The sequence below is a fragment of the Cetorhinus maximus genome, chromosome 22, assembly GCF_964194155.1.
Source record: "Cetorhinus maximus chromosome 22, sCetMax3.hap1.1, whole genome shotgun sequence".
In the NCBI taxonomy this organism is placed as follows: Eukaryota; Metazoa; Chordata; class Chondrichthyes; order Lamniformes; family Cetorhinidae; genus Cetorhinus; species Cetorhinus maximus.
The window spans coordinates 35,150,968-36,039,044 of NC_135900.1; the positions used below are offsets into that span (position 1 = coordinate 35,150,968).

The window sequence follows — 888,077 nt, forward strand, 5'->3', positions numbered from 1 at the left end:
TTTCCCATTTCAAAGCTGCTCCCAAGCTGACTATTTGTGTGAGCTCACATAAATAAAGCCAAAACAAAAGAGTACTTCCCACCATAACCTATTTCCATAGCAATGTTACATTCCTAGGATGTTCCAGATAGAGATCCAAACCAATTAATTTTACCTTAGAACACTCCTTTGATGCTGGGATCCACATAAATAATTGAAACCCCTTATAGTATATATAGAAACAGCTATAGATATTTCGTTTCACCAAGACTCTGAGTTACCCCATTATTTAGTATTTTCACATTTCTGCCTCTGACCTCTTTAAGTAAACGTGGACGATCCTTTGGAAATTATCTTAGGTCCGTTCACCAGCTTCTCAAACCAGGAGTTTTCCTTAGTATTACATTTAAAAATTTCAATCCCTAAACTAAAAATTATCCTTGTAAACATATGAATCATGAAATTAGACATTTTCGCAACAGAATCCTCACAGTAATTAAAATCTGAATGAATGGGACTATGTAAAATTTTATTTTGGAGAGAATGTATTAACAACAACAACTTGCATTTAAATGGCACCTTTAACATAGTGAAACACCCCAAGACATTTCACAAGGGAGTTGTAAAACACAATGTGACTCATGGTTTGGTATGTGTGCTCTGCCCAAAGGTAGGTCCTTCATCCTGAGCTACTTTCTTAGCAGTTTTTGTCACTGGCGGTTTTCTCATTGCCTTCCATTCTCAGGGCAGGGCAAGAAGGCAGGCCTCAAGTTTACCTCGGCCGGAACAGGAACTGAACCCACACCTTTGGCGTTATTCTGAATCACATGCTAGCCAACTGAGCTAACCGGCCCCCTTCCTGCCCACATAAGGACTCGTAATTAAGACTTTCAATGTAGCTGAAAGAGTGCCCACACTGGAATGGAAAAACCCTAACTTTGGTGAATTTAATCCATATATATCAGGTAAGTTCAGCAACTTCACATCATTCAATGAATATGATTGGTGGGTCAGATGGCAAGATCTCTCAGTTTTTGGAGAAACAGGGTATCACAGGCAGCAACTTCCAGATTTCCATATTTCATTGTGCATGTGTGGATTCTGGATATTGCTGTCCAATTTCCACATAATTAACTATGAGTGCTGTTAGCGTCACTGTTATTTCTATTTAAGAAGTAGGCTCCATTGTGATTCTTGTCCTTTCCATTATTTGTAACTGACAGAGCTCTATCTGTTCATTGACAATCGTTTCTAATGATGGATTTTTTTTTATGATCAAGAGCTGATACTGTCATGTTTGTCAGATGCCCTGTATCAAATTGGTTCTATCTGAAGGGTTTCTCATTGGGATGCCAGTCACTTGCTCTTTAACTTCTGTCATTGAGTGATTGATTGTGTTTTCTTCTCTAGAGCTGCCAGATTCTAATGCTGTGAGTTTATATATTCTGCCTTGGGGTGTAGGTTTCTGTTCCAAACTCTCCTAGCTTCTGCTTAATATGATTTATATCCCTTCTTGCCAAATCAATTACCAGGTCACCATCAAAGTGAATAGAAATGAAATAACTCTACCAGGCTTAACTCTTATACACAGATTAAACAATTTTTAAAAAGTCTTCAGTTTTGCCTGTATGCAGTGGTATTATCTGCACCAAACACTAATTCTGAATTTTATAAAGCAAGATTTAACATAAATTTACTTTTTCCTAAGTAGATAAAAAGAGTTCTGTATCCTGTGCTAATCATGCAAAACTGTCACCCTGAAGAAATTTACCTGTTCAGACATGGAGAGAGAAATCCAGGATTGCAGTATTTTCATGTCAAAAAGAGAGAGCCTTGATTCCAATAAGATGATGATTTAAAGACCCTTTGGCTAGACCCAGTTCTCGATCTCTTCTCACTGACTCAAAAATATTTTAACTTAGATGAAGACATTGATAAGGACCAAATAACATGTGTTTAACTTCCAAACTAAGCTCCAAACATGATTTTATACATAGTGTTTATTATTAACTGATTGATAATGCTGCAGTTCAGCAATTGCAACAGCAGTTTCTTTTGCACCCTCTCTTGAGCTTTGTCTTATATACACTACATCTTCAGGAATGAGAGGTACCAGAACTCCACTTTCCTACAACACAGTCTCTTAAGACTGTTAGAGAAACAAAAATTAATTTTATTTCTGTTTTCTTCACACTCATAGTACAGCACAACTGCAAATCAAGATGCTCTCTCTTTAGATGGAACCGGTCCGGCAATTTGACTGCTATGTTAAGAGTAACATCTGTCACAGTTTGCACAAGAAGCCTCAAATAGGCATAGGCCCTCTTATTTGCATACACAAAGGACATAATGCCTGTTTGAGGAAGTGGCTTAGGATGCTTCTTTTTACGTCTTTATGAAATATGGTGGGAAGCATATGTCCAGCATGTAATGTTTTCCATGTGCCGTCTGTCATATTGGTGCTTAGATATTCATATTACGAATGAAAAACTGAGCCTAATGTCATTAAATCTCTAGGCCACTGCATTTTTAACCCTTTTGAACCATTGTCAAACTGGCAAATTAAGGCATTTTTATAGCACCTTGTAAGTAAGTGCACAATGAAAGTGTCACTTCACAATTGAACACCTGTAACCTGAGTATTGAGTTTTTAAAAATCTTTTACTGCACTAACCACCTGTGAAGAAAATGGTGGGAAAGAAGCAGCAGGAAGGTTCAGAGGTTATGAGCTATTCTGCATATGAAATAGCAAGAGCTTTATCATGAGGATGGTCAATTTCTGTTCACAGTAGCTTGACGGGATTATGATGAATGCTTCAATTCATTGTCCATTAAGAGAGTTTAGCTGTTTGCAGGTGGGCTTGTTATGTAAATGAGTACTGTAATGAAAAGTCTGCCATGACCTACTGCCAGAATGTCTCCTACCAGCCAAACTAGCGGAAATACTAACAGCAGTTTGGGATAAATCTGCAACCTGGACCACCCAGTTCCCTAGAGTGAAAGTAGCTATTCAGTAGCAAATAATTTACCCCCCAAAAAGCAGAATCAAGTGAAGAAAAATGCGACTAATGATTCTTGAGAATTTCTCAGTTGTTGGACAGCAATTACATGCATTCTGTTCCATTCAGTATTCAGTATCTGCCTCTGAGATATAAAATTGAGTTGCCTTGCCAGGGGATAACTGTTTTCCCAAGATGATAATAACAGTTAATGAAAAGGATTAGCAGAGTTGGAATTTAAGATAGTACATGACCAGGTATCAAATTCTGTATGCTGCTCAGCAAGTATTGAAATGTTAATTTAAATAGTCTTCAGAGTGAAATAAATGCTGAAGATGCTTTTCTTCCTGTGAATGCAATCTTTTTTCCTTTTTAATGAAATCCTGACCTATTGTAAGCTCAGTTCATTCAATTCAAAACAATTCACTGCACTGTGGATATGAAGTATTGTATGGTACAGCAGTTGCAGTAGGCATGATGCTTAAATAATATGACTTCAAAGCCATTGTAATTTGATTCCTACTTCAATTAAAGATCCACCATTGAATATGTTTTAAAAACTTGTTCTTGGGATATGGATGACACTGGCAACTCAGCATTCATTGCACATCTTTAGTTGCTTTGAAAACATCAGTAGGCAGCAAGAGGCGGTGGCATAGTGGTATTGTCACTGGTCTAGTATTCCAGAGACCCAGGGTAATGCTCTGGGGACCGGGGTTCGAAATTTGAATTCAATAAAAAAAAAACCTGGAATTATAAGTCTGAAATGATTATCGTAAAAACTAATTCACAAATGCCCTTTAAGAAAAGAAATCTGACATCCTTGCCTGGTCTGGTCTACATGTGGCTGCAGACCCACAGCAATGTGGTTGATCTTTGAACAAGGGCAATAAGGGGTGGGCAATAAATGCTGGTGTTGCCAGTGATGCCCACATCCCATGAACAAATAAAAAAAAATTGTGGAACTGGAGACATATGTAAGTTAGACCTGGAGAACATTAGTGAACCAGTTGGGTTTTTAACAACAATTCAACAGCTTTCATGGTAGCTTTTTTTCCTGGTAGTAACCTACATATTACCTATTTTATTGAATTCATTTTCATCTTTCCCTTCTGGTTATGTTTGGTCTTCATAGTGAAAAAGATAGTTTTTTCTGGTGGGTTTGTCAAAGGGTGATTCAGCATCCTTCTGCTCTTGAAAGTAAATGCCAATGTTTGAACAGGTGGAAAAAAAATTGAATACTGGCCATGACTCTAATCCCAACAGATCTTGGTAAGCATAATGATTTGAAAGCTGCCTGACCTGGCACATACATCAGCAGAAGAGCAGAGTCCCGACTGAGAGACCTAGCAGAACTACTTATCTCTCAAACCTGTTAATATCTCCTTGTATGAGAAATCTGCTCTCCTGAGCTAGACACACGAGGAAAATTCAGCAATCTTGAGCTCCAATCTGTTCTGACCTGGCAGTTTCCTATTGTGAACACTCAATTTATCTTTTTAAACTTAGTGCTAGTCGGGATACAATTGATTGGAATACATGATGTTAGTGCCACTGTACAATTGGACTATATAAATTAATTTTTACTAGATCTGTTCCCTTTACAATTGATATTCTTGCAAATCTGTCCTGATGAGTGCAAGACGAAAAGCTTCACCAGCATGTCTATTTTCTCAGCAGTGCTCAAGTTCTGCACTAATAAAAGGCTATTTGTATATCTTGCAGTCTATGACTCATTCAATCTGCAAAAAAAAATTGCCCAAAACACAGGCAAAGTGATTGGTTCCTGAGAGGCCCCTGTTGGTATCTGTTAGTTCCCAGAGGCATTCATTACAATTGTTGCCTGATTATCCCTAAAAGCCTTTAACACAGCGTACATGGTGAATTCCTTCGACAGCAACTCCCACACCTGCAACCTGCACCACCTAGAAGCACAAACAGTAGGCACATGGGAACACCACCATCTGCAAGTTCCCCTCCAAGTCTCACACCATCCTAACTTGGAAATATATCGTAGTTGCTTCATTGTCACTGGGTCAAAATCCTGGAATTCTCTTCCTAACCACACCATACAGATTGCAGCGGTTCAAGGCAGCAGCTCAGCACTACTTTCTCAAGGGCAATTAGGGATGGGCAATAAAAGCTGGCCTTGCCACCAATGCCCATATCCTATGAATGAATAAACAATAAACTGCTGAAAAGAGAGAAATGTGGCCAAAGCTTTTTGTCTAGCAGGCATCAGGACAAACACAAGAATGCCAAATTTCAAATGATCTCAACCATTTATACTACAGGAGAAAAGAGGTGCTGATTGGTTAGCAAGTCAACTCTGGCCAAGGTGTTGTCATGAAGAAAGCAATGGAGAATGATAGGCTCCCATGCTTCTGGATAATTCAAAAAAGCTGCAAGGCTTCAACATATTCCTTCCATTTACAGAGAACAGATCACTGCGTGTGACTGCCATGTTTCAAGCTCGACTGGTTACCTTAAATTGGTTGTAGTGTAGCTATTAGCACACTCAGGATTGTTCAGCAAGTGTTGCCCAATTGTAAAATCACATCTAACAGTTGGTGTTTTGGGTTTTGCAAGCATGGGCTAGTTGAATACGGTCTGTATTCTGCCTATTACAAACAGCCGGAAGAACATGTTGATGATTTAATCAGCCAATCATTGTGTTGTACACTCTATGTACCTGGCATCACACCAGCACTGAAATTCATACATGACATTGCTCAATTGTATGGAAGGCAAAGCTTTTTGGACTGACGGCATCCTATTCGTGGGAAATACTATTTGTATCACTACTGCATAGTAGCAACATGAAATGGCTTGTTTAACCTGTTGTTCACATTTTTGAGATACTTTGCCTTTCTAGAGTAATAGTGAGGTAGACTGGGCACTTCTCAGGTCTGAAAGTGGCAATCTTTGCCCCCTTTGTGAGTTGGCGCGTTACACAAATGATCTGATCTGGATAGCCATTGTCCTGCAAGATAACTTTGATGTACTGTATTTATGTACTGCGCATGAAGATGAGCAAATGGCTAGGCTCTATTTACAAGATTGCTGATAAGGCCAATCTAATAGCCCGTGGAACTATACAAATCCCAACAAGTGTATTGCCCAGTGAAGGGAGGTTTGCGGTAGACAGAAGTGGAGAAACCATTAGCGGATATCTCAACTAGTTGAAGAAAGGGAGCACATTAGACTGCTAGTTTTAATGACACCATGTATGCCGAAATAGATGGTGTGGCCATGGGATCCCCTCTAGGTCCAGCGCTCATTAACATTTTTATCAGTTGCCACGAGAAACGGGTTTTTGATGGAATGAGCCCTAACCATCTACACCATGCATATTTCTGATACGTAAATGATATGTTCACAATCTTTGAATTTGCAGCCAGCTGCAAGGATTTCCTTATACACCTTAATGCACTCCACCCTGCACTCAAATGCACTTCTGTGATGAAGCAGTCAAACGCTCCTCTTCCATAACAATATACTCACTAATAACTTTTATGGTAATACTCTCTGACCAAAAAAAAACCCTCCAGTGCACTAAGGTTTGATGTTTACACCTTTTAAATTCATAATAGCAAGCCTGACTTTAAATAGAGTATTCATTTTTGATTTGACTGTGCAGCTGCAAATGTTGTACAGTATCAGCAGTAAAGACCTTGGCAAGTGAACGTTGCTTTTCTATTATTTTTTCCTACCGTGTTTGGAGAGATTTTAATTTTCAGTTCAGGGCTAAACATAGATGAATTGTCTAATTCAACCAACATGGAAAACGAGGCCTAAATTTTCATCAAAATTGTGGAGAAGAAAATAAATCTCTTAATATTCAGCTGAAATGGCGCAACCTTTCTGTAAAGTGTTCAACATTAAAGACCAAATGGCAAATTTTAAGCTCTCAACCAGCATTATCAGAGTCTTCGGTGTATTTCAGATTCATTCACTGTTTGCTGTAGCACACAAAGGAATACACTATAAATATGACCAAGTGCTCATAGAACACTCAGTAAACTAGCTTAATAAAATATGGAGGAATAACCTTGTCTTTTATATAATGTGTATGACTTATTAGTAATGATGTGTTGATTGAATCAGCTCACTAGTATTAATAGCCCCCTAAAGCATTGCCTTGTCACTAGCCACTGCCTCTGTGGCCTTGAATCAAAATCATATATCTAGGAATGAAGGATGATATCATTAGTAATTTCACGTTATATTGCCCGGGCAAATTCATAAGTGGTGATAATGCTACAGTTCAGAAATCTTTGAATCCCTGTGAAATTATATATTTTTTTCTTTTATCACCTGTTGGTTATTTATCAACAAAGGTTCACCAGACTTGTTCCGGGAATGGCGGGACTGTCTTATGAAGAGAGATTGGGGAAACTGGGCCTGTATTCGCTAAAGTTTTGAAGAATGAGAGGTGATCTCATTGAAACCTACAAAATACTTAAAGGAATAGACAGGGTTGATGCAGGTAAGATGTTTCCCCTGGTTGAGGAGTCTAGAACCAGGGGACACAATTTCAAAATAAGGGGAAAGCCACTTAGGACTGAGATGAGGAGAAATTTCTTTACTCGGGGTTGTGAATCTTTGGAATTCTCTACCCCAGAAGGCTGTGGAAGCTCAGTCATTGAGTATGTTTAAGGTAGAGATTGATAGATTTCTGATTAACAGTAGCGTAAAGGGTTATGGGAATAGTGTGGGTAAAAGGCATTGAAGTGTTCAATCAGCCATGACCGTATTGAATTGCGGAGCAGGCTCGATGGGCTGAATGGCCTTCTATTCCTATGTTGCACTATTGACACTAAAGAGCTATTGCAGTGGAACTACTTGCTCGGGTATTGCAAACAATTTATTTTGATGCAGCTTTCATAGCTTTTTTTTAAGAAAAAAACTACTGTGTAAGCTGTTCTACAACCAGCATTCATTAAAAATGGCATTGGCATTTGATATTGGACCAAGAATGCAAGTGTCAAGTGCCAAGCTTTGCCCAATATTTAAATACTTAAATAAGCTTCATTGTTGCTCATAAAACCTATTGATAGTTGTCTCTGGATATCTGGTCAAGGTAGTAAATTGATGGTCTTATAATTTAGCGCCTAAAGTAAATATTAGAAATTTCTTGTTTCTTCTATATGTGAAAACAAAACAGCAGCATTTTACATCATAATCACACACATCCTGTACACTTTATGACATTGACCCACTTTGTGGAATCATTTTTTAGAATCATTGTTCTATAAATGTTCTTTTACTAAGTTGTTTAATCAGGAAGGTGTACAGTGGAGATATAAAAACTATCGATATAGTGCAGTCTCCAATCTAAAATCGATTACTATTCGTGCAAGGACAGCCAGCAGTAGCCAACTCATTTTATTAGAGAGTTCCAAAGTTAGTCAGTTCAATGCAGCTCTGAAGGACAAGCCTTGTACTATTGATACAAAGTCAGCTGATGCACTGTGTCGACAGCTGTGTGCAAGTATAGGTTCATTGCTTTTGATCTGAATTGCCAAAATAAATTATGACCAATATGCATTTTTAAATTAAATGTACTGTGAGGTAAGGAGAGGGGGGTAAAAAAAAACCTGTGGTTAGGTGAGAAAACATAGCATAAATTATCGAGTAGGTATGATGTTTTGAGCTCAGTGAATACGACTCAGCCTATTCAGGATGTTCAAATTATGTTGATATTTTCCCGTGACTTGTATTAGGAAATGTATTATTTAAACTTGTTGACAATGCCAAGCAATCATTACTGTTGTAATACATCAGCTTTCCAATAATGTGAAGGTTACTGAAAAATCTTTTTTGTACAGGCACCTGGCAATGCTTCAGTTATATGTAGTGCAGGTGAAACTTAATTGTGATGGATGCAATTAATTATTATTATTTTTGTTTTTTAAACAAACTGTCATTTCCAAGTTTAATTCTACTAAAATAATAATGCCAGAATTCAAAAGTTTACATTCTGCTGAAATGATTATATTTGCAATAATTAAACACTCTCAATGCAACTCAGCAAACTGTGAGCAAAACTTAAAATCTTCAAGAGGAAAACTGGGTTATAATCCAATTAAACTGGCCTAGTCACTTCAAAGCTTTATTTCACTTCACTTGGTGCTGGTAACCATTCTCATTTTCATTTACTTTCCAGTGAGGTTCATAATGTTTTGGTAAATTACCCAAGGACAACACTCAAATTCACAGGTAAACTTTCATTTTCCTAAATAGTGTCCTTTCAATCTTGGATTTCTTTATAAGCACACCTGGAGTACCGTGTACAGTATTGGTCTCCTAATTTAAAGATGGATGTAAATGCATTGGAAACAGTTCTGAGAAGGTTTACTAGACTAATAGCTCAAATGGGAAGGTTGTCTTATGAGGAAAGGTTAGACAGGCCAGGCTTGTTTCTGCTGGAGCTCAGAGGAGGAAGAGGCAACTCGATTGAAACATATAAGATCCTAAGGGGTTTTGACAGGGTGCATGTGGAAAGGATGTTTCCTCTTGTGGGAGAATCTAGAACTAGGGGTCACTGTTTAAAAATAAGGGGTTGCCCATTTAAGACAAAGATAAGGAGAATTTTTTTCTGAGGGTCTTGAGTCTTTGGAGCTCTCTTCCTCAAAAGGCAATGGAAGCAGATTCTTTGAATATTTTATAAGCAGGTGTGCTTATAAAGAAATCCAAGATTGAAAGGACACTATTTAGGAAAATGAAAGTTTACCTGTGAATTTGAGTGTTGTCCTTGGGTAATTTACCAAAACATTATGAACCTCACTGGAAAGTAAATGAAAATGAGAATGGATGCGAATAGATGATGTACTCCAATTGGTTTATGAAGTGGAGGGGACTCTGGTAGATAGCTGCAGAATTTCCCAGGTTGTGGGTAGGGTTTAAATTCTTGATGAGCAAGGAGGTGAAAGGTTATTGGGCGTAGGTGGGAATGTGGAGTTGAGGTTAGAATCGGATCAGCCGTGATCTTATTGAATGGTGGCACAGGCTCAAGGGACTGAGTGGCCTACTCCTGCTCCTAATTTGTATGTTTGAATGTTCATTCAACAAGTTGCATTATTAAATTAATCATAACAAAAGGACTAAATGTAATCCTGGGTTTATACATTGCACTTGTATCTGAAGAACATGGAATTGAATTTAGGATGAAAGTTCCCCTCTGTTGGCTCTAACGTTTGTATGTAAATTGAGTTTGGACAGTCTGAATTGATTTTGTTCAGGAATCTGCTTTTGCAGCCCAAGGCTGTCTGTAATTTAGTACTCTGGCAATCATGCTCAATGAGGCCATAAACATGACATGCTCCAGATGTCAACGTAGCATATATGGGTTACCCTTCTGAAGTTGAGGTTGGAGTTAAGGTACATTGTTGAAACAGTTCAGAGTTCTGATCTAGGGGTGTTAAATAATAACTCTGGAACAGTTTCATCTTTTGCATCTACTGTCCTGTGCTGTCCACTGTTATGGACAGGAGGGGGGTTTAATTTAAATAACCCTGAATTCCCGTCTCACCACCCGTCTGTCAATAGAAAGGTGCTTTGATTTTGATTTCCCCTTTATAAGCAGTGGTGTATTTCCCTCAGTTTTGGCATGATCCAATTTTTAATTAATAATCCCCGGTAAAGTCAGAGGGTTAGCTTATTTGCACACACTCAAACAGGAGAAGAGGATGGCAAAGTAGCCTCATTTTCACTCATACAATAAAAAAGGGGGATAGAGAAAGATTTACAGGGCAAAGAGCACAGAATAAAGAATTATTGTTTCGCGTGAGTCCATAGTCCAGAATCAAAGTTCCAGAGTGTATGCCTTCACAGAGATCGGCAGGTTGAAAACTGATGCTGGATAGCTCACTCCTCCAGTAGAGATGACTTCCACGATGAGAGAGGCACGCAGAGATAAATTAGTTTTGTAAGCAATGGCATAGAAGTTCAGAAGACCCGGTAGAAACAGTGTAGATGGGGCAAGACATTCAAACCTAGACCAAGCCCTTGTTCTAAGCTGCTGCTTGCTAGATGGAAGATGGCAGACAGAGCTTTGCAGCTTTACAAGGCAATATTACAGGTTCCACCAGCTAGGGAGTCATGTCTCATGATTCCCAGCACTCTACTTTGGCTGTGACAAAAGGTGTATATTAATTTGTCTGGATTCCTGATATTGTCCATGTTCCCACCATTAAGAATTACAAAGGAAGTTTGCAGGGCTCTTTGTCCTAGCAGACTAGTAGACTCCAGTGGCCTGGTTTGGCTTATGAGATGTATAATTCCTGCCCTTGGAATTTGGTCTCTGCAGTCCACGGGGCGTTAGTGTCTCTTAGAGATGGAGGCGCAAATTTCTTTGATACTGCTAGATTCGCTCCTATTGTTCGAAGGCTACAGCCAGACATGGCTTCAGTCATTTTTAAAAGGTCTTTGTCAAGTTTTAGAATTTTAGGAAGTAGCCATGGTGATATATGTATATATATCATAAAAGTATAGTGAGGTCTTAGCTCCCTTACATCTCCCTCATCTTGGTGAGAACAAAAATGCCACAGTGAGTTTTCTCAGTCTCAGGGACTTTTATCAGAGTCTGGTAGTCTATTCCAAATACCAGAGCCCCCTTTCACAACTGGCAATGCCCTGCTCCAGTTCTTCTGCACACTGGCAACCCCCTGCCAATTCTCCTATTTTCCATGATCTCTGTTTCCAAACCCTAAGAATACCCTCCTTAAGCTACATTCCTCATCATTACACCAACTCCCCACTGTTGCTACATGGATTTCCTGCAACCTACCTCGCAGCCATTTGGAACATTTCCCCTGCTATCTTCTTCCGTATCCTGCACTTCTCAAAATAAAAGTAAGAGACAAAATGACACACACAGTTCAGCAATGTCCATCAATAGTGCTAATTTACAGATTCTGTGCAAATAATGCACAAAGTTCTGGAACTTGAGCCTGAAAGAATCACCAGCATTCCTATAATTTCCTGTAATAAAAACACAATTTGACCTAGTCAACCTTAATAAGTTATTTTTGATATATTGTATATTAGATGCATTCCAATTCATAACCAAATATCTGCTAAATCTTGCATCTGGTATGCATCTGTTAAACACTAAAGGTCGCACCTCAAAATTTCACATTTTGTTACAGATACAAATTTTTTATTTAAAAAAGGAAAGCTGGTGATTGACCTGCTGCTTTGAATTTACAAGCAATTTACTGACGCCTAAATGACCCAAGCATGACAATTACATGGATTCTCACAGGGAATTATTTAAGTATTTGTCTTAGGAACAAGTTGAAAAATTGTTATATGGAGTCCTGAGCCTGATGGGCTTATTGGTCTCAATTCCAGTTTTCTTATGTTTGTATTTTCCAGTGAGCCTGTTGCTTCTGTATTTGTACACTGAACTCAAGAAGCAGATAGTTGGAAACATATACCTACAGCTTTCTCAGCAAACATAGTTCTGTGGCAAGCCTGGCAAAGAGAAATTGAGGTATTTTTGTGCCTTCAAGGAAATGCCATTACACTCTTGGTAACTATTTCACTCTGGATGTTGCCTAGGCAGGATAGTTGTTTTACGTAACCCATTTCCCTAAAGTAAGTATACACAGGAAAGAAGTAAGACATGATTGCATTCAAGTTGCATGTTTTTAGAAATAGTTCCTCCATGGACTCCTACCTCCTTATCAATATAAACTCCTGAGTTCTATGTGATTTTAATGCTCCTCCAATTTTGGCATCTTGCACATCCCTATTTTAGTTGCTGCACCATTAACTGCCATGTTTTCAGCTGCCTAGTCCCTAAGCTTTGGAATTCCCTCTCTAAACCTCTCTGCCTCTCTACCTCTCTTCCTCTCTTTTGTCCTTTGAGATGCACCTTAAAAGCTATCACTTCAACCAGGTCATCTGTCCTAATATAATCTTATGTGGCTAGTGGCCTAGTTTTGTTTGATTTATTTACTTAGTGAATTTAACCCTCAAGCCAAGCATTGGCCTCCTCATTTGCTAAGTTTAAGGTAATGAGACTGTCACTTAGTCTGTAGAGGGGACACTCCTTGGTATTGTGCAGCATTCTTCGTATCTCTCCCTAAATGCATGAGGGATTTGTACTGAGCTCCCAGCAGTGGAGGTTGGCTACATGGGCCTTGGTCTGTCCTGAACCTGTTTCGCAAGGACCACTCTCACTGTGGTAGTTCAAAGCCTGCCATTCCACAGATGAGGCTTGTCACAAGGCACTTGTTAGTGACTTTCCATGTTTCCCATTCTTTGATTCAAAGGATGTCTGCTGGTATATCTCATTCAGGATGGTTGCTCCATGTGGGACACTGGAAGTCGGGCAGTAGGTAGGCTGAAAATGTCATCATGGAGTGGTAAATGAGGTGCAGCACTATATTTTGTTTAATAATGCTCTATTAAAGGCTCCATATAAATGTAAATTGCTTTTGTTGTACCAAACTACATTGCTGTTTGTGGTATTTTGTTTAGCACAAGTTCACTGTCAAGCTTGCCATTGTAACAACTGCAACTGCACTTCAAAAATGCAATTGAATTTGCTGTGAAATGCTTTGGGATGACAAATTCATATACATGCAAGATTTCTCATTTGTTCGTGTATATAAAAGCTATAACTATGATAAGAGCCATGTTGGCCTAAGTACCACTGAGAGGCCATTTACTGATCCAGGTTTTGTGGTTAGCTGCGAAGTGACAGTGCTCACTGCTGACCTTGAAGAAAGTGCCCACAAAGATATTTGTGGCATGGATTTCACCTTCCTGGTAATTTCATTCATGTGTCAGCTTTCAGGGATAGCCAACATTCAGCAACGTGATATCACCAGTCACATTAAAGAAATCGCACAGATAGCCGACCAGGTGATTATCCTTCACATCATTTTACAGATTACAAGTAAGGGAACATACGAATGGCATTGAGGTAGAGGCTGAAATATCACAAACAAACTTAAATATATATGTATATTTTATAAGTCTGGATTTCTTTTATCATAATGGAAGAAATTTGACATTCCACAAATACAGGTAGAATACTCTCCGTTTTTCTGGGTGAGTGCAGCTCCAACAACATTCAAGAAGCTCGACATCATCCAGGACAAAACAGCCCACTTGATTGACATCCCATCCATCACCTTCAACATTCACTCCCTCCACCACTGACAGTGGCAGCAGTGTGTACCATCTATAAGATGCACTGGAGGAGCTCACCAAGGCTCCTTCGATAGCACCTTCCAAACCCGTGATCTCTACCACCTAGAAGTACAAGGGAAGCAGATGGATGGGAACACCACCTCCTCCAAGTTCCCCTCTAGCCATACACCATCCTGACTTGAAATTTATATCGTTGTTCCTTCATTGTCGCTGGGTCAAAATTCTGGAACTCCCTTCCTAACAGCACTATGGGCTCACCACCACCTCCTTGAGGGCAATTAGGGATGGGTACTAAATGCTGAACTAGCCAGCAATGCCCACATCCCATGCAAGAATAAAATAAAATTAGGTTTTCATGATCAGAGGGGTTGTTGCACACTAATTATGACTTTGTGAACCATTAACCTTTTACATTACATTCAACAAAACAACTTGTTCAAGAGTTTGAAGCAAGCCTGACATAGGGCTGAATTCTCGCCCTGTCGGAGGGGTTGTGCGGGGGCGGACGGGAGTGAGCGCGAACCCAATTGGCGCCCCCATTTGGGTTGGTGCCACCATTTTTCGTGGGTAGGCCAATTAAGGCCCGCCCAGCGTGACACTCGCCCAGAAGTGATAAGCGCTCCCTGTGCGGGCAGGGGGGAGATTCCCTGAGTTTGGGCCATGAGCACAGAAATCTCCCTGAGGCACCTCTGTGCCTCGGGGCGATTTGTTTAACTTTTAAACATCTGAATAAAGTAATTAAAAACTTTTAAAATATGGCCCCTCATGTGACAGTGTCACATGAGCTGGTACATGTCAATGGATTTTTAAAATAATTTTTATTGAATTTTTTAACGCTTCATGAAACCTCATCCCGCCCGTGGATGAGGTTCCATGAAAATTGTGAAGGCCGCCTGGGCTCTTCGCCTGACCGCCAACCTTAAGGTTGGACGGGCAGCTCATTTAATTATATCAGTTAGTTTTTAACAGGTCTTAATAGGCCTTTGACAGTTCGGCACTCGGCTGTGCGCTCGCCGAACTGAAACGCGCAGTGACGTCGGGACGCCTGCCCGACATCACCACGCGTCAGTTTAACTGTAAATGTGTGAATACCAGAAGTTTGTGTCTGTTTCATTGAGTAAAGACAATGAATGTTGACAGTTTCACTGTCATTACAACCACAAAAACCAGACCATTGTTTCCCCAGAAATAAGTTAACTGCCTTGGGCAGAGAGGCAATTGTTTTTTTTAAAGGTCTTTTTTTAAAAAAAATTACAAATAATTGTGAAAATACCAATATCCTCCATTTGCAGTTTCTTGTTCTATTTAACCTGAATACTGGCAATATTATCAGATATGATTCAAAAAAGCCACTGAACGCAATGATAAGAGGGAACTGAAGGGATAATTTAGCTGGATGCAGTGATTCAGCATATGCCATGTGTGTAAATTCAATTCCATTGCCATATAGGGCTGAGTAAACTCCAAGCACAGTAACACCTCCAAGGCCGTGCACACTAAGGTATCCAGCAGTCATTGTTTAAATATTCATAGGAACAAGAAAGATTGAGATTGACTGAATTAAAGTCTTGATCACAATTCTTTGCAATCAGTTAATTTTTGAGAGGTTTTAATGCTGACTCTCCATTTTCTCAGACTAGTGCAAAATTCTACCTCTCTTTTAACTTTGAAATATTGAACCAGTACTTTGCAGAAAGGATTGCATTTGTACAGCATTTATAATTAGGTATCTCATTTATAATTAGATATAATTCATAATTAAATATCAGCATTTTGGTGGTGGTGATCATAATTCAGTTAGTTTTAAAATAATTATTGAAAAGGACAAAGAACAGGAGTTCTAAATTGGGGCAAGGCCGGTTTTACTAAGCTGAGGAGTGATTTAGCAAAAGTGGACTGGAAAGAGCTACTTTAAGGTAAATCAGCGTCAGAGCAGAGGGAGGCATTCAAAGAGCAGTTTCAAGGTGTAAAAGGATAAACATGTTCCTGCAAAGAAAAGGGGTTGGACGGCCAAATCTAGAGCCTCTTGGATGTCAAGGAGCTTACAGAGTAGGACGAAGCAGAAAAGGAAAGCTTATGTCAAACACTGAGAACTCAATACTGCAGAAAGCTGACAGGACTATAGAATTGGAGAGGTGAAAATCAAAAAGGAAATTAAGGAAGCAAAGAGAGAGCGTGAAAGAATATTGGCAAGCAAAATCAAGGAGAACCCAAAGATGTCTTATCAATACATTAAGCGTAAGAGGATAACTAAGGAAAAAGGAGGACCTGTAAAAGACCAAAACGGTTACCTATATGTAGAGGCAGAGGATGTGGGTATGGTTCTTAATGAATACTTTGCGTCTGTCTTCACAAAAGAAGGGGACATTGCAGTTATGGAGGAGGAGTGTGAGGTATTGGATGTGATAAACATAGAGGAAGTATTAAGGGGATTAGCATCCTTGAAAGTGGATAAATCACCAAGGTTGGCTGAAATGTACCCCAGGCTGTTAAAAGAAGCTAAGGAGGAAATTACAATGGGTCTGACCACTATTTTCCAATCCTCTTTAGATGCAGGGTGGTGCTGGAGGATTGGAGGTCTGCTACCGTTGTACCTTTGTTCAAAAAGGGAGTGAGGGACAGACCGAATAATCACAGGCCAGTCAATCTGACCTCAGTAGGGGGCAATTATTGGAATCAATTCTGAGGGACAGGGTGAAAGGTACAGATTAATAGACAGTCAACATGGATTTGTTACGGGAAGATTGTGTCTGATTAATTTGATTGAACTTTTTGAGGAAGTAACCAGGAGGGTTGATGTGGTCTACATGGATTATAGAAAGTCTATTGACAAGGCTGTACAAGGCAGACTGATTATTAAAAAAAAATAAAAGCCCATGGGAAATATAGCAAGCTGGATACAAAATTGGCTCGTGGCAGGAAACAGGTAATTGTTGATGGGTGCTTTTGCGACTGGAAGGCTGATTCCAGTGGGGTTCCACAGGGCTCAACACTAGGCCCCCTGATTTTTGTGGTATATATTAATGATTTGAATGTAAATGTAGGGGAATGATCAAGAAGTTTGCAGACAACACAAAAATTGGCTGTGCGATTGATAGCAAGGAGGATTGCTGTGGACTGCAGGAAAATATCAATGGACTGGTCAGGTGGGAAGAAAAGTGGCAAATGGAATTCAACCCAGAGAAGTGTGAGGTGATGCATTTGGGGAGGTCAAACAAGGCAAAGAATTACACAATAAATAGGAGGATGCTGAGAGGTGTAGAGGGACCTTGGAGTGAATGTCCACAGATCCCTGAAGGTAGCAGGACAAGTTGATAAGATGGTTAAGGTATATGGAATCCTTTCATTTATTAGCCGAGGCATAGAGTATAAGAGAAGGGAGGTTGTGCTGGAACTATATAAAATATTAGTTAGGCCACAACTTAAGTACTGTGTGCAGTTCTGGTCACATTACAGAAAGGATATAATTAAATTAGAGAGAGCACAGAGGAGATTTATGAGGATGTTGCCAGGATTGGAAAATTGCAGCAATGAGGAAAGATTGGATAGGCTGGGGTTGTTCTCCTTGGAACAGTGGAGGCTCAGGGGGAGCTTTGATTGCAATGTACAAAATTGTGAGGCCCTTGGGTAGAGTGGATGAGAACAGCTTGTGTACTTTAGCAGAGAGGTCAGTGATTAGGGGCATAGATTTAAAATGATTGGTAGAAAGATTAAGAGGGGAGATGAAAAAATTTTTCACCTAGTGTTGTAAGGGTCTGGAACTCAGTGCCTGAAAGGGTAGCAGAGGCAGAAACCCTCAACTCATTTGAAAGGCGTCTGGATATGCAACTCAACCTGCAGGGCTATGGACCCAATGCTGGAAGGTGGGATTAGACTGGTTGGCTCACTTTTCGGCCAGCACTGACACGATGAACCAATTGGTCTCTTTCTGTGATATAAACTTCCTATGATTAGTAGCTATTCAGTGATCCCAATAAAAGATAGCTACATAATTTTTCAGTTTTACCTTCAGCAGGCCCATTCTTTCAATATATATTTACAACTCCTCGTTTTCATCTTTGCAGTTCAATTTTTGTTCATTATATTATAGTAATACATCAAATCCTTTAAGTTCCAGTGCAGCCTTCTGCCTTCTAAGACTGTGGTTTGCACCATTGTGGCCAGCTCTATGTTAAGCATTGCCTGGTGTGGCTCTGGAGCCCCACCCTGGCATGGCAGCCTGCAGAGGAAGACAGTGGGCTGAGAAGGTGTACAACTCGCTGGTCTCTGTTTTCTCTGGCACTCCTGTCAGCCAGCTGAGTTTTTCATTTCAGCATCCCTCTTCCAATGTCCTCTAGAGCTCACAACCATCAACTACTGTCTCCCAGTTGTCAGTGTCAATGTCCACCATCTTCATATCTCACTTGCAGGCATCCTTGTACCTGAAGAATGGATGTACAGGAAGTTGTGACCAAGTAGCCAGTTCACCATACAGAAGATCTTTGGGTATAAAGCTATCATCCATCCGATGAATGTAGCCAAGCCAGCGTAGATGTCATTGGCTTAGCAAATGAGTGGATGCTGATGGAATTAACATGCTTGAGGACCTCTGAGTTGGATACCTTGTCCTGCCAAGAGATGCAGAGGATATGTCTGAGACAACAAAGGTGGAAACTGTTCAGCCTTTTTTCCTGCTGAGCATATGTTGTCCAGGTTTCATCACTGCAGGAGAGTGTGATGAGGGCACAGGCTTGGTGGACTGGTATTTTGGTGTTCTCAGTCAGTTCCTGTTGTTCCACACTGTCTCACTCAGTTTTGAATTAACAGTTGCAGCTTTTGTGATACGTGTGTCGATTTCAGCATCAAATAGCAGATTGCTGTAGATTCAGTTTTAAGTATATAACATTCGCAAAGCATTGACGCTTTGCTGGTTTTAAGATGCTAAGTAAGTTGCAAAAGAGGAACTTGAATGTGTTTAATGCTGTCCACGATCTCAGGATGTCCAAACATGCTTCAGAACTTTCGAAGAACAGTCAGTGTTGTTTTGTAGGCAAATACAGCAGACAATTTGTGCACAGTTACTCTCCCAAACAGCAATGAAATGAAGGACCAACAAATCTATTTTGGTGATGTTGCTGGAGGAAATGAGGAGTTGCTGTTCTTTGAGAGAGTGCAACATGATATTTTGCTTCAGTAGGACCTTGGTTTAACATCTCATCATCTCCTTTGCACTGCACTGCAGTATCAACCTAAACTATGTGCTAATGCCCTGGTGTGGGACTCAACCCACAATTTTCTCTGACCCAGAGCAGTGAATGCTAACGCTGAACTGCACTGACTATGAACTGATGAGAGGTTAATGGAAGTACATTATAGTTACTTAATACAGCCTTAAAAGGAGCACAGTTGGCGAGCACGATATAAAAGATTTTAAATTACGCTGTGGTGGTGCATTTCTGTTCAGAACCTGCATTGCATGATTAATGAAAGTGCTGTAGTTTCTAAAGAAGATAGAACAAGAAAATTATATGCTCATTTCAATTGAGAACATTCTGAAGTATCCATCTTACCAATAGCATTGTCAAAAATTCAGGCACTTTTAAAATGTTGATGATTCCGTCATTATCTTCAGAAAGTACTGAGTATAGTGTTTTACTAGCTTGTCCTGGACTAACAAAAGGATACTTACTTTGTTAAATGCAGATTGTCACTGGAAGACATAATTAATATGGTGAGAGCAATAGGTTAATTTTGCTCCCCAAGGCTCATCTTTCTACCCTTTATTCTGTTAATTAGTCTTAAACACAATTTTCTGGAATATTGCACTGTATTGTACATATTTGTTATATTAAAATTTACATGCACCTGTTTGCTATAATTATTGCTGAAATATGAGAAATTGAAATGTATTATTCAATTAATCAAGCATGTCAAATAAAGACTTCTAAGTAGTGTTGCTCTTCAGTGACAGCTGTTTCCACAACTTTGTCACGTACTGTAGTTTGTAGCTGGCTGTAATTATCCAATTTTTTTGTATCGGTTTGGTACCCTCGCTAACATATTTCACAGGTAATTATCTTGTTTTTCTGGCTCATTGATATTACAAGTAGCTTAAAATTCACACCGATTTTCCATCCGTTTACTGCACAGTACATTATAGTTATCAACCTGTTCTACAAAGTTGGAAATGTACTAATTTGTTCAGAATTTACAAAATTGGCTTTAACTTCAATGTGCATTTTTAATTTGTCTCCATAATGTAATTTCTTGGTTTAGAAGCAGATTATTATCACTTTAGAAATGCAAAATACAGAACTTTGTAACTTGATGCATAAATTATCTACTTTAAACATTGTGCAGCAGAAATGTATGCTTCAGTTATAGAAGGAATGAAATCATTGTAGGGGCAGAGGAGTACTCGCCTCCAAAATGGCATGTAGCTATGACAAACTGAAGATTATCACAATTGCTTTTGATAAGAATTGTAGCTACAGGATACTATTGTAAACAAAGAATATTTGCTGTCAGAAAATTCATGCCTGTATAAAGGAAAGGCTTAGGAACATAGGACTTAGGAGCAGGCCATTCAGCCTTTCGAGCCTGTCCGGCCATTTGATAAGATCATGTCTGATCTAGTTGTGGTTTCAACTCCACTTTCCTGTCTGCCCCTCATAACCCTTGGCTCTCTTGCCTATTAAAAATCCACCTAACTTAGCCTTGAATAAACTCAATGACCCACCCTCTACTGCTTTGTGGGGAAGAAAATTCCACAGACTAATGACTTCTGAGAAAAAAATTTCTCCTCATCTCCATCTTATTCTTAAACTGTGTGCCCTAGTTCTAGTCTCTCCCACAAAAGGAACTATTGTCCCAGTATCCACCCTATCAAGTCCCCTTGGGATCTTATATGTTTCAATGAGATTTAATAAGCTTCATTGTATTGTAATACAAATTTTAAGGTAGTTGCTTGGTAGTGCAGAGCTTGAATATTGTTTTTTTAAAAAATGACACGTCAAAGTTTTTCATCTTTCACTCATCAGGGCAGACGCAAGAATGCCTAATTTCAAAGGGAGTAACGGCTTAACTGCAGGTAATATTTGAACAGCAATTGAAGGTACTTAACAGACCCACCAAATCTCACTCATTAAGATTAGTGGTGTCTCAATAGAATTAGTGGTCATTCATTTTGATTTACAAAATGACCCCAGTTTAATTTTTAAAAATTACCATAGGTCCATATGTCTCATTGAGTTTGCAATCTGAGCCTTTCATGCTGATTGTGAATACTATTCCCAATGGCGCTCTACTAATGACTCTAAAGCTCCTCTGCCCTTAATTAATAAATTGCATCTTGTATTCACCAAAATATTATACCACCTACATATTGCCAGTTTGTTTTTTTTAAAAACTTGCCAATTTCTTACAATTAGGAACATAGGAACAAGAGTAGGGCATTCAGCCTCTTGAGTTAGTACTGCTATTCAGCCAGATTATGACTGATATATTTCCTAACTCCATCCACCCCCTGGCTCCATATCCTTACCTTTGCTAGCAAAAATCTATTAATCTCTGATTCGAATACATGTACATTACTGCCTAACCAAGCCAATAATTTGCCTTTAATTCCATGAATTTTAATTTTAGCTACCAGTCTCTTATCTAGGCTCTCATCAAATGCCCACTAGAAGTCCATATAAATATTCAGCTCTACACCACTCTAGTTACTACCTCAAAAAGTTCACTTAGGTTCATTAGACATGATCTGTCCTTTACAAATCCATGTTGGTGCTCTAATCAGCACAAATTTCTCTTAAGTGCTCGGTCACTCTGTCCTTAATTAGAGACTCCAACAGTTTTCCTATTACAGATGTTAGACTAACAAGTCTATAATTTTCTAGCTTCTTTCTCTTGCCTTTCTTAAATAATGGGGTTACATATTTCAGTTACACTTTATAATATCGATTTCGGAAGCACATAATTAAGCTTTTGGTGTACAGAATTTCCCATGGGAACTGAAAATTAGATATATGCACACATTTTAGACTGAAAAGTTAGCGAATATTTAATGATGGGAGGAAAGCAACATTCTACCAGCAAAATTGGAATTGTATAAATTAATTCAGTATGTCTCCAAATATTTTCAAGAAATCACTTTGTATATTGTAAACATGCATTACTCCATAATTGGTTATAAAAGTATTGTGCCATTTAAAGATTTTGGATAACAATCAAACAATCTTTTAAGGCATTGCACAAAAAGAACTGAGATCAAGTGTAAATACATGTTTGACTAATTTTTTTGAGCAAGTAACAAGCAATGTGGATACAGGGGAACCTGTACTTAGATTTCTGGAAGGCATTTGACTAAGTGCCACATCAAAGGTTGCTACGCAAAATAAGAGCTTGTGGTATAGGGGGTAACATATTAGCATGGATTGAGGATTAGCTAGCTAACAGGAAGCAGAGAGTAGGGATAAATGGGTCTTTCTTGGGTGGCAAGATGTGACGAGTGGAGTGCCACAGGAATCAGTGCTGGGGCCTCAGTTATTTACAATTTATATCAGTGACATGGATGAAGGGACCAAATGTATTGTTGCTAAATTTGCTGATGACACAAAGATAGGTAGGAAAGTAATTTGTGAAGAGGCCTTAAGAAATCTGCAAAGAGACATAGATAGGATAAGTGAGAGGGCAAAAATTTGGCAGATGGAGTATAATGTGGGAAAATGTGAAATTGTCCACTTTGGCAGGAAGAACAGAAAAGCAGTATATTACTTAAATGGAGAGAGATTGCAGAACTCTGAGGTACGGTGGGATCTGGGTGTCCTAGTACATGAATCAGGAAAAGTTAGTTACAGCAAGTGATTAGGAAGGCAAATGGAATGTTGTTTATTGCAAAGGGAATGGAATATAAAAGTAGGTAAGTTTTGCTACTGTTGTACAGGGTTTTGGTGAGACCACATCTGGAGTACTGTGTACAGTTTTAATCTCTTTATGCAAGAAAGAAGCAGTTCAGAGAAAATTCACTCGATTGATAACCCCCCCCATCCCAGTTATCTTACCAAAAAAGATTGGATAGACTGGGCTTGTTTCCATTGGAGTTTTGAAGAATGAGAGGTGATCTTATTGAAACATATAAGATCCTGAGGGGACTTGACAGGGCGGATGCTGAAAGGATGTGAGAGACACTAGAACTAGGGGACACAGTTTAAAGATAAGGGCTCTTCCATTTAAGATGGAGATGAGAAGAAATTTTTTCTCTGAGGATTATGAATCTTTGTAACTCTCTTGCCCAGAGAGTGGTGGAGGCATGATCAATGAATATTTTTAAAGCAGAGGTAAATAAATTCTTGACTAACAAGGGAGTCAAAGGTTATCGGGGGTAAGCAAAATGTGGAGTTGAGGCCACAGTCAGATCACCAATATTCTTATTGAATGGCAGAGCAGGCTTGAGGGGCCGAATGGCCTTCTCATGCTCCTAATTCATATGTTCGTATGTATTGTAGAACAAGTCCTGCATATGAATGTATGTCGCGTCTAGCAAGCGTAAATGAGTCACATTACAAGCTTGACTGATTATCATACATTGGTTATTTGTATAGCTATTTGAAGAAGGATGTGACGACTTTAGCCAGGGTGCAGGAAAAATTCATAAGAACGGTTCCAGGGATGAGGAACTTCAGTTATGCAGATAGATTACAGAAGCTAGGTCTGTTCTCCTTCAAGAGAAGGTTGAGAGGAGATTTAATAGAGGTATTCAAAATCATGAGCAGTCTGGATGGGGTAGATAGGTAGAAACTGTTCCCATTGGTGGAGGGATCAAGAACCAGAGGACACCGATTTAAGGTGAGGACACCGATTTAAGGTGAGGACACCGATTTAAGGTGAGGACACCGATTTAAGGTGATTGGCAAAAGAAGCAATGGCGACATGAGGAAAAACTCTTCTTTGCAGCAAGTGGTTAGGATCTGAAATGCACTGCCTAGGATTTTGGTGGAGGCAGATTCAATTGTAGCTTTCAAAAGAGAATTGGATCGTTATCTGCGAAGTAGATTTTTGCATGGCTAAAGGGAAAAGGTAGGGAGTTTAACTCTTACACAAATACAATGGGCTGAATGGCCTCCTTCTGTGCTGTAACCATTCTATGAATCCATAGTTTTCAGTTGAATCAGGATTTGAAGGCTTGGGATAATTGGATCAAAGTGTGCAGATACAATTTGCTCCCAATTTTAACATCATATACTCCACCCTTTTCGTATTTCTATAATAAATTCCCATCTTTATATTCATAATTGAAACTGTCGATGTAAATTTCCCGTAATGCACTTACACCCTCCTGAAAGTGGCGACATTGCACAGAATCAAGTTATAACATGAGAAGCTTATATAGGCCATTTCTGTTATTTATATGGATGTAAGAATTTATCATGGAACGAATGATGAGCAGTATGCAGATGTAAGATTTATATATTCTATGTGCACAGTACATAAAGTTATGGAGTCAACTGATATCATAAGATCTGTAGCATTCTTTCAGAATGGCTTGCCATTTTGACAAAATAAGTACTTAAAGAAAAGCATTTGTTTTTCATTGTAGAAAACATAAATGTACCAAAACTTCTCCTGCATTAATAAAACAACACAAAACCAAAACACAAACAGATTGTGCATTAACATTTGATTTACTGGATTAGCAATAAGAATTTGAACAGTTATCCAAAATCATTAAACAGTACAATTCTATCATCAATTATTTTTGCCATGAAACTTGCCAAAACAGCTCTTATCATTTCCATAATAGATTGACATCATTACTTCCTTATTTTACATTTTGCTCGGAAAATGTTTTTAATTTTCTCCATTCGCAGACTTGAGTGCTGACATTCATTAATTCAACTCATCATTTATTTCTTTGCTTTTTGTCAAATTAGACAGAGCTAACCTAGTTAAATATTGTATTTATGATGGTAATTCTAACTGTATTGGCATTTATTTACACATCTTGGGATCAGATTGGAATGATTTTTACATTCACCAAAATAATTAGTCATGTATAGAGCTCTATAAGGGAGTTTGCGTTTCTTAAAGCTGCTAAAACCTGTGGTTTTAATATTTTTTCATACTGGTGACAGTGGCACCAATTTTGACTTTGGGGACAGGGAAAAAAATTCCCTACTTTTTGCTGTGCAATAGTTTTAGATGTTTTCTAACATGTTTCAAAGGTTTGATGGTTTAAACTTTTCCACACAATTTTGGTTTTGTTATTTCCTTTGTCTGCTTAGTCAGTATATATTTTAGACAGATTTGTTCCAGTTGAAACAAAAACAGAAAATGGTGGAAAAACTCAGCGGGTCTAACAGCATCTATGGAGAGAAAAACAGAGTTAACGTTTCAAGTCCTTATGACTCTTCAGATGCTTCTCCAGCTCTGAAGAAGAGTCACACTGACTCGAAACGTTAACTCTGTTTTTCTCTCCACAGATACTGTTAGACCTGCTGAGTTTTTCCACCATTTTCTTTTTTTATTTGATTTCCAGCATCCACAATATTTTACTTTCTGCCAGACCTGCTGAGTTTTTCTAGGTATTTTTGTTTTGGATTTCCAGCATCCGCAGTTTTTTGCTTTTATTTTACTTTCATCTCGGTTCCAGTTGACTTGTCTCCTCTCAGTGTCAGTTCTCATTTTAAAGATTTATTTTAAATGTCATCAATAGATACAAAAACGATTGTGAAGCTTCTATATGTACATAAAAAGGAAGAGATTAACGATAGTAAACTTATATCCCTTAGAGGCAGAGATGAGAAAAATTATAAGGGGAAACGAGGAAATGGCAAGACATTAAACTAATATTTTGTATGTCTTTGTGGTTACGGGGAGAAGGCGGGAGAATGGGGCTGAGAAACTTATCAGCCATGATTGAATGACGGAGCAGACTCGATGGGCCGAATGGCCTAATTTCTGCTCCTATGTCTTATGGTCTTATGGTGGAAGCCACAAAAAACACTCCTAATATAATGGCAAATCAAGGGTTTCATAAAAATGAGGAACTTGGAGATATTATTGTTCATGAGGAAATAGATCTGGAGGACAAATTCCCTGGATCTAATGGCCTGCATCCTAGTCCTGTGGAGGTAGCTACGGTGATAGTGGATGCATTAGATTTTCATCTTCCAGACTTTAGATTCTAGGACAGTCCCCATGAATTGGAAGGTAGCAAATGTGACTCCACTATTCAAGAAAGGAGGGAGAAAAAACATGGCATTTTAGGCCAATTAGACTGAAATCAATAGTAGGGAAAATTCTGGAATCTATTATTAGGGATGTGGTAACAGAGCACTTAGAGAATCGGAATATAATTGGACAGTGTCAACGTGGATTTATGAGAGGAAAGGCATGTTTGACAAATCTGTCGGAGTACTGCAATTGTACAGGACTTAGAGTACTGTGTGCGGTCCGCTTTACCAAAGAAGGATCCACTGCCCTAGAGGGAGCGCAATAAGGGTTCATTAGACTGATTCCTGGGATGAGGGGATTGTTTAATGAGGAGTGATTGAGTAGAAAAGGCCTGTATCCTGAGAATCTAGAAGAATGAGCGGTGATGCCTCTATGGCATCATCTCATATAAAATTCTTAAGGGACTTGATATGGTAGATGCCTATTCAATTTTCCACTCCGTACTGCATCCAAGGGATCAAGTATACTTAAGTTCAGTAACAGGAAGATGTGTTTTCTGCAGGTCTGAGTTTTAAGCTGATTTGGTCTGTCTCAGTGAATGCAAACAGTTGGTTAAATTTTAATGTTTTCTCAGCAAAGCATTTGTTATTTGTACCTTTGCCTACCCCAGTTGCTCTGTAAACTTTTATATTGAGCCACGTAGGCCAAGATGTCAGTTCCCACCTTATGCTGCGTTAGCTGAGGTGACGATGGAAGGGCTGTATTTGGTTACAATTCCTATTAGCTTGAAAAAGCAAAGATCAAACTAGGGTTTTCATGTCTCATTGGTAGCCTGTGTTCCCTGCTTGAGATTGTCCTCACTAGACATCCATTTTTGTGTGACTTGATGTATGCTACAAAATCATGACATGGAGACTTAATATCTTTAATCATTTGACTTTGTCCACTTTCTTTTCCAGGTTAATATCTTTTTCAGGAAAGATCAGACTACTGGATGTTGGAAGCTGCTTTAACCCATTTTTGAAGTTTGATGAATTTCTAGCAGTTGGCATTGACATTGTGCCTGCAGTGGAGGTACGTTATATAATTATACATTTACATAGTATTTTAGAAATGAGCTTGGATTAGACACCATTCGGAACAACCATTCGGAAGACCAGGACCCAATTGGAGAGAGCCAGCATGTGTTCAGTAGGTAGGGAGTGCGTTTAACCAACTGGCTGGATTTTTCTGAAGAGCAAGATCTGATTGATGGGGATAAGGCAGTGGATGTTAATTAGCTAGATTTCAGAAAGAAATTTGACCCTGACCCAAATAACCGGCTAATTCACGACAAGAGTGCACAGGGGATAATGGTAAAGCATTAAGTTAGATTGATGGCCGTAAAGTATACACCAAAGAGTGATGGTGTGTGGATAATTTTCAAAATGAAAACCTGCTGACAGTAGAATTCCACAGAGATTAGAGTTGGGGTTATTGTTATTTATACATTTTAGGAATTTCTTTAAGGATAGGATATTATGCAAAATATTTAAATTAGTGGATGAGACCAAATTGGGTGCAGTGGCAAATTATGATACTTAATCAAATACAATAATCTAAATGACAGGTTAAATCAGTGAGCAATGGATTTGAATGGAATTCAACAGATGTAAAGGTAAAGTATGTACTCTTGGTTGAGTTTCTAGGCACAAATTGCACAAAATTGTGATAGTTTTCTGAACTGTTTCCACTCGAGCTCATTTGCATGTTGCTGAACACCAGATCTTCCATAAACCAGCATAATTGGGTGGCATTTTATGACACAATTTTTTGTATGAAAAATATAAATTGATATGTTTAAGAGCGGTAACCTGGTACAATTTTATTGATGCAATCGAAAATAGGTTTACCACAATATATAAGTGTGAGTAAGCTGATTTTAAAAAACTGAAAATAACTTTAATAAACTATATAAACCATTTTAGTATTTTCATTGGCGTACGGTAGTCAGTTTCTTAGTAAATTAACTTTTAAAAAATATTTTAAAACTTAAAAGTGCCGATTAACATCCTTGTGCTGAGAAAGCTTATTTTTTAAGATCCTCCTCAAAGACCCATGAACAGGCGCAATTCGCGGAAAATCGGCATGGTGATTCATTCAGTCTGGGGATGTGCCAGCTTTGTGGGCAGTACCATCTACAAGCGCAATGTTTTTTAAACTAGTGAAAAAGATTGCAGAAATTCAGTTTGTGTTAGATGTAATTTGCACTTGAAGTTCCTCGATCCTTTGCACTGATTTAAAGATATCAAATGCACACTCTAGCATAAATTCTTTCTTTTTTTTTGCATTTCCTTGTTTCTTGAATCCTGATGCTTTGGTATTAGAGGTCAGAGAATAGTTAACCTCTCAAAGGTCCCTATGGCTGCCCATTGACCATTTTCAGGTGTTTCCTTCCAGGTCAAATCCTCTCCTCAGATAAAGATGCAGGTTTGCCACCCTAGCTTTGAAACCTTCTGTTTGGTGTGACTTGTATAAGTATGATGGATCCCTAATGCTGCCCTCTGTAGTGAAACAAAAACCAAAGCCAAACAGGGTCTTCCATTTTGAAGGCTTTCAGTGAAAAGTTGAACAACTTAGCTCTACATTTTCCTTCAGTTTTTTCCCCTCAGTCCTGTGGTTACTGACCATAGATGCATAGATGTCAACGGCCATATATGCAAAGAATTGGCAGACGGTTAGTAGGATGGTGAGGAGAAATATTTTCATGGTGAACTTCTGAAACTCACTGTCTGAAAAGATGCTCGAGGCAGAATCAAATTTTTAAAAATACTGGATATGCACTTAAAGTGCTGTAACCTTTTTATCAAGAGCTAGAAAGTTAGGTTAGGTTTTTTTTTTAACTGGTAGAAACATGAAGGGCTGAATGGCCTTCCTCTGTGCCTTAAATATTCAATGGGCAGAATTTTCTGCCTGGCGGGCGGGTGGGCCTGACCCAATCTCCGGCGGGCGGGGAGCTGATCGCTGCCGGGGAAGCGGGCCCCACCGCCATTTTACGTGGGCAGGCCAATTAAGGCCCGACTAGCGTGACGTCTGCCAAGAAGCGCTATGCACTTGCTGTGCGGGCAGGGGGGATTCCCCAAAAGCGAGAGTGCGCTCTTTCGCGCATGGGCATGAAAGAGCGCACATCCCCCTGAGGCAAAGTGCTGCCTCAGGGAGACCACTGACAGTTTTAAAAACATTAAAAATAGAAAAAAAAAATCCTTAACATGTCCCCCTCATGACAATGTCACATGAGATGGGACATGTTCATAAATTACATTAAAACTTTATTAAACTTTTTAAATCCCTACATGAAACCTCAACCTGCCGGTGGATGAGGTTTCATGTTTTTTCTAATTCCCGCTGGGGTTCCTGGCCTGCCCGCCAACCTTAAGGTTGGATGGGCACGTCCTTTAATTGTTTCAATGATCCTGTCAATGGCCTCAATTGGCTATTGACAGGTCGGCAGGTGCACAGCTGATTTTGCTGTGCCCCAGCCTTCCTGAAAATTTAAATGACACAGGATGATGTCGGGGGTTCCGCCCAACGTCATCCCATGTCATTTTACACGTCAGCAAGCGGGCCCTGCCCCCTGCTCACCAATGGCAAAATTAAACAACTCACTGGAGGAGGAGGCTCAACAAATATCCTCATCCTCAATGATGGGGGAGCTCATCACATCAGTGCAAAAGATAAGGCTGAAACATTCGCAACAATCTTCAGCCAGAAGTGCCGAGTGGTTGGAACCACTGCTATCCTCAGTCTCTTTCAATGATTCTGTTACCATGGTTATATAGTCCACTTAAGGTCTTAGGTAACTTTATTATTATAAACAGTGACCAAATAACATGTCCTAGACCCTCAAGACATAGATGTGTGACCTTCCCATTCCTTCAGCCCCTCAGCCTTGCCTTAGGCTTACTTCCCTATTCCTATCCCTATTCAGCAGAACAAAACTTTTTCACCTCACTGTGTGCTGATCCCACAAATGGCTTAAGGCTTTGAGTTCCGCAAGTAGATGAACCTGCATTCCCAAATGTCCACAGGCAATACATTCCAGAAGGGATTTTAGGATAGCAACTAGAAGTTAAAAAGTAGTTGTTGGTCCTCTCCCTATCTCAGGGACACTGATACTGAATGTAGTATCTGCCTGCCACCTTGGCTGAGATTAACTAACTTGAGGCAGATTCTGAGTTAAATCTAGGACATTCTGATATGCAAGTTTTGCTTACATAGTTTTATAAACTGAACCTTTGAATCAATTTATTGCTTTAAGCCTTAGAATCTCTACAACCATACTGTATTTACAATTCCTACAGAAATTCTGCCGATCACTTTGGGGTTGACATTAAAATTTGGGGAAATGTGTCCCTAACTCAGTGTATGCACCTCCCATCATTCTTAGACCAGAAGGCAGCATGGCGATGTCTTCCATTGTGGCATTTAAATCAGACTGCCACAGTGCAGCAGGGAGCCTGCTTTAAATTTAACAGCTGCTGGCTGGGTTTGCCAGGGCTCAGGAAACTCGACAACTAAATGTAGAAGTGAGCAGCTATTTCCAGCAGATAAGGCCTTGTGGGTCAGAAGGAGCAGGAGTGCTCCTGTCAGCCCCTTGAGCAAACCTTTGTCTTCCCTTCTGCAGATTACGGCCTCCCCTCATTCGCACAATCAGCCAACACATTCAATCCAGGATCTATCACACCCCATTGCCAGGTTCTGACTCCCCCACCAAGCTGCAATCTTTCCCTCCCTCCCATTCCATTGCAAGGCTCTGATGCCCTCCCACCAACCCCAGTAACACCACCACACCACCATTGCCAGGCTCTAACCTCAACCATCAAGCCTCAGTCCTTCCCTCTTGCACCCCTGTTACTGGGCTGTGACGTATGCACCCCATTACTATGCCTTGCTACCCGTGCTGCCTACCCGCTACTTATCCCATCCTGCCCCAGCTCTAGGAAATGCTGTTTCTTGCACTGATAAAATCTTGGTTAAAAATTTATCTCAAAGCAACATATTTCTAAATTAATGGCAGAAAGACACTTGTTATGTTGTCATTTGGGCTGAGAGGTTGTGAAAGTCAGGCCCCTATCTATCCAGGTCATAACAGCCAATTTCAAAAGAGTTACCTTATTATTGATCTGTATATGAGCCACAGGGAGGAATTTCCAAAATTTACCAAGAAAAGTTTGAGAAAACTTATCCAAAAAAGAACTATGCCTTCAGGTGAACCATGAATTGAGTTATCCAGCTTGTATTTTTGCACTAGGTTGATAAGTGTGTGGAAGATAGATAAGTGAAGAATTTCCGTTGCTTTCAAGCTCTTTCCATTTAATAAAGTTATCATCCTCACATCTTGAATTTGGTGCATCAAGTAACAGGAACAGGAATTTTATCCATGACAGCCTTATGAGGGTCACATGGCCTCTTTTATTTCCTGTTGCATATTGATGATTCCGGATGTAGTTGTCCTCCTCTCCCCCTCTTTTCATCCTTGCATTATTGATCTTTGCTTCAGTTTCTCAATTTAAAAAAATGTTTTAAGTGCTGTAGCAACTAACGCTCAGTTCTTTTCTATTGACAATGTGAAGAGTTAACAATGCAGATACATTGAGAAATGTTTTTTCACAACATGTAATAAATTCCCTGCACTGCACCCAAAACCAGAAAGACATTGATAGAGAAAATAGGGGCATGTGATTTCAAATTGCAAGTTAATAGCATACATTTTACAGTAGCATGCCTTTAATTTGGTGGAACCAAGATCATTAGAATCCAATGCACATATCAGCTTAGTGGTGTTTAATACTGCACACTTGGGAAAATAGCCAGCTGCAGGTGGGTGGGAACTTGCAATCCAGAATCCCTGTGCTGATGCAAAGCCAAAACTGTGAATTTAAAACACTGCTGGTGGTTGGAATGGAATTTCCACGACAGACATTTCCAACATAAGCTGCTCATCCAAACAGCAATGATTTTTTAAACAAAGTGCCCACCGTTGGAGTGTTATAAGTGTCGGAGTGTTATAAGAATGGGTCATCATCATATCCTGGATAAATTTAGTATATATGAATGATATAAAATTGCACAATAGTCCTATACATTCAGACAATTCATAAATCTAGCATTGTGTTTCTTCTGCATATTTGGGTTTAAACATAATATTTATGGTAAAAGTCATTGAATGTTTAATTATTAATTCTATTTTAGCCAATACTGAGTATATTCCACTACTGTTCCTCACCAGTCTCCGCTGTATATTTATTTGTTACAGAACAAATTCTTTCAGAACACTCTAATCTTATTAATGGGTATGAAGACTTGGCTATAAATTCCATGAGCAAAACATTTTTTTAAACACAAAGACTCCTGTTATTCCAAAACACAAGATTTTTATTTATCTGGGAATTATCAGTAATTTTTCCAGTGCATAATATCGTTTCACCCATGCAGAAATAAAAACTTTAAGTATTGGCTGCAGTGTTATCAAAATTAATTTATACATATCAATGTATGTTTACAAATACTCTAGTTTAGGATCTTAATATGACTTTTTACTTTGAAAATTTTTGGCTGGAATTCTGCCCGCACCACCCCTCCCCCCACTCCTCCCAGTGTGTTTTATATTTTTAGGTGAATTGATTTTCTGTTTTACCTCATAATGTGGAGGTTTCTCTGCCATTTGCACTGTTTATCCAAACCATATGATTTTTTGTTTCTTAGCCTTGGCTCCTAACCTGCTATTTACTGTATTTGGGGTATGGTGGTGGGGGAAGGCGGCCTGTGGAGGTGGGAACTGCTGAGGTCCAATACTGAATGAAAAACTATAGAGGCATGGAAACGTGGCCACACTTCAGAACCTGGCTTCATGTGATTATTTTTAGGGGGGAAAATTCCACTTAAAAGGTGAAGTCAATGGCTTCATCATGAGGGATTGTTACATCTTTAAAGGCTGAAGATCTTGCTTGACCTGTTGAATTCAAGGCATACAATAGACTATTTTGACTCATCCTACTGAGTCATAACTCTTTCATAGCAATGAACAGAATTCTATTACATCACTGGTGTAACAATTTTTGGGGTTTGATACAAATAGTAATTTAATTGCACATAACAAAATTTTAAAAAATATTGGGAGACACATTTATATCCTGTATAAATACTTCATCTCTGAACCACATTTCTGCTGTCTTTTTTAACTGGAATTGGATAGACTTAGACAGAGAACACACCCTAAAAACAGAACAAAAGATATTTTTGTACAATATTCCTCCTAACCCTAGTTAGTTTAGAATTAGGTTAGATTAGTGCCAGTATTTTCCCATTAAACTGAAATCTAGTTTAAAATATGTAGCTGCCAGTCGTAAACAGGGTTTTTTTCCCCCAAGGGTTCCAATGAAAGAGCAGCTTAACTAAGAACCAGCTGGAACTGGATCCTCATTAAGTGACTCAGATAGGCCTTTTGTGTTAGGAGCATATATAAGTAGGCAATTTAGGGCGACTTACAATAGAGTGCCAGAGTTTAGCGCTTCAGGGAGTTAAGCGGAGGAAAGGAAAGAGGTGTTTGGTTGCTTTAGTCATTGCGGAGACATGGTTACAAGGAGATCAAAGCTGGGAACTAAATATTCAGGAGTGTGTGACTTTTCGAAAGGATATGCAGGAAGGAAAGGGTGGTGGGATAGCTTTGTTAGTATGAGATGGAATAGTACGGTAGCAAGAAATGATCTTGGTTCGGAAGATGTAGAATCCAAATAGGTGGAGGTAAGAAATAACATGGGGAAGAAGACACTGGTGGAAGTAGTCTATATGCCCCCTAACAGTAGCTATACTGTAGGACAGAGAATAAATCAGGAGATAATGAGGGCATGTAAAAAAGGCAGTACATTAATCATGGGTGACTTTAATCTTCATGTAGATTGGGAAAATCAAATTGGCAGAGGTAACCACAAGCTAGAATTCATGAAGTGTATTTGGGACAGTTTCCTAGAACAATATGTTGTGGATCCAACCGGGATCAGGCTATTTTGGATCTGGTAATGTGTAATGAGGCAGGTTTAATAAATGATCTATGAGTAAAAGATCCCCTAGGAAACATTGACCATAGCATGGTAGAATTTAGTATTCAGTTTGAGAGTGAGAAACTTGGGTCGGAAACAACTATGCTAAACTTAAATAAGGGTAATTACAAAGGAAGGAGGGCAGAGTTGGCTGGAGTAAACTGGGAAAGGAGTTTAGCAGAAAAGACAGTTGATGGCAGATGTTTAAGAAAATAGTTCATGAGTCACAACAAAGATACATCCCAGTGAGAAAGAAGGATCTTAGGAAGGGAATAAACCAACCATGGTTAACCAAGGAAGTTAAGGATAGTATCAAATTGAAAGAAAAAAACATACAATGTGGCAAAGATTAGTGGTAAGCCAGAGGATTGGGAAAGTTTTAAAAACCAACAAAAGATGACCAAAAAAATAATAAAAAGGGAGAAAATAAACTTTGAGGGTAAACTGGCAAGTATTATAAAAACAGACAGTAAAAGCTTCTTTAAATATATTAAAAGGAAGAGAGAGGTCAAAGTGAACATTGACCCCTTAGAGAATGAGGCTGGGGAAATAATGGGGAACCAGGAAATGGCAGAGCTGTTGAATAAATACTTTGTATCAGTCTTCACGGTAGAAGACATTAATAGCATTCCAAAAATACTAAATAATCAAAGGGAAAAAATGGGGGAGGAAATAAATACAATAACTATCACTAGAGAAAAAGTACTAGAGAAACTAATGGCGCTAAAGGCCGAGAAGTCCCCTGGATGTGATGGGTTGCATCCTAGGATATTAAAGGAAGTAGCTACAGAGATAGTGGATGCACTGGTCGTAATCTTCCAAGAATCCTTAGATTCTGCAAAAGTCCCAAAGGTTTGGAAAACTGGCAATGTGACACACTTATTCAAAAAGGGGAGACAAAAAACAGGTATAGCTCAACATCTGTCATTGGGAAAGTGTTAGTCTATTATAAAGGATGTAATAGCGGAGCATTTAGAAATACATAATATAATCAAGCAGAGTCAGCATGACTTAATGAAAGGGAAATCATGCCTGACAAATTTATTAGAGTTCTTTGAGGAGGTAACAAGCAGGATAGATAAAGGGGAACCAGTACATAACATAAGAAATAGAAACGGGAGTAGACCTTTCGGCCACTCGGGCCTGTTCCACTATTCAATAAGATCATGGCTGATCATCTTGTTGCTATTTCCACATTCCCATCTAACCTTGAAAATCTTAGATTTTTGTTAGGCAAGGGAATCAAACTACCTCTGCCTTAAAAAATATTCAATGACCCTGCCTCCTCCATCGTCTGAGGCACAGAATTCCAAAGCTGCACAACCCTGAGAGAAAATAATTCTCCTCATCTCTGCCCCAAAAGGGTGACCCCTAATTTTAAAACAGTGCCCCCTAGTTCTGGACTCACCCACGAGAAGAAACATCCTTTCAACATCTACCTTGTCAAAACCGTTCAGGATCTTGTATACTTCAATCAAATCACCCCTCACTGTTCTAAACTCCAGTGGAAAAAGCCCAGTCTGTCCAACCTTTCCTCATAAGACAACCCACTCATTCCAGGTATCAATCTAGTAAACCTCCTTTGAACTGTTTCCAATGCAGTAGATGTAATATATTTGGATTTCCAAAAGGCGTTCGATAAGGTACCACACCATAAGGTTACTTAATAAGATAAGTCCATGGTATTGGCGGTAGTATATTAGGATGGATAGAGTATTGGCTAGCTAATAGAAGACAGAGTTGGGATAAGTGGGGGCATTTTCAGGATGGCAACCTGTAACTAGTGGAGTGCCACAGAGATCAGTGCTGGGGCCACAATTATTTACAAGATATATTAATGACTTGGATGAGGGAAGTGAATGTACTATCACCAAGTTTGTGGATGACACAAAAATAGGTGGGAAGGCAAGTGATGAGGATGACAGTCTACATAGGGATATAGACAGGTTAAGTGAGTGGGCAAAAACTTAGCAGATGGAATATAAAGTGGGAAAATGTGAGGTTATGCACTTTGGCAGGAAGAATAGAGGAGCTGAATATTATTTAAATGGAGAAAGACTGAAGAAAGCTGCAGCACAGAGGGATTTGGGGGTCCTCATGCATGAATCACAAAAAGCTAGCATACAAGTTCAGCAGGTAATAGGGAAGGCAAATGGAATGTTGGCCTTCATTTCAAAGGGAATGGAGTATAAAAATAGGGAAGTCTTGCTAAAACTATACAAAGCACTAGTTAGACCACAGCTAGAATACTGTGAACAATTTTGGCCGCCTTATCTAAGAAAAGATGTACTGGCATTGGAGGCAGTCCAGAGAAGGTTCATTAGGTTGATCCCTAATTAGGATGGAGAGGTTGAGTAGGCTGGGCCTGTACTCACTGGAGTTTAGAAGAATGAAAGGTGATCTTATTGAAATATATAAGATTTTTAGGGGGCTTGACATGGTAGATGCTGAGAGGTTGTTTCCCCTTGTGGGAGAGTCTAGGATCAGAGGGCGTGATCTCAGAGTAAGCGATCGCCCATTTAAGACCGAGATGAGGAGGAATTTCTTCTCAGAGGATAGTGAATCTGTGGAATTCGTTACCGCAGGGTGCTACAGAGGCTGGGTTGTTAAGTATATTCAAGGCTGAGATAGACAGTAAGGGAATCCAGGGTTATGGGGAAAAGGCAGGAAAGTGGGGTCGAGGATTATCAGATCAGCCATGACCTCATTGAATGGTGGAGCAGACTCGATGGGCTGAATGGCCTACTTCTGCTCCTACGTCTTATAATCCATGACAAATTTTATTGTGTAGCTATCATTGACATTCAGTGGTATTACCATTGCCTTATCCATACCATCAACATTCTATAGGTCACCATTCACCAAAGACTCAAGTGGACTAGTCACATAAATTCTATGGCTACGAGGGCAGGTCAGAAGTTGGGTATTCTGTGGTGAATGACTATCTAGAAGGCACAAGGCAGAAATCTAATGAATACTCTCAACTCGCTTGGCTGGGTGCAGTTGCCACAATACTCAAGCTAAACAACATCCAGGACAAAGCAGTTCAACTTGATCAGCACCCAAGCTCCAGCTTAAACATCCACTCCCTCCACCACTGGCATTCCATGACTGCAGTATGTAGTATCTGCAGGATTCACAGCATTGCAAGAGTACCTTCACCACATGAATTGCAACAGTTCAACAAAGCACACCACCGCCTTCTTGAGGGCAACTACAGATGTGTAATAAAACCCAAGAATTAATTTTTTTAAAACTCATCCCCATTTTTACCTGATTTTTTCCAATTAACAAAAGTTAATATATTTAATTATAGAACACTTTTAATGGTGTCAAAAACCTCAGGTGTGTAATAAGGCAAAAAATGACACTGAGCCAAAGGAGGGAATATTAGGATAGGTGTTCTACCCACCAACCTAGATTGTAACAACAAAGTCCAATTTTCCTGTGGCCATTTTATCTGTTTAGCTGTCTTCTCAGATGAAATAAAGAATGCTTCAACATTTCTTTCTTCAAACTCTGGGAGAGTTTATACAAGTCTAAACATCTCCCCACTGGGTTCTGATGTGGAAATAAGTCCTTCCTCACCTTCTGGTGTCTCTTTTTTAAATAACCTGGAATTCTTTGTCTCTTTTTTTTCTTTCCTCCTTTTCTAACCTCACCATTTCTAATTCCCTCTCCTGTTTTCTTTCTCCTGCCTTTCTGCCTGTTCCCTTTGGAATGCTCTTTCTCTTTCCTTTTCTTTTCCTGCTGCCTCTAGTTCTGATTTTTTTCAATTGCAGTTGAATTTGAGCCCATTCCGACAACCCATCTCTTGGAGAACTTGGTCTGTTGTGCTTACCTTCGATTATGTCTGGTTTCCTTACCCCTGCAAGTAATCTTAATTGTAACTTATCTGCCAATTCCATTAACTTTGCTTTATTTGCCTTTTGTAAACCAACCGAAGTTATAATTTCAACTCCCAGACAAGTCTTAGCAACTGCCAAAGCCATATTGCAGTCTCACCACTTTATTAAAAAAAAAACCTCACACCAATTCCTAAATTCAGAGTGTCTCTCATACTTGTAACTTTAAGATTCAGATACTCCAAATCAGTCAAGGAATTTCAAATATATCCCGCAAAGAGCCCCCAATTTTGTTATGGCACAGTGGATGCCAAATGCTGAGCTGCTCAAATCCAAGGGAAAGTTGAAACATCTGCCACAACTGTTTTGCAATTTATATTTTATTTCAAGATGCGTGCCTTGAATACGGTAGTAATAAGTCCACCGAGTCTTAGAGGTTTTTTTACAAAATTAAATTAAACATTTATTAATAGAAGAAAAGATTTTAAGCACGTAGAGGTCTACAAATTACTATTATAATAACTCCTAAATCCCCTAATTAATCTCACTCCCAGTTACACCTCTGTTAAGGCAACAGTAAAAACAAATAAATTTCAACAGACCCAGGCAACACACACACTACCCTGGACAGTGATATTCACAGAGAATTTTCTTAGCTTCAGTTCCTGCCGACGGCAACTTGAAGCATAGAGGCTGGACGCTTTTCACACTTCTTAGATCTTAGAATACATTCCTCCTTACACATAACCTCATCTCCTTTATACATGTTTCTCCCTTTTTAATGTAAATTCTATTGTTCCAATATGTCTTTGCAACTTTACTCTTCTCATAATATAAATATTTCATGGCACTCATATTATCAGTAACCTTTGGGAAAAATAAACACACACTTTGGTTTAGCTTCTTATGGCTAGGTGTAACATCTTACTATCTCTTTGAAATTCAAACTAACCTAATTTATCTAACAATGCAAATGTTCCTCACACCTCACATTCTAAAACTTCAGCCATGTTTACGTATTTAGCATTTCAAACCTAGCTGCCCTTTTGATAACTCAAAAGCTCCAGACCAGCTCCAATTTAATTAAACCCCCCACACACATCCACACAGAGAGACTAATCCAAACCCCGCTCTTAACCTACCCTTACGATAAATCACAAAATTATGAAAATTATTATATTTTCCTGACGGAGCTGTTACAGGCTCCATGGGCCAAATGACGACCTGTGCTATACATTTTTTGGGAAAACCATAGAAAACAATGATAGGCATAGGGGGAGTTTGAAAGCAAATCAGCAATGAACATAGAACAATTTCAATAAGAGGGCTTTTTATAGCAGACTAATAGTAAGATAGGCAAGGCAGGGGTAGCCTGCTACGAGATGGAGCCAACTTTTAGTGGTTAATGAGAAAATGGTGTTTCAAAAATGTTGAAACTTGTAAGCTAATGTTCAAATAGGGATGTTTAAAAATTAAGTTTGTGCATTTACCTAACAAGACAACTAATGGAAAGTATTCAAAAAGATATTTGGTGTGATACAAAATGAGTATTTACTGCTTAAAGGCAAAGGCACCACTTGTGTATTTAGGCAACTGAGGTCAACAAATGAGCTAAGTGATAGTACCAAGCTAAATGAAAAGGCTACACAAATGCAAGGAAAGGGGAAACTCTGGTGGACTTACTGTGCTATAAAAAGCAACTGCGGGATATATAGAAAGTAATGGCATGCCAAAAATGAATAAGAAAATTTGAAAGGGGGAGGCGGTGTAGTGGTATTGTCCCAGGACTGGGTGAGTGGCTGGACAGCTGATTTGTGATGCAAAGACACGCCAACAGTGCGGGTTCAGTTCCTGTACTGGCTGAGATCATCTATGAAGGCCCTGCCTTCTCAACCTCACCCCCTCGTCTGAGGTGTGGTGACCCTCAGGTTAAACTCAGCACCAGTCTATGGTCCTCTGGGACTTTGGTGATTTTCATTTCAGTATTCCAGAGACCCAGGGTTATGCTCTGGGGTCGTGGGTTCAAATCCCACCACGGCAGATGGTGGAATTTGAATTTGATTTTAAAAATCTGGAATTAAAAGTCTAATGAAGACCATGAAACCATTGTAGATTGTTATAAAAAGCCATCTGGTTCACTAATGTCCTTTAGGGAAGGAAATCTGCCATCCTCACCTAGCCTGGCCTACATGTGACTCCAGATCCGACCCACAGTAATGTGGTTGACTCTGAAATGCTCTCCAAAATGGCCTAGCAAGCCACTCAGTTGCATCAAACCGCTAAAAAGTCAATAAAAAGAAATGAAACCGGACGGACCACCCGGCATTGACCTAGGCACCGGAAACGACAACGGTAATCCCAGCCCTGTCAACCCTGCAAAGTCGTCCTTACTAACACCTGGAGGCTTGTGCCAAAATTGGGGGAGCTGTCTCACAGGCTAGTCCAGCAACAGCCTGACACAGTCATACTCAGGTCAAGTCCCAGACACCAATGTCACCATTCTGTCCCACTGGCAGGAAAGACCCAGCAGAGGTGGCAGCACAGTGGTATACAGTCGGGAGGAAGTTGCCCTCGGAGTGCTCAACATTGACTCTGGACCCCATGAAGTTTCGTGGCATTGGGTCAAACATGGGCAAGGAAACCTCCTGCAGATTACCACGTACGGCCCTCCCTCAGCTGATGAATCAGTACTCTTCCATGTTGAACACCACTTGGAAGAAGCATTGAGGATGGCAAGGGCACAGAATGTACTCTGGGTGGGGGACTTCAATGTCCATCACCAAGAGTGTCTCAGTAGCACCACCACAAACCAAGCTGGTTGAGTCCTAAAGGACATAGCTTTTAGACTGGGTCTGCGGCAGGTGGTGAGTGACCCAACAAGAGGGAAAAACATACTTGACCTCCTCCTCACCAACCTGCCTGCCGCAGAAGCATCTGTCCATGATAGTATTGGTAGGAGTGACCATCACACAGTCATTGTGGAGACGTAGTTCCGTCTTCACATTTAGGATGCCCTCCATTGCGTTGTGTGGCACTACCTCTATGCTAAATGGGATAGATTTCGAACAGATTGAGAAACTCAAGACTGGGCATCCATGAGGTGCTCTGGGCCATCAGCAGCAGCAGAATTGTACTCAAGCACAATCTGTAACCTCTTGGCTAGGCATATCCCCCACTCTACCATTACCACCAAGCCAGGGGATCAACCCTGATACAATGAAGAGTGCAGAAGGGCATGCCAGGAGCAGCACTAGGCATACCTAAAAATGAGGTATCAACCTGGTGAAACTACAACACAGGGCTACTTGTGTGCCAAACAGCATTAGCAGCAAGTGATAGACAGAGCTAAGCGATTCCACAACCGACGGATCAGATCTATGCTCTGCAGTCTTGCCACATTCAGTTGTGAATGTGGTGGACAATTAAACAACTCACTGGAGGATGAGGCTCCACAGATATCCCTCAATGATGGAGGAGCCCAACGTATCAGTGCAAACAGTAAGGCTGAAACATTCGCAACAATCTTCAGCCAGAGGTGCCAAGTGGATGATCCATCTCACCCTCCTCCAGAGGTCCCCACCATCACAGATGCCAATCTTCAGCCAATTCGATTCACTCTGCGTGATATCAAGAAATGTTTGAAGGTACTGGATACTGAAAAGGCTATAGGCCCTGACAGTAATCTGGCAATAGAACTGAAGACTTGTGCTCCAGAACTTGCCACGCCCCTAGCCAAGCTGTTCCAGTGCAGCTACAATACTGGCATCTACCCAGCAAGGTGGAAAATTGCCCAGGTATGTCCTCTACGCAAAAAGGAGGACAAATCCAACCTGGCCAGTTGCTGCCTCCATCAGACTCTGTCCACCATCAGTAAAGTGGTGGAAGGGGTCATCAACAATGCTATCAAGCAGCACTTGCTTAGCAATAACCTGCTCACTGACGTTCATTTTGGGTTCTGCCAGTGTAATTCCACTTCTGACCCCGTTACAGCCTTGGTTCAAACATGGACATAAGAGCAGAGCTTCAGAGGAGAGGTGAGAGTGACTGCCCTTGACATCAAGGCAGCATTCAACCAAATGTGGTATCAAGAAACCCTAGCAAAACTGGAGTCAATGGGAATCGGGTGGAAAGTTCTCTGCTGGTTGGAGTCATACCTAGCACAAAGGAAGATAGTTGTGGTTGTTGGAGGTCAATCATCTCAGTTCCAGGACACCACTGCAGGAGTTCCTCAGGGTAGTGTCCTAGGCCCAACCATCTTGAGCTGCTTCATCAATGACCTTCCTTCCATCATAAGGCCAGGAGTGGGGATGTTTGATGATGATTGCACAATGTTCACCATTCACGACTCCTCAGGTACTGAAGCAGTCCATGTCCAAATGCAGCAAGACCTCGACAATATCCAGGCTTGGGCTGACGTGACAAGTACTATTTGCACCACACAAGTGTCAGGCAATGACCATCTCCAGCAAGAACAAATCTAACCATTGCCCCTTGATATCCCATTCCAGGGCCCTGGAACCCGCTCCCGAACAGCACCGTGTGCACCTACACCACAGGGACTGCAGCAGTTCAAGAAGCCAGCTCTCTGCCACCTTCTCAAGGACATCTAGGTTTGGGCAATAAATGCTGGCCCAGCCAGCAAAGCCCACATCCCGTGAATGATTTTTAAAAATTCAATGGCATGACCATCGCTGAATCCCCCACTATCAACATCCTGGGAGTTACCATTGACCAGAAACTGAACTGGACTAGCCATATAAATACTGTGGCTACAAGAGCAGGTCAGAGGCTAGGAATCCTATGGCGAGTAACACACCACCTGATTCCCCAAAGCCTGTCCACCATCTACAAGGCACAAGTCAGGAGTATGATGGAATACTCTACACTTGCCTAAATGAGTGCAGCTCCAACAACACTCAAGAAGTTTGACACCATCCAAAGCAGCCCGCTTGATTGGCACCCCTTTCACAAACATTCACTCCCTCCACCAGCGACGCACGGTAGCAGCAGTGTGTACCATCTACAAGATGCCCTGCAGGAACTCACCAAGGCACCTTAGACAGCCCCTTCCAAACCCACGACCACTACCATCTAAAAGGACAAGGGCAGCAGATACATGGGAACACCAGCACCTGGACGTTCCCCTCCAAGCTACATACCATCCTGACTTGGAAATATATCGCCATTCCTTTACTGTCGCTGGGGCAAAATCCTGGAACTCCCTCCCTAATGCACAGTGGGTGTACCTACACCATGTGGACTGGAGTGGTTCAAGAAGGCAGCTCACCACCACCTTCTCAAGGGCAATTAGGGATGAGCAATAAATGCTGACCTAGCCAGCGATGCTCTCACCTCGTAAGTGAATTTTTAAAAAGCTAATACGGAAGCTTTTTATAAATATATAAAGAACAAGAAAGGAAGAGGAATTTGGACCTGTTGAAGACAGACGCATGCAAGACTATTATAGACAAAGAAGCAAAAGGCAGACCTTTTAAATGAGTACTTTATGTCTGTGTAGAAGGCAAAATGCCAGCAGTACAAGGAAACTTAAAAATATGATAAGGCAAGGAACTTAATAGATTTAATCTAAGTAATGATGCTTTAGCAATGATGGTTCCAGAGTATTAAAAGAAATAAGTGAGGAAATTGTAGATGCATCAATCAGAATTTTCCAGTGCTCCATAGATTCAGGAATTGTATCCTTGCATTGGAAATTTGCAAATGGCACTCCAGTGGGTAACTAGAGACCCATCAGTTTAACATCAGTTGTGAGGAAATTGCTGCAATTTATCAATGTTACTGAGCACTTGGATAAATATGAGCTGATCTAAGAGAATCAGCATGGATTTGTGTTGAGTTGGTCAAGGCTGACTTAACTAGTTCAATTTTATAAGGTGATACTCGCATGACAGTCTATGGATGTTGTCTATATGGATTTCAAGGAGGCATTTGTTAAGGTTTCACACAAGATATTAACAAAGCTAGATCACACACAATTGGATGTAATCTTGTGGCATGGGTTGGTAATTGGTTGGGAGCTAGGAGACAAGGCTTAGGGATGAAGGGAATGTCCTATGGTTGGAGGGAGGTAACAAGTTCCCCAGGAGCATCAGCTTTTCACCATATATGTTAAGGGTTTGGACGAAGAGATAGAGAGAATTATCAAGTTTACAATTCACAGCAAGTTAGAAGGCACAGTAAGTTGAGTAGACGGGATAGGAAGGTACAAAGGAGCATGGGCGAAGTGACTGGGCAAAACTACGTAAGATGGAGTTCTGTGTGAGGTCATCCATTTTGGATGTGAGAAAGGCAAATCAAAATATTTTCTTAATGGTGAGAGACTAGAAATTGTAGAAGGGCAAAAGGATTTGGGTGTTTATGCTCATAGGCCAATAAAAGCTACTTCATAGGTTAAAAAAAACCAAAACAAAAGGACTAATGGACTAATCATCTGTTCTGATGATGCCACTTTCAAAAACAGTTCCTCTGACATGTCTTCCTTCTTCCTTAACCAAGGTTTTCCACCCACGGTGGTTGACAGGGCCCTCAACCGTGTCCGGCCCATCTCCCGCGCATCCGCCCTCACACCTTCCTCTACCTCCCAGAACCATGATAGGGTCCCCCTTGTCCTCACTTATCACCCCACCAGCCTCCGCATTCAAAGGATCATCCTCCGCCATTTCCGCCAACTCCAGCATGATGCCACCACCAAACACATCTTCCCTTCACCCCCCCCCCCCCCCCCCCCCCCACCCCGGGTGGCATTCTGCAGGGATCAATCCCTCCAGGACACCGTGGTCCACTCCTCCATCACCCCCTACACCTCAACCCCCTCCCACGTCACCTTCCCATGCAACCGCAGAAGGTGCAACACCTGCCCCTTTACTTCCCCTCTCCTCACCGTCCAAGGGCCCAAACACTCCTTTCAAGTGAAGCAGCATTTCACTTGCACTTCCCTCAATTTAGTCTACTGCATTCGCTGCTCCCAATGCAGTTTCCTCTACATTGGAAAGACCAAACGCAGACTGGGTGACCGCTTTGCAGAACACCTTGGGTCTGTCTGCAAGCATGACCCAGACCTCCCTGTCGCTTGCCATTTCAACACTCCACCCTGCACTCATGCCCACATGTCCGTCCTTGGCCTGCTGCATTGTTCCAGTGAAGCTCAACGCAAACTGGAGGAACAGCATTTCATCTTCTGACTAGGCACTTTACAGCCTTCCGGACTGAATATTGAGTTCAACAATTTTAGATCATGAACTCTCTCCTCCATCCCCACCCCCTTTCCGATCCCCCTTTTTTTCAATAATTGATGTAGATTTTTCTTTTCCCACCTATTTCCATTATTTTTAAGTGTATTTGCATCTATCGTTTTATCTTTGCCTTTTAGCCTATTTCGATCCCTTCCCCCAACCCCACCCCCCACTAGGGCTATCTGTACCTTTATTATCACATTCCTTAGATAATATCACCAGCTTCAACACCTCTTTGTCCTTTTGTCTGTGACATCTTTTGGTTATCTCCACCTATCACTGGCCCTCTATCCAGCTCTACTTGTCCCACCCCCCTTAAACCAGCTTATATTTCACCTCTTTTCTATTTTTCCTTAGTTCTGTTGAAGAGTCACACGGACTCGAAACGTTAACTGTGTTCCTCTCCGCAGATACTGTCAGACCTGCTGAGTTTTTCCAGGTATTTTTGTTTTTGTTTTGGATTTCCAGCATCCACAGTTTTTTGCTTTTATCTTTGGACTAATGGAATGTTAGCCTTGATCTGAAGTGGGTTGGCATATAAAAACAAGGAATTGTTTCAGTTGAATGCCTAGTTAAACCCCATCTGGAATACCATGTTCAGTTGAAGGCACTGAACATTGGAAAGGATACATTGGTTTTGGTAGGGGGTACAGTAACATGACAGTTTTACCTTTGGTCCATTGTGAAAAAATTAGCACAGGCCTCATTTCAAATGAAGCTTCTGGGTGCATTTAAGACCCAGATTGATAAAATATATTTGCTTTGGTTGGAGCTTGCAATTTAGGCCCTGGTGTCTCTAAATTGAAAGCTTAATCATAGTAGTTGCATAGTGAATTTTTAATAAATACATTAATTCTAAGCAATTTTATGTGCAGCAGAACATATGCATTGAACAGTTAGGACCATTATTAAGTAATCACTTGGTGAGAAAGTTGTTTTGCGAATTAAAGTATAATACTGCTTGACACTTTTTTTCAATTGAAGACCATACTATTACCACAAACACATAATTGATCCAAATGGAAATTATTCAATGGCAAAATGTTAATGAGATTTGCTTTTGTTTACTGTGATAAGTTTGTTTTCCTTGTAATGCAAGAGAGCTACTAGGGAATTTATTAAATGGTGGCACATATGTGATTGCAAATAACTTTCACCCAGAAAATAGGCAAATGCAAAATCTCCATCACAGCAGACTTGATGCTTGGTAGTCTAGAATTTTAAACAGCTGAATCATTTTAATTCTGATCTTACGGAGAATTAATGTCTGGAACTGAGGAGCTATAAAGGCCAAATGTTTGCACTGTTATAACAGAAGTGAATCTGGCATGATTAAGTTCTTAGGATAGAGTAAGGGCTGACTGTAAAAATGGCAAATTAATCTATTTTCATTTTCTGATTCAGCAAACAGAGTAATTTATATTTTTCTACAGTCTTTATTTTAAAAAGGGGCAGAGAAAGGTGGCACAGAAGTATAAATTAGTGCTTTGAACCTTCACGTGCAGAAAGCACCAGATACACATACGATGCCATATGGGTTTGGATGATTTAGAACAGTGGTTCTCAAAGTGGGGTATACATACGCCTGAGATTGCAGCAGATGTCTCTAGGGGATATGTTTCTCTTAATAGTGTAATGGCGGATTTTCAGGGATGAGAATTTTTTTTCTGAGCTCCGACTCCCCTTTTCCGTAGTCCAGGGGTTTCCAAGAGTAAGTGGGGGATGCTCAGGCTCATGCACCACCACTCACCTTCTCACTGCTCCTCAAATCACAGGTTGTTTCTCTCATGTGTTTGTTGCTAATAGGCACACTAGTGAGATGCAGTTGTGTCTATTAGCAGCAAGCATGGGAAAGAAACAATTTGTGGTCAGAGGAGTGACGAGAAGGTGAGCGACAGTGCATGAGCCTGAACACTGCAGTGGTACAAGAGCAACAGATGCTGGCCGAAACACTGTTCAAGTGGGAGAGGCGGCTGCTTGACCTACAAGCCAGTGGACAGCCTGCCTGGCCGAGGCCATCGCCTTGGAGCCATCACAAAGATACAAAGGAGTGAGTAGGTCTAGAGGGTTTGGGAAAAGGGGCTGCTGAGTGAATGAGTAGGGTGGGAGGGGAAGGCTAGGAAGAGAGGCTTCAAGTGCTTGTGTTCCAACAAACAAGCCCACCCATCACTTTAAAGGTAAGTAAAACAAAATTATTATAGGCATAGGTTTACCTGTAATTTGTAAATATAATGATGTACAAAACGCGTGGCTGTTAGATGGGTAGTTTAAAAAAAGAAACTGCCTGTAGGGTTACGCTATTAGTTGGTAAATCTGAATGGTGTAGACAACCAAAAATGTTTTGGAACCGCTGCTGTAGAATGTGCGAATAAGAGACCTAATGTCTGTTTATGGTTCCACCTTGCAAACTTTGTTTGCCCTGAACAGAGCAGAGCATGCTCCGTTCACATTTACCTGACCTATATATAACCTAACTTGCAATATTTAAAGGGACCACTGGAAGCCACCATCAAAAAGGTACATTTTTGAAAATGTTGATCTTAACGTTTAACCCAGAAGAGCTGGAGTCCTAACATTTCCAAAAATTGGTCATTTTAATACTGTGGATTCAGTCCTCTTAAGACTCGATCTTACAATTTTTCTGAAATAGTAAAAAAGAAAGCTATATAATTTTCTGCTGCCAGCAAATACATAGTTGATACCATCAACATCACAGTTGAGTGCAATTGGCTGAGACATATTAGCACTACATAGACCTGAACAAATAGCGTACCATTCGGAAAACATTGGCTCAGATCTTCCCGTCGCCAGATTGTTGAAGACTTTATGTATTCCATAAGATGTGCTACGGGACCCCTCGGAAGTCCCAACTCCCTGACTCCATGGGAATTGCACAGGAAGTTTGAACTGCCGATGGGCAATTCTCCTGCTCCCCGGGACCCTCCAAAAAAGTCTCCGGCTCTAAGTTAGAGTCAGACACTGCGGACAGTTCCAACTTACCTGGATAGTTACTGAGAAAATGTTCGATGGAAAATCCTAGTCTAATTCCTGGGTAACCATAACTGACACCCCCACCCCCCCCCCACCCCCAACTAGTCCACACCGCCTGACTCCCCTTGTGACCCCCCCCAACCTGACCTCATCACCCTTACTCCCTTACCCACCATACGCCCCCTACCACTTACCTCACCCAACCTACCCATTGACACACCTCCACATTCACTCACCCATGCACTCGTACACTCATTCACTAGCACATTGAGCAGCTTTGGGACGGTTTAACGTACCAGAATATGGCAGATAGTGCCGTAAATAGGAGCGTAGCTTCTGCGCAGAAAATCACCACTGCTCCCTCCAAGCTTTCCTGCGCTGAGTGAGTTCTGCAGGATCCTCCATCGGAAGATTAGCCAGAAAAATCAAAGGAAGGTAAGTCGATTGTTTTTCTGTCTGACCTGGGCCGGAAGCAGGGGTTCCGACCCTGATTGTAAGATTTGGGCCAATGTTTTTAAGAGATTATTTCTCATCAGAATTGCCTTCAAGGAAAAGGATGGATCTGAATGCATTAATGTAAACATTAGAAGACAAAAGGGATTAGCTTTTATTAGATTCATTTGTATGCTTGATTTTTCTTGTGCTAGTTGGTTCATAATTTTTAAATGCTATGAAGAGAATTTTCTGTGCAGTAGTTCTCCCTCATCATTGTGTTTCATGCTCTAGAACAGCTACTTCGTGGCAGCAGGGGAGCAGACATTTTGTATGGGATTCTCCATAAAATGACAGCATAAAGCTGCACTGCAATGATGCCTTCAACAGGAACATTGGCAGAAATCCTATACATAATGCTACAATAGGAGAGTTCTGCACAGGATCCACTCCCTGACCTCCTCCAGCCCTAATGCTTGAGGCATCAGGAGATTTGAGACTACTGCCAGTTGTAAGTTTTAATCAACAATAGAGTTGCTGTTTTTTCTTGAAATAGCACAAACAAGAAAACTGAAAACCCCTGGTTGGGTAATGCGCAACCACACTGACAATCAAAATAATAAATAGGGTGATTTTGCAGCCAGTTGAATGTGCTCTGGTGTTTCTGAAATTGGCTCTGCACTGAATATTAGACATAACTGGGATCTGGTAAATTCTGTTCATGCTGTTTTGTACAGAGAAACTATTTTGTAAGTGGGAATTTAGTAATAAAACCATATAATGTGAACTGGATTACTGCCACCACATGCTGCCAGATGAAAGATTCGGCCTTTTTATCACTGATTGCAGAGAAGCACAAGATCTTTATGCCTGTCAAGTTCAAACATATTACATCTCTGAAACAATTATAAATAACAGAATATCACCACTAATTGAAGGTAGATCCGAGCAGCTGAAGTGCACCATTCTGTTCAAAGCACAGTTTCTTTAATAAACAATGTTAACTCTTAAGTTATAACAGAAGTTGAAGTCTTTTGCTACTGTATCCATACGGATAGCCAAGTAACCTAAGTGGTTCGACACTTGACTCCCAGTGGTTATATATTTACCTTTAAAGCCCAGCCATTACCTTATCAAGGAAGGTTATGATGCTGTTACTGAATTTGGTGTTTTTGAACTTAAGTAACTTTAAACTATGACAGAAATGGATTAAGAATCCGATTTTGTTTATGGAACAGCATGTAGACAATAAAGTAGATGATTTGGGCAGTATGTAAACTACAAGAATAAAGCTTTGCCAGGTTATCAACATAATTTGAAACATGAGATGCATAGGCCTCAAATCAAATATGTTTCACAACGTGGTGCTGAAGAAAGTAAGCATCAAATAAATGTCTCCCCTCTTTGCTGCCATGGCCATACTGTGTTAATAAAGGGAATGAGATTATAGAGGATAGCAGAGAGTAATGCTTAAGCAGACCATTTCTTTGAAATCGTGCCCCCAAACAAAAGTTTCAGTGCCCTAGAGTCATCAGTTAATTGAACTAAGTAGTAGTAAACATACCCCACTTGAATTGTTATTTCATTTCCATTTTATTAAATTTCTATCAAGCTTGCTATGGGATTTTATTTGCTTGGTCTAACCTTTACATTTTTGATTACCAATTTATTGGTATATGTCAGGCTGAAGGGCAAAAGCTACATCTAAACATAGTGTGCTACAAAACACTGAAACATACTTTTATCACAATTGCAGAATATTTGAATATGAGTTATTTTAATAAAATAATCTGTGACGTTGAATCCTCTTTTTGTGATATTTTGACTTGTCCAAGAAAAGCACTAGTGTGTTGATGTAATTTCAGCCCTGAAAGATGGTGTCTTGTTGATTTCATTGTGTGTTCATTGGGTAATATGAAGAAACTCTTGAGATTTCTCAACATTTGTTGGGGGTGATTGGCAATACAATATAAGTGTAACCCAGTTGAAGAATATGATTTGACAATTATTGCTATTTGTACTGTTTGATTGCATAAATAGTGATTGTTGTACCATGTAACTTGGCAAGAGGTGTCATGAAGATAAATGTTATTGAGAGTAGAATATCATAGCTTTGGTTTGGTGTTGTTTTTCATCGTAAATTTTAGTTGCTACTGGTAAACGAGTCCACGGTCATCGGCAGAATGGGAGCTGGGAAGAGTTGAGGCAATAAGAGACTCAAAATGGGGATAAAGAGGCATCAGTGGGAACCATACAAACAGGAAAAGAGGAGAGGTAGAGTTGTTGAAAATTGCAGGAGTGGGGAACTTGAGGCATAGTGATGCTTTCAAGCCCAGGAACAGCTGAACACGGGACATAAGGAAGTTGGGAAGCATGTAACGAGAGAGCCGCACAAGGTTGAAGGGCAGTAAGTGGTGGTAGATGAACTTCTGTGGGCAAAACAACCTGAACCTGCGCCAGGTGAGTGGTAGGTAATCATGTGGAGCTAGATAGCTGATAATCTGTAATGGGAAAAATGAAGGAAAACTGAAACTTTAAAAGAAGTACAGTAAAGTCCTGCCGTTTGTGACTTCCCCTTTCTCAAATTCCCTTATCCGCGCAAAGGTCTTTGCGCACCAGTTCACCCATTGCGGGCCCAAATCCACTTATCCACAGTTTTAAAAATAAAAAATAGAAGCCATCTTTAGAAAACGCTGAGAAAAGAAAAACTGCCTGAATAAAGTTTTTTAAAAAAGGGCAGATATCCATGACGTATTTCCTGCAGCCAGCCTGGTTCCCCCATCCCCGACCCATATGGCTCCGGCAACAAGAAATCCCCATGGCCCTGATCGCAGTCCACCTTCACTTTCAAGTAAAGTGCCGCAAGTGTGACAAATTTTACATTTTTCTTGTTTTATTAAACAATTTCTCCAGTAAAATTCTCTTTAAATTTATTAAAAACGTAGTTTTTTTTCTTGCCTCTGACCCTTTCTACATGTAAAATTTTAGGATGGCTGGAACCTATCTAATTGACTCCCATTGTAAAGTATGCTCTTCGTTCATGATTTCACTGGTTACAAGGTTTTGCGGGAGCATAACCCCTGCAAACGGCAGGGCTTTATTAGTACTTTTTTATTTAAAAGCACTTAGCTGGGAGTAGGGAGCCAAAGTGGCTGAATCCATTTTCACGATTAGGAAGGTAAGCATGGGAATTGCTCTGTAGCGCCATCCAGTAACTAAAGTTTGGAACTGCAGTAGTCAGAGCAACTATAGCAGTGAGAGCATCACAAACTACCACATACATTTGAAAATTTAAATTAGGCCAGCGTTATCTATTATCAGAAAAGGATTAGATGGACCTTTTCAACACATTACAAATTTAATAAAAGTTCAATGTTTGTATATGATAAATTCATTCACTTTAAAATTCAAAATATTCAAAACAATACATCTGTTTTGTAGATATTTTAGAACACCCTCAAACTGGTTGGTTGATGCGTGATCTAAGAGTTGCACGCATGTGGCAAGTGTAATATTTATAACGTGTTAAAATTTGTATATACTGCAGATAATATAAAACTTTGTTCTAAGTCATCTGCCATCAAGTCTTAATGCTGGCTGTCCCCCAATTCAAGGATGACATCTACTCAAGGTTCATGAGTTTCTGCCATGGGTCTTCATGTGACTGAATAAGCCAATTGCCAACTCAAATATCTTTGGGCAGATGGGGCAGGTCATCTCACGAAGTAGTGGAATCCAGAATGCAGGATTTGCTTCCTTTTCTGCCCTCCTCTGCCTCATCATTAAGCTGCATCAAAGCATGATACAGCTTAATGGATAAATTGTCTCTATTCTGAACAATCGATAGCGAGCTCCGCCCAGTCATTAATGTCAATGCTGCCACACTTCAAGGAGAACTTCACTGTGTCTTTGAAATGTTTCCTTTGTCTTCATCTGCCACGTTGGCCATTTGAGAGTTGACACAACCTGGCAGGCGAGACCGTTTTCAGCCACTGGACGCAGTGTCCAGCCTATCACATTTGATTTTGCAGAAGTTTTGCCTGAATGCCTATGGAGCTGGCATCAAGAAGCATTTGTTCAATGGTTCTCCCATTGAATTCAGAGAATGCAACAGAGGCATCACTGATGGAGTTTTGATAATGTTCAAAAATTGATGAAATTTCAACAGATATAGTTTTAGAGTCCTGAATGAGGATTTTAGAGAATGAAGTCTTCCTGGTCACTATCCGTTCACAGTCCACACCTTGTGTAGAGCTCTGAGGTCTTTGCTTGTAATGAGTGCAATCATGTTTCTAGATGGTAAAACATTTCAGAGGTCAGATTCTAGGCTGATAACTGGCAATTGATTTCTATTCTGTTAAAATGTTCTGAAGTAGGATATTTCCCCTCACCTTAATAACCAAAGTAAAATCAAATTATTCAGTAATTTAAATAGTGATATGATAAGTAGTTAATTTCAAAGGTTTATTTTATCGCTACATTTACACATGCAAATCCACCAATAAGCCCTACACATGGTACTACTATTATGTTAAAATCTATAGCCAACATGTACAATTCTGTTTTTAAGTTAAATTAACTTTAGCACTCAAGATGTTACATAATCCAGGGGTGAGAAATTCAGACTTTTGGATCATGGAAGTCTGCCCTTTTAATTTTTTGTCCAACCTCCACCTGACCCATGGAATCCGTCGCTCGGCCCTGCTCTTTATTCTGCCACCAATTTGACACACTTTCAATCATTGGGAGATGGAGGCTGTGCCCCCAATAGCCGCTGCTCCCATCTGCAGCCTGCAGAGTGCCTTCCTCAGCTGGACTCTCTTCCTTCTTGTCACCTCCACTGCAGGAGTCTCTGTTGCTAGCTCAGGACGGCTGAATCTTCTCGTTCAGTCATGTTACCAATGGGGCGACTCGGCCCTGATCCAACCCCAGTCCGCTGCTCAGCTTCAGGCTCCAGCCCCAGGAGGGAGGGAAATTCTAGAGGCTCATGATCTCAACCACATCCTGCCCTTGGCAGCAGATGCCACTTTGCACCGCCTCTGGCTCGGCCTACTCGGGGACCCCAGCGCTACTCAAGCACCCAATGATGGAATAGGCTGCACTTCTTGGCCTGCTGAGTTCTGAGGCCCCCAGGGCCTGAGCTCCTATCCCAGGGAAGGTGGCTCCCCCTACCCTGGCAGTGCGGATCCAAGTGGCGCCAGCCGAGGAGGAGCCGCAGCCAACACTGACGAGCAGGGAGGAGGAGGCAGAGCAGTGGCTGGAGGAGCTGCTGGTTGGGGGTGAGGAGGTGCTGTTGGAGCAGCTGCAGGTCCAGGAAGCAGGACAAAGGGGGGAGCAAGGGCGCGGGAACAGGGCGGTCCGTGGCCTAGGGTTTGGTCCCTGACAATTGCTTCTGTCCCACATCAGTCAATGTCTTAAAGGTTTAGGATTTGAGTCCAGTTTACAAAATGTTTCCTTTTTATCCATCATCCATTACCACTGCTTTTCCACCCCAGCTCCCCCACATCCGAGCAAGATGGAGAATCCAGGTGAAGGGGGGAGGGATGAGTGAGTGGGGGGCTGAGTGGGATGGGAGGGAGGGCATAAGTGAGTGCCCCACGGTGGAGGTGGGCTGGGAAGAGAGTTGTGTGTCATGGCGGGGAGAGGAGCTGATTGTGTGTGTGTGTGTGAGTGTGTGTGTGTAGAGAGAGGAACCTCACTAAGTCTTCTGTCATTTGTGGAATGCGGAGAATTTGGCTGAAAGCTCCATGCAGACATAAAATCATAACATTTTTACAAATTACTTTAAAACTCATTTTCGTATTTATATGATGTATTATGTGTTGATCTATGTGAGCTTTAATAATAATATACCAAATGTGCCTAGGGTTACATTAATTTTCAAGTTATTTATATAACATATATAAATAATATATTTTCATGGGATGTGGGCATCGCTAACAAGACCTGCCTTTGTTGCCCATCCCTAATTGGCCTTGAGAAGATGGTGGTGAGTTAAAATAGGGTCACATTAGAAAATAGTTTGTAAAGCACTGCCTTTGTCCTTTGCTTCGCTTCGCATGTATATAATCCAGCAAGATCAAGTTCTGTTGTTGGTATGGACTTCATCTTGTATTACATGTGCTAACTGCACTGAATGCTGAAATGCAGGTACTTTTATATAAATGCATTGCCCGACAGTCTTGACAGCAATAGAAGGTAAACAAAGAGAAAACTAATGTTTCTACCCACTTGAAATCTAATGATTCCACCCATTTAAAATGGCCTAGAAGCATTTGCATTTCACTGCAGATCATAGAAAGTGCTATCATCACATGATCCTTGTCACAAAAATATTTTAGACCTTTTTGGTTTCAGCCACTTACACCCCTGACAGTGTAAATGAAAGCTTGAGTGGTACAAGTATTAAATGGGCTATAATGGAACTCCAAAGCAATAAACAACTTCAGTATGACAGATTCTTTAATGTTCCCTATTCATTAAAACACATGAAATAGAAGCTTAATTTTACAAATGGCATTTATTCAAGTTAATATTTCTTGGCATTTTTTAATACATTATTAGAAACCATGTTTCTCCATTCAGCAATTCTGTGTCAAAATGTTAGTAAAATTTGTGTTATCCGGCACTGTACCAACCAGAACTCTCTTTAGTAACCAGAATTTCTGACAACTTGATCTTTTTTTAAAAAAAATCAACTGCTAAGCTCACAGGTAAACTCATGGTCAAAGAGACCAGGATAAACCAGGAAGTTAAATGCCAGCGTGCAGGAATTTGAAAATTGGCCAAAGGTTTAAGTCAGTTCTCCAGAGCTTCTGTAACACCTGAGCTAAGAGAAAAAGACAGTGCTGGCATTCCAATTCCAGCAACCTGATCAGGAAAATCAAGATTCCACAGCCCTCTCACGAGTGAGCCTGGATTTGATTGAGAAATTGTGTCTCTCGTGATCCAATTCACGGGAGTTGGCATGTCTGGGGACGACAGCCGGCCGAGTCACAAGTTAATATATCTACGGATACAGAGAGAGGCATAGTCACAGGCTAATGTATCCACGGAAATGTTGAAAGCCCTGTTCCTATCTTGTATGTGTCCTGGAGTTTCAGACGCTCCAATTTCAACAACCGAAGAGCTGTCTCCCTGCTCTCCCTATAAGATGGATTTTATGTGGTGTTGCATACCACAAGATCACCCAGGATTTGTTGAAAATGAAACTCCTTAGGTAACTGGCACCACCCATTTCCTGTGCATGCCAAATAATAAAGATTTTACTGTATATTTTGCAAGGTTCATAGCACACTGTGCTTCATTACATGATTGTTACATAGCATTATGCACCACCTTACCATGATTTGACAAACAATTTTTAAACCACAATGAAATAACCTTGGAAATTTCATTTTTGTTTTGCAGAGTGTGTACAAATGTGATTTCCTCAACCTTCAGTTGCAGCAGCCCCTCCAGCTTGCTCAAGATGCAATAGATGCCTTTCTCAAGCAGCTAAAAAATCCTATTGACTCCCTCCCAGGAGAGCTGTTTCATGTTGTTGTTTTTTCTCTTCTACTGTCTTACTTTCCTGCCCCTTACCAACGCTGGATCTGCTGTAAGAAAGCCCATGAACTTCTTGCACTCCATGGTTTGCTCCTTATAATCACACCTGATTCTTCTCACCAAAACCGTCATGCCTATATGGTTAAGAGCTGGAAAATTGCCATTGAATCTTTGGGATTCAAACGGTATAAATATGTGAAGTTCTCCCATATGCATCTCTTAGCTTTTCGGAAAATTTCTCTGCAGACAACAAGTGACCTGGTCAGCAGAAATTACCCAGAGATGCTATTTATTCCACAGGATTTCAATAACGTGGATGAAGAGGAATACTTGAACACCAGCTGTCAAGATAGATCAGAAATGGAAGATGACCAAATAGCTTACAGTTTTTTAGAGCTACCTGACGCCCCATATGATTCGGACTCTGGAGAGAGCCAAGCAAGCTCTATTCCATTCCATGAAATGGATGATCCCGTTTTACTTTTAAGCTAACCTAGGACTTGTAGTTATTTGCTACCAGAGCTGCTATGTTGCCAAAATAGTTCTGCTGCATTATATAACTCTCTTATACAGAACATGCAGTACAGTTTGCACTTAGAAAATTTGAAAAGTTTATAAAGTGGAATATCCTTTTTCTATATTTGTTAGAAAAATGAAAGCATTCAAGGGATATATAAACAAAACAAACACCTAGTAATGTTCTTGAGGAAGCAACAACGTCAGTGTGAGTTGACAAAAGAAACTGACTTCTTAAATGATATGGCAAAGTAAATGTCTGATACCGCAGTATATTTTTGTCAGCCTTGTCAATTGAAAGTCACCCTATTAACCTTGAATAATTCAGAGGTTTTACGAGTGGCAATGTCATTGTATTCACAACTGCAGGAGAAGCAACAAAATTATGACTATAACAGTGTAGGTGATAGAATCTAAAGCCAGGAAAAAAAAACTCAAAGTAAAAATGTATTTATGGTACTTACAATTTCAGTTAATGGGCGCCTTTCGTGCTTTATCATTCTATGATTCCAAATTTTACTTGAATGATTACATTGTTGCACTCCCATATATTACCAACTTATTTGCTGACAGGGGCATCACTATATGGGATACCAATTCTGGAATAAGTGTTGTTTACCCCTAATTTTGTTGCTTTGGCAAATTTGGAAGGAAAAAGAAAGAAAAACTTATTTTAAGAAGTTAAACTTCTGCTGGCTGCCTATAGTTAGGCTATAATTCACACTACTTCTGTGTGTAACTGTGCAGTTAGTCACGCAAAATTCAATGTTAAATTTTCTTGACAAGCAATTTGCTCTGTTCAGTTTTTGAACAAACTGGCATTGGTCTTGTTGAAAAGTGTATGCCATCTTGTCCTTGCGATCTTTGGCTGATGACCTTGCAAGAAAAGGAAATCACTGTATCAAGATGTGTGGTCAGCATCTGTTGTAAAACTGTGGGAAGGTAAATTGAGGAACAAAACAAGAGCCTCTTTGCAAAATTATGTGCCACAAAAGAGGACAGTTGCCTAAAATTTGTGTCTGTTGTATTGTATACATCTGTGAGTAGTTAGTAGATTTTCTTGTTAGTATTCTTTTCTAGCACGTTGAACAGACTGGTAAATGCATGTATATTACTCGGTTATTAGCAGATGGCACTTGTCTGGAAAAAAATCTGCATCTATGCAGCCAAAGGAATGAAGCAAAAAGTGTGATTTTTTTTTTCCCCTGATTGGATTATTGAACATATAAGTTAACAGTTGCCAGTAAACATATAGAATGTAATGGCTTCTTTTTAATCGTCATTACAATTGTGCTAAAATAGATTACATTCAAATTAACAAACTCATTGATATGATACTCAATTTTTTCACTAAACAAACTTTGTTTAATAAGGCCAGCAGTGTCACTTCTGGAAAATTGGTCTTAGAATATTATGACACATTCTCACTGAAGTTTTTAGCTGCAGACGAAAGGGTAAACATCTTTCCCTCTCAATATACAAAGAATCTTCTGTTTATTGTACATGCCACCTATCTTGCCCTAGTGGATACACCTTCCCAAATGATGATTACCTGCTTCAGAATAGTATTTGTCTTTTTTATGTACATGGCTGCATAAAAGTAAGCCATTTGACACATGGAGCCTGTCTGGATGCTACCTTTATAATAGAGTAATCTATTGAACTTCATTCTCCAGTCCTTCCCCTGTGTCCTCTATATTCTTAATTTTCATGTCCTTAACCAGTTTGTTTTAAAAGGTGATATAGTTTGTAAAAACTGCCATTTATGGTAAAACATTTCATGCTCTAATGACCCTCTGCATGCAAAAAAGTAATACATTTCTCTCTTCATTCTTTTGGTGGTTATTCAGGTTGTGTTGCCTTGGTAATAATTTTTGACAAGTCTCCCCTTAGCAATACTCTAGTACATATCCAATTACATTTCAGTCCTACCAATAACCAGAGCTCAGTACTGATGCTCATGCTTGTCCTTCAGTAGATATTCCAAGGTCGCACAATTGAATGGATGCAATAAACTGCTGGTACTTTTTAAATAGATTAGAATGAGATGATGATTGTCCAAAAGGCTTTAAAGGAATATGGATCCCTGGAATTTTTAGTTTGGTAATCTATCTGTGACGTGCAAAATCAAATAGCATTCAAAAGCACAGTGCTGGTGGGATTAAGGAAACAGCTTCCCACATTTTGTATGGCTTAATCAAACAGCTACTTTTGGATTTCTAGCTAACTTTTTGGCCCTTAATTCTTGACTGGCTCTTGCATTTAGAAAATGCACCCTGTAGTGCATTTAAGCATCAGTTGTAGCATTGGTTAACCACTGCTGCAGCTATAACATAAATTCATGCTCAGCCTGAAGTTATGGTTTAAACTGACACCAAAACAAAGCAAAGTGATGCAATCTCAAGGATGGAATCTCACTTTGCTGCACTTTGGAGTAGGTTTGGGGATTAATCCCAATTTACACCACATAAATTTAGCATTGATGAGCAGTCAAAACCACCTTCTCTCAGTGCTTCACTTGTAGTGTAAATCCACCCTAACATTTATTTAGCATCAGCAGCAATTTTCCGAAAATATCGGTCCTGAGTATTTTGTAACAGTGTCATAATACTGAATCACTAAATACAGTAGCTCAAATATTCTCTCTGCAAATTAATTTGAGTTGTATAGTACATCTTATACTTTGCACATTCCTCAGTGTCAGGCTACTGATCTCTACAATTGTGAATAATAACACTAATCTTAATAGATGTTTGCATTTTCATTTGCTGGTTTTTTTCATAATAGTAACATATTACTGCCTGTACAGCTAGCTAAACAAGTCCCAAACTCGCTCCTTTCAGCTTTTACAAATGCACTGGTATATAAAGAAATTAAAATATTGTAGTTCACAAATAATGTATGGATAATTCAATAACTAATTGACACTGAAATATGTTTTGGTACATCATGCTCAGTTTCGACTCCTATTTTCATTCATTAATCATTTGTGATTTTTATAAATCATCAAAGCCGGCAGTTGGGAACAAGTTGAACAGGATTGTGTTTACTTTTTCACACAGTTGTTTCAGTTGCAAAGCTATAGACACAGAAGGGTGCAATGACTCGGCAAAGCCCAGAAAAAAGTGGGATGATGCACTTATATGGAGCTTTGGTAATTGCAAGTACATGGGTAAAATCTGGTGGCAAATCAAAGCTTTATTTTTGATCCTACTGAAATACAAGGATTGGTCTTATTTTTAAAAGTACACATTTCTTGTGAACATATAATTTTAAGTTTAAAAAACACTAAAATAATTAATAAAGAAAAATGTGGGCTAAATGTAGGTTTGATGTTTTTAGATGGTAAACTAAAACAGCCTTTTTTATTCGAATTTTTCACAGCACAATTCTGCATAACAAATTTTGTAGTATAGATGTGCAACAGAGATGAATATGTTATTGAAATGTAAAAGGATGTTACTTGCTCGGTATTTGAAAAAAATATGGCAAGTTATCCTGTTCACCAGCCAAAGGTTAGCAGGTAAAATGGCATTTTGAAAATGCCACTGAGTGGAATTGTGTTTCAATGTTGCATTTTATGAAAAGTTTACCTCATAATGAGGTTTTGCACTTGAACCTTGTGACCTTGGTTATAACTATTTTGCTTTTAAGTGAATTTCAGCTGATACTCCATCTGCTCTGATTTAGGCTTTAATTGTTTAAATTTGTTTCTGTTCTGGTTACTTTGTAATATGCTAGAATTAAAATGTTGCATTCATGTGAAGAGTTCAACAGCCTTTTTTGCAATTTTGATTTATATTGTTGTTCTATTTTATTGTTAAATTGTTCATGCTGTGAATATTCACCACTGTAGGTGCCAAAGACTGAAATGGCATTTTGCTTGGGTTTCCATTATAGTATGGTTAGCTCGGAACTCACCAATTTGAAAAGTATCAACATCCATTAACACCTTTCTGGCTTGGACAGATCAAATCCACCTTTGTTTATTTTGAAAACAATAATCTGAAAGTTTTTGTTTCAAAGAAATCTACATTTTTAGAAAGTAATTGCAAGTAACCATAAACCTTGTAAATTTTCATTGTTCTTGGATGTTGCATAGCAGCAACAGTTAACTTATTGTAATTGGAATTGGTTGAATTTTCATTTTCTATTGACTCAGAACTACTAGGCTGGTTGATAGGATGTTGTAATAATCTTCAACTGAATTGTTTACCAGCTATAACATTTTCAGTTATCCTTCTTATGATGAGAAGTGTTTAAAATATGACCACAATTTTGAAACTGTGATTTCCGAAAAGTTGGCAAGTTAAAATTGCACAAATGATCAAACTGTGAATTTGCTATTTAATGATCAAATATAAGTTCAACTCAAGCTGCCTAATATTGGCTAATGTATATCATAAATAATAATTACATAGACTATAACTTGCAATTTAACACTAACCATGGAAACCCTCCAGTCTTAGCATTAATTAATGCTTAAGTATTAATTAGCTGAATGGTGCACTTGATACTAAAATGTTACAAAAATTTAAGCTTGTTTACTGAGTTTTTCATTAAGCATTTACATATCTTTTTCCTACAGGATCTGTACAGGTTGGTCAACATAATGGAAAATTGAACTGATGCTTAACGGTAGCTTTTTTAGTTATTGCATCAGTATCTGCTCTTACTAAAATGAATGATTTTTTCTACTGTATGTAAACTTCATTTTTCATACTGGAAGTGCTTAAAACTATACTTGTTGGCATTGATCACTTAAAACGGTAAAACTGCATTGTGACATATCCACAATTTTCTGAGTGTCAGCTGTGTAGTTGCTAAGGCAATAAACTGAAATTTTCAAGGTACATTATTGTGATGATTGCATTCTTCTGACTAAAATGCAGAACTCCTATTTAATATTGCAAACTAGATATACAAACTATTCTGAGGAGCTGAGATAGTCTTATGAATTGACGGTTTTGTCTTTGAAAACGTGTCAAAATACGCAGTCTTTTGTGACGGCTGTTGTAACTCAGAACAGAAGTGAAATATGAAAATTCAGTCATCACTTGAGTGGATGTGCTGAATATGTGTCAAAAAATCATTTTTAATGTGCCAATCATAGTTTGGGAGGATTGGTTCAAATTTGAGGAAAATGGATATCGCTATTCAATTAGAAAGTTCTCCCTTAGATTATGATTGAAGTTGCAGACCCGAAAACATTTCTTTACCGCTCGCCTCAAAACATTTTCCCATGGTATCATTTAGTATAGAATTCATTTATCTCAAATGTTTCTACACTCTTGAACTTAAGACTTGCATCTATATAGTGCCTTTCACAAAATCAGGATGTCCCAGAGCACTTTACAATTAGGCGATTTTGTCTCATAGGGCTGGATTTTAACTTGCCTGGCTTGCGGGGAGCAGCAGGGTTGTTAGAGCAATAGGAACTTAGAAGTTGTACGCCCAACATGCTGTGAAGTTTTAGCTCCGCAGTGTGCCAGTGACATCACAGACAGGCTCTCCGCCCAGAAGCCAGCCTGATTGACAGGCTTGGCTTCCAGTCGAGCAGGAGCAGTTCAAAGGAGGCCGCAGGATGAGGTAAAGCCGTGCCCCAGTGTTTGGGAGTGTCGAGGAAGTGGGTGTTATGCTATTTGGAGGTTTCAATGGTGGGGGGAGGTCAGGTGGAGATATCTGACGCCTTGGTGGGGTAGGGAGAGGAGGGAAAGGAGATCAGAAGCCTTTTGGAAGATAGGAATGATTGAGGAGGGTATCTGATTGAATCCAGCAGGAGATAGAAAGGCACTTACCTCCTGGACCTAACTTTTTTTAACTCATTTGTTCATGGGATGTGGGCGTGACTAGCTAGACCAACATTTATTGCCCATCCCTAATTGCCCTTGAGAAGCTGATGGTGAGCCGCCATCTTGAATCGCTGCAGTCCATTCGTTGTAGGAATGCCCATGGTGCTGTTAGTTCCAGGATTTTGATCCAGTGACAATGAAGGAACGGCAATATAGTTCCATGCCAGAATTGTGTGTGGTTTTGAAGGGAATTTGAAGGCGGTGGCGTTCCCATACATCTGCCTTTGTCCTTCTAGGTGGTAGAGGTCACGGGTTTGGAATGCGCTGTCAAGGGAGCTTTGGTGAGTTGCTGTAGATGGTACACAGTGCTACCACTGTGCATTGGTGGTGAAGGGAGTGAATGTTGAAGGTGGTGGATGAGGCACTAATCAAGCAGGCTGCTTTGCCCTGGATGGCGTCAAGTTTCTTGAGTGTTGTTGGAGCTGCACTCATTCAGGCAAATGGAGAGTATTCCATCACACTCCTGACTTGTGCCTTGTAGATGGTGGACAGGCTTTGGGGAGTCAGGGGGTGAGTTACTCCTTGCAGTGTGCCCAGCCTCTGACCTGCTCTTGTTAGCCACAGCATTTATATAGCTGGTCTAGTTCAGTTTCTGGTCAATAGTAACCCACAGGGTGTTGATAGTGGAGGATTCAGCAATGGTAATACCATTGAATATCATGGGGAGATGGTTAGATTTTCTCTTTTTGGAGGTGGTCATTGCCCAGCATTTGTGTGGCATGAATGCTACTTGCCACTTGTTAGCCCAAGCCTGAATATTGTCCAGGTCTTGCTGCAAATGGACACAGACTGTTTCTGTATCTGAGGAGTCACAAATGGTGCTGAACATTATGCAATCATCCATGACCATCCCCCTTCTGACCTTATGATGGAGGGAAGGTCATTGATGAAGTAGCTGAAGATGGTTAGGCCTAGGACACAATCCTGAGGAACTCCAGCCACAATGTCCCGGGACTGAGCTCTTGCCACTGTGTGGCTGCCAGTCTTGGAAAACATGACCATGCTCAGTTATATTCAAAAAGTTGAATAAAATGGGACTCTCAGCCTCTAAATATTAAGTGCCAACTTGCTTTCTTGCAGCAGATTGATCACCCAAACCCTTTCCACCGCCCCCCCCGACCCCCAAACCATTAAAACTGGAAGTGGCCATGTTAGAGGCGGGTTGGTTGTGTGATTCTGATTTTGAACTCTTCAATCCTCCACCAGACCCAAACCAGCCTTTTCTTGTGCTTAAAATCCCCTCCCCTCACTCATATAGGGTGGAATTTTATGGTCCCATCGTGGCAGGGGTAGGGCCGTTAAATACAGCAAGCCATTCAAAAGCACATTGACTTCGGCGGGACTGTAAAATCCCGCCAGTGTAAAATTCCACTCTCAGTCACTGTTAGAATGGATGAAACACTTGTGTCTAATTTGCACATAGCAAAGTTCCTCAAAAGCATGTGATAATGACAAGATAATCTGTTTTAGTGTTATTCAGTGAGGGATAAATATTGGCCAGGATATTGGGAAGAAAATCCGTTCTACTTTGAAATATTTGTAGGTGGGTAAAATGAAGGATTGAGATTGCTTGAATGGCCAGGTAAAATAAAATTAGTAATTTTATCAATCAATTGTCTCTTTTTTGATCTAAATTAATTGAATTTCATTCAATTTTTAAGTTTATAAAAGCTGCTCTTTAGAAATAGTAACAGCAATAACACTTATGGTTTATGATGAGCTTCTGAACAAGCCACTGAATAATGAGCAAAGCAAAGAACTGAGATCAATTATGATATAGCAATTGGGTGGCTGTAGCAGTTTAATTCTAATATTTTTATCTTGGATTCTGCCAAAAATATCTGAATTGCTACCAGACTTTTTGACATGTTTTCAAATGAATTTTGAAGATAGCACCTCCCCACTGTTTTCCAGCTGGGTGGGACTGCTCTTGTCTGGTTCCATTCTTATCTATCAAATCATATCCAGAGTATCACTTGCAATGGCTCCTACTCCTGGTCCCACACCATTGCCTCCAGTGTCCATCAAGGATCTATCCTTGCCCTCTCTTATTTCTCATCTACGTACTGCCCCTCAGCAACATCATCTGCAAACACAGCACTAGTTTTCTCATGTACACTGATAACACCCAGCTCTACCTCACTATCACCTCTCTTGATTCCGCGATTACCAAATTATCAGACTGCTTGTCCAACATCCAGTACCGGATGAGCAGAAATTTCCTCCAATTAAACATTAGAAAGACTGAGCCATTGTTTTCGCCCCTGCTGCAAACTCTAATTCCCTAGCCACCTCCTCCATCCCTCTCCCTGGCAATTTTCTGATACTAAAGCACACAGTTTGCAACCTTGGTCTCACGTTTGATCCCAAGATCATCCGACCACATATTCACGCCATCACTTAGACCAGCTATTTCCACCTCTGTAACATTGCCTGACTTTGCCCTTACGTTAGCTCATCTGCTGTTGAAACCCTCTTTCATGCCTTTGTTACCTCTAGACTTGATTATTTCAACACACTTTTGGCTGGTATTATACATTCTACCATCTGTAAACTTGAGGGCATCCAAAACTCAGCCGCCCATGTCCCAACTCATACCAAATCTTTTTTACCTATCACCCTGTGTTCACTGATCTACATTGGCTCCAAGTCAAGCAATGTCTTATTTTAAAATTCTCATTCTTTTTTTCTAATCCCTCCATGACCTTGGCCCTCCCTATCTCTGTAACCTCCTCCAAACCCACAACCCTCTAAAATATCTGTACTACTCTAATTCTGGCCTCTTGACCATCCCTGATTTTAATTGTTCCTCTTGGTGGACATGCCTTCAGATGCCCAGGCCCAAAGCTCTATACCCTCCCTACCCCTCTCCACTTCTGTACTTTACTTTCCTCCTTTAAGACACTCCTTAAAACCTAACTCTTTGACCAAATTTTTGTTTTCTGATTTTAAAATGCTACAATCCCCCTCGAGACCAATAACTTTAACAAAAAGAGATGAATTTCCCAACAGAGCAAATCACACAAGATTTCACATTTTAAGACTTTTACTGTAACAAAGAAACTAAAATCAGCATAGACTGAACATTACTTAAAAGGCACAAGCCACAGAAAGAGTACTTCCTCATTAACACAACCAGAATATTTTAAGCCATACTCCCAGTAGCTATGAAGATTCAGTTTCAAGCTCCTCCCAGCTTTTCACCACTCCTTTCTCCCTGCTGCAAGGGCAAGTCTTCCAGTGTCCTTTGAACATCATTCCATTCAGTCTTCTGAGTCCCCTCTAAAACTGAAAAATTAATTTTATATGTTGAATGACAAATTCCTACATTATAATAAACGCATTTTTAAAGTAAAATATATTTATTAAAAATAGTTTGATATTTCAGCTACCATTGTCCTATGTGTATATCCCAAACATTATCTTGCTCTCAAGTTTAAAATGATGGATGTGGTGTCCCGATGGCCTGCATCCTCAAGTTAGGTTGAAACAATTGATTTGATTGGAGACAAACCAATTACATTTCAACTTAAAAGCTGGCCAATAATGTCAACAAAGGAGATATCAGTCCGGCAAAAGTAATAGCTCAAAAATGCCGATGAATAAATGCCTCACGGCACATGTAGATAAGAGGTTGTGATGAAAGATGGGGCATGGGATTGTCATAACTTGGACTGTTGGATGTGTGTATATATGTATAAGCAGGAAAATTCCAAAGCACACACAGGCACCATCAGCAACTGTAACAGATTTAAAAGAGGGATATGAGTTTGAAAAGTAGAAATACTAGAGGAAGACTGTAAATATGAAATAGTAGAGGAAGATGATAATGGCAATGTCACTGAACTAGTAATCCAGAGGCCCAGGGAATTTTTGGGGAGAATGGGTTCAAATCCAACCATGGCAGTTAGTGGAATTTAAATTGAATTTAAATTCACTCAATAAAATCTGGAATTAAAAGCTCATCTCAGTAATGGTGACCATGAAACTATCATCAATTTGCATAAAAACCCACCTGGTTCGCTAATATCCTTTAGGGAAGGAAATCTGCCATTCCTACCTTGTCTGACCTACATGTAACTCCAGACCCACAGCTATGGAGGCGGTGGCATAATGTCACTGGGCCAGTAATGCAGAGACCCAGGGTAATGCCCTGGGAACCCGAGTTCAAATCCCACCATGGCAGATGGATGCACAGTAAATTGGTTGACTCTTAAATGCCTTCTGAAATGGCCTAGCAAGCCACTCAGTTGTATCAAACAGCTAAAAAGCCTAAAAGGAAAGAAACCGGATGGACTACTTGGCTTCGCCCTAGGCACCAGAAATGGCAACAGCAAACTCAGCTCTGTCGACCCTGCAAAGTCCTCCTTACTAACATCTGGGGGATAGTGCCTAAATTGGGAGAGCTGTTTCACAGACTGACATAGTCATACCTTACAGATAATGTCCCAGACACCACCATCACTATCCCTGGGTATGTCCTGTCCAACCAGCAACCACACCCAGTAGAGATGGAGGCACAGTGGTATACAGTTGGAAGGGAGTTGCTCTGGCAGTCCTCAACATCGACTCTGGACCTCATGAAGTCTCGTGGCATCAGGTCAAATATGGGCAACGAAACCTTGTGCTGATTACCACGTACCACCCCCTACAGCTGATGAATCAGTACTCCTCCATGTTGAACACCACCTGGAGAAGGTACTGAGAGTAGCAAGGGTGCAGCTTGTAATTTGGGTGGGGACTTCAAGGTCCATCACCAAAAGTGGCATGATTGACTGAGCTGGCCAAGTCCTAAGTGACATGGCTGCTAGACTGGGCCTGCTGCAGGTGGTGAGGAAACCAACAAGAGGGAAAAACATACTTGACCTCATCCTCACCAACCTGCCTGCTGCAGATGCATCTGTCCATGACAGTATCAATAGGTGTGATCGCCACATGGTCCTTATGGAGACCAAGTCTCGTCTTCACATTATGGATACCCTCCATGTTGTGTGGCACTACCACCATGCTAAGAGGGATAGATTTCAAACAGATCGAGCAACTCAAGACTTGAGGTTCTGAGGGCCATCCGCAGCAGCAGAATTGTACTCAACCACAATCTGTAACCTCATGGCCTGGTATATCCCCTCTCTATCATTACCACCAAGCCAGGGGATCAACCCTGGTTCAATGAAGAGTGCAGGAGGGCATGCCAGGAGCAGCACCAGGCATACCTAAAAATGAGGCATCGACCTGGTAAAGCTACAACACAGGACTACTTGCATGCCAAACAGCATAAGCAGCAAGTGATAGACAGAACTAAGCAATTCCACCACCAACGGATCAGATTTAAGCTCTGCAGTCCTGCTGCATCCAGTCATGAATGGCGGTGGACAATTAAACGACTCACTGGAGGAGGAGGCTCCAGAAATATCCCATCCCCAATGATGGGGGAGCCTAGCACATCAGTGCAAAAGATAAGGCTGAAGCATTTGCAACGATCTTCAGCGATAAGTGCCGAGTGGATGATCCATCTCAGCCTCTTCCAAAAGTCCCCAGCATCACAGATACTGGTCTTCAGCCAATTAGATTCATTCCATGCGATATCAAGAAATGACTGAAGGCACTGGAGACTGCAAAGGCTATGGCCCCTGACAATATTCGGCAATAGTACTGAAGGCTTGTTCTCCAGAACTTGACCCCTAGCCAAGCTGTTCCAATACAGCTACAACACGAGCATCTACCCAGCAATGTGGAAAATTGCCCAGCTATGTCCCGTACACAAAAAGCAGGATGAATCCAACCCAACCAATTACCACCCCATCAGTCTACTCTCAATCATCAGCGATGTGAGGGAAGGGATTATCAACTGCCATCAAGCAGCACTGGCTTAGCAATAACCTGCTCACTGACGCTCAGCTTGGGTTCCACCAGGGCCACTTGGCTCCTGACCTCATTACAGCCTTGGTTCAAACATGGCCCAAAGAGCTGAACTCCAGAGGTCAGGTGAGAGTGACTGTCCTTGACATCAAGACAGCATTTGACCAAGTTTGGCCAACTTCTGCCTTTCAATAACTTCTCTTAAGGACTACAGAAATTATAAATAAGAAAATAAAAGAACCTAACCCAGATATATTACCTCAGAATTGTTACTATGTAGAAGGAGGCCATTTGGCTCATCATGTCTGGACCCGCTCTCTGAGCATTTTAACTTAGTGCCAATCTCCTGCCTTTTCCCCGTAACCCTGCACATTTCTTCTATTTAAATAATCATCCAATGCCCTCTTGAATGCTTCAATTGAACCTGCCTCCACCACACTTCAGGCAATGCATTCCAAACCCCAACTACTCGCTGTGTGAAAATGTTTTTGCTCACCTCGCATTTGCTTTCTTTTGCAAAACATTTTAAATCCGTACCCTCTAGTTCTTGATCCCTTTGAGTGGGAGCAGTTTCTCCCTATCTACTCTGTCCAGACCCCTCATGATTTTGAAAGTCTCCTCTTAGCCTTCTCCGCTCCAAGGAAAACAGTCCCAACTTCTCCAATCTTTCCTCATAACTGAAGTGTCTCATCCCGGAACCATTCTCGTTAACCTCTCCTGCACACTCTCCAATGCGTCCACATCCTTCCTATAGTGTGACTCCCAAAACTGTACATAATACGCCAGCTGAGGTCTAACCAATGTCTTATATAAGTTCATCATAGCTTCCCTGTTCTTGTACTCTTATGTCCCTATTAATGAAGCCTATGAGGGTAAACTAGCCAGTAATATAAAAAAAGATTGCAAGAGTTTTTTTAGATATATAAAGGGTAAGAGAGAGGCAAAAGTGGACATTGGGCCGCTGGAAAATGACACTGGAGAAGTAGTAGTGGGGAACAAAGAAATGGCGGTGAAACTGAATAGGTACTTTGCGTCAGTCTTCATAGTGGAAGACACGAGTGACATCTCCAAAGTTCAAGAGAGTCGAGGGGCAGAGGTGAGTATGGTGGCCATTACCAAGGAGAAGGTGCTAGGAAAACTGAAAGGTCTGAAGGTGGATAAATCAGCTGGACCAGATGGATTACACCCCAGAGTTCTGAAGGAGATAGCTGAAGAGATAGTGGAGGCGTTAGTGGTGATTTTTCAGGAATCACTGGAGTCAGGGAGGGTCCCAGAGGACTGGAAAATCGCTGATGTAACTCCCCTGTTTAAGAAGGGAGTGAGGCAAAAGACGGGAAATTACAGGCCGATTAGCCTGACCTCGGTCGTTGGTAAGATTTTAGAGTCCATTATTAAGGATGAGATTTCAGAATACTTGGAAGTGCATGGTAAAATCGGGCAAAGTCAGCATGGTTTCATCAAGGGGAGGTCATGCCTGACAAATCTGTTAGAATTCTTTGAGGAGGTGATGAGCAGGTTAGACAAAGGACAGCCAATGGATGTTATCTACTTGGACTTCCAGAAGGCCTTTGACAAGGTGCCACACAGGAGGCTGCTCGGTAAGATAAGAGCCCATGGTGTTAGAGGCAAGGTACTAGCATGGATAGAAGATTGGCTGTCTGGCAGGAGGCAGAGAGTGGGGATAAGGGGGTTCTTCTCAGGATGGCGGCCGGTGACTAGTGGAGTTCCGCAGGGGTCAGTGTTGGGAGCACAACTTTTCACTTTATACTTTAATGATCTAGATGAAGGAACTGAGGGCATCCTGGCTAAGTTTGCAGATGATACAAAGATAGGTGGAGGGACAGGTAGTATTGAGGAGGCGGGGAGGCTGCAGAAGGATTTGGACAGGTTAGGAGAATGGACAAAGAAGTGGCAGATGGAATACAACGTGGGGAAGTGTGAGGTCATGCACTTTGGTAGGAAGAATAGAGGCATAGACTATTTTCTAAATGGGGAGAGAATTCAGAAATCTGGAGAGCCAAGGGACTTGGGAGTCCTAGTCCAGGATTCTCTTAAGGTTAACTTACAGGTTGAGTCGGTAGTTAGGAAGGCAAATGCAATGTTGGCATTTATTTCGAAAGGACTAGAATATAAAAGCAGGAATGTGCTGCTGAGGCTTTATAAGGCTCTGGTCAGACCACATTTAGAATATTGTGAGCAATTTTTGGCTCCGTATCTCAGGAAGGATGTGCTGGCCCTCGAGAGGGTCCAGAGGAGGTTCACGAGAATGATCCCAGAAATGAAAGGCTTAACATATGAGGAACGTTTGAGGACTCTGGGTCTATACTCGATGGAATTTAGGAGGATAAGGGGGGATCTGATTGAAACTTACAGAATACTGAAAGGCCTGGATAGAGTGGACGTGGGGAAGATGTTTCCATTAATAGGAGAGACTAGGACCCGAGGGCACAGCCCCAGAGTAAAGGAAGACCTTTTAGAACAGAGATGAGGAGAAACTTCTTTAGCCAGAGAGTGGTGAATCTATGGAATTCATTGCCACAGAAGGCTGTGGAGGCCAGGTCATTGAGTGTATTTAAGACCGAGATAGATAGGTTCTTGATTGGTAAGGGGATCAAAGGTTATGGGGAGAAGGCGGGAGAATTGGGTTGAGAAACTTATCAGCCATGATTGAATAGCGGAGCAGATTCGATGGGCCGAATGGCCTAATTTCTGCTCCTATGTCTTACGGTCTTATGGTCTAATACTGTATGCTTTAGAAACAGCTCTGTCCTACCACCTGTAATGACTTGTGTACATATACACCCAGGTCTCTCTGCTCCTGCACACCCTTTAGAATAGCATTCTTTTTTATACTGTCTCTCCATGTTCTTTATGCCAAAGTGTATCACCTCACACTTCTCTGCATTGAACTTCATCTGCCACCTGTCTGCCCACTCCACCAAAGTGTCAATGTCCTTTTGAAGTTCTACACTGTCCTTCTCACAGTTTACAATTCTCCCAGGTTCTGTGTTGTCGGCAAATTTTGAGATTGTCCCCTGCACACCAAGATCTAGATCACTTATATATATCAGGAAAAGCAAGGGTCCCAATACCTACCCCTGGGGAACTCCGCTACAAACCACCTTCCAGCCCAAAAATTACCCATTAAACATTACTCTGATCCCCACCCCTCAGCCAATTTTGTATCCATGTTGCTACTGTCCCTTTTATTCCATGACCTATAACCTTCTTCACAAATCATGTTAATTTCTAAACTGAATCCTTTTACAACACAGTTATATTTACTTCAACCAACATTTAATACTGCTTTCACAAGGGAAAACCAGCTATTGGTTCTGTCACTTTTCTGTCCCCAAGGTAACCCAGAGGTTGGGGAAGGTCTACCTGTGTTGAGTGTTATGGCACAGCTGATGGTAAATGCCAAGCTGCCCAAATCCCAGAGAGAAACTTGAAACAGCTGCCAAAACAGTTCTTGCAATTTATAATCAGGAAATGATATCTATGACTACTTATGATTTTATAGTACTAGTAAACATTTATTAAAAGAATAAAGCAAAAAAAAACACAATTACACAGCACAAGAATGGCTGCACACAGTAAACAGTACTTTAAAACAGTTTCGCAAGATCTTAATTTAACTACCCTCAGAGCTAACCAACCCCTATTCTGTTCAGTGGCTATCCTTATAGATTTCAAAATCTATAGAATTCCAGTAATTTTTACCCCACAGTGCCTTTTTCCCTTGGGGTGTCCTCTGAGACTGATGACGCCAGGTCTCCTGATCTAGCCTTGTTCACACTGTCTTCTGGGAGTCCTGACCAGCTTACCTGCTGTCTTCTGGGAGATCTATGCAGCTACCCCCTCACAAGGGCTTCAGTATTTCCTTAAATGCGCTCTCTCCCTTTGATCCCTCTATTGTCTCAATCAGTCTCTTCAGAAATGCTTTCTTCCCAGAATTGATTAAACTTGTTTCTTTACCCTAGCTCTTAGCCTTTTAAAAACAAACTTACCCTACCTTTACCTTACGCCTTTTTACAACCTGCATATATACCCCTTCAAACTAAAACAACTCAATTAAAAATCGCTCCTATTATTGCTTTATGTAAAACTCTGATTGAAGTTCCTCTTGTTTCATTAACATATCAAAACTACTTCTTACTGTTGGTTTTAGACTCTTGCAGTAACTCTGGTTCTTACTCCAATTACCATATTTACAAACCCCCAACAACCTGTCTTCCAGTACATAAGAAATATGACAGGGTTATTAACAGAAGGAACAATTATAATTTCTTTTCTTGATACCTCCCCCTTTTTTAGAAAATGAACCATCATACTTCAAAAAGGTGGATTCATTTTCTCAACCTCTTTCCTATTAATTATTACTTATCTCTATGCACTATACTATTACGTTATAAGATGCATGCATTAACATGATAATATACCCAAGGTTTCAGTCAAAATAGAGCCCATTTCAGTCCTTTTTTCCAGGTTTCACATGCCTGATCTTCCTTACACCTTAAACCCTTGATAATGCATCTGCAATTAGATTTTCTTGTCCAGCTACATGTATAATTTGCAAGTTAAATGGTTATAACAATAGACTCCATCTAAATAGTCTTGCATTCCGGTTTTGAAACTTTTCCAAAAATCTTAATTTGTTATGGTCAGTGTAAACAATTGTTCCTGATTAATTGTTGGCAACATATACTTCAAAATGTTGCAATACCAGTACCAAACGCAGTGTTTCCTTCTCAAAGGTGGAGTATTTCTGTTGATGAGTATTTAACTTCTTTAGAAAATATCCCACAGGCTTTTCAATACCTGTTCCATCTTCCTGCAACAGTACAGCACCAATACCCACATCACTTGCATCAGTAGCCAATTTAAACTGCTTAGCATAATTCAGTGTCACGAAAACTGGCGCTGTCAGCATAGTTTTCAGATTTTTGAATGCATTTTGGCACTCTGATGCCTAATTGAATTTCTGGTTCTTTTTTAAGTGTTCAGTCAATGGAGCTGTTAAAATTCCTGTAAAAACTACTCATGCTCAGAAATCGTAAAACTTCCCTTTTCATTGAAGGCACTGGGAACTTGTTACTCACCTATATTTTTACATCTCGTGGGGCTATCTTACCATGTCCAACAGTATAGCCTAAATATGTGATCTGTGCTTTCACAAATTCACTCTAAGCCAAGTTCACCACCAATCCTTCTTGTAGAGGATTGAATAGTTCTCCCAATTGTTGTAAGTGCTCCTCCCATATTTGAATGAATACCACCAAATCATCAATGTGCACAGCACAGTGACTCAGCCCAGCAATAACCTTATTCGTTAGTCTCTGGAAGGTTGCTGGTGCATTTTTCATACCAAATGGAACAGCTTTGAACCGAAAGAGCCCATCTGGTGTTACAAAAGCTAAACTTTTTCCCCTTTTCAATAGAGATACTTACATATCCTTTCAGCAAGTCAATCTTTGCAATGAACTTTAATTGTCCCATTTTCTCAATGTCGTCTTCCAAACATGGAATAGGATATGAATCCCCTTTCATCACCGCATTCACCTTTCAATAATTCACACACCATCTTTGCGTTCTATTTGGCTTTGGTACCATCACAATAGGTGAACTCCAATTGCTGCAACTCAACTCAGTAATGTCATTCTTGAGCATTATTTCAATTTCTTTTTTCACTTGTGATAATTTTACTGGACTAAACCCAAAAGGATGTTGCTTGATTAGAACAGAATTCCCCACATCTATATCATGTACAGCTGCCTTTGCTTTTCCCAATTTATCTCCACAGTTTTGTGTGCCCGCAAAAGCTCTCTCAAGTCACTTTGATTCTGAACTGAAGGTGACTCAGTATTTCATTCAAATTTTTAAGCATTTCCTCATTGTCCAACTGAATTCGAGGAAAGTCAATTTCAGAATCTTCCATCCCTACTTCCATTTCATGAGTCATCACTACTAATAGTTTTTCTTTTTGGTTATCCTCCCTTATTGTGTATTAGATATTGTGATGGTATCAAAGTACTTTTTGAGCATATTTATATGACACATTCTCTGGGTTTTTCTTCTATCTGGAGTTCTTACTAAATAATTCACTTCACTGAATTTCTTTTCAATTTGGTAAGGCCCGCTAAACCTGACTTTTAATGGTTTGGTTGATACTGGCAACAAAACTAACACTTTTTCCCCAGCTACAAAGCTACGAGTCTTTGCCTTCTTATCTGTTTCTGTCTTCATCACCTTCTGTGATATTTTTAAATGCTCTTTAGGAATTCATATGCTCTGTTCAATCTTCCCCTGAACTTTGATACATAGTGCAAGAGTGTGGTTCCTGGATTCTTACTCACTAACTTCTCCTTCATTCTCTCTTCCTGAACAATCTTATCAAAGATAGCATAAGCTAATTGCACTTCAGTCTCTTTGCCCCCTCTTCTAGACTCCTCCTCATGTCTTAACTTCTGAGTTTATGATCGTGTTACCACACAGTCTGGGAACAAACCAGGATGTTCTTCCTGCAACACTTCTGTGGATTGTTTTTCCACAGGCTGTTCAACTACAGTAGGCATCACCAACCTCTGTGACCCAGCTATATAATTCCCTAAGATGAATTGAACTCCTGAAATAGGCAATTTCTCCACCACTGGTACAATCACTTCACCTGTTTTCAAGCTACTTTTCAAGTTCACCTTACATAATAGAATACTTTTTGTTTCTCCATGAATTCCCCTTATTAATACATTTTCCTGCAAAATTCCTTCTGGACAACAAATATCACTATCCCATTACATTAAAGATTGACTAGCTCCCGTATCCCTTAAAATTTGTATAGCTTTGCCAACTCCACCTTGTACACATGAAAAGACTTCTCCCTCACAGATGAAATCTGCAACCTGCCTTTCAGCATTCCTTTGAATAGGCTGTGAACTCATTTTCACACTTTCGGCTAATACTTGTGCTTGATTTTCCACTTGAACAAATTTTCCACTTGAACAAGTTTCTCTTGTTCTAAACCTCTGACTTTACAGCACCTTTCATAATCTGTACTAATCCAAAAGGTTTCCCATGTAACCCCAGCACATTGACTTTGTATGGCAAATCTTAATACAATGAAAACATTTAAGCTTTCTTACATCTCTTCCACTCTCAACAGCTTCCTTCCTAGTCTAAGGTGAAATCTCCAACTGTTCCATCTCTTCCTTGATTACATACCTTCCACTCACCTTCCCAATTTCTATCCTTCTCAGGTTTAAAAGGGTGTTGAAAATATGGTTTAGATCTATGGTCCAGCCCATAATCATCTGCTATCTCTGCTGCCTGCCTAGTAGTTTTAACCCTTTGTTCCTTCGCATTGGTTCTTACTACTGAAGAAAGTGAATCTTTAAATTCTTCCAAAAGGATTACTTATCTAAGGTCTTCATAGGTGTTCTCTCTTTTTAATGCCCTTACCCACCTGTCAAAATTACTTTGTTTGACTCTTTGAAACTCAATATAAGTCTGTCCAGGTTGTTTTCTCACCACATTTCAAAATTTCTGTCTGTACAATTCTGGAACCAACTCATAGGCACTCAAAATAGCTGCCTTCACTGCATCATATTCCCCAGATATTTCTTCTGACAGCGACGCATATACCTTTAGTTCCTTTGCTGGTTCAAGTTCACGCTTCTTCATTTATAACTGAAGTCTCACTACCTCCAGCTGTGTCTCACTAGTTTCAGGTATTCCTTCCAATTTCAAATGCTGTGCTATTACTTCAATTATGTCTGATTTCCTTATCCCTGCAGGTAATCCTAATTGTAACTTATCTGCCAATTCTATTAACTTAGCTTTAGTTACCTTTTGTAAACCATCCAAAGTTATAACTTCAACTCTCAGATAAATCTTAGCAACTACCAAAGCCATTTTGTAATCTCCCACTTTAAAATCTCACAATACCACTCCTCGTTCAGTGGAGACGAAGTCCCGACTTCACATTGAGGATACTCTGTTTCGTGTTGTGTGGCACTACCACCGTGCTAAGTGGGATCGATTTCGAACAGATCGACCAACTCCAGACTGGGCATCCATGAGGCGCTGTGGGCCATCAGCAGCAGCACAATTGTACTCGAACACAATCTGTAACCTCATGACCCAGCATATCCCCCACTCTACCATTACCATCAAGTCAGGGGATTAGCCCTGGTTCAATGAAGAGTGCAGGAGGGCATGCCAGGAGCAGCACCAGGCATACCTAAAAATGAGGTGTCAACCTGGTGAAGCTATAACATAGGACTACTTGCCAAACAGCGTAAGCAGCAAGTGATAGATAGGGCTAAGCGATCCCACAACCAGCAAACCAGATCTAAGCTCTGCAGTGCTGCCACATTCAGTCATGAATGGAATGATTGACAACTCACTGGAGGAGGAGGCTCCACAAATATCCCCAACATCAATGATGAAGGAGCTCAGCGCATCAGCGCAAAAGATAAGGCTGAAGCATTTGCTACAATCTTCAGCCAGAAGTGCCGAGAGGATGATGCATCTCGGCCTCCTCCGGAGGTCCCCAGCATTACAGATGCCCGTCTTCAGCCAATTCGATACACTCCACATGATTTCAAGAAGCGGCTGAAGGCAAAGGCTATGGGCCCTGGCAATATTCCGGCAATAGCACAGAAGAGTTGTTCTCCAGAACTTGCCGTGCCCCTAGCCAAGCTGTTGCAGTACAGCTACAACACTGGCATCTACCTGGCGATGTGGAACATTGCCCAGGTACGTCCTGTACACAAAAAGCAGGACAAATCCAACCCGGCCAATTACCCCCCCATCAGTTTACCCTCCATCATCAGTAAAGTAATTGAAAGGTCATCAACAGTGCTATTGAGCGGCACTTGCAAACTGACGCCCAATTTGGGTTCCGTCAAGGCCACTCAGCTCTTGACCTCGTTACAGCCTTGGTTCAAACATGGACAAAAGAGCTGAACTCCCGAGGTGAAGTGAGAGTGACTGGCCTTGACATCAAGGCAGCATTTGACAGTGTGGCATCAAGAAGCCCTAGCAAAACTGGAGTCAATGGGAATCAGGGGGAAAACTCTCTGCTGTTTGGAGTCATGCCTAGCACAAAGGAAGGTTGTGGTTGTTGGAGGTCAGTCATCTCAGCTCCAGGACATCACTGCAGGAGTTCCTCAAGGTAGTGTCCACTGCCCAACCATCTTCAGGTGCTTCATCAATGACCTTCCTTCCATCATAAGGTCAGAAGCGGGGATGTTCGCTGATGTTTGCACAATGTTCAGCACCATTCACGATGACTCAGATACTGATGCAGTCTATGTCCAAATGCAGCAAGACCTGGACAATATCCAGGCTTGGGCTGACAAGTGGCAAGTAACATTCGCACCACACAAGTGTCAGGCAATGACCATCTCCAACAAGAAAGAATCCGACCATCGCCCCTTGATGTTCAATGGCATTATTATCACTGAATACCCCACTATCAACATCCTGAGGGTTACCATTGACCAGAAACTGAACAGGACTAGCCATATAAATACTGTGGCTACAAGGGCAGGTCAGAGGCTAGGAATAGTGCGACAAGCAACTCGCTTCCTGACTACCCAAAGCCTGTCCACCATCTACAAGGCACAAGTCAGGAGTGTGATGGAATATCTCCCACTTGCCTGGATGAGTCTCACAACACTCAGGAAGTTTGACACCATCCAGGACAAAGCAGCCCACTTGATTGGCACCACATCCACAACCATTCACTCCCTCCATCACCGATGCACAGTAGCAGCAGTATGATGCACTGCAGGAATTCACCAAGGCTCCTTCGACAGCACCTTCCAAACTCATGACCGCTACCATCTAGAAGGACAAGGGCAGCAGATAGAGGGGAACACCACCACCTGGAAGTTCCTCCAAGTCACTCACCATCCTGACTTGGAAATATATCACTGTTCCTTCACTGTCGCTGGGTCAAAATCCTGGAACTCCCTTCCTAACAGCACTGTGGGTGTACACACATAACATGGACTGCAGCAGTTCAAGAAGGCAGCTCACCACCACCTTTTCAAGGGCAATTATGGATGGGCATAAATGCTGGCCCAGACAGTGAAGCCCACATCCCATGAATGAATAATAAAAAAATACTCCTTACCCTCATTGCCTTTAAATTCATCAATTCCAAGCCAATCAGGGAATTATTCTTTTAATATTCCACAAAGAGCCCCCAGCTTTGTCATGGCATGGCTGATGGTAAATGCTGAGCTGTCCAAACCCCAGAGGGAAACGTGAAACAACTGCCAAAATGGCTTTTGCAATTTGTATAGTGAGGAGAGGTTCTGCAATCAGGAAATGATATGTCCAACTATTTGCGATGATTTTATTGTACAGTAAACATTTATTAAAAGATTAAAACAAAAAACACAATTACACTTCAACATAAGAATGGCTGCACACAGTAAACAGTAATTTAAAACAGTTCTACAAAATCTTAAACAAAAACAGAATTACCTGGAAAAACTCAGCAGGTCTGGCAGCATCGGTGGAGAAGAAAAGAGTCAACGTTTCGAGTCCTTACGACCCTTCAACAGAACCAGCATCCGCAGTAGTTTTTTGTTTTTATCTACAAAATCTTAATTTAACTACCCTCAGAGTTCAGCGACTATCCTTATAGATTTCAAAATCTATAGAATTCCAATAATTTTTACCCCACAGTGCCTTTTTTCCTTGGGGTATCCTCTGAGGCTGACGGCGCCAGATGTTCTCAATCTGGCCTTATTCACACTGTCTTCTGGGAGTTCTGACCAGCTATCCTGCTGTCTTCTGGGAGATCTAAGCAGCTACCCCCTCACAAAGGCTTCAGTATTTCCTTAAATGCGCTCTCTCCCTTTGATCCCTCTATTGTCTCAATCAGTCTCTTCAGAAATGCTTTCTTCCCAGAACTGATTAAACTTGTTTATTTACCCTAGCTCTTAGACTTTTAAAAACAAACTTACCCTATCTTTACCTTACTTATGCCTTTTTACAACCTGCATATATCCCCCTTCAAACTAAAACAACTCAATTAAAAATCACTCCTATTATTGCTTTATATAAAACTCTGATTGAAGTTCCTCGTGGTTCATTAACATACCAAAACCACTTCTTACTGTTGGTTTTAGACTCTTGCAGTCACTCTGGCTCTTACTCCAATTATCATATTTACAAACCCCCAACAGCCTGTCTTCCAGTACATAAGAAATATGACAGGGTTATTAACAGAAGGAAAATATTACAATTTTTTTGTTTTCTTGACGAGGCTTTTCAATATTATAAATAAACTTTATTGCTAAATGGGTTCAAGGGTGAATCTAAATAATCAAAATAAAACTTCAGAACTTAGTTTTAATGAAGGATTATGCCATAAAATGTTTAGATTCTGTTCAACACGCTTTGTAGCACCAATATTTTCTGTTTTTAAAAACCTGTCAGCAAGATTATAAATTACTATTATTTATGATAGTGGATAAAGACTGAATGCACTTATAAGATGGCTTCCTCAAAAATGAACACTGACATCCAACCAACATTACTTTATTAGCACTATCAAAACTCTTGTTTTCTTGTGCTGGAATCATTTTGAAAGAACTAAGTAAACAAAGACACAGAACCATACTTCATACTTTCAAACAAGCGATTTGAAATCTTCTATTATCTTTCACTTCTCACTTTGTCTCTGGATATTATCATGTCAGTACAGAACGCATGGGCTCTCTTTGATTAGTTAACAGTAACAAGGGACATCCTGTGTGCATTTGTAAACAGACGGAAAATCGTTTTTAAAGTTTCGGAACATAGCTAGATACTCAACTCATCCAAAAACAAGCCAATGATATCAAGAACAAAAACAGAATTACCTGGAAAAACTCAGCAGGTCTGGCAGCATCGGTGGAGAAGAAAACAGTTGACGTTTCGAGTCCTCATGACCCTTCGGCAGAACTGAAGTATAGTTAGGAGAGAGGTGAAATATAAGCTGGTCTAAGGTGGGGGGGGTGGGGGAGAGAAGTTGAGGGTGGGGTGGTTGTAGGGATGAGCAAGCAGTGATAGGAGCAGATAATCAAAAGATGTCACAGACAAAAGGATCAAAGAGGTGTTGAAGGTGGTGATATTATTTAAGAAAAGTGCTAATTAAGAATGGATGGCAGGATACTCAAGGTACAGCTCTAGTGGGGGTGGGGTGGAAAGACTAACAAAGTATTAGTTGTAGATTTAAAAATAATGGAAATAGGTGGGAAAAGAAGAATCTATATAAATTATTGAAAAAAAGGGGAGGGGGGGGAAACGGGATGGGGATGGGGGGGAAACGGGATGGGGATGGGGGGGAAACGGGATGGGGATGGGGGGGGAGGGGGAGTTTAAGATCTAAAGTTGTTGAATTCAATATTCAGCCCGGAAGGCTGTAAAGTGCCTAGTCGGAAGATGTGGTGCTGTTCCTCCAGTTTGCGTTGGGCTTCACTGGAACAATGCGGCAAGCCAAGGACAGACATGTGGGCAATATCAAGCCTCATGTATGAAATTCTAAACAAGGTGAGCTCGGTGTCATTTTTAAATTTACTCATCACCGTTCCTATCTTATCTGATTATTTATTTTATTTCTGGTAGCAGGATCATGATGTTTAAGTATTAGTTGCCCTGTCCACTCTAGGCATTTTCTCCGTTGTTGGTCCCTCCCATGAGATTACAGGGACAGGGCTGTGGAGGTGGGGCTGAGGGGGAAGAAGTGTTTTTGATGTGAGGCTGGTTTGATGAACCAACTGGTCTTGTGCTGTGCGGTAACTTTATACAACGCTGTATGAGGTTACAGTTGCACTTTGCTGCAGAGGGAGGGAGGGAGAGATCCTGTCACTGCGGGATAAACGGGCCAGGCCACATTGATGTCTTTGTTAAATGGTGCCTCCGAAATGGAAATACAAACATTCTTCAGCTGTGAGTGATTTGTATCGCGGGGGGTGTGGGAATGTGTCTCGCCAGCGGAGCTGGTCCCGCTGAGAGCCGCGCCGTTTCCGCCTTTCCCTGGTGCGTTGTGTCCTGCGGCGGGAGCCGTCGAGGGGGCGGGGTCGGAGTGAAGCCCCGCCCCCTGTCTCTCGGGGTTACCGTCGGGGAGATTCCAGGGGGAAGAGAGAGAGAGAAAGGAAAGGTGGGCCTTGGCGGCGGGGGCTGTGACAGGTAAACCCGGCGGGGGCTGCAGGGGGGGTGGGGAAGCTCCGGGGGATTGACCGGGGTAGATAATGGTGGAGCCGGGGGCCGGTTCTCCAAGGCCCAGGGAACCTTTAGCCGAGTGTCCCCGGAGCTGGTGTTTGTGTTGCTGAGTGAGCTCAGCCGCCTCTGCCTTGTCCTGGACTCCAGGCCCAGAGCAATTACCCCCACCCCTCCTCACCCTCTTTAAAAACCTGTATGTGTCCCAGCTTCCCCGCCTGGGGATTAGACCTGGTTCGCCTTCCTTCAGTCTGATGTCAATGCAGCGCCGCTTGAAAGACCGGAAATGAGATTTGAACGACTGATCCCGAGATTGCACAGGAGAAAGAAAAAAAACTTACATTTAGTTAACGCTTCTCATACCCCAAAAAGCTTTACAAGTACTTCTGAATTACAGCCGTTGTTGTAATGTAGAAATCAAGATAGCCAGTAAGGTCCCAAAATGACCACATAACCTGTTTTTGTGATGCTGGTTCAGGGATAAATATTGGCCAGGACATCAGGGAGAACTCTCTCTTCAGAATAGTGCTGTGGAAACTTTTGGGTGGACGTGAAGGGGGCAAATGGGAACTCTGATTAACATCTTGCCTGCAAAAACGACACTTCCGACGGTGCAGCTCTCCTGCACTGAGTATTCATTTAGATTGCATGCTCAGGTCTGTGCAATGGGGCCCAGAGTACTGCTCTGAGCCGCAGCTGTGTAAACTGAAGTAATATTACCTGTATATCAGCTAATTAAAACTTGGCTTTCAATGTTTCAAATAAATAAAAAGGTTGATAACGTTTTGATAGTTAATTGCATAGGATTGTAATCCACAAGAGTCATCCCAAGCTTCTGGTTACCTTTATTCTGTATGCCACTCTGACCTCTCTGGTCATGGCCACAGACTCCTACAGTACTCTACTGAAGCTCAATGTAAGTTTAAGGAACCACATTTCATCTTTCAGTTAGGCACTTACAGCCTTCTGGACCTGACACTGAGTTCAACAATTTCAGATCATAACCTAAGTTTGTGCTTTCTTTTTGGAAGGCAGCTGTTGGTGCTGATTCTGCCCTTTTCATTTACACTAATCTAGACCCATCTTTTATTTCTTTACTTGCATCTTTACTATCTCCTTTTGTCTTGTACCATCGTCCCTTTTATCATTTAATAGCTCCTGTCATTCACCCTATAATGGACCTTCCCTTTTGTTCTCCCCCTTCATCCACTGTCTCTGTACTTGCTTAAAACATGTTAGTTGTCTAAATTTTTTCAAGTTCTGTTTCTCTCACCATGAATGCTGCCTGACCACTGAGTATTTCCAACATTTTCTGTTTTTATTGTCTGACATGAAGGGTACCTTTTGCTTGTATCTGGCCCTTCTAAATTATGGTGGTGGGTGTGATTTGGCATTGGGCAATTAATTGTAGAATTCTTCTTTCTCTGTGGGTGTTCATCTGCCGTAACTTGTACATGTAGCTTTGTGATTCAGGATGCCATTTAAATTTATGAAAGTTTCTATAGTGTATAGTTTTACTATACACATGGCAATCTAACTCTGTTTTCTTAAGTAAACTCTTAACTCTCTGGTTTGGTGGTAACTCTTTAATCAGACATCAGAAAATTTTACGTTGAAGGTTCAGTGTATTTGAGCATGATCTAAGCTGTTGCTTTAGTACATTACTGAGGGAGTGCTGTACTCTTGATGTTAAACTGTGGCTCTGTCCACCCACTCAGGTAGATGGAAAAGATTCCATTGCACGGTTCAGAGGCGAGCAGGGGAATTCTACCAGTGTCCAGGCCAGCATTCCCTGAAGCAACATCACTAAAACAGATTAACTGGATAGTTATCTCATTGCCCTTTGCTGGACCTTGCTGTAAACAAATTGGCTGCCACTTTTGCCAATGCGACCACAGTTGCCTGCACCTTAGAAGTAAGTCATTAGCGGTAAAGTTCTTAGGATGTGAATTGTGCGAATATAAATGTATGTTCTATCTTTCTGTTTTTTTTACAGGTTTTGAAGTCCAGTTTGTTTTCAAGTAAAATGACCTGATTGTCTTAGCATAGCAAATACATTGACATCAGAAAAATTATAAATAGAAGCAATGCACCTGTAATTGAAGTTCCTGAACCAGTTCTCAATGTGCTATCTGCAGAGACGTTCAGTGTTATGTGCTGTTTCTTTAAAGCCTGAGTAGCAGGGTTAAAATTTTGGTGTGATTCCTTTCTCTATAGAGAAAAACAAATGCAGGAATTTCTTTCTTTCTCTACCCCTGAGTCAAAAAAACCTGTTCTGATTTTTCAGTTCTTTGATTCTTAATTAACCTATCTTTGTGAAAATGTTATTTTAATGCGTCCTGTTATTGTTATGTTCTGTGATTCAGCGCACTAATAGATTATTGGCCTGAAGAACAACGGAGTTGAGTTGTCACATTTTAATTTCCATGTGGAACTTTAGAGTTACTGCACTGAACACAATAAGGCTACCCTTTTACTTGTATCTGGTCCCTCTAAAATAGGGGGAGGGTAAAGGAAACTCAACTGTCCAATCACACTCTAGGAGTACACCTACCATGACATTTAGAATTGAGAGCTAGGTATTATACATGCACAGTTGTCAGCTGAGAATTAGAGATGTATTATCAGTGACATTGATTTCAGCTGAATGTGAAGAGCTCTTCTGAAGGCAAGTTATCCAATCTGAGAGCAGAAAATAAGGTTACTCCATACAATAGGCAGTTATTATCGCTCACCATTATTAAAATGTAAATCAAATAGGAAATTCTCACCACTGCACATGCACAGTTAAATACAGAAATCAGGAATTGGTGTCTGAGTTGCATTGCTTCTCCAGTAGCTACTAAGGGCTTGTTCATTCCAGTGTAAATTGTTTAATGGTATAACAAGTCTTAATTACTGCCAAACAACTCTCCAGCACTGAAAATAAATGTTAGCAAGTGTGACATCACATTTGTTTAAATTTTAATTATTGTTGGAAATCTAAAAAGATTTTAACATTTTTTTCCCTTTTCCTTTCTATTCCTCTCTTTCTCCATCCCATCTTTATTTTTTTCTCTTTATTTTGTTTGGCTCTAAATGAACTAACTTCCAGGTTCAGGTTCTGTGCTGTTCACGAATGACTCTTCAACCTGATCGGTTATGAAGATACGCATTTGCTTGCCCCAGTCAGGCATGTTCCGGATACCTTGTAGAGGCCGCCGTGAAAAAGTACGAGTGTAATGAATGGCTGGTGCCAGTCGTCAGTCACTTGCTACTGAGAATTTTGCTATTGTCTTTGGCCCACACCACAAACTCCTAGTTTCCTAGTCACCAACTTCATCCCCCTCCCTGGCCATAGTCTCGGGCTCAAACAGACCGGTTGCAGCCTTGATATCCTATTTGACATGGAGTGGAGCTTCCAAAACCCTTTCACCTACATCACAAATACTGCTTACTTCCACCACTGTTATATCCTGCCTCAGCCCATCTGCTGCTGAAAACCTCATCCGTGCTTTTGTTACCACTAGACTCAACCATTCTTATACTCTTCATGCTGGTCTCCCATCTTCATCCCTGAATATACTTGAGTTCAACCAAACCCCTGCTATCCATTATCCATTTGCACCATGTCTTATTGAGCAACCACTCCTTGCTGACCTTCATTGACTTCCAGTACAATGATGTGTCAATTTTAAAATTTTTATCCTCATGTTCAAATCCCTCTATGACCTCACCCACTCCTAACCTTTGTAACCTTGAGCATAGCAAGTCCACGAGAAATCTACCTTCTTCCAATTCTGGCTTAATTCTCTGGAACTTAGTTACTGACGCCAGTTATAGTGTCACCATTGTTGTTGTGGTTGAAAATGACTCGCACCACAAACCAGGGATTGAGCCTGGGAATTTCTTGGTTTGTAAGACTTGAATGTCATAAACTGTAGGCTTCTAACTTCCGCGCTCCCCACCGTCGGATTTGGGGGTACCCCAAAGATGCGCTGGAGAATTCCTCTGGCAAGTTCCCAGGTAAGGGTTTGCACGGCAATTGCCCAGAAGTGCCCCTCTGTACTCCTCCCACCTTCTTCTCCTTACCATTGTTGATTATGCCTTCAGTTGGCTAGGTCCTAAGCTCTGGAATTCCCTTCCTAATCTGTTTGCCATTTCACTTGCCTTTGCTTTTTTAAGACACTGCTTAAAACCTACATATTTGACTAAGTTTTTGATCCTTTGTCCTATGTCTCCTTTGGCGCGGTCTGTATTGTCTAATTACACTCCTGTGTAATGTCTTGGCATGTTTTACTACATTATATGAATGCAAGTTCATGTTGTAAATTGCTAAGTCTGCAAATCAACTTGTAATACTAACTATATATCCTTCTCTGCCTGTGATAATATAAACGTGGTTTATTGATATATCCTGATAATGGGAAGGGAGGTGCGGAGATCCTGCAGACATCAGATGTAGGTGTTTATAAGCAGAGAACATTTCTTTAAAAGTGTATAAAATGAGAAATGAAATTTAAATAGCAGAGGTTTAAATGCTACCCTAATGTGACAGAATGCAGAGTAATGCCATAAAGCGTCGGATTTGGTGGGTACGCCAAAGATACGCTGGGGAATTCCTCTGGCAAGTTCCGAAGTAAGGATTTGCATGGCAATTGCCCAGAGTGCAGACTTCCTCTGGACAATTGTGCTGCGCTGGGAACCATCCGTAAATGCGATTTAAATCGCAAACTTCAATGGTTCCACCAGGGTTATGCCAATAGTTACCCCGAAAAAGTTAGAAGAATTAAAATTTCTTCTAACTTCTGAGTAACTATTGTAAAGACCCAGATCAACCCTATGGGAATCCCCCCGCCCCGACACTGGCTCCATTCTGCCCCCCCCCCCCCAAAACCTCCATCAACTCCACCTTCCCCCGCCCCAATATCGGATTCCCCCACGACCTCAGACCCTGATCCCCCCCCCCCCCCACCTTGGACACCCCCGCTCAGACCTCAAAGCCCCCCCTGACTTCCCAATGTACCCCCACCCTGACCTTGGACCCCCCCAATCTCCAGACGTCCCCATATCCTATCTGCTTATGTTAGACACTTACCTTCCCCTGGCCTGTCAATTTCCCTGACCCTTTAAACTTACCTGCTTTACGGCAGTAAGTGCTGTAAAAAAAAAGGGTGTGGTTTGCCTTCCTTGAATATGCTGGATCTAGACCTCGCTGGGGCCTGCAAGGATTCTTTCGATGCAGGCCCCAAGCAGCTCCGACAAACATAATAGGCAGCGCAATTTTCAAGACCAAGTAAGTGTCCATTTATTTCTTCTAATTTCTGCAGGCCAGCACTTTCCAACGCTAGTCGGAAGTTACAGCCCGTAATGTATTTTCCCATTGATTTACCAGAGTATTGTAGATATATTTTTTCCAAATTTAATGCGTTAATTATGTTAATGCTGAACCCATTTGAGTTTAAAACAGATTTTATTAACTCAGGATATCTTTTGCAAAAAGAATAACAATGCCCATGTTTGTCTGATTAAAATTTTGCATCCATTTACTTAAAAAAAAGTTAAAATATAGTTCTCACAGTCCCATTGGAGATACCAACATTGGAATTTCTGCCACAATCAACATGATGGGATCTAATCTGGTTTATTACTTGCTCATTTAAATAACTCGTAGCTCACAGTGATGTAATTTTCAGATTCAGGAAGCACAACTTGAAAGTTTTGGACCAAAAAAATACTGCTTTCATTAATATGAACAGCAGTGTTTTCTGTGAAGTGCTTGATTCAATTTTTGAACTGAAAAAAATTCTAAAGACTTGAGCTTCAAAAAAAAGTAAGTTGAAGTGAAAGGAAAGATTAATAAAAGCCGATAATTACGTGCAATGTTTCTCCTCTCTTGGAGCACTTCACATTTTTACAATCAAGGTTTCAACAAGATTTTGAGCTGGTTCATTAATGCATATAATTTGCACTGCATTTTTAGCATAGAAGAATTCCCAATGGATTTGTAAATAGTCTGCCTTAAAGTCTAAAATATGCAGTTTTTTTGTCCAGTCCTCTAGTGCTAATAATAAATGAATTCTCAGTAATTTTGGTTGAACCACAGAATTGATCACCAGCGCCTTATAAACTAAATTGTCAGTGTTCACCATCATTACTCTGAACCTGACAGCAAAGTCTGACATTACACACGCACAGTTAATTGTGAAAATCCAGAAATTACTGTCAGGGATATCCCGCTGCTTCATAGGATCCACGCTGGCCATCTTTGCAGGTGCAATCAGCACATAACTCGGTGGTTTGATGTGAGTTTCAACTGTTTCCACACTATTCTCACTAGAATAGCCATTGAAAAGTTGCACCTTTTCAAATGACTATAACTGAGTTTTTAATGGCAAACTAGGTCATAATTATAACTGAACAACTTCTCTTCCCTGAAAAACCAATTTTTGAAAGTCAGGACTGTCAATCCCCCCCAGTCCATGATTTTTAAAATTAATTTTTTTTTGTAAGTTTGTTTATATTTCAAGTTCTACTTTAACCCGTCTGACTGCAAAATCTGGGCTAACGGATCAAATCACCAATTTGTGTGCTGATTGCACCTACGAAGATGGCCAGCGTGGATCCTATGAAGCAGCGGGATATCCCTGACAGTAATTTCTGGATTTTCACATTTAACTGTGCGTGTGCAATGCCAGAGTTTGCTGTCAGTTTCAGAGTAATGATGGTGAACATTGACAATTTAGTTTATAAGGCACTGGCGATCAATTCTGTAGTTCACCAAGATTATTGAGGATTTATTTAACAAATGTATTATTAGAACTAGAGGACTGGACAAAAAAACTGAATTTAAGGCAGACTATCCGGGCCAACGGATACTTGGGTTTTATTCAGTCTGTTACATTTTTCAATTTTTTAGTGAGCTCTTTAATTCTCACCAATACTAAATGGTATTTTTAAATTTCTACGATACATGTTAATGACACCATTTAGTTACTATAATGTAAATATTTTGAGTTGTGTTTGTGGCAGTTTGTAAAAAGGTTGGGAAAGCTCTCTGCAGTTGCATTAAAACTATGGTTTATATTTTTACCACATCATGTTCATGATTCTATTTGGGAAATTTATTTAAATATGCTGTTTGCTTACTATGAATGAACATTAAGGAAAAGGCTTGTATTTTGCATAGAGTCCTCAGGATATTCCAAAGTGCTTTGCAGCCAATTAATTACTTTTGTTATATAAACAAATAAATCGAGCAGTAGATTGACAGTGAGTTACAAAGGTTTCCTTCCTGAAGTACTTTCTTCAACGATTTCCTTTACAGTATTCTGTATAAGGTATATGTGTGGCTCAGCATGCTCAGAGAATGGTGCAGAGGTTTCCTTTGCTAAACGGTGTTAATGTGAATATTAGACATCTACTTTTTCAGTTATTTATGGGAAGGGAACTGGAATAGCAAGATTTGCTGTGATGACAGCTGGTGTTTGCTCTTGCTGAGAGAAAATGTAAACATTTATTCAACTTATTTAAGTCTGTTTAGATTTTTATTTCATACACAAGATAAATTCCATATTATATTGATGACTATCATAACATTTTGGTCATGTATGCCAAAGAATTATCAATATTTTAACCAATTAGGTGCCGTCTTTTGGATAAGACGTTAATCTCCCCACTTGATCCTTTATCAATGATTTTAAATTTATGAACTTCTCTTATTCAATCACTTACCAAAGGGATTGCTCAAATTGAAAACCACTGGTTATTTTTTTGTTTTATTTTAGGTGGACCTTCTGAAGTCAGTTTTGTTATTGGAAAAGTTCTCTGTAAATTGGAAATGATTGCTACACTTAAACATTCTTTTAAAAAGTAATACAGGGTGTACAGCTGTCCAAAACATGGACATTTTTAGAATGTGCCATGCATCAATTTTAATTGAGCAAAATAAAAAAAAAAACATACTTGGACAATCTGTCTAGGCACTGCTTTGGCATGGTGTGACCCCGAACTGTTATCCGCTTCACCGGACTATTCTATGTACCCTTGACTTGGCCCGACCCAAAATCCGGCACGGCCTCAGTCCCAAGGTTGCCAGTTTTGAGACACTGTACAGAAATTTGAAATACAGTATGACACCTGAAGTATGATGGGTGCATTTCAAAAGGTATACACTGAATAATCTCCTGCAAAAACATCATATTTGTTCAGGTTAATGGGCACCCTTTTCGAATCTGTCAGTCAAACTGCAATTTGCTATTAGTATCAGATAATTGTCCTTTGTGCTCCTATTATAAGTTAATTGAAATTGATATAGTTATTGAAATTGAAGCCAAATTAACAGGCAGTCGTTAATTATAATTGTAAATGTTCTTTTCATTAGATATTCATACCATCAATTTGTAATCAACAATATTCTGTTGTCATTGTTTATTAAATCTGCAAATCTCTTTTTCCCACCTATATTATTTTGACAGTTGATTTTTAGATAAGGGTATTAACCATAAACTCTTCCCCAGTAGTTCACTTGGGTCCAGTATGACTGTCATTTGTTAATTGTTCTTGTCAAGAAAATTCAAATATTTATTAATCTTGCTGGGTTTTTTGAAAAGCTTAATATTGCAGTATCAGTGACTCTAATTTAGCGAGTTTATAACATTGACACTCGTATCTCCAAAGTAATTCAGTATTACAATTTCCTACCAGCAAGTTTAAATATGCATTGGGAGTAAGTAGGAAGGGTGCTGCTATCCAAAATATCCTATCGTATGATAAAGCTGTATCTCTCAATATTACGTTACGTGAATCATATGATCCCACAAAATGTGCGGCAGAATACCCAACAACCATTTCATCACACCAAAGTGAGAGTATTCACTCCAGGATATCATCAGTATTTTAATGACGCATACCTGAGAGTGAGCACACAAGATAGAAAAATTGTGGCGTTCAGTTGTCATTTAACAGCTTCATGTTTATGATGCAATTTTGTTACAGCATTGCAATTTACTTTACTTTTCCATTATACTGTATGTATTGTCTTTCAATGTTATTTTTTGCAGAACTTCCCACTTGTGCAAGTCTGGTTCTTCAGTGATAAATGGCACCTTAGGAGATCATCGGCATCTGCACTGTGCAGAATCATCCGGAGTTCTATCAGAGCCTTTTCAATCATATTACATGTGTAAATCACTGCGTTATTGTGTGAGCCACTGTCTTTATGCAGTAATGACTAAACTGGAGGAACTCAACAGAGAAGCAAATATGCATTCCTCAATTCGATATCTTGGCTACCTGGCAAATATAAGCTTAATGGTGGCAATTTGTATGGGCCTATACGTCCGATGGGAGAAAACAGAAAATATATTATTACTTGTGATATTCATCCTGGGACTTTTTGTGCTTGGTATTGCTAGCATATTGTACTATTACTTCTCCATGGAAACAGCAAGTTTGAGCCTGTCGCATCTCTGGTTTGGATTTTTGCTTGGCCTTCTCTGTTTTATAGATAATTCTAAATTGAAAACTGATGTGAAAGAAGAAGCCACCAAATATTTACTATTGACCAGCATTTTGGTTAGAACTTTGTGGTCAGTTGTGGAGCGAATGTGCGGATGTATCCGACATCAACCTGTTCTGTTAACATCTGCAGAATTTCTGGAGCTGGTTGGATTTGCCATAGCTAGCACTGCTATGTTGATGCCCAACTGCTTGAGTGTTGTCTTAATTGTTTTTGCCTTGTCAATGTTGATTGTTGATCTGCGGATGAAGTCTTTCCTGGCAGTTCCAAACTTGATAGTCTTTGCAGTGATTACACCTTTATTGTTTTTTCCTTCTTTGAAAATTAGCACTAACCCCTTTGCCTTGGCTTGTTATTTCAGCCGTCTGATTTGTGACCCACTACTAGATCTTTACTTCAGTGGCCTATCTGTTACTGAACGGTGGAAGCCTTACCTGTATGGCCGGACACTATGTAGACGAATTTCCATACTTCCTGTAGCATCTATTGAGCTAATATTCTTCATTCTTGCTGCATTAAAACTAAATAACTTAGAGCATTGGTATTTTCTGATACCAGGATTTTCTATCTTTGGGATTTTCTGGTTGATCTGCCATATAATTTTTCTCATAACTTTCTGGGGTTTCCATACTAAGCTCAGTGACTGTCAAAAAATCTACTATACTCATAGGACAGATAATAAGAGTCTGGACTGTGTTATGGCATCCAAAGGAATGCGTCACTTTTGCTTGATTTCCGAGCGATTGGTCTTTTTCAGCCTAATATCCACAGCAATTCTGGGTGCAGTCTCCTGGCAGGTATGTGTTATAATGATGTTTGAAATTGCCATTAGTGTGTCCATGAACAATGATTTATCACCCAAGTTTACTGGGTACCTTTCACAAATGTTTTGCGTTGTGAGACATTGATGTATTTTTATGTGAGCTTGTACATGTATCTATAAAGGCAGGCAACAGCCCAGTTACTTATACTTTAAAAGAAAATTTATGGTTAAAATTAAGGGTCTGATACAGTTATCCTAAAAGGGGGCAGAGGAGAGTGCGCTTTGATAAGTATTTAGTGCTTTATTTTGTTCGTGGGATTTGAGCACCGCTGGCCAAACTAGCATTTATTGCCCTTGTTCAGAGAGCATTTAAAGGTTCAACCACATTGCTGAAGGCCTGGAATCTCATGTTGGCCAGACCATGTAAGGATGGCAGATTTCCTTCCCTAAAGGACATTCGTGAACCAGATGGGTTTTTACGACAATCGGCAATGATTTCATGGTCATCATTAGATTTTAAATTCCAGATTTTTATTGAATTCAAATTTCACCATCTGCCATAGTGGGATTCAAACCTGGGTCCCCAGAGCATTACCCTTGGTCACTGGAATACTACTCCAGTGACAATACCATTATGCCACCGCTTCCCATTTGAGGGTCCTTATTCTATCAATAAGCATGCTTGAATATTCATTATCCCCATTGAACTTTTATTTTAAATGCATTATGAAAATACATAATGCATAAACTTCTGTTTTTTAATAAGAGGTTTTAAAAATGTTAATAGTTACTCTGGTACCTAATGAAATCATTTTGTATACAGATAGTCGCTTGGTTGTGTAGAACTTGAATATTGCTGAAAAAAGAGACATGCTGTTAAAGCTTTTTGGCTTACACTCATCAGGACAGACGCAAGAATGCCAAGTTTCAAAGGAAACAACTATTCATAATGCATGAGAAAAGGGTGCTGATTGCTAATGCTTCAACAGCATGTCTCTTTTATTCAGCAATATCAACTTTTTTTTAAATTATCAATTAATTTTCAACAAGTATTCACTGAGGTGGAGAAGCAAATGGTGTGTTGACTCGCATTATTCTTCTTCAAATTTTAGAAGCCAGATAAAGTGATATTGGGAGAGACCTAGGGATAGTTCACTTCTGCCTCTTTGTTCAAAAAATGATACCTGACAACAGGGAATCAGAGGAGTAAAATAAATGGGAAAACTATTAAAAGAATCAATGCAGGGTGATAAACATGACAACTACCAGAATAAAAACTCAGTTGCCATTAAAGCTACAAGTGCCAAGCTAATGCTCACATCCCTGGTCTGCGGTGCAATATCTGTATCAACTTTCCTTGGTCTCAGCATGTTACCTGGTCCACCGTTCACCAATCCAGCTGCTTTTCTCTCATCCTTCTGGTTATTTCAGTGTCCTCTGCTCACATGTGTAATGACCTTTTCATTTTACAAATATTGTATAATTGATTACTGACTTTGAGAGGACAATGGATTGGCTTGCACTCAGAGCTTGCAAGCCATATGGCTGGCAATTCGGATATAGTTCTATCCCCTGGTCTTGAAAAAAGACACTTCAGGAAAATGGGTATAAATAACAGTAAGATGAGCAACATTCCACTGGGAACTATTTGAACAAGAAAAGTAGTCAGTGAGGTTTTGTCAACTCCGAGCTGCTGCACTTTGGTTGTTCTATATTAAAAAATATATAATACACTTCTGTGAATTGTTTTAATACAAACTCATTTTCGTTAATTAAATTTGAACAGATGTGCTTTAATGTGTAATTTTTATTCACTGACCTTGGTCGATACAATTAATTCAAAAATACCCATTTGGCCCTGACCAATTATTTAAGGTTGTTACTTTATTCAAATGAGACTGAAACATATTTTGACATTTTACAACTGAATTAAGTAGCAGCAAAGGTGCTTTCATGAATTGTTTTAGAATTAAAAAGATTGCTTACCAAGATTTTAATTAAACGCTGATAATTTGGAAAAACCAACCTGAATTTATTTATGACTAAAGGAACTAAATTTAAGGACATCAAAGTACTTGGGATGAGCATTTTAGTTGAATTATTTACTTTTTAAATAAGGCTTGAATCTTTTTGAAAATATTGCATGGCCATACATAAGCCATAAATATGAAAGTACTGTTTTTGAACATATTAATTGCAGTTGCTGAGTTTCAAATGCCACATTTAAATAAAATGAAGAGTTCATGCAAATTGCTTTAAAAGTATGATAATGCTTTGATATCACAGCAGTGCACTTTGATAATTTTTCTATTTCATCTTTTTAAATTTAATTATACATATCACAAAGAAAATAATTTATGCCATGGAGATAAATGGATTTTAAAATTTGCAATATCTATTGCAAAGTCTATAGCAAGCATCACTGTTAAACACAAATGTGTTCCTTCTACATTTATTTATAGAAAAACCCTTCAAACAAATCATATGGGCTTAATAAAATGTGACTTTAATGTAATTATTGTGCATTAGTTACACCACCACAGCTTCATTGCTCCAGCAGCCTCCTCCCTGCAATTGTGTGAGTGTGAATATAATGGGCCAGGTGCCACCCTGCCATGATGGACAGATAGATTCTAACATGGCGTACCAGAGTCAGATGTTGTTTCTTAGTGGGGGGCTGAGGATTGTGGTGACGCAGTTATTTCTGGAGGGTGATGTACATATTTTAAGGTTGCTAATAATATCTGGATTTATACTGCAAAGGTTATAGAACAAGTGTTGCTTTATAGTAAAAAGTAACTTGTTTGTGTTTAGTATCTAGTGATTTATGATGTTGATGGTTAACCGTCTTTTAGCCTTGTATGTTTCAACTTGTATGTTACAAATATTCTGATGTCTAAAATGAAATATTTTTCTTTCTATTTTCTACAGCCAACAAATGGGTCCTTTATGAGTGTGTTCCTTATTGTTTTACCTTTGGAATCCTTAGCTCATGGTCTTTTCCATGAATTGGGTAACTGTTTAGGAGGAACATGTGTAGGATATGCAATTGTAATTCCTACAAATTACTGCAGGTATTGTTCTATATTAAGAACTACAATAGAAACAAACAATTATTCTAACCTGATCAATGCATTTGCTGTTTGTAATCTTGTAATCATAATTATTGCCATTTTGCACTACTACTTCAGCCTGTTGACTGTTACTCTGTTATATTATGTAGCATTTAACCATTGCTATCTTTTCCATAAACATTGATCAAAAATGGAATACAAAATTCTGTATAACTAGTGTTTAGACAATTTAGATAACTAGCAAACGTAGTGGCTGCTTTAGAAAGTAGACTTGCTAAATAAGGTAATACTTTTGTTAGAAATGTGTTCCTTTGTTAGAAGTGTGTTACAATGCAATCGCACTTTTGAGTTCATATTGTACTCTATAAACTTACAGTAAAGCCTAAGTAACTTAATATCCCTTGAACCCAGAAGTTTGTTCCCGCCTTTGAAACACTGAGAGGTCATCAGCCTGAAACATCAACTCTCTTTCTGTCCACAGATGCTACCTGACCTCCTACGTATTTCCGACATTTTATGTTTTTATTTCAGAGGCACCCCCTCCTGTTACTAACATAGCTGTCAGACTTGCATATGTTGCACGTACAGCCAGCCTCACCTCTGACTCCCTATTCCCCCCAGAAACCTTCAATTCCCTTTTCTCCTGACCTTAAGAGTGTTGGGCTAACAGTTAGGAAAATCAGACTTTATACCTTCTGGTCCAGTGACTTTAAATTGAAATTTATTACTAAAGTTTGGTGCATGAACTCTGACATATGGCCTGACCTGTAAGCATACAGCTCCTGCATTGGAAGATGGAATAACCTCTATGAATCTGGTATGGCAGCCACCTACTGTAGTCTGCCATTCCAAACCAAATGTCTATATTTAAGTAACAGCAGAAAGAAAATAGTTGCAACTAATGAGACTTTAAGTGTTCATTCAACTGAAACGAGTGGTTGTTGGGATCCTTAAACCCATGCAAGATGATGGACATTCAGCAAATCAAATCCATTGTGGATGGGATAGCTTCATATGGTGCACTTTTGCTGATGGCTGAAGAGACCAATCCGTGAGAGACAAGCTCTGCCACAGGTGACACAATGAAGTGGTTTTCAGGTGTCATTGTGAGTTGTTTGCAGTGTTCATGCCTGTTGCCATGCCACTTTTGCCACTGACTGACATAATGGCGCACGCCATCCCACAGGCGATGTCACCATTTTCCTCGAATAGCATCTCCCAAATGTGAAAATTGATATTTAGAACGTTCATGTCATGCTTGCAAGCATCCTTGAGGTGGAGCTTTGGACGCCCTGTTGGTCTTCTGGCTACATCTACCTCGCCATACAGAAATTCATCAGTTTATGCGACCTTCTTCCATCATGCGAATTTGCCCAAGCCAGTGAAGTTGCTCTGAATGAATATGCCACACATGTGGCAGAGCTTTCAAATTGTACTATTATTTAAAGTGTCAGCTATGAAATGACTTAAATGAATTGAGAACAAACAATGACTTTTTAATCAAATTTTGAAGTGCAACATAGACAAACTCACTATTATTTTCTATATTTTTAGTTAATTTTTAAATATCCTTTATATTTGCTTTCTTGTAGTCCTGATGGTCAGCCAACACTCCTCCCTCCTGAACATGTGCAAGAATTGAATCTAAGGTCGACAGCCATGTTAAGTTCTGTCCAACGATTTTTTGCATATCACATGATAGAGACTTATGGCTGTGACTACTCCACCAGTGGTTTTTCTTTTGACACTCTTCAATCAAAAGTAAAGGCATTTCTTGATTTGCGTACTTCCGATGGACCCAGACATGACACCTACATCCTGTATTATAGTGGGCATTCTCACAGCTCTGGCGAGTGGGCATTAGCAGGTACTGTATGTAGCTTATTATAGTGCCTTTGCAATTGCAGGTCTTAAGAGTATTTTAAAATATTAATAGGAAGGTAATCTTTATTTTCAAAATGGTTTGTTTAACCTCTGAATTCTAGTAGTGTATTAGACTTTTATATATGTGTACATGTATATATTTAAGCATACATATGTTGCAAATTCTTGTAATACCCAATTTGAAAACTGCAAGGCTCCTCGCAAAATTTCTTACATGATGAATGTTTTAATCTATAATCTTAGTTTACTTTATTTGGTGTAATTTTCAAAGTGTTGAGGTGAATGACAGCTATGTTGAAAAGGTGCTAAAATACTGTTCAGTACAGGTGGTATTTCAATAACCAGGAATCTTTTAGCCTTTATTCACTTTTATTCATCAGTGAGTTTTTTTTATTCATTCATGGGATGTGGGCGTCACTGGCTAGGCCAGCCCATCCCTAATTGCCCTTGAGAAGGTGGTGGTGGTGAGCTGCCTTCTTGAACCGCTGCAGTCCATGTGGTGTAGGAACACCTACAGTGCTATTAGGGAGAGAGTTCCTGGATTTTGACCCAGTGACAGTGAAGGAATGCTGATATATTTCTAAGTCAGGATGGTGAGTAGCTTGAAGGGGAACTTCCAGATGGTGGTGTTCCCATGCATTTGCTGCCCTTGTCCTTTTAGATGGTAGTGGTTGTGGGTTTGGAAGGTGCTGTCTAAGGCTTGGTGAGTTCCTGCAGTATATCTTACAGATGGTACACTCTGCTGTCAGTGGCAGAGGGAGTGAATGTTTGTGGAGGGTGCCAATCAAGTGGGCTGCTTTATCCTAGATGGTGCCGAGCCTCTTGTGTTGTTGGAGCTGCATTCGTCCAGGCAAGTGGAGAGTGTTCCATCACACTCTTGACTTGTCCCTTGTAGATGGTGGACAGGCTTTGGAGAGTCAGGAGGTGAGTTACTCGCTGCAAGATTGCTAGCCTCTAATAAGCCAACAGTCAGAAGAGGCTGATTGAGACAGATTTTCCGTGAGACAGATTTGAATATAGTGATGAATTAATCTAACAGGCTTTGTCTTTGTTATGAATTCTAACCTTTATTTTTTTCCATTCCTGTCCAAAGTAAGAGTGCTCAAGAAATGGAGACAGATTTATTTAAACCACAATTTTCAATGTATATTCTTTACATAAAAACAAAAGTAGGAACTAATTTTTGTTGGACTGTAGGCCTTTAATGCAAGGCAGACGGAGTATAAAATTAGGGAAGTCTTTCTACAACTGTACAGGGCTTTGTTGAGGCCGCACATAGAGTACTGTGGGCAGTTTTAGCCACCTTAATTAAGGAGGGACATACTTGCATTGGAGGCAGTTCAGAAGAGATTCACTAGGCTGATTCCTGGGATGAAGGGGTTATATTATGAGGAACGATTGAGCAGGTTGGGCCTATACTCATTGGAGTTTAGAAGAATGAGAGGTGATCTTATTAAAACATTTCAGATTCTAAGCCGCCATGACAGGGTAGATGCAGAGAGAATGTTTCCCCTATTAGGGGAAATCTAGAACTTGGGAACACAGTTCTAAAGAAGGCACCTCCCAATTAAGATGGTGATGAGGAGGAATTTCTTCTCTCAGAGGGTTGTTAGTTTTTGGAATTCTCTTTCATAGAGAGCAGTAGAAGCTGGGTAATTGAATATATTCAAGGTTGAGTTAAATAATTTTTGATTGACAGGGGAGTCAGGGATTATGGGAGACAGGCATGAAAGTGGAGTTAAGGCCACATCAGATCAGCCATGATTTTATTGACTGGCAGAGTGGGCTAGGAGGGGCCTAATGTCCTACTCCTCATACAAACATACAAAACAGGAGCCTGCTCTGCCATTCATTAAGATAATGGCTGATCTGTTTGTGTTTCAAATTTCACATTCCCATCTACTCTGATAACCTTTGACTCCCTTGCCTAACAAGAATCTATCTACCTCCGCCTTAAAAATATTCAATGACCCCCACCCCAGGCACCTCCTGAGGCAGAGAGGTCCAAAGCCGCACAGCTCTGAGAGAAAAAATTTCTCCTCGTGTCCGTCCTGAAAGGGCAACCCCTAATTTTAAAACAGTGACCCCTGGTTCTGGACTCATCCACAAGAGGAAACATCCTTTCCATGTCCACTTTGTCAATACCATTCAGGTTCTTTTTTACTTCAATCAAGTCACCCCTCACTCTTCTAAACTCCAGTGGAAACAAGCCCAGCCTGTCCAACCTGTCCTCTTAAGACAACCCGCTCATTCTAGGTATCAATCCAGTAAACCTCGTCTAAACCGTCTCCAATGCATTTACATCTTTCCTTAAATAAGGAGACCAAAACTGCGCACACTATTTGATGTGATCTCACCAATGCTACGCATAACTGAAGCATAACATCCTTTTATGTTCAATTCCTCTCGTAATAGAGGATAGCATTCCATTAGCCCTCTTAGTTACTTGCTGTACCTGCATACTAACTTTTTGGGACTCATGCACTAAAACACCTAGATCTCTCTGCAGCTCGGAATTCTGCAGCCATTCTCCGCTTAGGTAATACTCTGCATTTTTATTCTTCCTGACAAAGTAAACAACTTCACATTATACTCCATCTGCCACATTTTTACCCACTCACTCAACCTATCTCTAACTGTCTGCAACCTCCTTTTGTCCCCTTCACAACATACTTTCCTACCTATCTTTGTGTTATCTGCAAATTTAGTTATCATGCCTTTACTCCCCTCATCTAAGTCATTGATATAAATTGTAAAAAGCTGAGGCCCCAACACAGACTCCTGTGAGAATCCACTTGTCACATCCTGCCAATCAGAAAAAGAGCCATTTATGCACACTCTGTTTTCTGCCAGCCAGCCAATCTTCTATCCATGCTAATACGTTACCCCTAACACCATGAGCTTTTATTTTCTGCAATATCCTTTGATGTGGCACCTTATCAAATGCCTTCTGGAAATCCAAGTACAGCGCATCTACAGGCTCCCCTTTATCCACAGCTCATGTCACTCCTTCAAAGAACTCCAATAAATTGGTTAAACATGATTTTCCTTTCACAAAACCATGCTGACTCTTCTCGATTACCTTGAGTTTCTCTAAATGCCCAGCTATAACCTCCTCAATGATTGATTCCCCACAACAGATGTCAAGCTAACTGGCCTATAGTTTCCTATTTTCTGCCCCTCTCCCTTCTTGAACAGAGCAGTTATATTTTGCTATTTCCAGTCTAATGGAACCTTTTCAGAATCTGGGGAATTTTGGAGAATTAACACCAACGCACTTCTACCTCATTGGCCACCTCTTTTAAGACCCTAATGTGAAGTCCATCAGAACACAGAGACTTGTCAGCCTACATCTCCATTAGTTTGCTCAGTACCACTTCCCTAGTAATTGTAATTTCACCAAGTTCCCCTCTCCCTCCCACCTCCTGATTTACAGCTGTTACTGGAATATTTTTGTACCCTTGATAGTGAAGACAGAAGCAAAATATTTGTTCATTTCATCCACCATTTGCTTATTATCTACTGATATTTCTTATGTTATGTTTATAAAGATTTACTTTAGATGTGGAGGAATCTTGGTGAACTGAAGAGAGAATTAAAATATATGCTTTTTTAATTGTCATTGGAATATAAAGAAATGCATAACTTGTATTTACATCAATTTCATTATTTTAATTTTAATAAGTTCAAGCATAGAAACACTCTCAATACACCAGCTATCCACAGTGAATAAGGCATTTTACACTATGATCTGGTAGTAATTTTAAAGTTTAAAAGAAACTTGGTATTGAATATGCACTCACAAATGAAGAAGCTATTGACTGTAGTTGTTTTGGCCTGTGTGGTACTGTAAATGTATTTGTGGTTTTAATGCCTGGCAATATAATTTTCAGTTTAACAAATTAAAATATTTAATCTCCAATGGATAAGAAACTTGGTCACACATTTTCAGGAAACAATCAAATTCCTATTTTTAGAACTCCAGATGTTGGCATCTTTCAGCTAGTTGTCATGACCCACTGGGGATAGTGCGCTGTAATATCAACCCCACTGTTCCCTGAGCTGTGATAAATGTGAAAAGCTTGAGCAAGCCATCAGATTGCCCCAATTCTACCTAACTGTTTAATTTAGGTTAACTATACAAGCATCAGGTTTGTAAAATTAATAAGTAAATAACCGTTTATTGAACAAACTGGCATTAACCAGTGGCAAAAGAAAGAAATATGAACTACTAATTTCTAACACTATACTTAAATTCTACCCCCTTCTTAAACCCCTATACACACACATACAACACACAAAACATGGATTTTAAGGGTGGGATATAACAGTTGAATAGCACCAATTCCGGAGTACAGGGCTCGATAGGTTGATTTTGATTGATGTCTTCAAAATTCCTTTTCTTGTTGATGACACGAGGTGGTGTTCCAGCACTTTCAGTATTTAGTTCACTGGTTGAGCACTTGCCTTTCAATGTCTCTAACAGTGATTTTCCCCTTTGCCTCTTGACATGGGTTTTCACAGAGAGAGCAGGTTATATAGATACGAGAAGAAAAGCCAGCTAGCTATTATTGAAATTACTGGAATCTTCCACACACAGGAGAAAGAAGTTTTAGGCCTTGTTCCTATCAGGCAAGGAGCTAATCGGCTGTACTGTTTCTCACACAAAACCTGGTCACCTGGTCACGAGCCAATTAAACTGCTGTTGTCAGGCAGCTCCCTTGATCCAGGACTCTTTTCCAGCACCATCCTGTCTTTCATGGTACACTCTGTTCCAGGTCTGCAACATTGTATATATCTCTCATCCTGTCCCAGTAGACATGTCTTTCAAACTGCAGCCATTGTAGATTTAACTCCACAGTTCAACAGGAATAAAAAATACGTTCTTTACAATAGCCCAACAGAAATAAAGATATGTTCCTTACATAGTCTCCCGATACATCTTTGCTTCAAAGCTGCTGGAAATATTTGCTTTGTATTGTGAACAATGCAGTGAAGATGCTTGTAGGTGTAAACTTGAAAACTTGATCAGCTATGTTTGAGGAAAGTGTCCACATAAAATGAAAATACATTATCTATTAGAAAATATAATTCTGTTTAGCTGCAAATCTCTACCACAGCCAGTCAGTATCTCCTTAAATTGCCATTAGATATATTTTCCTGAATTTAATCATTTTTATTTCTCCCATGAAGTTTGGTGTTCCCTGGTCTATCTTAGTATAAAAAAGATCAGTAATGAGATAATTACCATCACTAGGAGCTCCATGTGAACTCCAGTGGCCTTTACCAGTCCTGCACAACATTCCTATGTTCTGAGTTCCAAGCATCCTTTTTGAAATGGCAGATGCTACAACAATTGAATGTATAATTGAACCCGTAAATCAGATTAATGGGCCTTATGCTCAGACGGGCCCAGTTATATAAAAGATGCAAAACTTTTGTGAATGCATATTGCATGCTGTATTAGGTGATCAAATTTAATGCACTCCACACTTCTATCGATGACTTTAGCCTGCAGCAAAGGTGTTCAAGCTTTTTTCCTTCATGGGCCTGATCGGTGCATACCTCAAAGCCACATGGGACCACGTTTAGAAAGATTTTCATCCTGAGTGGCCTTCCGGCAACTAGCCAGGAGATTGGACGATTGAATCTATTTTAAAGGTCTTATTTAGACAGACGAAGTGAGTGAACAAGAACATGGCAGATGGAATATAATGTGGAAAAATGTGAAGTTATCCACTTTGGTAGGAAAAATAGAAATGCAGAGTATTTCTTAAATGGGGAGAGATTGGGAAATATTGTTGTCATCCAGAGGCACCTGGGTGTTCTTGTTCATAGCTGAAAGCTAACATGCAGGTGCAACAAGCAATTAGGAAGACAAATAGTATGTTAGCCTTTGTTGCAAGAGTATTTGAGTATACGAGTAAAGAAGTCTTGCTGCAGTTACATAGAACCTTGGTGAGACTGCACCTGGAGCGTTGGGTGCAGTTTTGGCCTCGTTACCTAAAGAAGGATATTTGTGCCATAGAGTGAGTGCAATGAAGGTTCACTAGAACTAATCCCTGGAATGGTGGGATTATCCTATGAGGAAAGATTGAGGAGACTGGCCCTGTATTCTCTCTAGAGTTTAGAAGAATGAGAGTTGATCTCATTGAAGTGTACAAAATTCTTACAGGGCTCTATAGGGTGGATACAGGAAGGATGTTTCCCCTGGCTGGGGTGGTCTAGAACCAGGGGACGCAGTCTCTGGATAAGAGGTAGGGCATTTGGGACCGAGATGAGGAAGAATTTCTTTAGTCAGAGAGTGGTGAATCTTTTAAATTCCTTACCCCAGGGGCATGTGGAGGCTTAGTCTTTGAGTATGTTCAAAGCAGAGGTTGATAGATTTCTAAATATCAATGAAATCAAGGGATGCAAGGATAGTGCAGGAAGATAGCGTTGAGATAGAAAATCAGTCATGATCTAGTTGAATGGCAGAGCAGGCTCAAGGGGCCAAATGGCCTAATCCTGCTCCTATGTTCCTACTAGCATTTAGCTGGTGCGCTGTGAGCAAGTAACCAGTACCCAGGAGCTACCTGGTGATTCCAAGCCTCCATAATATCACGCAGCCTAGTGAGTTTCTGGACCAGAATAAGATAGGTCTGTTGGTAGTTGTGGGGGGGGAATGAGATGGTGACCTGAAGCAGCTGTCATCAAAACTGCTTTTGTGAATCGGGAGGAACAGACCTCCAAATCACAAAATTCAAACAGGGCAAATCAGTAAATATGACTGAATAACCTGGACTTTGAGTGCTGGCTTACCAGGATTTAGGAGCTGTACTTTGCCTGAGGGCTGCAGGTTGGACGCATCTGCCCATGCTGTGTCCTATCAGGAACTAATGGGCTGTCCTGTTACATAGCATCTGCTTGCACTGGTACTGTATATTGTTCAAAATACTGAACATAATTGATATAAATGTAAGATTAAATGACTCACAGATGGCATGGCATATGAATTAAATTTAAATCCACATAGTTGCAAAGGACTACACTTGTTTAACAGGTCATTTTAGCTTTGATGTTGCCTGTTCCTTTTACACTTAGAATAAAATGTCTCAGAGCATAGATTATACCATTTTGGTTTCACCATAAATTTCCCACCATTGTACCTGCCAACACCTCATCATAGTTCATTAGTTTCTGACTATGGTAAAGAAAAGTGTACAAATTTAAACCTTGATAACCTCATGGGGAAGCCTAATCCTAGGTGATATAGTAGAGGGAAGATTGTATATGTGCAGCAACAAAGAAATGGCATGTACCTTTCTATCTCTAATAACCTAAGTACTATTTAGCCCCTTTATGAATTTTTCATGAAGGTAGCTAGTAAGTTGCATAGTTTCATTCCTATTTTTAGGCACCCAGTATCAGCACTAAGTACTCCTACTATGTACCCTCATTCCCACCTCAGAAAAGCACCACAAATTGATGACACTTTCAATTTTTCATGGCCACCACCCTGAATTAGAATAACTTTCTTTGTGAAGTGCCAGCTAGCTAGTGCCCAAACTAATTTGACACAGTAATCTTAATAGCCAACAGTCTGTCTAGTGAGATTTGAATCTAGCGATGAAAAGCATCATCTAATCTATTGCATCACAGGCTGACTAACCCAGGATTTTTGTAAGAGGTTTAATTTCCTCAATGAAAATCCCAATTTAGCACTGTCATTTATATTGTACAGTAACATTTAAATAATTCAAGATATGAATACTAACAAAATTTAGGAACATAGTTACGGCAGATTGTCGTAAAAACCCATCTGGTTCACTAATGCCCTTTAGGGAAGGAAATCTGCCATTCTTACCTGGTCTGGCCTACATGTTGCTCCAAATCCACACGTGGTTGACTCTTAACTACCCTCAGAAATGGCCTAGCAAGCCACTCAGTTGTACCAAATTGCTACAGAAAAGTCAATAGGGCATAAAACTGGACAGAACACTCAATATCAACCTGTGAAACTGGAAACGGCAAAGGTACTCTGCACCCTGTTGACCCTACAAAGTCCTCCTTACTGGCACCTGGGGCTTGTGTCAAAACTGGAAGAGCTGCCCCACAGACTAGTCAAGCAACAGCTTGACATAGTCATACTCACTGAACTGTCCCTTACAGCCAATGTTCCAGACACCTGTTTCTCACCCATGTTAGTAAACATTAGACCAGTTCATTCTTTCCTATTGAAATTCAATATCTAACTACTTGACATATGAACAACTGTTTTAAACTTCAGTGATGGATGAATACATCTTGCATAAAATTAAATTACAACTATTTCAACTTCCCAATAAAAACTTCATATTATCCTGCAAAAAAAATGTGTGAAGTGAATTGGGGCTGTGAAATTTCTTGAGTTGTAATCCAGGCGTTTACAATGGAATCAGACTCAGTAGTCCTCCAGCACAGCCCCTGCCAGAAGTCACATGGTTGATTGGAAAGCAGCTCATTTTCATTGGTTAGACGTTTGCATCTCCAGTGCCAGCCTACCTGTGGGGTTGGGTTCCCAGGACTTTCCTTGTTTTTATCCTTTCAGATGAAATGTGAGCATCACTGGCAAGACCAGCATTTATTGATCATCCCTAACCATACCAGTGATTGCTTCTGAACAAGAGAGCCAATTTACAGTATTTTATTAAAACAGTTGAAGATTCTTCAGGAGTCCAGGTTGCTTAACCCGGCAATCTGCCAGTGGGGCCCACATATGTGTTTGTGCAGCTCCACTAATGGGGCACACCCTGTTGCTATTATGTGAGGTCCCCTTCCAGTATGAGGAGGGAGAACTCCCAGCTGAGGACATATCTGCCCTGGCTTGCTTTTCTGCATCATTTGCCTTGTAAGGATGGACAGATATTCTGTTACAGGAAAGATAAGTCTTCCAAGAACAGCAGCGATCTGGCATAGTATGGTGACTAACTTTTTCCTGAGTGTTCTGCTGGAATTAAAACGAGAACCTCTGGTATTTCGATCTCGTGGTGTTTATTGCTGAAAAGAGAGACTTGTGCCAAAAAGCCTCAGCAACAGTCTCTCTTGCAACAAATCTCTCTTTTCAGCAATATCCTAGTGTTTAGGATTGTTTAGTACAGAAAACAGCACCTTTTACAATGAAATCAAAATACTGCAGATGCTGGAGATCTGAAATAAAAACAGAAAATGTTGGAAAAACTCAGCGGTCTGGCAGCATCTGTGGAGAGAGAAACTAAATTAACGCTTCGAGTCCAATATCACTCTTCTTCGGAAATCAGTTCTGACACAAGCAGCAATGAAATAAATGACCCATTGATTTTGTTTTTTAGTGTTGATTGAACAATAAATTGTTGGACAGGGTAACTTCCCCGTTCTGCTTCAAATAGCTCCATCAGCTTGAATATCCATTTGAACATAATGGACCAGACCTTGGGTTAGCCTCTTGTCCAAAAGAAGATACCACTTCAGTGCAGCATTCACTCAGTACTGGACTGAAATCTCAACTCAGATGATAGTCATAGTAGAGAAAGAGAACAAAATACCAGTGTATAAGGGAACCTAAAACTAAATCATTGGTATTAGCTTGGTAGATTTTATAAGTGCAAAAATGGTAATGGGGAAAACAATAGGACTTAAAACTGGTTTGCACTCCACAGTACTGTAGCATAGTGGTTATTTTACTGAACTAGTAATCCAGAGGCCTGGCCTAATTATCCAGAGACATGAGTTCAAATCCTACCCTGCCAGCTGGGGAATTTAAGTTCAATGACTTTAATAAAATCTAGAATAAAAAGTACCTGCATTGTGACCATGAAAACTACTGGATTGCCCTTTTTTTAAAAAAAAACCTGCTTCACTAATGTCCATCAGGGAAGGAGACCTGCTATCCTTACCTGGTCAGCCCTGTATGTGACTCCAGAACCACAGTAGTGTGATTGATTCTTAGCTGCCTTCTGAAATGGCCTAACAAGCCACCCTGACTCACCACAATCTTCTCAAGGGCAGTTAGGGATTAACGATAAATGCTGGCCTTGTCCTCATCCCCCAAATGAAGAAGAAAAGATGGGTAAAGAAATTGCATAATTTTCCAAAGCACTCTACTTCAAGCACAATTTCTAAATCTAGTCCGAGCCAGCCTGGTAACTGGAATTATACTTGCAGAAGATGTAACAAAACTCATTTAAAGAGGTCATGCAGAGAGATTAATGTGAATAATGCTATTATGAAAAGCTAATCCAAGCTTATCTGAGGAAAAGCTTAGTTTTAAACTACAAATCACTTTCCAAACTACCTCACAAAGAAATTTAGCTATAGGTTGCACAACACATTAGCAATAGAGAATGCTAAATCTGCTTACTAAATGAAAACTGAGTACAAATAATATATGGTAAGAAAAAACAATTATGCAACATTGTGCATCTGACACAATGGTGACAGCATGACTTAACACTAAAACTAACTTGCCTTTCCCCCTTTTCAGCAGATGACTTAACTAAACATTTGATGGTTTTGTTGTGAAAGTTAGAATACCCAAACTAAGTAAAATAACAATTGTAAAGCCTTTTATTTTCACTTTTTTTTTACTTTTACTACTTGTATGTCCACTATGCCTTTCTGAGCAATTGAATCCAGGTGTTCATTGGCATCTCTCTGCTATCACTCTGTTACAATTAGAAATGCTCGCCTTCATCTTGGATTTTTCTCTTGCTCCCTTTGTAGAAATAACACCATGCAGTTCAGCACTTTCTATTGATGGCCCAGCTGAAATCAGAAGCTCAGTATCTGTAGAATGCTAGATCAGATTTTGAGTCATACCACTCCATGGTAGAATTGTTTTGTGATACCAGTGCACCAAATGAATGCCGCAGCTTTAAACAGTAAAATTCATTATATATCAAGACAAATAGGTCAATCTATTTAATGTGCAGTGGAACATTTTAGGAGTACAGAGATTTGTAGTTTTTAAAGATGTTGCACAGCAAATGGGCACACAAGTAGCTTCTGCAATCCTTTCTATATTATGATGTTAGGGCCTTTTTTTTTTCAATTTTAGTAAAGGTGACCATGAGTTGTTCACCAGCTGTTTGCTGAAAACAGTAAGTATGAAGGGAATTGTGCCTCACTGTAACATAACAGTGATACCCTTGACATTTTTAAAATAATATCCCTGGGGGGTGGGAAATATTAATGAGCTACTCCCTGTTCATAGTATTAGCATCCCAGATGTACTTAGAATATAAAAATCCTAGAGCACACAAAGGATGAGATAAGCAAACTCATGCATAAATAATAATTTAACAACATTATGGTTGATTCTAAATTGTAACTATATTTTTCTTAAAGTCTAACAGGTTTGTTTACCTGCTGAATCTTTTTGAAAAATGAATTTAAGCATAGCCACTTATTACTGTAATTCATTTCATTTATTGTCAGAAACTGAAAGACTGGGTAGTCTATTGTTTGTAGTATGTGGGAAATATGTGTTTAAAATTACATTTATCATTTCTCGGCTTCAGCAGTAACCTTAATATATGTGAGCAGTTATCATTCATCACTAGGATTTTAATATAAATGTATTCCTCATCATCGGTTTCAGAAAGTTTATAGATATATAATGAAAGATTACAATTGTCAATTCAATATTATTCAGTAGCAAAAAAACATAAACTTGAATCTGGAGTGAATAAAAATGACAGGGTATTGACAGACTGTCATTACAATGAAAAGATAATTGCTACACCGACAGATTTCTTTATTTAAAATGTTATATCTTTTGCCCCTGGGTTGCAGGGGTATGGGGCAGCGGGCAGGAACACCAGTTCATGCTGTAGCTTAAGCTTTAGCCAGTCAGTTAATTTCCAGAACCATTGCTTGAAGTAACTTGCCTCAATTAAAGTTGTAAGACACTTTGTATCTGACAAAACCAGAAATGGTTGCTGTGTAATCCTTTTATTGTATTCAACCAAACCCAGCCACAAGCAGTGTCTTTAATCAGTGGGTTGTACTTAGGAATAAATGCTATTTGCCATTTATCTCTGGTTAGAAACATAACCTTTGTCGATCCTTTTGATCCTGGCTGTACAAATTGTTAAGGAAGGCTCAAGATCTTCATGGACCACAAGTCTCACCCACAGTCCTAGATGATTCATTATAACATGACAAATGTTATTATGAATAAGAGCCCAAGAAATGAGAGTTCATACAAAACTCCAGATACCAACTTGTTTATTGTACCGCTTCCTATTTTAAGGCTGTATTGGCTATCTCATTTCACAATGTGGTGACAGAAGTAAGTCAACAGGCACAAATCAAACATCTTGTAACCTATATCCAGCCCTTCAGCGGAAGCTAAACAGCACAATCAGTTAAATCATATCCTGACATATTAAACCCTAAAGCATTATAGGAAAGTACAACTTTAACAATTTCATTATTTCTAGCCACAGCACAAATCCACAAGACATTCATAAGTAAAAAGAAAGCAAAAACCTTAAACCCAAATCCTATTCCTATGTATATATGACTAGAGTATCTTACAATGGTATAACATCCCATTGTGTCACAAAATGCTTTCCCAAGATATCATACGCTTAGGCCTGGGTGTTCCATTGTGATGCTTGCACCATCTGTCAAGCTGACATGTTGAAACTTTGACAGTAGTGATCAGTTCCTGTAAGATGCATCTTCTGTACTTGTACCACTGTCGTTGGTTCTTTACCCAAAGGTGAAGTTGAAAGTCAACAGCATTAGTACAGAAACAAAATTCTTGATTCACATAGCAGTGAATCTTTCTGTCTCAAATATAAAAACATTGGTTCTACGATTGACCTGTGTGAAATCTGTGTTCCTGTGAGTTGCTCATGGCCAAGGATTAACAGTTGTTGAGAGATTCTGGCTCTGATCAGCTTCCCCACCTTACTGAAAGAGAATGCACATTAGTGACACACTCAAAGGAAGAAAAATAAAGCAGTGGCAGTATATTTTATCCATCTGTCTTAGGTTTACTAATAAAATGTGAACATTCTGATTTTCAATAAAGCTCTTTAAGAGCTGCAGGTAAATTGAATTTGGCTGTCCGCATAGGAATCATTAATCTTGCCAATCTTCACTGAGCTCTGTATTCACAGTATAGAATGCAGCAGCAGTATAAATTACAACTGCTATAGAATTGGAGCTTGAGGCATCATTGTCTATGATAGTGGTCATTGCTCCTGGCTCAGCAACATACAGTCCTAGTAACTGAAATAATGTTTTGAGCAGGAGAAGATTATTGATACAATTAATCTAAGTTTCCAAACCACCTACTGTTTTCCTACTGTGGTTCTGGAATGAGTGACATAATGCCTAATTCATTCAGTCCTTCCTTAAAATTTACCATGAAGAAACATTGTTTATCTAAGGACTTCATCGTCTGGAGAAGAGGAGGAAGTTGATTTGATGGACCTCTGTAAAATGTGTGAAAAGTTTAGACCCAAGTTCTTGAACATGGGAAAGGGGATATAGAACTATTAGTTCCACAGTCATGAAAAGGAAATTAATAAGCGGTTTGGAAGAATAAACTACTTGAACCAATAACCTTTCCTTTGTTTCACCACCCCTGCTGGTAATCCATTCCAAAATTCTATCACTTTCTTTCTAAACAATTGTTGCCTAAATTTCACACATTCTATTTTACACCCCTAACTTTAACCCATATCCTCAAAATGGTATGCAATACCATTGAATGATAACATTCATAGCTTCTTTGGATTTGGTAACAAGTGCCATCCACTGCATTTCAAGGATTGATACTAGAGGTTTTAATCATACATAACGTAAGGAACATGTTATACATAGCTAAGGAGATAACGTTAAAGAAATACAGTTGAAACTGTATTTGGCCTGTACCCAGCAAAAGACGTGGACTGGATCCAAATTCTGCATGCGTGTTAAATCTTAACCTCTGCCAAATCTTCCGAAGGAGCTCCAAGGTGGAAATCATTCCTCCTGATGCAGCCCACTAACTTCAGTAATCAGCCTCAAAGCATTACCCCACATTCCATCCATAATTACACATATTTCCTATAATACGGAGGCTAAAACTGCACATGGCCAAATCGCTTTAGACTTATCTTCCTAGCTATGTATTTTGTTTGCTTTTTGCATTACCTATGGGCACTGAACTCACAGGTTTAACTAATTACTCACTAAAGCTCCCAGATCTCTTTCCTGGCCTCTTACCTCCACACATTGACATTTAATGTGTACTCCAAATTTTTGCTTCCTCTACCTAATCCCATGACTGCATTTATTTCCGGTTTAAGCTCCGACCTTCTCTCTGCCCATTGAATGAGTCTGTCAGATTCTTTTGGATTATCATGGTTTTCTTGATTGAGCACTACCTGATTTGATGTCACGTACAAAGTGAGATACCTTGGGCAATATTCAAACTACCAAGTCATTTATAAAATTTTATAAACCAAAGTGATCCCAAAACCAATCACTACTACAATTCACTGGCTATCAATTTAAACTTTAAAACTTCCATACATTATATTTTGCTTTTGGCTTTAAACTTATGCTTTTCATCTATCCTATGGACATAACACCTTGTGAGTCGTCTGTTGTGTGAGACGTCAGAGATGCCTTCCTGAAATCCAGCTAAGTAACATCAGCTACCTCCGTGTTATCCACTGGATTTGTAACCACCTTAAACAGCTCTGTGCCTTACGGGGAGGGGTGGGGTACGGTTAGCTCAGTTGGCTAGATGGATAGTGTGTGGTTCAGAATAACACCTACAGCTCAGATTCGATTCCTGTTCTGGCTGAGGTAGTCTTGGGACCTGACTCCCCACCCTGCCCCTGAGATTGGAAGACAATGGCAGGCTACCACTGACCAAAAAACTGTCAAGAAAATGGCTCAAGATGAAGTATCAGCAGACAATGAGCCAAAGGCTTGTATTCGGGAAGAACACACATACACGCTATACCATGAAACCCCTCATGTCACCGCAGTACTTGGCTCTTGTTGCCAGGTTCCAAAGAAGCTTTGGAATGTTATCATTCAATGGGATCGCATACATTTTGAGTGCATTAATTGTGTATCTTAAGTATAATAGTAAATGTTAATTTCTCAATTAAACGGGTGCATGCAAGGATTCCAGAGAAGTCTAGGATTTTTCTTTTTGTGGGAGGGAATGTGTTTTATTGAAAGTATCAATTTGATTTTTCTTTTTAAAATGCCCAAGTATTTCACTGAGCTTTGGTCCTGAAATATCAGAGAAATCTCAATTTTAGGGCTGAGGTTTTCATAAGAAATAGGCCATGAACTACTGGTGACATGAAACGTGCTGTTGCAAAGGTTGAGAAATTTAAAAACTTTTTCTCAATAAATGTGAGTGAAATGTTGGTGCATAATTGCAAATCAATAGTCAACTTACTACATATCCATCTGTTCACTGACAAATTCTACTTATTTTTGTAGTATTGGTAAAAGTTGTATGAGTCAGTAGAGCTGTTCTGTGTATTGCAAGCAAAATACCGAACTAAAATTAACCAAACTATTAGCATGTAATTGTGTTAGTTCGTCCCTCCCTTTCACCTCTTGATTTTCAAGTATCTTTGGGAAGTTTCCCTAAGGCTTCTACAGTGAAGACAGACAAAAAAAACCTGTTTAACCCCTCTGCCATTTCCTTGTTTCCCATTATCAATTCCCCAGACACACACTCTAGAGGACCAACGCTAGCTTTAGTTACTCTTTTCCTTTTTAATTACTGGCAGGAACTCTTGTATTTCTAGCTAGCTTTCTGTCATATTCTAATTTCTCCCTCTTTTTAATATTTGTTTAGCCTTTCAATGCCGGTTCTTAAACTCTGTCCAATCTCCTGACCTACCACTAATCTTTGCAGATTTGTACAATGTTTCTTTTAGTTTGATACTATCCTTAACTTCCATATTCAGCCACGGATGATGAATCCTTTTCAAAGAGTCTTTCTTTCCCACTGGGATAAATCTTTGCTGAGAGTTGTTAAATATCTCCTTTAAAGTCTGCCACTGTGCCTCTATTGCCCTACCTTTTAACCTAATTTCCCAGTTCACTTTAGCTAGCTCTGCCTTCATACCCTTATTTTACCCTTAAACCTTTAGGTTTAAAACACTAGTCTTAGACTCATACATCTCCCCTTCAGCCTGAATATGAAATTCTATCATGTTATGTTTGCTTTCACCTAGAGGCTTCTTTACCATGAGGTATTGATTAATTCTGTCGCATTGTACATTACCAAGTCTAGAATATCCTGCTCCCTGGTTGGCTCTAGAACATACTGGTCTAAGAAATTGTCCGGAATATATTCAACAAATGCATTTTCCAGGCAACCTTTGCCAATCTGATTCGTCCAATCTACATGTAGATTAAAGTCATCCATGATTATTGCGGTACCTTTCCTACCCATTTATTTCTTCCTATATACTCTGTCCTACAGTGTAACTACTGTTAGGGGACTATAAATTACTCCCACAAGTGACCAATTGCCTTTCCTATTTCTTATCTCTACCCAACTGATTCTACATCTTGCTCTTTTGAGCTAAGGTTATCTCTCATGACCACGTTAATAAATCCTTAATCAACCGAGTTACCCCAGCACATTTTCCTTCCTATCCTTTTGAAATGTCAAATGCCCTCAATATCTAAGTCCCAGCCTTAGTTAGCTCACAACCATGTTTCTGTAATGGCTGCCAGGTCATACATATTTTTATCTGTGCTGTGTTACAGACATGTGAGCAGGAGTAGAAATGTGAATCCTTTATGATACAACCACCCCGAGTCTGACTGTAACAGGGTTCTTGAAGGACTTAGAGAATGAAAATATTTTACTTGGGATGAGCAATGTATAATTTTTAAGTTGAATATATATATGTATGAAAGGTAAAATGGTTTGTTTCATTTTTGGTTATTTATGAGCCTTAGTGCCTAGAAGTCTGCATGGACTTGTCTAAAAGGTTACTCTTTTGGGTTTGTTTTTATATATACATTTTTAATGAGGTTTTACAACCCCTGTGTTAAAGGTAAAATGATTTGTTTCATTTTTGGTTATTTATGAGCCTTGGTGCCTAGAAGTCTGCATGGACTTGACTAAAAGGTTAGTCTTTTGGGTTTGTTTTTATATATACATTTTTAATGAGGTTTTACAACCCCTGATGTTAAAGAGATGGTTTAAAAAGAGGTGACAAGTTTAGTAATTTTGCGGAAAAAAAGTAGAAAAACTAGGCTGTTGCCTAGTGACAGTGGTCAAGTGACACAGGGAAACACAGGGTACAGTTCAGCCAGTGTGTATCAGAGAGTGACACCAAAGATTTTCAGCTGTTTGAGTTAAGAAATACTACAAGGCTACTAGGAGACTGTGTTTAGGAACTCATGTTTGCTCTGCAGTTGAAGCAATAGTGAGTTTAGAGGGTAGTTTTGGGTGGCTGGCGGAGAGATAAGAGTTGGATTAGAAGCATCAAGCGAATGCTCAAGAATTCACTAGAAGAAAACTGTTTGCGCCTATGCCAGTACCAAGCAAGGAGCCTTTGTGTCTAGCTAGTGGTAACTCTTCACTGGTTTGTGTGTCTGTAAACATATTACTGGGTAAAAAAATATTGGGAAATTGAATCATCCTCTTGAGTTATTGAGATCATTCCAACTATTTTGTCTGGTGTCATATAGTTCATTATTTTTGTTTGAATAAGTATTTGTGTGTTAAAAGTTTATCAGTGGACTTCTGTGAATTTGTTCAGTAACTTTCCTCCATGGTTTCTGGAAAAAAAGTTAGGATCTATCAGGCCAGGTTTCACTATGGGATCAGTCCAATATTAGCATCAGCTGGGATCATAACATACTCAGTGTCTGTGTTTAACCAGTATATATACTGATTGCAAAGGAACAAGTCTGACAGGCTTTCTTGAGATCTAGAACAAGAAGGGGATAGTTTTTATGGAGTTAAAAATGCACCCAGGTAAAGATAGCAAAATATTTAAAAAGGTAAACCTGCGCTTCTCGAACTCTCATGACCTGTATTCACACACACACACAAAAACATACAAATTTTACAAGTTATACTGTAGGTAGTTATGTTCTTAGTCAAATTGAGGTTCAACGCTGAAGGATGAAGAAAATTGAGAGTTCACTGTTTGAGCCCTTGGCTATATCACTGTGGCTGCAGCAAAGGTTTTTCCAAGCTCCTATAGATTCCAAGAGTTGAGTTGAAGTTCATGTCACTGCAATTGCCAGATACAATTTCTTTTTAATCCATAATTTTTCTGTTCCAGAAGTCGATGAGTTTTGCACCTAAGGTTCCTTTCGATAGAAAATTAACTTATCTCTGTGCTGGATTTTTAAAATGTAAGAGATAGAGTCTTAACTTGGGAGAGGAGAGAAGGAAGCTCCTGCTGCTCCATTGACAGCTTTTCCAGACTGCTCTGCTGCTGTTTGCAGCTTGTGTGCTGTATTAAAGTGATTTCAAAATGGTTACTTCACTCACATGACCTTTCTCTCCTCATAATGATTTCAGGAGGTTTATCCAATGTTTGAATTGATGGTTATTTTTGTTTCATGGCTGGGGTGGGGGGAGTGGATTCTGTAACGTCCCAGCCATTAACACCCTGAAGGAGCTATTATCCATCTTGGTGAGATTAGAAGACACATCTCCATATAACCATTGATCTAGTAATCTCTCTGTCTCCATTGGAGAAGATAGTCTTATAGAAATATAAATGCTATGCCCTGGATTTCAGTAGATCTCTTTTGAAGTGGTTCTTGACATCCTCAGGTGTGAAATTCTAGAGAAAGATACATGTTTGAATTGTATTCCACATTGGAACTTTCCAGAAACTGGTCCCTGGAAATACCAGACATCAGGTCACTCGTGGCAGTCATCTTTAGTCAGTATCTTTTCTTGTCTTTAAAAAGTCCTTTTTAAATAGTTCAGTATATGTTTGGTCAGCCAGTAAAATTACAGATTCTTATCACTCATGCACAAGGCACATCATCGTGACAGCTAACAATTCATCTGTTTTGTTACAAATGCTGCCGCATTCAGATAAAGAGCCTTCAACTGTCTTTTTATCATTTTTGCAACCTCTGACTTTCTGCTGGTGCACTCTTAAGTTTGTTTGCTCTGTCCCTTGTTGCCACACTGTGGTTATCATTACCCAAATCCCTATCCTTCTCTTGTTTCTCTTGATTTACCACATCTCACATCATCCCTTCCCCCCCCACTATTTAGTTTAAAGCCCTGGGATACCAAATAAGTTGTAGCAGGAATAGTTGAGCCTGCTGTTTCTGAACACTAAACTTATTCTTTGGATTTTTTTTATCAGGAGGAGAAACCTTGAGGCTGGAGACAATTATAGAGTGGTGGAAAGAAAAGAATGCTGATTTCTGCTCTCGCCTGATAATTGTTTTGGACTGTGACAATGCTGTTCCGTGGGTTAAAGATGTAAGAAGAGTCAGTGAAAGTTTTGTTGCTGTACAAGGTGCAGTACTGGCCGAAGAAGTTAATGTTGAAGAAGCGGACCTTCCACAATTAGGTGACTTTACTAAAGACTGGGTAGAATATAACTGCAACCTTGACAACAACATTAGCTGGTCAGATAAAGGAAGAACGGTTATGGCTGTTTATGGTATATCTAAATGCTGGAGTGATTACACTCTTCATTTACCAACAGGAAATGATGTTGCCAAGCATTGGATGATTTACTTTCCTCGTATCACTTATCCTCTGATTTACTTGGCGGACTGGTGTGGTGGGCTGAACCTTTTTTGGATGTGTAATGTTTGCTTTAAATGTTTCAAAAGGTTGAAAATGAGATGGTTCCCACCCACAGTCCTGGACACAGGGCAAGGATTTAAACTTGTGAAATCATGACATTGTCATCACATGTCAAATACTTAGGACTTTGTATTGCACTTATAGGCATCCTTCCAAAGAATTTGGAGTGAAGGTTTATATAAAAGTTAATGGGCTGCAGCTGCTGAAAAGTTACTGATTTATCCCAGGCTTGTATTTCTTAAACTCAACAGATTTCAGGGTTCAGCAGGGCTTATACCATTTTTATTTGTGTGTGTGTGTATATATATATATATATATATATATATTACATACTGCAATGTTACTAATACTACACAAAGAATTACTGCATTAAGATGGCAACCATTCTAGCTATTTATAGTGCACTGAGTTCAAATTAGCTAGCACAACTAATGTTTTGACAGCAATTAAAATGGAAAATAATGAACATTGGTTTAAGATGTCATTATTACCCACCAAAGCAGGAAAGAGGAAGTGTGACAACCAAATGTTGAACATGCCAAATGATGAAGTAAATTCTTCAGAAAGCATACTTCATGATTTTCTTTTGAACATACAATGTTCAAAAGTTTAGTCTGCAAAATATTCCTTAAATTTGATGGTCCAATTTAATATTGTTACATGCTCTCAATTGACTTGCTTCTTTGCATAGTATCAAATATAAAATAACCTGAGGATTGCAGTAGTGGTACAAGACCAAGAGAAACTATAACATGTCACTAATCTTAATTGCAGTGAAAACTACTTCACCCTGTAGTTCATCTGTTGGAAAGTTTGCTGATATTTTATAAATTTTGCTACTTTAATACTAATATACAATGTTCAGAATTGGCATTGGCCCTTTCCCCAAGATTGATTTTTTTTTTTGCTGAATGATACCATCCAACAAAGCAGTTCATTCAATAGTTGAGAGCTGAGTAAAATTGTGACTTTTCAGTTTAAAGCCTACTGTGTTATACTTAGGTTTTTAAACTAAGGAATTTAAACAAATCCCACGAGCTGCCAGAATTTAATTTTCTGCTACAACCACAACTGTGGAGATTTCTTAATTCATATGCAATAACACATGGTTGTTACTGAGTTCAATATCAAAATATTGTGCATGACTGTGGATTGCATATGAAAATGAAGAGGCATTCTTTTAAAGCCACATGCTGTCCGTTTCGTTTGTATTAACTATATGTCAAATAAATTTTATTTCTAATAATTTTCTAAAACCTTTCTAATTGAGCTTACTTGCATGTAATAAATCAAAACAGGATGCACCTTTGATTAAATGTATAATTCTTTTGTGATGGATTACTTTGATTTTATCTTATGCTATATTTTGACATTTATTTTATATACATTTTGATCTCTTGCATGTACATTATTTTACTGTTTGAGAATTTATTTTTGTTATTTAGGTATGGTCCTGTTACAAAGCTATCACACTTTTAAGTTCATGTTCTATAGATCCCTGTAAAATTAACCAATAAACACCATATTTGCTTCAATTGTTGCTGGAAACATCAAATCACTAGTTAGACATTTTATTTACAGATCTGCCTAAATCTCGCTGAGCATTAGTCTCACTATAATGTGCTATTTCAGAGCTGACTTTGCAGTGTCATAGGATTAGACCTAGAGAAAGGGAGTGAAAAACAAGATTTTGGCAGTAAAGCTGTATTTTATTACATCTCATTTTAAATGACTAGAATAGTTATTTATATTCTCATTCTTAATGTTTATTCTCATCTGTGTGAATAAGTGAATTTGTCAATTTTTGTCTGATTATGTGCATGAGAAGCACCTTGGGACATAGTAAAGATGCTCTATAAATGCATGCTGTTAATTATTTTCTCCCCTATCCTTGAAATTAGTGCTGTGATTGCCAGTGTACATTTAAATTGCCGGACTCACAAGAAAATAATTATATTCACTCTCAATCTACAGTGGGTGCCCAACTGATTCTCACCCCATTCCCTCCAAAGCTCTCTGCTACAAAGGGAAATTGTACCAGCTGCTCACTCTTGCATGCATCTTTATTTTGTATGTTGGTAAAAGTCACTTTTAAGGTCTCCACACTCGATGTGTGAGGTCAAAGGAAGCAATCTATAGGTATTTTGGCCATGTGTTAGTAGCTTGGTTTAATATTTCAATAATTACTCCAAATGCCTTTTACTTCATGAATTGTTGCAACATAGCTGAGATTGGCAATTCAGCTATTGGAACATCTTGAGCATAAACCCACTATCCTCCACCCTTGGGCATAAAAAGGAGGGGCAACCTGAATGCAGTGTAGGAGGAAGAATTGTTAGGGAACCAAAGTGATGGTTGAAAAGTGGGATTTTGAAAGCACAGAGGGAGGTGAAAGATCAGAATGGCAAAGACTTCCAGAGAACTGGAGTATTGTGACTGAACAAGTAACCACACAACAATAAAAACAAAATGCTGGAAACACTTAGTAGGTCAGGCAGCATCTGTAAAGGGAGAAAGAATTAATCTTTAATGTCTCTTATGGACAGGAAGGGGGTTAATTTAAGGCCGTTTCTACCTCCTACCCAAAATCCACAAACAGGACTGTCCCGGCAGACCAATCGTGTCAGCCTGTTCCTGCCCCACGGAACTCGTTTCTTGCTATCTTGACTCCATTCTCTCTCCCCTTGTCCAGTCCCTTCCCACCTACATCCGTGATTCCTCTGACACCCTACATCATATCAACAATTTCTAGTTCCCTGGCCCCAACCGCCTCCTCTCCACCATGGACGTCCAATCCCTCTACACCTCCATCCCCCACCGGGATGGTCTGATGGCTCTCCGCTTCTTCCTCGAACAGAGGCCTGAACAATCCCCATCCACCACTACTCTCCTCCGTCTGGCTGAACTTGTTCTCACACTGAACAATTTCTCCTTAAACTCCTCTCACTTCCTCCAAATAAAAGGTGTGGCTATGGGTACCCGCATGGGCCCCAGCTATGCCTGTCTCTTTATGGGGTATGTGGAACATTCCTTGTTCCAGTCCTACTCCGGCCCCCTCCCACAACTCTTTCTCCAGTGCATCGATGATTACTTCGGTGCTGCTTCATGCTCTCGTCTGGACCTGGAAAAATTTATTAATTTTGCTTCCAATTTCCACCCCTCCATCATTTTCACATGGTCCATCTCTGACACTTCCCTTCCTTGACCTCTCTGTCTCAATTTCTGGTGATAGACTGTCCACCAATATCCATTACAAGCCTACCGACTCCCACAGCTACCTCGACTACAGCTCCTCACACCCCGCTTCCTGTAAGGACTCCATCCCATTCTCTCAGTTCCTTCGCCTCCGTCGCATCTGTTCTGATGATGCCACTTTCAAAAACAGTTCCTCTACATGTCTTCCCTTCTTCCTTAACCGAGGTTTTCCACCCACGGTGGTTGACAGGGCCCTCAACCGTGTCCGGCCCATCTCCCGCGCATCCGCCCTCACACCACCTTCTCCCTCCCAGAAACATGATAGGGTCCCCCTTGTCCTCACTTATCACCCCACCAGCCTCCGCATTCAAAGGATCATCCTCCGCCATTTCAGCCAACTCCATCATGATGCCACCACCACCAAACACATCTTCCCTTCACCCCCTCGGTGGCATTCCGCAGGTATCGTTCCCTCTGGGACACCCTGGTCCACTCCTCCATCACCCCCTACACCTCAACCCCCTCCCACGGCACCTTCCCATGCAACCGCAGAAGGTGCAGCACCTGCCCCTTCCCCTCTCCTCACCGTCCAAGGGCCCAAACGCTCCTTTCAAGTGAAGCAGCATTTCACTTGCACTTCCCTCAACTTAGTCTACTGCATTCGTTGCTCCCAATGCAGTTTCCTCTACATTGGAGAGACAAAACGCAGACTGGGTGACCGCTTTGCAGAACACCTTTGGTCTGTCCGCAAGCATTACCCAGACCTCCCTGTCACTTGCCATTTCAACACTCCACCCTGCTCTCATGCCCACATGGCTTGCTGCATTGTTCCAGTGAAGTTCAACGCAAACCGGAGGAACAGCACTTCATCTTCCGACTAGGCACTTTACAGCCTTCCGGACTGAATATTGAGTTCAACAATTTTAGATCATGAACTCTCTCCTCCATCCCCACCCCCTTTCCGATTTTCCCCCTCCTTTTTGTTTTTTTCCAATAATTTATATAGATTTTTCTTTTCCCACCTACTTTCATTATTTTTAAGTGTATTTCCATCCATTGTTTTATCTCTACCTTTTAGCCTATTTCGATCCCTTCCCCCACCCCCACCCCACTCCCACTAGGGCTATCTGTACCTTCCTCGTCCTGCTGTCTACCCTTAATTAGCACATTCCTTTAGATAATATCACCACCTTCAACACCTCTTTGTCCTTTTGTCTGTGACATCTTTTGGTTATCTCCACCTATCACTGGCCCTCTATCCAGCTCCTCTTGTCCCACCCCACCCCCCAAACCAACTTATATTTCACCTCTTTTCTACTTTTACTTAGTTCTGTTGAAGGGTCATTCGGACTCGAAACGTTAACTGTGCTCCTCTCCACAGATGCTGCCAGACCTGCTGAGATTTTCCAGGTATTTTTGTTTTTGTTTTGGATTTTCAGCATCCGCAGTTTTTTACTTTTATCTTAATTTAAGGAGTACTATTTTCTCCTCTTCCACCCATGCATAAACATAAAGGTGTTTGATTTGTTTCCCTCTTTATAAATGGTAGCATATTTTCCAACCCCTCAGTTTTAGTGTGATCTAATTTTCTATTCATAACCTCACAGCAAATTCTAGATAGGATGAACTCAAAGGGTTAGTTTATTTGCACACACTCAACATGCAAATAATACGTCCCCTTCACCTTCAGATAGTAAAGAGAGGGATAGAGAAATGATAGATTTACAGTATGAGACCACAGAGGAAAGAAGTATTGTTTCACATGGGTTCCAGAGTCTAGAATCAAAGCCCAATGAGGTATTCCTTCATGGAGGTTGGTGGACTGAAAACCGATGTTGTAGATTTCACTTTTCCAGTGGTGTAGACTTCACATGATGAGATAAGCACACAGGGAAGAATCAATCTGTAGGCGAAGGTACAGAAGTTCTAGCAGAAGCAGTGCAGGTGGGGCCAGGTGTTCAACCTGGGCAGAGTTCCTTTTCTGCGAGGCTGCCAGTCAGATGATAAACAACAGACTGAGCTTTGCAGTTCAGCAAGGCAATATTACTGGTACCACAAGCCAGAGGCCTACGTCTCATGACTCCCACCTCTCCACACTCTTTGACAAAGGATGTGTACCCCTTGTCTGGGTCCCCAAGATTGTTAAATGTCTCAACCATTAAGAATTGAAAGGTTGCGGTGCCCTTTGTCTTAACAGACAAGCACATTCCTGTTGACCAGCCTGGGTTATGAAATTCAGATGACCTTTGTATAGCTCTTTGAGTTTGGCCTGTGCAGTCCACGGGGGTCATTAGTAGCTCCCCAGAGATAATGAAGTATGAGTTTCCCCAATACTGCCAGGTAGCTTCTTTTGTTTAGGGATCACAGACAGACATAGCTTCAGCCATTTTTAAAGGTCTTTGTCCCGTTTTTAAAATTTCAGTAATAGCCATGAGGATATCTATGTATATTTTTATAAAAACAAAAAAATATTGGAAATACTCGAGTCCTGATGAAAGGTCATCGACCTGTGGGGACTAAGACCTCACACTGTATATTTCTTTAAAATATACAAGGACAAGCAGGTGCATGGAAATGCCACCACCTGCAAGTTCCCCTCTAAATCTCTCACCATTCTGAATTGGAACAATATTGGCATTCCTTCACTGTGACTGGGTCAAGGCCCAGGAACACACTCCCTAACAGCATTGTGGTTGTACCTATAACACATGGACTGTAGCAGTTCAATAATGTGACTCACCACCATCTTCTCTCGAGCACTTCGAGATGGGCAACAAATGCTGGTCTTACCAGCGAAGCTCACTTCTTATGAACAAATATATGAAAAGATATAGTGATGGTGGTTTGTTACAAATCACTTGGGCAATCCGAGTTGCTGTGGCAATGTGCATTTTCACATGCATGTTGTAGACTGGAGCCATGGATAGTGACGTTAGAGGCTCCAACTTTCTTTTCATCACATGGCTGACCACGAATCTCTCTCACACTTAACATCTGCCATTGACATGTGTTGGAAGGACTTTCAGGTTGGCCATCAACCTGTTTGGCCCCATTAAGATTGCATCTTCTTTGGCCATCAAGTCCTGGGGTGGGGCTTGAATGCAGAACTTCTGACTCAGGTAGGAATGCTACCCACTGCACCAAAGGATCGGCCAAAAATATAGTGCCCATGTGTAAATTGACCTATTTCAAGATGCATGTGTAGAAATCAGGATGTATCCTTTGGGGTAAACTAAAGGTGGGCGTATGGGCAGAAGGGAAGCAAGTGGAATCAAAGTAGTGCCTACATTGTGATTGATATCATTGGAAACAAGAGCAAGTATTGCTAGGAAGAAACATTAGAGGAAAATGGAGTGATCAACATTGTTGAAGATGGCAGACAAGTCAAGGAGGGTAAGGAAGGATGGTTAAGCAAGACCACAACCCCACACACTGTTTGATTTTGACTAGTATATACTTAGTATGGCTGGTAGAACCGTTTTGAAGAATTGAGCGAGGCAAAATCAAAATTGCAAAATAATGACAAGTTGCAAAAAAAAAGTTGAAGATAATGGATTGGTTAAGAATTGGTTTCTTAAGAAGGTTATAATTGTCTTGAACGGGGTAGGGATTTAAGAAGGGGTGGGGAGAGAGAAAACCAGAGGAGAGACCGAAGTGAATGAGGAGAGAGACCAACACAAAAAGCGTGGTTCAGGGATTCTAAGGAATGCAGAATAGTTTGGAATTGGGTATACCATTCCTAGATGTCGCTTTGCAGTAATAAACATTTTTAAACGTGTCAGCTTCATTGTTACACTAAACTGAGACACATGTTACAATCAAGAGCATCTAAACATTTGATTGGAAAGATAGCCAAAATGTAAGAAAGAGGATTGAGCCTCCTTTTCAATTCCTTTGTATTGCCCATCTCCTAATGCTCTTTTTCCATAGACTACTTTGCCATCAAACTCATCCAGTGGTATTTTCAGGTCAGGTTCAACTTGAGCGATGATGATGTTCAAGTGATCTTTAAAGTCAGCTAATAACTGCATTTCATTGTACTTTCTGGTTATTCAACCCTGGTGTTGATGTTAGCTCTTCCATATATGGTACCAAACCTTTCTCAGTTGCCACCAAGGAAATGGCTAAACTCATCCTGTCAGCTCTACCAATCCGATGGACGTAGTTTTGTTTTTTGTCAGGAAGAGTCATATTAAGTGCAAAAGGAACTCCTCGGATGTCAATTCCTCTGGCAGTAACGACAGTACAGATCAGGACCATTATTTTATCTGTCTCAAAAAGTGATTATCACATATGTGACACTCATTTATTACAAATATCCAGCCTAATGTTCAAAACAGTGGGGAACCTGATCAACTGTGCTCCAATACGGCCAATGCTCAGCTTTAAGATTAAGTGAGTCATTCAAAACCTGTCAGACTTTCAATTGCAGATTAGCATCTCTGTTCATAAGTGCAGTTAGGATCCCAAAGCAGACACCATCCAGGATGACAAAAGCAAAATATGCAGCTGCTGGAAATCTGAAATAAAAATCGAAAAAGCTCAAAATATTCAACAGATCAGGCAGCATCTGTTGGGAGAGAAATAGGGATAAAGTTTCAAGTTGATGAACTTTGATCAAAACTGAGGATTAACCAAGATTAACAGTTTAGCAAGGCCATTTAATTGATGTGTACATTTTTTAAACACCAACTAAAGCTGTTAATCGTGCCTTGAATAATACTAATTCTTAGAATATCAACGCTGGTGAAAATATTAAAATGTTCATTTTTTAACAATGCAGAGGTTAATTTTATACATAGTGCAATGAAAACTATAGTTTATGCTACATTCAGACTTGTATACTGCAGTCATGCAACCCAGTTCTCTCCTCTTCTATAATAATACTCAGTTTTTGTCTGCTGGGAAAATTCATTTCAATGGATAATATATTTTAATAGAGAATATACTTTCATATAAAAACAAGTTAAAAGTGCTTGGAAAGAAAACTTATGATATGTTTTAAAAAAGAGCTGCCTTTAGTGTAATTTTTACCTTTACAACTCAGGAGAAAACAGTCTCTAATTAAACTTTCATACTCTGACTACAAACAGGTCACAAGGCCAAACTTTTATCAAAATTTGTATTTATATTCCTCGGCCTGTTTTTTCCCATGTACAACTCAATGTAATTTTTCCAATGAGAAGTTTTGACTCTTAAATCTGTTTGATTTTGTCTTTGCTGAATGAATAACCAGAAACCTGTATTTCCAGAAGTACTGTTGCAATAAGGATACTAATTTGACTGCAAAATACAGAAATTCCCTTCTTAGTTGCTTGGATGCAGGTGACTCTTAACTATAGGAAAATAAGCAGTGTTTAATTTAACCCTGTGAAGCATTCTTTTTATAGCATGCAAAAATGTAAAATTATAAAATGGTTACTTTTTGAACATGTGGAAAATGTAATACATAAAGGAAATTCAACAGTGTGATGCTGGAAGGAGGCTCCTTTGGTGTCATGTTCAAAAAAGATATTTGGTAAAAAGCAATGATTCCACAAGTTTCTCTTCACTCCAGTAACACTAATAAATCAGATGTGATGCTCTTCAATTTAATATTAGTATCTGTGTATTAGAAGGAACTGAAAGTGTTTATTTTTTTTGAAAAGTTATTAAATTAGATAAAACTTAACTTTGATTAAGTGCAAACATTGGTGGTCTATTCTGTTTCCAATTACTAAAGTTGAAATTGTAAGGGCCATTTCCTTATGTGGAGGCAATGTAATTAACAGTTGCTTCGTCAGCACTGACAGAACAATAAGGCTTCAACACAAAGACTCTTCCATGTCTATGAAAATATGAAGTATCTGGAAATCTTGAAGAATTCTTTGAATATTTATTATTCACCAAGGCTCCTTAGACAGCACTTTCCAAACCCATGACCACTACCATCTAGTAGAAGTAGGACAGCAGATAGATGGGAACACCACCACCTCCAAGTTACTCATTGGCTAACTGGTTCAGTGGCATTCATTACACAACCATCAAGTGTTTGGTCATAATCCTCAACACCTGCTCTATTTCCATTAGCACCTCCCTGTGTCAGACCAGGGATAAAACACCTCCAAGTTACTCATCATCCTGACTTGGGAATATATCACCGTTCCTTCTCTGTCGCTGGGTCAAAATCCTGGAACTCCCTAACAGAACTGTGGGTGTACCTACACCACATGGACTGCAGCAGTTCAAGAAGGCAGTTCACCACCACCAAGGGCAACAGATGCTGGGCCAGCCAGCGAAGCCCACATCCCATGAACAAATTTTTTTTTTTAAATTGCCTATTAAGTTGAGGATTCCCAATTCCACTTTCATTGTTTGTGGTTTTCATGCTCCAGGTTGCTGGTTAAGATTGGACAAATTTTTGGACAATAGAAGTTTTGAAACCTGAGACATGCACTGATGTTTCTAGCCCCAATTATGTTTTTAAACTAGTCCCTCTTTAATTTAAAAAAATCTTGAAATATTTTTGTGTTAAAATGTATCAAGGGAGCACAGCATACCATTAATGTAGTTGATGCTTAAACAGACATGCTAATCATTTAACCAGCTTGCATCAATTTGAATTGCAGCAGTAAGCCCCTTGTTTTAAATTGCCTTATAACTATACAAAAAGCTGATTATGGAATATCATCAATAGTTTGATGATGGTGAAAATGGATATAGGACTTTAACTGCTGAGTATTACACAGTGATGGGGGAGATAGAATCAGTTTTTGACCATTGTTTCAGGGTACTTTCTGGATACTTCAGTGAATCGGGATTTGTCTCCATTCCAGGGTTTGTGGTGGGAAATAAAAAAAGATTTAAGAACAGGTTTCTAAAGAATGGCTTAACTATTACAGCACCTCACACCTTTGGAAAGAGTCCAGATATGCAGACAGAGAGGAAGTGGAAGGTGTAGTTGAACACCAGTATGCCAGCATTTTACCCAGAATATGGAGAATGATTCACTCACTGGCATTCAGGCTGGAGATAGATAGTGTTGCTTTCAAGCTCTGTGAGACAACACTATACCTGTATATAGTGGCACTTCAAGCATAATCTCGAGTTCAGAAAATGTACAGCATACGAACTCCCCACAGCTCAGACAACATTCCCAACTGTTCAGATACTGCAAAATTCTAACACTCCCCTCAGCTCAAACAAGGCACAGGGCTAACTAATAATCCCCACAGTTCAGACAACACACAGCATTAATCCCATAATTCAGACAATGTACAGTGCTATCGCTCCCCACAATGCAGACAACACAACAGCGTTAACATTTTCCACAACTCCGACAATACAGAGCGCTGACACAAATTTGGTCTGATTAACTTATTTGCCTTAGCACCAGTTGCCCAACAGTAAAAGGGTCTCCTTCCTCCTGCTCACTTGCTCAATGAGCATCTTCACCATTGCATCAGAGTACTGGAGTGCTCTGGCTTACTATGTTGACTGCTGCTACACTATCTCACTATCCACTGCTGTAAGAAGTGCCTCTGCTTCAAGTAACAGCTACTCGGTCAGATTTTCCGCTTTCTCAATAAGCAAACTACGTAGGAAGTGGAAATTCAAGAGATTTAGTTCAAATTAAGCCAGGCACAAAAATGGCATGGACCCCACTTAATTTCTTCAGGCAGATTCAACATGTTCTGCTTAATTTTTGCTTTAGATGAAAGCTATCTCTTATTGCTTCTAGAGAAATGTGCATTGCTGATATGATATCGATTCTGCTCCCATGTGTAGTCCTATTATTGATTCTACTGCACTTGGTATTGCTGATACAGCCCTTTGAACAAAATAATAAATGAAAAGTCTTTGAAAGAACTTGATTTACAAACGGTCCATTCACCAAAAGTCAAAGTAATTCAAAGTTCTTCAATAATCATTGATTGCAATCAGTGAACTTCAGGTATACTAATAAATCTACTTTAATTCAAATAGAAAACTATTCCACTTACTGTTGTTATCATCCTTTAGTTGACGTTTTCAATTACCATTGCAGAACAATGATCCATTAAAAGTTAATCCTAATTTTCACAAATTGGAGAGAAGATATTGGCCAGAAATATTCTGTGTCTCAACCGCTGCTTTCTTCCAAAATTAGAAATAACATACCAACAAGTTTACAAAGGGAGAGTCCATATTGTCCAATAAGCTAGATCCTACATTCCTAATGTTTATTGATTTATTTATTATTTAGCATCTTTTTATTTTAAAAAATAATTCACATGATGTGAGTATTGCTGGCAAGGTCAGCATCTAATATCCATGAATAATTTACCTTGAGAAGGTGATAGTGAGCTAGCCTTGAACTGCTCTGGTCCATGTGTTGTAGGCACTCCCACAGTGCTGTTAGGGAAAGGCCTCCAGGAGTTCGACCTAGCGATAATGAAAGATCAGTGATATTTCCAAATCAGGATAGTATGTAACTTGGAAGTGAACTTTCAGGTGGTGATGTCCCATGCGCCAGCTTCCCTTGTCCTTCTCAGTGGTAGAGGTTGCGGGTTTGAAAGGGGCTGTCAAAGAAGTCTTGATGAGTTGCTGCAATGCATCTTGTAGATAGCACACACTGCTGCCACTGTGTGCCGGTGGTGGATGAAGTGAATGTTTAAGATGGTGGACAGTCAAGTGATGACAAGTCAAGCCTTGTCCTGGATTGTGTCGTCGAACTTCTTGAGTGTTGTTGGAACTGCATTCATCTGGACAAGTGGAGATTATTCCATCACACTCCTGACTTGTGTATTGTAGATGGTGGACAGTCAGGTGATGAGTCACTTGCCATAGACTACCAAGCCTCTGACCTGTTCTTGTAGCCACATTAACTATGTAGCTACTCCAGTTAAGTTTCTGATCAATGGTTAGGCCAAGAAGTTGCAATAAAAATATTCATTTCACTGCAAATGTTCTGAGAGTCACTCGATTCATCAGGACCTCAATATCATCAGCCTTTCAATGTGGAAGGAGAAATGTTTGTTCTGTCTGTGGGAAAAGATTTCAAACATCAGCGTGAGTGGAAAATCACCAGGACACACACACACCCATGTGATAATGTTCCAGTGCACTGATTGCAGAAAGAATGTCAACGGGAGATGGTAATTGCCTGGCACTTAAGTGGCAAGTAACAGCTGTGCCACATATCAGCCCAAGCCTGAATGTCCAGGTCTTAATGTATGCAAGCTTATCATCTGAGGAGTCGCATGTGGAACTGAACACTGCAACCATCAGCAAACATCCCCAATTCTGACTTTGTGATAAGGGGGAAGTTATTGATGAAGAAGCTGAAGATCACTGGGTCTAAGGCACTGTCGTAAGGAACTCCTGAAGGGATGTCCTGGAGATGAGATGATTCACCTTCAACAACCACACAATTTTCCTTTGTACTTGGTGTGACTCCACTCCATCAGGTAGATGCCAGTTTTACAGCTATACCAGAACTGCTTGCCAGAGCACAACTAATTCTGTTGTGCAAGCCTTCAAGCACTGAAGACAGGATGTTGTTGCAGCCCATAGCCTTTCCATTATCCAATGACCTCGGCCATTTCTGGCTGAAGACTGGCACCTGTGATAATGGAGACCTTAGAAAGATGTCACGATGAATCATCCACTCGACATTTCTGCCCATTATGGTTGCAAACACTTATGTTTTTCATTTACTCACATGCTGGGCTCGCCCATCATTGAGGATTGGGATGTTTATGGAGCCTCCTGATCCAGTTGGTTATTTAATTGTCCACCACCATTCATAACTGTACGTGGCAGAACTGTGGAGGTTTGATCTGATCTGTTGCTTGCAGGATTGCTTAGCTCTGTCGATAGCATTCTGTTTCTGCTGCTTAGGATGTATGTCATCCTCTGTTGTAGCTTCAACAGGTTGGCACATCATTTTTAGATATGCCTGGTGCCGTTCCTGGCATGCTCTTCTACACTCCTCACTGAACCAATGTTGGTCCCCTAGTTTGATGGTAATGGTAAGATTGTGGTTGAGTACAATTCTGCTGCTGCTGATGGTCAACAGTGCCTCATGGATTCTTAGTTTTGAGCTGCTAGACCTGTTCCATATCCATCTAACTAAACACACTGGTAGTGACTTACAACATGATGGAGGGTGTACTCAGTGTCACAACAGACCTGCATTTCCACAGGATTGTGCAGTGATTGTGCACTACCAATACTGTGATGAACAGATCCATCAGCAACAGATAGATCGGTGAGGATGAGATCAAGTAGTTATTTCCCTCATGAATAGTTTCCTTACATCCTGCTGCAAGCCCATGCTAGCAGTTATGTCCTTCAGGACTTGACCAGCTCAATTACTAATGGTTCTTACAAGTCATTCTTGGTGACGGACATTGAAGTCCCCCACCCAGAGTACACTCTGCATCCTCGTCATCTGAAGTGCTTTCTCAAATGGTGTTCAACATGGTGGAGCAATGATTCATCAGCTAAGGGAGGGCAGTAGCTGGTTATCAGCAGGAGAATTCCTTGCCCATATTTGACCTGATGCCATGAAACTTCATGGGGTCCAGAGTCAATGTTGAGGCCTCCCAGGGACACTCCCTCCCAACCATTTCCACTGTGCTGGTGGGACAAGACATACCCAGGAATTGTGATGGAAGAGTCTGAGACATTGGCTAAAAGCATGAATTTTGTGACTGTTAGGCTGATGCTCGACTAGTCTGTGGGACAGCTCTCCCAATTTTGACACAACTCCCCAGATGTTAGTGAGGAGGGCTTTGCAGGATTATGTGGGCTGGGTGTGCCTCTGTCATCTGATATCACTTAAGTGATTAGTCCACTTTTATTCTTTTTATACTTTGTCATAGTGGTTTGGTATAGCTAAGTGGCTTGTTTGGCTATTTCAGAGGATAGTTAAGAGTCAACCACAAATGTGGATCTGGAATCACATAAAAACCAGACTGGGTAAGAAGGGCAAATTTTCCTAAAGGACATAAGTGAACCAGGGGTGGCATAGTGGTATTATCACTGACTAGTATTCTAGAGACCCAGGGTAATGCTCTGGGTTCAAATCCCACAATGGCAGATAGAAAAATTTGAGTATGAATTTGAGAGTTTGATAATGAAATCACTGTTGTAAAAACCCACCTATCATTTAGAGAAGGAAATCTACCAGCAGAGATGCTTCAGTGTGATTTGGACAAGCTGAGTGAGTGGGCAAATGCAGTATAATATGGATAAATGTGAGGTTATCCACTTTGGTAGCAAAAGCAGGAAGGCAGATTATTATCTGAATAGCTATAAATTGAGAGAGGGGAATGTACAATGAGACCTGGGTGTCCTTGTACACCAGTCGCTGAAGGTAAGCAGGCAGTAAAGAAGGCAAATGGTATGTTGGCCTTCATAGCCAGAGGATTCGAGTACAGAAGCAGTGATGCCTTACTGCAATTATACAGGGCCTTGGTGAGACCACACCTGGAATATTGTGTGCAGTTTTGGTCTCCTTATCTGAGGAAGGATGTACTTGCTATAGAGGGAGTGCAGAGAAAGTTTACTAGACTGATTCCTGGGATGGCGAGACTGACATATGAGGAGAGATTGAGTCAGTTAGGATTATATTTGCTGGAGATCAGAAGAATGAGGGGGGATCTCATAGAAACCTATAAAATTCTAACAGGACTAGACAGGGTAGATGCAGGAAGGATGTTCCCGATGATGGGAGAGTTCAGAATCAGGGGTCACAGTCTGAGGATACGGGGTAGACTGTTTAGGACTGAGATGAGGAGAAATTTCTTAACCCAGAGAATGGTGAACCTGTGGAATTCGCTACCACAGAAAGTAGTTGAGGCCAAAACATTGTATGTTTTCAAGAAGGAGTTAGATTTGGCTCTTGGGGCAAAAGGGATCAAAGGATATGGGGAGAAAGCGGGAGCAGGCTATTGAGTTGGATGATCAGCCATGATCATAATGAATGGTGGAGCAGCTCGAAGGGCCGAATGGCCTACTCCTGCTGCTATTTTCTATGTTTCTATGTTACATGTGATTCCACACCCACAGCAATGTGGTTGACTCTTAAAATGCCCCAAAACAAGGACAATTAGGGATGGGCAATAAATGCTGGCCTAGCCAACATGAACAAATAAAAACAACCACCTCATAGTTACACAGCTTCTAGCTTTATTAAATTAACTGAATTTAAATTCCACAGCCACTGGGGAACAAGACACAAAGTTTGCTTCTAACAAGATTATTTTTCTTCATTTACAATTTCAACATGGTTGAGCACGTTAAAAAAAGGTAAAAAGAACAGGTAAAATATGTTTAAACTTAAAGATAGCATAAAATAATTACATTTGATTGCATTTAAATAATTACAATGAAATGGATTGCATTTTGTGATCCTTGCCAGATCTTTGGACAAGTAAATAATGTGAAAGCAAATCCACGAGGGCCTCCTCTCAAGCATCTTCTACTATCATGTTACAATATTTGGTCTGGGCTGGAATAGTGTAACCCAAGAAGGAGAATAAGTTTATCAAGATTGTGATTCATTTTCATGTTCCTTTTAACCTTTACATCCACTTGGCCTCCTTCTGTGCTGTATCATTCTATGATTCTATTCTATTTGTGTTGTTCTTTTCAACATTGTCTCAGTTTATCACTGCATCAAAAATAACATAAGCTCAGAAAGACTTCTGCGTCAACATTTATAAATACAAACACATTTGTCAACACTTACCATCTCAAGAGCTGAATTAGCAAAACTTTACAAAATTGCTTCATTATGCAAAATCAGCTGATTACCTGGCAGTTTGGAGTCACCTTAATGGAAGTACTCTCACAATGAAGGCAATCTAGAGTTTCCTCTGATCACCAGAAAAGACGCAAACACCCTTGCTACTCATCATTTTAATGTATTGCTGGTAATCAACTAATCTAAATAACAACAGTTGGTAATTTGGAACAATTTATCGAGTTAACTGATGCAGAAAGAGAAAAATCTCATTTGCAAGGTACGACTGTGATTTGCTCAGAGTTAAATGATGAATAAGCAGATTTAGCTCCATCAATGACTAAGTTAATGAGTAGATGAGCAGATCAGAAGGTGTCATGTCTAATTCATGACCTGTGTTGAGTGAACAGGTATTAGCTGGATAGTAATAGTTTCAATTGGCCTTAATTTCTCTGAAGTGGGAAGAGGGAAATCTGCCTGGGCTCCTATTAGATGTTACTATAAGAGAAAAGCCCCTTTATGGTAATTATGAAAATTTATTTTTAATTTAATTAAAAATCCTCATGTTGACAATTTTGGTTTCCCATGTATTTTTGCTGGTAGCAAATTATCATCATTTGGAGATTAAAAAGCTCATAATGATTCATCCAAAGCAGTTAAAGAAATATTTAAACTCCACATGGATTTTGTGCTCAGCGGCAAAACAACACTGGTCACCACCGATCTTAAAGAAAATTGCCCAGAAATGTCTAGTGATCTCTATGGCTTGGCTTTCCATTTTTTCCTAAATCTGGTGATAAGTCCAGGGAATCTCCATGTATCCGGCAGAAGTGAGGTCAGCAAGCAAGGTAAACAGCCAATTACATTGAAATACTCATATGCTGTCTAAGAATTATACATAATTGCCAGGAACAAATGTGTCACTCTGCAAAAAAAAGCAAATTGAAGGATATTAGGTTTTACTTTGCTCGTGAACTGTTTGCACGCTTATCTGTCAGCAGGCAAGTCGATTACAATGTACGGCAGATGCAGAGACCAATATGAGATGAAGCAAATACTATTTATTTACACAAACAACAGAGCACTAACATGTTGGGTGCTTCTCCAACCAGACCCTACTCTAGACTAATGTTAACATGGTAGCCCGCGCTATACAGCTATTGGGTCTTACAATCAAGTTGTCAATCTGCTCACATTCTCTTAAAGGTGTATTGCATCTCAAATTACCACATCCCTCCCCCTTTACTTGAAAGTACATTTTACAATATATTAACTATTTAAAGAAATTAACTATTTACAAATTCAGTCTCTCAGGAGGTTTTTTCAAACATGTCAACCATCTTAGTTTCACAACTTCTGATGGTTTATCTGAGTCCTCCCTCTCAGGAGTTATCTGTCCACTAGGCTCCCCGTAGGAACCTGTAAGTTTACCTCTTCGACTCTCTCAGGCCCAGTGGGTTCTACAGGTTCTTCCAAAGCAAGAGGAGTTTCTTCTACCTGTGGTGTAGACTCCAATGGGAATGTTTGGCGCACCTTTTCTTGTGAATCTATTTCCCTTTTCCTGAGGTGATCTACATGTCTCCTGATTAGGGTGCGAGAGGAGGACCCTGGGGCAGGCAGTCAGCAGCACCTAGAGGATATAGTCTAGAGGATCTAGCATCCAATCTACACTCAAGTAGGAGTAAGGATAAAATAAAAGCAAGGGCCCATATTCTATTTAGTTAAGATATGTCTGGGGAGCTCAGTCCCGTGATTTGCACATCCTGTGCTATGTGGGAAATCCTAGACGCTCCTGGCAGTCTGGATGACCGCGTGTACAGGAGGTGCCTCCGACTGGAACAACTCAAGCTCCGGGTTTTGGAGCTTGAGCTGCAGCTGGGACACTATGGTGCATTCACGAGGTAGAGAGGTTCGTGGATAGCACATTTCAGGATGTGGTCACCCCGCAGTCTAAGGAAGTGCAAGCAGAGAGGGAATAGGTGACCGACAGACAGGAGAAGGGGACCAAGCAGGTAGTGAGGGAATCCCCTGAGTGCATCTCACTCGCAAATTGTTTTTCGGCCTTGGAAAACAGTGAGACTGACGGTTCGTCTGTGGAGGCCAACCAGGGCCAAGGCCTTGGCACTGTGGGTGGTTCAGCTGCTCAGGGGGGGAAGAAGAAGTGTGGAAGGGCAATAGTGGTAGGGGATTCGTTAGTGAGAGGAGCAGACAGGCACTTCTGTGGCCGTAGATGTGACCCCAGGTATGTTGCCTCTCGGGTGCCAGGGTCGAGGATGTCACGGAATGGCTGCAGGGCATTCTGAAGGGGGAGGATGAACAGCCAGAGGTTGTGGTCCATGTTGGGACCAATGACACAGGAAGAAAGAGAAATTAGGTCTTCAAGCAGGCTTTAGGGAGTTAGGTAGGAAATTGAAAAGCAGGACTTCAACAGTAGTAACCTTCCGATTATTCCCGGTGCCACACCGTAGTGAGTATAGGAACAGGAACGGGACCAATATCCTCGCGGGGAGGTTTGCTAATGCTGTTGGGGTGGATTTAAACTAAATTGACAGGGGGATGGGATCCTGAAAAGTAGTTCAGAGGGGAGAGAAGCTGAGATGGCATTAGAAGTTAAAACGCTAGTAAGTGAGTCTGGAAGGCAGAGGAAACATAGGCTAGGTAAGAAAGAAGTGAGTTTAGCAAGGCTGAATGGAATATATTTTAATGCAAGGAGCCTGAGGAATAAGACAAATGAGCTGAGGTTCACAGACAGGCACAAGGGAATATGATATCATAGCTATGACTGAGACTTGGCTAAAAGGGTAGGATTGGCAGCTCAACATTCCTGATTATAGGGTATTCAGACAAAATAGAGAGGGGGATAGAAGAGGGGGGGGTCGCAATATTGATCAAGGAATCAATTATAGCAGTGAGGAGGGATGATATCTTGGAAGGATTATCAAATGAGGTCATATGGGTAGAAGTGAAAAGCACAAAAGGGGCCAACATGCTGTTGCATGTGTGCTATTGGCCCCCAAACAGTCAGGGAGAGATAGAGGATCAAATATGTAATCAACTTTCAGAGAAGTGTAAGAATAATAAGGCAGTGATAGTAGGGGATTTTAACTACCCAAATATTAACTGGGATAGTTTTAATGTGTAAGGTAGGGAGGGAGCAAAATTCTTAACTTGCATCCAGGAGAACTTTTTTAGCTAGTACGTGGAAAGCCCAACAAGGGAGGGAGCAGTTCTGGACCTAATATTCAGAAATGAACCAGGGCAGGTGGAAGGCGTGAAAAGGGAGCATTTTGGAGATAGTGACCATAACTCAGTTAGATTTAGGATAATTATGGATAAGGACAATGTTGGGCTGGGAATAAAAGTTTTAAAGTGGGGAAAGACTAATTTTACTAAGATGAGATACGATTTGGTCCAAGTGGACTGACAGCAGCTACTTGCAGATAAAACTGTGACAGAGTAGCAGGAGTCATTCAAGGAGGAAATAGTGAGAGTACAGGGCAAATATGTTCCCTTAAAGACAAAGGGGAGGAATAAGTCCGGAGAACCCTGTATGTCAAGTGAATTAAAGGTTAGGATTAAGAAAAAAAGAGAAGCTTATGGCAGATACTGAGGCCTCAATAAGGCAGAGTCAGTAGAGCAGTATAAAAAGTGCAGGGAATAAATGATAAAGGAAATTAGGAAAGCTAAAAGAGTGCATGAGAAAGCATTGGTGGGTAGAATAAAGGAAAACCCAAAGGGGTTTTTAAAATATATAAAGAGCAAGAGAATAACTAGGGAAAGAGTAGGGCCAATTAGGGACCATAGAGGTAATCTGTCTGTGGACCCAGAAGACGTGGGTACAGTCCTCAATGAATATATTGCACCAATCTTCACAATGGGAAAGGGCGATGCTGGTATGGACATCAGTTGTTCAGCCGCCGAACTCATAGAGAGTGCGGCCCTGCCATTTCAGAGCGTACACCACATCCATGGCAGTGGCTGTCTTGCGCTTGGCGTGTTTGGTGTAGGCGACCGCATCCCTGATCACATTCTCCAGGAAAACATGCAGCAACCCGCAGGTCTCCTCATAGATCAAACCAGAGATCCGCTTGACACCGCCATGGCGAGCCAGGCAGCAGATGGCTGGTTTGGTGAAGCCCTGGATATTATCACGAAGCACTTTGTGGTGAGGCTTTGCTCCACCTTTGCCTCCTTCCCCTCTGCCAGACATGACAATTCTTCACTCAGGTAATATTAGTGGAAATTAACAGAGAGAGAGAGAGGAGGTACTCATGGGTTTAGCATCCTTAAAAGTGGATAAATCCACAGGACCAAATGAGATGCATCTCAGGCTGTTGAGGGAGGTAAGGGAAGAGATATCAGGGGCCCTGGCAATAATTTTCAAATACTCTCTGGCCACAGGTGAGATGCCAGAGGACTGCTAACATTGTCCCATTATTAAAAAGGGAGAAATGGATAGACCAGGAAATTTCAGGCCAGTCAGTCTAACCTCGGTGGTGGGGAAGTTCCTAGAGAGAACTCTGAGGGACAGAATATACCTGCACTCAGAGAGACATGGGTTAATCAGGGATAGTCAGCATGGATTTGTTAAGGGAAGGTCATGTTTGACAAACTTGACTGAATTTTTTGAGCAGGTAACCAGGGATGTTGTTGAGGGTAATGCATTTGATGTGGTCGACATGGTCTTTAGCAAGGCTTTTGATGAGGTCCCTCATGGTAGAAATTAAGAGGCCATGAGATCCAAGGCAAAGTGGCACGTTGGATCCAAAATTGACTGAGTGGCAGGAAGCAGAGGATGATGGTAGAGGGATGTTTCTGTGACTGGAAGTCTGTTTCCAGTGGGGTTCCACAGGGCTCAGTGCTGGGGCCCTTGCTGTTTGTGGTGTACATAAATGATTTGGACTTAAATGTAGGGGGTATGATCAAGAAGCTTGCAGATGACACGAAAATTGGTAGGGCAGTAAATAGTGAGGAGGATAGCTGTACACTGCAGGAGGTTATCAATGGACTGGTCAGGTGGGCAGAGCAGTAGCAAATGGAATTCAACCCAGAAAAGTGTGAGGTAATGCACTTGGGGAGGGCTAACAAGACAAGGGATTACACCATGAATGGTAGGGCCCTGGAAAGTACTGAAGATCAAAGGGACCTTGGTGTGCATATCCACAGTACACTAAAGGTAGCAGGGCAGGTAGATAAGGTGGTTAAGAAGGCATATGGGATACTTGCCTTTATTAGCCAAACGCATAAAATACAAGAGCAGGGAGGTTACGCTGGAACTGTATAAGATGCTGGTTAGGTCACAACTGGAGTAACTGCATGCAGTTCTGGTCACCACATTATAGGAAGGATGTGATTGCACTGGAGAAGGTGCAGAGGAGATTTACCAAGATGCTGCCTGGGCTGGAAGGTCTGAGCTATGAGGAAAGATTGGATAGGCTGGAATTGTTTTCCTTGGAGCAGCGAAGGTTAAGAGGGGACCTGATAGAGGTGTATAAGATTATGAATAGCATAGACAGGGTGGATAGGAAGGCATTTTTTCCATTAGTAGAGGGGTCAATAGCCAGGGGGCATAGATTTAAAGTAAGAGGTAGACGGCTAAGAGGGGAGTTGAGGAGAAATTTTTTCACCCAAAGGGTGGTGGCAGTCTGGAACTCACTGCTTGAAAGGGTGGTTGAGTCAGGAACCTTCGTAACATTTAAGAAGTATTTAGATATTCACTTGCGTTGCCATAGCTTCCAGGGCTATGGGCCAAGTGCTGGAAAATGGGATTAGTGTAGTCAGATCTTTGTTGATCAGCATGGATATGATAGGCCAAATGGCCTCCTTCTGTCCTGTAAAAGTCTGAGTCTATTATCCGACCTTCAACCAGTTATGGTAAGACAGGGGTCCTGTCACTGCACTGATTTCACCTGGTAGCCATTTGGGCCCATCTCCAAAGTTCTTTGCAAAAACTGCTTCTCCTACAGTGAAGTTTCTTTCACGATTGTGGTAAGTGTGTTCATTTTTCTGGGTGTCCTAACTTCTCTCTAACCTCCCCCACTAAATTTGGCCTTATCAGGCTTAACCATGTCCTGAGACGTCTCTTCATTAATAACTCTGCGGAGCAATACTGGTGCTCGTATGTGGCATAGTCCTATAGCTGAGCAGGTAACATGATAACTTAGTTGCTATAGAGTCCCCCCTCTGGTTTTTTCATTCCAGCCTTGAAGGTCTGGACTGCCTGCTTGGCCAACCCATTGGAGGCAGGTTGGTATGGTGAGGTCTTAACATGTGTTATGCCATTGAAACTTGTAAATCTTTGGAATTCCCCCGTTCCATTATCAGACACTATTACCTCTTGGTAAACCGTATATCGCAAAACTCTGACGCAATCTGTCTATGGGTGGCAGCAGATGTTGGTGACCTCACCTCGTATACATCCATACATTTGGAGTAAGCGCAATAAGTAAAAGGAACATGGTGCCCAAAAAAAGCCCCACATATTCAACGTGGAGGTGGACCCATGGCCTTCCTGGCCATACCCAAGGATGCAGTGGAGCAGAAGGAGGCAATTTCTGCACCTGTTGGCACTGCATGCCACTCTTGACCATGTTTTCAATTTTAGTGTCCATCCCTGGCCACCGTAAGTAGCTACGCGCCAACATTTTCATTCTGGAAATGCCGGGGTGAGTGCTATACAATTCTATCAATAATGGTTGTCTCCCTCTGGAAGGCACAATGATTCTTGCTCCCCACAGCAAGATGCCATCCTGGCAGGTGCGCTGGTATCTCCTGTTAAAACAGGGCTTTATTTCGTCCGGCTTTGACTCGTTAGACCATCCCTGCAAGATTTGTTCCCTGATGTGAGGCAAAACTGGATCATGGTCTGTCCACTCTCTGATCTATTTGGCATTCACTAGTAATGAATCCACAAAGTTTAATAACAAGACAAGTTCTTGAGGGATGGGGGAGTTCACATTGCTGTCCCTTAGAGGTAATTGGCTCAACGCGTCGGCATTGGCAATCTGGCTTCCCAGCTGGTGGACAAAGTATATTTGTAAGCAGCTAGAATCAGTGCCCACCTTTGGATGCGTGCTGAGGCGATTGGGGGTATTGCCTTAAGTTCCCCAAACAAGCCTAATGGTGGCTTGTAGTCAGATATGATGGTGAAGTGGCGACCATGGATGTATTGGTGGAATTTCTTAATGCCAGATACAATGGATAAGCTTGCTTTCTCTATTTGTGAGTATCTTCATTCTGCCACACTGAGTGTTCTTGAGACGTAGCCAACGGGCCGATTGGAGCCATCTGCCATCCAGTGGGAGAGTACTGCCCCTATTCCATAAGGGGCTGCATCGCATGTTAAAATCAGTTCTTTCTTTGGGTCAAAATGTACCAACAGGGCCGATGAATGTAGTAACTGCTTTACTGCCGTAAAAGCCTGTTGTTGTGGGGCTTGCCAAGTCCACCTGTGGTTTTTCTTGAGTAACCCGTATAATGGAGCCAGTCCTGTCGACAAATTTGGGAGAAAACGACCGTAGTAGTTAACCATTCCCAAGAAGGACTTGGGTTCTGTGGCATTTTTTGGGGCTGGTGCCTCACGAATGGCTCTCATCTTGTCTTGTACTGGGTGAAGGCCCTGCAAGTCAACCCTATGACACAGGTAAACCACTTCTTTTGCTTGGAAGACACATTTTTTTATTTTCAAGTGTACTCCTGCTTGTGAGAAACTCTGCCAAGCTAGCCAGGTGTTCTTCATCAGTTAGTCCTGTTACTAGGACATCATTGAGATAAACCCCACATGGGGTAAACCTTGGAGCAAATTCTCCATAATCTGTTGGAAAATGGCACAAGCCGATGAGACTCCGAAGGGTAACCTGGTATACTGGCATAACCCCCTATGTGTGTTGATAGTCACAAAATCCCGAGAGGCTTTTTCTAGCTCCACTTGTTGGTAAATGTGGCTCATGTCAACTTTTGTATGTGCGGTTCCCCCTGCCAGCTTGGAGTACAATTCATTAATTGTTGGTATAGGGTGCCTACCAAGTCTGGCCACTTTGTTAATGGTCAACGTGTAGCCCCCGTATATTCGCACACTCTGGTCAGGCTTTAGTACCAGAACTAAGGATGCTGCCCATTTGGAAAATTGTACAGGTTGTAAGACTCCCAACCTTTCCAGCCTGTCTAGTTCAATATCCAACTTCTTCTCATAATGCATAGGGGACTGGCCTCACCTTCAAATATCTGGGGGTTGCCCAGAATCCACGTGGATTTTAGCTTGCAGCCCATGAATCTTCCTAAGCTCTTCCCTGAACACAGGGGCATATTTCTGTAATAATTCTTGCAGATCTTTCATTCTGAGTTGAAAAATCTCAGTCCACTCCAACTTTATTTCCTTAAGCCAGTTCCGACCAAGCAGAGTTGGACTCTCCCCTGCTACCACTCTTAGGGATAGGTTAGCAGACTGGCTTCCGTATTGTACTGGAACTTTGAATCTATCTTTTACTCATATGTTTTTGCCAGTAAATGTCTTTAGTCTGGCATCTGAGTTTTCCAGCTTTAGTGAGCGGCCTCCTCCATTCAGATACTTAAACGTGTGTTCCCCATGACTGTTGTGGATACGCCTGTATCCACCTCCATTCGAATGGGTTTTCTGTTGACTTCTGCTGTCATGTAGATTGGCTCTGCTTTACCCATTTTTAAATTGTGTAGCGAGTAAATATCTGACTCTGTTTCTTCTGGATCCTCCGTTATATAAATTTCACGGCTTCTGCCCTTTTGTTTGAAATTTGGCCTCAATCTTTCTTTACAATATTGCATAATGTGCCCATTGCGATGGCAGTAGAAATATTCGGTTCTTTTACATTGTTATTCGTTTGTTGGCTGTCCGGTTCCAATTCTGCTATCATGAATGTGGTTTTTATCTGTTAAGCCTTTGCTTTTTGCAGGTCTGTTAATGGTGGCTGTTTCCCATCTTTCCGCGGAGCCCTGCGCTTCTGCACCATTTCAAGCCAGTGCCTCTCTCCCGACGTGAAGGACGGTGCCATTTTGTGCTCCCTTGATTTCTCCTGAGTCCCTGACTGTGCTTTCCATTGCAAGTGGCAACTCCAGCGCCTTGCTGAAGTTTAAATTTATTTCTGACAACAACCAAGTGACTGTCTCTCCAGGGGCGCAACACCTCAAATTGAATTTAAAATGCTGCGTTGTTACCGAGGGTTTCGTTTGAAAGTGGCCTTTACTGGATTCAGCAACTCATCAAAGCTCTTGGATTCTGGGGTATTGGGTGCCATTAGACTATGAATTAGGCCGTATGTTTTATTGCCACATGTTGATAAGAGGATCGCCCGCCTCTTCTCCTCCCCCGATATGTCGTTGGTGCTGTGGGCCATCAGCAGCAACAGAATTGTACTCGAGCACAATCTGTAACCTCATGGCCCGGCATATCCCCAACTCTACCATTACCATCAAGCCAGGGGATCAAACCTGGCTCAATGAAGAATGCAGGAGGGCATGCTAGGAGTAGCACCAGGCATACATAAAAATGAGGTGTCAACCTGGTGAAACTATAATACAAGACTACTTGCATGCCCAACAGCATAAGCAGCAAGTGATAGACAGAGCTAAGCGATCCCACAACCAATGGATCAGGTCTAAGCTCTGCACTCCTGCCATATCCAGTCGTGAATGGTGGTGGACAATTAAACTACTCACTGGAGGAGGAGGTTCCACAAATATCCCCAACCTTAATGATGGAGGAGCCCAGCACATCAGTGCAAAAGTTAAAGCTGAAGCATTTGCTACAATCTTCAGCCAGAGTGCCGAGTGGATGATCCATCTCGGCCTCCTCCGGAGGTCCCCAGCATCACAGATGCCAGTCTTCAGCCAATTCGATTCACACCACGCGATATAAAGAAATGGCTGAAGGCACTGGATACTGCAAAGGCTATGGCCCCTGACAATATTCCGGCAATAGCACTGAAGAGTTGTGCTCCAGAACTTGCCGCGCCACTAGCCAAGCTGTTCCAGTACAGCTGCAATACTGGCATCTACCCGGCTATGTGGAAAATTGCCCAGTTATGTCCTGTACACAAAAAGCAGGACAAATCCAACCTGGCCAATTACCACCTCATCAGCCTACTCTCAATCATCAGTAAAGTAATGGAAGATGTCATCAACTGTGCTATCAAGCGGCATTTGCTTAGCAATAACCTGCTCACTGACGCCCAGTTTGGGTTCCGCCAGGGCCGCTCAGCTCCTGGCCTCATTACAGCCTTGGTTCAAACATGGACAAAAGAGCTGAACTCCCAAGGTGAGGTGAGAGTGACTGCCCTTGACATCGAGGCAGCATTTGACAGGGTGTGGCATCAAGGAGCCCTAGCAAAACTGGAGTTAATGGAAATCAAGGGAAAAACCCTCCGCTGGTTGGAGTCATACCTAGCACAAAGGAAGATGGTTCTGGTCATTGGTCAGCAATCTCAGCTCCAGGACATCACTGCAGGAGTTCCTCAGGGTAGCGTCCTCAGCCCAACCATCTTCAGCTGCTTCATCAGTGACCTTCCTTCCATCATAAGCTCAGAAGAGGGGATGTTCGCTGATGTTTGCACAATGTTGCCCACCATTCGTGACTCCTCAGATACTGAAGCAGTCCATGTCCAAATGTGGCAAGACCTGGACAATATCCAGGCTTGGGCTGACAAGTGGCAAGTATCATTCATGCCACATAAATGCCAGGCAATGACCATCTCCGACAAGAGAGAATCCAACCATCGCCCCTTGATGGTCAATGGCATTACCATCACTGAATCTCCCAGCATCAATATCCTGGGGGGGGTTACCATTGACCAGAAACTGAACTGGACTAGCCATATAAATACTGTGGCTACAAGAGCAGGTCAGAGGCTAGGAATCCTGCAGCAAATAACTCACCTCCTGGCTCCACAAAGCTTGTCCACAATCTACAAGGCACAAGTCAGCAGTGTGATGGAATACTCCCCACTTGCCTGGATGAGTACAGCTCCCGCAACACTCAAGAAGCTTGACACCGTCCAGGACAAAGCAGCCCACTTGGTTGGCACCACATCCAGAAACATTCACTCACTCCACCACCGATGCACAGTAGCAGCAGTGTGTACCAGCTATAAGATGCACTGCAGGAATTCAGCAAGGTTCCTTCGACAGCACCTTCCAAACCCACGACCACTACTGCCTAGAAGGACAAGGGCAGCAGATAGATGGGAACACCACCACCTGGAATTTCCCCTCCAAGTCACTCACCATCCTGACTTGGAAATATATCGCCGTTCCTTCACTGTTGCTGGGTCAAAATCCTGGAACTCCCTTCCTGACAGCACTGTGGGTGTACCTACACCACATGGACTGCAGCGGTTCAGGAAGGTACCTCACCACCACCTTCTCAAGGGCAAACTAGGGATGGGCAATAAATGCTGGCCCAGCCAGCGAAGCCCACATCCCGTTAATGAATAAATAATAAAAAAAGAAAAATGCAAGCTGTTCAATATAATGTGACCAGTCATCAAACTGGTGGTCTGATCAAACAGTTCGATGCAGCCAAATTATGGCATACTAGAGGGAGATAACTTCGACGACTGTGGTGAGGGCTTACAATTGTCATGTACTTACAATTGGCCTGCAGGGCGCGGCTAATTCACTACATTTGAGTTTTTGCGACTTCCCTTGGTTTCGTCAACTGGTTGTGTTTTGCCTCGTTGCCAGTTGTGTTTTACTATGGGGCCGCTTTACTTGCGAACCAGTTGCACGCTTATCTGTCAGCAGGCAAGTTGAATACAATGTACTGCAGACGCAGAGACCAATATGAAATGAAGCACGTACTATTTATTTACACAAACAACAGAGCATTAACATGATGGGTGCTTCTCCAACCAGACCCTACTCTAGACCAACATTAACAAGGTAGCCTGTGCTATACAGCTATTGGGTCTTACAGTCATGTGGTCAATCTGCTCACATTCTCTTAAAAGTGTATTACACCTCAGATTATCACAAAAGATTTATAAGTACATGTAATATGCAGGCACATGCAGAAACAGAAGCAGTGATTGTCAGATTATGTGAATTATAAAAGATTCAATGTATATGGTTCATACACAAACATCATCAGGAGTTTTGGCTCTAGAAAGCAAAGGTTTTGTTAAACAAAGGGGTCAAACACCAGCATCAAAGCTAGATTATGCTGACTTCATATAAAATTTGCACTTCAAAACAATTTCAAACAGTACTGTAAGATCATACTGACTCCTGTTTGTGTTGCTATGTATGATGTTACTAATCTATTATGTTGACAGCTTACAATGTTACAGTGAAAGCACTCATTCCTCCCCCATTGACATGGCATAATCTGCACTTTGCTGTATATTTTAATATTGTTGCTAAGTAATAGGTTAAAAGTTGAAACCCTAGCAGAGAATCTTTCATGCCAGCTGTCAATTAAAATGTCTTTGAACCCTAGCTCCCCTGGTACCTCGACAAATGTTATCAGGAAGAGCTTTCATGATGTCCACGCCTGCCTGCAGCTGACTCATGCATTAGTTTAATGTCAAAGCTTGGCTGTGATCCGTAGTTTTTGGACCATGGTGGAGGATGTTTCGAAAAGGAGGTGAACCAACAAACATGACACTGCCTTTTTAAAGGGAAGCTGCTCTATTGTACAATTGTTTGAAGCAAAGCTCCAAGCATTATTTATTTAGTCAATAAATACACATCACTTGATGTATTGAGTAAAAAATTGTTACTTTGCATTGTTTTTAAAACTGTCTTCCAGGCACAAGTCAATGAAGAAATGGAAGGACAATTTACAGAAGCATCAGCAGAAAGATCAAGGCCAGAGTACTGGATGTAAATACCGTGAGGGACACCACAAGAGAGAAAAAGAAGCATGTCCAGCTTGGGGAAAGTAGTGCTCTAAGATGCAAGAAGCTGAATCACTTTGCACTCAATTGTTTTGCTGGAAAGAAGAAAAGCAAGCTTATGAAGATGGTTGCTGGAGAAATATCGACTATGATTCTGAAGAATCACCCTACACCCTAGAACAGGTCGACACCATCAGCCCGCAAAGTAAAAAATGGTTTGTGATGACTGCAGAAGGAGAGCATCAAGTTAATGGAGAGTATCAGATAGACACTGGTGCTACGTGCAACATCATGAGCTCCGCAGACCTGTGTGAAGTTGTTCAAGATGATGACCTGAAAATTAAGTCATCAGAGGTAAAGTTGAGGCTCTATGGTGACAAGATGCTCACCCCAAAAGGACAAACTAAGCTGAGAGTCCAATTCAACAGGAAGAAAGAAGATCTGTAGTTCCATATAGCGGACACCAAGCAAAGCCTCTCATCTCAGTTGAAATACATCAAAAGCTTGGACTGGTAGCCCTCCACATAGCAAAAGAGATTTGCAGTGACACCAAGCCATTGACAGCTGAACAGATCCTGGCTGACTAGCATCCTTCTCAGATCAAAGAAAATACACAAGATGCAGCTCTTCAATGCTACAGGAGGAAGTTGTAACGAAAGGAAACCATCAAGGACACAACTGTTGCTATAAGTAGGATGTATATATTGCACAAGTAGGATGTATTCATGAACACAGTTCCTAAAATGTCATGAAATGAAACAGCTGAATTTGTAATCAATCACCAGGTACTGCAGCTAGGTTAATCTCTGAATCATGTTTTCAGAAAGTGAAACATTTGCACATCTTGTGTATTTCTTTTTAATAAATGGTCTATTAGCTGTCTGACCTTATTTAAGAATTTTCAAATCAAACTGATGAGCATTTCATACAGGTAGAATTTATGTGTAGTGCACAATTTCTCCACATATGGGCACTCCTTTCCCTTTATCCAAGTTTAGAGATCTTGGGCTTAGAGTGTCAAAATTTAAGAACTATGTCCTAATAGGTAAGTTGAAAACATTTAAGTTACTGGGCTTCATTTTTGTAGAGTATTTTCAAAGAGCAGCTTCATAGGTGAACCTTGTTATACTGCATCTGCTATCAGTGGAATGTGCTAGTGTGCCACAGTGAAGTGGCTCCCTCTGCTGACTCTAATTATGTATCCTCATTTCAGTGCTGGAACTTTGGAAAAGGCAGCCCACAAATGAAAGTAACTGCGGAAATTAACTCACCTCCTTAGTCCCCAAAGCTTGTCCACCAACTCCACTTGCCTGGATAAGTGCAGCTCCAACAGCACTGAAGAAGCTCAACACCATCCAGGACAAAGCAGCCCGCTTGATTAGCACCCCATCCACCACAATAAACATTCAGTCCCTCCACCATCGATGCACAGTGGCAGCAGTGTGTACCATCTACAAGTGCACAGCAGCAAGTCATCAAGGCTCCTTCGGCAGCACCTTCCAAACCTGCGACCTCTACCACTTAGAAGGACATGGGCAGCAGAAGCATGGGAACACCACCGCCTGCAAGTTCCCCTCCAAGTCATACATCATCCTGACTTGGAAATATATCACTGTTCCTTTATTGCCACTGGGTCAAAATCCTGTAACTCCCTCCCTAACAGCACTGTGGATGTACCCACAACACATAGAATGCAGCGGCTCAAGAAGGCAGCTCACCACTGCCTTCTCAAGGCCAATTAGGGATGGGTAATAAATGCTGGTCTAGCTAGCGACGCCCACATAAAAAAAAATAATTTTTGCTCCCAAAACTAAATCTTCTGCTCAATAGCAGCACACCTATGTAGAGCTCAAACAAATTTACTGATGTAATTAAAGCCTGTGCAAATCTTTCATTAGCTTAGCTACTTGATATAGCAAACAAAAATAATTATTTCAGTGAGTGTATTAATCACATTAAAGAAAATTGTGTTAAAACTGTTCATTCTGTTTTACCATCTGTCTGTTTCATTTAAAATATTCTACTACAGAAAAAATAGTAAATTATAAACATAGGTGTTTGATTCCCAACTGTTCAGTTTATTATAGATCTAAAAAACTGGTGAATTAAAAATTCTAATGTGTTTGTGGGACATACAATGTTGTTAGCCACTAAGCAGCCACTAACCCTGCCACAGCCTTAACAACACATTGAAAGTCCACAGCAAGGACAAAGATGGGATCTCTGGAAAAGACAGTTCAAAAAGTACTGAACAGCTTCGTGGTTGCAGGGGAAATCTCAGAAACACCAGGCCTATACACTTTTATATGTTGTAGGGGCCACAGCTGATGTTCTCATGTGGCAAGGCACAGAGTAAAACTCGGCATCACATGAAAGGGAGTTGGAGGCCTTTGAGAAATACTTCAGTCCAAAATGAATTTGGTAATAGAAAGAGCAAAATTTAATCAGAGAACTCAAAGTTCAGGGATGTCTACCATTTCCTTCAATAATGATTTATATCGGTTAGCAGGTATTTGTAGTTATAGGGTTTTAAAACATAAATTGATTGGAGACCACATTGTAGTCAGCACCATTGATGATGCGTTGTCTGCCTTGTTGCAATCAAGAGAAGATTTAAACTCTAGAGAAGGCCGAGCATATCACCAGGCAGGCCAAATTGAGATGCCAAAATTAGTGTGCAATTAGAGACAACACCGAGCCTTGGGAGGAGTCGGTCCAGTACGTAAGCCCAAGGCCAGGAGCTCTGCCCACCAAAAAACCAGCAAAAAGCCCACCAAAACCAGCAAGGGGATGGGAAGAACTCTTCCAACTACAGTCCGGTGCTTCAGATGTGACCTGACCAGGCAACAACGCAGCGAAGACTGTTCTGCAGGGGGAGCTGAATGCTTTCTCTGTGGCAGGACTGGTCATTTTAAATAGTTTTATAAATTAAGAACAGCATTCAGGGGCAGAAAATTAGAACATGTTCCCAGCCAGTTTGAAGTCCAAGAAATAGGAGATATACCTTTCCAACCAGATGATTTCCTAGGAGAGATCTAAGAAACCGATAAACAGTTCTGGTCTGTAAAATTGGAATTTCAGGGCTACAGAACTGAATTAAAACTAAGCACCATTGCAGGAGTCACTGTCCTTATCACACAAATTGGACTGGCTTCCAAATGGGCTTAAAGAAGTCAGAATTCAACTAACTGATTTAAAGCTACAGGGGCCTGGGGGCGCAAACCTCCAAGTGAAGGGTCAGTTCAACACCATCCTTTGTCACGAAGAAAAATAAATTAATGAAACGCTCTATATTTTACAGAATAGCCGATTTCTCTGCTCAGCAAGTCAGCATGTCTAAGACTTAGGCTTAAATTTTACGGTACCATCCACCACAGGAATCATCGAGGGCAAGATGGAAAATTTAACAGACCAGCAAAAGGTCCATTGATTTTGGGCCGGAAATTCCCACCCTTAGTCTTATTCAGAAGCTCGATGAAGTCTCAGTGCAGGACAGCGAGGTGCCATTTAAGGAGAAATTTCCAATGTTGGTTGGAGAACCGACAAATTTAGATTTGGCAACAGCTTGTGAAGTCCATTCATTACTCAGTGAGTCAGTCTTTTTGTGGAACCACCATCCACTGGACCATAGGAGAAGATTGCAGATATCTCAATTTTTTGCAGATGGGCTAGAAGGCATTAAAATAGAAAGTACTGAAGAAGATAGCCATCTGCTAGAAGGTGTTCTAGACCAGGTTGGCTCTTTCCTGATAAAGATCAGGAGAAGGACGTCGTTGCAGAAATAGGTGATCCTAGAGATTGTTACATTCTTTGAATCCACCATCAGAGTGTATGAAGTTTCTATTGCCCTTTTTGAGGACTCAGCTGTTTACTGCGGAAGAGCTAAATTTGTATATTTGTCCCACTGTACCCGCCAATGAAATGCATTGTATATACCTGGCTGACCACAGTGAGTTGTCCAGGGAGAAAGAGATGCTTGATTCCAAGTTGGATCAAACTGCTAGAGAAAATGTAGAGCCTACAAGTTTGGGTGAAGGTAAGTTGAAGCCCACACTTCAATCTCACCAGCTAGGCATGCTTACAATTGAATCGTTCTTCAGTGCAGAAGCAGAGAGCAAAACTACAGCGCTTCTACAGCTGAAGAGTCCTATACAGGAATTTAATCTAGATCCAGCTCATGAGATCCATTCCGATGTTGAAGATGGTGTAATCTATCTTTTTATGTTGACACCATAATCCCATTGCCTACAGCAGAGCAGCCTCACGCTGAAATAAGCATGACAATGTTACCACTACCTACAGAAAGTGCACTTAGTACACAAAGTGTAGTAGGGAAATTGTATTTTCTTCATATTCTGCCAGTCTTCAGGATTTTGCCATTCTTCTTCTCATCTTCCAGGTTTATTCAAGTCTCAGAGATTGAATAAATTTTTCATCATCAATGTGGCAGTGAATTATACAGCTGTGAAATTCTTCATCACAGCTGAGGATGTTTCATCTTCTCAGGCCTCCCCCCAGTGCGCAAAGAGGGGGTAGAGGTTTCCCAAGCGAAAGTTAGTTTGTCTTCTTCCTGCTCAGGAGAGTACGATTGACCATGCCCTGAAGTCTTTCCTCTTGCATTTGTCTTTCATTGAAAAGGTTTCACAACCCTTACAGTTCATTTGTCATAGGGATCACAGCCCATTTACCAGCAGTAATGAAAGGCTGCTATCCCCCTCCGCCAATGTGTTTGTCTTCCAGGAAAAAGCAAGCAACCCCATAGGTCCAGAACATCCTCCTAGAGAGCCGGGAACACTGTTGGAGATTGAAGCCCTTTGTTACAGTGACTTGGCGGCTGGGGGACTATGGGCAACATGTATGATTTGGATAGAATCTGTAATAGTACAGGAGGTTTACAGATGTTGGAAAATGAAATGTAAAGAGTTTAAAATAAGAATGTAACAGTTTGACATGCTTGGGGGGGAGATGTAGAGTAATGGGTTAATGAATATGCTATGAGACCATGATGGTATTAATGATGTAACTGTGACGTCAGATTATCGAGAGGCTCCAAGGGAGGGAAGAGCAGAACAGTCTGCCCCCTGTACACCATGTACTTATTCTGAGGTATTTGTAAATAGTTCTTATTAAAAGGTTTGAAGTTAAACTATACCAACTATCTCAAGCCTGGCAAAGGGGAGCAAAGCCTCATCAAGGTTAGGTAAGCCAAGAAAGCATGGTATTATTCAAACTTCACTAATGCTTAGCAACAACATCAGAAGACACTGAAACGATTTTAATTCATTTGTTTTGCTGAGCATTGAAGTATTTATTTTTAATCATAATTTTTAAACACTCAAATGTATTCTCCTTTTAATTGATTGGGAGAGAGAGGGAGAGAAAATAGAATATGAAAGTAAACTAGCGAGAAACATAAAAATAGACTGTAAAAGCTTCTATAGGTATGTAAAAAGGAAAAGAGTAACAAATACAAGGTCCACGACAGGCAGAGACAGGAGAATTTATAATAGAAAATAAGGAAATGGCAGAGAAACTGAACAAATACTTTCTGTCTGTCTTCATGGAAGAAAATTAAAAAAAGCCTCCCAGGATTACTAGAGAAGCAAGGGACTAGCAAGAATAAAGAACTAAAAGAAATTAACATTAGTGAAAAAGTAGTACTGGAGAACAATTGGGACAGATAATTGATAAATCACCTGGGCCTGATGATCTATATCCCAGAGTATTGAAAGAAGTGGCTGCAGGGATAGTGGGTGTGTTGGTGATCGTTTTCCAAAATTCTACAGATTCTCGAATGGTTCCTGCAGATTGGAAGGTGGCAAATGTAACCCCACTATTTAAGAAGGGACGGAGAGAGAAAATGGGGATCCACAGACCTGACATCAGTAGGAGGGAAAATGCTAACATTTATTATAAAGAATGTGACAACTGGACACTTAAAAAATAATAGTATGATTGAGCAGAGCCAACATGTATTTATGAAAAGAAGATGATGTTTGACAAACCAGTTGGAGTTTTTTGAGGATGTAACTAGCAGAATAGATAAGGGGAACCAGTGGATGTGGTGTATTTGGATTTTCAGGAGGCTTTTGATAAGGTCCCACACAAGAAGTTAGTAAGCAAAATTAGAGCACTTGGGATTGGGGGTAATATACTGACATGGATTGAGAATTGGTTAATGGATAGAAAACTCAGAGTAGGGATAAATGGGTCATTCTCTTATCTAAAGAAGGATATATTTGCCATAGAGGGAGCACCGTGAAGGTTCACCAGACTGATGCCTGGGATGGCGGGATTGTCCTATGAGGAGAGATTAAGGAGACTGGGCCTATATTCTCTAGAGTTTTGAAGAATAAGAGGTGATCTAATTGAAGCAGACAAAAATCTTACAGGGTTCAACTGCACAGATGCAGGAAGGATGTTTGCCCTGGGGGGATCTAGAACCAGGGGACATAGTCTCAAGATAAGAGGTAGGCCATTTCTTCACTCAGAAGATGGTGAATCTTTGGAATTCTCCGCAAAGGGCTATGGAGGCTCAATGAGCATATTCAAGCCAGGGATCGATAGATTTCTAGATATTAAATATACCAAGGGATATGCGGATAGTGCAGGAAAAGGTCAGCCATGATCATGTTGAATGACGGTACAGGCTCAAGGGCTGAATGGCCTTCTCCTATTCCTATTGTCTATGTTCCTGCATTTTCTTAGTTTAAATTTTTAATTTATGATTAGTATATGTAATTAACCTTTTTATCCATCTTCATTACATAAAATATCACCCATATTAGAAAGTTTACAATGTATTTCATTTCTTTTTCTCTTCTTATCCTTAATTAATAATTGCATATCCACAGTGAGCAGATCTTGTTTTTCCCAGGACTACATCCATTGTGTGCATGTCACAGTTGGAGATAAGACGTTGTGAGCCTTTTACTTGTAGCCTTATCAATTGGTTCAGGTTCCAACATCCATTCACTTGACAATACAGACAAGGTAATTGCCTACTGCAATTATCTAAACCATGACATCTAATGTATCTACAGACATTGGATTCTTGATCTTTAGTGACAGTCATAGCAAAGTATACGCATTTTGATTGTCTGTAGGGAATGAAACCAAACAGACCACCTGACATCAATCTAGGCATCGGAAACGACAATGGCAAACTCTGCCCTGTCGACGCTGCAAAGTCCTCCTTACTAACATCTGGGGGATTGTGCCAAAATTGGGTGAGCTGTCTCATAGACTAGTCAAGCAACAACATGACATAGTTATACTTGCGGAATCATACCTTACAGATAATGTCGCAGGAACCACCGTCACCATCCCTAGGTATGTCCTGTCCCACTGGCAGGACAGGCCTAGCAGAAGTGGCGGCACAGTGGTATACAGTTGGGAAGGAGTTGCCCTGGGAGTCCTCAACATTGACTCTGGGCCCCATGAAGTCTCATGGCATCAGGCCAAACATGGGCAAGGAAACCTCCTTCTGATTATTATGTACCATCCCCCCCTCAGCTAATGAATCAGTACTCCTCCATGTTGAATATCACTTGGAGGAAGCAATGAGCATGGGAAGGCCGCAGAATATACTCTGGATAGAGGAACTTTAATGTCCATCACCAAGAGTGGCTCGGTAGCACCAGTACAGACCAAGTTGTTGAGTCCTAAAGGACATAGTTGCTGGACTGGGACTGCTGCAGGTAGTGAGGGAACCAAAAAGAGGGGAAAACAAACTTGACCTCAACCTCACCAATCTACCTGTCGCAGATGCATCTGTCCATGACAGAATCGGCAGGAGTGACCACCGCACAGTCCTTGAGGAGACAAAGTCCCATTTTCACATTGGGGATACCCTCCATCATGTTGTGTGGCACTACCACCATGCTAAATGGGATAGATTTTGAACAGATCGAGCAACTCAAGACTGGGCATCCATGAGGCGCTGTGGGTCATCAGCAGCAGAATTGTACTCGACCACAATCTGTAGCCTCATGGTCCGGCATATCCCCATTCTACCATTACCACCAAGCTAGGAGATCAACCCTGGTTCAATGAAGAATGCAGGAGGGCATGCCAGGAGCAGCACCAGGCATACCTAAAAATAAGCTGTCCACCTGGTGAAGCTACAACATAGGACTACTTGTATGCAAAACAGCATAAGCAGCAAGTGATACACAGAACTAAACATTTCTACAACGAATGGATCAGATCTAAGCTCTGCAGTTCTGCCACATCCAGTCGTGATTGGTGGTGGACAAATAAACAACTCACTGAAGGGGGAGGCTCCACAAATATTCCCATCCTCAATGAAGGAGGAGCCCAGCACATCAGTGCAAATGATAAGGCTGAAGCATTTGCAACAATCTTCAGCCAGAATTGCCGAGTGGATAATCCATTTCAGCCTCCTCCGGAGGTCCCCAGAAACACATATGCCAGCCTTAAACCAATTCAATTCACTCCATGTGATACCAAGAAACATTGAAAGCACTGGATACTGCAAAGGCTATGTGCCCTGACAATATTCCGACAATAGTACTGAAGAATTGTCCTCCAGAAATTGCCGCACCACTAGCCAAGCTGTTCCAGTACAACTACAACACTGGCATCTACCCGGCAATGTGAAAAATTGCCCAGGTATGTCCTGTACACAAAAAGCAGGACAAATCCAACCTGGCCAATTACCACCCCATCAGCCTACTCTCGTTCATCAGTAAAGTAATAGAAGGGGTCATCAACAGTTCTATCAAGTGGCTCTTGCTTAGCAAATACCTGCTCACTGATGCCCAGTTTTGATTCCGTCAAGGCCACTCGGCTCCTGATCTCATTATAGCCTTGGTTCAAACATGGACTAAAGAACTGAACTCCAGAGCTGAGATGAGACTGACTGCCCTTGACATCAAGGTAGCATGTGACCGAATGTGGCATCAAGGAGCCCCAGCAAAACTAGATTCAATGGGAATCAAGGGAAAAACTCTCTGCTGGTTGGAGTCATGCCTAGCACAAAGGAAGATGGTTTTGGTTGTTGGAGGTTAATAAGTTCTCAGTTCCAGGACTAGAGTTCCTGGAAGGAGTTCCTCAGGGTAGTGTCCTCGGCCCAACTATCCTCAGCTGCTTCATCGATGACCTTCCTTCCATCATAAGGTCAGAAGTGGGGATGTTCGCTGATTATTGCACAATGTTCCACACCATTCACAGCTCCTCAGATACTGAAGCAGGCCATGTCCAAATGCAGCAAGACCTGGATAATATTCAGGCTTGGGCTTACAAGTGGCAAGTAACATTCGCACCACACAAGTGTCAGGCAATGACCATCTCCAACAAGATCGAACCTAAACATCGTCTCTTGATGTTCAATGGCATTACCATTGCTGAATCCCCCTCTATCAACACCCTGAGGTTACCATTGACCAGAAACTGAACTGGATTAGCCATATAAATACTGTGGCTGCAAAAGCAGGAATCCTGCAGGAAATAACTCACATCCTGACTCCTCAAAGCCTGTCCACCATCTACAAGATGCAAATCAGGAGTGTGATGGAATACTGTCCATTTGACTGGGTGAATGCAACTCCAACAGCACTCAAGAAGCCTAATGCCATTCAGGACAAAGCAGCTCGCTTGATTGGCACCTCATCCATAAACATTCACTTCCTCCACCACCGACACATGGCGGCAGCAGTGTGTGCCATCTACAAGATGCACTGCAGGAACTCCCCAAGGTCCTTAGACAGCACCTTCCAAACCCACGACCACTATCCACCAGAAGAGCAAAGACAACAGATAGATGGGAACACCACCACCTGGAGATTCCCCTCCAAGCCACTCACCATCCTGACTTGGAAACATATCGCTGTTCCTTCACTGCTGCTGGGTCAAGATCCTGGAACGGCCACCCTAACAGCACTGTGAGTGTACCTAGACCACATAGACTGCAGCGGTTCAGGAAGGCAGCTCACCGCCACCTTCTCAAGGGCAATTAGGGATGGGCAATAAATGCTGGGCTAGCCAGTGAGGTCCACATCCCATGAATGAATAAAAAAAAATCAATGTTTAGTTGGGAACAGTTCAACCTCTGCTTATTCATCTACCTTTTTAAAAACAGTGCTTGAGAAAGAGCCCTTTTTCTGGCACAGTAACTGCAGTTAAATCTTACTCTGGGAAACACCATTCCTCACTGGACTATTAATGTTACCAGAATGCAATATTTATTGGACTCCAGTTCATTGGCAGCAAGAATGGAATGAGCAGAGTGCAAATGTGTTTCTGGCAGTGAATTTATGCAAAATTTGCTGGGAAAACGGATTAGAATATATTAGTGAGCAAAGGAGTGAATCAGAAGAGCCAATGACATGTACCCGCAAAGAGATGGAGACAAGTGTTGCCGGCAATATGCACTTTGATTTTTGTTTACTACTCGTATAGAGTACAAGAGCAAGGAAGTTTTGTTGAATTTGCATGAGTCATTAGTTCGGACTCAGTTAGAATATTGTGTCCAATTCTGGGTGCTGTGCTTTAGGAAGGATGTGAAGGCATTAGAAAAGGTGCAGAAAAGATTCATGAGAATGGTTCCAGGGATGAGGAGTTTCAGTTATGAAGATAGACTGGAGAAATTAGTACAGTTTTCCTTGAAGAAAAGAAGGCTGAGAGGAGATTTGATAGAGGTATTCAAAATCATAATGGGTATGGACAGAGTAGATAGGGAGAAACTGTTCCAACTAATGAAAGGATTGAGAATGAGAGGGCACAGATTTAAAGTAATTAGTGAAGGAAGCAAAAGTGATACGAAGAGAAACTTTCTTACACAGCAAGAGCTTAAGGTCTGGAATACACTGCCTTAGAGTGTGCTGGAGGCAGATTCAATTAAAGCATTCCAAAGAGAATTAGAGTGTTAGCTGAAAAGAAAAGGGTTATGGGGAGAAAGCGGGGGAATGGCAGTAGAAGAGTTGCCCGTACCGAGAGCTGGTGTGGACACGATGGGCCAAATGGCCTCTGTGGTAGCTGAAGGTATAGCCCCTCCTGCTGTCTATCAGGGGTCACATGATGTTCTGTTAAGGCTCCGACCAGTGAGCCCTAAGTGCGGGCAATCTGGGGGGGGGAGGGGCTTCCTGATGAGAGTCCTGATTGAGCATGTAGCACCTGAAAAGCTCTCTGTAATGGAGTTTAGCTGTTTCTTGTTGAAGCCTGCCTGCTACAACAAGTCGTTACAGCCTCCTTCTGCATTGTAACAATTCTGTAATTCTGTGATGCTGATTTCAGAAAAGTTCCCAGCACTGTTAATAAATGAATGTGGCATCACAGGACATAAAAAAAAATGCAATTGTTTTATTGACAGACAGAACAGGTTGAATGGTCTCCTTCTGTGCTGTAACCATTCTATGATACAGATTTGGCATGTCCCAATTCAAAAACAGCAAGCAAGATCGATAGTACACATACAGGGTAGCACACATTAGTGCACTGTCCAAGCTAAATACCATGTTACACATTCGGTTTTCGGACAGTATAATACAAATTTAAGTGGCATTTTGTTAAACTTTATCATTTCAATAATAGGTCACTTCCTTGTATTGCTTTCCACCCTCTCCCTACCCTGCTTCCTTCACTGTTTGCCCCTGGAAAAAGCATCCTTCTTTACAACTGCGTTTTCAAACCTTTGGCCAGCCATTCACCGCAACATTTCTGGAGCCGCTGAGAAGCTCACTCACATTCTCACCTCTACCTTTGATGTCATAGCCCTCATCAAAATCGTTACACTCTCTCTCATTATGGTCTTCCTCTGGCACAATCTCAGCTCTACCTCCTTAAGACCAAGAAGCACAGACTTGAATGTTTATGGCAGACAACTGGTTTAGCCATTCACTGCCAGGACTGGCTGGACTACATGAAGCAGAATCAGGTCCTGCTCTCTTATGCCAAAACCTCTCACAATGCCAGGAACATCCTGGAATGCAGGGATAACCTTGTCTTTATTAGAAATTATCCTATTAAACGCCTCTCCTCTGCCTCCTCCATCCTCATCTCCAACACCAAGTGTGAGGAACTCATGGAATTCTTTTACACAGGATCTTGGGGAACCTATAATTCCCCATTGCTTTCTCCATGGCAACAGCTTGGCCAATTAAAGTTGACTTACTAACTACTCAGCACCCTTTTCCCCTGTAGTATAAATTGCCGTGATTGTTTGAAATTTGGCATTCTTGTGTTTGTCCTAATGAGTGCAAGGTGAAAAGCTTCGACAACATGTCTCCTTTCTCAGCAATATTTTGCCTTCATAGATCTCAAAGGCATTTGATCACATGAGCAGAGGCTGTCGATCTAAGCTGGTGGAGAAAATAGAAAATCCAGGGTGACCAACTCGCGCAACAGTTTGGCACAGGGGCAAACCTGTAATAGCCAAGGGGAGTGGGGCGTGGTGGACCTGTATGAGCCAGGGGGGTTGGGTCTGTCAGTGTGGGTGGCACGGTTCTGCTACATACCTGCCAGGCACAACACATGTGCAGGAACTAAGGAAGAATGTGCCAGGCCCAATGCATGAAGCGAAGCCACCTACAAAAGAAGAAATCCAGTACAAAAGGCGCCTAAGGAAGACTTGACCCTGAATGCAGGATGAAAGGCCAAATTACAGGACGGTCCTGGAAAATCCGGGAGGGTTGGTCACCTTGGTGATCTCCTCTTTCCATGACAACATACTGGATAAAGTCAGCTTTGATGGGACAATATTGAAAAGCTTTGAGATGTGCAGTGGGATCAAACAGGGTTGTGTTCCGGCACCAACACTCTTTGGCATATTCTTCTCTTTGCTGTTATTGTACGCCTTCAGTTCATCAACAGAGGGTGTCTACTTACATACCAGAACTGGTAGAAAGCTGTTCAGACTTGACTGCCTGAGACCCAAGATAAAAGTGTGCTGAGCCCTGATCAGACAGCAGCTCTACGCTGACAATGTCACATTAGCATTCCAAATCAAGAGCACCTTCAGTAGCAAGTGGACAGACTCTCTCATGCTTCAGATTTTGATTTGACCATCAGCATCAGGAAGACAAATGTCCAGGTCCAGGATGTTGCCATACCACCATCTATCAGCATTGACAATGTGGCACTGGAGGTTGTTGATAGCCTCACATATCTAGTTTCCACAATCACCTACAATTTGTAATTCGATGCTGAAGTCAACACACACGTCACAAAAACTGCAGCTGTTATATCCAAGCTGAGTAAGAGAGTGTGGAACAGCAGCAACCTGACTGAGAACACCAAACTGTAAGTCTACCAAACCTGAGCCCTCAGAGCACTCTTCAACAGCATAGTGAGACCTGGACAAGATATGCTAGACAGGGAAAGGTTGAAAAGTTTCCACCTTTGCTGTGTCAGATGTATCTTTGGCATCTCTTGGCAGGGTGTGATCACTAATTCAGAGATCCTGGAGGGTGCTAATTCCATCGGCATACACCAACAATGTCTGCCCTGGCTCGGCCACATTCATCAGATGGATGACAGCTGTATACTCAAAGGCCTTCTGTGCAGTGAACTGGCCACTTGGTCATGACCTGCTGGGCGTCCAAACCTTTGCCACAAGGACACCTGCAAGAGAGATATAAAGATGGCAGATATTGATACTGACAATTGAGCAGTTTAGAATTCAGCGAAGGAGAACCCAGAGATTGATTAAGAGGGGGAAAATAGAGTATGAGAGTAAACTTGCAAGGAACATAAAAGTGGACTGTAAAAGCTTCTATAAGTATGCAAAAAGAAAAAGATTAGTGAAGACAAATGTAGGTCCTATACAGTCTGAAACATGAGAATTTACAATAGAGAACAAGGAAATGGCAGAGCAATTAAACAATTACTTTAGTTCTGTCTTCATGGAGGAAGACACAAATAACTTCCTAGAAATGCTAGGGAACCAAGGGTCTAGTGAGAAGGAGGAATTAGTATTGCTAAAAAAATACTGCTGGAGAAATTAATGGGACTGAAAGCTATCAAATTCCCAGGGCCTGATAATCTACATCCCAGGACCTAGCCATGGAAATGGTGGATGTGTTGGTTGTCATCTGTCAAAATTCTGTAAATTCTGGAACAATCCCGGCAGATTCGAGAGTGGCAAATGTAGCCCACTATTTAAAAAAGGAGGGAGGGAGAAAACAGGGAATTACAGACCAGCCAGCCTAAATTAGTAGCGGGAAAAATCCTAGACTCTACTAGAAAGGATGTGATAACAGGACACTTAGAAAATATCAACGGGATTACAAAAAGTCAGCATGGATTTATGAAAGGGAACTCATGTTTGACAAACCTACTGGAGTTTTTTGGGGACATAACTAGCAGAATAGAAAAGGGAGAACCAGTGGATGTGGTGTATTTGGACTTTCAGAAAGCTTTTGATAATGTCCCACATAAGATGTTAGTGTGCAAATTAAAGCACATGTGATTGGAGGTAATATATTGGCATGGATTGAGAATTGGTTGGCAGACAGGAAATAGAGAGTAGGAATAAATGGATCTTTTTCAGAGTGGCAGGCGATGACTAGTGGGGTATCACAGGGATCAATGCTTGGGCCCCAGCTATTCACAATATATATCAATGATTTGGATGAGGGAACCAAATGTAATATTTCCAAGTTTGTTGACGACATGAAACTTGGAGGGAACGTGAGTAGTGAGGAGGATGTAAGGCTTCAAGGCAATTTAGACAAGTTGAATGAGTGGGCAAATACATGGCAGATGCAGTTTAACGTGGATAAGTGTGAAGTTATCCACTTCAGTAGGAATAACAGAATGGCAGAGTATTATTTAAATGGTGATAGATTGGGAAATGTTGATGTACAAAGGGACCTGGGTGTCCTTGTACACCAATCACTGAAAGCAACCTGTAGGTGCAGCAAGCAGTTAAGAAGGCAAATGGTATGTTGGCTTTCATTGCAAGAGGACTTGAGTACAGGAGGAAGGATGTCTTACTGCAGCTGTACAGGGCTTTGGTGAGGCCACACCTGGAGTATTGTGTGCAGTTTTTGTCTCCTTACCTAAGAAAGGATTATTGAGGGAGTACAATGAAGGTTCACCAGACTGATTCCTGGGATGGCAGGATTGTTGTATGAAGAGAGATTGGGCCGACTAGGCCTGTATTCGCTGGAATTTAGAAGAATGAAAGGGGATTTCATTGAAATATATAAAATTCTGGCAGGACTGTACAGACTGGGAGCAAAGATGATGTTTCCTCTGGCTGGGTGCGATCTAGAACAAGGGTTCACAGCTTCAGGGTGTGGGGTAGGTCATTTAGGACTGAGATAAGGAGAAACTTGTTCACTTAGAGGGCAGGGAACTTGTGGAATTCTCTACCACAGAAACCTGTGGAGGCCAAGTCACTGAATATATTTAAGAAGGAAACAGATAGATTTCTAGTCTCTAAAGGCATAAAGGGGTACATGGAGAGAGCAGCAGTATGGCATTGAGATAGAGGATCAGCCATGATCATATTGAATGGTGGCGCAGGCTCGAAGGGCCGAATGACCTACTTTTTTTATTCATTCACTGGATGTGGGCTTCGCTGGCTGGGCCATAATCTATTGCCCATCCCTAGTTGCCCTTGAGAAGGTGGTGGTGCGCTGCCTTCTTGAACCGCTGTAATCCATGTGGTGTAGGTGCACCTGCAGTGCTGTTAAGAAGGGAGTTCCAGGATTTTGACCCACCAACAGTAAAGGAACAGCGATATATTTCCAAGTCAGGATGGTGAGTGACTTGGAGGGAACTTCCAGGTGGTGGTGTTCCCGTCTATCTGCTGCCCTTGTCCTTCTAGGTGGTAGTGGTCATGGGTTTAGAAGGTGCTGCCTAAGGAGCCTTGGTGAGTTCCTGAAGTACATCTTGTAGATGGTACACACTGCCGCTACTATGCGCCGCTGGTGGAAGGAGTGAATGTTTGTGGATGTGGTGCCAATCAAGTGGGCTGTTTTGTCCTGGACAGTGTCAAGCTTCTTGAGTGTTGTGGGAGCTGCACTCATCCAGGCAAGTGGGGAGTATTCCATCACACTCCGGCTTGTGCCTTGTAGATGGTGGACAGGCTTTGGGGAGTCAGGAGGTGAGTTACTCGCCGCCGGATTTCTAGCGTCTGACCCGGTCTTGTAGCCATAGTATTTATATATCTAGCCCAGTTCCGTTTCTGGTCAATGGTAACCCCCAGAATATTGATAATGGGTGATTCAGTGATAGTAATGCTATTGAATGTCAAGGGGTGATGGTTAGATTCTCTCTTGTTGAAGATGGTCACTGCCTGGCACTTGTCTGCTGCGAATGTTACTTGCCATTTGTCAGCCCAAGCCTGGATATTGTCCAGGTCTTGCTGCATTTGGACATAGACTGCTTCAGTATCCGAGGAGTCGTGAATGATGCTGAACATTGTGCAATCATCAACGAACATCCCCACTTCTGACCTTATGATGGAAGGAAGATCACTGATGAAGCAGATGAAAATGGTTGGGCTGAGGACATTCTGCGCCCTTGCCACCCTTAGCGCTTTCTCCATGTGGTGTTCAACATGTGGGAGTACTGATTCATCAGCTGAGGGAGGGCGGTACATGATAATCAGCAGGAGGTTTTCTTGCCCATGTTTGACTTGATGTTATGGGACTTCATGGAGTCTAGAGTCGATGGTGAGAACTCCCAGGGCAACTCCCTCCTGACCGTATCCAACTGTGCTGCCATCTCTGCTGGGTCTGCCCTGCCGGTGGGACAGGACATACCCAGGGGGGACAGGACATATCCAGGGATGATGATGGTGGTATCTGGGGCATTATCTGTAAGATATGATTCTGTGAGGATGACTATGCTGGCTGTTGCTTGACTAGCCTGTGAGACAGCTCTCCCAATTTTGGCACAAGCAGCAAGATGTTTGTAAGGAGAACTTTGCAAGATTGACAGGGCTGAGTTTGCCGTTATCGTTTCCGGTGTGTAGGTCTATGCCAGGTGGTCTGTCCAGTTTCATACATCCTGCTCCTACTTTCTATGTAACTGGGAGACAGTCGTCGATGGCCGTGACCTCTGGAGGCTGACTGTTTGAAGGAGCATTGGAACAGGCAAGAAGAAATGGGAAGCCCAGCTGGCCGAGAGGAGGGCCCAGGGAAAACAGAGGCCAGCAAATTGTGCATCTTCTCAGCCCAGCAAATGCAGCAAAAATTGCCATGCCAAAGTGGTTCTTCTAAGTCACACCAGGCATTGTTTAACCCAGATAAAAGCAAAAAACTGCGGATGCTGGAAATCCAAAACAAAAACAAAAATACCTGGAAAAACTCAGCAGGTCTGTCCCTCTCTGCAGATGCTGCCAGACCTGCTGAGTTTTTCCAGGTATTTTTGTTTTTGTATTGTTTAACCCAGAGTTGGCCACCACGGCACAAATCATCATCTCATGGGAAGGAAGGCTGCTAAGCAGAAGGAGGGGAGATCTTTATTTCACTTAGTCAAACTGGTCCTGGATAATTAGAATAATTAAAGAAAACATTACAAAAGCCAAGTCAGTAAGTGTGTTATTACTAACAATAGTGTCTTTCCCACAATTAGAAATATTATTAGCATTGAAACAACAATGTTGGCACACGTTGTTTAAAAATAAATATACTCTAGTTATAGCATTTATAGAGTGGTAACCACCAAAATACCTTATACAAATACCCACATACGAATTAGGAGCAGGAGTAGGCCATTCGGCCCCTCGGGCCTGCTCTGCCATTCAATAAGATCATGGCTGATCTGACTGCGGCCTCAACGCCACTTTCTTGTCCATTCCCATACCCTTTGACTCCCTTGGTGATCTATGCAGTTGCTAAGACTGTGTAAACGTGCTGAAATCAGACAAACTTTACTTGTTAATGCTAATTACCTAATTCCATTTTAACATTATCACTGGGGGAAATTTATTTGAATGATAATCCCAGCTTTTTTTTAATAACTGCACATCTTCCACAAACTAAAATTGCTGTGATTATACCGGCCACTAGCAAGTCCACTCTGCTATGGACCAAGTGGCAGAACCAAATTTAATTCAGCAAATTTGTAATTGCTGTTGATTTTAACTGTTTAACTATTTTGACAAGGGAAATGGAGGAGAGGCAGAAATCTCAAGAAATTATGGCATGATGCAAGGCATGGCATAAGTCAGTTATGTTATAATTTCTTTGGACTTTTGAGCCAGAGAACAGACCCTGCAACGTAAATGTGCCTTTACAATGGTGCACTTCTTCAGGAAATTCAGGGTTCGACATAATGCCACTGCCACTTTCTGAACTGCATCAGATATTCATTACTCCTAACAACTAACTGAATGCTCATCTCTGTGATGTTAAACTCCACTTAGTGAAGCACTTGTGCATCTGAAACTATCCTTTTTGTGCAGCAAATATATTAACATCAGCACGTCATGCATACTCTGGCATCATTGCATGGAAAATGACGATTCCTCTTTAGAGCAGCACTGCACTGCCTCTAATTCAGTTCCCATGGAAACACCTGAGTTGAGTTTACTTCAGGCTGGAACTGGTTTTGAGACTTGGAAAGAGCTTTATACTATCTGCGCAAAGTGCGAGTTCAGTGGATGTCAGGTTCAGTCAGCCCTTTGACTAGCAGTGTGACACAGAGTAGCTGAGGAAACATCAACACAGCTGTTCACATACTGGCTGTGAGTTTTTTTTTTAAACAGCTGCACAGATAAACCTGATGAGATGAGTTGCATGATAGAGAGTGAGTGAATTATTCACGCCAGTCTCACAAGTGAAGCTAAGTCGTATCTCACTGATGGCTGTGATTTATTCTTCATATTTATGGGGACAGAATTTGCTGGAGTAGGGTATGTTGTAGCATCTTCCATTAGTTTGAATTATAATTGCACGTTTAGGCTAGAATGATGTATTGCCCAGGGAATAGAAAACTCCAACCTCTGGATGTGATGGAAAATTTAATCCTCACAGGCCAAAGCTGCTTTTAGCTTTGATGCAAAATTGCACAAAAATAGATGCACTTTGTTGCCTGTTGAAATATTGCTTTTATTAAATAGCATTTTTATTTAAAAGAATAAGTTTTCGACCAGATGCCTTGCACCTTTGGGTCAAATGGAGTGATTTCAATAACTCTCAAAGTCATCATGTTTCTTGATATTTTGATCAAGTTTTTGTATTTTTCTATATATGTTGATTTATCAGGACCTTTTTTCTGTCACTATACATTGATTACATTTTCTCAAAAAGTATTGTTTTCTTTGGGTAATGCACACTGTTTTTTGAAACCTGACCATGTCCTAAATTCTACAGCTTCTATCTTGTTTCACACTAAGTCCCATCACTTTCAGCCTTACTGCATACATTGGCTCCCAGTCCCCCAGGGAAGCAAACATTAAAATCTTGGCCCCGAGATATGACTCCATAGACCACAGAAGCCTGAAACTCTAAAATTGTCAACCAATGCTTCCAGACACGTCTGCCATAGCCACTTAAGGGCCTCAAGCCACTACTGCTGGTATTTTACCCACGGCGAAGTGGGGGGTGGGGGGGTGCCCATGCCATGCAGGAAACCTGGCAGCTTTACCTGCCCTGGCTGGTGTCAGGCAAGGGGGAGTGGGGCCCTTCTTCCTGTGCCAATCGGAGGCACCCCTTCACCCAGGTTGCACCCTCCCCTAGCCTCTTGAACACAGCCCTCCAAACTCTTCACCCCCACCCCTCGCTACGGCCCCTGACTGCAGACTTTTTTGGGCTCCTTGGTGTGCTGGGACTCCCCAGAGACCGGGAGAGGTGGTTGCACAAGTTGCAGAATTCCGGGCCCCATGCCCTGGGGGGGGGCGCCCTCAAACAAATATTTTCCACACCCACAATATCAACAAATCCTCCTTTTCTATATAAAAAAAAATGCAGTATTAACCTGCTGTATGCTAAACCCTCCCCTAGGACTATTTTCGGCAGTTGCATAAAGCCTCATTGGCTCATACATTCTAGTTTTCCAAATTTGACATCTCCCTCTCTTTGGATAGATGGAGAGGGGACCAGGGAGGAATATACCAACTCCTGAGGTATCCAAGGCTGTGATTGGCTACGCATGACATCATTGAAAACGCTCTTTTTGAATATTGGAAGCCGATTGGTGGAAAGCAGAGGTTGCCACAAGAAACATTCTGAACAATGAAAGCGGTGAGTGAGTGATATTTTGTGGACTATATCAAGAAAACCCTTTATGTTTTTTTTTTGCAGTATAAGGATTTTACTGTAAACATAATGGTACAGCACTGGTACCTGAAATGCTTTCCACTCTAGCTGATGATATAGATTTAGATAGTAGCCTAAGGGTTTCCTCTTTATTTTTTCTGCAATATTAATGACAACTGACAAGCAAATGCAACATCTATATATTGAGTATTAACTAATCAGTTAAAAATGGAACATAATCGTCTTAATGATAGTAAAAGGAAGTTATCATTACAAAAAATCTTAAGTCAAAGTCAATGCTGTAATTATGATGATGTGTCTGAACACACCAGACAGCTGCTCACATGGCCAGTTTACTCAGTTACTCTCTGGCCCTGGAGAATTAAACACTTAGAGCCTAAAGAAGAGATTAAACTAAAGAAAATTGATTGGTGAATCTTGAAAGGGGAGAAAAATAACATGCATGGTTGAGTGGGGTGGCTAAGGGGCCCAGAAACAGGAGAAGCATCAGGGCCTATGATTTCTCTTCCGGGCTCTGGGACTACCTGCAATCCCAGAAATAGTCATCACTCCAGACTGGCTCTGCTGGCACTGCAGAGCTGCCAGCCATCCGACTGGCTGGCAGCTCTCTTAGGCGGGACAGAGAAACAAGTGGAAGTCTCAATTTAAGGCAATTAACACTGCTCCAGCAAATTACTAGGATTAATGAGGTCCAGTCCAGGGGTAGGGACAGTGGCTCTGTGGTGCACAAACATGCTTTCCTCTCTCAGGGTAACAGCATTTGTCCTCCCCTCCTATCACTCATCCAGTGCCTTTTCTGTTGCCTCTCGACCAGCTTGTCCAGACAACTGCCACCCATGCCAAGGTGATGCAGTATGAAGCCAAGTCCTCAAAGCCCAGAGTTGCTTGAGGTCATCCTGCAAGGCCCTGTGTGAATTGCAGCATTCCGCTAACTGTGCTGCAGCCATTGGGGTAGCATTGCATAGGAGCGCTATGCCAGTCAAAAGCACCCACAAGGCAGGCACGAAGGGAATGCACAAGGATGAATAGTTGAGTACTGTGTGTATTATTGGAAATGCTGTTGGATAAAGTTGCTATGGAAAGGTTTTTCTATTCTGTCTTTTACTTCAGGGATTTAGCTAAGATGACACTGTGATGGCCCATAACAGGGGGATGGAAATATGGGGAATTGTGGACCAGTCATGATATGGGGATGAGATTTTAGGAGAAATGGACTCTGTGCAGCTGGCTATGGGTGGCAGTCTGAGCTTGCATGGCAACATGCATTGGTCTCATGACCTTAGTCTGAGCTTCCACTGCAGGACTGAGACATTGGGTGATTTCTCCCTGTGTTGCAATGGAACATCAGCCATCAGCCATCAGATGCTGCATCATGGCTGGGTCTGCTAGTGCTGACACAACCAGGGGAGACTCTAGCTGGCCTTGCAGATTTGGCCATCACTTCCGAGCTGAAAAAGGTGGGATCCAAGCTCTGTGCAAAGCCATGTACCAAGTTGGAGCCAGACTCCTCCAAGCACATAGGCTATCCTTTCTCTCTGGCCTGGCTGCAGTCCACTCATGCCCGGTGACTCACCATGTGCTGATCCTCCATGATATCTGCCCTGGTATCTGAACTGTTCACTGTGAATGTCAGATCAAGTGACAGTGCTTCCTCATTAGATGTCTTCTGTTGCCCATGCCCTTCATGCTAAGGTTGCAGTGACTGGCTAGGTGGCAGGTCTTAGTGTCTGAAAGCAAAAATGCAGAAGGGAGAGTTGGTGTGAGGGAAGTGAGGGAAAGCAAAAGGTCTATGGCTACACCATCTGCAGCTTATACTTCATGTCAGATAGCAGGATGAGGGTGAAGTGGGATTTGAGAATGTGCAAAAGGCAGGAACATGCTGTCATTCTCAATGTTCTGGGCAACACAGAATGCAACAGCTTCAGTGGCTGCTGGGCCATGATGCAGAGCACCATCACCTCCAAAGGGCTCAGGAGATGCAGGTGTACCTATCCCCCAATGGTTTTCTGCTGGGTCCTTTGGTTATGCCCTGCAAGAGAGAGTTATGTGCCTGCCCAGAGCTGGAGGCATGTGGAAGCTGCAAGAGATGGGTGTGAGGATGGGAGCATTGGTAAGCATGAGAGGGTGAGGTGGTGCATCTGAATGTTAGACTTGAGTCCTGATTGCTGTTGGCTGAGTGATGGGGATGTGGTACATTGAGCAATGTGGGAGATTGGTACTGTGATGGGTAGAATATATCAATTGAAGAATTAGTCACTGATTTTGACCACTCATGTGAGGTTACTGAACTTTTTGCAGCACTCAAGCAAGGTCCTCAAGGCCAGACTCTGGGAATTGACATCCATGGCTATTTGCACCCATTCCCTTTGGAGGGCATGTGCTGAGGACCTCCTGGCCCACTGTGGAAGCAGCACGTCTTTCCTCTTTCTGGTAGCCCTCTCTCTGGCCTGATGCTCCACTTACAATCTCCTTCCTTCCCTCAAAGGCCTTCTGACACAGTTCCAGCAGCTGCTGTAGCCTTACATGCACCTTCACTTTAAGAGAAGTAGGCTACCTTTAAGAAGTGCAGGCTAGCCGTAAATTATGCTAGCCACGCACATTCCCGGGCCCATTGCTGAGCATGCAGTCAGCCAGTCAGCAGTGCCTTTCTCATTGGTTTGTACGCTATACTCACTGAAATGAGTAGGCAGCACAAAGTTTACATGCTGTCTGCCTCATCTTGACCGGCCACAGAGTAATCGCTGATTTTCATCCCTGTGGTAACGGGCCTTGTCTTTAAATCCCTCATTGTGTTGTTCACATTGTATTTTGATAATTTCCTCTCAAACACTTCATTCTTCTGATTCCAACAGTGTGTATCCCTCACTCTCTTCACTCCACCAATGTTTGCAGACCCTTTCAAATGCTTCAGCCCTACTCCTAAACTCCATACAAAATCTCATCACTTCTCCTGTTGCCTTTAAAAATGTTCATTGAATAGATTTCTCTGACCGTTATGCCCTCTTAATCTCTATTTTCTGGGCTTGCTGTCAGCTTCCTTGGACTTACTGATGAAGCTCCTTGGGGCATTTTCTTGTGTTGGAACTTAATTGTTAAATTGTTCGCGATGAAAGTTAGAAAGAAGATTCCTGTTCATCATCTTCATTAACAATCTGGATGAGGATATTAACCGAGCTATTCACAAATTTATAGATGCTACAAGGGGTTAGAGATTTTGGCTAAATCGCTATGTTGCATTCTGCTATTCCTAATCCTCCATTAATCCTTACTCTTACTCTGCTACTCTCTCCTACTCCTCATCTCTAATTCATTCTGTAAATCTTCTTCCTCCCTTTCATATTGGCTTTCTTTATTCCATTAAATCCCAAATTCCTGTTGACATCCTCTTTCCCTCACTGGGGGTAGCTGGCACTGTTTGTCTCCTCCCTGATCTCCCCGCTTCACTCTGACAATCTTTTTCAGCCTCCCTCACAACAGTTCACGCTGACATTGCTTTACTCTGTTCATCTCCCCGGTTCCTTTCTGTCCTACCGCCTGGTTCATCCTAGTATGCTCCTCGTTTGCCTCCCTTTCACCAGGTTTACTGTGGAATCATCTGCACTAGTACACAATGGCACTCTACATTCCATCTGCCAATTCATGCTGGTACTCTTCTCCTTCCCCCTACATCCCTTGTTCCTGCTCGTGTCCAGTTTGGTTCAGTGGCAGCATTCTTGCCTCTAAATCAGAGTAGTAGGTTCAAGACCCAACAGCAGGAGATGAGCACATAACCTAGGTGGGCACTTCAGTGGGTACTGAGGGAGTGCTGCACTGTCGCAGGTGCCTTCCTTTGGATGAGTTGTTAAACTAAGGTCTGGTCCACCTGTTCAAGTGCATGTGAAGGATCCCTTGGCACTACTTAAAGGAGAACTCAGAAATTCTCAGTGTGCTGGCCATTATTTACCCCTCAACCAACACTATTCAATTGGATTAACTGGCAATTTATCTCAATGTAGTTTGTAGAACATTGCTTTGTGCAAGTTGGTTACAATGCTTGATTACATTATCTCAGTGACTTTACTTCAGGAGTAATTCATGTACAATGAATTACTTTGTATCAAGACATCCCATCCTGAGGAGTGAAAGATATGCTACAAATGCAAGTTCATTCTTTTTTATGGCACTCTTTTTCTTGTTGTTTTCTTTCCCCAATTCTCCCTTCACCCTTATCTAAAGCCGCTGCTTTGTGGAGGGGGCGAAGGTGTAAATCAAGGGCAGAATTTTCACCTCAGTGGGTGGTCTCGCGCTCGACCTGCTCAAGTGTGAAATGACGCGCGTTGACGTTGGGCGAGCGTCCCGATGTCCATGCGCAGTCGCACGATACTTCGGTCGGCAGGCGCACGTGGGAATTGGCAGCGTGCCCGCCGACAATTAAAAATCCTGTTAAGGCCATTAAAGTAACAATTAAGTTAAATTTTTCACTGCCCATCCAATCTTACAGTTTCCAACATCAAATAAAAATAAAATTTTTCAAATTTCACTTATAACATGTCCCTACTCATGTGACAGAGTCACATGAGGGGACATGTTTTGTAACATTTTTCTAATCTTTTCTTTTGAAAACTCTTCATCTCCCTGGGAGATTAATTGGCCCGTCAGCGTGAAATCACCTCCTGGCCTCGATCGGTAGGCTACCCAACACTCCTGCCCGCCCCCGCGAGCCTGCCCGACAAGGGCTAAATTCTGCCCCAAGTTTCTTTGAAGTTGAATAGTTGAACATAGATTAAACATAATACTCAGTAATGCTTTGGCCTTTTACCTTGTTGGTCATTCCTGTAGTTCAGAAGTTATACTATATTACAGTTTTACTGTATCATAGAATCACAGGATGTGGTACAGAATTCTATGCACCAACATAACTATACCATAAAAGGGGTGACATTTGAGGAATTAGAAACAGGCAACACATACCCTGACTTGTTTTTTCTGGATAGGTCACTGAAAGTCAGGTTGGAGCTGAGCTCAGGCAGTCAACACAATTCCAACTGGTGTGAGAATCATTGAGACACTAAAGGAATTTAAATGTGCATGGGAAGTATGAGTACCAGTGTAAGCATTGTTATTCACTAAGTTTGCCAATCAGCCTTAAATGCATTTTTTACACAGCTGCTTAGCAATCTATTTTTACCAAATTAAACAATTTATTGATTTTTGTATGTCATCTTGTTGCTAGACACTGTCCGCATTTAAAATATCCACTAAGCCTGGGAAAAGTAGGGCATCGGTTGTGTTCCCTGTGTAATTCTAATGCACAAAGACAGCATTGAGTAAATCAAATACACCCAGAAAAGCAAGTAAACTGAAAATGCAAAGCAGAAACTCAGACTGACATTGTTCCTTGAGATGGAAAACCTATTTACTAGAAACAGAAGAACTGCTTCGAAATTATAGACAAAGAAAACACTGGCGTGCTTAAATAATATTTTATATCTATGCATTAGCTAGCAGCTTCATGACTGATGGTTCACCAGAGCACTAATAGGCCCTATTAAAAAAACACACTGGGCCTAATTGCATGTTTCGCATTGCATGTGCAGAGTTTATAGCAGGATTGCCAAATCAGAAAAATGTAGTTTTGCTGTTGGGCTGCAAGGGTTTTGTTTGCACTACTTGCTCATTGGTCTTCATTTTAACGGGGCTGGGTACAGTGCTTGTGAGCCCTGAAACCAGCGGAGGGCCTGCCCATCTTAACCACTGGGCCTCATTTCCATCAATTTTCTTTGTGACCCACCCAACGCCTGGTCAGATCCATCACAGGTTGGACAGGCAGGTGGCAGGAGGCCACTTAGCCAGGGAATGGCCATGCCCTGGACATGGTCTCGGCAATCAGTTACATGTTTGAGGGGCAGGGGAGGGGGAGTTGGGGGGTGGGGGATGGTAGCAAGGCATGATTGTGAGGGAGCCTGAAGCAAGGAAAGCCCATGTCTTCGTTGTGAGGCCCAAAAGAGAACTCCTGTTCCTCCTGTCCCACAAGGAAAACTTAAATAAAATTTTAAAACTCAGCTTGCTGGACCTCCTCTGGAACAGGATTCACCTCCTGGCTGGTCTGGCCTGACAGGGCAGCCATTGTTGTTCCTCCACTCAGGCCTCCACTAAAATTGCAGATCAGGTTCCAGTAATATTGGCTCTGATTTGCTTATTTAAACAGGTCCCCACTACGTTTCTGCAGGTGTCCCACTGACCTGCTCAAAAGAGTAGGTCTAGTTAAGACCACGATGGGAAGGCAGTGACTTCAAAGGAGGTAAGTCGCTACCTTCATTTTGTTATGATCCTGTTTGGGACCCTTAACATTTAAAGAGAAACCCAAACACCCCATAATTAACGGATGGAACTACACCACAAGATTTCGCATTTCACATTTTCAAACAAAAGCAAACTTTATTGTATATAAAATTAAACAAAACAAGCACTATTAACTTAACACGCTTATTTATGCCATGTACTCCATTCTACTTTTTATTTCCCTCCCAAGAATTCTCTTAAACTGCAATAATCTTGAAGGTTCATTCACTTCTATAGGGACAAATCCACAATCTATACCACAGCCCATTGGAATTGAGTTCAATTCTCCTCAATGTTCCAGCTATTCTCCGAGGTAAGATTTTTATGGGAATCCTTCCATTAGTTTTTTGGCTAAGCAGCCCTCCAGCCTCAGCTGATTATCCTGGATGCCAGCAGACTGCCTTCTCAGAGCTTCCAAACTAACTCTGCTGACTGCTTTCTGCCACAAGGCTCTGTGAGGACCACTGTAGATTTCTTTGTGTATCTGTAAACTAGGCAAATCTTCCAACAGTTTTTCCCTCACAAAATCCAAAGTGAGCTTGAGTCCTACCTGAATTCTGTGCAATGAGTGATAAAGTTAGTATTTTCTCTGCTTAAATTGCTGGCCCGACTAACAATCATCTCCTGTTAGCTCTCACAATCCAATGAGATGCAGTCAACACCAAAGCAAAACTGCTACTGACTGCTTTTTGAGTAAATATCCAGATAACTTAAACAAAAGAACCTTCTACCTCCACAGCCCATCTCTATGACAATGGGGCATGCTTTGGGATGGTCTCAAACAGAAAGATAGGCTAAATATTTTACCTTCAACATAACTCTGATTCTGTAACCCATATAAAAAATTTATATTGCCTGTGGAATTAATGACCCCCTCTCCAGAATTTCTGTCCCTATCAAGGAACTCCCTTGTTGACCAGCTGCCTCCTACCTCTTTTCATCTAGGAACTACATACATACTTTAAATCTTTTATTGAAGTAACTGAAGACCCTCTGGCTCTGCCACAAACCTAACAATGGGTTCAAGTGTTCCTACTGTCAACCCGACCTTATTGAATAAACAGCTTTAAGCATAATAAACCCAGGCTTGTTTAAGTTGCATTTACATCAGAGTTGTGTTTACCAGTTTCTGAACCAGATGTCCTCATTTATCTATAGTTAAAACTTTAATTCCTAAAACTAAAGGTTATATGCTAAAACATATGAATTATAAACTAGATATTCATAATAATATTAATTTCCCCCTGCCCACCCAGTTTCCATCAGGTGGGAAGGGGAGTTAAATTAGAGGCCAATATGCACAAGTAAACCAGGCAGTGAGCAATGGATGGATTAGCATACGTAAGTGAATTTCTTTGCTTAAAGCAAAGTGATCACGAAACAGCTCAGGATGCACTGTTAATTCATGTCACCTTTCCCCTTTTCAGCATTTCGAAAGGAAAAATTTTTCACATTTATTTTTAATCAAATCACAATCTCTTTCACATAAAGCTATCATCATTCAACTCTCACTCCCTTACTCCATATCTACCTCCAGGATATCTGTTCAATTGTGAAGAAGATCCTTGCTATCCATTAATTTATTGTGGATGATTGTATCGATGACATGGCCTTTATGGAAATTTGGCTGCAGTGTGATAGCACATTATCCCTAAATAAAACCTCCAGCACTGGCTATAGATCCCACCATTTGCCCCACCCAGACTGTTGCTGTATCTACTTATCACCAGTTCACACCTTAATCTTACCCCATATTCTTATGGTACTTTATACTTACTTAAGCATTTCACCTTCTTCCACCTCTCACTTCTCATTTAAAATCCTTGTTCTCTGCTACCCACCCAAGTACCATAAAAATTTTCTCACCGAGATATTTTCACTACTTTCCTCCCTCAGCCTCTACACTGAGAAACTTCTCATCCTTGGTGTTTTCAACCTCCACCTCAACTCATCCTATTCTCCCTAACCTGACTTTTCTGCACTCGTATTCTTCCTTCACATCTACCCCCATGTAAGCACCCCAATTCATATCCACAGTCATTCCCTGAGTTTGTCATTTCATGTGGCCTTGCTACTCTGATTGTATCAATCACAGGTAAGGTCTCTGATCACTTCCTTGGATCACTCTCCACCCACAACTCCCTTCCTCATCCTAATCCTACCTCATTCTGAATCTGCCACGAAAAAACATATTCCCCAATTCACTTACAATTGCATTTTCAAAATCCCAAATATCTATCCTTTGGCCCACCATTCAACGTAAAATTTCTGCAGCTACTGCTCCCTCACTATCTTTGATGCTCTCCTTTCTATTCCCCTAAGACCAATGGATGCAGACTTGAATGGATATGACAGGCAACTGATTTAGTCTTTCACAATCAGGTCTGGCCTACCCACATAAAGCATTATCAAACCTTGTTCTTATCTGTCAAAATTACATTGTATTCCAGGATCATCCTGGGATGCAAAGATAATCCCTGGCTTCGTTTCCTTACTACAAACCATCCTTTTAAACTCCTCCCCACTGTCTCATCCACCCTCACTTCCAACAGTGAGTGTGAAGAGTTCATGCACTTCTTTGTCATGAGATCAAACCATTCGATCAGCTGTCTCTGCCACTACCCTCCCTTTCCCTAGCTCACCAGGTCAAACTTCCCCTAAAGCTCCACCCCTGCCCTAGTCCTAAATTCACATTGATCTCTAGTTTCCAGTTTCTCTTATTTCCCCTTTTCCCTCTCTGATCTCATCCTGGCCATAAGACCCACCACCTGCCCCCTCAACCCCACTAACACTAAATCGCTGACTTCTCTTCCTGATTCCCATATTATCCAACATTGTTAATGATTCTCTTTCTGTCAGGTATTGTCCTTCTCTCCTTCAAATCTGTAGTCATCACCCCTTCCTCAAAAAAAGCCTCTTGACATCACTATCTTTGCAAATCACTGTCCCATTTGAAATTTCCCAGGGCAGACAGGAAAGTGGAGCTGAGACTACAACCAGATCAACCATGATCTTATTGAATGGTGGAGCTCAAAGGGCCAAATGATCTACTCCTGTTTCTGAGTCCTATGTTGCTATGTTCCCTTTCCTATCCAAAATCCTTGAACCTGTTATCTAAAGTCTATGCCCATCTTTCCCAGAACTCCATGTTTAAATCCCTCCAATAAGGTTTCCATCCCTGCCACTGTACTGAAACAACTCTTATCAAAATCCAAATGTCATCCTAGGTGAGAGTGACAAAGGTAAACTATCACTCCTTATTTTTCCCAATCTGTCCACAGTCTTTGACAAGGAAGTCCTAGAAAATGAAAAGCCATGAGGTGACTATATGGGCCTCTGACAGAAATGGGAGGGATCTACCTTGAATATCTGTCCCTTGCTAAATGAACAACTGAACATGTGATTTGTGTGAGACATTCATCAGTGCCCTCTAATTTAGGGCTATAAATGGACTCTAAGGAGGGCAAAAGCACCTGGGACAGAGGAGAGCTTTTCAAAGTGGATCTATGCTGGCTTCAGCCTAACACTTTGGTTAGCTCAAGAAGGCTGAGAGCAAAACAGACCACCACCAGCTATGGACATCAGCATCATTCTGCTTCATTTGTCTGCTTGCCTGATCTGGGATCAGTAAACCATTCTGAGGAGACTTCAGCTGTCAGCCATGAAAATCAGCATCCTCCTGCTTCCCCCATCCATTCATCTGACCCGGGACAAGTAAACTGTTTCCATCTGTTACGGGCCGTATGTCTTTTCTGCCTATTTAGTTCGTGTATCATATCTAAACTGTTGCTTCTTAATAAACTGCTTTAAAACCACCAATGACTACTACCCACCTTTTGGGTAATCTGGGACTTCCAAACCAAATCTTACAATTTGCAGTCCAATTATTCAAGGAACATAAATGTTTTACATTTTGATTACATTATACCTCTCTGTTTCAGTGATTGGACATGAAACTTCAGAAGCTCACCACAGACATTTATGCATACCAGAAGTTTCATTCAAAATATGAAATGATGAATTTGCCTAAACTGTTGTTGATAGAAATTCAAAGTTAATTCCAGGTTTCCATACATTCTTCTTTGTGCAAACACACCCGTGACAAGGAACCTAAATGAATCAATACAGCTCTGCTACAAGCACCATATTGCCAAAATATACAAAATGCATTTCATGAATGTAAACTGAAGAAAGAACTGCCTAGGCTTTGTCTGCCTCATAGTTCTCCATATTATTTATCAATCTAATCAGCATTCTGCTCTCTGAGGGAATGTGGTTCACTTGCTGTGCTGCTTTTACACCTAATTGAATTGTAGTATACAACACTAATGGTTCCATTAACAGCGCGGTGCTTAGTCAAGTACAATTATGCAGAATGCTTTTTTTTTGCTTATGGAGTTAAAATGTTGATTTTAGCAAATCGGTAGCCTTCTGCCAAATTAAGAAAACATGCAGTTTATCAAAATGAAATATTACTGGTTTAAAAAGAAAACAATTTAGCATAACATGCATTATATTTATACCCAATGGAGTCTTTATTTTTTTACCTTCTGCGTATTGGACTACTGCAGGCAAATGAATAATAATCACTTCATCTGCTTTATGGATTTGCCTTGCTGGTGTCTTTATATTAGGAGTTTATTCAAATCAATCTTTTTAAGCTGTAGCTCCACATGTTTAAAGTTTAAACCACAATTTGAATGTGTGGTTTTCTTTTCTTATACAGTGAATAAAAGTTAACTCATAATGGATGGAAAGATATTGTGCACTGAAAAATCAATTTGCTTTCTCCAAAATATTGTGATCTCCAAACATTTGAACTGGGATGTTAGGATGAAAATAATCACCATGACTGTCTTTCAGGGTCTGGTTCCATGAGATGAGGAAGCGTTTTGTAATGTACCGCAGGTATTGTAATAGGAGTAATTATAATTTCAATAATGTCTTTATCTGTGGGAGAGTTAAATAACATTTAGCAGGCTGACTAATGATCTGTGTTATTAAAGAACTGTCTGAAGCTATTCAATGAGTAGTAATGACTTCTTTATACCTTTGGCATAGAAATGACTTGAATGGCCTGTGAGTACTGAAGTACAGTCTTCCTTTGTTGATTCAGCCTCACGGCCTCTTCATAGCACCAACCCAAAGCAATAATAATAAAAATCTAGAAAAGAAAAAAACTACAAAAATGGCAGTTTCTTTTTAAATGAAGTCAAATCTAAAATGTCAGTTTTTGTCCAACTCCTCTCTCCATTCTATTCTCTCAACAGCCAAATCGTTACCATTAACCCTGTGTAGTGTCAGCTAACACAAAGTATCATGTGTAACGTTCTGGTTAAGATTAGGTTTGATGATTCTTACTCCACTCATCATGAAGAATTCCATTTTCATGAGATCCTCTTGAGCCAAAATAAGCAGGACTTCTGCTTATCAAAGGAAGAAAAATACTTGCACAGATAGAGCACCTTTTTATGACATCAGGATTTCCTAATACGCTTCACCCAGTAAGATACTTTTGAATTATAGTTGATGTTATAATGTAGGGAAATACAACAGTTAATCTGTGCACAATGAGATCCTGCTAACGGCAATGAGGTATATGGCTAGATAATCTGCTTTTAGTGATAATTGCTGAGGGATAAATGTTGGTGAGGACACTGGGGAGAACACCACAGTTCTTTTGCAGATTGTACCTTGAGCTATTTTTCCTCCACCCAAGAAGGCAATTGTGGGGCCAATTTAATATCTCATCCAAAAAACCTCCAATACTTCCTTAGTAAAATGCCAGCCTAGATTATTTCTTTAAATTTCTGAAGTGAAACATGAACTCACATCCCTCTGATTTGGAGGTAGGAGTGCTACTGCTGTGCCAAGGTTGACAATAGGTGTGGCCTCCAGAGTGGGAGGATGAAGAGAGTGAAAGATGAAAATTAGCAACAACTTGCATTTATATAATGCCTTTAATGTAGAAAAAGGTCCCAAGGCACATTTAGAGGTGTAATCAGACATAAATGGATGTCAAGCCAAAGAAGGAGCTATTAGGAAGGAGATCAAAAGCTTCGCCAAAGAGAAGGATTTATATCTGCTAAGGGTCAAACTATCAGAAATGCAAGATATCCCAGCAAAAGCAAATAATGGTGAGTCAATTAATCCCTTCAAAATAGTAAAGTATCTGTTTCAGGAAAATTAAAAAGCTATTGGGATAAAGACAGAGGGTATATATTTTAATTTTGCGTGATAATGTAAAACGGGTGATAGCAAAGTCCGTTTCATATCTCTCTCAATTTATATTTCCATTGAATTCAATGAATATAAAAATTGAAATTTTACACCCCTTTTACATCATTGAAATATAAATCAAGAGAGATGTAAGATTGGCTACTAATTCAGTATCACACAATCAAAATTACCCACAGATGCTCTTCAGGGTACAATAGTTAATGCTTTTGCTATTACTTACATCCAAGACCCTTGTGTATTGTAACTGGTCTAAATTGTAAATGTGAGCTCTCAGACTGAATTATATAAGGATTTTTATTGGATCTTTTATTACACTGTAGTACTATGGAGAAATTTCATGGAGCTTTGTTTCCTTGGATTTTTGCTTCCCTCAGGAGATTGAGGGGACTGGGTGGGGGCTCATGGTCAGGTAAGTTGTTACTGAAGAGTGTTGGAAGGGCCAATGATTCTTCTTCCATGATTTCCTGACTTTATAATTCCATTAAAGACTAGGCTTGTTGTACTTGATCAGCACCTTCCAGAATTAAGATTGAAATAATGCAACAATCTTTTGCCTTGTGCCTATGTTGTAGGGTGACCAAGTTGTACTGTTAGTAACAGAGTTGATCTGCAGACAACTTTCTAAGTGGAACATTAAGTTTATTTACAATATATTCAGCAGCAACTACATGGGCTGAATCTTCTGGCTGGCGTGTGGGTGATGGAGTCCGCATGTCAGCGCTTAAAATGTCGCGCAAGCGTCCCGACGTCAGTGCGCAGTATCGCCATGTTTCAGTCGGCGGGCGCGCAATGCAGTGGGACGCGTGCCCGCCATTAATTAAAGGCCTTGTTAAGGCCATTAACTCTTCAATCGACCAGGATTTTGAGGGGCCCGTGCGAACTTCGGGTCGGCACACGGGCCCAACAGGCAGGCGGGTAAGTGATTTTTTTTACAAACCTCATCCAGTGGCGGAATGCGGTTTGATTTCGGAATTATAAAATTGTAATTAAGTTTTTGTGTATTTCATTAACATGTCCCATCTCGTGTGACATTTTCACATGAGGGGGACATGTTAATGATTTTTAAAATTTTCTATTTTTAATGTTTCACAGCCTTTCAGCGATCTCCCTGGGGCAACACTTTTCCTCAGGGAGCTGTGCACTCTTTTGTGCGCATGCGTGAAAAAGCACACTCTGGCAGTTGGGGAATCCTCCCCCCTGCATAGGAAGCACACAGCGCTTCCCATCGGGCGGCCCGCTGAGCGGGCCTTAATTGGCCCATCCACTTAAAATGGCAGCGGGGCCCATTTCGGCAGCGGCGATTAGCTGCCCACCCGCCGCTGAGTCGGTCGGGCCCGCCCGCCCATCAGGGGCAAAATTCTGCCCCATGTGTGCTTTCAACTTGAACTCCATCTCTACACTGACTGCTGAGGTAGCCCGTGTTACTCTCCTATTGGTTACTACAGATCATGTGATCTTTCCTAACACGCATTATTCTTAAAGGTACATTACACACTAAATAATATCATAATTACGACAGCCTAGTATTCATAGTTTTCCCAATTTGTCATTATTTGTTTCTTAATTTTTGTATAATTTCTTTAAGCTTCATCATGATTACTGAGAAAGGTAATGATTCATCAGCAGAAAGTAGGTGCATAACAATCCTGCAGCCCCTTATGCAACAGATAAAGTAAAACTTCATCTATATTATTAATCAAAATAGACTATTTTAGAGTTCACACAAAGAGCAGGATCAAAATTATGCAGTGTCAAACTGCACATCGTGAATAAATACAAAATATTTTCTAATTAAAGACAACTCTGACACTCCAGCTTGCTGCATTATTTTGAATAACAGTTTCTGGGGTCCTCCTACAGTAAAGCAAATAGATACAGTTGTACATAGGCTCAGGTTGCGGGTAACATTCAAATATTTTGTTATATAAACATTAATATTATGCACTAACAGCCATCCTGTCTCAATTCTGATTCTGACACAAGGGTATTATGACATATATACTGGTTCCTATTATCCAAATAACTGGGGTTTTTTTTTGATTCAGCTGGATAATCATCTTGAATCTTGCAACATGAAGGCCTCTTTTATTCCACAATACAGCAGAACTCAGCAGTCCATTTTTAGTTCATAATTAATCCGGTCTAGTCTAATTTTGCTTACATCAATGATAAGGATATGCTCAGTGGTTGGTTCAGAAACTAGACTGCAGTAGGCTTAGAAAATCTTCTTTGTTGTAACATTGTGAATTTAGAAACAGAGAAAGCAAAGGACTAAAGGATAATGACACAATTGACAAATGTGGTTCTTGTCTTTGGTACTGCAAATTGCAGATTCAAATCCCCTTTCATGCTTGTTAATAAACTAAGGCAGTAAACTGTAAAATTAAATGCAGATCTTAGAAATGGTGTTGTTAACCCACAAGAGCCTAAATGGAGTAGAAATTGTATTAATGAAATTGAGTCTGCCCTCTTAGTTGGAAAGTAAAAGATTCCATGGTACTATTTGAAGAAGAGCAGGGAGCTTTCCCCTGAGTCCAATATTTAACCCTCCAATGACATCACTAAAACAGATCACCTGCAAAGTCTGAATTTAAAGCACAGTTAATGGATTTGCTATATTATCATGCCAAGAGAGTTTAATGTAAAGACTGTAGAATGACTGAATGGATAGATAACTACCTTAGTGTATAGGAATTTGACCCAAATCTAATCAAGGGATTTTACAGAATAAATGCATTCTATTGCACTTCTGTGGCTCAAAGAAATAGACTGTATATATTGAAGAGACTGGAGATGTGAAGGATCAACTCAAAATAGCTTTCAGGAAGGTAGACTTTTTGAAAGGACAGACCGTCTTCAAGATTCTTCAGTGGCCCTTGCAACTGCCAACCAAAGGGTAAGGTTTTGGAAAAAAAAACTTCCTGTGGAGCCAGTAGGATAAAACACTAATTTGGCCCCAACTGGAGTATTGTGTCCTATTCTGGCCACCACACTTTAGGAAAGTATGAAAGTTTTGGGGAGGGTACAGAAGAGATTTACTAGAATGGCTCCAGGGATGAGGGACTGCAGTTGCATGGATAGAGTGGAGAAGCCAAGGTTGTTCTCTTTAGACCAGGTAAGGCTAAGAGGAGATTCAATAGAGGCATTGAAAATCATAACAGTTTAGGTAGAGTAAATAAAGAGAAACTGTTTACAATGATGTAATGATTGTAAATTAAACCATTTCTTACCGTTATGGGGATCATGTGACTGTATAGACCAATCAGCCCTAAGCATGAGGAATCTTAGGGGCGGAGCTTTTTAGCCTTGGTCTTGGAACAAGCATATCTCCTCCGAAGTCTGTTAATAAAATTTACTGTTTCTTAAAAGAAACCCGTCCTGCACTCTCCAAGTTTGTTACAATTAAGTTGTGTTGTTAATAAAAGGGCATAGATTTAAGGTGATTGGCAAAAGAAACAGAGGCGAAATGAAGAAAAACTTTGTTTATGGAGCAAGTGGTTAGGATTTGGAATGTACTGCCTGTGAGGGTGATAGATATGGATTCAATAGTAGTTTTTAAAGTGCAATTGTACAAATACTTGAAGGAGAAAAAGTTGCAGAGATATAAGGAAAGAGCAGGGGAGTGGGGCTAACTGGATTTCTCTTCAAAAGAGACTCGCTTGGCCAAATGGCCCCTTTCTGTGTTGTACATGATTATGGAATGTGCTCCCTCAGGTCCACAGGCATCACAATTGCTCCTCCCCATCCTGTAGCCCATTTCAACACACTCCCCATGACATATCTAAGGTCCAACTGAAATTGATGTGTCCCTTTGGGCGAGCTGCTTGTGGAGATGTGACCAGCACAGGCAGCACCCCACAATTATTCAAATTAAGTCAAAAGGTCCAATTTATATCAATCCTCAATCCTCTTGCTTTGAGCATGTGCTACCTTCACAGTGCTGCATCTGGGCTCGAAAACAGGCCCAGACTAATATCTACTCCTAGCTATCAAACCAAAACTCCATGAAGGAAGAGTGAGTGACTGAAATAACATCTGTTTCTAATCTTCAGGGTGTACAATAGTCAGGATTAAATCCAGGTAGTGAGTTTGATAAATGTTTAGAATGTGCCATGTTTTTAGTGTCTAAAGAGGCAAAGTTTAAAATTTGAGCAGGAGCGAAGGGCTTGAAGATAATAAATATGAAGCAAAGCAGGCCAAATGGTTAACACATAGCAAACATTCCTTCAGCTGTAAAGATGTCCTTCAGCTATAAAGATGTGTGGGAAATGCATTCAAATTAAACCTGGAGCTTAAAGAGAATTGGCCTTAGGCCTTGTGGCTTAAAACTAAAGTGCCCATATTTAAATACAACCTAGAGAATTGTGTTTTACTTTTTTTAAAGAAAGTTGTGGATTTTGAGGACAACTGACAACCAAGGTAAAATTGGTCAGAAATTTGAACCCTCTTTTTGAGGTGTGGCCCAGAATTTCCTTGGAGCTGCTCCCACTCTGCTGCTGTATCTTTACTAGATATATGGCAGAATCCACATTTTCATTCATAGATGGTGGCAAAGCAGGAACAGCTTGAAAATGATGCCTCTATATTTCATGATCAAAGAGTATAAAATCTGTAATTTAATAAGTGGGGAAGCAGTGGAGATGTTCAGAACGGAGGAGAGAAGTTCAATACAAAAAAAGAGAAAAGCAGACAAGTGCACTGGCAGAATAGTAGGATTCAGGTGTGAATTTGAGCATGTAGTTATAATGAGGTAAAGGACATTTTGATCAGGGCTGTTCATTTAGTCTTTCTATTGGATTATTAACTTGACAAAATTGGTCTTTGTTCTAAAATAAAACAGTGCCTGATCTTAAGATCTGTTTTGTAAGGAGGGAGCTTTGGTGCTGCAAAGAAGTAGCTGTCAAACGAATATGAATTTTAGCTCATCCTTCCCTTCCCTTCTTCAGTAATTAAGCACATAAGAAATAGAATCAGTAGTAGGCCATACAGCCTCTTGAGCTGCTCCATCTATCAACATCATCAAGGCTGAACTTCTATACATCAACTCCACTTTCCTGCAGTATTCCCATATTTCTTGGTTCCCTTAGTGACCAAAAATCTATCATTCTCTGTCTTATACTCTCTATATATGCTCAACAACTGAGCACCACAGCAAACTGGAATAGAGAATTCCAAAGATTCACAATCATCTGAGTGAATAAATCTTTCCTAATTTTAGCCCTAATTGGTGGACCTCTTATCATGAGGCTATGACCCATGGACAATCCTGCTGGAGGAAACAGTCTCTCAGTGTCGACCCTAGCCAGTCCTCTAAGAATTGCCTTCTCCACCATTCAACAAGATCATGGCTGATTTGACTGTGACCTCAACCCCACATTTCACCTGACCCCAATAACCCTTGACTCCATTGTTAGTCAAGAATCTATCTACTTCTGCCTTAAAAATATTCATTGACCCTGCCCCACCGCTCTCTGGGGAAGGGAGTTCCACAGACTCATGACCCTCAGAGAAAAAATTTCTTCTCATCTCCATCTAAAATGAGAGATCCCTTATTTTTAAACTGTGTCCCCTAGTTCTTGTCTCTCCCACAGAATCCGCCCTGTGAAGTCCCCTCAGGATCTTATATATTTCAATAAGGTCACTTCTCAATGTTCTAAGCTCTAATGGATACAGACCCAACCTGTCCAACTTTTCCTTATAAGATAAATCCCCATCCCAGATATCATTTGAGTGAACCTTCTCTGAATTGTCAATGGAAAGGGCTAAATTCAAAATATTCTTGAAAAAAAAAGAGTTGTTCAAATCCATACTTTCTTTGAGTGATCTCACAAGAACTATTTTATAAATGTTTAAGTAATACAAATTGTATTTTGCAGCATTTATGGTGTTTTCCTAACACTGCCTAAAAAAAACTAATTTTGTATTAGTGATTTATCATGTGCTGGTTACTCATGTGTCAACACTGATTTCGTTATGTTTTATATTCAGAAATAAGTCACTATTTGTCTGCTGTCAAAAGCCAAACCCCAAAGGATCTGGTGGCACTGCTACAATTACTTACAACTATTTTTGTAAAAACAAAATGATATATTCTTCAAGAAAAATAAGTGACAAACATCACCATTTTAATGGAGAGTACCACTGGGGCCTGGCGAGTCTCACATTCCTTTCAAGGGCCTTTTCAGGTTTATCGCTGGCACAACAGGTCGGAGCATACATGGTGCATGCTTCCACTAGCTCCGTCCTAAAATGGCAACTTGGGTCCTATGCATAACAAAAAAATCCACTTTGTATATTGGAAAGGGCTCATTGCCTGAAACAGGCATGCATTTTGTCTATCCTGCCAGGAAGCCCCAGTTAAAGTGCCAGCAAGCAAAGCAGTTGTGTTAATGGGTCAGTAAGTCTACTGATCCCATTTGGCAACTGATAAATTCAACTCCAATGAGTCAAAGGGCTGTGAATAAGTACTTCTCATGCTAAATGAACAATGGTCACATGTCTGCATACCAGAAGGAGAATGATGCTCCAAAGGAATGTATCCTTTTCATGACATGGAATAAATTCAGATTATACATGAAGAAATGCAGCTCCTATGCAAAAAAAAAGGCTTTCACAAACAATAATTATGACTGCTTCAAAATGGTGAAATATTGACAGTGTCAATAAGTTTTGGGGAAACTTTTGGCTAAATATTCTAAGCAAAGTTATTTCTTCCAAGCATTACCCTTAGAAATTTTCAGCTCATCCTTCCCTTCCCTTCTTCAGTAATTAAGCACATAAGAAATAGGAGCAGGAATAGGCCATACAGCCTCTTGAGCTGCTCCGTCTATCAATATCATCAAGGCTGAACTTCTATAAATCAACTCCACTTTCCTGCAGTATTCCCATATTTCTTGGTTCCCTTAGTGACCAAAAATCTATCATTCTCTGTCTTATACTCTCTGTATATGCTCAACAACTGAGCATCCACAGCAAACTGGAGTAGAGAATTCCAAAGATTCGCAATCATCTGAGTGAATAAATCTTTCCTCATTTTAGCCCTAATTGGTGGACCCCTTATCATGAGGCTATGACCCGTGGACAATCCTGCTGGAGGAAACAGTCTCTCAGTGTCGACTCTACCCAGTCCTCTAAGAATTTCATGTGTTTTATTTTTTGTTCATTTACAGGATGTGGGCATTGCTGGCTAGGCCCATCCCTAATTGCCCTTAAGAATAACTTCTTATTCTTCTAAAACCCAGAGAAGATGGGCACATTTTACATAATTTCTCCTCAAAGACCAGCTTTCTCATCCCAAGAATCAATTTAGCGAGCCTTGGTTGTGCCCCATACCCCCACTGTGACCCCCCCATCCCTGCCACCACCCTAAAAAGGGACATATATCTTTCCTTAGGTAAGAAACCAAAACTGCATACTGTTATGACCTCCACTGAGACCAATAACTTTAAAGAGGAATTTGAACTTCTAATTATTAGCTGAAAGAAGCACACACAATAAAATTTCACACTTTAAAACTTTTATATTGCTGAAAAGAGAGACATGTTGCCAAAACTTTTTATCTTGCACTCATCAGGACAGATGCAAGAATGCCAAATTTTAAACAATCACAACAATTTATCCTCCATGAGAAAAGGGTGCTGATTGGTTGGCAGTCAACTCTGATTGGCTGAGAACATAAAGTGGCTCATCTATGCTTGCTAGAAGCGACATATAATCGTACACAGGGACCTGTTCTCTGCAAACAAAAGGAACATGTTCAAGCCTTGCACCTTTTTTAAATTACCCGGGAGCCTAGGGAGCCTATAGTTCCCTCTTTGTTTTCTCCATGGCAATGCCTTAGCCAATCAGAGTCTGGAAAGGTGAGTCCAAAGATAGCATGAATCCCGGTCAGCAGTCATCAGAATGCAAAAGAGAGGGGTGTCCTGAGGGCGCATAGAATTCTCATGATCATTATAGAGATGGCAGAGGTCAGAACCCCAGTGATGTTGGACAGGAGGCTGAAGTGCAGAGTGTGGCGGCATATGCGATTGAACAGCTACGCATGGTGAGGGAGAGAGGTATTGTCCTAACTGCATCTTTATTCACCATGTAGGCCAAACAGGAGCTGAATGCCAGGGAAAATGAGAGAGTGCCCCTGAATGGTGGGTTGACCCAGCTCAGGTCACTGATGCACTTTGAGGAGCTGGCCCTTGATGTAGTCAGAGTGTAAAACCACAGAGCCACTGGGGACGGAGAAATTGGGGCCCACCATAGTTAGGGTGAAAACATCTCAGCATCTCTAGGTTCAGGAGATATATGGCAATATTCCCTGTGAAACAAGCCAAAGCATGAGGTAACAGGTCATTGTTTTTAGCAGTGTGAGCATCTGTTGACTGTCCTGATCTCCCATCACCATCTTCCCTTATACCATAGGGCCAGTCACAGAGGGGGAGGATTCCACATGAAGACAATGTTCCTGAGAAGTCAGAGGAGGAAGATACCTCAGAGCCTGCCCCATCATATTTTTCCCCCACACTCTCCAGCAGCCGCAGATACTCACAACTTTGGTGGGCCCTTGGGCATTATGCGAGAGAGTGGCACAGAGTGAAATGCACATCACTTCAGAGCTGGAGGATTCAGGGGAGCTAGAGTCGACTGTGGCCAGATCCCTTGGAAAATGGAAGACAGGAACAGCTTTGTTCAGCAGGGGTGGAGGTGCGGAGTCCAGGGAGTGACGAAACAGGTGGATCCATCTGGAGAGCTAGCATGAGATATCTGCCCACATATTGAGTTACCAGGGGCACTGCAGGGTCATGGGATGAGAATGGAGGATGAGAATGAATGAGAACCTTGTGCTTAAAAATGTCTCCGTTTTATGTTGTCGATTTGCAGCAGAATAAGAATTGAGGGTTGGCAGAGCAATGCAGTTTGCTGATGAAGATTGTGTAAGGTTGAGAGTCTGCAACCTTCCTGTCCCTCTGTCCTCACTGTGTCACAATGCCCCCAACCACTGCCCAAGGATCTGCCTCTGCTCCAACAGATGCTGTTCCTCATCATTGGTCAAAGCAAGCTCAGAAAAGCTTGATCCCATTTCCTTTAATGCCCTTCATTCATTGACAATGGAATGCGGAGTCTTCCTGGAATGGCCAACCCCCTTCCCAACCCTGTTATGAACCCATGAGGCCAATTAGCAGAAGGATCCATTCATACGACTCCCCCAAATCCCCAACTTCCCCACACCAGCCCTAGCAAAATGCCTTTGACAGAAGCGCAGAGTAATGAAAGATAATTTTTCTCCCTGAACACAACTGGTTGCCTTTGAATGAGAGTCTTCTCTGAGCCACTCCTCTTCAGTGTTGTCTCTTGCTTCTGTTCCGCTGTTTCAGTTTAGTCCTTGCTGTGCCTCCTTCTCCACCTCCTCTCTCTTCCACCTGCTCCTCCTCCTTCTTCTTCCTCCTCTTCTTCTTCTCCTTCTTCTTCTTCTGTGGTTCTGATGGAAGAAAATCCGAAATTGGCCCTTTAACAAGCTGACAACAAGCTTGTTAATGGACCTAAGTGGCTATTTGCATAGAGCACACAGGCTGTTTCTTCCAGCTCCTGCCACTGCCTTTTAAATTCAGAGTGTGCCAGTTCCCTGCCCTGACGGACAAGTAAAAATCTCACTCAAAGGATGGAATCTTTTTCAATCAGTCCCTGCCAGGAAAGTGGGATGATTTTTGGGTCAGGAACTCAGTTTTCTAATTGGCAGGCTTTGCCGAAGTTTTTCCCCAGAGCAACGACATTAGCATCCTACCTACTAGAGATTGACACTCTGGGTGGAATCTTCCGTGCCCGCTGGCATCAGGTGTGTTTGGCGGTGTTAGCGGACAATATGGCGAGAAGGCCAAAAATTGATTTCATGACATCGTGAAACCAGTTTGTAATCGTCCGCTCTGCCCGTCAATGGCGGACCACGTTTCCCACCATTGAGCATCAGGAACCTCATTGTAATACATTTGCATATCAATATAATCACCGAAATCATCTCCCCATGCTGAATCGTCCGAGCACATCAGTGTGCATTCACAACAGCTTATATAAGGTGTGTACTTGGCGGGCTGAAATTCAAGGAGAACTTGGAGGTAAGTGCACAAGTAACATTGCAGTGCTCACCAGGGTTGCCTGTTGGACTTCAAGGTTGAGGCATCATGCATTCAGGCGGGGGCACAGACAAGTTGCTTTTTCCCAGCTGGCTAACAGTTTGGCGCCGGGGCAAGGACTGCACTATGGTTGATGGTAGTGCAGAAGCACATGTGGGGTTAGGGGGAGGGAAGCAACCACGCATCAGGGAAACCTTGTATAGAGTGACCATTCCTCTGCAGCTGAGACAGTTCAGACGCAACCACATTGATATAAATGGAGTTGGGCCTCTAGCTTATCTGCCCACTCAAGCAACGCAGAGGCATGGAACTGTCACCAAATGCTCCGGAGCTTTTCACGCCTTGGGCACAGACTGTAAACTAATGAGTGTATTAGTGGACTGCAGAACAGTTGGATGACTGGACAGGTTCTACAAACTCCTTGCTAAAGTTGGCCATGGAGCAATCACTGTTGGAGGCACTCACAGCCCTTTGTAATGTCATCATTCAGTCTGCCCCATGGTTCAACCTAACAGTGCAGCCTTGCAGTGTGGGTTCAGAGAATGCCTGCTCCTGAACTGACAGCACTGCATGCAGTCCAATGGGCAAAGCTGCCACCAATCGGTCAGGTAGAATGGGGCAGAGGTGGGTGGGGTCTCAGGCAGCCATGCAGTGCAATAAATTCTGGCCATCCAAGTGGTGGCCAGCACTCTCCAGGATGCGTTAAGGGGCCTTCAGACTTAACCAAGAAAGGTTCTCAGAACACCCAAGCTAACCCACATGTCTCCCTCTTTCACCCTGCAGGAAGAGTACATCAGGAGCATGCAAATGGGTGAACTAGTTGTATGTCTCTTGGCGTACAGAGAGTGGAGACGAAGGAGAAGAGAGCGACGGAGGCACCTGGCTACACAAAGGGAGGGGAGCACCCTCAGGAAGAAGGGGTGGCTGAGGCTCCCGCACATGCCACTGAAGAACCACAGCAAGCAGTCACTGTGTGGCTAGACCCAGGGTCTATAGACACTGCCTTTCATTCCTGCAGATGACTGAGAACCAGTGTTGCCGAAAACTGCGCATGTCTAGGTGTTGGTATATCTGCCAGCTGCTGCAGGATTTAGCACCGGGAACATGGAGGGCATCCACTGCCAGTGGCTATGAAAGTGGCCATGGCACTTAATTTTTACACCTCATTTCAGGGCTCCACAGGTGACCTCTGTAGGATATCAGAAGCCACCACCCAAAAATGCATCCTTGAGCTCACAGATGCCATCTTCGCAAAGGCACACAATTTTGCGCATTTTGCCCGGAACCTGGAATGCCAGGATGCAAGAGCACTGGGATTTGCCCAGATCTCAGGTTTCCCACAGGTGCAGGGTGCCATTGGCTGTACTCACATGGCGCTCAGGTCTCCGTCACAACAAGCGATCAACTATGTCAACTGCAAGGGCTTCCATTCACTGAATGTGCAGCTGGTGTATGACCACCACAAATGCATCCTGCAGGTCAGCACATGGTTTCTAGGGAGTGTCCATGACTCCTACATTCTCAGTTGGTCTCAGATCTCTGACATCTTCCAGGGTCCACAGAGGCTGCAGGGTTTGCTCCTCGGGGACAAGGGCCACCCACAGAGGACATAGCTGATGACACCCATGCGGCGGCCTCAGACTGCAGCAGAGAGACGGTATAACGAGGCTCATGCTGCAACTCACAATTTGGTGGAGCAAACCATCGGGATGCTGAAAATGAGGTTCCGGTGCCTGGACCGGTCTGGTGGAGCCCTGCAATATAGTCCACAGAGGGTGTCATGCATCGCCATTGCCTGCTGGGGCCCTTTACAACCTGGCGCTGCAATGGGAGACAAGCTGGCTGAGGAGGTGATAGAGGAGCTGGAGGTCACCACCATTGAGGAGAACGTTGACAGGTATGAGGGTGAAGAGGTCCTTGATGGTGATGATGATGATGGGGATGAGGCCATTACACAGGCCAGACAAGGCAGGCGCAGTTGGGAAGCCCTCCTAGTTGCTAGATTTGTGGAGGATGATGACGACATACAGTGAGGAGACACCATAGCTCCTTGCATTGCATCTGTGAACGTTTGACTCCAATCTGGCTGATGGCAGCGCGCATACCCTCTGTGATAATGCTTCTGTCATGGAGACAGAGTGGAGGCCCTAATAGTCACTCGATCACAGGAGGATGATGATGACATGTAATGGAGGACACTCCATAGAACTTCACATAGCCTCTGAGAATGTCTGACCCCTGTCTGGCCGAGTGCAACTCACTTGTGCTCTGTGATCAGGATCATATCATACAGATGCAGCTGTGAAACTTTAAATTCACCTGATCCTTTGTCAGCCTTCAGCACCTGACCCCCTTCAGGAGCACAGTATCAGTGGTCACAGATGCTGCTGAGATGGGGGTCAGCCCCACCCTAAAAGTGCTGATAGCACACAGAGGGAGAATGACGGAACTCAGGGAAGCCTGCCCTCGACATTCTGGAAGCAATGACCAGCACCATCAAGGTGCAACCATCACTAGTGTGTACAGGGAGTTGAAGCCAGACCATCACTTTGGTCTGAAGGCTGAACAAAGCACAGGGAAGAGGCTCTGGACTGAGACACCTGCCTTTATCTTGTGCAGGAACCAAGGTTTCACATCTGAATGACATGAACGCTATTCATCAGAACAAGGAGCCATAGGCCGGGAGACATTCTTGGGAATCTATTTATAATAGTGAACATTATGTACAAGTGATCAACACCCATCCCCAGGCTGTGCAACTACATCCTTCTTAACATTCCGTGCCCGGTGGGCGCCGCGGGGACTGGGGTGGTTTGTTGACCCCTTTAATCACATTTTGGTTTAATGTTTATAAGTTTCCTTTACAGTTTTTTTCCTTGATTTTACAGCTAACCTGACTTAGGGGCTGTGCTTGATTTATCCCTTATTTTGTTAATTTAGTTAATTGTTTTAATTCTATAAGAGTTACATCCTTCTTAACTTTCCTAATCCTGCTGCTATGTCTTGGCGCTCCCCCAACATCCACAGCAGAGGTGGAGACAGCCTGCTGACTGCTACACCTTGTCTGTGATGACATTGATGGGCGTTCTCTGGAGGGCTGAGACCTGGAGGTCCCCAGCCTACTTTCAGGGTCCTGCTGTGTGGCAGGAGCACCTTCCTTGGTCTGTGGAGCTGGAGCTGCTGGAATCACAGGAAGGGGGGATCGGATAGGCCGGACACTACCGGAGTCACTTGTGTGGTTGGCCCCAGTGTGTGCACTTTCTGATCCTCCTCCCTATGGGTGCCCCAGGGCCCCTGGCTGACTACTTGAGGAGAAGGGGTAGATCGAGCTTCCTTGCACCCCTCTCGCGTACACACTGTTGGAGGCCAACTGTGGCGTCAGCGATGGAGTTCAGCCCACGAAGCAGTGCCGGACTGATGTCCTGGACCAAGGTCTCCATGGCAACTGCCATCCTACCAGTGTTGAGCTCAGTGCATTGGCATGACGGCGCTATCACCTCAGACTGAAGGCAGACGGACTACTCCATCATGCCTTGCAATCTGAGGAGTGCAGTGGACATCCCTTCCTGATGTTCCCGAGCTTGCCTTTGCAGCTCCAGCAACTGTGACATGACCGAATCCAGAGGCTCATCATCTGACTCAGACTCAGCAACATTCTGGCCTCCAGCAGTCCCCCGAGTGCTGGAAACCTGGGAAGTCCCTGCCGCCATCTGCTGCAGATCAGACAGTGCAACGTGATCACCAGATTGTGATCCCGAGGCTATTCTAAAGCTAGGTCCCACTGAGGTATGTGTCTTCACACTGGTGGAGGGTGTGGGTGAGTGCTGTGACAGGGCTTCAAGGAGGGTGCCTCCAGATTCCTCTTCAGAGGTATCTTCGGGCCTTGATTGGAGGCCCTGGGTCGTGGACTCCATTGGCTGTTTCCCAGATGTGCCTGCAGAAGCAAGGAGAGTTAATTAGTGCATGACAGGGGACTGCGGAACAGGACACAACACATGGTTATCTGATGGATGTTGCACTGCTGGATCCTCACCTGGTAGAGCATTGACAACCTCACCGTCAGCACAGGACCGGTCCAAATCCTCACTGGCCAGCTGGAGGGCTCTATTTTCAATGTCTGTGAGGACCTTGATTTCAAGTATTCCTCCACTGTTGTTGTGTGCCAGCTTGTCCTGCATGAATAGAGATGGAGAGAGTGTAAGCAGGATGCCTGCCAGGCCAGATGGTAAGTATGCCTGTGATGTGTCAGTGGTGAGGGGTCCCATAGATGGGATGAGGACAATGAAGGTGTGTGTGAGAGAGTGTGAATGGTGATGTCCCTTGAACTGGCAGTGAGTGAGGGCCCTGAGGATGTGTGATGGGTTTGTGCATGTGTGAGTGAGTTGAGAGTGTTGAGAAGAGTGACTTACCCCAGTGGAATGGAGGAGATCATTTATCCTCTTTCGGCACTGGGTGGCTGTCCTCTTTTGTAGGATGTTGGCGCTGACCACCGCTGCCACCATGCTGAATTGGCGATGTTGCTGCCCCTCCTGCAGCCAGAGCCAGGGTAAAGGACATCATGGCGGACCTCCACTGTGTCCAAAAGGCACTCGGGGGACACATCATTAAACTGGGGATGCTGCAATCTTCTTGCCTTCTTCTTGCCATGTCTTCTTTGCAGCAGTCCTTGTCTGGAAGCACTAAGAGGTGTTCATGCAGCTGCACTTGAAATATGGCACCCAACGTGATGAAACGGTGAGGTGATGGTGTGGGGGCCAAATGTGAGCCCAACCGCTATCAAAATGACATTTTTCCCAGGAATGCATTATTAATGAGGCGTTATTGGGGTGGTATGGCATGAAAAGCCGCCATTGCAGCCGGTGGGTAAAAAAATGTCCTTTTCCAACCCGCCACTGCACATAGTGCGAATCTGAGATGATTCCGCCCACTGGACCTGGAAGGGTTTTTCTAAGGACCTCAGGAGGAAAAGTCAGGCGAGTGGCATAACACTTTCAGGTGCCAAGCCCCACACTCTGACCTTCCCAGCATTCTCCTGCACGGCATTCCTCAGGACAACACACCTTGCAGCTCCACTCATTCCTCTCTCTCTCTCTCTCTCTAGGCACCCCACCCCCGGTCCCCACCTGAGCAACCAACACTCACACACATCCTTGGCCAGTTGCCTTTTGTCCCCATCCCTCATAGTAACGCCACAGAACTGTTGTCCTTCCCCCCTCTTCATACAAATCTTAATGAACACTCACTCCTCTCTGCTTACTCTCTTTGCAGGAGAAGAGAGCACACAACTTGGCAAGAGGCAGGGACTCAGGGAGGGGTGGTTGGTGGAGGTGGAGGGGGGTTGGTGTGTGGGTGAGCCTCCAGTGACAGGCACCTTATCAGCCATTGGTAACACATGCCCACCTGCTCCATGGAGAAGGTGGTCTTGTTCCAGGAGGCTGTAGATGACACCAGTGACCTGCTCTGAGAGGCTAAGCCCCTTGAGACACTCGTGCTCAGATATGTTGAGGGAGTTGATCCTCTGCCTGTAGACTCTGTGTTGGGGGTTTCAGTGTTCATCCTACCTGCCTGGCGGAGAGGCTTGCTGTTGAGGAGAAGGCAGCTGGCGACGCTGTAAAAGCTCTTGGATTTTGGTTTTATACTCCTTGCTTGTTTACTCTCATATTCAGTTTTCTTCCTCTTTATTACTTTCTAGGGCATCCTTTAATAAGCTTCTTTAATCATTTAAAATGCAAGGGAGCAATATTAGTCTGATGAACATCCTAACTCAATGATGATTACAAAATCTTTCACTGATTATAGAATTCAAATTCAACAGTTTGATGTAATGGCTCATATTTTAAAGAAATACCCATAGTTTAATTTCTCTGAAATCTAATACATCTTGTGTTGCCTGGGCAGGAACTGTGAACTAAGAAAAGCCAAGAATGATAAATTGTGGTCAAGTCTGGTACAGCACAAAGCTAACGACTTTCATCATAACATTAGTGAAATATATTTCCCTTCAAATATATACATATTAAAGGCCATATAGCGTTCTACAGGAGAGAGGGGGGACGGCATGAGTAAAGTAGATTAAGATGTTACTTTAGCTGTAATACTGACTTGCTATTACCCAAAATAACAACGGGCCACAAATTTATGGCGTTCTTTTGAGCTTTATCAAGCCAAGAGGAAGTCTGTGTTCAGGAATGAAACATTTTTCTAAACACCCCACCACTTACTTGTCTCTTAGATTCCCAGAGGCTCCCTCACGCTCCCAACATTGCCTTCCTGTCTAGGTCCAGCTGCCACTTCCCAGCCGGAGACTGAGCAAGGCAGAGATTTTAACTTGGCCTCGCCATACCGAGATCAGGACGATTTGGCTTACTCTCCACCCGCCCAACTGTAACCTCAAGTTAAAATGAAATGTGTCTGAAGTGAACATTGTGCTAAATCACTTTGTGATAGCATTGGATTGGGTTTTGTTGCAGCATGAAAGGTAAGTTGAGACCACTGCTGCCAAATTCACATATTCACTGCTCCAGCTGTTAGGCCTTTTAAAAAAACTGGAAAATTTCCATTGATGTTGCTGAAGGACAGTTAGATAAACCTCTTAATAATAATAGGAGTATTACCAGCAGAGGGACAATCAAAGGCTTATAAGAAGTAACTGCAATATTTACAGGAAGTGTGCACAGAATACGAGCCTTTTAACAAATTTTATTCATGAGAAGTCAAAGAATACGTAACCCATGTCCCATCTTCCTGTTTCTGGCTCTCTCTCCCTCATTCTCTATTTTCCTGTTTTTTTTCTATTTTTTTTCCCTGATTTCTTTTGTGTCTTTACATTTTTGCTTTTTTTTTAGTTTATTCATGTGCTCTGTCCCTGTTTTGTTGTTCTGGGCATGACCCAGTGGTCACCTGCTGAAAGCGGGTAACTGGAATCAGCTGGTGGACCATCTTCATGGGTGCCCCATGACCCAGAGATGATGGGCGGAAGAATGCAGGTTCATGATGAAGGAAGGATTAAGCCTTATTCATGGGACCTTTTCTGGCCCATTGCCCTTTACTGCTAGATTGGGCTGGTAGGAAATTCACTGCTGCTTTGTGCCCCGGTGGCCCAGTAGGGTCCCAATGTTGTAATCAATATCTGGCATGCACAGGTTAAAAATTTAGCAGCTGATGGTTTTGCCAAGGAAGGCCTTCAAGGTGGAGCTAGTTCAAGTACAAACCAATTCCCATAAGGACAATAGATGGGGAAATCCAAAACTCGAGCTCCCGGGATGACAAAGAAAATGGTGGTTAAAATAAAACAGGGGAAAGGAAGACTGTGCCAAATGACAGATGCAGAATACAATGGAAACTAGGCAGAATTGACAGAGAGTGCAGGGAGAAATTGGAAAGGAAAAAGAGAGAGTGTGAGAAAAGATTAATGGGTAACATAAAATGGAACCTAAAAATCTTTAATCTGTATGTCAAAAGTAAAAGGAATAGTGCGGCTGCATTAGGACAAAAACAATAAATCTTCTTGGGGAGCATAACTGAGAGAATGAATGAACTCTTTGCATCTGTTTTGACAAAAGAAGAGTCTAGGTTAGCGTTGCTGTAGAGGAGGAAGGAGTAGAGATATTGGATAGGATTAAAACAATTAGAAAGGAGGTTTTAGCTTGATGTTCAACACTCAAAGTTAGCAATTCCCTCAAACAGATGGAAAGCTAGGGTGCAGGTTGCAAAAGCTCTGGTCACAATCTTTCAATCCTCCTTGCATATGGGAGTGGGTGATAGAGGACTGGAAAATTGCAAATGCTACTCTCCTGTTCGAAAAAGGGGAGATTAATATATCTGGTTACTACCGTCTAACGTCACTGAGGGGAAATCTACTAGAGTCCATTGTCAACAACAAAATTAATTTTCGCTTAATAAGGGACAGGCAGCACAGATTTATTGAAGGAAAATCATGCCTGACCAACCTAACTGATTTTTTTAAATGAAGTAATAGAGAGGGTTGATGAAGATAGTGCAGTAGATGCTGTACATATTGACTTTGGAAAGGCATTTGTTAAAGTATTGTTCAGAAAATAGAAGCACATGGTATTAAAGGGACAGTGGTAACATGGGTAACTAATTGGTTGAGGGATAACAGGCAGGGAATAATGGTGAATGGATGTTTTTCTGATGGAGGGAAGTATGTAGTGGGTTCCAGGGTCGGTATTAGCACCATTGCTATTTTTGTTATATTAAAATGACCTGGATTTGGGCATAGGGAGGGCAATTTTGAAATTTGTGAATTATCTAAAATTTGGTAACATATTAAATAGAGAACAAGATAGCAGATTTCAGGAGGACTGGTGGAATGCGCAGACACATGGCTGTAGTAATTATACTTTGAATAAATGTAGAACTGTCGCTTTAATAATCTTCCTGTGTTGTAAGATTGCATGATCTGTGTAAGCCAATGGGTTAGCAGTGCAGGGAACCTCTAGGAAACAGACTTCTTCTTTAGTTATAGAGTTTGATGCACACGTGTAGCTGCTGCTGCTGTCTTATAAATAAAGTTAAATTTGTCCACCAAGAAAAGTTGCCTGGAAGATCAATTCTATAACAATCTAGCGATGAGGATAAATCAGATCCAGTAGTGTCCCTTACCCAGTGATTGTGAGTATCTAAGTTCATTAAAAAAAAGGATGATATACTCATCCAAGATGCCACAGTTTGGCAGAATTGATCCCTTTGAACCAGCCACAGATGACTGGTCTTAATATGTAGAACGTCTTGCATTTTACTTTCTAGCCAACAAAATCACAGGGGCGGGGGAAGAGGAGAGCGATTCTCCTGAGTAATTGTGGGAGCAAGACCTACAATTTAATTCAGAGTTTGATGACCCCTAGTGCCCCAGATTCAAAGATTTTCAGTGAATTCGTAGACCTCATTAAGGGACATTTTCAATCCAAGGCCTCAGTCACAATGCAGAGGTTAGGTTCAATTCACATACCTACGTGGCAAAATTAAAACAACAAATGGAATATTGTGATTTCGGTGAAACCTTGAATCACATGCTCAGGGATTGTTTGGTATGTGGCGTGCAGGAGGATGCTATTCAGCAAAGATTGCTGGCTGAAGTGGATCTTGATTTTAAAAAAGCTTTATAAATGGTGCTTGTGATGGAAAGTGCTGTAAGGGATTCAAAAGCGATTCAAGGGGCGCACACTGGCACCGTTCTCCTAGTTGGGTGGGAACAGTCAGCCGAAAGTGATGCGAAAAGCTGGGACTCCGCCATGATATGGGAAACAGCCCCGCTAGCCGAAAATTGAGAGGAAGCAGCTTAGCAGCAAAGTCGAAAATTAATTTTTATCGACATGGAAACAATCATATTCCTAATGTTTGGCAATTTAAAAAAGCAGAGTGTTATTTTTGTTACAGAAGTGGACACATATTGAAATATTGCAAAGCGAGATTTAAACAGACTTCCAGGCAACAATCAAAGTCTAATGAAGTATATAGTGTGGAAGAGCCAGAAACAACCAATTCTGACATTTATTCATTATTCAACATGAAAGTTGGGAAGACAGAGCCCAATTATTGTCACAGTGCAAGTGAATGGTAAACCATTAAAAATGGGAGTAGACACTTCTATCACTATAACAGGAGAACACACTTTCAGATATTTAAATAAAGGTGATCAACAATTACATTTGGAACAAACATCCGCCAAGTTCAAAACATACACAGGCAACAAATCAAGTTAAAGGTATCACCAGAGTAGCTGTTCACTATAGACACCAATCGGTACAGCTACCAGTGATGGTGGTAGAAGGTGAAGGATCAAGCCTCCTAGATCATGATTGGTTGAAAGAAATTAAATTAAACTGGTCCGAAATCTTCCAGTTACGAGCAGTGGGACTGCCAGAGCTGCTAAAAAAATATGACACCGTCTTCAAGGATGAACCGGGAAAAATCCAAGACCTACAGGCCAGGATTTATGTGGACCCTCACTTCTTGAAAGCAAGACCAGTGACATACACCCTGAGTGAGAATGTTGACGCTGAGTTGAACCAGTTAGAGAGGCTGGGTGCCATAAAAGCGGTTCAGTTCTCAGAGTGGGCAGCACCCATAGTCCCTGTCCTTAAACCAGACCAGACCATCTGGATCTGTGGGGACTATATATTAATGGTCAACAAAGCAACCAAACTGGACAGGTACCCTATTCCCAAGACTGAAGACCTCTATGCCAAACTAGCAGGAGGGACAACATATACAAGTGCCTCCTGAGAACTTGTGACCATAAATACCCACAAAGGGTTATATCAATATACACATCTACCCTTCGGGGTTTCCTTGGCCTGTGCCATTTTTCAGAGGACGATGGAGAGCTTGCTACAAGGACTACCTCAAGTTGTGGTCTACCTGGACGATGTACTGATAACTGGATTCACAGAAAATGAGCACTTGGCTAATATAGAGGAAGTCCTGAAACAACTTTTAGAAGCAGAAGTGTGCCTAAAGAAGGAAAACTGCACTTTTCAGGCAAATGAAGTCATTTATTTGGGCCACCGGGTAGATGCCCAAGGGTTACACCCTGTTGAAGAGAAGGTTAAAGCAATCAGAGAGGCACATGCACTTAAGAACGTCTCTGAACTTAAAACATTTTTAGAGATAGTGAATTATTATGGCTGATTTCTACCAAATTTATCAACAGTTCTACCCCTTTTACATTCACTGCTAAAGAAAAACCAGCATTGGGCGTGGGAGCCACCCCAAGATGAAGCTTTTGTGAAAGTAAAACAGCATTCTTCAAATTTGTTGGTGCATTATGACCCGAAAAAGAATTGGTGCTAACCTGCGATGTGTCCCCCTATGGAGTGGAGGCGGTACTATCTCACAGGATGGACGACAGTACAGAGAAGCCGACAGGCTATGTATCCAGGGCAATGAATCACAGCTGAAAAAGGATATTGTCAGATCGAAAAGGAAGGTCTGTCGATTTATTTTTGGTGTAAAAAAAAAATTCCACCAATGCATGCATGGGTGACATTTCATGATAGTATCAGACCATAAACCACTTTTGGGTCTATTTAGCGAGGAAAAGGCCATACCTCCCATAACTTCTGCACGAATACAAAGATGGGCCCTAATTTTGGTGGCATATGAATACACCTTTGTACATAGACTGGGGATTCATGTAACAAAAGCCGATGCCCTAAGTCGTCTTCCTTTGCAAGAGAACAACAACCATGTCCCAATTCCCCAAGTGTTCATATTAGTGATAATTTCCTGGATTCCTCACCTGTCTGTGTCAGGCAGATAAGAAACTGGGATGAATCGTGATCCTGTCCTGTCTCGAGTGAGAGATCAAGTATTACATGGTTGGTCCCAGGAACAAGTCTCTGATGAATTGAAGCCTTTTTCAACCGAAGACACGAGATGAGCTGTCAAGATGGTATTCCATTATGGGGTACACGAGTAGTAGTTCCTTCATCAGGAAAAGAACTGCTCTTAGTAGAGCTACAGTGCCCACCCATGAACCTCACGAATGGAATCGATAGCGCAAAGTTATCTTTGGTGGCCGGGGATGGACAGCGATATTGAAAAGGTGGTAATGTCAACAGCTACAAAAGTTGCCGGTGGCAGCCCCATCACACCCATGGAGGTGGCCTGGTAGACACTGGGTGGGATTGCACATAGATTACATTGGTCCTTTCTTTGGAACCATGTTTCTACTGATTATAGATGCTCATTCCAAGTGGTTAGACATTTATGAGGTAAAGTCGTCAACGTCAGGCACTACTATTGAAAAACTATGTTAAAGCTTCACCATCCATGGATTGCCAGAGGTAATCATCTCAGATAATGGTACTGTGTTTACGAATGCTGAGTTTCAATGATTTGTCAGCATCAATGGTATCAACCACATGAAGACTGCACTGTACCATCTGTCATCTAATGGTTTGGCGGAAAGAGCAATATAAACTTTTAAGGCGGGGATAAAAAAGTTAACAGGTGAATCATTGGAAATTAGATTTGCTCGTTTCCTATTTCACTACAGAACAACACCCCACACTACGACAGGAGCAACACCTGCAGAATTACTGATGAGGCACTGTCTTTGAACAAGACTAAGCCAATTTGGAGGGGAAGGCGGAGAAAAGTCAAGGGAACCAGCAAGTGACTCATGATTTGCATAGTCGTGAGTGACAATTTACTGTTGGAGAAGCAGTATGGTGGAGGACCAAAGTGGTTACCTGGTAAAGTAAGCTCTGTGACCGGGCTATTGTCGTACCACGTGGAAGTGGAGGGCTGGATCGCCTGTAAGCGCATAGATCATTTAAGAAAAAGAGAGATACCCCAATAAAATTATGTTCCACCTGTAACCATTACTGAACCTGTGGTTCTGTTGAAGTTGCTCAATCAAAGACAGACATGCTCAATGTCTCTGTCGAAATGGAAGACACTCAAATGCATGTGCCTAATGAGGTACCTGATGTTAATGCAGTTCCAGAGAATGTGGTACCCGCAAAAGAACCTGAAATCGTGGAGCTACGACACTCCGCATGGATCAGGAAACCACCTGAAAGACTGATCTTGTAATTTCTTGACCTGTGTAAATATTGTAATGTCATGCGATAAATATCCTTGTAAATACAAAATGTACAGAAGAGTTTAAGGGGGAGGAATGTAGTAACTATAATTTTGATAAGTGTAGGACTGTAGCTTTAAGAATAATCCTGTGTTGTAAGATCATATGAGCTGTGTAAACCAATGGGTTAGCAGCATGGGGAACCTTTAGGAAAGAGAAAACAAAAACAGAATTACCTGGAAAAACTCAGCAGGTCTGGCAGCATCGGCGAAGAAGAAATGACTCTTTTCTTCTCCGCCGATGCTGCCAGACCTGCTGAGTTTTTCCAGGTAATTCTGCTTTTGTATTTGCTGCTGCTGTCTTGCAAATAAAGTTAAATGCATCCACCAAGAAAAGCTGCCTGGAAAATCAACTCCATAACAATGGCAGGTACAGTTTATTACAGATAAGTGATGTACTTTAATAAATATGTACTTTGGGACAAACAACATGGAAAGGCAGTATAATCTAACTTGTACTGTTTTGAGGTGGGTGCAAGGGCAGAGGAACATAGGAGTCACATATTCACAAATCCTGAAGGTGGCAGGGCAATATCACCAGGCAGTTAAGAAAGAACTTATAACACCTGGTTTATTTGTGAGTAAGGAGATAAATTCATGCTAAACCTTTACAAATCAGTGGTTAGGCCTCAACTGGTTTATTGTGTACAATTCTGGGCAACACACTTTAGGAAGGATGTCTTGGAGTAGATACAGAGCATGTTTACTACGATGATACAAGATGAAAGGTCTTAGTTATGTGGAAAGATTGGAGAGCCAGAAACTGTTCTAATTAGACCAGAGAAAGTTAAGAGGGGACCAAATAGAGGTATTCAAAATTATGAGGAGCTTTGATAGTCCAAGTAGGAAGAAAATATTTCCTCTGGCAAGTAGGTCAGTACTCAGAGATCATAGATTTAAAATAATCGACGAAAGAACAAGAGGAGAAATGAGGAGAAATTATTTCACACAGTGAGTTGTTGACATCTGGCGTGCACTGCCTGAAAGTGTGGTGAAATCAAATTCCACAGGAACTTTCAAAAGGCATTTGGACATGTACTTGAAGTGAAGTAATTTGGAAGCTTATGGGGGAAAAGCTGGAGTGTTTGGATTGGGCATCTGTTTCAAAATGCCAACCTGAATGACCCCCTTCTGTGCTATAAGATTTTACGATTCCATCTGCTGATGGAGAGCAGTTAAAAAAGCAGTACCTGTCTGCTCCCATCGTTTCCAGTGTGGGTTAACTATCTTGGATGAATTTTAATTATCCACTTGCTTGGTTTTCACTAGGCTGGTAGGGTGAACATGACCATCCTGATGTGTGACCTGAACCCACAACTGACTGAGAGGGAAGAATGTTATCAATTGATACCAAGCCATAAAATTTCAATATTTGCCACAGAAGTGCACAACCTTGGCAATGCCCTACCAGTTGAGGAGTGCACTATTTTGAAGAGCTGTTCTATCTTCAGTAAAGCTAGGCTTAAATCCCCTAATTTCTATTAGGCATTTGTTTAAATTATCTTTTTTCACCAGTAATAGATCATTTGATGCTACTGGACATAAGATTTTGAAATGCAGAACATATAATTAATTTCTAAAAATAGCAAAGGTCCCTTACTGTTCAGATGAAAGAAGTGTAATACAATATGCACCGCAGATTACAAAATACTGGAAAATCACCCAAACCCCCCTTAAAAATTAAACCCTGTGACTCCAACATTTAGACCCTTTTTCATATTTTAATTTACTTAAAACAAAGGAATGTTAGGTACATTCATTGCTTAAGTTACAAGCCCATGTCCCAATCTAATCATTGTTGGGGAGGTTGTTGTGTCAGCTCATTTGAAATTATTGGTCAGTTTTAACTAGTTTTCTAGGTTACTACGTGCATGTCAAAGTCAGCAAACAGAAAACTAGGGTTGCATGAAATAATTTCCAGCTTTTTGAGAAGGCCAAACAGGTTTTGTCATTTGTTTCTGAAATGTGTATAGCCCAAAAACCATTCAAGCCAGTGGACTTGGTAAGAATGGTGTGCTTTAGTGCAGAGTCCAAGCCTTATAGTGACCAAATTGTCAGGCCTCTATAGGTTCGTGACAGCAACAACACCACAATCGTTGCTGGGCCGAGGACACTACCCTGAGGAATTCCAGCAGCGATGTCCTGGGACTGAGCTGATTGACCTCCAACACCCACAACCATCTTCCTTTGTGCTAGGTATGACTCCAACCAGTGGAAAGTTTCCCCCAATATTTTTTATCTGTGTTAATAGCAGTAAGAGTCCATTAGGATGCTAAAAAACTAGTGTGCAATCTGAATGTGAGATACCATCCCAATGGATTTATACCCTTTTGTCTCTATTGCCTGTGACTATCTAGGACCCACTTTAAGCCCACTACCGTAAATTGCAAAGTATAAGTCAACCCAGTGTATAAGTCAACTCCATTTTTACAGCGCCAAAGATCATGTTTTTGCATATACTTGGCATATCAGCCACAACATGCTACTGACATCCATGGTAGATTAGCCAGCTTCTTCAAAGGTTTCACTGCTTTAAAAAATGGCCATTAAATAATAATATCACAATGTTTAGTTAGGTCATACTGAAATATTATATAATTTGTTTTCAATACTTAGGGCAGGATCGTCCCAGATTTGCACTAAGTGAGGTAGGGGGTGTGAAAAACGATGATTTACCCACCGGCCGCAATGGCGGATTTTTGCGTTGTATCATCCCATTCCCGGCAGGTCCCACCTCATTAATAATGCATCCGTGGAAATAGGCCAGATCGTTGGCGGACGGGCTCTGATTTCCCGCCACACTGTGACCTCAGCGCTTCTTCGTCTGGGCGCCATATTTAAAGCGCACCAGAGTGCAGCCTACTTCATTTCTACAGATCACGACTGCTCCAGGTGACAGATGACCCCAAAGTGAAGAAGACAACAGCCCCAAAATTTAGTGATGCCCCTCTGTGACGCCTGCTGGACACAGTGGAAGGCCGCCACGAAGTCCTCTACGCCAACTCTGGCCGCAGGAGGTCCACCAGAGTCACCAATCCAACCTGGGAGGCGATGGCAGCAGAGGTCAGCACCACTGGAGCACAGAGGAGATCAGCCATCCAGTGCAGGAAGGGGTTGAATGCTGTCATCCATTCTGCCAGGGTAAGTCAACCACCTCATCACTCTCAACTTACACATACACATATCGCACATCCACAGGGATGTCACATTTCAAGGGACAACATCACTAACTCTCACACACACCCTCATATCTCCATCATACTCATATCCTCTCGAGCTCACGTCCTCATCCCATCTATGGCTCTGCTTACCACACAAACATTCTACGCATCCTGTGATGTTCCAAATCAGACTCAAAGCATCAATGGACACCTTCCACCTTCGAAGAGCTGCTTCGTGGCAGAGCCATATCCATGAGGATCAAGCCAACATGTGATGCACATGTTCCTCCAGGGTCTGGTAGCTGTCAGGCTCCAGCATATTCTTCTCCTTGGATGTCCACGATCTGAGCAAGGACCTAAAGGTGAGTGTGAAGGTGGATGTTATTTTTTAAAATATATTTGGGAATATGACAGTATTCTCTAAAGAAGGCTATGAGTGTGTGTGTGTGTGTGTGTGTAATTAAACTGGGGGAAGGTTAGTAAAGACAGCTTGTCTGTGAGAGCAAAGAGATGAAAGATGAAGGTGCTAGATGCATGCATTACGTAATGAGAGGCTATGGTGAAGTTGAATGTATGAGTGAATAGGTTGAGTTTTAAACTTTGCATTAGGTGAGGGGTAAGGATTTGACTTTTCAGCTGTTAAATTTCAAAGGGAGTTTAGAAGTGACAAGGGACTTTTGCAACTTATAAATGTTTCATAGCGAAACAAGGGAAGGTTATTAAATTTTATTTAACCCAAAAGTAAAGGCAATAGGAAAACATGAAAGATTTTTATATTTTGGATAATTTGAAGTAGCCATCGAGTTTCAATCTTTGTTTTCAGAGAGCACTCTGTTTCTGAACTTTCAGTTTCCCACAGCAGAGTGGGAGAGAGTGAGAAGTCATGTGGTATACTTATTAAAGTAGCAGCAGGCTTTGCCTTGGGTAATATTATTGGATTTTTATGGTTAAAAATCTATAAGGGAGATGTTGCCAAGTAGGTTTCTTGTGTGTTCTGACCAAGTAGGTTTTTTGGGCAATGTTTTTTAACTGTATAATTTTAATCTTGTGTGCTTAATTTTTTTTTCTTCTTGTTAATAATTCTTTCAATTTTGAAATCCTAAAAGTATTACTGGGATTCTATGCTCTTGGGTTGCTTTCAAAATACAAAAAAAAGCTGTGATCAGTAAGACAAGTTTCCCTCTGGGACTTGGCTTGCTCAGCGAATAACATCGGCTGCCTTCATAACATGAGTCCTGACTTGTGCAAGTCTCATTTATCCAGACGTGTTCTGAGCCAGCATGTTTTCCCACTGGCATAACAGTAAATTGGGCGTGGGGGGGATGATTCCAGTTGGGCCTTACTTTGCATCCCATTATCAGGATGCAAATTAGGTTCATACCGGCTTCCAGCCGGATTCACGTTCACCATCGCCCACTGTGATTTCACACTGGCATGCAACTGATTTCTGCCCCTCACGCTGAATTGTATCCCCTACCCGCCATGACGCCTGCTGTCAACGGGACCCGGACAATTCCACCTGAAACAACAAAACAACACTCAAAATGAATTAAACCAGTATGGTATTTTTATTTTCTCTGAGGGAAATTTCAAAATTACTATTTAATATAATTAAACACCAAGCAGGATTAATATATTTAATGTTATGAGCATTCTGCTTCTTATATAGAGACCTTTAAAAGTGCTGTCTTTGCATAAAGAATGATTTATTGAAACACTACATATATATCCCGATTTTATCTCTGTGTAAATGAATGGGTGTTGAGCGAGTTAAATCGGGCCCAAAGGTATGACTTCATTTATACTGTGCGTTTGGAAAGGCATCTCATGGGCTGGACTCACTTGCCCTCTGCTGGCAATATCCTGTCACTCCTACGTTTACTGCACTGCTGATAATGAATTACTATAAAAGAATATCTGTTTAGAGGGAATAGTGGTAATATATCTAGGGAGAAACTAATATTTCTGCACAGGAATCGAACATGGAACCTTCCTACCCTGTCTGGTTCAGAGGCAGTGGGAATGATTTTTTGCCTAGTAAACTCGCAGAGTGGAATCTCTGCCCATTGTTGAACCCGCCTGTTTTTCATTCCATTGATTTCTAGAAAATGAAAATTGGACCAGTTCCATAATGGCCAGCAAACCACTCTACCATATTATCACTCAAACTGTGAAGACAACCATTGTTAAGTAGCAACCAAGTCAGGGAATATAGTTGAGTTGTAATCTAGTGAGAAGGTAGCTGGTACAATATGATATTTGTCTATTGTCGCGCTTCTAACATTTTGATTGTCTGACGCAAACCAATTGACATGAAGTCACAAGACACTCAGTCACCCTTATAAATAGGGAAAACAAAGCAGACGGTGTAAATGTTAAAAGCTATCACAACTACTGCAGTGAGTGATTCAGTTAATGTACTGGTGAAAATAATCATAATTATCAACCATTCTGTTCTTCATGCTTCAAAAATAATCTCTTTAAGCTTCAAAATAATTTTCACGTTTATTTGCCTCCTCCGGCAGTATTTCATAAATTTGTGTCATGTACATTCCTAGATTGACATAATCATTATTTAGTTAGCATATAAGTGTAGAAAAATGAAAACATTACTGACGGTTTCTAACATTATAAGTATGTTTCTCATCTTTCACTGTTAAATGTCGGAGTTCAGACTGCTGCATCTCCAGGAATAAAATTTTACTTGTATTCATCCTTCCACTTGTTAATCCTCTAAATTGCCATTATAAAACATTCCTCATAATCTGGTCTCTAGATTAATATCTTCAAAACTTGATTTTAAATTCCCTTCAACTGAGGAGATGACTGATATGTTAGAAAGGAATGCAAAATATATCAAGAATATTCTACAGAAGCCCTGGTGCATTATTTGTAAAAGGAGATATTTTGTGCTGGACTACAATTGTTCATCATATGCATAAATTATTTGAACTCAAGAACTGAGATGTGGTTGAGGGAGGGGCAGGATTGGCAGCTCAACATTCCAGGATATAGAATCTTCAGGCGAGACAGGGGAGGGGGTAAAAGAGAAGGTGGTGTTGCATTATTAGTTAAGGAGTCAGATACGGCAGTAAGGAGAGATGATATCTCGGAGGGGGCATCGAATGAAGCTTTGTGGGTAGAGCTTAGGAATAAAAAAGGGGCAGCCACATTGTTAGGTGTTATTATAGACCCCCAGATAGTCAGCAGGAAATTGAGGAGCAAATATGTGCACAATTTGTGGAGGTGTGTAAAAACAATAACAATAGGGTAATTATATTAGGTGATATCAACTTTCCCAACATTAATTGGGATAGACATAGTGTTAAGGGCTTGGATGAAGTGGATTTCTTGAAATGTGTACAGGAGAACTTTTTAGGTCAATATGTAGAGGGTCCAACAAGGGACGGTGCGGTGCTGGACATAATTCTGGGGAATAAAGCCAGACAGGTGTCTGAGGTGGTGGTGGGGGAGTATTTTAGTGATAGCGACCACAACATGGTACAGTTTAAGCTTGTTATTGACAAAGAAATAGACAAGTTGCATAAAAATGTTTTGGATTGGGGGAGAGTGGATTTTAGTAAAATAAGGCAGGATCTGGCCAAGGTAGACTGGGAACAGCTACTTGTGGGGAAATCTACAGAGGAACAGTGGGGGGCGTTCAAAAAGGAAATGGGGAGGGTACAGGCTCAACATGTAACAAGCCCAGAGAACCATGGATGACCAGGGATATTCAGGATAAGATGAGAAAAAAAAAGAGAGGCTTTTCGCAGAAACAAGGGAAGCAAATCAGCAGAGGCATTAGTGGAGTACAGACAGTGCATGGTGGAGCTTAAGAAAGCAATTAAGAGACCAAAGAGGGGATATGAGAAAGCTCTAGCTGGTAAAGGTAGGGAAAACCCCAAGATATTCTATAAGTATATTAATGGGAGGAGGATAACCAGGGAAAGAGTAGGGCCCATAAGGGACCAAGGGGGCAATCTATGGGTGGAGCCAGAGGACATCGGTAGAGTGTTGAACGAATACTTCACATCCGTCTTCACCCAAGAGAATGACGATAAAGGTATCGAACTCGGGGAGAGAGACTGCGAGGTTCTTGAGCAAATTGATATAGAGAGTGACAAGGTATTGGAGGTGTTGGCAGGCTTAAAAGTGGACAAATCTCCAGGTCCAGATGATTTGTGTCCCAGGCTGCTGAGGGAGGCAAGGGAGGAGATCGCAGGGGCTCTGACCCGAATTTTTAATTCCTCTCTGGCCACGGGGGAGGTGCCAGAGGACTGGAGAACAGCTAATGTGGTTCTGCTATTTAAGAAGGTTTGTAGAGATAAGCCAGGGAACTACAGGCAGCGAATCTCATGTCAGTGGTAGGGAAACTATTGGAGAAAATTCTGAAGGAGAGAATATATCTCCACTTGGAGAGGCAAGGTTTGATCAGGGGTAGTCAGCATGGCTTTGTCAGAGGGAGGTCATGCCTAACAAATTTGATTGAATTTTTTGAGGAGTTGACCAGGTGTGTAGATGAGGGTAGCGCAGTTGATGTAGGTTACATGAATTTCAGCAAAGCCTTTGACAAGTTCCCACATGGGAGACTTATAAAGAAGGCAAATGCACATGGGATACAGGGTAATTTGATAAGGTGGATTCAAAATTGGCTTACTTGTAGGAGACAGAGGGTCATGACAGAAGGATGCTTTAGTGACTGGAAGCCAGTGTCCAGTGGTATAGCACAGGGATCTGTGCTGGGTCCGCTATTATTTGTCATTTATATAAACGACATAGATGACTATGTGGGGGGTAGGATTAGTAAGTTTGCGGATGACACAAAGATTGGCTGGGTGGTTAACAGTGAGGTTGAGTGTCTTGGGCTACAGGAAGATATAGACGGGATGGTCAAATGGGCAGATAAGTGGCAGATGGAATTTAACCCTGAAAAGTGAGGTGATACACTTTGGAAGGAGTAATTTGACAAGGAAATATTGAATGAATGGCATGGCACTAGGAAGTTCTGAGGAACAAAGGGACCTTGGCGTGTGTGTCCATAGATCTCTGAAGGCGGAGAGGCATGTTAGTGGGGTGGTGAAAAAGGCATATGGGGCACTTGCCTTTATCAATCGAGGCATAGATTACAGAAGTAGGGAGGTCATGTTGTAGTTGTATAGAACCTTGGTGAGGCCACAGCTGGAGTACTGTGTGCAGTTCTGGTCGCCACATTATAGGAAGGATGTGATTGCACTGAAGGGGGTGCAGAGGAGATTCACCAGGATGTTGCCTGGGAAGAAACATTTAAGTTATGAAGAGAAGTTGGATAGACTTGGGTTGTTTTCTTTGGAGCAGAGAAGACTGAGGGGCGACCTGATCGAGGTGTACAAGATTATGAGGGGCATGGACAGGGTGAATAGGGAACAGCTGTTCCCCTTAGTTTTTGTTGAAGGGACAGTTGCGAGGGGACATAAGTTCAAGGTGAGGGGAAGGAGGTATAGGAGCGATGTGAGGATAAACATTTTTACCCAGAGGATGGTGACGGTCTGGAATGCGCTGCCTGGGAGGGTGGTGGAGGCGGGTTGCCTCACATCCTTTAAAAAGTACCTGGATGAGCACTTGGCATGTCATAACATTCAAGGCTATGGGCCAAGTGCTGGTAAATGGAATTAGGTAGGTAGGTCAGGTGTTTCTCACGTGTCGGTGCAGACTCGATGGGCTGAAGGGCCTCTTCGGCACTGTGTGATTCTGTGAACTGGAGGTAAGGGATTAGGGGCTTAAATTGGGCACATTGAGAGAATTTCAGAAACTAATGGCTTGTGCCTCAAACACACTTGCAAGACGTTTGACCCAACTGGACTATTTTTCAGACATGCGGGACATCTACCAACTCAGCCTCTTGCACATGCTAATTTATGGCTAAACACCTGTTTAGGAGCCCTCTGGGAAACCCTCTGAAAAGGGTTGTCCATGAGCAGAGCAGGAACTGGGCCTGCTGCCCTCATGTTTCCCAATATGTTTGCGACCTCGCAAGTGGCCATCAACAAAAAGATATGCAATTTTTTAAAAAGTTTGATGTGGACCAAAGCAAAACAGGAGTGCCCCTTTTGGAGTTCTTCCCACAGCACTCCTGAGTGCTATTGCATCCCTGCCTTCATTCTTTGAAATTGATCCATTGGCAATGTAAAAGCTGCATCTGGAGGTATGACATGTTAACAAGCCAGTTGGTGAAGTCAAAACCAAAGCACAAAGATTTTCTTTACTAAGAGAGTTTATTGACTTTGTTCAGTCTCATACCTCTCCTTCCACCACCCAGTTCACCAGCTGTCCCCTATTTGTATGTGATCAAAGTGCTTAATTAAATGATGCCTTTCACCTGTGTATCCTGATAATATGAACAATATAATTAATATACTATTAACATGACAGGATCTGGCAGCTCATCCAAGTTATGGAAATGAGGCCCAAAGTCCAATTGCTGGGTGAGCTTTGGGTCTCCCAGTTTGGGTATGCACTGGTCTGCATGCCACTGGTTATGCACCCCAAAATAGCCGTAACCAGTTCCTGTCCCAAAGGGTGCAGCAGGGGTGTGGGGTACAGCTAATAATGTGAAAAACTTTCACTACAGGAAGACGTAAACATGTTTGCAGAGTGGAGGAAAAATGGCAAATGGAATTCAACATACTGAAGTGTGAGTTGGTTCATTCTGGTAGGTGGAATACGAAGGCCAATTATTGCTTGTAGGGTAAGTGACTAAATATGATGCAGGAACAGACATGTGGCTTCAGAGTGATGCACTTACCCATTGTCTGATGAATCATAAGGAAGAGATTATACCAAAAAAAAATCTAAGGAATCCAAATGATTAAATATAAATGATTACATAATATAAAAGTTATGCCAGGGATCCTACAAAAAACATTGGGAGGAATCGTCCGTGTCCACTGGCGTCGGGAGTGCTCGGTGGCATGCGCGGACAATATAGCAAGAAGGCCAAAAATTCATTTTACGACATTAAGAAACCAGTTTACGATCATCCACTCAGCCCGTTGATGGTGGGCCACGTTTCCCACCATCGGACATCGGGAACCTCATTGCAATACATGGGCATATCGTTATAAGGCCAGCCCACTGGAATCAACCCCCATGCTGATTCATCCACCCTCATTGGCGTGTTTTACAACTGCTCATAAGTGACATTCACCTGGCGAGCTGCACTTCGCTCGCGACTTGGAAGGGTTTTTTTGCCTATGTTACTTTGGGCGGCACTCGCAGTCATCAGCGCCAGGCTTCGCAGACAGCACCACAGCACTTTTAGGGGGCCTCATGGACAGGTCTCGACTTACCAGACCAGCTATAAAGCGGGGGTATGTACGACTGCAAAGCTAGCGCTTGCTTGGGGAAGGGGAAGAAGTGGCCTCAAGCAAGGGGAGATTATTTGCAGCAGGATGAGTGTTGTACTGTGGAAGGAGGGGTGTCCCAGGGTTTGTGTGAGGGCACAATTTGATCTGTGCAAATAGCCTCAAGGTGGTGAGGGCTGAGGTGGCCAAATGGAGATGTGAGGGTGTGTGAGAGAGTGAGTGGTGATGTCCTTTGAGCTGGCAGTGAGTGAGATGCCAGTGAATGTGTGATGCGATTGAGTGTGAGAGTTTAGAGTGATGACAAGGTTGCCATACCCTGGCTGCACAGATGGGATCATTCATCCTCTATCTGCATTGGATGGCCAACCTCTTCTGTACAGCATTGGCACTGACCACCACTGCCACCGCCTACCAAGCCGGAGTGATAATGTTGCTACCCCTCTTGCGGCTAGAGGGCGGATAGAGAACACCATGACGGGCCTCCACAGCATTCAAAAGGCGCTCGAGGGACGCGTCACTAAGCCTGGGAGCTGTAGTCTTCTTGCCTTTCGGGGTCATGTCTTATTTGCAGCAGACCTGGGCTGGAAGCACTGAGAGGTGTGCGCACGGCTGTACTTTAAATGTGGCGCCCAGCGTGACGAAGCAGAGAGGTTACTTCATGGCGGGTGAATCAGAGCCCGCCCGCTATACAAACGGCGTGTTTCCTGGGATTTCATAATTAATGTGGCGGGTTTGTGCCAATACAGTCTGAGAAGCCGCCATTGCGGCCGGTGGGTAAAACGTCGTTTTGCCTGCCCGCTACCGCACTTAGTGCAAATCTGGGACGATTCCACCCATTATCTTTGAAATTGTAGACTATACAACAATGCAGTCATTTAAATTGATTTATATAAACATGGTGATTATTATAGATATTCTGCTAATGAACCGTAACTATTATACTCTCATTCTTAGACTGACTCATTCTACAAACATGGCTCATTGCAATGCATTATCACCTCCGGATGGGCTGAGGAATACCTCTTATGAATCCCCACTTGGGGAAGGAAATTGAGAAGGTGATTTCTTGTAGCCACTTCCTGGTCATGATAACATCCAGCGGTGGAAGCCGGGTGGTTCAACAATAGCCTTTTTTGATCAGTGAAAGGTATTTCCTATTCAGCTGAATCCTCAGAATTGCCCTTAACGGTTTCATTGAATGTCAGGCTAATTTACTGTCTGTCAGATGTGACTTTATATTTACTTACTATTTACTCAGCAGTACCTAAACGTCAATCTTAATTTCTTCAAAGATGCTGTATTTATATGGTCCAGGACAATAAAAAGGAAAAAAAATCCCAACAATGGGGCCTCTAATTTTATTGAAGCTACTGCACAGAGGAAATGTTCATCCAATATTCGTTGAGAATATTAACATTGATAAGAATTGTCCCCTTCAGTTGTACTCACATCAGAACTCAGCAGCGGGTTCCAACTGTAAGTGGCCAACAATGAGCAAAATTATTACTTTATTCAACTGTCGGCATAAATAAAATATCACAGAATATTTGGGAAATAATTTGATGCCTTACTAAATGTCCTTTTCAAGTGAATGTTCCTAAAAATAGGCAATACACAGTTATGCCCCAGAACCAGTGAAATTTACTTATAGTTAAATGATTTTTTTACCCTTAAATGATCCTAATTCACTACCAAAACATTTTAACTGACAACATTTTGGGTCTCCTCGCTTCCTTCAAGTGGACAAACCACTAAGATTTGGCTCATAGACTGATTCAACATTGGGCACTGTCACATTATCAGGGCCAGGATTTTCCAGTCATTGGGCGGGCTCAGCGGGAGTGGTCGCAGAGCTGACTGTCACCCGCGATTGGCTCTGCACCACGATTTCATGCAGGCGGGCCAATTAAGGCCCGCCCTACGTGGATTGCAAGCAGTAGCACTGAACGCTACCTGTGCGGACGAGGGGGAGGAGGGAGAGTCATGTCCAGCGCTCTTTCACTGGAGCTGCCTCAGGGAGATTGAAGCACTTTTTAAAAAAATATATAAGGACATTAAAAATTTGATGAAACATGTCCCCTCATGTGACTGTGTCACCTGAGATAGGACATGTTTTTATTTTCAAAATAAAGTTTTTATTTCATTAGTATTAGCTTTGGGAAACCTCATCCCGCTCGTGGATGAGGTTTCCTAAAAAACGTATAGGCCGCTTGGCCTTTTCGCCTGTCCACCAACTGTAAGGTTAGACGGGCAGTGTAAAATTCAACTTAATTACCTAGTTAATGGCCTTAATAGGCCTGTCAATTATCGGCGGGCATGCAGCCGACTCCGGCGCACACCCACCAAACGAAATATCGCTCAAGGTCACGATGACGTCAGGACGCACGTCCAAAGTCATCGCACGTCATTTTATGTTCCAGCGTGTCGGGCCCGCCCCCGCATGCCGAATGTAAAATTCTGCCCCAGATATTGTCTCTGTAGAATCACACTTTGGTTCATAGGGAATGAGAGCTCACTTACACAAAGAATCCCTGGCATTGAACACAAATTAGAAATATGGTAAGCATCCAAAAGAGCACAGCAATGGTGTCTAGTAACTGCGGCTCAGAGCAATAGAATTTTTTATATGTGAATCTGCTTGTATCAGTTTGGGGCAAAACAGATCCATTGGCTCAGTGAGTTTATTAAGTGAATACCTGAGTCATATAAACCAGGGACATAGACACATTGAAAAATTATGGTTCTGAAGAGGCCATTCCTTTGTTTGATGCCGGTCTAAACTCATCAAGTGTAGTGGCCAGAAATATTATAATGGCAATAGTCATGCCTGAATTCAAGAGGAAAAAAATCCCTCTTATCACAATTTCAAAATTATATGGAGCTTTGGTAGAGTAGATAGAGAGAAACTTTTCACAGGCAGGACGGTCAATAACCAGAGAGTGCAAATGTAAGAGAATAGATAAATGAACTAGAGGGGAGATGTGGAGATCTTTTACACAGTGAGATGTTATGATTGGAACATGCTGCCTGAAAGGGTAACTTCTAAACAAGAATTAGGCATATACTCAAAAGGAAAAGTTTGCAAGGCTATGGGGAAAGAGCTAAGGTGAGACTATTTGGATAGATTTTTCAAAGAGCAGCTGCAGGTACAATAGGCTCGGCCAAGTGGAATGTGCATCCTGTGGAATTTGGGAAGTTGTGGACACACCGTGTGGCCAAGACAAACAGGTGCAGCAAGAATCACCAGCTGCAGAAGCTTGAGCTTTGGGTTTCAGGACTCGAGTCACTGTGGTGCATTTACGAAGCTGAGAACTAGCTGGATAGGACATTTAAGGAGGTGGTCACAACGCAGCTTAGGAGTGCGCAGGCTGAAGGGCAATGAGTGACCAGGCAGGTAGTGCAGGAGTCCCCTCTGTTGGTTTTGCTTGCAAACCAGTTTTCTGCTTTGGATACTGGTGAGGGCAATGATTCCTCAGTGGAGTGTTGGAGGAGCCAAGTCTGTGGCACCATGGGTGGCTCACCTGCACAGGAGGGGAGTAAGAAGAGTGTAAAAGCAATGGTGATAGGGACTCATTAGTTAGGAGAACAGACAGGTGCTTCTACGGCCATAAACTGACTCCAGGATGGTATGTTGTCTCCCTGGTGCCAGGGTCAAGGATGTCACAGAGCAGCTGAAGAACATTCTCTTGGGAGAGGGTGAACAGCCAGAGGTCGTGGTCCACATTGGTACCAGTGACATAGATAGGAAGAGGGATGAGGTCCTGAAAGCAGGTTTTAGGAAGTTAGGAAATAAATTAAAAAGCTAGACCTCAAATGAGCAATCTCAGGATTACTCCAAGTGCCACATGTTAGTGAACATGGGATAGGAGGAGGACTGAGTGAATGAACGCATGGCTGGAGAAATGTATAGGAGAGAGGGCATTAGATTTCTGAGGCATTGAGACCGGTTCTGGGGCATGTAGGACCTGTACAAATTAGATGGGTTGCACCTTAGCAGGAGTGGGGCTAACATCCTTGCAGGGAGATTTGCTGGTGCTGTTGGGGAGGATTTAAACTAGCATGGCAGGGGGATGGGAACCTCAGAGGGAGCTCATATTGGAAAGAAGCACAACTAGTAACAGGAAGTAGAAAAGTGGTAAGTGAAATTAGAAGGTGGACAAAGTAAATGCAAGCATCAAATAGGATTAAAATATGGAATAATATTAACAAGACAAAGCTAACGGCACTCTATCTGAATGCACACAGCATTTGAAACAAGGTTGAAGATATGAAGGCACAAGTAAAAGTAAATAAATTTTTTTTTTTAATGATTTAATTGCCATTACGGAGACATGGTTACAAGGTGACCAAGGCTGGGAACTGAATATTCAAGGACTTTCGTCATTCAGGAAAGATAGGCAAAAAGGGAAAGGAGGTTGGGTAGCAATGCTAATAAGGGACAAAATAGGTACATTAGTTGGAGAGGGTTTTGGATCAAAACACCAAGACACTGAATCAGTTTGGCTGGAGCTAGGAAATTGCAATGGACAGCAAACATTTGTGGGAGTTGTTTAAAGGTCCAAAAAGTAATGGTAATGTTGGGCAGGGTATAAATCAGGAAATTAGAGGTGCAAGTAAAATGGGTAATACAGTAATCATGGATGACCTCAATCAACATATAGACTTGGTAAACCTAATCAGCATTATTGCTGTGGATTGAGAATGAATTCCTGGAGTGTGTACGAGATGAGTTTCTGGAGCAGCACATTGAAGACCCAACTAGGCATCAGGTTATTTTAAAATTTAGTATTGTGTAATGAGAAAGGGTTAATTAATAACCTTGTTGTAAAGGAGCTTTTAGGGAATAGTGACCATAATATGATAGAATTTTACATTATATTTGAAAGTGATTTAGTTAATTCTGAAACAAGGATCTTAAATTTGAACAAAGGAAACCATGAAGGTGTGAGCGGCAAGTTGGCAATGGTGGATTGGGAAAATACATTAAAAGATTTGATGATAGACGGACAATGGCTAATATTTAAAGAGACATTACATGGTCTATAACAAATATCCATTCCTCTAAGGCACAAAAACACTACAGGAAAGGTGAATCAACCATGGCTAACAAAATAAATTAAAGATTACATCGGATGAAAGGAAAACGCTTATGAGGTTGTCAGAAAAAGTGGTAAGCCCGAGGATCAGGAGCACTTTAGAATCCAGCAAGGGTAAACCAAGAAATTGATAAGGAAAAGGAAAAGAGAATCTGAATGCAAGATAGTGAGAAACATAAAAATGAACTGTAAAAGCTTCTTAAGGTATGTGAAAAGGAAAAGATTAGCAAAGATAAATGTGGTCCATTACAACGGATAAAAATGGAGAACAGGGAAATAGCAGAGAAACAAAACAATTACTTTGTCTCTGTCTTCACGGCGGTAGATACAAAAATCTCCAAGAAATATTAGGAAACCAAGGGACTTGTGAAAATGAACTGAAAGAAATTAAAGTTAAAAAGGTGGTACTCAAAAAAAATAATGGGATTGAAAGTTGATAAATCCCCTGGACCAGATGAGCTACATCCCAGAGTGTTGAAGGAGGTGGCTATAGAGATAGTGATGCATTGGTGGTTATCTTTCAAAATTCTATAGATTCTGGAAAGCTTCCTACAGACTGAACAGTAGCAAATGTAACCCCACTATTTAAGAAAGGAGGGAGAGAGAAAACAGAATATTACAGACCTGTTAGTTTGATGTCAGTAGTAGGGAAAATGTTAGAATCTATTATAAAGGATATGATAACTGGACACTTAGAAAATAATGATATATTTGGGCAGAGTCAACATGGATTTATGAAAGGGAAATCATGTTTGACAAAGTTGTTGGAGCTTTTTGAGCATTTTACTTGTAGCATAGATACAAGAGAACCAGTGAATGTGGTGTATTTGGATTTTCAGAAGGCTTTTGATAAGGTCCCACATAGGAGTTTAGTAAACAAAATTAGAGCACATGGGATTGGAGGTAATATATTGGCATGGATTGAGAATTAGTTAACAGACAGAAAACAGAGAGTAGGCATAAATGGCTCATTCTCAGAATGACAGGCTATAATTAGTGGGGTACCGCAAGGATCAGTGCTTAGGTCACAGCTGTTCATAGAAACATGGAAACATTGAAAACAGGAGCATGAGTAGGTCATTCGACCCTTTGAGCCTGCTCCACCATTCAATATGATCATGGCTGATCCTCTATCTCAATGCCATACTCCGGCTCTCTCCATGTACCCCTTGATGCCTTTAGAGTCTAGAAATCTAATTCCTTTTAAAATATGTTCAGTGACTTGGCCTCCACAGCTTTCCCCGATAGAGAATTCCACAGGTTCACCACCCTCTGAGTGAAGCAGCTTCTCCTCATCTCAGCTCTAAATGGCCTATCCCACATCCTGAGACTCTGACCCTTTGTTCTAGAACCCCCAGCCAGAAGAAATATCATCCCTGCATCCAGTCTGTACAGTCCTGTCAGAATTTTACACATTTCAGTGAGATCCCCTCTCATTCTTCTAAACTCCAATGAATACAGGCCTAGTCGGACAAATCTCTCCTCATACAATAATCCTGCCATCCCAGGAATCAGTCTGGTGAACATTCGCTGCACTCCCTCTATGGCAAGTACATCCTTTCTTAGGTAAGGAGACCAAAACTGCACACAATAATCTAGGGGCAACATTTTCCCCCCAGCAGGGGGGATGTGCGGCAGCGGGCACAGGCGGGCAGGTTCCTGATCGGCGCCCCTGGTTGGGGGCACGCTGATATTTTACGTGGGCAAGCCAATTAAGGCCTGCCCAGCGTGACATCCGCCAGGAAGCGCTATGAGCTCCCTGTGTGGGTGGGGGGGGTGGGATTCCCTCAGCCGGGAGTGCGCTCTTTCACGCATGCGCCTGAAAGAGCGCACAGATCTCCCTGAGGCAAAGTGCTGCCTCCGGGAGATCGTCTCAGATGTTAAATTTTAAATAAAGCTGAGAGAAAAATGTTGCTGCCATGTCCCCTCATGTGACACTGTCACATGAGTTGGGACATGTCCATATCTTTTATTTTGAAATGTTCTTACATTTTTAAATCCCTCATGAAATCTCATCCCGCCTGTGGATGAGGTTTCATGTTTTTTCTAAAGGCTGCCTGGCCTCCTCGCCTGCCCGCCAACCTTAAGGTAATTACCTTAAGTACTTTTTTGAAGGCCTTAAGTGACAATTGACTGTCCGGCGGGCACGCAAAAGAGCCGGCTGCGCACCTGCCGAATTGACAATCTACATGACGCACGGTGACGTCGGGACGCCAGCCCAACATCACCCCGCGTCATTTGACGCATCAACGAGCGGGGCCCACCCCACTCGCCGTCCGGAAGATCCTGCCCCAGGTGTGGTCTCACCAAGGCCCTGTACAGCTGTGGTGAGACATCCTTGCTCCTGTACTCAAGTCCCCTCACAATGAAAGCCAATGTGCCATTTGCCGTCTTAACTGCTTGCTGCACCTACAGGTTGCTTTCAGTGATTGGTGTACAAGGACACCCAGGCCCCTTTGTACATCAACATTTCCCAATCTATCACCATTTAAATAATACTCTGCCATTCTGTTTTTCCTACTGAAGTGGATAACTTCACACTTATCCATGTTAAACTGCTTCTGTCATGCATTTACCCACTCACTCAACCTGTCTAAACCACTTTGAACTTCTTAACATCCTCCCATCACTCACATTCCCACCAAGTTTCATGTCGTCAGAAAACTTGGAAATATTACATTTGGTTCCCTCATCCAAATCATTGATATATATTGTGAATAGCTGGGGCCCAAGCATTGATCCCTGCGGTACCCCACTCATCACTGCCTGCCACTCTCAAAAAGACCATTTATTCCTACTGTCTGTTTCCTGTCTGCTAGCAATTCTCGATCCATGCTAATATATTACCCCCAATTCCATGTGGTTTAATTTTGCACTCTAAACTTTTTTGTGGGACTTTATCAAAAGCTTTCTGCAGATCAAAATACACCACATCCACTGGTTCTCCCTTATCTATTCTGCTAGTTACATCCTCAAAAAACTCCAGTAGGTTTGTCAAACATAATTTCCCTCTCATAAATCCATGTTGACTTTTCACAATCAAACAGGCAGATGCAGCAAGCAATTAGGAAGGCAAATGGTATGTTGGCCTTCATTGCAAGGTGATTTGAGTGCAGGAGTAAAGATGTCTAGCTGCAATTGTATAGAAGCTTGGTGAGACCTCACCTGGAGTACTGTTGATCTCCTTACATAAGGAATGATTAACTTACCATAGAGGGAGTGCAATGGAGGTTCACCAGGCTAGCCCCTGGGACGGCAGGATTATTTTATGAGGAAAGATTGAGGAGACTGGGCCTATTTTCTCGAGACTTTTGAAGAATGAGAGGTGCTGTCAGTGAAACTTACAAAATTCTTACAGGGTTCAATGGGGTAGATACAGGAAGGATGCTTTCCTTGGCTGGTGAGTCTACAACCAGGGGACACAGTTTCAGAATAAGGGCCAGGCCATTTAAGACTGAGATGAGGAGGGATTGCTTCACTCAGAGGGTGGTGAATCTTTGGAATTCTCTACCCCCAGAATGCTGTTGAAGCTCAATCATTGAGCACGTTCAAGACAGAGATCCATAGATTTCTGGATATCAATGACATCAAGGGATATGGGGATAGTAAGGAAAAATGGTGCAGAGGTCGCTGATCAGCCATGATCTGTTTGATTGGTGGAGTAGGCTTGATGGGCCGAATGACCTAGTCCTGCTCCTATTTCCTATATTACTGTGTTCCAATGAACAATGGGCTGAACATTTCAGGTTCAGTTTATGCTACAATATTGCCATTAATCATGACTAATTAGCCTTTCAACAGTGTTCAAAACACATTTGGACAGGACAGTTACTGATGGGCACTGACACCCCCTGAGACTGTACCCCAACAAGAAGTCTTTATTTTCAGCAGAGGAATACCGGGGAAGGGGAAAAGGGTCTATGTTTCCTTATTCTTGATTCGCTCGATTCCACATCCAAGGAATGGAACATTTTTTTTGTCAGGAGTAAAAGCAATTGGTCATGTGAAACTTTAAATGCTCAAAAAAATAGGTGCTTATTCCAGTATAGTTACATTACTATTCTTCCCTGTTCACTCTTTAGTTGACAGAATTCTAAAATAAATTTATTTAACTTGGAATCACTAGAAAAGTTGAAGTATGAAAGTAAGAAATCATTAGAAAATATTTTATTATTTGGTTTCTATTTTTTACATCACTAAACTAATTAAAACTAACAGAGCTGCTGTGACCAACCATGGGTATAATTAACCTAATGAAATTGGAAAAAGACACCAGAAGGATACAACTGAGTATTGTATATTTTGTTCCTACAGTACAAACATTGATGGGGGGAAGTTTAAGAATCAATAGCAGTATTAAAACCAGTTACAAATAGTTATGAGAAGATATATTATTTTGAGTTGAGTCGTTGCCTTGAAGCAAAGACTATTCATCAGTGCAATGGTAGATTGAATTTTTATCCGTTTGCAAACTACATTTGCACTGTATTTTCACTCTCACTGTCATTAAAGGGATTTTCTGTGTGTAATTTATCATCCCATTAAGGGCAGGGAGGTTATGCTGGAACTGTATAAAGCACCAATCAAGCCATATCTAGAGCAATGCATACATAGAAAATTAGGAGCAGGACCATTCTGCTCTTTGACCCTCCTCCACCATTCAATAAGATCATGGCTGATCTGATTGTGGTCTCAACCCCACTTTCCTGTCTGTCCCCCTATACTCCTTGACTCCTTTGTCTATCAAAGATCTAACTCAGACTTCAATAAATTCTATGACCCAGCCGCCATTGCTTTCTGGGAAAGAGAATTCCACACTGAGAGAAAAGCTTTCTCCTCATCTCCGTCTTAAAAGAGAGACCTCTTATTTTTAAACTGTGTCCCCTAGTTCTAGTCTCCCCCACAAGAGAAAACATCTTGCTTTTTAGGTATCTACCCTACCAAGTCCCCTCAGGATTTTATGTGTTTCAATAAGATCACCTCTCATTCTTCTAAACTCAATGGGTATAGCCCCAACCTGTTCAACCTTTCCTCATAAGATAGGCCTTTCACCCCAGGAATGAGTCGAATGAATATTCTCTGTACTACTTCTGAGGCATTTATAATCCTTTTTCAAATAAGGAGACCAAAACTGTACATAGTACTCCAGATGTGATCTCACCAAGGCTCCATACACAGCAGTAAACTTCCCTACTTTTATATTCCATTCCCCTTGCAATAAACACCAACATTCCATAATCACTTGCTGTACCTTTTGTGATTCATGTACTAGGACATACTGTACCGCCAAGTTCTGCAATCTCTCTCCATTTAAATATTATACTGCTTTTCTAATTTTCCTGCCAAAATGGACAAGTTCCCATTTTCCCACGTTACACTCCATCTGACAAATTTTTGCTCACTCACTTAACCTAGATTCTTTACCTCCTTTTGAGCAACTTATTTTCCAACCTAGCTTGGTGTCATTGGCAAATTTAGCTACCATACATTTGGTTTCTACATCCAAATCATTGACATAGATTGTGAATAGTTGAGGCCCCAGCACTGATCCCTGTGGCACTCCACTGATTATAGCTTGTCAACCTGAAAAAGACCCATTTATCTCTACTCTCTGCTTCGTGCTAGCCAACTAATCCTCTATCCTGCTAATATGTTACCCCCTACACTATGAGCTCTTATTTTGTGTACCTTTCAACCTTTGGAAATCCAAGTACATTGCATCTACAGGTTCTTCTTGCTTATTACTTCCTCAAAGAACTCTAATAAATTAGTTAAACATCGCTTCCCTTTCTCAAAACTACGTTAACTCTGCCTGATCCCAATATGATTTTCTATGTATTCTGCTATAACCACTTTATATTTGGCAAATTAGTTAGTTAGGCTAACTGCCTATAGTTTCCTGCTTTCTGCCTCCCTCCTTTCTTGAATAAAGGTGTTATATTTGCTTTTTTCCAATCTGCTGGGACCTTTCCAGAATCTAAGGAATTTTGGAAAATTATAACCAATGCCTCTACTATATCTGCAATGATTTCTTTTAAGATCCAATGATACAGATCCTGGGGACTTTTCAACCTTTAGGTCCAATTGTTTTCCCAGCACTTTTGTCGTGGTGATGGTTTTAAGTTCCTTCCTCCCTTTCACCTCTTGATTTTCAAGTATCTTTGGGAAGTTTTTTAAGTCTTCTATAGTGAAGACTGACACAAAATCCCTATTCAACGCTTCCGCCATTTCCTCATTTCTCATTATTAGTTCCCTAGACTCACTCTCTAGGGGACCAACACTCATTTACTCATTTCCTTTTTAATACTCATAGAAACTCTATCAGTTTTTATATTTCTAGCTAGCTTTCTCTCATACTCTAATTTCTCCCTCTTCATTATTTGTTTAGTCTTTCTTTACTGGTTCTTAAAATCTGTCCAATCTTCTGAGCTATCACTAAACATTTTCAATTTGATACTATCCATAACTTCCTTATTCAGCCACTGATGATGCATCCTTCTCAAAGACTCTTCCTTCCTCACTTCTTCACTGTTGCTTGGTCAAAATCCTGGAACTCCCTCCTGAAAAGGACTGTCTTTGTACGTATATCACATGGACTGCAGCAGTTCAAGAAGGCGGCTTACCACCACCATCTCAAGGGGAATTAAGGATGGGACATAAATCTTGATCTTGCCAGTAATGCTCACATCCCAAGAGCGAATATAAAAAAATAATTCCCAGCTGCTGATGTACTCTTGTAGCCATGGGTATATGAAGCTCATCCAGTTACATTTCTGATCAATGATAAACCCCAGGATGCTGATGGTGGGGGAGTCACCGATGGTAATAGTATCTCACCAGCATTCACATAAATTAATCCAGCATGAGTGGGGTGGAGTTTAAAGGCATCACTGTGGGAGAATAATGGGCAGAAGTGAACAGGTACAAATGGAGGGAGTCAGTAAGGAGCAGCGAGCATCTGGATGGAGGTGAGGCAAAAGGGATCCTGATCTACAGCACCAAATCTTTAAAGAACACAAGAAATTCTTGGCCAACTTACTCAGGCTCTTTTACATGAAGCGAGTGTAGAATAGGTTACATGACTGCAATTATGCCACTGAAAGGCTACAATCGCCCTTGGTGTACATGACAACTCAAGCTACATTTTCAGTGCAGCCCCTCTTCTTAGAGACCCCAATACCAGTTTTTACCTCTTGCCTGAATGCTCGTATTACTGCCATATGCACCTTGGACTACAATGACAGGACATAGCTGTCAATCGAGGTTTCAATGTATTATATAAGAATATTAGGAACAGGGGTAGACCATCTAGCCTCTTGAGCCTGTCCTACTATTTAGTTAGATCATGATTGATCTGCACTTAAACTCTATTTACCCACCTTTGCTCCATATCATTTGATATTTATACCAACCAAAAATCTATAAATCTCATCTTGTAAGCTTCAGTTGTCCCATGTATCCACAGCCTCTTTGAGGGAGTGAGTTCTAAAATTCTACTACCCTTATGTCAGGAGCTAAGACCTCACTCTATATTTTTATAAAATACATATATCGTCCTGGCTAATCTATAATTTTTTTTTAAACTGGACAAAGATTTTAAACTGACTGCAGCCATGACTGGCTATGACTCACACAAAAGGAATTTTTGGCCTTCAGAACAGCAGCAACCTTGTTATCTCTAAAGAGGCACTAATGCCCCTGTGACTGCGGAGATCAAACCCCCAGGATTTGTACAAATGTAAGATTTCAGTGTACGGGGCCACAGATACCTAAATAGACAGCTGACTAGTCATAAGTAATTTTAAGATGGTTTATTAAGTTTATCAAGAAACAAGAGTTTAGGTACGATACATTAACTAATTAGACAGAAAAACTATACGACCCGTAATAGTGGAGAGTAGTTGATTGTTCCCAAAGGGCAGACAAATGATTGCCACAGAGTGTGTTGATCTCATCTTCCTCCTCCTCCTCGTCCATTCTGAAGAAGGCAGCTATCGATAACAACTGCAACCTCACCAGGACCTCAAAAGACCTCCCCAGCCCCCCACCAGTATACGACCAATATATACCCTTTTTGGGGAGCTGGTAGCTTACCCAATGTCAATCACCTATTCAAACTATTCTGACAGGTCCTCAAAACGTGAGGGTGCTTACAACTCCCATTGTGCATCACCCTGCTTGAGGTCAGCTTTTCAGTTTCCATCACACTGACGGTCATTTCTTGTAAACAATTGTATAGATAAGAGGGTACACAAGACGCCATCCTACCAGCTTAGGAATGTCAACATGGCAACCTGAACTAAGACTGGGGTCAAAGTGTTGAGAAATCTTTTTTCCAGAGAGAGAAGTAATGTTGTTAAGAAAATTCAATAAAGGTTTTATATTATGCAGAAAATATCTATTTATTCAAGAGCCCAATTTCTTACACAAAGGCCCTTTCTGAGGCCAGGCCCCTGCCTAATGGAGATGACCTGTCTGCGAGGACAAAAGGACCCGAAACCTCTGTTGAACTTATTAGTGAATGAAACATTAACCATCTCTAGAATCCAGACCAGGAATATACATTCGCAGAAGTGGGAGTCATGTCAAATGACATACCCGCTCCCCACCCCCAGCCCCACCCCCCACACCCCCCAAGCTGTTAGAACCTGTAATATTGCCTTGTGGAACTACAAAAAGGCAGATTACCATTTTCCATCTAGCAGGCAGCAGCAGGAAAGGGCTCTTTCCAGGTTTTTGAATACCTGGCTCCCCACCTGCACTGTTTTCTACTGGAGCTTCTGAACTTCTGTACCAGCACCTACAAGACTAAATCATCTCTACATGTCTCTCCCATCGTGAAAGTCATCACTACTGGAAAAGTGGATTATCCAGCATCAGCTTCAACCTGCTAACCTCTGTGAAGGAATATACCATTGGACCTTTGATTCTGGACTCATGTGAAACAATAATTCTTATCTTCTCTGTGGTCTTTGCCCTGTACCTCTTTTTTTACCTTATGCCTCTTTTATTGTATGAATATATTGGGGGAGAAATGAGCCTTTGAGAGAAAAAAATTCTCCTTATCTTTATCTTAAAGATCCTGAGTGGACTTGACAAGGTGAATGCTGGCAGGACCTTTCCCCTTATGGGAGTGACTAGAACTAGAGGACACAATTTAAAAATAAGGGGTCTCACCATTCGATTAGATCATGTCTGATCTGGCTGTCGTCTCAACTCCACTTTCTTGTCTGCCCCTCATAACTCTTGGCTCCCTTGTCTATCAAAAATACACCTAACTCAGCATTGAATAAATTCAATGACCCTGCCTTCACTGTTTGAGAATTTCACATACCAACATCCTTCTGAGAGAGAAAAAATGTCTTCTTATCTGTGTCTTAAATGTGAGACCCCTTATTTTTAAACTGTGTCCCCTAGTTCTAGACACTCCCGTAGGGAGAAACATCCTCTCGGTATCCACCCTGTCAAGTCCCCTTAGGATTTTATATGTTTCAATAATATCACCTTTCATTCTTCTAAACTCCAATGGATACAGGCCCACCCTGTCCAACCTTTCCTCATAAGACAGCCCCTTCATTCCTGAAATCAGCCAAATGAACCTTCTCTGTACTGTATCTAGTATATTTATACCCTTTCTTAAGTAAGGAGACCAAAACTGTACACAGTACTCCAGATTGTGCCATGTAGATTGTGGGAAGTCTTTGGGGAGTCAGGAGTTGAGTTGCTTGTTGCAAAATACCCAGCTTCTGAGTTTCTCTTGTAGCCACAGTATTTATGTGGCTGGTCCTGTTAAGTTTCTGGCCAATAATGACTCTCTGGATATTGATGATGGAGGATTCAACAACAGTAATACATTTGAACGCATGGGGAAGTGGTTAGATGCTTTCTTGTTCTTAATGCCTGCCACCTGGGTTATGAATGCTACTTACCATTTATCAACCCAAACTTGAATTCTATCCAGCTCTTGCAACATTCAAGCACAGACTGCTTCATTATCTGAGGAGTTGTAAATGGAACTAAACACTATGCAATCATTAACAAACAACCATACTTGTGACCTTATGATGGAGGGAATTTCATTGATGAAGCAGCTGAAGAAAGCGGGGCCTAGGAAACTGCCCTGTGGGCATTTAAATGTTGGTACAACATGTTTATCTGATATCAGCGATTCCCAAATGGAGCTGCAGAAACAGCGAATAGGGCTGCAAACTTCCCTTCTTGCAAGACTGTATCCCGCAACTACACTGGGTTCTGGGCAGCGCCGGCTCTGCCCTTGCCCTTGCCTCTTGCTGTCTCTCTCCGAGACATGGTCTCCTGCCCATGGCCATTTCATTGAGTCTTCTGTCACCAGAGAATATGGAGAGCTTGGCCTCTTGCATGTTATGTTCTATGCCTGTTCAGAAGCGATCCTCTTTCCTCATAAAGCTCGGCCCCAACCATAAGCCCAGCAGTGATGCCTTCGCTGCTGAGCTGTTGTCTATCTGAGCCCAACCCCACCACCCTAGCACTGCGGAACAGCCCGGCCTTCAACATCAGCCACATCAAGAGATTCAGCCAGTGCTTCCACTGCTTCCTAGCCAAGGTGCATGAGCTGGAGTGGCTCAGGTGAAGTAAAAGACTGATGAGTGCATAAAATAATAATATTTTTACAAAGTACTTTAAAAACACAGATTTTCATATCTATATGATGTATACATTGATCTATAATATACAAACTTTAATAAAGCGGAAGCCTACTATGCTGCTTTATTGTTGTTTTGTGTTTGTTGGTGTCTGGATTTGTGTTCACTTTCAAGTGTTAAAATGGGGTTGTATTGGAAAATAGTTTGGGAAGCATTGGAGTATCATTACTTGTAGAAGGCATAATGAGCAAAATGAACATGTTAAACCCAGTAATATTGATGCACAATTATGTGGAATTAAGTAAATTTGATTTCATGAGTATAATGGTGTATTCATAAGTAGTTGGGCCACGAGCTTGTTACTAATGGCTACTGAAATCATTAAAAACTAGTGGACAGATCCAAGATTAATTAAAAGTCTTCATCTCAATGGTGCTAGAACAGAGATGAGAGGAGGTTATGCTGCAGTTGTTTAAAGCTCTATTTATACAATATCTAGAGTATTGTGTTCAGTTCTGGGCACTGCACCTCAGCAAGCATGTATTGGTCTTGGTGAGGGTACAGCATGGTTTCGCCAGATATGTACCGGGATTTAATAAGTTAAATGATAAGGACAGGTTTCATAGCCCAAGTTTGTAATTCCTCAAGTATAGAAAATTAAATATAATCTAATTGAGTTGTTTAAGATGATTAAAGAATATGATAGAGTGGACAGGGAGAAACTATTTCTTCTGGTGGAGGAGTCCAAAACAAGGAGCTGTATTTTACAGAACATTGTGGTCCCCACCCACTTGGCTAAAAAGTTGGAGGGGAGCCCACCCACGATCCCAATGGCTGTGCCACGGCAATTTAATACTGGGAGCAATGTTAATTGCTTTAAGACGGTAGGAAGTCCTGCCGCAGAGAGCTGTGGCCAATTGGATGGCTGGCAGCACTATAGACCCAGCAGCGCCAATTGTGAGTGGTGGCCACTGCTAGAACTACAGAGAGTCTCACCATGCCAAGAAGACCAGGTAAGTCAGGATTTGGGGCCTCAGTAAGGGCGTTTAGTGGGGTTGGTGGGGGCAGGTTCAAGAGGCTGGAGGAAGTTAAAGGTCAGGTGACCTTGAAGGAGACTCTCCGATACGCCCAGGGAGCCCCAAAATGAGGATTCCCCCACCCCCTTGCCCAACACCATTAATTGAATGTCAGAACAGGGATGAATGGCCTACTTGTTTCTATATTCCAAAGTTTATTAAGGGATACGGATCAAAGGCAGATAAATGGATTTGAGGAACAGATCATCCATCATCTAATTGAATGTCAGAACAGGCTTAAAGGGCTAAATGGCCTCCCCTTGTTGTTGTAAATGTATAAAACTACTTAACATCAGTAGAAGGCAAACAATCCCATTACTGCCCTTCACTCATGCTTCCTGTTCTCTCAGCTGTAACAACGTGGAAACATATTTTATTCTAATGCACCATGTCACTGTAACCTAAATGAAGTCCAATCATTTGCCAAACATTTTCATCAAGGTGAGGCCCCTTGAACTGGACAGGTCAAACCATGACATCACAGAGCAAGCCTCACCCTCACACTGCGCATCACAGCGACTTAACAATAAGTTTGTAAACTGGGAAAATTTGAGGCAGGAGGCTGCACAACCAATTTAAGTGAATGTGATTGGGTGGAAGATCTGAACAAGTTTACTTTGTAATGGAAGCTCAAACAATGGAAACAGCAACCAGCAGATTACACAGGTGGTTGTCAATATTGAAAGGTTTGTCTGAACAAGCTTATATAGTATTATTTGTGAAAGTCATAACAAGCAATATGAATGGTTTAGATCCAATAATATTGATGCGCACTCAGGTGGAATAGTTGAATTTGTTGTCATTACTAGATCTTTGATTGCATTGTTCCAGCCTGGAGCCTGATTACAGATGGTTACTGAGCTCCAATCTCAGGTCCCCTCACTGTTGCCCCTCACTGATCAACTGTTGTCATTCCTTGATTTTGGTGCTCACTCCCTGTTCTGTAAATGTTTACAACTACTTAAAATTGTTATTAGATTTCCCATGGCATTGCTCAGAGACAGTCAAAGAATGTCAACAAGGCTTCGCGAGGGGTTGTTTACGTCCGATTAATCTAGTAAAATAATTTGAAGTGATCACTAATATGGTGGACGGGGAGTGTATTGAGTGTTGTCTGTGTATGGATTTCCAGAAGTATTTTATAAGCTTCAGCACTGTTTCATGTATAAGGACTGCAGCCTTCTTCAGTGCCTGTCTCTGTGAAAGGCTTTATTGAATTAGTTAGAAATGGCAGCTTACAGTCGTGGCAGAGTCACATGATTATGGCAAGCTAGGTTGTACACTTAGTAAAATTGCATTTTAAAAACCCCAAACAAGCACGGGATCAAACGTAAGTAAAAGTTAAAGTATAAGTGCACAGGTCTGTTTCAATGTGTTACAGACAGGAGGAGAAATTTGTTTGCATAGCACTGCCAGGAGCAGAGTTACCTTAATTCCCTGGGGTCAGGCAGTAGTGTAGGCTACAGCCCACATGGTGATCTCTATTGATATCATTAAAAAAAAGTGAGCCAAGCACATATTGGCTGTGGTGCTGCCTGCCCCCAGGGAATCAAAGTACTTTTGCGTATCATTGTTCAAATGAATTTCTCCCCTATGGTATCAGTAATGGGATTTCAGAAAGGCCAGGACCCACCATTGTAGAGAAATGCTGAGAGCACTCAAGCAGACCCAGGAATCGGAGGTCAATTAGACAGACTAGAGCTTTAAATAAGAGAGGTTTATTCATCAACTCTTTTAAGTGCAGAGCTGATCAAAAGAGTAGCAGTGCTGAGCACCAGTGATTTAAAAGGAACGGTGGCGACAACAGAGAGCAGCAGCTGATTCCAGACAGAGAGAAGGAAAAGAAACCAAGGAGCGATGTATAATCAGTAGCAAGTGAGGAGCAGCGGAAAAGACTGCAGAGCTAAGTGTTCAATCCATTATTTATTTTAGGCATTAAGTGAATGCCTTTAGGTGAACAAATAGGAATAAGAAGCTAAACAGCACCTTAATGGGCAGAATTTTACACTGATCGGCCGTGTGCACGCCTGACCCCATCAGATCTGAAATCGCGTGAGATGACATTGGGCAAGGTCATACTGCGCTCGCGCGATATTTCGGTCGGCGGGCACTCGGTGTGGGAGCCGCTCCCGCCATCAATTAAGAGGCCAGTTAAAGCCATTAAAAAGGCAATTGACCGAGATTTCACATTACCCGTGCGATTTTGCGCTCATCGCACAGGCAAATGGGCAACCGACATTTTGCAAAACCTCATACAAGGACAGGATATAAAGGGTCAGCAACAATGCCAGCGTGAGGAGTGAGGAGTTTGGAGATAGTTCCCTGCTGGTTGCTTATTGGTACTTGACAGCTTCATCTCTGTTCAGGGCTTTATTGTTAGCATTTCCAGGCTTCATTTCAGGATTAATTGGTGCCTCCAAGGCCCCCGGAGAATTCAGACCATGTGGACCTTTCCAGGTATCAGACAGCCTTCTGTTACCCTGGTAATGGGGATTGTGGTCTCCATTGGAGGCACCTCCTCTGAGGAGAAAGAGAGGGCCAGAAGGGAGAGGAGGCCAGGTGTCCCAATGTAACTTCCAGAGGAGCGACCTGTGGGTGGAAAGGCACAGGCACAAGGGGCGCAGGACCAGCAGGTAGTCCAAGGCGGAAGGGGCCACAGAAGACACCACTATCCTGCTGCCAGGGTTTACAGGCAGCAATGCAACTACCTATGTCCAAGGTGCAATGCCAAAGGAGGCTCCGCCTCTCCAGGGTGACTGTGACCTCCATCTGTCAGATAGTTGGAGGTGATCTCAGGCCCAATCGTGTGGGTGGAAACCCCATGCCACTGGCTCTGAATGTCACAATGGCCCTCAACTTCTATGCATCTGGCTCTTTCCAGGGGTCAGTGGGGGATCTTTGTGGAGTCTCCCAATCAGCTGTCCGCAGTTGTGTCAAGCTGGTGACAGAAGCTCTGTTCAGGTGGGTAATGACATTAATTTCCATACGGACAAGGCCAACCAGGCTGAGCAAGCTAGAGGGTTTGCTGGGTTCCCACGCATCCAGGGCGCAATCGACTGCACACATGTGGCCATCAAGGCGCCAGCGGGTGAGCCGGGTGCCTTCATCAACAGGAAGGGATTCCACTCCATGAATGTGCAGATAGTGTGTCACCACAGAATGCATATGCTGCAAGTCTGTGCAAAGTACCCTGGCAACTCCCATGACACTCATATTCTGAGACACTCCCAGGTGCCGAGGCTCTTCAGTGCTCCAACCCGACTGGATGGATGGCTGCTGGGAGACAAGAGCTACCCATTGAAAAGGTGACTCATGATGCCTCTCCGCCACCCAAGAACAGAGACAGAGCAGCGTTATAATATGAGTCATGGTTCCACAAGGGCAGTGATAGGACCATAGGTCTTCTGAAGATGCGCTTCCGATGCCTGGACCATTCAGGGGGAGCACTACAATACCCTCCAGAGCAGGTGTCACTGATAGTGGTTGCATGCTGCGCTCTCCACAATCTGGCTCTGGCAAGCGGGGTCCCACTGGAGGAAGAGAATCTTGAGGCAGCTCCACAGGCCACAGAAGATGAATCGAGTGGTGAGTCAGAAGAGGAGCACAGTGAGGAGAACGCTGAGGGCGTGGAGGCAGAGCTCTGTAACCTCCAGGGAGGCAGGGACACCAAGGGCGCCTTGATCCAATGCTCCTTCAGCTGGGCTGCCAAAACAACCGCTCCCACCTCATGCCAGGGCTGCTGACACCATCCTGGATGTACGAAATGACCCTTTCCTTTGAACCCAAAGTCCACTCAGTGCCTGTGCAATAAAGTTTAGAAACACTCACATACAGCCTTGCATACTGATGTACCCTGCACAAAAAATAAAAAGTGAAGCATACTCAGGCCATCACAACAAAAGCAAATTTAATGTTATTGTCAGATTGAAATCGCATTGACATGACCATTACTGGTGTTCATGTCCACACCAATAGACATAGAAACCAAACATAACTGAACAGAAGATCACCTGTGACTAGTCCCTCTTGTGCTCATGGTGCCTTAAACTTACGTTTACAAGTGCTGTGTCTTGGTGCCCCACCACCCCACACTGCTGGCAGCAGCATTGGAGGCAGCCTGCTGATTTTGCTGTCCTGTTGGCCTTCATGACCTTGGCAGTTGTCCTCTGGCCAGTGGAGCCTGTGCTGGGCCCCCCTGGGATGGAGTGGCCAATGCCACGGTTGGCGTCTCCCCAGTCGTCGCAGCCTCATCAGATGCCACAATCATTGGTGGAAGGGCGGAGGAGCTGCTGCCATCATCCAGAGCTATCTGAGAAGAGCCCACAGAGACAGCAGGCAGCTCGTGCGCCAACGTGAGGTCGCTGTGGACCTTCCTGCTTGCCATTGATGGATGGGCACCTAGCTGGGATACTGGGTGCCTCAAACATCTCCCACACTGGCACTGACCACCTGTGTGATGACTTGCAGGTCTGAGCGCAACCCCAGGAACCCCTGATTCTGGAGCTGCCTCTTCATGAGAGTCACCACTCTCTCAATGGAGGAAGCAGTGAGCTTGGCCATAAATGTCAACGCAGTGCTTATGCTTCGCATGGACTCCCACAACAGAGACCATGGCATGCATACCCTCATGGATCTCCGCCAGATCCTCCCACACATCCCACTGGACGTCCAGCTAATGGATGACTCTAGAGGCTCATCATCTGCCTTTGACCCAGCATCGTCCTGGTCTCCAGCAGTCCCCCGACTGCCTGTACCTCAAGCGAGTGTGAATTGCCCTCACTAATGTGCACTGACAATGTATCCAACGATCTAACGCCCACCGAGTTGCTGGTATCTGCGCTGGTGCCTGCTTCACAGAGTGGGTGTGACGCAGGTGCAGATGAAGATGGCAGACCTCTGGCGTCAGGGGTAGCCCTTCAAGGTCCTGCAAATGAGTGCATGCTCATGAATCTAAGGGAGAACAAGGACATATCATTATTTAAAGTCATCACACTGTCACTGTGCATGCCAGGCACCCAGGTGAGACAATAGAGATCTGCATCATGGTGTAGATCGTCTTTCAATGATCAATAAATTCAATAAATATCTGGAATTAAAAGCCCAATGATGACCATGAAACCATTGTCGATTGTCATAAAAGGCTACCTGGTGTGTCCTTTCGGGAAGGAAATCTCCTGTCCTCCCCTGGTCTGGCCTACATGTGACTCCAGCAATGTCGTTGACTCTCAAAAATGCCCTCTGAACAATGGCAATTAGGGATGGGCAATAAATGCTGGCCTAGCACATCTCATGAATGAATAAATGAATGGGGACTCAAGGTTTGAGGCTTCCATCAATGAAGAGACTACACAAGAATGGTTTCACAATCCAAAACTCTCACCTCTGTGCACTGCGCTCTTACCTTCACCTGACACCCCAGCCTTCCCATGAGCGGATGCATGGATCGCATGCTCTCCAGCTCAAGGGCGTCCTGCTCGAACCAGATGAGCAGCAGCAGGTTGGGTGGGTCTCCGCCTGTACATGACCCCTCCAATTGGTTATGGCTCGTCTTCTCCTGAAAGGACAGAGGAACACTGATTAGTCCACACTATACCTGCAGCCTGGCCAACCTCACCTGAGGAACACCTTGCAGCGCACATCCATGTCGTGGCCCTCAAGCCTCAAGGCACTCAGTCCAAGCAGCCAGTGCTCACCCCCTTGGCCAGCTCCGGCGCCATTGACAGTTGGCACTCAGACTCTAACACCCCTGAGCTCCACGGGGGGACGGTCAAACCTTAACACTTGTGCACACTGATCCATGCCAATATGGTGCTCACCCTTCCTGAGCGCAGCAGGCCATTGAGCCTCTTGCGGCACTGCACCCATGTGCGCTGCACAACGTCATGGCTGCTGACCCACGCTGCCACCTCCTCCCAGGCTTTCTTTGTCAAGTGTGGTGGCCTCCTCCTTCTGTTCCTTGGAACATGGGTATCCCACTGGGGGTCTGAGTGCCCACCCAACCTGCCCTCCCACCTAGCGTCTCCAGCTACTGCCAAGGCCATAGGTACCGTTCCCGCAAGCAAACCATATGCTTCTTCACCGGCAGCCTTCAAGGGGCTGCCTGTGCCATTTTTAAACTGCCCACCGGGTCGCCATTGGATCAGGCACACGACACGCTCCTGCCCGTGCCCGGCCATTCCCGACCATTGGGAAGCCGTGTTTCAAGCTGGGTGAGCCTTAATTGGCCAGCCAGTGTGAAATCGCAGTCGTGGGCCAATTGTGGGTGGCAGCCCGTTTCCTGGCTGATCCCAAGCCCGCCAGTTGTGCCCGCCCGCCAACCTGAAAATTCAACACAATATTTCTTTAATATTCCTAGTTTTGTAGTTTTTCTTTGCCTTCCTAATTGCTTTTATTTAACTTCTTTCCTAAACTTTTCATCTTCCTTTTTATCATCCTCTTCATTGTTATCTCTACACTTACAGTATGTCCTTTTCAATACCTCACAATACCCGGAGTATTGTGTGGAGTTTTGGTCTCCTTACCTAAGAAAGGATATACTTGCCAAAAAGGGAGCGCAGTAAAGGTTCACCAGACTGATTCCTGGGATGGCAGGATTGTCATTCACTGGAGTTAAGAAGAATGTGAGGGGATCTCATTGAAACATTCTGACAGGGATGGACAGACTGGATGCAGGGATGATGTTTCCTCTGGCTGAGGGGTCTAGAACAAGGGGTCACAGTCTCAGATTTACAGGGTAGGCCATTTAGGACTGAGATGAGGAGAACTTTCTTCACTCAGAGGGCGGTGAACCTGTGGAATTCACTACCACAGAAACCTGTGGAGGCCGAGTCACTGAATATATTTAAGAAGGAAATAGATAGATTTCTAGACTCTAAAGGCATCAGGGGGTATGGGAAGAGAGTGGAAGTACGGCATTGAAATAGAGGATCAGCCTTGATCATACTGAATGGCGGAGCAGGCTTGAAGGGCCGAATGACCTACTCCTGCTCCTGTTTTTCTATGTTTCTGTGTTTCTTTAATTTCAATGTTGTCCTTTACTGTTTTATTCATCCATGGTGTGTAATTACTGATTAGATTTTTTCCTTGCTTTTTAGTGAGATATATTTTTTGGAGTCCAGATTGGTCATGCTAATAGGGGTATATTACAAACCCCCAAACAGTGGAAAGGCGGTAGAGAAAGAACTATGTCAGCAAGTGTGTGAAATGCTTAAAGACAGAATGATAATCATGGGAGATTTTAATTACCCCAAAGAAAACACTAAAAACAGAAGGAGCTGGTGGCAAGAATCTAATGCGAGGGAGGAATTTAATGTAATTAATGTTAGTAAAGAAAAAGTACTGAAGAAATTAATGGAACTAAAAGGGGGAGGTGGTAATGGTATTGTCACTGGACTGGTAATCCAGAGACCCAGGGTAATGCTCTGGGGACCCGGGTTCAAATCCCACCACGGCAGATGGTGAAATTTGAATTCAATAAAAAGATCTGGGATTAAAAGTCTGATGGTGACCATGAAACCATTGCTGATTGTTGTAGAAACCCATCTGGTTCCCTTTGGGGAAGGAAGTCTGGTCTACATGTGACTCCAGACCTACAGCAATGTGGTTGACTCTTAAAATACCCTCTGAACAAGGGCAATTAGGGATGGGTGATAAATGCTGGCCTAGCCAGCGCCACCCACATACCATGAATGAATAAAAAAAAGCTGACAAATTCCCTGGACCTGATGGCTTACATCCTAGAGGTTTGAAAGGGATGTCTGCAATGATAATGAATGCATTGGTTTCGATCCTCCAAGATTCCCTCGATTCTAGAATGGTCTCTATAGATTCAAAGGTAGCAAATGTAACTCCGCTGTTCAAGAAAGGAAGATAAAACAGGAACTATATGCCAGTTAGCCTGACATCAGTCAGAGGGAAAGTGTTGGAATGTATTATTAAAGATGTGGCAGCAGGATGCTTGGAAAATCACAATATCTAGTAGAATTTTTTTTTGAGAGTGTAACTTGCAGGGTAGACAAGGGTGAACTAATAGATATAATCTATTTGAATTTTCAGAAAGCATTTGATAACGTGCCAAACAAGTTTAAAGATCATGGGATTATGGGCAAATATATTAGCATGAACTGAGGGTTGGTTAATGGACAGAAAACAGAGCAGGAATAAACAGGTCTTTTTGAGGATGGCAGGATGCAACCAATAGCGTGCTACAAGGATCAGTGATTGAGCCTCAGCTACTACGACATCAGTGAATTAGCTATACCCAGATTATTTGACAATACAAAGCTAAATGGGAGAGTAAACTGTGGGGAGGATGTAAAGAGGCTGCAAAGGAATATAGACCGGTTAAGTAAAGTGATGATGGCAGATAGAGTATAATGCAGGACATTGAAATGATTCACTTTGGTAGGAAAAATAGAAAAGAAGAATATATTTTTTAAAGGTATGTGGACAATGTTGCCTACGGGCACCATTCAAGTATGAAATCAAAGGGGGCTAAGGATAGATCCTTGAGAGACTCCAGAGGTAATGTTTCGGGTGCAAGAAGGGAAATCATTGCTGGTGATTCTCTTGCTACAATTGGATAGATAAGAATGGAATCAGGTGAGTACAGTCCCACCCAGCTGGACAACAGCTAGAGGCAGTGGAGGAAGATGGTGTGATGTGTCATAGATTGCAGACAAGTCAAGAAAGATAAGGAGAAATAGTTTATTGTAGTCATGTAGGATGTCACTTGTGACTTTGATTAGGCTAGTTCAGTAATATGGCAGGGTGGAAACCTTATAGGAGGGAATCAAACATTACAGGCACAGTGGAAGGGCAGAGGGGCCAAGGGTAAGTTGTTTTTGAGATGAGGAATGACCCTACCAGAAAACATTGACATTATTTTTGTGTTCAAATGCACTCAAAAATGATCAGCAGTCATTTGACATCCGAAGGATTTGGAAAAGTTTTTTCGTGCAGTAGTGCTCATTGCCATCTTTGAATATAAAGTGCAATCAAAAGTGCTCAAAGGCTTCAACAGCAAACATTAGCCCCCCCACCCCCCCACCCCACACACTCACCCATGACCTCCTTCCCATCCCCACTCAGCACCAGTCACTCATCCCCTCTTTCTTCTTCGCCCTCCCCCCTACCTGAATTTTGCCATCTTGCCTGGATGTGGGAGAGCTCCCAACCATCCCCTAACTCCACACCCTCCCCACCAACATGGGCTTTCCACCAGCCACTGGACCTGGGACCCTGGCTGAACTTCCCATGCCCTACAATGTGGATCACACCCCCAACCCAACCCCACATCCCTACCTGCATTGTTCTCTCGTCCTGGCTGTTTCTCATGTTCAGACCCGTACTGTGGTATGTGGGACCCGTACCCCCAGTGAGAGTCAGTGTCACACACGCACACACTCTCTCTCACATACACAACCTGTCTCTCTCTCTCTCTCTCTCTCATACACACACACACACACACACACACAGCCCTTGTCTCTCACACACACACATTCCCTGAGTCTCATACACAAAAGCAAACACACACACTCTCAGCCCGCCTTTTACACGCACAGCCACTGTCTCTCTCTCTTGCTCTCTCACACACATACACACCGTCTCTCTCTCACACACATACACACCGTCTCTCACACACACACACGTGCACGCACACAGTCCCTCTCTCTCTCACATACACACAGAGCCCCTGTCACACTCACTTTCACACACGCACACACAGTCCCTGTCTCTCTCACACACCCTGTCTCTCTCTCACACACACACATACACATTTACCCTGTTTCTCTTTCTCTCTCTCGCATACACATGCTCACCATCTCTCTCTCTCACACACACACAAACACACACACGCACACGCAAACACATGCACTCTCAGCCCATCTCACACACAGAACCCCTGTCTTTCTCTTCCCCCTCCCCCACACACACACACACACACTCTTGTCTATCACACACACACAAATACACATGCACACAGCCCTTGTCTCTCACACACACAAACGCAAACACTCTCAGCCCATCCCTTACACACACAGCCTCTGTGTCTCTCTCTCTGTCTCTCATGCACACACACCCTTTCCCTCTCTCTCACACACCCTCTCTCTCTCACACACACACACACACGCCCATCTCTCTCTCTCACACACTCACTCTGTCTCTCTCACACACACACACACCTTGTTTCTCTCTCTCTCACACACACACAGCCCCTGTCTCTCTCTCTCACAGACACACACATACACACACACAACCTGTCTCTCTTGCTCACTCTCTCTCACACACACACCCCTTGTCTCACTCCCTCTCTCTGACACACACACCCTGTCTCTCTTGCTCGCTCGCTCTTTCTCTCACACACACACACACACACACAATCACAGAATCACAGTGCAGAAGAGGCCCTTCAGCCCATCGAGTCAGCACCGACACGTGAGAAACACCTGACCTACCTAATCCCATTTACCAGCACTTGGCCCATAGCCTTGAATGTTATGATGTGCCAAGTGCTCATCCAGGTACTTTTTAAAGGATGTGAGGCAACCCGCCTCCACCACCCTCCCAGGCAGCGCATTCCAGACCGTCACCACACTCTGGGTAAAAAAGTTTTTCCTCACATCCCCCCTAAACATCCTGCCCCTCACCTTGAACTTATGCCCCCTTGTGACTGACCCTTTAACTAAGGGGAACAGCTGTTCCCTATCCACCCTGTCCATGCCCCTCATAATCTTGTATACCTCAATCAGGTCGCCCCTCAGTCTTCTCTGTTCCAACAAAAACAACCCAAGTCTATCCAACCTCTCTTCATAACTTAAATGCCTCATCCCAGGCAACATCCTGGTGAATCTCCTCTGCACCCACTCCAGTGCAATCACATCCTTCCTATAATGTGGCGACCAGAACTGCACACAGTACTCCAGCTGTGGCCTCACCAAGGTTCTATACAACTCCAACATGACTTCCCTACTTTTGTAATCTATGCCTCGATTGATAAAGGCAAGTGTCCCATATGCCTTTTTCACCACCCCACTAACATGCCTTCAGAGATCTATGGACACACATGCCAAGGTCCCTTTGTTCCTCAGAACTTCCTAGCGTCATGCCGTTCATTGAATACTTCCTTGTCAAATTACTTCTTCCAAAGTGTATCACCTCACACTTTTCAGGGTTAAATTTCATCTGCCACTTATCTGCCCATTTGAACATCCCGTCTATATCTTCCTGTAGCCCAAGACACTCAACCTCAATGTTAACCACCCGGCCAATCTTTGTGTCATCCGCAAACTTACTAATCCTACACCCCACACAGTCATCTATGTCATTTATATAAATGATGAATAATAGGGGACCTAGCACAGATCCCTGTGGTACGCCACTGGACACTGGCTTCCAGTCACCAAAGCATCCTTCTGTCATGACCCTCTGTCTCCTACAGCTAAGCCAATTTTGAATCCACCTTATCAAATTACCCTGTATCCCATGTGCCTTTGGCTTCTTTATAAGTCTCCCATGTGGGACCTTGTCAAAGGCTTTGCTGAAATCCATATAAACTACATCAGCTGCACTACCCTCATCTACACACCTGGTCACCTCCTCAAAAATTTCAATCAAATTTGTTAGGCATGATCTCCCTCTGACAAAGCCATGCTGACTATCCCTGACCAAACCTTGCCTCTCCAAGTGGAGATAGATACTCTCTTTCAGAACTTTCTCCAATAGTTTCCCTACCACTGACGTGAGACTCACTGGCCTGTTGTTCCCTGGCTTATCTCTACAACCCTTCTTAAATAGCGGAACCACATTAGCTGTTCTCCAGTCCTCTGGCACCTCCCCTGTGGTCAGAGAGGAATTAAAAATTTGGGTCAGAGCCCCTGCGATCTCCTCCCTTGCCTCCCTCAGCAGCCTGGGACACAAATCATCCGGACCTGGAGATTTGTCCATTTTTAAGCCTGCCAACACCTCCAATACCTTGTCACTCCCTATATCAATTTGCTCAAGAACCTCGCAGTCTCTCTCCCCGAGTTCGATACCTTTATCCTCATTCTTTTGGGTGAAGACGGACGTGAAGTATTCATTCAACACTCTACCGATGTCCTCTGGCTCCACCCATAGATTGCCCACTTGGTCCCTTATGGGCCCTATTCTTTCCCTGGTTATCCTCTTCCCATTGATATACTTATAGAATATCTTGGGATTTTCCCTACTTTTACCAGCCAGAGCTTTCTCATATCCCCTCTTTGCTCTCTGAATTGCTTTCTTAAGCTCCACCCTGCACTGTCTGTACTCCACTAATGCGTCTGCTGATTTGCTTCCTTTGTACCTGCTAAAAGCCTCTCTTTTCCTTCTCATTGTAACCTGAATATCTCTGGCCATCCATGGTTCTCTGGGCTTGTTACTCCTTCCTATCACCCTAGATGGAACATGTTAAGCCTGTACCCTCCCCATTTCCTTTTTGAACACCCCCCACTGCTCCTCTGTAGATTTCCCCATAAGTAACTGTTCCCAGTCTACCTTGGCCAGATCCTGCCTTATTTTACTAAAATCCACTCTCCACCAATCAAAAATATTTTTTGCAACTTGTCGATTTCTTTGTCCATAACAAACTTAAACTGTACCATGTTGTGGTCGCTATCACTAAAATGCTTGCCCATCACCACCTCAGCCACCTGTCCAGCTTCATTCCCCAGAATTAGATCCAGCAATGCACCATCCCTTGTTGGACCCTCTACCTATTGACCTAAAAAGCTCTCCTGTACACATTTCAAGAAATCCACTCCATCCAAGCCCTTAACACTATGTCCATTCCAATTAATGTTGGGAAAGTTGAAATCACCTAATATAATTACCCTATTGTTATTGTTTTTACACACCTCCTCAAATTGTGCACATATTTGCTCCTCAATTTCCCACTGACTGTCTGGGGGTCTATAATAAACACCTAATAATGTGGTTGCCCCTTTTTTATTCCTAAGTTCTACCCACAAAGCTTCATTCGATGCCCCCTCCAAGATATCATCTGTCCTTACTGCAGTAACCGACTCCTTAACTAATAATGCAATGCCTCCTCCTCTTTTACCCCCTCCCTTGTCTCGCCTGAAGATTCTATATTTTGGAATGTTGAGCTGCCAATCCTGCCCTTCCCTGAACCACGTCTCAGTGATGGCTACAATATCACAATTCCACATGTCAATCCTCACCCTTAGCTCATCCATTTTACCTGTAATACTCCTGGCATTAAAGTAGAAGCCATCCAGCCTTGCCTTACTCCCTTGAAGCTTATTGCAGCTGTACTCCCTCTGACTTGATTGTTTTACTGTATTATGATGTGTCCCTATTCTGTTAACATTCTGTGTCCCCTCCCCCTGCCAAATTAGTTTAAACTCCTCCCAACAGCACTAGCAAACCCGCCCGCAAGGATGTTAGTCCTGCTCTGGTTCAGATGTAGACCGTCCCGCTTGTACAGGTCCCACCTCCCCCAGAAACGGTCCCAGTGATCCAGGAATCTAAAACCTGCACTGACTCTTAAGCCACATATTCATCTGTGCTATTCTCCTATTTCTGAGCTCGCTAGCACGTGGCACTGGGAGTAATCCAGAGATTACAACCCGAGAGGTCTTGCTTTTTAGTCTACTGCCTAACTCCCTGAATTCTTGATGCGAGACCTCATCCCTCTTTCTACCTATGTCATTGATACCAACATGTACCATGACCTCTGTCTTATCACCCTCCCCCTTCAGGATGCCTTGCAGCCGTTCAGTGACATCCCAGAACCTGGCACCAGGGAGGCAACATACCATCCTGATGTCACGTTGACGGCGACAGTAGCACCTATCTGTTCCCCTGACTATAGAATCCCCTGTTATTATTGTTCTTCCTCCCTTCCTCCCCTCCTGTACAGACAGGCTGCTTGTGGTGCCAGAAACTTGGTTCCGTCTGCACTCCCTGGAGGAACCAGCGCCCTCATCAGCCTCCAAAATGGAATACCGATTTGTGAGCGGGACCCCAGGAGACTCCTGAACTACCTGCCTGTTTCTCTTGGACTGCCTGGTGGTCACCCATTCCCTTCCTTCCTCAAGTCCCTTCATCTGCGGTGTGACCACCTCTCTAAACGTGCTATCCACGATGCTCTCAGACTCACGGATACTCCACAGTGTCCCCAGCCGCCGTTCCAGCTCTGAAACCCGAGCTTCCAGGAGCTGCATCTGGACACACTTCCTGCACACATGCTGGTCCCGGGCACTGAAAATGTCCCCGGCTTCCCACGTGGAGCACGAGGAGCACACCATGGCTTTGAGCGCTCCTGCCATGACTTATCCCTTTAAATTAAACCTTTTAAATCAATTACTCTAGGGCCCTTCTTTCCTGATCCTCGTTACTGCAGAGTATACAAACTGTAAACCACAAAAAGACCTTAAACAAGAAGCGATTAAAGTAGTAAATACCTTACCCACTACTTACCAGTGATTCCTTTCCCTTGTGGCCTCTACTGCTGCAGCACGCTCTGAAGATTTAAGAAGTTGGATAGCAAGGAAAAAATGCAAAGAGCACCTCGTCCTCTATGCACCGAATTCCTGCTTTGCTCCAAATTCCAAATACCCACTCTGGCTGTGCTCTCTCTCCTGTTTGTGTGCAAGCACACTGTAGCATGCTTCTAGATAGTCCCTTTCTTAAATAGAGCTGAGTTGACTCACCACTAGTTAAGCTTCAAATAGTAATTAACACCTATTCAGGCCCTAATCAGGCTTCAGGTGATTGACAGTTAACTGTCGCACAGTCAGCTGAGTCAGCTACCTTACCAACCTTTTAACTAGACTACTGAACATACAAAAATTAAAGAGAAAGACTTACCAGTTCAATTCCTACTTTGCACCAAATTCCAAATACCCACTCTAGCTGTGCCCCACTCAGGATGTGCTCACTCTCCTGTTCGTGTGCAAGCACACAGCCCCTGTCTCTCTCTCTCTCTCTCTTTCCCCCACACACAGCCCCTGTCTCTCTCTCTCTCTTTCCCTCACACACAGCCCCTGCAACATCAGCAACATGGGGCCAGGAAATAGAACAGAAGTGAGAAACATTTAAAACTGTGATCAATAGAGTCCAGGAGAAATACATCACCCTAAAATGCAAGAACAAACTAGCCACTAATGACATACCGTGGATTTGAGTGAGAAAATGCACAGTTCATGTTCTAAGTATTTTATTCAGCCTGATGCACAAAATATTAAAATTATATATATAAATATAAGTTGTTGTACAATTTGTAAAGAATCATAAATCATCTAAAAAGTGTATGCAAATGAACTGGAGAGGGATTGGTTAAAATTACAATATTGTGGGATAGAACTTGCATCAGCATTCTCTCGTGTCACAAAATTAGCTGTTTTAAAGTGTTAATTAAGTTGTAAAAAGATCTACAACATTCAATTGAATACAGTGACTGAACTTGAAAGCTCGACTATCACACAAAGAGTTTCAAAATTGATTACAAATTGCTAATGATTAATGATAAAAATCAGCTTTTGTTCAATTATGAAATTATGCTTTCAAATTATCAGTCTAGTAATACCATGAGTATCACTTTGAAACAGTAAAGAACATATTCATATAATGCCAACAGATTCTGTCTAGATCACTGGCATCCTGTTTTAAGTAAAACAGGTAGAGATCAAGAACTTGAGACATTGAATTTAGTGCTGCGGTCAGGAGGCACGCTTGTGAAGTATATGGGTCTGCCAGTGTCTGGGAGAAGGGAAAGTAGGTTTGACAATTGTATTAGAGAACACAGCGCTGGCAGAGGATCCTGCATCTACAATGCTGGCTTGCTTTTCTTCTCTTTTCAGCATTGATATAGTCACCAATCTATATTGCCATCATTCCCTGTTTTATTTTCAGACTTAATTTTCAGGTTTTCAAACTATCATCCTGTCTCTTCCTAGCTTATCCCCGTTGCCATAGGTATTGACACATTATTTGTTTCTCTAATGTCTTTAATGCTTCTTTCCATTATCTGAGATATAAATTTTCTATTTCCATTTCTTTTAAGCTTGTTACAGATCACTTTGGTGACATGGCCACCTCAATATTGTTCTTACTCTATTGAGAGGCTTGTTCATTTTTTGAGTTCGAGTGAAGGATTGAATGCAGGAGCAGATACTGACTGGTCTGGTGTGTGTTTGCAGCAGTTTAGAGTCATAGAGTTATACAGCACAGAAACAGGCCCTTCAGCCCATCGTGTCCATATTTTCCACTTGGATTTCAGATTCCCAGCAGTTTCTTTTTGCTTTTTATTTGTATTGCTGCAACAACAGGAGTCTCATAATCATATCACAATTTTATCAATTTAGACGCTGTATTAAAGTGCTTGAGAATCCCCCATTGTCTTTCCCTGCTAACAACAATAACTTGCATTTATATAGTGCCGCTAGTGTAAAAAAACTTCACAAGGTGCTCCATGGAAGCACTATCAAACAAGATTTGACACCGAGTCACGTAGGAGATATTACAACAAAAGCTTGGTCTAAGATGTAGGTTTTAAGGAGCATGGGGAAGGAAGGGAAGCGGCAAGCACGGTTGAACATATGGAGCAGAATTTTAACTGCCAAGGTGCTGGGCATGTTAGAGTGCGGATAGGGTGTTAAAGCCTTGTAAAGCCAGTGGGTAAGGAGCCTAACAATTACTACTGGGTTTAACTGGGGCCTATTTGAATGCAAAAAGGAAACCTTGCAGGGTAAAAAATTTCAATATTTAAATAGTGAATTAATTATAAATTTAACTCAGGATTCTTGCTTTAGCAACCAGTGAATGGGTTTCCCAAACTGTGCAGAACTCACCAGGGTCAGCAAGGTGAGTAAATAGCAGGGAACCATTATTCACTGAGACAGAGAAACAGTGAAGGTGAATAGCTGCCAGGCTGCCTATGTGAAAGGCTTGTATTCACAGCATTTGTTCAGGGAGCCAGACCTCACAGCTTCATTGGTGATTTTCAACTTTTTGGAAGCCATTTCACCTGTTTGCCTTGATCTTATCTTCCTTACAGTCAACCTTCACCACAGCATGGGAGCAACTTCTGCAGCTCTACCTTGCACTTCTGATGATGAACGGGATGAACAGCAAGCACCAACAATACCAGTAACAGCAACAGCACCAGCTGCCTTCTCAACTACATACCACTCCACAGGACAGAGCTGATGGACACTGAGGTCCAGGTGGGAGGAGGTGAGACCCCTCACCCCCCCAACACAGGGTCTGCAGGGAGTGTGCATGGCTTTCTTGACATGTCTAAGCACCAGTGCCTCATGAAGATCAAACTTCTGTAGCAAATCTTTGCTGATATATACAGTATCTTGGAACAAGACTTCATCCATTGTGGATCTGGTGGACATGCTTTGCCAGTGACCGTCAGAGTGACCATCATTGGAGGGTCACCCCCGCCCACTGGTTCTCTGCCTCTCCCCGGAGTTGTGCACTCTGTTCTGAAATGAGCGAAAGCAGAGTTACGAGTGTGAGGAATGGGTTGTGTGGAGAGGTTGCATTTGCGGAGGGTGTGTGGAATGGGTGTGAGATGCCAATAACATTAGGGTGATTGCTGATTATCCAAATGGACCTATGATGAAAGGAATGAATGGGGCTGAGAGATGTGTGGTCTGAGAAGTGTGTGCAGGAGAATGCTGGGCAAGTCAGAGTGCTAGGGAAGTTGTCAACTGAAAGTGGAATGTCACTCACCTTTCCTGCCCTTATTAGGTCCTTGAGCCACTTGGAATCCTGTCTCCAGTCACTTCCTTAACCACTTCCATCCACACTTGTTTGGTTTGAGAAGCTGGGCTATTTCTTCCTTCTGCAGCAAACAGCACTTCACTTCAGTCCCTCAAGATCCCACAGCAGGATCTCCAGGTAAGAGTTAGAGACCCAGGAGGCAGCCTTCCCACATCTTCTTTCCATTTCTATGGTTGCTGAAGCCTTCTAGCCTTCCCTTCACCACCTACTCAGCAACTGAAGCCTTCCAACCAGCCCCCCCCACCTCAGACAACTAAAGCCTTCCCCTCCCCCATCAGCAACTGAAGCCTCCCCCACCCCCAACCATACTCAACAGCTCTCATGCTCCACCAAAGTTTCACTCTGGAGTCACACAAAGTCTGAGGCATTGAAAAAGGGTCACACTGGGAAAAAGTTTGGGAAGCACTGCACTAGAGAAAGAAGCCCAGTTGCACAAACACAGATTCCTTAATACAGCTGTATATACGGGATCACGCATGTGTAACAGGTGGCTCACTATCTACAATGACAGAAGAACACTAACAATCAAACAATTTAAAACCTAAAGATCATCAAACATGTAAAATGGTGTATTAGCAATCTCATCTTTCAGAACAAGTTCTAATTTTATGAAGAGGTGGGTGGGGGGTGCAGTCATCCATTTTCACCAGAATGCAGAGGTAGGAGAAAGGTTTAAAGCTCCATCTATATTTTAAATTTATATTTGATGTACAGTACACTTTGACAGGGGAACCAAAAGAGTACTCTTGTTGAAAGGACAAGTGAGGGTGCTCCCTTAATGACATTCAAGTGTGTTATTCACGCTGTAAAGTGCAGAGGAAAATATTGTAAATTCTGCCATCTACTGGAAGCCGTACAATCTATTTGAAACCTAAACCCTTTGCTGCCTCATACTTGGTTCAAATATTGGATATACAGGTACCGAAATAATACTTTATCAATAAAATTCTCTTGATTTAAACTGTACAGCAATCAATATTGTCAATCAATTATTTTTAGAATACGAGATAAAAAATATTTCATGATGATCATCTAACATAATACTAGCTTCTAAATATACCCTTTTTGCTGACCACCAGAAATTCCACTGAGATGAACTGCAGGCCATAATTTTCAGATCTGGTTTTCATTACATGCAGTAACTAAGTAAATGGTTTAGCTATCTACTTTCCTGACATGACTTAAAGTTAGAACAAAAAAGTAATTGAAAAATGTTATTGTACTGGTTAGGAAATATATCAATGCCTACTGATTCTGCTTCAGTAATAGCAAAACATGGGTGCATGTTTTCATAGACCATATCTTAACGGCTGATGTGACTTTAAATGCCTCCACAGACAGACAGACACACACGCTTTAGATGAAAGGACCAAGTGAAATGTATCCAAATTGGCTGACAATATAAAGCTGCGAGAAGGACACAGCATCTGCAAAGGGATATAGGTAGGTTAAGCGAGTGGGCAAGAATGTGGCGGATTGAGTATACATGGGGAAATTTGAAGTTATTTACTTTGATGGGAAGAATAAAAACAGGGTTTTTTTTTAAATGGTAAGAAACTGTGACATGTTCAGAGAAATTTAGGTTTCCTTGTACAAGAATCACAGAAAGTTTACATGCCTGTACAGCAAGCGATTCAAAACAAATGGGGTGCCAGCCTTTATTGCAAGGGGGTTGAAGTACAATAATTTTGTCTGAAATTGTTCAGACCACACATGGGGCTCAACTTTACACTCCCCCACCAGCAGGGTTTGAAGGTAGGGGGCACGTAAAATCCAGTGGCTGGCCTTCCCACTGCCTACCTGCCGGGACCAACCTGTTTGAAATTTTTCGGGGGGTGGAGAAGGTGTTGGGATGCCTTCCCACCTTTGGGCCCATTGACGCCCTTAAGTGACCAATTAAACTCATCCCACCATCTGGGGTATTTTACCCACAGCTATGCGGGAGTTGGCCTGTGCTATGTGGGGAATCCTGGCAGCTGGTGTCGGTCAAGGGGGAACCTCCTTTTACAGTCTCCTGGGGCCCATCGGAGGCACCCCCAAAAGGTCATTGCACCCCCTTTAACTCTCCCTTGGCCTCTTGAACCCAGCCCCCCATCCCCCTTACTGAGACCCTTGACCCCGGTCTTACCTGCGTTCCTCAGTGTGTGGTGGCATTGCTGGAACTACAGACCCGCTGGCCATTCAATCAGCTGCAGAATCTAAAACTTGAGGGGCATAGTCTTAGGAAAATGGAATGGTGATTTTAGTCATTTCCATGGAAATTTCTTCATTTTCATTCAAAGGATTCTGCACCCTCCCAAGTGGATGCTCAGTTGTTGAGCATATTGAGGAATGAGGTCAATAGATTTTTGGGTGGTAAGGGAATTGAGGGATATGGGGATAGTGTGGGAAGATGGAGTTGAGATAGAAGACCAGCCATGATCTTGTGGAATAGTGGTGCAGGCTCAAAGGGCAGAATGACTTACTACAGCTCCTAATTTTGATGTTCATTATTTTACAACGGAACAGCTTACTAGACCACTCCAGGGAACGTTAAGGGTCGATCACATGTTATGGACTGGATCACAAGCATTACGAATTAATTTTGCATGACTTTGTTTTCCTAGCTATAGTACTACCTAGGCCTGACTTTTGGGGTAAGCGGGCGTGCGCAATCGGCGGGCCCGGGAGCGGTCGGGAAATGGACTGCCGACCGCGTTCGGCCCCCAACCGCAATTTGATGCTGGCTGGCCAATGAACGGCCAGCAAGTGTGAAGCGCGTGCTGAGACGATCGGCGCTGCCTGGGTTGGAGGCGGGAGAAGGGCGAGTTCTGAAGTCAGCACGGGTGCGGGGGAGCACAGAATGAAAGCTCCCTGAAGGCAGAGAGCTGCCTCAGGGAGCTGAAGAATTTAAATACAAAAAATAAAGATTTTAAAATCCGGGGAAAAAAGCCCACACATCAGAAAGAGAAACGTTCACCTGAACATATACAAATGTCCAAACATTTTTATTTTTCTTTACTTAATGACAGAAACCTTGGATGAGGTTTCCTGAAAAATGCAAAGGCTGCCTGGCCGATTCATCTGCCCACCAACCATAACGTTGGACGGGCAGCGAAAAATCCCAGTTAATTGCGCTGTTAAATGGCTTAATAGCCCTCTTAATTGTTGGCGGGCGCACTTTCGAGCTTAGCGCACCCGCTGGCTGAAATATCAAACGAGTGCATGGTGACGTCAGGATACTCACCCAACGTCATCGCGCGCTATTTTACGCTCGAGCATGTTGGGTATGCGCCTGCACGCTGAGCGAAAAATTCTTCCCCTAGTGTTTCACTTATTAAAATCAAAACAATTGTTGAAAAGGTATGCAGCTGAACAATTAGCGCACATGGAAAAAATAGTGTGACAAATTTGCATAAATGGATTAAAATTGACGTGTTAATTTTTAAAGCAATGAATATAATTGGAGAATTTTAATTAGCTGAGATGAGCACCAAAGGCATAGAAATTAAAAATTAATAATCTGAAAACTGCATTATTAAGAGGTACAAGAACTAATTGGTCAGTGAATTTAAATTAAATAAACGTAAAAGCTGAACGCAGTTCCTACAGCATTATAAACACAATCAATAATGCATGCACTGAATTAAGGGTGATTAGCCTCTGGTAGCCTCTTTCTAGATTGAAGCTTTAATAATAAATGATTAATCAGTAAACATCAGCTAACCAAAAATATTCGCACTTTGTGACTTGGATTGAGCCAATGGAGAGAAGACTTAAGTTTGTGTCATGCCTTTCATGACCTCAGGATGTCCTAAACCACTTCACAGCTCCTTTGAGACTGTCACTGTTGTAATGGAATCATGACAGCCAATTTGTGCACAGCAAGGTCACACAAACAACAATTAAATAAATTACAAGATCATCCATTTTAGGTTGCTAAATCTTGCTAAGACTTCAGTAGAACTTTTTGTTCTTCAAATAGTGCTGGAGGATCTTTTATGTTCACTTGAGAGGGCATATGGGGCCTCAGTTTAATCCAATGCTCTCAATGCTTTATTGAAGTGCTACCCAAATTATGTGCTCAATTCTCTAGAGTGGGGCATGAACCCACAACTTTCTAACTTCTTAAGAGTAACTTACCTGTAGATATCTCCCAAATCCATAGAGAAATAGTATTTCACTGTCTGGAAAAACAATTTGCCAAAATAAAGTCATAACAATTTGGATTTATATTACCCCTTCAATGAAGTAAATTTCCATAGTGCTCTACAGACACACAAAGGAAATGATTTTGAAATTAGTGAAGCAGGTAAAAGGCATAAAGGAATGTATATTGAGCTGCAATTGGACAGTTAGGAGAATGAACAAAATAGATTTGAGTAAGATTTTAAAGATGTAGAGAGATTTGGGGAGGCAAAGGAAGTGATGGTGTTGGGCTGGGTATCATTAGAATACATATGATAAAAGCCTCCATGCTTACATCTGATGTTACTGAGGGACAACGTGTACTTAAAGAAGAGGAATAGGCTCGGAATAGATCACTGGAGGACACGAGAGAAATACAGTGCACGGGCAGGAAGAGAGGCCATTGATGGTGATGCACTGGCTGCATTTAGACAGGTAGCAGTCGAACCAGTCCCATGAAACTCGACAATGTAGGAGAGTTAATGGAAGCATGGTCTGTCATGTTGAACATTGTGAGTATTTGTGATCACCGGGAATGTAATTTGGGATTTTGGCCAGGCCAAGCTTGGTGCTGAAGAGATTCAAACAAGAAACTATGAGGCAACAACATTCTGAAGCTCTCTAGTGAGGCAGCCTGTACGCTAAGCATAGACAATGGAGATGGTGGGGATTATAATATTTCTACCAAATAAACAAAATTATCTGGAAAGCAAGAAAGTCAGAGAAAACCGTACAGACTCTATATAAGGAGTGAATGGCTGAGTTAGTGCATGTTGAATTTTGTTTTATATGTTGTATATATCTTTTTCTGTACACTTTGTAATAAAATGCATTTGAAAATAGAGTTTCATTTCTTAAGGGTGGAGGTATGTTCAAACCATATTTTCCTTTTAAAATATGGAAAGACATTGCATTATCTGGATATTTGGATGTTGACCTGGAGGTCATATGTTCACTTGGGAACTGTCAAGCATGCCTTTTCCAATAAATCACCTGACCAGCATGGTACTTGAGGGGGAAGAGCTGTTTCTTTGTTTTGAACTACAATCACTTTAACTGACGGGGAAAAAAACTGGTAAAAGCAAAGGCTAGTGATTTACTGGAAATCAAGTGACAGAGACAAGCTTTACGTTTTGAACTTGTTGGTTTTGAACTCAGTCTTTTGAGGAATAAGCCAAGAAGGAAGGCTGCTGTATCTGGATCTCTCCCTGCCTTGCCTGAAATTCCATGTGTGGTTGTCAACCTGCAGCCAGAGAGTCATCATCTGAGTATAATTTGTCTGTATTTGGAAACTTGCAAAGCTGAGGCAGGAAGAATTGATCCAGTTCTATATTCCCCTTCATGCCAAAGCTCTGTTGGTGAGAACCTCCAGACATCTACTGGGACCAACCCAGTCTTCACATGAGGGAGCTCCACATCAACAGTGTTGAAACCCTGAGAACATTATCCTTTATTTTGTAAAGCCTATCCTCGAAAGCCCATCTCAGTAGAAATCCTATCTGTCCTTTGTTTCTTTGAGGGCAAGGGCCTGTGCGCATGCTGGGGTATTTTTAGAAGGGATAGATAGTTATACTTTCAGAGTACAATTGCATGTAACCAGCTCTTGCAACTTGTTTAAAGAAAAAGAAGATTTCTTTTATAATAAATCAATCATCCCGAGATTCTCAAAAGAAGCTTGGTTAAAGTTTCTTTCATTCTGCATAACAGTAGTGAATGTAAACAAATGGCCATTTTGGTAAGTGAATTGAGCAATTAAACTAATGTTGAGACCTGTGGAGTAGTGGGCCTAGAGAAACTGTGCGCTCCTCCCATCCTGGTCGTAAGATCAGGCTTTGCGGAATATTTTATTTTGTGATGATTAGTTAAGAAGAAAAATTCTAGAAGATACTGTCATTACAGGGCATAAAATTTAATCAGCAGATTCATCCTTACTTCTTAACAGAAACATAAAAATATCTGCTTTTGAAACAAGTTAAACAATTAAGTATTGTTTGAAGTGTTTTCATATTGAACATTTTAATGCCAAATTTAATAATTTGATTACTCACATATTGACAAATTTATCATAAATACAAAAATGCCACTGCAGAACCATGCAACATAATACAGTAATGGAGACTTTTTCTGTAATGCTCCATAGTCAATAATCAATTGCATAGTTCCAATTTGAAAAAGAAAGGCAAACATACTTCAACTTAAGTAATGTCAATGACTGTACAAGTTCATATCAATGAAGAGTATGTCATCACTGTCTCAACAATTGGAAAATGAATGATTGTTTTGAATTTGATAGACTCCCATAAAACAGAGTTGACTGCCATGCAGCATTGCGACTTAAAGCTTTTTGCAGATTTGTGCTCTGTAATTCAAATCAGAGTTTCTCTGAATCTGGTTCATTAGATGGAACATTTGTAAGTGAATACAATGCATCACAAATGTAGTTGCATTCATTGTGTTATTTGTTATTCACAAGTGTTTCTTGTAGGGATCTATATTCTGAATAAAATTCAAGAATGCCATAGTGACTGTATTGCTGGGCTCAGACATTCTTCCAGCACCACAGCTGACAATGAAAACAGACATTGTGTTTGAAGCACATTATGTAAACTCTGAGGCACCTTGCTTGTGATGTTTTAGTTTTCATTGGCATCTTTAAAAGATTAACTGTAAACTTATACATCAACAATGCCTTTCCATCACTTTCTTCTTCTCATCAGGGGCTCTGGGTATTATAGTGGGGAGATACTCCAACTACATCACTGCCGTTTAACTCTTTTGAGAAATTGAAATGGTTCATCATGAGAATCTTGATTTCTTTGATATTTTTCTCTTCTGAAGCTACTCTAGTTGAAATGTAATCAAGCTGGTTCTCCATTCTCACTGGATGAACAAGGATATTTTTGTTATTAAGTATTTTTTCTAAGTATATATCAGTTTCAAATCACTTTGACTTACATTACATGAAACACAGTAAGTTCCTCAAAACACATGTATTACTGCTTATAATACTTAAAGTGAGATTATGTTTTGGGAAAAAACACATTAACATGTCTGTACTTTGGGGATTTCACATCGTAAACTTGAACAAGGGTGAATAAATTTTGGTGCCCAGCTCTGAAATGAGTACAGGGGCCTCGTTCCAAAATTGAAATGAGGCACACACTCAATTCAGAGCAGTCGGCAGAGACAACTTAAAAAAAACATCCTGACCAATTTAGCAGTGGCATTCAACTGCTGTCCAGACCAGGCGTAAGCCTCTGCACTCCTAAATTGATCATTATTGTGCCCATAAAACAGGCAGAACAAGGTTAAATATAGACTCCATTATCTTTCAGTTCACAAGCACCTAAGACATTGTGAAATGATGTCAACCATCAGGCAACCTATGCAGCACTTTCTACTGATTGTACCCTATTGCAGATTCTGCACCAACTACATTATACTGACAAATAGGTCTTGTGTCACAATGGGTAGCATCCTTGCCACAGAGCCAGAAGCTGTGGATTTTGAGTCCCGCCTCAGGATTTGAAGGCTAAGGATGGTACATTTAAAACAGTAAAACAGGTTGTTTATCAATCTGCAACCCTTCCAACACACGCTGATGTCGGGCGGTAACAGCAGGAGAGATTGCTGGTCAGCCATGTGATGGAAAGGGAGCTGGAGCCTCTACCATCCATAGTTCCAGACTGCAACATGTAAAGGTGCATGTTGCTACAGCAACTCGGACTCCCTGAATGATCTGAAACACACCACCACCACCACATAATACCAATCGCTCCCACGCAATTGATCATCTCCAGCATACGTCTGAAACTTTGTCTGGATAATTCCTTTAAATAAGTTTAAACAATAATGTCTTAGATATGATGTGTGATAAACAAGGCAATTACATTAGGGATTGGTTAAATAGCATGCAAATCATTTTAACAGAATGATAGTTGTTACTAGCAGACACCCTGTGGCTTAGCTTGTGGTAAATCATAGGGTTTATAAGCAGAGCAGTGTTATTTTAAATCATTTTGCCAAGAGCATTGGATAATCAGCATTGGGAACATCCCAGAAACATGCAAAAATTAGGAAGAGTGTCAGTGGCCTGATATCATTCAGATAAGGTATCAACATTTAGCAGAATTTTGAAGCAGTGTCCTATAAGCTAGAAGCACCAAGAAGGGTCAACAACAGTTTTAGGAATGTTAGAAAAGGGGTGTCCTAGGAACACCAGGATAGATATTGAGATTTGGCATCAGGAAGAATCTAGACCTATGAGAGTAATGGGAAGGTAGGTTTCAGAATTTGGAAGCATATCATGGTGCAAGAGGGAGGGCTTCAGGTTCCTGGGAAATTGGGTCAGCTCTATGGTAGGGGGAACCTGTTCAAGGCTGGTGAATTGTACCTGAACAGAACTGGGATAAACTGTCTCACAGGCAAGTTAACTAATGCTGTGGGGCAGGGTGTAAACTAAATTGGCAAGGGGTGGGAGAAAATAGAAAATAGGGAAATGAAGGGCTAGGAGAGACAGGGTAGAAATAATACAAAATTAGGTGGGATCATAAGTACAAAGATGTCAAAGTTAGATTTGCATGTATGTAAATGCACAAAATGTGATTAGTGAGCAGTCAGCGAGGTTAGTGAGCTGCATGCCCTGATAGTCATATGGGCATGTGACCTAGTGATAATAACAGACATGGCTCAAAAAAAGGGAGGATTCGATGCTCAATATTCCTGAGAAGATGGGGAAGGAAAATGGAATAAAGTAGCACTTCTAATTAAGGACAATGTTACAGTGCTAGGAAAAGGGAATGCTCCTCAGGATTGAGTGGAAGAATCTAATGGGTTGGAGAGAAGAAACAATAGAGAAGGTATTACACTGCCTGGTATACTTTAGGGAAAGAGAAATTGCAAGGGAATTACTGAGAGGTGTATGAAGCAGAATAGTGATGATGGGGGAACTAACTACCATAGTATTGAATGGGACAGTGATTGTGTTAAGGACAGAAAAGGGGGGGGGATTTTCTAAAGTATGTTCAGGAGAATTTCCTTGATCTGTATGTTTCTTGTCCAATGAGGATTGAGGCATTGTTAGACCTACACCTGGGGAACGAAATGGTCAAGTGTAGAATGTCACAGAGGGAGCATCTCAGCAAGAGTGATCACAGAATCATAAGGTTTAATTTAGTTATGAAAAAGAAAAAGGAGTAATCTAGAATAAAGTACTTCAGTGGAGGAAGGCTAATTTCAGTGCATCGAGGAGAAATCTGACCCAGTACATTGGAGTTATAAAACAGAAGAATTATAATGGAGCAATGGGCAGTTTTTAAAGAGGATATGGTTTGGTTACAGTCTTAGGTACATTCCCATAAGGGAGAAAGGGAGGGCAACTAAGACTAGAGCTGCTTGGATGACAAAGGAGTCAAGGAATAGGATGAAGCAGAAAAAATGACAAATGCCATCTTGATAATACAAGCAGGAATCAAGCCAAATATAAAATGTACAGAGAAGTGAAAAAGGAAGTAAGAAGGGCAAAAATACATTACAACAATAGGTTTGCAGCTAACATAATAGGAAATCCATAGGTGGAGCTGATAAGGGATCAAAATGGCAATCTATTGGTGGAGACAGAGGGTATGGCTGAGGTAGTAAATGCATACTTTGCTATTTTGCATTGGTGTTTACTAAGGAAGACGGCTTTTCCATAGTTACAGTAAATGAAAAAGGCTGTTGGGATACAGGGTGAGATGCCATGGTGGGATTTGAATTCATGTCTTGGAGTATTAATCTGGGCCTCTGAATTATTAGTCCAGTGACATTACCATTATGCTATCACCCGAAATATAACAACAATTTACATAGCACATTTAACGTAATAAAATGTCCCAAGGTTGTGGACAGTTTGGATCAGACAGTTGCCTGATAGAGGAATGAAGTTGGTAGCTAGAGAACAATGTTTGGAGTGGGGACAGAAGACAATGGCTTGGAGGAAAACTTCTGCTCATCCAGCACTGGATGATGGACAAGTAGTCTGACAATTTAGGGCGGAGGAGTCGAGAGAGGTGGAGGTGAGGTAGAGCTGGGTATTCACAGCATATATGTGGGAATTGACACTGTGGCTGGGATTTTCCGTACCTGCTGGCACCGGGCGTGCTCAGCAGCGTGAACGGACAATATGGCACAATCGGTTTCACAACAGTGTGAAACCAGTTTGTGATCGTCCGCTCAGCCTGCCGATAGTGGGCTGCATTTCTCATCTCAATGTAATGCATCTACGTATCATTATTAGGCCTGCCCACCAGAATCGCCCCCCCTCTCGCCCGCCGGATCACCCGCCCACGTCAGCGGGAAAGCACCGACGTGTGTCACAACAGCATATAAAGGGTGTGCACTTGATGGGCTGCATTTTGAGGTGAACACGGAGGTGAGTACACAGCAACATTGCACAGCGCTCACCAGGGTCGCCTTTCGGAGTTCAAGGTTGAGGCGCATTGGGGGGGATGTGGATAAGGGCAGCCTGCAGTTGAATGTAGCGCACAAGCATTCGGGATGGGTGAGGGAAGCAGCCACGCATTAGGGACACCTGATATAAAGTGACCAACCCTCTGCAACTGAGACAGTTCAGGCGCAGCCATTGATATAATTGGATTCAGGCTTCTAGCTTATCTGCAACGCAGAGGAATCAAAACGCCACCAAGTGCTCCAGTGCTTTTCACCCCACCAGTACAGACTGCAAAGTGGTGAGCATTTTAGTGGACTGCAGAACAATTGGATGACTGCCACATTGTACAATCTCCTCACTAAAGCTCACCATGGAGCACTCACAGTCCCTTGCAATGTCATTATTCAGGTCTAGGCCAGTCTCCCCCATGGTTCAAGCTAACAGTGTAGCCTTGCAGTGCAGGTTAGGAGAATGCCCACAGCGGAGCTGAGAGCACAGCATGCAGTCCAGTGGGCAAAACTGTCGCCAATTGGTTGGGTGGAGTGGGGTTTCACGCAGCCAGCCAAGTGGTGGCCAGCACTCTCCGCGATGTGTTAAGGGGCTTTCACACTTCACCAGGACAGGTTCGTAGTACACCCATGCTAACCCACGTATCTCTCTCTTTCATCCTGCAGGCGGAGTACGTCAAGGTCACGGAGCCTGGTGAACTAGCTGTATGCCTTGTGGTGTACAGAGAGCAAAGGCGACGGAGAAGAGAGTGACTGAGATGCCTGGCTGTGCAAAGGGAGGAGCAGCACCCTCTGGAAGAAGGGGGCGCCTGGGCTCCTGCGCACGCCACCAAAGAGCCAAAGTGAGCCATCGCTGGTCTGCGTCTAGCTAGACCCAGGGTCTATAGACACCACTTTTCGTTCCTGCAGATGACCAAGAACCAGTATCGCCAAAGACTGCGCATGTTGAGGGAACTGGTTGATCACATCTGCCAGCTACTGCAGGATTTGGTGCCATGGGGATATGGCGGCCACCCACTGCCAGTGGCCATGAAAGTGACAGCAGGGACTCAATTTCTATGCCAATGGCTCCTTACAGGACTCCACAGGTGACCTCTGTGGGATCTCACAAGCCTCCACCCACAAATGCATTCATGAGATCACAGATGCCATCTTTGCGAGGGCACACAACTTTGTGCATTTCGCCTGGGACCAGGACAGCCAGGATGCAAGAGCAATTGGATTTGCCCAGATCCCAGGTGCAGGTTGCCATCAACTGCACCCATGTGGCACTCAGATCTCCGTCTCAACAAGCAGTCAACTACATCAACCACAAGGTTGCAGCTGGTGTGCAACCACCATAAACGCATCCTGCAGGTCTGAGCACGGTTTCCAGGGAGTGTGCACGGCTCCTACATTCTCAGTCAGTCACAGGTCCCTGACAAATTCCAGGGTCCACAGAAGCTGCAGGGTTGGCTCCTCGGGGACAAGGGCTACCCGCAGAGGACATGGCTGATGCCACCCGGGCGGCAGCCTCAGACTGCAGCAGAGTGAAGGTATAATGAGGCTCATGCTGCAACTCGCAACTTGGTGGAGTAAACCATCAGGATGCTGAAAATGAGGTTCTGGTGCCTGAACTGGTCTGGCGGAGCCCTGCAATACAGTCCACAGAGGGTGTCACGCGTCATCATCGCCTGCTGCGCCCTTTACAACCTGGCGCTGCAACAGGGAGAGGGGCTGGCTGAGGAGGAGAAGGAGGAGCTGGAAGTCTCCTCAGATGAGGACACCAATGGGGATGAGGATGAGGAGGCCCTTAAAGGCGGCGATGACGAGGATGAGGCCCTCGCACTGGCCAGATGAGGCAGGCACGCTCGGGAGGCCGTCATAGCTGTTAGATTTGTGAAGGATAATGATGGCATGCAGTGACATGACCCCATACATCCTCACTTTGCATCTGTGAACGTTTGACTCCAGTCCGGCTTATGGCAGCGTGCATACCCTCTGTGATAATGCTCTTGTCATGGAGGTGCAGTGGGGACTCATTTGCAGGAGGATGATGACAACATGCAGTGAGAACACTCCATAGGCCTTCACATAGCCTCTAAGAATGTCTGACTCCTGTCTGGCTGAGGGCAGCTCGCTTGTGCTCTGTGATCAGGGTCATATCACGGAGACGCAGCCATGAAACTTTAGAAGCACCTGATCCTTTGTCCGCCTTCAGCACCTGAGTCCTTCAGGAGCACAGTGTCACTGGCAGCCCATTTGATTAGCAACATATCCACAAACATTCACTCCTTCCACTGACGCACAGTAGCAGCAGTGTGTAACATCTACAAGATGTACTGCAGGAATTCACCAAGGCTCCTTAGATAGCACCTTCCAAACCCACAACCACTACTATCTAGAAGCACAAGCACAGCAGAGACATGGGAACACCAACGCCTGGAAATTCCCCTCCAAGTCACTCACCATCCTGACTTGGAAATATATCACCGTTCCTTCACTGTTGCTGGGTCAAAATCCTGGAACTCCCTTCCTAACAGCACTGTGGATGTACCTACACCAATTGGACTGCAGTGGTTCAAGAAGGCAGCTCACCACCACCTTCTCAAGGGCAACTAGGGATGGGCAATAAATGCTGGCTTAGCCAGCGAAGCCTACTTCCCGTGAACGAATAAAAAAAATGCTGAAGAGATGGGTGGCCAGTCCCACCTTAAAGATGCTGAGAGCTCACAGAGAGAATGGTGGAACTCTGTGACACCAGCCCACGACATTTTGACAGCAATGACGAGCACCGTCAAGGCGCAGGTATCAGTAATGTGTCCCGGGAGTGTGAGGCCAGACCATCACTTTGGTCTGAAGGCTGCACAAAGCACAGGGAAGAGGCCCTGGACTGAGACACCTGCCTTTATCTTGTGCAAAAAGATTTCACATCTGAGTGACAGGAACACTGTTCATCAGAACAGGGAGCCATTGGCAGAGAGACATTCTTGGGAGTTTATTAACGATAGTGAACAGTGTGTACAAGTGATCAACACCTGTGCCCAGGCTGTGCAACTACATCTTAACTTTCCTAACCCTGCCGCTACGTCTCGGCGCTTCCCGGACATCCACAACAGAGGTAGAGACAGCCTGCTGACAGCGACGATGACCTTGACAGATCCTTTGGAGGGCCAAGACCTGCTGTGTGTCAGAGGCACCCTCCTCAGTCTGTGGAGCTGGAGCTGCTGAGGTCACAGGAAGAGGGGGTTCGATGGGCCCGACACTCCCAGAGTCACCTGGATAGATGGCCCTGGGGGTGGGGGACACCTGCTAACCCTCCTCCCTATGAGTGGCCATGGGCTCCAGGCTTACTCCTTGAGGAGAAAGCGCAGCTGGAGTGAGATTGAGCTGCCCAGTACCCCTCTCGCGTACACACTGTCGGAGGCCAACTATGGCATCAGCGATGGAGTTGAGCCTGCACAGCAGTACAGGAACGACATCCTGGACCAAGGTCTCCGTGGCAGCCGCCATCCTACCAGTGTTGACCTTGGTGTGTTGGCATGCTGGCGCTATCACCTCAGTCTGAAGGCGGACTCCTCCATCATGCCTTGCAATCTGAGGAGTGTAGCCGACATCCCTTCCTGATGTTCCTGAGCTTGCCTTTGCAACTCCAGCAACTGTGACTTGACCGAGTCTAGAGGCTCATTATCTGGCTCGGACTCGGCAACGTTCTGGCCTCCAGCAGTCCTCCAAGTGCAGGACATCTGGGAAGCCCCTGCTGCCGCTTGCTATGAATCAGACAGTGCAATGTGCTCACCAGATTGTGATGCCAAGGCTAATCAAAAGCTAGGTCCCACCAAAGTATGTGTCTCTGCGCTGGTGGAGGGTGTGGGTGAGCGCTGTGATCGGACCTCAAGTGGGGTGCCTTCAGAATCCTCTTCAGTGGTTTCTTCGGGGCTTGATTGGAGACCCTGGGTCGTGGACTCCATCGGCTGTTTCCCAGATGTGCCTGCGGAAGCCTGTGAAAGAGGACACATCACTCACAGCATGGTTGTCTGATGGATGTTGCGCTGCTGGATCCTCACTTGGAAGAGCAGCGCCGACCTCGCCGTCAGCACAGGACCAGTCCAGATCGTCGCCGGCCAACTGGATGGCTCTATTTTCAAAGTCCGTGAGGGCCTTGATTTCAGGCATTCTGCCACTGGTCTGCGACCTCTCCCTCTTGTTGTGTGCCAGCTTGTCCTGCATGAATAGACATAGAGAGAGTGTAAGCAGGACGCTCGCCAGGCCAGATGATAAGTATTCCTGGCGCATATGGGTGGTGAGTGGTCCCATAGATGGGGTGAGGACAATGATGGCGAGTGTGAGAGAGTGAATGGTGATGTCCCTTGAACTGGCAGTGAGTGAGGGCCCTATGGATGTGTGATGGGTTTTGTGAGTGTGAGTTGAGTGATGAGAAGAGTGACTTACCCTGACGGAACAGAGGAGATCATTCATCATCTTGCAGCACTGGGTGGCTGTCCTCTTTTGAAAGGCGTTGGCGCTGACCACAGCTGCCACTGCCTCCCAAGTCTGGTTGGTCAAGCCACTGCCCATCCTGCGGCCAGAGTGGTAGGCTTCCATGGTATCTAAAAGGCGTTCTTGTGTTTTGGGATGATGTTGCCAAAGGGCACATTTAGATGAGAAACAAGAAGGGGGTCAATGATAGATCATTGAGGGACAACCAGAGATAATGGTGCAGGAACAGGAAGAGAAACAATTGCAGGTGATTCCCTGTCTGCGACTGAAATGATAACAATGAAACCAGTTGCATGCAGCCTGACGCAGCTGAACAACAGTGGAGCAGGATTAGAGAAGAATTACATGTTCAACCATGCCAAGGCTGCAGAAACGTCACGAAGGATGAGGAGGAATAGTTCACATTGAACGTCATTTGTGACTTTGGTAAGTGCCGTTTTGGTACCATGAATTGGAGGGATTCAGATATGAAATTCCAAGGAAGGTCGAGATTGATTTGGGAGCGACAACGAGTTTGAGAACGTTGGAGAGGAATGGAATGTTAGAGATGTGGGGCAGAATTTTCCATCCCCCAAGGTTTGTAGGCAGTGGTGGTCGTAAAATTCCACAGATGGCCTTCCCTCTGGGCTCTTGTCCATCCCGACCCCTCTGCAATTTTACAGTGGGACGGGTGAGGCCTAGGCTGCACACCACCCCCTGCCCCCACCATGTCCCAGTTGAGGCCCTTCTGTGGCCAATTAATGACAACTTAAGGCCTGTTTTCCACCCAGCCTCAATTTTCGCACTGATGGATGGATTTCAGGGGATAGGGGGAGACCCAGAAGGTGACCCTGTTCAGGCCTCATGTGGGAAAGGTGGAGGTGATGGAGGAGGCGCCTCCATCAACAGCCTCCTTTAACATCGGGTGCGCCCCCCCAGCAAAAGGTCTGGCCCCTTTGGGTGCTTCCTCCCCACACTGGCATCTCTACCCCCACACCCCTCTGCCCACCCTGCCCCACCTGAGCCTCACCTCGCCTCCCCACCCTGAGACCCCCAAAACTTACCTGGGACTTAGACTCTGGGGGCTGTTTGTCGTCAGCATTGCAGCTTCTGGCATTGCTGGGACTAGACAGCTGCCAGCTAATCAGATCAACCAGTGGATCTCTGAGGTGGCTGTTCCTCCCGAATGAAGGGTGGAAGTCCTTCCTCCAGCCAGTTAATGCTCGTTGGAGCATTAAATGGCCGTGGGGCAGCCCGCATCAGGTGGCAGTGTATTTATCACTGACTCCTCGGATGGTGGGGAGGGAAACTTGATTTGAAAGTGAAGGAACAGTACCTGAGGGAAGACGACTGTTAACAATATCGGTTGGTATAGAAGACAGGAAGGGAAGTTTGGTGGTCAGCGGTTTTGTAGGAATAGGATCAACAAGATGAGCTCAGAGAGGGCATGAGGAAAGTTTGGAGAGAAACTGGTGAAAGTTGTGAATTCAAGGTCAGGATTGGGGGAATCTCAGAGGAAGTCTGTCTCAGTGAGCTAGGGAAAAGGAGGGAAGCAGTCAAGGCATCTGGTCAGGAGTTTGCGACCTTTGTAACAAAAACGTTCACAAGCTCTCCACACTTATTGGAGGTGAGGGTGGAGGATGCAGTGGAAGGATGATATAAGATGGTTTGTATAGACAAGAGACACTGAATGTTAGCTGTTTTCCCAGAAAATTTTTGAATATTGGGCACTTTTAGTGATGGAGGGCAGGACTTGATAATGCTTTTTGTGATCCAGCCAGATCTGGCAATGGATGATTAAACTAAGTGTCCGCTAGTTGAAATCTACGTCTCTTTGACCTAAGGGAGTGGTGATGGAGGTATACAGGGGAAAGACTAGAGTGAGAGGGAATAATGGTTTTAATGGAGACAAGGGAATTGAAGCTGATGGAGAATGGGTGATTTATGAAATGAGTAGCTGCAGAAATGTCAAGGTGAATCATGGGCCAAAGGCTCATTGGGCATTTGAATATGCAGTGGTAAGAGACCTGAGGTAGAGGTTTTTTCCAGGGATGGACACAGAAAGAAGAGAAGCAGGGAGGAGGAAGAAGAATATGGGTAGAGAGTAATCTAAGGAAATGATTGGAGATTGCCTTATCAATGATAGTTACAATGGCAGTAGCGAAGCCATGTGAGATAATGAGATGAGGTGGGTGACCATGTATATGGGTCGGAGAATTTATATAGGATAAATTTAGGGAGAAAAGGAGGGCAGTAAACTGAGGTGAGAGCAAGTAAAGTTGAAATGGAGGTTGAAATCATTGAGAAGAAGAAGTCACTTATTGCAGAGGCAGAAGAAGGAAAGCAGAGAAGTATACCTCAGTGAAGAGCTTGGTGTGATACTTGGGTGGGCAGTACAGAGCAAGGATTTTAAAAGAGACATGAGGGGTACTCTGATCCAACAGAGGGTGGTAGTGAGAAGTGACTGACAAGCATTCTGGGAGAAGTCAGCACAGTCACTGCAACTCAGAAGGGGATCGAGGAGAAGGACCCTTGCACTCAACAGGAGGAAGAGCATCCAACAGAGGGTGGTAGTTAGAAGTGATTGAGAACCATTCTGTGAGAAGTCAGCGCAGTCAGTGCAACTCAGAAGGGGATCGAGGAGGACCCACTGTCAAAGAACGGAATAGCCCCAAACATTACGTTGCTGTAGTGTTTCCATCCCTCCCTCCTCCTCAAACCAAAAAAAAGAGAGGGAGAGGCAGTACTTTCAGGAGTGCACCAGACCGGCGAGGGACATTCTTCTGAAAGTGGATTTTTTTTTAAAAAGCTGCTGATTGGTGAGTAAATTCTGTTGAGTTTTTTTTCCAATCTATTAAAGTAATTCATTGCTTAATACTGAGGTAGGAGCTAAAAAAAAAAGTATATAGTACTGTACAAGTATAATTAGTCGAGAAACAAGGTTCCTAGCTAACATAAATAAGGCCCCGAGCTAGCATATTTTTTAAGTGAGTATCTAGCTTAATCGAGTGGGACGTCATGACAGGAGAACTCAGACCTGTGATATGCTCCTCCTGCAGGATGTGGGAAATGAGGGACGTTTCCAGCGTCCCTGGTGACCATGTGTGCGGAAGGTGTGTCCAAATGCAGCTTCTAGCTAACCGGATTTCGGAGCTGGAACTGCGGGTGGACTCACTGTGGAGCATCCGCGATGCTGAGCAAGTCATGGATAGCACGTTTAGCGAGGTGGTCACACCGCAGGTGAAGATTACACAGGTAGAAAGGGAATGGGTGACCATCAGGAACAGTAAAAGACTCAGGAAGGTAGTGCAGGAGTCCCCTGTGGTCATCCCCCTCTCTAACCGATATACCGCTTTGGATACTGTTGGGGGGATGGTCTCTCAGGGGAAAGCAGCAACAGCCAAGTTCACAGCAGCATGGGTGGCTCTGCTGCTCAGAGGGGTGGGAGGAAAACAAGAGGCAGGGCTGTAGTGACAGGGGATTCAATAGTTAGGGGCACAGACAGATGCTTCTGTGGCCGCAAACGTGAATCAAGGATGGTATGTTGCCTCCCTGGTGCCAGAGTCCAGGATGTCACGGAGCGGCTGCAGGACATTTTGGGGAGGGAAGGTAAACAGCCGGTGTTTGTGGTACATATTGGTACCAACGACATAGGTAAACTAAGGGATGAGGACCTGCAAGCTCATTACAGGAAGTTAGGAGATAAATTAAAATGCAGGACCTCAAATGTAGTAATCTCAGGATTTCTCCCAGTTCCACGTGCTAGCGAGAGCAGGAATAAGAGGATAGACCAAATGAACACGTGGCTGGAGAGATGGTGTAGCCAGGAGGGATTCAGATTCTTGAGGCACTGGGACCGGTTCTGGGGAAGGTGGGACCTGTACAAACCGGATGGCCTGCACCCAGGCAGAGCTGGGACCAGTGTCCTTGCGGGGGCTTTTGCTAATTCTGTTGGGAAGTATTTAAACTAGTGTGGCAGGGGGATGGGATCCCAGGAGTAGGATCAGATAGGTCAGATTCAGATCAGAAAAATGGAGGTAGAACATTAGCTAGGGACGTTGTGATAGACATGGAGTTACAGGAGAAGCAACGTTTACAAGGTGTCCAGCAAGGGAAATTGACGGGGTTAAACTGTTTATACTTCAATGCAAGGAGTATTATAAACAAGATAAATGAGTTAAGGGCGCAGGTAGACACATAGCAGCAGGATGTCATTACTATAATGGAGACCTGGCCAAAGGAGGAACAAAACTGGCAGCTTAATATCCCTGGTCATAGAGTCTTCAGACATGATAGAGTAGGAGATAAAAAAAGGAGGCGGGGTGGGGGGGCGGGGGAGGTAGCACTAATGGTTAAAGAATCAATTCCAGTTGTGAGAAGGGATGATATACTAAATGGGTCAACAAACGAGGCTTTATGGATTGAGCTTAGGAATTTAAAAAGGGGCAGTCACACTACTGGGAGTATACTACAGACCCCCAAATAGTGAAAGGGAGATAGAAGAACAAATATGTAGGCAAATTTCTGCTTGTAAGAACAAGAGGGCAATAATAGTAGGAGACTTCAACTATCCTAATATCAACTGGGATTCAAACAATATAAGGGGCACTGAGGGAGAAAACTTCATACAGTGTGTCCAAGAAAATCTTTTCAACCAATTAGTGACAAACCCAACGAGAGGAGATGCAATTCTAGACCTAGTCTTGGGGAACGAAGAAGGGCAATTGAGAGAAGTGACAGTTGGCGACCATATTGGGGACAGTGATCACAATTCAGTTAGATTTAGCATTACCATGGAAAAGGAGAGAGATAAGGGAGAAGTAGAAGTCTTGAACTGGGGGAAGACAAATTTTGTAGAAATGAGGTGGACTGGACAGCAATGCTGGAGGATAAAACAGTGGAAAACCAGTGGGAAGCACTAAAAAGCGAGATCCTAATTGTACGAAGTAGACATGTCCCCGACAAAAATAAGAGTGGTACTGCCAAATCTAGACCCCCTTGGTTGTCTAGAGGAATATAGGGGAAGATCAAACAGAAAAAGAAAGCGTACGATAGGCACAAAGAACTAAGTACTACAGATAGCCTAGACGAATATAGGAAGTGCAGGGGCGAAGTAAAAAAGGAAATAAGGAAATCAAAGCGAGGGCATGAAAAAAGATTAGTAAGTAAAGTTAAAGATAACCCAAAGATGTTTTACCAATACATTAATGCTAAAAGGTTAGTTAAGGAAAAAGTGGGACCTATCAGAGATGAAGATGGAAACTTGTGTGTAGATGCAGAGACTATGGGAAGGATTTTGAATGAATACTTTGTCTCCGTGTTTACAAAGGAAAGGGAGGGTGTAGATATAGTAGACCAGGGGGAACATTGTGAGATATTGGATGGGATAGTCATAAAGAGAGAGGAAGTACTCAAAGGGTTGAAATCCTTGAAAGTTGATAAGTCACCAGGGCCAGATGGATTATTTCCAAGGCTGCTGAAGGAAGTCAGGGAGGAGATAGCAGATGCTCTGAGGATGATTTTCCAATCTTCACTAGATACAGGGGAGGTACCGAAGGACTAGAGAAATGCAAACGTAGTTCTATTGTTTAAAAAAGGATCAAAGGAAATGCCAAACAATTATAGACCAGTTAGTCTTACATCGGTGGTGAGCAAATTAGTAGAATCAATCCTGAGAGATAGGATTAACTGTCATGTGAAAAGGCATGGACTAGTCAGGGATGGTCAGATGGATTTGTTAAAGAAAGGTTTTGCCTCACAAGTTTGATTGAATTCTTTGAGGAAGTGACAAGAAAGGTTGATGAAGGTAGTGCAGTGGATGTTGTGTACATGGATTTTAGCAAGGCATTTGACAAGGTCCCACACGGCAGATTGGTCAGGAAAGTAAAAGCCCATGGGATTCAGGGTAATGTGGCAAACTGGATAAAAGGTTGGCTTTGTAACAGGAAACAAAGGGTAATGGTCGATGGGTGCCCTTGCGGATGGAAAGTTGCCTCAAGTGGTGTTCCACAGGGCTCGGTATTGGGACCGTTGCTGTTTGTGTTATATATTAATGATTTGGACGTGAATGTGGGGGGCACAATTGGGAAATTTGCAGATGACACAAAGATTGGCTGAGTAGTGGATAGTGTAGAGGATAGCCATAATCTCCAAAACGATATAGATGGGTTGGTGGAGTGGGCGGTAAAATGGCAGATGGATTTTAACATAGAGAAGTTTGAGGTCATACATTTAGGGAGGTCAAACAGTTACAGGGATTACACAATAAATGGGAATATACTAAGAGGGGTAGATGAAGTGAGAGATCTTGGCGTACAAGTACACAGGTCCCTGAAGGCAGCAGTTCAAGTAGACAAGGTTGTAAAGAAGGCATATGGAATGTTCTCCTTCATTGGCAGAGGTATAGAATATAAAAGTAAGGATATAATGTTGGAATTGTATAAAACACTGGTGAGGCCACAACTGGAGTATTGTGTGCAGTTCTGGTCACCACATTACAGGAAGGACGTAATGGCTCTGGAGAGAATGCAGAGGAGGTTTACAAGAATGTTGCCAGGTTTAGAAAAGTGTAGCTACGAGGAGAGATTGGATAGGTTGGGGTTATTTTCCTTAGTGCAAAGAAAGCTGAGAAGTGACTTGATTGAGATGTACAAAATTATGAGTGGAATAGATAGAGTAGACAGGATAAAATTGTTTCCCTTGGTGGAGAATTCTAGAACTAGGGGACATAGATTCAAGATAAGTGGCAGAAGGTGTAGGGGGACATGAGGAAGAACTTTTTTACACAGAGGGTAGTGGGTGTCTAGAATTCACTGCCCGAGTTGGTGGTAGAGGCAGAAACTCTAAACTCTTTTAAAAAGTACCTGGATCTGCACCTTAAGTGCTGTAAGCTGCAGGGCTATGGGCTGGGTGCAGGAAGGTGGGATTAGAAAGCGCATCTGGGTGTCCTCGGGCTGGCATGGACAAGATGGGCTGAATGGCCTCCTTCTGTGCTGTAACTTTTCTATGGTTCTATGGGTGGAACAAGGTGAAATGCTCAAAGGGCAAGAAGTTAAGGAGGAGTAGGGAAGCAGACCAAGCTGTGATGTAAAGACAAGGCAATCCACCACCATGGAAGTTTGAGAGGGGCAATTGATAGCAAGTATAGCCAGGCAGGGAAACTTCATTGAGGAGAAAGGTGTCTTCAACCCTCAAGCACTTCTCAGTCAAATAAGGGCAGAAATTGCACAGGCGCTGGCCACAATCTTCCAATCCTCCATTGATACAGGGGCAGTGCCAGAAGACTGGAGGATTGCAAATGTTGCACCCTTGATCAAAAACGGTGAGAGGGATAAACCTGGAAAATACAGTGTAACGTCAGTGTTGGGGAAGCTTTTAGAAACAATGATTCAAGAGAAAATTTACAACCACTTGGACAAGCATGAATAATAAAGGAGAGTCAATGCTGATTTACTAGGGCAATTAACTTGATTGGGTTTTTGATGAGGTAACAGATGGTGAATGAGTACAGTGCCGTTTATGTTGTGTAATCGGGACTTTCAAAAGACTTTTGATAAAATGGGAAAATTGAAATCCATTGAATAAAAGGGGACGTCACAACATGGATTTAATTTAGGCTAAAGCATAGAAAACAGTGGCGTTGAAAGGTGGGTTTTCGAACTGGAATGAGATATACAGTGATTCAGGATTCAGTGCTAGGACTACTGTTATTTTTAATGAGTTTCACTTGCACAATTTTGAAATTTGCAGATGATATGAAATTTGAAAGTGTAGTAAACAGCAAGCAGGAGAGCAGTGGGGAGGAATTCAATGTGCTCGGTGGGGTGCCCAAATCCGCAGTGAAATCTGATCTCCAGGAGCCCCAATGGAATCAAGTTCCTAATTGGCAGTGGGACCCCTTCCTACTGTGGGACTGAAACCCCATCACTGAGAGCTGCAGGCCAACCAGAGTCTGGCAGCTCTGTAGTACCAGCAGCTCCATGGGGAATGGTGGCTACTGCCAGTATTGCACTGGGACCTACACAGAGGATCATTGATGGATCCCTCAGGTAAGTGGGGTGGGATGGAGTTCCCCAGGGAGGGGGGTGTCACTGGCCAGGGACGGGGGTGGTGGGGGCAGGGGGTCGACAGAAATGGGAGGGAGTGGCTTCCTGCAGGCCTTCCTTCCTAATGCTGGGTCCATCAACCAGGCACAGAGGATCCCCGCCACCCCAGAAGGCAAGCCCAATGGTATTTGCTGGGTGGCCTCCCTGGATGGCGAATTGAATGCCAGCGCCAGGTGGGAAGGCTACCCATAACCCTTCTCGCCCTGGGCTTAATCGGAGGGAGGGTTACAGAGCACAGAGCTGCCTCAGGGAGATGAAACGGTTTTAAAAAGAAAATAAAGAAAATAAAAATGTACTACAATATGTCCCCACATGTGACTCTCTCACATGAGCAGGGACAGGTTATTATTTAAATTTTAAAACTTATTTTATGTTTATTTGTTTTTGGAAACCTCATCCCGCCTGTGGATGAGGTTGCCAAAAAAATGCAAAGGCTCCTGCCTGCCAACTGTTAAATTTTTTGCTGCCCGAGAAACCTAAGTTAATTGATTATTTAGTTATTTTAATTGTCGGCGGGCGTGCTGCCGACTCCAGCGCGTGCCTGCCGACCGAACTATCGCACAACTGTGAATTGGTGTTGGCACATTTGGTTGATGTCAACGCGTGTCATTTCACGCTTGAGCGGTTCGGGCACGCACCTGCCCGCCAAGCGAAAAATTCTGCGCATTATGTCCAACCCCGGACATAACACTTTAGGAAGGCTTAGGAGAAGGTATAAGAATGCTTCAGGAATGAGGGATTACATTTATGTGGAGAAACTGGGGTTGTTCTCCTTAGAGCAGTGAAGGTTATGAGGAGACTTGATAGAGGTATTTAAAGTAACAATGGGCTTAGGCAAAGTAAAGAAACTGTTTCCAATAGCTGAAAGGTCAATAAAGAGAGGGTACAAATTTAAGGTGATTGGCAAAAGAAACAAAGGGCACATGAGAAAAACATTTTTTTCCTGAAACAAGTGGTCAGAATTGGGAATGCACCACCTGATAAAGTAGCGGATACAGATTCAACAGTGACCCTCAAAAGGAAATTAGATAAATACCTGAAGAAAAAAAATGCAGAGATGTGGGGAAGAGCAGTGCGTGGGACTAACTAGATTTCTCTTCAAAAGAGCCAGTACACACTTGATGGGCTGAATAGTCTCCTCATGCACAATACTATTCTCTAATTCTGTGATTGCAACTGAGCATGTCTCTCATGACCTGAAAGAGGAGAGAAGCCTAGGGAGTTTTGGGGTGTTGAGAGGCCAGGGTCTGGCAGTATTAGGAATCGCTATGACCTGGTAGTTTTGGAAGGAACACAACTGGTAAAGTAAACTCAAATTCAACCCAAACTGCATTACAATACATTGACTACATATGACCTGCGCCAGAACATGGGTTAAAAAAATTTAACATGTAAGAATGACATATATGAGCACATGTTAAACAGCAGAGAGTAAGAGGTGTTAGTGTTGGAGTGAGAGGCATGATTCTAATGTAAACATCAAGAAAACTGGCAGAAAGTAATATTTAATAATCAATAATTAATCTTAGCAAATTATTATTCAATTTAAGATCAGCTTGTCTGTTAGGAAATTCATTCAAATAAACATCAAAGATGATAGCCGATCTGGTACAGATAGATCAGAAATCTGTTCCACAGTCAGTGGGATAGGTTTACAGAATCAGTTTTCATTAGAGCATTATTTAATAAATCAATTCTATTCTAAAATTACAAACAGGGAGATGACAAGTTGCTTACTGAGCCAGCTGCTCAGTTTGCCTTGGGCAAAAGGAGCCAGAGGCAGCCAAGCACAAGTTAGAGCTCTAGTGCCAGTGAGATCGGGGTGGAAATTTTAAGGCTTGCCACCCAGCAGAAATGGAGAAATAGCACTCTGACACGAATGAGGAAAAACTAACAGCATGTTTTCAACATTGGCATTTTCCCAGGGTCCTTGGAATAGGCAGTTCAGCTAAATTAGGTACCTAAACCAGGGTCTCATGAAGTCATTAGGACCTCAATGTCACTTCAGAACTCAACTGGACACAGCTTGCAACATGAATGCTTCATCTTAGCATCAGCTGGTGGTCCAGCCCAGAGGCACCTTTATTTCGTGTGTTGGGCCAGAAGGTCCTTAACTGAGTAACTGAGACCATTGAACCTGAGAAGGTATCTACAGTGGACCCAAAATTTGTAACACTCACCAATAAAAAACATAGCAAGCGCAGCAAGTACAAAGCTGATCAGCAGAAGTACTACTACTGCAGCAATTAATAATATTTTCTTCAAATGCCAAAAGCAAGATGGGGGATCAGTTTCTGTAGATTTAATTGTTTCTGGATCTGAAAAAATAAAATCACATTTTATTGAAATTAAAATATGAATTTAGAATTGATATTATTGCAAAATTGTGGTTTCAGACCCCTCCCCTTCCCACCCACCACCACCCCACCACGGCCCTTTCTTAAAAATTGTATTTTGCTCCTTTGTTAAGACTCCACTGTCCCATGCTGTTGGTTGACAAAAACCTATAAATATACAACTGTTCATCCGGCTCAACCAGTAGGACAGTAGCCTGGAATTATTTTAACTTTTATTATCCCTTCCAACATGGAAGAGGACCTGGTTCACCCTCCCTTTATAAGCCATGCAGTATAAAGAATTAACACGTGTAGACTTACTGACATAAGCATGTGTTTTGACAATCTATGTATGCAAATGGCTGTTATTGTACCGTGGCACCACCAGACTAGCCATTTATTATAAAGGTTTTTAATCATGCAATGTTGAATGTCTGTCAGGAAAGTCATCCAATTACTAGTATTTTATTAGCATCCAAATTAATTTTGGTAATTAAGTAAAATGTTAAGGAATTTGCTTTCTCCATAGTGGAAGTTATGGGTGTGTAAAATGGCAGTCTTACTGCTTGGTTTTTGTCCCCTTGTCTTCAATGATCCTCCACTGCCCATTTTCTGCCATGATAATTTTAAAATTACATTTAAAACTGTTGTTTAAGCATTCATAGTCTTTAAGAACATAAGGCAACAGAGAAAGAAGACCATTTAACCCACTGATTATTATCCTTGCAACAAACAAAATACAATTCACAGCACCATGGATTTTCCCCTCAAAGATTTGAGCAATCTGTAAAATCTACAGGAAGATACAATTGTGTCAGTTAGGTTTAGCATAGTTACGCAAAAGAACGAAGATAAAATAGGAGTGAAGGTTTTAAATTGGGGGAAGGCCAATTTTACCAGGCTGTGAAGTGATTTAGCAAAACTGGGACCGAAAACAAGTACTTGATGGTAAATTGGTGTAATGGAAGGCATTCAAGGGACTCAAGGTAAAGGTGTTCCCACAAAGACAAAGGGTGGGATAGGCCAAATCAAGATGCCCCTGACAATTTGCATAGAGGATAAATAAGATAAGGCAAAAAAGGAAAACTTATGTCAGACACCAGGAGCTTAATACCATAGAAAGCCTAGAAGAGTACAGAAAGTGTAGGGGCGAAATTAAAAGAGAAACTTGGAAAGCAAAGAGAGGGCATGAAAAAAAATACTGGCAAGTAAAATTAAGGAAACCCAAATATGTTTTATAAGTACACAAAGAGCAAGAGGGTAACTAAGGAAAATATAGGGCCTATTACTGAACAAAAAGGTAACTGTGTGTGGAGGTTGAGGATGTTGGTAAGGTTCTTAATGAGTACTTTGCAGCTGTGTTCAGAGACAAGGGGGCCAATGATGATGTTGTTAAATAGGAAGTGTGTGAAATATTGGATGGGATAAACATTATAAGAGAGGAAGTATTACAGGGTTTGACACCTTTGAAAGTAGATAAATTGCCATGCCTGGATGAAATGTGTCCCAGGTTGTTAAAAGAAAGCAAGAGGAAATTGTGGATACTCTCTCTGATCATCATATTTCAATTCCCCCTAGCTGCAGGAGTGGTGACAGAGGATTGGAGAACTGCCAATGCTTAAAAAAGAAGGAAGGGATAATCCAAGTATTTATAGGACAGTTAGCTTAACTTTGGTTTTGGGCAAATTATTGGAATTAATTCTGAGGGACAGTATAAATCTTTATTTATAAGGGCATAGATTAATCAAGGACAATCAGCATGGATTTGTTAAGGGAAGGTCATGTCTGACTAGCTTGACTGAATTTTTTGAGGAGGTGACAAGTACAGTTGAGGGCAATGCAGTGATGTAGCAAGTTATGTGATTTTAGCAAGCATATTGACGAAGTCCCACATGGCAGGCTGGTCAAAAAAGTAAAAGCCCTTGGGGTCCAAGGAAGAGTGGAAAATTGGATCTAAAATTGACTTATCGGCATGAAGCAAAGAGTAATGGTTGACTAGAGGTTGTTTCCAGTGATGCACTGCAGGGCTCAGTACTTAGTCCCTTGATTTTTGTAGTTTAGATTAATGATTTAGACTCAAATGTAGGGAGCATGAAAAATAAGTTTGCAGATACAAAAATTAGCCGTGTGATTGACAGTGAGGAGGAAAGCTTTAGACTGCAGGAAGATATAGATGAACATGTGAATCAGGAACTGGGGTAGGCCACTAGGCCCATCGAGCCTACTCCACCATTCAATATGATCATAGTGATCTAATTTTAACCTCAACTTCACATTCCTGCCTATCCCCGAAAACCCTTCATCCCTTTGCTTATCAAGAATCTATAAATACTCTGCCTCAACCACCTTTTGAGGAAGAGAATTCCAAAGTCTCATAACCCTCTAAATGAAAATGGGTGACTTTTTATTTTTAAAACAGTGACCCCCTAGTTCTAGATCCTCCCACAAGAAGAAACATCCTTTCCACATCCAACCTGTCAAAACCCCTCAGGATCTTGTATGTTTCATTCTTGCTCTTCTAAACTCCAGCGGATACAAGCCTAGCCTGTCCAGCTTTCCCCATAAGACAAGCTGCCCATCCCAGGTATTAACCTAGTAAACTTTCGCTGAACTGCTTCCAATGCATTTACATCTTTGTTTAAATAAGGAGACCAGTACTGTATACAGTACTCCAGAAGTGGTCTCACTAATACCCTGTTTAACTGAAGCATAACCTCCCTACTTTTATATTCAATTCCCCTCGCAACAAACGATAACGTTCTATTATCTTTGCTAATTACTTGCTGCACCTGAATACTAACCTTTTGTGATTCATGCACTAGGACGCCCGAATCCCTCTGCATCTCAGAGCTCTACAGCCTCTTACCATTTAGATAATATGCTTTTTTATTCAACCTGCCAAAATGGACAACCTCACATTTTCCCTCATTGTACTCCATTTGCCAGATCTTAGCCCAGTCACCTAACCTATCTATATCACTTTGTAGACTCTTCACCTCCTCTTGACAACTTACTTTTCTAGCTATCTTGTGTCATTTTCCCCCAGTATTTAATTTAACACCCTTACTTCCCTAGTTATGCTGGTCCCAGCACTGTTCAGGTGTAGACCGTCCCAAAAGTACAGCCCTCACTTTCCCCAATACTGGTGCCAATGCCTCACAAACCGGAACCTACTTCTCCCACACCAGTCTTTGAACCACGTCTTCATCTCTCTAATTTTATGACCCTATGCTAATTTGCACATGGCTCAAGTAATAATCCAGAGATTATAACTTTTGAGATTCTGCTTTTTAATTTGGTGCCTAGCTCCTCATACTCTCTATGCAGAACCTCTTTCCTAGTTCTACCTATGTTGTTGGTACCTACATGAACCTAGACAAATGGATCCTCCCCATCCCACTGCAAGTTCCTCTCCAGCCCTGAGTAGATGTCCCGACCCTGGCATTGGGCAAGCAACACAACCATCTCGCTCTTTGCTACGAAAACCTTTATCATTCAACTCTTGTCTGGTTGCTTTAGAACAGTTGACATTCCCACGGTTTACATAAAACTAGAACCTTTTATGTTGCATTGAATATTTAATCATCTGTGCACATACGTATCCTTTCAATCTTCAGTCCTTTTCTTAAACAAATATTTGTCCAGTTCCTTTGAAAACAGATAATCATACAGCATTAACTATTTTAGATAGCAATCCGTGAGGATAAGCTTTTTCTATCTTGGGTTCTGCCATTATTGCATTTATAAGATGTAATATAGTAATACTTTTTAAATAAGACAACCTGTTTACATCTACATCCAGCACATGTTTTAACATTTTAAAAATCTGAATTGTGATCCCTTCAACCTCTAATGAAGCCAGTGCAGAAAAGGAGGACAGTGGGGAGGGTGCTTGAGGAGGGGGGAAGGATAGCATTTGAGGGGATATTTCACAGGGTGAAGGAAAGCAGGTGGATGAAATATTTCATGAGGTAAGAACTCTAAGCAGATGAGACAATTAGAGATTAGAATTGGAATTAAAGCATAGGGATTAATTTTACAATGCTAGCAGGGAATATTGCCTGCGTGAAGCCAATATCAATATCGGTCTGTGATTTTGCAGCCATTTGATGGTTGGAAAGTTGTGGTAATGTGTACCTGTGCTTAAACTAGTAAGTCTCCCCTTCTGTAAAGTCACTTCAACAGATTGCATTTACTATCAAATAGCTGACCCATTGGTGAATACACTGTGGATGATAAAGTAGTTTAGTTGTGGTGCTTTAGCAATAAATGATCATCTATTTTTCATATGTACGATATCCTTGACTTTACCTGAAATTCATATTTTATGTATGCTTGTTATTTTATTATTCTGCAGTTATTTATCATTTGCAGCTAGATTTAAGTGGCTCATATGCCCTACAATAAATATTTAAAAGACACAGCAGTTTGAAAAATAGAAGTTTCACTATTAGTGCCAGAGAATGCTGCTCTGAGTTTAAGGATTTGGCATGCTGTCAGGGGCTGTAAAAACAGGTCTCCATTACTCCAGCCTGTCCAATACTTGTCTGTGGAGCGCTTGAGATTAGGTGCATGATAGAAAATGCACGATTTCATCTCTATAATCTTTCACCTTGTCCAGCAGTAAGTATAAATAAACACACAGGATAAGGGCTGCCAATAAAATATTCAGAAAATACCCTTGATTCTCATAATGAATGGACACGGCAGGTTCCATACATCACCAGTGATCCAAAAATACAACCCACAAATGTAGTTTTTAAAATAACAGATTTTGAAATATTTGTACATTAAAGTGAACACGCTAACTCCATCTCATGACCACTCTGAGTGGTTTTAGCTTCTCGCATGACATCATTAAGATAATTTTGTTTGAGGAGTTACACTATTAATGACACGCCACTGAGGGCAACTCATATTGATAACAATAATTGATAACAATTCATATTGATAACAATACGTGCATTCATGTTAGAGCTGTGTATTTAATTATCTGTTTAGGAAACTATTTCAATGACATGTCCAGAACCAATATGCACAGGTTGTAGCTCTTTTTTTTTAAATTTAAACTTGATCTGCCCATTCTGAATTGCTGTGCCTCATACCAGCTTTAGGTTCCTTCTTTCCATTATCCTTCAACAACTCCTTTGTGGACACTTCAGTTTCTTCAGCAACACTGTCACATTCTGCTGACTCTATGAGAGATTTATAGAGCAATAACTTGACACGAATCAACATGTTTAAATTACTGATAAAAACAAAAAGCTAAAAGCTACTGCGGATGCTGGAAATCCAAAACAAAGACAGAATTACCTGGAAAAACTCAGCAGGTCTGGCAGCATCGGCGGAGAAGAAATCAGTTAACGTTTCGAGCCTTCATGGCCCTTCGGCAGAACTGGAGCATAGTTAGAAGAAGGGAGAAATATAAATTGGTTTAAGGTGGGTGGGGGGGGGGGGGGTGGTGGGGGTGGGGAGAGACACATTGAGGGTGTGGTGATTGTGGAGATGAGCAGATAATCAAAAGATGTCACAGACAAAAGGGTCAAAGAGGTGTTGAAGGTGGTGGTATTTGTCTGAGAAAAGTGCTAATTAAGAATGGAAGACAGGATATTCAAAGTACAGCTCTAGTGGGGGTGGGGTGGAAAGACTAAAGGTTTTAGTTTTAGATTTAAAAATAATGGAAATAGGTGGGGAAAGAAGAATCTATATAAATTATTGAAAAAAAAAGCCAGGGTGGGGGGGGAAGAAACGGGGTGGGGATGGGGGGAGGGGGAGTTTAAGATCTAAAGTTGTTGAATTCAATATTCAGCCCGGAGGGCTGTAAAGTGCCTAGTCGGAAGATGAGGTGCTGTTCCTCCAGTTTGCGTTGGGCTTCACTGGAACAATGCAGCAAGCCAAGGACAGACATGTGGGCAAGAGAACAGGGTGGAATGTTAAAATGGCAAGCGACAGGGAGGTTTGGGTCTTTCTTGCGGACAGACCGCAGGTGTTCCGCAAAACGGTCGCCCAGTTTGCGTTTGGTCTCTCCAATGTAGAGGAGACCGCATTGGGAGCAACGAATGCAGTAGACTAAGTTAGGGGAAATGCAAGTGAAATGCTGCTTCACTTGAAAGGAGTGTTTGGGCCCTTGGACGGTGAGGAGAAAGGAAGTGAAGGGGCAGGTGTTGCATCTTCTGCGTGGGCATGGGAAGGTGCCATAAGTGGGGGTTGAGGAGTAGGGGGTGATGGAGGAGTGGACCAGGGTGTCCCGGAGGGAACGATCCCTACGGAATGCCATCAGGGGGGGTGAAGGGAAGATGTGTTTGGTGGTGGCATCATGCTGGAGTTGGCGGAAATGGCGGAGGATGATCCTTTGAATGCGGAGGCTGGTGGGGTGATAAGTGAGGACAAGGGGGACCCTATCATGTTTCTGGGAAGGAGGAGAAGGCATGAGGGAGGATGCGCGGGATATGGGCCGGACACGGTTGAGGGCCCTGTCAACGACCGTGGATGGAAAACCTCGGTTAAGGAAGAAGGGGGACATGTCAGAGGAGCTGTTTTTGAAGGTAGCGTCATCAGAACAGATGCGACGGAGGCGAAGGAACTGAGAGAATGGGATGGAGTCTTTACAGGAAGCGGGGTGTGAGGAGCTGTAGTCGAGGTAGCTGTGGGAGTCGGTAGGCTTGTAATGGATATTGGTGGACAGTCTATCATCAGAAATTGAGACAGAGAGGTCAAGGAAGGGAAGAGAAATGTCAGAGATGGACCATGTGAAGATGATGGAGGGGTGGAGATTGGAAGCAAAATTAATAAATTTTTCCAGGTCCCGACGAGAGCATGAAGCAGCACCGAAGTAATCATCGATGTACCGGAGAAAGAGTTGTGGGAGGGGGCCGGAGTAGGACTGGAACAAGGAATGTTCCACATACCCCATAAAGAGACTTATTCAACCCTCCGGGCTGAATATTGAATTCAACAACTTAAGATCTTAAACTCCCCCTCCCCCCATCCCCACCCCGTTTCTTTCCCCGCGCCCCCCCCCCGCTTTTTTTTTCAATAATTTATATATATTCTTCTTTCCCCACCTATTTCCATTATTTTTAAATCTAAAACTAAAACCTTTAGTCTTTCCACCCCACCCCCACAAGAGCTGTACTTTGAATATCCTGTCTTCCATTCTTAATTAGCACTTTTCTCAGACAAATACCACCACCTTCAACACCTCTTTGACCCTTTTGTCTGTGACATCTTTTGATTATCTGCTCATCTCCACAATCACCACACCACACCCTCAATGTCTCTCTCTCCACCCCCCCCCCACCCACCTTAAACCAATTTATATTTCTCCCTTCTTCTAACTATGCTCCAGTTCTGCCGAAGGGCCATGAAGGCTCGAAACGTTAACTGATTTCTTCTCCGCCGATGCTGCCAGACCTGCTGAGTTTTTCCAGGTAATTCTGTTTTTGTTTTTGTTTAAATTACTGTGCCACTGGACCACTTCAATAATTTCCAGCAAACCATTGTGTGAAAACTTACAAAAAGGAACGTGTTAACTAATTCATTGTTTATGTTGCCACCCCGCACCCCCTCCTCCCCCTCCGACTGGAGATAGGAATGACATTTCCTTCATGGATTTTCAGGTTAAAACATTTAAAAGGAATTCAAGTATTTTATGCATCGTGCTTGCCGGATAGATCAGTGTGTCAGACCTGGTCAATTGCTTTGCAGCCATGTTTTTTTTAATATACATGATACAAGGACAATTGAAAAAGAGACATGTGTTACATGGTGATTGGTGGGACTGAATACAGATGCGTAGTAATGTATAGAATCTTATTGGCTGAGACTTTTGATTTGGTTTTGCTTATTTGCCAGATGATGATACTATGGGAAACCTCGAAGGAGTGAAAGTGTTGACAGCCCCTGGATGATAATGGTACCAATGAAAGTATCTTTGGAGAGGAAAATTGAAGCATTTGTAAGCAAGTTGCAGCTTCTTTAGGGAAATGGTTTCAGGACCACTGATCCTGTACTGAGGATATCGAGTAGAAAGCACTTAGGGGGAAGTGGCAGTAGCACCTTCAGTTCAGTCATTGCTAAGTTAGCGCAGGAAGTGGCAGTGGCTTTGTGAAGGTTAACATTAGGTTTGAGGGAAGCATGAGGGATGGAATATAAGGCTTGATGGTAAGATTGTCTCTAACTATATCCACAGGGGGATACCACATACCAAACAAATCAGTTGCAGCTCCTTTATCATTTGTAGGAGGGAACAATTATTTTATTATCTCAGTCAAGGATGCTTCTTTATTTAGCAGCTCATGCTTATTTTATTTCTCTACTTTTTTCTGCCTCTTTTCCTTAAGTTGCCAACTATTATTGTTACATGCTTGCACAAGCATCAGTTGTCCTCAATTCCTTAGATAAAAGCAAAATACCTGCAGATGCTGGAAATCTGAAATAAAACAGAACATGCTTGAAAAACTCAGCAGGCCTGACAGCATCTGTGGAGAGAGAAACAGAGATAATGTTTCAAGTCCGTATGACCCTTCTTCAGAACTAAAGAGAAGTAGAACTGAGATGAAATTTATACTGTTTAAGGTGGGGGGGTGGGTGGAGCAGGTGAAGCTGGATAGAAGGTCAGGGATAGGTGGAGTCTCAGAAGAGATTGACAAAGATGTCATGGACCAAAATACAAAGGGAGTGTTAATGGTGGTGATAAGGGCTAAAGAAGGTGCGGGTAGTGGCATAAAGGTAAGCAAGCAAAATGTGTTAATAGCAGAACAAGGGTCAGCACTCTGTGAAAGAACAACATGGAACAAGTAACAGATGGCCCTTTGGGGTGGGGTGGGGGGGAAGAGGGTGGTGGTTGGGGAAAAAGCGATAGAAGAAGGAATAAAAAAGGGGATAAAAATGAATAAAAATATAAATAAATAAAAATAAAAATAAATAGATAAAAAATAAAAATATATTTTTACAAAAGAGATTAAAAAAAGGGTGAGGATGTTGGAGAGAGTTCACAATCTGAAGTTGTTGAACTCGATGTTAAGTCCAAAAGGCTGTAAAGTGCCTAATCGGAAGATGAGGTGTTGTTCTTCCAGTTTGCATTGGGCTTCACTGGAACATTGCAGCAGGCCAAGGACAGACATGTGGACATGAGAGCAGGATGGGGTGTTGAAATCGCAAACGACAGGAAGGTCTGGGTCATGCTTGCGGACAGACCGAAGGTGTTCCTCAAAGTGGTCACCCAGTTTGCGTTTGGTCTCCCCAATGTAGAGGAGACCACATTGGGAGCAGTAAATGCAGTAGACTAAATTGAAGGAGGTGCAAGTGAAGTGCTGCTTCACCTGAAACCTGAGTGTTTGGGCCTTTGGACGATGAGGAGGGAGGAGGTAAAGGGGCAGGTGTTGCACCTTCTGTGATTGCATGGGAAGGTGCCCTGGGAAGGGGATGAGGAGTTGGGGATGATGGAGGAGTGGACCAGGGTGTCCTGGAGGGAATAGTCCGTATCGAATGCTAAAGGAGAGGTGAGGAGAAGATGTGCTTGGTGATGGCATCATGCTGTAGTTGGCGGAAATGGCAGAGGATGATCCTTTGAATGCGGAGGCTGGTGGGGTGAAAAGTGAGGACAAGGAGCACCCTATCAAGGTTCTGGGAGGGAGAGGAAGGTGTGAGGGCAGAGGCACGGGAGATGGGTCGGACACGGCTGAGGGTCCTGTCAATCACTGTGGATGGGAAACCTCGGTTAAGGATGAAGGAAGACATGTCAGAAGCGTCATTTTGGAAAGTAGCATCATCAGAACAGATGCGACAGAGGTGAAGGAACTGAGAGAATGGGATGGAATCCTTACAGGAAGCAGGGTGTGAGCAGCTGTAGTCAAGGTAGCAGTGGGAGTCGATGGGCTTGTAATGAATATTGATGGACAGCCTATCACCAGAAATGGAGAGAGAGAAGTCAAGGAAGGGAAGAGTAGTGTCGGAGATGGACTATGTGAAGATGGTAGAAGGGTGGAAATTGGAAGCAAAATTGATCAATTTTTCCAGGTCCAGACAAGAGCAGGAAGTGGCACCAAAACATTCATCGATGTACCGAGAAAAGGGTTGTAGGAGGGGGCCTGAGTAGAACTGGAACAAGGAATGTTCCACATACCCCATAAAGAGACAGGCATAACTGGGGCCCATAGCCATGCCTTTTATTTGGAGGAAGTGAGAAAAGTTAAAGGAGAAATTGTTCAGTGAGAGACCAAGTTCAGCCAGATGGAGGAGAGTGGTGGTGGATGGGGATTGTTCAGGCCTCTGTTCAAGGAAGAAGCGGAGACCCCTCAGACCGTCCTTTTGGGGGATGGAGGTGTAGAGGGATTGGATGTCCATGGTGAAGAGGAGGCAGTTAGGGCCAGGAAACTGGAAATCGTTGATATGATGTAGAGCATCAGAGGAATCGCAGATGTAGGTGGGGAGAGACTGGGCAAGGGGAGAAAGGATGGAGTCAAGATAGGAAGAAATGAATTCCATGGGGCAGGAACAGGTTGACACAATCAGTCTACCGGGACAGTCCTGATTATGGATTTTGGGGAGGAGGTAGAAGCGGGCTGTCCAGGGTTGGGAGACTATGAGGTTGGAAGTTGTGGAGGGAAGATCTCCAGAGGAGATGAGGTCAGTGACCTTCAGTTGGAATCCATGTGGGGTAAGTCGGAGACGGAGACAGTCACTGAGGAAGGAAATATGGCTGTGAAAGCAGGTTTTGGTAAACACCTTGTTTACCAAAACAACCTGTTTACCAAAACACATTGTGCTTTCTTACCTTTATGCCACTATCAGCACCTTCTTTAGCCCTTACCACTACCATTAACACTCCCTTTGTCTTTTTGTCCATGACATCTTTGTCAACCTCTCCTTAGCCCCCACCTATTGCTGGCCTCCTATCCAGCTTCACCTTCATCCAGCTTCATCCCCCACTATCAACATCTTAGGGGTTACCATTGACCAGAAATTGAACTGGACTAGCCATATAAGTACAGTGGATGCAAGAGAAGGTCAGAGGCTAGGAATCCTGCAACAAGGAACTCAACTCCTGACTCTCCAAAGCCTATCCACCATCTACAAGGCACAACTCAGAAGTGAGATGGAATACTCTCCATTTGCCTGGATGAGTCCAGCTCCAACAACACTCAAGGAGCTTGACACCATCCAGGACAAAGCAGTCTGCTTGATTGGCACCACATTCACAAATATTCACTCCCTCCACCACTGATGCACAGTAGCAGCAGTGTGTACCACCTACAAGATGCACTGCAGGAATTCACCAAGGCTCCTTAGACAGCACCTTCCAAACCCACGAACACTACCAACTAAAAGGACAAGGGCAGCAGATACATGGGAACACCACCACCTAGCAGTTGCCCTCCAAGCCACTCACCACTCTGAATTGGAAATATATTGCCATTCCTCCACTGTCGCTGGGCCAAAATCCTGGCCCAGCCAGCGAAGCCCACATCCCCTGAATGAATGAAAAAAACCCTGCTCCACCCACCCCCTTAAACAGCGTGAATTTCATCTCATTTCTACTTCTCTTTAGCTCTGAAGAAAAGTCATACGGACTTGAAACATTAATTCTGTTTCTCTCTCGACAGTTGCTGCCAGACCTGCTGAGTTTTTTCAGCATTTTCTGTCTTCAATTCCTTGCCTGTGTAGCCATCCTTTATAGGAGCCAAAACAATGAGTGTTGACTAAGTTGAACCTTGCAAATCAGTCTAATCCTGTTCTCACTTAGCATCCACATAAGCAAAATTCCCAGGTGGATAAATGAATTGGAAACTCTGGCTGATTTCTTTTCCTCTCTAGACAAGGGACATTGAGACCTGTTACCCTTACCACTGCCCTGATTGCGATAAGCTAACTCAGTATAGACGAGTCAACCATTTTTAATTTCAATTATTTATCATTGTTATTTGATATAATTGCTCTACAGCTTCAATAGTGCAAGGAAAGGGTCTGAGAATAGATTATATTTATGACTCAAGAATTTCTAACTATGGAAAACTAAGAAAAAGACTTGCATTAATATAGCACTTGCCATGAACTCAAAATCCCAAAGCACCTTAAAGTCAATTAAAGTATTTTTGAAGTCCAGTCAATGTGGAGAGCCAATTTATGCACAGCAAAGTTCCACAAAAAGCAATGTGATATATAACCATATAATCAGTTTAATGATTTTGGTTGAGGGTCACTGTTGGCCAGGCAACCAGGGAGAACTTCCCTGCTCTCCTTGAAATAGTGCAATGGGATCTTTTACATCCACCTGAAAGGGCAGATGGAGCCTCTGTTTAATGTCTTATCTGAAAGGCAACCCCTCCAACTGTGCAGCACTCCTTCAGTACTGCAGAGGAGTGTCGGCCTAGATTTTGTACTCAAGTCTCTGAAGTGTGACTTGAACCCGCAACCTTCTGACTCAGAGGTGAGAGTGTTACCCACTGAGCATACATCAGGCAAATAAAAAATATTGTTAAAATGTTATTTTGCAGTAATACCTACTTGAAGATGGGTCATACGGGTCTTCACAAGTATTCGCCCTGTGCAAATTGTTTATCGAATCAACAACATAAAGTTTGCTTTCACCATCCAAGTCAAAAAGGGCTAAATCCTTGAAGCTGTTCTGCATTTTCATCTGACATAAAAAGAAAATTATACAGCAATCTAAATTATAAATTTGTGGTAGTTTACCCTTGATACACAGGATTCTAATTCACACGGGGTTTTTTTTTACACTATTTCTGTATGCATATTATAATATTCTTTCAAATATAAAAAATAAGGCTTAGAGAGGCATCCAAGTCTCTTAAAAATCAAAGCCATGATAATATGTACATAAGCAAATTCTTCATCTTGAACTGAAATGTAAAAGTGACAAATTTCAAGCACGAATGGAGATTAGAACAGTTTTCTTCCCAACAAAGAGATATATGCAATAGATTTTCCATCAAAAGTAGAGAAAAGAGAAGGAAATCATGGGAGGGAGTATTTTTATTAAAAAGTAGCCCAACTCCTATTCAAATAAAGTCGTCATTTTTTACAAAATCTCTTATTTTCATTCGTATTTTTCAGTCCAGATAGACCCACCTATCGGGGAGACTGTAAGATTATCAGTGGGCATTCAGGATCCCAAAGATTGGCATCAAGAAAGATCCTCAATGCCAATCATAAGATGGTAAAGCCAGGAAAAGTTAGGCCTAACATTCCACAGGTTTGCACATAAATGAAAGTTTTAGTTTAACTTCACTCCAGCCAAAAAGGAGAATTCAGAGTATATATATGCAAAGGTCTAAACAGAAAGATGCTTCTGAATATTACCGTTCTTGCAGATTTTGTAAGTCTTATTTTTATAATTTTTCTCTTATTCCAAGCTCTCCCACCACCACCTCCCTACTTCTATCTTATCTATAGCTGTGGCACTTAAATAAGGGCTGATTCTCCAACGAGGTGATTCTGACAAAATATCTCAAAACTGCAAGCTCACAGCTTTGATGTCCTTGCCATTTCCTGAACCTTTATATTTCTACCTTAGTCCCTCACTGCTATGTACAGAGGTCCTCTTGCTGATATCGACAATGCACCTTTCTATAGTTATGACACAAGACGGCTTCAATTAATTCTAACTTCCTTATAATGCTTAAATCAGTAAGTTTTCTATCCTGGTTTTTTTTTAAATTCATTCCTGGGATGAGAACTTCTTTGACATTTATTGCCCATCCCTAATTGCCCTGACCACCACTGCCTTCTTGAACTGCTGCAGTTCGATGTAGTATAATTGATGCAACTACGTGGCTTGCTAAGCCAGGGCAGTTAAGAGTGAACCACATTGCTGTTGGTCTGGAGCCATGTATAAGCCAGACCAGATAAAGATGGTAGATTTCCTCCCCTGACGGGCATTAGTGAACCCCAAGTGGAGTTTTGTGAACATTATTAAAGAGACTAGCATTTTTTTATATTCCAGACTTATTAATTGAATTTTAAATTCCCAGCTGCTGTGGGCTGGATTTGAGCTCCTGTGTCTAGACCATTAGTCCAGGTTTCTGGATTAGAGGAGTAGCCAGTAACTTTACCACTATGCTACTATTCCCTTACAAGAGCCCTGTTAATATCATCAAAGCTCACTACTTAGACCATTGTATTTTTGAAAAACAGAAATAGTGATACAAATTTGTAAGGATCTTGACTTTCTGAAGTGGATCTTGAATTTAATCTCTTCCTGTAAGGGTGATAATTTCATGAAAAACCGACGGCACTGCTCCCTCCTGAAGGTTAATAATTTTAATAATAATCATTTAAAAAATAAATCAAGCTTACTTTTCTTTTAAAAAAGAGGGCTGAACGATCGACCTTACTGCTATTAAATTAGCCATTCAAAACCATCAAATTCCCTAATGGCTAAAAGTATTACATATTTTGCTCTATTCCCCCTCCCCGAGCACAATCCAACTATCCCTCCACCCTTGAACCCTGCTTAGCCTGAAATCTGTACTTGGACTCAACACCTTGAGCTGGATTTTACATTGGGGGTGGTGGTCCCATCCCCACGCATAAAATCTGGGGGCAGCCATTAATGACCGACTGGCTGTTGATTTCCTTGAGGGAGTTCCACCTGGGAGAGCTGCCAACCAATTAGAGGCCAGCACTCTCCAGTACCAACAACGCCACTGGGAGCAGTGTCCTCTGCTGGTATTTCAGGCTGGCAGGCCTTAGCAAGGTGGAGGCGGGGGGCGGGGGGCTGGGGGCGGGGGGCGGTTGCAGGGAGGTGGGGTAGCCAGGGTAGGTAGGCTAAAGAGGAGGGGAACTGGGCCCTGAGTGAAAACTTTTGGGTGGGCCCAAGGGACCTGTTAAGTGGACACCACCCCTACATTGCCCGTCACAGCATGCGCAGTGAAAGCTTACCATCAGTGGCAGGATTAGACCCTTAGGTAACCATTAATCACTTAGTGGCCTCAATTAGTCCACGTGCGGGCAATGACCCAACTGATACCCACCGCTGGTAACATTGCAGTGTGGCTGGGCGGGCGGATAGAATTGTGCCAGAGCATTTATTGCAACCCTCTGCCAACCTACTGCCAAGGTGCCATCAAATCCAGCCGCACATTTGCAATGCCGCACGAGATCAACCAATTATACAAAATAGTTTGTTAAATTATCCACACTTTACATGTCTTAAGAAAATGACTGCTGTTCCAGCAGCTCCAGTTGGGCCATAAAAGTTTCAGCATTTGTATTCTGCTGAAATTAGAGCTTACTTGACAGCTAAGTTTAACCCTCCCATTTGATTATTGCTCTTCTATTATGGGTCTAGATAATTCGTGAATTGAGTGGAAACCCCACAGCAGTGAGAGTTTTAATTAACCAAGAACAAAATTTGATCTTTTCCATGACATAAAGCTGAAAGCGTTACCTGATTGGAGATGTTTTTTAAAAATATATAAATAAACCCATGTGGAGGCTTTGGGGAATCACGAGTTGGGTAATTTTTTAAAAATACATACTGTACTTCTTAAAATCAAATTTAACAACAATTTCCAGAGTCACTGTCCTAATCTGTATGCTTCAGGACTTTTGCTCATTTTAAACTTTTGTTTTACTAATTAACTTTGAGTAATCTGATATTAAATTGAAAATTAATGAACCAAAGTCTCGGTTGCTGTTTAGTCTCCATTTGTTACTTGAAGGGTAGTTAAGATCCAGCGTCTTAATTATAGCAGTCACTACTCACGCCACTGTCACCAAAAATAAAATTTACTTACCAGGCTTTATTATGAATCTAATGAAATTCTGTGAAGCACAAATCAAACCAATGGGTTATTAGAGCTACCCAGGAAACTTACAAAATTAAGGCAATATTTTAATTTAAAAAGCATACTACTTGAAATTCCCTTCACTGAAACAGAACTGCATCGGACCTGCGGTGCAATTCAGGCAAGCAACTCTCAACAATCTAAATATAGATCTGACCACATTAAGTACTCAGGTTTCCAAATTTTAAAATATCAAATTAACATGGGAATATCCACAGGGTCATTATCGCAGCATATAATTCTATATAATTTATCATTAAAAAGTTTTTAAGTGCAACTTCTGATTTTATATAAAATAAAAATTAATGACATAACAGCCCAACAGCATCTTTGTGTATAGCTACATCTCAAGGGAAACTGTGACCTGTATTTTTACCAGAAGGAAATATTCATCTTTTAATGTTGTTTGCTGGTTCCAAAAGTCCCCGAGTCTGATGTGATTGCGCTGACTGGCAAGCTAATGATTAAAAATGTTTTAAGCAGAATCAATCAAACTAGTCACAGAGATCAATGGACTAGACTTACTGGTGAAATTTTGTTTTATCACATTGAACTGAAAATTTTGTTTTATCACATTGAAAGATAGTCCCATACAGTGTGTAAGCAAACTGAAATTAGCCATCGTTCCCACACCAAAACTGGTAAAATTGGGGCTGAAACACACTTGCAAAAATTAGAGTTCTTTAGAACAACTACTGAATTTGGTTTACTCATGTTGGAAAAAAATGTGCAATATCAAGAAATCCAAGTACTTAAAAAATGTCCCTTATAATGGTCGGCTGGGAGTCACACTGAGCTAACAGTAAAACATAGTTCAGAAACTTCTCAGTGCAACATTGCTTTTTTTTGATGATTAAACCCTACAAACAAATTATCAGCAGTCACAAGTAGTTTGTGTGAAATGCAAGTGCAAGTAGCAGAGACTTGCATCTAAATCAAGTCAGCCAAGCACATTTTAGTCCCAATTTTCAGTCTGAGCACAGCAGGAACAAAGTGATGGTGCACAAGACCACTGATCCCTTCCTGCTCCACTTGTCACATTTCATTTAGAGCCTTCACAAAGTGGGAGAGTAGAGGCAGCTGTGTGGAATGAAAAGTTAGGAAACTCTTTCGAGTTATCAACAGTCACAGATTGCAACTCTTTCGAGTACAATCACAGTTCTTGGTTTCCGGGAGTGGGACATGAACCCACAACCCTCTGATTCAAAGGCGAGGGTGCTATGACTGAGCCACAGCTGACACCTCATGAAAAGTTAGGAAGGTGCACTTGGAGAAGGTGGTTGTTATGCAAGTGTTAGGATGTGACATGAAATTGTTTTTAGTATTGGTGTGAAGGTGCTATGTTTGGGGTGAGAAAGGTTGGTGTTGCAGTGTGCCATTTTGGTTGGGTGCTGAAGTATATGATGGAGGGGAGGAAATTATTGGAAGAGAAATGGTGGTGAAAGGACTGTTGGCAGGTGTCGTTGAAAGACATGGAGAGATGAGCTGTAGTCACTCTTGAGATCATTGAAGCTCTTCCTACACTAAACCCAGTCCCCTGGGGGCAATGAAGCACCTCAGGCCAGCCTGCTAGTTAGTTGCACTGGTGATGATCCTGCAGTGAAGAGTGTCCCACTCCTTTCCCTGACGTCCTCCACCGTGACCTCCAAGGAGGTATCTGAAAAATTTGGAGCAGCCCTCCAACTCTTTACAACTGACAGAATTCTAGCAGTGTTGCCATAAAATTTGACAACCAGGAACACAATCTCATTTTAAGAAATGCATTCAGGCTTTAACTCATCCTCAGGTGACCCACTTTGAAATTGCACTGCAAAAACAGGTAGGCTGCCTGTTTTCTGATATGATCAGATGGGGATCCCACCAATCAGATTAAAATGAGGTCCACTTGTTAATTCACTTGGCCTTCACACTGGCATTACATGAGCTTGTCGCTTTCCTTACCTGCCCTGTGTTTAAAACAGAGATTTAGGATTCAGTGACAAGACAATTTTCCACTTTGCATTCATTGGACAGATGGTGGGCAGAAAACTCACTACATCCACCCAATGGCAGCAGGAGGCCCAAACTAATTGCTTTGTCAGGCTTCATTTGAAATTTGGGGAGCGCTGCCAGAACTAAACGTATCCCCATTTAGGCACCTTGCCCATTGGACAGGGGTATTCTTCATCGGGCTGCTGCTATTGAAAGGTAGCCTGCTCCTCTAAAATGGGTTGGAGCTTGAATTCAAATTCTGAGGAGATAAGCAGCCAGGGACCTCCAGCTTTTCAAATGGTGCTATGAAAGGCATTTGGTGAAACAGGTGAACAGCAGGACAGAGGCCCTGTTCCTCAGGGCCAGATCTCTAGCCAAATAGACAGAAAATCTCAGGTAGAAAAAAAAAATAAATTCTGATTTTTAACATCCAATGTTTCATGGGTCAGAGCTAGGTATTTACACCAATTCTAAGAGCTTTAATGGATAATACAGCACATAGGGATAGTGCAGTGTGTACCAATTCATGTGCACCATGGTATTTGTTGAGTTCACAATTCATTGAGTGGGCAGAGACCAGCAATACATGGCTGGAATCAAGGTTGCAGCAGCTTAGATAGATTATGACCAATGGCGAGGCATCATTGCAGTTTAGAGAGAAATTAGTGGTGAAGCAGCTATGAAGAAAAACAGCCATGGGTCAACAACATGGAACCATTCAAATAAAAAGCACAAGCCTTAAAACCTAAAATTTATTACAGTCCCTGAAAACTTGATATTTTAAACCTATGAGTCATGAAAATCACACACTGTTTTGTTGGTAAAGTTGCTTGGCATACTTGCTCATAGAATCGATTAAGCAGCATATGACTGCATGTATAAGTTAACAACAAAGTGGAGATCCAGCAGAAGTTTAAACTGAATTTTTAACTTTATAGCTCAGACTGCAGCTGATTTACTGTTGGACTGGCAAAGGACATTTGTTTAGAGTGTTCGACAGGCAGTGTTGTCTCCATGACAAAGGCAATCAAGTTTTTTTCATAAACAGAACTGGAAAACTGAAGCCATCAGCTATTTTTATTCAACTGACCCAACATGCAATTGTTCATTTGGTCTATTTTACACATTGACTCCTGGCCAATCAGCAATCCATGCACAATTTGCACCTAAAATTGCACCAGCTGAAGGTTTTCTCATGCTTCTAAATTACATGATGCAAGATGGCTTTCTGAGAAATCAGTATGCTCCCCTCCAGAATTGCATGTAGTTGCATTGCTACAGAAGTGGAAACTGCTTTGAAGTGTTATAAAGTTGATACCTACATCCTAAGTTAGCTAATTCAACAACAATAATTTACATTTATATAGCACCTTTAACATATCATACATACCAAGTGTTTCACAAGTTCTCAACCAAAATTTTCATCAAGTCAGAAGGTGATATCATAACAGATGACTAAAAGCTTGGTCAATTTTAAAGAATATCTTAAAAGAAAAAAAGTGATAGAGAAGCAGAGGTTTTGGGAAAGAATCCTGGAGTTTTGCGGAAAGGGAGCTGAAAGCACAGCCACCAACAGTGATGTGGTTAAAATCAGGGATGCACAAGATGCCAGAATTGGAGAAGCACAGAAATTCAGAAGGCATGCAGGGTTGGAGGAGGTTACAGAGATAAGAATAGGTGAGGCTATGAATGGATTCAAAAACAAGGATGAGAATTTTAAAACTATGGTGTTGCCAGACTGGAAGCCAATGTAGGTCAGCAAGCACAGGCATGATGGGTGAACAGGATTTGATGCATGTTAAGTTACGGACAGCAGAGTTTTCAATGAGCTCAAGTTTATGTAGGATGGAAAATAGGAGGCCTGCTAGGAGAGTATTTGAATAGTCAAGCCAAGGAGGTAACAAAGGCATGGTTGAGTGTTTCAGTAGCAAGAAAGTTAAGGCAGAAACAAACAAGACCATCTGGCTCAGCTTTGCACAGAAAGAGGGTAGAAATCTGGGACCAGGAAACGGTTTGTGGAGGGGTCAAAGACAATGGATTCAGTTTTAATATTTGAGAAAATTTCTGTTTAACCAATACAGAATGCCAGACAAGCAGTTTGGCAAATCAGACAATGTTCAAGAGGTGGAGATATAGAGCCAAGTGTCACCAGCACGTGTCGATCCTGATGTGTTTTCGGATCACATTGCTGAGGGGTTGCATGTAGATGAAAAGAAAGCGGCCAAGGATAGATCCTCAAGAGACCGAGGTAACTCTGCAATTCTCTGGCTGATTCAATGGAAAGAATGAAATTAGGTAAGGGGGGTCCTACCTCACTGGACAATGGAGAAGTATTGGAGGAGGATGGTGTGGTCAACCAAGTCGAAGGCTGCAGATACGCCCAGAACAAGGAGAATGAAGTTTACCATGATCACAGTTACAGATCAAAACGGCTGTTTAAATACTGTGGCAGGATAAGAACATGACTGAGGTACCAAACAGAATCACAGGAAAAATAGGCATGGACCCAAAAGGCAACAACATTCAAGGACTTGAGAGTCCAGCTCACCCAGCATTGGATAGTGGCACTAAGGCCCATTGGTTTTGCGAAGATTCTCAAGAGATTCCATCCAAAATATCCAGAGATATACAGCAGAGTAGTTGCACTTTGAGTACTAATGTAGATTGTCTATTACTTAAAATTACATTGGAGCAATAGGCCAAAATTGATATCATCTCCTTGTGACAGTGTCAAAAAAATCCAGTTCTGATAAAATGCTAGACCAGAAAAGGTTAAAAGCTTCTCTCTCCATTAATGTTGTTTGAGCTGAGTGTTTCCAGTACTTTGCAGTAAAAAAACACCAGACATCTGCATTCATCATTGGAAGTGTTCCAGCAGTTACAAGAAAATGTGGATTTATGTTCCAATGGAGCAACTAAAAACTTGTTGAAACTGCATTTTGTACTTCAACTGACAAGAATTGAAGTGCTGCAGGACCAGCTATAGCTACATTTGGATGCAGAGAACAAAACATTGTGAGTATGTTTGAAGGTTGCCTTTTAACAGAATACCTGATACTTTTAATATATAAAAACCTTTGAAAACCTGAACATGGTCAATTTTAATTCTACTTGAATTGCTACATAAATAAAAACGTAGTTTGGGTCAGTTAGGATTTACAATTAAATATTCAGGAAAGAGGGGGAAAAAGGGAGTGTGGTATGGCTTAAACAACAAAAGCCAGCTAGACTAGTGATTTACCAACAGTTTAAAAGTAACAGCACAGAATTAGTGGACACTTGGAGGAAACAAGTGAAACAAAATGGTAAGATTTCTAGAAGGTAAGCCATTTTTGACCCACTTCATAGAAATGGCTGAAGAAATAAGGATAAAAGAGATGCAGGTTTTTTGTTTTAAAAAAGGATTAAAAAAGACACCAATAAGTCAGCATGCAAAAGGAATGTTGGGCGGAGGAAGAAAGTAGGGGTAAAGGGAAGTTTTTTTTTAAATCACTGGGACGTGTGATAGTCCACATGCTGTGTTCAGCTGTTAATAATCGGAATCATAAAAAATGCTGGAAATACGCAGGCAGCATTTGTGAAGAGAGAAACGGAGTTAGTGTTGCAGGTCGATGACCTTTCATCAGAACTGGGGGAAGTTAGAAATGTAATAGGTTCAGTCTGCAAGCATGACCGAGTTTCCAGTGGTCTTATTTTAATTCAGCACCCTGCTCCCATCTGTCCTTGGTCAACTGCACTGTTCCAGTGAAGCTCAACACAAGCTTGAGGAATGCCACCTCATCTTTCAATAAGGTACTTTTTCAGCCTTCTGAACGAGAGTTCAACAATTTCAGGCCATAAATCGCTGCCCCAATTTATTTCCTTTTGCTAGTTTGTCTCTTATTTTTAACTTGGTCAGCAGCACACCTGCTCTAGTCACACTTTCTTATCCCATTCCCTCTGGCCCTGGAAGAGGGTCTTTCAATCTGTCTTTCATCCTATTACAGACCTTTTTATCCTGGTCCCACCCACCTTGCTCAAAACCTATTATATCTGTAACTTTTCCCAGTTCTGATGAAAGGATGTAAGCCTGAAACATTAACTTTCTCTCCAAGGATGCTGCCTGACCAGAGTATTTCTAGCATTTTCTGTTTTTGATTTCCAATAAATGTAGCATTCTACTTTTAGAATCACAATCACATTTGGAAATGAGGGAATATTAATTTTGATAAATTGGTAGTTTAACAAATGTTAAAAAAACTGACAAAGTAGAAATGTAAAAAAAGTGACACAAAATATTAATTTTGGCATAATGAAATGGCACCTTAAAAGGCACTATAGTAAAACAAAGCAGAGGAATTTGTGTTCTGTCTAGGTTTCAGTTTACAATAGCAAGGAGATAAACGTCAAAAACTTGTACAAGATCTTATAGTGGAAGGTAGCTTGCAATTCTAGACAATGTAAAGCCAGTGAAAAAGAAGTGCAATTTAGTTTAACTAGGATATTTTCCATTATTCTTTCATGGGATGCTGTTGCCACTGGCAAGGCCAGCATTTGTTGCCTATCCCGAACTGCCCTTGAATTGACTTGCTAGGCTATTTCAGAGGACAGTTGAGTCCTTGGAGTCAAGTGGGCTAGATCAGGCAAGAATTGCAGATTTCCTTCCCTAAGACAGCATTCGTAAAGGAATGGGTTTTTTAAATGACAGATCAACAATAGTCTCAGTAATGGTGGGCATGACAGTTATCTTTATTCTCCCATTTAATGGAATTTAAAGTGCATGTGCTGCCATGTTAGGATTTGAATCAGTGCCACTAAAGCATTAGCCTGGTTCTCTGGCTTACAAATCCAGTGATTTAACCACCATCTCCCCAACCAACCAGGATTAAGGATATAGTTATTGATAGGGATTGGAGAAGTCTCAGCTTTTTTCATTAAACTGCAAAGTTTGGTATTACCTTCCCACAATCCTTCATAACAATATGAACTTGACATCAAAAAAGAGGTGTTAGGCGTCTTGAAGAATATTAAGGTGGATAAGTCCCCAGGGCCAGATGGGATCTACCCCAGAGTACTGAGGGAGGCAAGGGAGGAGATTGCTGGGGCCTTGACAGAAATCTTTGTATCCTCACTGGCTACGGGTGAGGTCCCAGAGGACTGGAGATTGGCCAATGTTGTTCCATTGTTTAAGAAGGGTAGCAGGGATAATCTAGGAAATTACAGGCTGGTGAGCCTTACGTCAGTGGTAGAGAAATTATTGGAGAAAATTCTTTGTGACAGGATTTACTACCATTTGGAAGCAAATGGGCGTATTAGTGAGAGGCAGCATGGTTTTGTGAAGGGGAGGTCGTGACTCACTAACTTGATCGAGTTTTTTGAGGAAGTGACAAAGGTGATCGACGATGGAAGGGCAGTGGGTGTTATCGACATGGATTTCAGTAAGGCCTTTGACAAGGTCCCTCATGGCAGACTGGTATAGAAGGTAAAAGTCACACGGGATCAGAGGTGAGCTGGCAAGATGGATACAGAATTGGCTTGGTCATAGAAGACAGGGTAGCAGTGGAAGGGTGCTTTTCTGAATGGAGAGCTGTGACTAGTGGTGTTCCGCAGGGATCAGTGCTGGGACCTTTGCTGTTTGTAGTATATGTAAATGATTGAGGAAAATGTAACTGGACGACACGAAGATTGGAGGATTTGCAGATAGTGAAGAAGATTGTCAAAGGATACAACAGGATATAGATCGGTTAGAGACTCGGGCGGAGAAATGGCAGATGGAGTTTAATCCGGACAAATGCGAGGTAATGCATTTTGGAAGGTCTAATACAGGTAGGAATTAGACAGTAAATGGTAGAACCCTTAAGTGCATCGATGGGCAGAGGGATCTGGGTGTACAGGTCCACAGGTCACAAAGTGGCAATGCAGGTGGATAAGGTAGTCAGGAAGGCATATGGCATGCTTGCCTTCATCAGCAGGGGTATTGAGTATAAAAGCTGGGAAGTCATGCTGCAGCTGTATAGAACCTTGGTTAGGCCACACTTGGAATATTGCGTGCAATTCTGGTCACCCCCAATACCAGAAGGAGAGGGTGCAGAGGAGGTTTACCAGGATGCTGCCTGGCCTGGAGGTTATTAGCTATGGGGAGAGGTTGGAGAATTGAGGGGCGACTTGATAGAAGTTTACAAAATTATGAGTGGCGTGGACAGAGTAGATAGTCAGAAGCTTTTTCCCCAGGGTGGAAGAGCCAATTACTAGGGGACACAAGTTTTCTCCTCTCACCTTAAATCTTAGAGATGTGCAGGGCAAGTTTTTTTTACGCACAGGGTAGTGAGTGTCTGGAATTTGCTGCCAGAGGAGGTGGTGGAAGCAGGTACGATAGTGGTGTTTAAGAGGCAGCTTGACAAATACATGAATAGGATGGGAATAGAGGGATACAGACCCCGTAAGTGCAAAATGTTTTAGTTTGACAGGCAATATGATCGGCGCAAGCTAGGAGGGCCGAAGGGCCTGTTCATGTGCTGTACTTTTCTTTGTTAGTCCATTTTGAACATGAGCATAATGCAGTGCAATTTCCATAATTGAAGTTGAAACCAGAAAGTGACATTTAAATAAGTGAGTTTTATATAAACTGCTTGTGAAATGTTATACACATTTAAACAAGCTGAAATCATAGAATTCAAGTTAATTTTGCTTCCATTTGCCACTGTATAGAAGCTCCAATTCTTGTCCATTCATATCAAATTACACCTCAAAGCACGTTCCAGAAAAGTACAGGTGTGCGTGCCAGTGCTTGCAACTAGGTTAATGACCATGGACAAGGGTATTCAACTCCTATGGAGTCCAATTAGGTGCAAAATCTCCTGCAACTCATGACTAATTCTCCACACTTAAATTAATGAGATTGGATGACAAAAAGCCTGTTGTTCTTGGTTACCTTTTCATTCATTTCCCTATTGCAAGTGCAATGATTAAAATTGAGCACAAACGCATGGCAATTTTGGTCAGCCCATACTATGGCCCTTCATAATCATTAGAACTATGCTCATGTCAGTTTAACTTAATACATCAAATCCTCATTTGAAACAGAATTAATATACTTTTAAGGCTCTAAACCTTTACCTACCTCATCTTCCCCTCCACCTCCCAGCAAAAGACTGTTGGTAGATGGTCACTTAATGTTAATGTCAGTTAAGGTGGCTTTTCAATTTCACCTAATTTACTGAACTGGATTTGTAACATGCCTACTGTTTTATCCAAATAAAAGGTAAACACCAGACACTCAATTGCCACTCACGACAATCAACAATACATTTTTGTTCTCTGCTGCTGGAGATGCTGAAAAAGCTACATTTACTGCCCATTCCTCAGCCCTTCGATGTAATGGGTCTTCCTAAAATATTGCAATCCCCAGTAAATGGTGCTCAATAGACAAGTCAAAGACATCAGCCCAGTAACAATGAAGGAACAGCAATATGTTCAAGTGTGCCTTGGAGGAAATGTCCCCATGACATTACAGCTATTGTCCTTCTCTATAGTAGGAAAGTGCATATAACATTTGATGTGAGGACAAGACTTTTCAGAGATACCAACTAGTTTTCCACTAAAGAATGAATGAATGCATTTAATGGGTTTTCCAAAATCTTTCAATTTATGAAAAAAAAAACTTAAGTCAGTTGATCAGCACAATTGCCAGTTTGTTTCAAATGCATTTATTGATCAAATAGACATCACAACATCAGCATGAAGTAGATGCTTTACTTTATAAATTTAAAAGTCTGGTCACATTAAACATGAACATTATAGCATTTTATGGTACTGACTAAATCAAGTTAGAGTTACAAAAGTTTGCTTATACCAATTAAAGTCATGTACAAATTAAGTAGCATCATTCCCATCTGTGCAAAATTCAGTTACAAAATAAATAGAGGAATCATTATACCTAGGTTCAGGTGGTTAGTTGATATTTAGAAATGATGATTGGAAACTTAAGCATGACCAAATAAACACTTGCAACCCAGTTGCAAGTAGGGCTGGATACAATGAGAAAAAAGAAAAAAAAAGAGAAAGAGGGGGGGAAAAAAGAGGGGGAAAAAAAAGGAGCTTTCCTCAATTTGCTACATCTAACAAAAGATCAAATACAATAGTTACACATAGTCCAGAGGAAACCTCCCATAAAATTCTGTCAAGAATTTAAACGTATTCTCCAATGTCCAATCTCTTGTCACGGAATTTGTTCCTGGCCTTTGTTCTGGCTTTGCAAACAGCAGCATTGTAAAAGTGCTGAAAGAGAGCAAAAGATGAAAAATTAAGGCTGAAAGATACTCATTAGTTAAAATATAATAGATTTAGTTTTAAAAAGTACCATTTCATGTATGGCAAACAATAGGGTTACTTCTTTTAATCAGATATAATTAGTTGGAAATATACAGGTTGATAATCATGATCAGAAAATCTAACATTTCATTGCCATCCAGTCAACTCCTCTTTCAAACGCTGACTTAGTCTGCATTCCATTTTCTCCGATCACACCCTCAATACAGGAATGTTTATGGTCTATTTTCTAGTGTGGCTGCATTTTTTTGCCTTACCCGTTCAATGCGAGAAGTTTTGGCTGCTTTGAGTGTAGCAGCATCAAGCAACAGTGGCGGTCCGAGCTCAAAGACACTGCGCACGAATTCATTAGCCTGTTTAACAAAGACATTAATCAAAAGCTTTAGCATCCACAAAAATAGTTGTCATGTTGACCAAACAAGTCACTAGGTTACCAAAATTAAGGAAATTTACAATCGCCTCATTCTCTCAAAAGCAACTTACCAATTCCATTTGTGCATAGTGAATATAGTGCAAAACTTGACTTTACAAAACAAAAAGTAACAATTAATGTTCATCAATCTCATTCCCAAAAGATATTCAGGGGTATTTGCAGAGCAAAATAAATTCAGGTTTTCTGGTTCTCTTTTCTTGGATTTCTTTACACCAACTGAGTGAGTAACTAGGCAACCGACTGTGAAGCCTCTGCCAATTATACAGTTGCAAGGAGCAGCTGAGTCACATTTTTCTGAAGAATGTCAGAACTCCACTTGGAGCCTTTTATAGCTTCAAAACCAAAAATTCAGTATTAAGTGATTAGGACAAGATGGTCATTACACCCACAAACCTAGCTTCTACCACTCAGTCCATCCTGGTCACAATTTTCTTCCTCCCAATAGCTCTAAAAAGAATTCTGTAATTAATTTAATCTTCCCTTCCTTAGCTTCTGATTGTTGGTCACTGATTCCAAGTGGAACATCTAAGCTTGTCTTCCATTTTAAAACAACTCACAGCTGGTCAATTCCTATAGGATCACGCCAATACTACTTGGTCAAGAGCATCTGGCACCTAAAAGCTGTACACTGAGTATTAGCACCATTGGGAAGCCAGCAGATTAAAAAAGGGGGAAAGTGTAGAAACAACATAATGCAAAGCTGAGAATGTGCAAGAGGAAAGTGAAACATTTAAGTGTAGGCATTAAAGGAAACGTTGATAAACAGATGAAGATAATAACATGATCAGTTGGTCTGAATAATGCCTTGTAGTGCTCCTCAAGGGGTCAAAAATGTAAAAGGAAACTGCATGTTATTTAGCAAGGGTGTGACATCATTGATAGCAAGTTGGTTAACAGGACAGCAAATAATTGAATTGTCGTCTGGACAGAAGGTTATAAACAGTTTCCACAGGGTAAGTAACTAGAGCATTAATTTAGGATCACCAAACACACTAATGGTAGCAGAGTAGCATTAAAGCTTTTAAAGAGTGTTATGGCACAGTCAGTCAATGGTAAATGCTGAGTTGGTCAAATCCCAAAGGGAAACTTGAAACAACTGCCACAACTTGTTTTGCAATTTGTATAAATTTCAAGATGCGTATCTTGAATTCAGTAGTAATAAAGATCCAAGTCTATGTTTAATCTAGCTCTGTAAAAACCTATAATAAATGGTTTTTAAGCACATACCTAGATCTACAAATTACTATAACTTCTAAATCCCCTACTTAATCTGACTCCCAGTTACACTTAAGGCAACAGTAAGATACAGATTTTTAAAATGTCCAGGCAAGGTGACAATACCCTGAACCAGTCAAATTCAGAGTTTTCTTAATTTCAGTTCTTTGAAGACAGCAGCTTGAGGTATAGATACTGAAGGCTTTTCACACTTTAGATCTTAAAATGCCTGCCTTTAGACAGCCTTCACTCCTTTATACATATTTTCCCCTTTGAATGCAAATTCCCATTGTTTCACTGTCTTTGGACTTTACCTTTTGGATAAAAATCTCTTAGTACTAAGTTTTACCAGTAACCTTTGGGGAAAATAAAATTCCTAAACCTCACCTGGCTCAGTGACACATTTCACTCACTTTTGAAAATAATTTTGTCTGGTTTATTTAAAATGCAAATGTTCCCTTGACACTTATGTTTATCTACTTAACATTTCAAACCTAGCTCATCTTTTACCACAACAAAGTCTTCAGACCAGCTACCTTTAATCCAATTAAGTCTCACACACAGATACCACTATTTTACAATAATTCTCAATGTTATTGGAATTTACTACATCTTCCTGTCAAGAGAATTGGGTAAATACATATAAAGTGAAATTTGAAAAGGGTATGGGAAAGGGGCTGTGGGCAGCTCAGGACTGGAGTAATCAGTCATTTCTGCAAGCTTTGGTAAGCAACAAAACAAAAACATTCAGGCTACCCAAGGAACTAGCTTGAAGGAGGCATCAAAACCCAATGCGGTTAGTGATCTCAGTAAGGTGATCAGAGCAGAGCAACCAACACACCCAGCCTACAAAAGAGTGCTCACTGTTGTCTTCTGGGGCAGATTAATTTTGTCCTTTTGACTGAATCATACAAGTGGAAATACTGTTCTATTGTAAAAGGTGGATTTGGATTTTCTCCATGCCCCAATTTATCCCGTCTTAGCTTATTTGGTGAGGCACTCAACCAAAATACATTTGCTTCATTATAGTAAAATAGCGATTAATGGGCCAGATTGTGATCAGCAATGAAGCATCAGTGCTTGCTACTGACTGAGGAAAAAGATCGAGCAATCTGTGACATGGATTTCCCCCCAGTCCTAAGTGAAGTTTAAATCTGGCACTAAGTCAAGGGATCTCCAGGGGTTCAGCAGTAATGTCAGCAAGCAGGGTAAGAAACCAAATCACTGAAGTATATTCACACAGGAAACAAGGATGTTAAAATTTATCCTTCACTTACTTAACAGTTCAATTCATGAAATGATTTGATAATAGAAGCTAAAATAAAGAAACTAAATAAAAAACTAAACTAAACTAAAAACTAAATAAAAAATTAAAAATGTGGCATTTATTAATGGATAAATTTGACATTTCAATATAAAAATGTTAGTGCCAGTACAGGTGATTAGCAGTAATTATGAGGCACAATCTGAAAAAATCCCAGTTATACCTCATTCAACAAGGTACATTTTCATCAGTTTTTAAACAAAGGGGCCAACAGTGTAAAATTGGAAATTTTCAATTTGTTAATTGCTTAGGGTTTGCATTTTGTTGGTCCTCACGAGTGCACCTTCTGAAATGGCAGAGAATCGCTGACTGCAACTTCAGAAGTCTACACATGTAAAATGAAAATCCAGAAGTTGCTGTCAGTTTTGATGGAGTAATGACAGCAAATGTTGAGTTTTGCCATCAGTACAAATTCTGGACCATTAAAAAAAACATAGTTTATGATGTAGGCTAGGCATACTTATGGCAACCTACCATGCTCAAATTGAGTTTCATTGGACAAAATATTGCAATTTAAGGAAGCCACATTCAAGGTGCTGGACAAAGTAAAATGGTATTTTATCCAGCTAAAATCAGCAATAGTGGGTTCAAGACCCACTCCATGGTTTGAGGATACAATTTAGGCTGAAATTTGTGCTGTAGAGGAAAACTTTGCTGCCCATGTCTTCATTTGTACTAAGTCCCATTCACCCATCACCCATGTTCACTGACCTACCTTGGCTCCCATTCAAGCAATTCAGATTTTAATATTCTCATCCTCGTTTTCAAATCCCTCCAAGATCTTGCCCTTCCCCAACTCTAACCTCCATCAGCCCACAACCCTCCAAGATGTCGGTGTTCATTTAATTCTGGTCTCTTGAGCATCCCCGATTTTAATTGCTCCACTACTGGGACTATGCCTTCAGCTGTCTAGGCCCCAAGTTCTGGAATTTCCTCCTTACACCTTTCTTTCCTTCTTTAACAGTCCTTAAAACCTCTGACAAAGCTTTGGCCATCTGCCCTAATATCACATGTGGCTCAGTGTCATACTTTGCATTATAAATGCACCTTGGGACAATTTAACATTAATGACACTAACCTGTAGATGGAACCTTACACCAGATGCAAGCAATTCCTTGAAGGTTTCATAGGTGCGCTTTTTAACCCAGCTATCAATATACATGCATTCAGGGCCAAATGTAATAGTTTCAGGGTCAAAGTCTCCCTCCTGTGAAAAGCAAAAAAGTCTAGTCAGACACTTATTACAACATTTTGCATACTTTGTTCTGCAGTTCAGTCTTTCCCGAGCAAAAACTCAGGGCCTCTGGAAGGTTAAGAACTCCAGCAATTCAGAACATGCTAAAATTTCCTTCTGCTCCTGCAAGTCAAGTTTAAACAGACAATGAATGCTTTTGACCCAATTATACTAGAATATTTGCTTTTATTTCCCCCGTCCCTCAAGTGACTAGTGAGAAATTTCTTGGCTAAACAGTCACACTGGTTTCCTCAGAACAGCTCAGTGGGATTTGAGTGCCTTCAGAAACAAAACAGTCTGATAACTGGAAGTGCCATGTTGGTGAGGGGACAAAGGAAATGGTTAAAAAAAACTACAACTTATGTTTTCCCCAAAGTGATGACATTCAATGTGACCTTTTTCCACCATATAGGAAGCTAAGCAACAGCTTGCCATTATATATACTCATATCCACAAAACTGACAGTAAATATTAACAGTATTAGGAGCACCAAAATAAGTTTGAACAAATGCTGCTTAAAAAGGGAGCATATGCATTGTACAAAGTAACTCATTCTGAACTTTGAAACAGCCAATAAATAAGTCCTAATTCACTCAAGTACAGATCAAATACAAAAATAAGCACTTGCAAACAAAGTATCCAACATTTCATTTGCTCGCAATTTTCAATGGACATTTGGTGCATCCAAGTAAAAAGTAAAATTTCCTGCAACCACAATTATTATTCTTAGAAATATCATGCAATTAACTAACAGTGAACTACTTAGTACTTTAAACATTTCAAAAAAGCTTTGGACAGGCAGATTCCTTGACAAGGATAAACTATACAATTGTAACATTGGATGCAACCTATTTCCACTAAGCAGTATACAAGTGTTGTAATTTACAAAATGTTCTTGGATAGATTAGATTGTCAAACTGTTAAAACTCAAACACTCAGAATAAAAAATTATAATGACCTGTAATCATTGTGCACAGAAGTGAATGCTTGAAAAAAATATTGCTGATATGTTGCAGTAATGCCCTATTTAACTACATCTGCCGTTATGGAGACATGTTCTTGCACCACACATGCAAGTTGCTAAAAGTGTGAGCTTTTAAATGTTACACTTCATGCTGGAACTGTATAAAACGCTGGTTAGGCCACAGCTAGAGTACTGCGTGCAGTTCTAGAATCCACATTATAGAAAGGATGTGATTGCACGAGAGTGCAAAGGAGATTTACTAGGATGTCGCCTGGGCTGGAGAGTTTTAGTTATGAAGAGAGATTGCATAGACTGGGGTTATTTTCCCTGGAGCAGAGATTGAGGGGGGAAGTGATTGAGGTGCATAAAATTATGAGGGGCATAGATAGGGTAGACAGGAAGGAGCTTTTCCCCCTTGGTGGAGGGATCAATAACCAGGGGCATAGGTTTAAGGTAAGGGGATGCGAGGAAGAATTTTTCACCTAGAGGGTGGTGAGAATCTGGAACTCACTGCCTGAAAGGGTGGTAGAGGCAGAAATCCTCAACATTTAAGTAGTATTTGGATGTGCACTTGCGATGCCATGACATACAAGGCTATGGGCCTACTGCTGGAAAATGGGATTAGGATAGTTAGGTACTTGTTTGACTGGTGCAGGCTCAATGGGCTGAATGGCCTTTTTCTGTGCTGTAGGCCTCAATGACTGACTATGGGCATCAGGACCCAAGTGAACAGGGTAAATAGGTGCATCTCAGTCACATGCAAGATTTCTGACATGGCTTAACTGCACAAGGACTTAGAGGCATAATTTAGAGTCGGTTGAGCTCAATGTCAAATTAAATACAGAAAAGAGCAAGGAGGGAAAAGAATTTGCAAAAATTAAAACCTGAAGAAATGAGACTCCACACCTCTATTCAATTTTCAGTGGAGAGGTTGTTTGGCAGTAATTAAAACTCATGTCATTGAAAAGGTACTTCATCTGAAATGGACAAAAAAAAACTTCCTTTCTGGGGAATTTACTTCTATTTATTGCACAAAAGAGAAACTTCACACTGTTCAATGCATATTAATGATGAGGCAGCGAGATGCCTCAAAACTAATGTCAGAGCAGCACAACTTTCGGCTATCTGCTTCTGAACATCATATCTGCAAAACCGCAGAGCAACTTTGGACAAAGGGCAGATCAAACAGCCAGCAAAATTAGTCTTTTACTTTAACAGCCAATTCAGGTCCAATATTATCTAACAATAATATATTCCAGCTTGTGACAGAAAAATGATTGCATTATGACTATGTAATCCCAAAATAAGAGTTCAAAAGCCAAGTGATTTAGACATGCTTCCATTTTCTTCTCTGCCCAGGTTCCCCTCTTAAGAATAGGAATCCTTACAGATAGCATAAGGACAGAATAGGCCATCATGGGTTAATCCCATAAGTGATTCTTTTATTCTACTTTGTTGGATAAAGATAGAGATATACAATTTCAATAGAAATCAATAAAGACTGTAGCCATAGTAGATTTACAAAATATCAAGAAAGAAAGCAGACCAATTGATATAATTTCATAGGCCATTAAGCACAGTACAAACCAAGGCATCAGATATATCTGGGCCTAACTCCAAAAACTGGCATCAGCAGAAAAGCTCATTTGAAAATTCTGAATGTCAAAAGATGAACTACATTTTGGTTATTAGTGACAACATTAGCTTCCAGACACTGTGCTCCTCATTTTTTTAAAATTATATACAGAAAAGCTTGCCAAGTCTAGAGACAGCATTCATGTTGAACAGAGCATATGAAGTATTGCTGCTAGCAGTGTCATAACTGGCTCAAATGAAATCTAATGAATCTTCAGCAGAGCTAAAAAGCTTCAAAACACTAACAACTGAAATAAAAGTGAAGGCCTCCAAGTTATTTAAATAGAAATATACCTCTACAGTCTTCAGGACATCTCTAAATACAGAGCGTTGTTTCTTCCGGTCTGTTTTAGCTCGATATTTGTTACCATCTGTAGCCAGACTCTTCAGCTTTCCACAGAGAAGTTCCATATCTTCATATTCAAAATCCTGTTGAAAGATGTGTAACCTTTAAAATGGAATATCCTACAATGCCTGAATTTGAAAAATTGAAATTATGAAATTCAAATGAAAAATATATGTACTTCAGTAAGATCAATCACAATGGTTACAGCACAGAAAGCCATTTGGCCCATTATGTCCATGTCAGCTCTCTGCAAGAACATAGCTAGTCCCACTCTACCTTTACCCCATAACCCTGCAAATTTTCTCCACACATAATTGAAATAAATATTGAATCCTTTAGCCACTATGCCACAACCTACATTGAGCTAGGAGGAAAGTGTGCATACAGAACATGAGTCCCATTAACAGCTATGCATCCCATCTTTAAAGTTTGTAATAAATGTCTGTTGTAACTAAGATCATTACAGACAAGGGGGCCAGTTTCTGATGAATATTGAATGCTTCAATCTTGAAAAGTTCTATAACAGTCAGGTAAGATGGTTCACTTGTTTACACACACACACACAAACACACACTTACGCAAACGCCAAACTAAGTTTGTGGCTTGTACAAGTTACACAATTTAAGCCCTCCAATATAGTGTTCTGGAAATCAGTTGTAATTTCCAGGAGTTTCAGCATTTCTCAAATTTCTCCCTCCCCTAAGGCACAGGTTCCATAGTGCAGTACCTTTGGTACTTTGTCCAAGTTGTCATTATTCCTTTGTGAACTTTGACAGCAAATATCAGTATGCAATTTGAAGGCATGGCTATCATAACTAAGATCAATCAATCCACCCACTACATCTACACACAAAGCAAACAAGATCACTAGTCACTCTGCACCTCCCCTCCCCACCCTGCATCACTAAACCAGAACACCAAAGTCAACTACGTATAGTGCTGCTGTTGTCAAGATTAACTACCCCAGCAAGAACCAGGAGCCTTCTCACTCCACTATACAAACAAATTTTACAGCTATTAACTTTCTTTAAATAAAAAAAAAAGTTATTCTGGTAGACTTCAACCTGGCCACACATCCCAGTTTTGCAGTACTGTCATTACAGAAAGGTTGAAATTATGGCAAAGGAGGAAGGAGGTCCATTTGGCCAGTTGTAGCCACAACAGCTGAGAAAGAGCTATCCAGCCTAATTCCACCTTCCTGTTCTTGGTCCATAGCCCATGTTATTTATTTCAAGTGTATACCCAAGTTGCTTTTTTTAAAAAAAACGTGATGACCGTTTCTGCCTCTACCACCCTCTCAGCTGCGATACCACACTTCCAAGTGTCCACCTGTGCTTCAGTTCATCTGCCTTAGGTCACTAGTTGTATATATTTCACTGCAAAGTCTAATCACTGAATCACAAATTGTTGTCCATTTTCTAGCCTGTTTCTTCAGCCTTCCATGCTCACTAATTCTGCCTTCAATTTCCAGCTTTGCTTCTTTTCCTTCTGAAAAGATGTTCAGGTTTGCACCCCCTACTGAGCTAGTTAAAAATTCTTCCAACAGCACTGGGAAACCTACCTGCAAAGATTTAGGCCCAGCCCCTGTTGAGGTGCAACCCATCTGGCTTGTACATATCTCAACCCCAAAACTAGATTTCTGGGCATTCAGACCAAAGTTCTGTCCAAACCATCTCTCCAGTCACACATTAAGTTGCACTATTCTACTATGTTTGTACATATGTGTGCAAAGTACACTGGAAGGGCTAATTTTCTATATCAACTGAGGTCCAACACACTTTTAGGATAAAATAAACATACAAATTCTCAAAGGTGGCACAGAAGCAAATAAGATATACAAAGTTGATTGCAGAACTGAGGGACTATAACTATCAAGACAGACAAAACAGGTTGGGGTTTTATTTCTAAAGGGGAAAAAAAAGACCAAGTGATGTCGAAACAAAAGTCTACCATTTAAGGACTTGATATAGAAAATGTTTTACTTCTTGGGAAGTCTAATCTATGGGATATAAATACAGGATTAATCTAATAAGTGATCCAGAACAAAAATTTAATTAAAGTTGTTAGAATAGAGAACTTACTACAACATGGGGCAGTTGAAGCAATTGGCATAGATGCATTGAAGAGGAAGCTAGAAAAGTATGAGTGGGGAAAAGAATTAAGAAATACGTTGACAGGGTTAGATGAAATAGGATGGGGAGAAGCGTGTGTGGAACATATACACTGGCACATGTCATTTGACTGAAATGGCCTATTTCCTTGTAAATTCTATGTAATTTTAAGTTGCAGAAGGCGGGATGTTTTTTCTAAAGCTTACATTTTGCATGAGTGGAGCTGCTCAGCAAGAATTAATTTGCTGATTCCTAATAAGGAAACATTTGAAACCTACTGCACTAAAAGAGCCTCATGGCTTTGCTTTACAGATTATCCAGTACTTTATGGCTAAAGTGAAGAGAGAAATGGTCAAGATACTATATTGTTCAGGTTACCTATCAAAAGGGCATCATGCTCAACTTATAAATTATCACAAATGCTGGTCATTCAGGAACCTGTTAAAATCTCTTTAGTCCAATATCCAAACTTAAAATACTTCTATTATCTTGACTAGGCCAAATATATTTGCCAATATAGTTACAAAACAATTTTAAAAATCACAAATAGTGACCATTCAGGTTCTACTTCAGTGGGACACAATATTCTCAATTCCCATGATCTTTCCATTCTCCACTTCTACCAAATCAAAAAAAAACTTACATCACACATATCTCTGGCCAACTCAAACAGAAGTGCCATTGTCTCTCCAGCTGCAATTCTCATGTTCACATCACCACAAGAAAGGAGGCTGGGAAGTTTGGTCAAATGGCTGAAACACAATTCAATTGGGAAGCATTATGATGCATATAAATAATTTTCTCAACAGTACAAATCCTTTAACTTTTATGTACATAAATTCAGTAATTTTTATTTACAAAACATTTTTAGCCAAGGTAGGTCTTGCCATCAGTAAATTAATTAAAATTTTAAATGGCAGTTATGATATAATTTTAAAAGTTCTGATTGGGCACTGGCTTGCAATATTTACTAAACCAAAATCAACCAATAATATTCAGAAGAATGTTAACTCTACACATGATTGTCCTACATCAGGAATGAGTAATTGAGATAATTCCAAATGTTATTACCAGCATGCAAAACAATCAAGTCTAGGAACAAAATAATTGATATTCTTGGCTGGCTGATTTTAAACCATCAGCTGGAAGGCAAGATTCCCTACACAGAATTAATTCATCTAGGGTACACAGAACAATTTTTTTGCTTACTTCATCCAGGTAAATGTATCATTAAACTACTGCATTTGAGTGAACATACGTTTGAAATATTTTCTTCATTAATGAGGGTGGACAAATGGTTAGCAGCAATGTCCATGCTACCAATGTGCTGATGCCCAGAGTTGTAGTTTGGGTGCTGTGAAAACAATCTGTCTGATCCTCCTTTTGATAAGATGTAGTGAAGACAGTCTCAAGGTAGGTCATTGTCAAATGCAGATCCTGTTGGTAATCAATTTGGTACTGTAAGTTTCTTGCATCATTCTTTAAAGATCTACTTTGCACCATTTATTTAGTAAAACTATAGATATGCTCACCTCAATATCATCAGCTGCAACATAGCAGCAAACAGCCAAACTGGTAGCACACTTGAAGTAAAGCAAAAAAGTGCAGGTTAGTAACAGAGAAGACAATTACTTAACAGACATTCAAGAACAAAGTCTACTTACAGCTCTCCGTGTCTGTACACTGACTGATTCATCAAAAAGGATGGTCTTGAAAATGGGCCTCAAACTTTTGAAAACTTCTTCACTTTCAATGCTAGATCCCAGCTGAATGCAAAGAAGAGAAGCAACGTGGGCAGCAATACATTGTTCTTCACTTTTTCCTTTACATGGTTAAAAAAAAAGGGTCAGTTATTGTTTCACATCTACCTCATTAGTAGCAGCAGCTGAGCTGTGCATTTACCAAGTTAACTGTAGTTTGGGCACCATTTTTATAATTATACCAATAAGTGATATTTCCCCAATGGTTACAGGAGCAAAACAATTACACAATCATCAGTAACTAAACTGAAAAAGGCTTATGGTTTTATGCCAAGTGCCAAACTCAAAAGCTCAGTTAACAATATTGTACTAGTTATGTTATAATCAGTGTTAAGATCACCACTGATCTTAAAGGAGAAGACAGCCAACTTTGATTTCTTCAAACATTACCTTGCTTAACAGAAAAATTAAGAATTCCTGTATCAATTACCTTTTTTCAGACAGCGTTCAATGCTGTCTGTTAAGGTCACCCTTCTTTCCAGGATAAAGTCATAAAGGATTTTAGAAGAGAAGGCAGACTTTAGTCCCTCTAGAGCAGACAATCTGACCTTTGCACTGTTGAAGCAATTATATGCAGTTTAGTGAAAAACATTTGAGTTCTACAATATTCTTATGAAAGTTGTAGCAATGCCTGTTGGAACATTAATACACAGTACTGTTGGGTATAATCATAGCATTAAACTCAAATGGTACTACAAAAGTCATGTACCTCCCCATAAGGAAGTCAACCTTGGGTGTCACCTGAGACATCCTGGAAGGAAAAATAAGTAACACACTCCACATGTAGGTTACCAGCTGATAAATTCTCAAGAATTCAAAACTTCAAGCTATTTCAGCAATGCAGCCAGATTGGAATACTGTATGACCCAAGCAAACTTAAGTCTTCACAATGACAAGTTCACTAAGGGGGTTTAAGAAATAACAACTGGTCTGGTGCAGATATAGAAATCAGCACACCCAATATCTGCATTTTAATGTTGAAACTAAGGGAGCTAGTACATGTCACTAATTCTGTCCCCTTTAATCTTTTGCCATAAATTCAGCAGTAAGCATCAGTACCACTGATCTGAGTGATCAATACAAATTAGTTGAATGCTCACCTACTTACTTTTAGGGAGTGGGGTGGGGCAACATGGAGCAATAGATCACTTCTCTTTAGTTCCTCCCCAGACAGTTCCAGCTGATATTTAATTCACCATAAAGAGTGTGAGGCTCGAGTTTGAGTCCTACCACAGAGTAGGCTAAACTACTGAAGCTATAATCTAAATGTCAAATTAATTACTGCTTAGGAAACAATTAGCTTCTACCTGTGACAAAAATTAAGCATGGAGACTTAAGTCACAATGATGCAAGGATTTGAGTTCACCTTTTATCAAGAGTGCTGTCAATAAATCCTTTCAGTTTATATTCATAATCCTCTTGGCTTGCTTCTTCATCAACATCGTCAACCACTGGAAGACAGATTGCTTTTAGGTTAGAGGGCAAGTTGCCATTTTGGTCATTAAGTAACGCTCATGGATAGTTTGTAGTCAAATGTCGACACTGCTGATTGTGTAAAATAAAATACTCTTACTGACGTCATCTTAATTTCACCAAGGAGATGTTATAGTCAATGATCAGTGAGCTGCTCCACCAGGATCTTGATAGGCAAAAATCCGACAAATTAGTAATTTCCTGACTTTGCTTTCCATTAAATAGAGAATTGACAAATTTTCAACATCTGCTCCCAGTGTGGCTCCACTAGTTTAAAAAAGTTACTGTGAACTGGAGAATCTCAGGATCCAAAAATTAGTGCAGCCTAGCCATGATTGCAGTTCAAGTTGAATAAATTGGATGGCTGCAATTTCCACGTGGAATTTCTGTGTAACTGAATAAGGAATAAAGATGCAGGAACTGGAGGAGTAGAAATCAATAGTAATATTAAGATGTGGAACCTATGTTTGGAGTTGAAGTTGTTGGGATACTTAGGAATTCAACTGCACTTGCAGAGTTACCTCAATAATTTTTGAGATGATCAAAAACCACAAAGGAATAATGGGCGATCTTTAAGGAAGAGATGTTACAGGCACAGGCTAAGTACATTCCAAAGAAAGGGAAACCCAGGGAACCCAAAAAACTAGGGGGAACCAAAACTAGGGCTCCTTGGATGAAGAGAGAGTGTGCAAGATGCACATTAGGTGAAAGAACCAGGCCAAATGCAAGTGTGATACAATTACAAGGGGAAGTATAAAGGAAAATAAGGCAGAGTAGAATTGCAGTTAACATAAAAGGTAACCCAAAAATTGCCTACCAGCATGTAATTAGTAAACTGGTGAAAAGAAGCAGGGTGTGCACTATTAGGGACAAAGAAGGTGACACATGCATAAAGGTACCAGGCAAGGCAGGAATACCAAAACATTGGCAGAAGTGGACATGTAGAGGTAATGGTTGGGTGAAAAATTGAGAGGAAGGGTGTACTGAAAAGGCTGGCTATCTGGATGGCTTGCATCACAGGTTGCCAAGGCTAGTGGGGGCTGGAAATAGCAGAAGGGCTTGCCATAAATCCTCAAATTTCCTACAGGGCAGGGGAAGTCTCAGACTTGGAAAGTTGCAAATATGACTTGTTTAAGAAAGGTTGGAAGAACATTCTGGTCACTAAAAGGCTGGTCAATTTAATCAGTAGTGGGTAAACTTTGAAAAAATAACAGGGACAAAATTTATTGGCACTTGGAAAGTTGAGTTAATCACGAAGAACCAGCACATTTGAAAAAAAGGCAGGTTCTATTTGAGTTTATTGATAAATAACAGAAGGCTGATGAAGGGAATGCAGTAGATATTGTCTATAAGGATTTTAAGAAAGTGTTGACAAAATACTACACAGGTGATTGGTTAACAAAGAGGCTCATGGAATAGGAGGGCCAGTATCAACTTGCATTAAAAAAATTGTCTGAAAACAGCAAGCCATGGATTGTTTCATATACTGGGGGATGACAGACAGTGGTTTTCCACAAGATTCAGCACTGGAACCAATGCTTTTTTTGATATACACAAATGACTCAGATATTGGGATAGAGAAAAATTTCAAACTTTACCAAATGGAGGTGCAATTAAGTGAGAACACCCCAACCAGCTGTAACAGGTCATAGATATGCTAGCAGAACAGTCAGTCAAGTTGCAGGTGGAATTTAATAGAGAAGTGAGAGATGATACATTTCAGCAGTAGCAAGTGAGGCAATATATACTTAATGTCATGGTCCTAAAGAGTGTGCAGGGAAAGAGGGACCTGGTGGCTCATGTGCATAGATCTTTGAAGATGGCAGAACATATTGAGGCAGTGAATAACAAGGTATTTGGGATACGGCTACATAGGAGGTATTGAGCACAAAAGCGAGGAAGTTATGCTGAACTTTTATAAAGATCCCCACAACTAGAATATTGCATCCTGTTCTGGTCACCACACTTTTGGAAGTATGTGAAGGCCCTTGGGAGGTTGCAGAGGAGGTGTACAGGGTAAGGGAATTTAACTACAAGATTAGGTTGGAGAAACTGGGTTTGTTCTCCTTGGACTAAAAGTTGACCAGAGATCTTAGTGATGTACAAGATTATAACAGGTTTAGGTAAGTTAGACAAAGAAAAATTTCCCATTACCTGATGATACAAGGACTAGGGGACAGATTTAAGGTTTTGGACAAGAAATAAAGGAAGTTTGGTTGGGGGCGGGGGGGGGGGGGGGGGGGGGGGGGTGTGTGCAGTGGATGTGTGGGAGAAATTAATGATTTCCAAAGAAAAGAAAATTGATTAGGCACTTAAGGGAAATAAACTTCCAACACAACAAGGATACAGTGGAGAATGGGACTGACTGGGATTTCTCAGAACTGGCATGGACTTAGCCAAATGACAGTATGACTTGGTTGAAAACATTGATCAATCAGTTAACCAATTCAAGATACAATATCCAATTTCTTTTACAACAGTAGCCTGGATATCACCAGGGACAAGTTCTTACATTAGAGGGTGCTGGGATAGGGAGTTACAGACAAAGTTTCTCCACAGCATGCATCTTTCGAACCAGACAGGTTCCCTGCCTGAAAGTTAGCCTGAATGACAGGCTTTGTTCCAGTTGGATGGGGAGCACTTTGAAGCAAGCCCACAGGACCAAAGATTTGATCCCTGGAGTGGGGAGGGATAGGGAAGTTTGGGAGGCAGCCCACCTAGCCCAGAAGCAGAACTGTATCCCCAAAGCTGCCCTTGCCTCACTTCAGCTGAGAGATTTCTTGAGACTTAAAGCTCAGCTGCCCACTTTAACAACTGCAAAGCAGGTTAAAACAGAAGCTGCCAGCCTCAAACATTTAACTTGCCAACCTGCCTCCTGGGAATGGATTGTCACGCCCCTGCAATACCTGGAAATAGGCAGTTTGGGGTCATAGTTCGATTTTTAAAAAATGTTAATATTGCACTTCAACTCAATCCACCCAACTGCATGTGCCAAAATTTACCCAATGTTACAAAAACAGAAAAAACCCCTCACGAACATACCAACTATCTGCATCGAGCTACTTCAGAAACTGCAGTCATGGTACAATATTTAACTGCTTATTTCAGGATTGAATTACAATACTAATCACAATCATGTAGAGCACAGGAATTGGTAAGCAAAACAAGGTCATAGGAACATAGTACTAGTAGGCCATTCTGCCCTTCAAGCCTGCTCTGCCATTTAATAAGATCATGGCTGGTCTGATTGTGGTCTCAACTCCTTTCTTGTCTGCCACCATAACCCTCGACTCCTTCGTCGGTCAAAAATCTAGCTCAACCTTAAATAAATTCAATGACCCAGCTTCCACTGCTCTGAGGAAGAGAAATCCACAGACTAATGAGCCTCAGAATCCTCCTCATCTATGTCTTAAATAGAGACCTCTTACTTTTAAGCTATGTCAGAGTTTTAGTTTCTCCCACAAGATGAAGCAACTTCCCAGTATCCACCCCTATCAAGTCCCCTCAGGATCTTATATCGTTCCATAAGAACACCCCTCATTCTCCTCAACTCCAAAAGATACAGGCCCAGCCTTTCACAAGATAACTCCTCCATCCCAGGAATCAGTCTAGGGAGCCATCTCTGAACTGCTTCTAACAAGAACCATTTTCAAAAAAGGAGGCCAAAACTTTACACTACCACTGATGTAATGTCATCAAGATCCTGTATAGCTGCAGTAAAACTTCCCCCACATTGATATTCCATTCCCTTCCATTAAACAGATTCCATTTGCCTTCCGAATCACTTGCTGTACCTCCATACAGGACACTCAGGCCCTTCTGCAATCTGTACATTTAAAATAGTATACTGCTTCCCTAATCTTCCTACCAAATTGGACAAGATCACTTTTTCCCCACATTATGCTCCATCTGCCAATTTTTTTTACCCACTCACTTAACGTGTCTATATCCCTTTGCAGACTCTAAACCTCCTGACAACTTACTTTCCTACTTATCTTGGTGTCATCAGTAGATTTAGCTCCATACACTCAGTCCCTTCATCTAAGTCATTGATGTAGATTGTAAACAGTTGAGGCCCTAACATTGATCCCTGTGGCACTCCACTAGTTACAGCTTGCCAACCTGAAAAGGACGCATTTATCCAGACTCTATGCTTCCTGCCCATTACACCATGAGCTCTTATTGTGTAGAAACCATTGATGTGACACCTTATCAAAAGCCTTCTGGGAATCCAAATTCTACTTCTACAGGTTCCCCTTCATCCATGTTGCTTGTTACTTCCTCAAAGAACATTAAAATTATTTAAACACGATTCCCCTTTGACTAAACCAGTTATCTAGTTTCCCCAGTTCGCTTTAGTGAACTCTGCTTTCACATCCTTATAACCTTTATTTAGTTTTAAAACAATGGTCTTTGACCCACACTTCTCACTTTCAAACAAAGTGGAACTCATTAAGTTATGGTCGCTGTCACCTAGAGGCTCCTTTACTACAAGGTTATTGATTAATCCTGTCTCATTGCAGGTTACCAGGTCTAAAATTGCCTGTTCCCTGGCTGGCACTAAAATGTACTGCTTTAAGAAATACACTAATTAACTCATTTTCCAGGCTATCTTTGCCAATCCATGTGTACATTAAAATCACCCATGATTATTGCAGTTCCTTTACTCACCCCATTTATTTCTTCCCGTTTACTGTCCTACAGTGTAACTACAGCTAGGGGCCTATAAACTACTCCAAGTGACCTCTTACCTTTATTTCTTATCTGTACCCAAACAGATTCTAAATCTTGGTCTTTCAAGCCAAGGTCATCTCACTAATGTACTGTCACCCTTAATTAACAAGAGCTATCCCACCACCTTTTCCTAGCTGCTGTCATTCCAAAATGTCAAATGCTCTTCAATATTCAGGTCCCAGCCTTGTTTACCATTTTGCTGTAATAGCTCATGTCATACATATTTGTGCTAACAATTTATCCATTTTGTTACAAATGCTGCTGCATTCAGACAGAGCCTAACTATCATTTTTTGCAAATCTCTGGCCTTCTGTGCATGCAGTCTTAAGTTTCTATGCTCTGTCCCTTCCTGCCACACTGGTTATCACTACCCAAATTGCTACCCTAGGTCCATCTAGTCTGCATTTTACCATCCTGATAGTTGCATAATAGAAAGATAAAATCAACTGCTATGATTAGCAACTTCATGTTGATTACAGTAGTAGACAAAAGGCCCAGATATAAGAGCAGAAAAACACTTAGTGGAGAGCTTTGCAAACCACAGTTCCAAAGTCACTTTCTTCTCAAAAGCATTCTGCCTCCCATGTGCCAAGTCTTAAATTGCTCATAACAGTAATGCCAAAATGTTATCTGAAAGAGATCCATCTAATTTGCATTTAAATAAATGCATACTAACTGCTTCCATAGTCTCCTAAGGCAGCCTGTCAATCACTTGCACAATGAATATTGTTTCCAAACATTAGTTCAGAATATTTATCTACTTGACGCAAATGCCATGTTGCCTGCCCTGGAAAACATGAAATAATTGCAGCAGTTGCAGCTACTTATGATGGATATTGGATCTTTACAGCAAGCCTGAACAGAAGGACCACCAATAGCTCCATTCTTTGATCAATTACTCTACCTTCATCAGCCAAGCTGGTTGAATCACTAAAGCTGCTGCAGCGGCTCATTGTTTCAATGGATGCATCCTCATCACTGAAAGGCTGCACTGCTCGGTGCTGTCTACCTGCAAGTGGGGGGAAAAATAATTGGTTAGTGTCCAAAAATTGAAAATAACTTCTCCAATAGGCACTACAGAATACACATCTGATAGTTAAAATCCTTATATATTTAAAAAGGAAATCAACTAAAAAAAAAAACTGGTTAGCAAACTTTGTAATTTGACAAATGTTGAATGAAAGGAAATTCTATTGTGCACCTCTAATCAGATTACTAGGATTCACCATATTCCATGTTTTTTAATTAGTTTTTCGGTTGAGTGTGTGGCTGGCAAGACCAGCAGCTATTGCTCTTCAGGGGTGGTGACAAGCCATGTTCTTGAACTGCTGCAATCCATCTGGTGTAGATGCAGCCAGTGGCATTAGAAAGGGAACTTTTTGACCCAGTGACAGTGAAGGAACAACAATATTTCCAAGTCAGGATTGTCTCACTTGGAGGGAGAACATGCTGGTGGCGTTCCCACATGCCTCCTGCCCTTCTAGGTGGTAGAGGGTGTAGGTTTGGAAGGTGCTGTTAAAAGGAGCCTTGTTATACAAATCTGTCAGTCAGACACCTCCCCAGTCAACAAATTACAGTGTGTTGTAGTAATATACCACATTTATGAAACATTAATTTGTGCAGATTAGCATCTCTTGACCATACACAAAAACCTTTCTACCCAATTTCATCAGTACCTGACTACCCAGACTTGGGGGGAAAAATTTAGCTAAAAGCTAATCAAGACTAGTTATGGGTCAAGATTAAGTATTGGAAAAGAATCTCTCCTCTGGAATCTATCAAAATTGCCCCATCAGCAAGGTTGGGCAATTGAGCTCCAATGTTATTCCTATATCCAATTCAATTAAAATTTAGAACCTGAATTCTGATGGAACTCTTGCCTCGATTCAAATGCAGAATTCAAAACTCAATCCAGAATGAGCACATAATCTAAGCTGACATGTCACTGTAATACCAAGGAAGTGCTGCATTGTCGGAAGAACTCATTAAACTGAACGCCCACCCCCAGCCCCCATTTCACTGTTCAAGTGGATATAAAAATATTGTGGCAACACTCGAAGAGCAGGGGAGTGTTTTCAATCCACTAGCCAACATTTGTCTGTCAAGAGATTAACTGGTGATTTATCTGGTTTGCCGTTTATGGAATCTTGCTGTGCATAAAGGCTGCATTTGCCTACAATCAGTGATTAAACTTAAAATTAATTCACTTAAGCCTTATGGCTTGGAATAGGCTATACAAACAAGAATCCTCCGAGAGCAGTATTTCATTGTTTTCAGACAGAGGAGATTTAAAATAATTTAGCTGCTTTGGGAATTGGCTTCTTTAAGAGTTTACAATGTGATTTCTTAATCAGTCATGAAACAAAATTAATTTTCAAAATTCAAGCATTATTGCATCTGCAATATACATGAATTCAGCATACAATTAAATATTACAAAGCCAATATAAATTCAGATTTCAACTAGCCTTCAAATTTGTCATCTCCTTCAACCTATAACCTACAGGTCTTACAACACAATCTTGTCACTTAAACCACTATTTCCACCCAGCCTTTTCACCTACATGATCATGACCCAAACATTAGGTCTTTGCCTTTCACCCACGTTTTGAATTTGACTGAACCACTGCTTTACAAAGACTCATCATAAATTACTTGCTCTTGTATTCTGCCTCTAATTGTCAAGCCCAGAATCCCATGTAGATTTTTAAACCGCTTGCTCTATTACTTTCAAATGATTTATGCACCTATGACCCCAGGTCGTTTCCACATACCCTTAGTTTTTATTGTTTCCCCAACAAAAATAAATCATTTCACACTTCTCTGCATTAAATTTCATCTGCCATATATCTTACCCCCAACCATTCCACAAGTCTTTGTCCTCCTGAAATTGATTATCTTCAAAGTTCAAAATACTCCCAAATTGGTAAAATTTCAAAACTTGCAGGTGACCTGTGCACCCAAGTACAAGTCATTAACATACGAGGGAAGTAGTGGTCCTAGAATCCACATTAAGAAACCCCGCTATATAGCTTTTGTTAAACCAACCAACTATTCACCACTACTGTTTCTTGCTCCTCAGGCAACAGCATGTCTATGCTGCCATAGCTTTTTCATCCTTTCATGGGTAATGGGCATCTTGTTGCCCATCCCTAATTGGGCTTGAGCTGCCATTTCAGAGATCATTTAATAGTTAACCACAATGCTATGGACCTGGAGGCCAGCAGATTTCCTTCTTTAGATTTCAGATTTATTAATTGAAGTAGTTAAATTACACCAGCTGTCACAGTGGGATTTGAAACCATGTTCCCAGAGTATTAGTCTGGGCTATTGTATTACTAGTCCAGCGACATTACCACTAGGAGCATAGGACTTAGGAAGAGTATGCCATTCAGCCCTTTGAGCCTGCTCTGTTATTTGCTATCATTGATGATCTGGTTGTGGTCTCAACTCCATTTTCTTGTTTGCTCACCCACCTCACCCGTAACCCTCAACTCCCTTGTCTATCAGGAATCTAACTCGGCCTTGAATAAATTCAATGACCCAGTCGCTATTGCTTTCTGGGGAAGACAATTCCATGGACTAACAGCCCTCAAGAAAAAATTCTCATGTCTTAAAAAGGAGACCACTAGGCCATCATCTCCCTTTATTCCACTCCACATGAATATAGCACAGATTAGTGAAAAACAAAGGAGCAGCACACTGCAATATGAATGAGATGTTTCCTCATCAGAAGTAGAACAAGAAGCTCAACAGCTGTTGGATCTTGTGGAGCTGAACTGTTGTTGCTTCAAGAAACCCGGCCACTCTTAGTTCAAAGCGATACTGATAACCTAAGAATAGAAATGATCGAGTGCAGTGTAACTTTTAACTACCCAAATTAAGCCAGAAGCCATGCAAAGGTGGCACAACCAGTACTGAAACAGCACACCTTTGCCCAAATTTCAAGTTTGCCTAATCCATTATTTTTGATGACAGTGAACCTCTCTAATAACACCAACATTAGCTGAGAAGAGTCACATTTCCAACAATGCTATCCTCAAACTTACAGCGCCACAACAGTAATCCTGGGAGATCATGAGGTTTTGTCTTTACTCAAATAGCCCATGGCCAAGTGCTTATTACCAATCATAGCATCAGTATCCAGAACTTAGCGAACAGCATTTATTTATACACCCACTCAATGGCACAATGCACATGCTCCTACTCTGCACAACCTTCCTTATGGCAAAATTCTGACCATTATGACCTACAATACATTTCTAGCATCACGTTGTAAAGAGGTCAAGTCCTTGCAAAATATAATCCGAGAGTAGCAAAAGTAAAATATTTGCATCATCTTTCACAAGGTCCGGGGAGAGCCAACATTGCAGAAAAACTCCAGCATAATTACTTTGGAGTTACAACTTTAATAAAGCTAGCTGCACACAAAATTTGCAGTGCTGGCATTATTGTACAATATGTTCTGTTCACACCAAAAACAAATTATTTAAATTAACCATTCACAGGTGGTTATTTACATTTCAAATCAAAGGTAGTTATTTTCCATATACAACCACATTCTGCAGGTTAGTGTTTCTGCCAAACCAAAATGCCTCCTGAAAATATAAAACATTTTACTCCCTTACCACAAACAGCAAGTCAGCTGCCAGGCATTCACGAATTCTTGCCAAAGTAATTTACTTAGTGCAGCAAGTGTTTTTATCACTTGCATTTTTGAGATAAGGCATTGAGTGAGGGTGATCAACACTATCACCTTTCCACACATTTTGCTGCATAATCTGCAGGGTTATGATAGACCATTACAGCCCAAAAAATATGCTGACTGGCGATTACTTTTTAAAGAATCTTGATAGGATGCGTCACTGACAAGGCCAGCACTTATTGCCCATTCGAGCAGAAAATAAGCAACTATTAATGGCAAACCAAGCTTAAACTATGATACCCATTGGCCAAAAGCAGCAAGATCATCTTAGGAACCAATATTTTACCTCAGCTGCCAGGAGGAGTTGGGACCCAAGTGGGATCTCAGCATTTATGCTAACAGCAGACCCATTGACCCACAAATATTACACGTCCCCTCAGTATGAGTCATGATTGGTCCAGTTTGCAGCAGCAACTCAAGGATGTGTCCAAACCAAGACTTGAGATCTAATGTTCATTCTAGTGAGCATTTCAGGGATACTGAAACTGATCACAGCATTCTTGATCACAGAACTCCCAGCATGAAACCCACTGATGTCATCAAGCTGTCCAAGCAGCCAATCACATTGAAGGATTTTCCACGGAGCCACTGAATAGATGAGGAAATAGATTTCTAGACTCTATAAAGGCAAAGGGTTTGGGGAGAGAGCAGGAGTATGGCAGAGCAGGCTTGAAGGACCAAATGACCTACTCCTGCTTTTTTCTACGTTTCAACCATGAAATCAAAACAGGGTGAAGACAGAAGCTAAAATATTCTGAAAGATTTCTTCAACTAAATGTTTTCAATTTATCATTTAGTAGTCTACTTTTTCAGGACCAGTTCAGCCATTTGTCAAATGTCATTAATCACAGATGTAACTGAGTTTTTAATAATTAAGTGAACCAGATGCAACCTTCTGGGGTTTCGAACAGCAACATGGGAGCAGACAAGTTGAAGTTCTTGCTGATTTCAATAATTGCTGGCTCTGGGGGTGGTGGGTCACAGCACAGCCAGTGACGGAGAATTAAGTGGCAGATCACAAGTTCAGGATTTTCATGCTAATCTGTACAGACCTGACATTGTGTAGTCAGTTTCAGATGGGTATTGACACTGACCATTACCTGTCAACATTACTCTCTACACAACCCAGCCATTGAGACTTTTGGCACCATTAGTTCAGGACAAACACAAGTTGTCACTGCAATCTCTCCCTTTTATGGGAAACACTTCCTTAAACCTACATTATCACTACACATCAGAATAAAGAAACTGGAGCTGATCAGAGTTTTAGATCTTGCATGCCATTTCTTTTATGGCAACTTAGTAAACAGGAAAAAAAATTGCTGAAATGTCACCAAGTACCCTTACAATAATTGTAAAGAGATTTTTCCTCATCCAAAATCAGCCCAATAGCAAATATAATCTACAAAGTCAAACAGGGAAATACCTCTGCAACATACAGTATAGCTGTACTAATATAATCAAAGTGTCACATACAGGCCTCCCACACAATGGGTCATATTGAGACAAGATGCAAGTTCATGGCATTAGCTGTATCAGAACATGGTGTGGCACAAGGTAGTGAATTTCTCAAATCCACTAAAGATATTTCGGTAATGAATAATGAGGCAGGCTTGGATAAAAGTTTAATAATCTGTCAGGGAACAATGATCACAATACAAATCAAATTCAACATTGGATTTGAAAAGGAAACTTTGTAACATTTTTGCTTGCCAAGGATATTAATGGATATAGAACCAAGACAAATGGGAGATAGAATACAGATCAGCCATCATCTCATTTATCCTCTCAAACAGCAACTTACCTCACCCCCAAAACCCTACTCCACTCCAGCATTTTTCATGTTCTATTTTTGATAATCAAAAACAGAATCAGACTTCGAACAATTCAGGACTATTTGGATCTCAGCTGACTGAATGCCAGTGGATTTAATCAAACACCACCTGGACAAAATACGACAAACATCCTTCAAGGACAGAACAAAATATAACCCTAATAGACTAGCCAAACTAAATGTTCATGTGTCATTGAATCAGATTTTCATCGTCAATAATTGACAATATCCAGTGTTGCCCAATCATAATCTCACACAAAGCTTTTACATTTGCTTGTATTTTCAAGTTAAGCAAGCATGTGTTTGATTATCTTAATGACATGTACAATAATTTTCCATTGCTAGACCCTATTTAAATGGAAATGGTGGGTGAAGTTTGAAGTAAGTGCAGGAAAAACTGGTGTTTTACTAGTCCATAACCCCCCAAAAAAAGGGATAACTTACAATTTACAAAAATTATCTCCAACAGGAGAAGCTAGTAATTCAAAAGTAGGGCACCAATTAATGTAGTATTTCCCCCACAGTGGCTAACTGAAAAAAGGCATTGCCCAGTGGGGCAGAATTATAAAGAGCAGAAGATCCTGGACATTAATACAAGTTAGAAGGAAGCTAACATTTTGCATACACCAGAATGCACTCAAAAGTAATGGGAGCACAACATCTGTGAAACTGCTCAAGGCAGTAAGTTACAAAACCAGGAAGGCTAATTAATGTTAAACTTCATGGGACAATTTTCAACCTACTGCCAAGAGCACAAAACTGGCAGTGCCAATCAGGCACCCATTACAAAAACCATCCAAGTTATACAATGAACACCCCACTGCATTGGTTTTAGGCTGCCAAGTTGAAAATTACATCTGTATTTTCATACTTCCTCCTTCACTGCACATATCTAATTTTTCTGTCTCTTAACATAAGTACAAGTGAAGAAAACTATTTGGTTCATCTTTGCTCATCCACCCAGAAAAATCTTGGAAGTCAATTTTGAAACAAATGTTAAAATGGAGTAATTGAGCAAAACACCTCCAGTACTATTCCATGCATTGATCAGAAAGTTTTAATGATGAACTTAACATATGCTGGAACAAATCTGTCATCTTGTACTAATCTTAATTCAGTTAGCTTTTTCCATTTTTAAAAAATTCTTTCACAGGATGTGGGCATCACTGGCTAGGCCAGCATTTATTCCAACCCCAATTGCCTTTGAGCAGGTGGTGGTGAGCTGTTAGGCAGGGAGTTCCGGTATTCTGACCCAGCAACAGTGAAGGAACAGCAATACAGTTCCAAGTCAGGATGGTGTGTGGCTTGTAGGGGGAAACTTGCAGGTGGCGGTATTCTCATGCATCTGCTGCCCATGTCCTTCAAGGTGGTAGAGTTCAAGAGTTTAGAACATGCGATCGTAGGAGCTTTGGTGAGTTGCTGCAGTGCATCTTGTAGATGGTACACTGCTGCCACTTTGCATTGGTGGTGGAGGGAGTGAGTGTTGAAGGTGGTAGGTTGGGTGCCAATCAAACAGGTTGCTTTGTCCTGGATGGTGTCAAGCTTAAAGTGTTGCTGGAGCTGCACTCATCCAGGCAAGCATAGAGTATTCCATCACCCTCCTGACTTGTGCCCCAGATGGTGGACAGGCTTTGGGAGTCAGGTGAGCAAGTTACTCTCCAGAATTCTCAGCCTCTGACCTGCTTTTGTAGCCAGTTTTTTTTTTAAAACATGGCTGGCCCATGGTAACCCCACCCAGGATGTTGATAGTGGGATAATTCAGAGATGGTAATGCCAATGAATGGGAAATTGCTGGATTGGAGATGGTCATTGCCTGGCAGTTGTGATTTGCCATCTATCAGCCAAAGCCTGAATGTTGTTCAGGTCTTTCTGCACATGGATAGGAACTGCTTCAGTATCTGCGGAGTCACAAGTGGTGCTGAACACTGCAATCATCAGCAAGCATCCCCACGCCTGACCTTATGATACAGAAGATCATTGATAAAGCAGCTGAAGATGATTGGGCCTAAAACACTACTCTGAGGAACTCCTGCAGTGATACCCTGGGACTAAGGTGATTGACCTCCTTTGTGCTGGGTATGACACCAGCAAATGGAGTACCACTGTAACCCCCACCCCAATTCTTACTGACTCAAATTTTGCTAGGGCTCTTGATGTCACTCAGTCAAATGCTGCCTTGATGTCAAGGGTAGTCACACTCACCTTTTCAGCTCTTTTGTCCAAGGCTATAATAAGAACAGGATTTGAGTGGCCCTGGTGGATCCCAAACAGAGCATCAGCAAACAGCAAGTGCCACGTGATAGCACTGATAACTATTCCTTCAATCACTTTGCTGATGGAGAATACACTGATGGGCCAGGTTGGATTTGTCCTGCTTTTTTGGGGACAGTACATACATTTTCCACATTACCAGGTAGATGCCAGGGTTGTAGCTGTACTGGAACAGCTTAGCTGGGGCATGGCTATGGCTAGTTCTGGAGAACAAGTGTTCACTACGATTGTCAGGGCCCATAGCCTTTGCAGTATCCAATGCCTTCAGTTATTTCTTGATATGTGGAGGGAACCAATTGCTGAAAACTGCCATCTGTAGTGCTGAGGGCCTCAGGGGTATACTGCCTCACCTATATTACATAGGATTGAACAACCACTGATCAGATGCCTCCTTTCCAGACTAAAAACACAAGTTTCTCCTACCTTTCCTCATTAGTGTGCCAGTAGTGATCAGCCTCATTGACTTGGCAACAAGAACATGACAATGTAAGATGTAGTCTGACTGGAGCCCTACAGAGTTTTGGTTATGATTCTCTAACTTGCATTCTATACTACTTGGCTATGCTGTTCAACACTATGGACTAGTTATCTTTTAGGCTTCATCCTTTGTTCATAGAAAGAAAATAAGGTGACATGTATCTGTTACAAAATGCACATGTACTGCTTAGTGCAGTTGAGTCTTCTGATCTAACGTGACAATGCGCATGTTTGAGCCTGGCACATGATAGCCACTTCAACAAGGTGCAAACAACTCAAAATCCCAGAAAGGATTCAAAATAGTCATTGAGGCAAAGTAAGGTGAAAAAAAGATGTGAAAAATAAATTTTGAATTACAATGCAGTAAATTTATAGTTTATTTGATTTCATAAAGCAGTAATTCTGTTGAATGTTCTTTCAAATATCCTATCTCACAACATAACAGATGATATAGGCCAGGAAAGCTAGTCATCTTATGTTAGATCATTCACCCAGAAAGGACCTGCAACTCCCCCTCACCCACTGCCACCCACAAAAGAAAAACACATTCACCTTTTTCCTCAAATTATTCCAGGGCTGGTGTCTCATTCATTTTGAATGAGATTTTCATTTTGCACATTGATCACGAGAATGATGTTGGGAAGTTATCCCAAAGTTTTTCATTAACCAATTTGAACCCTTAGTCTCTCACCCTGTTGTCAGTGTAGACGGAAGCATTGTTCTAAACTTACTTTCCCTTCACATGTAGTGAATCACCACCTGTCAAAGTTAAAAGTGCTACATTCCACTGGTCCTTTTACAGAGCTGAGTCTTCAGGCATAAGGACCAGTCTTGTGATTGTTCTTTGCACCAGCTAAGAAGTCTTAAATGCCTCCCTGGGCATGATGCCACCAAGAACTGAACACATTATGTAATTAATATAGCTGGAACAAATTTAAGCCTGACTTTGACCTGCATTCTGATGTTGTCTATATAAAAATCAGCAATTGATTTGGTTTGCCGATTACTTACCTATATTGATGAGGCAGAAAAGTGCTTTTACCTTATTACTCATTTAAAAGGAAAAGGAGATCATCCATTCTGAAGCCCTGCATTTACAAGGCATTGGCTGAGGACACAAGTAAAACGCTCCTATTGTTACAAGATCTTCCACATAGTAGTTGCTAGCTGTGCCTCAGTAGACCAAAGTTTGAGAGTTTAGTCCTATATTTTGTGCAGAAAATCAAGACAAACAATCCAGTACAGTGCTGCAACAGAGGTCTCAGTTCAGATGAGATGCCAAACAGTGTCATCCTCCTGAATGTCTGTAAAAGGTGCTTTGGCACTACTTGGTACATCAGGGAATTTCCCATCTCCTGGCCAGTATTTATTATTTAACTACCAACGCTTTAAAAAAAGGTTTAATAATTATCTCCAGTTCTCTGCTGTTTGTGGGACCGCACTGTACATAAATTACTGGCACATTACCCGCTTTGCAATAGAGGCCACACTTTGGAGAAGTAATTAAATTGGCGGTTAAGCGCTTCAGGACGTCCTTGGTGGTGAAAGGTGCTAAATAAGTGCAAGCTTTTGTCACATCAGAAGTTTAACATTTTCAACCAAAATATGGTATTCTAACAATGGCACTCAATCTGTACTGTGTCTCTGTGTACTAGATTAGCTGCAAAAGCCTAAGAATGGCCACCGCCTGGCTCTGAAGCAAGTGTACCACCACCCAGCCAGAGAAGACACGTTTCAAATCTGTCAATCTAATCATCTCTTGCAATCTGAGGGGGTGTAGGAGAATTCAGATTTGTGGCATTCCCGCGGTGGAGAATGGTCATCACAAATGACAGCAATCCACGCTTTAAGCCACCTGTTGCAGAATAATAGTGTAAGGCACCGATGCCGGTGAGTGAGGGAAACCAGGGCCGTTGCTAGGAAGAGCAACCAGCGCCCGAGTTACTGGAAATGTCCGCCAAGCCTAAAGGGGGCCGGGCTGCCTCTCCACCACCGACTGCGCTGTGTAGTTCAGCGTTTCCATTTCCAAAGATGGCCAATTTCAGATCACTGGCCGGCCCCGGCGGTGAACGTGGGCTGAGCGCCGGGACCTAGCACCAGCACACGTGGCCGCTCTATAGTACAATGAGCGCCCGGCGGCCGCCGCCAGCTGGAGCCAGCCCGCCGCCGGTGAGCCAAGCTCGTCGCCCGCATTGTAGGCTGGGAGATGTAGTCCCACCACGCCCTCCCTCCCAGCGATGGCCGTGGACCATACACGAGACACAAACTACAACTCCCAGAGAAGAGTGCGGCGCTGCGCATGCTCAGTCCCCCTCGCATCTCCCCCCCCCCCCCCCCCCGCCCCGCCCCATCTCCTCACCTCCGCCTCCCTTGTTGTTCCGCTTCTTGGATTTCGGCATTTCCCTGTCTCCCTCTCTCGGGATTGACACGTCGCAGATTATTAAATATCACTCGATTAATATCACCGATCAGCCGATTGAAGAACACTTTTTACTGTAGCGTCTTTCAGGAACCAGATGTGAATCACCAAACGGCAATAAAAAGTAATAAATAATCCCGGTAAATAACGACGAACCAAAACGACTCATTTTATCTCTGCATTAACCAGAGTCAGCGTCAGATTGCCCGCCTTGCCCTTTATATGAGTCGTGACGCACGGCGACGTAACGGCTGCGCGTCATTTGGAACGCGAAGGGCGGTGTCCGCACTCAGCCAATCAGCGGAGAGCAATCAATCAATGCGGACCAGCTGCTAAGTGACACGCTGGCGGAAAGTCACCATCCCGGGGAGAAAGAGAGACGTGTCATTGTATTGACCTTTCCATGGGGTGACCATAGGTGACTTTCCAAAAAAGGGGATGAAAAGTGAATGAAATTACCAAGTACAATTCCCAAATCAACACTTGAAAATCCTATGTTATAAAACCGTATTTGGCATAATCATAATAAACCTGTTCATAATAAGTGTCAATATAGACATTAAGGTAATGAATGTGTATTGATAACTTAAAAATATTATGTATACTCTAGCACTGTTATTTCAACCTTTGGCAAATGTTATATTTGAAAATTTCTTTCTTCACATTTCCCACTCAATTTTCCTTCAGTTATGCCTTGACATGATTATAGGCTCTAGCCACTACGTAGCTCACACAATCAAATTTCTGAACTCTTTCTCCCAGTTCACCTGCCATCTTCTTTTCGTCAGGCTAGTAAACTTATTCAGTTTTCGTCTGACCTCTTTTTTGTAATTTTTTCGCATCTTACATTTTTATATTTTTATTGTTATGACCACAGCCAGTGTTAATTGCTGCGCAAACCAAATCCCAGAGGGAAACTTGGCTTACAGGCCATACCTTTTTTTTTGTATTCTGAAAATGAGGGGAAGGTGTTCCAATCTCAGCAGTAAGAGGTCCAGTAACATGTTTGGGATTTTAAAAATTAAAAGTAAAAGTTTTATTAACAAGAATACAAGAAAACAAGCACACAAGATTATAGTTACACAATTAACGTTAGTCTTACAAAACATTCCCAAAAAATTCTCTACTTTGGGTCAAACCCACAAGTTAACACCTTCTAGGCAACACTCCCTTATAGATGTCTGCTATGAAATCCAGTAATATTACACAAGACAAACCGCTGTAGTTTCAGTAAAGGCATACCACATGACATTTACCCTTATACACACTGCGGTGGAATCCACTTCAGAATAAAACTGCTTGTTGCGGCCCAAGACTTTTCTGGCTTGATGAGGTGGCAGATTCAAACGGCATCCTCTCCCAGTCCAGAGCTCCAGCAATCTCAACAGCTCAAACAGCTCCAGCTATCTCCAGCCATCTCTATCCTAAGCTCTCCGCAGTAACTCTAAAATACCTTTTTCCTCCTTTCATCTCAGGTTCCATTGTTCTCACACCTCTTGAAACTCAATATCCTTCCAAATATAAAATCTTTTATGTCTCTACCTTGTTTTTGCTTTCGGGTCAATAATATATAAAATCCCCTCTACTGTTTCCCTATGGAATCCTGCAAGGTGCACACATGTTTATTTACACCTCTGACTTCCTTTTGATATTCAAACTCTCAACTTATCGAAAAATGCAAATGTTAGATCTAACCTATTTACTTGTACCTCAAACTTAACACCTCTATTCTTTTCATGTTTCAAACCCCTCAGACAACTTGAATCCTATCAATCTCTTGCCCAGCTTAAATAAATCATGTATACACACAGCCTTCTTTTCAGAAGAACACTATTTCCCAAAAATATTTTTTTTAAAAAAACACCCATTCTCACGTTATATACTTGTTGATCTCTCATGGTATTTCAAATCCAATTGCAATCTTCATGGAAATTTAGGTTAGAAGACAGGGACAATTGGACTAGAGTAATCAACGTACAGTACTCTCTGTTTGTAGCCAGCTTTCAATCAGACATCAGTTACTGTGCTGAAACCCATTTGGATACCAGATTGATAATGCTGAAGGATGAAGAGTTAACTATTTTAAGAAGGCCACAAGTTTCTATAACAATAACTGGTGTTTACATAGCACCTCTAATGTAGCAAAATATCCCAAGGGACTTCATAGGAGCATTAGAAAATAAAATTTGACACTGTGATACATAAGAAGATGTTAGGGCAGGGCTTAATCAAAGAAGGAGGTTTTAAGGAAAATCTTGAAAAGGGGAACAAAAAGGAAGACAGGGAGGGAATTCCAGTGCTTACGACTCTGGCAGATAAAGGTACAGCCACCAATGATGGAGTGATTAAAATAGGGGATGCTCAAGAAATCAGAATTGAAGGAGTGCAGAAATCACGGAGTGCTGCAGGACTGGAGGAGATTACAGAACTAGAGAAGGATAGGAAGGATTTGAAAACAAGGATGAGAAGTTTAAAATTGAAATGTTGCTTAACCGGGAGTCAAGTAGGTCAGTGAGCACAGGGGTGATGGGACTTGGTGCAAGTCAGGACACAGGCAGCAGAGTTTCGGATGACCTCAAGTTTATGGAGGATAGTACGATGGGAGATCAGGCTGGAATGCACTGGAATAGTCAAGTCTAGAGCTAACAAAGGCATGGATGAGAGTTTCAGCAGATGATGATCTGAGGCAGGGGCAAAGTCAGGCCATGTTACGGAGGTGAAAGTAGGCAGCCTTAGCAATGTTATGATACTATGGTCAGATGCTCAACTCAGCATCAAATATGATGCCAAAGTTGCGAACAGACTAGCATGGAGGCTTCATTTAGGTGAATAAGTCATTATCTCTTATCCAGGTTTCTCTTAAGATTATGATGTCGATGTCATCACCCACAAAAAGCTCAAGAATGGCAAGGACCTTGTTTACAAGTGCAAGTACACTATGGAAGGAGATTCTGAGAGGGACAATAATCCTCTGCCAATGTCCTAAGGGTGAGCACTGGGAGGGATGAGATGGACAGGTAGGAGATTGGCAAGATTAGCCCCCAGCTGGAGGCTGAATGGTAAGGTTGGCAAGAGAGTAGAATGAGTCAGTTGCTGTTGCTACTTGTAAGGAGTTGGTGATAAGCACCTCAATGGTCCCTTTAGAGGATGATGCCAAGCAAGGCATAGAGGAAGCTGTAGGCTTACATAAAAGGGAGTCAAGCCTGTGACAGCAGCAGGAGAGTAGAAAGGTTGATATGTGCTATACAGTTGGGGAAGGGACTTGGGATGGCAGAGTAGTCAAGAGGCAACAAATGAAAGAAGACATGATGACAGTGGCGAGGGGTTTAAGAGTGGTAAAGAGAAAAGAAGTGAAAAAGGATTAGGAGGAAAAAGTGGAAATAGAAGTGATGGGCTCACATCCGGAGTGGCGGGCAAAATGTGCATGCGAATGGACTCAGTTAAAGTTACAAAGGCCTGGTTACATAGCAATCATTAGAATACATATATGCTGGTAGTAAATGGAGAAGAGAGAGGAAACAAGAGGAGGGAGTCCAGAGTTAAAGTCAGAGGTCCACTGGTGAGATATGATGGGGAAAGACAGTGGCATAGCGGTATTGTCACTAGACTGGTAATCCAGAGACCCAGGATAATGCTTTGGGGACACAGGTTCAAAGAATATGAATTGAATAAAAATCTGGGGGAGAATTTTCTCTCTGTCAGGTGGGCTGGTCGAGAACGGGCACGGGTAGGTGCAGAGCTGATCACTGCCCACGATCGACTGCGCACCGCCGTTTTATGTGGGCGGGTCAATTAAGACCTGCCCAGCGTGACATGAACCTGGTAGCGCTCAACCTGCCCGCCAACTTAAGGTTGGACAGGCAGCCCTGTTAATTGCTTTAATTGTTATTTACATGGCCTTAATATGCCTTTGACAGTTCGGAAGGCAGCAGCCAACCTTAAGGTTGGACGGGCAGCTTTCTCAATTGGGTTAATTGTTTTATTAATGGTCTTAACAGGCCTTTGACAGTTTGGCGGGGCACGCAGCCAACACAGTTATGCGCCCGCCGAACGGAAGATCACAACGATGCATGGTATCGTCGGGGCACACGGCCGATGTCACCGTGCACCATTTTACGCATCGGCGTGCGGGGGCGAGCCCCTGCACGCCAAACAGAAGATTCTGCCCCTGGAATTAAAAGTCTAATGAAGACCAGGAAGCCATTGGTGATTGTTGTGAAAACTCATCTGGTTCACTAATTTCCTTTAGGGAAAGAAATCTACCGCCCTTACCTGGTCTGGCTTACAGTGGGTCCAGACCCACAGCAATGTGGCTGAGTCTTAACTGCCCTCTGAAATGACTGAGCAAGCCACTCAGTTGTCTCAAACCTCAAAAAGCAAGTTATGGACCACCCGACATCAACCAAGGCACCAGAAATGACAACGGCGAACTCAGCCCTGTTTACCCTGCAAAGTCTTCCTTACTAACATATGGGGGCTTGTGTCAAATTTGGGAGAGCTGTCTCATAGGCGAGTCAAGCAACAACCTGACATCGTCATACTCACGGATTCACACGTGACAGATAATATCCCAGACACCACCATCATCATCCATGGGTATGTCCTGTCCCACCGGCAGGACAGACCCAGTAGATCTGGTGGAGATGTGGAATACAGTTGGGAGGGAGTTGCCCTGAGAGTCCTCAACACCAACTCCTGATCCCATGAAGTCTCATGACACCAGGTCAAACATGGGCAAGTAAACCTCCTGCTGATTACCACGTACTGTCCCCCCTCAGCTGATGAATCAATACTTTTCCATGTTAACGCCACTTGGAGGAAGCACCGAGGGTGACAAGGGTGCAGAATATACTTTGGGTGGGGACTTCAATGTCCATCACCAAGAGTGGCTCGGTAGCGCCACTACAGACCGAGGCGGTCGAGTCCTAAAGGACATAGCTGAAAGACAGGGTCTGCAGCAGGTGATGAGGGAACCAACATGAAGGAAAAATATACTTGACCTCATCCTCACCAACCTGCCTGTCACAGATGCATCTAACCATGACAGTATTGGTAGGAGTGACAACTGCACAGTCCTTGTGGAGACAAAGTCCCATCTTCACATTGAGGATAACCTCCGTTGTGTTGTGTCGCTGCCACCAGAATAAATTAGATAGATTTTGAACAGATCTAGCAATTCAAGACTGGGAAACAAAAGGTGCTGTGGGCCAGCAGCAGCAGCATAATTGTAATTAACCACAATCTGTAACCTCTTGGCCCAGCATATCCCCCACTCCACCATTAGCACCAAGCCAGGAGATCAACCCTGGTTCAATAAAGAGTGCAAGAGGGAATGCCAGGAGCAGCACCAGGCATACCTAAACATGAGGTGCCAACTTGGTGAAGCTACAACATAGGGCTACTTGTGTGCCAAACCACAGAAGCAGCAAGCATTTGGCAGAGCTAAGCGATTCTGCAACTAACGGATCAAATCTAAGCAGTACTGCCACTCCCAAACGTAAATGGCGATGGACAATTAAACAATGCACTGGAGGAGAAAGCTCCACAAATATTCCCATCGCCAATGTTGGGGGAGCCCAGGACATCAGTGCAAAAGATGCATTTGGAACAATATTCAGCCAGGAGTGTCAAGTGGACGATCCATCTTGGCCTCTTCCTGAGGTCCCCAGCATCACAGATGCCAGTCGTCAGCCAATTCGATTCACTCAACATATCAAGAAGGCACTGAATACTGCAAAGGCTATGGGGCCTGACAATATTCCGGCAATAGTACTGAGGACTTGTGTTCTAGAACTTGCCGCGCCCCAATCCAAGCTGTTCTGGCACAGCTACAACACTGGCATCTACCAGCAATGTGGAAAATGCCCAGGCATGCCCTGTACACAAAAACAGGACAAATCCAACCGAGACCATTACCGCCCCATCAGTCTACTCTCAATCATCAGTAAAGTGATGCAACAGTGCTATCAAGCAGCACTTGCTTAGCAACAACCTGCTCACTGACATTCAGTTTGGGTTCCAGCAGGGCCACTCAACTCCTGACCTCATGACAGCCTTGGTTCAAACATGGACAAAAGAGCTGAATTCCAGAGTTGAGGTGAGTGTGACTGACCTTGACATCAAGGCAGCATTTGATCAAGTGTGGCAACAGGGAGCCCTAGCAAAACTGGAATCAATGGGAAACAAAAACAAAAATACCTGGAAAAACTCAGCAGGTCTGACAGCATCTGCGGAGAGGAACACAGTTAACGTTTCGAGTCCGTATGACTCTTCACCAGAACTAAGGAAAAATAGAAAAGATAAAATATAAGCTGATTTAAGGGGTGGTGGGACAGGTAGAGCTGGATAGAGGGCCTGTAATAGGTGGAGATTGCCAAAAGATGTCATAGACAAAAGGACAAAGAGGTGTTAATGGTGGTGATATTAGCTAAGAAATGTGCTAATGGTGACATTAAGGGTAGAAAGCAGAATGAGCAATGGACAGATAGCCCTAGTGGGGGTGGGGTGGGGGTAAGGGATCGAAATAGGCTAAAAGGTAGAGATAAAACAATATCAATGGGAATCAGTGAGAAAACTCTCTGCTGGTTGGAGCCATACTTAGCACAAAGGAAGATGGCTGTGGTTGTTGGAGGTCATCATCACAGCTCCAGGACATCACTGCAGGAGTTCTTCAGAGTCTTAGGCCCAACCATCTTCAGCTGCTTCATCAATTACCTTCCTTCCATCATAAGGTCAGAAGTGGGGATCTTCGCTGATGATTGCACAATGTTCAGTACCATTCGCGACTCCTCCGATATTGAAGCAGTCTATGTCCAAGTGCAGCAAGACCTGGACAATATCCGGGCTTGGGCTGACAAGTGGCAAGTAACATTCGTGCCACACAAGTGCTAGGCAATGACCATCTCCAACAAGAGAGAATCTAAACATTACCCCTTGACACTCGATGGCATTACCTTTTCTGAATCCCCCACTATCAACATCCTGGGGGTTACCATTGACCAGAAACTGAACTGGACTAGTCATATAAATACAGTGGCTTCTAGAGCAGGTCAGAGGCTAGGAATCCTGCAGTAACTCATCTCCTGACTCCCCAAAGCCGGTCCACCATCTACAAGGTGCAAGTCAGGAGTGTGATGGAATATTCTCCACTTGCCTGGATGAGTGCAGCTTCAACAACACTCAATAAGCTTGACACCATCCAGGAAAAAGCAACCCGCTTGATTGGCACCCCATTCACTCCCTCCACCACAGAAGCACAGTGGCAGCAGTAGTGTACCATTAACAAGATGCACTGCGGGAACTCACCAAGGCCACTTAGATAGCATCTTCCAAACCCACGACCGCTACTATCTAGAAGGACAAGAGAAGCAGACATATGGGAACATGGCCACCTGGAGGTTCCCCTCCAAGACACTTATCATCCTGACTTGGAAATATATTGCCATTCCTTTAATGTCACTGGGTCAAAATCCTGGAACTTCATCTCTAACAGCACTGTGAGTGTACCTACACTACATGGACCGAAGCAGTTCAAGAAGGCAGCTCACCACCACCTTCTCAAGGGCAATTAGGAATGGGCAATAAATGCTGGCCTAGCCATCGGCACCCACATGCCATGAATAAATTTTTAAAATGATGTTGGTAAGGTAGATTTGACATGAGGCATCGAAGAACTGTCCTCCAATTTTAGAGACAGACATGACAGGTGAGTGAAGTCCAGAAGCTATTTGAAGGGTAGAGTATATGAAACATAAGAAATAGGAGAAGGGGTAGACCATTCGACCCCTCAGGCCTGCTCCAACATTCAATATGATCATGGTTCATCTCCACTTTCTAGCCCATTCCCCTTTGATTCCTGATTGACCAAAAATCTGTCTATCTCAAGTTTAAATAAACTCAACAATGGAACATCCAAAACCCTCTGGGGTAGAGAATTCAAAGGATGCACTGCTGGAGGTATTCTATAAGAATTAATATCTCGGAAGTGTGCAGCGCAGAAAGATTGTGATCAAGTCAAAAGTCACCATAAAATCCAGAAGCAGCAGTGGAATGTACTTCAGTCTAGAACACTGAATTTCTGGCCAAGAACCAGACTCTTTCCAGAGTTAAAAAAACAGCAGAACCAATGGCCAGGCATAGGCTCAGCAGTAAGGGCTATAACCTGATTAGTGTTACTTCAATATTTATTACTACATAATTCTGCACTTCTCTCCAATGTGATTTCTATTTGTCTTTGAAAGTCCTTCGATCTGAAAAGTTAATTCTGTTTCTCTCGCCATCGAGGCAGCCAGACCTGCAAAGTACTTCAGCATTTTCTGTTTTCATTTCAATACTTAAACAGCTAGGCAACAGGCCTGAGACACAGATGCTGTTTCTTAAGATGTAGCCCAGTGTCATCCAATGCAGAAGTGAAGTCTTGATGTCAAGGTAATTCCAGGAATTTGGAAGCCAAGTTTGAGAAAAGATCCATTGCTCACAAATAAAGAGCTGGTCAAGAGCGGTGGCAGTTTAAACTAGCAGTTAACTGTAGTTGAGGCTGAAATGCATGCTCTTTTGGAGCCAGGTGAATTTGAACAGTGGAAGAAAATGCAAAGGATGTCAGTACATGACCAAGGATAGAATTGCAAAGGATAGGATAAGAAGCTCGCTTAGGGAGCTGACCACCAGGAGCCATCTTGAACCATTTCTTATCATTTTTTATGACCAGCCTGACATTGGATTAATGATGGCTAAAATTATACTTAGTTGTGCTATGGATATATTTATTATCGTACTAAATTTGTTGAGTAGTCTCAACATGCCAATGTTATTGCAACTCTAGGTGGTGCTGTGAGCATTACATTCTCCCAGTTAATATTATATGACCATTAATCATCATAACCCAAGCTGCTTTAGTGTGTTTTCATGTTCCCCTCACTCCTATTTTTCCAAGTAGCAGGGGTTTTATTCTTCAGGCTGCCCCACTAGCCCCTTCTATTTAGTGAGAGTGTTGCTGCTGTTGCTGTGTCTCTTTTTCCTACTGTTAAATGGCCACCCCTAGCTGCTGAGTCATTCTGCCTGTCAACCTGCCTCCCATTTCAATGGTTCACCTGTCCACCTCATTGTTTTGCTTGCCTCACTGATACATCTTAATGTCTTCATTGGCTTTTAACATTGTGGCCCACTCAATCACTGTCAGTGTCACCAACATCCCTGTGGTGACCAGAGGAAAATCTTGTTGTTGGTCTGCATCTTCCCATCCCTGCCAACCAACCTCTTGATGATCCCAATCTTCATTTAACCAGTAATCTCCAGAGTTGTGAGTTCAGAAAAAGGAAGATAATGCAGGTGAATATGTAGTTGGAGAAGTGGTGCAGGAGGGATGGCTTCAGATTCCTGGAGCATTGGGACCAGTGTTCCTTTTAACCTATGAAGGTACACAGTCACACAGCAACATGGTAGGTACCACAGAGGCCTTGCTCTGTGATAAATAAATACTGTGCATTATTGTGCAAAAAAATTTAAAGGTTCTGAACGTACAAATATGGAGCAGGAATAGGCCACTCAGCCCCTTGAGCCTGTTCCGCTATTCAATAAGATCATGGCTGATCTGATTGTAACCTTCCGCCTACCCCTGATAACCTTTCAGCCCCTTGTTAATCAAGAATCTATCTAGCTCTGCCTTAAAAATATTCAAAGACCTGCTTCTGCCACCTTTTGAGGAAGAGAGTTCCAAAGACTCACAACTCTCTGAAAGAAAAAAATTATCCTCATCTCTGTCAAACAGACCATGCACAATATTTAAATTTTAAAGAGAACATTGATTGAGACAAGTTCAACAGAGACCGGCACAAGCCTAACAGGTTGCATCTGAACAGGACTGGGACCAGTGCTCACACTGAGAGGTTCGGTGTGAGGAAGGGTTTAAACTAAATTGGTAAGGGGCAGGGCACTAGGATATAGCAGCAGAGAGGAGAGACAAAATGCAAAAAAACTAGGAGAGACAAACAGCAACAATGCTGGCTCTCACATCCCATGAAAGAATTTTAAAAATGAATATAGTAGAAAGATAAAGGAAGAAAGAACAAAAACAAAAATACCTGGAAAAACTCAGCAGGTCTGACAGCATCTGCGGAGAGGAACACAGTTAACGTTTCGAGTCTGAATGACTCTTCATCAGAACTAAGGAAAAATAGAAAAGAGGTGAAATATAAGCTGGTTTAAGTGGGGGGTGGGACAGGTAGAGCTGGATAGAGGGCCAGTGATAGGTGGAGATTGCCAAAAGATGTCATAGACAAAAGAACAAAGAGGTGTTGATGGTGGTGATATTATCTAAGGAATGTGCTAAAGGGGACATTAAGGATAGAAAGCAGGACGAGCAAGGTACAGATAGCCCTAGTGGGGGTGGGGGAATCGAAATAGGCTAAAAGGTAGAGATAAAACAATGGATGGAAATACATTTAAAAATAATGGAAATAGGTGGGAAAAGAAAAATATATATAAATTATTGGAAAAGGGAGTGGGGATGGAGGAGAGAGTTCATGATTTAAAGTTGTTAAACTCAATATTCAGTCCGGAAGGCTGTAAAGTACCTAGTCGGAAGATGTGGTGCTGTTTCTCCAGTTTGCGTTGAGCTTCACTGGAACATTGCAGCAGGCCAAGGACGGACATGTGGGCATGAGAGCAGGGTGGTGTGTTGAAATGGCAGGGAGGTCTAGGTCATGCTTGCGGACAGACCGAAGGTGTTCCACAAAGCGGTCACCCAGTCTGCATTTGGTCTCTCCAATGTAGAGGAAACCGCATTGGGAGCAGCGGATGCAGTAGACTAAATTGAGGGAAGTGCAAGTGAAATGCTGCTTCACTTGAAAGGAGTGTTTGGGCCCTTGGACGGTGAGGAGAGGGGAAGTAAAGGGGCAGGTGTTGCACCTTCTGCGGTTGCATGGGAAGGTGCCGTGGGAGGGGGTTGAGGTGTAGGGGGTGATGGAGGAGTGGACCAGGGTGTCCCGAAGGGAACGATCTCTGCAAAATGCCGCCGGGGGGTGTGAAGGGAAGATGTGTTTGGTGGTGGCATCATGCTGGAGTTGGCAGAAATGGCGGAGGATGATCCTTTGAATGCAGAGGCTGGAGGGGTGTTAAGTGAGGACAAGGGGGATCCTATCATGGTTCTGGGCGGGAGAGGAAGGTGTGAGGGCAGATGCGCGGGAAATGGGCCGGACACGGTTAAGGGCCCTGTCAACCACCATGGGTGGAAAACCTCGGTTAAGGAAGAAGGAAGACATGTCAGAGGAACTGATTTTGAAAGTGGCATCATCAGAACAGATGCGATGGAGGCAAAGGAGCTGAGAGAATGGGATGGAGTCCTTACAGGAAGTGGGGTGTGAGGAGCTGTAGTCAAGGTAGCTGTGGGAGTCAGTAGGCATGTAATGAATATTGGTGGACAGTCTATCACCAGAAATTGAGACTGAGAGGTCAAGGAAGGGAAGGGAAGTGTCAGTGATGGACCATGTAAAAATGATGGAGGGGTGGAAATTAGAAGCAAAATTAATAAATTTTTCCAGATCCAGATGAGAGCATGGAGCAGCACCGAAACAGTCATCGATGTACCAGAGAAAGAGTTGTGGGAGGGGGCCTGAGTAGGACTGGAACAAGGAATGTTTGACATACCCCATAAAGAGACTGGCATAACTAGGGCCCATGCATCCTGTTTGTGGATTTTGGGTAGGAGGTAGAAGTGGGTCGTCCGAGGTTAGGAGACTGTCAGGTTGGAAGCAGTGGAGGGAAGATCTCCAGAGGAGATGAGGTCAGTGACAGTCCTAGAAACAATGGCTTGATGTTCAGTGGTAGGGTCATGGTCCAGGGGGAGGAAGTGTCTGCGAGTTGACACTCAGCCTCTGCGAGGTAGAGGTCAGTGCGCCAGACAACAACAGCACCACCCTTGTCAGCGGGTTTGATGACAACATCAGGGTTGGACCTGAGAGAACAGAGAGTGGCAAGTTTAGAAAGAGACTGGTTAGAGTGGGTGAGAGGAGCAGAGAAATTGAGACGACTGATGTCACGCCAACAGTTCTCAATGAAAAGATCAAGAGCAGGTAAAAATCCAGAGGGAGGGGTCCAGGTGGAGAGAGAATATTGGAGGCGGGTAAAAGGATCCATTGAACGGGGAGAGGACTCCTGCCCAAAGAAGTGAACATGGAGGCGAAGGCGGCGGAAGAAGAGATCAGCGTCGTGCCGAGCCCGAAATTCTTTGAGGTGGGGGCGTAAGGGTATGAAACTGAGTCCTTTGCTGAGCACTGAACGTTCAGCATCAGAGGGGGGAAGGTCAGAGGGTATGGTGAAGAAAGACTTGCACTTTTCATGACTACTGGAAGTCTCAAAGCTCTTTACAGCCAACAAAGTGCTTCTGAAGTGTAGTCACTGTTGTAATGTAGGAAATCCAGCAGCCAATTTGCACACAACTCCCACAAACAATGTTGTGATAATGGCCAGATAATCTGTTTTTTTTTGTGACGTTAACAAGGGGATAAATATTGGCCAGGACATCAGGGACAACTCCAGTGCTCTTCTTGGAAACAGTGGCATGCAATCTTTTACATCCACCTAAGCAGGCAGATAGGGCTTCGGATGTTACATCCAAAGGACAACAGTTCCAACAATGCAGCACTCCCTCAGTAATGCACTGGAATGTCAAGTATGATTTTTGTGGTCAAGCCTTGGAGCGGGCCTTGAACCTGGAGCCTTGAGACTCAGAGATGAGAGTGCGACCTACTGACTTTATCATGAATTAGGTGGAGGAATGAAGCAAAACCGGCTACCATGGTATTCAAATGCATGAGTGTTGATGCAAGGAGTGTTACAAATAAGTTGATGAGTTACAGGTGCAAGTTGTCACATGGAGTTATGATATAGTGGCTAAAATAGAAACCTGGGTTTAACATGGGCAGGAATGGGGACCAAACATTCCAGGCTACAACGTATTCAGCTGGGAAAGGGAAGGGAAAAAAAAGACAGGAGAATGGCGGTTGTATTGATCAAGGATAATGTTACAGTTCTATAGAGGGATGATATATTAGCAGGTTCAAAGACTGAAACTATTTGCTTAGGCATAAGTAACAGAAGCTGTTTCATTGCCAGGTGTTTATGGGCAGAATTATCTGTTTGACGTGCAGGGGGCGGGCCCTGCACGTCTGCATGTAAAATGACACGCAGTGGCGTCAGGCAAGCGTCCCGACATCACCACACGCCATTGTGATATTTCGCTGGGCGGGCACGCGATGAAGTCTGACACGTGCCCGCCATTAATTAATGGGCCACTTAAGGTCCTTTAGTGTTCAATTGATGCCAATTTTTTGGCGCCCGTGTGATCTTCGAGTTGGCGCACGGATGCAATGGGCAGGCGGGTAGGAGACATTTGTATTTACGTCAACCACAGATGGGATAAGAGGGCTCAGTGGGGTCGTGACTCTGCTCTGTGAAGTATTTACTGGTGAAAGTTTTTCAAACTTGCCTGTGTGATCTGCAGCACCTCAGAACACATCCCAGCTGCTTTTTCTGGACTCTTAACCTTCAGGACAGCACTCTGCAGTGAGGAATCTTTTCGGGACCTGCAGGTTTCAGGAAGCCTTCCCTTAGCTTGGGTATGGGAGCTGATCTGTCCACTGGAGGCAGCTCCTCTGAGGAGGAAGGGAGGGCTAGAAGGGGAAGTGACCAGGAGTGCACAATCAGCCTCCAGGGGAGCCACCTTTGGGAGGAGAGGTGCAGGCACAAGGGGTTCAGGGCCAAGGGGTAGTCCAAGACAGAAGGGGCCACAGAAGACGCCACTATCCTGCTGCCAGGGTATACAGGCGGCGAAGCAGCTACCTCAATATGACTGAGGTGCAGTGCCGAAGGAGGCTCCGTCTCTCAAGGGAGACGGTCAACTATATCTGTCAGATGATTGGGCCTGAGATATCCCCTGTGTGGGTGGACACCCCATGCCAGTGGCCCTGACGGTCACAGCTGCCCTCAACTTCTATGCCTCTGGCTCCTTTCAGGGCTCAGTGGGTGATCTTTGCGGTGTCTCCCAATCAGTTGTCCACATTTGTGTCAAGCAGGTCACAGACGCTCTGTTCAGGTGTGCATTGACTTTCATCCACTTCCGCTGGGACCAGGCAAGCTAGACACAGTGAACCAGAGGCTTCGCGGCCATTGCTGGCTTCCCCCGCGTCCAGGGTGCAATAGGCTGCACACATATGGGCATCAAGGTACCAGCAGGTGAGCCCGGTGCCTTCGTCAACAGGAAGGGCTTCCACTCCATGAATGTGCAGATAGTGTGTTATCACAGGATGTTCATTCTACAAGTCTGTGTAAGGTACCCAGGCAGCTCCCACGATGCCTACATCCTCAGACACTCCCAAGTGCCGGGGCTCTTCAGTGCTCTGGCCCGACTGGATGGATGGCTGCTGGGTGACAAAGGTTATCCCCTCAGAAGGTGGCTCATGACGCCTCTCCACTATCCAAGAACAGAAGCTGAGCAGTGGTATAATAGGAGCCACGGCTCCACAAGGGCTGTGGTGGAGAGAGCCATTGGTCTTCTCAAGATGCACTTCCAATGCCTGGACCGTCAGGGGGTGCACTCCAGTATCCCCCAGATCGTGTGTCGCTGATAGTGGTTGCATGCTGCACTCTCCACAAGCTTGCGCTGGAAAGGGGGGACGCAGTGGATGATGAAGATGTCGACGCAGTGGCTGCGGTGGCACACGATGAGTCCAGCAGTGATTCTGAGGATGAGCAGGCACAGGGAAATGCTGAGGGGGTAGACGCTGACCTGGGCATACTCCAGGGAGGCAGGGACACCTGGGATGCTTTAATCCAACGAACCTTCAACACTGATGGATCACCAGGACAAGCCTGGGCTCCCGCCTCGATACTCAACACCTAAGTGTAAAATCCACCAGGTCAGCAGCACTAACTAAGGGCCTCGTAAATAAAGTTGAATGTCCAACAAATCACTCATTACACTTTTGTCAACCATACACATGCAGAAGAAACGAGGCACCCACAGCCATGGTCACAAATCTGCATTTAATGTGTGAAGCAAAAGAACTTATCACAAAGAGAAAACAATAGTGCTAATACTCAAAAAGAAATCATAAGGACCTCATCTCGGGCCAACACAAAATCACCAGTGAAAAACCTGTGGCTTGCCTAAGGTGCCTTATGCTTTCATTTACAGGCGCTACGTCTTGGTGCTGCCCCATCGCTCGGAGTGGCACCTGAGCCAGCCTGATGACTTTGCTGTTCTGTTGGCCTTGATGACCTTGACGGCCGTCCTCTGGCCCATGGAGCCTGTGCTGGCCTCACCTGGGAGGGAGCTGTCTGTTCTGCAGCTGGCATCTCCTCAGTTATCACAGCCTCATTGGATGATATGGTCACTGGGAAAGAGGCGGAGGAGCTCGTGCCCTCATCCGGAGCACCCTGAGAGGAGCCCACAGAGACGACAGGCAGCTGCTGTGCCGACGTGAGGTCACCTCCGACCTCTCTGCTCATGTGAATGGATGGGCAACAAGCTGGGAAGCTTGATTCCCACACCATCTCCCACACTGGCAGTGAGCTGCTGAGCCCATTGCCAATGTGAGGGCTTCCTCTTCAGAGTGCATCCCCAGGAAGCCCTGGCGGGTCTCCTGGAGTAGGCTCTCCAGGAGAGTCGCCACTCTCTCCATGGAGGATGCTTGGTGCTCGGACATATGGCTCATTGCTTCGGCGAGCGTCAGCGTAGATTCCTCCAACACGGAGACCAAGCCAAGCATAGCCTCATGTATCTCACCCAGATGCTCCCGCACACCCGGCCGCATTTCCTGCATCGCAGACAACTCCAGAGGCACATCATCAGGCACTGACTGAGCATGTGCCTGGTCCCCTGCAGTCCTCCGACTGCTAGCGCCATGGGCACTCTCTGTCTCTGCCAGCTTCACCGGCGTCTGTGAAGTGCCGTCACCACTGTGCCTCGGGACACTAGCCAATGTTTTAATTCCCACCGAGGTGCTAGCAGCTGCGCTCGTGCCTGCCTTGCAGAAATGATGTGACGCTGGTGAGACTTCAGGCCCCTCAGGTGTGAGAGGGGGCATCTGCTGCTCTTCCTCCCGTCTATGCTCTGATGATGGTGAAAGGAAGAACAAGGACAGTGCTGTTAATCACAATAAGAGGTTATGGTGAAAGAATTAATCCAGACCGGTCTCTTGGTTAAAGCTGGTTTATACTCTTTCGAGTTATCAACAGTCACAGATTGCAACTCTTTGAGTACAATCACAGTTCTTGGTTGTCCGGGAGGGGGACATGAACCCACAATCCTCTGATTCAAAGGCGAGGGTGCTATGAACTGAGCCATAGCTGACACCTCTAAAGCTGGTTTATTTCCAAGACAACTCTTCAGTGCTACTAACTTCCTAATAACTTCCACACAAAGTGTCCCGGCTGTACCTTTTTATTCTATTTAGATGGGATAATTAATGCCCATCACCTGTTTAATTAGCAATTGGTTTTAACAAGATGATTGCCATATTAACAAGTGCATCAGTTAGCGTGCAGCCAATGACAAAGTTCATCCATGTCCTCCGGCTCTTTATGCGCTCAACCTTCTATAGCCAATGGTCCAGCAATGTTGCAACAATAACTAATTTAACAATCATCAGTGCTATGGCTATTGGGAGGACAATGCTGACCTCACTGTTGGGCATAAATACTTGGCCGTGGCACCCCAGCCTCACCGACATCAGTAGACCTGGGTGCATGGTGCCCCTCCAATTCAAGGGCCTCCTGCTCGAAGCGGCTTAGTATGGATAGCTGTGCCTGGCCGCCTCCATTCTTCACACGCTCGGCCGCGTTCTGCGCATTCTTCTCCTGAAAAAGAGAGAAGAGCATTGATTAGGGCAAATTGCACATGGACTCTGTTCGCGCACAGCACACCCCAACCAGGGTGGGACATATCAGGGCTCCAGTGCCTCCTCACCCCGCTGCAGCCACACACTCAGACAAAGATGCTAGGCCTGCTCCCCACCCTCCTACCGCCCCCTTGGACACATGCTACCTCCATCTCATTAGGAACCACACAGTGTTTCTTCCCATAGCAAGGAGGCGCAAGCACGTGCAATGTAGAGAGCAGCAGATGGTTCGTTGCCTCGCCACCTTGAGGCTCCCCTTCCACCATCTCATCACCCTAACTAAGACATGTCCTGGAGTTCTGAATCTGCGCCTAGGTGCAGCTCCTCCAGGTTGCCCCCAAACCAATCATGTGGGACTGAGATCAACACATGCTGCGGGGGAAAACTCATCTCCTCATGACCCACTCAGGCTGACCTCAGCATGGGCACTGTCTGCTTGCCCACCCAGCAAAGGAAAAATGCCGTCAATGATTCAATGCAGTCACGACACTGAGAGTTGGGGGGAGTGGTTGGCCACAGAGGGTAAGGCTACCTACTTGGCTAAATGCCCAATGCCAACATGGTGCTCACCCTGCCAGAGCACAACAAATCGTTGAAGCGCTTGTGGCACTGGATCCAGGTGCATCACACCACGTCGCGGGAGCTCACCACCTCCGCCACCTCCTCCCAGGCAGGTTTTGTCATGTGGGGGGGGGGGGGGGCCTCCTCCTCCCATCCTGGGGGACAGTCACCTCCCGCCATGCTGCCACTTCCTCAAGGAGGGCAGCAAGGCACTCATCAGAAAAATGAGGGCACACTGGCGCCCTGCTGGCCCCCCTCCAGCCTGGCCTGTTCTGCAAACCTATCCTCCAGCCTGGCCTGCTCACCCGAATCCCTCTGCTGCGGCCTACCGCTGGCCATTGTGAGCAGCCTATCAAAGGCTGCTAGGCCTTCTTTTAAACAGACTGCTGGGTCGCCATTGGACCCAGAGGTCTGTGCATGCCCACCGCCGCCTGCACACTCCCAGTATCCTCGGGAGCTGGGAAATATGTTGGGCGGGCCTTAATTGGCCTGCCCGCGTAAAATGGCGGCACGGACCTGATCGCGGGCGGCGATTGGGTCCGCGTCCGCCTGCACCTGCTCCCGCTCCACCCCCCGCCAGATGGAAAATTCTGCCCTATGATACAAACCCGGATAGTGATAGAGACAGAGGAGTAAATTTATGTAAAAATATTAGAGCTGTAATAGTAGGGGAATTTCAATTACCCTAAAAAAAGGGTACAAATGAAGTAAAGTACAACGAGGGTAAAAAATTCCTGAAATGTGTGCAGAAGAACATTATTAATCAGTAGGTTTCTAGACCAACAAGGAATGAGCAGTTCTGGATTTAGTTCTGGGGTATGAAGTAGGGCAAATAGAGTGTGTTCCAATGGGAGAACATCTGGATAATAGCGATCATAATATAATGAGATTTAAAGCAGTTATGGAAAGGGACAAAGGAAAATCAACAGTGAAAACACCCAAATGGAAAGCAGCCAATTTCAGTCATTTGCCACAGATGGACTAGAAACAAAGGCGGGCCAGGAAAACAATAAATGGACAAATGGCAGGACTTCAAAATGGAGATACTTTGGAAACGAACCAAGCATTTCCCATTAGGAGCTAAGCTGGAGTATCCAAAGCTGGATTACCCTGGATGACAAATGAAATACATGTTAAAATAAAACTGAAAAAGGATGTTTATGACAAAGTCAGGCACAAAATACATTCGATCATCAGGCAGACTGCAGAGAAGGCAGGGGAAAATTGAGAAAAAGGATATAAGATAGGTAAGGGGAGGCTATGAGAAAAATTAGCTGGTAAAACAAAAGGGAATGGAAAAACCTTTTCTCATCATACAAAATGTGAAAGGATAATTAGAGCAATGGTGAAGCCAATTAGGAAGAAAAAGCATAAAGCTTTTTGGAGACGGAGAGGCCATGATGAAGGTACCTAATGAGAACTTTGCCTCAGCCTTCACAAAAGGAAAGGAAGACTTACGTTTATAAAGCACCTTTCATGACCACTGGATGTCTCAAAGCGCTTTATGGACAATGAATACTTCTGAGGTGTAACCATTGTTGTAATATAGGAAATGTGACAACCAATGCTCAGCAAACGTTTACAAACAGCAACATGGTAATGATCAGATAATCTGTTTTTGTGATGTTGATTGGGGGATAAATATTGGCCAGGACTTTGAAATTGTGTCAATGGATCTTTTACGTCCAGTCATGAATGGTGGTGGACAATTAAACAATTCACTGGAGGTGGAAGCTCCTCAAATATCCCCATCCTCAATGATGGCGGAGCCCAGTACATCAGTGCAAAAGATAAGGCTGAAGCATTTGCAACAATTTCAGCCAGAAGTGCAGAGTGGATGATCATCTCGGCCTCCTCTGGAGGTCCCCAGTTTTACAGATGCCAGTCTTCAGCCAATTTGATTCATTGCACATGATATCAAGAAACGGCTGAAGGCACTGGATACTGCATTACTGCATGGGCTATGGGCCCTGACAATAGTTCAGCAATAGGACTGAAGACTTGTGCTCTGGAACTTTCCGCACCCCTAGCCAAGCTGTTCCAATACAGCTACAACATTAGCACCTATTCGACAATGTAGAAAATTGCCCAGATATGTCCTGTACACAAAAAGTAGGACAAATCCAGCCTGGCAATTACCCCCATATTATTCTATTCTCAATCATAAGTAAAGTGCTATCAAGTGGCACTTGCTTAGCAATGACCTGCTCACTGGCACTCATTTTGGGTTCCACCAGGGCCACTCAGCTCCTGACCTCATTACAGCCTTGGTTCAAGCATGGATAAAAGAGCTGAATTCCAGAGGTGAGGTGAGAGTGACTGCCCTTGACATTAAGGCAACATTTGACTGAGTGTGGCATCAAGGAGCCCTAGCAAAACTGGAGTCAATGGGAATCAGGGGGAAAACTCTCTGCTGGCTGGAGTCACATCTAGCACAAAGGAAGATGGTTATGGTTGTTGGTGGTCAATTATCTCAGTTCCAGGACATCACTGAAGGAGTTCGTCAGGGTAGTGTCCTCGGCCCAACCATCTTCAGCTGCTTCGTCAATGACCAATCAGCCTAATGTCAGTGGTGAAAAAACTACAAGAAACCATTGTCAAGGACAAAATTAATTCTCACATAGTGAAGCATGGCTTAGTAAGGGGCAGTCCGCACAGATTTGTTTTTAAAGGAAAATCATACCTGACTAACCTGATTGAATTATTTGATGAAATAACAGAAAGATTTAATGAAGGTAGAGCCAATGGATGCTGTATTTCCTGACTTTCAAAAGGCATTTGATATAAGTTTCACATTACAGACTTAGTAGGGAAAATAAAATTGCCTGTTATTAAAGAGGTGGTGGTAACTTGGGTATGAAATTGGTTAAGAGGTGACAAAGAGTGGTGGTGAATTAAATGGCTCGAAATACTCAACAGGTTTTGCAGCATCTTTGGAGGGAGCATTGATTCACAACCGTAACTGCTTTGCAGTCACACAAAACTGTATCCTTACGGTCAGTTGACCCGTTTGCTATCAATCGTTTATTCCTGTATCATAACGTATTTCACCTCTCTCCTAACTATACTCAGTTCTGCCGAAGGGTCATGAAGACTCGAAACGTTAACTGATTTCTTCTCCACCGATGCTGCCAGACCTGCTGAGTTTTTCCAGGTAATTCTGTTTTTGTTTCATAACGATGGCTGTTTATTGTACAGCGGGAAGATTATTGGCTCTCCCTGTTGTGCCTATTTTGTTTTGCATTGTCCTTCTCTCCCTGTAGCTGGTTCTTTGTTTAGCTCGCTGACTGCCCATTTGCTCTCTGTTGGCACTGTCTCCTTAGCTAACTTATGCTCTCTCCGAGTCTCAGTAGAGTTCCTTTACCCCAAGCACCAAGGCGACCGACCTCTCCGATCCCAACGCTCAGAATGACAGGCCGAAGAAGGTGAAAAACAATCGGCATCAACGAAATAAACCACGTCACTGTCTCTCAGAACAACGGATGCTGTAAAAATCTTGTTCTCTGTGTGGCTTTGCCTCTCTAGCAGCCTGAAAAACGGTGAACGAAAAACAAAAAGGGATTTTTGCATGAAATCTCCAAGGAAACGCCGGAATCCGACGTTCTGGAAAGATAAGGTTAATATTCTAAGGAAGGGCGATAGTTATACCCAATTTGGAGTTTGAGTGATGTGGGTCAAAAACATTATTTTATGTGCCGTCAATTTGGGGTCGTCGAATGTCATGGATTTTAATATTTGAGCGTATTTTAGGCGCCTGTTAAGTGATGGACCACATTTCGAACGATATATTTGTATAAATAACAGTTTTAAGCTGATCAACTTTTATACCAGTCCCATGTCAATGACAGAGAGATATACAACTGAAGTCACACCGCGTTTGTGTTTGCAATTTGACGTGGGATTTCCTGGTAGTGAATTTGCATTTCTCACATTGTAAACATGGGTCTGTATGGCTGACACTTTACAAATATCAGCATGGGTGCTCGTATATAGACGGGTAACAGATACGATTTTTTGGAAGCTATTTCAGGGTTTTTCAAATGGTTAAAATGACAAAGAAGATAAACATCAAATAAATTCCTTGGCAGGTACAGAATTTGAATAACACAACATTTGGAAACTAATATTCAGCTATTTAGGGAAGGTAATGACCCGCGTTTTAAAACGCTACTTGTGCTCCAAGGAAAATATCCCTCGCTGGCCATAGAAATTAAATTAATTAATCCTTTATTTAATGATTTTGTATACCAGATAATGCTCCCGCGACGTACCTTTTTTGGAATATGCGCACCCAGAATCACTGAATCACAGGATGGGTACAACACAGGAGGTTATTCGGCCCGTCGTGTCAATACAGGTTCCCTGTAAGAGCAATCTGGGAAATCCTGTTCTCTTGCCCACATGTCTGTCCTTGGCTTGCTGCATTGTTCCAGTGAAGCCCAACGCAAACTGGAGGAACAGCACCTCATCTTCCGACTAGGCACTTTACAGCCTTCCGGGCTGAATATTGAATTCAACAACTTTAGATCTTAAACTCCCCCTCCCCCCTTCCCCACCCCGTTTCTTCCCCCTCCCTTTTTTTTCAATAATTTATATAGATTCTTCTTTTCCCACCTATTTCCATTATTTTTAAATCTACAACTAATACTTTTTTAGTCTTTCCACCCCACCCCCACTAGAGCTGTACCTTGAGTATCCTGCCTTCCATTCTTAATTAGCACTTTTCTTAGATAATATCACCACCTTCAACACCTCTTTGATCCTTTTGTCTGTGACATCTTTTGATTATCTGCTCCTATCACTGCTTGCTTATCCCTACAACCACCCCACCCTCAACTTTTCTCTCCCCCCGCCCCCCACCTTAGACCAGCTTATATTTCACCTCTCTCCTAACTATACTTCAGTTCTGCTGAAGGGTCATGAGGACTCGAAACGTCAACTGTTTTCTTCTCCACCGATGCTGTCAGACCTGCTGAGTTTTTCCAGGTAATTCTGTTTTTGTTTTGGATTTCCAGCATCCGCAGTAGCTTTTAGCTTTTTGTTTCAATCTGGGAAATATCATTTGGATTGTTTTCCAGGGTTATGTCGGAAAAGATGCTTGGTTTGAAAAGTAAAACGATCTTTAGTTGCTCAAAGGGTCATGGTTTTCGAAATTTCTTAAAATTAAACCGTAAGTGATTTTGTGTCAATATTTCCTGTAGAGTGACGAAAGCATTGCTCAAGTAGATGATATTTATGGAAGCTACATCTCACTTTGAAAAGTGAATGATCATGGGGAGTGGAGCAACAAAACCTCGGGTAATTAAGCCACAGGATAGGCTTGTTCCCATTGAGGATAAGTTGGCGTCATCACACTGCTCCAGTGGGAATCGGCACAGTGAAGCGATGGCAGTGAAAAACACTGATAGGACTGATATGAACTGCAGGATGCAAACACATGAGCAGCTCAGAGAAGATCAGCATAGCCCCAAAGTAAGTGAAGGGCACTACAATGTGGAAGAAGATGGGGAGCAAGAAGAAATCAAGCAGTTGTACCAATGTGCTCACAGCACAGCAGAGACATCTGCAAATGTAAGTAAAATGAAAAAAAAAAATAGAATTATACAGAATCTGCAGGACAGACCCAGGCCATTTGGCCCAACAGGTCCACATTAGTGTTTATGCCCCAAATTAACCTCTTCCCACCCCTCTATCAGTGTAACCTTCTATTCCTTTTTTCCTCATGAGTTTATATACATTCCTCTTAAATGAATCTATGCTATTTGTATGAACTACTCCATTTGAGAAAAAAAAACTGCCCACAATTTCTCTCTACAATTCACTGTGGTGTAGCAACAAAAGGAATAGTTGCATACTAGAACTATTAAAGGAACCTAAAGAGCCACTCGTGAGTTGTAATGGGCCAGGCACAAGTGGAGTTCTGTTGAAGGGTCATGTTGGACTCGAAACGTCAACTCTTTTCTTCTCCACCGATGCTGCCAGACCTGCTGAGTTTTTCCAGGTAATTCTGTTTTTGTTTTGACAAGTGATATATTGTTGAATTCAACAATTATCCACAACATATTTGACAGTTACTATGGATCAGCTGCAAATTAAATAGTTTGCCATCCCATAGTTCCTTATACAAATAAATGTCCACATAGAATAGAACATCAGCAAGTAGTGGTACTTTCACATCTCAAAACATTCACTGTTTAGAGAGCACTTTGTATGCAGACTGCAGTTAGAGAGTATCAGATGATGAAGTTAAAGTCAGACTGCTGCAACATAAGTTACCTGGTTTCAAAGAGCCTGTGGTCCAATTTTAAAGGGCTTCTTTGTTGGGTTTTATGAGTATTTTCATGATATTAGAGATTACAAATTAGTAGCATGCTCAAACCTCAACGCAATCAATCAAAGCAAGATGAATGAAAAGTGATTGAAAGTGTAAACCACTCTAATAACCTTACATTATTTAATAAGTTGCTAAATGTTATATTAATATCAATGATATTTTATTTGACAAGCAAATATATGTGCAATAAGAAAATTAAAAAGAATCCTTAATTCTTCTTTGCTTACTGATTTTTGGGATTTTAATATTGGTTTGTCGACTTGTTCCTGGCCACTGTTTGAGTTGCACTGCTTTGTGTCTCCTCAATAGATTCAGTCCACGTAGCCATTCCTAGATCAGTTTTATTGAGATCCTGAGAGAGCAAACATTAGGAAGTTCTGTTGCAAAACCGAGGATTCATGAGTACATTATGACTAATGATAGAGATCAACATGATTGCACTTTACTATATTGATATACAGGGAGCAAGAGACTGGATATCGGAGGACAATATAACATTGACGAATTTTGCTTTAACATCTGCACTCCAGGCTTCTGTGCCATAGAAAAAGAAAACTTCTCTTTCTGTTGATACTTAAGACTCATGTAATGAATTAATCAGACTCAATCCGAGTTCAAATACACAAGTTCATAAAACAAAGCAGCCCTGAATTTAATACTAATTGACATAAATGTTGCGGAGGACTGACAGTGTGTGAGTTCCATTGCTATAGCAGAAATTAGAGCCCTATTTCAAGGTTTAGAATAACCCTAATTAGATTGAAAGGCCCTCTTTCCCACATAGATTTTACTGAGCAAACCCTCATGTAGGTGCAGTTTATGCAGATAATTAATCAATTTTGCCTGTTTCATTGTCTTGCAATCTAATACAACACTTTTGAACATTTAGACGAGCTCACCTATATTGACTGTATAATTTGTCTTTCTTTGTTGCTTTTGACAGCTGCTAAGCTGCACTAAACTGCCAGTGTGAGGGCTTCTCTGGCCACCAGCACATTTTTAACCCCCAGATGTAATAAGGGATACCACACAGCAAAATAGGCTTCTTCTTGAAAATTCCCCTATCTACTTTCTTGATGGAGAGGAGATAAACAAATACAATGAAAGGAATGAGGTCAAGCTACTATTAGACCTACACTGCTACACCACCACCCTCATTAAATGTGTACAAGCCCACAGATTTTATAAGGGAGCAAGAGGATTTGGTAATTTTGTTTCACTGTGGAAGTCTTGGATAACCTAACACTTTGCACATGATGATTTACTGTTCTGAACATTAACAGAATAATACTATCTGTTAAATTCAGTACAACTCTTAGTTTGAATGCTGTACTTTCCAAGCTGCAGTTGAGGATTTAAGAAATTAGGGTGATTTTTGGAGGGATTCCACATTGCCGAAGTGAAAAGGGGAAGTTCTCTTACCTTGAATGTTGTCAAGCCATTAAAATTCTTGTAGCATTGTTCTTTTGTCCTGCTGAGTAAGATTGCTCTCAAAGGCACTGCCACAATCCTCTGCAAGCCCTAATGACTATCAGTCACTCTCATTGTTCTGATCTAAGAGGAGCTGTTAGGTTGGCATCTGAAAAATTCTGGGCTTGTCTTCTTCTGCCACCATTTGCCTAAGGCCTTCCTTGCGTGGCATTAGTGTGTGAAGTTGAAGACATATTTTAAGTTGAGGGCAGGGGTTTTCAACCTTTTCATGCTTCTGATGCCTCTTTCCCCCAATTCCAGGATATAAAAATTCCATGTCCTCCTGTAAGACAAGTTTTTTAAAAATTCATTCACGGGCTTCGCTGTCTGAGCCAGCATTTATTGCCCCTCCCTAGTTGCTCTTGAGGAGGTAGTGATGAGCTGCCTTCTTGAACCGCTGCAGTCCAGGTGGTGCAGGTACATCCACAGTGCCGTTAGGGAGGGAGTTCCAGGATTTTGCCCATCGACAGTGAAGGAATGATGGTATATTTTCAACTCAGGATGGAGAGTGACTTGGAGGGGAACTTCCAGGTGGTGGTGTTCCATTATGTCTGCTGCCCTTGTCCTTCTAGATGGTAGTGGTCATGGGTTTGGAAGGTGCTATCGAAGGAGCCTTGGTGAGTTGCTGCAGTGCAACTTGTATATGGTGCACACTGCTGCCATTGTGTGCCGGTGGTGGAGGGAGTGAATGTTTGTGGATGAGGTGCCAATCCAGTGGGTTGCTTTGTGCTGAACGGTGTCAAGCTTCTTGAGTGTTGTGGGACCAGCACCCATCCAGGCAAATGGGGAGTATTCCATCACACTCCTGACTTGTGCCTTGTAGATGGTGGACAGGCTTTGGGGAGTCAGGAGATGAGTTACTTGCTGCAGGATTCCTAGCCTCTGACCTGCTCTTGTAGCCACACTATTTATATGGCTAGTCCAGTTCAGCTTCTGGTCAATGGTGACCCCCAGGATGTTGATAATGGGGGATTCAGTGATGGTAATGCCATTGAATGTCAAGGGGTGATGGTTGGATTCGCTGTTGCTCGAGATGGTCATTGCCTGGCACTTGTGTGGTGCGAATGTTACTTGCCACTTGTCAGCCCAAACCTGGAAGTTGTCCAGGTCTTGCTGCACTTGGACCTGGATTGCTTCAGTATCTGAGAAGTCACGAATGGTGCAGAACATTGTGCAATCATCAGCGAACATCCCCACTTCTGACCTTATGATGGAAGGAAGATCATCGATGAAGCAGCTGAAGATGGTTGGGCCGAGGAAACTACCCTGTAGTATTTTTTTGTATAAAAATTCGGTATACAATTAAACATATATATTTATCATTATTTTTGTTTTGCTGAATGTGAAATTTATTGCTGGTGATGGGCACCAACTCAAAGCTTAGGTGAGGGGTATGGGTGCCAAATTGAGGTTTGGGTGAGGAGCATGGATACCATATTGAGGCTTGGATAAGGGGCATGGGTACAAGATTTAGGCTCAGGTGAGGGATTTGGTGACGTTGCCATCGTGAGCTTCTTGCACTTGCATAAGCATCAAAGTTCAGTTATACAGCCTGTTGGCAGGATCAAATGGGTGTGGTCCTCAAGCATGAAATAAAAATTTATTAGAGATAGATAAGGGTAGACAGATTGTGCAAGCCCCCACCCTACACTTTCTCTGATTATTTTGGCAGACCCATTGAAAGAGAGAGGTGACTGTGCTGCATGTGGGAGTTTGTGCAGAGCATTGTGAACCCCAGGCGACCACACCTGCAGGAAGTGTTTGAATCTTAAGGAAGTTCATCTCAGAGTTGTTTTGTTGGAGTTTGAGGTGCAGGCCTTATGGGGCATCAGTGAGGGGAGAGTTACCTAGACACTTTGATCCAGGAGGTAACCACACCCTAGGTTTGGGAGTGATGTAAGTCTAGTTAGTGATCAGGGACAGGAGGGTGTGAATGTGAGCCACACAGGTAAAGAGACTCTATGGGCAGAGTTTTCCCCCCGTCGGGGGGGAAGTTGATGGGCGGGCGCGTGCAGGTGCGCTTCTGATCGACGCCCCTGTTCGGAGGTGTGGCACCATTTTATGTGGGTGGGCCAATTAAGGCCCACCCAGCGTGATGTCCGCAGGGAAGTGCTATGTGCTCCCTGTGCGAGCGGGGGGATTCCCAAAATCGAGAGTGTGCTCTTTCGCGCATGCACACAGAAGAGCGCACTCATCTCCCTGAGGGAGATCGGCTCTACTTTTAAAAATATTAAAAATAGAAAAAAAAATTCCCTTACATGTCACATGAGGGGACATGTTTATCATTTTCAATAAAACTTTATTAAAATTTTTAAAACCCTACATGAAACCTCATCCCGCCTGTGGATGTGGTTTCATGTTTTTTCTACTTCCCGCTGGGGCTCCTGGTCTGCCCACCAACCTTAAGGTTGGACGGGCAGGTCCATTAATGACTTTAATTGATCTGTCAATAGCCTCAATTGGCCATTGACAAGTCGGCGGGCGCGCAGCTGATTTTGCTGCGTCCCCGCCTTCCTGAAAATTTAAATGGAGCAGGGTGACGTCGGAAGTTCCGCCCGACGTCATCTCATATCATTTTATGCGTCGGCAAGTGGGCCCCGCCGCCGCTCGCCGACGGTAAAATCCTGCTCTATGTGTAATGCTGACGAAGCCTCGGCCTTTTCCCTTATCCAATGATTTGGATGTGGGGAAAAAATGTAATATTTCCAAGTTTGCTAATGACACAAAACTAGGTGGAAATGTGAGTTGTGAGGAGAATGCAAAGAGACATAAAGGGGATTTAGACAATGACTGGGCAAGAACAGGGGCAGATGGAATATAATGTGGAAAATGTAAAGTTATCCACTTTGGTAGGAAAAACATAAATGCAGAGTATTTCAAATGTGGTGAGAGATTGAGAAATATTGGTGTCTAAAGGAACTTGAGTGTTGTTGCTCATGAATCACTGAAAGCTAACATGCAGGTGCAGTAAGCAATTAAGAAGGGAAATGGCATGTTGGCCTTTATGCAAGAGAATTTGAGTACAGGAATAAAGATAACTTTCTGCAATTATATAGAGCCTTGGTGAGACTGCATCTGGAGTATCATGCACAGTTTCGATCCTCTTATGTAAGGATATTTGCCACAGAGGAGTGCAACAAAGGTTCACCAGACTGATCCCTGGGATGGCAGATTGTCCTATGAAGAAAGATTGAGGAGTCTGGGCCTATATTCTCTAGAGTTTAGAAGAATGAGAGGTAATCACATTGAAATTTTTAAAGTTCTTATCAGGCTCAACAGGAAGGATGTTTCACCTGGATCGTGGGTCTAGAACCAGGGGATTTTCCTTTTATTCGTTCATGGGATGTGAGCATCATTGGCTAGGCCTGCATTTATTGCCATCTCTATTTGCCCTAGAGAAGGTCGTGGTGAGCTACCTCCTTGAACCGCTGCAGTTCATGTGGTGTAGGTACACCCACAGTGCAGTTAGGAAGGAAGTTTCAGGATTTTGACCCAGTGACAGTGAAGGAGTGGCGATATATTTCCAAATCAGGACGGTGAGTGGTTTGGAGGGGAACTTCCAGATGTTAGTGGTGGAGGGAGTGAATGTTTGTGGATGGTGTCAAGCTTATTGAGTGTTGTTGAAGCTGCACTCATCCAGGCAAGTGGAGAGTATTCCATCACACTCCTGACTTGTGCTTTGTAGATGGTGGACCGGCTTTGGGAAGTCAGCAAGTGAGTTGCTCGCTGCAGGATTCCTAGCCTCTGACCTGGTCTTGTAGCCACTGTATTTATATGGCTCGTCCGGTTGAGTTTCTGGTCAATGGTAACCCCCAGGATGTTGATAGTGGGGGATTCAGTGATGGTAATGCCATTGAATGTCAAGAGGTGATAATTAGATTCTCTCTTGTGTGGCTTGTCACTTGTCAGCCCAAGTCTGATATATTGTGCAGGTCTTGCTGCACTTGGACATGGACTGCTTCAGTATCTGAGGAGTCGTGAATGGTGTGGAACATTGTGCAATCGTCAGTGAACATCCCCACTTCTGACTGTATGATGGAAGGAAGGCCATTGATGAAGCAGCTGAAGGTGGTTGGGCCTAGGACACTACCCTGAGGAACTCTTGCAGTGATGTACTGGGACTGAGATAATTGACCTCCAGCAACCACAAGCATCTTCCTTGGTGCTAGGTATGACTCCAGCCAACAGAGAGTTTACTCCTGATTCCCATTGACTCCAGTTTTCCTAGGGCTCCCTGATGCCTCACTGAATCAAATGCGGCCTTGATGTCAAAGGCAGTCACTCTCACCTCACCTCTGGAATTCAGCTCTTTTGTCCATGTTTAAACCAAGGTTGTAATGAGGTCAGAATCTGAGTGACCCTGGCAGCACCCAAACTGGGCGTCAGTGAGCAGGTTATTGCTAAGCAAGTGCAGCTTGATAGCACTGTTGATGACGCCTTCCACCACTTTATTGATGATCGAGAGTAAACTAATGGGATGGTAATTGGCTGGGTTGGATTAGTCCTGATTTTTATGTACAGGGCAAACCTGGGCAATTTTATACATTGCCAGGTAGATACTAGTGTTGTAGCTGTACCGGAACTACTTGGCCAGGGGCGTGACAAGTCCTGGGGTCTCAGAATAGGCCATTTAGGACTGAAATAAGGAGGAATTTCTTCATTCAGAGGTTGGTGAATCTTTGGAATTCTGTACCCCAGAGGGCTGGGGAGGCCCAGTCATTGAGGATATTCAAGACAGGAATCGACAAATCTCTAGATATCAAAGGCATCGAGGGATATGAGATAGTGTGGGAAAATGGTATTGAGGTAGATCAGCCATGATCTAGATGAGTGGCGGAGCGGGCTTGAGGGACTACTTCTGCTCCTATTCCCTATGTTACAACAGGTATGAAGTTACTGTTGTCTGTGTGGATGAGAGCAAAGTCTGTAGGGTGGATGAGTAAACGCACCATGGCACCATGTTACAGAAGGCCTTTCAAAGGAGAGGGGTGGATTGAATAAGAATGTGGTAAGGAATCATATAGTCAAGGGGAATAGATACTGTTTTTTGCAGCTGTGACCAGGAATTTCAAAGGTAGCATTGCCTGTCTGATGCCAGGTTTAAGAACATCTCCTTGCAGTTGGAGAAGAACTTAGAGGAGGAGTGAGAGGGTCATGTTGTTGTAATCCAAACAGAAACATACAGAGAACATACAGAGAACGAGGAATGAAGTTACTCAGAGGGAAATCCAGGTCATTGTAATTGGGTATTTTTCCCATCATGCAAATGCCATGTATTTTGCATAAAGTTCTTATTGCTTTTAATATTTAACTTATATATATAATATTTGCTTGCCTCTTTAATAATTGTTGATTTGTCTTGTGTTGCTGTTTTAAGGGATCTGAGTGCTCTGAATAATTGAGACTACCGTGTGTTTTGCAAAATGGGGGCTTACCTTACATTTCTCTGTACCAAATACTATATGTTTATGGAGCGCTTTATTGGCTAACCAGAATTTCTGCATGAATCATTCAGCTATAAACATTGCGCACTCCCCACCAGAATTAATGAACTTTTCATCATCTATATTATTAAAGTAGGTCCAATGGCTGTTTCAGAAGCAGGAAAGATTAATATTGGAGATGTGTTTGGATTATTATCCTTTCCATTATTGCTTACGAAGAAGCATTTGCAAGAAAAGCTCTGTTGAAAATCTTTCGTTGTCATTTCCTTCGCCGTTTTGTTAATTAAACTGAAATGCATCAACATTAAAAAAAAACTTCTTTACGGACCCCAAGAACCTTACTTGGAACATTCTATGAATTTTGTAATCTGTTCCCTTAGCTTGTTTCAAGGTAGAAATAAAACATTTTATTTTGTTAGGCCCTGGCTATGATTCTAAAAGATTATTTGAACATAGTTAGAACATGACTATGAATTATGGCTGGTTCAAAATGCAAGTGATTGTTTTTGATTCTGTTGAAGGTCCATTCTTCTGAAAGCAACAACCCAGAAGCAGATGGATTGACCTTGACATTTGAGAATTTTCTTCACAATGATGGTACTCTTTACACTTGCCTCATGAAAAATAACATCAAGCTTTACCTGGATGAAGCTAAGGTGGGAAATAGGTTGAAATCTACTCTAAGGCACAGATCTGAGTTTTTGTCACTGTGCGTGCAGGCACATAAGTCATTGCAAATGCATGGAAATATTCCTCTTGTTATTTTTGAAACACATCCACATAATGAGCTGGATTTTACTCTCCTTTGGTGGCGGATTTGAAGATGGGGGGATGCTTGTTAAATCCAGCAGGCGGACTGTCTGCTGCCTACCCACATGCCCCTGCCCACACTGTAACTATACCAACTCGGGGTGGGGGGGGAGGTGGCATTGCGCGGCCTGCCTGACAGCAGGCAAATTGAGGCCCTGAAGTAGGCTATTAATGCCCTGTGAGGGCCTCATCCCACCACCGCCAGCATTTAACCGGCAGGGGGAGAGGCCCACACCGAGTAGCCAGCCCAGCAGGTTTCCCTGTGCAGGCTGATGGCGGGCAGAGAGGGAAAGTCCTTCCTTAACAGGTCCCTTGGACCCAGCAGTGAGTCCCCCTCAGCTTTTAGTGCCCACCTCTCCCAAAGGCAGACCTCCCCCCATTGGACATTCATATTCCAGCTCCCCACTCTCACCTCACCCCACTTGCTGGGACCAGCTTGGCACCCGACGAGACCCCCAAACAAGTACCCAAATCTTGATTCAATGGTGCATGCTTCTGTCCCAAAATGCTGGAGAGCTGCCAGCCTCTGATTTGCCAGCATCTCTCTGAGGCAGGACATCCTAATCCAGAAGGACCACAATCCCGCCTCCAGCCTATTAACAGTCCCTGGATTTCCCCCCGACCCCCCCACATGGGTCTTTTTAGTTAAGGGAGGGGTGGGGTCAGAGAATCTGGTACCTCATATAATTCAGGCCAAAATATTGCCCTGAATGGGTACTGTATTTGGAAATCTGAATACTTAGACACTGTAGCAATAAGCACATACCATACTTTCACCAGCTCACCACGATGCTCATGGAAGGATTGGTTGCAAAGAATGACCAGATAGCAAGATGCCTATTTCCTATTTACTTTTTAAATCTATTTTACAAATAATGCAATCATTCCTGATCTCTGGAAGGTTTTTAATTCCATGTTGCCATAACTATTGGTAAAAGAATTTCTGTGTGTTCTGGATGGGTGAAGATGAATCTTCCATAATCATGCAGGTTGCCAACAGTGCTTCACCACACTCACACTTTGATAAAATATATTATCCTGCTAACAGTAGCAATGCAAACTGGAAACAGAACATTTACAAACTGCTTGTCCACAGGTAAATTCATAATCATCACACACAGATTACGACATGCACACATTGGTAATGTACCCATTCACATGGGTTAAAATATGGTACTATAGTACTATTTATTTATTCTTTTACAGACCTAAACTGCACATCTTTTTATATTCATAAAATCACTACTGTGTATATTCCTGGACCTAAAATATTGCTTGTGTCTTTATTAATAGGGATTTGTGCCTTTTCCAGAAAAGTGGCATAAACAAGGAAAATTTATCAACATATCGCATGAGGTATGGAACAGGAATTAAAGTCAATACAGTAATTAAACATGTGATATTTATAATAATAAAAGTTCACAGATTAAGTAAATGTTAAATGTGAACATGTAGAGTAACAAATGATAATGGCAGTACTTGACATTTCTGCAATTGGTAATTGTAATTGAATTGCTTTGTCCTCATAATTGCCCTTTAAATCTATATAATGTTTCCTGCAATGATAATAAGTTTGAATATTGAAGTAACAAAATTAATGAAACTTGCATTACTAATGTTGCAGCAAGCAACTTGATTTTTCAGTGAAATGAAATTGAAATAATAATTCAATGTGGTGATTTCTAATTTAATACACACTCCACATCATATTCCGTAACACACTAAATGAACTCATGGGAGTAAAAGCAAATATTTCAAATTTGCTTTGTGAAAATATTAAGGCTAGTTTTCTTGTTGTGTTGTACCAGTAAACCTAAATAACCTGGGCGAGCATGCTTCTAACACCCAATGACACTGGGAATTTTCTGACCAAAGTGTCATTGGGAGTATAAGTTTGATCAAATATGGACTGGCAAAATATAAGGGGCAGAATCTTCAGCTCGGCGAGTGGGGACGGGGCCTGGTCGCTGAGGCGTAAAATGATGCAGGGTGACGTCGGGCGTGCGTCCTGAATTCACCGCGCATCATTTAGATTTTCAGTTCGGCGGTTGCGCAGCCAAGTCGGCTGTGCGCCCACCGAACTGTCAAAGCCTATTAAAGCCATTTAAATAGCAATTAAGGCAATCAGCTGAGCTGCCCGTCCAACCTTAAGGTTGGCGGGCAGGCAAAGAACCCAGGTGGCCTTCGCATTTTTCATGGAACCTCATCCACAGCCAGGATGAGGTTTCATGAATGATTTAAAATTTTCAGAAAAATTTTTATTAAAATTAATGAACATGTCCCAGCTCATGTGATTGGCTCCATGCCCGCCTCTACCCCCGCACAACCACAAAACCACCCCCCCCCCCCCCCCCCCCCCCACCACAGACAAGGAGAAAGTTCTCCCCAAGAGATATAAGATGGGATCATATGGAACTACATACTTCCAGTCATTTGTGACTCAATAACACTGGCTGGAAGAAATTCATTGCTTTCCTGTTGTCCCTTGTTGCTACAGTTCACAGCAGTGTTTTTAAATGTGAAAGGGCCACTTCAGTTAAGGCAAACAATCACAGAGTATTTAGTTGCATTACTCAAAGTAGCAATTTCAAAAATGCAAATGTGTCGAATTTTTTTTATTCTTCAGCCTGCACTGTTAGCCGCATTACAGCAATTTCCCTCCCTTCTCCCTCAAAACAGGCACACTAGTGGTACAGAAATTGGCCTCAGCTACAACCCTACATATTTTAATTATTCTGATCCTGGGAAATGAGTCAGTGTTAAGGAAAAGATTAATAAGATAAAGCACCTTTCCCTACCTCAGAACATCCCAAAGCAATGTGGCAGCTAAATTGCACACAGCAAGGTCCCACATTCAGAAATATGATAATCTATTTTATGAATGTGGGTCAGGGGCAGATGATCCGCAGTAAAGAGGGAGATTTAGGTCGATTTAGCATGGCAATGTGAAAGATAAACAGGAGTGAGTTTCATAAGATTTACTTGGAAAAAAAGTAAATACTTCTGATTTTCTCTGGAGAGTGACCTTGTTTGAGCATGGAATATCTTCAAAACTATGGCGAATGAAGTATTCACCCACTGAAATAAGATTGGATTATGTATGGATGAAAGTAAAAACTGTGACAAATTGGTGAAATTTATCAGAATGCTTTGGTTGATGTGAAGAATTAGATGTTTAATGCAATTTGGTTGAAGGGGCAGTGGCATCAAAGGCATCAATCCTGAAATTACAGAATGGGTCAAACAATGACTGATGAAATTCATGTGCAAAGTATCACACCTAGGAGGCAACAATAGGCAACATATATGCTTCATTAGTAGCGCTGCCTGGCCTGGATAGCACTACTGGCTCACAAACCCTTTTGTGGAACCTGGTCATCTCTGCTCACTGCTGCTGCACTGCATGGGTCCCTTTCCAGGTACATAAATGGAACTTCCTGCTTCAGAGAGCCCAACTCCTTTCTCCACCACATCTCAACTATTGTTTACTTTGTAGATGGTAGATTAATATGCTAACCCTTACAAGGAAACCAGGAAATTCCCAGAAATAATCTGATGCAACAGGGTGTCTGCCAAAACTCCAGATGGGGCCCCGACCAATGTCCTGCCACACCTCCAGTGAGAGAATCCCCACAGAATCTCAGCCCACAAAATTAGGGCACTGATTGTAAGTTCATAGTTATATTTTAACACACCCGCTTTTGTTCTGAAGCCCCCAAGGTAGACTGAATATTATTTTCCATTAATATACTTTTGTTATTTTGGAGATACATATAATTATAACATTGGACTCACTGATCATTAAAAAATTAAAGGCTTTATTAAATTTCATACTCTATTAGTATCAACTTCACTCTATTGTCTACCACACAACCATGCAATGTTACTGGTGATATAGAATACCATATTGTTATAATTGGCATCAGCAATTCAAAGGATTACCTAAACTACCTGCGGGTTGATATTGAGTCTTTAACCATTTCTCTTTCAACAGTTTTTGCTGCTTTAGATTCTTGTTTTACTTTCATAAATTACATTTAAGCTAATTGCAGTGCGATCAAAGCTATTCTGACCAGAGAACAATTTTCTTTTACACCATACTCGTGGGCCTTAGGTCCCTTTATAATAATCTAGAAAAGAATTTGGCTGAATCTAGTTCCAAATAATAATGTTGTGGATGAATGAGCAGTTGCCAAAAGCAGAGTGGTTCAAGTGAGGGTGAGAAGAAATAGAACATATGAATAGATATGAAAGAAGATCATGAAGGTAGGGTGAGATGACCTTGGAGAAAGCTAAAAGCAAGGATGCAAATGTCACTCAAGTGAGAGGGAGTGAGTGAGAAGTGAGCCAGCAGCGAAGGAAATGGCAAGGGGCTAGAGGGGAAGTGGGGGGATGAGTGGGAACAGTAATGGGTCATGGGGGAAGTGGTGAGGGGAGTGGTGAGGGGCCGCAGGAGGGAGCTGGGTGGGAGGCGATGAGGGGAGTGGGAGGGGGAAAATGAACCAGTAGCAAAGGGATCAGCAAAGGGTTGCGTGGGATAGGATAGGGAGCTGGGGATAAGCGGTGAAGGGAGTGGAAGGGAACTGGGAGGGATCTGGGGGGGAAGCAGGCCAGCGGTGTAAGGAGTGGCAAGGAGCCATGGGGGGAGTGGGTTGGAGCAGGGGGATGCAAGGAGAAGCGGTGAGGAACAGTGGGGAAGTGGAAAGGAGCAAGGGGAATGCGAGGAGCAGCAACATAGGGAGCGGCGGTGGACTGTGGGCAGGAGCCGGGGCAGGTTGTGTGGGGGGGGGTTGTTGGTGAAGGGAATAGAGGGGAACCAGAACAATGTTGGGTTTTTTTTTCTGTCTTTGCTCATTTTAATGCAGGTTATTTTATTCATTTTAGTGCTATCAATGGCATCACAGGCACTGACACTGCATCTGCACATGTGCAGGAAGTGCTCCCCTAGTCTTGCAGCACAAATAAACAAAACCAAAAAATGAATGGCTGGAAATCCTTTGGGGCACATGTCCGAATCTCTGATGTATTCTCATATACAAGCTATGTGCCTGGAGTGTTAACAATGAAAAAATATCCGTAGTGTAAACCTGTTTTCTTTATCAGCTACTTTTATGAACATTCTGAGCTCCAGGCATTTAAAGATAGCAATGTTTGAATTTCTAAATTTCCAATAGTTTAAATAATTTACAGTCACATCTTATTGCAGATAGCGACAAATTCAGTCAACAGCAAGAACAAATCAAACCTGGATGCATCGTATTGCATTGATAACGAGCGGGCTGGAGATCTATGGGTTCCTGGGAAAGGAATGGTCATGACATATATTTTTGAAGTAAAATTACGTTTATTTCATTAATTCTAATATTACTGAAATTTTAAGGGCCAGAAGCTGAATAAATACTTGAAACTAAACTGTTTATCCAATTGAAAACCTCAGGTATACTAATCTTCTATATTTCTCACAGGAGAAAGCAAATGTTTGTAAATACTTTGATACAGATTGTGGAGCCTGGCTTATCTTGCCATTGCAATGGGAAATGAATTTGGATTTCATCAGAAGACTTGTGGAACAAGTGGCGGTGAGCAACAAATATAATTTATTGAAAGTATGATTATAGGAATCAGACCTAGTGTTATTCCTATAATCCTGCTCTGCTTTTAGGAATAAACATTTCAACTAAAAGTTATTTTTTAAAGGCATCATACATAAACAGAGGGCCAAAATATCAAAGTACATATATGTCATCAATTCTTTACTACACAGTTTTTGCACTGTCAGTGAGGAATTGTTGTCTGTTTCTGGAGTTACACTGCAAAGACAAGTGATACTTATATAGCTTATATCTTTAAAACTCATTCCTTGTAGAAGATGTGTCCATCAGATTGTATGTACTCATGAAACACTTAAATGTTCAGTATGGTGAGAGAGCGAGTCAGCTTGGATGTATAGGAGGGAGGACTTGCTTAAAGACCTTCTTTGATGACATGATGGAATTTGCTGAAACTAAGGGCAGAACTTTCCACCCATCGGGGGAAAGTTTAGGAGCGGGCGTGTGGAGGTGTGCCTCCGAGCGGCGCCCCCGATCGGGGGTATGCTGCCATTTTATGTGGGTGGGCCAATTAAGGCCCACCCAGCGTGACATCCGCAAGGAAGCGCTATGCGCTCCCTGAGCGGGCTGGGGGGGCGGGGGGGAGTTCCCTGAGCCGAGAGTGCGCTCTTTTGAGCATGTGCGCAAAAGAGCGCACTCATCTCCCTGAGGTTAAGTGCTACTTCAGGGAGATCGGCTCCTGTCTGAAAAAATTTTAAAAACAGAATACATTTGCCTGACATGTCCCCTCATGTGACACTGTCACGTGAGTTGGGACATGTCCATTACTTTCATTGACAATTTTATTAAAAATTTTAAAACCTACATGAAACCTCATCCCGCCCGTGGTTTCATGCTTTTTCTTAAGCCCGCCAGGGGTCCTGGCTTGCCAGCCAACCTTAAGGTTGGACAAGCAGGTCCATTAATTACTTTAACTACTTTGTCAATGGCTTCAATTGGCCATTGACAGGTCGGCGGGCGCACAGCTGATTCTGCTGAGCCCCCGTTGACCTGAAAATTGAAATGAGGTGGGATGACGTCAGGAGTTCTGCCCAACGTCATCCCGTGTCATTTTACGCATCAGTGAGCGGGTCCCACACACTGCTCGCCAACCGGGAAATCCTGGCATAAATTTCAATGAGTGTAAACTATTTAGATTTTAGCAAGACTTATAAAACTGTACCAACCAAGTAATTAGTCCGCAAGACAATGTTATGAAGTATATAAAGACACTCGACACTGAGTCCACTGTAAGCAAATCAAGCAGCAGTTTAGCAGTTTATTCAATATAAGTATGTACACAGGGGAATGCTCTCTCAGGATGCTCTAAGAGGCAATTCAAAGATACAGAGTTTATGTCAATTATTTATACCATCTTTGTAATATCTTACCATTGACTCACAATGCACTTATCTTGTACATTTAGTTCGGTATGTCCACAATTATAGATGAGTTTACAAAATAATCAAGGAATGATTTGACCTTTAGCACAAACAATGCCCATGGTTTATTTCTTCACAAACTTTTCTTATTTACCCTAACGATTTACTGCTTTACACAGTCATCCGCATATCTTAGCCTGGCCCTGAGGTCAGGCAATCAGTATATTACAGTATAATTCATAGGTCATTCATCAACTAATTCTATCCTGACCCAAAGGTCATTTTCCTTAGATTATCATGGACTGGTCCATAGACCAGCAATCAACTTCCTGGCCTGACCAAAAGGTCACATTCCCTGGTACATCCAACTCTAGTGTTTTTTTTAACATTTAAAACTTATATCCACAATTTGGTCAAGCCTGAGTAATTCCAGGTTACACCACTTCAACAAGAAGGCACTGAGTTGTATTTGTCCACGTTAAATTCTATTTGCCATTCATCAATCCCCGTTTCCATTCTATCCAGTTTTATTTATATTGGTCTGCCTGTTCCCAATTATTTGACCAGCGCCCACCACCACCAAACCCCACCCTCCCCACTACCCCTCACCCCCTGCCGTGCATACACACACACACACACATACACACACTCTGTGATCTCTACAAAGTTAGATAGCTTTGTCACTGTTCTCAGGTCCAAATCATTTATATTCAATACAAACAGCAATGGCTGCAATACTGATCCCTGCCCCAATACTATGTGATGTAACTTCATTCACAACTATCTTTGCATCCCCTGGCTTAGCCAATTTTCATTTTGCCTGAGAAACTTGTCTCTTAATGGGCCAGAGTTTACAGTAGTGAAACTTTTTACAGATGGTGAAAGTGTTAGCATTCACTGCCATTACTCCTTTGAAACTGACAGTAATTTCTGGATTCCACACATGTGCAATTTCATGTGAAACTCCAGATTGGCTGTCAGTAACTGTGTTTTAAACAGTGTACTATGTACATAACTACTGCTGAAAAACCCCATTGGCCCTGAAAACTAATTTTATATTTGTAGAATAGCAATTTTCTACATGATAAAGAAAATGCATATTTTTAAAAATTAATATTTTTCAAGAAACATTATTATATTTCAGTTTCTACATAAATCCCATGCATATGTCCCAAGCATTTATTTCACTCTGCAAAATTTAATTAAAAGCGAAGGATAATCAGTGCATTTTATTTCCTGGTTTGCTGTCTGTGAGAATACTTCAATGTGATTGGATACTTACCCTGTTTGATGAAATCACTGTTACAGGACGCCTGGAGATCCCTTTGACTTGGTGCCGGATTCAAACCAGCTCCAGGAAAGGTGAAATCCATGCCATAGCAATCTTTATAGGCAGTTTTCTTAAAGGTCAATGGTGAGTGCTGTTGCTTCGCTGGTGACCACAAAATCTGGGCCAACTGTGTTCAGACTAAGGAAGGAAAAAACAAAGGGAAAATAAGGAAAATGGCTATTAGCTTGCGGGTGGCGGAGCCCGCACGTCAATGCGCACCATCACAATATTTAGCTGGGCGGGCGCACTATGAAGTGCAACGCACGCCTGCCATTAATTAAAGGCCTTGTTAAGGCCCTTAAACTCTGCAATCGATGCCGATTTTGAGGCGCCCGTGCGATCTTTGGCTCATATATTGGCTTATAATTATATAAGGGGAAACCCTCATCTTTATTTTTATCTTTTGCATTCCATTCCACAAATAGCTTTTTAACATGTCATTATATTAGAGTAATACTGATTCATAGCCAAAATGTAAGGGTCAGCTTTTTCAGAAAGCTATTTTGCAAAATCTGTGGGTAAAATAAATTCTACAGCATACTACTTTCACAACATCAGTTTGTGTCACTGCAGTAAACCAGATTGTAAGAACTTATATGGTTCTGAAATATTATAAAAACATTGGGGTTGATTTCCTCTTTTCGTTATCTACAGAAATATAAACATTTGCATGAAGAACTTCTTTGTAATTTCATTAGATAGACAGAATTAGAAATCCTATGTCATAATTAATGTGTTGGCACAGCAACGCCTTATTAACATATTAGGCACCAATAGTGCTATAAAATGTGACAGTTGAGGTTCACCAAAGTATCCCCTAAACTAAAATGATTAATTAAAATGAATAATACTGGTCACTTCTTTTAACTTTTCCACAATGGTTTTTTCTGTGGAACATTTTCCAATGTTAAAAATGCTTTATGAATGCAGGATTTTCTGTTCGTTAACTTTAATGGAGATAAAATCCTCCAGGACTATTGATTTTCATGCCCAAACTCCCAAGGTGTGCTCTCACGATGCAAGACTTCATTTTACTAGTACTAAAAATTAAATTATCTTTTTAGACTACACTCTGGCTAACTTGTTACAGCTGAATGTATCTCGTCATCAAGCAGCTTTTAGCATTGTGATTTTTGCCATATCTAATATTCCAACAATGTGTTTGAAATTTAGTAGCAATCATATTAGCTGTCATACTTAGTCAATAAGTTACTTACAATACAGTAATAATTATGTATGCATTATGCACTTTTAAATTATTGAAAGATAGGTTTTATGTGAACCCCTTGGAATTAAAAATGACAATTGTATCTTCATTCTTAATTTAGCAAAGAATTCCAAGCCTAACTGATCATCGAGAAGTGACTGCAGCCCTTAGGCAGTGCAACTATGATGCAGAGGAAGTCATTTCCATTTTTTTAGCAATCTTTGGTGACAGCTTGTTGATACCATTCAAAAGCCAAAGGGACTACAAAGAAGCAAATGGTTACCGGTAAAAAAAATTACAGTTGTACTACAACAATTATCCACTTAGCAAAATGTAAGTCTACAGGAAACAGGTACTATCCAAATATTTTATCTTTTGCATTCACAATTATTATTGCCTTGTTCTTTTCCAAAATTTCACTAAAAGGCTGTGTGTATCCAATTAATATAGGGGGAGGCGGTGGCATAGGTGGTTTTGTCACTGGACTAGTACTCCAGATACCCATGGTAATGCTCTGGGGACCCAGGTTCAAATCCCACCATGGCAGATGGTGAAATTTAAATTCAATAAAAAGTATGGAATTAAAAGTCTAACGATGACCATGAAACTATTATCGATTGTTGTAAAAACCCATCTGGTTCACTAATGTCCTTTAGAGAAGAAAATCTGCTGTCCTTACCTGGTCTGGCCTGCATGTGACTTCAGACCCATCTGAACTGGCCTAGCAAATCACTCAGTTCTTCAGGATGGGGAATAAATGCTTGCCCAGCCAATGATGCTCACATCCCATGAACAAACAAAAAAATACATAATGAAATTGTGAAATTTGGTAATTAAATTCTCAAATCAAAAATAAATCAATTTTACCTACATAAGAAGTGATTGTTTACTTGCCATAAATTTTATGAATTTCCATTTCTAATAGGTCTAAACAACGTTCATGTATTACTGTGAGTTAATCATTAGTTTCATAGCCAGCTGAACTATTTAAATTAACAATAATGATAATAATCATCATCATTTGTGCATGCTTAAGAATTCTTTTAAATAAATAATTATCGGATAAGCATCCCTTTCCTGCTCATTGTAGGTATAGATTGAAAGCATGATGTATTATTTGCTAGACTGTAATTATGGTGTCCCCAATGCTTTTCTATACATATTAATTATAACTAATTATTTGCCTTCAACCACATTCTTAATCGACCAAAATACAAAGAATTAGCTCTTTGCCTGTGCTATAAAAACAGGTTGATCTAAAATTGTTGTTACTGGAAAAGAGATACCCGATTCCAATGGGCCACTTGCCAATTTATAAGTTTAACTTCTGGCACAACATTTTAAAGTCAGATTTCATAATCTGTGGCATGCTCTGTTATCACTTCTGATGCCTGGAATGCTCAGGACGAGTTCTGCAGTACAACCTGATCTGTGTGTATATCCTGATTTGTGGTTATGTGCTGCAGAACTGAGAGCTCAGCCCTTGCCAGCAAGAAGTGGAGGAAAAGCAGAAGGTAGGGGAGTTGGACATGGAGGAAGAGCAGCATGAAGAGGAGGCAGAGCATGAGCAGATTCAATCACAAGTGTTCCTAGCTAAAAGAGCTCATCAAAGATTGCTTCATGTGAACCATCCTGCCCATCCCCAATACCAAGTTCAGCAATCCTTATCAACACCTCCTTTTTGTTTTTTCCAATAATTTATATAGATTTTTCTTTTCCCACCTATTTCCATTATTTTTAAATGTATTTCCATCCATTGTTTTATCTCTACCTTTTAGCCTTTTTCGACTCCTTCGCCCCACCCCACCCCCACTAGGGCTATCTGTACCTTGCTCATCCTGCTTTCTACCCTTAATTAGCACATTCCTTTAGATAATATCACCACCTTCAACAGCTCTTTGTCCTTTTGTCTGTGACATCTTTTGGTTATCTCCACCTATCATTGGCCCTTTATCCAGCTCTACTTGTCCCACCGCCCCCCCCTTAAACCTGCTTATGTTTCACCCCTTCTCTATTTTTAATTAGTTCTGTTGAAGAGTCATGCGGACTCAAAACGTCAACTTTGCCCCTCTCCACCGATGCTGCCAGACCTGCTGAGTTTTTCCAGGTATTTTTATTTTTCTTATCAACACCATCCTCACTACTGCTGTTGCTGCTTGTAGCTATTCCTACCAGGACATCTGACGTTATGGTATGTGACACTCATCTGTTTTGCACCATTCTCACACACCCACTGCAATCTGCAATCTCTCTATGACATCCATCATCCAACTACTCTTAGATTGACCCCTCTTTGTGCTGCCCTCCACTTTGTCCTTCAGAAGAGATCTCTGTAGCTTTTCAGCTCTGATCAAATTGCGGAAATACCGAAATGTTCTTTTCTAGATGTCACTTTTTAGTTTTTTTGCTCTTGAGATTTCAAGTGGGGCATATGGCAGCCTGTAAAATCCAGCCTCAAATCTAGAGAAAAGAGTTTACTCCTACATTTCTATTCCATGTGCATATAATATTTAAATGGAATTACTTGGAAGCCCTATGAGCAATCCACTATTGCTTGTCTTGGTGTTCGGTTACTTACCCTAAGTGCTCCAATGCGGTGTATCCCCAGTAGCTAGATTTTGGGAGTTGAAAGTAGCTGAGGACTTTAGATGGCTGTCACTGGTAATCTCAAGCCTTAAGGGCTTGGCTGCAGACCCCAGCAACTCAATGTGAGCCAGGTCAATTTGATCTACCTGACTGTCAAGAGCATTGCAGAGTGGTGGTGGGGGCGCAGGCATATTGTCATCCTGAAAGAGGACATCAAGTGACAGCAAGTGGAGTCAAAACTACTCTTCTGGGACTGTGCCTCATCACACATATAGTGCTGTGCTAGAATGAAGTGCAGGAGTGAATTGACAGCCTGGAAACCTCTGTCGACGCTGGTCACCACAGCTAAGATGGCTGTCATCTAACCTTTCATGGCACCAATGTGAGCCCTCCTGGAAGCTATCAACAGAGGCTGCATCATGGTGGACATCACCATTGTATTCATAAAGCTTATCTATCGCTGCTTTTTGGACAGAATCATCTTCATGCTGTCCCCAAAGCCCTGATAGAGGCTGTGGGACCTCAAAGTTAGCACCCAAGTCCTCTGTGGAGTGCTAGTATGTGATTTCACCCTCTAGCAAGTGGTTTTTTATCCTCTGCCATAGTTCCTGCAAACTTGTGGCCAGTGATTGACCACATGATGATCCCTCCTCTAACCCGCCTTCTAAATGATATGTAGTGCCATTCTCTGAGCTGCTGTTTGCTAGGGTCAGATCAAATAACGCGGCATCTTCAAGAAGGCTGATTCTGTGTTATTGAATTGGTACAAGGACTTCAATGTTTCAGTACCTGCAGTGAAAGAAAGGAAAAAGTGTTAGCTTTTAGTGTGAAGGGAGAGCAGAGAGCGGTGAGTGGCTGCAGAAAGCAGTTGTAATTTGTTATGCAGTGTGTAGAATAAAGTATGAGTGAGAAGAGAAAGGGGATAAGGTGTGCAGAAACCCTGTACATCTAGTTTTGCCATTTGACATTCCGTGACTCTTCCCCTGCCCATAATGACCAGTATGTCCTGTTCCAAAGGGGAAAGGGCATGCAAGCAAACTCAGCCTCTTATGGTTCCTGCCATTTGCTGCACAATCTTCATCTGCAAGATAGAAGGGGGCGTGTCAGTGACATCCCCGTGATCCATCTGAGAATGTGCCTGCCAGGGTTCAACATTTCATACATTGTGCGCAAGATGTGAAGGGTGTGTAAGCAAGTGTTACAATTGCAGTGAGAGAAAAAAGTGCAGAGTGTGAATATGATGAGAAGGAGTTGAAGTGAAGTATAGTGCAATGAGTGTATAAGAGTGAAGGGAACCGGAGGAGGCTGCAGGTTTGAGGAGAGAATAGTTGAGTTAGAAGGTAAGTTTCTTACCTGACAACTCCGCTCAGGTCGTTAAACATTTTCCATCATTGCAGCCATGTTTTAGGACGTACACTCCGGGCATTTATCTCCTCAGTGACCTCTTTCCATTGGTGGCAGTGATTTTGCCAGGGGAACTTTCTGTGACCTTCTCTCCTCCCACTGGAGGAGGAACAGGATCTCCCACTTGCTGCCTATTGCCTGGATTTGGGCCTCTACTGCTACATCAAAGAACCAGGGTGCCATCGCTGTACCTTTTGCAGCTTTTTCTCTGAAGTTACAAATTTTCCTTGCTGCTTGCAGCCAGAATTCAGCACTCCCTTATGAGGTGCTGTCTGATTTTAAGTGTTGAGGACTGATTTCCCACCTACCCTAAACAGGAACATAGCCAATAAGCAGCTCAGGTAGAGTTGGTGTTCACCTTACTCATTGGGCTGAATTTTCCCCCATCGGGGGGGAAGTTGCTGGGCGGGCGCGTACGGGCGTGCTTCCGATCAATGCCCCCAATCAGAGGCGTGGCGCCATTTTACGTGGGCGGGCTAATTAAGGCCCGCCCAGCGTGACGTCAGCACAGAAGCGCTATGCACTTCCTGTGCGGGCGGGAGGGAATCCCAACATTGAGAGTGCACTCTTTCGCGCATGTGCACGAAAGAGTGCACTCATCTCCCTGAGGCTAAGTGCAGCCTCAGGGAGATCAGCTGTAAATGTAAAAAAGGCAAAAATAGAAAAATAAAATTTCCCTTACATGTCCCCTCATGTGACAATGTCACATGAGTTGGGACATGTCCATAATTTTTACAAAATCTTTATTAAAATTTTTTAAAGCCTACATGAAACCTCATCCCGCCCGTGGATGAGGTTTCATGTTTTTTCTAGTTCCCGCCGGGGCTCCTGGCCTGCCCGCCAACCTTGAGGGTGGATGGGCAGGTCCTTTAATTACTTAATTGACCCTGTCAATGGCCTCAATTGGCCATTCACAGGTCGGTGGGCGCGCAGCTGATTTTGCTGCGCTCCTGCCTTCCTGAAAATTTAAATCAGGCGCGGTGACGTTGGGAGTTCCCCCCGCATGTCATTTTACGTATCGGCGAACGGACCCCGCCCCCGCTCGCTGACTCGTAAAATTCTGCCCATTGAAATGAGTTGGCTGTTCAAATTCACATTGTCATTGTGTGCATATAACAAGCGCATATAGCTGCCCACCCAATTGCTGTTTTTAGGTGCGATCAAGGCCATTGATGTCAATGTACATCCATTTTGCTATTAAAGATAGCCATTTCATAAAATGGCCGAAAAATAGAATAAAGCAATGGCGAATTTGTTTAGGTAGGTACCATGGATGGCCATGAAACCAGAGCTCAGTAAACACAGAGCAGTTATAATGAGTGAGTAGTGCTCTACTTTGTGAGAGTAACTTCTTAATTTAGATGGTAAACATTAGGAAAAAAATCACATAGGCCTAAAGGTTGCTGATAAAGTAACTACAAAGCTTATAACATTTGCCATCATTTGTGCAAAAATGCCAAAGGAATTTCAGGAAAGGGCAGACGTGCGATTCAACACGGAAATGGAAAAGTTGCTGTTGGAGATGAGCTGCTCTGCCTTTTTTAAAAATAAATTCATGGGCTGTGAGCATTGCTGGCTGGGCCAGTATCTGTTGCTCATCCCTAATTGTGCTTGAGAAGGTGGTAATGAGCTGCCTTCTTGAACCACTGCAGTCTGTGGTGTAGGTACACCCACAGTGCTGTGAGGGAAGGAGTTCCAGGATTTTGGCCCAGTGACAGTGAAGGAATGGCAATATATTTCCAAGTCAGGATAGTGTGTGGCTTGGAGTGGAACTTGCAGGTGTGGTGTTCCCGTGTGTCTGCTGCCCTTGTCCTTTGAGGTGGTAGAGCTCACAGGTTCGGAAGTTTCTGTTGAAGGAGGCTTGGTGAGTTGCTGTAGTGCATCCTGTATATGGTACACATTACTGCCATTCTGCACAGGTGGTGTATGGTGTGAATACTTAAGGTGGTGGATGAGATGCTGATCAAGTGGGCTACTTTGTCTTGGATGATGTCAAGTATCTTGAGTGTTGTTGGAGCTGCACTCATCCAAGCAAGGGAGAGTATTTCATTACATTCCTGACTTGTGCCTTGTAACATTTAAGAAGTATTTAAATATTCATTTGTGTTGCCGTAGCCTCCAGGGCTATGGGCCAAGTGCTGGAAAATGGGATTAGTGTAGTCAGATCTTTGTTGACTGGCGTGAACAGGATGGGCCGAATGGCTTCCTTCTGTGCTGTAAACATCTATGAGTCTAGATGGAGGGGGGCAGGCTTTGGGGACTCAGGAAGTGAGTTGCTCACCTGAATTCCCAGATTCTGACCTGCACTGATGAAGAGTCATACGGACTCGAAACGTTAACTCTGTCTTCCTCTCCACAGATGCTGTCAGACCTGCTGAGTTTTTCCAGCTATTTTTGTTTTTGTCTCTGACCTGCACTAGTAGTTACAATATTTATATGGCTGGTCAGCTAAGTTTTTGGTCAATGAGAACCTCCAGGATGTTGGGGAAATTTCGTGATGATAATTCTGTTAAGTGTCAAGGAGAGATAGATTATCCCTTGTTGCAGATGGTCACTGCATGACACTTCTGTGATGCGATAGTTACTTATCACTTATCAGCTAAAGCCTGAATGTTGTCTAAGTCTTGTCGCATTTGGGCATGGACTGCTTTAGCATCTGAGAAATGGTACTGAACAATGTGCACTGAGCATCTGAATTTCTGACCTTATGATGGAAGGAAGGTTATTGATGAAGCAGCTGAAACTGGTTGGGCCCATGACACTACCCTGAGGAACTCCTGCAATGTTGTCCTGGGACTGAGATGATTGACCTCCAACAACCACAACCATCTTCCTTTATACTATATATAACTTCAACCAATGGAGAGTTTTCCCCTTATTCCCATTGACTTCAATTTTGCTGGAGCTCCTTAATGCTTTGCGAAAGTAGCATCTCACTTCAAATGTATTGAGTGACATGATGTTTCTGTACTTGTACGGTAGATAAGAAAAACTTGCCACAGGAAGGTAAGCTGTCCTTTCAAGGCTAAGTACCTTTTAAAAACGTGATAAGAGAAAGATGTAGAGGGCACCATGTCATTTTCATCTCGCACTTTCAATAACTTGCAAAATATAAAATGAACAAGGGCAAGTTGAACCAATGGACTGTTCGTTGCCCTGTCATAGGAAATTTTGGGCCATAATTGTAGTATGAATAAAAAATGTGTTATCAGATGCCAATGTAAATTTTGTGTGGTCAGTAACAATTTTCATGTATTTATTCCAAGTCATTTGATAGAAAGAGACACAATCATTGATGATCTACAACAAAAACTGAAATGCAGTGACAGAGCTGTAGAGAACCTCCATGAGAAAATAAAAGAGTTATTGGAGGAGAACCAACACAAATCTGAAATGATTCAGAGCCTTAACAAAAAAATAGCTGAGCTGGAAGTTGATCACAAGGAAGCGCTTGATAGAATCATGGCTTTGCAGAAAACAAGAAGCAGGACCTCCAATTCTACCCAAATGTCACCTGCTTCTTTTTTGGAGCGAAACAAGCTACAGGAAATTTATAAAATCACTCGTGAGATAAATATTTCCAACAGACAGCTTAGATCTGTGTTTAATTTTAAAATGTCTGAGATCAGTCAGCTGATAAACCAACTTGTGAATCCTGTGCTGAAGCTAAAAAATATCGAAATACAATCAACATGTGAAATTGAAGACCTGCGTTCTTTTTATAAGAAGGAAGCTTTGGAAAAAAATTTGCTGTCTAACAAACTGCAAGAGCTTTGTGGAAACATCAGAGTATTTTGCCGCTGTAGGCAGGATCCAGGGACACAGACCATACTGGAGTTTCTTTCAGGTGAGGAGATATCAGTGAATCAGAATGGAAACAGGAAGAGGTTCTCCTTTGATAAAGTTTATCCTCCTACCGCCACCCAGGTAAGCATTCTAGCATAGTCACTGAAATTGACTCCCATTGGCTTTTCCATTCTTATCTAATGTGGTTGTTTTCACTATTTCCAATAATATGGCATTTCCAATCTACAGCTGGGTGCTCTATCATTGTGATTATGGTTCTGAACATAGCAATCCAAAGGTTGCTAATTTCTTTTCTGTTACAAAACATTGTACCAAATTTCACAAACATCAACCTTGGGGCTGTTGCACCAGTAGCTGTACAATAACGGAAAATATTAATCATTTATGAATATTGAAATAAGTATTAATCCAAAGTGTTTCTTTGAAGTGAAAGAATGCATAAACAGTTGCTACTGATGTGATTTTCTGTTTCTTATATAACATGTCACTGTTGAAATGTGGGAAATAAATGGAAAACTATAGCTCTAGCTTTAACCCAATATAGATATAATAGTTAAATAATTATAATGATGTGAATAGTTATTTCCTTCTTTAAGCTTGTCCTCTAGACTACTGACAAATGTCAAAATATGCTTATGAAGTAAGGTGAATAACATATAATTAGATTTGTGTTGCCATACCTATATCATGATCATATACCACAAACCTGTTTCCTGTATTTTCTGTGACTAGTGAGTAACCTGACCAGAAGAAATAACTGCTGTCATCAAGAAAAGAAGGAATAATATACTTTGTTTGTTTCTTGTACTGCTTGGAAATGATGCTGCACTTTCCTTGACACCACTATGTTTGCATCATCCAAATCCAAAGAAAACCAAACTCTATTTTGGTACTAATAGGCAAATTCCTAACTTTAAAATGTTGTACTCATGTTTATCCACAATGAAAAGAGGAAAAAGTCAAGATCCATTAGATGACATCATAATATATGCATTATCATTATTTATATCACAGAATTACAGAATTGTTAGAGCACAAAAGGAGGTCATTCGGCCCATTAGGTCTACACCAGCTCTCTGAATGAGCATTTCACATAGTGCCATTCGCCTGCCTTCTCCCCGTAACCCTACATATTGTTTTTTTTTCAAATAATCATCTAATTCCCGCTTGAAAGCCTTGATTGATCCTGCCTCAACCACACTCTCAGGCAGTGCATTCTAGATCCCAACCACTCGCTGCGCGAAAACATTTTTTCTCATGTCCCTTTTGCTTCTTTTATCAATTACATTAAATCTGTGTCCACTCATTCCCGATCCTTCCGCCAATGGGAACAGTTTACTCCTTATTTACCCTGTACAGGCCCCTCATGATTTTGAATGCTTCTATCTCCTCTCAACTTTCTTTTCTCCAAGGAAAAGAGTCCTAGCTTCTCCAATCTATCTTCATAACTGAAGTTTCTCATCCCTGAAATCATTCTTGTAAAGCATTTCTGCACTCTATCCAATGCCTTCGCATCCTTCCTAAAATGAGGTGCCCAGAAGTGGATGCAGTACTTCAGCTGAAGCTGAACTAATGTGTTATACAAGCTCAACGTAACCTCCTTGCTCTTGTATTCTGTGCCCCTACTAATAAACCCCAGGATACTGTATGCTTTATTAACTACTTTCACAACCTGTCCTACCACCTTCAATGACTTATGCACATATACACCCAGGTCCCTCTGTTCCTGCAACCCCTTTAGAGTTCTACCTTTTATTTTATACTGTCCCTCCATGTTCTTCCTGACAAAATGTATCATCTCACATTTCTCCACATTGAACTTCATCTGCCACATGTATGCCCATTCCACCAACTTGTCTTTGTCCTTTTGAAGTTCTACACTGTCTTCCTCACAATTTACAATACTTCCAAGTTTTGTATCATCTGTAAATTTTGAAATTGTTCCCTGTACGCCAAGGCCTAGATCAGTAATATATATCAGGAAAAGCAAGGGTCCCAATACTGACCCCTGGGGAACTCCGCCAGCCCGAAAAACATCCATTACCTACTACTGTTTGTCTTCCTGCCACTCAGCCAGTTTTGTATCCATGTTGTTGCTGTCCCTTTTATTTCATGACCTACAACTTTTATATGTTATACAGTTGAGTTGATTGTTTAATTTAATATCATATCTGGTCTGGTCCTGACATGCAGAAATCTGGGGCTGAATTTGCCAGCATTGAAGAGTTTCTGCCACTGGGACTGAAAGCAGGAGCTGACCATGTGCTGGAGGGCATTGGGACCATTGGAAGCATTTTGCTGGTGATGCCCAATTAGCAGGCCACCGCTGGGGCTGGATGGTGGCTCACCTCCCAAAGCTGCCAGCCTAAACAGATGGCCATCAGCTCAGCAGCACCACTGCTAGCAATGGCCACTGCCTCAATGCTAAGGCATCCGGGGTCTGGCAGATAGGTCCCAGTGATCATGGTGGGGGTAGGGCATATTTCAGCTGCAGCGTCTTAGCCGCAGGGGTGACCGTTGCCTCCAGGGGGCCCTCCATGGCCATGAAGTGGCGGTAAAGGAGGGCTGCCCCAGGAACCCACTGGGAGGCTGGCAATACTTACCTGTGGCCTCCCCACATAGCGGTGGGCCCTCCAAATGTGGAAAAAATGCCAGCAGGAGCAGAAAGTTGTCCTTAATTTGGCACTTAAGTAGCTGGACTGGCCACCCAGTGAGTGGCTTTACTGCTGAGGTTCCTACCGCGAATGATATACCATGGCAGCAGGAAGACGTCAGGCTTCCCTCCCAGTGTCCTCCCCCAACATATTACCATCCCTCCTGCCTCGGAGGCCATTTCTACAGAGCCGGCAAAATTCAGCCCCTGGAGTCACAAAAGCACCGATTGGTGTCTACAATAGCTGTCTTACTTCCATCTCTGTGGACCTCTGCCACAAAGAAGGATCTTTTTTATTAAAGATCTAAGATGTATCCGAGATTATTCAGAAGGATTAATAAAATGATTATTTATCTAATGTTTTAATTTGTCGTTGAAATGCCTTAGGAGCAAGTGTTTGAAGGAACACGTCCCATCATCGCATCTTGTATAGATGGCTATAATATCTGCATTATAGCCTATGGTCAGACAGGCTCAGGAAAGACTTACACACTGATGGGTAATGAAGATAATCCTGGCATGACCATAAGGTCAGCACCAAAATGTTATTCTGATGTTACAACTAATGATTGAAATTAATGTTATTTTACATGGAGAACCTATCACTTGTAAAGGTAAAATGAGCTGGTTTTCAGACTTTAGTTTAAAAGGTGATACATTCTTTAACTGGGCATCATTAAATATGATTGTTTATTTACTTAGGTCAATCAGGGAACTTCTACGAATATGTCAGGAAAGAAAGAACATCAAGTATACTACAAAGGTAATCATTATTCTAATGTTTCCAAAATTGGGAAAACATAGGACTTTTTTTTTACAATTCCAGTGATTTTAGTATTTTTGGAGATAATGGTGCTTGCCCTGTTTGAATTGTTAAAGTCTTACTGAATGAAAGAATTTGGGAGAGGGAAAATTTATTTGTCTCATACAACCACAAACAATGATTTGCATTAAAAAGGACTTTTAAAACTTCACAACCCGCTTCACAGGATCAGATAAAAATTGACACCAAGCCAAAGAAGGGCATTAGGACAGGTGACCAAAAGCTTGGTCAACAGCAGTAATTTTAAGAATGTTCTTAAGGCGAGAGGTGGAGAGGTTTAGGAAGGGAATTCCAGAGCTTAGGGCCTATTTGGCTGAAGGCACAGCCACCAATGGCATGGCCAAGGAAGTGGGAGACAAGCAAAAGGCCAGAGTTGGAGGAATGTAGATTTCTCAGAGATCACAGCTGGAACAGTCTACAGAGATGGGGGACACGACCATGGAGAAATTTGAGCATGTGGATGAAAAATAGATCGAGTAACTGGCACATCAAGTCCTAAGGTAGGTCAGCGAGCAGAGGGGTGATGGATGACCCACACTTTTTCCATTTTTGCTACAATAAACTGTTGGAGTGTACTCTAACATTTCTAAAATGCTCATCAGCACAAGCTTGTAAAAATTAGCTCATTGATGATCTTCTGTCAGATGTTATGATGAAAGGTCATCAATCTGAAAGGTTAACTCTGTTTCTCTTCATTGAATGCTGCCTGACCTGCTGAGTGTTTGCAGTATTTTTGGTTTTAAGCTAAGGTTGCCTCTATTTTGCAGCTATAGATGTGTTTCTTTAATTCCAAGTCATTTGAGTTATAAGTTTGTGAGGTGTTACAGTCTTCACTCTTCTTGAATCTGTTTGTCCAAGATTATTTTGGGTTTCATAAAAACATAGAAACATAAAACATACAAACATAGGAGCAGGAGTAGGCCATTTGGCCCTTCGAGCCTCCTCCGCCTTTCATTATGATCACGGCTGATCATTCAACTCAATAGCCTGCTCCCGCTTTCTCCCCATATCCTTTGATCCCTCTCGCCCCAAGAACTATATCTAACTCCTTCTTGAAAACATAAAATGTTTTGGCCTCAGTTACTTTCTGTGGTAATGAATTCCACCGGCTCACCACTCTCTGGGTGAAGAAATTTCTCCGCATCTCAGTCCTAAATGGTCTATCCCATATCCTCAGACTGTGACCCCTGGTTCTGGACTCCCCCACCATCGGGAACATCCTTCCTGCATCTACCCTGTCTAGTCCTGTTAGAATTTTATAGGTTTCTATGAGATCCCCCCATATTCTTCTGAACTCCAGCGAATATAATCCTAACTGACTCAATCTCTCCTCATAGGTCAGTCCCGCCATCCCAGGAATCAGTCTGATAAACCTTCGCTGCACTCCCTCTATAGCAAGAACATCCTTCCTCAGACAAGGAGACGAAAACTGCACACAATATTCCAGGTGTGGTCTCACCAAGGCCCTGTATAATTGCAGCAAGACCTGCTCCTGTGCTCGAATCCTCTTGCTATGAAGGCCAACATACCATTTGCCTTCTTTACCGTCTGCTGCACCTGTATGCTCACCTTCAGCGACTGGTGTAAGAGGACACCCAGGTCTCGTTGCACATTCCTCTCTCTCAATTTATAGCCATTCAGATAATAATCTGCCTTCCTGTTTTTGCTGCCAAAATGGATAACCTCACATTTATCCACATTATACTGCATCTGCCATACATTTGCCCACTCACTCAGCTTGTCCAAATCACACTGAAGCATCTCTGCATCCTCCTCACAGCTCACCCTCCTACCCAGCTTTGTGTCATCTGCAAATTTGGAGATATTACATTTAGTTCCCTCATCTAAATAATTAATGTATATTGTGATTGCACATTTTTATTCCTCCAGGACCAGCACCGATCCCTGCGGTACCCCACTAGTCACTGCCTGCCATTCGGAAAAAGACCTGTTTATTCCTACTCTTTGTTTCCTGTCTGCCAACCGGTTTTCTATCCATCTCAGTACACTACCCCCAATCCCATGCGTTTTAATTTTACACACTAATCTCTTATGTGGGACTTTGTCGAAAGCCTTCTGAAAGTCCAAATAAACCACATCCACTGGCTCCCCCTCATCGACTCGACTAGTTACGTCCTCGAAAAATTCCAGTAGATTCGTCAATCATGATTTCCCTTTCGTAAATCCATATCTTAAATCACTCTCATGTGTGAGTCCTTTGACTTCCTATCCTTGTCTTGAGACCTAGATCAGCTTTCTAAAACATAGCCAGAGAAATGAATAAACAATCCAGTTTATTGCTTTTAGGACTGCTTAATGCCTCCTCAAGATCTCACTTTGATCTTCAAAAGTGGTAAAGCATTACATCAGACTTGTGTTTAAAACATTGGACAAATTTATAAAACAAACACAAAAATAATCTAACAACAGCTTTACAGTTACAGGAGAAATTCATTTATTTAACATCTCAAGTAGACCAAACAATAGGTTATAATCTAGCAGTGAGCTATTCTTTTATAAGATAACTTATCTTTTTTCTAATATTTTCTTTCTCTGGGTGCTAGCTGGTCTACCTTATTTTTTTTTTGTAAGTTTACAATTGGTTCAACTGTCTTCTGAAAAATCAACTCAATGAACAGATCCAAACACTTACACCAGTTTCTCTGGCTTGTTTGTCACAAAAGACAGTCAGATTCAAAATTGGTTGTCATGCATTTAACAGAATAAATCACACACTCTTGCCTGAACTGGCTTAAAAAAATATAAATATCACAATAAGTTTGGAATAGACTTGCTGACTGAATTTTAAAGAACAGCTGCTAACGAAGACTAAACAAAAACGTGAGTGTTAATGTTCCAATATGTTTGGCTGTGGCAAAGATGTTGTGGCCAGAATTCTGTGGAGGCAACAGAAGCCTCGCCGTTGGGGCTGAAAGCAGGGGATGACGCAGCTGACCGGGGCTGCCAACCCACTAAGGACGATGGTCCGTCACCAAGAGCTGCCAACCCAATCAGATGGCTTACAGCTTAGCAGTTTGGGCTGTGACACCACTACCGTTGGCCATTGCTGGGCCTGAACTGGGAGATGAGGGTGCATCAATGTGCCCTTGGAGTCAGGTAATGGGGTGTGGAAGCGCCAGGGCCATGTAAGCAGGCCCCAGTGAGGGACAGACAGTGAGGTGGTGGTGGGGGGTGGGGTGGGTTGTTCAGGGAATGTGGCACCATTCTGTGGGGGTGATCATTTCTGCAGCTGGACCCCTCTGTTGGTCAAACAGTGCTCAAAAAGGAGGCCCCCCCACACCCCCTTCCAGAGTCCACCAGAGTTTATCTGGCAGTCTCCTCATGCAATGGTGGACCTCCAGCCTCTGGCAAAATGCCAACTGAGGCGGCATGAGGCTCTTGATTGGTTCCTTAAGTGACTCAATTGGGCTCCAGGCGGGTGAGTCTTCTGCTACCTTTCCTGCTGCTGGTAAAATAGCACGACGGCAGGAAGACATTGGGCACACTGACCAATGCCTTCCCATGCCGTTTTACCAGCCTTCCCACTCCCCAATCTGTTCCCAAAGGGCTAGTCAAATTCAGCCCTGTAGATAAGACCTCCGCATCAGCTCTTTGCTGAAACGATTTGCACTGTAAACAGAACTTTACTCCAACTTGCATCTGATTAAATATGAACAAATTGCAGACATTTCAAAAATATTAAATTGTAACCAATCCTGACCTGACTTAGATCTGGAAGGTAGGTTGAATGTTGCACATTTTTATTCCACCAGGACCAAGTTATATGGGACCCCCACAGTTTCTGCAGTCAGAAGCCAAAATAATTCTCATGTAGTTTACGTTTCAGTATAAAAGGCTCTAAAAAGATGACAAACCACATACAGAACATCTTTTGGCTTCACTCTTTACATGGCAGTCTTTTTCACTTCCAGATATCCATGCTAGAAATTTACAATGAAGCAATTCAAGATCTTCTGTCAAAACAGTCAAATGCTCAGTTGGAGATAAGGACCCAGGCAAAGATTGTTGTCATCCCTGGATTAACGGAGATTGAAGTGAAAACTGAAAATGACATTAGGAGAGTGATGCAGCTTGGAAACAAAAACAGAACAATTGCAATGACAAAGATGAACTCTGAGAGGTACAATGTAAAAGAAAAAAAACAATCTGACTAGTTAATGTGATCAACGCTGTAATTTTATAAACTGAACCGTATCAGCAGAACGCTGTTTTATAAGGGGAGGCGGTAAGTGTTGACAAATGATTCTTCTTGTGCTTATTACATTCTTAGATTATAGAATCAATTTATGTACATAAGGAATACGGTGAAATTGCCTACTCTAATCTCATTTTTTTTTATTTTCTCTTTTCACATACTAATCTAATCCAAATTTAAATTATTTTATGGTCTTTGTCTCAGTGGTCAACTATTTAAAGCTTACTAAACCTCTGTGTAAATACAATTAATGTACCTTCCCGTGTTTTAGTAATAAGCCTCGATTTCCCCCCTGCTCTTGTTACCGATTTGCCAATTTGCAGAAGTAATGATTTTACCTTGAAAACTCCTTTGAAATCCCTTTATACCATCTCTGTTCTAATGGGAAAAAAAATCCTAATTTGAATCCTTTCTTCAGAACTAAATTTCATCCTGATATCTTATTAAATATTTGCTGTGCGGAGAATGGCAATTTTAGGTTTGCGATAGAACTCTCACCTCAAACTTTCAACTTTAAGTCATTCATTTGTGAAATTGATGGTTGAATTTGACTTGCCCTGTTCTCTTTAAAACTGTCTTGTTTAGCAACAGTAGAACAGACAAAGCAGTTTTAGATTAGTCAGGCCAGCTATGCCACTCAAATACACTTTGATGGCTTAAAAACCATATGTTCTCTCGTATTCGATGAGAGCCTTCATTTTCTATAGACTCACAGCAAAGAAAGTTGAATTGCATTCTGAATTTAATGCCTGAGTTTTACGCGCTCTCCACCGGCAGGTTTTTAGGTCGGGGGGGGGGAGCGTGAAATTGCAGGGACGGGATTCCCTCCGGGTTCCAGCCCGACCCAATCATGCAGCGATTTTATGCTGGGGCGGACAAGGCCTCGGATGGGAAACCCGCCCTTGCCCCAATTGAGCCTAATTAATGGTTTCTTAGAGGGCCGTTTCCCACCCAGCCTCGATCTTTAGGCTGGCGGGACCATTGCACGTCAGTGGAGGAACCCGAAATTAAAGTAAATTAGATCTTGGGTGGGAAGGCAATGGAGTTGGGGTGCACCTCCATCAGAAGCCCCCTTATGACTGGGGGCACCCTCCCCTTAAGGCCCAGTGATCCCTGGACCTACCTAACCCCCGGGCCCCTCCCCGTGATCCAGATCACCCCCTGGTGACCACCCTTAGGCCTTCCGTACCCTCCCCGCCCTGGGGTCCTTTACACTTAGCTTGTCCTCCGGTTCCCAGGACTTGGTCTCAGGCTGGTTGGTGCAGTTCCTCTCCTATCCACTGCAGCGCTGTCGCTGCATGGACTGCAGAGCTGCTGGCCAATCCAATTTGCTGTCAGAGTTGGTGAGGTGAGTTGCCCGCCGACACTTCAGCTGACAGGAAACAAGCCCCGCCATCCAAAAAATTCAGGCGTAAAAGAGATTTTGTGTTGTAGGGTATTGTATATTTTATAGAGAGTGCCATAGCATGCTTCTGCTTCTTAAACACAGAGGGCAGAAGTTTCCTGGCATTGTAGTGGCAGGAATGGAGTCTTGGGGTGGTGCAAGAAAATAGCAGCGAGCCGCATAAGGACGGCTCCTTGATACATTCCTAGCACCGGGGAGGTTTCCAAGGGCCATCTGGAAAACAAATCGTCTGCCCATACCACAGAGGCAGGCAGTCAGTTGAGATCAATAAGACCCCAATTAAAATGATATTACCAGCTTGCCAGCGTTTTGTCATTAGTGGAGCGGCCTGTTGCCACATGCTTAATGGGGACAGCCTCTGAGGGGCCATCTGAGGTAGAGGCTCCAACCCACAAAGAAGGGGCTGGAGAACGAAAGACCGGCCTGCAGCCCCAACAAGCCACCTGGAGGAGTTTCCCTCCGATCAAAGGGGCCTGATGGCTCCTCCCCTCATTATTATATTTAATTTCACACCCACCTGCCTCCTACCTGGCTCAGCAGTGGCCCATAGGGCTGTCGAGGCTCTGCCGAGCTGGTCTCAACTGCCGGCAAATGCGGGCTTGGAACCTCATTTGGTCCCAATGTGGGGTTCTGAAGCCTGTAGTTAAAATCCTGCCCATTAATGGGAATAATCTGCCACCTTTTGGTACACTTTGCACCTTGAGGCGAGGGATTTTGGTTATTGGAAATGGAGTACATTCCTAATATGATCATCTGGGCTCAGTATGAAACTTTAATGCCAAGCTTAGCAGTTACATACTCTCCTGCAATTCCATCACAATCCAACCTCCGAAGCGCACCAGAGTCATATTTATAAATTTCATGAATTTGCTTTCATGTGGTCTTCTTGAATTAAATTCGTGCTAAGTTAGCAACTACTGACATTAAAAAGCACATTTAACATAGTAAAATGTCCCAAGGCTCTTAACAAGAGTGATAACAAGATGGCATTACCATCGCTGAATCCCCCTCTATGAACATCCTTGGGGTTGCCATTGAACAGAAACTGAACTGGACAAGCCATATAAATGCACTGGCTACAAGAGCAGGTCAGAGGCTGGGAATTCTGTGGTGAGTGACTGTTATGGCACAATAGATGGTAAATGTTGAGCTGCTCAAATCTCAGAGGGAAACTTAAAACAGCTGCCACAATTGTTTTGCAATTTGTATTTTATTTTGAGATGCGTACCTTGAATTCAGTAGTAATAAGTCCACCATGGTTTTTTACAAAAGTATATTAAACATTTATTAATAGAAGAAAAGATGTTAAGCACATACATAGATCTACAAATTACTACTGTAATAACTCCTAAATTCCCTAATTAATCTGGCTCCCAGTTACACCTCCATTAAGGTAACAGTAAAACAGATACATTTCAACAGATCCAGGAAAAGCACACAAACCCTGGACAGTGATATTCACAGTGAGTTTTCTTAGCTTTGATTCCTGTAGACAGCAACTTGATGCATAGAGGCTGGAGGCTTTTCACATTTGTTAAGTCTTAGAATGCCTTCTCCTTACACATAACCTCATCTCCTTTATACATGTTTCTTCCTTCTTAATGTAAATTCCATTGTTCCAATATATCTTTGCAACTTTACTTTTCTCATAATTTAAATCTTTCATAGTATTCATATTATCAGTAACTTTTGGGAAAAAATAAACGTACTGTTTGGCTTAGCTTATTGTGGCTAGGTGTAACAGCTTACCACCTCTTTAAAATTCAAGCTAACCTAATTTATCTAAAAATGCAAATGTTCCTCACACCTCACATTCTAAAACTTCAGCCATGTTTTCATATTTAGCATTTCAAACCTAGCTTCTTGTTGATAACTTCCGTTTTGATAACTCAAAAGCTCCAGACCAGTTGCCTCCAATTCAACTAAATCCGCCCCACACACATCCACACAGAGAAACTAATCCAAATGCCACTATTAACCTGCTGTTACAATATATTTACAATATATATTTTCATGACAGTAACTCACTTCCTGACTCCCCAAACCCTGTCCACCATCTACAAGGCATGCGTCAGGAGTGTGATGGAATATTCTCCACTTGCCTGGATGAGTGCAGCTCCAACAAGGCTCAAGAAGCTCGACACCATCCAGGACGAAGCAACCTGCTTGATGGCACCCCATCCACCACCCTAAACTTTCACTCCCTCCACCACTGATGCACAGTGGCAGCAGTGTATACCGTCTACAAGATGCACTGCAGCAATTCACCAAGGCTCCTTTTACAACACCATCTAAATCCACGACCTCTAGAAAAACCAGGGCAGCAGACGTTTGGGAAAATGATCACATACAAGTTCCCTTCCAAGACACATACCATTCTGACTTGGAAATATATCATCGTTCCTTCACTGTCGCTGGGTCAAAATCCTGGAATTCCCTCCCTAACAGCACTAAGGGTGTACCCATGCCACATGGATTGCAGCGGTTCAAGAAGGCGACTCATCACCACCTTCTCAAGGGCAATTAAGAATGGGTAATAAATACTGGCCTAGTCAGCAATGCCCCCACCCTGTGAAAGAATGAATAAAAAGAATCAATAAGAAATAAAATTAGGGCTGTTGTTGTGCTTTTGCCCACTAGAAACTAAGTTGGGATGTTACAAAGTCATTTCATATAAGAGTTTGACAGCCAATTGACAAAGGAGGTTTTCATCTTATTATCTGGAATGGATTAAAATCAGGGCCAAAGTTCTAACCCTGAGTACTAGGCCCTCTACTTTGCTCATTGTAGGGCAGATGATTTAAAGGGATTGAAAACGTTCTTAACAAGAAAAAAACAGAGTACTATTATTAAAGGGAATTATTTCAGCTGAGGGGTTAAGAACATAAGAGAGCACAGAATGAGAAAATTACTTCTGGTCTATCAAATCCGTATACAGGCCATTTACATACAACCCACCATATCATGAAATTTATTGAATTGCTTCCTTAACTACAAAGGTAATCATGTGAAGCTTTAACATATATCTCCATCCTTATGTTCAACATCTCCACTACTAAACCATAACTTTAAGCAGATGGCGTGTGCAAGATCTGTGAATGAACTGAATTACTTCATGTCATGACTCAAGTTCTCATGCATCATTTTGAAGAACTAATTCAAGTTTGATCCTCCTCTATCTCTTAAATTCTTAATTTCTTTGATTAACTTGCATAAATGTTCTTTATTGTTGTCACATGAGAATTAGTTACTTGGTTATGCACAACCTCAGAAAAGGGTATTCAACCATGATGCATTTCTACAAACCAGGTTTTAGAAATCTCTAATATCTATGACTTTTTCCTTTGCTATCCAGTTCACGTTCTCATCTGATGTTAATACTATATGTGACAGGAGTGGATAATGTCTCTGGGGCTACATACCATGGCACACTCAAACTATGTGATTTGGCAGGATCAGAGTGTATCTCCAAAACAGAAGCTACTGGGCAAAGACTTATAGAAGCAGCAGCCATTAACAAGTCCCTGACTGCACTTGGACAAGTAAATACATTTTCTACTTGCTACAATACTGTTGTAAACCACCAGCAACTTTTTAAAATGCTGCTTGCCTGATTTCATGGCTTGGATTTGCTGTTCTAATCAAATATTCATAAACAAATTCAACTACTTAAAATTTTGGAATTTAAATTGGAAATTCGTTCTTATAAGGCTAAGTAGTAGCAATATAAGGTACCATATTTTTCAGAAGAAGAGAAACACAGGGCTGAATCTTTAACCAGGGGTTGGGAACCAGACACTGGGGGCTTGTTCTCAATTCCAAACACACCACAGCGTACTTTAAATATGCCCACCACTATTTTCAAAGCTCCAGCCAATGAAAGGCCAAAGAGTGAGCTCGCCATCCTCCAGCACTCAGAGATTGGCAGCTCCATCGGCTGAGGTAGGAGATGCTGATGTGAGGCTGCAGACAGCAAGGGACAAGTGCAAGCAAAGTTAATTTTAATTTTTAAAATGCCACAGTTGCCTGGCAATGATCCTGGAAGGACATTACTGGTCCATTGTGCCTCCACTCTCTTTCTGCCCTGAACCCACCATGTTGGTCTGAACTTGGAGGCTGTCTGCATTGCACAAGGATGGGGCCTTAAAAGGCCATGAAATCTAATTAGCCTAAATTGGATACCTGCTGTTTGCTGGTGGGCAGCCGATCTGCCCTGAGCGCCCTCTTTCAAAATGGCTCAGTGTCAGGATTGTGGTGGGGAACTGGCACAAAGGCCAGAGGCACAAAATTGTGCACCCACCCACCTCTGATCCGGACCCTGCTCTTTCTAAAAATTCAGCTCATAATTACTGATAAGTATATAATGCATGTTGCCATCTTTAAAGATTTAATCATTTTCCCTCTCTGATGGAGATGGTGTGTTCACCTTCTTTTCTCTAGTCTAAATTAAAACATGACAAACCAGAAAAAAATAAAACAATTGCCTTCTGCAACACATCACTTCCTGTCTATGTTGGTTGTGTTTAATAATGGCTGCTCGATTAAATTTGCTTCAGTTATTATTCCTGATGGCTCAAAGATGGACTAACTAGTATTGTAACTCCATTATACAACATTAATTATTATATTTTCCTTTCTCCATTTCATGTGAGATACTTCTATTTGATGTTGCTGAGATATTCAAGATAACAAAATAAACCAAAAATGACATACATGTTCTCCTATAGACAAAACTGGATTTAGGGCGTAGGACTGAACAGTGAATTAATTTATACCCATTTTATCTATCTATTTATGAGCTTTCCTTTCCCTGTATCTTTCTGGAAAATAACATCAGAGCTATTTGACAATAAAATCTGGCCATAATTTTACTTTGTCACAAAAAGAGAAATGTAGTGTGAAAACGTTTTGCAACAAATTTGATTCTGTTCCTCCTAACTTCGTAGGTTTTTATAGCTTTGAAGAATAAAGCACTTCATGTGCCATATAGAAACTCCAAGCTCACACATCTACTCCAGCCAGCTTTTAGCAGAGATGCCAAGGTAATACTTTATTTGGGGTTATTATTAGTTTATCGAGTAATGACTAATTAATATTCCTTTGTTCTTTTGAGCAATGTTTAAAAAAACACTTTGGAATAAATAAGCAATAGATTATTTAATCCAGCTGCTATCATATCCCTCCACTTTGCTTCCAGGCCAGCTTTAGTAATAAATAATGAATTTACTACACTTGTGACTGATTATATATTAGACCTCAGAGACACTGAGGTGGCAAGTCAGGTAGCAGATGAAGCTGCAAACTGGGAGATGAAGCTGCAATCTGGCTTAGTCTGACCACAAATTAAATGGGGCCTTCATCATTTTGTAGATAATTGATGATGAAATCTCAACATTAGCAATTTTAACATCAATTAATGGAGTTCCTGGAATGGCAAATAGGAAGTTTTTAAAAATTCATTCGCGGGATGTGGGCTTCGCTGGCTGGGCCAGCATTTATTGCCCATCCCTAGTTGTCCTTGAGAAGGTGGTGGTGAGCTACCTTCTTGAACCACTGCCGTCCATGTGGTGTAGGTACACCCACAGTGCTGTTAGGAAGGGAGTTCCAGGATTTTGACCCAGCGACAGTGAAGGAACAGTGATATATTTCCAAGTCAGAATGGTGAGTGACTTGGAGAGGAACCTCCAGGTGGTGGTGTTCCCATCTATCTGCTGCCCTTGTCCTTCTAGATGGTAGTGGTCATGGGTTTGGAAGGTGACGTCTAAGGAGCCTTGGTGAATTCCTGCAGTACATCTTGTAGATGATACACACTGCTGCTACTGCACCGACTACATCGGTGGTGGAGGGAGTGAATGTTTGTGGATGTGGTGCCAATCAAGTGGACTGCTTTGTCCTGGATGATGTTCAGCTTCTTCAGTGTTGTGGGAGCTGCACTCATCCAGGAAAGTGGGGAATATTATCACACTCCTGACTCATGACTTGTAGATGGTGAACAGGCTTTGGGGAGTCAGGAGGTGAGTTACTCATCACACGATTCCTAGCCTCTGACCTGCTCTTGAAGCCACAGTATTTATATGGCTAGGTCAGTTCAGTTTCTGGTCAATGGTAACCCCCAGGATGTTGATAGTGGGGGATTCAGTGATGGTAATGCCATTGAACATCAAGATGCGATAGTTGGATTCTCTCTTGTTGGAGATGGTCATTTGACACTTGTGTGGTGCAAATGTTACTTGCCACTTGTCAGCCCAAGCCTGGAAATTGTCTGGGTCTTGGTGCATTTGGACATGGACTGCTTCAGTATTTGAGGAGTCGCGAGTGGTACTGAATATTGTGCAATCATCAGCGAACATCCCCACTTCTGACCTTATGATGGAAGGAAGGTCATTGATGAAGCAGCTGAAGATGGTTGGGCCTAGGACGCTCACCTGAGGAACTCCTGCAGTGATGTACTAAAGCGGAGATGACTGACCTCCAACAACCACAGCCATCTTCCTTTGTGCTAGGTATGAATCCAACCAGCGGAGAGTTTTCCCCCTGATTTCCATTGACTCTAGTTTTGCTAGGGCTCCTTGATGCCACAGTTGGTCAAATGCTGCCTTGATGTCAAGGGCAGTCACTCTCACCTCACCTTGGGAGCTCAGCTCTTTTGTCCATGTTTGAACCAAGGCTGTAATGAAGTCAGGAGCTGAGTGGTCCTGGCGGAACCCAAACTGGGCATCAGTAAGCAGGTTATTGCTAAGCAAGTGCCGCTCAGTAGCACTGTTGATGACCCCTTTCATTACTTTACTGATGATCAAGAGTAGACTGATGGGGCAGTAATTGGCTGGGTTGGATTTGTCCTGCTTTTTGTGTACAGGACATACCTGGGCAATTTTCCACATAGCCGGGTAGATGCCAGTGTTGTAGCTGTACTGGAACAGCTTGGCTAGGGGCACGGCAAGTTCTGGAGCACAAGTCTCCAGTACTATTGCCAGAATATTGTCAGGGCCCATAGCCTTTGCAGTATCCAGTGCCTTCAGCTGGTTCTTGATATCATGCGGAGTGAATCGAATTGGCTAAATACTGGCATCTGTGATGCTGGGTAACTCTGCAGGAGGCCGAATGGATCATCCACTTGACAATTTTCGCTGAAGATTTTTGCGAATGCTTCAGCCTTATCTTTTGCACTGCTGTGCTGGACTCCTCCATTGTTGAGGATGGGAATATTTGTGGAGCCTCCTCCTCCTCCAGTGAGTTGTTTAATTGTCCACCACCATTCACAACTGGATGTGGCAGGATTGCAGAGCTTAGATCTGATCCGTTGGTTGTGGGATCGCGTAGCTCTGTCTATCACTTGCTGCTTATGCTGTTTGGCACACAAGTAGTCCTGTGTTATAGCTTCACCAGGTTGACACCTCATTTTTAGGTATGCTTGGTGCTGCTCCTGGCATGCCCTCCTGCACTCTTCATTGAACCAGGGTTGATCCCCTGGCTTGATGGTAACGGTAGAGTGGGGGATATGCCAGGCCATGAGGTTACAGATTGGTTTCGTGTGCAATTCTGCTGCTGCTGATGGCCCACAGTGCCTCATGGATGCCCAGTCTTGAGTTGCTAGATCTGTTCAAAATCTATCCAATTTAGCACGTTGATAGTGCCACACAACACGATGGAGGGTATCGTCAATGTGAAGGCAGGACTTGGTCTCCACAATGACTGTGCGGTGGTCACTCCTACCGATACTGTCATGGACAGATGCATCTGCGGCAGGAAAGTTGGTTTTTCCCTCTTTTGGTTCCCTCACCACCTGCCGCAGGCCCAGTCTAGCAGCTATGCCATTTAGGACTCAGCCAGCTCGGTCAGTAGTAATGCTACTGAGCCACTCTTGGTAATGAACTTTGAAGTCCCTCACCCAGAGTACATTCTGCGCCCTTGCCACCCTCAGTGCTTCCTCCAAATGATGTTCAACATGGAGCAGCACTGATTCATCACCTGAGGGAGGGCAGTATGTGATAATCAGCAGGAGGTTTCCTTGCCCATGTTTGACCTGATGCCATGAGACTTCATGGGGTCCAGAGTCGATGTTGAGGACTCCCAGGGCAACTCCCTCCCTGCCGGTGGGACAGGACATACCCAGGGATGGTGATAGTGGTGTCTGGGACATTTTCTGTAAGGTATGGTTCCATGAGGATGACTATGTCAGGCTGTTGCTTGACCAGTCTGTGAGACAGCTCTCCCAATTTTGGCGCTGGCCCCCAGATGTGAGTAAGGAGGACTTTGCAGGGTCGACAGGGCTGAGATTGCCATTGTTGTTTCCAATGCCTAGATCGATGCCGGGTGGTCCACCCAGTTTCATTCCTTTTTTATTGTTTTGTAGTGATTTGTTACAGCTGAGTGGCTTGCTAGGCCATTTCAGAGGGCATTTAAGAGTTAACCACATTGCTGTGGGTCAGGAGTCACATGTAGGCTAGACCAGGTAAGGACGACAGATTTCCTTCCCTAAAGGGCATCAGTGAACCAGATGGGTTTTACAACAATCAACAATGGTTAGACTTTTAATTCCAGATTTTTATTGAATTCAAATTCCACCATCTGGTGTGGCGGGATTCGAACCCAGGTCCTCAGAGCATTGCCCTGGGTCTCTGGGTTCTCATTACAATGCATCCTCATTACATGTAATTACTTTTCAAACTCACATTCTATGGGAAATTGCAGATTGTTGATACAAAATAAAGCTGCTGTAAAATGTCTCTTATAAATGGGCATAAGCAAAAATTTTATCTTTGCAAAGCTCAAGTAACATTTAGCAAGAATGCAGGGGTACGATATATGGCCAATACTCTGTATTGTAACAGTGAATGTGCCGAATACATGATATATACCGGCCTTAGTCTATCTGAATCCTTTTAACCTGAGTTTCACTATGTCACAACAATAAGACTGCCCAAAACAAAGTCCCTGTGTATTGTGAATATAGCGCTTGAGCATTCTGTGGTATTTGACATGACCAATTACAACATCCTCTTTTCTTTTGTGTCCCAATGCAGCCAACAACAATTTTTCCAGTTTTTCTCCCACTTCTGGTGCACATGATTTCAACCTTCTTTTACCCCACTTGTGCTCCCTACCTCCTCTCACCTTCACTCATTCGCACTTTACCCCTTCCCCCTCAGTGATCTCAATAGGTAAAGGGTTGGTATCCAGATATTTGTTGACAATATCCAGCTCTATCCCTCCACTTATACCCTCGATTTACAAAAATAATTTTTGTGTATGTTACCAGATTGCCTGTCTGCTATCAGCCAGAATTTTCTTCAGTTGAACATTGGAAACACCAAACCATTTTATTTGCTACTGCTGAAAGCTTCACCCCATCCCCAGCTGCTCCCTGAGGTTTAAGCATACAGGCTGAAATTTCCTGCTGTTGAATATTGGGAAGAGCAGTGATTTTATTCAAAAGCTGACCCAGAGCCGAGCTGAACTTCGAATCCCATATCTTAGCCTTCCTCTTACTTTGTTACACCTCTGCAATTTTGCATGTTTGCACCCCTACCTTGTTACCACCACCGCTGAACCTGTTAACTGTTATTTTTACCTCTAGATCTGACTTCTTCAATGCTTTCCTTTTTGGCCTTCCAAAATGCACAAATTCCAGCTTGTCCAAAACCCGACTGCTAATGTCCTGCAGACACTAAGTCTTGTTCATCCATCACCTCTGCATTCACTAGCTCTGACTCTCAATACATCAAATTCAGAATTCTCAACCTGTTTTACAAATTCCTTCACCACCAGTGGTGGCTGAGCATTCAGCAATCCCTTTCATGGCCTCTAAAATTAATTTCCTAAATCCTCCTCCTTTCTATTGTTCTTCCCAATTTTAAAAGCCTTTCCTTTTCATGTGTTCCTGGATGTGCTAAGGACAGCATTTATTGCCCCTCCCAAATTGCCCTTGAGAAGGTGGTGGTGAGCCACCACCTTGAAACCATGTTGTGAAGTCATTTCCATAGTGCAGTTAGGGATGGCATTCTAGGATTTTGACCCAGTAACAATGAAGGAACAGGTATATATTTCCATGAAAGGATGGTATGTGACTTGGAGAGAGTTTGGAGTTGGTGGTGTTCACATGCGCCCACTACTCTTGTTCTTCTGGGTGGTTGAAATCGAGGGCTTGGAAGGTGCTGTCAGAGGAGCTTTGACGAGTTGCTGCAGTGCAGTGAATATTATACAGTGCTGCCACAGTGCACCGATGGTGGAGGGAATGAATGTGTAAGGTGGTGGTTTGTGTCCCAATCAAGTATGTACTTTGTGCTGGATGGTGTTGAGCTTTTTAAGTGTTATTGGAGCTGCAGTCATCTTGGCAAATAGAGAATATTCCATCACACTCCAGACTTGTGCCTTGGAGATGGTAGGCAAACTTTGAAGGGAGCTCGGAGCTGGGATACTTGCCACAGAGTTCCCAACCTCTGCCCTGCTGTGGTAGCCACAGATTCATGTGGCTGGTCCAGTTAAGTTTCTGGCCAACATTAATTCCCAGGATGTTGATGGTGGAGGTTTCAGTGATTGTAATGTTGTTAAACCAAATAGAGGTGATTAAATTCTCTCTTGCTGGGTATGGCCTGGCACTTGTACAGCGTGAATTTTACATGTCACTTATGAGCCCAAGCCTGAATGTTGTCCAATTCTTACTGTGAGAGGGCATTGGCAGCTCCACTATTTGAAGATTGCAAGTGGAACTGAACACTGCAATCATCATTGAACATTCCCACTCCTAACCTTATGTTGGAGGGAAGGTCCTTGATGAAGCAGTTGAAAATGGTTTGGCCTTGTACACTACCCTGAGGAACACCTGTAGCAATGCCCTGGGGCTGAAATGACCAGTCACAACAATCTTTGTGCTAGGTTTCATGCCAGCCATTCTTCTTAAAATCTATCTCTCTAACACATTTTTGGTCACCTCTCCCACTATTGCTTCATAAGCATTTTCCCCTCCATGATTATCCTTGTGATGTTGGCTATGTTAAAGAAATCTGCCAGCTACCGCATCCACAACTGTAACTCAGAGAGGGGCAAGGACAACATTACCAGTGGCTGTGAAGGTAACTGTGGCTATGAGCTTTTATGCTTCTATCTCTTTCCAGGCTGGAATTGAAGATATTTACAGCATCTCACTTTGCCATCTACTGCTGCATACAGGACACCTCAATGAAAACTGGCTATATTTTCTTCTCCCTTGCCAAAGAGCAGCAAACGAAAAGAGCACACAGTTTCACAAAGGTTGCAGGCTTCTCTGAGATACTGAGTACCATTGATTGCATGCACATTATTTTTGTGGGTGCCGTGTTTCAACTCTTGAGTTGTACCACACTGAAAGTGATTCCACTCCCTCAAATTCCAGCTTGTGTGCAATCATAGGCAACACATGTCCAATATCCTGGCAGCAGTCAGGATGCCTTCATTCTGCAGCTGTGCACTGTGCCAGCTGCATTTAAGCCACCATGACAAACCAAGGGTGTTTTTTGGACACTGGCTATTCATTGACAACATGACTCATGACTTCAGTGTGCTATCCATGCCCATGTGGACAGCATCCACTAATAGATGACACTGGGTGGGTCCTGATGTGAACTTTAGCGGAAGAGGGAGGTGATAACGTGGTGCCAACTGCATGCTGCCGACTCATTATCATGTTTGTAGCCTGCAGCTGGTGTTAACTGCACTAATGAGTGGTTGCATGCTCAGCAGGGAGCCCAAAATTGCAATAGAATGTTAAAGCTAGCTTGCATTGCTTAAAGGGAAAGGTACATTGTGGCTGGAGCAGCAGGTGGAAGTCCTTGTACAAGCCACTTTGACTTGGAAAAAGACAGGATGTGGCACAACATAGGAGAGAGCATGCTCCAGGGATCTTCATGGAGGAAGTGCAAAGGAAGAGAGAAGTACTGTATCCATTGAGGGCCAAGGGGCCCAGCAAGTCAAACATTCAGAAGTCAGTGGGATCAGATTACTGTGGCAGTCAAAGGCAGGAATCAAGCCCCAAGGACCTGAATGCATTGCCGGAAAATTTCAATGACCTTACACAAGCGGTCAAGGTCAGAGAATGCATCTTCAAACGTCATAGCCCACCAACTGCACCGCTAGCCTCACGCACTGCTCAATATACCACACCGCCTCACTAATTGACCAACTATTTCCATCAAGAATCTTACCTAATGTTCATAGCTGCACCTCACCCTCACACACACAGCACTACTGCAAGCACATGCATTTCACAGGTTGCGCACACTGTCAGCTATTCAACCACATTACCGAAACAGATTGTGTAACACTCACTGATACACTTCCTCTCTCTTGCAGGTCATGGCAACATATAGTTTTAAGGCGGTAGGAGCCAATCAGAGGGAGATAGGTGTGTCTGATTTGGAGCATCGGCAGCAATTTGTCAATCATTTCTTGGAATTAATTGTTTATAAAAGATACTTCACTTAAAATCTGTTGTTGCGTTGAATCCATCTGGGTAGAAATGTAGTAAAATTTTAATTTGTAGACACCTGGCACCTGCTTTTAACTCTGCACAGGTGAATGGGTTTTGAGCGAGTTAAAATCTCGTAACGGAATCAAAACAAAACATTCCTTGTTTAAAGTTAAATACTGATCCATTTTCTTTCACTATCTGTCGGTTTAAGATGCAGTGTTGAATGAATTTTCTATTTTCATATTTCAGGCTTGTATTTTTATGAATATTAGTCCAAATATCAGGAATTTGGGTGAAACATTAAGCACACTTCAGCTTGGTGCATCAGTTGGGCAAGTGAGTCTCAGAAAAACTGCAGCACTTAACTTCTAAAACGGACAACTGAAATGAATTACTAAGCTTTGCATGGAACCCTAGATGAACGAAATACTTCAAAATGATTTATAAAATGTATTTTTATTGATATAAAGCTTTCTGTAAAGGAATAAAACAAGTTATATGACAAAACATTGCCATTTAATATCAAAAATTATTACTTCAAATGCCAAAGGTTAGCAAAGTGAAGTCAGTCCTCTGGTCATAACCAAGAGAAATGTGTATTTGCAAAATGAGTGCTGGCATTTTAATTAGAATTCAGTAAACAAGCAGCACACACACTCATTAAGGAAAACAAATATATCGCATAATGGAATTGTCTAGTTTCATTGGAAAATATTAGTCCAAATTTTGCAGTCAGTGGTGAATGAACAACACTTGCTGCTGACTTCGAAGAAAGCTGCCCTCAAAGATCTGGCAAGGTCTCCATGTTGATTTCCCCTATTATGAAACCTATTTCATTTTGGCAGCAACTACAGGGAATTCTGGTGTCTGGAAACGGTGAAGTCATCAAGCAAGCTGAGCAGCCAATCAGGAAATGAAGGGCACTGATTATCCTTCACATTTTAATCATTTTACAAAGAGCAAAATAAAAATTGGGACCTACACAAGGGATAAAGGTTGTACATTTAAATATCTTAAACTTTAATAAAATAAAAAAAAGTTATTTTACCATTTCAAAAATCTATGGACTTTTAATTACGGAATGGAAGGAATGACACACTAGACTTCCAAAATTAGTTTTTCAGGGCCAGAGAAGTTGTTCAGCATTAATTATGACTTAGTACACCATTAAAAACTCAGTTACACCTCATTCAACAAGGCACATTTTCATTGGTTTTTACAACGGGAATAATGTGTAAAATGTTGACGTATATGTCAAATTACTTTCTGCGCTGATTGTATGTTTGAAGACTACACAGTGCATCCTGTGGAGGAGCAGGTTATCCCTGACAGCAACTGCTGGATTTCTGCATTTAACTGCATGTGGATGCCATAAGCTGCTGCCAGTTTCACAGAGTAATGACGGTGAACATGGTCAGTTTCACCGTCATTACAACTGCAAATATCTGGACCATTACTTTGCTTCTTTGAGCCACTGGAAAATGGTGCATTTAATGTATTTGTGTACTTAGAGTCAGTTACGTGTAAACGCAGGTTACTTTGTGAATATTTTAGCATAACTACATGTTCACCTATTGTTGGTGACTCCGTTGCCAGTTTATGACGACTTGTGAATCACACTTGCACGCTTGTTGCGGGGTGACTGAGGTATTTTAGATAGAGTAGTCCTGCAGACACTTCTTAGGTGGAACACATTCTGTTTATTTACAAGGTACTCAGCAGCTACACATGTGTTTCTACACCAAACTCTATCTATGTACTTCTGCTGTTCACTTGCAGACTACTGACTTCCAACTGACTGCAAAGTTAGCCTGTGCTACTCCACTATTGGTTACACAAGATAATGTGACCTTCCATTATCACATCCTTCTTAAAGGTATACTACACATTAGATAAAACCATAGTTACCACACCTATAATGCTCAGGAGCATTTTAATGTTTTGACTTGCACCAGATCCATGAGACTTACAGTCTTTACAATCTAAACATATTTTCATCTCCAACAAAATGAACACTAACAAACTATTTTCTTCCAGTAGGAAGTAATGAGTCCCAAATATAAGCATTCATAATATTAATTCTATTTTGGAAGCTGGAACCACAATGCAAAAAATGGCCCTTTCAGTCAATTTTTATACAAGCATATGAAAATGAGGGATAAGAACAGCAGGTCCCTTTAGGCAGCCTCATGTATCCAAGTATCGTGACCCCCTTTGGTTCTCCCCACTAGGCCCTCCACCTCCCTCATTGCCCACCACTGCCATCTACCCACCTGCAGCCACATAATCTCCTGGGTCTGTCAAAAGGAAGAGAGAAGGAACAGGTAAATTCAGGGGGATAAAAATATGGGAAATTCCTCTGATTCCTGACTACAATCAAATGAAGTATTAGGAGATTGCTGTGTCAAGTAGTCAGAGATCAATATTCCACCTACCTTTTATACACTGTGATATCAGCCACAGCTAAGAATTCACTGACCTCCCTTTAGAACATCTGCAGTGAATCAATTCTCAGTGCATGAGCCAGCAACTAGCTCTTAAGGTCAATGGCAGTCTGTGAAAACAAAAACCTCCTGATATCTAACCAAGTTCCATGCTTATGTAATTTACACCAATGTCCCTTGATTGTCCCCAACCTATATGATTCAAATAGTCTCTCCAGCTCAGAGATCAGTCCTTTCAATATTAGATTTCAATCAAATGCTTTTCTAGTTTTCCAACATATGAGATAATTAAGAGTCTTTAAGTTATGTACCAATCTAGAGACACATTTTTACAGGGCAATTTTTACAATTGCCAAATAATTGAGAATTGGAATGATTTACCAGATCACAGATTTGATAAGACAGTTCCTCAATTTTGTCAACTTCATGAATGAGTTCCTTTCACTGTAGCACCAGCAGTCACATTGTTCCCTGTATGAGATATTTGTCTGACTCAGAGGTACTAAAATTAATCTGTGGTATTTTCAAAGGACCTCCCATTTGAAAAGTTCCTGATTTTCAATTTTAAAAATGGGAAGAAAATACATGAAAGTAGGGTTGAGAAGATTCAACCCATTTAGCTCACTCAAATCTGTCATGTTTTTCCCTCCTCAAACTCAAGCCCTCAACTAGAGTTAGTATTTACTGCACTAGGTGGCAGTCTATTCCATAAATTAATGACTGATCGTATAGATTTGTCCTCAAGTTTAGTTCATACTGCATTCACTGCCATAGTTTTGTCAGAATACACGACTCCTCCTTTTCAATTTAAAATTTAAGTCCTATCCCCCTTCCTTAATTTTCTAAATAATAGCTCTGCACAGTTCTGGTTCTGTATTCCCATGTTTTATTTTGGTACATTGTAATAATGAAGCACCATTTTTGCTGTGCACTTCTTTTCCCCTCTGTTACACGTACTAAATAATTTCTAAGTTTTGGAGTAATGTCAAAGCTATCATGATAAATGAGCAATAAAGGAAATTGAACAATTGATGAGGTCATGCACTGTTGCTTAATTGAATAAAAATTGATTTTTTCAACACTACTGCTTGTATTTCATATAGCTAGCACCTTTAACACAGTAAAATGTCCCAAGGCGTTTCTCAGGAGTGTCATCAAACAAAATTTGATACCGAACCACATAAGGAGATATTGAAACAGTTGAGGTAGGTTTTAAGAAGGAGAGAGAGATCCAGAAAAGTGGAGGAGTTTAGGAAGGACATTCCAGAGCCAAGGGCCTAGCCAGCTGAAGGCATGGCTGCCAATGAAAAACAAATTAAAATTGGGGATGTGCAAGAAGCCAGAACTAGAGGAGATCTCAAAAGGTTGCAGGACTGGAGAAGGTTGCAGAGGTAGAGAGGCACAAGGCAATGAAAGAATTTGAAAACAAAGGTGAGAATTTTGAAATTGAGTTGCTTAAACGGGAGCCAAAATAGGTCAGAAAGCACAGGAGTGATGCGCAAATAGGGCTTGGTGCGAGTTAGTATATGAGCAATAAAATTTTAGGTGAATTTATGTTTACAAAGGATCAAAAGTGAGAGTCCAGCAAGCTGAGAACTGGAATAGTCAAGTTTAAAAGGTAATGCATTGATGAAAGTTAAAACAGCAGGGAGCAGAGGCAGTGTCGAACAATGTCATGAAAGTGGAAGCAGTTTTGATGATGGAGCTGCCATGTGATTGGAAGCCCATCTCAAAGTCAAATAGAATGCCAAGACTGCAAATGGTCTGGTTCAGGCTCAGGCAGGGAGTGTGTGATGTGGGGTTTATGGAGGAAATATCTGCTCAACCGATACTGGATGTCGGGCAAGCTACATGACAAATCAGATACAGCCAAGAGACAATTTAATGATCAAACCAGAATGAATAGATGCAAATAATTCTATGAAGATTAGCTTTAAGTTAAACTAATTTAAAACAAAAGTTAAACTGACTTGAAAATATTATTCCTCTTCCCACACAAAACACTGAATGGTTTATGAGAGATTACAAAAGCTATAGCCATCCAGCTATACAGGATGACTGAGAATACTGTGGTAAGGAACAGTAAAGTGACAAATGCACATGCTCAATTTTATAGTGTCAATGCTTAATTTCAGTAACATATGTAATGTAATTGTTCATCATGTAATGCAAAAAAAACACATCTTGGTGGGAAAAAAGAGGTTTTATTTAAGGGAAACTGAAGATAATGTATGGAGTGCAGAACTGTCACTTTACGCCTTTTACAAATAAAGCAGTTGAAAACAATGAATACTGTATTTATTTTTTCTTTGAATATGAAAAGCATTGTGCAAAGATCTGGCTTCTACACATCATTGCACTCAGAAATTTAGAGAACATCTAGAATTACAGAACACAGGTGGCCATTCAAGTCCATGCTGGCTCTCTGCAAGAGGAATTTAGCCAGTCATATTTCCTGCCCTTGCCACAGAGCCCTGCAAATTTTGTGTCTTCAGGTGCTTATCCAATTCCCTTCTGAAAGTCACGACTGAATTGACTCCATCACCTTTTCAGACAGTGCATTTTAGATCGTAACTACTCATTGTGCTAAAATGATTTTTCGCCTGTCACCTTTGTTTTTTTTGCCAGTTTAAATGTGTCTTCTTGACTCATCTGTCATTGGCAATAGTTTTGCTCTATCTACTTTGCCTAGACCTCTCATAATTTTGAGCACCTCCATCAAATCTCCTCTCAACCTTTTCTTAGGCAAACAACCCTGCTTTTTCAAGCAATCCATGTAATGAAGTCCCTCAGCTCTGGAAGCATTTTCGTAAATTTTTTCTGCATCCTTTCTAACGCCTTTACAACCTTCCTAAAGTGTGCTGCCCAGAGTTGGGCAGAAAACTCCAGCTGAGACTGAAGCAGTATTTTGTAAAGGTTCATCCTAACTTCCTTGTTATTGTATTCTATGCCTCTATTTATAAAGCTCCAAGACCCTACATGCCTTTTTAATTACTTTGTCAACCTGCCCTATTTTTAATGATTTGTGTGCATATACCCCCAGGTTTCTGCACCCTCTTTAGTTTGTGTTGCCTTCCCTTGTTCTTCCTACCAAAACATATCACTTCACACTTCTCTGCATTACTTCTCATCTGCTACATGTCTGCACATTCCACAAGCCTATATCCACTTTATCTATATGGATCCTCCTCACAGTTCGCTATATACTCACATTTTGTCATCTGCAGGTTTGCAATTGTGCCCTGTGCACCCAAGTCTAAATTATTAATATATAATCAAGAAAAGCAATGGTCCTACTATCGATCCCCAGGCAACACCTCTGTATAATTTTCTCCAGTCCAAAGCACAATATTTAACCACAACTCTGTTTCCTGTCAGTTTGCCAATTTCATATCCATGCTGCCAATGTCCCTTTTATTCCATGAGCTTCAACTTTGCTGGCAAGCCAAATATGACTATCAAACATCTTTTGAAAGTAAAAATACCCATCAACCTTGTTACCTCATCTAAAAACTCAAATCTAGTTAAACACTATTTGCATTTAACAAATCTACGCTGGTTTTTCTTTATTAAACCACACTTGTCCAAGTTGTCAATTTAGTCCAAGATTATTGTTTCTAAAAGCTTTCCCACCACTGAGGTTAAACTGATTGGCCTGTATTTACTGGGTTTATCCTTGCACCTTTTTTCTTAAATGATAGTGTGTCACCCCTGTACCTAAGGAGGGTTGGAAGATTTTTGCAAGTGCCTCACAATTCCCACTCTTACTTCCCTCAGCATCCTTAGATGAACCCATCTTGCCCTGGTAACTTATTAACTTTTAAGTACAAACATCCTTTTTCTAGTATCGCCTCTTTCTCACTTTTTAGTTCATCCAGTATCTCGCTATGATTTTGGCTGCATCTTTTTTCTTGGCAAAGACAGATGCAAAGCATTCATTTTGTACCTCAGCCATGCCTTTTGCCTCCAAGCTTAGGTCTCTTTTTTGTGTCTCTGATCGGCCCCACCTTTCCTCTTACAATCTTATATTCTGATGGATTTCAAACTGTTTAAAATAAGGAAATTTGTACAATCTGTAACTTTATCTCAGAAAATAGCTTACTTTAGCAGCATATCTTTAGGCCAGATATTCAGAAATTTTGCAAAAATATCAATACCTTGCACACTGAATGGAGCTGTACAAAATGAAATTGTTCTTAGCTCTTATGGTATCCACCTATTTAAAAAAACTCAGGATAACTCAAATTAATAATTTAGGGTGACGGTGGCATAGTGGTAATGTTAGATATGAATTAGGAGCAGTAGTCCATTCAGCCCCTTGAACCTGCTCCACCATTCAATAAAATCATGGCTGATCTGATTGTAGCCTAACTCCACATTTTGCCTATCGCCGATAACCTCTGACTCCCTTGTTAGTCAAGAATCTATCTACCTCTGCCTTAAAAATATTCATTGGCCCTCTTCCCCGGAAAGCGGTGGAGGCAGAGTTCCAAAGATTCATGACCCTCCGAGAAAAAAAAATTGTTCTCATCTCCATCTTAAATGAGACACATCTTATTTTTAAACTGTGTCTCCTGGTTCTCATCTCTCCCACATGGGGAAACATCCCTTCAGCATCCATCCTGTCAAATCTCTTCAGCATCTTATATCTTTCAATAAGATCACCTCTCAATCCTTAAAACTCCAATGGATACAGGCCTAGCCTGTCCAACCTTTCTACATAGGAACACCACCCCCCACCAATCCCAGGTGTCAGTTGAGTGAACCTTCTCTGAATTGCTTCTAATGCATTTATATCCATGCTTAAATAAGGAGACCAAAATTGTACACAGTATTCCAGACATGGTCTCACCAGTATCGTGCACAACTGTAGCAAAACTTCCCTACATTTATATTCCATTTCCCTTGCAATAAACAACTTTCCATTTGCCTTCTGAGTTACTTGCTGTACCTGCATACTAATTTTTCCTGATCATGTACCAGGACACCCAGATCCTTCTGTACCCCGGAGTTCTGCAATCTCTCTCCTTTAAACAAAATGCTGCTTTTCTATTCTTCCTGCCAAAGTAGACAAGTTCACATTTTCCCACATTATGCTCCAGCTGCCAAACTTTTTCCCAGTCACTTAACCTATCTATATCCCTTTGCAGACTCCCATGTCCTCTTCACAATTTACTTTCCTACCTAGCTTTGTGTTATCAACGTTACTGGGTTGATCATCCAGAGACTCTGGCGAACAATTTGGAATGAGATCAAAACCCACCACTGTCGCTGGGAGAATTAAAATTCAATTAATTAACACATCTGGAATTAAATGCCAGTCTCATTAATAATGATCATGAAACCACCGGATTGTTGTAAAAACCATCCGGCTCACTATTGTCCTTTGGGGAGGCCACATCTGCCATCCTTACCTGGTCTGGTAATGTGGTAGACTCTTAACTGCCCACTGAAATGACCTAGCAAGCAACTCAGTTGTATCAAACAGCTACAGAAAAGTTGAATAAGAATAAAGCCTCATCCCTTGATGACCACCCAGCATTGACCTAGGCACTGGAATTGATAAACATAGGCTCAGTCCAATCGACCCTGCAATGATGTCTTCACTAACATCTGGGGCCTTGTGCCGAAATTAGGAGAATTGCCCCACAGTCTAGTCCAGCAACAGCCTGACAATGAAACTCAGTGAATCATACCATACAGCCAATGTCCCAGACTCCTTCATCATCATGCCTGGGCATGTGCTATCCCATTAGCAGGCCAAACTCATCAGAAGTGGCAGCACAATGATATACAGTTAGGAGGGAGTGACCCTGGGAGTCTTCATTATGGGCTTCAAGGGGTCCAGAGTCATTGCATCAGGTCAAACATGGGCAAGGAAACCTCCTGATTACCACCTACTGCCCTGCTTTAGCTGATGAATTAATGCTCTGTCATGTTGAACACCAAGCAGGAGCAGCACTGAGGGACATGCCTGGCAGGCTTGGCCTGTGACTGGTGGCAAGAAAAGCAACAAGAGATTAAAGCCTAATTGAACTTGTCCTCGCCAATTTGCCTGTCACAGGTGCATCTGTCCATGGCAGGATTGGTAGGGGTGACCACCACACAGTCCTTGTGAAGTCCCATCTTCACAAGGAGGTTACCTCCAATGTGTCATGTGGTACTACCACGGTGCTAAATGGGATAGATTCAGAACAGATCCAGAAGCTCAAAATTGGGCATCCATGAAGAGGTTGTGGGCCATCATCAACAGCTGAATTGAAATTGACCACAATCTGTAACTACATGATCTGGGCTATCCCTCACTCTACCATTACATTAAGCCAGGGGATCAACCCTGGTTCACGGGGGATTGTGGGACAGCATTCCAGTTGCAGCAGACATAGCTAAAAATGAGGTGCCACCTGGTGAAGTGACAATACAGAACTGCATGCATGCTAAACAGCGGAAGTAGAATGCAAAACAGAGCCGAGTAATCCCACAACCAATGGATCAAAGCTCTGCACCCTTGCCACATCCAGTCACGTAACTAGAGCAGGAGATTCCAAAAACATCTCCATCCTCAATGATGAGGAAGCCCAGCACACCAGTGCAAAAGAGAAGGCTGAAGCCTTTGTAACCATCTTCAGCCAGAAGTGTCGAGTGGATGATCCAGTTTGGCCACCTCCTGGGGTTCCCACCATCAGAGATTTCAGTCCCCAATTTAATTCTCTCCATGTCAAGTCAGGAAATGGCTGAAGACATGGCTATGTAAAAGTAAAGGCTACGGGCACTGACAACATTCTGGATGTTGTACCAAAGACTTGCACTCCAGAACTAACTATTATTATTAGCAAAACTGCTCCAGTATAACTACAACAATGGCATATGCTTCACAATGTGGAAAGTTGGCCAGTTATGTCTTGCCCATAAAAAAGGACAAATACAAATCGGCCAATTACTGCCCCATCAACGTGCTCTTAATCATCAGAAAAATGTAGATGGTTGCGAATGTTGGAGACCAATCAGCCAGTCCCAGGGCATAGCGGCAGGAGTTCCTCAGGGTGGTGTCATAGGCTCCCTCCACCACCAGTGCACAGTGGCAACAGTGCGTTCCATCCAAAAGATTCACTGCTGCTGGGTCAAAATCTCAGAACTCCCTCCTTAACAGCACTGTGGACTGCAGTGGTTCAAGGCAGTGGCTCAATATCACCTTCTCAAGGGCAATTAGGGACAGCCAATGAATGCTGGCTTAGCCAATGATGCTCACATCCCAGGGCCAAATAAAAATAGTTTAGATAGAGAGATTTTTCAAAAATAGACTCTGGCCATAAAATTAAAATCAAAGAATTACTATTGGCTATTAGGAAAATATAGCCTAAGAAATGGATGGAGAAATTTAATTTATTGAAGGCATGATTGTTTTAAATTACGTCAAGCGATGTAAGATTGCAGCTTTTTTAACCCTACAACAAATTTGCAGAACACAATCTTTCGCTTCCATGTTTCCAACCACAATATTAAAAACTTAGTAGTGTTTCATTTCGTAATGGTTTCAAAAATAATTATGCGTAACATAATGGAAAACCTCAGTTCATGGTTTTGACATTGTAATACAGGAACAAAGTCCTTTGCTGGCATAGCCAGGGAACATGCTCTCTGCTCCATCACGGAGACAGGTTAAATTGTTTAACTGCTTCTGCATTCATTTTTAATCAAAGACAGACTGAAAATCATACAACTGTTTCTAATGAATACCACTGCCTGCTTCATGCATTTAATAACTGTGATGTAATCTTTCAAGTGCGCATACACACACACACATCAGAATTACTTAATGTGAAAAGCTGGAATACAAACTTCAACTTTATTTTAAAAAATCTAGGATTAACCAAACTAGCAAGGTAGAAAATCCATGGCCACTTTAACATTAGATTGTTGTAACTGTCATAAGAATATTTCAGTAATAATTCCTAAAAGCTACGTTTGAGAGTCTTCCTCCTTGGCTTGCCTAATGTTAAGATACAAATAAATAAAAGTTAACCTTACAATAGATATATTACTTATGTTTAACAAATCTTTCAACAGCCAATTTGCACTTTGGGATAATGTCACTTCCTGTGCTCATTTCCATTATGCCACAGCACAGCTGCCAACATGTGATGACACAGAAATGCAACACTTTTCTATTTACAGTGTAAAATGACAGTAACATTTAAACATAATAGAAGACTGTTTTCTCTATCTGCAGTACTGCTTAACTTTTCAGGACCTTTTTCATTCCTCATGCCTGTGATATTTTAAAATTCATTATCTTAAGTGAGTTCACAACTTTAAGTAGCAAAGTTAGGAATTTATGCAAACATGTTAATCAGTACGCCAAAAAAAGTACTGGCATGTAGTATTCAGTTGTTAAAAATAACTATTCACTCAAATCACAAGACTGCTAAGTAACAGTTATAACTGTCCCTAAAGGTGGAGCAGACAATGGAAGCATAAAAAATAAACTTAATTCTTAATTTCAATGTCCAGCAGGTCACCAATATAATTTTAGCGCTTTTTCTGGAGCTTGAGTATTCTTTCAAATTCAATTTCCATTAGACATATCTAGGATGAAGCGGGAAGCAATTCACAAACCTAATGGGAAAGATTAAACGACCTGACAAATTACAATGAAACGAATTACTTCAAAAAATATTTTGTTCTCTTATGGGGATAATCGCAATCCACAGCAGCGGATTGAGATTATTCCCATTTAAAATACTGCTGCTCACATATTATCTGATCAACTTCAAATGTATAAATACTTGTCAATGGTATCACCATCAGAGTATCTCCATTTTCCTGACCAGAAAAAATTAGCTAACATCACTAAGGTTAAATTGGCATGGTATTTTGATGTTGATCAATAGATTACTAGAAGCTGTGACTATTAAAATGAAGGATAATTCTTTCGTTATGGAGAAAGGATGAATGCTAATTCTTGATATTTGGATGCCGTAGGAGACTTAGAATACTGCTTTGTTTTAAAGCTTGCAAGTTTGAAATATCTTCTGCAATGACTGGAATGTTTGTTATCTGGTTGTCAGCCACGGATTCACTCTCACAGTCAGACAGTGAGCAAAGCAGAGCATCATTTTCATAGGTAGGAAAGTAATACCTACAAACAGAAACAATAACATCAATGCATTAAATAATATTTAATCATGATATATTAAATTAACAACTGTAGACCATATATTGTTAGTGATGGTGTATCACCACTGCAACTATACATTGCAAGTTCTGCTGTTCAAAGGTAGTCAAATATTTAACATACATATATGGAGCTCCTAACAAGGCATAAAATCCTCTGTTCAATCTAATATAGATAACTTGTTTTCATTGTGGTGCTTATTTATTCATAGAAATTGACAGATAACAGAAATATCTCAGCAACAGCAGGTTTAGTAAAAACATTTGGTTTATTTGAATATAGCCAAGTCACTGGAGCATTCTATCAACTTCAGTATTCTACAAGAACTGTGCCCCTAATTGAAATTGATTTTTTTTTAAAAGGTCAGCTGGACCTAACTTATGTGGGAAAACAAGCTTTCTGATTAAAAGCCTTCCAAAGAATGACTTAGAAATTGCCAATTTATTATGTGAAACAGCATCAAATGCTTTCCTGCAATTTTGATAGGTTATCTGGCAGATGTGTAAATTCCTCGAAGGACTCTAGTACGTTGGTCAGACATGACTTGTCCCACTATATGATGTTCACTCTCTAATCCAAATCCTGGTCATTCAGATGATCTTTCATACTTAATTTTTTTTTATTCATTCACAGGATGTGGGCTTCGCTGGCTAGGCCAGCATTTATTGCCCATCCCTAGTTACCCTTGAGGTGGTGGTGGTGAACTGCCTTCTTGAACCGCTGCAGTCCATGTGGTGTAGGCACATCCAGAGTGCTGTTAGGAAGAGAGTTCCAGGATTTTGACCCAGCGACAGTCAAGGAACGGCAATATATTTCCAAGTCAGGATGGTGAGTGTTCCCATCTATCTACTACTGCCCTTGTCCTTTTAGATGGAAGTGGTCGTGCGTTTAGAAGGTGCTGTTGAAGGCGCCTTGGTGAATTTCTGTAGTGCATCTTTCCCTCATTAAAATCTCAAATAATTTCCACAAAGTACTTTTAATCTTCGTTGTTTGTATATTTTAGAATTTTCCCCCAGTGCTTTCCATTACGTCCCCTTTCATTCCTGTTTTGAATCTCCTGTTTCGTCCTTGTCTTGCTTCTGGGGTAAACTGTCACTGTGATTCAAAAAATTTCTAGTTTTCCCATTTATCACTTACATTTTGTATAGGGAGGGTGTGAATGCCTTAATTGCTTTCTTTAGAACAGAGATGTTAAAAGGGGAAAATTTAATGTGTTCAAAACTAGGAACGGTTTTGATAGAGTAAATGGCGAGCAACTATTTCCGATAACTGATCTGAAATAATTGGAAGAAAAAACTAAGGGGGAGACGAGGACAATTTTTTTTAATGCAACAGGTTGTTATAAATCTGGAATGCACTAAAAAAAGGTTGGTGGAAGAAAATTCAGTAGTAACCTCCAAAGGGAAATTAGATATCAACTTGAAAAGGAAAAATAAATTGCAGGTCCATGGGGAAAGAGCAGGGGTGTGGAATGAATTGGACAGCTCTTTCAAACAGCTGGCACAAGCAGAAATGTGCTGAATGTCTTCCTTATTCGGAATTTTATCCCTTTGTCTGTTCATGTGAAATTAAATTCCTTAATAATTTTATTAGCTCTCATGTCCTTTCTTCAACCATAAATTTACAACTTGAACCAAGATGTTCCACTATTTCAAACTGGTTTACAACACTCTCCTCAATTATTAGGGGAAAACACAATGTTGCCTCCCCTCCTCCCTTTCTCCGCCCCACTACCACCACGAGTAGTTAAGCGGAGGCTTGGGCAGGTACCCAAATGAAGTACTCGGGGGCAGATGTTGCAATCACTAATTAATTCACATTAATGTTTTGGATTCAGAAGTTCATTGTATAGTGGTAAAAATAGCCAATGATTTTTTTCTTTATTCTTTCATGGGCATTTGTTGCCCATCCCGAATTGCCCTTAAATTGAATGGCTTGCTAGGCCATTGCAGTTAAGGGTCAACCACATTGCTGTGGATCTGGAGTCACATGTAAGCCAGACTGGCTATGGAAGGCAGATTTCCTTCCCTAAAGGACATTAGTGCACCAGATGGGTTTTTACAACGATCAGTGACAATTTCATGGTCAACATTACTGAGACTAACTTTCAATTCCAGATTTATTAATTGAATTTAAATTCCATCAGCTGCTGTCGTGGGACCCACTTCCCCAGAGATTTAGCGTGGGCTTTTGGATGACTAGTCTAGTGCCATTGCCACCATCCCCTGAAACTGATACCAAATGAGAAAGGATAATTAAATTTGTGGAAGGAATTCACATAAAATGAGTTAGAAAAACAAAGCAATGGAACGATGACATGAAATTTAATATGGATAAGTAAAATGCCACAGAATGGTGTAAACAGTCCACAAATGGTGACAAGATCATGAAGGATGTCTTGGGGCTCCAGTAAATCCAATCTCAGCATGTTCAATCACTGTAGAGCAGCAATCAACAACAAAGACCGATTTCTGAACTATTTAGAGGAAGCAGTAGGAAACAAGTTTGTGAATGTCATGCTCAGACCAGAGCTCTGGTCAGACAGCACCTAAACGTCATGTCCAGTTCTGGCCACTAAGACAAGTGAGGAATAAAGCCCTGGATGGGGTTCAGAAAGCAGTGATGACATTGATGCCCCAGCATCAGGCAGGGAACTGAGTTAAAGGGGGAGACTGGGGAAACTCGTTCTTGAGAGGTGGTGACTGGAGTTGATTTACAGAAGTATAGGATTAAAAAAAAAAATCACAAAACATAAACCCGGAACATTCCTTCAAACTTAAAACATGACAAAAGCTAAAAGAACACATGGTCAAACTAATAAAAGGCTAATTTAGGACATGTGTCAGGAAGCTCTTCAGATGAAGGGTCATCTTTGGAACATATTTCCGAATGGAGATAAAAAACCTACTTGCAGGAAGTTAAAGCTGCTCCTCCTGCCTCTCACCACCCATCTACAAAGCCCTTGTCAGTGAGGGTTCAGGAGAGGGAAGTGGCAAGCAGAAGAGTTGGGGAGCAAGAGGTTTGGCGAGAGGAAGGGTCATGAGAAGGTCAAGGATCAGCAGAGGCTGCGGGTCTGGAGAGTTCGTAGCAAAACGGTGGGTCAAGGAGTGGGAGAGGCTGGGGGCCAGAGGGTCAGCAACGAGAGGCTGTGAGTGGGTGGTTAGGGAGCAGGAGAAGCTGGCAGCAAAAGAAAGGGTAAGAGAGCAGGAGAGACTGCTCCAAAATGGCAGTGATCAGGTCATGCGGCTCTATGTTAGGCCAGCACGAAACAACTTTAAAATGAAACTCACAATACTAAATGAGAATCCAGGCCCCATTACATGATCAACGATAAAGTGAAACATTGTAAAATGGGGCCTTACTGTATTTGAACTTAACACTTACTGTGGCTGATCCCAGGCAGATTTGTCTAGCAGTGACATAATGTGGTTTGCTTCAGTCATATGACTTACAACCTCTGATTTTGAGCTAAACGTTTTTCCACACTTGTGGCAGTGACACTGGTGAATTTCTCTTCTGATAAAATTCACTAATTTGACCTGCTGGTAGAAGTTTAAACCTGTAAAAAATGAAAAAAATTACTACTTGCCCAGCACATTCAGGATAAAATACATTAGCTCCAAAATGGCACAATGTTATAATGCACCTCAAATTAGCAGTAAACATAAGTAGAAATGAAATCAATGACAGGAAAAGACCAACTGATCCCTCAAGTGACTTCCATAATGTTCTTAAGTTAGAACACTTTGATATAAGGTAACAAGGGCTTTCCTTAGAACTTTGGAGATTACACTTTAAAGCAGACAATGCGGTATGTCCTTAGGGGTTACAATTTGCAAAAACTCCCAGTAGCATACAAGTCTGTTTCATCATCAACACGACATTCATTAAATTCACAGATGACATGACTGTGAAGACATCACAGATGAGCCCAATCTTAACCTCACTCAACACACTTTCAACAGGCATCACTAGATAGCAAGTTGGGAGCTGGAACACTGGTTATATTTTTCTGTTCCATTCCTAGCCCAGTAGTGCTGAGGTCATCTAAAACACCTTGACCGAGTATCCCTGTCAAAGTCAGTTAAGTCAGAAAAGATGAAGGGTTGAACTGGGGATTTTATTGGCTGTGTCAGATTTAAAGGTTTATACTCATTTGGCCTAAAAAGAATTTTCAGGTCGATTTATCTTATAATTCTGCTATCAAGTTAATTTTGGGCTATAGGAATGTGATTAGGGCAAAGGCTACCAGACAATAGTTAAAAAGAATTGCATTTCTCACATTGGAAGGATGATTTTAACCATGCCTGTCCATTTAAACAGGCAATTAAATTTTCCCTTGCAATTCACCCACAATGGTTCCAGTCTTATGATTTTAGTCTGCTCTTCTAACAGGCCAGAAACTGGAAGGACCTTTCTGTAAATGTGCAGATTGGCTCCGATTACATCATTATGGTCTGACTGCCATTTTAACCATGGGCCAGAGAGAGGAAGAGGCTATGGTTATCTCACTAGGCCAACCTACAGGGAAGCAGTTGGGACTAGAAGGAATCCAAGCAGGTAAGTCTTTTTATGTTCTTACAAACATTGCTTGTGGAGCCGAAAAAGCAAGGTCCACAAGGCAAATTTAGGCCTCCCCTGCTGTGGGCGCTGCCAAAATCCCCTCCCCAAGACTTACCTGACTTAAGGCCCCTGTGAAGGCCTCCTGACATTGCGCTTCAGCCCACTGGCTAGCTACCACTTCCTGCCAGTTTCGGAGACATGCAGAAGAGACCTGGGAGTTAAAATTTCACAGGCCTTACATGGCTAAGGTCAAGACAGCTTACTGTTTGCCTTGCTGCCTGCTTGATTCCCAAAGAATTAAAATCAGATCTACCATCTTGTTTTGAGATAATGGGTTTGTCGGTGTATTTCAGAGGAGTTGGTATATTTAATGTAGAAAAACTTCATCACTTATGCCTTAAGTTTCTACCCCTCCCTTGCCTCAACATGTTTTAGCTCCAGCTCTTCACTTCCCTTGCATGACTTCTCTATTTTCATTTCTGAGGTTTGGCTGTCAACCATTGTTACTACAAATCCACTGAATCCCACAGCTACCTTGATTACACATTCTCCCAGACCACTGCCTACTAGGACAGTAATCCATTCTCCCAGATTTTCCATCTTCATTGCATCCGGTTTGACAATGCCAACTTCTATATCAGTACTTCGATACATCATCCTGTTCCCAAAACTGAGGATTCCCACCATCATGGATGAAAGCGCCTCAGCTGCATCCGCTCCATTTCTCGTACTTCTGCCTTCACCTTTCTCCCTCTCTTGCAGAACCACAATAGAGTTGCTCTTGTCCTCACCTTCGACCTGGCGAACCCCTACATTCAATGGAATACCCCACCGACCAAACTCCCATTTCCACCACCTCCAGCAAGATGCCACCGCCAAACACATCTTCCCTGTCCCTCCCCTTTTAGCATTCCAGAGGGACCACTCCCTCTGAGACACCCTGGTCCATTCTTGCATCATCCCCAACACTGCTTCCCTACTTAGGTGAGCACAGGAGATGCCACACTTGTCCTTCCCACAGCCCAGGGCCAGAAACAATCCTTCCAGGTGCAACACCAATTTATTTGTGCTTCTTTCAACTTAACATACTGTGTCTGCTGCTCAAGGTGTGTTTCCTCTATAATGGGGAGACCAAATGTAAATTGGGTGACCGCTTTGCTGAACACTTTCGATCAGTCCGCAAATGCGACCCCAAGTTTCTGGTCACTTGCCACTTTAATTCTCCATCCCACTCTGACCTCAGTCCTCGGCCTCCGACAATGGTGGTCAAGGGACGTTTGATGGGCAGCACCTCATCTTTCAATTATGCATTGTCTAGCCTTCCGGATTCAACCTCATGTTCAACAATTTCAGGTCAAAACCAATACTCCAATTTTCTTCAGACAGAAGGTGCCAGTAATGATTCTGCTGCTATGTTTGATTACTTCCTTTCCTGCTATCACAGACTTGCCTTTTTCTTCTTTCTTCCCTCCTTAATTTTCTAGCCTCTGCACTTGCTTAAAATCTGTTACATGAGTAACATTTTCCAGATCTGGTGAAAATATCTCAAAGGATAACTCTGTTTCTCTTTTCACAGATGCTGTCTGACCTGCTGAGGATTTCCAACATTTCCATCTTATAGATTATTTTACATAGATAATGTTGGATTGATTTCATTCACAGCAGGTGACAAAACTAGACAAACAACATAGGTGTCATGATGAGAAAAGTTCCCACTCAAGTTGACAGTTTTGGTCAGGAGGAATGTTTCAAAAATACTAAAAACACATGCTACATGGGGCTCTTTCAGAACATTACAAGGGCTAAATTGGATCTACTCATGATGGTATTGCAAATGTGAGGCTTTATAAGATGGTTATGTTTAAACTGTCTCCTTTAATTCAAGGTAAAACGGTGTAGTGAAAAGAGGCACGTGACCTTCTACTAACTCTGTCTGGTGACAGGCCCAGGTGATTTGGTTGCCATGGGGACAAGGTGCCCAGGACAAGTCCTATTGAAACTCAAGTGTCAGCTTTTACCCCTGGCTGTTCTTGCTGCTTGCAGACTCTCAGAATCAGTGAGATCGAAGAAATTGGGAAATATCAGACTTCAATTTCAGGAGGTCAAAGTGGTGAGCCATTTTGGGCCAGAAACAATCCTTCCAGATGCAATACCGATTTATTTGTGCTTCTTTCAACTTAATATACTGTGTCTGCTGTTCAAAGTGTGTTTCTTCTACAATGGGGAGACCAAATGTAAATTGGGTGATCACAACAGGCCAAGCAGAAGAAAAGGATACTTTGGGTTAAGCACCCAACAAAGGGCTGCTGGGTACAGACCCCATGTTTGAGGCCAAGAATTGTGAGAAGTTAAAGACCACGGAACAACCAGACCGAAGCTTATGACGGAGTCCGTTCAATTATGCTCAAAGGGTTGAGTGAAGAGGACTTGGTTCAAAAAGGGATCCTGAAAGATTCATCTTGGCAAAGCAGGGAGAAGAGAGCCTGTTGAAATGCCAGGAAGAGTAGGACTTTAAACTTAAGACTACATGTCTATGGGGAGCGTGGTAAAATGGATAAATGCAGTGTGGGGTTTTCCGTTATGTTAAGGGATTAAGGGTGTTGGGGGGGGGGGGGCATACCTGTTCTGTAATTTAGTGTATTAGTTGCCTACTAAGTTATGTTTAATCAATATTGATTGTAGTTTGTTTGTTACAGTAAATGTCTTAAAACGTGAAATCTTTTCTTGCAATCCTTTGTGTTGGTCACTGGGAAATTCACATCTCTTCTTGAAAGTTATTGGTCTCCAATGGGGATTGTAACAATAGCCTTACTACTATCATACAAGCAGAAAAAACCTGAATATCTGCATTAGGGCATCTATTAAGTTGTCTGACTTTAAACAGAATATTTATCTTTTGAAAATTTTTTGTTTATTCTTCTTTCTCTATCTGAAAGTTTTTAGGTGCCACAAAGGGGATGCACTGAGATTTACTGTTCTATGTAGAACCACTAGTAAATAGGGCACAGTAGGCAACTTGTCGTTCCCTCCTTCACTGTTAGGAATCACTCAGCGTCCACTGAACACCTGCATATAGCAACACATTTCAGATCAGGAAGTCACCATGTGGGAAAACTGTGGATGCAAACTTATGTCCCATATTTCAACAAGTTGCATCATTATGCCACCCCAATCAATAGCAGAAAATATCAAAGTGATCAAATAGAGAATTTCTGTCAATATAATAGATTTAAAAAGTATACACACCCATTTCAGACTTCAATTTCAGAAGGTCAAAGTGATGAGCCACCTACAAAACAAGACAGGCAGCTTAATGTCAAACAACATCAAACAGTAGTGGGTAAGAATAAAATTTTATTAATTCCAACCCTAATAAAATGTAAATTGAATGTGAATCAGTGTGATGTCAGAACAAACAATCTTTATCCAGTTTTCCTCGTATATTTACAGTCATCATTCAACATTGTGTAGCATTTTACAAACAGTTGGGATATTTCCAGATTAGCACATCATGAATCCCTGAATTTACCATGACAGTTAAATAAATTTGTAGGTCGGATATATGTATTTTACAACAACCAATTATAAGTTAGATTCCAATTTCACAGCAAATTTTTTCTTTGTTATAATTTCTTAAACTGAAAACTTAGTATAATATAAAGTCTACAAAAAGGAGGAGCAATGGTGAAGTAAGTTCTGTTTCAAGGTCATAAACAACAATGGAACAAATTATTCGTTCAAATATTTGAGATACTATTTTAAATGTTCAACTTTTAGAAACTTAATCGAAGTGCTGTTAGTAACTAATTCTGAAAATTAGACTACACAAAATTCCTATATGGAGAATCTGCCTCTCTTTAACAGTGATAATTCGGAACGTGTGGGCCATGCTGTTAACGACCAACGGTGCAGCCTGCCTGTAGGGAATCAACACAAGTCTCAAACGGCACGACTCGAACAAATTTATTCCCCCCAGTACCTCAAATTAAACACAATTTTAAGTTAATTTAATAATAATTCTTTGTATTTGCAATTCAAACGCTAAGCATTGTAACTTATAAGTAATGGCATATTTTTCCTATTTTTAGGATATTTAAATGAAGTGCTTAATTGAACTTTTTTTTTTACTGTGCAAGATGATCCAAAGTTTATTAGATGTGCTGAGATGTGGATGCTGCAGCCATAATCTTGATAACATTTACAATTTAATGTCAGGGATCAGGGTTCATTATGAATGTGAAACAGCAATCCTTAAGGACCATGCTGAATGAGATTCCAAATCTGTTAAGAATTTATAGACAGCTGTTATGCTGTGCTTGCAGCTGCAGTAGTAATTAGGTTGAAACTGAACAAGCTCTTTTCACCACACCCTCATATGATGACAAACTTTTATCCCAGAAGTCTAAGGTGGATTTAAACCTAGTGATTAAAGAATATAATCCATAACCCTACTAATTATCTCTGCTCTAACCTTCTCCCAATTAGCTAGCTAGCCTTTTAAAATATTTTCAGTGTCAATATTAAAATTAGTTATATTTTCAGATATATAATAATTTCATAAACTGATTAAATATTAATGCAATGAAATTATTTCAAAATTCACAGTAGGGACAAAATTCAATTGATGTTAAATAATACACACCTCAATAGCCAAATTTAGTTATATTGTTAGTATTTTTTGCCAGTTTTCTCGTGCGCTATTTTTCCTGTAGCTATGCCATCCAGTTTCTTGACTGTAAGGTACTGTTACGATCCCCATGGGGGAACCATAAACCAAAATAAGCAAATTTACTGAATGACCTCTAAGTGAAGAAATTACCAACAAGATTCCACTTTTGTAGCTCTTAGCTCAACATGAATCAGAACCAACACTAATTAAACATGAATTGATAGGCAGATGATGCTTCAAACTAAAAGGCAAATTTCACTTTAAATAGTCAATACAACAAAGATACGTCTGACACAACCACAAGCATTTGCATCCCCATACAAACATGGCACCATGTAGCTACACAGTTCCATGTTATGCTGTTCTTTCTTCATTCAGGGTACGTCAGGAGTCCTATCTGACAACAGCTTTCACCCTCAAGTTTCATGGGTACAATTATCATCAGCAATGCACACTTCTATGAACCTGCTGGTGCAGCATTCCAGAGTTCCTTTTCAACTGACCAACGGATAACACCTCAGTTCATAGTTTGGCTACTCCTGGGAAAACACCCAGCTCTTTAACATCTCCGAGCTGTTATCACAGCTTTCCAGGCTTTAGACCTTTTTAGCGAGCTAGCACAGTACCTCAAGAGCTCCTGTCTCCTTTTCTGTCAAACAGAAAATCTGACCTCTCCCTGAGAGTGATTTGCTTCTTCTCCTCACAAGAACTGTGTTTATCTCTCTCTGTGCGCTGATCGTCTTCACTCTCCAGCTCCTCTGCTCGCAACCCTCTTTTGTGTCTGCCAGCCAGATGGCTTCTTTGTTAACTTCCTTCCTTGCTCAACTTGCTTCCAGGTCAAGGATTGCCAGGTCACACAGACCAGTGTTTCTTGTTATCCAAGCAAATTACAATTGATCCCTTCACAGTTGATGCAAACTCTTAAAATTCCTTTTCAAACATTAAAAACAGTTATAGATTTCATAGAACTTATGAAGAAATTACAAATTTTCCTATACTGCTATAACTATACTGCTTTCAGGTCAAAGGTCATCACAGGTGTAGCATTCGACACTGTGCTAAGGGTAGTTGTGGGACAGCAGGATAAATGGATGAGAATGCAGGGTGGCGTCTGCACATGCTGATTGACTCTTCTATTTCTTTTGTAGGGTTGCAATTGTTTATTTTGCTGGGGGCAGGGAGCGGGTGAATAGGCTCCAGCAAAGTTGGACTTCAACTCACCCCTCTATATCCACCCAATCCCCACCCATTTTCTTGGACTGGAGTTTGTTCCATGTGCATATTAGGCTCCCAGCAGGATTCCCACCATTAAGAGAGAACCTGCCAGAGCAGCTGAGTAAACTTTGATGGCATATGCAGCAGAGATGCTGTTACAGCCCCAGAAAAATCAATCGAGGGCGTGAAAGAGGCAGAAGCACCCTGAAGACGGGAATTAATAAAGCTCTTTCTGGGTGTCTTGGTGCTCACTGAGGCCTTCAGCAGTTAATGTGCAGAGCCAACAGCTGGACAGGAGCCTCTATAGGCCCTCTGCCCTCTATTAGGAAAACGTGGTGCCTACACCACCAATTCCAATTACTACCTTTCACGCAGCAGCCCCAGGAAGTAAAACTTGATAGGCCAAACGTCCACCTTCCTTGCTGTACTATTCTATATTATTGGGGTGGATGGAAGTGAAATCTGCCAGGGATCTGGACCCTGGCTGCCTTGTATATGTTGGGAGGGGAAGGAATAGTTAACAGAGGTTCCTAGGAGAAAGGAAATCCTGTTCTGTTTGATAAGTAGGTCAGGGTCTCTCTGTCTGAATTTTCCATAAAAGCTGCATGATCCCATACAATTTTGAATGGTATTTTTGAAGATAACGCTCTTAAATGCCATTCCAATGTTACTTTTAGTGATGTAACCTAAGTGCAAGTTGTTTGCCACCCTTTCCAGTCAGAGATGGTGTACAGCAGAGAAGAAAAAGACAAATAAATAATACCTTTAAAAACTGTACACAATAAAAGTTGCCAGTTAACCAGGTCAGATACAAATTACTTCATCTACATCAAAGGTAAAGTGTTTTTGTTTAAAAAGGAAATACATTAGCCTATTTTCACAACATAAATTGAAATGTAGTTAGATGAAACCACTATAGCACATTTATATAGCTCTTCTACCCTAAAAATGTTGATTTGATTTTAAAAAGATATGTTTAGCTACTGCTAGTTATTAGATGTCATCAGGGGAATGTCGTAAAATCTCGGGGGCTGTGTGGCGCTTTCGATTAAATACGGACATGGAGGGATGTATTGTATAAGCTGTTTTGTTATGTGATTGCTCATTGGATAATTTACAAATTGCATGCTTTTCTTTTACTGAGTTTTACCTTCATGTGAAGTTCTAGTTTTTCAGTTGTATCTTGTGCTTTCTCACAGAAGAGACAAACAGCACAAACTGGAGGACCTTGCCAATCAGACCAATCACTGTAAAAAGAGCATAAAAATAAAGCTACAGAAAACAACAACATCTAGATGTTAAATATAATGGTTTATAAAAGTTAAATATAATGATCTACTCATGCTCCTATTAAATATTACATGAACAGCCTAATGCGTCGCAATAGAAGATGACAATTTTAGGCCCCAATATAAGATATTGACTAGCTACATTAATTTATCCTACTTGCATGGTCCAATTCATCGTGAAACACATCAATTTTATGCCTTTCATTGGGTGAAACAAAGATCAAAGTCACAGATAAAACAATACAAGAGATTTAGGAAACCGCAAATGGCAATGTTACGGCTGATTATGTCAAAGTTTATGGAGACCAACCTGAAAAATATGTTGTACTATTTTAACTATAATCAACTGGCTGCCAATTTGGCTTCAGAACAAATGAAACTTAAGCTCATTATCCAAAAATCTAGTAATTTCGCCATAAAGCACATAACCTGAAAAACAGTTTTGACATTTTTATAGCCTTTGACTGTGAGATCGAAATAATGATACCCAAACAGGCTTCTTGCGATATATTTAGTGAGCTGCTGAATGAGTAATAGGATTTTCTTGCAAAAAAATGTCATAACGAAGGTGTCCATTCATACACCCATCCATTCCTCCCTCTCTATGAAGGTGAACCCAGTTCTCCACGAATGCTTCTCGTGAAATCGCCACTAGGAATTGAGGGTTAACTGAGGGATTGCTGACCCTCCCCCCTAATGTTTACCAGTGTGTTTTCTTGGTGCCTGCCAACATAATGACTAGTAAATAGTAGAGTGGTCATGATACTGGACATGAAAATGAAAACCCACATGTCATGAATTCAAATCACATGGCAAATTGTGAAACTGAATTTGCGCACCAACACCAGTAATCATTAAAACTTCTACACCGTCAGGAAAAAACCCCAGCTAGTTCATTACCATCCTTCAGGGAATAAGTCCATCACCCCTCCCCAGTCTGGCCTGCAAGTGACTCCAGTTCCTAATATGGTAATTCTTGATGCTTACTCAAATGGCTTAGCATGCCACTCAGTTGAAATATGACAAGTGGTGTTCCCCAGGGATCCATACTTGAATCTTAGTTTTCATCATATATATTAATGGCTTTGATGAAGGATGAGAGTGCTCTATATCCAGGTTTACAAATGACAAAGTTAGTAAGCAAGAAAAGTTGCGTGGATGGTATATAGGCTAAATCAGAGGGTAAAACTATAGTACATGAGGTCATTTACTTTAGACCCGAGAATGACAAATCTAACTATTTTATGTGGAGAGAGAGACTAGGAGCGGTGGAGAAACAAAGGGATTGAGGTGTCCATATACAGAAATCACAAAAAAATAGCGCACAGGTGAAAAAAGCAATCAAAAAGGCAAATGGTTTGAATGCAGGCTTTTAAAATCAAGGAATCTGGAATTCAAAAATAAGGAAGTGATGTTTCAGCTGCATTCAGTTTTGGGCACTCGGGGAGGCTACATTAGCCATGAAATGGCTACAACGTAAATCTACCAGAATTACACTAGGACTTAGAGGTTAAAATATAAGGAAGACCACTTAAGTTTGATTAGTATTCCCTTGAGTGTAGAGGTGATCTAACTGAGAGCTTTAAAATTATAAACTGATTGGATAGGGTGGGTGCAGAGAAACTGTATCCCCTGGTGGGAGAATCCAGAGGGGGCCATAATCTTAAAATAAGAGCTAGGCCATTTAAGAATGAATTACAAAACACATCAATGACTTAGATGATGGGAGTGAAGGCATGGTAGCTAAATTTGCAGATGACACAAAGATAGGTAGGAAAGTATGTTGTGAAGAGGACACGAGGTTGCAGATGGATAGATAGGTCGAGTAAATGGGCAAAGATCTGGCAAATGGAGCTTAATGTGGGAAAGTGTAAAGTTGTTCACTTTAGCAGGAAGAACATAAAAAGCAGAGTATTACTTAAATGGAGAATGGCTGCATAATTGAGCGGCAGAGGGATCTAGGTGTTCCAGTACGAGTCACAAAAAGTTAGTATGCAGGTACAGCAAGTAAATAAGTAGGCTAATGGAATGCTATCCTTTACTACGAGAGGGATTGAACATAAAAGTAAGGATGTTATGCTTCAGATATACAGGGCATTGGTGAGACCGCATCTCGAATACTGTGTGCCGTTTTGGTCTCCTTATTTAAGGAAGGATGTAAATGCATTGGAGGCGGTTCAAAGGCGGTTTACTAGATTTATACCTGGAATGAGTGGGTTGTCTTATGAGGAAAGAATGGACAGGCTGGGCTTGTTTCCACTGGAGTTTAGAAGAGTGACGGGTGATTTGATTGAAGGATAGAAGATCCTGAACAGCCTTGACAAGGTGGACGTCAAAGGATGTTTGCTCTTGTGGGTGAGTCCAGAACTAGGGGGCACTCTTTTAAAACTAGGGGACGCCCTTTTAGGGCAGCGATGAGGAGAAATTCTCTCTGAGGGTTGTGCGATTTTGGAATTCTCTGCCTCAGAAGGTGGTCGAGGCAGGGTCATTGAATATTTTTAAGGCAGGGATAGATTGATTCCCTTGCCTAACAAGAATCTAAGGTTACTGGGGTGAGATGAGAACGTGGAAATCGAAACACAAGATGATCAGCCATGATCTTATTGAATGGCGGAGCAGACTCAAGGGGTCGAATGGTCTACTCCTGTTCCTATTTCTTATGTTCTTAAAAGGGGGGTGGGTGCTGGGTCAATTAAAATTTCAGATGAAGAACAATAGGTTTTTGTTCAGTAAAAAACCTAAGGGTTATGGATCACAGGTAGATAAATGGAGTTGAGGTACAGATAAAATGATCAAATTGAATGGTGGAACAGGCTCAAAGGAATGAAAGGCCTTCTCTTGTTCCCATCAAGCCAACCAACCCTCGTTCAATGTGGTGTAGAAGGTAGTGTTCGGCATCCATTCAAATGAAGTAACAATCTACTAAAACTACAATTCGGCCACCTGCACAAACTGAACACCAAAAGCAGCAGGGTACAGACAGCGCTAAGCCGTTCCATAACCAATGAATCAGAGTAGAACACTGCAGCTTTGCCACATTCGTGTGGGAATAGTGGTGGACAACCAAGCCATTAACAGGAGCAGCCACTCACAACCATGCTGGGCCTAACATGCAGATTTAAGATAGGAGGCTGACATGCTTGCAAGTAACTTCATCAAAAAGTGCCAGGTGCATAGTTCTGCTGACATCCCTGATACATGCTAGTGTGGAGTCAATTTGGCTACTTTCATAAAATACTAAGTAGTTAAGTGCACTAGACAGAGTGGGGCCTGAAAATATCCCAGTTGGCTCCCTTAGTCAAACTGCCACTACAGTTACGACACTGCCATTTCAGGTGACGGCAAAAGATTTCACAGGTGTACCTCACCAATATAAACAAGACAAATCTAAACTGCTCAGTAGTATCGTTAGTGCCACATAAGGATTAACTAATGAACAGCCAGAACAAGAAAACTCCCTTTGACTTTCGACTTCAACGCCATTGCTGAATCTCCCACTGTCAACATGATGCCAGGGTCCACTACCCAGGAGCTGAAATGTAGACCCACTGTATCGAAGATGCAGAGCAAGAGCAAAGCAGAGGTTTAGCACTCTGTGGTGAGTGGTTTACTTCCTGACCTTTGAAAGTCTTTATTTATCCAATTATTTTAATTTTCAGTGCCAGGCTGCAGAGAAACCTCCTTTTTGCTTTGGAAGCAATGTATTGTGAAGCCATGATAAACAGTGCATTGGTGGCAACTCCACAGCAGGGTCCTCTCATACCACAGTGGAAAGAACATTGCTCGGCTTTCAATCCTCGATGACTGGAGCACAACCAAATGAGATGCTTATATTTAAACCAAACCCTCATACTTTCACAAGGAACATTAGAACTGCTGGGATGTAGAGGTATCTCGGCATTTTATTCAAATCTAATTAATCTATAATCCATACAGTAGAACTTCACAAACTATTCATCATGCCTATGGTACCCTTTTTCCCTGACAACACCAACCACAACTTGCACTATGATATTCAAATGCAAAGCTAATCATAGCTTTCTGAACCAGGGTTCTTAGAGTAAATATTCAGCAATGGAAATCTCTGATATGCCCCATTCCAGTTTCTCCATGTGTTAGATTTTAGGCAAGAGATGCAGGGTGGATGTAAAGAAGAACTTTTTTACGCAGCGAGTAGTAACGACCTGGAACTCGCTGTCTACAAAGATGGTGAAAGCAGAGACGATGAATGATTTGAAAAGGAAATTGTATGGGCACTTCAGGGAAATAAACTTAAGAGGGCTACAGGGATACAGGAGAAAAATGAGATTGACTGGATTGTTCAAGAGAGAGCTGGCATGGACTTGATGGACCAAGTGGCCTCCTCCTGTTCTGTAATGACTCTATTTTTATATTGCTAACCAATTGGGTCAAATTCTAACAGCATCTTTCCCACATTACAATTGCCTTTGAATGTCCTGAATTCCTGCAATTCTGCATTTTTTTTTGCATGATAAGTGAATTTTAAGAATATCACCAAAATTACACAAATTTGCCAATAACAAAAATAAGCACTTAAGAAACAGACATTTGTGTTGCACTGACAGTTTCTGCATTGTGGCTGAATGAAACTGAGTAATTTACAGTAAACTGCCCCATTACCATTTAATGGCCTATGAATCACTATGAAATTGCTCCGAGTTATTATGGCTATGTTATTTTCTGAGACATGATTGGGAAGTTTAAAAAGTTTATAAACGTCTAGAAAATGAAGGCACAAATCATGAGGGGCGTGGGGAAGCTTGATATAATCACCATTAATGCTTTTCATTGGCGATGTGCTAATGCAACACAAATTCTTTTTACAGAAATACAAAATGGCTCTCCAAGACGAGAAAGATGGAAGAGAAACGAAATCGACAAAACAAACCCAACTTATCACTGAGTCAGTGATATATAGCATATGAGGCAGCTAATAAACACAACAAATTTAACTGTCGGGGCTTGTCAACATTCCATCAGCTCCAAGTGTATTCTGTGCCATGGCCCCCACAATACAGAGAGAAAAACAAGCTATATCATTAATTATTCTTCCTGCATTGGTTGATGAAAGCGAGGCATGAGTTAAGAGTCACAAAGCAATCTCAACTTCACTTTTTCCTTAAGAATAGATTTGAACATCAGTTACTAATTTCCTGGCTGACTGTATCAAAGTGTTCTGGACAATATGGAAAACAAATAGGTAGCGTCAGGCTGCAGATGGAAAGTATAAACTACTATTTCTTCAGTCTTGTGGTGTATGATGCAGGGTGAATCACAAAACTGCGAATTCTTCATTCTTGTGGTGTATGACTTAATTTGAATCACAAGACTACATTAGTGTCCTGTAATTTCCTCCTAGTTTCTTGGGTCCATTTGCAAAACAAAGTAAACTTACCCATACAGAATATGCACAAAGTGATAATAGCAGCAGTTTGAAACTTTAAAACTACTTACTCATCTTGCTCTTCTATCATTTCTCTGTCATCTTCAGACTGAACCTCCACCCAATTCTTCCCAAACTCCTAAAATTAGAATTTAACAATAGTTTTCCCAGCTGTGAGGAGAAACCAAAGCTGTTCTTGTTAATTTGGTTAATAGACCATTCCTTTAGAATTTTACTGATGTGGTGAGTTGGATGCATAGTTTTAAGCCACAGTGCTAAACTGCATTAAAACATGAGTAGCCCAGCTCATCAACTTCCAATTTAAATCTTTAGTCAGTTTTCTACTGTATATACTTTCTTTGGAACACTTTATATAATAAATAGAAAGTGTACTTTATAGTACAGCAAATTATTTTGATATGAATAGTCAGCTCATTTTTAGATTACCCATAGGCATCAGCATATAAGTCAATCTTTGAAACCTCAAAAATTCCCACCCAAAAATGTGGGTCAACTTACACGTCATTTTGAAATGTGATCAGCATCCAACTCAAAAATGGCCATGTCTTAAACTCCCGCGCATCTTCACAGCATAGTCCATATCACCTGCTTGATCCTTTGCATCCAGTTACAGGGTACTGGCAAGTAAGTCAGGCATTTGTAGGGTGAAAAATTGAGGCTGACTATTAATGAGACTATAGCATGCTGTGGCAGAAAAGGGGAGTCCACTTATATCTGAGTATATTTCAGAGTTAGCTGTAAAAATATGATTGTTGGGACTGGAAAAAAGGGGTCATCTTCTATGGAAGGTACATTTATATGCCACAATTTATAGTATGTCTAATAGAGGATATTTGTCCACCATGTAGCATAAATGAGTTAACAGAAAACAACTTCTCAGCTTTACAAGCATAAACTACATTTTGCTGAGAATGATTCATCAATGGTACTGACTGACTATTAAATAACAAATAAAGGCAAAACATATCACCTGCACTGTCAATAGCTGAAGCAACACAGGCTGCTGAAATGATTGGGCAAATTAAATCTAAAAGGTCATCAACATTAAGCCTATTCTGGAAGTGCAACAGGGCAGCCTGGTGTAAGGAAAGAGATAATCAGTCCGACTTGAAGTGTGCTAATTCTTCATATCTCTTTACAATGTAATAATGTTAATTCATAGATTTTGTTTGCAGATAGGGTAGTATGGTTTTTAAATTGCAATATCTTAAAATAGTTCCAAGTGTACAGAAATACTAAGATGAAGACCATTGAACTTTTGACTCGCAACTGACCCTCAAAGTACAGGCAGGTTTTAATGTTAAATAACTGTTGAGTGAGAGAAAACGCTTGGAGATACACCATTGCATGCTCATTTCTAGGTTTCGCAGAGATTTCAATGTTATGGGTGCAAGGACAACAGCTAATTCTGCAAAAGGAAAACATTTGGATAAAACATTATCCTTTTTAATTAGAGTTTAGAGTCAAACCCGTGCTGAATGATACAGAATCAAATACAGACTTTTAATTAGTAGTTTCACTTTGCGAAACAGCAATTATATGTGATGACAGAAATGTGTGATAACAAAACAGGGAATTATAGAGGGCTCGTTAACCCAATGGAAAGAGAGCTCTTTGGAACAGCTGAGTAGTAATGAACTGAATCCAACTAGATATACTAATCTAATGTAGAATTTGCAAAAAGTAGGGGTAAGAGAAAAATATAAAAAAAGTCATAATGCACTGAGGTACTGGATTCAAAGAGTTCTATCAACTGAATACTGCAGTCAAAATGGTAAGGTATTTGAGTTCCCAACTATCAGGTATGGTTGTAAATACTATCTTTTAAGCATCTGCTTAAGTACTATTCCATGTATTTAATAAATCAATGAATGTTTGAACTTGAGAACGTTATGGATTTTGAGGGACAGAGCATCTAATCATAAATAAAACACATCCTCGAAAACACATACCATCAGTCTGAGAGACAGTCAATAAAACATTAATCATGAACATCTGATGAAGCAGGTCTCAATATCACTACAGGCTTATTGAGCAACTTAATTTCATCAGTTTTAAATGTTCCATGACAGCACTTTTACAATCAATATGCTCAGAGTAATATTGAATGAAATTATTTCTTTGAGTTTGGTCACCACTCCAAATCTAGTAGTGTCAAAATGATTTTGGTGACAACAACTGGTGGACACAATCTTTGAATTCTTTTATCATTTTAATTGAGATATTAACCCATTTAAAATAGACAAGATAATGCCAGGACTAAATGGTGGACAGCAGAATGTCACTGAACTTGTTAAATGTGTGCACGCTGATCTCACCAACAGTAATTTCTGTTTTCATAGTGTTTTAAAATATTGGACTCTAAAGTTACACATAAATTTACCAGATAGTTGATGGTGTAAAATTTGTCATACTCATGATTTTTGGCATTGATTCTGCGATGCTGCTTTTTCCTCATGTGATCTTTGAGAGTATTCTTGTCACGGAACGTTTTCTCACAATATAAACACTGTAAACTGCAGAAAAAGGCATTTTCCAATCACGCATTTTGCAAGTTCAAAACTCTTAGCTAAATGCTCAATGAACAAATAGCTTAATCAACCATGAATTCATCTAAAAGACCTAAAACCTTAAATTCTTACTACAGGTAATTAGCAATTATCTCTCCATAACTGTATAACTGGATTCAGGCCAAGATAAAAATAACTATAGACAAAGTAGACATCACTTTTTAATGCTTCATTTATGTTGATTCAATATTGCATTCAAGTGTGATTTGAACATTCCCACAGGAACAATAACCAAGTAATTCAACAGAATACATAAATTCATCACCAAAGAATCAGAAGCAACACAAGGAGAATAAATTCCAATGAGTTCTAATTTAGAATGCACTGCATGTAAGACTAATGAAAGCAGATTCAATGGTAAAGGGAATTGGATAAATGCTTGAAGGGAAAAAAATTTGCAGCGCTGTTGGGGAAGATTGCTCTTTCAAAGAATTGGCATGATAGGCTGAATATCTTCCATCTGTGTTGTAGCATTCTGTCTTCTCATTTAAATTACATTCCTGGGGAGCCATGTGTCTGAACCTGCTGGGAAAAGAGATGAGGGAGGGTCGCTGGCAGCTGTCAGCTTGTCTGACAATTTGCCTGTATACGGATTCGGTAATGCAAGTAAGTAGTAAGAAGCATCAGGCACCTTCAAAAGCTACAGGGGAACCAATATGGTAGCACTGTAACAACATTTTTTTTTCATTTTCTTTATCCTCAAGATATCCTAAGACAAGATGCCACCTCTTTCACCAATCATTTCCTCACCCATCCAGAAATTCAACCTTTCAATTTCATTCACCAGTCCAAAGAAATCCACTTGAGGAATGTAGGTAGTACTGAAGAAGATTTTTCACTGGATGTGACACAAGGGTATGGAATCAAACATAGTGAATTTGAGGCACAGGAGGTCATCATTTGGCTCAGACAGATGTGAAATTGGGGTCTAACAGTGGAAAGTCGAGGCTCCAGAGAAGTCAGCTGCTGACTTCAGAGCTGCACACTCAGATCTCTGGGCCCTCCTTAAAGATAAAAGATGGTGGATGAGCATCAGATTCATATGAAAATGCTGAGGCTCATATTGTATGGCCAGAGGCAGATAGCAAAGATCACTGAACCAGAGACATCTACATTTGTCCACCCAATGGAATCCAATCAGTGCATCTAATATGGACGCTTGACCACTGACAATCAAGCCTTGGGGGAACATCTGGAGAGAACAATGCTAACCAGCTCACAAAATATTTGGGGTGCTATCTCTCAGGGTCTTCAGAATCTAAATGATGTCATCAGGCCCAGCCTTCAGCTGATCAGTGGACCATTAGATCTAGGATCCAGCACAAGAGGCCTGGCTAGAATTTGCTCTCGTTTGGCTGACCTTTCTCCTAATGACAACTCATATTATTTTCCATTCAGCCAGATCCTTTAGGTACCTGCTCACGATGGTGATAGAGGACCAGGCTGCTCAAGCACATGCAATGATGATCAAGCCTTCTGAAAAGTCCTCTTGGACTCTCACACTCTTTGATGAGTACCACCTGAGTCCCAAAATACCAAGCTTAGAATACCATGGCAGAGCCAAGTCCTCCTGATATCCCACCTTGCAGCAAGGCCTGAGGCACATCATCAGATCAGGCTTAAAAAGAGAACAAAAAGGCACTCAGGATAGTAACAATGGTAAAAATAAGTGCTGTTTGTAAATTTGCATACACAGTAAAATCGGTGCTCCAGAGTAAATTTATTTTTTCATTTTCTGTGTGTTTGAAAGGGTGTTTGGAGGCCAGTTTGTAACAGGAGACATATTTACATCCATGTCTCCTTAAGCACATCTCTTTAGATGGACACCATCAAGGGAGCAGTACTGTGTGTAGACTCTGCTGGGAGCCTAAAGCTGGTTTAAATTTCTTCTGTTGTGCAGCTTTATCTGTGTGTCTCTGCCATTTCCTCTTCTTAGTGCTCTTGTTCTGTCTTTTACACACATTGACAGCCCCTTGGGAAGGGTTTTATGTCAGAAGGCTGGGAAGAAAAGACTTCCCTCATAAAACTGGTGAAAGGCAGCTTGTAAAATCCTTAACAAAAACAGAATTACCTGGAAAAACTCAGCAGGTCTGGCAGCATCGGTGGAGAAGAAATCAGTTAACGTTTCTCTAGCATAGCTGAGAAGAGATTTTTCTAATTGTTTTTGTCAAAACTGATGTTTAAAAATGTTTGTGAACATTTGGAGTGTGTTGAAGTGGTGTACCATGGGATTACCCAGGTTTGCCCAAAATCTGGTTTAAGATTTTTAAAAGCGTTTACCATTAAAGAAAACACCAGAATTTGTGACCTTTGGCCCAGGCCAGGAAGTTGATGGCTGAACTATGGGTCAGGACATGATAAGCTAAGAAGTGTGACCTTCAGGGCCAGGCCAAGGTATGCAGATGACTGGACAATGTAGTAAATCGTCAGAATAGATAAAGCAACATTCGTGATTCACTAAATGTGGGCATTGTTTATGTTAAAGGTCAGGTAATTCCGTGACTAGTTTATAAACTTAACTGTAATTATGGACATAATGAACTAGACAGACAAAATAAGAAGAATGTGAGTTAGTGATGAAGTATCACAAAGATGGTATAAATATATGACGGAAACTGCATCTTTGAATTGTCTCTTGGAGCATGCTGAGAGAGCGTTGCCCTGTATGCATACTTGTATTGAATAAACTGTTTGATTCACCTAGAGCTCACTATGTGTTGAGCATCTTTAGATACTCCACAACACCTATGAATTCAACCATTTCCTGATTTGACAAGGGATGAGAGTCAATCTCTTAGCTAAATTTAATCTGTTGCAATTTTAGTGTAAATGCAGTAATTTTAGGAAAAGCTGTTTTTGCCCTCATTTGCATACAAACACACTGTAGGGTGGCCACATCCCCTGCCAGCAGACAATTCTGGAATGGGTGTTAACTCTTATGTCCAGTGTTCACCTCTAAGTCATGAGGTTTGAGCCCAAAAAACCTTGAAATTTCAGGTCCTCAATTTCATGTGCACCAGTACGGCTTTATTTTCTAAGGTTTAAATTATAGAAGCACCTGCAAAGGAAAATCTGTGAAAGAATATAAACTGGTAAAACTTCTTTTAATTTATTGGTTCATGGGACTGTTGGCAAGGCCAGTATTTATTGCCCAATCCTCACAGCTTTTAGAACAGAGATGAGGAGAAACTTCTTTAGCCAGAGAGTGGTATGGAATTCATTGCCACAGAAGGCTGTGGAGGCCAGGTCATTGAGTGTATTTAAGACCGAGATAGATAGGTTCTTGATTGGTAAGGGGATCAAAGGTTACGGGGAGAAGGCGGGAGAATAGGATTGAGAAACTTATCAGCCATGATTGAATGGCGGAGCAGACTCGATGGGCCGAATGGCCTAATTTCTGCTCCTATGTCTTATGGTCTGCCCTTGAGAAGGTGGTGAGCAGCCTTTTTGAAGTACTGTAGCTGGTGTGTAGATACAACAAAATAAAGAGATTACCATTGAGTCAACGTTCATACTATTTACCAGCTGTTAGGTGTGCTAACAACAATACTAGCATCCCCTGGGTTAACACTTACTTATTTTTGGACAGGAAAGCTTGGAAATTAAGACAACAAGTTACACTAATGCCAACAAGTCTGCTTACTAATCCATTGATATCTAGACAGATTAATTTGTAGGCTACCACCTTTTCTGATGTTTCAAGGGAGGGAGGGAGGGAGAGAGAGAGGCTTGCGACCAAATAGGCTTTTTGATCACTGGGATATTGTTCAGTTTTTATTAATATTGCCAGATTTCCTATGGTTCTGTTCATGGTGAGCTAGGGCTATGCTGTTGCAAAGAAGGGGGGGAAGTGCATATCTTCAAAGCCTTTCAGTGGAAATAAGTTTGTGGAAATGTGCTCTGAGACAAGTGAAATAAGTGACTTTTGATTGGTTGCGGGGACATTAGCCCATCACAAGCAGACAAAGAAATAAAGCTGCTCCTCCCACAAATTAGAGTTGACCTATACAATAAATCTATGCAAAAAAGGTGGAAGAAATGGCTGTTTTGGGGGAATATTAGCTTAAGAGCACACAATATTATTGATTTTAAATCACTCAAAGCCCATTCACTTTTACAGAGTTTAAATTTGGCCCACAGTGTTTGTCTGGTAAAGTGTGAATGAGCAAATTGGCAATGTATTCCAATTGCTGAGTAAATATAAAGAGAATGAAAGGAGACCCATGGACCTCAAACACCTAAATAGATCCTATATTACTGGGAGTAAAGAACAAAAAAAACTTGTATTCCTGAGAAAGGATAAGGAATAAGATAGGAAGTGGGCTTAATCTAGTCCCAAGCATTAAATAAGCACATGGTTGATTTAACGAATGCAAATTCCATAAACAGAAATCCCTTTAGACAATTATATAAACATTCATGCTCCAACCAGAACTTACGCAAAGGGAACCCCAAAATGTTTATAAAAGCAAAAAACTGCAGACACTGGAAATCTGAAACAAAAACAAAAATACCTGGAAAAACTCAGCAGGTCTGACAGCATCTGTGGAGAGGAATACAGTTAACGTTTCGAGTCCGTATGACTCTTCACCAGAACTAAGGAAAAATAGAAAAGAGGTGAAATATAAGCTAGTTTAAGGGGGGTGGGACAGGTAGAGCTGGATAAAGGACCAGTGATAGGTGGAGATTGCCAAAAGATGTCATAGACAAAAGGACAAAGAGGTGTTGACGGTGGTGATATTAGCTAAGAAATGTGCTAATGGTGACTTTAAGGGTAGAAAACAGGACGAGCAAGGGTCAGATAGCTCTAGTGGGGGTGGGGGAAGGGTCCCTTCCACCAGATCCACAAGAATGTGGTTGACTCTTGAATTAGGGCTAGGCAATCAGGCCTAGCCAGCAGTGTTGATATCCCATGAACTAGTTTTTACAAAAAATCAAGTTACTGCATCTTTCAACTGTCTTTGTTTGCCTTATGTTCATGCAGTTTCCTGGACTGATCACTGAAGTGGCCACAGCTCCCAACATGACCCAGTGCACACACTTTCCTAAAGTTCTTTAGATTGACAACAAGATAGGCCATAAACCAAGTGTATTAGAACTTGATCATTGTTACCCCTCTTTCAGGTCGATGATGCACAAGTATCGATATTAAGCCAGGAAATAGCATCAAACATAAACATTTTGGGACAAAAACAAAAATACCAAAATGTTTATGTTTGATGCTATTTCCTGGCTTAATATCGATACTTGTGCATCATCGACCTGAAAGAGGGGTAACAATGATCAAGTTCTAATACACTTGGTTTATGGCCTATCTTGTTGTCAATCTAAAGAACTTTAGGAAAGTGTGTGCACTGGGTCATGTTGGGAGCTGTGGCCACTTCAGTGATCAGTCTAGGAAACTGCATGAACATAAGGCAAACAAGGACAGTTGAAGATGCAGTAATGTGATTTTTTTGTAAAAACTAGTTCATGGGATGTCAACACTGCTGGCTAGGCCTGATTGCCTAGCCCTAATTTAAGAGTCAACCACATTCTTGTGGATCTGGGGTCACGTGAAGGCCAGGCCAAGTGAGGACATTAATGAACAAGATGGGCTTTTATGACAAATCGGCAATGGTTTCATGGTCATCCGACTTTTAATTCCAGATTTTTATTGAATTAAAATTTCACCATCTGCTGTGGTGTGATTTGAACCCTGGCCCAGAAAGCATTACCCTGAGTCCCTGGAATACAAGTCCAGTGACAATACCACTATGCCACTGCCATCCCCTTGCAGTGAAACTGTGATAATGAACACAGAAATGTGGGACAAAACCTATATTTCTGTATCCCACCACACTGTTTAATGGAGCTCCATCTTTGCTTTTACATGTCTACTCAAAAAGTTTAAAATGTGCATACTTATCCATTTTCTTCTGCACCAAGTCTAGGAATTCATTGCAGTACACAATATTGTCTGGTAGGCCCACATTGAAAGAATGATCTTTAGCCATATGGTTGAAGAGAATAGCCCTGAATATACATTTAAAATAAAACTTCAATGAAAAATAATAGTTTAAGTCCTTGCATTTTCACTTTTATGGTATATAGTTGTATTAACATAGGTGAGTTACTACTTTTGTACTTTTTCAACTTAACAAAAAGTTAAAAAAAATTAAAACCCTTTTTAAAGTTGGACATCAATGACACAAAATGCTTCATGGACAAAATTTCATTCACCAAACAAACCAAAACAAACATATTACACAGCAGTACAAGTGAATATAATCACCTGTACATTTTTTCAATTTTTTCACTGAAATTTCTACTTGAAGACCCCAATCTCAGCAAAAAAGGCAGAGACAGAGAGAGCGAAGGGGGGCCGTCCGGGCGGAGGAGGGAGAGGGGGGCGGGCGGGCGGGCGGAGGAGGGAGAGGGGGGCGGGCGGGCGGAGGAGGGAGAGGGGGGCGGGCGGGCGGGCGGAGGAGGGAGAGGGGGGCGGGCGGGCGGGCGGAGGAGGGAGAGGGGGGCGGGCGGGCGGAGGAGGGAGAGGGGGGCGGGCGGAGGAGGGAGAGGGGGGCGGGCGGGCGGGCGGAGGAGGGAGAGGGGGGCGGGCGGGCGGAGGAGGGAGAGGGGGGCGGGCGGGCGGAGGAGGGAGAGGGGGGCGGGCGGGCGGAGGAGGGAGAGGGGGGCGGGCGGGCGGAGGAGGGAGAGGGGGGCGGGCGGGCGGAGGAGGGAGAGGGGGGCGGGCGGGCGGAGGAGGGAGAGGGGGGCGGGCGGGCGGAGGAGGGAGAGGGGGGCGGGCGGGCGGAGGAGGGGGGCAGGCGGAGGAGGGAGAGGGGGGCAGGCGGAGGAGGGAGGGGGGGCAGGCGGAGGAGGGAGAGGGGGGCGGGCAGGCGGAGGAGGGAGAGGGGGGCAGGCGGAGGAGGGAGAGGGGGGGCAGGCGGAGGAGGGAGAGGGGGGCGGGCAGGCGGAGGAGGGAGAGGGGGGCAGGCGGAGGAGGGAGAGGGGGGCAGGCGGAGGAGGGAGAGGGGGGCAGGCGGAGGAGGGAGAGGGGGGCAGGCGGAGGAGGGAGAGGGGGGCAGGCGGAGGAGGGAGAGGGGGGACTGGCGGAGGAAGGAGAGGGGGGCAGGCAGAGAGAGGGAGACAGGCAGACAGACAGAGAGGTAGAGAGAGAGAGAGCGCGCAAGCGAGGTGAGCGAAGGCCACTTAATTTGAAAACCAAGCTATGTCTGACCACAATTTGTTACAGAGGGTAAAGAAAATCACATATACGTGATATGTTATTCATTCATTTAATCATGTATGCTCTGCATGAGGGTAGGTCTTTTGCTCTGTCTGCTGTTGCTTCAACCTGAGCCGTTTTCTTTGCAGTTTTTCTCAGTGATGGTTTGCTATTGCTTCCACTTCCAAGTGCTGGGCAGGGGTCAGGTCCCAAAGTCAACCTGAGCCGGAATGGGAATTGAACCACACACCAGCCATCTAGCCAACTAAGCTAACCAGTACCCCCAGCATGATCACATAAATATATGGAAAAAAAATCTGTGTTTTGGAATTCTCTCAGTAGTCAGTGGAATATGGAATAATGTTGTGCAACAATGCAACAGATCCAAGTGGCAACGAGTTTAATGTTTTGTAATGTCATTCTCATAAAAGACCTAAAAAAGTTAACTATTAAAAAAAAGGAACTGGGATATTTCACAAAAGTCATTTGAACATTTCCAGGGTTAAAAAAAAGCACAGCTATTTCACAAAGTACAGACCTGTTTCCTGCAAATTCTTCATTACAAAACATACAGATACGAGCAAAGTTGCTGTCATTCCTTTCCTGCTGTTGTTGTTCCAAAACCTCTTCCTGTGAAAAAGGAAGTGAGTCAGAAAATTCATGCTGACCATGTTATTTTTATCCTAGAGAACAATGAGGGAAGAAATAGACAAAATCAAGCAATCTGTAAAGTTGTTGCTGGCTGGATAATATTCTTATTTAACTTTCATCAAATGCATGTTCTTACAGAACATCGATGTAAAGAATACTCAAACTAACAATGAATGATCTATGCTCAGAAAAAGCTAAGAAGACAACAAAACAAATTGTATTTCAAACCCATCTTTAACAGAAAATATCCTGCAGTCCTTCAAAGATGAGAAACAGATATTAAACAGTTTAAGAAGAATTAGGAGGGATGACTAAATTATGGTCAAAAAAAGTGTTTTTGAGGAGGCCCTTGAGAAAATCAGCTGCAAGAAGTATGCAGGTTCTAGCAGAAGTCAAATAAAATGGATTTGATTTTCCAGTTGTTCAACTCGAAGGTGCTCTGGTTGATCAATAACTTGATACTGAGCAGTCGCCAACACAGATGGTCATGAAGTTGAGGATGGCGGTGAATAGAAAGAACTGGATGTCATCAAGACATCCTATGGTAAATGTCACTGACAGGCAATGTTTAAACAAAGAGAAGAGGGAGTTAATGACAGAATCTTGGGGGCACTATGGTGGTAGCCAAGTGCGTTGTGAAAGTAAGGCTTTACTGGAGAAGTACTATTGGATAAGGAAGAGTGAAAGTAGGCGACAGTGATTCCGTTGAGATTGTCCATGAAGGAGAAGCAGTAGAGGGGAATAAAGTGGTCGAATGCTTTGGAAAGGACAAGGAATGTTAATGGCCTCCTCCTGTTTAACAGACTCGGCCTGAATGGCCTCCTCCTGTTCCTGTGCAACAGGCTCGAGGGGTTGATTGGTCTCCTCCTGTTCCTGTGTAGCAGGCTCGAGAGGGGCAATGATCGCAAAAAAGGGATATCATTGATTACTTTGCTGAATTTGCTCAATACAATGAACAGGACGAAAACCAGACTTTAGAGATAAACATGGAGTTGGCTGATGACAACAAATTCCAGGGTCTCCTAAAAAAGGGAGGTTAGAGATCAGTTTACAATACAGAAGGGTATTTGGGTAATTGTGCTCACCCCAACTCTGTGAGAGTTTTCAGTTACTCTATTTTCCTAGCTTTTCTTTGTCGCCTTTCACAAATACAAATTTTCTTTTTCAAGTATTTATTTATTTCCACTGAAAAGTATTATGGATTCTGCTTCATTCACTGTTTCTCATGAAACTTTGAATGTCCTGCTGCATTAAATAAAAATCTCAAACTCTTATTTTTATTTCATCAAAACCCCTCATAATTTTAGCAACCTCCAGCAGATTGCATCTTAATTAACCTCTTTTCTGATGACAAGAGACCACAGTTGATCTAATCTCTTATGTTGGCAAACCTTTCGGTCTTGACATCCGTCCTAAAGTTGGAGAGAATGGAAACGTTCGGGGTATGCTATCCGAGGAGGAGGTTGGCTACAAGACTGATGAAGGGGAGATGAATGGTTCCCACACAAAGAGCAATCTTTGAGGTAAAGAAAGGCAATTGTGTGATGAGGTGCTGGATAGGAAGGGTACCAAAGCAGCAGGAGGTGCATCGCAGAGTAGATAAACTGCTAAGTGCTGAATGAAGATGAGATAGAGAATAAGGTGGAGTGATAAGAGGTTGGGGACAAGGGAGGATGAAGTTGTGATGGCTGAATCACCTGCGTAGATCGTTGCAATGAGATGAAAAAGTCCAGACATTCCACCCACTTGACTTTGGAGATACAGAAAGGCAGGGAAAAGGACCACAGAGACATTTGTTGAGATGCCTTAGCTTTTCTTTATCCTCCAAAATGATCCAAATAATAGTAGGAGGATTTGACCGCAGAGTGGGCAGAGTGAGGGAGTACTGCTTGATATGGTGAACTCAGGTCTGGCATTGGAAAACCAAGCCTGTTTTATGCCAACTGAGGTAAGCTGATACTTGGTAACATTAATTACAATTTTCAGTAAGGAAATGTCTTTTTGAAGTGGCAAAAAAGAATATCATATTGTGCTAAGATACTTGCACAACAGCCTTCCAAGCAGATACATTCAACAATCAATACTTCCAGTTAGGGGCCACAGGTGAAGGAAGCACAAAATGGATAATTATAGGCCATGTCCCTCAGACATTGAATAATCATTTTCATGATAAATATTTGCTAGCATCATGCAAAAGCAGCGTGGGTGACTCGTTCTTTTTTGTAAAAGGCACTGTACCACTGGTACGTCTTTGCAAGTGCAGAAAGTATAACCATCCAAAAGGTCCAGAATACTAAAGTTTCAAGCAGGTCCATTTTTGAAAGTAAACCAGAAGATTAAATCACTTGTTAAATCTGATGAGATTAATATATTAGTTCCAATTAGTGCAGCCATATCATTTTTAATGGTGTGAATAGGATGTCCCAGGACATCACTGCACAAGTTCCTCAGGGTAGTGTCCCAGGCCCAACCATCTTCAGCTGTTCATTAATGGCTTTCCTTCCACCATAAGGTCAGAAATGGGGATGTTTGCTGATGATTGCACAGTGTTCAGCACCATTCGCGAATCCTCTGAAGCAGTCCACGTCCATGTGCAAGACCTGGACAACATTCAGGCTTGGACTGATTAAGTGGCAAGTTACATTTGTGACATTTAAGTGCCAGGCAGTGACCTTCAACAAGAGAGAATCCAACCATCTCCCCATGACATTTACTGGCATCATCATCACTGAATTCCCCACTATCAACATCTTGGGGGTTACCACTGACCAGAAATTGAACAGGACCAGCCATACAAATACCGTGGCTACAAGAGCAGGTCAGAGGCTAGGAATTCTGCCGTGAGTAACACACCTGCTGACTCCCAAAAGCCTGTCCACCATCTGCAAGGTACAAGTCAGAAGTGTGGTGGCACACTTGCCTCAATGAGTGCAGCTCCAACAACACTCAAGAAACTCGACACCATCCAGGACAAATTGGCCCACTTGATTAGTACCCCATCCACCACCTCCAACATTCACTCCCTCCACCACCAATGTACAATGGTAGCAGTGTGTACCATCTACAAGATGCACTGCAGCAATTCATCAAGGCTCTTTCGATAGCACCTTCCAAACCTGCAACCTCTACCACCAAGAAGGACAACGGCAGCAGATGCATGGGAAAACCACCACTTGCAAGTTCTCCTCCAAGCCACTCACCATCCTGATTTGGAACTATAATCACTGTTCGTCCACTGTCAGTGGGTCAAAAAATTGGAACTCCCTTTCTAACAGCACTGTAGGTGTGCCTACACCAGATTGACTGCGGCAGTTCAAGGCAGAGGCTCACCACTACCTTCTCAAGGACAATTAGGGATGGGCAATAAATGCTGGCCTAGTCAGTGATGTCCACATTCCATGAAAGAATAAAATAAAGCCAATACCCGTTCGTATTACCCTTTACAGATGAAATGAACCATGCATCGTTTGGTTCACTGTTTAATTAAGCCAAAAGGTTGAACTCTGACGAGTAATGGGCTATGATCAAACATTCCACTGGTGTGTTTCCTTGTCGTAATAAGTGGGGAAACTGCAATCCTTGTGCTCATGGTAGTTTCCAAAAGATCTGGGGTTACCCCATTGCAGGATTTATGCAGAAGCATTGTAGGGTACGTGAAGAGTTTATTAACAATAAATGAGCAGATTAGCTCAAAATTTTCATGCTAAAAACGTGCAATGCCATGAAAAACAACTAAGATAAATTCGCTAATCCCACATACAAAAGGCACACAGGTCAGAAACAGGGCTACAACATTAGCGAGATTCTCCACATTGTGCTTTCTTCATCTGTGACTCCAAGGTTAATGGATTTATCGGATGGAAGGTAATTATGAAAAGTATCTTAGCACTGTGTGATATTCTTGTTTGCAACTTCAGGGAGACTTTTGTTTGGTGACATGGCACTTACCTCAGTTGGTGAGATTCTGAAAGAAGTCAGAAGGTGATAGTTTCATGCCTCACTGTCCTTGAGCATATATTACACACTGATAACTGGAGCAGTACTGAGGGAGTGCTTCAATGTCTGAGGTGGCTTTGAATGAGACAAAAAAATGTCGGTTGGTCTGCTTCCTTGGATGGACATAAAAGAATCCAGGGTATTATTCAGGGAGGAGTATGGAAATTCTGTGCTCTGGCCAATATTCCTCACAAAAAAAAAATGCTGTGGTCAGTTATTTGCTGGTTGTGCATCTTTGTTGTTTGTATACAGGGAGCTATGTTTACCTGCAGAACAATAGTCACGACACATCAGAAAATAACTAATAGTTTGTACAGTGCTTTGGGGAATCCTGAGGTTGTGACAAGGTGCTATATAAATGCCAATTATTCCTTTTTTTTGTTCTTCATATTTAAAAAGTTCCAGGGAAATAATGCAAAACTTGTGCTTTGAGTTATGCTTTGATATCTCCATTATCTTTCAACATTTGAATTAAGCAATTAGAAATCAGACCACAGGCTTCAGTCCAAAAACCAATGGATAACAGGAAATTCCTATTATTTCAGGCTAGACAAAAACAACTTGTGCTGAGAAATTTGTAATTTGTGAACTACTATAATACATTTTTCCACAGAAATGTAAGTTATTGATGATTGTTTTTCATTGAGATGCTGTTTATATTTTAAAGATCTTGTTCATTTTCTGCCAGTATGGTTTTAACTATAATTATTTACATTCGTGCTACTTATCATAATAGAATTTTTCTTGTGAAATAAGGATACACCATGACATTTATGGATTTGGTCCACATTTCTAAACATAGCTTGATTTGATTCATTACAGAGTAATAATACTTTATGCCTACTTCAATAATCAGATTATATATATTAGTTACAATTTTTAATTTTTGTTAAGGTAAGTTTTTTTTCTTGGTTGGGTGGTTGGAGTAGTGGTTTCAATGTCTGAAACCAATCCTACAGGTGAACACTTGCTGTTTTTATCACAAAGTAGTTTTACCACCTTAGATTTTCTTTTCTTTAATATTTCTCTATTTCCTTTCCAGAGAGATTATAAATTCTGCTTCTACAGTTGCAGAATCAGAGGCAGCAGCAATGTGAAGAGTGAGTGCGGCATCAGATGTGCAGCAGCTAAAGGGGGTGAAGGTGGTGGGGGGCGGGGGGGTGCAGAGTGAACAGAGGGGAGCGAGGGGTGGTTTTGTGGGGGGGTGGGGGGGGTGGAAAGAAGAGAAACCTGAGAATGCACTATAGGTAAACAATGAAAGTGCTTCCACTGGTGGATGAATGGGGTACAAGGCAGGCTACCAACCACGGATTCTCACAGGAAGAAGCAAAGGGCAAAGAAGAAGGAAGATTTTTGTAGGACTATTAAACCATGTGGTGCTTCACCAAATGTGGCTATCAGTGTACAAATAGAACATCATGTAGAAGGAAACGGGATATGCAATTGTAAAGGAGGAAAGTAAACGGAGTTAGTGGGAAGTTGGGGTCAGAGGAGTAAATGCCAGACAGGTGTAAACACTGAGGGCCAAATGGTTTCCTGTGCTGTAATTTACATTATTCTATGAAAATTTTCTTTCATGGAGTTTAGCCTTCAGAAACGATGGTGCAAAGTTGAGTTTACGATGATGTACTCCAAACACGAAACTCAACCACTGTGCGATCTTGATTTGGTCTGGGTCGATCTGTGTTGACCAACCAGTTTTGACGTTGCCAAATGCAAGTGCAGATCAACATCTGACTCAGGCTCCTAGCTCAAAGTTGGCACCTTTACACAGAACCAGAGGCCTATCCAGTGTCCAAAGAGATACGGGGCAGAATTTAATCTTGGCAATGGGGTCTTGCCATCGACTGGAGAATTGGCGGGTGTACCACATCATTTCCGTTGGGTAAGGCCTGACAGAACCAAGTGCCCGTCGGGCACTTAACTGGCCAGCATCGGGCCATCCCTGGGATTTAAGACCCAGGGGTGGAAATACCGCCCACTGAGAGGTGCAGCCAGAGGCTGTCAGCTCTCCATTGCTGGCAGATGTGGCTGCTGTTGGTAAAAAGGGCAGGCAGTGGCTTTCATCAAGACCACCTCTTCCCGACAGTGGGTTTCTCAATCAGGCACTATGCCTTTGAATGAGGGATGCCCCCTGTGAGCTGCAAGCAAATCAGTGGCAGTGGGATGAGGCCCTAAAGTGGGCATTAATTGCCCACTTAGGGGCCTCAATTAGCATCTGTTGGAAGGCTGTCCATGAGCCTTCTCATCCCAGACCTAATCAGGAGGGGGGCAGGGAGGCGGCAAGGTACCCACCCAGCAACCTCCCGCCTGAGTAAATGCCACCCCGCCTCCAAACTCAGGAGTGGCATTAAATTGCAACCATGAATTGGGATGGGGTCTGTTAAATGTGGCATTGATTATGGAGCCTGACTGCATTTGTGTAGTGTGGGGGAATGCTGACTGTAGATGCAGGGTCGCTATCAGTGGGTTATAAGATTACAACTAGTTATAGGTACTATACATCGGGGTTACACCTACTACTAACAGTTACATGTAAACTTACCAAGTTATTCTATTACCTTTGATTATGAGGGCAATCTGGATGCCAACAGTATTACTATCAATTAACATTGTAATTTCAGTGAGTTACTATTAGTTATTTGTGGAATCATAGTTCCTCCCGCCTCTGGTTTATGAATCCCTCTCCCACCTTCAGTTTCCCTTCTTTGAACATGACCTCTGGGTTCTTGGGAGTTTCTCACCCAACAGTCGTTGGTACAAAACCATCAGCAACAATACTCAACATTAACAAGTAAATGCAATAACAATAGGCATCATGATCAAACATCCAGGAATGCCTTTAACCAGAGTTGGCAACCCTAAAGTAATTTAAGATTACCATTTTATGATCATGAACTGCGGGTCATGGTTTATATATACTTATCATGTCTATTAACTAAATTTGTTCCAATATCTGTAATTAAATTTTTTATAGGTTGGTTCTTACTCTCAATGATTGAGCATTTTTTCTCGCTTGAAAAGGACGCGGAGGGTGGCGGGGGCTCCAGCTTGAAAAGGACGCGGAGGGCGGCGGGGGCTCCAGCTTGAAAAGGATGCGCAGGGGGCTCCAGCTCGAAAAGGACGCGGAGGGCGGCGGGGGCTCCAGCTCGAAAGGGACGCGGAGGGCGGCGGGGGCTCCAGCTCTAAAAGGTCGCGGAGGGCGGCGGGGCCTCCAGCTCGAAAAAGACGCGGAGGACGCGGCGGGGGCTCCAGCTCGAAAAGGACGCGGCGGGGGCTCCAGCTCGAAAAGGACGCGGAGGGGGCTCCAGCTCGAAAAGGACGCGGAGGGGGCTCCAGCTCGAAAAGGACGCGGAGGGGGCTCCAGCTCGAAAAGGACGCGGAGGGGGCTCCAGCTCGAAAAGGACGCGGAGGGGGCTCCAGCTCGAAAAGGACGCGGAGGGGGCTCCAGCTCGAAAAGGACGCGGAGGGGGCTCCAGCTCGAAAAGGACGCGGAGGGGGCTCCAGCTCGAAAAGGACGCGGAGGGGGCTCCAGCTCGAAAAGGACGCGGAGGGGGCTCCAGCTCGAAAAGGACGCGGAGGGGGCTCCAGCTCGAAAAGGACGCGGAGGGGGCTCCAGCTCGAAAAGGACGCGGAGGGGGCTCCAGCTCGAAAAGGACGCGGAGGGGGCTCCAGCTCGAAAAGGACGCGGAGGGGGCTCCAGCTCGAAAAGGACGCGGAGGGGGCTCCAGCTCGAAAAGGACGCGGAGGGGGCTCCAGCTCGAAAAGGACGCGGAGGGGGCTCCAGCTCGAAAAGGACGCGGAGGGGGCTCCAGCTCGAAAAGGACGCGGAGGGGGCTCCAGCTCGAAAAGGACGCGGAGGGGGCTCCAGCTCGAAAAGGACGCGGAGGGGGCTCCAGCTCGAAAAGGACGCGGAGGGGGCTCCAGCTCGAAAAGGACGCGGAGGGGGCTCCAGCTCGAAAAGGACGCGGAGGGGGCTCCAGCTCGAAAAGGACGCGGAGGGGGCTCCAGCTCGAAAAGGACGCGGAGGGGGCTCCAGCTCGAAAAGGACGCGGAGGGGGCTCCAGCTCGAAAAGGACGCGGAGGGGGCTCCAGCTCGAAAAGGACGCGGAGGGGGCTCCAGCTCGAAAAGGACGCGGAGGGGGCTCCAGCTCGAAAAGGACGCGCAGGGCGGCGGGGGCTCCAGCTCGAAAAGGACGCGCAGGGGGCTCCAGCTCGAAAAGGACGCGCAGGGGGCTCCAGCTCGAAAAGGACGCGGAGGGCGGCGGGGGCTCCAGCTCGAAAAGGACGCGGAGGGCGGCGGGAGTTCCAGCTCGAAAAGGACGCGGAGGGCGGCGGGGGCTCCAGCTCGAAAGGGACGCAGAGGACGGCGGGGGCTCCAGCTCGAAAACGTCGCTGAGGGCGGCGGGGGCTCCAGCTCGAAAAGGACGCGGAGGGCGGCGGGGGCTCCAGCTCGAAAGGGACGCGGAGGGCGGCGGGGGCTCCAGCTCGAAAAGGACGCGGAGGGCGGCGGGGGCTCCAGCTCGAAAAGTTCGCGGAGGGCGGCAGGGGCTCCAGCTCGAAAGGGACGCGGAGGGCAGCGGGGGCTCCAGCTCGAAAAGGTCGCGGAGGGCGGCGGGGGCTCCAGCTCGAAAAGGGACGCGGAGGGGGCTCCAGCTCGAAAAGAAGAATAGATAGGTAAAGGTGGGGGGGTAGCACTGTTAATCAAAGAGGGCATTGGTGCAATAGTTAGAGATGACCTTAGTTCAGGATATCAGGATGTAGAGTTGGTTTGGGCGGAGATTAGGAATAGTAGGGGGAAAAGTCATTAGTGGGAGTGGTCTGCAGGCCCCTGAACCGTAGCCACAGTGTAGGACAAAGTATTCAAGAGAAAATATTGTGTGCTTGTGATAAAGGGACGGCAATAATCATGGCTGATTTTAATCTACACATAAACGTGAAAAATCAGGTTGGCAGTAGTAGCCTGGATGAGGAGTTCTTAGAATGCTTTCCAGATAGTTTCTTCGAGCAACATGTTCTGGAACCAACCAGAGAGCAGGTAATATTAGATTTGGTATTGTGTAACGTGACAGGATTAATTAATGACCTCAGAGTAAAGGCACCCTTCGGTAGCAACGACCACAATATGATTGAATTTTACATCCAGTTTGAAAGGGAGAAGAGCGGACTGAAGGCTAGTATCTTTAACTTAAACAAGGGCAACTATGTGGAGATGAAAGCTGAGCTAGCTGAAGTGAACTGGGAAACTAGGCTAGAGGATAGATCAATAGAGCAGTGGCAGGGGATATTTCAGAGTATTCAGGATAAGTACAGTCCTACTATAAAGAAAAATTCTGAGGGGAGGACCCACCATCTGTGGTTAACTAGAAATGTTAAGGAAAGCATCAAACTTAAGGAAAAAGCATACAACTCCGCAAAGATGAGCAGCAGGACAGATAATTGGACAGAATATAAAAGAACGGCAGAGAATGACTAGAAGGTTAATCAGGAGAAAGAAATTAAAGTATGAGAGGAAGCTAGCTAGAAATGTAAAAACGGATAGCAAGCATTTCTACAGTTACTTAAAAAGGAAAAGCGTGAGTAAAGTGAGTGCTGGTCCTCTAGAGGGTGACAGTGGGGAGTAAATAGTTGATAATAAGGAAATGGCAGAAGAAATAAACAAATATTTTGCTTCTGTGTTCATTACAGAGGATACAAAAAATATTCCAGTAATAGCTGTAAATCAGGAGGTGAACATTAGAAAGGGATTTGGTGAAATTGAAATCACTAGGGAAACGGTACTGAGCAAATTGATGGGGCTGCAGGCTGGCAAGTCTCATGATTCCGATGGCCTGCATCCTAGGGTCTTAAAAGAGGTGGCTAATGAGGTAGTCGGTGCACTGGTGTTAATTTTCCGAAATTCATTAGATTCTGGAAAGGTTCCATCAGATCAGAAAGTAGCAAATATGACCCCTCTATTCAAGAAGGGAGGGAGGCAGAAAACCAGAAACTATAGGACAGTTAGCTTGACATCTGTTGTGGGGAAGTTATCAGAATCAATCATTAAGGAGGTTATAGCTGGGCACTTAGAAGAGCACAAGGCAATTTGTAAGAGTCAGCATGGTTTTGAGAAAGGAAAATCATGTTTAACCAATTTATTGGAGTTTTCTGAAGAAGTAACATGCACAGTGGATAAAGGGGGGCCTGTAGATGTACAGTACTTGGATTTCCAGGAGGCATATAAGGTGCCACATCAGAGATTATGGAAAATAAAAGCGCACAGTGTAGTGGGTAATGTATTAGCATGGATTGAAGATTGGCTGGCTGGCAGAAAGCAGAGAGTAGGCAGGATGTGACGAGTGGACTCCTACAGGGGTCTGTACTGGGGCCTCCACTTTTTACGATTTACATCAATGACTTAGATGGGGGGAGTGAAGACATGGTAGCTAAATTTGCAGATGATACAAAGAGAGGTAGGAAAGTACGCTGTGAAGAGGACATGAGGAGGTTGCAGGTGGATACAGATAGGTTGAGTGAGTGGGCAAAGATCTGGCAAATGGAGTTTAATGTGGGAAAATGTGAAGCTGGTCACTTTGGCAGGAAGAACAAAAAGCCGAGTATTACTTAAATGGAGAACAGCTGTATAATTCTGAGATGCAGAGGGATATAGATGCTCTAGTACAAGTCACAAAAAGTTAGTATGCAGGTGCAGCAAGTAATTAAGGAGGCTAATGGAATGCTTTCCTTTATTACGAGAGGGATTGAACATAAAAGTAAGGATGTTATGCTTCAGTTATTCAGGGCATTGGTGAGACCGCACCTTGAATGCAGTATACAGTTTTGATCTCCTTATTTAAGAAAGGATGTAAATGTACTGGAGGCAGCTCAAAGGAGGTTTACTGGATTGATACCTGGAATGAGTCGGTTGTCTTATGAGGAAAGGTTGGATAGGTGGAGCTTGCTTCCAAAGGAGTTTAAGAAGAGTGAGGGGTGATTTGATTGAAGTACACAAGATCCTGAACGGGCTTGACAAGGTGGACGTCAAAAGAATGTTTCCTCTTGTGGCTAAGTCCAGAACTAGGGGGCACTGTTTTAAAATTAGGGGTTGCCCTTTTCAGGTAGAGATGAGGAGAATTTTTTTCTCTGAGGGTTGTGCAACTTTGGAATTCTCTGCCTCAGGTAGAGTCATTGAATATTTTTGAGGTAGATTGATTCCCTTGCTTAACAGGAAGATAAGGTTATCAGGGTTAGATGGGAATGTGGAAATCGAAACACAAGCAGATCAGCCATGATCTTATTGAATGGCAGAGCAGGCTCGAGGGGCTGAATGGTCTACTCTTGTTCCTATTTCTTATGTTCTTATGTTCTAAGGCCACAATTTTAAAAGGTGAAAATAAATGCAGCCAAATTGGCATAGAATTCTTCAGGCGTTCCATTGAAGCAAAGTTTCATTTCTATTTGCTAGCTTTGAAAAGCAACAGTGGTGTTTATGGTAAATCATAATTTTTTTTTAAGAACCTGACCTGTACTCTGAAAACAAAGAAGAATGAGGCCAGGTTTTATTTTATATGAGGCTATTTTTCCCCACTCGCTGCCATATAGCAGTTGAAGTACAAATGGGGCACAGGTGACTTAGTTTCAGGCTTTTATCAATCCTGCTCTGTAGCCAACCACTGTAATATGCCAAAGAGAAATTGGAGTATTCTGTACAGCACCTTCAATAGCTATTTGTTGTTGTAAACCCATTTCTAGGGGCAAATATGGGCACAATCCTACATCAAGCCAATTTTTTGTCACAGCACTTCAGAACACAAGGATGCTCCAACACGACAGTATCCAAGTAAACAACAGATTTGCCTTGAACTTTTCATCTTTTACTTAAGCAACTTAAAAACATTTGTATTACCTCATAATATCATCAGCCAGCTTGGCAAGAATGAAAGAAAACAGAGGCATAAACCAATGGAAATTTTACTCAACTCCTGCTATTGGCAGAAGAACTAACAGTATATATTTGAAATAATAAAGTACTGATTACTCTTCCATGATCTTTTTTGTATTTACCCGTTAGTTTCCTGGCATAGGTGCAGAATAACATTGACAAAAATCAGCTGTTTCGGGATGATTCTGCAATAATTCAATGCACAGCTCGTTCTCAATCTCTGACATGCTGTCTGCTGTCAGGCACGTGTCTACATTATTTTAAAAGCTTGACATAAAAAAAATTAACTAATGCTGGTCACAATTTTTAATCCTTAGAGGGAAAAACATTTTGTCTTTGGCATTATGTCAATGTTGAAATCTCTTTGGCAGTGAAACTCCATTAAGATATTTGTCAATACAGGAGCACACAGCCAGCTTGGGGAACTGGACAGATAAAGATAAATAACATGTTTCAGGAAAAAGACCAGAAAATTGAACTACAATGCGAATGTCAAAGGAGTCAAGAAACAGGGAAAGCTAGGGATACACACACGCAAACTGCATGTGAAAAGAATGATAAGTAAACAGGATTCTAGGTTTTATATGTAGAGCAGTGACCAATAAAGTGAAGCAACGATGATCAATCTATGTAGTTCAAGAATTGTCTGTGATCTTGGGTGACCAACAACCGTAAGGAGCTTGAAGGCATGAAAAATGTGCTAACAGATTACCAGGCCGGCACCAGGGAGAAGTTCAAGTTACAGTCACAGACTTGACAAACAAGGGCTGTGCACAAGGCATCAGGGAATGTTAACAGGGTAGCCAAAACAAGTTCAAAGTTAGAAAAGGCTTTGACGGAGTAAATAGTGAAAAAAAATTTCCATTGCTTGGTGCATCGGGGCAAGTGAAGATAAACTGATATGAAAACCATAAAGCAGGAACTAGAAGTCAATGTGTTAGAATATGGAATGGATTATGACATTTGGTTATTGAAGCAGAAACATTCCAAGAGGGGATTGAAAAATAAAAGTCTTAAAAAGTAATAAGGAAAGAGTAGGTAAATGGAATTACAGTGGATGGCTCCGATGTGAAGCTTTTGCAAAGGCAAAGTATCACATATTTGTGAATTCAAGATTTATTCCCTGTCTTAAAAGATAATTTTCCACTTTGACAATAAAAACCAACAAAAACTGTTCCAACATGGCCATGTAAACCAGCTGCTTCATCAATAGCCTTCTCGCCATCATAAGGTTAGAAATGGAGATCTTCACTGATGATTGCAGTTTTCAATTCCATTCACAACTGCTCAAATAATGAAGCAGTCTTTGCCTGCATGCAGCAAGACTTGGACAACATTCAGGCTTGAGCTGATAAGTGCCTAGTAACATTCGCATCACACAAGCGGCAACCAATAACTATCTCCAACAAGAGAGAATCTAACCATCTCCCATTGATGTTCAATGGCAACATCATTGCTGAATCCCCCACTGTCAACATCTTGGGGGGGGTTACCACTGACCAGGAACTTAATTGGGCCATCTGATTAAGAACAGGTCAGAGGTTAGGAACTCTGTTGCAAGTAACAATCCCTTCCAACTACCCAAAGTTTGTCCACCATCTACAAGTCAGCAGTGTGTTGCAATACTCTCCACCTGCCTGGTTGAATGCAGCTCCAACATTCAAGAAGCTGCACACCATCCACCACCAGGATACAGCATCAGCAATGTACATCCATTTACAAGATGCACTACAGGAATGTGCCAAGGCTCCTTTCAACAGCACCTTCCAAGCCCATGACTGCTACTACCTGAAAGGACAAGGTCTGCAATGCATGGGAACACCGTCACCGGCATGTTTCCCTCCAAGCCACATATCATGACTTGAAACTATGTTAACTATAATTATATCGTTGCTCCTTCACTGTTGTCCAGTCAAAATCCAGGAATTCCCTTTCAAACAGCGGTGTGGGTGAATACCATATGCAGTGCAGTGGTTCAAAAAGGTTGCTCACCACCATCTTCTGATGGGCAATTAGGATTGGGCAATAAATACTGGCTTTGTCAACGAGATTAACATCACATGAACAAATAAAAATAAACTACAGGTGCAAATGTGGTGTAATATATTTAAAGTGAAGATACCGTTGTGAATTGACAGCTTAAACAAGAGAAATAGATGAAAAGAATGTTAGGTTTATTAACCAAAGTAACTTCAAAAAAGGTAGATAGTTATAAATCTATCAATATTGACATTTTTTACATTGCAACAAAGCAAATTTTACTTGCATTGCAGGTAGTATGAAAGAATGGGATGTGGCAATGAAGTAAAACAGAAACAGAATTACCTGGAAAAACTCAGCAGGTCTGGCAGCATCGGTGGAGAAGAAAAGAGTCGCCGTTTCGGACCCGAAACGGCGACTCTTTTCTTCTCCACCGATGCTGCCAGACCTGCTGAGTTTTTCCAGATAATTCTGTTTTTGTTTTGGATTTCCAGCATCCGCAGTAGTTTTTTGTTTTTATCTCTGTGGCAATGAAGTGTTTGTTTTTTGCCTGCCTTACATCCTTTATGAAAGAAGACACTTATACAGTATCTTGCACAACCTCAGGGGATCCCAAAGGGCTTGACAACCAATCAAGCACTTTAGAATAAAAGCAAAATACTGTGGATGCTGAAAATCTGAAATAAAAACAGAGTGCTGGAAATGCTCAACAGGTTTGGCAACATCGGTGGAGAGAAGCAGAATTAATGTTGTATGCGACTTGAAACATAAACTCTGTTTCTGTCTCCATAGAAGCTGTCAGACTTGCAGAGTATTTCCAGCACTTTATTGTTATTTCAGAGGTACTTTGGAAGTGTAGTCACTGTAGTGATGTAGGAAACAAAGTTGTTAATTTGTGCACAGCAAGCTCCCACAAACAACAATGAGATAATGACGAGAATATTTTTTTTAAACATCGATTGAGGGATAAATTTTGGACATAGGTCTAAGGATAATTCCCCTCTTTATTAAAATAGTGTCATGTGATCCTTTATGTCTACCTTAGAAAACAGACCTGAGGCCTTTGGCCTGAGGGCTTTAAGCCTTATCCAAAAGATGCAACTTCAATAGTGCAGCGCTCCCTCAGTACTGCACGGTAATGTCAGCCAAGATCTTTGTCTTCGGGTCTTTGGAGTTGGCATTAAACCTTACTAGAAGTAAGAGTACGATCAACTGAGCCATGGTTGGCGCTCAATGGTTGAGTACAGTTGCTAAATATTTCCTGTTGAATATCTCTCCAATGCATGTGTGATCCATAGGCACCAATGTTATTGCACTATGACATGGAGTTCCCTCTGTATTTGCACCTAGATATACCCTTAAGCTGGGGCACAAACAAACCAATTTGTCTATGAAACCCACTGTTGGAAAGAATCTCTGACCACAAAGCCAGTTATATCCCTAACTCTCAAAAGCATGTATCCTCCAATGGCACTTGCTTGGGGGGAGCAGGTATGCGTCTTTCAACAGTGTCTCCTGCTATGCCTCCAAATCCTGTTGCAATGTCAACTTCTTGGTCTTTCAATTGTATTTTTGAGCATTTTTTAGAAAAATGATCCTGTCTGGAGACCTTCTCTCGATCTTTTATTTCTTTTAATGCATTTATACAGCTTAAACATAAGTCACATTAAATACAGAAAAGATTCCTTATTTACAGGTGCATAAACATACTGTGTTTGATATATATGAATGACAGTTAAATGAATTGAAGCTTAAACTTTCAGACTCAAATAAGAAACATACTCCCAGTTTATATTCAGAAATATGAAGTCAGGATTATAATTATTCCCTCCAATTGTCATTTTCTCCATTCCTCTGTTGAAGATGCTGACTCATGCAGTAGAGTTCTAAGGAATCTAACCACTCTCTGCCACCTCAGACAGACGGTTATACTTCAGATATGAATCCAGATAAAATGTGATAATAGGCTATTCAACTGCAGTGGGCATTCACAATTGCAGCCCCCCCCCCCCCCCCCCCCAACCAATCTGATCCAGAAGTGCACTTTCCTGTAATGATGATCGGACAGCCATCAGGCGCAAGAGCTGTGGCAGGTTGTCCCCTCTCTAACTCCAAGGTACTGAAGCTAATTGTAGCACCCTTACTGCAGTCCAGTTGAGATCAACATAGACAGAGGAGAGAAAGAAGATCTGTTTGATCCAAGTGCACTCTCATAGAAATAGACTGCTGTATTTGTGTGGGTACGTATGAATCTCAATTACAGGCAAACTGAATAATCCCAGTACTAGGTTCAGTTAAAAAGAGATGAAAAATCATTGAATGAACTATGGCAGATGCAACATCAGCATACTTGTAAGATAGTAGTATTGTTAATCTAATGAGCTCAGTTCCAACAACTATATGGCTGGGAAATGAAAAGCCCAACAGGTTATAAATACTTCCAGTAGTACAGTCTGCACTGAAGAATTAATTCGTTACAGCTTCACATGTCATGCTAAATAATATAATTAAGCTTTAGATTGGAATCAATAGTTTTCAGTTACACAAGGAAAAACATTGCCTGCTTGCACACAGTGTCTGCCTGTTCATTGCACAACTCTGTTGTATCTCAAACATAGGTATGTTTCAGTAGATATTCTTAATCCCAATGGTAAACTTTCATTAGGAGGCTGAGCTCCTTTTGGTTTCTCAATTACTTTAGCTGTAATTATATAAACTGTAACATCATCTAGCTTGCAACATTTTGAGAATGTTTGGGTTTTAAAGAATATAATAGTTGGACAATGTCAAAAGTTATATTGCATTTGGATGGATGTGGTTTTAGCTTTCAACTCAAGGCATTCAAATGAGTGCTGGATGGACCTTTGTGCCTTAACTGTTCTCAGCCCAAAACCTCCTCACACCCTGGGTGAACACAGTTTTTAAGTCTGATTCAGGGATAAAATTAAATACTGGATTTGATTAGACTGCAGTTGCCAGAAGATAGACAAATTGTGCACCTTAAAAATCATAACTCATGGCTAGCTTAATGCAAGATCTATGAAGAGTAGGTCAATTAAACCTATTTTTTTGGCAGTTTATGTTCATTTATCTTTTTTTCATTTTGACTGACGAATTACTGCAATTACTTACCAGTCTTTTTTGCTGAAGCTGCTCTCTAAGCACTCTGTCTTCAGGTAAAACATCACACAGAAGGTAGTAGTCTGCTTGTTCCTCTGTCAAACAAAAAATATTTTTGGTTGTTCAGTATTTGTAAAGCTATTTTAGAATTCCATCTTACTTTTGCAATATATTTCTTGGCACAAGAAAATGTGTTCAAAAATCACAAACTTAAAATAAACTATTCATTGGTAAACTTTAAAAAGCACGAATAGTCTCTTTCATATACTTTAAATCTGAAATACTTACCTTCTGAAGCTTGGGAATTGGTTCTTATAACACTACAAAAATCTGTTATTGGTTGCTCAATAAACCTTTTCTTCCAATACAAAACGTACCTTGAAACAAACCAAAAATAAAAATAAGTCACTCTATCATAATATACTATCTTTTTGCCTGTTTAATCAAAATTAAAGTCTCCCTCCCCACAAATCTTAAAAGCTAACTCAGGAAGAGAAAAAATCTTGTGTTCTTGTTGAGACTAAGTTAAAAGCTGATTGGACTCAAGGTATGAAAGCCTGTTTGACAATTCTGAAAGACTGTCTTCTGCTCAAATTAACTTAACTTTGTAGAATAATATTCCCAATTGATTTTGATGATGTGCTGCTATACTATTTAATGAACAATTCATTGTGTAATTCAAGTCTATCTGCAGTATTTTGGGTATTTTTTGGTTTTCCATTTTAATAAGATTTTCAGATTTAAATGTTTTTGTTCACATTTATTTCATTAAAATGTTTAATTTTACTGTTTGCATTACAGTTTGTTTTCTTCAGTGAAAGCTATTTATGGTTACAACTCAAGATAGCCAGGTGGTGAAGGTTAGAACTGAAGCCTCGCTTTTATGCACCTGTAAGCTTTTATTCATACACGTTAGAGGTTGTGGTGGTCGGATTGGAGGTTCATAGTTTCAGCCTGCTCATACTATGTAAATGATCTTCATATCGTAAGCTTTATATTAGCAATGGAGAGTAGCAAGCAAGAATCTAAACTAGAAATTCAAAATTGGAAGAGGGCTAACTTCAATGCGATGAGAGGGGATCTAGCCAGGATAAAATGAATCCCAAGACAGAAAGGAAAAACTGTAACAGAACAATGGGTGATCTTTGAGGAGATGTAGCAGGTATAGGCTAGTTACATTCAAACCAGTGCTTAATGGAAGACAAGGGAAACAGAAAATTGATGAAACTAAAAAAAAAGGGGGTGGTATGATGCATGTCAAGTGAAGTCTTCAAATGAGAACCAGACCAAATACAATAAGTTGAGAGGGAAGTTGAAGAGGAAACTAAGACTGGCAAAGAGAGAATATAAGAATAGAATGGCAGTTAACATAAGAGGGAACGCAAAAATCTTCTACCGGCATTTAACTAGTAAACAGGTAGTAAGAGGCAAGTTGAGACCTATTGAGGACGAAGAGGGTGATATATGCTTAGACACAGAGGACAAGACTAGAATAGTCAATGAGTGCTTTGTATCAATGTTTACAGAGGAAGAGATACTAACAAAGTATCGTTGAATGAGGAGACCATAAGGTGATGGATGAGGTGAAAATTGATAGGCAAGGTGTACTGGAAAGGCTGGCAATGCTTAAGAGGGGGTGAGGCATCTGGTCCAGACGGCTTGCATCCCAGATTGCTGAGGGGAGGTAGAGCTTGCTATAATCTTCCAACCTCCCCTAGATATTGGGGGGTGTGTGCGCGCCATAACATACGTACATATATACCAGTTAGGAGGCCCTCTGAGCCTGCTCTGCCATTCAATATCATGGCTCATCTGAATGTAACCTCAACCGATAACCATTCACCCTTTTGTTAATCAAGAATTCCAAAGACTCACAACCCTCAGAGAAAAAAATTCTCCTATCTGTCTTAAATGAGTGACCCGTAATTTTTAAACAGTGACCTCCTCGTTCGAGAATCTCCCACAAGAATCATCATTTTCTCCACATCCACCCTGTCAAGACCCCTCAGGATCTTAAAGGTTTCAATTAAGTTGCTTCTGATTCTGTTCAGTTCCAGTGGCTACAAGCCTAACCTGTCTAGGCTTTCCTCACAGGACAACCTGCCCATTCCTGGTATTAGTCTAGCAAACCTTTTCTGAACTGCTTCTAATGCATTTACAGCTTTCTTTAAATAAGGAGACCAGTGCTGCACACAATACTCCAAATGTGGTCTCAGCAATGCTCTGTACAACTGAAGCATAACCTCCCTCCTTTTGTAATCAATTCCCCTCACAACAAATGAAACATCCAATAGCTTTCCTAATTACCTGCTGTACCTGCATGCTAACCTTTTGCGATGCATGCACTGGGATACCCAGGTCTCTCTGAATCTCAGAGCTCTGCATTCTTTCACCATTTAGATAAGATTTTTTATTCTTCCTGCTGAATGATTTCACATTTGCCCACATTATCCTGCAATGGCCAGATCTTTATCCGCTTACTTAATCTATCTATGTCGCTTTGTAGCCTCCTTACGTCCTCTTCACAATTTACTTTTCTACCTATCTTGGTGTCGTCAGCAAATATAGCAACCATTCCTTCATCCAAGTCATTTATATGAATTGTAAAAGGTTGAGGCCCCAGCTCTGGTCCCTGTGGCACACCGCTCGTCAAATCCTGCCAACCAGAAGATGACCCATTTGTGCCAACTCTCCGCTTTCCATTAGCTAGCCATCTTCCATCCACACCAATATGTTACCCCCTACATCATGAGCTTTTATTTTCTGCAATAACCTTTGATGTGACATTTTATCAAATGCCTTCTGGAAATCCAAGTACAGTACATCCACCTGTTCCCTTTTATCCACAGCACATGTGACTCCTTCAAAGAACTCCAAAAAATTGGTTAAACATGATTTCCTTTTTACAAAACCATGCTGACTCTGCCTGATTGCCTTGAATATTTCCAAATGTCTTACTATAACATCTAATAATAGCTTCTAACGTACCTATGACAGGTGTTAGGCTAACTGGCCGATAAGTTCCTGCTTTTTGCCTCCCGCCATTTTTGAGTAAAGGAGTTATGTTTGCTATTTTCTAATCTAATGGAACTTTCCCCGTATCTAGGGAATTTTGGAAAATTAAAACCAGTGCATCAACTATCTCACTAGCCACTTCTTTCAAGCATAATATCCACCTGGAGCTGGAGATTTATCAGCCCACAGCCCCAACAATTTGCTCAATTCCACTTTGCAGGTGACTAATTTTCCCGAGCTCCTCCCTCCCTTCCATTTCCTGATTCACAGCTATTTCCGGAATGTTACTTGTTTCCTCTATAATGAAGATCGAAGCAAAATACCTGTTTAATTCATCCGCCGGCTCCCTACTTTCCATTATCAATTCCCCAGACATGCACTCTAAAGGACAAATGCTCACTTTTTTAACTCTTATGTAAAGCTCGATAGAAACTCTGTCCGTTTTTATGTTACTAATTAGCTTACTCTCATACTTTAATTTTCCATCCTTATTAATATTTTTGTCATTCTTTGCTGTTCTTTATATTTTTTCCAATATTCTGATCTGCCACCCATCTTTGCATAATTATATGCTTTTCCTTTCAGTTTGATAGTGTCTTTAACTTTTTTAGTTAACTATGGATGGTGGGCCCTGCCCTTGAAATTTTTTTCATTGGAATGTATATATTCTGTGTATTCTGAAATATCTCTTTAAATGTTTGCCACTGAACTGCTACCCTGTCCCTTAACCTCATTTGTCAGTTCGCTTGAGTTAGATCTGCTTTCATGCCCTCATAATTGTCCTTATTTAAGGTTAAAATACTAGTCTTGGATACACTTGTTTCTCCACCATATTATGATCGCTGCTTCCAAGGGGTGCCTTCACCAGGAGGTCATCAATTATTCCTATCTCGTTGCACAATACCAGCTCTCTGGTTGGCTCCAGAACGTGCTGTTCTAAGAAACTATCCTGAAAACATTCTATGAGCTCATCTACGCTTCCTTTGCCCACCCGATTTTTCCAGTTGATACAGTAGATGAAAATCCCCCATGATTATTGCTGTACCTTTCTGGCAAGCTCCCATTATCTCTTGTTTTATATTCTGTCCTACTGTGTAGTTGCAATGGGGGGGGGGGCGCCTGTACACCACTCCCACAAGTGACTTCTTACCTTTATCATTCCTCATCTCAATCCACTTATGCATCCTGGTTTTCTGAACTTGGGTCATGCCTCTCTATTGTGCTAATACCGTCATTAATGCACAGAACCACCCATCCACCTTTCCCTAACTTCATATAAATATATGGACCACGACCATGGATCTTCCCCCTCCCACAGCAAATTCCTCTCCAGCCCTGAGCAGATGTCCTGACCCCTGGCACGCAACAAAGCCGTCTGGACTCTCGATGTTGGCTAAAGAACATGGTCAATCCCCTTTATTATACTGTCCCCTACTAACACCTCATTGCTTTTTGCTCCCGCCACTTGGATGGCTTCCTGTACCACGGTGCCATGGTCAGTTTGCTCATCCACCCTGCAGCCCCCACTCTCATCCATACAAGCTGAGAGAACCTCAAACGTGTAGAACAATTGCAGAGGCTCACACTCCTGCCCTCTGGGTCCTCTGACCTGCCTCACTCACAGTCACACCCTCCTGTCCCTGGCTATTGACCAAATCAGAAGACCCTATCCTAAGTGGTGTGACTGTCTTCTGGTATAAAGCAACGAGGTAATTTTCTCCCTCCCTGATGTGTTGCAGAGGCTGCAGCTCAGCCTCCAGCTCAATGACTCTGAGCCAAACTTCCTCAAGCCACAAACACTTACTGCAGACACATTTGCCCTGGATCACAATATTATCCAGGAGCTCCCACATGCTGCAGCCTTGACACATGTCCTGCTACCCTTAATGTGTTTTAAATAAGTACTTAATTATATTGATCACTTATTAATGTTGCTTTTGTAAAGAAACTTTTTTCTATTTTTCTTGGACTGTGGCATTAAAATTGGGACCATGGCTTTAAAAACTACCATAGCTGCAGTTGAAAGACAAGTTGCTGGAACAGAATGAAGAATATCTACAACATTGCTATCCTGGAACATAAGAGAACAGGATGATTCCAGAAAGGAGTTCTGGACCAGGGGAAAGTGCCTGATGACAGCATTTTAACTGGCTCCTAACCAGGTGACCAGGGTTTTTTGTGTGGGACGAGTGCAGGCAGAACAGCTCCTAGCCTGCAAAGAGGGAAGACCTGAAATCTCTCTCTCTCGTGTGTTTGTAAGATTCCAGCAATTCTGCCATAATAGCTAGCTGGCTATCCCTCACATCTCTGTAACCTGCTTTCTCTGAAAACCCCTGTCGAGAAGAAAAGGGGAAAAATCGCCAGTGGGGACAGTGAAAAGCAAGTTTTTCAACCAGTGAACCACAGGTTGAAAGTGCTGGGAAACCATCTTGTGTCATCAACAACAAACTACAAGGATCTGGAAGACGTCAGTCAAAATCAACCCATCTAATCCTGTACTCCAGATTGATGCTATTGAACTGTTTTATCCCACCATTAAAATCCATGTTTTGAGTCGCGTGTGTGAGTATATGTATAGAGGTTGAAGAAGGGGTGGAGTTTAAGTTATTGAGTTATAAGTTAGCAGTTCATATTTCTTTCTCTTGCCACTCATTATAGACAATTTGTTCAATAAACAGTTACTTACTTACTAAGTTTACAAACCTGGTGCTCATATTCTGATAACCTAAATTAAACAGTTAGGTATAATTGGGGCAATCTGGTGGTTTGGTCAAACTTTCCACATTTGTTGTGGTTCGGGGAGCAATGGGCTTGATAATACAGCGCACCATCTCCATTGAGTCTTGACACTTTCTGATACATTTCATTAACTTTACCAACAAATTGTGTACTAATTTAAACCTGAGGGATAGAATAGATACTCACCAAACAGCTAGCTCCTTTCCCTGTAGTAGAGCAAGAACCAATTCCCATGGGGTGATAAAGATTGAAAGAGGAAACGAATAACTCCTTCCCCCATCCTTCGCCAGACTCCCCTCTCACCAAACTCCAAGTCTTCACTCAGTTAGTCAGCTGCACTCCATTTGCCAAGGCTGCACTAAAGACCCCTGAATTTATAGTCAACTGCAGATTGGGGCGTGGCAAATATAACACTTTATTCAAGAAAGGGTGCAAGGGCAATCCTAGCAACTGTTTAACAGTTTAACAACAGTGTTGGGTAAGGTTTGAGATAACAATAATCAGGGAGCAAAAATAACACGCACTTGGAGCGGTGCGAGTTAATTAAGGAGAACCAGCATGATTTGTAAAACGCAGATTGTGCTTGACTACTCTAATTTAATTTTTTGATGAAAGGTTGATGAAGGGAATGCAGTGGATGTTGTCTACATGGATTTTTAGTAAGAAATTGACAAAGTGTCATATAAAAGGTGGTTAACAAAATTGAGGCGTATGGAATAGGAAGGTCACTGCCAGCTTGGATTAAAAAAAATGACTTACAGGCAAAAAAGTGAGTTGTGGTAAATGGTTGTTTTTCAGAATGCAGACAGTGGTGTTCACCAAGGTTCAGTGCAAGGACCACTGCTTTTATTTTTATATACTGCATATAAATTACTTGGACACTGGAATACAGAGTAAAATTTCAAAATATGCCAAACTTGGACGTATGGCAAACAGGGCGGTACCACTGATTGCAGTAGTACATTGACAGGCTAGCAGAATGGACAGAGAAGTGGCAGCTGAGTTCAACACAGAGGAGTGTTATGTGATGCATTTTGGCAAAAGGGATAGAGAGGCAAGAAAGCCTTAGTGGCACAGTTCTAAAGAATGTGCAGGGACGAGAAACTAGTTTCAAGAGATCAAGTTTAAAAAAAATAATAGTTATATAAAGCTAAATCCAATGTAATTTGAACCTAGGGCCTGGGGCCATGCCAGAAACAGAAAATATTGGAAACACTCAGCAGGTCAGATATGAAGGACAGGATTTTACATTGAAAATAACAGTGAGGCTAACAGCACTCACTTTAATATGCAGTAAATCAGACAGCAACATCTGGAATATGCACACGTACAGTTAAATGCAGGCATCTGGAAATTGAGGTCCAAATTATCCAGCTCCTCCACAGGCTGCGAGAACAGAACTTGGCTGGTGTACTCAGCATTGAAATCAATGTAAGAGCATAAGATGTGGTAGCTGCCAAACATAGCAGAAAAAGCTAGAACTGTTGCATTCAGCTATAAGTGAATTTTTAACATTGTGATCAATTGTGATCAATCATAATTACTGATGAATAACTTCCATGGCACAAAAAATTAAATTTTATAATTGTGGAGTCTCACTGTTTCAGAATTTAATTAGTGTTGGAGACTTTTATTCAAAAAACTTTTTTTTTAGATATCTGGCTGAGAATCATGATGGTTATGGAGCCTGTTATTGGATCAGCCAGACTGGAAGGTAAACATGAAAAGATAAAAATGTATGCTCTGAGGTGCAATATGTTGTACTTGGAAAAAACTTTGAGGCTAAATGATGAATCGATGATTCAAAAGGAATATTTTTTAAATTTCTGTTCTCCATGCAACCTAACTGCAAATACTTATTTGAGAGGTAGGAGAGCCACCCAGTGACTGACTGGAAAGACAAACATTGAGCAGCTGCAGGACATTCTGAAGAGGGAGATGAATAGCCAGAGGTCGTGGTCCATATTGGTACCAACAACATAGGTAAAAAGAGGGATGAGGTCCTGAAAGCAGAATATAGGGAGCTAGGAAATAAATTAAAAAGCAGGACCTGAAAGATAGTAATCTCAGGATTACTCCCAGTGCCATGTGCTAGTGAGATCAGGAATAGGAGAATAGACCAGATGAATCTGTGGCTGGAGGAATGGTGCAGAAGGGGGGGTTTTAGATTCCTGAGGCATTGGGACCAATTCTGAGGAAGATAGGATAAGCTGAATGGGTTGCACCTCAGCAGGACCGGGACTAATATCCTCGCACTAGTACTGTGGGGAAGGGTTTAATCTAGAGTGGCGGGGGGGGTTGGAAACGTAAGCGGAGAGACACAAGAGAGGGAAACAAAGATAGGAATGAAATACAGAAAAGTAGAAAGCAAAAAAATGGAAGGCAGAGGAAACAGGGCTAGCAGCAAATAAGGCCATAATACAAAAAACATGTAAAATGTTAAAAAGACAAGTCTAAAGGCACTGAATCTGAATGCATGGAGCATTTGCAATAAGGTAGACTAATTAACAGAGCAAACAGATGTAAACAGATAAGATATGATTGTAATTACAGAGACATGGCTGCAGGGTGACCAAGGCTGGGAACTGAATATCCAAAGGCACTCAATATTTAGCAAGGACAGGCAAAAAGGAAAACGAGATGGGGTGGCTTGTTAGTTAAGGATGAAATCAGTACAATAATGAGGGGGGATATTGGCTCAAAAAATCTAGGTGTAGAATCAGTCCGGGTGGAGCTAATAAGCAACAAGGGGCGGAAAACATTAGTGGGAGTTGTTTATAGGCCGACAAACAATAGTGGTAAGGTAGGGGATGGCATTAAACAGGAAATTAGAGATGCATGTAACAAGGGTGCTACAATAATCTTGGGTGACTTTAACCTACGTAGACTGGGCAAACCAAATTACCAATAACACTGTGGCGGATGAATTCCTGGAGTACGTTGGAGATGGTTTTTTGGACTAGTATGTTGAGGAACCAACGAGAGAACAGGCAATTCTGGATTTGGTACTGTGCAATAAAAAGGGGTTAATTAATAATTTTGTTGTGCGGGGTCCTTCAGGGAACAGTGACCATAACATGATAGAACTCTTCATTAGTATAGAAAGTGAACTAGTCCGATCTGAAACTCAGATCCTCAATCTAAGCAAAGGAAACTACGAAGGTATGAGGTGTGAGTTGGCTAAGATAGATTGGGGAACTTCATTAAAAGGCATGACGGTGGATAGACAATGGCTAATATTTAAGGAACGAATGTATGCATGGCAACAGTCATACATTCCTTTCTGGCACAAAAAGACACCAGGAAAAGTGGCCCAACCATGGCAAACAAAAGAAATTAAGGACAGTATTAGATCCAGAGAGGAGTCATATAAAGTTGCTAGAAAAATGTAGCAAGCCTGAGGATTGGAAGCAGTTTAGAATTCAGCAAAGGAGGAGATTGATTCAGAGGGGAAAAATAGAGTCTAAGAGTAAACTTGCATGGAACATAAAAGCAGACTGTAAAAGCTTCTGTAAGTACGTAAAAAGAATAAGATTAGTGAAGACAAACGTAGGTCCCTTACAAGAGAGGACCTGGAAATGGCAGAGCAATTGGACAACTACTTTAGTTCTCTCTTCACGGGAGGAAGACCCAAGTAACTTCACAGAAATGCTCAGGAACCAAGCGAGGAGGAGGAATTGAAGGAAATTAGCATTACTAAAAAAAGATAGTGCTGGAGAAATTAATGGGACTGAAAGCCAATAAATCCCCAGAGCCTGATAATCTCCATCCCAGGATAATAAAGGCGGTGGCCATGGAAATAGTGGATGCATTGGTTGTCATCTTCCTAAAGTCTGTTCATTCTGGAACAGTTCCAGCAAATGTAACTGCACTCTTTAAAAAAAGAGGGATGGAGAAAACGGAATTACAGACTGGTTAACTTACATCAGTCCTGGGGAAAATGTTAGAGTCTATTATAAAGGATGTGATAACAGGCCACTTAGAAAATATCAATGGGATTAGACAAACTCAACATGGATTTATGAAAGGGAAATCAGGTTTGACAAACGTACTGGAGTGTTTTTTGAGGACGAAACAAGCAAAATAGATAAGGGAGAACCAGTGGATGTGGTGTATTTAGATTTTCAGAAAGCTTTTGATGAAGTCCCACACAAGAGGTTAGTGTGTAAAATTAAAGCACATGGGATTGGGGGTAATATGTTGGCATGGATTGAGAATTGGTTAGCAGACAGGAAACAGTGGGTAGGAATAAATGGGTCTTTTTTGGAGTGTTAGGCGGTGACTAGTGGGGAACCGCAGGGGTCAGTGCTTGGGCCCCAGCTATTCACAACACATATCAGTGATTTGGATGAGGGAACAAAATGTAATATTTCCAAGTTTGCTGATGACATGATACTTGGTGGGAATGTGAGTGGTGATGCAGATGTTAAGAGGCTTCAAGGTGATTTAGACAGGTTGAATGAGTGGACAAATACATGGCAGATGCAGTATAATGTGAATCAGTATGAAATTATCTACTTCGGTAGGAAAAACAGAATGGCACACTATTTAAATTGTGATAGATTGGGAAATGTTGATGTACAAAGGGACTTGGCTGTCCTTGTACACCAGTCACTGAAAGCAAGCATGCAGGTACAGCAAGCAGTTAAGGCGGAAAATGGCACATTAGCCTTCATTGCCAGAGGACTTGAGTACAGGAGCAGAATATCTTACTGCAGCTGTACAGGACCTTGGTGAGACCATACCTGGAGTATTGTGTGCAGTTTTGGTCTGCTTGCCGAAGAAAAGATATACTTGACAAAGAGGGAGTACAGCGAAGGTTCACCAGACTGATTCCTGGGATGGCAGCATTGTCGTATGGGGAGAGATTGGGTCGACTAGGTGTGTATTCACTGGAGTTTAGAAGAATGAGAGGGGATCTCATTGAAACGTATAAAATTCTGACAGGGCTGGACAGACTGGATGGAGTGATGATGTTTCCTTTGGCTGGGACGGTCTAGGACAAGGGGTCACAGTCTCAGGGTACAGGGCAGGCCATTTAGGACTGAGATGAAGCTCAGGGTACAGGGTAGGCCATTTAGGACTGAGATGAGGGGAAATTGCTTCACTCAGAGGGTGGTGAACCTGAGGAATTCTCTACCACAGAAGGCTGTGGAGGCCAAGTCACTGAATATATTTAAGAAGGAAATAGATAGATTTCTAGACTCTAAAGGTGTTAAGGGGTATGTGGAGAGAGTGGAGTATGGAGTTGAGATAGAGGATCAGCCATGATCACATGGAATGGTAGAGCAGGCTCGAAGGGCTGAATGACCTAGTCCTGCTCCTATTTAATTTGTACACACAGAAACATAGAAAGAGTATGGAAAATGCATAATGCCAGTTGTCTGCCAATTGCAAAATTTTGTTTCTGTATAGTAACGGGACCAGTATACAGATATATGTAAGTGAGCTCGTAAGCAAGTGTTATACTATTTGCACACCCAGATCATAATATTACAATTTCAATTACTGCTCCTTTTATTGCTATATTTAAGTCACCCCTACGCCCAACCTGTTTGAATTGTCATCTGAATTGCTTCGTCATAGGGGTGCTTGTACACACTCTTGTCAGCTAAATCAATTTCAAGGAATCTAAATACAGTAAATTGTCACGTGAAACAGAAGTGTCACATGAGAAATAATGTCTTGGTCAGAACTGCAAGTAAATAGAATCTTGGGAAAAGAAATAAGACCCACAGGATGAATAATGCTGCTCTTTGGGGCTGTTAAACAGATTTGCACCAGGCGTTAGAAGCAATCTACAAAGCTAACTGCCGATCACAAAAATCAGCAGATACTATAGGTGAATAATTTAATACAACCTGGTGCATAAAATGGACACGTGCTGGTTGCATGTTCCAGTGTAAAGGATCAAATTCTAGGCATTGTGACAGAAAATTAAGTGCATTTTTCCGAGGATTCAAGCTACCTCAGGGTTAAGGTAAGATCCTGGAAACTCCTCAAAACAATAAAACTTTACTTAAAGCCAGCATTTAACATCTGTAGTTTGCTGTGTGCCCACCATTTTTTGTTATTTATCTAACTATCTGCATGCCACGGGTTAAAACCTAATTAAGAATGTGAACTCCAATTCAGTTTTGAAAGTTATTTCTCTTGTAATTATCTTGTCTAACATGCTCATTTATTTTAAACCCATCAGGAAAATTATGTTAACTAACCAACCAACAAGGTGTTCAACAGGCAGCAGCAGTACAACTCTATGGAACCTGTCCATTGAAATAGAACAGAATTTATTTGTTTGGATTGAAGTAGGGCATTAGCCCAGCAGAAGGCCACAATGGAGTACACTTTACTTCTAGAAATAAGTACATTTTTATACATGTCTATATTGTTTCAACATATCCAATAATATGCACAGTATTGGTTCATTAAAGTTGTTGTTTGCAAATAGGTTGTGCAATACCATGACTTAAACCTCAAGTATGTGGCTGAAGGACAAAGCCCCGTATTTTTGAAAAGCAAAAGAAAGTTTTTTTAAAAATAAATTAGTTTCAAAGCACAAAGTAGCTCACCAATGTAGGACTAGCATCTTCTCAATGTTCCTAAACTTCAGTGCATAAATAAATGTTATTGCTTAGCCTCAGTTCCTATTTTCCACAGCATTGAAATACAGAGAAAATGAAGGTCCTAACCGAGTGATCAGCCACCTTGCGGTGAAGCATTTATAAGTGAATTTGATTTTAATTTTAAATTTTCAGCTTAATAATTTCCTTTCAGAAAACATTATTACTGCCTGTACCTCATCCTTTTTGTTTATAAAAAGGAATCTAGAATATCTACAAAACTTTAAAAATTTAGTTTCCAATCTAAGACTGCGTAAGAAAACATGCCAAATGTATGAAAGAAATAATTAAATGACTGCCTGCATCAGATACTGCTAGTTGCTTAAATTTCAGAAAAATCGTGAACACATTGGGGTAGCAAGAAATAAGGTTTTGTGAAAGGTTTTGTGGTTCATATTTATTTCCATGTATTTTGTAGATTTCTTGTGATATTGTATGTGGGTAGCCAGGGGTCTAGAACAGTTTCTGATATTCACAACAACGCTGTTCCAGAATTTCGGGTGGATAGTTACTCTCAGATGTTTCACTCAAACTGGGGATCAAAGTGGTCTCCCAATCATGATGATGCAACTTCCACATCAGTAATAGCCAAGACTGCTTTTCTCTTTTAGGTTCTGAAAACTGACTGGCCCTGCACTAGTCCAAGAGCATCCTTAAATAAAAAAAATACAACACTGGGTTTTGCTCTCTGCCACCAAGTGTACTTAAATCTTTCCTTTCCCTCCACTTTTACTTCCAACAAGTGCAAGGAGCTCAAGGATGTCTTCATCATTGGAACTGAGACCATCACTACAATTTCCTCTTCTGCTTCCCCTTTCTCACCACACCAGCCTCCCCCAACATCCTCCTGCCCAAGTTCTGTACTTGCATCTTTCTTTAGTTCCTCTCCTATCCTCTTGCATATCCTCTCTGAGCTTATCTTGCCAATGTGATGCATCTCTACCACTTTCAACTCCATTTCCATTAAACTGGCTATCCAACTTCCCTTCCTGCCCACCCAACTATCCCTCATTCCAGCAGATATTGTAAATTCCACCCCCCCTCTCTGGCCACAATCTCAGGTTGAAGCAGGTTGTTTGTAACCTCAGTATCCTATCAAGCACCAAGCTGAGCTTCAGATTTTATAGTCTCCAAATCACAAAGATCACATACTTCCACCTCCATTACATAACCAGCCCCATTCCTGCCTTAGCTCATTTTCTGTTGCCACCCTCATCCATGCTTGTTGTCTCCAGAGATTACTATCCCAATGCTCCACCATCCATAAACTTGAGCTCTTCTAAAACCATGCTGCCTGTGTCCTATCATGAAACAAGTCCCTATCACACCTCTGTGCTTGCTGGCTGAAATGTGAGGCACTGGGGGTGCCAGCCAATGTAAAATTCTCAACCATGTGTTCAAATCCTTCCCCATCTCCATAAACTTCTCCAGCCTTATAATCATGGCCACCTAACCCCAGAAGACAGCATTGTTCCAACTTGGGCCTCTTGTGCATCCACCTCTCTGTTCACCAGACTCTTGGCAATCATACCTTCAACCATTTAGGCTCTAAGGTCTGTGATTGCCTCCCTGAACCTCTCTGCTTCTCCACCTCTTTCTTCTCCTTTCCAGTCTTCCTTAAAACATTTTTCTTTGACCAAGCTTTTTGTCACCCATACTATCATCTCCTAAAGCTGTTGATTCTTGTTCGATTACACTTTTGTGAAGCATCTTGGAATATTTATCTACATTAAAAGTGTGACATAAATGCAAGCAGTTGTTGAAACTAAACAGGGATCTAAACAATCTTACAGCAAATACTCTATGGGGTAGATGTGTTGGAGACAGGGAGGAGAATATTTGACAATTGAAATGTCTTTCAATTTGGTTTCCTGCAGTATGTCAGTGATCGTGGTAGACACATAATTACACAAATTTAAATATTTGACAGGATTTGATCTGCAGTGTTTATCCTTCTATGCAAAGGATCCAGCATATAGGATACCAAAATGCTGTAACTTAGAGTTTCTTTTGTAAGTATGCAAATATTTTTTCCTGTCAATTTAAAAAACCCAGTTTTTAGCCCAGGGTATTATTAGAAGAGAAAACAAAATGGGTATGAAACACATTACTGCTGCTGCACGCCCCCCCATGCCCAGTAATATATGACTAATTTGCCCACATGTACTGTTGCAGTGTTTCTCCATCAATGTGGTTAGGGGGATTTGAAAAATTCTATACATTCATAAAGCTTTGTGCACATCACATGGGAGGATTAAAAATTATATAGGCCATCCCCATACTTACGTCAGCAGAAAAGCCTTGTACTGGAATAAAAGCATTATATGGGGACATTTAAATGAACTTCAGTTGCCTTTACTTTTTCAGGCTCAATTGCTTATCATGATTGAACAAAGTTATAGTATCCTTATAACAGGTCTTTGGTGATTTGCACAAAGGTTAATTCCTCCATACTAGGCGGGCCTTATAGATTGTCAGCTCACTTCTTTCTTGTACATATCAGAAACAAGTGAACTGTATAACTTTGTAATCTGCAAAATATTTGAAGTGAAACTTATATCTCCACTCCTATTCAAGGCACAGAAATGTGCATTTACTCAGCATCATGCAAAAACACAGCGAGCACATGAATGAAATGTAAATCTTCAAACCTTCTAAAATCAACAATGAGCTTCACATCAGCTATCACCAGTTTGTGTTCAATAATCAAATGCCCAAGTAGCTTTTCCTGCTCTTCTGCAGGATAACAATCTTCACAAAATATGCAAGGTAACGCCAGGGAAGTGAACCCATCAGCAATGCAACACGGAGACTCTGGCAAGGAGAGGGGTTCCAATATCCAGTCTTTTTTTCCTGAAAACCATACAAAATTCACTGTAGTAGTTAAATGAATAACACTTTCAATCTGCACCTTTCAGCTCTTTTGTTTATTTATAGTTCTATCTGCTGGAAGAAAAAATTTGCAACTTTTTGATCATGTGGGTTCAGTCCCACTATCATAACTGCGAAATGCATTTGAGCGCAGCAAAGCCTAGGGTGGATGCTGACTCCTGCTCCAAGTGACAGGAGGTGCCTGATGTCAGCACTGACAGAGACACTTTAGAACTTTTCCGTTCATAAGACACATCATGGACTGCCTTCTGAATGTGGCAAGTGATTTCTCTTTGCCATGTTGATGAGCGAGGAACATTTTGCACTCTAAGAGTGAGTAAATTTGTTTCATTAACACGAGGTATTTAGGTATATAGTTTATTTTTAAAGTTACAGTAAGCATTTAATAATTTGGAAATGTTCAGTGAACAATTTGTTTTTGAAAGTTAGAATGTCTCCACAGCTATTACACTTTACATAAGAACATAAGAACTAGGAGCAGGTGTAAGCAATTCAGCCCTTCGAGCCTGCCCCGCCATTCATTATGATCATGGCTGATCTCATTTCGACCTCAACTCAAATTTCCCGCCCTCTCCCCATAGCCTTTCAACCCATTACTAATTAAAAATCTGTCTATCTCCTCCTTAAATTTATTCAGCGTCCCGGCATCCACTGCACTCTGAGGTAGTGAATTCCACAGATTCACGACCCTTTGAGAAAAGGAATTCCTCCTCATCTGTGATTTAAATCTACCACCCTTAGCCTAAAACTATGGCCTCTCATTCTAGAATGACCCAGAAGGGGAAACATCCGCTCCACATCTACTTTGTCTATCCCCTATAGCATCTTATATACCTCAATTAGATCTCCTCTCATCCTTCTAAACTCTAGCGAGTATAGGCCTAACTTGCTCAATCTCTCCTCATAAGAGTAGCTAAATGTGAAACCCCTGTGTTTTGTACATGTGCAGTAGAAACACATTAATAATGATTTAACAAGACTCTGGAAAGTATGTTTATGATGTCAGTGTATACATGTTATTTTATGTTATTCCGGGATACCACCTCCCTCTCCATTTTCTTCCACAATCCGTTTATAAAATAAACCAACAAAGCTGCCAAATGGAAAACAAGTCTAGTTAGTCATAAAAATGCAACTAATAGGATAAAGATAAATTTGTCTTCCGTAAAAGGTTTCAGAAAAAGGCAGAAAATTAGAATTTGAGAAGATAGTTCTAGTTAAAGAGCTATCATTGGAAGATGACAGACAGAATAGCTTCCTATAAATTCTGATTTTGATCATTTTAAAAAATGTCTGAACAATTTTCTCTGCTCTTCCCCTCCTGAAGATGTTAACTCTTTGCTGGACTATTGTTCCATGGGAAGCCCTTTAGTATGTTGCACTAACTGGTCTTATTCATCAACAAGAGAGAATCAGTAGGCTATTTGACCATTGGCTATTAGAGTTGAGCCTGATTCTGCCTTCACTTTACATTTCTATTTCCAGCAAATGTCGTGATTGCAATCAAAGAAAATTGACTATTTCCTCACCTATTAAAACCAAGACACTTAGGACAATTATAGCAGTTTTACAGCTGGATCAGTGAACTCAGCAACTGGAATTGCATCATATCCTCCCTGGTCTGTATGACACAGCTCCCCATTGAATTATCAGATAATATTTGTAAAATAAATGTCCTTGTGAAAATCAGACCATAAACAACAGTGAGACAAAATAAAAATAAGGTTTGCTTCAAGTCCATTGAAATAAACTATGTTACATGGGTATATATAAAAGTAGGTTGTATTTTGGTATCTGTATTTACTTTGCCAATCCTAATTCCAAATTTGGTTGGAGATAAATGACTAATATTAAAGGCTCTATTAAGGAAGGGGCACTCCGTAACGCCCATGTGAATTTATCTCAGATATAGTTGCAGCATATTTGGACTCAAAGTATTGTTTTTTTTTTTAAAAAAGCAAACCAGGGAGCCCATACTTTTCACATTCATTCAAAATGCCTCCAGCTCTTTGGCATGGGGGCGGGGAGGGGGGGCACGCGCGCGTGCGCTCAGGCTGAAGGCGTGATGTTATCAGTTTGAAACTGGATGATTTCCAATTCAACTTGAGGAATATTCTGGGACTCTGAAATGTATCTCTCCCTTTCTCTCCTTCCAATGAAACTGGATTGTGCACAAACTTTTCTTCAAACGCCAAACACTCACTACTCTTCACAGGTTTTGCCATGCTCTGGCTGCTAAACTGACCCTTTGTGTCCAGTGAATTCAGTGTTGCAATTCTCAATTATCTCACATTCTATTCTGTCAAGTCACCCTGCAGCATTGTCATTGATTGTATTGGTGGCTGATACAGAAACTGACTGGGAGCAGAATGAAAAAACTTATCCATAATAATGGAAATTGAGATTCATACTTTTAACTGCACTGGCACGAAAGCAACTGAAATCTGTCAAAACATTAGATTGATACAAAATCTAATAGATGACCAAGGAATGAGACTGTTGAAAATTATACATTTGGAAACGCAGATGATATTCAACACCGTATGCAAGCTGATCAGAAATTAGAAAAGAGAGCAAATGAGTCTGGAAGGCACAATATTATAGGCCAGTTAAGGCACAGGGGTGTTTGGCAAGTTTGGATGGTATTTATTTTAATGTAAGGAGTCTGACAAATAAGGCAGATGAGTTGAGGGCACAAGTTAACACATGGAAGTATGAAACAAAAAATAAAAATGCCTGGAAAAACTCAGCAGGTCTGACAGCATCTGCGGAGAGGGATACAGTTAACGTTTCGAGTCCGTATGACTCTTCAATATAACTAAGGAAAAATAGAAAAGAGATGAAATATAAGCTGGTTTAAAGGGGGGATGGGACAAGTAGAGCTGGATAGAGGGCCAGTGATAGGTGGAGATAGCCAAAAGATGTCATAGACAAAAGGACAAAGGTGTTGAAGGTGGTGATATTATCTAAGGAATGTGCTAATAGGTGAGATTAAGGGTAGAAAGCAGGACGAGCAAGGTACAGATAGCCCTAGTGGGGGGAAGGGATCGAAATAGGCTAAAAGGTAGAGATAAAACAATGGATGGAAAAACATTTAAAAATAATGGAAATAGGTGGGAAAAGAAAAATCTATATAAATTATTGGAAAAAAGGGGGATCGGAAAGGGGGTGGGGATGGAGGAGAGAGTTCATGATTTTAAATTGTTGAACTCAATATTCAGTCCAGAAGGCTGTAAAGTGCCGAGTCGGAAGATGAGGTGCTGTTCCTCCAGTTTGCGTTGAACTTCACTGGAACAATGCAGCAGGCCAAGGACGGACATGTGGGAATGAGAGCAGGGTGGAGTGTTGAAATGGCAAGCGACAGGGAGGTCTGGGTCATGCTTGTGGACAGACCAAAGGTGTTCCGCAAAGCGATCACCCAGTCTGCGTTTGGTCTCTCCAATGTAGAGGAAACCACTTTGGGAGCAGCGAATGCAGTAGACTAAATCGAGGGAAGTGCAAGTGAAATGCTGCTTCACTTGAAAGGAGTATTTGGGCCCTTGGACGGTGAGTAGAGAGGAAGTAAAGGGGCAGGTGTTGCACCTTCTGCGGTTGCATGGGAAGGTGCCGTGGGAGGGGGTTGAGGTGTAGGGGGTGATGGAGGAGTGGACCAGTGTGTCCCGGAGGAAACGATCCCTGCGGAATGCCGCCGGGGGGTGAAGGGAAGATTTGTTTGGTGGTGGCATCATGCTGGAGTTGGCGGAAATGGCAGAGGATGATCCTTTGAATGCGGAGGCTGGTGGGGTGATAAGTGAGGACAAGGGGGACCCTATCATGGTTCTGGGAGGGAGAGGAAGGTGTGAGGGCGGATGCGCGGGAGATGGGCCTGACACGGTTGAGGGCCCTGTCAACCACCCTGGGTGGAAAACCTCGGTTAAGGAAGAAGGAAGACATGTCAGAGGAACTGTTTTTGAAAGTGGCATCATCAGAACAGATGCGACGGATGCAAAGAAACTGAGAGAATGGGATGGACTCCTTACAGGAAGCGGGGTGTGAGGAGCTGTAGTCGAGGTAGCTGTGGGAGTCGGTAGGCTTGTAATGAATATCGGTGGAAAGTCTATCACCACAAATTGAGACAGAGAGGTCAAGGAAGGGAAGGGAAGTGTCAGAGATGGACCATGTGAAAATGATGGAGAGGTGGAAATTGGAAGCAAAATTAATAAATTTTTCCAGGCCCAGACGAGAGCATGAAGCAGCACCAAAGCAATCATCGATGTACCGGAGAAAGAGTTGTGGGAGGGGGGCTGGAGTAGGACTGGAACAAGGGATGTTCCACATACCCCATAAACAGACAGGCATAACTGGGGCCTATGCGGGTACCCATAGCCACACCTTTTATTTGGAGGAAGTGAGAGGAGTTTAAGGAGAAATTGTTCGGTGAGAAAACAAGTTCAGCCAGACGGAGGAGAGTAGTGGTGGATGAGGATTGTTCGGGCCTCTGTTCGAGGAAGAAGCGGAGAGCCATCAGACCATCCCAGTGGGGGATGGAGGTGTTGAGGGATTGGATGTAAATGGTGAACAGGAGGCGATTGGGGCCAGGGAACTGGAAATTGTTGATTTGATGTAGGGTGTCAGAGAAATCACGGATGGAGGTGGGAAGGGACTGGACAAGGGGAGAGAGAATGGAGTCAAGATAGCAAGAAATGAGTTCCATGGGGCAGGAACAGGCTGACACGATTGGTCTGCCGGGACAGTCCTGTTTGTGGATTTTGGGTAGGAGGTAGAAGCGGGCCGTCCAAGGTTGGGAGACTGAATTTGGAAGCTGTGGAAGGAAGATCTCCAGAGGAGATGAGGTCAATAACAGTCCTGGAAACAATGGCTTGATGTTCAGTGGTCCAAGGGGAGGTAGGAGAAAGTGTCTGCGGGTTGACGCTCAGCCTCTGCGAGGTAGAGGTCAGTGCGCCAGACAACAACAGCACCACCCTTGTCAGCAGGTTTGATCACAATGTCAGGGTTGGACCTGAGAGAACGGAGTGCAGCAAGTTCAGAGAGACAGGTTAGAGTGGGTGAGAGGAGCAGAGAAATTGAGATGACTGATGTCACGCCGACAGTTCTCAATGAAAAGATCAAGAGAAGGTAAGAATCCAGAGGGAGAGGTCCAGGTGGAGCGGGAATATTGGAGGCGGGTAAAAGGATCCGTTGAACAGGGAGAGGACTCCTGCCCAAAGAAGTGAGCACATGGAAGTATGATGTCATTGCTGTCACAGAGACATGGTTGAGAGAGGGGCAGAATTAGCAGCTCAATATTCCAGGACTTTGGGTCTTCAGGCGAGACAGGGAAGGAGGTAAAAGAGGACAGGGTATTGTAATATTGTTCAAGGAATCAATTACAGCAGTAAGGAGGGATGACATCTTAGAAGGGTCCTCAAATGAAGCCATATGGGTAGAACTGAAAAACAAAAAAGGAGCAATCACATTGCTGGGAGTGCACTTTTGGTCCCCAAACAGTCAGAAATAGAAGAACAGATAGGTAGGCAAATTTCAGAGAAGTGTAAAAATAATAGGGTAGTAATAGTGGGGGATTTCAACTTCCCCAACATTAATGGGTTAGTCATAGTGTGATAGGTTGAGACAGAGCGGAATTCTTAAAATGCATCCAGGAGAGCTTTTTAAGCCAGTACGTAGGTGGTCCTACAAGAGAGGGGGCAGTCCGAGACTTAATTTTAGGGAATGAAGCCAGGCAAGTGGTAGAGGTATCAGTGGGGGAGCATTTTGCAGATAATGATCATAACTCAGTTAGATTCAAGGTTGTTATGAAAAAGGTCAAGGATGGGCCAGAAATCAGAGTTCTAAATTGGGGGAAGGTTGATTTTAATAAGATCAGATATGATTTGGCCAGAGTGGACTGGGAACAGCTACTTTTAGGTAAATCTGCGTAAGAGCAATGGGACTCATTCAGGAAGGAAATAGGGAGAGTACAGGGCCAACATATTCCAGTAAAGACAAAGGGTGGGGCCGACAAATCCAGGGAGCCCTGGATGTCAAGGGATATTATTGGATAAAGAGAAAAAGGGAGGCTTGTGGCAGATATTGAGGGCTCAAAACAGCAGAAGCCCTAGAGGAGTACAGAATGTGTAAGGTGGGGGGAAACCTAAAAAGGAAATTAGGAGAGCAAAAAGGGGGCATGAAAATACATTGGCAGGTAAAATAAAGGAAAATCCAAAATCCATTATTTTACAAGTACATTAAGAGTAAGAGGATAACCACGGAAAGAGTAGGGCCCGTTAAGGAGTGGTAATTTGTGTGTGGAGCCAGAAGGCATAGGTAGTGTTCTAAATGAATACTTTGTGTCGGTGTTCACAAGTGAGAGGGACGACGTGGGTATGGAAGTCAGGCAGGATGACTGTGATATAATTAAAGGAATTAGCTTAGAAAGGGGGGAGGTTCTAAGTGGTCTGGCAGGCTTCAAAGTATATAAATCTCCAGGCCTGGATGAAACGTATCCCAGGTTGCTGAGTGAGGCAAGGGAGGAGATAGCAAGGGCATTGGCAATAATTTTCAATACCTCTCTGGCCACAGGAGAGGTGCCAGAGGATTGGAGGACAGCCAATGTGGTACCGTTATTCAAGGAAGGAAGGGATAGACCAGGGAACTACAGGCCAGTCAGTCTAACCTCAGTGGTGGGGAAGCTATTGGAAGCAATTCTGAAGGACAGAATTAATCAAGGACATTCAGCATGGTTTTGTTAAGGGGAGGTCATGTCTGACCAATTTGATTGAATCTTTCGAAGAGGTGACCAGGTGTGTTGATGTGGGCAATCCATTTGACGTAGTCAATCCATTTGACGTAGTCTACTTGGACTTCAGCAAGGCTTTTGAGAAGGTCCCGCATGGGAGACTGAAAATGAAAGTAAGAGCTCATGGGATCCAAGGCAATTTAGCAAATTGGATCCAGAATTGGCTGAGTAGCAGGAAGCAGAGGGTGATGGTTGAGGGGTGTTTTTGTGACTGGATGCCTGTGTCCAGTGGGGTTCCATAGGGATCGGTGTTGGGTCCCTCGCTGTTTGTGGTATATACAAAGGATTTAGACTTGAATGTAGGAGGGTTGATCAGTAAGCTCACGGATGACACGAAAATTGGTGGGGTGGTAAAAAGTGAGGATAGCTTTAGATTATAGGAGGATATAGACTGGCTGATCAGTGGCAAATGGAATTTAATCCGGATAAGTGTGAGGTGATGCACTTGGGCAGGACAAACAAGGCACAGGAATACACGATGAATGGTAGGACCCTGGGAAGTACCAAGGATCAGAGGGACCTTGGTGTGCATGTCCACTGGTCCCTCAAGGTAGAGGGACAGGTAGATAAGGTGGTTAAGAAGGCAAATGGGACACTTGCCTTTATTAGCTAAGGCATAGAATATAAGAGCAGAGAGGTTATGCTGGAACTGTATAAAACGCTGGTTAGGCCACAACTAGAGTGTTGCGTGCAGTTCTGGAATCTGCATTAGTAAGGATGTGATTGCACTAGAGTGCAAAGGAGATCTACCAGGATGTTGCCTGGGCTGGAGAGTTTTAGTTTTGAGGAGAGATTGGATAGACTGGGGTTATTTTCCCTGGAGCAGAGGAGATTGAGGAGGGGTACATGATTGAGGTGTATAAAATTATTAGGGGCATAGATAGGGTAGACAGGAAGGAGCTTTTCCCCTTGGTGGAGGGATCAATAACCAGGGTGCATAGATTTAAGGTAAGGGGCAGGAGGTTTTGAGGGGATGTGAGAAAGAATTTTCTCACCCAGAGGGTGGTGGGAATCTGGAACTCAGCCTGAAAGGGTGGTAGATGCAGATGCCCTCATAACATTTAAGAAGTATTTGGATGTGCACTTGCAATGCCATGGCATGGCATACAAGGCCTAGTGCTGGAAAGTGGGGTTAGAATAGTTAAGTACTTATTTGACCAGCACAGACTTGATGGGCCAAAAGGGCTTTTTCTGTGCTGCAGACCTCTATGACTGTAAGTCAGGCACACAGGAGCTTCTGTGACTTTTAGAATTCTCTGCCCCAGCAAACAGTGGACACTCAGTCATTGCGTATATTCAAGGCAGACATTAATAAATATTTGGATAAGAAAATTCAGGGATATGGGGATAGTGCAGCAAGGTGGAATGGATGTAAAAGACCAATCATAATTAAACTGAATGGCAAAACAGGATCTAAGAGCCAAATTATCCACTCCTGCTTCTATTCCATATGCTCTTTCTGTCGTGGACTCCAAACATATTCTTTGAACACCGAATGAACCCCTGATACTGGGACGTAATCGTCTTGAACTGTAGGATATTCATCCCTAGCCCACCTTGGCTGGGTTGTGGCGCTCCCCACATCAACCTTCCAACCCTCAACAGCACAATAACCACGTGGCCTCTAGGATATCCGACTACCTTAGTCTATGGCAGGCCAATCAACCACGTTTGCAATAGAGTGAAACCTCTTTTACTTTAGATGTCTAACTTCTCATGCTTTAAAAGGAGTCATAGCTCCCCATGTGTAAATGGACTGACCTTTCCCCTATACTGGCTGCCGCCATGGTTTAATGATATTGAAAGAAACAAGTTAACCACACCGCGGCTGTTAACCCCCTTCCCTAACATAACAAATGACTAAAAATATACATTGTAGAATTTCCCCACCTGCTGCGGCTGCCATGCCCACCGCCGCCATCACACCACCCCAAAGATAACTCGGAGGAGGAGGAACTTCCGCCAGGAAACCATAACAACCGTTTTGCAGCCAATCATTTTACGGCAGGTAGCGACGCAGTACCTTTCGCGCTGTGAACCGGGAAGGTTGTAGTTCACGGCGCCGCCTTCACCCAGGGTCGGCCGAGAGTTTAGGACGACATCTCCCACAGGCCCTCGCGCCGCCCCGCCCATCGGTCCCACCGAACTACAGCCCCCATAACACTCCGCGGCCAAAACACACAACTCTGGACTCCAACTCCCAGACGCCCCCTCGGCTGCCCGGGTTGCTGCCCGTCCAGAGGCTGAACAATGGTCCCGCGGAGCAACTGCTCAATAACTGGGGCGCGCTAGGGGACAAGTTTTCTTGTTGGGCAGAACATATGTGCTCATCGCGTATCTGTCTCGACAATGTGGATACCGACAGACAATGAGAAGTACGGTGTGGGTGAGTGAATTGCCGGCTGACTGTGTTATTTTTGGTTTTGTCCCCATTTTTGTTCATCTATTGAATTGCAGTGAGTTGGTCTAGTGCCAGTGTCGGTGCAGAGAGTAAAAGCGATACGTGAAGGAGAAAAAAAAAAGCTTGTGGGGAACTGAGCCGACCACCATAATAATGTTGCCGCTTCAATAACGGTGCGAGCCGCTTAGCCAGCTGCCAAGATAGCAGGTCTCGCCTTTCTTTTTCACTCTCCCTTTCCTTGTTGGCGTTGAAAATGCCCTTGGCGGAGAGGCAGAGGGAGAAATGTTGGATGTCTTCGTTGCTTTGTGGCCCCGCTATCTTTTTCCCGTTTAACATTCCTCAAACCCTTTCCAAATATTAGCCCCCTTGAGTTTTCTTCCTTTTGTTTTATCCTCCCTGCTTCTATCCATCCATCCAACGTTAGGGGGTCTGCTAATCACTACATTGTCTTTCTTTCATGCAACAAACAAACAAACAAACAAACAAACTGGCTGTTCGGGGAGACCCAAGGTTGGGAATGTACCCAGATACATAGCTAGAAAATGCAACACCGAAGTGACACATTTTGCTCGTTTGCAATTTGGCCGAGGCTAGTCGCCTTAAATCACTCTCTGTAACCTGGGCGTATGGTCAGAGTTGGGCAAAGTTTAGAAACCGATAAATGATATTGCGCTGATCGGTAAACAAATTAGATAAACAGATCTGAAACATTCCTCCCCATTAATTATTAAAAATAGAACAAACACGCTTGAAAAAGGAAGCGGAATGATTTGATGTTTTTTAATTTGATGTCGCAACAAAGCAGCGCAATCTGGATGTTACCGCCGCAGCTCAGCGGGACAACAGATCAATGTAGGATTGATAGGAAAACGCCCCCTTTTTGTTTAAACAGCGGGTGATGGGATTAGAGGGAAAACACACAGAATAAGTGGCTGCGGCTCTTAACAAACCTGAACATTTCAACAGAAGTTGTCCTGTTGACGCCCGTTGGAAGTATTATTCAACCCTGCCCCCTCGGGCACAGTGTGAAGTGTTGCTGGAGCGCTTCATTTGGGAAGGTGGAAAGGTTTTGTGTGCCAGGACATTTATCGGGATTTTTGTGAATGGAGCTCTACAATCAGCCAGAGCTGGTTAATACCCAGATCGCGCAGATGTCCTTCACGTTGCCTGAATCTGCCGGACTGCTAACTCTAGTTACTAAATACCGACCTTGTCGTCTTTAAAAGAAATATTATTGCCGGGACGCATCTGGTTTCGCCCACCGATCAATGATTATTGAAATTTCCGTTTCCCCCTGCGATTTGGCCGAAGCCGTGCTGCATATCTCTCAGGGATTTAAACAGAACGGGGCTGCAGTTTTATTTTTAAACACCTCAGGTTCATGCTCCGAGTGGATCCGATGGATTTGGAGCGTGGGACTGACTTATATCTTGCTTAATGTAAACTCTGCGGGAACATGAAATCTCTGCAATAGTGAGGTCAGGATGTCAATCAATGTTTTGATCATCCGAGAGAGCATGGAAGCGAAAGTTTCTCTAATCTATTGTGGGTGGTTGGTCAAGTAGGAATTAGTGAAGTCTTGTTTTGGAAGTGTCATGCCGATAAACTAACCACAGACTTCGTATTTTAGAGTCAACGTTTTCGGTTATTTAATGGGTACGAGTTTTTCACGTTGTAACATCGCTTAGAGTAAGTTTATTTTGGGAGAGAATTGTGTGCATTATATATCAACTACAACTTAGAAACAGAACAAATTGCAATCATGTGCAGGTTTTCACTCACTATGCAGGAAATGGGCTGTTTGTGATCGCTAGACCCAGGTGGATGGATCAACTTTGATAACTAGTTAATTATTTAATTTAAAAGCTAAATACTGCGGATGCTGGAAATCTGGAACAAAAACAAAAATACGTGGAAAAACTCAGCAGGTCTGACAGCATCTGCGGAGAGGGATACAGTTCACGTTTCGAGTCCGTCTGACCCTTCATCAGAACTAAGACGTATAGAAATGAGATGAAATTTTAGCTGGTAGAGGGTGGTGGGACAGATAGAGCTCGATAGGGGGCCAGTGATAGGTGGAGGCCAAGAAGAGACTGCCAAAGATGTCATAGACAAAAGGACAAAGGGGTGTTGACGGTGGTGATATTATCTAAAGGAATTATTTAATTTTCCTCATATGTTATTTATCTCTCATCCCTTTATAAGTGGATAATAAATTGGAGACTGGCTACAATACAAATAGGTGAGCAATTTATAACACGAGTTGTAGCAAAGTTAATCATTTTGAAAAGGTTACCTGTGACAAGCCAATTGAAGACACATATCCAACCTATGTCTTAATTCAGTGGCTTTTGGCTCCAAAACTATCAGTTCTGATTGCTGATGTTTTAACTGTGAACAGCTAGTTTGTAATGTTTATGCGTGGAAAAATTAAATAAAACAATGTAACCAGTATGGAGGTTTTCCGTTTTTCAGTCATCACCTTCAGGATTTCAATTGCATTATTTATTTTGCCTAATTTGGGAATCGGATTCAGAGTTGATTTGAATACAGCCTAAGAGGTTGCCCTTGCGGAAGCTCTGACCAATTGGAATTGGCTCCAGGTTGCAGAAGCAGCATGGTGTCTCCCCAGATTTTCAAAGCGCTTAAGTAATCCATTCGCTGCTACTTTGTAAATTTAATAATTCTAAGATTTTTGTTGAAGAGCCAGCACTCTCAAAGTATTTCTTAAAATGCTTATAAGTAAAAAGATTGCATATGCTGGAAATCTGAAACAACCTATAAAACGCTGAAAACACTTGGCAAGTCAGCCAGCATCTGTGGGGAGAACAGATCGAGTCTGTTTCAGGTTTTAGCCTTTTCATTCGAACTGTTCTGTCGAAAGGTCAACTCTTATCTTGTCTCCTGGTAGCTGCTGCCTGACAACATTGAGTGTTTCCAGCATTTTCTGATTAAAAATTTACTGGCCAGACATGCAGCTCTTTTCATGTGCCTAACCACATATGTGGCCTGCAACCTACAGCAAAATATGCATGATGTTGGCAGTGAATAGCATCTTCCAACTATCGGTCCCAATAACCGCAGCTCCAGAAGTTTTTGTTTAAAGGTACAGCTGTAAACACTAAAATGGGGAAACCAGGGTGAAGAAGAAGACAATCTAGTTGATGTTCAGTGGAAGTTATGTAAATTGAATCAGGAAATTTTCTTGTGAGCTTTGCTTTCCTTGATTTTATTTTTTATGGCAAAAGAGCAGTTGTAAGTTCCGTGGGACAATACTGCAAAGGTCATATGTGGCTAGGCCTGAAATAAAAACAACATAAATGTTTTAATCAATCTCTTGTGAAAAATCCCTCAAAATAAAATTGCCAATAATACGGGTTAAGGTTGAAGTTGGTGGGATATAAAATATAATATATAAATATCACTTGTGATTGGATGGGGATAAAAAAGAGACAGTTCCTATAATGGGCGAATCACCACAGCAGTTCTATATCTGAATGCCAACTTGAAAATCTTTCCCGATTAATCTTTTGAACCCAGAAATTAAGCACAGTGACCCCCAGCGTTAGGCTCACTCTTGATTGGATATATTGGACAAAGGGCAAAATTGTCAGGTACAGATAATCTCTCAACATATTAGAATAAAAGATACTGCTGATTGCCAAAAATATTTTGTACTGGGATTGCTATTTCGTGGGCACAATTCAAACAATAATGCATCTAATCTAATATTGAGTAGTTAAAAATTGTGCATCCAATAAATGCAGTATTTACAGTTATTAAAGATGTACATCTGTATATTAAATGTATAGACTATTTTGACCCCTTAAACCCACATTTCCAATTAAGTGTGACAATGTAGATTGTAAATCTCTGTCAATGGAAGATCTGTCAGTGGAAGATTTCTGTCCTATGTTGATATATATTTACAACCTGTTTTACTCCTTTGTAAAATTGCTGTTTCAGGAGCTGATACTATTATTAGCACTGGCCTCATATTATGCAAACTCAAAAATCCGTCCTTCCTGTCACATGATACGCAACTTGGACAAATGTCAATCGTAATGAAAATAGTTAGCAATGGTAACTCTTGATGGGCTGGAACAAAGGGTTTCATGCATTTGAAATATATATTCAAGATTATTGTGTACTTCATGTTTTGATGACATTAAAACCTATGGTTGGTATCATAATCACTTAGGTTCTATGGCAATTTACTTATTCTGTCTCTACAAAATAAATATAATGGAATTCTGTCTCTATAAAATAAATATAATAGAGCTCAATGGGGTGATTTTACACAATGCTATCACCTAATGCAAATCTTCTTTTAGCTATTAACCTGTTGTTTAGAAATTATTAGCAACTGGAATTGATGCATTTTTTAAGTTACTTTTTTCACTCATTCCTATTTAACAAACTTTAGGCATGCAACTTCAATTCTTTGCATCACCATGTTGAAATTAGCATGGTCCTAGAAATATGACAGACCTACAACCAATGGTCATGATATCTGTACAACACTTTTTAGGGGGATAATGCAAGTAATTATTTGCTTAAGAATTTAATTTTACTTGTACTTTATAATACTTCATAAAGCTTGTCATAATTCCTATAAAAATATTTTTATTCTCTAATCTCAAGACTGTTGACCTTGCATATCTTAAACATCACATGGTAAATATGCTGCTGATCATATACCATGAAATGCAGTTACAGCACAGAAGCAGGACATTTTGGCACTTTGTGTCCATGCTGGCTCTCTGCGAGAGTAACTCAGCAAGTCTCACCTTTCCACAGCCCCCTCCACCCCCCACCCCAGCCCTTTCCCTGCAGCCCTACATTTCTTTTTATCTTCAGCTAATTATTCAATTCCCTTTTGGAAGCCATGATTGACTGTGCTTCCACTTGACTCTCTCATCCAGAGAGGCCTCCTCGTCTTCATCCCCCACCACCTCCCCCCATAAAAAATACACAACTTTATAAAAGGATTGTCAGAGATAAATAATCCCAAAGGGAGGAAACAACTGCCCATTGACTCCCAGGCTCTGAGTTTCTGCTCTGAAGAGAACTGTATCCATCTCCTCTCACCCCATCTCGGGGAAAAGGTTTTTTTCATTTGCTTTCAATTCTCCTGTCTCCCATGCTGCTGTTCCCGTTCCTCCAATCAGTGGTTCCTTCCCTTCAGCCTTTGCTGCTGCTCCAGTCATGGATTCTGTCTCTGAAAGAGCAGTATGAGTGGGAGAAGGGGGACCTGTGATTGAAGGAGCTGGAACAGCAACATGGGAGGGAATGAATCTGTGACTGGAGAAACAGCTCCTCAGATTCTGCGTCTCTCTCAGTCGCTGTTCCTCCTTTCCTGCTTTCAGCAAGATGCCTGTAGCTGCAATTGCTCAACCTCAGACTGTGGAGGAGCCCTGCTATAAAGTAATATTGTACAGGGGCGACTTTTCTTTAATTTTCCAGCTCTGTCTTTGTTTTCCTGTGGGCTACTTGTGACGTTTCAATGGTGAATTTGTCCATTGTCCCTATGTGTTATGAACACTTATTCGAGCCACATGAGGCATAAGAGTTTCTCCTTATCTACTCTGTCTGGTACCCTCATGATTTTGAACAGTTCTACCAAATTTCCTCCCAACTTCCTGTACTCTAAGGAGAACAGCGCCTGTTTCCCCAAACTATCTGCTGTGTTATTATAATGATATACCTTGGGCTTATTTACTGTACAAGACACAAGGCACCAATCACTCATAAAGGATTGGGTAAACATGATGTGGGTTCATTTATAAAGACTAGGGACATGGAAATGGTTATACATATGTATAAAGCTTGAAGACATTAGAGCTGTGTGTGTGCTCTGCTCAAAGCAAAAGTGAAATGACATCTAGATCACATGATACATGTCCCTTCTCTTGATGTCATGTTGATATCCCTTAAGGGCATATTGCGCACTATCCATGTAACTGATGTCCCTAATTCCTAGAAACATGCTTGGAAATCTTTTCTGCACCCTCTATAAAGCCTTCACATCCTTCTTACCAAGGTCACACCCAGAACTGGGCAGGACACTCCAGTTGAGGCCAAACCAGTGTTTTATAAAGGTTCACCATAACTGCTTTCCTTTTGTACTATATGCCTCTGTTTATAAAGCCCAAAGCCCAAGATCCCATATACCTTTTCAACCACTTTTTTAACCTGACTTGCCATCTTTAATAATTTGTGCACATATTACCCCAGGTCCCTCTGCTTCTGCACCCCCTTTAGAATTTTATCCTTTTATATTGCCTCTCCTTGTTCTTCCCCCCGAAGTGTATCATTTTGCAGTGTGTGTATTTTATTATCAGGTCTCGCTCCATTCCAGCAGCCTCCCTATTTCCTCTTAAAGTCTATCACTAACCTCATAATTCACAATGCTTCCACATTTTGTGTTGTCAGCAAATTTGAAGCTGTGCCCTACACACCCAAGTGTAAGTCATTAATACAGGTCAAGAAAAGCAGTGATCCAAGAACTGATCCCTGGGGAACCCCACTCTATACCTTTCTCCAGTCTGAAAAACATAGTGGTGAACGGTTGTTTCCTGTCTTTCAGCCAAGTTCATATCCACATTGCCACTGTCCCTTTTAATCCATGGGACAAGCTTGTTATGTGGCACTTTATCATGTGTTTTTGGAAATCCATATACATCATACCAACTGCATTAGCTTCATCAACCTTCTGTTACCTCATTTAAAACCTCATTCAAGTTACATATACACAACGAACAAATCCGTGCTCACTTTCGTTAATTTGCCCACATTTGTCCAAGTGACTATTAATTTTGTTGCAGACTATCATTTCAAAAAACTTTCCCACCAAGTTAAGCTGACTGGCCTGGAGTTGCTGGGATTATCCTATACACATTTCTGAACAAGGGTGTAACATTGACAATTCTCTTGTCCTCTGACACTGCCCCTGTAAGTAAGGAGGATTGGAAGGGGCCAGTGTCTCTCCAGCTTCCAACTTCACTACCCACAGCATCCTTGCCATCCCATTCGTTCCAAGTGACCAATCAACCAACCAATCAACTTCCAGTGAAGCAATGCCTTGATGTTAAAATTCTCAAGTTTGTTTTCAAATCCCTCCCATGGCCTTTTCCCTAACTCTGTAGTCTCCTCCACGCCTAGAAACCCCCAAGATAGCTGTGCATCTCCAATTCTGGCATCTTGAGATTTTAATCTCACCTCCATTGGTGGTCATGCCTTCAGCTGTCTCGTCCCTAAGCTCTGGAATTCCCTCCCTAAACCCCTTTTCCTCTCTCTTAAGACACTCCTTGACCTATCCTTTTGACCAAGCTTATGACCATCTGCCCTAAGATCTACTTGTGTGGCTTGCTATCATATTTTGTTTAAGGCTCTTGTGAAGTACTTGAGTTGCTTACTGTATTAAAGATGCTGTATAAATACAAGTTGGTGCTGTTTCTTGTCAGAAATATTTAAGAGATCATACATTTGAACCTGCTTCATATCAATTCACATTAATTTGAGGAAGTTAACTATAAGAAATATTTTAATTTTAAACTGCTTTTGGTTGTGATTAAGTAAGCAATGTTTGGTGCTGAAATGACCTTCAGCCACTTGTTCCCTTTCTGCTACTTTGTCAAACACTTTGAGTTTGATCAAAGAAATCACAAGGCAATTGATGAGTGCATCAAGTTCTTAAATATAATTCAAAATAATGCACAAATATAATTGCAATTTGCTTCAGTAAGACTCAAAATTAAGGTTGCCTCACCAGTAATCACCAATATAAGTAACTGGAATAAAAGTTACAATTGCCTAAAGTAAAACCCACTGAATTTTTATTTATTCTTTCATGGGCTGTGGGTGGCACTGGCTAAGCCAACAATTACTGCCCAACCCTAATTGCAGTTGAGAAGGTAGTGGTGATCCACCTTCTTGAACCCCTGCAGTCTGTGAGATGTTGATGCACCCATCGTGCTGATAGGAAGGGGGTTCGAGGATTTTGACCCACTGACAGTGAAGTGAGTCAGGGAGGTATGTGGCTTAGAGGGGAACTTATAGGTGATGGTGTTTCCTTGCGTCTGCTGCTCTTGTCCTTCAAGGTGGTAGAGGACACGGGTTTGGAAAGTGCTGTCAAAGGAACCTTGGTGAGTTGCTGCAGTTCATCTTGGATATTGCGTGCATTGCCACCACTGTGCATTGGTGGTGAAGAGAGTGGACTGCTTTGTCCTGGATGATGTTGAGCTTCTTTAGTGTTGTTGTAAGTGACTCATCCAGACAAGTGGAGAGTATTCCATCGCACCCCTGACTTGTGCCTTGTAGATGGTGGACAGGCTTTAAGAAGTCAGGAAGTGAGTTAGCACAGAATTCCCAGCCTCTGACCTGTTCTTGTAGCCACAGTATTTATATGGCTGGTCCAGATGTTCAATGGCATTGCCATCACTGAATCCCCTGCTATCAACATCCTAGGGATTACCATTGACCAGAAACTGAACTGGATCAGCCATATAAATACTGCGGCTACAAGAGCAGGGCAGAAGCTAGGAACCGTGTGATGAGTAACTTGCCCCCTGACTCTCCAAAGCCTGTCCACCATCTGCAAGGAACAAGTCAGAAGTGTGATGGAATACTCCCCACTTGCCTGAATGAGTGCAGCTCCTACAACATTGAAGAAGCTGGAAGAAGCAGTCTGCTTGATTGGCACCTCATCCACAAACATTCACTCCCCCCACCACAGACGCACAGTAGCAGCAGTGAGCGCCATCTACAAGATGCACTGCAGGAATTCACCAAGGCTCCTTAGACAACACCTTCCAAACCCACAACCACTACCACCTAGAAGGACAAGGGCAGCAGATAGATGGGAACACCACCACCTGGAAGGTCCCCTCCAAATCACTCACCATTCTGACTTGGAAATATATCACCGTTCCTTCACTATCACTGGGCCAAAATCCTGGAACTCCCTTCCTAACAGCACTGTGGGTGTACCTACACCACATGGACTGCAGCGGTTCAAGAAGGCAGCTCACCACCACCTTCTCAGGGACAACTAGGGATGGGCAATAAATGCTGGCCCAGCTGGTGAAGCCCACATCCTGTGAATGAATTTTTAAAAAAAAGCTCAGTTTCTGGTCAATGGTAACCCCCAGGATGTTGATAGCAGGGTTTCAGAGATGGTAATGCCACAGAACGTCAAGGGGAGATAGTTGGATTCTCTTGTTGGAGGTGGTCATTGCCTGGCACTTGTGGCAGGAATGTTGCCACTTGCCACTTAACAGCCCAAGTCTGAATGTTGTCCAGGTCTTGCTGCATATGGATATGGACTGCTTCAGTATCTGAGGGATCGCAAATGGTGCTGAACATTGTACAGTCATCGGTGAACATCCCCACTTCTGACCTTATGGTGGAGGGCATGTCATTGATGAAGCAGCGGAAGAAGGGTTGGACCCAGGACATTACCCCGAGGAACCCCTGCAGTGAAGACCTGGGGCCACCACCAGTACAACCAACTTCCTTTGTGCTAGGTATGACTCTAACCCTTTGATTGCCATTGACTTTGGTTTTGCTGGGACTTCTTGATGCCATGCTTTGTCAAATGCTGCCTTGATGTCAGGGGCAGTCACTCTCACCTCCCCTCTGGAGTTCAGCTCTTTTGTCCATGTTTGGACCAAAGCTGTAATGAGCCCTGGCAGAACCCAATTAGGCGTCAGTAAGCAGGTACACCCTGCCTATGTGTTGCTTGAATTGTCAACAATGCCTTCCATCACTTTGCCGATCAGAGTAGATTGATCAGGTGGTAATTTGCTGGATATGGATGTGTTCTGTTCTTTGTGGACTGGACAAACCTGGGTAATTTTCCACATAGTCAGATGCCTGTGCTGTCGTTGTACTGGAAGAGTTTGGTTCGGGACGTGGCTAGTTCTGGAGCAGAAGTCTTTGGTACTGCTGCTGGAATGTTGTCAGAGCCTAGCCTTTGCGGTATCCAGTGCCTTCAGCCATTTATTGCTATCATGTGGAGTGGAGTGAATTGAATTGGCTGAAGACTGGCATATGTGATGCTGGTGACATCAGTAGGAGGCTGAGATGGATCTGTTGATGTAATATAAAACCTATAAACATTGAGCTGTAATTTTAGATGTTGGCATTCTGAATGTTTCAAGCCAACAGTTTTTCTGCCTGTGACTTCATAGTGCACTGCACATACAATGACATTGATTAGTGATTGTATTTCTGTCAGACTAAAAACGTTGCTACTAACATAGGTCCATTTCCCAATTTATTGTTATGTGTCTAATGAGCCAGCAGTAGTGTTAAGTCTTGCATTCACAAGTGAATAATCTTTGAATTACTAATGGTTAATAAATTATTGCACTGGTAGATCTCCTGTGGCATTGGTCATAGTGAGCCAGAAAATGTACTTTTTATTAAAATGATACAAGTGGAATATGCAATGTGATGTATACTAGTGTGTCACCACAGTAATATTCTAAACTATCAATTAAGTGATTAACTTTTAATGTTCCTTTGTTTTCTCTATGCCTGTTCATTCTAAATTTTGCTTTAGTAAGTAATAGCTTTGTGGAAATGGCTGTGTAGTTATTGAGATGGACAATAATAGGGAAGTGTTGTTGCAACTGTACAAGGCTTTGATGAGACCACACCTGGAGTACTGTGCACAGTTTTGGTCCCCTTACTTGAGGAAGGATGTAGTTGCACTGGAGGAGGTTCACTAGATTGATTCCAGAGATGTGGGGCTTGTCTTATGAGGAGAGAGTGAGCAGTTTAGGCCTATATTTGCCAGAGTTTAAAAGGATGAGAGGAGATCTAATTGAGGTATATAAGATGCTAAAGGGGATAGACAAAGTAGACGGTGGAGCGGATGTTTCCCCTTCTGGGGCATTCTAGAATGAGAGGCCATAGTTTTAGGCTAAGGGGTGGTAGATTTAAATCACAGATGAGGAGGAATTCCTTTTCTCAAAGGGTTGTGAATCTGTGGAATTCACTACCTCAGAGTGCAGTGGATGCCGGGACGCTGAATAAATTTAAGGAGGAGATAGACAGATTTTTAATTAGTAATGAGTTGAAAGGTTATGGCGAGAGGGTGAGAAATTTGAGTTGAGGTCGAAATGAGATCAGCCATGATTGTATTGAATGGCGGGGCAGGCTCGAGGGGCTGAATTGCTTACACCTGCTCCTAGTTCTCATGTTCTTATGTAATATGAGGGAGCTAAATGAATATCGGAGAGAAAATTAGCAACCTGAAATGCTTAAAGAAGCTAATAATTTCAACTGTATATGTTGCATTCCCTCACTGGGATCAAGAACTCCCGGAAGGTTAATTTTTTTGTATCATTGGCAAATTTTTGTTATTCATTTGATATATTGCTTTTGTTTTCCAAATTGTTGCTTAAACAATGTTGAATTGAAGAATTATTTATCTTATTTTTATTTATGGAACTTTGCTGTGTGCAAATTATATATTATATTATTATATTGATGCATGTATACCTGCGCTTCAGAAGTTATGCTGTTGCCCTTCAGGGCATCCTTAGGACATGCAAGGCACTATGTAAATAGAAACTAATTTGTTCTTGTGAAATAAGATTTAATCTTTCAAGATTGTCATTGTTTGAAAAATTAACTATTTAATTGAAAGGATTTGATTTGCCAGACTGGATGCTAGGTAGGCTTAACATGAAGTAGGCCATTAACTTGTGAAAGATGAGCCATTTGACCGTTATGTCGAATTAATAGTTCATTTGGGAGAAGGAAGAATGAACAGGGTGTACGTTAACATAAAAGAACAATGATTTATTAGGAAGGATTTCTTAAAGTTCAGACACCAATAGTGAGGAATGCTTGGGTTTGTATAGAATGGAACAGTTAGGGCAACTACTAACAATAGTACAAATTTATTATAAAAGTTGAACTAAAGTTGAGATCTTTCTTTTAAATGCAAATCAATTACAATATTAATGATTTATACATTGTAAGTTTTGAGCATTCAATTTGTCATAACATTGCATCTTGCTTCATCAGTTAATTTTAATGATGGAACACACATGATGCTGGGAATGATAGGTAAAGAAAAAAGTTTATCTTTATATTCACTAGGGCAGCTAAATGTAACCTCCAGAACCTATGGTAAAATAGTTAATTTCATTCATGTCAAATCCAAATAAAACAAAGGCTGTGCTAAACGTACACTTTAGAAGCATAATTCTGTAAGTAATTTTAGCTTGAAGTATGCTAATAGTAGTTGAATTAGAGAAGATAGATAGATGGGAACACTGGGAAAGCCACATAAGATGTGATCCATTTTGAAATGACGAGTGTAAGTTATTGTGTCCTTAAACGGAATACAACAATTTTTCATTATAAACTGAATAACACTTACCTGATACTGTAGTTAACAAAAGACATTTAAATATATGCATGCACATTTGCATTTGTTAAATTACTGGCATAATTGAAATTGTGATGATATCTGAAAGTAAATTGTGCAATTCTATTTCAGTGTGTGTGGGTCCACTCCTAATTGCATATGTTAGCTTAACTTCCTGTGGGAAATCCAGTCTTTGTGAGGTTTGATTTGCAAAGCTTCATGGACTTGCATGGTTCATTTAATAAATCATGGTCAATTTTAGCCTTGAGCAACAAAGCAAATTATTGAGTGTCACAAGGATTCTCACAGACTGGTTGGCAACATTGCTTTTACATTGCCGAATTGTTAAATTAAACAGGTTACATTTTATTCTCCTTGTATTTATGTGGGTAATATACTTCAACACCGAATTAATACTGGGAATCATTTAAAATGCATGATGAGTCAAAAATAGTGTCGCTGATAGCATTTCCTATATTGAAGACATACCAGTAAAAACAAAAATAGTAAGGCAACAGCTGCATCAGTGCATTAATGCATCATTGAACTTGCATAGAATTTCATTTTGATTTTTGTGATCAGTGGGTATCCTATGAAGTTCTCTATTTCAAAAAAAAATCACCTTGCACCTGTAGAAAAAGTGGATTTGAGTCATAATTATAAAACTTCTTGGTATCACAATTTATGGGGCTAGTAAGCTCAGTGGATAGATAGCTAGCATGTGGTTCAGAATAAAGCCAACAGTGCTAGTTCGATTCCCGTTCCAGCTGAGGTAGACTTGGGACCTAGCTCCTCACCCAACCCCTGAGCGTGTGAGACAATGGCAAACCACAGGCGAAAAATGGCTCAGGATCAGGCATCAGCAGACAGTGAGCCAAGGGACCTGCCTTTCGGGAGAGCACGCATAACATGCCATCACAATATCTCGTTTATAAAATGGCTATTTTGCTTCCACTGAGTATGCATTGAATCTGAATGGTGGGTAAATGTCAGAAGTCATCGATGAAGCATTGACAGATGGGAGATCATGAGATTATATGCAATGTGAAGTAACATCAAATTGTGTGTGTAAAACTGGAATCGGCAGCCTCTTTTACAGCTCCCCCAGTCTCCAGAAATGGAAGTAAAAATTGAGAGAGATGTGAAGTGGGCTGCTGACTCGCTATTGCCCATTTTACACCATTACACAAAGTCAAGACCTACCTCTGTGCCTTCAAATCATCTGCTATGGTCGTGTTTTTAGCCTCAATAACAGGATTCCCCTTCATGTAATAGAACTGGCAGCTGCACTCTGTAACACCGGGGTGATGTGTGTTTCAACAGTCTCAGATGGCAGCTCCAAGGTCAGTTGGTGATTTTCATTGTATTTTCATGGATATTACAATTCCCCTTGGCTTCACTTAGACCAGGTTTTTGGAATTTGGCATGTATGCTGTCCCTCTGTAGAATTGCATACGTAATGCAATTTGGTACCCATGTTTCAAATGAAACTGGTTCACTGAGGCTGCATTTCTGTAGAATGCTACAAAATTTAAAAATAACTAAGTTAACTTGTAAACTGAAGAGCAAGTCTCAATTAAGTGCCTCTTTTCAAAGCTCCAAATACATAACTCTATAATATCATAAATTATGCAATTTAATTACTGGTCTGATGAGCACAAGTTCATAATATTAGACTGAAGCAACTGCTTCTTAAAGCGATTGTTTTAATTTCATGATTATGCCGTCATCATCTGTGCACTTGTGGTATTCAGAACACCATGCCATGTGACGCCTTGCATCAAGTGCTGCACATTCATCATCGCCGCCCTACTAAGCTCTATTAAATTGTTGTATTCCAGTATGTTGAATCAAGATCCCAATCTTGCTTGCAAGTTCCTTTGGCTTTGGTGGTGACAGCCTTGGTTTAATCGTAGCATTCCTGCCTCGATTAAGCTCTACTCCGGAGATTCAAACACAATTTAGACTGACAGTTTGATGCAGTGCTGTCAGGCATGTTGCATTTTAGATGAGGTGTTAAATGGAGGTCCCATCTGCCCTCAGCCCTATTTGAAGAAGAGCAGAGGAGTTCCTGTTCTGGTCAACATTAATCCCTCTGTCAAAATCACTAAAACATTTCCTAGTAATGTACTTCATTGCTTTTTGTGATACCTTGATGAGTACAGATTAAGTACTGTTTTTCCTAACATCACCAGTGACTAACTGCAAAAGTACTTAAATCAATTGAAGTACTTTGAGACATGCTGAGGTTGTGAAAGATGCTGTATAAATGCAAGTTCTTTTATTGCTTCTCTCCACATCTGAGTCATCTCCTTATGTACATCCTCACAAAACCTTTCGTTTTTTTGACAAATTACCGCACATCCCTGTTCGTTCAACTCCACCATTGGTTGCTTTACCCCTGCCTTCTGCAATTCTTTCAAAATTTAGTCCTCTTAGCATTTCCTCCTTTTACCTTCAAAAAAATCTACTTTAAAAATTGTTGCCTTCAACTGTGTCTTTGCACAAATCGTTGTCCTCCATTCTCTTCAAATCTTTGAATCATGGATGGATATGCATTTTAAACCTCATGAATCTCTTTGAGGCAGACTATTGAAGTATAATTTGTTGTTGCTGCAAATATCTTCTGGTGTGAAAGATTGGTCAAAAGTAATAAGTTAAAGCCAACATATGGTAAGAGAGGACTTGCATTTATGTAGAGACTTTCACAACCTCAGGACATTACAAAGTGTTTTAAAGACAATTAAATACATTTGAAGTGTCAGTCGCTGTTGTATAGAGCAGCCAATTTGTGAAAGGTCCCACAAACACCAATGTGCTAATGATCAGATAATCTATTTGTGATATTGGTTGAGAGATAAATATTGGCCAAGACACCAAAGTAAACCCCCACGGTCCTGTTTGAAATAGTGCCATGGGATTTTTCCACTTGAGATTGCAGATAGAACGTTGATTTAATGTGATTATCTGAAAGGTGCTACCAGCACAGCCACCACTACTGCACTGAAGTGTCAGCCGAGACCTCACCTTCAACACTGCTGTGAGACTTGAATCCACAACCTTCTGGCTCTGGAGTAAGTGTTACGAACTGAATCATGACTGATGCCTCTGTCATAGTAGTGCCTATTCAGGTGCTGCAATTTAAGTACTGGTATGATGTTTATGAAAAGTTTGCAGGGAAGGTATAATGTTGAATAATTCATCAGCCACTAAAACCCACTGTAAGCTTTAAAAATACTACAGTATGGCCTTTTCTATCCGAAAACTGCTGAAAATAAAACTGCCTTTCAGTTTACTCCATTTGCTTAATGGGTCTCTTAGTTATATCGCTACCATTTGATTCTCAATTTCCTGCAAATTTTTTTCACAACCACAAATTTATGCACAGCCCAATTGCCGCCTTGCTTTTCTATGCTCTTCACTATGCCAAGGTCGCCTAGAATTTTGAGGTAACTTGTGGCTCCTCAAAACTGAGAACGTAGATTAAGGACAAATCCTTAAAATCATGTCTTTAGAATACTGCATTAAGCATTGCTAAACAGGTTAATTTTAAACTATTTAAAAGCAATTTACTGTGCTTAGCCTCAATAGCTGTCACCTTGGTCTTTTCACAGGTAAGGCTAAGTGTTAAATAGCAGGTATCAAATATCTGATGTTTTAGATCAAACTGGTGCTATTTAACACCAATTTCTGAAGTGTATTGATTTGCACTGTTTTAACCCGTGCACATTAATCTCCTAAACCGAACACGTTTCTACAAAACGAATTCAGAAACTCGGGTCAATAGGTGATATAATCCGTATGTATTTCACACCTAGCACACTTCAATGCATCAGAATTGAGGAACTGCATATTAATGGCATGTGAAGATAGTTGTCACCTGACAGTATTTACGATTGATAAGTTTATTCCAAAATAGTTACAATTGGGAAAATTGAAAATAAATATGAAAGGAAAATGGCAGGGCAGAAATTCTGCAACTCGCATGAATTCCAAGGTCACGAGCACAAAGCAATAGGGGCCCTGGTTATATCCTATGAAATAAAACATGCACGTAGCTCCAATTAAGAGTTCCCCTTATACTAGACCGACAATTGTCTCCAAGTAATGTCCTCTGATCAGCTCTTTACACTGAACCTCTATTAGGGAAGAATTTTATTTAAGCTGCATCATGGTAACAAGATTTCTCTTGATCCCTTGCTGTAGCAATTTTTCCTTATGCCTCCATTGAATGTGAACCATTTCTCAGTAATTCTTCTTCTGAGGTTAGGAAGATTGTGGTGATTAAAATTTTACATAAGCCTGGGCCAGATCCCTGAAGTAATAGATCTGCAATGTAGCATTACGCTCTTTTGTCCAACAGTGCTTGAACCACAGTAAACTTTGCAAACTTCAGCATGGTATCACAATTAGATGTTGTTGAATACTATGCTGTTATCCAAAATAAATGTATTTATGTATAATGTACAAATGTATAAATGTATAAAAATAAATTAAAATATTTTTGTAAAAACACAGTAATGAGTAATTTAAAATCTGCATACAAAAATATAGTTGAAAAACATGTTGAAAAAATTGTTTACAGTAGTAGACTTGACCTTATTCATTATCTGTCTTTATTCACTTGCAATCTTAAAAACGGCATGTCACAAATCCCCCTAGTCACATCCTGCACCTGACTCGTATTAAGCCCATAGCATTCTAATTATTACCATTCCACTGGTTACAGCCGCACTAGTTCAATCTATTCGCCAAATAATTTCAGTAAACTTGCATTGGGGTATTCCAATGCTGCATGTTTGAAAAGTTTTAAAGACCTTACAATTGCATAATCTATTACCATCAGCATTTCTTTGTGCCTCCCCCGTTGCTGTGCAAAATAAAAATAATGATTCCCCTTTACTTAGCCCAAAGCAACCAAAAAGCCTGTGAAAATGCACATTGTTCATTGTATCATAAGGGAAGTTCACTTTAGAATAACTGTTGTTAGTAGTGGTCTATTGAGATAATTATTGTAATAGAATGCACCATTGACCATACAAATATTATTCTGACATCTACATTGTAGCTTATTCTGCTTACCCTGGTTTTGGCGAAATGGTATTGCAAATTTGTTAACTGTATGTCTTTTGTAGAACAGAATCTAAAGGCTCAGATCAAATATACAAGCACTGCTGTACTGTATCACTGGTTTAACAACATATTGTGGTAATTAGGTAAATTTCTGATCCCTAGGCTATCAATTGGACATATTCAGTTCAAAGTCACATCATATTCCATGTTTTTTAGTTTGTGTGGAGCTCATGGATTTTTTTAATGTTTAAATTCCACTTGACTGTCTGTTTCATTCCATCCATCTCTCCATCACTCCTTGCTGGAAGTTCTTCAATCAAGTTTTTTGTTGGTTGCATATGTTGACCTTCTGGCGCACACAGGATCTTTGCATTAAAGTTTTTGAAATTTATTCTTTCATGGGATGTGGGCATTACTGGCTAGGCCAGCATTTGTTGCCCACCTCTTATTGCCCTGGAACTAAGTGGCTTGCTAGGCCGTTAGAGGGCAGTTCAGAGTCAACAACATTGCTGTTGGTCTGGAGTCAGATGTAGGCCAGACCAGGTAAAGACAGCAGATTTCTTTTCCTAAAAGACATTAGTGAACCACATGGGTTTTTGCAACAATGGTTTCATGGTCACCATTACTGAGACTAGGTTTTAATTCCAGGTTCTATTGGTGATATGAAGTCAAGTTTAGCTTAGTGTTTGTTCCCATTGTTGCAACATATTTTTCTGGTTGTGAGAAAAATGCCTGGTGCTATTGAAATAAAAGATAAGCAGCAATCTTGATGGGCTCCTCTGAAGAGAATGGGTCAGCCATTAAGACTGTTGCTTCAAAGCTAACAGTGATAGTATGAGTGAGATTGTGGGTTCGTTCGTTTCAGAGACTTTACAGTCGCCCCTGCAATGTTCTATTGGTTTCCATTCAGAAGTTGCGAGCATGGGTCTAACTAACCAGGCAATGTGGTTGTCTGTTCTAACTCCATGGGTTTACCTGCAATGTTAACTCATCTGTTCTTTGCACAAGTGCTGACTGATCTCCTGCGTGTTTCCAGCATCCAATCCATTTCCAGCACTGATTTTTTTCATTGCTGAAACATCATCCATTTCTGTCCATACTTCTCCCATTGGGTATAACACTGATCTGTACCTTTTCTTACCTCATAACATCCCATGTGCTACAAAATCAACTTAAGATTCTTGCTTTTAGTTTTAAATCCCTTCATGGCTTTGCCCTTCCCTAACTCCACAATCTCCTCCAGCCTGATGTAATTGGTTGTTATTTCTGCTTTCCAGGCATTAACTTAGCCAGTCTTCTCTTAGAGACAATTACTCCTTCAGGCACTATGCCCCAATCTTCATAACTTCCCTGTGACTGTTTTGCTCATGCTCAGTGTTCTTGAACAATGCAAAATTATCTCTCTGTATGTTTAGTAACTTTATCAGTAGCAATAATTAGTGTGGAAGATGCAGCAGAAAATCAAATCAAAGCAGAGTCACCCTATCATAAACACATCACTTTTATCTCCTCTTGAAGGCAACCATGGAAATCAGCAGCTTTCCATCTGCAGCCATTGGGGTAGCACTGCGTAAAAGAACAAAAGACTTGTGTTAATGTAGCATTTTTCACAACCACCGGGCATCTCAAAGTGCTTTATAGCCAATGAAGTAAGTGTATTTGCTGTTGTAATGCAGGTAATGCGGCTGCAAATTTTGCGCACAGCAAACTCCCACAAACAACAATGTGATAATGACCAGATAATTAGTTTTTGTGATGTTTTCCACATCAAATCTCACTGTGCAAAATAAGAGCTCGCGGTGTAGGGTATAACATATTAGCATGGGTAGAGGATTGGTTGGCTAACAGGAAGCTCTGGGTAGGGTTAAATCAGTCATTTTCAGTTTGGCAAGCTGTAACCAGTGGGATACCATAGGATCAGTGCTGGGGTCTCAACTATTTGTAATTTTAAAAAATTCATTTCATGGGATTGTGGGCCTCGCTGGCTGGACCAGCATTTATTGCCCATCCCTAGTTGCCCCTGAGAAGGTGGTGGTGAGTTGTCTCCTTGAACTGCTGCAGTCCATGTGGTGCGGGTACACCCATCGTGCTGTTAGGAAGGGAGTTCCAGGATTTTCACCCAGCGACTATGAGGGAATGGCAATATATTTTCAAGCCAGGTTGGTGAGTGACTTGGAGGGGAACTTCCAGGTGGTGGTGTTCCCATGTGTCTGCTGTCCCTTCTCCTTCTAGATGGTAGTGGTCGTGGGTTTGGAAGGTGCTGTCGAAGAAGCCTTGGTGAATTCCTGCAGTGCATCTTGTAGATGGTATACACTGCTGCCACTGTGCATCTGCGGTGGAGGGAATGAATGTTTGTGGATGTGGTGCCAATCAAGTGGGCTGCTTTGTTCTGGATGGTGTCAAGCTTCTTGAATGTTGTGGGAGCTGTACTCATCCGGGCAAGTGGGGAGTATTCCATCTCACTCCTGACTTCTGCCTTGTAGATGGTGGACAGGCTTTGGGGAGCCAGGAGGTGAGTTACTCGCCACTGGATTCCTAGCCTCTGACCTGCTCTTGTAACCACAGTATTTATATGGCTAGAACAGTTTAGTTTCTGGTCAATGGTAACCCCCACAATGTTGATAGTGGGGGATTCAGTAATGGTAATGCCATTGAACTTCAAGGGGTGGTTGTTAGATCCTCTCCTGTTGGAGATGGTCATTGTCTGGCACAAATCTTATTTGCCACTTGTCAGCCCAAGCCTGGATATTGTCCAGGTCTCCCTGCATTTGGATATGGACTGCTTCAGTATCTGAGGATACTGAATCTAAATAAATGACTTGGATGAAGGGACGGAATGAATGGTTGCTAAATTTGCTGATGGCACAAAGATAGGTAAGAAAGTAAGTTACGAAGAGGAAATAAGGAGTTTGTAAAGGGATATACTTAGGTTAAATAATTGGGCAAAATTTGGCAGATTGAGTATAATGTGGAAAAATGTGAACTCGTTCACTTTGGCAGGAAGAATAGAAAAGCAAGATATTGTTTAAATGGAGAGAATGCAGAACTGTGCGGCGCAGAGGAATCAGGATGTGCTGGCACAAGAATCAAAAAGTTAGTATACAGTTACAGCAAGTGATTAACAAGGCAAATGGATGGTATTGTTTATTGCAAGGGGAATGGAATATAAAAGTGAGGGAGTTCTGTTACAATTGTATAGGGCATTGGTGAGACTACATCAGAAGTACCCTGTATACAGTTTTGGTCCCCTTTTTTGAAAAAGGATATATTAAGCATTAGAATCCGTTCAGAGAAGGTTCACTCAATTGATTCCTGGGATAAGGGGGTTATCTTATGAGGCAAGGTTGGACAGGGTGGGCCTGTGCCCATTGGAATTTAGAAGAATGAGAGGTGATCTTATTGAAACATGTAAGATCAAGAGGGGAATTGACGGTGAATTCTGAAAGGATGTTTCCGCTTTTGGGAAAGACTAGAGCTAGATGACACAGTTTAAAAAAATAAGGGGTCTCCCATTTAAGGGCGGTGATGAGAAGAAATTTCTTAGTTGGTTTTTGGAATTCTCTTCCCCAGATAGCAGTGGAGGTTGGCTCAATGAATATCATTAAGGCTGAGTAAGATTCTTGATTGACAAGGGAGTCAAGGGGTATAGGGGGTAGACAGAAAAGTAGAGTTGAGGCCACAATCAGATCAGCCATGATCTTATCAAATGGCAGAACTGGCTCAAGGGAACTGAATGGCTGACTCCTCCTAATTCGCATATTTCTATGATTGAGGGGTAAATGTTGACCAGGACACCCAGAATATTTCCCCTGCCTTTTTCCTAAATGGTGCCATGACATCTTTTACATCCACCAGAACAGGCAGATGAGGCCTTAGTTTATCACCTCATCCAAAAGACAGTGCCTGATAGTGAAGAATACCCTCAGTACTGCACTGCTGTGTCAGCCTTGATTTTTGTGCTCAATTCCTGGAGTGGGTCTTGAAACTGGAACATTGTGACTCAGGTGAGAGTGCTACCAACTGAGTGCTAATGCTCTGGGGCCAAATCTCATCTCGGCAGCTAGTGGAATTTGAATTCAATTTATGTATTGTAAATATAAAGCTAGTCTCAGTAATCATGGCCGTGACCATGACAACTATCATTGATTGTTGTAAAAGCCCATCTGGCTCCCTGATGTCATTTTAGGGAAGGAAATTTGCCATCATTACTTGTTTTGGCCTAAATATGGCACCAGATCCACAACAATGTGGGTTGACTCTGCTCTCTGAAATAAACTAGCAATCCACTCAGTTCAAGGACAATTAGGGATGCTGGACTTCCCAGTGACACCCACATCCCATGGAAGAATAAAGGAAAAAAACATAGGCTGGGAAAAGACACCCGTCAGTCAGGCATTAAGCGAACGCAGAAGAATGAATAGTTTATCACTGTTCATATAATTGAATATATTGCTGTACACAAATGTTTGGTGAATGTTTCAGTTGTTGGCTTCTGGTGCATGTTGGGGATGCCCCTATGTGTGGTTGATTCCTCCCAGAACAACACACCAGAAAGCAGCCAGCCTAACCAGCTGATTGACACTAGGAGCCCAAGTTTGGGTAGTGCTAGTACAGGCAAAGAATTGTACATCATTCAACAAAGTTCTCATGAACCAGCTTCTAATTCTAAGTGCAGACTATTCTTTACTCAAGCGTTAGTCAGCTTTATGCACTGGACTATAAGTAAACACATTTTCTTTGAAGCATTTAACAAAAAAAAGCTTGAATAATGCCTAAATGCTTTTTCTCTGTGGAGCAAAATACATCTTATAGCCATTGTGTGGATTCACTGATCCTAACTGTGCCATTCTTGTAACTAGTAAGCATCTCTGGTAAAGCAAACTAAGAAAAATTTGCATATATACTTTCAAGGTCATTTTGTGTTCATATCAGGGGAGATTAACAATTCTTTTTCTTTGAAGTATAACTTGACATGGACAAAAGAGCTGAATTTGAGGTGAGGTGGGAGGGACTGCCCTTGACATCAGGGCAGCACTTAACCGAGTGTGACAACAAGGAACCCGATCAAAACTGAAGTCAGTGGAAATCGAGGGGGAAACTCTCCACTGTTTGGAGTCATACCTACCACAAAGGAAGATGGTTGTGGTTCTTGGAGGCCAAAGAGCTCAGTCACAGGACATTCTTGCAAGAGTTCCTCAGGGTAGTGTCCTAGGCCCAACCACTTCAACTGCTTCAACAATAACCTTCCCTCCATCATAAGATCGGAAGTAGGGATGTTTGCAATTTCTCAGATGCTGAAGCAGTCCGTGCACATACGCAGCAAAACCTTGGCGACGTTCAGGCTTGGGCTGATGAGTGGTGAGTAACGTTGGTGTCGGTCAGTCTCTCTCTCCAATGAGAGGAGATCTAACCATCACCTCTTGACATTCAGTAGCATTAACATCAGTGAATCCTCCACCATCAACATCCTGGGGATTACCATTGATCACAAAATTTAACTGGACTAGCCATATAAATACTAAGGCTGCAAGAACAGGTGAGGGGCTGGGAATTCTGCAGTGAGTAACTTGCCTTGTGACTCCCCTAAGCTTATCCACCATCTACAAGGCATAAATCATGAGCATGATGGAATATTCTCCACTTGCCTGGATGAGTGCAGTTCTAACAACAGTGTTTAAACTGGCGGGAGGGGGACCGTGATTTTGCGTTTAAACCAACGGCGGGGTGGGGGGAGTGAAGAATGAGTTTGCGTTTAAACCAGCGGGGGTGGGGGAAGAGTGAGTTTGTGTTTAAACTGGAGGGGTTGGGGTGGAGAGCGGGTGTTGCAAGTTTGCATTTTAAAAAAGATGTGAACAGTGACATCACAGAAAAGCCTTAAGTTGTTTGGCTGGTGAGTAACAGCTCTTAGGGAGAGTGTTAATAGCTGGAAGCTGGAAAATGTAAATTTTTAAAATATTTTGTTTTAAGTTGTAAAGGTCTGTCTATTACTGAAGTTTAAATTAGTTCAGTAAGTGGTGGTAACGGTAGGCACTGTTATGACACAGCAGTTGGTAAAGCCCAAGTTGTTTAAATCCCAGAGGGAAACTTGAACAATTGTCATAACCTATATTTACAAATGGCATGTTTCAGATGCAGCTCTGAATTCAGGAATAAAATCACCAAGCCTTGAGAATTCAGGAATAAAATCACCAAGCCTCGAGGTGTTTTTTTTTTATATATAAGTAAATTAAACATTTATGAATTGAACAACAAATGTAAACAGATGCACATGTCTACAAATTACTACCATAATAACTTTTAAACAAATCCCCAAATTAATCACTCCCAGGTAAATCTTCAAGGCAATAATAACCCATCGACTTTAAACAGATACCAGGCAAAGATCATTTGACCTTAAGAATTCAATGAGGTCCCTTGCAATTTCATTCCTTTTCAGACACAGTTATAGGCTTACAGGCTGGTTAGATCTTGGGTGCCTCTTGACTAATACACAAACTCCTGTTTATACTGAGCTTCCCCTTTGAATGTAAATTTTCCATTGTATTGCTAGGTCTTTTAATTTTACCTATCCAACCAATAATCCTTTCGTTCCACCAATTTTATTAGTAATATAAACACATTGCTTGGTCTCCCAGCTAGGTGCAAGATTTTAACCATTCTTTTGAATGGTTTATTCAACAAATGCAATTTGCAATTTACCTTTTACTCCTTACATTTATCTAATTAACATCTCATTACCATACATTAAAGCATTCAGACTTCCAGTTAAGCCACACATAGACAAACAGACCCTACTACAATTCCAATTTAACGATAATTTCCATTAACATTATAGAAAGTAATCTCTCATCATGGCAGGCACTAAATAAAATAAAGGAAAATAAATAATTAAATGAAATTAAATGATTAAAATGCATTAAAGATGGCAGGGCAGGTGATGTGTTGCGATTGCAGGATGTGGGCGCTTCTGGATGCCAGTGTGATCCAGGACAAACCAGCCTACAATAAGTGTCTGTAACTGGAGGAACTTTGGCTAATCGTCATTAAGCTGGAGGCTAAGTTACAGGCACTCTGATACCTCGGGGAGGGGATAGGCTACCTGGATACTTGGTACGAGGAGGCAGTCACACCTCTTGGGGTTTTCTGAATTGGTCAGGGACAGGGGGATATGACTACCAGTGAGGCTGATAATGGGACCCATAAGGCAGGAGTGCAGGAGCCTCAGTCATTGAAATTGTCCAACAGGTTTGAGGTTCTTTCAGCTTGTTTGGGTGAGAGCGGGGTCTGCAGGGTGAATGAGCTAACTGACCAGGGTACCGTGGTACAGGAAGGCATTTAAGTGGGGGGAGTAAATAGGAATGTAGTAGTAGTAGGGGATAGACACAGTTCTCCGCAGCCAAGAGTGAGAGCCCAGACTGTTGTGTTGCCCACCTGGTGCCAGGGTTTGGGACATCTGCTCTGGGATTGAAGAGGAATTGCAGTTGGAGGGGGAAGGATCCAGTTGTCGTGGTCTATGTTGGTGCCAACAACATGGATAGGATTAACAAAGAGGTTCTGTTGAGGGAGTATGAGCAACCAGGGGCTAAATTAAAAAGCAGAACCTCAAGGATAATTATCTCTGGATTATGAACTAAGCCATGAGCAAATTGGTGTCGGGTAAATAAGATGAGAGAGATGAATGCATGGCTCAAACATTGGTGTGGGAGAAATGGGATTCAATTCATGGGGCACTGGCACCAGCGTTGGGGTGGTCGACACCTGAACCAAGCTGGGACCAGTGTGCTGGCGAATTGTATAACTAGGTCAGTAGAGAGGGTTTTAAACTAAATAACTGGGGGAAGGAATACTTGAGAAAATATAGTAAAGTAAATGGAAACAAAGCAATAGAGCAGGACAGCAATTTGGGTAATGATTACCAGAGAGTGACAGGAAGGGACAGAACATACAATCGTAAGAGTGCACCAGCAGGTAAGGCCATGATGGAATTTCGTGTTCTGTTTGAAAGTGAGAAGTGTGGGTCCTTGACTCCTGTTTAATGCTAGATAAAGGTGTCAATGAGGGTATGAAGGCAGAGCTGGCTAGCGTGAACTGGGAAACTAGGTTAAAAGGTAGGACAGTAGAGTTTGTGGCAAACAGTAAAGATTTAGTCTAGTGAGAAAAAAAGGCTCCTCTTTGAGAAGGATGCATCATTCATGGCCAAATAAGGAAGCCACGGATAGTATTAAATTGAAAGAAACACTGTACAAATCTGCAAAGATTAGTGGTAGGTCAGAGGATTGGACAAACTTTAAGAACCAGCAAAGAATGACCAAAAAGATAATAAAGAAGGGAGAAAACTAGCTCGTACAATTAAAAACAGAGTTTCTAGAAGTATTTGAATAGGAAAAGGGCAACTAAAGCGAGCTTTGGTCCTCTAGAGAGAGAGAGTCTGGGTGAATTGATGGAAAACCAAGAAAGGGCAGAGGTGCAATGAACAGGTATTTTGTGTTGTCTTCACAGTAGAAGACTTAGAAAACTGCCCAAACACCGTTGCAAATCAAGAGGTGATAGGGAGGACTGAGCTTAAAACAATAACCATCACCAGGGAAATGGTGCTAGGAAAGCTATTAGACCTAAATGCTGACAAATCCCCAGGACCAGATGGCTTGCATCCTATGGTCTTAAAAGGAGTAAAGAAGTGGTGGCACAGTTAGTGGATGCATTGGTTATAAACTTCCAAAATTTCTTATTTTCTGGAAGGGTCCCAGCAGATTGGAAAATAGCTAACGTAACTCCTTTATTCAAGAAAGGAGGGAGGCAGAAAGCAGGGAACTATAGGCCAATTAGCCTAACATCTGTCATGGGGAAAGTGCAAGCATCTCTTATTAAGCAGGTTACAGTAAGATACGAAGAAAATCACAATGCGATTGGACAGAGCCAACATGGCTTTGTGAAAGGGAAATGCTGTTTAACTCAATTATTAGATTTTTTGACAAAGTAACATTGAAGGTGGATAAGGTGGCAGGTGTGGTGTACTTGGATTTTCAAAAGGTATTCAGTAATGTGCCACATCAAAGGTTACAACACAAGATAAAAGCATATGATGTAGGGGGTAACGTATTAGATGGTTAAAGGATTGGTAGCTAACGGGAAGTAAAGAGCAGGAATAAATGGGTCATTTTCAGATTGGCAAGCTGTAACTAGTGGAGTGCCACAGGGATCAGTGCTGGGTCCTCAACTACTTACGAAGTATATCAATGACTTGGATGAAGGGACTGAAGGTATCATCAGCAAATTTACCTCCCATACAAAGATAAGTAGGAAAGTAAGTTGTCAAGTGGAGGTAGAGTCTGAAAAGGGATATAGATAGATTAAGTGAGTGAGCAAAATTTGGCAGGTGGAGTATAACATGGGTAAATGTGAACTTATCTATATTGGCAGGAAGAATAGGAAAACGGTATATTATTTAAATGGAGAGAGATTGCAGAACTCAGTGCAGGGAGAATCTGTGTGCCCTGGCACATGAATCACAGTTTATTGTACAGGTACAACAAGTGATGTGGAAGGCAGATGGAATGTTGGCATTTATTGCAAAAGGAATGGAATAAAAAAGTAGGCAAGTTTTACTGCAGCTGTGCAGGGCCTTAGTGAGACCATATCTGGATACTGTACAGTTTTGGTCTCCTTATTGGAAAAAAGATATAATTGTGTTGGAAGCAGTTCAGAGAATGTTCACTCAACTCATTTGAGTTGAAGGGGTTTTCTTATGAAGAAAGGTTTAACTGGTTAGGCCTATATCCATTGGAGTTTAGAAGAATGAGAAGTTATTGAAACTTATAAGACCTTGAGGGGGATCATTTTTCCTCTTGTGGGGGAGATGAGAACTCGGGGATACAGTTTAAGAATAAGAGGTCTCCTTTTGAGACTTAGATGAGGAGAAATTTTTTTCTGAGGGCCACAAGTATGTGGAATTCTCTTCCCCAGAAGGTAATGGAGGCTCCGTCTTTAGATTTATTCAGGGCTGAGCTAGGTTTTTGTTAGACAAAGGAGTCGAGGGTTCTGGGGTGCAGACAGGTAAGTGAGCTGAGACCACAACCAGATCAGGCATAATGTTATTGAATGGTGGAGCGGGCTCGAAGGGCCTCTTAAGTCCAATGTAAGAAGCTGAACGCCATCCAGGCCAAACAGCCGACTTGATCGGCACCTATCCGCTACCTTAAACAGCCACTCCCTCCGCCACTGGTGCACAGTGGCAGCAGTGTGTTTCATGTACAAGGTGCATTACAATGATTCCCCATCCTCCTTCAACAGCACCTTCCAAACCCACGACCTTAATCACCTAAAAGAGCAAAGGCAGCAGATGGGTGGGAACACCATCACGTACAAGGTCCCCCCTGAAGTCACATGCTATCCTGACTTGGAACTATATCACCATTCCTTCTGCATCACTTGGTCAAAATCCTGCAACTCCTTCCCTGTAGATATACCTATGGCACATGGACTGCAGTGATTCAATAAGGGCAATAAATGATGTTCTTGCCAGCAATGCTCTAATCCCAAGGGTGAAGAAGAAAAAAAAGTCTTTGTGTTGTTACTCTCTTGATATAAATAGTAAGACTGACATGCTGGTAAAGACTCTTAATCATTCTCCATGGGCCCAGTGTCAGGTTGAATTGTCTTTGGATTAAACAGGATTGAGCATAGCTGAAGTATTAATTGAATTCTTTCAAAAAACTCAAGTGAAAGAAATAACCAAAATAACCACTGGTGCACACAGGAAATGTAGGTTGGGGGTTTGGTAGTTTAATGTGGGCTCTTGGTATTTCTCACCTAGTGCCTCTTAGTCTGCCATGTTCCTTCTTACCATGGCATTTCTTTTACAGGTGAAAAAAAGACTTCTCTTATGGGAGATTTTAAGTGTGATGAATGGTAAATAGCCTGTGTGCTGCTGAACCTCAAAGGTGATCAAGCTCCCAGAGTTCAATGCCATTCAATAGTCAGTTAGCAGAAATCAACTAAGGCTTCAATGTCCTAGTAACAGCTTTGCTACATTAAAGGTGCTACGTAAATGCCAAATGTCTCAAGATGCTTCAATCAAAATTTGACACCAAAACACAAAAACTGACATCAGGAGAGAAGGCCAAAAACTTGATCAAAGAGGTAGATGTTCAGGAGCATCTTAAAGAATGAAAGATACTGAGAGGCTTAGGGAAGGAATTCTGAGCGTAAAGTTTTGTCAGTTGAAGGCACACTGCCAGTGATGGTGCTTTTTAAAATCGGGGATACACAGAGGCCAGAGTTGGAGAAGCATAGGGATCTTGAAAGTCTGTAGGACTGGAGATGATCAGAGGTAAAGATGTAAAGCTATGGAGGGGCTTGAAGATGAGGCTGTGAAGTGCAAAATTGAGGTGTTGCTGGACAAGGAGCCGGTGTAGGTCAGCAAGCACGGGCTGATGGCTGAACAGGACTTGGTTTGAATTATGATATGGACAATCAAGTTTTGGATGAGCACAACTTGATGTAGCATGAAAGATGGGAGCCTGACCAGTGTTATCAACTGAACCAACCTGGTGCTGCCTTGAGTCAGGAGGTTGTGGTTTCAATTCCCAATCTAAAATTAGAGAACATAATCTAGGTTACCAGTTCAGCTGCCTTCATTTGGTTGTGACATTAACCAGAAATTTCCTGATTTGTGGAAATAGAACCATAGAAAAGTTATGACACAGAGGCCATTCAGCCCATCGTGTCTGTTGAAGTTAACATTGTTCTCTATGCTGATGGGAACTTGTGCAAAAATTTCTTGTCCAGCTTTGTTAATATCGGACAGTAAAAACTGGCAAAATAAGTGCAAATACAAGACCACCAATACATGTAATAGTGGATGGGCTTCAGTTTTCTTCCATTGCGCCTCAGTTTCAGAGACTCGTGTCTGCTGATCTTCCTCTTACATTGCTATGCAGACCAGAATTTAGGCCCTCTAGAAACGCCTTTCCAGCTGTTTATCCCTTTGAACTGATGCCGGGTTAATGTCGAGTGCACCTTGGTAATTTATGACCTGAGAACTGAAGAATTGTGGAAACTAAATCCTGCTCATTCACATGATGGAAAATAAACCATTTTGTTGGTTTATATTTGGCTACATCTCATGAGAGTGCTTTTTAGTTCGCCTTCTAGAAAGACATGATAACGTGGTGAGATTATAGTAGCTATTACCCTCAACGAGAGTTCGTATCATTAAAATCCTCAGGTCATGTTCATGTTTAACTAAGCCTTGTGCAGCAAAGTGTTCTCTAGATAGTAGGAAATGCCAGTGTGCTTATGGGAGTGGCCAATGATGCTGAATTTGTAATAATTACTGAAAACAGTTCAAATGGTCATTCGTCTCAGTTGAAAATTAGGGGCTTTTATTATTGCAAATTTGCTGCTATGTTTGCCTAGATAGCAACAAGGATTGCACTTTAAGAAATAATTCTTTGTGAAGGATTATGAGGTGCTATAACTGTTTTGTCATCAGCTTCTGAAGTAATAGGTGTCATTGCTCTCACTTAAGTCTTATTCCTTGAGCAAGGTATGGGATTGTTGGGATTATTGTAACTATCCTAGCTTTAATGAGTGTATTCTAATAAATACAGAATGTATACAGCTGTTCCAGAAGTTTGGCAACTACAACAGTTTACTAGTTATACTAGTTATTATAAATTGCTTCCATTTTCCTTCAAATTCTTTAGGTCCAAGCTTTGTATATAATAGAGGTTACTTGTCGAGATTTGTGTTCCCTATTGGCAGGTAAAACAGTAAATGAGTTGTGGCCTTCAAAGGGGAACATAGTTTGGGTACTGTGAGGAATACATTTTTGAAATAAGTATGAAGGACATTGAATTTTGGACATTATTCCTCCTGAGCTAATTTTAAAAGTTTGCCATGTTAATTCAGAGCTGTGACTATGCCATTTTACCAGAAACCACAGGTCAAGATAGATGTCCAGTGGGGACACCTGGAAAAGGAACAGATACTTTGTATGTCAATTACTGCTTTGTCAGGCTAAAGACTCTTGCTGACTGGGTTCAAAACACCTGACCGAAGACCAGTATTCTTCGTCTTAAAGAAAAGCTCTCAAGCAGAGACTCTGTTTGTGTGTGTGGATGCCTTAAGAGCAGGCCGGAAGAAAAAGACACTTTCCCTCTCTCTACCCCACCTTTGTGCTAAACCATCCTTGGAAACATCTCATCAGGATAACTTGTCTTTTTTAGAGTTTGCAAAATTGTGAGAAGTCATCAAGGACAGTTTCACCAAAAAGTCCTTCTGAAGGAACTTCCAGACATATTGTGACCAGAATTCTGTTAGATCAACAGCATCAAGATCTCTTCAAATTTTATCCTTTCAAAAGAAATGTTCCCATCCTTCAGCTTCTGCAGGGTACTGTTTGTTTTGTCCTGTTTTGTGTTTGTGTATGGCAGTTTGAATATCTGTTGTTAAAAAAGGGGAAAATCATTACACTTAATAAACTGGTTAACATATAAGTTTTAGTTTATAACTAGTTTTTAAAAAGAAATTTGTTTTATAATAAATCAATGTTTTTTTGTGTTTACTGGAAGAAGCCTGGTTAGAGTCTTTTTATGCTAGGAATAACCATATCAAAGGTAAACAATTGGCCCATTTTGTGAGCGAATTAAACATTTAAACTATTGTTATGACCCATGGAGAAGCGGGACTTGAATCAACTGCGGATTCCTCCCATCTCCGTCTGTAACAGTACAAATTAGACATGAGGAAGGGCGTTCAAACATTGAGCTCCCAAGATGGCTAAAGATTTTGACTACAAAATTGGGCTCTGTTGCACCCATAGTTGTGGAGTTATAGTCATGGCATTTGTGCCACAGACACGCTTCTGGCAAGGCCCATCTTAATGGGGCATTAGCACAGGTTGTTGGAGTGTGCTGGAAGTATGCGGAGCATACAGATCATGACAGTCAGTGTGCATTGCTGAAATGACATCACTACAGCCATTTTTGACCTTGCCACTGCAACTATGATCCCCTCCCTTAAATGTACACAGTTGAAGGGCTCTTTCTCCCACCCCCCACCCCATAACCAACCAGCTATTGAAAGAGACCATCAACCAATTCAGGGTTAGCTGATGATTAATTTCTACTGGCTCTGAGTTTGAGTTTGTAGGAGTTCTTAATGGTTTGCAAAGTTGTTTAAAATTTGTAAGGGCAACAGAGTGATGCTACACCTGCTGAGTGCCTTGGCTCTTGTCAGACTACTTGCTTCCAGTCCTGGGTGCTGTCATTAAAATCCCTCTTGGGCTGCAGCGTGAGAGGGAGGTGTGAAAGCAAAGACAAGGGCAAGCTGCTCACAAAGGGAAGTGTAGAAGAATGAAGGGGAGAAGGGCTCTGAAGAGGCCTTATCTAATTATGGTCTTCTGGGAGCACTTTTCTTAGCTTCATCTAAGTCGGGCACAGTGTGTGTGTGTCGTCTGTGCTTTACAAAGGATATGCTTGTGCAATTCTGCCTCCTCTTGGGACCAAACCAGCAGCCCTATGTCAGGGCCAGGATAGCATGCCAGTGGCTGTGGAGGTGACTGTGGCCCTGAATTTCTTTGCTTTGGGGTTCTCCTAGGCTGGAGATGGCAGCATCCGTAGCATCTCTCAGATTGCTGTCCACTGTTTCATAAGCGAGCTGTTATGGCCACATGAGGAGGGGTGCAATGACCCCCTCCCTATTCTCCCATGCCACCTTTGACTGGAACAGGGGCTTTTTGAGATTTTGCAGAGGATGTGCTTCACCAATTCTGTAAGAGCTCCACTACTTAAGCTTTGAGGTTATAAAGAATTATTCAGACAGATGGTCTTGGGCTAACGACGAAGTTAAGTTTATTGAAACTATTTCCCGAGTTAAAAAGATTTAGGTAAAACCTGACCACGATTCATATGGTCGCACAAGGACGCACACACGTACACATGCCTTTGTAGCCTTTGTTTAACTGTCCTCCTGGATATAGTTGTGTGGAGCACATTGTCGCGTTTTTTTGTGACGAGGCCTTGGTTCACAGTCAAATTTTCTTCTCAGGGTGGTCACTTTGCAAACTGAACACAGCACTTGCGAGAGAGATAGAGAGAACATAGCTTCAATCAGCTTCTGTTCAGTACAGCATTGTTTTTGTTATTTTCTCCCTCTCTTGCTTGGTAAGGGCCCCTTGAAGTACCTCGCTGGTTGTGTATTCCAGAGAAATTCTATTAGCTCATTTCAGCTGCAGTTATTGTTTCAGAACAGAGAATTGCCTTTTGATGTCTCACCTCAAACATTTGAAAAGCCTCGGTGGTGTGAATCGACAAGAGATGGGGTCTTTCACGCTCCCCAGGGGGTTGAATATCTGTTTTCGTCCCACATGGTAGAAAGCAAAATTGTGTGTATTACGGTTGTCTAGGCAGGTTCTTTTCTTAAATTCCTTTGTCTGTATAAGGTTCCAGTTTTTTAAAATCCAGCCAGAAAAAGTAAAATGAGAAATTGTATCTTCAAGAAGCACATTCCTGTAAGGGAGGTAACAGGTTCTCTTTATGCCAGGAGAGGGGAGTTCATTGTGTTCTCTCCGGCTGGAGAGAAGCAGAAAAATGTTCACGTGGCTTCCACATGGCATGTTGCAATTGAGTGACTGCGCTTATGTGACTCTGCAGGCACCCATTTTCTTTATTCTTTAAGGGATGTGAGCATTGCTCGCAAGGCCAGCTCGCAATGCCAGCAGTTGTTTCCCATTCTAATTTCCTTTTGAGAAGGTGATGGTGAACTATCTTCTTGAACCACTGCAGTGCAGCGGTGAAGATACACCCACAGCCCTGTTAGGAAGGGATTGCCAGGATTATGACAGAGGTGGTGAAGGAACAGTTATATAGTCCCAAGACAGGATGGTGCCTTGGAAAGGGACTTCAAGATGGTGGACCCATGTGTCTACTGCCCTTGTCCTGCAAGGTGGAAGAGATTGTGGGTTTGGAAGGAGTCTTGGTGAGTTGCTGCAGTGCACATGCACAGATGGACACATTGCTGCCACTTTGTTCCACTGATAGAGGGAGTAAATGTTGAAGGTGGTGGATAAGGTACTGATCAAGTGGGTTGCTTTGTGCTGGATGGTGTCGAGCTTCTTGAGTATTGTTGGATCTGCACTTGCCTGGCCAAGTGGAGAGTATTCCATCACACTCCTGAGGGAGGCAGTGGCATAGTGGTATTGCCACTGGACTGGTATTCTAGAGACCCAGGGTAATGCTGTGGTTACCCAGGTTCGAATCCCACTGCGGCAGATGGTGAAATTTGATTTCAATAAAAATCTGGTATTACAAGTCTGATGATGACCATGAAGCCATTATCAATTGTTGTTAAAAACCCATTTGGTTCACTAATGTCCTTTCCGGAAGGAAATCTGCTGTCCTTACCTGGCCTGGCCTACATGTGCAATGTGGTTGACTCTAAAATGCCCTTTGAAAAAGGGCAATTGGGAATGGGCAATAAATGCTAGCCTAGCCAGTGACACACACATCCCATGAGCAAATAAATAAATAAAAAAGATGGGGGAACAGGCTGCTTCAGCTCAGTTTTTTGTCAGAATGTTGATCCAGGTGAGATTTGTTGATGATGACGCCAATAAATGTCAAAGGAAGATGGTTAGATTGTCCCTTGTTGGAGATAGTTAATGCCTGGCACCATTATGGCACAAATGTTGCTTACCATTTATCAGTCCAAGCCTGAATTTTGTCCAGATCTTGCTACATGTGGATATGGATTGCTTCACTATCCGGTGAGTCTCAAATGGTATGGAACACTGCAATTATCATGTATTCTCACTTCTGACCTTTTGGATGGAGGGAAGATCATTGAAGAAGCTGAAGATGGTTGGGCCTAGGATACTACCTTGCGGAACTTCGGCAGCATTATTCTGCAGCTGAGATGTTTGATTTCCAACAACCACAGCCATCTGCCTTTAATGCTAGGTATGACTCCAACCACTGGAGAGTCTTCCCTCAATTCCCATTGACTTCAGTTTTGATAGGCTTCTTCATGCTGCACTCGATGTCAAGGGCAATCACTTTCACCTCTGCTTTGGAATTCCGGTTATTGCAGTGTAAGCCATTTGATAGCACTGTCAATGACACCTTCCATCACTTTACTGATGGCTGAGTGTGGATTGATGGGAGCAACAATGGTACGGATTGGATATGTCCTATTTTTTGTAGACAGGACATACCTTGGCAATTTTCTACATTCAGGTAGATGCCAATGTTATATAGCGTGTAAATGCTGAAAGGTGCCACAACTGGAAAGGTTTCCACTTGCTGAATGTGCAGTTGGCGTGTGATCATGCACATAGCAGCACAGTATGTTGGTAATGATTGCTGTTCTGGAAGCATTAATTGTGCTTTTGTTCTGTGCCAATCTGTTTCCTTAGTATTTGAGTTGCCACGTCAAACCGTGAGTGGGTGGCCACTGGGAAACAAAGCGCTACCTTTTTACATGGCTTATGACTGTGTTCTGCAGCCCAACCACATGTTTCCAGGGTGTAAAAATGAGTGCCGTGTGGAACGACGGCCTCAGGACTCCAGTGGTCTGCCCAATGGTTACACTGCCTGGACCACTCTGGAGAAGCCCTGCAGTACTCGCTGGAGTGTGTCCTGATTCTTGGTCTGTTGTATCCTCCACACCCTGACCATTATGGGGTCACAGTGATTGTAACCAGGGATACTGTAAGCCGCCCAGAAGGAGGAAAAGGATAAGCAGGAGGAGGGACTGTGGTGTTGCATTGGAAACCCTGGAGCTGCCTCTGGCCTGTTGTCATTACCACTTTTTTTTCCTGCTCAAATATCTTCTGTAGCTAGTTCTAGCAACTAATGCCAGCTAGCTTTAAGTGGTACCAACCTTATGCAAATTTGAACCTGTTGATGAGATGTGCAGCCACTCGATAGTGTGCTTAGCGCTGGGCTGTATGCCCCTAGCCTTTAAATTAATAGGCAGCACACAGTTTATATCACTGAGTGGACATGAGTTAATCAAGCATCGTGATATGCCTGCCTGTTTTCTGGCCGAATCCAATTTTTTCCCCATAGACTTTGAAAGGGCATATGATAAAATACCACATTAATGCTTTTTCAGAAAATAGAAGCAAATGGTATTAAAAAGACAATCATAAATTGGGTTTGTAATTGACTATAGGTTAGGTTGCAGAAAATAAAGGGGAATGAGTGAATGTTTTTTCTGAATGAAGTGAAGTATGCAGTGGGCCCCTGTTATGAACAATGTATAATGTATATTTTTGTTAAGAAAGGTAAAAATAGCTTCAGTTTCAATTGGCTTTTGTTTCTGAACTTTGGTGCCTGGGAGTCTGGATAAACTTGACTAAAAGGTTTCGGGTCTTTTGGGGTTTTTTTGTGTATATACATTTTTAATTAGGCCTTACAACCCCTGGAGTTAGAGACGGGTTAAAAGGGGTTCCAAGTTCAGCGATTCTGAAAAAAGAAAAAAAGTAGAAAAGCTTTACTGTTGCTTAGTGACAGTGATCCAGTGAAACGGACACAGATAAGACAGGAGTTGAGAAAGGGGATGTTCGGTGTGTGTCAGAGGGATTTTAAGCTTTCTGAGAAGAATAACTGCAGGTCTAGTGGGACAGTAGCTAACTGAATAATCAGTTTTGGGCTCGGTAAAGTAATCAGTTTAGCAGAGATGCTACTGGAAGACTGAATTTAGGGAACTCGTTTATTTGCTCTGTTGATGAAACAGTGGGTTTAGAGTGCAGTTTTTGGGCGTCTCAGAAATAAGAGTTGGGTGAGAAGCATCGAGTGAATGCTCAGGAATTCATTGGAAGGAAACCGTTTGCAGCTGTGCCTGTCCCAAGTGAGACCCTTGCTGTCAAGTTAGTGGTAACTCTTCACTGGTTTAAGTGTCTGTAAAGATATTGCTGGGGTAAAGGAATAGTGGGAATTTGAATTGTCGTCTTGTTTGTATTGAGATCTTTTCGACCTTTTTGTCTGGTGTAATATCTTACTTCTCTTCTTTAAATAAATACTTTATTCTTTGTATGAGAAGTTAATCAGCAGACTCCTGTGAATTTGTTCAGTAACTTTCCAACACCGTTTTTAAAAAAAAAAGTTAGGCTCTATCAAGCCAGATTTCATTCTGACTTGTCCAGTATTAAAAGCAGTTGGGATTGTAACAATATGCAGGGAGTGGGATTGGAGCATTGCTTTCCTGACATAAAAATGACCCTAAATTGGGTGTATGGAGTACAATTTTGAAGCTTGTGGATGATGCCGAACTTATCATATTAAACGGTGAATAGGGCAGTAGCAGACTTCAGGAGGGCACAAGCAGATTGATGAAATTGGCAGACAAATGGCAGATGAAATTTAATGCAGTTAAGTGTGAAGCGATGAATTTTAGGAGAAACAGCATGGAGAGACAGCATAATCTAAGTGGCACTCTTTTGAAGAGGATGCAAGTGCAGAGGAACCCAGGGATTACATATTTGTTGATCTTTGAAAGTGCCAGGGCAAATTGAAAAGCCAGTGAAGAAAGCATGTGGGATACTTGGCTTTGTGAAGGAAGTGTGGAATACAAAAACAAGCAAGTCATGCCAAACCTTTTACAAGTTGTTGGTTGGGACTCATTTGGAGTATTGTGTACCATTCTGGACACCACACCTTTTAGGAAAGATGTCAAGACCTTCAAGACGGTGCAGAAGAGTTTTGCTAGGATAACACCAGGGATGAAGTTCTTCTGTTATTTGGAGAGATTGGAGAAACTGTTCTCATTCAACCAGAGAAGGTTAATGGAAGACCAAATAGTTGTATTCAAAATTGTGTTTTGATAGAACAAGTAGGAAGGAACAGTTTCATCTGGCAAGCAGATTGGCATCCAGTGGTCATAGATTTAAAATAATTGATCAAAGTATAGCTAAATAAGAGAAATAATTTTGTCAGGAGGGTTAAGATCTGGAACACACTGCTTGAAAGGATTGTGAAAGCAGTTCCTAGGAATTTCCAGCAGGTAACTGGACATGTCTTTGAAGGAAACTAATTTGCATGATTTTGGGGGAAAAGTGGAGTGAAACTAAATTTGACAGCTCTTTAAAAGCAATGGCATAGGCACCCTAGACCAAATAGTGGTCAGCTCTTCTGTAAAATTCTGGTTCTATTGCTAGTGCTAATTTGGATTTTATTCACATGAGCTTGTCCGCCCAGAGCAAGTCATTCTATAATTGTACCTGTCCACAAAATCCACTTTCTTTACTTCCTGAATGTTCCCAACATAGAAAGCTGTGTTATCATTGAGGTAGACCTGGAGAAATGTAACAGTGGTGGAATGAGACTACCTTTTCTTTGAGGTTTTGTTTTTGGTCCCCTTGTTCTGCTGAGGGAAAGCAATGACATTTTGCCCTCAGGGCTAACCTGTCCATTTTTATGTAGATTAAGAAAAGAATTCTGCTGTCTGTAGCCCGTGCTATTTGCAGTAAAATAGCATGGTCCTCACTGAAAATGCAGTCTATTAATCCCATCGACATCTCCATATCACTTTCTATTTGGAAATTGGAAAGGTTCAACTTGCACACCATTTGTGTATTTGCATCGTTTGTAATTTGGATTTAAATTGTAGCCCAGTCAGCAGTCCAGTGCCATTGTTTTCATCTTGTGTTTGATTCCACTTTTTTTGTCCCTTTTTTGTTTTCTTCAGTAATAAACGCAGTCACCTGCAAAATATTTTCCTTCCCTCATTTAGTGTACATTTGCTTTCCTGTTTCATTTCGGGCCACATGACCTACGCCCAAAGCTTTGTCAGTATTGACCCAACATGGTCAAAAGTAGATAAAGGAGGACCTGGAGTGATTTTTATCATTCTGTGGATGTGATGATCTTCATTCTAAAACAGATCAAAAAATACTTAGCAAAGCCATCTGACAGAAGTCTCTCACAATCTTGCACCATACCAGTCATTTAATAGTATTTTTCAACAAATGACATTTAAATGCCTCTTGGAGTCTTAAAACACATGGTCATATCTTGAGGACCTTTTGAATTTGGAAGTAGTTGCTTGAACTGGAAGGGCTTTTCAAGCATTTCTGTTCTTCCCTTTATCTCTGTATATTTCCCTATAGCCTGTATCTCAGATACCTCATCATCATCATGATCAGAGGACCTCCCCCTAAATAATTCACATCTCTCAAGCTACTTTATAACAACTGGCAGCTTTACTTTTACAGTACTTACACTCCATAGAGAAAATTAGTCTGAAATAGTGCTCTAATTTGCAGTAAAAGGAAATTGAGAAATGACATTTAAATTTTGTTTCCCCACATAGCTTAGAGGCATTTGCCTTAGAGGCAACCAAAGCATATGCCTTCTTGGCCTATTTAAGCTATTTATTTTGACATTTTCGATGGCGCTGCCTCGGCCCTAAAACTCTTGAATTTCCTCCCTACACCTCTCCGCCTCTCTACCTCTCTTCCCTCCCACTAAGACAGTCTTTAAAATCCACCACATTGACTGATCTTTTGGCCATCTGCTCTAATATCCTTATGTGATTGGATGTCATTTTATTTTACAATGTCTCTGAAGTGCATTGGGCTTTATTATGTTAAAGGCATTACAAAAATACAAGTTATTGTTTTTATTATTTGACATGATCACTTTTTGAGATGAAAATGTGTCTCAAGAGCACAGTATATGTCAAATATTAAATTTGCAAAAAGAAATGTAAAGTTTTCTTGTATACTCTAGTTACCTGTGGGACTCTAATATTGCAAGCCATAATAAAATGGCATTTAATTCCATATTTAATTTGGAAAAGTTGTGTTCTGCTGGCACTTCCTCGGACTGAGCCAATGTAGTGAAGCCAATTTTCAAGTGGAAATCAAAAGCATTGAAATAACGAGTGTATTCACATATCAACAAAATGCAACATGAATCAAATTAGTTTAGATGACTTAAGGTAAGTGGTGGTTCTGGAATAATTAATTTTGAGGCATATGTTATATAATGTAAGAAAATCACTTAATGAACAGAACCCAATAGATTCTTCCAAATAACCCGTCTGTGCATGTTTTAAGAAAGTATGTTTTACACTTGTATCGTGAAGAATAATTGTGGGAGGATATCTATGTACGTGTTACAGAAGTCCAAGGTATTTTTACAGCTACAAAGCTCCGGTGAGAGTTGAAATGGCTTACATCACATCTGCATGCGTGAATAGTCTGGGGACTAGGTTTCCTTTTCAAAGTGTGAGTGAATCATCTGTGAGTCTTTGCCAATTTATACATGTAGCACACAATGCTCAAGCACCAAGAAAGTGATGTTGAACCAATCTGTACATAGACCATACTAAAACAATTAAACAGAGGAATAAAATGTTGAAGATTAAAAATATTAAAGTGAGAACTAGCTGTTTTAAAATTACAATGTTTTACATAATATGTTTACTCATTAAAATGGGAAAACGCTCTTAAACTTCCTTGTTTTCTGTTGTTAATGTGGCACTGCTAATGTTTGAGCTGTGTGGATGGCTGAAAGTCTTAACATTTCAAATATGGAAATTATGTCACAAGAATAATATCAAATAACTTTGTTCATCGTTATACTTATTATGTATTTGCATTGACACTTGGTGGGCCAGCTGAAAAAAAATGATTAATCATAAAGGAACGATATCACCAATGCTCTATTAATTTATTTTAGATTTTCAGGTACATGTATGAGAATTAATTTTGAAATGCAATCTTAGTAATTTCTGCTCAAATTTCTGAATATGTCTGCCTGTTTGGTGTGACAATACATACATTGCCATTTTGGCTGAAATGATGCACAAAAATAGCAAATGGATCAAATATTTATAATCCATCTATTCAGAATAATAGAAACTAATATTTTAAATGGAAATGCAGATCTGATACTGAATGGACATGATATTTATTCAGTAAGTGAACCCCACTTAAAATAAACCACATGTGTATCAGTTAGATAACTCTTGTATTCAACCTGTTTTGGGCCTTTTTCTGTTTGTAATTTTATGCAATAAATAACACGTGAAAATCATTTGATGGGAAAGCAGAGGGGTAAACATTGAGCTGGATATGCTGTGTGTGAAAGTAATGCAACATGCTGTGATGTCATAATGTTATGGGTGATGTGATGCAATGAGCAAAAATATCTTTCTTTTACAAACAAATGATTAAAAATTCTGGGCATTCTGTTATGTCCATATACAAATTAAATTATCTAACAATGGGATTTTTTTCCACAAAGTTAACAGTGGAATGTCTTGCTTTTCATCCGTCCTCATTCCCAGGGTTGGCCGCACTATGAACAATATCTCCATTGATTCCTATTCTCCACTGCCCTTGCTGCCTGACCCATAGGCCAGTCCACACTCTGCTATTATATACCCATGCTATATTGGATCTTCCTTGTGCACGTTTTCCAGGTGTTTGTCCTTGCATTACCATTTTTCCCAAACACTCCGTTCCTGTTTGCATCACATCTCCAAAATATGAGAGCTTCCTTAATACCAGTGCCTCAAACAAGTTCTCATATCACCAGCTTTCTTGAGCACCCAATCATTTGTCCGCATGACTGTCCATGACACAGTAATATCTGTCTGAGTCCCTTTCTTTCAAATGCTCTTATTCGAGCCTCATCACTCTTCTTGATGGTCTAGCTTTCACAGCCATATATTGTCACCAGCCACACAAGAGCTTTCAGAAGATGAATCTTCCTTGTAATCGAGATGATGTGGCTACTCCATACACTCATGTGAGTTCACATGCCATGATCCTTGCTAACTCTAGTCTGAATTTCTTGGTAGACTCTGCATCTTACGTGACCAGTGACCCAACATAGTGGAGGATATCAACCTGTTCAGTCAGAACTCCGTTAATCAGAGCAGTGCAATAATGGGATAAAAATAATTGGTCATCCTCCAAAAAGACCTTGACAGTTAAGAAAACTAATGCTGTAAATGGGAATGGTCTGTTACCACTCTTCAAAAAATGTTCATAGTAATTTTGAAATGGTGATGGTGGCATTACACAGTGCTCTCATTTCTCCAGCCAAGGGAAATACAAGCTTACTAATGTGCCACTTTTGGCCACCGCTAGTATTTCCTGAAGAAAATCTTGCCCCTTTGTGCCTCAATATGAATGTGCTTCTGTGCTTTTCAGACTGGTTTTCAGTTTTTTTTCATTGTGACTTGATGTGTTGGCTTTTGCTGGCAATGTTTTGGGTAAGGAAAATATCCATCCAAAATAAAAACAGATAATGCTGGAAATACTCAACAGGACAGGCAGCATCTGTGGAGACAGAACATTTCAGGTTGTGACTTTTTATCAGAACTGGCAAAAGTTAATGATGTAATTGGTTTTGAGCAATAATTGGGAGGAGAAGAACATAAAATGGTCTATGATAGGGTAGAAGCCAGGGGAGATTGAATGACAGAAGCATTAGTCCTCCAGGGACTAATGGAGGGCAAGAAAAGAAAGAAACAAAGGACGTGCCTAAAACAGGTGTACTGCTGACTGAAAGCGAAAGTAAGAGAAAAATCAAAATGTGCTAAAAAAAAAAGGAAGCAAAGAGTTTACAGTCAGCAATTGTTGAACTCAGTGTTAAGTCTGGAAGGCTGTCAAATGCCTTATCGAAAGATGAGGTGCTGTTCCTCTTCGTTGCGCTTCATTGGAACAGTGCAGTAGGCTGAGGACAAATGTCAGCGTGAGAACAAAGTGGAGAATTAAAATGACAGGGCACTGGATGCTCGAGGTCACGATGTTCAGCAAAGCAGTCGTCCAATCTATGTTTGGCCTCCTCAATGTTCAGGAGACCACATTGTTAGCAATAACTGCAGCAGACTAGATTGAAAGAAGTACACGTAAATTGCTGTTTCACCTGCAGAGAGTATTTGGCGCCTTAGAATGAGAGGAGATAAAAGGGACAGGTGTTGCATCTCATGTGTTTGCGTGGGAAGGTGCCATGGGAAGGGGAAAGGGTGGTGGAGGTGGCTGAGGAGTGGACCAAGGGTATCACTGAGGGAATGGTCCCTCCTTGAAAAGGGAGGGTAAGATTGTTTGGTGGCATCATGCTGGAGGTGGTGGAAAATGATCTGTTGAAAATGGAGGTTGGTGGGTTGAAGGTGAGGACAAGGGGAACCCGATCGTGATTATCGGAGTGAGGAGAAGGGGTGAGAGCAGGACTCTGGGAAATGTGGCCGATACAGTCAAGGGTTCTGTCAACCACGGTGGTGGGGGGGAAGCCTCGGTTGCGGAAAAAAAACACCTCAGAAACGCTGGTGTGGAGGGATGCATCAGATGCGACAGAGGAACTGGGAGAATGCAATGGAATCCTTGCAGGCGATGCAGTGTGAGGAAGTGTAGTCATGAGAACATAAGAAATAGGAACAGGAGAAGGCCATTTGGTGCCACAAGCCTGCTCGCCAGTCAGTAAGATCATGACTGATCTGATGTGGCCTGAACTCCACTTTCTTAACTCAGCCTTGAATATATTCCATGGCCCCATCTTCATTGCTTGCTGGGGAGAGAATTCCAAACACCAACAACCCTCTTAGAGAAGAAAAGGTAGATGTGGGAGTCGGTGGGCTTAGGATGAATGTCGATTGCCAGAAACTGAGACGAAGTCGAGGAAGGGAAGAGTCTGAGATGGACCATATGAAACTGAGAGAGGGGTGGAAATTGCAAGCAAAGTTGATGACTTTTCAATTCGGCGTGAGAGCAGGACATGGCACCAATGCAGTCAGAAATGTACTGGAAGAAGGGCTGAGGGAGGGGTCCCTGAATAGGACTGGAACAAGGAATGTTCCACATATCCCATAAAACAAACCATAACTAGGACCCACATGGGTACCCATGGAGGAAGTGAGATGAATTAAAGGAGAAATTGTTCATTGAGAGAATAAGTTCAGCCAATTGGAAGAGAGTCGTAGTCAATGGAAACTGGTTGGGCCTCTGTTCAGGGAAGAAGTGGAGTGCCCTCAGGCTGTCTTGGTAGGGGATGGGGGCATGGAGAGATTGAACATCCATGGTGAAGGGGAGACAGTTAAGGGCAGAAAATTGGAAATTATCAAAGTGATAGAAGGCATTGGAAGAGTCATGGATGCAGGTGGGGAGATACTGGACAAAGGGAAAAAAAATGGAGTCAGAGTAGGGAGAAATCAGTTCAGTGGGGCAGGGACATGCTGAAACAATAGGTCTACAGGGCAGTCCTGTTTATGGATCTTGGGATGCAAGCTGTATGGGGTTGGGGTGGGAATCTGTGGAGGGAAGATCACTGGAAGAGTTGAGATTAGTCATTGTTCTGGAAACAATGGTTTGATGTTCAATGGTGGGGTCATGGTCCGGGGGAAGGAGGAGGAAATGTCAGTTGGCTTTCAGCCTTTACAAGGTTAAGGTCAGTTCACCAGACGACAACAGCATCCGCCTTGTCAGCAAGTTTGATAATGTCAGGGTTCGACCCAAGAACAGAACACAGCAAGCTGAGATGGAGACAGGTTCAAGAGAGTGAAGGTAACAGATGAATTGAGATGGCTGATGAGAACTGCCGGCGTAACAGGTGAAAAGATCGAGAGAGGGCAAGAGGCTAGATAGAAGAAGAACACTGGAGATGGGTGAAAGGGGAGGACTCTTGGCTAAAGAAGTGTGCACAGAAATGAGGGTGACAGAAGAAGAGCTCAACGTCATGCTGAGCTTGAAATTTGTTAGATGGGGGCACCAGGAGATGAAGCTGAGTCCTTTCCTAAGCACAGATCATTCAGTGTTTCGATCGTTCAGTGTCACAGGAGAAAGTTGGAGTGCATAATGCATACACGGCAAGGGTGTGGTCAGGGGAAGTTGAGGGGAAGAGAGATTTGGAGGGGTGTTGGTACCTAATCAGTTGTTGGATTTTGTGATCATTCACACCTGAAAGAGAACAAGTTTTTTGTTAAAGTGGCAGATGAGTCGAAGGATGAAGTGAAATTGTGGAGCAAGACAGTTTTGAGAGAGTGACTTGATCTTTCTGAGAAGAAATCAGAATTGTTCATGTGGCAGCATGTGAAACTTGAGTGTGGACCTCTGGATGTGGCGCAATTGAATGTTGTTGTGCTCTCTCTTGTTGGAGATGGTCAATTCCTGACACTTGTGTGGTGCAAATATTACTTATCACTTATCAACTGGATGTTGTACAAATCTTGCTAATGCTGCATCATTGTCTGAGGAATTATAAATGGAACAGAGCTTGGTGCTACCATCAGTGAACAGCTTCACTTCTGACCTTATGATGCAGAGAAAGCTATCCAATACTATTTTCAGGTTCTGTATTTCAGCTTTGACATAGCTGGCTTAAATCCTGTTCCCATTTGAAGTTGTTGGATTTAGTGTACCAAGAGGATAAGTGAGATGTATTTCATTACTGTTATTCTGAACATTAAAAAGATCCAATTGAGTAATATTTGCTATTTTAGTACAATAGATTCCTTTCTTTTTAATAAATAACTGCTTCTTGCCTCTGCCTCTCCACTGCATTTAATTTACCAATATGTTTACTCTCTTTTGGTGGGGTGTTTAAAAAGCTGCAAGTTTTTCTTATTCGATCACATGTATTGTTAGTCACTAAACCTTCAGAGTTGCTCCAAATGCTCCTCTTGGTCAGTGAGATCCCTTTGGTCCAAGTAAAGAAAATTACTTGGCTGTCAAGTGGAAATGCCAATAGTAAATCCATGTTTGTTTTTAATTTATAGCTAAAACAAAGCCATAATCTGAAAGATCCTGTGTAGGAAAAATGTAACATTTGTTACTTGTCTGTTTACAGCTCTATCCAAGCTCGATTCATTAATGTGGTTTTCATATAGTTCGGTTTGGGATGTTGGTAACTATGTTCAGCTGTTTCATCAATGGCTTTCCCTGCGTCATAAGGTCAGAAATGAAGTTCTGCTCCATTCATAATTCCTCAGCATAAGCATGATGTGTACAACATCCAGGCTTGGGCTGATAGATGGCAAGTAATTTTGTGCCACATCAGTGTCAGAAATGACAATCTCCAACAAGAGAGCATAACAACCTTAACATTTAATGACATTATTGTCACTGATTTTCCCCTCCATCAGTATCCAAGTCCTCACCGTTGGCCAGAAACTGAACTGGACCACCTACCAGGCACAAGTCATATTCTCCACTTGCTTGGATGGGCACAACTGCAAGAACATTCCAGAAACTAAATACTATGCAGGACAAAGGTCTGCTTAATTGCCAACTTCTCGACAAGCATAAACATCCACTGCCTCCACTACCAGAGGACTCTGGCTACAGTGTTTGCTGCAGCAACTAACCTGGTCATTTTTCAGCAACATCTCCCAAACCAACTTCTGGCACCTATGAGGACAAAGACAGCAGATGCATGGAAACACCATTCAAGTCTTAGGAATATGTTGTCCTCCATTGTTGCTGGGTCAAAATGCTGGAGATCTCCACACAATGGCATTGTGGAAGCATTTTCACCACATTGACTTCAATGGTTCAGGAAGGTGGACCTTCACCAGCTCAAGGGCAGCTAGGTTGGACTATAAATTCTGGCCTGCTTCGTGCTGCCTGCGTCCCGAGAATGAATTTAAAAGTATAACATGTTTTTTCAGTTTTTGTCAGCAATGTAGATGTTTTTAAAATTTTGTTTTTTCACAAAGTTGAATGGAGACTTATAACTAACCAAAAAATATGAATGTTGGAAGCTAGGAATTCCATTAACACAATGATTAGTCGACTTAGGTGTACAGTTGTGCCAATTATAATGCTGTTTCAATCAATTTTTCAAATTCAAATGTCATACAATACTTGAAACAAACCACAATACTATCTTAAAAAATATGTTTGAAGTTGAGCTACTGTTAATTGTACATTGACATTTATAGAATCATACAGTGATGTAGCACAGGAGGAGGCCATTTGGCCCATTGTGCCTATGCTCATTCTTCGAAATGAGCAAAATGGCAGATTGAAAAAAGTAATCTTACAAAGGATAAAAAAGAAAAGAACTGTGCCTGGCTATATCAGCAAGTTAGGGCATAGTTTTTCTTTTAAAGCAGAAGGATGCAGGAAGAAGTCTTAATGAACAGCAAACATGAGATACCCAGCTCAAGTAAGGTTTGGCCAAATAAGATACAGTATAAGTTACGACCAAGGGCTTTTTTTCTCCCAAGAGAACAGTGTGGCTGCTTGGCCGTTACTCAGCTTTCACTTCGTTACGATATGGCAGGTGGTATTTGCTATGCCGACCAAATCCACAAGGGAAACTTGGCCATGCTATTGCAACGATTTTGCAATTTGTATTTATTATGAGAAGGCCTGTGCACTGAAGTCAGAAGTAATAAGTCCACTACCACCTTTAGAGATTTTAAAGATTAAATTAAAACATTTATTAATAATAAAAAAAGAAAAAAACTTAAACACACACACACACACAAGATTCTTGCTACACAGTTATAACAGTTCCAAAAATTAATCAGACTCCCATGTACACACCACCTTTAAGGCAACAGTATAATAGATTATAAATTTGTAAAGTCATCCAGCAATATTACCACAAGCACCCACTGGACAAAGGAATTCCAAAGGCTTTTAACACAACTTTGGTTACTGGAACAGCAAACCTCTTCAAAGTGGCTAGAGGTAGGCGCGTCCCCCCCCCACAAACCAGCCTGTTTAACACGGTGCAACTTTCAAAATCTCTCATGGGCACACCTCACACAGCCTTCTCTCCTTTAAATATATTTTATCCCTTTTGATTTGTAAATCCCATTGTTTACAGTGGTCTTTAAAAGTTGCTTTTTACCAGAATATAACAATCTTTCTTGTTTTCATTATGGCCAGCACTTCTGGGAAAAATCAATATCATAACCTTGCCCTATTTATCTTGCCAGTTATAAACATTTTCCATGCCCGTTGAAAATCAAACACCTTTCTCGCTTATCTAAAAAAGCAAATTCACACTATCTGCTGACCTCACCCGAGCTTTACTCATCTCCATTTCAAATGCCTGTTTTACATCCAATTCCTTTGATAATGTAAACCTCGCAGTCTAATCATCTCATTTAATTAAATTAACCACACACAGCAAACCATACACAAACCCAAATATAAGCCTGCTTTAAAGTATCCCACAGTAATATTGGGAAAAATATGATAGTTCTTTGACACTTCTCAAACCCAGGTTCAAGTCTAGCCTAGATCAATGAACTTGGAGCCTGTGAAGCGGATGTGAAAGTCCTTTGTGCAATGAGTTTGTAGACTGCATTTAAAAACAATTTTAATTAAGATGCCATAAGGACGGCTGATGTGGGATGAAAAGAACTCCATTTGCAGTGGGGAATGTTTCTCTGAAGTTGGGTGTTAGGGCAGAGTAGAGGGAAGGAAGGCTCAATGCTAACACTCATATGAGGAAGAGTGTTCCATTCTCCACTATGAATGCTACAGCTTGCTTGACAATTAGAGACTTGAATTTCAAGTCTATGCTTGGATTTAGAAAATAAACTTTTATAATACCTTTCTTAACAAATAATTAACAAGCAAACATGCAGTCAAGAGTCTGGGCTCATTTTGGTTTTATATAGACTGAATAGGATTATAACATGAATAAATATCAGATGTATTTCATTAGCTGTAAAGCACTTGGGGGCATCCTGAGATCATGAAAGGCACTAAATAAATGTAAGTGTTTTTTCTCCAGCAGTCAGTAAAATGGATAACAATTACAGAAGGAAATCTCGCAAAATTGAAAGGGCTCTTAATTATTTACTTGGCTTAAATATAAATTGAGGCTATAATTACAGGAACATTTGAGGGTAAGGTCTTGTAATCATCAGAACTTTGTCACAAACTAATATGAAAGATTTTATTCATTTATGGGATGTGGGCGTTGCTGGCTTGGCCAGCATTTATTGCCTATCCCGAATTGCCCTTGAGAAGGTGGTGGTGAGCTACCTTCTTGAACAGCTGCAGTCCCTGTGTTGTAGGTACACCCACAGTGCTGTTTGGGAGGGTGTTCCAGGATTTTGACCCAGTGACAGTGAAGGAATGGCCTTTCCAAGTCAGGATGGTGAGTGGCTTGGAGGGGAACTTCCAGGTGGTGGTGTTTCCATGTATCTGTTTGTCATTCGAGATGGTAGTGGTCGTGGGTTTGGAAGGTGCTGTCTAAGGAGGCTTAGTCAGTTAAAATAAATGTGTAGACTAACAAGGTTTATGATGTGGTGAAGCTAAACACTGACTTTTGACATCACAAGATTTTGAAGTTGCTATTTTCTAAGTGTTTTCCAAGCTGTTACAAAAAAAAACTAATGGAACATACCTCAGCTGCAAAGGTGTGCTCACAGAAACCAAGCATAAAAGTTACTTTCACTGGTTTAAAAACACAACCGATGAACATACTAGGAGTTTTGGAGGTAGTTCCCAATTGGAACAGCAGAGGACAAAATTTGGCTCCATATCACGTGGTTTTTCAACACTTCGCATGTGTTTTTACCTCAAATGGTGTCTGTGGCAAGCACACTCATTTCTAGTGTGAAGCATCCTGGATGCCACTTGTATAAGGGCATTAGTACGCGCAAAGGAAGCATCCACTGGAAGCATGCAGAGTGGACAGATAGTGTTATCAACTGGCCTTATATGACCTCAGTGGTATCATTTTGGAGTTCACACTCCAGCTAATGTGCTGTCTTAACCTTGCACAGCTGAACATGTGTCCAAAGCCTGTACTTGCTGGCAGTGAGAACAGCACAGTGATATTCCTGGAGCTAGCCTCCAAATTGGCTGCATCTGTGCTTGCCACTCAATTAAGATGGTAGGCGGACTCTTCATGCTGTTGGTCCAATCATATGGCTGGTAGCTCTGAAGCCTTGCCAGCCCCACTGGGAGAGATGGATGCTGCTGAGGAAATTGGGAACCTGGCAGTGAAGTTAAATATCTTTATCAGAGATGGGGAAAAGCTGCTAGACCCCTTGGATTGGAAGGGAAACCCCTCTCTGGTTTGTTGGTGCTGTAACGGGAGCCTTACCAGACTGCAGCCCTGCATAGTGATTCTGATTCTGAAGAATCCCAGACTGCTTCCAGGAGACCGCCTCCATTAAGCTAGCAGTCAGCACGTGGCAGGGTGGGCCACTCTGCTGGCAATACGCTGGGAAGCTGCTAAAATTACCCCTAATCAGGGCGTTAATGATGTAAATTGGCTGCCAGCTTCCCTTTTCACTTCAAGTTCCCCACTGGTGGGAAGGCATCAGGGAGCCACCCCAACATGGCTTCCACTTATTTCTGACTTGCTTTGTGGGTGACACAGACTGACTTTGAAATGAACCACACCTGAAAGGAATTCAACTCCCTCCATTTCCAGCATGAGTGTGATCGTTCAGAGTGTATCATGCAGGTCAATGTCCAGTATCTTGACTGCACTCATGATGGCTTAATTTTGAGCTAGCTTGCTATGCCATCTGCACTTGAGCCATCATGACATAATAATAGAGGGTGGCTGCTCGGTGATTATGCTATCTGCTGACCACGTGGCTCATGACTCCAATGTGCGAACTACACACAAAATGCATATAATGAAGGCCATGCGGCCATATGAAATATGGTTGCGCAGACCATTGGGGTGCTTAAGCAATACTTATGCTTGGATCCCTCTGGAGGAGCCCTGCAGTACTTGGCAAAGCAAGTGTCTCCATGTGCAGATCCCGCCTCTCAGCTGTCCTCTAAGTGCAGCATCCGTATCTGAGCTGGTGGCTGAGTGTGAGAGTGCGGGTGATGGTGTTGTTTCTTCTTCATCACTGTGTTGCCTTGCTATTCCAGTTGTTACTCCTCCACCATTACCTGACCAGGTGGCTGTTCTTGAGGAGGAACGGGAAACAAGCAACAGGTATATACTTAGACGATCTGCAGCTTATAAATCAGAAGATATTGTGGGGTTTGGGGCTTTGGAGTGTGAAAAGGATGATTAGAAAAAAGGGTGCAGTCATCTTCTGTTGTTTGATTCTTGCCTCTGGTTACGGCCTCAGTGTTTGCTGCTCCCCATGCCTTCTCAGCGATTTGTCTGGAAGGGCCTCTGTGTTCCATGTGTATAGAGAAATCTTTCCTCCTGGCCATCACCTCCACCTCAATAAAGACATCCAGCTCAGTGTCAGAGACCCTTGGAGCATGCTATCTGCCTTGTTACAGCATAATTCAGTGTTCTCTTTGCCAACATTCTCTTCAACCTGATCCATCACTGCTGCAGAGTACACCTTGTCAATAAGTCGTGTAGACTGGCGTTAAGTATCACAGAATTTTAATGGCACAGAAGGAGCCCATTCGGCCCATCATGTCTGCACCAGCTCTCTAAACGAGCATTATGACCGAGTGCCATTGACCTGCCTCTTCCCTGTACCCTTGCACATTGTTTCTAGTCAAATAACCATTGAATGTCTAACCTGCTTCCACCACACTTCCAGGCAGTGCATTCCAGATCCGAACCACTCGTGTGAAAAAGTTTTTTTCTCAAGTCACACTTTCTTTTGCAAATCACTTTAGATCTCTGCCCTCTTGTTCTTGATCCTTTTACAAGTGGGAACAGTTCCTCCCCATCTACTCTATCCAGCTTCCTCATGATTTTGAACATGTCTATCAAATCTCCTCTCAGTTGCCTTCTCTCCAAAGAGAACGGTCCCAACCTCTCCAATCTATCCTCATAGCTGAAGTTTCTCATCCCTGGAACCATTCTTATAAACCTCTTTTGCACTCTCCAATGTGTTCATATCCTTCCTATAATATGGTGCCCAGAACTGTACAGTGCATTGCAGCTGAAGTCTAACGTGTGTCTTATATAAATGCAGCATAACCTCCCTGCTCTTGTACTCTATGCCCCTATTAATAAAGCCCAGGGTACTAGATGCTTTATTAACTACTCTCTCCTGAGTAGTGCAGGATAGCTTGGTGATGCAAGTGTCACACAAACTTCGGCCCTCTGCTGGCTACCATGCAAATCAGCAGGCAGCAGGCGGTTTGTGTGCTGCCTCCATCAGAAACAATGGGTGAGTTAATTGCACATTGCAATTGTCATGCCTGTTTTTCGGCCTTGTTCAATTTTGTGGCATGAGAGTTTAAAACTGAAGCTGTGTCCAGTCTTAGCAATTGTGCAAAAGTGGTGGATCTGAGAGGCATGCAAACTGGAAAGCATTTTGTTTTAATGTTTTAAATGTAGGCTATTTAAAGATTTTTAAAAAGTAAAAATATCGAGTGTTAAGGCATTCACTTCCAGTGCTGCAGAACACCTAATATACTGGCTGCACAGAAGTGTGTGTGTATTTCATTTATACATCCAGCAGTTATTCTTTAGTACTGATTACTGTGCGTGAGAGATTTCCCCATGTGAAGAGAAGGCATTGAAAGCAGAGAGGGAGATGCATATCCACTGAGAATTTGGCAAGATGTTTGTCAAAGATTTTCCAGAGACATGGAAATAATTACCTGTTTTTTTAATAAAAGTTGTGGCAGGAATGGAAGTGGATGTTGAAGATATCAGCACTGGGGTGAGTTCTAGGCTGCATGAGTATGCTTTCTGGGAGAGGGAATGCTGAGAGAGGGTGCTCAGTTTTGTAGCGGTGGGTCAGTGGACCGTGGTCACAGAATTTGGCTGATGGAGGTCAATAGGGAGGCGGATGTTGTGGTGTTAGCAGCTATGGGATCGGGTGCTAACAGTAATAAAATGGTTGTGGAGTGTTGCTGAAAGAATTACATTTGGATTTTCTCTTGGAACGGTTGAATCAAGGATAGGATCTTGAGTGTTGCAAACCAGCATAAAGTTTTTTCACTGCTTCAGGAGTTGTCAACAGTTGGGAGTTCTGAGAAAGGCTTTTGAGTAGAAAAGTCAAAGCTGATGCTCTGATGTACTGAGGGAGCACTGTCAGGAGGTGCAGTCTTTCAGATGAGATGGCAGTTAGATGCTGTTAGGACTTGCTGTTGCAAGGTACCCTCTGGTGAGTCTGTGGTCTTTAACTCTCTTCCGTCTTTGTTTCCTCAAATAGGGGCTCTTTCCTCTGTAGCCCTTCGTGATTACCCCAACCGCAGTCGCTTTCTTCTGCCTGAGCATAGCAGCACCTGTTGTAGATCTTCTCTCAAATCTCTTGGTCTGACTGCCTCAGAAGCTAAGTCTGCAAACAGCAAGAACAGCTGCCTTCTCTTTTCTGCCTAGATGTTAAAACTGGCTCCTTTTAATAGGTTTCACTCTGGATCCCTGTCCTCCTGGCAACCAGGGTCACATGGGCTTGACTCGGTAGATTTTGTATGATGTTACATGCCCCTCTCCTGACTACTCTATTTTACCTGAATGAAAGGAGACAATTCAAAACATAATCATCAACTAATGTCCAGCAGTCATAACAAGGCACACAGATTATCTGTATGCAATATATTATTTTGGCTGTGCTTTTCATTGGAAATTCGAGAGATGTACCCGTTATTGCTGTAGATCAGCGTCTAGTATGTTAAAAACTAGCCATGCTGCTCATTGAGTCCAGGTGCGGTTAATTGCATTTCTGAGTAAATGAATGAGTTGTGGGCATCATGTGATCTCAAATCTCAATTGCACAGTACAGCACACGTTCTTGAAGCTTTTGTGTGTTTGTAGTTAAAATTAGACAAAAAGCAAGTGTCTTGATAATTGAATGCTTGACTTGGCTACTGAATGGTTGCTGATGAGTAAATGTACTTCTTGTGAAGTGTATTTAACTCTATTACGTGAATCTGTGTCTGGCATTTTCCACTAAAATTTGTGCATGTAGCTGAAGTGATGAGTGAGAGTGACTGCCCTTGGCGTCAGACAGGATTTGACTGTGCCGCATCAAGGAGCCCTAGTAAAAGTGAAGTCGATGGGAATCTGGGGAAATCTGTTCACTGACTGGAATCATATCTAGCGTAAGGGAAGATGGTTGTAGTTGTTGGAGGCCAATCACCTCAGCCCCAGGGCGTTGCTGCTAGTCTTCAGGGTAGCATCCTAGTTCTAACAATATTCAGCTGCTTCAAAAATGACCTTTTCTCAATCATAAGGACAGAAGTGGGAATATTTGCTGATGATTACAAACATATGAACAAGGAACGGGAGTAGGCCAGTGTTCAGTATGTTCAGTGCCATTTGTTAATCCTCAAATGGTAATTGCACGGCACTTGTGTGACAAGAATGTTACTTGCCATTTACCTGTCCAAATCTGAATGTTATCTTGATCCTGCTGCACATGGACACTGACTGCTTTAGACTGCTCAGATACTTAAGCAGTCTGCACCTTCATGAAGCAATTCCCGGACAATATTCAGGCTTAGGCTGATGTGTGGTGCGTTTGTTAGTTGCCACCCAAGTGCCAGGCAATGACCATCTCCAACAAGAGAGAATCTAACCATCTCCCTTTGACATTCAATGGCATTAACATTGCTGAATCACCCATCAACAACATCTTGGACTTCACCATTGTCCAGAAGCTGAACATGACCTGTCTTATGACTGCTGTGGCTACAGTAGCAGGTCAGAGGCTGGGAAATCTGTGGAGAATAACTCAACACTAGCTTCCCAAAGTCTGTCCACCATGTACAAGACACAAGCCGGGAGTGTGATGGAATATTCTGCACTTGCATGGGATGAGTGCAGCTCCAACAACACGCAAGAAACTTAACATCATCCAGGACAAAGCAGCTTGCTTGATTGGTACCCCATCCATCATCTTAAACATTCATTCTCTCCCACCACTGATGCATAGTGGCAGCAGTATGTGCCAGTTACAAGATAAGACTGCAGCCACTACCAAGCGTCCTTCAACAGCACCTTACAAACCCATAGCCTCTACTGCCTTGAAGAGCAAGGGCAGCTATTATGTCTTCTAACTCCCAGAGGTTTGAAATAATCTCACTTTTAGCTGGAGCTTCATAGAGTGTATTTCTTAACCGCCATGTGGCTGGTGGACTTGTTGCATTGTTGCTCAGCACCTGACTGCTGTGCAGCAGAAAATATGGCACCCTGGATGTACATTCTTATAACAATTAGTTCCCAGTTTCTTTTTACAAATAATGTAGCAATATAACATCACTTTCGTTAAAAAAAAAGCCTCTAAATCAATTCAGCTGTTCTAATCATTAATTTTTTAAATAATATCTAAACTAAAGATTAATAATCAACTTATACAAATAAAATCAAAAGCTTTGTTTGTTACAATCCTTGTGGGGAAACTGTAAAACAAAATAAGCAACTTGATAGAATGACCCCAAATGAAGAAGTTATCCACAAGATTTGTAGCTTTTGCTTAACACAAATCAGAACCAATGCAAATTAAACATGAATTGACAGGAAAATGATATTTAAAATAAAAAGGTAAATTTCAATTTAAATAGTCAATACAACAATGTTACCACAAGCATTTGCATCACTCCCTGCACAAAATAGCACTCTGGAGCTACACAGTTCCACAATATGCTGTCTGTTCTTCACGAAGGGTAGGTCAGGAGTCCTATCAGACAACAGCTTTCACCCTCTAGTTTCACGGATACGATTATCATCAGCAAGGCACATTTCTGCAAACACTCTCTCTCGAGTCTTGGCAATCCTGATGATGCAGCTTCCCAGAGTTCCTTTTAAACTGACCAATAACACACTGGTTCATGGTTTGGTCACATCTGGGAAAACACCCAACTCTTCAGCATCTCTGAGCTATTTGCACAGCTTTCCACATTTTAGACCTTTTTTTGCCAGCTTGTACAGTACCTCCAAGAGCTCCTGTCTCCTTCGTTGCCAAACCAAAAACTTGAACTCTTCCCCGAGAGTGATTTGCTTCTTCTCATAAGAATTCTCTGTGTCCCTCTTTTGTCTCTGCCTGCTTTCTTTGTGCCTACATTTGTGCACTGAATGCCTTGATGCTCCAGCTCCTCTGCTTGTAGATCTTCTTTGTGTCTGCCAGGCACATGGCTTTTTTATTAATTTCCTGCCTGTTGGTATTGCTTCTAGGTCACGTGGACCAGTATTTCTTCTTATCCAAACAAATTGCAATTGACCCCTTTACAATTGATCCATACCTTTCCAAACATACTTAAAGACCATTACAGATTCTGCAGACCTTTTAAAGAAATTACAAATTTTCCTTACTGTACTACTGCTAGGCCAAAGGTCGTCATTGTGTATTTTCTTTTCTCAAAAAAATATTCACGGTGCTGCATAAGTGGTAGGATGTTGTGCCTCCATCTTGTAGATATGGCATTCATTGCTCTCTGATGAGTTGGCACACTGCACAGGCAATGTTGAGAGTGCTGTACCTGATGGTGTTGGAGTCGTGCTTGATATCACTAATGTGTCACTTGCTGGTGATGCTGTTGACATCTTGATGTTGCTGGTGTTTTTTCTACTTTTCCAACTCTGGTATGGTTGGGATATGAACTCTGTTCCTTTTCATTTGCTTACTGGTTTTGGTCTCTGATGTATGACCTTGGAGTCTCAACTTCACCAAAAACATTTGCTGTGTTCCAGCTTTGCATGATTTGATCCTGTACATGTAGACTTTGCCTTAAACAGCTCAGGTCAGAATTGGACATGCTTGTTGAAGTGTTGACCATCTCCTATCTATGCATCAGTGAGTTGTCTGTCTTCCTGGTCACTTGGAGGAAGTATCTTGCTTGGCAGAGTTGTCTTATACATGCATTTAAAAGCTCTGCAGGCAATTTCATGTCAGCCTTGTGAGATGTAGATGAGTGAAAATAAGGCAAGGCTTAGATTTTCCTTTGTCTTGCCATTTTGTGAGGGTTCTCTTGACTGTCTCGCCATGTCTTTCAAAAAAGCAACATCACCTTGTTGGCGATGAGGTGCTGTTGAACCCATACTGTTCAGTGAATTCCTTAAATTCTCTGGAGGTGAATTTGTTTCTATTGTCACATATTATTCTTGCAGGAATCCCTTGCTCAGCAAACAGAGCTCATAATGCTGAGATCATTGTAGTTCTCAAATCTTTCAGATAAAAGATCCTGCAACTATGAGATACCATTATTGATACCAATCTGTAGGCTCTGTGACTCTGACTCTGGCTCTGGTGATTACTTTCTTTACTTCCACCTTTTGGAGCTCTTTCCAAGCTTTCCTTTTCGTTCTATTGGTACTTTATATGGGGACGATTCATTGGCTTCTTCACTGGATCAAATATGGTAGTCAAAGCATCCAACCGTCTCATCAAGACACTTTGGATATATTTGTACTAGATCTTCCTTAGTTCTGATCAGAGGGTACTTTGCAATAGGTGTACTACCTTCAACCCTCACTGTCACCTCCTTCATCTCATGGTTTACTAAGATGAGCTGCAGCTCTTCACAACTGCTCAACTCCAGGATACCAGGGCCATCAGTTTCAGTAACATAGAACATAGCGTTAACATCTTTGCCTTTACATGCCCCTCTGATTAGGGTTGTTCCTAGCTGTCAAGTTTCAGTTCCCCCCGTCTGCTGTGAGCATGATTTTGCTCGGTTTCAGAGCATCTTTCCTTGGGTAAGAATGTTCCTTCAGATTTTAAGGGAAGATCTTGTGATATAATCTGAGCAGGATGATATCCTGTGCTCCGGTATCAAGTTTTTCAGCTTCAGATTTATGTTTGTGGGCTTAATTTTCACCCTCTTCCTGATCTAAATGGCTGATTTAATGGTTAATTTCTTTCCTCTGGGAACTGTTACATCCAGCCATTTGATGCAGTTGTTTGGTTCCTATGCCTATTGTGTTCTCAAACTCATCATCACCTGTTCAGGATATAAATATTTTTGATTTTTTTTATTCGCCCTGTCACCCTGCCTCTGATAACTTCTTTATCATCTTCTTTCTTTGTTCTTCACATCTTTTCCCAGTGATTGGGCTTTCCACAAACTTTGCAGTTTGATCCATATGTGGGACATTTCCTTCTGTCTTTGAACCTTGGGTTTGCCCACAGCTCCTACACATATTTTCTGTTTGGCATGCATTCATTTGTTGCTGCTTCATGCATCAACCCTGCTGCCTTTCTCTTGATTTGACTGAAGGCTAGCCATTTGGGTAGCCAGCATCTTTGTTTATCTACTCGTGGCTTCATATGCTCTGGCAGTATCTTCAGCCTGTGATGTTGTTAGCCTTTCCTTTCCAATCAAATATTTTTTGTAATTCAGTGTGTGCAGAGCCCCAAATGAGCTGATGTGCCAGCCTTTAATCTGCCTCATTGAAAAATCCAGCCAGAAAATGCAAATTCAATCTTGGTAAGAAATTGTCAACAGGCTCCTCTGGTTCCTGCTTCGGGCTTAAAAACTCATTTCGGTGGATCCCATTATTTGACTTTCAGGAGATGCATGATGAATTTCAAACATTTAGAGTTTTTACTGTTGTCCTCGATCTCCCAGCTATTCTCTCCTGCCCACAAAAATGTAACTGAACCTTTCCTCTTCTCTAGCCTTTTAGAAAGCTCTTGAATGTCAGCCTACACCTTTGTTTAACCTTCTCAAATGCCTCCACAATATTATCAGCAACCCAATTAATTGTTGACTGTACCCGTGCGTTCAGTGCAACGGCCTTTTTGTTTTCATGTGATTCCTCAGTTTTTCTCTCTGGCACGAATTTGGGTTGATTTTTCTCAATCTAATTCAACATGAAATCTGTTTAAAATGTTTGGGTCTTACTCTCAGACACCACTGTTACCATGCTTTGTCTTCTAGTTCCCCGAAGTTCAAAATAATCACGCTTATAGATTCAAAATGCTGGAGCTTTATTTAGTGTATTTCTTACAGCTCTCCATGTGGCTGGTGGACTGATACATGGCTGCTTAGCACCTACCTGCAGTGCAACAGTAAATGTGGCACCCTGGATGTACATTCACCTAACAATTCGTTCCTCTTAATGAATAATATAACATTGTAGCAGCAGCAGCAGCATGCATAGGGGAGCCCCACTACTTGCAATTTCCCTCCAAGTCACACACCCTCCTGACATGGAAATGTACCATCTTTTACTATCACTGGTCAAATTGTGCAACTCTCTAACAGCACTCTTGATGTACCTACACCACACAGACTAGCTGATCAAGAAGGGGACTCGCCGCCACCTCCTCTAGATTAATTTGGGATGGACACAAAATGCTGGCCTTGCTAGAGTCTCCCACACGCTGAATAGTCAGCAATTTCTATTGGATGATGCTGCATTTTCATTGCTTGGCAACTCTGCATTTTCATTGCTAAGCACGTTGTGTTGTGCAGCATACAGTAGCTTCTATTTAATGTTGCCTGTGATTACACAATCTGGCCGCCTGATCTCAGTGGATTGCTGAAAATGCTTTCTGAAATCTTTTTTTCCCTCGAATGTAATTTGTAGTATCTTAAAAATCTTTAAATGAAATTAGTCAATGCATTGCCTATCTCATAATAGCATTTATTCAGTCTGTTGTCTTCTATGTCTTTTGATGCCTTCATTTGAATTTTTACTCTTTCAAAAGTCTTGGACTTCGTTTTTGCTGAGAAATGAGTTAAATTTAGATTGTACGGTGTTCCTAATTTTCCAGGGTTCAGCTGTACTGATAGATTATTCTGAGTTTTTTTCTCAAACATTCAAAATTATTTGAACAAATGCTAGAAGCCAAAGTTCAAATGCAATTAAAATTTATATTGAGTGGTTTTTCTTGTAAAGACAGAGTGGCTGTGTATGACAAAGAAAAGATAGCTCATTAGTTACACACTCTTGTTGCCCTTGTTTTGGGTTCTCGAAATTTCAGATTGCATTGACTTTAACAAAAGAGAATATTTTCCTCATTGTATTTGAATTTAATTTTCAAAAGACTTAAACTTTGAAATCAACAGCCTCCGATTATTACGCCCGATTATCACAGGTCAACTGTTTAAAAAATATACACATTGTAGGTTTAACCGCTGTCAGACAGCAAGAGATAGAGTCCATGTCATTCCTAGTTTTTCATGTTGACTTTGCACCAAACTGCAGTTTTCTGGGGGAAAAAGAGAACTTAAAGCAACATTGGGATGTGTCCAAGCACTTTCCAGCCAATGAAGTACTTTTGAAGTGCGGTCACTGTTGTAACATAGGAAATGTGGCAGCCGATGTGTGAAAGGAGTGTGACAACAGCCAGAATTTTTTTTAAAGTGATGTTGATTGAGGGATAAATATTGAGTAGGGCAGTAAAATCTTTTTATGTCCCCCTGAGACGTGGAACCACACTTTATAATCTCATCCAAAAGATGGCACATCCAACAAGACATCACTCTGACAGTACTGCACTGAAATGTAGCCCTAGATTTCTGTGCTCAAGGGATCTTGAACCCAATATTGTGATTCTGAATTCTACGAAGAGTTACAGCTGTAAATTCAATCTTGTTTGAGATGGTCTCTTGTATTGTATGGCTTTAGTGCATTATACTGCTATGATTGTTAGCACACCTAAAAGCATTTCAGATTGATTGATGCAGGAATAGTTGTAACTGCAGCTGAAAACAGATGTGCACTGTTTTTACCCTTGATGAGCCAACAAATTTATTCTTTTCAAACCAAAAATTTTGGTTCTGGCAAAATGAAATTAACAAGCCAGGAGTGTTATGAAAGGTACAATTTAAACAGGGAAAGCTGTAAAATCAGATGAAATTACTAGCTCATTTTCGGCCAAACTCTTCAAATCTTGTCAAGGCAGCAAAAGTAATCAGCATGCTTTTTTTCTCCCAACTTGTCCATTCAAAGGGGAGAACAGTAATGTTTTCATTTATTCTAAACTTGTAACTCCAAGGTTTTAAGCACCAGGGTGGAGAGTGAGTATATTTCCATTAGATTAGGAGCCTGGGGTTTAATCTAGAGTTGGAGGGCAGTAGGAATGGTATAGGATGAGCTAGCCAAGGACATGTTCCACTGCTGCAGCCTCAGATCGCCAAAGTGGGTGTAACATGGGGTAACTTGCTGACGGCCTGGTATGTTTGAATCCCTGCTCGTTTCCAGAAATGGATATTGAATCGAGCAAAGGTTTCACTTGTGCGATCAACTGATTACTGCACATGAAGCAGCTCTGATAAATTGGAATGACTGCTTCAACTATTTTGATTGTGATGCCACTGTTTTTGATGAATGAGTTGGAATATAAGAAAATTATGTCAATTCCTCCTTCAATCAAATTAAGAAGTGGGCATATATTTTCCACTTGTAGCCACATATTGAAATGTTAGTTAAGTCTAGGAAGTGTTACTCAATGACATGTAGCTAATTTCTCTTACTCTACTCTATAATACTTGTGCATGTTACTACTATTTTCAATTTATAGAAATAGTTTTAATAAAAATCTTGGCCAACAATGTTTGCAGGTAGCTCGTTTAGCTAAAACCTTGAAGCTACCAAAAAGTATTTCAGCACCAATCAGACCACTCCCTTATCAAAACTTGAGGCAAGTATGCAAAAGCTCATGAAGTGCTTGGATTGCACTGACAGCAAGAAGAAATAATCCAGCAACTAATGTGAGTGGTTCATGATCCCTTTAACTAGGGCAGGATGGGGAGGGGGGAGTTCATGCTGTTGAAATATAGTGTTCAGCAGTGCGAGGTCAAGCAAGGTACAGGGCTGTAATTTCCAAGTTCCTCAGCGGCGTATTTAGGGGGTACCCCAAAAATGCTCTGGGGAACTTGAATCGGACGTTCCCAGGGAAGGAGTAAGGTTTGCATGGCAATTGCCCAGAAGTGCAAACTTCCCCTGAGCAATTGCCCCTGCGCTGGGAACCATGAGTAAATGCAATTCAAATCACAAACTTTGGATGGTTCCCACTGGGCTACACCCAATAGTTGGCCAGAGAAAGTTAGAAGGATTAAACCATTTCTAATTTATTGGGTAACTATTGTACAGACCCAGACCGACCCACGGCACTCCCCCACAACCCCGACTCCCAACCCCTGGTATTTCCCCCCAACCCCTGATTATCCCCTCTCCATTGGATTTCCCCGACCACCTCACCCATGAGACTCCCCCTACCCATCCCCCCACGTGATTTCCCCCCACCCCCTTCCCCCAGACCAGACCCGACCGAAGACCTGACCTCCGATCAATATCCCCCTCCGACCGCCGCCCAATCCCCCCTCCGGCCTCCGCCCAACCCCCCTTCGACCTCCAACCAATCCCTCCGAACAAACCCCCACCCCCGACCCCTCCCTACCCCCAATTCCTATCCACCGACCTTCTCCCTGGCCTGTCAAGAGCCTTTAAATTTCAATGGCCCTTTAGCTGCCATAAACCAGGTAAGATAGTGCTGTAAAAAAGGGGGTGGGACATGGCCTCCTTCACTTTGGAGCAGGACTTTGGGCCCTGAAGACACGCTGCACTGCCTGGATCTCATCTGGCCTGAGGTGCAAGGTCAGGCAAGATAGCGAGAAAAAATTGATGCAAGTAATTGGGCACGGAGTGGTAATCTGGCGCTGATTGCCACTTTGAGGAAGTTATAGCCTATAAACTGTGACATGGAACTTGAAAATCAGCATTGTGCAATAATTGGCACCATGAACTGTCTGCTCTGCATGCTGCAAGCAACCATAAGCTTTTAAGAATTTTATTCAAAGTTTAAATAAGTGTTTAATGATTTATTTGAACATGAAGGGCTGAATTTTTGTATGGATGCAGAGGTATGTTTCAGTGAGCTTCGATTTTTTTTTTGGAGGAAATCCAAAGTTCCTCCACATTCTCCTCGGGCCTTTTTGCGGGTTGGGAATACCTAGTGTGCAAAATCACGGCCACCCTTGCTGAGGTCAGGATTCCCACCTTAAACAGGTGGTGAAAATCAAATTTCCTCCCACACACTATTTTCATCTGATGGTGCAGGGTTTTGGAGGCCCATTTAAAAGCAATCCAGGTTTCAGAGTTGGTGGAAAAAAATGGAAAGCTTGCTAAGGAGTCTGGAACATTCCGAAAATTTGGTATTAATGTTTTTGCACCATCAAATGTCACTATTCCGTGCTATATTGTCATGTAGATGTGTGTTTAATGCAGTGATTAATCATAGTGGTCTGTGTAAGGGCCTGTGTTTTAAAGATAAGTTTACATTGACCAACCTTGCGTTCTGTTCATATGTATTACAGCACTTTTCCAATGGAAAAAGCATCATAATGCAGTGAAACGTGTTACAAAATGTCCTGCCAGCCTGTGCTGTCATCTTTTCTGCGGTGAATTAAATCTCTCTGATTTTTAAAAAAAATGGTTTTAACACTTGAAAGAATCTAACCACCTCTTTGATTGATAGGCACTCTGTTTTGAAACTGAAATGAGCATTTTCTTTTCTTTCCATCCCAGAGAGTAGTCTATTGTTTGGGCAGCTACAGTCAATATCAGTGCTTGGCGGTTCATGGGTTTCAGCACAGTAGGTGTTCCATTCATTTCAGAATTAATGATATTTTCAAGAAATTGGACGAACAGATTGCCCCTTTGTGGTTTCTGGTTTATTGACAGAAGCTAATAGGATTGCAAGGTTTTATCATATTGCAGATTTTTTTTTCCATCAATGATTTTAAAACTTTTTTGGATGGTAAGAGATATATTTCCCCCCTCTGCCCCCAGGAATGTAAAATATTTTCCATCAATATTGGGTGAAATCTGATGGGGACATAGATGTAGCATTTACCAACCACCTCGCATAATGAGTGTAAAAATGGGACAATATATGTAGTTTTGAAAATTCCAAGTTAACATCAAATCGTTTCAACTGTGCTCATCATAACTGTATAAAGGGCTGGAGAAGAAGAGGTATATCATATGTAATCACTATTAGTATATGCGAATACAGATACAGCAAAGGAAATGACTATTGTAACAGCTTCAAAGCCTTTTGTGCTTTTAATGAAGCTTAATGCAAAAATGCATCCTACTGTGGTCCTGTGCAATGACCCACAGTGCTTCAAATGTAATTAAAAGGTTCATCATGGCATGAGAGAGGTGGCTTTTTCACTGAGGTTTGGATATATCATGGTGAATGCTATTTTTTCTTTCAGGGAGGAAGAATTCTGAACTCATGTTTTGTGATGTGTTAATGTGTTCAAGAGGTTTTTGCCTTTTACAATACTAGAGTTTTCCACTTTCAATTTGTTGAGTGCAGATCAGCATCAATGTTGATGATGTGTGATAAAATCTCAAGGCTGAATGTGATTCCAAACCACCCAAATTTTATCTTGTTTACACCTTACAGCCCTAAAAGGACCATGCTTGATGGCTTGATATATTTTCTTCTGTAACAACATTTCTTCACAAGAATGCGCTTTGCTGTACCATGTCTCATATGCACAAAAGTTTGGTAAAGCACAAACAGTAGATACTGAGCAGAATGGTAAAGAAGAAATGGAGATGTTTAGAGTTGGCGGGGAGGGGGGGGGGGGGGGAGTGTGGTGTGGTGAAGGCTCATTCAGAAAGGTTTTTAAAAGCATGGAGGAAGGTGTGGAAGTTGATGTGTTTTAGAGGATAACAGTAAAGTAAGGAGCTCAGACAAAAAGTAGTTAAATAAAAGGAGGATGTGAAGGTAGGATTGGGGTTAACAATAGGGTTAGAACGACCTGGGGTTGGGAGGGGCAAAATAAGGACCAAATTGAAAGAACATGAGTTCTCAACTCACTAGGGCATGACAAGATGAGGAGCTTGGAGGCGACAAGAAAGTTATTTGAGACTTTGTGTTGTTTCGGATGCAGGCTGTGACATGTTGAATGCATTGTCATTTATATAGTGTTGAGACAGGAAGACCAGCTGGGAGACTGCCAGACAAGTTGAGTCTTCAGGTATGAAAGCATCAACTGAAGGGAGAATCCTTTTAAAGTTTGCATCAAATAATAGAATACAAGCAATCTGGCAACATACTGTACAAACAATTTAAGTTAATTTCAGAGTGCAGAAGTATTGGTGCCTGTGCATTTACAACTCAAATTAAGTTTTCTTGTTTCAAATGAAGCATTTACTGTAATTTTTCTGTTGGCTTTTGTAGTATTTGTCACCTTGAAACTGCTAGAGACTAGGATCCTCTCTTCAGTGACATGATATTTGCACCAATAAAATTTGTAAAGGGGAAAGAATTCAGTAGCTTGTACTCCGATATTAACTTTTCTTAACATGTAGCGGAATCAGTATCAGCACTTGCTGTCCAGGGGGAAAAAAAATTAATGATAGGTCCTGATCTAATATTTTTGAACTCTGTCTTGCGTCCAGAATTAGCGTGGGCTGGAAACTTCAAGACCACTGTCAGGGAAGCTAAAGGCGGGAATAATCTGGAAGGATGCCATTTGTTACGAACATGTATTTTACAAAATGTCTCCTCTTGTTTAAGGTAAAATTGGGAATTCTAGAAACACCTCAGCTCAAAGACATGCTGATGTGGTCTGGTTGCCATGGCAGTGAAACATACCTATTGAAATCAAGCGAAAGTTTTCACACCTATACAGTGACTCATGGTAAAGGGATAGCTTTTTAGTGAGTCACAGGGGAAGAAAGAAAGCAATTCTGCTGTGGAGAAGTAGGGTGCTTGTAAAAATGTGCTTTCTGTTTGAAAGGGAGGCAACAGAAGAGATTAAAGGAACAAGGAGTCACCGAATGGGCCATGCTGGTGGAAGTTGGCTCTGGCGAAGTGGAACAACTTTCAAAGAATACTAGAAGCTTTGACCTTGCACGGCAGGGGAAGTGAGCCTGTTGGAGAGCCGGGAGTAACATTGGGCTTGTTTTTGTAATACTACACATCTGCCAGAAAAGTGCACAGTCAAAGGGGTTGTAAGATACATCTCAGTTGTGTTGCCTAATGCGAAAGTAGCTTTTCTTTAGTTAGGCATGTTAGATGCCTGTTAATTAATGTTTGATCTATATTGATATTAGTTTGTTTATTACAGTAAAAAATAAAATCTTGCCTTTTGGTTAATTCCATTATCTATTTGGGAAATTCACTTCTTTTAAATGAGGACTCGAAACGTCAACTCTTTTCTTCTCCGCCGATGCTGCCAGACCTGCTGAGTTTTTCCAGGTAATTCTGTTTTTGTTTTGGATTTCCAGCATCCGCAGTTTTTTGTTTTTATTTTTTTGTTTTTATCTTTTAAATGCTATAACACATTCACTTTTTTTATGCTCCAAGTAATTAATGGAAACTAAATTGAATTATTCAGAATATTTTTGCCTTTGAGAGGATATAGAAGCAAACATTAGCAATAATTCCCACCACTATTAAAATCTGATTATGATATTTTTGAGGGGAAGCTGGGCTTGTTTCCCTTAAGTTATAGGGTGTGAAATTGGGCTCTGCACTGTTGGTGTCTACACTGGAGGCACTGAGGCAGTAAAGTGGTATTGCCTGCACTTCTGCCCACTTGGTGCCCATTCCTGGGAAGGGTGCTAGTGTGGGTGTGTCATGTGCCAGAAGCAGCAGGTGCTATCATGATGTCAAACAGCTGTTTGTGCTGATTTGATGCTAGCTTCAGGATCTTTGGGCATTTCCAAACAATGCCTAAACTGGTTAATCCCAACTGATCAAGTGTTCAGCAGCATGATGCACCTACCCCCAACAGCACTACTTTAAGGGCTTGGCACCAACTTAAAGGTGAGGAACTTTGTCCTGTTTAGGCTAAGCTTGTCGAAGCATTGTGCCTTATTTTTGGAGATCTTATAGAGCGCTCGTGCTTAAAATCTTGGAGGACACAGGATTTTATGACTGAGGTATGGGGGCTGAGCTTGCAGTGCCTCTTGGTCTGCAATATGACCAGCAGGTTGAGTAGAGGCTGCAACGCAGAGGAGCTCAGAGGGGGGAGGAGGATCAGGGCTTTCCATAGAAGGTCCCACCCACAAAGTGTTTTTCCAGAGCACTTCACTTACCCAGGAGCAATCTCTAAGGTGGCTGAGCTTCAGCAAGAATTGTTGAATTGGGTGACTGAATCGTGCCACTTCCTAGAACATAACCTGGAGCCTTGCACCAGGGCAAGGATGGCTGTATATGTTGCAGTGACATTGAATGTCCATCTGTCTGGGTAGGAGTGTGAGACATCTCCCAACATATCCCAGTATGCTGTCCATGGGAGCATTCGGGAGGTCACGGAGGCCATTTACTCCTGAAGAGGAGAACATCTTGTCTTTTCCTCAGCAGGGACAAGCACGATGAAAGGACATGTGGCTTTGCCGGAATAGTGGGATTCTCACTACTTGCTGTGCCTCTGTGAATCCCCAGTACAATGGAGAAAGATACAGGAATAATGAGCACTACCATTTTATAAATGTGCAGTTGGCATGTGACCATGCGAATTACACCATGTTGGTGAATGCCTATTATTCTGGCAGGAGTCACAATGCATTCATCCTGTGCCAGTCAGTACCCACCATCTTATGGCCTCCATGGAGAATCAGAAGCTGGCTGCTCAGAGACCAGGGATAATCCCTATACACCAATTCATGGCCCCACTCTGCTATCCAACCACACGAGGGCAGCTGGTGTATAATGAAAGCCCAGAAGACAAGAAACACCGTGGGTCAGACAATTGGCCTGCCCAGGTAATGGTTCTCCTGCCTTCACAGTGGACCCCAACAATATATACTGGAGCAGGTTTTGAAATCAGGGAAGGAGGATGCAACCTGAAGCCCTGTGTTCCAGATGAGTTATCAGAGAGTGCGTTCCCAGGCTCCACTTTCAATGTAACTGTTTCTCCAGACCAACAAGGATGCACAATTGCTGACTATCACATCCAACTGATGCAATATAAACGCTTACAAAAAACAGCTGTGTGTGGAGAAAGAAGAGATTGAGGGAGATAATGAAAAGTCGGGTTAGTGGGATTTAGAAATGTCATAAATGGATGGTATATACGCAGAGGTTCTGAGGAATCCACTTCCCTTTCCTGATTTATGAAGTTCTGCTAATCTTTGGTACAAAATCATCTATTAATTTGGAATGGAGAGAATACAGTCAGTGCTACAGCGATGTTTCCAACCTTGTCGCGAAAAAAATCTATATACAAGCGCTCTACGTATAAATCTACCCCCCCCCCCCCCCCCAAAACACAATTGTATGGGCGCGAGGTGGCTAGGGGGAGGAGGAGGGACCCAACTTGGAGGTGTTGTTAAAAATCTGCCAGATGATAGCTCCTGGAAGATTAACCTGACTGACACTGCACTTCTCAACCAAATATAATGAAACCCCTCATTTTCGTATTTGAAAAAGCCTTTGGAAAAAGATTGCAGTAAAAGAAATGTCTTGGAGAACTTTGATATGGGGTGATTTGGTGGACCAGAACATGGTACCACCCCGAGAAGTTGTAGAATGTAGTTAGTTTGTAAGATTACAATTCTCCAATTATGTCACCCTGAATTACAGATCCTTTGTGTGAAGAACAAAATGTGTAGAGCTATAACTTCAAAATGGTCATAACCTGTTCAGAGCAAATGTGATGGTATGTTGAATCTTAGCGTTATTTTATCTGATATGCTTGAATGAGGGAGGATTGCCATGTCTTGAAGAGAGCACTTGGATGTGATCTTTAATTTTTAAAAATTACTGCATTGTATATACCATACTTGCTATGAAATTGCACAATGGTAAGATTGACTAATGTTCAAAAGAACACAGGTTTACATTCCAAATACTATTTTAAAATGGTCCATCTTCTGCCCATTGTACAGCAGGATTCATTTAATGGGTATAAATGTGCCATGCAGTTGTCCTGATATTGAGCACATTCAGTTTGCATTGAGGAGCAAAGGTTGCAGAACATGTTCATTTGTGGTTCTTTTCTCATGTTGTGAATGAAAAGCATTTATACAGAGTTTTATCTAGGATAGTTTTGTGACTTTTTTGCCACTACTTTGTTCTGTTGAGTAAACGAGAACTGCATTTCCTGAAGTTTTTTGTAAAAAAAAAAGAGCCAGTTTGTGTTAGTTGAGCACATATGAAACTCTTGTAAACAATATTTGGATGGCATAAACTGATTCCAATGCCCACCACTGACTGGGAGAGTCTACTGTACATGAATAGAAAGATCATGAGGTGAATAATCGCAGTGTTCTTATTCATGCAACATGCAAGATAATATCTTTGGGTTATCTCCCTCACTTGGATGAGAGGTGTTAGTTTCAGGCATTCACAGGTCAGGCATATCAAGCTGCTGAGTAAGAGCTCCCTATTCTGCTCTAAAAATGAGCTTTAATCCCAGCCTCAGAAAGCAGCCCTTAATGAGCCACTGTTACAATTAAATTTCACACACTCACTATCCCCTGACTCCTCTAAGTGAGATTGGTTGCTCAGATTTTCGGGGCAATTCCTCGGCCATTGTTTGAGTCCATTCAAATGAGACTCTTTGTCTCCTCTCTGTAATCAGTTTATCACCCAACCTTTCAGACTGGTTTCAAAACCAAAACTAGGAGGCAAATGAACAGGCGCTAGCATTAATTTGAGAAATTATGCATGTAATCTGAAATTGTGAGGATTGGAGGTTGGGAAGGGGGATGATAATAATTGAGTTTTATTAATGATCTAGACTTGGATGTGTTGTGCTCAATTTCAAAATTTGCAGATGACATAAAACTTGGACATGTTGTGAACTGTGAGGAGGATGGTGCTAGAATTTAAGAGAATATAGATATGACAACATAATATAAGAAATGGGAGTAGGAGTAGGCCATTCAACCCCTCAAGCCTGCCCCGCCATTCAATAAGATCATGGCTGATCTGCCCCAGGCCTCAGCTCCTCTTTCATGCCAGCTCTTCGTAACTGTCAACTCCCCAATATTTCAAAAAATTTATCTACCTCGTCTTTCAATACTTTCAGTGATCTAGTCTCCACAGCTCTCTGGGGCAGAGAATTCCAGACATTCACTAACTTCTGAGAGAAAAAATTCCTTCACATTTCAGTTTTAAATGAGTGTCCCCTTATTCTGAAACTATGTCCCCTAGTTCGAGATCCCCCCGCTAATGGAAACATCTTCTCAACATCTACCCTGTCAAGCCCCCTCAGAACCTTGTACGTTTCAATAAGATCACCCCTCATTCTTCCAAACTGTAATAAATAAAGACCTAACCTGTTTAGCCATTATTGATAAATCAACCCCTTCATCCCAGTAATCAGCCTAGTGAATCTCTTTTGAACTGCCTCCAATGCCAGTACATCCTTTGTTAAATAAAGGGACCAAAACTGGACACCATACTGCAGGTGCGGCCTCACCAACACCCTGTACAGTTGTAACAAGACTTCCCTATTTTTAAACTCCAACCCCCGAGCAATACAGGCCAAAATTCCATTTGCCGCCTTAATTACTTGCTGCACCTCCCTGCTAACCTTTTGTGTTTCATGCACAAGAACACCCAGATCTCTCTGTGCTGCACTTTTTTGGAATCTCTCTCCATTCAAATAACAGTCTGCCTTTTGGTTCTTCCTCCCAAAGTGCATGATCTCTCACTTTCCTACATTAAACTCCATCTGCCAAGATTTTGCCCACTCACTCAACCTGCCTATATCCCCTTGCAGATTCCTGATGTCCTCATTACAACATGCCCTCCCACCTATTTTTGTATCATCAGCAAATTTGGATAATTTACACTCTGCCCCCTCCTCCAAGCCATTGATTTGGATAGTAAGTAAATAGTTGAGGCCCTAGGACTCCACTAGTTATGACTTTCCAACCTGAAAAAGACCCATTAATCCCGACTCTGTCTTCTGTCTGTTAACCAACCCTCAATCCATGCTAACACATTACCCCCCAATACCATGAGCTAATACCTGTGCAATAACCGTTTATGTGGCACCTTATCAAATGCCGTCTGGGAACCCAAACACACATCTATTGGTTCCCCTTTATCAAGTTGGTTTGTTATATTCTCAAAGAACTCTAGTAGATTTGTCAAATATGATTTCCCTTTCACAAAACCATGTTAACTCTGCTTGATTGGGTTAAGCTTTTCTAAATGTCCTGCAATTTCTTCCTTAATAATGGACTCTAGCATTTTCCCAATGACAGATGTTAGGCTTACTGGCCGATGGGTTTCCTGCTTTTTGTCTGTCTCCCTTCTTGAACAGGGGCGCCACATTAGAGGTTTTCCAATCCGCTGGGACCCTCCCGGAATCTGGTGAGTTCTGGAATATTTTGACCAATGCCTCGACTGTCTCTGCAGCCACTTCCTTTAAAACCCTTGCAAGCAGGCCATCAGGTCCTGGCGACTAATCTGCATTCAGTCCCATTAGTTTGTCAAATACTTTGTCCCTCATAATAGAGACTGTTACAAGATCTTTCCTCCCATTCGCTCCTTGCTTATCTGATAGCTTTGAAATGTTCATAGTGTCCTGCACCGTGAAGTCTGATTCAAAATATTGGTTTAAATTATCTGCCATTTTCCTGTTCCCCATTATCAATTCTCCAATCGCGTCCTCCAAGGGTCCCACGCTCACTTTAGCCACTTTCTTTCTTTTTATATACTCTTAGAAGCTCTTGCTGTTTGTTTTTATATTTCATGCCAATTTACTTTCATAAGCAATTTTCTCCCTCGTTATTAGCTTTTTAGTCATCCACTCCTGTTTCCTTAAAAAAAAATTCCCAATTGCCTGGCCTACCACTAGTTTTCGCCACTTTGTATGCCTTAGTTTTTGATTGGATACTCTCACTGACCACCTTTGTTAACCACGGGTGGTTCATCCTTCTCGTCAAGTCCTTTTTGACTGGGATAAATTTTTGCTGAGCTTTGAAATATCTGTTTAAATGTCTGCCACTGCTTATCCACAGACCTGCCCTTTAGCCTATTTTCCCAGCCCACTTTAGACAACTCTTCTTTCACACCTCTGTAATCACCTTTATTTAAGCTGAGGATATTGGTTTGAGACACGAGTTGCTCGCCCTCGAACTGAGTTTGAAATTCCACCATGTTGTGATCGCTACCCCCTAGAGGATCCTTAACTACAAGATTTCGAAGTAATTCTACCTCATTACATATTACTAGATCTAAAATAGCCTGTTCCCGGGTAGGTTCTGCAATGTATTGCTCTAAGAAACAATCCCTGATGCATTCCATGCTACCCCTGCCAATCTGATTTGTCCAGCCAATATACAGAGTAAAATCACCCACGACAATTGTAGTGCCCTTATATGCCTCCATTATTTCCCGATTTATACCTTGTCCTACAGTGAGGCAACTCTTCGGGGGCCTATAGGCGACTCCCACCCGTGACTTCTTCTCCTTGCTATTCCTTATTTCCACCCATCACGATCTAGTGGCACCTAAACCACTACTCACCACCACACTGATACCTTCCTTTATTAACAAAACTACCCCACCACCTTTTCCTTCGTGCCTATTTTTCTGGAATGTTGAATACCCTTGAATATTGAGTTCCCAGTCTTGGTTACCCTGCAACCATGTCTCTAATAGCTACCAAGTCATATCCATTTATTTCTATTTGTGCCATCAGCCCACCTATCTTGTTACAAATGCTGCGTGCACTCAGATAAAGGGCCTTAAGCTTCGACTTTTTGCCATTATTACTCATCCTGGCTCTAATTTCTACTGCGCTCTTATATTTTCTGCCCCTTCATGTCACACTTTGATTATCGTTCGCCTCTTCGCTACCCTGCATCTCCGCTCTCTTGTTTCTTTTTGATTTTTTTAAAAAACTTCCCTTCAATTGAACCCTCCCTGCCACTAATTAGTTTAAAGTCCTATCTACAACCCTAGTTATATGATTCGCCAGGACGCTGGTCCCAGCATGGTTCAGATGAAACCTGTCCCAATGGAACAGCTCCCTCCTTCCCCAGTACTAGTGCCAGTGCCCCATAAATTGGAACCCATTTCTCCCACACCAATCTTCTCTAATCTTATTTACCCTACGCCAATTTGCAGATGGCGCAGGTCATAATCTGGAGATTATTGCTTTTATGGTCCTGCTTTTTAATTTAGCTTGAGCTGCTTGCAGTCCCTCAGCAGAACCTCTTTCCTAATCCTACCTATGTCGTTGGTACCTACGTGGGCCACAACAACTGGATCCTTCCCCTCCCACTCCAAGTTCCTCTCCAGCCTAGAAGAGATGTCCTTAACCTTGGCACCAGGTAGGCAACACAGCCTTCGGGACTCTGTCTTTGCTGCAGAGCGCAGTATCTATTCTTTTAGCTATGTTATCCCCTATTACTACTAGATTTCTCTTTTCTCTCCCCACTTCAATGGTGCTCTGGAAATCAGTTCGCTCATCCTCCCTGCAGCCTGTGCCCTCATCCACACTGGGAGCAAGAACCTCATGCTTATTTGACAAGGGCACCGGCTGAGGCTCCTCCAAAGCTAAATTTTGGATCCCCATACCTGCCTTACTCTCAGTCACACCCTCCTGTCCCTGACCACGGGCCAAATTTGATGTAATTAATCTAAGAGGTGTGACTGCCTCCTGAAACACTGTGTCCAGGTAACTCTCTCCCTTCCTGATGTGTCGCAGTGTCCACTGCTCAGACTCCAGCTCATTAACTCTGAGCCGAAGTTCCTCAAGTAGCCAACACTTGCTGCAGATGTTGTCACGGTGGATCATACCAGCATCCACCAGCTCCCATGTAATACAGCTGCAACACACTGCCTGCCCAGCCATCTCTATTCTAATTAATTCATTAATTTGGATGTTAAATATTTTAAGTTAATTTCTTAACTGTACTCTTCAACTGTAATAACATTACCTGATTTAAACCACTTGGCCAATCAAAAGAGACATGTAAGAGATAATCACCTACCTGCTTTCCTTTGACATCACACTTCGTCCCTGACAGGTAGCATCAGGTTGAAGGGGCTCTCTGCCACCAATTTTTATCTCCGGCTGCAGCTGCCCTTCTCGCGCATGTCCGCTCTCCGTGTGCTGGGTGGAATGGGCAGGAATGTGACAGATGGAATTTAGTGCAGGGAAGTGTGAAGTGATACATTTTGGTCGGAAGAATGAGGAAACAATATAAAATATAGAGTACAATTCTCAAGTGGGTGGAGAGGCAGAGGGACCTGCAGTCATATATATGCACAAGTCATCTTGAATGTGGCATGGCAGGGTGAGAAAGTGGTTATTAAACCATATGGGATCCTATGCTTTATAAATAGAGGCATAAAGTACAAAAACGTCAAAGTTATGGTGAAACTTTTTGAAACTTTGTTTCAGCCTAAGCTGGGCTATTGTCCAAATATGGCCAGATCCAATTGCGGCTCCCTAAAGGGACACAGTGCCACACAACCGACTTATGAGAAAAGTTATTGTTCATGGAATAAAAGGGACAGTAGCAACGTGGACACAAAATTGGCTGAAAAATAGGAAGCAGAGAGTAATGGTTAATGGATATTTTTTAGGCTGGAGGGAAGTTTGTAGTCGAGTTGCCCAGGGGTCGTTTCTGGGACCCTTGCTGTTCCTAATATATATTAATGATTTAGATCTTGGTGTGCAGGGGACAATTTCAAAGTTTGCAGTTGATACAAAGCTTGGGAGTGTTGTGAACTGCGAGGAGGATGGTGTGGAACTTTAAGAGGACATAGATGAGTTGGTGGAGTGGTCAGATAGGTGGCAGATTAAATTCAATGAGGAGAAGTGTGAGGTGATGCATTTTGGTAGAAAGAAGATGGACAGACGACATAAAATAAGGGGTGAAATTTTGAAGGGGGTGCAGGAGCAGAAAGACTTTGGTGTATATGTGTATAGATCATTGAAGGTGGCAGGACAGGTGAAGAGAGCAGTTAATAAAGCTTATAGTATCCTGGGCTTTATTAATAGGGGCACAGGGTACAAGAGCAGTAAGGTTATGCCGTATTTTATATGTGTGTGTAATATATATATATATATATATATATAAATAAAATAATACACTTAGCTGCAATATTGTGTATCGTTCTGGGCACCATATGGGAAGGATGTGAACACATTGGAAAGTGTGCAGAAGAGGTTTACAAGAATGGTTCCAGGGATGAGAAACTTCAGCTATGGGGATAGCTTGGAAAGGTTGGGGCTGTTCACCTTGGAGAGAAGAAGGCTGAGAGGAGATTTCATAGAGATGTTCAAAATCATGAGGGGGCTGGGCAGAGTGGATAGGAAGAAGCTGTTCTCACTTGTAAAAGGATCAAGAACAAGAAGGCACAGATTTAAAGTGATTTGCAAAAGCAGCAAGTGTGACGTGGGAAAAATCTTATTCACACGAGTGATTCGGGTCTGGAATGCACTGCCTAGAAGTGTGATGGAGGCAGGCTCAATTGATCCATTCAAGAGGACGTTAGATGATTATGTGCAAAGATATGGGGAAAAGGCAGGGCAATGGCACGATGTCATAATGCTCATTTGGAGAGCCGGTGCAGACATGATGGGCCGAATGGGCTCCTTCTGTGCCGTTAAGATTTTGTGAATTGGATAATTATGTAAAGAGAAACTTTGGGAAGGGCTATGGGGAAGAGTGTGGAGTGGGATTAGCTGTCAGAGCAGTGCTTGACAACTAATTTCCAATGTGACCCCATTTTAACACTTGAAAATTAGCATGACCTCTAATGCCAACAAAAACAAAACAGCAAATAAAGGAGCACAGTAACATTGTGTATACTTATTCATGTTTGTGTATTATAGGTCAACAGAAACGATCACATAAATCTGTTTTTAAAGAGCTTCAAACATGTTATTTTATGTACTCGTGCAGGTTTCAGTCAATCTCCCCATATCCCCCAGTGACAGAAGACTCTGAATCCCCTCTTCCCCCACCCCCTCACACGCATATGCACACTCTAATCAGCCCCTCTTTTACAAACACATGCATGTGTTGTAAAAGGATCAAGAACAAGAAGGCACAGATTTAAAGTGATTTGCAAAAGCAGCAAGTGTAACGTGAGAAAAATCTTATTCACACAACGAGTGATTCGGGTCTGGAATGCACTGCCTAGAAGTGTGATGGAGGCAGGCTCAATTGAGCCATTCAAGAGGACATTAGATGATTATGTGCAAAGGTATGGGAAAAGGCAGGGCAATGGCACTATGTCATAATGCTCTCCCCCTCGTTTCCTCCACCCTTCCACCATATACCTAGGTCAGCCAACTGGTGGCAGCCAGCGGGGAGTTGCGACAGCTCTGACAGCCCGAGCTGGTGTGCATCTGATTCACCAACTCCATGCTGCTATTGTGCCTACCGGCTATTGCCTATTAAGAATTTCATATTCTTTTCACACAGTTTTAAATCAAAACTTGCTGTTCTTGTAAAGTTAACTCCCCACACTTCATTGAAGTAAACTGATGCTGGGAGGATAACTGTGTAACTGATGCTGTCCCTTTTCAAACTGGACCATGTAATAATTAGGAAGGTTACTCACCCACCAACCTTTCTCACTGCACCCTCTCGCCACCAAGAAACTCACTAATGTAAGAACTGACTCCTCCTCAGGCTTGAGTTAATTTTTTTTTCAGATTAATCAGTTTGGTGATCCACCTTGCTATCTCTTGGTGTACACCAGTTTCCAATATGGGTTAAAGAACAGGAACTCATGAGTTAGAGAGTCCCCAGCGTGCAACTTTTTAAATGGTCTTGAGGAGAAGAAGAAGAATCCTGGAGTCCAGGCTGCCAGTGCTGAGATTGCATCCAGTAGGAAGATTTCAATGGGAGAAGAATGAAGTGGGTGAGGAGAAAATTATTGATCCAATGGGTTGAACTTGTTCTTGGTATTGGCACCAGGTTAGATTCTCCTCACCAACTCGAAGAGAGAGACTGAGATACGGGTAGGGTCAGACACCACTTGAACCTTGGTGCCAGGACGCAGTCCAGGAGCAGGCAGAGCTTTCACCCAGCTGTTGTCTCTGCACTCCATTTGGGATCAAGACCCAGGGGTTTGGGAAATGCTGTTTTAGAGAGAGCCGACACTGAGACAATGGATCAAATTGTCTCCTGTGCTGTAACCATTTGGATGATTCTATGAATCCTGTAGTGAGGAACACTAAATAAAGGTAGCTTGTTTTTTGTGATTCGGTATGTGATTCAAAGTAAAAGCTGTTCAATGAACAATAGCCTAAGCAACTTTGAACATGACTTTTGTTGGCATTACTAAATTGAGCACATACTGTGGTCCAAGTTTCTTGTGACACCTATATCAACTACACAGTATACATATTCCTGTAAGTTTAATTAAATTTTAAAATCATGGTTTTTGGATAATTCAAACACCAGATTTACTGCTGGATAGATCTTGCTTTTCCTGTATGCTGCAGTTGAGTTCAGCCTCATCTTAGGCAAGATTTTTGTTCAAACAGAATAACCCATTTGCACCCCAGTGAATGTATGCACAGTTGAGTGATTCTCAAGTGCTTGTTTTGGAATTTTTTGCACGTTAACCATTTTAAATGCATTTGGCAATCTCTTTTTTTGCTTTCCTGTCACCCACCCACTAAAAGGAAGATATTTTTCAGGTCTCCAGTTCATTTAAATGTTTTTGCTGTACATTGAAGCAATCTTCTGTGGCGTTGTTTCTTTTTATGTTAGGAAGAATGCAATTATCTTGAATTAAGTATGTTTTGTGGATTGTTCTGGAATGTGTGGTAAGATGCATTGTACATTGTACAGGGCTACTGTTTGTGTGCCAGAGCATCTGAATGGGGTCATGCTTTCAATGCTTCATCAATTCCCATCAAAGCTTGAACAGATCCACAGTGCACTTGCAGAAAAACATTCTTAGAAGCTTCAAAAGGCAGAAGGCAGCATATTTTACAAGGTTTGCATGTAGCCTCATGAGCGCACCACCTTGAAAATAGTTTAATGAGTTTAGTGATTCATTTCCTGCAATGAACTACACATTATTGGCCACTTTTTGTCCTGCAGATTTTGAATGCCTGCTTCTGAGTGGACTGGGTGTCTACTTCCTGTTTTTAACATAGACGGTTGTTGCTGACTTTAGAAGTACAGTAACTGTGGAAAATAAGAGGTGAGAGTTTGCTCTGATTTGATCACTTGACCGAGGTTACATTTATGACAGATTACTCGTAAGAATTAGCTTTAAACCCTTGTCCCAGAGGAGGCAAAAACCTCTATTCATTTGTTGAGTGACTGACTTGATTTGTCATGAAATCAGCCAAAATCCAAATTGGTAGTGATTTGCATGGCTGTGTAAAACGATGCTGGACTAAGAGCTGGATGTCTCCCATTGCAACTCCAGCTTTGTCCTCTATGTCAAGCTCACTGTCTCTTTTAATGTAGTTGAAATTCTGCCCTATTACATATTGGGCAATGAAGACAGACCTAGCAGGTTAGTACATGTTTCAAAAGTGCTTTTCATGGTGCATGAAGCATGCTCAGACATTGTTGTGGTCAAATAGTTGAAAGCAATTCTGCTTCTGACAAGCTAAACCTCGCTTACTGTACAAAACTCCATTTTCAATTGTGAAGCCAGTGCTCTCAATTCTCCCTTCATTCCAGTTCTCTCTTCATTTCCCACCGTGCCCCTCCCCCCGCCAATTAAGTAACATAATTTGGCCAAGAGTTTTTGTGCAGGAACAGATACAGACTTGAATTTGTACCTCTCTTTATTATGGAGTACCCAGTACTCTGATAACTGAAACTGACAATTTCAAGACTTTTCTAACTTTAAAAGTTTTTTGAATGTAATCATATTTCTTTTTTTTTCTGAAATGCCATAATATACAAGTACAAATGTAGGTCTTAATGTTGCACCATTTATAGTTTTGTCATTGAGAGGTAGTCGGTAGAAGAGTGATACTTTTCTACAAAGATAGTGGGAAACTTATGGGGGAAGGCAGTTTTGACTGGTGGTGAGAGTAAATCACCATATTCAGGGCATGATATTCAGAAAAGGGGAAATGAAAATATACTAGAAAAGACTACTGAGTTTCTGCTTCCAGTAATTCCTGGTATCACCTTTTCCATTCCTGAAATGTCATTCACTTTCTCTTCACTCCCTTAAAGTGGAAAAAAAGTAATTAAGTCCCTATTTCAGTTGATACCACAAATATTTTTGGTTTGCAGCCATCCTTCAATACAGCTTTCACAATGGCCTTTCGACAGAATGGTAATCAAAGCAACACATTATCCTTCTGTGGGGCCGTTTTCTCAGCCATGAAAAGGTGTGCCATACGATCATATGTCACATTTGATACGCAAGAGAAATAGTGCAGCTTGTGATAAAACAGCAATCCCGACTCAAATGCAGCCCAATGAAGAAATGCTTAAATAAACTCAATGCTTTAATATGTTTAATGCTTGTTTTGGGGGCAAAACCTTCAGCAGCTGCATTTGAACCATTTTTCCAATATTGGCAGTGCTATAAATCTGTAAAACACTACCCCTAATTATTGTAGTTCTGGACATTATAGGTTTGGCTGTTGCAATCAAAAAAAAAAGTGAAAACAATAAAATGACTTGTCCTTGTATAAACACAACACAATGAAGAGCCCTGGCAGGATAAAATGAATCTTCCTGCATCTGTGGGAAAGATCTTGAAGTGCTTTACACACAATGAACTGCTTTTATGCACATTAACCTTTATACAGCAAAGTGTCCACAGCAAGATCTGACAAGTAGCAGTGTGATGAATGAATCTGTATTTTGGTGCTGTAGGTTGAGATAGAAAATTTTGCCAGGACACCCGGATGACTCTCCACTCTTTTTGTTTGAATACTGTTGCAAACTACCAGTGCAGGAAATTAGTTTAACAGACCTCTGACAATACTGCTAGAGTACTAGCATTATTAGCTCAAGTCCTCGAATGGGGCTCAAAATCTCAATTTTGATTCCGATGATAGGGTGCTACGAACTGGGCAAAGTTGATAGTATGAGCTGATAGCACATTTAAACTTGAGCCCAGCTGACACACACACTTACAACTTCTGTCAAGTGAACTTTGCAATTTTCTCTCTAAGCATGGCTAACAAATGCATTTTATTTGAAGAAGTCAGTGAAACAAATTTCAAAACTGTCATGAATCCCGCATGGCGTGTAAAGATTGCTGCTGCTGCACCTGCTGATATCAAATAGCATTGGTATCATGATGGGAATGCAACTCTGGCTTCTGAGCAGAGTTATTTCCTTTCTCTTGTGATGGCCCATGTTCTTTTGAGGGGAAAACCTTATTTATGATGGGGTGATGGCCCTTTTTAAAAAGTAGATTTCTTCAGGAAATGATTTCTTGTGTAAAAAAAAAGGCAACTTGTTCCAGGCACTGATCATGTGACCAAGCTGCCTGGCAGATAAACAATAGAAAAGCCAAGGGTAAACAAGAACTTTATTGCAGGAACAAGTAGTTCAAGCAGTTTAGTTTAGAGCAAGCTGGCTGCAGGGAACATCTGATTCAGCAGAATTCAGCTGAAATACTTTGTGTTGGCTAAAAGGATTTAAAACCGTTGATAATCAAGGACTCTACTAACTGTAAGTTGGACTTCTGGGATGGCTAAGCTGAGGAGAGAGAGAAAAGTTGAGTTCCTGTAAGCAAGATTCCAGAGTTAAATAAATTTAGAACCAGGAGAGTTTTGACCCAAGGTGGATAATTTAAGACTCGAGCAGCACCTGTGTTGAATTGAGTTGATAACCAGAGGACAGTTGATGGATATTTGAAAGTAAACCCTTGACAGAAGCAAGCAGTAGGCCCAAGAAATCTCAGCCCTTAGACAAATCTTGGAAACAGTACTCAGATCAAGTGGTTAATCTTCAAAGTTCTGCTAAGCATCCGACTGGAGTTTTTTGGAGTTCAAGTCAAATGGGCGTGGGAGGAAATTAGCGTTAAATTCTGTTTAGAGTATAAGTCAGCATGTTCACTGTATATCTTCAACGTAACTGACTATTTAAGATAGAGTGTAGTTAGCCTTCATGTTCTTTGATTTTTGTAGTAAAATTCTTTGGTTTTAACAGTGAACCTTGCAACTTCATTCTTTTAGTAAATACCTGGGCTTTCGGATTTAAAAAAAAACTCTACTGAACTCAATGCTCGATTGGAGAGATTGAGAAATCTGAAGCTGAAAATTCTGTTGTGTATCTTGTCTGTGGAAAATTTTGTATGTTTAGATTTTTAGGAGGTGCAGTTATAATAGATGGATGTACAGTACACTGATTTAATTATTTGAGATTCTTATTGATATTGGTGAAGTACCTGTGAAAATATAACTGAAGATTTTTTGTTTCCATTGTTTCCTTTTCTTTTGCTCTCCATACACACAAGGCATGACATTCCCCCACTCATTGAAGGATTTCATAGCTGTTAATTGCAGAGTTACCAAGTCTGGTTGGACGCTTTCCTGGAGGTTAGCTTTTGTGACATTCTGGCCACAATATCTGATCATGTGAAATCTCGTCACATGACATCTTTAAACGTATATTGCATATAACTTTAAAGGTTGGACCTCCTGTGATTGAGTATCTTTGTTTTGCGTCAGCAACTGTTGTGTGACAAGTTCTGAGAACCAGGGGACCACCAGGAAGCAGACAAATAAATGAATCTTGATGGCAGGAAGAGGGAAATTGAAGGTGGGGAAGAGTTGAGAGGGGTGAATATCGGGTGGGAGGAGTTTTGATTTGACCAGTTGGTAATGCAACTGAATTGCACTGATAACTAATAGCAGCACTGGTGACATTGAGATTCCTCTCTGATTAGACGCTTTACTGATGGTCTATATGTAACTGGTAGTAATAGGTGTAACAGCCCAATGTTCAACCTGTAACTAGTCGTAGTTCCATATCCTGTGGGTATTCACCCTGGAGCAACAGCCAGCATCCCCTAACTTGTCCTAGTTGTGGTCAGTCTCCGAGTACATGACACTTTTCTTGGCCCAATTTCCATGGACTGTGGCTTGGCCTCAGATTGTGTGATGGTGCCAACTGTGAACTAGGAGCCTGAACCAGAACCAATCTGAACTTGAACTTCAGATGTCAAAACTGATAGCAAATCAAGAGATTGCCCAAAGGGCAGCAGGTTTGATGTTTGAGACACTTCATACAGGGGTTATTATCCTAAACACTTCTAGATCATTAATTGGGGTTGGATGGAATAAAGGGGAGTTTTCATAGAAAACTGAAATTGCAGCATGAAGGGAGTCCATTTAGCCCTCATTGATGGCATTCTGTCCTGTATACCCCATTTCTGATGTTTATATTCATTTTGAAATCTAATTCCTATTCCTTTTCAGGTGATTTTCCAGCCACTCCATCAGTGGCCATTTCAGTGAAGCATTCCATGCTGTATTTATCGCTTGACTCAAGAATCTTTCTTATCCTTTTCACCTTGGTTCTTCCAGTGAGAATCCTCAGTTTCTGCCCTTTTGCTTCCAATTCACCTTCAAGTGGAGACAATCTTGGGTTTCACCCACCCCTTTACTGGCTGCTCCTCTCTGACACCACCACTCCTCACAGCATTACTGCTCCTATTGCCTCTTCAGAAAATACTGGTCCCCACTCTTACCCACACCCTATTCCCTCGTCATTGTATACTTAACTCCCCTTCGCTCAACCCCAATTTTACCCCCTCACCCTGACACCCATCCCTCAGTCATGATCTGTTTACCCTGCTACTTGAGCCCCAATTAGGTCAAATCCAATTTCTGTCTCTGATCCCTATTCCCTAGCCCCTCCCTCCTTCCTTCGCGCTCTCGCTCTCTCTCTCTCTGCCCCCCCCCTCCCCCCCCCCCCCACTCACTCGTGCTCTCACATCTCCATCCAACAACCTTCCTTCCCCTCTCCCCATTCCCCACCTCTCCTCAAAGCCCACCCCAAAGTCTCCCCTCTCCCTGACCTCCATTCCCCCAATTTCCCTTGCAACCTGTCCCTGTTTGCACGGTCTCCCTGGCTCCCCTTCTGTCGAGCACCACCCATCTTCCTCCCCAGAGTCTTGATTTGTTCCTGGCACACCAGCTGTTCCTGGCACACTCTGGCAGTGGAGATGGGGGTGGGTTGTTGCCACCTTGGGAAATTTAGAGTGAAAACCCATCATCCATTCGAGGAGACTTCCAGCCAATCCAGTTGGTTGTGTTCTGTCACCTGATCCAAGGGGTCATTATCCAATATGTGTACCTTAACAGTGGTAGACAATACAATCCCTAGGGATATTCCAGCAGGGACCAGATTTGATTATACTTAATCTCCACACTTGGCCATTTGCAGTGCTGGTATGAGGTAGCATTGAGTGATAATCACTGCTGGTTTCCCTTCCCTAACTCAAGGTGCTGAGACAATTTATAGATCAAACAAGTGAAGAGGGTACTCAGCAGAGCACATAGCTCCGACATGCTGTGTTAGCTCAACGTTATTGCAATTACACGGCTCTTGCTTTTCCCTGTCTGGCTGATGACCTGTAACTACAAAGCTGAAAAAATAATTTTTTAAATGAAGATCTTGGGGTGAAAAAATAACAACTATCCACCTTCAGTGATGGAGCTAATGACTCACCACATTTCAAACATGAGACCTTTTTGATCAGTATGGCTTAGCTATGCATAGATAAGCTCCCAGGACCAGAAGGAAAGCACACTGGGCGTTTATTTATTCCATATAACCTCATAAGATCTTGGTCAAAATTGCTCCCGGATTTTTTAATTGAAAATTCTACAATTTGACGCTGCTTTCAGAGATGAGAGTATTTCTAAACTCTAGCTTTCACCTGTACCATTCATGAGCAATATTTGATTCGATCATGTAGTACAGATGAGTAGAAGTGGGAGCATCAGGCAATGTAAGGATTATATCTTGCTGTGGTCAGAAAACATGGTGCACTCTTGATCTTCAATTGTCTTTGTGAGTATCATTTGTAGGCTTAGACTTTTTACGTGCTAGACTGTCAATAACTTGATGGAAATGGCAGCCACTGCAATATGGTTTGGACTGCTTTGGGGGAAAAATAGGAACAGTACACAGACACCACCTGTGCCACTCTTACGACGTAGAAAACTGTTGCAAACGTTTGCATTTGTGACTTTACTGAAATGCCCCTTAAAACATCCAAGGCAAAATTGATGCTGCGTTCTCTTCCATTAGACCATCCTGCCCCTTTCTTTTCCTTTACCCTCCCCTCCCGAGAACAAAAACAAATGAATTACTAAATCTGCATAATATGTACATGATGTGAATGCTGATTGCAGAAATTATAGTTGTTTTTGATTTTAGAACCTCTTAGTGCAGGAAAGTACATGGATGAGAGAGAAAACCATAAGCAAGTGAAAACAACATCAGTTGTAAAGGAGGAGAACTAAGAGTTGAGCGCAAAAATACCACATTAGTTACTTGTGGTAGATAAAGGAAAGACTTGACAAAAGAGGACCTGATGATAATGGAAGCTTGGCAGCTGACCAAGGCGGGAATATTAAATTTAGACATTCAAACTGATGGATGAAAGCTATGAATGAACAGTTCTCAGGCAAAATGCATGAACATATTTCACTATAGGCTTTAAGACACTTGCTTGCAAATGAAACACAGGATTATATGATGTCTTCAGTTCTTTACCGATCCAAGGTAACAAGTTAGCAGCATAAAATTTGGGCAAGAGTTAAATAACCATCAGAACGAATTAATAGAAAATTTGACAACTGCTGAGAAAAAGAGACCTGCTATCGAAGCTTTTCATCTTGTACTCATCAGGACAGATGCAAGAATGCCAAATTTCAAAGGGAAATGTGTCTGTCTTGAGTGCAAGATGAAAAGCTTTGATGGCATGCCTCTTTTCAGCAGCACTGAAGTTCTGTATTAATAAAAAAGTAGCCAATGTGGAAGCAACATCAATGTTTCCTCCAGTGTCATATGGAACATTACAGAAAAGTTGCTAAGGCAAGCATTTTCACAAGATGGATATCCAGTGAGGATAGTACAGGCAGTTGCTTATGTGTATTGTTTAATAAAATAAAACAAGCATTTGGCTTGATTAGAAATTGCCTTTTAGTTGCCCTCTGATAAGAGGATCACCCATCTTATTTAAAGTAGCCCAAAACCATAATGTAGTTGTCTTTTTTTTTGACTTCAAGTTGAAAGTAAAGTTAGTAGAATGTCTACAGGGGATACTGAGGTCAAAGATAAATGGTAATGGTTAACATACAGCCATTCTTAAGTGTTGTAGATGGGATTTCTGTTTTTATACCAATCAGAAAATTGGCCAGAGGCAGGACTTGGTTAATTTTCACCCAGTTTTTGTCTCATTTTCTCTTTTTTCTTTTTCTCTCTTTCTCTCATCGACATGAGAATTTCCTGTCAGACTGTAAGATAGTTAAATTAGATTCTTCATTTATATATAAACATGTTTTTGCTGGAGTGTCAGAATACTGTTGTTTCAGTTCGTTTAATATTGCCTTTTTGATTCATATCCTGTTCCAGCTCTAACATTGACTGGCCACGAAAGTTGAATGAATGAACTGTTAGCTTCAGACTGAGCTGGGTTACATCGGCCACATCTTCTTCTTCTTCTTCTTCTTCTTGTGTCTATGCACAAGTTCTCATTCGTGTCTGGGTTTAGCTTCACTGAGTTCTTGTGTTTTTCCTATAAGTCCTGTTCCAACTATTTGGTACTGTGCTTCCTTGAAAATCACTTGCTCTGGAGCTTACAATGTTTCACTATTCACTTTATTTTCTGAAGAAAATTTATTTTCTTGATTTTATTTTTGAAGAAATAGAAATAACCAGAAGGATTGGTAACTTACAAATTTTACAGTGAAATAAAAACCACATTGATTTGAACAGTTCCCACAGCTGCCCGACCTCTTGGTCACAAAATGAGGTTCAATATTATCATGGCAATGAATAGCCTACCTTGAGAGCTAATAGTAAAACATTGTAAGTTCCAGAGTGATTTTCAATGAAGCACAATACCAAATGGTTGGAACAGGACTTATGGGAGAAGAACACGAACTTGGTAAAGCAAAATTCAGACACGAATGGGAATTTGTTCATTGACACAGATTACACTTGCTGAAGTGCCAATGATATTGTATTTGTACCTGTAATTCAACACTCCTTGTACCCCTTGCACCCCCCCCAGTCTCTTTGTGCCATGAACTCTGTTGACTACTCTATTTGCTTTTTTGATGTTTGCTATTGGCAATTTAAGAATTTTCACGAATGTATGGTGTTCCAAATATTAGATTGTGGTAGATTGTTTATAGGAAAGTATTTTAACTCCATGCAGATATATGGTTTGATAGGCACTGATTGCCCTTTGGTACCTTAACCAAGTCACCCTGGACTGGATGTTGATGAGCTGGTCTTGGGGACATCATTGCTAATACCAGTATGATTTCACCCAGTACCCACACTCCCTTCTTAGCCCAGCACGCTGAAGTTAACCATTGGGCACATGCAAGGATTAACAAAAAGTGGGGATTGAGCTTGGTATCTTCCAAATCAATATAACCGAGATAATCACTGCATTAGCTTATTCAGCCATTAAAGGAAGCTACAACCTAAGTTTTAAGCACCAAATATGAACCCGAAGGAGTTTACAATTTTGCATTCAACAGTTAGTACTTTTTATGGGCACTATCTACTTTCCAGTTACAAACTTCTCTTGTTTTAAATGAAGTTTTAATGCATGTTTGTGAGTCTTGCTTGATGAATTAAGCTGGGAGGGTGGGGCACTCCTTTGCAGATCTTTCTAAAACCCCTATCAGTGCTGCCCTGTTATCCTTCAACAGGATGGGCCTTTTTGTACAACGCAACTGGTGGGCAACTCCTGTTTATTTCTTGTCTTGTGCCTCCATAAAAATCCCCAAAATGGATCACTGCATGGCAGTAGGGACCTGTATTCATAGGCCTCACAAGGAACTTATGAATGTTAACCCCTGATACTACTGACCATTTGTAAATTTATAATTTCAGAAACTGCACAGTGTGAGACTTCTGAGTTTGTTAAAAATGTCGGCTAAGAAATTGGGCTGGTTAACTCTTGTCCTTTTGGGTGTTGTGTGCGCCCTTGTAGCTGCTGAATAAGGTTCACAGCATGCATACTCAATATGGGATGGATCATGTTGGATGCTATATTGGTGCAAACGTTAGCCATTCACTTCGTGTGCCATCAAAGGTATCCATTTGAGGAACCGGATATACAAATCCATTTCCTATCAATCTAAAGCGAAGAGATGAGTATGCCAATTTGAGTGGCAGCCTTTGTGCACTGAGCAACATTGCCTCAACTCTGCCACATTAGTTATTGTGATGTCATTTAATCTCTGTCAGCTCCACCTTTATTCCACAATGTAAATGGCATTTTTCATGTTAACCAATAGTGAACAAAATAAATATAGCCTTTAGTCCCAAAACATTTGAGAAAAATACTGAACTATACAAGATAGAAAAGGGAAATGCGGACAGACCCAAACCTCCCTATCGCTTGCCATTTTAACACTCCACCCTGCTCTCTTGCCCACATGTCTGTCCTTGGCTTGCTGCATTGTTCCAGTGAAGCCCAACGCAAACCGGAGGAACAGCACCTCATCTTCCGACTAGGCACTTTACAGCCTTCCGGGCTGAATATTGAATTCAACAACTTTAGATCTTAAACTCCCTCCCCCCATCCCACTCCGTTTCTTCCCCCTCCCTTTTGTTTCCTTCAATAATTTATATAGATTTTTCTTTTCCCACCTATTTCCATTATTTTTAAATCTACAACTAATACCTTGTCAGTCTTTCCACCCCACCCCCACAAGAGCTGTACCTTGAGTGTCCTGCCATCCATTCTTAATTAGCACATTTTCTTAGATAATATCACCACCTTCAACACCTCTTTGATCCTTTTGTCTGTGACAACTTTTGATTATCTGCTCCTATCACTGCTTGCTTGTCCCTACAACCACGCCCCCCCCCTCAACTTCTCTCCCCCCCCCCCCTTTAAACCAGCTTATATTTCACCCCTCTCCTAACTATACTCAGTTCTGCTGAAGGGTCATGAGGACTCGAAATGTCAACTCTTTTCTTCTCCGCCGATGCTGCCAGACCTGCTGAGTTTTTCCAGGTAATTCTGTTTTTGTATCAAACTTCTAGTGCTCTTGGAGTTGCACTCATCCAAGCAAGCGGAGAGTAGTCCATCACACTCCTGACTTGTGTGTTGTAGGTGTTGGACAGGCTTTAGGGAGTCAGGAGGTGTCACTCGCTGCAGGATTCCTAGCCTCTGACCTGCTCTTGTCACCACGAGCAGGTTAATCCAGTTCAGTTTCTGGTCAATGGTAACCATGAGGATGTTGATGGTGAGGGATTCAGGAATGGTAATGCCATTGAATGTCCAGGGGTGGTGATTAGATTCTCTCTTGTTGGAGGTGGTCATTGCCTTGCATTTGTGTGGCATGACTGTTACTTGCCACTTGTCAGCCCAAGCGTGAATATTGTCGAGGCTTTGCTGCATTTGGACAGTAACTGCTTCAGTATCTGAGGAGTTGAGAATGGTGCTGAACATTGTGCAACCATCAGTGAGGATACCCCCTTCTAAACTTAAGTTGGAGGGGAGGTCATTGATGAGGCAGCTGGAGATGGCTGGGCCTAGGATACTATGCTGAGGAACTCTTGCAGTGATGTCCTGGGACTGAGATGCTTGATTTTGTACAACCACAACTATCTTCCTTCCAACCAGTGGAGGGTTTTCCCACTGATCCCCATTAGCTTCAGTTTTGCTAGGGCTCACTGATGCCACACTAAGTCAAATGTTGATGTCAACGGCAGTCACTCTCACCTCACCTCTGGAGTTCAGCTCTTTTGTCCATGTTTGAACCAAGGCTGTAACGAAGTCAGAAGCTGGCCCTGGCAGAACCCAAACTGAAATGTCAGTGAGCAGGTTATTGCTAAGCAAGTGCCTCTTGATAGCACTGTTGATGACCGCTTCCATTACTTTAATGATGATCGAGAGTAGACTGATGGGGTGACAATTGGCTGATTTGGATTTGTACCGCTTTTTGTGTACAGGGCATAGCTGGGCAATTTTCCACATTAATGGATAGATTCTGAGAGAGGACAGCAGGATCATGCTTCCACCATTTCCTTTCCCAAGGGGTGGCACCTGAGCAACTCTCGAAGTCTCCTGTGGTGCCAAGTGATGGGCTGCTGTGGGAACCTGCATAAGACAATTGAGCACTGAGAGCTGCAATGCAATAGCAGCTGACAGTGCCTGGATGGCACCAATCTGAACCTGCACACCAGGAATCTCATGACCTCTGTCTGAGCTTGGATTGCAATACTAAGACATCTCCAAGACACTTGAAGGCCTCCACTTGCATTTCAGTGGAAGCTGACAGCAGCCACTAGAAAATCCATGGATTGGTATGGCAGTACTGCCATGGAGGTGCCGCCACTTGCATGTTGGGAAAGATGGCCTCTAAGCTCTGCATAATGCTCTGTGCCTTGGTAGAGTTGCTCTTCTCCATGTTTCGAACCAGTGACTGGAGGCTAGCAGATAGCTTTGTGTGCATTCAGTGTTTTCCTATAATCTGCACCAACATGGCTCTCACCTTAGTTCCCTGTGGCAGAACCTGGTGTGTATCCTTGCCCTCTGGGAGTATGCACATAGGCTGACCCTGTCCAGGCTGTGGCCCACTCATCTCAACCCATCCAGACTCTACACTCGCCTCTAAGATGTACACAGTGCTTGTATCTAAGCTGATGGCTGAGTGTGTACAGTCAAGTGATGGTACTTCTCCCTCAGCAGACTGTTGCGAACTCTAGCCCTTTCTGATGAAACCGCAGTGGCTGGCTTGGCAGCAATTCATGACTTTATAAAAGCGCAAAAGCATAAGGGGAGGGCATGTAGTAAGGGATTGTGGCATTGTCCCTGATGATTCTGTGCACCATCTCTTCCAGTGCACTGAAGGAATGTTGGCGTGCTGGTCCTCAGCCAATCCTGTAGGTCGCCTTGTTATTGTGGGCCACCTGCAAGAGATGAGGCAGAATGAGCATGTGTCAGTGTGTTTGAGTGATCTAGTGCTATAGCTGAACAGACAGGTTTGGGTGTGTGCATGGCTGACATAATTGGAAGTTGTGTATGGATAAGGTGTAGCATAAGCATGCTAGGGGTGATTGCTGAGTGTCAGGGAGTGATGGGGCGTAGTGCATTGAGCAGTGTGAAAGGTGGTGATGTGCAGGTGCAATCAATCACCTTAACTACTGATGTTGGAAAAACCATGCCCTGGATGGTGTTGAGCTTCATAAGCAGTGTTGTAACTGCACCTAGCAATCAAGTGGGAAGTATTGCAATTTACTTCTGACTTGTCAATGGTGGGGAGGCTATGGGGAGTTGGGAGGGTAAGTTGCTTGCTGCGAAATGGACGCTGTGACCTGCTTTAGTAGCCACGATATTGTGGCTGGTCTAGCTGATACACTACTTCGTCAAAAAATTTCCCAACACTTCGTGTACGTGAAACCTTAGCCCAGCAAAGACTCAATTCCTGCATAAAGGAGTGGATAAAACCTGGAAATGTGGGAGCGTGGGGGTAAAGGGTGCATGTGTACGTGTGTGGAGAGAGAGCAAGAGAGATTTCCAAACTCAGTACTTTTGAATTTGGCTAAGTTTGGTGGCAGCAGAACTCTGATTCTGGTTTTGAGGTCAACATGTAGATAATGCACGTTACAGGAGTGGTATGCTTTTGTGATTCTATGTTCAGTTATAGCATTATAAATAAGGAACGGACCCATATCTGCTCATCTTTTGTTGCGTGTTTAACCTTGTTTTTTCACTTGACCTTGCCCAATCACATGTTTAATGGAGTGAATGTTGACTGATTTTTGCTAATGGCAAAGTTCAAATTGTTTTGTGTGGCTTTAAGGCAGGAGATCAATCTTGCGAAGACCAGAGTTTTCATTTTCATCATTATTGTTTCCTCCTTGGGCACAGTTAGTTCAGTGAATTAAAACATCTTAATGGTGTCGGAGGCGTGTAAATTTTTGTGACTATTGCAGCTAAAAACTTTTTCAGCTTGAGCTGCATTCTCTGAAAGCATTCTGTGGTGGTGTTTTGCATTTAATTTCTTCATTTAAGAAACTTGCTAAACATTTTTTCTGTTAAGTGCATATATTTCCACAAACTTGTAATTGTGTTTTTAAATGTGGTTATAGGTTCCTTGAAATAATGAAAGGAGGAAACTATCAGGGCTTGTACTGATTATGATTTTCTATTCTTGAATAATTGTATGGAACCTACAGGGTCATGGTCAGTCAATTGGTATTGGAGTGGATGGGGTATAATCTCCTGGAGTGCTCTGTCCAGACTAACTTTGAAAATCCCAGGAGGTGTCCCCTCCCATACCTTTAAGTCTTTTGACTCTAATTTCCAGTACATGTGCCCTTCTCTAGTCAGCTCACTAGCTCCCTCTGAAACACATCGCCTATCTATTTCCATTCATCCTTTAAAAACCTTTAAACTATTCTTTTGTAAAGTCTTCAGTCACCTGTCTTGACCATTCAGTTGTTCTTACTATTTTTCTATAAAATAATTTGATGTTTTATAGGTTAAATAATTTTCAATCCTATAAAATTGCAAGTTTTTAGTTTTGTGACTTCAAGAAGATTGATTTCCATCAGTGTCTGTAATGCATTCAACACATTTACCCTTGGGTCAAAGTGCCAAAGTGTGACCCAAGATCAGAAGCCCTCCAAAATAATACTGATTTCAATGTTGAGAAATACCAACATTGTATCCTGTGTTTTATAGAGAGATGTATGTTTTGCTCTTCTGGAACCTGGATAATTTTGATGTCATTGGATAGTATCATGCATCCTGTTATGACCTCTATGGAGACCGATAACTGAGACCAATAACTTTTAGAAAGAAAGTCGAACTTTCAGCTATTAACTAGAAGGATCTCTCAACAAGATTTCACTTTTGAAGACTCCTATAACCAAAGATTAAAAGCACTATTGACTAACCACTGTCTTTGTTGGCAACATATACTTCAAACCACATAATGGAAAATTTCCATTGTTCAGCACAACCAAAAATGCACTCCATAAATATACTTAACACTGTCCTTTAAGTAGGCATTCAATTCTTGAATCAGTCCAAGGTGATTCTTTGCTCCTGTGAGTTTACTTCTGTTCTTTCCGTTTCTTAGCCTGGGAACTTTTAATCTCGGAACTGTCGTTCACAGTGAGTTTATTTCCCTGGAGGCTCAAGCGAGGTGAATCTTACAGCCTTGTTTTAACTCCTTATTAATTTGGTCTTTTAAATCCAAGCGCAAACTCCCATCTGCATTCCTGTGTCATGAACCGTAGCGCCTTTCTGCCCGCAACTGCTCTCTTTCTCCCGGATCCTGGCAGACAAACTTGTCTGAGAGTTTTCAGTGATATCTTGGACCCTTCCCCTCTCAAAGCACATCTGCATGACAATGTCAACCCATGGGCCATGTATCCAGGCAGAAATGCTGATTAACTACCCTTGAGACCCCAACACACACTCAACACGGAAGTAAATGGGCAATTTAAAGCGCAATGTTTACAACCTGATATTTACAACACTTTCCTGGGACTTTGGAGACTCAAAGTCCATCCGATGTTAGCACAGAGGCTGCTACCATTGTCTCCAAATGCACACACCTTGTACCTTTTTCCCAGTAAAACAAACTTTCCCTCCTTTAATGTTTAACATTTAAACCACCCAGGCTTGCTGCCAGGCAGACTTCAGAATAGGCCATGTGACCCCCTTCATTTTACTTTAAATTAAAGACACAGTAACAGGGAAGTGACAGAACATAGCCCTAGTTTGCAGGGGAATATGGTCCTAATTGTGCACTTTTTGAAATTAAAATACTTGAGGCAAGTTGGTTCAATAGGAGAAAATTTTTCATGCAGAAAATGAATTCCTTGAAGGAGCAAAAAATTGCTAGGTTTGGTGCAGGTAGATCAAGCTCGACAAAAAAATGTTCATAACAATTAACTGCACCCTTGCCAATTCAACAATGCTTTTTGGATTGTTCAACTGCAATATAGTTGAGATCCACTAGTTATTGAGCTGGTCTCCAAGGTGTACATTTTCCTGTGGAACAACTGGACATAAGAGACAACCTCATACTGAAGCGCTGTTCACTTTCTGTTTCCAATGACCTTTTGGGGTAAATGCTTTATGACAGTTACTTTTTTTTTGGAGGACAAAGAATTGTGCAGTCATGATGACATTAACCACATAGTTCATCTAACTTATTAGGCATCAGTGTTGTTTAAAACTTCAAATTTTATCTGCTACAAAACCTGAAAATCAAGTAGACAGTATTGTGCAGATAATTACTGTCTTGGCTATTGCTAAAGAAAGATAAGCGTGACATTGCACCTTTCACAACTTCAGTATATCCCAAAGTGCTTGACAGCCAATTAACTACTTTTGAAGTGTAATTACTACAGGAATTGCAGCAACTAATTTGTGCACAGTAAGGTCCCACAAACAGCAACATGATAACTGGATAATCTGCCAACAAGGACAGCTCTTAAGCACTTAAAGTATTGTGTTCAAGATATTTTTTTCTGATTTGAGTTGCCATTATTATCAAGTCCAAACTTGAACTATGAGCAGGGGAGAAAAATCATGAAAATCTGAATGACAAATGGTTCTACATCAAAGGACACAGAAAAAAAACAGGGGCAGGGTTGGGTGAGGTGGTGGGGGGACAGAATGCAAAATTACATCTGTTTACATTTTGGAAATTAAATAGGAAATGAAAAAAATGGGGTGTTGAATCTGGTACTAGACACCTGACCTCCCCATGGCAAAGAAAATGTGACAAGTATGTTAGCATTTGGAGTCGAGGACAAATATTTACCACCATAGTAATCATCTTTACATGTTCAGAACATTAGAATTTATTAGTCTAGTTTAGACTTCAAACTGCGTTCTCATTTTCTCGTCTTTTTTGTTCTAAATTAACCAAGTAGTACGCTTGAGCTTTATTCTATATTGAAGTTTCCTTTCTCTGATGAGTCTGCACAGTGGAAATGCCATTTATGGTTTGCTGCTTTTAATGATGATATGAATATCATGTTCAAGTCATGCTTGCCAAAATGCATATTCATGAATATCAGAATACTGCGGATGCTGGAAATCTGAAATAAAAACAGAAAATGTTGCACTTAACAATACTTAACAGGTCAACAAGCTTCTGTTGAGAGAGAAAGGGTTAACATTTCAGAGCATATGATGAAAGGTCATCGGCCTGAAGTGTTATCTCTGTTTCTCTCTCCACAGGTGCTGCCTGACCTGTTGATTCTTTCCAGCATTTTCTGTTTCTGTTCCATATTTCTGAAGTTTTCCATTTTAATCCCCATTAGTTGTACAATTCAGTGGTACTGATTTTAAGATGATCCAAATGTGAAAGATGTTGATCATACACAATGCTGATCATGTGTATTTTTAAATCAGGGTGATCAGCCGTCCCGGATTTACTTGGGCTGTCCCACTCAATTCTGCATTATCCTGGGTTCTCAGCATCCGGGACGTTGTCTGTCCCGTGTTCTCAGTCAACGAATTTTGCGCATTCACGGTTTTCAAATATGCAATGTACTCTCCTTTCACCCGCTTGCTCCCATGCTCTCACAGACTTGGCAGCACCCACCTCACCCCAACCCTGCTCTTAGCTGTCTGCTGGAACCCTCACACCGCTCGGATGCCTGAGTGCCTCTTAATTTATTCCCTGAGAATTGGTCACCTTGTTCTAAATTATCCTGTAGAATCATGCTGTATATGGTGTATGCATGCCTCGGGTATATGGAAGACCATTTCTCTTGGCATATAATTTATTTGTAGCTTATTTTAATGGTTAACATTTTAAATGTAATCACCAAAGCATTCTATTTTCCCTCTTTTACAGTGATATCTGGTTTTCGAGGAACAGTTCCTCATGGTTTACCATTAGAAGTGGGAGAGACAGTTCAGATACTGGAAAAATGTGATGGTGAGTTTGCCAGTGCAGCCAAATAATGGAGGAAGTAAACCATCCTTAACTAGAAAACTTTTTATAAATTCAAGCTTACTTTCACCAGTGTGTATACATAAACATGTTTGACTGGCACAGTTTATGAAAAAAATCATAAAGTTATTGGCCAATAATTTCTGCTTTGGTTGCAATCAGCAATCCCATTCAAATTCTGCTCAAAGTTGCACTTAATTTTCTAAAGAAATCTTGATTTGCTCAAGTTTCTGCTCAAACTCACATTTGTCTATCACGGAATATAAAATCTTGAATGAATAAGCACAATTTGGCTGCATTTTAGAACGCAAAGCAAAGACATGATTTGAAAATGTTTTAAAAAATGTCATTGAACTATTTTAAGAGTGGTAAGCCAGTGCAGTTCTAATGGTACAGCTGGAAATAGATTTTTAGAAGGAATGGAATACCTGGTTTACCAGCTCAGTGATCGTAAGTAACTGAAAATGACTTTTAAAAAAAAATATAGAGAGCAATTTACTAGTTTCATTTGGTGTAGTCACTTTGAGTAAAGTAGATATTTTTAATATTTCAAATCTATTAACAGGGTGTCTATTCGTGTTCGTGTGCCTAAAAAAAAGCCTCTTCGAAGGCCCACATATGGCCACAATTAGCAGAAACTTGTCATGGTGGTTAATTCGATCTGGGACTTGCTTCAGCACAAAAGGTCACAAACTCATTTTGTGTTGATTGTAATTTGCGGCTGAAGTTCCAAGATCTTTTGTGCTGGTTTGGTTAATTTTTAGCAAATTCCACTGAGGAGACCAGTGCAAACTTAAGGCCAACATGTTAGCAATGTTTTCTTTTGCTAACCAAGGTGGTGAATCTATGGGAGTGTGGTGAAATTTCATTGGATTTTAATTGATTTTTTTTTCTATACACTGAATTTTTAAGCTCCTTGTTAATAGTTACAGTTCAGTGACATCATCCAAAAATACAGCACCAGTTTCCACTACCTGTCTCTAAATTACGAAACTGCTTATTCAACATTCAGTACTCGATGAGCAGAAGCTTTCTCCAGTTAAACATGGGGAAGACCAAAGCCATTGTCTTCAGTCCCTGGCATAAACTCCATTTGTTAGATACTGACTCCATCCCTTTCCCTGGATACTGCCTGAGGCTGAACAACACAGTTCACAACTTCTCGCTCATATTTGACCCCAGCATGGTCTTCCAACCACATCTGTGTCAGCCTGAAAACTGTTGACTTCCACCTCCATTATATATCACCTGACTGCCACTGCCTCAGCTCATCTGTTGTTGAAACCCTCACCATGCCTTTGTTAACTCTCCAGGCTTGACCATTTGCGCCATACAAGTGCCAGGCAATGACCATCTCCAATAAGAGAGAATCTAACCATCACCTCTTGATGTTCAATGGCTTTACCATTACTGAATCCCCCATTATCAGTATCCTGGAGGGGTTACCATTGACCAGAAACTAAACTGGACTAACCATAGAAATACTGTGGCTACAAGAGCAGGCCAAAGGCTAGGAATCCTGTGATGAGTAACTCACCTCCTGACTCCCCAAAGTATGTCAACCATCTACAAAGCACAACTCAGAAGTGTGATGGAATACTCCCCACTTACCTGGATGAGTGCAACTTCCACAACACTCAGGAGGCTTGACACTGTTCAGGACAAAGCAGCCTACTAGATTGGCATCACATCCACAAATATTCACTCCCTCCACCACCAACGCACAGTAGCAGATGTGTGTCTTATCTACAAGCTGCACTACAGGAATTCACCAAGGCTCCTTTGACAGCACCTTCCAAGCCCACGAACGCTACCATCTAGAAGGACAAGGGATGCAGGAAGATGGGAACACCACCACCTGGAAGTTCTCTACCAAGTCACTTACTATTTTGACTTGGAAATATATCGCTGTTCCTTCACTGTCACTGGAAAAAATCCTGGAACCCCTTCCCTAACAGCACTGTGGGTATACCTACAGAAGGCAGCTCACCACCACCTTCTCAAGGGGAACTAGGGATAGGCATAAAATGCTGGCCCAGCCAGCAAAGTCCACATCCTATGAATGAATTTTTTTAAAAAAGCAATCTTGGCAGACCCTCCCAAGTTCTACCCTCTATAACCTTGAGGTTATTCAAAACTTTGCCTGTATCCTAACTCGCACCGAGTCCCATTCACCCATCACTCCTGTACTTGCTGACCAACGTTGGCTCCTGGTTAAGTGACCTCAATTTTAAAATTTACATTGTTTTCAAATTTCTCCAATCTCCTCCAGCCCCACAATCCTCTGAGATATCTGTACTCCTCTGATACTGGCCCCTTGAGCACCCCCAATATTCATTATTCTGACATTTATGGCAACACCTTGAGCTGCCAAGGCCCCAAATTCTGACATTTCCTCCCTAAATATCTTTTTTTCTCCTTTAAGATTCTCCTTAAAGCTTGGTCAAAGAGGTAAGTTTTAGGTCATCTGTCCTACTGTCTCTTCATGTGGCATGCTGTCAACTTTTGCTTTATAATGCTCCAATGAAGCCCGTGGGATGGTTCATTTTTTAAGATGCTGTAGAAATATACTTTTCATTCTTCATTGCACTTTGAACAGTTTCCCCATTCAAGGAGTAAGTATTCCTTGATATACTTAGGAATGGTAACTGGGTGAATTTTCATTAATACAGCTAAAAATAGACTTATCAGAAAAATTAAGAATTTTCAAACAGTGTCTCGTCCACCACCTATGAGCAAGCTGATTTTAAATAACTAAAAATAATGTTTTACAAAAAGAACTATGCAGAACTGTTTACTAGTTTTATTGGAGGGAATTAGTCAGTTTCTTATTTAAAAGTTATATTTTAAAATTTTAAAAGGAGCCTATTAATATATTGCACCAAAAATATTTGTTATGAGCCTCCTCTTAAGCCTGCAAATAGGCAAAATTAATGGAAGCTCTCAATGGTGGTTAATTTAATCTTGGGTGTGGCCAGTTTTGTGGGCAGAGATGGCTTCTGGCATGATATTTTTAACCTAGTACAAAAGATTGCAGAAACTCCCTTTGTGCTAGACTGAATCTGTGCTTGAAATTCCTCAACCTTTTGCATGGGTTTGGCCAATTTGGATGAATGGCATTGATAAAAGAGCACACCAAGTGAAAACTCTAAGCAAAAGTGTCTTATGTTGACGTGTAACCTGTGTTATTTCAACCAAATTTCTCAAAAATAGGCCCACCATTTACCCTATCAGGTCTATGAATTACATCTGCCATTAACTGGACTAGTCTTTGACCTTCTAACATCAACGATCTTTTGTTTGACAAGTTGCTGATAACTTTGCAGTGAGGGAAACCAGGTACCTCGTGCCTGAGTGAATAGGGCAAGGAATTGTTTGTATCCTAAATTATTAGATTAAAGGATTGAGATATTAATGGTGCAAATGAAAAGGAAGTGTAAATTTGGGTGAACTCCATGTCAAATCAGGTGCACAATAACAAATAATGAGGCTGAAAGACAGATTGGAGTAAGGGAGAAAGAAAGATGAGATGTAAAGGAAAATTTAGAAAAAAAAAATACTTTCTAAAATACCCAACAATTAAAACCTGAAGGAATGAGACTCTACACTTGTAATAGTTAATTGTCAGAAGTTCATTGGCAATAATTAACACTTAGCATGCTATTAAAAACATCTCGAACAGCTAATCCAGAATTAATTGAATTGTGTGACATTCAAATTGCCCAAAACAAGCTCCTTGCCTCACTTCAGACCAACTCGCACTTCAGACGAGCTCTAATTTTCTTTGGTGCGTTTAGTTCATATTTACAGTGCAAATACATCAGCTAGTCAATGCGTTTTTATGGTGAGGCAGACAATAAGATGTCATTGTCAAGACACTGGCAATGGAATGACTCAGCCTGGAAGGCAACTTTTAAATTTCCTGTTTGATGGCACATCTGCCCACCCCTGTAATTGCTGTAGCATCTGTGCATAAACTTTGACAGCAAATTATGAGCTATGAATTTGCAAAGAAGAGCTTCAGAACCTGCGATTGTGTAGACCTTAGGGGGTTCCAGGATAGGTGCATCCTTGTGCCTGTTCCCTGCAGATTTTTGCCACCACCTGTTTTGAAGTACATTGCAGCACTGTTGTTAATAAGTTTGACACACAAGCTGATATTTGTCTTTTTCTGTTTTGTTTTCTTCTTTAGGCTGGTACAGAGGATTTGTTTTAAAAAATCCAAGCATGAAGGTATGTATGTTTTGACATTTTATTGTACCTGGATGGCACCTAATGGTTTATTTCTGAAATCAATACTTCATTATCTTTGAATTCCGAATGTGCAAGCAATAAAAAATTACACATGTTTTTTCTGACAGTTGGCAAATATTTTGAGAGCGATAATGCCCATATTTTTAAAGAACTTTCAAAAAATTAGAAATGAAAGCATTGTATTTTCTACTGTTCCCTGATGTGTTTACCAGCCAGTCTGCTTTCACCACTGCCAAAATTACTGCATCATAGCACAGTAAATCTATTCCATGATGATAATTCTCCACCTGATAGTCAGTATGCCATCTCAGTTATTTAAAAAAGAGCCTTGTGCAGTCAGCTGATTATAAGTCAAATCCACAACAGGCTTCAGTGTTAAACAGAAAGTTACTTTGACCTATCGTGCAGCCAGTTATTACCAAGTGGTCCATCCAAAAATAACATTGTTGAGAACCCATTGTTTGTAACATGTGTTTCTTCATAATGAATTGTGTTTTATAAAAGTAACAAAGCAACTTCAAAAAAATTAACAGTTTATTTTTATTCTTATAGGGAATTTTCCCAGCTACCTATATTCACTTGAAAAATGCAAATGTCAAAAACAAAGGGTAAGTTTAGTCACTAAACTATGATAGAGAAGACTGTTTGCCATGTGGGGTTAGGAATATTGAGAAAATATTATGATTTACACAGCTGTTATGCTGATGAATTGCCATGGTAATGAGAACATCACAGTACCCAGATCCATGTAGGAAGAAATAACTCTTGGACATATCAGAACAAAATATCCTTCGTAATCTATAATTGCTCTCTAGCTGTGATCAAATGGGCTTCCTACTGGAGGCTTTCATGAATAACATTGAGAGATTAATTGGTATCAAATCCTGAAAATATTCTCTTGTGTAGGATTTACAAAAGATTAAATATAATCAGCAAAATAATTATTTGCATTTTCCTTTATAAATTTCAATACTACATACACAGACAGTGAGTGTGGTTGACAATTACATTCTTTTAGAGTCTGTTGAATAACTCAGCCTCGACAATGCATGTGCTACACTAACCCCACCCCAACCATCCCTCCTTGCCTATTGTCATGTCTGTGTAGGAACCTTTATGTGCTCTTTGCGCCTCCAGTCCAAACATTTTTTGATGGTTTCTGCTGACACTTATTTTTTTTGGCTTCTTGCCGCCCGGCCACTTGATAGATGAAGCATTAACTACATGGCATATTGGTTACTTGATCCCTGATTTGTTCCTGGATTGTGTTAAGTTGAAACCCAAGTATAAATAAAGAAGCATTTGACCTCAATCTTCTAAATTCCTATATTACTTTTGGTGATCAGAAAGATTGCAATTAGATTTGATGTTGTTTCTAGGATAAAAGTTGAATGCTTACAGTAGCCTATAGTCTGCATCATTTAGCTTTAATTGTGTATCAGAGTCTTGAAGTTCATTTCCATTGGGGTTACTCTTATTCATCTCCCTAAAGTTGGTTAATTTTAGATGGACTGTCAACCCAAGGCTCAACGTCTTGATATTAGTGCTGGGATGCACAGGCCCATGACTGCCATTGCTGACACTGCCAAAGCATGAGGCTGAGGGCAATCACCTTGTTTAAATGTGCTCTCAATGGGTGCCTGGATCATTAGGAGCACAGCTTGGGCATTTGTCAGATTTTTGAAGTTGCAAAATGGGTTGGTAACTGGCTTCTTAAAGTGGGACGGTCACTCCTAATGCAGAAACATCCTTTCTGTATCCTAAGCCCCTATCCCTCCCTCTCCCTTTTGGAAGAGCAATGAAAAAAAAGCTTCTCTTTTAAAAAAAGAATAAGACTCTGGACCATGTCTCATGCCTGGATACCCAGGTGGGCCCCATGTCTACCAGTTGGCAGATGGCGCACCTTTCATTTGATGCATGGCTTCTCATGTTTAGATGGCAACAAGGAAATACCAACTTTAAAATTCCCTCCCCAGCCATGTTCCACCCCCTCCCCTTCTCTGATACCGAAGACTTGGGTTTGTGGTGGGTGGTGGCTCTCAAGCGGACAAGATTTCACTTAAACTGGCAGGAAAGGTCATTTTCTGGCTTAATTCTTTCCACCTTAATCCTCTTTTCTCTATCAATTGCCTCACTTAAACTGCGAATCAGAAGAGCTACTGATTTTGACCCCATCGTACTGTTCCTGTTGCTCATAAGTGTATCCATTGAAGTATGAGCTTGAGTGAAAATGGGTTTTTAAATGTAAAAGTCCAACAGCTTGATTGTCTGCCAAGGGACAAACAGGTAGTTCACAAAACATCTGTTGGCTATGTTGTACATACATGTTCAATAAATGTAAAATTTAAATAAGTCAGAAGATATTAAGCAAACTTGTTGGGTTGCTGACACTTGAACTACTCAAAACTGGGAAAAGAGCATATTTGCTGAGACTCAAAAAGTATAAAGCGAACCTACTTGGAGTCCTCATCATAAGCAAAGAATAGAATGAAGGAATTATACGCCATTTTTTTATACTGTACGTTCTTGAATGGGTAGCTGCAGTTACTGCAGGGACTTTTCACTTGGCGCAGTTGTGTTTCGAACAATTTGAGGGAAATACCGTGTACATCTTGACCACTTTTTTCAAGAATTTTTAAAAAGAAATATATGCGGCAATGCATAGAAGTTGTTTGAAAGACCTGATAAACTACAACAATTTGAGTGGAGTTGTTTTTGGTTAATGGAGAAATTTTTCACCCTTGGAGCTGATGAAGTAGAATTTTAAATTGTTCTCTAATTTTCAAGGCCTGAAATGCATAAATTCAAAGTGAAATAGCCCGGCACTTTCGTGAGATATTGCAAACGCATGACAGTCAGCTCATGGATGATGTATTCTTTTTATAACCACAGGCAATTTGAAACAATCATTCCAACAGAAGACACTGTCATTACAGAAATGACAGGAACATTACGAGAATGGGGGATTATGTGGAAACAGCTTTATGTGGTAATAGTTTTCTTCCTTCTATTTAAAAAAAAAACAAATCTCAGTTTATCGTGAAATATACTCATGTGGGTTAAATGCTCTCCTCCGATCCTGTAAATTTTCTGACTTCTTGAAATCAGAATAGCAGAATATTGCCATCTCTGGTCATCATTGCAGGCGTTCAGTTGAAAGTTTTAACTTATGGGACCATAGAAGTATACTGTAATTCTGCCATTATTTTTGCACAGAAATAATCAGGTTGGATGAGCAGTTCATCCAGAAGCCATGTTCACATTTAAAAATAGATTGTACCTAATGAAGCATTGCACATTCCTATTCCTCTCACATGTGAACATTTTTGACACTTGCATGCTGTTTGAACAGCCAGGCAAGACACCCTGTGTTAAGTCTGACAGCTGAAGTGGCAATGGTGTGAGTTAAATATGAAATCTTTTCTTCACTGCTAGCGGGTTAGTCGTTGGAAATATAAATGCTTCTGATTGTATACATGCGTTTAAAATTTCTATTTTTCTGATTGACATACTTTTCAGACTCTCATATTTAACTGGCTGTTTTGGTTTTGTTTTAACTTCGATAACTTGAATCTTGGAGAAGGCTATTTAATTAAAAATATATTCCAGGATATAGAAATCCTTCTGAAAATCATCTTGTGTGGCGCTTTTCCCGTCTGAATTCCAATAATTAAATTGATGCTATTTACCATAAGAGCTGTCTGAATTATTTCAGACATAAGAGAGTTTATCTTTGTACACCACAGTTGACAGGAAGTTGAGGATTTCTTAAAATAAAACCTTCTCATTTCCTTTTCGGTTCTGAGATAGTTTGAGGTCATGTTGTAGAACCTGAGAGTAAAATGTTGTATAATTCACTGCCAGAGTATTAAACACAATTGTAAAATACAGTTGTCAAATAATAAACAAAACTAAATAACTGTCCAGTTGAAATCTGCCCACCCTTTTCTGGGTTAATAGTTGAGTTAATGCACTTAATTGGTGGCAGGGCTAATCCCTGACTGAATTTAAGGGGCAGGCTTAGCTTCCACTTGAGGCAAAATGCAGCATGTCATGTCATGTCATGTCATGTCATGTCATGCTTCTTCATGACCTTTTCCAAGGTTGTGACGACTAAAGTCAGGACAGTGAAGTAGATTAAAGTAACAGGATGTCTAATACTCAGCTGAAATAAAAAGTATCAATTCCAAGGGTAAGGTTGATGATTAACTTAATCCTCCATTGTGTCTCATTTCTTTTTGCACTGTTAACCAGTATAAATCTTATGTTGTCCTGTTGCGAAAGAGCCATTATTTCCATATTCTTTCTTATTAGGCCCAGATATGCAGAGCAAGGATTTCATTATATTATTGTTTCCTTTTGTGCTAACATTAAGGGGAAGAAGATGATTGAAAAATCACTTCTAAATGTAAACTAAAAGTGAAAGATAATGAGACTTGATACTAATAACAGCATCATTTAAATCAGTTCCTGGTGCCCTTTACCTTGCTCATATTCATGGTGAGTTTTAAGAATTTGCTAATTTAAGGTGTTATATGTTGGGAAAATGAATACATCGGTGGTATTTTCAGGTAGGGAGAAGGGAAGCTATGACCAGGTCAACCTTGGTCACTTTTGGACCATCTCGCAACTGTTATAAAACGACATTTCAGGACACCAACCGGTGCCTGGGAGATGCTATGTGGTTTTGGGCTAGTGGAAACTGAAAGTTCAGAATGGGAGGGGTGCTGTATTTAAGAAATGGATGGGAAGCTAAACAAAGATGATAATTCCAATGTCAGCACATCCTGTGTTCATCATGATTTTCCTGGTCCTCGCCCCCTCAATGATGCAGAAGAAAATTGTGCCATTGCCATTAAAGGTTTCAAATGGACTAGATAGTTTGTTAGTAATTGGAATAAATAACAAGAAGCAGAGCATTAATACTGTTGAGCAACGATGCACCTGAGATAGAAGTTGTACTCTATTTCAGTCTGTCTTCATTAAGAAGGTAATTTCCAGAGTAGATTCACACAGTGGAGCAAAAAAAAATGCAAATGCATATTGCTAACAGTTTGATTATTTATACAGCTGCTGTGAATTGGGGTTTCCTGTGAATCTGGCTTATGCATTGAAAAAGAATCTTACTGGAGGAGCTCTTTCAGTAGCAAAATGTATTCCTCAGCTCCTTGCTTGAATAAAAAAGCATTTAAATTTTCTGAAATCACATCCACCTGCTAAGAAAAATCTTTAGTTAAATCCACGTCCCACATCCCCATGGAAACGTGGCATTTCAGGTCAGGAGGACTCTGGAGAAATGCTCAGCTACCATCTGCCACAGGCTCAGTTAGTGAATATTTCAGTTGATCAAAAAGGATTGACATCATTTTCATTAAAGGATGCTGATCCAAAGCTGCCAGTCATTTTCTTGTTCAGTAACAGCCAGATGTGCAGTGTAAATAAAATATTACCAGTCCAGTTAAAAACTGCAGCGGATTGTGGCAAAACATCTGGGGATTTTCATTCATTTATGAGCAATTGTAGATATGCTTTCAGTTGTTAACCTGATTATTTATTATTCTCTCTTTCCCTTTTCCAATTCATTCTAACATTCTTCTCTTCCGTTCTCCAATGCACGGTCGCACTCTTGTTCCTCCTGACTCCTCCGCCCCCTCCTCCAGTCACCCCCAACCCACCCCTAGTTCACAAAGGTAGCTTTCCTCAATTTACCTGTTGTCACTCTTCCCAGTTCACACCTCCTGCTGCTGCTGTTCTGGGACATTGAACTGTGCTTTACATAGCAGGAAATAGGTTGGTAAGATCAGAAATTCTGACCCATAGTGCAACATACTTTAATGCCCTGGAGCAGCAGCAGCACCAGATAGGAGCCAGGAGCAATGATACGGGTTAGATCCAGAAGTGGAGCATGAACCTTTTTTTTGCAGGGTGGCATCATATTTTCAGACTGCATATTAGAAACATGTTGTAAGCTTCCAGTGACTTTGATCATAATCAAATAAAGTTAAATGAATTATTCTTCAGTAGCTTGCACAGTTCTTGCAGCATGAGAAACCTGCACCCACAACACCTTCAAGTTTCCAGTAAGATCGTCAGTCATGTATCATATTCTGATAAAATGTGAAAGTTGTCTTCCATTGTACATAGTAGTGAGTAATGTCGGTGACAGAAAATTGAAAAAGAAAACCATAACACTAATCGCGAAATTTGAGTGGGAGAACTCTGAATAAGTTGGGACAGTTGAAAAGGAAACCTTATTTTCTAGAAAAAAGCAAGGAAGGAAAAAGAATTACTGCAAGTTTGTAATGTAATTCCAGGATTCAGATCAGTGCATATATACCTCAAAAGAGAAAAGACAAGTTGAGATCTGAAGTGCAGGCCCTCTTGAGAGCTGTGTTGACAGAACAGCTTCTACATTTGGTATTACAGGGAGCAACATTTCAGAAATGAATTAATTGCCTGTGAAATGTTTTGGGCATTCTAAGGATGTGGAAGATGGTAAATAAGTTAATTTGTTTTTCATGGCCTTCTGTTTTATATTGTCTATTCATTGCCTAATTGAGACAATTTTTACCTATTCCCCACCAGTTAATTTACAGATATTCAGAAACTCTGCTGATCATTTTATCCATGAACCCTGTGACATGAAGCAACAATACTAATTCTTGGTTGCTACCTATTTTTTCTCCCCTCGGTAATCCCACAAAGGAGCTTACTTAACTTGTAGGTTTTAATTCTGATCACGCTGATTTTTTGCCACTGAGGTAGAAAATAGGAACCAAGTTTAATTTTGGGTCAGAAACCCTCTTCCATTGGAAAACTGATTTAAAGTTAAGGTTTTCACATGGCTGAGGCCTCTATTGGCATGGAGGTCTGTTCACTGTTCAATTAGAAATAGTGGATGTGCTCTGAAAGCTGGATGGCCAATCAAAAGCCTTGCAACATCAAAGAAGCACCCGGCAGCAGTATAAAGCAGCTAACTGGTCAGGTGCTGCAGGAAGATGCTCTGTGAGAAGGTGCTCTCCCAAACACTCTTTTTAAAACTTGAACAAAAAGGCAGAAAAAGCAGCCAGGCCACCATTGTTAGGGGGGAATCCCTCTACAGGGTGGCCTTTGGCTATGACCTCAACCAGGCAGGGAGGGCCATGAGGCCTGCTCAACCAGGCAGGGAGGGTCAGGAGTGCTGACGCCACAGCCTGCCGCTGGGTGCCTGCCTCCAGGCAATAAATATGAACCCCATCGTGTAGGGAAACTGGAGGCTGACTGGAAAATCCTAGTTGACCTCCTTTCAGTGCTCTTAACAAAGTTCATAATGAGCCTAATTGCCTGCCCAACTTGAGGTGGGCAGTCTTCCAGACCTCAAACTTGCTTCTCACCAAAATGGCTGGCATTGGGAACAGTGTTGGTGAACTGATGGGCTAACTGGCACAGAGACTTCTGCGCCCCCACCCTCACCCTCTTTCATTCGCAATAGCTGGAGTGCCAGAAAATTCAGCCCTATGTGTTTATTTCAGATTTAATTTAATTCTAAATGCCATTCGCAACGACAGCCTGAGAGGCTTGATTTAAAGTGTGTGAATGAGCGTGATTTCTGCTGATATTTTCAATACTTTTTAAAGATTTTTTACCGTCATTAGCAGTGTCCTGGTGTTTTTGGGAGAATATTTTTGCAGGGACCATGAAGTGTGGTTGTACTAAATTCCTTGCCGCTTGTGTTTATCAATTTCTCAAAAGGGAATTGTGTTTTTCTGTAATATACGAAGCCTTTTATCTTATTTCTCCTTTCCTTTGACAGAAGAATGAAGGGGATTTGTTTCATCGGCTCTGGCACGTGATGAATGAGCTGCTTGATCTCCGTAGGCAGGTGCTCGTGGGGCATCTAACACATGATCGGATGAAAGATGTAAAACGGCACATTACAGCTCGCCTGGACTGGGGCAACGAGTAAGCATTTCTTCTAATTATGTTACTCTGATATGTAGAGTTTGGCTTTTACTTCACCTTAGGTTTTCTACAGTAGTTAAAAATAAACAATATGCAATTGTATATAGAAAATTAAGATGCCAACATCAATATTGTACACAAAGCATGAAAGGAAAAGCATGAGGGTTGTATGAGTTGTGGATAATCAAATCCAGCTGATCGTTGATTTAATGCAATAGAACTGGAAAATAACAATTGTTTTAAGGAACAAAATTGGACGGAAAGCCTGACATGCTATCATTTTATATGATCTGGAAGTGTTTATGGCAAAGGTTTTGTAATGTAAGTGGTCATAGTTTTTGCCAATGTTGTCAGGTTTCACACAGGCACTTCTCAAAGTGTTTTTTTCTTTCGTGAACTGGAAGTTTTTAAATTGTTGTTAAATGTCTAGAAAACACTGGGCCTGAAAATCCATACATTTGGCGGTGATATCAAAGCTACATAGGAAGATGAATAGGCCATTCTGCCCCTTGAGCCTGCTCAGCCATTCCATTCGATTATGACAGACCTGTACCATGGCTCTATTTATTAGTCATTACTCTACACTCCTTGATAAGCTCACCTCTCAAAATTCTATCAGCCTCAGTCTTGAACATTTCAGTTGATCCAGCAACCACAACCTTACAGATTTTCACTACCCTTTGTGTGGGAAAATATGTTTTCTGTTTTCCCTCCTGTTCAGCCTAACCTGTTGATCGATAATAATTGCACAGCTTTTGAACAGAAATGATCCCGAATGAAAAAAGTTTGATATAGTAAACACTGCATTTACATAACAGCTTCAATGACTCAGGACATAGCAAAATACAGTCAATAAAGTACTTTTGAAGTGCAATCACTGTTGTAAGGAACATGGCAACCAAATTGCACACGGCAAGCTCCCACACATTCAAACTGATAATGTCCACATAATCTGTTTTTTTGTGATCATTTGAGGGTTCAATATTGGCTGGGGCACTGGCGGCTCTTCTAAATAGTGTCAGTGAGATCTTTTGCATCCACCCGGGAAGGCAGACTGAGTTTTGGTTTAATATCACATTCCAAAGAGAGCACCTTCGACCACAATGCCGCACAGGAGTGTCAGCCTAGATTTTTGTGCTTAAGCCCTTGAGTGGGACTGGAACCCAGAATCTCCTGAATTAGGTGAGAGTGCTACTGAATGACCCTCTGGGAATGTAAAGAATACGTAAATTTAAAATCACGTGAACAGGTCCTATGTGGTGTGAGGGCAGTTTCTTCATCATTGCTCTTGCTTTGCTCTTCTAAGTTTGGTGGAACCGACTTTAATGGCAAAATCAGGGAAGAAAGAATTTGGAGACTTGGTGAGTCCATTTGTCAAATCTGTGCATTTCATTTTTAGCAATCAACCTGGAATATACCTTCAATTCCCAAATACAACTTCACTAATCAAGATTAGGTTGATCATGCATGAACAGCCTAATGTTGTATTGCAATATCAGACACAAATTGCATTTTAGCTGACATAATGTTTTTAGCTGACATAATGTTTTCTGTTAGGGCCATTAAAAAAAAATAGGATAAGCAGGACTCTTAAGGATGTGCATTGAGTAAAGGTCAGAGAGACTTGAGCGGTACAGTCCAGAGAGATGGTTTGAGGGTATCAGCGTTATCTGGATGTAAATGCATTGTTGAGGTGAATCAGCAAATGTTACTTATGGTCAGCTGGGCCAATGGAATCAGATGAAAGTAGTAAAAAGTGAATTTAAAACTGATCTTTGAAAATAACTCACTTTTTGAAATGTTTGGAATGTTGTACCAGGCAAGAAAGTGGGATCAAAGATATTTGTTAGAGTTCAAATCAATAACCTTAGCTGACCCATCACACTTGTCTTCCCGATCCTCTAGAACCAATGCTGATATGAGGAAAATCTTTTACACAGTGTGTAGTTAGGATCTGGACCTGAGTCTGGTGGAGGCAGATTCAGTCATGGCTTTCAAAGGGAATTGGACAATTATCTGAAGAGAAAAATATTGCTAGTCTTCAACCAACTCGATTCACTCCACGTGCTATCAAGAAATGGCTGAAGGCACTGGATACTGAGAAGGCTCTGGGCCCTCACAGTATTCCAGCAATAGCACAGAAGGCTTTTGCTCCAGAACTAGCTACGCCCCTAGCCAAGCTGTTCCAGTACAGCTACGACATTTGCATCTCTACCTGGCTATGTGGAAAATTGCATAGGGATGTCCTGTCCACAAAAAGTAGGACAGATCCACCCCAACCAATTATTGCCCTGTTGGTCTATTCTCAATCATCGGCAAAGTGATAGAACATGTTGTCAGTAGGGCTATCAAGCAGCACTTAATCAGCAATAACCTGCTCACTTAGGTTCTACCAGTGCCACTCAGCTCTTGACCTCATTACAGCCTTGTTTCAAACATGAACAACAGAGCTGAACTCCAGAGGTGAAATGAGAGTGACTGCCCTTGACGTTAAGGCAACACTTGACTGAGTGTGATATCAAGGAGCCCTTGAAAAATTGAAGTCAGTGGGAATCGGGGCAAACTCTCCACTGATTGGATTTATACCTCGCACAAAGGAAGATGGCTGTGGTTGTTGGAGGTCAATCATCTCAGTCCCAAACATTGCTACAGGAGGTCCTCAGGGTAGTGTCCTAGGCCCAACCATCTTCAGCTGCTTCATCAATGACCTTCCTTCCATCATAAAGTCAGAGGTGGAGATGTTCGCTGATTGCACAATGCTCTGCACCATTTGCAACTCCTCAGATACCAAAGCAGTCCGTGTCCATATGCAGCAAGACCTGCACAACATTCAGGCTTTGGCTGATCGAGTGGCAAGTAATATTTGCACCACACCAGTGCCAGGCAATGACCAATGCCAACAAGAGAGAATACAGCCTTTTCCCCTAGATATTCAATGGCATTACCATCGTTGAATCCCCCACTACCAGCATCCTGGGGGTTACGATTGACCAGAAACTGAACTGGATCAGCCATACAAATACTGTGGCTACAACTGCAGGTCAGAGGCTGGGAATTCAGTGGAGAGTAACTCACCTCTTGAATCCCCAAAGCCTGCCCACCAATGACGAGGCTCAAGAAAGGAGTGTGATGGAATACTCTCCACTTATCTGAATGAGTACAGTTCCAACAACATGAAACAAGCTCAACAACATCCAGAACAAGGCAGCCTGCTAGATGGGCACCTTAAAGATGCACTTCCTCCACCACCGATGCACAGTGGCAACAGTGTGTGCCATCTACAAGATGCACTGCAGCATCTAACCAAGGTCCTTCGATAGCACCTTTTAAACCCACAAGCTCTACCACTTGGAAGGACAGGGACAGCAAATGCAAGGGAACACCACCACCACCACCTGCAAGCTCCCCTCCAAGCTACACACTATTGTGATTTGGAACTATATCACTATTCTTTCACAGCTGCTTGGCCAAGTTCCTGGAACTCCTTCCCTAAGAATAGGTATACTGGGTGTACCTACACCACATGGACTGCAAAGGTTCAAGAAAGCAGCTCACCAGCACCTCCTTGAGGACAATTGGGGATGGGCAAGAAATGCTGGCCTAGCCAGCAATGCCCACATCCTGTGAACAAATGTAAAACAAAACCTCTGGCTGAGATCCTTTCATGTGTACTTATGAGGTGAGAATTAGATGGGTGAAAGCCACAAAAATGACAGGTGGGCTGGAACCTGGATATTGCTTGCCTGAGCTCTCTTTTCCTGCCTCTATTAGAGAGGTAAGTTATTCCCTCAGACCAGATAGTCAGAAGATTTGGTTTTGAAGCTTAAAGACCTTTGGTAAACAAGGAGGTTTCTCAGCGGAACCAGCCAATCTGGGAAGATGGCTGTTAACTCCATTGGAGATATAAATTATCTGCTTCACAGAATCAAAGGGGTTGTTTGAAGGTCAGAGATAATTAGATTACCTTTCTGCTTGGAGCATCCCAAGAATGTCTCATTGCCATGGAGATAGGTTGCAGGGAACTGACCTGTTTGTGTGTGGGGTTTGTGTTTTTGCTTACAGAAACGAGCAGTTCAGCTTGGGGAGTCTGCCAAGAGCTCTAAAGCAGCTGTAGACCAGAAGCAAGAAGAGCTATCAGAAATCAGGGTATTTTTGAAGTGGTGCCACTAAGTCAGAGTGCAGTAAAGCCCACGCCTGAGCTGGAGTGTAAACAATTATGAGGCACTTATGGAGCAGTAGAGGGTCGCTCTGCTGGATGCTTGTGCAAGAACCCCAAAAAAGCCCATACCTCTGAGGATAACAGGCACACTGAGAATCAAAGTGAAGTCCTGAGAGCTGTTGAACTTTGGTTTGGTCCCAGCAAGTAAAAGAACCTTCAAGAGTCTGCTAAGTCAACAAAGACTTTCTGCAGAGAAGTCAAAGTGGAAAGGGCAAGTTTCAGTTGAGGATTTCTGTTTTAAAGTATATGAGATTTTTTTTTTGATTATAAAGTACAATTGGTAATCTAAGATGATGTTTAGTTAGTACTATTAAGTTTGTTTGGCTTATGTATCGTAAAATCGTTTGTTTAAACCATGGAATCTTGTGGCTTCACTCGGGTAAATAACAGGAATTTTGAATTTCTTTTTAAATGTCAACTGTTTCTACAGCGATTGTAACACCATCGTGATCCTTGTGTATGTGTGCTTAATCGGCTGAACTGTTATGGTTGTTAGCTGCCTTTATGGGCTCAAGAATTATTGTAACTAAATTTCCAAAATTAGCTATGATATCCTGACCAAACATTTAAACCAAGGAGCTGTCAGTGAGGTTTGTGGAACCTCTTCTTTTGACTTTCTGGCAGCAGATTCACTGTGGTCTTTCTGTCCTTTAAACAGCAGTACATGATTTGCAGATAAATGAAAGGAGCATCATTTTTCCTTTGGAATGAAGGTGTAGATCAGATTGCACAATCTGTTTGTGTCACAGCTGCGTGTTTTGACTGTGTGGTGCTGATCAGTCACTTGGCGTTAATAATTGTAATTCCTACCTGGTAATTCATGTCAATTGAGATTTCCAGCACAAGATATAATACTCATTTCCTTTTTGGCACAGACAAAGAGGCAGAATTAAAACTGCTCAAGTGCCTTGGCAGCCACTTATCTTAATTGACATCAGCTTTCTTATCACAGTTGTTTTGTTATCAGTGGCCAAGTATGATCAGTAGTACTGGGTGGGGTGGATTGAGATGAGGGCGTAAGGGTATGAAACTAAGTCCTTTGCTGAGCACTGAACGTTCAGCATGATCAGTAGTAGTTCTTTGATGATGTACTTTGTATGGGCAGGCAACATTTGACTTTAGTCTATTGTTGTTTGTTTATATGAGTAAAAGTGAGGATAGCTCTAAGACCTGGATTTGCATATCAGAATTATGCACAGGAGTAACACGTTATGATCAGCACATGGGAAGGGCCTCAAATTTATTCAGATTGTTTGGAATTTTTTCCCCCAGCTTGTAAAGCCATACGGCTTTTTTATGTTGTTAGTTCAAAAAACACACTGAGCTGCTATTTGCTGAATTTCTGCAATACGAGATTCTTTCAGTGCAGATCCCCAGTTGCCACATTCTTCCGCCCAAATGCCAAAAACAGTTACCACTACATTGTTTAGCATAGGCATTCAATTGGGTTGTCCTAGTTTTGCAGGAGCAAGAGAACTTTGTGTTTAAGAGGAAAGACAGTCACATCAGCATCTCAGGCTTCTGCTTTAATTAGTCCAGGAATTATATTCTCCACCCAGGCATGAGTACTTGGCCATGGAGAATGAGCCATGCCTTCACTCTCCACACCTTATGAGAGAACGTGTCAAGAATGTTGTGCTACTTATGGAGAGACAGTGCCACAGTAGTAATGTCACTGGACGAGTAATTGAGAGGCCCAAGCTCTTGGGGAACTACTGGTTCAAACCCCACCATGGTAGCTGGTGGAATTAAATTCAGTGAATACAATCCAATTTTAAAAAAGTGTGATTGAAAGTTGCTCTCTGTAATACTGACCATGAAACTATCATCAATTGTAAAAACTCATCTGGTTCACTAATGTCCTTTAGAGAAGGAAACCTTCTGTCCTTTACTTGGTCTGGCCTACTTGTGACTCCTGACCACAGCAGTGTGGTTGACTCTGAACTGCCCTTTGAAATGGCTGAGCAAGCTACTCAGTTCAAGGGCAGTTGGGGATGAACAACAAATACTGGCCTTTTGCATCCCATGAAAAGATAATTTTTTAAAAAGTTGCTGGAGCCTGGTCTGAAGACTACATACAGGACACAGACCTGCTTGCCTGCCTGTTGTAATAAAAGTAAGCACAGCGATAGAGACCAGATCTTTTAAAGTGACCATTAATGGGATTTGCTGTAACTGTCTCACATTCGTCCAGAGATGCAACAAACAGGACACTGAAACTTTGTATGTCAGTCAACACTTTGCATCCTTCGCATGTTCCAAGTCATAGCATTTGCAGAGGATGTGCTACTTTTACCGAGTATGTGGCTTCCTTAAGGTCCGGGTCACCTACTTTAGCTATCAAAGCCCCTAACGTTAATATTGTGACAGTGGTGAGTAGGAAGGTTTACCATTCTATCAGTGTCCAGCTGGTGGTAGACCCGAAGAACAAAGTCATGGAAACGATTACGAGATACCCCAGCAGCTGCTGGGATACTATCGTTCTTCGTTGAGCTCTGGCTATTGACCCCTACGCTAAACTGAAGAAAAAGGACAAAGAGGCTTCTGCCTTCACCAGAAGTCTGGTTGGTTATGTGTTTATCGCCCTGAAACAGAGATTGATATGTCTGGTCATATCAGATAGGATCCTGCTCTAGACACCTGAGAAAGTCTTCCAAATTCTGGTGCCTGCCGTATGCTGCATAGTTCTGCCCTTCGTAGGAGGAAAATGATTCAGCTGAAAGATCAGGAAGATGGGGCGACAGTCTTGACATCAAAGGAGGAAGTCAGATGCTGCAACAAAGTCGCCATATTCTGCAATGTTCCCTTAACATCTCTGTGTTATTTGTGTTATTTGTTTGGAGGTTGAAGTGGAGATCTCAGGTTGGCGCATCCCCCTTAAGTGCTGGATATCTCCCAATGGTTTTGTGCTGCCTCCTCTTTTTAAAACTTTGCCACAAACGGTTTTGCTTTGCACCAACAACATTCTTCCCTAGGCAGTTGTCTGAGGCTGAGCCAGACTGTTAGCAAACTTGGTGTCATGTTTAACCCCAAGATGAGCTTCCAACCGCACATCTGCAGCATTACTGATTGCCTATTTCCACCACCATAACATGGCTCGACTCCACCCAGGTCTGAGACCATTTGATGCTGAAACCGCCATCCATGCATTTGTCATCGAGACTTGACTATTCGAACACATGCAGGGCTGGCCTCCCAACTTTCACTCTCCAGAAACTGAAGTTTAATCTAAACTTCTGCCTCTGTCCTAACTCTGACCAAGTTCCATTCACCCATCACTCTTGTGCAGGCTGATCAACTTCAGCTCCCAGTTAAGCAATACCTCGATTTTAAAATGCTCATTCTTGTTTTCAGATCCCGTCAATGCCTTGCCCCTCCTGCCTGTAATCTCCTTCAGGCCCACAGCACTCCAAGATATCTAGTCTCCTCTATTTCTGGCACACTTCAGCATTTCTGATTTTAATTACTCCACCATTGGCAGCCATGCCTTCAGTTGCCAAGCCTCTAAGCTCTGAATTTCTTTCCCTAAACCTCCAAGTCTTTACATCTATTATCTCATTCAGACACTCAATAAAACCTACCTTGAATCAAGCTTTTAGTCATCTGCCCCGGATTCTCCTTGTGTGGCTCAGTGTCATTTTGATTGATGTTGCTCCTGTGGGGCACCTTCTGATGTTTTACAATGGTAAAGGTGCTATATACAAGCTGTAGGAGCATGTAACACCAGGAGCACCTCAATTAGTAGTTTGATATGTAAATTGTTTGGTTGAAGGTGGCTGTTGACAATCTGCCAATAAGAAAGAGTTGCAAGGTTTTATAAGACAGTGTGAATGGTATAGCATGTGCTTGGAAGCTGCATTGCTGATGTAACACGTATGCTCTGAGATTATACTTGCATGCATTGAACAGGCGTTCCTTGGTTTTTTGAATGGCCAACCTTTAGATATAGCTAATTTGGCATTCTTTCTCTGCCCAGAGAGCATGGCAGCTGCAATGACATGGCTTGCCAGTTTCTGCTGTGACAGCTGCATATTGGCTCCATTAGGAGATTTCCCTGAAGCCCCCGAAATAACTACTTTCTTCTGCATCGCCTCCTTCAACAGGGGCTCCAGCCTCTCTCGTGAAAAGGACAGTTGTTTATTGTCCTTCAGCTATATTCCTTCACAAAAACCAGCCTCTCACCAAGAAGCCTTGTGCCTTGCTCACCCCATCCTCTCTTCCATAGTGGTTCGGGAGTTGTCCTTATTACTCATCTAGATAGATTAGGGAAAGCTTTGTGCTCATTCCTGGAGTGTTTGATCGTGGCCTTAGACAGACCAAATAGAAAATTTGCTTTGTTCTTTAGTGATATCTTTCACCTTAGGCTTCGGGCTACCCCAAAAAGGAAGGAAAGTGACTTGGCAACCACTGGAGTTTCAAAAATAACTGTGGACCCTGGGTCAGGATTCTGTGTAAATAGATTTCACACTGTCCTTGTCACTGCATCCTCCTTATTGGTGCTGCCTGAACAATGTGGCTGTTTCCCTAACAGGGGAAGCATGATCTTTTCTCCATGCTACCGCACCCATGCCCTTTGTGAGGCCTCCTGATTTTGTTTTAAAAATTGCTATTATTGAGCACAGCTACTGCGTTATTCGTAAACAAACTTTTTAAAGGTTTCTAAGTTAGCTTTGAATGACCAAAATATAACTTAATTTTTGGTAGCTTTTTTTGATCTAAGATGTTACAAAGGGAAAAGGATTACATGACTTGTATTTATGATAAGCCGCCAGTTAAAGCATGAAGAAATTGTGTTTGAGTTGTTATTCACAATCTAACAGGTTTATTTTTAATTTTGAAGTATGCAATTAATGTGCATAAATACTGGAATAAATATTGTTGAGAATATTTGATAATTTAAGGTTTTAATTATAATTTCAATGATTTATCAACCTTTGGCAAGTCAGCTCCTTTTTGTCTTGCATATCTCATCGCTTGACGTGGCTGCCTCTTGTGTAGCAGATGGTGCCAATGTTTCCCTACAGACTTTGTGCAACAATCTCCAATACTCTTCATTGCACTTCATGGAATAATTTTTAATTTGTTACAATACCGTTGCCTTTAGGATTGCCACTTCCTAAAATTTGAAAAAGAAGCTAAAACATTCTGCATTTCACAACAGAAGTTTTGCTGTCAGTGCCTCCCTTTTTGAAAGGAAAATAATATGACTTTTTTACCTTTTTAACACAAAACCCTTAAGGTGGTGATATCAGTTAAATTGTTCAGGGGGTGACTGAAGAGTGGAGGAGCTGCATACACGTAGCTGAGGTAGCACAGTCACCACTAGGATTATTTTGCTGCTGCTTTTAATGTGACTCTTTTCCACTTTCATGCTCAGTAATTTCTCCTAATGATATCCTCTAATGATATGCTCTGCTTGACATTGTAAGACATTGTATCAAATTAGATTTGGCTTTTAAGTGCAAGCCTCACTGTTCATGTCTACTTTTGAAATCAGATGATGAAAGCTGTATATAATGTTTAAACCGTTTCATAACTATCACTTATAAAAAAAATCATATTATTTTGCAAATTATAAGTTGCAGCAAAGGTGTTAGACATTTAGGTCAATCTCACTCGATAAGGGGAATGGCAGTTGAAAAGCATAGCTGGAAATCCAGAAGCTGCTGTGGGCCTGTCTGCTGCATTACTATATTTGAACAGTGCAGGGCACATTGACGCAATAAAAACACCACACGCGTGTGAAAATTATGGTTATACAAATGTTTGAGGGATCTGAAATTGTCAAATCTTTTTCTCATTGCCCAAGGCTAATAACCAATTCCTGCTTCCCTACTTGTTCCTCACCTAGCAAGTACTGATTTTTGAATTTCATTGTTTCCCAGAAATTGGATCAAAAAAAATTGGGAGAAATCAGTTGAGAATAAAATGAGCCCAATTGGTGTCAAAAACGAAGCCCTGTCGTTGCGCTACATATGTGGATTTAGATCTTAGTTGAAGATTGAATCACATCAGCTTTAACTTGTCTTTCATGCAAGAAAGACAGTTTCCGTATGCAGGACAGTACTTCATGAGCTGAAACCTTTACCTTTATACATGCACGGAGTAGAACTGTGTGACATGGGAATAACGAGTATGGCACACTGCATTATATCGAATGACCACTTTGATTATACGGGTTATATTATATGGAATACTTTGCCTCTGCTCTGAAAAGCAATTAAGACCACGCTATCAGATTATTAAGCATGGACTAAAACTAATGGTTATTTACGATCAGAATTCTGCACAGAAGCACAACACTAAAGTATAATGCTGGATTTTAATATTTTATAAACTATTTCAAAATGAGAAAAGAGATGGTCCAAAATCTTTTTCGTTTCTGTAACTTCTGACGAAGAGTTTGAGATGTTGGTAACATCACGTCATTTTTAGTGCCTGAGAGGTTAAAAATACAAAGCAGGTGGCCAGTAACACAAAACTGTTCCATAGCTGTTTTCAGTTTCACTTTAATGTTGAGGTATCCACTTGACAAGCAAATGATTTCTTCCCAATGATCAGATAATGAAGATGTCAATTATTTTCAAAAATAATTAAGGCCCTGAAATTCCAAGGTCCTGCACTGGAAGTGCATTGAAACAGGATCCCACATGCCCATAGTAAAAAAAAAAACCCAAATCTTTGGAATGTGATCATGAACATAGTTTGGGTGGCTGGCTTGTGGCAATAGTGCTTTAGAGGCAGTGTGCAGTTCCATTGGCAGATGTTAGAATGACATACAATTGTTCTGTTGGAGAACAATCTGGGAAGAGTCAAAGATTTAAAGTTATCCTTGTACTCCGAAAGAATTCAAAGCCTGTATTATTAAAGGTAACCCGTCCTTTCTGGGATTGAATACATGTAATTTGCCACCTTTTGGTGCTGTCACTGGGCCTCAAACAGCTTTGTTGCTGAGTATTACACTGGGGCATGGTAAGAGAATTTGAGGTAGCTCAGGGTCTGTCTTAGCCCACTACATATTGGAGTGTATTTAAGTGAAAGGCTCACCTGCACCTTCCCCAGACCAGAATTATGGGTAAAATTATACCGGGTGGACACCTGGCATTTCTGGGCTCTGCCAAGCTATTGAAATCTTAGTTCCATGGTGTAATTATAGACTGATGCTGTTCCAAAATGGTTATATTTATGTGAGAGTCTTAAGTTAAGATACCAGCCAAACGTTATTCCATCTTCATCTAAGATATACACCCACACATACGCACTTTCAGTTGGAGCCACTGAATAACTACCAAAATGGGAATCTGCCTGATTTTACCCAACTACTGGTACTGAGGCTGATTGTATTCCTACTACTGTCACATTTGGGATGGAACCAAGGACCTTCTTAGTCCATTAGGCTCAGATATAGCCTGCATATACATGTTAAACTACCAGTTGTTCCATAACCTCTAAGTTATCATTCAAAAATGAATAAAAGCCAACTGGATTTTGCCTTTGAGTCTCGAAGTAAAACCAGAGTTGGGCTTGGATGCAATTTTGTAGGTTCAATGGCTTAAGTTTTAATCAGCAGGAATTTTACTTTGACGAAATTTACATATCAAACACAACTGTAAACACTAGCAGTTAGCATGTTCGTGAAATTAAATTAATATGGATTGTCAACTATGATGTTTAGCATAGAAAATAAAGCTGAGGCAAACTATAATTAAGTCACTAAGCTGATTAAGATAATAGCTTATTCATAAATGACAATACATTGATGTCACAAACTCTCTCTGAATCTGTTCAGCTGTCGCACTCATTGATGCAGGAAATTAGTATAAATTCATGAGAATATGTTTAGGCCCTAGTTTTTGTGTGTGAATTGTGTTTAAAATAGGGCACAAGTGCCTTTTCCTTTTATCTGTAGTACTGTTTATTTTCTGTTACATTCTGGGTGATTAACATTTCACATTCTGTTACTCTCTAGTGAGGTGTAGGAATTGCAATTTCACCATGCATCTTAGATTTTTGAGAATTTCCCTCAAAGAGAAATGAGCCCCAAAGGATACTTGTTTACTTATGAATATTTATTTTAGAAATTGCTGAAAAGAATCAACCTGCATCACACTGCACTTTTAATATAACAATTACTTTTTGGAGTTAGAGCCTTTTTAGGGGGCATTGTCAGATCTTTTTGTGGCTGTTGGTTGCTTTTGATAGTTTCCAGGGGTGTATGAATGTGATCATGAGAAAACACACACAACCCATAGACATTTAATGCACAGAAAGAGGCCATATGACCCATCATGAATGCACCAATTTTTTGCTAGAGCAATCTAAAACTAATCCCACTGCACCCAACTGTCCCCTTAGCCTTAACTTCCTCAGCTTCTAATTTTTAATCTATTTTTCCCTTATAGTGGTTTTTGTCTCCACTACTTCCTGTGGCAAAACATTTCATACTCTACCTCTGTGTAAAAGAATCTCTTGTAATGTTTTTTTTTTGCACTTGTAGTCAATTTTAAAACAATGACTCCAACCAGAAGAGCTAACCTTTTCCTATCTTTGTCAATCTTTATCTTATTGTCATGATCTTAAAAATGTCAATTAAATTTCCTTCAATGCCTTCTCCATTCCAGTTGGCATCTCTGGTCAATCTTCAGAACTCTGGTTTTCCACCTCAGGCACCATCTTTCAATGCCTGATATCATCCCGATTCTGAACTTTTTTTGTTTAACTGCTAATGCAGGCAGAATTTCAGAAAATTAAATACGATTGTTTGCTCCTGCTTGTAACGTTTCATCCATATATGTTTGTGACCTGAACCTGTCTTAACATGCATGTTCCTAACTTGGCCATATATCAAAGAGGTGGGCAGAGTGAAAGTTGACAGTAGAGAAGAAGCCCTCAGTAAGCGAAGATTGCAGGCCATGTGAAAGCTATGTAATTCTACCAAGTTTCTTTCATGTGCTTAAGTAGAATATGTAATGGGCTGGGCACCTGCTAAACCATGAATGATGCATTCAAAGCCCCATGATGGAACAAGCTGTACAATTATGTAATTAAAGCCACTATATTAAAATAACAAACCAATCACTGTTTCAGCATTGAGGGCGATTAGAATACACTGAATGTTCTTAAAGCTGTGTTGGCAGCATTTAAGAATTGTCACATGAAGGATATTTTTTCCCAAAAGCTTAATTCAGGCTCTGGTTGTAATGCAGTCACCAATGTGACACTGGTACCTGTCACCTTTAACCCTTGTAGTGTACAATGACCCAAGGCTGATCAGTAACAGAACCTTTTGCTTCCTCAATCGTACCTTTTAAGTTTTGAGTATGGGCAAGAGTATCTGTTCTCTCTTAACATTAAAGATATTCATTCTGAGCTTCAGAAGTGCATGAGACTGTTCAACAGGTCACCTGGGCATATTTGAAACGCAGTTTCACATCGAATTGGAGTTATGTCATTGGAGTAAATTCGAAGCGGTGCGAGATGCCCTTTTTTGACCTAGTTTTAGTATAATTGTGTTTCATGTTAGGACCTGACACTGGAGTGATACTGCTGCAGTTCAAACTGTGACTTAATCTAAGCGCAGAAAGACTTCATACCAGACATGCTATTTGAGAATTACCAATAATGGTATCTCCTTTTTCAAAATTGAACATCCTGCAAAGTTCAAAATCCTGCCCTGAATGATTTGCAATTTCCTCCATTCGTACATTGGATGACTGAAGCCATGGTCCTGGCCGCACATTGCATTTCCTGCCATCAATTCCACCTTCCTCCCTCATCATTGTCTCAGGCTGAGCCAGACTGTTTGCAACCTCAGCATCCTATTTGATGCTTCATAGGGCTTCCGACCCCACATCCTCTGTGTTACAAAGATCTCTGTAATATCACCAGTCTCCTTCAAAAGTGCTCTGAGACATCCTAAAGTCATGAAAAGTGCTTTATATATGCAAGCAATTTTTTTTTTTTTTTTGTCCCTGCCTCAGCCCATCTGTTGATATCCTCATCCAAGCTTCTCTTAGTCCCAGACTCATCCTTACTTACTAGACTTATATCATCCACCCTCTACAATCTTCAGCTTGTTCAAAATCCTGCATGAATCCTAACTTGCACCAACTTCTTTTCACCAATTACCCCTTTGCTTGCTGATTTAATTTGACTCCCAGTCTAGAAATGCCTTGATTTTAGAAATTGTCATCTTCATGTTAAAATCCCCCCTTTTTATCTCTGCAATGTTCTTCAGGTCTAAAATTCTCCAAGTTCACAGTGGCCCTTCAACTCTGGCCTCTTGTACACCTCTGCAATCCCTTCAGCCCACCATTGGCAGTTGTGCCTACAGCTGTCTAGGCATTCTCGAAATTTCCCCCCTAAACCCTTCCAACTTTTGGTCAGCAGGCTTTTGGTTTGCAACTGCATTGGCTCCTTTGTTAACTCAGTGCCAGATTTTGTCTATTACCTTTCCTGTGTTGTGCCTTGGGATGTTTTGCTGTGTTAAAGGATGTTATTTTGAAATATCAATTTGCATTTATGTAAGAGTCACCACAGTTTGGTATAATGCTATGAATTCAGTAACTACGCACAGGTGGAACAAGTTTCTTTAAAGTACTTGAAAAATTATTCCAATCTATTATATGTTCCTTTATCTTCCTAAATAGACAGATGGGCCTGGATCTGGTACCAAGGAAAGAGTTCAGTATGGTGGATCCTGATGAAATAAGTGTTACAGAACTATACAAATTGGTGAGCATGCATTAATGTTTTTATATTGTTATCTTGCTATATAACAATCTTCATTTGAAGGAGAAAGTAGTGATATGGCTGTTGTACAAGAGTTATTCGTCGTGTTTTAACTTTTTAAATTTCTAAAGCTATTTAAATTACTTAAATATTTTTACTTAACTTTAAATGTTACAGCTTTAGACTGTGCCTCAGAAATCAGTGGTGTCTGCCTGGAACTTCTCTCTGTTCCTCTGCTTTGAGGAAGAGCAGAGGGAAGATCAGGATGCAGAATGCCGGGAAGCTGAGCTAAACGAGCAATGGAGATAATCTCTAGCCTTTTCTCATTGGCATCCACATCTTTGTTTCTGCAGATGCAAGTGGGCCTTGACGCCTTGATAGTAGTTCAGGAAGTTACACTCCCTTTACAAAGCAATAGCCAAGTTTTGCCAGCTGCTAGACAGCTGCAGATATAGCTTGTTAAGGGAGACCTTCAGTTGATTAAAATCTGAGTACACTTCCAAATGAGTCCTACTCTCATCATTCCCTTTTGGCATTAAAATCAGCTTAGTCATTGGCTAACATTTCTACAATTAACAAGACTGCCAATTAGAAATTATTCCTTGACACAGACATTTCCCCCACCCTAGACCATTTAATTTTGCATGTAGCTTGTAAAATAATCTGACAATTTCCTCTGTTGAAAGCTACTGCCACTCCCATTGTTTACAAGTTTTGTGTGGCCTTTTGATCTTAGCTTCTAAGTTCTCCGACAGTCACAGGCAAGACTGATGCGGTTGGTTGGGGGTCTTGAACCGTGTGGAACCATGTGAGATTGAGGTGATACTTAAAGAAAGAATAAATGAAAAAATGTTGTGTGTGTGTATATAATATATATATTTATATATAGATATATAATATAGGTAATGAATTACAATTGAGGTTCTGTCACTGTTGTATTGTAGGCAAACAGCAGCCAATTTGCAGACCAACTGGATGGCTTGATAGAACGGATTATCAGTAATGCTGGTCATGGGATAAATGTTGTCAAGGATTACAGGAGAACTTTCCTGCTTTTATTCAGATAATGTGATGGAATCATTTACAGCCACCTGATCAGGCAGAGTCTTGCTCATGTGAAAGGCAGCACCTTCAACAGTGCAGTCAGTTTAGATTATATGCTCAAATTTGCTGACATTTGAATAACAGCCTTTTGACTCGAAGACACGTGTGCTACACCTATCCTAAGGCTGATAACCTGCAACTTCTCAAGTTATCATCTTAACAGGAGTTAAGGAGTCATCCCTTCAGATTGCTGCTTATGGGTGATGCTTTAAGAGCAGTCAGCTTTACAAAGTGCTTTCTCTGCAACCCCTAACTCTGTGAATTTTCTGGGTCTTCTGGTTTGGCTTCAGTTGTTAGTAGTATAAGTGCTCTTTCCCCTCCTGTCATATTCTAATTGACTAATTTTTGACAGGGTGACCTTCAGGCGATGGGGCGGGTGGAAATTGTGCATGACTGGGACTCAGAATTTTAAGATCTTTGACTTTAATGAACAAAGTGCAAATCAGCAGTGCTTTTGGATTCAACCTAATTCTGTTACTCCTCATGTTAGAAATTCTGGGGTGGAATTCGACATTAGACTGAGAGAAAAGGAAGTAACAAGCAACATGGATAAAGGGGAACTTGTAGATGTAGTGTACTTGGATTGGTGGCCTCAGTTAAGAAGGGATTTAACTACATTAGAAACGGTTCAGAGAAGGTTCAGTCAAATGATCCCTGGGATGAAGGGGCTATCTTATGAGGAAAGTTTGGACAGGTTGGGCCGAAACCCATGGAAGTTTAGCAGAATGAGAGGTGATCTTATTGAAACATCTAAGATCCTGAGGGGTCTCGACAGGGTAGTTGTTGGGAGGATGTTTCTGCCTGTTGGAGAGACTAGGGGACACAGCTTAAAAATAAGGGGTCTCCCATTTAAGATGGAGATGAGAAGATTTTTTTTTTCCCCTGAGGGCCATGAGTCTGTGGACTTCCCCAAAGAGTGGTGGAGGCAGGGTCACTGAATATTTTTAACAAAGAGGCAGATGGATTGTTGACTAAGAAGTGAGTCCAAGGGTGTAGGACGTAGACAGGAAGGTGGAGTTGAGGCCACAATCTGATCAGCCATGATGTTATCAAATGACAGAGCAGGTTCAAGGGGTCAAATGGTCTATTAATGCTCCTAATTTGTATATTTGTCTATTTGTATGATAAGTCTCGTCATGTTTAAAAATTCCCATCCATTGCATGTCACAGAGCTTTATTCTGTAAAGTTGCTGCAGCTGCCAGGTAGGGGCCATAATGGCCCTGACTTTTCATGATTCTGTTCCTACCTTTACGAATGTGGATAATGCATCTCAAGCAATTGCTTGGCTTCACTTTGCTCCCCACACTGCTATATTTGGATCATTACCCAAGGGCCCATATTTAGTCTTTTCCCACAAATGTGCAACAATGTCAGACAGGAAGTGAGCAGCTGGTCCATCTAGCCTCTTTCATACAGTCATGGTGCCCTATGTTGATGATACGCACATTTTCTACCACATGGAGACATACAAGCTCCTGGGAGAGGCAGAAAAAAAGATTAAAAACCCACACCACTGTGATCCCATTTTACTGCTAAATTGCTGTGACCCCTGAGTCAGAACCAGGTGGGGGACTGAGAGTGGTGGGAGGAGTGTGTTGCTGGAGTGGGAGGGAGTTGTGAAACCATTTTGAAAGCTCTGAACTTTACCTGGATTGATCCCTAGCAAAGGAAGGAATTTCTCTCCGTGATATCGAAGCCCCTCATGTATTTGGCAACTTAAGGCTGATTGTACGATGTTGTAACAACGTCCACTGACCCATTCCTCCTTGTTATCACGACAAGAACAATAATACAAACCCACCAGAGAGACAGATCTTCTCCAAACCAGTGGTATTCACTAAAAAATAGTGAGGGCCAATTGGGATTTTGGACAATATTAATTGGACCATAAGTAGAATTAATAAATACTTATTCATTGTGATTTATTTCTTCAAAACAGTATCGTGGTATGTAAAACACAAAAAATAATTTAAAAAGCTAAACACGTCAGTAACTGTACACGTCACACCAAGTATGATCTAACCAAGCTTCAGTATACATCGAGCATAACTTCTACTTTATAGAGTATCCCTCATTTAGCACTCCTAAGGTGTTCCTAAAAAAAAGTGTTAAATGAAAGTCACTTTCCCATAACAAAATATGTAATAAGAATGGGTTATGTTCCTGACTTTTAATTTTTATATTAAAAACCTATTGGCTGCCTTGAACCTAACTGGCCCAAAAATCCTTTTAGTAAGAGTTAGTAACTTAGTAACTCTTAAGAAATTGAAATAACTTAGTACTCTTTCAACTGAGCTCCTGCTCACTGCCTCTTTCAATTCATCTCCCCGACTCTCCCTTTCGCTGCCTCCCTCCATAACCCTGTGCTTGCCACCTTCCTCCCACTTGCTGACCCTTCCTCTCGTCTTGCTGTGGTGACAAAAGGAAGAAGTGAGGGAGTGAGACGGGCTGCAAGCAGGAGGTTCAGGGAGGGAGGTGGCGAGTGGCAAGGTCGGCAAGCAGGCTTCAGGAAAGACAATCGGCCCAAGGGCAGCATAGTGAATACCACTGTATCGCACTCAAGGTAGCAAATTGGAGGCCAGCTCTGGAAGATTTCACAATAACTAGCCAGGCTCTTAACGCAGAGCACGCCAAGAGTTGTCGTTCTATCAAAATGGCCTATTGCAAGAGTTCAATTAGTGCCTAGTTTCACCTCTACAGTGATCATTACTGCCTCAGGAGGGGGAGCCCGAGACCCCAATTGCTTGTCCTGCGACTACCCATGATTTGGGAACCACTGCTCTAAGCCAAAGTCTGGAAAATTCCTCTCTGATTCTTTAGGTGATCACAAACCTAATCTAGAAGATGATATTGACTCTCATTTATATTCCAGTATGAGCTCTTGTATGACATGGTCACACAGGTCCAACTCTCTCTTGAACATACACAACAAGGTACTCACTGCACAGCCAGCAAACTTCTTTTTCCTTATCTACATATTGCTGTTCGGTGATGCATGCTGCTGGCATTTTGCATATTTAAATGATCATCCCTTAAACAATTCTGACAATCCTTGACTGCATCTCTTAGATTACTCTTCCAACATTAAGCCTTGGAATAAAGGTTAATTTTTCTAGCTCAGAATCGGGAAGAATGAAGCAATAATCTTCAGCCATCAGCATAACTGCTCCGTTTACTTTTGACTCTATTTCTTCTCTTAGCCACAATCTTGGGTTGAATGGGGGACTGATTAGTACCTTGTCACCCTGTTCAATCCATTTCTTTCACTATATTTTTCAAATTATTAATCCATCAGGCCTTCACACAAATGTGTGCAGATAACTTTTTGGGAAAGAACAGAATTTCAAGAGAGAGGTACATAAGGCGAAGCCCAGCAACTACAGAACAGTCAGCTTAACCTCAGTGGTGGGAAAGCTTGTAGAAATGGTAACCTGGGACGAGATAAACTGTCATTTGGACAAGTGTGAATTAAGGAAATCCAGTACAGAATTGTTTAACGCAAATAATGTCTAACTTGATTGAGTTTTTTTGATATGGTAACAGAGAGGCGTGAAGAGGGCATTGTGGTTGATGTGGTGTACAAAGATATTTAAAAGGGGTGTGAAGAGAGTGTACTTGGCTTATCAGTAAAGTTGAAGCCCAGCAACTAAAAGGGACAGTGGCAGCATGGTTATGAAGTTGGCTGAGTGACAGGAACCAGAGAGTTGTGGTGAACAACTGATTTTGGGACTGGAGGAATGCACATAATGGGATTCCCCAGGGATACCAGGACCACTGCCATTCTTGATGTGTATTAATGACTTGGCCATGGGTGTACAGGGCACAATTTCAAAATTTGCATGTGACACAAAACTTGGAAACATTGTGAACTTTGAGGAGGATGGTGATGGACTTTAGGAGGACATAGGCTGGTGGGATGGGCAGACTCATGACAGAAGTGCGAAGTTATACGTTTTGGTCGGAAGAGCTATGAGAGACAATAGGGTACAATTCTGAAGGAAAAATTCTGGGGATATATGTGCACAAATCATTGAGGGTAGCAGGGCTGGTTGCGAAAGTGGTTAAAAGGGCATGTTGGACCCTAGGCTTTATAAATAAAGGAAAAGAGTATAAAAGCAAGAAAGTGATGATGAACCTTTATAAAACACTGGTTTGGCCTCAACTGGAGTATTGTCTCCAGTTCTGGGCACTGCACTTTAGGAAGGATGTGAAGCCTTTGGAGAGGGTGCAAAAAAGATTTGTTTGCTTCCAGCATTGAGGGGCTTCAGTTATGTGGGTAGACTGGAAATGCTGGGGTTGTTCTTAGAAAGAGAATAGCGAGAAGAAATTTGATAGAAGTGTTTAAAATTGTGAGGGATCTTAATGGAGTAGATGGAGAAAAACTGTTCCCATTGGTGGAATTGTCAAGAACCAAAGGGCACAGATGTTAGGCAATTAGCAAAAGAAATCAAAGGTGACATGAAGAAAAACCTTTTGCTGCAGAGAGCAGTTAGGACCTGGAATGCACTACCTCTTGATTCATGGCTATCAAAAGGAAATTGGATAAGCACTTGAAGGGAAATTTGCAGGTGTGCAGGAGTGGGATTAACTGAGTTGCTCTTGTACAGAGATGGCATGGATGCAACAGGCTTTGGTGGTCTCATGTGCTGGAACCATTCAATGATTCAATGTCCTTTACATCTCTGCTCCTACTGTTCTGACCTCAGTGGCACAACTCAACAGCTACCTCAGTCACAGAATCACACAGTGCAGAAGAGGCCCTTCAGCCCATCGAGTCTGCACTGACACGTGAGAAACATCTGACCGACCTACCTAATCCCATTTACAAGCACTTGGCCCATAGCCTTGAATGTTATGACATGCCAAGTGCTCATCCAGGTACTTTTTAAAGTATGTGAGGCAACCCACCTCCACCACCCTACAAGGCAGCGTGTTCCAGACCATCACCACCCTCTGGGTAAAAAAGTTTTTCCTCACATCCCCCCTAAACCTCCTGCCCCTCACCTTGAACTTATGCCCCCTTGTGACTGACCATTCAACTAAGGGGAACAGCTGCCCCTATCCACCCTGTCCATGCCCCTCAGAATCTTGTACACCTTGATCAGGTCGCCCTTCAGTCTTCTCTGCTCCAACAAAAACAACCCAAGTCTATCCAACTTCTCTTCATAACTTAAATGTTTCATCCCAGGCAACATCCTGGTGAATCTCCTCTGCACCTCCTCCAGCGCAATCACATCCTTCCTATAATGTGGCGACCAGAACTGCACACAGTACTCCAGATGTGGCCTCACCAAGGTGCTGTACAACTCCAACATGACCTCCCAACTTTTGTAATCTATGCCTCGATTGATAAAGGCAAGTGTCCCATATGCCTTTTTCACCACCCCACTAACATGCCCCTCCGCTTTCAGAGATCTATGGACACACACGCCAAGGTCCCTTTGTTCCTCAGAACTTCCTAGTGCCATGCCATTCATTGAATACTTCCTTGTTAAATTACTCCTTCCAAAGTGTATCACCTCACACTTTTCAGGGTTAAATTCCATCTGCCACTTATCTGCCCATTTGACCATCCGATCTATACCTTCCTGTAGCCCAAGACACTGAACCTCACTGTTAACTACCCGACCAATCTTTGTGTCATCCGCAAACTTACTAATCCTACCCCATCCTACATAGTCATCCATGTTGTTTATATAAGTGACAAATAATAGGGGACCGAGCACAGATCCCTGTGGTATGCCACTGGACACTGGCTTCCAATCACTAAAGCATCCTTCTGTCATCACCCTCTGCCTCCTACAAGTAAGCCAATTTTGAATCCACCTTATCAAATTACCCTGTATCCCATGTGCCTTTGCCTTCTTTATAAGTCTCCCATGTGGAACTTTGTCAAAGGCTTTGCTGAAATCCATATAAACTACATCAGCTGCACTACCCTCATCTACACACCTGGTCACCTCCTCAAAAAATTCAATCAAATTTGTTAGGCATGACCTCCCTCTGACAAAGCCATGCTGACTATCCCTGACCAAACCTTGCCTGTCCAAGTGGAGATGGATGCTCTCCTTCAGAATTTTCTCCAATAGTTTCCCTACCACTGACGTGAGACTCACTGGCCTGTAGTTCCCTGACTTATCTCTACAACACTTCTTAAATAGCGGAACCACATTAGCTGTTCTCCAGTCCTCTGGCACCTCCCCCGTGGCCAGAGAGGAATTAAAAATTTGGGTCAGAGCCCCTGCGATCTCCTCCCTTGCCTCCCTCAGCAGTCTGAGACACAAATCATCTGGACCTGGAGATTTGTCCACTTTTAAGCCTGCCAACACCTCCAATACCTTGTCACTCCCTATATCAATTTGCTTAAGAACCTCGCAGTCTCTCTCCCCGAGTTCGATACCTTCATCCTCATTCTCTTGGATGAAGACGGACGTGATCATTCAACACTCTAGCGATGTCCTCTGGCTCCACCCATAGATTTCCCCCTTGGTCCCTTATGAACCCTATTCTTTCCCTGGTTATCCTCTTCCCATTGATACACTTATAGAATATCTTGGGATTTTCCCTACTTTTACCAGCCAGAGCTTTCTCATACCCCCTCTTTGCTCTCCTGATTGCTTTCTTAAGTTCCACCCTGCACTGTCTGTACTCCACTAATGCGTCTGCTGATTTGCTTCCTTTGTACCTGCTAAAAGCCTCTCTTTTCCTTCTCATCGTAACCTGAATATCTCTGATCATCCATGGTTCTCTGGGCTTGTTGCTCCTTCTTATCATCCACGAAGGAACAGGTTGAGCCTGTACCCTCCCCATTTCCTTTTTGAACATCCCCTACTGTTCCTCTGTAGACTTTCCCACAAGTAACTGTTCCCAGTCTACCTTGGCCAGATCCTGCCTTATTTTACTAAAATCCACTCTCCCCCAATCCAAAACATTTTTTGCAACTTGTCGATTTCTTTGTCCATAACAGACTTAAACTGTACCATGTTGTGGTCGCTATCACTAAAATGCTCCCCCACCACCACCTCAGCCACCTGTCTGGCTTCATTCCCCAGAATTAGGTCTCTCATTGGACCCTCTACATATTGACCTAAAAAGTTGTCCTGTACACATTTCAAGAAATCCACTCCATCCAAGCCCTTAACACTATGTCTATCCCAATTAATGTTGGGAAAGTTGAAATCAACTAATATAATTACTCTATTGTTATTGTTTTTACACACCTCCTCAAATTGTGCACATATTTGCTCTTCAATTTCCTGCTGACTATCTGCGGGTCTATAATAAACACTTAATAATGTGGTTGCCCCTTTTTTATTCCTAAGCTCTACCCACAAAGCTTCATTCGATGCCCCCTCCAAGATATCATCTCTCCTTACTGCAGTAACTGACTCCTTGACTAATAATGCAATGCCGCCGCCTCTTTTACCCCCTCCCTTATCTTGCCTGAAGATTCTATATCCTGGAATGTTGAGCTGCCAATCCTGCCCTTCCCTCAACCACTTCTCAGTGATGGCAACTATATCACAATTCCACATGTCAACCCTCACCCTTAACTCATCCATTTTACCTGTAATACTCCTGGCATTAAAGTAGAGGCCATCCAGCCTTGCCTTACTTCCTTGAAGCTTATTGCAGCTGTACTCCCTCTGACTTGATTGTCACTAGAACCTGAAAGAGGCAACTTGTTTCATGTATAAATATCAAATAATACATTGCACTCTGTCTACATGTAAAGCTATAGCTGGAATAATCTAGGCTGGCTGGCCCCAGTATGTCCAGTTTCCGGAAGGTAGATTTTTGTCTCCGTTTTATGCATCATTAATGCTAAGCGAGCCCGGTGGAGTGTTAGAGACCAGAAAATCATGGTGATTCACCATAATGAAAATACTTGGGATATAAGTCCTGAAATTTGCATTTTTATTACATTAAATTTAACTAACCTTTATCTGGTCAATAATTAGGAGACTTTTGACATTGCTTATTTGGTGCCTTAAATGGTTTCCTAGCTTGAAATGACAAAACACCACAACAAGTGTGATTAGCTGTTCTCTGGCATGTTCTTCCTGTGGAATGAGACACCTCGAAAGTCTCTGGTGTTTAGCCTCAGAGTGAGTTCATCATTGAGGTGCCATTGAACAAGAGCACATTTTGTCCCTCTGAATAAATAAATAGGTGAAATGAATAAGCAGAGTTGGTGCCTGTGGGAATTCAGGCTGTCACTATCTACATCTTTTAAGTTAGACACAAAGGGATGGCAGTGTAGGGAACTCTTGTGTTGAGTGTGGATTGCTATATGCTGGCCATCAGCGTACCCTGGGACAGCACGTTTACAGTATCTAATGGATTTTAACCTGTCCCATGTGGCTGGCTGATTTCAATTTATACCCGTCCTGATTTTGTCCATCTGACCTGAGCCCACCTTGGCCTCGTTTGGCAGAAGAGGATATAATTGGTGGTGAAGTTTCTGGAGCACAGGATCCCCAAACTTGAATAGCAATTGGTCAGAATCCACAGTATGAGAGAAGGTGAGAAATTCCTGGGTTGTACTCTTCAGCACTTGACTACTCAGAAGGCAGTGCTCGACCACTCAAGATAGAAAGGGAGAAATAGGTGACTATCTACAGTAAAGCACAGGGCCATAGGACTCTCAGGTTCAGGGAACACTTGTAGCAAATTATTAGGTAAGAATTACCATGCCATTTAGCATCATCTCTTCATGAGTGATGTGCTCGCATGCCTTGTCGTACCTGTTGCCCCATAGTAGGGAAAAAGGTACAAAAAGATTGATGAAAAATACATTCAAGGGCGTTGCCAGGTGAGATAGCCAAGCAATTTTCTTTATGAACCTGCAGGTGACTGCTTGCAGTGCTTAGCCTGATTTACTTATCAAAGGCTGCACCCTAATTTGGAAGACAGATTAGATTGCCAAGGCAAAATGCTGTGATTGTTGGAAATCTGAAATAAAAACAGAAAATGGTGGCAATACTCAATAGGTCTGCTAGCATCTGTGGAGAGAGAAACTGTGTTCACGTTTCAGGTCAACGACCTTTCATTGGCACAGTTCTGATGAAAGGTCAGTCACCTGCAATGTTTGACGTTAACTCTGTTTCTCTCTTCAGATGTTGCCTGACCTGCTGAACAGATTACAGTGTTTTGGATGGGATTGATGCCAATCACTGTTCCAATGGGTTTGTTGATGAGTTAACCCAGGAAATTAGAATGAAGAAACTTCACCAGATCATTGACTGGTGCAAATCTTTATTTCCATTGACAGAAAAGCAGCGAAACTGACCACATGAATATTCTGCACCACCTTCCCTGCTACCTTCCCTAAGGCAGAAAGTGACAATGATACAATTCAAAGGAGGGTGGTCCTGATTAACATTGGAAAATCAATAGTAACTTGAGCTGAGAGGCAGATGGCATGAACCAGAGTAGTGGTTGTCATGTCTTAATGATAGAATACCTTGCATTTATTCAGTTTACAAGGTACATGGCACCAATCGCTTAAAAGGGATTTGCTAAACATGTTGTGGGTTCAGTTATTAAAACTAGGCACTTGAGAACAGTTTTACATAGGTATAAAGCTTTAAGACACGAGAGCTATGTGTGTCATCTGCTCAAAGCAAAAGTGAAATGAAGACTGGATCACATGACACATTTCCTTTTTAGTGATGTCATGCTGATATCCCTTAAAGGCATATTACAACAGTGGTAATAAGGGATTCTACAGTCAGGGCTAGTAATGGGCTTTTTTGTCAGTGAGACTGAATATGCTAAATGGCTTTTGTTTCCCTGATGCCAAAGTAAAGGTCATCACAATCGAAGGAAAATCTTTAAGGAAGGAAGGACAGCCAAATGTCATGGTCCATAGAGACTAATTGGGGGAAAATATCATTGCATCTTTCAAAAAACAAATTGGATGAAGATTTGAAGTAGAGAGAGATGCAAGACTATGTGGCAGGGAGAACAGGGCATTAGGACTAACTTTGAGATTGTTCTTGTAAACTCCCTCCTATTGCTCATTTGACCTGTAAGCAGCTTAAATTTCTTTCATGCATTATGTTGTTGGCTAGAATTTGCCAATAGTAGATTTAAACCCTTGATGTAGAAGGCTAAACAGGAATACTGAACTAGAAGTGTGGGAATTGAGGCAATCCTGGGTCAACCTGAACTACAAAACTGGAGCATGTTTTCGGCTACTGGTGTACAGACTCTTGACACTCAATGGGGTTATATGGAATGTAGTTAGATCAGATCATTTACTGCTATTCTGTAAATAAGGTTGTGTTGGTGTGTCCTACTTGTTTAAATTTGCATAAATAATTGAGAATCTGAGCCTTGCCATATTGTGTGTTGACATCCTCAATGTCTCAGAAAGAAATGAAGTGCAACAGACACTCGGGGTCGCCAATTATGAGTCCTAAAGGGCACAACATCTTTGCAAGGGCAGCAAGTGACCATACCATGATTTAAGATTTGTAAGGACAGTGGGGGCTGCTCATGGAAAATGCAATGCTACCTTTGGAAGGAAACTGACTAGGCATTGTTGCTAGCAAGTTGTGGAAGATACTTGTTCCTATCACATTGTAATGTCGTATTGTAATTCTTCGAGCACTCCACCTTGCAACCTCTTGCCCAATGTTTGAAAGACCTCATTATTATTTAACTAATCATTCTCATGACATCACCACCTGGTCTCACTCCACACCCAATTTTCCTTCTGAAGAGTCTCAGACATTTTCAAGTTTGTATATAAATTCAAGGAAAAGTTATAGTGGCTGCAGTAGAGATATTGATGTCAAACACCGTATGTTAGACCATTGTCGTCCTCAATTCTGCAGTGGCTAACTTATCCCAAAATTAGCTGGAGAACTGATTTAGAATAGACCATATTGAGCACAGGACTGAATATAAAGCAGGATAGCCAATGGCTAATGCACTGATCCCACCAATTAAATATTTTTGAATGTCATCAATTTTCTATAAACCTTGAACTATTAGTATAACTGATTATGGTTGGAAAGATGCCAATTATAATAAATACTCTTGTTAAGTTTAGTTGCTTAAATTAGCAAAAGGTTTTTGAGGTTTGTTTAATTATGTAAGGTGAAAGCAGTTTTGAAGTTCATCTGTAACAGAATATGTAGAGGTGGCTTAACGTGGTCCAGAGTAAATCAATTCTTGATTCCGGCTTGAATGTGCATTGAAAAATGATTGGTGTGTTTTGGCAGATTTCATTACCACTTAATAAATGGAGAAATTAAGGGGTGTATATATAGTTACGTTATGTTGAGTCCACAGTTGTCTTCCTGCTATTCTACACATACGAACATATGAATTAGGAACAAGAGTAGGCCACTCGAGCCTGCTCCACCATTCAGTAAGATCATGGCAGATCTGAATGTAACCTCAATCCCACATTCCTGCCAACCCGGATAACCTTTCACCCCCCTCGTTAATCAAGAATCTATCTATCTCTGCCATAAAAATATTCAAAGACTCTGCTTCCATCGCCTTTTGAGGAAGAGTGTTCCAAAGACACTCAACCCTCTGAGAGAAAAAAATTCTCATCTGTCTTAAATGAGTGACCCCTTATTTTTAAGCAGTGACCCCTAGTTCTAGATTCACCCACAAGAGGAAACATCCCCTCTACATCCACCCTGTCAAGACCCCTCAGGAATTTAAAGGTTTCAGTTAAGTTGCCTTTGACTCTTCTAAATTCCAGTGGATACAGGCCTAACCTGTTCAGCCTTTCCTCATAAGACAACCCACCCATTCCTCGTATTAGTCTAGTAAACCTTTTCTGAACTGCTAATGCATTTACATCTTTGTTTAAATAAGGAGACCAGTCCTGTACACAATACTCCAGATGTGGTCGCACCAATTCCTTATACACCTGAAGCATAACCTCCCTACTTTTGTAATCAATTCCCCTCACAATAAACGATAACATTCTATTAAATTTCCTAATTACCTGCTGTACCTGCATACTGACCTTTTGTGATTCACCCGCAGGCCCTCATGGATGATCCCTCTGAATCTGAGCTCTGCAATCTCTCATCACTTAGTTAATAAGTTTTTTTATTTTTCCTGCCAAAATGAATGATTTCACATTTGCCCAAATTATAATCCATTTGCCAGATCTTTGCCCACTCACTTAGCCTATTCATTTCCCTTTGTAGCCTCTTTATATCTTCACAATTTATTTTCCCACTTATCCTGGTGTCATCAGCAAATTTAGCAACCATTCCTTCAGTCCCTTCATCCAAGCCATTTAAAAGGAATCGTAAAAAGTTGAGCTCCCGGCGCTGATCCCTGTGGCACACCACTCGTCACATCCTGCCAACCAGAAAAAGACCCATTTATGCCAACTCTCTGCTTTGTGTTAGCTAGCCAATCTTCTATTCGTGCCAATATGTTGCCCCCAACACCATGAGCTTTTATTTTCTGCAATAACCTTTGATGTGGCACTTTATCAAATGCCTTCTGGAAATCTAAGTTCATAGAATGTTTTCGGGATAATTTCTTAGAACAGTACATTCTGGAACCAACCAGAGAGCAGGCTACGTTAGACCTGGTATTGAGTAATGAGATAGGATCAATTGATAACCTCTGAGTGAAGGCACCCCTAGGTATCAGTCATCATAACATGATTCATTTTTACATTCATTTTGAGGGAGAAATGATTGTGACCAAGACTAGTTTTTTAAACTTAAATAAGGGCAATTATGAGGGCATAAAAGCAGAGATAACTCAAGTGAGCTGGTAAATGAGGTTAAGGGATATGCCATCCACCAGTATACCCTCCAGTTCCCTTTTATCCACAGCACATGTGACTACTTAAAAGAACTCCAATAAATTGGTTAAATATATTTTCTTTTTACAAAACTATGCTGACTCTGCCTGATGGCACTTAGCAAAATTCAAGGCACCGCTATAACATCTTTAATAATAGCTTCTAACATTTTCCCTATGACAGTTGTTAGACTAACTGGCTGAGAATTCCCTGCTTTTTGACTCCCTCCCCTTTTGAATAAAGGAGTAATGTTTGCTATTTTCCAATCTAATGGAGCCTTCCCCGAATCTAGGAAATTTTGAAAAATTAAAACCATTGCATCTCACTAGCCGCTTCTTTCAGAACTTAGGGTGAAGTCCATCTGGACCTGGGGGTTTGTTAGCCCGCAGCCCCAACAATTTGTTCATTACCCCGTCCCTGATGATAATTTTTCCGAATTCTTCCCTCCGTTCAATTTCCTAATTTACAGCTATTTCTATGATGTTACTTGTGTCCTCTATAGTGAAGCAAAATATCTGTTTAATTCATCCGCCAGCTCCCTACTTTCCTTTATCAATTCCCCAGACACGCACTCTATAGGACAAACACTCACTTTGCTAACTCTTTTCCTATTTAAATATCTATAGAAACTCTTACTACCTGTCTTTATATTATTAGCTAGCTTTCTCTCATAGGCTAATTTTTCCATCCTTATTAATCTTTTTGTCATTCTTTGCTGTTCTTTATATCCTTTCCAGTCATCTGACCTGCCACCAGTCTTTGCATGATTATATGCTTTTTCTTTAAGGTTGACAGTGTCTTTAACTTTTTTACTTAACCACGGATAGTGGACCCTCCCCTTGGAATTTTTCTTTCTCATTGGAATGTATGTATTCTGTGTATTCTGAAATATCTCTTTAAATGTCTGGCACTGAACTTCTATTGGTGTATGCCTTAACCTCATTTGCCAGTTCACTTGAGTTAGCTCTGCTTTCATGCCCTCATAATTGCTCTTTTTTAAGTTTAAAATACTAGCCTTGGCACACTCATTTCCTCCTCAAAATGAATGTAGAAATGAATCATGTCATGATTGCTGCGACCTAGGGGTACCTTCACTCGGAGGTTATCAATTAATCCTATCTCGTTACTCAATACCAGGTCTAGTGTCGACTGCTCTCTGGTTGGTTCCAGAATGTGCTGTTCTATGAACTCTTCATCTACGCTACCTTTGCCCATCTGATTTTTCCAATTTCTATGTAGATTAAAATCCCCCATGTTATCGCTGTACCTTTCTGGCAAGCTCTCATTACCTCTTTTACATTCTGTCCTGCTGTGTAGTTACAACTGGGGGCCTATACACCACTTTCACAAGTGATTTCTTACCTTCATCCTTCCTCATCTGAATCCAAACCGCTTCTACATCCTGGTTTCCTGAACTTCGGCCATCCATCTCTAATGTGTTAATACCATCATTAATTAACAGAGCCACCATTCCACCTTTTCCTAACTTCTTGTCCTTCCTAAATATCATGTACCCTTCAATCTTCAGGTTCCAATCTATGTCACCCTGTAGCCATTTCTCTCTAATGGCTATCAGATCATACATACTTGTTTCTATTTGCGCTATCAGTTCCTCTGTTTTGTTTTGAATGCTACGTGCGTTTAGATACAATATGATAGCTTTTTACTTTCATCTACATATAGAATTGCGAATTGAAACGGTCATAAATATATCGATATTCTGCGATCTGATTCAAGCTCACACTGACTGTGAATCTCATCAGAATATCAAGATGGGAGTCAATAGAATTTAGTGTATCCATAGGAAATAATGTAATAGTGCAATTTTGTTCTGGTGGTAATACTGAAATGATAATAGGAAATAGTCCAGTACCCTAATGCTCCTTAAAATAGGAATGGTTATCATGCCAAATGAAGTTGATAACCATGATTTCATTTTTGATAATGGGGCTTGGATTCTCTTTGGGTCGATCTTGAGTGCACAAAGTGTGGATAATGAGGCATGACAAGCAGAAAGAACTCCCTACTGTAACCATCAAGAATGAATGCAAATGACACTGCTGCCAGGTCACCAGCATCATTGTTTTCAGTTTGAGTGGCAACGACATGAAGACTGGCTTAATTGCAGAAAATTGAAGAATGCCACTGATTTTAATGGGGCCGAGGTATTATAATTACCTTTTAATCTTTTCAGCAAGAGGAAATGGGGCAACAGTGAAGTAGTGCAGAAGTTTTAAAACGTTATTGAAGCCATAATTTAGTGGAACTTCTGTGGTCAAATTATGGCATATGTCAGAGTGCAAGTTTTCAGCAAATTCCAGGTCTTTATATTGGGCCATAGTGCTAGAAAAATAATAGCTTTAACTATGCACGAACAGACATATGAATTAGAAGTAGGAGTTGGCCACTCAGACCCTCGAGTCTCATCCGTCACAGTGTCTTTACAGTGCAGAAGAAGGTCATTCAGCCTATCCAGTCTGCACTGGCTCTCTGAAAGAGCATTCCACCTCGTCCCATTCCCCTACCTTATCCCCATAACCTTGCACATTCTTTCTTTTCAGGTAGCAATCCAATTCCCTTTTGAATACCTCGAGTGAACCTGCCTCCACCACCCTTTTCAGGAAATTTGCTGTAGACTCCAACCACTGTCTGGGTGAAAAATGTTTCCTTGCATCACATTTACTCCTTCTGTAAATTTTTTTAAATCTGTGCCCTCTAGTTCTTGATGTTCTCTTGAGTGGGGATAGTTCCTCACTATTTACCCTACCCAAGACCCCTCAGGATCTTGAATACCTGTATCAAGTATCCTCTTAGCCTTCTTTTCTCCAAGGAAAACAGACCCAACCTCTCCGATCTACCCTCATGGCAATGGTTCTTCATCCCAGGATTCATTCTTGTGAATCTCTTCTGTACTCTCTCTCCAATGCCTTCACATCCTTCCTCAGTATGGCACCCAGAACTGGATGCAGTACTCCAGATGAGGCCTAACTAGTGTCTTATACAAGTTCAACATGAGCTCCTTACCCTTGTGCTCAATGCCTCTATTAATAAATCCTAAGATACTCTATGCTTTATTAACTGCTCTCTCAACATGCCCTGCCATCATCAATGACCTATACACCAAGGTCTCTGTTCCTGCACGTCCTTTAGAGTTTCTCCCTTTATTTTATGTTATACTGTCGCACCATATCTTTCCTGCCAAAACGAATCACCTCACACTTATCTGCATTGAACTTCATCTGCCACTTGTCTTCCCAATCTACCAACAGGCCTATGCCCTTTTGAAGTTAAAAACTATCCCCATCACTGTTGATAACATTTCCATATAATTCGTATAATCTGCAAATTTTGAAATCATGCCCTGCGTATGATAGTCTAGGTCATTAATATATATCAGGAAGAGCAAGGGTCCCAACACTGACCACTCAGGAACTCCACTACAAACCTTCCTCCAATCTGAAAAAAAATAATTTATCACTGCTCTGTTTCCTATCACTCAGCCTATTTCTTAGCCAAGTGTCTACTTTCCGTTTTATTTCATGACCTAGAATTTTGCTCACAAGTCTGTTGTGTGGCAGTGCATCAAATGCCTTTTGAAAATCCATAAGCACCACATCAACAGCGTTTCCTTTATCAACCTTTTGTTATGTCCTCAACAAAACTCCAAGCTAATTAAACATGATTTTCCCTTAATGAATCCATGCTGACTTTCCTTAACTATCCTGCACTTGTCTAAGTGATTATTGATTTTATCCTATATTATAGTTTCCAGAAGTTTCCCTACCACTGAGGTCAGACTGACTGGTCTTGCTGGCTTTATCCTTGCACCCCTTTTTGAACAAGGGTGAAACATTCGCGGTTCTCCAGTCCTCTGGCACCACTCCTGTGTCTAAAGAAGACTGAAAGATCATCACTTGTGTCTCTGCAATTTCCCCACACACACATCCCTCAATACCCTTGGATACATCTCATCTGGTCTTGGTACCTTATCTATTTTAAGTAAAGATAGCCTTTCCAACACCACCTTCCTCTCCGGTTGTAATTTCTTCTAGTGCACCAGTTACCTCCTCTCTCACTTTGGCCTGGGTTGCAAGTCCTTCCTTTGTAAAGACAGATGCAAAGTACTTGTTCAACACCTCTGCTATTTCTGCAACCTCCACATGCAAGTTTCTTTTCTCGTCACTAACCAGCCCCCCTCTTTCTTTGACCACCCTTTTATTATTCACATGCTTATAGAAGACCTGGGGATTCCATTTTATGTTTGTTGCCTTTTTTCATGCTCTCTCCTTGCTTTTCGTATTAGTTTCTTCACTTCCCCTCTGGTCCTCCTATATTCAACCTGATTCTCCATTGTATTTTCTACCTGACATCTGTCGTGCGCGCACTTCTTCCTTTGCATCTTCACCTCTATATATCTCGTCATCCAGGGTGTTCTGCATTTATTTGTCCTACCTTTCCCCTTCAAGGGAACACACCTTGACATTGCCTGCAGTACTTTTTCTTTGAAGGTGGCCCATTGTTCAGCCACCGTCTTTTCTGCCAACATTTGATTCCAACTCACTCAACTCCCATGCATTCTCATCCCATTGAAGTTGGCTTTCCCCCAATTAATTATCCCTGCTCTGGATTGCTCTCTGTCCTTTTCCATGATTAACCTAAACCTTATGATACAATGGTCGCTGTCCCCAAGAGGTTCTCCCACTGATAGTTGATCCACTTGGGCCAACTCATTTCCCATAACCAGGTCCAAAAGTGCATGTCCTCTTGTTAGACTGGGAACATACTGCTGCAGAAAATTATCTTGGAACACATTCCAGGAACTCTCGCCCCTTTTGTCCTTTTGTACTATTCCTATCCCAGTCTATATTTGGATAATTGAAGCCCCCCATTATAATTACTGTGTAACTCTTGCACTTCTCTGTAATTTCTTTGCAAATTTGTTTCTCCACATCCCTCCCACTAGTTGGTGGTCTACTGCACCGATCAATGTTATTGCATCTTTCCCATTCCTTACCTCTAGCCAGATAGATTCTGTTCTTGACCCTTCTGGAACATCCTCTCTCTCCAGAACTGTAATGCTATCTTAAACCAACATTGCCACTCCATCCACTGCCCCCCCACCCCTTTTCTTCCTTTCCTGTCTCTTCTAAACACCTTGTACCCAGGAATATTTAACGCCTAGTCCTGCCCTTTGAGCCAGGCCTCTGTTATAGCAATAATATCATAATTCTATTTGTCAACCTGTGCCTGCAATTCACCAGTCTTATTAATCACACTGCGTGCATTCACATACATGCACATTTGCCCTGAATTAGCCTTTTTTACTTTCCGGCTTATTCTGACCCCATCTAATGACTTACTTGCCTACTCTAAATTTATCTATCTTGATGCAACTCTGATACATCCTTGTTATCAGCTGATACTTTAGTACTTCCCACGGCCAGTTTTTCTCCTTTGCACTCTGAAGTTCCCCCCAGGTTCCCATCCTCCTACCAATCTAGTTTGAATCCTCCCCAACAACACTACCAATCTTCCTCATGAGGACACTAGTCCCAGTCCTGTTTGGGTGTAGCCTGTCCCAGAACTGATCCCGATGCCTCAGAAATCTAAAGCCCTCCCTCCTACTCCATTTTTCCAGTCATGTGTTGAACTGCTCAATCTTCCTATTCTTATGCTCACTAGGATGTGGCACTGGGAGTAATCCTGAGATTACTGTTCTTGAGGTCTTGCTTTTTAATTCCCTTCCTGACTCTCTAAAATATGCTTTCAGGGCCTCATCCCTTTTTCTACCTATGTCATTAGTCCCAGTGTGGAACACAATTTCTGGCTGTTCACCCTCCCTCAAAAGAATGTCCCCTGTGACATCCTTAGCTGTGGCATCAGGGAGGCAACATACCAACCTGGAGTCACATCTATGGCCGCAGAAATGTCTGTCTGCTCCCCAACCTATGGAACCCCTACTACTGCAGCACTTCCACTCTTCCTCCTACCTCCTCGTGCAGCTGAGCCATCTGTGGTGCCATGGACTTGGCTTTTTCTACAGTCCTCTGAGGAACCATCTCGCTCACTAGTATCCAAAGTGGAAAAGCAGCAAGAGAGTGAGAGAGCCTCAGGGGATTCCTGCACTACCTGTCTGTTTCTCTTGCATACTGTGGCGGTCACCCATTCCCCCTCTGCCTGTGTACTACTTAGCTGCGGTGTGACCATCTCTGTAAACATGCTATCCATGTAATGCTCAGTCTTGCGGATGCACCACAGTGACTCAAGCCACCGCTCATGCTCCACAACTTTGAGCTCAAGTTTCTGCAACCGGTAACACTTCCTGCAGATGTAGTCATCGAGGGCACTTTGTGCCTGCACAACTTCCCACATCCCACAAGATGCATGTTCCAAATGGCTGAGCTGCACTCATGCAGCTCCGCATTCCTGCATACCCCCGATAACCTTTCACCCCCTTGCTTATCAAGAATTTATCTACCTCTGCCTTAAATATATTCAAAGGCTCTGCCTCAACCACCTTTTGAGGAAGAGAATTCCAAAGTGTCTCAAGCCTCAGAAATTTTTCCTCATCTCTGTCTGAAATGAACAACCCCTTATTTTTAAACAATAACTCCCTGGTTCTAGATTCTTCCACAAGAGGAAACGTCCTTTCCACATCCACCCTGCCAAATCCCTTCAGGATCTAAAATTTCAATTAAGTCACTTCTTATTCTTCCAAACTCTAGCAGATATAAGCCTAGTCTGTCCAACCTTTCCTCATAACATGACCTGCCCATTCTGGATAATAGTCCAATGAACCTTCTCTGAATGCTTCCAACGCATTTACATCCTTCCTTAAATAAGGTAACCAGTACTGTACACTACTCCAGATGTGGTCTCACCAATGCCCTGTATAACTGAAGCAGCACCTCCTTACTCTTGTATTCAATTCCCCTTGAAATAAACAATAAATTTCTGTTAGCTTTCCTAATTACTTGGTGTACTTGCATATTAACCTTTTGCGATTCATGTGCTCGGACACCCAGCTCCCTCTGCAATCTCTCACCATTTAGATAATATGCTTTTTTTTTGGCCTTCCAAAATGCACAACCTCACGTTTTCCCACATTATACTCCATTTGCCAGATCTTTGCCCACTCACCTAATCTATCTATATATCCTTTTGTGAAGAAGACATAGAGACTACAACTACAACTTAATTTCCAACCTATCTTTGTGTCATCAGCAAATTTAGCAACCGTACCTTTGGTCCCTTCACCCAGATCACTTATATAAATTGTAATGAGTTGACGCCCTGGCATGACTATTAATGTGCCAGCAAGTTCAGGGAATTAAAAGATAAGGCTGAAGCTGTGAATCTCGACCATTTACGAGTTGATTTGCATAGTACCAACATTTGCTTTGCATAAGTGACCTTTTGCCCTCCACTTGCCCATTATGTTTGTGAATTTGCTGAACTTTCACAATAGTTGCCCATAAAACTCACCACAGAATGTAAGGACTGGAATTTAACAGCATCAGTATCTTTTTAATGACGGTGATAGTTGTTAATGCCGTGCCAATCAACTGCTCTGGTCCAGAACAAGAACAATTTAAACTGTTCAATCCAATTACTTCTGTTAATTATAGATTATTAAAATCTCTAATGTTAAATGATCACATTTTGTTTTCCTTTTCCTCAATCCAATTTTTCTTTCCCTCCGTTGTTCTTTCTGCACTTGATTTGACCCTAATTCAGCCATTATATCTGAGCGTCCTTCTCCGCAGTTGCTCTATTTCTTTCTTGATCTTTAAATTTCATCGATTAAGGAGATACAAGCTTGACCCTGCTATTCACTAAGGCTCCAGATGCCCCACTGCCCAGCTCTCACTGCCAGCAAATTACAACTCCAAAGAAGTTTGACCTGAAGGTTGCAGAAACTGGCTAATTAATAGTGCGTGCCACAAGGCTGTTTAAATTTAAGTGGTTGGTCCTGTTGTTGACCCGAGTGGAAAAAATTCTATTGACGTCACAAATTTTCTTTCACCGAGAAGGGCACATAGCTTTCACTGTACATCTCCGCCTCAGGACCACAGTGACCAGGAGGTCTGACTTGCGGGGAAGCCACAGGCATATATTTACACCTGTCCATCTGTTGTAAAAACATGTTGCACAGGCTAAATTTCAGTGCACTGATTGTGGGGAGCAGAACAAACCTGTTGTTACTAAGATCATTTTGTTGTGCAGCTGTAGCTATGACTTGTAGTTTTCTAATCTTTGGTTTTATTTTTATGATTGCTAACAGATGGAGCACAGACATCGAAAGAAAGATACCCCAGTACCAACGAGTAGCCACCACCTCTTTCTACAAATGAAAAGTCTGATGTGTGCTAACCTAGGCGAAGAACTAGAGGTCTTCTTTTCAATTTATGATAGCAGGGAAAATCATCCTGTCAGGTGAACTTAATTTTTGTTTATAAAAATTGAAAACAGTTAACTCTCAACATAATTCAACAGTGTTTGACTTGAGGTTGCTGTGGGATTTGTGCATTGTTAACCTGAAGTTTTAGCTACTAAATAATGTAACTGAAGCAGATTCCAGCACTGGTTCCTTTTTTAAATGCTTATACACTGTCAGTGAAAACCGAAAATACATTGTTGCAAGAATATAGACTCTTCTTGTCTTTCCCCTAATGTATAGTGAGGTATAGAAAGTAGTCAAAGAATGTAGCTATTGGACTGAATCATCATTACTGAAACAGCTCTTTTTTTAAAAAAAAGATGTCACACTATCAATTAGTTCCAACTAAGCTGTGAAGCACTAGCCTGTAGCCTTTATTAAATAGAGACTGGCTCTGATTGGGGTAGGAGTTGGCAATTACACTTTTGTAGGCAAGAAATTTCTGGTCAATACACTTGAAGGTTCTGCTGGAGCTGTGTTGTACATTGCTGTTGTGTTACTTCCTTTTATACTGATACCCCTTCAAATAAAGTCCTGAGTCAGCTTTGCTTAGTTGGAAACAGCCTTGGTTCCAGTTTAGAAGATTGTGACTCTAAGATGTCAGCATATTATCTGCGCTGATGTATCAATGCAATATTTAAGTGAGTGCCGCAATGCTCGAGGTGCTGACTTGCAGATGAGAAGTTAAATTGTGAGGCCCATTTTGTCTGTTCAGATGGGCATAAAGATCTTCCAATAATATTCAAAGGAGAGTGGGGAGTGCTTAGAGATTCCTAGCCAGCATTCTTCTCTCGGACATCACCACCAAAACAAATGACATTTACTGTTTATAAAACTTTGCTGTGTGGAAAATGGCTGTCACATTTGCCCACATGACAGCAGTTGCTGCACTTCAAAAGTAAATCATTGTTTGTATTGCATTTTAACCATTCTGAGGATATGCTATATAAATATTAGTGGTTCTCGTTACAGCATTTTCTGGAATGGGCTGTCCTCCATATTCTTTGTTATCTTTCATTATGTACTATCTGCATTCAGATTGGATGACGATACCACTTGTTTGCCTACCATAACTAATAGCAAACCTTCCCCCGTTGCTATTGTTGATCAGTGCTGAGTATAACCGGAAGTTTTCACTTGGGGTGCAATCAGCGATCCGGGCGCAAAGGTGTGCCCAAAATGGTGTTTAAATTATCCATTTTGCCAGCAAAAATACAAGAGAAGCATACTATCTCAATGGTGAGAGATTGCAGAGCTCTGACATGCAGAGGGATCTGGGTGTTCTAGTGCATGGATTGCAGAAGGCTAAAATACAAATATAGCAAGTAATTAGGAAAACTAATAGACTGTTGTAGTTTATTGCGAGGGGAGTTGAATACTAAAGTAGGGAGGTTAAAAGAGAGGAAGAAGAAAGCTATTTTCAAATCTGCATTAGAACAAACGAATTAGGAGCAGGAGTAGGCTACTTGGTTCCTCAAGCCTGCTCCACCATTCAATAAGATCATGGATGACCTGATTTTAATCTCAACTCCATGTTCCGACCTACCCCCGATAACCATTCAACCACATTGCTTATCAAAATTCTACCTAGCTCTGCCTTATAAATATTCAAACACTCTGCTTCCACTGCCTTTTGAGGAAGAGAGTTCCAAAGACTCATGACCCTGAGAGAAAAAAATTTTCCTCATCTCTGTGTGAAAGGGGTGACCCCTTAATTTTAAACAGTAGTCCCTAGTTTGAGGTTCTCCCACAAGGGGAAACATCCTTTCCACATCCACCCTGTCAAGACCCCTCAGGATCTTAAAGGTTTCAATTAAGCTGCCTCATACTCTTCTAAACTCTAGCGGATACAAGCCTAGCCTGTCCAACCTTTCCACATAAGGCAACACTCCCATTCCCGGTATTCATCCTGTATACCTTCTCTGAACTGCTTCCAACACATTGACATCCTTCCATTAAGTAAGGAGACCAATACTGTACACAGTACTCCAGATGTGGTTGTTATCAATGCCCTATACAACTGAAGCATAATCTCCCTTCTCAAGGGCAATTAGGGGTGGGCAATCAATGCTTGGCCGAGCCAGTGACACCCAAATCACATGAATTAATAAGAAAAAAGTTTCCACTCAATCTATTTGCGTGTCACTGAAAGTAAAATCTGCCATGCAACAGTGCAATCAGATAGTTCTTTAGAATGTAGCAAAATAGATTAGATTTTTTAAAAAAAACTTGATATATTTAAGAATGGTAACTAGCTGCAGTTTGATAATGCCACTGAAAATAGCTTTACGACACAACCATACACTTTAATTAGTGTGTAGGTTCTTCAGCCTGCTCCTTTTGCCCGTGCGACGACCTACGGAAACTGACAGTAGTCAGTTTCTTATTAAATTTTAAAAAGAGAGATACCGAGTGCTAGAAACACTCAGCAGGTTTGGCAGCATCTGTGAAGCCAGAAGCAGAGTTAACTTTTTAGGTATGTGACACTTCATAACTTGAGGAAACTTGAATTGTGCTGAAGACACTTTGTGCTTAAAATCCCATGTTGCTGATTTTGAGATTTCGGGTGAATTGTGACAAAAATCCAGCACAACCATGTCAAACTCCAGGACACTCCCTAATTTGTGCCAGAAATGTGAGTTGGTTAGCAGAATTATGGGAGGAATTTCATCCTCCATGGTGGTTGTATTTTCGCAATGGACAGTGATGAAACTAATCAGACTAAGAGTTAGACAAATGTGGATCTGTTTCAGTAGGTGGATGAGACTTAGTTACATTTATTGAATCATTAATATGTCAAAGAACCATACCATTATGACATTACTTCATATTAAACATTGGGAAGAATTTTACCCTTTGTGTGTGGGCGCATATGTGTGTTTGAAATAGAGCGCATTGACGTTGGATGAGCAATATTTCGCTAGGTGGGCGCGTGATGAAGACGTGCCCACCATTAGTTAAGTAGCCAGTTAAGGTCCTGGAGAGACCATTTGACTCCGAGTTTACATAGCCCATGTGATTTTCAGGCCGTAGCACAGGCAAAAGGGGCAGGCCACAATTTGCAAAACCTTATCCACAGCAGGACAAGAGGGTTCAGTTGGCTTCACAAAGTGAATAGTGAGTAGTTTTGGATATCACTTGCTGCTTGCTCCTGTGAACAGGACAGTTTCATTTTGCTTCAGAGCTGCATTCAGAGCATTCCTAGGCTTCATTTCAGGACTCATTGTTGTCTTCCAGGCCCTCGGAGGATACAGACTGTGTGGGCCCTTCCAGATATCAGACAGCCTTCCATAACCCTGGTAATGGGGATTGTGCCCTCCGCTGGTGGCACCTCCTCCTCTGAGGAAGAGAGGGGCAGAAGGCAGAGGAGGCCAGATGTCCCTGTTCAGCTTCCAAGGGAGTGACCTGTGGGAGGAGAGGCACAGGCACAAGGGGTGCAGGGCCAACAGGCAAGCGAAGACAGAAGGAGCCACAGAAGACGCCACTATTCTGCTGCCAGGGTTTACAGGCGACGCAGCAGCTACCTCAATATGCTTGAGGTGCAATGCCTCTTTAAGGGAGTTAGTGACCTCCATCTGTCAGAAGATTGGCCCTGAGATCAGCTCTGACTGTGTGGGTGGATACCCCATGCCAGTGGCCCTGAAGGTCATGGTGGCCCTAAACTTCCATGCCTCCAGCTCTTTCCAAAGTTAAGTGGGGGATCTGTGTGGAGTCTCCCAATCAGCTGTCCATAGTTGCGTCAAAGCTCTGCTCAGGCGGGTATTGACTTTCATTCATTACCGTACGAACGAGGTCAGCCAGATAGAGCGAGCTAGAGGTTTCACAGTGATTGCTGGATTCCCCCGTATCCAGGGCGCAATAGACTGCACACGTGCGGCCATCAAGGCACCAGCAGGTGAGCCGGGAGCCTTTGTCAACAGGAAGGGTTTCCACTCCATGAACGCGCAGATAGTGTGTGACCACAGGATGCTGATTCTGCTAGTCTGTGTAAGGTACCCTGGCAGTTCCCATGACGGTTATATCCTAAGACACTCCCAGGTGCCGAGGCTCTTCAGTGCTCCAGCCCGACTGGATGGATGGCTGCTGGGTGACTAGGGCTATCCGCTCAAAAGGTGGCTCATGATGCCTCTCCGCCATCCAAGAACAGAGGCCGAGCAGTGGTACAACAGGAGCCACGCCCCCACAAGGGCTGTGGCAGAGAGAACCATCAGTCTTCTCGAGATGCATTTCCGCTGCCTGGACCATTCAGGGGGCGCACTGCAATACCCCCCAGAGCGTGTGTTACTGATAGTAGTTGCATGCTGCGCTCTCCACAATCTGGCACTGGCAAGGTGGGACTCAGTGGAGGAAGAAGATCTTGATGCAGCTGCACAGGCAACAGATGATGAGTCCAGCAGTGAGTCCGAGGACGAGCATGCTCAGGAGAATGCTGAGGGCATATATGCAGACCTGGGCAACCTCCAGGGAGGCAGGGATACCCGGGACAATACAAGCTCCTTCAGCTAACCTGCCAAATAAGAACCACCACCACATGTCAGGGCTGCAGGTTCCTTATTTGATGCCTTGAAAGGACCAGTTCCTTGGTCAACAGCATACACAATGCAAAGTTTCAGGTCCATCAGCTGCTGCCTCAGGAACAACTCCAGAGACCGATCATCAGCCATCGACTGAGCATTGTCTTGTTCCCCAGCAGTCCCCCTGCCCTGGGAACACTCTGCCTCCACCTGCACCTCAAGCAAGTGTGAAGCGCCCTAACCAATGTGCACTGAGATACTAGATGCTATCCTTATGCACATCAAGGTGCCGGTATCTGCGCTGGTGCCTGCTTCACAGAGGATGTGATGCTGCTGCATGCTCAGCATGCTGGCCCTCAGGGGTCAGGGGTGGACCTTAAGGCCCCTCAGAACAAGGGGCTGCTGATGAGCCTAAAAGGGAGAAGGAGGTCATGTCATTGGTTTAAGTCATTAAACTGTCAGTGTGCATGCCTAGCACCCTGATGAGACAGAGATCTCCATCATGGTGCCCTCGCCTTTCCATTCTCAATGGGCATTCCAGGTTCAAGGCTCAAATCAATATACAGACTACACTGCAATGGTTGCAAAAAGCCACATTCTCATCTCTGCACCGCAGTCTTACCTCCCTCTGGCACCCCAACCTCACCATAGTCGCTTGACCGAGATGCATGGTGTTTCTCCAGGTCCAGAGCCTCCTGTTCATATCTACTGAGAATTAGTGGTGTGGCTGTCCCCTGCCAGTCTGCGACCTCTCTGAATTGTTGGGGGATGTTTTCTCCTGGAAGGAGAGAGGAGCATTGATCAGTCCACTCTCTATCTGCAGCGCCACTGCAGCCTGGCCAACCCCACCTGAGGAACACCTCGCGGAGCTCACCACATTCATGACTCTGGAGCCGCAAGGCACTCGGTCCAAGCAGCCAGGGCTCACCCCCTTGGCCAGATCCTGCCTCATTGACGTTTTCCACTCAAACTATAACACCTCTGAGGTCCATAGGGGGGTGGGCAGCTTTTACCTGTTATGCAAAGACACCCATGCCAACACGGTACTCAGCTTTCTCGATCGCAGCAGATCACTAAAATGCTTCCGGCACGGGACCCATGTGCACCTCAGCATGTTGTGGCTGCTAACCCTGGGTGCTACCTCCTCCCAGGCCTTTTTGGTGAGATGGGGGGGCCTCCTCCTCACGTCCCTGGGGACAAGTGTTTTTCTCCTGGCTACCACCACCTCCAGGAGGGCACCAAGGCACTCATCCAAAAAACACAGGGCTGAATATCCCGCCGACCGGCCATGTCCACCCGCTGCGGCATCCATGCACACTACTTCCGCCTCCTTTGGTGGCAGCCTCCCAGGAACTGCTGAGGCCATGTTTGAATCGGCTGCCGGGTCGCCCTTGCACCTGGCCGACATTAAGCCCCCGCCTGCCCCTTCGCGCTCATTCAAAGGTTGCGTCTCATGCTGGGCAGGCCTTAATTGGCCCAGCCGTGTAAAATTGCGGTGCCCTGCCGATCGCGGGTGGTGGTCGGCTTCCCGATTGCCCCCACCGAGCCAGCGCGCTAAGGGTAAAATTCTGCCCATTATCTCCCCTGACTGGAATAAACTTTGAATTGTTGCAAACATTTCTGCACCAGTACCATGAGCAAAATACAAAGACCAAGAGAAGAATAGATAGATCTATGAGGAAGCTAGATAAGTATTTGAGGAAGAAAGGCATAGAGGGATATGCTGGTAGAATTAGATGAGGAAAAATGGGAGGACACTTGAGTACAAGATGCACTGCAGCAACTCACTAAGGCTCCTTCAACAGCACCTTCCAAGTGCACAACCTTTGCATATAGAAGGACAGGGGCAGCAGATACATGGGAATTTGACCACCTGCAAGTTCCCTTCCAAGCGCACACCATCCTGACTTGGAACTATATTGCCGTTCCTTCACTGTCGCTGGCTCAAAATCCTGGGACTCTCTTCCTAACAGCACTGTGGGTGTACCCACACCACATGGACTGCATCCATCAAGAAGGTGGCTCACCACCACCACCTTGATGGCAGTGAGGGATGGGCAATAAATGCTGGCCTTGCCAGTGATGCCCACATCCTGTGAATGAATTATAAAAAGCAAGTGGAGCATAAGCACCAGCATAGTCTGGTGGGGCCGAATGGCCTGCTTTTGTGTTGTATATTCAACGTAATTTATCTCTTTCTCATTAAAGCTTTATTGTTTTCCAACAATCGCTGAAATTACTTGGCTCTGATGTTTTTCTGAGTTCTACGGAGTTAAAGTATATGCATTTTCATGGCTGTTCATGCTCCGACTATTACACACACTGATGGTTTGTTTCTGTAATAGTGACTGGAAATCTGGTGAAGTATAGTTGTGCAGTAACTTGGTTTACTTTGTTTCTGCAGTTTGACAACAAATCTGCTTTTTCATCTGTGAAATTGAAAACCACCCTTGTAAGATTCCTCAGCAAATTATTTCATTAAAATGGACTTTTAATTTATTTTTCTGTTATGCTTTTCTTAACCTTCATTAACAAGAAGAAAGGCGAACTTGCCTTTGGAGAAGGCAGATTATAGTGCAGCATAATAGTATAGAATTAGTCCCATTATTGGGCTATAATCCACTGTCCTACATAGGAAGGAGAAGAAACCGTTTGGAGCTACCTTGCTAAATACTAAGGATCAATGGCTCCAATCTGTGAAAGAGCCCTTGGATGTAAGATCACCAATTCATTGCAGAGGAATGGAAAATAAATGAGCGTTCAATAGGCATAGGAAGCGAGGGGGATACAGGAGGACTTCATGTCTCATACTGACTGTGAATAATCTTGCAGAGGCAGGTTGATGGTGGCTGTTTCTAGGGGGATGTCACCCCTAGATGTAGGTTTCCAATCCCATACTGGTCTCCAGATCTTGGCAGACAGCTCTGCCTTATGTTTCAGGCAGAGAGAGAGACACCTGCTCGTCAATGGCATTTTTCTGAACCGGATTCCGTTGCCAAAGTAGATTTTATTTACTGACTTTGAAAGCTGCAGTATGGATTTCTGGCTAACGTCAGAACATGAACCACGAAGTGCAACTAAGCTGGACCTGAAATTTGAAATCCTCCTGCGAGGGAAAGATGAACCTATGCTTTTACATAGTGTTATCATGTCTCAGTGAATTCCATTCATGTCCTCCAATAAAAAGCAGCTTCTTTCTTCTCTCGGGTCAAGCAGATATTGGAAAACTCTCTGCACCTGTACGGCTTTACCCTAATCTATTTGGATAATGATTTTAAATTGAACTCTTATGAAATTGCATCAGTCAGCCAAATTGCACAAGATTTTAATGAGATTATTCTGTTTTCCATCAACTAGAAGAGTTCCATGACATGGTGTCCCCACATTCTCGCATGCCAGCTCAGTTCTGATGCCCTGGTAATCGGCTGCTGGGGTTCCATGTTCTGCTTTTATTTTAGAAATTTTCAAATAGTTCATTTTTTCTATAGATGATCAGAGTCTTACTTTCAGCAACATTATTGATTGTGTGAGGGTTACTGTTGGTTAACGTTGGACAAAAATAAAATGGCAAATAATTATTGTAACTTGAGGCATTTTAATGTTGCTAATTTAACTGAATAGTTTAAACTATATTTCATAGCTCAAGATGGCAAATTAATATTTATAAAGCTGTTATTAAAAAGAGAAAACTGCACTAGAGCTTTATGTAAGACTATTCAAATAACACCATTAAATGGTAACTTGAAGATTGTGACCTGTTCGAAAGGCTTGATCGCCAGAATTCTACCCTTGTGAAATTGCAGACAAGGACTCTCAGCAGGGGCTGGAAATTGCCTGTTGAGACGCAGTTGTGTTACCTAATAAATCATAGCATATTGGACTAGGTGAAATTCTAACAGCTACTTCACAAAATGCCAAATAATCTGCTATGTAGCTTTTTAAAAAAAAACCCATGGCTGTAAATAGTTTCTGCAAAGGTTTCCTTAACCGCACAAGATTCAGTGGTTATTAATTGACTTAACAGGCTTCCCTGACCAACACCGAGGGATGCACTAAGCACTGGGTGTTACAAAGCAACATTTGAATTGAAATGTTAGAAAGTTTCCCATCTAGATGATTCACCTTAATGGAATCAGATTTTTAATCCAGGATGTGGGCCAGTGAGGAATTGAACTTGGTTATGTGACATTGTCGGGGTCACTTTACGATTATCTGACAAGGATGTACTTGTGCAGTAAGGCTGCCCTCTTGTATCACCCTGGATGGAATATCCCGCCTTAGCATAGCACCCCATCTAGTGGCCTAGGCAGGAACTGTTTCCTGGTTTCCGGCAACAAAAGAATAATGTTAGCAAGCATTGAGGAATAAAAGAAATTGATCTCCATCTATCAAATGCATTTGATGCAAATTGTTGCACAGAGGACCTCATTTATGCAAAATATGGATTGGAGTGTTTTGCATTTAACTTTATTCTGACCAGGCAGATTTTCATTGAGGTTCAGACACCAGTGCCAGATTTAATATGTGAACAGCTGGGTCCATCCATTCATCCTGGAATTAACACAGTAAAACTTCATTTTCACTATAACAAAAACCTGTGTTAAAATAGCATCTTCTCATGTCTCTCAAACATATTGAAGCATTTTACAACAATGTTTTAACAGGTCCATAAAATCTGAAGAAAAAGGTAAATTCTGAGTTCTACGTTTCTCTTTATTATATTACTGCAGACTGCTATTCACTAGCAATTTGCAATAAGCATCAATATGATCAAATATTGGTCAAGAAATTGGTTCACAAGTGCGAAGAATCCCTGTGAGGAATGGCTAGAGCCAAGACTCACTCAATATTTTGGTCTTTTTTTTACATTGAACAGGTGAACAGTGGACACATGCTGGATATCCCCAAGCAGCTAGTTGATAAAGACAATGTCAATTGTCAGCAGATTAGAGGGTGGCTGGGAGAGGAAGGTGATGGAGAGGGGGAGGGAGGTGGTAATCGGTGAGGTGCAGGGGTGCAGAGAAACTAGCCTTGCCAGTCAGTGGCCTGTGGTTTTCATGTGAAGCCAGGAGGAACAATCCTCTTCCCAGCTTCACTCGCAAGTAATTATTTTTTTAAAATGCACTTTTTTGGTATTCCTTTAAGCCATGATTAAACCTAGTTTTCCTGAACACAATTTGCCTAATAAAGCAAAGGGAATATCAAACCATTCTTTGCATATGTATTCTGATGCTGATACCAATATGTTAGACAGCATACCTCTGAATTTGTGAGCACACATATGCTGCTTGCCATGTTGAACATTTTGGTGCCTGTTCTCTACACCTATAAAATTTTATTGAATGTCCAATTCATGATTTTATTAAGAATAGAGTGATAACTATTACATGAGGAGGAATCCCTGTTTTTAAATGAATAGGGTCATTTAACTTTCTCCTGAACTACTGTATGAAGTAACAAGCACTCAATTTAAGGGTCATTCAGCTCTTGACCCCATTACAATCTTGGTCTAAACATGGAAAAAAGAGCTGAACCCAAGAAATGATTGAGCGTGACTGCCCTTGATATGAAGACAGCATTTGATCGAGTGTAACATCAAGGAGCTCTAGCAAAACTGTGGAGTCTATGGGAATCAGGGGAAAAGTCTCCATTGTTTGGAGTCATACCTCTCACAAAGGAAGATGGTTGGTGTTGTTGGAGGCCAATCATCTCAGGACATTGCTACAGGAGTTCCCCAGGGCAGTGTCCTAGGCCTGACCATCTTCAGCTGCTTCATCAATGACCTTCCCTCTATCATAAGATCAGAAATGGGCATGTTTGCAAATCTTCAGATAATTAAGTGGTCTGTGTCTGCGTGCAGCAAGATCTGGACAATATTAAGTTTTGAGCTGAAAAGCGGCAGGTAAATTTCACGCCACACAATGACCATCTCCATCAAGATAGAATCCACCCATCTTCCCTTAACATTCAATGGCATTACCATCGCTGAATCCCCCATTATCAACATCCAAGGAGCTAGCATTGACCAGAAGCTGAACTGGATTAGCCATATAAATACTGTGGCTACAAGAGCAGGTCAGAGGCTGTGAATTTGGAGGTGAGTAACTCCACTCCTGATTCCCCAAAACCTGTACCCTATCAACAATGCACAAGTCAGAAGTGTGATGCAATACTCTCCACCTGCCTGGATGAGTGCAGCCCGGGGTGCTATCGATCAGACGAGGGAACACTGGATGTAATGGATCTGTTAATGGTCAGTCTTCAGACATGAGTACTCCTTGAATTCAAATTTCATCAGAGTTTACAGTTTCACACTTCCAAAATCAGCTAGATCTGCAAAACTTTGAAGTTTGCATTGGATTTGAGTCCATGTATGAAAAGTGCCTTTGAATTTATTCATTATTCCACCTGTGCTGTTGAGTTTTTCTCTTATTAGGAAATTTGCAAACTATTAAGTAATCAACACTCAAGTCCACCTCAATTATTTTTTAATACCACACTTAGTTAATTATTCCAGTTCTCTCGTCCTTGAGCCCTGGGTCACATTTGCCCTTGGAAATGCTCAACAATTCTTTTTCAGCTTTAATGCAGAGGATGTGATGTTTAAGCTGCTGATAGCTGACGCCTCACATAAACAAATCCACCTGAAGAGAAAATATTTTCTCTCAATTTATAGATGTTTAGGGTATCTATTTGGTTTCTGAGTCAAAATTAATACACAAGACATGCTGAGAAAGTAGAATAAGGTAGTTAAACATTTTTTTTAAAAAAAAAATCTGAATAAAGGAGTGCTTTTTATTTGCCTGACATACTGATGCATCCTGTTCAAGAATATCAGTCGAAAAATGATAGCAAACCCTCGTAATTTAAAGAATCTTACATTTTTTTGTATGCTCTGATTACACGTAATTAGTCATCTCATATTAAGCCCTGATTTGCCATATGTTTCAGAACAATACTATACCACATACCAGAAATGCCTGCAATACGTGGAAACTCAACTGCAGAGAAAAGTCTATTTCATAAACCTAACCAAACATGTTTTTAAGATCATGTACTTTAATGCAAATATACTCTTTAGATTTCTGTACAGCAAATATACTCATTAGATTTATGAAGGCAATGCTGAGATTTGAGATGTAGAAAAATTCCACTGTATAATTAACCTAATTTGCATAGAAAATTAGGTCATATTAGCATAATTCATTTATATTTTCAAAATATTTGCACGTCAAGCTTCCTGGGGACAGGAATTAGGATTTTTAAGTCAAACTCACTTTGCTCGTAAGATCACAGATAAATATTGATAAGGAAGACCATTTGGCCCATTTCAGTTCTTTGATCAACAAAGGTGCTTTAGAACCTCTATTGTGGCATCCAAGAGTGAAAATTCAGCATTTCTGTCTCCGTAGAGTCCCATTCTGTGTTGTTTGCTTTGTTTGAAGGTAAGTTCATATCTGCCTCACATTTGCTTTTAATTAGATTGAATCTGTTTTTCCTTGTCCCCTTGCAATTTAGTTCAATGTAATTTGCTACCTTTTCCATCCCGTTTTGTAACTTGTATGCCTCGATAACTCGACAGCTGTTGCCTCCTTCTGAGAGTAGAAAACCCATGCTCCTCTAGCCTTTCATCATATCTGTCTTCAAACGCTCAAGATCAGCCCTGTCGCTCTTGTCTGAACTACCTCCCATGACCGGAACTGGCTAAACTACCTGAGGCATGATATGACCAATGTAAGAGAAAGCTTCAAAGTTTCCTCTGCTGACTTATCTACTACTTTGGCTATGTTTTTAAGCATTTTTTTTGCTTGGTTGGTTGTTGCTCCACAGTGGTTGGAAATGTTGAGCATCAAGGTCTCTAGTATTGCTTGATACTTTTCAGTTTCATTCTTGCCTCTTTCAGTTTCATTCCAAGAGGAAATGTTCAATGTTTTTCCCATCGACCATTCTACTATTTGCTTCAACCCATTTTGTATTTTCGGAGCTTCTTCCTCAGAGCAAAATATCTCCTCTAATTTAGTCTTACATTTTTGCTGAGTTTCTGAACCCAGGATGTGAACGTAAACTAGAACCAGTAGTGGCCACTGGCTGAGCACCAATGCTCAACAGTCCCCAGCTCCCAACTCCACTGATGGAATCACAGAAACCAGACACACCTTTGTCATCCAATTGCATTGTAATACGTATCACCATGGAGAGAAAATAAACCAGATACACAGCATATCTGTATAATATAGGTCTGTGTTTCCTTTCTGTCCTGTTATGACACAGAAGTTGGTAAAGGCTGAGTTGTTTAAATCCCAAAGGGAAACTTGAACAACTGTCATAATCTGTATTTTCAGTTGATATGTTTGAGATGCCACTCTGAATTCAGGAATAAGACCTCCGAGCCTCAAGAGGTTTTTATATAAAACAAAATTAAACATTTATTAATTTAACAACAAATTAAACACATACCTACGTCTATAAATTTCTACAATAATAACTTTTAAACAAATCCCCAAATTAATCACGCCCAGGTAAATCTCGACCGAGGCAACAATAACCCATAGACTTTAAACAGACACCAGGCAAAGCACATTTGACCTTACGAATTCAAAATGAGGTTCCTTGCAACTTGGTTCCTTTGCAGACATAGTTGTAGGTTTGCAGGCTGGTTAGACCTTCAATGCCTCTGACTTACACGCACACACACACACACACACACACACACATAAATTCCTTTCTGTTTATACCTAGCTTTTCCTTTGAATGAAAAATTTCCATGGTATCCTAGGCTTTTAACTTCACATCTTTTAACAATTAACATTTTCATCCCACTAATTTCATTGCTTGGCATCTCCCAGCTAGGTACAAGGTTTTACTTCCACTCTTGAATGCTTTATTCAATAAATGCAAATTTACACTTTACCTTCTGTCCTTGCTTACTGTTTACCCAATTAACACCTTAAACTACTATACATCAAAGCACCCAGACTAGCTGGCTTTAATCCAATTAAGACACCACACACACACACACACACACCCTACTACAATTCCAATTTAAAAATAATTTCCAATAACATTATAGACATTAATATCTCCTCTTGACAGTCCACAAAGCCTGACTACTTGCTGTCAACTTCTTCCATTATAAATTTATTTGAATACTACCTATATAAGTAAAAACAAAAAAACTACTGCGGATGCTGGAAATCCAAAACAGAATTACCTGGAAAAACTCAGCAGGTCTGGCAGCATCGGCGGAGAAGAAAAGAGTCAACGTTTCGGGTCCACACGACCCTTCAACCTATATAAGTAGGCCACCCTGTAATTATACCCTCTTGCAATTGGTGGGACTGTAGTGCCTCAATTTTGCATTGCTGTCTGTACGACGAACAACTTTCTATGTTCCAACCAACTCGACGTTTCTGCTTCCCACGTTGCTCTAACTTATACTATTTCACTATAAGTAATAATGAGTCAAAGTGTTACTGTATACAACTCAAGTGAGAATGTAAGTCTCTAAAGTGGGACTGATTTAAATATGCATGCCCAGTTCTTTCAGTGCTGTCCCCTAACCCCATTCACCTGAAGACTACACTTGAATCTTGATTCCCTGAATATAAATCTACAGGAGATTGACTATTGTTTCAGAAATGGACATATGGGAGTGACTTCCAGAGATTAATTTAATTCTAGGGGTTGGATTTAAAACATACTGAACAATGCAATCTGAGGCACTATTTTATTGCTTTAGATGGAGCAGTGTTGGCCCCTCCGCCTCTCTTCATCTTCCACTCAGTACTTATAAAATCTTGCAATTCTTCTCTTCCATTAATCCAACCTGACACAATCTGGTACTAAATCAAATTAGACAACAACTGGAAAACCATATATGGCAACATTTGAAATTAGCAACTGGATCATATCAATGATTCATGAGTTCCACCAGCATGGCAGAATTAATTCCCAAAGTATCCAAATCTTTTCATGCCTATCAGCAAACCTAAGTGTGAGTTGCTGACTGAATGGAAAGTTGAGGCCAAAAGTGCTGAATGTTTTTGACAGCTCCAGCCTTCTGTTAATTTTCAATTTCTGTCCAATGTGCATTCGAGAATTCTGATTATCCCAAATATTATCTCCCAATATTGTTTGACATCGTATTAATTATAGAGCCAGAACATACTTTTACTACTTGAAATATTATATCAAGTAGACTATATTTGATTGCACATGTTCAAATTGAATAGTGGATTCTAATTTGGGACAAAGTTTGTTTTCATGTATGCTTTTGATAATTATTTTGTCTTCATGGCTGTTGCATGTTCCTTTTGTATTGCCCATTGCTGCTACTTCAGTTCCGGGCTGATTAATTGCTCACCTTTTGTCGAAGACTGGTTATAAATTCTTATATCCATATTTATAATGGAATCTACCAATGTACATTGCCACCCTGTCACTTGTGTCTCTCTAGCCTCTGCACTTAGATTTTGGAATTTTAAAACTTTTTTTACACTCTGGATTTGAATTTGACCGCAGTGTCCCAGGTGAGCATATACCACATTTTGTTCTCTCTCAACCATGTCCACGTTAACTGCTAGTTCATTTCACACACACTTATAGGTCGTGTGTCACATCTTGGCTTACCAACCCAGTAAGGCATAGCTTCAGGTTTCAATACACAGTTTAAAGCTTTGCCACACTCACATCTTTGAGGGGCGTCATCTAAGTCATTGTAAACCAGCCTATCTCTGCATGTTTAGTCATTCAAGTTTGTGTCTAAGTTCTGGATGTTTCTGTCACTGGATGTATGCCCCTTTTAGCTTTTATCATCTCAAGAATATATGCTTATCACATGGTATTTTCAGGTACAACACACAAATTTATTTCAATTTTAGCCTAAATTTCCAAGAGTCATGCAGGCTCATTTTGTTTGCCAAGATCATGGAGCACAGTATAGATTGAAGGAAGGAGAAGTGTTTATTGTGATAATTTGTGCTTGAACAGGGGTGGTAAATGTGATGTGATAACTGGACTTTGCAGAGTCATTCTGTTGCTTGTTAGCTAAGATAAAAAGAATGCAGTAGGTAGAGAATATATGGATTTTTAGAATGTGTTCAATAAAGCACCTCAGGAGGAGAAACAATGCTTGATTTTGATTATCAAAGGAATAACATATAAAACATCCCCTCTTGACATGCCACACTTGGCCTGTGAGCCCACGTACTTCAGTCATTACAGTTCTCTGCAACTGGCTTTAGGTAAAGCCACAGGTCTTTTTGATCACTCCCGTGGAGCTCCTCTGCATCGTCCAGCTGTCCAGGGCAGGGCAGGGCATCCTGAAGGAATGCTGGTCCTATCACTGAAAATTGTGAAAATGATAATGAAATACCCTTGAAATATAGGTGAGATGAGAAAATCATTAAAAAAAAGTTGAATGCAGAATTATACTTCAAAATGCAAAAAACAGCAAATCACTTAATTTAAATATAGCATAAGCAAACCAAAAAGGCAATGATAATAGCAGATCAAGTTCACTCAGTGATATATGCACACATTAACAAACAGCATTCAATGCCAAGGAGCGACTTTTTGATGCAATGCTGAGCTAACATTTCTGGAGAATTTGAAAGTAAAATGGGATGCACACTTTCAAGGCATTGATGCTGTTAACTTATTTTCTCTTTGTCAGGAAGATATAACAATTCTCATAATATTATTAGAATTTGTTGTAAATTAGCGTAATAGCGGGATGTGTCTCTGTGTCTGTGTGAGAGAGTTAAATTAGAGGCAGCTAGTCTAGGTGCTTTGATGTTAGAAGAGAAGTTATATTTGAAATGCTAATTAGGTAAACATGGGGAAGTTTAGAAACATATAGGTGTCAAGGGAACATGTGCATTTTTAAATAAACCAGACTAGATTGTTTTCAAAGGAGGGGTGAAATGTGTCACCTAGCCAGGTGAAGTTTAGAAACGGTGTGTTTTTGCAAAATATTTTGCACCAATATTTTGCATCGGCCTTCACAGTGCAGGACACTATAAACATTCCAAAGATATCAGATAAGCAAGGAGTTAATGGGAGGAAAAATCTTGTAGCAGTCTCCATCACGAGGGACCAAGTATTTGAGAAACAAATGAGACCAAAGGCAGACAAGTTGCCAGGACCTAATGGCCTGCATCCAAGGGTTTTAAAGGAAATGGCTGCAGAGATAGTGGAGGCATTGGCCGAAATATTCCAGAACTTAGTCGATTCCGGGAAGGTCCTGGCGGATTGGAAAACTGCTAATGTGACGCCCCTGTTCAAGAAGGGAGGGAGACAAAAAGTAGGAAACCATCAGCCTAACATCTGTCATTGAGAAAATGCTAGAGCCCATTATTAAGGAAGAAATAGGACATTTAGAAAAGCTTAACGCAATCAAACAGAGTCAACATGGTTTTGTGAAAGGGAAATCATATTTGACAAATTTTCTAGAGCTCTTTGAGGATATAACAAGCAGAGTTGATAAAGGGGAACCGGTAGATGTAGTGTATTTGGATTTCCAGAAGGCATTTGATAAGGTGCCACATAAAAGGTTATTGCTCAAGATAGGAGCTCACGGCACTGGGAATAATGTATTAGCATGGATTGGTTAACACACAAGACAGAGTCGGGATTAACGGGTCTTTTTCAGGTTGGAAAGACGTAACTAGTGGAGTGCCACAATGATCAGTCCTAGGGCCTCAATTATTTGCTATCTACATTAATGACTTGGAGGAGGGGGCAGAGTGTAATGTATCCAAATTTGCTGACGATACAAAAATAGGTGGGAGGGCATGTGCTGAGGACATCAGGAATCTGCAAGGGGATATAGACAGGTTGAGTGAGTGGGCAAAAACTTGGCAGTTGGAGTTTAATGTAGTAAAGTGTGAGGTCATGCACTTTGGTAGGAAAAATCAAAAGGCAGACTGTTATTTAAATTGAGAGAGACTCTAAAAAAGTGCAGCACAGAGAGATCTGGGTGTTCTTGTGCATGAAACACAGGGTTAGCATGTAGGTGCAGCAAGCAATTAAGGAGGCAAATGGAATTTTGGCATGTATTGCTGAGGGGTTGGAGTTTAAAAATACGAAAGTCTTGTTACAACTGTACAGGGTATTGGTGAGGCCGCACCTGGAGTACTGTGTACAGTTTTGGTTCCAGTATTTAAGAAAAGATATACTGGCATTGGAGGCAGCTCAAAAGAGATTCACTTGGCTGATTCCTGGGATGAAGAGGTTGATTTATCAAGAACAGGATAGGCCTTTATTCATTAGAGCTTAGAAGAATGAGGGGTAATCTTATTGAAACGTAAAATATTCTGAGGGGGCTTGACGGGGTATATGTTGAGAAGATGTTTTCACTAGGGGGGAAATCTCAAACTAGGGGACATAGTTACAGAATAAGGGACACTCATTTAAAACTGAGATGTGAAGGGATTTCTTCTGAAGGTAGTGAATGTCTGGAATTCTCTACCTTAGCTTTGTAGAGGCTAGATCACAACGTATTTAAAGAGGAGGCAGACAGATTTTTTAAATATCGATAAGTTGAGGGATATGAGGAGCTGGCACAAAAGAGGAGTTGAGGTCTGGGGCAGATCAGCCATGATATTATTGAATGGCGGGGCAGGTTTGAGGGGCCGAATAGCCTACTCCTCCTATTTCTTATATTCATATTTTTCCCAAAGATGAGAAATGCATTTTACTTTGTTACTAAAAGGAGGGCCAAGAAAGAGCGCCACCTGATATGAATGTACTTGATAAGGTGAGATATGAGTAGCAATTTAATTAATCTCTTTAAGGACTATGGGTTATGATGTTGTTTCTTTGACAGCTTCTGCCAGGCAGAAATATCAAATAAAACCCAAACTAAAAGAATATTTTCCTTCCTTCCTCTCTCCAAGGTATTTTGGCTAACTGAGCATTGTGATGCTTTTTCTGCAAAGACCTGCAACATTCAATTCTACCAGCCTGTTGGGTATAACACATCTAAGCCTGCGTAATCTGCTGTATGCTATAAACCGCTTTCCCCCCAGCATTTTCAAAGCCATCAAAGCGTTTGGCCCGCTCTTGGACATAAGTTGAAACACCCTGGAAATGGAGTACTGGATGCATGGTGAATCTTCACTGTATAGACAAAGAGAGGTTTCACATTCCCATCTCTTATTACACTAATGTCAAAATCACAACTCTTTATAAAACACACATGCACAGTTCCTTGCAAACTTGATTTTCCTTGATACACATGCTTGCCCATCTCACAGCTGGGAAAATCAAACTGTGGAAAGATGTATATTCCTCTGCTCCATCTTTTTAAATGCCCCGAGGTTTGTGTCACAGTGATCGTCGATGAACAGATTCTCAGGCAGAGTGATGGTCAATGATTTCAACTTTCCAATTGGTATCTCCATAATTTCAAAAATTCTTGGTCATTTTAACTCCAGAAGAACAAGGCCTTCCCACTAAACTCATGGATGGATATGGAGCTAAATGCTGCCCTTCGTATGTTCCCAGAAAAGACAGAAACCCAAATAACAGCAGTAGCATCACTATGAAAATGAACCTGAAAGGAGGCTTATGGTGTTCGGTGCTTGTCATCCCTCATCACATTGTGACATAGCAGCATATGCTGCAAGTAACTTTAAGGCATGATAGGCCCTCTTAATTTTACAACACCGAATTTTACATGCCTGCGTGACATTGGACAAAACTAACCTGAGTCAACATTCTTGCAATAGTCCTGTATTTTCTTCAAATATTTATCCAAAGTTCCCTTAAAAGAACCAAAAATTTCTGCCTCAACTACTCCATGCTCCACCAACCCTCTGTGTAAAGAAATTTCTTCCAATAATCTTCCTCGCTTTTAATGACCATTTTAAATTGACGATCCCCGAGGAAAAGAGTGTCTGTTTCACTCTATGAAAACTCTTCATAATTTTAAACTATTTATTAAAACTGTGCTTCGTATTTCCATGAAAGCATATTCCCATCCTTTGTTTTTCCTTCCATAATAAATTACTTCACAGATACCTGCATTGAATGGCATTTTCAAACTGCCCATTATGTTAAGAAATCTTCCTCTGAGATTTGGGAAGAAATAAGTTAATGACTTATGATCTATTGAAACAGCTGAGGAATGTATTCTGCGTTTCTTGCAAACTAAAACATGTTGATATTTATCTAAATATCATTCATCTTATTGCATGAGCAGCTTACTCCTGAGCCCCTGAGATACAGTTCAGTACTTTTTTCCTCATGAGGTCCATGCCTTCTTTTGATGTCACTTTTAAACATGATGATAGGCTTTTTTATTCACAAGAGCGCCAACATAAATGATAAAAACATTTTGTGGCGGTGTTTAATTTACAGCATTTGTTATAAGTGCAGAATAAATTTAATGTTCCATGCACTTACTTAATAAATCACAGAATGAAAATAATTACCTCTGCTATAATGTACATCTTTTTCTAGCTTTGAGTAATAAGTTGGCTTGGGAATTTCTCTGTGCGCCAATCTCATTAAAATATGCTGAAATGAGCGATAGACATAAATCTGCGTCAATCATCAAGACTGAACGAAAACGGCAAACTCCCACCATCTCTTTCTCCTCTTAAAGTATGAAAATTTCAGTTCATTCACCATTATTCATGTACGTCAGTCAAGCATGTCCAAGAACCTACAATGGGGCAAGATATTAAATTTTTAATAAGACTAATATTAATGGCCTAGAAATCCTTTCAAAGAAACAGAAAATACAGAGCAGGCTTCGGTGGGGAGTTAAAAAAAAAATCAAAAATTGTAATTAAACACCAGAGAAAATACCTGGTTTCTTTCTGCATCTGAAAATCTAGTTGTACTTGGAAGACAGCGTCTTAGCAAGCGCAGTTGCAGAAAATTTTTCTATAAAGCTCTATAACTCGCACAGGATACACATGGGGCAGGATTTTCTTGTCATGAGGCGGGGCCCACCCGCCGACATGTAAAATGACGTGCGGTGACGTCGGGCGGAACTCCATTTAAATTTTCTGGTAGGCGGGGGCGCAGCAAAATCAGCTGTGCGCCCGCCAACCTGTCAATTGACAGTCATTTAGCTAATTAATGGACCTGCCCATCCAGCCTTAAGGTTGGCGGGCAGGCCGGGAGCCCTGGCAGGCTTCAGAAAAAACATGAAACCTCATCCATGGGCGGGATGAGGTTTCATGCAGGTTTTTAAAAATTTTATTAAAGTTTTTGTAAAAATTATGGGCATGTCCCAACTCGTGTGACAGTGTCACATGAGGGGACATGTCAGGGAATTTTTTATTTTCTCTATTTTTAATATTTTTGAGAGTAGAGCTGATCTCCAAGGCAACACTTAGCCTCAGGGAGATGAGTGCGCTCTTTTGTGCGCATGCGCGAAAGAGCGCACTCTCGATATAGGGATCCACCCCGTCCGCACAGGGAGCGCACAGCGCTTCCATGCGGACGTCACGTTGGGCGGGCCTTAATTGGCCCACCCACACACAATGGCGTCGCGCCCGATTGGGGGCGCCAATCCGAGGCGCGCTTGTGCGTGCTCTCTATTCAACTTCACCCTCGACAGGGGGTGGGGGTGGGACCGGGATCCTGCCCATCGAGATGCGTTTGGGCAGATGAATCAAAAAACAATCATAAAAGGTCAAAGCAATTTGAGCATGTCTCTCTGCCAAAAATCCACAATCATTTAATCCATGTAACTTTTTGTGGCCAGATTTTGTGTGCATCTTGCCGGGCCGATACAGGAAATTCCAGGCCGTTGTGTCTTGTGGGTTTGTTCGCAATATGTCTGTCTTTTTACATTCTTCCAGTTATCAAGTTAAAACTCTCAGTTTTAACATTTTCTATTCTTTTTCCATGCGTCTTATTCTCTCACTTATTGCTCTCCTTTGGGCCATCAAACTATTCACCAACCAAGAAGAGCGGATGGTCTGCTCATACAACTCGGTTTTTATCTGTCTATCAGAAAACACAAAAGAGCAGTTGAAAGTAATCCACCTTTTCACTTCTCTTTGGGTGGGGGTGAAATGTCTGGCCTTGTCACTTTTCATTAGCATTTTATTTTAATTTCTGAACCATTTTAATGGAATTGGCAGAGAAATTGTAGATTTCATAACAGTATATAAGTTTCATATTTCTCAATTATAAGATAGTTTAACTAAAATAAATGCAGGAACTGCTCTTTAGGTTCATCATCTCAGAGTCATAGAGTTATACAGCACAGAAACAGGCCCATCATGTCTCCTTGCTGGCCATCAAGCATCTGTCTATTCTAATCCTATTTTCCTGCACATGGCCCATAGCCATCTTCTGGAAGCAGAGCGAGGTTTATCTTCATGAGGAGACTTGACGTGTTAATCGATCTTTTCTCATGTCAGGTGTTGGATTAATGTTTCCAGTATTTTTGGCTTTCATTTCACATTTCCAGCAGTTCTATCATTTTAAATTAAATCTTCGAAATGTTTCAGCTGTTTATCTGGGATTTTTGCAATTTTAATGACTCCAAATTCTTGTTTTAAAAAAAAAAAATTCCTTCTTAAAACTTATATTGGAGGGAGTCAAAATGTATCAAATACTTGTTATTTTCCGAAGAAACCAACCCATATTTTAATTTGGATGCACATAGAATAGTCATCTTGTGTTAATTAGTGTCAAGGAACATACTTCACATTTAATTGAGCACCACCGTGTTGGACAAAGGTCTTTTAATCTCCTGGTTTTGACAACACAACAGTACTAGAAGTGAGGTGTCATTAACACACTTCATTGTGCTCCATCAAATTTCCCAAGTGTAGCAAAACTGATTTGCCCACTGAGAGAAAAAGTTTTTTCATTTTATTCAGCTCCATAAAATTCAGTTTTAAAATAGCAGCAATCTTGTGTGTGTGACATGTCTTCTTGCAAAGAATATCTTTGCTTTGCCATCTATTGGAATGGTGCCCAGGATGAGGAACTGGAGAAATGAGGGTTGTAATCCTTAGAGCAGAGAAGGTTAAGAAGAATTTTGGTAAGTGTCCAAAATCACGAGCGGTTTTGAAACAGTAAGTAAGGAGAAACTGCTTTCAGTGGCTGAAGAATTGATAATTGGAGGACATAATTTAAGGTGATTGGCAAAAGAACCAGCGGCAGCATTCGAAAAGACTTTTATTTACACAGCAAGTTGTTGTGATCTGGAATGCATTGCCTGAAGGGATGTTGGAAGCTGATTCAATAATAACTTTCAAAAGAGAATCGGATAAATAATTGAAGGGGGGAAAAAAACAATTGCAGGGCTACTGGGGAAAGAGCAGGGGAGTGGAACTAATCGAACAGCTGTACTGAAGAGTCGGCACAGGCAGAATATCTTCATTCTGTGCTGTGTTATTCCATGATCCAATGCAAGGCCTTGTGATTATCAGCACACTATCTGTTGTTCTCATTGCTCTCTTGCCAGCATCATGAGAAACTATATAACGTAGAAGACCATTTTAAATGCCTTAAGGCATTTTGAACTATAATTATAATAAAACGTTTGTTTTTGAATGGGGCTAGGTATATGGTATCAGAAGAAGTAATTTAGTACTGTGCAGTGTTATGGATTGTTTCCAGTTGACTAACTAGAGGGACGATTCCAAATTGTAATGTCTAAGATCTCAGGTGTTGCATCATGATGATGGATTCTCATGGCTAATTTTATTTCCTTGCAGTGAAAGGTTCTTTGTAAAACTGAATAAGAATGGATTGCCAAAATTTCCAGAGAAAATGGAAAGGCAATGCACACTGTTTGTTGTAAGTATGACATTTATAATTAAACTTTTGTTATGTTACTGATCAGAAACTAACAGGACAAATATTCCTCTCGTTCAGCATCTTTAGCTTGTTTGGTAATTTAACATGTCTGCAATTTATAAATTGCGGACATCTCCTGACATTCCTCGCCCCATAGCTCTTGAAATGCTATTTTGTTTGATATCTAATCTTCTGCTTGAGTGGAGAGTTTGTACTGTGACCCATGATGCTCTGAATTTTAAAAGGAAAGCTAATTTTTATGTTTGTAGTTTGTTTATTTATGTATCTTCAGTGGAAAAGTGAGTTTAGAATGGCTAAAACCAGGCCATTGGCCATAGATGTCAAATAACGTTTGCTCATAGTGCAGAGGATTAGCCAGCCTGCCATCCCCCTGCCCCCCATTTATGAAATAGCTTTAAAAGAGGTAAGAAAATTAGATATTACATGAGACTGAAAATTACTCACTTTTAAACAGGAACTAATTTAACCATAACTCGTCACTTACCCAGGAAAGCTATATAGAATCATTAACACACATTGATAACACCATTTTTAAAAAAAGAAAACCTGCATAAAGAAGTATTTTGTGTAGTTGATTACTTGTTCTGAAAATAATTTAAATAGTACATCTACAATGCAGCTCATAAGATTAAAATAGTTTATAGTTTAACTAACTTCTTGAACTATTAACGCACCCCTGTAATTTTGTGTTTGAACCAGCAAATATGTGCATTTATTTTATTCACCGACGAGATTCGATTTGGGTTCTGTTGATTTATTTTGACTTTTTAAAAAAAAATTACCAGGCCTATCAATATTACTGCATCTCTGGGATAGTGCGTCTGTGCAGCCTTCCCCAAGTAATATTTGCGCCAGGGTGCAAGAAAATCTTGTGCCCAATTTGAGGAAAAACTCAAACGGAATTCTTTCTCAACTCCTTGAGGCAATTCAGCAAGCTTCAGGAAGCCATGCTGCCCGTTACATATCATTAGATGCAATTAAAACAGCAGACCCTGCCCACTTCTTGCCATCTGTTTCAATGATGATTGAAATATATGACTTTAAAGGGCTTTATCTAAAACCATAAAAGACCATCTTCTTTGGGTTGACCTGAAAAATCACAAACCTCCTATCTTACTGCACCAATGTACTTATCCCTCTTTAAATTTTGGTATGTTCTCTACTACCCCTACCTGCTTGGATAGGCTATTCCAAATGTTTACTGTCCTCTGATAAGAGAATTGGAGTAGAAATTGGTCAGCCTGCAAGTGCAGGCGCAACACTGATGAGATGGCATCAAAATGCCCAAAAGTCAGCCAGAGGCTCACCCAAAATTGGCCCTTGGCCCTTCTCCATGTCTCAACCTCTTCCCTAGCTTTGCCTGCCTCATCCTTGTTCTCCTACAAAACCACCTGCACTTTTCTCCCATCTCCTTTTCACCCTTGCTCTTCCCCCTTTGTTGTCGCCCTTGCTCCCCACCTCACCCTCCTTTTTGCTCGCTTCCTGCATTCCCATCACCAAAAGGAGGGAGCGAAAGCTAGACATTGAATATCATCAGCTGGTTGTATTCATGCACCTTATAGTTTGCACTTATTTTGATATAAGACATAAAAGCTGTGGTGATGCTTATAATTCAGTTTCTTATACTGAAGTAGAAACGTGATCACCCTCACTGTTTAATATTATAAGTCTCACTTCTAATGTCACCCTAACCTTTACTAGTTGGTGGATCATGGGATACTTGTTGTAAGCCTGAAAGTAGAACTGCTATCCCAGCCCCAATACTGTGTGGCTTAAGGAAACCAAAAGTAACTGAGTAAAAAAATTCAGTTTGATTCACTCAAGATCTATTTTCCAATTTCTATTTCAGAATTTAAGAAACATTGACCATAAAGGATCTCACTGCTCAAGTCAGAAAAAAGATTAATTTGTTACAGATCTTGTTTAAATCGTCAGTATAAAACTGAAAACCCAAACTTAGTTAGCATTACAGCATAACGTTGTAAAATGTTATCCAAATCTGCTCTGATTTCGAGTGTCTTTTTCAGGATTTGGGGAGCAGCGACCTCAGGAAGGATATATATATTACTGTTCACATTATAAGACTGGGTAAAGTTAATTTTTTTTTTTGTAATCAAAGGACTTTTAATCTTTTCAACCTGTTTTCTCCCCTGTATGCTTTTAGACCATGCCAAAAAAGTGACTGCATGTTTCTGATACACTGTAGGTCGAATGGCAGCAGGAGAAAAGAAGAACACTTGCAACACGCAATACCGACGACCATTTGGTTGTGCAGTCCTGAGCATTGCAGACTTGCTGCAAACTGAAAGGGATACCAGGGACTGTAAAGAAGACTACATGCTTAAAGTCTACATGTACAGTAAAATTTCTCTCTTTCCAGTGTTTGCTCAATGATGAAGTTCATGACATGAGACCCAATCTTAAAAAGTTGCTTAAATAATTGGTGTTCTTTTGGGTTCATGTCCAAGTGATGTGGATAAGTGCCTGTTCTATTTGGCCCCTAACTGTCAGCAGAAGATTTAATTCCAATGTTTTTCAAAAAAGGCAACCTGCAGACTTTTGGCGCACGTGTTCATACATCAGTGTCAACGAAAGGCAAGGGTTATTATTTGTAGCATTAAATTTAACTTCACTGTCGTGTTGAGAAGCTGCAAGTCTGGTGAAATAGCTAAGCCTGATGAACATAAGCTATCAAGAGATACTTTCTGCTTTATTGTGAATTGCTTCACAAAGAATAGCGTAAGCTATGTCTCAAATACTTGTGCTGAAGTGACAGCAAATAAGAAGTTTGACTATTAATTTGAATGTATAAGGCTGTCAGTATCTTACCTGCTCGCAGGATTAATCTTGGGATCCCATCATTCAGTTGTAGCTTGTTACTTGCTTGGATTTGGTGTTGGTGAGTTTTTAGAGAAACGCGCATCAATGCATGGTGGGATTTCCTTCAAGCTGAAATTTGCAAATTCCGCAAATACACAAATCAATTGACAGGCAGAATTTGCCAAAACAGTGGCCTTCGCTGTTAATCAGGTAGTTACGTTCTCCATTGATTTTCTGTTAAACTTATGCCAAAATGTACTGGAAAATTGATCCAGATATGATAGAAGAGAAGCCAATGACAAATCAAGGACCTTGTTCGCCATGCAGCCATTGGCCTACTCTGCAGATCAATTGCACAACACAAGCTGGGAGCCCCTGCCATAACTCAGATTGAGCCTTTGCACTAGGCGGTAAGTGGCAATTTATGAAATCATCCATTTTAAAAGCACAATTCAGTTTTTTTCTAAATATGTTAAAATACTGTAAAAGATAATCTCCAGTTTCTGCACATCCCCTTTTCCACAGAAATATTGCAGGAAGAGCCTAAGAAATGGTCTCTGAATATTGGGGGACAAGGATCACTTAGGTCAAAATGTGATGCGACCTACTGCTGGGACTTAAAGGTTGACAGGCGACCCTGGTGGCATGGAGAGAAGTGGCCACAAGGTTGATCATCATATTGGGTGTGCCCCGATTGGGTGGTACTGCTAAATGATCTGACCATGGCAAGAAAGGTAACAATTGTCTCGGCTTCAATTCAGAACTCGAGTTCCATTATAAGTCATAAGCAAAATTTGATTCATTGAGAACTGTCGGCATGACATTAGCTGTCTCAATTTCTCTGCTCCTCTCACCCACTCTAACCTGTCTCTCTCTGAACTTGCTGCACTCCATTCTCTCAGGTCCAACCCTGACATTGTCATCAAACCTGCTGACAAGGGTGGTGCTGTTGTTGTCTGGCGCAATGACCTCTACCTCGCAGAGAATGAGCGTCAACTCGCAGACACTTCCTCCTACCTCCCCCTGGACCTTGACCCCACCACTGAACATCAAGCCATTGTTTCCAGGACTGTTACTGACCTCATCTCCTCTGGAGATCTTCCTTCCACAACTTCCAACCTGATAGTCTCCCAACCTTGGACGGCCCGCTTCTACCTCCTACCCAAAATCCACAAACAGGACTGTCCCGGCAGACCGATCGTGTCAGCCTGTTCCTGCCCCAAGGAACTCATTTCTTGCTATCTTGACTCCATTCTCTCTCCCCTTGTCCAGTCCCTTCCCACCTACATCCGTGATTCCTCTGACACCCTACATCTTTTCAAGAATTTCCAGTTCCCTGGCCCCAACTGCCACCTCTTCACCATGGACATCCAATCCCTCTACACCTCCATCCCCCACCAAGATGGCTCTCCGCTTCTTTCTCGAGCAGAGGCCCAAACAATCCCCATCCACCAATACTCTCCTCCGTCTGGCTAAACTTGTTCTCACGCTGAACAATTTCTCCTTAAACTCCTCTCACTTCCTCCAAATAAAAGGTGTGGCTATGGGTACCCGCATGGGCCCCAGTTATGCCTGTCTCTTTATGGGGTATGTGGAACATTCCTTGTTCCATTCCTAATCCGGCCCCCTCCCACAACTCTTTCTCCGGTACATCGATGATTGCTTCGGTGCTGCATCATGCTCTTGTCTGGACCTGGAAAAATTTATTAATTTTGCTTCTAGTTTCCACCCCTCCATCATTTTCACATGGTCCACTTCCCTTCCCTTCCTTGACCTCTCTGTCTCAATTTGTGGTGATAGACTGTCCACCAATATTCATTACAAGCCTATCGACTCCCACAGCTACCTCGACTATAGCTCCTCACACCCCGCTTCCTGTAAGGACTCCATCCCATTCTCTCAGTTCCTTCGCCTCCGTCGCATCTGTTCTGATGATGCCACTTTCAAAAACAGTTCCTCTGACATGTCTTCCTTCTTCCTTAACCGAGGTTTTCCACCCACGGTGGTTGACAGTGCCCTCAACCGTGTCTGGCCCATCTCCCACACATCTGCCCTCACACCTTCCTCTCCCTCCCAGAACCATGATAGGGTTCCCCTTGTCCTCACTTATCACCCCACCAGCCTCCACATTCAAAGGGTCATCCTCCGCCATTTCCACCAACTCCAGCATGATGCATGCCACCACCAAACACACATTCCCTTCACCCCCCCTGCGGCATTCCGCAGGGATCGTTCCCTCCGGGACACCCTGGTCCACTCCTCCATCACCCCCTACACCTCAACCCCCTCCCACGGCACCTTCCCATGCAACTGCAGAAGGTGCAACACCTGCCCCTTTATTTCCCCTCTCCTCACCGTTCAAGGGCCCAAATACTCCTTTCAAGTGAAGCAGCATTTCACTTGCACTTCCCTCAATTTAATCTACTGCATTCGTTGCTCCCAATGCGGTTTCCTCTACATTGGAGAGACCAAACACAGACTGGGTGACCACTTTGCAGAACACCTTCGGTCTGTCCGCAAGCATGACCCAGACCTCCGTCGCTTGCCATTTCAACACTCCACCCTGCTCTCATGCCCACATGTCCGTCCTTGGCCTGCTGCATTGTTCCAGTGAAGCTCAACGCAAACTGGAGGAACAGCACCTCATCTTCCGACTAGGCACTTTACAGCCTTCTGGACTGAATATTGGGTTCAACAATTTTAGATCGTGAACTCTCTCCTCCATCCCCACCCCCTTTCCGATCCACCCCTTTTTTTTCCTATAATTTATATAGATTTTTCTTTTCCCACCTATTTCCATTATTTTTAAGTGTATTTCCATCCATTGTTTTATCTTTACCTTTTAGCCTATTTCGATCCCTTCCCTTCACCTCACCCCACCCCACCCCATCTAGGGCTATCTGTACCTTGCTTGTCCTGCTTTCTACCCTTAATTAGCACATTCCTTAGATATATCACCACCTTCAACACCTCTTTGTCGTTTTTGTCTATGACATCTTTTGGCTATCTCCACCTATCACTGGCCCTCTATCCAGCTCTACGCACCCCCTTAAACCAGCTTATATTTCACCTCTTTTCTATTTTTACTTAGTTCTGTTGAAGTGTCATATGGACTTGAAACGTTAACTGTGCTCCTCTCCACAGATGCTGCCAGACCTGCTGAGTTTTTCCAGGTATTTTTATTTTTGTTTTAGCAAAATTTGTCTGTTGTAGCAGATTTTTTGTGAAAAAAGGCTCAAGTTGAAAAGGAGCTTACTTCAAAGTTAGTATCTTCAGAATGGTGAAGGCTCAGGTGCTTTCAAGGTGAGAGTTGTTTGTTTGCTCAAGAAAGAACTCAAAGACAAAAATAAGTCATAGAAGTCTGTTGCCATGGAATCCAACCTTTTCCAAGTGAGCAGCTGATGAATTTGACACCTTCATATGTCTGCTGAAAAAAAATTCTATTGTCTGAAAACAATAGTTAGCTCGTCACCTGCACTTCACACAAAGCAACCCAGGTAACCTATTCAAAACAAAAACGGAATTACCTGGAAAAACTCAGCAGGTCTGGCAGCATCGGCGGAGAAGAAAAGAGTTGACGTTTCGAGTCCTCATGACCCTTCAGCAGAACTGAGTAAAGTTAGGAGAGGGGTGAAATATAAGCTGGTTTAAGGTGTTGGTGGGGGGTGGGGGGGGGGGGGGGAAGAGAAGTTGGGGTGGGGATGGGGGGGTGGTTGTAGGGACAAGCAAGCAGTGATAGGAGCAGATAATGAAAAGATGTCACAGACAAAAGGATCAAAGAGGTATTGAAGGTGGTGATATTATCTAAGAAAATGTGCTAATTAAGAATGGATGGTAGGACACTCAAGGTACAGCTCTAGTGGGGGTGGGGTGGAAAGACTGACAGGGTATTACAGTTATAGATTTAAAAATAATGGAAATAGGTGGGAAAAGAAAAATCTATATAAATTATTGGAAAAAACAAAAGGGAGGGGGAAGAAACGGAAAGGGGGTGGGGATGGGGGAGGGAGTTTAAGATCTAAAGTTGTTGAATTCACTATTCAGCCCGGAAGGCTGTAAAGTGCCCAGTCGGAAGATGAGATGCTGTTCCTCCAGTTTTCCTCCGCCGATGCTGCCAGACCTGCTGAGTTTTTCCAGGTAATTCTGTTTTTGTTCTGGATTTCCAGCATCCGCAGTAGTTTTTTGTTTTTACCCCAGGTAACCTATTCTCTGTTTTCCCCTCACAGGGTGAAGTGATGCATAACCCATGGGAGCATGCGTGAAATGGAGGCGGAATCCCTTTGATCAAAGAGTGCACTCAACTTAAGGAGAGGAGCCTGTAGCTGCAGGGATCCTTTGGCCTGCAGGGAGGGGGTGGCAATTGATCACCTTCCTGGCACCTTTCTTCCAATCCCTGCCCTCCCCCTCCCCCACCCTCTGCCTTGTGCACAACCGCTGCTGCCTTATCTACTTAAAGCGCTCTCACTTTGCACATGACACACCTACCTCCCCACTCAGATGTGATGTTCCAACCATAGCCGTGAAGATTCTAGGACAGGAGAGACAACCTACGGGGAGCCCGGGGGGCAGGAGGCCTGGCTGTGAGGGCTACTGATGGTCTGCAATTAGAAAGGAGGATAATGCCGTGGCAGCACAGGTTTCCATCTGCAACATTGGAGGTCCATTGACCACCACGTGACATTCTTCTGTGGAGTGCTGGACAAAATTCGGTGGAGCTGGACAGCGTCTGCCAGGCCTTAGAGAGGGTGCCGAACAGATGTACCAAAATTACATCAGGCATAAAAATCTTCAATTCTACGTACAAACTAGAAAAGTTTAGCTTATTTTCCTTAGAGCAGAGAGAGTTAAGGGTAAATTTGATAAAGGTGTTCAAGTTTGAGGTGTTTTGATGGCATGTATGAGGAGAACCTGTTTTCAGAGGCAGGAAGGTCAGTAACCTGAGCATATGGATTTAAGATAATTGGCAAAAGAACCCTGTTGAGGAGAAATGCTTTTGTGCAGGAAACACAGTGCCCAAAAGGGTGGTGGAAGAAGATCCAATAATAACTTGCAGAAGAGGATTAACTTTATACTTGAAAAGGACAAGCCTTTTGTTGTGGTAAAAGAGCAGGGCATTGGGACTAAGTGGATATTTCTATGAAAGAACTGGGACAGGTGCAATGGGTCAAATTACCTTCTTCCATGCTGTATCATTCTAAGATTATGGAAGGTTGTGTTGGACATCAGCTGATTGTCGACGTGTCCACAGCTGCCCTGTAGCTGATGGCCCCACTCGCATTGCAATGCTGTTTTCTGCTGCAACAGTCACGGTCCCCAAGGGACATGCTGCTGATGGGCAGGATGGTTACATTTTCCAGGGCTGCATCTCTATAGACGCATGAGCCTTGCACTGCCCATCTGCTGAAGGCCACTCTTCAAAAATGCAACTGGCAGTTTCCCCATCACAGAAGGCAGCTATCCATTTTGAGACCACACCTGTTCCGTGTCCTGTTAAAGCAGTCCTGGGATCTGGTCACTTCGGAACTTGCTTATCGTGGCTAGCATGTGGGCTGCAGAGGCTGTTTATAAGGCACATGGACTCATGTGCACACACAGGTTAGAAGGTGCAGGTGTACAAGGGTGTAAGGTACCCTGCATGCAAAGTCCATATCCTTCTCATTCTCACTCTGTGCATTCCCTCAGGCACACCTCCGTTGGAATCAGTTGTAAATGGTTTGATCTCGAAAATGGTTGCAAAAATTTATCTAAAAGCTGATTTAATGTGCTTTGCTCTTTCAAAAATTGTTTACTAATTTTAAAGAAATTTACATTTCAAGTGTTACAGGAGAGATTTAGGTTTATTATTTTTATATAAAGGTTTTGCACATTCATTAGTGCTTTGTACTACTTTGGAATTGACTACCTCATAGTGCTGCTTAGTTTTCAGGCGATGATGTAGACATATACAGTGTAGAATATTTGTTTACTACTGTTAATAACATTCCTATCTCAAATACTGTTACAAGAAAACAATTGCATAATTTATAGAACAATGCACTACTTCATGATTGACTATGTTACTACAGAGTTATCTCAATTGGCCACCATCCTTGTTGCATCTTGTGTGTTGCTGCCCAGCAATGTTCCTCTGTGTAGAGGGGCATAGACTTCTCCATTTGTGTCTGCAGCTTACTTTGCAGTAATTGTCTCTTGTTGAACCGTCCTGATGAGAATTTACTGCATGGTTCTTCTCCTCTGCTTTTACACCACTTGTTTGTTGGCTGATTGTTATTGCACAGAATAAATGTTCAACTGTTGGTTTAAAGCTTGCCTGTTCTCTTCATGTTCCCATCAACACAGAAACCATTCCATGAGAAAATTATTGCAGGCTTCCTGATCCAATGCCTTTCTGCTGCTCTGGCCTCTGGGAGTGTTTTTCTCTGGGAGGTCACCACCCATGCACCTTGGGGCATGTTGGAATCATTCAGTTCCACTTGTCTGTGAAGGCACAGGTGAACTATTATTGCAGAGTGAATTTTGTAGTGCACAGCAAACCACTTTAATCCTTGCTACCTTATCTGGGACACGTTTCAGGATACCCCCTATCTATCCAGGCGCTGGAAGCATGCTTTATGCTCTTCATGGTCCTCTGCATTCTTGCTAAGTTGCCATGCATGCATTATACCTTTTCTTAATTACGTCATTGGTGATGCAAACAGCTACAGCTTCAGTGGGCAGCCCTGAATTCCAGGATACACCTACCTGCTGTATAAGTCATGGATGGTAGAGTGGCGAAGGACAAAGACATTGTGACGTTATGACAGACATTTCCTGATGCTCTGAGTTAACATGCACGATTTAAAGTTGGGCATTGCAGGCAATTAGCACATTTAACGAGTAATAACCCTTCTTGTCGATGTAAGTGACAAGTTCCTCAAATGCAGCCTTTAGCAGAACATCGGTCCTATCAAGGACAGCCCCCTGAGGGAGCCAGCAAGCCTGTGGAAATTGATGGATCTGTCCTTTTGCTGTTTAAGAGAAATATTATAATTAATCAAGTCAGATGCCCTGTGGATGAAGGCAGCTATCACCTGTCAAATGCAGTTCCTCACAGCTCCTTGCCTGATATTTCAGAGGTCTCCAGGGCCTGACTGATATGGACCACAGCCAAAGAAATTATCACCATCATCATTGCCATTGACAAGCCCTCCAGAAGGTGAACCACACCTTCAGGTGTTTGAGGTGGCCAGTTAGGTTCTTGTTGATGTGCAGTCTACGCACGCACAGATCTTCCAACAGTACCTCGAATAAGATTTGTTTCCTCTGCACTCTGGGAGGGCGATGGAAAAGGTGGATAGAAAGATCAGTTCTGTCTCCAGCTTCTTCCTTTGCTTCTCTCCCAGGTAATCCATGGTAAGAAAGAAGCAATGGATTGGTTTTTCCAAAGTTCCTAATGCATAGAAAGAGGTGGAGCTCCTAATTGTAATTGCCTTGAAACACCAGAAGCATCTGGGATGGTAAAATTAGCAAGAAAAGACTGCCAAAATGTAGGGAAAAAACTGAGCAATTTCCATGGTGGCTGCAGTGAGGCCAGGTTGATCTCAGAGACTGATAATAAAAGGAGGGCAATAAGTCACAACAATACCAGGTCTCCCACACAATTATTCTCTGATCTAAGTGTCTGTGGAAGAATAATGGTAGAAGTCTGGTAAATCAGCCATCAGCAAGCAATGGTGGACTGAGTGGCGAGAACAAACTTATCAGCTTAGGTGAGCCCATCAGGAGTAATGCAAATGTCCCAGTAAATTATGGTAAAACGTGATGAATGGCATAACTTAGTTATTGCATTATTTTCTGAAATCTTGTGTATAAGTACAAGCACACAGTGTGAATGTGTTATTGATATGCCACAGGTTTCAAAAATATTTAGGCGCCAACTTCATTAAAATATTGGTCACAGCCAATCTTTTACTATTCTTTATGACTATATATTTCCAACACTTAGTTTTTGTTTTTCCAATATGCAGAATCTGCATTTCAGACATCCAGGAAAACATTACAGTGGGCATTAATTCATTCTTCTGAACGCTTGTTAAGTGGCAATTCATGGGTTTGTGTTTCCGTTTTTTAAATCCCCAGGACGCATTTAAAATGTGCTGTTCCTTTAAGAGCTCAGCAGAACATTTTTTTTGCGTATGAGTGAAGAGGCCAATCACAGTTGTGATAGGTCGGGTTGGTTGGTGTGTATAATTTCCTTCTTGTGAATTCTATTTAGCTGATGTTGCTGAGAGCAGACGTAACAGGTTGTTGTTGAGTTCTTTGCCAGACTGGAGACAATTGAAGCTCAGTATTTCAAGGTGCATTGTGGCTTTGACAATCCCCATTACTTAAGTGGATAAACTCCATTGAACAGGAAGGGAAGAGAAGTAAAGGGCTCTGGTTTCAAGCTTTTTAATTCTCATTTGGTATCTTTCCATAAACAAAAGGTTACTCTTAATTGGTAAATGAATTCAATTTTCTTAATAAATGATAAGTCATGTGGAATATTTAAATATACAGAATGAGGATGGGCTGAATTTACTTCAATAAAAGTTGTGAACTATATCCAAGAATTGAGGGAGAACCAATCTGGCTGCCTTTTCAGTAGAACTATTAGTGAGCTCTCCAGTACAGTTAACTTTATTATCTTTTTTTAATGAGAGTCGGGGTGAAAAACCAATGAAACTCGGGAGGAATTTCAGACTGTTTAATCAGAACTAAGAAGATTAAATACAAAATAATTTATTTTCAGTGACGATATGAATGAGGCAACTGTTTACTTAAAATGTTAGCACAATGTACAAGCTAACAAGGTAAGGGATTTGGTAGGACTACTTTAATTAATGTCCCAAATATCCCATTAAAGCACATTATTAGGACAGCTTCTTTTTGGTTTGTTTATGCTTCGTCAGGTTTGAATTGCAATTAAAATTCTGTACTTTTTAAACTAATCAGTAATTTATAGGTACAGATAACTATGTTTAACAGTTTCTGAATATTCTGTTATATATGCACATACTGGGATCTGAAATTCCTTGGAAGCTCTGTTGGTCACCCACTTAAATTCTGGTGGGAGATGGACTGAACCCTTGTAGAAATGGCGGAGACCCAGTTGTGTTATAGAATTAAAAAATCAATGGACACCCATGCTTAGGCAGCCAATAGATGATTTTTGGGTAAGGGGATGGGAAGCCTGGACAGCATCCCTCTACATACGTCCCAGGCATGAAACTAGGTTGAGTTTTTCTCTAGTAGCCTAGTGTGAATGACACTCAGGGTGCATCTCTGGCAGTGGCACTTGTGCCTCCCCAACCATGTTAATGAGATGCCTTCCCACTGACTCAAAAGGGCAGCATCTAGTGCAACCCCAGCCACTATCATGGCCAGCTGGGCAAGTATGTGCCCAATACTTCAAATAATTTTGGATATTTACAAACTCATTTTTCAGATTTCGTTTTGAACCTATACATTTTTGTTTCAGGTGCAATACTGAAAGTGAATGGTACCAAATACATGAAAATATTATCAAGAAGCTAAATGCACGGTACAATCTGACAAGTTCAAATGCTGGTGAGTGTAAAATTTTCAATGTTTTGCATCACACAATGGTTTTTCCATCTTATTCATTAACATGAAATGCTGAATGCCCATACCATTGGGAGCATTCCCACTAGGATTACATTACATAAGCAGAACTGAGAGATATTCAGGGCCCTCATAAACCTGCATAGAAACTATAAGAGATAAACAAATTCCATTTTGCAATTCGAGTAACAGTGCCCCCTCTCAAAGGGATGTAACAATCAACTTCCTGGTTTAGTTCTAGAACAGAATGTTATAAAGCAATAATTCCACTGTATTGCCCCATCAAAACACATGAAGTGATTGTATTTGGTACAAGTACACACCATCTATACAAGTAAGTTCCTACTCAGTAGCTTTGAATAGTATAATACACATTTTAATAAAGTAACCTCTCAAGTGGAATTACCTTGACAGTGCTTTGCAAACCTATGCTTCCACCATCTAGAAGGACAAAGGAAGCAAGTGCATGGGAGCAGCACCACCTGCAAGTTTCCCCCCTTGTGGAAAAATTAATTGTAACTGGCCCGAATTTAAATGAGAATTGGAACTGGCCCCAGTTGAGCTACCCCCCTTCCAAGCCACTCACCACCTGACTTGGATTATTATTGTTCCTTCACTGTTGCTGGGTCAAATTCCTGGAACTCTTTCCCTAACAGCACTGTGGGTATGTCTCCATCATACGGACTGCAATGTTTCAAGTTGGCTCACCACCATCTTGTAGGTAATTAGAAATGGGGAATAAATGCTGGCCTTTTCAGTGATGTCCACATCTCAAGAATGAATAATAATAATAAAAGCTGCATGTTATTGAACCCAAAACCAAACTGATTGGGTGGAAGATTCCTGTTACGTAAGACATTTGTTTGGGACAGTCTCAACCCAGTTACTGAGTTACTGGTGGGTATAGGTTCACCCCCACAAATATGTACTAAATCTGTATTGGAGACAGAAACTAACCCCCTACCCCCACCCCCCCAACACCACCACTGCAAAAGGAGATACCCTCCTCATGTTAGGGAAAAGGTTCACTTCTGCACAGAGTAGAGGGGGCTTTATTTTTCAGTTGCTATGCTTTGCACAGGAGTGCTTGATGCTGGCACTGCTAACCTCACTTAGGAAACCACAGAGAGAGAGTTATGTTCTTGAGCCAAAAAAAATCAGAAAACTTGATCAAAGGTATAGTTTCTGAAATGTTTCTTCAACATGAGCAGAATAAAGGTATTTATTTGTTAAAAGGCGACATTTTATGTTGAAGAACAAACCGGGTTAGCATGGAGGGAAGGGATGAATGAAGGCAAAACGCTGTCTCTTCCTGTATTAGAAAATGGCTGGGAATTTGTTCTAGTGTGTTATTAACAAGTAAATGCTGGACTAAATACTGCTCTGCTTTCTTGCTATAAATTCAGTATCCAGCAATTGGCACATTCGGGTATCTGTTATAGTTCAGTAATTAAAAACAAGTGATTTACTTAGTGTTTGAGTTTAACAACCATGAAATGGTAACATGGTGTATTTGTTATTGACAATATAAAGCAACAGAAACAGAATACACAAAGGATTCCATGGTAACGATTTAGAAAACTGTCATTTGTTCACCGAGGGGAAGGAATCCACTCGGAGTTGTGCACTCAGCAATGATGATGCCTCTGCTCCATTCCTTTTGGAAAGGAACTAAAATTGTTTTGAGTAACTTCAAACAAAACACCCAGTACTGATGATGTAATGTTTATAATGATGAAAATCCTGGTGCTTGGTTTTTATTGGACCTTGTTGCAGAAGTGGAGTTCCTGAATAATGTTGTTTCTACTCATCCTTTAATGCACAAGCAATTAAAATTACTTGAAAATTTTCTGAACATTTTAATTTGTTTTCAGTCAAAACATTTCAATGTTTAGAATTTGAAACTGCACCGTTTGTCTTAGAATGATACACCACAGAAGGGAGACCATTCAGCCCTTCATGCCTGTGGTGGCTCTTTGAGCTATCCCACATGATAAAGTTTGACTCCTGCTCCCAAACGTCAATGAGTACACTTTTTTTGTTTTCATGCAACACAATTTGCCTCCAACATTACTTCTTCCCTAGCTCCTCCAAAATATAAATTTACACAGTTATCGCTGGAGGCCCAAATTCTAAAATGCTACCTGAGCTGCCCTCTCCACCTACACCTTCCATAATGATAACTTGCTTACAGTTTCCTCACCTTAGAAGGTCCCAGACTGCCATCCTTGCCTAGCTATTCTGGCTTTAGTGCCTTAGTAAATTGGCTTTTCTGCTTTTGTTTTGAAACCTTTGTGATCTCACTCTACCAGTCTCCACGATCCCTCCAGTCCATGCTTGCACTCCAAACCCCACATACCAGGCTGCTTCTTGTCTTGAATGTTTTCAGCATCACAATTTGCGGCTGCTGTCTCGGCTATTTATGTTTTCCCTTCACAGTTCGCTCCCTATATCCCTCCATATTGTCGCGTTCTTCTTTACTTTCAAAAATCTATTCACAGGCTTTGTCTTTAACGGTGCTTTCTGCTCCCATTACCAATTCCATCCCTGTTTTCCCCCCCATTTAAAAGCACTTTAAGGATGCGAGTAATACTGCATAAAAAATACATGGTCCTAATATTTCGGTACTACAACATTCTCAAAAAAATATATTTTGTAAATTTAATTTGGGTCTTCTGAAGGGAGGTGGACATGCCAGGTTAAGCACCTAATGAAATTCAACAACAGAGGAAAGTAATCTCACTTTATATTCCTAAAAATGGCAGAAAGTTCATGTTTATCGCAAGATATTGTAGTTTTTACCACTACCATGTGGGGTGATAAGATGCATTGTACACAAAGTATAAATCCAGCAGATCAGTGTCCTGTACTAAATTTCTGCCTCCCACCTAAATAATGTCATTTTTATGCTTTGTAAAGTCCATAAATAGAAATTATACAAAACAAGCACCGTGCTGAAATTTTGAAGCCAGGTCGGGGTTTTTTTTTCAAGTAGTTTCAATCCATTCTTTTAATTGCCTGGATGTGTATCAAATCTGGCAATATTCCTGTATTTTTCTTCAAAAAACATCAAAATCGTTCGGGTATTCCTTAGGCACCACCAGTTTCATGACGTTAAAAAAAACTTCATTAAGCATTGCATTGCTATACGATTGTTTTTTCTTTGATTTATCATAAATTAAGTACTGTATGTCGAGTCATTAGCTTTTTCATAATTTGATGATTAGCCATATGGTGAGGGAACAACTGCTGTCCTCTGCTATTCTCTCTGTTGGTGGCCAGCATAGAAGCTGCCTTCAAGCCGAGCCCGATTCATTGATTCCTGGAAGAGAAAACTTTGAACATTTGGCTTATTTGGCATCGTCATCTTTTGGCATAAGGCAAGACCAATACACACAAGGCGACCCTGTGATTTTGGAGCTGACTTTACAACTCCTGTTGTATATACATGCGTATATAAGTTTGTCAATGCATGAGTAGACAGTATGTGATAATCTTGAGATCTGCAGTAGGTGGAGTTCATCCCACTATTATCTACTAATTTTAAGTTAAATTTCAGGCAATACCACAACAGTGAACATTTTGACCAGAATTTAGTGTGTACAGTGATTCTGATTATCTGTGGTGATCTGACAATCACCAATTGGGAAGACTGTAATGGTTGTGGTGACGTCACTGGGCTTGTAACCCAGAGGCCCAGGCTAATGCTGTGGGGGCATGGGTTCAAATCCCACCATGGCAGCTAGTGGAATTTGAATTCATTTAATAATCTGGAATTGAAAGCTAGCTATGGTAGTGGTGACCATGCAACTATCATTGTTGTAAAAATCCACCTGGTTCACTCTAGCGTCCTTTTGGGGAAGGAAATCTGCCTTCCTTATCCGGTCTGGCCACATGTGACTTAAGACCCACAGCAATGTGGTTAACCCTTAACTGCCCTCTGAAATGGTCGAGCGAGTCACTCAGTTCAAGGGCAATTCAGCATGTGCAACTAATGTTGGCCTTGCCAGCGACGCCCACATCCGATAAAAGAATAAAGGGAAAAAGAAAAGACTACAAGTCATACATGAAGGCAAATCCCCAGTTGCTCATGCTTGTTAAAGTTGTTCTGAGGGTCCAGACTTCATTGCCATTCTTATGAATAAATAGTGCTTGTTAGATATAGGTTTCATGACTTGGCATTGACATAGAAATATTGTGTTTTTTGTGTCTTGATTACTTAGGAACATAGAGGAGGTGATGGTGTAATGGCAATGTCCCTGGACTAGTAATCCAGAGGTCCAGGCTAATGCTCTCGGCATGGGTTCAAATTCCACCATGGCAGCTGGTGGAATTTAAATTCAATTATTAAGTCTGGAACTAAAAAGCTAGACACAGTAATGGTGCCCATTGTGGATTGCCATAAAAACCCATCTGGTTCACTAGTGTCCTTACCCAGTCTAGCCTCCGTGTGACTCCAGACCCACTGTAATGTTGACTCTGAACTATCCTTTGAAATGGTCTAGCAAGCCACTCATTTGTATCAAACTGCTACGAAGTCCGAAAGGAAAGAAACTGGATGGACAACCAGGCATTGAACTAAGGACCGGAAACAACAATGGCAAACCCAGCCCTGTTGACTCTGCAAAGTCCTCCTTACGAACATCTGGGTGCTTGTGCCAAATTTGGGTGAGCTGCCCCACACTTGCATACCAAACTCTAGAAGCAGCATATGATAGAGCTAAGCCACAACCAATGGATCAGATCTAAGCTCTGCAGTCCTGCCACATCCTGTTGTGAATGGTGGTGGACAATTAAACAACTAGCAGGAGGTGAAGGCTGCACAAATATCCCCATCCTCGATGATGGGGGAGTCCAGCACATCAGTGAAAATAAGAAGGCTGAAGCATTTGCAACCATCTTCAGCCAGATGTTCTGAGTGGATGATCTAACTCAACCTCCTACTGAAGTTCCCAGCATCATGGATGCCAGTCTTCAGCCAATTTGATCCACCCCACGTGATATCAAGAAATGGCTGAAGGCACTGGATACTGCAAAAGCAATGGGGGCCCTGACAACATTCTGGCAAGAGCACTTTAGACTTGTGCTCCAGAACTTGCCATGCCCATAGCTAAGTTGTTCCAGTACGGCAGCAACAACACTGACATCTACCCAGGAAAGTTGCCCAGGCATGTCCTGTCCACAAAAAGCAGGACAATTCCAATCTGGCCAATTACCGCCCCATCAGCCTCCTCTTGATCATTAGCAAAGTGATAGAAGAGGCCATCGACAGTGCTATCAAGCAGCACATTCTCACGAATAACCTGCTCAGCCAGCTCCTGACCTCATTACAGCCTTGGTTCAAACATGGACAAAAGAGCTGAACTCCAGAGGTGAGGTGAGCGTGACTGCACTTGGTATCAAGGCAGCATTTGACCGAGTGTGGCATTAAGGAGCCCTAGCAAAACTGGAGTCGTTGGGAATCGGGGGAAAGCTCTCCACTGCTTGGAGTCATACCAGCACAAAGGAAGATGGTTGTGGCTGTTAAAGGCCAATCATCTCAATTCCAGGACCTCACTACAGGAGTTCCTCAGGGTAGTGCCCCAGGCCCAACAATTTTCAGTTGCTTCATCAATTACCTTCCTTCCATCATAATGCCAGAAGTGGGGATGTTTGTTGATGATTACATAATGTTCATAACCATTTGTGACTCCTCAGATACTGAAGCAGTCCCTTTGCATATGCACTCAGATCTGGACAACATTCAGGCTTGGGCTGATAAGTTGGAGACAACATTCATGCCACACAAGTGCCAAGCAATGACCATCCCCAGCAAGAGAAAATCTAACCATATCTCCCTGACATTAAATGGCTTTATCATAGATGAATTCCCCACTGAACATCCTGGGGGTTAGCATTGACCAGAAACTGAACTGCACTAGCCATATAAATACTGTGGTGACAAGAGCAGGTCAGAGGCTAGGAATTCTGGGGAGAGTAACCTACCTCCTGACTCCGCAAAGCCTGTCCACCATTTACAAAGCACAAATCAGGAGTGGATTGGAACACTGTCCACTTGCCTGGATGAGTGCAGCTCTAACAGCACTCAAGAAGCCCACCACCACCCAGGACAAGGCAAGCCACTTGATTGGCACTCCATCCATCACAAGCATTCACTCCCTCCACCAATGCATAGTGGCAGCTCTGTGTACCATCTACAAGTTGCACTGCAGCAACTAACAAGGCTCAACAGTACCTTCCAAATCTGTGACCCCTACCACCTTAGGACATGGGCAGTAGATACATGAGAACACCACCATCTGGAAGTTCCCCTCCAAGCCACTCATCATCCTGACTTGGAACTATATCACCATTCCTTCACTGTCACTCGATCAAAATCCTGGGATTCCCTTCCTAACAGGATTGTGGGCGTACCTACACCACCTAGACTGCAGCGGTTCAAAAAGGCAGCTCACCATCACCGTCTTGAGGGCATTTAAAGATGGCCTAGCCAGCGACGCCCATACCCCACAAGCAAATATTTAAAAATGTGTGATTTCAAGCTGTCGAGATGGCTTATACTAGATATGCAACCTATCTTGCCATTTCCAATAAAAAAGTATATCTCAGTTACCAACTGCTTCAAATCTACCCAGCTCTCCCTGCCTTGTTCCATAGATGATTTAAACCTAATCCATCTCTAGTAAATGATCAGATTGGGCACCTGTTTAACAGCCCATCCAATTTTACTTTGCATTTAATTCCCTAGCAGTACATTCTACACAGTCACCACCTACTGAGTTAAATTGAAATTTGCAGCTACTGAAGGGGAGAGTGATCTGTTTCAGGCTTGTGTTGATGGTCCATATGTTGTAAGGGAGAAGTAAGATGCAAACGCTATGAAGAGGGCTTGAATGTACAGCAACTGGACTAAGTGAAGTGAAGAAGGAGTCTTGAGAGAAATTAATACTGCCAAGGCTAGCTTATGATGCTCAACAGTGGTTGACCACCCACTGTTCCAAGAATTTTCTCATTCTTTCCACTACCTCTTTGATATTAAGTGCTGATTGGTCTGAATTTTCTTTACTTCTGCTGAGCTGTCCTATTTGGTGCCAACGATGAGTGGGTTAGGATGATGCATTGTAGGTTAGGTTGTACAAACCTTTGATGCTAATTCCAACTTCCTCTCCCATAAATGATGAATCTGAAGGTAAAGCAACCTTGAATTCTGTTCAGTCTTTAGTTGAGTTTCAAACTGTACTTATGTTCCATCATTAGAACTGCTTACTTTTATTATCAGGTCATTGCTTGCCTATGCATCGGTTTCATTTCATTCTGCATGGAAATCTGGATCCAGTTCTGTGTTTCATGTTTTTCTAACACACCACCTGGATCTGATGTTCTATGCTATACGAGTTCCAATGCACCGAGAAGTCTGCAGTCCGGATCCTATCCTTTCCTTTATTTTGCACACCAGTTACTCGTGGCTTTGCTGGCTTCCATTGGCTCCTTGTCCCCCAGTTTCAAATCCAAATTTCTAGCTACCTTCAAAGATCTTCCTCCACACTATCTCTGTGATTGTTCATAATTCCATGTCCATAATGCATCTTCTAGTCCTCAGACTGTGTCTACTAGCATTCTTACAAACCCACTGCAACATGGGTGGCAGAACCTTTATCCATCCCATTGTCTGCTCTGTGATATTATGCTTACACTAGTTCACCTTGCCAAATGTTTTCTGACTTTCAAAAGACTCCTCAAAGCATACCATGTTTGTGTGGCTCGGTTAGTAGCTCCCTCACCTCTGAAGCACAAGGTTCTGTGTTCAAGTCTCATTCCATGGCTTGAGCACAGAAATCAAGGCTGACACTCCAGTGCAGTACTGAGGGGGAATTGCACTGTCGGAGGTGCCGTCTTTTGGTTGAGATGTTAAATAGAGGTCCCATCTGCTTGCTCTGGTGGATGTAAAAGGTTCCATGGCATTAGAAAGGACAGGCGAAAAGGAGGTGGCGTTGCGCTGATAATAACAGATGGGATCAGTACATGAGTAAGGGAGGATCCCAGATCGGAAGAACAAAATGTGTAATCTAGGTGGAGCTACGAAACAGCAAGGGGCAGCAAACATGGGCAGGAGTTGTTTATAGGCAACCAAACAGTAGTGGGATCGTGGGCACGGTATGAAACAAGAGAGAAGCATGTAGGATGGGTAATACAGGAACCATGGGTGACTTAAATTTGCATATAGACTGGGTAAATCTAACGAGCACTAATGCTGTGGAGGACGAGTTTCTGGAGTGTTAGGGATGGTTTTCTAGAGCAGTATGTTGAGGAACTGACTAGAGAACAGGTTATTTTGGATCTAGTATTATGTAACGAGAAAGGGCTAATGAAAAAAAACATTTGGGGATGAGTGACCATTATATGATAGAATTTTACATTATGTTTAAAAGTGAAGTAGTTCAATCTGAAACCAAGGTGTTAACTTAATTTTCTTTGCTCAAATTTATGAGGGGCAAATTGGCTGAGGCGGATTGGGGAAAATAAATTAAAAGGTATGGTGGTACACAGGCAATGGATAGTCTGTAAAGAATTATTATATAGTTTATAGCAACCATACATTCCTCCAAAAACCCAAAAAAGTCAATCAACCATGGCTAACAAAGGAAGTTAAGGATTGTATAAGTTTAAAAGAAAAGACTTTTAAAGTTGCCAGAAATGGTAGTAAACCGGAGGATTGGGAGCATTTTAGAATACAGCAAAGGAGGACCAAGAAACTGATAAAGGGAGAAGAAAATATGAATGTCATCTAGCAAAAAAACATTAAAACGGATGGTATGTAAAAGGAAACTCTTGGCTAAGATAAATGTGGGTTCACAATAGGCAGAGTCAGGAGAATTTGTAATGGGCAATTGAGAAATGGCAGAGAAGCTAAATTATTACTTTGTGTCTTTCTTCACTGAAGAAGATGCAAGAAAGCTCCCAGAATTAGAGATCCAAGGGACTAGGGAGAATGATGAATTGAAGGAATTAGTATTAGTAAGAAGATTGTATTGGAGAAATTAATGGGACGGAAGGTTGATAAGCCTCCGGGACCTGATATTCTACATCCCAGAGTGTTGAAGGAGGTGGCTGTCATGAAGCTGTTAATGTATATAACCTTATTGAAAATTATTTTTTTTTTTTAAATAGAGGGTTCGCCTATGGGTGTGTCTTAATTGGATAAAGACAGCTAGTCTGGGTGCTTTGATGTATACTAGTTTTGAGATGTAAGCAAGTTAGAGTGCATTTGCTTTTTGTTGAATAGAGCATTCAACAAGGGGAGTGAAATCTGGCACCTAGCTAGCAGAAACCAAGCAATGTTTATATCACCAATAAAATTGGTACTATGAAAGGGTTTTATTGTTAGAAGAGGTGGAGTTCAAAGGGGCTGGTGATAGAATGAGAATTTACATTCAATGAGATGTGCTCTGTATAACAGCAGTTTTGTGTATGCAGGGCAGAAGCAATGTCAGATCAAAGCCTGTCAGCCTACCACTATGTCTGCAAAGGAACCAAAGTGAAAGGAACCTCATTTTGAATTTGTAGGTGAAAATGCTTTGCCTGGCGTCTGCTTAAAGTCTATGGGTTGCTGTTGCCTTAGTGGAGATTAGTTTGGGGATTTGTTAAAAGTTACGATAGTAGTAATTTGTAGCCATGTGTATATGTTGAACTTGTGTAAATTAATAAATGTCTCATATAATTTCATATGAAAACCTAGAACTAGTGGTCTTATTCCTGAATTTAGAGCTGCATCTCAAACATACCACTTACAAATATAGGTTATGACAGTTATTTAAAGTTTCCCTGTGGGATTTTTAAATAATTTAGCTTTACCAACTGCTGTGTCATAACAGTAGCTAGAGATAATGGGTGCATTGATGAGCATCTTCCAAAATTTTATTGATTCTGGAATGGTTTCTGCAGATTGGAGGGTAACAAATGTCACCCCACTATTTAAGAAGGAGGGAGAGAGAAATTAGAGAACTGCAGACCTGTTAGCCTTCACTAGTAGGAAAATGCTACAAACTCTGATAAAGGATCTGTTAAATGGACATTTAGATAATAATGATCTGATTGGGCATAGTCAACATGGATTTATGAATGGGAATCATGTTTGATGAACCTTTTGGAGTTTTTTTGAGGATGTTATTAAGAATTGATAAAAGGGGAATCAGTGGATGTAGTGTACTTGGATTTTGAGAAGGCTTTTGATAAATTCCCGCACAGGAGGTTTGTTAGCAAAGTTAAAGCACATGGTATAGGAGATAATTACCAGCATGGATCAAGGATTGGTTAACAGGCAGAAAAAAGTAGGAATAAATGGGTCGTTCTCACATTGGCAGGCTGTGACTAGTGGAGTACTGCAAGGATCCGTACTTGATCCCCAGCTGTTCACAATATACATCAATGCTTTGGATGTGGGAACCAAATGTAATATTTCCAAATTTGCGGATGATACAAAGCTACGTGGGAATGTGTGTTGTGAGGGAGATGCAAAGTGGCTTCAACAGGGATTTGCACAGATGTCGTGAGTAGGCAAGAACATGGCAGATGGAACATAATGTGGAAAAATGTGAGGTTATCCTCTTTTGGTGGGAGGAACAAATGTGCAGAGTATTTCTTAAATGATGAGAGATTAGAAACATTAGATCTACAAAGGGACCTGGGTGTCCTGGTCAATAAGTCACTGAAAGCTAACATGCAGGTGCAGCAAGCAATTAGGAAAGCTAATAGTATGTTAGCCTTTATCGCAAGAGGATTTGGGTACAGGGGTAGTGAAGCCTTCCTTCAATCATATAGAACCTTGATTAGACCACACCTCGAGTACTGTGTGCAGTTTTGGTCCCCTTATCTGAGGAAGGGTATTATTGCCATACAGGGAATGCAACAAAGGTTCACCAGACTTATCCCCTGGATGGCGGGACTGTCCTGTGAAGGGAGATTGGGGGAACTGGGCCTGTATTCTCCAGTGTCTCAAAGAATGAGAGGTGATCTCATTGAAACCTACAAAATACTTGAAGTGATAGACAGGTTGGTACAGGTATGGTTGGGGAGTCTAAAACCAAGGGACAGAATTTCAAAATGAAGGGGAAGCCACTTAGGTCTGAGATGCGGAGAATTATTTTCCTGAGGATGATGAATCCTTAGAATTCTTTACCCCAGAGAACTGTGGAAGCTCAGTCATTGAGTGTATTTTAAGCAGACATTAACAGATATCTAAATACCAATGACATAAAGGGATATGGGGATAGTGTGGGAAAAAGGCATTGAAGTGGATGATCAGCCATGATTGTATGGAATGGTGAAGCAGACTTGATGGGCTGAATGGCCTACTCTACTCTTGCTCCTATGTTCCTATTATTTTGAAGACGATGAGGGGAAGTTATCTCTGGTGTTCTGTCCTCAATCAACATCATAAAAACAGTTGGTCTGGTCATCAGCACAATGGTATTTCTTGGAGTTTGCTGAATGCAAATTAGCTGCTGCATTTCCAACATTACAACAGTGACTACTCTTCAAAAAGTACTACCAACCTTAAAGTGCTTTGAGACATCTGGTGATTGTAAAACAAAAGTGCAATATAAATGCAATCTTCATTTCTTTCATCCATTGCATCCCCTCACTTCTCATTCTTCATGCTTGGTGTCCACTGCACCCCTTCCTTCAAGAAGCACCTTGGAATGTTTTGCTGTTTGAAAAACAGAAACAAAAGTAATTAGTGATGGAAACATTAACTGCTTTTCCACATTCAGAAGCTGTCTGATGTACCATATGTTTCCAGCATTTTCAAATAAGCAGAAAGTAGAAATTTGCAGCACAGAAGGAGGCACATTAAATTTGTAACAAAAGCAGAAATACCTGGAAAAACTCAGTAGGTCTGGCAGCATCGGCGGAGAAGAACAAAGTTGACGTTTCGAGTCCTCATGACCCTTCAGCATCCGCAGTTTTTTGTTTTTATCACATTAAATTTGTGTTAATTCTTACCCAGAGCATTCTAAAGCCAATTCCTTGGTTGTCTCTCCATAGGTCTGTATCTTCCTATATTTTAAATTTTTATCTACTCTTCCCTTAAAAATTGCAGTGGTCTCACTGAAGTATTTCATATGACAAAGCATTCCATGCTCTACCACCTCTCAGCAAATATCAATGTCTTCTAACCTCTGCTCGCTCTTTAGTGACCATTTTAAATTAATGAACCTTTGTCACAGCCAGATTCTTTCCCCTTAGGCTTCTCTGCTGCACAGAATCAAAATATTTTATTTTACACTAGGGGAGGGCATTCTACTAATTGTGCCTTTGTCTCTCTTTCGAAACATCTACGCATTTGGTCACCTTGCCCTGAACTTTCCCAATACTGTCTTAATACTGTTTTCAGGAGTCTTTTGGAGTGGTTTATAATGAGGTAGCGTTTTCTATTATCCCTTTGAGTTGCCCAAATGCTGTGAAATGGAATATTTGTGTAATGTATCTTGTTCGTGTTTCCATATTGCATCCTAGATTATCTTAGTTCCGTCTACCTTCTATTTTGTTTTGTAGTATCAATCTGCAGAAAGAAGTGAGGATTTACTTTCTTTGCTGCAATATTTCACCTAGCTTGGGTAGTGCTGAAAGTGTGTACACAGCTGTCTTTCTTTCTGGGGCAGGATATATTTTTAGTGCCCTCTTGAGCTTCCATTGTTATAGGAACCTTAATATATAATCAATATAATTGTTACTGAAGCATTTTAAGTTTTGTTCCCGTGAAGGCATACTGCTTTATATTGTGCTGTTCTATTTTTGCACGTTTGGGACTGTCTTCCAGCTGTTAATTACTTTAAAAAGCCATTTGCACCTCTCACATCTTCATGCTTTACCATGGATCCATCTTCTGTAACATTAGGTTGCTGTGTTAATGGAAGCCTGGGTATTTGGGTCATAGATTCTAATTGGAATAGCATTAATTCCTTTAACTACTTCAGCAAAACTGCAAGATTCCTAAAAAAGCTGAGTACACAAAAATGAAAAGTAAGATGCCATGATCCTCAGCTTCACAACTTGATGTTTGCTGAAATGGTATGTAAATAATTTCTCCTTATACTTTATTGGAGAATATGTGCTTGCTCCTCCTTTCTGCCCTGATTGCCCAAGTCCTCCTACCATCCATGGTTGTGCTTCTTTGGATTGCAAAGTATAGAGCATTCAACACCAGTAATTTTTTTTAAACTATTTGTTCTTGAGTTGTGGGTGATGCCGGCAAGGCCACAATTATTATCCAACCTTAGTTGCTGTGAGGTGTGGTGGGTTTTCTGTTGGAGCCACTATAGTCCAAGTGAACATGATGCTCCTACAGCAGTGTGAGAGGGAATTCCAGGATGCTGATCAAGTAACAATGAAAAATCTGCAATATTTGTTGAAGTCAGGATGATGTGTAACGAAAATAGAAAACGCTGGAAAGGGAAACAGAGTTAATGTTTCAGGTCTATAACCTTTCATTTGAACTTATGAAAGGTCACAGATCTGAAGCATAAACACTGTGGTTTATCTCTCCACAGCTTCTGCCAGACCTGCTGAGAGTTTCCAGCATTTTCTGTTTTATTTCAGATTTCCAGCAACTGCAGTAGTTTGCTTTTGTGTCAAGCTGGTGTGTGACTTGGCCGGGAACTTAGCGTTGGTTTTCCCACAACATTGTTGCTCTTGCCCTTCTGAGTAAAAGTGACCATGGAGACAAGATGTATTGTAGATGCTTTCTGTTCTCACCTAGCTTCTTAAATTCTTCTTCAAAATGCCAATAGTGTGATGTAGGTGGCTGCATGATCACCATGATATCTGTGTTCTGCTGTTGTTCACAGAGGAACTGTGTTGTAGTGGAGCAGAATTCTTGCATTGTGACGATCATGGGATTGTGTGTGGGGGTCTTTTGCGCCAAGTGCATGCAATCTGTGGCATCTTTGGAATCTTACCACCCAGGAAAAAAAACTGTATTTGATTCTGTTGTCTGTTGCCCCCAGGGAAAGTGGTGAAGTTATTTACCTTGATACATTTCTAAACTTCACAGGAAGTGATGCTGGTGGCAGCTTGGAATGAGCCTTTGACATAGAAGTTTAGAGCTACAGTGATTTTGACACCCCTGGCAATATTGTTGGTATCGTGGCGATTACCTGGAGGGTAGCTTCTGGAAGACAGCATCACTCTGTAAAGTGCCTTAAGGAGAAGAGGGGGAAGGCGGAAAATTGGCAAATATACTTTTTAAACTCATGTACAAGGGATAGAGTTCCAGGTGATCACACTTTTCTGGGAGAAAGATCCACAGGGTGAGGAGTTTTACTGTTGTTTTTGTCCTTAGGTAACAATGTTCTGTTTAATTATAGTTCACAGTTCTGATCAACCAAGTAAACAGTAAAGGGTTTCTCAGCAATAAATATGTAGTTGTTGATCCATTTGTGCATTTGACTAAACTTTAAATAGACTCTCAGAAATTCTGCGAAGCACAGTGCAGTGTAAATGAAGAATGAAACAACAAGGATTTACCAAACTTTTACACTCATTTTTAAGGCTTAAAATAAAAATCTGGTACTTGGAGTAGTTTTGAAGTACAAGGCTTAGTTTTCAACTCTCAATTAGTATCTTGATGCAAACATGACAAATTCTGATAGCTGGTATTAATATCAGACTTGTGCCACTTAAGCTTTGTGCATGTACCATTTGTGGCGGCCTGAATCCATGACTGTTAGATCAGTGTCGTTTAATGTTTGGATCTGTGTTGCAATGCCCTAAGTATTCTGAGTACCTCATTTAATCCCCATTTTGTTATGTTTGAAGACTCTACTGGGCATCAACTGTCGGTTCAAAATTTGTGTCAGCCCAATTTGGTAAAATTTATCTGTAATTGAATGGCATGTTCAGCATTTGTGGAACGGGAACCCAAATTTTTACGGGTTATAATTCTGCATGTTTGTCACCTGGAGTGTTGGAACTTGCATCTCATTATTTTTAAAACAATGTTTCACCTTTATGTGCTGGGGACTTGCTTGTCTGGTATTACTGCATCTTGCTGAAGTATAATTTACATTTCGATCCCAACAGATTTTAACTTGTTCCTTGCTGAATTTTTCTATGTATGACTTTATTTGTTTGCAATCATCTTTTAACTTTAAACCCTCCTTTGATTTGGAATATTATGTGGACAATGTCAATAAAATTGCTTGACTTAGATTATTGATTGCAGAATTTCTGACAGGAATTTTCAATATAGAAATGGTCCTCAGTCATATCCAGACTGCCATATTTTTTTGTTCCAAGTATCCAAATATGAAGTGCAAATCATTGAACAAACTTCATTTCCCACTTTCATTTTCTTGCACATACTTCTAGTTTTTTGGGCGAACTTTCTGGCAGTCAATGGCAAATGACATGATGAGGGTGGAATACTTCACTTTTGGTACCCAGTGTCAGCATCATACATTCTTCAGAGATTGACAAGCATGGCCAAATGTGGAATAAAAGTAACTACTGTCTGCCCCAACAATAAGCCTTAACTCTAGCGCATCCAAACTAAGACCCATGGGCCATTTGTTGCTATGCAGAGAATGTTTTATGAAAATTAATGGGAACATTGCCTTAAACTCTAAGTGACCAGCATGGCTCTATGGCAGATGTCTAAGACAAAAAGCTTGGATACTTTCTCAGAATAACATTGAATAGGGCATTGACATGAGTTTTTATTTTTCAATGCCAACAATTCTCATTGGATATCTCTAATGCCAATTCCGCAGTCTGGACTTGAATGTTGTAGAAGCTGGTTGGATGCAAATCCAGTTCACATGAGATGCTTGGAATGAGAAAAAGCTTTAAATATATCAGTTTGGATTGGATCCAGAACCAAGTCTTGGAAGGCAAAGGGCAGGTTACTAACTTGCTCCACCACCCCACATACCACTACTTGGTTATTTTATACAGTTTGAAGAAATAAGAAAGTGGTTCGTTGCTAGATGGAGCATTGCATTTTTTAAATTCTTTCATTGGATGTGGGCATTGCTGGCTAGGCCAGCATTTATTCCTCATCCCTCATTGCCCTTGAGAAGGTGGTGATGAGCTGCCACCATGAACCGCTGCAGTCTGGGGTGTAGGTACACCAACAGTGCTGTTAAGGAGGGCATTCCAGGATTTTGACCTAGCGGCAGTGAAAGAATGGTGATATATTTCCAAGCCAGGATGGTGAGTGGCTTGGAGGGGAGCTTCCAGGTGGTGGTGTTCCCATGTGTCTGCTGCCCTTGCCTTCTAGATGGTAATGGTCATGGGTTTGGAAGGTGCTGTCTAAGGAGGCTTGGTGACTTCCTGAAATGCACCTTGTTGATGGTACACACTGCTGCCACTGTGTTCCGGTGGTGGAGAGAGTGTTTGTAGGTGGGGTGCCAATCAAGTGGGCTGTTTTGTCCTAGATGGTGTCAATCTGCTTGTGTTGTTGGAGCTGCGTTCATCCAGGCAAGTGGACAGTATTCGATCACACTCTGACTTGTGCCTTGTAGATGGTGAACAGGCTTTGAGGAGTCAGGAGATGTGTTCCTCGCTGCAGGTTTCCTAGACTCTGACCTGCTGTTGTAGCCACAGTACTTATATGGCTAGTGCAGTTCAGTTTCTGGTCAATTGTATCCCCCAGGATATAGGGGATTCAGCGATAGTAATGTCATTGAGTGTCAAGGGATGATGGTTGGATTCTCTTGTTGGAGATGGTCATTGCCTGGCACTTGGGCGGCGGGAATGTTACTGGCCACTTGTCAGCCCAAGCCTGGAAATTGTCAGGTCTTGCTACACTTGGACATGGACTGCTTCAGCATTTGAGGAGTTGCAAATGGTGCTGAACATTGGGCCATCATAAGTGAATATCCCCACTTCTGACCTTATGATGGAAAGAAGGTCATTGATGAAGCAGCTGAAGATGGTTTGGCCTTGGACACTACCCTGAGGAAATCCTGCAGTGATATCCTGGAACTGCAGTGATTAAGCTCCAACAACCACAACCATCTTCCTTTATGCGAGGTATTTCCCCTGATTCCCATTGACTCCAGTTTTGCTATGGCTGCTTGATGCCACACTTGGTGAGAAGCTGCCTTGAACACCTCTGGAGTTCAGTTCTTTTGTCCATGTTTGACTAAGGCTGTGATAAAGTCAGGAGCCCTTGCAGGACCCAAACTAAGCATCAGTGAGCAGATCAGTTCTAAATGAGTGCCGTTTTGATAGCGCTGTTGATGACCGCTTCTATCACTTTACTGACGATCGAGAGTAGACTGATGGGGTGGTAATTGGTTGGGTTGGATTTGTTCTGCTTTTTGTGTACAGGACATACCTGGGCAATTTTCCATATTGCCAGGTAGATGCCAGTGTTGTAGCTGTACTGGAACAGCTTGGCTAGGGGTGCAGAAAATCCTGGGGCACTAGCCTTCAGTACTATTGCTGGAATATTGTCTGGACCCTTAGCTTTGCAGAATCCAGTGCCTTCAGCTGTTTCTTGACATCACGTGGAGTGAATCGAATTGTCTGAGGATTGGCACCTGTGATGCTGAGGACCTCCGGAGGAGGCCGAGATGGATCATCCACTTGGCACTTCTGGCTGAAAGTTGGTGCAAATGCTTCGGCCTTATCTTTTGCACTGATGTGCTGGGCTCCCCCATCATTGAGGATGGGGATATATGTGGAGCCGCCTCCTCCAGTAAGTTGTTTAATTGCCAATCACCATTCACGACTAGATGTGGCAGGGCTGCAGAACTTATGCAATGATAGTTAATGTTGGTATGAAATTGCAATGCAGGACGGCTGAGGACGACAGCTCTTGTAGATCTTTTCTTAGTCTCGTGTGGTCAATCCTGCGCAATCTGTGTAAGTATATAAACATCAGACCTTGTAACTTCTGAAAAGCCTGTTGTGATGGATTTCATCCCAGTGATGTGCTTCAGAAGCACTGTTTAGTTTGATTGCTCTAAATAAGAAAGCAGTGATCCCTGGATGAGATACCTTGTCATGGTGCTCTTAGCAATTGAGACTGTAAAGGTAACTATCTTAATTTGCTGAATTAAAAGTAAAGCTAAATTAAATGTGGAAATTACCTTTAATAAATATGAATTAAATTCAAGAATTGTCACTAGTTTGATAAGAAGGAGCAATAAAAGTAGTGCACAAAATGTGGTACAATGGAGTGCGATAAGCATTTGATCGAAGTGTAGATTTTAAATGTAGCACTCTTGATTTCCATTACAAATAATCTTAACTGAAGCATAATTCTAAGAATGATTTGTTTTCCTCAAAAATCATTGTGCAATCATTAGGTTTTAGTCTTGTTTTCTAGCTGAGCTCCTGTACTATTGCAGAAGATTTTCTGTTAAGGAGTGAGCCAATTTCCATAAAATTTCAACATGTTGTGTCTGTTCTTGTTAAAGGCTTGTCTGTTGCACTACAGTTGCTGCATGGAGATATTGATCAGATCCGGCGAGAGTACCCGGTCTTGTTCACAAGAGGTGTGGCTATCACCAGAAAATTGGGCTTCTCTGATATTATAATGCCAGGTAAGTTTGAAAAATGCAAGTGCAGGGATAATACTGAAACAGTCTTGGCAATTGTTGCATTTCATTTTCTGTCTTCACAGATTAGCTTGTGGCTATCACAAGATCTTGGAGGTAATTTACCAGCATTTTAAAGCAATATACTTTCTCTTTTTCTGGAGAATTTCATGCAATACAAAACATGACAAAAATGAGAGTTTACAAATTATTTACTTGAAATTACCTTTTCACTAATAGTTAGCTTAAAGATTTTGAATTACTTGTATAGTATATACAGTCAGGAATGAAAAAGGCTAACATTTTAATCCTATTCAGTGATAGTGGAAGGTTGTTCATTCAAGTCCCACTCCAAAGATTTCACATAATCAGCGTTCAAACTTTAGTGCAGTACTGAGAGAATGCTGCACTGTTAAACGACCCATCTTTCAGATCTGTCCTCTCAAGTGAATGTTAAAGATCCCATGGCACTATTCAAAGAAGAACAGGGAAATTCTCCTTGATGTCCTGGCCATTATTTAACCCTCAACCAATATCCTTTTTTTTAAAAAAAATGTTATCTAATCATTATTTGATTGATGTTGTTTGGACCTTGCTGTGTGCAATTTGGCTGCGATGTTTTCCTCCATTACAACAGTAACTATACTTCAAAAGTATTTCATTGGCTGTAAAGCGCTTTGGGGCAAACCCAAAGTTTGTCAAAGGCGCTATATAAATCCAAGTGCGTCTTTTCTTGATAATTTTTCTCTTAAAGAATATGTTACCTTCAGAACATTAAGGCCTTTTTTTTGTAGTGCTTGTACATGGCATGTGGTCATTGCTGGCAAAGCCATCATTTTTTGCCCATCCCTAATTGCCCTTGAGAAGGTGGTGGTGAGCTGCTTCCTTAACCACAGCAGTCCTTGTGGTGTACGGACACCCACAGTGGTGTTAGGGTTAGAGTTCTAGGATTTGGAACCAGAGACAATGTTAGGAAATAGAGATAGTTTAAGTCAGTTATGTGTACTTGGGTGTGTTAGAAATGAAGTTTGGTTTGTACTTCTGTATTTGTGTGGTAAGAAAGGGAGAATTTGAGTTTTAGTTTCACTTAAAAAGATGTCTGCATTGTAATGAGATTTTGATTCTTGAAGGGAAGGTAAAACAAACAAGGTAGGAAAAAATCTGTGATGTTGCCTAGCAACAGGAGGCCCCACACAGACAGCTTTGGTTCAGTTTGGTTGCAGTTGGTCAGTGGGCTTCAAGGCTGAAAGATGTTGCCAGCAGAAGCAGCATAGCAGAGGAACAGATAGCAAGTCCCAAACTTAAGTTGAAGCCAGCTGCCAGGAGAAACTGGACACCAAGAAGGAACTGCAGGAGCAGGTTCCCAGAAACTAAAGAAGAAAGCCCCAAAATCCAGGGGAGTGGAACAGGAAAGGTCCAATGAGAACAGTTAAATCAAAGGACAAGAACAGGATTCTTGAAAAGATCCTGCTGAGTGAAGTTGAGTGAGGAGCAAAGAAAGGCTCCAAACTTAAAGGGAGAAAGCTGCAGGATGCAGATTTAAATCAATATCGGCTTGCGAGAAGCCGGAAGCTCCAAAGGGACAGCCAAAGGCCTGTAAATCTTTGCTGTGGGCAGGTGAAGCAGTGGTGTTCAGTTGGCATGGCTGAGCATTTGAGAGAGTGCATGGAAGAAAGCTTGAATGCACATCGCGATCCAAGGGAGAGGGACATCGGAAGGAGAGGTCGAAACCCTGGTGGTGGACATCTGAGAGCAAGCATCGGTTTGGGACAAGACACCAAAGTGAGTTTTTGGAGAGTGGGGATTTGAAAACCTCGGTTGGCTCAAGGTTTGACAAGCATCAGGGGGGAGTTGAGAGATCCGTAGCATCTGTTTGGGGTGGCATCTGTCACTTGGTTTCAGAGGGCGTGTCTAACCGCAAGTTGCCTATTGGCTTACGTGGACTGTGTACTCACTGTGAACATTAAAGTATGAGATAGCTTTTATTACTTCTGTTATCCTTATATATCTGTAAAGGTGTAGTTGGGGGTGAAGGAGTATTGTAACATAGTTCATCTTTTCTTGTTTAATAAATGTTTTATTCTTCTGTTAAAAGTTCAGCAGCTGACTCCTGTGACTCTGTTCAGTAGCCACTCTCCACATATCTAAAGAAAAAATAAAAGTTAGCATCTATGAAGCTGGGATATGGCTTGTCTGGTTGCAACATCAGCTGGGATCATCATAACAGTGAAGGAATGGCCGTATATTTCCATGTCAAGGTGATATGTGACTTGGAAGAGAATTTGCACATGTTGATGCTCCCATGCACCTGCTGCCCTTGTCCTTCTAAGTGGTAGAGGTTGTGGGTTTGGAATATGCTTTTAAAGAACCCTTAGCAAGATGCTAGAGTACATCTTATGGATGGTACACAGGGCAGCCACTGTGTGCTGGTGGTAGAGGGAGTGAATGTTTAAGGTAGTGGATGGGTGCCATTCAAATGGGTTGCTTTGGTCTCGACAGTGTTGAAATTCCTGAGTGTTGTTGGAGCTGCACGCATCCAGGCAAATGGAGAGTATTCCATCTCACTCCTGAATTGTGCCTTATAGACAGCGGATAGGCTTTTGGGAATCAAGAGGTAAGTTACTGAAATAGCCTGTGTTTTAGAGATTATTAGATGCTGACTAACAAGTTTCTTGGGTTAAAAATTGAAGGAGGCAACATTGGTCACTGACTAGTAAGTTATTTATTTGGGGAGGGATGATCACAGCTAACTTTGGTGCAAATGCAGATGCTCTCCTCTGGTGTGATCGTAGGTATGTGCAGGTAGGTGCTCTTTGCGCCGTTCCCCTTCATTGCAGCTCCACTTTCCTCAGGCTAAGCTCCTCCCCGATGGCTTTTTTGTGGGTAGGATGAAATGGGGCTGGTGAGGGTTGAAGGCAGTGAGATTAAAGAATTCTGAGTTGGGAGCTGTAAAGGGATTATATTTTGTGTGCCAGCTACTTTTTAAACCTTTTTGCTTCACCATTTTAATGACTTGAGTTCGTTAGTTCAGTAAACACATGTAAGTTTCACAATTTACATGACTGACTTTGCTTTCAAATGTTTGTCAATTCTCAATCTAAACACAACAAATTCAACTGAGTAAAATCAGCTATAGAAAAACCTCAAAATTTTGCAATTTAAATTTGCAAATTCACAAAAAATGCACTTCAGCAGCAGGGTCACCATCCCTGTTGGCTGTGCAAAGTTACCATGTTTAACTGGCATTCTAATTATGTCGTTAATTTGAACTTAGCATTTAGATCTGGTGAAGCTATTGAGTGGTATTTCCTTTCCCAAAAAAAGCTTTTACAAAAGAGCTTTATTTGTATCTCTATTTTGAATGACAACACCAGAGTTACAAGAGCTATTGCAAACTGAGGTTAACTTTTTGATTATTTCACAGACTTGAATCATTTCTCCGAAATAAATATATTATGATTCTATGAAATAAAATTAATTGCCTTTTTAATTTAAATTTCAGTAAGTAGGAGAAAGGAAGAAAGCTTCCTCCACCACTGGAGCACAGTGGCAGCAGTGTGTACCACCTACAAGATGCACTGCAGCGACTCACCAAGGCTCCTTCAGCATCAGTGCCTTATCATATGTTCAGGACATGGCAAAGCACCACAATCGATGGATTGATGTTGGGATGTTAATTGAAGAATTAGTGTTGTCAGGACAGTGGGAGGACTTGTTGCTTTTTTCTGGACAGTGCATTAACGTAGGATAGTGCCTTCGTTTAATATGATCCAGAATCCAAAAGTTGATAACAGGCCTCAAAAAAGTCACCAACAAAATACCTTCTGTCAGTTTTGCTCAGTTGGTGTGACTCTCAACTTTGAGCTGGAAGGTCATGAAGTCAGACCTGACTCCAAATCTTTTGCCATCTCTGTATTTATGACCTTCCCTGAATCATAAGGTCAGAAGTGGGGATGTTAACTGATGATTGCACAATCTTCAGCGATTCCTCAAATATTGAAGCAGTCCATGTCCATATGCAGCAAGACCTAGACAACATTCAGGCTTGGGCTGATAAGTGACAAATAATATTTGTGCCACATAAATGCCAGGCAATGACCATCTCCAACAAGAGAGAATTCAAACATCTCCCCTTGACATTCAATGGAATTACCATCGCTGAATCTCCCACTGTCAACACCCTGGGGGTTACCATTGACCAGAAACTGAACTGTCTACCTATATAAATACTGTGGCACAAGAGCACAAGAGCACCCCAGAGGCTGGGAATTTGCAGCAATTAACTCACCACCTGACTCCCCAAAGCCTGTCCCGCATCGACAAGGCACAAGTCAGGAGTGTGATGGATTATTCCCACTTAGCTGGATGAGTGCAGCTTCAACAACACTCAAGAAGCTCAACACTATCCAGGACAAAGCAGCCCGCTTGATTGGCATCCCATTCGGCACTTAAACATTCCGTACCTCCACCACTGGAGCACAGTGGCAGCAGTGTGTACCATCTACAAGATACACTGCAGCGACTCACCAAGTCTCCTTCAGCACCACCTTCCAAAACGTGACCTCTACTTGCTAGAAGGGTAAGGGCAACAGATGTGTGGGAACACCACCTGCAAGCTCCCCTCCAAGCCCCACACCCCATCCTGACTTGGAGCCACATTGCCATTCCTTCACTGTCGCTGGCTCAAAATCCTGGAACTCCAGCGCTGTGGGTGTGCTTTGACTGCATGGACTGCAGCATTTCAAGAAAGCACCACCTTCTCGAGGGCAATTAAGGTTGGGCAACAAATGCTGGCCGAGTCGATGACACCCACAAGACTGTGAAAGAATAAAAAAAATTCCGGTATTGCAGTGCTATCTGACATCTCATTTCCTACCATCCATAAACTTAAGCTCACCTAAAAATCTCCTGCCTGTATCCTATTCTGCTGCAAGTCCTGCTAATACACCGCCTCTGTCCTTGCTGACCTACATTGACACTTGAGTCTGAGAGCATCGTGGATAGCACGTTTAGAGAGCTGGTCACACCGCAGATGAAGGGACTTGAGGAAGGAAGGGAATGGGTGACCACCAAGCAGTCCAAGAGAAACAGGCAGGTAGTTCAGGAGTCCCCTGGGGTCCCGCTCGCAAATCAGTATTCCGTTTTGGAGGCTGATGAGGGCGCTGGTTCCTCCAGGGAGTGTGGACAGAGCCAAGCTTCTGGCACCACAACCAGCCTGTCTGTACAGGAGGGGAGGAAGGGAGGAAGAGCAATAGTAATAGGGGATTCTATAGTCAGGGGAACAGATGGGCGCTACTGTGGCCATCAACATGACTCCAGGATGGTATGTTGCCTCCCTGGTGCCATGGTCTGGGATGTCACTGAACAGCTGCAGGGCATCCTGAAGGGGGAGGGTGATAAGGCAGAGGTCATGGTACATGTTGGTACCAATGACATGGGTAGAAAGAGGGATGAGGTCTTGCATCAAGAATTCAAGGAGTTAGGCAGTAGACTAAAAAGCAAGACCTCTCGGGTTGTAATCTCTGCATTACTCCCAGTGCCACGTGCTAGCGAGCTCAGAAATAGGAGAACAGCACAGATGAATACGTGGCTTAAGAGTTGGGGCAGGAGGGAGGGTTTTAGATTCCTGGATCACTGGGACCGTTTCTGGGGAAGGTGGGACCTGTCCAAGCGGGACGGTCTCCATCTGAACCAGAGTGGGACTAACATCCTTGTGCTGTTGGGAGGAGTTTAAACTAATTCCGCAGAGGGAGGGGACACAGAATGTTAGCAGATTAGGGACACATCATAATACAGTAAAACAACCAAGTCAGAGGGAGTACAGCTGCAATAAGCTTCAAGGGAGTAAGGCAAGGCTGGATGGCCTCTACTTTAATGCCAGGAGTATTACAGGTAAAATGGATGAGTTAAGGGTGAGGATTGACATGTGGAATTGTGACATAGTAGCCATCACTGAGATGTGGTTGAGGGATGGGCAGGATTGGCAGCTCAAAATTCCGGGATATAGAATCTTCAGGCGAGACGGGAGGGGGTAAAAGAGGAGGCGGCATTGCATTATTAGTCAAGGAGTCAGTTACTGCAGTAAGGAGAGATGATATCTTGGAGGGGACATCGATGAAGCTTTGTGGGTAGAGCTTAGTAATAAAAAAGGGGCAATCACATTATTAGGTGTTTATTATAGACCCCCAGATAGTCAGCGGGAAATTGAGGAGCAAATATGTGCACAATTTGAGGAGGTGTGTAAAAACAATAACAATAGGGTAATTATGTTAGGTGATTTCAACTTTCCCAACATTAATTGGGATAGACATAGTGTTAAGGGCTTGGATGGAGTGGATTTCTTGAAATGTGTACAGGACAACTTTTTAGGTCAATATGTAGAGGGTCCAACAAGGGACGGTGCATTGCTGGACCTAATTCTGGGGAATAAAGCCAGACGGGTGGCTGAGGTGGTGGTGGGGGAGCATTTTAGTGATAGCGACCACAACATGGTACAGTTTAAGTCTGTTATGGACAAGGAAATTGACAAGTTGCAAAAAATGTTTTGGATTGAGGGAGAGTGGATTTTAGTAAAATAAGGCAGGATCTGGCCAAGGTAGACTGGGAACAGTCACTTGTGGGAAAGTCTACAGAGGAACAGTGGGGGCTATTCAAAAAGGAAATGGGGAGGGTACAGGCTCAACCTGTTCCTTCGAGGATGATAGGAAGGAGTAACAAGCCCAGAGAACCATGGATGACCAGAGATATTTAGGTTACGATGAGAAGGAAAAGAGAGGCTTTTAGCAGGTACAAAGGAAGCAAATCAGCAGACGCATTAGTGGAGTGCAGACAGTGCAGGGTGGAGCTTAAGAAAGCAATTAGGAGAGCAAAGAGGGGATATGAGAAAGCTCTGGCTGGTAAAAGTAGGGAAAATCCCAAGATATTCTATAAGTGTATCAATGGGAAGAGGATAACCAGGGAAAGAATAGGGACCAAGGGGGCAATCTATGGGTGGAGCCAGAGGACCTCGCTAGAGTGTTGAATGAATACTTCATGTCCGTCTTCACCCAAGACAATGAGGATGAAGGTATCGAACTCAGGGAGAGAGACTGCGAGGTTCTTAAGCAAATTGATATAGGGAGTGACAAGGTATTGGAGGTGTTGGCAGGCTTAAAAGTGGACAAATCTCCAGGTCCGGATGATTTGTGTCCCAGGCTGCTGAGGGAGGCAAGGGAGGACATTGCAGGGGCTCTGACCCAAATTTTTAATTCCTCTCTGACCACAGGGGACATGCCAGAGGACTGGGGAACAGCTAATGTGGTTCTGCTATTTAAGAAGGGTTGTAGAGGTAAGCCAGGGAACTACAGGCCAGTGAGTCTCACGTCAGTGGTAGGGAAACTATTGGAGAAAGTTCTGAAAGAGAGTATCTATCTCCACTTGGAGAGGCAAGGTTTGATTAGGGATTGTCAGCATGGCTTTGTCAGAGGGAGGTCATGCCTAACAAATTTGATTGAATTTTTTGAGGAGGTGACCAGGTGTGTAGATGAGGGTAGTGCAGTTGATGTAGTTTGTATGGATTTCAGCAAAGCCTTTGACAAAGTCCCACATGGGAGACTTATAAAGAAGGCAAAGGCACATGGGATACAGGGTAATTTGATAAAGTGGATTCAAAATTGGCTTACTTGTAGGAGACAAAGGGTGATAACAGAAGGATGCTTTAGTGACTGGAAGCCAGTGTCCAGTGACGTACCACAGGGATCTATGCTCAGTCCCCTATTATTTGTCATTTATACAAACGACATAGATGACTATGTGGGGGGTAGGATTATTAAGTTTACAGATGACACAAAGATTGGCCGGGTGGCTAACAGTAAGGTTGAGTGTCTTGGTCTACAGGAAGATATAGACGGGATGGTCAAATGGGCAGATAAGTGGCAGATGGAATTTAACCCTGAAAAGTGTGAGGTGATACACTTTGGAAGGAGTAATTTGACAAGGAAGTATTCAATGAATGGCATGGCACTAGGAAGTTCTGAGGAACAAAGGGACCTTGGCGTGTGTGTCCATAGATCTCTGAAGGCGGAGGGGCATGTTAGTGGGGTGGTGAAAAAGGCATATGGGACACTTGCCTTTATCAATCGAGGCATAGATTACAAAAGTTGGGAGGTCATGTTGGAGTTGTATAGTACCTTGGTGAGGCCGCAGCTGGAGTACTGTGTGCAGTCCTGGTCGCCACATTATAGGAAGGATGTGATTGCACTGGAGGGGGTGCAGAGGAGATTCACCAGGATGTTGCCTGGGATGAAACATTTAAGTTATGAAGAGAGGTTGGATAGACTTGGGTTATTTTCGTTGGAGCAGAGAAGATTGAGGGGTGACTTGATCGAGGTGTACAAGATTCTGAGGGGCATGGACAGGGTGGATAGGGAGCAGCTGTTCCCCTTAGTTGAATGGTCAGTCACAAGGGGGCATAAGTTCATGGTGAGGGGCAGGAGGTTTAGGGGGGATGTGAGGAAAAACTTTTTAACCCAGAGGGTAGTGACGGTCTGGAATGCACTGCCTAGGAGGGTGGTGGAGGCGGGTTGCCTCACATTCTTTAAAAAGTACCTGGATGAGCACTTGGCACGTCAAAACATTCAAGGCTGTGGGCCAGGTGCTGGTAAATGGGATTAGGTAGGTCAGGTGTTTCTCACGTGTCGGTGCAGACTAGATAGGCTGAAGGGCCTCTTCTGCACTGTGATTCTGTGAACTGCATCCCATTACTGATGGCCACACATTCTGGAATTTTCTCCATCTCCCTTTTTTCCTTAAATTCCATCCCTTGATGAACTTTTTGTCATCCTTCTGAATGTCTCCTTATATTGTCCATTTTTCCTCTGATAGTATCTAAGTGCCTTGGGAAACTTTTCAATGTGGAAGTTGTTCTATAAATGCAAGTTGTTCTTGAGCATGTGAGTCAAGCAACAATAGAATACTGAGAGAATGCAATATCGCGAGAAATGGTGAGAAACCAAACCAAGGCTCTATCAGGTGAAAAAATATAAGACCCCTTGGCAATAATTGAAGAAGAGCATGAGAATTCAACCCAGTTTTCTCACGAATATTCTTCCTCAACACACATCACCAAAAGCAGATTTGCGGGTCATTTCACTTGTGGGACCTTGCTTGCTGTGTGCTGATTGGTTGCTGTGTACATAAGTGAGTGCACTGCACTTGTAAAAGTAATCTATCGTTAGTTAAACACTTTGGGATATCCTGAGAATGTGGTAAGAGTTTACTTATGTATAGGTTCAACAATGGCCTCTTGCCTCAAGTGTTGTACTGGTACACATGTGACAACTGACAAGATTGCATTATAGGCATTGTGTTCATTCTTCTGATTTAATCTTCATGAGACATTTAGGAATGCACCAAAGTATATAGTACAATTTTATCACCAATTCTGTTTCCCAAATGACCACTTTACTGTTTTTATTTTGTCAGATAATGAAGTTAAACTTAAATGATTTCTCTCAGCTCATGTTAATTATAAAATTCTTGCATAAAAATGATCTACCGGTGCCCTAATTTTCCTGAAAGGAAGTAATTGCTTCTCCATCTGTGTCATGCTTCCAACCCATAAAGAACCAAACATTGAATTTTATTGCAGAAGCTCCAGTGAAACATATTTTTAACTGTGTGTCATGCTTCTTCAATGAGCTTAGTTTTATCTGTACCTTTTATTTTATTCTGGCCATGGGAGGAAGGGGAATCATGGACCGATTTGCCCGTCAGACAGCAATCTATTTTTTTAACTTGTGGAATGGAAGTGTTAGGTATAAATCAGTAAGCTACAATCGAGTAATCTGAAGCAACTATTACAATTTTATGGGTTTCCTTTCATGGTTTTCATTCCAGATATTTTTGGCTTTAGTGTTTCAGACTGCTCCCATGGGCAAGCGCCACCTCCCTCCATCCCAGAAACTGTTTCCACTTGCCAAATATTACAGATTACCATAGCTACTGGTCCTATATTGTGTCTACGTGGAATCTTCCTAGTCTTTGGAAGACAGCCAAAAACACTACACCAGATCTTATTTTAGACTTGTATAACAGCAGCTTGCTTTTAGATAATGCCTTTAATGTAGTAAAACATGAAGTGCTTAACAAGACCATGATCAAATCATTTAAGTTTAACTTAGTTATCTGACAAAATAAAAACACTAAAGTGGCCATTTGGGAAACAGAGTTGGTGATAAAATTTGACACTGAATCACATAAGGAGACATTAGGAAAGGTGACCAAAACCTATGGGCCCTGACAACAGATCTAAGTGATCCCATAACCAATGGATCAGATGTAAGCTCTGCAGTCCTGCAACACCCAGTCGTGAATGGTGGTGGACAATTAAACAACTCACTGGAGGAGGAGGCTCCACTTATATCCACATCTTTGATGATGGGGGAGCCCAGCATAGCAGTGCAAAAGACAAGGCTGAAGCATTTATAACCATCTTCAGGCAGAGGTGCCGAGTGGACGATCCATCTCGGCTTCCTCTGGAGAACCTCAGCATTACAGATGCCAGTCTTAAGCCAATTCAATTCTCTCCACGTGATATCAAGAAATGGCTGAAGGCACTGGATACTGCAAAGGCTATGGACCCTGACAATATTCCAGCAATAGTACTGAAGACTTGTGCTCCAGAACTTGCCATGCCCATAGCCAAGCAGTTCCAGTTCCAGTTCCAGTGCAATACTGGCATCTACCTGGCTATATGGAAAATTGCTGGCTATGCCCTGTGCCCAAAAAAGTAGGCCAAATCCAACTGAGCCAATTACTGCCCCATCAGTGTACTCCCGATCATCAGCAAAGTGATGAAAGGTGTCGTCGACAGTGCTATCAAGTGGCACTTGTTCAGCAGTAACTTACTTACTAATGCTACGTTGGGTTTCGCCAGGGCCATGCAGCTCCTGACCTCATTACAGCCATGGGCCAAACATGGACAAAAGAGCTGAACTCCAGAGGTGAGGTGAGAGTGACTGCTTTTGATATTAAGGCAGCATTTGACTGAGTGTGGCATCAAGGAGCACTATCAAAACTGGAGTCAATGGAAATCAGATGCAGTGGTGGGGAGGAGGGGGAACTCTCCACAAGTTGGAGCCATACCAAGCACAAAGGAAGATGGTTGAAGTCTTTAGAGGTCAATTATCTCAGGCCTGCGACATGTTCCATTCTTGAGGAGGGTGTCATAAGCCCAACCACCTTCTGCTGCTTCATCAATGACCTTCTCTCCATCATATGGTTAGAAGTGGGGATGTTCGCTGATGATTGCACAATATTCTGCATGTTTACGATTTGTCAGACACTGAAGTGGTCCATGTCCAAATGCAACAGGACCAGGGCAGTAACCAGCTTGGGCTGATAAATGGCAAGTAACATTTGTGCCACACAAGTGCCAGGCAATGACCATCTCCAACAAAAGAGAATCTAACCATCTCGCCTTGACTTTCAATGGCATTACCATCGCTGAAACCCCCCTCTATCAACATCCTGGGGAATTACCATTGACCAGAATCTGAACTGGACCAGCCATATAAATACTGTGGCTACAAGAGCAGGTCAGAGACTGGGAATTGTGCAGTGAGTAACTCACCTCCTGACTCCCCAAAGCCTGTGCAAGGCACAAGTCAGGTATGTGATGGAATACTCTCCACTTGCCTGGACGAGTGCAGCTCCAAGAACATTCAAGAAGCTCGACACCATCCAGGTCAAAGCAGCCCATGTGGTGGACACCCAATCCACAACCTTAAATATTTACTCTCTCCCACACCAGTGCACAGTGGCAGCAGTGTGCACCATCTACAAGATGCACTGCAGCAACTCATCAAGATTCCTTCAACAGCACCTTCCAAACCCAAGACTTGTACTACCTAGAAGGACAAGGGCAGCAGATGCATGGGAATACCACCACCTGCAATTTGTCCTCCAAGCCATGCATCATCCTGACGTGGAACTATTTTGACATTCCTTGGGTGCGGTGGGTCAAAATCCTGGAACTCCCTTCCTAACAGCACTGTGGGTGTACCTGCACCACACGGATAGCGGCTGTTCAAGAAGGCAACTCACCGCACCTCCTCAAGGGCAGCTGGGATGGGTAATAAATGCTGGCCTAGCCAGCGGTGCACACTCCCCATGAAGGAATAAATAAGAGGGTCTAGGAGGGGTAAAGAGAAAATAAGCTAAATAGAAAGAACAAAAGTGGAAATAGCTTAATGGGCTCGGATCTGAAGTGACAGCCAAAATGTGTGTGGGAATGGACACAGGGAAAGTTGAAGTTACATAGGTCTAGTTACATAAAAATTATGATACACAAAAACATGATTGTACATGTGAAATAGGAAACAGATGGTGATAATAGGCAAGAGTCCAGAATTAAAGTCAGAGGTCTGGTGGAATAATGATAACTTTGGTCAGGTGGAATCAGCATGAAACTTCAAGCAGCTGTTGTCAGTGAAGCAAGTGAATTCCAGCAGCTGTTTGAGGTTAGAGTATCGAAGGATACACTGAAGTATTTCCATTGGAATGAAGATTTACAAGGTGTTAAGACTCTCATGCAAGGGAGAAAAATGATGAAGTTGAGGGACACCATAAAATCCAAAAGCAGCTGGGGTTTGCTCTTCTGGTATCCTGGCCAGGAACAGACTGAAGCTGAAAAATCAGCAGACCAGTGATCAGTCACAGGCAGAGCAGGAGGCTGAAGTGTCTCAGTCGCACCAGTGGTAGAGGAAGGGCAGTAAACTGATCAAAGATACTTGAAATATCACCGAAGAGCAGCATATCGGGGACAGAAGTTGGGCACCGGTAGCCAGCGGAATCTGAGAGGTCTCATACACTCGCCCACCTGCCAGAATCTCAGCCATCAGCATACCACAGCTGCTGCCAGCAGCCCACCCTGTTCATGGATTTCCCCTCCACAGGCATGGCATGGCATCTGTGACCACCGTTTATTTTATAAAATTGACTACCTCTTCAGAAGGTGCCTCAAGAAAAAGGTGCCCACGCATTTCCTCCTCTGATAGTGGGGCTGCCATCCTTCCAAAGCCACAGGTCCTCTGGCTTGTGGCCTTAGCAACCTGACATCCTTAATCGGATGTCTCGAGAAAGATCTCCCTGGCAGGCGAGTTACACCCAGTGAAGGGCTGGAATTTGGAAATAGTCCCAACTCATGTTTATGTTCTAAGACTCTAAGATTCCCCCTGAAGGAGCAACTCCAGTTGGCTGGGTGAAAACTTCCAATACAAAGTATTCCTCAACTAGATATTCTATTCAAACCGAAAAGAAAATCTGTTTCGTTGTAGGATGAATTTCTGTATTCACATTTTCTCCATCCTACAGAGCTCCCATTTCAGATAAGGAGCATCAGATGCTAACCCATTCACATTGGTGGCCAGGGCAATCATCTGAGTTCAGAATGTAAATCATGGGGAACATCAGCTGTCCAAATGCAATGAAGTCCAGTATTGTGATCAGTGGGCCATTACCAAGTTGTGTTGATTGCAGTGCCTCTTTATTTGGCAACCAGAATGATCCTGGATATCTATTTGGATGACTTCCTTGGAGGTACTCATTGACTGGCTTCATCACTAGAATATTTGCTGACTGGCTGAAGCTCTCTATAGATGAGTGATAACATGTTAAAAATGGATATGTCCTGCAGCAGTTGTGGTTTTTTCAATGTTTAATGCTTTGCCTGTAATGGAACTAAATTGACCTAAAGAGAACTGATACATGCAAACAGGATGTTCATTCATTCATTCATTCATCATGAGATAACAAACTCTGCCAGTAGAGGGCAGCAGGCACTTTTTATCACAATAACTGCGTAGGTAGTTTTACATGAATGCAGAATTGGGACATAGTTTGTGTGTGGGAGTGCATTGAAACCACTTCTCCCTTCGATAATGCTGTCCTTTATATTTTTGCATTGTAACAAAGAGAATCAAATATTCAGAGGAGACATGTTCATTGAAAGCTTAACAAGTAAATAAACTGCATCATAGGACATATGGAGAGCAGGAAGGTATGGGGCTTTGTACTGAGTTAATGATTTCATTGGAGACTGCAACAATGCTGCTGCAATGCACTTCAACATTCCAAGTTTGGGAGTGTGAAAAATGAGCAGTGATCTCACTCCTGATTGTAGTCATGCAAATTCTAAGAGAAAATTGTCAAGTGAGGAGTGTGATAGCCAAAGTGGGGATTGCTTTTTAGAATACATCCAGGGCTATTTCCTAGATTGGTTTGTTTCAAGTCCAACAGGAAAGAAGCATTCCGTTATTTAGTTAGAGGAATTAAAGTCTTGATTTAGACTTGAATGTAGGAGGGTTGATCAGTAAGTTTGTGGATGACATGATGACACGAAAATTGATGGGATGGTAAATAATGAGGAGGATAGCCTTAGATTACAGGAGGATATAGACGGGCTGGTCAGATGGGCTGATCAGTGGCAAATGGAATTTAACCCAGATAAGTGTGAGGTGATGCACTTGGACAGGACAAACAAGGCACAGGAATACACGATGAATGGTAGGACCCTGGGAAGTACCCAGGATCAGAGGGACCTTGGTGTGCATGTCCACCAGTCCCTTAAGGTAGCAGGACAGGTAGATAAGGTGGTTAAGAAGGTATCTGGGATACTTGCCTTTATTAGCCGAGGCATAGAATATAAGAGCAGGGAGGTTTGCTGGAACTGTAAAAAAAAAAAATTCGATGGTTAGGCCGCAGCTGGAGTATTGCGTGCAGTTCTGGAATCCACATTATAGGAAGGATGTGATTGCGCCAGAGAGAGTGCAGAGGAGATCTACCAGGATGTTGCCTGGGCTGGTGAGTTTTAGTTATGAGGAGAGATTGGTTAGACTGGGGTTATTTTCCCTGGAGCAGAGGAGATTGAGGGGGGACATGAGGGGCATAGATAGGGTAGACAGGAAGGAGCTTTTCCCTTTGGTGGAGGGATCAATAACCGGGGGTATAGATTTAAGGTAAGGGGCAGGAGGTTTAGAGTGGATGTGAGGAATAATTTTTTCACCCAGAGGGTGGTGGGAATCTGGAACTCACTGCCTGAAAGGGTGTTAGAGGCAGAAACCCTCATAACATGTAATCAGTATTTGGAAGTGCACTTGCAATGCCATGGCATACAAGGCCTAGTGCTGGAAAATGGGATTAGGATAGTTAGGTACTTGTTTGACCGGTGCAGACCTGATGGGCCGAAGGACCTTTTTCTGTGCTGTCGACCTCTATGATTCTACCATTATAAAGTCAACTAAGTGACTGATGTGGTGCAATTAATGAAAAGACACTGAAGGGTGCAAATTAATACAGACCCTGCGATTCAAATGCAAGTAGATTGAAAAAAAGTCAATGGGAAATTGGGGTTTTATTAGGAGGAGTATAGCGCACAAGGATGAAGTATTGCTTGTGAATTTGTACATGATATTGGTTTTGTCACAATTAAAATAGTGTATGCCGTTTTGGATACACTATTACGGAGAGTGCATTAAAGCCATCGAGAGCATTCGGCATAAGTTGATTGGGCCAGGGATGGAAATCTGCCGTTTTGAAGAGAACCTTGAAATATTGGGACTATTTTCACTGGAACGAAGAAGGCTAAAGGCAGATGTTATAGTGGTTTATAAAGTAGTAGAGAGTTTTGATAAGAGTGAGTAATGCGATACTCTTTCCTAGAGGACATGTTGATACAGGGTCATCAATTTAAAACTGATAAGAGAGGTGAGGAGAAATTTTTGTAGATAGCCATTGAAGCATGAAATGCTTTGTCATGTGGAGTGGTGAGACTGAGAGGCTAGCTTTAATTTAAGGGGAAATTGGGTAAATATTTGAAGCAGAAAGAGATACATGGCTATGGGGAGAGTGCAGTGAACTGGTTTGGATCGCTCCCAGGCAACATGGAATGATTGTCCTCCATCTCTGCTGTAAACCTGTATGGCTCTATACAATGGAATATCCTATTTATGCACACACAGAATATCCCCTTCAAGGGGGTATAAAGGACTCCTGCCGTATCTGGAGCTGTTGCCTAGGTTAATGTGTAGAATCATACGGCACAGAAAGAAGTCATTCAGATCACAAGACTGTGCCAGCTCCGAGTTATCAGTCAGTCCCACTTCCCTGTTCTTTCCCCATAGCGCTGCATATTTTTCCTTTGCATATGTTGTGGCATTTAGGAGATCCTGGACTGGGAGGTACAATGCTCGCACTGTCTGTTTTATTTACATAAAGTTTACCACAATTACACTTCAGTCTCATAAATGGAATGTTTCTCCCTTCCATGAAGAAATGAAACAGCTTTAAGCTTGACATCTTTGCCTTGGGGGAGACATCTGGTTTTCCCCTCGACTACCGAGTTCCAGATCCCAGGTCCACTATGATCTGCCAAATCCAATCCAAGATTATCTTCACTGGGATCAGAGAGAAAATTGTAAGAAAAATTATCCCAATTATATTTAGACCCTATCTTAACACAACCTGGGAGCAGGCCAACTACCTGCCTCTTGGCTATTGTTGATGCATAATTCAGACCAACCCAGGTACAGGTTTGAAAATAAAGGGAAGCTTATTCAACATAAAAATTACAGAAATCCTTATTTTTTTTTAATGAACCTCTTAATAAAATGTATCTCTTAATATTGCATATTTTGTCTTGTTTACCCAGGTGACATCAGAAATGACTTGTATGTGACACTGGAGAGAGGGGAATATGAAAAAGGAGGCAAGAGTGTGGCAAGGAATGTGGATGTTACCATGTATGTTTTAGATAGTGAGGGGCAGGTTCTAAAGGTAAATAAAATTATTTTTTTTTCCATTCTTTAGCATTGATATTTTTGAACAGTTTAAGTGCAATATTTTACCAGGAAAGTCCTCCCTCAAAAGTCTATGAGAATAATGTATGTCAAAGCTGTCAAGTATATTGGTATCACTGTATATTGTGCCCATAATTTCCAACACAATGGCTTCCTGTTCTCCATGTCCAGCAGAAGAATCCAGCTGCCCCTGAAGGTAAAAAGGAAGAAGTAAGAACATTAAACAGGAGTAGGTCATTCAGCCCCTTGAGGTTATTCAGCCATTCAATTAGATCATGACTGTACCTTAACTCCATTTGCCCTCCTTGATTCCATTGCCCTTAATACTCTTGTCTAACAACAATCTATCTTTCTCACTTCTGAAATTTTTTGTTGGCCGATTTCAACAAGTGTTTTGTGGGAGAGTTCCAGATCTTGACTGTGGGAAAGTGCTTTCTAACATCAATCTTGAATGGCCTGACTCAAACTTCAAGGTCATGCCCCTTAGTTTTGGACTCTCCCACCCGTGGAAATAGTTTCTCTCTATTGTGTCAAATCCTTTACTTATCTCAATTAGATTACCCCTTGCATTTCCTTAAATACGGAAGATTAAGCCTAGACTATGCAACCCATTCCCATAATTCAACCCTTTTAGTTCTAACATCATTCTGGTAAATCTGTGCTGCATTTCCATCAAGGTCTTCCTGAGGTGTGGTGCCTGGGACTCAATGTAATACAGTACTCCAGTTTTCTAACCTGAGCTCTGTACAGCTGTGACATAACTTTGTTCCTTTGGATACCAGTCCACTTGAGATCAAAGCCAACATCCCACTAGCCTTTCCCATTATTTTTTGTAGCTGTTCGCTAGTGTTTAGTAATCTCTGTACTTGGACTCCTAAATCTCTCTGCTTTTCACCATTTAGAAAATGCTCTGATCTAACTTTCTTAGGCCCAAAGTGCATTTTACAAATTGAACATCTCAACATTGCAACTTTTTGTACCCATCTACACTATTTCAGGTACAAACTTAACGTTGTCAACAAAACTTAGATATACAGCAGCCTATTCCTTCATCCAAGTATTTTATAAATATAGTGAAAAGTTGTGGCCCCAGCACAAATCCTTGGGGACAGCATGACTCACCAAATGAGTGTATACCCATTATCTTAACTCTCTGTCTCCTACTTCCTAACTAATTCCTTATCCAAGCCAAAAGGTTGCTTTCAAACCCATGCGCTCTCACTTTACTTAACAGCCACTTTTGTGAAACTTTGTCAAATGCCTTCTGGAAGTCCATATAAATAAAATCCATAGGCACTTCCTTACTTAGCACGTTAGTTACCTCCTAAAAACACTCAGTAAGGATCATTAGACGTGACTTACCCTTTCTTATCGACTCATATTTTCCCAAATGTTTAGTCACCTTGTCCCTAATGATAGATTCTAATTGCCTGCAATTAACAGCCAGCCAGTGTGAAGGGCATATGAAAGGCTCAGCACTGCCAGGATGGGGGCGGGAGGAGGGCAAGCGCTGAAGTCGGCACGGGGGAGCATGGAAGGAAAGCTCCCTGAAGGCAACGAGCTGCCTCAGGGAGCTGACAAATTTAAGTCAAGAAAAACAGAAGGTAAAATTGGGAAAAGTGTCCACGCGTCAGAATGAGACACCTCAACACACAGGTGATGATAAATTTTTTCGAAACCTTTTAATGTTTTAAAAATTAATTACGGAAACCTTATCCCACCCTTGGATGAGGTTTCCTCAAAAATGCAAAGGCCGCCTGGCCAATTCGCCTGACCGCCAACCGTAATGTTGGACGGGCAACGAAAACTCACCATCAATTGCTCCTTTAATGGCTTCTTAATTGTCGGCGGGTGTGCTGCCGACTCTAGCGCTCGCCCACCGACCGAAATATTATGCGAGTGCACAATAATGTCGGGATGCTGACCCGACATCATCGCACGCTATTTCACGCTCGAGCAGGTTGGGCACGCAACCACCCGCTCAGTGAAAAATTCTGCCTATAAGCTTACAATTTCCGAGCTCATCTCTCTCACCCTTCTTTGAATAGTGGGGTGCTGTTGGCAATTATCCAATCCAAGGGGACAATTCCTGAGTCAACAGAGTTTTGGAAGATCATGATGAACACATCAACAATTTCCTCACCTACTTTTAATACCTTGGGATGGAAACCTTAAGATCCTGGCGATTTGTCTATCCTTAATAATGATCTCTCCATCACCATGTTTTTACTTGTATTGAATCTGGTTTGTCCCTGGATTTACATTTGGTTTTCCTTGTATCACTGGTATTTTATCTTCATCCTCTTTTGGGAAGACCAATACAAAGTAGCTGTTTAATAAGTTTCCCATTTCCTGATTCCCAATTACACTAACATCTGCATCTGTGATTAAGGGGCGCACATTTGTCTTTTTCATCTTCTTTCTCATCGTATGTTTGTAAAAACCTTCAATGTTATTTTTGCTATCCCTCGCAAGCTTTTTTTTGCATGCCCTACTAGCAGCTCTTACCACTTCCTTTGTATGCTTTTGTTGTTCCTCATATCTCTCTGTCCAAGGGATCTCTACTGTTCTTTGCTTTTATATAATCTTACCCTTCAGTTTTTTTTCACATTTCCCTTGCTGACCAAGGTTGTTTAATTTTACAAGTAGAGCTCTGGTCCTTTAGGAGCATGGACAGGTCTTGTATCCCACCAAATACATGATTGAACACTTGTTACTGTTCATCCATCAGTTAGTAGTTCTGCCTGCACTATTGTTGTCAATTTCTGCCTCATTTCTACAATGTCAGCCTTGTCTAAATATGAAGTCTTCATTCCTGACTCGCCCTTTTGCCTCTCAGGCTTATTATTAAATTCTATCATATTATAGCCACTGTTAGCAAAGCATTCCCTTACTGTTGGAATATTAACAATTCAGGCTCATTACTCATTATTAAATACATAATGGAAGTTAAGTTCTCTCAAACCATTTTACCAACTCATATATGTTTTTAATCATGTATGTTTCTCAGCTAGCCCCCTATAAATGTTGTGCATTTTTGATAGATGTGATCTCTTTTGTAAAATTGTCCTTAACTTAAAAAGGTTAACAATAAATAGACAATAATAAAATTTGAAGACTTTTTCTATTTAATTAAAATATCAGGGGGAACATATTTGTTTCATATCTGTCAGATTAGATGCTTTCGACAATTCGTTTCTTATTAATATGTCCATTTTATACTCTGAATTCTGCCACAGTTTATTAGATTCTGTTCTGATGTGTGCAAAAATATAGAAGCATCGTAATTGCTTGACCTTCAAAACTGTTTTCCTTCCTCTTACAGGACTGCATTTCACTGGGCTCTGGAGAAGCTCCAGTGAGTGAACATCACTCCTTTGTGCTTTATCACAACAATAGTCCCAGATGGGCTGAGCTGCTGAAGCTTCCTATTCCCGTGGATAAATTTAGGGGTGCACATGTCCGCCTGGAATTCAGGCACTGTTCCAGTAAGCATCATTGAATTATGTACTGAAAACTCCATATAAATAACTAAATACTACAATCCTGTCTGAACTGCAAATATAAATGAAAAAAGGTGGTCTGATTTAATGTAGCCAGCCTACTGAGGAATTATTTCATACGAACATATGAACAAACTGAGTAAGGATTTTATTGTAGATCTCTGCCCATGTTCATTTTTATCCCATGTCTCAGATGTATAGCACAATCACAGTTTCTAGCACGTAGGCCCCTTTCCAGTTTTTGTCAAAATATTCCAGTGTAACTCCTAAAACATGGAAGAGATTAAGATGTGATGGAGCATTGTTTCGTATTCCTGGATTAATGGTTTGACCTTAACGAAAAACGTTCCAGCGGAAATCAGAGGATGACCAGGTCCAATAACATGGCCAGATAATGCCTAAAGGAATAAATGTAGAAAAATGCCTGCATGCATGAGAAACTCTGAATTCCAAACATGATGAGCCAATTGGGTTATTTTGGGTTAATTCTCGAAAGAAGAGATTGAACAGCCTAAATTGTTTTCAGATTGGTCCACTCCTTTAAAATGAAAAACTGCAGACAAAATGTCACTGTTCATGTGGGCTCTGCCTTCCCATAAATCTCCTCGTCGTTAAGGCTGGTGAAGGCTAATTGTAATCAATTGTAGGCAAAGCATAAGCACTTTTTTTTAATGCTAAATGTACGTGCAACTCTTTCCCTGTGTGTGTTGCCATGGATTTTGTTTTGAATTAAGAAAAATGGATAATGATTACATTGAACCTCTGCCTGTGTGGTGATGATTCCACATCTCATTTACATCGTGTTTTGGGGAGGAGGAGCAATCTGGATGGCACTTAAGAGCAGAAATTCAAAATCTATTTTAGGAATAGCTCATTTTTTAACTCTCCACATTTAAAATTAGGGCTGCATTCCATGATCTAACAATGTGCTGATTTCATAAAGATTACCAGACCTGAAACTAAGAGTGCAGCTGGCAATAGCTGTGGAGGTGGTAGCATAGTGGTATTGTCACTGAACTGGTAATCCAGTGGGATTACTACTGGTGGGATTCGAACCCAGGGCATGACCCTGGGTTCGAATCCTACCATCGCAGATGGCGGAATTTGAATTCAATAAAAATCTGGAATTAAAAATCTGATTGTTGTAAAAATCCATCTGGTTCACTAATGTCCTTTCGGGAAGGAAATCTCTCCTTATCTACATGTGACTCCAGACCCACAGCAATGTGGTTGACTCTTAAGATGCCCTCCAAGCAAGGGCAATTAGGGATGGGCCTTATTGGCCCAACCAGTGAGGCCCATATCCCATGAACGAATAAAAAAAATAGCTTCAACCACAAATGGGTGATGCTCCTCTCCCACATGGGAACAAAATGGATGACAGTTTATTTACATATATATAGTTTAGCAGGATTGGGAGTTGTGTGTGGAGTTTTCTGCCCATCAGGAGTTCAGATAGGGCTAAATCGCATTGTAGTGTGGTGGTCCTGTAGGTTAACAGTGCTGCTGGGAAGTTGTTCTTCCTCATGAAGGTTTTTATGATGTAGGCCCTTCTTTCTGCCTCGCCATTCAACTGGGGGTACCTTGGGGAGCTAGTATGGTGCTGGAAGCCTTAAGTGACGACAAATTGGGTGAAGTACTTGTTTGAGAATTATGCACCATTATCCAACAATCTTTGGTCTGGGGTGTCATGGCTTGTGAAAATCTCCTTCAATGCCCTCACCACTGCCTCTGATTGTCATGTACAGTTGCTTCAGCTAAATCCATCAGGAGAAGTAGCCCACCACAATGAGGAAAGATCTGCCATTGAAGATGAATAAATCGATGTCCAACTGCTCCCTCGGCCTGGTTGGGAACTGTGTGGGGATAAGGGGCTCCCTCTGGTCCTGCTTGTGTAGTGCACATGCCTGGCAGTTTGCTAACATGTCCTCAATTGCCTGTGAAATGCCTGGCCACTGCACTGATTGGCCTGTGCCTCGTATTTAGCATTGCCCAATTTTTGCCCTTGGTGCGTGTCCCCGCACCATCCCTGGTCTTTCTTGAGAAAGTGCTGCAGGGGTTCTGTGACTTGTGCCAGGTTGGGTAAAACTTTTGCCACTGGTTCACCATACCCAGGAATCTCCAGAAGCTCAGAATTGAGGATGGAATTGGGAACTCGCTGAAAGCTTTTATTTTTTGTGGCTCCACCGTGATGCCTTTGTTGCCGATGATGTGTCCTGAGAACTCGGAGAATTTGCGTTTCTCAGCCCTGTTTACTGCAAGCATTCTAGGACTGCCGTGAGCCTTTTGTAATGTTCTTCTACTGTCAAGCTGTGGACTAGAACATCGATCGTATGGCAGATGACACCATCTAGGCCTTGCAAAATGACCGACATCATGCGTTGAAAGATTTCCGGTGCGGAGGTGATTCAAAACCATAAGAGGTTGAAGCAGAAATTACCAAAGGGAGTGGTGAATGTGGTCAGCAATCTGGACTTTTCATCTAGTGGAAATTGGCAAAAGCCGCTGTTAGCATCGAGGTTTGAAAACACTGTGCTTTTAAAGAGTTTGGTCAGGCTGTTGTCAACCGAAGACGTTGGGTGGACTTCTCTCGCCACAGCTTTATTAAGCTTGTGTCAAGTCAACACAGATATGGATGGACCTGTTTGGTTTTGGGACTGGGGTCGTCCCGGAACACCATTGGGTTGGCTCAGTGAAGGGGGTGATGACACTCATTTTTTGCCATCTCGTCCAGCTGTTGCTGCATTTGCTTCATGAGTGTATGGGCTATTTCTCGTGGCTTGAACAGACACATGGGCTTAGCATCCTTCCTCAGTATAAGCCTGTATGCGGCCCTCAGCCACCCCAATCCAGTAGAGAGTTTCAGGAACTCCTTTTTAAATTTGGAACCAGGTCCTTGCTGGTGGATCTCGTAAATTTTCTGCAGGAGGTTGAGGTTGATGCAGGCTTTTTGGCTTAAAGGGAACGTACTGAGGTGAGGACAACGAACAGGGTGTCTCGTATTCTCTTGTTTTTGTACCTAGGTGTCTCCCTGTAGAGTCCCTTTCACCAGAAGTTTGATGTCACCTGCTCTGTACAGCTATGTTGTGGGTCACCATCCATGGTTCCTTGTCCGAGAGGACTGTAACACAGGCTCTTTTCCAATTTAAAATTTGTAAGACAACCGTTAACCGAGATGTCTGCGTTCCAGAACAAAAATCCCTTATCTTTGACCTCAAGAAGCATAGTTATGTTTCCTCTTGATGTGAGTGTTGATCTCATAAATCATCTTAGGATCATCTGAGAGTCTGATTGTGTTAGTTTTGCTAAGCTTTCCAAAGTGTCAAATGTCATTGTAATTAAAACACTGTGCTGAGGCTGCCAGACACATTAATCATACCTTTGGGGTCACTTGGCTCTACAACCCTTGCATGGCCGCCCGCCGTCTGGTGATCGGTTAGGGTATTGCTTCCCTTGGCTTAGAGTGTGCCTGGTCCTCTGCCGTTCACCAGCTGGACAATGGGAGTTGCTCTGTACCATAACTTGCTTTTGCCCCTTAAGATGGATCTGTGCTGTTGACAGGTTTTGGATTGCCTGACAACCTGAATGGCCTTGTTGAGGATCAAATCTTCCTTAACTTGAAGCATGTCTGAGAGTGCATCATCCACCACGCCGACAACAATTCTGTCCCTAATTAGCTCAGATTTCAGGTTACTGTCGTCACTGCTTTATCATTCTGTACAGCTCATTAATGGAGTCAGCAGGTTTTGTTCTTGGCTGTTCGACATGCTCGTTAAACTTTGCTCTTTCAAGGATCTTTTTACTGCTCAAATTAAAATGTCAAATGGTTTTAAAACTTTGCCACATTTTGCTGAGGATTCACTGATTCCTTGTCCAGCTATTATATAATCAGCTATTGGACCTACCAAATAAAGCAGCGTTTTGACCTGTTCAGCCTCTGTCTCGTTGTCTAGACGTGAAGCAATCATATATCGAAGGAATCTCTTTCTGCAAAGTCCCCAATTTTGTGACTAGTGTGGGCATTGAATGAGTCCAAACTGGTCTGCTAAGGTGGATTTTTGATCCATGGTCATCACATTTTAAATATGTGTATAGCTTCAAATGCTGTAAGGAAATCCAAGTTGGAGCTGCCATATGCGTCTTCTCAATGAGATTTCCTGCGCTTGTCACTTTTGGCAGGCTCCACAGCAATGGCGGTTGTGATTTCTGTGTTTTAAAATTTTCAGCAGCAACTCCATGGATTGACTGTTCTGAGTCTTCCCCGCAGTATCTAAGTATTATGAAACGGTCGATTCCTGGATTTTTGCTGGGTCTTTTAATTGACAATTATTTGTTCTTTAATTTTTTGTTCTCCTGTTCGGAGTGAGCTTGGCTGCCATGTGACCAGGCACCAGCTCAGAACTTGGGCTGTTGACGCAGTGTTTTAAAATGGCAATTCTGACTGTGCTGACTTGAAAGCTTCTTCAAAACTGGGCAAGAATAAGTTTTTTCGTTCACCCTTGTTAGGTCTTCTGACTCTGCACCCTCTGGGTATTAAAGCTGGACTTCCAGGGGATTCAATGGAGTCCTCTTCTGCAGTGTGGAGTTATATTTCTGCCTTCTGCTTACATTCCTGCTTTGGAGCTATTCACTGGTGATCTCCTTCTGCACCTTCATTTCTGGTGCTTTTCATCAGGCCACAATGCTGCTCTTTTAATTTTCCATGTTATAAACTTCTTCTCCAGTCCCTGTGAGGTCCTGGGTTGTTCTGATAGCTGTCACCATGTTCTAAGATGTTGTGTGTATTTCAGTAGGCCTCACGAAGAGGTTCTGAGCCTTGTATATTTTAACAGTAGGTGTTTATCAATTACTAGTAACAAGATACATATACAGAGTATAAAGTCTAAGCTAAGAGCTGTCTCCATGTTGCCTCTACACACATCTCTGCCCAGTACAATATTTCCCTCTAGACTCGAATCATGTGTCCCTTTACGTCACATTGTGGGTGGTACTGTACCCAGCTCCACGTTAATCCGTTAATGCCAGACCCTTACACTACATGTTTAATTAAAATTACATTTGTTACTAATCTGGCAATGGTTTCTACTGTGACTACATTGGACATCAGCATGTAACAGTGCCTAAAATGAGGACATTCTTTTTCACATGAAAGCATTTCATTGAAGAGATTAATTCTCCCATATTTATGTCAGGAAAAAGACAACAGTTTAGTTGCCACCCTGTGTCGGCAGGAATTAAATTCCCGAATTGATAACGGTTCCAGTTTTTCCTTTGTGTTTGTGACAATTGCTACTGCCCTTAATCCAACACCGAAAAAGTTTGATGAAATATCCACCCTTTCAAATAATTGAGGCTATCAACACAAAACCCTAATTATCATCTCATTCATAGGGGAAAACTATATCTAAGCCCTGGGGAATAACAAGGCAGATCAAAAGCTGGTTAGCACTTTAAACGTCAGTCCCAACCTCAAGAGGAAAGGAAAGAACACTGGAGGTTTCTATAAAACAGTTTGAAAACCTACAGCTTCTCAGAACAATATTTCATTTTTACTTTTCTCAGAATAAACCTGAACGTTAAGATCCAATAATATTTCTGTTTTTTGCCTGTTACACAGCCCTTAGGTAGGAGATCTTCACTATAGCTCTTGCACATTCTTATTTTTTTTTCCTAGCAAAAGAAAAAGGAGAAAAGAAGCTTTTTGGGTTCTCCTTTGTTCCGCTGATGCAAGAAGATGGCAGAACATTGCCAGATGGTATTCATGAACTGTTAGTCCACAAGGTAATTGCACTTTGAGTATAATTCAATCAATAAGCGTTGTAATAGTAACCAGAATAAAATTGCACTACATCTGTATGGACAATACCAAGAATCAGCCACTCTGAAACAACAGTAAGTAGTTCCAAGCACCTTGGTGCTAAGATTCTGTTGTGTTCAGCAAATGGAAATGATGATAAAGATAAAATAGATGGGTCAATGTAATAATTTTGGAGCATTTCCTGACCACTGAATTTAGAAGAAAAATCATTTAGTGGAAATTTGCTAATTATGTGCAAGGCTGCTCTACATATAGTTCAAGGTAGCAGGAAACAGACAATGTGATTATGGGTTGTATTTGTACAGGGACAGGAAATAAAAAGTGATGCTGCTGTAAAAGGCACTGGTTTGACATGATGCAGAGTACTGCATGTATTGATCACAAACAAAATTTTATTGCTCATAATGGTACATCATAAAGTAACCAGGATGCTGCTAGTCTTGGGTATCGTAACAATGAGAAAATATTGAGGAGATTGAGCTTGTTCTTGCCGGAACAGAATATTACGTTTGGCAAGGCATTAGTCAGTGAGAGGTAAACCTGATCAGCCTTAAAAGGAGTGGCACATTCCCAGACTGTGACACATGGCAGGCTGTGTGTTATTGTCTGAGTTGTGACTTGGCTGCTGGTGGATCTGGAAAGGCTATATTTAATTCCCATTCCCTTGCTGCCCTGATAAGACGATGGGGGACTGCCTTGTTGAACCAATGAAGCCCTTGAAGTGATAGTGCTTCCCTCCATTGCACAACTTCCTTGATTACTAAAATGGTGGGCAGTGCTGGATTTTCGCAGCATCTGGGACAGGTAGGGATGGAGATGCACTCATAATGTTATGGACATCCACCAGCTCCACATAAATTATATGCACTATCACTGACCTTAATCTTTAGTAAGCTCAGTGCTGGAGGGTGCCATCGGGCTCAGTCCCAGCATAAATGTCAGGATTGTGGCCTACGTATTTTGTTTTCTGTGTTCTTATATCAGTGGCACTCACCTGTGGCCAAGGATATGATTGCAAAATGGTTAATGCTACATTATTACTACTTCCCATGCTCAAGATATATGATTCTCAACCCATCCATTTAATCAATCTCAAAAAGCCTACACTACTGTTAACTGTGTACAAACGTGTAGCAGATACACAGTCTGCATTGCTTTAAATACCACCTGTGGCAATGCAGTTTGACAACCGTGCACTGACGATGCTTCTTGTTATAACATCGTGACTTGACAAAGGTAGCTAAAACTTGCAAATTTCTATTTTACAGTGTGAAGAAAACACCAACTTTCAGGACCCTGCTTGCTACCTCAAACTTCAGTATTGTAAAGGGAATCTCCATGGCAACAGTCAGCCTGTCAAAGCTTCCAAAGAGACTTTTTGGATCTCATCTTTTCTGTGCTCTACTAAGCTCACTCAGAATGGTAGGGAAATGGTGTAAATGTACTTTCTGCTTTAAGTTCTTTGATTTGGCTGTGTTTGGGGCTCAGTTCCTGTCCACTGACATGTTGAAAAGAGAGACAGTGCTGATGAGGATGAATCTTGAACTTGGGACTCAAGTTATGTAGCGTGGTTTGCAGAACTGAGCTTGTTTTCATTTGCTGAGAGGATATATAAAAATTCTAACAGCTCTAAGTTGTCGGGTTTACCTGCCTTTACATCATTTAACATTATTACTTGACCAATGAAATGACTTAGCCATTCATCACCAAATATACTATATGGAAAAACAGTACAAGTCCTTCTGTTTGTATGTATTGTAAAAGACTAATATGGTCTCCAGTGTATTCCCAGACAGTGACACATTGCAGGCAGTGTGTTATTGTCTTACTTGTGCTTGGGCTGCTGCCCATTCCCTTGCTGTCCTGCGAAGATGGTGGTGGGCCGCCGAATCAATGAAGCTTTTGTGGTGCTGGTGCTCCTAGAATGGTGATAGATAGGGAACTTTTGGATATTGCCACAGTGACGATGAATGAACAGTGATATATGCCCCTGGCAGAATGGTATGTGGTTTGCAGGGGAACTTGGAAATAATGGTTTTTCTATGATGTTGCTGCTATTGTTTTTCTCATTGGTAGAAGTCTCAGGCTAGGAAGTGCCGTCAAAGTAACCTAGGTAAGATTATACGGTGCACCCTTTAGATAGTATGTACGACAGCTACAACAGTAGAGGGCGTTAATATTGAGCCCAGTGAAAGAGGTGCAGATCAGGTGGGCTGCTTTGTCCTAATTGGTGTTAAGCTTCTTGAGAGTTGTTGTGGCTTTCAGGTTTAATGGTGAGTTTGTCATCAGATACCTGACTTGATTCGGGTGGTAGAGGATCTTTGAAGGGTGAGGAGTTGAGGCACTCTTGGGAGATTGGCAAGCATCTTTCCTGCTCTTGTAGCTGTCATGTTGAGGACTCAGCTACAACGCTGTCATTGAAGATTTGGGGGAAATGGCTGGGCTTTTCTAATTTGAAATGATGAATGCCAGGCATTCATGTGGTGCATTTGTCAGCCCAAACCTCAATGTTGTCATGTCCTGTTGGTTTGTACCATGCATCAATACATCAGCAGTTGAGGTGTTTGCTGAAGATTATGTTCTGCTTTATTCACAACTTTTCTATTCCAATCCTGTTAGGGACCATTGATGTTTAAAGAAGGAATCTGAACATCCGGCAGTGCCGGGCTGGGAGGTGGGGAGTCAATGTTGGGGGAGGAGGGGGGTGCAGAGGGAGATGGTTGGGGAAACTCTTTCGAGTTACCAACAGTCACAGATTGCAACTTCTTTCGAGTACAATCACAGTTCTTGGTTTTTCCGGGAGTGGGACATGAACCCACAACCCTCTGATTCAAAGGCGAGGGTGCTATGAACTGAGCCACAGCTGACACCTCCCAAGATGCATTTCTGCCACTGGGGAATGAAACACGCAGCCAATTAAAATATTTATGGCCCCTATTAGGGGTGATTTAGAGGGCCCGCCAATGGACCAGCATCTGCTGTGTGTGGAGTCTACCAGTTTCATGCAGCTGGAGACTCCATGACCTTTGGAAGAGGGCCCATGAAGGAAAGTCCAACCCAGTGACCCAAATACATGGAGGCTTTCCCCTCAATTCCCTGGGATCTTCCACCCTTGGCCATATAGTACCTTTAAATTATGCTGACCCCTCTGATAGATCTCCATTTCGAGGCCCCTGTGGGGCTGCTGAGGCTTCAGAGCCCTCTGATTGGGTCAGCAGCATGTAAACCCACCTGCCGCCCTGAGGGCAGTGAGCTTGGAGCTGGCCAATTAAGAGGCCGTGGCCTCCTCTGAGAGTATCGCTCTACCAGTTTGGCTCCTGTTAAGTGTGGGTTTGAGACCTCGAATTGGTCCTGACATCAGGGTCCAGAAGCCGACAGTAAAATCCTGCCCATAATTTCATTCCTCTTTCTAATTTGATTTATTTTTAACAACGCATGTTGAATTTTGAAGTCAAGCAAAAAACCTGTTGTCCCGGCACTAGTTGGGCCTGTGGAGTGAGTATTCAACGCCAACAGCCTAACTCTGATTAAGGATCATAAGATGTGAAAAGTTAGCTTCAGCTTTATCCTTCAACAGCTGCTGCCTGAATGGAATATTTCTAGCACTTAGTTTTATTTACTGTGTATAAAAGCTGCTCATCTGTATATGAGCAACGCTGCTGAGTTTACTTGCACTCCCTTTTGGCTTGAAAGGAGAAACGAAATTTTAATTTCAACTGTTGCAATTAGACTATACAGGATTGAAATAATTGTAATATTGTTTCATTGTTCCATTTTAAAGACATTTATTTACCTTTTTAACATTCTACTTTTTAGGAGATTTACTAGACTTTTTGAAATGGAGAGCCCACCCAGAAAGAATATGTGACATCCTCTCAAAATTCAAAGATATAGATGGTGCGGAAATAGTTAAGGTAGAAAGCATGGTATAATTTGATACATCCCCAGCATATTATGTATGTAAAATTATCTTTTATTTGTTGGGAAGACCAGGCATTCTAAATTCTCAATTGAATTCCTTTTGTAGTTTCTGCAAGATACATTGGATGCATTATTTGGAATTTTGGATGAAAATCCACAGAAATATGGATTGAAGGTTTTTGATTCATTGGTGAGTATCTTTGCAATTTCGCTTTGGAACAACCTGAGATGATATGCAACAGTGATCTGACTAATCCACATTGAATCCTCTCGTAATGAATGATACTCCTGTGTTTTACACTGGATTCTAATTTAAAAACAATTTACCATCGATTTTAACGATAAATTCCAGTTATCTTTGTCCTTTTTGGAGGATTTAATGTCATCATAAGAAAGTAAATTATATATAGTGTATGTTTATTTTATTGTACCTCCCTGTAACCGATTAGGGCATCTTTTTAATCCTTTCAGCTGTTGGACATCCATTCACCTGAACCAGTGCATTTCCTGACCGATTACCCTGTCCTCTGAATAATTTAGCCTTTTGATTTTAATTTGCAGATATCAAGTTTTCCAACCGAATTTCCAATTAACTGATCCCATTGAAATATATTTGTAAGAACATTTTTTGTTTCAAATACAATTGTCTATTACAGGTTCATATAATCAATTTGCTGCAGGACATCAAGTTTCAGCATTTTAAGCCAGTCATGGATACGTACATAGAGAGCCATTTTGCAGGAGCATTGGCTTACAGGTACTGTCTAGTGGGTTTGCTTCCTATTTCTCATTGTGTTGCACTTTCTCTGGGTTCCTTGTATTTGAAGAATGCTGTCTGATGTTCCTAATAGATTTTCATCTCTCGTACATTAGAAATGAATTCCCTATTTGAATAGTCCAATATCCCCAATTTTCCAGTAAGTACTGTCAACTTGATTGTCAGGCATTTTTCATTATGTGTTTGCTCAATGTGTTCAATCTTATGCTTGAAAATCTTCCCTTTTTACGTTGGTGCCACCACTCCCAAACCACCAATGTGTACGCATAAGGTTGTAATGAAATTTCAAAATCACTAGAAGATTCCGTAAAATGGCATTGTTTCCACAGGAGTGGAAACCAACCGACCAACCTATTTGTTGGTAGAACAAGATTGTGGCTAGTTGATAGTTGTGATGGCGAGCTCATACATAGCGCTTCACTGGTGCACTAAGGTTACCTGCAGTATAAAGAGAGAGGATTTAGGCCTTTGCCTTTATACAATGTACCTGATGCATTGACCTCTAAAAACACTATTGTTTATTTATATATTTATGGTTTAACTATATCACAATACTGCCTCAATAATCTATTCCAGCCAACTCTCAGTCGAAGTCATAGTTTTGACAAATGTATTCTGATATCCACAAAACTCGCCACATAATTATAGTTCATTACAGCTGTGTTTAAAAAGTGTTGGTGAGAGCAATATTCCACATTTCCCAGTTAAGATGCCCTGTAAGTTAATGAAAAAGTGTCAACATAGCAATTATATAGTTGGAATATCGGAGGCCCAAGCTCTGTGCATTGAGTGAATGTGAATTCATTTCCATGATTCCTACATAAAGGCACCAAATTGAGTCATAGAGGTCTACAGCACAGAAAAAAGCCCTTCGGCCCATCGAGTCTGTGCTGGTCAAACAAGTACCTAACTATTCTAATCCCACTTTCCAGCACTAGGCCCATAGCCTTGTATGCCATGGCATCGCAAGTGCGCATCCAAATACTTCTTAAATGTTAAGAAGGTTTCTGCCTCTACCACCCTTTCAGGCAGTGAGTTTCAGATTCCCACCACTCTCTGGGTGAAAAATTCTTCCACACATCCCCTCTAAACCTCCTGCCCCTAACCTTAAATCTATGCTCCCTGGTTATTGATCCCTCCACCAAGGGGAAAAGTTCCTTCCTATCTACCCTATCTATGGCCCTCATAATTTTATACACCTCAATCATGTCCCCCCTCAATCTCCTCTGCTCCAGGGAAAATAACCCCAGTCTATCCAAACTCTCCTCATAACTAAAACTCTCCAGCCCAGGCAACATCCTGGTAAATCTCCCCTGCACTCTCTCTAGTGCAATCACATCCTTCCTATGATGCAGATTCCAGAACGGCGCACAATACTATAGCTGTGGCCTAACCAGCATTTTATACAGTTCCAGCATAACCTCCCTGCTCTTATATTCTATGCCTTGGCTAATAAAGACAAGTATCCCCTGATAAGATGGAGCTGTAGACATGAACTACTATATAGTATTTGATTCCCAGTGCAAGTACCCAGCAGTCACTTTGCAATATATAACATTTATTATCCCTGTTGAAGCTGTTTCATGATGGCCATCTCCCTAGCACTACCAGAGATAGTTGATTTAATCATAAACCACTAGCATATAAATCTATACTAAATTTTGCCATATGATTCTAATATGAGCTTCAAACCCCATAGCCCATCTATCACCATTACCGCCTATTTTCCTCTCTAATATGACCTGCCAGAATCATCGTCTCACTACCACATCACAGAGGTAATCTTTATACAGAGAATTCCACAGCTGGCATCGTCAGTCCTATTCAACTACCACACCATAACATCGATTTTCAAAATTCGCTCTAAATCATACCTCCAAAAATGTTCTGTTGCTACTGCTTATTGTTCATTTGTGTCCTCTGTAAAGGGAAGTTATTTAAGTTAAATGTGTCATATGACTAGAACTTATGTTAAACATGGGTTGTACCTTGGTTAGGCCCCATTTGGAATACTGTATCATATCAAAGGAAACAGAGGAATTGGGTTGGTGCAAAAAGATTCACCAGGATGATGCAGAAACTTAGAAGATATATTTATCATGAAAGGCTGAAGAGGCTGAGGCTCTTTGCTATAGAAAGACAAGGTGGAGAATGACCTGATAGAGATCTTCAGGGTAATGAAAGGATTTAACAGGGTAGACATAGAATTTTTTTTTTCTACTTGTGGGGAATGAGCATATATCATATAAACATATAATATCATATATAAATGAGATATCAATCACTAATAAATCAAATAGGGAGCTCAAGAGAATTGATTTCACAAGGACCACACTTATCTAAAAAAAAAGTAAAGGAAATTAGAGCAAACTTTGCAACAGGCTGTTCTTTGAGCATCGTAGCAATTGGCTTCAGAACATTGTTGATGGAGACAAGCTAGAATAGTAACTGGCCTACCTATCCCATTAACACAGAACTAAAGAAAAGTGTCTTTTTAAAAACAATATTCAGTTACTATGCCTTTTTCTTGTAACACCACAATGCTTTAAATGTTTCAGGGACCTTATAAAAGTGCTGAAAAGGTACATTGATCGGTCCATAGAAGCAGAGCGCCAAGAGCATATTCAGGATGTGCTGAGAGTAAGTGCATCCACCAATAAGTGTTAATTATTTTTTTAAATGGGCTTGTTCAACACGTTACAGATAGATTTCAACCTTTTATTTTACTACAGCAATGAACCTTGGAGACGTACTTCACTTACTGCATGATTGAGTACTTGCAGTATGTGCCAATGAGATAACACTGTTGTGGTTCAGGGAACTTGTACTAAACTCATAAAACCCAACGGCCCAGATTTTGTAGTAAGGATAAGTGTGAGGCTATCAATGCTTCTTATTAAAAGTTAATTGGAAGCAACTTCCAGTCCACAACTTAAATGCACAAAGCAGAAATTTGCGGTTGGAAATATTATTGTTGGAGAGGTTAAAATAAAGTAATTGTTTATGGTTTTCTCTTTGACTCTTTAATCGCTTTCTTAATCCCATCTTTCTTGCCCTGCCTCTTGCTTTCTCTACAAGATTTTACATTGAATTAAATATTCTAACTTTAACTTCCCAGTTTAGACACTGCATGTCTCAGTAAGGATTCTTTGGTCCAGTTGAACAGATACATTGAGGGTTAACTTGGTCTAAGCCAGCAGCAAAAAAACAGGCTCATAGAGGGACCAACAATCGATTTTTCACTGCACCTAATTTTCATTCCACTGTGGTTCACAGAATGATAGGTCAAACACTTTTTGAGTCCTAGATCCAGTGTCGCTTTTATTTGGTTTGAAATTAAAAATCTTGGCAATATTTTTGAAGTCAACAGAAAATACAAATTGGTGTGGTGGAAAATCAGTTGTGAATTCACTATGAGACCATTTGACCCTGCAGGCGTAGACTAATTTCACCCCTGCTGTTGCTTGCTCTGTTCACACAGGTCCCAGATACCCTTTGGAGGGTGCCACGCAGTTATGACTGACAACTGCAAATCACAGTGTAAGTGGAATCATAATGAACGACAAACAATGTTCATTCTCCGCCAACTGCCAAATCTGGGCCATTATGATTTAATGTGGAATAAATATAAAGTTGTGTTTCCTAATGAACTTTGTACATATTAATTCTTCAAACATGTTGAAAATGTGACTTGATGTCCAGTTAATTCATGATTTGTAATGCTGTTTTTGTAACACGGGAAGGAAGGCAAGAAATCCAAGTGTGTGGTTACCATGCTAATACAGCCAGAGAAGCCTGAGCTATTGTGATTATTAGTAGCCCTGTTCCAAGATGAAAGTAATACTTTTTAAACAGCTTAAATGGTGAAGTATCACTCGAGCTTCTCTATGAACTTTGAATAATGCTAATTACCCAACTTGTCCATCTAATCATATATAATACATAAATTCCTGTAAATAATTATAGAAAATTGCAATGTAAATAAAATATTGAATTTGATCTGAAATATGATATTTCATATTGCAATGCATAGAAGTTACTTCGTATTAAAGAATATCCTGCGATATTGCCCATGGAAACTTGGGACAAAGTTAACTAATGTCAGAGTTCATCAGTGAAGCTGTTAGTTATGGGGATCTGAAGCTTCTGGAGTACTGATAGTTGAGAAAGTGTAGAGCTGCATGTTTGACAGGAAGCTTTATAGTGCAAAAATCCCATCCAGACACCACTCAGAGCATGCTACCAAATAAGGAGTTTCTGACAACTAAAGCATACCTAACACATTATTGACTACTTGCCATTACTAGCTTATATCAGACTAACAAACACTATTTAGTGATTGTAATCATGAAAAAAAGAATATGATGGAAGAGTCATGTTAGCAGTAGTCTTAGAAGTTTTTTAAACATTCTATTTGTCTGGGAATCATGTCCTGCATTTCCAATAGTAATTTAAACTCCGATTCCTATATTGTATCCTGGTAGGGGTTTAAATAATAGGGGAGGGAACCTTTTAATAGGAATGTTCCAATATTGCCATTGAAATATGAAAATTAGTTTCAGGGACCTAATAATACAGATACAGAGTGGAAATAGATAAGTGCTAATTTATTTTGGGTTGGGTGTACACATGGTTGACCACCAATGCATTTGAATATGATTGCATGTACCTTAACTAAACCCATAATAAGTCCAGCTTAAACAGACCCACTGTACTAGTATTTCTAGGAATCAATTTCTCTTTTTTGAAGAGCTTGTATACCACAACTGGCCAACTGCCAGTTTATTGCAAGTAACTGTTGAGGATATGAATAATGGAATACTGTAAAGGCAGTGTTATGATTAATATCTTCAAAAAGGTGTTAGCTCTGGACAATAAAGGAGCTCCATAAAGCAACAGGACATAATTTTAAAAATAATAAAATAACATAAGCCCATTATTGCTGTTGAGTAAACAGTTTTTTTTGTTGTTGGCGTTGATGGTTTTCAAATGCAATTGGTCGAGTAATTCCGTTCATTATAGAACCATACTTTTAACAGTTGTCTAATTCTAATTCTAGGCACAGGAATATATATTTAAATATATAATTCATTCCCGGAGCCTATACACTCTTGCAACTGGTGGACAGAATGAGGAAGAATTTCTAAGTAGCATTTATGAACTATTCCAGTCAGTGCGATACTTCCTCTCCATTGAAAGCCAGGGATCTTCCATCATTACACAGACTCAGGTGAATAACAACAATATCTACAATTTGTATTTATGTAGCACCTTTTAATGTAGTAAAATTCTCTAGGTGCTTTACAGAAACAAAAGTTGTCACCAACCCACATAAGGTGGCCAAAAGCTTGATCAAAAGAGATGGATTTTAAGGAGCCTCTTACAAGAGGAAAGAGCTAGTGTGGTGAAGAGGTTTTCAGAGGGAATTCTCGAATTTGGGGCCTCAGCAGCTGAAGGCACGCCTATTGATGGTGGAAAGCTTACAATTACGGATGCTTAAGAGGCCATAATTGGAGGAGCACAGGTGTCTTGGGGGGTTGTAGGTTAGCGGAGATTGCAGATAGGGAAGGGCAGGGTCATGAAGGGATTTAAAAATGAGTGAAAATTTTAAAATCAAGGCATTGCTTAATCAGCAAATGTAGGTTAGCGAGCACAGAGGTGATGGGTGAATGGATGATTGGTATGAGTTGGAGCACAAGCAGCAGAGTTTTGGATGACAAATTTACACAGGATAGAATGCAGGATGTTGGCTGGGGTTACATTGAGATAGTCAAGTCTAGAGGCAATAAAGGCATCAGTGCAGATTCAGAAGCAGAGATGGAGTTAGTGGTGCTGCAGAGGTGAAAATAGGCAGTCTGAGTCATGCACAGATATGTGTTGGAAACTCATCTCAAGTCAAATATGACACCAGTGTTGTGAACCATCTGAGACAGTTGCGACTGAGAGGGATGGGGTTGGTATTTTGGGAATAGAGTTTGTGGTGGGGATTGAAGATGATGACTTTGGTCTTCATAATATGTAGCTGGAAGAAATTTCTGCTCACCCTGCACTGGATGCTGGATAAGCAGTCTGAAAATTTAGAGGCAGTGGAGGGGCTGAGGGAGGTTGTGGTGAATTTGAGCTAGATGTCATCAGGGTACATGTGGGAACGGATGTATTTTAGGAGGATGTTGCTAAGGGGTCACATGCAGACGGAGCTAAGGATAGATCCTTGGGGGGGGCATCAAAGGTTACAGTGCAGGAGCAGGAAGCGAAACTATTGCAGGTGATTCTCTGGCCATGACTGGATAGAACCAAGTGAGTGCTGTCTCACTCAGGTGAGTTGTTTAAATCGGTAGAAGAATGTATTCTTGACTTGGAGGTAAGTAAATTAGGAATCTTTTCTATGCTGTTCCAAAAATGGAATGAAGTTAGAAAATGTCAATAGATTCATGGATCTTCCCTGACGCAGCTCATGGGATAGTTTGGGGCTTGGAGCATGGTTGGTCCAGAACTTGCTGAAAACCTGTGGCGTAATGCTGATTTTTACCACATAAGAATCAGGTGTTTTTTAAAGACTTTTTTTAAACCTCGTTTTTCTCCTCACTGAGATCTATAATGTAATTTTGATATCTTTGAATGCTTCTTTAGGTTTCAATTGAAATTTTCCAATTACATTTTCTGAAACACAATGCACCTAATTTTTGTGCCAAGGAGAGATTTTTAAAAAAAAGATGCTGTAAGCTCCATATTTTCCTCAGGCCCTGATTATTGACACTGATTTCCAATATTTTTATGATTAGTGTATGCAAACGCATTGGAATAAAGAGATTCCCAGGTAATTTTGGTGTAATTTACTGAGAGAAAGCGCTTTGTAAAATTCTACGCAAGTTGTTAGTTGTCCCAGATGAGTAACAATGTAAAAGTGATGCTCATGAACTCGTAGCCCATTTTATACCCCACTGAATTTTCTTTTGCATTGAAGTCAGTGGAGAAGAAAATCGAGCAAACTGAAAAACAGCTGCTGAATCACTAACACTTGTTTTGCATTATCATCAAAGACCAGTTTCACTTCCAATCCATTATTCTGTTGCTAAATTCCAGATGTGCGTCATTTTAAGTCTACAAGATATATTTGCTCTTCATTCTTGATATGAATGCTTGAATCACCATCAGGTAAAGTTGTAGGTTGCCTTTGTTTGTGAGAGGTTAAACAAGAAAATGCCAATGTTTCAACTTTGATGTTGTTCCTACATAGAAATTGATACAAAATAGCTTGCGGCATCTTGTACCTTGACCTTTTTTTTCTATAATCTATCCACCATTTGAAAAGATTGGTAAATTTTGAAACACATTTTGCATGAGCTTGAGAAATACCAAAGATATAGGGAGTAATTGGGCTGAATTTTCCCATGGACTTCGGGATCCTGAAGTCAGTACCAAATAGGGGACCCTGAACTCTCTCATACTGGCACACCTGACAGTGCAGTCTCCTTGGAGGCCGCCTTCTAATTGACAGTCTCCTCGTTCACCATCCTATCAAGGATGTCAGGCGAGTGGATCGGCATTTCTGAAGCTTTGGCACCCTCACGAAGAAAGGTGGGTGCCTCAATATAGGGGCCTCCCTTGGAGGCTTATATTTAAAGTTAAAATTATTAAGGGCGAAGCATTTAGGCCCTTCGAGGTGGAGGGGAAACTTCTCCAGGTATGCTGCTTGGGCCATAGGTGTGGTCTTTCCTGCCAATGCACCCCCCCCCCCCCCCCCCCCCCCCCCCCCCCCCCCCCCCCCCCGCCCCCACCCCCCCAACCGAACCCCCTTTGGAGCATGGAGCCTCTGGCTCCGATGGCCCTGTCAGCTAAATACTTTATAAAGATGGCTGCCACGTGGCGATGGGCCACTTTTCTGGCAGCAAAATGCTGGCATGCCCACAAAATGGGACCTAATTGGGCCCATAATCCGCTTTGTTGGCTGCCCGCCTTCATGGTGTGGCAGCCAATTCGGGTTGCAGCCTACCCATGGGGAAATTTCTGCAATGTGGGAATGTGCCCTGGGGACTTTCGAGTGCAGCTCCTCAATTTTCCTGCCATCCCCTCCATCCCGCCTCCAGGCCTGCCATCATTGGGCTGGGAAAATTCAACCCATTATGTTTTGGCAGCGCACAGCTCAGTTCTCTCAGCAAATTAATTCTCAATTTCGGAGGGAATGTTTAATACTACTAATCGGTTAACACCGCTGTAACAAATTACAAACGTTGTGTGATACAGGGATTATCTCGCCAAAACAAACAAAATGCGGCAGGTGCCGGAAATCTGAAGTAGAGACACAGATTTCTGGAAATGTTCAGCAGGCTAGGAGGAGGTTGGAAGCAAAGAATAAAAGGGGAAGGTTAGTGATAAGGTGGAAGGCAAGAAGAATTGAATGATAAAAGGAATGATGGTGCAAGATAAAAGGGGTGGTAATGGGGCAAGTAAAGAAACAAAAGAAAGTTTGGAGAAGCTGTAAATGACAACAGCATAAACATTATCAACACCTATGGTTCAGATATGGGGGCAGTCACCATGATCTAAAGTTGTTGAACTTGATATTGAGCCTGGAAGGCTGTAAAGCATCTAAACAAACTTCTGTTGCACTTCATTGAAGCAGTTTCGGAGGCAGAGGACTGGGAAGTGGGAGTGAGATGGAGAATTAAAATGGCAAGGGACCAGAAGCTCAGGGTCACCTTCGCAGGTTGAGTTGAAGTGTTGAACAAAGCAACCACCTAATCTGCACTTAGTCTCCCCAGTGTAGAGGAGACTGCTTGAGCAGTGAATGAGTATACTAAGTTGAACAAAGTACAAGTAAATTGTTGTTTTACCTAGAAGGAGTATTTGGGGCTCTGGATGATAAGGGAGGAGGTAGTGAACAGGCAAATGTTGCTTATTCTACTTTTCTCATCACTTCAGTTGAATGTTGGTTTTAGTTTTATTTAGTTTTAGTTAAATTGTTGACTAGATTTTCTTTGTCTTCACCAGGCTGTGTTCCTGAGCTCTTTTCCAGCTGTATACTCAGAGCTGCTGAAACTGATAGATGTGCGAGAAGTGGCAAACCTGGTAAGAGACACCTTGCGCAGCATGCCAGATGTCCTGCATGTGGAATATTCACTGGAAGCTGTCAAACTCCAGTGCATTGCTAAAACAGTGGAGAGCCAACTGTTTGCTAACCCTGGTAAGAGGAGATGGTTGTTGGTTATGCTTTATGTTAATTATGCTTTTCTGCAATATTCCCTGCACTGCCAAAATCTGTTAATAAATATAGACGATGCCAGAGTTGGTTACTGCAGGTGGCTAACAGATTCTTGCTGGATCTAAAGATCTATATTTAATGTTAAAGATTATGACCCTAGGAGAAATTTTATGGAACTATCACAGAACATATAGGATTCAAACAGATGGAACTACTTAGGTATTTTCTTTTCAAGAAGGAAACTTGTATGAAGTGAATGGGATGGAACTTAATTGCTTTTTGAAGAGCCTAAGTTACAACTTCAAAGCAGACTAAACCTTTTTTTTAGGATAATTGAACATTAAAAGTGATTTCCATCTGTTTTATATATCACTTTATATTTGTAAATGTAATAATTAAAAGTAAGAATACTATGCCACCATGTAATAAATGCATAATTACCAAATCCATAACTTTTCAGCTAATATTAAATGCACAAAAGTGCAAATATTGTGACTTTCCATAACTGTTTTATACTTGGGTTGACAATAATAGTATAGATCCACATGGCACACAGGTGTCAGCCGTATGATACACTTCATTACAGGGCAAACTAATGGATCAGAGAGGCAGCTAAAACAAAAGGATCAAAGAAAATCTGGTTCATGCAGATAGAGAGCCACTTCACCTCCCTCCTTAACGTCTACATGATAACCATTGGTGTTTGTGAGCTACTGTCAAGAACTTTGGCCATTTAAGGTTGCCCAAGAAAACTTTGGTAATGTCTTCTATATGTGTTCTGCATGTGCACGGTTGGTTGACTCCCATGCTTTCAGTCAAGCACTTGACAGGATTTGAATAGATTTTTAAGAGGGAACTGTGGTGGTCTCAAGAACTGACATTAAAGTACATTTGTTTACTCTGAAATACTATCAGATTTTGCTCGATTTAGCACTTGTATTAAATGCTGCTCTATAATTGACAAAGTAGTCAGCACTGAATGGTGGTTAAAAATCAAGTCAGTAAGGTTTACTGGCTCGAATTATGGAAGCAAACATGGTTTTGATTTCCTTCTTTTGGCAGTGACAAAGGATACATCTGTGCAGAGAAGCAGACAGACAAACAATCGGCATATGTTTCTTATAAAGAAGTTTTTCAATGTAATTTATAGCAATTTATCACAAACTTGAGAAAGAGTTAATAATTATGCAAGATATTTTGAATGTTAAGACACGATTGAACTAAAGGTTCCTCTTAGAGAAAAGAGAATTCTCAAGTACAGTAAGTGCATTATGAAGCTTTGCACAACGTTGGTAATATAAAGTACAATACAGCACAGAAGGAGGCTGTTCAGCCTGTGCCGACTTCTATCATAAACTGTGTAACAGATGATGAAAGGTCTCTTATGATTTGAGGTGATACAGCTACGTTTTTGAGAACATCACAATGCAAGGATGTTATTATCTGCTTGTTGGTTTCACTTTTATCGGTCAGAAACTCCAGGACTTGAGTACATAATCTAAGTTAACACTTCAGTGCAGTACTTAAGGAGTGCTGCATTGTCTGAGATGCCATCTTTCAACTGAAATGTTTAATTGAAGGTCCATCAACCTGGTCCAATGGATGTAACACATTTCATGGCACTATTCAAAAAACAGCCTGGGAGTTCCTGTGGTATTCTGACCAAATTTTCTTCCTCAACCAGCCTTACTTAAAAAAAAAATCACTTGTGTAGCGATTGACTGCTGTGCCTGTCCACAGAATAAAGTTTGCACTTGAAAAGTAATTTTAAAAAATATGTTCATGAGATGGTGCATCGATGGCAAGGTCAGCATTTCATGCCCATCCCTGATACCGCCTGAGAAGGTGATGGTGAGTTGTTGCAGCCTGTGTGTTGTTGGTGCCTATAGGGGAGGCAGTGCCATAGTGGTATTGTCACTGGACTAGTAATCCAGAGACCCAGGGTAGTGCTCTGGGGACCAGAGTTCAAATCCCACCATGGCAAATGGTGAAATTTGAATTCAATAAAAAATCTGGAATTAAAAATTCTAATGATGACCATGGAACCATTGTTGATGTACATTCTTAAGAGTTGTCTCCTAATTGGTTGAGCCTGAAAGAGGGATAGACCTCCAGGAGGAAAAATTGTTGGACAGATTTCAAACAAACAACCATAATGGTAAATTCACTAATGTGAAAAGGATACGGAACCTATAAATAATTAGGTAGTAAAAGGGTATGAAGATGATCAGTCAAAAAATCCGAAGTCGCCAAACAGCTGTCAATAAAACATGCAACAAGGAGGCGAAGGGGCTCCAATGAAAATATTCATTTCAAGAGAAACCCTTTTTGCCGCCATCTTGTGAATAATTTGAGGAATGTGGTCATCAAGATAAGACTTCTAACATAATGACCACTTACATTATAATTAAGAACAAAATTATTAAATTTACCATTATGGTTGTTTGTTTGAAATCTGTCCGACAATTTTTCTTCCTGGAGGTCTATCCCTCTTTCAGGCTCAACCAAATAGGAAACAACTCTTAAGGATGTACAAATGCCATCTCCATAAGCATTCTGCACTACTTTCCCCAAAATGCAGTTACAGCAGCTTCCCTTCTGATGGAAACATGGAAGGCAATTGAAAGGGGATCAGATCCTGGGTCCAATGAGGTGCCTACAAGAATACTTAAGATGTTATGATTCCATCTGATGTTACCACTGGACAAGCCAGATCCCAGGGTGGAACCCAGCCTAATAGATCCTAACTTGTATTTTTTGTTTAGAAATTTGGAGAGTAGCTACTGAATAAAGTCACAGGAGTCAGCTGTTGAACTTTTAACAAAAGAATAAAACAATTATTAAATGAGAAAAGATTAAATATATTACAATACTCTTTCACCCATAACTATACCTTTATAGATAACATTACAGATTCATAAGGGTAACACAAGTTACAAAAGCTATCTTATACTCTAATGTTCACAGTAAGTACACAGTCTATGTAAAGCAATAGGCGACCTGTGGCCAGACAAACCACACTCTGAAACTAAGTGACAGATGCTATGGATCCCTCCTCAATGGCTCCCCCCAGATGCTTGTCACAGTGAGCCAACCAGTCTCACTGAACTCTGTCTTTCACACAGGGATTTCTAATCTCCACTCTTCAAGAACTTGATTTGGAATCTTCTCCCTAATGACTCTTTCTCTCAGCCGCCTTTCACAAGGGCCAACCTCCAGGCTTTAGAACACTCCTTCCGATGTTCCCCTCGCCTGGATTGCCATGTGCATTCAAGCTTCCTTCCACACACTCTCTCTCTCAAATGCTCAGCCTTGCCAACGGAACACCACTGCTTCAAATGCTCATAGTAAAGGGTTACAGAGCTTCGACTGACCCCTTGGAGTTTCCGGCTTCTCGCATGCTTTAAATCTACATCCTCCAGCTTTCACCCTTTAAGCTTGGAGCCTTTCTCTGCTCCTCATTCTTACCTTCACTTAACAGGACCTTTCCAGATCCCTGTTCTTTGACTTAACTTAAAGGGCTTCTTGGGCCTTTCTAGTTTTCCTTTAGGACCTGATCCCTGCAGTTCCCTCTCCCAGTCGATTGCTGACAACTTGGTATCTCCCTTGAGATCCAGAACTCACTTGACATTCACTGTTACTTTAACCTTAGAGCAACTCATCTAAGATTCTTAGACTTACTCTCCTCAGCAGTCTGCTAGTATGTCAGCTAGAAAGAGACTTAAACTGCTCCCTTCATCTTAGAACAGAATGACCAACTGAACTCTAACTGCTTTCGGTTTCCTTGTGTTTGTGTTGGGCCTCTCTCTCTCTCTCTCTCTTTTTCTCTGGACCCCGGTTGCTTGGCAGCAGCACAGTTTTTTTGCTACCTTGTGTATGTTGTAACTTCCCTTCAAGAGTCGTAAGCCTCATTAAAATGCAGGCATCTTTTAAAGTGAAACTCAAGTTCTCTCTTTCTTAATACACAAATACAGAAATACAAATTAAACTTAAAACTAAAACTCATTTCTAACACCCACAAATACAAATATTACTTTAACTATATCTAGTTCCTAACAAAGATGTTGACTAAATTAATCAAATTCTGGTGAGGATCATTGGAAAATTATTAGAACCAAGAGTTCTACTATAGGGAAAGGAGAAGGCAATATGCCATGTACCTTCAAAAATCAGCAAAATAAGATAAGCTACCAAGCCTGACATCTGTTGTGGATGAAATAATAATGTCCAACAAGGGTGGTGCGAAACATCTAGAGAAGTCTGGCAACTCAGCATGACTATATGGACTGAAAATCATGCTTGGAAAACTAGTTTGAATTCTTCAAGAAGACTCAAGAGCTTGTGTATGAAGAGAACTCTGAGTATTGTTTATTTAGGCTTTAGCAATGTTTTTGATAGGAAGCTACCTATGGGAGATTGGTCCATAATGTAGAAAGAAAAAACACACAGAAACATGGATTAGCTGGCCAGTAAATGAAGTAGATTGGCAACCAGCTGCATCAAAGGAAATGGAATGCCTATGTAAGGAGCTGTGTCAGGAAGTGATCATGTGGGATCAGTGCTATCTCATTCTGCACAAAGATTTAGGAAGTGGGATTAGAAACCGAATGTTCAAAGATTGCTAATAGCATAGAAGTGGTGGGAGATTGGTTGGTGCAATGGATTTGCAAACAACACTTAAGGTGAACAGTTGCAGAGGGATTTAGCTAAATTGGGACATTGCGTTAAGAAATAGAAAACAACATTCAATTCCAACAAGACAGTAAAGAAGAATAAAGACAGTAACTATAAACTCACTAAATGGTATTGATCTTTGGAATATAGTGCAGGAGAATAACTGTTTTGTGGTATCTGTGGATATGCTTTTCAGTCATCCATGCAATGTGCAGCAATGGTACAAAAGGCAGATAGGATCTTGGGTTGTAAAGCATGGGGGAAGAACATAGGTCACACAGTATGATACTGATCCTGCTGAGGGCATCAGTTAATTCCCTTTTGGAGTCGCGTTTGCTTTTCTGGTTGCATATTACAAAGACAATTTCACTAAGAAAGGGGCAAAGGGCCATCTGGTCAACATCTGGCATCAGAGATCCAAGTTACAAGGAGGAATTACAGAAGACGGAGAGGTTCTTATTAGGTATTCGAGATCATTAAGGGTATCATGAATTTAAACATCAGTACCAAATTGCATTTATGTCATGCCTTTATCATAGCAAAACACCATCAAGGGGCTTCACTTAGATATGAGGAACATTTGATGCTTAGCCAGAAAGGAGGGATGAGAAATGACCAAAAGCTTGATCCAATACGGTCGAGGAGAGGTTTAAGCAGGAAATTCTAAGTTCTAAACAGTGAAACCTAAACATCTGAGAGCACAACCGCTGTCAGAGGGGAAAAGATGGGAGTTAGACTAGAGGCTGGACTCGGAGGGAGAGAGTATTCAGAGCAGAGGGTTGTTGGCTGAGGTAATGGAAGAGCTGTGAGAAACTGTTTTCAATAGCTCTCAGAATGACAAAGAGATGGCCCCATGATGAAGCTTAGAAGAATTTAGGTGAATGGTCACATCAGCAAATGAACTTTTATAGATCAGAGTGAATGTTTGGTGGTCACTGCCTTGGAGGGTGATAAAATTGCTGATGTTATAAACTTCTCCATTAGACAGCTATTTAGGAAGAAAATCAATTGAGGGAAATGAGCAGTGAACTGTGTGTTCTGTTTTAAACTCTGTGACCAACTAGGTATATTGAAATTATCTCTCCTGGTCTTCTACATTCCTATGAATCTAATGATGACCAAACCAATTTGAGTGGGAGGAAGTGAGATATAATGCACCAGGATTTTATGATTGACAAAACAACAGACAATGAACTGGCTTTTCAATTGCATCTGCAGTAACTTTCACAGGAAAAACAATGTTAGCTAATAGCTTGCAATGTGTTGTAACTGAAGTGCAAAAATGCTCTATTCAAAAATTAACCCAATGCCACTTTCTAATTTCCACTCTAGCCTCAACCCAGTGAGCACTTTTGCCCATAGTCCCAGGAATGCACCAGAGTTTACCATTTCCAATTGTCATATCACAGGAGGCTGACAGTATTCAGTCCATCCTTGTTCCAAATCAGGTCTGGCTACATTTTACCTTCCACATCAGCTAAATTCTTCACTACCTGATCCAATGTTACATTTCCTGCTCTCCATCCTGTGTCCCAAACCATTTGTGAGCAACGCAACAGATTTACCAGGCATTTAAAAGTATTTTACTTGGGGGTTGCATGTGACTTAGCATGAAAATTTTGACATTATGTTGACTTGAATTTATTAGGCTTCATGTTGACATTTTAGTGACATTTGAAATGAAACAAAATTCTTTCTGTAGGATTATTTCATTATCACATAACAACCTAAAAGCATTGAGTGACTATGATGAAAAATGAAATTCAATAGGGTTAGAAATGCGTGTGCCGTTGACAAAAGTGATCAAGCATTAAAGCTCAATATTTTCATTTGAGCAAGTACTCGTTGAAATATATATCATCTGATGGATTTGAGTGGGGATTGTGGAGGGAACAGGTAGTGCTTCTTAAACACAGAATATGTTGATTCCCAGGGAACAGAACCACATGTCACTATCTGCATGATCCATTTGGCTTTCTTCAATATTGCCAATGAGAAAACCTGTGTGGGCGGTGCAGGTAGTAGCGTTGTCTAACCTGGGGGAATTGACACAAGTCTGTGTAGTGACATTTCAAGTGCTGACGTATGAACACATCCTTCCACCAGTGTGTTCTGTGATCTGCAGAAGTCATAGGATGTGCTTGAAATGTCCTGGTGACAAACACTCCATCAACTCACTCAAGCAAGCAAAGCTATGGTTTCACTTTACGTCTCCTTACAGCTCTTTTAAAATCAGTTTGTTTTTGCTGTCAAGATATCAACTTTACTGTGTGACCATTGGTGGCAGAATATGGAGTAAAAATGTTCTACTTCCCAATGCCCAATGAGTGGAGTTGTTTCAGCTACAGTGGCTGCAACAGTGATAATTGTTGGAAAAGACTCAGAGTATTTTAGTCAGCTGAAATTTCAGCCTATATAAATACTAAACTAAATTGAAAACTGTGCAGAGCCTGAACTGGGAAAATTTAGGCTAATGTACTGACAGCGAAACATTTCATGTTATTTTGAGAAATAATTCACCTAGTTACCCTTTCTCTATACATTTCTCGACTATGTGAATTCTAGGTTTAGTTTTCTGGTAGTGCTATGGTGATGTCTGTGATTGGAGATAATGAGACAAATTGAGAAAGATGATGGTGTGCATACAATGAATAATATATTAAATAATTATTATTTGTGAGGTAGCAGAAGGGAGACATTGATTTCCTGGAGGTCTAGTGGGGGAAGTATTTGATCCTTTGGGAGGCCAGTGCCAATAACACGAGTACCACCTTCCACCGTCTCAAGCCATTCCAATGAGCTTCACAGCCAATGAAGTACTTTTGAAATGTCGTAACCATTGTTAATAAGATATGTGGCTGCCAATTTTTGTACACAGCAAGCTCGTGCAAACATCAACGACACGGTGGCCAAGTTTTTGGTGCTGTTGATTGGGAGGTAAGTATTGACCTGGATGCAGGTGAACACCACCGCTCCCCCCACCACCCCCAGCCCCCAGCTCTTGCTCAAAATAGTGTCATGGAATCTTTTACATGCACTTGGATGACAGATGGGGCCTTAGTTTAATTTCTAATCTGAAATACGACATCTCTGACATACTGGAGTATGAGATTTGTCAGACAAGTTGTAGGAGTTGAAGGGAAATAGATGAAATCCTTGGAATTCTCATGCCAGGCATGGAGCAGTTTTCCCCTAGGTCTAGTGGGCTGTGGTCCCTCACTAAGTCATGTAAATGTTGACATTGAATCCAGTGCCCTTTAATTATACAAATCTAGGCTGTGCTCTTGAAATATGCAAATCTAGGCTCTGGAAAACTAAGGCTGGGATTTTCCAGTGCCCCCCCATGGCAGGAATCGTTGCAGGTGGGATGAAAAATTTGATGGACCAACCCAGGGTCCATTGACTTTGGGTGGGAATTTGCAGTCCTGCTGTGGGCGGGACTGGAAAATCATGGCCTAACTGCATAATTGGGACTGTAATATAGGGAACAGATCAAATGCCTCCCTATGTGAGAAATATAGCAATTCCACAAATGAGGAATCTTTTTTTAACAACCTGGGAAGAAATCTTTTCAGTAAACTAGGCCAAAGAAGGAAAAAAACTTGTACTTTGCTGCGATGAATCCAAATTTTGCACCACAGCAGCAAATGTTTGGATGAAATAAATTGGTGTTTCAAGGGATGTAGTTGAAATATTCAATCACAACACTGTATCATGACCATTATTGTGATTGACACCATTCTGCATTGTCCACCTGTATTCCAGATTCCCGCTGCATTCTCCTACCTGTGGTTCTGCACCATCTCCACATGCATTTGCAAGAACAGAAGGATCTAATAGTGTGCGCACGCATCCTTAGCACAATGTTTTGTCTGATCAAGAAGGACAGCACTGTGAGTATTTCAGAGAGACTGGGTCAGCTTACAGGTTTACTTTTTGAAAGAAAAGACACTCAGACTTTGAAATGACATTTCTTAGTTTTATTTAACAATTGTTATGTTATGATCCAATTGTTTTCTGTCTTTACCAACCTCTGTGGTACTTGGGGCCCTTTTCCTCCTGGCAGGTGTTGATGGACTTAATCTGTTGCAATTTCCTCTAACTAAACATTGGGAAAACCGAAGCCGCCAACATTGGCCCTGACCACAAACTCTGTACCTTTACCTAAAATTGATTTTGTGACTTTGCCCAACCACTGTCTCTGCTGAACCAATCCTATGGCTTCAAAGGAAGCCATTTGGCCCATTGTGCCCATGCCAGCTCTCTGTTGAGTAATCCAGTCAGCCCCAGTCCTGCCCTATCTCTATAGCCCTGCAAAAGTTTATTTCCCTCAGGTACCTATCCAGTTTCCTTGAATGAGACCTTTTATTTGCCTGATAGTTACTTTGCCCTGTCCCAGAATCTCTTGCACATGTAACTTTGAAGAATGGGTTCACTTCATCTGAGCCTGTTGGCACAACACTTTCTGTGTTGACTCTAAGTTGGCTTGCTTCCTCTCCCAATGACCATCATACCTCAGTACATATTGGGCCATACCCTTATCTACTTTGATTTGCCATGTACCTTAATGCACATGATACTCCCCTAATGCTTTAAATGCACTTTTGGACAATCTTTTTTCATCTTGCATACTGTTGCAATAATTTTAGATAAATGAACAAATATCCTTACCAAGAATCTGTCTAGAATTCACAATCAATTGACTTTTGAAGCAATTCCATTAGCTTCTGTCTAAGCTTGGTTCAGTGGACATGGATTATCATCCCTCTGGGGCGATTAGTTAAATTTTAATCAATGATTTCTTGATCCCCTCAGTTGATTTAATCAGTTACCAACCACTGAATTTGCACCAAATTCTCCAAGGCAATTAACTGCAATTGCAATTAATTAATTAACCAGTCATTCACTTGCCCAAGTGAGTTCTTCTGTATTTTCTCCCTCTCACATTTACCTTCATTTCTGTTATGACCTCTAGCTCACTGCCCAGCCCTGACACCTATATTGTCTTAAATTATGAATCCCACAATAATGTGAAAACCTCCCATTCGATCTATGTAAATAACCTGTTGTTACTTTTGATTTGCAGTCAATAAATTCTTTGATTGCCCTTTGACATCTAGATTGGTGCAATAAATTAAAAAAATAAATGAAGGTCTTCTTAATTAACTTCTGCCTGTAACAAATTGACCCATAAATTGACTTTATAAATAATTCTTTCCATTGTGACTCTTCTATCCTTTGTCCCCCTTTCACTTGCTGCTAACTTTGCATCATTTCCTTCATTCACCATCATCTGCAAATCTATCCCCATGGCGATTGCTCCCTTTCACATGTCATTTCATTGCCTATCCACGAGTTATCTCTGTATGTCCCTCCTCATCCACTGGCAAAGAAACACACAACATAAACCATGTTAAGTCATATTTATAAGATTCAGGGTAGCTCCTAACACCCCTAAGTGTGTCAGTAGTGAAGTTGTAATACCTTGTGATTGAAATGATATTGAAATTTAGTTTTGGGGTTTATTGTCTTCAGCTTATTGTTGTTTCCATCCGAGTGCCGTATACTGTGTAATTATGAATTTATCAGATGAATAATTCAATAAATTTACTGTCCTACATAATTATCTGTATCAAGGCTGTTGAACCTGACAAAAAAAAATGTATGGAGTTTTTGGGCAAGGTTTAAGCGAATACTGGGCCCTAAAAATCTGTGGCTGCTCTGATAAGAACTGTTAGAATTAATTGAATGGCTCCAAATAAACCAGGACTTCAGCACACCAGGTCATCTAGAGAAGTTTCTGGGATGGCCTTTTGAGAATAAAGTCTCCACCCACCCCTTGGAAGGCTAGTTTAGCTTTGGGCTGAAGGTGGGCTGAAATTTCAGTATTTGAGGCATCTTTCAACTTGGCATTTGAAACGAACCTTCCGGCATGCTGGCAGATATGGAGCACAGTTGCAATTCCAAGTTGGAGTCAAGGCCCTGACCTCCAAAAATTTGGCCATGATTTTTTTCCGAGGGAGAGGGAACTGCATGATCACCAATATCTATCTCTCAGTTGTGGCCACAGGGCCATGTGGAGGTCCCCAGATATACCCCCCTGGTGTAGCAAAGATACTTAAATTGCGAACCCCCTCCACACCCCACCTACTTCGGTAGGGCCAATGATCAAAATCCTGGACGGATACCCTTGGACTGATGTTCCAGATACCCTTCCTGTGGATTTTTGGGGCCATAATAAATAAAAGGAAAGAAAACACTGTTAATTTTGACCTGGCAGTCTAATTGCATTAAATGAGAAGGCTAAATAAATCATCAGCATCCTTGAGCAGTTGAACTTTATTTATGATAAAAGCAAAAAACTGCGGATGCTGGAAATCCAAAACAAAAAAAAAATACCTGGAAAAACTCAGCAGGTCTGGCAGCATCTGTGGAGAGGAGCACAGTTAATGTTTCGAGTCCGCCTGACTAGTCTGAGTTTTTCCAGGTGTTTTTGTTTTTGTTTTGAACTTTATTTATGATTGGTAATGCAGTTTTTGTGAGGAGATATCCCAATTAAGCTTTGAGCTTCTTCACTGGCCAGAATAGGGCTTTAGCTGGGACAGTAAAAGCTATTTCTGAAATTGAAAGTTCTAGTTCACAACAACAGCTTTATACTAACCCATTTCTACTGCAAATAAACTGATTCTTTCAATCTTATTTACTGTTACTGTAGTCAGTTATGTACCTCTGTATATATTTATCATTGGCGAACAAAACCACTTTAAATTGGTTTTGTACATTCTCTACGTTGATTTCTAGTCCATTATTGTATAAGCGTCTGAGAAATACAAGGGTGTGGAAATACCACTTGTGACTTGAGATAGTGTTTTTTTTACTATCCACAATAAATATTACATTGGAGAGAATACTGGATGATGACAGCAATAACTACTGATTGCTGATCATGTTATTGCCAGTTATGCACACTCCCTTGCCTACATTTGCGGTAATCATTGGAATATAATGAAGTAGAACAGGGCCTTTCATTCACTGTACTATTTCCCCCTTGCAAAAATGATTTGTGTGCGGTAGTGCTTTGCAAAAATAAGTAAAACGTTTATTAAGAGGAAAAACATTGAATTAAGTATATCTCATAAAACAATATTGTTAAGAATGCACAATGCAATCGGGACTTTGAAGCCAGGACCACTGAGCCTCTTAATCATTCAGCAAGCATTCAGTTTTATAGATTGTTACAGATCCAAGGCCAGCTTGCATCAGTAAACTTTTTGGAATGTGAACTTAGCAAAACATTTATTTTAACAAGACTCACTCCTTCCAAATGGCCTATTTCTGTGCTGTGAATGCTATGTAAATGTATTCGAAATCTGTTGCAATTTATTTTATTGTCATTCAGGAAGCAACCGTTTCAGAGGAGGTGGACATGCTTGTAGACAGTTTGTTAGGTATGCTGCTGAGAACCATATTAGAAATCAGCAACAGGCCTCAGCCCTCTGGTCCGACAATTCGTTTGCAGTTTCAAGACGTGACTGTAAGTATGCTGTCATAAGTAAATTTCTCTGCGAGTGCACTTAATTTGCATCTTTTAAAAATTCTTCTCTTGGTATTTATAATAATGAAAATACATAAATTCTGTCTATTTGTTCAATTGCCTAGTTTACACACTTGTCCCAAGGGAAATATTGTACTCGCTATAATTTTGCATGTGACCTATCAAGTCATATGTTTACAAGGACATGCTTCTATCATTTGCAGGTGCAATATTAAATTTAAAACATTTACTGTAACATCTTGCTTTCCACATAGCTAATGTTTCAGTAAGATGTTTATACTGCTACTGCATGTAAAGTAATCTTTTTTTTCCAAATTACAAAGTTGCCACTTTTTAACCTGCATCGCAGGTTTGGGGAAAAAGCAGGCTACAAATTTGTATTTACCTTGTGTATTTATATGTCCATCTGCACTTCTCTCTTTCCCACTTGATCTTTTTATTTATCCCTCCTGCTTTAGTATCTTCCTTTACCCTCTCTCTGACCAGCCAGATTTATATGTTCAAAAGAATACCAGACAAATTGAAGTGAAAGAGGTTTCTGCAATACAATAAAAGTTTGGAATCCTAGCAACTATTTTGTCTTGCTGACTAAAAACTACTACTTTTAGACTGGCTATGGGCCTCAACTATTTATAATCTATATCAATGATTTGGATGTAGGAACTGAATGTATGTTAGCTAGGTTTGCTGATGACATCAAGATAGGGCAGAAAGTAAGTTGTCAAGAGGAGATGGAGAGTCTGCAAAGGAATATAGACAGATTGAGTGAGTGGGCAAAAATTTTGCAGATGGAGTATAATGTGTGAAAATGTGAACTTGCCCATTTTGGCAGGAACAGTAGAACATCAATATACCATTTAAATGGAGAGAAATTGCAGAACTTGGTAGTACATGGGGATCCAAGCATTCTGGTATGTGAATCGCAAAATGTTGGTATGCAGATACAAGTGATGAGGAAGGCAAATGAAATGTCATTCATTGCAAGGGGAATAGAATTTAAAAATAGAGGTGGTTTACTGCAGTTGTAGAGGGCCTTGGAGAGACCACACCTGGAATGCTGTGTACAATTTTGGTCTCCTTATTTGAAAAAAGATATAATTGCACGAGAAGCAGTTCAGAGATGGTTCACTTGACTTATTTCTGGGATAAGGGGCTTATCTAATAAAGAAAGGTTGAACAAGTTGGGCTTATACCCATTGAATTTTAGATCAATGAGAGATGATCTTATTGAAACATAAGACTCTGAGGGGATTTGATAGGGTAGATACTGGCAGGATGTTTCCACTTTTGGAGCAATGAGAGCCAGGGGCGCACAGTTTAAAAATAAGAGGTCTACCATTCAAGACGGAGATGAGGAGAAATTGTTTTCTCTTAAAGGGTCTTTTAGCATGTGGAATTCTCTTCCTGCGAATGCAGTGGAGGCTGAGCCATTGAAATTATTCGAGGCAGGGTTAGACAGATTTTTGACAGACAAGGACATCAAAGGCGGCAAATGGCAAAGTGGAGTTGACCACAACCAGATCAGCTATCATCTTTTGAATGGTGGAGCAGACTTGAAGGGCTGAATAGCCTACTCCTAAGCCCAGTATTTCTAGGCTAGGGACGCAGGGACATAGAACTAGGAATAGCCCATTCAGCCCTCTAAGCCTTTTCCACCATATATTTAGATGATGGTTCTCCTGTACTTTATTTACCCACCTTTGCTCTATATATCTTGATAATCCACTTCCCGCCTGAGGCCCAAGCAGAGTGACCTGCTGGGTATCCTCCCTACCCTGGAACTCCTCCCACCAGCCCCCAAACCAGGTGGAAAGTAGCCTTTAAGTGGCCAATAATAGCTAAAATTGCAGACAGGTCGAGGGAAGGCCACTTGGAATCTTATTGCGCCCCCTTGGGCCTGCAAATCCGCTGGTGGGAGACCATAAAATTCTGCCCACGGACTTCAGGACTATTGGCATCAGGATTTAGGCCATGTAACCCAACAACATGACTAAAATCCTATCACATAATTAATTGATTTCTGTAACAGGGCTGCTGTGATTTCATTAGTTTTATCATCGACTATATAATTCGGATACATTTTGAGCCAGTTATAATGAGATACAGGTGTGCAGGCTTGCTCATGCATATCCACTGGACCTAAAAGTTTACAGAAGTTCTGCAGTGATCAGCTTTGGATAGAATATTTTACACTAAGAAAATAGCAATTCTATGTTTTCTGTTTTGCTGGTGATCCAGTTTGAAGCACCCTGAACTAGAAGGTTATGAGTTCTAGCCTCACTGCAACACTTAAGCACGTAATCTAGGCTGGCATGACAGTGCAGTAGTGAGGGTGTGCTGTTTTGTTAGCTGTGCTATCCTTCAAATGCGTGAGATATCAAATTGATGACTAACTGTCTGTTCAGATGGAATGTTAAAAATCTTATGGTGTTATTCAAATCAGAATACTGAGTACTTGCAGTGTTTTAGAAAGCGTTTTTACTTCAAACAACGCCACTAAAACAGGACAAAGATTGTCTCATTGCTGTTTGTGAGATTCTGCTCTGCCCAGATGTTTCACAAGTCTCACAGAAGACATTTGACTTCAAAATATAATTCATCGTACGTTTGTTTTTATTCATTCACGGGATGTGGGCTTCGCTGGCTGGGCCAGCATTTATTGCCAATCCCTAGTGCCCTTGAGAAGATGGTGGTGAGCTGCCTCCTTGAACCATTACAGTCCATGTGGCATAGGTACACTCACAGTGCTGTTAGAAAGGGAGTTCCAGCAACCGTGAAGGAACAGTGATATATTTCTAATTCAGGCTGGTGAGTGACTTGGAGGGAAATTTCCAGGTGGTGGTGTTCCCATCTATCTTTTGCCCTTGTCCTTCTAGATGGTTGTGGGTTTGGAAGGTGCTGTCAAAGGAGCCTTGGGGAATTCCTGCATCATGTAGATGGCACACACTGCTGCAACTGTGTGTCGGTGGTGGAGGGAGTGAGTGTTTCTGGCTGTGGTGCCAATCAAGCGGGCTGCTTTATCCTGGATGGTGTCAAACTTGTTGAAAGTTGTGGGCGCTGCACTTATCCAGGCAAGTGGAGAGTAATCCATCACACTGCTGACTTGTGCCTTGTAGATGATGGACAGGCTTTGGGGAGTCAGGAAGTGAGTTACTCGTCACACAATTCCTAGCCTCTGATCTGATCTTGTATCCACAGTATTTACATGGCTATTCCAGTTCAGTTCCTGGTCAATGGTGACCCCCAGGATGTTGATAGTGGGAGATTCAGTGATAGAAATGCCATTGAATATCAAGGAGCGATGGTTAGATTCCCTCTTGTTGGAGATGGTCATTGCCTGACTCTTGTGTGGCACGGATGTTACTGGCCACTTGTCAGCCCAAGCCTGGATATTGTCCAGGTCTTGCTGCATTTGAGCAGGGACTGTTCAGTACCTGTGGAATTGCTGAACATTGTACAACTATCAGCAAACATACCTACTTCTGACCTTATGATGGAAGGAAGGTCATTGATGAAGCAGCTGAAGATAGTTGGGCCTAGGACACAACCCTGAGGAACTCCTGCAGTGATGCCCTGGAGCTGAGATGACTAACCTGCAAAAACCATGACCATCTTCCTTTTTGCTAGGTATGACTCCAACCAGCAGAGAGTTTTCCCCCTGATTTCCATTGACCCCAGTTTTTCTAGGGCTCCTTGATGCCACACCTGGTCAAATGTTGCCTTGATGTCAAGGGCAATCACACTCACCTCACCTCAGGAGTTCAGCTCTTTTATCCATGTTTGAAGCAAGGCTTTAATGAGGTCAGGAGCTGAGTGGCCCTGGCAGAACCCAAACTAGGCGTCAGTGAGCAGGTTATTGCTAAGCAAGTGCTGCCTGATAGCACTGTTGATGACCACTTCCATTACTTTACTGATTATCGAGAGTAGACTGATGGGGCGGCAATTGGCAGGTTGGATTTGTCCTGCTTTTGGTGTTTGGGACATACCTGGGCAATTTTCCACAGCTAGGTAGATGTCAGTGTTGTAGCTGTACTGGAACAGCTTGGCTAGGAACGCAGCAGGTTCTGGAGCACAAGTCTTCAGTATTATTGCTGGAATGTTGTCAGGGCCCATAGCCTTTGCAGTATCCAGTGCCTTCAGCCGTTTCTTGATATCACGTGGAGTGAATTGAATTGGCTGAAGACTGCCATCTGTGATGCTGGGGACCTCTGGAGGAGGCTGAGATGGGTCATCCACTCAACACTTCTGACTGAAGATTGGGTCAAATGCTTCAGCCTTATCTTTTGCATTGATGTGCTGGGCTCCTCCATCATTGAAGATGGGGATATTTGTGGAGCTTCCTCCTCCAGTGAGTAGTTTAACTGTCCACCATCATTAACGACTGCATGTGGCAGGACTGCAGAGCTTAGATCTGATCCATTGGTTGTGGGTTAGCTCTCTATCTTTTGCTGTTTTTGCTGTTGGGCACGCAAGTTTTTGAGTATGCCTGGTGCTGCTCCTGGCATGCCCTCCTGCACTCTTCATTGAACCAGGGTTGATCCCCCATCTTGATGGTAATGGTAGAGTGGGGGATATGCCAAGCCATGAGGTTACAGATTGTGTTTGAGTACAATTCTGCTGCTGATGGCCCACAGTGTCTCATGGATACCCAGTCTTGAGTTGCTCTTTCTGTTCAAAATCTATCTCATTTATCATGGTGGTAGTGCCACACAACATGATAGAGGGTATCGCCAATGTGAAGGTGCGACTTCGTCTCCACAACGACTGTGCAATGTGTCACTCCTATCGATACTGTCATGGACAGATGCATTTGCGGCAGCCAGGTTGGTGAGGATGAGGTCAAGTATGTTTTTCCCTCTTGTTGGGGTTCCCTTGCCACCTGCTGGAGATCCAGCCTGACAGATGCTGAGTCAAATGTTTTTATTCTGATCACACGTTTTCACAAGATGGCTTTGAGTTGCATTTCCATTTGGGACCATTAACGATGTATCATATGATGAGCAAGGGAAAAATGGGTATCGATTTCTCATTGATTTTAGACTTTGTGTGGACCTCAAAGCCACCATAATTTAGCAAAGTATTATATGCAACGTCTAATAGTATATTCTCGGTGTGAATTATGGGCATCTTTTATTCTTAACCACGACATTCAAAGAGTTACATAATTGTTCAAGTTAAAGTTTCCGTTCTTCCATGTGTTTGGAAACTGTTGTCGGAACAGCACACTGCCAAGTATAGGAACATCTGTTCTGTGAATCTGATTTAATGGGCACCTAAATCATTAAATACAAATGCTGCACTCATGGTTCTCTGATTAAACACCCTGCAGGTCTCATCAGCATTTGCAGTGCTGTATATGTCAGATCCGGTACCTTTGTTATGTAGATACAGACGTGAGGAGGCTGTTATGGTAATTATAGATCACCTAACTGACATCCTTCATTGTCTGGTGATAGTTAGGGAGAGGGCCAAGTTTCAGTTCAGCATGAGATGAGCCACTGACTTAGACATTTCATTAGTGAGTTTTCATATCTGTATCAGTAATAGCCTGCTATCACTCAGCATGGAGGCTCACACACAGATTTTGGATGTAGGCCAGGTATTTAAAGCGACTGAGGCCTGTGGAAAACCATAATTCAGCAATAATTGTGTTGCTTCAGGGTATGGCTGAATAAAGAAAATTTATATTTGTAGCTTCAGACAAAAACCTGTTAAGTTTACTTTGTGATGCCTGCGCCATTGTAAAGTAAGATCTCTAAAATTTGACTTGTATTTACACTTCAACTCAAAATATTATCAATAGCTTTTGTAAAAACGAGCAAAAAGTGGAGCACGCAGCTCCCCTTAATCATAATTCTTTATGTTCATTCTTTTATACATTGCCAATTTTAATCACAACTCTCTGTTCTTAGCTGTAGTAGTGTAGTGGTATTGTCACTGGACTGGTAATCCAGAGAACCAGGGTATTGCTTTGGGGACCTGGGTTCGAATCCCACCATGGCAGGTGGTGAATTGAATTAAATAAAAATCTGGAATTAAAAGTCTAATGATGACCATGAAATGATTGTGGGGATGGGGGTGGGGGAGGGAGTTTAAGATCTAAAGTTGTTGAATTCAATATTCAGCCCGGAAGGCTGTAAAGTACCTAGTCGGAAGATGAGGTGCTGTTCCTCCAGTTTGCGTTGGGTTTCACTGGAACAATGCAGTAAGCCAAGGACAGACATGTGGGCAAGAGAGCAGGGTGGAGTGTTAAAATGGCAAGCGACAGGGAGGTTTGGGTCTTTCTTGCGGACAGACCGAAGGTGTTCTGCAAAGCGGTCGCCCAGTTTGCGTTTGGTCTCTCCAATGTAGAGGAGACCGGATTGGGAGCAACGAATGCAGTAGACTAAGTTAGGGGAAATGCAAGTGAAATGCTGCTTCACTTGAAAGGAGTGTTTGGGCCCTTGGACGGTGAGGAGGGAGGAAGTGAAGGGGCAGGTGTTGCATCTTCTGCGTGGGCATGGGGAGGTGCCATAGGTGGGGGTTGAGGAGTAGGGGGTGATGGAGGAGTGGACCAGGGTGTCCCGGAGGGAACGATCCCTACGGAATGCCGCCAGGGGGGGTGAAGGGAAGATGTGTTTGGTGGTGGCATCATGATGGAGTTGGCGGAAATGGCGGAGGATGATCCTTTGAATGCGGAGGCTGGTGGGGTGATAAGTGAGGACAAGGGGGACCCTATCATGTTTCTGGGAGGGAGGAGAAGGTGTGAGGGCGGATGCGCGGGAGATGGGCCGGACACAGTTGAGGGCCCTGTCAACGACCGTGGGTGGAAAACCTTGGTTAAGGAAGAAGGAGGACATGTCAGAGGAACTGTTTTTGAAGGTAGCATCATCAGAACAGATGCGACGGAGGCGAAGGAACTGAGAGAATGGGATGGAGTCCTTACAGGAAGCGGGGTGTAAAGAGCTGTAGTCGAGGTAGCTGTGGGAGTCGGTAGGCTTGTAATGGATATTGGTGGACAGTCTATCATCAGAAATTGAGACAGAGGGGTCAAGGAAGGGAAGGGAAGTGTCAGAGATGGACCATGTGAAAATGATGGAGGGGTGGAGATTGGAAGCAAAATTAATAAATTTTTCCAGGTCCCGACGAGAGCATGAAGCCGCACCGAAGTAATCATCGATGTACCGGAGAAAGAGTTGTGGGAGGGGGCCGGAGTAGGACTGGAACAAGGAATGTTCCACGTACCCCATAAAGAGACAGGCATAGCTGGGGCCCATGCAGGTACCCATAGCCACACTTTTATTTGGAGGAAGTGAGAGGAGTTAAAGGAGAAATTGTTCAGTGTGAGAACAAGTTCAGCCAGACGGAGGAGACTAGTGGTGGATGGGGATTGTTGGGGCCTCTGTTCAAGGAAGAAGCTAAGGGCCCTCAGACCATCCTGGTGGGGGATGGAGGTGTGGAGGGATTGGACGTCCATGGTGAAGAGGAAGCGGTTGGGGCCAGGGAACTGGAAATTGTTGATGTGACGTAAGATGACAGAGGAATCACGGATGTAGGTGGGAAGGGACTGGACAAGGGGAGAGAGAAGGGAGTCAAGATAATGAGAAATGAGTTCCGTGGGGCAGGAACAGGCTGACACGATCGGTCTGCCGGGACAGTTCTGTTTGTGGATTTTGGGTAGGAGGTAGAAGCGGGCCGTCCGAGGTTGGGCGACTATCAGGTTGGAAGCTGTGGGAGGAAGATCTCCAGAGGAGATGAGGTCAGTGACAGTCCTGGAAACAATGGCTTGATGTTCAGTGGTGGGGTCATGGTCCAGGGAGAGGTAGGAGGAAGTGTCTGCGAGTTGACGCTCAGCCTCCGCGAGGTAGAGGTCAGTGCGCCAGACAACAACAGCACCACCCTTGTCAGAGGGTTTGATGACAATGTTGGGGTTGGACCTGAGAGAACGGAGTGCAGTAAATTCAGAGAGAGACAGATTAGAATGGGTAAGAGGAGCAGAGAAATTGAGACGACTAATGTCACACCGACAGTTCTCAATGAAAAGATCAAGAGAAGGTAAGAATCCAGAGGGAGGGGACCAGGTGGAGGGAGAATATTGGAGGTGGGTAAAAGGATCCGTTGAACGGGGAGAGGACGCCTGCCCAAAGAAGTGAGCACGGAGACGAAGACGGCGGAAGAAGAGTTCAGCATCGTGCCGAGCCCGAAATTCATTGAGATGAGGGCGTAAGGGTATGAAACTAAGTCCTTTGCTGAGCACTGAACGTTCAGCATCAGAGAGGGGAAGGTCAGGGGGTATAGTGAATACGTGGCTGGGGCTGGGATTAGAAGATGGGGTGGGGACGGAGGGACAAGCAGGGGTGGAGGGTCCCAGATGGGTGTTGGTGTCGATGAGTTGTTGGAGCTTTTGTTTTTATCTCTGGCCAATTACCACCCCATCAACCTACTCTCAATCATCAATAAAGTGAAGGAGTCATCAACAGTGTTATCAAGTGGCACTTGTTTAGCAATAACCGGTTCACTGATGTCCAGTTTGGGTTCCGCCAGGGCCACTCAGTTCCTGACCTCAGTACAGCCTTGGGTCAAACATGGACAAAAGAGCTGGACTCCTGAGGTGAGGTGAGAGTGACTGCCCTTGACATCAAGGCAGAATTTGACTGAGTGTGCATCAAGGAGCCCTAGCAAAACTGGAGTCAATGGGAATCAGGGGGAAAATTCTCTGTTGGTTGGAGTCATACCGAGCACAAAGGAAGATGGTTGTGGTTGTTGGAGGTCAGTCATCTCAGCTCCAGGACATCACTGCAGGTGTTCCTCCGGGTTGTGTCCTAGGTCCAACTATCTTCAGCTGCTTCATCAATGACCTTCCTTCCATCATAAGGTCAGAATTGGGGATGTTTGCTGATAGTTGCACAATGTTCAGCACCATCCGCGACTCCTCAGATACTGAAGCAGCCTATGTCCAAATGCAGCAAGACCTGGACAACATCCAGGCTTGGGCTGACAAGTGGCAAGTAACATTCGTGCCACACAAGTGCCAGGCAGTGACCATCTCCACAAGAGAGAATCCAGCTGTCACCCCTTGATGTTCAATGGCATTACCATCACTGAATTCCCCCACTATCAACATCCTGGGGGTTACCATTGACCCGAAACTGAACTGGACTATCCATATAAATACTGTGGCTACAAGATCAGGTCAGAGGAGTCGTGCGATGAGTAACTCACCTCCTGACTTCCCAAAGCCTGCCCACCATCTGCAAGGCACAAGCCAGGAGTGTGATGGAATAGTCCCCACTTGCCTGGATGAGTGTTGCTCCCACAACACTGAAGAAGCTGGACACCATCCAGGACAAAGCAGTCCACTTGATTGGCACCACATCCATAAACACTCACTCCCTCCACCATTGACGTACAGTAGCAGCAGTGTATATCATCTACAAAATGCACTGCAGAAACTCACCAAGGCTCCTTCGGCAGCACCTTCCAAACCCACGACTGCTACCATCTAGAAGGCCAAGGCCAGCAGATACATTGTGACATCACCACCTGGAAGTTCCCCTCCAAGCCACACACACTATACTGACTTGAAAATATATCATCGTTCCTTCACTGTCGCTGGGTCAACATCCTAGAACTCCCCCACACCATGTGGACTGCAGCAACTCAGGAAGGCAGCCCACCACCACCACCTCACGGGCAATTAGGGATGGGTAATAAATGCTAGCCTAGCCAGCAGCACTCACATCCCATAAATGAATAATTAAAAAAATGCTAGGAGCTGACAGGCACATGCAGCCAGCCCTCTGGAACTTCAGCTAATTGGCAATTCTAAACATTCAAACCTGGACAGTACCAGCAAGTTATTCCATGAAAAGGAAACATTGGCTGTGCTATGGGGAAAGAGCAGAAGAGTGGAATTAATGGATAGCTCTTTCAAAGAGTCAGCACAGGAATGATGGACCAAATGGCCACCTTTTGTGCTATAAGTTACTACGAAATCTTTTTTTTGATGGTTTAAATTTGCCTTTGTAAAAGGAATATACATTTCTTTGAGTCCTATATTTTCTATTTAACCCTTCTGAACCTGCGTCACCATAGTGCTGCATATATTGTGCAGCTGAACTCTGTTGTGATGCAAATCCATTTATGATTTATTTTAAGTATGGAATACATTTCTGCCAAATTTCTCACAGTTAAAAAGACTTAGATGCTGTAAATCCCTGTGAAAATGGCAGCTTATTTTGGTTTGGTTTCTTACAGGGTGAGTTTGTGGCATGTCTGCTTGCTCTGCTAAGGCAAATGACAGATAAACATTATCAACAACTTCTGGAGAGCTTCACCAACAAAGATGATCTCAGGGTGAGTCATTTGCACTTAAGCGCATAAATCCATTGATCTCCCAATTAGCAGAGCTCTTAAAGGCATATGAATGTTTGAAAGGGCCTGTTTTTGCCTCACTAGTTTGCAATAACTGCCTTCAGAAACTATCCAGAATCAAAAACTTATAATTCTTTTGAATTTTCCCCTGATGTAAGATACTTTGAATAAAAATCAACAATCAAACATCAGAAGGGGAACAGTGTAGAGAGAGGGAGAGAGAAAGAGAGAGAGAGATCGCAGAGTATAAGGGGGGAAGGTGCAACGATGGAGAGACTGAGGGGAACAGACAGAGCAACAGCACAGGATGATGGAGAGAGAGCTTGTGCAGTGAGAGGGAGCAACAGCTCTGAGAACTAAGGGGAGAGAGCAAAGGTGACAGAGACAGTAAAGAATGAGGGAGAGAGAAGGAGATGGGGGAAAGAGAGAAGATGCCAATACTGTTCATTGTTAGGCACCTACAACTCGCTTGATTCCTAACCTAGTGACACTATGCACAGAATAGCTCATTGCTGTTGGACACTTGTTTTAGTTTTTAAGAAAAGACCATGTTGCAATTTTAGATCATTCATACCCATTGTCTACACTTTACTGGATTTTAAATGATATTGTCCCACTATGGCTCTATGTCCTCTGTGTAAGGTATGCCTAGACAGTTGGATAGTTGGGATCTATGAACAGACCTAGTTGTTAAGGTACTTGAGAGCTCCTCCACCTTCCAGCGATCACTGGAGCTCTAATATCTACTGTAAATGTGTTGTGTTATTCATAGGGGAGCTGGTGGTTTAAAAAAATAATTTGGGCGTTTGGGGGGGAAGGGTCAATTTTGAGTTTTAAAAAAATTAAAAGGGAAAAAATTCTACTGGTTTTGCATTATGTATATATAATAGATAAAATAATTCACTGACATTCCCAGCTTACTTTCTGTTACATTTCACAAAAATGTGGTGTCAGTGAAAAGTTAACATTGGATTTCCCACGGTGTTTGTTGCGAAAGGATTATCTTTCCCAACCCTGACCATCCACAACCTATTTCTGTAGAAGAGATCTATTGATGGGCTAACAGACTAGCTCCTGTACGTTGAGGGCTTCTGTAAAATTAATGTGCAAATTTTATATTTTCCTTCAGGATTTTCTGCTGCAGATTTTTACAGTGTTTAAGATTCTTATAAGACCAGAGATGTTTCCAAAAGACTGGACGATAATGCGCTTGGTTACCAACAAGTAAGATGGTATCTCCTTAGTTTAAGGTAGATCAAATATTGTGGCAGTGCTTTTACGAGTGAAGGATATTAACTCATCAGCACTGACTTTGCACCAAACGTGATACTGCCCATACAGTTAAGTGAAACAAAGAGGCAGTGAACCAGGCTGGAGCACACTGGAGCAATTTGGATTTATCACCTTCGGCTCTGGATTTCTGAATCTGAATTTCAGACTTTTGTTTCCTATTCACATAATACAGTTTCAGCTTGGGACCTTTCCCTGGAATAAGTGGAGTGGAGATGTCTGAGTTGAGGCAAATAGAAGATGCACTGAAATTAGATCAGTTTTGCAGTGTAAGCTATTTTATAGGCTGTTCCTATTCAGTGATGCAATATTCTATTTATTCAGTTTTATACATTCTTGAACAAGCCTCAAAGCTTAAAATGAAGTGAGAATCTCTAGTGAGGATATGTATGTATAATATTATGTAAAAATTGACTATGTGGACCATTTCAGTGAAAACTCCTCATAGGCACCTGCAGTATCTGTTACCACTGTTAGTGGTGTTATGATCGGCTTTTTCAGTGTTGAAGGCATCAACCTACACACAGTTTTCATTTCATCATCCAGGCAATAAACTAGAAAATTGAGTGTGTTCTGATAAGGGTGGATAATCTGCTTTGCCAATTTATTATCCAGGCAGTGAAGGTGAAAATTATGCTCCATGTATGGCACACACACACTCCTATTTTGTAGCAAGAATGTAACACCCTGACCAAGAGTATAACAATCTGACCATCAGGCTGTCAGAAATTGATGAAACTGCTTTCTGAAAATATTTTGATCTACATTTTTCTCCAATGACTGACTAAGAAACTTCTAATGTCCAAAGTAAAGTTTTTAGTCAAATTAAGTCAAATTTTGGAAATCCAAGAAGTCACATATTTCACACAACATGATTACATTTAACCATCGAATAATCCTTTGTCTTTCAATACCTTCATCACAGTATTTATGTGAAGGTTTGTGTTTGAATTTAATAGTTTTGCCGAAAGTCAAGTGCTGAGATTCATTTGTGAACTCTTGAGCATGTGCAGTACACCTCGTTTCCCATAATTTGTCAGCACTGTTCAATTAACTGTACTCGTGGAATATGTTTCTTTCACTTCCATAACTTTTTTCTCAAAGTTTCAATGGCCAGAATTTTCCTGTTGGCGTGCGGGGGTGGCCTCTGCACACCCACACGTAAAATGACGCATGGTGACGTCCCGACGTCACCGCCCACCATCGCGATATTTGGGAAGGCAGGGCGCGCTATAAGTTCGGATGCGCGCCCGCCATCAATTAACGGGCCAGTTAAGGCCCTTGAAGCATCGATTGATCTCGATTTTTCATAGACCGTGCGATCTTCGTGGGCGGAACGGGCAGGCGGGTAGGAGACATTTGTATAAACCTCATCTACGGGCTGGATAAGAGGGGTGAGTGGGGTCGCGAATGTGATGTTTGAGGGATTTAAGTGTGAAAGTAACTTTTACTTGCCTGAGTGAGCAGGAAGACTTCACAATTCATACCAGCTGCTAGGACAGGAGTAAAAGCCTTTTTCAGGACTCTACAGTAGAAATCGTTTCTGGGGCCTGCAGCTTTCAGGAAGCCTTCCCTGAGCCTGGGAATGAGAATTGTGCTCTCTACTGGAGGCACCTCCCCTGAGGAGGAAGGGAGGGCCAGAAGGGGGAGGAGGCCAGGAGTCCACATTCAGCCTCCAGGGGAGCCACCTTGAGGAGGAGAGGTGCAGGCACAAGGGGTGTTGGACCAACAGGAAGTCCAAGGTGGAAGGGGTCGCAGAAGATGCCAATATCCTGTTGCCAGGGTTTATAGGCAGTGAAGCAGCTACCTCTATGTCAGAGGTCCAATGCCGAAGGAGGCTCCGTCTGTCAAGAGAGACAGTCACCTTCATCTGTCAGATGATGGGCCCTGGGATCTCCACAAACTGTGTGGGTGGGCACGCCCATGCCAGTGGCTCTAAAGGTCACAGCTGCCCTCAACTTCTTTGCCTCCGGCTCTTTCCAGGGGTCAGTGGGTGATCTTTGCGGAGTCTTCCAGTCAGCTGTTCATACTTGTGTCAAGCAGGTGACAGACACTCTGTTCAGGCGCGCATTGACTTTCATCCACTACTGTTGGGATGAGGCCAGTTTGACAGAGCGAGCCAGAGGCTTTGCACTGATTGCTGGGTTCCCCAGGATGCCATAGACTGTACACATGTGGCCATCAAGGCGTCAGCAGGTGAGCCCGGTGCCTTCATCAACAGGAAGGGCTTCCACTCCATGAACGTGCAGATAGTGTGTGATCACAAACTGCAGATTCTGCAAGTCTGTGCAAGATACCCAGGCAGCTCCCACGACACCTACATCCTCAGACACTCCCAGGTGCCGAAGCTCTTCAGTGCTCCTGCCCGGCTTGATGGATGGCTGCTGGGTGACGAGGGCTATCCCCTCAAAAGGTGGCTCATGACGCCTCTCTGCCATCCAAAAACAGAAGCTGAGCAGCGCTACAATAGGAGCCACGCCCCCACAGGGGCTGTGGTGGAGAGAACCATCACTCTTCTCAAGATGCGCTTCCAATGCCTGGATCATTCAGGGGGTGCATTCCAATACCCCCCAGATCATGTGTCACTGATGGTGGTTGCATGCTGTGCTCTCCACAATCTGGCTCTGGAAAGGAGCAATGCTGCAGACAAGGAAGATGTGGACGCAGTTGCTCTGGATGCACATGATGAGTCCAAGGATGAGCACGCACAGGAGAATGCTGAGGGGGTAGACGCTGAGCCAGGCATACTCCAGGGAGGCAGGGACACCCGGGAGGCTTCAATTCAAAGAACCTTCAGCTAGCTCACCACAAATCGACCTTCAACACACGCCAGGGCTGCAGGCTCCACACTCGATATCTGAGTGCTAAATCAGCCTGGATAATAACATTAACGAAGGCCCTTGTCAATAAAGCTCAATGTCAAACAACTCACTCACAGCATCATAGCTTCCCGTACACATCCAGAAGTAAGGAATCACCTTGAGGCATGGCAATATGTCAAAATTTATCGAGCAAGCAAAAGTAAATTCATAAAGCAAAACAAAAACAGTGTTGGACAACACACCAATTCTTCAACAAAGTACTGTAAGCCAAAATAAAAGCACCAGTGAGAAACCCGTGGTGTGACTAAGGTGCCTTAAATTTACGTTTACAGGTGCTACGTCTAGGTGCTGTCCCCTCACTGGCACTGGCATCTAAGACAGCCTGCTCACTGTGCTGTCCTGCTGGCCTCAATGACCTTGGTGGACGTCCTCTGGGCCGCGGAGTATTTGATGGCCCCGCCTGGGAGGGAGCAGCCAGTTCCACAGCTGGCTTCTCCCCAGTCGCCGCAGCCTCATCGAGACTGTGATGCCACAGTCACTGGCAGAGGGGCGGAGGAGCTGCTGCCCTCATCCGGAGTCCCCTGAGAAGAGCCCGTAGAGACGATAGGCAGCTACTGCGCCGACATGTGGTCGCTTCGGGATCTCCTTGTTCACCACAGATGGATGGGCACTGAGCTGGGATACTTGGTGCCCAGACCATTTCCCACACTGGCACTGGCCAGCTGAGGCCAATGCCGCTGTGAGGGCTTGCAAATCTGAGTGCAACCCCAGGAGGACCTGATTGTTCTCCCAGAGGTGCCTCTCCATGAGAGTTGCCACTCTCTCCATGGAGGAAGCATGGTGCTCAGTCATGAGGTTCATTGCATCGGTGATGCTCCATGTGGACTCCTCCAGCACGGGCACCATGCCATGCCTCATGTATCTCTGCCAGATCATCCCGCATACCTTGCTGCACTTCCAGTGTTCGCTGCCTCACAGACGACCCCAGAGGCACATTGTTGACCACCGACCGAGCAAGTACCTGGTCCCTAGTAGTCCTCCGACTGCCGGCGCCCTGGGCACTCTGTCTCTGCCCGCACCTCAATTGAGTGTGAAGTGTCCTCACCGCCGTGACCCGGGACACTAGCTGGATTTAATTCCCACCGAGGTGCTAGTATCTGCACTGGGGCTTGCCTGGCTGAGATGGTGTGATTCTGGAGAGTGCATTTGCTCCGGGGCTTCAGGGGTGAGAGGTGGGCCCTCTGTCTCCTCTTCCCGGCCCTGCTCCAGTGATGCTGAAATGAAGGAAAAGGATGTTTGATTAGTTACAGTGCAAACAATGTCAACTTGCATGCCGCTCCCACAGATCATTATGCGCTCATCCTTCAATAATCAAGGGTGAACCTCTGTTGCTAACTTCAATCACGGAGCATTCAGCAGCACCATGGCTTCTGTGACACATGGTGACCTGACTGCTTGCCAAACATACCTCCCTGTGGCACCCCAGCCTCACCGCCACCGGTGGACCTGGGGGCATGGCGCCTCTCAAGGTCCATGGCCTGCTGCTTGAAAGGCATAAGAATGGCTAACTGGGCCTGCCCTCCACCTGTCTGCATTCGTTCCGACACATTGTGCTCAGTCTTTTCCTGAAAAGGAGAGAGGAGCATTGATTAGTCCGGCCTGCACTTGAATTCCCACCACATTTCTGCCAACCCAGCCAGAGTGGGACATTGCAGGACTCCAGTTCTTTGTCACCCTGCAGCTGCTGCACACTCACCTAAACAAGCCAGGGCTGACCCCACCCCCATTGCCCAAATGCTGCCTCCTTCACATGTGGCACTGCTAAGCAAGGAGGCACAAGCACGTGGAGCACAAACACCAGAAGATGGATTGGTGCCCCGCCAACTGGAAGCTCCCCTCCCAGTATTTTAGCCCCCGGACTTCGACATGCTTCACAGTTCCAGCACTCTGCCTAGGTCCAGACTCTTGACTTTCACCCCCATTCTATACTCTGGGTGTCAGTGTCACACATGCTGCGGATGTAGAACACATCCTAGCTCAACCCTCTCGGTGAACTGGGCATGGGCAATCTCTGCTGTCACACCCAGCGAGGGATCCATGCCGTGAAGGATTCAATGACGTTACTGTACTCAGAGCTGGCGGGGTTGGGGGGAAAAGGTGACGGCTGCATTAAGTGACTTGAGGTAACATGGTACTCACCCTTCCCGAGCGCAGGAGATCTTTGAATCTTTTGCGGCATTGGACTCATGTGTACCGCACTACATCATGGGAGCTCACACTCTCAGCCACCTCCTCCCACACATATTTGGTCAGGTGGGGGGGTCTCCGCCTCCCGCCCCTCGGAAGAAGGACCTCCTGCTGCGCTGACACCTCCTCCAGGAGGGCAGCTAGGCACTCGTCTGAAAGACGAGGGGCACACTGCCCCACTGGCCTGCCCACCAGCCTGGCCTGCCCTGATGGCCTACCCTCTGGACTTGTGTCACACACATTGCCTTCTGCAGAGCCCTTCTCCCTGCCATTGTGAGCAGCCTTTCCAAGGCTGCCAGGCCTTCCTTTAAACAGGCCGCCTGGCCGCCCTTGGACCCGGCGGTCTGAGCGCACCAACCGTCGCCCGCCCACTCCCGCTATGCACGGGAGTTGTGAAGCACGCTGGACAGGCCTTAATTGGCCTGCCCGCATAAAATGGCAGCGCGGATCCGATCAAGGGCGGCGATCAGACCCGCTCCCGCTCAGCCCGCCCGATATGGGGAAACCTCTCCCCTATGAATAGTTGTGAAAAACAAGTGGACAAATATTAAAAGTTTGGAAGTAACATTTATGTGTCTTTAAAAAAACAGTATTCGAATGTGAGAGCGAAATGACGATGTAAATTTTATTTTGCATTCTACAAACTTTAAGTATATTGATTTGCAAGATGAGAGAGACAAAAATAGAAAATCTCTGTTCATGCTGATTCAACTTTTCAGAAAGGACAGCTACATTTTGAAGCCCATTGATTAGTTCACTTGTGCCATACACTACTTGTCACTTAATTGTGCCACCTTTTATTTCTTCCCGTTTTGCTATTTTACTCCCTGATCCCTGCCTCGGTCCATCAGTTATCTTTGCCTTTTACACTTTCACCAGTGCCCCAGGTTTAACTCTCCCTGGGATAAGTACACAAGATACCCTCTGATTCTCTAAAGGACCCCTTGAGACACTAGACATTGCCTTCAAAAGAGCAGCAATCCTGTTGCATTCTTTTCCACTGACCTTCCCACCCAGTACCCAGTGCACCCATGTGAGGATTGCCAACCTTTCTCATCCCACTTAGCCGACACATCACCTCTTCCTTGGACTTGACTAGCAGACCAACAGTCACAGCTCCTCTTCCGCATTTCCTTCCATTAACCTGTGGACAAGATCCCTGTCAGCCCCCCAAGCTTTCTTCCTGGGCAAAAACAAAAATACCTGGAAAAACTCAGCAGGTCCAGGTATTTTTGTTTTTGTTCTAAATTTCCAGCATCCGCAGAATTTTGCTCTTATCTTTCTTCCTGGGCCCCATGCTGGCTAGCATTGTAATCAACTCCCTTGCCTCTGGCTTCTTTCTTTTCAGAACTGCTGCCATCAGGCTTGTAAAACCTATCCATGATTCATCTGTACCTGCAAACCACATCTCCATGTTCTGAAGCTCTTCCCTTTTCAACATCCTCAAAAGTATTGTTACTTCCTAACACTGAGCCTATCTTTCCTGCAGCTTACTGGATTTCCAGTCAGGTGTCATCCTCTGCTGCAGTATTGAAAGAGTTATGCCATAAGGTGTACAAGCAGAAATAGGCCTTTCGGCCCATCGAGTCTGCTCCACCTCTCAATGAGATCGTGGCTGATCTGATGATCCTCAACTCCACTTTCCTGCCTTTTATCCATAACCCTTGATTCCCTTATTGATTAAAAATCTCTCTATCTCAGCCTTGAATATACTTAACGACCCAGCCTCTACAGCCCTCTGCACTAAAGAATTCCACAGATTCACTACCCTCTGAGAGAAGAAATTCCTCACCCCTGTCTTAAATGGGCGACCCCTTAATCTGAGATTATGACCTCTGGTCCTAGACTCTCCCACAAGGGGGAACAACCTCTCAGCATCCACCCTGTCAAGCGCTCTAAGAATCTTGTATGTTTCAATAAGGTCGCCTCTTATTCTTCTAAATTCCAATGAGTACAGGCCCAACCTACTCAACCTCTCCTCATAAGAAAATCCCCCCATCCCTGGGATCAACCTTGTTAACCTTCTCTGGACTGCCTCCAATGCCAGTATATCTTTCCTTAGATAAGGGGACCAAAACTGTTCACAGTATTCTAGGTGTGGTCCAATTATATAAGTGCCTTATATAATTTTAGCAGAACTTCCTTATTTTTGTACTTCATTCCCTTAGAAATAAAGGCTAACATTCCATTTGCCTTTTCTATTACCTACTGAACTTGTATGTTAGCTTTTTGGGATTCATGCACGAGGACTCTCAAATCCCTCTGTGCTGTAGCTTTCTGCAGTCTTTTTACATTTAAAAAACATTCACTCTTCTATTCTTCCTGCCAAAGTGCATAACCTCACGTTTTCCCACATTATATTTCATCTGCCAAGTTTTTGCCCACTCACTTAACCTGTCTATATCCCTATGTAGACTCTGTGTCATCCTCACCACTTGCCTTCCCACCTATTTTTGTGTCATCCACAAATTGGCGATAGTACATTCACTTCCCTCGTCTAAGCCATTAATATATATTGTAAATAATTGTGGCCCCAACACTGATTTCTGTGGCACTCCACTAGTTACAGGTTGCCATCCCCATATCCCAACTCTGTCTTATATTAGTTAGCCAATCCTCTATCCATGCTAATATACTACCCCCAACACCATGGGCCTTTATCTTAGTAAGTAGATTTATGTGTGGTACCTTATCGAATACCTTTTGAAAGTCCAGATATATTACCTCTACTGGTTCCCCATTATCTATCCTGTTTGTTACCTCAAAGAATTCTAATAAATTTGTCAGGCATAATTTCCCCTTCATGAAGCCCCGCTGACTCTGCTTGATTATATTATGCATTTCTAAATGCTCTGTGATTACTTCTGTTATAATAGTCTCTAACGTTTTCCCAATGACGGATGTTAAGCTAACTGGCCGATAGCTTTTGTCTCCCTCCCTTTTTGAATAAAGGTGTTGGCAGTTTTCCAATCTTCTGAAACTTTTCTAGAATCTAAGGATTCTTGGAAGATTACTACCAGTGCATCCTCCATCAAAGATTCACAACCCTATGAGTGAAGTAATTCCTCCTCTTCCCAGTCCTAAGTTATCGGCCCCTTATCCTGACAGTGTGCCCCCTTGTTTTATATTCCCCAACCAGCGGCAACAATCTCTCAGCGCCTACCTCATCAAGTCCCTGCAGAATTTTATAGGTTTCAATAAGATGGCCTCCCATTCTTCTGAATTCCAGAGAATAGAAGCGCGATTTACTTAGCTTCTCATCATAGGACAACCACTTCATCACAAGGACCAATTTAGTGAACCTTCAGTGTACTGCCCCCAGTGCAAGTACACCTTTCTTGAATGTGGAGAGCAAAACTGCAGATTGTATTCCAGATGTGGTCTCACCAAAACCCTCTACAATTGTAATAAACCTTTTTTATTCTTGTACTCCAATCCTCTTACAATAAAGCCCAGCATGCCATTGCCTTTGTAATTGCTTGCTGCACCTGCATGCTAACTTTCTGCGTTTTTTGTACAAGCACACCCAAGTCTCTTTGATCATCAACACTTAGAAATTTCATACTTTAAAAAAAAAATTCTGTTTTTCTATTCCTACTCCCAAAGTGAATAACTTCACACTTTCCCACATTATACTCAATCTGCCATCTTGTTGCCCATTCACTTGACCTGTCTAGATCTCCTTGCAGCCTCTGTGTCCTCCCCACAGCTTACTTTCCCATCTAGTTTGCTATCATCAGCAAACTTTGATACATTACCCTCTGTCTTGTCATCTAAATCATTAATATAGATTGTAAATAGCTGCAGCACTCCGCTATTCACTGCCTGCCAACTTGAAAAAGCCCTGTTTATGCTCACTCTCTGCTTTCTATCTGTCCATGCTAAAATATTACCCCCAATTCATGATCCCTTATCTTGCCTATTAACCTTTTGTGTGGTAACTTATAAAATGCCTTTTGGAAATCTAGGTATGTTACATTTACTGGTTCCTCTTTATCGCAGAATTTTCCCATCGGCAATTTGGAGGCGGGGCCCGCTCGCCAATGGGAAAATGATGTGGGATGACGTCAGGAGGAATCCCCGACGTCATCCCGGTCCATTTAAATATTGAGGAAGGCGGGTGGACTGTCAATGGCCAATTAAGGCCATTGACAGGATAATTAAGCTTGTTACATGACCTGCCGTCCAACCTTAAGGCTGGCGGGCAGGCCAGGAGCCCCAGTGGGCTCCTGATAATACATGAAACCTCATCCACTGGTGGAGTGAGGTTTCATGTCTGTTTTTAAAAACTTAAATAAAGTTTATGAGCTTCTTATTAACATGTCCCATCTCGTGTGACATTGTCACATAAGGGGGACATGTTAATAATTTTAATATTTTTCTGTTTTTAAAGATTTATATACCGTCAGTAATCTCCCTGAGACAGCACTTAGTCTCAGGGAGCAGTGCGCTCTTTGCGCGAAAGAGCGCACTTTGACAGATGGGAAATTCCTCCACCCCCCCCCACACAGGAAGCACATAGCCTTAATTGGCCCACCCACTCAAAATGGCAGCAGGCCCCATTTCAGTGGCGGAGTTCGGCTGCCCACCCGCCACCAAGCCGGTGGGGCCCGCTCGCCCATCAAGGTAAAAATTCTGGCCTATTAGTAACATCATCAGAAAATTCTAATAAATTTGTCAAACAGGATTCCCTTTAGTAAAACCATGTTGACTTGTTCTAATCACACTATGCTCTTCTAAGTGCATTGTTAATGCTTCGTTAATAATATATTCTAGCGTTTTCCTAACAAGTGATGTTATGCTAACTGGCCTGTTTTCTCTCTCCCTCCTTTCTTGAAAAGTGCTGTAACATTTGCCAACTTCCAATCTGCTGGGACCATTTCTGAATCTAAGGAATTTCGGAAAATCATAGCCAGCACATCCACTATCTCTGCAGCTATCTCTTTTGGACTCCTAGGGTGTAGGCCATCAGGTCCCAGGGACTTTTTCTTTTCTGTGGCAGTACAAGTAGTTCTAATACTTGGGGAAATAGTTCATTGGAAGTTGGAAATAAAATACAAGAAGACATTAAACATGCAGAATGGGCATGTACATGGCAAAGGAATTTCAATATAAATAAACGTGAGGTAGTACATTTTGGCAGGAAGATTAAGAGGGCCACGTACTCCTTGGCAAATATGAGTCCGGATGGGTAGAGGATCAAAAGAAATCTAGAGGTGCAGCTAAAATCACTCAATGTAGCAACATATGTTAACAAGGGCATTAAAATAGCAAACAAAGCACTTGGGTTCACTTCTAATGAGATAGGATTGGAAAGCAAAGAGTTTGTTAAACTGGTATATAAAATCTGGGGTAGACCTGTACACTGTTCTTGTTTGTTCTGTTATAATAATAACATAAAGGCACTGGAGAAAATGGGGAGGTGGGGGTTGGTGGGAGCAGAGGAAAAAGGCTTGCAAGGATGATACCAGAACTGATCCGTCCAGATAGATTGAACAGGCTGGGGCTCTTTTCTCTCGAAAAGTGAAGACAGAGGTGACCTGAGAAAGGCTTTTCAGAGCGTGAAAGGGTTTGATGGGGCAGACATAAAGATGGCATTTCTAGTTGAAGGGTTAAATAGGGCGATGACCAGGAATTTATATCAATGAAGTGCTGGGAGGATTTGGTGGAAAAGGTAGGATAGATAATTCAAAAACAAACAAAAGGAAAGACAGGTTCATAACAGTGAAGAATTGTGCTTTGGGCATCACAGGTAAAGGAGGCTGTGGAGGGCTTCCTTGAATGCCCGTGGTCTTCACTTTGGGCCATGGAGGCTCTGGTTCCAATGGCCTCCTGAGCTACGACAAAGTTGCCTCCACGAAACTTGTGCTCTCCCCACATGGCAGGGGGCTGCCCAGCTGTCAGCAAAATGCTAGCAGCCTGTAAAATAGCCTGTAACTGGGGACTTAATGATGCAGATTGGCTGCCTGCCTTCATGATATGGGCAGCTTATCTGTAGTCCAGTGGGAAACTTCCTCGGCAGCAAGACAGCAACGGGCATGCATAAACCCAGCTCCATGCTATTTTACCAATCTCCCTTCCTCCAATCTCGTCATCCAGGAGCCAATAACATTCAACCTGTGGTCACAAGACAGTCAGGACTGGGCACTAATTATATTCTGGTTATAAAGATTATGTGAAAAATAGGGAAAATGGTAGAAGGGGAGGAGTTAGCCTTCATGATTAAGGATAAAGTCACTTCAATGTTAAGTGGGTGATATAACGAGATAAGCAGGCAGTAAAAGGCTTTGTAGGTAGAAAAGGAGTTAAGACTGTGGTGGAAGTTGTGCATTGGCCCCCTGGTAACAGGTGTGAAGTGGCAGTTTGTATAAATGCAGAGATTAGATTTTAAAAATCTTGACAGTCATATCAGGAAGAAGAGGGCAGTCAGGAGCAACTTAGGCTCCTTGAAACTGATAACGGTGATATTGTCAATGAAAATAAGGAAATGGTGGACAAATTGAATAATTGTTTTGCATCAGTATTTGCCATAGAGGAAGAGATCAGCATGTTGGAAGTCCCAAGGAAACTGATATTGAATCAGAAACTGACCAAAATTAATGTAAGCAAAATAACATTAATGAAGAAAATAATCGCACCAAAGAGTGACAAATGACCAGGTACATATGGTTTCCACCCCAGGGTTTTAAGTAAGTTGGTGACAACATAAAAGATGCCCAAACTGTAATCCTCCAAAGTTATCTTGATTTGTCTTTGAAGATATTGCACTTCAATAGCAACTTAGAAAATTCTTATTGCTGATCAAAATGATTCCCCTTGAACTCAAGGTGGCATGAAGAGGCTGCTTATTGGTGCATGGGGTTGGTAGAGGGGATCTCGATGAAGAGGCTGGGATATGTGGGAGTGGGAGCACCTGTAAAGGGCAGGCCTTGGGTTGGTGGTGGGTGGGAGTTAACTGATGTGGAAAGGGGGCCCTTGAGGGAGGTGCCTCCCCCCCACCCCTCGAACCCCACCACCTGCAAACCCATTGATGGAGGGGTGGTAAAATTCTGCCCATGAAGTAGCAATAGGGTGGAGCTGGAGTGATAATGACACTTAAGGGAGTTGCCAAATTTAATTTTGAGAACTTCAATGGATTTCTACCAACTTGACCTCTTCACCAGTATATCTTTCAAAGATTCTGTTGCAAACTGCAAGTGATAGATATCCAAGGATAATTTTACAGTGGTCAATATATAAGAGATATATCTTTATATTGCAGCAAATGTAAGCACAAATTATAGTACCAAACATAACATGTCTTCTCTTTGTACAATATTTTTAATTCAATACCAAATTCAATCCAAAGATGTAAAGCTGGTAACAGTGGTCCCAACATCAGGAGCTGATTCTTGTTTTTTCTCATATTTCAGTGTGATCATCACTACAATTCTCTATCTCTCTGATGCACTTAGAAAGAATTTCCTAAATGAAAGCTTTGACTTCAAGGTATGCTGATTTTAATATTAGGTTCGAATACTTAGTGGCTCTCTGCTTTTAGGCTTCGTTTGCTTTTATATATGACTATAATTGTGGTTTCTGTTCTGCTCAATTTGTCTCATGTAGCTAATGAGCAGGAATTGTAGTAATAAATAATGCTAGTATTGTTTAGGGGATTCTTTCATGGATATTACTCCTGTGAGTCAACTTTTTTGCCAGTGGGCGTGATTTAAACCTGTAAATTAAAGAAATACTGCAGGGGTAGCTGACAAAAATACGTAGTAATTTTAACCCCTTCCCAGGGAACTGTTATGGGCAGTTTTGGGGTCGGCGGGGCTGGTGCAGTTGGCGGTGGTGTTGAATTATTATAAGTACTAAGACCAACCTGCTGTTAACATGTCTACTTCCAGTTTAACTGGGGCAAGTTTAGAGTCCAATGAGTAACCCACTCCTGAGAGGCAGGTCAGTAATTATAATATTTAAATGAGGTTCCGTGCCTCAGATTTTATCCGTAATTTAGATTTAATAGCTGTGGGCTAGGTTTCCATGGGTTCAGGAAACCCAATAGCTGAAGGAAAGAGGGAGCTGCCAGATCCAGTGAAGTGTCTTAGCAGGATTGCTTGTTTGCCAAGGAGAAGCAGCACTCCTTCCTCGCCATTCCCAGTACCTTGAGCAAACATGACATGATCTGCCTCCTCTCTCTGATTTTTCATCCACCGCTATCAATTGGTGGATCAATCCCCCGTGCCCCCTGGCTGCTGTTGTGTATAAAAAAAACTTTCCTGTCAGTCACCCTTCAATTTGGCCACCTGGTGGATAATTGAATAATATTCTAATGAGGTCCTGACATTAAATCCAGGGAGACCTCCATATTCTTGGCATTTCAGGTGCCCCCATTCCCTCCCCATTTCCCAATAAGTATTGGGGGCCCATATTTCTTAGCCCTTCCTTGCAGCCTTGCAATTATTAGCCTAAAACTGATATCTTTGCTGTACATGGCGGGGGTGGCGGGGGGAGGTAGAGTCTAAGTGGGGTAAATTAAATAATGCCAACATGTTTATGCCGGCTAGGTTAATCCTTTTTTTTGTATTTCTCAGAGCACTGCTATGCTTATGTAGACATTAACAGACCATGTCACAGATTTCAATCTGTGCAGTGACTGGGATATATAAGCTCGAGCTTGGGTTGTGGGTTGGGGTTATGTAACGAATTTTAATATGCTTCATGATGCATACTCTTATCTGGAATGTTGAGCTGGCTCCAGCATTTAACTGAAACCAACACAGAACTGCTGCAGCATTGAATCACCCACTCACTGAAGTGAAAGCAATTGAATTGCAGTGCAGTTCAGGTGCCATATTTAGAATTGTTTTGCTAAATTTGCACAAATACAGCCATCAATGCAAGATGCAAATCCTAACCACAGATATTCATTTAAACACTCAAACTCTCCCAGGGTATAAACAGGTTCAGTGTCACCGTCGCAGGGTTGCAATGACCATTTTCAGGCTGCTGGAGTGCCCAAGCATTAGGATGATAACATAGGATCATTGGACACTTTGTTACACAGTTGATGAAACATGAAAAATTCAAAATAACATTAAGTATGGCATGATGACACAAACAATACAGCTTCAGTGGAGTGGCAGGACATGGGTATGAATCTAAAACGTTACTGATCTTAACTGTGCCATTATGTGAGTCATTTCCCCACAGGTAGTGATTGGAGATGATTCATTCCAGCCTGCTCTTACACTCTTAGCAGTGAAGTGGCAGAGGCCTGGAAGAACATCATCCAACTAACTGCCTGAAGAGCTAAAAATGGTGCATGCTGCAGGGAACCCATGAAGGGTACTGGCAGAAAGACCCTATGGTTCAATATATGATTGTACACTTAGTTTCTCTTTCAAGTCTGATTCGTATACTTCATACTGATTCTGCTGGACCGTTACTGAATTTAACACCTTTGAGTGCACCATAAATTATTCAAGTGTTTACGATCAAACTTTGTCCACAGTACATTGTGAAAAGTAATACGAAATAGCACCCATGTATTACATTTTAATGTGTTGAACTAATTCTTGGTGCAGAACTTTAGAAAGTACATGTTAGGTTGTAAAACTCAAAGCAAAATCAATATTGTTTCATCATTAACAAACAATGTCTGAAAAGAATTTTCAAATGATTAAACTTACCACAGTCACTTTAACGTAATCATCTAATCACAAGTTTAGAAACCCTTCTTGGTTGTACAGATACTGAGTTACCTGTACAGATTCTGAAGAGCGGAAGCCTGACTGTAATGCGCTAAAAGGTTGAAACCATCTTCAGAAGTAGATTTACATGACAAAACTAACATCAGTGTTAAGTGGTTTGGCTTCCACATAACAAAATAAAAACTATTAAGTTTCAGAAGTGAAGATGACTCCTGACCAGGGAGTTTTTGGGTTGGAACCCTGACACCAGGATGATTTCTGGGTTCCGACTCCGCATGACATCAGTGTGACATGCTGCGATTTTTGAACAAAAGGCCAGTTAATGGCCACAGGCATGTTTGCCTTCCAATTAAGGACAACAGGCAGGCTCCAGATGCTGGCAGGCCAATAGGATGTCCTCCGGCACCAAAGGCACTGCAGTCTGCAGTTGCAGATACTGGAAAGAGAAGGCGCCTTGAGATGGAGGTACTGTCCTAGCACTCCTTACAGATGTCTAAAAAAGAAATAGCCGTAGCTGCCGGACCACCATTGTGGAGGGGCAACCTCTCCACAGGGTGTTTTGTAGCTGTGGCCATGTAGATATGGCGACTGGGGAGGCCGGGAGCGGGGGAAGCACGCCTGAAGTTGATCCTGGGTTGTGGGCCCCTGGGGCCTGCTGGGCTCTGGGTGCCAGATGGCTTTAATAGGTTTTTTATTATGTTGACAAGCTACTTGTTGCTTGCGAGTGGGTAGCCCATGCCCTGTCCCCTTAAAGATTGCCCAGAGGAGGAGAAATGGCAGCATACCAGCGCACGAGCCAGTGCCAGGAAATTTCAGGCCTGCCTGCCTCTGTTCCTGCCTCTGACAGACTTCCAATATTTAGCCCAGAGAGTCCAGCTCAGCTTCATTTCAATGTCAGGTCATGCCTTCATTCTGGATTCGGATTGCACCAACGGTACAGTTATACTGTAAATGCAAAGTGAAACTGCTTCACACAGAGAAAATGCACTTTTAACTTGCATGAGACAGTAACATTTGTAAGATTGATGAACCAGGATCTTTCTAGCAGAGTTCATTGTACTAAAAATAGCACAAAATAATTGTGAACTGAACTTTGTGCATAAAATAACTAATTACCAAAGCACTGGTTAAACAGGAACTTTCACGGCAGATCATTTCTCAAACTTAAAGAAATAACATTATCCACTGATGATATGATTAACATTATTAGAGTGGAGTGCATTTATGGATGGCTTCATTGTTGAGTTGTTGCAGTGACGAGAATGAACCAAAAGGTTATTTTCAATCCACTTCGTGTTTGAATCAGAGCTCACCACTTAGAGAATCGTGAAGTTGGATTCGAATAAATGGGTTCAAGTACCAGTTCATTGCACTGTAAAGATTTCAGTTTTTGCGTGCTTCATTTTTAATTCCAACATTTACTTTTGTTTCACATTTTTGTGAATACATAGAAAAGATGGCCTAGTGGTATTTTTGCTGGGTCATGCTCTGGGGATCTGGGTTCGAATCCCGCCATGGAAGGTGGTGGAATTTGAATTCAATAAAAACCTGGAATTTAAGGTCTAATGATGACCATGAAACCATTGTCGATTGTCGTAAAAGCCCATCTAGTCTACTAATGTCCTTTAGGGAAGGAAATCTGGCATCCTTACTTGATCTGGCCTACGTGTGACTCCAGACCCACAGCAAAGTTGTTGACTCTCAAAATGCCCCTGAACCAGAGCAACTAAGGATGGGAAATAAATGCTGGCCCAGCCAGCGAAGGCCACACCCATGAATTAATTTTTAAAAACAGAATGCGAGCGATTTTGTTTTCAAGGCATGAGTGTTGAAAACTGCTAATAACAAAATGTTTAATTCATATTTGCTAAATATTTTGATGAGGACTGGAGCTGCTTGTAGCATTGTCTCCCTTTACATTCATTCACATAAATGCATCTTTTTGTGGTAAAAGTTTCACAACCCTGTCTATGCAGTGCTATACAAATGTACACAGATGTATGAATCTCTGTGTTAAAACTTGAAGCGTATGTCACATTTCAGGCATTATATTCAAAGTGCCAGAAGTATGTAGGTAAAACCTTTAAAAAGTTAGCCATTTCATGTTATCGTCATAACATTCAAGGCTATGGGCCAAGTGCTGGTAAATGGGATTAGGTAGGTAGGTCAGGTGATTCTCATGTGTCGGTGCAGACTCAATGGGCAGAAGGGCCTCTTCTGCACTGTGTGATTCTGAGATTCTGATTCTGTCACAAGAATTTATCAAGCAATGAATTCCACTGAAACATTCCATTGTGTTGTAGGCAATCCAGCTTTAAATTGGGCTAGGAACCATAAGCTTACAAACACCTTTGAATCAGCAAGTGTCCCTCACTAAATAGTGGTTTAATCTGACTGATCATGAGTTGTATTTGCCTCCAACAGTTAGGATTTGAAAATGTAAAGAGGGAGGTTAGCTTAACCTGTCTGTTGTAGCAGCACAATAATACGCAGCACCCTTATGGATCCTATCATTCTAAAGCCGCCCCTCACCCAACCTAGTGAAAAGTGCCATGTAAGATGCTTTCAAGGGAGTGCGACTAATTAGATAGCCCTTTCAAAGAGACTTTATGGCCTGAATGACCACCTCCTGTCAAGTCCAATTCTATGATTCTGTGCAAATCTACCAGTAAATGTATAATTCTTTGTGTACATTTGTAAGTTTTGTAACTCTGTAACCTTTTTAAGCTAAAAACAAAAAGCTAAAAGCTACTGCGGATGCTGGAAATCCAAAACAAAAACAGAATTACCTGGAAAAACTCAGCAGGTCTGGCAGCATCGGTGGAGAAGAAATCAGTTAACGTTTCAACACCTTTTTAAGCTGTTAGTTCAGCTAGATCTAGAAACTTTGCACTTAGTGATGCATAAAAAGGCTTTAAGAGTTCATATATTAGTGTAAATATATGTACCTATTATACTGCATTGCTATCACATTGGTTACCAATCTAAATGGACATAAAACAATCTCTCTGTAGCTTCATCTTTTGTAGTGTTTTAAATCTGCATGTAATTAAAGAATTCATCTTCCGTAGGTTTGGGATTCTTACTTCTATTTGGCAGTAATATTTATCAATCAGCCTTGCCTTCAACTGGAGATGTTTTCACCTTCAAAAAGGAAAAAAGTTCTAGAAAAGTAAGTTGCATTATCTGGTTCTGTTTAAGTATAAAAGCTATACATGTTTTTTTTAATCCCATGATTATTCTTTGGTTACTGGAAATGAATTACTTCTACTATTTAGGGTTCCACTTGTTGATTTTTTTGTTCATCATCTTAGATTTTCAAATTAAATTACAGATATGGAGACATGAGGGTGATGATGGGATGTGAAATCTTCAGCATGTGGCAAAATCTAGGTAAAGTCCAGCAGCGTTGTATTTTCTGAGTTGCCTAAATGTACAGTATAATGTGAATTGCTTAAATACAAATAATCATTATTGATCATATTATAGGAGAGCACAAGCTTCACTTTATTCCTGGACTTATTGGACCATTTTTAGAAGTTACTCTTGTACCCCAGGCCGACCTTCGAAATGTGATGATTCCAATTTTTCATGACATGATGGACTGGGAGCAGAGACGTACTGGAAATTTCAAACAGGTAGAGCTCCATAAATTCACCACCCTCAAAATGAAATCATTGCAACGTTTATAGAATATAGGTCACGTTCCAACTGGTCCATAAATGTTATTTCAGGTCGGTTACATTTGTGGTAAATCCGTTGTACTGTACTACCCCATTCTTGAGATGGGTGACATTTTAAATTTCAAAAAAATAATGTAAAAATAATATAACCAGTTTCAAACTTATATAAAAATTAGTATTGCAACATATTTATACCTATTATTGCAGATTGAAAATTAATAACATTTCAGATTTCCTCGCATGCTGGCTTTTATGTGGTTAAAATTTGAAATGTCTATGGGTGTGCTTTCTGCTTTCATACTGTGAGAGGGGGAGGATGGTGGAGGTGGTGTTTTTCAGTCTCTGGCATGAAGGCTGCTCGTGTTTATGTATTTTACTTTAGAGACCTGCTTATTGCAGTTCATTATTCAGATGTTCAAATATATACAATATGTTTGTGATTATTTGAGCAATCATTCACCGAAAATACTCACTAATCATATTGGAAGCTGTTTTTTATTTTAAATATGGAGTCCCACTATCTTTATCTTCCACATCCTTATTACAAAGCATTTTTGTTCACACGTGTAGTGTATTTTTTAATTCTTTAATTTTTAGATGTGTAAGATTGATGCCATCACTTAGCACAAAACACTCGCAGTATTTTCTCATGTGGATCCAAGGGATGGTGTGGACCATAAAATTGTAAAATGTACTATCCTTGTTGCTTGTGACTTCATGCCCTAAGTGACCTGGCAAAACTGAAAGCAGTTGCAGAAAGTTTTTTTGAGCGTTGGCCAATGAGCCTAGAGGATGTTTGGAAATTGGGACTAGAAGGGGAAAATGTAATAGATTTCTAGTTTAAGTCAACGAATGTTAGAGGTTCGATTTCTGGAAGCTGTTCCAGATGATCTAAGCATATAGCTGCTTAACCAAGTGTAAGGCATCTAGGCAAAGAACAGATTATTTTGCAACCTCAAGTACATCAAAGCTTAGAATGAACAGTCAGATTCCTTTCCCTCCCTCCCTAATAGTACTACGGGTGTAACTGTGGACTGCAACGGTTCAAGAAAGTGGCTCATTGCCACCACCTTGAGGGCAGGTAGGAATGGGCAGTAAATTCTGGCCTTGCCAATGACACCCACACCCCATGAACAAATATTTTTTTAAAAAACTGATCACCAGGAACAGGTCCTCCCAGCTGGGCCATGGGGAATGTTCAGTAAAAAAATTAAATAAGGATCCCATGTTTGCTGTTATGCACAGTTTAGTTGCTGGCTTGTCATTGAAGGCTGGTGATTAGCTTTGGCCTGTTTTCTGATGTTAAATCTTACTTCAGTTTTTACAGTACTACTATACTGCTTTACAGTAGTCATGGGTAGTCTGATAGGGCTGCCTTTGACGTTGGAGGAGAAGGGGAGTAGCAAAGAAGAGAGAAGTATCTGTGCAGGAGACACTATCCAAAATTGGTCTTCATGAAGTGTCTCCATATGAACTTCACTGAGAAGTAACATAGCCACTTCAAGACTGTCATCTACTTCAGCCACAACTTGAGCCTCTCAGTAGGCCGTGGACAGCAAAGTCTGTGGCTATGTAGGTCACTCCTACCCTTAACTTTTGTTTGGGCAGAGCAAAGAAGGATTGGAGTGCAATTTGGCTTTTCCAACTTTGCAGGTTTTCTTGTACATCCCTGATTTCCTTCACCCCACTATTGGCAACCATGTCTTCAACTGTTCACACTCTAAGCTATAGATTTGCCTCACTTCTCATGGAATCATACAGCCTGTGTTGATTCTTTGAAAGAGCTATCCAATTAGTCCACTCTTTCTTTCCCCAGTGCTCAGTGTCAATTTTGGTTTTATAATGCTCCTATGTAGCACCTTATAACATCTTATAACATCTTGATTTTAAAATGTTCTTTCTTGTTTCAAATCCCTCCATGGCCTCTCCCAACTCCTTATCTCTGTAATCTCCTTCAACCCTCAGATATCTGTGCTCCCCTAATTCTAGCCTCTTGTGCATTCTCAATCATCATTACTCCACCACTGGTGCCTATGACTTCAACTGCCTAGGCCCCAAGCTCTCGAATTCCCTCCCTCCATCTCTCCGTTTCTGTTTCTCGCATTCCTCCTTGAATGCACTCCTTAAACCTACCTACCTTAATCAAACTTTTGGTCATCTGATCCAATATTTCTTTGTGGCTCAGTGTTATCTTTATTTTATAATGCTCCTGTGAAGCGCCTTGGAACATTTCATTATGTTAAGGTGCTGTATTAATTTATTGTTGTTCTACAGTGTGCCAATTGCACTAGACTGCACCCATTGCCTTACATGCTCTCCATCACCTGCCTAGCATTTATGCATCTTGAATTTATAAAGTGCTTTTAAGGTAATAAAAGGTGCCATGGTGCTTTGCAAGAGGGGTGCAATTGGACACAAATCGACACAACGATAGTTCCCCAATCCTTATCACTACCTTCCTTACTATTTACATCTGATTTTTCATCCTTCAGTCCAGCTTCACAGGTCTTACTCTCACCTCATTATAAATACAAACACCAATACCCATCCAGAATTAAAAACAATTTTTTCAAACTACTGAATTCCAGTTGTCAATAGTTAGCAGAAAAAAATATGAATCGCCCTTGTGCAAGCCCCTAGTGCCTGTCCTATGTGCTTGTTTACTTATCCTTGTGCTCCTACAAACTGTTTTCCAGTGGTTATAAATTGAGAATTTGGTAGGCTATTGACCTTCCATTGAAGACATTTGAGATAATTGGTGGGAGAACTCGAGCGGCTGTAGGTATCTTTCCCATGGAGCTGAGTCCATTATTCTGGGGAATGTGCCTCAGCATTTGTACTCTGTGCTTGCAGAAGTGATGTGGCACACTGGGAACCCTTATGATTGCAGTCTTCTAAGCTACCATGGCAGTGGTATTAGCTGTCAACATAGGCTGCATCATGTTGGATGCCACTGTTCAATTTAGACCAATTTTTCCATGTTAGACAGAATAGTTTCCATGCCCTTTCTGAAGTCTTGACACAAGTTGAAACTGGATTTATTCATGCCCTGAACCGTTGGGCTGGATTTCACAGCAAAGAGGAGGCGGGCTTGAAGGTGGTCATACCTGCAATTTCATGCTATCAACATGCGTGTACCGGTCTGCCACATGTTCCTGCCTCCAGCTGCATCTGAGAAGTGGTGGGTGGTGACAGCTACTTGCTGGTCAGCAAGTGTAGTCAATTAAGTCAATTAAAATGCTTATTGAGGGCACTCTTTGCACGCCAACTAGAATATTCCAGACAGAATACGGGCCCCCTCTGCTGAGGCCAAGGCCATTTGAATCGATGGAGATGGTCTTTCGGTTTCAGGCTGGGTTTGAGGGAGACCAGTGATGCCACATTTAATTGTCCCACCCTCACTACAGTTTCCCAACCTGCATTTCTGGACCCGGAAATAAAAATTCTACTCTGTGTGTATATTCATTGGCAGACTGCCCAGTGTTTCCATGTATGACCATTGGCCTTCCTGGGTGTCCTCAGCCCTTGATATCTGCCTTTGAGTCCTCAGCAGCAAAGCTAACATGTAATCATGCCCCCTGGTAAGCTGGTGCCTGTGGTGTTCTACCCCTCTGCCCTAATTCCTGCACATTTGTGCCCAGTGATTTACCATTCATGAAGAACCTGCTCCTCTGGTCCACTCTCTAAAGTACCTGTGGCACTAATATCTCAGCTGGTGCTTTTGAGGATCAAACTAAGTGAAGGCATAATTTCAGGAAGACTGGCCTCGGGGTCAAAGGTATCTCCACATTTTGAGTACCTGAAATTAAAGAGCGGAACAAGGATTAGCTACTGGCTCCACCCCTTTACCTGGAAACAGTCTGAGATTAAGATTAAACCAGTCTGTTCTCAGCCTTGGTGTCACATTTGATCCTGAGATGAGTTTCTGACCACGTCATCACTAAGGCCGTCTGTTTCTTCCTTCACAACATCATTTTACTTTGCCCCTGTTGCATCTCATTTGCTTTCAAAACCCTCACTTATGCCTTCATTACTTTGAGATTTAACTATTCCAATGCACTCCAACTGGTCTCCACATTCTATCCTCTGTAAACTTAAGGTCATCCAAAACTCTGCCTGTGTCTTAACTCGTAGCAAGCCCGGTTCCCTATCACCCCTGTGCTCGCTGCCCTGCATTGGCTCCCATTCAAGCAATGTATTGATTTTAAAATTCCCATCTTTGTTTTCAAACCCCTCCATGGCCTTTATTGCTGTAATTTCCTCCAGCCCCACAGCCTTCTGAGATAACTGTGCTTCTTTAATCCTGGCCTCTTGTGCATCTCCGATTTTAATTGCTCCACAATTGGCAGTTGCGCCATCCATTGCTTAAACCCCAAGTTCTGGAATTTCCTCCCTACGCTTCCCCACCTCTCTACCTTGTTTTCATCCTTTTAAACACTCTTTGAAACCTATCTCTATATCTCCATATGTAGCTTGGTGCCATCCTTTGTTCTCTCCTACTCCTGTGAAATGTCTTGGGATGTTTTGCTGAGTGAAAGGTGCTATGTAAATATAAGTTGTTATTGTTTTGGTTAGCATTTGATACGAAAGGAGAGCTGAGGGTTAAGTGGCTGGTGAAATTAGTTGCAGTTTGTCAGAGAATGCGTGCAATGAGATGGGAGCAAGAGTGGAAAAAAGAGGATAACATGAAAATACCCTGCATGTGAAGTCTCCTCCAGCATTGCCACTCACCACATTATTGAGACATCCCCTGCCCGTGATGGGCAGCACATTTTATTTTATTGGGAAGAGGAGGTGCAGGCAGATTCAACCTCCTGGTGCAGGTTTTGAATGAAGGAAGGGAGTGTACCAGTGAAACCTTGAGTTGTTTAGAGAAGGTGCCTGTCATAGTCAGATAGCTGGTATGCAGTGTGTAAGATGTGAGGATTGCGACAGTAGCAGATGTGAGAGTATGAAGAGGAGGAGGGAGTGAAATGTGGTGCAGTGATTGTAGAAGAGTGACAGGGAGGAGGAGAGGGGAGGATTGTGAATAGTGAGGCGAAGGTGAGTGTACAGAGTAAGGAAATAGTATTCTTAGCTTGACACCTCTGGTGAGGATATTGAGCATTTGCAGAATTGCATCCATGTTCTGGGAGTGAAACTGGCATTCACCACCTCTCGCTGCTATTAGTGGAAATGTTGCCTGGAGGACTTCCTGCCCCCAAGAGGGAACAGGGTCTCACTCATCCTATCCACCACCAAGATCAAGATCTTCAAAGCAGCATCAGACAAACTGGAGGCCCGATCAGCATGACTGGCAGTCATTGCTTACTTAATATGTGTTCCCTGCTGTCTGCAGTCAAAGTGCATTTCCACTTTTAGAGGTCCTAGTGCCTTCAGTGCAGAGCCAAGGGGCAGTGCTGGCTACGAGCTTGAATCATTAAAATGAATGGGAAACACCTATTTCATGTGGTCCCATCTACAAAGTGAGCAACCCGCATTGCATCTCCTGCGTGCCTGTTTTCAGGTGCAGTTAGATTTCCAGGCTGCCTGTTGCCAATTCACACACAAGTGCTGCTCAGAGCATGAAACATACAAAATATAGAACCCACACATAGATATCTGTCAGCAGACTAATTAAACAATGAGCTTATTTAACACGTGTGTTCTCAGGTGGAGGCAAAGCTGATAGACAAATTGGATAGCTTGATGTCAGAAGGCAAAGGTGATGAAACTTACCGAGAACTTTTCAACAGCATGTGAGTCATTCATAACCTTATTTTTTTTTTACAGCTTTCCTTTACATTCTGAGCTGAATGATGTGATGGTCTTTACTGGCATCTACTTTTTGCATATTTTACTGTTTCTACGTTAGAAAAAAATTGTGAGTCGAGGCTCCTCTGGGTAAATGGACTTGATCATGTAGCAATGAAGTGTAGAGACCAGGAATATCCATGCTTTGATCCTTGCTTTATGCTGTCATCTCAAATAGGGAATTCTATCAGTCAGTAGCTGGTGCTGTTGATAACAATGGAGGACATAACTAAAAATGCAAGCATAGCTGCCTGCCTATTGTTTTCCTGTTGCAGTTAATTTATTTAAATTAAGATTGGATTAATGCTCCAACACTCGCCACTTCTAAACTTGCAGGTTTCAATTTTAATAAAATAGCAAAATTCTTTTTATCCAAATCCAAAAGGGTAGGATTTTTTTTTTTAGAGCACAGAAAAACGTTCGTGTATTTTTAAGGAATATCCAGTAGGAGGGAAGGTTGGGACTGCTGAATAAGTGATTGCAAAGTAACGGCCAATTTTATCCATGATTTTACACTCTGTCTAAGCCAAATTCCACCCCTGGTCAGTTGAAGGGAGGAAGGAACTTGGATTTACTGTGGGTTAGCAGGTATCAAAACAGGATTCATTTGCCCAGCTTCCCTGCCTCCACCCCCCCAACCATTACGAGTTTCATTTTTATCCCTAGCCCTCTAGATAACAATTGTTAAGTGCCAAATCCCTTTTCAATAGTTTCACAGCAATAAGTGGACTGTGTCTCAGATGACTAGAAAGCAGTTGATTTTTGGTGATTTTCTCTTACGCAAGCCATATGATTTGGGCTGACTTCTCCTCAGCCCTAATTGGTGTGCACAATATCAAATTAACCGTTTAGTTTTTATAAGCTGCAAACGCTGAAGCAGACTTTTATATTTTGAAACATAAAACAGCAGCACAATTAGAATAGGCAGCGCGAGACTGTAAAATAATTCAAAATAACCACTGTATAGTTCATAAGGAGTTAATGCTGCGTTGAACCTCCCGACACCCCCACAGATAGTTCACGCAGTTGAGATATCCGAAGAGTTCACTGCCACAGGCCTGAAGGTTTGTCCCAGGAGGAGGGTTGCAGTTGAGGTGGGGAGGGGAGTTGGGTGGGAGGGCAATGACTGTGGATTCAGAAGAACATTCCTGCCCAACTCTAATCCACTTATTGCTGTCCAATTTCATGTTGGTACCTAAAACAGGTAATTGGCCCTGTTCATTTACAAATGAAAGAGACCTATATTGCCTCAACATGGCAGCTGCCGAGGACACCTGTTTTAGATGGCCACCAGGAATGCCAGAGAGATAATTGATTCTGATAGTGGGCTGGACCTTTGAGGCATCTTTCAGGCACATGACCTTTGCCCAGAAATTAGGCCTTGTTCTCGTAATATGAGTGCAACAAGGTCCAATTTTGCCCCAATCTCTTACAAGCCATTCCAGATGGTTTTGTTAGCCCCACTTCTTGGAGCTCAGCTACACATAAGATATTATGATGTCTGTAGATGCAGAAGAAACATCACTATAAAATTATCAGTTAGTACCTGGATTCATCAATTACCATTCTGAACTGAAGTTGAAATCCTAGCTGGGCTAGAGTCCATTATTCTGGATTTTCAAAAAACTGGGAGGTTTCAATTACATTAGATTTTAAAAAATAAATAAATGCTTAAAATATAAAACAAAATATATTTTTATTTTCATTCAGCTTCCTATAGCTGAAAGTGGGCAACTTGTTTGCAGGCTTCTGTCAGTGCAGCTTTTGGTTGACCTCCAGCAACAAAGCAACTCAGAGATGAGTGTGTCTCCACAGTACTGCAGCCAGGAAATTAATTCAGTCTTGAGAAAATCTCAAACGTGGTTCTCCCCACAAGATTAACATCTGTAAAAGGAGACTACTGAAGGGGCCAATATCAATTATGAAAGTAGCTCCAGTCAGGGTATTTTACAGTGATGATTGAATACTATCCAATGTCGTTTCTGTTCCATGATGTTATCTGCAAGAATATTTTCAAAAAGGTATTCGTTACATTACCTCTAATTCTATATTCACTGTTACAGTTTTCTCCCATGGAATAGGGACGGATGGCATTCGTCAGGCCCTGAATTCTTCCTTTCATTGAGTTATGTTGGTGCTACTTGCTGCTGTTGCTCTGATCCTGGTAGCTTCATTAACTGTACTTCCAATTCTAACCAGTCGCTCACTTTTGCATGGTCTCCCTCTGACGTTTTCCTTGCCTTCCTGGAATCTTCCCTCTCCGTCTCTAACAGTGGGCTGTACACAGATATCTATTACAAACTCAGAGTCCCACAATTATCTGGAATATGCTTCTTGTAAGATTTTTTGTCACGGTTCCAGCCCTCCCCAGCTCTTAGATCTCAGTTGCATCTGGTTTCATTGCATCCAGTTTCTAAACCAGGGTTTCTGAAGTGCTCTCTTTTCTCCCCCACTGTTTATATTTAATGCAATCCTCGACCAACTTGACCTATTTCACGTGGCTCTGCTCTCCTCTCCTTTTCACACAAAAGCACCGGGGCCATTCTTTCCCTCACCTTTTGCCCCACTTGCCACCTGAAGCATCAATCTTTTTCTGCCGCCTGCAACACAGGCTCACCATCATGTGCAGAATTTTTCACTGAGCAGGTGGGCACGCGCCCAGCCTGCTCAAGCGTAAAATAGCGTGTAATGACGTCGGCTGAGCATCCCAACGTCATGGCACATTCGCGTGATATTTCGGTTGGCGGGCACAAGCAGGAGCTGGAGCCGGAGCCGAAAGCGGCATTAATTAAGAGGCCAGTTAAGGTCATTAAAAAGGCAATTGATGCCAATTTTACATTGCCTGTGTGAATTCGCACTCGTTGCACGGGCAAAACGGGCAGGCGGCCAGCCAACAATTTGCAAAACCTCATCCACGGGCGGGATAAAAAGGGTCTGCAGCATTGCCAGTGTGAGTAGTGAGGAGTTCAGTAAATAGTTTGCTGCTGGTGTCTTACTGGTACTTGACAGCTTCATCTCCGTTCGGGGCTTCATTTCAGGACTCCTTGGTGTCTCCAAGGACCTGGGAGGATTTAAACCATGTGGACCCTTCCAAGTATCAGACAGCGTTCTGTAGCCCTCATAATGGGGATTCCGGTCTCCGCTGGAGACACCTCCTCTGAGGAGGGAGGGAGAGAGAGGCAGAAGGGAGAGGAGGCCAGGTGTCCCAATGCAGCTTGCAGGGGAGCGACCTGTGGGAGGAGAGGTGCAAGCACAAGGGGCGCAGGGCCAGCAGGTAGCCCAAGGCGTGAGGGACCACAGAAAACGCCACTGTGCTGCTGCCAGGGTTGACAGGTGGCGATGCATCTACCTCAATATGTCAGAGGTGCAATACTGAAGGAGGCTCTACATCTTGAGGGAGACAGTCGCCTCCATTTGTCAGATGATTGGGCCTGAGATCACCTCCAACTGTGTGGGTGGACACCCCATGCCAGTGGCTCTGAAGGTCACAGTGGCCCTTAACTTCTATGCATCCTGCTCTTTCCAGGGGCCAGTGGGGGATCTGTGTGGAGTCTCCCAATCAGCTGTCCATAGTTGTATCAAGGTGGTGTCAGATGCTCTGTTCAGGTACATATTGACTTTCTTTTATTTCTATATGGACAAGGCCAGCCAGGCTGAGCGAGCCATAGGCTTTGCAGCGATTGCTGGGTTCCCCCACGTCCAGGGTGCAATTGACTGAACACGTGGCCATCAGTGGGTGAGCCCGGTGCCTTCGTTAACAGGAAGGGATTCCACTCCATGAACGTGCAGATAGTGTGACACCATAGGCTGCATATCCTGCAAGCTTGTGCAAGGTATCCTGACAGCTCCCATGACGTGTACATCCAAGGCTCTTCAGTGCTCCAGCCCGACTGGATGGATCGCTACTGGGTTACAAGGGCTATCCGTTGAAAAGGTGATTTACGACACCCCTCTGTTACCCGAGAACCGAGGCAGAGCAGTGTTATTATAGGAGCTATGCCTCCACAAGGGTGGTGATAGAGAGAACCATAGGTCTTCTGAAGATTCGCTTCTGATGCCTGGACCGTCCTGCGGAAGCAATACGATACCCCCCCGGAGCGGGTGTCACTGACTGTGGTCACATGCTTCGCTCTCCAAAATTTGGCACCGGCAAGGGGAGACCGTCTGGAGGAAGAGGATCTTGATGCAGCTCCACAGGCCACAGATGGTAAATCCAGTAGTGAGTTTAAAGGCGAGCATGGTGGGAGAATGCAGAGGGCATGGAGGCAGATGTCTGTAACCTCCAGGAAGGCAGGGATACCTTGATCCAACGCTCCTTCAGCTAGGCTGCCAAATAAGCGCACGCCTGGGCTGCCGTCTCCATCCCGGATGTCTGAAATTACCGTTTCCTTGGACCTCAAAGTACAATCAGTGACTGTACAATAAAGTTTCAAGCCGTCCATGTCCAGCATTACATACTGACGTACCCGGCACCGCATTAAATTAAAAAGGTGAAGCATATGCAGGCCATTACGACAAAATAAAATTTATCTCATTTTGAGTCCAAACAAATTAATAGAACCTTCTCTGGTCCTCAACCCCAGACCAGCACATATCAACAAAATATCACACAATAGCAGATCACCCGTGACCAGTCCCTCTTGTGCTCATGGTGCCTTAAACTTAGATTTGCGAGTGTTGCATCTTGAGCGCCCCCCCCAGCTGGCACCGGCATCGGAGGCTGCTGTCCTGTTGGCCTTGGTGGTCGTCCTCTGGCCAGTGGAGCCTTTGCTGGCCCTGCCTGGGAGGGAGCAGCCAGTGCCACGGCTGGAATCTGCCCAGTCACCGCAGCCTCATGAGATGCCACTGTCACTGGCAGAGGGGCAGAGGAGCTGTTGCTGTCATTCGGAGCGCCCTGAGAGGAGCCTGCAGAAACAACAAGCAACTTGTATGCCAATGTGAGGTTGCTCTGGATCTCCCTGCTCGCCACTGATGGACGGGTACCTACCTGGGATACTGGGTGCCTCATCCATCTCCCACACTGACACTTACCACCTGAGGTCAGTGCCTGTGTGAGGGCTTGCAGGTCTGAGCACAACCCCAGGAACCCCTGATTCTGTTCCTGGAGCTGCCTCTCCATGAGAGTTGTCACACTCTCAATGGAGGAGGCAATGCGCTCAGCCATGAGGGTTAACGCAGTGTTCACACTCTGCATGGACTCCTCCATAACGTAGCCCATGGCATGCAGATAATCATGGATCTCTGCCAGATCCTCCTGCATATCTCACTGGACGTCCAGCATCTGCCACCTAATGGAGGACTCCAATGGCTCATCATCTACCTTCGACTCAGCATCGTCCTTGTCTCCAGCAGTCCTCCGACTGCTGGTGCTCTGGGCACACTCTGCCTCCACCTGCACCTCAAGTGAGTGTGAAGTGCTCTCACCGCTGACATTCTAGCCACCGATCTAACACCCACCGAGGTGCTGGTATCTGTTGGTGCCTGGTTCAGCAGGTGTGACGTAGGTGCGCCTGGAGCCTGGCAGTTCTCTGGCGTCGGGTGGCTTGTCAGGGTCCTGCGATTGGGTGCGTGGTGGCAAACCTAAGGGAGAACAATCACATGTCATTAGTTAGAGTCACCACACTGTCACTGTGCATGCCAGGCACCCTGGTGAGACCATGGAGATCTGCATCATGGTGCCATCGTCTTTCAATGATCCATGGGGAATCCAGTTTTGAGGCTCCCATCAATGATGAGACTACACAAGAATGTTTGCACCATCCGAAACACTCACCTCTGTGCACTGCACTCTTACCTTCGTCTGACACCCCAGCCTCTCCGCAGCTGGTTGACAGAGGTTGTTATGAGCCATCTTCTCCAGAAGGAAGGACAGAGGAGCATTGATTAGCCCACACTCTACCTGCAGCGCCATTGCAGTCTGGCCAACTCCACTTGAGGAGCACCTTGCTGTGCACATCCGAGTCGTGGCCCTTGAGCCACAAGGCACTCAGTCCAAGCAGCCAGGCCAGCTCCTGTGTCATTGACGATTGGCACACATACTCTAATACCTCTGAGCTCCACGGGGTGGGGGGGATCAACAGACTGATCCATGCCAATACGGCACTCACCCTTCCCGAGTGCCGCAGGTCGTTAAACTTCTTGCGGCACTTGACCCAGGTGGGCTGCACAACATCATGGATGCTGACCGGCACTGCCACCTCCTCCCAAGCATTTTTTAGTAAGGCGCGGTGGCCGCCTCCTTCCTTCCATCCAAGGGGACAAGGGTCTCCCTCTTGGCAGCCACCTCCTCCAGGAGAACCGCGAGGCACTCATCAGAAAATCTGGGGGCCGAGTGCCCACCCGATCTGCCTCTCCCGCCTGGCGTCTGCAGCCGCACTGGAAGCCATAATTTTCTGTTGGCAACACCAAAAGTGTCATCTTCGTTGGCAGCCTTCCAGCTATAAACCGGCTGCCGTGTCGCCATTGAACCTGGCGGTCGATAGATGCTTGGTCCTTCCCAAGCAGTGAAGAGCCGTGTTTAACACTGGGTGGGCCTTAATTGGGCCACCACTGTGAAATCGTGGTCAGGGGCTGATCACAGGCGATGGCCCATTTCCTGGCTGCTCCCTGGCCTGCCGACCACACCCGCCTGCCGATCTCTCAATTCTGCCCCACGTCTACTTCTCCCCTCCTCTCTCTGCTTTTCCGATGGATGATTCCTCCTTTCTACCATTCACACTTCCAGCTGCTGTTCCTCTTGCACTTTTCTCGTGCGATTGCAGCTGACGCAATGCCTGTTTACTCATCCCTTCCTACACTGCCATGCAGAGTCCCAAACACTACTAATGTGTGAAACAGTAATTAATGTGTGCTTGCTCCAATAAAGTACACAGTCTTTACAAGATCACAAGATAATTATAGATGAGGAAAGCCATTTCGTCCATTTTAGCTTATCTACACAGAATATTCAAGTCCCCCCCCATTGCAACATTCAGACGGTTCTTAAATAATTGCAGGGTTTTTGTCTACGCCACTGTGTGTTTGGGAATCTGTGTCATGTGTTGATCATTCTCTCTGAAAGAAAACTTACTGATATACATTTTAAATTGGCCTTATGTTAACTATAAAGAGGTGACCCATTGACCTTAAAATAAACTATGGCAGTAATGTTTTTAGACTTGTTTTTTCATTCCATTTACAACCGTCTATAATCCCAGAGTAGCAGTGGCACAATGAGAGCCATACGTGTTACTTTCCTTCAAGATGTCAGAATACCTGTTCCCTCGTCACCCTACCAGCCAAGACTCACCATGGTACCAGAAAAACAGTTGGACCATATTGTTCTGGCAACAGCTGAGATGCAGCAGTTCACAGCCGAGCCCTCACAGACTCGATCACCTGAAGTCATTGGACATGTCAACGATCCCAATATGAGCACCAGCTTTGTTGAGGGCTCCAGGAAGGCATCTTGTCAGAGCAGTAGAGCTTAAGACAGCTTTGCGAAATAAACCACCCTCAATTGACCTCTGAATGAGAAATGGATTGAAGGCATTTATTAGGTTTGCCATTAAATTAAGCACCTTTATCACATTTGGCAGTTTGGTCTGCAGTGTAGTTTCACAGCAGCCTGTCAATATGTCATTTATGTAAAAGGTGGCTTAATGCTTTGAATATTCTTTAACCCAGGAATAAGGGAAGTGAAAGCTGCAACAAGAACTGTAAATGCAGAGGGACTCTGTGTAAGTTTTGAGGTCAGGGTAATGTACAGGCCAGTGGAATGGTTGAGCAACTAACTCATCCCTCTAGTTGCAGGTTTGGGGTTAGAAGATGGCCCTCCTGCTGTATCCTTGCCTTCCCCCTCATCATTGTTTTCAGATGAGGACTGGTGCTCCCAATGTTTTCTTAAAATGCAGGCTTTTGCATGGTGAGGCTGTGCAGGATGCAGCCTGCCATTATGATGTGTATGATATGCCTCTTTACGTAGCCTATTTTAAGGAGTCCCCAGACCTGTCAAGGTACCTGTACCTCAGCTTGGGCAGAACGATTGTAGTTCCATGGCTTTTAATATTTGTGTGGTGTGGTTGCATAGGGATGGCACTAATCATCACTTTTGGAGTATCCCTTTTCATAGTGGGAGACTGTCACAGGATAAATGTATCATCAATGCAACCCAGGCACCTTGCACAAATTTAACACAGTTCTGTTTATGATTGGACATTAATGGAGAGTTGGATTTTCTTATTCGCAGGTGCCCTGATGGCAACATATGTGCAGCCCATGACACCTTCAGTGTAGAGGAAAGCAGCCATTGCTGCAAATCCCTGATCACACTCATGTTGACTGTTATGGTCAATGGAGAGGATGTACTGGCAAGCTCTGTTGAATTTGCTTACTGCAGCTCTGTGCGACATACTGGGAGATGCAGCTGATGTCCCCTACAGGAGACTGGAAGGACTCAATAGCATAAGAATGAAAGGCTGTGATAACTCTAAGAGCCGCTGGCAAAGCATGATGCCCTGGGCCCAGCAGGCAACAGATCCTGTCACAGGGACCCGCAGAGATCAGCAACAACCTTCCTGGTGAAGTGCAGCTTCCTGCACCTCAGCTGGATTCAAGAAAATGGTTCTTGGCCTGACACACACTGTTCTGGTAAAACCTCCTACAAGCAGTCCCCTGAACACTGTTTTGCAGCAGGTCCAGTTGACAGCTGCTGTTGGTTTCTAAGGCTGCTGCTGTTCTTCCTGCTTTAGCTGTTCCCTCATCCAAATAAAGCTAGCAATAAGAACAGTTGTGATAAGCAGATAGAGGGCAAAAGGATTGTGAAAAAGAAGTTATCTGGATGCTGAAAACTCCCTAGGCAATCCAAATAGCATGATGGCGCGCACATTCTTTGATCCAATTACCTGCAGGTGAGTGCCTAATGCTTCAGTGACTCAGTGAGGCCTGGCTGCAGGCTATGGCATGATGATTGCTGCTGTGGGACAGTCTGGGCCAATTGAAATGCTGGCATCATGGCCAATATTTATTGAAGGAGTGGCAAGGAAGATGGGTAACATGTATAGTTCTCACACTGTGGATGCCTCAACCTATTCCTTAAATTGCATGGTTAAAATGTTAGTAGGCAGACGTCCGTCAGGATGCAGATGTAATTATTTATTGCTTTTTTTAACCACCTTCCCCACTTCATTGTTGTTGGGTGAGCAAAGTTAATACTGGGTCTTTAATTTTTGCTTGTGGCAGTTATAGAACCAAGACAAGAGAATATAATTTTAACTTAAGCTGTGTGAAAAGAAAAACTCTCTATCTAAGTAGTTTCTTGAATAATCTGTACATTGCCCCCATTTTAATTACTACCCAAGCATTTTAACTTGGCATAAGCAATACTTGAAAAAGCATCAGAAAATGGGAATAAGTGGCACATTTTCACTAAGGCAGGTTCACGATATTTTAACAGCCTTCGCAATCAGAAACAATATGTCATCTCTTATGTAATGCCCAATACCAAGTTTCTCATTTTAGGAGAAATATGAGGAGTGTTTGAAAATTCGAATTTAACCTAGATTGATATTTAAACAATTAATGATTTATTTTCAATACTCACATCATTCAATTTTTATCACAATCATTCTAAAAGTAAATTTGCCTTTCGTTAAATGAATTTCAAGGGTTAACATTAATACCTTAACAGTTCTCAACTGGCAGTCTGTTTTGCTCCATTGTGATTTGATAGAATTATATAAAAGAATTGTAAAGGTAAATTCTCACGTCAACCACATAAATGCGGTATATTCCTATTGCATATTTACTTTTCCCATAGCAATTACGCTAATTTTACTTATTTTAAAATAAGAGCCAGTTATAATGACAAAATAAGCAAAGAAGGTTGTAGCCATGACAACGTACTTTTGACGCAGACTGCTGCTGAGGAGAATCTGTCGCTATTGCTTCTTTCATGGATAATGTAAAAATTCATTTGTTTTGCCAATGCTTCCTGGATCTAGAATTCCACTTTTTGGGCCTTACCCTAGGTAAGATGTTGCTACAATTATATTTTACAGTGCTTACTGTGATACAATATAACTCATGAAATACAAATGACTGCTGTAACCTATTACTGAAATAATTACTACTGTGTAATGTGAGACATCAACGAAATGTGAATCAGGGCTCGTGGTTGCAATGCACTTGTTTCAAATAAACCAGGTCAGAACACTGACAAATTCCTTTCTATCTGCAGCCTGCTGAAGAAAATTGAGAGAGAAACCTGGCGAGAAAGTGGTATTTCTCTAGTAGCTACTGTAACTCGCCTAATGGAAAGGTTGCTGGATTACAGGTGAGACTTGACAGCTTTTTTTTTCTGCAGGTTGAAAATTTGGAAGGTATAATCAAATTGTGTTTTGTAAACTTGGACAGAAAACTATAGTCTTAATTTGTGTATTTATATGAATAATACGTAGGAGCTGAAATACATACATTTTAACACTTATTTTATTGGTTTCTACGACTCTGGATTCTTGCTGTGTTTTTAAAAATAATACTTATCATGTAGTTAACGAAACATTGTTGAAGCTATTTTCTTTCTTATGTTGTGCAAGTGTTATAGTTGCATATTTTTCCATCGTATAAAACGATTTCCCCTGAGTGTGAACGTCCTATTGATATGCTAAGAGCTGCAGGGGACACTGGTAATGTGAATAAACTGTAATTGCTTTCCATTTGCAGAGACTGCATGAAAGTGGCAGAGGTTGATGGCAAAAAGATTGGCTGTACAGTTAGCCTGTTGGTCAGTATCTATTTAATTCCTCTGTTCAATCCAAAAGGAACAGTTCTTGAATATATCAACCGCCTCTCAAAATCCTGGAATGTTAAAAAGACATTTGTGCAACTTCCAGTTCTAAATTCAATTTGGTAGAACCATCTTTTAGGGACCAACGTGGGCCAGCATGGAGACTCACATGTAATGTGAGTTTAAACTCACGATTGTCAATACTAATGAATTTCTTATCTCGGCAACATCACCAGTGTTTAAGTACCAAACCGAAGTCTGGTGGTTGGCCACAGGAAAGGAAATGGTGCTTTACTAGCAGCTAGTTCAGGGAGAAGACTGCCTGCCATAGCTTTTGTCAATTCTGGGGAGATCAGAGGAGTGTAAAGAAGCATTTTCCTTAACTCTTGAATGCCATTGATGAGTTACCTTGTCAGTCATGATGATGCTGTTCTGTTGCTGCTCTAGAAGGCAAAACTCATTCTGTAGTAGCACTTCTTGGCTTGTTGCTTTCATAGGTCAACATTTGACAGCAATAAAATTCTAGGTACTGTTGACTAAAAAGGCCAGCATTGAAAGTAGGTTTCACCTCCAGAATGGATGGTATGGCATGGAGGAAAAGACATTAAGAACATTTGATTTTTTTTTTCCCCCTTAAGAAAACAAGGTGTGGCGATGGGACACATTTAGTTAGAACTCAATGCTAAATAAGCAAGAAGGAAGAAGAAATAAGTATCAGGCAAAAGCTGTATATTCAACTGGTTTTTAAACTTCAAACTGTTATCTTGATTTTTGCAGGAGAGGGTTAATATTAAAGATAGTCCTGACATTGGGTATTATCATAATATTCTAGTTTATTTCGGTATCACAGTGTGTAAGCTGCAAAATTGAAAAGAAATCCATCTGAGAAGCTTGTCAGTACTCTTAAGGTTGATAAGGAAAACATATTCTCCCTTGTTTGTTCTGATCCTCGAGCTGTTTGCATCCTCTCTTGTACCTTCTCTGTTTTGAGAAAGATCTTGTGTGGGCCTATCAACAGCAGATGCACTGGATAAGCTTTATAAAAGGTGTCAATTTACTGCTCTATGGTCACATGATTCATTTACATGGCTTGTTTATTTCTGCCAGTGTACCAAACCATTTTTGTTCATGATTTAGCATAGTCTTAATGTTTGCCTGATCCAGTGTAGAACTTTCAGTCTGTCATACAGAAACCATATTCTAGTGTCGTCAGCAACGTTATTTGTGGCCTTCTCCCCATTTGTTATATCCCTATAGTGCAAAAGTATAACGTGGGAACTTGATGATTATTAAAATGTGTGTTGTTTACAGTACAGACCACATCAACCCTGAAAGAAAAAAGGAGGTAATAAAATAGTGTTGGTACATTAGTGCATCAGAATGTAGCATTATTATTCGAAGGACCTGGTTTGAATCCTCCTGACTGATGGGATGAAAGTTGAGTCTCTCGTCTCAACACAGTCCACAGTCCAAAAGTGCCCACCATTTGCCTACAGGACTTTCAAATTGGTGGCCACCGAGCAAGGGGCTCAATGTGGGAAATGTAATTCCCGCCCCCTGCCCCCCACGGGATGTGGGCGTCACTGGCTAGGCCAGTATTTTTATTGCCCATTCCTAATTGCCCTTGTGAAGGTGGTGGTGAGCCACCTTCTTGAACTGCTGCAGTCGTTGTGGTGTAAGTACACCCACAGTACTGTTAGGAAGGGAGTTCCAGGGTTCTGAACCAGTGACAGTGAAGGAATTGTAATTGTAGTTCCAAGTCACGATGGTGTGTGGCATGGGTGTGAACTTGCAGGTGGTGGTGTTCCTATCTATCTGCTGCCCTTGTCCTTCTAGGTGGTAGAGGTCGCAGGTTTGAAAGGTGCTGTCGAAGGAGCCTTGATGAGTTGCTGCAGTGATTTCTTGTAGATGAATACACACTGCTGCCGCTGTGCATTGGCTGTGGAGGGAGTGGATGTTGAAGGTGGTGGATGAGGTGTCAATTAAGTGGGTTGCTTTGCCTTTGAATGGTGTCGAGCTGCCTGAGTGTTGTTGGAGCAGCATTCAGCCAGGCAGGTTGAGTGTATTCCATCACACTACAGACTTGTGCCTCATAGATGGTGGACAGGCTTTGGGGAGTCAGGAGGTGAGTCACTTTCACCAGAATTCGCAGCCTCTGACCTGCTCTTGTAGCTACAGTATTTATATGGCTGGTCCAGTTCAGTTTTTGGTCAATGGTAATCCCCAGGATGTTGATAGTGGGGGATTCAGCAATGGTAATGCCATTGAACATCAAGGGGAAATGGTTGGATTCTCTCTTGTTGGAGATGGTCAATGCCTGGCACTTATGGTGATGCGAATGTCACTTGCCACTTGTCAGCCTGAGCCTAAATATTGTCAGGTCTTACTGCCGATGGACACAGACTGCTTCAGTGTCTGAGGTGTTGCAAACGGTGCTGAACATTGTGTAATCATCAGCAAACGTTCCCACATCTGACCATTATGATGGGGGGAAGATCATTGATGAAGCAGTTGAAGATGGTTGGGCCTAGGACACTACCTTGAAGAACTCCTGTAGTGACGCACTAGAACTTAAATGATTAACTAACAACAACCACAGCCATATTCCTTTGTACTAGGTATGACTCCAACCAGTGGAGAGTTTTCCCCTTGATTCCCATTGACTCCAATTTCGTGTCCAGATTTTGTCTCCACAAAGACTGTGTGGCGGCCTCTCCTTCCAAAGCTATCATGGACAGTTGCATCTGTAGATGGGTGAGGATGAGGTCAAGTAGGTTTTTCCCTCTTGGTTCCTTCACCATCTGCCGCAGACCCAACCTAGCAGCTATGTCCTTTAGGAAACGGTCAACTTGGTCAATAGTGGTGTTACCGAGCCATTCTTGATGATGGACATTCAAGTCCCCCATTCAGAGTACATTCTGTGCCCTTGCGACCCTGAGTGCTTCCACCAAGTGGTGTTCAACATGAAAGAGCATTGGTTTATCAGCTGAGGTGGGGTGGGGGGATGTGGGGGTTGGCAGTAAGTGGTAACAAGCAGGAGGTTTCCTTGCCTATGTTTGACCAGGTGCCATGAAACTCATGGGGTCCAGTGTTACAGGGCTGCAATTTAAGGGCTAGCTTTTACCAGCCAGGTAAGCCCTAACAGCCTCAAAGCAGGCTAAGTGTGGGATGCCTCCCCTCTGGGCACTCTTTGGCCTATGGAGAGGGCCCCATTGGAAAATGCCACCCCTGTGGCAGCAGCGCCAACTGTCTTCAGTGACCCCTCACTGAGGCCTGCCTTCTGGCCCTGGCATCCCTGGGCCCCATTTACCTGTTTTTGAGGGCACAAGACCATCGATGTGCCCTCGTCCTCTAGGTGCAGTCCCCAAAATGGCCACCTCAAACAGTGCAGGGCCAGCAGCGCATGGGAGTGGCTTGCTGTCCATAGTGGCTGCCGCCAGGGCTGTTGTCGTACTTAATTGGCTGCCACTGGCAAAATGCGGCTCCAGGTACCACTGCTTGCTGAAGTGGGGATGCCCCACCCTCCTTGCTTTTTGTCCCCAATGGCATTACTTCTACCACCTCCACAAAATTATAGCCATTGATATTGAAAGGTTAGAATGAACACACTGTCAGAGGAGAGTAGAGGGAACTTTACTCTGTATCTGTTTGGTGTTACTCTGGAGAGCCCCTGATTATACCTAAAATGGAAACTATATTCACAACCTTACCACAGAGAAAAAATGACTTTGCCTTCGCCCAATTCCACAAACAAAATTAGTCCTTGTGGATAGGTTATTTCATTTTATTGATCAGTTTCTTCTAGCATGATTTTTATAGCTCAGGGTTACACTTTGCAGTTGTACTTAGATAATGCCTTTTGATGATTTTTGCCTGAATTAGTATTGTCAGCAACATTACAATAGCTCCTGATAGCAAGCTTATTTTTGCGCTCATCCCCATTACCACTGGGGATTTAGAAAGAACGTATTAATCTGGATCTAGTCAGTTGATCTAAATGATGGTAGAAATTATAAACAACATTCTACATCTCCATTTGATCAACAAGTCTTTTTTAACATCAGTTTGATATTGAGGCAAGGGAGAATGTACATTGGGAAAGATTCCATCACTCTATCACTAAAATTTAGCCAAAGGCTGGATATTTTAAATAGTGGAGAATGCATTTCTGAATATTTTCTCCTCCATCCAGAAATTAGTTTTGCTTTACTTATTCGTTTAATATATTGGAACAGTGTTAGGATATTATGTGTTCATACTTACAGATTTTAGGATGTAAAACATGATGGAATTTTGTCACTCACCTAATCTTGTAATGACGGTATTGAACTTGCTCCAGGTGAGAATGCAACAGATTCTTGATCCTTTGGAGAGATTTTTTGTCTATTTAAATACTGTCTTATTAAGAATATCCAGTTATTATGTTATGTTTTTGCACTTCTTTATAATTTATAGTAGTAGAGATGTACAAAAGCTAGATATTGTGATGATGTTTAATGACAGATAATATTTTAACTAAATTTTATTCCGTATTCACAAGGTTCGGTCTCGCAGAAACAGACAACTATACTGATAGAAAGATAGGTTTATGTATGGGAGCCTAAGGATTCTTGTTTGTAAGTTTAAAGAAATATTTTTTACTATACAAACATTTTCTAGTAACTGATTTCCATTTGATTTTCAGAACTTTTATAAAACAGAAATAAATAAGGAAGAAATGTACATCCGTTACATACATAAGCTGTATGATTTGCATTTAAAGGCACAAAACTTCACAGGTATGTTCTGGTTTAACATGGAAATTATACTTAGTTTTCTACTTGCACTGTAGTTTTAGTTCAGATCTCTAGGGTAAGGATAAAAGAATAACTTTTCATGTTGCATAACCAAGGGTGAATATTCATTTTGACTATGCCTTTTATGTGGGGAAAATTGAATCCATTGAGTGCTAGGCTTGAAAGAGTTACATTCTTCCAATCTTAGGGCTCTGTATAAATGCAAGTTATTCTTTTCCTTATGTATTTGTAGCTTGAGTTTTCAGTCGGAAGTTACATTTGAAGTTGAGTTACTTAGAAGGTGATTCATTCATTCTTGAATGATCTTGCCTAATGAACTGATAGAGCCTCTACCTTATTTGAGGGTGAACATGGTGCATTCTTCTCTGAAATGACAGATGAAACACACATTTCAACTTGCAAGCAATCTGGCACCTAACCTGCAGCATAAACTTCCTAAGGGTGCTTAAATGATGAGGCAGGGCAAGAGGAGAGGAGGAGATCGGACACTCAGCATCGATTGAGCTGTTGGAAGTGTAGAATGGGAAAGAGGCAGCCAAGTTGTGGAAAAGTTGAAGCTTTTGTAGGTAGGAGCTTGAAAGGTGAGAAAGACACGAATGATGGTTTTCAACAGGATGCAAAGGTGGTAGAAATGGGTGGATGATATTACAGAGACAGAAATAGTGATCTTGATGATAAGCTAGGTGTAACATTTGACGCTCACCTCAAGGGTTAGGCATCAAACTTAGGTGGGAGAGGGTCCTGGAGGAGGTTAAAAATTAAAAAATGGTAAATATGTTCACAACCTGCTGGCTAAACACCATTTTTGTGCCAGATTTTGTGATGTGTGAGTGTTGCACCATTGAGAGACTTCCTTAATATTAAATATGTTTAAATGAAATCCCCACCATGCAGCTGGGGCATAAGTTGAATTGAATAGTTGCCAAGGGCTCAGGCCAACAGCAGTAAAATGGAGGCAGGAACTGCCGGTTCAGGAAGATGAATACTTTTCCCAGCACTTGTGGGCCAGAAGGAGCAGGAGTGTTTCTTGGCATTTCAAGGAGGCCTTCAACCACCCCCCATCAATCACTGCTGGCCTCTCCCTCTGCACTGTAAAGTCCCATTCTTCCACTCCAAGATGGCCTCTTTCTTTCCTTCCCACCCTACATTCCAATCAATCATCGTTGCCCCTGTGAGTCTCTCTTCTTCCCCATCCCACTGGGCTCTGATCCCACGCAACCACCCACCTCCGAATTGCTGGGCACCTCCACTTCAGCTTTCCAACCTGGCAGCCAGCCAGCCAATTGCCTGGCTGGAAATGGAAAAATGAAATAATAATGAGGTCCTGCCATTAAATTCAGCAGGGCCTCCATGTCCCCAGCCTTGCTAGGTCTACCCCACACTCACCCGCTCCCCTGCACTCTGTCTGCCACCCTGTAAGTGGCCTGAGGTTCTATACTGTCAGATTCGACTTAAAGAACCAGTTAGTAAACAGGTGGTTCATTCATAACTAGATGCTGTACAATTCATCAACAGACATGGAGCCAAAGCTGGTGGAAAGGTAAAATTGCTGCCCTCGACAAATACTGTGTTGATTCATGTTTATGGCTAATCACATTGAAAGGCAACATGTCAATGAGGAAAAGGAGGGCAAAGCCTGGAACTTCAGGAGCATTTGACTAGAAGAGCAAAAGGAAAGAGGAGAAAAAGCAATGAAGGAAATGTGCTGGCTACGAAGGGAGAGTTCAGTGGTTAGGTCACCTTCGTGACAGGAGGCTGGAATGGCCTGCCATATTGATGTTTACAGAATGTCAAAGGGATAACGAGGGTTAACATGCTGTCAGTTACAGTTGAAAAGATGTATTGGATGATTTTGATCCAGACAATCTTGTTCTTGGCAGGATAGAAATGAAGCTGAAGAAATATTAACACACAATGTTGACTTGTATGAGGTTTTGCATAATAATGCTGTTGGGGACCTTAAAGAAAAAGGGGTTCAAATTGGATAAGTGTTTGGAGAGTACAGAACCGAGCTCTTGTTTTTTAACAGGATGACATATTTCTGGTTGCAAGCCAGCAGGTCAATGATATTTTCATGGCATGATAATTTGGTTGCATATATTATGTTGTTAATACCAAAGCTCCTTTACCTGCTAAGGCTGCATACAATGCGTGGTTCAGCATATACACCAACGTAAATGTTGACCATCCCATGGACTGCACCCTATTAAAATTAGAAAATAATTGCATTTTATTCCAATGTTTATATTCCTTAAAGATAGAAGTTTATTTCGATGGCACTTTCTATGGTTACATATAGAAAGATATTTTGAACCTTATCAGAAGATTTGTGACATTTTTTGTTCTGCATGACGTTGACAGCTCTGAAAGAGTCTCTACATAGCTCTACAAAATTAAACTGTTATAACTCTAAGCATTTTTCAAAGGAGTACAGTGAGGTATGATTTCCCCTCTCATCCTGAGAGGATTTCTACAAGCAACAACCGAGATCAAACTAATCTTCCTTCAGCTATAAACCATAAACATTTTTGGGCCTCCTGCACATGCCTAATAATGTGAAAAAGTCCCTGACAGGTCATTAACTGAAATGTTTTTCCCAATATCTAACTTGGGAATGGATAATATATTTCAAAAGGTTGTCAGTTTTCATTTATTAAAAATGAACAATATTCATTTATTATTTTTAATACAGGACAGGATGTTAGAAATTTTGTTTGGCTAAAAGGCATGGATTTCCTATTCCACAAAGTTGGAAGGGTGGTTTCTTGCTAAATGATAATCCAAAATCATATGACACAGCAACAAATGATCCCACTTAAGAGAGAAAATAAATGAATATTGCATCATTCGTTAACTCTATTTTAATGTTATGAAACATTGATATCTTCATAATCTAAAGTAATGTGATTTTTTTTTTGTAACTTCACTCATGGTTTCTCATTGTTGATATCTGTTCAACTCTATTCTGTAACACAGAAGCTGCATACACTCTGCTGTTGTATGATGAGCTCCTGGAGTGGTCAGAGAGGCCACTGCGAGAATTCCTCCATTACCCTATGCAGACTGAGTGGCAGCGCAAGGAGATTCTTCATCTCACCATCATCCAGAACTTTGACAAGGGCAAAGTAAGTTCAGCAAATGCAGTTAGTAAGTGCATGCGAAGCTTAGCTAGCTGCTATTACATTTGAACTCCTCATGCTGCAGTGCAAAGCAAATCACAAACATTTATCCACCCTACTTCTCTACTATTTTCAGTGCCCTGATACTCTTTTTACCCAATTCTCAAACCCATCATTCGCACTTCTTTGTTCCATCTCTCTCAATCTAGGTTAGGGTTTAGCATTTGCAAAGTTCTAATCAAATGTTGCTAATGTGTTTATTAATTATTGCTTCAATGTGTGTTTTTAGTTTAGTTGCAGGCTTTCCATTTGCTTCAATTCTAGAAAATGCTATTGATGTAAAATCTGATAGGCTTTACATACCTAAAGAGGCAGAAATGCAAACTGATCATAAATTTATGCATTCTGCATGACATTTTCATCAAACATATATCTTTGTACTTGTGTAGGCGTTAGAGCACTGGAACATTTATTCGTATCCAGGGTGTATCATCTCCCCTGCTATTCTCCTGCCATTTTCATCATAGGTAGCTTTTCCCTGTTCAATGTTCCATTGTCTGTCATTGCAGTGTGCTCTTTGCTGTAATGGAGCCAAACATTATGGAGATTTATAGCAGTTGAAGTTTACAACTTGTTCATTTTTAATAACCAGTTGCATTCTTAAGAGCTGTAATTATATTTTACAGTTCCTATAAAATAAAAATGATTATTTTGTGGTTATTGGTTCATGGTCTTCAAATTTATATTTTTAGCTACTAAAATATATTTCGCAATATACCTTGTTAGGTAACATTTGCAGTTTTTTAAAAAAAAATTTCCCTCCTGCTCCTTTATTCCTATTCCCACTAAACTGCTGGCCAGCTAACTTTGTTTCTTGGTTCCTATGTTAGCTGACATTGTTAATGGTTCTCTCCCCTCAGGTATCGGCCTTCTCTTTTTCAAAGCTGCAATCATCACACGCCTCCTCAAAAAAACAACTCCTGACCCGTCTGTCCTTGCTAGCTACTGCCCCTTCTCCAGCTGCCCTTTCCTCTAAAAAGCCCTTGAATATATTGTCGTCTCCCAAATCTATAAATATCTTTCCAGGAACTCCATGTTTGAATCCGTCCAAATCAGGTCTCTGCTCCTGTCACAATACCGAAACAACTCTCATCAATGTCACAAATGACATACTCTGTGACTGTGCCAAAGGTAAACTATCCCCCTCATCCTCCACCTGTCTGCAACCTTTGACACAGTTGGTCTCGCATTCCTCCTACACTTCTCCACCATCATCATTCAGCTAGCTGGGGCTGCACTCATCTGGTTCCATTCTTAACTGTCCAGTTGTAGCTTCCACAGCATTACCTCGTGCCCCTCGAGTGTCAATCCTTGGCTCCCTCCTAATTCTCATCTACATGCTGCCCCTCAGCGAGATCATGCAAAAACATAGCATCAGTTTTCATACGTACACTGACAATACCCAACCCTACTTCACCACCACCACCTGATTTGACTCCACTGTCTGTAAGTTATCAGATGGCCCCCGCCACAATCTCTTTCCAAAGCCACCAATGTCATTGCTCCCCCTGGCAACTGTTTGAGGCTAAACCAGATACTTTGCACCCTTGGTGTCACATTTGACCAGGAGACAAGTTTCAAATAAGATATACATGCCATCACCAAGATCACCTATTTCCACCTCCATAACAGCAAATGATTTCCCACCCAACCCCCCACAACATTTCCTCCTTAGCACATCATCTACTAAAACCCTGATCTATGCCCACATTATCTCTAGACATGATTATTTCAACACACTGCTGGCTGACCTCCAAAATTGTACGCTCTAACTTTGAGGTCATCCAAAACTCTCTTGTCCTAACTTGCAACAAGTCATGTTTGCCCATAACCGCTGTGTTCACTGACCTACATCGGCTCAGTTAAGCAACACCTCAATTTTAAAATTTTCAACTTTGTTTTCAAATCCCTCCCTGGCGACATCCTTCCCTGGTTTAGCCTCAAACAGTTGCCAGGGAGAGCGATGACATTGGTGGCTTTGGAAAGAGATTGTGGCGGGGGCCATCTGATAATTTAGAGACAGTGGAGTTGTCAAATCAGGTGATGGCGGTGAAGTAGGGTTGGGTATCGTCAGTATACGTATGAAAACTGATGCTATGTTTTTGCATGATCTCGCTATCCCTCAAATGTCCTGAAGCCTTAGAACCCTTGCAGATATCTGCACTCCTCCAATTCTGACCTCTTGCGCATCTCAGTGCTCCCATTTGTGGCTGTGTCTTCAGCTGCATTACCTCTAGCCCCTGGAATTCCCTCCCTAAACCCCTCTGCCTCACTTTCCTCATTTAAGGTGCTACTTAAAACTTATCTCTTTGACCAAGCTTTTGATTATGTGCCCTAAAATCTCCTCATGTGGCTACATGTCAAATTTTTGTTGTATTACGACCCTGTGAAAAACCTTGGAATGTTTTACTACGTTAAAGGTGTTATGTAAGCGCTTGTTGTTGTAATGAGCGAATTTTCTCTTAAAGAATGTGTTTTTCAGCTGAACTGCTATATTTGCAACTGCAGTCAATTAATCTTGCTAGTTTATTCATAAACGCTGTATCCAGAGTGGTTTGCGGCTTTTAAATCAATGATTTTCTTTTGGGTCCTGTCATACAATGAAGCATAGCAGTTACTTGTTTACTTTAAGCTAATGTCTTTACAATTTTCATGTGCCTACAACAGAAGATGAATTTTGTTTCCTTGGCAATTTTGGATTTTTTATGTTGAATATCTATTGTGTTGTTGCATTTTTGATGTGTAGCTAACACTCAATTGTATTAACCCCTAAGCTGTCTGAAGTACAATGTACGTGCTTTAGCTGTCTGGTCAATGAAATCAAAGTAACTCAGTTTTATTTGTGTCAATTGGTTGGTTTGGTATGTTTAAATTCTGTGGGCTTGTGCTTTAGAAAGGTCACTTCCTACATCTGTTGCTTCATTAATGGACAACTCCCAGCTGTTCAGATAGCCCGACCACCAAAATCTCTTAGCATTTGTAGCTTGAGTTATAGGAAAATTAGGTATAGCCAATGTAGCCAAATTTTGTCTTCTGTCATAATTCAGTCATAATGGCTAAAGCCTTGGGCGAATCTAGTCAGAATGGCAATGTGCTGACAGCAAGAGGGGTCAGCTCATCTGCAAAATTATTCACAGCTGCAGCTGTAGATTTGGATGTGTGCAGGGAGATCACCTGGCAGTAGTGGGACTGGAAGATCGTTTACTGAGAAAATTTAAAGGAATGCAGACAATTAAAGGGAAGTAGCAGAATAAGGAGACAAAAATCCTTGCAGCCTTTGGAGATGCTCAGACTAACTTTTCAATAGATTGGCAGCTTTCGCTAATGCTGCTGCAAGAAATGCAAACCAAAAAATAACAGGCAAAAATGAAGGAAAAGCAAATCAAGGTGGCGACATGACACTGCCAGTATGTAAATGTGAGAGCCTAGCTTTCCCTGCTCAATGGCTGCTGGTGAACAGGAAACTGCCTGAAGTACTTCGCAGCAGGATGGTCTGTTTGTCATAATGGCACCATTCTTGAGTCACCATTGCAGTATCCCTGCTAAGAAGAGTTGGGCAGATTTGAGGGCACAGCTGACGATAACTCAGTGGCTATGCTGGCCTTGTAGTACATGTTAACTGTGCATGTACTTGAAGCAAATGGCACCTCTCTGTATCCAGTTGTCTGCTGACCAAGAGCCTGTGAAAACCTGGTCATTACCGGGTCAGTGTGCCAAGGCAGGTAGATATGGTTGGTTACAACTTGGTAGGTGCAGCTTATCAGGCTATATTTCTTCTTCATCACCTTGGCATGCAATATTTCATGCACTACCAAATGAAGCATGGCCTACTGTAATTGGGGCAACTATGAAGAATACTCGAACACTACAATTAGTCAAGCCTTGACGTATCATTCACATAGCTTAAGTCTGCTGCCACAGCCTGCTTTGAGGACTTGGTACCTCTCCAAGTATCCACTTCAAAGTCAAGTTATGCGCACCTCTGCCTATTGATGGGGTTCTGAAGATCTTGGCAGATGGACAGCAAAGATTAGATGTGTGGGATTACTATTGGGGAACACATTGGTGGTAGTAATGGTGATATAAAGGGGAAAAGGGTCACGGATTAATTACCACAAAATGCTCCTGAAAACATAGGTGGCTGCAGAAAATTTTAAAGTTCAGAAATTGCCTACAAGTTGTTGACTGAACCTTCCCACCTTGCCCTTTGAAGTTACTGCTGTATATTCCTCAATGCCAAATAACCCTGAACATCACTTGGGGCGGAATTGTCCCAGATTCGCACTAACTGCGGGAGTGGGTAGGAAAAAGAACGTTTTACCTGCCAAACGCAATGGCTGCTTTTCATGTCATATCAGCCCAATCCTGCCTCACTAATCATGCATTCTCGAGAAACATGCCGTTTCGATGGCAGGTAGCCTCGGATTCGCCTGCCACCTCGCTGCTTCATCATGCCAGGCATCATACTCAAAGTGCAGCTGCGCACACACCAGGGCTGCTGCGAAGAAGACATGGCCCCAAAAGGCAAGAAGACTGTCACCAACCCCCCCTCCCCCTCCCCAATTTAGTGTCGTGACTCTCGAGCACTTTTGGACGCCTTGGAGGCCCGCTGTGACGTCCTCTACCCCTGCTCTGGCTGCAGGAGGGGCAGCCACATCAATCCAGCATGGGAAGTGGTGGCAGTGGCGGTCAGTGTCACCGCCCTGCAAAAGAGGACAGTCACCCACTGCCAAAAGAGGATGAATGATCTCCTCTGTTCCACCAGGAGTCACTCTTCTCATCACTCTCAACTCTCAAACTCTCAAACCCAGCACACATCCACAGGGATCTCACTCACTGCCAGTTCAAGGGACATCATCATTCACTCTCTCAACATGCCTTGAATTGTCCTCATCCCATCCATGGGACCACTCTCCACCTACACATGCTAGGCATACTTATTAGCTGACCTGGCAGGCATCCTGTTTACACTCTCTCCATCTCTATTCATGCAGGACAAGCTGGCACACAACAAGAGGGAGAGGTCACACACTGGTGGAGGAATGCCTGAAATCAAGGCCCTCATGGACTTTGAAAACAGAGTCATCCAGCTGGCTGGCGAAGATCTGGACTGTTCCTGTGCTGACGGTCAGGTTGGCGGTGCTCTACCAAGTGAGGATCCAGCAGTGCAACATCCATCAGACAACCATGCTATGAGTAATGTGTCCTGTTTCACTGCCATGCCGTGCACTAATTATCTCTCCTTGCTTTTGCAGGCACATCTGGGGCAACAGCCGAGGGAGTCCATGACACAGGGCCTCCAATCAAGCCCCAAAGAGACCTCAGAAGAAGAATCTGAAGGCACCTTTATTGAAGACCCACCACAGCACTCACCCACACCCTCCACCAGCAGAGAGACATACACCTCGTGGAACCTAGTTCTAGAGTAGCCTCGGGATCACAATCTGGTGAGCACATTGCCCTGTCTGATCCACAGCAGGCGGTGGCAGGGGCTTCCCAGGGTTCTGACACTCGGAGGACTGCTGGAGGACATAAATTTGCTAAGCCTGAGTCAGATGATGAGCCTCTGGACTCGGTCATACCTCAGTTGCTCAAGCTGCAAAGACAAGCTCAGGAACATCAGGAGGGGATGTCCGCTGCACCACCAGACTGCAAAGCACGATGGAGGACCAAGGCCAACACTGGTAACATGGCAGCTGCCATGGAGACCTTGGTCCAGGAAATAGATCCTGCATAGCTGCACGGGCTGAACTCCATCGCTGAGGCCATAGTTGTCCTCCAGCAGTGTCAAAGTGAGAGGGGTGTGGGGCAGCTCAATCTCACTCTAGCATCCCCCTCCCCTCAAGGAGTCAGCCAGGGGCCTTCAGGCACCTATAGGGAGGAAATTCAGCAGGTGCACGCCCCGGGGCCATCCATCCAGTTAACACCGGGAGTGTTCAGCCCATCTGAATCCACTCTTTCTGTTACCCCAGCAGCTCCAGCTCCACAGGCTGAGGAGGGTGCCACTGCCACAGAGCAGGACCCTGAAAGCAGGCCGGGGCCCTCCAAGCCTCAGTCCTCCAGAGGACGTGCATGAAGTATATCATAGGGTGCAGCAGTCAGCAGGCTGCCTCCACCTCCACTGTGGATGTCGGGGGAGCACCAAGACGTAGTGGCAGGGTTAGGAAGGTTAAGACGATGTAGTTACACAGCCTGGGGATGGGTGTTAGTACATAATGTTCACTATTGTAAATAAACTCCCAAGAATGTCTCGCTGCCTGTAGATCCTTGTTCTGATGAGCAATGTTTGTGTCAGATGTGAAACCTTGGTCCCTGCAGAAGATAAAGGCAGGTGATTCAGTCCGGGGCCTCTTCCCTGTGCTTTGTGCAGCCTTTAGACCAAAGTGATGGTCTGGCTTCAACTCCCTGGAAACATTACTGATGCCTGCACCTTGATGATGATTGTAATTGCTGCCAGAGTGTCATGGGCAGGCTTCGCAGAGTTCTGTCATTCTCTGTGTGCTCTCAGTGCCTTTGAGGTGGGGCTGATCCCCCACCTCGTCAGCATCTGTGACCAGTGACGGTGTGATCCTGAAGGGGTCAAGTGCTGAAGGCTGACAAAGGATCAGATGCATTTAAAATTTCACTATTGCATCTTCATGCTATGACCTTGATCACAGAGCGCAAGCAAGCTGCCCTCAACCAGATAGGAGTCAGATGTTAACAGAGGCTATGTGAAGGTTTGTGGGGTGTCCTCACTGCATGTCTTCATCATCCTCCTGCAATTGAGTGACTATTAGGGCCTCCACTGTGTCTCCATGACAGGAGCTTTATCATGGAGGGTATGTGCACTGCCATAAGCCAGACTGGAGTCAAACATTCAGAGGTGCAATGTGAGGATCTTCGGTGTCACCTCACTGCATGTCGTCATCCTCCTCCACAAATCTAGCAGCTATGAGGCCCTCCCAAGTGCACCTCCCTCATCTGACCATTGCGATGGCCTCATTGCCATCATCCTTGCCTTCGAGGACCTCCTCACCCTCGTATCCGTCAATGTCGTCCTCATCGGAGGAGACATCCCAGTCCTCCATCTCCTCCTGAGCTAGCTTGTCTCCCCATTGGAGCGCCAGGTTGCAAAGGGCACAGCAACAGATGATGATGCATGATACCCTCTGTGGACTATATTGCAGGGCTCCACTAGACTGGTCCAGGCACCGGAACCTCATCTTCAGCATCCCGATGGTTTGCTCCACCAAGCTGCGAGTTGCAGCATAGGCCTCGTTTTACCTTCGCTCTGCTGCAGTTTGAGGCCGCCGCATGGGTATCATCAGCCGCGTCCTTTGTGGGGAGCCCTTGTCCCCGATGTGCCATCCCTGCAGCTTCTGGGGGACCCTTGGGTTTGACATAGTTGACCGCTTGTTGCCACAGAGATCTGTACGCCACATGAGTGTGGTCGGTGGCACTCTGCACCTGTGGGAAACCTGGGGTCTGGGCAAATCCCAGCGCTTTTGCATCCTGGCTTTCCTGGTCCTGGGCAAAATGCACAAAGTTGTGTGCCTTCGCAAAGATGGCATCCGTGACCTCGTGGATGCATTTGTTGGTGGAGGCTTGTGATATCCCACAGAGGTCACCTGTGGAACCCTGAAAAGAGCCACTGGCATAAAAATTGAGCATTGTGGCCACTTTCACGGCCACAGGCAGTGGATGCCCTCCATGTCCCTGTGGTGCCAAATCCTGAAGTAGCTGGCAGATGTGACCGACCAGTTCCCGATACATGGGAAGTCTTCGGCGACACTGGTTCTTGGTCAACTGCAGGAATGAAAGACGTAGACCCTGGCTCTAGCTAGGCGCTGAATAGTGATGGCTCGCTGTGGCCCTTCAGCGGCATGTGCGAGAGCTCCAGCCACCCTTTCTTCCAGAGGGTGCTACTCCTACCTCTGCCCAGCCAGGAGCTTCCATCGGCCTATTCTCCTTCTCCTCCACTCTCCGTAAGCTATGAGGCATATAGCTAAGTCACCAGACTCCATGGTCCTGATGTACTCCTGCAGGATGAAAGAGGGAGATGTGTAGATCAGCTTGGGTGTTCCAAGAACCTCTCTTGGTTAAATCCGAAGGCCCGTTAATGCATCCCAGAGAGTACTGGCCACCACTTGGATGGCCAGAGTTTAGTGCACTACATGGCTGTTCAAGACCCCACCCAACTCCGTTCCACTCCATCTGACCAATTTGCAGCTTCGCCCACTGGACTGCATGCTGCATTCTCAGCTCAGGCGCAGGCATTCACCTAACCCATACTGCAGGGCTGCACTGTTAGGTTGAACCATGGGGGAGACTGGTCCAAACTTGAATGATGACGTTGCAAGGTGCTGTGAGCGCCTCCACTAGTGACTGCTCCATGGCCAGCTTTCGCAAGATGATTGTACAATGTGCCCAATCATCCAATTGTTCTGCAGTCCACTAAAACGCTCATTGGTTTGCAGTCCGTGCCCGAGGAGTGAAAAGCTCTGGAGCATTTGGTGGCACTTTCATACCTCTACATCGCTTGAGTGGACAGATAAGGTAGAAGCCTAACCCCCAAGTGTTTTCATGTGGCTACTTCTGAACTGGCTCCGATGTGAAGGAATTGTCACTTTACACAAGGCTTCCCTGATGCATGACCGCTTGCCTCCTCCTCACCCCACACGTGCTTGTGCACTACCATGAACCACAGTGCAGCCCTTGCAGCCGTCCCGTCCCCCACAAACTTGCCTCAAACACAGGGCAGCCCTTGCCCCAGCATTGCACTGTCAGCCAGCCAAGAAAAAGTGACTTGTCTGTGGCCGAGCCTAAATGCATAGTGCCACAACCTTGAAGTCCAACAGGTGACCTTCACGAGTGCTGCGCAACCTGCTCGGTTGACCCAGCGTGGGTGGATGATTCCGGCGAGCTGGGCTTATAATATGCAAATGTATTACAATGAAGTTTCCAACGGCAGGAAATGCGGCCTGCCAATGACGGGCAGCAGATGGTTGCAAACTGGTTTCACAATGTCGTGAAACCGATTTTTGGCCTTCTCACCATATTGTTTGCTCGTACTGCCAAATACGCCCAACGCCATCTGGCTTGGAAAATTCCACCCTTAAATATCAGTATAAAATGCACTGTGTGTAATGCACACTGAAGCACAGATAAATTGGGTGTACCAACTTCAATGGAATGGAATATGTGATGTGGTGTATAACAGGCAACGTATGCAAAACTGTCGGTATTGTACAACCACCTGAGATTAATTTTCATGTATGATCTTCCAACTTTCCTGCTTCAATGGACCACATAAATTGGTGCATATGGGACATGGCAAAGACAATAATTACTCCCTGACTGAAATTGACAGGGGATCGATGGAACATGGCTAATTTTACCCTAAAAAAACATTCTTCATGAGTGGAAGCAATTATCAAAAATAGCTTATACATTTTGGAGAATAACCAGTGAGGAAAAAATGAGTAGGAGCATGTTACTAGACATGTAATAGATATGTGGGATTGGAATGATTATAATCATAAGCATGAAAATCTGTGAGAAATTGATTTACGATGAGCCATCTCCACTTTCTCATCCCTCAGCTCCAATTGCATCTCAAGGCAAGACGGTTGACCAACCTTTTAAATGCATTCCACGGGTGTCAATGGAGAATCTCAGGACACTGATAACCTTGTATCATAGCTTTGGATTCTGTTGTAGCTGGGTTCTCTCCACTCCAGTCCGGGCCCTTATGCCTGAATTACAGCCCCTTCTTGCAGAATGTATTTGATTTGTGCCCAACTATTCAAGCATGAAGGCTATTTGTTAACCAATACCTTTTCACCTTTTGAGCACAATTGATCCTTTTGGTAGCAACACCACTAGATACTGCTCTTCAGGTCATTGCAAGCAAACCCCTTCACCAAGGAGCAGTGCATTATTTAGCAATTATTTGTACCATTTCTGTCATACCATTAACGAATAATAATGATCATGGGAGACATCAATGCATGCATTGGGAGAGATGCCATCGTTTGTGTGGTATCATCAGTCTTAACTGGTGCCAAGAAGGCCTAGAGTAATGACCGTCATCGCAAAATGTGTGAAAAATAAGCTGACTACTGTGAGATAGACGAGCATAAAATATCCTCGAACCATCCTTGACCCAAGAACTGATACCTGATTCTTGCATCCTGAAACGATATAGCCAATTACCAGAATTAAGCATGCAGCAGACTAATGGACCTACCACTGCATAATACATTCCAAACTATTGCTGGAAGCATAACCAAAATGTTATTGAAATGTGTCCAAGCCTGTTAGGCATTTAAGTGCAAAGCAGCTGGAAGACCCAAATGTCAAACAGGAACTGTATATTGCATAGTTCCAGTATAGTGCATATAGTTTATTTTTCTCCATCAGCCAGCTATCTGACATTTATGGAAACCGAAGAAATCCACGCAGATGCAATTTGTATGCCCAATATGGTGTTTTCTCTCATACTGAAGAAATATGCTCCTTAATGTAAATTCAAACAGATTAGACGTTGGTTGGCAGAGACAAGACACAGCAACCCCAGTGTGTACAGGGGCATGACTGGAGTTTAACTGACTAAAGCCAAGCAGCCTGTTAAAATAGAACTTCCTGCTATTGTCCAGCCAGAACCACCGCTAGCTGGCAGGGCATTTGCCTGCAGACTTATCTGGAGTGGGAAAGATATTAACTCCCATTGAAAAGACAAGGTTCAATTAATGAGCCAGACCAGCTGGACAGTTCTCAACAGTGGTCAAGAGTGCGGTGAACCTGCTTGGCTCAGGTATCAGTTGACTGAGTCTGACATACAGGCTTGACTAAGTTCTGAACTTCTGTCACCAGACATGTTCTTTGGGAGGTGCTTTGACTTGACAAATTACATTGTTTACCTTCGCCCACCCCATCCATGTAAGGAAGATAGGTACATGGTCATTAAATAATTGAAAAGTGTGGAATTGAATCCTGACTTGACTGACAGGTACTGGACAGCCATTATATATTTTGTCCAACCTTCCTTTCCACTATCTTCAGTTATGGTAGTGTATAGGGATTTTTATTGCTTTTCAACTTAATCTTCTAATAGAGTACAAAAACAGGCTATCTTTTGTTCTTTTATAGTGTTGGGAAAATGGAATTATCCTTTGCCGGGAATTAGCAGACCAATATGAGAGCTTCTACGATTACCGCAACCTGAGCAAGATGAGGGTAATATTTCATTCAACAATTACACTTCAAAACATATAGCAAATATACCACGAGACAAATTTGGTAGCAGAATAGATTGGTAATACTACATCTGACATACGTATTACACAGTTTTTTATTTTGTGCATTAATTCATCAGATGATGGAAGCTGCTTTCTATGATAAAATAATGGATCAACAACGTTTGGAGCCTGAGTTTTTCAGAGTTGGATTTTATGGGAAAAAATTTCCATTCTTCCTACGAGTGAGTACATGATATAAAATGCCTGTGATTTAAAAATAGAATGTTCATTTGCCAAATATACAATGTAAATGAATAAAGGTAGTAATTAAAGTTTAGCGAATGGTTCATTTGTTAAAGTTTTTGTTAGCAAATGATGAGTTTTGACAGTATAATAATTGCACAGAAAGAAGACCATTTGTCTGAGTAAGCAGCATTGCATTAATGTGATGTGTGGGCTGATCAGTGCTGAGTATGGTATGTAGCAGAATCAGGAGGGAAAAAGGAGATTCAAAGGTAGATTCTCAAACACCAAGGACTAGCTTTTTAATTACTGAGTGCAAGATGAAAACCCTTAAACCAATTTGACGTGAAACATAATTTTCCCCACATGATCTTGAATTGCAATTTTGTGTTCAATGTGATCTCAGTTTATACAGATTAGTAAAGCTGTTATTCTTCATTCCTATGCAAAGTATTTTATTTGCACATTGAAGATTGAAATGATTATGATTCACATGCATCTTTTTTTTTGACATATTGGGGTTGATTTTGAGTGCCCTTTCCTTACAAAAATGGGGCAATAATGACCTCAAAATGGGATTGGTGGCCTTAGCGTCCCATTAACACCGGCAATGCAGCTGTGCTATTTTAAAAGGGGCATATCAAGGAGTGTTCAAAATACCCCCACTTCAGGTGATAGGTCCCCCTTAATGTGGAATTGGGTTTTATGACATAATTAGAACTCCAATTGCCATTTTAGTTGGGATCTGATAGCGCCTTTGCAAAACAGGTGAGAGAAGAGAAGAGGCCCCATGAAGGTAATTGTTCAATTATTATCATGACTCCCTAGAGGAACAGGAGTACTACTCTGGGTGCCACAGAAATAATCTGGACAGCTGCCATCCTCATCCAATGTTCTCTTTAAAACATAGTTGCTCTGTGTGGCCAGTTCTGTTCGGTGCACGATCGTTTCAATTTTTTTTGCATGGCCACACACGCACATTATCATGGAGCAAGACCTGTGGGGTATCTCCTAGGCTGCTGCATGGCTGTGCAGTTCCTCAGCTTAGTGGAAACGTTGAACACACCAATCCCCAACCCAACCTACCCACCACACCCACCCATCCCCAAACCTACCGCATACCTAGCTGGTGGTATCTCCAGTGCGATGTTAACAAGGCCAGAACCACAAAATGACACCACTGGAAGGGCATTTGTCTGAATGTATGAATTGTTGCCTTGTCACTCGAACCAGTCTATTGCCCAAAGGTCAAAATCTTTCCATTGTTTGCCAAAAGAAGAGTAGCTTTAGAAATACCCAACACAATGAATGATGCATCATTTTTCATTTTTTCTTAAAAACTTTAAGAATTCTGAGAGGTACAGTAGGTTGAAGCTGCAACCAATAGTCAGATATGAGATCGCATTTTGCATTTTCCATATGATGAGTTCTGGATCCCAGTTGTTCCACTATGGAAAAATAAACAAAATTGAATATAATGAAAACCACATATGTGTATGTGTGTGTGTGTGTATATGTGTACATGTGTATGTATGTGTCTGTGTGCATGCATATGGGTGTGTACATATATACTACATGCACACACGTGCCTATTGTTTCTCACAATCATTATGTTTCTCAGAATTTTTGCTGCATCCCCATTGTCTTTAAACCCAAAAACCTACTTGTGTATGAGATTGTGGGTGGATTGTTAAAACCCACACTAAATATGATTAATTTAGAGCACATTTGTGTTGACCCCTTATGTCAGTGCCAGGTGTAAATATAGTTGTAAATCTATGTTTTGAGGAATTATTTCAAGCATTTGGAATGCATTTTTAATTCTTTGTGTCACCATAATCGGAGCCGTATGAGAGAGTTAGTTTTCAGCACTGATCACTCAAAAGGAAAAACAATGTATGGTAACTTTTTTTTACAGAGTACTTCTTCTGTTTTCCCTTTTGTTGTGTTTTTGAGCATGAGAGGGGATAGGTGGCTGACTTGCTCCTAGGCCTTTGCCAATGATGCTCTAAAACTGGTTGTATAAGAAGAGAGGTTTCGTGTGATTATCTCTAATTTCCTCTTCCCCATATGGAGAAACACGTGACTCTGACTGTAATCTGCCTGTAGATCAGAAAATCAGCTTATGGAAGGACAAATATAACATAATGGACCCAACATTGCAAATTCTCATTTTAATTAATCCTTCTGACCATATTCCTCATCTTATTCTCCAAAAATCCCTCTTTGATTTAGTTATACTATTTGCTTCTATTAATTTCACCAGTAACTTATTTCTTAGGTTTTTAATCCTTCATTCTTGGCATGTTACTTTTTAACTAGTGCCTCTATTATTTGAACCATTCTCCAAATTAGCTTTGCAAATCCATTTGTCATTCTGATTGTGACCCTAATGCAGTTGTCACCACACTGCAATCTTAGCATATGCCTGAATATCACTTACTGCTTCAGGAATTGTGAAGCCTGAAATTTACGGTAGTGACTATGCTAGAGCATTAGACTCAAAGGTCTCTGCCCAGTTTTTAGCAAGTGAGTTTTGCAGCCCATTCAAAATTCACCTACTGCAGCCACAAACAGGCCTGGGTATACTTTGAACTCCCAGGCTTCATTTGAACATCATCAATGTGTTTCTCGCTGACTTGCTGAGAAACTGACCCACTTTTGGAGCGCAATTCATATAGTGACTTATTTAAAGTGGGTGTGCACCTCTTCAGGTAGGTGATGATCCCTTCTGCAAGACTTTGCTGTTGAAGTGGTGACGGAAGAACCTACTCAAAGTTGAGTTGAAGGTAAGGCCCCAGGTTCTCAGAGGCACCCTTGATTGTCCAACTGGAAGTTGAAAGTTTGATTTCTATCTTGTACCAGGAGTATCCCAAAACCCCAAACTCATCAGGCATGATGAGAGACTTTTGAAGTGGTCAGCCCCAATAGGATCACTGGCAAGACTTGAATACACTGCAGGAATCTCTTCAGTTAGCTCAAGAGTAGCAAGGGGAGTACAGTACTTTGGTTCTCCAGTTCTCTACATCACAATAGCCCAGCCTCACTGTGAGTGGACCACCCCACCTTGCAATGCTGTTGGAGCTGGAAGCACAAGTACTCAAGATCAATGGCCCTGCCAGAGCTATCAGTTAGGAAATTTTCAAGGCTGGAGTCTCTGTGAATAAGGTCATCAACTATCATTAAAATTTCTTCATGAACCTCTGAGAAATGCAAGATGAAGTTGAATTGTGACATCTGTCTGCGCCAGGCTGCCAGCTCTTCTGCTTTATTGCCCCTCCCACCACCACTCTCTGCTCTGTTTTATGGTAGCTTAATTTGGGTTAGTTTTTGTTCAACTTCATCTTTCATGGCTTCTCCTGAAGACTATCCAGTTTTCTAAGCTAGCAAATATGACATGCTGCATTGAAGTGTGATCTGCAGAATGCATGTTTCTTGCAGCACTCAGCCATATATACTAGACTTGAAAAATAGCAAAAGGTTTTGCTGCTTCAGTAAAGTTCTCTCCCCAAAAATAACCCAGAATAACGGCCTATGACATGAAGTTACGCTGAACTTCAGCTTGTTACTACTTAAACTGCAGGTATAAGCAACACTTCATCAGTTGGAATAACAGAAGACTAACAGACATTTCAGGGATTTTCCTCTTTCTCCTGCAGGCTATTTTGGATATGTTTTGGTGTGCTCTGTTATACAGTTTTATGATTGTATACGCAGTTTCCATAGTCACACAGAGGCACTCGTCTGTGCCTCCCTGCACCTCTTCCTTTTCTAAATGATGTAACGTTCAGCACAAGCTTCTCTGCCTGTTGTTGATCAGATCACTGACAGAACATGTATATCTCTTAGATTGTGTCGTACTGCGTTAAGTGTCTGTCAGATAATTGTTTCCTCATCTTTCACTTCCAACAGAACAAGGAGTTTGTCTGTCGAGGACATGATTACGAGCGATTGGAGGCCTTCCAGCAGCGAATGTTGAATGAGTTCCCACATGCAATTGCTATGCAGCATGCCAACCAGCCTGAGGAGACCATTTTTCAGGCTGATGCGCAGTGTATCCTAAAAACAGACTGGAATAGGTCATAAGTGAACTTGAAGGGGTTTTGTGCTGCTCAGTTGCCTTAAATGTATCAACTGTTGTATGGAAAGGATGTAGATTTCATCTCAGACATTATAGTGAACTCCTATGTAGATGAGCAAGAATCAGAAAATATATCTAAGATATATAGTTCAAAATAGGAATTAACTTACTAATAGAATTTTCTTCTTTAGAAATATGTTGTTAGTGGTTTAAATATGGTGAATTTTGCTGACTTTGAGTAATGTAACTCAATACTGTTACAATTCAAATTGCCTGACATAATTGCACATCAGGTAGAATTGTGTAATTTGATTGCAGAAGCCTATCATCTCAGCTACCCCTAGCAATAAAAAAAAATCAAAAAGGGGATCAAGCATAAAACTCTTCTTACCCACCTCTACATATTGTCATATGTTTTCCCCAGGGGTAAAACACGTCTCACGGTCATGAAGTTGATAACTTGTTCAATAACTTTTTATAGTCACCTTGTTAACTTACTGTTTTGTAACATACTACATCCTAGATGTTATTCTCTATGTATTAATGTTAGTTTCCTCCTCTTTCCTACCAACGACATGCTCGCACCACTGTCCCCATGAACTAAAATTAATCTCATAGCCCCAAACCAGTCTTTTTATCCAGGAGGATAGGGTGATCCATTTCCTGAGATGCTAACTGTTTGGATGTTTGATTCACTACCAGTGAGTGCATATTTGGAATGAACAACATGGAAAGGCCCGAAGGTCACTTGCTGGTCTCAATGATTTGATTAATACCCATTAAACTTGTCCTCCTCTTGTCTCTTTGTTGAAAGTCCAGCACAGTTGGCTTGATATAAATATGATATTGAAGTTATGGACCTCTAAAATTTAAAAGGATCATTTCAGTATATGAAATAAAATTCTTAAAGCATATCCCAATTTCCCTATTTCTCATCTCCCCTGAGATTCTGTGAAGCTGGCATAATCCATCTTGCAGACATCTCCAATGATGGTGTCAATAAAATTACTTTGCAGGAGCCACAGCAGATGTTTTGAGTTATCAGAAAGTTTGCCCACTCTCCACAATTTGGTCTCCAGGATTGGGGTGGGGGGGGTGGGGTGGTGTTCTATCAGAAGAAATATACTAATGTGTAGATCATCACATTGGCCAATAATTTTGCTTTTAAAAACAATCCACATTCTTAAACGTGGCAGCAATTTAAGAGTGAGACAGTGTCATTTATTAAACTGATTACAGCACATCCTAACTGCTGAGGTTGAATTAGACTAAAATATGTTTTGTTAAAGCACAAACTGTGTCTTGTGCTTCAATAGCCTCAAGGTTCCTATTCAAGCATAACAAATTCAATGTCATATTCAAGTAGAAAAGCATGCAGTTATAATGGTGGTATAATATCAACAAAAACGTTTGTAATATACATTTGTCATGGACAGAATTGGTGTGTTTTATTGCTATTCATGATCGAAGTGTTCTTACGTGTGAGGTCAGTGTGCTTTCTTAGCTTCAGAGCAATTTGTCCCAATTTAAATGATTTCCAACAGCAAGCTTTTGTGAATTTAAACATAAATAAGATTATTTATTATCTCACACTTGCCCTGGAGGTTTAAAAACGCGACATATCACACACACTTAGCACGTAAAGCTTAGATACATATGAAGGTAAAAGCAACACCATTACAATCTCACAGTTCCTTATTTCAGTCCCTTTCATAGCAGGCCTGTAGTTTCTTATGAAGTGATGCTTTAGCTGGAGAGGTGGTCTTGTAAGAGCAGACAATTCTCAGTAAGCTGCAAGGCTTCTTGTAGTTGGATTGCCAGGAGATCGGCTCTCAGGTGAATTTAAAGTTGGGATAGATTGTGCAGGAGAGTCCTTCTCCCACTTTCAAGAGAAGGCATTGTTGTCTTGCAGCTGGCTTGATGGCTTAGATGATGTTTCTGTACCAGAGCATCATCTGCTTTTATTTTTAAAAGCAGGTAACAAATATGGCCGATTTGCTTATGCGCCCTGTTCCAAGTCCAAATTCCTTTTCCAAATAAGGTGGTGTGTTAGACCCGTAAGCATCCTGTGTCGTGGCTTTTCATACCCTGACAGTTTCAGACAGCTATGGTCTTTATGTTTGTGTTGAGGAGCCATCACAGTACAATGAAGGGTCAATGAGATTCATTTCATATTCATCTAATGCAAGGAGTCTGACAAATAAGGCAGATGAGTTGAGGGCACAAATGAACATATGGAAGTATGATGTCACTGCTGTCACAGAGACATGGCTGAGAGAGGGGTAGGATTGGCAGCTCAATATTCCAGGATACAGGGTCTTGAGGCGAGACAGGGAAGGAAGTAAAAGAGGAGGGGGTATTGCAGTATTGATGAAGGAATCAATTACAGCAGTAAGGAGGGATGACGTCTGAGAAGGCTCCTCAAATGATGCCATATGGGTAGAACTTAAAAACAAAAAGGAGCAATCACATTGCTGGGAGTGTACTATAGGCCCCCAAACAGTCAGAATCACAGAATCTCTCAGTGCAGAAGAGGCTCTTCAGCCCATCGAGTCTGCACCAACATGTGAGAAACACCTGACCTACCTACCTAATCCCATTTAGCAGCACTTGACCCATAGCCTTGAATGTTATGACGTGCCAAGTGCTCATCCAGGTGGTACTTAAAGGATGTGAGGCAACCTGCCTCCACCATCCTCCCAGGCAGCACATTCCAAACCGTCACCACTCTCCAGGTTAAAAAGTTTTTCCTCACATCCCCCCTAAACCTCCTGCCCCTCACCTTGAACTTATGCCCCCTTGTGACTGACCCTTCAACTAAGGGGAACAGCTGTTCCCTATCCACCTTGTCCATGCCCCTCATAATCTTGTACACCTTGATCAGGTCGCCCCTCTCTCTGCTCCAACGAAAACAACCCAAGTCTATCCAACCTCTCTTCATAACTTAAATGTTTCATCCCAGGCAACATCCTGGTGAACCTCCTCTGCACCCCCTCCAATGCAATCAAATCCTTCCTCTAATATGGTGACCAGAACTGCACACACTGCTCCAGCTGTGGCCTCACCAAGGTTCTATACAACTCCAACATGACCTCCCTACTTTTGTAATCTATGCCTCGATTGATAAAGGCAAGTGTCCCATATGCCTTTTTCACCACCCCACTAACATGCCCCTCCACCTTCAGAGATCTATGGACACACACGCCAAGGCCCCTTTGTTCCTCAGAACTTCCTAGTGTCGTGCCGTTCATTGAATACTTCCTTGTCAAATTATCCCTTCCAAAGTGTATCACCTCACACTTTTCAGGGTTAAATTCCATCTGCCACTTATCTGCCCATTTGACCATCCTGTCTATATCTTCCTGTAGCCCAAGACACACAACCTCACTGTTAACCACCCGGCCAATCTTTGTCACCCGCAAACTTACTAATCGCCACCCCCGCCCCCCAAACATAGTCAGCTATGTCGTTTGTATAAATGATGAATAATAGGGGACCCACCACAGATCCCTGTGGTATGCCACTGGACACTGGCTTCCAGTCATTAAAGCATCCTTCTGTCATCACCCTCTGTCTCCTAAAACTAAGCCAATTTTGAATCTACCCCATCAAATTATCCTGTATCCCTTGTACATTTGCTGCCTTTATAAGTCTCCCATGTGGGACCTTGTCAAAGGCTTTGCTGAAATCCATATAAACTACATCAACTGCACTACCCTCATCTACACATCTGGTTACCTCCTCAAAAAATTCAATCAAATTTGTTAGGCATGACCTCCCTCTGACAAAGCCATGCTGATTATCCCTGATCAAATCTTGCCTCTCCAAGTGGAGATAGATTCTCCCCTTCAGAACTTTCTCCAATAGTTTCCTACCACTGACGTGAGACTCACTAGCCTGTAGTTCCCTGGCTTATCTCTACAACGCTTCTTAAATAGCGAAACCACATTAGCTGTTCTCCAGTCCTCTGGCGCCTCCCCTGTGGCCAGAAAGGAATTAAAAATTTGGGTCAGAGCCCCTGCGATCTCCTCCCTTGCCTCCCTCAGCAGCCTGGGACACAAATCATCCGGACCTGGAGATTTGTCCACTTTTAAGCCTGCCAACACCTCCAATACCTTGTCACTCCCTATATCAATTTGCTCAAGAACCTCGCAGTTTCTCTCCCCAAGTTCCATACCTTCATCCTCATTCTCTTGGTTGAAGATGGATGTGAAGTATTCGTTCAACACTCTACCGATGTCCTCTGGCTCCACCCATAGATTGCCCCCTTGGTCCTGAATTGGCCCTACTCTTTCCCTGGTTATCCCCTTCCCATTGATATACTTATAGAATATCTTGGGATTTTCCCCACTTTTACCAGCCAGAGCTTTCTCATATCCCCTCTTTGCTCTCTGAATTGTTTTCTTAAGCTCCACCCTGCACTTTCTGTACTCCACTAATGCCTCCGCTGATTTGCTCCCCTTGTACCTGCTAAAAGCCTCTCTTTTCCTTCTCATCGTATCCTGAATATCTCTGGTCATCCATGGTTCTCTGGGCTTGTTACTCCTCCCTATCACCCTAGAGGGAACATGTCGAGCCTGTACATTCCTTTTTGAACGCCCCCCACTGCTCCTCTGTAGATTTCCCCACAAGTAGCTGTTCCCAGTCTACCTTGGCCAGATCCTGCCTTATTTTACTAAAATCTGTTCTCCCCCAATCCAAAACATTTTTTTTGCAAGTTGTCTATTTCTTTGTCTATAACAAGCTTAAATTGTACCATGTTGTGGTCGCTTTCACTAAAATGCTCCCCCACCACCACCTCAGCCACCTATCCGTCTTCATTCCCCAGAATTAGGTCCAGCACTGCGCCGTCCCTTATTGGACCCTCTACATATTGACCTAAGAAGTCCTCCTGTACACATTTCAAGAAATCCACTCCATCCAAGCCCTTACCACTATGTCTAACCCAATTAATGTTGGGAAAGTTGAAATCACCTAATATAATTACCCTATTGTTATTGTTTTTACACACCTCCTCAAATTGTGCACATATTTGCTCCTCAATTTCCTGCTGACTATCTGGGGGTCTGTAATAAACATCTAACAATGTGGCTGCCCCTTTTCCATTCCTAAGGCTCTACCCACAAAGCTTCATTCGATGCCCCCTCCAAGATATCATCTCTCCTTACTGCAGTAATTGACTCCTTAACTAATAATGCAATGCCTCCTCCTCTTTTACCCTCTCCACTGTCTCACCTGAAGATTCAATATCCTGGAATGTTGAGCTGCCAATCCTGCCCCTTCCTCGACCATGTCTCAGTGATGGCTACTATATCACAATTCCACATGTCAATCCTCACCCTTAACTCATTCGTTTTACCTGTAATACTCCTGGCATTAAAGTAGAGGCCATCCAGCCTTGCCTTAATCCCTTGAGACTTATTGCAGCTGTACTCCCTCTGACTTGATTGTTTTACTGTATTATGATGTGTCCCTATTCTGCTAACATTGTGTCCCCCTCCCCCTGCCGAATTAGTTTAAACTCCTCCGAACAGCACTAGCAAACCCGCCCACAAGGATGTTAGTTGCCCTCTGGTTCAGATGTAGACCGTCCCGCTTGTACAGGACCCACCTTCCCCAGAAACGGTCCCAGTGATCCAGGAACCTGAAACCCTCCCTCCTGCACCAACTCTTAAGCCATTTATTCATCTGCACTGTTCTCCTATTTCTGAGCTCGCGAGCACGTGGCACTGGGAGTAATCCAGAGATTACAACCCGAGAGGTCTTGCTTTTTACTCTACTGCCTAACTCCCTGAATTCTTGAGAGAATTCAGAGAGAAATAGAAGAGTAGATATGTAGGCAAATTTCAGAGAAGTGTAAAAATTATAGGGTAGTAATAGGGGGGGATTTCAACTTTCCCAACAATAACTGGGTTAGTCATAGTGTGATAGGTTTAGAGGGAGCAGAATTCTTAAAATGCATCCAGGAGAGCTTTTTAAGCCAGTACGTGTAAGGTCCTACAAGAGAGGGGGCGGTCCTGGACTTAATTTTAGGGAATGAAGCCGGGCAAGTGGTAGAGGTATCAATGGGGGAGCACTTTGCAGATAGTGATGATAACTCTTGTTAGATTAATTTATGGAAAAGGACAAGGACGGGCCAGAAATCAGTGTTCTAATTTGGGGGAAGGCTAATTTTAATAATATCAGATATGATTTGGCCAGAGTTGTCTGGGAGCAGCTACTTTTAGGTTAATCTGTGTCAGAGCAGTGGGACTCATTCAAGAAGGAAATAGGGAGAGTACAGGGCCAGTAAAGACAAAAGGTAGGACTAACAAACCCAGTGAAACCTAGATGTTGAGGGATACGCAGGATTGGATGAAGAGAAGAAGGGAGGCTTATGGCAGATACTGAGGGCTCAAACCAGCAGAAGCCCTGGAAGAGTATAGAATGTGTAGGGGAGAACTTAAAAAGGAAATTAGGAAAGCAAAAAGGGGGCATGAATAAACATTGGCAGGTAAAATAAAGGAAAGTCCAAAGTTAATTTACAAGTACATTAAGAGTAAGAGGATAACCGGGGAAAGAATAGGGCCTATTAAGGGCCATCATGGTAATTTGTGCATTGAGCCGCAAGACGTAGGTAGGGTTCTAAATGAATAATTTGTGTCAGTGTTCACAAGTGAGAGGGACGATGTGGGTATGGAAATCAGGCAGAAAGACTGTGATATAATTAAAGAAATTAGCATAGAAAGGGAGGAGGTTCTAAGTGGCCTGGCAGGCTTAAAAGTAGATAAATCTCCAGGCCTGGATGAAATGTATCCCAGGCTGTTGAGTGAGGCAAGGGAGGAGATAGGGGCGTGGGCAATAATTTTCACACCACTGGCCACAGGAGGGGTGCCAAAGGACTGGAGGACAGCCAATGTGGTACCGTTATTCAGGAAGGGATAAAGCAGGCAACTACAGGCCAGTCTGCCTAACCTCAGTGGTGGGGAAGCTATTGGAAGCAATTCTGAGGGACAGAATTAATCTACACTTGGAGAGGCAGGGATTAATCAAGGACAGTCAGCATGGTTTTGTTAAGGGGAGGTCGGGAGGTCATGTCTGACCAATTTGATTGAATGTTTCAAAGAGGTGACCAGGTGTGTAGATGAGGGCAATGCATTTGACGTAGTCTACTTGGACTTCAGCAAGGCTTTTGATAAGGTCCTGCATGGCAGACTGATAACAAAGATAAGAGCCCATGGGATCCAAGGCAATTTGGCAAATTGGATCCAGAATTGGCTGATGGCAGGAAGCAGAGGATGATGGTCAAGGGATGTTTTGTGACTGGATGCCTGTCTCCAGTGGGGTCTACAGGGATCAGTGTTGGGTCCCTTGCTGTTTGTGGTATATTCTAAATGATTTAGACTTGAATGTAGGAGAGTTGATCAGTAAGTTCGCAGATGACACAAAAATTGATGGGGTGGTAAATAGTGAGGAGGATAGCCTTAGATTATTGGGGGATATAGACGGGCTGGTCACTGGCAAATGGAATTTAATCTGCATAAGTGTGAGGTGATGCACTGGGGCAGGACAAACAAGGCATGGGAATACACGATGAATGGTAGGACCCTGGGAAGTATCGAGGATCAGAGGGACCTCGGTGTGCATGTCCACCGGTCCCTTAAGGTAGCGGGACAGGTAGATAAGGTGGTTAAGAAGGCATATGGGATACTGGCCTTTATTAGCCGAGGCATAGAATATAAGAGCAGGGAGGTTATGCTGGAACTGTATAAAACACTGGTTAGACCACAGACCACAGAGTATTGCGTGCAGTTCTGGAATCTGCATTATAGGAAGGATATGATTGCACTAGAGAGTGCAGAGGAGATTTACCAGGATGTTGCCTGGGCTGGAGAGTTTTAGTTATGAGGAGAGATTGGATAAACTGGGGTTATTTTCCCTGGAGCAGAGGAGATTGAGGGTGGACATGATTGAGGTGTATAAAATTATGAGGGGTATAGATCGGGTGGACAAGAAGGAGCTTATCCCCTTGGTGGAGGGATCAATAACCAGGGGCTATAGTTTTAAGGTAAGGGACAGGAGGTTTAGAGGGGATGTGAGGAAGAATTTTTTCACCCAGAGGGCAGTGGGAATCTAGAACTGACTGCCTGAAAGGGTGGTAGAGGCAGAAACTCTCATAACATTTAAGTATTTGGATGTGCACTTTCGATGCCATGGCATACAAAGCTATGGGTCTAGCACTGGAAAATGGGATTAGAATAGTTAGGTACTTGTTTGACCGGCGCAGACTCGATGGGCCGAAGGGCCTTTTTCTGTGCTATAAACCTCTATGACTCTATAACTCTAACACCCATTGAGTTTTGATGTCTCTATTGTCCAAGGTGAAGCAGAAAGGTGAGTTGGCTGGTATGTTATAGCCCTATCTGTTGACGGTCCATCCTTAACAAAGGAATTGTGTGATTGTCCATATTTTAATTTGGTATTTGCTTGAATTTTAGGACTGTCTGGAGCTGAATGCTGCCACGTCACATGATATGCTACAATCATCTTAAACAGCTTTTGGTGTCCACATTTTCAAATATAGCTTTAAACTTTGTAATATCTTCATGAGCATGACACATAACTATCAGAAATGTTTGAACTGGACAGTTTTTGCCTATCAATTTAGGGAAGTACACGAACAATTTATCAGCGTTCATAAAACTGCAAGTCATTTGTACTTTTTCAGTGATATAGTATTTGCCAACTTGTGTGAAGATTTTTAAAAGGAAACATTTGTTATGCACAAGATAGTTGACCAGTTGACTGTCCAAGGCTGAAAAGGTGCTTTTCTAATTTAATCACATGCTGAGCCCTGTGCTATTTTCTGAAAAGTAGCAAGTAATGATGTGGCAAAATGTAGATTAGACCTGTTCTTAAACTGTGTATCATTGAATAGTGCAATGATTAAAGATAGAACACAATCCCAGCTTTAAAAATAACACAAAACAGATGGCAAGTACTTCCTGTTAGAACTATGCTCCTTGAAATGAAATCTCAAGCAGATAAGATTATTAGTGATTTACTTTAATTTGTGATTCCACCCCGCCACCCCATAACCCCTTTCTGTGAAACATGGTAAAATAATACAAAAAATGATTAGTTAATATAGAAAATGGCTTTCTTCCGAGTCATAGAAATATAAGTTATTGCCATGCTCTTTCTCCTACAGTGAATGACAGTACTGGGAAAGCAACAATATCAACCTTTTTTTTTGATAACATCCATATTTTGTTTTCTAACAGATTTCAGAATTTTATTGGACATAACCCATAAATGCAATTCTCAATGCACTGATGCACTCTTTTTAAAGTAGAACAAATGCTATTTGTGATGACATTTTTTTGTCACTAATCATGTCATCATGGTTCATGCTGTAATGATTTTTCATTTAATAGCTTGTTTTGTCAGGCAAGTGGGCTTACTACTATTAATATGAAGGAATAAATTAGTGAAAGTAAATGCAGTGCCCTTGATAGTGCTGCAGTAAGTATTTTCCTTCTAATTACCCACTGCTATTCTTTGGTGATCATAAATCCAGTTTCATTTAGTTTTGCCTGTCAGAAAAACAGGTTGACAGACACTTCCAGCTGAATCCTTAGGAAGTATATTTTCATGCTTCAGGGTTCTTTTACCAGAGAGACAAAACAGCATGTTTTCAAAATCACTTTTGACATTGTCTTCAAGGATTAATGGCTAAATGAATTTTTAGGATTATTTGCTTGAATGTTTTAAATCTTGTTTGAATGCAAATTTTGAATAAGGGTACTCCAATATGTCCATTGAAAAAGCTGGTCACTCTGAATGTCAAGTCAGTATTGCAAAACTAGCTTAATCAGGATCCAAAAGGGCTCTTATTCATTGGTAAATATTATTAATTTAGAATCTGATTTTTCCCCTTCTAAATATTCCTTATTTGGGGAATGGAGGAGAGTAGTTTCTTGAATCTGAAGTTCACCAGTTTAGCCCAACTCTCTGTCATTACACTTTGAGTTGGTGTTGTACACTGATCGCAGTTGAGAATCGTAGACTTCTGATACATGTTAGCTACATGTTGGTGATAGCTGGCAGCACTGAAACCTGGTGAGCTGAGCCCAATCCAATTTCCCAAAGTTTCCTGAGCACCGCAGACAAGATCAAGGACAATTTTACCTTTGAGATGTGTGACATGAGTCAACAAAAAAAACACAGAATATTGGTCACTCACTTTAGTCATATTTTGCTGAATTGACTATGTTTAAATCTGAGGAAGTTTCTACAAAATTTAATTCAGTGTGGTTGGAGATTGAGAATTTTTTATTCTACATGCCCTTTGTAAACTTCAACTTGTCCAATTTCTGCTGCATGTATCCAGCACCCATGTCTTTTCTGAACAATGGTTCCTGGTCCCCTAAAACACACACTTAAGACCCTTGTCTTATTTCATGGCCTTGTCCCACCCTAAATGCAAAGTCTTCTCCTTTGGTCTGATTTTTTTTGTGTGTGCATCCATTCCCTCCACTCCTCCATGGTTGTCAGAGCTTCCCATTGTATTCTTTAGAACTTCCTATCTAAATCTCTCCATTTCTCCCTCCACCCATAAAACCTCTGCAAACTCAACTCTTCGATCAAGCTTTCAATCACTGAACCTAATCTTCCTTTTTGGCTTCATATTAATTTTCCTTATCCCTATACATGTGTTGCCTTGAGTCATTCTCTCCATTTAAAGACACTATATAAAAACTGTAATAGCAGTCGTATAAATTTAACAGCTTCACCAAATTAAATTGTGTTGGCTTGATGTTGCACTGCTTCGGCAATTTCCTGATTGAAGCTACTTTGAAATTTTCACCACAATACTTCGGTAAATTTATAGTGCTCACCATATAGAAAACAAAGAAAGACTTGCATTTCTTTAACACCTTTCATGACGTCAAGATGTTCCAAAGTGCTTTATAGCCAGTTATGAACTACTTTGAAATGTAGTCACTGTTGTAATGTTAGAAACGCAGTCAATCTACACCTAGCAAAGACCCAATTAGCAATTTGACGAGGAACAAATTTGGTTGTGATGTTGCTTGAGGGATAAATATTAACCAAGACATCAGGAGAATTCCATTGCTCTTGGAAATGGAAAGGCTTGTGGGTTGGGGCAGGGCTGTGGGGAAGGTGCTCGGCTCACCATCTCATCTGAAAGACAGCACTTCTGACATGCAGCACCCTCTCTGTAATGCACTGAAGTGTCAGCTTGGATTATGCAATCAAATCTCTGCAGTGGGACTTAATCCAAGTGCTTTTAACTCAGAGAAGTGTGCTACCACTGAACCTCGGAGGAAGATGTAAGGAGTAAAATTTTATAGTCACAAAATGAGCCACACTCCAAACCCATTTAAAGAAGTATGATTACAAGCTATGATTGTTTTAAGTAATGACATGTATTGAACTAGGCTACATTTTTAAACCAAAATCAAGAAGTATTACTTTGCTAAGTGAAAATTGAGAAGTCTGCAAAAGACACTCATTTGGGTGTAATCTCCAAAATGCAGATTAAGCAGACAGTTTTATTTTATTTTTAATAAACTGGAAGTGATGAACGATAAGACTTAATTTCCAACTGGAAGTGACTTTTTTGGTTGTTGTGATCAAATAGAATGCTTTGATATGTTTATCTTATATCTCTTAACAGCCAAGATAAAATTTATAAGCATTAGTGTCATGAGGAATATAAGTGTTCAATTGTTCTCTGATTATGAGAGTCTCTTTACCATTGCTTACTGTGCTTGATTAGTAAAGTCTGGGTGTGGACTCAGAGAAAAGTAAACAAACTGTCGAGGTTGCTGGAAGCAGAGAGCTTTAAACATGGAGCAGACATTTTAAAGCACTGAATAAAATTTGTTAGACACACAAGCTCTGAGGCAATTACAACAAGCAATAAAATGTTCCTAAGATAGCAGTTCACTTATATAGTTTAAAAATGTCTGATATCCAAACTAAAACTGAATCTATTATCTAGTTTATCATCGAGGAAAATTACACATCATGGGCAGAAATTCTTGTACGCCCAACTCGCTCGTAATATTTTCTCATCCACTGTTCTAAAGAAAGCTCAACAGCTGAATGGTTAATGCTTTTCTTCTTACAGACACAGATGGGTGCACGTTTCCAACAAACCTTGTTTTAATTTCAACTAGAATGTTTAGTTTCTGCCTTTAAATTCTGAAGGATTTGATAGTCATCTCGGATCTTCTTTGAATACTTCATAGCCTGCATTTTTAATTAATTATTAGTTTTCTGGTCATTTTCTTAACTGCTAATGTACAGATCTGCAGATTTATGCAGTAATTCCTATCCCTGATAATCATGAGATACTGCAGAAAGAAGCTATACCTGACCATATTAAGAGTTTTTATAGGGTCAACAATATCTGGAGGTTCAGATATGATAGACCATTCCACAAAGGAATCAAGGACAAAGAAAACGAGTTTAAGGTATGCATATTTCTTTTATGTGAGTACCACAGGAATAAGTGCAAATATTTACATTTCACTCTAACTTGATGTTGATGGGACTTATTGATTTAGAACATTGGCCTCTTGCCACTGAAATCCGGGGTCGAATTTTCAGCCTCATATTGGGGTGAGTAAGGAGGCAAGCAGGCATGAAAATTTGCACTGGCAGGCCGTTTGCTGGCACCACCGTGTCCCCGGGCCACTTTCCTGGAGAAAGGGTCAGAAGAGCTACCTCCCCTCAAATGGCAGGTAGCCAATCAAGGTAAGTAAATGACTTATTAAGACCAATTGCCAGAGGCCAACCAGGAGGCCAGCCCTCCATGCAGTGTTTGAGCCCCTCCCCACCTGCCTGGCCATGGCTGCAGCCACAGGCTGTCCTCCGAAGGCTCCCTTTCCATGATGGTGGCTGCCAGATTTGGCCATTTTTTTGTTTTAAAAGGTTTAAAAGTTTCTATGAAATGTTCTCTCACTTAACTGAAGTGGAAGATACTGCTCCTTCCATGCTAGGAGACCACACTCCTCCCCGGCCATGAATTGGCCAGTTCAGGGAAACTCATTGCTGGGTGACTATTGCATACGCATTGCAGGAGCAAGACTCCCAACTAACCCTGATGCCCAGTCCCGACCCAAAGCCCTGCTTTTGAGTTTGTATTCAGATCTTTAATTGCTTCATTATGTTTTCAGTTCATCAGGCATGAAAATGCTAAGACTGAAACATACAAAACTTTTTAACATTAAGTTGTTGTAATTATTACATACAGAGAGTGGGTTTTAACATTGATTTCAAAACATTTAATTATCTCCCCCTCTCGTTTTTGTCAGAGCCTGTGGATTGAGCGAACCACTTTGACGTTGGTTCAAAGTTTACCAGGTATCTCCCGCTGGTTTGAAGTGGATAGACGAGAAGTGGTGAGTTCAAGCAGCCAATTGTAAATTTCTCAACCGTCAAAATGCTGTACAATGACAGATGCATCATTGTTGTGCTAAATATAGACTATAGCATTTTTCAGAGTAAAATAATAGCAAAATGAGCAGAAACAAAAGTTACCAGAAAGTCTCAGCATATATTTTGATATCTTGTTGTCATCTTAAAAAAAGCCTGACTTCCATAGGAAATCTGTTTCTAGGTTGAAATGAGTCCACTTGAAAATGCAATTGAGGTGCTGGAGAATAAGAATCAACAACTGCGAACCCTAATCACCCAGTGTCAGTCAAGACAGATGCAGAATATAAATCCTCTGACCATGTGCCTCAACGGTGTCATTGATGCAGCAGTTAATGGAGGACTTGCCAGATACCAAGAGGTAATGTAGAGGAGTGTGGGGATGGGGTTGAAGAAACCCAAAGGGTTCAAGGAAATATTTAGCAGGATAACAAATTTCACCTGGTGGCTAAGGTCATTGTGGAAAAATTGTTTCAAGGCTATTTTATTAATATATTCATCAATTTTTTGTTCCAGCCACCCCAGCAATTCATATGTGAAAAGCAGCTAGAAGGAGTTTGCATCTTTGTGAATAAACTTGTAAAGTCCTGAGCCTGAGTTGAGATCAGAAAGATACATGTTAAATCAAATTTGGCCAAATATTGGACATGATGAGGAAACAGATTGTTAAAGATCATCATTTCAGTGATTGTCTCATTAATTTTCAGGAGAACTTATTTACAAACCAATACTCCTGTTATCCTGGCAGCACCAGCACTGTGTCCTGTCCCCACATTCCCCTGAGAGCAACACTTAATTTTTTTTTCAATTTACATACGTAGAATTGCATACAAAATACAGCCCAGTAACAGGTTATTCGGCCCAACCCAACCTCCTCCCACCCTTCCTCATTTCAGTATCAGCATTACCTTCTCCCTTATTTGCTCATCCAGCTTCCCTTAGATGCATATTTACTATTCTCCTCAACCATTCCCTGTGGTGGCACATTCTCACCACTCTCTGGATAAGGATGCTTCTTATGAATTCTGTTTGATTTCTTGCTATCTCATTTTGACAGTATCTAGTTTTGCAATCTGTGTCTACTCTATTTAAATTCTCAATTTTAAAGATGTCTTTGAGGTCATCTGGCAGTCTTCTGCGTAAGAGGAAAGAGACCCAGCTTGTTCATCCTTTCCTGATGGTATGACCACTCATTTCTGGTATCACCCTTGTAAATGATTTTTGTCCCCCTTCCAGTGCCTCTTTTCCTTTTTATGATATGGTGAGCGGAACTGTACACAGTACTCCAAGTGTGGTTTGACCAAGGGTTGATGCAAGTTAAGTCTCTAATTTTGCATTCTGTCCTTCTAGAAATAAACCTTAATTGCTTGATTTGCCTTTTTTATGACTTTATTAACCAGCGTCACTGCTTACTGATCTGTGTATTTGTACTCAGATCCCTTTGCTCCTTTACCCTATTTAGATTCTTTCCAAGTAATTTTTGGCCTCCTTACCAAAATCTAATGCCTCACATTTGTCTGTATTGAAATTAATTTATTAATTGTATGCCCATTCTGCGTGTTTATTAATGTTGCCTTATACTTTTTGCAGTTCACCTCAATTTTGACCAATTCCCTCACCCCTGCCAAAGCTGATGTCATCTGCACATTTAGAACTTGCATTTTTGATTCTAAAGTCTAAATTGTTAATATACATTGTGGACAACAGTGGTCCCAGTACTGATCCTTGTGGGACTCCCAGCTTCCACCTTCTGCCAGTCTCAATAGCTCTGCTTTACTCTGACTTCTGTCTTGCAACCAGTTAATTATCCACTCTGCTACTTGCCTGCTGACATGACATAAAATTATACCAAAACTCTTTCTCTAGCAAAATGGTTAAAAATCCCAAAGGGGATCAGGTTGATCACCAGTCCAGAGAACACTAGGCAACATAGTTTAAGATTTAGGAAGTGGGAGTAAAAAGCAAAGTGCAACAGTAAAAAAAAATATAAACATTGGGCAGAATTTTCAGCTCGGCGAGTGGGAGGGGGTCCCACTCGCCGAGGCATAAAATGACAAACGGTGACATCGGGTGTGCTTCCCGATGTCACCGCGTGTCATTCAGATTTTCAGTTCAGTGGGCACACACCCGAGTTGGCTGCACGCCCACCGAACTGTCAAAGGCCTATTAAGGTCAGTTAACTATCAATTGAAACAATTAACTGAGCTGTCCGTCCAACCTTAAGGTTGGCGGGCAGGCAAAGAGCCCAGGCAGCTTTCGCATTTATCATGAAGCCTCATCCACGGGCGTGATGAGGTTTCATGAAGGTTTTTAAAGTCTTGAAAAAAATTTTAATAAAATTAATAGACATGTCCCAGCTCATGTGACAGTTTCATATGAGGGGACATGTCTTAAAAAAATTTTTTTCCTGTATTAAAATTTTTTGAACTTAAACTAATCTCCCTGAGGCAGATCTGTGCCTGAGGGAGATTTCTGCGCTCTTTTGGCCCTGACTCAGGCAACCCCACCCCTCCGTCTGCACAGGGTGCACTCAACCACCTTCCTCTAACCCCATCAGCATATCCTTCTATTCCTTTCTCCCTCATGTTTAGCTAGCTCTGTTTAAATGCTTATCTTTGCCATGTGCCTGAACCACTCCTTGTGGTAGCAAGCTTCACATTCTATCACACTCTGGGTAAAGAAGTTCTCTCTTGAATTTCGTATTGAATTTATCAGTGATTATTTTATATTTGGGGTCACTCATTCTGGTCTCCCCCACAAGTGGAAATATCATCTTTACATCTGCCCTATCAAACCCCTTCATATTTTTTTTAAAACTCTACCAGATCACCTCTCAGTCCTTTCTCTAGAGTAAAACCCCCATCCTCTTTAATCATTCCTGATGGGCAAAATCTCTCAGTTCTGATAGCATTCCAGTAAATCATTTTTGCGCCTTCTCCAGTGCCTCAATATCCTTTTATTATAAGAATTATTATCAGAGCTGAACTGTATTTCCAAGTGCGCTATAACCAAGTTTTTATACAAGTTTAATATAATTTTTGTTTTTAAATTCTATCCCTCTAGAAATGAACCCAAGTGCTTTGTTTGCTTTCTTTATGGCCTTATTGAACTGTGCTGCTACTTTTAGTGTTTTGTGCATCTGTACCCCAGATCCCTTTGTCCCAAGCGTACACACGTGCAGTAGATCTCTCCATTTGAATCTCATTGGCTCTGAATCATTGACAGCACATAAGGGAGGGGGAGAATTATTTGGACAGCTTATTCCAGACCTCAGTCACACTTCGTGCAGGTTCAGAATGGGGTTGGTATGACCGACAGTGTGTAGAGTAAGGAAAACCCAGGTGAGATAGAGAATGAAGATCTGCAGAAACTGATCTTGTTCAGTTGGTCCAATGTTCTTGCTACTGGTGTGGATAAGGATAAAGTCTGTGGGAGGATGGCGTGTAGCAAGGCACTCTGGAGCAAGAAGCTGTCCAACTGCTAAGGATAAGGATGAAGACTGTGGGAAGAATAGAATAGCTAGAGGGTATACCATGGCACTGTGGAGCAAGAAGCTGTCCAAAGTGGGGTGTTTTGGGAGATGAGAAGTCTAATGTTATTGTTGTAAGTGTTCAGTAATTAGAGGGGTGGATAACATCCTTTGTAAGCAAGAGCCGCACATGGTATATTTCCTACCTGGTGCCAGGGTGAGAAACAACTCAAACTAGTCTTAAAGGAAAGTGGAGAGGGAGTTGGGTGGGGGGTGGGGGCGATGTTGGGACCAAAAACAAAGGGAAGAGTAAACAAGAGGTCCTTTTTGGAGAGCACTGGGAACTAAGAGTTAAATTAAGGAACAGGATCCCAAAGGCTACCATCTTTGAATTATTACCTGATCCACGTGCAAACTGGTGTAAAGATAGCAGAGTAGGGCAGTGTACTTGGCTGAAGGACATGTGTGAGGAAGAGGGGTTCCATTTCATTGGACACTGGTGCTGGTATTGAGACAGGAAGGATCTGTACTGTTAGGATGGGCTCCACCTAAAACAGGTTGGGACCAGGGTCCTAACAGAAAGGATAAATCGGGCGGTCACAAGGACTTCAAATTAGTAAATGTGGGGGCTGCTCAGGTGGAAAAAGTATTATGAATAACAGTTCAAAAACAAACTGGAACTGGAAATGGAAGAGAGTAGAGTAATGATCAGAAATTGTGCTTTAGGCACTACAGGTAAAGGGAAAACTAAAAGATGTAAAGTAATTAAACCAGAAGAGAGAAATAAGAAACATGTGACTAAAACAGTAGAGCAGGAGGATGGTTTAGGGTGTGTGGCCCAAATAAGTGTATTTTACACAAATGCATGGAGTATAGGGGGAAGATTGAATGAAATCCAGGTGCAAATTCAACTTGGAGGATACAATATGGTCACCATTACCGAGACATGTCTGCAAGACAGTAAGCACACGGAGCTAAATATATCAGGTTATCAGATCCACAGGAAGCATAAGGAAATGATAAAGGGGGAGGAGTAGCCTTCGTGATTGTGTATGAAATCACTTCAAAGATAAGAGAGGATATAACGAGAGGTAAACAGGTGGTGGAAACATTATATGTAGAATTAAGAAATAGAAGAGAATTTAAGACTGCAGTGGCAGTTGTGTTTAGGCCCTCTGGTAGCAGCTGTGAAGTGGTAACAGTATAAATAGATTAGATGTCGCAAAGGCAGCATGGTTTTAATGGAGGATTTCAACTTCGATCGAGATTGGCATAAACAGACTAGCATATGTCAGAAAGATGGTAAATTCCTTGAATGTATCTGGAGTAGTTTCCTGTAACAATAGGTCAAAGAACTAACAAGGCGGCAGGCCACATTAGATTTAGTAGTGAGTATTGAATCAGATTTGGTTAATGGTCTAAGGGTGCGTGAACATTCCCGAATAGCAGTCACAGTATTGTTATGACGTGGCAGATGATGTGTGCCAGGCGGATCAAATCCACGAGGGAAACTTGATCATGAGGTCACAACTGTTTTGCAATTTGTATTTTTATTTCGAGATACATGCCCTGACTTCAGAAGTAATAAGACTACCATGACTTCAGAGGTTTTTAGAGAACTGAAACATTTATTAACAAAAGAAAAGGTTTCAAGCACATCCATAGGTCTACAAATTACCACTATAATAACTCATAAAACCCCTAATTAATCTGGCTCCCAATTACACCTCCGTTAAGGCAACCGTAAAAACAAATAGATTTAAACAGACCCAGCAAAGCAACACTATACCCTGGACAGTTTTCTCAGCTTCGGTTCCTGTAGACAGCAACTTGATTCACAGAGGCTGGAGGCTTTTCACACTTGTGTTAGATCTTTTCTTACACATAGCCTCCTCATCTTCATACATGTTTATCCTTTTTTTAATGCAAATCCCATTGTTCTAGTATGTCTTTGGAACTTTACCCTTATAATATAAATCTTTTCAGAGTGCTAATTTTATCAGAAACCTTTGGGAAAAATAAACACACTGTTTGGCTTAGCTTCTTTTAGCTAGGTATAACATCTTACCATCTCTTTAAACATGGCTGAAGTTTTAGAACGTGAGGTGTAAGTAACATTTGCATTTTTAGATAAATTAGGTTAGTTTGAATTTCACATATTTTGCATTTCAAGCCTAGCTCCTTGTTGATAACTCGAAGCCTCCAGACCAGCTGTCTCCAATTCAATTAAGTCCCCCACGCACACAGACCTACACTAAGACAAACTAATCCAAACCCCACTTTTAACTTCCTTTTACAATAAATCACAATATTATGAAAATTATTATGTTTTCATGAGAATATGATCAAGCTTACGTTGTGTTTGAAAGGGAGAAATGTGGAATAGCCATTAAGATTCTGGATTTGGGTAAGACTGACTTCAATGTGATGAGGCAGAGACTATGTACAATAAACTGGGCAAAATGGCTGAAATTCAGTGGGAGGTGTTCAAAATAGACAACCAGAAGAGCAAGGGAACAAAAACAAAAAAATGCTGGAAAAACTCAGTAGGTCTGACAGCATCTGTGGAGAGAGGGAGAGAGAGAGACAGAGATAACGTTTCGAGTCTGTATGACTCTTCAGATCGGAAATGATCTTTATATCAGAGGAGCAAGGGCTCTGCTTGCCAAAGTAAACAGCCATGGACAACTGCAGAGGTATGAGGCTGAATAAAGCTAAAAGAAAACGTAGAAAAATGCAAACAATAGCACAGATCCTGATGAATGGGAAAGATGCAAAGAACAGCAGAGGGTGACAAAACAGATATTAAGAGCTACAAAGCGGGAGTATGAAAAGAAACTTTGATATCCCTTGCAAGTGCGAAAAGAAACTTGTAAGGATGATCAATATAAAATCTTTTACACTTCTTTTAGGAAATGAGAGTGGTCAGGAGCAATGTGAGCTTTTTGGCAATATCGCCATCAGCAGTTTTCAGTCAAACTAAGGAAGTCACAGACATGTTGAATAATTACCTTGTGTCAGTATTTGAGGTAGGAAAGGAGAAGCATGCCGGACTTATCAGAATTAATGTAAGCAAAGTAGTGTAATGAAAAAAATGGCACTAAAGAATGACAAAACCCCAGGATCAAATGGTTTCTAATCTTGAGTTTTTAAAGGAATAGGCAAGCAAGTTGCAGATGTCTGAACTATAATTTTCCAAAGCGTGCTCATTTCAGAAATCCATCCTTTCGGTTTGAAAATTATGCATGCCATTTAAGAAAGGTAAGGGGGGAAAATTAAGGAATTATAGCCCAGTTAGCTTAACATCTATTGTCATGAAATTATTGTAGTCTGTCATTAAGGATAGAATGAGTGAAAATTTTCAGCTGGTCAGAAAAAGGAAGCATGGATTTACATTGGGAAAGCCATGCCTGACAAGTCTGGTTTAACGTTTCTGTAGAGGAGACTGAAGTTGCGAACAGAGGAATGCCTATGGATGTTATATATTTGGACTTCCAGAAGGCATTTGATAAAGTCCTTCATGAAGAGACTGTTAACTAGAGTTGAAACTCATTAAACAGTGGTGGTCCAAAGAGCCTTTGGGTCCAGGTAGATCGATAATTAAACTGTCATGAACAGGTTCAGAAAGTAATCAAAAAGGCAAATGGACTGCTTGCCTTTATGTTTAGTAGGCTAGAATAGAAGGGGTAGAAGTCCTGCTGCAGCCATATGCAAAGCACTGGTTAGCCCACACCTGGAGCACTGTGAACAGCTGGGCATGGCACCTTAGGAAGGATATATTAGCCTTTGAGAGTGTGCAGCGTGGATTTAGAATGATATTTAGACTCCAAAGGTAAAATTTCCAGGAAATTCTACACAAACTAGAGTTGCATTCCCTGGACTTTAGATGGTTAAGAGATGATTTGATTGAAGTTTTCAAAATACTCTGGGGGAACATATAGGGTACATGGAGAGAAACTATTTCTGTTGGCTGGAAAATCTAGGGCTTGTGGGACATGGCCTAAAAATTAGAGCCAGCGCTTTCAGGATTATAATGAAGAAAGTGATTCAAGAAGGCAGCTCACCACTACCATCTCAAGGGCAGTTAGGGCTGGGCAATAAATGCTGGACCAGTCAACGATGTCCACATCCCATAAATGAATAAAAAAACAGTCCTACACACAAAGGGCTTTAGAAGTTTGGAATTCTCTTCCGCAAAAAGAAATTGATGCTAGTTCAATTGTTAATTTTAAAACTGAGATTGATGGATTTTTTTAGCCAGAGGTATTAAGGGAATATCGGACAAGGCGGGTATACAGAGTTAGGTTGCAGATCAGCCATGACCTCATTGAATGGCGAAACAGGATAGAGGATCTAAATGGCCTACTCCTGTTCCTATATTCCTGTACTTCTCAGTTTCCCTTATTTTCCAAGGAGTATGTGGCCTCCTTATTTTTCCTGCCAAAATATACTAGCTCACACTTATCTAAATTGAAGTTAATTTTACAATTAGATGCCTATTCTTGTTTGTGTATTCCTGTATTTGTTGCAGGCCTCCTCTGCATTAACTATACTGCTCAATTTGGTGCTGTCCACAAATTTTGAAATTGTACTTCTGATTTCCAAGTCTAGTTTGCTTATGTAAATTGTGGAACACCACTTCCCATCTTTTGGCAGCCTGAGTAACTACCTCAAAACCCTGTTGTCCTTTCTGTTTGGTAGCCAGCTTGCTATCCATTCTGTTGCTTGGCCCCTGCCTCATTCTGATCTTAGTCATGAGTTTACTGTGTGGCATCTTATTGTAGGAGTTTTGAAAATGCTAATATATTATGTTTACAGCATTACTCTTGTTTAACTTTTCCATTACATCTTCAAATAATTCAATAAACTTGGTCAACAATGACCTTCCTTTTTGAAACCTGTGCTGGCTTCTATTATTTTTGGTTTCAAGATATTTTTGTAAGACATCTTCTGAATACAAAATATCTTTTCTCTGTTATCATTGTTGTGGGCCTTAGATGAGGGTGTTTGTGGTCTGGATTTATAGATAATGCTGCAGAAAGGACTATTGGTTCACTTTACCTTTTTTGAACTTTATACTATGTACGATACAGGCTTGGCAAGAGGTTCTACATAGAACCATTCCTTCACATAATCTGTCATGTGATCTCAGATTGCTGAGGACATAGGCTGTATATTTACAAACTTAACGTTAACCCTTTATGGTACACTTTCTGCCATGAACATTAAGCTAACTAGTGTGTATTTTGCTGGACTGTTTTATCTCCCTTTTTAAATTAAAAATTGGCGTGCCAGCCATGGTTAAGTTGGTAGCACCTCGCCTGAGTTAGAAGGTTCCAGGTTCAAGTCCCACTTCAGGGCATGAGCACAAAAATCAAGACTGGCACTCGAGTGCAGTACTTACAAGAGTGCTGCATTGTTGGAGGTGCGGTCATTTGAATGAGACGTTAAACAGTTTTGGGTTGATTCAAGTGTACAGAGGATCCAAGGTAGGTGACTGGCCAGGAGAGCATTGGAATAGTCTGGTCAAGAGGTAACAAAAACATGGATGAAGGTTTCAACAGCAGTTGAGCTGAGACAAAGCTAGATATTTTATGATTTGTATATAATTAGAATAGCTCATTTTTTGAGACCTAGTGGTACTGTGTAAAACATAACACTTAGGGGACAAGTTCAGACAATAATTTTGTACATACTAGTTTCTATATTTAGAAGGGAGCAACTGGGGAATAGACTCACTGTCAGTGAAGGGGAGGCGTCTTGGAGAGCATGGCATTCTCCACATTATGTATTTGTATAACGTGCATCTTGTTAACAGATCTGGAAGTATATGTTTTCGATCCAGAAGTGCTACATGGCGCTGAGGAGAAACTTGAAGGGAGAAAGCTGGTTCAGTTTGTTACTTAGTAGATCACTGAGCTATGCTGTCCAGAAAGCCCTTGGTTTTCGATTAGTTAAATTCAGTCAGGGTAATAGTTGAGACTTCATAGTCAGCCTCCTCCAAACCTGATGCTTATCCAGTGACTCATGCTGAAAAGTACAAGGTCAAGGACAGAGTCAGGCTTGGATGTAAAAATCCCTGCAGTCAAATACCATGATAAACAAACAGGAGGAATGGCTGTTTAGGGGAACTAAGAGTGCATGCAGCACCTGTTAAATCATATTTTAGCAGGAGCGAAAATTGGAGGCGTAGAGAAGAGAAAATAGTTCTCTATTTGGTTAAAAATGCTGAGCTTTTTAAAAAAAAATCAGTGTTACAGACAGATTTGACCTTCTAACCCCACCGCCTGCCCATAATAACAGGTTGTTATAATCCCAAACATCCTTCAAGTACCTAATTGTACCTAATTTGCATAATTTGTTTTCTTGTGTTGCTTTGTGGGTGCTTTAAATGTAATCCTTGAATTTTAAATGGTTCCATTTTTAATTCTGATCAGTTCCTTGGCAACTTGACAGTTGTTTAATTTTACAAGGCTGCAAATGTATTTCAAGGTAGTTTGCAAATCGAGGGGGGATTGAGAAGAGCTGGAAAGACTGCAAGAAAACAGCTTGGAGAAAAATTACTTTTTTTTGTTGCAGGCATTCTTTGTGAAGGACTACATTCTCAACCACCCTGAGGATGGAGAGAAAATCTCTCGTCTGAGGGAACTTATGTTTGAACAGGTAAAATACACACACGTCCCCAAAATACAAAATACTCATTTGCACCAGATAATAGATTTATGTTAATATGCAAGTCACTTACTTGTATGTTCCTTTGGTTTTATCAAGAAACACATTACAAGGTAGATGAAGGAAGCCTCATTCGACCAACTTAGCTCATGCTTCAAAGTGAAAAGCTGCATTTGTTTCCCCATCACATTATTCTCTTGAATGAAGGCAAGGTTTTTGCCACCCCTTCCTAACTGGAAGATTATTCCAAATGTCAATCACACTGTGCATGAAGATGTTTTTCTTGATATCTGTCCACAATTGTCCTTTCAGCAGCTATAAACCTGCATCCCTTGTTCTAGTACCTTAGCACAGCATAAAGTAGTGCTGCAGATTTGCCATATGGCATTTAATATTCTAGATACAAATATTTGAAAAGAGGTGAAGAAAAGACCATCAGCTTCACTAATGCTCATCCTGTCTGTTAAATTGTTGCAAGGTCTTGCACCACCCTCCCTAATCATTAGCAACGCTTATTCTTGTGGGAGAAAGAAAAGCACAGGAAGCATGCATAGCTAATATCAGGTGGGAAAAATCTGTAAAATTCCTCCCTGACTGTGAGACAAACAAGCAAGCTGTGAGTGACCTCTGACTCATCAGTAGACCTAATTATTTAAGCCTATCTCTACCTCTCCTATCTTCCTGTACCCTTAGAAATATAGGGCAGGAGCAGCAAAGACTGTTTCCGTCTATCAGGTCCTAACAATCACATAATCATATTCCACATAGCCCCAATACATCCAATGACTTTGAATGCCAAAACATTGAGTCGCACTCTTCAAATTTCAAATACTTTGCACGTGCACTGCCTCCCAGGATAGCATATTCTATGGGCAGAATTTTATGGTCCCCATGGTGTATTTTCAGGTGGGGACCTTGAAAATTCCTTGGATGGCTTTCACACTGAGTTCCTGCCAACCCCTGACCAGATCGCAATTTTAAGACGGGTGGGCGGGTGAGGCCTAGGGTGGCCTGCTGGCCTTTGTCTCAATAGAGGCTCTTTATTGGCCACTTACCACCGGCTGGCGGGTGAAGTTCAGGGGCCGGGGGGAAAGCCCGGCAGGTCACCTTGCTCAGGCCTTGGGCAGGAAGTGGGGCTTCTCCCTCAAGGGTGCCCTTTCTACAATGGGCACTCAACTTCCCCATCTGCCCCCGCAGTTGCTCCCTTTCTCCCAGCCTCTCCATCAAGACCCCCCGCCCCCCTCTCCCTATCCCCCCTTGGCCTCACTTCTCCTCCCTGCTGCGAGACCTCCCACACTTACCTTGTCTTGGAGTCCAGAGTTTAGAATCTGGGGATTGCTTGGAGTCCAAGCCTTGGCCGCTGCTGGCCAATCAGATTGGCTGGCAGCTCTCTGCCTCCAGCCAATTAACACTGGGGCGTTAAATGGTTGCAGGGCTGCTGTGATCAGCTTGAATGTGTTCCCCACTGACTGTTCGGGAGGCGGGGTGGGAAACCCCACCATCTGAAAAACCCTGCCTTACACATTCCCCACCCTTGTATGAAACAGTTAAATCTGCTCTGTGTATTCAGCGATGCTTGAATCCAAGTCTCCTCCAGTCATAGCTTGAGTTAAAATTGAACATCACTCTGGAGTGCAATTTTTCTAATTTTTTTTTTAAAGGAAATATGAACTTAATGTCACTTCTGAGCCACTATTTTTTTCCTCCTAGTGCCAATTGGCTCACAAAACCTGCCTTACTGCAAGCGTCAAGTGATCAAAGTGGGTAAATGCCAAAATGGTCACAAATTAGGCCAGGATCCAGTTACCTCAGTTCTGAGTTCTTGCAGGAACAGAGCCTCCACAATTCCTGAATGAGACCATCAATGTTGGAAGGGGCAGGTGTGGGAATTCCCAACACCGAGTGAAACTTGGCACAAGTACATCTTAGCAGACCAGATGTCAAATGATGGAATTTTAGGCCCATTTGGTGTTTCAGGCAGAGATTTTACACTACATTCTTGAAGAGGGTCACTCACCCATCCCATTCCCATCCCATTGCTTTCTGCTGGAATTAATGGTGTGGGTGCCAAGTATTATGTGAACAAAAGAGAGAACCCCTCCAATGGAGCCAAGGAAAGCCCTTGGAGGCAGTGGCAACTATTTTAATGAGCATTTCACTCTTGCAGTCCTATCACACTTTTTATAAATGGACAAGAAGCTGCAACTGTATCATTTTCTATTGATGGAGACATCTCATATGCTTAACTAAACTTAAAATGAACGAAGTAAGATTCGTAGAAAATGCCACAAGTGTATGCACAACAACAATTTGCAATTGTAAAGTGCTTTTAGCAGAGTAAGAATGTTTCAAGAACCAATAGAGGTAAATAGCTTGATCTTCCAAAACTATACTCTGCCCACACGGCAGTGAATGTAACCATTCTCTTCAACAACATTACATAGTACGTCCCAGAACTCATTTTTGTTCCCAGGGCATATCCCGGATGGACATGAGAAAATGCAAAATAGGTTTAAATGCTTTCACTGACAAACTCATTTGCAATTTGAATAAATGCACTGTTCAAACGAGGTCTTTAGTTGATTTCTTACACTTATTATTAAAGAATTTCTGTATTGAACTCTTAAACAATCATCACTCCCAGGAATCAAGCTAATGGCCATCTTGATTGATCCATCATACCGAGCATGATGAATTCATGTAGGCATTTACACAAAAGGCTAGTTCTCCCTTTGTTTACCCCGATGCAGTGACAACATGATATTTGTTACAGTCACTTTCACTCAAGAAGTGCCTCAAATTATAATTCTCATATACTGTGAGATGAAAGGAAATCTCAATAAATTAATTTAAACAGACAAAGGTTTCTGCAATGTTCATGTGCTATAAAGGTGACGCTCTTGACAAAGTGGACTAAAGCCATCTAGTGGTGGTACAAACTGTGGTTTGAAATACACTGTTAGTCATCCTAGTTCTTTCAGAGTTCTCTTTAGGTCATCCTGAAAATATCAGCGTACTTTAAACACCACTTTTTTGGGCAAATTTTCTCATTTAAAGATGTGAAAAGAAAATCTTAACTGGGATGGTTCTCCTGGCTCCATGTTAAAACTATGAGCTGCTGCTGTTGACTGCACATCACTCATGCCAACCCAATTATCTTCAGCTAGCCAATCCTGCTGCCCCACTCACAACCAGTGAGACTTCTGGAGTTGCAACTGGTGTCCACTACTCCTCATTATTAACTAATGAGGCTGATGACTAATTAGCTGTGGCCCTCCATCAGGCATGTGCTGCATCTGGATGGTGACCCGGTTGAAGCGTGATCCAATTTCTAGCTCCGTGTATTCCCAGACACAAAAGAGAGAAAGGAGCTTTCAGAAAGTAACGGTAAAAAGAATAGATGATATTTAGCTATCAAAATGTGGATAATTGCAATTCTTAAAAAGCAGGTAACTTACACACTTGTGCTTTTTTGTATTCAAGGCACATATTCTTGAGTATGGCTTGGCTGTGCATGAAAAGTTTGTGCCCCAAGACATGAGACCGTTGCACAAGAAGCTGGTGGATCAATTCTATGTGATGAAATCCAGGTTGGGGATACAGGTATGAACCCTCACAGCAAGAAGCTGATCAAGTGAATTTCATCATCAATACTTCGGTATCTAATGATCCATGTGCCTTTTGAATGTAATGGTTGATATCAGTAGAGTGTTAAACTTTGACTGTGTTATATTATTAAATAGTAAAAATTTTGATTAACCCTGCTGCGTCAATATTTGAACAACTTAAAAGGCTCAAGACTTGTATTAGGAAATTCCAGCAACTTGCAAAGGTTGCTTATTGATCTGTTCTGAAGGTGAACAATAATAACTGTAGTATTGTAGATATTGAAGTTGTATTTGATTTGTTATGTACTACTCTCTGGCGATCAGCAGACCCCTCCTTCAAATCATTATTTCTTATTTTTTCCTGTGGTGCCTCCCTCTATAGCTCCTAACATACGGACAAGTGAGAATGCACTTAAAAACTACAAAAATAATTGAATTGTTGATGAAAAATTACATCACTTTGTTTCTTTTGTCGATTTTTCTTTTTGATATTCCTAATTTGTCTGCTCTACTTGACCCCTCTCATTTTTCTTTTGTGATCATTTGGTCATCTTTGGCACTATAAATTTATACAGAATGAACAGTTATATAATTTCATTTGCATACAAATTGAAATATGTTCTGCTGGATTGCTGCATAATATTCTGATGAAGTGTGCTTCGTGATGTCTCTTGGTCCTCTCCTTCCTTTCTTGTTATGCTTTAAAGGTGCTAGTTCATGATTCTATTCCAGGCAGCCTGGGTGCGGACATTTTGTGTAGAATCTCCTTTGCAGTGATGCTAGCCTTTAGCAGCCAGTTTTCAACCATTGATTGTAGCTCCCACCTCCAATTGGATGGTGGAATCTGGAGGAAGCACAAAAACGAGTAGTAATAGATTTTTTAAGGATGAAAGCTATGTAATAGGTAGAAGATTGCATACTAGTTAGATATAAAGTCAAAATTAAATTGAAGTTAATTTTTTAAAAAAGAGATGGGGTTGTGCAAAAATAAATGCTGAATCTTTTGAAATTTAAATCGAGAGGCACTGCTTCTTGAGCAAACACAGGAGCCTTGTTTGCTGTAACCTAATATGTTGGAGTATCGGTGAGTATTGTATGCCTGCAGTACAGCCTCACGGGCCTGGTCTCCTATATTGCTCCTCCAATTCTTTAAAGAACCAAAGATAGAGGGAGAATCCCCAATGATAATCAATTAAATGCCATCTGGAATGAGGGAGTGTGGTACTGGTAATTGCTGGCCCCATGTAAATTGGCACGGTGGCAAATGGGAAAATAGCAACAATTTTTTTTTAAAAACGGACTAACTGAATAATCCGGTCTCTTCAAATTTAGTTTCAGTTTCAGAATAGCTTCTCCCAATTTTGGATGCCTGTTGTATACTGCCATCATTGACATTGATTTGTAAATAATCTCGAAATGATGGAAAGCGAGGCATATGCTGATACCAAATTATTACAGCCTCATTTGCACAAACCTACCCATTTTTGGGAAAAAAGAGCAGAAAGCAGGCACTAAAGTAGGCTGAGATCCAGTGTATCAGGTCTACATGATTGCAGCCCAGAAGTTAAGTACAATGCCGCTGAAGGTCTAAACTACTATGTCCAGGGTGAGCAGCTGCTCGTGGGAGGAAGATCTGGAATGATTAATTATCTTAATAAAATGGCTGCCAAAATTTTCTGACAAACCTCATGATCCAATTAGGTTCTCTATCTGGGAATTTAGAATTAACTTTGTGAAGAAAAATATTTATATTCTCTGTCTATATGCATATTACAATTCATTTCTCCATTGGACAAAATTTGCTCTCTGACACTCTCTGGGAACACTATTGTATCTATTGATCTGAAGCATCAGGATTCTTGCTTCCTCTCGAACCTGATCCTAAGTCTTGGCTACATTTTTGAAACTTTACTTTAAAGTTACAATTTTCAATTTTACACTTAATCTAGCAGCACAGTGATTAATGGCTCTACTTTCATAGAAATTGCCTACTGAGAGGTTTCCAGTGTTGCTTGGCAATTGATGAAAGGCACTTAATTTTAAAGTCCTGACTGTCTGATTTAATGTATTTACTATGCTGAATATTTCCTTTGAAAGTCTCTTTTGCACATTGCTTATAATATTACCTCACATCTTCCAGTCCGAGATGCTCTGAATTTCAAATAAAACAAAACACCTGTTAGAAATACAGTCTGCTGGTTGATATGGAATCAATTATACTTCAATTTTTTTTCATAAGAGCGACCATTTATTTAATGTCGTAAACCTGTTAAGATAGTGAAAACATTGATTAACGTATGAATCCTTGCAAAACTGTGCTTTGATATTAATTATATTTACTTTTATTAACCCAGATTTCACAAAACTGGGCCACTGATATTTATAATTTATTTTTTTTGTGCTTATTATAATGGAGCAAAAGTAGTGTTGTTCAAGTGCAGAATAGTGGAATTTAGGGTATAAATCAGGTACATTGGAATTACATAGATGCAAGGACTGTACTTAACTTCAGTTAATCTTGTGCAAAAGAGAAGCAACTTACCTGCATGATTTCATAGCAGGAAGTGTCTGAGCTCACAGGCTTTGATTTTCCACAAACTTTGCCTGAAATACCAGCTTTGACTGAAATTATTACAAGTTTCTGTTCTCAGGTATGCTTCCAAGAAAGGATTTTGCACTCTGCATTTCCACAGTTTCAGGCCAGGAAATCTTTATCGTTCTGTGCTTCTGTCATGGAGCCCCTCCTGTGGAGTTCACTGGGTTTCCCATATACATCTGTAGAATGCAAATAGAACAGGAGCTGGAGAAGATGGGAATGACAGAGATGTACAACATGGGGCCTCACCATTGAAGACAAAAAACTTAAGAGCGGACTTGCACTATAGAACATCTGAGACTCTCAGAGGTTTCTCAGAAGAAGGCATAGAAGGAACTCTATTTCCCCTTGCAAATTAACTTGTCAACCTTTTTTTATTCATTCTTGGGATTGGCCCAAGGCTTTGCTGGCAAGACTAGCATTTGGTACCCATCCCTAACTGCCCTTGAGAAGATGGTGGTGAGTTAGGGTTAGGGCCTTTGGCCACTGCAGCCCATGTGGTGAAGGTACTACTAGAGTGCTATCAGGTTGGGAGTTCACAATTTTTTGGCATCCTCTCAAACAAAAACAAAACAGACTTACTTCAGAGTGCTGGGTGTCATATCCCAAACCAACTTAATGTTGCTGCTGAGAACTGACTCATTTCCAGACTTAGTTCGCAATCTGCTGTTTTCTTCTTGGCTTCTGTTCATCTAATTTTTAAATAAATTTAATTCATGGGCCTAGAAAATTGATCAAGCCTGAAAACAAACTGCACATGCCTTTTCACGTGTGCTCAAGGGCAAAGTGAAACTCTTGCAGGGAGTCAGGGGTACACTAAAAGGCAGCTCAACTCATTTAAAAGATACCTGGATCTGCAGTTGAAGTGCTGTGGCCTGCAAGGCTATGGACTGGGTGCTGGAAGGCGGTCTTAGAATGGGCAGCTAGTTTTTTATTTTTTCAGCCAGCAGGTGAGCTGAATAGCCTCTTTCTGTGCCTTAGTTTTTCTATGGTTCTCCCTCTTGATGGGAAGCTGCACTCTGGCTGCAGACAGCAGGGAATGAACACGATGTGATTGTAAGACCTGTATAACAGGCCCCAGGGTGGAGTTGTTGGTCTTGGCTGCAGACAGGAGAGATCTTGTTCCTCATGAAAGTGGAAAGGTTACAACAGCAAGTGGGAACAAATAGAAAGAAAGATTCCCCAAAGACTTCAGGACATCCCAAAGCGCTTTACAGCCATCAAAGTACTTTTGAAGTGTAGAGACTGTTGTAATGTAGGAAATGTGGCAGCCAATTTGTGCACAGCAAGGTCTCACAAAGAGCAATATGATAATGACCAGATAATCTGTTTTTATAATGTTGGTTCAGGGATAAATGTTAGGCAGGATTTTGGATATAACTCCACTTTGAAATAGTGCCTTGGGATATTTTCCATCCACCTGAGAGATCAGATGGGGCCTTGGTTTAAAGATCCGAAACATGGCACCTCCAACAGTGCAGCACTCCTTCAGTACTGCAGTGGTGTGTCATCCTCGATTTGTGTCCAAATCTCTGATTTGGGACCTGAACCAACAACCTTCTGAATTGGAGGCAAGAGTGTACCCAACTGAGACATCACTGACACTGTGATGTCACAGTGGAGGTCAGTCACAGGGGCTAAGCTTCCACAACATGTCTGCAATGCTGGAAAACGTCCACTCTGCCGAGGTCATGGAACAAGGTAAGAATTTTACTTACATTATTCTCTTTCTACCTGCATCCACTTGACTCAACCCTCTCCCATTTCCCTTCACTCTCCTACAACCACTGCACCACACTTCATTCCAGCTCTTTCTCTTCATACTTGCTTTGTACTTCACCTCTTAGCACTACTGCAACCCTCATTGCCCACATGTCACATCTTCCACACAATCTACAAACCAATTTACCACAAAAGCATATTCTCAAACTGCTTTTAGAAGACTGTCATTAAAACACTCCTTTCTTTTTTGTAGGAGAAGCTTTTGCACAACATCAGGCAGAACACAGCAAATGGAGGAAGTGAAGGCATGCCCATTCCCCTATGGATGAAGACCTGCTGACTATTAAGAGTGGGGGTTGATGGGAGGTTATGGCCAATGCTGGAGGAGAGATGATCGCACAGGGTTTCTTCAAATTTCTTTGAACTGTTTTACTTCTCATACAACCGACCCTGTTTATCAAAATGCAACTTTTAATAGCCACTTCTCTCCTTCACCATTGCCATAAATGATTTGGACTTTGGAATCAGAAATACAGTTGCCGAATTGAGGATGACACCAAATTGGGGCATATAGGGACTATGATAAAATACAAGACAGCATTAATAAACTTGCAGAATTAGCATGTAATTGACAAATAAATTCCAATATAGATAAGTGTGAGGTGATGTATTTTTGCAGGAAGAATCGAAGCAATATAGCGCTTTAAAAATAATAATGAGGTAAAGGAGCAAAGAATCTAGGAATACATGTTAACTGTATATTTTTTATTTATTCCATGGAATGTGGACATTGTTGGCTAGGCCCATCCCTTATTGCCCTTGAGAAGGTGGTGGTGAGCTGCTTCTTGAGCTGTTGCAGACCACATGGTGTAGGTACACCCACAGTGTTGTTAGGGAGAGAGTTCCAGGGTTGTGACTCAGCAACAGTGAAGGAATGGCGATATAGTTCCAGGTCAGGATTGTGTGACTTGGAAGGGAATTTTTAGGTCGTGGTGTTCCCATGCATCTGTTGTCCTTGTCCTTCTAGGTGATAGAGGTTGTGGGTTTGGAAGGTGCTGCTCAAGGAGCCTTGGTGTGTTACTGCAGTGCACCTTGTAGATGATGCACACTGCTGCCACTGTGGTAGAGGGAGTGAATGTTGAAGGTAGTAGGTAGGCTGCTTTGACCTGCTGCTTGAGTGTTGTTGGAGCTGCATTCATCCAGGAAAGTGAATAGTATTCCATCACACTCCTGACTTGTGCCTTGTAGATGGTGAATAGACTTTGGGGAGTCGGGAGGTGGTTAATCACCACAGAGTTCCAGCTTCTGACCTGCCCTTATCGGCACTGTATTTTTATGGCCAGTCCAGTTCAGTTTTTGGTCAACGGTAACCCCCCAGGATGTTGATAGTGGGGGGATTCAGCATTAATTGTGTTTAGTTGTAGGTAGGTGATTCACTTGGGCCCCTATAAAATTAGACACAGACTTACTTGTGATTGTTGCATTAGTTGGTGTATGGTTGTAACATTTAAGTCTGCAAATAAATATAAACATGTATAAAGATTGGCTCCAGTTTTATCCTTCGACTGGATTTCTGGAATAGAACAGTAAAGATATGCAAATCACTAAAAGTAGCACAATACAGCTGAATAAGGCCATTTAATTTTTTAAAAAGCATTCATTTCTCGAGTGATAAAATGGAAAGGTAGAGAAGTTATGTTAAACTTGTACAGAATTTTGGTTAGACTGCACTTGGGATGACTTATGCACACTTGGTCTGGTCTCCATACTGGAGAAGGTGCAAAAATGATTTATTAGGGTGATACCAGCACTTAGAAGTTACACCCACCAGGAAAGATTGAACAGGCTGCGGCTCCTTTTGCTAAAAAAGAGAAGGCTGAATGGTACCTGATGCAAATCTTCAAGATTATGCAAGGTTTGTTAGCATAGATGTAGAAAAGCTGTTTTCACTTTTTGGTGAAGACCACAATTAGGGGTTTTAAGTATAAACCATAAAGCAGAATGCTGCAAATGTGAAATTAAAAACAGAAAATAATAGAGATACTGAGCAGTTCAGGCAGCATCTGTGGAAAGAGAAACAGAGTTTCTGATGAAAGGTCATTGATCTGAAGCTTGAACTCTGGCTGGGATTTTCTGGTCCCGACGCCGACGGGCATCGTCACAGGCGGCAAGTTTTCCTGTCCTGCCCACGATGAAGCCCGCTGTTGTCGGGGCTGGAAAATCCCACCCTGTGGTTCTCTCTCCTCGGGTGCTGCATGGCCTGTTGAGTGTTTACAACATTTTCTGTTTTTATTTCTGGACTTAAATATAAATAAATCCAACAGGGAATACAGGAGAAATGTCTACCGAAAGAATGCTTAGGAACGCATTATCACAAGTAGGTGGTGAGGTGAATAGCATAGATGCATTCAAGAGGAAGTTGGATAAACAAGGGAGAAGGTACGCTGATTAAATTAGATTAAGCGAGTTCGGAGGAGGTTTGTGTGCAGCGTTAGACCTATTGGGCCCAATGGCCTGTTTCTGTGCTGTACATTTTTTTTGTTATCAGTTAGCATTTTTGATTGCTTTTTGAACATTTGGTGATTGGCTCATAAGAAATGAGGGCTTGCGAAAAGATAATTTGTGTTGGGATAAGAAAATGATGAGGGCCTAAAGCATAATGAGTAGCTCCTTCAATGATGTGTCTGAATTCACCCAGCCATGTCAAATTTATCATTTTATTTTGTAGTTTTGAATCTCTTTATAATTTCTTTTCTATATTTGTTCATGGGATGTGGGCATTGCTGGCTAGGCCAATATTTATTGCCCACCCCTAATTGCCCTTGAGAAGGTGGTGGAGAGTTGCCGCCTTGAACTACTGTAGTCCATGTGGTACAAGTATGCCCACGGTGCTATTAGGAAGCGTGTTCCAGGATTTTGACCCAGCGACAGTGAAGGAACGGCGATATATTTCCAAGTCAGGATGGTGAGTGACTTGGAGGGGAACTTCCAGGTGGTGATGTTCCCATGTGTCTGCTGTCCTTGTCCTTCTAGTTAGAGATTGCGGGATTGGAAGGTGCTGATGAAGGAGCTTTGGTGAGTTGCTGCAGTGCAACTTGTATATGGTGCACATTGCTGCCGCTGTGCGTCGGTGGTGGAGGAGTGAATGTTAAGATTAGGGTTGCCAGCTCTGGCTGGACATATTCCGGGCGATGTTGACGGAAGTGGTGTCTTAGAAAGCTGGCGGAATGGTGCAAGCGAATTCTAAGAGAGCACGAGAGAGGAAAGCACACCAACTTTAATTAGATAAACAGGACAAATTTGCAACGAGAGTGAATAACAATTAAAGCTTAGAGGAAAACAAAAGCTTTACTCACTCCTCGGGGACTCAATGCAACATCCGAGGTTATGGTTTCAAACCAGGATATTAAAAGCTGCTAAAACTGAGGAGAAAAATAAATGTTTTTTTCTCTCTTTAGCTCTGTATTTTTAATGAAAAGATCTGAGGTGAAGTGATCCGAACCCCCGCTCGTACCAATCGCACTCTTAACTAGACCATCGCCTCCCGTATAAGATTTGCTTTTGAAGTATTGCTAATTTCCTGTGCATTTATTATAATCTCTGCAGCGGCTAGTGCTGATTTGCAGCATTCAACTGGAGGCGAACGAGTTAGCTGAAGTTTGTGGCATCAAAATTTGGCTCCTTGATGCCTTTTTTGGGTCCAAAATGTCATTCACTGTACGTGCGCACGTTTCTGTTGTGAGATGCCTCAGATGTAGGTTTGATGCCAACTTTGACATTTTGGAGCTCAATTCTCCAGCTAATGCCATCTCTTAAACATGCACAGCATGCATTCAACAGCAGGAAGGACCCCACACCAACACTATTTATTTAAAGGGATTATCAACTATTTGCAGGTTAAATGCAGATGATTTCTGCTGGCTCTTGCTACGATTGTAGAAATGTTGGGTTGTACTGTTGTTTAAAGTTGCTGAAGCCAACAGAGAGTGGTGTGGCACGGGGTGAAGAACTTGGTTCTGACTTGAAAGGTCCTGCTCACACCACTTGCTCCAAGACATGGGTGCTGTCGTTATCACTCACCTCGGCCTGATGGGGGAGTGAGCCGAGGCAGTGGAGAGGGTCAAGCTGCTCAAAGTGGGAGGAGGAAGAGGAAGTCGGGCTCCCAGCAGGAGGCCATATCTTCCTGGGGTGTTTGAGGAGTAATTCCCAGACAGTCAGTGGAGAGAAGCAGGTAGAGCAACTACATGGCTTACTAAGGATTGCAGGCTTTCCCATGTTTCAAGTTGCCATTGCTTTGTGGGCTGCGCATGTCAACTCTTAAGATGCACCACAACCAAAAAGAATTCCACTCAAAATCCAAATGGTGTACAAACATAGACAGCATTTCATGCAGGTTGATGCTCAGTACCTGGGCAGCAATCATGATGTATTCATCCTATGGCAGTCGGCTGTGCCGTTACATTTGAGCCACCAGGACAAGCCAGAGGCTGGCTACTGTACAACAAGTTCTCATGACTAAAAACAAAAATACCTGGAAAAACTCAGCAGGTCTGGCAGCATCTGTGGAGAGGAGTACAGTTAATGTTTCGAGTCCGCGTGACTCTTCAACAGAACTAAGGAAAAATAGAAAAGGGGTGAAATATAAGCTGGTTTAAGGGGGGGGTTGGGACAAGAAGAGCTGGAAAGAGGGCCCGTGATAGGTGGAGATAACCAAAAGATGTCACAGACAAAAGGACAAAGAGGTGTTGAAAGTGTTGATATTATCTAAAGGAATGTGCTAATTAAGGGTAGAAAGCAGGACGAGCAAGGTACAGATAGCCCTAGTGGGGGTGGGGGGAAGGAATCGAAAAAGGCTAAAAGGTAGAGATAAAACAATGGATGAAAATACATTTAAAAATAATGGAAATAGGTGGGAAAAGAAAAATCTATATAAATTATTGGAAAAAACAAAAAGGAGGGGGAAAATTGGAAAGGGGGTGGAGATGGAGGAGAGAGTTCATGATCTAAAATTGTTGAACTCAATATTCAGTCCGGAAGGCTGTAAAGTGCCTAGTCGGAAGATGAGGTGCTGTTCTTCCAGTTTGCGTTGAGCTTCACTGGAACAATGCAGCAAGCCAAGGACAGACATGTGGGCATGAGAGCAGGGTGGAGTGTTGAAATGGCAAGCGAAAGGGAGGTCTGGGTAATGCTTGCGGACAGACCGAAGGTGTTCTGCAAAGCGGTCACCCAGTCTGCGTTTGGTCTCTCCAATGTAGAGGAAACCACATTGGGAGCAACGAATGTAGTAGACTAAGTTGAGGGAAGTGCAAGTGAAATGCTGCTTCACTTGAAATGAACGTTTGGGCCCTTGGACGGTGAGGAGAGGGCAAGTGAAGGGGCAGGTGTTGCATCTTCTGCAGTTGCATGGGAAGGTGCCGTGGGAGGGGGTTGAGGTGTAGGGGATGATGGAGGAGTGGACCCACCACCAAACACATCTTCCCTTCACCCCCCGGCGGCATTCCGTAGGGATCATTCCCTCCATGACACCCTGGTCCACTCCTCCATCACCCCCTACACCTCAACCCCCTCCCACGGTACCATCCCATGCAACCACAGAAGATGCAACACCTGCCCCTTCACTTCCCCTCTCCTCACCGTCCAAGGGCCCAAACACTCATTTCAAGTGAAGCAGCATTTTACTTGCACTTCCCTCAACTTAGTCTACTGCATTCGTTGCTGCCAATGCGGTTTCCTCTACATTGGAGAGACCAAACGCAGACTGGGTGACCGCTTTGCAGCACACCTTCGGTCTGTCCGTAAGCATTACCCAGACCTGTCTGTCGCTTGCCACTTCAACACTCCACCCTGCTCTCATGCCCACATGTCTGTCCTTGGCTTGCTGCATTGTTCCAGTGAAGCTCAACGCAAACTGGAGGAACAGCACCTCATCTTCCGACTAGGCACTTTACAGCCTTCCGGACTGAATATTGAGTTCAACAATTTTAGATCATGAACTCTCTCCTCCATCCCCACCCCCTTTCCAATTTTCCCCCTCCTTTTTGTTTTTTCCAATAATTTATATAGATTTTTCTTTTCCCACCTATTTCCATTATTTTTAAATGTATTTTCATCCATTGTTTTATCTCTACCTTTTAGCCTTTTTCGTTTCCTTCCCCCCCACCCCACCCCTACTAGGGCTTTCTGTACCTTGCTCGTCTTGCTTTCTACCCTTAATTAGCACATTCCTTTAGATAACCTTCAACACCTCTTTGTCCTCTTGACTATGACATCTTTTGGTTATCTCCACCTATCACTGGCCCTCTATCCAGCTCTCGTCCTAAACCCCCCCCCCCCCCCACTTAAACCAGCTTATATTTCACCCCTTTTCTATTTTTCCTTAGTTTTGTTGAAAAGTCATGCAGACTCGAAACATTAACTGTGCTCCTCTCCACAGATGCTGCCAGACCTACTGAGTTTTTCCAGGTATTTTTGTTTTTGTTTTGGATTTCCAGCATCTGCAGTTTTTTGCTTTTATCTTAAAGTTCTCATGACTCCCTTGCACATGCCACACAGCAGGGTAACTTGCATATAACAAAAGCCATGAAGTGTAATAGAGCAGATCATTAGTTGGAGGGATGGGAGGATGTGTTGAAATTCTTCCAATGCCTGAATTGCTTTGGAAGAGCCCTGCAATACTAGACAGAATGCATGTCAAGATACTTGCTTGTTTGCTGCATGCTGCACAGCCTCACCATCATGAGGGCACAGCCCTTGCCACCAGTTGTACAGCCACCAGCTGAGGAGGAGGAGGAAGAGGAAGGGAGGAGGAAATTAACACAACTCTTTTCTGGATGGTTATCAGTGGCTCCTCAGATTAGGGTTGCGTTTATTGGTATCACAGTTCCCCATTCACCACATGGTGAGGGTCTTGGTTCTGATGTTAAAGGTTCTGTTCACAGCACTTGCTTCCAGACATGGGTGCTGTACACCTTCCCTTCCCTCTCACTGACCATTACTGCATCGCCTTAGCCACAATGCCAAAATAAAAGCCAACAAAATAAACATTCCAAACCAAATTTATGAATCAAACTGTTCCATATTGAATACAAGCTTCAAATAATCACTCTTGTGCATTCCCTAAGTGTTTGCATTCTGTGTGCCGTTGTTTGTCCTAGTGCTCCTACACATTGCTACCCCAATGGCTGCAGCATGGCTGGTGGAAAGGTACTGACTTTCAGTGGGGAAACTGCAGATGGCCTTGGAGGACAACCTCAAGCAACTCTGGGCCTAGAAGGCCCAGCTTTGGGCTGCACTATCTCAACACAGAGGGTAGCAATTTGGGCTGGCTGGCTGGCTGGCTAATAGGTCACTGGTAGAGTGGCAGTGATGGGAGGATGAATGCTGTCATCCTGAGGGTGGCCAGCAGATTCGTGCTCCACAGAGTCATTGGCATTCCCCCGGTGGGTGGCGGGCAGGGGCAACACCTCAGCAATCCTGGTGATCTTTTTATGCTGGGGCATCCTCCAGGTGCCTTTGATGATTGATATCCACTGCCATGAAGGCAGCCTTTTGAGATTTCAGCAGCAACACCTGGATGTTGGGAGGCTGACACATCAGCAATTAGATGCTGTGTCGTAGTTGGGTTTGTAAGTTCACAAATGGAGTTGGCGACCACTTCCATGCTAGAATGGATGGGCTCCAAGCTTTGTGCAAAGCCCCTTGCCAAGCTGGGGCCAGTGGTCTCCATGTTCTTTGACATTGCATGCAAGCTTTTTAGCATGCACTACTCATGCATCAAGTATTGTGCATACCCATCAGCTGCCTTCTATAGGCCACGACATCAAAGTGCTCATCTGAATCCTGTGCAGCAAAACCCATGTGCAAACCTGTCCTCTGGTGAGCTGGTACCTGCTACTCTTGTCCCTTGCATGTTATTTGTACCTAGTGTGTCTCTGTGTGCAGATCCCACCTCTAAGCTATCAACAGTATCATTATCTGAGCTGGTGGCTTTAAGTGTGAGAGTGAGTGACAGTGTTTCTTCTTCTTCATTTTCTTCATGCTCCTCCACCTCTTGCCCTTGCACCACTGCATGGCCAGGTTGCAGTCCTTAGGTGTCTGAAAGGAGAAAGGCACATGGTAGTATTGTGTTGAGAAGTGGAAGAAAGGCGCATGCATACACCAGCTGAGGTTTGTAAATCAAAAGCGTGTGTGGGATGAGGAAGAAGTGGGACGTATGAGGGAGGAATTAAGTATGAGGCTACTCTTATCTTCGATGGCTTCAGTCCCATCACTGGCCACAGCCTCAGCTCTGGCCACTGCATTGATAGTGACAGCAACCTCCTCCATTCGGGTAAGGACATGTAGCCAGGCCTATCCTCTGCCAGTTTGCTCCTGCTGCCTCTTGCGCAGCAAAATATCCTGCAAGAGAAGGGAAAGTGTGTCAGTGAGTGTGTTGTAATCTGTTTTGTTGATGAGGCCGTTGGGGCTAAGTTGCGCAAACTGTTAAGATGTTGGCGTGCGTCTTTCAGCAGTGCTCAGTGCGTGAGAATAAGGTGAATCTGTGGATGTTTGGTATGAATTGTGATTTGAGTGAGATTTTTGATGGTAATGTGGTGCATGAAGCAATGTGTGAAGTTGTTGGTGCAATTGGTGGGATATGGCGGTTGAAGATACATTCACTGATCTTGACCACTTGTGTGAGGTCATGAAACTTTTTATGGCACTGCATCCAGGTCTTCGGGGCTTTAATCCTGGCATTTAACACCACAGTTGTCTGGTCCCAATATCTTCAGTAAGTTTGCCTGGAACACTGGCCACCTGTGGAGAGAGGACATCTGTCGTCCTCCTCCACCAATGCGTTCCGAGAACCTTGAAGTATCCTCTCTGCTGTAGTGCCGTAATTCACTCTTCTTCCTGTTTAGACTCTCTTTCACGAACAGTCCCAGTGCCTGCTGCAAACAGAATGGACTCTCAGAGGTTCAGACTGGTTTTAAGTGGTGCAGGCTAGTTTTAAGTGTTGTAGAATAGCTTTAAGTGTAGACTAAGCTTTATTTAACTTAAAGCTGGGGCCCCTGGCTGAGGCATGCTGCTACTCAACTGCACACTTAGTATTGACTGCACGCAGCAGTCTGCACCAGAAAGAACAGACGTGGATTAATTGTGCATCGCAATCCTGTGCCTGTTTTATCTGCACATTTAGCTTGCTGTATCTTTTAATGAATTAATCCAGGAAGTAAATTGTCTCAGTATCCTTGCCTATATCTCCTATTAATGGGAAAGCAACTGAAAGGTTCAGGCACAACTTTCAATGTTCATTTGAATGTTGTGGACTGCAAATGGGATCTGCCTGAATGGACCTTAAATTGCATTATGCAATGTCGGAGAGATGCAAACATTTTGGGAGTCATGATGAACTTGCTTAAACTAATGCTAAATCCTATTTATTTAACCCTGGGAGTTCTTGGAGGTAAATATCTAATGGGTTATGCATGACATCAGATTGTGGCCAGAATCTTGATGTCATATTTGACCCCAAGATGAGTCCTGGCCACATATTTGCACCATTACTAAGACTACTTATTTCCATCACACATCACCTGATTTAGTTCTTGCCTCTTCCCATCTACTGCTAGAACCCTCATTGAAACCCTTTGTTATCTCCAGTCTGAGTATTTTGACAAACTTCTGGCTGGTGTTCCACATTCTACCCTCTAAACTTGAGGACATCCAAAACTCTGCCCATGTCTTAACTTACAGAATTCCCCGTCCCCCTATAATCCCTATGTTAGTTCGCGTTCAAGCAACATCCTGATTTTAAAATTCTCATCCTTGTTTTCAATCCCCTCCATGGCTCCTTTCCTCCCATCTCTAATTTCCAACCTTGCAATATTCTGAGACATCTATGTTTGTCTAATTCTAGCTGCCTAAGCATCCCCAATTTTAACTACCACACCATTTGGTGGCCATGCCTTTAGTTATCTAGGCCCCACGCTCTGGAATACCATCCCTACAATTCTGTGCTTTGCTTTCCCCCTTTAAGACACTCTTTGAAACCTACTCTTTGACTAAGCCTTTGGTCATCTGACCAAATATTGCCTTATGTGGCTTGGTGCATTGTTTTATAATGCTCCTATGAAGCAATTTGAGATGTTTCATTAGGCAATGGTGCTATATGAATATGTTGTTGATATAGAAGTGTGAAAAGTGCACTATGTAGAAGACTTTTCATACATTATTAGCAGATCTCCTGTGACATTGCTCAGGGTGAGTCTGAGGAGACGCTGGTTTAATGCCAGTAGGAGTGTTATGCCACACAAACTAAAATCTACTGCCAGGTCAGCTAAATTGCAGTGACTGAATAAGTAAAATTTAATTTTATTTTACGCAGTCTTCCAAAATTTATACTATATTTTGAGGAATTGAATTCTGCAACTTTGCGTGTTATTCTGTGAAAGACATAAATAAGCGGCCTTTATGTTTATATATTCCTTTACCTGTGTTTATTTCTTACCATTTTTAAAGCTGAGGATACACAGCAAGGTGAGGGTATGCAAGATAACAGCATTCTGTGGTAGGTATCTGGTAGTTGGCAACAAATAATGGGGTTTAGCTGCACATTGTGTGATCCTGTGTTTCATTAGCACTGAGGAATGCCTGGGTTCTCGGTAAAATTGGGGTCCTAGAGATTGACAGCACTGAGGGAAGGTTTTGTGGGCTTGGCCTCATGTGAGGAGTTTTTTGTTCTGGCATTGCTATGGAGGGGAAACCTGAATAGTTTGAAAGCTGGTATGTGGAATATATGAATTGGTTCACTGGTGGATGATTACTGATGTTTGTCAGCAGTAAAGGGACGGTTGGGCACAGGCCTACTGAGTTTCTAAGAGATCTCTAATTTAGTGTTTTGTGATTCAGTCCTGAATGTGCCTTCTCCTCCTCCTCTTCGCTCTATACATTTTCGTAAGTAAAGATATTAACGTTTCTTTAAGAATTTATTTTTTTTACTTTGTCTTTTTTTTTCTCAACAACTCAATCAAGTCTTCCTTTATTTGGCTTTTTGCGCTTGATTGGATGTTGAATTTTAGGACGTACACAATTGCATGCCCTGCCCTACAAGTCTCAGATGCCCTACAAAGGGTGCAGTGTCATTTTCATCTCACACTTACCACAACTTCCAGTATGAAGTTTCATGGGAATAAAATGCAAAGATGCAAGCCTAATGAATGACAGCTGTCATTTGTTCACCAGCTAAATCAATTTTTGACCCATTAATTTCAACTACAGACTTTTAGTCGAATTGCATATCAATGAGTTAGATGAAGGGACTGGATGTAATGTATCCAAGTTTGCAGATGCTAGAAAACCAGGTGGCAAATGAGTTACGAAGGTCACAAAATGATGCTGCAAAGAGAAATAGACCAGTCAAGTGACGAGGGAAGAAGGTGGCAGATGGAGATAATATGAGGAAGTGTGAAATTATCCACTTTGACAGGAAGAATGGAAAAGCAAAATATCTTTAAGAAACAATTAAATGTTGGTATTCAGAGGTATCTGGGTGTCCTATACATGAATCACAGAATGTTTGTTACTATGCAGTCATATAATAAGGAATTAGGAACTCAGATGTTGTGTTGGATTTTATTGTAAGGGGATTGGTCTATAAGAGTAAGGAAGTTTTGCTACAATTAAATTGGGCTTTGGTGAGACTACACCTGGAGTACTGTGTACTATTTTAGTTTCGATACTTCAAGAAGAATATACTTAGAGATGGTGCAACAAAGGTTCACCAGATTGATTCTTTGTATGAGAGAACTCACCAATGAGAAAAGACCAAGTAGAATGGGCCAAAATTTTCTGGAGTTTAGAAGAATGGGGATTGATCTCACTGAAAATATTATTTTGATAGGGTTTGACGGGGTAGATGGGGAGATGTTGTTTCACTGGCTGGGGAGTCTAGAACTAGAGAGTATAACCTCAGTTTAAATGGCATTTTAGAATTAAGATGGGGTGAAATTCCTTCGTTGAGTGTTGTGAATAATGGGAATTTTCTCCCTGACAGGACTGTGGATGTTCAGTGGTTTTGTGTATTGAAGGTTGAGATTGTTTTCCTTAGTGTCCAAGAATCAATCGAGGGATATGAGCAAGAAAATGCAGTTGATGCAGAAGCTAAGCCATGATTTATTGGATGGTGGAACAGGCTTGGAGAATCTTATGGCCAAAGTCTTCCATCCCCTCTTTCTACTTCTCCTGTTTGTTATATTCTTTTGTTACTGACAATATTAAAAGACTTAAGATGAGTCAGCAGATATATTTTGATCATGTTATTCTGAAATATGTAATATTTGATTTGTTTTCTGGCTGCTTTTTTTTTGATTCAGACCCAACTTGGCTCTTCAGTTTTGATTTAGTGCTGTTTTACTTTGAACTATTGCCGAAGTGTTGGTTGATACGATTGTTGTGCTAAATCAAATTTGATTTTCAGCCGTTCCAGCTTAGTTTGTTGACTGCTGCCTCTAAGTTCAAGTTCATTTACATCATTTTTGCATGGGAGTACAAATTGTAAACACCATTGTCATTACAACTGCATAATTTGTTGGCTTTATTGTATGACGTATTTCCAATCCATTTGCAGGACTTTCCAGGATATTCCCGTGTGAGTCCAATACACCTAACCAACGGTAGCCCACGTACTTGCAGGAATCCCGCGCTGGGTGCCATAAGCCCAGATGGAGCCAGGCTTGTCAACAGACGCAGGTAAAATGAGCTCCAAAATAGTGTTTTTTTTTCAAATGAATGCTTTCTGCATAAGATCACTGTTTTTCATTTTTATGCGAGGAGCATCAAAGTAAGAAATGTTATGTTCTACACAGCTTTCTAATTACCCAGGGGAACAGTCAGTTGAAAGAGCAATGCTCTATAATTTCATGTAATTAGTCTTCCTGATAAAGAGTAACAATTTAATTCCAATGCTGTTTTATTAACCCTACAGCGCTTTGTTTTTTAAACCATTTCATATGTTTATGTCTTATATATCTTACATATATCTTATTAAATTGGGCAATGCATGGTCAAATTGTGCCCGGATTGTTGGTGGAAGTAATGATACCATGTTAACAGCTGTTTTGCCTATTTGAGCACTTACAGTATTGTTCACAAGATACCAGAGAAGATAACATTGTGTCTTTGCATTCCCTTGAGTATCAACCTTCAGTCCACTTCTCTGCAGGGAGAACAAAATATGAGAAGCAACATTATTTCCCTGCACCTGCAGCAATAGAGCAATAGTATAGTTGAAATCCATGTGGTTGACTTACCACCATAATCCCATTATGCTGCCATTTTAACTCAGCCCTTCTGACAGGTACCCTAAGTGTCCATGAGGGGGAATCTCATTAACCTATTGAGGTTCTATAAATGCACTCAGGATCTCAAAGTAATTTTGATGGCCTACTGAATGGAGTGTGTGTCACAGATGTGCTGCTGAATTAAAGTTAGTGGCCAAGAGCAAGAAGCCCCAAAAGGATAAGCCTAAATAGTTTTTGTGTGGCCAAGAATAGATCATCTGGGCTCCACAATTGGCAGCCATCACTCTTCCTCCAAGACAGTGCTCCCCTGACTTAGCAAATCTATCTGCTTGGAGGTTGTATTTGCCTCCGGGCCACTTGATATTTCATTGGGCTGGTTCTATACTGGGGCACTAGAGAATGGTGCTTGCCAGCAGCATATCAACTGGGACCCACTTTCAAAATGGACAGCGAACCCCAGAGGGCCCTTATTGTTAAAATTTCCCAATGGCAGCACAGAAATCTTGTTCTAAGTGCTGGTTCTCTGGATGAGAATCCTCCGTTGTTAATTGGATCTAAAGTTCCTATCATTGGAAATTTTCTGCTACAAATGAAAATGTGATTGCTTTAGACTCTGAAAAATAAACCTCTATATTCTGTATGCTGAAGTACCTTTGAACCAAGCTGAAATTTTCAAACTAAAGGCTCTGGTTGATGGAAGGCGTATTTTAATTTATAACGTTAATGCATGCTGAAGAGATTCCATGCAGGCTCATGTCTATGATCATTAATATCTCAATACTTCAGGTCCACATTCTTCCACCCTACCCTCTGCTCTTTCCACCCCACCACCACAACCCTCTTGATTCACTGGGAATATTACAGTTTAGGCTTCTCATGGGTGCTTTTTGGTTGACATGTCACTTAAGCAGTTTGAAGGTGATCACCTTCCCCTCAAATCCCTCCAAAACAGCCCTTGCATTAAACTTTCTGTTCCTAGACAACTCAGCAGACATTGGCAAATCTAATGGCTGGAAAATTATTGGGTGCTTACTTTTATCAGTTGACACCAAAATGTGAACTTCAAGACTCCACACTCTAAAACTGGAAGTAACTGGCTGCCTTCAAATTTTGACCATACTCTCAGTAAATAACCAGCCTTCATTTGGAACATTGAGAAGAGAGTAACTTATTTCTGTACTGCTGTGCTCTGAGTGCTAGTTGCTTTCTAAGCCAGCATTGGGCCAAGGATCAAAAATGGTAAAATACCTCTGTTTTTTGTTTCAAATTAGCCACTCAGTAGATTTACATTTCTCTCAATATAACCATTTGACATTACAGCTAGAGAGAAAAAGAAAATCTGTTGGTATGTTAAAGCTGGTATGTGCTTTGTTCTTTTTTTGTAGCCCATTAAGTTACCCAGCATTCAACAGGTATTCTTCTTCATCCTTGTCATCACAAGCATCAGCTGAAGTTAGCAACATCACTGGGCAGTCTGAAAGCTCTGATGAAGTCTTTCATATGCAGGTATATCATGTCTTCTACAACTGAAGATCACTCGAACAGTATTATTCTATTTCATGTATCCAGTTTCATTAAACAGATACTTTGATGAACTGGCCAAAGTATCAGTTATGTAGTTGTGTTGCAACTATTGACATGAGTAGACTGCATAAATAAGGACATGATTATTGATGAATAGGAAAATTTGGTAGGGTAGTATTTTGCTGTTTGAAAGGTATCAGCAACAGTTCGGATCCTATTCCTCTGGGACCCCACCCCCTTTCAAAAAAAATTATTGACTGCACTCCCACAACACTGCCACATCCCAGCAACAAAATGTTCTAAAACACCTCCCGTACTCTCCATAACATACCAGATAGGTTATTTCCACAAACATTGGGGAAATACTTTTGAGTGAAAAGCACCCCTCCTCTGTGTTATGCAGGAAAAAATAGCACACTGAACGCACGGAGATTGCAGTTCAATAACTCTCTATCCCCCTGGCACCAAACATCTGAGAACACAAATTGAAAAGCTTATGTTAAAGAAACAAATTCCTTACAGTGGCCAACTGTTGCTTGACTACTCCAAAAATCCAAAAACAAACATTGATAACCCAACTCTTAAACATAGGGGTTGGGGAGTCCTGAGATGATAAAAAAAAAAAGGGAAGCTTCCATCCTCAGTTTCCTGTTGTCCCTTTTTGCCACTCAGATTTGTGAATGTGAGGAATGACACCACTGCCAGCAATGGTAGCTTTGATTAAAGAATCCAACTCTTCAAGTTGCAAGTGGTAAGGGATAATGCGCTTTACCTTCAAGTCTTTGGATGCATTTCGTGCAAGTTCCAGCATCTCTCAGTTACCCCAGAATGGCTGCACTATAAAAAATCTGCTGTGGTGGGGGTCCTGGACATCAGGTGCCAGTGGATCCAAATGACTGGGAACTGCAGCCCGGCTCGCTCTAGTTGGGGAACCGCTTTTGTCTTCACCTTACCAGAGTCTTTATTTGCTTTATCGGCAACCTATCAGGAGCAACATCACCACTGTGGGGAATTGCTTTTGTCTTCACCTGGCTGAACACTCCTTGTGTCCTCTTGGTCTCTCCCTGAGTCTCCTTCACCTCCAGCCCAGGTTTCGGCCCACACACTCATGACCCTTTAACTTTCTCTTGCTGCACTCTGAGGCTCATTCATCTCCTGCCCATGCTTCAGCCTGTGCACTCATCACCCCGGCCTGTCTTTCAAGCCCGCCAAAGAAACTGCTCCTTCACTCCAAAGGAACCCCAGGAGTTCTGCGTGATCCCCCACCACTGGCCAGCAGGGACCCAGCCAACAGCCACCATGTAATGTATCCAAATTTGCTGACGATACAAAAATAAGTGGGGGAGCATGTTGTGATGAGGACATAAGGAATCTGCAAGGGGATATAGATAAGTTGAGTGAGTGGACAAAAACTCGGCAGATGAAGTTTAATGTAGGAAAGTGTGAGATCATGCACTTTGGTAGGAAGAACCAAAAGGCAGACTATTATTTGAATGGAGAGAGATTCCAAAAAAGTTCAGCAGAGGGGGATTTGGGTGTTCTTGTGCATGAAACACCAAAAGGTTAGCATGCAGGTGCAGCAAATAATTAAGAAGGCAAATGGAATTTTGGCCTGTATTGCTAGGGGGTTGGAGTTTAAAAGTGGGTAAGTCTTGTTACAACTGTACAAGGTGAGGTCTCACCTGGAGTACTGTTTACAGTTTTGGTCCCCATATTTAAGAAAGGATATACTGGCATTGGAGGCAGTTCAAAAGAGATTCACTAGGCTGATTCCTGGGATGAAGGAATTGACTTATCAAGAACAGCTAAACAGGTTAGGCCTTTATTCATTGCAGTTTAGACGAAGGAGGGGTGATCTTATTGAAATGTACAAGATTCGGAGGAGGCCTGGGGCAGATCAGCCATGATCTTATTGAATGGTGGGGCAGGCTTGAGGGGCTGAATGGCCTACTCCTGCTCCTATTTCTTATGTTCTTAAGGCAACTGCAGGGCTCAGCGAAAGTCGGGGAGACAACATGACCTCCCGCTACATCTGCATTTCTTCCTCTCAGCAATAAGCCCAGGGTTCTGACAAACAGCAAACACACTGAAATGTTAACTCTGTTTCTCTCTCCATAGATGCTCCAGACCTGCTGAGTATTTCCAGCATTTTCTGTTTTGATTTCACATTTCCAGCATCTGCATTATTTTGCTTTCATAATAACCACTTTATGTTGTTAATAAAAAGGGGATTTATGCATGGAGGCAGAGGACATAGCTGAGGTATGAACAGGGGTGTAGTGCCAAATTTTGAGGCACCAGAGCTCTAAGAAATTGCGCTGGCCATATCATTTCTAAATCGGCTATTACCTTGTTTCCTTATGTATTAATCACTTGAGTTCCCAAAAGTCAGTAAAACTATGCTTTTTAACTGAAAAATATTAGTGCCCCCACCCCAAAGCCCCCAACCTCCTCCCCAACCCCCCCTCCCAACCTCCTCCCCACAACCTCCTTCCCACCTCTCCTCCCAACTTCCCCAGCCTCTCACAACCCCCTCTCCACACCCCTCCACCCCATTCCCCAACCTCCTCAGCAGCAGCACAGCAAAGAGTGAAATTAACCTGACAGATGGGCTTCAAAAACTCTGAACTCAGCCTAATAGTTCCAATTTTTTTTTTTTTAAGAGTGTTATGGCACAGCCAATGGCAAATGCTGAGCTACTCAAATCCCAAAAGGAAACTTGAAACAACTGCCACAACTGTTTTGCAATTTGTATCTATTTCGAGATGTGTGCTTTGAATTCAGTAAAAAGGCCACCGAGGCTTATAGGTTTCTTACAAAACAAAATTAAACCTTTATTAAATAGAAAAAAATAATTTTAAGCACATACACAGGTTTACAAGTTACTACTATGATAACTCCTAGTTCACCTTTAATCTAACTCCCAGTTACACCTCCATCAAGGCAACAGTAAAACACAGATTTTAAAAGACCCAGGCAAAGTCAAATTCAAAGTGAGTTTTCTTAATTTCAGTTCTTGCATACAGTTGTTTGAGGCTTAGAGGCTAGAGGCTTTTCACACTTGTTAGGTCTTAGAATTTCTTCCCTTACGCACAGCCTTCTCCCCTTTATACATATTTTCCCCTTTGAATGCAAATTCCCATTGTTTCATTATGTTTTTGGACTTTACCTCTGTAGTAATAAAATCTATCATAGTGCCAATTTTACCAGTAATCTTTGGGAAAAATAAACACACTGGTCAGAATCTTGCCGTTGGCGAGCAGGGGGCGGGGCCCGCTCGCCGACGTGTAAAATGATGCGGGATGACGTCAGGGGTACCCCCGACGTCATCCCGCCCCATTTAAATTTTCAGGAAGGCAGGGGCACAGCCAAATCAGCTGTGTGCCCGCCGACCTGTCAATGGCCAATTGAGGCCATTGACAGGATCATTTAAACAATTAAAGGACCTGCCTGTCCAACCTTAAGGTTGGCCGGCAGGCCAGGAGCCCCAGCGGCAAATAGAAAAAACATGAAACCTCATCCAGCGGCGGGGTGAGGTTTCATTCAGGGTTTTAAACAGTTTAATAAAGCTTTACTGTAATTTATGAACATGTCCCATCTCATGTGACATTGTCACATGAGGTGGACATGTTAAGGATTTTAAAAAAGTTTCTATTTTTAATCTTTTTAGAAGTGTCAGCGATCTCCCTGAGGCAGCACTTAGCCTTAGGGAGATGTGCGCTCTTTCGTGCACATGCACGAAAGATCGCGCACCCGCTTTTGGAGAATCTCGCCCACCCGCACAGAAAGCGCATAGCGCTTCCCACCGGACGTCACGCTGGGTGGGCCTTAATTGGCTCGCTCAAGTAAAATGGCGCCGGGGCCCGCTTCTTCGGCGAGGATTGGCTCCCTGCCTGCCGGAGATTGGGTCGGGCCCGCCCGCCCAACAGGCAGAAAATTCTGCCCTCTGTTTCTTAATTTCTCCTGGCTAGGTGGAACACTTCAGCCCCTCTTTTGAATTTAAGCTAGTCTGGTTCGTTTAAAAATGCAAATGTTCTCTTTACACCTCACATTCTAAAACCTCACCCATGTTTACCTGCTTATCATTTCAAACCTAGCTTATCTTCTGATACATTAAAGCCTTCAGATCAGCTTCCATTAATTCAATTAAGTCCCCCACACACACAGAACCATAGACACAGACCCCCACTATTACTCTACAATAAATTCCAAAAACATTATGAAATTATTATATCTACCTGACAGCCAGTCTGTCAGGTGCTAAGCTCGGTCTGCTCAGTGTGGATGATGAGAACTCCATTTAAACAGGCTTGCCCAGCTTTTTCACTTGAGGGGCCAAGTTTCCATTTCTTCCCCCCTCGAGGCCAATGAACAAATTTCAGATATATAAGGATCGGAACAACTTTAAACTGAATTTCAAAAAAAAAGTTGAGGTATTAACAAAAGAAACAATTGCTGGACAAAAATAAAGTAATGTCTTGCAATACGTTATTAAGTTTAAAAATAAAGCATGTGAGAAGGTCAGTGTTTGTGTGCCTGGCTCACTCCCAGCCTCAGGGTGCTCCTCACCCACTATGAGTGGGTGGGTGTGTGTTGGTGTGTGGTGGTGAGAGTGAGAAAACTGAGACTGGGAGCAAGGCAGACACACAAACACACACTTTCTCTCTCTCACTCTTTCTCCCCCCCGCCCCCCACAAACACACACACACACACATTCACTCTCTCTCACTCTTGCCCTCGCCCTCTGGCTCCCCTGCGCTCACCCCTGTGGTGACAGAAGACTGGAGAATTGCAAATGTTACACCCTTGTTCAAAAAAAGTTGTAAAGCTAAGCCCAGCAGCTACAGCCCACTAAATTTAACTTCGAGAAACAATAATTCAGGACAAAATTGATAGCCACATGGACAAATGTGGGTTAATTAAATAAAACCAGCATGGTTTTCTTAAGGGAAAATCATATTTAACTAACTTGCTGAACTTTTTTGAAGAGGTTACAGAGAGGGTTGGTGAGGGCAATGTTGTTGATGCGGTGTACATGGCCTTCCAAAAGGTGTTTGACACAAACTTGTGAGCAAAGTTATAGCTCATGGAATTAAAGGGACAGTAGCAACGTGGATACGAAATTGGCTGAGTGGCAGGAAACCAAGAGTAGTGGCTGGAGGAAGGTTTGTCGTAGAGTTCCCTAGGGGTCAGTGTTGGGACTGTTGCTTTTCCTGATATATATTAATGACCTAGACCTTGGTGTACAGAGCATAATTTTAAAGTTTGAGAATGATACAAAACTTGGAAGCATTGTGAACTGTGATGAGTATAGTGTAGAACTTTGAAAACAACATAGAGCATGGACAAGTTGTTGGAATGGGTGGACAGGCGGAAAATTTCAATGTAGGGAAATGTGAAGTGATTCATTTTGGTAGGAAGAATATGGAGAGAGCATAAACTGAAGGGAAAATTTCTAAAGGGGTGCAGGAGTAAGAGGGACTTATATGTGTGTAAGTCATTGAAGGTGGCAGGAGAGGTTGAGAAAGTGATTAATAGAGCATACATTATCCGAGGCTTCATTAATAGGGGCATAGGGTACAAGAGCAGACAGGTTAGAGGTTATGTTGAACTTGTAGAAGACACTACTTCAGCCTCAGCCGGAGTATTGCGTCCAGTTCTGAACACTGCATTTGAAGAATGTGAAGGTGTTGGACAGAGCACAGAAAAAATTCATGAGAATGGCGAATAGTTCCAGGGATGAGGAACATTTATGATGATAGATTGGAGAAGATTTTCCTTGGAGAAGAGAAGGCTGAGAGGAGATTTGACAGAGGTATTCAAAATCATGAGGGGCCTGGACTGAATAGATAGAGAGAAACTGTTTCCACTTGTGAAAGGATTGAGAATGAGAGGGCACAGATTGAAAGTCATTGGCAAAAGAAGCAAAAACGACATGAGGAAAACTTTTTCACACAGTGGGTGGTTAAGGTTTGGAATGCGCTGCCTGATGGTATGGTGGAGATACATTCAATTGAAGCATTCAAAAGGGAATTAGACTGTTACCTGAAAAGGAAGAACGTACAGGGTTACACGGATAAGGCAGGAGAATGGTACTAAGTGAATTGCTCATTCGGAGAGCCGGTGCAGACATGATAGACTGAATGGCCTCCTGCGCTGTAACAGTTCTGTGATTCTGTAATCAACTGTTTCCTTGGGGTCCATTATATACATGTAAATGTAGAAATTGCAGCACGGGGATGCCAACCTCCTCCTCACCCCTTGGGCTGATCTGAATTCCGATTCCTATAGAGGCTGATTTTAAGCAGTCCCATTATCGTGCTTTCTGCTCAAACTCTCTTTCTGTTCTTCAAGTAATTAAAGGTATCTTTTTGAAATCCGTAATCAATTTGGTGTCAATGCATTCCACATACTTACGCTCTCTTTATGTAGTGAATATTTCTCTGAACTGTTTCATCTTTTATCATCATAAACAGGATATTGGGTCACTGGCAAGGCCAGCATTTATTGCCCTCGAGAAGGTGTTTGTGAGCTGCCTTCCTGACTCAATGCAGCCTCTTTGGTAAATATGCTCCCATAGTGCTATTAGGTAGGGAGTTTCAGGATTTTGACCCAGCGAGGATGAAGGAATGCCAACTAATTAAGCATCTTTAATGTAATAAAATGTTCCAAGGTGCTTCAGAGACACATTGGGGAGGTGGCAGGGTAGTATTTCTTAGCAGTTCATCACTTCAGGAAGGGAAGGTGAGAAATGATTACTGCATGAGCTAGATGCTTTAGTTGGTTTAAAAGTGCAGGTAGCTTCTGAAGATTTTCAACATGTTGATAGCTCGAAGAAAGTGGCAGAAAACTATTCAAACTGGTAATCTATATACTCTCAGTCAATCGTTCATGCTACTTTCTCTGTTTCAATAATTTACATTATTGTACCTCGTTTAGCAGCACTGGACACATCTGTGGTGCTCTGTTGTTCCTAAGTGTCCGGCAGTACTGATGGAAAATGAGACATTTGATGTCATATTATTTGCTCATTTAAATACACCCTTTATATGGATAGCTCATTCTGTAAGAAGTGATGCTGTTAAAGTAGGAAGGGTTGCAACATAACTACCCTATAATTTGAAAATAACTTCCAGTTCTTCGAAAGCAAAGTTGCTTTATTAATAATCAAATTATGTATTCTTTGTAGGCAAGTCCATCTACCTCAAGCTTAAGCTCCACTCATTCAGCCTCTCCGAATGTTACCAGTTCAGCTCCATCCAGTGCCAGAGGTAGGACTGTCCAGTCCAATTAATTGCTTCTTTTGAAGGGAAAGTTCAAACTATTTGTCAAAGGATATAAAATGTATGCAAGTATGAATTCTTTGTGAGATAGTGTAGCTATTATGGCCAATTGAACAAAAGCAAAATAATTTGTTTGCTTACCGCATATTATAGGTTCCCCGCTGCTATCCGATAAGCACAAACATTCAAGAGAAAATACATGCTTGTCTCCCAGAGAACGACCTTGTAGTGCCATTTATCCAATATCCATGGAACCCGCACAGGTAAGTAAACCACTAAGAAAGGTCAGTGTGAGTATTTCTCTAAAATAAGCATGCCTACATACACAAAATAATCGTTTGGTCATACAGAACTTGAGTATTGCTGAATAAAGAGACACGACTAAGCTTTTTGTCTTGCGCTCATCAGGACACCACAAGAATACCAATATAAGGGGAAAACAACAATTTATACTGTATGTGAAGAGAGTGCTGATTGGTTGGCAAGTGGCATTGCCATGGCAAATACACCAGTCATGGTGACTCATGGTTAACTGCCAAGTATTGTTTAAAATTTAAACCAGGCAGCTTGACCCTGATTGGTCAAGGCATTGCACTGAGGAATGAGTCAGCAAATGGCTGTCACTTATTTTGTTCAGCTGAAACAGGCGCAATGTGTGTGCATGTTCTTTCTGTCTGCAAAGAACAGGGCCCTGTGTATTCATATATGTAGCTTCCAGTACATGCAAAAATGCCACATTGTGAACCTGACTGACAATGTTATTGTTTTCCCCTTATATTGATATTCTTGTGAAGTGTCCTAATGAGTGCAAGATAAAAAGCTTAGAGGGGGAGAGCATCACCAGGGGTGATGGGGTGAGCGAGAGGATGAAGGAGGGGGAAGGTAAGCATTGTCAGGGGTTGAGGGGGAGGTGAGAGATGGAAGCATTGTTGGAGGGTGCTGAACATTGTTGGGGGGAGGCTGTGCACTGTTTTGGTTGACGGGTCATTTATAAACTCTGCCGGTCAATGAATTGAAGACAGACAGACCCCTTGTGGGGTTTGTCTTCAGTTCATTGTGGAAAAGGGGGTGTGGCTTCGCTTCAGTTACTTCGCCAATAGGACTTCTGACTCTGCTTGTTGCTGGATTCAAACTGGAGCTGGGACAGGAAGGTTCAAAGGCTCTAGGGAAAAAAGGCCACTGACTGGAAGATCTGGGCCAATGATTCCTGCATTCCTGAGGGCATAGAAAGATCAACTACAGTCCATAAGGCTGAAACTTGCTTGATGAATGGTGTTATTTTTGTTATGCTCTGAATAAGGAATAGGAGAACATAGATTTAGTTGGACCAAGGTGAAAATTACCTGCTGACCCTGAGCAGACCTACATAAGCAAGCAAACTATGGATAGATCAACAGAAACACCTGATAACAGGGTTGTCAACTTAAAATTGAGAGCAAAAAAGCCGCTTTGGATTAAATTTTTTGTTTTGCACAAACCTCAAAGGAAAAAATATAGTGAGATAGTAAGCTGTTCGTATTTTGTTAAACTGGCTGTCGCATTTTTCTCAGTTGATTATAACGTTGGGAGATTACAATGTTGATTTTACATTGGTGACAGATGAGGCTACCATTCGTGCTGCAATTGATGATGTTACACAATGCACTAAACTAAACTTTGCTTACAACAGTGGTTTTAAAATAGTGAAAACAATTTTTCAAAACTTTGGTTTTCATTCTGGAAACTTGACATCAAAGTATATCTTTTGTGGTAGATTCCGGGATCAGAATATCCCTTGCTAATTATGAACAAACCTGAATTGTTGTGATATTTTAACAGCTCATAACTTTGCCAGATATTATCTTATCGCCATGTCTTATTTCCAGTAGATGGTTTAAAAGCTTTGCACCATTTGTCATGTTAGATAAGTTGGTATTTTCGCATTGTTTCAATAACCCCTCTGTTTATCAACAGACACTTAAACAGCAGATTGGTGATTCCTGCATGCCCAGAAGTGATCCCAATTTATCTGCACCTGAAAAAGGTATGCTTAAGCTACAATTCCCTTTCTACAACTGCCTTTTCTTTAGTAATTAATATCGTTGTTATATTATGTTGAACAATAGAGTACAGGTTGGTCAATCTAAAAATCAAGAGCACAGGATCAGAATATACAGATAAGGAGTACCATTCAGGCCACCTTAATCCTTTTCATCCTGAAAAACCCTGCTGTCTTTCTATTTCAGCATCCAAATGTATCTTAAATGTCTCCAGGATTATTACCTCCACTATTCTAAAAGCACATTTGATGCATTGATCAGCTTTTGTGTGGAGGGTAGTTTCCTGACACTAGTCTTAAATTTACTTTCTACTAGCTCGACACTCTTACCACTTGCGGTGCTCTCTGTTCAATTTGAAGTAATATACTGCATTTACTTTTTCCATTCTCTTAGCTAACTGTATACCTTGATAAGATCATTTCTCAGGTGCCTCCTGTGCAGGCTAAAATGCCCAAGATGGACCTGGTGGCTCATCACTGTGCTCTCTCCAGTGTCTCTCATTTCCTGGGATCAGAACTGGATGCAGTACTTGCAGTGGTCTGACCATAACATTATAGTTTTATTACAACCTCCGTGCATTCATATTCTACAGTTTTGCCCCTGTAGTTCAACATTCCATTGGCTTTTTTGATTGCTTCTTTGCAATGGTTGAACATATAGTTTAAGATTCTTAGGTGTCTCAACTTCATTCTTAGCCATTTCAACACCAATCACAAAGCACAGATTCACCCATTTTCCTTTCCTTTGTGCAGAACTTTGTAAATGTCTGTTAGGTTTCACATGCTACTGTTCTGTCCACATGTGTACTTTGTTTAGCTAATTTTGTTTAGAATTTTAATTTTTGAATTAGTTGTTTGTCAATGTTTCTTTGTGCAATATTTAGCTTTAGTATTCAGATAAATTTGGAAAATTTATTATAAACCATACAAGAATATGATGTAATTGGCAGTGTGGGGAATTACACAGCTATAATTCAATAATACAGATCCAATTATATCACAAACCATGAGAGCCACCTTAAACCCACCTCCAGTTTTAACAGAAATAGGACAAGTGGAGCGGGTGACCAACCCACTCCCAGGAGGCAATCTGGTCATTCAAATATTATAATAAGGCCGTATGCCTCAAATTTAAGCTCCATTTTAAATTTAATGCTAGCCAACCAGATTTCCTGAGCCTTGGGGAATCCACTAGCTAAAGGGATGCAAGGACAGCTGGAGCGAGCCTAACTGCTTCTGCCACGTTCCTCCCTGAGCTCTGATCCCTCCGTCCCAACACAAACAGGGTATTTTGAATCTGTTTCCCCCTCCCTGCACACGGACACCTCAGGTCTGCCCTCCAGCCATCAATCTTCCCACGCCCCCACCATCCAATCACTCCTGACCACTCCCCAGCCAACATCCCAAAGTGGCTAACAGTTGCTGGAAAAAAATGTTAGAGGCATTTCTGAATTTGGAAACTGTTCTTGTGGGTTGCATGATTGCCTGATAGTCTCCCACTCCCAATCTAAAATCAGATCCATTATGACAATGTGCCATCTTGCATTATACTTAACAAGGTTTATTATACAAGGTGTTTGTATGAATGGTTTGAGAAGACATTACTAGTAAATTTACCATTGTAACAAGTTGGCAGTTTTGTATATGTTGCAATGTATGCCTTTAACTGAGCAAAATGTCCTGAGTCTCTTCACAGAAGTATAATCTGACAAAAATGGACTCCAAGCCAAAGAAAGATTTTTTAGAAGGGTTGACCAAAAGTTTAGTCAAAGAGTTGGGTCCTGGAGGAGGAGTAGGAGATGGAGAGGCAGAGAAGTCATTAGGGAGAGAGTTCGATAGCTTGGCTGAAGAACTGAAGGCACAGCCACTGAAGCAGGGCAAAATGGGATGCATAAGAGGCCAGATTTGGGGGAATACAGATCTGAAGGAGCATTGAGGGTCTAGGGAGAGTTAGAGGGACAGGAAAATTTTGAATTGGAGGTGTTGGAGAACCTGGGAGCCAACAAACATCAATGAACACAAGCCAAGCCACTGAAACAAATAATCATAAATATGTAAGAATGAAATATATTAATTAGGGACTCATTTCAGGACACTAAACAGTGCATGTATTATTCTTTCACAGTAATGAACCCAACTCCTAGTAGTTGGAGTCTAGACAGTGGTAAGGAAGCTCGAACCTGTGTACCAGACAGTGCAAGGCTGGTGTCTCCTCCTGTCCCACCCAGGCCAACACATACAGGTAAAATGACATGGAGTCTGACTCCAAACTGGATAATGTGCCAGACCATGGCATTTTGATAAAACCACAGTTGATGAATTTTATAGTAAGATCACCAGCAGAGCTAATCAGAATGGCTGCTCTTCCAGTTAGCCTAATAAAAACACCTTTCCTTAAACACTCTATTCTCATTTGCATTCAGTTATATTTATAAATTTGATTAGCATTCAAAATGTTTTTGAAGTAGTTCTTTTTTGGTGGATTTACGGTGTGCCTTTGAATGAGGGTGGGGGTGTAGGAGAAATATTCTCACCTGTAAATAATTTTTAAAAAGTGATTTAAAACATACCATGGCAAATTTACTCCATTTGCACATTTTTAATTAATTTTTCTCTTTTATACATACACAGTGAATCAGACTATTTGCAACCTTGGCCTCCTATTTGATTCAAACTGTACTGCCAACCTCCATCAAAAAGGTGTCCTATCCATAATGTTGTCCAACATGAGCCCAATTGCTTGAAGCCCTCAGTCATGCCTTTGTCATCTCAATAATTGACCAATCCAATCTTCTTGTGGCCATCCTTCATCTTCTGAAAAATAAGCTCGGCCAAAACCCTGCGGCCCATATTGTTTCCTGCACCAATCCCACTTGTCCATCAATCCTGTCCTCACTCACTTTCATTTGAGTTACCGTCCCCAACACCTCAAATTTAGAATTCTTATCCTCTACTGAAATCCCTCCACGGCCTTGCTCTGCCCTGTCAATATCATCTTCTCAGGATCCACAGACTCACTCTTCTAAACATTTCGTTCCTCTCTCTCTGGCTTCTTGTGCATCTGTCCCTTCTCCGCCATCATTGATGGTCCTGCCATCAGAATTGTTTTTCCTAAACTCCTTTGCCTCCTCAACTCTGGTGAAACCTTTGGTCACCCTGTTAACTCCCTCTTTGGCTTGGTGTCCATTGTTTCCTTTTTCCTCTGTGAAGCACTTTGGACTGTTTTTCAATGCTGAAGGAACAATATAAATAAAAGTATCGCTGAATTCAATGGTGACTTCTTAGCAAAAATAAATTACATCACGTGTTTATTTTTTCTCAGGTGTTACAATTTTTTTAGGATCCAGCTCTTTTCTGAGAGGGATTAAAATGTTTGCCATTCACCCATCAGTAAAATCATGCTTGCATAAGATGTCACTGAATCAGTTTGAGATAGATCTTCAAATATTCAATGCATGCCATCAGTACTCTTGAGGTTATTATTGTAACACCAAAATTAAAAATCCAAACCTGTGGGGGAAAAAAAATTATAAAACCATTGGGATTCCGGTTGAATTCTTGGACATGAAACGATGTATTGACTATGCTCATCTTAGTGATATTTTAGGCTTTTCAGACTAGCAGCAAATATGTAGCCATTTGGTAGGATTTTCACAGGAATTCTTGATGAGTGCTGACCAACAAAGATGTCTGACCATTTACAGGTGAGGCTACGGTGACACCATGTTAGCCACATCTACTAATTTTAGTAGAAGGTGCCTTCTACAAAAACAGCTCAATGTACTTCATGTGGATATTTACTGAAACATCTGCTACTAATCTGTAACCAAGGAATAACCATGCCTCTGTAGTTGTTGCTCATTTTCAGGTTCCCTAGGAGCAGGCTCACTGTGAAAAAGAAAATTTGTCAATGTTAACGGTTCTGGTTTTGTATTGAACTGTGAACTACTCTAATTCCATTTTGTTGTGATAAATAGTACTGTATAGGAACCATTTCACCTCTTGTGAAATATCAGCACTTTTAACTTTTTTATTTGACGGCGCAGGTTCACCTGCAAAGACGTACAGGTCCTATTCTCCACAGGCGTTCGATACTCCTCCTGCACATCCCAGATCTCCTCATAAGGTATGGATGTTAATCAAAAAATAAATAAAATCTAATGCAACTGTGCCCAAGTAGATATCAACTGTATTTATGTTTTCAACAATTTTCAGGATATTGATAGAAATGGATCTAATTGTTTTGGTGTAATAACAATGCTAACATACATCCATTTGAACATACGAATCAGGAACAGCAGTAAGCCATTCAATCCCTCGAGTCTGCTCCACCATTTGATAAGATCATAGCTGATCTGATTGTGGCTTCAACTCTTCTTTCCTGTCTACCCCCTATACCCTTGACTCCTTCGTTAATCAAGAATCAATCTAACTTGGCCTTAAAAATATTCAATGACCCTGCCTCCATTGCTCTCTGGGGAAGAGGATTGCACAGAGTAACAACCCTCTTGAGAGAGAAAAAAAAATGCTCCTTATCTCCATCTTAAATTTAAGATTTAATCTTTTTTTAAAAAGATTTTACCCTTATTTTTAAATAGTGTCCCCTAGGTCTCATCTCTCCCATGAGGGGGAACATCCCCTCATGATCTTGTGTTTCAATAAGATCACCTTTCATTCATCTAAATGCTAATGGACACAGGCCCAACCTGTCCAATCATTCCTCATAGGATAACTCCCTCATTCCAGGAACCAGTCAAGTGAACCTTGTCCTTACAGCTTCTAATGCAGTTGTATCCTTTCTTAAGTAAGTAGGCCAAAACTGTACACATTATTCCATATGTGCTCTCACGAAGTGTACAACTGTAGCAAAACTTCCCGACTTTTATATTCCATTCCCCTTGCAATAAATGCCAACATTCCATTTGCCTTCCTAATCACGTGCTGTACTTGCGTGCAAACTTTTTGTGATTCACGTACCAGGACACCCAGATCCCTTTGTATCGCAGAGTTCTGCAATCTCTGTCCATTCAAATAATATACTGCTTTTCTATTCTTCCTACCAAAGTGGACAAGTTCACATTTACCCATATAATACTCCATCTGCCAAATTTTTGTCCACTTACTTAACTTGTCTATATCCCTTTGCAGACTCCTTATGCCCTCTTCACAACTTAGTGCGAATCTGGGACGATTCTGCCCTAAGTGCAGTGGTGGGTGGGTAAAACGATGTTTTACCTGCTTGCTGTGATGGTGGGTTTTCACGCTGTATCGTCCCAAACCTGCCACGTTATTTACGCATTCCTGGGAAACACACCGTTTCCTCGCTGCTTCACCCTGCCAGGCACCCCATTTAAAGTACAGCCGTGCTCAGTGCTTCCAGCTCAGAAGAAAGAAGACATGGCCATGAAAGGCAAGAAGACTGCATCCCTCTCATGCCTTTTGGACGCCTTGGAGGCCAGCTGTGGTGTCCTCTACCCTGCTCTGACTGCAGGAGGGCAACTACATTACCACACCGGCTTGAAAGGCGATGGCAGCGGTGGTCAGTGCCAATGCTGCACAGAAGAGGTTGGCCATCTAATGCAGAAAGAGGATGAATGATCTCATCCATGCAGCCAGGGTATGGCAACTGTCTCATCACTCTAACCTCTCACACTCAAGCCCATCACACATTCACTGGCATCTCACTGCCAGCTCAAGGGACATCACCACCCATTCTCTCTCACATACCCTCACATGTCCATCTGGCCTCATTTCCTTCAGAAACTGCCTCCTCAACCCTAACCGTCTTGAGGCCACTTGCACAGATCAACATGTGCCCCCCCACACACCCTGGGATACTCTTCTTTTCCCCTGTACAGCTCTCATCCTGCAGCCTGTTCCCCTGCCTGAGATCACTTCTCCCCCTTCCCCAAGAAAGACCTTGCTCTGTAGCCATTGAAAAGCCACCCACATATGGCTGATCTGGTAGGTAGAGACCTACCCGTGAGCCCCTCTAAAAGTGATGTGGTGCTGTCTGTGAAGCCTGGGGCTGTGATTGCAAGTGCTGACCGAAGCAAGGTAGGCAAACAAACCTTGAAATCCCGAGCGAAGTGCAGCCTGCCAGGTGCATGTCACTTACATGCTGTTGTGAAACACGTCGGTGTGTTTTCCAGCTGACATGGGTGGGGAATGAGTCCGGCGGGCTGGCCTTATAATATGCTGATGTATTGCAGTGAGGTTCCTGACATCCAATGGCGGGAAATACGGCCCGCCATCAGTGGGCTGAGTGGACAATCGCAAACTGGTTTCACACTGTCGTGAAACCGATTGTGCCATATTGTCCGCTCACGCCACTGGTCAGACACCGGTGGGCATGGAAAATCCCGGCCTCAGTTTCCCACCTACCTTTGTGTCATCAGAAAACTTAGCAACCGTACATTCGGTCCCTTCATCCAAATCATTGATATAGATTGTAAATAGTTCAGACCCCAGTACTGATTCCTCCACTAATTACAGCTTGCCAACCTGAAAATGACCCATTTATCCCTCCTCACTGCTTCCTGTTAGCTAATCAATGCTCTATCCATGCTAATATATTACCCCCTGCACTCTTTCTGTGGCACCTCATCAAATGCCTTTTGGAAATCCAAGTTCTACTTCTGCAGGTTCCCCTTTATCCATGTTGCTTATTGCTTCCTCAAAAAATTGTAATAAGTCAAATATGATTTTCCTTTCACAAAACCATGTTGACTCTACCTGATTACACTAAGATGTTCTAAGTGCCCTGCTATTGCCTCCCTAATAATAGATTCCAGCATTTGCCCTATGACAGATGCTAAGCTAACTGGCCTGTGGTTTCCTGCATTTTGACTCCTTCCTTTCTTAAATGGAGGTTCACCTTTTTCCAATTTGATGGGAGCTTTCCAGAATCTAGGGAGTTCTGGAAAATTATAACCAATGTTTCGACTATCTCAGTAGTCACTTTTAAGATCCTAGGATGAAGTCCATCAGGCCCTGAGGACTTGTCAACCTTCAGTTCCAATTGTTTTCTCAAATACCTTTTCCCTGGTGATTGTAATTGTTTTAAGTTTCTCCCTCCCTTTCACCTGTTGATATACAAATATTTCTGGGAATTTTTTTTTGTCTTCTACAGCGAAGATAGATTCAAAATATCTATTCAACGCTTCGGCCATTTTCTTCTTTCCCATTATTAATTCCCAATATCCAATCTCGAGGACCAACGCTCAGTTGAGTTACTCTTTTCCTTTTCAAATACTTGTAGAAACTCTTATTATCCACCTTTTAAAAAATATTTCTAGCTAGCTTTCTCTCTCATACTCTAATTTCTCCCTCCATGTTTCTTTCAGTCATTATTTGCTGGTTTTTAAATCCGGCCCAATTTTCTGACCTACCACTAATCTTTGCAATATTGTACGCTTTTTCTTTCAGTTTGATACTATCTGTAACTTCCTTAGTTAGCCACGGATGGTGCATCCTTCTCTTAGAGTCGGTCTTTCTTATCTTTCATTCTTATAGGAATGTATCTTTGCTGAGTGTTATGAATATCTCTGTATGTCACTGCATCTCTACTATCCTACCTTTAATCTAATTCCCAGTTCACTTTAGCCAGCTCTGTCTTCATATCCTTGGAATTGCCCTTTTATTAAGTTTAAAACATTAGTCTTAGACCTACTCTTTCCTCCCCCAAACTGAACATGAAATTCAACCATACAATGATCACTGTTATCTAAAGGCTCATTTACAATGAGGTCATTAATTAATCCTGTCTCATTGCACATTGCCAGGTCTAGAATAGCCAGCTCTTTGATTTCCTCTAGAACGCATGCTCTAAGAAATTGTCCCAAAAACACTCTGGGGAGAATTTTCTCCCCATCGGGAGGGGTTGGGCGAGAGCTGGCGCAGACGGGTGCGCAAACAATCGCTGCTCGCGATCAGCTGCGTGCCGCCATTTTATGTGGGCGGGCCAATGAAGGTCTACCCAGCGTGATGCACACCTGGAAGCACTCAGCACTCCCAGTGCAGGCGGGGGAGTAGGCTAAGTTGGGGCCTGTGCTCTTTCACACGTGTGCGAAAGAGCGCAGAAATCTCCCTGAGGCACAGAGCTGCCTCAGGGAGATCAGTTTGAGTTTCAAAAATTTTAATGAAGAAAAAAATAATAATTTAGGACATGTCCCCTCATGTGAAAGTGTCACATAAACTGGGATATGTTAATGAAAACCTTTATTTCACTTATGGATGGTAAGGAAGGGGAAGTATGGGGGAAAGAGGCGTGGGTAGAGGGGGGAGGTTTTGGGAGGGGGAGGCTTGTGAATGATGGGTGTGAGGGAGGTTTGTGGAGTGGGATGGGGAGGGGGGGTGTTACTTTTTAAGACTTAGTACCAGGACAAACAAGGCACGGGAATACATGATGAATGGTAGGACCCTGGGAAGTACCGAGGATTAGAGGGACCTTGGTGTACATGTCCACCGGTCCCTTAAGGTAGCGGGATAGGTAGATAAGGTGGTTAAGAAGGCATATGGGATACTCGCCTTTATTAGCCAAGGCATAGAATATAAGAGCAGGGAGGTTATGCTGCAACTGTAAAAAATGCTGGTTAGGCCACAGCTAGAGTATTGCATGCAGTTCTGGAATCCGCATTATAGGAAGGATGTGATTGCACTAGAGAGAGTGCATACGAGATTTACCAGGATGTTGCTTGGGCTGGAGAGTTTTAGTTATGAGGAGAGATTGGATAGACTGGGGTTATTTTCCCTGGAGCAGAGGAGATTGAGGGGGGACATGATTGAGGTGTATAAAATTATAAGGGGCATAGATATGGTAGACAGGAAGGAACTTTTCCCCTTGGTGGAGGGATCAATAACCAGGGGGCATAGATTTAAGGTAAGGGACAGGAGGTTTAGAGGGGATGAGAGGAAGAATTTTTTCATCGAGTGGGTGGGAATCTGGAACTCTCTGCCTGAGAGGATGGTTGAGGCAGAAACCCTCATAACATTTAAGAACTGGATGTGCACTTGCGATACCATGGCATACAAGGCTATGGGCCTAGTGCTGGAAAACGGAATTAGGATAGTTAGGTACTTGTTTGACTGGCGCAGACTCGATGGGCTGAAGGGCCTTTTTCTGTGCTGTAGACCCCTATGACTTATAAATCATTCATGAAACCTCATCCCACCCATGGATGAGGTTTCATGAAAAATGCAAATGCAGCCTGGGCTCTTCACTTGCCCACCAACCTTAAGGTTGGATGGGCAGCTATGTTAAGTGGTTTAATTAGTTTTTAAATGGCCTTAATAGGCCTTTGACAGTTCAGCGGGTGCACAGCCAACTCCGGCACGTGCCTGCCAAACTGAAAATCAGAATGACGTGCGGTGACGTCGGGATGCACGCCCCGACGTCACTGCGCGTCATTTTACACGTCGACGAGCCAAGGATTCAGGCCTCTATGATCTTATCTTCCAGGCTATCTTTGCCAATCTGATTTGGCCAATCTAAATGTGGATTAAAATCACCCATGATTATTGCAGTACCTTCCTTACAAATCCCCATTATTTCTTCCTGTATACCCCGTCCTAGTGTCGTTAATGTTCGGCGACCTATAAACTACTCCCATAAGTGACTTCTTACCTTTGCTATTTCTTATCTCTACCCAAACTGATTTTACACCTTGATCTTTAGAACTAAGGTCATCCCTCGCTATTGTTCTTACGTTATCCTTAATTAAGAGAGTTACCCCACCACCTTTCCTTAGCTTCCTGTCCTTTCAAAATGTCAAGTATCTTGAATATTCTGGTCCCAGCTTGCTCACCTTTCAGTCAGATCTCTGAAATGATTATCAAGTCATACATATCTATTTCAATTTGAGCTGACAATTGATCTGTATTGTTACAAATGCTACGCACATTCAAACACAGAGCCTTTAGTCCTGTCTTTTTACTATTTTTGCACTATCTGGCCTTTTCTGCTGGCACATTCTTTAGATTGTACATTCTGTCCCTTCCTGCCACGCTCTGGTTATCATTACCCTTATTCTACCTTGCTCTGTAGCCTTGTCCTTTACCTTTAATTTATTGCATCTTCCTTCACGCGATTCCCTTGCCCCCACTGTTTAGTTTGAAGCCTACTCTAATGCCCTCGTTATAAAAATCACCAGAATACTGGTCCCAGCAAAGTTCAAGTGAAGACTGTCCCAACAGTAGAGCCAAGAACAATCCTTTCCTAATTTCCATGCTTAGACAATTCAAACAGGATAAACCAAGGAATAAGAAATACCATCACAAACAGGACTGATTTGCTTTTTGCCAGGGTTCAGTGGCTGTATCTGATCTATGGGATATTGTTTGGACACATTTAATCAAATACCTGATGTACAAATTAATAATAACTGAAGTTTCAACATACACTTGCATCGTGTCAATATGTCACAAGCTTTTAACACAAGGAAGAATTTCTGAGAGAGATCAAGGAAAATGTGTCCGCACTTGAATATTCATGGCTTATATGTGCATATGGATATTCATATCTTTATATGCACATATTTGTATTTAAAGGTAATGTTCCTTTTATACTGCATTAAGTGTGCAGTACTGACTCAATTTTGTTAGCAGTATGAGTGGGAAGTCATATTTACATTGTCCTCTACATTACTGTGACGTTGGGAAAAATGGAACTCTGTGCACATGTGCTTTCGTGAAGTCACAGACATTGTTCACTGGATAAATTGTTTGAAATTTCTAAACTGTCCTTTTCATAGTGCCTTGTTTAAGGTAGCTGGTGTACATTTTTGCTAGTGGAAGACTTGTCCCAATTATCTCACTAAAATTGCCTTTTTGTATCAAGTGAGTACCAAGGACATGTTACACTGATTTCAAAAAGCAGCATTAAATTTTTGAAAGCAGGCCTGCTGAGAATTCATGCATGTGCAGCAGCTTGTCACCATGGTCACCAAGGAAATGACAGACAAATCAAAATAAAGTGTAAAAAACAGAATAGAACTGCAGGAATGAGAGGTCAATGAACTCAAAATGTTGTCTAAAACCTACTTCAGAATCTATATGATTAGACCTTCAACCCTCGGTAGTCTGTATCCTGCTTATAGTTGATTAACTATCCATCCAAATTTGAATTCGTCGTTGAGTCAGTATTATGCCACTTGACTTTTTATGAAATACCTAACGACATCCACCTTATCTTATGCCCTTCAGTATAGGCTTTGGTGTCAAATCATTTTTGAAAACATGCTTGTTCTGACATACAACAGCAAAACAAGATGATAAAGGAAAAGTACTACACTGTAAACATAGCTCTTCCATTTAAGGCAGCTATTGATTTCCAACTGGTATTGTACTAATGTCTTTTGTAACATTGAAACATCTAATCTTTCCATCATTGTTGTCTGTTGGCTGTTCTTTGCATATTATACAGAACTTTTCACCTATTTGTGTGATATTAACCCATTAGCTAGCTCTTTGTGAAATTATTTAGCATACCCTTAAAAGTAAAAACTGTCAATGTTTGAAATCTGTAATAAAAACAGAAAATTATAGAAGCGCCCAGCAAATCAGATAGCATCTATGGAGACACCAAAGGAATTCACATTTTGCCTAAACTGTTCAGTTTTAACAGATGGGCTTGCCCCAAAAATGTTAATACCTCTATTCTCTCCTTAGATAACTGCCTGATCTTCGTGTTTCCAGCCATGTTCTGTTTCTGAAACAAAAACATGGAGGGCTGGAAACACATAATGGGTTAATTAATATCTGGAGAAAAGGATTCGTGTTTTTAGTGTTCTTCAAGACTGAAAAATAATAGACAGAAAAGCATATTGATACAGTCATAAAAGGGGTGGGTCAATGCGAGGTAATTAAAAATGACATAGAAAGGAACCATGATGGAACAGCTCTTCTTAGTTAAATAATGAAGAGAAGCAATAAGATAATAAAGAAACAGGTGTGTGAATATCTTTAAATAAAAAGATCAATACAAGAAAATGGGAGAGATGGGAACTCTGGAAGTCATGTATGACATAAAAACAGTCTGAAAATCAGAATGTAGCTTAAGTCAAAACTACTGATATCTAAAATTTCAATCTTTCCTACATCCCTTCCCATCAATTATTTTCACTGAGAAATTGCGAATTTATGACGGTGCCTTTTTATTCTGCATCATTGTGTTATTATATAATAAAAGTGTCCCAGTGCTGTACTATATTGTTCCTGTTATCATCTAAAACAGTTATACTATCGTGTTTTGGGGTAGAAAGTGTTATAATTACGAGGTTTATAAGGCTATGTTTTGGAACTGTGTCTTCAGTTTAAAGTAAAATGAAGAGGGTCATGTGACCTGTTCTGAAGTTTGACTGACAGGCCTGGGTGGTTAGTTTGTTAGAGATCAATTAGATTGTTTTACTGAGAAGAAGGTGTAAAGTATTTACGCTTGGAGACAATGGCAGTAGCCTGTATGTTAACAGTTGAGACAGTGAGCCTCCAAAGTCCCAGAGAAGTGTTGAGAATGTCAGGTTCTAAACACCGCTTCAAACTGTCTGTGTTCCAAGAGGAAAGAAAGTTGGGCTCTGGAGGATTGCTAATTAGCATTTCTATATACAATATGATTCAAATTCCCATGGCGAACGATGCAGAGGAAGCCATTGTAAAGATCGGGTTACAGGCTTTCCTGGAATTTCACTGAATATATAGTTGGTGTTTGGAGTCTGTCTGGATCTGGGAGAGATGGTGCAGGTAGAAGCCCAAAAATCTCTCTGGTTCACCACACAGGAATGTGGGTGAAAGCTTGTGCCTAGATTGAAAATACCAAATTTGTGGGGAGTTAGAACAAGGCTGGATGAGTCACATATCTTGGGCTAGAGGAGGAATTTCTGGAGGACCAAACCTGACAGTGAAAGACAGTTCTAAGATTGTAAATTACAAGGCTGGGAAAGGAAAAGAACAGGAATAAACCTTTGGGAGCTAAGAATCACTTTGGACTGATTCTGGGAAAATTTAATGTCTATGCAAAGGACAGTGTAAAGTATATCTATGAGGTGTGTTTTATTGGTCGGGCTAAGAATAAGAAGTGGGGTATTCTTTTCTGTAGTTTAAAGTATAAGTTGCCTATAAAAGATAATGTTTGGTCAATAGTGTTTTAGTCATTTGTTATAGTAAAAGTTTTAAAACATTAATTATTGTTGTGATATCCTTTTCAGCTATTAACTAGAAGTTCGAATCTTCTTAAAGTTATTTGTCTCTTCAGGGATTGTAACAAATAGAATATGTTTAGTCAGTGGTTCATGTACTTTGCACATGCAGGCATTTGTATTGTCAGGGTTGGCATAGCCAGAGTATTAACTTTGATTTTTAAAAAATAAATTAGATGCTTTTCAGGACTGGAGTTAAACTCTTGGGTTTATTTATTTTTTGTTTATTTTAAATAGAAATTTATTTTAGGAAAGAATATTTCAGGAAGTGAAGTTGCAGCTTGGGTTCCAGTACAGCTATAATTATGCTTGCACCAGCATGTATGAAAATTGAGGCCATGGTGTTTTGGGGATCTGATGCTTCTGATGTCAGCTGTTCATTGTTTCTATTTTTATCCAAAAACGTATATCAGAGTAACTGAGTTGCCTTATATTCCCCACCGAGGTGAGTAACGTGTAATCGACAGTCTCAACTCATGATCTACATCTTGTTAGCACAGTGGAAAAATGATGAATGAAATGTGTAAGGCTGAGATTGTTCACCACATTTCTAGCAGCACATTTTTTAAGCTTAAAAAAGCTTAATAAAGCAACATCAACAAAAGGAAAGAGAGCATATAAGAAGGGAAATACTGGAAATTCAGAACAGGTACATTGGTTTCTGTAAAGAGAATATAGGTTAACATTTTGAATAGTCTGATGAAGGGCTTACACCCAAAAATTCAACTTTTTTTTTAAACAAATGCTGATGAAGCTGCTGTATATTTTGAATATTTTCTATATTCATTTTTGGTTTCAATAATTCCTTTTTTTTAATTCAAGCATAGTAATACATATTCTATGAAATCAATTTGCGTCGTGATATTACAACTTATAACTGTTATTTCTCCTCTTACCCAACAGAGTTCTGTTCAATCATTGACACCTTCTCCTACTGATTATCAATCCTTGGGGCCAGTTTACAACTCACCAGTGCTGTCTGGCAGTAGTAGCAGTGGTATCTCCTCCCTTAGCAGGGGAAGTGTGACTGAGACCACCCTGACTGATGGAACAATTACATGTACCTTAATTGGTTCTGAAGAATTAATTAAAAGGGAGAATGGAACCTTTGCTTGTATGCCACCACGCTATAACTTATCTGAACATGGCACTGGAACATCAAGACGTCGAGCTCCTCTACCTCATAGCCTGTCTGTTCCTCCCAGTGGTGAGCCACCAGCTCTCCCTCCTAAACCCCATGTACTACGTGTACATAGGTCTGAAGGTGAAAACAGAATGGAAGAAATCCTTGTCAGACCTAGATCTCAGCCTCGAAAAGTGTCGCAACTATAGAGAAACTGAAGAAAATGCTCGCAACACTTGCAGAGATGTGTGTTTTGTTCAACCTAAATGCTAATTTGGCCAAAAGAATCCAGGTGGGCACCTTAAACTTGAACCATTTTGACCACATGTATGTACCCATTGTTTACAGTGATCCTATAGATATGTAATGGAACACTATTATGCAATAGGTCAGGATGGAGAAAAAAAGTAACTTGCACGTGACCAGAATGGCTATCCAGTAGCGATGAGGAATTAAATGCTCCCCAGTTTGCATTAGTGTTATTGACACAAATGTGTTATTATTTGTAATCTCTGTTAGCCAGGGATTTATGAACGAGCACATTAGTTGGTACGAAAGCGGAGTCTCCATTCAACTTTGGTTATTATTTTGATGTTTGTACATATAGGATTGGATACACACAGTTCATCCTTTCATTATGACTTTTTTTGAATGAGAGGTAGGTCTTCTCCTGAAACTAATTTAGTTGGAGATTTTTCTTATTCATCTCTGTCCCTTGTCCTCCTCTCTTTCTCTATCTTTATCTCTGTTTTTAAGCACATTATGTTGTAATATTTGTATTTGTAATATTTGTATTTTTCTGCAAAAATGGAAGTATCAGCATAGAAGAGCAAAAAAACCTACTGTGTTTTGAAATCCTTTTGTCCAATTTTCCACTAGAAGGAGTTGAGGGGCAAGTAGTTATATTTAAGGGTTGTATTTTAAAACTAAATACGTTCATACATTTTGAAAAAAAGGCACAGAGACAAGAAGTGCTTAAAATGACCAATTTTCCCCAAAGAGTGTGAATTTGTAACATCCCCAACAGCCTACCACACTCAGTCAGCAGAGCCTTTGTCTAATTGCCCAGCATTGCAGAGAAACAGAAAAATACCTTTGTTACCAGAAAATATGGCTGGAATTTTCCATCCCAATGCCGTGGCAGGTTCCCCCACGGCGGGGCTGGCAAGCCATTGAAATCTGCATTTACATCGATGGAACCGGACGATCCCGCCGGCGTGAGGGGCTGGAAAATTATGGCCTCTATTTCCAACTTGTCACAAATTTCCTGACGTAAAATTTACAGCAGGGGCCATTCAGCCCAACAGGTCTATGCTGGTGTTTCTTTCACATAATTTTCCTCCCACCTTGCCTCATCTCACCCTATCACCATACCCTGCTATTCCTTTCCTTCCTCATATGTTGTTGTAAACAGTGTCCATGTTGTTGCATGTAAGTAAATACAGCTGCCTTAAATTGGGTACAAATTGGGGATAGGTAATAATTTTCCACCAGTTCTCATGTACTGTAAAATCTGTGAAGTAAATTGTAACTCTACACAAGATTTTGCAGGTCTAATAGTGTAAAAGTTATGGGATGATAAGATTGTCATTTGAGGAGAGATTGAGTCGACTAGGCCTGTATACACTGGAGTTTAGAAGAATGAGAGGGGATCTCACTGAAACGTATAAAATTCTGACAGGCTGGACAGACTGGATGATGTTTCCCCTGGCTGGAGAGCCTAGAACAAGGGGTCACAGTCTCAGGATACAGGGTAGGCCATTTAGGACTGAGATGAGGAGAAACTTCTTCACTCAGAGGGTGGTGAACTTGTGGAATTCTCTACCACAGAAGGCTGTGGTGGCCAAGTCACTAAATATATTTAAGAAGGCAATAGATAGATTTCTAGACTCTAAAGTCTTCAAGGGGAATGGGGAGAGAGCGGGAGTTGGCGTTGAGATAGAGGATCAGTCATGATCAGACAGAATGGCGGAGCAGGCTCCAAGGGCCAAATAACCTACTCTTGCTCCTATTTTCTATGTTTTTATGGCTGCATTTTTAATTCTGAATTTGAGAGAGTGGAATTGAGCTTGGGAGGATCATGTTTGTGGGACAGTGATTTTTGTTGCAGCAACATAGCAATTTCATAACCTAAAGGAAATGCCTGAAATGTCATGTGACTGACATGCAGACTTAGACTTATTTATGAGATTTGTTAAAAATACATTAAATATCTTTTTTCCCTTAACATCAAAAGTCACAAACTGTTTATGGCCTTGTAATTAAAACAATAATTTATCATCCTTAGTTTAAAAAAAATCTGTTTACATTCATTTCCTTTCTGTCAGTCAAGTGCCTGCCTGAATACTTTTAGGTTGCATAGGGTATATTGAAGTAATGGTCTGGCATTTGGCTACATTTACAGAGGGACTACTTATTCTGGTGCCAGAAGCCTTTATCAACCCATACAGTTAACAATGTATTTGCTTATTTTCATAACAGTAAAGTGTATTTCAAAATGTTGTCTATGAAGCAAAGGCCAGAGAGGAGTTGCCAAAATGAGTATCCGGAATTTCTCTAGAGTATTTCAAAATGTCATTATCAATGGAGAGGACAAATCTTTTAACAATTACATTAAATTTGTAATTGATTGCAAAAATGATCAAAGGGCTAATTTGAGCAATCTTTGAAAAGCACAAAAAGTATCTAAGAGTAAGAGTGACACAAAGGTCACTATTTACCACGGCACCTAGTCATGTGTAAAAGGGAAGCGAATGTTTATGCCCTAAAGATATATTTCTTGGAAGAATTACAGACTGAACTCAATGTTGAAGCAATGGATTATAATAGGATACAGTGGAAGTTCAATGTAACACAATCTTGGAACTCAAGAAGTGTGTCAATAGCAAAGTTGGGGTCAGAGATTTTTTTCAATATGCTTCAATAACAGAAAACTATAATCAGTTATATGAATGTTATATGAAAGAGAGTGGACCATATAACATCCACCTTTTTATAAATGAAGGCTTCAGAATAATGGCTTTTGTGAAATTTCAAAGACTTTCAGCTGAAATGTTCTGTAATATGGCTACTTTTTCTGTTTTTAAAAAGGAATGTACTTTTTTCCTGATCAGATATTCAAAGCAATCTTCAGAGACTGAGATCTATAAATAGTTGTAGTTTACAGTTCACTTTGTGGTCTTTAGTACAATTGGCACCTGACATAAAATAACCTGTGCAATATCTTTATAACATCTTTCATGTCAAACGCAACGATCAATTCAATGCCTGACAAGCAAAGTAACTGGTGTGCTCCTCCAATCGCTCAGTTGGTTTAGTCAGTACGTAGTTGAGTCATAATGCCCAGAGGGTTGTACTTTTAGCTCCCTGATTTGCGCTGAGTTAGATTTCAATTGTAAAGGCAACATGTGCACCTCAAATGGTTTCAACATCCCTGCTACAGATAAATTAATGTCCTGCTCCTAATCACTATCCAGCAACCCCGGCTGAAAAGTGGATGCATGTGAATGTTGGTCAAAGACAGCTTATATGTAGCTCCCAAGGTTGAATAAGTACATTGCCAACAATGTCTAGGTTAACAAATTCCCACTCTTTACCTTTGATACCAGCAGGAGCCAAAATTGCAACTATTATCTCTTGTCACATTTTATAATGTCACATCCTGAGCAGTTCCAATTACTGATGGTTATTGATTGGGTTCTTAATTAGACAATTCAACATGTATTGGTGGTCTGTACAGTTCACTTCAGGAAAAATTGGGGCAAACACACACTTGCTTGGGATGCACTGGGAGGCAGTATAAATTGAGAAATTTTGTGAGCTTGTTTTCTGTTTTTTAATACCAAATCAACTGCTGTTTTCTTTATTTAAAAATATATAGGTCCTGTTGCAAGTCATAACAGTTCAGCTCCAATTGCCAAATTTATGCTTGTATCTGCTGGTTGTGAATGACTGTATTTTGACCTTGATTGCTGTAAAAACCCAACAGATTCAGTAATGTCTTCTACTGATGGCAATTCAGCATGCTCACCCAGTCTAATCTTCATGTAACTCTTAGTTGCCCTGAGTTGTATTACACCGCTAGAGTAGTTTAAAAAGAAAGCCGATCACAACCTCAGCGCAGGGTAGAGATGGCCAATAAAAGTATTTTCAACAGTGCAGTCCCTCAATACTACACTGAAGTCTCAACTAGATTCAAGTCCTCGGGCTAAATTTTACCTTGTGAAAACGGGACTATTTTCATCCCACAGTGACGTAATACCCAGCATGATGATATTAGGTTGCGATCCCTACGTCATCATGCTGGTCGGCAATAATACACTGGGTGGGCGGGCTCTGAAATTGGGAATCCGCCCCCCATTTTGAAACAAGCAATTAACAGCCATTTAAGCTCATTAGCTGTCTAATCGATTGCAATAAAAGCCTTCTATCCAATAATACGATCCCAGCATGTGAAACATGCCAGGTGGGGAACCTTGCCTTTTTTCATTGTTGGGTGTAAGGGTGGATATAAGGGCTGGAGTTGGGTCTGTGCCTGACATCAGCAGGAGACACTGCTGATGGGCTTTTGGCTGCCTACTCTTGGAAGTTCCTGAATCCCTGAATATTATAAGGGATCTTAAGCATTATAAAAACAAAGTGCTGGATAAACTCAGTAGGTCTAGCATCTGTGGAGAGAGAAACTGTGTTAATGTTTTGAGTTCAATATGACACTTTTTTTGGAACTATGAAGAAGAGTCATACCAGACTCAAAATGTTAACTCTGTTTCTCTTTCCACAGATGCTGCTAGACCTGTTGAGTTTTTCCCGCACTTTGTTTTTATTTCAGATCTCCAGCATCCACATTATTTTGCTTTTTTCTTAAGCATTGTACTGTCTGCAAACGGCTGACTTTGTATATACCATCACTGCAGCATTGCTGCTCTCTGCAGTATGGGTTTAGTTCTTTGTGTTGGAGATGCATCCTCCAGTGAGGAGGAGAGGGAGGAGGCTAGATGAACAGGGGCAGGAGCCACAGGAAGTGCATGAAGGAGCCCAACCTGCTGAGGGCAAGGGGCTGCTTAGGACAGGCTGCAGCAGCCACAGAGGCACAGGCAGAGGCCATACTCTGCCAATTGTATATGCAGGGTGTGCATGACTTATCCGCAGTTGACAGAGAGATGGTGCTGGAGGAGACTTTGGTTTTCCAGAGACTCCTTTTTGTGACATGATGGCCAGGGAGATCACATCCAACTTTGTTTGTGGTTGGGGTGGGGGGTGGGGGGGGGGGGCGCGCGGTGCTATTAAATGCCAGTGCCATTGAAAGTCACAGTGGTTTTGAATTTTGTCTCGGGTTCATTTCAGGCCATGTCTGGAGACCTGAGTGGCATTATCTAGCCTGTGGCACACCACTGTATTAAGGTGTATACAGATGCCATGTTTAGATGTGCAGGACAATTCACAGCCTCCATCACTGACCACAATAGTCAGATGGAAAGAGAGGCTTTGCAACCATGGCATGTTTGGGTGCACCCATGTCACCATCAAGTCACCAGTAGACCAGCCAGGGATCTTTATTAACAGGGAGGGCTATCATTCAATCAATGCGTCGATTGTCTGTGACAGCCAGATCTCTTAATTGTGCATCTTGCAGGTCTGTACAAGATAGTTGAGGAGCAGCCATGATTCCTATATCATCAGGAACTCTAAGGTGCTAGGCCTGTTTAGTGGACCTGATGTATTGGAAGGATGGCTGCTTGGTGACAAAGGATACCTGTTGTTGTGGCTCATGATACCAGTTCGAGGTCCCAGGACTAACTTTGAGTGCCAATATAATGAGAGCCACAACACAATGAAGGCCATCACTGAGCAAACAATTGGTCTCTTCAAAATAAGGTTCCACTGTATTGACAGACCTGGAGGAGTACTCCAGTACGTACCTTCCAGAGTGTCCCTTATGGTGGTTGTTTGCTGTACTTTCCACAACCTGGCACTCCAGAGAGGGGATTCCCCTATCGGAGGAAGAGCCAAGGGAGACCACCCTTTCCTCTGATGAGGAGATGGAAGAAGGGGAGGGGGGTCCAGTACAGCCAGATGTGCATGGCCCTGCCAGGGAGCACCGGGATGGGCATGAAACAAGGGAGGCTTTAATCCTCAGGAGATTCCAGTAGCTTAATCCATTGAAACTACTTCTCATCATGTCCCCCCTTCTCCTTCCATCATCACCAAAGAAACCAGTTTCTCACCTCTTAAATCACAAACATCCAAACTGTGTTACTCCCCTGGTTGCTGTTTAAGAAGCTTTCACACAAGACCATCCATGGAATCCATCTCCATCCATTATTGCACACAGTAAATAAACCAGTGCTCTTCTCTCGGATGATCTGACAACATATCATTTATGAAAATTGTCCTTTGTACGTGGGTGAATTTGTTATTTGTATTACTTGCATCAAAATGTGACTAGTTTGTGTTTTGTTTAATAATTTTCTGGGTGCAGTGGTGTGGTGCTTCCCCCCCTCGCTTTCAGCTGCAGTGTCCCGTATGGCCATTTATCAGCAATGACTTTTGCAGTGGTCCTTGGGTCACCCGAGGCCGTGAGGGTCCCGGCGTGATGGGCTCATTCTGCACAGTGACAGGAGGCCCTTCTGATGCTGAGGCACTCAAGGATATCTGTGCCAATGGCAGAGCAACATCCCCTCCAATGTCCCCATCAGAAGCGCCCTGAGAAGTGCCTCCAGATGGCGTCAGCTGCTGCTCACCCTCTGCCATGGGGTCCAATTGGCCTTCCCTTCTTTCCTGCGAAGCATCATGTGTTGGATGTGACTCTAGGCTCCTAATCCCTCTATTGCCCTGCCTCTGGGGTCCTGAGCACAGAGACAGGGTGATGAATGCAGGTCAAAATGCACACCCACGATCGCTTTTGTAATCTGCTGGGTTTGGCCCTTCAAGACAGTCACCAGTCTGTCAATGGAGGAAGGCATTTGTTCTGCTGACTGGGTGACTGCAATGTTTATGGCCTGGATGGACACCTCCAAACCCGCCAGTTATGCCAGAATGCACAATCTCTCTGGTATCTCCGTCACATCTCCACGCATCTCCTGCTGGATTTCCAGCATCTGCCGCCTTATAGAGGACTCCAAAGGCTCATCATCCGACTGTGACTGAGCGTGTGGCTCTCCTCCAGCACTCCTCTGACTGCCAGAGGCCTGCTCCATTTTAGTCTCTGCCAGCTGCATCTGCGACTATGGTATGCCCTCACCAGTTTGTGGTTCCCTTAGTTCTGAAGTGTGAATCCCCACCAAGATGCTAGTACCTGCACTAGTGCTGGCCGCAAAGCAAAGACTTGCACCCTCTGAGGCTTCTTCATCTGCCTCAGAGGTTCGTGTCAGACCCTTGGGCAGTCGATGATGCACCTGTGCAGGAGACAAAAATAGGCAAGGTTAATACCATCTTCAACCTTCGAGGTGAGTGCGCAAAGACATATTTCCACATTAGCAACACTTAAAGCATTGTGAGGTGTTACTCTTTGTTTGCATTTCACAACTTCCAACATGTAGTCTCTCATTCATCCCTGATGTATGAGAGCATTCTCAATCAGATACCATCAAACCTCTTTCATAACAACATACCAGATATCATGCACCCTCCCCTTAACCCTGTTAACATATCTCTCTCTCTCGCAAGTAATACCCCTTGTAATCTCACCACCCCAGCACCTTCCTCCTAACTCACCTCTCCAAAAGGACCAGCTCCACTCATTGGCAACAGGCTCCAAAACCGCCACCTCTATGGGCGTGAGGATGACCATGTTTGGCGCATTGCCTCCTGTCTTATATCTTTCTCTGCCATTGTGGGCCCTCTCCTCTACAAATACAGAGCGACATTGCAATGATTTTCAATTTCCTGCACAATCATTCCTTCACACACCTGGCTTTTGAGAACTCCACAGGCTGAACAATCTGGAGCACCAAATAACAAGCGTACCTTTTATGTTTCTTCCACCTCACCTCCCACCCAACAACCCCTTCATAGGCCTTGGGGCCATGTACACTGGCATTTTTACATCATTCCACTTTGCAGTTTTGGTTAGTACACAGGATGATGGAGCCTCCCCATATCCTTCCGTGAATGTACATCTCCTTATGGAGCCTCACTCACCCTGGCAGATCTTAAAATGTCATTGAGGTGTTTTTTGCACTGTATCCAGGTTCTCTTGATGACTCCAAGGCTGTTGACCTCCACTGCGGCGACCATCCAGGCTGCTTTGGTCAGGTTGGGAGGTTTCCTCTTCCATCAACTGGCATGAGGACCCTTCCGCCTGGCACTTAAAGCCTGGAGAAGGGCTCAGCAAACCTTGGGGCCACCTTGTCCTCTTGCTCTGGTCATCAGCTCACTCACTTCTCTCTGCCAACTGTGGAGAGCAATGAGAGTTAACAACCTCATGCTCCATATCTCCCTATATTCATCAGGATTATGCTTGAAATGCATTTGGCTTTATTTTGCCTGCCAAATTTCCTGAAATCTTCCTATTAGCAAAAACATACATGAATAAATAAAAATTGGCACTCACCTTTGTCAATGCTTGCAAATATTTATCAGCAGGACCAAAATAATTATGCTTTAGGAAAACTATTATCCCTGGTGCACCTGACACAGTCCTATGCCAGGGGCCCCTTTAAATGAGTGGTCGTGACCTCCTTCGGGTCATGATCTGCCAGCTTGTGCCCAGTGTCGTCCTCGGTCTATTGGGTGAGCAGCATGCCGTTGGCCAGAAACCTGCACAGCGTTAATTGGCCAATTGCCATATTATTGCACATCTCTCAAAGGCAGGGGTGGGAGTCAGTGATCCACGCACTTCTGGGTCAGGCTCTCACCCACCGTTATGCACGGTAAAATCCAGCCCTTGGAATGGGACTTGATCCCACAAGCCTTTGGTTTGGAGGCAAGACTGCTGCCACTGACAAAGGCTGCCACCTTGGGCCCGATTTTAATTCTGGGCTAGTGGGTGGTTTTGGAAGTGTTAAAATCTTGCTCCTTGGTGAAACCAGAATGGATTCATTACTTAAGATGCAGTCTGACGACAGCAGTGTACAGCTTATCCATAATTTCTTCTGACTTATAATCTACTGTTTGCCTAGCTCAACATTCTATTTTCTATTTGAATTGCTGATTTGTATTAGTTGGACATGTGTGTTGAGTCTACTAGATTCAGAGTTCTCTCTCAGCTTCATCTGTAGCTATTTCATCATCATTCATGGAGTGTGTGCATTGCTTATATTTCTTTGTGTGCAATATTTCACATTTGTCTGTGTTTGTTCCATCTACTTTTGTTGTAGCTACCAAATATCTTTAACTCATTCTGTTGTTTCTGAGTTACCTCCTTTGCTTTCAGTGTCATTTCTGCAAACTAGAAATAGCGGTGAGCCCGCTTATACATGCCCCCATCCTACCTGATAAATACTCATCATCTTCTACCTTTCAGTGATTTCTCATCCATTTTCCCAAGGTCTAGCTTGAGTTATCACAGCTTTGAGTATTAATAATAGCTTTTCAAGTGGAACTTTCTTCCAAAACATTCTGGAAGCCCATTACACCATGCCATGGGTCTTTCCACAGTCCATGTGGCTGCTATTTCCTCAAAGGAGTTCAAGTTTGTCAGGTAGATTCTATTTTCACAGCAATTTACCATTAGTGTGCAGGTAATCCTCAAATTTTCTATTGATCATTCCATTTTTTTTACATGGATTTAAAGAAAGACTGATGAACCTGTAGTTTCCCATGTCTGTTTAGTCTCACTTTTTGAATACAAATACTACAATATAGCCAATTTCCAATAAACTGGTATCTACCAGTATCTATGCGATAGGTACTAACCTCTCCGTGGAACTCCCTTTGCTTTGAGCCCTCTTAGCCTTTCCAAATACCATCCCATTTATATTGAACTCATTGGGAGTGAAACTCATATTAGGTGGTAGCTCAAATTGAGTGATAACATATCAACAGCAGGCTTTACATTCCAGCTAATTTTCATTTCCATGGAAAAGATCGCGCAGAGTATAAAACAGGCTGCCAACTCGCTATCACCTGCTGTGTGCTACTACCCATGATGAGTTTTACTTTCATTGATTTTAAATAGATTATCTATTTAGGAAGGGCATAACACTCATGTCATGAGCAAGTACCCACTAATCCTCTGCTTCATCTAGGTACCTGCCAAAAAGCTTTTATTCTGTGATCATAATGAAGTTCAAAACGCTCTAGATTCAATTCCAGGCCCCCTTTGCTGCTGTATTTAGCGCTTAAAACTAACTAACCTTGTGATCTCAATTTCTGAAGAAGCTAATAATGCCGATAATATAAGAGCAACATCAGTTGAAAGGAAACCAATATTGCCATTGTGTAGAAATTCAGGATTTCTAGTGTGTTAATTAAGATTAACTACATTTGTTATTTGTAAATGTAAAATACAATAACTGTAATGTTACTGTTCTACTAATTGCCCATTTTATGGTTGCTGTAAAAAAAAATGCATTATGGATACAAGCTTTGGTATGTAGATGTTCAGTGCAATTTTGTCTAGCAGCACTGGTTAAAAAGTTTTTATGAAAAATCAATACCGGGGATCAGTAATAAACAAAGAAAACTCCCGGTATATTAGAAGAGTTTTCCTTGGAGGAAATTAAAACAAATGCACTAACCTTCAGAGGCTCAGAATATTTTAACATCTGTTTATTCTGCTGTTCATACACAGTTCAGCACACCAATTATCTTTGCGGCCAGATCCAGGTACTAAGTTCATTGTTCCTTTCGATTTAAAAATGAAACATGCTTTATATTTTTTTAACCTTTTTAATCATGCAAGTTTTCAAGATAGTCTGGCCTGGGAAGTTAGTGCATTTACTGAAGTTAAACTCTTGAATATGTTATTTTTGGAAATTCCAGTTGCTCTAGATTGCCTTTGTGCATGCTGTATCCAGCTACTAGTTAGAACAATGGGCTGTCCTAATTATCACTTTAAAAAAACATCTCCAATATATAACATAAATGCAAATGCAGCACACCTTTATTTCTATGCCTAGTTTCAGTGCAATGACTTTGTATTACAAGAAAGCAAAAGAAATAGTATGAAAACATTTTTAAAAAATACTTGGGTGAATTGGAGAAATTGAGTGGTGAATACGTTTTTAATATAAATTAAAATTTCTGTAGATGTTTTCACAAATAAATTGACCTTTTTAATATTCAAACGAGCAAACTACAGTGCGAATGTTGTTGCGTTGCCAAATGTTTATCTATTAAGATTGTACATAAGTGACTTTTATAAGAATTCAGCCATATTAACTTACAACATTGAATGTTGGAAGAACAAATTCCTAATATATGTTTAGTATTTATATGCTGTTTAGTGATGATATGTAAGCTCATAGGAACATGTTAGTTTTATTGAGCATTTATTAAAATGCTAGTACTGGATTTCTCTAACTCTGATTCCTTTTGCAACAAGCTGAGTTTTATCACTTATCAGTAATGTAATTTGTGGTCAAAGCACATGAAAGCCTAAATGACTGTATTTTATTAAAAAAATTGTTTGTACAATTAATTTTGCTTCCTAAATCTTGATAAGGTGTCAAAATATCCAAACTGTATCAAATTTGCTTACAGTATTGTCTTGTATGATATTTTTGTATATATGAAGTTCACCTGCTGTAAGTCAGTGTTTTCTGATTACTTGAAGCACCACATGTAGTGTTTCATTGGTAACCATCCACTGATTCCACACTTTCTGAATGTTGTATACAAAACTGCCAGATATGACTTCTTTAAATAGAGGAGGTTTTGCAATGGTTCCAATCACTGATTGCACACAGTGACTATTCTAGAATGTTCATGAATGAAAATAAAGAAAGCATTTTATCTCCAATTTGTCTTATGATTTACACAGTTGTTTTTTATGGTTGGTGATTCTTTCATCGTTTAGGTGTGCTTTCATTTTTTAAAGCTGAGCTATGTTCAGTATTTTTAGAACTATGTCTGAATTTGTGTTCAACATACAAACAGTAGCAATGCAACAAGACATTGGTAGAAGTAAAATTAATTTTAATTTCTATAAAAAGAAACCTCAATTTTAAACTAATCCACCCAAAAGGTTTGACACCAACTTTGCACTTTGCTTTACTCTCTATTAACTTCAATAGAAGAGGGACAGACTTCATTTAAGAACAGAAGACTAGCTGCACCACGTGCTATCAGCACAATGCTGTTCAGCTCCCTGCAGAGCGCAGAGGCAGCCAGCCGCATGGGAGGTGCTCAGCCCAATGCTACTATCAAGTAAAAGATGTGGTGGCACCAAATTTGCCTAATGCCCACTTTGACCAGGACTGGCAAGGGCAGGTCATAAATCTCCACACCCAAGAAAATGGGACAAACTTTTTTAAACTCATTCTTGGGATGTGGGTGTCACTGACGAGGCCAGCATTTGTTGCCTGTCCCTAATTCCCCTTGAACTGAGTGGTTTGCTAAGCCATTTCAGAGGGCAGTTAAAAGTCAACATTGCTGTAGGTCTGGATTCACATGCAGGCCAGACATTAGTGAACCAGATGGGTTTTTATGACAATCAATGACAGTTTCATGGTCACCATTACTGAGTCTAGATTTCAATTTCAGGTTTATTAATTGAATTTAAATTCCACCAGCTACCATGGTGGAATTTGAACCCATGACCCCAGAGCATTTAGCCCATGCTCTGGATTGCTAGTTCAGTGACATTACCACTAAGCCACTGTCTGTTTAGGCCATATCCTCTCCTTCACCAAAACAGTCTCCTCCCTCCTCTATCATATTGTCTGCCTCTGCCCTTTTAACCCATTTTCCTCTGAAGCCCTCATACAGGTCTTTGTGACCTCCAAACTTCATTACTCAAAATTTTTCTTGAATAGCCTCCCATCCTTCGCTGTTTGTAAATTTTAGTTTGCTCTAAACTCTGCTGCTTGTATCCTACAATGCAGTAAGCTCCACTTGCTTATCACCGCTGGTCTACTTTGGTTTCTGGTCCCCTAACACCTCATTTAAATTTCTTGTCCTTGTCTTTAAGTATCTCCCTGGCATTGCCCTCTCTTCTCCATAACCTAATGCAAGACTACAATCTCCTGATTTCTCCCTTCCTCTGACTGGAGTCTTTCATGTATTTCCCATCTTTCCTTCACAAAATGTCTTCGGGTCACTCCCTCGAATTCCCTCCCAAGATCCCTGCAACTATCCATCTTCCTCTTATGCTTTAAGACCCTCCTTAAAAATCTACCTCTTTAAACAGTCTTTTGATATTGTTACGATCCCTGTGGAGACTGATAACTTCAGAAAGCTTTTTGAATTTCCAGTGACTACTGGAAGGATCACACGACAAGATTTCAAGTTTTAAGACTTACTGTAACAAACTAAAACCAACATTGAACACTATTTCAGCAGGCAACTTATACTCTAAACTACAGAAAAGTTTCCCCATTTAACTTCTAAATCAACCAAAAATCACTCTCCATGGATATGCTTAACTCTGCCTCTTAAATGGACACTTCATTCTCCAGGAATCAGTCCAAAGCTATCCTCAGTTTCCAATGGCTTGCTTTCTTTTTTTCCTTTTCCAGGCAGGTAACTTCTAAACCCCAAGCTGACTTTCACGGTGAGGGTTACCCTGGAGAGATCTCCCTCTAGCCAAAGCTAGGTGAATCTTCCAGCCTCATTTAAATCCTCGTCAACTTGGTCTCTTCCTTCTGAGCATGGGCTCCCACCCGCATTCTGCATGTTGAACAATAGAGACTGGCTGCCTCAGTTTCACTGCGCTTTCTCTCACTCTCTCAGATTCTTTCAGGCTGACCTGTCTCTATGGCTTAGGGATATCTTCAGAAAAAGCCCAATACTGCAATGGCTTGCTAAGGATTCTTCCCCTCAAAGTCCAGCTCCAAGGCAATGTGAATCACATGGGCCTTGTATTCAGGTATAAATGTTAATTAACTATCCTTTAGACCCCTAACATCATTCCATCTTGAAATTAAATAAACAGTTTAAAGTATAACTGTTCACAAAACCTGACATTCCGAACACCTCCCTGTGAGATTTGGGGCAGAATTTCACCCTTGGGCAGGCACGGCGGGGGCGGCTGGCAAACCGACCATCGCCCGCGATCGAGGCCAGGAGGCGATTTCAAGCTGGCAGGCTAATTAAAGCCCGCCCAGCACGAAACGTGAGTGACAGCGCTCAATGCTGCCTGTGTGGGCGGTGGGAGGGCCGGAATTTGAGCGGGGTGAGCGCAAACTTCGCGCATGTGCGCGAGTGAGTGTTTGAAAACTTCCGAAGCAAAGAGCTGCCTCAGAGATGAAAAGTTTTTTTAAAAATCGTAAAGAAATAAAAAATGTTATAAAACATGTCTCCCTCCTCATGTGACTGTCACACAAGCAGGGATGTATTATTAATTAGATTTTAAATTTTATTTTTATTTGCTTTAGGAAACCTCATCCGGCCCATGGATGGGATTACCTAAAATGTGCAAAGGCCACTTGGCCTTTTTGCCTGCCTGCCAACTGTAAGATTGGACAGGCAGTGAAAAGTTCTATTTAATTCATCCTTTAATGGCCTTAACAGGCCTTTTAATTGTTGATGGGGGTGCTGACGATTCCGCCGCGTGCCCGCCAAACGAAATATCGCGTGATTGCATGTTGACATTGGGACACTCATCCGATGTCAATGCACGTCATTTTACACTTGAGCGGGTCGGGCGCGCGCCCAACCCCCAAGCTAAAAATTTTGCCCTTGGAGACTAACAGTCGATCCATCACCAGCATAGTTGTTCTGGTCATTGTTTTCAGGTGTGACCAGGTCTCACTTTCTTCTCAGAAAGACAACCTGGGCCTCCCTGTAACCTTTAACAACCAAGCCACCCAAGATTTTCATCAGACTAAAGTCAGAACAGGTCACATGACCCCCCCTTTATTCCTCCAATTTACTCTAAATTAAAGAGTGTACCAAAACACAACAATCTTACAAATTTAATATTTGCAACAATCTCTTCTAATATTTCCTTTGGCTTGCCACAGGGTTTTGTTCACCCATATGAAACATCTTGAGACCTTTCCATAATGAAGGTACTATGGAAATGCAAGTTATTGTTTATTAATAAAAATAAATGTTAACATCTTGAGCTATATTATTATTGACAAACTCAAGTTGCTCCCCTCTGTTATGTTATCCAATTCTTCTTGTGAGGGTGTGGATGGTGGATGTAAGCAAGTTTATTTAACAGGGAGGATAATCAAAGCCATGTTGATCTTCACCCAGCATGAATGCTTACTTTATACAAATTGTAAGCAAAAATTAAAGTGCATGGAATTGGAAGCAACATTTTGACATTGGTAGGAAATTGATTAGAAGCTAGGAGGCTGAGATTAGAGATAACAAGTACATACTCCATTTGGCAGGATGTGACTAGACCCAGGGATCTGCACTGGGGCCTCAGCATTTCACTTTATTATCATTGACTTAGATGAAGGGATAAATAGCCATACATCCATATTTGCTGGTGATACCAAGGTAGATGCCACAGTAAATCGTGTAGATGGGAGAACAAAGTGAGAAAAAGATGACTAATTAAGTGGACAAAACTGTGGCAGATGGAGTTCAAAGTGAAGAAATGCAAGATCATCCACTTTGATCTATCCACCTTAGGTCCAAAGTATTTTCTAAATGACGAGAAGCTAGGAACTGTGGAGGAATGGAGTACTCCTTTCTGTTCTGGGCACCGCACTGCAAGAAATATATTTTGATGGTTGTCTTTTCTTGAAAAACTGATCCATACTAGTCTGCTTAGCAAACTTCTGCCTTTTTCTGTACATTGCTCTAAATATTCAATAGATTTATCTAAGTAACGGCAAGCCCTGGACCTGTGATTTACCATGGGTTCCATATCTTGAATGACAGAACTGCATCTCATCAGCTAAATTAAATAACTTATTTTTTCATTGTAATTTGATGTGCTACATCTGTTTCGTCAGTATCTTTATCATCATCTATTCTTCCTCAAAGTCTCTTTCATCTTCTCCAACTCCATCAGAGTTTCATTTGAAAATGCTTTGTCCTGAGATTTCAACAACTCCACATCACTGGGTCAATTTCATTAAAGCGCACGTTATGTGATAGGCTAATATACCATTTATATCAGCTGCATTTTCACTACGGTAAACCCACAAAAATCATGCACACGTTCTGGCCAAATTTTGAGCCAAGCTGTATTTCGTGTTGATAGTTAGACTTCATCCCAAGACTCACCAATGATTTTAATGGCATGCATAATGTTGAAGATTCGCCAGAATCCATGAACTCAGCTTATCTTCCCACATTAGTTTCACAGATCAGCTGGGCTAATTTCTTCCTGCCTTGAATGCAGTGATTGTACCTCGAGCCATGGGCTGGATTAAAGCTGCAGTATTCTTTGGGAGATATTCAACCCTGAAGTTATCAGACAAATCATTCAAGTTTATGGGATGACTGGGAGTATTTTCTGGAAGCACCATGTTTTATGGGCAATGTTCTTATCTTTGCAATAATTTTCAACAGCAGAACAGAAGTAGTAAACCAATCTTCAAAAATCTCCCTGGTTACCCATGGTTTCTTGTGTGAATGCTATATAACACATAAAAACCAGTGAACACATACAAAATAATTCAAAAGGCTACTGGAATGTTAACCTTCATCTTAAAGGAGCTAGAATGCAAAGTGGTGGAAGTTATGATACAGTTGTACTCTTTCAGTTCTGGACATTAAACTGCAAGAAAGATATTTTGACCTTGAATGGATGCAGTGCAGATTAATCAGAAGGATACTGGTTAAATTAAGGGCAGGTTGCATGTACCAGGCTTAATTGTATTCTCTTGGAAATGGAAGATTAATGAGTTGTTTAAAATGACTAAAGGATATTATATCACAGATGGAGGGAAGCTATTTTCTCTCATATGGGAATCGGAGCTGAAGGGCATAACTTTAAAATTGGAGGTAGGCTGGTCAGAAGTGATGTCAGAAAGCATTTCTTCATGCTGAGCTCAATGAAAACCTGGAAATCTGTCCCAAACCCTTCCAAAAAGAAAGCTGTTAAGCCTGGGTCCATTGAAAATTTCAAAACAGAGATTGGCCGATTTTTGTTGGCTGAGGGCACTGGGGGATTTGCAACCAAGGCAGGTAAATGCAGTCGAGGTACAGATCAGCCAAACTGAATGGCAGAACAAACTCAAGTGGCTACGCCTTTGGGAAAACACTAGAATCTATTCTTCTTCATCGTCAGTCCCTCAGAATCGAGGATGTCTTGTTCCCACTCCAGTTCAATAAATTCTGAGATGGCTGATAAGTCCAATGTGTGACTGTAGACTCTGCCACATGCTTGGAGGAATAATGGAATTTTAATGATTAATGCTTGTCTTAAAGCTGGCACTTGCAATCTTTTATGCAGTTGGGAGAAAATGAGTACATGGCCACACTAAATTTTACTGTTATCCACAACTCGATACACATTATTAATTAAGTGGCCTATTATTAGACGGAACTCTTTCTAGTCCAGGCTTATTTCCCTTGAAATATATTGGACATTGGACAAAGTATATTTTTAATGACATTACAGCTTGCTTCAAGGAATGAGGTCAACAAGGGGAAGAGATTTATTCCTTACATTTACTTCAGAATAATAGAAATCAAAGGATGGGGGTGTACACAAGAACATTAAGGACATTTAAATAGGCCAATCCAGTACATAATTTCACTTGGGTGTTATTGCATCACAGTAAAATGAACAAGCATTACCAAGCTCTGAATTTTTGAGAAGGAAACCAAAAGGTAATGTTCCATGACATTTTGTGGATTATATCAGTCTCAAAGAATATTGGAGCGATGTCATTCAAGAGATTGAAATGAGCAGTTTGGCTATTTACAAATGATGTATTATCTTTAAAGCCAATGTAACTTTTATGCATAGTAAAACCATTTGTACAAGGATGACTTTAAGTTTGATAGAATTGAGCTGTTCAGTGTGTTGAAAATATGCATGGAGATATTAAAACGTACTTTATCAGTCATTTAGTGTTCCATAGTCATAGTTATACTGCATGAGAAGAGAATGCTGACTGGGTGACAAGTGGACTCTCGTAGAGGTGTTGCCATGGAGAATGAACCAAGTTAACCGCCAAGCTTTTGTTTAAATTCAAAACAGGGAGGTAGACTCTGGTCAATGCATTGCCATGGTGAATGAACCAGAGAATGGCTGCCCCCCAAACTTTTGTTCAGTTGAAAAAGATGGACATGTTCTTTCTGTTTGACATCCCAAAATGTAGGATGTCGAAACAGCAGGATATCAGTGTACCAGCCGTAACATTTCCCAGTCATAGGCTCTGCTATTAAACAGTCCAACTCCAGGGACTCAGTACGAAAGCAAAATATAGCAGATGCTGGCTCTGAATAAAAACAGAAAATGCTGGAAATACTTAGCCGGTCTGGCAGTATCTGTGCAGAGAGAAACAGTTAAGGCTTCAGGTCTGTGATTTAATAAAAACTAGGATTGAGGGCTGGTTTTAGGCCCTGGGATGGCCCTGGTCAGGTGGGTTCGGTGGAACCGGGATGGAGCTGGCCCGCTGGGCTTGGCGGCATTGGGATGGAGCTGGCCCCCCTGGGCTTGGTGAGAATCCGGGGATGGAGCTAGACTCCGAGTACGGGTCCCAAATCCCAGGAAGGAGTCGGTCTTGCGGTTCAGGATCCCGGGATGGGGCCGGTCTCCTAGGCGTGGGTCGAGGAACGAAACTGGTTCCCCCTGTGTGGGTCCCAAGATGGAGCCGATCTGCCGGGTGTGGGTCCCAGCATGGGGCCGGCCTCCCCCGGGTGTAGGTCCCAGCACGGAGCCGGCCTCCCCCGGGTGCGGGTCCCAGTACGGAGCCGGCCTCCCCCGAGTGTGGGTCCCAGCACGGAGCCGGACTCCCCTGGGTTTTGGTCCCAGCACGGAGCCGGCCTCCCCCCCGGGTGTGGGTCCCAGCACAGAGCCGGTCTCCCCTGGCTGTGGGTTCCAGCACGGAGCCGGTCTCCCCCGGGTGTGGGTCCCAGCACAGAGCCGGCCTCCCCAGGGTGTGGGTCCCAGCACGGAGCCGGCCTCCCCCCGGGTGTGGGTCCCAGCACGGAGCCGGCCTCCACCTCCTCCCCCGGGTGTGGGTCCCAGCACGGAGCCAGTCTCCCCTGGGTGTGGGTCCCAGTACGGAGCCGGCCTCCCCATGGGTGTGGGTCCCAGCACGGAGCCGGCCTCCCCCAGGTGTGGGTCCCAGCACGGAGCTTGCCTCCCCCTGGGTGTGGGTCCCAACACGGAGCCGGTTGCCCCCCGGGTTTGGGTCCCAGCACGGAGCCGGTCTCCCCATGGGTGTGGGTCCCAGCACGGAGCTGGCCTCCCCCGAGTGTGGGTCCCAGCACGGAGCTTGCCTCCCTCTGGGTGTGGGTCCCAACATGGAGCCAGTTGCCCCCCGGGTTTGGGTCCCAGCACGGAGCCGGTCTCCCCATGGGTGTGGGTCCCAGCACGGAGCCGGCCTCCACTCCCTCCCCGGGTGTGGGTCCCAGCACGGAGCCGGCCTCCCCCAGGTGTGGGTCCCAGCACGGAGCCGGCCTCCGTCCCCTCCCCCGGGTGTGGGTCCCAGCACGGAGCCGGCCGCCCCCGGGTGTGGGTCCCGGGATGGAGGAAGTGACGGAACAATGTGTTGAGCGGGGTTTCCCGGGGGGAGGGGGGGGGGTTGCTGAAGGCCTGTGTCGGACTCTTTGAGAATCGGTTAAACGGTAACTGGCGGCTGCGGGAACCTTGCCTGTT

At 41.9% G+C, this 888,077-nt stretch overlaps 8 protein-coding genes and 1 pseudogene across 21 annotated transcripts in view; 5 read left to right on the forward strand and 4 right to left on the reverse strand.

The window, feature by feature from the left end:
* Positions 1-57,615, forward strand: part of samtor (S-adenosylmethionine sensor upstream of mTORC1) — a 125,881-nt gene extending 68,266 nt beyond the window's left edge. The window contains exons 4-5 of the mRNA XM_078568081.1: positions 27,260-27,374; positions 56,310-57,615. Coding sequence (XP_078424207.1) covers positions 27,260-27,374; positions 56,310-56,939 — 745 coding nt within the window. The 3' untranslated portion in view covers positions 56,940-57,615. The remainder of the gene's footprint in view (positions 1-27,259; positions 27,375-56,309) is intronic.
* A 24,098-nt stretch (positions 57,616-81,713) lies between these two features.
* On the forward strand, positions 81,714-118,433 carry tmem168b (transmembrane protein 168b). 3 transcript variants are annotated; one of them, XM_078568082.1, is made up of 6 exons: positions 81,714-81,833; positions 83,615-83,807; positions 90,934-92,188; positions 95,086-95,228; positions 96,821-97,095; positions 116,447-118,433. In XM_078568082.1, the coding sequence occupies exons 3-6, from the start codon at positions 91,052-91,054 to the stop codon at positions 116,992-116,994; spliced, it is 2,103 nt and encodes a 700-aa protein (XP_078424208.1). In that variant the 5' UTR covers positions 81,714-81,833; positions 83,615-83,807; positions 90,934-91,051; the 3' UTR covers positions 116,995-118,433. The 3 variants fall into 3 exon arrangements, with proteins under 3 accessions (XP_078424208.1, XP_078424209.1, XP_078424210.1); XM_078568083.1 differs by having other exon boundaries at positions 81,738-81,833; positions 83,611-83,807; XM_078568084.1 differs by lacking the exons at positions 81,714-81,833; positions 83,615-83,807 and adding an exon at positions 88,381-88,524.
* Positions 118,434-253,110: 134,677 nt separating this feature from the next.
* On the reverse strand, positions 253,111-287,560 carry LOC144696819 (uncharacterized). The gene is made up of 5 exons (XM_078568566.1): positions 287,496-287,560; positions 284,242-284,374; positions 276,840-276,929; positions 271,579-271,716; positions 253,111-253,277 (listed from the first exon to the last, which is right to left on the reverse strand). Exons 2-5 carry the CDS (start codon positions 284,372-284,374, stop codon positions 253,111-253,113), a joined length of 528 nt encoding a protein of 175 aa, XP_078424692.1. The 5' UTR covers positions 287,496-287,560.
* Positions 287,561-297,186: 9,626 nt separating this feature from the next.
* Positions 297,187-326,951, reverse strand: ifrd1 (interferon-related developmental regulator 1). Of its 2 annotated transcripts, none has more exons than XM_078568085.1 (12): positions 326,699-326,951; positions 315,958-316,062; positions 310,213-310,297; positions 309,277-309,401; positions 308,751-308,908; positions 308,619-308,669; positions 308,345-308,523; positions 307,730-307,838; positions 304,924-305,058; positions 301,875-302,003; positions 298,082-298,177; positions 297,187-297,773 (listed from the first exon to the last, which is right to left on the reverse strand). In XM_078568085.1, the coding sequence occupies exons 1-12, from the start codon at positions 326,736-326,738 to the stop codon at positions 297,684-297,686; spliced, it is 1,302 nt and encodes a 433-aa protein (XP_078424211.1). In that variant the 5' UTR covers positions 326,739-326,951; the 3' UTR covers positions 297,187-297,683. The 2 variants fall into 2 exon arrangements, with proteins under 2 accessions (XP_078424211.1, XP_078424212.1); XM_078568086.1 differs by lacking the exon at positions 326,699-326,951 and adding an exon at positions 319,681-319,726.
* A 47,900-nt stretch (positions 326,952-374,851) lies between these two features.
* LOC144696598 (uncharacterized) lies at positions 374,852-398,172 on the forward strand. Its single transcript, XM_078568087.1, has 7 exons — positions 374,852-375,696; positions 378,617-378,759; positions 378,932-378,992; positions 382,985-383,193; positions 388,029-388,215; positions 389,620-389,715; positions 397,368-398,172. Exons 1-7 carry the CDS (start codon positions 374,959-374,961, stop codon positions 397,488-397,490), a joined length of 1,557 nt encoding a protein of 518 aa, XP_078424213.1. The 5' UTR covers positions 374,852-374,958; the 3' UTR covers positions 397,491-398,172.
* A 9,203-nt stretch (positions 398,173-407,375) lies between these two features.
* Positions 407,376-477,420, reverse strand: znf277 (zinc finger protein 277). Of its 2 annotated transcripts, XM_078568088.1 has the most exons (13): positions 477,278-477,346; positions 468,372-468,573; positions 465,316-465,363; positions 453,632-453,720; positions 453,356-453,438; positions 436,214-436,305; positions 434,373-434,483; positions 428,282-428,414; positions 425,949-426,016; positions 420,335-420,431; positions 416,547-416,589; positions 412,122-412,296; positions 407,376-408,701 (listed from the first exon to the last, which is right to left on the reverse strand). In XM_078568088.1, the coding sequence occupies exons 1-13, from the start codon at positions 477,306-477,308 to the stop codon at positions 408,518-408,520; spliced, it is 1,356 nt and encodes a 451-aa protein (XP_078424214.1). In that variant the 5' UTR covers positions 477,309-477,346; the 3' UTR covers positions 407,376-408,517. The 2 variants fall into 2 exon arrangements, with proteins under 2 accessions (XP_078424214.1, XP_078424216.1); XM_078568090.1 differs by lacking the exon at positions 465,316-465,363 and having other exon boundaries at positions 477,278-477,420.
* A 181-nt stretch (positions 477,421-477,601) lies between these two features.
* LOC144696600 (dedicator of cytokinesis protein 4-like) lies at positions 477,602-869,056 on the forward strand. 2 transcript variants are annotated; one of them, XM_078568091.1, is made up of 53 exons: positions 477,602-477,773; positions 571,952-572,035; positions 576,243-576,283; positions 576,857-576,912; positions 579,197-579,293; positions 584,097-584,245; positions 599,114-599,198; positions 621,384-621,535; positions 644,749-644,830; positions 646,879-646,939; positions 647,058-647,205; positions 657,171-657,259; positions 675,703-675,828; positions 692,510-692,634; positions 695,983-696,145; positions 701,835-701,941; positions 703,247-703,400; positions 705,795-705,892; positions 706,006-706,089; positions 706,556-706,656; positions 709,236-709,317; positions 711,737-711,907; positions 715,669-715,861; positions 724,319-724,446; positions 727,953-728,087; positions 738,345-738,443; positions 739,591-739,685; positions 752,233-752,308; positions 757,587-757,687; positions 757,850-757,908; positions 758,005-758,153; positions 763,851-763,936; positions 773,972-773,998; positions 774,208-774,303; positions 774,693-774,753; positions 779,441-779,534; positions 782,529-782,677; positions 793,865-793,951; positions 794,091-794,195; positions 798,109-798,250; positions 810,596-810,762; positions 811,606-811,692; positions 811,911-812,087; positions 821,775-821,858; positions 825,351-825,470; positions 842,401-842,522; positions 844,459-844,579; positions 851,787-851,868; positions 852,034-852,143; positions 853,834-853,903; positions 856,044-856,160; positions 857,965-858,044; positions 868,012-869,056. In XM_078568091.1, exons 1-53 carry the CDS (start codon positions 477,737-477,739, stop codon positions 868,438-868,440), a joined length of 5,940 nt encoding a protein of 1,979 aa, XP_078424217.1. In that variant the 5' UTR covers positions 477,602-477,736; the 3' UTR covers positions 868,441-869,056. The 2 variants fall into 2 exon arrangements, with proteins under 2 accessions (XP_078424217.1, XP_078424218.1); XM_078568092.1 differs by lacking the exon at positions 773,972-773,998.
* On the reverse strand, positions 845,138-851,551 carry LOC144696800 (histone H2A.Z-like; annotated as a pseudogene).
* Positions 869,057-885,900: 16,844 nt separating the features above from the next.
* Positions 885,901-888,077, forward strand: part of immp2l (inner mitochondrial membrane peptidase subunit 2) — a 662,809-nt gene continuing 660,632 nt past the window's right edge. For 8 of the 9 annotated variants that reach the window (XR_013580208.1, XR_013580209.1, XM_078568096.1 and 5 more), the window contains exon 1: positions 887,948-888,046. The gene's annotated coding sequence lies outside the window, so the exon portion shown is untranslated. Of the gene's footprint in view, positions 886,772-887,947; positions 888,047-888,077 lie in introns of those variants that run through there. The other variant, XM_078568097.1, reaches the window with a different exon arrangement.

What these genes read in the sequence shown, in the direction of transcription:
- tmem168b (XM_078568082.1), top strand. Translation starts at nt 91,052, where the DNA reads ATGTGTAAATCACTGCGTTATTGTGTGAGCCACTGTCTTTATGCAGTA. An exon ending in TGGGTGCAGTCTCCTGGCAG is followed by an intron (nt 92,189 to 95,085) that starts GTATGTGTTATA and finishes TATTTTCTACAG; the next exon opens with CCAACAAATGGGTCCTTTAT. An exon ending in ATTCCTACAAATTACTGCAG is followed by an intron (nt 95,229 to 96,820) that starts GTATTGTTCTAT and finishes GCTTTCTTGTAG; the next exon opens with TCCTGATGGTCAGCCAACAC.
- ifrd1 (XM_078568085.1), bottom strand. Translation starts at nt 326,738, where the DNA reads ATGCCGAAATCCAAGAAGCGGAACAACAAGGGAGGCGGAG. An exon ending in GAACAACAAGGGAGGCGGAG is followed by an intron (nt 316,063 to 326,698) that starts GTGAGGAGATGG and finishes CCCCACTTGCAG; the next exon opens with GTAGACAGCACCGAGCAGTG. An exon ending in TTGCAGCTGATGATATTGAG is followed by an intron (nt 308,524 to 308,618) that starts GTGAGCATATCT and finishes GATTACCAACAG; the next exon opens with GATCTGCATTTGACAATGAC.
- znf277 (XM_078568088.1), bottom strand. Translation starts at nt 477,308, where the DNA reads ATGGCGGCGGTGGGCATGGCAGCCGCAGCAG. An exon ending in AACTAGAACTTCACATGAAG is followed by an intron (nt 416,590 to 420,334) that starts GTAAAACTCAGT and finishes CTTGTTTTGTAG; the next exon opens with GTGGCTCATCACTTTGACCT. An exon ending in GAAATTGAAGTCTGAAATGG is followed by an intron (nt 412,297 to 416,546) that starts GTGTGTATACTT and finishes CATTTTTTACAG; the next exon opens with GTTTAAACTTCTACCAGCAG.
- LOC144696600 (XM_078568091.1), top strand. Translation starts at nt 477,737, where the DNA reads ATGTGGATACCGACAGACAATGAGAAGTACGGTGTGG. An exon ending in GGAATTCAGGCACTGTTCCA is followed by an intron (nt 696,146 to 701,834) that starts GTAAGCATCATT and finishes TTTTTTTCCTAG; the next exon opens with CAAAAGAAAAAGGAGAAAAG. An exon ending in TTTTCAGGCTGATGCGCAGT is followed by an intron (nt 798,251 to 810,595) that starts GTATCCTAAAAA and finishes GCTAATGTACAG; the next exon opens with ATCTGCAGATTTATGCAGTA.
- LOC144696598 (XM_078568087.1), top strand. Translation starts at nt 374,959, where the DNA reads ATGAATAAAAAATGTGTTATCAGATGCCAATGTAAATTTTGTGTGGTC. An exon ending in ACATCAAGTATACTACAAAG is followed by an intron (nt 378,993 to 382,984) that starts GTAATCATTATT and finishes TTTCACTTCCAG; the next exon opens with ATATCCATGCTAGAAATTTA. An exon ending in ACAAAGATGAACTCTGAGAG is followed by an intron (nt 383,194 to 388,028) that starts GTACAATGTAAA and finishes TTTGCTATCCAG; the next exon opens with TTCACGTTCTCATCTGATGT.
- LOC144696819 (XM_078568566.1), bottom strand. Translation starts at nt 284,374, where the DNA reads ATGAAAATGCAGAACAGCTTCAAGGATTTAGCCCTTTTTGACTTGGAT. An exon ending in AAAGAAGGAACCTAAAGCTG is followed by an intron (nt 271,717 to 276,839) that starts GTATGAGGCACA and finishes TTATTTTTTCAG; the next exon opens with ATCCAGAAACAATTAAATCT. An exon ending in GCTTGCTATGTTTTTTATTG is followed by an intron (nt 253,278 to 271,578) that starts GTGAGTGTTACA and finishes TTGTTCATCCAG; the next exon opens with TGAGAATGGAGAACCAGCTT.